Source organism: Rhinolophus sinicus, linkage group LG02 (assembly GCF_036562045.2).
Source record: "Rhinolophus sinicus isolate RSC01 linkage group LG02, ASM3656204v1, whole genome shotgun sequence".
Classification (NCBI taxonomy): Eukaryota; Metazoa; Chordata; class Mammalia; order Chiroptera; family Rhinolophidae; genus Rhinolophus; species Rhinolophus sinicus.
The window spans coordinates 91950424-93103856 of NC_133752.1; the positions used below are offsets into that span (position 1 = coordinate 91950424).

Here is a 1153433-nt window from a genome sequence, read left to right on the forward strand (position 1 = left end):
AATAGCGGTGGTTTAAGCAATCCGTTCTTCATGTTAATAGTTCCTTGGCAGTTATCCTAGTCAGTCTGTTTCAAATATACAGAATTCCCTGAGATAGTACAGATACAACCTGTGTTCTTAAAGTATCAGGCACAAAAAAAGGTATTACCCTGTCATTAAATAAAGATGAGATTTTCAAATGGGTGAAACAACAAGTTAAATTTTTGTATGAATTTTAATTTTATCTCTTTAAAAATAATTGTGGATCTAGTAGTTTTGCCCAAACAAACTGGTTAAAAGAGCAAAGTTTAATTAAAATATAATGTTTAATTAATAATTAATAGTGTAATAATTCCAAAGAGAAAATAAGGCAGTGTATAAGTTTATCTAGAGAATAAATAGATGCACAATAAATGAACAAATCAAGCTTAGAGGTTTGGTGATAGGAGAGATAAAAAGACAAGGGCAAGAAAATGGAAAATAAAATAGTTCCCCCTCATTCCTAGAGGATATACATTCCAAGACTGAGTGAATGCCTGAAATCGCGAATAGTACTGAACCCTATATATACTAAATTTTTGCTATTCATGTATACCTATGATAAAGTTTAGTTTATAAATTAGGCACAGTAAGAGACTAACAACAATAACTGATAATAAAATGGAACAGCAATAACAATATACTGTAATAAAAGTATATCTCTCAAAATATCTTATTGTACTGTACTCACATTGACACTTCAAGGAAGCACTTTATGGCTTCTCTTTGTCTTATCCGAATTGCCAGCATCACTACTCTTGCATTTTGGGGCCATTATTAAGTAAAACAAGCACTGTGATACCCTGACAGTCAATCTGATAACCAAGACCACGTGACTAACAGCTCGTAGACGCTGGAAAAAGGGATAATTTACATCCTGGTTGGGATGGAAGGGATGGCATAAGATTAATCACGTGACTCAGAACATAAAACTCACAAATTATTTATTTCAGGAATTCTGTATTTAATATTTCTGACCATGATTGACCACGGGTAACTGAAACCATGGAAAGCAAAAAATAGGCAAGGGGGAAGCACTGTAAACCTGAGGTGAAATTAGTATTGTAAAACATAATCTATAAAATTTATTCATTTGCTGAAATTGTGCAGAAATTTGACTCTGACTTCTTCATAGTAGGAAATAAAATAGCTTATACTGTTGTCTACTTTTAATTAAAAATATTAATAGCTTTTTTGAGCTTAACTTCAGTACAATTCACAGATTGAAAGTGTACAGTTCGGTGCTTTTAGCGTATTTAAAAATATGTGCAGCCATCGCCACAGTCAATTTTAGAGCATTTTATCACCTCAAAAGTAAACTCTGTCCACTTTAGATTTTAACTCTCTCCTTCAGCCTGCCCTTTACTCTTCAGCCATAAGAAACAACCTACTCTGTGTCTCTATAGATTTACTTATTCTGAACTTTTATACAAATGAAAACATACAGTATGTGGTTTTGAAATGACTGGCTTCCCTCCCTTAGCATAATGTTTTCCAGTTTCACCTATATTGTAGTGCGTTATCAGTGCTTCATTTATTTTTCATAGCTGAATAATATTCCACTATATGGCTATGCCACATTTTGTTTATTCATTCCTCCATTGATGGATATTTGGGTTGTTTTCATCATTAGGCTGTTATAAGAGAGAGAGTTGTTTTCATCGTTAGGCTATTATGAAGAATGCTTTCATAAACATTTGTGTACAAATTTCTTTGTGGCAAATGTTTCTTTTCTCTTGAAAAAATACTCAAGAGTGGAATTCCTGGATCATATGGTGAGTCTATGTTTAGTTATTTGAGGAACTGCCACACTGTTTTTCAAAGTGGTTACCCCATTTTAAATTCCTACACAGTATATTAGGATTCTGATTTCCCACACATTTGCCGACACTCATCTGGTTATTTTTATTCTAGCCATTCCAGTGGGTATGAAGTGGCATCTCATCGTGATTTTGATGCGCATGTCCCAGGTAACTAATGATGGTTACATATTCTTTAATGATCATAAGATAAAAGGAAATAACTTGCATAACATCATATATCCATATTTTTGCTAGGTATGTTACCAGAGAACAGACCCTTCTTGACGTGGTATCCAGGTTCTTAGTGTCCCGAGCAAAGAATTGAGTGAAACAGAAATACAGTGGTGAAAGAGCACTTTATTAGAAGTGAAGCTACATTCCAAAGAGATAGGAGCTGGCCCGAGCATGAGGGAGTGGCTCAAGGGCCTCGCTAGTGAGAGCTTGGTGGTTTTATTTTATTTTCTCTAGAATGGGCTACTCCTCTCCAGGTGTGGGACCACTTGATGGGCACCTGTGATTGACAAGAGGCTATTACCTCATCTTTTTAGACTGAGCATGTTTCTTCCCAGAATTCAGTCTGTTATAATGATATTAATGAACTTCTGGGCATAGGCATAATTTTATAACAATGGTATAATGAGACTAAGGTGAGATGAAGGTCATTGTAGCCTTTACTGCACAGGTGTGAGTGATTTGTCTAATCTAGCTAGGTAGTTTGTGCCTTCTAGTGTCTTCACAGTGGTTAATGGTTATGGCAGATAAGGGAAAAATTTGGTTGTAGAGGGGAGGTTTCTGGAAGTCTCTGGGTGGTTGCTCTCCATAGGCCATGTCAAACATGCAGGAATGTTTGGAGACCCCACTCCTTTCTCTAACTGCCTGTCTTATGTCCCCCTTGTGGAGTGTGATCCCCATAAATCTCTATGGGAATTTGAGGGACAGGAGGTCTCTTCTTCTGTATCTGCTTCCTGCTAGATGTGGTCCTTGTCCCTGCCTATCGGGGATTCACAAAACTCTCGCCCTATCTGATCTTAAATGAGAAGAAGGGGGTCTTGAGATCCACCTGGAAGGCTATGTTGATCTCTTTGGTTGAAATAGACTGGAAGCCTTGCTGGGGCATCATTTGCATTCCCATGGCCCCTAAATGAGGAGAGATAGATTTTAATCTATAGATTAAAAGCGCTGGCCCAAGGAGCAGGACTCAAAGCTCCTGACACAGGGTGAAAGTCCAATTAGCTTCGTGGGGTCTGTGGCTTTTTCCTCTGGTTTTAATGCGTTATTTAGGTGGCACTGTTACCCAGGAGTTGAGCCTGGAAAGGCCTGGAAAGAATGATGGGCCACAATGATGACAATCAGCAAGCTTCTGGATAATTATCTGAAACGGGGTGAGAGACACTTCCCGATCTAGGCTAGGAGCAATTTTTAGTTTAAGATTAAGAAGCTAATTTAAAAAGTGATTAAGACCAAGGACTAGGGAAGTAAGAAACTAGAGAAAAGAAGACTTAAAATTCCTACAGTGAGGGGGCTCTCTGTATCAGGTACATGGACCTCAGAGAACTTTATCTTCAGGTACATGGACCTCAGAGAACTTTATCTTATGGGTCTTCCTGAAGAAGACATTGTATAATACAGTTGTGGGGACAGAGCCCCAGAAAGTAGTTTACAGGCTCTCGGCCTCACACGGAAGGGTGCTGGCTCGGGTGGTGAATGGCCGTCGGCTGTGGCTGATTGGCCGCCGGCTGTGGCCGGTTAGCTGATTGGCCGCTGGTATAACTGCTGCGGCTATGAAGGATTGCCGAGGATTGCTGAGGAGCCGAGCAGAGCCGAGCAGAGCCGAAGAGAGCGGAAGAGGAGAGCCGAGAGAGAGGAACAGAGTCGAGAGAGTGGAGGAGAGTCGTCGGTCAGTCGGTTGGCGGCAAGGCGGACGGCAAGTCACGCGTCCGGTGGGCCCAGCCTCCAGTGAGACCATAGTGGTATGACTCCCCTACCTATGGCTCCGTGGGTGTTCCTTTTGGGCCTCACCATATCCTGCATTCTTGTGTGGGGAGCGGGAGCAGAGACCCCGCAGGCTGCCCTGCCTGAAAGATGGCGCGGCGAGAAGGCCTCTGCGCACGACAAATGGCGCAGCGAGCAGGGTCTCCCGCACGACAAATGGCGCAGCGAGCAGGGTCTCCCGCATGACACAGTGGAAAATCTCCGCTAGAATATTCCTACAGACAACACAATAATATGTCCACAGTGGTAAAAATAACAGTTAATAAATGGCTCCATGTCAGAGTGGGGAGATGTGAAACACTGAGAAAAATTAGAATTGTGTTTTATAATCAGGGCTACCTAATGTATCCTTTATTGATTTTGATAAAGGAGGCACAGCTATTAAACGAGCATGCGTTTCCTCTGGAGCACATCTAGCGAAAAGCTGAGATTCCCCTTTATTTTTCCATATAGATGTGCTAATCTTGGCAAATATAAGTCCACAGTGCTATTTATTCTGTTCTACTTGAAATTAAAAGGAAACAATTTAAGGCCGCTTTGAGGAGCTCATTCTAAAGAATGCAATTTCTAATTTTCTTTCCAGGAATCTTTTCTTACCAGTGGGCTCTGCCAAGATTATCAATCCTGTCTCCTGCTGAATGTCTGCCCCACTGGAAACTAGTTTCATTATACTCTTATTCACTTTAAACTCTGTGTTCCTCTTTCCAGGTCTCTGAAGTTGGGTTGAAAACAGTAATGTGCCCAAGGAAGAATGCATCCCCTCAGGTATTTTTGCTGCTGGGACTCAAATAGGGCTGTTTTTCTGTGTCCTTTTCTTAGAGCTGTAGCACAGCAGGCTGAAACTATGATATTAAAGAGGGAAAAAAAGGTACTCTCTTCTTCCAAAAAATTAAACCCTGGGGTGTTAAATTAGCCCCTGGAGGTGGTTGAATAGAGATAGTGGACCTGTTCAAGAATTAGATGTATTACAGTTAACAAGACTGTATTTGATGCTATATTATTCCCTTGTCAGAACCTTATAAATCATTTCATAATTTTGAAAGAACTCTAGGAAGTTGTAATATAATGTTGCTATTTTCTTTAGCTGGATTTTGTCACTAAGTGTCCTCTAGCTTTGGGGAGTTAAACTTTTTGATGATTTATTTCATGGCTTCTAGATTCTGAGTTTGTTAAAAAGGAGCTACATTTATAAAACAAATCATTACATCAAACTGAAAAGTTCCTGACAGCCAAGGAAATCTTCAACAACAAAACAGGCAAGCTCCTGAATGGGAGAATGTATTCACAAATGATATCTGATAAGGAGTTTATATCCAAAGTATTTAAGAAATTCATACAACTCAATAACAACAACAACAAAAACAAACACTCTGATAGAAAAATGGGCAGAGGACATGAAAAGACATTTCTCCAATGAAGACATACAGATGGCCAACAGATATTTGAAATTATATTTCTTTTCATAATTAAAGTTTATTGGGGTGACAATTGTTAGTAAAGTTGCATAGATTTCAGGTGTACAATTCTGTATCACATCATCTATAAATCCCATTGTGTGTTCACCACCCAGAGTCAATTCTCCTTCCATCACCATATATTTGATCCCCTTTACCCTCATCTACCAACCCCTCTCCCATTACCCTCTGATAACCACTAAGCTATTGTCTGTGCCTATGAGTTTTTGTTTCTCATTTGTTTGTCTTGTTCTTTTATTGTTTTTGGTTGATATACCACATATCAGTGAAATCATATGGTTCTCTGCTTTTTCTGTCTGAGTTATTTCGCTTAGCATTAAAATCTCAAGACCCATCCATGTTGTCACAAATGGTCCTATTTCACCTTTTCTTACCGCCGAATAGTATTCCATTGTGTATAGATATCACAACTTCTTTATCCATTCATCTATCGATGGACACTTTGGTTGTTTCCGTGTCTCGGCCACCTTAAACTAAGCAGCAATGAACATTGGAGCACACGTGTCTTTATGGATAAATGTTTTCAGATTTTTTTGGTAGATACCCAGGAGAGAGATTAGTGGGTCATATGGTAATTCTATTCGTAATTTTTTGAGGAACCTCCACACTGCCTTCCATAGCAGCTGCACCAGTCTGCATTCCCACCAACAGTGTATGAGGGTTCCTTTTTCTCCACAGCCTCTCCAACACTTGTTACTCTTTGTCTTGTTGATGATAGCCATTCTAACTGGGGTGAGGTGATATCTCATTGTGGTTTTGATTTGCATTTCTTTGATGATTTAGTGATGTTGAGCATGTTTTCATATGTCTATTTGCCATTTGTATGTCCTCTTTGGAGAAATGTCTCTTCAGGTCCTCTGCCCACTTTTCAATTGGATTGTTTGTTTTTTTGTTTTTGGGTTGCATGCGTTCCTTGTATATTTTGGATATCAGCCCCTTATCAGAGGCACTGTTTACAAAACTCTTCTCCCATTCAGTTGGTTGCCTCTTTATTTTGTCGATGGTTTCTTTTGCTGTGCAGACGCTTTTAAGTTTGATATAGTCCCATTCATTTATTTTAGCGTTTACTTCCTTTGCCTTTGGAGTCAAATTCATAAAATGCTCTTTGAACCCAAGGTCCATAAGTTTAGTACCTATGTTTTCTTCTATACAGTTTATAGTTTCAGGTCTTATGCTTAAGTCTTTGACCCATTTTGAATTAATTTTGGTCCAGATAGCAGTGGTGACAGATAGCAGTCCAGTTTCATTCTTTTGCACGTGGCTTTCCAATTCTCCCAGCAACCATTTATTGAAGAGATTGTCTCTTCTCTATTGTATGTTTTTTGCTTCTTTGTCAAAAATTATCTGTCCATATTTATGTGACTTTATTTCTGAGTTCTCAGTTCTATTCCATTGGTCTACGTGTCTGTTTTTCTGCCAATACCATGCCTTTTTTATTACTGTTGCCCTGTAGTACAAGCTAAAGTCAGGGAGTGTGATACCTCCAGCATTGTTCTTTTTTCTTAGGATTGCTTTGGCTATTCGGGATCTTTGGTGGTTCCAAACAAATCTGCCATTGGGATTTTGATGCAGATTGCATTAAATCTGTATATTGCTTTGAGTAATATGGCCATTTTAACTATGTTGATGCTTCCAATCCGTGGGCACAGAATGTCTTTCCATTTCTTTGTTTCTTCTTCAGTTTCTTTAAAAAATGTCTTGTAGTTTTCAGCATATAGATCTTTCACATCCTTGGTTAAGTTTATGCCTAGGTATTTTATTATTTTTGCTACAATTGCAAAGTGACATATTTTTAAATTTCTTTCTCTGAGATTTCATTGTTAGTATATAGGAATGCAATGGACATTTATGGACTTTTCAAAATATCAGCTGTTTATCACATGCATTTTTTCTATTGTGTTTTTGTTCTCTATTTCATTTAGTTCTGATCTGATTTGTATTATTTCCTTTCTTCTGCTGACTTTCGGTTTCATTTGTTCTTATTTTTCTAGTTCTTTAGCGTGTAATGTGAGGTTATTTATTTGGGATTTTTCTTTTTTTTTGAGATAGGCCTCTAATGATATAAATTTCCCTCTTAAAACTGTTATCAGTGCAGCCCCCAAATTTTGGTAGGATGTATTTTCATTCTCATTTGTTTCTATGTATCTTTTGATCTCTCCTCTAATTTCTTCTTTGACCTGGTCGTTCTTTAAAAGTATGTTGTTTCATCTCCATGTATTTGTGGTTTTTCCTCCTTTCTTTTTGCAGTTGCTATCCAATTTCAAAGCCTTGTGATCAGAGAATACGCTTGGTATGATTTCAATCGTCTTAAATTTGCTGAGGTTAGTTTTATGTCCCAATATATGGTCTATCCTTGAGAATGTTCCATGCACACTAGAAAAAAATGTATAGGCTGATGTTTCAGGATGAAGTGCTCTATAAATGTCAATTATGTCCATTTCATCTAATGTGTCATTTAGGGCTGTTATTTTGTTATTTATTTTCTGTTTGGATGATCTATCCATAGCTGTCAATGATGTATTTAGGTCCCCTAGTATAATTGTGCTTTGATCAATTTCTCCCTTTAGTTCTGTTAGTAGTTGCTTGGTATATTTCGGTGCTCCCTGATTGGGGGCATAAATAGTGATGACTGTCATTCCTTCTTGTTGTATAGTCCCCTTTACCATTATGAAATGACCGTCTTTGTCTCTTGTTACTTTTTTTATCCTGAAGTCTGTTTCATCTGATATCAGTATAGCTACACCTGATTTTCTCTGTATACCATTTTATTGGAGTGTCAATTTCCACCCTTTCACTTTGAGTCTATGCTTGTCCTTGTAGCTGAGATGCGTCTCTTGGAGAGACCATATGGTTGGGTTTAGTTTTTTGATCCAATCTGCTACTCTGTGACTTTTTATTGGTGAGTTCAGTCCATTTACATTTAGGGTGATTATTGATATGTGAGGATTTCCTGTCATTCTATGTTTAGTTTTCTGGTAAGACTGTGTCTCCATTGTTTCTTTGCCTTTTTGTTGTTGTCTATTATTTCTGTGTGGTGGTATGCTATGATTTTCCCTCTGTTTCTTCTTTTATTACAGTATATATTTCAGTTCTGTAATCTTTTTTGAGTGGTTACCCTTAAGTGTATGTAAAAGAAAGTTTAATATTTAGAGTATTCCATTTTCTTCAGCACGCCTACTTTCTCCATTCCCATATTCCGTTTCAGGCTTTTACTCTTCCCCTTTCTATGTTTTGGTTGCCATAAATTGTCCCTGTTGATGGTGGTCAAAAAGCCTCCTTTAGTATTTCTTGTAGTGCAGGTCGTGTATTAGAAAATTCCCTCAGCTTCTGTATGTCTGGAAAGGTCTTTATTCCTCCTTCATATCTAAAGGATGTCTCTGGTGGATATATTATTCTTGGCTCATAAGTTCTCTCTTTCAATAGTTTGAATATTTGGTTTCATTCCCTCTTGGCTTGTAGAGTTTCTGCTGAGAAATCTGATGGTAATCTAATGGGTTTTCCTTTGTAGGTTACCATCTTCTTTTCCCTGGCTGCCTTGAGGATTCTTTCTTTGTCATTGATTTTTGTCAGCTTCAGTACAATGTGCCTTGGAGAAGGCCTGTTGGGGTTGAGATAATTAGGTGTTCTATTTGCTTCTTGGATTTGAGGATCCAGTTCTTTACACAAGTTTGGGAAGTTCTCGTCAATTATTTGTTTGACTATACTCTCTGTTCCCTTCTCTCTTTCTTCCCTTCTGGTATGCCCATTATTCTTATATTGCTCTTTCTGATGAAATCAGAAAGTTTTTGTAGAGTTCTTTCATTTGTTTTAAGTCTCAAGTCTCCTTTTCCTTCCATCCATGTAATTTCCAGGTTTCTACCTTCGATGTCACTGATTCTTTTCTCCATCTGGTCAACTCTACTACCTAAACTGACTATTTCAATCCTAATTTCTTCTATTGAGTTCTTAATCTCCAGAAATTCTATTTGGTTCTTTTTTAAAATTTCAATCTCTTTCGTAAAATGCTCATGCTGTTCTTTGATTGTGTTTTGGAGTTCATTTAACTGCCTGTCTGTGTTTTCTTGCAGCTCATTGAGTTTTTTCAGAACTGCGATCTTGAATTTTCTGTCATTTAAGTCACATATTTCCATATCTTTAAGTTCATTTCCTGGAGACTTTTCACTTTCTTTCTGAGCTGTCTTGCTGCCTTGGTTATCTATGGCAATTAATGATTTATTATTTCTCTTCCTAGACATCTACAGGAGTAGGTTCTACAACAGGTTCATAGGGAGAGGTCTTTCTTTTGTTTTCCAGTATGTGTTTGTGGAATGTTTTATTTTCTTTCCGACTGCAGCCTTTTTTTCTCTCTCACACTGCAGTTTTATGTTTTCTGTGCACTATTCCAGCTTCTCACAAAATGGGGGGATTCCCTGGAAGTCCTGCTTCTCCTCTGGTAACAGTTTGCTTGGGTCATAGGGGACCATGTCCCTGTGGGGATGTGGAAAGCTTTTGAAGTTACAAAGTTCTTCCTGCACCAGGTTCAGAGCCCGCATGTTTCAGCAGTTCTCTTTAATCCTGCAAGAATCCACCCAGGTAGGTGGGGACAGGGGTGAGGTGATTTGTGAGAATTGGCCCAGAGCAATGGTGGCGACTACCACCACATCCAGTCCTGCTTCCACAGCTTCCTGTCCTGTGCCAGAACTAGTTGGGCTGTGAATCTGTGTCTGTGGACCACCATTCTCAGAACTGCAAATACTGTTCTTTTGATCTGACACTGCCACTGTTCCATTTCCAGCACCGGGCAGGTTGGGGGTGGGGCGTGCTCTGGGAGGGTAGGGAAGGGGCAGCCAGTCTCAGTGCCTAAGGCTTCCATTCTCTGAGGCAGTGAGGGCTTAAACCACCGTTTTCAGCCTTCTTCCCTCAGTCTTTGCTCCGAGGTCTCTGCCATGAGCGTTGTGTTCAGCCATGTTATATGCTGTCCCCTCAGCCCTATGGGCCATAAGCGGAGCCCTGGCAGTCCGAGTTCTTCCCTTTCCCACAGCTGTGGTAGTTCCTGGATGCAGCAAGCTGGGAGCACTGAGGTAGGTCTGCATCCTATGCCCCCGAGTCTCCGACTCCACACTTCTCCCTTCCCTCCTCCCGTGCTTGCGCAATTTGCCCACCTTTAGGTGAATTCAGTAGTGAGACTCTTCGTCCTGCCTGTCTGCTGTGCAGGGAGTCCTTTGTGGAGTTATAGTTGTTCGATTTGTTGTAAATTCCAGGGGAGATTTCCAGAGGCTCATCTCACGCCGCCATTTTGATTAAGTCTGAAAAGATTTTCAATATCACTAGTCATCAGGGAAGTGTAAATCAAAACCACAATGAGATACCACCTTACACCCGTCAGCATGGCTATTATCATACAGTCAACAAATAGCATATTGGCGAGGATGTGTAGTAAAGGGAAACTTTTTGCACTGTTTGTGGGACTGTGAACTGGTGTAAACACTATGGATAACAGCATAGAGTCCTCAAAAAACTAAAAATAGGTTTACCAATACCCAGCAATTCCACTTCTGAGTATCCAGAGAAAATGAAAACACTGATTCGAAAAGATGCATGAACTTTTATTATGTTCATTGCAATGTTAATTACAATAGGCAAGATATGGAAGCAACCTAGGTGTCCATTGATAGATGAATGGATTAAAAAAGATGTGATACACACACACACACACACACACACACACACACACACACACAGGAATATTACGCAGGAATAAAAAAAATGAAATCAACATGGATGGATCTAGAGGATATTATGTAAGTGAAATGACTGAGGCAGCGAAAGACAAATACCATATTGTTTCACTTATATGTGAGATAGAAAAACAAACAAACAAGACAAAACAAAACAAAAACAGAGTCAGAGAACAGAGACCAAAGGGATGATTACCAGAAGGGAGGGAGTAGGGGATGGGTGAAAAGGGCAAGGGGAATATAGTCACTAATACTGTGATAAGTTCACATGGTGACAGATGATGACTAGAATTAGTGGGGTGATCTCATTGCATGGCGTACAAATGTCAAATCACTGTCTTGTACACCTGAAACTAATATAACAAATGTAAGATAGTTTACCAATTATACTTAAAAAGTAAATTATAAAAAGGAAAATAAATCCCTGTACTCTTTGTGAAATTTTTGGGTCTCATTCACTGCACTGTGAATTTTTACCAAGCAGATGAAAAAAGTTCAGATTTTGCTAAATAACCCCAACAGATATATGAAATAACCAGGGGAAATTGTTCTGATTCTATCATCATCTACGAAATACATAATTGTACATTCTTTGTATTAGTTAACTTTTAACTAGTAGTGGAATTATGTTCAAGGAACATTAAATTAAATTTGTGGATCTCCTTGGCACTGCAGTGAATGAAAAAATAAGTGGCTGGGGTAAGAGGTGGAAAGAGGTGAAAAGAATAGATTTACCTCCTCAACATTTGTATAGTTATGTAGTGACAGGAAAGCTGTTAATTAAATGCCACCAACAATAAGAAAAAGAAAATGAAGCAATTCGAAGCATTTCCCAGAAAGCCTCACTTTCATCAGAGATTTGGTCAAATCTCATTTGTTTTTCCCTGGCAGCTCACCAGAGCAGAGAAAGGTATGGAGAGAAGGATTTTCCTGTGCCAGAGTAGCCATTTCCATTGGCTCAGTCAGCTCTCATTTGTCATGGTCTAATCAGTCCATATGTCCCTCTGTTACTAGAACCTGCTTCCTAGGTGTGTGACTAGTGCAGGCACTTGGGGTTTAATGCTCTGCAATTGCTGTTGAAATTTTAATAATTTAATCTTGAATTTGTGCTATATAAGTGAAGTCGGATGGGACAATGGAATATGTGCCTGGGACTTGGAGCCTTGGTTGAGGTGGAGAGTCCTACCTTCTGCCACCTCCGTGTCTCCCCAGGACAGATGCTCAGGCACCTGTTCCCCTGCTCCTCCCAGCAACCACCTCATTGTCTCCTCCTCCAGCGGGGCCTGAACCCCTTGCGTCCTGTTGTGGGGCGGGCATGAGACAGATGGCAAAAGCAAGGAGAAAGCTTTCTGCCAGCTTTGTGAACAAGAGGTCCCTGTTTGCATTTTGCACGGTGTCTTGCAAATTATGGAGCAGGCTCTGTCTGTTACACATTGATGCTCCTCATCTCAACCTTTCTGTCAGTTGTTTCCTTTTAAAATGTGTGGATAGAATAAAAATAACATAGTTCCCTTCTTTCACCCATGCATTTCAGTGCTTTAATGGGTTCTTTCACTGGTCAGATCCACTCCTGAGGCACAAGGGCTCTAAAGACACTTTCTTACATAGGCCATTGTCCTGAGTCCTCCAGGGATTAATGTCTTTAAATGAGTCCATTGAATTATTTTTTTTTCTCCAGGTAATCCAAGGAACCATTATGTGAAAGTTTTTTATAATGTTTGTAATGTCCCACACTTAGTTTTATTATTATCTGTATTGATTAGCAACATAATCTTACAGAAAAAGACCTATCCACTTATCTCCAGGGACATGGCACAAAGGCTGCTCTTTGGTCTGCCCATAGCTTTTTGATCTGACTGCTCACTGGAGCAGTGTGAGCTGGCAAGTCCCCAGATGAATTGTGCTGCCAGGTACTGCAGACCTCGGAGCACTTTTCCTGCTCTATGGCTCCAGAATGGAAAAAAATAGTCATGCTATCCTAAAGATCACTCAGAAAATACTCACTTTCAGATATTACCTTGTCTTACATATTGATATAGCATAGGACACATTTTCGTAATTAGAATTTAATTGCTCATTATTTACAGAGGGGCAACACATTACGTGCCATGTTAAAATAGGTATCTTAAACAAAATTTGCTAGATATATTGAGCATATGTAGCTAAAAGACGTGGAGGACTGAAGTCAGGCAATATTTCAAACTTGCCATAGACTGTGTTCTCCTCTGAAGCTCCCAGAAGAGAATGCCTAGATCTCTATGACATCTTGCTTTTTTTTTTTATAGCAACAACCATTCTGTGTTTAGTTTGTAATGTCTGCAGTCCAGATTAGTGTTTCACAAACTACTATGTATACATCCTCACTGTCCCCTGAAATGAACCCCTCAAAAAAGGGTGCCGTGACTTGAGAATGTTACACACACCAGCCCCTTCTAGGAGAATCCCAACATGCATTAGCTCATTAAAGGCTCTCAGTAGGACCACAGTAAAATGGGTGTTTAACGTTTTTTTAAACCAGGATTTTCCAAATTGGTTTGATCGTGAGGCTAATTTCCCTCCATTAACATTTATTAACGTTTTAGGGCAAAAGCAATCCATAGTGAACCCTTTGGTAACTGCTGGTTCGATAGAATAGTTGGGAGTGAAATGAAACCTTTAACCATTTTGATCTGTATGATTGTAGAGATGTATACGGACTCAGTGATGTCTGATGATGTCAGAGTGCCTAGAATCCACTATGGTTTGTTTCAGAACGAGGTGGCTATAGCTGTATGTTGCAAGGAACAAAGAGTCTATATGAAAAAGAGACAATCATTAGATGGATCTCCTGAGGGTAAACATCCCTGAAATGCGAGCAGAGATTAGTCATCCCACTTCTCTCAATATTATCCTTGCCTCTTATTATGGGATGTGGGCTCCTGTGTTAATGGGAGGGATTGAATGTAAAGAGGATTTTGAAAGATTATGCAATGTGAATATAATAGGCTGAATAATGGCCCTCAAAGATATTAGGTACAAATCTCTGGAACCTTGTAATGTTATTGTATATGGAAAAAGGGTCTTTGCAAATGTGATTAAGCTAAGGCTCTCGAGACAGGGAAATTATCCTGGATTATCTGGGTGGACCTAATTGCAGTCACTAGTGTCTTTACAAGACATAGGCAGAGGAAGATTACACACAGAGGAAGAGAAGCAATATGACCAAGGAGGCAGAGAATGGAGTGATGTGGCAAAAAGCTAAGTGTATTAATCAGGGTTCTTCAGATAAATAGAATATATATAGGGAACTGACTCATGGGGTTATGGAGGCTAAGAAGTTCCATGATATGCTGTCTGCAAACTAGAGAATGAGGAGAACCAGTGATGTAATTGAGTCCAAATCTGAAGGACTGAGACTCGTTGGGCGTTGGGAGGGGCTGATGGTGTAAGTCCTGATCTGTTTCTAAAAGTCCAAGAACACAGAGCACTGATGTTCAAGGTCAGGAGAAGATGAATATCTCAGCTGAAGCACAGAGAACAGAGTTTCCCTTCCTCTTCCCCCTTTGTGTTCTGTCAGGCCCTCACTAGATTGGCTGATGCCCACCCACATTGATGAGGGGATCTACTTTTCTCAGTCTACTGATTCAAATACTAATCTCTTTCACAGATACTCCCAGAAATAATGTTTTGCCAGCTACCTGGGCATCCCTTAGCCCAGCCAAGTTGACACATGAAAATAACTGTCACACCAAGGAATGCTGGCAGTCACCAGAAGCTGGAAAAGGCAAGAATGAATCTCCTCCAGAGCCTTTGGAAGAAGTAAGGCCCTGCTGATACCTTGATTTTGGCCCAGTGGTACTGATTTAGACTTCTGGCCTCCAGAACTGTCAGACAATAAATTTTTATTTTTTTAAGCCACTAAATTGGTGGTGATTTCTTGCAGCAACCTGTGACAGCACCCCTGAAAAGTATGTTTTTACATGAGCAAGAGTGACTCCATTTTGTATGAACAAGAGTAACTCCATCTTGGACACAGTGCTATGAAGGTTCCCCATGAAGATCAACAACCACCAGATGGGTGGTGCAGCAGCTGTATGTCTGTGAGAACTCATAAGGTGACATCCTAAGGCTCCACTGAAGTGCAAAGAACCCAGGACTTTGACAGCTCAGAGAGCTGGTCTCTACTGACTGGTGACCACATTGCTCCTCTGCTCCAAAAACCTGCTTGCTTCATCAGACTCAGACCCAACCTCTCCCAGACTGATCTCCCGGACAAACAACCCCGTGCACCCAGTTCTCATTGACTCTTGGGCTGGTTCATTATCAAAATACTTAACTAAATTGTTCTTGCTATATTGATGGCCATATAGCTATGATTATATTGTGGTGTGATATTGATGTTAAAGAGGCTATTCCTCCTACTGCATTTTCTGTGTGAATAAATGAGCTTATTGGAAGGTGCTAGAGCCTGTATGTTTGCCTTATTTCTCACTCGAAGCCACGGCTACCGCGGAGGGCTTAGTCAGTGCCAGGTAGATCCTGGGAGCCTGAGAGTCCCTCTGACTTGCAGGGAGAGACTGTAGTACGGTCTGTGAGCCTAGAAGACGCTCGTGACACAACCATAAGAAACTAATACAGAGAATAAAGAGAAGAACAGTTAACCTTTTAAATTTTATGTCATTGATCTGGGCTGGAGACCACTTTTTTCTTGCTGCCATAAAACTAGAAATTCAAGGGATCTTTAGCATTTCTTCAGATTTAGAAAGAAGACTCATATCCACCTTGGTTGTGTTATTTCAGGATCCCCAGGAGGCCACAATTACAGGAAGAAGCATAAGTGAGAGGGCGGGTCTTGGATCCCATAATAGTCACAATTGCAGTTGTGTTCAAGGAGAAGAGAGAGTGATTATGAAGTTGATGTATTTTCCTTTTAGCCAATTTCCCTGAGAAGTTCCCTCAAATTTGATGCGTATTTTACATATTCTAGGGAGAACATAATAAAAATGGAAGCCTGTTGTGAACAAAGATATGTATTACTTGTTTCATAGAATCTGACTTGAATATAAATAAGTTCAGATATCTATCTAATCATTTATCATCTATCAATGTGCTTTCCAACATACTCTTTGACCTATGACATTGTCATTGTCAACTTTTAGATCACTGTAGGAAAAGTAAATCATCAAAAATTCAATAAGAGCCCTACGTAAAGACTGACAGGATAACAAGAAAAAAAATATCTTTTAGGAGAAATTTTTAAGGTATGAAAACCAAACACAGGCATTTTCAAATTGGTGGTGTTAAATATAAATATGCGGAAATGTCAGTTGGCTCAGAAAAAATATCTCTACAGCCACAACCCTGTAATGATACTGAGATTTTATTTATTTCTAAACTGCCGTTCACACCACTGAGCTCCTGCCTCTGAGGCTGCACCATCTAGAAAGAGCAAAACCTTCATTTGAAAATTGGAAGAGCTTAGTGAGACCCAACTAAGTGGATGAGTGCATAAAGTGGTATTTATTTTGGGAGGTGAGACTTCACTAATTACTAATAATTAGTAACAAGGAGGAATCAGTCCAAGTGTACTGATGCCAAGCATGGTCTGGGCTCCTCACGGCCAGAACAAGCCCCCATGGACCTACCTACCAAGTTGATTTTATCACATCTGAGGTCCAGGAGCCAGGTGTCAATCCTGGTTTCTTTTGCACATATAGGACTGGGATCACTGGCCAGTGGTTGATTTAAAGGAAAACGAGAAACCTTCCATGCTCCATTGGCTCAAAACTGCCTGCTCTGTACTGCTCGGCATGCCGGCTGCTCCTGCTGCAACCCATCCCTTCACCCTTCCTGTTCGACAGCCTCCGGCTGGTCTGTAGACTGTGATTTAGAGACATTCTGCATATTCTGAGTTTTGACTTGGGCTCAATCCCCTGGACTGATTCTTTACCTACTTTTAGCAGGCCTTAATCTCTTCCCACCGGCTAGGTTGTAATTCTTGACAAGGCTCACCACTGTTGTTATTTTTTTCCATTTTATTGTGGCACGCAGCTTCAAATCCTGATAATTGGGTACTCAGCATATTGGGGACTAGAAGGGATCATAATTTTTCTGTCTTTCTCATCAAATATTAAGCTCAATTATCTTTATGCAAGCAATTATCTAGGCTTGCATAAATTTACACCGCCACAGTAGTCATATTGCTGAACTGAATTTCTGGCAAGTAGACATGTCATTGTCAGAAGCAATTTACAACACAATGGAAACAGACATGCTCTCCAACCAAATCTCTTACCCCTTGGCTCTCTGGAAGCATAATTAGAAAACTGTAGAAAGCTGCATATAGTAACAAATGGAAATACCATTGCTATATAAAAAGAAGAGAGTTGAAAAAGTAAAATGATTATTGCTAACTTCCTTGGACAATGCGCGCGCGCGTGTGTGTGTGTGTATTTAAGAGGTAGAAATTGGGGAGAGAAGGCAAGTCCCCATTTCCTATATAGTTGGGTCAGCTCAGTTAAAAATTCTTTCAACAAATAACAGACATCAAATCTTTATTAATGATGCAACTTGACTCTTGCAAAGCAATGTGGATACATTGAAAAATAAAACAAAACCTTGTCTAGAAGGATCTAGTTTTGTGATGTTTCTTTGTTTTACTTTTGACGAACTGTCCCTTGTATCTAATGGCACAGATCATGAGTTCCTTCATAATTTAGATTAAAAACACTCTGGAACTTTGAAGATGAGTAAGAAGAGAAGGAACTATACCTCACGTGGGCCATTTGATACCATCGACTGGGTTATGTGTGAGGTTAAACAATTTTTGCCTGTATTCTTTCCTTCCTCTCCAAGCTTGAAAGGGTAATTCAGGTAATGGCACAACAGGTAGTCTACTTATTTTCTACAGTCTAAAATAACTAAAGAAAGGGTGGCCTAATACCTTTTCAATTCTTATGCTTGAAATTGTTGTATAGAAAAATAGACAATGGTCTTTCCCTAAGATTTTGTCTATTTTTCCTTGATGTTTCTGCACTTTTTGGTTTTCAGTGAGTCTGTAGTGTTTAAAATATATTTCGTATATAGTAAGGAACAGAAAAGGTATTTTTCAAGTTAGCAAACTTATTAAAGTTAGACAGCATTTAATGAGACCCTGGTTCTGAGAAAATAAAATTGCCCGATCAGTATTATTTTTTATCATTGGTTCACTCTCTGTGCTTATTCAACGACTGCTCCTTAAAGTTCTGCTATAGCCTCACACATTTAGTGGCATAGGAGAGAAAATAAGAGGCAAAGTAGAAATGATAATTCTTTTCTGCTTCACACCATTCTTCACGGTTTGGGGGCAACAGTCATGAAATATATTTAAAAGCAGAGTGTTCTTCCTTTGAAGAAAGATGGGTTTGAAAACAAACAGGGTCAAACTGTATTTTTCTCAAAGAAAATGGCATACTGTTTTCCTGCTCTAAAGTCTCCTGGAAAACATTGTCATAGTTTAAAGTAACTATGGTCATTCTATTAATTCCTAGGGGTGGTGGCATTTATTCAAATCTAAGTTGCACCCAAATAAAATCTAATTTTTGGATATAGAATTTTATAATGTTTTAAAATCTTATCTTTTCATGGATATTATTCAGAAAGTAAAAATGTCAACACTGGTAATTAAATCCATTTTGAGGAGAAATAATAAGTATTTCACTCAGGAGAGATTTTATTTATTTATTTATTTGTATTATTAGTTTCAGGTGTACAAACAATGTAATGGTTAGACATTTACGCCCCTTACAAAGTGATAACCCTCCTCCCCCAATCTACTACCCCTCTGACATCATATATAGCTGTTAAGTTCCCCTGACTCTATTCCTTATGCTGTGCTAGGAGGGATTTTATCTGAATTAAATTGACTCATAGTTAAGACTCGGTGCAATCAATTTTATTCCTACAAGGACTACATTCCTGTTGTTAGAAATCACCTTAATATTGACACTTCAAAATTCAGAAAAATTTGCCTTTTAGTTTATGAGGTACACGTGCTATATTGAAAGCAGAACAGTGTGGTTTCTCACCATCTACATATGTTACATCTGCACCATCAAGCAATAATTATCCGGTGTAATGTCACTAATTATAGCACAAATTTAGATTTCGTTAGAGAGTGAGCTCTTATGATACAACAAATGATTAAAAGGTATTTTGATTTTTTTCCTATACTGTATTAGGATTTTTTTTTAAAAAAGAAGTGAATTTGAGAATATTTCTGTTTGAGATGTTGGATTGCATAGAGGCGGAAACTTATCATTGTATTTTATTTAAAAAAAAAGTTCAATTGTAGTAGATGTACAATATTATATTAGTTTCAGGTTTACGACACAGTGGTTAGACATTTATACACCTTATGAATTGATCACCCCAATAAGTCTACTACCCATTTCTTGTTACCATTTTAAACACACACAAAAATAGGATGACAGAAATATGTTCACATATATCAGTAATAATTATAAATAGAAATGAGTTTACATTTGTTAGCACAATCTCTCAGATTCATTAATGAAAGTAAGGTCAAATCCTTGATTCCAAGATGCATATTATTTTCACATTTGACGACTCTAAAATTGCAAAGTATCTTAGAACATGCCTAGATTACATTTGTGATGAAGTTGCCATTATGTTGTACTACTTGCTTGGTATTCCTGGTGGTATAATTGGGCAGTAGCAATCCTTTGATGTTTCAGTCAACAAATCATAAAGGATCATTGGAAAGAAACCTAAGTCAGCTCTACTTGAAAACCTTCTGTCGACATCTTCAGATAAGATTAAGAAAGCAGGCATCAAACCTTCAATAATGAGTGTTAGCAGCTTGGAAGGAAACTCTGGAGACAAGATTAAACTCCAATAAATGTTCTCACCACTCCTTTTGATAGCACAAAGGACAATATCATATGGAAAAATATGAACGTAGACAACTCTAAGTTAAAAGCAATTCAGAAGCATTGGATTCTGAATGTGAAGAAATTTTGCTTTAGGAGATACCTTTATCATTTTATTTTACTTATATTTTTCTTTTTTTAAGGTATGCATATGGTTGATATAAATTGACAACTAATGTCTAAATACTATATTTGTAAAAGTTGTTTTAATAAGTTCAAAATTATAGTTCTAAGTAATAAATATATTGTTATTATACATTATATTTATTTGTTTATATTTACTTGTAATTTCATTGTATTTATTATTACACAGATATTTATGACTTAATTGGCAGAAGCATTCTTTTTTGTTTTCTTTTAACACAGGTAACTATCATAATGGTGCATGCACTATCAGAGAGGGTCTTAGATTAAGTGAAATGGAGATACTCTTTCTAAGAGACATTTTAAAAAGCAAATGGTATGATTGGAAAATAAAAAAGATGCAAAAATTGTAACAAAATATCTGGTGTAGCATAATTAGACAAAATAGTATTAATATTAAAAAATGAATGAATAACATTAAGATGGAAATTTCATTGAAAAAAGGAACACTCCACTAAGAAGATAAGCTATAAACTACATTTATGTAACTACACAAACTCAGAAAATAGAAAACAAAGATAGAACCAGAAGAAAAAAAATAACCAAATCCACAATTATAGCTGCAGAATTTAGCACACCTTACTCAGATTGTGATAAACTTATTTATTAATCCAACCAACAAATTTGTTTTGAGTCTATTCTGTGTTAGGCATCGTTCTATGTTTTGGTAAAACAACTTTTATCAAATAGCATTTATTGAAAACAAAGCTTGCAAAAAATCTTTGAAATAAATTCTCACAATAGTAGAGAACTGATCAAATGAAAGATTAAGAGTATAAATGGCATACAATTTAATTTTAATACTCTGTAATTGCATTTTGAAATATCTCATGTAAAAAAGTCTTTTGATGTAATTACTATTTTAATTGGACATTTTCATATTTTTTCTTGGAATGGAGTGAGTTTGCTAAATCCAACGATTAAGTTGGTTAAATATTCAATCCCATCAAAAAATGGGCAGAGGATATAAGAGATATTTCTCCAAAGAAGACATACAGATGGCCAGCAGACATGAAAAGATGCTCAACATCATTAGTCATTAGGGAATTTCAAATCAAAACTGCAGTGAAATATCAACTCACACCTGTCAGAATGGCTATTATCAAAAAGTCGAAAAATAATGTTGGAGAGGATGTGGAGAAAAGGGCACACTTAAGCACTGTTGGTGAAACTGTACACTCGTGTAGCACCTAAGTAAGACAGTATGGAGATTCCTCAAAAAACTAAAAATAGGTCTACTATATGACCCAGAAATTCCACTTCTGGGTATTTATCCAAAGAAATTCTAAGCACTAATTCAAAAAGATACATGCTCCCGTATGTTCACTGCAGCATTATTTACAATTGCCAAGATGTGGAAGCAACCTAAGAGCCCATCAGTAGATGAATGGATAAAGAAGTTGTGGTACATGTATCCAATGGAATATTACTCAGCCATAAAAAGAATAAAAATTTGCCATTTGTGACAACATGGATGGACCTACAGGCTATTATGCTAAGTGACATAAGTAGACAGAGAAAGACAAATACTGCATGATTTCACTTATATGTGCAGTTTGTAAAAATCAAAACAAAGGAACAAATAAAATAAGGCAAAAATAGACTTATAAAAGCAAAGAACAAATTGATTGTTGCAGGGGTGGAATAGATGAAGAATATAGTCAATAATAATTTAATAACTGTACAGTGACAGGTGGGTACTAAACTTATTGTGTTCAGCACATTGTAAGACATATAAATGTTGAGTCACTATGTTGTACACCTGAAACCAAATTAATATTGCTAATCAACTATACTTGAATGCAAAAATAAAGTTGGTTAATATTCAAAGTAATTCTAAATAAAGGCAACCTAATTGACATGTTTTGTCTTATAAAATTTATTTAAGAAAGATACTCTGAATGATGGCAAAATTATACTATCTGTGAAGATATTTGGGACAAAGTATTTGCACATTCAATTAAATACTAGAAAGAAAATAGTCTCCATTTAGTAGAATTGAGTTTAAGCTTAACAGGTTTCTCAGAAAACATAGAGACTATTTTCTAAATTTAAAATATCATATTTTCTCAGAAAGAGCTAATTATAGTTGTCAACAATTTCAGATTTATTAACCATGAGAATGCAAATTTAAAGAATATTGAAAGCAATAGTATGAACAATTTAAAAGGTTAAGACCTATTGAAAAAATATTTGTGAGAAAAATATTGGTGACATACCAGAGAGAGATAGAACTAAAAAATGGTTTAAACTACCTAAATATGTACCAAGATTAATTTTTCTGATATTTTAAACATTCAGATAGTAGAAAGCAATTACTTTTGCTTTAATGTATGTAGATATGTGTTAATTTTATTTTTATAAATTTTCTCTTTAAAGTACTTTTGGTAAGAGATATTTTTATAGGGCCACCAATATAATGAAACTAATTTGTCAGTTAATAAATAAATGTTTCAGAAGTTATACAATTTTAATTATCTTAGCACTCCCTTTTGCACTACAAAAGTCCCAGGTTATATAATAAATTATAATGATTCAACTATTACATCAAGCTGAAAAAAGAAATACTAGGGAAAAAAAGTAAAAAGAAAGAGAGAGACAAAAATCGTAGAGGAGACAAATTTTGGCACATTGCAAATGAGAAACATGTTACAAACAAAAATACCATAAACGATCTTTGAAACAATTGATAGTCTTTGGAGAAAAATGTTCCTGAAATATCTCACAGGTAATATGTGAACATCCTGTACAACATAAGAGATGCATTGGAGAAAATTATGATAAGCATCTGTAGCAGAAAACATGTGAAAAACTTTTTCAAATCTGTAACCAAAAGACCAACTATCTAGTAGAAAAATATGGGCCAGAATGTGAACAGAGGATTCATGTAAGAAAAAAATTTGAAGGACATCTTACTTACTTTCAAGTTTTGGCAATTATGAATAAAGCTGCTATAAACATTCCTTTGGAAGGTTGTGTGGGAACTTACATTTTTAACTCATTTAGATAAATAACTAGGAGCTCAACTGATGGATTGTATGGTAAAATTATGTTTAACCTTTTAAGAAACTGCCACATTGCTGTAGTCAGTGTTTTGGTGTTTGGCCATTTATAATAAGCGTGTAGAGGTATTTCATTGTTTTAAGATGCAATTCCCTTATGGCACATTGTATTGAGCATCTTTAAATATGCTTATTTGATATTTGTATATTTTCTTTGGTGTGGTGTTTGTTCATATATAATGCCCATTTTTAAAAATTGAATTATTTGTTTTCCTATCATTGAGTTTTAAGAGTTCTTTGTCTATTTTGGATACCAGTCCTTTACCAGATACATGTTTTGCAAATAATTTATCCCAGTCTATGGCTTGTCTTTTTATTCTCTTAGTGCTTCTATAGAACTGAAGTTTTTAAATTTAATGATGTCTAACTTATCCATTTTTTTCCATGGGTAGCATTTTTGATGTTATATCTAAAAAGTCATTGCCAAACTCAAAGACATCTAGAATTTCTTCTTTGTTATCTTCTGGGAGTTTTATAGTTTTGCATTTTATATTTAGGTCTGATCTATTTTTAGTTAACTTTTATGAAAGGTTTAAGTTCTCTGTCTAGATTCATTATTTTGCATGTGGATGTCTAGTTGCTCCATTACCATTTGTTGGAAAGACTATCCTTCCTTCATCAAATTGCCTTTACTCCTTTGTCTAAAATCTGTGGACTATATGTGTGGGGTCAACTTTGGGGCACTTTATTCTATTCTATTGATTTATTTGTCTGTTCTTTTGCTGCTACCACACTGTCTTGATTAATGTAGTTTTATAATAAGTCTTGAAGTCAGGTGATATCAGTCCTCTGACTTTGTTCTTCAATAATGTGTTGGCTACACTGGGTCTTTTGCCTTCTATGTAAAGTTTCAACACACTTATTGTAATTCATGTACAAAGCTTTTAAAATCTCCAAATAATTATTTGTAATAAGCCAGTTATACAATGTAATGCATCAGAAAATATCCTGTCTCATTAGTGTAAATGTTTTATAGCTTCTTTGGTTTTTAAAGATGTAAAAATCAATCTTTTATGAAATATAAAAGGAGCACCTAATGTTGGATCATTTCTTCTAATCTACATAAAATACAAGGTCTGACAATTACGTTGATGAACTCATCCTAGAAAAAGTGCTACGTACTTCATTGCTGAATATCACTATGGTCACCTCTGAAGAACTCCCCTTGGGAAGCTATGCACCGCCAGCACCTAGTCCTTCCTTCAAAGCAACTTTGGAACTTTTTTTCTGGAATGGCCATCAGAGCTGTTGTCAAATAACCCTTGCTGTCATGAATGTCATCAAAATGCCTTCCTTTCAATATTTCCTTTATCTTCAGGTAAAGAAAGAAGTCATTGGAGGCCAGATCAGGTGAGTAGGGAGGGTGTTCCAATACAGTTATTTGTTTACTGGCTAAAAACTCCCTCATAGATGGTGCCCTGTGAGCTGGTACATTGTCGTGATGCAAGAGCCATGAATTGTTGGTGTAAAGTTCAGGTTGTTTTTGTCTTAACTTTTTCACGTAGCCTTTCAGCACTTCCAAATAGTAAATTTGGTTAACTGTTCATCCACTTGGTACAAATTCATAGTGAATAGTCCCTCTGATATCAAAAAAGTTTAGCAACATTGTTGCAACAAGTTCACGAACTTAATTGTCAGGCCTCATATTATATCCAAAATTGAGGCTTACTTTGAAAAGAGAAATTTCCGTTTTAAATATCTGAGAGTAGCACTGATTAGTAGTGCTTTGTTTATGGTTTGTAATAATCTAAATAATGAAATGTCGTCCCTCGTTCTCATCTTTACTTCAAGAAGCCATACTTCCAGCAGTAGTCTCCTCTGGGAATACCTTGATTAACTATGGATCTAGGCAATCAACTGTGTAAAATATACATAACAGAAAATACCAATTTTTTTGCTTTTAAGATGATCTTTTCTCTCATGAGTTTTTATAATTTTGTTAGGGAGGAAACATTTTCCTCAGCCATCTTTGGGTTCCTGACTGGGTCTGAAAATTTAACTGGCCAGGACAGAATAATAGGAGAAAAGCATAAAATGTAGTTAATACAAGTTTTACATGACATGGGAGCCTTCATAAGGAAATGAAGACTGGAAGAAACAGACTGGTGTATTTTTTATGTTAGGTGATAAAGAAGGGACCGTCATGTAGAAATATAAAATAGGCTAAGGAGTATGAGGTAAGTGTGGTAAACTGGACAAACTTTAGCAAGGCCTGTTTGTTAAGATTATTTTTGGGGTCTCTGTGTTCAAAGATAAGGATGCCTTTTTCCTTCGGGTTTAGGAAGGGCACCCCTCACATAAGGGTTTTACGACCTGTTTCAGGGGAGAAGAGTAGAGGGAAGATCAACGTGACCTTCCTTCTTTTGCCCTTTTCCCCAAAGTCCTTCAGCTTAAAATATACAGTATGCCAAGGTGCCATATTTTCTGTTAGTGAACCCCATATTTTGGTGTTCTGAGACCCATCAACCCCTACGTCATTTGAATTTAAGATTTTTCACAGATGGGCTTACGCACTTGGAAATGTCACCCACATGCTTCATTGGGTAGAGAAGTATCTGGAAAATGATTTCAATTAAGTAACTTTCTGTTGAAAAGTCTTACAAAATATGTATTTCTACCAAAACATCATGTTTAAGAGTGACAATGGAATGTAGAAAGTGACTGGAGATTAAAGAGTTAACATCCTGGCTGTCCACAACTTCTACAATGAAGGTAGAAAAACAACAGAACTAAATTTGCAAACTCATGGGAGCCCATCACATAAGTAAAACAATAATCTCGACTTCTGGAGCACTTTTCTACTCCATATTAGGTCCAGTTTACCCTATATCCGTCATTGTGTCCTAAATTTTGCTAATTTGCTTTTCCATCTAGTTTTTTATTTTCCTTTCTATGTCTTTGTTTCTAACATCCTCAAGTGACTGTTTACTTTTAGTGTTTCTTTAAAAGAAGAAAGATACCACTTGCACTGTACAAAAGTTAGAAAATCTTCATACACACACACACACACACACACACACACACACACACACACACACACACCGGTCAGATGTTTAAGTTCGCAAACGTTCCACCATGTAAGTGCACAGAGGAAAGTTTGTGAACCTAATTGTTCGAACTTCGTATGTCGTGTGTGTGTGTGTGTGTGTGTGTGTGTGTGTGTGTGTAGGACTCATATCGTGTGATTTTTTTTTTTTTTTTATTGTGGATATTTTATTCAAGTACAAACTGGACCTTGTTCTTCTGCATATTTGGCACACAGTGCAAATGTAAATTTTGGCAAATTCCATTTACCAAAGAAAATATTGTGTGATTTTAGTGCTATAAAGGCAAAATGACAAGTTTTGTTACTCTTGTTGTATGAAAATTGACCCCCTGGAGTCACAGGAAATACATACCTTTTGAAAACTACTGTACAAAACAAAATGAAATTTTATATCACTTCCATGTTCTAACTTCGTTCATTTAACTAATTAATGCTTACTTCGCTACAGGATCTCACCTACCTTGAATAAAAAATGACAGTGGGTATTAATAGCATGTGATTTGCCAATCAAATCTATTATCAAGAGTCAACTTACGTTCCTATAACTAGAAATTTCTGATTGAATATCTAATTTTTTTTTAAAAAGTGAATGGACCATGAAGATTGCTTAAAGCAGGTAGTTTAAAATCATGAAATGTAATCTCCTTCTAGAGGTCCTTCTCAATGAAATCATCACACTGTGTCCTCTCCTAATACAGTAGTTCCCACATTAGCATGCATCAGAATCAACTGGAGGGCTTGTTAAAACAAATTTCTGGGCCCCACCCCTGGAGTTTCTGATTCACTGAGTAGAGTGTGGGGCCAGATAACTAGCATTTCTAACAAATTCCCAGTTGATGTTGATACTGGTGGTGAAAGGCCAAACATTAAGGACCACTGTTCTTAAGTGAGTTCATTCCCTTCTCTGACCTCCCCACAATTGGTAATGTACAAAATCATTTATATTGCTTTTCATGCTTAAGAATGATTGATTTTTCTCTGAAAGGTTTACCTAAAGATCTACTTTTCCCTCCGGAGAATTAGAAGGTAGGCAGGGGCTGGTGTTCTCACAAAGCTAATCTTGAAAACAACAAATCAAATCATGCCAAAACATAGATGGCATCTCTCTCTTATACAGAAAACTTTCAATTCATTTCCAATGCCTTTCTATTTTGTACATCTTTATGCTTCTCTACAGCTGACAGATGAATGATCCAGTTTGATATAAGTAAAACTATTTTAAAAAATTGATGTCTATTAGAACCAGATTCAACCATTGTTGCAATAACATTCCATCTATTATTTTGAAAGCTATGTCAAATAACTAAATAGTCTCACTTTTATTTTTATATTTTTGTTCAGGGGGAAAATTCTACCTTTGGCTTTCTCAGGATTCTTCTCTGTTTTTTAATACCACTATTGCAGATAGTTTTCTGCTATAAAATAACACTGGTGAATTTTTGTACTGATTGCTATCATTGCAGGCCTCTGTTGCCTAAAGGACAGACATCAAAGTGGAGTGAAAATGATGGAGTGACATGGGTATGTTTAGTTTACTCTTTATTTTTGGTGTAGCCTATAGACATCTCTTTTCATTTAAATATGGGCAGAAAAAAAATCCAACTGAAAAAGATTTTTTAATCTATTCATTAATGATCTAATCTCCACAAACCTTATAAATCAGTTTATGTTGTCCAAGGAACTCTGAAATTCCTTAGGTGATATTTCTTTCCATGTTGAGAAGCTTAAAGTAATCAGAACATTAAAATTATTTTTAGGAGAAATAAAGTATATTTCACGTTATCTCAAAATGTTATGTTTCTAATTGACTTGGTGTTAGATAAATCTAAATGATTAAAAATTTGAATTTATTGCAGATATATATTTTATAGGGTCCCCTATGGCATATTATAAAAATGACTACAGAATTTCTTCCATCCTTGTCTACATACTGCATTATATTTTGACTTTGCCCATTGGTCCCATCAAGGAGTGGAGTCTATATCCTCATTCATTGACTCAGAGCTTGACTATGTGATTTGCTTTGGCCAATGGGTAAAATATATTACTAGCAGAAGCTTGGAAAATGCTATGCGAATAGGGCTTTGCTATCTTTCCACATCTGGAACTCCAAGTACACCATGTAAATGAACACAGGCTAGTCTCATGGAGAATGAGAGGCTGTGTAGGAGAGCACTGAAGCACCCTGGCTGATATTGAACTAACCAGGCAGACATGTGTGATTGGCTACTTAGACCAGGGATCAAAAATCTGTGGTCTGTGGGTCGAATCCAGTCCACCACTTGCTTTTGTAAATAGGTTTTATTAGAATGCAGCCATGCCTGTTCGTTTACATATTGTCTATGGCCCTTTTATGCTACAGCAGCAGAGTTGAGTAGCTTCCAGAAACCATATGATCTATCAAACCTTTTACAGAAAAGGTGTGTTGACTCCTCTTCTAGACCATTCAGTTGCAGGTAAGCTGGCCCGAACAGAAAAGCCACCAGAAAAACCAACAGAATCATGAGAAAAAATGTGTTTGTTGTTGTTATTGTTGTTGTTGTTTTCCTTAAGAAGTTCTGTGTTTTATTTTTTGAAAGGATTTTTATTAAAAATATAGTTAGCACACAATATTATATTAATTTCACATGTACACAATAGTTATTGAACATTTGTATACCTAAAGAAGTGATCACCATGATAAGTCCAGCAACCATCTGACACTGCACTATGTTATCACAGTATTATTGACTGTATTTCCCATGCTGTACGTTGCATTCCCATGACTTATTTGTTTTATACCTGGAAATTTGGACCTCTTATTCCCCTTCACCTTCCCCCCCTTTTTACTTTTTTGGTTACAGTTGGCATTCAATATTATTTTATATTAATTTCAGGTATACAGCATATGGTTAGACATTTATATAATTTTCAAAGTGATCCCCCTGACTAATCTAGTATCTACCCGGTACTATACATAGTTATTAGCATATTATTAACTGTATTCCTTATGCTTTACTTTATATCCCCATAACTAGTTTGTAGCTACCAATTTATACTTCTTAATCCCTTTATCTTTTTCACCCTACCTCCTAAACTCTGCCCATCTATCACCCCAGTAAATCTAGTACCCATCTGACATGATACATAATTATTACACTTTTATTGACTATAATCCTTGTGCTATATCCTACATCTCCATGATTACTTTGTAACAACCAATTTGTACTACATAATCCCTTCCCCTTTTTCACCCACCACCCCAACTCCCCTCCCATCTGGCAACCATCAAAATGTTCTCTGTATCTGTGAGTATGTTTCTGTTTTATTTATTTATTTTGTCCTTTAGATTCCACATATAAGTGAAATCACATTGCATCTGTCTTTCTCTGACATAGTCCACTCAGCACAATACCCTCCAGATGTTATCTATGCTGCCACATATGACAAAACCCATTTCCATCCATGGCTGAGCAATATTCCACTGTATACAGTGGGTGCCAAAAAATGTATACAGATTTTAAGAAAGGAAAAAACTGTACGAGGTCAGAAAATTAAGTTCTTGAATTCATCCTAGTAAAAGTACTACATACCTCATTGCTGAATATCACTACAGTCACCTGTGAAGTACTCCCCTTGGGAAGCTATGCACCGATGCCAGTGCCTAGTCCACCATTCAAAGCAATTTGGAACTCTTTTTCTGGAATGGCCATCAGAGCCATCGTTGTATTACCTTTGATGTCCTGAATGTCATCAAAATATCTTCTTTTGAATATTTCCTTTATCTTTGGGTAAAGAAAGAAGTCACTGGGGGCTAGGTCAGATGAATAGGGAGGGTGTTCTAATACAGTTATTTGTTTACTGGCTAAAAACTCCCTAGAACAGTGCTGTGTGAACTGGTGTATTGTCATGATGCAAGACCCATGAATTATTCGTGAAAATTTCAGGTCATCTAACTTTTTCACACAGCCTTTTCAACACTTCCAAATAGTAAACTTGGTTAACTGTTTGTTCCATTGGTACAAATTCATAATGAATAACCCCTTTGATATCAAAAAATGTTATCAACATCATTGCAACAAGTTCACAAACCTAATTGTCAGACCTTGTATTAAAATTGTAATACTCAATATATACCGATAACAAAAGATGAATACAAGTCATGTATATATATATTTTTGGCACCCCTGGTATATGTACCACCTCCTCTTTATCAATTGATCCATCAATGGACACTCAGGCTGCCTCCACATTTTGGCCATTATGAATAATGCTGCAATGAACATTCGATGCACAAATCCCGTTTTGGGTTTCTTTGGATAAATACCCCGAAGTGGAATTACTGGATTTCTCTTTGTCTCTTGTTATAGCCTTTGTTTTAAAGTCCATTTTGGCTAGTATAAGTATTGCCACACAAGGTTTTTTTTTTTTTTTTTTTTTCCTTGTCTTTCTTTTTATTTATTTTTATTTTTAATTTCCATTTTCATGAGATAACTTTTTCCATCCCTTTACTTTCAGGCTATGTGCGAGTCTTTCAATCTGAAGTGAGTCAGTATGGGCAGCATATGTAAGTGTTTTGTTGTCTTATCCATTCAGTCACCCTATATTTTTGATTGGAGCATTTAATCCACTTACATTGAAGAAAAATTTTGATAGCCATTTTATTATTTATATTTTTGATCTTTCTCTCTCTCTTTTTTTTCCATCTTAAAGAAATCCCTCTAACAATCCTTGTAATACTGGTTTGGTGGTGATGAATTCTTTTAGCTTTCTCTTGCCTGGGAAGTTCTTTATCTGTTCTTTGATTTTAAATGATAACCTTGCTGGGTAGTGTACCCTTGGTTGTAGGTCCTTGCTTTTCATCACTTTGAATATTTTGTGCCAATTCCTTCTTGCCTGCAAAATTTCAGTTGAGAAATCAGTTGACAGTCTTATGGGAGCTCCCTTGTAGGTAACTAATTGCTTTTCTCTTGCTGCTTTTAGTATTGTCTCTTTATCATTAACCTTTGCCATTTTCATTGTCTTCGTGTGGGCCACTTTGGGTTCATCTTTTTTGGGACTCTCTGCGCTTCCTTGGCTTATATGTCTATTTCCTTTGCCAGGTTAGAAAAGTTTTTAGTTATTATTTCTTTAAGTAGATTCTCAATCCCTTGCTTTCTCTCTTCTCCTTCTGGTACCCCTATGATGTGAATATTGTTACACTTGATGTTGTCCTAGAGGTCTCTTAAACTATCCTAATTTTTTTGGATTCCTTTCTCTTTTTGCTTTTCTGATGGGTTTTACTGTGTCTTCCAAATTGCTGATTCGATCCTCTGCTTCATCTAGTCTGCTGGTGATTTCTTTTAGTGCATTCTTTATTTCAGTTATTGTATTCTTCACTTCTGACTGGTTCTTTTTTATGGTTTCTATGTTCTTTTTTATGCTTGTTATCTTTTTGTTGAAGTTCTCAATAGGTTTTGAGCATCCTTATAACCATCGTTTTGAACTCTGTGTCTGGCAGGTTGCTTGCCTCCATTTCACTTAGTTCTTTTTCTGGAGTTTCTCCTATTCTTTTATTTGGTATGTATTTCTTTGCTTCCTGATTTTGGCTGCATCTCTGTGTTTGTTTCTGTGTATTATGTAGGGCTGATGTTTCTCCCAATCTTGCTGGGTGGCCATATGTAGTAGGTGTCCTGTGGGACCCAGTGGCACAATCTCCTTGATCACCTGAGCTATGTGCTCCAGGGTTGACCCTTGTGTGGGTTGTGTGTGCCCTCCTGTTATAATTGAGTCTTGATTGCTGTTGGCTTGTCAGTGGGTGCTATTGACCCTCAGGCTGACTGGCTGTGGTGTTTGACCACCTTTACACCTTATGTGTTGACGTGCGGGTAGCTTACCCATGGAATGTTATTTATCCCAGTAGACTCTGTTGCCTGTTGAGACTGCCCTTTCTGTGAGATTGCCCCATTTGTGGGGTTAATTGGGTGGTGCTCTGCTGTGGTCTGAAGCCAACCTCCAAGTATGTTGGTTCTGGGGCCTGTTAGGAGAAGCTCCGGTGCAGGCCCAGGTCAGCCACTGCCTGTTACTGGCTGGGGAGTACGTGATAGGAGCTACAAAGTGATCTATGGTTGGTTGCTGCCTGTGCTGTACCTGGGGATGTGTGGGAGAGGCCACACTGTGCACTGAGGATGGCTGCCACCAGTACTGGGTTGGGGTAACTCCACAAAATGCCAGGACACTTAGAGTCCTGCTGCCACCTGCTGGCTCCCAAGGGTTCAGCTGCTGATAGAGCCTCCCACAGTATGCAAGTTTGGTGAGGCAGGGTCTCAGTGAGTCAGCAGGGTTGAGCAGCGGAGCTATCAGGCCAATCAGATTTAGATTTGGCCTTTGGGGGTGGGCTCAACATGGGAAAGATGGTGCCAAACTGCCAGCTGCAAGTGAGAAGAACCCCACATAGGAAAAATGGGGACTGTCTCTCCAGTCCTTGCCCTGAGTTACACAACTCAGTCTCTCCCCATATGTCACCGACACCCCCAGAGTCACCGTCCCTCCACCGGAGCCCAGGGTGAGTGCCTTCATGGGCCCTTTAAGAGGATGTCTGGGTTTCCCAGAGCCTTCCATCCCACCCAAATAGTTGGAATCCCTTCTGTTTTTCACATCCAGAAGTTGTGGAGGCTCCTCTTCCTGGCACCAGTACTTTGGGCTGGGGAGCCTGATGTGGAAGGCTGGGGTCCCTTTCTCCCTTGTGGGGAACCTCTGTGGCAGAGATATCTCTCCCAATTTTCAACCACCACACGTGGGTGTGGGACCACCTGTTTTTGTGTCTCTGCCCCTCCTACAAGTCTTGAAGTGGCTTCTTTATATTTTTAGTTATAAAACTTCTGTTCAGCTAGACTTTAGATGGTTCTCCAGGTTGATTGTTCTATAATTTAGTTGTAATTTTGATATGTTCATGGGATGAGGCAAGCACACTGTTTATCTACTCCACCATCTTGCATCTTCCGTGTTTGTTATTTTAATACTCTAGTTTTGGGTAGTTTGTTATGCAGTATAAACTGATACTAAGTGATAACTAGCTGATAACTAATTCCATCCCCACAGCTCAACTCCAAGTTTTATTTTCATCTTTCTTAGTAATGTTTTCTCTCGTGCTCTTAAGCTTGGAGGCTTGGCACATAAGCTTAATGAATATTAGAGTTGGAATAATCTCAGAAATCATTTAGTTCAACCACTCCATTTACAGACAAGAAAATAAACTCCAAGGAGAGTACTTAAGGCTATACAGATAGCTGTCTTTGTCAGCTAACTACCAATAGGTCTTTCACTTGTGAAACTCAAACCTTTATTTCTTTCCAATTAGGCTGTGAACGTGCCTTGATTTGATTGCCCCACAAAGCAATTTAACACTGTTCAGTTGTCCTTAAGGCCATCTGCACTTCTATATTATTTTTCCTAATGGGGGTATTTGGAGCAGATGATATGGATGTAACAACTTGAGATTACTGGGAATTCTGCCACAAGGATGTTTGAGGGGACTGTTCTGAAGAAACGATAACTCATCTCTGATCACACCTGAATAGGCAGTTTGGTCTGATGGGGTGAAGTGAACAGCTATGTATTTTTCTTGTTCCTCAGTTTCCCTGAATAATTCTGATAGGTTTCAATGGGAAAAATTAGTTAAATGGTTTGCTTTTACCTTTCTCACAGACTTTTATTTGGATTATGTGGCAGACACTTGAAATGCCAATTTTTGAAATGCCTTGAAATATTGGTTAAAACAAATAACTCTGCAAAACTACAACTATTTAAGTTTACCTTATGAATGTCAGCAAACTGCAAAAGAAAAATAACCATTTTTAGGATAAATACAGGCTAGCTCTTTACCTTTTGCAAGATTTTTTTTGGTCCTAAATGTTATAGAATTAATGAGGATGATGATAATTTTAAGCTTGGCTTCATTTTGATTCCATGTGTAGCTATTTATTCATGCAGAAACAATTGTTATGGGTATATTTTTTAAAAGACTGGGAATTTAAATTAAAACTCAAAGTAGTTTTATTGATTATATTTTTGTGAATACATGTTAGTATTGTTTTTCTTCTCTGTCAATAAAAAAGTCAATATACAGGATTAGGTACACGTGTTTTATGTATCAAATAATAATTTTATTGACAGTATAAGATGTGTTAGGTACATATTACAATGTTAATAATGTAGGTTGGCTATAATATTTTGCTACTTAGTCTAAGTGTAGTTTAAAGTCGGTTATCTTAATCATTTACATCTCCCTAAGATCAATCACTGTTATTATTTGGTTGTGTTTATATATATAATATATAATATACTTACATATTCATCACTGTTAATATTTGTTTAATATTTGTTATATTTTCATATAGTTTTCTATTAATCTGCATATATATGCATAAATTTTATTTTAATGTCCATATTGTGTATCTCCTTACTTTACTTAAGTTTTGGGATTATTTTCTGTATTAGAACACAGATCTCCTTTTCTCAACATCTACATATACGTAATTCCATAGAATGGATTATCATAATATATAAAAATTCTTTAATTGATAGACATTTAAGTTGTTTTACTTTTTCATTGTAAGCAATGCTTTCATGAACGCTTTTGTACACATTTCCTCATGCATTGATTCAAGTATTTCTGAGGGATAAATTTTAAAAACTGAAGTACCTGGATCTATATCTGTGCCCATTTTAAATTTTGATGATTTTGTCAAATGTCTTTCAAAATGGTTGTGACATTTTGTATTCTTGCCAATAACGTAAAGTCATGCCCAAATTGGATTTTATTAGTTTTTTTCCATCTATACCAAGTTTATGGTAAGCTTGAATTATCATGGTTCCTAATGATTTGATCATTTTATATGTGTATTTTAAATTTTTATTTATTCTTCTGTGAATTGCTTCATATATCCTAAAGGCATTTCTATTTCTTTAAAAACTAAAGTTGTAGAAATCCTTTTGTCGTGCAGGGTGGCCTGCACGGTCTCAGCTCCTGCTCCCCACATAAGAACGCAGGATGTGGTGAGGCCAAAAAGGAACACCCATGGAGCCATAGGTAGGGGAGTCATACCACTAGTCTCACTGGAGGCTGGAGTCACCCGACGTGCGACCTGCTGTCTGCTTTTCTGCCTGTCAACCAACTCCCCCTCCCCAGTGCAGCCACGGCAGTTATATCAGTGGCCAATTGGCTAACCGGCCACAGCTGATGGCCAACTAGCCACAGCCGATGGCCATCTACTACCTGAGCGAGCACCCCTCCATGTGAGGCCGAGAGTCTGGAAACTGCTCTCTAGGGCTCTGTCCCCACACCTTTATACATCGTAATCCTCATTCTCTAATTTATTTTTGCACTGTTTAAGAGATTTTGGTTATTAAAAATGTGTTTTTTCCTTAAGTGAAATGATAAATTTTCTTGTATAGTCTCTGGGTTGTAGTTTTATTTAAGAAGACTTTATGAAAATGTAATACAATTTCCAATATTGTCTTCTAAAAGTTTGTAGTTTTTGCATTTACATTTAGATTTTTAGTATGAAAGGAATTTATTTGTGGGATTGTGTGATATAGTAATCTACCTTTAGTTTTTCAAGTGGATAGCCAATTTTTAAATACTATTTTCTCAATTATCTGAAATGTCAACACTATCATATATTAATTCTTCTTATATGCGTACAGTAGGTCTATTTTGCAGTATTTGGTTCCATTTATCTACTCCATCATTCCTAAAACAATTAGACTCTCTTTTAAATGCCAAAACATTTTGCTATTGTTTCGGTTGTCAAATGAATCACTCTTTCACTATTCTACTTGTCAAGTGTGTCACTCTTTCAGTATTCTTTTTATTTCTTTAAGATTTTATTGCTTATTTTGCTCATTTAGTTTTCCAGTTGAACTCTAAAATTACTTTGTAAAGTTCCATAAATTTTTGTTTGACTTTCATTAAGATTGCATTGATTTTATGGGTTTATTTGAAGAAAGTTGGTAGGCTTACAATCTTTATACCTTCAATCCAGAACGCAATATGATTTTCCATGTACATATTCAGGTCTTGTCGTGTGTCCATGCATAAAGTTTAAATTTAATAGCTTTCTTGATATAGCTCTTGTACATCAATCATCATATTAATTTGTAGGCATATTACAGTTTTTATTGCTATTATAACCTGGATTTTTCTTAAAGTAAAAAATAGTACTTTAACCAAAAATTGTTGTTTACTTGCTGAACTATTCAACTGCTATCATATCATACCATATAATCTCATATCATATCATATGGCACTCTGCAAATCTTAAAATATGTTTTAATATGTAAGTGGCGTTTTGAAATTGTTTAAAAATCAAAGATCCAATATTTCATTTTCCTGTCATCAAAAAACTTTGTCTGACATCGCTTAAAACTGCCAATATATATAATTATATCTTCTTGTTCTATATTTCAGATATTTTCTGTTTATTGGCACTCATCTCTCCATTGTCTGCATTTTATTCTTTATTTTCTCCATCCTTGGGGAAAGAGACCCTCATCCTATGAAGTACAATAATTTTATTGTACTTAAGGACACCCTACTTCTTGGAATAGCGTATTGTAGCCCAAGAATAATAATTACAAAAAAGCTATGACTCTCAAATAATCAAGTCTTCCAAACATTTTAAGTGACCGCTTACAACTGTGTCACTACCAGTATAGGATTTGTTACATAGTGGATGCCAACAGTTTATTTTGTGAAACAAATGGTTGCTTATATCGTGAAAAATAAATTTGGACAAGTGATATGATTTCAGTTGTTACACTTACCACTGGCATGGGCAAAGCGGGGAGGCACCGTGTGAGTTCTGGCCAGATAATCCTAGGAACGCCAGGTCCTGAAGGTGCAGCCTCAAGAACAGCCGCGAGATGGCGCTAGGGTGCACAGGCCGTTCCAGGATGTGCTGTTGGGCATCTGTCAGTGATTTGGGGCCCTCCACGATGAGCCCGCCACAAGGCTGATGGGCCAGGAAACATCTTTCCTCAGGCCTCTGTGGGGTTTCACTCCATCCAGGAAGCCCAGTCCTGGGGCTCAGGGCCTGGGCTGGGTGTTGCCCATCTGTTTGAGGTGCAGTTCAGCCATCACAGGCTGGGGACTGGGTATAGCCCAGACGACTCCACATAAGGCCAGTGTCCAGATCCTTCCTGTGCTGCAGGCACGGTCCGAGCAGGCAGGGCCCAGGCTCTCATGTCAGCACGCAACAGCTCCAGATCATCTGCTGCCTGGTCATCTATGGTTCCTGAGGGCCACCTTGGCCACTTTCTGGAAGGTAGCATGGACTTTTCGCGGAGTTGGGTCGAGCACTCGAGGTTACCATCACGCCCATGGCCTTCACCATCTCCTGGCTCCTGGGAGGGGTCGCGGGCTGCAACCCATTTTTCTGAGGCTTCGTCTCCTGGGACTTGTTCTTGTACAGGTCAGTTTTGCAGCCCACGATGATGACCGGCACCTCTTTGCAGAAGTGATTCACTTCCGGGTACCACTGGTTAAAGTTGATGTCATGAGCTGGTGACATGGAAGCAGAGGAGCAATAAGTTGGAGTCAGGGTTAAACAGGGGTCAGGGCAGTTGTGGTCCACTTGCCCTGCTTTGTCCCAGCCCAGCAGGAATGTGAAAGGAGCCGGGTAGCCCGTGGAAATGGGAAAAAAAAAAAAAATCTCAATTTTTTTTTTCCTTTTTGTACTTTGTATGTTATATCAATATACTTTACAGTCTGTGTTATTTCTAAAATCTTGGGCACAGTTATTCAAAATAACATTTGGAAATTTCAAATCTAGTTTAAAGTCACCTTAAAAACCTGATGAATAAATAGATGAGTAAAATTGAGCATTTCTGCTCAATTTAACCTTAATTTTACCCAAATTTAGTATTACCTGGGCTGTTATTGGCATTTAGATTCCGTATGCCTCATATTCTTAGCCATTCGTGTATAAATATCACAAGATAATCCTTACTTAAAGGTATAAAAATAGGAACTCAGATGTTGGTAAAACACTTTATAAATTTGAAGTGCATTTAATTCCTAATACCAACACTATATTCTGATGTTCTAAGTGCAGTATAATATAGAGGCTTTGAAAGCATGGATAAAGCATTTCCATTTTCAGTCATTAAGGAACACCCATAGTGAAAGGCAATTATTTTCCCTTGATTATGAAACATTAGGTTGTGATGTTGTATGCAGAAATGTTGTTTAATTATAGACAGAACAGCCTGGGATTTGACATGGTAACAATGGCTAGAAAAGTAAGGTTTAAGTGCTTTTCAAGCTGTGCTAGTTTCATTAATGTAGAACTGTCGTTTTTGCTGACTTCTGGTTGCTTGCTGAGGAAAGCATCCATTTCTAGTTTCTAATGGTGACGTTAACCTAATCATAAATCTAGCATATTTTTTCTCTTACATAAAAGAGACAAAGTTGTTAATCAACTCCCCAATGTCTCTGGCAGAAAGAATAAGAGGTAGTATTTTTTAACATGACGTACTCTATAAATATTTTCTCAATGGCTACTATTAGGGTTGACACTTGTTGAGCATTTGTGTGCCAGGTAATTTACAAGCTTCTACAATCCTCATAACTACAGTGTAGGATCAATTTTGTTATCCTCATTTTCTCGACATGACTATTTCTTGTAGTTGTTGCGTGTGAAAACATTGTGGTGTGATTTTGAGGCTCTTTATGTTAACTTCCTGCAGAGAGAATTTACCTTTGTTTCTGGCATAGAGGAAGTTTAGGGGGAGACTGTTTTAATCTCACCGGGGTTTGTGTTGATTTGCAGCTATATTTAAATTTTTGTGAAAGCTGTTCTGTTTCCAGTTGCTCTTACTCCTATAGCATAGCCCCTCATAAGTCCTAAGTGAAAGTAAGAGTGTTACTAGGCTTCTCCTCTTGATGGGTTCTTAGCTCCAATTTTTCATTTTCTCATTCCACCGAGACCACTGAAATCTTTTGAACTCCGCTCAGCTTTTCAGCATAGGAATTGCTGCCTCCTGTTTGGGTTTTCAGCCTCTTAGCTACCACTTTAGAAAAGCCAATGACTCAAGGGAAAATATGATGGTGGATTTGGGCCTCACCTCTCTGTACTTCCCTTTTCCAGGGGCTATTGGCCCCTCAGGTTCTTGCTGTCTTGGGAGCACGTTGCTTACAGTTTTTTGCTGTTTCAGTATTATTATTTGTAAATATTCTATTCAGGTTTTCTAGTTGTTTTCAGCAGTGAATGTTCTGATTCCAGCCAGTCCTCCATACTCGCCAATGAAAGTCTCAGGGAGGCTTTGTCTGTAAATTCATTGATTTATGTTCTGGAAACGAATTCCAGCATTGTTTTGGAATCACATTTTCTTGTTGCTTCTATTCTATCAATAACAACACCTGATCCATGAAAGCTGCAATAATACAGTGCATTCTACCATATTTCTCTAAAGTGGGAAGCTCTTTCAGTTGGTTGACAGGTACCACTTCCAAATGCTACAGGAGCTATTGCTGTAATAACTACAAGAGAGAGAAAAAAATAAGGTTGAAAATGAAAATTTAGATTTCCTTTCACCCAAATTCTGATTATAATTTAGAATATATTGGATCTTTATAAAAACACATAAAATGCAACATTTCAAGCCTATTGCATGTATAGTGTAAAAGCTAATTAGAAAGTTTGGAAAATTATGTCAGAAATTTGAATTTCATTGCTTTGCTTGATATTTCTGTAACTAGTAAAACCATGAGGCATTAAACGGAACAATGATGATCACCAATGGGTATATTAGAGTTTCTGGGGGAGCTTGAAAAACATGCTGTAATCTGGGTCCTATCCATAGGGATTTTGATTGAAATAATCTAGGGTGGTACACAGGTGTCTTCCTACTTCATATCCTTGTTCTGAATCCTGTTAACCAAAGTGTTTTCTTCTCTGTAATATTTTACTTGTCTGATTTACTTTCTCTCTTAATCTGAATTTCCAAGTTAACAATACCCTTAGAACACGTATTTATAATTAATTCCTTATCCAATTATGTTATACATGTCTTGCCTCACCATCTAAATTGTCAACTTTTGTTAAGGATCATATCTCAAACTTATTTTGTATAGCTATTGATACAGCCCAGTCCCTGGCCAAAAGAAGATACATAAAGGTGATTAAAAAAAAGAAAAAGAAAAAAAGCATGACGGAAATCCACTCAGAGAAAGCATTAAGAAAATAGAAAATACTTGATCAATCACTTATGATGGAATGTAAGAACCTAAAAGCTGGTATTAGCAAAAGAATGAAACCAAGGCAACTAGTGAGCTAAAATAGAATGAAGGAGTGGAGGGGAGAGGAAAAAAAAGAAGACGCATGAGCAACTGTGTGGGTACAGAGTCCCAGAGAGCAGTTTCCAGGCTCTCAGCCTCAAGTGGAGGGTTGCTGGCTTGGTGATTAGATGGCCATCAGCTGTTGCCGGTTAGCCATTAGCCACTAATATAACTGCCGTGGCTACGTTAGGGGGTTGTTTGTTGGTTGGCAGAGAAGCCTGGATTGCAGCTAGCAAGTGGAGTTGGCTGGGTGGCAGAGAAGCCGATGGCGGATTGCGGATAGTGTGGCTCCTGCTTCCTGTGTCTCCAACCCAGCCACCAGCGAGACAATAATGGTATGAACCCCTATTCGTGGCTCCATTGTTGTTCCTTTTCGGCCTCCCCATATCCTGCATTCTTATGTGGGGAGCGGGACCAGAGACCCTGCATGACAAACTGGCATAGTAAGTGGCTGGGAGAATTTTAATGAAAGGACATAATTATTCAATTTTAAGTTGTTTGGCTTGTTGCAATTAAAACAAACAAACAAACAAACAAAACTCTCTGAGTCTCGCCTTAGAAATCAGTAAAGAAGTTTGCTACATACTAGGTACTTTATTAAACCTATTATAACTTGTTTAGCTTAGTTTTTTCCTTTTTTTTAAAATGGTGGGAGGTGGCTGATTATCATGTATGGTTATCTTATGGGCCAACAAAGAACAAAATATAGGGAAGTGCAAGGCAGAGGGCAGGATGAATGAACTCACTGAAGGCGGGGCTTGGAGTCAGAACTGACCACTTGTAAGAAAGACCTTGTGAAGAAATTTGGGGAAGGTCATTCGATTTTTCACAATGGAGGTTCAAGCCAATCTCATTTAAATCTCAGGTCTTTAAATTTTCATATTTTCAGATTTATTAAGCCACCACATGGACTGTAGAAATAAATTGTTTTTTCTTATTTGTTAGAAGGAACACATATATGTATTGATACCAGACGGCCTGGGTTTAAATCCTGGCTCCACCATATGTTTCCTAAGTGACCTTGGGAAAGTTGCTCAGTTCATCTCAGCCTCAGACGTCTTAACTGAAAAATAGAGATAATAAGAGTCGTAACCTCAGAAGGTTGTTATGTAGATCAAATGAGTTGAGGCATGTAAATCCCTCAGCAGAGCACCTGGCACTTGGCAAGAATGCAAAAATTAACTACGACCCTCATTTTTTTTTTTTTTACTGAAGTGGTGTAGTTCTCTGCTTGCTTTGCATCAGTCACCCATGGAGTGTGAAAAAAATGTTCATGCTCAGGCTTTACCCCAAGTCCATTAATCACAATTTTTGGAATTGGAGCCTGGCATGCATGGAAAAAGCCACAGGGATTCTGGAGTTGTAGTCAGCTCTGAGAAGCTCTCCTGTGACATGTTCTCAGGTAGAAAAATGTGAAGATAAGTGAGAATGGAGATCAGATATAGAAATTTTATCACTAGAGGCACATAACTCAAGCTACCAAGCTCTTCACCGTTAGTACGAAAGTGAATAGTATCCAGAAGTCTTTGGCTGTCAAGGGGAGATGTGGAAAAGCAGCTGTTGAACACATTTCAAAGTCTGGCTGGAACACACCCCAGAGGGAAGACTGTTTGCCTGTGTATTTATTACCAGGTGGCTCTTACTGAAAGACAGTAGCATTTTCCTGTTTTATCTTGAGAGTAAATTCAAGGACTCGAAGAAGCCAATGGGTGTCCATGATTATGAATGTTCACATTAAAATGCAGAACTGTCCTTTCCCTTCAAAGGGAACCCAGCTGTTACTGTTTAATAGGAGTGCTGCATTTTAGGAGGCTAGAATGAGAGTCATTATGTCCTAACCCTTGCGATGAGGTGGGCCTTTCCTGATAATTGTGGTTTCCTGGAATGCTTTTTGCCGGCCACTGACTACTACATGTCTGCTATTTTTGTGGCTCAGCCTGACACCTGACCACATGTACGTGCTCTTCATTAGTTTCTCAGATCCTTTGACAGTTCTTTACTACTGTGATTGCAGGATAAGAAAGACTAAAGAGGTTGGCCGGCATTCAAGATTCTGCATGTGATTCCTCCAGTTCAATTACTTTACTCTTGCTTTAGCCAGTTGATCCTATTACTGGTGGACCAAACACTCTAAAGATAGAGGTGATTTCTGATGTAATTGCTGTAATGAGCCTCGCAGTGAACATTTGCCAGAAGACTCAGTTCTTTTCTCCTGACCATCTCTTTACTCTCTGAGGGTAGGCCAATGATAATTATAAAAAGGCAAAAGCTTGTAATAGAAATTCAAGGCATGATCATATACCCCCAGTACTGATCAAATACTTATTTGGAGTGAGACAGAAGCCTGCAATGATTAAAAGAAAACACTTTGAAGGTAGGATTTTTTTTGGGGGAAGTCACTTAGCTTTTTTATGCCTCTATCTATAAAATGGTGATACATTATAGTAAGTACTTCATAGTGTTGTTAGGAAAATTAACTGAGTTTTCTTTACAAAGCACATCAAACAGTGCTGAGGACATGTATGCATTATATTAGTGTTTGTTAAATAGATAAAAAATAGTTAGGGCGGCTCGAAGTCATAGCCCACTTGAAAAACCAAGTATGGCTTTCTCTCCTGATTCCCGCCTAGTATTAAGATATTAGATTCTGATCGTAGTATTTGATTTATTCTTTGTCATCCAAATCATATTCGTTCCTCTTATTGGGCTTGCCAAAAGTGGAAGGAATAATCCCAACCCCCTGTGATTTCCACTAGCATTTTTCAGTTTTTATTTTTTCACTTGAATCTGAAAGAGCTCTTATTACAATCAGACTACCTTGAACTTCATGAATTAAAGGCAAATTCTACTTGAATACTGCCTCTTTGTTACTCTTTGGAGTCATTGTGGGTTCCCTATCTGGCTTCTAGAGTACAGCAAAGAAAAGAAAACCTGTCTTCTGCTCTGTTGGTGAACCCTTAAGCCTGTGTTTTATAGTTTCTGTTTAACTGGAGCCTTGCTGCTTAAAATGGTCCCTGGACTCTTAGTCATTGGTCATCCCAAGCAAATTGTGGCAGTTGATGTTGGTTCTGCATCCCTTTCTCAGGCCTTATCACTTTAGCACCTCCCTTCAGACTTCCAAATGTCATGGTCTGCCAGAGGACTTCCTCTGAAGCTAAGGAATACAACTCTGCCCATGTGCATGGCTGTCCCAAGGTGCAGGAGAATTGCTATCGCCCAGCAGTGGCTCTCAGCCAATGACTGATGGGAGGTAGTGTGTAAATACACCAGGTCCCTTCTCCTCAGGGTAAATCCAGTGCTCTTCCAATGGATTAAGCTCTAAGAGCCTTTTTATTCAATGCTTTTCCTTCCTCATCTGACTTCTCTGATTCCCAACTATTGTCCCTTCCCTTTCAAAATATCCAATGTGCAGAATAGAGGTTAGAGTGATAAAGTCAAATTTGAGCTGCTTTTCAGGTACAGGTGAAGCTGGACTTGGCTGTTGTCACTGCACCATTAGTTGGTGTTACAAGTGACATTGGAGATAACAGCAAGTAAAGAGTTTATGTGTCATGTAAAGAACAGAAGTGTCTAAGGGATAAATACATCCTTGCTTGAATTTGCTTATTATTTTATTTATTTGTTTGTATTAAAAATAAGGCTAACATACAGCATTAGTATGTTACAGGTGTATACCATAGTTGTTCAACATTTATATACCAAAAGAAATGATCACCATAAGGCCAGCTACCATCTGACACCAAACCAAACTATCACAATATTGTTGACTATATTCCTCATGCTGTATGTTACATCCCCATGACTTATTTGATTTATACCTGGAAATTTGAACCTCTTATTCCCTTTCACCTCTCTCCCCTCCTTTTTACTTTTTCAATCGCAGTTAACATTGAATATTATTTTATATTAATATCAGGTGTACAGCTTAGTGGTTAGACACTTGTATAATTTAAGAAATAATCCCTCTGACTGGTCTAGTACCCACCTGGCACTATGCATAGTTATTACTATATAATTGACTATACTCCCTGTGCTTTACTTTACATCCCCATGACTATTTTGTAACTATCAGTTTGTACTTCTTAATCCCTTCACCTTGCCCTCCACCCCCTCCCATCTATCATCCCAACAAGTGTAGTACCCATCTGACACCATACATAGTTATTACAATATTATTGACTATAATCCTTATGCTATACCCTATGTCCCCATGACTACTTTGCAACAACAAATTTGTACTTCATAATCCCTTCCCCTTTTTCACCCAACCCCTCAAACTCCTTCCATCTGGCAACTATCAAAATGTTCTCTGTATCTATGAGACTGTTTCTGTTTGGTTTGTTTGTTTATTTTGTTCTTTAGATTCCACATATAAGTGAAATCACATTGCATCTGTCTTTCTCTGTCTGACATACTCCACTCAACATAATACCCTCCAGGTCCAGCCATACTGACACAGATGGAAAGAACCCATTCCCTTCCATGGCTGAGCAGTATTTCATTTTATATATGCACCACCTCCTCTTCATCCATTATTCCATGGACAGACACCCAGGCTGCCTCCACATCTTGGCCATTGAAAACAATGCTGCAATGAACCTGTGGATGCACATGTCCCCTCAATGTAACATTTTGGGTTTCTTTGGATAACTACCCAGAAGTGGGATTACTGGGTCCTTCTTTGTCTCTTGTTATAGCCTTTCTTTTAAAGCCTATTTTGTCTGGTATAAGTATGCCTACCCCAGCTTTTTTGTTCCCATTTCTATTTAATTAAACAACTTTTTCCATCCCTTTGCTTTCAGTCTGTGTGTGTCTTTCAATCTGAAGTAAGTCTCTTGTAGGCAGCATCTGTAAGTGTTTTGTTTTCTTATCCATTCAACCACCCTATGTTTTTGATTGCAGCATTTAATCCATTTACATTGAAAGTAATTGTTGATGGATATGTAGTTATTGCCATTTTATTATTCATACTTTTGATTTTTTTTTTTTTTTTTTGTCTTAAAGAAGTCCCTTTAACATTCCTTATAATACTGGTTTGGTGGTGATGAACTCCATTAGCTTTTTCTTTTCTGGGAAGCTCTTTATCCTTTGATTTTAAGTGATAGCCTTGCTTGGTAGAGTAGTTTTGGTTGTGGGTCCTTGCTTTTCATCACTTTGAATATTTTGTGCTAATCCCTTCTGGCCAGCAAGGTTTCTGTTGAAAAATCAGGTGACAGTCTTATGGGAGCTCCCTTATAAGTTACTAGTTGCCTTTCTCTTGCTAGATTTCTCTTTGTCTTTCAACTTTCCCATTCTAATTATAATGTGTCTTGTTGTGGGGCTGTTTGGGTTCATCTTGTTTTGGACTCTGCTTCTTGGACTTGTATGTCTATTTCCTTTGCAAGATTAGGAAAATTTTCAGCCATTATTTCTTCAAATAGGTTCTCAATCCTTTGCTTTCTCTCTTCTCCCTTCTGATACTCCTATGATGTGAATGTTGTTATGCTTCATGTTGTCCCCGAGGTCTCTTAAACTATCCTCATTTTTTGGATTCTTTTATCTTTTTGCTGTTTCAGTTGGGTGTTTTCTGCTACCTTGTCTTCCAAGTATCTGATTTGAGCCTCTGCTTCATCTGGTCTTCTGGTGATTCCTTCTAGTGTATTCTTCATTTCAGTTATTATATTCTACACTTCTGACTGTTTTTTTAAATGATTTCTGTGTCCTTTTTTTATGCTTGCTATATCTTTGTTGAAGTTCTTGAGCATCCTTATAACCATTGTTTTGACCTCTGTATCTCGCAGCTTGCTTGCCTTCTTTTTGTTTAGTTATTTTTCTGGAGTTTTATCCTGTTCTTTCATTTGGGATGTATTTCTTTGTTTTCTCATTTTGGCTGCCTCTATGTGTTTGTTTCTATGTATTAGGTAGATCTGCTACATTACCCCATCTTACCAAATGGCCCTGTGTAGTAGGTGTCCTGTGGGGCACAGTGGTACAGTCTCCCTTGTTACCTCAGCTGTGTGCTCCAGAAATGCCCCTTGTGTGGGTTGTGTGTTCCCTCTTCTTATACTTGAGCCTTGATTACTGTTGTCATGTCATTGGGTGGTATTGACCCTCAGGCTTACTAGTTGTGGGGTTTGGTCATGTCCACAGCTTATGGGCTGCTGTTTGGGAGGATTACCCTACTGAGTGCCTGTTGAGACAGCCCTTTGTGTGTGCCACTTGTGAGGTTAATTGGCTGATGCTCTGCTGTAGTCTGAAGCCAACCTCCAAGTATGTTGGTTCTGGGGCCTCTGTGGAGGGGCTCTGGTGCAAGCTCAAATCTGCTATTGCCTGTGACTGGCCAGGGACATTCTAGTAGGAGCTACAAAGCGATTTGTGGTTCATCACTGTCTGTGCTGGACCTGGATGTGAGTAGGTGAGGCCCTGCTATGAATTGAGGATGACTGCCACCAGTACCCTCTCTAAGGTACAAAGAGCCAGGATACACTGAGACCTGCTGCCAGTTGCTGGCTCATTTAAGGTTCATCTGCTGATTAAAGCCTCTTGTAGTTCAGAGTTGGGTGTGTCGGGGTCTCAGTGAGTCACCAGGGTGGAGCAAGCAGAGCTCACCAGATCAATTGAGATTCAGATTTGGCCATGGGCATGGGGAGAGGGTACAACAGAGTGGCACCTGCCTGCCTGCTGCATGGGGAAAGGACCCCATACAGGGAAAATGGTGACTATCTTCCAGCTCTCACCCAAGGCCACACACATCAGTCTTGCTCCCGTATGTCTCTGACGCTCCCCTGAGTCACTGTCCCTCTGGAGCCCAGGGTCAGTGCCTGCAAGCAAATTTGTATGGGCCCTTTGAGAGGACGTCTGGGTTTCTTTCAGCCTTCCCACCTAGATGGTCACAATCCCCACTGTTTTTCACAGCAAGTTGTTGTGGAGGCTCCTCTTCCTGGCACCAGTACTCCACTCTGGGGAGCCTAGTGTGGGGCTGGGGTCCCTCACTCCTTCTCAGGGAACATCTTCATCTGAGACAGCTCTCCTAATTATCAACCACCACATGGAGGTTTGGGGTCAGCCCATTTCATGTCTCCACCCCTTCTACCAGTCTTGATGTGACTTCTTTTTTATATCCTTAGTTATAAAGTCTGTTCAGCTAGACTTTAGATGGTTCTTAAAGTTAATTGTTTTATAATTTAGTTTTATAATTTAATTTTGATGTGTTCATGGGATGAGGCAAGCATAGCATTTATCTACTCTGCCATCTTGGATCTCCCTTACTTATTAATTTGGAGGCCTCTCCTGAGTATTGCTCTAGATTGAGTCCTATCCCGTGGACTAGAGTAAGGGCTACTTTAAAGATTACAAAGAGAAAATTACTAGAAACAGGTGCTGGATGTCTGTGTCATTCTAGGTCTTATAAAATAACAAATACCAGTTCCAGGTATATGTAGACTCAGCAACTGGAAAATTCCTTGCCGACCACTGTACTACACTATACTACATTACACTGCACTGCACATAATACCCTCTCTCTTACCCATGAGCATTTCAGTGTGTCCCACTTCCCTTTCTTTGTCCTCACATTCAGAGATTATGCATTTGGACCCTTCCCAACAGAAACACTCCTATTTTATCTACTACTGTCTACTCGGCATCCTTTGCTTCAGTGAAAGTGTTTTGTTCATTTTTCTCCAAACATAAGATGTTCATTCTTAGATATGGTCATGTTACCTGCTGTTTTTTGTTTGTTTGTTTGTTTTGTTTTGTTTTAAACCTGGCATTCTCTCCCATTCTTCTCTGTTAAACTAAGTTCTGTTCTCCATTTAGGATGTGTCAGCTGGGATGAAGTTCAATTATAAGTAGCAGAAAACTCTATTAATAGTGATTTAAATAAATAAGATGTTTGTCTTATGTAACAAAATTTGGAAGTAGGAAATCTTAGTCTGGTAAAGTAGTTTAGTGCTTTCATCATGAACCTGGGTTCCTTTTATCCTTAAACTGTTTTTTATCCTCATGGTTAAATATGGCTGTTGTACCTCTAGGCATTTTATGTATGTTCCATACAGAAGAAAGGGAAAGGATAAAGGGCAAAAGCAAAATGCCAAAACTTATTCCACTGTCCATTTTAAAAAGTTTACCAATCACTTATGCTTGCATTTCATTGGCTGGAAGAGAGTCATATGTCTAAGCCACGCTGTGAGGGATTCTGTTACAGAAATTTAAAAAAAAACAGGGTTGTGAATGATTTTTGCATATCTGATGCACAGCATTCATATATTCAGCTTTTATCTTTCATAAACTCCAGAAACACTTACTTGTGGCAATCATTTTTTTGTAATTTAACCTATGTTATTAAAATAAAAAAAATGTTTTAGCTCTTTGACTAGCTTTGCAACAACTGTGAATATCATATTCTCATGTTGTGACTAGCTCCTACTTGGATGTTTCTTGGAAATAGACGTACTCCATTGAGGTTGAATTAAGCAAATGAAGAGAAGTTGCAAGATCCATAAAAATTATTTCACTGGCTCTTCTTCCTTGTGGCTTAGCCAATCCCCATATTTTGCGGGAGAGGTCAAAGCCACTGGTCACTATAGACTGAAAAAAGTGTGCAGAGAAAAAAGAGGAAGAGATGTGAATAAAAAGCATTTAGGAAAGTGGCTGTGGGGGTAGGTAATTAAAGAAATAAAACAACATTGTTTTAAATGATACTTTATGTCAGTTGTGTGTAAAGAATTGTTACTTCATATAATTCTCATTAGACAGTGAAGTATATTTTATTGGGAGGGGAATTCACAGAAGTGGAACAATTTGCCTTCAATAAGACAATGGTGGATAATCGAGCTGGGGTTGGGGGACAGGTATAGCTGTGCAGTGAACTTTTCTCCTGGTTTAGGATAAAAGACTAAGGGAAATTGTGTGGATTGAAGGTCACCCAACAGCCAGCATTCTGTTTCTCTAACTTTTGGAGGGACATTACTTCAGTGTTCATCAAGATTAATCACTTCTGATTATGACGGTAAGTATCTATTTAGGCAACCATTGATAGCAATGAAAACATCCTGGAGTTTTGAAAGGATTTTGCTAATGGTGGAGCTAGTTACTTTTACATATGTTTTCAGAATACAATTTGAACAAGTGAACTGAAAAGCTAAAAACAAAACAAAACAAAAAAAAGCTTTATAAATAATGGAAGTCTTGACATTCTTTAATATTACTGAGCAAATAGTTCTACACTCTAATTACTGGTGTATAATGTTGACTATCTTTGGTGAAGTTAATGAAAGAGTGACTCTTGAATATTTTGCCTGAAATATCCATGCCTCACTTTTATTCTGTGAAATCCTTTAAAAAAACACATGCTAATAGTTGGGACGAAATACAATCAGGTTACGTTTCTTTTCAATCTCTTCATCTTAATTCTTTGCATGAAAGGGTTGCAACAGTGGATGTTATTTATGTTGGGGGAGAAGAGCAAGGAGCATCTTCAGAGTCAGTAGTAGAGCTTTTTGTTCTTTTAGGTTCTTGCATTGTGTTTTGGGGGTACAGATGATAATATACTATTTTGGAGGCTTTTCGTGTTTTTCTTTTTCTTTTTTTGTATAAGGCTATAATCTTGACTGGTTAGGGAGAAGATATTAGACTACTTTTTCTGTTCAAATCAAGATAGAATGGAAATTTTACTGTTTAAGGACTACAGTAGTGGTTTTCAACTTTTCTCGATGATGAAATGTTTTCTAAATAAGAAAGAAATGAATAGGAATATTAATGTTATATCGCTTATAATTTTTATGATGAGTGACATGGAAAAATGCTATTTAAGATAGTTTTAAATAATTTATGATATATTAATCCCTAAAAAATCTAGGCATATTTGAAATATAATAACAAATATATTCATGAAACACATTATTTATTCTGTCTACATTCACTGTTTAGTGCTCTATGGATCCACAATAGACTATAAGCATCTTAAAGGCAGAACTGATGTACTTCATTTCTATAATCTCCGTGCACAGTGTAGTACACTTAATAGATACTTAATAGATATTTTAATTGAAGCAACAAATGTTTAAACACTTCTAGGCTGCTTTAAGTGCAGTAGAAATTCTGAAAGATCTAGGAACAAGGAAGAAAGTATTCAAGGCTCTCTTTTTATACAATAATGAGACTACCAGTAAATGTTTTTCTCGCCTTTGGTAACATTTTATTGCTGCAGTACAATAAATTTATTTTCTTGACTGAAATCTTTTATTCAGGAGTTCCATGTAGTCAAATACACAGACTAGATAGGTTTATGTCAGAGGAATATCAAACACAGTGTACGGAGCACTAAAATCCAATTTGGCAATGTTGTAAAAATTCCCTGTTTGTGACCCTGCAGAAACAACTTGCTGGATAGAGTCTGATTCCATTATCAAATCCTTTTGTGTGAGCAGTAAATATGACCAGGGTATAACAGATTTCCTTTAAGTTCCAGTGACAGCTGATGGGCAGAAAATGTTGCCTGGAAGACCTTAGAAGGAGAAAGTCAATGCCTCATTCTGTGAAAGTTTTACAATTATTGTTGAATAGAGAGAGATTGCAATTATACCAATAGCAGTAGGGGATAGCATGAATGAGCGAATTCCATACTCAGGGTCATCAAAGCTTTTCCAGTAGTTGAACAACTGGTACCATGAATAAGAACAGCTTGTGGGGTGTAATGGACAGGTAATTTTATTTTTTTCTTAATAGTCTCTCCACATTTATTTGGGGGGTCTCATTTCTCCTCTTCTCTGGCTAAACATTCTGGGAGCCCTTATCTGTATACACTCTTACTCTTAAGAAATAGAAAGTCCTACTATTACTTAAGTCATAAATTTCTGAACCTAAAAGTGTATCTTCCTGCCAGATTTACTTTCCCTCCTGAAACGAACAAACAAATAACTGGACAAAATACAGGAAATAATTTTAAAGGCATTGGACATCAGGCGTGAAGTACAGTGATAACTGAGAACCCTGTGATTGTTTCGGTAGTCTTGTGAGAATTTCCAGGTGTAGTGCAAGGTTGGGTAACTCAGATAGAACCCAATGAACTCCCTGAACTAAAGAAATAGAGCTGAGAGTTCAAGGGGACCAAATCAGCTACAGTCCACAGGACAGAGTCCTGGAAAAGAGAGAGTTGCACAAAGAAAAGAAGACTTGAGATCTGCAAGAGGACCCTCTCGAGTGTTTAGTAGAGTGTCAATCAACATATATCTATGCATGTGAGAAAAGAGTGGACACTGAGCCTCTAGTTCTTTGTCAATTAGAATTTAGATTTTCCTATGCTGGTACTGGTTTCTGTGGAATTTTCTGCTTTGATTAAGTTGTGAGTCTCTGTACCTGTCTGTCTACCTCTGTAACATGTAGGACAACAGTTTGCCCTATGAGCTCTGATGGATCTAAGAAGAGTTGTTGCTTTCAGTTTATTAAGTTCTTTTCTTGTGAGGTGGGAGTGACAACTTCCAAGCTTCTTTCAGGCTGGACTAGAAACTGGAGGTCAACAATTGTTTTTTAACAAATGTGAAAACTTTGTTACACAGTGAAGAAAGGATAATCTTTCCATAAGTTGTGCTGTAACAATTAGATATACATATACAAGGGAAAAAGAAATTCAATCCATTCCTTTCACTATATACAAAAATCAATTCAAAATGGATGATAGATCTAAATGTTAAACCCAAATCTATAGATCTTCTAAAAGAAAATGTAAGAGAAAATACATTTTCCTTGGGTCGTGCAAATTTTCTTAGACATGAGACTTAAAGCATTATCTATAGATAAAATATTGATAAATTGGACTTCATGAAAATTAAAATCCTCTTTAATAAAATCCTGTGAAGAGAATGAAGATAAGCCAACTGACTATAAGAAAATATTTGCAGTCGTATGTTTAATAAAGGACTTGTATTTAGAGTGTATAAAGAACTCTCAAATCTCAATAGAAAAGCAAACATCATAATTAAAAATGGGAAAAATTTGAACAGATGTTTCACTAAAAAAGATATACAGTTGTCATACAAAGTGTTTGAACAGGTACTTACCATAATTAGTGCTTGGGGCAATACAAACGGTGTCTTGATGAGATACCACTATGTATCTAATAGAATGGATAAAACTGAAAAGAGTGACCATAGCAAATGTTAGTAGAACATGAAGGAACTGGAACTCTCATAGACTGCTGATAGGAATGGAAAATATTACAACCTGTTTGGGAAACTGGCAGATTCTTACAAAGTGAAATCATACATACTCTGTGACCTAGACATTCTGCTCCTAGCTACTCACCCAAGAGAAAAGAAAGTATATATCCATACAAAGACTTGTAAATGAATGTTCATGGCAGCTTTATTTGTTATAACCCCAAACTGGAAACAATCCAAATGTCCATCAGCTTATAAATGGATAAACAAATTGTGGTGTATCCATACACTGGAATACTACTAAGCAATAAAATAGATTGAACTATTGTTACACACTACAACATTGATTCATCTCAAAATAATTATATTGAGTGAAAGAAGCCAGATTAAAAATATCATACACTAGATAATCTCATTTATATACATTTCTTTAAAAATTGAGAGTAATCTGTAGTGACAGGAAGTAGCTCAGTAGATGCCTGTGGACATGGTGGGTGTCTTGAAGGAATGAGATACAGCACAGAGTAATGTGTTGGTTATATGTCTTTCCCTTGAAAGCCAAGCCCTCTGGTATCCCATCCCTGCAGCCTCTGCTCAAGTACAGAGATGTCAAGGCTGGATTTTGTGGACCAGGTTTGAAGAATTGTTCTACCTCAAATATCGGTAGTATTGCCACTGAGAAACACTGCTTTTGAGACTCAGCTGAAACATGTTTTAATGTTACATTGCAATCATCTATACAAGTAGAAACTAATAGAGACCACAAACTTAAAAAAAAATTTAAGACAGTGAGTCAAGGGAATGTATTCTCAGAAAATTAGTATGGGATGTGACTCAAGTGTAAATTAAATGTGTTTGGAGGCTTTATTACTATCTAGTCTATTCTCTACCTCCATATATTATTTTAGGGGAATTAGCTTGAACATCCCAAAATAACAAAATTAAAGAAATTCAACTTTAATTAAAATTATTAATTCGTCAAAGCCTTTTATTACAGTGCATGGTGATAGTTACACAATGGTAATGCCTCCTGGTTAGGACCAACTCGTCTCGTAGCACAGGTGTGCTACCTAGTTAGGACATCTAATTTTTCATTCCTTACATATAAGATGGCTAGAATTCAAGACAATGTTTCTATGGTTTTTGGACAGCAAGGTGTGGGCCAGAATCATAAGTAATTCTTGATTTTCATTTAGTCATTTTCCAGCCATAAACCATCCTCCCTATGACCCACTTGCCACGGCCACCAAAACATTCATGGGAACTTAAGTAGCAAAACTTACCTGGTTTGAGATGTGACTTTTCTCTTTCTGTTCTTTGATAACAAGTAGTAAAATGATGAAAAGGCAAGGAAAATATGATTTTCTTTTTGAAATGCTATTTTTCTCTAAGTTTTAGGTGTAAAAATTTAGGATATGTTTTTTAAAAGAGTTCCTTGAGTGATTGATGCTATATCTTCAATTGCGTTAGTAACACCTGACATCTGAAGAGAAACCACTTTAATTATTTTCTCATTTCTATAATCTGTTATTTCCTCCCTCAATCTCCTCTTCAGTGCTTAAAAAAGAAAATCTCACAAAGTATCATTTGCATTTTAAGGCTTTTCGTTCTGTTTCTGTTTGCTCATGACATCTGTGAAATATCACTCTTTTAAAAAATTGGACATTTTGGCCCATCTCCTGGAGACATACGAGGCTTTATAGACATTATAACGGTTTTGTGATTCCCCTCCAGATTGCAATTTGAGATGTTGAGTTTCAATGAAAAATGTTATGATTGGACTTTTGTTACCTTAGAAAAATGCCTTTTCTCATGTACTATCAAAAAATAGAAAAGATCAATCTGTGTACTGTCACTGCTGTTTCTGTGATTAAATTTCAGGGGAAGCAATGATAAGATATGGTGTTCACATCTTGGATTTCATACCCATTCTTAGTTTGTTACAGTTACATTGAGATAAAAAAAATTAAAGCAGTGCAAACCCAATATTTTGAAAAGTTTATAGGTGAGATTTGGCACAGCCTATTTTATCCTCCAAGTCTGGCAATTTAAAAGGGTGATGGTACTTCAAAGAATATGCTTGTATCAATTTATCTTCTTTAGAAGCATTATTTTTTGTAGACGTTTAAAACTAATAATTCTGTCTGCAAGTTACGAGCTTAAATATTATATCATTATTAATAAATAATATTTATTTACATTTATACTGCTGGATTTGGTATGTGCTGTGCTGAATAATTTAGACAGTAGTGCTGACACTGTCTAATAACACTAATTTAGAGAGTTTTGAAGAGTATGAAATGCCTTAACATAATTGAATTATACAACTGTATTCATATAGAGCTAGATACACTGTAGAGGTGATGGGGAAACTTTGTGGTTTTAAAAACTATTTTGAAACATTGTTTATTATACACAACAAAACATTTATTTCTGAAATATTTTTTATACAAAAAAGTATAATTGTAGCACTTCACCATTAATAATACAATTATGAGTGCTTAGTGTATCTTCAAAATATGCCAGATTTTGGCCAATTTCATAATAGTTTTTACTACCTTATTCATCTGCCAACTCAGATACTCCTGGTTAAAAAAGAAACAAATTGTAAATGTAATTGTTTCTGTTGCCTTGTGAGAGGCACTAAGCCACCTCTCCCACGCCAGAGGGGACTACTTTCTAGAAATGCAAATTTTTGCTTTTTATTTATTTTTTTAACCTTAAAAGAGGTATCATTCTTTTTTTTTTTGGTATCATTCTTTTACAATGCCATGTGTAAGGTATTTCTGAAGAATAAAATATATTGAGAATTATGTCGCTTATTCCCATTTACCTTTTAAGCTATTACTACAGATGTATAATTTTTAAATTTCTATTTTTCAGTTAACTCTCCCAGACTTTTTACATCTACAGAATTTTACTAATGTGCATCTTATAGCTATATTTTCTCTGCAATATGCATATTAACTTTATTTGCTTTTATGTGATACTCTAACAAACATTGATATTATCCTCAGTAGGTATATTTATTTTTCTGTTCTTCTTTTTTTTAAGAAAAATGCTGTTATAGGTAATTCAGAAATAACTCTGGTCCTGACCTTAGAAATGATGAAAATTATCTTTTATGTTGTATTAAATTGGTGTGAGTATTACTGGGCATTTCCATACATAGTAACAGCAGGGATGCAATGATGAAAATGAATGGATCGTCACTTCGTTTGCCTTTCTCCCCGCCCCCCCCCATCATTTATAATGACTTTAAATGTTTGTTTGTACGTCCCCAAAAGTTAGCCTCTCAGTTCCTTGATTTTAAGCATCCCATTCACCATCTCCAATCTGTTCATTTTCTTTGACCCCATTGAGACCTCTGGTCCACTGATCTCACCATTATTTCTATCAACCATTACTCCTTTTAATATTCTCTACTACTCAACATACATTTCATCATCCATCATTATAGTCACTCTCTTGCAATTCTCCAATCCCTTGCCCTTCTGTTCTTCCATTATATACTCACCTTGCAAAACCCAACCCTAATTAAACTCAACTGTTCAAACTCTGTACATACTCTGAGCAGATGAGTGTTTTTGGGGCAAATCACACACTCTTTTGATTGATTTCACCTCAACTTAATTATCATAAATCTCAACCAGGTACTCAGAACTACTCAGCAATGCTTTTAGCAGGCCCCCATGCGCGCGTGCACACACACACGTACACACATGTATGTAATGCATATATGTAAATGAAATAAAGAAATCAATGAAAAGGAGAGGCCAGGGAAACCACTATATTTCTGGCAGGCAGAAATGGATATATTGTAAGGAACAGAGGAGGCAAGTTGGGTTAAGGGCAAGATGGGAAATTTAGTTTTGTAGATGTTGCAAAGTAACTTTGTGACATCTTAGAGGAGATATCAAATATGCACTTGTTATGTGGATATGAAATTCAGAGAAGAGTTCTGAGTGAAAATTGTTAATCTGGTAAATATTGGTGAATCTGAGAAGAGTGCATATAATGGTGAAAGAATGGGGTAGAACTGAGTGTAGCCAAATGATCACATCAAAAGGCAGTGAAGAGTGGATGAGCTAGGTGAGGCCAGACGTGAATAAATAACCAGAATAGTGTGATGTCATGGAAAAGATGCCTTTGGAATGGACCATCAGTGTCGAAAGATGTGGCGCTGTGGGAAAAAACCAAAACAACAACAACAAAAAAATCTCTAAGACTATTGTATTATTGATATTTAATAGACAGTGAGGTAATTGGTGACCTGAAGTGGACAGTAGTTTTGATAAGTTGTGGAAGCCAAATTAGAATGGGTTTAAGAGCAGGACATTTTATCAAGACATGATACCATGAAGGGGAAGCATGAGAGAAGGTAGGACAGTATGTGGAAAGGGAAGGAAGTTGAGATGCAATTTTTGTTTGTTTCCTGTTTTTACTCTAGGAGAGTCTGACCAATGAAATACAAGTGTAGCTTAATTGCTAGCATCAAGTCAGCTGAATTCCAGTTTATTATGCCTTTGCTGGGTCAAGGAAATGCCTGTGGAGATCATATTGCTCCAGAAGTTTGGCTCCTCTTACAATTAATTGAGTCTTCCTAGCAGCTCCAATATAAATTAATAAGTTGGTGCAGAGGTTTATTAACTTTTGTGTGTTTAGTTTAAATCAGGTATGGAGAAACCCCTTTGAGTGCATTAATATAATGGAGTTTCTTGACCTTCCAAAAAGTAACCTATAAACTGTGGATCAAGGTGTCTTCATTTAGATATTACTGGCTCAAACTGGTATGTCGGTTTGGTTCATCAGTTAATAAGAGGAATAAAATATAATAGTTACCATTTGTCCAGCCCTTACCCTATGTTTCACATATGTCTAATCCTTTCCAGCAAAAAGGCTATTATTTTCATTATTTTATAGGTCACAGAACCGAGACTCAGATAATTGTGTTTGAATGTTTCTTTAGGAACATTCCAATATGCATACAAATAAAGAAAATATTATAAAGAAACCCAATGAAATCCAGATTCAAGAATTACTGATATTTGCTAGCCTTGTTTCTTTCATCTGTACTTTCTCTACACATCCTCACCACATTTTTCTTTCCTACAACTCAGAGAATTTAAATGCCTTGTCCAAAGCTGTGCCATTAGCATGTTTTCAAGTGCGTCTTATGGGCTAAACACTAAGCGAGTCATTGGAATACAGACACAAGGAGTATCAGGTCCTTTTCACTACCACCGCCAGCATCGAATATCAGATAGGCTTTGTTCTGTAAGAATTGATTCAAATAATCATTAAAATCCCATGAGGTTAGTAAGTATTATGCTCATGTTATAGATGTGGAAACTGATTTACAGAGAAGACAAGGGACTTTCCCAAGGATGGTGAAGCTGGATGCTAACCCAGATGATCTGACTCCAGAACTGACACAGTCTGGTAGGGAGGGCAACCCATTAATAATTTGGAATGATTAGTGATGTGATAAAAGGATATAGAAGGCACAACTTTCTAGTCTCACTGGCCAGCTAATACCCCCAAACCCCTAGCCATCTTTTTGATCTCCGCCTCCAGATATATCATCCCACAATGAAAACAAACATTTGGGTGACAGTATCAGCGTCACTTGAACAGTGGCTCATCTGGGTCTGTCTCTCCTGTAGTCTGTGCAGCCAAGTCAGAATGAAAGTAGAGAAAATTTGGAAGTTAGTGACAGACGTTAGCCTGCTTGTGTTTAAGAAGCTGCTAACCAAATGATGCGTAGGATTGAACATGTTAGTATAAGTTGACGGGGTCAGCCTCTGAAAAGCCTTTCAGGGGAATAAAACTGGAGGTTTTTTTTTAAAAGAAAATATGTGTATTAAAAATATAGCTAACATACAATATTATATGAGTTTCAGGGATGCCCCATAGTTCAACATTTATACACCTAAAGAAGTGGTCCTCATGATAAGTGCAGGAACCATCTGACACCATCCTATGCTATCACAATATGGTTGACTAGATTCCCCATGCTGTACATTATATCCCCATGACCTAGTTTTTTTTATGCCTGGTACCTTGAACCTCTTATTCACCTTCAACTTTCCCTCCTCCCTTTTTAAGTTTTCAATTACAGTTGACATTCAATATTATTTTATATTAATTTCAGGTGTACAGCACAGTGGTTAGATATTTACATAATTTAAGAAGTGAACCTTCTGACTGGTCTAGTACCCACCTGGCACTATGCATGGTTATTACCATATAATTGACTGTATTCCTTGTGCTTTACTTTACATGCCCATGACTATTTGTAACTATCAGTTTGTATTTCTTCATCCCTTCACCTTGCCCCCCAACCCTCCCATTTATCAACCCAACAAATCTAGTACCCGTTTGACACCATGCACAGTTATTACAATGTTATTGACTGTATTCCTTTTGCTGTACCCTACATCCACATGACTACTGTGTACCAACCAATTTATGCTTCTTAATCCCTTCTCCTTTTTTCACCCACACTCCCAAACCACTTCCATCTGACAACCATCAAAATGTTTTCTCTACATATGAGTTTGTTTCTGTTTTGTTTATTTTGTTCTTTAGAGTCCACATGTGAGTGAAATCACATTGCATCTGTCTTTCTCTGTCTGACATACTCCTCTCAGCACAAAATCCTTCAGGTCCATCCATGCCACTGCAGATGGCAAGAACCCATTCCTTTCCGTGGCCTAGCAATATTCCATTGTATATATGTATCACCTCCTATTTTCCCATTCATCTATTGACAGACACCCAGGCTGCCTCTACATCTTGCCCATTGTGAACAACACTGCAATGCATATATGGATGCACATGTCCCTTCGAAGTAGGATTTTGAAACCCAAAATGGTCTCTTCAAATAAATACCCAGAAGTGGGATTAGTAGGCCTTTCTTTGTCTCTTGTTATTGACTTTGCTTTAAAGTCTATTTTGCCTGGTAGAAGTATGACTGCTCCAGCTTTTTTTGTTTGTTTCCATGTTCATGAAATATATTTTTCCATCTCTTTGCTTTCCATCTGTATGTGTGTCTTTCAATCTGAAGTGATTCTCTGGAAGGCAACATATGTAAGGGTTTTGTTTTCTTATCCATTTATCCCTCCTATGTCTTTGGATTGGAGCATTTAATCCATTTACATTTAAAGTAATTGTTGATAGATATGCAACTGTTGCCATTTTATTATTCATACTTTTGATTTTTCCCCATCTTAAAAAAATTCCCTCTAACATTCCTTGTAGTACTGGTTTGGTGGTGATGAACTCCTGTAGCTTTTTCTAGTCTGGGAAGCTCTTTATCTGTTCTTCAGTTTTAGATGATAGCCTTGCTGGTTAGCATACCCTTGGTTCCAGGTCCTTACTTTTCATCACATTGAATATTTTGTGCCAATACCTTCTGGCCTGAAAAGTTTCTGTTGAGAAATCATCTGATAGTCTTATGGGAGCTCCCTTATAAGTTATTAGTTGCTTTTCTCTAGCTGCTTTCAAGATTCTCTCTTTGTCTTTAACCTTTGCTATTTTAATTATAATGTGTCTTGGTTTGAGCCTGTTTGGGTCCATCTTGTTTGGGACTCTCTGCACTTCCTGGTTTTATATGTCTATTTCCTTCACCAGGTTAGGAGAGTTTTTCAATCATTATTTGTTCAAACAGATTCTGAATCCCTTGATTTCTCTTTCTCCTTCTGGTACCCCTGTGACATGAATGTTGTTATGCTTGATGTTGTCCCAGATGTCTCTTAAACTATCCTCATTTTTTTTTTCTTTTTGCTGTACCAATTGGGTGTTTCTGCTACCTTATCTTCCAAATTGCTGATTCTATCCTCTGCTTCATCTAGTCTGCTGGTGATTCCTTCTAATGCATTCATTTCAGTATTCCAAACTTCTAACTGGTTCTTTTTTATGGTTTCTATGTCCTTTTCTATGCCTGCTATCTCTTTGTTGAAGTTCTCACTAAGTTCTTTGAGTATCCTTATAACCATTGCTTTGACCTCTGTAGCTGGTAGGTTGCTTTTTCCTTTAGTTCCTTTTCTGGAGTTTACTCCTGTTCTTTTATTTGGGACATATTTCTTAGTTTCCTCATTTTTCTCTGCCTCTCTGTGTTTCTTTCTATGTGTTAGGTAGATCTGCTACATTTCCTAGTCTTGTTGAGTGGCCTTATGTAGTAAGTGTCCTGTGGGGCCCAGTGGCAGTCTCCCAGGTTACCTGTGCTGGGTGTTCCAGGAGTGTCCTTTGAGTGGGTTGTGTGTGCCCTCCTGATATAGTTGAGCTTTGATTGCTATTGGTATGTCAATGGGTGAGATTGACCCTCAGCCTGACTGGCTGTTGGATTTGGCTGTGCCCACCGCTTATGGGCTGCTGTGCGGGGAGCCTACCCCACTGAATGGGATTCTCTCCAGCGGGCTCTGGTGACTGTTGAAACTGCCCTTTTGGTGTGCTGCTTGGTGAGCTAATTGTGTGGTGCTTTGATGTGGTCTGAAACTAACCTTCAGGTATGTTGTTTCTGCAGCCTCTTGGGAGGGGCTCTGATGCAGGCCCAGAACACCCACTGCCTGTGACCACCTGGGGACTACATGGTAGGAGCTACAAAGTGAATTGTGGTTTTTTGCCTGTGCTAAACCTGGAAGTATGTGATAGAGGCCATGCTGTGAACTAAGGATATCTGCTACCTGTACCAGGCCTGGGGTAGCTCTGCAAAAAGCCATGTCACCCCGAGTTGTGCTGCCACCTGCTGGCTCTCTTAAAGTTCAGCCACTGATAAAGCCTTGTGTGGTATGCAAGTTGGATGAGGCAGGGTTACAGGGAGTCACTATAGTGGGAAATGTTATGGTCACCAGGTTAATGTAGACACTGGTTTGGTACCAGTGCTGAGCCTGGAGCTACTTAGCAAAATTCTCAGAGCACACAAGGCCAGTCATTGCCCACCTGGGGCCTGTGATCTCTGATAGTTTGCCAGGAAAGAGTGCAATGTTGGCAGGGCTCACTACTTGTGGAGAAAGTGCCTCAGGTTTTGGGGAAGTTGAGTGGGGCAGAGTCAGCAGGGATTAGCAGTGGAGCTCACCAGACCAATCAAGTTCAGATTTGGCCGTAAGTGTAGGGAGAGGGCTCAACACGTGAAACAGGGCAGCTGCCCGCCAGTTGCACAGGGGGAGGACCTCCTCACAGGGAAAATGGGACTGTCCTCCAGTCCGGGCCGCAAAGATACATATATATTATATATATCATATAGTATAGTATAGTATAGTATAGTATAGTATAGTATAATATAATATAATATAATATAATATAATATAATATAATATAAAAGACTGGGTCTTATATTAATTTTTGTTCCAAAACACGCATTAGAGCTGATTGTCTGGCTAGGTCTTAATTTTGGGGAAACACTGTAAATATTAAATTATAATTGACATTAAGCATTATTCAGCTCCAGCTTCAGCTACACTGCAGTGGTCAGGCATCTACACCATCCATTAAGTGGTCTCCTTAATAAGACAAGTGCCCATCTGACAACCTACCAAATCTTTACAACATTATTGATTATATTCCCTAAACTGTCTTTCATATCCCCATGGCTATCTTGTGATTACCACCAAAGTGGAGGCTTTTAAATTGCTATGCTGAATTCAAATGAGGTGGGCAGTATCTGAAGCACGTCCATTGGATTATCTTGTTACTTTATTTTTTAAAAGTTATTGTGTATTTATTGAAATTCACAACAGACCAGCAAAATACCTCCAAAATAAAGATTACCAAAATAAACTAGAAAAGTTTTTCTAAAATAAAGACAACCAAAAATTTGATTGAATATATTAATCTGTTGTTGCTGTAATGTTACTTTAAATTACAACTATCTCAGTGATTAATAAGCATGGTTCTTTTATCTGGATAGAGAAGAATAGAAAAAATTGCACCAGGAAGATATTCCTCTTGATTTACTTTTTTAGTTCCCCATGGATATTCAGATATAATGTGACATACACTCAGATTAATTGCTTATGTGATTAGCAGTGATTTTTGTGCCTACTATAGGGACTAAAATGGCAGCTTTGTTACCCTATAATTCAAAGGTAAATGAATAGGGATGCAAGTTTATAGCTGTGGTGCTGGTAGGAAGAGGAACAGGAGAAAAGGAAGGAGGGGAAATTAAATGAGCAGGTGGTAGAATAAAAATTTTCTCCTTTGTTAAGAATCATGATACTCTTGAGTCAAACATTGGGTATATGGAAATTATCACTTGCAAATTAGATTATTTTTAGAGGAGTCAGTTGATTTTAGAATTTTTATTTCTTGATTTGAGGTCCAAAATTTTGCACTTGCACCATTTTTATTTTGCTTTGAAGCTCCTTTCTTAGAAATTCAAGTTAAACCTTCTTCTTATGCCTGAGAACTGGAAGGCAGTTCCCTCAGTTGAAATTGAGGGTATGCCAGTGAGAAGTTAGACTACTTTTGACTGATGAACTGTTTTGGAGAAATTTTGTACTCTAAATTGCTTCCAAGTTTATTTTGTAAAATGCTATGGAAGGTTATATTCGTAATGCTTCACAATCTGCTGGATATCTAGTGTTCAGCAAGTGAACCCTTTTAGTTCTTCATCAAAACAAAGTCTCATACTCCCCCTCACCTTGCAAATTCTCATTGAACCTTTGATGAAAATAAGGTAACTCTCATCGAACTCACTTTCCTATTTTAAAAAAATAAATAATGAAGGAAAGAAGCCTCTGTCACAATGATTCATTTGAGGCAACCGCACATATCCCAGTTCATCTAAAGTTCATTAAGTTCCATTTCCCCCAAATGCCAAGTTCCAATAACATTCTAATCCAAGAAGTCAAAGAAATAATTTATCCAAACAGATTATATACTTGTAAATGCCTTGCTAGGCGTGTGATGTACATGGTTGTGCCGGGCTCATTACTATATTTGACAAGTTAATACATTAACTTCGAGCAACAGAAATTTTTATATTGGCTATGTGTTGGTTAGCGACACATTTGAATTCTATATTAATTTGCATAATTTCAAGGTGTGAAATCATGGCTTTGAAGAAAGAATGTTTTATTCTTTTCAAAAACGTTCAGAATTTAACTTGAAGAACATAATTGCAAATTCTACACTCTACCTTTTAGGCCTCTTAACATTATTTTTGAGGGGTATCATGCTTATATGGCTAGTGAAAATGCAAAGGAACCATAAAATACCAACATTTATTTTACTATATGCATAGTTATTAAAGAGCATAAGAGTTAAGAAAGGTAAATTTGACTAAGAAAACATGAATTGTGTTATTGTTGAGGGTTAATTAACACACTGGACATTTTAATAAATAATCACCATTAAAATATACAGTATACTGCATGTTTGGGTTAAATATCAAATTTGAAAGAAAACTACCTGCTGAGTTTGCATTCATTTTAGATGTTGAAATTGCTTTTGTGATGCTGTTCTATAGAGTCAATTTTTATAGAGGATGAATTTCCCCATATTGGACTTTTAATGAATGGGATTATGACTGAGTGAATTATTATGACTATTGGTTGTATTCTGAGGGAGAAAAAGTAATATCATAGACTATAGGAGTGAAAGTATAAATTGCCACTTTGACCGGACGATTGCTGTCATGAAAAGAACAAATGTGTGATATTCATAAAACAAAGTTAATTAAATATGTATTAAGCAACAATTTTGATGCAAAGATAAGGCATACCCTCTTGTCATCTCTCTTCTGGGGACTATAGGCTATATTCCTTTCTTTATTTTTTTACTCCAGCACATTTCATCTTACTCAGCATATATAAGGCATCCCTGTCTAGACCTTCTAGTTACTCTTTTAAAGATATCCACTAGATGGTACATGGAACTCACCTTCACTTATTTAATAATAAATAATTGTTGAATGGGTTTATTTTCCAGGCACTGTTCTAAGCATGGGGATATAATAGTGAACAAAACAGGCAAAGTCCCTGACCACATAGAGCTTACAGTCTAATGAGGGAACTAGACGCTAAACCAATAACCATATATCAATATAAATAAACCAACATATCTCTATCTTAGGTGGATAGGAAGAAATATATATTAAGAAAATAAAGCAGGGTAAGGATATGTACGAAAGGGAGGGTTATTGTTTTTGAGTGGTTAAAGAAGGTAACTCTGAAAAGGGATCTTTTGACCAGAGGTCTGTAGAATGTGAGGGAACAAACCATGTAGTTGTCTGGAGGAAGAGTGTTGTAGGCAGAGGAATGCACCATGAGATGGGAGGGGGCGTGGCGTGTTTGAGGATCACTGAAGAATCCTGTTTAGAGGAAGAACACTAGGAACGTAGGTCAACAAGTAGCAGGTGACCCCGTTATGCCAGGCCCTGTGGTTCTTAGGTATTTACATGGAGAAAGATGGAAAGCCATTGAAGGATTTTGAGCAGAGAGACACAATCGGACTTACATTTAATACAATTATTTCTATTGCAGTGTGGAACTGGAGTATAAGGGCACATGAGGGTATGAGACAGATTAGTTAAAAGCTGCTGCAAAAATTCAGTTGAGAGACAATGACGGAAGTGGGGTAGATGATGATGGTGGAGTTGGTGAGGGGGAACGAGCTCTGAATATGCTTGAAGGGCGGCAGAATTTGATGATGAGTTAAAAGTGGGGAGTGAGGAAAAGAGACTTACCTAAGGCCTATCTTCTCTGATTTGCAGAAGAGCATCACATGATGTTATGTTCCTTTCTGCCTCACTGGGATGGTGGTACGATGGATTAGGGTGATAGGATGGTAAGTAGGTGGGAGACTGTTGAGGAGACGTCCACTTGGGCATCATGCAGGTTTGCATATGCTGTTTTTTTTTCATTATTATACAATTTCCAGAAATTTATTATAAACAACTAAAATTTTATAAAACATATTTAGGTAAAGATTTAAAAGGGGATGATTAATTCTTTTTTTAAATTTTATTTATTTATTGGGGTGACAGTTGTTAGCAAAATTACATAGATTTCAGGTGTACAATTCTGTATTACATCATCTATAAATCCCATTGTGTGTTCACCACCCAGAATCAGTTCTCCTTCCATCACCATATATTTGATCCCCCTTATCCTCATCTCCCATCCCCCACCCCCCTTACCGTCCGGTAACCACTAAACTATTGTCTGTGTCTATGAGTTTTTGTTTCTCATTTGTTTGTCTTGTTCTTTTGTTGTTTTTGGTTTATATACCACATATCAGTGAAATCATATGGTTCTCTGCTTTTTCTGTCTGACTTACTTCGCTTAGCATCATACTCTTAAGATGCATCCATGTTGTCACAAATGTTCCTATATCATCTTTTCTTACCACCGAATAGTATTCCATTGTGTATATATACCACAACTTCTTTATCCATTCATCTATCGATGGACACTTTGGTTGTTTCCATGTCTTGGCCACTGTAAAGTAAGCTGCAATGAACATTGGAGCACACATGTCTTTATGTATAAATGTTTTCAGATTTTTTGGGTGGATACCCAGGAGAGGGATTGCTGGGTCATACGGCAATTCTATTCATAATTTTTTGATGAACCTCCACACTGCCTTCCAAAGCGGCTGCACCAGTCTGCATTCCCACCAACAGTGTATGAGGGTTCCTTTTTCTCCACAGCCTCTCCAACACATGTTACTATTTGTCTTGTTCATGATAGCCATTCTGACTGGGGTGAGGTGATATCTCATTGTGGTTTTGATTTGCATTTCTCTGATGATTAGTGATGTTGAGCATTTTTTCATATGTCTATTTGCCATTTGTATGTCCTCTTTGGAGAAATGTCTCTTCAGGTCCTCTGCCCATTTTTCAATTGGGTTGTTTGTTTTTTTGTTGTTGAGTTTCATGAGTTCCTTGTATATTTTGGATATTAGCCCTTATCGGAGGCACTGTTTGCAAAAATCTTCTCCCATTCAGTTGGTGGCCTCTTTATTTTGTCGATGGTTTCTTTTGCTGTGCAGAAGCTTTTAAGTTTCATATAGTCCCATTTGTTTATTTTAGCTTTTACTTCCCTTGCCTTTGTAGTCAAATTCATAAAATGCTCTTTGAACCCAAGGTCCATAAGTTTAGTACCTATGTTTTCTTCTATGCAGTTTATTGTGTCAGGTCTTATGCTTAAGTCTTTGATCCATTTTTAATTAATTTTGGTAAATGGTGACAGATAGCAGTCCAGTTTCATTCTTTTGCACGTGGCTATCCAATTCTCCCAGCACCATTTATTGAAGAGGATGTCTTTCCTCCATTGTATGTTTTTTGCTTCTTTGTCAAAAATTATCTGTCCATATTAATGTGGTTTTATTTCTGTGTTCTCAAATCTATTCCATTGGTCTATGTGTCTGTTTTTCTGCCAATACCATGCTGTTTTCATTATTGTAGCTCTGTAGTACAAGCTAAAGTCAGGGAGTGTGATACCTCCAGTACTGTTCTTTTTTTTAAAGATTGCTTTGGCTATTTGGAGTCTTTTGTGGTTCCAAACAAATCTGATGATCTTTTGTTCTATTTCTTTTAAAAATGCCATTGGGATTTTCATGGGGATTGCATTAAATCTGTATATTGCTTTGGGTAATATGGCCATTTTAACTATGTTGATTCTTCCAATCCATGAGCATGGAATGTCTTTCCATTTCTTTGTGTCTTCTTCAATTTCTTTTAAAAATGTCTTACAGTTTTCAGCATATAGGTCTTTCACATCCTTAGTTAAGTTTATTCCTAGGTATTTTATTCTTTTTGCTGCAATTGCAAAAAGAATTGTTTTTTGTATTTCGTTTTCTGAGATTTCATTGTTACTATGTAGGAATGCAATGGACTTTTGTACGTTGACTTTGTAGCCGGCAACTTTACTGTATTCATTGATTGTTTCTAATAGCTTTTTGGTGGAGTCTTTAGGGTTTTCTATATATATAGCATCATTTCATCTGCAAAGAGAGACAATTTAACTTCTTCATTTCCAATATGGATGCCTTTTATTTCTTTCTTTTGCCTGATTGCTCTGGCAAGGACTTCCAACACTATGTTGAAAAGCAGAGGTGATAGGGGTCAGCTCTGTCGTGTTCCTGAATGTAGAGCAAACGGCTTCAGTTTTTCACCATTAATTATGAGATTAGCTGAGGGTTTGTCATATATGGCCTTTATTATGTTATGGTATTTTCCTTCTATACCTATTTTATTAAGTGTTTTAATCATAAATGGATGTTGTATCTTGTCAAATGCTTTTTCTGCATCAATTGATATAATCATATGATTTTTGTCCTTTATTTTGTTTATGTGATGTATCACACTGATGGATTTGCAGATGTTGAACCATCCTTGTGCCCCGGGGATGAACCCCACTTGGTCGTGATGAATAATCTTTTTAATGCATTGTTGTATTCGATTTGCTAGAATTTTGTTTAGGATTTTTGCATCTGTATTCATCAGAGATATTGGTCTGTAGTTTTCTTTTTTTGTGTTGTCCTTACCAGGTTTTGGTATCAGGGTAATGTTGGCCTCATAAAATGAGTTAGGGAGTACTGTCTCTTCTTCAATTTTTTGGAAGAGTTTGAGCAGGATTGGTATTAGATCCTCTTTGAAGGTTTGGTAGAATTCACTAGTGAAGCCATCTGGTCCCATACTTTTGCTTTTGGGAAGGTTTTGGATGACTGATTCAATTTCGTTACTGGTGATCGGTCTGTTTAGATTTTCCAGTTCTTCATGGTTCAGCCTTGGAAGGCTATATGTTTCTAAGAACTTGTCCATTTCTTCTAGGTTATTGAATTTGGTGGCATATAGTCCTTCATAGTATTCTTGGATGATCCTTTGTATTTCTGTGTCATCCGTGATAACTTCCCCTTTTTCATTTTTGATTTTGTTTATCAGTGTCTTTTCTCTGTTTTATCTTAGTGAGTCTAGCCAAGGGTTTGTCAATTTTGTTAATCTTTTCAAAGAACCAGCTGTTTGTCACATTAATTTTTTCTATTGTCTTTTAGTTCTCTATTTCATTTAGTTCTGCTCTGATTTTTGTTATTTCCTTTTTTCTGCTGACCTTGGGTTTCATTTGTTCTTCTTTTTCTAGTTCTTTAAGGTGTAACATGAGGTTATTTATTTGGGATTTTTCTTGTTTCTTGAGATAGGCCTGTAATGATATAAATTTCCCTCTTAAAACTGCTTTCACTGCATCCCCAAAATTTTGGTAGGATGTATTTTCATTGTCATTTGTTTCTATGTATCTTTTGATCTCTCCTCTAATTTCTTCTTTGACCCGGTCATTCTTTAAAAGTATGTTGTTTAATCTCCATGTATTTGTGTTTTTTCCTGCTTTCTTTTTGCAGTTGATATCCAATTTCAAAGCCTTGTGATCAGAGAATATGCTTGGTATGATTTCAATCTTCTTAAATTTGCTGAGGCTGATTTTATGTCCCAATATATGGTCTATCCTTGAGAATGTTCCATGTACACTAGAAAAGAATGTATAGTCTGATGTTTTAGGATGAAGTGCTCTATATATGTCAATTATGTCCATTTCATCTAATGTGTCATTTAGGGCTGCTATTTCATTATTTATTTTCTGTTTGGATGATCTATCCATAGCTGTCAATGATGTATTTAAGTCCCCTAGTATAATTGTGTTTTGGTCAATTTCTCCCTTTAGTTCTGTTAGTAGTTGCTTGGTATATTTCAGTGCTCCCTGATTGGGGGCATAAATATTGATGACTGTTATGTCTTCTTGTTGTATAGTCTCCTTTACCATTATGAAATGTCCATCTTTGTCTCTTGTTACCTTTTTCACCCTGAAGTCTGTTTCATCTGATATCAGTATGGCTACACCTCATTTTCTCTGGATACCATTTGCTTGGAGTATCAATTTCCACCCTTTCACATTGAGTCTGTGCTTGTCCTTGTAGCTGAGATGTGTCTCTTGGAGACCACGTATGGTTGGGTTTAGTTTTTCGATCCAATCTGCTACTCTGTGCCTTTTTATTGGTGAGTTCAGTCCATTTACATTTAGGGTGATTATTGATATGTGAGGATTTACTATCATTCAATCTTCAGTTTTCTGGTTAAGACTGTGTCTCCATTGTTTCTTTGCCTTTCTGATGTTGTCCATCATTTCTGTATGGTGGTATTCTATGCAATTTCGCTCTTTCTTTTTTTATTACAGTACATATTTCAGTTCTGGATTTTTTTGAGCAATTACCATTAAGTTTATGTAAAAGAAAGTTTGATATTTAGAGTATTCCATTTTATTCAGCATGCTTACTTTCTCCATTCCCATATTCCGGTTCAGGCCTTTACTCTCCCCCTTTTTATGTTTCAGTTGCCACAATATTCCTTGTTCTTGGTGGTCGAATAGCCTCCTTTAGTATTTCTTGTAGTGCAGGTCGTGTATTGGAAAATTCCCTCAGCTTCTGTATGTCTGGAAAGGTCTTTATTCCTCCTTCATAGCTAAAGGACATCTTTGTTGGATACATTATTCTTGGCTCATAATTTCTCTCTTTCAATAGTTTGAATATTTGTTTCCACTCCCTCCTTGCTTGTAGAGTTTCTGCTGAAAAATCTGATGATAATCTAAAGGGCTTTCCTTTGTAGGTTACCATCTTCTCTTCCCTGGCTGCCTTGAGGCTTCTTTCTTTTCGTTGATTTTAGACAGCTTCAATACAATGTGCCTTGGAGAAGGCCTGTTGGTATTGAGGTAATCAGGTGTTCTGTTTGCTTCTTGGATTCGAGGATCCAGTTCTGTCCACGAGTTTGGGAAGTTTTCATCGAAAATTTGTTTGAATATACTCTCTGTTCCCTTCTCTCTTTCTTCCCTTCTGGTATGCCCATTATTCTTATATTGCTCTTTCTGATGGAGTCAGAAAGTTCTTGTAGAGTTCTTTCATTTCTTTTAAGTCCCAAGTCTCTTTCTTCTTCTATCTGTGTCATTTCCAGGTTTCTATCTTCGATGTCACTGATTCTTTCCTCCATCTGGTCAACTCTACTACCTAAGCTGGCTATTTCATTCTTAATTTCTTCTATTGAGTTCTTAATCTCCAGAAATTCTATTTGGTTCTTTTTAAAATTTCAATCTTTCGTAAAATGCTCATGCTGTTCTTTGATTGAGTTTCTGAGTTCCTTTAACTGCCTATCTGTGTTTTCTTGTATCTCGTTGAGTTTTTTCAGAACTGCAATCTTGAATTCTCTGTTATTTAAGTCACATAGTTCCATATCTTTAAGTTCCTTTTCTGGAGACTTTTCACTTTCTTTCTGAGCTGTCTTGTTGCCTTGGTTATTCATGGCAATTAATTATTTATCATTTCTCTTCCAAGACATCTACAGGAGTGGCTTCTGCAACAGGTTGATAGGAAGAGTTCTTTCTTTCTTTTTCCAGTACTTGTTGGTAGAATGCTTTATTTTTCTCCGACTGCAGCTTTTTTTTCTCTCTCACACGGTAGTGCTATGTTTTCTCTGCACTTTTCCAGCTTCTCACACACAATGGGGCAATTCCCTGGGAGATGCACTGCTCCACTGCTAATAGTTCGCCTGGGTCACAGGGTGCAGTGTCTGTGTGGGTATGCGGAGAGCTTTTGAAGTTCCAAAGCTCTTCCTGCACCAGATTCAGAGCCTGTATGTTTCAGCAGTTCCATTTATTCCTGCAGGGATCTGCCCAGATAGGTTGGGCCAGGGGCGGGGTGGATTGTGAGAGGTGGCCCAGAGCAATGGCGGTGACCACCACCACAGCCGGTCCTCCTTCCTCAGCTCCCTCCCCTTTGCCAGAACAAGTTTGGCTGCAAATCTGTGTCTGTGGTCCACAGTTCTCAGAACAGCAAATATTGTGTTATTTTTATCTGACACTGCTACTGTTCCGCTTCTAGCACCGGGCAGATGGGGCGGGGCGAGCTCTGGGACGGTAGGGAGGGGGCGGCTAGGCTCAGTGCCTAAGGCTTACATTCTCTGCTGGGCAGTGAGGGCTTAAACCACCGTTTTCAGCCTTCTTCTCTGAGTCTTTGCTCCAAGGTCTCTGCCGTGAGCGTTGGGTTTAGCCATATTGTATGCTGTTCCCTCAGCCTTTTGGGCCATAAGCAGAGCCCTAGCAGTCCGAGTTCTTCCTTCTCCTACAGCTGCGGTAGTTCTGGGATGCAGTGAGCTCCGAGCACTGAGCTAGGTCTGTGTCCTGTGCCTGCGCGGCGCTGTCTCCGCACTTTTCCCTTCCCGCCTCCCCTGCTCGCGCGATTCGCCCACCTTTAGGTGAATTCAGTAGTGGGCCTCTTCATCTTGCCTGTCTGCTGTGCAGGGAGTCCTTTGTGGAGTTATAGTTGATCGATTAGTTGTAAATTCCAGGGGAGATTTACAGAGGCTCACCTCATGCCGCCATTTTGATGACGTCTGCATATCCTGTTCTAATGGGTATATTCCCTGAATTTCAGATTGTCTTTCACTGTGCCACAGAATGAATGCCTTAAAAAAACAGAAGTTTACTTTCTCACAGTTCTGGAGGCCAAAAGTTTAAAATCAAGGTGTCAGCAGGGTCATGTTTCCTCTAAAACTTTGGTTAGAATCTTTCCTTGACTCCTCTAGCTTCTGGAGGTGGCCAGTAATTCGTGGTGTTTCTAGACTTGGAGATTTATCTTTTTAATTGCTGCCTCCATTGTCACATGACCATCTTCTTGTGTGTCTCTGTCTTCTTATCTTCTTATAAGAACACTAATCATATTGGATTAGGAGCCCATCCTATTCCAGTGTGACCTCATCTTAACTCATCTGAAGTAACCATATTTCCAATTAAAGTCTCATTCTGAAGTACTGGGGTCTAAGACTTCAACATGTATTTTTTGGGGACACAGTTCAACCCAAAACAGTTATGTACATGATCATGAATCCTAGTGGTGTTCACTGCAAACCTGAATATCTTACGGTGGGTGTGATGGCTTTTTCTCCTGAGACTTTTTCCTTAACGTTTTTGGGGGCTTCCATCTCTCTACCCTGACAGATTACTTTCCAGACTGACAATAGTAATAAGAGTTGTTAGTATTCCTTCTTTTACTATTACCCTTTCTAAGGGCTGGCTGTGAGATTAGTGGTCACACAGAGCCAGAATCTTCTGTCCTGCTCCCCTTGACCTACTACTCTTTGAAATCTTTTGAGTGTAGAATGTACCTACTTCTTTAGTAGATTGCTGCTACTTTTTATTAACTTCATTAGGTATGTGAGGAGGAAATCTGCAGCGCAAATTAACTCTGCAGTCATTACTAGAAGTTCAATTTCAAATATTTGAGCATAGCATTGAAAATATGTATTATAAATTATTGTCAAGAACTGAATTGTCTGAGGTTTTACCCTACATGCAGACTGACAAGTGAGCTTATCACAGTTTCATGGATGCTGGTGGAACAAATCCTGGGGCCAAGATGAAGGCCAATTTATTACTCACAGCAATAGCAGTGGCCAAAGTATTACTCATAGCAAAAGCTGTAGCCAGAGTATCAGTGTTTGGCACCAGTTCCCCAAGCCCCATCTGCCACCAGGTGATATGAAGAGAATAAGACTACACCTGCAAACACAATAAGCTGCATTATAGGAGAGAAACCCTGAGTTTAGGGAACCTGAATGTTTTGTAATGGGCAGTAGGCATGCCTGCCCTTTTCTCCAGAAGGAGCATTGTCTTTATTATACTTTTCAGTAAACGTGTCTGCCCTTTGCTGTGAAGGGAGACACTATCTCTATCTGCCAAGGGAGCAAACCTACTCTTTGCTCCTGAGGAGAAGTAATCTTTATCTCACAAGGCTATTTTTTATATAAACATCTTTGACAGGGTACCTCATTTGCAAGGCATTCGAAAATGCAGGAGCCCATAGAGAGCTGTCTTCCAACAATTGTTATGAGGTGATATTTTTTCATAAGAAGCACTTGTGGTGATATTGTTATATTTTCCAGAATATGTAATAATTTGCGTAAAGTTTTATAATGACAATATATTTAAATGCTGTTAAAAAAAATCCCTGCATAGAATAATAACTGTGTCATGCACTTCAGTGTGCATTTCATATATTTTTTTAGAAATGGTATTATGCAGTACCGTGTTTCCCTGAAAATAAAATCGGGTCTTATACCGTATTTCCCTGAAAATAACACTGGTTCTTATATTAATTTTTGCTCCAAAAGACACATTAGGGCTTATTTTCAGGGGATGTCTTATTTTTTCATGTACAACAATCTACATTTACTCAAATACAGTCATGTCATCTTTTTCTGGAACATTGTCATAATGTACTAAATGTGTCCATCTGGCTGACAGTCTTAACTGGGGCTTATTTTCGGAGTAGCTCTTATTTTCAGGAAAACATGGTAGGTAAAGTAGGGGTTTTGGAGACTGACAAGATTAATTTTTATTGCTAATTGGGCATTTCTTAATCCATGGGCAAATAAAAAAATACCTCAAAATTGTTTTCTTATTTAATCCAATTTTATCCAAAGAAAAACAGATAAGATTGGAGCGATTTAGTATCTTGCCCAATGTCATAGTGCTAATAGAAGATACTCAGGATTCAAACCAAGGCCTGTCTCACTCCCAATCCTGAATCCTTCTCCACTATATTACTACAAATCCATTAAGTAGCTGATATAATCATTAACAGGTGTTTTACATGTAGTAGTCAGAATTTATGGGTTAGCTTGGTCAACAGATACTTAAAATGTATTCTGAACTACTCCTTAGAAACAGACAAGACACAGTTGTGTTGAGGACAGAGAAATCAAAGCAGAGAACATCCCCAGAAAACAGAAATCTGTCACTGCTGTTATAGAAGTTGTATTTAGAGAGAAATTATATATATATATATATATTTATTTATCCATCCAGGCCTGGACATTGTCTATTGGCTGCTGAGATTGTTTGACTAGAATAGCTAGTAAACGTGAAGTGTAGTTTAGATTTCTATATTCATTTAATTCATATGTGCCAAAACACTAGGACAGGAGAAGGAAACATTTATTTTATTTTGCTAGTCAGAAGCAGAAGAAAGTTTCCTGTTTCACTGGCTTGGTTGTGGAAGGGAATCTTAAGCCATGCTCTAGGTGTTTCCGTTGAGTTGTACAAACTAGATTTATAACCCACTTAATTTTCTCCACTGTGTACTTGGCTATATCAGGTTTGTCTAACCTCTTCCACTTGGCATTTTACTTTGACTTTATTATGTATTTACTGGATGTTAACGAGATGCAAGTACTGTAGGAAATACCAGTCACATAGGGCCCCTTCTCAGTAACTTTATCAGCGAAATGGAAACATCAAGTGATATTTTCTGCGATGACAGGGGGATATTTCTATTTTAAATTTATTTCCAATTATGGGTCAGTAGATTCTCAAGTTGCATACAATCAGAGCCTATCATCTGACATATTTATTTTGCTAACCTTTATAATTTTAATTTGGTTGGCCTTTACTTTTATTATTGCTGAAGTTTATGCTGTTCTGTTTTCCTCGCTTAATGCTATAATTGACTGTATTGCCCAGATGTTAGAATAGAGTCCTGTTGCCAATAATTAATAAATACTAATACTTAAGGCTTAGGGAAGGAGCTTTGATCCTAAAGTAAATGTTTACGTCTGGGACATGCATTTGACCTCCCTTGTAATGTGAGTTTCCTTTGTCCGGATTAGCGCTAGAGTTATCTTTAGAAGAATGCCAATTAAATGCAGATCTACCCTAGAAAACACATGCTTTCCAAACACAGACTGTATGCAAAGGGCCACAGCCTACTGGCAAGACATCAAAGTAGGAGACTGGAGGATTGCATTTTAATCTTGATGACTTTCCTTATTAAATTCTTAATTTTGGACAAATCCCTTAACCTTTCGGTGACCACTTCTCATTCATAATAAGAACACATGAACATCTCTAAAACTGATATATTCGTATGTGTATAAAGTATATCTGATATATGCATAGAAAATGTACATATGCATTCATCACTTATTTCTTTTAACTTTTGTGGTATTTAAGAATTTATTAAGTGTTTCATAAAATTCTATGTTCTAGTTTCTATTGGCGTATAACAAGTCACCCCCAAACATAGTGGCTTGAAACAACAACAATCTTTTTCTCTTCTCCTCCTCCTCCTTCTTCACCTGCAGTTTGGACAGAGCTTGACAGGGGGCAGCATATCTCCACTGGATATTAACTGGGGCTGCCTGGGTGGAGGCTAATGGATTTGATTTGAAGATAGCGCTCTCACATGGCTAGCAAGTAAGTACAGACATTGTCTGGGAACTCAGTCAGTGCTGTGGGCTGGGGTCTGGTTCTTCTTTACCCGGGCTTCTCCAGGAGCTGTTTGCAGTTCCCCACAGCATGGTGGCTGGGTTCCAAGGGCTAGGATACAAGAGACAGGAAGTAAAAGCTGCTAGTTTCACAAAGCCTGGGCTCAGAAACAGACACGGTGTCACTTTTGCTATGTTCTATTTTTTAAGTTTTCACAGAGTCCCAATTCAAGGGAGGGAATATTGACACCACCTTTCAATGAGAGGAGTGTAAAAAACATTTGGAGGCCACGGTTTAAGACCACCATATCCTGTAGACGGTTCTTGTACTACTGGAGTATATATCATGCATCATTGTAAATACAATTCCAAATGTTTGATTAACGTCTATTTTTTTCCTTTACAAACATGAATCGTCCCTTGATATTATACATCTTCCCTCACCATTAGAGTCATTGTTTATTTCATATATTTATGTAAGAATTTCTAATGAAGCAAACGGACAAAGGACTATAAGAAGAAGCAAACACAATCTATCTGTTGTCACCTACCGCTGAAAGTATTTAAGACTCTCATGAAAATACACAATACAACTTGAGTTAAGAAAAATGGAACACATTACTGAGGAATTATCATTCAATGTGACAACAGTTTATCATCGAAAGAAAAGCCTAGAGCAGAGCGAGGTTGATAAGTTGTAACATAAACACACTACGCATGAGCACATTGCCATCCTTCTCATCAATGTCACTGATAAGCATCCTCAACAAGAAATGGCAGGAGAACACATTTGGCATGATGGGGGTAGGATGGGCTTTGTGACGGCCTAGCTGAGTGGGTAGCAGGGTTTTTAAGCAGCTCCAGAAGAGTGAAATAGAGTGGAGAAATGGAGTGAAGCGAATGGACAGAAGTCCTTGAAAACATTCACTGAAGCACAGTTTCACAAATTTTAGCAGTTTTAGAACAGTTAAGTTTGGGAGATACGTAAACCTAACGTGAAAACAATATAAAATGGATGAGTATTTTTGTGAGGGAGCAAATAAGAGTCAAAAAAGGGGGAGATTAAATTAATATTAAATACCAAAAATACTAGCCAAAGCTAAATCCTGAAGACATCTGTCATAACAAGGGCATCTGTTCTGGCTCGTCTTCTTTCAGGAGTCTTGAGGAGGAAAGGAGATGGCCACAGGACAGTGGCTTGTGCCCTAGTCACCTTCCATAAAAGATTTTTGTAATTCCTCAAGCATATTTAAATCCTTTACACTCCTCTCTGCTCTCCCAACAGCCCTCACCTGTGATGGCACTTTCATGTCTATTATAGTTTTTTTTTTTTTGGTTAAGTGTGCAGCTCCTTCACTTAATATACCCTGATACCATAATTCATGGTATTAAATGAATCGTTATTCATTGAATGAATATGGAGCTTTGTATTCCATAAAGTAGCACATTCCACTTTTGCACAGCTCTACTCTTCATTAGTGGCACAAAATCACCTCGTGTTCTCCCTGCTGAGTTCAGGCCTGCCTTTTATACTAACAGAATAAATGTAGAGAAACATTCATCTGTCGAAATAGTCTTGTGAATCACAAACTGGTTTCTTTGATCACAGCCACATCCAGTAACGATTTAGGATTGTATTTTCAACTAATTGCTTACCATAACATCATGCAGAGTTATGTTAACAGTAAATACTTTAATACTTACACCACTCAAAAGAAAAATCAGACTGTCAAATAGTTTAATTCTGCTATAATCATTTATATTTGAATGATTTTTTATTGGAAAGGGAGACAAAATATATATTTGTTATTCTCATACTTTCTTTGTTTTATTCTTTTTTATTTCTGTTTCTTATGATCACCTTCCAGAATAAACTATCTGCATGCAAATTCTTGTCTCAGTCTCTGTATTTTGGTGGAACCTAAGCCAAGAGATCAGAAAAAAGGACAAAGGCAGGAAAGACAGGTACTAAGTTTTCCTAAACACTGGAACCTGAGTTCATTCAACTCCCCATTATTGCCTTTGAGATGCGGCTCTCTTTTTATTTTGTGGTGCAAGATACATTGTATGCCAAAGTGAGCTGCACCACACCCATTGTCAGTCTCCATGGTAATGGTGTCATGTAGGTATTTACAAGTAAGCATGTGAGTATGTGATTAAAAAAATGCTCATGTGTCAATTACTTGTGCTCTATGGGTATTTTTCTTTTGCTCAGCTCTAAATTCAAGTACACAAATCAACCCATAATAATGGTGCTACCGAGTAGGTAAACTTTACGTGTACTTCACTTTCCATGCCTACGGAATTGAAAAACTAAAATCATAAAATGAATTAGAAACGTCAATATTATGAAAGAGGGAAATATTGGAAAGTAAGTATTCACTACCACAGCGGTGCTTTTATAAAGGGGTGCACATCGTGCTTGGGTTCTGCATTGTAGCAGTTTAATTAAATTTATGTAATAAGATGGTTATGTTCTTGCATTTTTTTTCATTAGTTTTCCCTTTGCTCTTTCTTATTGAGATTTGGCTTCATCTTTAAACATCATTTTTTGATCTCTATCCATCTTTGACCTTGTAATAACCACTTTGATAAGATGAATGTACAGCAAATAGTAGCACCTTTCACATTAAACACATTCAATGCACATAAGAAATTTCTTCCTGAAATTCTGGAAAATATGGCTGATTTACTAATCTTTTTGGTATCCTTGAATAAGCTAGATGTTTTAGTGTATATTTTTAGTTACAAAGATTTATTGTAACAATATGGAAGTAACTTGCAGAACTTAGTGATGAAAGTGCCATTGGACCATGCAGGAGATTAGATAAGCAAAATGGAATATTGTCAGGAACCAAAGCCATGGTTCTTGCTATCCCATACAAGGGTTCTTTTTTCTCTCTCTGGGGCCACAAGGTCTCTCATGTGGTTTTCCTCTATATGTTTGCTTCATTCTTTCCTTTCTCTTCAGAGCAGCACCAGACCTATGTGGTCCTCCTAACCAAGTGTTCAAGAGACACATACTACATTTGTACTATAATATTCCAGATACTTTAAGATGCACCATTAATTTATGTAACACTAAGAAAAAATACTGTCTATTAAATATGCACAAGCTATTGTAAGATGCCTTGTGATTTTAGACATGACAAAATGTACATCTTACCACCCATGCATTATGGTACTGGACTGTATGGTGTTCAGACTCTAAATTACTGGAGAGAGAGAGTCTGCGTGGTTCAGTCCAATCAACACATTGTCTACATGGTTCAGTCTAGTCAATGCATTGTCTAACTCAGGTCCCATCAATCAAGGAGCAGGTGGGTGGAGTGGGGACAAGAATTGCCAAGGCTATCTACTGTACACTGTTCTTAAACATTTCGTAGAGTTTTACTTTCAATATTTTGGTAACACAAAACATTCCTATATTTACTCTTAGGCTTTCTATTGGTTTTGAATTGCTATGAAATATGGGTTAAAAAGTTATGAAAGCAAAAATCTGATGCGCACGTCATATATTAAATTATTCATTATGGTGCACATCTATCCACTTAAAATAATTTTCCATTTTGTTGCGGTTTTAGGTATGACTTTATTAAAAATTAATATTTAATTCCTTATTTTTTAAATAACTTTAGACTTACAGAAGCATTGTAGAGATAATAGAGGGACTTCTTAGACGCCCTTCACTCAGCTTCTTCTTATGTTGACATCTTACATAACCACACAGAGATGATCAAAATTAAGAAATTAACCTAAATGCAACACTATTAACTAACATACAGAACTTAATTGGATTCCACCAGTTTTCCAGTAATGCTCTATTTCAGTTCTGAGGATCTGATCCGGGATTTCGCATCACATTACTCTGTCTCTTTGAAGCCCCTCCAATCTATGCCAGTTCCTCAGTCTTTCCTTGTCTGTTGTAACTTTGACATATTTGAAGAGTCCTGGTTAGCCCTCGTGCACAGTGTCCCTCAATTTGGCTTTTGCTGGTGATTCCATATGATTAGAATGAGATTGTGCATAATAGGAAAGGATACCTGAGAGCTCTTAGAATATATTGTCAGGGGTCCATGATGTCAATATATATTGCTGGTTCTGTTTGTCAGGATTTTCTACCATAAATGTAACTATTTTTTCCCTTTAAAATTACTTAGTATTTTGGAGGAGATCTCAGTCTATCCAAATAGCCAGTTTTTGCCATCCATGTTTGTTCCTACACTCTTTGACATGCTAATATCCTTTTTCTTTCAGCACTTACTTTACTTTCTGACACCACAAGATGCCCCTGACTTATCCTGTGTTTTTCCTGCCCTAACCTTGAAATCTGCCAGTTTTCTAGGGAGTCTTTGCTCCTTTTATTGGAGAATGATATTTGGAAACTAAGATGTGAGTACTAGATGTGTTCATTTTTACTGGGGTTTCATTGCTTCTAATTCCTCTCAGTAAATAGAACTAGGAAATATATGCATATATAGTAAGTAACCCATATATGCACACATCTGCATTTCTCTTTCTGTCTCTGTTTCCCTGTTTCATTTTATCTTAAAAATACCATTATCTCTTTGACTCCAGTGCAGCATCAGCAACAGCATTTTTTTTGTTATTAAAATGTATTGGGGTGACAATGGTCAACAAAACTACATAGGTTTCAAGTGTATAATTCTATTAGGTTGGTGCAAAAGTAATTGCAATTTTTGCAATTATTTTAACCTTTTAAACTGCAATTGCTTTTGCACCAACCTAATAGAATACATTATCTATATATTGCATTATGTGTTCATCACTCAGAGTCAGTTCTCCTTCCATCACCATAAATTTTACCCCCTTAACCATCTTCTACCATTCCCCTCTCCCTTTCCCTCTGGTTACCACTAAACTATTGTCTGTGTCTATGAGTTTTTGGATGGATCTTGAGATTATTATGCTAAGTGAAATAAGTCAGACAGAAAAAGTCAAGAACCGTATGACTTTACTCATATGTGGGATATAAAACTGAAGGCAGCGAAGGAATAAGACAAGCAAATAAAGAAATTAAAAACTCATAGATGCAACACCACCGGCTTTATTAGAAGGAAATTAATTCTTTTTTCGTTTTGGTTAGAAAATAGAGTCTGCACAATATTTATTCTTTGGAATTAATTGAGGCTCCCTTCTATTGAGGCTTAATTATTTATTTTAGTGAATGCCCCATAGGTACTTGAAAAGAATGTGTGTTCTCTGTCTGTTAGATATAGAATTCTTTATATAGTTAATAGCTTAGTGTATTATTCAGATGTTCCGTACCTGTCTTTTCTTTTTTTTTTTCTGCTTGATATTCAATTTCTGAGTGAAATATATTAGTGGTTCTCAAAGTGTGGTCCTTGGTCCAGCAGCATTATTATCACCAGGGCATTTGTTAGAAATGCAAATTCTTGAGCCCCACACTACATAGGGTTTTTGTTCCTTTGTAGTTGATCACCTGTTCTTTCTGAAAGGCTTTAGAACTTTCTATTTGTTTGATGTTCTTTAAATGTCCTATTATTTGTCTTACTGTAGCTTTTTCTTTTTTTTTCTTTTTCTGTATCTCTCATATTTGGCACTCTGTGATCCCTTGATCCCTTTTGATCTGAGGCCTTTTGACCTTCTTTAATTCTGGGAAATTGATCTCTATTATTTTTCAATACTTTGCCCCTTCAAATTTTTATTTCTCTTCTTCTAGGACTCTTATAATCTGTATCCAGGCACATCTATTTCTAAATTCTTTAGCTTCGAAAAAAAAAAATGCTATTTTTATCCTTTTTGGCTATTTTTCTCAGTTTCTCAATTTAATTTTCCAGATTTCCAACATGTGTATATGTTTTTTTAAAAATGATATTCATCTTATTGCTTGTTATATATTTTCATTATTTCAAATATTTTATTTTTTTGTAATTAATATTACACTTGGTCTTACTTGTGATTACTTTTTCTTCAGTCATATTGCAAATATTTTTTTGAATATTTCTCCAAAGGTTTATTACTTTTCATTTCTTGGTCATTCTGACTCAATAATTCTGCTGTGGATTTTATATGTTCCAATTCAACCTATTTCATTTGAGGTTATTGTAAGCTCATTTGTCTAGTTATTTCTGCTTCGTTGTTTTTCCGAGGTGCCCTCTGGCAATGTGAATTTGAGACGAGCTGGAAATCCAGGCCCTTATCTCAGTTATTCTGCGAGACTGTTGGGAGTGGAGAGGGTCTGCACCCAGAATAGAGAACATCAGTCATTATGAAACTCTACCTAGAGTAACCACACCCAGAACCACCTTTACTCCTTGACAGAGAAACAGCACTGGTTGGATCAGGTCTCCCTAGGTTTTTTGAACCTTGAACAGTAGTGGAGAGAAATGCAGCAGGGCAGCTGGTTGGGGCACATCTATTTGCTTGAACTGCTAATAACCCCTAACTCTGTAGCAGTTTTTGTGCTGCTTGGATACTCTCCTCCCTTCCCTGCACCAAAGGCCTGGGCTGTTGCTGCTAATTTCTATGGCAGACACAATAGTTGCCCAGGGCAACATAAGGGAGAGGAAAGAATAACATTTAAAGAGCTTTCCTCCATACCTTCTTCCTACAGCTGTTACTCACCTTCCCACCTCCCCTCCTACATGTACACCAATTCAAGAGAGCTTTCATTCTCTCCAGGAGTTTCTCACATGTGGTTTGTTTATTTGCTTTGGTTTTTCTTGGTTCTGGAACCCACGTTTGCTTCCTGATTCTATATATTCTCCAGGGTTGAATTTTCTGAAAAGGTGTTAGCATTCTGTGCTGCATTGCATCTTGGCAGGTCATTTAATTTGCACACTCTATAACCATAGGCTTTACACTTGGGCTGTACTCTTGGATGACCTCCAGTCCTAATGGCCGCTGCTGCCTTGCCATTGTCCTGGTGCCACAAATCACTACCAGTAGAAGCCAGAGAGCTAACAGAGCTTGCCCCTCTCAGATTCCCATTGACTATCTCTTGCCCTCCACTAACACTCCTTAGGGATAAGCACTTAGCCTACGATTTACTTGTATACCAGGACTACTCTTCTTTCCTTCAGTTCTCAATATTTTCCTGTCACTATCATCCTCTGTAAATGGCTGAGATTTCTGTTTAACAAAGAAAGCTGAAACTTAAGCCACCTTGCTCCAATTATTATTTATTTCTTCACATTCTTTTCCGCTTTCATCTCAACCTCCCCTTCAGTTCTGAAGCTGAGTAGTTATTCCTGAGTAACGTTTCCACTTGTTGTCTGGGTCCCATTTTCCCTGGGACAATTTTTCTGTTTTCATCTTTTATATCATTAGCATTATTTTTGTTTGTTGTAAAATAATTTTGTTACCATTTCCTAAAACTATATAAATTCACATAAAACTAAAAACTATATGTATATTTTTCTTAGTCTGAGTTTCCTGGCAAAACAGAGCCTGAGGCAAAAGCCTATGTGCTAAAGCTTTCCTGGGACCAAACAAAGTGTGAGGCAGGGAAGAACGGGGAGCAAATATGAATTAGCATGTTACTGAGCTGCTCACAGCTTTCACAGCAAGCCACTCACTCATTCATGCTCTGATGCCCTCAAAGGGGCACCACAAAAGTTCCGTTCAACAATAGTCTTTCTGGATGAAAAAAAAAAAAGGAATTTGTTGATTGCGTCCTGCCTCCTATTTGGCAAAGTTTATCTTGTCAGAGTGCCAACTCCCTCGCATTTTTTGTTCTGCATCATTGATCACAATGGGGGATGTCCAGGATGGAGGTCCAGGTACAGTGAGGGGTGAGGTGAGGCAAGGATGAACTGTGCCTAGAGAGACAAGGCAGACGAGGAGTGTCACCTCAGGGGGTTCCTCTGTCTGGGTAGCACGGCGAGGGTGTGGATTTGGGGGTCACATAAACTGAACCCAAATAACAGTATGGGTTCAAAGATATAAAAAGTACAAAAGACATAAAAAGTACAAAGACAATTAGGTACTCACCACCCAGATTAAGAAGAATAAAACCATTAACATTGTGGCTTCCTGTATACGTTTTCTCCATTCAAACCCTCTCCTTTTTCTTTCCAATAGTATCTATTCCTGATTTTTGTATGATAATTTCATTGTTTTCAATAGCTTTAAAGAACATGTGCATATCCTTAACAATATGTTGATCAATCTTGGATATTGAATTATGTATAAATGGTATCCTACTTGTATTTTTCTCTGATTTGCTTTTGCTATTGTTGCGGAAATGTAATTAATACAATATGCCAGTCCAAAAAACCCGTCTATGAAGGTACGAGACAAAGAAAACAATTTTATTATTGAATAAGCTCTAAAGCTGAGTGTGGTGTGCGTCACGGCATGTGGCATTACCAAATAATGCCAAACTGTTCTCTAAAATTGTTGAATCAGTTCACCTCACACTAACAGTGTATTATTTGTTGTTCATAATATTTATTAGTACTTGCTAAAGTCAGGCTTAAAATTTTTTGCCAATCTTGTGTGTGTAAAACTTTCTCTCATGGTTTTAATTTTCATGTCCGTGGTTAAAAAATGAAATTGGGCATATTTTCACTTATTTTTTAGGCATTTATGTTTCTCCTTTTGCCCATTTCTCAAATTGGTTGTTTATCTTTTCCTCTTTGATTTGCAAGAACTATATTTTGTATTCGGATTTATGCTCTATGATTGCAAAAATATCTTTTCAGTTTGATATTTGATTTTGCATTTTCTTTTAAAAGACTGTTGGATGAAAAGATGTCTTAGTTTTAATGGGTCAAGTTTATTTATTTTTAAATCATAATTTATGCTTTTGTCTTGTTTAAGAAAGTCTTACTCAGGGTCCTGAAGCTATTCATGTATATATTATTTTTATTAAAGTTTATTGGGGTGACCTATGTATATTTTTTAAATTAAAATTTTTGGTTTTCCCATTTAAGTGTTTACTAGAATTTAGTTTTCTGTATGGTGTGAGATAGAGTTCCCATTTCTGTTTCTTTGTGTTTAGTCAATTATTCTAGTATGACTGTTTTTTAAATCTATTTTCCAGCATGATTATTTTCTTTAAGATTTTTATTAAAATATAGCTAACATAAAATAATATTATTTTCAGGCATACATCACAGTTATTTAGCAGTATCCACCTGGCACTATGCATAGTTATTATCATATTATTGATTATATTCATATGCTAAAGAAGTGATCACCATGATAAGTCCAGCAACCATCTTACATTGTACTACGCTATCACAATATTATTGACTGTATTCCCTATGTTGTATATTACAGCCCCAAGATTTATTTGTTTTATACCAGGAACTTTGAACCTCTTATTTCCCATTATCTTTTCCCCACTTTTAAAATTTTTCAATTACATTTGACATTCACTATTATTATATTATGATATTTTATATTAATTTCAGGTGTACAGCATAGTGTTAGACATTTATATAATTTACGAAGTGAGCCCTCTGACTAGTACCCACCTGGCACTATACATAGTCATTACCATATCCTTGACTATATTCCCTATGCTTTACTTTACATCCCCATGATGATTTTGTACTTGTTATCCCTTCACCTTTTTCACCCTGCACTCAACGCCTCTCCTATTTGTCAGCCCGATAGATCTAGTACCCATCTGACACCAACATAGATATTAACAATATTATTGACTATATTCCTTATGCTGCAACCTACATCCCCATGACGACTGTGTAATAACAAATTTGTACTCTTAATCCCTTCCCATTTTTCACCTACCCCCAAACCCCCTCCCATCTGGCAACCATCAAAATGTTCTCTGTATCTATAAGTTTGTTTCTGTTTCATTTATTTTGTTCTTTAGATTCCACTGGTACGTGAAATCATATGACATTTGTTTTTTGCTGTCTGACTTACTACACTCAGCAAAGTACCCTCTAGGTCCATCTGTGTTGTCGCAGATGGCGAGATTTCATTCTTTTTTTACAGCTGAGTAATATTCCATTGTATGAATGTACCACCTCTTCTTGATCTATTCATCCAGTCAGGGACTCCTAGGCTGCCTCCACATCTTGGCCATTGTAAACACTGCTGCAGTGAACATACAGATGAGGACATCACCTTGAAGTAGCGTTTTGGGTTTCTTTGGATAATACCAAGAAGTGGGATTACTAGCCCCTTCTCTGTCTCTTGTTATAGCCTTTGTTTTAAAGTCTGTTTTGTCTGGTGTAAGTATTGCTATGCCAGGTTTTTGTTTGTTTGTTTGTTGTTTCCACTTTCATGAAATGTCTTTTTCCATCCCTTTACTTTCAGTCTGTGTGTGTCTTTTGATCTGAAGTGAATCTCTTGTAGGCAGTATATGTAAGGGTCTTGTTTTCTTATCCATTTAGCAGACCGCCATCTTTTGACTGGAACATTTAATCTACTTACATTGAAAGTAATTGTTGAGAGGTATGTAGTTATTGCCATTTTATTATTCATATTTCTTATTTTTATTTTTTTTGTCTTGAAGAAGTACCTCTAAGATTTCTTATAATTTTGGTTTGGTGGTATTGAAGTCTGTCTGGGAAGCTCGTTATCTGTCCTTGCATTCTAAATGATAGCTTTGCTAGGTAGAGTACCTTGGTTGTATGTCCTTGTTTTCCATCACTTTGAATATTTCCTGCCAATCCCTTCCAGCCTGCAAAGTTTCTGTTGAGAAATCAGCTGACAGACTTTGGGGAGCTCCCTTGTAGGTAACTACTTGCTTTTCTTTTGCTGCTTTTAAGATTCTCTCTTTGTCTTTAACCTTTGGCATTTTAATGATGATGTATATTTGTGTTGGCCTCTTTGGGTTCAGCTTGTTTTGGACTCTGTGTACTTCCTGGGCTTGTATGTCTATTTCCTTCACCTGGTTAGGAAAGTTTTCCATCATTATTTCTTCAAATAGGTTTTCAATTTCTTGCTACCTCTCTTCTCCTTCTGTTACCCCTATAATGCGAATGTTAGTATGCTTCATGTCATAGAGGACCCTTAAACTCTTGTTTTTTGGATACTTTTTTCTTTTTGCTGTTCTGTTTGGGTGTTTTCTGCTACCTTATCTTCTAAATCACTGATTCGATCCTCTGCTTTATCTAATCCACTGTTGATTTCCTATGATGTATTCTTCATCTGTTATTGTATTCTTGATTTCTGACTGGCTCTATTTTATGTTTTCTATATTCATTTTTATGTTTTCGAACTCTTTGTTGAAGTTATCCCTGAGATCATTGAGCATCCTTATAACCAGTGTTTATAAGGATGACTGCTTGTCTCCATTTTGTTTAGGTCTTTTTCTGGAGCTTTGTTCTGTTCTTTTATTTGGGACATGTTTCTTTGCCTCCCATTTTGGCTGCCTCTGTTTGTTTTATTTCTATGTATTTGGGAGGGTTTGTACGTCTCCTGGTCTTAGCAGAGTGGCCTTATGAGATTGGACAATTAAGTTCACAAACTCATACTAGAAAAAGTGCTACATACCTCATTGCTGAATATCACTACGGTCACCTTCAAAGTACTCCCGTTAGGAAGCTATGCAGTGACACCAGCGCCTAGTCCACCCTTCAGAGCAATTTTGGAATTCTTTTTCTGGAATGGGCACCAAAGCTGTCATCGTATTACCTTTGATGTCCTGAATGTAATAAAAATGTCTTCCTTTCAATATTTCCTTTATCTTTGGGTAAAGAAATAAGTCATTGGGGGCCAGATCAGGTGAGTACGGAGGGTGTTCCAATACAGTTATTTGTTTACTGGCTAAAAACTCCCTCACAGACAGTGCCATGTGAGCTGGTGCATTGTCGTGATGGAAGAGCCATGAATTGTTGGTGAAAAATTCAGATCGTTTTCATCTTACTTTTTCATGCATCCTTTTCAGCACTTCCAAATAGTAAACTGGTTTAACTGTTTGTCCAATTGGTACAAATTTATAATGAGTAATCCCTCTGATATCAAAAAAAGGTTAGCAGTATCATTGCAACAAGTTCACGAACTTAATTGTCAGACCTTCTATGTAGTAGGTGTGCTGCGGATGCAGTTTTCCTGGTTACCTGAGCCACACACTCTAGGTGTGTCCCTTGTGTGGGTTGTATGTGCCCTCCTCTTGTAGTTGAGTCCTGGTTGTTGTTTGTATGTCAGGGAGGGATTGATCCTCAGGCTTATCGGTGGTGAGGACTGGCCATGACTACAGTAGAGAAGTTGTGGCAGATGGGCTGACCCTACAGAGTAGGACATGCCTCAGCAGGGCTCTAATGCCTGCCCCTTGGGTGCGCCATCCTTGGAGGAAGCTGGTTGATGCTCCAGCTCCTTTCAAAGCTGGACACTGGGCATGGCAACCCCAAGGCTACCTGGGAGGGGACTTGCTGCACTCCAAGTTCAGCTGCAGCCAGTGCCTGTCTGGGGCTACCTGACAGAAGCCACAAAGCAATCCACAGATGACCACTGCTCGCAGTGTGCTTTTAAGTGCCTTCAAGAGGTCAAGCTGTGAATCAAGGCCTGCTGCTACTTGTGCTGGGCTCAGGGCTGCTCAGCCAGAGGTATGGGACAGATGCTGCTTGTCTGGGTTCTACAAACCTTTCAGAGAATGTATGAAAGTCTGTAACATGAACCAAGGCAGACGGTTTGTATGAAAAAGCCACAGGGAGCTGCTTGGGTGTGCCTGAGAGATGGATGGGGCAAGGATTCAGATTCAGCAGGGTATGTTGAATAAAGGGTGTCAGCCAGCTTGAAGGAGACTTGGATATGGTGGCCACCTGTGTCTGCACAACTGGCATGGGGAGGGCTCCACAAAGAAACAATGATTTCTGTCAGCTGCTCCTCCAGCTCTCAATCTAAAGCCAAAGAACTCAGTCCCTTCCCATCCCCTCCATCCCCGTCCCTGTTGCCTCTCCAGGTACTGCCCCAGTGCTGGACCTCAGAGTGATTGAGTCCTTCAGCTTGTAAGTCCATGCGCTGGCCCTTTAAGAGGAGCACCTGAGACTCCAGAAGCCTTGCTTCTCACTCAGACGCAATCTCCACTGGTTTTCACCACTGGAAATTATGGGTGCTTCTCTCCCTGACACTGGAACCCTGGGCTGTGAATACTGGTATGGCACTGGGACCCCTTCTTCAGGGGGGTCCTCCACAGCTGAGATATCCCTCCTGATTTTTAATGGTCACATGCAGGTTTAGAACCAGCCCGTTCTATGTCTCTGCCCCTCCTACCAGTCTCGAGGTGGCTTCGTCTGTACGACCGTAGTTGTCGAACTTTGGTTCAGCAAGACTTCAGGTGATTCTCAGTGATGGTTGTTCTGCACTTTAGTTGTAATTTTGATGTAGTTGTGAGAGAAGGTAAGCACAATGTTAACCTACTGTGCCATCTTGACTGGAACCCCCAGTGTTATTATTTAAGCTTCAGTTCATCCCTACTGATCAACAATGCCTTCTCTGTCAGATATCATGTTTCCATGTCGATAAGGGTTGGTTTGGGGGCTTTTTCTTTCAGAGGGCCCCAATGGGGAGCCACATGCATATTGGTGTGGACAAGGATAAATTGAAAATATTTGTATTTCTATTTTAGTTTCTTTTCAATTTAATTCTTCTACCAGTTCTCTTCTTTCTTTGTCTCTCTTTGGTTTATTCTTTTGTGTTTTTTGAAGACTTTTAAAGGGTCTTTCTGAGACTTTGGTTTCCTGCATTTTTGTATTAATATACTTAGGTTGTGATTTCCTATTTTTTTAAAACAAAAATCCTGCTTGAATATTTCTATATTTTATCATTTTTAGAAAGTTCTTAGACATCATTCTTTAGTTTTTTTTCTCCAATCTCTGTGTTCTTTCTGTCTGGAACAGTGGTTAGATATGTATTAAAGCTTCTCATTCTTTTTTCTATACCTCTTAAGTTCTCTTGTTTATTTATGCTGCATTTGGGTAATTTCTTCAGATATATCTTTCATTATGTCTCTCTTTGGTTTTGTTTAATGTGCTGTTTAACTCTTCCCTTGAGTGTTAAACTTCAGTAATTACATTTAAAAGTATTTTGACCTTGTACTTGGGTCTTTGTCAAATTGGTTTGGTCATTTTTAATATATTCTTGATCCTTTGCTATGGTTTGATTCTTTATTCTTTAAATATTTTATTCCTTGATTATTTTATCTTCTATGTATTCTGATTTTATATCCGTGGGGATCTAAATCTGTTGTTTTTGTTTCTACTAATTCTCAAGATAACTTGTTTTTGTAGGTATTTGATAATTATTTTGGAATAATATTTGACTGTGGGGGCTAAGTGGAGGATACTTTCCTTCAGAGGATTTATGTGATTACCCTGGGTCCACTTGAATTAATATTTTGGCTTTTACATCTCAAAATCATACATATAATATGAAATCAAGCCCAAGACACATGTGGTGGAAGGTCTATGGCTAAAATTTTTAACGAGAAACCAGTTTTCTTCTTTATTTCTCATGGAACCAAGGCTGAGCCAAACAGGTTTTCTTCTTAACTCCCTTTGCTACAGGGCTGAGTTTCCTGGTCATCCTTTAACCCTGATAGAGTTGTTTCTTTCTATGGGGTCTTATGTCCAGCAGTTTCCATCCTGGCAAGGGCCCAGAATCCCATCTTCATTTACCAACATGGTGAGACATTCATCCCCAAAGCTCTGGACTTATTATTGGTTTTTGTCCCCAGAATATTTCCAGTTTCATATTCTCTTTATCACTCTATTTTCAGCTTATTATCATCATTATTTCTTGCCTTTGGGATTATCTCAGATTTTCTTTTTAGATTAGCAATGCATTTGAAAAATATGATATTTTGTAATTTATTCAATATCTATTTTCTTATGCAGTAGGTTGGAGTAGCAGGTTCAGAATATTAATTCCTAGATGGCCAGAAACAAAGGTCTCATCATATTTTCAGAAATATGAGGAATCAACTCAATTACTCTGAGTTTCTGAGGAAGAAGGAAATAAAGGAAATAAATAATTTCCTTGCAATGTGAGAAGGTACATTGCAGATATCTCAAAATTTTGGGAGGTGGTAATGCTAGATATCATTAAGACAGGACATTTTACTTTAATCTCAGTTTTTGTAATGCCTGCAGGATAGAAGAGGCTGATTTATTAATTCCATTCTCTGTGTTACTGTGAAGCTATTGTCCTAAATTACTTTTTAAAGGCTATCGATTATAGTCAAATACTCAAGGAGAGGGCTAGATGTACAGAAAAAAATCAGAGTCCCTAATAAAATTTTCTTAGTTAAGTCTCTGTTCTAAGATCCTTCTTTCTGACAGTATCTACAGCATGAATGTTATCTTAGAACTGATAAAATTCAGTTTCTGCTGAATGGCCTTACATTTAGAATGTCCTGATTTTATTTTAATAATGAACCAAGTAATACCACTCCAATAATGGAAGTGAAATGTCTTCTATAAAACTTATTAAAGATGTAAAATTCAGGGAAAATTGAACATATGGAATAACATTGGGAAATTTAAATGGCCTCTTGACTTATTATTATTTATTTTTCCAATTCATCCTATAGGCAACTATCAGAGTATTTTCTTAAAACACAAATCTTGGCATGTGGCCCTCCCTTCACTCAATAAACGTTAATTAATTGCTATTTCTAACTCCATGTTAGACATTTCTATGTGGATGCTCAGTTTACAATCAAGTGCTATTTATTTGAATGTGAACTTAGCCACATTTACTCTCATTAAATCAAGATTTATTCAAGTCTTCCTTTGTATTGTATTCTGAGCAAGACCAAGTGAGTCAAAGTTGAATTAGGCATGATACTTATCTTCCAGGTGTCAATTAATCCAATAGGTGCAGGGAAGAGGGACAGAAAGCATGTAAAAAGTCACATGGTATAGTAAGGACTATAATGTAAGTTGATGCAAGTAATCCTTTCTTTTTCTTAATTTTCATAGCATTTTAATCTTTATCTCTCAGTGGCATTATTACTTTCACCATTTAGTATAATCATTTACCTCTCCTACCGTGTTTCCCCGAAAATAAGACCTAACCGGAAAAGAAGCCCTAGCATGATTTTTCAGGATGACATCCCCTGAACATAAACCCTAATGCGTCTTTTGGAGCCAACCCTAATGTAAGACCTAGTCTTATTTTTGGGGAAACAGGATATGACTTCAAATTTTTGAGGGGTAAGGTATGTATCTTATGTTTTGTATTATTTATATATATGTTTAGGATAATGTTTTTAGAGTAGTTTTAGGATCACAGCAAAAGTGAGGGGAAGGTGTGGAGGAATCCCATATATCCTCTGCTCCCACGCATGCACAGCCTCCCCTATTACCAACCTCCCCCACCAGAGTGGTACATTTTTTACCTTTGATGAACCTGCACAGACACGTCATAATCACGCAATTCCATAGTTTCCATTCGGGTTTGCTCTGGTGTTATACTTTCTTTGAGTTTGGACAAATGTATGACATGTATCTATCATTAGTATTATACGGAGTATTTACTGCTCTAACAATCCTCTGAGCTCTGCCGATTCATCCGCCCCCCTCTACCTCCCCCTACCCCATCCCCACTTTCTGTGATCTCTTTTTTTATTCTCTAACACATTTAGTTGAGAGCCTTGCATGGAAAAATAGAATAACAAAATAACATCAGTAACGCCAACAATCATATAAACCACTTACATATTGTTAATTATGTGCTAGTCCCTATTCTAGAGTTTTGTACATATTAATTCATTTAATTCACGTAACAACTCTGTGATTTGGGTACTATCGTTATGCCCATTCAGCGGATGAGGAGAATAAGGTACACATAAATTAAATAACTTGCTAAACTCAAATAGATGGTATTACAGGGCCCAGAGCTACATACAGTAGGTAGTCAGTAAGTATATATTGAAGACATAATGATATTAGGTAACTGTTTAGAGAAAAACTTAAACACAAAATTCTTAGAAATTCTACATCTAATACTAATACATTTTCCTTTAGTTTATGGGCTGCATAATTTGTGGAGACTGTAAAATTATATCTGCATTAAAGGATTTAATTTATGTCTGATGGGAAGCCACTTCATTTCTTTGCCTTAAGACATGAAATATTGACACATTTTACCTCTAGCAATTCTTTGGTTTTGTTGTCTTATTTTTCAAGTCGGATTGTTCTCGAAGGACAGAAACTTCATTGGCATGCTAGATAATTTTTGTGTTTTACATGGAAACTTCCCCAATGCTCTGAATATAAATAAGCTTTACGTGCAATGCATAACAGCTAACTTTATAACTTGCATATTAATGGGAGACACTAACTGAAAGTCATTTGGAAATCTGGACCCCTTTTGCCTTCTTGGTCTTTTGCCTTCAGGCTCTCGGACAGTCATAGCTTGTTGGAGTTAGAAGGGGCTTTGGTGATCATGTGGTCCAACCATCTTCTGTTATGGACAAGCAAGTTATGGACAGTTCAGAGAAGTTCTGATTCACCTGAGGTGACCTCGTGAATTAAGGGAAAACAGAAATGAGAATAGTCCTGTTTAGAGATGAGACTAACATACTCGGAACAGTCCCAGCCATGATTAGAAAACAGTGTGAGCCATTGCCATGAAAAAAATGATATGCACCATTCTCTGTATTCAAGTAATTTACAGCTAGGAGAAGATAATACAGGGCACAAGATGCTACACAGGTGAGAGAGGCTCAATTATATGGGACTGCAAAGGAATGGCGGGGTACATTCTGGCTGTTGTGTTCAGGATAGCTGCTCATTTATTCATTTGACACATTTTTAGCTAGCATATGTTCCAAGCACCGTTTCACATGCTGGAGAATCAGTGGTGAACAAGATAGATGTGCTTCTTCCTTGTGGAATTTATATCCTGATCGAGATAGCTAGGTCTCAACAGATGGAGACCAATGACAATATTGAGAATAAGCAAAGGCTATTTATTCAGAGCTTGCTATCTAGCAAGGTAGTCAGCCATTCCCATCACTTGTGTTTGGCAGAGACTCAGAGACAGGCAGAGGAGTGGGAAAGCTTTACAAATAGAGAAAAAAGGAAGGCTTCACATATGTTCTAATAGGAGGCAGTTGACATGGGGAAGCTTGTAAGCAGGCTAATAAAAGAGAACACGCTATGTAATTGGTTAGGGGTGCATATTTGGCTTTCTCCAGTTGTCCTTGGATTGGAAATGGGCCAAACATTATGGACGCTGTCAGTTATTAATCAAGTTCCAGGCATTTGAAGCCAATTTGTTACAGGGGTTATTGTTTCACTTCCTAGAATGGTTGTTAGAGATTGTGGTCTGACTTCCTACAAATCTGATTTGTAGATAATAGGTTGGCTTCCTGGGCTGGTTGCTATAGACTGTGAGTCAGAGTTCTACTTTTATATATGAGCTAGCCACTGTCTATTTGTGTATGTAGTCTCTCAACAAGAAAACAAATGCTCTAAATACAAATAACCACTGCAAAAATAAAAATAAAAAATCAAGGAAGGAATAAGGTGTCATTTGGGAAGGACTTTAGTTAGGGAAGCCTTCTCTGAAAAAAAGCAACATGTGAATAGAAACTTGAATTATGTGAAGGAGAAAGTGTGAGGAGTTTGGGAAGTAAGTGGATGAAGGAGAAGGATGATTTGTGTGAGGCTCAGAAGTGGAAATGAGCTTGAAGTGAGCAAAGTACAGCGGAAGCCGCAGGGTGGGGAACGAGCATGGCACGGGGTGAGGACAGTGAGGGCGGTTCAGAGAGAGATGTGGGCTGGGGCTGGGTTGCTGGCATTTCCTATGTCCGCTAGATCTTCTCCTGAGGTCATTAGAAATTGTTGGCAGAGAGATGAGCTACTTGCTGAAGGTCGGTTTGGCCACCATGTGGAGAATAGTAGGTCAGCAGTCGGTCATATGTGACAGCAGGGGGAACAGTTAGCAAGCTAGTCGTGAGGCCAATTTTGAGCAGAATATTTAAGACTGAGAGGAAAGATGGAAAGGATGTTGTAATGTGAAGGAATGATGTCAGCAAATTAGAGGCAGTAAAGAGATATTGATGACAGAGGAATGGAGAGGAATTCATGGTGCCTGGAGAGCTTGTGTTCTGAGCAAAGGTGGCTGAGACATTCTGACAAATGTAAAGCAAATTTGCACAAAGTAGGTTTTGTTAATAAATTGAGACTGCAAGGCAAAATTGCACAAAATGTAGGTTTTGTTTATTAGAAAATAAGCATCTGTTGTGAGAATAGTATCATCAAAACCTTGGTTTAGGACATTTTATATCTTTGTAGTTGCACGTTGGGTGAGGGAGGTGGAGTTTGTCAGCAGGAACACTGGTGCTTAAGTTATCTCGATAATCTGTGTATGAGACTTTCCTGAAACACGGGCAACAGAAGCAATTGAGGGAAGCAATGGTTTTTGTTGTTTCAAGAATTCCGAAGAATGAAGAAAAGAATTCTGCTGCATGGAGTAACTACAACTTCATATGTTACAATGCACCATTGTAGCAGCAACACAGTTTTTAATTTCGGCCATTAGAGCTGGGCCATGTGTATTTCCAAATGACAGGAAATAGTCATAAGGCGATGAGATTCTGAATAATGCAAGAGAGTCGTTCAGGCAACATTGGGCCTGGAAGATATAATGCATCCTCTTAAAGCAATGAAGGTCTGAAAATCTGCACCTCATACAGAAGAAAGCCTGTGGTGGGAGGCGCTGTCCAGAAGGCAGAGGTCAGTTTCCAAGCACATTTTTGGTTTCTGTCCTGTCTTTTTTTGTATGCATTTTAAAGTAGCTGAGTTGGGACTGCGGATAAAATTTTGAGTCTTAGTCTTCTCAGGCAATGTTAGAATTTTCCTCTGGCATGAAACTCCTGGCAAGCGTAATTTTTAAGCATATTTATGTCTTTGTACATAAACCTTTGCTAATCTTTCAAATTATTCCCCTAGGAAATATTAATAGAAGAGAAATGAATGGATCATTTTTAGTTACTTTTGTTCCTAATAGCTCTTGCATTATCCTTAAGAATGTAGAAATTTCAGAGGTGGAGAGTCTTTTTATTATTCCTTTTAAATGCAAATGTAGAAATTCAACATGAATTATAGAAGCACATCAATGACTGACACAGAATGAAATAATACTGATCACTTGAGTGACTACTGATTTGTACTTGGGTTTTCATACATTATCATCTGTAATCATCGCAGCAGTCCTATGAGACAGGTTTTGTTTTGTTTTTTCATTGTGTGATTAAGGTTGTTTTTTAATTAAAATTTATTGGGGTGACAATGGTTAATAAAATTAGATAGGTTTCAGGTATACAATTGTGTAATACATCATGTATATATCATGTTGTGTGTTCACAACCCAGAGTCAGTTCTCTTTCCATCACCATATACTTGATCTGCTTTACCCTCATCTACCACCCCTTTGCCCCCTTTCTCTCTAGTGACCACTAAACTGTTGTCCGTGTCTATGAGTTTTTGTTTCTTTATTTGTTTGTCTTGTTTTTTGTTGCTTTCAGTTTTATATCCCACATATCAGTGAAATCATATGGTTCTTGACTTTTTCTGTGTGACTTATTTTACATAGCATAATAATTTTAAGATCCATCCATGTTGTCGCAAATGGTACTATTTCATCTTTTCTTATGGCAGGACAATATCCCATTGTGTATATATACCACATCTTCTTTATCCAATCATCTATCAAAATGTCCTTCAAGAGACAGGTATTTTTATTTCCACTGAGGCTATGAGGGTTAGCCTAAGATCTTCAACCCTGCCCTACGTTTTACTCCGGAGTCTATGCTCTTAGTCTGACCACACAGAGAAACAAAATGAACTAGACCATGACTTGAATGGCTCCACCCTAGTCATTTCTGGTTAAGGACTTAAACTTTAACCTTGTGAAGGAACTATTCTCTCATCTTAAAACACCCTTTCCATTTTCCTCACAGTCTTAAATACTCTGCTGAAACTGTTTTCCTCACTATTTCTTTCCTAACTGTTCTCTCTTCTTTCATCTTTTCTTGTATTGTTAGCCTTAATAATTGTAACCATAATGTAGTTAGATCTTACTGTAGCATATGTATGGTTACATTAACTTTGCTTATATTTCTTTCTCTAGTGTAAATTCAGTAGTTGTGGCGTAGTGATTTTGTTGTCATCATAAAATTATGATGAAAAGACCCTGAAGAACTAAACATTTTTTTTCAGTGAGACCTTCACATGATTGTGATCCCCAAATATTTCTCCCCACCCCTCTTGCTAAACCCAGATTGTCCACTGACCAGCTGCTAAGCTGCCATCTTACTTCTGCTGCCCCGCCCTGCCCCATGGTTCACTCAACTGGATTCCCTGAACCTTCTGAGAATTTGAACAGAAAACAATTCTCAGGATAATATTGGTTGGGGTTTCTCCTTTCAGAAAAATTTTTACTCAGATATTTTAAGGACATACTTTTCAACTCAGGTAACCTGATTTACCTTTGAAGTTATTTGTTTTAGCTACAGTTTGAGAAAAACCATATGATTAGTCATCTTACAAACTCCTGCTTCAATAACAGTATAAAACAATAGTAAAATGATTTACTGAGCAATTAATACCAGCCTCTGAACAGTTTCTATACACTATACCATTTATTTCTTAGAAAAAGCGCATACAGTGCAGTTTGGTCCTGTTTTAAAAATAATGAAACTGAAGTTTAGTTTAAGTAACTTCCCCATGTCACACACATAGTGAGTGATGGAGTTAAGTTTCTAATCCAGAGGTTCTTAATTCCAAAGCCTGGATTCCTAGCTTCTACAATGCCTATATCTGGCCTGTCAAGCAACTCCTTAATTTGAGGGAAAACTCCATACCAGTTTCCATAGCGGCTGTATCAATATTTACATCCCCAGCAGCAGTGTATGAGGGTTCCTTTTTCTCCACAGCTTCTCCAACACTTGTTATTACTTGTCTTGTTGATAATATCCATTCTAACAGGTGTGAGGTGATATAGTGGTTTTGATTTCCATTTCCCTAATAGCTAGTGAAGTTGAGCATTTTTTCATATCTCTGTTGGCCGTTTGTATGTCTTCTTGGGAAAAGTGTCGGTTCAGAACCTCTGCCCATTTTTTAATTGGATTGTTTAATTTTTTGTTGTTGAGTTGTATGAGTTCTTTACATATTTTGGATATTAGCTGTTTGTCAGAGGTATTGTTTGCGAATACTTTCTCGCATTTGGTTAGTTGCATTGTTGTTTTGTTGATGGTTTCTTTTGCTGTGCAGAAGCTTTTTTGTTTGATATAGTCCTATTCATTTATTTTTGCTTTTACTTCCCATGCCTTTGAGGTCAAATTCATAAAATCCTCTTTGAACCCGAAGTCTTTAAGTTTAGCACCTATGCTTTCTTCTATGCAATTTATTGTTTCAGGTCTTATGTTTAGGTCTTTGGTCCACTTTGAGTTACTTTTGGTATATGGTGACAGATAACAGTGTAGTTTCATTCTTTTGCATGTGGCTTTCCAATTCTCCCAACACTGTTTATTAAAGAGGCTTTCTTTTATCCATTGTATGTTTTTGGCTCCTTTGAAAAAATTATATGCCTTTATATAGGTGGGTTTATTTCTGGGTTCTCAATTCTATTCCATTTACAATCCAGCAATCCCTCTTCTGGGTATATACCCGAAAATCTAAAAACATTTATCTTTAAAGATATATGTACCCCTATGTTCAATGCAGCATTATTCATGTTGGCCAAGACATGGAAACAACCAAAGTGTTCTTTGATAGATGATTGGATTAAAAAGATGTGATGCATATATACAATGGAATATTACTCATCCGTAAGAAAAGATGAGATACTGTCATTTGCGACAGTGGATGGATCTTGACATTATCATGCTAAGCAAAAACAGTCAGGCAGAAAAAGTCAAGAACCATATGACTTCACTCATATGTGGGATATAAAAGTGAAAGCAACAAACAAACAAGACAAACAAACAAAAACTCATAGGTATAGGCAACAGTTTAGTGTTTACCAGAGGGTAAGGGGATTGGAGGGATAGTAGAAGAGGGTAAAGGGGTCAAATATATGGTTATGGAAGTAAAACTGACTCTGGGTGGTGAACACAAGATGCAATATACAAATGATGTGTTATAGAATTGTGCACTTGAAACCTATATAATTTTACTAATCAATGTCACCCCAGTAAATTTAATTTAAAAAACTAATTTGCTATTTTAAGGAAAAGTTCAAGCCAATCCTGTAGCTGTTGCTTTTTTAAAAAAATTAACCAAATATGCTAACACCCATCTGGGATTAATAATCCATTAAAATAATCCACAAATGCCAAATTGGGAAAAAAATAACCAAAAAACAAAACCCTAAATTTCACACCAAAGGCATAATTCAGTTATGTTTAATTGTTTGTTATGTAACCAGATGTTTAACTGTATTCTAAAATTTCCTTTTTGATCAAAATTATACTGGGGTTGCCAAAAAAATGCATACAAGTAGACACTGATCAACGTTGCTCAAGCAGTAGTTCGCTATAATCAGAAGTGTCTGGACGCTGATAGCAACCATTTTGAGCACCTCTTGTAATTGCAAAAGTCAAATGTGACTTGTATTTATGTTTTGTTATCAGTATATATTGAGCATTACAATTTTAATAGTTGTTTCCTTTCTTAAAATGTGTATACATTTTTTTTTGGCATCCTCTGTGTTTCATGTGGGTCTTTCTTGGCTCTTCTTACTCTCAGAATACTTTTCTTTTTGAAAAAGCCAATGTAACTGCAATGTCTTTTCATAAGTTAAAGGAAAAGAAAGCACTTTACTGGGCTTAAAAGCAGATTAATTTGTGCTTCAATTATACCTTTGGAAGCCACAGAGCAATGCTCAAACACATCTCTTTTATAGTCTGAAAGCACAAAATTATGCTATTTATTTAAATTTTAAGAAAAGCCTCAAGATTGCCTGACAGTGAGTTTGTCTAAATGACATTTTCTGGGCAATTTTTATTTGAAAGTCATTTCATTGATGCTTTTCATAAATGCCCTCATTAAAGAACATATCAACACTTGTTTAGCCACTTGTGCTTTTGCTGAGATTGAGCCAAATTTCCAGCAAAAGCTTCGCTGGTACAGCACCCAACACCTGAGGTTGGTTCCCCGCTGTCTACCTAGTCTTTAAGTTCTGCAGGGCAACTATAAATAAGTCCTTTGCTAGTTTCTAAAGATGGTTGGACAACTTTGTGTCATCTGCCAACGATGTTAATTATGCTTTAGGTTACAAATTCTCCAACCAAGTCCATATCTCGGCCATCTCATTTTGTTCAATTTTTCTGCATGTGGTATTGCCTTCACTCAAGTCCAGTGAAATGGACACAGTCTTACTCATTTGCTGTTCCATCATTCTGTGGATGGGTTTGCATCAAACAATTCAAGCTGTAAAAAAAAAATCAACTCAAATTATGTTTGTGAGATTCAATACCATTAACTCATGGTATTGAGTAGGTCAGTCTTTTCACAGCTCTAAAATAATTTTTGTAAGACTATTCCATAATTTTCCATTTCTCTGCCGGACACTTTTATTATCTTCAGTTAATATTATTATTATTATTATTATTATTTGCTATTAAGAATTAAGTTGCTTGGTTCATCATACTTATATCCATATGCATATGTGCAAAATTTTCTGTGGGTCATATATCTAGGTGTAGAATTGCTTGATGATAGGCATACATTTTTTCAACTGTATAGAAATTGCCAAATTGCTTTCTAAAGTTTTTGTATCAATTTATACCCTGTCAGCAATATATAAGAATCCCAATGATTCCACATTATTGCCAAAACAATATTGATGGATTTCTTATTTTTTTTGCCTAATTGAAGAGTATAAAATGATATCTTTAGTTGTCCTTAATTTACAGTTTCATGATTATTAGTTAAGAACCTTGCCCTGGCCTCTTATTTACTTTTCTGTGAAATTCCTGTATTTGTTTTTCATTTATATTTCTATTAATGCATGTCTTTTCCTAACTGATTAGTAAGAATTCTTTTTTAAAAAATTACAGTTGAGCTTCAGTATTATTTTCTGTTGGTGTACAGCATAGTGGTTAGACATTTATATAATTTTATGAAGTGATCCCCCTGACTAGTCTAGTACCCACTTGGTACTATACATAGTTATTACCATATCATTGACTGTATTCTGAATGCTGTATTTTACATCCCTGTGGCTATTTTATAACCACCAATCTGTACTTCTTGATCACTTCACCATTTTCACTCATTCCCTCAACTCCTCTTCCACCTAGCAACCATCAGTTTGTTCTCTGTCTATAAATCTGTTTCTCTTTTGTTTGTTCATTTATTTTGTTCTTTAGATTCCATATATAAGTGAGATCATACGGTATGTGTCTTTCTCTGTCTGACTTCTTTCACTTTCGTAATATCTTCTAGGTCTACCTATGTTGCTGCAAATGATACAATTCATTCTCTTTTTATGTTTGAATAATATTTCATTGCATTTATGTACCACATCTTTATCCAATCACCTTTTGATAGACACTTAGGTTGTTTCCATATCTTAGCTATTGTAAATAATGCTGCAATGAACATATAAGGATGCACATGTCTTTTCAAATTAGTGTTTTGGATTTCTTCAGATAAATACTCAGAAATAGACTTGCTGGGACATAAGGTAGTTCTGTTTTAAATTATTTGAAGAACCTCCATTCTGTTTTTCATAGTGCTGCACCAATTTACAATCCCATCAGCAATGTATAATGGTTCCCTTTTCTCCACATCCTCACCAACATTTATTGTTTGTTGATTTATTGATGATACCATCCTGACAGGTATAAGATGATATCTCATTGTGGTTTTCATTTGCATTTCCCTGATGATTAGTGATGTTGAGCATCTTTTAATATGTCTATTGGTTATCTGTATGTCCACTCTGGAGATGTGTCTTCATGTCCTCTGCCCATTTTTTAATTGGGTTGTTTGCTTGCTTATTTTGTTTGTTTTTTGGTGCTGAGTTGTATGAGCTATTTATATATTTTGGATATTAACCCCTTATTAGATGTGTCATTGGAGAATACCTTCTTTCAATAGGTTGGTTTTTTTTATTTGTTGATGTTTTTCTTTGTTACTATGCAAAAACTTTTTAGTTTGATATAGTCACATTTGTTTATTTTTTCTTTTGTTTCCCTTGCCCAAAGAAATACATCAGAAAAAAATATTACTCATAGCAATTTCAGAGAGTTAACTGCCTATGTTTCCTTCCAGGAATTTCATGATTTTGGGTCTTATATTTAAGTCTTTAATCTATTTTGAACTTATTCTCCTATATAGTGTAAGAAGGTGGTCTAATTTCTTTCCTTTTTTTTTTTTTTCATATGTCTGTCTAATTACCCCAACACCATTTATTGAATAGACTGTGTTTACTCCCTTGTATATTCTTACCTCCTTTGTCTTAGATTAATTGATGGTATAGGCATGGGTTTATTTCTGAGCTCTCTATTCTTTTCCGTGGATCTATGTGTCTGTTTCTATGTCGGTATGATGCTGTTTTGATTGTTATAGCCTTGTTTAGTTTGATGTGAAGTAGTGTGATATCTCCAACTTTGTTCTTTCTCAAGATTGCTATGGCTATTTAGGGTCTTTTGTGATTCCATATAAATTTTAGAATTATTTGTTCTAGTTCTGTGAAAAATGCCATTGATATCTTGATAGGGATTGCATTAACTCTATAGATTGCTTTCCATAGTATGGACATTTTAATGATATTAATTCTTTCTATCCACGAGCATAGTATATGCCTCCATTTATTTGTATCTTCTTCAAAATTTCTTCAATGTATTGTAATTTTCTGAGTACCATTCTTTTACCTCCTTGGTTAAATGTATTCCTAGGTATTTATTTTGATGCAATTGTAAATAAGATTGTTTTCTTAATTTCTGATAGTTTGTTATTGGTGTAAAAAATGCAACACATTTCTGAATATTACTTTTGTAGGTGTAGGAATTATTTACATATTCTGGATACTAGTCCTTTATTGATTAAAATAATAGTATAAGGATTTGACTGATGTCAAACTCTTTTAATGGGTTTTAGTAAGGTTTAGTCTTACACTTTTTCATGGATTTAGTGCCTAAGAGCCTTATATTTTTGTAGTCTGAGGAAACAGCATCTATTAAAGACATTCTGTTTGCTGGTAACAAACTAGCTTCTAATGTTAAAAACAAACAAACAAACAAACAAACTGAAACTCTTTCAAAAACAGGATACAAATGAAAAGTAAGAAGTGTGTAAATGATAGAGAACTTTATTAAATTTATAATCTGGAAGTTACACAATGCTTCATAAATGGAAGTAATGTGCATCTTATGTGTGTAGGAGAGTGGTTAGTAGACAAAGAAATTTCTAAAATAAGATTAAAATGTATCATTTTATATTAATTAAAATTATAACAATAGTCTGTGTCTTTGCATATATTTCCTACAACAGCAAGTTTTATTTTTTCAAGAATAATTAGATGATCATAGCTTTATTGAAACATAGTACACTTTATAATGTTATGTTGTAATGTACTTCATTTTTGTATCCCAACGTAATGTCAGGAATGTTACTCATTATCATTATTTGGCAAATGAAAATGTTTGCCTGACATATTTGAGTTGGAGATCTGGAGACCTGGATTCTGGAGACCTGGATTTGTGTAATCTGGACTTCCTGTCACAAAGTTCCAACAGAATAGCTATGAAGCATCTTTCTCCCCCCCCTCTCTCTAGCATTCATTAAGCCAAATTCCTACACAATTGTTCAAATGATAAATCTAACAAATTTATATATTGGCATTGCCAAAATTATATTACTTCTTAGGTGTTATATATTTTTGTAAAGATCAAATAAATAGACAATTTTTAGCCCCAAACTTTGAGACTGTATACTAGATAGCAACTTCCTATTTATTTATGTTACCAGGCTTAGTCAAATGAACCTTGGTAGATGAGAAAAACAGCTCAGTAGACCACGTTTTTCTGAAGTAATTACTTAAAAACTTCAATTTACTTCCATGTTGTTATTTCACAATTTGATATAGAGAAAATTCCATAGATTTGCTTCTTTTAACAGCCATTTCCATGCTGGCTGTCTTCCCTTGGAACTGTCCCTCGTTCATCCTTTGTTTCTACAGCCCACATTGTCTCATTGCCTTTATATTTATCTGTTGAAAACATGTGTGCTGGCAGAATTATTTTATGAATCTCAGCTTAATATTTCAGCTCATCTATTAAAACCAGAAATTTTATCTCATAAAAACAAATCTGTCTTTATGACTTGAATTTCTGTATTACATACCCATCCAACACCTCCCCACCCTCAAATTATAAATGCTTGGCTTAGTGAATTACCATAAAGTACATAGCCATCATCCAGGTGACAAGTTGAATATTGCCAGCATCACAGAAGACCCTTTAATGCCTTGACCAATCTTCCTATTTTCTCTCTAAAAATAACCACAATCTGACTTTTAACACTATAGTTTCACCTTTATTAGCTATGGTATATGCATATAATTGGAATCATATGTTTGCTGTGTATTATATAGGTCTGGTTTCTATTGATTAATATTATGCTGATGTCATTCATCCAGTTTTGTGACTAGCTATAGTTAATTCATTTCATATATTCTGTTATATGAATATATCACAATCTATCCTACTTTGTGGGGGATATTTGGGTTGTTTACAGTTTTTTGTTGGCACAAGCAATATCAATAGAAGCATTTTTCTACATGTCTGTTGGTGCACATACACATGCAGTTCTGTTGGATATATACCTAGGAACAGAGTCTCTGGGTCATAAGAAGAGTGTATATCCAACATCATTGGATAATACCAAACAGTTTTCTACAGTGGCTTTACCAATTTATACTTCCCAGCATTGTATGAGAGTTCACATCTTTCCAGGTCATCAACAAAATCTGCTGCTGTCAGCATTTTAAAATTTAGCCATTCTGGTTGGTAGCTAGTGGCATTTTATTGTAGTTTTGATTTTAATGTCTCTGATGACCAATAGTGGTAAAAATGATGTAAGTATCTTTTCCCATATTTGTTGTTCATTTGGATATTTGCTTTTGTGGAGTGCTTTTTGTAGTTTTTGCCCATTTTTAAATTGGGCTGTCTGAATTTATAGCGTGGCTTTATGTCTGGACCTGAGCCTTTTATCTTGCTATATCTGTTGTAAAGATTTTCTCCCATGCTGTGACTTGGCTTTACATTTTCTAAGTGCTGCTTTTTTTTTTTTTTTTTTTTTAATTTTAATGCAGTCCAATTTAGCAGTCTTTTTCATTATGGTTACTGCTCTTTTTGTCCTGTTTAAGAAATATTTTTACATTTTAAGGTCATGAAAATATTCTCCTTTACTACCTTGTAGAAGTCCTTTATATTTTGCATTTAGATCAGTAATCCACTTGGAACTTTTTGTGAGTCTGTTGAATTTTGTTCCTTACCCTAACCCCCAATGGATATCCACTTGCCCCTACACCAATTATTGAAAGGACCATCATTTCCTCACTAATGTATAGCGCTGTCTTTGTCATTTGTCAAATGTTTGTGTAGCTATGAGTCTGTTTTAGGATTCTTTGTCTATTTCATTTGTTTATTTGTGTGTCCTAGTGCCAATGCCATAATGCTTTAATTGCTTTACCTTTACAATACGTTTTAATATTGGCATTGTGAATCTTCTCAACTTTTTTTTTTTTTTTTTTTTTTGGTCTCTAGGGTATCTCGGCTGTCCTTAGCTCTTTGCTTTGATAAAACGTTTAAAATCAATTTATTTATTTCCATAAGTGCTGACTTTTTTTTGGTGATTACATTTAATCTATAAATTAACTTAGGAAAAATTGGCATTGTTGAATATTGAGTCTTTCAGTCCTCAAACACAATAACACTTCCATATATTTTGGTCTTGTAAAATTTCTCTCACTATTATTTTGCGTTTTTCTAGGTAGGAGTCGTACATTTTTTGTTAGATTTATTTATGAATTTCTGATTCTTTTATTACCATTATAAATGATTCTGCTATTAAACCTATCAATTGAGTTCTTATATATTTTATTTTTCAATTTTCAGTTCTAAAATGCCCACTTGATTATTTTTTATAGATTCTAATTTTCCATTAAAATTTTTCATTCTTTTATCTATTTGATCCAAATTTTTTTATTTCTTTAACATACTACAATTAAAGTCTTTGCTAACAATGTCTTTCTATTATCTATGTGCTCATTTCTATTGTCTGCCCTTTCTTTTTAAATTGGTAAAATGTCTTGCTTCTTCACAGTTCTAGTAATTTTTATTATATGTTGTACTTTTATATATGTTGGACATATAGAGATGCCTGATGTTGTAAACTTCTGCCAGTGAGGGTTTCTTCTGTTGAGTAGACAGGGTGAGTCTTGTTATCTCAATGTAATTCAAAATTGATCAGGTTGAAGCTGAGTTTGAGTTTTAGTTACACAGTCTATCTCTGGCTCTTCTTTATTTTTAGGATATGTCTCTCTGGGACCTCTGGTTTATAACCTGGATGGTCTTATTTTTCTCAGGTGTGAAAGATTGTAGTTGTTCCATGTCTATGCTTCAGAGTCTAATCTCGAGGCTCAAACCCTGCAAAATTTCAAAATTTGGCAAATATTGAAAGAGAAATTTGACAGTGTGCTTGAAGCAAGTGTTTGTTTCCTAAGCATTGAGAAACAGAGAATTTCAGTCTGCCTATAGGAGATTTTGACCTATGTTCCCTTATGTCTTTGTAGCCTCAAAATGCAGAAAATGTCTTGTGAATATATCAGCTAATGTTTTAGTTCCCTCAAGTGTTTAATTTGCCATACTATTTCTTCTATGATTACTCAAAACTCTTCCAGTTTACATTCCTTCTATTAGAGCTTAGGCAAGCCTGAAGCTTGGACAAGCCAGATCTTTACTCTACAACTGAAATTACCTCATGTCCCATGGGAAAAAATAATTGGATGTTATCAGCTCCCTCGAGAAAATTTCTCCTCTTAGATGCTTCTTAGAATTCTCCTTAGAATTTTATTTCCCCTTAGTCTTTGCTTCCACTGATTCTTAGTACCTTTAAACATATAATTTGAGTAATTATTTTTTTTCCTAGTTACTGCAGGAGCATGGGCCTGCTGTGAAATAGCTATAAACTCAAGTTTGTTTGGATTGGTTATGTTTATTTTCCCTCTTTATTGGCTTTTTAGTTACATAGTCATTTCTCTGTTCTTTTAGTTGTTACCCTGGATATTATACACTCTTATTGCCTGGAAAATGAAAGGTAAAGTTTCTACTATCTAATTTTGTATAATAAACCATCACAAAACTTAATGCCCTAAACCAACAATTATTATTTCTTGTGATTGGGCTGATCTGGAGAACCCTCACTTGGGTTCCCTTATATGATTCTAGTCAGATGATGACTAGGGCTAGAATCATCTTAAGGCTCAACTGCGTTGGGTGTTCTTGACGACTCACTCATATGGTTGGCGGATGATGCTGATTATTTGTTGGGATCTGAACTGGGATTGTCAATCAATAAATACTTTCCTATGACCTAAAGTCCTCTCTTTCATGAGGCATATCCCCCAGTATTCACAGTGTTGTGTATTCCCCAAATTTGAGTCTGGGCTGACACTGGGACTCAATTTTTACCAGTAGAATATGGCAAAAATAATGCCACTGACTATTGAGGCAATGTCACAAGAAGACTTGCGACTTCCATCTGGGCCTGTTGGCATGTTTTTCCCATGAGATGCTTTCTCTTAGAATTCAGTTAACATGATGTTCAGGGTCAAGTCAATGGAAAAGCATTCAGGTTGACAGTCCTTTCTCAGTTGGCCTTGAACTCCAATTCAAGACCTCGCCTTATGAAGACTTTATAAAGCTCTACTCAGCTACTCTCCTTCGTATCTGACTCTTCTGGAAATTGAAAAGATCCCCAGGGTGAAAATAGCCTGAAATGCTAGGTTCATCTCTTGGGCTATTTCTCTTTATCCAGGTTTTGATTATGCACTTCTTTTTAATAGTTTCAGATGTACAAAACAAACTAATGATTAGACATTTACATACCTTACCAAGTGACACCCCTAACAAGTCCACTACCCATCTAACACCGTCTGTAGTTATTACAATACCATTGACTATACTCCCCATGCGGTACTTTACATCCCGTGACCATATATATATATATATATATGAAGTCTCCTATAGCCACTTGCTGCCAATTATCTTTTATGAACTTTTATGCAGCCTTCTAGTCTGCAGGGCAGATTGGATTGCCACTACAGGAAGTAAAATTTCCAGATATCTTTTGTAAAACTTATAATATTGAACTTCTAATACATCTGATTAGGGCAATCTGAAGACTTTCTTCTACCTTATTCCAACCTCATTCACCACTCAATAGAATGTAGGGACTTTTTACATTAAGTCGAGATAGACCTCTGTGTGGAGGGTCGTAAAAGAAGAGTTGTGATGAGTTTTTTCCCCCTTGAATTTGTTCTCAAACTCTCTTGTAGTATATGCATTTTATTTTGGGCTCATACTAGCAGGATGACAGATTTTTAATACCAAAAATCATGTGAGAATATTTCTGAGAAAACATGGAAAAAAACGCTATCCACAGAACCACTTGTCAACCCTGTAGACTTAGTCCTTGAGGTTGTACCTTATTTATTGCTCATTGTATTTTCATACATTGCATTAAAACCATCTGCTTATGTTTCTAAGTCCATAGTGCTCATAAAATTTTCTCAAGGACAGCGACCATTGCTGGGGACAGCTCCCATCCCGAGCACCTAGACACAAGTGTCTTATAGTCAGCACTCAGAAGATGTATATTGATTTGACCTGACGGGAAGCAGCAGCTGCAGTTTTGAGATCAGTTAGCTTTCTGAGGATTTTTAACAGTTTAGGTCCCATAGCTTTTAGGTATGAAAAGCTAAATATAAATAGAAGAGAGTTTAAATATTTTGTATGTATTATTAAAGACAAACTATGGAGCATTTTCTGGTATAAAACAGGGCTTAATTTGATATCAAATGATTGCACAGGTCATTACGTAGAAGGAATAAAAATGAACATTGTCAGAGTAAAAAGTGATTGCATTTCTCCACCAATCCTATTCTTTTCTTTTGCTAGGCCTCCCCCTTTCTTCTCTCAGTTTTCTTTTTTCTTCCTTATCATCATCACATACACCTGACATTACTGATATCCACCTAGCATTAACTGTTAGAAATACAAAGGAAGGTTATATTTTGGAAGGCAAATATTAATTGATCACTTATCATTTGTCAGGCATTACTTTTAGATCCTTATGATACAATATTTTCCAGAAGCAGACATGGTAAATATGTTTCCACGGACAAATTGATAAGGTAATCACTACACTTGGTTGCATATTTGAAGTGCAAATGGAAAACACAGCTAATAAGCTTCCTAGACTTAAAGTAAGTCATCATTGCTGAAGAGTGAGACTAAGGTGATTAGGTCTCCATGTAGAGGTAGAACCTGAATAGTGGCATGGTTTTGATAAGTAGAAAGATACACTGGTTAGTTAAAATACTTGCAATTGTGACCTATTTGGAAATGAGGAATCTGGTTTAATGCATGATCCGCAAAATGACAAATTGATAAATTGAACATAAAAATTAAAAATGTTTCCTTTTTGAAAGGCACTCTTGAGAGAATGAAAGACTTACTGAGAGAAAATATTTACAAATAATGTGTCTGCTAAAGGACCTGTATCCAGAAAATATAAAGAAGTATCAAACCTCAATAATAAGAAAGCAAACAACTCAATTTAAAAATAGGCCAATCGTTTAAACAAAAGACATATAAATAGAAAATAAGCCCTTGAAAAGATGTTCAAACATCATTAGTCTAGGGAAATGCAAATTAAAACTACAATGTATACAGCTATGAGGACTGACAATTAAGTTCGCGAACTTGTTGCAACAATGCTGGTAACGTTTTTTGATATCAGAGGGATTATTCATTATAAATTTGTGACAACTGGACAAACAGTTAACCAAGTTTACTATTTGGAAGTGCTGAAAAGCCTGTGTGAACAAGTTAGACGACCTGAACTTTTCGCCAACAATTCATGGCTCTTGCATGACGACAATGTACCAGCTCACACGGCACTGTCTGTGAGGGAGTTTTTAGCCAGTAAACAAATAACTGTATTGGAAACCCCTCCCTACTCACCTGATATGGCCCCCAATGACTTGTTTCTTTACCCAAAGATAAAGGCAATCTTGAAAGGAATACATTTGGTTGACATTCAGCACATCAAAGGTAATACGATGACAGCTCTGATGGCCATTCCAGAAAAAGAGTTCCAAAATTGCTTTGAAGGGTGGACTAGGCACTGGCATTGGTGCATTGCTTCCAAAGGGGAGACCGTTGAAGGTGACCATAGTGATATTCAGCAAGGAGGTATGTAGCACTCTTTCTAGGATGAGTTCACGAACTTAATTGCCAGACTTCATACACCCCTTTGAAAAGACTGAGTATCTCAAGTGCTGGTGAGGATTTGGAAGAACTGGAATTTTCAGACATTGGTGGTGGGAATGTAAAATGGTCTTATGATCCTAGTCATTCCACTCTTGGTATTTACTCAAGAGAAATTGAAGTGTATATCCATACAAGGACTTGAACACTGACATTCATGGCAACTTTGTTTGTAATAACCCGTAAATAGATTAACGTTGTAATAGCCATCTAATAGAATACTAGTCAACAGAAAAAAGGAATGAACTGATCCACAGGGACAGAAAGCAGATCAGTGATTACCTGGTATATTACCAATTGCTGTGTAACAGTATTACCAAAAATTTAGCAACTTACAAAAAACATATATTCATTATCTCATACTTTCTGTGGGGCAAAAGTCTTGGCACAACCTAACTGGATCTTCTACAAGGCTGCAGTCAGCCAGGACTGGGTTCTCATTTGAGGCTAGGCTGGGAGAGTCTCAGCTTCCAAGTTTATGTAGTGCTTGGTCGCATTCAGTTAATGTGGGCTGCTGGGCTGAAGGCATCAGCTCCTCTCTGGGTTTGGGCTAGAGGCTGCCCTCACTCTTTGCCTCATGGCCCTCTCCTTACAGCAACTCATGAACTGGCAGCTTGCTTCTTCAAGGTTATGGAGGCAGACATTCCATGGACATAACAATCCATGTACATTACCATGCATACGTTATCACATACGTCCTATCATCTTTGCTATAGTCTATTGGTTAGAAACAAGCCATGGGTCCGGCCCTTGCTCAAGACGAGATTATGCAAGGGCATGAACACCAGGAGGCCAGCTCAGAGTCTGTCTACCACATTTAGGGATGGGAGGACGACTGAAAAGGGGGACAGATTTATAAAGAGGTACTGGGAAACTTTTGGAGGTGATGGATATATTTATTATCTTTATTGTGGTGATCATTTCATGAGTGTATACATATGTCAAAACATATCAAATTATGTAGTTAAATATGTGTAGTTTGTTGTATGTCAATTATATCTAACTAAAGCTGTTTAAAAAGGAAATAATTACATTTGTTTATATGTCTAGATTCAAATTGAAGTCAAGCAAGAATAAAAAGGTGAATAAAAACATTAACATTTCCTTAGCTGCAGGCAAGTGAGCCTATGGGTGTGACCTTGACTGCTCTCTGAAAGAAAATGTACTAATAATATTAATGCAGTCAGGTTTCTATAAAGAAATGCAAGGTATGCAAAACACTACAGCTACTGATATTAATTCAAATGTTACCCCAAATGATGAGCTTTTATAGTTTCTGTCTTATAAGGAATAATGAACAATGCAATTTGTATGTAGTTAGCTAGCAAGTAAATTCCCCACATAAAGTATGAGTAGAATAAAAAATAACATCACATTTGTGAGGCTGGAATTCGAGCTCTTAGAGAAAGTATAGTATTTCAATGCCAGAATGTAAGTTATTTTTCATTTTATCATGATAATGAAATTGTGAAAATTTGTTTTACAACATGGCAAGCATGGTGTAACTGGATAGAACTGAGGTTATTAGAATTGATCCACTTTCATGTTAACTACTACATTTGAAAGTGTATGGGCGCTATATCGTCAAAAGATCCAAGAATGATAGAACATTGCTTTCTAGTGAGGAGAAATACTCATAGGTTAATATAGTCTGTGTTTATAAAAATGGAACTATGAAAATTTTATTCTCGGTGGAAAAAGGAAGTCACAATCATGGAGTACTAGTCTTATGTTAGTAAAATATGGTAGGCATTCATATTATGAATTGAATATTTGATTCTTACAAAATGCCTATGACTCATTTATTTCAAAGCCAAGAACACGGGACTAAGTCACAGTGGACCTGGGTTTCCAGTGACCGTCTCCCTCAGCCCAAGTATTTTGTTTCTCAGTGTGAGAAGAGGCAGGACCCACTGTGGTTAGAAGCATCCATTCTGGAGCCACAGAACCTAGGTTCACATTCTGGTGGTATAAGCTGATATAAGTTATTCTACTTCTCTATGCCTCTGTTTTCTCTACTGAATTGATAGTACCTGTCTCATAGGATTGTTTGTAAGGAATGAGGAAATATCTATACAAGGCTTAGAACAGTGCTTGGCACATAGTAAACATGCTGTGATTATTTCTTATTATTATTACGTGCTCAGGGCTTCCCAGAGAAACAAAAACAATGAGATTGATTGGTGGTTAATTTGTTGATTTATTGATTGGAAATAATTCACCATTTTGGAGTCCCAAGATCTGCAGGGTGAATCAGCAAGCTGGAGACCCAGGAGATTTGACGTTTCAGTTTGAGTCCAAAGACAGGACAAAGCTGAGGTCCCATGTTGAAAACAGTCAGGCAGGAGGAATTCTCTCTTGCTGAGGGCAGAGGCAGGGCTCTTATTCTGTTTTTGTTCTATTAAGGCCTTCAATTGATTGGACAAAGCCCACCCACATTCGGGAGGGTAATCTGCTTTATTCAGTCTAACGATTTAAATGGGTTAATCTCATCCAAAAATACCCTCAGAAACACACAGAATGATATTTTACCAACTATCTGGGTGCCCTATGGTCTAGTCAAGATGACATGTAATATTAACCAGCACAGTATAGAAGCCGTCAGACATCACATCAGTGCTATGCATACCTAGGCTCTGTGTTTTTTGGTGATATTTTTGACTGAGATTTATTGATGTTTAAGTATTTTATTAAAAGATTTAATATTTATCTTTAGGCCTTCTTATTACTGAATGTTTATCTTGTCACAATCATTATGATTTCTCTCCCTTTCAGAATGAACAATTTATAAGTTATATTGGCCATTACATGACAAGCTGGCCGGCTATTGTAAAAACAAATCAAAATATTTATGAGGGATGAAGTGACAAACATTATGTTTTTTCATTGATGAAAGATTCATGCACTTAAAAATGTTTTGAAATAATTCAGAAATTTGGGGCCTGGTTGGATCTTAGCTATCATGCCAGCAGCAAGTGAGACATTAAATAAAACTTTAAAAAGAATAATTACGGTGATATTAATAGTACTAGCAATTATATTTATTATTTTTTAAGTACCTACCATGTGCAAGCACTGTAACAAGCACGGCTCAGCAGTTACTTCTTTAATTCTCACACACATCATGAGTTTGAAACCACTATCGTGCTGAGAGTTTACAGTCCGGGAGACTGATGATGATGGTCAGATATGTTAGGGAAGCAATGGAGCCAGCCTGGGCTTGTAAAACTTGAGTGGTCGGACTCTTGATACACTGCTCTGTCTTTCTGAGGGAAGGGGTGATGCCTCAAAGCATGGCGCCACTTGGAAGATGGGTTGCTCCCTGCCAGCCTTCCCTCCCAAATGACAGTCACCAGGGAATGACACGTTAGCCTCAGTGCTGGGCTTATACATTGTTATTACTTTCTCCTCAGTGCAATATTAGAGTGAGGGTTAGCAGCTGTTTTAAAATACATGTATTAATGGAAAATTTGAGGTATAGTAAGGCTAAGAGTTCAGGAAAGAATTGTCATTAAGAAGACAGTTTTTTACTCACAGTTTCCAAGAGGAGAGGGCATGCCGTGCCATGGGTGGGTGGGTGGGGGGCACACGGGAAGCACTGGGGTTGGTCACGAGGCAGAGGGATGAAGGAAACTGGGCAAGAGCCTTTACTGTGGTTTCTGTAGGGAGGAATGAATGAGGCAGGGTCAGCAGGCTTATGATTGCTTAGTGTGAATAATTTCAGTGGGCTGTGGGACGTAAGCGGTGTCCCTTGTGTGTGGTACCTGGGCCTGGGGTGATTAAGGCAGGTATATAGTAGCTTAAAATATGAGAGCCCAATAAGGAAGGTGGTTGGGGTGTGGACTCTGGATTGGTTGATTTGTATTTCAAAAGGACACCCTCTGGGAGGAGGACTCCTTCTAAGAAGATGGATGCAGAGGGAGCTCGGAGCCCAAGGGAATGTATCTCAGGCATATTATCAGGTTGTCCAGAACAAGGCATGTCCAGCATATATACGTAGGATAGATGGTAAAGCATCAGGTTTACAGATGCTAGAAACATGGTTAATAGTAATAGACTAACTTACTCCTTTCTATTAGAGAAAGGGAATTTCATTAGCCCTCTAATTTACCTGTCTTGGCAGTATTGTACCGAAGTGTTCTTATAGTGTCTTTCATTCCAGGTGGTCTACAGTGATGAAGCCCTTTGTTTGCAGAGGGAAACAGCTCACGTGTGTTTGCCACTCAGCAGTGATTTGTTAGCATGAGCCGGCACCCTCCATTGTGAGGTTTAAATGGAAATACCAGAGGGAATGTAGATTAAAGCCTCAGGAAACCTTGAGGTTCTGAGAGAAGGGGCTGTCATTGTGCCAATATGCACCCCCTGTCAGCAAGTCCCCAGGAATGACATGTGCCAGGGCCCACAAGGTGGACCTTTGTTTCTCCATTTCTGCCCGATTGAATAGCAATAATAATAATAATAATAATAATAATGATAATAATAATAAGTATTGAAAGTCGTCTCTCTTCTGAGTTCTTCCAGTCTTCTTTCTACCTCTTTCATTCCCATTCTTTACATTCTTTAAGAAGTTGCAACCATAACAACAACAACAATAGTAATAAAAATATTAAATAATAAATAATGAATATCTTCACTGACAAGAGAGGAACATAAGCTAAGTGAACAACTGATTGTAGACCATAAAAACACCCTTTTAACAGAATGGAGGAAGAGAAAATTTGGAAATATTTACTGTTTAAAAGGAAGGCCTGTTAGGTGTGTAAAAAGCAGGTAGGTAGAACTTAGTAGAGTGACTAATGGATTTCAGTGTGGCATGAACATGTAGTGAAAGATTGCTCTACACATCTATGCGATCCAAATATCGTAATATGTTAGTTGTCAGAATAATTTTGGGAGAAGTTATGGACTGTACCTTCTTTCCATTCTAATTGTAAGTGCAGGGAGAAGGTACCATTTTTCTAGGTGACTCTGGGGAAGAGGCTTGTTAAGGGTTCTGGTGGGACAGCTTGAATAGTGTAGACAACCCATTCCAGATGCATTCTGTGTGGGTAACAATAGATGACTTGCTGAAGGAAAAAATTAGTCCATGTGGCCTTCTAGAATCCATGAAGGACTAATTTACCCACATGAAGGTTAATTAATGGAAGACGTTTTCTTTTTCTGAATCACATTTACTCTCCTGCCCCTTTGACATTCAGAGCATAGAAATGTATTAAAAGTGGAGCAATAACAGAAAAAAGTATGGACTTGGTGATTGTCCAGGGATATTTTCAAAGCCCAGGCCAATTGGGCCTTGAACAATTCTTCCTTGTACAGATTATATGGTTGGGTTTGGGTCGTAAATGAAATGGAAGCTACAGAGATACTAGAAAGTGAAACAACACACGTCATCTAATGCAGAGCTTCCAAATCACTGGGTTGTAGGGTTGCCAGACTGGACATAGAATGGCCTTTTCCATTTTCTCCAGTATTCCTTGCAGACATGAATGTTATTTGTATACCATGGTGGTAAGTGGTTGGAAAGTACTAATCTAAGTAACTGTTGACTAGAAGGACAATACTGGCTTTTTTTTTGTAGTCACACCTTACCATTGCCTCTTTAACAGAATGACCAGAATTTTCCCGTATTACAAGTGCACTTGCAAGGGTAAAGCATATGTGTTATTGAAAAGGAAAACCACCAAGTTTTGGAGTGTGTCCAAGCACATGAATTAAGCACCAGGAATGATCTTCCCTTAGAGTGTCAGATTAGTCATTGGTTATTTTCTTAATGAGGGGCGTCTATGTAAGTTGGATTTATGGAGATCTGTTCTGTAGGTGAACAGTTGAATAGAAAAATATCACCTTTCCTTAGTTCTAATATAAAAAGCTCTGATTTAGGTGAGTGCATTTTGTAGCACTGCTCTCCACATTTAGAGAGCTCTAAGCTGAAAACTAAGCATTCTTTCTGGGTCAAGATATTACCTAAGATACATAAATCAAGATTGCTTTGTGTTTTTCTTTTATAAATAGTGCTGAATTGCTATTTATTTTCTCTTGTAAGGTTAATACAACCTTTGGCAGCATTCCTTTTTCTGTATTTTCTATTTCAGTTACTGAAGTCACTAAATTCTTAACCATTGAGCCAGAAATGTGGGAGTTGCCTTTGACATATGTCTCTTTTTCACCTCCCATATTTAATTAGTCAAGTCCTTTCGATTTTCTCTCCATTATTTCTGCCTTGGTTTATTAAGTTGGATTATTGCCACAACTTCTTAATTGGTTTCTTAACATCCAAGCCTCCCTTCCTCTTAGGTCCATCCTCCACATGGCTACCAGAATATTCTTCTTAAAATGCAAATTTGCTTTTACTGATTTCTGTTGCCTGCAAGATGAAGACCGCATTCGTTAGTATGACTGTGAGTAAAGGGTTAACAAAACTCTTTCCCCTTCTACGTGAGACATTTATCTTGAATTAAGTGCTTCTTTCCCCTGATAACCTGATAAAGGTGGAATGTCAGCTGTATCACTGGACAACATTTCTAATGGTAAAACGGGCTGTCATTGGCATATCACATCTAGTGTAGGGGAATTGTGAGTGGGAACCCACAGCATCAGGCTCCTTGAGTGTGGTAACTGACACTTGTATCTGGGTATGTCTCTTTGAATCCCTGGAAGCTATGTCAGAGCACTGTTACAAGAGATAATTGGTTTCTATGTGGGTCGTAGGGCTACTAAATTAATGTGGCTCGCACATCCACCAATAAGATCTCATTACTTAGCACCCAAGTGTCGGTTGGGGTGGGGACAAAGATGGCTAAATTCTGTACTGCCATGAGGACTTGTTTGGAGGAAGCCTGATGTGTCCTTGCTGGCATGTCCCTGTCCTTCTAAGGTAATTTTATGCCATGGATAACCTATTATAGTCCTGCAGACTTGACTGTTTAGCTGACCTCAAAGATCAACAAGAGGGGACATTGCACTGATATACCAGCTTCTGTTTCTACTTCCCACATTTATCTCCATCCACTTTCAAAATCATGTCTCTTATACCCAGTTTTATTTGTAGTTCTCTGAATGTGATGTACTCTCTGATCTTCACATCTTTCTCGCTGTTTCTTCTTTCTCTCTTCCTCTTTCTTTTCATTCTTCCCTTCTTCTCCTTTTTCTCCAGAGCATTATTATGCTGATGAGTTCTAATTCTTTAAGTTTCTACTAGAGAAAACCCCTCTGGAATGCATTCCTTGAATATCTAGAAGAGGGATTCGATGATCTGTGGGACAGATCAAGCCTACCGTCTGTTTTCTCTATGACTTGATGCTGGCAATGATTTTTACATTTTAAATGGTTTAAAAAAATGCAAGGAAGAATAATATTATAACATATAAGTATCATATGAAAATCAAATTTCAGTGTCCATGAAGTATTTTTTAGAACTTAGCTATGCTTATTTATTGTTTATGCATTGCCTATGGCTACTTTGGACTACAGTGGCAGAGACCGTATGCAGTATCCAGTAGATATTTCTGTAGTGATGGACATGTTTAAATTCGCACTCTTCGATACGGTAGCAGCTAGCCCCATTTGGCTATTTAAATTTAATTAATAAAAATTAAAAATTCAGTCCTTTAGTCACACTAGCTGCATGTGTGTGGTGATGACCATATTAGAAAGCAGTATCCTGGACATAACTATTTTATTGCATTTAATACATTGTTAACGATTTCTTATTTTTTTAAACGTTTTTCTGACCCAGATCGTGCATTTTGAGGAGAAATTTATTTTTATTTTGTTTGACTTTGCACTGTTAGGGCCTATTGTAGTATGTGGTAGGTAGCAAGACCTCAATAAAAATTTGTCTAACAGCTCCATCTGGTAGTATTGTTTTAGATACATCTCGTTAACCTGCTTTTTATCAGAGTCATTATAAAGACTTTAGGAATCTGCTGTAACATGACTAGACTTGTCAGAATGACCAATAGGATGGTTATCGCTCTCTCACTATCAGCCAAGCTTCATGCTAGGTATTATCTTATTCAGTATCTTAATTTGATTCCCACAAATCTGCAAAGTAAGTTGTCTATTGTAGTCATCGTTATATGGCTAGTAAAGGACAGAGTCACTATTCTTATATTGAGGTTTCACTTATCCCCCTCCCCTTGGGGACCTTAGATTTGTAAAAGGAACATTCTTTAAATCAATTAAATGATTCTTTAATGCAAAATTTTAATGATCCAGTATAAGTGAAAAGAATGATATTCAGAAGCAGAAAAATAATCTCTGCTTTTCTTTCTTTTTTTTTTACAGTGAAAAAATTTTATATGTAGAGTTAGCCAGTTGGACTCAGTTTAGATGATCCCAGTTTTGTTGGCATCCAAAGCATCATAGTCGGGAGCCAGTCGTACATATGGCTTCTTCGCTCCATCAGGCTTGATCAGGGCATTGACCTTGGTCACGTCAGTGTCATAGAGCTTCTTCACAGCCTTCACAGTTTGATCTGGTGCTTGTTGGCCTTGACATCCACAATGAACAAATGTGTGTCTATCTTTTATCTTCTCCATGGCTGAGCCGGTAGTGGGGGAACTTGGTCATGGCGCAGTGGTCAAGCCTGTTCCTCCAGGGGGCGCTCTTCTAGGGATATTTGGGTTGCCTTCCGAGCCGCAATGTCTTGGGCCTTCGGAAGGTGGGTGATGTGTGGATCTTCCCTTTTTTGTGGCGGAGGATGCCTTTCAGCATTGCTTCTTTGCCTTCAAAACCTTTGCTTTGGCTTGGGCTTTAGGAGGCGCCGGGGCTTCCTTCTTTGCTTTTGGCGCCATTTTTATGAAAAGGCTTCTAGTTTTCTTAATTTTTATTACATGGGTTATTGTGTGCTTATGTACCTTCAGTGGATTCCAAAGGTGTTTAAATAATATAATTTAATTTATTTCTATGGTGAGGGATGGTATCTGAAGTGTTCAGGACATACTAATCCAAAATATGGTTCCTTGGCATGTTGATAAAGTTTAAAAAAAGAGCAGAAGCAGACCTTCCTTCCTTCTTTCTCCCCTGAAACAGGTCATAAAACCCTCTCATACATGAGAGGTGTCCTCCCTATACTCAGAGGAAAGGAACATCCTTTTCTCTGAAGACAAAAGGACTCCTAGAAGAATCTAAACAAACAGGGCTTGCTCAGTTTCCCCAGTTTACTACACTTACCTCATACTCTTTAAGTTATCATATTTCTCCACAACTGTCTACTCTTTATCAAACCTCATGTAAAAATACTCTGGTCTGCTCCTTCAGGTCTTTATTTCCTTATAAAGGCTCTCATGTTATGTAAAACTTGAATTCAGTAAATATGCTTTCCTCCTGTTAACGTGTCTTGGTCAGTTTAAGTTTCAAACCTAGTCAGAAATTCTAAGGGGGTTGAGGAAAACTTATTTCTCCCCTACGTATCTCTCTACCTTATCCTTTATATTCAATCCCCTACTCTTCATAGAGATAAGTATTGTAAATGTAAATGGATATCCTTCTAGACTAGATATTGTTTTCAATATATGAATCAGATTTAGTTTTTACGTAATGCAATCATTCTATAATCACTTTCCTATGACTGCCTTTTAGGACTTAACCATGTATCTTTGAAATTGTTACATGTTAGTATATGCTTCATCATTTATTGCCACAATAATGCTGTGTAACAAAACCCCACAAACTTAGTGACCTAAAACCACAGTCATTTATTGCTTCTAATGAATCCATCATTTAGTTTCATAGCTTTTCTAATCCAGGCTGATCTCGGTTATCTGCTGACAGGTGGGCTAGGAGCTGGACTGGTCTATAATGATCTCAGCTGGAAAACTTGGCTGTTCTCAGTGTATCTTTGACATCTCTGAAGAGGCTAGCTCATGCAAGTTACAATCGTGGAGGCAGGGATCCAAGAATTGATGAAGCAGCATACAAGAGTTGTGTCAAGCTTTTGCTTGCATCAGATTTGCTACTGTCCTGTTAAACAAAGCATATCATAAGTCCAAGGCCAGTTATAAATATTGCTGCAAAGAACATCTTTATACACATATATTTATGCCCACATTTTATTTTTCAATAGGAATACTTTCCAAGAAAATCTGTAATTTTGTTTTTCATTGAAAGGAAAAGAAAGTGTGTATTGTAAATCTATCTATCTATCAATCATCTATCTATCTATCTATCTATCTATCTATCTATCTATCTATCTATCTATCTAGCTATCTATCTATCTATCTATCTATCTATCTATCTATCTGTCTGTCTATCTATCTTTGTAAATCCATGAAATCCCTCAATTTTCTACTTTCTGCCTTTGGAAGCAACATTTTGTGCCACAACTTGAGATTTTGACTGACTATTGAGTCAGGAAAGAGCAAAGGGCATGCTTCTTTCAATTTTCTTTTGTCCCTCTTAGTGGTTTAAAGTGAGGCCCGATAAGAAGAAATAGAAGTTAAGGAACTGAACAGCACATAATGTCATGTGAAACTCTTTTATTCTTTATTTATCCTTCCTGTTTAGAGTGTTATTGACATAACAACTAGGGCCTGGTGTCATTTACATATATATATATATATATATTTATATATCATTTATATATATGTGTCATATATATTTATATATCATATATATATTTATATATATAAATGTATATTTAAAATTGGCATACGTGGTTTTTCCTTTTGGGATATATAAATAAAAATAGAAGCAATTAAAAGTGACAGTATGACAGATATAATCATTGACAATTCCACATAGCTTGTTCATGTTTTAACCCCATACATGGGTCATTGCCTAGTACATAGTAGGTGTTTAAAACACTTTTGTTGAGTAAGTGTCAAAAATTTGTTTACGAAATGGAGATTATGTCATAGGAGGAACTGGGCTAAGATTTGAGATCTGGATCTTGTGTTTTAGCTTCTCAGGGATAGTTTCAGCATGAGGATTCTGTTCTGCTTCACTGTTCATCTGGTGTCTAGGATGCTGGGAATAATAATTTTCCACCATTATGCATTCCATTTTATAAGAGTGCTTTATGTGCAGCATAAAGATCAACATATTAGAAATGAATTTGTAAAAAGCCCTGAGTCTTGTTTGGGGTCATGTAATTGAAGATACTTTTCCTAAATATAATGAGAGCAGCCTAGGCCTAAAAGCTGAGTTTAAAAGGAATAAATTTATGTAAAGATGAGAAATGCCAAACCATTATATGAAGAAAGTATTTTTTTTTTTCTTTTCTCAAATTGCATTTCCTAATAAGTCAAGGTTCAATTTATTTTACTTATAAATGAATATCTATTTTTGCCCTGTTTGATTTTAGGAGTTTAGTTCAGAGAATGGGAGAAAAAAAATACAGTGTCATTGGTCTCCCTTAGAGGAGAGATAATTATATAATCATCAAATTCAATCAAGAATATGGAAAAAAAAATTTTGTTTAAACCTTCTCCATCTGAAAAACAGTGCACTTTCATTGTCACTGACAAGAGAAAATGTAGCCTAAGGGAAGATAACATTTTTGGTTATCCTGAAAATAGTTTTAAAAAAGGAAAGCAAATTTATTAACTCTAAGTATTACCATTAACACTATGTAAGTCAATCTACTGTATATGTGCTTCCAAATGGACAAATGTATTGAATGCATGAAAACTCTTTTGTCCTAAAAATTTAGAAGTATCTAAAAAATAGAAGCTTAAGTACATTTAGATTCTGCCTTTGAAGAAAACATATAGAAATGTTACATCATAAAACCTGTACTTCTCTACGTCACACAAAGGTACATGAGGTAGCCTGAAGGTCGAAATGGGATGACTTCTAAAAGAATCATCCTTTATTTGCTGACTCTTAACACCACCTGCTCATACAGAGCCCCAGGAGCCCCGCCCCCATTACTTTGGCGAGTCCCCTGAAGTGTCTCCAGGGCAAGGCTTTCCCCATGTTACCAGTGCTCATCTTCTCTACTACACCCACAGCCCCACTTTGCGGCTTCTGGCACCCATGACATTGGTCAGAGATAATCAGCTTGGCCACTGGGAGATCTTGCGCTGAGGTGTGCTGCGTCCCTTCCCAGTGATTGCCTTTGAGGGACAGTAATGCAGAATCAGAAAAATCATACCTGTTAAATATTTCATTTTCTTATCAACAAGGTAAAATGCAAGTTGTGCATGGCCAACATTTCTGAATGAATTCAGGCTGCCCTACATTTAACCTAAAATTTGGGAGAGGAAGTAATGATGGTCATTGTAGGAACTTACATAATTCTAACATAATAGCAACAGTTGTGCAGTACAAATTTTACAATTTATTAAAATTATATGTACATTATGGAATTAAACCTTCGTAACAGCCCTGTGAAAGTATATGGTGGATCATATTTCTAATTACATTTTTCAAGTGAAGAAACTGAGGTTTGATTTCATTCTTTTTTATGGTTGAGTAACATTCCATTGTCTATATGTACCACATCTTCTTTATCCATTAGTCTGTCAGTGGACACTTAGGTTGCTTCCATATCTAGACTTTTATAAATAATACTTCAATGAATAAGGGGTGCATATATCTTTTCAAAACAATTAGTGTTTTGGATTTTTTTCAGATAAATACTGAGAAGTGGAATTGCTAGGTCATACAGTAAGTCTATTTAAAAATTTTTGAGGAACCGCCATACTGTTTTCCATAGTGGTTGCACCAATCGCAATCCCACCAACAGTGCACCAGTGTTCCCTTTTCTCCACATCCTCGCAAGCACTTGTTGTTTGTTGATTTATTGATGATAGCCATTCTGACAGGTGTGAGGTGGTATCTCATTGTGGTTTTTAATTTGATTTCTCTGTTGCTTTGTGATATTGAGCATCTTTTCTTATGTCTGTTGGTCATTTGTATGTCCTCTTTGGAGAAATGTTTATTCATGTCCTCTGCCCATTTTTCATCAGATTTTTTTTTTTTTTTTTTTTTATGTTGAGCTGTCTGAGCACTTTATATATTTTGGATATTAACCCTTTATCAGATATATCATTTGCAAGTGTCTTCTCCCATTCAATAGGTTCCCTTTTCGTTTTGTTGATGGTTTCCTTTGCTGTGCAGAAACTTTTTAGTTTGATATAGTCCCACATTTTTTTTTCCCTTTTGTTACCTTCTTTTGGTGTCAGATCCAAAGCATTGTCACCAAGACTGATGTCAAGTAGGCTACTGCTTATGTTTTCTTTTATGAGTTTTATAGTTTTAGGTCTTATGTTTAAGTCTTCAATCCATTTTGAGTTGATTTTTCTGTATGGTGTACCACCGTTGTCCAGTTTTATTCTTTTGCATTTGGGTGTCCAGTTTTCCTAGCACCATTTATTGAAGACACTATTCTTTCCCATTTTATATTCTTGGTGTGTTTATCATAATTTGATTGTTCATATATGCAAGGCTCTCTATTCCGTTTTATTGATCTATGTGCCTGTTTTTACACCAGTACCATACTGTTTTGATTATGGTAGCTTTGTAATATAGTTGGAAATCAGGAACTGTGCTGCCTCCAGCTTTGTTCTTCTTTCTCAAAATTGCTTTGGCTATTCAGGATCTTTTGTGGCGCCATAGAAATTTTGTGAATGTTTGTTTTATTTCTTTAAAAAATGCTATTGAAATTTTGATAGCAATAAGTTTTTTCAATAATTTAAAAAAAATATTTATTTTTATTCCTTAGATTGAAATATTCCAATGTATCTCTCTTCAAGTTTGTTCTGCCTTTCATTTGGAATTTCAGATTTGCTGTTAAAACTGTCCAGCAAATTTTTAATAATATGTATTTGAATTTTCAGTTCTATAATTTCCATTTGGTTCACTATTATAGTTTTCAAATCTCTTATAACATTTCTCATCTCTTCATTTATTTGAAAATATTTTCATTTATGTTTTTTAGCATATTTTCATAGCTGCTCTGAAATCTGTGCTAACTCCAACATCTGGGTAATCTTAGAGTTGGTTTCTGTTGAACTAACATTTCTCTTGAATGTGAACAATTTTTTTTTAAGTCAAGTAATTTTTGTTGTTGTTGTACAATGGATACTGTGGTTGATATATTGTATGGGCTCTGGATTTTGTTGTCTTTCAGTGTAGAATCGTGGCTTTTGTTTCAGCAGTCAAGTTAGCTGAATTGCAAACTTCTAACTTGCTCTGTCACTTCCCTGGGGAGCAAGCAGCTGAAATTTCCCCTTAGTTCTTGGAGCCTCTAAATATTTGTTTCACCTGGTTTCCTGGATTTTGTGTAGTTTAGGAATCAGAGAAGGATTTGGGTAGAGTCCATAAGTAGATTTAGTCCCTCTCCTTTATCGCTCTTTTCACTGGAGGTTTTCTCCTTCAGACCTGAACTCTATCTTTAGAGTTCACAATATATTGAGCTGCTCAGACTAGGAAAGTGCCCTCACAGAAAAAGCTGCATGAACATAAATTCCACCAAGTGCTGATTGTCTTCTCTTCACTGCATATTAACTGCCAGGAACTGTTGATTATTACTATGAAGATAAATTGTTTGGAATATAGGATATTGTGCAATTGCCCTTCATTCCAGACTACCTTTTTTTTGACCTTGCATTCTTTCATTCAAATTTATTTAGCTTTCATAAAATAGTAACAGTAAGAGTAATCTTAATTGTAATGCAGTTGGTATTTTTCTACTTTCTTTCACATACACCAACTACCCAGCTAAATTGAAAATGAAACAGGTGGATCTATTTCGTATTAGTATTATCAGTCAGTAGTGTCCAGTCAGAGAAGGAAACCACTCTGGATATTTTGAGGAGAGAGGAATTTAAGATAGAGATCATTACATTGGTACCGGTCGGGCTGGATGGAGAAAGAGGATGGTGGTACTGTACCTCTGCGGGAGCCCAAGATCCCCACTTAATAACTGTAACTCTTGAGAACTAACTCCAAAGCAGTTGGGGTATCACTTCCCTCCTTATTTTGGATATGGAGATAGACATTTTTCTTTTAAAACTTTATTAGAGTACATAGGCCAATGAAAGTGATATTTATTTAATATGAGTTATTAAGTATACAATCTAGTTAATTAAAATACTTCTATGAGTATCTGTTTTTATATCATGATGACCCCAATAGCTTTTGAATTCCTAGAGAGAAGGTCCTTATCTTTATTCAGTGCTGTTTGTTGAACTGAATTAAGGAATCCATGATTTGTGACTTCATAAAAGATTTGTAAAGGAGGGGAAAACTAAGTAACTAAATTTTAAGAGCCCTTTTCACTCAGTAATCTTAGAAAATTTGTTTTATACTTTTCACATGCTTTTTAAGAATTTTATGGGGAAACCAGTAGTAGGATCGATTGGATTGGGATGTGTCTGCTAGTTCATACTTAAAAGTGTAATCATTACATGCAATTTATATTTTCATTTTGTATTAAATACTTGAATGTGAAGGTATAATCACTTATCAAATTCTAGGTTTCTGAACATTTGTTGGTATTCGTGAAATGAAAATTCAAAATGTATTTTAAATTATTTTCATATAATGAAATATTTCAAGCATAAAGACAAGTATAGAGAATAATACAATGAACACCATGTGCCTATCACCCACTTTCATTCAGAATTTGAAAAATATTTAAGACATAAGAATAAAGTAAAACAAGTAAATTTTCAGTGTACAATTACATTATATATTTTTATGAAATCTTTACAAATTTTAATTGATTCTTTAAAGTTAATTCTGTGTCCCAAAATTAAAAATCCTATTTCTAAGTGAGATATTCTAGGAATGGTAGAATTTAGTTATTTTAACATCTCCATAGGTTCATTAAATATTCTCAGTTCAATCTCTTTGAGTCTCAGTTTTATATTAAAAACTGTTATCCTATTTTTGAAAAACTATCTCCTTGTATTCCTATAGTTTCTAGTATATGACACACACAAAACTGTAAAAATGAGTAGACCAAAATCAATACATGTGAGTACTGGTGCACATAATATTAATACAGAAGTATTAAGTATGTTTTCAGCATGTGGCATTATTTAGTATGTTAATATTTCACAGAATAGTTTAGTTGAAATACAATTATGAATCTATTATTTAAATGAAGTAAAGGATTATGTGGTTCTTTATGCAGAAAATATATCACATTTTTCTTACTTCATTATCTCATTTGGTTTTAGATGAAGAATGTCAGATTGTATAATGAGAAAACCAGTCCTCATTTTCACCAAGACTGCCCAAATTTAATATATGTGCTTCAAGCTTCAGTGTTCTTCTAAGTAATAATTTGCTATGTGTCTTACTTTTTTGTTTGTCAAATGTTGGCAAGAGCATTGTGAAACTTATAATTTTCCTCTGCTCAATTGCCTGTCACGATGTTAATTGAAATTATTATAGTTTTGTATGGTATTAAAAGTTGTAATTCTCTATTTCTAATATGCTTTTTCAAAATTTTCAGTTATTAGAGTTACTAGAGTTAGCACTGAAAGATACTCTCAAAATATTTCAAACAAATTTGCAAATGTTTTAATTTATAATAAGAAATAAATAACATAATGAAATATATATCTAGGTCTAGGCCTATAAAGGGTTTTTCCCTCCAATAAAATCAATTCAAAGTAAATCATTCAATGCCTATACTCTTAGACATTTAGAAAAATAAAAGGGCCAGCTTTATGTAAATGTCTAAAGTCTCTTGTAATCTACATCTATATGGAACTTATTCAAGTAAAGAAAGGATTACTTAAGGCTAATATAGAATTGTATTTTATATTTTTACATATTCTCTTCCCAAATAGCAAGCACACACACACACACACACACACACACACACACACACTCACGCACACTCACACACTCACACACACTCACACATCACTTGAGCTGTCTTGTTAGCTAGCCCACACTTATACCTAAAGGAGAAATAGAACAATATTTGTGGTGATACGAAAGGGAAAAAATAAAAGGGCCAGTTTGATCAGATTTGCCCTTTATGGAAATAAAGATATCAGGGGGGTTTCAAATAGTTCTGAAGAGAAATAGAATGGCAATTTATTTAATAATATGCTAAGATAAAGATTTAAAATTTATATTTATTAGAAAGAACATAATTTGATTCTCCATGTTTAATAAAACTTACCTGGAAATGCATGCAGGAAACAAAATGGCTGCCATGAAGAATTACCTGGAGATTAAATCAATCAAATAGTATTTCTTAATTGTTTGTTGCCATACTAGGCACTCAGAAATGCAAAATAAGATGAATAATTTAATTGTGAGGGTAAGGAATTATACTGAATTACAAAATAATGTTTATTTAGGGAGTATAGGACAGATATAATTAGGAACCATGGTGTTCACTTGAAGATAAGGCCTGTTAGGCTAAGCAGTAGGTAGAGAGTTCCAGAAGACTCAGCTGTAGAGAAGACACAGGTGTGGAAATGAGTATTAGGTGCATATGTAGGACATAGGAGCAAAGGCTTGATGACAGGGAAGCCCTTAGCATTTACTTTTGACCTGATTTAGCTGCTAAGTTCAGCTCCAGAGATAAAGGTTGAATAATGGGGCGGGGCTTGATGCACCTACTGATAAGGGGGACGGGTTGTTTTCCGGCAAACTGATCGTGAAAAATGATCAGAACCTTGGTCCTGGTAAGACAAGGGAAAAAATGCTGAAACTGCAAGGGGACTGGTGGCATTTATTAAGCCATGTGTATGCAATGACAGAAAATCCAAGTATATATAAAGTCCCATTTTCAGTTGGCTAATAAATCTATATGCTGTAGTAAACCCTGAAGAAATCATAAAAAGATAGCTTAAAATTTGCAAAGATAGATACTCCCTGTGTTTTTTGTGTTGGTGGTGCTTTGACAAAAAATGAGGAAAATCCACAACTTTTTCCCTCTGCTAGAAGTTAGAGAAGACCTGTTCCTTATTTTCAGTGCTGTGCCATTTCCCCATTATTTCCTCCTCCTGAATCTTCTATCTTTAGCCCAGATTTCCTTTAATGTAAGAGCAGAAGTATTTGTACATAACAAATCCCACTTCTGTGATTTCCTGTGGTAAGTCTTTATTTTTTTATTTTTTTAATTAAAGTTTATTGGGGTGACAATTGTTAGTAAAGTTACATAGATTTCAGGTGTACAATTCTGTAATACATCATCTATATATCACATTGTGTGTTCACCACCCAGGATAAGTCTTTATTTTAAGATGACTATAATGAAATAGATTTTGTTCATTTTATATCTGTGTATTTTTATTATAACTCTTTTCTTTTAAACTTTCTTCCTCTTGACTATGCCCAATGCAAAAAAGAAAAACAAATTAGAAAACTAAAACTCATTGATTTCCTTGTGGGGGTTGGATGGGTGAGGGTAAATTATTTTAAATCAACCAGAAACTTTTTGTTCCTGATGTCCCCAAATGTTCACATCTGTCAAACAGAGATCATGTCTTGGTCAAGTCCCTTGAACCCTGAGGGCACTGTTGTTTTCATTTGAGAAGGAGGGACAACATCAGTTTTTTTCTTAGTCAGACTTATTTTCCTTTAATAAGTTAGTTTAGCATTTCAGTTTTGCATTCTACACTCTTAAACTTTAGTTATTATCATCAGAAACACAAAAACACTGCAAGACCTCAAAACACAAAGACATACCAAATAAAACCACACACAATATACAGTAAACAAAAATATGAAACATAACAATGCTGTCAGAAAATTAGACATGCTAATTCACATTAACAACATGATTGTTATTGTGAATCATGAAGTTATGTTACTGAGCAATAACTTACACTATCTTTTCGTTGTTTTTTCCCTGGAAGAACAGAAACACAAAGCTGCTTGCCTTGTCCTTTTTTTTTTTTTTTAATCAACATGACTTTTAAAATGATTTTACATTTCAATCATTCCATCAGGACTTAACAAATTTAATTTAAAGGCCATACTCAGTCTTTGCAAATAAATTACTGACACTTGGCATAGTGCTCTGCAAGTAGTAAACACTCATTGTACAATGAATAAGGTCATTGATTTTTCTGGTGTTAATTAATACTTCAGTTTGAAAGTCATATGGTACCGATTGCCATCTTTAAACATTAATGATACTTGTTTATACCTGATATACTGTTATTATGCTCCTTACTCAATTTATTTTCTTCCTCAAACTATCCATGCCTCAATATATTGTTACTATCAAAGAAGGTGGAAAGACTGTGAGGAGCCCAAACCCAACAGATACCCAGTACAAAATCTGTATTTGGAAAATCATGATAATTTTATAGTTTTTTTTTTTTTTTTTTTTTTTAATTAAATTTATTGGGGTGACAATTGTTAGTAAAATTACATAGATTTCAGGTGTACAATTCTGTATTACATCATCTATAAATCCCATTGTATGTTCATCACCCAGAGTCAGTTCTTCCATCACCATATATTCGATCCCCCTTACCCTCACCTCCCCCACCCTCTGGCAACCACTAAACTATTGTCCGTGTCTATGAGTTTCTGTTTCTCATTTGTTTGTCTTGTTTTTTTGTTGTTTTTGGTTTATATACCACATATCAGTGAAATCACATGGTTCTCTGCTTTTTCTGTCTGACTTGTTTCGCTCAGCATTACACTCTCAAGATCCATCCATGTTGTCACAAATGTTCCTATATCATCTTTTCTCACTGCCGAATAGTATTCCATTGTGTATATGTACCACAACTTCTTTATCCATTCATCTATCGAAGGACATTTTGGTTGTTTCCATGTCTTGGCCACCGTAAACAAAGCTGCAATGAACATTGGAGCACACGTGTCTTTATCTCTAAATGTTTTCAGATTTTGTGGGTAGATACCCAGGAGAGGGATTGCTGGGTCATATGGCAATTCTATTCGTAATTCTTTGAGGAACCTCCACACTGCCTTCCATAACGGCTGCACCAGTCTGCATTCCCACCAACAGTGTATGAGGGTTCCTTTTTCTCCACAACCTCTCCAACATTTGTTACTATTTGTCTTGTTGATGATAGCCATTCTGACTGGGGTGAGGTGATATCTCATTGTGGTTTTGATTTGCATTTCTCTGATGATTAGTGATGTTGAGCATTTTTCATATGTTTATTTGCCATTTGTATGTCCTCTTTGGAGAAATGTCTCTTCAAGTCCTCTGCCCATTTTTCAATTGGGTTGTTTGTTTTTTGTTGTTGAGTTGCATGAGTTCCTTGTATATTCTGGATACTAGCCCTTATCGGAGGCACTGTTTGCAAAATCTTCTCCCATTCAGTTGGTGGCCTCTTTATTTTGTCAATGGTTTCTTTTGCTGTGCAGAAGCTTTTAAGTTTCATATAGTCCCATTCGTTTATTTTAGCTTTTACTTCCATTGCCTTTGGAGTCAAGTTCATAAAATGCTCTTTGAACCCAAGGTCCATAAGTTTAGTACCTATGTTTTCTTCTATGCAGTTTATTGTGTCAGGTCTTATGCTTAAGTCTTTGATCCATTTTGAATTAACTTTGGTACATGGTGACAAATAGCAGTCCAGTTTCATTCTTTTGCACGTGGCTATCCAATTCTCCCAGCACCATTTATTGAAGAGGCTGTCTTTGCTCCATTGTATGTTTTTAGTTCTTTGTCAAAAATTATCTGTCCATATTTATGGGGTTTTATTTCTGGGTTCTCAATTCTATTCCATTGGTCTATGTGTCTGTTTTTCTGCCAATACCATGCTGTTTTGATTATTGTGGCCCTGTAGTACAGGCCAAAGTCAGGAAGTGTGATACCTCCATTATAGTTCTTTTTCCTTAAGATTGCTTTGGCTATTCGGGGTCTTTTGTGGTTCCAAACAAATCTGATGATTTTTTCTATTTCTTTAAAATATGCCATTGGGATTTTGATGGGGACTGCATTGAATCTGTATATTGCTTTGGGTAATATGGCCATTTTAACTATGTTGATTCTTCCAATCCATGAGCATGGAATGTCTTTCCATTTCTTTGTGTCTTCTTCAATTTCTTTCAAAAATGTCTTATAGTTTTCAGCATATAGGTCTTTCACATCCTTGGTTAAGTTTATTCCTAGGTATTTTATTCTTTTTGCTGCAATTGCAAAAGGAATTGTTTTTATTTCTTTTCTGAGATTTCATTGTTAGTATATAGGAAGGCAATGGACTTTTGTGCGTTGATTTTGTAGCCAACAACTTTACTGTATTCGTTGATTGTTTCTAATAGCTTTTTGGTGGAGTCTTTAGGGTTTTCTATATATAGCATCATGTCATCTGCAAAGAGTGATAATTTAACTTCTTCATTCCCAATTTGGATGCCTTTTATTTCTTTCTCTTGCCTGATTGCTCTGGCAAGGACTTCCAACACTATGTTGAAAAGCAGAGGTGATAGGGGACATCCCTGTCGTGTTCCTGAACGTAGAGCAAAGGGCTTCAGCTTTTCTCCATTAATTATGAGATTAGCAGAGGGCTTGTCATATATGGCCTTTATTATGTTAAGGTATTTTCCTTCTATACCCATTTTATTAAGTGTTTTAATCATAAATGGATGTTGTATCTTGTCAAATGCTTTTTCTGCATCAATTGATATAATCATATGATTTTTGTCCTTTATTTTGTTTATGTGATGTATCACATTGATGGATTATGTTGAACCATCCTTGTGCCCGAGGATGAACCCCACTTGGTCGTGATGAATAATCTTTTTAATGCATTGTTGTATTCGATTTGCTAGAATTTTATTTAGGATTTTTGCATCGGTATTCATTAGAGATATTGGTCTGTAGTTTTCTTTTTTGTGCTGTCCTTACCAGGTTTTGGTATCAGGGTAATGTTGGCCTCATAAAATGAGTTAGGGAGTACTGTCTCTTCTTCAATTTTTTGGAAGAGTTTGTGCAGAATTGGTATTAGATCCTCTTTGAAGGTTTGGTAGAATTCACTAGTGAAGCCATCTGGTCCCGGACTTTTGCTTTTGGGAAGGTTTTGGATGACTGATTCAATTTCGTTACTGGTGATCGGTCTGTTTAGATTTTCCAGTTCTTCATGGTTCAGCCTTGGAAGGCTATATGTTTCTAAGAACTTGTCCATTTCTTCTAGGTTGTTGAATTTGGTGGCATATAGTCCTTCATAGTATTCTTGGATGATCCTTTGTATTTCTGTGGTGTCCGTGATAACTTCCCCTTTTACGTTTCTGATTTTGTTAATCAGTGTCTTCTCTCTTTTTATCTTAGTAAGTCTAGCCAAGGGTTTGTCAATTTTGTTAATCTTTTCAAAGAACCAGCTCTTTGTCACATTAATTTTTTCTATTGTCTTTTTGTTCTCTATTTCATTTAGTTCTGCTCTAATTTTTATTATTTCCTTTCTTCTGCTGACCTTGGGTTTTACTTGTTCTTCTTTTTCTAGTTCTTTAAGGTGTAACATGAGGTTATTTATTTGGGAGTTTTCTTGTTTCTTGAGATAGGCCTGTAATGAGATAAATTTCCCTCTTAAAACTGCTTTCGCTGCATCCCAGAAATTTTGGTAGGATGTATTTTCATTGTCATTTGTTTCTATGTATCTTTTGATCTCTCCTCTAATTTCTTCTTTGACCCAGTCCTTCTTTAAAAGTATGTTGTTTAATCTCCATGTATTTGTGTTTTTTCCCGCTTTCTTTTTACAGTTGATATCCAATTTCAAAGCCTTGTGATCAGAGAATATGCATGGTATGATTTCAATCTTCTTAAATTTGTTGAGACTGATTTTATGTCCCAATATATGGTCTATCCTTGAGAATGTTCCGTGTACACTAGAAAAGAATGTATAGTCTGATGTTTTAGGATGAAGTGCTCTATAAATGTCAATTATGTCCATTTCATCTAATGTGTCATTTAGGGCTACTATTTCGTTATTTATTTTCTGTTTGGATGATCTATCCATAGCTGTCAATGATGTATTTAAGTCCCCTAGTATAATTGTGTTTTGGTCAATTTCTCCCTTTAGTTCTGTTAGTAGTTGCTTGGTGTATTTGGTGCTCCCTGATTGGGGGCATAAATATTGATGACTGTTATGTCTTCTTGTTGTACAGTCCCTTCACCATTATGAAATGTCCATCTTTGTCTCTTGTTATCTTTTTCACCTTGAAGTCTGTTTCATCTGATATCATTATGGCTACACCTGATTTTCTCTGGGTACCATTTGCTTGGAGTGTCAATTTCCACCCTTTCACTTTGAGTCTATGCTTGTCCTTGTAGCTGAGATGTGTCTCTTGGAGACAGCATATGGTTGGGTTTAGTTTTTTGATCCAATCTGCTACTCTGTGCCTTTTTATTGGTGAGTTCAGTCCATTTACATTTAGGGTGATTATTGATATGTGAGGATTTCCTGTCATTCTATCTTTAGTTTTCTGGTAAGGCTGTGTCTCCATTGTTTCTTTGCCTTTTTGTTGTTGTCTATTATTTCTGTGTGGTGGTATTCTATGATGTTTCCCTCTGTTTCTTCTTTTATTTCAGTATATATTTCAATTCTGGATTTATTTTGAGTGGTTACCCTTAAGTTTATGTAAAAGAAAGTTTGATATTTAGAGTATTCCATTTTCTTCAGCACGCTTACTTTCTCCATTCCCATATTCCGGTTCAGGCCTTTACTCTCCCCATTTTGAGTTTTGGTTGCCACAAATTGTCCCTGTTGATGGTGGTCGAATAGCCTCCTTTAGTATTTCTTGTAGTGCAGGTCGTGTATTAGAAAATTCCCTCAGCTTCTGTATGTCTGGAAAGGTCTTTATTCCTCCTTCATATCTAAAGGATATCTTTGCTGGATATATTATTCTTGGCTCATGATTTCTCTCTTTCAATAGTTTGAATATTTGGTTCCACTCCCTCCTGGCTTGTAGAGTTTCTGCTGAAAAATCTGATGATAATCTAATGGGCTTTCCTTTGTAAGTTACCGTCTTCTTTTCCCTGGCTGCCTTGAGGATTCTTTCTTTGTCGTTGATTTTAGACAGCTTCAATACAATGTGCCTTGGAGAAGGCCTGTTGGGATTGAGGTAACTAGGTGTTCTATTTGCTTCTTGGATTCGAGGGTCCAGTTCTGTCCACAAATTTGGGAAGTTCTCATCGACAATTTGTTTGAATATATTCTCTGTTCCTTCTCTCTTTCTTCTCCTTCTGGTATGCCCATTATTCTTATATTGCTCTTTCTGATGGAGTCAGAAAGTTCTTGTAAGTTCTTTCATTTCTTTTAAGTCTCAAGTCTCTTTCTTCTTCTCTCTGTGTCATTTCCAGGTTTCTATCTTCGATGTCACTGATTCTTTCCTCCATCTGGTCAACTCTACTACCTAAGCTGGTTATTTCATTCTTAATTTCTTCTATTGAGTTCTTAATCTCCAGAAATTCTATTTGGTTCTTTTTTAAGATTTCAATCTCTTTCGTAAAATGCTCATGCTGTTCTTTGATTGAGTTTCTGAGTTCCTTTAACTGCCTATCTGTGTTTTCTTGTATCTCGTTGAGTTTTTCAGAACTGCAATCTTGAATTCTCTGTCATTTAAGTCACATATTTCTGTATCTTTAAGTGCCTTCTCTGGAGATTTTTCACTTTCTTTCTGAGCTATCTTGTTGCCTTGGTTATTCATGGCGATTACTGGTTTACTATTTCTCTTCCTAGACATCTACAGGAGTGACTTCTGCAACAGGTTGATAAGCGGTCTTTCTTTTGTTTGCCAGTACTTGTTGGTAGAATGTTTTATTATTTCTCCAACTGCAACTTATTTTCTTCTCCCACACAGTAGTGCTATGTTTTCTCTGCACTATTCCAACTTCTCACACAATGGGGGATTCCCTGGGAGACGGGCTTCTCCTCTGTTAATAGTTCGTCTAGGTCACAGGCGCAGTGTCCCGGTGGGTATGGAGAGCTTTTGATGTTCCAAAGCTCTTCCAGCTCCTGATTCAGAGCCCGTAGGTTTCAGCAGTTCTGTTTACTCCTGCAGGGATCCGCCCAGATAGGTGGGGTCAGAGGCGGGGTGAGTTGTGAGAGGTGGCCCAGAGCAATGGCGGCGACCACCACCACAGCCGGTCCTGCTTCCACAGCTCTCTCCCCTTTGCTGGAACTAGTTGGGCTGTGAAATTGTGTTTGCAGTCCACAGTTCTCAAAACAGCAAATTTTCTGTTGTTTTGATCTGACACTGCTACTGTTTCACTTCTAGCACCGGGCAGGTGGGGGCAGGGCGAGCTCTGGGAGGGGAGGGAGGGGGCGGCTAGTCTCAGTGCCTAAGGCTCCGTTCTCTGCTCGGCAGTGCGGGCTTAAACCACCGTTTTCAGCCTTTTTCCCTCAGTCTTTTCTCCGAGGTCTCTGCCGTGAGCGTTGGGTTCAGCCGTGTTATATGCTGTCCCCTCAGCCCTGTGGAGCCCTGGCGGAGCCCTAGCAGTCCGAGTTCTTCCCTCTCCGCAGCTGCGGTAGTTCCGGGAAGCAGCGAGCTCGGCGCACTGAGCTAGGTCTCGTCCTGCGCCGCTCCGTCTCCGCGCACTTCTCCCTTTCCTCCTCCCTCCACTCGCGCGAATCTCCCACCTGTAGGTGATTTCAGTCGGTAGTGGGCCTCTTCGTGTTGCCTGTGTGCTGTGCAGGGAGTCCTTTGTGGAGTTTTTGTTGTTCGATTCGTTGTAAATTCCAGGGGAGCTTTACAGAGGCTCACCTCACGCCGCCATTTTTCCGGAAGTCCAACCAATTTTATAGTTTTTAAACTTCCATCTAAATTGGCATTTTGGCAGTCTAGATAGGTTTCAGAATTTCCCTAATATTATTGGTTTTTAGATGACATACTTTTGCACTTTTTTTCACTTTTACTCATTTGGAAGTATTCACAATAATTGAATTTAGATGGGGGTAGTTGCTATAAGAATGATTTTAAAGGGTTATATGGTCTTGAATGGTTATCAAATATTTTTGGGAATACAAAGTGATAAATTATTTAAAGAGAAATTTTTCAAATTTTTATCTTTCTTAGAAATAATGCAGTTCTATCTTATACTAATTCAGAAGGTTTTCATTTTGGTGCTACAAGAAAATGTGATTAGAAAAAAACATTATAAATAAAAAATTCATTATGGATGCCTAGAAGAAAGTTTAAAATACATCTATTGAGAGTGACTTATCCAAAGAATAAAAATAAAAGATAGAGTCATGTCCTATATTAATAAAAATAAATAAAAAAATAGAATGATATATGCAACATTCAAACTACTTTTGCTACTCAGAAGTTAATAACATGTTTAATCAAAAAATACACTGAATAGTCCCATTCATTTATTTTAGCCTTTACTTCCCTGAACTGAAAAGCTTCTGCACAGCAAAAGAAACCATTGACAAATAAAGAAGCAACAAACTGAATGGGATAAGATTTTTGCAAACAATGCCTCCCATAAAGGGCTAGTATCCAACATATATAAGGAACTCACATAACTCAACAACAAAAAAAACAAACAATCTAGTTAAAAAATGGGCAGAGGACCTGAAGAAAGATTTCTCCATAGAGGACATACAAATGGCAAATAGACATATGAAAAAATGCTCGACATCACTAATCATCAGAAAAATGCAAATCAAAACCACAATGAGATATCACCTCACCCCAGTCAGAATGGCTATCATCAACAAGACAAATAGTAACAAGTGTTGGAGAGGCTGTGGAGAAAAAGGAACCCTCATACACTGTTGGTGGGAATGCAGAGTGGTGCAGCCGCTATGGAAGGCAGTGTGGAGGTTCCTCAAAAAATTACAAATAGAATTACCGTATGACCCAGCAATATTTCTCCTAGGTATCTACCCCAAAAATCTGAAAACATTTATCCATAAAGACACGTGTGCTCCAATGTTCATTGCAGCTTTATTTACGGTGGTGTGGCCTCATGGAAACAACCAAAGTGTCCTTCGATAGATGATTGGATAAAGAAGTTGTGGTATATATATACATGATGGATACTATTCTGCCATAAGAAAAGATGAAATAGTACCATTTACAACAACATGGCTGGATCTTGAGATTATAATGCTAAGCAAAATAAGTCAGACAGAAAAAGATGAGAACCATACGATTTCACTGATTTGTGGTAAATAAAACTGAAACAACAAAAGAACAAGATAAACAAATGAAACAAAAACTCATAGACATAGACAATAGTTTAGTGGTTACCAGAGGGTAAGAGGGGTGGGGGTTTCTAGAAGAGGGTAGAGGGGGTCAAATATATGGTGATGGAAAGAGAACTGACTCTGGGTAGTGAACACACAATGTGATATACAGACGATGTATTACAGAATTGTACACCTGAAATCTATGTAACCTTACTAACAATTGTCACCCCAATAAGCTTTAAAAAAATTACGCTGAATAACTAACATGGATATGAACTAGAGGTTCAGAGTTGAAAGATAGCAATAGAAAAAAAGCAGAAATAGCAAACCAAAGGAAGGACAAATGTCCACTCTCCATAACCCCATTATCTGCAATAGCTTCAACTTACTTTTCTGTTCCTAAGTCTGTATGCCATGCTTTCACCCTCCTGTTGCCTTTGCATCTGAGTAAAATATTCCTGGTCTCAGAAGATGCCTCTTATTTCACTAGTGCCCTAGACTTACAGCATGAATTACCTCTGCTTTCTCAGTGTGAATCCTTTCTGTCTCAGCTTTCCATATTTCTTAACAGTGGTTGAAATAGTCCAAAATCTTTTTCTGTGGTATTTGGCCTACTGCTAATACTACAAGTCTTTCCTTCCTGCTTTCACCCCATCAACAAAATCACTCATAGACAATTTACTTATAAATTATATTCCACCTGATTTATGAGATTGCCATTATTAATCAGTTTATTAAATATTTAATAAGTTCAGGCTGAACTTTCACGATCTGGCCCCATAACCCTACTCCCCAATTTCTCAGTATATACTGACCTACAGCAGATTTTTTTTCAACATCTTTATTGAGGTATAAGTGACATATACTAAGCTGTATTATTAAGACTATACAATTTTATATGTTTTAAAACATGTATGACACCTGTGAAACTGTCACCACAATTAAGATAAAAGAACATACCCAATCTTCTCAGAAGTTTCCTCATTCTTTGGGAATCTCCTGTATACATCTGTGCCCACTCCAGGCCCAAGGCAACCCTGATATGATTTCTGACACTATAGATTAGTTTGCATTTTCCAGTATTGTATATAAATGAAATTGTACAATACATACCCTTTTTGGTAGACTTACAGCAGATTTCTTATGAGAGCTGAAAGCTAGTTAATTTTATTTAACTTCTTATAACATTTGCTAAATTAAACCAAGACCCTCATCTTACTACCCTTGAGCGTGGACTCCCATTTCTCTAAGAAATTCATCAACTCTTTGAGTACCCCTGGGTATATGAGCTTCTTGACTTTTTTCTTTTTTTAAAATCATAGAGCCAGGTATCCTCTGGGTAGGGATGGAGACAAGGATTAAGAGATTATATCTAAAGTTGAAAAGGAAGAAGCAATCTGCTTTCAGCTGTTCATGACTCCACTGAAAAGAAAATAATACAAACTTTCAGAATAAATCTTTCCCTTTAGTTATCACAAGAACAACTATCACAAGTGTTGTCAGTGGACATTATTTGGGAAACATTTAGACACATTCTACGGAGAAGTACAGTTTGATATTTTCAAAAAGTAAATGTGATATTTAAATAATTATGAATTGAACTGGAATAATAGAATTAGGAGCAGACATTTGGGGGAACCCTCAATTCTGGTGATGTGATCACCGATGAGCCACAGATAGCCTCTGGCTTTGGGTCCTTTGCTAACACACCTTCCACAAACTTCCTTCGCAGTAATGGACCACATTTCTAACTTACCTTAATTCTGTGCTTCAGTTGGGAGAGCCACTTCTTAGGACTTGAATCATTTGTTTGATTTTTTGGATATTATTTTCTCTCCTGTGATGACTCCTTTATAAAGCATAAAAATTTTAAATTGGTATTATTTGGTTTCATTTTCTAAGTCTGTGTCTGGTCCATTTCTACCACAGGAATTAAAACCTCATTTTTATAATCTGAGTTGGACAGGGAACATGGATCCTGTTGGACGTATATGCCCTTCATGAGATCTTTTGTTTTTGAGGCAAAGATACTGTGTAAGTAACTGTGTAGGACCTGGTTAAATCTGCAGAATTTCCCAGTTGGTAGTTTTTTTTGTTTGTTTGTTTTTTTGCTGTTGTGTGCAGTGGCTGTTTTGTTGGAATTTGTGTGTCAAATGCCCAAACCTCAGATCCCAGTACTTTCAAGCCACTTCCTTCCCTCCCTCCCCTTTCCCTCTTTTCCTCCCTTACTTCCACAGATCTGTGGAACACTTAACTCGTGTCAGGCTACGTGCTAATATGTGGTGGGGAGCAATAGAGAGAGATTCCCTGCCATCAAGAACTCATTATCTAATGAGAAGATTACTAATTAAACAGATAGAACACATCAATGAATAGGAACAGACTATAATTAAAGAAAATCTGTTCAGAGCTTAGAAGGTAAATTATAGGTGGACTTTCCTTCACCATCTGCACAGTGGTTATATTTTGATACTGGAATAAGCCAAGCTCCTGTGGTTCTCTGAGTCTTCACACAAGCTATTTGATCTGTTTTCCTGCAGACCTCAGCTTACAATCTTGTTGTCCAGAACACGAAGACATCTGGAAACAGGCAAGTTCCCACATTTATAAGCTGTCACACTATCCTGATTCACTTTCTAGGATTCATCTAAGTGGAATTAATCATTTACTGGTATAATTATCTTTAACGTCTCATTCTCCCATTGGCCTGCATTGTGTCGGTCTTGTTCATGCGTGTCCCCAATGTCTAGAAACCGAACCCGGTAGCATTTGATAAATGTTTTTGTTAAAGCCCAGATACTGGACTCCAGTGACTGTGTTCTTCTCCAAGACATAAAATGAAGAATTTTCTATGTCATTGTGCTTGTTCCTCAGCATCCATGCTACTGTCTCCCTTTATATACCAGGCAGGGGATGTGAGGCCCTTCACCATGGATGCCAACATCAAGATTGGGATACTTATTAATCTATGCCCGTCGGGTAATTTGATCAGTATCGCCATTGTTATAGGTTCAGAATAAGGAAGCTTCAGCTGCTTAGTTTATGACACCGACTTGGCCAGGGATCAGAGTGGGCTTGCTATTCCTTTAAGGCTACTACACACCCTGATGAAAGTGAAGTGGTATCTCATTCCTCACCATGGTGATTTTATTTTATGAATAGTTTCAACAGTTAGCGATGAAGAGGATTACTTGGTAGCATTTAAGACTGTGGTCTTTGGAGCCAAAATGTCAGGGTTCAAATCCCAGCTCTGACAACCATTAGCTCCATGAAGGTAACATTGGGATATTTATTCAAATTTTCGGTGCCTCAGTTTATTTATATGTAAAATGGGGATGATAATAGTGTGTGAACTCATCAGATAGTGGTATAAATTAAATGAATTTATTTGACATAGTCTTGGGAGTTTCCTTTCCATATTTTGAGCTTGACTAGTACTTTTCTTGAGATAGTCCTTTGGGAAAGAAAATCATTCTTATAATGTATCCATCATTTCTAGTCACATTGTTATTGATGCCCCTTGATAATATTTCACTGACGAGCTCTTTCCTCACCATTTTGTGAATCATCTCCCACACATTACCCAGTACCAACACTGCTAACATTTTGTATACTTTCCTGCCAGCATTTTTTAAAACACAGTTTTTATCTCCTTTGGTTATTTACTAAAGGAGTTGAAAACTATGTTCACCCAAACACTTGCACACAAATGTTTTTAGCAGCTTCTTTCCTAATTATCAAAGGTTAGAAGCAACCAAGATACCCTTCAGTAGGTGATGGATAAACTGTGGTCAATCAGACAGTGGACTATTACTCAACAATAAAAAGTAGTGAGCTGTCAAGCCATGCAAAGACATGGAGGAAACCAGTGCATATTGCTAAGTGGAAGGAGCCAATCTGAAAATGCTATATACTGTAAGAAATTTTGGAAAAGGCATAACTGTGGAGACAGTAAAAAGATCAAGCCATAACTGTGGAGACAGCCAGGCAGTGGAGGTGGGGAGAGATGAGTAGACAGAGTACAGAGGCTTTTTAGGAACGTGAAAACATTCTATCTGATATTATAACGATGGATACATGACATCACATATTTGTCCAAACCCACAGAATATACAGCACCAAGTGTGAACTGTAATGTGAACTATAAACTTTGGGTGATAATGAGGTATCAATGTAGGTTCATCAACTGTAGCAGATGTCCCAGTTTGGGGGGAATGTTGACAATGGGGGAGGCTGTGCGTGTGTGAGGGCAGGAGGTATATGGGAAATCTCTGTATCCTCTCAATATTGCTGTGCGGCTAAAACTACTCTTACAAAATAAAGTCTTAAAAAAAGAAAACAGAAAAGACTACAGTTTTTATAATATAGTTGCTACATACTACATAGATAAATGATGTTACCAAACAACAGGGTATAAGTTTTTATGTGTTATCACGTGGTCATTGTAAATATTTTAAATTAATGCTTAATATTCTATTTGACATATGGTCGAAAAGATGTAACACATCTATAGTACCTACTGCGTGTCAGATGCTTTTCTAAGCATTTTATATTTACTATTTTTATTATTTTTGATTTAAAAGTTATATAGTAAAACTGACTTATTTGGTGTCCATTTCTATGAATTTTGTCACATATGTAGATTCATGAACTACCACCACAATCAAGGTATAGGACAGTTTCATTCCATCCCCCCACCCCCCAAACCTCCCTCGTGCTACCCCATTGCAGTCAAACCTACCTCCTACCCTTCACCCCTGACAACCACTGATCAGTTCTCTATCAATGTAGTTTTGTCTTTTTGATAACATCATATGTATGGTACTACACAGTATGTAACCTTTGGAGACTGGTTTCCTTTACTCACCATGATGACTTTGATAGTCAGGCAATTTGCATGTTTGAAGAGTTTGTTCCTTTTTTTTTTTTTTTTAATATTTTATTTGGGAAGGAGAATAGGAATTTATTGGGGAACAGTGTGTAATTCCAGGACTTTTTTCCAAGTCAAGTTGTTGTCCTTTCAGTCTTAGTTGTGGAGGGCACAGCTCAGCTCCAGGTCCAGTTGCCGTTGCTAGTTGCAGGGGGCGCAGCCCACCATCTCTTGTGGGAGTCGAACCGGCAACCTTGTGGTTGAGAGGACACGCTCCAACCAACTGAGCCATTCGGGAGCTCAGTGGCAGCTCAGGTCAAGGTGCTGTGTTCAATCTTAGTTGCAGGGGGCGGAGCCCACCATCCCTTGCGGGACTCGAGGAATTGAACTGGCAACCTTGTGGTTGAGAACCCACTGGGCCATGTGAGAATTGAACTGGTAGCCTTCGGAGCCATGGAGCACTAACCGCCTGAGCCACCGGGCTGGCCCAAGTTTGTTCCTTTTTAATGTTGGGTAGTATTTCATTGTGTGGCTGTACCACAATTATTTTTTTAATCCATTCACCAGTTGAAAGACATTTGAGTTGTTTCCAGTTTGGGGAGGATTATAAATAAGTTTCTACAAACAGTCACATACAGTTTTTTTTTTTTTTTGCAACATAATTTTGTATTTCTCCAGGAGTGGGATTGTTGGGTCCTAAATAAACTGAATATTTATATTGTAAGAGACACAAACTTTTTCAGAGTGGCTGTACCACTTTGCATTTTCACCAGCGATGCATCAGAGTTCCAGTTGCTCTCCATCCTTGCCAGCATTTCGTATCAAATATAATTTTAGTTATTCTAGTAGGTATGGAGTAGTAGCTCATCATGATTTTAATTTGAATTTACTTAATGACCATTGAGATTGAACATCAATTCATGGGCTTATCTGCCATCCTTACATCCTCTTCACATCTTATATTTATTACAAGAATTCTATGAGGCTATGAGGTAAGTAATATTATTATCCCCACTTTATAGATAAGGGAACTGAGACACAATAGAAGTTAAGTAATTTGCCTGTAGTCTGATTATAGGGCAGAAAATGTCATAACTGAAATTCATCCGCAGGTCCCTCTAAATGGACATTTCAGCTGTTTATAATTATTTTTTTCATGGTAAACATTTCCAGGAAGGATGTTTTGGGCATGAAACATTTTATGTTATGATATTATTTACTTAAGATTTTTCTTAGAGGTACACTTAGTAGATTGAAGGATAAGAAAAGTTTTTTGAATGTCTGTTGATAGCTAGTGTCAAACCATTTTTTGAAAGGACTATACAAATTTATACCACTCAGCAATCTATGAGGTCTCTTGTTCTATGTCTTGGGTGTCCTGCTCATGTCCAACAGTCTAGATATTTTCTTAGTCTGCCTTTTTAATCTGTTTGTAAGTACTATGACTATGAAAAAGGCTGACGAGGATTCTATTATTCTTTCATGCCATTAGTTTAGAATTGTTTATGACATACTAAATAGACCCTAAGTAAAAATAATGGCTTTTTACACAAAAGTAGGTGGGCCATGCAATTATGTATACATCATTTTTGGAAAGGTTTCATGAAGGAGGTCCTGCTTACCCATCAAAACGTATTGTTCCTACTGACCTATCAAATGATTGCCTTCTACCCTGTCTGATGTGCAATTTCAATTTAGCAGAGTCTGAAATAGCAAAGGTACAAGACATAATTAAAATGCTATTAAATTAGTTTATCTGGTTGGCTAATGCTTCGTGAAATAGGGAAGAGAAGAATAGAGGGAATTCCCCTGAAGGGATGAGATTTGATTGTATTTGAATGCAGATTCTCAGCCACTAATCCTGAAACTCCTGGGGAGCCAACCAGGAGGTGGAGCCCCCTGAGTGCACAAGGGTGACTGTGAAGGACTAGGACTTGGGTCAGAGGACAAGTACCTGCTGAGCAGTATGTCCCAGACCCAGGTAACACTGTATTAACCTTGTACGAACAACTGTAAGGATTTGATCTTTAGATTTTCAAACTAAATTATATGCGTACTTATATTTTCCTCACTTTATTAAATTATCATATATTTTTCCTCCTGGTAGTGCAAAATATATTTTCATCCAATGGATTTAATTAATAGGTTTTGTAAGATCTTTATGGTTCCACTCCTATCTTTCAGTGGTCAGCTCTCCTGAGAAGTGGATCCCTGTAGATTCTTAACTACTCTTGCGGTTCTTCATTGAGAATTTCCCATTTTGTGTTTTACCTTTATTGTGTGCAAAGAATTTCCAGACACTGTTGCTGGTTTAGAAAATATATCCCACTCCAGAAATGGATGCTATGAACACTATTTTAAATAAAACCTATTCACATGGAGTGGTTTGCTGCAAAATTATTTGTAATTTAAAAATTTTGAAAAGACTAATTAGGGGCAAAAAGCTATATAAAGTGTTAAATTAACTTGATGGAATATTTGAAGGCACAATAGCAACCTGGAAACATACAATTATATGTAAGCTATTGTGATAACTTTAAACTGTGTGAATATGGATGACAATATTCAAAGGGAGATAGAAAAAAATGTACGTGATATTAGACTGGTGGTATGAAGGGTCGTCGTGGTGCATTCTTAATTGTTTTAATGTTAAAATAGTTGCACAGTTAAAAAAAATGAAAGATATGATCTGTTGAGATATGGCCTTAATCCTCAAGATGCTTGGTTTGAAGTTTAATTGCAGGAAGGTAATACACTTTTGCATGGAAAGATAACTGACGCTCCAAGGCTCCATATGATAAAAGTGAAATGAATACCAAGGACAACAAGAATTTCAGTTCTAGCATTTTTCCTCCATGGTGGCATTTCCATCTCATAAGATACTGAGGAGGTGGTCAATTCAGATTCCATCAGACACAAGAAACGTTACATAAAGAAGAGCAGCACAGTGCATTACTCCTTCATTTCTAGCTCATTTAACTTCCATCACACAAATCCATTTGAAGCTTCTATTACACAGTGAATGATTTTTCAATTTAAACCATATCGATTGATATTTTTACTTAGTTTTGTTTTACCATAAAGAGGAATACTCTTTAGGATAAGACTTATTCTTCATCACTAATTAAAACATTTTTAAATTCCACTTAATTCTTGTGAAGTTTACATTTGCATAGGGAATTGGGGACATTGTAATTCAGTTCATTCTACTTCTGAATAATCATATGTAAAATATTCTGGCGGAAGTATGAGTGTAATTACTTTAGGGAGGGCTAATTTTCAAGTCTTCCCTTGATGCAGAAAGGTTGGTATCTTAGGACTGTGTGTGGTTAGAACAGAAGGCTAATGTATCAAGTTCATAGCCTGTTTCTGTCTTGCCAAGTGAGGTTTGAAAATACGACTGTAGACTGTACCCTGCCTGTGTTTTGAGGGCCTTACCAATACTATAGTATCCAAATTCATATGTTGAAGCCCTAACCTCAAATGTGATGGTATTGGGAGATGATTAGGTTTCGGTGAGGTCATTAGGTTTAGGTGGGGCTCTCATGATGGGCTTAGCGTCCATATACAAGAGACACCAGACCTCTGTCTTTCTCCCTCTCTCAATCTCTCCCAGTGATGTAAGTATACATCAGAAACCAACCAGGCTGGCTCTTTGATCTAGCCTCCAGAACTATGAGAGAATGCATTTCCATTGTTTAAGCCACTCAGTCTATAATATTTTGTTATGGCAGTCTGAGCAAAAGCACCACTTTCTTGCCTGAAGGTTGTGTTCCAGCTGCCATTATCTGTGACTCATCTGAGCTATTTCTTGGAAGCATCCAAAGGCAGCTCTGTCTGCAGTCTAGGAAGTGCCAAGAAATTAACCAATGCTCTCACTATCCTCAGCAACTCTCAGTCGCTGGTGGATGGTGTCTGACTCCTGGCCTCTGGAGGATAGCTTGGAGAGTATGTTCTATATCACTTATTACCTGTAATGGTGGCTGGCTTGGTGACTGACACAGCCTTTCTTCGCAGCTTTCCCTTTGCTGTCATATCTCCACTCCCTACCAGGAATACCCTTTGACTCTCAAACTACTGATACTTGATTCTTTGCTCAGGGTCTGCTTCTGTTGGAACACAAGACATGCTGATCCTTTTGTTGTTGTTGGTTTTGGCTACTTTGTGAAGGGATACAGCTGATTGCCATGGAGGAAATTTCAGGAGTCTGGAAATACAAACTCGGGCATCATCCATTGTTGGGAAAAAAAAAAACACAAAAACTAAGCTCAAGGTCTAATCCTGGTGGGTTAACAGTATCTTTTTTCTTTATTTTCTTCTCCAGAACACCCAGGCAACACATGCATGTTTGTGTTGAGTTGTTTGCATTTACAGTGAATATTTTATTGTTTCCTGCTGGGTCATATAACAGGCTCTCTTCTATAATATAATTCACCCAAGCAGGGGCAGGCTTTATTCAGTTGCCATGCTGTTAGGGGTGCTGCTTATTTGGTTTGTCTGCTCTAGGTGCCATGGTGTTAACTACAGGTCACTGGGGATGCAGAAAGGGTACATACTGGCTTCATCATACTAGTCATTGAATATTCAAATACTTCTAAACTGGTTGCTAACAGGCTGCTTCCCTGATACTCCTAAGTAACCTTTCTTCCCCTCCTTTCTCTCTCCAAGCTGTGCAGACCCTTCTGATTATTCTCGTCTTTCAGATTTGATAACTGAAGAGTTATCATACACACTATTTTAAATTTCATAACTACATATAGGACAAAATAAGAAAAAAATATATAGGTGCTTTTTAATGTAGGAATTTTAAAAACACCCTTATAATTAATTTGAATGACTGAGTCCACTCCATGAAATAAGCTCTATTTTTACTTTTAGTTAGCTTATTTTTTATCATTATCATCTAGCTAAAACATGAATATATATTTATATATATTTGTGACTGTGTGTGTATATACATACATATGCGTATATGTATATATACATTTTATGTGTATGTGTATGTATATATTTATATATATGATATAACAAATATCTAATGCATTTATAACCAATGAGTGTCACAGTACTGCTTCTGCTCTGGTCCCCCTTCTGCAGTTCTCATCCTATGTCATGATCCTCTGATCGTCTTCCACATTGTTCTTTATTTTTGTCAACTCTTAATGAATGTACAGGAAAGCTTAGCTTTGGCAACATGTCCAGGCAGCTATAGCAGCATAACAGGGTGAACCCACTAGGGAACATAGTGCTGGTCTAAGTAGGGGACTTTATAGGTTGCTAAGACTTAGCTAAACACATTTCCTTCTTTCTGCTGACTTGTAAATATCTGAGCAAAGGTGGTTTATGAGATTCTTTCTCCTTCATTAAAGTCTCTGAGAATTCGGTGTAACCTGTTACCCTAGGAAGGGGTTTCCATCCTCTATGGAGTTTTGTCTGATTTCTGCTCTGATCCTTGTTTTGCCAGTGGGAAGAATATATATGATTTGGAGGAGAAAAAAAGGAGCTCCTGAGGTGACAGTAACCTGAAATAGTCTTATCTGGCACACAGAATTCATGACAACTCTTTTGTTATAATAGAAAATGTTTCTCTTGATATAGTGACTTGTCAGTTTTCACCAATTGCATCAAGTCCACTGTATATAGATTGTACTTTCAAATGCATGATTTTACTTAATTTCCCCAACATGAACATGAGTTAGAATGTTGGAAATTCTATATTTGAAGATTAGGAAATTGGAATTCAATATTTTCTGGATTATATTATGCCTCACTTCTATAAAGGGCCAAATTAATAATGGCAACAAGAACAGCTAGAATGCTGTGTAATGGTGTTGCTTTATAGAGTCTCCTGGCATAAATGCAGACTCCATTGCAATAGCCAAATATAGGCATTTTTTTTTCAGACAACAAGTACTTCTTTACTCTACATACATAATTTTATGTGACCTCTATGAGGCATTCGATATCGTCGGCAACACTTTTCCTTTTGAAACTCTGTTTTAAGAGATGCATCCTTCCCAATGCCAGCTTCTCTTGGTAAGTGGTTTTCCTCTTAGCACTTTCTGCTTCCCAGTCTCCTTCACTGGCTGGTTTCTTTCTCTCCATCATGGCTCTCAGGGTTTTATACTGGGAATCCTCTTCTCACTCTATCCTCTTTTCTTGCCTGGTCTTATTGACCTTTACGATTATAGCTACGACCTATATAATTGTGGTGACTAAAAGCATATTTTTGATCCCTGCCTCTCTTCTGAGCTCCAGACTTACTACCTAGTGGACATCTCCACCTGGAGTTCCCACAGGCATCTAATCTCAAATATCTTTCTCCACCAACAAATATAGGCAATTTGTATGCAAAAGAATGCTCATAAAGATTTTAGAAATGATTGGATGTTTGTAAAATGTGCTTTTAAAGATGTTGCTGGTAATTCAACATCTGTTTCAGTTCCAATTACGTGCTTCTGGCTGTCTTCATTTCTCTTTATTTTTACCTCTCCATCGTAGTACTTTTTTTCCCCTTGCTATTGTTTTTCTTCTTTATTTTTGCAGTTGTTTCAGGCAAGATTATATACCTACAGATCTTTATTATTTGGATTACTAGAAATCCATCTGGTAACCACAGTTCTCTTCCCTGCTTGTGCTTTATTTTTATGAGGTACACAGAGGGCATTTGGAATTCACAGGCAAAGATTGAAGGGATTTTTGGAGGTAGTCACCACTTTATTTAATTTGAGTCCCCTGGAATATCTAACATAGTGTCATGTGGACATAGCGTACATGATTGTTGAATGAACGCTTGAAGGAGAGGAGAACAAGACCAGTAATAAGAGTTTACATCTTTAAATAAAAAGAGAAGAAAATGCACAGGAATGGCAATCATAAAATGATAGAAAGATTCATAAAAATCTATTTATTATTATTTGATTGTGCATAAAAGAATAAGTTGTTGAACTTAGGTTAGATTGATGTGACAAAATATGTCACTTATATTCTATATAGAAAAATATGTACAATTTTTGCATACTTATTTAGTCATTGATGCACTCATAAATGAACTACCTACTCTGTGCCAGCCATTTTGATGGGTACTATGCATACAATGTTGAGTAGAAATGAATATGGCTTCTGTTTTCATAATTCATGGATTACTGGCATATACAAAGACTAAATAATAACTGTGCGATATTTAGGATTCTTTTGATTATATGCAGAAGTGGAAAATCAACTTGCAGATAAAAGAGGTAGATATGGGGAGGAATTTTGGGCACACATAACTGAAAAGTGGAGGTTATTATTTAGGCGTTATTGGACCAGGGCACTGTCATTCTCCATTTCCCAGCTTTACGTTCCTCCTGGGTAGCTTATTATCAGGCAGGTTCTCACCGCATCTCAGCCAAGGTAACTCGTATGCTCCATGTTTATGTGGCCCTCAGTGCCTATAATCACAGAAGAATATAAATGGTCCATTCTCTGTTTTTCCATCTAAGATGGTTTCTTACTGGGCTGGCAATTACTATGGTTTGGAAGAACTGGTTTTTCAGGTCTGTGGTTGGAGTACGTGAAACTTCACCCCCATATAAACCACTTAAAATGTGTTCTTCATAAAAAGAGTGTTTATGTTTCAGAAGAAGGAAGGAGGGGTGATAGGCAGGCAAAATAATTATAAGTATTATAATATATAGTATTAACTATACTGTACTATAAATACTGGTATATAAATACCATATCCTTATAAGCAATAATGAAAACTACACAAATTATTAATTTGAAGGAATGAAATACAATTCTATAAAATCAAGTCAAAGCAGTAAAAGTAGCTAACAAAATGGCAATAAACATTGCATATATACATGTATATATACATATATATGCAATATTATATAGATACAACATCATATTTTTAATTGATGAAACATTAGCAGCATTCCTTTAAAAATAAGCGAAAAGCCAGATATGCTCTTTGCATTATATACATTCACCAATTTAATGGAAGTTTTGGCTATGCAGTAAGTCACAAAAAAGAAATTGAAGGCATAAAGAGTAGAAAGAGGGAAATACAACTATTGTTGATTTTTCTTGATATAGTTGTCTATGTAAAATTTTACAAAAATAATCTGATACATTTTTATATTACAAGTCATTAGATCTAAAAAATGATTTGCAAGATAACTGGATATAAGGTCAATAGAAACAAATCAATTGTATCCTCATTCACCAGCAAAAGGTTTTTTAAAGTATCATTTATAATAGCAACAAAAACTATAAAATATAAGTAAATAAATCTAAAAAAGATAAATAAGATATATAATTTTAAAAATTTATTAAAGGCACTGACGAAGACTCAGCAAATGACGAGTTATGCCAGATTCATGCATGTGGATGTTACCATCTTGGAATACGAAACTAAGGCAACCTACGATGGTCAACAAGATAAAGGAGCTTGTTTCTCCAGTTCAGACATTCTGTAGCAGTGTCTGTCTAGTAATTATTTTAAAAAATCACAGATGACTAAATAATTATTTAACAGCTAGTAGGGCAGTTTGTGATGTTTACATTGTGTAAGCTGAAGGGAAAAATCATGGGGATTAACACCTAAGAAATGCATCCACTGAGCCATGGTCTCACTCCTTCCTGAAGCCAGTTACTCTGGGGGATGAACATTTCCTCCCTTTACGAATGCTAGAATAAGTTACACTAATGGTGCACTAATAAATGTTTAACAACTGAATTTCCAAGGAAAAAAAGGAAACACACACCCTTATTTGTAGCATCTTCTGATTTCTGAATTGTAAATCCTTCTGCCAATTTCAGGCTACCACTGTGAACATACTGAAGGTAGGTTTGGGAAGAGATGTGTACCTTGGAGTTCTTGTGAGCCAGTCCCAGTACACTAGGGCCTGTGTTAGTATCTGCCTGTGATGGGGGATTGACAGATGTGAAGCTTGAAAAATGGGTGGGGTGACCTCTTCTAATTTTCTGTCCTTGCGATACTATACCTTCCACTTTGAGGTCCTTTATGTAGTAGATAATATAGACCAGCATACATTCTTATTTTAAATTTATTTGCCTTCCTTATCTATGCTATTGAAATCTAAAATAATTTCCATAATAATTTCTGAGACTGAATTTTCAACAGCAAGCAGGACAGTTAGTTTCCTCAAGTAGTGAAACATATACAAATAGAACATCCAAATTCAATAACTGGTCAACTGCAACTGAGAACCACCTATAGACTGATAGCTTTAAAATGGAAATCCCTATCAATGTTATTTTTGATTCTTTGATCTTTCACAACACTAACTCAACCCTTATCCCCACCTTGATTTTCTCTGTGATTATAGCTGGTGCTGTGGATTATTAGGCCAAGGTTCAGACCCAAGGAACAAAGATAGAGCAACATAAATTTGAACTTTGATATGCTGCTGTTTCTCAGTGATAGAAATTTAATTTCACTAAGTGGTGAGTGAAATGACACGTGGCAAAAATATAGCATGTGTCAGTGGGAGGGAAAAAGGATAAAAGAAAGCTATTAAGAAACAGTCAGGAGCTATGAAGAAAATTCAAGAAAGCCTGTTAACATCATTTCAACCAAACGATTCTTTCTTCTCCTGTCTTAAGGCTAATATTTCAAAAGTATTGTATAGACTGTATAAAAAATAACTTTCAATCCTTTACAAATAAATAATTTGATAAATAAGGAAGGGTACTGAAAATTAAGATACTGACTATATTTTCTCCTTTCCCCCTATATACCTAATTAGCACGGGCAATTGGAAAAGAGTTATAGTAGGTGTTAAAATGGATTTTGAGGCCCAAATAAGGTTCTAAAGTTTGGTGGCTCTTCTTACTCTTAAAATATATAGTTAAGAAAAATTTTATATTTATTATGGAGAGGAGTGAAGTAATTTAAAGTTTGTACTTGGCTTCATATTTCCAGTTCCAGGCCTCATATCCTGTCTTCAATCTGGAATTAGAAGAAAGAGAAAGTACTGCAGCAGCTCCTCACTAATGAGCTTTCAATTCTAGCTCAGCTTCCAATCTCTAAATGCAGTATCATGCAAATCTCATTTGGGCCTCAAGCACCCAGAAGTTGCTACTTTAGAGAAGCCTAAAAATTTTAACCAGTGTCTAATTTGCAGCATGAAATGAACTATTAATGCAGAAACAGAATGAATGGCATCTAAAAAGCTAGAGTAAGACAGTATGTTGTGTCTTAAGAAATAGATAATATACATTGTTCTAGTTTCCCCAAAATGGAGTGGGAATATAAAATAATGAAAAATAAAACATGCTTTGTTCAAATCTTTAAAAAATAGGAGCGAGGAATAACTAAAAGAAGACTATGAAAGCTTTGAGAGAAGTAAATTCAGAACAAATAAAATATAGCGAATAATACATAGTGAATAATAAAACAAGGACATTATAAAATGTTAAGAAGGATTCAAAAAAAGTGATGGATAGGAGATACAGTCAATCTTTATTATTCACATACTATTTTTGAAAATTTACCATCATGCTAAACTTTATTTGTAACATCAAAATCAATACTCACTATGCTTTTGCAGGCATTTATGCATATGTGTAGACTGGCAAAAATTTTGAGTCACTTTAAGCTCATATTCCCAACTGAAGTTGCAGAAGATGATGTTGTACCTTCTTGTTTTAGCTCTCATCCTGTCAGCAAGTATCCTTCACAGTCCATTACTATCATGTTTTTCACTCAGTGTCACTAATCATTAGGTAAATGTAAATCAAAACCACACCTGTTATTATGGCTATTATAAAAAAAATCACAAAAGACAACATAAACGTTGGCAAGGATGTGGAAAAATTGAAACCCTGGACACTGTTGGAAGTGCAAAGTGGTAGAGCTGCTATGGAAAACAGTGTGGAGGTGCCACATTTTTGTGCTTTTTGTTGGTGATCTGTTGTTAAAATGGCCCCAAAGCATAGTGCTGAAGTGCTGTCTAGTACACCTACTCGTACATGCAAAAGGTCCTGATGTGTCTTATGGAGAAAATACGTGTGTTAGATAAACCTCATTCAGGCATGAGTTCTAACGCTGTTGGCTGCGAGTTCAATGTTAATGGATAAACAGTGTATGTAACAATAACCTATATGATGGGTCAACAACAAATAGGGAGTCTTTAAACAGAAACACACAGAGAACAAGGCTACCTACTTGACTGGTCGAGCAAAATGCTGTAACCAGAGACCATAAACATCTAACCCTGAACTTCCCTTAGGAGCAATGGTTCCATATTCACTAATTCACTGTTCACAGTGCCTTTACAGAACATAACTACCATAAATAACGAGAATTAACTATGTATAATATGTTGTAAAAAGAAGCTTAGGCTGTTTGAAAGATGTATCCACGACATTTTGAGGTTGTTGTTTTAGAGCACCATGTCAAATGAAATCACTTGGAATCAGAAACAAAAAATAGGCCGAGTGGACCAGTCTGATGCAGCTGAGGACTTTTGTTTTCAAATGATTATTTTAAAAGAGGTGGTTGACTTCCGGAAAAATGGCGGAGTGAGGTGAGGCTCTGTAAAGCTCCCCTGGAATTTACAAAGAATCGAACAACAAAAACTCCACAAAGGACTCCCTGCACAGCAGACAGGCAAGATGAAGAGGCCCACTACCGACTGAAATCACCTACAGGTGGGAGATTTGCGCGAGTGGGGGGAGGAGGAGGGAAGGGAGAAGTGCGCGGAGACGGAGCCGCGCGGGCGCAGGACGCAGACCTCGCTCAGTGCGCCGAGCTCGCAGCTTCCCAGAACTACCGCAGCTGCGGGAGAGGGAAGAACTCGGACTGCTAGGGCTCCGCCTGGGCTCCACAGGGCTGAGGGGGCAGCATATAACACGGCTGAACCCAACGCTCACGGCAGAGACCTCGGAGTAAAGACTGAGGGAAAAAGGCTGAAAACGGTGGTTTAAGCCCGCACTGCCGAGCAGAGAACGGAGCCTTAGGCACTGAGACTAGCCGCCCCCTCCCTCCCCTCCCAGAGCTCGCCCCGCCCCCACCTGCCCGGTGCTAGAAGCGAAACAGTAGCAGTGTCAGATCAAAACAACAGAAAATTTGCTATTTTGAGAACTGTGGAACGCAGACACAAATTCACAGCCCAACTAGTTCCGGCAAAGGGGAGAGAGCTGTGGAAGCAGGACCGGCTGTGGTGGTGGTTGCTGCCATTGCTCTGGGCCACCTCTCACAACTCACCCCGCCCCTGACCCCACCTATCTGGGCGGATCCCTGCAGGAGTAAACAGAACTGCTGAAACATACGGGCTCTGAATCAGGAGCTGGAAGAGCTTTGGAACATCAAAAGCTCTCCGCATACCCACCGGGACACTGCGCCCTGTGACCTAGACGAACTATTAACAGAGGAGAAGCCCATCTCCCAGGGAATCCCCCCATTGTGTGAGAAGTTGGAATAGTGCAGAGAAAACATAGCACTACTGTGTGGGAGAAGAAAAATAAGTTGCAGTTGGAGAAATAATAAAACATTCTACCAACAAGTACTGGCAAACAAAAGAAAGACCGCTTTCTATCAACCTGTTGCAGAAGTCACTCCTGTAGATGTCTAGGAAGAGAAATAGTAAACCAGTAATCTCCATGAATAACCAAGGCAACAAGATAGCTCAGAAAGAAAGTGAAAAATCTCCAGAGAAGGCACTTAAAGATACAGAAATATGTGACTTAAATGACAGAGAATTCAAGATTGCAGTTCTGAAAAAACTCAACGAGATACAAGAAAACACAGATAGGCAGTTAAATGAACTCAGAAACTCAATCAAAGAACAGCATGAGCATTTTACAAAAGAGATTGAAATTTTAAAAAAGAACCAAATGGAATTTCTGGAGATTAAGAACTCAATAGAAGAAATTAAGAATGAAATAACCAGCTTAGGTAGTAGAGTTGACCAGATGGAGGAAAGAATCAGTGACATCGAAGATAAAAATCTGGAAATGACACAGATAGAAGAAGAAAGAGACTTGAGACTTAAAAGAAATGAAAGAACTCTACAAGAACTTTCTGACTCCATCAGAAAGAGCAATATAAGAATAATGGGCATACCAGAAGGAGAAGAAAGAGAGAAGGGAACAGAGAATATATTGAAACAAATTGTTAATGAGAACTTCCCAAATTTGTGGACAGAACTGGATCCTCGAATCCAAGAAGCAAATAGAACTCCTAGTTATCTCAATCCCAACAGACCTTCTCCAAGGCACATTGTATTGAAGCTGTCTAAAATCAACGACAAAGAAAGAATCCTCAAGGCAGCCAGGGAAAAGAAGACGGTAACTTACAAAGGAAAGCCCATTAGATTATCATCAGATTTTTCAGCAGAAACTCTACAAGCCAGGAGGGAGTGGAACCAAATATTCAAACTATTGAAAGAGAGAAATCATGAGCCAAGAATAATATATCCAGCAAAGATATCCTTTAGATATAAAGGAGGAATAAAGACCTTTCCAGACATACAGAAGCTGAGGGAATTTTCTAATACACGCCCTGCACTACAAGAAATACTAAAGGAGGCTATTCGACCACCATCAACAGGGACAATTTGTAGCAACCACAACTCAAAAAGGGGGAGAGTAAAGGCCTGAACCGGAATATGGGAATGGAGAAAGTAAGCGTGCTGAAGAAAATGGAATGCTCTAATTATCAAGCTTTCTTTTACATAAACTTAAGGCTAACCACTCAAAAAAAATCCAGAACTGAAATATATACTGAAATAAAAGAAGAAACAGAGGGAAACATCATAGAATACCACCACACAGAAATAATACACAACAACAAAAAGGTAAAGAAACAATGGAGACACAGCCTTACCAGAAAACTAAAGATAGAATGACAGGAAATCCTCACATATCAATAATCTCCCTAAATGTAAATGGACTGAACTCACCAATAAAAAGGCACAGAGTAGCAGATTGGATCAAAAAACTAAACCCAACCATATGCTGTCTCCAAGAGACACATCTCAGCTACAAGGACAAGCATAGACTCAAAGTGAAAGGGTGGAAATTGACACTCCAAGCAAATGGTACCCAGAGAAAATCAGGTGTAGACATGATGCTATATATAGAAAACCCTAAAGACTCCACCAAAAAGCTATTAGAAACAATCAACGAATACAGTAAAGTTGCCGGCTACAAAATCAATGCACAAAAGTCCATTGCCTTCCTATATACTAACAATGAAATCTCAGAAAAAGAAATACAAAAAACAATTCCTTTTGCAATTGCAGCAAAAAGAATAAAATACCTAGGAATAAACTTAACCAAGGATGTGAAAGACCTATATGCTGAAAACTATAAGACATTTTTAAAGAAATTGAAGAAGACACAAAGAAATGGAAAGACATTCCATGCTCATGGATTGGAAGAATCAACATAGTTAAAATGGCCATATTACCCAAAGCAATATACAGATTCAATGCAATCCCCATCAAAATCCCAATGGCATATTTTAAAGAAATAGAACAAAAAATCATCAGATTTGTTTGGAACCACAAAAGACCCCAAATAGCCAAAGCAATCTTAAGAAAAAAGAACAATAATGGAGGTATCACACTTCCTGACTTTGGCTTGTATTACAGGGCTACAATAATCAAAACAGCATGGTATTGGCAGAAAAACAGACACATAGACCAATGGAATAGAATTGAGAACCCAGAAATAAAACCACATAAATATGGACAGATAATTTTTGACAAAGAAGCTAAAAACATACAATGGAGCAAAGACATCCTCTTCAATAAATGGTGCTGGGAGAATTGGATAGCCACGTGCAAAAGAATGAAACTGGACTGCTATTTGTCACCATGTACCAAAGTTAATTCAAAATGGATCAAAGACTTAAGCATAAGACCTGACACAATAAACTGCATAGAAGAAAACATAGGTACCAAACTTATGGACCTTGGGTTCAAAGAGCATTTTATGAACTTGACTCCAAAGGCAATGGAAGTAAAAGCTAAAATAAACGAATGGGACTATATGAAACTTAAAAGCTTCTGCACAGCAAAAGAAACCATTGACAAAATAAAGAGGCCACCAACTGAATGGGATAAGATTTTTGTAAACATTACCTCCGATAAGGGGCTAGTATCCAGAATATACAAGGAACTCATGCAACTCAACAACAAAAAAACAAACAACCCAATTGAAAAATGGGCAGAGGACTTGAAGAGACATTTCTCCAAAGAGGACATACAAATGGCAAATAGACATATGAAAACATGCTCAACATCACTAATCATCAGAGAAATGCAAATCAAAACCACAATGAGATATCACCTCACCCCAGTCAGAATGGCTATCATCAATAAGACAAATAGTAACAAATGTTGGAGAGGCTGTGGAGAAAAAGGAACCCTCATACACTGTTGGTGGGAATGCAGACTGGTGCAGCCGTTATGGAAGGCAGTGTGGAGGTTCCTCAAAGAATTACGAATAGAATTGCCATATGACCCAGCAATCCCTCTCCTGGGTATCTACCCAAAAAATCTGAAAACATTTAGAGATAAAGACACGTGTGCTCCAATGTTCATTGCAGCTTTGTTTACTGTGGCCAAGACATGGAAACAACCAAAATGTTCTTCGATAGATGAATGGATAAAGAAGTTGTGGTATATATACACAATGGAATACTATTTGGCGTAAGAAAAGATGATATAGGAACATTTGTGACAACATGGATGGATCTTGAGAGAGTAATGCTGAGCGAAACAAGTCAGACAGAAAAAGCAGAGAACCATGTGATTTCACTGATATGTGGTATATAAACCAAAAACAACAAAAGAACAAGACAAACAAATGAGAAACAGAAACTCATAGACACAGACAATAGTTTAATGGTTACCAGAGGGTAAGGGGGGCGGGGAGTGGGGGGTGGGAGATGAGGGTAAGGGGGATCGAATATATGGTGATGGAAGGAGAACTGACTCTGGGTGATGAACACACAATGGGATTTATAGATGATGTAATACAGAATTGTACACCTGAAATCTATGTAATTTTACTAACAATTGTCACCCCAATAAATTTAATTAAAAAAAAAAAAGATAAAATAGGTGGTTAAAAAAAAAAAAGCTTAAAATCTTATCTGAATAATAATAATGCATGGAAGTCAGGTGTAAGGGAGAGGGTGTGTGTCATGAATATGGAAGGATCTTCGGAAATTCCTTCTTTGTTTAGAGATCTGACAATTTATGGGGTGCCATCTTTCCCCTGGATTATCACTGACTGGATGAAGATGTAGGATTTTTTTTTTTTTCATGGACACTGGCCCTCCCTACGTTTTAATTACTTCATAATCTCTTAAAGACAGTTTGTCCCTCATTGTGAAACTTGAATTAACATTTGCAATTACTTTGGCAAATACAATTGAAGAACATAGAGATATAGTATAAAGTGCTTTGATGCTTTGGAAAAGAAAACTATTGGTTAGCTTTTTTAAAAAAGTGGAAACATGCTCTTAAACCAGTGTGTCATGAATATTTGATCTGAAAAATGAATTTACTATATCCATTAAAGCTGAGATACTATAATATTAAGTTTTTAATTTTAAGAATCAGAGCTTCAAAAACACATCTACTTGTTTCAGGAATTCTAGCTCATTAGAATATTTCACATTATTGCTATGTCATTATCGTAATGAAGAACCTCATCCATGCCTTTTAAATTTATGGTGGTAGCATGGGGAGGGCTGTGGTGCAGAGAAATTACATTTTAGATAAAACTGTGAATCAAGGAGATGATTAGCCTTCTCTGGCATGCTGCTGGCAAACAAAAATCTAACGATAAACAATATCTTTCTTGATTTATGGAGCAAACTGGAAATTATAGTTAGGGAGAAAATGAATGAAAGAACAGATAGGAACTTTAGTAGAACATTTTTGGTTTTGCCATCCAGTATGTATTTATTTTTCTTTGGGAAGAGTACTCTAGTTTTCTCCTGGAGAATCATATAATCTTTCCTGTCTAGGAAACAAACGAACAAACAAAAAAACCTCGCTGTGTTTTCCTTTACACTCAATACTTCTGGTAATCAAATGTATGTTTGTTTGTTTTTTTCACACTGCCCAATTTTCCAATACCAGCTTGGTGTCCTACAATCCAATTCAGCTCTGACATTATCTACTAGAGTTAGTGTCAGATCCCACAAATTAAGGGCTCAGTCTCTAAGGACTACCCCAACTTCTGGTGCCAATTGGAAGTCTCAGGTTGTTGGCTGTACTTCTGACCAATTGGCTGTAAACTGGAGGTCTTGGGAAACTCAGGGTGATAATTTGCTAGAATGTCTCACAGAACTTAGGGAAATACTTATAGTCTACTAGTTTATTATAGAGGATATAATAAAGGATGCAGATGAAGAACCAGATAAAGAGATACATAGATCTGGAAAGAGATACTGAGGTCTGGAAATGTCCTGAGCAGAGAACCTGCTGTCTCTGTGGAGTCCAGGTCCACCTCCCTCTTGGCACATGGATTTGTTTACTAACCTGGCAGCCCTCTGAACTTTATAATTTTGCGATTTTTATGGAGGCTTCATTATGTAGGAATGACAAATTATTAGCTCAATTATTAGCCCCTCTCTCCTCTCTGGAAATGGGAAGTAGGGATGAAAGTCCCAAGCTTCTAATCATAGCGTGGTCTTTCTGGTGACTAGCCCCCATCCAAGAGTCCACTGAGAGTCACCTCATTAAAACAAAAGACCCTTTGACAGCAAAGAAATGGCCAGAGATTTTGGAGTTCTTTGTCAGGAAACAGAATCAACTCCCCTTCTTAGCCTGTGGGCGGAACTGATGGACGGCTAACTCAGTCTTGGCCCCTCCCAGTACCACATTTCATTGGCCACAGGGATTGGTTTAATGATGGACTTGGCATGAATCAGAGCCCAGGACATTTCTTCTGGGACAGTTGGGGAGTGGAATATGTTCTTTTATTGCCCCATCTGGCCCCTTGACATCAAGAAGGATACATAACTCTCTCTCTTAAGACCCAATGATAAAATCTGAGAATGAAACTAATGCAGGGGAAAGCAGAGCTGAGATAAGGAGACTGAATCCTGTGACAGTGCTTCACAGTCTGCATTGGACTTCTCAGCTGCATAAACAATCTCCCTTTAAAAAAAATGCTAATTTTATTCAGGTTTTTTACTTACAACTTAAACAGTTCTAATAGCTACAGCTACCCACCTACTGCAAGTCCCAATTTTCAGAGTTGAGGAATACTTTAACATTGCATCTTACCTTACTTAGCACGATACAGAAACAAATGGGCAGTGATTTATTTTTGAAGGAGCAATACATGAGGACTTCTTCCTGACCTTGTGACGAGTTTAACCTTGGCCCTACCGAGGCTCACTAAACATAGAATATTACCAAGGAGATGCTCAAATGCTACAATATTAGCTTTAACATTTTTTCTGGTTGTTTAGATTTCCGTTTAAGGCCGAAAATATTTTAAATAAGACATAGTACTTCTCACCGTATCTTAGACTATTTTGACTACAAATGCACACCGGATGCATTTCCATTGTATTTTAAAACTTTTCTATTTTGAAGAAAAATAACGCAAACCTCTACATTTATTAAGTTAAAATAGTTTAATTGATTCAGCCATAAAATATATTGGCAAAATTCAAATGATCATGTCTATAATATTGCATTGTTTCAATGGGAAGGTACACATACAATTGCTCTTGGTTTCTAAGATGCTTTGTATAAGAAGGTTGAAGCCATGTACATAAAAGATTTCATGCACAACTATACCCAAATGTTTCTGCTTTTTCAGCTTTCGTATCTGTTAGGAGAATGCGATATATAGCATTAGATAATCTTTCTGGTAGAGCATATTCTGTATAGTTGGGTTACCAATCAAAATGACTGCATCAATACATCTAAATCTTATTTGATAAAGTCGACAAGCTGACTTGTGCCTTCAGGAGACATTTTGTAAATTTGACCTTTAATGTGAAAAAGTAAGTTGTGATTATTTGATTTTGGAATTCACCCTGTCATAAACCAGTCAGGGTTCTCTCTGTATAATTAGCTTTAGCACTAAATTCATTTTCAAAAATGTAACTATCAATTCAGAAAAAAAAAAAATATGCCTTGAAAGTCATTTAGAGAGAATATGGGCAAGTCTAGGAAATGGGATCTACTTGTATGCCAGGGAGCCATCTTCTTAAAAGGTTATTCTATCATGACATTCACGGGACTTTTCATCGGCTTTTAAGTGTATGCTGCTGCTTAGAGTTTGGAGTGCCAAGATGAAGATTAGCTACATTATACCAATAATAATCTAAGGATGATGTCTAACTTGGTCTTGAAAACAATCTATTAACTTAGCAAATGTGAACTCTGGAAAATAGCTCAAAAAATGAATTCAACAGTTTATTACTTTACACATTCATAATTCTTCTTCACCAATGGAATGAAATAAATCATATTTATGGACACATAGATTCATAGAATGAAAAACAGCAGTGGGAGAGAACACAGAAATAATTTGGCTCAGCTTCTCAGTTTAGAGACAGGAAATTAAACTCATTTGAAATAAAATGAGAAACTTGGAAAGAACTTTAAGCATACAAATTGTCCTCCTTACTTTTTTTTTAATTTAAATTTTTAATCATAGAAATAGCCAGATATACTATAAAAGTCAAGTAGTATCATAGGTATTATAATTTTAAAAAGCAGTTCCCTGTCCCAACCCTCTGATAATATTGTTAACAGGATAATATTGATACTATGCAAATATTGTTGACAAGTGAACTACATTGCATTCAATGATAAAATTTACTTTGATGTACAGCCTTGTTTTCCTCGGAAGACTTTACTTGCCTTTTTGTGTTGTTTTTGGCCTAGTTTGTGATAGAACTGTAAAACTCCTCTCAAGATAATCAAATACATCAGGTCCTCCCCCACACACATCAATTTCCCCTTGGGGACCTAACTCCTAGAGATTATAGACTTCTACTCCTAAAGGACATGAGAAGTGAGTTTGTCCAAAACAATAAATACTTACATGTGTTGGACAAAATTACAGTGAACACTATGCATTAATGCAGCTTAAAAAAAATCATTCCCTGTGCATGAATATATGAAACATCGTGTCAGATGATTTGTGTTTTTGATTTTTGCTGAATATTCCTGTACATTTAGCATAACCCTGGCAAGCACAAATCCATTTCACATGGCCATTAGATTCATCCAATTCAGTTTTGCATATTATCATCTGACCAGTTCCTTACTGCACTTAACATGGTCAAATTGCCAAACAAACCTTTGACGTGTTTCCAGATTTTATGAGTATGCTCTCATGCTTTCCTTCTCCCTACATATCTCCAACTCCGTCCTCCCTCCTTCTTTCTCTCCCTCCTTCTTTCTCTCCCTCCTTCTTTCTCTCCCTCCTTCCCTCCCTCTGTCTCTCTCTCCCTTTCTCTCTCTGATATATAAACTTATCTATATAATCTGTCTGTTTGTATCTATTTATCTAATATACTTGTTTATTTCTTCCAAAGTGTTAAGTGCTTAAACTATGCATAGGTTAAGCTTTGTGTGTTTGTTTCCTTTTTCTTTTTTTCTTTTCTTTTTTTGTTTTTTTTGTTAATAAGCACTAAATTCATCTTGTTGTTTTCTGAAAATATTTTTAGGCTTATCGAGATTTATTTCATAGCATATTAGATTCCTGGAAAAGTTGGTCTAACACACAACCTGAAAATGAATAATCTTTGTAATTTTAATAGAACATTCTTGATTTTTATCTTCTTCAGTGGAATATAGCAAAAGTAATATAAATACTTGGGCTTGTTTTCATATTATTTCCTTATAACTATTAATGGATATTTGAAGCATAATATCAATTCGACCATGAAAATCCATTTAAAACCTTGATTTTTCTTCTTCCTTATTTATCTAATTCTCAGACACAGATGGTCTAAAGATTTTGCTGATACACCATCTCGCTTTGAATAATTTATAATCAACGTGATTTTTCTGGTTGTGCTAGATGGCTGATCATTTATTTATTACGTGTCTGGGTGTTTTACATTTTAAAATAGAATTTTAATGGACATTAAATCAATTAGAATACATTTGACAATCATTGCAGATTAACTGTATGTGGAGGCCTAACCTTTTTTATTTTGATAAATGTGTGCTGATAAATACAGTACTGATAACTGCTGAGAATCTCATTAAAATGAGAGAAAATATTACAATGAAAAATGTCCTACTCTGTTATGTAAAGTAATCCTTTTAATATGTCCTAGGTTTTGAAAATTTCCTGTTTGAGAAGTGCATGAGTGGATTACAAAACAGCAATTTCTTAATGAAAATGCCTATGCAATATTTAAAGGAAATCAATCTATAATTAAGATTTGCATTTTAAGTAAAATACATGTATTGTAAGGGAGTTGCATTTAATTTTCCAAACGCAGTATTGTAAACTTCAGTTGCTTGTATTTTTTCTCTTTTCAACCCTTAGTTATTTCAAAGTGAATCCATCAGAAAGCTGCCCAAGGGAAATCAAAGGTGATGAAACCCAACTACAGAGCTCAGCAGCAAAGAGAGAGGGGAAGAATAGCAGTTCAAGTGCTTAGCTAAAAATGGAGTTTTTGAGTGACGCAGTCATTTATTTTTTAGTGTTAATTGAGCCTAAAGCCAGAGTGGCCGAAGAAGGCATTCATCTGCAGCAGAAAATAGGGGACTTGTCCTGTTGCCTGAAATTCTACTATTAGGGTTTTATTCCAGGAAGAAAGAGAGGAGGGAGGATTCTATCTTAAAGGTGTAATGAGAACAGCAATAACTTTTGAACAGGTAGAACTAAATTTTCATCCCAATCGCATCTCTGAGTGGTCCTGGAATTTCTGGGCAAATTATCTCACCAATTTAAGATTAGAGTTCACCATTGGCTAGTGGGGAGAGTATTGCAAAATGAGTTAACATGTGCAAAATGATTGGGCACCACACCTACCACATGGTAGGGACTGGGTGAGTGCCTGGGGTCTTGCCTGTCTTCCTTCTTTACCCACTCTTTTTCTACTCTCTTTCCCCAAGCAAAGGAAGTGGGATGGCCCCAGAGATCAATGTAACCACTTATGGTTTTGTTGAGGACTGTGTCACAATGGGACAACTTGTAAAATTTACAGTGAAATATGGACTATGTTTGATTTCTAACACATCAGGATATAGGCTTCTCATATCACAAATGGTGTTAAGAATTAGGCAAATTATTATACACAGAATCCTAACATGCTATCCAAGGAAGAAGCACTTTGAGATCAGAGACACCTGAATTCCAAAACACTAGTCCTAGAGTCGTGGAAAAACCCTTTACCTTCTCTGAGTTCCAGTTTCCTCTTCTTTAAATTGCGGTCAAAAATATATATTTGAAAATTAATTTGGGGAACGTACAAAGGGATAGTGGATGGGGGAAGGAGGTTCACACAGTGTGAGGGATATAAATGATAAACGTCTAAGTTTTGCTTTGTCTTGTGCACCTGAAACTAATTAAAAATAAATAAATAAATATATTCAAAAAATATATATATGTGAGACGCTATGTGTGAATTTATGCAGCACAGAGCTTGGCACTTAGTAGGCTCTCAGTGGATTTTATATCTTGGGGTCCCATTATCATAAATAAAATGAAGCTGGTTGAACTGTGTCAAATAATCCAGTCACTTTCAACTGAAAGAATTAAAAAGTTGCCTGCGTGCAGGTCTTGCTTGGAGAATCCCTGAGCTACACCTGTCACTGGTAATTGCTTAACAGCTCACCACGGTGGCAAATTGCTGCTTTCAGACAACTTGTATATTTGGGAAGAGACTTCAAATGAGTTCAGAGAATGTACCTGAATTTCAACTAATTCTAAAAGCTGTCTACAGCACTTTGATGACCTTCAGTTTTAACTTTTTTTTAAATTAAAATTTATTGGCATGACAATTGTTAGTAAAGTTACATAGGTTTCAGGTGTGCAATTCTGTATTACATCATCTATATATCGCATTGTATGTTCAGCACCCAAAGTCAGTTTTCTTTCCCTCACCTTATATTTGATCCCTTTTATCCTCAACTTTTTTTTTTTTTCAAATTATTTGACATTGCCTGCTCTCTCTTTTCAAAAAAGCTAATATACTTGTAGGATATAATGAATTATTTTGACAATCAAAATACACAGTGGTAATTGTGTTACATGTTGCATCCGTCAGGAAACCAATAAGAGCTTATTGCTCCACTTAAAATATCTAACGCTAGACATAACCACTAAATTAGTTTTAAATGTTTTATATTCAGAATGTATGGAACATGATTGGCCATGCCTAAAAACTTAGCTGCTGCCAGCAACTGATATATAAATTTAACAGGGGAGTCCAAGTTTAGGAATTATAGGTGAAGTGATTAAAGTAGGCAATAAGGGTATTAGCAATGGCTGTGAAATTAGCTTTGGCCGTGATGTTGTGTGTTGAGGGGTAGGGCTGTTCTGGAGACTGTAACAGGCCTTAATACCTCCCACTCCTCCCAGTAGCTAAGTTTTCAATATCTCTCATGAATAATTATACTTAGGAGATTAAACCTGTGGTAACAGTTGCTTCAAACTTTTCATGATTATTCCCATAGATTGACGTGTGCAGTTTCTAAGATGGAAGTAGAGATCTTTCACTTGAAGTGGATTCTCAGTCCTGCCCTGTGGAACCTGCATTTCAGAGTCAGAGTTTAGGGGAATGAAATGAAAATCATCTTATCCATCTGCTCCAACTCATTAAAGCACAGAGCAGGAATTCTCATACTGTAAGTGTGTCAGCATCACCTGGAGGGCTTGTTAAAATAGATGGCTGGGTCCCATCTTCAGAGGCTGGGGTAGAGGATAGGAGTCTATTCTGTAAAGTTTCTAGCTGAGATTAATGTTGCTGGTATAGGGATCACACTTCAAGAACAGGGGAAGTGCTTATGCTTTACAAGGTCAGATAATTAAGTTTGCGAACTCATCCTAGAATAAGTGCTGCATACCTCATTGCTGGATATCACTACAGTCACCTGTGAAGTACTACCCTTGGGAAGCTATGCACAGATGCCAGCACCTAGTCCACCCTTCAAAGCAATTTTGGAACTGTTTTTCTGGAATGGCCATCAGAGCTGTTGTCATATTACCCTTGATGTCCTGAATGTCATCAAAATGTCTTCCTTCCAACATTTCCTTTATCTTCGGGTAAGGAAATAAGTCAGTGGGGGGCAGATCGGGTGAATAGGGAGGGTGTTTACTGCCTGAAAACTCCCTCACATACAGTGCTGTGTGAGCTGGTGCATTGTCATGATGCAAGAGCCATGAATTATTGGCAAAAAGTTCAGGTCGTCTAACTTTTCACACAGGCTTTTGAGCACTTCCAAACAGTAAACTTGGTTAACTATTTGTCTAACTGGTACAAATTCTTAATGAATCATTCCTCTGATATCAAAAAAGGTTAGCAATGTCATTGCAAGAAGTACACGAACTTAATTGTCAGACCTCATATGTTACAGATAATAGAAACATGGCTTAAACAATAAAAATTGTTACTTTGCATAAATAGAAATCCAGATGTAGAAAGTTGGAGTTGGTTTTATGGCATCCTCATTGTGTGGTTAAGTCCTCTTCATACTGAATAGCTCCACCTGTTAGGTACAAACTCAACAGCATTTGGAAGCAGAAAAATGGAGGGGATAAAATATATTTTTTGTATCTACTGTGAGAGCACTCTTAGCCAGCATCTCCAAATCTAGTCTCCCTGCAGTCTTTTCCATTTCCATAAAAGGTAACTTCATCTTTATCATTCTTGATTTTAGAAATAATTCTTTAGCACAACTTGGCAGCTTTAACTTAAGAGTATGCCCCAAATCTGACCATTTCCCACAGCTTTCATAGCTACAACACTGGTACAAACCAGCACTCTCTTATCACATTTTCTCACATCTGGATATTCTCACTGTTCCCACCTTGGCTTTCTTAAATTTATTCCTAGCACAAGAGCCAGATGTTTCCAGTAAAATGTAAATAAGATCATGTCATCACTCTGTTTGAAACCCTTCAATGACTTCACATTTCATAACAATTATGAACCAAATTGTTAACTGGCCTACAAGGTTCCTTAATGATCTGCTTCCCTCCCAACCTTGCTGTCCCTTGAATATGCCAGGTATGCTCGCACTTTGGACATTTGCTTTTTCTGTTCCTTTTCATGATCTATGTCTTACTTTCTCCAGGCCTTCCTCACATGTCACCTTCTCAGTGAGTCCGTTATCACTCCATTTAAAATTGTATCACCAGCCCTTGTTACTCCCTTTTCTCCTCTTTGTCCACATTTCCTTTAGAGCACTTGTGACCACCTGCTATATTTTATCTTTTACTTATTCATTGTTTGTTTATTTATTTACTATTTTTATTCATTTTTTTCAATCTTTCTCTACTAGAATGTGACTCCATGACAATAGCAATGTTTGTTATTTTAATCGCTGAATCATCAGAACTTAGAACATCACCTGGCACATTGAAATCATTAAAATATTTGCTTACTGAGTGAATGAATCATACAATAATTTAAAATTACTATCATAATTAATATCAAGCATATTCAAAGCAAAAATAATAATTTAATGAATCCCTTGTACCAGTTACCCAGCTTCAACAATGATCATCATTCTGCTATTCTTATATTATCTAGCCTGTCTATTCCTTACTCAATAATAATTCAGTGGGGACTCAATTTTTATTTTTTTAGGTAAAATTAAATATGTTGAAATGCAGAAATATTATCTTTACAATTTTTGACAAATGTACATAATTAAGTAAACCACATTTTATCATGATACGAAACATTTTCATCTGCCCAGAAAGTTCACTGTGTCCCTTCCAAGGCAATCTACTCCTGCCACCACCAACCGCCCTCCCAACCCAGGTAATGACTGTTCTGATTTTTTTTTTTTTTGCATTAACTTGGTTTCACCAGTTCTAGAACTTCATATATACATTGAACCACACAATAAAATGCATTTTATTCTGCCTTTTTCACTCAGAACAATGCCTGTGAGATTTATTCATGTTTTTGCATGTGTTAGTAATTAGTTCTTCTTCATGCTGAGTAGTATTCCATTGTGTGAGTATATGGCAGTTTGTCATTCCATTTTCCCAATGGTGGATAGTGCCATCATTTTATGGCTCAATATGTAGTCTATCTAGCTGAATGTTTCATGTGCAATTGAAAGGAATTTGGTTTTGGCTATTGTTTAACAGGTGCTGTATACATTCTTCTATATGTCTTTCTTATGGAGTGGGGGAAAATGTTTTTACTTTTCTTGGATAAATGATCAGGAGTTGAATTGTTAGGTCAAAGTCTTGGTTTATGTTTAACTTCATAAAAAGTGCTGAACATATGTACAAAGTAGCTCTACCAATTTATATTTCCACCAGTGATGCTTTATGGTTTTAATTTGCATACCCCTGGTGGCAAATGATACTGTGCTTATTAGCTATTCATTTGTCAAGTGTCTGTTGTAAGAATTCTCTAAGATTTCCAGTCAAAATGGCAGAGTAGGTAAACTCTCTAATTATATCCTCTCACAATTGCATCAAAATTGCAACTAAACTACAGAACAGCCATCATTGAGAATAGCCTGAAGTCTAGCTGAACAGAAGTCCTATAAATAAGGATGTATAGAAGAAGCCACATGGAGATTGGTAGGAGGGGCGGAGACACAGAACAGGCTGATCCTGCACCCATGTGTGGTGGTTAAAAATCAGGAGGGCTATTTTGGCTACAAAGGTCCCCCCTGAGGAGCAAGGGGTCCCAGCTCCACATGAGTTTCCCCCCCAGCCCAGGGCTCCAGTGCCTGGAAGAAGTCCTCAAAACTTCTGGCTGTGAAAACCAGTGGAGATTGTGGCTGAATGAGATAGAGAGCTGCTAGAGTCCCAGGTGGTCCTCTTAAATGGCCTATGCATGACCCTACTGACTGGTGGACTCACTTTGAACTCCAGCACTAGAGCAACAGCTTGAAAGGCACCAGGGACATATGGGGAGGAACTGAATTTTCTGGCTTCAGCGCAAGGACTGTGGTGGGGGGGGCAGCTTTCTCCCAGAAAAAAAAGTGCTGGCAGAGGCCATTGATTCTTTGTTGAGTCCTCCCTGCTAGACACAGGTGGCAACCATATCTGAGTCTCCATGAACCTGGTTACACTGTTTGTCTCGCCCTGGTGATTCCTGGAGACCCTGCCCCACCAAACTTGTGGGACCACTGAAGCTGCTTCCAGTGGATTTTCCATACAAACAGCCTTTCTTGGCTAATGATGTGGTCTTTCCTAAAGTTTTTCAAAGGTTTATAAAACCCAAACAAACAGCATCTGGCTTCAGCATGTCCTGTACCTCTTGCTAAATAGCTCCAAGCCCAGCACTAGTGGCAATTAGCCTCAGTTCTCAACCTAGCCTCTCCCAGGCACTTCCAAGCCCAGCATGGGTAGGACATCTGTAGATTGCTTTGTGACACATGCCGGGTGGCCCCACGCAAGGTAGAGTTGGAGCCTAAACTTGGCCTACAGTGAGGCCCCTTCCAGGAGTACCGTCAGGCCACATTCACAGATGATACACCCAAAGGGCAGACTGAGCAGCCACTAGAGACCTGCTAAAGCAAATCCTGATCCATGGGGTCAACCACTGCACGACAGCTCCTCTACTGTATCCACAGCCAATCTGCACAACCTATCATCCCAAGGGTCAATCCCTTCCACTGACGTACAATAAGCAATCAACGATCAACTACCCTTGGAGGGCAAACACAACCCCACAAGGACATACCTACAGGGCTGGCTTAGGTGACCAGGGAGACTGCACCACTGGGCCCCACAGGACACCTATTACATAAGGCCACTCTACTAAGACCACAGACATAGTAGCTCTACCTAATACAAAGAAAAAATATAGGGAGGCAGTGGAAATTGGGTGACAAATAAACATGTGCCACATTTGTAGGAAAGATGTTGAGGAAAATTTGTCTTCATTGGTTGACGTGAGATTTTTCTATTAGCTTTATTTTGTTGCTGTATGTGAGGTGATTTCTGTACTATGGTCACGGGTTGAGTAATTTCCGCCGTTGGTCTCATTCTCCTGAGCAGAGGAGATGTGAGATGATGTTGCTTTCTGGGTCTCATTCTCCTGAACAGGGAAGATATGGGATGAGGTTGCTTTTCTATCCCCCTGTGGTCTCATTCTCCTGAGCAGGGGAGACGTGAGATGAGGTTTTCTGTTTGGTCTCATTCTCTCGAGTAGGGGAGATATGAGATGATGTTTGTTGTTCTGTCCATGTTGTGAGGCGATGGTTAGGTTAGGGTTAAAGAAATTCTTGAACAGAGGTTGAGAGTGTTCGCTCTTTGTTCTGTCTGTTTTGCCCACATCATCAGAAGAAAAAAAGTAGCTAAGTTATATGAGTATGACGTGACAGGCACATTGCCAGGATTTGGAAGACCTTGGGCTGATGGTCCCAAGCAAGAACAGTAGCTATTGCTTATCTGGATAAATTGGTCCTTTGGCTGGATGGGCAACATTCATATCAGTAACTGCTGGACCCTCCTGGAACTGGCCATTCCTGGAGGGGAAGGCAGGAACAAGAAACTTGGCTCTAAGGTACATATGAGAAAATATATAACACAGACCTCAGTTGACACTGTTATTAATTATTATTTCATCATTTGGTCATTTGTCATTGGTGATTTCTCATCATTCTAACATTTTAAAGACTTCCAACAACATGCAGTTTACAACACCAGGGAATCTCCTGATTTCCAGCTGCAAACCTGATAAGGTCTGGCTGTTACTGGTCTCTCCGGTGTTGTTCCCATGGTTAGCCTTCTTGAGAACTTGTTAGCATCTAGAAAACTTGTATGCAGCTTGCAGATTACAACATCAGAAGACGTCCTAACTTCTAACAACAACAGCAACGGTAACAACTACAACATTCTTCAGACTGTTAACACCTTGAAAACTTATATGCAGTTTACAGCTTATAACATCAGAAGACACTTTGACTTCTAACAACAACACAACAATGTCATCAACAACAATGTTCTTGGGAACTAGCAAGCGGCGGTGTAGGAGACACCTGAGTTTCTCTCAGCTATAGACCTGACAACTTTTTGATTTATGACTTTTCTAGTACTGTTCTCCCCCTGTTTGATGAGCTTTTGACATCTCCTGTAATAGTTACTATCCTATAGAGCTTATTACTGTTTTTGGATATTTCTTACTGATGTTATTTGTGTATTTAGCCAAATGATTTTTGATCAATAGTAAACATATGTTGAGATCTCTTAAACTTATATGTATGTGTACTCCTTTGACATGACATTGTTATCAATGTATATAGTTTAGTGTTAACCACCTTACTTTCTGTCATTGACATATTATATTAATTACTTTGTTTTTTGCTGTTAAATATTGCTAAATAAATTGATTAGATATTGCTAAATAAATTCATTAGCCCCATTCTAGCCTGTGTCCCTCGTCCCTCCCCCCCCCTGCTCATCATTACATAATTGGCACAGTAAACAGGGTGACCTTCTTATTTCAAAAAGTCCCGGGGGCCCAGGGTCTCTTCCCACATCCTGAGATGGGTGGACACCCACTTCGCACTGTTAGTGAAGGAATGGGCTCATAGGATGGGCCTCTACAAAAATTGGGATGCTTTTTGCATCATGCCAAACAAGAAGATGTCCGGCAGACATTAATGATGGTCATGGGAAAAGGAGGTAAAAAAACCAAAAATTTTTGGCTAGGTGTAGATGGTGTTTGTTGACTGCTTATTAGATTTTTGGAACAAAAAGCTGCCAGAGGCCACCAAGGCCTATACTCCTTTGAAAAACAATTACTAGTTTGTTGCTGGACTTTGTTGGATACTAAAGCTTTGACCTTAAACTATAAATTATACAGGTTGTTTACAGTTTTATCAGGTGTACTAACATGCCACTCGTACACAGGTGGCAATAATGACTTATTACCAATAAATACAGATTTTAAGGCCGAATTGTAGGGAAGTTGTTGAAGAAAATTTGTCTTCATTGGTTAATGTGAGTTTTTGTCATTGGTTTGCTTTTGTTCCCTCACATGAAAGACGTCATGTAAGGTGATGGTTAGCTTTATGGTTTACTTTTTGTTTGCTTTTTGTTCCATCACATGAGAGACATCATGTGAGGTGATGGTTAGCTTTTGTCTGTTTCTTTGTTCCCTCACATGAGAGACTGCATGTGAGGTAATGGTTTTGTTTGTGGATTCTTTGTTCTCTCATATAAGAGACTACATTGATTACCAATGAATACAAATTTTGAGGCCGAATTATAGGGAAGATGTTAAGGAAAATTTGTCTTCATTGGTTGATGTGAGCTTTTTTCTATTAGCTTTTATTTGTTCCTGTATGTGAGGTGATTTCTGTACTATGGTCAGGGGTTGAGTAATTTCCCTCTTTGGTCTTATTCTCCCGAGTGGGGGAGATATGAGATGATGTTGCTTTCTGGGTCTCATTCTCTCGAGCAGGGGAGATATGGGATGAGGTTGCTTTTCTGTCCTTCTTTGGTCTCATTCTCCTGAGCAGGGGAGACGTGAGATGAGGTTTTCTGTTTGGTCTCATTCTCTCGAGTAGGGGAGATATGAGATAATGTTTGTTGTTCTGTCCATGTTGTGAGGCGATGGTTAGGTTAGGGTTAAAGAAATTCTTGATCAGAGGTTGAGAGTGTTCCCTCTTTGTTCTGTCTGTTTCACCCACATCAGCAGATGAAGAGAAAAAGTAGCTAAGTTATATCAGGATGACGTGACAGGCACGTTGCCAGGCTTTGGAAGGCCTTGGGCTGATGGTCCCAAGCAAGAACAATAGATATTGCTTATCTGGATAAATTGGCCCTTTGGCCGGATGGGCAACATTCATATCAGTAACTGCTGTACCCTCCTGTCATTACAACATTAAAGAACAGAACAAAGCTCCAGAAAAAGAACTGAATAAAATGAGACAAGCAATCTACCAGATGCAGAGTTCAAAACACTGGCTATAAGAATGCTCAGTGATCTCAGTGAGTATATCAACAAAGAGATAGTCAACATAAAAATTGAGGTAGAAAACATAGTAAAGGACCAGTCAGAAATGAAGAACACAATAACTGAAATGAAGAATACATTAGAAGGAATCAATAGTAGATTAGATGAAACAGAGAATCAAATCAGATATTTAGATGATAAGGTAGCTGAAAACATCCAATTAGAACAGCAAAAATAAAAACAGAATCCAAAATAATCGGAATAGTTTAAGGGGCCTCTGGGACAACATCAAATGTAACATTCACACTATAAGGGTACCAGGAGAAGAAAGAAAGAGCAAGCAATTAAAAATGTATTTGAAGAAATAATGACAGAAAACACCCCTAACCTTGTAAAGGAAATAGACATACAAACCTAAGAAGTGCAGAGAGTCCCAAACAAGATGAACCTGAAGAGTCCCACACAAATACACATCATAATTAAAAAGCCAAAGGTTAAAGACAAAGAGAATAATAAAAGCAGCAAGAGAAAGGCAACTAGTTACTTACAAGTAAACTCCCATAAGATTGTCAGTTGACTTCTCAACAGAAACTTTGCAGGCAAGAAGGGATTGGCAGGAAATATTCAATGTGATGAAAACCAAGAGGACTTACCCAGCAAAGCTATCATTTAGAATTGAAGGACAGATAAAGAGCTTCCCAGACAAGAGAAAACTAAAGGAGTTTATAACCACCAAATCAGTATTACAATAAATGTTAGAGACTTCTTTAAGAAGAAGAATCTAAAAATATGAATAATAAAATGGCAATAACTAGATATCTATTAACAATTACTTTCAATGTAAATGGATTAAATGCTCCAATCAAAAGACATAGGGGGCTGAATTGATAAGAAAACAAGCCCCTTACATATGCTGCCTACTATAGACTCACCTCAGATTGAAAGAAACACACAGACTGAAAGTAATACTTATACCAGGGAAAAAAAAAAAAAAAAGAAAGACTTTAAAACAAAGGTAGAAAAAGAGTCAAAGAAAGACCCACTAATTGCACTTCTGGGTGTTTTTCCAAGAAACACAACTTTGAAGGGATCTGTACATCCATGTGTTCATTGCAGCATCATTTACAATAGCCAAGATACGGAGGCAGCCTGAGCGTTCTTCAATGGATTAATGGATAAAGACGAGGTGGCACATATATACAATGGAATATTACACCATACAAAGGAATGAAATCTTGCCATCTGCAACAACATGGATGGAACTAGAGGACATTTTGCTGAGTGAAGTAAGTCAGACAAAGACAAATGCCATATGACTGAACTTATATGGAAAATCTAAAGAACAAAATAAATGAACAAATGGAACAGACTCCTAGTTCCAGAGAACATTTTGATTGTTGTCAGGTGGAAGGTAGATTAAGGGGAAGGGATTAGAAGTACAAATTGGTTCTTACACAGTCGTCAGGGGGATGTAGGGTATAGCATAAGTAATATAGTCAATAATATTGTAATAACTCTGTATGGTGTCAGATGGGTACTAGATTTACCGGGGTGATTGCTTCATAAGTTATATAAATGTCTAATCACTATATTGTACACCTGAAACTAATATAATACTCTATATCACTTGTAATTGAAAAACAAAACAAAACAAAATATGTTTTTGAAAAAGAATACTTTAAAAATTCTGAATACAAGATTCTGGTCAAGTACTTGTTTTGACAATATTTTCTCCCAGTCTCTCACTTCCTGTTAATTTTCTAAATAAAGTCTGTTGCTGAGCTATTCTTAATTTTGAGAAAGTCTAATTTTTCATTTTTTCTCATATGGTATTTCTTTTTGCTTTCTGTTTAAGAAATGTTTGCTTAACTTCAATCTGTAAAGACATTTTTTTCTGTTTTTATTTTGAAATGTTGTGCTTTTACCTTTTACATTTAGGACTGTGCTTCATCTCAGAATATTTTTCTGTATATGATGTGTAATTGAGGTGGAGGTTACTTATCTTTCCATTTGGATATCCAATTGACCCAGTACTGTTTGTTGCAAATATTTTTCTTTTCCAACTTGATGACCTTTGTCAAATAGTGACTAACCATGTAAATATGGGTCTACTTCTGAGCTCTCTATTTTGTTCTAATACTCTATTTTGTCTATTTGTATTTCAAGTACAAACTGATTACTGTAGCTTTATAGTAAATCTTGTAGACTGGTGACATACATTTTCCAACTTTTTCTTTTGCAATACTGTTTTGAGTATTCTAGGTCCTTTGTATTTCTGTAATAAATTTTTAGAAAAAGCTGATGAATTTCTATAAAATTACTTTGCTGGGATTATTATTGGTATTGCTTTATAGTTGAACTATAGTTGAGGTCTATTTAGCTGAAAGTTTGCATGCATTTGAAAAGAAATATATTCCACAGTTAGAGAATATAGTGTCTATGAATGTCAAAGATCAAGTTGGTTGATAGTCTAATAGTTCTATCAATTACTGAAGAGGAATACAAAAATATACATCTCTGATGTTACATTTACCTAGTTTCCCTTTTACTTTTGTTAGTTTTTGCTTCGTGTACCATATTTTGACGTGTATAATGTGTACTTTTTTGCCCAAATTTGTGAGGGAAAAGTAAGGATGTGCATTATACATTAGTGGTACTAATTCTGTATCTATATAAATGTTTTTAATTCTTTTATTTATGCTTATGAGTTAAAAGTGTAACTCTAGAAATCAATAATGATATCTATATGCATAATAATACCCTGAAATACAATAATCAATTTTGTTGAACTTACGAGGAACTTGCAAAGACAAAGATCTCTTGGCCTTCTATGATGCATAAATATCGTAAATTTGTTACTGGTTCTTGCAATTTCTTGTACCTGTATCTGTTCTTGTGTTCCATAATTACTTGTTACATAAAATTTCTTGTACCATAATATGTTATAAAATAAATGCTAAAATTTCCTTATAATACAAAAATCAAGTAACTAAATGTAAGCAAATAAAATTTTGAATTAAACAATTAAAATGAAAGATTTTTTCCCTGAAAATTTGGGCCAAAAGCATAGGTGTGCATTATGCATAGCAAGATAAAGTAATTTGAAGCTTTGTAGTTAGGTGCATACACATTAATAGCTGTTATGTCTTCATGATGTGTTAACTCTTTTTCATGATGAAAGATCTCTTCATTTTTGGTAATACTTCTGATTGTCAAAATAGACACTAATAGACACAAAACACTAATCATAAAAAATAGACACAAAGCACTAATCATAAAAAACAAACAAACAAAGAAACAATAAAACCCTGGAGTGGCTATATTAACATTGGACCAAATAGTCCAATGTTAATATAGCCACTCCAGGGTTTTTTTTTTTTGTTTTTGTTTTGTTTTTTTATGTTTAGTGTTTTTCATGGTATACAGGTATCCCCTGCTTTTCAAAAGTTTGCTTTACACTGGATACCTGGCTTTTACAAAAGACTGCATTAGTATCTGTTTTTGCTAACTGAAAGAAATCCAATAAGGATTTTTGTTTTTATAAAAAAGCCATTACTGTACTAATGTTGGTCTTTTGTAAAAGCAAAGTAGTGTAATGTGAACTTTGGGAAGGTAGGAGATACTTTTCACTTTACACTACTCACAAAAGGTTTTATAGAAATACTCTATTGGGGAAATGTGTATCTTTTTTCATCCCATTTCTTTCATTTTATTAGTACCTTTATATTAAAATAATTTTTAAAAGACTACTATAGGTCCCTGCTTTTTTATTTAATGTGACAATCTTTGCCTTCTTCGGGGAAAGTTTACTCATTTAAAATTAACATAATTATTGAAATGATTGTATTTGAATCTACTATTTTATTATTTTCTATTTGTCTCATTTATTTCATTTGTTTGTTTCTTTGTTTCACTTTTCCTACTTTCTTTAGGGCAAACCAAATATTTAAAAAAATGCATTATTTTTATACTTCTATTGAAATTTTAGTTCTTCCTGTGTAAAAACCTTTTAGCGGTACTCTAGGAATTTCAGTTTGCATCTTTAACTGATAAAAATCTATTTAGAGTTAATATTGTACTAATCCATAAAAATATAGAATCTTCCACGAGTCTAATACTACTGGGTCCTCTGCTCCTGTGCCATTGTACCATATATGTTACAACTACATACATTATAAACTCTATATTATGATGTTATATTTTTTGTTTTAAATTATTATATGATACAAATAAATTAAGATATTTTGTGATAAATTATGTTTTATATTTTCTGATGGATTAAACATGGCCACATATATTTATTTTTATTATAACTTCTATTGAAATGTAGAGTCTAATTTCCAGTACGCTTGACTTGGGGCTGACTTTAGTGCTTGATCAATAAAATGCAGTGAAAGCAATGGTCTTAATCATCCAATGCTAACACATAAAAAGCCTTGACGCTTCCACTTCAGTTTCTTCGAACATTCCCTCTTGTAACTCAACCACCATCCTGTAAGAAGCTTAAGCCATGTGGAGGAGTCTTAAGTAAGCTCCTAGCCAGCAGCTACATCAACTGCCAGCCATGGAGTGAGCCATCCTGGCCATACTACCGATTGTGTCTTTTGATGACTCCAGCCTCCACTGTCATCTGACTAACCACATGAAAGATCACAAGTAATTATTGCCCCAATGATCCCAATTAACCTACAAGACTATTAGAGAGAATAGTATATTTTTATGTTAAGCTACTAAGTTTTGGGGTGGTTTGTTAGGCTGTTATAGAAAATATACTCATATGCTGATTCTTATCATTTCTTCTACCAGTTATCACTTGGTGTAATTTGCCTTCAACCTGGGGAACTTCTGTTAGCATTTCTTGTGATGCAGATATATCAATGCTGGATTTTTGCAATTTATTCATAATCTGATATATGTTTCACCTTTATTCTTGAAGAATAATTTTACTGGATATAGAATTCTGAGTTGACAGTTTTCTTTTTATCTCAGCACTTATTGTTGTTCCATTGTCTTTTATCCACTGCTGTTATTAATGACAAATTAGCAATGATTTTTTAAATCATTTTTCTCAGTCTGCTGCAAGAATTTCTCTTTTCTTTTAGCTGTTTGATTATGATATGTCTGATTGTGCTTTCTTTATAATTATCCTGCTTGGGGTTTAGTGAACTTCCTAAATGTATAAATGGACATCTTTTATCAAATTTGGTGAGTTGTTGGCCATTATTTTTCAGTTTTAGAAGTTTCTATTGACATATCCTCAGGCTTGGAGGTTCTTTCCACAGCCATTTCCAGTCTACTAATGAGCCTATTAAAGTCATAAAAAAAAAGAAAGAAAGAAAGAAAGAAATTCTGGTATAGTGTTTTTGAGCTCTAGAATTTTTAAAATTCTTTCTTAGAATCTCCATCTCTCTGCTTACATTTTTCCATCTGTTTTTTGCATTATGCTTACTTTTTTCATTAGTGTCTTTAGCATATTGATCATGATTGTTTTAAATTCACACTGTAATAATTCTAACATTCCTGCCATATATAATTCTGGCTCTGATGCTTGCTCAGTTTCTTCAATCTGTGTTTTATGCCTTTTAGTATACCTTGTAATTTTTTTCCTGATAGCCAGATATGATGTACTGGATAAAAGAAACTACAGTAAGTAGGCTGTTAGTAATGTGGTGGTAAGGAAGAGTGAAGGGGAAGCATCATACAGTCCTGTGATTAGGTCTCAGTCTTTTAGTGAGCCTGTTTCCTGGGCTGTGAATTTTACAAGTGCTTATTTATTTACTTATTTATTTCCCCCTTAGGTGGTACAGAATGGCTAGAGGGGACTGGAGTTGGGTATTTCCCTTCCCCTGGTTGGTTCAGCTCTGATAAAACCCCAATAGGTTAGGTTCTGATAAAATAGTTTCTCTTGAAGGCTGGCCCTCTTAACTTAAGAAGGGCAGAATGCTCTGGCATATTTCAAATGATTATTTTTCCCCTCCTCTTACCAGAAGCCCAAAGGGATTTTTCTCTCATCTTCACTGTGAGACCTGGTAGAGCTCCTGGAGGTAAAACTCACAAAACTGTGAGTCCTCCCCTGCTCTCCACCCCATCACTGGGTCCCCTTCGAGTTTTTAACTCTTAGACTTGTCCACACTGAGCCTCCAGCAATTTCAGAATGACTGATGGAGGGATAAGCAGGACTAGATTGATAAGAGTTTAGATTTTATTCCAAGTTCTTCGAAGATTAAATAAGGTGTGTTTGGATCTAACTTACAATTTAAAAATATGTTTCTGACCAGTTTGTGGAGACAGGAATGTGGTCTGGTGGGTAGGACAAACAGAAGTTAGGGGACCAGTGAAGAAGTCACTTCAGTTGTCCAATGAGTGTTGATGTGATCTGAGGGTTATGCAGCTAGTCTCTATCTTGGAACCAGCCTAGAATATTTCCCAAATAGAGATACAAATTCTAGGCTATTCAGTGGCCTCTGAGGGCAGTAGATCATTGATTCTCCAATCTAAGTTCTTGAAATAAACATTGCATGCCAGAAAGCAATGTCTTTATATTTAGCTTTATTTTCACCAACTCTATAGTCCAACCCAAAGTTTTATTTGTCACTTCTTGAACTTGCATCATATTTCTCAATTTTGTAGTTCTACACATGACATTTCTTCCTGTTTGAAATATATTTTCCTTATACATTTAAACACTTGTTTTTGAGGTCTTATTAAAATACTACTGAGGACATTTTTTTCTTTTTCTCACTTCTGAGTGACCTTTATTATTATATATCTTAAAAGGTATACTATATGCTAGTTTACACTGTAATTGCTACTTTGTATTGTCAAGTACTGTAAATAGTCTGAGAAGTTACCCTACTTGCCTGGTACATTAGCAATTCACAATTTCATGGGAGCTAGCAGAAGACACGAGAATCCTGAATCAGAGACAAAGGATTTTAAAACTTAGGCCATAGCAAGCAGTATGAGCTTTATGTTTTGTTGGTTCTTCTTGCTCTCCAAGTCCTATAGGAGTAACACAGAGAAAGCCCAGGTGGATTTTGTGTGCTCAGGGGCTTTGTGTCACAGTTGAGGAACCCCAAACTTTGGAAAGCTGAATATTTTATAATGGGCTGCAAATAAGTCTTCTAGACTTTTTTGCTTTTAAGACGGACATTATATTTTTATATTGGACAATCAGCAAACCTACCCTTTATTCTCTCTGTCTTCCAAGACTGTTTATTCTACAAACATCCTTGAAAAAATATCCTGGAATAAAAAGGCAGTTAGTGCTTTGTACAGAATCAAGGGAGACTGATGGAGAATTGTCTCCCAATATCTTTGGTGCAAGGACAAGTTCTATATGTACTGTTATGGACTGAATGTTCGTGTCCCCCCTAAAATTCATATGTGGAAATCCTAACCACCAATGTGATACAATTAGGAGGGGGTGTGTTTCGTAAATAATGAGGACACGAGGGTGGAGCCGTCATGAATGGGGTTAGTGCCCCTATAAAAAGAGACTCAATAAAGCTTGCTTCCTCTCTCTGCTCTCTGCCCTGTGAGGTCACAGCAAGAAAATAGCCATCCGCAAACCAGGAAGAGGGCGTTCACCAAGAACCTGACCACGCTAGTACCCTGATCTCTGACTTTCAGCCTCCAATACTGTGAGAAATAAATGTCTGTTGTTTAAGCCACCCAGTCTGTGGTATTTTGGTTATAGCAGCCCAAATTGACTAAGACAAATGCTTACATCACTTATATCCCTAGTCCACTGCTTCTACACCAGGGGCTCAAGCAAATATGTGTTGAGTGAAAGAAATACCTGATTATGTTGCCTCTTCCTGCTGTCTTCATCTACTCAATCGTACTAATATAGGTTAATACCAATTTAGTATATTTATTTAAAAAAAACTGATTAAAAAATTTTTAAGTTACAATGCTGTTAGGTCAAGTCCTTTTTAGACTATAGATTGTGAGAAAAAATGATTTGTCAGATATTTACCAAAATGTTGCAGATTTAAAGGCATGACATGTACAACTGGGAGATTTACCTTAATTAGAAGTAAGGAATTGTTGGAAGAGGCAGTTCAGGGAATGTTTCCTAGTTAAGCATAAACATGTCAGCAGGGGGAAGAGAATCCTTTAGCTAGAGAGCCAGCGGGTACAGTTGTTCAATAAGAGAAACACCGAAATCTTGGATTCTCATCCTTAGTAGCCAAGGAAGCTGTGAAGCTTAGCCGTGCAGTATCTGTAAGGGAAGCAATACTGGTGTTTTTATCAGGGTACTTCATGGTGAGGGATTGCCAGTGTGCTTCAGGACATCTGGCATCCCTCAATCTCGGGACTTACGTGCCAGCAAAACACTCCATGTACTGTTCATTGTATATATTTGTCAAAAAATAGTCCACAGCCCCCCCCCAAAAAAAAAAAAAAAATGTGCCCTAAAGGGATGGTATAGCTCTTTGTCAAGAACTACAGGGTGAGATGTAAAGTTCTCACACTAATACACTGTGTGTCAAGATCAAAGTAAATTCTGATGCTCCATTGGGACAGCAACTGAAATTAAGGACACTGGCTTCCTGGACAGAATATCGTTCTCTGTGAGGTAAACCTCACAGATACTGTTAAGATTCTACGTAGATGCCAACTTCCCCATGAAACCATTAAATTCTCTGTATCTGATTTATACTTTCTTAGTCCAGCAGCCTTTATTCATTTGTTTAAAATGTTTGTTGAGCTGCCACTATGTGCCACATACTGTTTTGGGTTGGGGTAGGGTACTGGATGAGAAAATGCCTCTGGTTTCATGAAGTTTACATTCTATTAAGGGGAGATATATGATAAAGGTATGCAATTAAAATGGGTAATATCATATGGTATGAAGTCCTTAAAGAATACGGGGCTGAGACAGTGCCATGAGGACAGGTAGGTGAGGCTTCCTTAGACTCAGGGCAGGTCCTGGAAGTTATCAGAAGGGGATGATTAAATGGAGATCTGAAAGATGATAAGAGGTTGGGCCTGGGAAAAAATGGTGGGAGCATGTTCCAAAGGGAGGGAAGAGCAAAGATGCTGAAGAGAAAAATGACTGTATGTGATAGATAGATAGATAGATAGATAGATAGATAGATAGATAGATAGATAGATAGACAGACTGATAATGTGGTTGAGTGTTCTGGTGTCTCTTCCTTTTCTTATAAAGTCATTAATCCCATCATGGACTCCATCCTTATGAGCTCATCTAAATCTAATGAACTCCCAAAGGCATCACCTCTAAGTACCATTGATCAGAGGTTAGGGCTTCAACATATGAATTTTGGGGGAACACATTCAGTCCATAATAGATGGGAACCATGAATTGTATTTATTGGGCATCCTCTTGTTGGTATGTATTTCAGAGGGTGCCCAATACATATCAACAAATGCTAGAGCAATAGTACTAGAATGAAAGCTAACCTGTTTTGCCTAGTTAATGCCAACTTGTTTTTCAGTTTTCAGTTTAGATTCTAGCTTTCCAGGAAGCCCTGGATTAGCTGCCCATCTCAAATGCTTCCATAGTGCCCTACTTACCTGTTAGTGATTTATCTGTTCTCCCTGACTTTGTAAACTCCTTGAAAACCATCACCACTGTATTCCTAGTGCGTGGCGGTACGGTATCTGGTACACAGTAGCTGTGTACACAACAATAATTATTTGATTTAATTGATCTGTGATCCTTGACAAGATGAAAGCTCTCTGTACCTTAGTTTCCTCATCTGTAAAGTGTAGATAATCTCTTTCATTTGGTTAAGAGAATTCCGTGAATTCATGGATATCAAAGCATTGGTGTTTCTTTTTTCCCCCTTGCCTCATCGTCTACCATTTATATATTCTCTTTTAAAGCTCTTCACTTTACTCGCAGCACACCTGATCATTTAACTATCTGTAAAAGTTAAGCAAACTGGGGCAGGTGATTTCAAAATGGATCTATATTTCTAGAATGGTAGCTATAATTCTTTAAATGGCAAGGTTAAAACAGCACAATGATTGTTTTGTCTAAAAAAAAAAAAGGTAAACTTTATCACATTGAAGATACATGCAATAGATTTTTTTCTGGTTCTTGTGTGAAAGGTTCACGATAGCACAGCATTAAGTGTGATATGCCTAAGTTAAATTAGTGATAGGTTAAAGATATAGTTCGAGTAACAATGATTTTCAATCAGAAAATTAGGTCACATTATCTGACAAGCATAAGCATACTTATTAGGAGAGTGGGGTAAATATTTGAAATTATGATTATTCTTGATAAATCTAAGGAGGTACGAGCAGATGAACATGGGTCTAGGTGATTTAAAGGTACATCATTATTTTCATTCTACAAGTTATTTATTTCATAAATCTCCTTGAAGATAATGAAATTTATCTATCTACACAAATAATATAGATATAAACATATTTTACTATAATAGGACATATCAGGAGTTCTTGCTCATATTTATATTTTTAATTACTTTTGTTTTTATCAAAGTAATATATGCACTTAATATTAAAATGCTAAGCTCACCCTAACTAGGAGGTGTCTGCTACCCTAACCCTCTTCAACCTTTAGTCTCTTTCTACAAAGGTGATAACTTTTAACTCTTGCTGTTTCTTTTGACATTTACATCTATATTGTTAAACAACATGTAAATGTTGTTATGTCTTGATTACCTTCTTCAGACTTTATTTGCTTCCTGTTATGGTGATGATAACGTGCTTCTCTTAGACCACCTCACTCATTTACCACTACACCCATCATCTCAGTGTGATTGTATTATAGTTTTCATTTTCACCAATAATCAATGCTCACATCATCATTATTATGTGAATACTGTTGATGGTTTTCTTTCTGGCACAACCTTTTTTTTTTTTTTTTCTGGAATTAACAAGTCTCATTTTTATTTTTCATTTTGCTTAATTTTGTCTTTACCCATCTCCATTTTCCACCAAATACTCAATAGACCAATAATTTTCCAAATATTGAAACACATCAGTTAAGCCACAATATCCTTTCTGTTTCTCCCGGAAATTTCCTGCTATAGCCCTTCGCCCCTGCTCTTGCCAGGATGAGCTGCTCTGTAGGTGAGTCCTTCAGCTCTCTTCCTGGGACTTCTTACTGTCTCGCTCCCGTGTCAGAAAGCCTATATCTTTTTTTTTTTTTTTTTTAAAAATTAAATTTATTGGGGTGACAATTGTTAGTAAAATTACATAGATTTCAGGTGTACAATTCTGTATTACATCATCTATAAATCCCATTGTATGTTCATCACCCAGAGTCAGTTCTTCCATCACCATATATTCGATCCCCCTTACCCTCACCTGCCCCCCCCACCCCCCTTACCCTCTGGCAACCACTAAACTATTGTCTGTGTCTATGAGTTTCTGTTTCTCATTTGTTTGTCTTGTTCTTTTGTTGTTTTTGGTTTATATACCACATATCAGTGAAATCACACGGTTCTCTGCTTTTTCTGTCTGACTTGTTTCGCTCAGCATTACTCTCTCAAGATCCATCCATGTTGTCACAAATGTTCCTATATCATCTTTTCTCACTGCCGAATAGTATTCCATTGTGTATATGTACCACAACTTCTTTATCCATTCATCTATCGAAGGACATTTTGGTTGTTTCCATGTCTTGGCCACCGTAAACAAAGCTGCAATGAACATTGGAGCACACGTGTCTTATCTCTAAATGTTTTCAGATTTTTTGGGTAGATACCCAGGAGAGGGATTGCTGGGTCATATGGCAATTCTATTCGTAATTCTTTGAGGAACCTCCACACTGCCTTCCATAACGGCTGCACCAGTCTGCATTCCCACCAACAGTGTATGAGGGTTCCTTTTTCTCCACAACCTCTCCAACATTTGTTACTATTTGTCTTGTTGATGATGGCCATTCTGACTGGGGTGAGGTGATATCTCATTGTGGTTTTGATTTGCATTTCTCTGATGATTAGTGATGTTGAGCATTTTTTCATATGTTTATTTGCCATTTGTATGTCCTCTTTGGAGAAATGTCTCTTCAAGTCCTCTGCCCATTTTTCAATTGGGTTGTTTGTTTTTCTGTTGTTGAGTTGCATGAGTTCCTTGTATATTCTGGATACTAGCCCCTTATCGGAGGCACTGTTAGCAAAAATCTTCTCCCATTCAGTTGGTGGCCTCTTTATTTTGTCAATGGTTTCTTTTGCTGTGCAGAAGAAAAGCCTATATCTTGAATCCCATGTCTTCCTCTCGGTTTTCTACCTCGTTTTTCTATAACACATTCTATTATAGCTCCCTAAGGAAAAGACCATTGATGATAAATGTTCTTCAGTTGTTATGAGGATTGAACTATTTTTATTGTAAACTTAAGAATGGATTCACAGTTCGACTGGCCTTATAATTCTAGGTTGAAAGAAATTTTCCCTCAAAAATTTGAAATTATTGATTCATTGCTTTCACACCTCCACTGTTGCAATTCAGAAGTCCCATGCCATTTTGATCTTTTGTGTGGAGCTTGTTTATCCTTACTTCAATATATATATACATATATATATATATATATATATATATATATATATATACACACACACACACATATATATACATGTATGTATATATGTATATATATGTGTGTGTGTATATATATATATATATATATATATAGCATAAATTTTATATATGCTATATAGGCATGTACATATATATGTAAATGTTTCACTTTGGAATGATTTTTAAATTATAAAAAAGTTCCAAAAATAATGCAAATTATTCTTATATATCCCTCATCCAGAGTTCCTGATTTCTTAAAGTATTTTCTTTGAGAATTCACTCCCTTTGTTTTCTCTGCTCTCTCTTTCTGATATACCTGTTAGTAGGATGTTAGGTGTTCTGGGTAAGGTTGAAATTTTCTTTTATTTTCTTTCTCACTTTGCCTGTTTTGGTCTTTGATCTTCTTTCTGGTAGATTCTCTTTGTTTTACCTTCTATCACTTCTAGTGTGTTTTTATTTAAAACTGTAATTTCCAAGAGACTTTTCTGGTTTTCTGATTGTTTTTTTGAGATTCTCTTTTTATTGTTGTTCATTAGATGTACCGTCTTAGTATCTTATTTCTTTGATTTTTTTTTTTTATATCTTCTATTCCTATTATTAGCATTTCTGTTTCTTTTCTTTAATTAAAATTTATTGGGGTGACAATGGTTAGTAAAATTACATGGGTTTCAAGTGTACCATTCTGTAACACATCATCTCTATATCACATTGTGTGCTCACCACCCAGAGTCAGTTCTCCTTCCATCACCAAATATTTGACCCCGTTTACCTTCATCTACCACCCCACTCCCTTCTTAGCTATTTCTAAAAAGTTTTCTCTGCTTGTTACACTTGGTCTGTGTGTTTCAAGTTAGAGACTGTATCCATTAGGATCCTGGTAGGGAATTGTTGGTACATTCAGACAAGTTCTCTTTGCAGGGCAGAGGTTAAACAGCAAGGGATGGTGAAAAACCAGAGGTTAGCAGCAACAAAGAGCTGTTACTGCCCTAGGCCTACAGGGCAGTGGGGGGAGAAATATTGAGATCTGGAGAGAACACTCATTATAGCTGCTGCTAGAGGAGAGGATTGCCTGAAAATAATTACTCAAAACAAAAACAACAACAACAAAAAACATTGTTTAATAAAGGGTATTATATTGTTTAATAAGGGAATGTTGCTACTGCTAACCCGTGACCCAGCAGGGAGCAATGATGTCACTCTTCACCTGCCGTCTCTGGCTCGCACCTCCCATTCACCTAATCTAAGTGGGAGGCACGGCTGGGGAACCTGGTAATGCAGTCTGCAGGGCTTGGCCTCCTGAGCTACACTGCAGGGGAAGAAGGAAGCAATGGTTCTGGAGAGACAAATGGAGAACATTTAGCAACGCGCCTTCTAAAATATTAGTGATCCTTTGCTACGCACTCTTGTATAAATGACACAATTAGAAGCTAATTGGAGAGTCTAGGATTCTGTAGAGGCCAATTTTTGGTCTTCTGTATGATGAATGGAGGAGCAAAAATTATTATTATTATTCTGATAAAGGACAGTAGCCTGGCTGTGCTGCTTACAGGCGGGATCTGAGAGTCTGAGATTTGTATACCAGCTTTGAAGTCCTAATTTGTATTCCTGCAACTTAACTCTGCTTTCCAAGGCATCATTCCTCCAATGGCGGAAATTCTGAGTATTTCTGTTAGATATTCGAACTTTTACTCTTCTCTGCTGAATCATTTACAGTATCTCCATCTCCATTCCATCTTTCAAAATTTTGTTGAAATCTCCTTTCTGCCATTATCTCCTTTTCTAATCTCTTTGTACTTTTGTATTTATATCTTTTTGTCTTTTATTCTTATATTAGTTGAGGAATGAAAGCAACTATCCGCTGTGTTCAGCTAAAATTCTCGATTGTTTTATACACTGATTCAGTAAATTTCACAGATGGACTCAGAGAGAATTGAGTCAATTACGAAGCAATGATTTATAACAATTTCCTTTAGTAAATGTGTCTGTGAGTCTAGAAATTTATTAATCTGAAAACTATATGGTACAATGAAAAATACTGTTTGGTGTTTAGTGTATAGGGGGGCTTATAATTGCATAGTGTTTTGGTAATTTTTTTTGTCATTAAAAACAGGGCCAAACAATGCGTGATGTTATTGCTTTTAATATGGAATCATACACCTGGCAGGGATGGAGGGATATTCATCACCTCTTATTCTGCCTGTTTCCTGGCAAATACATTGAAATTGCAAAGCAGGAGAGAAAAAGAAGGAAAGGGACTGAATTATTCACACTTAAATGATCAAGAGTTGGCTGTACCAGATGCTACCAAAAGAAATCTGCCCAGGGTCCATTTTAATCAAACATATTTATAACCCAGTCCTTAAATTTGTAATTTAATAATTGAATTGATTTCTTTTAACAGGCAGCAGATGGTATGTGATTAGAGCCTTCCTAATAAAAAAGTGCCTGTCAATACTCGTTAAATATGGATTAAGCCAAGGGTTACTGCAATTGCTTGGGTTTTCATTATTATAGTTTATTCAATTTTGAGTATGGCGATTAAAATGCCTAAAAATCACATAAATTACCTATGCATTATGCATCTTGACACCTCAACTTCTAAATGAAGTAGTTTGGTAGTGAATTCTGGAAATATAACTTATTTTTGCTCTTTTAAGTTAGAAAAAAAAAAAAGTCCCTGTGTAAGCATAGGCAGAAGTTTGCATATTTTAAAATTGATTATGTTTGTGAAATGCTATGCTCAAACCCAGGGAGACTTTGCAGCCTGCACAGCCGCAGTTCTCTCTGGTTAAAAGGAAGGCAGCTCCGGGGCACAAGCAAACAATGGCTCTCTTACAATCCAAGAGGCAGCTTGAATTTCAATGATATTTTCACTCTTCAGAAACTGTAACCACATTTTAAAAAGTAGTATATTATTATCCAGAAAGTATATAAAACTGTTCAGAAGAGTTTGGGTTCCTTTCTAATTGAATCCTTTGACCCAAACCAGAATAACTGCAATGTCATTTGGAAGTTTTCAGGATGGAACGCATGTTTGATTGAGTGGAACGCTGCAGTGTGTGTGCAGTGCCAGAAAAACAATGCAAGTCATTTTGTCTCAGACTTGAGGGAGAGTGTGTGTGTATGTGTGTGTTTATGAGAGCAGACTGTTTTTTGTGGGATTTTTGGTGGTGGTTGTTTTCAGGGCTCTGCCTCTCCTGTGGTTCATCATTTATCTTTCATCGTGATATTTTTCAGAGAAATCTCTGTTTCAGACCGGGGCCCAGGGATGGTCCCTGCTGGAGCTCCCTTTTCTCCCTCCAGGTCTCCATTGATCATTCTGCCCAGTGAATCCATCACTTTTCATTCAGCTTCTGAGAGCTCATCACTCATTTTTCTCCAGACTGACTTAGATGCCTCTTCCTTCTATTTAGAAAAATACCTTTTTTTTTTTTGCCAGTGATGTTTTTGAAAGAAAGTTTGTAGGAGATTGTGTGTGTGTGTGTGTGTGTGTGTGTGTGTGTGTGTGAATATCATGAGATTCATTCCAGAATAAAATAGGAAGAGTTATAGAAAAAGATTGGAAAGGTTGCAGTCTTTTGTTATTTTGCAGATGCATTTTGTTATTTGAAGAAGCTCGCCAATAATGCACTACAAAAATCCAACAGTCGAGTAGGCTTGTATCCCTCATCTAAAGTTGGTCTGACACAAACTAGGGAACATATAAGTCAAACTGTATGTAGTTTTGTAGAAAATCAGTAATTTTATATGATCTAATGTGACATTTGGAAAAAAATTAAATTAAGATTAATAGGACTTGGTAATTTGTATTAGGTGGTGAGAGAGCAAGGAGTTAAGTGGTTTTGATAAATGTTGGTCTCTGGTGTTTATCTTGAATTTAAATTCATGGTCACTAATATTGATAACAGCTGTCACATATAAAACTTATTCTGTTTCAGGCTTTATTCTATGATATTGTACGTATTTCAAGCATATGTGAATGATTATCTAATCCTTTATTCTGTGAGGAAAGTATCATTCTCATCCCTATTTTATGGAGCAGGAAAGGGAGGATCAGAGAGTTTAACACAGTTTATATTGTTGGGATCGTGTCGGTAAAAGTTGGTGAAGGCTGGCTTCTCAGTCAGGCTCCCTGGCTCCAGAGACTGTCCCATATGCCCTCGTCATCCTGCAGCGGGCTCTGCTAGTGCCCACTATCATACATTTGTTCCCAGTGCATTTACTTCCCCTCCGCTCCTGTAGGACTGTTTTAATACATCTCCTTTCTCCTCGAGCCTCCAGCACCTCCTCTCCTATGCCTATTCTCAGCTCATGGTTTTGCTTTCTACGTTTCTAGAAGATTGAAGCAACCCAAGAGAATGCTCCACCACTATTAACACCCACCTACCTCGATCTGTGATCATGTATACTCAGCCTCTTCTCCAGTGAATATGGACCAGCTGCCCTGCAACTCCTTCCCCGGGGCACCAGAGTTATACCCCTTTTACCCTCAAGGAAGATCCTGCAGCAGTTTTCTCCACTTATGCATTAGTAATCTTTCCCTTTCTTCTGGGTTGTTCTCAAAAATGTAGAAATGTGTTGTCATTTCTTTCTTCTTAATAAAAAAGAAGCTCCTTTCACCCTATGTCTTTTTTCAGCTATTGTCCTACATTTTTTTTCTCCCACAATGATAAAACTCTTGGAAAGAGTTACCTATAATAAATTTTCCAAATTTCTCTCCTCCTATTTGGTCTTGAACTCCCAGAAGGCTCTTTTCTGCTGGTCTTGACAAAATAACCTTTCTTTCTTTCTTTCTTTCTTTCTTTCTTTCTTTCTTTCTTTCTTTCTTTCTTTCTTTCTTTCTTTCTTTCTTTCCTTCCTTCCTTCCTTCCTTCCTTCCTTCCTTCCTTCCTTCCTTCCTTCCTTCCTTCCTTCCTTCCTTCCTTCCTTCCTATTAAAGTATAGTGGACATTTAATTCATTCTTTTTTTAAGTTGCCTTCTGGAATTCTATGCTATCCCAGCTTTCATCCTGCCTCCCCAGGTGTTGTCTCTGCCACTTTTGTTCCTTATCTTTCTGACCTCGAAACACTGGAGTGACCCAGGATTCAAAGCTTCTCTGTCTTCTCTCTGCCTTGGTGCTCTCCATCCTGCATCATGGCTTTCAATATTTTTTGTATCAGGTTCTCTCAGGTACCATTTCACATTCTCGTAGACTCACTTTCTGTGGTTCCAGACCTGTGTTGCCTTCACCCTGTCACCCTGCACCTCTGGGATGCCATACACTGAATGATGTGTCCCTTCAGAACTTATATGTTAAAGCAAAATTCCCAAGATGATGGTATTGGGAGGTGATTGGGTCATAATGAATGAAATTCATGCTCTTAGAAAAGAACTCTCTGACACTTTCCCCATGTGAGGACACAGACAGAATGTGCCATCTATCAACCAGGATATGGCCCTCATCACACACTCAATCTGGCGTTGCCTACATCTTTCACTTTCCAGCCTCCAGAACTGTGAGAAATCAATTTCTGTTGTTTCTAAGCCACCCAGTCTGTGGCATTCTGTTACGGCAGCCTGAATGGACTGAGATACTGTAAGAGGTTTCTCTATTAATGCCACTTAGAGACCACTCTGCTTCTGCCATCCATCATCCATATTTGTGCAACCCCGCAGGGGTAACACCACCTAGATATGAGATCCAGTGGTAAATTCTTCCTTCTTTTACACTTTTTGGCTCTCCTATCACAGTCAATTTTGCTCTTCTATGTTCTGTGCTTTAGTTTTTGTTACTCCTTGACAACTTTTCCAAGAATGGGAACAAGCAAAGAGTACCATTCACATATTCTGTAAAATACTCCAAACATAGCCTTGACAAAAATGTTATATATCTTTTTATTAGATTCCAGTATTGTCCACAACAATCATATTCCACAATCTTATTTTGGGTCTAATGTTCTGTGTCTATCTACTGTGTTGAATGAAACTCACTGTCTATGTTTGGATTGTTTCAGAGGCAATTTCTCTATGTATCTATACATACCACACATAATAAGTGATGGTTATTAGTATTATTTTTTCCTTTTCCTAATTTTACTTTCTACTTTCTGGTTAAACAATTATAGATCCCTTGTCTTCAATATAGGTTATTGATATTTCAACTTCTTATTGGTGATTTGTTACTCATAGTGAACCTTTATGGTTTTAGTTAGCAAATCTTTATGGTTTTTCTCCCAGTCCCTGCTTGCTTTTGTTAACCATCTGCCTTAAACATATCTTTCAATGTCTTGCTGCAAGTGTCTTTCTCACCCCCAACCCACATCGTTCACATCTTGTGTTCTCCAAACTTGGATTTTATTCAACTATAATTCTAACATTCCTGAACATATCTGGGCCTTTAAGAGGTCAAAGCAAAAGTCGTTCAAGAGAAAATAGAATGGTGAATAGAGTGAGAAATACCAGACATGTCTTTGTTTACATTAAAAAGCAAAAAATAGAAAAAACACACGTTATTATTCACTTGGCCTTCTTTCTGTTCTCTTTCAAGCTTTTGAAGCTCCATGCTATGAGTTTTTGTAATAAGAAGCAGTCTGTCCTACAGCCCCTTCCTCTCCTACCTCTGCACTCTTGCCATAGAACCGAGGGGAAAGGACAAGTACAAAAGCAAATGTCAAGGCACGGTGCCTCACCAAGATTTAATCACAGCACTTGGCATATTCCATGTCTGATTTATTTGTCTAGCTCCGTCTTTAAGCCTACCACGCCGGGTCTTCCATATGTCATATGGAGGGATAAGAGTTTTAGTCATTTGTTAGATAACAAAAGTAGCACAATCCAAGTCTCACTGCTTTTTCTAAACACAAACACACATGCGCACACACTTCCTTTGTTTTCTTTCTTTATAATCATGTGTGTCCTGAATGGATCACCTGAACTTCAAAAGTCTTTCCTTGTGATGGTGCCAAGTTGTTCATGCCTTACGACTTTCATCTTCCTTATGTACGTATTGATTTCTAACTCCTCCTCTCTGTAATCGTTTTTATTTGGTGCCACTCGTCTCTAGATGCTTTCATCAAAAGCTGGCTCCACAAACATTACACCAAAACCTTTTGATAAGACAGAGGTGAATTTATTGCTTACCACAGCAAGGGAGAACACCGCCCCACAGAGCTTTGGCGGTGTCTCAGACTTGGAAATTGGGCTTAAAGCAGGTCTTTCCATGGAAGGACTTGATTAGAATTGGCTAAGAGCCATGATACAACAGTTCAGGATTGTTGGAAACAGCAAGGTGAGGATTTGGAGGCAGAGATTGAACAAATCTTCCAGCGCAAACACAAGGACAGTCCTGGAGAGCAAAGAAATGCTAATGAAGACAGTGCCAGACATCAGAGGCATGTAAATGAACGCAGCAAGATACCATTTTGATTTCAACCTGTATGGGGAGTGTTGGGGTTTACAGTTTTGGTTCTCACCTTCCATCTTATGTTTATCCTTGAAGAACTAAAATGCCTAAAAATAAATGTGCTTTTTCTGACATCCTCATCATGAGCACAGGGATGAATGTTTTCTTTCCTGCGATTGGTATTTCCTAGTATGAAGTTTGAAACACTGGTGTGTTTGGTTGACTTTTTATGTTGCCAAGTTTTATCTAGTGTGTGGAGCAATTTTCCCATTAGCCTGTTGCCATTTTTACAATGCCTGTGGCTGGGGTCCAAAAGTTAACACACTCAGTCCCCTTCAAGTATTGCCCCAGCCTTTTTGATTTTTGTAAAAGCTTTGGGGAAGCGGCACATTACCAAAATGAACAGTCCATTTCTTGTGCTATAGGTGTTAAGAAAAAAACGTTTTTACATACGTTAGGGTGAGAACTACTTCCTCGTGACTTGTACCTAATAGTACTATTTATGCCTCTTGGGGGACATGGAGAAAAATGCTCAGCTCTCCCTTCTAAATGACCTTCAAACACTGGAGACAGCTGCATGATTTTCCTTTCTTTTTTCCTGCTGAACTTCTTGGGACAAATATTTGGGCCACTTTATCTAACTGTCCTCTTTATCTAACTGTCCTCTCGTTCTTCCTTGGAAATGCTTCAGGTTGTCTATATTTCTTCCCAAGCAGGAAACGCAAGACTGAATATAGTTCTCGAGGTGCTGTCAGACACTCTGAATTGGGAGCGAAATTATAACTTCTTTGGTCCTAGATACTATTCATGAAATAAAAGATTGAATTATCTTTCCTGGATGCCATATCACACACTAAATTGCATAAAAGTTCATATCAAAAAGGACCCAAGAGTTTTTTTCCTGAGTGTCTGGTGAGGCCACATCTGATCCATGTCTTTGCAAGGCAGTGCAGCCTAACGGTTAGACGTAGTCTTAGGAAGGGCCCCATTGAGATTTTAATCCCCGCTCCACCGATTACTAGTTAGGCAAACCTGGACAGCTAATTAACTCTTAGTTTTGAAATTGAAAATATAGGATTAGAAAAGTATGTATTTCATTGGATATTGTGAGAAGTCAGGTGAGTAAATGCATTGCAAGTCCTGAGAACAATGCCTCGCCTATAAGATAAGGCTGATAAATATTAGCATTTACTCTATTTTAGGTTGCTCTGGTTTTCAAAATGAGAATTTTTTTAGTAATAAAAATGATACATGTACATTACTTTAAAAATCAACCTGTAAATGAAAATTATAACAAAAAATGCTATTTCACAATTCAGAGATGATCACTGTAAAAATTGGACTCATGATCTTCTAGATATTTCTGTGTATATACAGAATTTTTGCAGAATTTTATAAAATGAAATTCTACACATGCTGTCTTACATACGATTTATCATATGAATATCTTTCCATGTCAATTTTTACAGCTCTATAACAGGGGTCAGCAAACTTTTTTTGTGATGGACTGATAGCAAATATTTTATTTAGCCTTTTGGGATACGTGCAGTCTCTGTCACACAATATTTTTTCTTTTGTTGTTATTTGTTTTATAGGACTTTGAGTATATACAAACAATTTTTCAGCTCACAGGCTATACGAAAACAGGCCATGTCCAAATTTGGCCTACAGCCCAAATTTGGTCAAGCCCATAATGATTTTTCAGTAACTAAATTGCATAAATGTATCATATTTATTAAACTTTTCCACTATTTACATTTTCCTCTATTTTAATAAACTCTGGGATGAAAGCTTTATACAAATGATTTTGAACAATTTTGTTCTTTCCTTGAAGAAAATTTTAGAAGTGGAATTGCTGGGTTAATTTTTTTTCAATGCATGTTGAAAATGTTATCTTTTAAGCTAACTATAAGACATTAAATTAGAAAATGATTCTGTTATCTAGATTGTTAGCTATTCTCCATAGCTTCTGGTTATTGGAGAATATCTTCAGAAGTCCCTCATGTAAACCACCAGTGAGGTGAAAGCAGAGTAGAGTAGCATGGGATTACCTACCTACTTTTACTTTGATATAATAGACTTTTAAAAATTGTTTGGAACTTTTTAAAAACAAGAACTTCATTCTACGTAACTAGTAACATCACACACACATTTTTCTTAGCTAATTACCACTAATATCAGAGACTATCAAAAGACTGGCTGAAATCAGGACTGTTCTCTTTCTTAATGGCTCACACACTTTTTTGAAATATTCTAAAATATTTTTTCTGGACTGGTATCAAACCCTAGCCTGCAGTTTGTGGAGTCCCCACTGTTTATTAGCTGTGAGTACTTTTCTGTGGGGTTACTCTGTCATGCATTGGAGATATATTCATGAAGAAGATCTCATCCCTGTCCTCAGTTTTAGTGGGGAGCAGACAAATAGGCCATTACAATGCACTCTGAAAATTAGCATGAAATTCCTGCAAAGCAAGGCTTCATCTGTGTAGCAGCTATAATCAAGAATCTACCATTGTCAAGACTCTGCCAAGGTGACTAACTGGAATGTTTTCCTTAAGTTGTCTCAATACCCTGGGAGATCAGAACTGAGTTAGAGGCAGTAAATTACGTGACTGTCATTTACCAAATGGGTGCAGTGCTAACCTTGTGGATGAATGGAAGTCTTAGACTTACATCGATTGAACAGAAGACTAAAAATAATAGACTGACCCATTTTAATTAAATAAGCTGACAGTAAGAATGATTCTGGATTCTAAGAGCAGGGAGTTGATTCTCTGTTTAGCAGTTAAACAAATGGGATGAATAAATAAAATTGGAACATTTTGGTCATAAGAGAACTGTTCAAAAGCTGTATTTCAAGAACATTTTGAAAGCTTTGAAAGCATCATTACTTTAGGAAACTCTATGATTCTTTTCATTTGGTCCGGTGCATTCCTGGTTTCAGTGGCTGGCTGTGTTTTGTGTACAGAGTGCCATTTATGTCATTCAGTGGAGCTAAAGCACTACAAAGTTTTTTAAGGAACTGCTGTGGGCGTATTGTTATAACTGAACGTATCAGTTTCTATACCAAAGAGACAAGCAAGTCCTAGACTTCAAAGATGAGTTATGTAGGCGCCTTGGTGGCAATGAAATCAAACTTCCTTCCTTTGATCTATTGCAGTCTCGAGACTGTATTTCATCCCTTGAAAACAAACCTGATGCCACATAAGTGTCTCCCTTGAGCTAGAACTCATATTCTCAGTATTAACTCAGACGTTCCTTATTGCTATGATTGTCTTTTTTTAGATTAGCGTTTATATTGCCCTAAATGGAGTCATGTAATATAAAGATTTAAATTTGTTCTTTTTATTTTCAAATATATTTATTATTATTTTGTAAATTTAGAAAACCATACAAGTTAAATGAAAATTATCCATAACCTACAATTTTGAAGACGTTTGGAAAGATAGAAATGAGGCTATGATGTGACCTCCAATACCAACCCTGCAATACAGAGGGGGAGCTATTTATAGTGTCATTGGTGTCCCTCTACACAAAGTATTCTTTGTGTCTTCAGTAGAGTACCAGATGAATTCTGAGTATAGATTTAATCCATTGGAATGCAGTTCTTGAGTTTTTTGCTGTTGTTTCTATGAAGTGGGGCAGTTCTGTGACCAGCTCTGCATGCCCAGTGCCAAGCTGGGTGCTTGACAAATAGTAGCTACTCAGTAATCGTTCAGTGGAAGAATGGAGTTGTACTAGAAACCTACTTATGTGAGTCAAGTACAAAATGAAATATCTGAGAGAAAACCGCAGTGAGATTCTTCTAAATTATATAGAATATCTTTGTGAAGATTGTGTAAACTTAAATGAATTTTACTTGAAATAGGATTTCTTTTTCCTAAACAGGTTTTGAGTATTGCCAAGTTTAAGGATGTATAGCTCCCATCAGCTTGCTTCGGTTTAGATTCCACCTGGGAATGTCTATCATACTAAACAGAGTGTTCTTTCCGTATATACAGTTCAGTCTGATGCAGAATTAAATGAATGAGGTAAACTCAGAGAAGACCATATGATATAGATGGCAGCCTTGTCCAAGTTTTCTGCCTTCCCACATCCTAACCCTTATGTGGATGTGCGCCGCACTTGTGGGAACTGTGGAAAGGCTTCTCGTCCAGCTTGCTTGCTGCTGTAGCAGGAGATCTAGGCTTACACTTGGAGCTCAAGACCCTAGTTCCTCCTCTTCTAGGAACTACAGTGTCTGACAATTAATTTTGCAAACTTGTTGCAACAATGTGCTAACTTTTTTTTTTTTAAATCAGAGGGATTATTCATTATGAATTTGTACCAACAGGACAAACAGTTAACCAAGTTGACTCTTTGGGAGTGGTGAAAAGATTGTGTGAAAAAGTTAGACAAAAATGACCTGAACTTTTCACCAAGTCATCATGACAATGCAATAGCTCCCACAGCACTGTCTGTGAAGGAGTTTTTAGCCAGGCAACAAATAACTGTATTGGAACACCCTCCCCACTCACCTGATCTGGCCCCCAATGACTTCTTTCTTTACCTGAAGATAAAGGAAATACTGAAAGGAAGACATTTTGATGACATTCAGGACATCGAGGGTAATATGATGACAGCTCTGATGGCCATTCCAAAAAAAGAGTTCCAAAATTGCTTTGATGGGTGGACTAGACACTGGCCTTGGTGCACAGCTTTCCAAGGGGAGTACTTCGAAGGTGACTATAGTGATATTCAGCAGTGAGGTATGTAGTATTTTTTTCTGGGATGAGTTTGCGAACATAATTGTCCGACCTCATACAACCCAATGAGCACCTGTTGCTTGCTCACCCTAAGCTGTGTGCTGCCCACCCTGCTCGCAGTGAAACCAAATGGTACATGGAGTGCACTCCTAATAGGAGAAGGGATCCACCTTCCTTCATCTTGCAGTTACTATAATTCTTAGGTGCTCTACCATCTTACTCTATCAGAGTTATTTTTAACTTCCAGTAGAAACATTTCATTCAGCTACGAGACTAAATTTCCTATGAATTTCCAGCAGGACCCTGAGAACACTGTTGGCATTCTCATTACACATAGCTTAGCTTCCACAAAGCCTTCTTTTAAGTAGCCTTGTAGCATTAGGTTTGTACAGAAGTAATTGTCATTTAAAAGGTTAAAAATTATTGCAAAAATAACAGTTACTTTTGCATCAACCTAGTGAAAACCATGAGCTAAATCTCTGGTTTGGTTAGAATTTTTAGAAAATATATCTTTAAGTTTAACAGTTATAAAATAATCTTTTAGAAAACTGACCAACTGGAGAATAACTACGAGAGTAAATTTATTTTAAAACATACTTTTCCTTAAATTTGAAGTCAATATTTTATTCCTTAAAGTAAAAATCAATATTAAATACAATATAAAAAAACCCAAAACTGTATATATTAGCATGAAAAGAAGAGGTGGGCCATTCCATTTCCAAGACGTGGATTCATCAACATAGGGAATGAATGAATGAAGAGATGAAACTAAAACTTAAAGTTCCTGACATCTAGAGAGGAGCAGAGCAGCCATAAAAAGGGTTATTCAAGCCACAGCTAAACAGCTGAGGAAGCAAAATCTTTGAGTAAGCAGCTGAAGCTCCCAGTAGAGAGGGGAAAGAAGCAACTCTGCAGCCTGAGAAAATCCATGTGTCCAAAATACCTGTGTGAGAGAGAGAGAGAGAGAGCGAGACAGGCATTCATCTTCAGAGACATCTCCGTTCTTGCATCTCTTGGCTACCTCTTCCATTACGAGCCAGACTGCTCTCTATGCCTGTCACAGTCTTCCAGTTGACCTCTCTGCTTCCACTCCTGTTCCCATCCTACCCGGTTTTCTAACGGGAGTCAAAATGACCTTTGAAATGTAGATCGGATGATGAACTGCTTCTGGGGGAAAAAAAAAAAAAATTCCCCCAGTTGCTTTTCTTTGCTTATATATTAAAGGCAGAACTCTGTATATAAGTTGGCTCCTTCCCACTTCTCTGACCTAATCTCTAGCCCTTCTCCTCCTTCCACGTGCTCAGCTACATGGCCAGGCAGCTCCTCACATCTGCCCCATCTCCTTCTATGTGTCCTTGGGAACTCACATCTGTTCCCACCTCAGGGTCTTTGCACCTGCTGTTCTGTTTGCTTGGAATGTCCTTCTTCCAGCTCTTCCCATGGGTGACTCTGGGTATTTAAGCCTCAGCTTAAATGGCACCTTCTCAAAAAGTTACCTAACCATCTACTTTCTGTCACCATTTCTTGTTCTGTCCATTGAATGTAAGAGAATTTGAAAATGTCCTTCCCTTCCTCTCTTTTCCCTCCTTCCTCCCCTCCCTCCCTCTCTCTCTCCATTCCCTTCTTCCTGCCTTGCCTTCCTTCCTACTTCCCTTTTTTCCTTCCTTCCTTCTCTCTTCTCCACACCCTCTGTTGTCTCTTTCTTCTTTCTATATTATTAACTGTTTAATTTTTTATTCTATGGTTCCTCTATTAATATATAAGCACATGAAAACATGAAATTTGTCTGACTTGTTTACCATTATGTCCTTGATACTTAAAAAAGTGCTTGGCAATCAATTAAAAATTGATTGATGGAGTAACTCCAGTCCTAATGCATATTTCCAATGAATCTTCTTCCCTCACCCATCTCGGGGTGGGGGTAACTTGAATAGAACTGTTAGGAGCAACCCAAAGAACCGAGACTAAAATAACTCTTGTGTTATTTATCCTGATATTGTGAAGCGGGTTCTTATTTGTGCTGCAGCATCAGCAACATCTGCTTATATGAGGGATCCCTCTGTGTGATACCATTTCCTGCAAGTAGCCAGAAACCCTGATCCTTTTCAATGTTATTTGAAAGTCAACACATTTAAATATATTATTTTATTATTGAGCTCCATTAAATAATGGAAAATTTTTAGGAGGTCTTTTATTTCTTCAATGTGAACTAATCAGAGGGTTTTGATGAAGTACAGAGACATAGGTCACTGAGTATTGAGAGGGTGGGAGGGTGGGGGGGGTGCTGCAATGGCATAAGACTATGTATCTAGGGGACAGAATGGAGGAGGGAAAAGGGGAAGAGATCACCTTCCAAATCCTGAACAGAGCTGACCTAACACTTGTTCTGTCCCTGGATGCTGGTAGCGATGGGAGGTAGGGTACGGGGCTTCAGGGATATAGGGCAGTGCATGCACCACAGGAGTTTACAGACTGAATTAGCATTCAAAGCCACTGAGTGTCCCTTCCTTCTTTTCCGCTTAGTCACATGTTGACACAGCCAATGAAATAGTTTTTTCTTGGGCCTCTTCCTTGTGGAGGACAAGCCCCCCAATCCAGAGACTTGGAGGGAGGGTTGGTACTGCCCACATCAGCTTCTGGTTTCTCTGGGGAGGAACTCAGGTCAGGAATATTGTGTTGGTATATGGTGTCTCTTTTAATGGAGAAGAAAAAAAAGTCAAGACATGAAATGTCCTGGCTGTGAAGTGGCTGAAAAAGTTTGACTTTGTGCTCAGAGATATCTTGAAAAGAGAAACTCTAATATGTGTTGGAAATCTGACTTCTCTTACACTCTTTCCACTTCTGCACAGTTAGCCCTCTGGAGCTGTATTTATTTTATAGTGGAAACCCATAATAACAAGCACTCACCCCACTGTGGAGGAAAGCAATCGAACCCTGCCATCTGAGAGAGCATACAAATTTGATTGCCTCAGTGTCTCTGGACAGCTCTTCTTCAGCTGGGAATGCTATCATCACACTATATGCCCAAGTCCTGTGGGAATAAAACTTTCAACAGAACATTTTCAAGTCTTAAAGGCAAAAATTGTAAGTTTAGTGTGGAAGAGAAATGGTTATAATAACACAAAACTGTTTTTCTAAGTTGGTTTCGTTAGCTTGGTTATAACATCTAAACAGTTAAGGAATGGTGCCTGGAAAATTCTCCGTGCTATAGTCTCAGATTTTTGCTATCCAATCCCCTTTCCCTCTTCTCTCCAAGGTGTTAGAAAACTCTTCCTCCACCTGCAGCTCTCAGCCTGTTATTCGTCATGGGGCATTCCCCACCCCAATCGATTTCTTGTTCTCCATTTTAGCTTCTGCTAATAGGGGACCTGAAAAACAAGTGGTACTTAAAGGTGTTTCAGAAAAGAGGTGGTAAGATGAGGTTTGGGACTGGTGCACTTACCACCTTGTGGGTAAAATGGTCTCCACCCTGAATGGTATGTGAGGCAAAATAACCCCTGGCACAAGGTGACAGCCCAGTTGCTACAGATTTCACCAGTAGTGACCTGGGAAATAAATGCCCTCAAGAGTGCACAGATTCAGGTATTTAAAAGAGGGAAAAACAGTGCTTTCAAAGACAGTGGAGTGTTGCTGGTACCTTGCACATGGAAAACGAGAATCTGAGGCCTTAGCTTACACGTCAAGGCTGAGTGAGAGCCAGCAGCTGGAGAGTGGGCATGGATGTGGCTGGGCAGGAGCCTTGCACCCCATAGTTACAGCTGCAGAGCGCCAGAGACATTTAAATGTTCAGGCAAGACAGGTCTGCTATTCTAAGGTCAGAGCCCTGGCTGGGAAAACCTGAAACCCTGAAACATGGAATAAGAACATCCACAGGGAGGCCCCTTGCTCTGCAGAATGACCCGAACCATCAGAGCTTGTAGAAGGTGTGGTATCATCAGGGGTGATGGGAAGGTGACCTTCTGGCTTGCTGGCCTCTGTCCTGGGGCCATTGGGGTGTGTTGGCGGTATCCTGGTTGTGGGAAAAAGAATGGGCGGGGGTCTGCTTCTTTTGGCAGGTGTACTGGCTGTCCCTTCCTTAAGCTGGCTGTCTCCTCCCCACGCTGGTAGTGCGATGTGCTGATGAAAAGTGCAGCTAGCTGCTAGAATTCATGTAAATGGCAGGGCACACTGAGTTCATACAGTTTAAACACACCTAAAGCATTTTTATCTCCGAGTTTCTGAGTTGATGCATCCTTTCTCCCAGAGTGGGCAGGATAGCCAGAGTGACATAGGGCAGGCGGCATGTTAACCCTCTTACCAGTGTGGCAATAAACAAAGGCCACTCTAATGAGAATAAATGGAGGCTATTTATTCACAGTTTGCTCTAGTAAGGGAGTGAGCCTTCTTCAGTTGCACAGAGACTCCGAGTCAGGCAGAGAAGTAGGGTAGCTTTATACTGAAGAAAGGGGAGGGCTTCAGGTACACCCTGATCAGATGTTGTTGGCATGGGGCAGCTGGTGGTGGACTAGCTAACTGAAAGTGAGGCCTGTGATGGGATGGTGTGGGGAGCGTACTTGAATTTCTTTGGTTGATCCTGAATCGCAAGCCAGAGCAAAAACGGAGAGAAGTTGGTGGTCACTGGGCAAGTCTCTGGAGGAGATTGTAGAGAATTGAAATAATTTCTTCCTTAAATGTTTGGTATAGGACACTAATGTTATCATCTAGGCCTGGTGCTTTCTGTTTGCAAAGTTATTAAGCGTCAGTTGAATTTCCCTAATACATATAGGCCTGACTTGAGCCAATTTTCATGTCTGGAATCCTTTGATTGAAAGGTGGCCAGGTCCCCATGAAAAATATAGATTATAATTATTCTCTAAGCCCTTTCCCAAAGTTCCTATAGACATTTACTTGGGTGCCCCCTACTGAGTGTGTTAATCCAGGTCCTTGGAGAAATAAACGCCAAGACCGAATTGTGATTTTGGAATCTGTGAGCTGTTTCGAGAAATGTCTCTGAAAGTTTACTCTTGAACACTTGCATAGGATTTTGAAATCAGCTGAAAGCTGATAATAAATTATTTCCTGCGTAAGCTAAGGGGATGCTTTTTATTGTGTGTCGCTCATCCCTGATTGATAATGTTCTTGTTCACAAGGATGGTTGCTAACTACAGCTTCTCAAAAAATGTGGTACCTAAGATGGAGTATCTGGCCTGATTGGGTTTCAAATCAATGAAACTCCTGTTAGCATTAGGGGGTTTGGACCTGTAATTTGTAGCAAAAGTGGTAACATTTCATCTGTGTGAATATGCACTGACGGTGAGAATACTGAAGATGAGTATTTGGCAGACCAGGTCCCTGCTATGAAAACTATAGTTGAGAATGACAGATACAAGGATTGTATCTGGGTGGGTGCAATTCTTTAAGAAAATGAGACTCGGGCTATTAAATCTTTGGCCAAGGCATGGTCAAAAGACCAGGGAATTTTATGCTTCCCTGAAATTAACCTTTTTTGTTTGTTTATTTGTAGACCGAGTCTATTTTAGCAATTTAAAAATGTAATTTAAATTCGTAGACTCACCAAAGCTTTTATGTAGATGTTAGGTCCTTGGCTGTGAGAGTGTGGGATGCTGAGAATTGGAATGGGAAGTTGGGGAGGCTTTGGGTGACTGCACGTGCCTCTAATTTCTTACCACCACTCCACCACCTCAGCTTCCCCCTGTAATAGAAGCAGGCCTTCCTGCACGGGGTAAGCCTGGTCCCAGCTGGTCTGGAGATGCAGTCGCCTCATTTGGAGGCGTCACCACACATGTTCCTCCTGTCTCACCCCCACCACCCTCAATACTTCCAAAACTGTGAGCAGACCTGTGAGCTTATATAAAGAAAAAGTCCAAAGGACTGAAAGGATTTCAGTCTTTTGCTAAATTGTATCAGTAGAAAATGGGGATTACATATGGTGATAAGGAGGTTGGTTTAGGTAAGGACAAAAATAATTTTGAATTGGGTTGAAAATTTATTTTTGAGCATCTACAATAAGTTCTCACTGATTGCTCAGTTCAGCTGCTTGAGACCTTGTCTCTGTGGAGACTTATATTAAATGAATTTGAGATGACAGTAATAAAGAGGCAGGGATTCAAGATTTAGGAAAATAGGGATGTTGAAGTGGATTGTCTGTAACCAATAACAAGTAGTAACCAATAGGATTTTTGGTGTGGTGTGCTTATTTATCTCCTATTCTATATGAACTAGAATCGAATCTACATGATTCTAGAATACTCTGTGTAATAAAACATTTAGAAGAACTTTGATGAGGAGACTATAAGTATTCTTACAAAATACTGTAGTAGTTGATCTATTCGGACTTCAGATGATGTGGAGATGATAGAATCTTAAAGTATTGCTGGCCAGTAACAAAATTAAATTGTCAGAAGCAGGGCTAGCATGTTACTATACTATTACCATTATAGTCAACAAAGCCAGGCACTCGGTGGCTAATGGATCTTGTGAGAATAAAAGAGGTGGACCACTTATTAAAATCCTGCATGGTTTGATAAAAACAAACAAACAAATGAGCAGAAACTCATTGGGGTTTGGTGCCTGTGCTATTTAATGGTAATGGTTCACTGGAAAATAGTAAATAGACAGTGGTTCTAAGTTTATATTGACTCCTAGATATCCAAAAAATCACGATGGTTCTATAATTCAGAACTAGGACACATGAAGGTTAGGTGATGAATGGAATTTATGTCCAAGTCTCCTCTCAGTGGCTCAGAGATTCTGTAAAACCATGCTGTGGTCATTTTTCCGGTGGCTGAATGTGTAGTTGGAATACATGTACTTAGCATCTGATAGAATTCTCGCACTGATTCCTGGTCCACTGTGTGAGTTCTATTATGGTAATGTGTCTGGAGGTTCCCAAGACCATCCCCAGATGTAATGATTTGCTAGAGAGACTCACAAAAATCAGCACATAATCATACTCACCGCTAAGATTTATTATAGTGAAACAATACAGAGCAAGATTAGCAAAGGAAATGATGCATGGTGCAATGTCTGGTGGACACCAGGGGAAGCTTCCAGACTCCTCGCCCAGTAGAGTCACACAGGATACACTTAATTCCAGCAACGAATGGTGACAACATGGGTGAAATGGTGCCAACCAACGGAGATCCTAAGATACTGATGCTCAGAGACTTTCTTTGTGGCTTGGTCAGGTAGGCAGCTTCTGCTTGGCACATACCAAAATTCCAGACCCAAAAGGAAAGCAAGTGTCAGCATAAACTGCACTTCTGTTTGAACAAACACATTTCAGGACCAGTGAGCCACTCTTATCACTTAAAGTGGTGGGACCCTCCCAAAATGGAAGTTCTCAGCCACTAACCAAGGGCCAACATTGTAAGCTTGCCTTCTAAGGACAGCGGTCAGTCCTACTCTGTTAACTCTTTTCTGCCTACCGTGTTTCCCCGAAAAGAAGACCTAACTGGAAAATAAACCCCAGCATGATTTTTCAGGATGACATCCTCTGAACATAGCCCTAATGCGTCTTTTGGAGCAAAACTTAATATAAGACCCGGTCTTATTTTCGGGGAAACATGGTAGATAGGAACAAACACAGGGGAGCCCTACCTCAGGGGAGTTGCCGAGATCAGTGCTGCCTTTGGCTCTAATTCCTGTTACCTCCTAATTCGACCTGCCCTTTTGTCCTTAGCAGAGGGCGAATGGGTCTTGGAAAATAATGGAGGATTATTGAAAGTATAGTCAGTTTGTGACTCTGATAACAGCTTCTCTGCCAGAAGCAGATTCTTTACTGAAACAAATTCGCAAAGCCCCTGTGTAGCTGTCAGTGAGGTACATGTATTGATTTTCTTCAATGGGCAGAGAATGCTAGAAATATTTTGTTTTCAATTAGGAAGAACAGCAATGTACTTTCACCACTGGACTTCAGAACACAATCAAGTCACTTGCTTCGAGTTGTAATGTGTTCTGAAGATGCCTCGATTGTCTCCCTATCACACAGGACATCATGCCCATCATTTACAGACACAGCGTTATGCTGACAGAACCTGGTCAGCATGGAGTAGTAGTTCCCTAAGGACTTGGATGAAACCTGTATATGAAGGAGGTTGGAGGACAAACCCAATGGCTCTGTATGGTTCTGGTACCTTCACAAAGTTCTGGGAATGAAGGTGACCCTCAAAGCGAGACAACTTGCTGCAGCTTGTACCTTATACCTCCAAGAAAGACACAGAAAATTTGGTTGGCCTATTTGAATTTGGGAAGCAAACTCTAAATCAGAAAATATAAGGCTGTGTGGTACCTAAAACATGGTTCCCGGACCACCATGAGAGGATCTGTGGGAGATGCATATGCTTCATACAACTGTGTCCAGCTCTGTAAGAGAATCACGTTGTAGGTGCCTGTAATTTTGGAGGAAAGCCAGAAAATAGCTATTCTCCTCTGAGAAATAGCTATTGGGGCCAGATTGAGACTAAATTCTTGACAATGTGACGGCAATGACTCTGCCACTTGAGCTGCTCAGAACAAAGTGAGTATAATATAATCCACCACGTCATAAATCTGATGTACCAAGCAGCACTCCATCACCAGTGGAAGCAGTGGACACGGGACCAGAACGGAGCAGGTCATTTGTTCACAATGCCTTGCCATTCAGATATGTATTTAAATTTTTTTTCTTTTTTCATTTCTGATTTTACACTAAATGTCATTGCCCCCAGAGAAAGTCATCTGTGTAGCACTGAGTCTGAAATATATTGAAACTAGTTTTATGAACTCATATTTTATTTCTATGTATTATTGTTGCATGCAGAATTTAGAATATATTCATCAGTTGGGGGTCTGTTGGAAATAAACTCTTAGTTATTAGTCATCTCAAAACTTTTTTATTTTGTCCCCTAACCTGAATTCAGGCTTAGGTTGCTACTAAGTTGAAGTTCAGCTGTAATTTTTTTGTCATCACAATAAAAACATTATTCCACTATCTTACATTTGTCACACTTGCCACTATCTTACTTGCTTACATTGTTGCTGTTGAGAAGTTGAATGCCAGTGTAAATGATATTTCTTTGTAGATAATATGATTTGTCTCTCTACTTGCTTTTACAAACTGCATTTTTTCCGTGGAATTCTTGAAGTTGACTACAAAATATCTAACTGAATATTTCCTTTTATTTATACTATGCCTTGATTCTTAGAGTTTATGATTTTCTTCATTTCTGGAAAATGCTTATTTCAAATATTGCCTTTCCTTATTTTCTATCTCCCCATACAAGTTACATTTAGACATATGTTGCACTCTATCATTCTACATTCCAGGCTCTTAAACTAAAAATATCTTTTCATACTTGCATGCATGTCAATGTTGCATTTTGTATAATTTTTTCATATCTCTCTTCCAAATTCACTACATCCTCTATTTATTTAGTTTTCCTATTTTTACCATCCACAGTATTTTCATTTCCAATGATTATATTTTTCCTGGTCACTTTTACAAAATCATGCCTAGTCTCTCCTTCCTTGTGCTTATTTTTAAAATTTAATCTTTTTAAGACTTGATACATAATTATTTTATATTCACTGTCACATAATGCCAATATATGGAATCTTTGGGTATCTTGTTGCACCTTTGCTGTGATTATTTGTGCTGACCCTAAGTCATAAGGAGTTTTTTGTCATTTTCCAGTTAGTTTCTCACTCTGAGCACTTATTTGAGTGATGATATTCTATGGGAATCTTCAAGTACCTTATTGAAAGTGCCAGAAATTTTTTTCATAGCAAATTCTTCTGCTAGCGTTATGCAAGGATATCAGTTCTAATTTTCTATATATTTTTTTGTAGATTCTACTCCTTTTATTACCTTTCTCAGTTCAACTTTGAAGATTAGTGGTCTGGGTTGCTTTTATCTGTAGTATAGCTTCAGTCTTTACTTACCACTTCTTCTTGTATTTCATACCTTCTTTCAATTATTATTTTGCATTCTAGAATTTTCCTTAACATATTCTTTAGGATGTTCATTCAATTATAAACTCTGTTGTGTTGACTCTATCTCTTCCTACATCCTTTTCAACTTTTGGAATTTATTTGCTTTACATTTTGTAGGTTCAGGACTCAATTATATATTTAAAAGCATTTTATATTCCACTCTACCCAACATCTAACTATTTTGAAGCCTATGAGCTAGCTTATTTTTTTTTTTTTTGATAGAAAAAATAATCCAGTATTTTTTTTAGCCAAAACTAGAAGTAGTTTGTGTACATTTTTAATAAATGTCTTATATGCTCTCCCCAGGTTATAAATACTAAGTCAGGGACATGTCTTACTCTTCATTATATCTCTCCTATCTTTCTCTCCCCCACCCACAATGTTTAGCATAAAGTGGATGCTCAATCTTTTTAAAAAGACAAACCAGTGTATTTAATTTAAATGAGTTTACTCTGTCACTTTTTAATATTTTGACTTTTGGAATTCTCTCCCAGAGACTCCTCATGAAAAGTGTTGGCAATATATGGTTGACCCTTGAACAACATGGGTCTGAACTGTGTGGGTCCACTTATGTGGGGATTTTAAAAAACAAATATATACAGTATTATAAGTATCTTTTTCTCTTCTTTATGATTTTCTTAATAGCATTCTTATCTCTAGCTTACTTTATTGAAAAATACAGTATAACATATAAAATATGTGTTAATCCACTGGTTATGTTATTGGTAAGGCTTCCGGTCAACAGTAGGCTATTAGTAGTTAAGTTTGGGGAGAATCTAAAGTTATACATGGATTTTCAATAGCATAGGGGATCAGTGCCCCTAACTCATGTATTGTTCATTGGCCAACTATAATTTAATTAAAATTATATGGTCATGTTTTTCTATCTTGGGTTCTTATCCAAGCTCCCTAATTTAATAATCATGTGATCTTGGACAACTGAGTGATAATTTTTAAAATAAAAGTAGGATACAATGCAAGAGGCTATTTTGGATATAATTAAACCATGTGTGTGATGCACCCAGCATAGTGTTAGAACACTGGGATTTATAAAGCTTTTTCCCCTTTCTTAATAAACTGAACAAAAATAACCATGGTTGCTATCAGTATCAGTTTATTCCTTGCTCCTTTTGGTACATGTAGAGAGAAAGTGATAAGGAAATTATCAACTCAACATAATTTTATCTTTTGGCAACAAAATAAAAATTTGCTTTATAAAATATTATACTATCATATTATACTGATTTGCTTTGGGTGCCGTCATTCTAGTTCATTTCTTATCTAAATGATGAATGACAGTTGAAATAGTATAGGGTAATGTTATTTTTAGTAGACAATAACAGTTAATAAAAGAGTTTCTCAGCTGAAACTAGGCAATAAACAACTATGACAGAAACAAAATATGTGATTAAAAAAAAAGGAATGTAATGAACATATTATGTTCACTATAAAGTGTTATAGGACCTGCATTAAGAATTAGGGTGCAAAATTGAAATGTTTCTGTTTGTTTACTTTGTTATACTTTTTTACTTTTTCTCCCTCTTCCCTTCTGAGGAGAACCTGAAATGGTCTTTGACATGATACAATCATTTACTTATTTAGTAGGGGGTGGGGAGGTGGATGGTGGAGTGCATTGCCAATATAACAGGAAATTGCAATTTCAAAATCTAAAGGGACTTTTAAAATAGAACAAATTTAGAAATGGAAAAGCAACACTGAACACAAGAATTATATATCTGTTATGTAGCCGCATTTTAAAATTCACATCTTCATTGCGATCATTTATGTGTGCCTAGCAAAAGTGGAAATGATTGTAAGCCCTCATTAATTCCATTTAATCAGCAATTACCTATTGAGCAACTACTGTCTGCCAGTAGCTGTGCCAGTCACTGCGGATGCAATAGTGAGAAGGTCACAGTCCTTCTTCATTCTTATAGACTCGTGGAGGAAGCCCTGCAGTAAACAGATAGGACAGTACCTGACCTATAAGTGCTAAGGTAAATTAGGATAGAAGCTGTGAGGGGGTCCCAGGAATGAGATTTAATGCAGCCTGGGAAAATCAGCCAAGATACTTGAGAGAAAGTCCTCTCAGCTCGAAAATCAAGAATAATTCGTATTAACCTGGTGACTGGAGTGGGGAAGGGAATGTCAGATCTGGAGGGTAGGGATGACATGTTCAAAGCTCTGCCAGTGCAGTAGTTTAGTAACGTTGTGACTAAGAACATAAGGGAGGGTGTAATAAGCAGTGAACTTCAAAAGGTAAGCTCTGTTTGTAAGCCATGCTAAGTAGTATGATGTTTATACTGATTTCAGCTGGAAACATGTAGGGTGGGTTTGTGCCTGAAAATGACCACTCTGCCTGGAGAATGGAACCTGCGTTGTGGGTAGGAGAGACCTCTGGTTTGGGGTGTGGCTGAGATGAGAATTGATGGAGTGTTCCACTGAAATAAAGAATGCACAAGACTTGATGATTGATAGGCGAAGGGAGTGAGAGTGGTCTAGGACCAACATATAGAGTCCTGGCTTGGGAAGTTGGATAGAAGAAGATGCCATTCATTGAAATATAGAATATGGGAGTGGTTGCTGATTGGTTGGGTGGAGAAAAGGAAGATGAATTTAATTTTTGATTCAAGGAGACATGTCAGTTAGGCTGTCTGTGTGTTATGTGTGTGTATACTGAGCGAGATGACTTAAGATAAAGGTTTGAGCAACATATATCAGGACTTCGGATACAGGTTTGTGAGACAACACTGTATAGATAATGAGCATGAAGAGAAAGCCTAGAAAAAAATGAAAAAAGTATAATCTGAACAGAGAAGAGGTCTAAGTGTGGAAATGTAAGGATAATCAACATTTAACACACACACAAAGACAAGTAGGCAAGGTATTACTTAATATTCATTTACAAAACAGAGAAGTACGGAGAATAAATATTTCTGAAATTAGAATGAAGCACAGAGCAATGAAATGTTACATTATATGTAGTGCTCAATGATCGGGCAAAATTATGGATTTTTCTCCTAGATGCCTCAATGCCCACATCTTAGAGGGAAAAGTCTCACTTTCCCAACATTTTCTTTAAATGTGCAGACGCATTCTTTGTTCCTGATCTATGGGGACATTCTCCACTTGACATTCTCTAATTGCTTCCTATAGTCTCATGGGCTGCCTTTGTCTCTTGCAGTTATATTGTAGAAATTAAAAGAAAGTAGTTGAAAAAGAACTTTAATATGCCTTAAAGAAATCAGATGTAAAGGCATATTTTGAATATTCAACATCATATAACTTGTGTAATTATTCAGCTTCATAGAACTTTATTATTAATGTGTCAGTGTGTTCTGAATTTCAGCACATTATGCATTCTGAATATGCATCTGAAATTACGTGTTTGACTTGGAAAAGCAAATAAAGATGAATTGGCAGCAGCATCCGTGGAGGCTGGAAGAAAGACCACTGCACTTGGCAATAGGATATTTGAATTCCAGTTGCTAACACCAACTTATTGTACTTCCTTATATATATATCCCTTAACTCTCTTGAGGCTAAGTTATGTGATTTGTAAAATAATCATCTCCATGGTCCTTTCAAGTTTTAAAATCCTGTTTTTCTCAATTTATCTAAAATAAATGTGGGATTTCTATTCAATCATAAAGGATAAGCATTTCATTCTCACAGAGCATTTTTAATAATTGAGCCTGAAATATTTGGATAAGTTTTAGTAACCACAATAATGTTCTAAATTACCTGAAGGTGGTTAAGTAAGCATAGGAATTAATATAGAACATTTCTATGTTATTTATAATTTTATTGTGTTTTCCCCCATTTATGTGCTTAGCATAAAAAAAAATTCTTTCAGGAGATAGCATGATCATAAAGGCTTGAGTTGTTTAAACATGGCATACATAGGGCAATAAACATCCATGTTTATCTAGATATAGACATGATGCAATAGCTCAAGTTAAATATTTTCTAACGACACTCCTCTGAAAGGGTAAATGAACTGCCTTGGGAGTCATTTCTTAGAGTTGTAGATAGTTGGCAATAGTATCCACTCATAAGAGGCAAATCTGAAAAACAAAGAATAGAGAGAGAATGTTTCTAATTACGGGCTCACCTATTACAACTGCCTGATCAATAATAGCCATCAAATAGCGCGCTTCTGCCTGGCCAGGATGTTAGCGTTCCCAAAGAATGAAGCTTTTGGTGTCCCTTGGATTTCCTGTCTTTTCCTCTCTACACTGGTTCAGCAAGGAGCAGAGGCCTTTCAGTGTGACAACGGGGTCTCCGTGGCGCTTGACAATGTGTGTGACTTCACAGATCAGTGTGGGGACAAGAGTGATGAGCAGCAATGTAAGTTCCATCCCTCCCTTTCCTCCAATTTTGGTGCAGCTTTACTTCAGGGGTGATGAGCAGCCCGGGGAGATGCAGCTAGATACGGGCCCTGCACGGCTTTCACTTATAAGCTTGTCGTGTAAATCAGAAACAAAAATAGTGTTTTCATTAAAGAGACAGGTCCCTAAATAAAAATTACACTAATTAAGCAGTAGTAAATTGCACAGATTCTAATAGGATCGAATGGATTTTAAAACAGTCTTTACTGATGATGCAAAAGGAGTGATAAGCAAACATGTAGCTTTTAATGTTATATCAGTGAAACAACATTTTATAGAAGAGCCTCACTGCAGCTTTAAAAGGCTGTGATGGGAATTAAGAGCTTCAGTTTGAATTCAGTATGAAAACATTTGAAATGAACCTGAGATGGGGTGGGGAGACTTTCTTTTTGCTGAGAGGATGGTACTACCAAATGAATTGGTCCCGAAAGCACACAGAGCACAGCTCTGGCTTGTACTCTTTTCTTCTGGGTGGAGGAAAGAACATAAGCTTCAGAGAGGGCAGGACTTAAATTTGGATCCTGGATAAACCATCTACTCATTGTGTGATCTTGAACCTCCACTTTATTATAAGAGGTCTTAAAGTGAGACAAAGCAGCTCTCACAGGTGGGAAAATACTCCATTGCTTTCTGGTGTCATAGCAATAAAAAGGAAACTGCTCATCAAGGGAAGACATGGGTAAAGAGATGTACATGTACATGTCTGTAGTTTCTATAGCCATATTACATCCTGAAGGAATACTGCATTTCACCAATAGAACTAGGCCATTCTTACACGCAATCACCTTTCATAAACAATACTATCATAAACTTAAGTGGGTTCGTTGTTGGTTCACAGTAACTATTGACTCGGTTTATCTGGAGGCATGAATCTAGCATTTTAGAGTATTTTACTCAAACATATTTTCTAATTTTATTCAGACACTATGTTAATTAGTGTTGACAGAATTCATTTCCTTATGCGGAAATAAGGTTCTACATATTCAATTTTTGTGGTTGGCTTTCTACTTACGTATTCAGTGATTATTACATTAAAAGCAAGAAAAGTGACTACTGAAAAATTTCTTCTCTGTTGAAGAAAACAGGCTCCTGATTTTCCTCCCATAGTTTGGGATAGCTGTCACACAGTTAGTAACTACTGAATACAAAGCACAACCAAAGACAGGGATTCATTAATGTTTGTCCAGTTTCCCCAGAGATTGTAGATGTGGGTGTGCTGCCCTTTCTCTCCCTTTCTCTGGACTGTCTGGGAAAGCCCTTTGCTGGCTTCTCTGGTGAGCACAAAAGAGGAACCACTCAGGTGGTTTGACAAGAAGAGCAAAGTCCCTTCATTCCATTCTTAATCTCTAAGAAGCTTCCTTTAGCACAATTGCTGTGAGAACATGCATCGTCCTGCTTCAGGGAAAAGGTTAATGGGAAAGAAGGAGAAAAGTCACTGGGTGGGAAAGGTCTCAGCTGCATGAAAGATTCTAATAACTGGCAGTCTTGGATGAAAGTGAAGGAATAAATCTGTCGAATAAATAGATTTCATTTTAAATGTTACATTGGGAGATCACCTTTCATTCGGCTTTTTCGCTTTTCATTTTCATTTCTGAGAAGCTTCCACTTTTGTATTTTATTTAAAATGTGCACCATAACCTGTAGATAAAACTGAGAATCACTTTAAAGTGTGAGTTTCTTTTGTATATCACACTAAGGGGGAAATATTGTGAAGGAATAATAATGGCCATGCAATTTCTCTCATGACAATTTGTGATGCTAGAGTTACAGATGAGATTTTTTAAAAAAGCTAACTTTATAATGATGTTAAAGTAGTCACAAAAAAATCAATCTGTGTCCTGCTTTAACATTCAAGTGGTGTGACCTTTAGAGAAATAGATTAATATGTTCACTTTCTTAAGGAAATTGGCATAGCTGAAGTTGAATTTCAGATGCAACTGATTCTATTGATTGGTTTTTGAGAATGTTCTTATTTTATACGATGGACCTCTTTTCAAGAATACAAAAAACAACTCGTGTTTCTTTTTGTTTCTTTTTATTGTTTGTTTGTTTGTTTGTTTTTTTAGGATATTAGGTTTAGGAAGACTGAATCTTCCCAATGGAATAAATTCTATTTACACACACTATTGAGCACTTAATATATAGTGAGCAAGAAAACAAATTTTTTGGTGTAACAACTATTTGGTTTTAGTGTTCGCAAGTCCTCTGTGTTAGCATTTATTGATATCCTGAGCCAGGGAAATAAATGTTGTGGTATTGGTCTGTTTATTTATTTATTTATTTTTTAAATCATGTTCCAAGTGTTACATTGTCTGCTTCCAAAATGATCCTCATTTCCTGGTCTTCTTCATTCTCTTTTATTTTTATTTATTAATTTTAATATCAGAGTCAATACTAAGTCCAGAGATAGTCTACCTTTTCTTCTAGCAATTGTTCCAAATTATCTGATACACAAAAGCATTACTCTGCTTTATTTTTCTTAACAATAAAGACAGTTGTATTACGTTGCTACATTCAAATCCAAATCAACCAGAAGATAACCAAACATACTGTTGCTACAGTGTTGAATATATCCCATTCAATGGATCCCTACCATGGCAGTGTTTCCAGAAAATATTCTTAATTACTTTTGCATACCTGAAGTTAGCATTAAAATTAACTGTTGTGTGTAATTCACTTTTAGAGCTAATGTACTCTAACTTTGCTGTGATTCAAAAGAGAAAAATACATTGTTAATCAAATATTTTCCCCCCTTACCTACATGTCATGCTTAAGAACTTGTGCATTCATTATAGTATTTTTATAAGGAGATAAAAATAGTTTTTTATACTTTGATTTGATGGAGTATATCATAAAGATTTGAGATTTTACCTAATTTCTTTTTCAAACTTTTTGAATTTAGGAACAAGATTTGTTTTTTCTTTGTTTGTTTTTTAATGTACTCAATTCATATAAGTCTAAATTTATATGTGAAATATGTGAAAGTTACCATAGAGGAACATTCTCAAAAACTGAGAGGTGATAGTGTTCAATCAGACATTAAGTAAAATATGATTTCTTTACTAGAATGACATAAATATCAACTACTTTTAAAAGTATTTGCTTCATTGAAGTACTTGAAGCTAAAGTATCGAAACAGTGAAATGTGAGACTTCATGTGCCACATTTATCTCACTACATTTTAACAGCACGTTGTTATGAAACAACTAATAAACACACTTAAAAATCCTGTTTACCGTAGTGACATAGTTTGGGCTACCATAACAAATACCGTAGACCAGGAGGCTTAAACAACAAACATTTATTTCTCACAGTTCTGGCACCTGGGCAGTCCAATATCAAGGTGCTGGCAGATTCGTTATGTGATAAGGGCCCACTTCCTGGTTTGCAGACAGCTCTCTTCTTGCCACGTCCTCTCATGACAGAGAGGTCATCTCTAGTGTCTCTTCTTTTAAGGGCACTAGTCCCTCTTGAGGTCCTCACCCTCATGACCCAGTCACATCTCCAAGGCCCCATATCCAAATACCACCACACTGGGGATTAGGACCTGAACATACGCATTCTGGAGGGATACAAACATTCAGTCCACAGCAGAACAGAATTGTATATATAAGAAATCTAATAATAAATATGTAGAGCCTAGCTGAAGAAAATTAGAAAATTTCAGATTCTCGTCTTGGCATAAATGGATGATATAGTTTTGAGTCCTATGACATTTACCTTAATTTCATAGAATAACTTAAGCAAAATGAAAAACAGCAAAATATCTTTGTTGTTTATTGCATTGGGTACTCATTAGTACCATTTTGCTTTAATGTCTCTGTAGATCCTTTGGTCTTTTCTGGTATGTGGTGACAACCTTAGAACCATTATGTCATAGAGAAGGAAAGCCCTCAAGCTCTTCTAAGTCAAAAGCCTCATTTTGTAAATGTGAAGGAGGGGAGACCCTAAGCCAAGAAGCTAATAGCTCAAGGATATGTGGCTAGTTAATGGTGACCCAAGACTCAAACTGGGGTTTCTATCCTTCCCACGTTTGAAGTATGAGTAACCTGAGGCCTTAAAACAGTGATTATGAAATCTGGTTTTCATGCACTGGACAACTTTAGAGGACATTATAAAAATATTGTTTCTAAATAAAATACCTCATTAGTTACTAATGTCAGAATATGTACATAAGTCTCTTTCAAACTGTTTCCTTTCAATAAAATTTGAGTATAGGCAATTTTATTTATCTGTACTTTATTGTCAACCCAAGTACTTTCAGATCTGTTATGTGTGATTTGCACAATTGCAGGATACTTTTGCTGAGGTAAACTGGAAAAGGAGTTGCCTGTCAGAATAGAGTAGAAAATATCCTGTAGAAAGGAATGAATGGAAAAGTTAGATAAAATGGATAACAATGCAGATTTTATAAAGACAAAGACAGGATAAAACCTGAGTCTACAGAATTGCACGCTGGTTTCAATGTTTATGTTGAAAGGCCACTGATATATGCCGAAGAATAGCTGGTGTGGGGCAAAACCAGAGGCGAGAGAAGATAACACATAGCGAGAGGGGAGTCAGGAATGCTGGAATCACAAACTCAAGAAGGCTTGGTTTATTTTAACAAAGATTGTAAATCTCTGTGTGCACAGAAAATTAATTACAAACTCCTTGTTAAAACTTTTGCTCATCTTCCACCCCCGCCTCTCCTTATCTGGTAACTACTAAACTGTTGTCTGTGTCTATGAGTTTTTGTTTCTTCATTTATTTGTTTTGTTCTTTTGCTGTTTTCAGTTTTATGTACCACATATCAGTGAAATCATATGGTTCTCGACTTTTCCTATCTGACTTATTTTGATGAGGGTAACAGGGATCAAATATATGGTCATGGAAAAAGAACTGACTCTGGGTGGTGAACACACAATGTGATATATAGATGATGTAATACAGAAATGTACACCTGAACTATGTAACTTTACTAACAACTGTCACCCCAATATACTTTAATAAAAAATAAAAAAAAGAAACTTTTGCTGTTGGAAAGTCTGAAAGTTTTCCAGCGAGCAAAGGAAAACAAATGGAAATTGGAAGTATCCACTTGGACTAATAATAAAATAACATGAATGTCTGTTTAGAGTTTTATCATTTTATTTTAGTTAAAGTAAATATTTACAAAGGCTTTGTATTATTTCTACACTAACTTTGTTTTTTCTTAAGCAGTATTTTTTTTTTTTTTTTTTTTGCAAGAGAGCTAATATTAACCTTGCTCCAAAGGATGTGATCAGAGAGACCTTGAGGTGGGGATTTTTCTTTTCTTTCTTTTTTTTTTTTTTTTTTTGTATATGTGCTGATTAGATTCCTTCTGCTATTTTTAACAGTCTTCATAGAACACTTTTCACGTCAAATAACACTATCAGGAACTCCTGCTCGTGATAATATTGGATGACTTGCATGCTTTGTGCCAAGTCGTGTAACATAAATCATTTTCCTTCATAGATTTTGATGTCTAAAATTGTGTCACAGTCATGGACTATTTTTGTTCAAATTGACAATGGAATCGTGAAAGAAAAAATGAACCGAGTGCAATATAGATTGTTCTTTCATTTTTGAGTATGTGAGAACATGAAAGCAACAAACTGAAGAAGTCATTCTCGCTGCATTCTGAAAATTGCCTGGACAGTGAATCTTCTCCTAAAGGAGAGGTTCAAACCTTACTGGAATTTTTACCTTGACCAATCCTACAGGATTTCTATCATGATTCCAACAAAAGAAGCCATGTAACAGAGCGAACTTGACGGAGTCATGTATTTCGGTGAGACTTTAATAAAACTATTAATAAAATCAACATGCTTTGTGAATTGATGTCATCTTCCTGTAGCTGCAAACCGTTTCTTTAATCTTTTGAAGGATGTCAGGAAAAAGCAAAATGTTAGGTCCATGAGGGCAGGAAATTTATCTAGTTCTCATTTTCTAGAAGATGGATTAGCACATACAGTCAATAAATATTAGGTAAACTGACTGATTACTGGTTGACTGACTGGCTGAATGAATGATTGGAGGAATTATGAAGTGCACTGTTTTCTTTCACCATGGAATTCAATGAAATTGCTCAGTCTTGCAGTGCAATCTGCTCTGGTTTCGTGGCTCAAGTGTGCAAGTTGATGTCATCCAAGAAGGACATTCAGTTTGTGAGCTCCCTTTGAAAATTTCAATGATACCTTGGTGACATCAAATGATGAACTGTTTCTTCCACAAGCAAAATGTCTTCTGAAGATGATTTCCGTATACAGATAGAACTTTTGCCGAGATTGTCATCCTACATACCTTTTCTCTTTGTCAATAAGCCTCATTTCTACATGTGCATGTTGACACTAAAGGCTTGGCTAGGAATCCTGAGAGAAGGTTTGCATTCTGTTGTCAAAGTTATCAAATGTACAAAAGCAAGGACCTTGAATCACAGCTGTTAAATAAGTTTCCATCAAAGAAATAGGGATAGAATATAATGCTCTCCACTACCCAGAAATAATTGTGACTTTCCAGTTAACAAGTCTTGAAATGCGTGAATGGACTTGGAAGAGAAATTTTAATTATTTTGAGAGAAATTGAAAACCTATTTCACAATAGAAAATGACAGGAGTTCATTTATTCCTGAATTAGTTTACTTGATGGAAAGGTTTTTCCATGCAAAAGATATAATTTTCTATTCAGGGCCCTGTAGTCACCATCATAGAAACTACTAAAAAAGCCATATCTCCTGGCCAAGCTGCTACTCTGGAATAGAGAATTACATGTAAACATTGCAACATTTATTATACTTGTGTGTATGCTGCTGCAGATTGCAGTGAATGTCACACTTTGTCCATATCTCTTCAGAAATCACCAGACCGAAACACTAGAGGCCTCCTTTGCAGGTTACTAATCTTAAACAATGTTAAAGGTAAAACAATATTTGGTAATTCTTTTCACATTGACATAGATATCCTCAATGATGCAATTACTGCCAGTGATGTTCTCAACGACTTGAGGGTAAAGGCAACTATATTACAAAAATCCAACCTAAGTAACATTGGATAATTTGGGTGTGGGCTATGAAAGTGCTAATTCCATTTGCTATTTCATACCTTTGTGAATTAGGGTTCTTCCAGTTTCTTTCTCAATGAAAATATTAAAATTAATTCAGTGTGAAAGATAAACAACATTTCCTGGTAAACATTAATTAATATTTTCAAATCACCAAGCCAAAAAACAGCAATCTGTCGTTGAAATTTACTTTTGAAAAGCAAATAACCCAATTGAAAAATGGGCAGAGAACCTGAAGAGACATTTCTCCAAAGAGGACATACAAATGGCGAATTAACATATGAAAAATGCTCAACATCACTAATCATCAGAGAAATGCAAATCAAAACCACAATGAGCTATCACCTCACCCCAGTCAGAATGGCTATCATCAACAAGACAAATAATAACAAATGTTGGAGAGGCTGTGGAGAAAAAGGAACCCTCATACACTGTTGGTGGGAATGCAGACTGGTGTAGCCGTTATGGAAGGCAGTGTGGAGGTTCCTCAAAAAATTACGAATAGAATTACCATATGACCCAGCAATCCCTCTCCTGGTTAGCTACCCAAAAAATCTGAAAACATTTATCCATAAAGACATGTGTGCTCCAATGTTCATTGCAGCTTTATTTACTGTGGCCAAGACATGAAAACAACCAAAATGTCCTTCGATAGATGAATGGATAAAGAAGTTGTGGTATATATACACAATGGAATACTATTCGGCGGTAAGAAAAGATGAAAAAAGACCATTTGTGACAACATGGATAGATCTTGAGAATATAATGCTAAGCGAAATAAGTCAGACAGAGAAAACATAGAACCATATGATTTCACTGATATGTGGTATATAAACCAAAAACAACAAAAGAACAAGACAAACAAATGAGAAAAAACAAACAAACTCGTAGACACAGACAATAGTTTAGTGGTTACCAGAGGGTAAGGGGAGAGGGGGGTGGTAGATGAGGGTAAAGGGGATCAAATATATGGTGATGGAAGGAGAACTGACTCTGGGTGGTGAACACACAATGGGATTTATAGATGATGTAATACAGAATTGTATACCTGAAATCTACGTAACTTTACTAACAATTGTCACCCCAATAAACTTTAATTAAAAAAAAGAAAAAAAAAGAAATTTACTTTTGAGAATTTACTTTTGAAATTTTACTTTCATTTAATTAGTATATTTAGATTCATTTCATCCTTTGCACGAACTGGCCATTATTTTTACACTTAATGAGAGCAAAGGTGATAATTCTTTGTGAAAATGTTTTTCTTTGTTATCTACGTGTAGAAAATGATTTTCTAAATAGTAAAAATGAATTATATGAAAACTTTTGTGACTATGTAATGGGTTGCTTTCCTTAAAAAGGAAAAACTTAACAAAGTTGGAATAGAAGGAAACTACCTCAACACAATAAACTAGGCATGAAAAACGCACAGCTAACGTCTTATTCAATGGTGAAAGACTGAAATCTTTTCCTCTAAGATAAGGAACAAGACAAGAATGCCCGTTTTCATTACTTCTATCAACAAAGTACTGGAAGTCCCAGCCAGAGTACTTAGATAAGAAAATTTAATAAAAGGCATTCAAATTGGAAAATGAACAAGTAAAATTATATCTGTTCACAGAACATGTGATCTTAAATGTAGAAAACCCAAAAAATTCTATCAAAAAAAATTGTTAGAATAAGCAAATTCAGCAAAGTTGCAGAATTCAAAGTGAACACATAAAAAGCCGTTGCATTTCTGTACACTAAGAATGAACAATTTTAAAAGGAAAGTAAGAAAACAATTCCATTTACAGTAGCATCAAACAGAAAGAAATAGTAATAAACGAGACAAAAGACATGTACATAGAAAACTAGAAATTGTTGCTGAAAGAAATTTAAAAAGACACAAATGGAAAGACATCTTTTGTTCATGGATTGGAAGAATTCATATTGTTTACATGTGAACACTAATCAAAGCAATCCACAGATTCAGTGTAATTCCTATCAAAGTTCTAAGAACGTTTTTTGCAGAAATAATAATTTCCATCTTAAAATGTATATAGACTCTCAAAGGACCCCAAATAACAAAAACAGTATTGAAAAAGAACCAAGTTATAGCCCTCACACTCCCTTATATCAAAACTAGTGACAAAGTTACAGTAATTAAGAGTGTACAGTTGACATAAAGACAGACATATAGGCCAATGGAATAGCATAGACAGCCTAGAAAGAAGCTCTCTCAGATATGGTCAAGTGATTTTCCACAAGATGCCAAGATCATTCAGAGGGAAAGAACAGTCTTTTCAACAAATAACTGTTGTAAAAATTGGATATCCACATGCAAAGAGATTAAAGTTGGATCCTAACCTTACAAAATTAACTCCAAATAGATTGAATGCCTAAAGGTAAAGAGCTAAAACTATAAAATTATTACGAGAAAACATAGGGGAAAACCTTACAATATTGGATTTAGCAATGATTTCTTAGGTATGACAACAAAATCACGGGCAACTAAAGAAAAAAAATAGATAAATTAGACTTCATCAAAATGAAAACCTTTTGTGTATCAGATGACACTATCAGAATGAAAAAGCAACAACAGAAGGAGAGGAAATATTTGTAAATCAAATAGCTAATAAGAGGTTGATATGCAGAATATATAAAGAACTCCTACAACTCAACAACATAAAAGCAAACTTATTTAAAAAATGGACAAAGGACTTGAATAGACATTTCTCCAAAGATATACAAATGTCCAGTGAGCACATGAAAAGATGTTCAGCGTCACTAATCATTAGGGAAATGTAAGTTAAAACCACAATGAGATACCACCTCACACCCATTTGGATGGCTATTATAAACAAACAAACAAACAACCAAACAAACAAACAAAACCCCAGAAAATAAGTGTTGGCTAAGATGTTGAGAAACTGGAACACTGGAACATTGTCAGTGGGAATGTAAAGTCTTATAGCTTCTATGGGAATGGTATGGCAATTCCTCAAAAACTTAAAAATTGAATTTTCATATGATACAGCAATTCTACTTCTGGGGCTATATCTAAAAGAAAAGAAATATTGGAATCAACTGATATTTGTACATCCATGTTCATAGCAGCCTTATTCATAATGGCCAAAAGGTGAAATACACCCAAGTGTTCATCAACAGATGAATGGATGGATAAACAAAATATGGTATATGTGATGACATATTATTCAGCCTCAAAAAGGAAGGAAATTCTGACACATGCTACAACATTATACCTGAGGACATTATGACAAGTGAAATAAGCCAGTCACAAAGGTCAAATAAAGTATGCTTTCACTTTATAAGGTACCTAGAGTAGTCACAGTCATAGAGACAGAAAGTAGAATGGTGGTTCCCAGTGGATGGGCGGAGCAAGGAATGAGGAGTTATTTAATGGGCGTGGAGTTTCCGTTAGGGAAAATTTAAAAGTTCTGGAGATGGATGGTGTTGATGGTTGGGTAACAATGTGAATGTACTTAATATCACAGAACAGTACACTTAAAAATGGTTAAAATGTATATCTTATGTCATGTGTATTTTACCATAATTTAAATTAAAGAGTAAGATTTATCATTAAGGAAAAAGTACAGCTGTGCCTCATTGAACTTTTAGGAGAAAAGAAGATGTGCGTTATTCATATAGGCCCAGGCAAAGTTATGAAACAAGTGCTTTTAATACCTTCTACCTCTCCTTGTCTAATTTTTCCTAATTCTTATATTTTCTCTGACTTCTAAAAACTTTACATTGTAATTATTTACCCATACCATTCTTTGTTGAATTAATCCTGAGTTCTGCCCCAATTTCTTCACTATTGCCACTACAAAAACTTTATTGTATTCCTTCACATTTTTTCAGATGCTTGCCCTAAGTTACCTATCTCTTGGGGATATAATTTAATACTTATCTTCCCATTATGGTGCTAATAAGTGAATCTATGAGGGACTCCTCAGTGAATTTTAATGAGGGAATCTGGCACAATGGAAGCCAATTCAGGAGATAATTGGGCCTTCCAAGAAACCATAAATTGCAACAGAGTCACACTCCCTGCACTGCGTCTGACCTTTGGGATCATAAAATTGAAAACAAAATGATGAGCTCCACAAGTTCAAAAAGCCCAGGAACATGGATTCTACTGATAAGTGCCTGCATGCCATTGCTTATCATTCCAGACACTGTTCAGCTGTTCAACTGAACACAATTTAGTGATGGCTGTGGTAGTAGAAATATGCATGGGAGCAGACTTTAATATAGCAAACCATTTCAGATTTGAATGCACGTACGAGGCAATGGAATTAAAAGGTAAATCAGCCACAATTCAAGGAAAGTTGTTCAAATGGTTTAAAACATACTACTCTCTATTGGTGGGGGGGGGGGTAAATGAATACTTAGAAATTTTTCTGATGCATGTTTTGAATAATGGTAGCAGTGATTAGAAGTTCATAATTGCCTTTTTTAATAAGAATTAGTTGAAAATATATGACGTTAGATTCATTTTGTAACAAAAAGGACCCCTGTTGAGACTATTCTGAGAGAAAAATGTTTTATTTAGCTATTTTTCTAGTTCTAGCACTTCCAGAAGTCATCATCATTATGCTTGTGTATTAAAAAGAGCAAAGAACATTGCACACAGACGTCAACTAGTAATTGTACTTCAAGGCAGTTTCTTGGTCTTTAAAAAATGTTTGACACCCATGTCAGAATGTGTGGATGTTTCATAAACATACTTGCTGAAATATGGTGATAAAAATAGTTTTGAATATTTTACAATCACAAATAAATCATTGTAAAAGTTGCAGGGAACTAAAAGAAACTTGAACGATACCTGTTTATAAAGATACATGCATAGCTAATTGAATGACATGCACTCATTTATATATTCAGATAACTGTGCGATTTAGTTCACTTTTTGTTCAATCAGAGTCCCTAGACCACTAGGGGTCCATGAGGTAATACCCTAACGGGTATTCTGGCTATTCTAAATAGTTCAAAGTCTTTACAGAGATTGTAAATGTAACTGTGGCATGATTTATAGACCCACCAAAATTCTTTGCTTTTGAATACAATGACATCAGTTCTGTGTGGAAGTACTGGTGTCCCCAGGCTGACTAGAAAATCTGATTGACCTCTAATTCTAGGCCTTGATCAAAACTGTACAGTAGATTAACAATTAAGCTTTAGGACAGAACTTTAAGAGCTCATGTGCTCAAGTCAAAGAGACCTGGGGTCCAATCCTGGCCCCGGCACTCACTAGCAGTTCGGTCTTGGGCGAGTTCCCTAACACATTCCCAAGTCTCCTCATTTTTAAAACAGAAAAAAATGCTCGCTTCTTAAGGAATACATCCACTACTGCAAGTAGAATGCCTAGCATAGAACAAACTCCCTCAATACATGGTGGCTGTTAAGATTCCCGCTATTATTATGGAATACCACCGGTGTGTGACATCTTTCCAAATAAAGGATTTTAGACTAAAATTAATAAAATAGACCACTGGTAATAAAATGGGTTTAGTTAATGTTTAAAAGTGACAGCTTGAAATCCGCTTTCAGGACTCATGTGGCTGGTCTCACAACAAGCACCACATGGATTATTATTAAATACTATTTTGTCCAAATGTGATTAAATAAAAATTATGTTTTTATGACTGGGTTGCCAAGCCCTAACAACCAGCACATTCACTCCGAGTATGACTAATGCAACCCGTCAGGGCAAGAACAAACTTGCCAAAGAAAAATCTGAACAGTTTCAAAGGACTACATCCCAGGGCAGGGTGATTTACAGTGGAGATAATCTAGTTTTTATAGAGTGATATTTGCTTCTCTTGGATGATGGAATAAAGCCTTACCTGGGTAGTTATGGTGAACAACCAACTGTCTAAATCTTGCTTCTCCCAAGCCTCTTGGATGATTTATATCTATGAGAGAGAGAGAGAGAGAAAATGCCTTTGCTATAATAAAAGCACTCAGAATTTCAAGAATATTGAGCTTTAACAGGGAGGTACTTACTTCCAGGGGTCCATCACAGATGGATATGGTTGAGATTCAATCAGAGGGTCCTCTTTGGTTTCGTCTGTCCAAATCTTCAATGGCAAGAGTATTGAGGTTCATGATGTAATCGTAATAATAATTCCTCATATCTTATGGTGCCAATGAGTTGTAAGGTAATTAGTTGTAGTTCGATCCTCACAGCAATTGTTTGAGGGAGACAGGGAACGATGTCACTATTCTAATCTTGCAAGGGAAGAAAAAGGCTTGCTGTGGTTGAGTGGTTTAGCTAAGGCATTCAGTTATTAAGAGACAAAACCAGGGTTAGGTCCTCAGTCTTCTGACCGCATGTGGCATTCTTCTATCTGACTACACTGTTTTTATTATTTTTATTTTTAAGATTTTTATTAAAATACTGCTAACATCCAATATTCTATTCATTTTAGGGGTACACTAGTTCTTCAACGTTTACATACCTAAGTCCAGCAATCATCTGACATCGTACTATGCTATCAGTTTAGTGGCAGACAACAGTGATTTTTGTGTGTGGTGATTTATTAGACTCTCATGTGAAAAAAAGCTTTGCATTAATAAAGTAGCTTCAAATGTGAAAAATAATTCTATGTTAATCTACATTTGTCATTTGTTCCTAAGTTTTCTTTTCAATTATTGTCTTATTTCTTAAGAAGCAAAATGGAGTTGTAAAAGCTAATTTCTTTTTTCTGCCATTAGGCTTGAATTATGAAAGATGTGATTTTGAGGACGGACTCTGTAATTGGACTCAAGATCAGAGTCTTCAACTCGGTTGGACAAAGAGAAATGGGATGACTGGTCTATCACCTCCGTTTTATGATCACAACGGCGTTATATCTGGTAAATACTTTGAATTCCTTCCTTCTTCCCTCCACCCTTCTTTCCTTCCTTTCTTCCTCCCATCCTTCCTTCCTCTCTCTTTCTTCCTCCCTCCCTTCCTTTCTTCCATTTTGTCAAATGGTTGATTATGGCAGTAGAATTTTGACTATTTAGATATTACTATAATATCTAATTTTATTTATTCTTTAACCATTTCAGGATGTTTATGACTCTAAAATATCACATTGAAGTCTCATAATTGACTTTCTGGGATCCTGAAGCTCTATGTAGACAAAAATTGGGATTTTTCTATGTTTTGACTCCTTATGAAAATTCAGAAATTAAATATGATAATGTTACCTAGATAAATATATCAGATTTCTTTGCTTTTGGCTAGATGGATTTTTAGCTCTGTCTGGTGACACTTATTTTCTCAGGCTGACTAGAAAGCTCTGATGGGCTGCTCACTAGCCTTTGAGGTACTTCTGGAACCAATCATGTATTCATTTCTTTATTTGTTGCGTGAACTAATGAAGTTTATCCATTCACCATTTTACACCAGATGATATAGATATTTTAGTGAGCCAAAATTGACTTCATGCCTGTCCTCATCTGGTGGGCTTACACGTGACGTGAAAACAAGCAGCCTATTGCCTAGCATAGCTGAGAGCTGGCGATTTTTTATAAAAGTGCTGCTCCTCTCAAATAAATACAATTCAATGTTAAATACATATAAATATTTCCTTAGAGATAATTTCAAGTAAACTAAGGTTCAAGCATTAAATGTTAATTGTTTAGAAATGTTTACATAAATACTCCATGTGTGGATTAGAACCCTGGCTCCATCACTTGCTAGCTGTATGATCACATTTTTAAGCCTTGGTTTTCTTAACTTTACAAGGGGGAATAGTGGTGTTTGGTCCATAGGATAGTTGATTTAAGAGCTGAATGAGCTATTGTTGCTAAAACTTGTCATAAAATATCTGGCACTCAAAAAAAGTCAATATTCAGTACATTTCTGAATAAATTTATAACTTTATATAACTGTTATAACTTCTGTATAAATAAAATGGGATTTGTTCTTTTGATGTCCAAAATACTTTTCTAAAAATAATTTTTAACAATTGTTAGGAATAAGCTTTATCACAAAAAAAGGAACCAACTTCACAAAGAGGACCAACGGCTCACTGCAATGCATAAAAATGTTATCACCACCTAAGTTACATTAGGTGTTCACAGTGAATCTGGTGCCAAACTTTTAGCCAATACAATGTCTTATTAATTGTTTGATCCCGTACATCTCTCCTTTAGAACCTCACCACTGTTTCTGCCTTTTGCTTAGAAGATTTTCCACAGCATGCATTTATTTAGCCTAGTCTTCTTCATGGGCAGAAAACCTGATATTTTCTCCTTTTGTTGCAGGTGACTCTTCTTCCATTTTTCTTATTGCCTCCTCATCTTGGATTTAGACAATGTCCAGATTTCTGTCATTGTGCTTCCCTCTTTCCTCCCTTCCTCCTCATCTTCCCTCTTTTTCACTTTCTTCCTTCTCTTTTCTCATTTTGCCATGCTAATTTTTTGATAACATCGTCAAGAAGGAAAATGCAGGTAATTCCATCAAAATTCAGATGTTATATAGGCAGACACCCTTTTAGCCATGTATCTTGGTTTGATTTAAGATTGCTGGAGTCACAGTAGATAGGCTTGAAGCTTCTAGCTGTGTGGTCTGTTTCCTTATCTATAAAATGGGAATAATACAAGCCTCATAGGCAAAATGAGGCAAAATATTGCCTGGCATAATTATCGAAGGGTGGTGATTTTAATAGTAGTGGTGCATCTCTTGTAACTACAATTAAATGTTAAAATATGAGTATTTTCCTACAGATAATTTTAAATAAGCAAATGTTCTGCTTTTAGATATTAACTGTTTGAAAGTGTTTGTGGAAAAATAGTCTTGTTGGAATCTTGTCTCCCTTCAAAAAATCCTTATTTCATGAGTGTTAATAAATTTTTGATTAACATACTCTTGAAATAATTTGCCAGTATTCCAAACTAATATGTTTCATTATGTAATCAATGCTTTGAGAAGTTTTCAGAGCTAAGTTTGAAAATCTATTAGAACATTAAATACATCTCTGTTGGGTGGCTGGTTAGCTCAGTTGGTTAGTGTGTGTTGCTACCAACACCAAGGTTGCCTGTTCGATCCCTGCATTGGCCACTTTGAGCTGCGTCCTCCTTAAAAAATAAAAAAATAAATAAATAAATAAATAAATAACCCAATTAATTAATTAAATAAATAAATAAAACAAAAAATAAACATCCCTGTGTCAATATTTGAAGTCTACTAATACTCAGCGCAGAGTGATTCGAACGTAGTAATATTCATTTTTAAAAGTATATAGCATTGCATTTAGATAAAATCATATCACTCCAAAAATTCAAACTTATTTCTGCAATGATAGTAAAACTTTGCTTTTTAAAAAAAGAATGGAATGTAAGAGATTTTTCTTACAACTTTTGTAAGAATATGAATTTTGAATCAATCTAGATTCCAGCTGATAATAAAGGTGGTACATGAGGTTATTAAAGTGTTCATAAGGCATCATAATAAATGCTGTGAATATTATAGAGACTATTCAAATAGTTGTTGCACACCAAGGTGTTTTTATCTCTTTTTAAAGCATTTTTGAGAATACCACAGTTTATTAGACTACAAAAAGAAGTTTTAAAAGTGCTATCACATTAGTCTGAGCAAATTTCCCTGTGGCTACAGTGAAATTCAGACACTGGAAAGGAAAGGGGCATTTGAAAAAGGACTTGAAAGCTGAATGGTATTTCAGTGGACAGCGAAGTGAAAGAAATGATATTTCAAACTGAAAGGACTGTATAAGGATCATATATAGATATCGGTGTGCTCAGGCAATGATAAAGCCGTCTGCTGTGGTTAGAGGATACTGTCTTTGGAAATGAAGAGTAGGCCAAAAGTGTATTTGGGAACATCAGGAATATGTCACCCAACGGTTACTGATGTTACTCATAAGTACCATGTCCTTCCCTCTTTTCCTTCCTCTACTCAAACTCCTTCACAGTTGATAATTCTGATTCTGCAACTGTCTAAACAGGCAGCAGAAATGAAAGGCATTGATGGATGTGGCAGTGGCTGAGGAGTTGCATGAAGAATTCCAAGGGCATACACATTTGGTACTTAATGATTCATTCTGCCTCAAGTAATATTTTGCAGCGAGCTTTGGTTTCATCCACAGATTCTTTGATTGTCTAGCTAAGAACATCCAGGTCCTTGATGTGTGCCTGTGTGAGTGTGCATTTTAAATGAGTTAAGCTACATGAGGTTTTCATAATTCCTCAACTAACGTCATGACTATTTTTTTACTGTATACTACAGTATGTTTATTTTCCCATTTCTTTTATTTCAAATTCAGAGTACTACATCAGTCAGGGTATCATAGTTCACAATTTAGATGATTATTTGAATTAACGGATATGACATTAATGAAATTTCTCCACATAAGTAGTCAAGCTGTGAAATATCTTAAAACAAATAACATTATTCCACTGATTAGAGCTAAAATATAACACATTCTATAATTTCTCTGTAGAAATATTTTTATATGTATCATTTGCTTTCCTTTTGTCAGGAATTTTATCTTTACAGACAGATGACTTGTTTACTTCCTAAATTTTTATGGGTATATATTTTTTCAAATTAATTCAGCCACAAGTGAAGAAAATCCATACTCAACAGAAATACATAAAATCAAATAATAGTGTATTGAAAAAAACATAATGCAAATGTTAAGGAATATATCTTTTGAACTCTAGTCAAATTGACAGTAGACTGAGAGTCCGTCAAATAAAAGTGGGAAGTGAATTTGACCAATTACGTGGTTGGAAAGGACACAGCAGATTTCCATTCTTTAAAAATGAAGTCTGCCAACTATAATGATTAGTCACCTTGACTGAATGTGTCCTACAGCTGAATTCATCAAGGAAGAACTTAGGGACTCAATTACTTTAGGTTTTATAGACTTTGGTCCAAACCTTAAAATGTAGCAAATGAAACAAGAGAATCAAATTAGTGCCTACCTAATTGTGGTAGGGAGAATTCTAAAGCTGGCCCCCTTGGGTCCCCAAGATTCCCATCCCCAGGTTATTCAATCAAACACTAATCTAAGTACTTCTGTGAAAGGACTTTGTAGATGTAATTAAGGTTACTAATGACCTGACCCTAAAATAGGAAGATTATTCCAGGCTGTTTAAGTGGGCCCAAAGCAATTATGTGGGTCCTTAGGGCCATCTACATACCAGATCATGTCATTTGCAAATAGAGATATGTTTACTTTCTGTTTCCATTCTGGATGCCTTTTAGTTCATTTCCTCCTCTAACTGTCTGCCTAGAAACTCCAGTGCAGTGTTGAATAGAAGTGGTGATAGCGGACATCCTTATCTCATTCCCATTAGGGAAAACTTTTTCATCTGTCAGTTATGACGTTAGCTGAAGGCTTTTTGTAGATGCCATTTATCAAGTAAGCGTGTCCCTTTCTGTGACTAATACACTGAGTGTTTTTATCATGAGAGAGTGTTTGCACCAAATGTGTGTTCTGCATCTAATGTGATGACCACGCGGTGTTTGACCTTTACTGATCAATTCATAGTGATTGGTTTACATATGTTGAAACAACTTTGCATTTTCAGTATAAATTCCACTTGGCCATGGTGAATTCTTATGTCTTTATCTTGCTTGATGAGGCTTTCTAGTATTTGGTTAGTGTTTTTACCTTTATATTCACCAGAGATATTTATTTGTAGTATTCTTGTGATATATTTGCCTGGTTTTGGTATCAAGGTAATAATGACCTCACAGAATGAGTTGGGAAGTATACTGTCCTCTTCTAATTTGTGGAAGAGTTTGTGAAGTGTTGGTGTTAATTCTTCTTTTTAAAATGTTTTATAGAATTTAATAGTTAATCCTTCTGTGACTGAGAATTTCTTTGTTGAAAGCTTTTTTTTTATTTTTTTATTACTGATTCATCCTCTTTACTTGTTGCAGTTTATTCAGGTTTCCCATCTATTCTTGAGTCTTTAGGTCATTTTTTGTGTCTTTTGAGGAATTTGTCCATACCATCAAGGTTATCTAATTTGTAAGCTCACAACTGATAATATTACCTTATAATTCTTTTATTTCTATAAGATTGGTATTTCTGATCCTTATTTCGCTCTTTATTTAGTATATTGATTCTTCTTCTTCTTCTCCTTGATCGTCTTTTTTTTTTTCCAATTGGTCAGTTTAGTGAAAATTTTGCTAATTTTGTTGATCTTTCTGAGAACCAACTTCTGGTTTATTTAGTTTTTCCTATTGTTTGTCTATTCTCTATTTGTGTTCTAATATTTATTATTTTCTTCTTCTGCTTGCTCTGGATTAGTTGGCTCTTCTTCTAGCTTGTGATGTGGAAGATTAGATTGTTGATTTTTAAACTACTTTTTTTTAAATTTAGCAATTTACAGCTATGAATTTATTTTTAAACACTAATTTAAGTGCATCCTATGCATTTTGATACATTGTATTTTCATTTTCATTCATCTCAAGTGTTTTCTAATTTCTCTTCTGATTTCTCCCGTGACCCATTAGTTTTTTAGGAGTGTGTTTCTCAATTTCTACCTATTTGCTGATTTCCCACATTTCTTTCTTCTAGTGACTCAAAGCACTCCATGGTGGGTATACAATGTACTTTGATGATTCATGTTCTCTTAAATGCATTGAGATTTATTTTAGGGCCTAAAAATGGTCTTTCCTGTGGAATATTCTGTGTGCACTATAAAAACATATGTATTTTGCTGTTGTTGGATGGCATGTTATGTATATATCTGTTAGTTCTAATTGGTTTATAGTGTTGTTTAAGACTTTTTCCTTACTGATCTTTTAATTGTTCTATCCATTCTTTAAAATGGGGCATTAAAGACTTCAGCTATTTTCAGTTTGATTTGATTTAGTTTCATATATTTTGGGGCTCTGTTTTTAAGTGCATATATGTTTATAATTGTTATATTTTCTTCATGGGTTGATTCTTTTATTATTATAAATTGTCCTTATTTGTCTCTAAAACAATTTTTTTTGTGTGGTTAAAATTTTTTTTTCTGGATTTCCAGTTCTTCTTTGGTTATTGTTTATATATTATGTATTTTTATATTTTTATATTTTCTATAAGACACACTTTCTACAAGAGACACACTTTATGATTGTATCATAGTTTTATACAATATGCCAACCCCAGACTTTTGATTGGAGACTTTACTCCATTTACATATAGCATAATTATGGAAAAATATGATTTACACCTGCCATCTGCTATTTGTTTTCTGTCTGTCTTATGTCTTCTTGTTACTCTGTTCGTTTGTTACTGTTTTCTTTTGTGTTGCACAGATATTTTCTAGTATATCATATTAATTCACTTTTTCCACTATACATTTTTTAGCTACTTTCCCTAGGTGTTACAACAATCTAGGTTGGACTAATACCAATTTAATTGCAATTATATATATATATATATATATATATATATATATATATATATATATATATATACTGTTTCTTTTAATTTAATTGCTATATATATATATATATATATATATATATATATTACCTAGCTCAATTCTCCCTGCCTTTATGCTGTTACTGCCACAAATTGCATCTTTATATCTTGTGTGCCCATCAACACTGAACTATAATTTTGATTTTTAACAATTATAAGAACCAATTATAATGATTAGTTATTGATAATTATAATTTCTATGTCTTTATTGATATTCTCTGTATCAATAGAGAAAAGGAGTTTGTATCTAAGACTATTATGTCCTCTCTGTTATCTGAAATGAGTTATATTTCTTTCCTAGATGAACACACTTTCCCTTTCCAAAGTTTTGACATTTTAACCTTTGCTTCAGGCCTGGGACCTTGTCATGGTGATCGATTCTTACAGCCTGATTTTTTGAGAAACGTTCTTGAGAACTAATATTATCTCACTGTTAGCATACTCAATTTTTTTAGTTCCTTTGAGTGAATTAGTTACTCTATAACATACAATAGAATTTATGTGTCTCCTGCTCATAATCATCCCTATTAATCACTTAGAACTTGGGAAATGGAGGAAACCCAAGGCTGCCTATCAATAGTTGAAGAAAGCCAGACTGAAAATTCTACCTTACCTTTGCTGAGGGCCAAAGTTCGTAGAATTCACTGCCAACATTATTGGATTTAGTTTTAAAACTCAATTCATGGTTTTTTGTTTTTTTATATTTTATATACTTCCTGTTTTGGTCATCAATCTTGGTTCATGTTGGGATTTTACTCCAACACATACCCAGCAACTGAGAAAAAAAAATTTTTTAAAAGCCCTTTAATATCAACATTTAAAATTTTAAATGAAATCATGTTGTTTATATTATTTTGTCATTTTAATAATTAACATTTTATCACAAGATTATTTTAAATATGTTTTAAAGACATGCTTGGCAGTTGACTTAATGGATATAGGCATAAAATAGGAATTTATGAATCATATAAACAAACAAATGACTATATTAGAGATTAATAGGAGACATATGATTATGACAATGATGTGTGTGTATGTGTGTGTGATATTACTAGGCTCCTCTAAGGAGCAAGAGGGGTGAGTGGAGAGAACACTCATAAGTTTCTTATTTAGAGCCAGTAGTAGGAGAGGGGTATCAGAGAGGGAATGTGGGGAAATGATGTGGGGAAAACTTATGCTACCAAGGATCAGCTGCTTTCTTTTATACCCATTGACATGATCACTAAAGTCCTATGGAATGCCAGAGAACTTTCTATAAGATGATATTCTTCTCTAAGGAACATTTCCATCTCTGACAGAAATCCTATACTCATACTATAGGGAACAAGGTAAAACTGGATGTGCATTTGAAAAAAAATGCTTGCTATTGTCACCAAGTTGGAATTAAAGGTAGTGAACATATTATTGGGTTCATTTTGAACATTTTTTTCTTTTTGCCCATGGAAAGAAATTTTATTACTAGAACAAATGTCAAAGGCTCTCAAGCTGTATCTGAATTTGAAACTTTACTTTTTATAATAACCAGAAGATTAACCTTTATTTAATTTCTGACAAAATACAGAATAATTTAGTGTTGTAACATATACCAAATGTCATAGTTTATATTTATAAAATACCCTGCTTAAATATTTAAATAATTTGTTATTTATTGCACATGCTATTTTATAATTTAATGGCATAAAGTGTCAAATTTGATTTTTGACCATGTTTATTTTTTTAAAATAAACACGATAACTGAATTAATTTCCTTGACAGATGCAAGTAATTTTTCTTGTATATTCACAAATGCTTTTTAGTAGCTGACTATTGATAAACAATAATTTAGGGCCTGCTGGATACTATTGCCATTTGTATTGCTAATAATGTTATTTAAACCAAAAACAATATATCGATATGGCTCTTTATGCTTACTTAATTATTCACTTAACATATGCTTTACCTGCTGAATATGAAGTAGGAGCAAAGTAATGATAGTCCACTTGTATCACCATGATACCAGCTCTTCATCTAAATTATGGTCATATAATTATCCCAGGGAGTACATTCTCAGAACAGTTTTCTGCTATTGCCAGGATTTCATTTATGCGTCTGATTGTATCTATAAGTAATCATTAATGCCATTGTTTTCTGCTTGATTGTGATACAATTTTGGAATAGACATAGGAAAGAAGAAGTCTTTGAGATTTCTTAATTTTACTATTGAGTCTCTCAATGATGTGACAATGAAATTTAATTTCCAATCTAGTTTTAAAATACCACTAAATCAGTTGGGTAAATATAGCATCATCATCATCATCATCATCATCATCATCATCATCATTTTTTCATTCCTTTTGCCAAATAGCAGCACACCAAGTAGAATAGCAAAAAATAATGGTTCCCAGATTATACACTTTAACCTTGTCAACTAGGGAATATTCCACATTTATGTTATAGGCTTTTAAACAGTAACCGTTCATCGGAGTAGTCTGTACTGTGTCATATTGGAGAGTATCAGGGCTCAGTATTGTTTTCTACGATCCTGAAAAAAGCTGGGACTATTGGCTCCAATTCTTTCTGGAGAAAATCAGAGCAAACAGTGATGTGTTTGAATTCTCTATTGAATTGCTTAGTTTGGTGGGCAGTCTTAGGATAATGTTTTCCATGGATAATATATTTACAGGATTATAAATTTCTATGTTATATGAGATAAATTAGGTCATGGACAGTAGCCCATAAGAGTGTTATAGGGAATATAATCACAACTAGTTATTTCAATGGGTAGTATAATGAAGTAAAAATATCAGCCAGACCATTTGCAAAAGCGAGTGGTATAGATCAATGTTTCATTTTTTAAACAAAAGATATTGATCCAGTATGGATATAGGCCTGATTTACTGCCTGGTGTATAAAATAAGTTTACCAGTGATTACTCTGAATCTGACATGTGGCTCTTGTTTCTAACAGCCCACTTCCTCTCAATGGTCTCCAAAGAGGATTCTACTTCAACGTTAAGAAGCAGAGTTTTTCTTCCGACAAATAACGAACATGCTTGTCAGGTATTTGAAAGCACACGACATTTTAAATATTTTTCACATTTAGGAACTTCTTTAGTATAATTGTTTGGGCATTGATTGTTTTTCACAGATTACATTTTATTACTTCTCCAGCCATGTGAGTGGCAAATTAACCGCCGGTCTTCAAACTACCCTTGGTGGTCCTATTCGGCATTTATGGCAAAACACAGCTGGGCCCCAAAATCAGTGGGAGAGACATGTCATCAAAATCGAGTGCTCCCAGAGATTTCAGGTATGCATGTTGTACTTTCTAACTATGTCTTTTAAGGGAAAAGGAGATACAGACCTTTAACACCAGGCAAATTAAAAGTGGGATGACTGTCCCAGTTGGCTGAGGACTAAGTGATGTGCCTGTACTTTCAAGTGCTGAGACCAAACAGTCCAACAAAATTGGGATGGCTAGTCACCCTAAAAGACACTTCAAAAAGGTTTCAAATTTATGTATGAAACCCGAAGTTGATATATGTTACGATATATTCATATATCAGTAAAATATGACTTCTAATGCTCTTCTCAACTTCTTGAATCCCCTCCATTTTACTTTTTATTTCTCTTCATATTCCAAACTCTTCTTTCTTTTCATTTCTTATTTTTAGCAATCACTTCCCTTTCAGACTTTTTTCACGCTTTTGAGAGAATGGGGTTATGTTGGGTGATGAGGAAATAGACTATTTGATTTAAATTCTAATTCCAAATGCTGTTGAAGTAGAATAATTGTCATATTCGTTTCATGGTTAAACTCAGATTATTCAGTTCAGCCTTTATTTCCCAAAATAATTTTGGGAATTAAAGCCAAAGCAAGCCGATAAAAGATAAACATATGTGTGCAGCCTAATAAAACTTATGTATGGTAGAAATTACAATCTGATGATTATTACAGGGTTTCTTGGAAAAGTGTTGCATATTTTAACATTTGGTACAGCCAAGCAAAATTTTCCAATTAAAAAGGGGATCTTAAGCATTTTATTCTGAATGAATTTGCTTTTTAAACCTGATTTGTGAGCCAATTTAGCCCAAATATGTTTCCTTTATTATCTATCATTAGAATACCATAATATAATACGTTTAATAATTTTGATATGGAGTACAAAATAATCTACTTTGTGATGGATTTAGCACTTGCTTAAATATAGGACTTGAATTGGATTGAATTTTAACTTTAGTTATTTTGAGTGGCTAAGAGGAAAGATAGAAGAATGATGAAGATCTCTATTATAAAAATTAAATTATAAATAAGATATAAAAATGGCCCATTTTCTTCATTGATCTATCATAAAATCACTGTAGTTTGGAATTTTCAGGCTTTTGTAAAGTAAATGGGGATCCAGAGAAGATAAAAGAGAATCCTTCAGTAGATGGTTAAATGACACCTAGACAATAGGACTTCAGTGGAATTGTATGATTGTAAACACAGTTCTGTCCTTTGAGCCTTTGTACTCTACTTCGGTGTGTGTTGGGAGGGTATCTTAAGCCATGAGGCATTTAAGTCTTCCTATGAGTTACTGAGTCATTTGTTTAACAAAGACTCACTTGGGGCACTTGGGGCACTTGCAATGCACTAAGTGGGATTCAGGGAACGTTCCCAGCACCATATTAAGAGATTTTTTTCTCCACGGCCTTATTGAGATATAATTGACATATAACATTGTCTACATTTAAGATGTAGAATGTGATGATTTCATTCATGTATATGTATATTGTGGAATGATTAGCACAATAACGTTGGTTGACACATCCTTCACCTCACATAATTATAGGTGTGTTTGTTTTGTGTGTGTGTGTTGAAAACATTTAAGATCTTTCTTAGCAACTTTCAAGTATGTTACACAGTATTATTAGCTGTATTCACCATGCCTCATATTAGATAGCCAGGACTTATTCATCTTAGAATGTGAAGTTTGTACCCTTTGACAAACATTTTCCCTTTTCTCTCACACCACCACCCCTGGCAACTACCATTTGGCTTCTTGTTTTTATGAGTTTGGCTTTTTTGGATTGCACATGTAAATGAGATCATATTATTTGTCTTTCTCTGTCTGACTTATTTCACTTAGCATAATACCCTCAAGTTCCATCCATGTTGTCATAAATGACAATATTTCTTTTTTCCCCCTGAATTATTCCTTTTTATGTAAACATAGCATTTTCTTATCCATTCCTCTATTGATTGACATTTGCTGATAGTGTTGTTTCCATGTCCTAGCTATTGTGAATAATGCTGCAGATATTGGAGTGTAGGTATCTTTTTGAGGTAGTGATTTCATGTCTAGTGAATATATATCCAGAAGTGGGAATATATTCAATGCTGGGTCATAAGGTAGTTAGTTCTGTTTTTAATTTTTTAAGGAACCTCCATACTGTTTTCCATAGTGGCTGTGACAGTTTATATCCCCATCAACAGGGCACAAGGGTTCCCTTTTCTCCACATCTTCGCCAACACATTATCTCTTGTCTTTTTGATAATAACCATTCTAACATGTGTGAACTATACCTCATTGTGGTTTTGATGTTCATTGTCCTAATGAAGAGTGATGTTGAGCATTTTTTCATGTACCTGTTGGCCATTTGTATGTCTTCTTTGGAAGAATATCTGTTAAGGTCCTCTACCCATTTAACTTGATTTTTTGCTATTGAGTTGTATGAGTTCCTTACATATTTGGGATATTAACCCCTCATTTGATACATAGTTTTCAAAGAGAAGATATTTGACAGGCATGGGGGTGAGACACACTGTGTTCCTGGCGTTGGTGGGGCGTGGCGTGCAGAATGAAAATTCCAACACCAATAATGCATCTAATTTGTTGTGGATGCTCAGGTGCCATTAATTGCTAGGAGTTCTAGTTTATTTCTTACACTTCTCTTCTGACTCCCCTATGTCCCTCTGTCTTCTCTCAATGACAACAAAAGCAATGAAACAGAGAGGACTGAGTCATATTGACTAGAAGATGAAAGATGAACTTGAATTCCCTTCTGTTTGCATGCTTGCATAAATTTCAGTGACTGAGATGGAAATCTTGTCTCTGTATAAACTTTATCAGGATTTATACATCCGTTCCAACTTTGAAACAGAGTAGATGGTTAAAAAAAAAAGTCTTAAACTATCTTTTAAGTCTACCTGTCTCTATCCTTAGGTCAGGGTCTTTACTAGTAGCTCAACAGAGATTTGAATATTGGGCAGTGCTGGAACCTGCTGGATCTTGTAGGTTAAACCTTTTAAAATACCTTTCTTGTTTTTCTCTGTGGTCCATTCCCAAATGGCATATTGTGTGGGTTGATGATTAAAGATGTGTAGTAGCCGAATGTAAAACTGAAAACTCCCAAATATATCATCACCAAGGCAATTCAGTTGTAGCTGAGGCAGTGGGGTTATTCATTTGAATGCTTTAAAATGAAGCAGTGGCTTCAACCAAAGCAGGTACATATGCAGTATATGAATTTGTTTCCCAAAGTACGTTATTGCTGATAAGAAAACAGTGCTTCTACCTTAAAGGCTTTGTAAAAATTAGGAAATGACACAACTCTTTGGGGATCCTTGGGCTACATCAGTCTTTAAGATTGCAGGTATGCTTTAGTTCCATCTTGTCAGCAAGTGAGCAGATGTTCACTGGCTTTTGTTTAGCTGAGCCACAGAGATGAGCTGTACTTGTAATACTGCCTGCTACCATCGAGCAGCTAGTTCCTGAAAAGCTTTAGCAAGTGACTCATTTGAGGGCATTTTGTAATCAGCGTCTCCAGACAATATCTGCTGCCTCATCAATTTACAAGCCTCAGAATTATTCTGTTTTTTTTTTGCATTTTCCCCTCCATGCTGACTTCTGATAGTTTTAAAGCCATTCGTGCTTCCTTTAGAAATATCCAAAGAGGAGATAATATTCCCAGCTGGACCCTGGCTTTGCATAGGCTTCTGAGAAAGCCTCTGGATTGTGGGGTCTTTATCACCTTTATCCGTAAAGTAGTGCATCCATCCCTTAGTAAAATTGAAGCCTGTTAATTTCTGAGGGAGTACTGCTGCAGACATAAGGAATGCTATTTATGCATGTAGTCAACAAAGATGGCCACATTTCAGAAAGTTTCTGGAGATGTTTAAGGAATAATACCAGCTACCACTTGTTGAGTACTTACTACGTATAAGGAACTGCGTTTTGTCCTTTGTGTATACCATCTTATTGACCCTTCTTGGCAAACCTTTGCAGTAGAACCATTATTCACATGAGGATTATGAGCTGTAGACAGTGGAATAGGTACTAAATTACAACTAGATTAAAACCTAGGATAGTTTGATTTCAGATCTCAGTCTTTTAGTCACTGCACCATGATCATTTTTTTTTTTTAAATTATCTTAAAGCATTATAAGAATTTATAAAATATAGACAAAAAAACTCAACCCTCAGATTTGGTCCAATCTGTTGGGTGAGACTCATTAAACATACTTTAGTCTGCAGTGCTGGATGACACAACGTTATTATCCGTTGCATTATGCTGATGAACTGCAATCGCATTTTTCAAAATTGCCGACATTAGCAACTAATTGTGCTATTGTCCTAAAAGAAGCAAAGACTAACACAGTCCAAACATATAGGAGACATTTAGTCCCAAGTTCAAGTGAAACCTTCTCTCATTTCACTCCCCCAATGTTTTTGTTGTTGTTGTTCTTGAAGGGAGCCCATGTATTGGTTTTATGGGTAGGAAGAAATGAATACTGTATCACTAAGTGTATCACTGGCTATGGTTTCCAAGTTGGATGTTTGGATTCTTCAGCTAAATGAGCAGTCAGTGCCTGAATTTTGAAGAGGTACTGAAGCATTTATAATGTGCTATTATTTACCTGTCATTTCTTTGATAGTCCATTTGGAAATGCCAGAGAATTTTCAGCAGCCTCCTATTCAGAAATAATAGACTTCATTAATAAGGACAAAAGATAAGTTACTCATGCAACTAAGTTATCAGTTGTTAAAAACAGTCTACTCTCAAACTTTTCAAAATCATAATCTGAGGCATTTTTACCTTTTAATTCAAGAATACTTACTGGGCAAACACATGATGGGGAAAAGATTAGTCATCTTTTTGTGTTTCACGTTTGCTTGGGAAATAATATTGAATTTATAGTACTAAGTAAGAAAACTCTAACACAATAAAAATCATTACGAGAGTTTCTGTTCATGTAATTATTAGTGTAACCCACATGGGTTCTTTTTATGATTCACCTACTATCAGTTTCATCTAAGATTTAAATCAAGTGGCTTGAGTACTGACCCGTTAACTCCCGTCAGAGGCCATCTTCTCTCTTACAATGTTTTGGGGTGAAATGAATTTATCTCATGTTTACTGTTGAATCAGAGCAGACCGTACTTGACTTCTGTGATGTTTCCAACTCCTAACTCCATAATCTCAATGATCTGCTTTTATTTTGCTACTTTTTTACTCTTTTATTATTTCCTCTAATACAGTTAAAATGAGTTGGTTGTTTGGAAAAAAAAAAAAAATCTTTGCCCAAGTTTTGGAGAAAACAAGGGATGTTAGACATCCCTTTCCTAAGAAATTCAACTATGATGCACCAAGACAGCCTCTGATCACAGGACCTGGTTTTTGAAAATCATCTTGGGGTTCCCCTCTCTTTACTTAATTCAACCCATCCCTCTTTTCACAATTCCAACCAAAGTCCCTGGAAAATCTTTTTGTTTAAATACATTTCACTAGACATTCTGGTTATGCCTGATGGATCTTGTGTTTCTTAGTTATGAAGACCTATTAGTAAATTTCCCTACACTTAGAGAAACAGTTCTTTCTCTAAGAAAAACATTTCCTTTTGCTGAACCAGTGGGCTCAAATGACCGGCAATTTTCACACTAACTTTTCTTCAGTTATGCCAAGTTAAAAATAATTTAGTTAAATCAATAAATGCATGTATTATAAACTCTGATGAGGAGAGGACTGAAGATAAAAAGGTAGTTTAAATTTAATTTACTTTATTAGATAAGGTGTGAAGATACAGGACTGGAAATAGGAATGGAAAGAAGAGAGGTTTAATAGATTTTGACTGATTAGACATGAGACTGGAGGAGAAAATGGTTCCAAAGGTCAATGTGAAGTTTTGAGCATCGAAGAGTGGCCGTGTTCTGGTACCACTGTCATAGAATGAGGGTCAGGTGAAAGGTCCAGTTTGAGGGGAAAGAACATTATGAATTAGAAGTGACTTCGGGTCGCCTGAGTGAAAATGCCCAGCAGGCTGTGGAGATACAGAAGGAGAGTTCAGGAGAAAGGTTGACATTTGTGATGTAAATTTGTGTTTCATCCACCTGAGTGACAGTTGAAACCCTGAGGACGAATGGGTTTGGGGAGAGAGTGTAGAGAAAAACAGAACAGCCTGGTGCTTAGTTCACACTTATTTCTACTTGTCTCTTTTAATATGACTACTACAGGTGTCTGTATGCTTAGCTCAGCAAGAACTGGAGACTGTATCTATGTGTAAAGGCTTTCAAGAATAAATTGTTAATCTGTAAGGAATAGATTTTTTTCTATAACCACACTATTCATATAGTAGCTTAAACATTTTAATAGCTATGTTATAATAGTAGCTAATACTTATTTAATACCGACTGTTTAGCAAGTACTGTTGTATGTGTAATAACTTGTTGCATAAATCTTGTCATATAGGTAATAACATTATTTTTATCAGTACCATTTACAAAGAAGAAAATTGAGGTACAGAGATGTTAAGGTACTTCTCCAAGGTCCTGTTGCTGTTAAGTGGTGTAGTTGGGATCTGAACCCAAGCAGTCTGGTTCTAAATATGCACTTAATCACTCTGCTCTACTGCCCTCATATAAAACCATCCCTACGCAACAATCTTTGATAGACCTTTCTGACATGGTCCTGCTTTGTAAGTGGTCACGCAGTTATTCTGTTTTATGTAAAGAAAACATGACTTTCTTAGGGCTACGTATGGACAAGTTGCTTGATAGGTTGTGGATGTTTCTCATCATATTTTTAATAGACTAGTAGATAGTGTCTGGTTCCAAAAGAAATGCATCAAATGTCACATTGTACAAGAACCAAAGGGAATGCAGCAAAATGATGTGTGTAGGGCTGATTGCATGTAGACCAACCATTAAGCTAAAAAGCAGTGCTGACATTTTGAAATAATAAAATGTTTATATTATACACAAGGCTGAACGATGAACACAAATTTAATGTATCCATGAATTAAGCCTCCAACATCAATGGTATTCATTAGTTTGGGTGGGATAACAGTCTCCACTGACACACCTATTTTCTATTGCTGTAAGTTTCTCAGATTTATTATACCTCAGTATTTTCTCTTGGTGCAGACTTGGGCTGGCTTCACATCACAATCTAACATTCAGTCATTTTAGCAGTAAGTCACTGAATGACCATGTCCATTCAATGTCTCAAGCTATGTTTAGATCACGGCAGAAAATGAGCAGGAGGAGAGCACAAGGATAGCCAAGAAAAGACTGTGACTAAAAATTTTGAGAACCAGAGGTGGAAATGGGGCAAAGTTGCAAATTACCAAGAACCAGAGATCAAGATGGAGCCTGGGTGGAAAAGCTGGTAAATCCTAAATAGTATGAACACATGGAAATCAAACACAGAAGTTGATTAAAGGGCAGAAACCAGGTGAATATTGCTTCATTTCATGAACATATTACCTAACCTACGGTAGACATGTGAGATACAGAATGATGTACATTTTCCCATCCTTGAGTGTGTACATACGCTTTGATCTCTTTCTACTTGTAATTGGCATGGTCACCCAAGTGCTTCTAAGAAGTGGCATATTTCTTATTTGTAGGCTCCCTGCCTTAAGATTGTGAGACTGTGAGGTTCTGTGCTTTGAATTTTTGTTTTGTTTGTGCAGGTTGTGCTTCAAGGTCAAATGATTTCAACTCATGAACAGGATGAAGTCATAGCTATTGATGATGTATCTTTCAGTTCAGGCTGCTTGCTTGCACATGGTAAGAACTTTTTCTCATTTTGTTCCTTATTATGTATAATAAATTTGGTGCAATTTAAACTTTGTAATAATTTTGATCTGCTCCTTTTTTTTGTCTGATGTTTTAGAATGGGCCATTTCCATTGTGCTGATACATTGTAAAACAATGACTAAATCTATGCTAGAAGTGAAGAAAGGCTATTTTTCACTGACTCCGGGCGGGCGCTATAAAGAGCTGAAGGAGATAATTTAGTCTCAGTTTTGAAATGTTATAGCAATGTTTACACTGGCTTACTAAATCTTGCCAAGAGAACTCTGTGCCTTTTAGGAAACCGGGAGAAACCTGTCTTCTATAGTCTTGAAATTGAATGCTTGCAGAGTTGACCTAATGATTCCATTGAAAGACACAAATGGAGAGAGATATTATATTATACTCTATTTTCTATTTAGATTGAACAAACTAGATCAATATACTACATATATCACACCTAAAAAACTATCCATATTGATCCCTTAATTATATTAACTGAATAATATTTAATTCCCCATTCATGTTGTTCTCAATAGAAAAGTTCAATGTTAAAATTATAATTTGGTTAGGTAAAATTAATTTAGTCTAATAAGCAAGACATATATAAATATTATTAAAAACATATATATGTATATATGTATGTTATTAAAATCTCCCCTAATGTATCTCTTCTGTTATCCTACATTGATATACATATATATATATATACACACACACACACACATATATATATATATATATATATATATATATGTATATATGTATATATATCCCTAACCCTAACCATATATATATATATATATAATTTAGTTGATAGATATTTTTCCTTTTTAAATTTTATTGTACTGTAGTATGCTATATCAGAATGAAGATAGTTATTTTGCAGAGAGGATTCCAATTTGCGGAAAGATAGGGTAGTTGTAGTAAATAATATTTTAAGAACAGAAGAGATGGGTTGGTCTACTTAAGAGAGACCAGAAAAAGGAATCTTGATAAAGGGTGTCTGTATTATGCCTGGATGTTAAACAACACACCTGCTGGTATGATAAGAGCTTACAGGTATGTACCTCTCAGTACCCAGACCAAGATAGGGTTTTATAGGCTCTGATAACAGCCCCTTCTAACACTTGAACATATAAAAGTTTTTTTATCTTTGTATTAGCAGTGCTCGGTATATATTAGGTAAGAAATTGCCATATGATAAATTGAAATAGAGAACTTCAAGAGGACAGACGGGAACCCCCACCCATTCCTAGAAGTAAATAATTGAAGTAAAACCTCAATGCCTTTTCACTACAAGAAGATAACATTTTATTAGCCTTTTCAGGAGGGATGCAATATATCAGTATAGAATAAATGGTTAACTCCAGGCAAAGCAGACTCTATTGACTACTGTGTTATTAAAATATCCCCTAATAATACCTCTTCTGTTACCCTGCATGGTATTCCTGGGTCCAGAGTACAACAGTCCTGTGCTTGATTTTTAATGAGACATCTAGTCCTTGAGCCTGATCACTTCATCTGTATTTTTATAAATTTCAGTTTTATAGTTTCTGCAGAAATTGGAGTCTGCTAAATAAAATGATTTTAAACTAGTCCTATTGATGGGCCAGTCTAGCTAATCACCTGCAAAGGAGACTATTGCAATGAAATCAGCCATTGGCTGGACTTTCCAAACTGTCAGGAATTTAGGAACTGGCTGCTGCCATTGAAACTGTTTGCATTAGAAATTTACACGGGAGTATGCTGGGGGTGTGCTTGGGAATTGAGATGGCCTGTAATAGGAATCTACTATCACTTCAGGTATGAGCTTTCTCTCCATCTTTAGCTCTGGGAACCAAATCCGTTTCCTTAATTACTCATGAACCATATACTGGGTCAATGGCCAATGTTGATGAGCCATGATAAATTTCAAAAGACAAATGCCAGATCTTAAAAGAGCTCTATAAAATCATTATAGAAGGTAAAAAATAGTAATGAGAGTGAGAGCATCAGAAAGTTGGACATTCTAGGAAAAGTTGTCATCAAATAGAATAATATTGGAGCCTATAATTTCTAAGATGTTTGTTCTAGATAATGTTATAACTATATTGTTTTTGAGGTGGAGTGGAAATTAAGTTTACTGAAAATGGGGCATGAATTTTAAAACAATATTATTGGCTAGACCTTTCCTTTAATATGGATATTAATTTTATTCAGCATTACAAGATTTGGGGCTAGAGAAGAAGACTTTGAAATCCAAAATTGAAGTCTTCAATGAGTATGGAAAGTCGACCTGTGTGGATGACACAGGGCAATAAGTTGGGTGTTGTGAGACAAGATGCTTTTACACGTGGACCAATAAATCATTGTGTAGAAGCAAAAGTGGGGAGTTCCAAGAATGGCAGCTTGAAGTTTAGGCATTGTGTTTTATGGGGCATTGGAAGGATGTCAGCCCTTGTGAAAGGTACAAAGGAAATGGGCTCCTTATGGAGAAAACCAGTATTCGGGTAAGGTCTGTGTTCTTTAAAAGTAAGGTTACAGGGAGTTTTGTATTTTGTTTCTTAAATAGAATGAGGATTGAGGGCATTGTTAAACTTCTGGGAGGAAAACAGCAGCATGAGGATTAATAATGGAGAAAAAGGATAAAGCATGATGGGATAGGACTGGCATTCGGATGGAGTTGCATTCTGTAAATGGTAGGAATGTGAGAGATAGTAAAATTAGGTAGCATTCAATTTTCAAATGAGGTTCTCAAGTTTAGGTACTATCATGGCAGGGTGAAGCTAGTTAACCAGAATCACATGGGTGAGACATCGGTTCTGGGCTTCACTCCAGACCTGCTAGATGGGAATCACCGAGGATGGGACCTGCATTTTATGAAGAAGATTCTCAGGGCACTTTTGGTGAAGCCAGCCCATCGCAGGTTTAAGAGCAGAACTAGCATTTGGGATGTGACTGTTGTACGTGGCAGTGGCTGCTCTGGGGCAGAGTTGCAGCTATCTGGAATCAGTGGTTTCAGTCTTACAAGTATGCAGTTCTGGTGAGGATGGTCAGGATGGGTGGAGCATCTGAGATATGGAGGTAGAGCCAACCCAATGTGTTCTGGAAATCTCCATCTGAAAATCCTACTCCAATGGAGGATAGAATTAGGAATTAATTTGGATGCATGAAAACAAATGTTTTCTTAGTTTACTTAAGAAAATAGAGGAGATAGACAGTTAAGGCATAGTTTCTTCAACTCCAGTATTGCTAAAGTCAAGGAATAAGGGATTTCTTTGGTATCTGCATAATGTGTGTCATCTTATGGTCATAAAATTGCAGCAGAAGCTCTGTACATCTCACATTCAAGGCAGGAAGAGGAAGAAATGGGAAAAGACAGTGCTTTTGGCTATGTCATTGGCTAAATGATTGTCACAGACTTCCAATCTTATGTGAGAAAATACGTTTCTCTCATTTAAGCCACCCAGTCTGTGGTACTTTGTTGTGGCAGCCCAAGCAGACTAAGATGTCTACTAAGCAAGTTAAATAATATCTTAATATGATCTATTAAAAATCAAAATTAATGAAAAAATCAATGGTGAACAAAATATAAAAATGTTAAGTAAAGGCAGGATTAATGTCACTGATTTTTTTCAGTCTCTGATATGGATTGGCCTGACTTTACTCAGGCCACAAAACAAAATTTAAGAATTTCAAAACAATTGAAATCATATGAAATAGATCCTCTGTCCGAAATGAAATTAAACTATAAACCTGAGAAATACATAATTATTTGGAAATGAAATTCCACAGATGTAAATAAAACATACTTCAAAATAGCCAATATTTTGAACTGAATTAAAATGAAAATATAGCTTACTAAAAATTGTGTAATATAGCCAAAGCAGTGGTTAGAAGAAAATCAATAGATTAAAATTTTTCATTAGGAAAGAAAAAAGGTTTCAACCCAACAATTTAACTATCTATCTAAAGAAAGGAGAAAAAGGACATGTTAGAGCTAAGTCAAGCAGTAGGCAAATAATATATGTTAACACAGCTAATAATGGAACTGAAAGTGGTAAAATAACAGAGAAAATTATTGAAACCAAAAGCTGATTCACTGACAAGGTAAATAAAATTGACAAAATTCTAATTGGATTGATCAAAGCAGAAAAAGAGAAGACACAGATTACCACTATCAGGAATGAAATAGGTCCTAACACTAGAGACTCTACACATATTACAAAGATAAATAAGGGAATACTGCAAATAATGCTCTGCACATAAATTCAACAATTTATATAAAATGGACAAAGGTTTTGAAAGTCACAAACAACCAAAGCCACTAAAGAAGAAATTGATAACCTGAATAATTTGATGTTTATTAAAGAAACAGTATTTCTTTAATAGTAACTTCATTTTACAGAGAGTGCCAAAAGAATGTATACACATTTAAAGAAGGGAAAAAACTGTATTAAAACTGTAATACTCAATATATACCAATAACAAAAGACGAATACAAGCCATGTGTATATATATATATTTGGCACCCCTGGCATATGTAGAAATGTTAATAACTTCCTTTATAAAAGTGTTAGATACAGGTATTTTAATCGTTTATGAAGATTTTGCAAGTTGGACAGCAAAAGTAAATTATTTTTATAGTGTTAGAGAAATATTTTAGACTATACCCACACCTTCAAACTGTATCATTCTAACTAATGCCCTTCCCAAGATAGAAATATTTTCTGTACATTTGTTGAAAGGAGAATCTCTTTAGATTTTACCAAAGTAGCAAATATGAAAAAAAAAAAAATCAACGTTTCTGGCTGTGACTAAATAAGAATGTGCTTAATCACTGCTTCTTGAATAAATGCTTATTATAATTTTTAAAGAGATTGCATGCTGTGGCTCACACTCCGAATACTGTGAACATTCTGTGAATATTTTTAGATCAATCTGCCAGGACTTTGCCTTTGTCTAATTTTGTAAAGGCTGCAAACACACAAATTATCCCTTAATGAGAATCTGAATGACACAACATTTTATCCAGTTAAATAACTAAGGACCTGGTTACCTTTTGAAAAATCTTACTAACTTCTAGCTACCTTTTAAGATCTAATAATTATTCACTGGAATCCATTACTAATTTCTAACTGAAGACAATTGACAAAGAGATTGTCTAACGCCCCTGGAGTCAAAGTGGATGTCAATTATGACTTTTATTGCAGTGGCCTTGATACTTGGACTTCCTTCTCGCCATAGCATCTGAGAGAGTCTGGCAAGTTTCACATAACCTGCTTGTACAAGATAAGATTTGAAGGCTGGCAGGCTGTAGACATGCGGCCTTGTTGGTGTAGAGACTTCGAAATCATTGGCAAAGCTTCATCCTGCTGATCATGTGCTATTAATGGAGGAATTTAAATCCCCCAAAATAATTTCCTGCAGCTTGTTTGTTTTGCAGTATAAGCATGAGAGAGAAGGAAGGTGGGGGCAGGGAAGATAAATACGAATATAAATATAAATAATTGATATCTTTAAGTAACTTTCCGCTGTGGGATTGAATGTACTAAAATAAAAAGAGCTGTCCAGGAGATTAATTGATTGACAACTTATATCCCCATGCCATTGTTTTTTATGGTTGTAGATTCTAGTTTGAGAAAAAGAGGTAATAAAAGTGGTTAACACTGGTGAAAGATGTTTAATACCAATTGACACAAGCTACATTTTTAATTCATGCAATTTATATTTGACGATTTTGCTATTCTTGTTTACAGTACTTTGTGGGTTTGTTTTTTTTGTCTTGTATAAATAGTGAAAAATTGCTATTTAATTGAACTATGACCAATATTTAATTATGTAGCTGTAGAAGAGAGAGGATTTGTGGCTACGATATGAATCTAGAGAAATTACAGTTTTTATTATTTCATGGTAATTGTTATTGCGCCATCTTAGCTTCATTTATTGCCCACACTCCCTTAACTGCATATGCGGTTTTGTTTTCAGTGGATCTTCCATTCAGGCAGCTTTGCATATTCATCATTGGTAAGCTTTCATTATGAGAAGCCAGATTATGGATATTATTCATAAATCAGTTTCATAACCAATTGCTTCAATTTCATTCTAAATAAAAATGGAAGCAATTTATATAGAGTCTATGATATTTAAAAAAAATATTTGTAAAATTGTTTATAAGTCATTTATTTGTCCATTCATTAAACGCATGTATATTGAACACATACGTTATGCCAAGAATTTTTCTAGACACTGGGGAGACAGAAGGAAAAACAAACAGTAACCCCTGCATTCATGGAGCTTACATTTTAGTCAGACGGAGAGAGACATTATGCCAATAAACAAAAATATTTTATGTCAAGTGGTGATTTGTGCTATGGGGAGCAATAACATGGAAAACCAAGATAAGAAATGCTAGAGGTGAGGGTGAGATGAAGTTTTAAGTAGGCATGGTCACATGAAGATCATAGTTTTTGAGCAAAAAGTCACGTTGTTGAGGGATCAAGTGATGTATATACTGGCAGGTCCAGGAAACGGTAAGCCTGGTTTGTATGAGGACGATCATGGTAAGGACTCTTGTGTTTACTTTGTGAAGGGTAAGAAAGCCATGGAGGAGTTTTGAGCAAAGGAGACATGATCTGACCCACACAGTTAAAGATCATAATGGGACAAGGGCAGCAACAAGAAGGCAAAATAAGAAGTTATTACTACAATCCAGAAAAAATGCTGTTCCCTTGAACCAGAACCGATAATACTAGTGGAAGTGGAAGGATGTAGTCCAATTCTTGATGTGTTTCACAGATAAAGCAAAGATATGCGGATGGATGGCGTGTCCAGGGAGAGAGACAGAGATGGCTCCAGATTTCTTACCTGAACGGGAAGGACGCAGTTGTCATGAACTAAGATGGGAAAGCATGTGGGAGGAGAAAGTTTGGGCAGAGGAAATCAGAAGTTTCATTTTGAACATATTTCTGCTGACATGCTTGTTAGTTATCCAAGTGAAGGAACCAAGTCAGCAGCACGATATCTATGTTGGAGTCCTGTCAAAGGTCTGGGCCGAAGATATAATTTTGGAGTCATTGGCACTTAGGAAAAGGTTTACAGGTGTGAGACTAGGTGATACTAACAAAATCGTGAGTATAGGGAGGGCAAGCCATCCGAGGATTGAACTGTGGGATCCTCTCATGTTACTGTGTGTAACCTTGAGGAGATGAGGGAAAACCCTCAAAGGAGTCGACAATGTACAGCTAGTAATTTAAGAGGAAAACCAGGAGAAAATTATGTACTAGAATCTAGTGAAGAAAATGTTTCAAGAAGGAGGATGATCAACTATGTCCAATATTACTGATATGTCGGGTATGTTGGGGAGAAAAATTAAACACTAGGTTTAGCAACTGCATATGTTATGTGCAGTTTCAGTGGAGGGGTAGGATAAAAAACAAAGAATAAAGTTCAAGTACATGCTACAACATGATGGAATCTTGAAAACATTCTGCTAAGTGAAAGAAATCACACATAAAAGGCCACATATTATATATAATTCCATTTATATGGAATGTCCAGAATGAGCAAATCCATATAGCCAAAAAGCAGATATTGGTTGCTAGAGGCTTGGGAGATGAGGGAGGAGAGAATGGGGAGTGACTGTTAACGTGTATGGGTTTTATTTTGAAGTGAGTGATGAAAATGTTTTGCGATTAGTGGTGATGACTGCACAGCATTGTGAAAGTACCAAAAGCCATTGAATTATATACTTTCAAATGGTTAAAATGGTGAATTTAATGTTATGTGAATTTTACCTCAAAAGATTTTTGAAAAACACCTTATTGGACAGGTTCAAGAGAAAATGGGGGCAGAGGGGGAAGATAAGAATTGGTGGATGGTCAGTGAGAATATGAGGAACATAGAGAAGTTAGTTGGAAGGTGTTGTAGGGTCAGGAGGTTTTATTAAGTTGGGTGAAATTTTGACCACTTTGTATACTGTAGCTTTTCCAATGTAAATATGTTGCTAAAAAAGGTGGAAGTTTCTGGAATGATTCCTTAACTAGGCAAGAGGAGATGCATCTTCTGTATAGACGAAAGGAGTGTGCCTAGAGAAGAGTATGGTTACTTGACCCACAGTTACAAGAGAGAAAGCGTGTGAGCAGCAGTGTAGGCAGATTGGTAGCGTGACTTGGGAGGTTTCCTTCAGATTTTCCCTATGAACTGTGAAGCCAGATCATTAGCTGAGAAGGATGGCGTGGAAAGAAGGTTGAATAGCTAAATGAAGGAAGAGGTGGAGGTTTAAGGAGGGGGGGTAAAGGGCTTTGAAAAGTTGTCTAGCAATGGAGGAAAAGGAAAGGAGTAGGAAAATTAGGATTGTCATGTAGCAGTGGAGTGAGTAGTCCGGATACATCATTTCAGTCATCATGATTGTGGGCTCCTCTTCATCCATGTTCAGCTGCACAGATGCAGGATGGAATAGGTGGAGGGTTTTGTGTAGGTCTGAGCCTATTCATAGTGATGCTATCAGCCAGGAATGCCTGCGGCACTCACCTGGGTCCACGCTACTTGCTGAAGCCCCTGCAGACATTTTCCTGCCTTGAGTCAATGTTATTGCTGGATGGGCCCTTGCAGTTCTTAAGTTCTTATTATAACTGCAAGATGCACCTCATCAACAACCATTGCGGGACTTTGAAAAAATAAGGTCCGTTACTCACAGGTCCTAGAGGATATAGGGCACACCCAGGCCTACACAACTAGGTCCCTAGGTCATGTGGGGGCGGGGGGAGGAGGAGGAGGAGGAGGAGGAGAGAGAGAGAGAGAGAGAGAGAACATCAGGGGTTCTGCCTTTACTGGAGTTGAGGGTGGGGGGGCCTAAGGTTTCATGGGTTCACTCATAATTGGTAAATTAAAATAATAATAATAATAATAATAATAACAACAGACATTAAAGCATGAGAAGGGAAAAACAGCCAGTCAGTTATCTAGGTCACCCAGGGCTTTCTAAAGGGGAATTTCATGGGTGGGAGCAGCCTGATTCTTTAGCCAGTTGTGTGGCCATGTGTCTTTGGAGATGGATGTCTTTCAAATGGATGCTGGGGCAATCACAAGCTTAATGACAGGCACTTACACTGTAGGGAGAGTTGTACTTATCAGTTTTTGCCCTGAGAGTATGGGAAAGCATAGAAGGGCCAGGGGATGACTGATTGTCTAACATCTATAAGAAAGGAAAAGAGGACATGAAAGGATGAAAGGAATTGGAAAGATTGTTGGACCATTAGCTGATAAGGCCTGGTGCTGTCAAAAAATCATTACAGTTGAGATACTAGAAGAAGCAAACTGGAACGATAGGGATGACGGTTGGGGAGTGGGCCACTCGTAATCAAGATAAAGGAAGTGTTATCATTAGTCATGATAATACTGAGAGGAGTTCCTTTTTCATCAATGTTTTCCTTCATGATCACCAATAAGAAGAAATCAAGAAATTAAGAGGCAAGATGAAAGTGAATATGGAAATGACAAAGGATGACAGTAAGCCAAGAGCTTACCAAGGATTGAGGGTTAGTGCACTGGTGTCTGGAGATGACTGTAACAAGCTGGTGATACCCCTTGATGTCAAGAGATCCAAAGCTTGGGTACTTAGGACAGCGAGAGTGAGAATTATCTGGGAGTGGCTATGGGGGCAGAAAGGACACCTAGTCCACTTTCAAGTCCTTTGCTGGGAGGACTTTGAGGGGAAAAACAGGCACTATTTGACAGGGCTTCAGTGAAAATAGTTGCAGGGCACATCCAGCTGCCAGTTAAAGAGGATACCATATGGTATACGAGTGTTTAACACATATACAATTATCCCTCTAGTAATAGGCTCTTAGTTTCCACATGAGGACATGTGACTTATTTTTGTGGAGAAGTGGAAGATTTGGTTTGGGGCCCTGGCAGTCACCACAGAGGTCTGATTAAAATCCAGAACTATTGGCATGTTTGATGTATTCTCTCTCTCTCTCTCTCTCTCTCTCTCTCTCTCTCTCTCTCTCTCTAATGGATCTACTACTTAAGGGGAGATGCTGCCATAGAGAGCAGTTGGGTAGAGAGTGCTTTGTAAAACAAATGTTAATACTTTAAAAAATACATGAGTCTTTCTAGCTGAACCTGTATCTGACTTGCTAATCTTTAAATTTAACAGATGAAATTTTACCATATCAAGAAGCTTTGGAAACCAAGCCGGAAGTATGTCATCCAGATACAAGTCTCTGCAGATTTGACACTAGAGATGAAGGATTGAAGTGTAAGTGTTAAACTGACACACCCAGCTTGTTAGTGTGCTGTCATTCATGAGACCTAGGCCACTAATAGGAATATCAGACCACCAATAGGGATATTCACTTGCCAACCTATGTTGACATGTCTGAGTTTTAGCTGGAGTGTTATTGGAAGTCTGTGGTTTACTTAAAATGTGAAAGGTGGAAAATAAGGTGTTGTTGTTTTGTAAAACAATTCCGTTAAAGACCATCTTACAATTATATGCAGTATTTCTCCTTTAATATTTTAATGTGGTTATGAATAGTCAATGATTTAAACTATCTTAATTCCGTAAAGTAGGTAAAGCCAGATACTATGCCATTAAAAAAAAAAATCACAAGCAAAGCAGTGGTACAAGAAAAAAATGGAAACTTCTTTTCATTTTCTTTACGTCAGTGGTTCTTATTTGGGAGGGTGCCCATCTGAGTCAACTGAAGAACTTTTGAAAATTGGAGTTACTAGTACACTCTAAGGCTTATGGAATCAACATTTTCAGACATGAATCGGCATGTGCATATGTTTAAGCCTAATTGCAACATATAACCATGGCCAAGCAGCTACTCTGAGAGACTGTGATTATCCATCAAGGTCTTTCTCTCCTCTATTTAGTGTGTCAGGCCTGTGGATTTGAACTTGACATGTGTGACTGGACATTAGAAGCGTCTGCTGGGCAAATTTCCTGGACACGCACAAAAGCAAGAGAAGTTCCTGCCTTAGAATCTATACCTCAGCAGGATCAAAGTAATGATGATGAAGGTAGGAAATTAAAAATCCGTAATATCTTTTGTGTATTATTTTCAGAATTCTGCTTTATTGTGACTAGTATGAAGACATTTAATTAGGGGTCTTGATGAACATTCTGGTATATTCTATTATGCCATGGATATTGAAAGTGAAGAAAGCAATCATATTTCCAACAGTGTAGAGGAAAATTTATGCTTTGTTAACTATGTTAATTTTTTAAAATTTTATTATTTTGTTATCAGGAGATAATAGATTTTTGTGGGAACAAAAAAGAAAAAAAATTATCAAGGTTACTAGCTCACCTTATCACTGCAGTATTGTCAATGAGTTTCTTCTTCTTACTCTAACATTAAATCTGTGATTTCTGTGTATTCTTCTCCATTGCTTTCTCTCTCTCTCTTTTATTGAAGGGGTATTGTTAGTCTTTTTTAAAATTCATAACTGAAAATTTAATTCCAGCAAAATTGATAGCTATTTTTCCTACTTTCATGTAGACTTTACTGTCTCCACAGTTGTGCCTCTTCTAGAATATCATATAGTTGGAGTCAGATCATATGTATCCTTTTCAGATTGGCTTCTTAGTAATATGCATTTAAGCCTTCTCCATGTTTTTCAATGGGCTTAATAGCTCATTTCTTTATTATTATTATTATTATTATTAGTAGTAGTAGTAGTAGTAGTAGTAGTAGTAGTAGTTTCAGGTGTACAAAGTAATGTAATAGACATTTGTACCTCTCACAAAGTGATAACCCCCCCTGAACTACTACCCCTCTGACATCATCTGTAGCTGTTACAGTTCCACTGACTATTCTCTATGCTGTACTCCACATCTTGTGACTATATATATATATATATATATATATATATATATATATATATATATAAAATTGTAGTTGACATTCATTATTATTCAGCTTCAACTTCAGGTGTACACTGCAGTGGTCAGGCACCTACACCGTCCATGAAGTGGTCTCCCTAATAAGACAAGTGTCCATCGGATACCCTATAAAATCTTTACAACATTATTGATTATATTCCTCAAACTGTCTTTCGTATCCCCATGGCAATCTTATGGTAGCTCATTTCTTTTTAATGATGAACAATATTCTACTGTCTGGATGGACCACAGTATATTCATTCACCTACTGAAGGACATCATGGTTGCTTCCAAGTTTTGGCAATTATGAATAAAGCTGCTGTAAACATCCATGTGCATGTTTTTTGTGTGGATGTCAATTTTCCACTCCTTTGGGTAAATACCAGGGAGCACGATTGCCAGATTATATGGGAAACGTAAGTTTAGTTTTGTAAGAAACGGCCAAACTGTCTTCCAAAGTGGCTGTACCATTTTTCATTCCCACCAGCAATGAATGAGAGTTCCTGTTGCTTCACGTCCTCACCAGCATTTGGTGTTGTCGGTGTTCTGGATTTTGGCCATTCTAATAAATGTGTAGTGAAATCTTATTGTTGTTTTAATTTTTATTTCCTTGATAGCCTATGATATAGAGTATTTTTTCAAATGCTTATTTGCCATCTGTATATCTTCATTGGTGAGATGTCTATTAAGGTGTCTGGTTGCTAGTCTTTTATTTTATTTTATTTTATTTTATTTTATTTTATTTTATTTTATTTTATTTTATTTTATTTTTCTCACTGGTGTAGAGGCTTTGATTTGTATTCCTTGTATATTTGTAGCTATTTAAAATTTTGAACATTGTTAAAATGTTTAATATTTAACAATATTAGTTTTTTTTTTGTTTTGTTTTTTAACAAAACCTAAAGTGCTTCAGTACATTTCTCTCTTTCTGGAATAGAAGGACCTTGGCACAATTTAACTCTCATTTTAACCCCTATTTTGGTCTTGAATTGTAGTTTAACATTTTCGAAAAGATTTTTCGGTCAATGTCTTTGGAAGTTATTATATTTCCAATTATTGCAATGATATATTTTATCATTTTCTTTACTCACCATTGTTTCTTTTATTTCATCCTCTCTCTTTTAGTTCCTTTTTCCTTCTTGTGAAGGTTCACTCTTTAACTAATTATTCTTTTATATAAGAAAGATCTGTGGTGATGAACTTGCTTAGTACTTATAAACTTCAAACATTTTTATATTTACCACACCTAAATAATCTCTCTGATCATACACTTTAAGAATGAAAGTCTGTTTATTTAATTTCTAACTACATGGTGATAGACCTTTGTCTCCTGATATCTACAGTAGATATGCTCTCCTTTTCCAGCCTCCTCCATTTTTTCCTGATATATTTTTTTTCGTTCTTACCTCCTCCTTTAGTGATTTTGTTGGACCATTACTTAGGTCCCTAAGACCTTACCTGAGTAACAGTACTAGTTTAGGCTTTCCTATTCCATGTAATGCTTGGAAGTTTGCACTTCCTGTCCCCTAGGCATAGCCCGAGGCAGTGAGGGTAGGTATGTTTCCTGCCTCAGATGACGAGCTGGTTTCCCCAGCCCGAGTCTTTGGTTTCATTGAGAGAATTTGACTCTGCTCCTCCAGTTTTTGGAACATTTAAATTAGTTAAAATCCAAGCTACCAAAGCCTGCTTTTCGTCCTGAAGTCCAAGAGTTCTGTGGTTTCAGCCCTGTTCATCACTTAACATATGTCTTCTTTCCTGTCTTCTGAGGTATTTTATCTGGCAATTGATTTGTCTCTGCTTTTGTGAAAATGTGTTTTCATTTTGTTTATCATTTCCTTGTGTATAGGTCAGAGGCAAATTATTAACTTACTCTGCTGTTTCGATTAAAGTCTAACATTTCTACTAAAGAAGAGTGTCAGTTTGCAGAGGCTGTAGGAATAACTTACAAAGAAATAAAGCATGTGAAAAACTTTATTTTTGAAAATTGAAGTTGTACAATGAGGCTGTAGGAATAACTTACAAAGAAATAAAACAAGTGAAAAACTTTATTTTTGAAAATTGAAGTTGTACAATGATAGAAGTATATTTGTATATCTGCATTGTCTATATTACTGAGATCAAGAACAATCCAAATTGGTTTTAAGAATTATCTGGAAAAAATTGATTGACAATATTTATATGTACTACAGAACTGTGGGTGCAGTTTTATAGGACTGTAGATAATCTGATACTACCATAGATTTGGGTAAGAAATAGGGCATTTTAAATTATGTTCTCTCAAACTATAAAGGTTTTTCTGTAAAAAAAGTAAAAAAAATAATCAAAATGGAAAAATTCAGTGAAGAAAGCTGAATTCTTGATTAAAGAAAGATTGCATTGTGACATTTAAAAGAAAATGATAATTTAGTGGCATAGAGATTTTATATCAGTAAATTTCTTTCTATAAGAACATTGAATATTCTTATTAGGAGTATTATCAAGCTTTGATTTCAGGAATTAGGAGCAGATTTTGGTGGTTTTAGAAAGCACATGGGGAAATGAAAACCTATCATTTATAGTTGATGTAATCATTTCAAACCATCATATCTTTTTAAACAAAGTATTTGTGATCTAAGGCTGGTTTTGAAAACTAGAAATAAAATAATTTTGATCAAACAGAAAGTAGCTAATTTTTTTTGTCTAAATTGTTCCCTTTTCCTTTATTTTTCAGGTTACTGTATGTGGCTAGAGACTAAGGATACTTCTACTCTTAACCATTTAGACAACAGGGCTTATCTAAGCAGCTCTGTGTGTCACTGCTTGGGCAAGAACTGCCATCTTCAATTTTATTACACTATGGAAAACAGTTTACTGAGAGTAGGGCTATATAATAATAAGGTGAGAAGAAACTTGCATTTATTTCAAATCTATTGAGTAAATGAAATTTCTATTCTTGGCAACTTGTGTTTCTCAGTGTAGGCTTTTGGTATTATTTCACTTGACTTTATTCAGTATACCTTTAAAAAGAAATATTAAGAAGCTGCTTTAGGAAATACTGTCATGTACAAAAGCCAATGTGGTAATTTGCACAATATTATTTCATAAAATTGTTAAAAATCATGAACGTACATTAATGAAACTACAGGTCTGATAAAAATGAGCTGTTTAGGATTCTGTATTGTTAGCTCTGTATTGATGCTCTGATGTTATCTCTTTTGGATTTTATATTTATACACCATTAAAGCTAGAAATATGGAAACAAATTACTTGTTCTGGTATCAGCAGAGACAGTTTTAAAGGGTGGTAATTACTGATTAAATAAAGACAAACGAGTAATTTGAATGAGAAAAAAAAATGACACTCTGGGCATAGTAGAAGTTGTAGTGGTAATGCTAGTGAGGAAATCAAATCCACACCTTTTTTTTTAAAACCTAACTGTAACTGAAAACAAGTGGGAAAATACCAGAGACAGTTTGAGAATTTCTCTTGTGAAGAATTATTTACTTATAGATAGTAGTAAAGAAATCATAGGGATAAACATCAATCATTCTAGAAATTGGGAACATTTGACGATTATTGCAGAAATTCTGACATTATATAAAGGACAGTGAAAGCATCCAAATCAGTTTCCTTTGCCTCATGATGCTTTGAGTAAAACCAACTGAAAGCTGCACATGACATCAGCAAGATTTATTTTTCAACAAAGGTTTATTTATCATCTGTACTTATCAAGTACCACTAACCATCTGTCAATAGCATTTTCTTGTGTTCTATTATATTTTCTTCTGAGTTGTAGTAGCAAATTGTCTTCTTTTTCTCTTTTTCTTTGTGTTTTTATCTCCTTTACCCTTTATGTTAAGTGTATAGTGTCCTATTATGTGTAGGGGTTGCCATTTCCGGCTTCTGTCTGTCAGTAATCTTACTCATAGTTTTGTATCCTTTTATCTTTTTGTTTCAGGTAGAATAACCTCTTTCAGTATTTCCTGTAATACAGGCCTTCTGTTGGAAAATTCCCTCAGGTTCTGTGTATCTGGAAAGGTCTTTATTCCTCCTTCATATCGAAAGGATAACTTTGTTGGATATTATTATTCTTGGCTGGTAAATTCTCTCTTTCAATAGTTTAAATATTTCATTCCACTCTCTTCTGGCTTGTAGAGTTTCTGCTGAAAAATCTGATGGTAATCCAATGGGCTTTCCTTTGTAGGTTACTGTCTTCTCTGGCTGCCTTGAGAATTCTTTTTGTCATTAATTTTTGACAACTGAAGTTTGAAGTGCCATCGTAATGAATCCTCAAGAATCAGAATGCTTATTATCAAGATATTTGACAATTCAGGAGGAATTCTCTGTTTTTTTTTTTTTTTTTTTTCTATCAAATTACCTCTCTCTTTTCCTTTTGTGTCATTTTTATGTCGTCTTCTTTCTTCCACCTTTCTTTTCCAGGACATTCACAAAACTCTAAAGCATCAAGTGGGATGAATACTCTCATTAGATGGCCTAATACATTTTCCTTTGTTACGAGAATGTGACACAATTTCTAGCATTTTATAATTGTTATATTTTTGTGACATTTTTTTTTTCAGTAGTATTTGGCTGCCTAATGCCCCAGAACCTATTTGATATATTTCATTAAATTTTATTAGGTGTGTATGTGGGTCGAGGGCCAAAAACACCTCCCTGCCCTTTGTGTAGTACTCCAAACTTCCCAGATACATGGGAGAAATTTTAAAAAGAAAAAAAACCTTTTATGTTACAATCATCTTTTAGTTATTGTTACCTGTGCTCTTTCACCCAAGCCCAGGGAGCCTCCATGAAAATTTGCAACCCTATATATTTTCAAATTTCCTTCTTCAACAAAGACATAGTGAAAAAAGTTCTAGAATAATGTTATGTTTGTATTATAAAGATGCTTTAAAATATATGTTCCTCTGATAGTCCTTTGCCTACATTTAAGTAGCAATTTGTATCCTACATATTCTAATCCTGCAGATTATTTTAATCTGTCCTAAACACCAGTGATGGATTTTAAAAGTTTCAGTACATGTAGAATGGAACTAAGGATTACTCAGAATGAGCAATATCATTTCTCTGGTGGCTTTAGGATGGGACAAGAAAAGAGGAAAACAAATTGGCTTCAGATATCACCTCATATAATAAGAACAGTTATCAACATTTCATTTCCCACTTTAAAGAAAAGAAGTTAATGATGGAGAACTGTTGTGGTGTGTTAATCAGAACCAATCGGGTGTATATCATAGAGAGTGTTGACTGATGTTTGATTCATTAGTATACCCAGTATTCTGCAAGACAGTGTTCTGTCTTTTCTGACAATTTGCTCTGCTCTAAACACTTTGCTCACCAATGCAAAATTTGCATGAAAGTACATTTAAATCACAAGTTGATGTTTTATCACACACTTTAACAAGTACTCCAAATGTATCATTTCTAAAATTAGCTCTTGATGAAAGTGATCATTTACATCTTCCATGAATAGAATATAGAAAACAACCCTTAGAACAGGGGTGTCCATACTTTTTTCAACGGTTTTCACCAAAGGCCATATGTGGTAAAATACACAAACAGCCGGGCCACTCACTCGAGGTGAAGTACGTATTGCCTCACCTGGCTTATTTAAGTAAACTAAATATATTTTTGGAATTTGCTACGGGCCAATTAAAAATGGATTGCAGGCTGCAGTTGGCCCGCAGGCCACAGTTTGGACACCCCTGCCTTAGAATATGTGCAGGTAAACCAAGAAAGATCTGGTGAGAACTCTAAGGGTCATTTTCTTTATTTTCAGAGGACAATTGAACTTGAGAAATAGAAAACACATGTGAGAGGCAAGTTGCTAAATAAATTGACCCTCTCAGAGTCAGCTGAAGTGTGTAGCAGTTCTAGTTGGTGCTATGTGACAATTCTTGTGATTAGGTCTCTGTCGGTAAGGCAGTAATTATAGCAACAGCCTATCCTTTATCCTTAGGAGACCTACGTTGTCAGTGAGCCAAAGATAGTGGGGTGCCCTCTGATACCTTTTACATATTCTCTAACTTCCCACTGGCAAATAGGAAGAAAACATATTTGGAGCAGGAAAGAAACTGCCTCAGAAGATATCTTTTCTCTTATGATACAGTTTTAAAAGCCATACTACGCTTTTCTTGAAGGAAGGTCTTTACCAAAGCACATGGTCCTATCCCCGCATGCAATCAAAAGTAGTTACATAGCAAAATAAAATAAAACCTTGAAATTGGTACCTCTGATTTTCTTCACTGGAAGAGGGATGGATAAGCTGGGATTTCTAAGAGATCTAGTGATAAATGTATGTATTTTTGAGGGTAAAATAGCACTTTTGATGATGGTCTGGAGAAGTCAACACATTTTTAAAACATGTTATTTATTGATTGATTTTAAGACAATAAAAAATTAGAACATCACTTGAAAGGCTTTTCTGAGCTGAGGGTCTCATTTGCATTGACACTGCTGAAAGCAACTAGATACGCAGGAGTCTGAGAGTGAGGACAGGCCTAAAACAAAAGCTGATTTTGTTTAGTTGGGGTTATCTTTCATTTTCCTTGCTGTGTCATTAGACAGGAAACTGTGGTAGAAAAATCTGGATTTCATACACAATATATCCTTAACTTAGTGTATGAAAAGCCATTTACATTTATAAAAAACTCTGCTCACTTTTCAAAAAAATGTAAGTGCATTCTTCTTCAGGTAGCACGGAGGGGAATCGATCAGTTATTATGGAAAAAAGAGCATGATTGCTCTCAATCATTCTCATAAAATGAAAATGAGGGGAAGTGATGAACACAACTTGCCAAGTAGCGTCACTAAAAGTATCTGCGGAGGATATAAGTGTCTTGATGCTAACTAACCAAAGTTGCCTAGAAAATAATTGGAAGAAAAATTAGCTGAGTCTCTCAGCTTTTTATAACCAATTCCTCCTGATGTGACCTGGAAGCTATCAGCTGAAAACACGCCTACCATGTATGTTTTGCTGTCTTGTGGGAGTCTTACCAGTGGATCTGAATAAGTAATGAAATGAAGTACATTTTAATGGGTTTAGACTATGTTCGGAAATATTTAAGACTTGGAAATTGGAGTAGATATCAGACTGTTAAGGACTAAGTCGAAAATAGATTAATTCTTAGAAAATCTTGGGTATAAATGAAATAAGTGAAGCTGAGTGAGGAGGTAAATGCTTATGAGAGTGTGAGTGTCACGTGTCATGTATCATGTGTCATTACAACTAGATGTCCCCTCCCAATGCGATGCTTATCTCACAGTGAAAGAGGGCACAGAGATCGTCTCAGAGCTCAACATGAGACTTATTTATGCCACTTTCTGTATTGTCACTATATCAATACATGAAAAATCAGTGCATTCGATAGGTAAATATTGTGAACAATTTGTTCTATCCTAACCAGGGAAATGTAAAATTAACTGAAATGTTTGATAACATATAAAGAAAAATAGGATTATTTCAGAGCATAAAAGCACGGTCATGAATCATGAAGCCCAATACCATAGGCAAAATTTTGGAGTACGTTATAGACTTCTATTGAATATGTGTATAGTAACATAATTTTGCATACATTTTGCAACCTGGGAAATGATCTCTATACAGATGCATGATACAGCATGTTGTACATTCTGTGGATTTTAACAAATGACAATGACATATATGCACCATTATATGATCATACAGAGTATTTTCACTTCCCTAAAAAAACTCTGTGCTCCCCTCATTCATACCCCCCATTTTCTTATTTTTCCCTTACAAAAATGGTATACAGCTTTTTCACCAATACTTTAGATTTCTTACTACTTAATATCATACAGGTAGGGTAAACTCTACTCAAATGTAATTAAGAGAGTACATAGGTAAATATGAGAGTAGAATTTGGGGAAATGAGTAATGTATTTTTCTTCTAATCAAAGGAAGAAGAAATATTTTGGACATATAACACATCAACTCACAGAAAATGGGTGAAAGCAGATGTGTTAATACCAGAAGGACTGAAGACATTTAAGGTATAAAAGGGAAAAAAAAATAATTTTTATCATTAAATTTTATTGTTAGTTTTGCAGTAGTGAATTTATCACCCACTGCTAAATTTAAATTAACATTTAAAGTAGGGATGTGGCCTTGTATGTTTGGGGAGAGGGATTACCCGCTTCTTTTCATTGTACCTCGCCCTTCTCAGGCCAAATGTCCCGAGAGGACAACCCAGAGTGTGAGTTGTCTTGTTTAAATCTTCCTCATTCTCCATGGGCTCCCTGACGAGTACCCCCCAACACCATGCACTGCAGCTAGGGGAGCAAATTGCATTGTAAGCAGATAAAAAATCAACTGGTATTGAAATGCAGTAATTCACATCTTTATAACATATGGGTAACTCTACCTATACAGAGATATATCTGAAATATACATCTGCTCAGTGGGAAGACTGTCTCTCTCACAAAGGTTTACTTGGGATTTTATTGAGATTGTGCAGAAAAAAGATATCTCATAACATTTTTTTAAACTTCCAGATTAAATATTTGCCTGTCATTTCTTTCTTTTCTAATATCATGACAATATTGCAAAATATAGTAATGTCAGTGAGATCAACATTTAAATAGTTGTCATTATTAATTGCTATTTAGAATTTTATTTTGAAGTGCAGTACTTTATTTAAAATTCCATTCACTTTGTGTTATATATAGAGTATGTAAATATATTTATACTGCAGTGTGAGTATAAAATAATAAGTGAATGCATGTGTGGCTTATGAAACCAATTTCATTCCTCATGCTAATGCCACCTTCATACATTTTTATAAGTGTTAAAAAGGAGAACCCAAATGATACTGACCTGTAATTATGTAGATTTTTAGAATCCTGTTTACTGCTGAAGTTACAATTTCTGAACCATAGCATTTTGGTAGCAATCTTAGCAAAGTTGAGATTTCTATCATAACCTATTGAGTTAACATTTTGACATTATTTCAATTTTTCTAAGCTGATATCTTCCTTTATAACTTTTGAAAGAAATACAAAATGATTGGAGTTTCATTCTTTTTACATAAACTGATTATTAAATTATTGTTATTTAACACAAAGCTAAAAAAAGTAAAATATAAAGAAAATAATTTGAAAGTTATTTTAGGTTTCCAAGTGCGTATTAAATGTAATCAGATTTTCAATGGTGGAAAACTTTTGAGATTTAAATTTATCAATTTTTGAAATCCAAATTGATATTTCTGCATATCTAATCTCTTGCTGCTATGAAAGTATAGAGCTGCAGCTCCAAAAATTTTTACATATTTTTATTATGATATTCATTATGGGGAAAGTGTATAGCAGCATACAAATGTTGTTAATATTAAATGTGATTTAAATTTAACATTATTTTCTAAATTGTTAAATATATTTGTAAACTGACATTGATCTTCAGTAATTTTTAACAAATATGTATTTTTCATGTTTTTGCAAAGAAGAGTCTGTTCAGAAACTTTAAGCTGGAAGAGACTAAAAGAAGTCAGCCTTTATTCCAAGTATCTTATTTATATGTTAACAACATCTAGTTCATCACTGTTCAATAGAACTTTCCATCATAATGGAAATTTTCTATGTCTGTGTTCTCCAGTATGGTAGTTACTAGCACATATGGCTATTGAACCCTTGAAATGTGGCTCGTAGTACTGCTGAGGAACGGAATTTTAATTGAAATTGAAATATCCCTATGTAGCTGTGGTGACCATATTGGACAGCAGAGAATTAGTTATTTGCTATACAATCAGCATTTTCGATCTCTCACTTGATGTTAACTAACCTCAAAGAATATTAGTAGTTCGACGTTATCTTACATTGAGCGAGCAATGTATGGTTGTTTCACTTGCTAATGCTGTATAGCTTCAGAAAAGGTAGGCATTTTATTGGAGAAAAATGAGATGTATTTCCTTTAATTAGCACTTCTTGATTATTAAAGAAATTCTTTCATAAAAAATTAATAAACTTTTATACTCGTTTACATTTTCTATTCTTCTATTGCATCCCTTACTATTTGCCTGACATTTCCCTTCATGCATTCCAATACTTTCAGTAAACAATCAGATGCAGAAGTGACACTACTTATTCTTTTCCTTGAATATTAAAGAAAGAGAGCTGCAAAGATGATGACCAGGTAAAAAGTTTACAGCCAGGGACGTTGTCGAAGGTTAACTTGGAAACTCTATTTTTTCTGACCCTGGGTGATTTATCACAGGCCTCAGTGGATCTAATGTGCTCATCCGTCTAATGTGCATGGGTTAGGCTTCTCAAATAGGAACTTTGGTATCAATTGTATTTGTCTGCTCTTTAAACAGGCTTCTTCTTAATAATAATAATTATTATTATTATTGCTATTATTATTATGTCTTTTAAAGATATTATGAACTCATAAATTGTTCATTTCCCCTCCTAAAGATTATTTTTGAAGGAGATATTTTGAGCCAGAAAGGCTTTATTGGTCTGGATCAGCTCTGGGTCTACGCCTGTGCACAGGACCTGTCCAGAAGAAAGCTTTGCTCTGCAGATGAATTCACTTGTGCCAGTGGACAGTGCATCGCCCAAGAATCAGTCTGTGACGCTCAGCAGGACTGTTCTGATGAGAGTGATGAAGACCCAGAAATTTGCTGTAAGTGAATTAATGGTTTCCTCACTCACACGTTCAAATTCTTGACTGTGGTTAGATAGATTTCAAGTACTAGTCCTTGTTTTGAGCAAGCTAATGAAATAAGATAAATGCATATTCACATTCTAAAACAATCAGCACTATTCCTCGTGGGGTCTCTGTGCTAATTTAATGTTTTGGTGGTGGTTACTAATACTGCAAAACCTCACTATTTGTTCAACAAATGAATAGTTGTAATTGGGGTGTGTGTGTGTTGCCATTAAACAGGGAAATGGGTGGGAGAGGGAACCTCGTTGGACCTTTCCCCTTGGAGACATATATTATGGATTGCTAATCTTTATTAAATGTAGGCCTTTCTCCATCCTGACCAAGTATGTAGGAAGCTGTGGGGAGGGGTTGAAGAGGAGGAGGGCTGGCATTGACTTCCAGGTAGCCATTATGACTACAGAAATCATGCCAGCCATACTTGGTAGTCATGACTGGGCAAAAAAGGCACAACACCTTTCTTTCACAGGCCTTTTATGGAGAGCCTCTCATGGGAGTGGTGACAAAAAAATCCCATTTCTATTCAAGCCTAGTCATATTTAAAAGGAAATATAATTTAACCACATGATAGTTCTCATATGCGGTAACTTAGCAACTATAATACTGTGTCTCTTCAGAAATGAATTCCGACTCAATGAACCCAATTCCTATATCACAAATAACTCAGTTTTTAAAAAAAATAAATTTATTGGGATGACAATGGTTAGCAAAATTACATAGGTTTTAAGTGTACAATTCCGTAATACATCATTTGTATATCACATTGTGTGTTCACTACCCAGAGTTAATTCTCAGGGGACAAACAAGTGAGTTTTGAAAAATTATTAAAACTTTGACATTTATTTTGCTGCAGTGTTTTTTTGTAGCGAGGTATTTTATTGAGCAAGAAAAAAAACATTGCTAGAAGATAAATGTCATCTTTTTCATGAAACGCTCTTTGTACAATGTGTTTCTGTTGATGAGTAAGGATTTTATCAGAGCAGTGGAGAAGGATGCAGGAAACAAGATAGGGAAGCAGGGGAAGAAATCCTCTACCTATTTATAAACAGCAATTCTATTAATTCTCAGACACCTAGTTTTAAACACAATAATCTGCTGATCTCAATGGAATTTTGGGTGGTTCTTTTTCATTCAAAAAAAAAGAAAAGAAAAAACGAAACAATGTGAGGACAATTCATTTTCTCTAATGTGAGTGTCAGATTCCTTTCTGTACTTCATTTAAATTTTTTACAGACAATTTAGTTCATTTCTTTTGGAGAAATTCAGCTTTCTAATGGTTTGCCTTTTCAATTTCAATATCTGAAAGTAAACATATTTCCTGTCTTTTCAGTTGTACATTTTGAAGCTTATATTTTCTCTCCACTTCTCCCCTCCCCCATAGTGAAGGGTTCTTTATGCTCTCATTTTAATTGTTTCTGTTAATCAAATTCCACCTGAAGTATTAGTAGATATCGTAACATTTGATTTTAGATATATTTTCCCATTTCTCTTCCTTTATTGAAGTTTTATTGATTACACATCTGGCATTTTTCCAGTAGAGTATATCTTGATACCATTCTGCTATGTCTTCGGTGTGAATGCAGGAACATAGGTCTGTATTTATCAACAAACAGTGTTACTTCTTAGTCTGTTAAGTTTCCCAGATAATGTAACCTCATTTGATCAAAGAAAACCTGGCATGTTTGCTTGATTGAGATAACTTGATATAAGAGATATGACATAAAAATGTAGCCATCTTACACATTACAAAATATTTACATATTTTGATGCATGCATATCTGTGTATTTTGATGCAAACATGAGTATTTCATGTAAATATTTGCACAATCACTTTTGCTCTGAGATTATTTACATAGCAATTGGATTATTAGAAGTGATGTTACACTATTTTCTGCACTAAAATATTTAATATATTTGTGCATATATACACATGCCTATATGTATTATTACAAAGTAAGATTGGCTCCCCTTTGAAATTTAAAACCAGTTTGAAACAGTTTACATATACTTTTAAGTCTGTATTTTACCAGTTTGAATTTGTAATACAAAGTTTTCTTAGAATTTCCAAATTCATGAAGCACAAGAAAGATACTTTTTATGTCTTCTTTTTATCCCATTTCAGGATGAATCTCTAGGATGGTGCAATTTATATATGGAGTTTGAATAGCACCAGGAGTATTAACCATATTTTGGAGACTTCATAAATACTAACTCCTGAATGTCAGTATGCTATACTCAGTATACTTAGTATAGTCAGTGTGTTTTTCCCAAAAGGCACACTCACTGAGGAGTTCTTTCATTTCCAAGTTCCTCTTACTTTTCGATACTATTTTACAAGGGGTAGTTGACTGAGCCTCTAGCTCAGTGCCTTTTAAAACGCTGTTAATTTTAAAGTGAGAATGATTTTGTTAGAGTTTTGCGAAGATAGTGTACTTGGTGGACCAGCAGCATTGCATCACCTGTGTGCTCATTCCAAATGCAGAACTGCAGGCCACACTCCTGTGTTACAGAACCAAAAGTTGCAGTTTAACATCTCACGTGATTCGTATGTATATTAATGTTTGAGAACCACTGTGCCAAATAGGCTTTAGAAATCAGGAGACAATTGAGAAAGAAAACAGATAGTATATATTAAAAAAATGTAGGCTTAAGAAAAGGCAAATTAGTACAGACCTTTCACAAAAGAAGGAAAAATTCTCTAGAAGCATTGCTATAATACTAAACAATAGATAAAAAGAAAGTTTTATTAAGGTATAATTGATATACAAAACCCCTGCACATAGCTAATGTGTATAACGTGATGAGTTTGGACATATGTTTATGCATACACCTGTGAAACCATCACCATATCCTTCACCTCTAAAGTTTTCCTTGTGTCCCCCTGTGGGGACAGAGTCCCACAGAGCAGTTTCCAGGCTCTCGGCCTCGCGTGGAAAGGTGCTGGCTCGGGTAGTAGATGGACCTCAGCTCTGACTAGTTGGTCATCAGCTGTTATGGGTTAGCCATTAGCCACTAATATAACTGCCTTGGCTCTGCTGAGGGGGTTGGTTGATTGGTTAGCAGAGAAGCAGAGGGCAGGTTGTGGATCATGTGGAGCCTGCTTCCTGTATCTCCAACCCAGCTGCTAGCAAGAATATAGTGGTATGACACTCCTATCTGTGGCTCCCTGGGTGTTCCTTTTTGGCCTCACCATGTCCTGGGTTCATATGCTGGTAGCAGGACCAGAGACCCCACACCACACCCCCCTCCTTTTATATTTTATATAGTAAGCACACTGATGAGAACTGCCCTCTTAAGCTGGCAGGGCTGCGCGTATGTCTGGCCTGGGGGCTGAGGAGCTGGACGGTTACATGTACCTGGCGTTGGCCCCTACTCGGTACCCATACCTGCCAAGGGAACGGGCGCAGCGCTGGGGCGGCTGGTGGCACTAGGGCGGGGGTTCCCCTCTCGTTCCCTCGTCTTTCCCGGAAGCGGGTAGCTAGCAGCCGCCCAGGCCGTCTATGGCTATCCTTGGGAACAGCTCAGGGCCCTCCTGTCGCAGGTGAGCCGGGCCTGCGCCAGCGGGCGTGCGGGGCCAGTAGCCACGACACGGCCTCACAGGTGAAGCCAGGACGCCGGCGTGCAGCGCTCGCTGCGGTAGCGCCCGCGGCTGCACGGAACCCGTGATGCCGACCCCGGCCCCCGGCCCCCGGATCAGGGCAGCTTCCCCGGCGCTGTCCCGGTGCACTCGCTCGGTGTTCCCTGCTGTGTGCCACCCCAGAAGGGGGTCCAGTCCCCGGCGGGCGACCAGAGGCCCGGGCGCTGGAAGGGAGTCAGGGCCGCCACCTGAGGCCCCAGGAGCGAGAGTTGTCGGCCTGAAAGGCGGCCCCAGGACCGTAGTCCTGGGAGGAGGACGAGGCCCAGACCATGGTGCAGGGCGAACTGGGAGCCCAGGTGGGCAAGAGGAGCCTGAGCAACTCACGCCAGTGGGGAGGACTCCACCTGTCGTGGAGCCCCATCCAGAAGAGGAGCGCCTGGGCTACCACTTCTCAGAGCAGAAATATGGCTGTTGTCACTGCAAGGACTGCAGCATCAGTTAGGGAAGCACCTGTATGTGGTGTGCACAGAGCACTAACTGGGTTCACCTCAAGCCCTTTTGCAGAATTTGTTAGAAATCTTATAATCCTGACTGAGTGGAGGGCATCACCTGTGAAAGTTGTAAACAGACTGCCTCCTCCTGGCCAGTAAAACGTCACCAAGTCGACCTTAAAAGGCCTCATCGCCTATCCTGTGACAGCACATTCAGCTTCAAATAGATCATTTAAATGATGTAACAAACAAACAACAACAACAAAAACCACTGGTCCTGCTGACTGTGCTGGTGGAGCAGACAAGTAAGCAAAACGTTTGAATGAGAAGGTGGACAATATAGTATTGTTGACTATAGGCACTCTGCTGTACAGTAGATTTCTAGAACGGATTCATCTTGCATAACGGAAATTTTATGCCCATTGAACAACTCCCCATTTCCCTGTCTCCCTAGCCCCTGGTAACCACTGTTCTATTCTCTGCTTCTGTGAGTTTGAGTATTTTTTCATACCTCATATATATGGAATCATTATGCTAAGTGAAATGAGCCAGTCTCCAAAGGCAACTACTGCATGATTCCTGACAATAGCTTTTCGATAGTTATTAATATGATTATAAATAGAGACATTTAATAAAATATATGCAATATAATTAAATTATTTCTAATAAAATAATTAGAATATATGCCAAACATATCTAAAAGTATGCATTGGCTAGCTGAACAATTTGCATATAAAATACACTGAATGTTTAGACACACTACATGTATGAACCTTGAAGACATTATGCTAAGTGAAATAAGCTAGTCACAAAAGGGTAAGTATATTGTTCTACTTATATAAGGTATGTAGAGGAATCAAATTCATAGAAACAGAAATCAGGATGGTAGTTGCTAGGGGTAAAGTGGAGTGAAAAATGGGGAGTTAGTGTTGAATGGGAATGGAGTTTCACTTTGGGAAGATGAAAAAGTTTTAGAGGCGCATTATGGTTATGGTTGTACAACAGTGTGAATATACTTAATGCCACTAAACTACACAAAATGGTTAAAGTAAATTTCATGCTATGTATATTTTGTCACAATAGAATTTTGAAAAAATAATATCTAATTTTTAATCATAGCATATAAAAATTATGTGTATGTGTGTGTGTGCACACACACAGACACACACACACACACACACACACACACACACACACACGCATGCTCCAAAAAGGATGAAAGGATAGATCTTTGTTTAAATTAAAACAGTGGAAAATTATGTGGGGAAACACTTTCTTTTACTTATAGAACTTGTTGGAGTGTTTAAAATGCTAATGTAAATTGTGGCACTTCAAAAGAGAAGTTGGTGCAATATTCAAGTGAAAGAAGCATAAACCATGAATTCAATACAATCCATTTAATTTTTACTGTGATACTGTCTCTGGATGTATTTCATATATTTTTTTACATTATTGAATATTGAAATAGTTCCTGAGGCCAGGGAATTATATGTATGTTTAGTGGGGAATAGATTCTCGTAGTTTCTTAATAAATGTTAACAAAATGTATACATAATACTAAAACCTACAATATATGCTTAGTGAATGGAACATTCCCCATCATTCACATACACACTTTTTTTCTTATGTAATAGAGAACTGGTTTACTTCTGAAATGGAGAATTCATAAATATTTTAATTTTTATGATCCAGAAGAATTTTCCTCAGCCGCCACAATGAAATTATTTTTCTTCTGCCAGTGTGCTGCAGTGGTTAAATATGCAAGAGAAAGCTTTGTCATAAATTAAAAATATTGCTCTAACTGATGAACTCAGTGAAATTTGACTAAAATTATGAACAGTGGCATATCTTACGCTCTGAATTAGAAATGGTGAAGTGTATTCTGTAATCACTGACATTTAAATAAAAGCCATCAGTAATAAAAATCACTGTTTATGATGAATGCATTGTTTATAATATGAATAGATGATTTTTGAGATTTTACAATATTTAGCATTTAGCGTATACAGTATCATAAGGCATTTATTCATTACCAGAATGTGTTTGGCCCTCCTGGTTTTCTTTAGATATTTATAACTTCACTATAAACTTTTTGAAGTATGTATGGAAAATATTAATGGAAGAACTTCCAACTGTGGTGACTGGAATTTGACTTAAATTTTATAGTGCAGTTAAATTTCTAGAATATTAGCTTTAAAAACGTCCTTTGAAGTGTACTGGAACAAATGTCATTGGTAAAAGTAACTGAGTAATTCACCACAATTTTTTACAGAGGTGATTGCACCATTTTGCTTTTACATATATTTATGGTGATGGATTTAAAAAATTAATTTTTATTTTTCAAAGGACTGTAGTGTTTGGTGTTCTGTGGAAAGTGCAAAAATTGGCATTTTAACTGATAAGACATCCAAGTAATGAAATAAACGGTTTGAACTTTTTCTCCTAAAGCCAAATTTCAACATTTATATAAACCAAAGTTACTGTGTCTTGAAGTCTACATCTTTGCAGTTAAGTGACACAGACACAATTGTGAAGAGTCTGTTGAAGGGATTGGGGATGCTTGGGTCATGTTGTACTTTCCATTTCCACACTCACTGGTCTTACAACCATTTCATACCAAGTCCTAGTTGGGGAATAGGATGGTTACTACAATAGGTAACTTCAGTGGCCACCTGGAGTGAATAAGGTTATTTGCACAGCACTGTTTCCTTTGTGTATCAGTATATAATTTATTGCCCTACTAGGGCAATATTGAATTTATTGCTCTAACAGGGACAGTTGTGAGGAAAACAAGAGGTAGTAATTATTATGCTAGGACAACAGACATACACTGGAGCAATCCTGGGCCCACCCAGCCTACCCATGGAAGGTTTTCTATGCCTTGGAAATGTGTCTCATGGGAATTGGGAGTCCCCTTGCGGGGAGGTGGAATGATTCCTTGATCAAGTTCACAACGAGGAATTTGGAACTTGTAAGCACATTTCAGAGGTCAAGTATGTTTTTCAAATCTTGCACATTTCTGTACCCCACCAACTGACTTAGAAGAGCTGGGAGGTGGCCTAGTAGGTGGTAAAGTTCGTAGAGGACCAAGGAACTAGACCAAAGGGTTTTCTGGAGGCCCAGGGAGACAGTCACCATGAGGTTACAGGTGCTTAAGACTATGTCAAACCAGAAGGGACTCTCCTTTGAAGAGTAAGTTTTTATCAATGGCAGTATCCTATAAACTGGAGCTGAGCTGAGAAAAGAACACGTCAGAAGCAATTGATTTCCACTTAGGTATATGGGCAAATGGCATTTTCTTGTATACTGACTCACCATTAAGTAATGTGAACCATTTCTCCTTATTATACTGTAGCTAATTCACTTATTTTTATTTTTTGGGAAATCCATTTGTGGGAGAAAATAATTTCTGCTTGTGAAGGAAAAGTATATCTCACATTATATATCCATTACATGACTATCTAAACAACCATAGCTCTGAGACCTAAACATTTGATTTACATGTAGAGAAAATTTCAGTGGCATTGTTTTCTGCATGGTGCACTTTAGTGTTTTAGAGTTGACATGTTAGTGATGAAATATCTAGTCATGAAACCAGGCATATCCCTATTTATAGAAATTTGAAGATCTTCTGATTAAGATAGAGTGAACTTATCCAATATACTGGTCAAATTGGTCATATTTAAAATTGAAAATAATGGCTAGGAGCAAGGATATGGTGATGGGGTCTTTTAATGACCAGACAGTCCCTAGTTTAGGGAGGTATCAAAGTATAAGCTTTTGCATTAGACAGTTCAAAGCCTGGATGTTCTATTTATTAAAACTTACCATACGCAAGTTACTTACTGCTGATGTTCCATTTTTCTCATTTGGGGAAAACTGCACATACTGTGTATGGTATTTGTGAAGATTAATGGTGATATGCACAAATACTTGGCACAGAAAAGGAGCTCAGTGGTAACACGTCTGTTATTATTAAAAATAATAGCATTAAGATCTTAAAAAGCTTGTCAAAACTTCAGGTTTTTCCTGGCCAAGAATTATTTTGTCCTGTCTTTCACTGTTATAAAAAAAAAATGCCTCTGCATTAGGAGGAATATTTGGAAACATTTAAAACTAGTTGCTTTAATTTGTCCCCCAGACAACTATGATTCTTATTTTAGGAAAAGGAAATTTAAGCACATAAAAACGAATTTCTCAAAAGCACAAATCGAGTTGTTAGAATTTCTAGTTTACTGCCTAGTTCTCTGAAATTAGTTTTACTTACTAATTTGGTGACGAAACTGTGAAAGATGCTTGTGACCGCTTATTCCAAACCCTGACTTTCTCTAGAACTAATTCTTTTGTGATCAATTTAGGAACTTAAGTATGTCTGAATTTTTCAGTTTGGTATTAGGAGGGGAAAAAAAGCAAAGTTTGGGATATCTAACTTAACAGCAATTCCAAAATGGTTAGGCTTTTTCTTCTTTTTTTGGCTGTCTAATTTAAATTCCTTCCTTTTAAATACATATATATGTGTGTATATATATATATATATAATATATTTATATATTATATAAATATATATTTTATATATATATATATATATATATATTTTTTTTTTTTTTTTTTTACTACCATCTCAGGTAAATCTTGTTCCTCTTGGCAGGTGCATTATGTACCTGAAAAGCTCTAGAGTTTTACCTTGCATCATTAAATACAGTGGAGATGGCCAACCAGGATAAAATGCGCCAGACTTGTAGGTAGAACACAACACATGGAAAACTTTGTGAGGTTGGAAAAGGAAACGTATCCTGATAATCAGAAAACATTCTTTGCAAAGTAGAATGATTATTCTCACCTCCTAAATTGATTGGCTAGTATAGAGTCAATGTTTCACTTCATGCTCCTACTTCACATCTCTTCACCTGTTTTCTTTTCCACGCGTAACAGCAAATTACCTCATATGTGACTTTGAGTCTGGTTTCTGCGGCTGGGAGGCATTTCTCACGGAAGATTCACACTGGGAACTTGTGAAAGGATTGACCAGTGGAGAGAACCATCTTCCTGATGCTTATCACATAGCAAACGCAAATCACGGTAGGACATTTAAAAAAAAAAAAAAAAAAGCTGTCTTTCATGTTGTGTAATGATTATACTGTGCATTTTCATTCTATTGACTATACTTGTATACATGGAACTATGGTTTGTGTTGGTTTAAATTTACTGATCAAGTTAATAATTTGCAATGAATTGAGCTTCTTGAAAGGAGCATTGTTTTAATGAGTAACATTTTTGTTGTCTCATTTTTTAAATGGTTGGATTGAAGGCATAGAGGGGAAAAGTCTGATAATTTTCTCTTGTTGCAAGGAATTATGTATAGGCTTACCTTCTTTTTAGAGCAATCTAATTTTTGGAAAACAGATAAAAGTATAGTTTAATCTGCTGTCTGGGAACAGAGAAAAGAGATTTAGCACTATCCATAAAATAAATCTACAAATATTTGAATGCAGTTTAATCACTCTTAATGCTTCTTTGTAAGAAACAATCTTGCTTCTTCCTCATATATATTTTTAACCACAATATTTACATATGCTCTTAAAATAGAGCAACTATAACTACACATAGCATTCCAATAAAGGTTTGTGAAACTCCCAGGAAAACAGAAGAGACTTGTTCTGTTTTTTCATTTGTTTTATTTAGATGTCATTGCCCAGATACAGTAGTATCATATTAACTTTATAACAGCAAAACTATACTGTAGAACCTCTTTAAGCACGGATAACCCCATTGGACATTATTCTATTTATTTCCCTTTTGAGATCTTCAAAGAAGTATGCCAAAAACGAAGAATGTTGATCACATTTCTAATTACAGCCATTGGAAACAGGGGTTGGTCAGGGGAGGATATTAGGGTATAGTGGATGGTTCTCTCTACTAGTCATCCATCTGTTGTCTAAAACTGTAAAACCAGCTCACTATTTGACAGTGAGTAAGGTCTTACTTTTTGCTTTTGTGCCAATGAGTTTTACTTTTTCTTTAAGAGTCTATGGCAGAGCAGATTAAATTTACAGTTTAAAACACAAGGGAGACTATTCATTATTGAAACTATATATTCGTAGTACACTATCTCCAAGCTCATATAATGTTTTGGTTCTTTTTCTTTTTCCAAACCAATTATTGAATATATACCATATATACTAGACCTGGGTGTGCACAGGTGAAAACCTAGTTCCCTGCCTTATGGTGGTCGGAGTCTAGTAACTGAAGCATACAAGTAAGGATTTGCAATAAGATATGAAAAATGCTTTATAGGAAGTGGATGGTGACTCAAGTGGATTTGAGATGCCTCACGGAAGGAGGTAACTTCTGAACTGAGCTCTGAAGATAAAAGCAGCCAGGAAGGTAGAAGTAAGGAACCAAGGAGAGATGGCGGAACCAAGGAAAGATGGCTGAAAATGTATTCTAATTAGAGGGAATATCCTGGAAGAGGATGGGAGATGTGTAGGTAGTTCTGGTGAAGAGATGTGTGTATTTGGACAGGGAGTATAGAACAGATAAACAGGAGAGGAAAGAAGGGGACAACAGAGAGTGCCTATGAATTTAAAATTTATCAGGAGGATAATGGTGACCTAATTATTCATATTAAAGCATGTGACCAATCAGATTTTTTTCTAAAAGGCTATTTTTGCTGAGATGAGGATAATGGAGAGGGTGAAAGCCTGGGATGAAAATAAAGCAAAGCAAAACAAAACATGAATGTGTTGAAATAAAATCAGTGAGAGATGATATAGGCCTAAGCCAAAGCAGCGATTCCTAAAAGGAAGCTACTCACACAGTGTGTGTGGTGGCCTTAGGTGACATCCACCACAGCAGGGTAGAGGGCACACTGGCTGCCCAGGATTAAGTCAAGGTGTTGATGCTCTACACGTTGCCGAAATACCTCTGTGCTTCAATCCTCCTCCTCCTCCTGCTCCTCCTCCTCCTTTTTTTAGCTAGAAAATAGGGAAAATAAGAGTATCTTCCACATAAAATTATTATGAGAATTAAATGAAATAATATCTGTTAAAATTTTTCATATAGTAAGAGCTCAATAAACATTAATGGATAGTTTTGTTCATTCTGGTAGGAATACTAGGAATACTACCAGGGCCATGGCAATTAAAAAACACATTTAAAATGCACCTTGAGACTCTTGCCCTCTTATAATTAATTAGGATTTCTGCTAAAAAAAAAAAAAGAAGGATTGTAGAAGGACCCTTTGGTTAAATATTGAAAGACCCATTTTTGTTTTCCTGTGATATAAACAGTATTGAAAGATAACAATAAACTGATTCAACTGGGTAGCTGTTATGATTCAAAGTGTGAGGGATAAAAAAAAAAAATATATATATATATATATATATATAGTCTTTCTTTTTTTAGAAAGAGCAAATCAAAGGAATATCTTAGTCATTGAGTCAACACTTCTTCACTCATGATTGTTACTGTCGAACCTTGAGATAATCACTAGTAATCTTCAATCACAAATGAGGAGAATAAAGCTAGTACCAGGAAGAGAAAGGAGCAAGTGAAATGGAAGTTTCTGAGGAAATGCAGCAGAGTTAATCTTACATTTTCCATATCTAAGACCACAGAGTGCCAGTTCTTTATGTTCTTACAGCTTTCTGTTTATGGATTACAGCTTAAAAAAAAACCTGTTTAATCTCCAGTATTTTTCCTCTTACATGCACACCTCCCATGTGTAATTTTACATGACAGATGAATGGTATCACATGATGTAGCTTTTCTTTTTCAAGTAAACCCTTGATTTCCCTACCCGCCTTTTTTGGTTGGCTTCGACTTTCCCTTTCCTAGCTACTCTGTTAGGCATCCAAACAGCCTGTCTACATCGTAGATATGTATAAGTTTTTTTGTGATTGTTTATTTTACCAAAAATGAGATCATATTGTAGCTACTGTCCTGACCTTGTTTTCTTCAGTAAAGATAGCTCATGACAATTCCTCCAAGTCATGATTTCATGTTAAAATATAATATAAATGCAGTAAAATTCACCCTTTTTGGTGTACTGTTCATTGAGTCAGAATAAACATATATAATCGGGTCACTATCACAAGATATAACACAGTTCCATCGCCTCCACAATTCTGCTACACCACTTCGGAGTCAACACCTCTCTTCCTCAGTCACTGGCATCTGCTGATCTGATTTCTGTCCTATAGGTTTGCCTTTGTTAGAATGTAAGTGGAGTCATGCAGCACGTAGCATTTTGAATCTGGCTTCTTTCAGTCCGAGCATGATGGATTAGAGATTCACCCATGTTCTTCATTGCAGGGGTAGTGCCTCCCATTTTTACTGCTGAGTAGTATTTCATTGTATGGATCAACTACTATTTGTGTGTCCACTCACCAAGTTGAAGGACTTACGGGGTTGTTTCTAAATGTTGGTGATTATGAATGTATTCTAAAATTAGCATATAGTTTTTTGTCTGGGCATAAATTCTCATTTGGCTTTGGTACTCTGTCCAATGCCTATATCATTAATTTTTTTCACTTTGGTTACTGAGAAAACGCTGTCATTTCTGGGCCTTTGTGACCTTTCAGAAATGTTGCAGCTGCCCACTTCTGTTGTTGCTCCCCAATCTCAGGTAGTTTCCTCACAGTTAGGCACTGTTCAGTACTCAGGTGGAGATTTGGGGGGGACTCTCTGCAGATCTCTGAAGCTCTCTCTCTTCGCAGTCCTCTTATTCCTAGCACTCTGCCTCGTGAACCCTAACCACTTCGGTGTCCCCACAGTACCAACTTCATCTTTTCAAGTGGAAGAGAACAACACACTCCTGCTGTGGCAGCTGGAAATTCTGTCTCTGCAGGAAGCTGGGAACGTTGTCAGCTTAACTCACTTGATTCCCCTCTCTCAGAGATCATTACCCAGTGATTCTACATTGCCATTGTCCTACATGTGGAAACCATTGTGTGTGTGTGTGTGTGTGTGTGTGTGTGTGTGTGTGTATATATGTTTTGTTTTGTTTTTTTGCTAGCTTAGGACAGAAGATGAAATCTGGTCCATGATACTCAACTTTGCCTGGAAGTAGAAGAAGCCTAATTCATTTTGTTTGTTTTTTTTTCATTTATTTGTACTGGATATACCATAATATATCTAGCCATCCCCTGTTGAGTGACAATATCATGACAATGCTTCAAAATCCATTCTTGGATACATTTTCTTACATAGGGTGCTTTTAATTCTGTGCAATAGGCAATTGGGATGGAGACTCTTATATTTTCACAGAAAGACATGTATTTATAGTTTTAATAAATTTTGATAGATTACTTTTCCTAAAAATTTTAATACTTAAATTTTCACTAGCAAAATAGGAGTGCATTTTTCTATTTGCCTACTAGTAGTTGGCATTTTGTTCTCTTAAAATTTTTCCGATTTATGACTGTAAAATGATTTCTTACGGTATAAAATAATTTCTTATATGTAACTTTTATTTGTATCTCGTTGACAGATTATCTTTTCAATTGTTTCCAGTTTCTCAATTTATTTATATCTTTTTAATTTCTCTAAATAATGCTTTGCAGCTGTCAATGTATAGGTTTTAAAAATCTTTTGTTAACGTTTTCCTAAGTTTTAGTTACTTTTATTTCACTGTTGCTAGTATTATAGAAACGCAATGTAAAATGTTGACCTTATATCCAATGACCTTGCTAATTTTATTTATTATAGCTAATAGTTTGTTTTCTTTTTGATTTTCTAGATTCACAATTATTTTGTCTGTAAATAATGAAAATTTCTTTCTAAATTTTAAGCGATATATATGTATATATACACAAATATGTAAACAAATACAAATAAATACATATAAACAAATATATATTATATTATTATATATGTATATTATATAATGTTACATATATGTTATATATGTGTGTGTGTGTGTGTGTGTATATATATATATATATATATATATTTATATATTTGTTTCATTGCTCTGGCTAGAACTTCTAGACAGATGTTGAATATAACTGGTGATAGCTGCTATACTTGACTTGTTTCTATCTCAGTGGAAATGATGTTAGTAATTCAACCTTAAGTGCTATATTTGCTGAAAGGTTGTTTTATCAGATGAGGATATTCCCTTCTATTCATAATGAATTAAGTTTTTATGTAAACAATGAATGCATTTTAAAAATTGTCAAATGCTTTTTTCAGTGTCTATTGTGATGATCATATGATTGTCATATCTTTTTCGTTTATACACTGAATGGTTTTTCAAATAAGAAACAAACTGTCTCAGCATTCCTGAACCAAATCTCATTTGGTTGGTTTGATTTATTTTATTTATGATTTATTTAGTTATTCTATATGGTAATTTTTTATTATATTTGTATCTATAGTCATTATAATGTCTGGTCTCTAATGTTCTCACAGCACGTGAGGAGTCCCTTCTGGGCCATTGCATGTGAAAGATGAGGTTGAGGCTGGCATGGACAGTTTAACCCAGGAAACTGACCTCTCCATTTTTCAAATTTTTATAGTGTGCTAGTCTTGTAACCCCTCTGGGGTGTGTGGATATACAAGATTTTTACAATGAACAATTCAGTATGCCAGAAACAGTCTCCTTGGTATATTGTAATTCCATAGTTCTCTTTACTCAGTATGTTCTGCAAAGCAGGCTTGTGAGAAGATAAATACAAGAATTCCTAGAAGTCCCTGGGTCTGGGCTCAGAGTTCAAATTTACCCTTTACCTGCACATATAAATTTTAAGACAATATTATTCATTTTCCAAATATTTGGTTACAATTCTCTTAGGATTGCATTTAGTTTCCAAATCAATTTTCACTAACAATATTTTTCTGTCATCATCTTTCCACCTAAATTATGTTATCTCTTATGGAAAATCTCGTAGTCTTCTATCAGGTTTTACATGTTTTTCTTGTAAGTTCTGTCCATTCTTGTTAACTTTCTTCCTATGTATTTTGTATTAATGTTATTATGAAGAGAATATTTCTCATCATTCCTGCATCTAGAAAGAATCTTATTGCTCAAGTTAATAAAAATAACATAAAGATATTTCTCTATTTCCATTTGCCTAACCAATTCTCTTATTAATACTTGTGATTATGAAAAAAATAGAATCCCTAGGAATTTATATTTTTACTATTATTTATTTCTATTTTTCTATGATGTTTACTAGATATATTGTTTTCTTCTATGTGCACTACACCTATAAGATGATATTAGTCTAAGATAATTAATATTATTTAACATTATCTCTAATAATGATGACAGTAATCTCCAGTTAGTTACTCATTTTACTTAAACTTGTTTTGTTGTTTGCCACTTAGGATGTTTTTTGGGGGGCATTTGACCAGTAGTCTATATTTAATTGTTTTCTTTTAATATTTTATTAAGGTTTGTTATTTGAAATGGCTGATTAGTTACAGTGTTTTTAATATTTGTTGATATGAGTCGATGATTTTACCTTTTAATTTATTGTTGTGTTTGACTATGTTGATAGAGCTGCTGAATTAAGCCAAACCTCCATTCTTGGAAAGCTCTGTTCAGGACAAATCATTATTTGATAAGGATATCAAATGTAATTGATAACATTTTATTAGACTGTTGTATCTCTGATCATGAGTGATATTGCTCTATAGTTTTCTTTTATTTTTCTTCCTATTTTCTCGATTTCTTAAATATGTCCTACATCATAAAATGAGTCAGGGAGCTCTGTATAATTTTCTAAGACCCAGGATCCCTTGAATAATGTTGCAAATATTCTTTAAAAATTAAATAAAACTCATTTGTGTGGCTGTACATTTCTAGATTTTTTTTTCACGTTTCCAGTTATTTTGTGCCATAACCAATTTATTCAAACCCTTTGTGTCTTTTAAATTTTGGAGTTTTAGTGCTTTTATAGTCCATTGATTATTAGCTGCTTGTTTGAAATTACATATGTTGTTTTAAATGTCTAAAAGGATAAGAATTTTGAATATTTGGTAATTTTTAGAATTTTGATTAATCTTTTGAAAATATTCACTTGAGTTTTACTTGAACCTGAGGATTTTTAATGTAGAATATACTTTTTTTTTTCTTACAGGGAAATAAATCTTTTTATTAAGTAACATTTTCTCCCTTTTTTGGGAATAATTTTTCATAATCATCTTTTCCTACTTTATTCTTTTAATGGTGAATCCTAGAGAATTTAATGAACTTATATGTACATAGTTTCCATTACTCTTAGGTTGTAATTTGGGAACAGTAGTCTTCTTCCTTCCCAGTTGGCTTTGAGATTTAAAGCCCATATAAACTGGGTTTCATTTTTCCCACTCAGAGATGACACAGCTGACTTGCAACCTTGGTTGTTTAGCATGTGGTGGTATCTGTAAAATAGTACATTTTAATTCTGAAATCCCTTCTGTGTAGTTAGCATTGCCTTATAGCTAGGAAAATCATCTTCTGAATGTGGTATTTTCCAGTAAAAATACCACAAGCTTTTCAACTTGCCCATCACTTCGTGTGCATCAAAGGGCAGGATCAGACCTTGACATTGTTTGGCATAGTCTTCCTTGTAAATTTTCAGTATTCAATGACAACAGCTCTCTTGACAGCAATTCAGATGTGTGATCTTTTGAGCTGCTAAGAGATGTTATCCCACTGTACATTTGCCATGAGCACATCCAGTGTAGTTGAAATCTAAAAACAGTTATTTTTTTAATGCTCAGATTAGATCTTTAATTAAGCTTTCAACCCCCCTAACACAGAAAACAATGTCAAACATGTCAGCCCCAGGAGAAACCAAACTCATTCCATAGGATCCTATCCTTTAGTACTTTGTGAAGGAACTTAAAAATACAGCTCTCATGGGAATTTCATAGGGGCATGTTGACTATCTAATTGTAAGCTTAGAAGCTTCATTTAATTTGATTTCAAACTTTATGACCTGAGATAAGCCAATAAAATATTTGTGTAGAGGATTAGTTCAAGAGCTTGTTTTTAATCAATTGGATTTTATTTTAAATATTTAATGTTATCCATATGAAAGCATTTTTGGTTATCTACAGAGCTTAATGGTAAATAAGTAAAAATGTAATTTTCTTTATCTGACTGTTGAATGTGTGCAAGGATAAGATGCTAGAACAAAGAACTGCTAAATGTATAGCAATAGAACTTGTATCCATATGACTTTGTTCGTTTTTGCAGGATCATTTATTTATTTTGGGGCACGTCAATCACCTGCAGTGGCCAAGCTCGCCAGTCCTGTTCTAAAATCACTCACTGCCTCTACCCCATGTCAGGTAAAGTGCTATTGGAATTTCCATTGGCCATTCTGTGGTTGCAAACTGTTAGGCTTTGATTTCTCAAGCTAGCAATTGCCTGCTATGTTTTACTACCATTTTCATAATAAATTAAGAAATTTTTATGAGCTATTTCAACATGAAATGTCATGTCCATCTACAGACCATTTGCAACATGTAATTCTTTTGGGGGGGAACCTATTAAAGAATATCTTTGTCATTTTATATTCCTTCCACATAGTTCTTTCAATAATCTAAAGCTGCAGATATATGTTGCCAAAACTGCTTGTTATTTTGGCCAACAATGTTAATTGATTTAATCAGGAGTGCTTATTGAAAAAAATGAAAGGATGAATAAAGAAAGATAAATCTGTGCAGAAAAAATAATTGTGTTTTCTGAAATTTTGTTTTTTCAATTAGTCCTTCTGGTGCCAGGTAAATGCAGACCAAGGGATTAGGATACTCAGTTCATTTCTATAGCACGACAGAGAAGGAAGTGGAGACTTTGGAGACAGACAGACCTGGTTCAAATCTCAGTTCTGCCATTTTTTGAATCTCAGTTCTTCCACAGATTATATGCTCTCTTTGAGACTTGATGTCTGCATTGGAGCATGTGTGTCAGCATGCCTCTTCACATGGTTGTGAGGATTAAAATGTGATTAAATAAATGACCTAGCAAAGTATTTGGCACATAGTGGGAGTTCACTAAACATAATTCCTTCCTTTCCATAAAGTTAAAATCTAAATTAGATGTTTCTGTTCAGCTTGTCTTTCTTTCAGTCCTTTGGAGATTTCTGAAATGGCTCTAGGCCTTTAAGACTTCACTTCAGCTCATTTTTCTCTCCCTTTAGTTATCAGAAAATAATGAAGAGATCAATACTGCCACACACTAAATTCATCACCTATAAACTCAGGGTTATCACACTTTACTCAGGCATTCCTGGTACTAAATTACATATCATCCAGAGGTATAAAGCTAATTATGTTTTCAGCTTGATAGCAGTCTGTGAGTTTATAAAACTCATAATAAGTTGTCCTTCCTCTTTCCACTAGCCCTCTTGCTATTTTCCTACCCATTTCTTGGTGGGAATTAGGATTAAAACAACTGCCTGGACTTCTTGACTTCCACTTCACTCAAATGCACTCGACACTCTCCCATTTTTGGTTTATTTTAATTAAATCTTATGTGATAGATACAGTTGTTTTTTCTTTGTTTGCATGTATGTTTTGTTTTGTTTAAGAATCTGGAAACTTTGAATTTACTCTTTCAAGGTCCTAATACCAAAGTAAAGCGATCACTATTGTTAAATACATTAAATACACTGGATACAAAGGACTGGAATGTGTTAATTCTACCTCTTGTACAAAAAATTGAAAACCTTAAGGGCTTATTAGAAATTTCTGAGACTCACTGAGAAATCACATACATTTTTTCTTCTTTTTAAAGATGATCTACATTTCCCATTGTTCTATGCTAGTAACCATTAACTTGTAGTCACTGGGACTTCATTTCAATTTATGATTATTTCTACTTGAGGATATTTTTCCTCTCTTGTTACTAAAATTGGGAGCTTAGCTGTGGGAAGTTACTTAGGGGAGGTCTTTTTGAAAGCAATGGGCAGTTTAGGTGCTTGATGGTGTTTCTCTCAGAACCAAGTCCCCCACCTCCCCAGGCCTCAGATACTGACTAGTGGTTTGCTTGGTTTTGGAAAAGTAAGAGTGTTTCAAGGATCTGTTACAGACTGACTGAAGAGGTATTTTACCCTTTTGTCTGCATCTGCCTCACTGTTTAGTACTCTTTGAGTTAGGGGCCGGAATGTTTGGATTACTTTATAATACTTTCCAGTTTAGGAAGTAGTAGTAGGCTGTTAGTGGAGGTTTTTTATAGTCTGGGATATACATAACTAATGTTCTCTCCCAAAGGAATGTTTTAAGAATATAGTATTCCTTTTTTATAAGTCAGTGGTAGTGTGTGATACTACCTTTCATAAAAGTTACAGAATAAGGGAACAAACCGAATTCTTATCTTCTTGAGTAATCAGAAAATCCAGCCGATCTTTCTCGTTGGAACACATTGATAATAGCTGTATTCATGGAACAGCAAATGTTCTTCATTATAAAATGATAGAGTGTGAGGCAGTGAGATAACTGGCACTTTGTATGATGAAAGCCTTCATTTTATAACATTATATGATTTTTTTTCTCTACATTATCATATCAGGCTAATACAGTTAAGAATTTTTTTTTAAAGGACTTTAAAGGAACATGAAGTTATCTTTTGAGTATCCTTTTGTAACAGCAGACTTTCAGGGTCATTTTGCATGCATTACCTTGTACTTTATGTATAGCCAACACATGGCATCAACATGCACAATTGTTCCTAGTTAATCATTGTTCAAGATGTGGACTTTAATTTAAAAGCTTCAAACGTTCCTTCAGTCACTGGTGGAAACTTGGCATTTTTCCCTTTAATGGCCAGGAGATACCGTGTTTCCCTGAAAATAAGACCTATCAGGACAATCAGCTCTAATGCGTCTATTGGAGCAAAAATTAATATAAGACCCAGTCTTATTTTACTATACTATAAGACCCAGTCTAATATGACATGATATGATATGATATATGATATGATATAATATGATATAATACCAGGTCTTATGTTAATTTTTGCTCCAAAAGATGCATTAGAGCTGATGGTCCGGCTAGGTCTTATTTTTGGAGAAACACGGTAGGACACACAGAACATGTGGGAGCCAGAGCCACTATTTCTCGTTGGTATTGAAATGCTGTTACTGTTTTCAATTAACTAGGAAATATCAAATATGAAGGGGATTTATGTGGATTAATATTTTATGAGTTTTCATATTTGAGTTACTGTACAAAAGACATAATATCTCACTTTTAGGAGTTCACAATTAAATACAGGAAGTATTGATAATATTAAGCTTCTGCTTTCATGGCTAGTTTGTATTAGGTTGCTGCAAAAGTAATGGCGGTTTTGGACCGTGAATGTTAAATCATTATAATAACTAGGCTCAGACACATCTTTATTAATCAAAATAGGAACTATTAGAATCAACACATTTTTGCCAATGAGAAATAAATTTGTTTATTCCTGTAGCATAAAAATCTGTGCTTTGGGATTCGACAAACTCTTGGAAAGCATTTTCTGCATCCTGCTGGTTGTCGAGATGCTTGAAGAAGTGGTAGTTGTTGGCGAGAAGTCAGATGAATATGGTGGATGAGGCCAAACTTTGTAGCCCAACTCGTTCAACTTTTGAAGCATTGGTTGTGCCACGAGCAGTCAGGTGTTGTCATGGACAAGAATTGGGCCCTTTCTGTTGACCAATGCTGGCTGCAAGCATTGCAGTTTTCAGTGCATCTCATTGATTTGCTGAGCATACTTCTTAGATGTAATGGTTTTGCCAGGATTCAGAAAGCTGTAGTGGTTGAGACCAGCAGCAGACCACCAAACAGTGACCATGTCATTTTTTTGGTGTAAGATTGGCTTTGGGAAGTGCTTTGGAGCTTCTTCTTGGTCCAACCACTGAACTGGTCATCGCCAGTTGTCCTATACCATCCACTTTTCATTGCATGTCACAATCTGATCAAGAAATGGTCTGTTATTGTTGCCTAGAATAAGAGAAGATGGCACTTGAAAATGACAATTTTTTTTATTTGCGGTCAGCTCATGAGGCACTCACTTATCAAGCTTTTTCACCTTTCTAATTTGCTTCAAATGCTGAACAACCGTATAATGTTCAACATTGACTTCTTTGGCAACTTCTTGTGTAGTTGTAAGAGGATCAGCTTCAATGATTGCTCTCAATTGGTCGTTGTCAACTTCTGATGGCCAGACACTATGCTCTTCATCTTCAAGGCTCTCGTGTCCTTTGCAAAACTTCTTGAACCTTTAGCAGTTCCTGGACCAGATGTGTTGCTAATGTTGCGAATTGTCTCTGCTTTATGACCCATTTTGAACTCGATTAAGAAAATTGCTCGAATTTGCCTTTTGTCTAACATCATTTCCATAGTCTAAAATACATATAAAATAAACAGCAAGTAATAAGACATTAGCAAAAAAGCATCAAGTGAGAAAAGCACATTAAATTGGTGTATAACATAGCCACATTTATTTAAGAATGTATTCCAATATCAAAGGCAACTTTCAACAGTGCAAAAACCGCAATTATGTTTGCACCAAACTAATATATTTTTTTAAATTCCTCAACGTGTTCTGCACTTATGTTCATATTTTCATTAAAAATTTCATTAAAAAAAATGAATGAAGATATCCTGGAAAAGACAGATGAAGCAAGAGATGAGTTGATTCCAAAATAATGTGTGTTAGGGCCAGAGTACACATTTGCATCTCAGTTTTCCAGCAGCCAAAGCAGAGAGAGAAAGACATGTGGGTCATCATTTGATTCAGATTGTAGAACGTAAAAAGAAAAAGAACAGAAATAGTTCTGAGACACGTCCCCTGAAAGCTTGCAGTGATACCAATGGAAACGCTCTTTCTCTGATGCAACACACACCTCATTCTCACCTGCTCTGTGCTGATCACAGCCCTCAGTGCTGGGCATACAAGAGAGACAACCTCAACACATGGTTGGCCTAACAAAACGTTGAGTTTAGTGAGTTTAGTTCAGCCATTCAGTGATAAGTGCTACCAAGGGTAAGTACAGTATAACAATGATAACCCACTTATAAGAACTCTCTCAACAAGTTTTGAAAGGTCATGTCTTATAATGTTCCCCAAGTAGAGTGATGAACTCTTATCAAAGACAAATTTAGAAAAAAAAAAAAATTATGGAGTACATTTGGAATGGTGTGATCATGCTTTGTTCTCTGATTGTTTTGTTTAACCCAGGATAGATGTTAGAGTGTGTGATCGATTCTAGAGGAAGCAGCAGTTATTGTGGAAAGGCATGCTCTCCACTTGTGTATGATCAAAACACATGGCGATTAATCACTTAAATAAGAAAAGCAGATTATACTGTTTTGAAGACTTCTAACTTCTACTTAAGCTTTTTCAGGCAAAAAATACACCGGCAAAAGAATTGAGTAGGAGTCCTAAAAGTCACTATGGTAATGATGAGGTGTGTGGTGTGTATGTGTGTGTGTTGAATGATCTCTCTTCTCAGATGGACTTATTCCCACCTGAATTTTGAGGAGCTACAGATATTGTAACTTGTTTCCTTTCTTTTAACTTTTTTTTCTTTTTTCTTTTTTTTTACTATTTTTATTATTCTAGATGTTGAAGATATAGCAAGTATAGCAATATGAGACAGGGTCTGATGTAAAGGAGAGAAGGCAGAGGTAGCTGAGCATTCACAATACACCTGAGAAAGACCTGACTGAGCAGCTCTGAGACAGGGAAACAATCCAAACAAAGACCATAGGAAAGGTGAGGAAAGAATCAGAACATTTGAAGAGTAGAGTTACAATTGGAGACTGACCAAAGTCACCTGGAACAGAAAAGAGAAATAAGGAAGAAATGATTTTAAACTTCTAAATAATGCCCTACTATGTCCTTCACAGAATTAAGTATCAGAGAACTGGCCATTCTCCAGGGAGCACCACAGGGCACCTTAGACATCAAAGAGCAAGTGGCACAACTGAGATCATCCGCTCAACCTATACATAGTAGATAAGTCACCTGATAGGGTGTGATTTCCTTTGGTAGTAAAACTAAGAGTTTGGTATTTTTAAACATTCAAATAACATAAAATCAGAAAATACAATACAAACAGTAAACCAATTAGAGCTTTATTTTTTCTCTCCAATTTGCAATTAAAAGAACTGCTTTGGAGGCTTTTATAATCGTATGGAATTCTCTTGAGTACAGTGGTCAGGGTCCCACATCATCACACTGTATGTGAAATGTGCTTCAATGAAAACCCAAGAGAAATAAAAGCAAGCCTTTCACACTCACATTTTATTTAACTGCTTTTTAATGAGTTGGGCATGGGTCAAGCAAATAACATCCTTTTACAATGACAAGTAGTAAATTAATGTTAGACGGTTGGTGGAATTTTAACTTAGGTGCTTTGCAGCTCTGTTTAGTGGAACTTTCTGTGGTGATGGAAATCAAGGCCCTATGGTATGTCCGGTTTGGTAGCCATTAGCTGCATATCACTATTGAGCACTTAAAATGTGATGAGTATAACTGAGAAAATGATTTTTAAATTTTGCTCGATGTTAATTAATTTACATGTAAATAGCCACAGACTTGCACACTTGATAAGTGCCTATCTGAAATTACAGCTGTGTTAATATAATAACTTTTATTTGATGTTTTCACCCTTGCCATTATTAAATTTGAAAAGACTATAGAAGATTTCTTGGTCTATCATAAACTCAAGAATTCTCCTTAAGTCTCTACAATGCCAATTATGTGAACATAGTAAATGAAATATAAGTTCTAAGCCTCTATTCTATTGATTATGGATCCCCTTGGTTTCCACTCTTAAGACACTATTAAATTTGCACTGGTTATGTACTGAGTGACAGTTTGACAGCTTGAAATTCTGATGGGGCTTGCACGTGTCCTGTACAACTAGGTTTAAAGCCTGTTTTGCATATTTACAAGTTTGGAACATGCTGAAATTACAGCAGGGATCTAAAATTTAATTGTAATTGGGGAATATAAATCCTCCCTTTCCATATAATTTAATTAAACATTCCCATTTGCCTTTACATTCCTTGCTTATCTGTGGAGTTCTGAGTTTAGGTGAGCATGGAGGTAAAATCTAAAGTGAAATGGACAACCAGAAATAATTGTTTTGATCAGATGGTGACAATTAAGTAGTCATTGGAAAAAACCAAAACAAACAAACAAACAAAAAACTTGTTCCACATTGGACTAGTAAATGCTTGATATGTTAAAAGGAATAATTTTTTTAAAAATGCATTTAATGAAATTTTGTCAACTTTCATCTCCGCTGAAATTGGTGCGAACAATGAAATAAATGGGTAGCACTAATATCTGTCCATGAAACAAAATAAAAGCAATGACGAAGGAAAAAAGCAAGAATTTAAAATAGTGAAACAAAAAGTGAATTACTTTGAATCCAAACAGAAGAATTTTGTTTCTTTGGGGTCTCATACGTGAATGTTGTATTTTTCTTTGAAAAATGCAGCCTTAAGACACTATGTCATAATGAGAAGGAAAAAAACAAACAAACAAAAAAAACCAAAAAAAAGCCTGCTGTGCCTGAACTTATTTTTATGGAGGTTTTGTTGACATATTTTATACAGTGAATTGTACAGCCATTGAGGGAATTAATTTTTGCCTCCCATAGTGCCCAGTACATAGTAAATAAATGGTCAGTAAATATTGGCTGAATTCTATGTTATAGTTAGTGCTAGCAGCAGCTAAAGTGATCCTCTCTGTATATTTTCTTCACTTCACAGTTAACCTATCAAATTTATTTATTTACTTGTTTGTTTGTTTGTTTGTTTGTTTCAGGTGTACAAAACAACATAGTGATTAGACATTTACACCCCTCACAAAGTGATAACCCTAACAAGTCTACTTCTCATCTGACACCATACATAGCTATTATAGTACCATTGACTATATTCCCTATGCTGTACTTTACGTCTTGTGACTATATATTCTTTTAATTATAGTTGACATTCAATAGTATTTTATATTAGTTTCAGGTGTACAGTGTAGTGGTTAGGCATTTATATACTTTATGAAGTCCAGTACCTGTCTGACACTATACATAGGTTTTACAATATTATTGACTATATTCCCAATACTGTATTCCACATCCCTATGACTATTTTGTAACTAACGAATTGTATTTCCTAATCCCTTCACTTGTTTTACCCAACCCCAACCCCCCTCCCATGTAGCAAACATCAGTTTGTTCTCTGTATCTATGAGTCGAGTTCTGTTTTGTTTGTTCATTTATTCTGTTCTTTAGATTCCACATATAAATGAGAACATATGGTATTTGTCTTTCTCTGTCTGACTTATTTCACTCAGCATAATATCCTCTAGGTCCACCCATGTTGTTGCAGATGGTAAGATTTCATTCTTTTTTATGGCAGATTAATACTCCATTGTAAATATGTGCTACTTCTTTATCTGATCATCTACTGATGAGTATTTTGGTTTCCATATTTTGGCTGTTGTGAATAGTGCTGTAATAAACATAGGGGAGCATATATCTTTTCAAATTGGTGTTTTGGATTTCTTTGGATAAATACCCAGGAGTGGAATAGCTGGGTCATAAGGTACTTCTATTTTTATTTTATTGTTTTAGAAACCTCCATATTGTTTTCCATTTTTTCCATACTGCACCCATTTACAATTCCACCAACAATGCATGAGGGATCCCTTTTCTCCACATCCTTGCCAGCTCTTGTTTGTTGATTTATTGATGATAGCCATTCTGACAGGTGTGAGGTGGTATCTCATTGTGGTTTTTATTTTCATTTCTCTGATGATTAGTGATGTTGACCATCTTTTCATACAGCTATTGGCCATCTGTATGTTCTCTTTGGAGAAATGTCTGTTGAGGTCCTCTGCCCATTTTTTAAATTGGATTGTTTGTTTCTTTGGTATTGAGTTGTATGATTTTTTTAATAAATTTTGGATATTAATCCCTTACCAGATGCATCACTGGCAAACATCTTCTATTCAGCAGGTTGTCTTTTTGTTTTGTTGCTAGTTTCCTTTGCTGTGAAAACCTTTTTATTTTGATGTAGCCCATTTGCTTATTTTTTCTTTTGTTTCCCTTGACAGAGGAGATAAATTAGTAAAAATATTACTAAGGGTAATGCTTTTAGATTATGTCATCTTTAATGGTGAGTAGGAAGCAAAGTGACCAAGTGTCCCTAGCTTCAAAAAGAACATTTTCTTACTTGGATTAAATTATTAATGAGCAGTATCATATGAGTTCTCAAGTTCTTTGATAATGTCACAACAGAGAAGGGATTAATTAAAGTATTAATTACAGTTTTATTTTATGTGAGAAAAAGTGTTTCAAGAAAACTTTTTCTTAGTTCAGTGTTTGAGACATCAAGGAGAATGAATAGGAATGCCGGGTTTTGTGGCTTTGAGACAGAATGTGTGCCTCCCGAGATTTATAAGAAGCCAGAGACAAGCCTGCTGGGAAACTTCCATGAGGGTGTGGACCAATATGTGCCCTCAACTTGTCTTAGTAGTATGCTAGTGCCCCATTTTTTTAGACGTCTTCATGGCACGTGTTAAATATACCATTTAGTGCAACCCCCTTGAGCCTTTTCTTAAGGGGAGAATACAAAGTCTGGCAAAGGAAGTGCTTAGCATTTTCTGGGCTTACACACAAGGGGGAAAGGAGAATTGAGAAGATTATATTTAACACCAAAGTAGTTTCGGATAGTTTTAATTATAGCAGAGCTAATAGAGACAGTTTAATGGAATACTCAAAAACATTTTTTCAACAGGTGCGGTTTTGGTATCATTTATCTCAGCATTCACATCTCTCAATTTTTACAAGAACATCACTGGATGGAAATTTGCAAAAGCAAGGGGATCTAATTGGAATCTCCGAATCACAGTGGAGACGAGCGAAAATCGATCTCTATGCAAAGGCTGGAGAATTTACTCTGCCTTTTCAGGTAAGCACATAAGAAATTCATAAAACTTAGCAGAAGATACTTATTTCATATTAATCTTCTCAGACAACAATGACACATATATCCTATAAATGTGTTTGATATCAAGAAAGCAAGTACATTCACAATCAGGGATGAGTAGAAAGGTTATCTTGACTAAGTGCTCAAGAATTATTTGTAGGAGCTTAGCAAAAGTGGAGATAAAAATTGAACAGGATGGTAGAGAGAAGAGTTAACAGGAAAATGTTTTTGTTTTTGTCTAAGTGTAGATGGTGGATTATTTGAGATAGTGAAAAAAACCTTACTTGGGCGACACTCGCATTTCAATCCTACTGCTTTATTTTCTGCTGCCCATTAATATTAAGGATTTTCATCAAGTTTTAATGTCATTTTCTTGGTTAATAATAAAAGAAGGCAACTGTAGCTTATCAAATGGGTACCCCAGCTTCCATCCTCTTGGATATGGCTCCCTTCTGGATGATGTTTGAAATGAGCTATTTTAGAAACTAGGTAGAATATAGTAGAAAATATATTGCCTTTGGAGTAAGGTGGTCTGAGTTCTTATCTGCTCAGCTCATGGTTTGTGAAGTGACTATGTGCGTATCACATCTTTGAGTTTCAAATTTCCCAATCTGTGAAACCACAGTGGTGGTCAAAGCAATACTTTAGGGGACTCTGCATATTAAAGAGAAAGTTGCCATAGTGGCTGTGAACATGGGCTCTGGAGCCTGAGGTTGAAGCCCAGGTCTTTGTGCCATCACTGGGAAGTTGCTTAATCCCTCTGCATTTCTGTTTCTTCCTCTGTAAATGAGGGATCAAATGGGGGGGGTGAGAATCATTGTTGGGGTCCCTGATAAATAGCTCACCTCATCTGGTCCTCATTTCTGAAACAATTGAGATAAACATAGAAGACAAACAGATAGAGAGAAAAGTATTTTAGAGATAATGGCTTTAAAATCTGCAGGCATGTATGTAAAATAATACTTCACATCAGAATAAGCATATTCACCCAGAGAACAGCTGACTCTGCTAGAGAAATACAGGACTGACACTTTGGGGGAAGCCCTTTACCATAGGCAAGGGATGGTATCAGAGTGCATGCCTCCTGAAGACTGGCTGGCTCACAAAAGGTGGGGGTGAGTGAGAGACAAAGAAGATTAACTGAACGTGCCTCACTTATTCTCTAACATCATCAGTCAGTTACATCCGCCTTCTCTCACTGGTAAGAGTAAGGGGTCAGTAATAGCAGTGTTACCACCTCAGGAACGTTCCCATCCATGGAAACAGGCAAATAAGCATCGGCTCCCATTAGTATTATCTACTTTATGATTATGTGAGGATTAAATAATTTATATGTGCTAAGTACATGGAAGATAATCTGGCACAGAGTACACACACACTTATCTATTATTATTTCTGTGTTTATTACTTGGATATTGTCTGGGAAGAGTAGGCACTCAAGAAATGTTAGTATCTTTATTTTGAAAAGGAGTTTCCTCTTGACCAGAACTCTGGGCTTAGTGATTAGAAACTTCTTCACTTAGTGAAGGTCTCCAAACTTCCCAGATTCTCAAGGATCATATTTATGATTCCATGTCCATATCTAATGGATAAAAACACCATGAACCTATTAACTCATAATGGAAAACATTTGATAAAGGCCAGTCATGGAATCTTTTTAGGGTCAGTTGTCATTCTACGTGACAGGACAAACAAAATCAACCATTTGAAAATTTGCCTCATTTATTTATATTTTATATAAACTTATTTATTAGGTTTATTTTTAGTTTGAATGAAATTTACCATTAAGATCTTTCAGAGTCTCTCATTAATTGACATTATCGGGAAGAAAACAGAATGTTCTTGTCCATACAAACACCTGAATGTGAATGTTTATAGCAGCTTTATTCATTATTGCCTAAACTTGGAAGAAACCAAGACGTTCTTCAATAGGTGAATGGATAAATAAACTGTGATACATCCTCCAGATAATGGAATATTATTCAGTATTTAAAACAAATGAGTTATTGAGCCATGAAAAGGCATGGAGGAACCGAAATGCATATCACTAAGTGAAAGAAGCCAATCCAAAAAGGTTACATGCTGTATGATTCCAAGTGTATGACATTCTGGAAAAGGTAAAACTATGGAGACAGTAGAAAAAAGATCAGTGGTTGCCAGGGGAGAGGGTGGGGGACAGGCGGAGAGGATGGATGAGTAGGCAGAGCACAGAGGATTTTTAAGGCAGTGAAAATACTCTGTGTGATATTATAATGATGGACGCATGTCATTATGCACTGGTTCAAGTCCGTAGAATGTACAATACTACAAATGAATTATAATATAAGCTATGGACTTTGGGTGATTATGATATGTAAACGTAGGTTCATGCAGTGTAACAAATGTCCCATTCTGGTGGGAATGTTGATAATGGAGGCTATGCATATGTGGGAGCAGGAGGCATATGTAAAACTCTGCACCTTCCCCTCAACTTTGCAGTGAACCTAAAATTGCTCTAAAAGTCTTAAAGATAAAACAAAACAAAACAAAACAAAACAAAACAAAACCCAGAGTGTCCTTTGTTAGTGCTAGTCATTTGAGAAATATTATGAGTTGAAACACCTGCCATTCCTTTCTAGGCCTGGAGGCACTCATTAGCCTATCACTATTATTAAAGACTTTCCGTGTTATGTAGTTTTTTCCTCTTTAATATTTCTTTTTTTGGGTTTTGGTTTTTGTTTTGCTCTGTTTTGCAGTGTAAATTGAGACTACTCTTTATTACCTGGGGCATGTTAACTATTTTTAGCTAAACCAATAGTTTGATAGAGTTCTATACTTGGGCAGCCACGGATCTGTGATGCTTTCTAGCGTAGCGCTGCTCTGCTATTCCCCTTTCTCCCTTTAACCCATCCATGGGGTCTCAGTACCACATGTTGGCTTTTTCTCTCTCCCTAGTCGGGGGGTCCTACTCAGCACCAATCAGCCTCCGCTTAATTGTGACATCCCCTTAGAGAAGTGAATGGTCCTGGGTTCTCTCTAGGCCTCAGCCATGTTTAATTCACCACTGAGTGGGGGAGTTTTAGCTCTTCCTCTGTTCTTTCTTAATCCTATTTCTTGACTGTAGTACAGGTTTGTCTTAGACACTACAGGTGAGTGAAAAGAAAAAATAAGAAAAATCCCCTCAGTTTCACCATTAAGAAGCCCATTACAGGTCCACAAACTCCAATCAGCCATTGGGCAGTTTAACATTTGGAAAGCAGTAAACATTTGAAAAAAAATGAATTTTGAGGCAAAACTAACCTGACCTGAACCAGGTGAGGTCTCTTTAGGCAGTTCATGTAGTGATGGGATTGATTTACAGTGCTGCCTCCAAGCTCCCTGAGGGAACCATGTAACCCATACCATATGTATTAGGTTAACATCCTCAACCCCGAACTCCTCAAAGCTCAAAGCCCAGCTGGCCCCAAAGACGTTAGATAAAGAATTGCGGGCCTGTGTTCACATTCTGGTGTGAATCAGTCCAGGTTTTATACACACAAACACAGACACAAGTACACAGTACACAACAATGCACAGTCACACACAGATACATACGTACAGTGCTATTTAATACACAATAACACACGTGTTATTAAATATTTCAAATAGGAAATACAGAGGGAGGCAAATACCCATGTATTCACACCTTAGATTAACTAATGTTAATGTTTTGTTTGCTTATGATGTTAATGTGTGTTTGCCTATAAAGATGCAGCTTTGTCCTCTTTGTATCCCTTTCTTTCCCATTTCTTAGCCTCTTCAGTAAATAAAATGCTAATATTGTGTTGGTTTTAATCTGATTTCTCTAAGTGTTTATTCATAAAATGTGGAAATATGCAGGAGGATTCTAGCCAGCTGGTGTTTTGCTTCATTCTTTTATCAACAACAAATGGAAACAATGTTATACCTACAAATAGTCAATCTACCTTTTAAATATTTATTTATTTATTAATTTAAAGTTTATTGGGGTGACTTCTTAAAATATTTAAATATTTCAGGTTTATCCTCTTGGAAACAGGCTTCTTTGACCCTTGAAATTTAGTGGACTGAATCATTTAAGGGTGACCTTAGTCATCACCTGGCCTTCAGTTCATTGTGAATAAACTCTGAACGTATTTATACAGTGTAATCCAATCCAATCCAAATACTGGAGAGGGGAAAAGCATTAGACACCTTGACCTCTGTGTTCGCTTGTAACCATGAAATTCTGATTCCTTGCGGTCCTTTTGATATTTCTCGTACACATCATAACAGAGTGCAAATTGCTTTGAGTTCCTTAGGAGATAAGCACCCTTAGTCAGGCTCTCATTCTTCCTGGGGGAAAGGAATAGGCTTACTGTTTATTCTTTAAGAACAGCAAATTAACAGCTTTAATAGCCACTCCATTCCCTGTACAGTTTTTATTGGAAGAATGTGAGTCAAATAGTTAACAGTAGTCTTTCCAATCTGTTTTAACTTGACCTGCTCATTTGATATGTTCAGCTTTTCACACAAATATATTTATTTGATTTACATTCCTCCCCGCCAACTGCTGTTCTTAGTTTTCATATCTAGAGGTGGTACTTCTTTCGGAGTACTGTCCATTGATTTCCAGTTGGTCTACTTTCTTTGAGTTTCCTATTAAAACATACTTGTGTCATATTTTAGAATTCATTTTAAAATGACCCTTTTGTGAAATTTTCTAGTAGGATTGATACCATGTTTATTCTTTATCCAAGTCAATTATATAAATCAATAACAATTTCCTGACATTAGTTGAAGGTTCAGTGAAGCGTAAGATTTATAATATAAAAGTGAATGCTGGTCTAGTTTTGGTAAAGTTGTTACATCCTCAGCCTTCTTGATCTAGGGCTTCATTAAATCCTATTTTGTCAGGTAATTCTGTTTTTGCAGTGTCTGCTAAACACCAGTTATCTCCTTACTTCATTAGAGTGATGCAGTGTAGCATAGTCATTAAGTGGCTCAGGTTACATATTTTTCTTACTAGATATGTGATCTTTGGGCAATTATTTCAGGTCTCGAAGCTTTTGTTTCCTTTGTTCTAAAAATGAAGATGAAAATAGCACCATCTTCACAGGGTTAAACAAGTGAACATGCCTTGTATGTAGTAAGCTCTAAATAAATGTTAGCTGCTGCTCTTATTGATACCGCCATCATTCAAAAATTACTATATTCCAGTTTTTTCTTGTTATATTCCCGCCTTCTCCATTTCCTCTTTGATTCATATTTATTGTTCTTGTTATTCTTTTTTTTTTTTTTAAACAAGATATCGAAGCACCAAAATGTAAATATGCTTGTTGAGTATTTCTCTGGAAAAGCTTCCCTTGGTTTTGTAGGTATAAAAAATAATCACTTCATTATAAACAGCATTTATAAGTGGTGATTCCTAAAAACAAAAACAAGAAATTATTTTGCTCATTCATGAAGTTATGTAATTATAAATGAAACAAATTTCAGCAAGATGCTGAAAAATGGTTTTAGAAAAAAAATGCATCTATTACTATATTTCATTTGAAATTCAAATTCTCAAGTTGCCTTGAGAATCTTATGAAATGGAGTTTTCACTCTTCCTTCATCCATGGTTGAAACATCTCTTCTGAGCAACCTCTTTCTCACTTACTAATTATTAACTGATAGTGTAGTTCCCAAAAGGAATGGTCACAAATCAAAATATCAGCTTGGTCACAACAAGCAATAAATGACAGGAATAGTCAAGATGATTTTGAAATCATCTGATGATTTTATTTACAGATAGAATATACATTTTTAGAGGAAGTGACCATTTTTCTTTTTAAATTTAGAAGTAATTAATGGTAGAATTATAATTTTTCATTTCATCGTCCTAAATGTCATTGTATAGAAGTAAACAATCAGAGATGTTAATGAACTAATATCATTTTTATTTGGCTTTGGAAGTTGTTTTATACATTTAATATGGATATCTAAAAGAGTCTAGTGGTTCCCTTCATAAAAAATAAATATATATAATCATATTTTAAAGACCTATCCCATAATTCCACTTCAACTTATCCCAGGGGCCCCCACTCCATTCAAAGAATAGAGGTATGTGCCTCTCTGGGGCACAGAGAACTGCTTAACCATTGTCTTTTCTCCAGCTGTTTTTCTTTTTTTTTGTTTTTTTGAGTAGTGCAGGACTTCAAATATGGTGGTCAACAAATGCTTGTGTAACAAGTCTCCAGAATTACACATCTATATTTTAATTGAATTCAATCCAGGGTGTATTATAATAATGAATAAAAGTAAAGCTTTCAATATTAAAGATGTCCCAAATAAATTAGAATAACTTAATGGTGATAAGCATAATATATTTCACAATTACAATGTCTGTATATATTTCATCAAAATCCTTCTTTAAAACCTGTCATTATTTTATGCCTCTTGTATGAAGGCCAAATTTCTCAGTTGGCCAAGATTCTACAGAAACCAGTTCTAATTAGAATTTTTAAAATTAGGAAAATTATATACATCTCATTATAAAGTATCAAAAATTACAGATAAGGCAATAGTTACTCTTGACCACCGTCACCTCCCATCATTGTTTTTATCTTGAGGTAACTATAGATACTAATTTATTTTTACTTGTAAACCCTTTTATATTTATGTAATATGTATGTAGATACCATATATATCAACAAATCTAAACCATTGTATGTTTTAACCTCAGTAGTATCATACCATAAATTTTTTTCTGTAACTTAATTTTTTACTCGGAAACACATGTTGAAGGCCTTTCCATATTGGCACATAGAGATAGATATTATTTTTAACTGGCATAATAATCTAAAGTCTATGTCATCATTGATTTATTGATTCACATTTGAATTACTCCTATTCATTTTTTATCAAACCCAGCATTGAAATAAACTTTCCCACACAGGCCGTCATGTGTATGCCTATGAGTGTCTCTCTAGGGAAAATGCTGACAAGTGGGCTTAATTTCTATAATCTATGCTATTTTTTTTAAATTAATGCTATCCAGTTGGGCTGCACCAATTCATGGAACCTATCCTTTCCATCTACATATTACTGAATTAATTATTTGTTCTCTTAAAATCCTATACTCTTATGTAGGGGGGAAAGTTTTCCTCAACCCTTATAGACCTACTACTCTTCAGACCTGGCTGAGTCTGAAAATTAAACTGAAAAAGCAGATTGACAGGAGAAAAATATATGCAACTATTTAATGTAAATTTTACGTGACATGTGAGTCTTCCTTTATAAGGACAGGAAGACCTGAAGAAACAGTTAATTCTGAGTGTTTTTATGTGAGGTTTGATGAAGACTAGACAGTCATGGAAGACACACTAGGGCGAGGAATCAGAGGGAAGTGCAGTTATCTGAGGGCCCTGAGCAAAGCCCGTCCATTCAGATTCCTCTCTGCGTCCTTTTGTCCTCGGTGATAAGGATACTCCTTTCCTCCAGATATAGGGAGGGCACCTCTTATGGGAAGGCATTACGATCTGATTCAGGGGAAGATCCGAAAGTTCATCCTGCACATCCCATTTCTCAGATACCCTCAGCTTGAAACATTCAGTGTGCCAAGTTGCCATATTTTGGGGTAGCATGTTTCAAACCTCATTACAATACCAAATGTTTTCTAAGTATGCCGAACATGTTCCCATCTCCTTGATTTTGCTTGTAATATTATTAGTTTCTCAAAGTAACAAAATCTTAGGCAGCAATTATAACTGAAGTTTAGTATTACTTCAGATCTTTGTTCAAATTCTGTCTCATATTCCTGGCAGAGAAATAATGAAGTGCTTTTCTTTGATTCTCCTACTGTGTTTCCCCGAAAATAAGACCGGGTATTATATTAATTTTTGCTTCAAAAGAGATATTAGGACATATTTTCAGGGGATGTCTTATTTCTTCATGTACAACAATCTACACTTATTTAAATATAGTCATGTCATCTTCTAGAACATTGTTATAATGTACTAAATGTGTCCGTCTGGCTGATTATCTTAACTGGGGCTTATTTTTGGGGTAGGTCTTATTTTCAGGGAAACACAATAGTATCTTATACATCTCTCTTATATGTCACTACTAGTGTAGTTTAGTTGTTAATGTGTCACACCAAGTAAACTGTAAAATCTTTGATATCTGAGATCCTCCCTGATAAGCTGGAGATGCATTATTAGCTATGTCCTCCGTTGGTGGTCCTCCTTTGTGTCCTTAAGATTCCAGACATAATCTCTGTCTTTTATTTATTTATTTTTTAATCGTAGAATAACAACATAATAATGTGAGTGAATAACGAGAGCAAATAAATTATATGAGTCATTATTCAGAGTGTTAGACTACATTCAATAGATGCCTCTGAATGCTTTAGCATAAGAATATTACTAACCACTGTATATGGTTATTAACCACTGTATGTTTTACCTCATTAAATTTCTGTATATGTATACATAATATAGAAGAGTAAATATTCTGATATGAAAATGAATCATTGCCTCCAGCAGACCCATTAGGAATGAATTCCTCTCTCAATTAAATAAAGTTGTAAACCACACAGTTGATTACTCCAAAGAACACGTTTTAAATGCACATGACTCCTAATATTTCCAGTGGGAAGGCGATCCTTCAGAAGTGATGGATTTTACAACTTTTCATTAAAACAAAGTTACCTAAGTTATTAAGGTCACATCAGAAGCTGTCAAAACAGTTATGACTTTATAAGTTTATAATTTTAATGTACTGGTCAAAACAGTTTTCTAAAGTTAGATGGGAAGATGTGACAGATGCTAATGAGCTTCTCTACACAAAGAAATGTGATTTTCAGTTATTTACTTTTATGGTATTTTTAATAATTTGTCTTTTTATAATTATAGTTGATTTTAGAAGCAACTGTTTTATCATCAAATGCTACCGTTGCTCTAGATGACATCAGTATATCCCAGGAATGTGAAATTTCATATGAGTTACTTCCAGGTGCGAGCATAGTAAACAAAGGTGAGTTTTTTTCGTTATTAGTTTTTCAAAGTAACAAAATTGTCATTGCAATTTTAAACATTGAAATAATTAGTTCTTCTTGATGTCAAAATGTAAAATATATTAGAGTCCTTCAATAATATAGCTCACTAATACCTAATACAAAGATGTGGATTATGTCACATGTCCTTGAAAACTAAAACATGTATAATTTTATTTATTTACTTTTATTTTTAAATTGAATTTATTGGAGTGATATAGGTTAATCACATTATATAAGTTTCAAGTGTATAATTCTATAATACATCATCTATATATTGCATTATGTGGTCACCACCCAGAATCAATTTTCCTTCCGACACCATATATTTAACCCCCTTTATATCCTTCAACTTCCCCCCACCCTTTCTTCCTCTCTGGTAACCTCTATACTGTTGCCTGCATCTACTTTTATGAGGTTGTTTGTTTGTTTTATTTGTTCATTTTTTTGTTTCTGTTTTATATTCTACACATAAGTGAAATCCTATGGTTCTTGTTTTGTTCTATCTGACTTACTTCACTTATTATGGTATTCTCAAGATCCATTCATGCTGATGCAAATGCCAGTATTTCATCCTTTCTTATGGCTGAGTAATGTTCCATTGTATGTATGTACAATGTATGTGTCTTCTTTATCCAGTCATCCATTGAATGACACTTAGAGTTGTTTCCATGTCTTGGCCACTGTGAATAATGCTGCAGTGAACATAGGGGTACATATATCTTTACAGGTAACTGTTTTCTGATTTTCTGGGTAGATACCCAGAAGAGGGATTGCTGGGTCATATTGTTACAGGAAAATAGGGTCCTTGGCTTCACATGGGAAACAATGCAAACATGAATGATATAGAATTTAAAGTAAAAGTAAGTTTATTTAGCAGAGAGTAAGTAAGAAAACAAAGGTCACCCCATAGACAGAGTGGTGGTCTCTAATTGCTAGTGAAATGGAGACGCCCTCCATTCCCCAGGCTAGGGTTTAGGTGTGTTTTCTGCTTCCATGGAAAATTCATTGCTCTGGTGGGGGAAAGGAGGATAGAAGAAAAACGTGAGTTTTACTATAGTAAAATGCAAGAAGAATAGAGGCAGCACAGCCTGTGTTCTCTTTCTGTGGGCTTAATTACAGGGATGATCCTAGTGGAATCTCTAGTCTTTGGAGAGTTTGCTCTGTGTGATTGATTAATGTCTGCTTGAGTTCCGTGTCTTAAAGAATGTAGGCAGCAGGCATGGAATCCAACTGCTTAGTTCCTTCTTCTGCAAAAACAGTCCTTGTGCCCCTTCCCTATATTAAAATGCTAGCTCTAGTCTTAATTTTTTGAGGAACCTCCATAATGTTTTCCATAGTGGCTGTAACAATTTACATTTCTACCAACAGTGCACAAGGGTTCCTTTTTCTCCACAGCCTCTCCAACACTTGTCCTTACTTGTCTTGTTGATAATAGCCATTCTAACAGGTGTGAGGTGGTATCTCATTGTGATTTGAATTTGCATTTCCCTTATAGCTAGTGAAGTTGAACATTTTTTCATACATCTGTTGGCCATTTGTATGTCTTCTTGTGAGCAGTGTCTGTTCAGGTCCTCTGCCCATTTTTTAATTGGATTGTTTGTTTTTTTGTTGTTGTTGAGATGTGTGAGTTCTTTTTTAACCGTTTATCAGAGTTTTGTTTGCAAATATTTTCTCTCATTTGGTTGCTTGCCTTTTTATTTAGTTAATGGTTCCTTTTGCTGTGCAGAAGCTTTTTAGTTCGATGTAGCATATATATTTTTTAAAAGGTGAAAATATATGTCACAGTCTAGATATGAGGCTCTCTTCCAATAATCTATACTGTGGCTAAAATTGTCACATACAGGTATTTTAATTATAAAAATTATGAAAGAATTTTAATTATTTTGCATATTTTAAAGCACTATAAAGATTCAATTCTATTTTAATTTCGTTTGGCACTTCAAATGAATATATAATGAAATTCATGTTTCAGAATTACCTAGGATTTAAAAAAACTTATTGTGTTTAGAAATGTGACTAAAGCCCAACCAGAAATTTAATTCTTGACCCTAAAATTCTGTTTAACTTCAAAACATGGTATACTCAAGTAACAGGTGGAGTTTGGCTAATTCTTTGACTGAATATTTTATAGAGAATTTCAATTAAGGGTCAGAAACATTGTCATAAAAATGGATCCCAAATACTGACATTTTTTTGAAAGTCAAATAGACATTTTTGAAACAATAACCATTATTTAGGTTCTGCAAATGCATTGAAACAACATACATCGTGCCTGCAGTTACTTTGGCATGCTAACACTGATGGGTGTTTCCTTCTGACCATTCCTACTCCCTGTGTCAATTAGTAGACAGTATTAAAAGAGTTGCCTGAGAACAGTCACACTTCATTTTTTCTTTATCTGTATAGATGAAAAATATTCACATGTGGCAATCAGGCACTTCATATATTTTAAAGTTATGTTTCCTTAAACAACACAGTAAGTGGGAAAGTTGCATTATTATAGGAGCTAAATATATTGATCAAGGATGATATCAGAGAACAATTCTGGATTGAGAACTGGATTAAAGAACTTTTAATTAAAGGTCTTTTATTAAAGTCATCTTTCATTGGAAAGATTGTATAACTCCATGTACCAACTTTATATTATGTTAACATGTAATTACTTTATTCAGAATGTGTGCCCTGAACGTATAATAAACCTTTCTAAGCTCTGTGCGTATGTGTGATTCTGATAGACATCGAGGAATGCAAAGCAGCAGACTTAATGACTAATGAGTTTTTGAGGGTTAACCAGCATTACCTCGTTTCTGTTATTTAATTAAACATTTTCCTTCTCCTAATCGAATACCACATCACCCGAATTGGAATAGTAGAAAGGCATTAAAGTTGACATTGAAGAAAATGTAATTGGAGGCAAAAGTGTGGCTAAGAGTTTTAATTTATCACTAAAATTAACCTTAGCAGAAGTCTCAGAGTACTTGATCTCACTTACAGAGAATTCTTTTCATACATTAATTCAAAACTCGTTTATGTGTGCTTCAATCTGAACACCAGCTCAGTTGGATATAGTAAAATTCTAATTAGACTAAAATTTTATGAATTATTTCTGAAATTGGTTTTACACACACACAAAAAACATTTCTTACTGCTTTTGCAAATTTGTCCAGAAAGTAGGATTTGTCCATAATAGGATCTCCTTTATGGAATTTGGTATTACTACCAGGCAGAAGTTTAGGGACAGGACTGCAAGGAGAGTTAAAAACTATGCCAGGTTTCACTGGTAGTGAATTATGTTCGATCTGAGGGGCGGAATGGCCAGAAATTTACCTGGACCCTGTACTTGAATTACAGCTTTGGAAAGCTTTGCTTGGCTGCACCAATCTGCAACCCCACCAACAGTGCTAGTGGTACAACCCTTCAGAGCACTCCTCAGAGCATTAGCCTTATGTTTACATTTTTTTATTAGTTTAAGGTATACAAAACAATGTAATACTTAAACATTTACACCCCTCACAGAGTGATAACCCCCTACCCCATTCTACTACCCCTCTGACATCATATATAGCTGTTACGATTCCATTGTCTCTATTCCCTAGGCTGTACTCCATATCCAGTGACCATATATATAATTATAGTTGACATTCAATATTATTCAGCTTCAGCTTCAGGTGTACAGTGCAGTGGTCAGGCATCTACACCATCCATGAAGTGGTCTCCCTAATAAGACAAATGCCCATCTGACACCCTACAAAATCTTTACATTATTGATTATATTCCCCAAACTGTCTTTCATATACCCCATGGCAATATTGTGGCTACCAATTTTTGCTTTCTGATCTCTTTACCTTCTCCTCCATCCCATCCCCCTCCCATCTAACAACCATCAGTTTTTTCTCTATATCTCTGATACTATTTCTGTTTAGTTTGCTCATTTATTCTGATCTTTAGGTTCCACATATAAGTGAGATCATATGGTATTTGTCTTTCTCTGTCTGACTTATTTCACTTAGCATAATGTCCTTTAGGTCCATCCATCTCGTTGCAAATGGTAAAATTTCATTCTTCTTTACAGCCGAGTAATACTCTATTATATAAATGTACCACAGTTTCTTAATCCATTAGTCTGCCAATGGGCATTTCAGTTGTTTCCATGTCTGTGAATAGTGCTGCAATAAATATAGGGGTGCATATATTTGTTCAAATTAGTGTTTTGGATTTCTCTGGATAGATACCTAAGAGTGGAATTGCTGGGTCATAAGGTAGTTCCATTTCCAGTTTTTTGAGATACCTCCATACTGATTTCCATAGTGGCTGCACCAATCTGCAATCCCACCAACAGTGCACGAGGTTTTCCTCTTTTCCACATTCTCGCCAACACTTCTTTGTTGATTTATTAAGGATAGCCATTCTGAATGGAGTGAGGTGGTATCTCATTGTGGTTTTTATGAGCATTTCTCTGATGATTAGTGAGGTTGAGCCCCTTATGTTTACTTTTGCAGCAGCACACACACAATGAAAATAGCAAATTGTACTCTGATTTGTACAATGTTTACTTTTATCCAGTTTCTTTATCCTAAGCATAATTAAAAATTAGTGTTCCTGAAACAATTATACATTCTCTTTATTTGTTGAAGAAGAGGATGTTTTCTCCTCTCCATTTCTTAATTTTAAAGGTGGATGTGTGCCACATGAGGATGCAGGCTGTATTGCATCCAGCAAGGTGTGTGATTTTTCCATCTGATGGCTCAAATGAAGCAGATGAGGCCAGTGGTGATGAGTCAGTACGTTAGTCACTTAGTTGCTTTGTGTGACATTTAGTCATTAGTACTTAGTTACTTGGCTAAGATTTATGTGCACATATTTACTCTCTGAACATAAAGTGCATACTACTCAAGTAAGGGGTTTTTAATGTAGGCAGTCAGAATTGAGTTCACGTACAACTGAAAAGACTTGCAGTTGAAAGCAAACAAGATTAGCTTTAAAACAGTAGCAATGAATGAAGATATGTTACTTTCAGTCTTGCTGTGATGGAGTACAGAATTTGGAATAAATGCAAGAAAGAACTCAAAAGACAAGGACAACTTTATATTACAAATATTCCCTTATTAAATTCTTTCTGCTATCATAAGAATGCTTACTCTTATTCTACACCATTGCCATTCCAGTATAATTAATGGCAGAGGATTGCATAATGCTTCAGAATGTATTTTTCAAACTGTAGTGCATTAATCAATAAATTGGTCATAAAACAATAGATTGTGGCCAGTTCCATAATTTTTTTAATTTTTGAGGGTCCCCTTTAAGTTTCTTCTTTTTCAAGGCCATGTATCTATTCTTTCTGTATTACACCTGTATTGCTCTAATGTTATCCTAGCATCCCTGGAAAATTAATAAAGAAGGAAAACAAAGGGAGTGTTGGTGGTGGATAAGCTTTGGCAAAAGTACTTAAATAACTGCTATTAAAGATAATGAAGACAGATAAGAGGGAAGGTTACAGAAGTATCACATTGTATTGATCTCCCCCCATACCTGAAATGAAACTCAAGATAGTTTTAAGTCAAGACAATGGCAGGCGGGGGAGGGGAAGCATGGACATATTCGTGGGTGTGATGAGGCTCAGAATTGGAGAGCATCTCCACAATCCATGCAGAACACAGATCAGATTGTTGAGAAAAATCAAGGCCATTGATGGGTTTTGATACATTGCCAATGTCGCCAAGCTGTGACTCACCACACACCTTTATTGAGTGCTCTGTGCCAAGAGATTCAGTAAAGAATAAAGCATGATTGTTCTCCTCAACTAACATAATCTATTAGGTAAGAAACACTTTGTGATTAGTAGTGTCGCATTGTAATTATAACTAGAACAGAGGTGTAAAGAAAGTGCTATTTTACCTGTGAGGAGGTAGAGAATGTTTTTTATTGAAGGTAGATAATTGCTCAGCAGGAATTTCTTAAAATGTTTTCTGGGTTTTGTTTTGTTTTGTTTTGTTTTGTTTTGCTATTTCAGAAAAGTTACCTATTGAAAGTTATGCTGGAGATGAACAGTTCTAAGCCTGTCTCTGATATACATTAGGACTGCTACCAAATGTACATTAGGGACGTTATCTGATAAACTCTTTTAATGATCAGAACAGGCACTATTACCCTTATTTACAGACTTTCTTATCATTTAGTGTCCATTTAGGAAATAAAACAACACAACTGGAAATTTGAACGAGGAAGACTCTCTATAAAAAATTATTACATGGTAAAAGGTAGCTACCTACAAAAAGAGGTAAAAGAGAACAGTAAAAAGGAAAGGAACAGCAAATGTAGGGAACAGCTTGTACACCCAGGGCTGAGATGGAGAATCCAAGGGCAGAATACATTTGGATAACTGTACCCTCCCCCAACCCAACACTGAGATTTAGACTTTATTGGGGAAGGTGTGACTGGGACCCACTGGAATGTGGGGGAATTTGCTGGGATGCTGTGGGCTAGATTTGGATCACTGCTGGTGGGCCAAAGGAGAAGTTATCTACTAGGATGCCTGCACTGCTTACCAAAGGGTGACTAGACAGTGGGTCACTTTACATTGCTGGCAGCTGTGGGCAAGAGAGAAAAAAAAAGTTCCCTGGAACCAAAAACAGACACTCCTTCCTGTACTATGCTTTGTGGTATCCATCCTGTGCTCCTATGGACAGAGCCTAACTTCATGTGAGCTGGTCAAAAGAGAAATGTTTGCAGGGTTCAGCTCCAGTATCTCAAAGCCGGGCAAAGAAGGAAAGATTTGGAGCTGAGACACATACATTTATAACTAGCACCCTTGCCTAATGTCTCGTTTGTAATTGGTGGAACCCCGTTTTAAATGCAGGTTATCTGTCTCCAGAATTCCTCTTCTTGACCACACAATATTAGCCTTTCTGTCCTTTCAAAGTCATCATTAAATTGAGAATGACACTTGACAGAAATGAAGAGTTGCCATCGTGATCAGATTAAGCAACAGAAACTTTGAAGCCAGAGGTAAAGATTTCACTTTTTGGAGGAGAAATCAAGCCCTTTGGTTGTCATGCCCTAGGATGTCAGATGATAACAGGAAATTCTGCCTAGAAGTTTAAATGATTAATATCCTTAAATAAAATAAAACTTAATCCTTTCCCTTACGTAATTATTTCTTTAATCACAGTACATTTCATAAATCTGAAATGTGGTAAATTGCCTTCCATTCCTAGAGTGTGTTTCAGGGACTTAAAAGATTGTTTTACAGACATGAAGAAAATATGGAGATCATTATTGGTGACCAGAGTGAAATGAGTTCAAAATTAACAAGTACACTCCAGTTCTCTAGAGTCTTCATTTTCACTTTTTTGCCTGACTTTTCTGCAGAGCTAATTTTATACTGGGGACCTGTTTTTGCATAGAAATGCTAATTGTTCATCCCATTTTTATGAATCTGCATTCATGGTTCTGGTAGTGAATTGAGATGAACTAAAGGCACAACGAGAAATTCTGAGGAATAAGAGGAGTCTTAGGTCTTCACTGCAACAAGGAGGGAGGAAGGGCATGCATTTTAGGCTGAGCATGTATGTCTAACATTGCACTAACCAACATATCAATTTCCCCATAGAGAATTTAATTGCCTGAAAAAAGTTGTTTTTTGCAAGGGGAAAAAGACAATACCACCATCAAGATTTCTTTTTATAAATAATAAATCATCCTTAAAAGGAACATTGATGTCCTGGAATTTTAAATATTTAATATTTTGATGCAATTTATTCCGATTTTCTCGTTTTCACAAACATCACTAAACCAACTTGATTTAATGATAATGGCCTACCTCAAAGGAATTGTTAAACTTACTAAGAATTTATGTGTTTAATGCGTCTGAAATATCTTCAAACCTTTTGGGAAAAAAAATATGTTTTAATCCATTTTGGTAAAAGAGAGAAAAAAATTATTGCATTAAAAAAAGTTCGGGATATATAAAGATTATGACATTTTCTAGAGTTTTGATAACCTTGAATGATATAATTGAATGTTTCTATATTCATTTATATCATAACATAAAACTACAATTATTTAAATTGAAACCTAGGTGTACAGGTTTTCAAGGAGCTCCCTTCCTTCCTTCCTTTCTTCCTTCCTTCCTCCCTCCCCCACCTCCTTTCTTCTTTCCCTCCCTCCTTCCCTCTCTCCCTCCATCTCTCCCCAACCTCCTTCCTTTCTTCCTTCTTACTCTCCCTCCCTCCTTCCTTCCTTTCATTTGTGGACAGTTAAAGATACCACACACTGGCTATGATGTTAAATTAAGTTTCTCCAATATTTATTCACGGTAACGGAAGAACTGAAGTACTTACACAGCAGGCCAGATCCAACATCTCAGCACAATTTCCTTTGGCCTTCATACGCTAACAGGTTTAGCTTCAGGGTAAAGCGTTAGCAGAATTTCTGTCTGAGCCTGGGAGAAACATATCAGAAACATCCATGCCAGAGTGATTTTATACCAGGTTTGTGTTGGGGTTTATGAAGAACTTTGACAAATAATCTGTATGTTTTCTATTAAGAGAATGGTTAAAATTATCTCAGTATCTCAGCTCTCAAGGACAAACCTGAACTTGGCATCCGCAGGACAAACCCTATCAGGATTTGGGGCCCGAGTGGGAGGCAGAGAGTAGAATCAGTGCCCGGGTGTGTTCAAACAATTCCACTTTCTGATAAGTCCATTTCCCCTGCATAGGTTATTTGAAATCAATATGGCTCTGTCATCATTTTTAAGGACATCTCTTTATTTTTCTTAGATTAAAATGGTTAGTCTGAATTATTTCTTTAGACTAGGAGCTAAAATTGAATTTTTGGTGTAAATGGTTATTTAATGACACTCACTGCATTTTGCCTTTTTTTTTTGGCTAACGGCTTATTATGTTAATAAACAGTCATATCAGCAAAGTAGAAGGGTTCAACTTTCACTGTGCAGTTTGAAATTTGCTTTCACTTCTCTCAGGGTCATGAAGATACCATTTAGAAGTTCCCATTATTGCGAACAAATATTTAGTTTTCTATAAGACTAAAACTGCTAATATTGCTTTACATAGTGGTTGCTTTTGTTTCAGAAAGTAACTTATAAATGAAGATTTCATGTGTCACATAGTATCAGTGATACATTTTTTACAATGTCCACATTGGATAAACAGGACACACACACACACACTCACACACACACACACACACACACACACACACACACCAGTATGCCTATAAATAATTTTTTTCCAGTCTACACTATGTAATGTAGATGAGAAAGCCAACTCTGTACTTTGTAAATATATTTTAAATAGTCTCAAATAACATTTTCTGAGTTCTATAATTTATTTCTCTCTAAAAACTATTTAGTCTGAAATGCCTGTCCTTTGTTTCTCTAAAAATAGATCTGAACAATTTCTCATTTTCTTCTTTTCTCTCTGCTCACGGAAAGAAACACTGGCTTAGTATCAATAAAGCCTAAGCAAAAACAGGTCATACAGTATAGGAAAAAAGGAGTGTCTTCTTATTGTTCTGTTTTACTTTTTCAAACTTAGATACGGGTTGTATACTTTTCCCAAACTACTGTATCTCGTGTGAATCTTTAATGCATGGATTCATAAAAATGGGATGAAGAATTAGCATTTCTGTGAATAAACAGATCCCTAGTATAAAATTAGCTCTGCAAAAGAAGCAGGCAAAGAAATGAAAATTAAGACTCTATAGAATTGCAGTTCTTTTGCTAATTTTGAATGCATTTCGCTATGGTCATGGGTCTATTGCCAAAACAGTGATCTCCATGTTTTGTTCATGTCTATAACACAGTCTTTTAAGTTCCTGAGATACACTGTAATTTTTTAAGTCAATTCAGAGGTTTCAGATTTATGAAATATATTGTGATTAAAGAAATAATGTGTGGTTAAGAATTTGGATTCTTGAGCCAGATTGCCTGGATTTAAAATGGGGTTCCTCTAGTTACAGACAAGACACCATTAAGCAAGTGTACCGTTTATACAGTCATTGTGTCTCAGCTCCAAATCCACCCTTTTTGCCCTGCTTTTAGTGAGTTACTAGAGCAGGACTGTGTAAACATATCTGTTTTGACTAGCTCACACATTGTTAGGCTTTGTTAGTAGAGAGCACAGGATGGATACCACGAAGCACAGTAGAGGAGGGAGCGTCTCTTTTTGGTTCTGATGTACCATTTTTTTCTTGAGGCATCCTGGTGGATGATTTCTTTCTTGGCCTACTGGCTGTGTGTGTGAATGTGTGTGTGAGTGTGTGTGTGTTCTAATTAGGACTCTTTTTTCCCCACATATTTTATGAAAAAATGTTTTCAAGAAGGTATTTTTTGGTGACGTTGGACATATTTAAACTTAAATAGAAATTTAAAGCCTTCCTAAAATAATGCATCTCTCTGAATTGCCACAAATTACTTTTTAGTTTAATAAAAGCTGTGAAAATACGCTGCTAGTTTACATCTCATTCTCTTTTTTATAGGTCTGACTACAAGGGAAAAAAGCATCTCAGAATAAAGCTAAATTTGCTAATTATTGATCATCTTACATTTTTATGAAATGCGTATTGGTAAAAAAAATAAGTCTTTGTAGTAAAAAGATGAGTTAATTTTTCTTAGTAAACGGAATTGTTATTTTTCATATTGCCCTCAAATTATAATCTAGACACTGTTTTCCAGTCAAAAACCAACCAAACAAACAAACAAAAACTCCCTAGACAGAAGTAATTGTAAAATACTGGGATGGGAAGTTGTTTCTGGTGAAGGCTCATCATTTCTGTGACATAAAACCAATACGGGGAGAAAAAGTCCATTCATTCTCATTATGGAGCCATTGATCACTGAGGGAAACAAAGAGAAAAATATTTCTGTAGACAAGTAAAATCTGGTAAACAACCCATGATATTTTGATCAATATGTTCCATAGATAATTATATTGTTAGATTAAAGAAATTCATGAGAGTAGAGATAAAATAATAGACACTATAGTAGGTATAAAAAAGAAATAATTCATTTTTTCAGTTGAAAATTCTATTGAGAATATAACCTGTGTATTTATTAAGAAAGTCATGTTCTATGATTAAGATTAAATTTCACTAAATTATGCTGTTAATGGTGTCTATGGTAAAAGTGGATTTTGTGTGGGTGGCATTACTTTGAGCTCATTTTGGATTTTATTTTTCAGCAAGATCATTGTTCTTCTTCACTCTGAAAATTTTAGAAGTGTCTTTTTTTGTTTGTAAGCTCATACTATGTCAGTCCTTCTCTTTTCTCTCACATTTACTTCTCTTGTTCATTTTGTTTCTGTTTTCAGCAATGTGTATGCTGAGAAGTATAAAGAGGCATAATGATCCTCCCCCATTCAACACCAAGTTTTCTTGACAATCTGCGTCTGTTGCCTATAGAACTCTGCCGCTACATACAGTGTAATTTCCATTTCCTTCCAGTGGTGATGTAAACCTGTCTCTTTGGGGCACAGATTTAGATACCTGAAAGACTGTATTATAATAATATAAATACTACCACACACTTCTACAGCTCTTATTTTGTATCTGGCATTGTTTGAAATGTATTTATATGTATTAACTAATTTATAGTGAAGAAAAGTGAGTCATAAAGAGAATGGAATTCTCGGTCCTTTCTGTGCTCACACTGTTAGTTCAGGGTAGAGGTGGGTAGGTAAAGTGAATCTCAAAGTTGATTTTAGCTTTGCCACTAAATTTTCCAGGGTGATTAATTTGTAAGATTCTCAAATAATGTAAACCTCTTCACACCCATAAGCATTTAGAAGATAAGCTTTACAATAGGTTATTATTTCTTAATTTCCGGTGGCTATATTTCAAGAGAGTTTGAGTGTTTCCATCATTTAGCTAGGTTTGTATAGTAGACATGTAAGGAGTTTTTCTTTTAGGGAAAAACGATGCAGTGAGAGAATCTAAACACACGTGCATAAAAGAGGCTGGTTAATAATTATAATAATGATAATGATAATAATAATAAGAATTTAACATCTGCTAAAAGTGTGTAGAACCTGCAAATATATTTAGTATATTTGCACTGCTAATTACAATTTACAGAGAAGATAGAAAATATACATAAACATATAACTGATAAAAAAAAAAAAAGCTAGTTTTATTCCATTGGCAATAAGATGCATCTCTGATAGGCAAGGATATGACTCTAAGATAAGAAGCATAAGGGGAGGTTTAATGAAAACTTTGGCAATAAAGATATTTCTTGACTTCAGTTAAAGATTCCATAAGGCACAGGGGAAGTTGGCTAGAAGCAGAGTTTAAATTGCAGAATCAAATTGTTGATAAAAGTAAGAGTGAGGTAGGTTGGCTAGAAAAGTTTTTACCTGGGGTATAATTTTGTATCACTGGAGTAAAGCAGTGGGTATTTTGGAAGGGTGTCTAGAAATAGGAGAATAGGAAGCAAACACTTGCTGTCCTCAGGGCTACTTCATTCATTCAGTAAATATTTAACAAACACTATAGTTGGCTGTACAGCTGTTTACAGAATGAATAAGACATATATGGTCCCTGCCTTCATAGAGATTCCAATCTAGTGGGTAGAACTACAATATACTAATACATACATAATTCCAATTTTGATGAGAAGTATTTAGGAGTTACAAAGTGGCCTGTAATAGTTCTAGATTGACTCAATGATTGATCCTAGTATGGAGATATCAAGATTTTTAAAATGTAATTTTTAAATTAAGTGTTAATTTTTTAGAGCAGTTTTAGGTTCACAGAAAAATTGAGAGGAAACTATAGAAGTTTCCCTTGTACCCTCAACTCCCCACATGCATAGCCTCCCCCATTATCAACATCCACCACAAAAATGGGACATTTGTTACAATTGATAAACCTACACTGATGCAGCATAATCATTCAAGTCCATAATTCACATTAGGGTCACTCTTGGTGCTCTTCATTTTATGGGTTTGGACAAATGTATAATGACACGTATCCATCATTATGGTATCACACAGTGTAGTTTCATTGCCCTAAAAAAATTTGTGCTCCATCAATTCATCCCTCCCCAACTGCTGGTAACCACTGACCTTTTTACGGTCTTCATGGTTTTGCCTTTACCAGAATGTCATATAGTTGGAATCATACAGTATGTAGTCTTTCCAGATTGACTCCTTTCAGGTCAAAACATGCATGTAAGGGCTCTCCATGTCTTTTCATGGCTTGATAGCAATTTCTTTTAATCACTGAATAGTATTCCACTGTCTGGATGTATCACAGTTTATCCATCACCTACTGAAGGACATCTTGGTGGCTTCTAGGTTTTGACAATTATGAATACAGCTTCTAGAAGTATAAACATCCATGTGTAGGTTTTTGTGTGGACATAAGTTTCAACTTCTCTTGGTAAATGTCAAGGAGCACCTTTCTATACATTTTTAAGTCTTTTTGTGAAGTCAAAATAATCAGTTGAGACTTTTCCTTTGTACACTTTATATTTACTCCTTAGAAATCAACCTCTGTAGGGATCATCCAGAACCATCAAAGAAGTGGTAAGACAGTGAATCTGAAATGAGACAGGGTCTGGATACATATTTTTTTCCCCTCACAAGGTTCCTTGACTCCTACATGATTTAATCTTCTTTTGCGTGAATGAAAAAGCTGTGAAAATGACAGCAAAGGATGATGGGCCTATTTATCAGCCCATGAAATGCCCCTTGCATCCTCTCCCCGGGGCAACTACTGTAATTACATTTACATAACTAATTGAGGCCACAAGGGTAATTATACATAAAATAATTAAAAGCTGCTGTGGAGTCACTTGCTTTTCTATCTATAGCTATAGAATAGACATGCATAATTTTTAGAAATCCTGTGTCTGAATCCTGTTATGTATATAAGAGCCCCTAGTCCAAAGCTTGGTACCCAATACTCCCTTAGTAAATGAAAGCTGCAATTGTTATTGCAAATTGTGGTCATTCTGATGATGACGTAATTGAGAAATTTGGTAAGGATGCTCCAGAAAAATGGAAAAATCTTTGAATCTCAGTTATTAAAATATAACCAGGCTATTGTCTTTCTGTCAGAAATTATATATATATATATAACGTATACATGTATATATGCATAATTTTCCAAACCTCTTTTCTTTTAATGAGGTCTATATTTGATTAATAGCTAACTAGAAGATTAATTTCATCTTGATTATTACATCTGTGATCAAAGTGCATTTTTAAATGTGTATAGAAATGTGAATATGTAATAACAAAGTATACTATAGTATATTTGAATTTTAACAGCATAAACATCTGTTAAAAATTACTCTTTTAAGGGCCTTAGAGAACAATAAAATTGCTGCAGTAGTTTCCAAATTTTACTACCATTTGAATATCCATTTATTTCCACAGCAGTATCTCCCTGGATAGCAGGTGGTAAGGTTCCCTTTCTAGGTAGCTATGTGGGATAGATATTACACAGTAACACTAATTTGTTTCCTTTTCATATTTGTATAAGAAGCACTCCTGTATCCTGTTTTTAAGATTGTGTAAAATAGGAATCAAAAGTGTTTGTTTCCTCAGGGATTTAAATGGAATTTATGTATGTTTATGGGTTACTTGTATATTATATATTTGTAAATAGAGATGGCCTTTAAAAATATAGACTTAAATATTCTTAACATATATCCCTAACTTGTCATATTTATCATTATTATTATTTTCCTTTAAGTGACATTTAATATTTCACTACAGTTATCTGAACTTTATTTGAGCAATCTGTATTCTAAATATAGCAGTACTTTCTTCATTTTGCTGATTTCTAATTGTCTATATATACTGAAATACAGTCATCCCTTGCTTATTAAAGTTGACTCAACATTTTTAAAGTATTTATTTTTAAATGTATTCATACGTTCTCATTGACTTTTGATAAAATTTGAAAGTATTCTGTTGGGGCCAGGAAACTTGACAGAAAACAAATATATTTTGAAAATCAGATATTACATATTAACTATAAAAATCTAGAAAATATTTGTAATAATACCATTCACCTCACAATCCTCCTGTGTAGTAGTAGCGTTTTCAAAATTGAAAATGACTTATCATTAGGTTAACATGTCCTTACAGTTTTAAATTTTACAATCTCATTGAATGACATACTTTATACTTTTGTCCCTTAAACTTACTTCCTAAGTTCTTTTGCAAAGGAACATCGAGGTAGTTTATTACTATATGCTTGGATAAAAATAGCCTTTGATCAAGAATCCCAAAGTAATAATCATCAATGAGAATAAACCTCATTTTGCATCGGGATGTGTAATGACAGCCACACTAAGCAAATTCAGATTATGCCTCTTTGGTTTATCCTGTTTCTCATCTAATGACATTTAACAGTTATTGTCAACAGCTGCAGAAAGAATATTAGACTAGGAGTCAGAATATTTAGATTTCAATCCCTCTCAACAACTTCCTAACTATATGACCTTGGTTAAGTTAATAACTTCCCTAAGCCTCCCTTTCTTTCTCTGTAAAATAATAATAATAATAATAATAATAATAATAATAATAATAATAATAAGTCTTCCCCATAGGGATATTGTGAAAGATCTAGATTAAAGCATTAAGAGTACAGGATGTAGTATGTAGGGTATTCACTGACTATTAGCTGTAATATTACACTGTTATTATTATAACTTGTCTTTCTTTCCCTTTCTCTTCTTTTCTGCATATTTACCTGAAAAGTAGGTCAAATTATTCTGCCCTGCACAGATTAAACAATGCATACAATGCTTTGGGAAATCCTAAGGTCTATAAAAATTGGAGGTGAACAGTAATCAAATATAATGGATCTAGACTTTTCAAATACTAAACTTTTTTAGAAGTAGCTACTTCCATGGTTTGGTGTAAAATATTCTATAGGAATAATTAAGCTTTCCAGATGATATAATAGAGGCAGAGAAACTAACATGAATATCAGAATAAATTAAGCAGACCCTGGCAATTCTATAAGCAATATGGCTGAATGACGCTGTTTCTTAGAAAGAACATTAAGAAAAAAAATGAATTTTTTGAATTGATGATTTTGCTTTATCAATTTTTAGTATGATAAACACAACCTTAGGTTTTTTTAAGATCAGAATGGGTCATTTTTTTCCCCTCAAGTGTGTCCTTTCACGTACTTAGAGAAGCCTAACGAGGTGCTTTCCATTCAGCTTTTTAAAGTGTGCACTTTGGAGAGCCAACCTGAGAGCCATGTTTTTGTTCTTCAGTTTCTAAATGTGACTTTGAAACAAATAGCTGTGGATGGTTTGAAGCACTTAGTGGTGACCACTTTGACTGGGTATGGAGCTCGAGAAGTAACCTTTCTGCCGATTTTGGGCAACAGGCCCCATCCCGTGATCATACTCACAACACAGCTCAAGGTAAGAAACATGCAGAGGCTCTTTGTAATTACTTCAGTTTACCTTTTCCTCAGTTCTGAGACCAGAAAGAGAAGCGGAGAGTGTTCTATGTTACCACAACAAATAGTAGGACAGTTGAATATTGTCAATTATACTTACGTTGTCTGCATGGAATTATTCATTTATGGATGGTGGAGATATAGTATAGATATATTTTTCGCTGAAATTATCAATTATTTTTGGCATTTTTTACACATAGGCATAGATCATACTTTAATATTTATAAGAGCAAATTTGACTAATGATCATTTTTATTGATTTTTAATTGTTGTAGTCTTAATTTTAGTTAGACATGGAACTTACCTAGCGTAGAATTAAGAGACAGTTGTTTCACTTTAGAATTCAATAGGTTAACTTATGACTTATTTTTGTATCCCCATAGGGCATTTTATGTTCATTCTGAAGAAAAGCAGCAGCTTGTCACAAGTTGTTAAACTCCAGAGCCCAACTTTCAGCCAGACAGGACCCGGATGTACCCTTTCTTTCTGGTGAATATTAAAAACAATGGTCAATTACTGTAGCAGCTCAGTGGTTTCAGGCATAGTCCTGCATTTATTAGACATTATGATTTTGCCCTGATTTTGCTTTAAAAATAGCTATTGCATTAGATTCACACAATAAGCATTTTACTTAAGAGCATAGTATCTGTATTTGTTGTGTTCTTTCTTGAGATGAAAGGGACTGTTTCCCTCCAACAATAGGTTGTAATTTAATTAACACTGCTTCCTCTCTTCTGGACTGCACTCCTTGAGAAAGGTGCCTGAGTTTTGAGGGCCATAGTATGCACCTCAGGAGATAAGCTTTTGCAATCGTGCAGCCACAATGACTGCAATAAATGAAGGCGTCCATCATGATAAGTAATTATTGATTGTTGGCTGAGTGGAAGAGTCTAAAAAGTTAAATATGTAGTCTACCTCATAAATCATCTCCATTTCTTTTGTTTGCGATTTTTCAGGTTTTATAACTATGGCCTCTCTGTGGGAGCCGCTGTGCTACAGCTCCATGAGGAAAACTCCAATGACACCACACTACTCTGGAGAGTATTATATAACCAGGGCAACCAGTGGTCACAGGCAACCATCCAGCTTGGACGCCTTACTCAGCCCTTCCATCTGACACTAGAAAAAGTCAGTCTTGGCATATATGATGGGGTCTCCGCTATTGATGACATCAGCTTTGAAAACTGTACCCTTCCCCTCCCTGTGGAGAGCTGCAAAGGGCCACATCACTTCTGGTGTCAACACACCAAGGCTTGCGTGGAGAAACTCCAGTTATGTGACCTGGTAGACGACTGTGGTGACCACACTGATGAGTTTGACTGTGGTAGGTATTTTGTTTTCTTTTTCTTTTTTTTTTTTCTCTCACTCATTTTGATAGTGGTGATCTGGATAGGTTTACTGTTTTCTAGCCAATCAAGCCAAAGACACTAACCATTGTTCCAAAGTTGATGAATGTTAACATGTGATGTGATTAATTAATTAGTCAAGCCATCAGTCTTATTATGTAGATTTATGAACTAAATACCAGGGATATGTGTTGAGTACAGCTACATGATGCTCTGCCCTCCTGGAGCTTAAAGCCTAATTGCAGAGAGGTATTATTCAAATATTTAGTACATAAATATAAAATGGCAGCTTTGACAGGATTTACAAATGGGGTGCTGTGACTTTACATAATAATGGCTTTGGACATCAAGAGGTGATGACTTAGCTGAGATCTGAAAAATGGTAAGTCAAAGCCTATATGCAAAAAGCCTGATACGTGCCAGCATGGCTGATGGGCGGTAGCCAATATGAGGCTGGTGTCAGCAGTCGGAGGGGACATAGGGCACAACATAAGGACAGAGATATAAGGGGAGGCCAGATTCGCAGATCTTTTTAATTCACATTAAGGAAGTTTTTCTTCATGTGAAGATTCGTAAGAAGGAAGGTAGCCTAATAAAATTGGCATATTTGAAAATGTCACTATTGATGTGGTGTAATGAGTGAATTAGAGGAGAGTGGATTCAGGAGATCTGTGAAGAGGCTATTGCAGTAGTCAGCAGGGGAGGTGTGGGCAGCCTGTCTCACAGTGATGGTGATGGAACGGGGAGACTGAAGTCTGGGGAAAGATTTACGAGGGAGATTTGATGATGTTTTGGCTACAGAGAGCAGAGCGTGAGGTGTCTAAGATGTGCCTGAGTTTCTGGTGTAAATTATCAAAAAGCTTGTGTATCTGATGGTTGTGTAGGGCTTGCAATTTAATAAACTGAGCTCCAGATAAGTGCACTTGCTCCTGAAAATGAATCAAAAGTTAATCGTTGTGGTTTTATTTGTTAATTACAAACGTGTCAAAAAAAAAATTGCATCTTTTCTTCCCCAGAAATAGCAACAATACTTAAAATTCAAGCTATGTGTCTGTTAAATTGGGAGTCCAATTATAACCAAACTAGAGCCATAAAATGCTAGGGCCATCATAGGAAAAATTACACTAAGAAATTTCCATATAAATTGTTGTAGAGAGTTTTGCATACATGTGATCTTTGGAATAGTCAGGGATTTCATTGCACAACTAATATTTGAGTGATGTAAACAAAACCGATGATTTTGACCCTGGCTAATACAAGAAGTTTTCCGTGTCATACACCTAATATATTTTTTTGGCAAATTTAGAAAGCCTTTTTATCCTTTTCAAGCTCTCCAAATCCATTTATTTAAAAAATGTTGACCTGTTGCTGAAAATAAACAAATTATCCTTCAAACCTTTCAGTTTTAACTTAGTAAAATGGGATTATGGCAGTACAACTATAATATCAGTATACTTCTTGTGACTAAATATTAATGAACAGAAGTAATAGTGACATGAGACTGTCAGTTTCTCTCACAGCTTTCCATCTAGACATATTACTTTATCACATAGAATACATTAGATATCCCCAAATCCTCGCTGTATTTCTTGAAGTATGTTTAGGGTCATGGTCTTCTTTTTTAAGGGTGGAGCTACCCATGTTCCCTTTTGAAATGAAGATTGAGCATGTAGTCAGGATGAAGACAGGTGGAGTACAAATCCGTTGGGTTTAGTGTCAGTTTTATGTCAAAAACTCAGCAACCTGACATTCTCCTTATGCCCTACAGCCAAAGACTGACACCTGAACAGTACGCTGGGTGTCCCCAGTTCATGTCACAGCTGGGCTTGATTAGTCACAAGTGAGGAAATATAAAATGAAAGCTCACCTCCCATTTGACATTAACTCACTTGGTTCCCTTCACTGTAGTCTGGTTTTCAGCAACAGATGATTGGTTCTTGCCTGGCTACATTTATTCACATATGCTTTTATTTATTGTTTGATTATTTGTTTAACTGTGGCGCCAAATACAGTTATAGTAAGATGAATAGTTAAAGGACAGCTATGATTTATTTTTCAAAAATATTAACTTAGATAAATGAAGCCAAATGTGGAACTACTCAGTAATTCTGTCCCATCCCTTCTGCCCAAATAATGTCAAATGTACATTCTCTTCTGTTTATGCTAAATGAATATTTGGTGTTGACAAAATCCTCGCATCTTGAAAAATGAATACATTCCTATGTTATCCTAGAAATTTAGGTAGAGTATTCAATTGATAAAAGACTAGTCAATTCCTTATTACGTGGTGTGAATTCTTCTAGTGACTGAGGGAGTTAGAAGTTTAAAAGCTCCAGTTTGAAGGACCCACAATCCACCAAGAAGAAAAGACTATCACTGAAGAAACACAGCTAAGAATCAGCAAAACAGACAACACAACATTTGGCACAAAGAGGGATGAAAAAGGGGCGTAGTGTTTAGGGCCCGTTGGGAAGATTGTGTGTGCTCCAGGCTAGGATAGTTAAGGATGAACAGGAATTTCATTGAATTTGGGAAAGGTGAAGTTTGAAAGGTAGAGGAGTTTAGATTAAATGAGTATATATATAAGGATTTTGAATAGAGAAGGAACATGATAAACTGTCATTGAAGGATGGTTATTCTGGCACTGGTGTGGAAGGGACACTTGCAACAGGGGCAGGATAGAGCCAGAAAGAGGAATCTGAGTAAGGTCTGCAAAACCTCTGCATCAGAATCATCTTGGGTGCTTGTAATATGGATTCCTGGGCTTCACCCTGCATCTAACAAACTATTGCTTCTGCAGGCTTTACCTAAGAGTATGCAATTTTACCATGCAGCCCAGATGCTTCTGAAAGATTGAGACCTATTAAAATATGACTGTCATCAGCTGTGCGTGTTAGAATCACAAAGAAAAATGATAAAATATCCTGATGATTGGCTATATCATTTGGACCAATTAAATCAACATTTCTGGAGATGGATTCTGGGCTTTGGTGTGTTTTGTTTCATGTGTTTTGTTTTTTAATGCTCACTGGTCATTGGAACATTCAATGAAGGTTGACATCCACTGAGCCGGAAATTTGTTGCAGTGGGGTTGTGATCCTTTGCCTACATTTACGCTAATAGAAATGAAGAAGGGATGGGCATAAAGGGCATTTAGAAAATAATATCCAAAGTAATTCCACCCTCAGTCCATAAAATACTATTACTTGACGTATTATCTAGGATTTATTCACTCTTTTTAAAACTTTAGCATTGCATTTTTTTAACTAAAATTGTTTTTCTTGTCAGCAGCAAAATATCAACTAGTATTCTTAATCATAGTTCTTTTTCTCCCTAATTATATTTTGGTATTATTTAATGCCAATTTCAGCACCTGAACTACAATGCAACTTTGAAAATGGAATTTGTAACTGGGAACAGGATACAGAAGATGATTTTGACTGGACCAGGAACCAGGGTCCAACATCAACACTTAATACAGGGCCAATGAAGGATAATACTTTGGGCACAGCTAAGGGACACTATCTCTACATAGAATCTTCGGAGCCACAGATTTTCCAAAACACGGCAGTATTGCTCAGCCCAATCCTTAATGCCACTGACACTGAGGGCTGCACATTCCGCTTCTATTACCACATGTTCGGAAAGCACATCTATAGGCTGGCCATCTACCAGCGAATCTGGAGTAACACAAAGGGGCAGCTGCTGTGGCAGGTATTTGGGAATCAAGGCAACAGATGGATAAGGAAACACCTGGACATTTCCAGCAGGCAGCCTTTTCAGGTATGGATAATGGGTTTCTTAATGTGTATTTGACATGCATGATAATGTCTAAGGAATATGAAAGATCACTATGTTCTTGAATTAAAGGCAGGGAGAATTTGATCAAAGTTACTGTGACACACATTTATCATTTAATTAAGGGTGTACCGAAGCTCGTTAAGCTGCTTTTTTCCTTGACTACCTGCAATAATGTGTGATTAAAATCTTTAAAGATGGACACATGGCATTAGGAACAGCTGTAGGGCCCTTTGATTTTAACTACTTGTTCTACTGAAAAAGTTCTGGAGAGAAAAAGAGTTTGGCACCGTCTCTGGTATTGTGCAAAAAGCTCAGGCTCTTAATTATGTTATTTTGAATTTCATTTGAATTTTCATTTGAATTGTATAGGTAAGCAGTGGAAATCCAGGAAGAAGTGCATGTTTTTTTTTGAAATTCATGCAGCTACTCGAGGGCAGAGCTAGAGTTTGAGTCTAAATTTCCTAATTCCTGGTGGAATAGTCTTTGCTCTACATCTCACCCGTCTTCTTCTAAGAGTCAAAATTTCAATAGCAAGTTCAAATGCTTATATGGCTTTTACAGTTTTGTAAATGACTTTTAAATCTCTATTTGATTCAGCAATTGCTGGAAGTGGGAAAGTTAGATTCCTTTTGTCAATTTTATAGCTATAAAGAGAAAAAAAAAAAAAACCTAAGAAAAAGTCTGGCTAATTTTCAAAATATATCAATCCTGTGAAATTTTGCCTATTTTTTTCTCCACACTTTTTCTAAATATAACAAGGGTGCCAAAAAATGTATACACATGACTTGTACTCATCTTTTGTTATAAGTGTATATTGAGTATTACAATTTTAGTAGCTTTTCCTTTCTTAAAATTTGTATACATTTTTTTGCATCCTCTGTATTTTAGAGGGCATGTCCATATTTTTATGATGCAGAAAAAAGTATGGCATAACAGCCTTATGAAAGAGTATAATGGCATTTAGATATTGTAACCTATGGAAATCACAATATCTCTTGGAGTGTGTTTGGTGGTTACAGCTCTGGTCATTTATACTAATTATAAACTAATTTGTATATGAATACTAATACTATGTTACATTTTTAAATGGTACTTTGGTCTTAATGAAATCATATAGAATACTGCAAGGAAATGGTTTGTGTATGGATATGATAGGGTCTGCCAACATAATAATATTTCCTTTCCCAAAAGATATTTTCTTGGATAATTCACAGTTCAACTAATGTATTTTGTAAGTGTGGCTCTGAGGGGGAGATAGGGCCTGTACATCTGAGATCCTACATACTAATATTGTGGGGTACATGCAGATATGACAAGCTGTGTTCCATTTATTCCAGAACACTACCACCAGATGAATGTAACTAACTGTATCATTAAAACTTTGGGTCCAGTACAGATTACTGTATGTGTTATCTGTACTGCTCTTGGATTGGCCGTCTTCAGTTTTAAAACCTAGACAGTGTGTTTTTCTTTTCCTTTTGAATAATTCTCATTGCTTTATCTAAGCTGGTTTTCACTAACGTGTTAAATAAGACTTGCTTCACTTTTCATTTTTTTAGTTTACTTTTTTTGTAACCTGTTAAATTTTGTTTTGTTAAGTTTTTATTTTTATCAAAGTTATATATGTACATAAATTAAAGAGTCAATTGATTATACAATGTTTGTTAAGACAAACAGTTTTTCTTCTTTTTCTGTTCTTTGTTTTAAATTAAAGTTTATTGGGTGACAATAGTTAGTGAAGTTATATAGATTTCAGGTGTACAATTCGGTAATATATCTTCTGTATATCACATTATGTGTTCACCACCCAGAGTCAGTTCTGACTTGCTTCATTTTTAAAAAAAAGTTATTTAGAATTTCTTAGAACTCACTGCTAATTCCTTTTCCCAGCATGCTTTTTGGGTAGGAGAAAACCTCTCTTTCTCCTGAGTCTATACCACCAACATGAAATTTTCATGAGAAATCAATACAACAAAACAACTTGTTATTGAACAACCTATGTGAGGGTCACATTGACATGTCAGTGAGGAAACGTCTTTGAGCCCTGTTCCATTATAGAGGCTACTGAATGAAAATAAGAGAAGAGTCACTTTACAACTATTTTGAAGAAAATTTCAAATCATAACTCCTAATGAGGTTTCAACTCATAATACTGAGCATAGTACTGATCTTCTGAAAGGACAATTTCTAACAAAGAAACACAATGAGATTCTTTATCTTATCTGGTCTCACCTATATGTCACATTTTTACTTACACTTAAATGAGAGTCTAGGTTCATAATGAAAAATAACTTTCACACAGTACTTATTTCCTGTTTTTTTTTTTTTTTTTGTCAGCTCCTTTTATTGGTGGTGCACCACAAATGTTATATCAGAATGATAAAATCTGAATACAATTTGGATTATTTAACATTAAAATTAGCTCAAGGACTTTCTCACCAAGTATTTGAACAAAGTTGTACTCTTGAGCCTCCAGTGTCAAGAATTGATTACTTCATGGGGTTTTCTATCCTACCTCTGCATGTACTGATAGAAGTTTTCTTATACAGAACTGAAATCTGTATCCCTTTTGCTTTTCTTGGCGTGGATTCAGTATGGGCAGCAGTCACAAGGTATCACAAAAATCTAGTTTAATGCAAGTTATTAATTCTTGGGCACCACAGGAACCAGGACTTAAAATCTTCAGCTCACTTTTTTCTACATGATCTCTTGTTCTAAAGAGTATATTTATGTGTGAGTTAGGTCTGGGAAGCGACATGTGCTTTCAAAGAAAAGATTCTTCAGCTAGACCTCTTAACACTACAGAACTTTCTGACTCAATCTGAAAGAATTCTATTGTGCTCTGGTAACATCTTTACCTAATAAAGAAAAAGAGATTTTTCCCAGGTGGATTTTTGTGGTGAAAGATTTTTAAAAATCTTATTCATAAGCATAATTTATTTTTTATTTGTGGGATATACCTTTAAATTTTAAATGGTGCATCATATTTCAGTACACCTAAGAAAAAGTGTTTCTGAAGTAGTGTTGTAAATAAAACAGGACCATGTTTAATAATGTTAAGTTGATCCCACTTGCCATGAAATTATGTACAGAAATGCTAAAAGTATAAATTACATATGCAGTCTTGTATAATATTTTTTTGCAAGGTGTGTATAGTTGCTAGAATTTGCATTGAACGGTTTTGGATGACTGGCTTGAAGCCTGTGTAGCAACACTCGAAGATTTGCTGCTTACTGAACAGCCTACTAAATCTTGTTTCACACTCTTAAGTTTCTCATACGCCATCTTCTTCAGCTGAATTCAAATATAACCACAGTTTATTAATTCAACTCATCATCCAATCCTGATGCAAAGTGATGAGATTGGCTTCCAGGCTGAAAAACGTGTGACTGGAGAACGGGAAAAGTAAAGGTTAGGTGGAGCATATGGACTAGAAAACAAGTTTAATTTCTCTCTTTTTTTTATTTTATTTTTTTGACTCTTCAAACTTTTGATATATTTTAGAATTATGAGAAAATAGTATATTAGTATATTAAACTCTCTTAGATACATAGTGCTCATTACTCCATAAGGAGCATTGTAATGTTCCGTGATGCTTGGAGAACAATGGTGAGGAAAACCCTGAATCTTACACGGTCCTCAGAGCTGAAATTGGAGTCTTCCAGACTCTGGAACTCTGATGCCATTTTTCACTGTTAGCTCTGCTGCCTGATGCTCTCTGGTTTTGAACACTTTCTCAGCTGGGATCTTCTGAAATCTTCTCAACAGTTAGTGGTTCCTTTTTAGTCAAGGAAGGCATTTGGAGTTATTTCTAAATATCTGTCTAGGAGATAACTCAATTCTGCACTACCTCCCGCCCCCATTTTTTTTTTAACACCCTAGTACTGCTAGAATTCTGAAAAAAAAATTCTTCTTAAATTGATTGATCCTTTCTGTCATTATTTCCATTTCTAACATTGGCCCCCATATCAGTATCAGTCAGGATTCTCCAAGTTTAATTTCTTAATACATCTATTATTTAAATGCTATTATACTTATTATGACTTCTGTAATACTAAATGTCATCTAATATTTTTGACCCTCCAAAAATTAGAGTGGAATATAATTATGGATCAAGTCTTACATATACAGTTTATGTATATTAATGATACATAACATATTACTATGAGTCATTAAGCATAGGAAATCATAAAAAATAATACATACTATGGTAGTATCCAAATATTTTTATAATCTATGTTGGAAAGAAAAACAGAAATAGAGAAAGAGACAAAGAAAGATTAGAGTTGTTGGGCAGAATTTTTTTTTTGTTAGTTTCAGGTGTACAAAACATTGTAATATCATTTACACCCCTCACTAAGTGAGAGCCCCCCCAATCTACTACCGCTCTGACATCGTATATAGCTATCACTATTCCATTGACTCTGTTTCCTATTCCATACCCCGTATCCCATATAAAGATTTTGTAAGGAGTCAGATGGGCACTTGTGTTCTTAGGGAGACCACCTCAGGGATGGTGTAGATGCCTGACCACTGCACTGTATACCTGAAGCTGAAGTTGAATAATAATGAATGTCAACTATAATTGAATTTTTTTAAAATTTCAATTGGTTGGTAAAAAAGGGTTAGAAAATTACTCAGCATTAATGATTGCTTAAATTACAGTGTGTCCCTTATCCCTTCATAGCCTATGCCCTATTTTAAAACATCATGTAACTATGCTTCTGTTTGCTTCTTTTTGTCCTTTGTTTTGCATATGCAACCTACTCATGGATACTTCCAAATCACTTTTCCCTGCCTTCCGGCTGGATTTGGTAGAATGCAGTGAGAAAACATAGACCCAGTGTAGGGGGTTGCCATGTCAATTTTGCAAATTTGCAACAGCAAGGCTGTCCAGTTGAGGGCCTCTGATTGGGGTTGAAATCTCAGTTGCAGGATTTATTTGTCATTTGGAATTTCATGAAAATACTGGATATGCCAACAGCTGTCCTGCCGACCTCTTTATAAGGAAGTATTTAACTATACTTGTATAAAGCTGCTATATGAAGAAGTGTATTAGATTATCAGTGCAGGATTATTTTGCTAAAACTATACTCTCAAGTAGTACACTGGAAAAGAATTTGCTTCTTCAGACAGTAGCTCTGTACCTAATGGACAAACAAATGCAAGTTTATTCCCTTCGGATGTATTGTTCATTCTTTCGGAATAAACTATGAAATGTCTGTCTAATGTGTTTTTCTCTGCTGATCCAATCTTGTTTTGATCATGTGAAATATTTCAGGTTTGCCTTTCCTCTGTTTTTTTTTTTTTTAAACAGTATAACATATTGAACCAAATAGTTTTGCTTGCTGATATTGATGACACATGATTTTGGCTTTTATCTTCAGTAGAAAATCAATGTATCACAGTGTTCTCCAAGAAAAGGGTATGGGACTTCTCTGTAAGTCTTTGTCAGATGATTCCTTTATCTTGATTTATGCCTTTAAACTTTTTCTCATTCAGCAGAAAATAGTGTATCATTATCAAGGAGCGCAAAGGAATCTATACCAATTTATGCTCTGAGTGCTGCCTTCATCCAGGATTGTTTATGGAGCATATTAACTCACAATAGATTTGGGACACAATGCCTTTTCTTTAACATGTCAGATTGATGATTTTGGTTTGCATCCAAAAAAATTATTCTAAAATTTTTAGTAAAAATATTCCTTCATAAAACATTAGGTTGGTGCAAAAGTAATTGTGGTTTTTGCAATTTTTAACGTTTTAAACCACAATTACTTTTGCACCAACTGTTTTAAAAGGTTAAAACTAATTGCAAAAACCACAATTGCTTTTCTAACAACCTAATAAAAGGAGATTATAGGTGATTGTTATTTTAGTGCTTCCAAGAATTTCAGGGTCTAAAAAGAAATTCAATGTTCTTTGTCTTAACAGAATTGTCCTCATAGCAGGGTTACCATTTGAAACTGCATGAGGGACTATTATGAAATTATTTTCAAAACAGCATTATCAACTACTGCCAAAGTGTAATCTGATTATAAACTTTTGAAAACTAATTTCTTGAAATGGAATTCAAGATATTATCTTCCAAGTATTTGTTTTCACCCAATCACACATGCTAGTTTGCTCTATTATGTCATTATTTATATTGGAAACAATATTTTATTGTTACCATTATGAACATTTTATTGAACTTAAAAATTATTAGGTCTCCCTTTGTACTTGTAGAGAAGATGTTCTTTACATTTTGTGATATAAAGCCTTCTGTCAAGGGGAGAAAAAAAATATAAAGGAATGTAATTCTGAAATAATTAAGGTTAATGCTGTTTATTAATTCCCGAACCAGTCTCCAAGAGGGTTAAGAATAGAGGATGAAGATGGAAAATAGTCCTAAAAATAATGATAAAAATAGAAATCAACCCTCCTAACCCTAAACTTATGATCTATTGGGGAATTCCAGGATGTACCTAAAGCCTCTATTTACATTGAGTATCTGACAAGGACTTTTCCTCCCAATATCTGTTGAGCTGCTATCTATGAAAATTTTATTTGCATTCATTTGGAATGACTGAAATTTCCAGTCAATGTGGGAGGTTGATAGAGACTACTAAGGTGATTTGAAATGAGGATTGTTCTAGAAAATTTGGAATGGATGTCCTTGTATATAAGCATATCCTTATCAGGCATAGTCTATTTCTATCCTTCTGTATCTCTAAGTTCACTATTTCATGCACATATGTATATATGAAAATATATATGTTGTCTGTTGTTAACATGATTATCATGATTTTTATTCATGTGTATCATTAGTATGGTTATCCTGTTAGCTATAGTGTTCCTATTATTGCTTCAATCAGTACAGAGCAGACTTTTGCCCACAGTGTCCCTGTAACTTCATATAAATTAAAACACAGTCAAAACCCGTCAAAATCCACTGAGAAGTGTAAAAGCAACTAGAGAGCACCCGGCTCTATCTTAGGACAAGCCTGCATTTTTCTTTATCAAATGCAGCATGTAACTAGTTTTAACCTCCAAGCCTCTATTGTTCCTCCTATGTTGTTGTCGCTGGTAAGTTCTGATCTTTGATTTGATTACAATTTAAGATTTATCCTTGCCTCTTCCTCGGCCTTTCGGCTATTCCTGCTCTCATAGACAATGACAGCTTTCTCTATAACTCTTGGCATTATTCCTGCTCAGATAACTGCTAAAGACAGAGGTAGGAGTTTCACCTGTCTTTCTGTCTAAGTAAACCCTATGCATCTTGGGAGTATGGTTTGTAGTTATATTTACATTATAAATGATAATGTTATGCTACTACGATTTATGTAATGTTCTAACTTCATGTCAACCTGGAACCACTATTTGGCGTAAAATTGGACTTTATTGTATTTTGCATTTTAAGAACCTCAGTTGTAATTCATTAGGAAATAAAAGTCTCTTTAAAAATGGTGCTTTTCAAGCTGGAAATTCAGCCCTTACCTCACACCATGCCCTCAAAGTGACTCAAGATGTATCCTATACATATATAAATGTAAAACGATAAAACTTATTGAAGAAAATGCAGGAAAAATTTTTAATGAACTTGATTACTATGGGACATTTGGTCCCGTCCAAAATGTCTATGGAGACATTTGGTCCTCACCAGAAGATCCTTGGAATTTGATCCTGTCCAAAATGTCTATTAGTAATTACTGCTCTTTAGAGGTTCTTAAATAACCTAAAGCAAAGCAAAACATAGCAAAAGACAAATGTTTTAACAGATTTTGAGGATCAATATATGGATTTTAATTATCTTTTAAAATTCTGTCACCTAGCTGAGCAGATTATGTAGTTTAGATTCACTGGCCATGAATTTGCTGTACCCACTCCACAGTTTCTTGTGAACAGCTTGTCATCGTTATTGTCGTGTGTGCCCCAAGTCTCCCTCAGGGCTGAAGGATTCCTCCCATGGCAGCTGGGAGTGTTGGCAAGTAATGCCTCTCTGCTGATTCTCGAAATTGCCCTCAAAAGAGTTGAGTGGTCAGGTGTGATGGCCCCTCTTTGGAGACAGCTCGTATCTGAAGAACATTCCGTGCAAGGTATAAACACTCAGTATTCTTGCCTCAGTTTAGAATGACTCTGAAGGACCATCCCAGTTCCCTGTGTGGTTGACTGAGGCCTTTGTTGGGACATCAAAGTTCAATGCTCCCTGCACTCACTCCTGCTTCTTTCACTCCCCTCCACTTGTTGGTTCCAAGGGAGTTCCCCAGTAAAAGTTCTGCACCCAAATCTTTATCTCAAATCCGTTTCACAGGTAATCTGGTCTGAGACATATTTTCATTAGGTTCTGGCCATAGCGCTAATTAGTCATGGAAAGCCAGAGTCAGATCATGGAACTTTACCTTTTGTTTTTCCTTATAGCCTCCATATTTTTATAAAACAATATTGTTAACCATGGCTAGCAATTATTTAACACTTTCTATGTGCCAGATGCTATGATTTGTATATTATCCTTTTATAGTTTTCCCAAAACACTAAGAGGAGGGTTCTCTTCTTTTCTGGAGAAAATGAATATAGTTTGTAAAATGTTAGCATGAGAGGAAGTAGGGTGAAGGACATGAGAGGACTCTGTATTTTTGCATCTTTCCTGTAAGTCTAAAATTAGGTCAAAATAAAATATTTTTTTAAAACATCAAATAGTGAGTGGAACTAGGTTTTCAAGATTTGAGTTGTAGATCCAGAGTTCAAGTTCTTAATTGATACCCTAAATTGCCTTTAAAACAAAAATTCTCTTGGACTTCAACCAGAGCCAAGTGACATGAGCATGTGCCCTTCTGCACAGATTGAAATGGGGTGTGTTCCCCCACAACAGTCACTTGAAACTGTTATGGATATGTTCGGTTAGAGACATAAGTTTTATGTAAATTATCAGTTGAATATTAGCTCTTAGATTATTATTACCTAAAAAACAGAGACCGATTTCTTAAAATTTTCACTGTCTCAGCTAGAATCAAAAGCACATATGCAAGCATGTAGATGAATTTCAGTGTCTATAGTGGTGACAAGGCCCACATAAATGGATCTGTGGCTCCCACCCTCTTACCGCTTGCTTATTCAGTGTTCCAAAGATATGAGTAGGACAAAATGGTTCAGACGGTCAGCTTGTCCCCCATACTCGTAGTTAATAGCATCTTATCTTGAATACTTTGTTATCTGTAAGATGCTTCTTATCTTTCCTCGCAAACCCCAATTCTTGCAATGTAGAAGAATCATTGTATTTGAATTAGACTGTTCTTTTTAAAAAAGCTTGCCAAGAAGCTTTAAAAAAATGTAATTTGAAACAAGTATTCTTCCTACTGATTTTTGACTTGGTGACCCTTTGTATCTCTAGCAAGTGTTAAGATAAAAAATTGATTTTACATTTAGTATGAAGCATAGTGTAATGTAATGAAAAACAAGATTGTAATGAAAAATGAAATAATTCTAAAGTCAATTTGCTTCAGTTTGAAGCATTGGATTAAAATTAATTAGGTAATATTCCGTTATAAATTTACAAATAATTTATCTTTTTATCAATTTGTTCTTTTGGGGAGAGGTAACTTTGTTAAAGGTTGTCCTGTTAGATTAACCCATTAGTTATATTAAATTATTTTGAGATGGCTTTAATGTGGATTTTCTTGTTTTTGATTCATGCACATATTAGTGATGGTACTGTGGTGAGTTTGATATTTGGTGCTGTATGTGTAAAGCAAATGTAATTTCCCAACTTTTGTTTTTAAAAATACTGGGGATACAAACATGATAAAATGGAAATGACATCAACTCAGGAGTTAGAATACCTGGATTCTAAAGTTTAAATTTTTTACTAAGGGTCTTAGTGATTGTGTAAATGTTACTTAATCTTCTAATGACCTAATTCCTCATCAGAATGATGAAATGATCTATGAATTGTTTCTAATTATAAAATTCTACGAATTCAGTTTTTTAAATTCACAGTTGATCGAATGCCAAAATTCTTGTTGTATGTTATGAGTCACAAAAATCCTTATTAAAAAACTAAAACTTAGCTGTATTGCATCCTAATGAAAGCTTTCCTTAACTTTCAGTATAAGCTATCATAAATTACAATTATTTTGGAATGCCCCTAAGATGACTTTAAGATCATAGTTCATGTTTTTAATTTCCTTTCTAATAATTCAAATTTTACTGATGGAAATCTATTGTATATTTTAGAGATGGCCATTAGTTCCTCTGCTTTTTTTCATATAGGCATAAAATATTGATATACTGAAAGTGAATAATGAATTAATTGCAAAATACTGAAATATAATGGTACGTAATAGCAAAAGTTAACTTTTGGGTACGATCTCCCTGTGTAAATTTTAACTTAGTTCACAGGGATCCTTTTAATTTAAGTTTTAATGCATGTCTATTGATAGGTTTATTTGTTCACTGATAGTAGGTTGTACAATACCCTAGATGGGGATGCAAACACGAATAGTAGCACATATGAAGCACATACACTAAAGAGGACGGAGTGAGACAGAGATACAAAAGCAAATCATTACAATAAAAAGGGAATGATATCTGGAATCAAGGAAGGTATTGTATAACTTACATCCTAAAGCATCAGTAGGGTTAGGCTGTGTTGGGGGTGGGAGTCAGGAATTAAGGAAACAAGGAGTCCTATGTATATACACACAGATGAGAAGCAGCAAGCTGATGTGAAGAACCACTAAAAGCATTTCTGGAGTTCATGGTGCACAGAATTGGAGCCAGGGAGAGGGAGACAGAAGCCAGATCAGTGCGTATCTCAGATGTCATGGTCAAGAGTGAATGCATTGGCCTGCTGGTGATGGGCAGCCACTGAAGTTTTTACTCAGTTCATTGAGCCAATCCTAAGGGACTTTCAGAGAGACTACTCTGTTGGCTACGAGGAGGACATGTTGGAGTAGGGCGACAATTAAAAAAACAAAGTACACACACACATCTGTAATTAAGGATAATTAAGGATTCTGGTGGGAACAACAGTAGGAACCATCAGTTGAAATATAGAATAGATGGGGAAAGGGAGAGAGAGGAGAAAGTTTTAGGGAGAAAGATGAGTTGTTTTAAGACCTTTTAAAACATTGCAGTTTCTACAGAACATTAAAGAGGAAATGTCCAGCTAGTGGTTGGGGGGGTGGGGGGGAACCAAAAACCTGAAGTTTAGGGCAAAAGTGTAGAGTAAAGAGAGCTTTGGGATAATCCAACTATCAAATATTGGGTTGTCTTTGAAAATCTGGAATCGGGACATGTAGGGAGAACAAAGTGTGAACACCAAAGAGCAGATAGCAGAGATAGGTGACTCTTGAATCAGATTTTGATCTCAGGCTTTGACTAGTTGATGCAGGTGTGATAGGACTCCTGCCTGGACTGGAACTCATGGCTAAGCAGGTGGGCTGTTCCTGCAGGTGTCACTTAAGTAGGTGGGCTGTTCCTGCAGGTGACACTTAAGCAGGTGGGCTGTTCCTGCAGGTGTCACTTAAGGAGGTGGGCTGTTCATGCAGGTGCAATCTGACGTCTGGGAGAGTTTATGCCCAGGGGTCCACACATGACCAATAGGGGATGGAGCCTTTTTCCCCTCCCAGATTGACAATTTTTGAATTTCTTTCTGGAGCTTCTCAGAAAGCCCATTAGGTGATAGCCAAGTTGGTAAATCATCCTTATAATCAGCCTTTTTTCCTTCCTGTGTCACTCTGCCCCTCACAATTTCTTCCAGAGTTAACTTCTCAAATAAAATGCCTGCTTTCAATATTTTGCCTCACATTAGGAAAAATATTTTGATATTCCATTTGATATCCCATTTGATAAAAAAAAGTTATGTTCCATATCTCCAAAACCTGTAAAACCAGACACAAAGGAAAGTTACTATATAGAAAATTTGACTACAGATGAAGTTGTAATTTTCCAAAATACTTAAAAATCTTATTGCAAATATGCCTTTCCTTTACATAAGCCTCATCTAAGAGTAGAGTGCACCTAAGCATATACTTAAGAGTATATTATACAAAATATGTTTTGCATTTCAAAATTTAAGCTAGGACTCTTAAAATTGAGAGGATCTACAAATATTCCTAACACATTTTTTTCCCCCAGTTCTATTGCTGAGGTGAATACAAAGCTCTTAAACTTTACTTTGATAGAAAGGAAATCTGGGTCCTACAAAGGCAGCTTTAAAACTGTTCAGTCTCAATTATTCAACGTTAGATGATTTGTTAAGATAGTTTTATATTTTTAAATTATTTACTTAAAAAATAAAGATTGTGAAAGGACCTTTTAATTGTGTTATTGATTCTGAGCGTCATAATAGTTTTAATCTATAGCAGTCATTTGCAAACTTTTCCTGTTGGGAGCTAGAAACTAAATGTTTTAGGCTCCATGGGTCATAGGGTCACTGTTGTGACTACTCAACAGAGCCATTGCAGTATGAAAGCAACTTAGAGAACAAAAAACAAATAGGCATGACTGTATTCCAATTAAAAACAAAACACAACTTTTTTTCCCCCTAAGGCTTCCAATTAAAGAAAAAAAACAAGACTTTATTTACAAGTTTGCTGACCCCTGATCTTTACAAGCAGCCACTATAGATTTTACAAGATCGTTATATTCTTTCAATATTATAATAAAGGCAGGATTTTAGTTGTTGTTGATCTTAGAAATTATATGTGGTCCTTAGGCAGGATTCTTGGTTGCTGGTTTTTTTTTTTCCCCCTGTGTTGCCACATTACCAATCTGAACATTTAAATGGTTCCAAACATCCTGATTAGTTTAGATTTGTTTAAATGGCTGCATAAACAGACAACACTCACTGGCCTTTTCTCTCTTACCCTGGAGGCAGAGCACACTGATGGTTAACTGAAAGGTAAACTGGGAATTGTATCTGTTTCTCCTGATCATCTATTTTTAGGACTCTGTACTGAAAACAAGCTTCGGGTAGAAGCAGTTTTCTGGCACTCCAGGAGGCCAGGACATGGAGTAATGATTCTCTGATGAGGCTAAAAACGAAGTATGTTTTCAGAAAACTTAATAGAATAGGTTGGAAAGAGGTCACTAACACCAGGACGGAGATGCAAAAGACTGTGAAGGGCGGGGTTGAGAAGGGAAACCTTACGTTTATCTCTAAGATCCTTACAAAAATCTAAGGAAGTGAATGTTCTGCCCTTAAATTAAGCCAAAGAAATCACGTTTAATAATCTGTACATTATGACTGACAATTCTCCTGTCTAAAACTGCGAACTAAACTAGTACCTAGTTTTCTGAGAATAGTCCTTTTACCCCAGGTTTAAAATATGTTCGGTGACACTCTTTTATTGCCACTTCACATCGTACTGTGTATATATATGATTTACTATATTTATTCACCCACTGACTTCTTCAGACGTCTTACATTTCCTTGCATGCTTAGATAACTTTATGTAGCATTAGTTTTTAAGAGCTTAGTGAGAGGTGAAGCTTTGATTTCCATGGAGTTCATAGTTAGCAGAGCTCCAGGGCTAGTGACTTTTTGTTGTTGTTGTTGTTGTTGTTGTTGTTGTTTTAACATTTTAAAAATTAGTTTCAGGTATACAAAACAATGTAATAGTTAAACATTTATCATTTATATCCCTCATATAGTCACAACCCCGCTCCCTTCACCTACTACCCCTCTGACATCTCACAGAGCCATTACATTTTCACTGTCTCTATTCCTAATGCTGTACTCTGCGTCTTGTAACTATATACATATATAATTGTAGTTGATATTCATTATTGTTCAGCTTCAGGTGTACAATGCAGTGATCAGGCATCTACACCATCCCTGAGGTGGTCTCCCTAATGAGACATGTGTCCATCGGATACCCTACAGAATCTTTACATTATTGATTACATTCGATACGAAAGTGACTTTTTAAAAGACCACCGTGGAAGGAGAACTGACTCTGGGTGATGAACACACAATGGGATTTATAGATGATGTAATACAGAATTGTACACCTGAAATCTATGTAATTTTACTAACAATTGTCACCCCAATAAATTTAATTAAAAAAAAAAAAAAAAAAAAAAAAGACCATCGTTTCCCTTCATTTTCTGTAGAACCAGCAGGCATGCCAACATGCAACTCAGACACCAGGCTGTTTTACACGTATACTTACATTTGAGATTTACATAGAGACTTCGTTACTGCATGTCCTCCTGCCAGACAAAAGCTCTTGGTCTCTTTAACATATGAAAATGACATGGCCTTGGGTGTGAGTTAAGAGCAAGGACAACTATCCCTGTCATGTAGACATCTGTCTGCCCTTTCCACAGGGGGACAGTGAACCCGGACAATCAGGATAAGAGCAGTGAAAATGGTATCTCCACTGATTTGAAAACATATTATAGTGTCACATGATTTCTGTCAATGAGTTTGCAGCATTGCACAAGTATAGCTTTTAAAATCCCAAGAATGATGAGAAAGTTTAAATAAATTTTATACTTTAGTGGCTTCTATATTGTTCTAGTTCCAACTATTTCAGTATTGCAATGTTTTTATTAAAGAAGATTCATATTCCATACAAGCTTAAACACTGAGAGTTTACTATGAGATGCAGTGTTCTTTTAGATAGAGCACAGGTAGTGGTGGAGAACTGGAGAAAACAGAATTGGTTCTTAGGAAGTAGAAACTTACAGGGAGCCCCTGAAGACTGAAAATAGTTTTCTCTCAAATCTTTAGTTAGTATATAGTAGGCTCTAAGATACAGGTAGGTATCCTCCAGAGTTTAGGCAAAAGACAGCAAAATTTTTTTGAGCAATAATATAAATGAATCTGTGTATAATGTATAATCTCCTGGTAGCTTGGTTGAATAGACAGAAATCTGTTTAAGAAACACTCATATATACTATGTCTTATCTCAGTCATCAGACAGAATGCATTACATGTCTGTGGCGTGTGTGTGTGTGTGTGTGTGTGTGAGAGAGAAATATCTCAGTTATCAGGCAAAGGACTTAAGTTCTTTAGGAATCCATCTTGTCCTTTTAAACACAGAATTAGAATTAGATTAGTAGTTCTCAAATTTTTGTAATTATCAGAACCATCTGGAGTATTTTTTTTTTAATAGATTCTAAATCTTTACACATACTATATCTAAAGCTCTGGAGGAGAGTCCTAAGAATCCTTAATAAAATCTTTGGTGATTCAGATGGCAAGGCAAGTTTAAGAAATAATAGATTAAATGATATCTATATTAGGCATCACAGTTATTAATGCCTGAATTTATTGTTTAAATGCCTGGCGGTGAGTTATATAATAAATGTGACTATTCACTCTAGCTTATTTCCTAAATAGCGTCACAGGGCTTTATTCTCTTTTATATTGCCTTAAATTTAATTAATGGAAGATAGCTGAATGACAATAAATTATGATGTCTTATACTCCTAATACAAGCTTCTGTTACTGGTGAAGATTTTATCTGTGAAAGGATGCCATCCCTTTCTATCCGACAGCTGACTGTATTATCTTGCTGACACTGTCTCTTCAGAATATCCTACACTCCTTTGCCTCTATCTACTCACCAAACATGCTTTCGATCTTGATTTTGTTCAAGAAGATGTCCTTTCTCGATAACCTTAATTTGATGACCAGCCGGCCTAGGTATTCAGACGTTTCCAGTTATGATTTTATTTCATGTTAATAAACTGGCATTTTTGGTTTATATTCAGTTTCTAGGGAAACGGACTGGGTCATTAAAGACCAGACCCAAGTTGACTGCATTGAGAAGCAGACACTGAGAGAAGGCTGGCATGAGACACTAGTGCTTATTAGCTTCTGCGGTGGAATGACTGGGTAGGAAGGAAAAAACCCCGGATGGAAAATGATCAGAGATTTCTGACCCAGGGCTGTAAATTGAGTTCTGATTTGAGGCACTGCTGGAGACTAACTTGTTCTCTTGAAAAGAAGCCCTGGGGAAGAGACTCCATACCAGAGGTCAAGAATAAAAAAGAAAACTCAGGTTTGTCTCCTGTCAGACAAAGCGCACGTGGCTGTGCTTGGATGCTTTCCTCAGAACTGGGTCAGAGGGCTATCCTGCCAGCCAACAGAGAGGGCACTGAGAGAAGTTTTGATAATTAATTTCTCATTTTCAAGGGGACGTGATATATTAATTTGTCAGAAATTAATATACATTAATTTTTATTTTTTATTTTTGCCTGTACAAAACGTGGTTCTAGATGAGTTTGGAAAGAAAGTGAGAAAACTTATCATGTAGAAATAAATGGTTGTTCTCTATCATTTAGTTTAATATGAAGACGTGGCTCTGTATCAAAGATGTTTCTTTTTGCTTTTTTCTTTTTTTCATTTGATCCCATCAGGAATTCTATTATATAAATATTTGAATTGAGAAGGGTTGCCACCTGGTTGGTGAAATTTTTATAAGTCATTTCTGGCAAAACTTAGAGCAAATGTATATATTTATGCAAGAAAATTGAATTGCCCAGCCAGTTTAGATAATGCATTCAATCTCATAGACTCAAATTCTAAAAGTTTTCCTGAAAATGGATTGATGAATAAAGATTTTTCCCGTAGAAAACCTGAAGAGCTTTCATATTAAAAAGTAGTTGGTTGCAGTAGCTGCCACATCTTCACAAAAAGAGAAAAAAATAAAATAAACAAAAGCTTAAGAAATTAATGACCGTAGCATGACTAAAAATTTATTACCTTCATTATTAAAATATGTTCTTAATATTTTTATAGTAAGAAATAACATAATAGTAAAAAAAAAATCCCCAAAATAGTCAAGCATAATTTGGGTTGCAAGAACTTCCCAGGGTATAAAATGCTATGTAGATTTTACTCTAGCTCTCTATAATTAAAATTATGCACTTTTCCAAGCCATTAGGGAAGGATGCTTCATTGCTATTTTAAAGACTTTGCAACATTTCTGGCTATTCCTGTGTGCTGTTCTTGTAATTCTGTGGTTTAGTAAGGCCTGGTATGTACTTGAGCATTTTCCTAAGCATGAATATATGTGAAATCATGGATTTTGATGAGCTAGATTTGTTCCCCCTGAGGCTGCATTATAATGCTCATTATGTTCAAGTTAAGGATTTTAACATATACCCTCAAATACATTTTGGTAGCAAATGGTTTAGATGATTACTTACATTTCTTCATATAAGCAATAACAAAGATAACTTTAAAATCAGATTTTTATTTTGAGGAAGTCAAATCTGAAGAACAAATGCAAAGGACATACGCACCTGACAATAATAAATACTTAAAGTATAGATTTCAAATGGTATATTTTAAAGAACCAGACATCATGAAAAGCATTGCTTTCAAAAGCAAGTATTTGAACGAAAGTAATATCTTAAAATCTAAATTGAAGCTGTTTACTTTAGAAGAACATTTAATATATAGGACATGCTCATTTATGTTAAGACTTTGAAGTACAATTACATAATGAGTATTAATGTGCCACGAAAAAAATTAAAGTGTGACACATGTAGAAGATATATTATTAATAATATTACATTGCTAAACAATAAATGTTACATATTTGTAATCAGAATTAATAATTGTCTAAAAACAAAGAACTATTTAAATTGGTCTTATATTAGTTGCATAGCTTCCCTTCTCCTGTAACTCCTATCATTCATGATCAGATTAGAAGCCTAATAAAAGTAACAAGAAAAATGAAAAGTAAACATTTGATTAAAGCGTTTGGACTTTTTAAACCAGTCAAGATGAGACTGACCATTTTTTGAGTGTTTTGGACATCATTTTGCTAACAGACCTGTGGGCAAATTATTTAAACTCTCTGGGTCTCATTTATTCAAGTAAAAAATAATGGTTTTAGATACTAAATGCTCCCTAAGGTCCCATTCTGTACATAAGTTATTTTTAAAAAATGTTGTAAGACTGCCTATAAGTGTAAGACTACCTATCACGTGCATATAGATAATTTTTTTTAATTCCTCTAATAAAGTAAGTTTATGTTATTCCTTATAGAAAGTTGTGCTTGAGAAAGTGCTGAAGATTGAGGGAAGGATCTAGAAATGTAGACATAGTAAGTTTAGGAGTGGAAAAAGGGGAAGAAGATAGCAAAACCATATAAATACAGGTAGACGTTGAATGCAAATCCAGGAACAAAGCTGTGTAAAGATGAGACACAAGACATTGAAGAAAAAACAAACAGGATTTGTCAAACAGTTTAGATGTGTAGTATGAAATACTGGCACAAATTAATATATTCTTCATATTTTTATTTATTTGATAATCATGTTTCATGTGAAACATGGGCGATATGGGATGGCATCAAGAGTAATATGGTTAGTTTTAGTTCAAATTGGAAGTTTCCTTTTTTCCTAAAATAAGGACTTTTTCCTAAAGTCCTTAGTATGTGCTCGCCACTGTGTTAGGTGCTATGTGTACGGTGCTGTGGACCTCAGTGAGCCTCCTCGGCTTGTCCTTAGAGGAATCTCTTAGAGGGTACAAACGTTAAGATGCATAAATACTTATACAATTAAAATTTATGAGAAGTTCTCAAAGGAGTGATCAAGGAAGGCTTCTCTGAGAAAGTAGCGTGTAAACTGAGACTTGAAATGGGATTTTAAATTTACAGTAATCACTGGGTGAATATTATGGGGTATTGAACTAGAGCAAAAGACAAATGTGAGCTGTTGTTTGGGTTTAAATCTATGACCTCGGTTTTCTCACTTTAGGTCAGGATCAGGTTTAAGTTGCCACACAGCAGCAGGGGTCAACTGGGAGCCTCCTTTCACAAGGGGAATGAGGGGTACATCATGATTTTTGTAACAAGACAATGAATATAAAAATAATAAGCTACAGTTCCATTCCTTTTTCTTTAAATACTATCTTTAGTGGTGTAGGGCATGAAAATGAGTTTGTTCATTGAAAAACACAATTAAGAATTTTGGAACTATGCTTATTAAATAAGAATTTAATTTTGGCATATGTGAACCAATCACTCAGACAGTATTACATTGTATTCTATTAAAATCTTATTACAGTATACCCTATTGCATCATTTAAAAATAATAAATACCCAATTTTCTGAACTTCTTAATCAATAGTTCTAAATCTTCACTTTGTCTCTCTAATATCAACAAGGCTGTTTTTGCATTAATTGCTTCTTTGTAACCCCCAATCAAATAAGTTCCATATAAATTTTTAAGACTAGAGACATTGGCAGCTATTTGTCCTCATTCAAGTAATAGATGAGATGTGAAATGGGTTATGTGGTAGGTGAGTCCCCAGAGGATGCTTTAAAATTCACGTGAGTTTGCAGAGTTGCAAGTAGCAAATTAGTCTGAAATTGATCAACACTTGCTTTTTTTAAAATCCACTTAGGTGAGCTCCCGAAAGGCACCGTTACATATTGGAGGGGAAGGAAAATGCACCCAACTGCTGACCTTTCTTGTACATCTAAAGTGACATAGAAATGTAGCTAAACAACCTTTGTGCTTTGCTATCCTTTTGAAAACCATGGGAAGCAAATCAATCTTATATGACCTGCGCACTTAGAGCTGACTTCTTTTTAGGTTTCCCTCTATTCAAGAAGAATAACAGAAAGAATTCTGTCTGAGTAAAGAAACATGACTAAACTTTTGAATGACCTCATTTCTTCCACCACACTTCCACCCCTCCTTGACTTTGCTTTAAATCTATTCTCAACACAGCAAAAACCCTCACGGAAAAAGATTTTGTGGGTGGAAAAGGAACTGGGCCAGCAGCAGGTGGGCGGCCTCTCTGAACGACTCTAACAAATTAGACTCAGTTCAGAGGAGCATAAAAGGAGGTATTCTGTAAGGGGAAAGGAGGCTGGATCGATATAAACATTTCAATTTACACATACATCAAGGAGCATGGTGCTTCCACAAATTAAATACACCAGTAATGGAGCACCATTCAGCTACCCTGTTGGGAGACAATTCTCCATGGATTTCTTGTGTTTGGCTCAGTTCAGCCTCTGAGCAAAGGGTGTATTTGAATAGCCTTTACCCTGAGACATTTGCTTACATTCCAGAGTAGGTCCCCCTCCCCTCACTCGTTCTCGCCCTCCCCCCCCCCCCACCGCTCTCTCTCCAGCCTATAAATAGCTAGAATCTAATGCCCTGTCCCTCTTCTATGGTGCAACCCAACATGTGCAGGAAAACATCTGACCCTCATCATGTTGCCCTGTGGAAATTGGGGAACCACTGAATGCTATTTTTCTGGTTGATGTTTTTGTTGTCTCTCTCTAAATAAAACATCTGGTGTCTTCTGTCAGTGTATCTCTATAAAATGGAGGCAGGCTAACTTAGTTTGTGGGTAGGGTAAAGTCTCAGACCCTGCACGATTTTTGACCTAACACGCACAAGGAATAGAAAACCAAATGCCTATGGGAACCAGGCAAGGAACATGAATTGAGAGAAATAACTCAGCTGTAAAATAATAAATGGTAACTGATGCTCAGCCTTAGAATTAGATGTATAATAAGGGGTCACAGGGACAGTTCCAATTCCGACAGTATCTTATGAAATAACCTACTTCAAAAATATTAGCTACCTATTTGCTTTGAAAGCACTGTTTGGGTTAAACAAAACCTCTGGGAGCCAGGTTGTTACCACTTAGTATTTTTCTGGCTTATATGGTGAGATATTCAAGGACAGGGACAATTTTTTTTCTCCTTGGTAACTATAGAAACACTTGGCACAATGGCAAAGTAGGCACTCAATGAGGAATCAAAAATTCTTAGCAAGCCACGCATAAGGTAAGAAGAAATACGATACAATGAAAAAAATTAACAAAAATTTTGCCATGGCTTTTTTCCCAAAGTAGGAAGTCAGTCAGAAAGGGTAGACATCAGATTTTTTTTTTCTTTTAAGGAATCCTTGACCTATTTATCTGTCCCAGTATTTTATTTCATCTCCACTAGTACCACAATTTTATTTTTATTATCCATTTCTCTGCTCAGCATATGCATAGTTTAGATATGGCTCTTATGGCTCATGTTTAATGATAAAAGGTGTTCATATGTGTAGTGTACTAATTGAAAACTCTAATTATTTTGTACTGTGCTCTATGTATGATATGGCCAGAAACAAAGAGTTAGAAACAAAATTTGTCAGACAAAATTCTGAGTTTTATGTCATAGAGATTGATCTTAAGGTTATACAAAAAAAAAAAAAAAAAAAAAATTCCAAAGATGCTTAAAACCCTTTTTATGTTGAACCTAGCCAATATTTTCTTAAGTATTAGTCTGTTAATAGAAAGTTTGAGATTCTAAATTGACTTTCTAGGAGCACTATGTATTGTGTATACAGCAAAATATTGAATAGTTGTGTGAATGTGTTAAAGGAGTTTGTCTACCTCAGCTTTTAGTCAGTTGTAAAAACAGGCTAATGAGAGTTTTTATAATGTCATTCTTTTTCATTGTTTCTGCATTTTTAATTATGGGAATACCAAGTGAAAATAAAGGGACATCATTAGGAAGTATAAGGGAAAATGTAAATATTTGTTCTCTAGAAAATTATCAGTAGATAGCAAGAGAAGATTTTCATAGCTGAATTGAAAAATAGACTGAGATACTTGAGAGTACTCTATGCTAATTATCAAATGCCATGCGTTAAATTAGCAATTTAGAAAAAATGTGAAAGTTAATAGTTGAGTATTGATGACTTATGGCAGTATGTACAGAATAAATTTCTTTTGTATATATATTTACTGCGGTATAATTTGTATAATTAAAATTTATCCTACTTAGGTGAGCAGTTCTATGAATTTCAACAAACTTATATAGTTATGTAACCACTGACACAACCAAGATAGAAAATAGTTTCACCCGCCTCCCCCCCCATGTATTTCTCTATTCTTCTATGTAATCAGTCTCCTCCTTTTCCCTGGAGCCCTTTGGCAACACTAATCTGATTCTTTCCCTATAAATCTGCCTTTTCCAACTGTTACAGAAGTGGGTTAATAAAGTATAGTCTTTTTAGTCCAACTTCTTTCACTTAGTATAATTTTTTTTTGAGATTTACAGTAGTTGTTGGATATATCTATATCTATCTATCTATCTATCTATCTATCTATCTATCTATCTGGATATATCATTGGTTTGTTCTTCTTTATTGCTGAGTATTATTCCATTTTATAAATCTGCCAGTTTGCTTATCTGTTTACCAGTTTAGGATATTTGGGTTGTTTACATCTTTACAACTTTTGGAGATCATAAATAAAACTTCTGTAAACTACGTAAACAGGTCTTTGTTTAGACATGCCTTCATTTCTCTTGAGTAAACTAATACCTACGTATGTGATTGCCACATCATATGGAAGTGTGTGTTGAATTTTATATAAAATTGCCAAAGCCTTTCCCAAGGTGGTTATACCATTTCAGATTCTCACCAGCAATGCACTGGAGTTGCTCCATGTAGGATATGTGCTTTTTACAAATTTTAAACAAGAATTCCTTCCCTTTGAGTCTTTCTGAAGATGCTTTATATTAAAAATTGATATGCTGGAATTTTGTATTCTTTTCCAAATACACGATGGCTAAAGTAGGTGGCAGGTTGAATTAGGTCCATTTTTTCTTATGAGTTAATAGAGTCTATGAAACACATACATGTACATATATATATATATATATATATATATATATATATATATATATATATATTACAAGATTGAACATAGATAGTTAGGTAAATATTATGATTAGATTGTGCCTTACATATATATGATGCCAGTTTCCATGTCATTTAAAAATTTTGCTCAATAATTCAGAGTTTCCTAAATATAGGGGGCAATGAGTCAAGTCAGTCGCTAGAGCCTTATTAATATTTGAGTCTTCAGTTATGTTAGAACTAAAAGTTTCAGTGTAGTTGGCGAGTTCACTCCATATGTATTCAGGGCAGGCAGCAGCCTGTGAAAAGAAGAACTTAGAAGAGCTGCATTACTTTTTTAAATTTCCAAGCCAACAATAGTTCTAATGTAAGTAGAACTGGCCTTGACAGGTAATGCGGGTCATTTAGACTAAACTGGAATTTTCAATTGCCCTGTAAGTCATTCAGTAAGGTACTAACGGAATTTAGGAGTAAAAATTTGGCTTCCCACATTTCCAGAACGTTTATATTTGAATATCTTTTTATTCTGGGAAAAGCACCAAAAGTGAAAGTGGATTTTCCAGAATAGTGACACAGATTTCATAGAGTTAAACCTCAACATTCATAGAGTTAAACCTCAACATTCATCTTTTTCAAGCTATGGTTTGCTATCAAGTAGGCCTTTTTAAAAAATGGGGCTGGCTTCATTTAATTTTCAAAGGCTGAGACTGCAATTATGTACACAAATTGACATTTTCAGTATCACAGCTTGAAACTGTTGTTTCTCAGGAATGCTAACATTTAGAGGGTTAGGGAGTTGAAGATACTTAGGTAAAAATGATGATTAGACTGTGTCTTAGAGCAAGATCCAACTGTCCTCTGCCTTGGGCTATTTCTGTGTCTTCCCATTGGCCCTGAATGCTGATAGAAGCAATATCAAAATGTGTATCATGTAATATGAAGTAAACTCTAATACAAATAAGCTTGTGAAGACAGCATCCACTCAGAAATGCTGCTTGCCTGGTGTGGCCCACAAATGAGGACATTTGTAATTTTCACAAATGGCCATTTCTTTAACAAAAGGAATAGTTTGGAACAATTGAGCCCTCACACTCCAATGGAGGTTGGGATGTGTATGTATCCTAAAATTGTCTTCCAGATATCTCCATTTTTATGTACAACTCTGCTTTCCATAAACTTTGGGATTCTGATACCAGTTTTTTATCTCTTTTCATTAAAAAACTAAGAAAATCATGAGCAGTATATCTAAGTCAATAGTATTTATTCTTATATATCTTAGTTTTTCATTTTTCTTGCATCTTCTGAGCCTTCTGTTAGTATATCTTACGTTGTATTGCAGGGGGACAGACACATAATGATCCAAGCAATATATTGGTAATTAATTGGTCTTCTCTTATGACTTTTTACCATTGTTCACCCAACTGCAGTCTTTTTTTTCTGTAAAACAAAGTATATTTTTCTTCCAGTATATTCAGCTAGATTCTTTTTATTTACTAGAATAATCGTATGATTTTGTACAGAGTATTTTTGCATTTTTGTTTTCTCTGCCTGTACTATTTCTTTCAGTCATGCTGGTGGTGAAAAGAAGAGTGCATTTTATATTTAAAGCAGTCCATTATAAAGCAGCAGGATACGTCCGGTATAGCACCCTTAACTGTTCCGCAAGCAATATTTGGTAGGCTGTATTTGCCCATTGATTAGATGCATAAACCTTTCCCATGTTGATTAATTTCCTTAGTGACAAATCAGGGAGAAAATTCTGGTAGTTCTCAAAAAAGACTGGTAAGTTGGGGGAAAAATGTCAAGAGGTTTGAGGTCAGTAATTTGACCTTTTAAACCCTTCTCTCCTTTAACTAGGAAATCAATAAATAATACATCAGGCAACTTTCAATGGAGGATAAATTTGAAACATTAAATAAAATTTCAACTCTAACTTATGTCATTTGTGAGGACAAATGAAACGGAAATACATATTCATATTATAGAGGGAAAAAGAGAACATATTTTTTTAGGTTTGAGTTTGCTTGAAGTTCTTTATTAAATTATAACAGGATTACTAGTAAGTATGCAGCATATTTGCATACGTATTAAAATAATTCATCATGATTAATTCTATTATAGTAAATCTCATCCCTAATCACAACCTGCCATAGACTCAGTGGTTTGTCGGTATCTCATATTTTACTGGAGTGTTGGTGGAATTGCCCCTCCCGTAACAGCACTGATGTCATCTGCATTCACTGTGATTGATGTGGTTCTGAAGGAGATCTAATCAAGATTAGCCAGTTTCAGAAAGTGTTACAGAATAAGGCCAGTGTGAGAAAAAAAATTTAAAGCTCTTCGATATGTACATGCTATCAAGTACCTCTTGTGGCAAATTGGATTTCTCAGAGGATGAAGCGGTTTAACCTTACAAACAGATGAACTACTAGGCCAAGGGTGGGGGAAGGGGGACAATAATTTGCCTTCTAGTACTTAAAGGATAAGAAGAAAACAAGACAAGTCTACAACTAATGGTTGAAAGTTATAGGGAAGTGGATATCAATCTGATATATTGAAATTTCAGAAAATCAAACCTCGCTAGAAACAGAATGGGATTCTGGGGTGTAATGAGCCCAATAAGGTCTGGAGCTTCCTGTGACAGAGTATTCAGGTAGAGACAAGATGCCTACTTATGAAGACAACTGCAAAGTATTTTTTAATGGTTCAGAAAAAAGTTCTCTTTGGATAAATTCTCAATTCCTTTTCAGCTATGAGAAGCCATAAATTAGTTTTCTTTATAATGACAACAAATCTTATATATATAAATAATATATATACGCATATATATACTTTTTTTTAGATTTTGGTGGCGGCTTCAGTGGGAGATGGCTTCACGGGAGATATTGCAATTGATGATTTGTCATTTATGGACTGTATACTCTATCCTGGTAAGAAAGATTATTTCAATATATGAATATTTTCAAAACTGCTTACTTTAAAGTACTGAAAAGGAAATCAATATTTCATTTTAACAAGTATTCCAAGATACCTTAATTCTATTCTCAAATATATTAACCCTGGAAGAGATTATTATAAATATTTGCTAGTAATTAGTAAAATCTTTGCAAAGAGGGTAGCGGTTTGGATTAGTTATGTTCATGTCTCATCACACATAAAATATTAGGAAAACGTGTCTGAAGTTAAACGGTAATTCCATTATATTTGTTTGCATAGTAATTACATTGTTTTGCAGACTTTATTAACCTTTTAGTTACCTGCCGTGATGTTTTATTCTCAGACTACACTTTATAGATTCCCAAGGATGGTTGTCCACCATTTCCTCTCCATATGATTGACTTTCCATTAAAGAACTACTACATGTTTACCAGATATCAGTCTCTCTTCAACCTTGCCCCTGACCTGCACACTTATATACTAACCACCAACTCAACATCTCAACTTAGATGTCTAATAGGAATCTCAAAGATAACTAGGGAAAATAACCTAAAACAAATAAACACACCACAGTGGAAATTCATTTCTAGGCTGTGTGTAGTGATCTAGTAGGACTGGATGTCAAGCTCTCGGAGGATGAATGTGGCACTGAGACTGGAGGCTCTTAAATTGCATGACAAGTGGGAGCATCGTCTCCTCCTGGAGTGATCAGAGGCTGGGGATCTAAAAACCCAATGCAGTAACCCACGTAGAAAGCACTCTCATGTGCTGAAAGCTTAACTGCAGCCTTGCTCCATCGCTGTGGCATATTGGCCAGAAGAACACCAACCCCTACCCAGACATGACCAGAGAGCTGGATTGCAAGCCTTTCCCTTGTAGCAATACGACGCAACTTTGATCCTTCCCCTCGTCATTCTGGCAGGATTAATTACGTTAACTGCTCTGTGGAGTGGTGTCCATGGGACTTAACAGAAAGCCAAATCCTTTTCTGGAAGGCCAGAAAGAAGGAAATCAGAACTGAATAAGTTTAACCTAACTCTCTATGTCTAAAAGTAAACTCTTGACTACCACTTGTCTCTCCATGCTGCCATTCTTCCATGCCTCCCTATCTCAGTAATTGGCAGACTTCCTTAACAGGTCTGGTTAGCCCCTAGCTTCGGATGTATCCAGAATCTACTACTTCTTGTCGCTCCCACTTACTTTGCCCTGGGTACAAGCCACCTTTGTTTCTGAATGGATTACTACAGTTGCTTTGAAAATGAACTCTCTGCTTTTATCCTGGAATGTATAATCTGTTCTCAAAACAATAGCCCAGAATCATCCTTTTCAAAGTCAGATAAGATCATGTCACCCGATCATTAGAGTCTTCTTATGCCTTCCTATCTCATTTAGAGCAAAAACTGAACTTCTTCCAGTAGCTTCCAAGGAATAAGCGACGGGCTCCCTCACACCTTTCTGACTTCACCTCTGAGCAGGATGCTTCTGATGGACTTCTCTCCAGTACAAGGCCTCTTAGCTATTCTTGACCACGGAACTCATTTATGCCTCAGCGCTTTTACACTTGCTTTTCCCTCTTCTTGGAATGTGCTTCCCCCAGATAGTCGCTTGATTCCCTTCTTTACTTCTCTGTGATCTCTGCTTAGAACTTTCTCCCTTAGTGAAGGCTTCTCTGAACACCACACACACACACACACACACACACACACACACACACACACACAGAGTCTCTTCCTTATCTCATATTTTCTGTCTCCTTTCCCTGTGTTATTTTTCTTTGTTTCTAATCCCTATCCCTCTTAGAGTTAAACTTCTGTTTCCTCCCACAATACCGTTAATTGCATGAGAGCATAAATTTTACCTGCTCACTGCCTTATCTCCAGCTGCTTTAATAATAGTATCTGGCACATAGTTTTCAATAAATATTTGTTGGATAGATGTATGGATAGATGTAGAGATGTCTATAGCTTTCTAAGTGTTATATACTTTTGTTATATATTTTAGTTTATTATTATTAAAATATTTAATACTTCTGCATATAAGATGCTATGTTATGTGCCAGTTTTTCTTGAAAGCCAAAACTCAGTGACTTACAACCACACACATTTATTTCTTGTTCTTAAGTGTTGGATAGTATAGAAGAATAACAGCAAAAATGTATATTTCTTGTTTATAGCTCTGTACCATTCTGTGTAGCTCCAAGCTATGTAGCTCTGTTCTGTGTGTCCTGTCTCTCTGGGACCAAGGCCGAGGGACCAAGTCCCTATATGCCACATTCTCTTGTCAAGTCAGAGGGAGGGAAAAAGAAAGCACACTTAAAACTTCTATGGGCACATATCTGTCCATGTCCATTGGTCAGAGCAAGTCATGCGGTCATGCCTAACAATGGGGCAAGAAGTATTCTCCACTGACAGGGAGCTTGGCAAAGGCAGGGAATATAGCAAATCCTTACAGGAGGGAGCTCATAAACATAATCTACCCCTTATATTATCATCTCATAATCCTATAACCTTTTGAGAGTCTGGATAATGTCTGGCTCATCATTGGTGAATAGATGTTGAACACTGAATGGGATTGATACCTGTTATACCAATTTTATGGAGCAAATTGAGACGGAGATAGCCTACCTAAGGCTACCTTCGCTACAGAGTGGCAGGATATGTCTGCTTCTTTGGACCATATGGTTAACCACTGTTACTAGACTGCTCATCAAATCCACTAACCTTGCAAAGAAGACAATACAATTTCCATTTTACAGATGTGAAAAATGAAACGTCAGGAGCATAAGTGACCTGGAGGAGAACACACAATTGAGGGCAGGAATGAGATTTTCACCTAAGCTTGTCTGATTTCAATGGGTAGAGATTTTTCTAACTAGCTTTTTGCTCTGAGCATACAAAGGATCACCGCGTCCCAAGCAGCAGAGAACAACAAAGAATACAGAAAGGAACACGAGTCACCATTGACACTGTTGCAGTTCCAATTATCCTGCTAAATACATTCTGTGGTGGAGGGAAAAGAGCCGCCAGAAACAAAGGCAGAGATGTGAAATATCAGTTACAGACCATTAGTCCTGATTTTCTGGTTTAAGGTTTGAAAGAAAAATATTCTAAAAACTTTCTGAACCGTGTGGTTTTAATGTTGGCTTCATAACAAATGAAACATTGGGTTGAAACCACAAAGCTTGCTATAGCCACAGGTTTCATAAAGGAATTTGATGTAATCTTGCCATAAGATGAAAGTAAAAATAGAAATTAGGCTCTTAATAAAAATATTGTTCTTGATGATTATCAGTCATTTTTTTTTTTTTTTTATGACATCCTGTTAGCAGAGGCGGGATCAGTGCATGTAGGCTTACTTACAGACATTGATTTGCTTTCAAAATAAATTGATTATCAATAGTATTTTTTTCTCCAAAGCAAATCAAAACTGAAACAGACACACACACACACACACACACACACACACACACACACACACACAATATTGACCTCATCTCCAAAGGATGAATTTGCACATTACCTGTAACTTTTATTTTATAATAAAACTTTTATTTTATAATAAAATAACTTGTATTTTATAATAAAAGGGACTAAAAGCAAGTAGATTATTTCATTTTTACCTATTTTCTCAAAATCAAACTTCTCCCAGGTTTTCGTTGTTGCTCTTAATGACATCATTATTCTCTAGCGACCCAGGACTGGAATTGCACAGTATTCTTGGACTTCCCCCTTAAACTGGCCACTTGCATATCTTGCTGACTCCAACCCCAAAATATTTCTCACATCTTTTCTGGTTTTCCCATTACCTCTGCTGTGACCCTGACACAAAACAGTGTTGACTCAAATGGTAAGCTTTTTAGCTTCAAACTTTCATTAATTTTTTTCCTAAATAGTGTTCATAAAGCTTAGTTTCTTTTCACTCTGTTCTAGAACATTGTTATTTGCTCTTCCATGTCAACTCTTTCTTATTTTCTAACTTCTGGTTGTTTTTGGTTTTCCAATCCATCTTAATTATGGATCATACCTACTTTGTGTCAATACTTTGATGGTATAGATTCTTATTTAAAACTTTTCTAAGAAGATACTCGAGAAAAGACTTTTTAGAAAAGATTAATGACATTTCCAGGGAAAGCAGGTAAACTTAACCATGTAATAGAATCCTATGATTCTTTGTGTCCGTGTATGATGACGTTGGCCACTCTCAGAGTAGGTAATAATGGGGAATGGTGCCAAAGTTCAATAGCTTTCCTCTCACCTTGAATCAGACCTTCAGTGTAGATTATTAACTAAGAATTGTTGCCAGACATTCTGATTTAAAAATAAGTATCCCAAAAGAAGTATCTGTTTCACATAATTCTTTCCATCTTACATGAGAAAAGCATGAAGTATATTCCCTTCAGCAGAACACATACAACAGTTTTCTTTCTGTCTTACATCAAGGATTATTGGTGAGGTAGCTGGTTTATTTGGAAAAGTAGCTGTGACTCTTTGACATCACAACAGACCTTTTGCAAACTGAAACAAGAAATCACCTAGGCACTTTTCATCTAATTTAAAATTTCAGAATTCAGCATGTATGGTATAATTATTAGTCACTAGAAATATTATGTATTAGACTGAATTTCACCACCCAAAGTATATTGTGTTTTATTTTTCTCAGGGAAGTTGTTACTAAGTCGGTGGCATATTCTTTAAATGGAGAAAGTATGGTAACTATTTCTAGAGGCCTAACAATTTTCATCAGCTGCTGAACGGTATTTTTCATGTTGTTGTTGAACTGACTGAGTTGATTGGATTTTGGGAGTTCCTCCTCATTAGTCTCAATATCTCACCAGTTTTATTTATAAATGCTTGTTCAAGTTTCCCTTCTTTATGAAAAGAGTAGTTTGTTTCAGAGTGAATAAAATGTCAAGGGAAAAAGTGTGAGTGCTTTTGTCTTCGCTTTTAAGATATAACCTGCAGCTTTTTACTCCATAAACTAAGCTGTTTGGTATGTCTACTATATTTGTCTCAGAATAATAAATTACATGAGAGCACTTTGTTTTGAGGTTCTCTTTTCTTCCATATTTTTTCTAAAGGAATTATAGACCTTGAAGAAAATACAAAATTATTGGAAATATTTGCAGTTTTATAAAAGACTTCAAGGCAAAAACTAAAACATTTGAGACTCAGTGATTACAATCTTAAATATTCTAGTTTTAGTGTCTTTGGTGGAGTTTTCCAGAGTGATTTAGTATATACCAAAAGAAATGTATTTAGTATATACCTAAACCAAAGGTTCATCAAACTTAGTGTTATTGTTGTGTTTCTAGAAATGAAAAATGGACAGATAACTAATGTAACCTAATTTTAAATTAAAATTTTAAACTTTAAATTTGTGTCAACTTTTAATTGAGGGAATTGCTATATGCAAAAAATGGAGGAGGCTGGTAAAATACTTAGATTTTTGCTTGAAAATTGTCCAACTGCTACTTCATCTTATTTATAGTCACGTTCACATTTTAGTGCAATGTCTGTAACAATGGAAAATACCTTGTTCTACCTGGAAAATTTTATTGAATTCATGTATTAAAGAAACAATATTTCAGAAAGAGCTGATTTGCTATTGGAAGCAGCGTAAAGGCAGTCAGTGCATAATACATGGCAAACAGCTGGATCGCAATTGTTATAAATCATAGCCAGAGAATAGCTTTGTTTTAGTACAACATGCTTTCCTGGAAGGTAGACCTAACACAGACACTTTAGCATGATCATGCTCTATGTAGTTGTTTTAAGCTTGTGGGTATAACTCTAAGTTATGTATTAAGTACAATAGGAAAAATGTATGCTTACCTCTGGACCTATAGATATTTCACATTTTTAAATTTTCTGAAGATCTATTATGTTTAAACCTCAAGTAGAGATTTTAGATGTTTAAATTAAATATACTTCTTAACATCAGAAGTCACAGGAAAAAGCATATGCATTGTTAACCTGGAGATAGATAAAGAACCACTGTGCGTATTAGTCAAGTGATGCACACAGTTCAAATATATGGTGATGGAAGGAGAACTGTCTCTGTGTGGTGAACACACAATGGGATTTATAGATGATGTAATACAGAATTGTACACCTGAAATCTATGTAATTTTACTAACAATTGTCACCCCAATAAATTTTAAAAAAAAGCAAAAAAAAAAAAGCTGGAAATAATTTATCAAGAAAAAGGGATGTTGAAATATCAGTTTTAGTGCTTCATTACCATTGTGGGAATGGTTGTAGGGAGAGAAGTCTAGCATTAGACAAGTTGGAAAATCTGTTTTATCAGAAAGATTGTAATAGGGTAGCATAAAGTATATCATATTTGTTACAAGGAAGTCACAGAGCAAGGAGTTAGAACCCTGAGTCCATCTGGAGACTGAGTCTTCTACTTAAAATGACAGGTGTACAGGTGGGTTGGTTTCCCTGCGTCTTAGGGATGTGGAAGGAGATCAGATCAAACTAGACTAATCTCTGCTGCTTACTGAGTGTAGCCTTCAGTCATTTTTATTCTACCTTTGCAATTTTGTTTTGTTTGCAAACATTTTGGTGTTTTCTGTTTAGACGTTTAACTCTATCACTGCTACTTCCTTTGGCCAATTTTCTATGCAATTGCAGGCAAAATAATAATAACAATAACAACAACAACAATAATTATAAGCTCTGTTATGGACTGAATGTTTGTGTCCCCACAATACTCATGTTGAAGCCCTCATTACCAAATGTTACGGCACTGGGATGTGGGGCCTCTGGGAGGTAATTAGGGTTCAATTAGGTCATAAAAGTGCTACACTGATAATAAAATTAATGCCATAGTAAAAAGAGACAAGAGACAAGAGATCTCTCTGTATGCATGCGCCAAGGAAGGCCATGTGAGGACATAACTAGGACGAGAGCCCTCACCAGAACCCACTGTGCTTGCTGCCTGACCTTGGACTTCCAGCCTCCAGAACTGCGAGAAATAGGTGTTTGTTGTCTGAACTTTCCAGTCTCTGGTATTACGTAGTGTCAGGAACCCTGCAGTCCTTGCCATGCCTCAGTCTCCAAACCATGTCTTGGCTTAATCATGTTTCTGGACTGTTTTTCTTCTACATGAAGGATCTGAAGGAATCAACTACAACTTCATCTTTCCACTTACAAACACCACCATTTCCAAAGTTTGCCTACAGAGGGAGAAACACTATCTCAATATGCTCTTTTGGTACTCTCAAATACAAACTTCTTAGATTTACTTAGTCTATAAAATATGCTTACTCTGATGGAATAACAGATTAAAGAGGAAAGGACAAATGATTTCAGGATCTTAATTTTTTTTTTAGAGTAGTGCTCTTTTTTAAAAAAAATTTAAAAGTTATTTTTTTGTTACAGTTGACTTTCAATGTTATTTTATTTATTTATTTATTTATTTATTTATTTATTTATTTATTAAAAGTTTATTGGGGTGACAAGGGTTAGTAAAGTTACATAGGTTTCAAAGGCACAATTTTATAATATATCATCTACATATCACATTGTGTGTTCACCACACAGAGTCAGTTCTCCTTCCATTACCATATATTTGATGCTGTTTACCTTAGTTTCAGTTGTACAACATAGTGGTTAGACATTTATATAACATATGCAGTGATTCCCCCAATTAGGATAGTACCCACTTGGCACTGTACATTATTGACTATATAGAGGGCATTATGCTAAGTGAAATAAGTCAGACTAAGAAAGACAAATACCATATGATCTCACTTACATGTAGACTCTAAAAAGCAACAAAAAAATGAACAAACAAAATAGAAAGAAACTCATAGCTGTAGAGTGGTCTTTTTACCTACCATTCTGGATCATTTCTGAGATGGAAAATAAGTTGTCTCTATATTTTCTGAGTATCAACTCAACAACCTCCTTTTTCTAAGATATCCACTCATATCCATGATTTCTTCTTAAGGGGGACTGTTTCCTAGTTTAAATTGAAATGAAGCCTCAAGATGCAGTTAAGACTACTGATTTTAATAAGATGCGAGACCAGATGATCTAAAAACTATAGTACTACTTATATCTAGAGATGTGAAATATAATACAAGGTCTGACAATTAAGTTTGTGATTTGTTGCAACAATGTTGCTAAACTTTATTGATATCAGAGGAATTATTCATTATGAATTTTTACCAACTGGACAAACAGTTAACTAAGCTTACTATTTGGAAGAGCTGAAAAGGCTGCGTGAAAAAGTTAGATGACCTGAACTTTTCACCAACAATTCACGGCAATGCACCAGCTTATATGACACTGTGAAGGAGTTTTTAGCCAGTAAACAAATAACTGTATTGGAACGCCCTCCCCACTCACCTGATCTGGCCCCCAGTGACTTCTTTGTTTACCTGAAGATAAAGGAAATACTAAAAGGAAGATATTTTGATGACATTCAGGACATCAACAGTAATACAATGACAGCTCTGATGGCCTTTCCAGAAAAAGAGTTCCAAAATTGCTTTGAAGCGTGGACTAGGCACTGGCCTTGGTGCATAGCTTTCCAAGGGGGAGTACTTTGAAGGTGACGGTAGTGATATTCAGCAATGAGGAATGTAGCACTTTTTTTTAGGATGAGTTCGCTAATTCAATTTTCAGACCTTGTGTAACATGCATTTATTTAAATGTTAAGCTGAGCTTAAAAAAGAGAAATCCCCAGGTGAGAGAAGCAAAGAGAGTATTAAAAAACAGAACAGGAAGCGTTATGTGACTGCCAGAGTTAGGAGGTAACAGAATATGGGATGGATGAGAGGAAAAGGGAAAGCATGGCCAGAGGGCTATATAACATCCCTGGGCTGGGGGTATCCATGGGGTTCCAAAAGAAACAACTCAAAGTTTATCTAAAAGAACTCCTTACAAAGTAGTGATAAAGGATTCTCACAGAAAAATCAAGCACAGTAAATTATGGTAGCCAGCCTCCAAAACATTTAGTCCCCGATATCCCTATTCTTGGTGTTTATGCCCTGTGTACCAGTCCCCTCTCTCACTGGGTAGGACTGACCTGTGCAACCAAAGAGCCATGTGGCAATGACTGTGTGTGGTTTCCAAAGCTAGGCTTCTACTGTCTTCTCTTAGATCATTTACTCTGAGGGAAAGCAGACACCAAGTCAAAAGGAGACACAAGAAGCCCTGTGGAGAAAGTCCTGGCACTGAGACCTCTTCTAACAGCAACACTAGCTTCCTAGACATGTGAGCCGGGCCCCTTGGAAACAGATCCTGCAGTACCGTAAAGCTTGCAGAAGACTGCAGCCTTGGCTCACATCTTTACAACAACCTTGTAAGATGCTCAGGCAGACCCACCCAGCCACACCTCTTCTGCATTTCAGACTCATAGAAATTGTGTGGGATAATAAGTGTTTAGTAGTTTAAAATTATAAGGTTTGTGAAAATTTGTTATTCAGAAATAGAAAATGAATAAACCAATAATTAAAATTTTAAAGGATTCCAAACCCTAAGAAAATGCCATGACATTGTTAAAAAAAAACAAAAAACAACAACAACAACAAAAATAACAGAAAATTTTGAAAAGAAAATCAAATTGGCCTTCTTGATTTGAGAAATAAAATTAATGATATAAATAATCACGGTGGATGAATTAAATTGCTGAAAGAGAACATTAATGTTATAATTACTCAACTGGCAAATAGCTATGAGGAAGTTTTAAGGTATAGCATATAAATATAGAGAAGGAAAATGGGAAAGGTAGATTTATTTGAAGGATAGATCATAAAAGCTAATGGAGTTCCAGAGAGAGAAAAAGAAAATTGAGGAAAAGCAATTTTCAAAGATATAATGGCAAAGAATTAAAGTAACACATGGATTTAAGAAGCCTAGTGAACCTCATGTTAAATATTGTAAGAGTAAATCTAGGTCTAGACTCATGGAAATGAACTAGAAAAACAACAAAGAAAGGAGAAGATTATGTTAAAAACAGCCAGAGATTAAAACACAATTACAAAAGAACTACAATTAGACTGATAGCTGACTTCACAACAGCAAGAATGGAAATTAGAAGACAGTTGAATATTATATTCAAAGTTCTGAGAGATTTTAACTGTTAATGTAGAGCAAAACAGAACTCAGGAATGAGAGTGAAAAAAAAAGGCTTTCAGAGCATAACATCCAAAATCAAACAAAAAATGATTTCACTGCACTAGACTCTTACCAAATGAACTGTATAAATGTGGACATCAGAAAGAGACCAGTGAAATCAGAAAGGACTGTGATGCAAAAGAAAATAGACAGCAAAGAAAATGACAAATAGGTAATCTAGCAATACCAATGGGTGATGAGTACGCTCACAACAGAATCTTTATACCCTGCTGAGAAATACAGAAATTTATGCAATTGCTTTGGAAAACAGGTTGGCATTATCCCATAAAGAAGTTGCTCATGCTCTGTGACCAAGCAGTTCCACTCCTAGATACAACAGGAGAAATGTACGATACAAATAAAACCTCAAATGGAATCGACTCAAAAACCATTCATGGTAGAATGGCTATAAATCATGTAGTGAAACATAATACAACAGTCCGAATAACTGACCCACAAGAACGCAGAGGACCGTGGATGGATTTATGCACAACGTGAGGAAAAGACCAGGTTTCTGAAGATTTTGTACAGAATGAGTCCATTCGTTTAAAGTTCAAATCTAAACAAGTTTATTTATTTAAAAAGGACCTACATGGTGCTCACTATACATAGTCACTATTCTATGTATTTTCACAGTGTTACACAATTAATCACATAATGACCTAACAAATAGGTATTCTAAAAGATTGTTTAGTATATATACAAATGAGCAAAATGAGTGACAATCTCTGTCATAAACTTATGCTATGGAATTGAAATGAAAGATTTCTTTGACTGCCTATAAGCTATTTTATTGCAGTGATGGCATACTTGGCTTTGAATCCATTGAACCTACTGTGTGCATGACATAGGGATGCTGTTAAGAAATGTTTATTAAATAATTTACTGTATAAATTAATTAGTTTCTATAAGTTTCTTCTGAATTCTATAACTTCAGAAATTATTACTTTAAGAGTTTAAAAACTTCTAGGTGAATACTTCTTGTTTGGGTCTCCCTTGCAACCTTGAATCTTGAATATGTGCAGGTATGTGAAACAAAGATGAGGAGACGTTAGATTCCTGATAGCAATGGAAGAACAAAATTTTTTAGTACCTGGTAGACTGGAAGGATTAATCAGACCTTGACTCTGGTTCCTTATGTCAGCGTCCTGAACTCGCTTGGTTTTGGCTGATCTTCCAAGGCCTGTCAGGAGACCTCTTATTTATTCAGTGAGCTCCGAATAGTTTTTCAATAATTTCCATCTGCACCTTTACATCTTTGTATAACCAAAGATATCCACAGTTATTGGCCATTCCTAAGACCAAGAACACCGACTTAGATGTTTGCATGAGAAAGTTCAGCAGATTAGCAATTACTATCAAATATTCTTTATTATGTTGAACATGAAGCATACTGAGAAAAGCTTTTTGTGTAAAATATTTAAAGAAATTGAAAATCTGCTAAATTGTACCTGTATATTATTTCTTGTCAAGGTAATTTGCCAGTGGACCTTCCAACTCCACCAGAAACTTCAGTTCCAGTAACATTACCTCCACACAACTGTACAGACAATGAATTTGTCTGCAGGTCCAACGGTCGTTGTGTTGAAAACACCCAGAAATGTGATTTTAGATATGACTGCCCTGATAAGTCAGATGAATCATCCTGTGGTGAGTTACTAAATTATTTATTAAATATAACCGTAAAACAGATCAGAAAATGCTTGCATAATCTCTAATTAGCATGGCCTAATGTCCTAGTTAGAAATTTTCAACCTGGCTCAGAACAATTTCTTAATGTAAAAACTATTTGTATAGAAAATTATAATAGAAGAATCAGCATGCCTTCTTCTATCGTGCCCAACAAGAGGTAAGTTTCTTTAAATTAATGTTTTGGATTCAAAACACTTGTTTTCATAGATTCTACTTGACTCCAGCACTATCACTTACTAGCTCTTTTTTATCCATCCCCCTGTTTGACTCTATTCTATTCACACTCATGAAATAAGAGTATTTCCGGAGGATACATGATAATACCCTCATGTGATGAAGTTCCTCAAATTTTGTCATTGCCAAAATGCACATATAAAATGACTGCTAGGGGTGGCTGGTTAGCTCATTTGGTTAGAGTGTGATACTAATAAAACCAAAGTTGCAGGTTTGATCCCCACATGGGCCACTGTGAGCTGCGCCCTCCTTAAAAAGCAAAAAACAAAACAAAAAAATGACTGCTATGTCAAATGTGCATCATTCATAAGAAACTGATTCTAATACAGATTGGCCCTCCAACACCTGCATCCTATTGAAAGATGATTTTCATTTATTGACATCTGTCAATCCACAGCTTTTCCAGAATGGATCAAAGGCAAATTATTTAATTTAAAAGTAAACTTCCCAGCCAAAGATACAGTCTAAGAAGAGAAAAGTTAATCTATGTCTGAATGAGCAAAGCATAAAATCAGAAGGAGTGAACACTTTGTGATATTTTTCTTCCCCAGCTCTTTATTGAGTAGTGTGTGTATTCACTGTACTATCATATTTGTCCAGGGTTCTGATAATATTACAGGTTCAGAACATACAGATAACAGAGTCCAGTGAAACTCTAATTTGTCTTATGTCAGCTTTGTCAAGAAATTCTAAACCTTTAAAATAAAAAAAGGTTCATATTTATTCTTTTTTTTCAAGAGGCTATTCAATTGTTTATTTATTACACATGATAATGGATGATACAGAAGCTTCATCTGCATGTTCAACTTTATCTTGTACATAATTCAATTTAGATATATTGCCTAGGATGTGCCAGCAATCACTAATAACCAAATAAACTCTATGACTCTGCTTGGTTCATATGACTCTGCTTGACACTTTTAATGGTGATCTCCAGGTCACAACACAGTAACTGTCAACTTAACTTCACCAAGGTTTCTGGGAAAAAAAAAAAAAATGGCTTCTGTACCCAGATTGTAAATAAATTTCAAATAGAAACTGGCATCACCCTGAAGGAAATGTAACGTAACACACTTGGGGTAATTTACCAAAATGGCTTCACAGTAGACTAAGTTTACACAGCACATACATAAATAAATAAATAAATAAATAAATAAATAAATAAATAAATAAATAAATAAAAAGACACATTCATTCAGCATCATGATGAGACTATTACAATTAGCAATCAACAGCATGGGTGCAAAAACGAAAAAATTCTACATTAAAACCCTTTGTGGAATGCTTTGCACTTTCCACAGAACAGAAACTAAAATAACATGTTATACAACTGGTCACAAATACAGTCCTCGAGTTTGTTGCCCATACACAGGTGTATTGTCTAAAACATGTCTTCTTTCTAGCAGCTAGGTCCTGCCACCTCTGTGCTTGGCTATTCACAAATCTGCGGTAACCTATAGCTTCTCTGTCATTTCTCTGGCTCTCCTCTCCTGCTAAGCTTTGTTTCCTGTCGGTAATTAAAAACTTCTGCCACTGCCATAGCTACTGCTGCTGCTGGATCTGCCATCACCACCTTGGTTTCATGGTTTGGCAAAGTATGGGCCTCCACCACCGCAATGGCCAGAGATTCTGCCTCCAATGTTTCCTCCTTTCATGGGTCCAAAAATTGAAGATTGATTGTTGTAATTGCCAAAATTATTGTAGCTTCTGCCACCTCCAAAATGGCTTTCATCATTACCAAACCCATATAGCCACCCTAATGTCACCATGTCCTCACCACCACGACTGACACCAAAGCCACTTCCACCATGGGCATTTCTTCCACGACCAAAGTTGTCATTCCTACCAAAACCACCTCCTTGACCACCACCGAAGTTTCCAGAACCACTTTGATCTCTTTGACTGGATGAAGCACTACCTATCTCTTGCTTAGACAGGGCTTTCCTTATGTCACACTTGTGGCCATTCACAGTATGGTATGTCTCTGTAGACAATCTTGTCTACAGAGTCATGGTCATCAAAGGTGACAAAAGCAAAGCCTCTCTTCTCACCACCGAGGGGTCAGTCATGATTTCAATCACTTCAGTTTTCCCACACTGTTCAAAATAATCTGTTAGGTGATGTTCTTCAGTGTCTTCTTTAATGCCACCAGCAAAAATCTTTTTCACAGTGAAGCGGGCACCAGGTCTTTGAGGATCTTCTCCTGAGACAGCCCTCTTTGGTTCCACAGCTCTTTTCTCCGCCTTGTGTGGCCTTGCTTTCATGGCTGCATCCACCTCCTGCACAGTGGCGTAGGTGACAAACTCAGAGCCTCTGGAGCACTTGGTGTTTGGGGTCTCATCACTACACAGTCTGTGAGCGTCCCCCATTGCTCAAAATAGCTCCTCAGACTCTCATTGGTCATTTCAAAGCTCAAACCTCCAATGAAGAGCTTCCGCAGCTGTTCAGACTCTCAGGGAGACTCTGAGATGTGACGACCGCGGTAGGAGAGACTTTAACAATGTTTACTCGGCGATTTCCACCCACAGAAAAGCTTGTATTTATTCTTTTAACCCAGAAAGAAATGCTTCTTAATGAAAAATAAATAAATTAACTAGATAATCTAAACTAAAAACTGATAAAGTCAAAGATGACTCACTCTGCGAGTGAGATGGGACAGTAATTAACTGAAGTGGCTAGGGATATAGTATTCTATGCATCACAGATGGAAGATAAATGATGGAAGACGTTATGGTATTCAGATTTTCTCATGGGAATACACTAAAATTCTCTTATGATCAGACCCAAGTTGTGGTGTTTGTAAAATTTATACAATGTCTCATTAATTACACCTAATGAGTCTTTAGTGAACACTGACTTTCTTCTTAGATTAACTTTGCTGTTTTAGTAATGTCTTTTATGATTGGATGGGAAGTTTTGATAAGTTCTTTAAATGTCCTGAATGAATGTCTACTACCGTGTTTTTCCGAAAATAAGACCTAACCGGAAAATAAGCCCCAGCATGATTTTTCAGGATGACATGCCCTGAACATAAGCCCTAATATGTCTTTTGGAGCAAAAATTAATTTAAGACCTGATCTTATTTTTGGGGAAACACAGTAATAAGTTATTTTTAAATCACAGGGCTATTTATTTATTTTGAATAAACATGAATTGAATTATTACCATTTTATTTCTGCAAATTGTGTGATCTGTCCACTTTGTAAGATGAAATATTATGATAAAGTTTGTCACCTACAGTCTTACATTTTCTATTTTTCAAATTGGGGGTAGGAATATAATGGAATCTACTCTCTTCACACTTTTTTAAGTGTGCAATGTGATCTTGTTGTATAGCAATATTGCATATCAGTTACCTGGCGCTTATTCCTCTTGCTTGACCTAAACTTTATGCCCCCTAATTGCTTTTGAAAAATCTACAATTCATATCTTTTTTAATGATGTGAAGAACAGGATTTTATTGAATCCTAAATCTCTGAACAAGATAAATATAATTATATGGTCAATATGAATGTCAGGGATTAAGTAATACACCTGAATATTATGATTAAACATCACCTTTTTTTCATGGAATGTTTCCATCTGAAGATTTACATTAAGTATCGAGCCCAAGTTTCTAAGTGGTGTAGCAGTATGCTGTCACTATTTATGATGTCATTTAAAAGCTGGAGTGCACACCAGGCTGTTTATGGTATACATAAGAACTCATTGAATTTAATCTTTAATTCAATTAGTGGATGATTTAAGACAGACAGGCACATGGACACATTCAGAGACAGAAAGATAGAAAGATAGATAAACATTTTCACATACAACCTATGTATTTAAAAAATACTTGTAATTTGTGTGCTATTAGAATATAGTCATTATAAGAATATTGAAAATTTTCAAGGAGAGAGATCCAGTATAAAAGTTATTGTAAATTTTACTGTTTTGCACTTAAGTAGTTTGGAATTTGGAATAATCCTTTCAGAATCTGAGCTAAAGTTTAGCTTTGTGAAATTATTGTTGAGAAAGAATAGACTTATCCGAATTTGGAGGTCATGCAAGCAATGTAAAGGTTATGTCAGAGAAGACTGGCAACACTTAAGTGGCAGCTTTAGGAGCTAATTAAAATCTCACCTTCTTATGAAAGCAGATTCTTTATCCCCATATTTCAGATACCATAGGTATTTGAATATATTACTCTTAGATTTCTTTAAAACTCTTCTACTAATTACACAAAGCATTGCCTAATTTTGAAAATTATGCTTAAAAATTAGATTATAACAAAAGAAAACTCAAGAGTAAGAAAGTACTGATGCAAGTAGAAATCACCATTTATTGACATGTTTGTTTTGATTAGCTGATCTTTATTCCATCCTAATCCAGCTATGGAAGTTTGCAGCTTTGAAAAAGGAAATCTGTGTGAATGGTACCAGCCAATCCCAGAAACTTTAATTCAAGATTCAAACACATTCAGGTGGGGTCTCGGTAATGGAACCAGTATTCACCATGGTGAAGAAAACCACAGGCCATCGGTGGATCATACAAAGTAAGTGACCACGTATTTTGAACGTGTCTCTTTGGAACTATTAAGCAGTTCCCAAATTTATGCCCCATCACCTTACCTTAGGCCAGCGCTATTGTAAAGATGAAAATTTCACTCACAGAATGTGAGGGCTGAGTGCATTTTTTCATATAAATTTGAAAAAAAAAAAAATAACCAGAAAAAGAGTGAATGCTCTTGTGAAAGTCTTAGAAACTAGAGAAAAGCCTGAGTAAGTAAAGGAAAATAATTTATAATATCACTACTCATTGGAAGCACTGTTAATATATTTAAAATGATCTATTCATTCCTCCCTACCAAATCCCTTCTCTCCTTCTCCTTCTTTTCCAGCTCCTCCTTCGTACCCTTGCCACTTTCTCTGTTCTTCTAATCTTTGCTCTTCATTATCATTTATTTGGGTCTTTTCTGTCTTATTTTAAAATATATTTATTAAAATATAGCTAACATGCAATATTATATTAGTTTCAGGTATACACTATAGTTATTCAACATTTATATACCTGAAGAACTCATCACCATGATAATAAGTCCCGCAACCATCTGACACTGTGTCACGCTACCACAATATTATTGACTATATTTCCTATACTGTACATTACATCTCCATGACTGCTGTGTTTTATACCTAGATATTTGGATCCCTTATTCCTCTTCACCTTTTCCTCCTTTTTCAAATACCTTAATTCTTATATAATATATTACAATGGGTCTTTTCTTTTAAGGTCATACCTTTCCCCTGTTTTGTAGTCCACAAATACAGAGGGTGCCAAAAAATATATATGCATTTTAACAAAGGAAAAAAAAAAAAACTATGTTAAAATTGTAATAGTCAATATATACCAATAGCAAAAGATGAATAGAAGTCACGTTTGACTTCTGCAATTACAAGAGGTGCTCAAAGTGGTTACCATTAGTGTCCAGACAATTCTGATTATGGCAAACGGCTGCTTGAGCAACGTTGACCAAAGTCTTAACATCTTTTAAAATGTGTATGCATTTTTTGGCACCCCCAGTATAGTGAGTTATCACTGTTCTACAAGATCCCAGCCTTCGTTCTTTCCTTTAAAGATTTCAAGGAAATGCTACTGAAGATGACAAAGGAATCCCCATTTATATTACACAGAATCTATTCAAAACCTTGATGCTTTCATACTTCTCCACTGTTAAAGCTTCAGGACCCCCAGCTTCTATGGCCACTACTTCAAAGAAAACCAGTGGTATATCTACTGCTCAGTAAATGACTGCCTTGTACTCAAGGAGAGCCAGCTGTAATACCCTCAGTATACAGTGGTTTTCTTTTCCTGGGCTGACTTTTTCACCTTGGTTTTCTGAGCTCCCTTTTGTTCTATTAAAATGGTTCCAGTTTTACCATCATTTGTTTTCAACATTAGCATCCCAGTTACCCAAAGTATATAGAATAGCATATATTAATATTTTGATAACCTAGTAGTTGGCTAGTAATTTTTGAAATTTTCTTATACAAAATTTCCTTGAGCTGCTTCTGACTCCCAAAAAACAAAGGGTGATTTCAGCAAGTTTCTCTGGCTCATGCAAATAAATCACCCTTCAATAATAATCTGTATTTCCATAAATCAAAAGGCAGACTAGAATCTCACTTCTAATAGGTAAAGGTACATGGTTACTTCTTATAAGCACAATAATATCATTGGCTTTTCATGTTTGTCTCTCTCCCCCCAGCCTACCTCCAACACAGTGCCGATTCCCAGAGTAATCACAGGAACTGTGACTTCTCACTGTATTTGCTTTATTTCTAAGTGACTGGTATTAATAGGTCTCCATAATTATTTAGTGAATGAATTAGTTGATTAGGATCTATATATTTTTGCTTTATAATGATAGGCTCCCAAGCACATAATTAAATATATTTTAATAGGCATACTTAATAGTCAGAAAATGATTAACAGATGGGCTCTGTATGACAACGGATCACTGAGAAGGGAGCAGTCCCTCAGCTCACATCTCTAGCCTTCCTTTCCCCCCTTCTCTCTCGGCTTCTTCTTCAGCCAAGGCAGGTTTGACATTTTTTACTTTGTGCTAAGAGATACTTCTTATGTATCATATCCCTTACTTTATGGCTTATAGTAAAACCAAGTTCAGTTTTCCAATTTTTTATTTTTATATTTAAATGGGAACTTGTCTAATTTTGAAAATGCTCTTCTCTCTCAGCTGTCTGGCTCTAGAAATTTAAAGCCAGGTTTTTAAGACCATTGTACCTGGACAGTTTTCAAGACCAGTTTTGAAAATCAAAACGCTCTGTGCCAATTCTTTCTTTCTCACCACATACCATGATTCCAGTTCTCCTTTAACAAAATTACATAGGTTTCAGGAGTACCTTTCTGTTATACATCATCTGTATATCAAATTGTGTGCTCACCACCCAGAGTCAGTTCCCCTTCAATCACCATATATTTGATCCCATTGACCCTCTTCTATCACCCTCCTCTTCCCTTACCCTCTGGTAACCACTAAACTGTTGTTAGTGTCTATGAGTTTTTGTTTGTTTGTCCTATTCGTTTGTTGCTTTCAGTTTTTGTATCTGACATATGAGTGAAATCATATGGTTCTGACTTTTTCTGTCTGGCTTATTTTGTATAGAACGATAATCTCATGATCTATTCATGTTGTTGCAAATGGCAGTATTTCATCATTTGTGCTGGCCGAGTTATATTTTATTTATATAAGTACCACATCTTCTTTACCTAATCATCTATCAAAGGACACTTTGGTTGTTTCCATGTCTTGGACACAGTGAACAATGCTGCAGTGAATATAGGAGTACATATGTCATTACGGATAAATGTTTTCATATTTTTGGGGTACATACTCAGAAGAGCGATTGTTGGATTATGTGGTAATTCTATTCTTAATTTTTTTGAGGAAATTCCATACTGTTTTCCATAGTGGCTGTACCAATTTACATTCCCACCAGCAGTATACAAGGGTTCCTTTTTCTCCACAGCCTCTCCAACACTTGTTATTACTTGTCATGTTTATAGTAGCCATTCTAGCAGGTGTGAGGTGGTATTTCATTGTAGTTTTGATTTGCATTTCTTAATAGCTAGTGAAGTTGAGCTTTTTTTTTTTTATTGGCAGTTTGTATGTCTTCTTGGAAGAAGTGTCTGTTCAGGTCCTCTGTCCATTTTTTAATTGGATTTTTTGTTTTTCTGTTGTTGAGTTGTATGAATTCTTTATATGTTATGGATATTAGCCCCTTATTAGAGGTGTTGTTTACAAATATCTTCTTTTATTTGATTGGTTGCCTCTTTGTTTTGTTGAGGGTTTCTTTTGCTATGCAGAAGCTCTTTATTTTGTTATTGTCCCATTCATTTATTTTTGCTTTTACTTCCCTTGCCTTTGAGATCAAATTCATAAAATCCATTCTAAGACCAAGATCCATAAGTTTAGTACCTATGTTTTCTTCTATACAATTTATTGTTTCAGGTCTTATATTTAGGTCTTTGATCCATTTTGAGTTAATTTTGGTATATCTAGACAGATAGCAGTCTAGAACATTCTCCACATTTTATTAAATGATGGGATAGTGGAATATGTGTGCTTATGTTAGGTTCATGGATTATAATCATGTGCATAGAATCTTTAGGTTTTCCTCAAGATGTAGCTCGAGGGCCATTGAAAACATATATATACACTATAGATTTAAATGCACATTCTGAAACACTTGGATCAGAACCTCATGGAATAGAACTAGGAATCTGTATTTTTAGTATAATTTCTGGATGGTACTAGAACCTCATTTGGGGTTCTTCACGGCAGAAAGTGAGGAAGATATAATTAAAGGCAGAGCATGGCTTCTTACCACCTAATTCCAATTTTGATGAGAGTAGACTAATTTTTCTCAAAATCTAGTGACTGATTAAAAAAAAAATTAGTACAACATATTTCAGGACAAACAAAAAATTGTTTTAAGGTAATTGCATTTTACATTAAAATAAAATCTGTATGTTGTAAAGTAACTATTATAATTGAGAAATAATTTGGGAGAAAATTCTACCCTGAGTCAATCTAAAACGTATAATTTCAAGGCACCCTCTACATTGCCTCATTCATTGTACAATACCCAATATCTTTTCTCAAACCTTTTTGCCTATGTGTTCTTTTCTCTGATTCTAATCAAAATGACCCTTGTCTTCCTGTTGGAACAAAACAAAATGTACCAATCTCATGATTATCTGGAAAAGACAGATATTAAAATATTGTAGAATTTAGGGTTTGATTACAGACTGTTGAAAAACTAGTTGCGTATGAACATCTCATTCAAAATGCTGATTAGATGGAACATAATTTCTTAAATATTTTGCTTATTTGTTAAATGGAACTACTTTTTCTTAAATTTTTCTTTTTATAAATAACACTAACCATTGTCTTTCAGTTGGAAATGAGTTGTAGTCCCCACTGTTGCAAATGCACTACGTTCCCGTCTATATTATGCATTTGTACAAGCTTGACATCATAAACTAAAAGCCACATAAATAATGCAAATTTTCCCTGTGACATATCTGTGCATACCATAATGTATCTAAGTGCTGGATATAAGTGTTGATGAAAGCTTCAGTAAAACTGAAAATATTTTAATGTTTTCTGCTCTGCAACTATAATAATTTTCAAAGCTTTAGCCTGTTAGACATTAAATACCAAAATTATTGCTTTCTGAGAGCCTTCTCTGGTAAGAAGATAAGTTAAAATTTTATAGGCTAATTTAGATGCCTTATCACTACCCCAACATAATTTCTAAAAGATCAAGTTTAATAAATCTTTAATAATGGTTAAATACCAGCTCTTAGAAACAATTTTGCTGAAATAAAAATAAAAGTACAAACAGTCAAAATCTAGATTAAATGTAGTAATTTTCTCTTAACTGTTTTAGTACCTTTGGGAAGTGGCATTTCTGGCAGAGTTGCCACAGAACTGGATATAAAGCATAATTTTACTTTGAAAACACAAGAAAAATTGCTTTTATTTCAGATTGATCTTGAGTTAAGCATTCTTTATATTTTCATATGTATCAATAATTTATTTTACTTAATTAAATCATTTTAATTTTCATCTTAGTCCAGTGACTTTTTGCTTGATAAATAATTTTAAAAATTAACTACAGTGGCTTGAAATCATGGAATTTAAGAGAAATCCATGCATATTACTTAGGTAGTATATTTGCTATACAGGATAAAGTTTTAAAAATATATTCATAACATGGTGTATGATTTTAAAATAATAACTTTTATATCATGGTTAAAATTGTATTAAAAAAAGTATTTTCATTATATAAATTTTAAATATGCTTTCCCTATAACCACATTAAAATGAAATAAATATATTTGTATCCCAACTCCTGTACAGAATTATCATATAAAATCTGGGTGAGGAAATATATTTCTTTAACTAGCAAATATAAACTATATTTAATTCTTATATTAAGACAAGGACTTCAAAATATGAACATACTATATCACAAATGAATCATTTTTACACCATCAGTATGATCTTCTGACATAGTGATTTATGCAGATACATCAATTATGCAAATCAAAGATATTTCTGGCCTGGAAGATGAAGTGGTCAACTTGGCTAGGCACACGATTTGTTTGATAAGGGTGTATTTCTTGAGCACCTACTTTTGAGAATAGAAAGGTCTTTTTTTAAACTTTTTTATTTATTTTAAGTGTGGTTTTCCAGGACCCATCAGCTCCAAGTCAAGTAGTTGTTTCAATCTAGTTGTAGAGGGCACAGCTCACACTGGCCCATGTGGGGATTGACCCCGCAACCCTGGTGTTAGGAGCATCACGCTCTAACCAACTGAGCCAACCGTCCGCCCCAAGAATAGAAAGTTTAATCAGACATGGAACCAGCATATACATGAATAGATATGTACTGCTCAGTAATAAGTGTTACTTGGTGAAAGGTCCACTGTGGAGGTCAGATAAAAATTTATCAAGTGTACAGGTCGATCTTAGTTGTCTATCTGTCTTTAATAATACCTGAAGGGATTCTGTCTTTGGATTTTTTTGGATAATACAAATGAGCTAAAATAATACTGTGGGTAATAACCGTATACCGATTCCTTAAGAATTTCTTTCTTACTTCTACAAGAATCCTTTTGTTTTATCACAGAAGAAGACATTAATTTTTATTGTAGAAAAAGATTTAAATATAGATAAGAAAGATAAACAATATCAACCATAATCCTACCACCATGATTAAAGCATTGTGCATTAATAGATATATTTAATAAAAATAGGTTCATATCAAACATGTTGTATTCTAATCCACTTTTAATTTTATATGCGATCTGTAAGCAACTAGTTACCAATACTTTTTAATGGGCCAGTAGTATTCCATTAAATGGATGCACCATAATTCTTTAATTCCTGACTGATTTATAAGTTGCTTTTGACTATACACAAGTTTAATCCGTCTTTACTGAACAATATACAACTTTGTACACATTACAGATTATATCCTGAGAGTTAAAAAAATACACAGTAGAATTTTTATATTATTCATACTTTCAAATATTTGATTTATAATTTTAAGTTACTCTCCAAAAATATACCATTTTGCAAGCAGTACATGACACTGTCTAGTTTTTATATGCTTGCCAAACACTATTTAATTACTTTTTCATATTTTCTAATTTGACTAGGTATCAGGTAATTTTATATTTTTCATTTTTTTTTAATACTAAGGAGGGTTACTTGTTTTTTTCTTTGTGCCTTGTCCAAGTGTATTTCTGTGTGTGTGTGTGTCTGTGTGTGTGGGGGTGGTTCCTATTTGTGCTCTTTGCTTGGTCTTTAGTTTGTAGTATTTTTTTTTTCTTATTGATCTATAAAATCTTTTAAAGCATTGAGGGAATTTTTTTAATCTGTTTTGAATGTTGCAAAGATTTTTCCTGTTTTTATTAGACTTTTGTTATTGTTTATCATATTTTCACATCTCAGAATTCTTAGGTTGTACATAGATATGTCTGCCAACTATATCCTTTATAGTTTTGTGTTATTATTTTTTTTCTCTAAATGATATTTTTCCCCATGTTAATTGAGATACAAATGACATAGAACATTGTATAAGTTTAAGGTGTGCAACCTGATGATTTGGTATATGCATCTATTGTAAAATGATTACTACAATAAGCTAATTAACACATCCATCACCTCACACAGTTACCTCGTGTGTGTGTGTGTGTGGTGAGAACATTTAAGATCCACTCTATTAGCAACTTTCAAGTATACATTATTGTTACCTATAGTCACCAGGCTGTATATCATATCCTCAGAAATTACTCATCTTACAACCATTTCCTTCATTCCCCCACCCCCAGCCCCTGCCAACCACCATTCTGCTATCTGTCTCTATGAGTTCAGCTTTTATAGATTCCACATGTACTTGTAAATGAGAGCATACAGTACTTGTCATTCTCTGTCTGACTTATTTCACTTAGAATAATGCCCTCTACATTGTTGCAAATGGCAGAGGTTTCTTTCTTGTGGCTGAATTATATTCATATATATGTGATAATACATATATAATGTGATCACATTTTCTTTGTCCATTTATTTATCTGTGGAGATATAGGTTCTTACATGTCTTGGCTATTGTGAATAATGCTGCAGTGAACATGGATGGGGGCACAGTTAACTTTTTTAGATGGTGACTTTTTTTTCATTTTAATTTTTTTCTATTGCAGTTGATATTCAATACTAGATTAGTTTCAGGTGTACAGCATAGTGGTGATTTAATTTCCTTAGGGTATATATATCCAGAAAAGGGATTGCTGGATCATATGAAAATTCTATTTTCAATTTTTTTGAGGAGCCTTATACTCATCATAATGACGGTAGCATTTTGAGTTATTTTTTGTGAATGGTATGAGATAGGGATCTGACTTCATTCTTTTGCATGTGGATACTCATGTGGATTTCCCACCACCATGTACTGAAGAGACTATCCTTCCCCCATTGAGTATCCTTTCCCCCATTGTCAAATATTAGTCAAACGTATCTACATGGGTTTATTTCAGGGCTCTTGATTTTGTTCCATTGATCTGTGTGTCTGGTTTTAGGCCAGTGCTATCCTATTTTGATCACTATAGCATTCTAATATGGTTTGACATCAGAAAGTATGATGCCTTTAGCTTTGTTCTTTCTCCAGATTGCTTTGGCTATTGGGGGTCTTTTGTGTTCACATAGAATTGTAGGATTGGTTTTTCTGTTTCTGTTAATAATGTCATCGGGCTTTTGAAAGGAATTGTATTGAATCTGTAGATTGCCTTGGGTAGTATGGCCATTTTAACAATACTGATTCTTCCAGTGTGAATCCATGGGACTGCGTTCATCCAACCTGCCTTACTAGCTTGCTGTTACATGGGCATCTGTCCCTTCAGGCACAACCAATGGTCTTCATCTTGCAGGATTAGCCCTGCCATGTTCAAGAACCAACTTCTGGTATGTGAAAACAAAAGCAAGCCAACACAAGTATTTAGTATTACTCCTTTGATGCTTTTCCAGTTTTAATTTGGTGCCTTGTTTTTGAAGAGTATCCCCAGCCTCTCGGCACCCAATTGCTTTGAGGTTGGGGTTATTTGATTTTTCTAACCAGGCCGCTTCAGATTTGGAAGTAATGAAACATTGAACCGAGTCCTTTAGCCATCATTCTCTAGTTTCTCGCTCAACTTGATTCTGATTTGGGAACTACAGGGTTTGCCTAAAGGCTGCAGTGTAGAACAGAGTTTTGGTGCCTGTATTGGTTCCCTATGGTTACTGTAGCAAATTATCACAAAGTTGGTGACTTTAAATCACAGCCATTAATTTTCTCCCAGTTCTGGAGACCGAAAGTCTGAAGTCAGTATCAAAGGGTCAAAGTGAAGGTATTGTCAGGGCTACTGTCCCTCTGGAGGTTCAGGGGGACAACATGTTCCTTGTCTCTTCCAGTTACTAGTGGTTGCTGGCGTTCCTTGGTTTGTGGCCAAATCACTGTACTGTGCTTCCATGGTCACATGACCTCTTCCTCTTCTGTCTGTGTCAAATCGCCCTCTGTTTTGTTCTTATAAAGACATGCATGATTGCATTTAGGGTCCTTCCAGATCATTCCAAATAATCACTCCATCTCAGATTGTCAATTTTATGACATCTTCATGTATAGGCTTTGCCATAGAAGGTAACAGATTTGATAGGTTTTAGGGATTAGGACCTGATACCTTGGGGGCCCTTATTTAGCCTACAGTTCACTACAGTGAACAAGTTCTGAAATCAAATAACACTAGGTTTAACCCCAGATCTAGCATTCATTAGTTGTGTGGACTTAGTTTATGGCATAAACTCGCTGCATTTTAGTTTCTTCATCTGAAAAAAAAAATGTGCATCAGAGTATATATCTAATATGAGTATCATCATTCTCAAATAAGAAAATGCATGCAAAACAGTGATCAAAATACGTCTCATAATGCAATGTTAAATGCTAGTTCATACATTGTGATTAAGATTGGAAGGATATGTTGGTTCAAATTTCAGGAAGCTTGAAATAATATGCTAATGAGTTTAATATTGGCAGTGGGGGGTGTCTGTTGGGGCACACAGGAGTCATTTCAAGGTTTTTATGCAATTAAGTCAGAAAATAGAAATGCATTGAACTGAATTCTGGTATCTACTCGTATGTGTAGACAGGATTGACAAAGAAAGAAAGCTGGAAGTAAGAAAATTAGGTGAAACAATTGAGAGGGTCTTATTGACGGTATGTATCCCTGGAAAGTAAAAACCTTATATGTCTTCCCTGGACTGTAAGCCCCATGGGGGCAGAGGCAATGCCATTATTCTAACCTTTTATGATGAATGGTTGCCTCTGGAGAGTACTAAGGAAGAATTTTCTGCTCTCTTTGTAATATACGTTCACCCCAATGCACTATGACTCACTACCAAGCATAAAGGGAAGAGGATGGGTCTCTAAAAGAGAATAGAGAACTTCACAAAAATAAAGGGTGCCGTTTAGAAAAGATGAAAACAAGTTGTCACTCTAGGGAAAGAAGTAAAAATAACTTTTGCATCTGAGGTTGGCGTCATATATTTGATGGCAGTGGGAGTTAGTTAATAATATATTATGGGCAAAATATGTCTAGAAAACAACATTACAGAACCCCCCCCAAAGCAATGTCATTATATTAAAGTTTAAGGACACTGAGTGTTTATATCAGAATTAAATCGGATGAGAACCTTGACTAGAAGTTACTGGGGAGGTTAGTGGAGAATGTATTTGGCTGTGATCAAGATGCTAGGAAGGAAATGGTATCATGTCTGCTTTAGAATGTTTGTCAAGTAAGTTATATCTGCAAGTGGAGGTTAGGGGTGGTTGAGGTGGAAAGAAGACTTTCTTCCGACTTTAGGGTTATAATTTGTTTCAGTAATACCCTTAATTGCTCCCTCACTTTCTGGATATTTAGCATTAATTCAATCAATGGAGTTTTCTGTATATATCCATCTGGGTTTATTTTCTTTCTCCTACAAGATTATAAATCTTATAGAATCCACTGGCCTTAATAATTTTTTCCCCGTGTCTTTTCTAAATCCCAACACAAAGAAAAGTGCTTTGAAAATGCTTTCGTTGAGTTTAATTTATAAAGTGTCTTCCTGGTTAGTGAAATGCATCTCTTACTATAATCTGCATTCAAACTTAATTTTATTCTAATGGAAACATTTCTTCACCTGCACCTGCTTGGTTTAGTTCTATTTCAATTTGGCATTTTAATCTTCATTTTAAACATTATTAATTTAGTTTAATATTTCCAATCATCAACAATTATCATAAAAATGGTTTTTTTAATCCACTTCTATCCACATTTAAAAGAAATTAACTAAATTGCACTTAAATTTTTCAGTGGATTTTGAACAAAATAAACTGAACAGAAATTAAGAAGTTCTACTTGAGGTTCAGTATACAAAGTACGCAGTGAGCTTTAATAGAGCAGAAAAGAGGGCTCTGTTGTTCCCTACATTTGTTGTCTAGCTATTCAGTAGGCATAGAAATATGAGTATGGGATGACAGTACGTTTTCTTTATGACTTGAAGGTTTTTGCTTAGATGAGATGCTTATATTTTTCATTTTAAGAAGGTATTTTCAGGATGATATGACTTTAATGCAGCTATCCAAATGTCTCTGACATTAAGAATATCAATTATTACTGAGAATTTATTTGATATTCAAATTAATCCAGAAAGTAGGAACGGAGGTAGTTTTCATTAATAACCTATCTAGCACAGACCTTTTCTCCTAAGTACTATTTACCTTGATCTTACAAAGCCTATCCTTTAAAACTGCAGTCATAATGAAATTCAAAGTATAGTTCCTTAATATCCTGGGTTGTTTTGTTTTTTCAGTAAGATTGGTAGTTAGAACTAATTTCTTCAAGTTCTTCATGATATTATTAGTCAACAAGAATAATTTTGCCCTATTTATCAAGGTTGGGAGGCAGATCAGACTAAAAATAGTTTATTTAAAAACAGGTTTGCATATATTTTTGTTCTGTTTTAAAAGCCATGTAACCAAAGGATGGAAGATTGTAGTCGATGCTTAACATAATAAAGAACATAGAATAACTAGTATCTTTCAATTCACAAATGGATACATATCTCTCTCCATAGATTGACAACACAGTGTTCATTTTAAAAGTATTTATAAAAATGCATTAAATGTATTTATTAAAAACCCATACATTGTCTTGCACAAAATAGGTACTAACACAAATGAGCATACCGATTCACAGATGTTCTAAATGTATTAGCTAAAGAAGGATATTGTGTTTATGCAATTATTTGTTTTTTAAATCATTTTTTCAATAGACTTCAGGTGATTTATCAGTAGTAAACTTTAAATATAATAAAAAATAAATTGTATCTATTTTTTATTACTTAAAACCTGCCTATAATTCGCTTATTACAAAGAACAATAGTTAAGTGAATGCTATTAAATGATAATAGGGGGAAATTATAAGTTTAGAAGTAAATTCTGGTATTTAAGTTCTCCAGCATATTCTCTGACTACACAAAACTAACAGGTACTGATAAATGAACAGTGGTGGCTTTCATATGATGAAGCCTCTTAGAAATGAAAGCAATTCCAATTGAGTGTTTATTATGTGAAAGGGTTGGTGTGGAGCCCTCTCATACATAATCACATTGAGTCCTCCCAGTGGACATTTGGGGGTGGTATGATTACCTTGTTTTACATGTGAGCAAAGCAAGGTTTAAAGATGTTAAACAGCTTGCCTGTGAGCACACAATTTAGGAAGCTTGAGGCTGGAAGCTTTAAATCCAAATCTCACAGATACTGAAGTCTGTGCTCTGAAACACTATCCTACATACATCTTGTGAATCTCTTTTTTAAACACTAAGCATTTGAAAGGTCTGACATGACTGGATTGCAGTTTGTGTCACGAGAGATGGAGAGATAGAAAACTGATACTCTATAAATAATTCTGAAGAAAAAGGAAGAGAAGATAGGTGAATGCTAGTGATTGCAACCGGGAAAGGAAACGATTGAGAAATGTTCAGCGCCCAAAACCATTCCTACCTGCCTTCTTTCTTCATGCACCAAACCCAGATTTTTTTGACACAAGCCAATCAAGGTAATCTCATTTGGCTTTGCTGGGGATTGTTTTAGTACAGTGGTTCTCAAACATGCCTCAGAATCACCTGGAGAGCTTGTTAAAACTCAGAAATCTTGGGCTCACTCCAGAATTTCTGATTGAGTAGGTCTGGGGGGACCCTAAGAATTTACATTCTTAACAAGTTCCCAGGTGATGCGATGCTTCTGGTCTGGGAACCACACTATGAGGACCCATTTGTTTAGTCGAGATCTGGTTCTTGAAATTGGAATCATAGTGGAATCACCTGGAGACACTGTTAAAAGGTATTGAAATCCTGGTCTTAGGCAGATAACCCAAAAACACAGGCGTCAGGCACGGTTGCTTGCTCTGAGTCTCATAGGATCGGATCTGAAGAGTAGGCTTCTAACTATCGTAAGTTTTGTAACTTTATCAACTTCTTGGGTATGTGTTCACATGACTGGACTCGTTTTTATAGCATTTTCCCCCAAAGGTAACTATGTCCTTTCTTAGAGTTTCTAGTTTTCGTTTGTTTGTTTTTTCCCCTGAAATGTTACTTGGCAAATTGAGAAGCTGACTTTTTTAGAAGCTGACTGTTTTATGTGAGAGACCAGCAGGCTTTAGCATGATTATTTTTCATGAAAGATAAATATTGAGGTCTTCATCATCTTGTGAACAAATCTTTCAGGAATAATTTAAGATTATTTGGAGTTTTATTGATTTGTTTCCTCAAGATTTAAGTATTGACAGGAATTGGCTCTAAACCTATGCTCAATATAAAGACCTTCCTATTGATATTTGTAAAGACCCAGTGTTATGATGCCATGATAAATTAGGATTGGTTTATAAAGGATGCAGTTAATTATCATATTGGTTCCCATATATTGATTTATTGAATTGATATGTACCAGTATTTGCTAAATAAAATAGCCCTTTGGAAGTCTTTCATTATATGTTACAAAAATGTGACTGAAGAAATTGTTAGTTAAATTATATCTTGTTTTTTTACGAAGATATTTGTGAGAAATTTGTTTCCAGTCTGTTATGAGCACATGATACAATGTTACTGAAAAATTGATTTGGTTTTGCGTTTTCTTGAGGCTCTGAATTATATTACTGTTTATGCTTCTCTGTTCGTATTGGCTGATATAAAGCTTAGAATTAAAATTTTAAGATAATGTTAGTGTACTGTGAAACTTATGGAATACAGTCTGTGATCTGGTTTCATCAGTGGCCCCATTTAGTTTCTCAACTATTATTTTCTTTTGGTTTTATTATTATTTATACACACACACGTATCTTAGTTTACAATGTTATACTATATCATATGTATTTTTGTAAATAGCATTGCATTTTGAGAACATGGTGAGATTTTAAAAAATAATAAAAATTAAGAAAGTGCAAGCAATAATAATGATCTCATTAGGAATATACTGGTTCTGTGAACTTTGTTTTAATTGAATTAATTCATAATTTACTTATAATTGTTTCCATTTTTATGAATAATTAATTTCATTTTCCTCATTATTATTATTTAGTATAATTAAAAAGCATTCTTAAATTTCTGCAATCATAAGACTTAAAGAGAAAGTATACGAGTATATAGATGATGTTTCCTTTAGGCAACTAAATATATTTAGATATCTTATTTGAGGCATAACAGCACCAGTAATGCAGTTTCTGGGATAATAAAGTGTAGGTTCAGATTGTAGGTTTTAAAAACTATATCATTGCTATTTTTTTGAATTGTCTCTATAATATCTAGTCAAGGGTTTTAGAATATAGTGAGTTCATACACAGTTTCATAAATGTATAAACTATATTCATAAGATCATTTATATTCCCTAAGAAATTTTACTTTTGAAGACATGTTAAAATGCAATTTAAGAGATATTTTTGCATACTTGTTACAAGAAGCATTTTAAGGAAGTAACAGAAGGGGATGCAGGGATTTTAAAATTTTAAAATTAGCATATAAGGACCATAATGAAGGTACAGTGTTATTTGGACGCAGAGTAGGGAGATTTGATAGTGCACAATGAAAAAAAACAAACTAATTATGAGAAAAGTAGTTTTTGAGCTGGCTTTAAAGTGCTACACAGAATTTCATGAAGCAAAGATAAAGTGGTGGTTATACCCATCATGGAGGAATGAGAAACGTTAGCTTTATTGTATAAAAACTTAATAATTCAGGGCAAGTGTTAGGCAGGGAAATATTTGATTCCCAGACTCAGTTCCTTGGTGACTGGAGGAGAAGTGGTGGTACCAAAAACAGAAATAAAGATCTCTTGAGTAGGAGATGATTTGCAAGACAAGGGATAAGAAAGATAAGAAAGACAAATGATAGCCGATGCGGTATAGCGTTCTATTGTGTTGAGTACTGCGATCATCCAAAGAGTGCGTTCCCTGGGACCACTGGAAATCACTGATGCCAAAGGGGTAATACAGTCACTCAGCTGCAAGAGAAGAATATGACTGTAGCACCTCGAAGGGTATATTCTTTTAGTGTAGCAGGACTAGAAATGGGGAAAAAGTACACAATACCTTGGCTGAGAGGCTGAGGTGCTTGGGAGCATGGGTGGCTGAGAGATTACAAGAAGTACAGAGCTTTTGGCTTTTCCTGTGGGAGCCCAGCTCCAATCAGGTGATTTGCTACTGGACATCTCGCCTGCCAGAGGAATCATTTATGCTTTCTAGAGGAAGGGCCTCAGATGCCTGCCTATATCTAGGCACAATGTGTAAAAATAAAACAAAGTAAACCTATAATTCTATACTCAGTAGTCTTCAAAAATGAAGACACGATACAGACATTTGCAGACAAATGAAGTTAAAAGAATTGATCACTAGCAGACTCACATGAAAGGGAATAATAAAGGAAATTCTAGAACCAACAAAGGAAAATAATCCTAGATGGAAATAAGGGAATGAATTAATGAATGAAAAGCTGAAAGATAAATATATGAATTACTGTAAGTGACTATTGGCTATATAAAACAATAATGTTTATAGCCTTAGTATATATAAATAATATATTAATTAAAATACAAAAAATAAATAGCGTGAAAAGCAGGAATAGTGGGCATGTCCGGAACGGTATGGTTAGTACCTCTGAAAAGCTGTTTCTCCATAAAAACATACAAAAATTACCAATTTCTTTTCAGAACTCTGACAATTAAATAAAGGCTTGCAAAAATTCAAGAATGTTAAAAACCAAAACAAACAAACAAAAATGTTGTTTCTTTCCTACTTGTCCTAACCCCATCCTAATCTATTCATATCCACAATCGACTTGAAAACCAAGAGCCTTGCAATTTCTGTTTCTATGAAAACCAGTGTTTAGTAGACACTGGAGGGGATGAAAGGGTTTAGATCTCCCCAGAAGCTCAATAAAATAATTATCTCTATTTTACTGGCAGATCAATGGAAAAAAAAATTGTTCTCTGGGTTTGTCCTTATTTGACCTGACTCAGAGATCTGTGAACAACCTTATTCTCAAGGAAGTTGTTGAAAATAATCAGCTGCAGCTATTTGAAGTTACCTGAGACCGTTACAAATTGTGGCATGAAAGAGGTTGATCGAAACAGTCAAAAAAGAAACCTGGTTGTGTGGATGCCCAGAAAATACCTGAGACAGTCCTGTAAAAGCAGGAAGTGAAGGCAAAAGCAATTATTAATCTGCTTACTAGAGCATTGTAGGCATGCCCCAAAACATACACACAGCCCCTTGGCAAGGCCAGACACTGTTTTGGTTCAATACATTTAAAGAAATCTCTATCCGATCATTAGGTGACCACAAAGCTAACCAAGCTGTCTTCAGTGGCTGCACACACCAATGAATACAGACTATATAGAAAATTAGTCCATAGTGTTACTTTTAAAATGCCAACAAAAATGACAGCAAGTGGAAGCAACAACAAACCTTGGGGGAAGACATGTGATCTCCGGAGTTTAAGAAATACAGTTTGGCTCACACACAGGAAAACAAGCAGTCAAAAGAAACTTTCCCTTAGGAAGCCTACTCGTTGAACTTAGTAGACAAGATTTTAAGTCAACTGTTATAATTATCTTCAAAGAATTAAGGGGAACTGTGTCTAACAAATTAAAAGAAAGTAATATAAAGATGCCTTACCAAATAAGGACTATCAATAATACAGGAATGATGAAAAAGAACCAAATAGAAATTCTGGAGTTGAAATGCTCAATAGCTAAAATGAAAAGTACACTAGAAGTGATCAACAGTGATACATGTATGATGTAAATGCAATACAATTGGATGATTAATTGGAAAGGCAAAGTGACAGACAAAGAGCTAAAGAGAACCATTAGTTTTTAACTTGGAAATCTGGGTTGGCAGAAGTCCAATGAGGAACTTTCTGTGGAAATGGAAGATAACCAATTTTATTTTTGAATGTTTTAGTTTGATACCTTGTAGATATCCCAAGTAGATGTACTTCATCTCCTTCACTTGGTCTTAAGATACTTTTCCCCAACTTTATTGAGATATAATTGACATACAACTTTTTGTAAGTTTCAGATGGACAAAGCAGTGATTCTATATATGTATGAATTGCAAAATGATTGCCACAATAAGGTTAGTTAACACATCCATCATTAAGATCTTTTATTGTTTGACTCAGGCTTATTTTGGCCTCTTCATCAACCCACTCTCCTATTCATCCAACAAATTCCTTTATTCTCCAATGTGATTCTATTTCATGCCACAGTACCTTCATTCAACAGTCTCCTAACCTTTGGCGATGGTAGAAGAGGATAAAGGGAGTCAAATATATGGTGATAGAAGGAGAACTGACTCAGTGGCAAACACACATTGCAATATGTAGATAATGTACTACAGAATGGTACACTTGAAACCTACATAATTTTACTAACCAATGTCACTTCCAAAAATTTAATAAAAATTAAAAAACATACTGCAATATCTTTACACATTATGCTTTTTCTGGCCATAGTTAATTTAAGAATAAATTCAAAACACAGTCATCGATGATAATTTCAAAACAGGATGCATAGATAGTGATGCTAAAAACTATAAATAAAACCTAGCTGTTTTCTAGAAATAACTTCTAAGACGTATTAACAGAAGAAGAAAAAAAGAAAGAAAAAGAAAGTCAACTTTTCTGGGAAACTTTCCCTAATCGCTCTGTCCAGTCTAATCCAAATACTTCTTCTCTGAGTATTACCAGTAGTACAGCCCATGTTACGGAGTGTCATCAGTATTAATTGTCTAACTCCTTCATGACAGTGCAAGTACTTCCAGAGAAAGGGTGCTGTCTGCTTTGTTTTAGTCAACGTTTAGCATAATGCTGATCTCGTGACTATGAGAAAAGAGGGAATAAATCATGAATAATGAAAATGAAAAGATAACAAAGTTGAATATTTAATATTTGGATCAAAGGTGGAGAGACCATAAAAGATAAGAAAAAGCTGAAGGCAAAGCCAAAGGTGGTTGGTGATAATAAAAATTTGAGGATAAAATTAGTTCTCTTTTTCTAAGCTTCTATTTTAAGGCTTTTATGGATTACTTCCTTATATATTTATATTCTTAACTCATATGCACAGTTATATTAATTTTATTAACTTTGGATATATTTTACATGAGATGTGTGCAGTTTCTTATGAAAAAGAAGAAGAAAAGACACAAAAATGTTTTGAGCTAGAGTTTCTTTGGGGAAATCACTAGGTTTAAAATTAAATTTTCTCATATTCTCCTTAGATATCTAAATTTCTTGCCAAGGATTACTTTTCAGTCTCTTTTAAATTAAATACAAAATTTCCTAACCAAACAGTCATACTGTTGGTTAGGAGGTCATGAACTCAAAATTATATTCTGGGAAAGCTTTTAGTGAGTTAATTAGGAAAGGCAGGTTTTAAAATTAAATGTTTTTTAAATCTATTTTATGCATTATTTTTAAATTAAATTATTAAATGTCTAAAACATATAAATATGAACACCCAGTCGTTTCAGGCAATAGAATCAGCATATTTCAAAGCCAGGTGTAAAATGAAAGGACATGATATGCTTTTTACGAAATGGAAAAATGTACTGCTAAGTTGTCCTGGACCAGACCTTTTCAGTGCTCATGTTCAAATCCAAAAGATTTCCCTTTTAAGGGTACTTAACTGTTGTAGCCTGTACCATTTCCATTTCATTAGTAGGATTGCCTTAGTATAGATTCTAGTTCTGATATTCTGTACTCATATTATTAGAAACACAGGCTATCAGCCAGAAAACACTGAGGTAGTGTTTGTTTATGTTTTAAAATACTTCTAACATGATCTACATCTTTTATATATTCAAAATGTAGATTGGCCTTTCCCTCACAGACCAGTGATGCTATAAATAACTGATAATGGCAATTGCTGATGAGCAAAGCTGTAGAATAATGTAAAGGTCAAAGAATGATACTTCATGATCATTCTTAACAAAGTATACAACGCATTATAATATTGCTGTTCAACTTACGTATATATGATTGTGAGGAGGTAAAGAACTTGAACCATCTCATCTGCTATCTCAACAAACATATAAATCCGAGGGTCAGTTTTCCGGGTATAACACAGTAGATAATTTCAAACATCATAGCTGTTACTTACTCATGCTCTATTATTAATTTAATCTCTAGTTCAGTACAGAGGGGTTTTAAAAAATGGTGCAAAGGTACACATGTTTAAAATCTCAAGGCAGCATAGCCTTTAGCATCTGGAAAAGGCTTTTACAGATGGAAATAGTCAAATAGAGGAATCATTTAAATTTTGACCATAGGACACACCTTCTCAATTTTTTTCAGAAGGAGTAAGAATCTAACTGGAAAACCTTGACTCATTTGCACACTTGTGATTTTTCATTTACATCTGACAAGCCTATTATTTGTTTACACAGATTGCTTGTATATTTCTTTACCCACTATACTAGCAGTGTTACCCTGATTTTAGATTACAGGATAAACAAAACTGCTTTTCAAAGGTAGCCATCTCCAAGAAGTTGTCTCTCCGTTGCATATATTACTTTTTTGAGACAGTGAAATATTTCTGCTCACTCCCATTTCTCCTTTGACATTTAGTTTTTATATTCCTACAATTAAATTTACTATCGAATATAGAGGAAAGGATCTTGATCTTTTCATGTCATGAAACCTATAGAAAATAAGATACACTGGGCAAGTTAGAGGGTATTTGAGGTTATATTTATGTATGTGATGTTTAAGATAAAAAGTCTTTGTTTTCTTTATATAATTATGGTAAGATAAATAAAGCCAAGTATTGCAAGATATTGAATATTGGATTTGAATAGAACTAATACTTATTTCAAAAATGAGAACTTTTTCAATAATAAGAACTTGAATTTGCTTCCTATTAATATAATTTTTTTGAATTATTTTATTGTGGTAAAATATATGTAACAAAATTTTACATATATAACAAATGTTCCTTTTCTGGGATCTTTTGTTGTTGTTTTGTCTTATAATAGCCATTCCAATGGGTGTGAAGTGATACCACATTGTGGTTTTGATTTGCATTTCCCTAAAGATAGTGACTTTGACCATCTTTTTATGTGCTTATGGGTAATTTGCATGTCTATTTATGTCCTTTGCCTACTTTGAATTGATTTTTTTATTTTGTTGTTGAGTTGTAGGAATTCTTTATTCCTGATATTGATCTCTTGTCAGAGTATGATTGACAAATATTTTCTCAAAGATTCTTTGTTTGTTGATAGTGTTCATAGATGCACAGAAGTTTAATTTTGATGTGCTTAGGTTTATTTTTTGTTGTTTTTTTCCTTTGCTTTCCTTATCGTTCGTCATATCCAAGATGTTGTTGCCAAATTTAGTATCCTGACAATTTTCCTCCAGGATTTAATCTGAAAGTTTTATAACTCTTATATTTAGATCTTCAAATTAGTTTGAGTTAATATTTGTATATGATGTAAGGTAAAAGTCCAACTTCATTATTTTGCAAATGGATTTTCAGATCAGATTTCCCAAAACCATTTACTGAAAAGACCATCCTTTAGCCAATGACTAGTATTGGTACTCTTGTTGAAAATCATTTGACAATATACGTGAGGGTTCCTGGCCTCTCTATTCTATTGCATTGGTCTTTATGTCTTTATGCCACTACTATCATGTTTCCCCGAGAATAAGACCGGGTCTTATATTAATTTTTGCTCCAAAAGATGCATTTGGGCTTATGGTCAAGGGATGTCATCCTGAAAAATCATGCTAGGGCTTATTTTCCGGTTAGGTCTTATTTTCGGGGAAACACGGTATATTGGTTTGATTGCTGTAGCTTAGTCTTAAGTTTTTATATCAGAAATGTGAGTCTTCCAAATTTTTTCTCCTTTTTTCAAGATTGTTGTGGGTATTTAGAGTCCCTTGAATTTTAGGATAGATTTATTTCTATAAAAACATCATTGGGATTTTGCTAAGGATTACATTGACTCTATAGATTGTTTTAGGTAGTAGTAACATCTTAACAATAACAAATGAATAAGTGATGTATTTCCATTGATTTGTCTTCTATATATTCTTTCAGCAATAATTTATAGTCTTCAGTGTACGATCTTTTGCCTCCTTGTTTGAGTTTATTTCTGAGTATTTTATTCATTTCGATGTGATTGTAAATGGAATAGTTTTCTTAATTTCCTTTTTGGATTGTTCATCGTTAGTTTAAAGCACAATTGATTTCGCCTGTTGATTTTGTATTCTGCAACTTTGCCACTTTTACATATTAGTTCTAAGAGGGTTTGCATGTGTGAAATCCTTAACGTTTCCTACATATAAGATCATGTTTTCTGCAAGCAGAGATTATTTTACTACTTTCTTTCCAACGTAGATACCTTTTATTTCTTTTTCTTGCCTAATTCTATTTATTTTTTTTTGGCCCAATTCCTCCGGTTGGTAACTTCACGAGTGTTAAGCAGCAGTGGTGAAGGGGATCATCCTTGCTGGTTGTCTTGTTTCTCATCTTAGAGGAAAAGCTTTCACTCTTTCATCACTGAGTATGATGTTAACTGTGGGCCTTTCACATATGGCCTTTATTTTGTTGGGTAGTGTCCTTCTACTCTTAGTTTGTTGAGGACTTGTATCATGAAAACATGCTGAATTTTATCAAATGCTTTTTCTGCATCTGTTGAGATGATTATGTGGCCATTTTCCTTCATTCTGTTAGCGTGGTTGATTTTTGTATGTTAAATCATTCTCCCACTTGGTCATGGTATATAATTATTTTTGTTTGTTTTGTTTTTGCTGCTGCATTGCATTTACTAGTATTTTGATGAGGATTTTTGTGCCTTTATTCAGCAGGGATGTTGTTCTGCAATTTTTTTTTTTTTTTTGTATCTTTGTGTCTTTGTCTCGCTTTGTTATCAGGATAATACTGGCCTTATAGATTCATTTAGGAAGTGTTCTCCTCTTTTTTATTTTTTAAAAGAGTTTGAGGATTGGTATTAGTTCTTTTTTTTTTAAATATTTGGTAAATTAAGCAGTGAAACCTGTCCTGAGCTTTTCTTTGTAGAGAGGTTTCTGATTACTGATTCATAGCCTTACTAGTTGTGTCTGTTCAAATTTCCCATTTCATCATGATTCAATCTTGGTAGGTTGCCTATTTCATCTAGGCTATTCAGTTTGTTGGCATATTCTCTTATAATCCTTTTCCTGTATTTTTGTATGCCTTGTGATTCTTATTTTTTAATTAGGCATTTGAACAAACAGCCCCCTTTCTTTGTCTTTGCTGAATGGCTTTGTGTCAGGAAAGTCCGTTGCTAGTTAGTTGGGCATATTAGGAGTCTTGGGATCAGCCCAAGGAGAAAGCTTAAGGCTTTTTCAGTTTTTTCTGAGCATGCATCTAGCCTGGGCCTGTGTGTTGTTTTTTGATTGTACAATATACATGGATGCTTTTTCAACGTCTTAATTTTTTAAAGATCCTCCCCCAGCTGCTCCTTGGGCTCTTAGGTGATCTATCGCATGTCTCCACCTGTGATCTTTTGTCCCAGGCATCTGCAGGTCCTAATCTCTTTATAGCTCCCCTAGACAGTGCCCTGTTGCTTCTCACTGCCTCCAATTCAAGTTACACCTGACATCTGAGTCAGGTGAAACAGAGAACAGTCTTTCAGGTAGGCTCCAAACAGGTTGGAATGTGGGCAAGCATGAACAAAAATGCCACACAAGTTTCTAATATTTGGAATGTGGCTTTTTCTTGATTGGGCATTGTTTGGTTGCTGTAGACCTTTGAATATTTTTCAGAGTGCTAGTAAGTTTACATTTTGTCAGTTTTTGGTTGGTTTTTGGGTCTCCATGAGGGATGCAGGGCTAGAATTTCCTGTCACCACTGTGCTGATGTCACCTTCTTTTTCGTGAAAGCATTTAATGACACAAACTTCTTTTTAAGTACTACTGAGTTATTTAATTTCCACATTTCTAGTTTATTTTCCTGCAAATTTTACTTTTTGTTAATTTCTTACTTAAAGTGTTCTAAGACAACATTTTGTAAAATTTTGGTCTTTTGAAATCTATTCAGACTTTTTTATGACCCAGCATATCTTGGTAAATGTATCATGTGCCGCTCAGAATAATGCGTATTATGAATTTGCATATAATGTTCTATAAATCTAAATTAAGATGATGTTATTTAACTCAGATTTTATATTTTACTGACTTTAATATGTACTTGTTATAGCGATTAATGAGAAAGTTTGTTAATGTCTGAAATAATGATTGTGCAGTTTTCTCTTCCTTCTATCAGTTTTGATTTTGTGTATTTTAAAATTCTATATTAATGCATACACTTACATTTCATATATGTTCCTGATATATTCAAATTTTTATAATTATAAAGAATCCCTTTGTTTTTAGTAACACCTTCAGTCTTGAAATCTATTACATCTGATATTAATATAATTACATTAGTTTTCTCATGTTTATTTTTTCCAATATTTCTTTCCAGCTATTTATATTTAGTCTACATTTGTCTTTGTATGTAAAGTTTCTCTGATATACAATTATTTTTTCAAATATTTCCCCCTTCTCTTCTCTTTTTCTGGGATTCCAACAGTATCAATATTGGATTGTTTCATATTGTGTTACAGGTCTCTGAGGTGGTGTTAGTTTTTGTCAATCTTTTAACTTTCTGTTTTTCGAGTTGATAATTTCTACGGGTTTATTTTCATGTGCACAGATTCCTTTTGGCGATATGCAATTTGTTTTGGAGCCTGTGTAGCATTTTATTTTGAATATTAATTGTTGTATTTTTTTGCTCTGAATTTTGATTTGGTTATTTATTTTAGAGTTTGCATTTCACTTGAGATTATCCATCTATACATACTTCATTACCATAAGGTTCTTCAATTTGTCAAACAGTTTTCCTTTAAGTCTTTGAGTATATCTATGATAAGTGCTATAACAACTCTATCTGATACATCCAACATTTTGACCCACTTGGAGTGAATTTCTATTGGCTGTTAGTTTTTTACTCCATAGTGTCCATACTACACTCTTTCTGCGTGGCTAGTAGTTTTTGATTGAAAACTGGGTGTTGTTGATAATAGGTTTTAGTGACTAGGTTCTGTCATGGTCATCTGAACATTTTTGTTTCTTGTTGTCATAAGGAGTAAATTTGCCTATGTTGAAACTACAAACTTTATCCCCTGTGCAGTAGGAACATGAAGCTCTGTTCAGTTTTCCACTCTTGCTTTTTTTGTGCAATTTGGTGACCACCCAAGAATTTGGGCAGAAATGGAGCTAATTTTCTCTGTGGTTTGCTCCCTTCTAGGACTCCCTTTATGTATCTCTGCTTTGTCAGTATCAGACTGTTTTCTAAAACTTGACGTCCTTGAAATTTTGTGTCTCCTGCCAGTCGAGTTGATAGAGTTACTAATGGTTGAAAAATGTACTCAGTTAAGGTAAACCTTAACTTTGCAGATTTGGCTTCACATACCTCCGTTCTTCAATCATAGGTTTTCCTGTGGTCTCTACCTGCTTTTCACCATGCTTCCCTGTGTGTTTCCCGCACTTGAGTAGCTCAGCCTTCAGTCTAAGCTACTGAATTTCATTCTCATTCCTTCTGCAGTTCTTATGCTTTCCAGGATTCTTCCTTTAAATTTTCAGCTGCGCTCTGATCTCTGGCACCTTTAGCCGGGAAATCTGTAGTTGTGCCATTTTCTTTCACTGGAGCCGAAGGGTAAGAAAAATTGTCAATTTTCTCAGACCAAAAAATCACAAACTCACTGTTCTTACCACTTTGAATTGCAGGTTTGTGTGTATATGTGGGTGTTTATGCGTTCCTCTTATTTTATCTGCTTTGCTCTTTTTCCACTTAATTTTTTAAATGTTGACTTCACATAGGTATTTTATGTAATATTAATAATCGTTATCTCTGGGGGAAGGGAGTATGCAACCATTTTAATCCTTTCATTTACATACCAGGATTTCATTTACATACTTACTAAAGTAAATTTTGGCTGTATCTTATATTAATTTATACTCACTATGAATTTTACAATTACATAATTTTATAAGTTCATTTCATAAAATTGGAGAAGATCACAAATCTATAGTCTAATGAGCAGAATCCAATTTGGCAGTTGCGTTAAATGGAACTTCCACAATTTCAGTGAGATTTCATGTAAAAGAATAAATAGCCTTTGAGAACAGTTGGAAAGACTGAGTTTTTAACACGTTGTGTACGGATCACGAGAATCTTTGTTTTTTCTGAGCCATGCGTTAAGGACGGATAACGAGAATTCTCATTTTTACTGTTGACTCTTTTTACTTTGCATATTTTATTGAATTATTTGTAGAATAATTATTTATAGAATCATTTATAGAATAATTTATTTGTAGAATCTATTATTTATAGAAAAATAATAAATGACATAGAAGCATTTACGCTTTAAAGAGAAGAGTGCATTTTAAAGTAGTTTCTTTTAAAAACCTGCCGGAACAGTGGGGTATGAGGGATTTAAACCTCGCCATACGCAACGTGTTAACAAATCAGGTTAGTCTTAATAAATAAATATATTACTACAAATGTGACTGGCTCATATTATTTCAGGAGATACTAAGAATTTTCTTTTAACTTATTTTTGCCTCACATTGAAATCAATAAAGTAATGACTATATCATTTGCATAACAGATTGAAATTTGTTAAGCATTTTTATGTCTTTTACCTCATTTCTATTTATAATGCGTATTGGCCTCTGTGTGTATAGATTCTTTCCTTATGTATCCGATTCATCCTCTCGAATTAATTCTGGTATATTTGTTACAATTGATAACCTACAATGACATATCCAAACAACCAAGGTTTGCATTTTACGTTATGGTTCACTCTAGGTGTGATAGATTCTGTGTGTTTGGACAAATGTATAATGACATGTATCCAACATCATGGCATCATACAGAGTATTTTCACTGCCCTAAAAATCCTCTGTGCTTGGCCTATTCATCTCCTCCCCACCCCACCCTGGCAAGTACGGTTCTTTTACAGTCTCCATAGTTTTGCCTTTTCCAAAATGTCATATAGTTGGAATCATACACTATGTAACCTTTCCAAATTGGCTTCTTTCACTTAGTCATATGCATTTAAGCTCCCCCCATGTCTTTCCATGGATTGATAGCTCATTTATTTGTAGAACTGAATAATATTCCATTGTTGAAATTACCAAGGTTTATTTAATCACTCACCTACTGAAGAACATCTGGTTGCTTCCAAGTTTTGCCAATTATGATGACAATTTCTATACATATCCATGTGCAGGCTTTTGTGTGGATATAAGTTTTTGACTCCTTTAGGTGAATACCAAGGAATGTAATTTCTGAATCATATGGTAATAGTATGTTTCGTTTTGTGTGAAACCACCAAACTGTCGCTTAGTTGCCATCTGTATATATTCTTTGGTGAGGTGTCTGTTCAAAACTTTGGCCTATTTCTTAATCAGGTTATTTGATTTCTTATTGTTGAATTTTAAGAATTCTTTCTATATTTTGGTTAACAGTCCTTCTTAGCTGTGAGTGTTTTATGTAAGTTTCAGAGGAAGGTGTATCCTGCTGCTGTTGGACAAAGTAGTCTATAGATATCCATCATATGCAGTTGATTAGTGATGTTGTTGAGTTCAACTATGACCCTACTGATCTTTGCCTGCTGCATATGTCTTTCTGACAGAGGGGTGTTGAAGTCTCTGACTATGAGAGTGAATTCATTTATTTCTCTTTGCCATCACATACTTGGCCTCACATACTTTGACACTGTTGTTAGGCTCACATACATTAAGGATTGTTATACGTTAAGGATTGTTCTTGGATGATTGTCCTCTTTATCATTTTGTAATACCCTTTATACCCAATAACGTTTTTTGTGTTAGTGTGTTTTGTCTGAAACAAAACTAATTTTCATTCATAATATGTGACTAAATTCTTGCATTAATTTGAGTCATTTATAATTTAAAATATTTTTTAATTTTTAAAATTATTTTAAAATTCTCAAAAATTTAAAGTTTTCTCATTTGTTTTGGAAGCTAGGTCAAAAACTTTTTATTAGAAGGTATTACTTATCTAGTGAGACTCAAAAACAGGTCATTAGTAATTTTTTTTTAACTTAGTTGACAAATATTTATTGAGTGCTTACAATGTGTCAGACAGTTTGTTTGTTTGTTTGTTTGTTTTCCAAATATGTTAGGGATGTATGAGTTTAAAAAAAAAAGAGTGTAATGGACAGTTGGATGCACAACTCCTGAAGAAGTGCTTACATCAAATTCTGTGTGTGTGTGTGTGTGTGTGTGTGTAAATTGTATCACTGGAGATGTGCATTGTGTTTTCAAATATATTTGACTAAGAATTTCAACCCATAGCCTTCCCAACTAGCTTTCTTTTTTTTTTTTTTTACTAAAACATAGGACCTATTTTTTACAAAGTGTGTAGTAGAAAATTATTTGTTTTAAAAACAAGTGTCAAAAGTTTTTTTTTGTTTTTTTAAAATCTTATTTATTTTCCCTGGAGTGTTCATTTTGAAAAGAAAAATCAAGCTTGAATATCTGTTTTTCTAGGTATTTCTTTTGGATTAGCATTTTGATTTAGCAACTTGGAATTGTAAATACTGTTTTAACTGTAACTGTAAATGTTTTGGGCAGTGAGTCTCAAAATTTAGCATGCACCAGAATAAGCTGGAGAATTTTGTAAGCAGATTTCTTAGTCTTTCCCAGGGTTTTATGCAGTAGAGCTGAAGAATTTGCATTTTAAACAAATTCCCAGGTGATGCTGCTGGTTCAGGCACCATACTTAGAGAACAACTAGTTTTGAATATAAAACATAGGGAGATGGATCTGGTAAATATCATCCTGGCTTCAGTACTCACCAAGGGAAATACCACTGACAAATTATTTAATTTTAGTCATCTCATCTGTGAAGTAATTTAAAGGCTTGCTAATGTAAAGACTGATCTAAAAACCTCAGATATTTTACTTTATTTATCTCAGAAGCTAGTGTTTCTTTGGCCTAAAATCTATTTTACAAAGAATATGCTTACTTTAGTGAGCCTTTTAAAATCCTGTTTTGGAATTAGAAGACATATAGATACAGCTACATGGTGTAATTTCTTAGACTTTTACATTTATCAGTTGTTTTTTTTTTTTTTTTTTTAATGTGTTTCTACTTGCCTCAACAAGAGTTGTTCTCCAATGAATGTCATACAGTATTGAAACAGGAACTGGGGGGATTCCTAATTAAAATAGCTGGCTTTCATACCTTTGTTATTGAATTTTGAACTGGTACAACCCCCAGGTGGTTGTATAAAATTTCAGAAAATGTTCATGGCTCCATTTTTATTTCATGAGACTCGGAAAGAGAAATCCAAAAGCACTATACTAAAATTGTACGTCCCTTTTCAAAATTGAGGTGCCTTGCATTTGCAAAGGAGAATTTTGGCGTAAAAAATCTAGAATTCTTTACTGCTTTTATTTAGCAACAGATTCAGGAAACATTTATTGAGTACTAATTGAGTTTAAGCCAATTACTAGATGTTCTAGACACTATAATAAATTAGTTAAAATATGTATCTTGATGTGTTTATAATCTAGTGGGGTACATAGCGTCATATTCAGTGAATTATAATCTAACATGGAAAATGCATTTTTAAAGTTATGTATAAAATGCTATGGAATTCTTAGGTGAGGAAGTAACTTTGAATCAAAGAATTTTGAGTCTAAGAATCTAAGAAGGCTTGGATGAAAGTGTATTTGAGATATGTTGTGGAGGATAAATCAGACTAGTAAAGAGAAAAGACTAATAGCAGAGGTTATAATGGTGCCCAGAAGAAAGACTAGTATAAGGGAGACAGAGAAAAGAGAGTGCATGATATATTTAAGTAATTGCATGAACAACTATAATGGATATAAATCTGGGTCTCTAAGTTAAGTAATAGATGACGGCTGAAGCCAACTATTTGTATAGAAAGTCATTCTTCAGATCCTGATGAGTCCAGACTTTATCCATAGAACAGTGGTGAGAAAACTATGGCCCAGGGGCCAATTCTGGTCTGATTCTTGCTTTCGTAAATATAGCTGTATTGCAACATGCCTATAACCATTCATTTAAGCAGTCCATGGAGGCTTTCATGATACAAAGACGGAGTTGAGCAGTTGTAACAGAGACTGCGTGGCCCACAAAGCCTACAATATTTACTATATGGCCGTCATAGAACACATCCTCTGACCCCCGTTATACACCAGTGCAGTATGAAATGCCAGTCTGTGGATTGTTAGTTACAAATGCATGATGAGAGGAAGAGCTGGCGCTAGAATGCAAATTAAGTCATTGTTTCCTTTATCAAGTAATTCTTGCTATGAAAAAAAACACATTATCAGCTGACCTGGACAGTGTGTATGGTGATTGATATATATTTTACTGAAGCCTCTTATTTACTTTCAGTCCAAAAACGTACAGTTTAGTTCAAGAATCTCACTTTGAGTCAGTAAAGATGTATTACAGATTTCTAAGCAGGATGGGAAAATCAGATGTATATTTTAGAAAAGATCAATAAGGTCAAATAAATTTTTTTTTGTCTCTTCTGCAATACTGCAGTATGGTATAGAGGGTATGGGTGGAGTTTGGATTCAAATAGAGCTGGTTTCAAACCTTGGGGAATCAGCTTATAAAGAGATTTGCCACTTAAGAAGGAACATTCCCTTTCCCTTAATTTATATTCTATAAATTCCAGAGAAAAATTCTGGTTGGTCTGGCTTGTTGTAGAAGCCTACTCCAGCAGTTGGTGGGTTAAGAATTTTGTTTGCCATACACAGTGGAGTTGATGGGCGATATGGGGAGCCACTCCACACAATAAGAACGGTTCACATAGATACTTGGGTAACATTATGGAAACCATTAGAACTGTACTACTGAACATTTTGTATTTCTGTTCCCCATGAAGCTAATAAAGTTCATGACAATGTTTACTAGCTCATATCCCATCAGGTATGTTAAAACAGCCTATATTATCATAATGAATCAAGAGATGTATCGCAACTTAAAGAATAAGCCTGGAGAATTTGTCCCTCATATTTACAGGATCAAAGGTTAATTGACCTAACTCAAAATATTTTAATTTGTTCATGCAAGGGTATATTTTTCTTACTAATTTAATTAGGGTAAATACCCAGGAGGTTTTCAAATAAGGGGAAAGAAAAAGGGAAATATTTAATTGCTTAATATGTGTAATGGTAAGGCTTTAGAAACTGGTCATCCTATGAGAGCGAGGAGACTTTCTTTAAAATAACATGGTCTGTAAATCAGATCTCTTATTATAATGACATTTTTTAATGACTTTCACATCATCATCTGGAATCTTTACTTTTTCAACACTTAGGTGTGTAACACTGCTTTCTTTAAACCTTCATTCACTACTATGGGGCTTAGGATACGTTTTATTAGAAAAGGTAGATTTCTATAAAACATCCTCCTTCCTGCCCTGTATGAGAAAAGACAATTTGAAGGCTGGCAGAGAGATGCTGATATTTTATGAGTGACAGCACAGTTAAGTGTGATCATTACTGCTGCACTCATTCCAGGAGGGGCGTTGATTTCCTTTGCAGGTACATGCTTGAATAATCTCATCCCAGACACAGGCAAGTGTTTGTGTAATTCTTCATTTTTCCATTAGGAATCGTACACACATCATGTGCCCCGAGCTAAAGCATATAAAATATACTGCTACACTGGTCACTGTATTCATAGTGCGATATAAACACACAAATTCACTTTTCTTTTTTGAAGTTTTCAGATTGATCTCCTGCCATGTCTCTCATTTTGCTTTTCCTTGCAGGTGAGGGGATATTTCAGGAATATCTAACTGTAAAGAATTGTTTCAATAATTTATATTTATCCTTGCAACTGAATTTTCCTGAATTATAATGGATTAGGAAAGTTAAAAATTGCTTTTTTTTTTTTCATTGTGTAATTTCTGGGAAACTAATACAGGGACCTCTGGTTTAACCATCAAATAGATGCTTGTATCATTGCCAGAATTGTGACTTTTAGCCCCTTAATTCCTCCATGGTCTTCAGATCTATTAGCTTTGTTCTGTCTTATTGTTGTTGTTTTTTTCCATAGCCTAGGACACATTATCAATTTTTCATGTATAATTTTATCTGAAATCCACCATTCTCTCACTCCATTTATCTTTTTATTTCCACATGTGCACTACTAATTATAAAATATTTATTTATTTATATATTTACTTATTTATTTAACTTATGAACCATGCACTGTATAGAAAATAAAACATACATGGCCTCTAAATACAGATACTAATATTTGGGGATATTTCATCCAATTTTTGCTTGTATATATGCAGTTACATAATATGTATGCATAACAACTGTCACACCCACACACACACTATTAAAAGTGTGACATAGTGCATGGTATGTAGTAGACAGTAAGTGTTACATTCCTTATGTGTGGTACACATGTTTTCTGCCATTCACTGGTAGGCCTTTTGATCATCACACTGGTATCTTTGGTAAACAGAAATCCTTAATTTGAATACAGTCCCATTTTTCAATATTTCCCCTTCTGGTTAGTGATTTTTATATTTTGTTTAAAAAAAATCTTTCTCATTCCACATTATAAAGATATTGTTATATTATCTTAGACAAGCTTCATTGTTTCACCTTCTACATTCCTATACAATCTACCTGGAATTTATTAGTTTTGAATGCTGTGAAATAGAGGTGAATTTTTCTCATTTCCCCACGGGGTTACCTAATTTATTCAGTCCACAATGAAAAGATTGTCCTTTCCTTCATTGCTCTGAAGAGCCAAACTTTTCATAAGTCACATGTACAAATATATATGGATTTGTTTCAGGACTATTTCATCCGTTTCTCTGGCCCATTTGTCTGTCTAGACTCCAGTACCACTCTGTCTTGATTATTCCACCTTTATAATGAATCTTGATGTCTGACAGACTAGATTCTCCAACTGGATTCTCCTTTACAACAAAATTGGCTATTCTTAACCATTGAGATTTCTATATAAAGCTTAAAATTAGTTTGTCAATTTCTGGGAAAAATCTATTCCAATTGTGCTGGATCTCAGTGAATCTAAAAATCACCGAATCATTCGTATACTCATCTATGTTCTGTATCTTTGGGATCCAGGGTATTAAACACAAGAAACAAAGCTGGAAGTGCTTACTCACTGAGACACAATTCAGACAAATTAATATAGTAATCCCTCCTCTTAACAGAGGGTATGAATTAAGATCATTTTTGTTTGCAGGACACTAAAGTCTTTATCCCATTAGCAGCAATTAATGACATAAACAACCACAAATCACAACTTCTCTTTGTTAAATATGTAAGATACGTCTGGTACTGTGTTAGATATTCTACTTCTACTGAAACTGATATGTTCAGAGAGATAAAATCACCTGCTTAAAGTTGCCCACCCAGTAAATGGTGAGACCAGAGGCCAAATCCTGTGTGTCTTTTGCTCACAGTCATATTCCCAGCACCTTGAACAGGCAACACGAGGATTGACGGATAAATATGTGCTGATTGACCTGAAATCTATGTAACCTTGCTAACAATTGTCACCCCAATAAACATTAATTAAAAAAAAAGTCTTTCTCTCCATCTATGTGCTATTAGTGATTCATATTTCTTTGCTGAAAAATTATAAAACTTTCAAAATAAAAACGATTTTAATAAGTAGCAAGTTTAAACTCTGTATAATCGAGCATGGCATTTAGGTAAAAAAGTGGTAAGAAATCTAATTAATCAAACAAAGAGTACCAAAATGCCCAAATTGTGAGGAATCACTTACTGATTTAACAATTCAACAAGCTGTGTGTTACCTAGCATGTCTTTAATCTTCTATTTTCTCTTTTTTGAATTGATAATTAAAGTGGGCCCCATAAACTCTGTCTTGTATGGCAAGATTACTTGATATTTAATTGTGTCTATCATTATTTTTCCTCTTCTATTTGCAACTAGGAAAGAACAGATGCACATTAAAAATTATCTACCAGCTTATTAAAATATGTTTATGTAACACTGACCTAAATTAATAGACAAAGAATAAATTTGAAACTGAAAGCCTTTTAGACCTACTATGAGTAGAATCCCAGACCTGTTTCCTTTCTGTTTTTTATGCTTTAATGATTTACATATTTTTCTTCTTTTTATGCCTCTTCTAAAGCTGTTCAGTACTTCAGGGTCTCATACCACCCACATGAAAATAAACTCTACAAAGGTAATCAGGGTATCGGCAGTATCATTGTAAAATTAACATCAACCAAGTCATTACAGACTACGCCCGGTAACTTCAGCCTTTATCATAATATGTACACATTGTACCAATTGATACATAGATTCAGAATCAAAATAGAAGAATTATTTCTGCTGAAGGTGATGAGTCATTATGTTACAGAACACTGTTATACTTTCAGGAAAAATAATAGACTGATAAAATATGACCAATGACAAAACTATCTTATATTTTGATGTTCTGTTTTGATGATTTTCTTTTTTATCTTATGAATACATCATACTTTCCCCAGAAATACCACAGATGGCTGGTACTTATATGCTGATAGCTCAAATGGAAAATTTGGTGACATTGCTGACATCTTCACTCCTGTTATTTCACGGACGGGACCAAAATGTACCCTAGTGTTCTGGACTCATATGAACGGGGCCACAGTTGGTGCCCTACAGGTACTGCTTAGAACATTGCGTTTTCTGAATGTGCTCTATAAAAATTCATAATGTATAATTCAGTGTTATTAAAACATAGTTTGCTAATAAAATGGACAATTATCAACACTTCACTAGTTTCAAAATACCAAGATTAGAAAAAATCTTTTGCAGAATTGGACCTGAGTGGCTAGAAGGATTTTTTTATGATTATTGTCTTTATTCTGAGGTTACAGCTCTGTGTTATATGGTTTTATACTTGAAATATTTCATGTAGGTTTCAGTATCAATGTTCTGAGAGTAGCATAATCAAATGACTATACACACGTTGGTGACATTGAATGTGCATTCTTACTGCTGTTTTTTGATGCTAGTGGTGCTACATTCTCCAGTAATCTTTTTCAAATTGCTTTTTTTGTAAAAATAAATAAATAAATACATTGTTTTGAACTCACAAAAATGTCAGAGAATCTCACAGACAACTTCAACATACCCTGCACTCAGAGATCCTATTTTTTGCCCATTATCCCAGTAGCATCTTTTACACGGAAAATTCAGTTCAATACAAAATCACATATAACACCTAGTTGTTATTTCTTCCTAGTGTCTTTCAAACTAGAACGATTCCTTAATCTTCCCTTGGCTTCTATGATATTGATATTTTAAAAGATTGTAATTCAACTGTTTTATAGACTGTCTCTCAATTTGGATTTGTTCAATGTCAAGCTTTTATTTTTTTCTGTAATATCACCAATATTGCATCCCATTGACATGATGTTAATTGGTCTCAATACTTTTGTTCCCTTTGTTATCAATAAATTTTGGGGAAGAAACATTTTGAAAGTATGTAAAATCCTGATATCAACTCAATTTTACCCACTAGTTTTTGCATCCTGTAGTATTTTTTTGCTGGAGTTAATTTTACTATGATGATTACCTACTTGTGATTTTCTAACTCCATAATTCTGTCCACATTTGTAGGTTGTTTTTCTATTGTAAAAATACCCCCAAATTTTCTCTCCATTTATTGATCCATTTTATCCATTTATTATTGATCTATATCAGTGTGGATTCATTGGTTCCTATTATATTCAATTTATCATCTCTCATTTTTATTATTTTTTGGTTTTGTTGTTCCACATATGGTCAGAGGAGACCCTTTAAGCTGATTTCTATGTTTCTTTGATAAGCCCATTAGTCTTTGAGAATTTCCATTCTTTTCTAGCCAAAAAATGTTTTAGACTCATCTTATTTTTATTCTGTTCCATTCTTGGCGTTAATTATTTCTCCATGGGGTCCTGGTTTTTTTGTTGTTTGTTTGTTTTAGAAGACCAAGTTATACAGACAAAACAGAGAGAGGTCCTAGAATATGAATGTACATCCTTAGATCCTGTCTTCCCATATTGGAAATACCTTATATAATATATAAGGTTTGTAAGCATTATGTAAAGATAACTCATTTACATAGAAAAAGCCACCTCAGTTGTAAAGCATCTCCATTTATACTCAGTTTCAAAGCTTATATAACATTTTCTAGGAAGTCATGTCTGTAAAATAAATCCCAAAATTTCAGAATTCTTACCATGAGCAGTATTAGACCAGGGATATCTCCCTAAAAGCTTCCACATAGATAAGGACTCTTGTCTAATCAAATACCATTAATTTATTTACAAAGAAGTCTATGTTCAGCATATTTGCAAGGAGATTACACTTGGGTTACCTGCTTTGTTTTTTCCCCAGTATATAGAGAGAAATACAATGTAGGCCAGCTGCTTAACTACTTATTTTCCAGTAGCTTGATTATAATTTTAATATTAGGTGCTTTTTTCCCTCCCATTTGATTACTGTCTTTTAAATAAATTTTTAAATTAAATTTATTGGGGTCACTTTGGTTGGTAAAATTAAATTGGTTTCAAGTGTACAATTCTATAACACATTAGCTATGTATTAGCATTGTGTGTTAACTACCAGCAGTCAGTTCTACTTCCATCACCATATATTTGACCCCCTTTACCCTCTTCTATCTTCTCTCCCTCCTTACCCTATGGTAACCACTAAATTGTTGCCTGTGTCTAGAGTTTTTGCTGGTCTATTAGTCTTGTTCATTTGTTGGTTTCAGATTTACATTCCACATGTGAGTGAAATCATGTTCTTGACTTTTTCTGTCTGACTTACTTCACTTAGCGTAATAGTCTCTAGATCTATCCATGTTGTCGCAAATGGCAGTATTTCATATTTTTTATGGCTGAGTAATATTCCATTGTACCACATCTTTTTTTATACAATTATCTCCTGGTCATGTTAAATTTTCATATAAACATATCTCAAATATTTTTTTTCAAATTTTCATATAAGCATATTATTTCAAAAATGCTGTTTTTTTAATGGAAACATGTTAAATTTGTAGATCAGTTTGAGAAGAATTTTCTTTATTGTAGATGAGACTCCTTACCCAAAATAATTTAAAAGTAAACTTGTTTGTATATATTTATATGTTTATGTTTAGTAATCTAAAAGCATTCAAACAGTCTTATGGATTGAAGTTATAATTTATCCTTTGTTTTACATTGACTTTTTTTTTCAACTAAAGTTTATTGGGGTGACAATTGTTAGTAAAATTACATAGAACTGGTGTACAGTTCTGTAATACATCATCATACATCATCTATATCTCACATTGTATGTTCACCACCCAGAGTCAGTTTGCCTTCCATCCCCATATATTTGACCCTGTTTACCCTCTTACATTGACTTTTAAAAAATATTTTTAAGCAAAACAATCAATACAACTTACTGCAGGATTTTCATCAGAAAAATGAGAATTATTTATCTAGAATATTTTATAGTTGAGATTAATTATCTGAAATATACTTTCATTTTTTAGATAAGATTTTGTATTAGATGAAAAATTATAAAACAATATTAAAATTTTATAAGTAATTAATTATCAAATATTAATAATTAAAATAGTCATCCTTACTTTTGAGCATGGGTAAATAAAATAACACTGAACATTGCATTATCATGTTGCATGAACATATTTTTCCATAGTGATCTATATAGAGAGTGACATTCATACAAAGATCTACTTCCCATATGTATTTTTTAGGTACCTGTCAAAAATGGTTCATATTTTTTAAGAAATTGTATTTTATTCACTTTGATAACATGCTGATTTAACTTGGATTTTATAGACCAAGAATTTGGTGATATTTTTGCTAGCCATATATTACTTAGAAACTCAAGACTAGAAACTCTACTACTATAAAAGAAGCCATTTGAATTTAATTTAAAAAATAGAGAATGAAACTATTGAAAGTTACCTTTACTTTCAAAAGTCAAAACCATCATGAACCCTTCACCTTAATAATTCTTTGGTTGTACACATTGTATTTTTAAAATGCATTATTGTGAAACAATTAAATAAACCTTCTAAGTCAGTTAGTTTAAAATGTGAAGTTGTTCTGCTTTTCCTGATTCTCTCCCGTTGCTCTCTTGATGGCTCATTTTGTATCATTCTAAAAGAAGAGCCATGATCGTTTGTCTGCTGAGACTAATCTGAACTTTCCCTTAGAATGAGGATACAGTACTGATGAGGATCTGTAGTTTTAAGGCTGTGGGTAGGGAAATCTTACTGGCACAGCATGAGGGGTGCCTGCTCATGTCACCCACGTGGGCTGTTCACATCGAATGGGCTCCCACTGTAACATGACTGCCACCACTGAACCCAAGAGGATGAGGAAGGTCATTCTCAAGAGTGTTTTAGTATGTAATCCATGCTTTTCATGGGACTACATGGATGTTATTTCATATATAAAATTCCAGTCGTCACTGCTGTCAGCTTTCAGAAATGCTAATGTAGTTAGAGTTCTTAATTAAATGGTGCCCAGATACTTTCAGACTTGACTGACAGATCTTCATGCTCACTTTTATTACACAAAGCTTGTGAAATACCCTGGGGACAGAGTGCTGTATAGAAAACAAAGACATCTAACAAAAAAATGCCTCAGCTTTTCTCTCAGGGACTTCATGTTGATATTAAAATTTAAAAAAAAATTGGGAAAATTCTGGGAAAATCCCGTATGTTTAAAATTTGTCAAGACAAAATATTTCAGCACTTCTTACTTGATTTATCTCTGCAGGTACTCAGCAAGAAAGGCAATGTTACTTCTAAATTGTGGGCTCAAAGTGGACAGCAAGGTGCACAGTGGAAAAAAATAGAAGTGTTTTTAGGCATTCATTCACATATACAGGTTTGTAATCCAAATAGTTGAGTGATGAAGTTTTGTTGATTTTTTCTTTAATCATAATTTATTTCTTTCACTCATAATCTTCCATTTGTGATGTGTTTGTTTGTATACATATAACATTTTCCATAAGGAATTTACAGTTTCAGAATGTGCTAATTTCTTCCAATTAGACAACCATACTTTTAGGAACATTTAATTTTAATGACAACTGTCCTTCATTCTGTAATTGCCCAGCCTCCCATATGTAAAGAACACCTCCGTCTACTTTATGAATATATTCTCAGAGACTGTAATTACATTATTTCAAATGTGATTTAAAAGACTATTGAAAGCACATTATATTGTGGAGCCTTATTAGAGTTAAGAGATTTAGTTATTTCTAAAATATTTTGGGAAGGCACAAAATTGTGTGATGTATTTGTCTTCATGTAGATTATAAGAATATTAGGATAAGATATATATATATATATATAATATTATATATAATATATATATGTATATAAATGAGTAGTACAGAGATTAAAATATTTGAACTAAAAATAATGATGTGCCAAGATATTTAGTATGAATTTTAATTTTCATGAATTTTCAAGAATACAAGAGCTCCGTGGATGTGTGTGTGGTTTATAAATTTTTTAAAATTTAATAGTTTCTCTCTTTTTGGGGGGGAGCAAAGAGGGGGTTTTCTTGGAAGATGAGGCAGATTTCTATTAAGATTTATTAAGATTTGGATAAGCACAGTGAGAATACCAAGCCATTTTGTTGGAGAATATTTTTTCTTAGTCTAAATTGCACAGGGCTTAATTCCATGAATTTAGAATCACTTCTTTCTAAATAGAAGATATACTATATTTGCTAATTATTGAATTTCCAGTCCTCTGTGTATACAGCAGAAGTAACCAATTCTGCTGTGAATATTCAGTAAGTATATCTACATGATTGTGCTATGTCTCATAGATACCTCCTATCTCATAGATAGGCTCCTCTCAGCAATCACATACTTAGCACTTATGAAGTGCTAACTACTGTTCTGTGAATTTAAACTATTTACTCCTTTAATTTTCATAGTAACTGTATGAGGTACATACTATTATTATCTATACTTAATAGATTAGAATATAGAAATAGAAGTTTGGTAATCTGCCCTAGTCATGTAATCACAAAATGGCAGACAGACTTGAAACGCAGGCAGATTATCTATGAGTCCATAACCCAACTGCTGTGCTATATTGCTTTCCAACTTTTACAAAAGAATTGACCCTGCTTTTGTTCTCCTTGGGGGGGGGGGGATTTTATATATATATATGTATATATATATATATGGATACACACACATATATATAATATATTTAATCACATTTAATATTAAAGTCTATGGAATATGTGGTTTCTTATACACAGAGCATTGCATCACGTATTTAAATGTTTAGATATATCCAGGTAGTAGAATACCTTTTTGAATTTGTGTATAGATATTTTTCTTGGGCTTTTTACCTTATAAAAACATTGTAGTCATTATTCTTTCCAGTTTTAACTCTTTTTAATTACTTCTAAGCTCTTAAAATGTCATCCAAATTTATTATTTTTTTTGCACATCTTCTGTGAAGAACAATTGATCCCTTTTATGTAAATTCAATATGTGAATTTACATACAAATTGTGTTTTTATTTTTATTTTTCAATAATGTGAGAGGCATGATTTTTAATTATTCTAGCCTGTCATCTTAAATGGAAAACACTTAGGTTTTCAAACAATAGTGTAAAGGTGTAACATCTAAGGAAAACTATTTCTTTCAAGAAAAATATTTTTTTAGATTTGGTCAAAAGGTGTTTGAGAGTTTGATAACAATAAATATTTTGTATAAAAATCACTGAGGTAACTGTATTTCTTAACTGATTTCTAATTGTTCTAAATTTATCTTAAAATATATGAGTATTTCTTATGTTAACACACAAATACATATTTGGCCTACAGAGAAACTCTGAATTAATTTCACTTAGAAATTTGAAACTAAACAATATGTAACTTTTTGCGTTCTATGAGACCAGTGTTCATTATTATTCCAAGCAGTGGTAATACTACAAACTTTATAGATGGACCTTCTGAAAACTTCAGTGAATCCTGTTATTATTTTTCATTGCTTCTAATTCTCTTGGAGTCCGCCTAGGTGGGATCTCACTGTCAAAGGTGAGAGTGCATGAGAATTGTGTTCATCACATATATTGATCAAAGGCAAATCAGTATCATTTCAGTTCCAAAGACGTGGTCAATTCAAAAACCTCATGGTGTTGAGTTTAATAACTTTTCACTTTCAAGTAATTGGTGTGGACAGATCTGAGGAATGGCCAGAAGTGGGCAACACAGAGTGAAGGATGTGTTTGCATCTTCTTTCTCTTGGTAGATTCTGTCCCCTGGTTGGTCTCCTGTTTCCATGTGTGATGAAGCTCTAAGAAACACTCAGGTCTTGTTTTGGATCTGATTGCTGCAGAGGCAGGTGACTCCTGCCTGCTCTGTAGGCCACCATCCTAAAACTCTAGACAAGAGTCAGTGGGGTCACCACTCCCACATTCTTAGGTGTTGAGGATGGGGCAGATCCTAGATGACCCTCAAACTTCTTGGGGTCAGTTTCATTGTGGGGTATTTTCATCAGATTCAAATCTAATGTCCTATAGGTAGTGGTTGCTCCAAGTTTTGCATTTTTGATGGACTGAAATTGCCTCTTTCTTCCCTCCCTCCCTCCCTGCCTTCAGATTGTCTTTAGGGCAAGACGTGGTGTCAGTTACATGGGAGATGTAGCAGTGGATGACATTTCCTTTCAAGATTGTTCTCCCCTACTCAGGCCAGACAGAAAGTGTACTGCTCAAGAATTCACGTGTGCCAACAAGCACTGTGTTGCCCAGGACAAGCTGTGTGATTTTGTGAATGATTGCGCTGATGGTTCTGATGAGACCACCTTCCTTTGCCGTAAGTGGAAGTGTTCTGTTTCCTTACTTTTGCCTTTATCTTACATAACCTTACTCTATGCGGTGTGTTAATTGTGGAAACAGTATGTATAGCTTAGGTAAGTTGATTTAACTATTTACATACATTAGTTTCTTCCTCTCCATACTTAATTTAGAACCATAATTCATTTAAAACTAGCTGATGGATTGGTGTGTGTGTGTCTGTGTATGTGTGTATGAAGTAATTGGAGATACATTGGAAAACAGGAATCTTCACAGAGTTGAGTGTAGAACTCAAGTATTTTGACTTATGAACCACTACTTTGGCACCTCTGTGTAAAACTGAATCTTAAAACAACAACAACAAAAACCCACACATGTAGAAATTCTGTTTATATCATATATCTATTCCTTCAATTGTGGAGTCTTTCTTGCAATATCCATTATTATCATATGTGAGCCAAGCAAAACATTTGGTTAATCTTGAGTTCTGTATTAATTAATATTTATCTTTACCTTATGAATATTTTCTGGGGTATTTGTAGTTATTTTCTGCATCAAATTGTTTTACATTTTCTTTAGTGCCATTTTTATTTGAGTATTACACCAATTAGGTTATCAGTCAGAGCAGATATTATGCTTTTGAATGTTATTTTTAATGCTGCCAGTGTATTTCTTTTGCAAGATATAATTTTTAAAAAACTTATTAGGGTGACAATGGTTAGTAAAATTACATAGGTTTCAAGTGTACAATTCTACAATACATCATCTATATATTGCATTATGTGTTCACCACCCAGAGTCAGTTCTCCTTCCATTGCCATGTATTTGACCCCCTGTATGCTCTTTTACCATGCCCCTTACCCTCCAGTAACCACTAACCTCTTGTGTCTATGAGTTTTTGCTCGTTTATTTGTCTTGTTCACTTGTTGCTTATAGTTTTATATCCCATATATGAGTGAAGTCATGTGGTTCTTAACTTTTTCTGTCTAACATGTTTTGCTTAGTACAATAATCTCAAGATCCATCCATGTTGTCGCAAATGGCAGTATTTCATCTTTTCTTAAGGCAGAATAGTATTCTATTGTATGTATGTGTATATATATATATATATATATATATATATATATATATATATATATATATATATATATATTGTGGGGAGCCATGGTTACAGGAAACTCTGAGCTTTCCATAGTGGCTATACCAATTTACATTCCCACCAACAGTGTATGATGGTTCCTTTTTCTCCACAGCCTTTCCAACACTTGTTGTTATTTGTCCTGTTGATGATAGCCATTCTAACAGGCATGAGGTGATATCTCATTGTGGTTTTGATTTGCATTTCCCTAATAGCTAGTGAAGTTGAGCACTTTTTCATCTGTATGTTGACCATTTGTATGTCTTCTTGGGAGAAGTGTGTGTTCCGGTCCTCTGCCCATTTTTTAACTGGATTATTTTTGTTGTTGTTGTTGTTGAGCTATATGAGTTCTTTATGCATTTTGGATATTGGCCTCTTATCAGAGGTATTGTTTGCAAATATCTTCTTTCAGTCAGTTGGTTGCCTTTTTGTTTTGGTGATGGTTTCTTTTGCTGTGCAGACACTTTTTAGTTTGATATAGCCCCATTCATTTATTTTAGCTTTTACTTCACTTGCCTTTGAGGTCAAATTTATAAAATCCTCCTTGAACCCAAGGTCTATAATTAGTACCTAGGCTTTCTTCTATGCAATTTTTTGTTTCATGTCTTATGTTTAGGTCTTTGATCCATTTTGAGTTAATTTTGGTACACGGTGACATACAGCAGTCTAGTTTCATTCTTTTGCATGTGGCTTGCCAATTCTCCCAGCACCATTTATTGAAGAGACTGTCTTTTTTCCAATTTATGTCTTCACCTCCTTAGTATTTAAAGTATCGATTTGTTTCTGTCTGATTTTTTTCTTGAACTCTTTGTAATGTGTGTAATAGAGGTTCTAATGTGAAAATTTCTAGGAATCCTATGTCTGTGTTTGGAAAAGGAGGCTGATGTACTAAGAGGGTCAGGAGAGTATTCAAATTTCCTGTCTTGGTATTTCATATGGAAAATGAAGGTAAAACTAATCATTAGCTTTTGGAGGGAAGGTTGTACTCGAGGTGTTTTTTTGGTGAACTGTTTACCAAATCCCATTGTTTAAGTTTTAGTGGGTCTACTCATATTAATAATAATACATACTGGAGAAGAAAGCTGGATTAGTTCCAGGTATTAAAGAAGATGAAGAAAAAATTTTCAGCTCCTTAGAACAAATAAAGAAACTAACCAAACTCTAACTAATTTTAGAGTTTGGAAGAAACTCTAAAAGTAACCACATTTTTATATTGGTTCTCGTTAGGTGAGTGTAAGTTTTATTTGCATAGCATTGATTATTTTTATTATGAATTAAAAAAATAACTATATAATTATACTGGTCTTGAATGTTATGTTTTAATTATAGGATGGCTAAAATCTGCTATGTGAATTCTGAGTACTGTTATTTATCCTAGGTAGCTGTAGCTTTGATGCCCTAATTAGATGCCAAAGAATAGGAAGAAATAAAAAAATTTAATTACCATAGCAGCTGATTTCAGAAGTTTGGCTGACACCCAACCAAGAATTTAGAATTAAGTTCCATAATACTTGGATTTTTTAAGAAAATAATTCTAAGTAAAGGCTGAACATGTATCACAACTCTAAGAAAATTTCTGAAATGTCATTAAGTACAAGTATGCCACATAGAAATCGCAGAAAGAATGAAAAAAAAAAAAGACAACTATTTTTAAAGGCATAGACTATCCCTGATGGAGAAGAAAATAATCCTTTATAAAACAAAAGTAACTGATGCTTTAATTTTTTTGTAGATCAATGTAGACTCTGAAAGCAGAATCAAGTAGAAAAATCACAATGTTATTTATTACTTCATAATATAAATACCATGTCTAAGATATATGACATAATCAAAGAAGAAAGTTATTTGTGTATCTGAGCGCTCTAAAATCTTATTTGAACATATCTTTACCATTGATGCAGAGGCTCCTTTGGAAAACAACCATGTTTTTGTTTCCCTGTACATTCTAATTAGCATATTTATTGTTGCTACACAATTAAGAGTATCTCAAGCATACTCAAAGTAATTTAATTCTGCACTGTGATTAGTGAGGGTGCTGGATATTTATTTGATCAACATAATTAGTAAGTGATCTGAACCTAATAGGCAAGTGCTACCAATCGCAGTTATCTATTCTTTTCAAGCACACACAGAGCATTTACCAAAAAAAAAAAAAAAGTTATATTATTAAACATTGAGCAAATATCAATAATTTTAAACAGGTGAAAGTAATAGATTGTCCCTTTTGTATTAGGCTGGAAATCAATTATGAGACAAAAAGCTAGACACTCCCTATTGGTTAGGAGAAAGACATTGTTAATTATTCATGCCTCCCCTGCCCCAAATCATAATAAGATTAAAAATGTTTTAAACACTAGTAATAAAAATAATGCATAGAATCCTGTGGGATTTAGCCAAGTGAATACTTAGAGAAAAATTCATACACTTAATCTTTATATTAGAAACTGGCTAATAGTGCAAATTAATGGAATAGAACACAAATTTAAGATAGAGGAGATTTGAAAAGACTGATAAAATCTTCAAAACCCTGTCAAGAATGATCAAGAGAAATAGAGAAGATAGATATATCAAATTAATTTGACGCATATTTGTTGAGGAATTATGTGTCAAGCCGTGTATGGGACACCTAGTATACGTCAGTAAATAAACAGAGAAAAATCCTACCCATCATACCCTTGAGTTAAACAAAAAATATAGTCTTTCTGGGGTTGGGGGGTGGCAGATGAGGGTAAGGGGATCAAATATATGGTGATGGAAGGAGAACTGGCTCTGGGTCGTGAACACACAATGCAATATACAGATGATGTAATACAGAATTATACACCTGAAATCTGTATATGTAATTTTACTAACAATTGTCACCCCAATAAAAAAAAATAGTCTTTCTGTTTCTACATGCACAAATACATGTGTGTGTGTGTATCTACATAAGTATATACAGAGGGTGCAAAAAATGCATGAACATTTTAAGAAATGAAAAATAATGTATTAAAATTGTAATATTCAATATATACTGATAACAAAAGATGAAAACAAGTCATGTGTATACATGTTTTTGGCACTCCCGGTATATAAATTGCAGAGTTTATTAAAAGGTGGTAAGTGCTATGCGAAAATATGGAGTAAGCTAAGGGAAATCATAAATGGAGGAAGAGCAAATTGTAGTATTAAGGAACATGATGAGGATAGGCGTGGATGAAATATATTTAAGCAAATTCTTTTAATTAATTAATTACCCCTATTTTTTAAGATACAATTAACATCCAGTGCTGTATAAGTTTAAGGTGTACAACATCATGACCTGACTTACATATATTGTGAAATGATTACCACATAAATTTAGGTGGCATCCATCATCTTATATGGATTAAAAAAAAAAAGAAAAAAAAAGAAGACAAAAAGAAAAAAAGTATCTTTCTTCTTGTAATAAGAATTCTCTTAACAACTTTTAAATGTACCATACAGTGGTATTATCTACAGTCATGTTGAACGAAACATCTCTAATACTTATTTATCTTATAAGTAGAAGTCTGTATCTTTTGCCCACTTTCATTCAATTCCCCCTCCAAAACAAATTCTTGAAGGAAATCTGGGACTTAGCCAATACTTGTTATTTTCCATTTTTATTTTTTAGTATAGTCATCCTAGTGTATGTGAAATGGAATCTCATTGTGGTTGATTTTCCTTTCCATAATGACTAATGATGTTGAGCATCTTTTCTTTTGCTTATTGGCCATTTGTGTATCTTCTTTGGAGAAATGTCTATTGAAGTTCTTTGTCCATCCCTTTATAGGATTGTCTGCTTTTTGTTGTTGAATCATAGGAAGTTATTTACATATTCTGGATATTACTGTATTTTGCTGTGTATAATGTGCTCCCATGTATAATGCACACCCACGTTTTTGGCCCAATCTTTCAGGGAAAAACAATCTTTTGTTTTAATTTTTTAATTAAAATGTTTAATTGTTTACATTTAGGTACTTATTTTTTGTATTATAAAGGAATTTGAGCATTTATTTCTTTAACATATTATGGTACAAGAAATTTTATGTAACAAATAATTACAAAACACAAAAACAGATACCAGGTACAAGAAATTTTATGTACCAGTAACAAATTTACCATATTTTCGCATCATAGAAAGCCAAGAACTCTTCATCGTTGCAAGTTCATCGTAAGTTCAGCAAAACATATTATGATATTCCAGGGTATTATTTTGCATACAGATATCGTTATTGATTTGAAGAGTTACACTTTTAACTCATAAGCACAAATAAAAAAATTAAAAACATTTATATAGATACAGAATTAGTACTGCCCATGTATAATGTGCATCCTTATTTTTCCCTCACAAATTTGGGCAAAAAAAAGTGCATTATACACGGCAAAATACAGTAAACACTTATCTATATGATTTGCAAATATTTTTTCATTCTGTTGTCTTTTTTATTTTTAATAGATTTTACATTTTAAAGGAGTTTTCAGTTCACAGCAAAACTGAACTCTCATACATGCACAGCCTGCCCATCACGATCAAAGTCCCCCACCAGAGTGGTATATTTATTACAGTCAGTGAAGCTACATTGTGATGTTGTCATCACCACAATCTGTAGTTTACATTAGGAGTCGCTCTTCATGAAAGAGCATTTGATAAACAATAAACCAAACTCTTAAAGTCAATTACTTAATAGCACACTTACTAAAGGCATTACAAATATTTTAAACATATTATTTTTCCTACTGGATGAAATGCTCCTCAAAATAACATTGTTTTATGTCATATCAATGTGCAACTTAACATTGCTGAAAAATTATCTAAAGTCAGTAATCAAATCTTGGTTCATAAACAATCATTTTTAAAAAATCAGAATCCAGGACCCACTCCAGACATACAGAACCATAAATTCCATCTTAACAAGATCCTTAAGTGATTCATATGCACATTCAAATTTGGGAGGCACTAATCTAAACAATACAAAATTTTGAAACAGTTTTCCGGTGAGAAGGGAGACCTATTATTATTTTCTTATCAACATATACAAATATATCAGGATTTTAATCATTCAAAAAAATAGTGTTTAAATTTAAAAATCATTCTGTATATATTTTTTGATGAATTTATTAACTCAAATCAAGATTTAAGGGTATGTGTTTATTTAATTGCCTGGTATAATTTATTGACAATTTAAAGGAATTTTTTAAAATGAGCACTTATGCCTTAATTCAGCAAATATTGAGCACACATTACATGCCGGGATTTGTTCTAGTTCCTTAGGATAATACAGTGAACGATACAGACAAATTTCTTGCCCTCACGCAACTGGTATTCTGGCTGGTGGCAGTGGAGAGGGACAGAACATAAAACAAAATAAGTAAAATAGCTCAGCGTATCTCATATTTTAGCAAAAAGCAACACGGAATTGTGGGAAAGAAAAAGCTTGGAATGGTGGTTGGAGTTTTAAATAGGGCAGCTAGAAAAGTTCTCATTGACAAATTGACATTTTAATAAAGAATGAAAAAACTGATGGATCAAGCCCAGTGATGTCTAGTGTATTCGAGTTTAAAAAACCAACAACAAAACCCCAAAGGACTATTTTAAAAGTCATTAATAATTAAAACAATATTTTCTATATTATCACCCTGTGGATAACAATGTCCTTTGCTTTCCATAAATGCCTAATTATAATTTCCCTACATGCTTAGTTATTATTCAGGACTTTTTTTTTTTTTGAGATGACTAGTTTACATCCTAACTGTCCTCTCTCACTTGTTATAGCGGAAGTCTCTCATTTTCAAGTAACAGATGATTTTGAGGAGAGAAGGGGCTATGGTTTGATGCTGTGATATTTATGCTACTTTTTACTCACAGTAAGATTATATTATATATTTTTACCATATCCAGTTCAATGCCCCATCTGAAACTTTTTACCATATCAGAATTTGTGCTCAGTTGTGTCCGAAATGGATGTAAAAGTGTAGAGTGCCCCTGTGGGTGGGCCAGAGTACACTATCATCCTGGGCATGAAAACCACTGACATAGACAATTACTTCATTCTTAGTCAATAATCATATAAAATCTATGCAAGCATTTTGTAATTAACACTTGCATACCTGACATTCCCTTTTCATTTATTCATTTGGTGAACATTGGGCAATAATAATATAAGTGACTCAGGAGCAAAACCAAAGAAAAACAAGGTCTTATTTGAATAATTGTGGAGCTCCTTGTCTAGTAAATGTGATAGGTTCATAAACATTCCAATTACAAATGAGAGATAAGTGCAAAGCATTTCGGAGGGCTGAAAGGCCCTATATCAATGTTAATGTCAACACAGGCATTCATAAAAGCAACACATCACCTTGGAAACAACTATTGTTTTTTCTTTTGTTTTCGGATACATACTTTAGTAATCATGGACTGTGACTAGCTCTTGTTTTTTTGGGGAGATTACATTAAGAAGTAGGTCAACTATCATCATGCTTCCTGTGAAGCATCAGCTGTGCTGAGCTCCAGGAATTCATTATGTCAGGCTCTAGCTGAGTGACGGGGCGCAGAAGTCTTCATTGTCTTTCCAAAATTATCAACACTGCTCAGGACTCAGTGTTTTCGATGATATGTGTTAGGATGATATTTTTCAAATTATGAAATCAGGTAGTCTTTAGGGAGCAAGAATTATGCGTGAGGGGCTTCTCTAAATCCATTCCTGCATTGTGAGTTTTCAAAAAGTTGATATTGTTAATAGGATTTCCCCAAATGACTTACCTCCAAAATCCTTTTGTTTAGAAACAAAATTACTTTTGATAGAACAATTGTTCTTTGAAACAGTTGATAAGGTATTTTTTACAAAATGTATTATTGGTTCATACAATGAGGAAATAAAAAGGAAATCACTGTATCACAATTTCCCAATGATGTCACTCAATAATAATTGTCACATGACATTAATATTTTGAACTTTGAATTTTGAAATAACTGTGGATTCATAGGAAGTTATAAAGATAATACAGAGAAATCCGGTATACCCTTCATGCAGTGTTTACAATTTATATAACTATCGTACACTATCAAAATCAGGAAACTGAGATTGGTTCAATACGCACATATAGTTTTGTGGCCTTTTATTACATTTGTAAATCTGTGTAATCATCACTGCAGTCAATATATTTTATCTCAGCAAAGATCTCCCTTGAGACACTCCTTTATAGTCAAACTTATTCCCACCATTCCTAACTTTGGGAAACCACTGCTTCATTCTCCATTTCTGTAGTTTGTCCCTTTGAGAAAGTTATATAATCAAATGGAACCATTTAGTATGTACCCTTTTGAGACTGTATTCATTCAGCATAATCCCCTGTGATCCATCCAAGTTGTTTTGTGTATAAATCATTTGTTCCTTTTTATTGCTGACTCATGTTCAATGGTCTAGATCAGGGATGTCCAAACTGCAGCCCAAGGGCCAACTGTGCCCCACAATCCATTGTTAATTGGCATGCAGCAAATTCCAAAAATATATTTAGTTTACTTAAGTAAACCAGGTGAGGCAATACGTACTTCACCTCGAGTGAGTGGCCCGGCTGTTTGTGTATTTTACCACATATGGCCGTTGGTGAAAACCATCAAAAGAAGTTTGGACACCCCTGGTCTAGATACAACATCCCATAGTACTGTTCTCCAGATGGCTGTGCCATTCTACTGTACCACCAACAATGTATGAGAGATCCAGTTTCTCCACATCCTTGTGAGCATTTAGTATTGTAACTATTTAATTTTTATTTCTGTTGTTCTTATAGGTGTGAAGCAATAGTGTATCATGGTCTTAATTTGCATTTCCCTAATATCTAGTAATGGTGACCATCTCATTTACTTCTTTGCCAACTGTAGACTGTATTCTCTTTGGTGAAATGTTTCTTCGTGTTTTTTGTTCATTTTCCAACCAGATTTCTTAACCATGAGTTTTCAGTTTTTTATATATTATAGATATAAATCCTTTGACAGATATGTGAGTGGCAAATATTTTCTCCCAGGCTTTAGACTGTGTTTTCATTCTCTTAACAGGGAAAGAGTAAACACTTTTAATTTTGATAAAGTTTAATTTATTGATCCTTCCTTTTAGAGATCATGCTTTTAATGTCACATCTAAAAACGCTTCACCAAGTCCTAGGTCCCAGATTTTCTTCTATTTTTTTCTTTTAAAAGTTGTGTGGTATTATATTATACTTTTAAGTCTATGGCTCCTTTTGTTAATTTTTGTATAAGGTATGAGGTTTAGGTCAAGATTTTGTTTTGTTTGGTTTTGCCTACAGCTATCCAGTTGCACCAGCACCATTAACAAGATTGCCCTGCCTTCATTTAACTGCTTTTGCACCTTTCTCAAATATTAGTTTGCTGTACTTGTGTGAAGCTATTTTTGAATTCTATTTTCTGTCCCATTGATCCACGTGTTGAGTCCTCCACCAGTGCTACAATCTTGATAACTAAGACTATGTAATATAATAAATCTTGAAATCAGATATAATGATTCTTCCTAATTTATTCTTTTTCAAAATTGTTTTAGTTATTCCAGTTGCTTGACTTTCTATATAAATTTAGAAAAATTATGCCTATATCTATACAAATTGGTATAATTTTGATAATTTAATTAAATATCTATTTATCACAATTTGGGAGAAATAAGAACTTGAATGTGTTGAGACTTCCAATCCATGAATACAGAATATCTCTCTATTATGTAGATTTTCTTTGATTTCTTTCATCAGTGTTTTATAGTTTTTAACATACAAGTCCTGTAAATATTTCATAAGATTTACACCTAAGTATTTCATTATTTGAGGGATTTTAAATGGTATTATATTTAAATATTTGGTTTATATGTTTATTGCTGATATATATATATATATATATATATATATATATATATATATATATATATATATATATATATGGTTAATTTTATATGTTGGTCTTGTGTTCTATGACCTTGCTGACTCATTTATTAGTTGTCAGAGTTTTATAATACATTCCTTAGATTTTTCTGTGTAGACAATTATGGCATTTCAAATTGTGACAGTTTTAAGTCTTCTAATTTGTGTGCCTTAAAGATTTGGTAGAAATCTCCAGTTTGACCATATGAGCCTGGGGATTGTTTTTTTAGGATTTTTTAAATTTTCACTTCAGTTTCCTTAATAGTTAAAAAGCTACTCAAATTATTTTATGTTGTGTAAGCTTGTGCTTTGCAAGAAATAAGTCCATTTCATCTAAGCTGGCAAATTTATGCATGTAGAGTTGTGCATAGTATTCTCACATCATCCTTTGATATCCATAGGATCTGTGATATTCCCTGTTTCCATTCCTGCTATAGATAATTTGTCTCTTCTCTCTTTTTTCGATACTCATATTTATTGAAAATACCAATTAATTAAATGAAGAAAAATAAAGAAATAATAATATAGCTACTAACCCTTTTATAAGTACATATAAACAATTTGTCAAAATGTGAGGCATTAATTGAATTATAAAGTCAAAGAATTGTAGAGTTGGTGAGATTAATGCAAATTAGTCCAAACTTTTTGAAACAGGGATTTAACAGTAAGACTCCTATGAAGGATAAACTTTTACTCAATTAACAGTTAATCATACATTTTTATTTTATCACCATTCTAGCACTTCTATTAACATGTGAGAGAAATCTACTAGGACATGCTTATTGATGAATCAGCCCCAACAGCTACTAAATTGCTATTGAATGAATTGAGAAATCAATTACCAACCAATAAAGGAATCATTTGTATAACTTCCCTGCCATGGCAGACAATAGAGGTGGGAAGGGAGAATCATCTAATTCCTGCTTGAACACTTTCTTAAGAGATAATACACTGCCTCACATAAAAAGCCTTTTCAACTGTCAGTTACCCCTTATATAATAACATCTTTCCTAATGTTGAATCAGTGTTTCCATATTTGATCAGTATGGGTTTTTGATGATAATATTTCTTACTACTTGTACTTCTTAATTATAATACAATTTTAAGTATTTGAAACAGGTACCATTAATTTTGCACATCTTTTCACATCCCCTTTCTAATGTTTGTAATCATATCAGTGTAAGTATTCTTGAATCCTTTAATAGCATCTTGCATGCATAGTTTTAGGCCTCTATTATCTTTCTCTCATTGAATGGTTTCAATTCTCAAATTTTCCCATACATGGAATTAAATATTCAGAAAATACCACAGTGCTCTAAATATGATTAGATTATCCCAATATTCAGTATCATTTTCTTTTTGCCTACCATAGCAGATTCATATAGCCTAAGAATTTAGTAGTTCAGTTTTTTTATCTTTTAGTTAGTCTTGTGTTGATTATGTGTAAGAAGAATGGAATTTGATGAGTAAATCTTAGGTAAAGAAGCTTCCAGATGGTAGGAAGATGGGCTGTATCATAACATTCTTCAACTCATAGCTCTACTGCTTACAGTAATGCTAAGCAAAGTGATTTAACTGTGAACATCAGCTTTCTCATCAACCCAAATAAGAATAATAACTATTATATAGAGATGTTGCAAGACTTAAAATAACGTAAAGAGAATGCTCAGAACCTGAGACATATTATGTTCGATACACAGCAGTCTCCTTTCCAGTTGATTTCCCATTTTCCTAAGTGTGCTTGCTTTATAGCATATGCTCAATAACGAATAAATGAATAGAATGATGAGATTTTAATTTTAGGAATTTGATGGTCAGATTTTAAAAGGAATTATGTTTTGTTCTTTCAAAATTATATCTATTTTTTTTTAAAGTGTAACAGTTATTTCATACTTATGAAGATAGTGATCGATGGAAAAATTATAGCATTTAGAAAGGTAGAAAACAGTTTGATTGATGATACAGCTGTAGACAAAGGTGAATATTTTCTTCCTGATGACACACCTGTCTGGCACTGGCATTGATTTTTCCGTGAAATGCCAGGAATTGTCATCTCACAAAAGAGTTTTGGCTGTTTTCTCACCTGGCACCTATGGGAAATACAAAATATGAAATTTTAAGTTGTTCCATCTCACTACACTGATATGATATTCAGACAACTTATGCCTGCTTACTGTATTTTCCCCATTTGTATGTTAGAATTAAACTTTCCGAGGAAACATATGTTCAAAACTATAGTAGGTATCAAAAGAAAAATATGTTTTACACCATAGAGATTCATTTGGCAACATTTGTATGATTTTTAAAAACAAATGAAATGTTTTTCAGCAGCACACATTATTTCTTTATACAACTGTCCTTTCTAGATGCTGGTCTGTATGATAACCCACTCCTCAAGGGCTGCTCAAGTCTCCAATACAGGGGCAACTGAATTACTTCACTTCATTGTAGAATTCTTTTCTTTTTTTTTTTTTTTAATTAAATTTATTGAGGTGACAATTGTTAGTAAAATTACATAGATTTCAGGTGTACAATTCTGTATTACATCATGTGTGTTCATCACCCAGAGTCAGTTCTCCTTCCATCACCATATATTCGATCCCCCTTACCCTCATCTCCCACCCGCCACCCCCCACCCCCCACCCCCCTTACCCTCTGGCAACCACCAAACCATTGTCTGTGTCTATGAGTTTCTGTTTCTCATTTGTTTGTCTTGTTCTTTTGTTGCTTTGGGTTTATATACCACATATCAGTGAAATCACATGGTTCTCTGCTTTTTCTGTCTGACTTATTTCGCTCAGCATTACACTCTCAAGATCCATCCATGTTGTCACAAATGTTCCTATATCATCTTTTCTTACCGCCGAATAGTATTCCATTGTGTATATATACCAGTGCAGCCGTTATGGAAGGCGGTGTGGAGGTTCCTCAAAAAATTACGAATAGAATTGCCATATGACCCAGCAATTCCTCTCCTGGGTATCTACCCAAAAAATCTGAAAACATTTAGAGATAAAGACACGTGTGCTCCAATGTTCATTGCAGCTTTGTTTACGGTGGCCAAGACATGGAAACAACCAAAATGTCCTTCGATAGATGAATGCATTGTAGAATTCTTAACTAAGACAACAGTTCAGATTCTGAACAAGATGCTGAGCAGAGGTTCAATGTTGTTTTAATGTGATTTATCTCCCAATCCTCTGAAAAAATACTTAGGATAACTTTAGTATTTTGAACTAAAGGACGTTTTAAGAATTACAGTCTATTCTAGGAAAGAGTAAATTACCAAAACAAGTTTAAAATGTAATTTTAAAACTGAATTAGCAATTGGGTAGAAAAGGGCCACCCTATTTGTTCGGTAACAGATTATGACAGAAAAAATTTCTCCATCCCTGAAAATATTAGAAATGAGTGTTTGCCTGACTGTTAAATAAAATGATTTTTAAAAGTATATTAATCCTGATGCTGTGTTAAATGTATCCATTTTTAGTTCTTTCAAAAGCTGAAAAGGATTATTTTAAGCCAGTCTTCATTTATGGTCAAGTTCCTCCCTGGGAGTTATGATAAAGTTTGCTTTCATCTTAGTAGTTTTAAATGCTTTAAAAGGGTATAGAAACAATGGTAAAAACTATGCTTTCATATTCTCCACCTTACTAACTACAAAGAGCATAGAGATTATTTTGTGTATTTAAACAAATTTATTTGATCTGTGCCAATTGTAAGGATCTATCCATATAGAAAAACATAGTTTTTTATGTCTAGCACAATTTGAAATTCTTCGAGTCCTCCATAGCAGAAGAGAGTAGATTCTTCATCCAGGAATTGCCATGGCTTCAGCTGCGAAGTTTACTTGCTTTCCTTGGGCCTGTGCACTGGAGAGCAGATCCCTGAGAGTTTGGGTGGCAGACTCATTCCTACTCTCATTTAGATAAAATTGCCTAAAAATATTTGAGCAATTGTTCAGATGAGGTTTTTTAAAGAGATAAATCTTTTAATATAGATTGATGTATTGAAACTTAGATTTTTCTCAAGTATTTTTAGTTTTTGAACACCATCTCACATGTCATTATGATTTTACAGATTTTCATTTTCTTTTTTTTTAAATTAAAGTTTATTGAGGTGACAATTGTTAGTAAAGTTACATAGATTTCAGGTGTACAATTCTGTATTACATCATCTATAAATCACATTGTGTGTTCACCACCCAGAGTCAGTTCTCCTTCCATCACCATATATTTGATCCCCTTTATGCTCATCAGCCACCCCCCTGCCCCTATTTAAACACACCTTGGTAAGAAATTATTGTTATCAAAGAATTGTAAGCAGTATACTTTATTACTTATGGTCAAATCAATCACTTACTGGTTTTATGCTGTATCATACTTATTTACTTAAAAATAGAGACTATAGAAAGTATTCTAAACATATAAATTATAAGATATGTTCTCTTAATTATACAATGCTTGGTTTTATAATATCTTAGCTTACATTTTATAATTTACCAGCAGACGTATAAAAAGTCATTTGTGTATTCTCTACTATCGAGTTCTGTATATGTGGAGCTTGAAAGTGGCAACTCTGTCCTAACAAGTAAAATCCTGAACAGATTAAAATATGAACAACTCTTCTTGGATTAATAAGAGAGGGGAGAACACAGGGCAATCTGCTGCCCCCAACGTTGGAGAGACAGACAGGTGAACATAGGGAGTCACAGCTTCCCAGAGCAGAGACTCAAGAGCAGAACCCATTACCGGAACCAGCAGCAGGGTAGGAAAACTTGAACTGTCATTGATGAATTATCGGAGGCTCAGTGTGAGCAAGCCTGAGAATTAAAAACTCAGGAGATCCACTTATAGGGACTCCATCACAATGTTGTGAGATTTACTTCTAGGAGTTCCACCAGGTTCCACAGCAAATATTAGAGGAAATTCCCTTCATGCTTCTGACAGGACACCATGCAAGCAAGAAGAGAGTGGAATGGAATATTTAAAGGGTTAAGGAAAAAATATCTTAATCTAGAATTTGTACCTAGAATGTAATCTAGAATATAATCTAGAATTGTGAAATTATCCATCAAAAGTGAAGGAGAAATAAAGACTTTCTCAGAGAAACAAAAATTGAGGGAATATTTTGCCAGTAGACCTACCTTGAAAAGAATGTTAAGTTTTTTATAGAGAAGGAAAATTATACCGATCGGAAACTTAGATCTACATAAAATAAGGAGGGCAATGAGGAAGGAATAAGTAAAGATAAAATAAAAACTTACTTTTCTTATTTATAATTGATCTAACAGATAAGATTTTGCTCAAAATGAAATAGCAAGAATGTATTTAATTTTGTAAGTTTATGTGTCATACATGTACACATAAATATGCTTACGAGTGCTATATAAGTGAAATGAATGACAACAATGGTACAAGGGGTGGAAGGGAGGAATTAAGATTGTCTTGTTATTGTAAGGTGCTCACATTACCCATGAAGGAGTATAATGCTATTTGAAAGTGAACTTGGATTATTTGTAAATGTATAATGTAAACTCTAGGGCAACCAGTAAAAAAGTAAAGAAATATAACCAACATGCTAAGAAAGGAGGGAAAATGGAATAATATAAAATGTTCAATTAAAACCACAAAAGGCAAAAAAACAGTAGAAGACAAGGGCAACAGACAGAAAATAGTATCAACTATTGTAGATATTAATCCAGCTCTCTCAAAAATCACTTGGAACATTAGTGGTCTAACTGCACCAATTAAAGAACAGAAAATATCAGAGTGGATCAAAAAAACAAGACTCAACTGTTTGTAGTCTACAAGAAACCCACTTTAAATATAAAGACATTTATAGATTAAAAATAAACATATGGGAGAATATATACTACACTTACGCTAAACAAAAGAAAGCAGGAGTAGCTCTATTAATTTCAGACAGCTGACTTCAAAGCAAGGGAAGTTATCAGAGATAAATAGAGGCATTAAATAACAATGGAGAGGTCAGTTGTCCAAGAAGGCATGACAGTTCATTATGTGCCTAACAACAGAATATCAAACCACATGTGACAAAAACTAATAGAATTTCAAGGAGAATTGATGAATCCACTATCATGTTTAGGGAGTTCCACACCCCTCTATCAGAAGTGGATAGACCAGCAGTCAGAAAATCAATAAGGACATTATTGAACTCAGTAATTCTTACTGTCTTGGAAATGAAAGAAAAAACTTAAGTGATGTTAGTAATAAAATATTTTAAAAGTAATTTAAAATAAACTAGTTGGTATTTAATAGTTGGTATTTAATTCAACTTAGTTGGTACTTAATGCAACTTAACATATTTAATTTCAGCAACTTATTATAATAAATTAATTCAAATTATTACACTTTTTACCTTTTTTGTTTCACAATTTTCTCATTTCTAAAATGAGGATATGTTTATAAAATAGTTACAATGATTAATAACTTTTGCTTTAGGCAGCATTTCCCAAGCCAAACTGTATTGCAGAATAATAAACTTCCTAAATTCCCTACCAAGACCTGAAAGGCAAAGATGAGAGAAGAAATAAATCACTTTGATCAAATAGATGCTTGGAGGAGAAACTGTGAAATGCCAAAATACTTTGCCATTGATTTTGAGACGGGGAACCAGATTTGGGGAGAAATAAACATATGTAAGCCATGGGAGTAGCTGTGTGTAACAAACTGGAATATTCTATTTTAATGTCTGTCAATATAATATTGTGAAGTTTTCAACATTACATGATCTCTGTAATTTTGGATTTCATGCCTTAAAGTCAGCTAATTTCCTTTCTCTCTACCATAAATTGGGAAATATTGTCCAGGTACCGCTAGGGGGCGCTGCGATTTTGAATTCGATCTTTGTTCCTGGGAGCAGGAGCAGGACGATGACTTTGACTGGAATTTGAAAGCCAGCAGCATGCCTGTTGTGGGCACAGAGCCAGCTGCTGATCACACCTTGCGAAATTCGTCTGGTCATTACATCTTCATAAAGAGCTTGTTCCCTCAGCAGCCCATGAGAGCAGCCAGAATTTCAAGCCCCGTCATAAGTAGAAGAAGCAAAAACTGCAAGGTACGGAAAAAGCAGAAATATTCTGAGCAATGGATGATGGAGTCAAATATAGAAAATGAAATGGTCAGGACCAGACCAAAAATATGGTTGAATTTTTTCAAGATGGGATGTGTGAGGGAGAGAGAAGGTGAAGTAAGGAAGAGAGGGGAGGATTGTTAGAATTGTTGGAAGAATTTATGGATAAATTCCATAGATACTGGAATTTTGGAAACCATTGGAAAATTTCATAGTTATCACCCATAACCATGGATAATTCAAAAGGAGTAAAAAACCAGTGGCTTCCACTCAAGACTTTTAGTATGTATTGGAATTATGGGTATTTCACCATCAGAAACAAGACCAACAATGAGATATACATAGTTAAATATGCTCAAGAATTAATATTAGAAATTGTTGGGGCTACAATAAAATGATTGATGACGTCTTCGTGGGAAAGAAAACTGAACTTGGCCCTAAAAATGTAGAATAATTTCTATAGGCAGGAATAAAAAATGGTTTGGTTATTATCCTGTGGAAGTTTGAAGAAAAGCTTTGTAGAGTGTTAACAGTATAAATAAGTTTGTATGAATGTTTGGGCCAAACAGCCTCATATGGTGATTATGTATTTCCAGGTTCCTCCACTTTGTCTGTTGTTTGCTTGATTGTTTTTATTCCACAAAGGATTTGAGTCAGCTAGGTTAGGAACTAAACTTAGCTTTGCATTTAATATAAATCATATAATTTATATATGAGATGACTTCACAAGAATCTTGCTTATGAGCGATTGATACATAAATAATAGTACCAGTTATTTATATTTACAATGAGAAACGCAATAAGATCTGAACACATGGATTCTGAGTGGTATGTCCCCCAAAGTTTGAGCACCGATGTAAAGCAAATTATATCCACAAGGTTCTAGCTGATCAAAGAATCAGCCTGGGAGACAATAGCATGATTTCAATCTTTATTGTCTTCAAATTCTAATGTTCTCGTGTACTTGTTTTCATAACAGAGAGAACCCTAACCCTGGGGAGGAGACATATTAAATTTTTTCTCAAAGGCTCCCCAGTTGTAGCTGTACTTACTACATATTCTCATTCTTCGTTTCAGCCTGACCATCCTTCACGTCGTACCACTGTCACAGTCTTAAAACATGTTAAACCTTTAGTTTGTCTCAGGAGTTTTCCTGTCTGTGCTTAAGTTGATTTCATAGCTTTTCTCTCAGATAGTAATCTTACCTCTTTTATCTCTTCAGGCACATTTGATAGGAGTTATGCCACCCCAGTTTCACAGATTTTTCTGCAAGAAAGTGACATGTTCAGATCAGAGTTTGAGAGAGAGAACTCAGTCAGCTCTCCTGTATATCCTGTATAGAATGGATATAACAAATCATACAGAATTATATTAAACTTTAATGAAATATATTTTTACTTTTTTTCTGTCTCCCAAATTACTTGATACTGTCTCAAAAATGAAGCACAGACACACAAGATTTTATATATATATTGAGTGTCTATAAATTTATCTCTTATATCCACAGGTAGTCTGAAAATTGCAAATTAGTTCTAGTCTTAGAAAGAAAATTAAACATAAAATATATATAACTCCAGTTTGACTTCTAAGCTTTTTTAATTAGATTCTTCCTCTGAAAATGTTCAAAAGATTTTGTTTTTCATACTGTAGTAACCAAGGACTTCATCTATCTCTATTTTACCCTGGTCCCAGGACTGTAGTCTCCACAGTTTTAAATATCTGTGTGAGAATAATGAAGTATGCCTAGAAGAAATGTCAAAAATTAATGATGAATGCTCTAGTTTATGAATATTTATGATATAGGTTGAATACAAAGAAGTAAGGAAAGGTCATGCTGGGAATGGTTGCGTCTCTCATATAAAAATATATATTTATCAGGTAAACAGAGTGACCTCCCAAATTTTCACAGCAATCATCTCTGTCACTAGACCTTGTGAGATACCTTCAAAGAGAAAAAATTAAATTGGAGATATTTTTCTTCCTTTTGAGAAATGGGTGGTGAGAGGGATGCAGGCAGAGATTGATGAGGGAAGAGATCAAACCTCTGAGTAACTAAAATTTCCAGTGAAAAGACCATCAAGAATAGGTAAGCCATGTGAAGTGACCCCTCAAACTTCCACTCAGATTAGGTATTATCATATGATCCCAAAACACTGATGGTCTTTAGAAGAATTCAATATTTAACAGATTTTTATTCACTCAGGTTATCTTGTGATTAGGTTATGTTGTCAACAAATATGCTCTGTAGAAATGGAGGTATTTAGATATTTGTTTGCATGTTAACCCAACAGCATCATTCAGAAAATGGTCTCAAGAAGATAGGGAAATACCTATCTACCATGACCTAAAACATATGCCACATGTTTCCTGCACAAATGAGAAGACAAAACAAGGCTGAACACTGGGCAGATCATGTCTGGGACTAGAAGGGATCTAAATAGACATGTGCTGTGCCCATCCCATAGTTGCATCTCCTCCTGTCAGTCCTACCCGAGATGCCAGCCCCAGGTCCTTTATGTGTCTCATTTTAATGAGTTATGCCACCCTGATTTCACCAGCCTTCCCTGGGCAATTCACAGTGGTCACAGATCTCATATTTTCCAACATTTATTGGTTAATCAACAGAAGAAATATTTTTGCATCATAGAATAACACTTCATCTGCTAGGAAATTGGAGTAGTCACTTCACAAGGCTTACCTATTCTTGATGGTCTTTGAAGTATGAGTATGCATTGCATACATTGTTCACTCACAATCTTTATCCCTTAAACACATTCATTTTTCTTTTCATTTCACCAGAGTATGATTTCCATTACTCCTATTGTTTCAGTAATGTCTTTTTCTCTGTGAAAGTCACTCCCCATTACAGTGTTCCCTCATTCATACAAATGACAAGGAAAAAGTCTAAAGACCCTCTGAGTTCCTATTATTTCTAATCTGTATTGTTCTTCCAGAATTTTCCCTGACTTTCCCCATCTGTGTGACAACATCTAAAATTCTGGTCAACTCCATCTTTGAGACACTGAAATGTCAATCCCTGAAAATACTTTCATTCATTTTCACTCAGAAAAAAACTCCCAAGGCTGCTCTTTTAAAGCATATTTCTAGCATTTCAAGTAAAACTTGGATAATTGCTGTTCTGGTGGTTTTGCTCTATAAAGTGGAGCCCTGAGGATCTTGTAGAACTGAAATGTGTTTCAAGTGCCGGAATGTGATGGGATAAGCAATACAGTACTCTGCTATTTTGAAGGAAATGTTTTAAGTTTCATGAGATTGAAAATGATTGTCTTTAATCCCTGCTATTTCTTAATCATGAAAAGTCTCTTTTGTATAATGCATCACTTTTTATTCACATTTTATTCCTTTGATAGTGGACTTTAAATGTTTATTGAGGAATCTGCTTTGAGAAATCACAGAAAAAAAGTAAACTCTGCTCATTTTTTCCCCACTAAATTTCTATTTGATCTGTATTGTACTGTCTTCCATATATAGCAACACATGATTTAAGGCTGGCCTAACTTCACTCAGTGTTAGAGTACTCACTGAGCAATAGAACATACAGATCTTGTTTTCCATCTGGAATCTGTTAATAAAGAAGAGGGTAATATGATATGATTGAAAATAAAATGGAATTAATTATAGTAATTATATATAATATTCCTATTCTTGGTTACAGATAATTTTTCATTATCACATGTATGGAAATGGCATTGGGGCCCTCACCTTGATCCAGGTATCAGTCTCAAACCAAACGAAGGTCCTGCTTAACCTCACTGTAGAACAAGGCAATTTCTGGCAGCGGAAAGAACTGTTCCTGTCTGGCGATGAGGACTTCCAACTCAAATTTGAAGGTAGAGTTGGGAAAGGACACCGTGGTGATATCGCATTGGATGATATTGTGCTTACGAAGAGTTGTCTGTCATCCCATCACTTCATGAAAGAAGAACTACCAGCGCCTCTTCCAACAGGTACATTTTAATTGGTATTTGGTGTTTTTACAGGGTGGAAGGTGTGAAAGAAGAAAGGGAATGGAAAAGGAATGACATAAACAATTAGTAATTTACTGCTTTCATAAACAAAAGAAAGTCTTTGAATCTAAAATTATTTTTCAAGCTTTTTCTCAAATTGTTTTCTGAATTTTCTCTAAGCTTCAGTATGTTTACCAGTTTCTGAGTTTATTTAGTCAGCTTCTTCTTAGACCAATAAAATAAGAGAAGACTTTAATCCTTAACAAATATGAATTCACTTTTAATGAAACATAAGAATATCAAGAGCAAAGTTATTCAATTTTAATTAGACATTACTGTGGTTGTGCTATTTACTTTATTCTTGTTAGACTAGTGGGCATTCCAATTTCAATGGTCGAGTTCATGTATTTAAATGGTTTAGATGATTGAATGTGTCCTTTTACTGTTTTAACGTAAACTATCTTTTGGTAATTTGTCTAAAGAAGTATATTAATATTTTGAGTTGGTAAATGTGCAGTATAATACATACAGAGACAATGTCGTAAGAAGTGGAAAGAGCAAGTACCATTAATATACTAGAGGCACAAGATGAAAATAAATGCAATATATATTATTAAAATGACAAAAGAGCAAATTTTGTCAGTTTATAATATGACATCTATTAATATTTAAACCATGAGTTTAGCATAGAAAACAAACTTGCTGTTTCTTTGGTAGCTAAATTATTTCTCTCATAATTAGTGAAAACAAAATGCTTTAAAAAGAATGAATTTGTTTGCTTTGCCTTTTAAGATGGCAGATGACATGGGGAAGATTGCCATTTCTTCATTTACTTCCCCATTCACTTCAAAGGGAGTATTTTAATTCGGTTAACAGGAAAAAAAAATGTGTGTGTATATATATGCATATATGTATATGCATATGTATATATATATTGCATATGTATATATATATATATATATAGCATGTGTGTGTGTGTGTATATATACACACACACACATATATGACAACTATTTAAACAGGCTCTTTGCCTGATGTGTTACTAGTACTACACAGAATAGTACAAAGGAAAGCAAATGAACATTGCAAGACTGATGACGAATAAATACACATATGAGAATTTAATGCACAAGCATTTCAGAAGCCTTGGACTAATCTACTTTACTTCCTTGAGAAAAGCTTTGCTTTCCATTCTGTTAGATCTTTGGATGGCAGGTATATTAGCTCTTGTACAGGTTTGATCACTTAAATAGTCATTTTTATCATAATAAGAAGTAATCTCATAGCATCTAAGTAGTGACGGAGCCAGATTTTACTTGCACTACTCCAAACTTCAAAGAGCAACTACTAAGTGGGATGCAAGAGGAATAAACCATTCTTATTGGGAATTTTAAATTCTTAAGCCTGTGAAATCTTAAATAAAGTTTCTTTTTAAAAACTCCCAAAGGGAAAATTCAAAAGGATCAACAAAGTGGTACAAAATACCTATCAATTGTTAATTAGGGCACATATTAATAATGTTAAAGTTGTTTGTACATACTTATGATACTTGGGATAATGTGTAAAATTTTTGGTGAATGAAAAAAAAAGGATCTCAGCTTTTAAAGAAACTCAGTTGTAAGGGGAAACAGAAGCAACACCTCAGATAACTAATATTAGGTATGATATAATTAAGTGGTAGGAGAAATATGCAAAATTTTATGAGGATGCCAAGAAGATGAAGAAAACATCTCATTTGAGGGCATCTCATTTAAGACTTCTTTACAAGAGTTGGGACCATGCTGGGAGCTCATGGGAAGGAAGGATTCCTCCAGTGTGCAGGACAGAGAGGCCATGTGGGAGCAGAGCGGACCAGACGGTGCAGCGGTTGTGGGGAGAGTATGTAGGCAGGCCCAAGGGTGGGAGACAGAGGAGGGATGGCGCCATGCGGCTATGGAGGTGGACAATGTGGGGGTAACTGGCTGAAGCAGGCAGCTGGTGTCACCAAGTATCTGAGATAATATTACAAAGGAAACTGGGAGCTAAGCTGGGACCACTTTGAATATTATTTTGTTTAAAATTTCACCAAAATGAACATATATTGAAAGTTTTCAGAAAACAAACATAAAAAGAAAGGATACAGAAAGAGCCAAGAAGCAAATATAGTGTTTATTTATATAGACTATGATAACTGGTAGGAGTGGCTGTAGTAGAAAGAGTTTTTTTTAAAAAAGCCTCTATTTATATTATGTGTAGCATTTTGAACATTGAGGTGAAATAATATGTTTTTATACCTATCTCAGCTGTGATACCTATGTTCAAATGCAGCAGGTGAAAAATAGATGCACATGGAGTTAACATTCCTATAAACTATTTGAGATACCTTTTTTTTTCTCTCATTATTAAGATGACATTATTTGAGATACCTTTACCGTGCCTCCAGAAACTGGAATAATAAAAGTGAAAAGTTAAACTTTGTTTAGACTTGAACTGTGAAATATTTCCGAAAAAGTATGACTTCATCATAAGTTCACAGGACTCTGTTGGAGTCTCTGACATTTTAAAGGATGTGCGCTCACACACACAAACACACACACACACACACACACACACAGGATATATATATATGTTTGTGTATGTACACATATATATGTATATATATGTGTATATACATATATACGCGCACACACACACACATACACACACACTGGATATATATATGTGTGTGTGTATATACATATATATGTATATACACATATACGCACACACACACACACTCACACACACACACACACACACACACACACACAGAGGGTACCAAAAAATCTGTACACATCTTAAGAAAGGAAAAAAAATGGTATTAAAATTGTAATACTCAGTATATACCGATAACAAAAGATGAATACAAGTGATGTGAATACATTTTGTGGCCCCGCTGGTATATGCATATATGTGTATGTTGGGGACAGTATCCTGAACAAAATAAAAGCCACACTGTTTCCTTTGATCCTCATGAAAATTGGTGCTATTCACCTATATCATGGACATCTAATAGAAGTACGAGTCACAAATGTAAGCCACATATGTAATTTTACGTTTTCTAGTAGTAATGTTTAAAAAAGTGGAATTAATTTTAATAATATATTTTCATTAACTCAGCATGTCAAAAATATTATCATGTCAACACAAGCAATATAAAATATTAATAAGATATTTTGCATTGTTGTTTTCATATGAAGTCTTGAAATCCAGTGTATGTTTTACCGCACAGCATGCTCAATTTGGATTAGCCACATTTCAGTTGCTCAGTAGCCACTCATGGCTAATGAGTGTCACCAAGACTGGCCACCCAACTGGGCAGCATAGGTGATAAAATGAAACTTTGGGGCACTAGGTCTCTCCCTGACAGTGGTGTTCCATTTGATGGGGTGCAATTGGTGAATTCCCAAGCATCGCAGTTCTATTCTTATTTAAATAGAAACGTAGAAACATACCCCGAGGCCAAATGTGAAAGCACAGGTAGCAGGTTCTACTGGACTAGCTACTCACCTGAGATTCCCTTCTTCTTACCTATGTTCTGTGCAGCTTCTCTGAGACTTGGTTTCGTCAGCTACGACAGATTATCACATATTTCTTAGGTTCTTGGGCCTTTAAGAATAAAAAGAAATAATTGCCTATGCAATTTGCCTAGTCTCACGGCTGGTATATGGTAGGCCATTATTCAATAAAATCAACTTATTTTATATAATCCTATATTTGGGAGCATCTTTATCAGTATTCCTTAGGTGGCATACATATTTGATGGTAAGCCTATTATTTGCATTTTATTTAAGAATGTGTTTCTTCCATTTGTTTTGATAAAATTTTCTTTCAGAGATCACCCACACATAATTATATTACATTACATGGTAATCATCCAGTCTTATCATCTATTGATAACCTCTCTAATTATTGTTTTTTGACATTTAATATTATTGCATATGAATTTCAGGTGCACAGCATGGTTAGATATTTATATAATTTAAGACGTGATCCCCCTGACTGGTACTTACCTGAAACTATACATAGTTATTAACATATTATTGACTATATTCTGTATGCTTTACTTTATATCCCCATAACTATTTTGTAATTGCCAATTTGTACTTCTTATCTCTTCACCTTTTTCACCCACCACCAACTTCCTTCCTATCTGGCAAACCCTCTGTACCAATGAGTTTGTTTCTGTTTTGTGTGTTTATTTTGTCCTTTAGATTCCACTTGTAAGTGAAATCATATGACATTTGTCTTTCGCTGTCTGACTTACTCGGCACAATACCCTCTAGGTCCATCTGTGTTTTTGCCAATGGCAAGATTTCATTCTTTTTTTATGGCTAATATTCCATTGTATGTATGTACCACCTCTTCTTTATCCATTCATCTATTTAGGAGCACCCAGGCTTTCTCCACATCTTGGTCATCGTAAACAGTGCTGCAATGAACATATGATAGATGTACACATCCTCTCAAAGAAGTATTTAGGTGATTTCAGATAAATACCCAGAACTGGGATTACTAGGTCCTTCTTTGTCTTTTGTTATAGTCTTTGTTTTAAAATCTATTTTGTCTGGTATAAGTATTGCTACCCCAGCTTTTTTGTTTACTTCCATTTTCATGAAATATCTTCTTCAATCCCTTTACTTTCAGTCTGTGTGTGTCTCTTGACCTTAAGTGAGTCTTTTGTGGGCAGTATATGTAAGGGTCCTGTTTTCTTATCCATTCAGTGCCCCCATCTTTGGATTGGAGCATTAAATCCATTTAAATTTAAAGTAATTGTTGTAAGGTATGTGGTTATTGCCATTTTATTATTCATATTTTAGATTTTTTTTTTCATCTTAAAGAAGCCCCTCTAAGATTCCTTGTAATACTGGTTTGGTGGTGATGAACTCCTTTAGGGTTTTCTTGTCTGAGAAGATCTTTATCTGTCCTTTGATTCTAAATGATAGCTTTGCTGGACGATCTTGCTTGTAGCTCCTTTCTTTTTATCACATTGAACATTTTATGCCAATCCCTTTTGCCTGCAAAGTTTCTGTTGAGAAATCAACTTACAGTCTCATGGGAGGTCCCTTGTAGGTAACTAACTGCTTTTCTCTTGCTGCTTTTAAGATTCTCTCTTTGTCTATAACCTTTGGCATTTTCATTATGATGTGTCTTGATGTGGGCCTTTTTGGGTTCATCTTGTTTGGGACTCTCTGTATATTTATTTCTTTCACCAGGCTAGGAAAGTTTTTCATCATTATTTCTTCAAATACGGTCTCAATTCCTTGTTCTCTCTTCTCCTTCTAGTACCCCTCTGATGCAAATGTTGGTACACTTGGTGTTGTCCCAAAGGCCCCTTAAACTCTCCTCATTTTTTTTTTCTGTTCTCATTGGGTATTTTCTGCTACCTTCTAAATTGCTGATTCGATCCTCTGCTTCATGTAATCTACTGTTGATTCTCTGTAATGTATTCTTCAGTTCTATTACTGTGTTCTTTATTTCCTACCGGTTCTTTTTTATCTCAATTTTTATATTTCCTATCTCTTTGTTGAAGTTCTCCCTGAGATCATTGAGCATCCTTATTACCAGTGTTTGGAACTCTGCATCTGATAGATTGCTTGTTTCCATTTTGTCAAGTTGTTTTTCTGGAGCTTTGTTCTGATCTTTTATTTGGGACTATTTCTTTGTCTCCCCATTTTGGCTGCCTCCCTGTGTTTGTTTCTATGTATTAGGTAGCCCTGCTATGCTTCCAGGTCTTAGTAGAGTGGCCTTATGTAATAGGTGTGCTGTGGGGCTCCGTGGCACAGTCTTCCTGGCCACCTGAGGTGGGTGCTCCAGGTGTGGGTTGTGTGTGCCCTCCTGTTGTAGTTGAGCCTTGGTTGCTGTTTGCATGTCAATGGGAGGGAATTACTCTCTGGTTGAGAGGACTGGCTATAACTACAGTAGAGGTGTTGTTGTGCAGGGGCTCACCCTACAGAGCAGGACTTTCCTCAAAAGGGCTCTGGTGCCTGCCCAACTTTCCCCTTGGGTCTGTAATCCTTGGAGGCAGCTGTGTGATGCTCCAGCTTGTTTCGAAGCTTGCCACTGGGGATGCCAGCCCCAGGACCACCTGGGAGGGAACCCACTGCAGGTCAAGTTTAGCCACAGCCCAGGCCCTACTCGGGACCACGTGGCAGGAGCCACAAAGCAATTCACAGATGGCTGCTGCCTCTGCTGTGCTTGGAAGTGCCTTGAGAGGCTAAGATGTGAACCAAGACCATCTTCTGCTGGTGCCAGGCTGAGCAGCCAGAAGTATGGGACATGCTTAAGCCAGATGCTGCTTGTCTGGGTTTTGCAAACCTTTGAGAGACCCTAGGAAAGTCTGCAGCTTGAGCCAAGGCAGATGGTTTATATGAAAAATCCACTGGAAGTAGCTTGGGTGTTCCCATAAGTTGGGTGGGGCGGGATCTCAGATTCAACAGGGCATGGTGAAACAATGGTGTCAGCCAGCTTGATGGAGACTCAGATATGGTGGCTGCCTGCATCTGCATGCAGGGAAGGGGGTGGGCTGAACAAAGAAACAATGGCTTCTGCCAGCTCCTCTTTTCATGAGAAAGCTCCCCCTCCAGCCCTCATCCTGAAGTTAGACAACTCAGTTCCCCCCATATGTCCCTGCTGCCTCTCCAGCTGCTGGACCAGAGCTGGAACTCAGAGCCAATGATTTCATCAGAGAGTAAGTCTGTGTGATGTCCTTTAAGAGAAGCAGCTGAGACTTCAGTCACTCTCTGTCTCACTCAGCCACAATCTCCACTGGTTTTCACAAACCTAAATTTATGGGGACTTCTCTCCCTGGCACTGGAAGCCTGGGCTGGGGAGCTTTGTGTGCTGATGGGAATCCTTGCATTTTCAGGGTGAACTTCCACAGCTGAGATATTCCTTCTGATTTTTAATGATCACTTCAAGGTGTGGGATCAGCCCGTTCTGCATCTTTGCCCTTCCTTCCTACCAATCTTGAGGTGGCTTCTTCTGCATGTCCTTAGTTGTAGGGCTTCAGTTCAGCAAGGTTTCAGGCAATTCTCAGCGATAGATTTTTTGTAGTTTAGTTGTAATTTTGATGTGGTCATGTGAGAAGGTAAGCACAGCATTTGCCTATTCTGCCATCTTGACCAAAACTGTACAGTTGGGAAGAGAGTCCAGTGTAATTTCTGCAAGTTCCTTCTGAATTCTTTAGGCACTATTTAACAATTTAGCAGCTGATTTACTGGATATTTTCCCCTCCTTTTTCTTGGGCTGAACTTGTTCTCTTTCTGGCTCTTGCTGAACACTTTCACGTTTGCCTACCTCAGACTTTCCTCCACTCTTGTTTGGACTGTCATCAAATCTTTGCGCCTCGGTGGACATTTTAGATCTCTCAGCGTGCCACCACCATCCCCGACCATTCCAGCTCAGGCTCTCTAATTAGTTTTGATGTGTCATGAATAATGTGTGTGTCTTCCAAATATTTAATGATTCTTAATTTCTCATTACTGCAAAAACACTTAACTTGGAACTTTCATAGACTGAAGAAGGGTAAATGACATTATGTTCCATAAGCACTGGTTACATACATTAAACTTTTGGAAATGACTGTAGTTCATGCACACTTTTCATTTGTATTCATGTATGTAGTCCAACAATCCCATCATGGATAGCTTAAATTAGAAAAGACAAGGGGAGGCATATATAATATATAATAAATTTGCCAATTGTGTGTAAATATATATATATATATATATATATACATGAAGATGCTATTGAACTGAATCTGGAATCACTGATTCCAAATAGTCAAATAAGAATCAGGGCTTTATTAGCAAAAGTAATATTAAATTATTATTAAGTGTCTAGAAGTTATACTTAAGAGCTTATTTTGATGGCAATTTTATTAATTGCTATGTGATGATGGATAATAATAATTGTTTAATGAATTTTAATAAGAAAAGGGCAACCAAGCTTACTCTTCTAAATGTCCATACGTAAATTCAGCCACTATCATATTCTCTATATTATTGGCAGATACTTAATAAAATCTCTTAAGTATAATGAGAGGCATCAGTCATGTGTGTGTGTGTGTGTGTGTATGTGTTAAGTCCACACAGTTATTTCCAAATATGAGTTTTATAACAAATATATTTTGGGATATAACATGGGATATAACATGGGATTATAACATGGGATGTAACATTTTACTTTAAAAATGTATATAAGGCAATGGGGGCTGAATGGATGAGCTACTCTTTGAGGTTACTGATTTCCCTGAAAACTTTGACTGTAGTTTAAAGGTTGTTAGCTATCAATGAGAATGTGGGCATAGCAACTCAGTGAAGGTCTTGAATTAGGGAAATCTGTCTGATTGTGTTTGGCTCTATAAATTTGTGAACCCTATATACAATGTTTGATGCAAAGGGCATGTATTTGAGGTTTAATGTCATGAACTTGGATCTTTGCACTACTTACTATTATTTTGGTGCAAAAGTAATTGTGGTTTTTACAAAAAAAATTTTTTTAACCTTTTAGACCACAATTACTTTTGCACCACCCTAATACCTATGTAATAAGTCACCTGATCTACTTAATCTCTCTAATTCTTACCTTTCTTGTCTGTCAAAATGGAACTATTGGAGCTTCCTTCCACGTGATTTGAAAAATAATTGAGATAATATAGAGTGTGTTTTAAACAATACGTGGCATATGGTTTGTTTTCAGTTATTTCCGTTTTACTCTGCCACTTCCCTCCCTTGCTGGGGAGATTATAAAATTAATCTGTGTATAAGTAGAAATTTGTTAAAAGCATATTATCTACTTGCTGTTTTTCCTTTGTCATGTTTCATTCATTGCTCAAAGCAATGGTTCAGATCACTTCTGTCCTTCCTGTTTCCCTCAAAGAAATTACTCTCACAAAACCCCAAAACATCTAATTGCTAAATTTGCCAATTGTATTTAGTATTCATAATAAGCAATGTAAAGGAGATAAATAGTACTGGAATTCACAATATATGGGAAGAAGAAAGATGTTAATTTTTAAATATAGAGGCATACTTCTCAGAATGTTTTCCAAGTTAATGTTTTCCCAGTAGAACACCTCTTGGTTTTAATACTGAAATTCATAGAATGTCTGCATCTCTTCTTACTCTATTGGTTTTATTTGTTTGTTTGTTTGTTTTGTTTTGTGGGGAGGGGAACTAAATTTTTATTGGAAAGTATATTTACATCACCCAAAACTCACTAGAATATTAAGCAATGTATTACATAGAAAAATTCTCAAGTGCATTCCAAATATAACAGGTAGACAGAGCTTTTGAAAATTTCATGCTGTGGCAATACAGAGGGCATTGATCATGGGTATCATTACGGTAAGCAGAAACATCACAGCAGCAAATGCCCCGGGAGCCATTATTGCATCGTGCATTTGTCCTGAATGTGTTTCTTCTGTCTCTTCCATATATAGCCATGTTTTTGTTTAATGTAAACCATGAATGCCTGAGAAAAGAGAAATTGTCGAAGATAATTGTGAATAGGAAAGTAAAGCAAATGAAAAAGAAAAGAAATTACAATGTAAGAGAAAATAATACAACATTTTGACCAAGGACATCTAGCTCTGATGAGGCAGATTAAAAAAAAAAAAGAAGGAAAAACACGAGGAAAGAAAAAAAAAGAAAAAAAACAGTTGAAGAACCCTCAGAATATGTCATTGAGAAATTCACTAGTGAGTTTGTTCATGTAAACATGTAATGTTAGTCTAAAGAAGACAAGCAAATAAAACTGATAGACGTCACTGGGTTCTAAGGCTTTGCCCTTAAATGGATACTTCTTTTTAGGTAACTGCAGGTGATATTTCAATTATTACTGAGTGCTGAGTGATGCTTGTCATTTCTAATGGTAATAGATCCAAGTCTGATCAGATCATGTAACTAATACAGATAAACACAGGCAATGAAAAATTAACCCACTGAGGTTTATTGAGCAAAGACTAGAAGGAGGCTTGGGAATTAGCCAGTCAGGTATCAAAGAGTATTCCAGCATAGGAAGGTGCGTGTGTTCCCCGGATGCTCTTTGATACCTGATTATGAAGCTAAAATTAAACTGTTTTTACTGTTTGAGTCCCCAAAATATATTCTGCTTAAATAAAAATCAAGAAAGGTCATATAAGAAGTTATTTTAAATGGTTGAGTATAAATGAAACAACACAGATTACATTTCCCTTGGAAGAAAAATATGGTTGTGTGAAACCAGATATATTTCATGTCCCAATGAATGTTGTTATATGTTGGAAAATTTCAGCTTCACTTGAAATGCCAATTGGCTGTACCCTACTTATGTAATAGTGGAGAGATATTCTATTTAAAATACTTTAATTTTTAACTATATCGTTGTTCCAAGAAAATGTCCTTAAATTAAGGAGTTTTTCCACATGAACCATTTCATTTTGTGGAAAGAATATTGGCAATTAGGATATCTGTGTGCTATTTTTTAAAAAACTGATAGTTGGGCTTTCCAATGGACATTGTCTGCTTTAACAAACATAAAGATAGATAACCTAACCAAATTAAAATAATCTAATCAGAATATCAATTAAAATTCCAAAATTGATGATATAAAATTGTGCATCAAAATACACATTCTCTTTTTGAAATATTTTTATCTAAAAATATTTTAATAAAGGAGAAAGGCTTAAAATTTTTAGATTCAGTTTTCTTGCTAATTTGTTTTACTTATATTTCTGATCTTCCTTCTGAGATTATTTTCTTGCTTTCTGAAATACATCTATAAGAAGTTTATTTAATGATCTCTAAGTTCTAATTAGATTAAATGCTTTAATCTCAAAATAATCTTTGAAAGGTGGTTTTACTGGATGTACAGGATTAGTTTGGCAATTATTTTCTGATACATGTTTTTGACAGACATTTTTCCACTGTCTCATGGCTTCTATTGTGATCACAAAATCAGCTCTTAATCTAAGTGCTATTTTTTTTATAAGTAATGTCCTTTTCCCTCTGCTCTTAGGAGTTTCTTTTTTCCCTCTGGTTATCTACTAAATCATGTAAATTAGGTTAGGCTTCTTTTAATTTATATTGCTTGAGATTCAGTGAACTTTCTGAATCTGGAGAGTGATATGCTTCATGAGTTCTGAAACATTCTAAGCTTTATGTCTGAATATTGATTGCTTTTGCTTTAATACAGGCTTTCCTTTCTTCTGGATCTATGGTAAGACTTATGTTGGATCTTCTCATCTTTTCCTTTTTAAAAATGACGTATAATTTAGATATAGTGAAATGGGCAGAGTTTCTTTATGAAATACAGTGAATTTTGACAAATGCATACACTGGTGTAACCCAAAACACATCGAAATCTGGAACACTTCCATCACCCCAGAAATTTTCCTTGTTTTCCTTGTCAGTAATATTGCCTCGTATCCCTTCAGTCAGAGGAAACCAATGTTCTAATGTTTATCACCATATATTAGATCTGCCTGAGCTTCCCATTCATGGTGTGTCTGGCTCCTTTTGCTCAGGAGAGGATTTTGAAATTTATCCATATTGTTGATTGGATCACTAGTTTTTAAAAATTGTGTGAGTATATTAGAATGTGTTTATTCATTATTTTCATAAACAAATGGGTTGTTTCGAATTATTTGATGTTGTGAATTAAGCTGCTATGAAAATTTGTGTACACATCCCTTTGTAGAAATACTTTCTCCTTATAATATCTGGAGCTTGATTGTAGGGCAGATGTTATGTCTCACTTTATAAGAAACAACCAAACAATTCTCAAAAATGATTGTATCATTTTATAATCCCACCAGCAATGTATGAGATTGCCGGTTACTACTCGTCCTCATTAATATTTGGATTGTCTGGTTTTTTTAATCTTAGCAATACTATTGCATATCTAATGATATCTCATTGTGATTTCAGTTTACTTTGCCCTGATGGTTTTAACTTGTGCTTATTTCGCATCTGTATATATTCCTATATGGAGTATCTATTTAAGCATTTTTTTCCCATTTTTTATCCACTTGTATGTTCATATTGAGTTATAGACATTTGTTATATATTCAGGATATATATATCCTGAATATATAACAAATATATATATGGATATATATGTATCAGCATATATATGTATTGCATTTTTCTCTCAGTGAGTGTTTTATTTCATGTAACCTAATGATGAGAAATTCCAATTTATCAACTTTTTTTTCTATAATAGTTGCTGTTTTTTATGCCTCTCTAAGGAATCTTTCCTTAACCAAGGTCACAAACATATTCTGATTTCTCATGTTTTAGAGCTTTAGCTTTTATATTTAGGTTTCTGATTCATCATGAGTTGATATCATGTATGGTGTTCCAACATCATTTGTTGAAATGACTTGTTTACCTATTGATTACCTGGAAGTTTTGTCAAAAATTAATCATGTAAGTGATTAGGTGTAAAACTGGTGCTTTGTTCTCTTACACTGATCTATTCGTTTAATCTTACTACCTATTCTATGTTCTATATATTTTTAGAGTCTGCTGGGACATTGATAGTGATAGCACTGTATCTCTCAATTTGGGGAAGATTATTACTATATTAACAATATTGAGTTTTCCTATCCGTGGACATAGCATATCTCTGCAACTATTTAAGTATGCTGTAATTTCTCCCAGTACTGCTTTGTAGTTTAATTGTATAGTTTTTGTCCATTTTAAACAAATCATCTCCAACTTTTTATTGGTTGATGCCATTGTTAGTGGTAGCATTTTATTTTATCTTATGTTATAGAGAGGTTCATTGCTACTATGGAAAACTACAGTTGATCCTTGTATGATCCTTTATAACTATGGCCATGCAAAATTCACAAGACAGTTCTCATAGTTATCTTTTCATAAATTCTTTGGGACTTAAATTCATGGAACGTGATAAAACATAGTATTGTTCTTCTTTTCCACATGTCAACACTTTATTTATTTTTCTTGTTTGCTTGGATATCCAGGACAGTATCAAAAATACGTGGTGGGCAGATACTTTTGCCTTGCTTCTGATTTTAGAAGGAAATATTCTGTCTTTCTCCTACATTTTTAAGGTAGTGGCTTCTTTCAGTTTGAAGAAGTTTCTTCTGTTTCTGATCTTCTAAGTGATTTCATCATGATTACATATTAAATTTTGTCAAGTGCTCTTTCTGAATCTGCGAAGAAAATCATGTGATATTTTTCCTGTATTATTTATCTATGGATATTACATTAATTGATTTTCAAATCTTGAAAAAAAAACCTTATATTCTTAGAATTATCCCTACTTGATTAGAATGTATTTTCCTGTCAATATATTGCTAGATTTTATCTGATAAACTTTGCGTGAGGAATTTTGCATATATATTAATGAAAGCATTGTTTTGTAACTTTCTTTTTTTGTAATTTTTCTTATAATTACCTTATGTTTCATTATATATATATATATATATATATATCAATCATATATATATATATATGATATATATATATAGTTTCCTATCACAGAAATATAAGTTGCATGGTGACAAGCATTTTTAAAATTGCTTTGTTTACAGCCTACACATAGTGGGACCTCAGTATGTAATTATTTTCTACATAAATTAATTAGAAAGGTAAAGGGAATTCACAGATATGGGTATGTGGGAGGTCTGAAAGGCAATCAACCAAGATTGGGTCAGAAGATACAAACTGCAGAAACAGTATCTTTAAGAAAACACACAAGTGTACAATTACATCATAGATTTGACTATATAGAGGAGTTTTATGTTTTAATTATGCAATCAAGTGAAGGACAATAAGAAATAATTGAATACAGGAAAATAATAATTGTGTAAGAATTTAAATATAATAAACTTAAATATGTGTGTGGTTAAGTCACGGATAAGTTTTAAATAGTTGTTACAATATCAACACTGAGTAAGAATTTAACCCAAAATTATTACAACTTAGATATATGAGGAGAGAGAAGTATCTGTATTGGAGAAGGGGCAATATAAGACTTCTGTCCTTTTCTCCCATAGGACAAAGACAATGGATTATACCTAAACTTGAAAAATCAGGAATAAGCTTTACAAATATCTTATTTAGACACATGCAAAAAATACCAGACAAAAAGGATGGAAGAGCTAAAAAATAATTTACCCAAAGTGTGGCAGTAGAGTTAGTGTGGGATGAGACATGGGCCACTTGAATCAGTATTCATTTTTTAAAACTCCATAGTATGTTATTTTAATAAAAAATAAAATTATCTTTAAAGAAAAATTTATATTGATAAGAGAGGCTATGTATAATGAATAGATAAGAGTGGTCCAGTTTTTAAAAAATCATCAGGTTTCTCAAGATGGGGATTACCAATCTAGCCATGTATTTTTTGTTGTCAGTACAGTCCTCATAAATAATCTACAGTAAAATCATTGATGGTGAAAACAATGAATATTCTTGTGAATTAAAGTCCCCTGGCTAACTGGTTGCTCTCAAGTAGACTTTCAAAAATAAAAATTCTTAGAAAATGTGCATGTACACTTTTGGAGAAAAATAATTGATTGCTAAAATTTATGCTGTTTTAATAGAACAGCAAGATGAAAGTTGATCTCATTTTCCCCCAGAAGGTTGCCTTTTAGCATATATATTTAAAGAATGACAAGTAATGCATGCAGGAAAATATTTCTATAAAACATTTTACAGAAATGCCTCCTTGTAAGTAGCTCACACTTATACATACTAGTCTTCACTTTGAGTTGTCCTTGGGTTTGTAGGCTGGACATTATTCACAGTGTTTTCCTGAAACTTATAAAGGTCATTTAGCCAAGAAGCTTTGGTAGTTTTCACACTGTTTTGTGGCTTTCACCCAGACATCAAAATGAAAATAGAAGTCAGCATGGAAATTGAAAAATAGGAATTTTCTATTGGTTAGATTTGCCTTGAATATACAAGAACACACATTTATTCAAAATAGTTTGTGACGAGCTTGTTTCTTCCTCATGGTGCAAAAGCAAGTGAACCGAAAAAATGCAGTTCTTTACTGCTCACTTAGCGTACATTTTTCTTTGTACTGGGAAATAGTGTGAGAAGCTATTTGGGAAGGGACTTTAATTTTGACATCTTCATTGCCTTCCCAAAGAAAGTTCATTTAAATATGTGCATGTGTTGTTAGCTACTTCTTAAATGTTTTCAATGACTTAGATGGCATCTATAAACACATACTAGTATTTTTAAATGTTTTAGTTATTTAGACTGCATGCATGGTACCATAAAGTAATGATATAGAAATTTATTTTCTTGAAATACAGAGAATATTTTAATATACTAGAAATTATATAATCTTACCAGAGTATGCACCTCAGATTTCAATTTATATTAATACTATAGCCTATTCAAATAAATTTAAAATTTCAGTGTAATATTCTTCATGATAAATATTCACATTAAAAATGTGATGATTGGTACAAAGCCCCGTAGCACAAATGCTATAGACTGTTTTCTGCAAACTGTTACAAAAGTAGTTAGTATATTTCCTGAAATCTATGCAAATTTTTGAAGAAGTTACATGCTTTTATTTAGTATCACACCTTATTTCATACGCAATTTGAGGAAGCATTTAAATAACATATATTTAAGTGTACATGCACAGACTTGTGTACAGACATGTGCATATATGTGTACATTATTGTCAACGAAGTGTTCACAGACTCAAGATTCTTGTAATTCACTGCCCTGTGTTTAAGGCAATCCATCACAGTCCTCAGTCTTCGTGATCTAAGATGGTGGAAGTGAGATGGAGGGAGAGAGAAAGAAAATGGTGGATGAAGAGGTAAAGAAAATGACTAACAGATGTGTGCCAGCTGTCCTTTAAAGGACATTTTTGGAAGTTGCCACAGGACACGTGGAGCTACAAGATATTGAAGGCCCCTAGTCACATGTCACACTAAGGGTTTCTGGGAAATGAACTCTTTTCTAGGCAGGCGTGCATTCAGCTAAAATCTATATACAGAAGCAGAGAACAGATTCAGGGGACAAGCAGGAGTCCCTGCCACAGTAAGAAAATAATACATTGTAGAGCAAGAGTCACAAAGAGAAACTCAGGCCCTATAGCATGATCACCATGTTAAGATAAATAAAACATTATATTCTACAGTTCTTAGGACAGGATTCTCTATTAGTTCAGCATAGTCAATTGCAAAGGATAACATATTGCTATCAAATATGTTGAGGCATAAGCAAAACTGCATAATGTTTGAATTCAAAACAGTTGTTCAAGCCCTTTAATTTTTATGCCTTTACTACATTAATGTTTATAAAATAGAGAGAAAGCTTAGGTCATTTCAAAAATAAAGAAGATAGTTTGGTATTTTATTGTGTTTAAAACAAATAAGGGAAAAAGATACATTAATGATTTTTACACATTACATTAAAACTGAAAAGTATGTTTCATGAACACAAATTTTTTTGCTAAAATACATTAAATGCCTTAAGCAAGTGGCAATATGCATAATGGTTAAGATTATAAATTTTGGGACCAGAGTACCTGGATTCAAATCTCAGCTGTGCTCCTTACCAGCTGTGTGACATTAAGCAAGGTGTTTTACCGTCTGATCATCATTTTTTTCACATGTAAAATAGGGTTAATAAGCAGATCTATCCCATGAACCTGTCCTGAAGCTTGAATAAAATATGTAAAACATTTATAAGGATGACTAGCAGTTGGTAAATTCTTTATAGGTATTAGTCATTGTTTTGTTATTGGTATTATTCAGGTGATGAATTATCATTCATCACTAGACTATTGGGGAGATAGGGACAAGTTTGTTACTGTGAACATATATATTAAAGGGGTACATCAGGTATGATTTAACTGTGGTGATTCCAGAAAAGAGTAGATTATGATTTCTGAGTATTTTTTGTTGTTGCCAGTAATTTATAGACAAATTAGTAAACTTGAAGTTGATCAAATTTATATGTCATTGTCTTTAAGTGGATTTTTAAGTACTCTGTGAACAATGATTTGCCCAGCTCTACCATACTATTGATAATTGTCAGCAATAAAATTCCAAAACAATTTAATTCACAATTTCCCCATTTTGTCAACATAAGACTCATTAGAGGTTTCATGATAAAAGTAAACTTGATATACATATTTTAAAACTTAACTGGTGTGACACTTTCTCTACTACCTACTACATACTTTATTAGAAAACATAAGTTATTTAGCTTTTTGAATGTATATGGCTTTTTTTTTACACTAAACTTCAAATTCCTGGAGGTCAAACACTATATTTTATACTGTATGGAATCCACCTCTGTATCTTGTACTAGAATCATACTGAAGTTAAAAGAATTTGTATTGAACTAATGGAGAAAGGAATTAGTTAGTTTTGAATGTCACAATGCCTCACTGAAGGTAAGAGATTTCTCCACTAGGATTTGTCAGATGCACTTGATGACAACAATGATGGCAATGATGAAATGGAATCCACTGGTAAAAGTGGATTTGCTTGATTGAATGTGCCTTCTAGACTCTCTCTATACCCCTTATCAGCAGATGCTTTCCAGATTCAAATAGTATTTCTATGGCTGCCATGGAAAAGAGTACTAGTTTGCACAGGCAAAGGATTCAAAGAAATGAGGTCCCATGGTGTTCTGGTGTAGTTGAAAGAACACAGAGCATATCTTCAGAAGATGTACAGTCCAGCTCTCGTTCTGATCTTGCCCTGTGTTTGACATGATCCTTTCTCCCATCCCCTCATCTATTAAAAAGATTTTGTATTTTTTCTTTTTATTTTGTTTATATGGTTATTTATATTAGTTAATTATCAAATTCCTTTCATCCTGACATATACATTTCATTGCGTAGTTTATCTTTCATGTCACTGTATTTTATTTGCTAATAAAGAATATTGTGCTTATGTTCAACAGCATATGATATTCTTGTCTTGTAATGTCTTTTTCTGCCTTTAATATTAGGGTGGCTTCATAAAATGTGTGTGGAAGTGCTCCCTCTTCCTCAGTTGACGGAAGAGTGTATGTTGGATTAATAGTGTTTTTTTCCTTAAATATGTGGTAGAATTCATGAGCTAAGTTTTGTCCTAGAGTCCTCTTTGTAGGAAGGTTGTTAATTATGGATTCTATTTCATAGATGTATACCTATTCACCTTCATTGGTTACATCTTGAGTTAGATTTGGTCATTTGTTTGAAGGAATTTATTTCGCCAAAATTGTCAGTATTTGTTATAAACGTGTTCATATAATACTTTATTATCCTTTTAATGTCTATCCAACATGCAGTGATATCTCCTCTTTCATTTCTTATGTTGGTGCTCTGTCTTATTTTTATTTCTCTTAATCAGTACAGATGGAGTTTTATAAAATTTACTGGTGTTTTCAAAGAAATAGCTTTTAGTTTCACTAATCTTTTTTCACTTTTGTTTATTGTGTCTTTCACTAATATTTCCTTTTATTTTTATTTCCTTCCTTTTATTTACTTTGAGTTAAATTATTACTTTTTGGAAGTTCTGAAGGTAGAAACTTAGACAATTGATTTTAGACCACTTAAAATTTTTCCAATATAAGCATTTAAATATATATACCTACCTACTCTGCTTTAACTGCATCCCATCAATTCTGATATGCTGTTTTCATTTTCATTCAGTTTAAAATATATTCTTACCTTTGTGTTTCTTCTTCAACCCATGGCTTACATACAACTATGTTGTTTGGTTTCAAAAATTTGGTAGAGATTCCAGATGTCTGTTTGTTATTGATTTCGAATTTAATTCTGTGTTGCTAAGGCAATGCACTCTGCATGATTTCATTCCTTTAAATTTTTTATGCCCCTCCTTATGGTGCCTCTTGGTGACAGTTCCATATGCCCTAGAAAATAATGTGTATTCTGCTTTTGTTTCCCGTAGTCTTCTATGAATGTTAATAGAGTCAATTTGCTTCATACTAAGTTAAAGTCGTCAATATCCTTAATTTTGTTCTATCAGTACTGTAAGACAATTGGTCATATTCAAAACTAAAATTGTGAATTTGCCTTTGGTTTTGTTAGTTTTCACTTTATGTAATTAGATCCATATACACTTAGGATTGTTATGTTTTCTTGATTAATTGACCCTTTAGCATTGTAAAATGTCCCTCTTTATTCTTGGTAGTTATTTACCCCCTTGAGTTCCACTGATTCTCTTTACTCTGATGGGATGGAATTCAAACATCTCCTGGATATATGGGAATTGTTTTGCTTTTTGCTTACTTTTTTATTTTTAAATGATTTAAGTTTTCTTTTACACACTATTTTATCCCTACCCCCTTTGGAAAATCTACACTTTTTTTAGACTTCACCCTAGTATTTTAATGTGCATATATAATATAATAAGGTTTAAAGTAATTTGATATCTATCATCTTTCTCAATATTATATAGAACTTAAAATGCTTTAACTCCCTTCAATTCACTAACATTGTTTCTTTTCTCAAATGCTTTATCTCTATTTTGATGTACATTGAATTTTGACATTTCTATTCTTTGTTATCAAAAAATTTCTGTACCATTTTCTTTACTTTGCATTTCTTGTAACATCTAAGATTTTCCTTCTAGGATCTTTTGACTTCTTCCTGAAAAAATTCTTTAGCAATAACTTAGCAGGGGTCTTTTGGTGATAGACTAAAAATTTTTATTTAACTGAAAATGCCTTGTTTTTGAAGTCCTTGTTTTTGAAGGCAGTTTCACGGGCATTCAATTCTACATTGACATTTATTTTCTGTGAGTGTTGAAGATCTTGCTTCACTCTTTTCAGGATTTTGTAGTTACTGTTGAGAATTTATTATTATTGCTAATTAAGAAATCTATGTTTTTTCTCAGTCTTTTAAAGATCTCTTGGTCGGGGTTTTCTACAGTTTCATGAGGATGTGTTTGACACTGAAAGTCTCTATTTTTATTTAGCTCTTCTTTATTTCTGGAATTTTGATTAGATGTTGTTAAGCTTTCTCTATCATTCTCATCTCTTCAACTGTGTTTCATATTTCCATTTTCTTGTCTCTTGCTTCATTCTAGATGATTCTTCAGATTTATATTCCTATTCCTAATTTTTATTTGAACTATGCCTAATTTTCTATTTAGTCTTTTATTAAAGTTTAAATTCAGATTTTATAAATTAATTTTTTTCCAGCTGGACATTTTGGATGGCATCATATTTCGAATCATCTCTTTCATTTTTAATTTCTTTTTATGTTTAACTTTAAAAATTAGTTAATTTTAGACATTCAGTATTATTTTATATTTGTTCAGGTGTAAATAAGGAAGTAATACAATTTAAGAAGTAATTCTCCCGACTAGACTAGTACCCACCTGGCACTATGCATAGTTATTACCATATTATTAACAATATTCCATATACTTTAACCTACATCCCCATGACTATTTTGTAACTACCAATTTGTACTTATTGATCCCTTCACCTTTTTCTCACCAATGTCCCTCCCATCTATCGCCTCAATAAATCTAGTACCCATCTGACCCCACACATAGTTATAACACTATTATTGACTATTTTCCTTATGCTGTACCCTACATACCCATGACTGCTATGAAACAAACAATTTGTGTTTCTTAATCCCTCCCCCTTTTTTACCCAACCCCCCAACACCCCTTGCATTTGGCAACCATCAAAATGTTCTCTGTATTTATGAGTTCGTTTCTGTTTTGTTTGTTTGTTTGTTTTATGCTTTAGATTCCACTTAAAAGTGAAATCACATTGCATCTGTCTTTCTCTGTCTGACATAGTTCACTTAGCATAATACCCTCCAGGCCCATCCATGCCACCACAGAACAAGAACCCGTTCCCTTCTCTGGCCAAGCAATATTCCATTATATATATATATATATATATATATATATATATATATATATATCACCTACTCTTTATTCATTCATCTGTTGATGGACACCCAGGTTGTGTCCACATCTTGGCTATTGTAAACAATGCTGCAATGAACATATGGACGCACATCTCCCCTCAAAGTAGCATTTTGGGTTTCTTCGGATAAATACCCAGAAGTGGGATTACTGGGTCCTTCTTTGTCTCTGGTTATATACTTTGTTTTAAAGTCTATTTTGTGTGGTGTAACTATTGCTAACCCAGTTTTGCTACCCCAGTTTTTATTATTTTGTTTCCATTTTCATGAAATATCTTTTTCCTATCCCTTTACTTTCAGTCTGTGGGTGTCTTTCAATCTGAAGTAAGTCTCTTGTAGGCAGCATATGTAAGGGTCTTGTTTTCTTGTCTTTTCAGCCCTGCTATCTTTTGATTGGAGTAATTATTCCATGTACATTTAAAGTAATTGTTGATAGATAGGTAGTTGCCGTGTTTCCCCGAAAATAAGACCTAACTGGAAAATAAGCCCTAGCATGATTTTTCAGGATGACATCCCTTGAACATAAGTCCTAATGTGTCTTTTGGAGCAAAAATTAATATAAAACCCCGTCTTATTTTCAGGGAAGCACGGTATTGCCATTTTATCGATTTTTGATTTCTTTTTATCTTAAAGAAGTCCCTCTAAAATTTCTTGTAACACTGGTTTAGTGATGAACTCCTTTAGCTTTTTCTTGTGTGAGAAGCTCTTTATCTGTCTTTGATTCTAAATGATAGCTTTGCTTAGTAGAGTAATCTTGGTTATAGGTCCTTAATCTTCATCACGATGAATATTTCATGCCAATCCCTTCTTGCCTGCAAAGTTTCTGTTGGGAATTCAGCTGACAATCTTATGGGAACTCCCTTGTAGGTAACTAACTGCTTTTCTCCTGTTGCTTTTAAGATTCTCTCTTGGTCTTTAACCTTTGGCATTTTCATTTTGGTGTGTCTTGGTGTGGGCCTATTTAGATTCATCCTGTTTGGGACTCTCTGTGCTTCCTGGGCTTGAATATTGTCTATTTCCTTCACCAGGGTAGGGAAGTTTTTCATCATTATTTCTTCAAGTAGGTTTTCAATTCCTTGCTCTCTCCTTCTGGTGCCCCTATGATGTGAATGTTGTTACACTTGATGTTGTCCCAAAGGCCCCTTAACCTCTCCTCATTGTTTTTTGGCTTTTTTTTCTGTTCTGTTTGGGTGTTTTCTACAACCTTGTTTCAATTATTGATTTGATCCTCTGCTTCATCTAATCTATTGTTTATTCCCTGTAATGTATTCTTCATTTCTACTATTGTATTCTTTATTTCTGACTGGATCTTTTTTACTTTTTCTATTTTTTTCTATCTCCATTTTTGTTTCATATCTCTTTGTTCTCCCTGAGATCATTGAGCATTTTTATAACCAGTGTTTGGAACTCTGTGTCTGATAGATTACTTATCTCCATTTTGTTTCATTCTTTTCCTAGAACTTTGTGCTCTTCTTTTATTTGGGGCATATTTCTTTGTCTCCCCATCTGGGCTGCCTCCCTGTGTTTGTTTCTATGTATTAGGTAGAGCTGCTATGTCTCCTTTTCTTAGTAAAATGGCCTTTTGTAATAGGTGTCCTGTGGGGCTCAGTGGTACAGTTTCCCTGGTCACTAGAGCCGGGAGCTCAAGGTATGTCTCTTGTTTGGGTTTTGTGTGTCCTCCTATTGTAGTTGAGCATTGGCTTCTGTTTACACATGAACAGGAGGGATTGACCCCTTTAGCTGATTGGCTGTGAGGACTGGCCGTGACTACAGTGGAGAAGCTGCTGTGCAGGGGCTGACCCTATGGAGCAGGATTCGCTTTACCAGGGCTCTGGTGCCTGCCCAGTGTGCCCTTGATGTGGCCATGTGATACTCTGTCTCGGTCCAAAGCTGGCCACTGGACATACAAGCCCCAGGGCCTCCTGGAAGGGGCCCTGCCTCAGGCCAATTTCATCCCCAGTTTTTGCCCTCCCTGTGGCCACTTGGCATGAGTCTCAAAGCAATCTGCACATGGCCACCACTTGTGCTGGCCTTGGAGGTGCCTTGAGAGGACAAGCTGGGAAACAAGGCCAGCTATAGCTATTGCTGGGCTTAGGGCTGTTCAGCCAGAAGTTCTAGGACACTCCAAAACCAGATACTGCTTGTTTGGGTTTTGTGAACATTTGAGAGATTTTAGGAAAGTCCACAGCATGAGCCAAGACAAACTGTTTGTATGGAAAAGCCACTGGAAGTGGCTTGGGTGTCCCCACAAGTCGGGTGAGGCGGGGTCTCAGGGAATTACCAGGGCAGAGCAATCACTGTTAGCCAGTTTGATGGAGACTCAGACATGATAGCTACCTGCTTTTTCATGTTGAGAGTTGGGAGTGTTCTACAAAGAAACAGTGGTTTCTGCCAACTCCTCAGTGTGGGAGAAAGCTGCCCCTCCAGCATTTACCCTGAAACCAGACAATTCAGTTCCTCTCATGTGTCCCTGGCACTTTTCAGACTGCTGCTCCAACCCTGGAGCTAAGAGTGAGTAAATCTGTCAGCAAGTAAGTCCATGTGTGGGCCCATTAAGAGGAGTGCCTGGGACTGGAGCTGCCTTCTGTTTCACTCAGCCACAATTTCTGCTGGTTTTTTACAGTCAGAAGTTATGGGGGCTTCTCTTTCTGGCATTGAAACCATTGGCTGAGGAGCCTGGTGTAGGGCTGGGATCTCTTGTTCCTCTAGGGGGGACCTCCACAGCTGAGATATAGCTCCTGATTTTTAATGGTCACACACAGGTGACCTACCATTCTTCAGGTAGCTCCTTCTCCATGTCCTTAGTTGTAGGGCTTTGGTTCAGCGAGACTTCAGATGGTTCTCAGTGATGGTCGTTCTATACCGTGTTTCCCCGAAAATAAGACCAGGTCTTATATTAAGTTTTCTTCCAAAAGATGCATTAGGGCCTATGTTCAGGGGATGGCCTCCTGAAAAATCATGCTAGGGCTTATTTTCCAGTTAGGTCTTATTTTGGGGAAACATGGTAGTTGTAATTTTGATGTCATGAGAGGAGGCAAGCACAATGTTTACCTACTCTGACATCCTGACCAGAAAATACCCTTTTATTTTTAAAAATATTAAATTAATTTCTCTTGTATTCTGTTTTCAGTAGCATTTATTTTGAATTCTTTGTGGGCCTATTTCAGATGGTTGTGATTGTTTCTGCTCATAGTAGCTTATTTTATGTTTTGTGGATTTGATTTTGAATTAATATTTGTTAGAATGTCACTAGTGTGATTTCTCTGAGGCTTAGGTTATGTGTGTGTGCCTCCAAGCAGATATGATTTTGCTCCAGCCTGATGCTTGGTGTCAGCATAGGGACAGGTAGGGTTTCAAATACAGTTTTCAGCTTTTTGCTCTGAAAGAGTGACCAAATAATATAGTCAAAAATACCTATATAATATATAGCTAATAGGCATAGACACTTATATAATATAAAGCTAATATCAACTAATTTTTAAGGAATTCTACATTTACTCCCACCTGGGTCAAAGGCCAAACCATACAATAATTTTCTATGTTGAGATTTTTCTTTTTATTGTATTTTATTCTTCTTTTGGGGTTGAGCTCTTCTTTGTTCCAACTTTATGTGTTTTTGTCTCTTTTATAGCTCTCTGAATCTTCAAAACTCCAAGGTTGAATCTAGTCTCCTTTACTACAAAGCCCTGGGCTAAAGCTAGCCAACTGGTCCTTTATGGGACAGGAGTGTTTTGATTGGGTTACAATGTGCTGAGCCATTGATCCCCTCAACTCTCAAGTCAGCCAAAATGGGACTGAACATCTTAGTCAACTCTGGATGCTATAATAAAGTACTATACACTGAGTGGCTTAAACAACAAATATTTATTTCTCATATATCTGGAGGTTGGTGTCTCAGGTCAGGGTGCCAACATGGTCCAGACTGGTGAGAGCCCCCTTCTTGGTTTACAGAAAGCCGTCATCTCTGGTCCAACAGATTTCAAACTCCTATAGAGTAAAACAGTGAGCCACCAATTTACTTAGAGAAAGATACTTTCCTGAGATTATAACTGACTGTTTGTCTCCTGATTTAAGTTAGGAATAAAATATTTTGACTGAGATACAAATAAGTTAAGAAATTACCTAACCAAACAGAATGTTGCATTTCAGAAATAATAAAAGTGAGTCCTACAACATTTAAATGACTCTTCCAAGATGTGTATCTAGTGAGCAGTAAATCTATGACTGAAATCCAAGTCTCCTGAATTTCTCTTCAATAATGAACCACTGTTTGCTCATTCACTCTTTCATTTATTTGTGTTTTCATGTGAAAGCATTTTGATGCATATAAGGTGTTAGGGACTAAGTTAGGTAATTAAAATAATTAAATTAAATATTAAATGTGTTTAGTGAAGCAGTAGCTGTGTGATAAATATACTGTGAGGCTATAGTGCATGAAGAAGCACTGCTTTCTGAGAAGTCAGTGGAGTGTCACATAGGTGATATTTGAACTGAAACGTGAAGAATGGGCAGAGTGAAGAAGGCCATGCCACAATGAAAGAAAGGGATGCTCTCAGATACGGATGCCGAAAGGGAACGTGTTTGGGTAATGGCAATTCTCCCCATGTTTGTTCTGAGACCTGGGAATAATGGTTGGGATACACTTGTAACAGTCCTTCAATTACAGGTGAACATTTGTCTTTGGGCTCAATGGAGCTTTTTAACTTTTGGATACAATTAAGCTTTTTAGGAAGGTGGAGGGATGTAATTTATTTGTTAAGTAGAAAAGTAACAGGGGCTGACAACATGTAGGATGAATTAGAGGGAAGGAAAAAGCTAGCAAAGTATTCCAAATAAAACATAATGAATATGAATTGAGATACTGTGTAAGGAGGAAAGGATATTTTTGAGAAGTGTTAGGTAGAAATAACACTATCAACAAAAAGTTGGTCATAATGAACTGATGATTTCTCTTTGACCCTTTTGTACAATTTAACAAATGTGTACTGAAGTCAGGGACACAGGGAGTTCTGGACATGCTGACTTTTAGATATCTAAGGGGCATTCAGGTGGAGAAATATGTAAGCAGTTAGTTATAGGTAATGTCAAGCTCAGGAAAGACAAGGTGGCTGCAGATCTTGATTAAGGAGTCAGCTGCATGTCAATGGTTACTTGAAACTATGAATGAGAAAATCAGTTCATGTAAGGTGAAAGTTTAAGAAGAGAGAACCAAAGACAGATCATCAGAATTTGGCTTTCATATTGTTAAGGATCGTTTGTCCACCTCAGAGAGATTGAAGTTTCAGAATATTACAGAAAGTATGGAGAATTTAAATTCAAGCCATGTGATAGTTGAGTTTTATTTTGCTTTCTTTTAATAATAATATATAGCCAGCAACCTTACTTCATATTTTGACCTTGAATTTACATAGGTGAAACTTATTCCCTGTGGTCAATGGTTACACAGTTAACCCTTGAACAACATGGGTTTGAATTGCACAGGTTCACCTATATATGGGTTTTTTTCAATAAGTACTGTAGTACTGTATGTGTATTTTTCTACCTTATTTTTAATAACATTCTTTTCTCTAGCTTACTTTGTTGTAAGAATACAGCATATAATACATATAATGCATAAAATATGTGTCAATTAGTAGGCTATCAACAGTTAAGTTTTGGGGGAGTCAAAAGTTATATGTGGATTTTCAACTGTAGGGGGGTCAGTGAACCTACCCCAAAATTGTTGAAGCATCAACTGTACTCTACTACAGCGTTAGTATTTTCCAGTAAATTTGTTCATTAAGCACTAGGTCAATTCCATCTTGCCAAAACCCCTTGCACCATACCCCACATCTATGCACAGGTGGTCAGTACACAGCGTCATTTCCTACAGAGCAAGGTCATTCATTACCTTTTCTCTTGTAGTTTCTTGGTTTGTGAATCCTCTACTTTTTCGGAACAGATTCTCTATGATGTGTATCTAATGTCATTCAATTCTGATTCAGTAGCCATCAAACTATAGAGTTCCCTTGGCTTAATACCATTGTGTCTGTCATTGCCCAACCCCTGTATGGTTTGAGTTACTTAAAATATCATATCAATATTGTTCAATATATTATACCAAATATTTTATACCCTAACAACAACTCATTATGTCTTAATCTCTATGAGCTGCACAAATGATTTTTTATATTGTCCCTACACATTTATTTATTTGACTCACAAAATTATAATCTATTCATTTGGGCATGAACTCCAGTAAAGTTTTTCACATCATATTTCGTATAAAAATAACCCACATTACATATTTTTTATTTGAGGAATTGGGGTTTTGCACCAGTGGTACTTACCTTTTATTAGTAGCTAGCAAAGAATTTTTTTTTTCATTGCTGTCCACTGTGAATGGGCTTTTGTTATTTACTAAGTTTCCATAAAAAATATACATATAAATTTATAATACAGTGGCAAAATAGGCTATATGACAGTTATGTTGTAAATAATTAAATTTGATATTATATAACTTATGTGGTTATATAACTTGTAATACCATAATTTCTTGTGTTCTAAAATGTATTCTAATAGTCAAACTGGATATTATCCAGTAGTTTTGCCAGTGTGAACTATTTGAAAAAATATAAGGGAACAGAAAGTACAAGATCAAAGAAAAGAAGAAATGGTTCCAACTCCACTTCTTACTTGGTTTAAATTGTTCTTTATAAAATCTCTTTTATTTTTATCTCAAGGAATAAATATGTGAAATCAGAGTTAATGAAAGAAATAGTAGATACATATTAGAAACCATAGCCTTATTATCAGTAAAATATTCGTAAAAATATAATATAGATTATACCATGACTGTGTTACTTTGATACTATTACATTAAAGATTGAAGATATGTAAATATCATTTGCATATTTTCCCTAGGAAATGAATGCACCTAGTCTGCAGGAGAGAATGCTGAGCAAATTCTTGCAATAAATTTCATTTCACAGGAGTCAATTAAGTTACTAAATCTGTTGCAGGCACATTAGCCAAATGTCGTATCTCTCTAATTAGCTCTCCTTATGGATGTATAGTATATTTTATTTTCTATAATTTTCATGATTATTTCACTTAAAAATAAGGTTATTGTTGATACTATGGAACAAAAAGCAATATGAGAATTCAGGGGGAAAAGGTATTTCCAATTGAGTGATGTTTTAAACTGAATTTTCTGGTATCTGTTAAAACAGTATCACAGATGCTATAAAACTTGTATGTGTGTATATTCAGGTGTGTGTACATTTTCAGAAATTGCTTATAGATGTTTGAACTTAAAAATACTGCCCTTAATGTCAAAAACGTATCTATTCTTTTAAATGCCTCATGACTTTCAAATTAAGGAAAATAATTTACGAGTTCTACATCTCACTGCATTAAAAAAAATCCAAATAACTTGATAGTTTTCACAATGTGTTCTTTTAATATCTTTTCCTAAATACCTGTAAAAATAAATGAAAGTAAAATTTGACGTTCAAAACAGGCCCGGTAGACTTGTACAATACTCAGATTTATAAGACATCTGATATTACTTGACAGGTTCAACTCTGCATGCGTGTGTGTGTGTGTGTGTGTGTGTGTGTGTGTGTGTGTGAGAGAGAGAGAGAGAGAGACAGACAGAGAGACAGAGAGACAGCGAGACAGAGAGAGAGAGACAGAGAAGCGAAGGGGAGGGGAAGGTGGGGAAGGGAGGGGAGAGGAGAGGAGAGGAGAGGAGAGAGAAAATAAGAATAAGAGAAAGGGGAGTATAAAAGGAGCATTCGCATAAAATCAGAATAGCAGAATTGTTTTATTCCTGGCTTATTTGCAAAAGTGTACATGCTCACAACCTAGGTGACATATTTTTTTATTTACATCTTTTAATAACTCTGATTTTAAAGTTTCAGTTGTCATGATTGAATTTATGTAACATAGGACTGAGGAAGCAGTAACTTGGGATTTTTACCTGCTATTTAATTCAGGTACAGGCTCTGATTCTGGCTTTGCTGTTTTTATATACTTTGTGCTTTTCATAGACATTCCGGGAATTTATGGCTCCCACAGCATAAATTCAGGGAACCTTCAACCTCAGTTAACCAGAAGCCTCAGGGACTAGAAGTCTCTGGTGCACTTGAATGTGTAATAATAATAGTGTAATTGTTCAAGTGCATGGTGTATAACTATTTTTATACATTGATGGGTTCTAATATTTGCTAATATTACACTAATGTATAACAATTACACTAATAACAATTTAGAGGTGTGTACCATGAAATTGCATCAGGTAGATTTTCATCCTCTACCATTCATGCTATTTAATGTTTCTCCTAAAGTTAAAAGAATATTATACTATTTCCTCAGTAATTAGATTTTTACCACCTTTCAGAAAAATACTTTTTTATCTTACCTAGTACATGTTGTTAAGTATTCTGCAAACAATTACTAATATCAGAAATTAAAGAGGGGACATCAATACAGATCCCATGGACATTAAAAAACTAACGAAAGAATATTATGAGCAACTCTATTCCCATAAAATTGATAACTTATATGACATTGACCAATTTGTTGAAAGACATATCTTCTAAAACTCTCACAAGAAGAAATAGACAATGTGAGTAGCCCTGTCAAAGAAACTGAATCAATAGTTAATAACTTTCCAAAACAGGAAGCACCAGAACCAGATGAGTTCACTGGTGAATGAATTCTGCCAATCATTTAAATAAGAAATTATACCAATTCTCTAGTCTCTTCCAGAAAATGGAAGTAGAGGGAATACTTGCCAACTCATTCTATGATGCCAGCCTTACCCTAATATCAACCCAAGACAAAGACATTATAAGAAAACTAATAATTGTAATCTCTATTAACTACATACACAAGTCCTCAACAAAATATTAGCAAATATTAGAACCCATCAGTGTATAAAAATAGTTATATGCCATGACCAGGTGGAATTTATCCCAGGTACACAAGGTTGATTCAACATTCAAAAATGAATATATTAGGTTGGGCAAAAGTAATTGCGTTTTTGCAATTATTTTTAATCTTTTAAACTGCAATTACTTTTGCACTAACCTAATAGTTCATTATATCAACAGGCTAAAAAACAAAAATCATGTGACCATATCAATGCAGAAATATCTTTGACAAAATTCAATACCTATTTGTGATACGAACTCTCAGTAAACTGATAATAGAAGGAAACTTCCTCAGCTTGATGAAGAATATCTACAAGAAACCTATAGCTAATATCATAAATAATGATGAGAAAATGGAAGCTTTCCAGGTTAGATCGGGAACAAGGCAAGAAGGTCCCCTCTCACTGCTCCTTTTCAGCATCGCACTGGAAATACTCGTTGGCACAATAAGACACAAGTACAATAAGACAAAAAAGGTGGACAAAACAAAATTGTCATAAGGACTACACAAGACCATTGGAATGTCTTAATGACATTTGCTTCTTAGATGTAACACTCAAGCAGCAATGTGGACATCAGATTAAAATGAGCAACAAAGATCATTACAATCATCACACTATAATGTTCAAAAATGAAAAACACAAGTCTCATGGAAATGTAAAAGAAATAATGTAAAAATTATTTAACCGGTTAATGAGCAATTCAGCAATATATTAAAATGGGTTGAAACAGCATTTGAGGAACTGAATATAATTTTTTTTTTTAAGTTAGAAACAACTCTGGTTTATGTCCTATAGGACAAAAAAACTCTAACTTTTAAACTTTTTTTTATTTTGGGACAGAAATTATTTGTATCCCTACTAGTCGCAAGTCTATAGTTTACCACGTAATTTCCTAGAGTCTTATCCCTAAATAGTAAATAGCAAAGCCAAACATGGTACATTCTCAAAAAAATTAAAATAATCTTTGGATGTATCTATAATACCCCAGTATGATACTAAAAGGACATACAGTACTCTTTTGTGTTTTATTCCCAAGTATTGGATAATTTTCCTTAGTACTGTAGGTCAGAGAGTAAAATTGCTCACTATGGTGTGATGGATTCAAGAGCTATTTAGGTTGTAGAAGAAACTAAACATAGAGATTGGTAGGTATAATCAAGATAAATTTTGAGTTTCTGGATTAGGAAATAAAATAGACAGTATGATATTTTTACCAGTAGGGAGAAGATGTAGAATTTATGTGTGTGGACAACCCACTAATTACACATGATTATAATCCAGCGAAATCTTGAGAGAGGGCTCTGAATTTTCCATAGTACATGGGATGGATGCCTGGTCTAGTGTCTTCTCTAAATACTAGAGGAAATAGTGACCCCAGAAATCTAGAGGCCATGTAGACAAGCAGATTAGTACAATCTGGGTTACATCATAACAGACATGAACCCGCCCCAACAGAATGATGTAAGGAGCAAAGGAGGAGAAAAAATACTAGTGACTACACCACACACATTGCTGCAAAATTTAGCCTTACATTACCAGTCCTTACAAACACCCCGGCAGTTTAGAGTTTTAGCAAAGACATTTTACTGAGTGTTAAACAGATTAAAAGAGGTAAACCAGATGTAAAACCACAATTCCACTCCAAGAATATTCTACAAAAAAATCTTGGCTAATTCTACCACCTTCACGATGGTTATGTATGTGTGGCTCTTTGCTGACAGTCTTGCTTTGTATATAAGGCACCCAGATGTAATAAGAAGTTGCGCAAATTAAAAAAAAAAGTGATTGAACAGTTTGGTAGACATTGACCTTTAACAGATGGCAGAAGCATAAACACACTCACAAAACAATGTTTTTGTGTAGGTTGTTTGCCTCATGAAGGCATGCCAAGCTGAAAGCACACACACACACACACACACACACAATTGACTGGAGATCAGAAATGAAAGCCACAAGAATAAGCACAAAGCAGCCAACACTCCATACAAAATATACACATGGGGATTTAATTACCAGGCTCAAGAGGAGGCCAACTTTTATAGCTATTTTCTTTTATTTTTTATAAGGAGCTGAGCCTTTCAGTGAGGCCATCAAGTAAATATTTTGCATCCACGAAGGGCTGTGTAGCATGACCATTTAAATGTGGTCATGTGCTTCCACCTCATAATAGACATGACAGATTTAAAAGAAAACTATCAGAAATATTTATGTCTGCATGGAAACAAGACACTGTAGACAAAAATAATTCTTGTTATAATCCTTAGGATACTAGAGAAATCCTGTTTTACAATAGAAAGTTACATATTTTTAACTGATGGGCTTGATATTTTCTGGACAAAGTAGACCTAAACCAATGTTATTTTTGTGGAGGTGATAGAATGAGTTCAGTAGCATAAAGATACTCGTACTGCCTGGCTCCTCTTCTTACTAAGTTCAGTAAACATAGGCATATTGCTACAATTAAAAGTTAGGAATATCTTGGCCAGAAAGTTGTGTATAAATATGAAAATACAGCATAATGTAAAAATGGAAAGTAACGAAAATGGACACAGAATGGTGGTGAGGACATTGAACATAAAGATGTAAATATGAATATTTTGCTGTAGGCGCAGAAACAAGAACTGACTCATGTGCTGAGATCTTTAAGATACCAACACAAAGTGTGTGAGACACAGGAAAAAAGTCCCATGACACATAATCTGGTTAGTTTTTTATTTGGTTTATTTTTGGATTCTTTACCTGGGATCACTGTGTTTAATAAAAGTATTTATTTATAGATGATGTAATACAGAATTGTACACCTGAAATCTATGTAACTTTACTAACAGTTGTCACCCCAATAAACTTTAATTAAAAAATACATAAATAAAAGTAGTTATTTCTAATTCTCATACTAGAAGGTGCTAAGAAGCCTCACATACATGTATATATATGTAGGAAAGCCAATGTGGATTTTATGAAGCAGTTATTTTTACACACAATTATCTTCCAAAATAATATTCAAGTTTATGTTAATAGTGGTGGTATTTAAATAGGATGCCATAAATTTTTTTCCTCACCAGGAGGAATCTTTACTTTCGAATAATCCTTAGTTTAAATGGTATTTAGAGGTAACTGTGTCCATTGGCATCTGTTTTAATTAGAGCTATTTTATTTGTGGAAATTATACTGCTCTAAGGCTTAGCATAGACACATATCCAACATATATTCCTTCACCCATTTTTTGTCTTAAAGACACATATTAGCATAGACACATATCCAACATATATTCCTTTACCCATTTTTTGTCTTAAAGAGAGACATATTGGTAGTTCAATCAGCACTTTATTTGAAAAGAAGAAATGAAGGGAAGGAGGAAGGGAGGAGAGAGACAGGGAGAGAGAGAGAAAGAGAGAGAGAGAAAGAGAGAGAGGGGGGGAGGGAGGGAGAGAGGGAGGGGGAGCGAGATAGGGAGGGAGGGAGGGAGAGAGAGAGAGAGAGGAAGAGAGAATGTCTTTTGGTATAGCCATTTTCAGGTAAGATAACAGTTCAGCAAAGATGTCTACAATTAATGGTATGGATATAATTCAATAATAACTGTGTAGAGCATGCTAAGTAAAGTTATTTTGTTTTAAGATGATTTCTGATATGTTTGTACAATAATCTGACATGGCATTTGTAAGATGTTGAAATCAAATAGTAATGGTATTCAATGTATTATTTATTATGAGTACCAGAAAAACAAATCTATTTAAATAGGTATTTATTGCTAGTCCCATACAAATTTCTAGCTTTTTTTAGTTTAATTAAAGTGGACTATAATGTAGGGACCATAAGCTTAATGCTTAATAAGCCTCATGTTGATCACATTTTTAGAGGAACAAAGAGAGCATATTGTATCTCAGGTAGAATGAAGCTGAACTTCTGTGCTCAATGGAAAAAGGAATATATAATACAATCAATGAAATATTCATGGACAACTATCTATACAAACATTTCTATGCTTGACATTGATAAAAAGAAAATAACTTTATGCCTTGGTCTTCATAGAGTTTGCAAAAGTGTTGAAAAGACAAGTCCTAAATATGAAAATAAGTGGAGAAGAATTAGGAACAAAATTGTGTAGCACAGATTAATGAGTTTGAAATTAATAAGTTTGAAAAATTACAAAAGGAAGAAAACAAAGGAAGTCTTCAGATGCGATCGCCATGGTCCACGTAATGTGAAGGGGCGGAAGGGGGACTAGGAATCTACATGAGCATTGGAAGCTGGATCCAGGCAGCCTGCCCCTCCCAGACCTGCCGAGGAATCTCTCCTAGATGTACATCAGAGAGGAATATCTGAAGAAAGGGATAGCTCATCCCATGCTCTCCACATAGGAACAGAACACCTTCTCTAGAACATAATGGAAGACATTAGTGTGATAATGAGGGCATGTGTGGATGCATCCATGAGTGGCTGTGCAATGGTGCTTATGATTAATTTGAACAGTCATGCCAGGCCAAAATATAGGGCCACAAGTAATTTCTGTCACCATGGCAAACATGATGGGGTGGGAGACCCAAACAAAAACAACCAAAAAGCAAGACAATACAACACTCTACAGCACAGGGTCAAGCTTTAAACTCGACTGCCTCAAAAAACAACTGTTTCCCTTTTCCTGTTCTCCCAGCCCTGCTGACACCTTGTTGTAATGTAAAGCTGCTAGATCATTCATTAAAAAGTCAAACAGGGACCGATGCAATTTGTGACAGACTCTATTGTGACAGCACCCAATCTGAACATCCCCATACTTTCTCTGGCCTGTGGGCAGAGTTGTTGCTGGTTTTGAGAGTGAAGGCGGGCACCTGAGGAGTGCAGGTGGCGTGTGGACGCAGAAGAGCAGACCCTGATTGACAGCCGGCAAAGAAACTGGGTCCTCAAACCTACAATTGCAGACAACTGGACTCTGCAAGCAATCTGAATGAGATTCCAAGAATATTTTTCCTGAAGTCTCCAGATAAGAGCCCAGCCTGACCAACACCTTGATTTCAGCCTTGTGAGAACTTAAGCAGTGAACTCACTATAGGCTATCCCAGCTTCTACCAACTAGAACTTTGAAATAATAAATGGATACTATGCAAACTGCCAAGTTTGTAGAAATCTATAGCATGACAATCGAACACTTATATGCAGCTGTAGCAAAAACACTGATTTCAAGTGTACATAGAACACTAAACAAGATGCTATTCTCAGTAAATTTAAATGAATGGAAATCATACAGAGTATGTTTCCTAAACACAATGGAAATTTAATTAAATGTTAGTATGAGTGCATCTGGAATATTCCAAATACACAGAATTAAGTCACATTCTCCTAAATAAATCAATCATCAAAGAAGAAATAAGGGAAGCTCAAAAACATTTACCATTCACAGTTGCATGAAAAAGAATAAAATGCCTAAGAATTAACTAAGGAGATGAAAGACATGTACTCTGAAAACTATAAGACATTGAAGACAGAAATTAAAGAAGGCACAAATAAATGGAAGGACCTACCGTGCTCATGAATTGGAAGGATTAATATTGTTAAAGTGACCATACTACCCAAAGCAATTTACAGATTCAGTGCAATGCCTATCAAAAGGCCAATGTCATTCTTCTCAGAACTAGACCAAATAATCCTAAAATTCATATGAAACCACAAAAGAGTCCAGACAGCCAAAACAATATTGAGAAAGAAGAATAAAGTTGGAGGTATCACATATCCTGGACTTAAACTATACTACAAAGCTATAGTAATCAAAACAATGATGTTTGCTCAAAAACAGACATGTAGGTCAATGGAACAGAATAGAGAGCCCAGAAATTAACCCTCGCTTATATGGTCAGCTAATTTATAACAAAGGAGGTAAACTATACACTGGAGTGATGATAGCCTCTTCAACACGTGGTACTGGGAAAACTGGGCAGCTGCATGCCAAAAAATGAAACTGGACCACTCTCTTATACCATATACAAAAATAAACTCAAAATGGGTTAAAGACTTAAATGTAAGACCTGAAACCATAGAACTCCTAGAAGGAAACATAGGAAGTAAACTATTTGACATAGATCTGAGTAATATCTTTTTGAACATGACCTTTGAGCAAGAGAAACAAAGCAAAAATAAATGGGACTACATCAAACTAAAAAGCTCCTGCACAGCCAAGGAAACCTTTAACAGAAAAAAAAGGCAACCCACTGAATGGGAGAATATGTTCAATAAGGGGTTGATATCCAAAATAAATAAGAAACTCATATAACTCAATAACAAAAAAATAATCTGATTGGAAAATGAGCAGAGGACATGAAAAAACATTTCTCCAAAGAAGACATACAGATGGCCAACAGACATATGCAAAGATGTTCGACTTCCGTAATCATCAAGGAAATACAAATCAGAACAGCAAAATGATACACCACCTCACACCTGTCAGAATGACATAAAAAAGACAAGAGATAACGAGTGTTGGCGAGAACGTTGGGAAAAGGGAACCCTTGTGCATAGTTAGTGTGACTGAAAACTGGTGCAGTAACTATGGAAAATAATATGGAGATTCCTCAAAAAACTAAAACTAGATATACCATATGACTCAGCAATTCCACTCCTAGGTCTTTATTCAAAGAAAACAAAATACTACTTTGAAAAGATATATGCACCCCTATATTCATTGCAGCATTATTTACAGTAGCCAAGATATGGAAGAAACCTAGGTGTCCATCAATAGATGAATGGATAGAATACAACTATTGGATAAAGATTGTACACACACAAACACACACACACACAGACACACACACACACTCGAATATTATGCAGCTATAGAAAATAATGAAACCTTGCCATTTGCAACAATGTGGATGCACCTAGAGGGTATTATGCTAAGTGAAATAAGTCAGACAGAGAAAGACAAATACTGTATGTTTTCACTTATATGTGGAATCTGAAAACAAGATAAAACAAACAAAACAAACCAAACTCATAGTAACAGAGACCAAAGGGATGGTTACCAGAGGGAGGGCTGAAGAGATGGGTGAAGAGGGGAAGGGGAACATAGTAATATTGTGATAAGTTTACATGGTGACAGTTGATTACTAGAATTAGTCAGGTGATCACATTGTAAGTTATAAAAATGTCAAATCACGATATTGTACCCCTGAAACTAATATAATCAATATAAGATTGTATACCAACTATACTTAAATACATTTAAAAAATAAAATAAAAACGTTTTTGAACTGAGTTGAAATGAAAATAAAGCGAATGAAAGACAATTTGTGATAGCATAATAACCATAATAAGTGCTACTTTCACGTACTGCTCGCTTTTAAATAAGTGTCCATTTTACCTAAATTCTGTTAGTTCCAATCTCTTCTGAAAATAAGTTGTGTCCTGACTCCTTTCTACAATCCACAATTGGGAGTAATCCTTTGCTGTCCTGTCAAGTGCCAGAGACCACTCACGATAGAGGACTAGGAAAGGAAATGTCACCTAAATGAATTGCTCCCCTGTGACTTTCTGCAGCATGGAGAGCACTCAGGAGCTTTCTTCTATAAACTAGCCACAGAGTAATTTGTCTTGTACACAAAGCCAGTCAGGGGTCTTCCAGATAAATACCTGGTTGAAGTTATACAGCCATTCATTTCCTTCTCTGAAAGAACCCTTAAATGATAGACATGTTTATAGAGGGGAAATATTTCTCTTTAGTGAGTACATAACAGAAAATAGAATTCAGCCTCATGTGCCTGGAGAACTAAGAACCATAAAACACACCAAATAGCAAAACCTTAACTGCAAAAGCTACTGAAATAAGGGGCTTTGGATCTTGCAATGGATGAGGATGTAGTTGTGTATCATGCCCCCATTATTCTTGGGGGTTAATATTGTCTATTTCAGCAATAAAGAGCAAAGGGTTTTCTTGTTAGTTTGTTTGTTTTAATAAACTCATTCCTCCTCCTCTGTTCTCTCTTTTAGTCCCTCCTTCCCTTTCTTCTTCTCTTTAAATAATAGATGCTTTATGTGGATAGGAAAACTGGAATCATAGCTTTTACCCACTTGCAGAATTGCTCTGAAAGCACACCTAAATAAATTATAAGATTTCCCCAACTGCCTTTGCTGATTGAATGAGAAGTGGATTTCTAGGTGTCTACACCACTACTTAAAATATTTCATGATAGTTTGACTAATACTCATTGTGTTTCATTGTATTTGTTTTCTACATATATTGTGACTATTCCAAAACTGGCCTATTTGTGTATAAGCAATTCACCTCAAAATTCTTAGGACCAGATTGCAAATGATGGTTATGTTTAAGTTGTTGTCTTATGAAGTAAATGTGGGAAAAGGATAAAGAAGGGTCCTTTCTTATTTTTGCTTATTTTTTATGTTTCCCAGTGGCAAGAAAGATGTTAGGATTGGGCTTCATGTGAGGAGGGAGTCAAAGAAGCACAGCTAGCATACGCAGTGATTATTTAACCCCTTGGGCAAATGGGCAGATTCGGATATTGCTAAGTTAATGTTTGTGTTAGCTTTGTACCCTTTACTAAAAAGCAGGGTCATTAAATCACCTTATTACTAACTAAATATTAGGACTTTTTTTTTCCAACTTTACAGATGTCTGTATAGGCTTTACTTTGACCTCTCCAAGTTGATCAACTTCATTGCAATATATATTATCAAAATCCAGAAAAGTAGGATTTATCATAGCATGCATTGCATACTAGATGATTCTATTTTATCATAAATTCTGCAAATAATTCAACCACTACTCAGTTTTTACCTATTGTTGGGAGAAACAACAAAAATACAACAAAGAAAGTCTACCATCCACCCTACTCGTGCCCTGGCTGAGTGTGCCAGACTGTCCTTTGATATGGAACAGTCACTGCAGCTAGTCACAAAGGCAGCTAAGTAGGTCTAAGTGACCACAGAGTGACTATCTCATGATTGGTTCCTCCCTGGGGGAGAGGAAGTGGCGTGTTTGCTGTTTGTTGCAAAAGGAATGGTGCCCTGGACTTTAGGTGCCTCAGATGTGGCATGTGTGCCATTACTGTATGTCACAGTGCTTCTGCAGCACTGAAATGCTGATCTATAACTAGAGAAAGAGAAGAGAAATCCAGAACCATGTTTAGACAATAAACTGCAAAGCTGTTAGAGCCTTGGCTAGCCATGTCTCTGGGGGAAAAGTGAGAAAGGTCCTGTTCTTAGAGGGCAAATGGCAGCACCGAGGCCATCTCACACATGACTTCATGCCTCAAGCCACTGCAGTTCTGTTGGAGACAGAATCTGCCCTACCACAAAGGTTGCTAATTTAAGTTTCTATTTTTATGACTGTTACAGCTAACATGGGGGCACTTCTCCAACGCCAGTAAAATTCCATGCAGTCCCATGGAGGATGCTAGTCAGAGCTGCTTCCTTCCGGCTGTATAATTTGTCAGAAGGACAGCCTGGAACATGAGTCCCTCACACAGGGAATGACTGATAAGTTTTAAGGTCCGCTCCACCCACCCCACTCCCCAATATGGAGGACTCTACTAAATTTATTGTTAGTACCAGGAGGCCCTGTGCGGAGGCTGTGATCACTGTGCTGAAAGATGTTCAGGATAATAAAGACAGACTCTTCCCTAAACTAGGCAAAGTCTGCAATCAAGCCAATCAGGCATTTATGTAACTGGTTGAAACAGAAGGCAGCCGTATTGCACCAAAATCTGCCGTAGAGAGAGATCTTCCTTGACACCCGAGTCAAACTGTGAGCAACAATGTAGGGTGAGGCTCAAAGACTGCCCCTGAGACAGGAAAATAAAATTTACTTATCCTGTGGCCCCCACTGCCAAGAAGGAAACCCATCACCTAAGCAGACAATTTGAATATTAGAGAATACATTTGCCTCATCTAGAGATTGTGTTCAAGTTAACCAGAACATGTGCCAGATGGAGCTGGGGTCTTGAGTAGCACACAGTGCTAGAGACAGGGCAACAGGCTGTCCCAGCAAGGTTTGTCTAGGGCCCTAAATTCCTGAGGCACCCTCTGAATTACAGGTATCTCTTACTGACCAATATGCTGACTGGAGCCTCTGGCAGAGGGAAGCAGCTTCTGCTGGAGGTTCCCTTTGGGGACTGGACTCACTACCCAGTACGTCTACCCAATACATCCATTTGAAAAACAGATACTTTTTTTGATTTTTGAGATACCGCCATACTGTTTTCCATAGTGGCTGCACCAATCTGCAATCTCACCAACAATGCACCAGGGTTCCCTTTTCTCCACATCCTCACCAGCACTTGTTGTTTGATTTATTGATGATAGCCATTCTGACTGGGGTGAGGTTGTATCTCATTGTGGTTTTTATTTGCATTTCTGTAATGATTAGTGAGGTTGAGTATTTCTTCATATGTCTGTTTACCATCTGTATGTCCTTTTTAGAAAAATGTCTCTTCACGTCCTCTGCCCATTTTTTGATTGGGTTGTTTGGTTTTTTGGAGCTGAGTGAGTTTTTTAATAAATTTGGAATATTAACCCCTTATCAGATATATCATTGGCAAATATCTTCTCCCATTCAGTAGGATCCCTTTTTGTTTTATTGATGGTTTCCTTTGCTGTGAAAAAACTTTTTAGTTTGAACTTGTCTCATTAGGGAGACCACCTCAGGGATGATGTAGATGCCTGATCACTGCACTGTACACCTGAAGCTGAAGCTGAACAATAATGAATGTCAACTATAATTATACATACATATATACACACACACACACACACACACACACACACACACACACACACATATATGGTTACAAGAAGCAGAGTAGAGCATTAGGAACAGAGACAGTGGAAATGTAATGGCTGTGTGCGATGAGAGGGGTAGTGGATGAGGGGAGGGGCGTTGTCACTGTGTAAGAGATATTAATGATAAATGTCTAACTATTACATTGTTTTGTGCACCTGAAACTAATAAAAAAAAAAATAAAAACAGATACTGACTGCTGTTGGGAACTTTTGGAGACAAAGGACCTTTCACAGGATTTCCAGGTGGCATTGTGAGCAGATAGTCTCATCTTGGGTTGGGGGCCACTCAGATGCTAACAACAGAGTTGGAAAGGTTCCACAGTCCTCTCATATTAGATGGAGATGGTATATTCAGGAGAGAAGCCAGTCTGGATCTGAAGTTGTGTTTTCCATATGCAGAAAGGTCACAGGCACATCCTTTTCCCGCCCCCGTGACCAGTGATAGGGGAAGCCTTTGACTACCTTGGGACCCTGCTTCCAGGAGTTTCTCAAAGATGCTTGGACCCGGTTTATTGATGGTTTGGTCAAACTGAAAGCTGATGGTGTCCACTGGATGGCAGCAGGCATCCAGCCCCCACAAATCCAAAAGACAATCACTCTTGCTTTAAACTACTCATCAGCAAACCATTTATTGTTTATTTTGTTTTGGGTATGAATGTTTCCTTTTACTAGGAAGATTTTCAGTTCATAGGAGACAGGGATCAGATCTTCCATTCCACATGTTTCCATGCCAGGCCCTATGAGAATTGTCCCTGAGTTCAAGATATATATTTTACAAGAATTTATAATGTGTTAGTGCCGCATTTACATTGAATCTTAAATTTTTAAGAATTTTTTTTTTTTTTACTTTATAACTTGCTTCCATGTATTTTAAACATACAGTCTCGTTGATTTGCATCCTGGTTTGGTTGTTCTAGAAGCAATCCTAAGGCCACACAGCAGTTCACCTTATTTCATTAGAATATTTAGGTGACTGACTGACCAAGGTTTGAGCATAGATAATGAGTGGTGGAGTCTTCCGTATTGGTGCAGATCCCCGCGAACTCTTTGTCCCAAGCAGATGCACAGAAAGAACAGACCCAGTGTTGGCTCCTAAGAAGTATGTCTGCTTGATTCAGAGAATCCTATTAGGCTGAATGAACACTATGAATACCTATTGCCTCCAGTAATTATTCTTATACTTGGTTTTTAACTACTCTTTATGTTATTGAGTCTTATGAGACCTAGTGTAACCAGAAACTTCTGTATGCATACACTCCCAGGAATAGCTTCACATGATTTTATGTCCAGCTTCAGCCCTCTGAAGCAGTGCTTCCTTGGCAATGAAGCTGGACCAGGGGTGGCTGTCCCTAGTCAATTTCCCATTATACTTTGAAACGTGGAACTGTCTGGTAGGTGATACTGCTTTTCAGGATGCTGCAATAAGCTCACCACCAGACTCTGAACCACAGCAGCATGCTATATAGTGGAAAGAATATTGGGCTTTTTTAAAAAAAAATGAGTTTTAGCCCCTCTCAGAGTTAAAAATACTGCCTCAAGTAAGTCACTTCAACTTTCTGTGTCAGTTTCCTAATATCTAATGAAAGAAACCAGCTATTTGATACCTAACTAGCCTTACTGCATCCAGTCACTCCAATTTCAATTTATTTTTCAGTTAAAAAATGATTAAAATCCTAGAACAATACTGTGACCACATCACTCTACTGGTGAGAATTACTGAACAGCTTTCCTCTACTAAAAGATGAAGTTCAAACTTCTTAGATGGGTATTCAACTTTGATTCAATTCAGCATACACCTGTTGAGGGGATAGTGTCTGTATGCTAATGTTCCAGGCTCTAGTGACGCAAAGTTAAATACCATAGGCCTTTTGCTCTTCTGTAAGAAATTTACAGTTTAATAGAAAAGGCTGCCTTGTAAGTGAATATTTTAAAACCTTACTGTGTGCTATAATATTGTGATAAATATAAGTGTCATAAGGATCCCCTAAAGAAATAAATGATAATTAATAATAATAAATTAAAATTAAAATAATAATTAAAATGGTAATAACTATCATCATTGGTTGATAGTCTGCTATATATGGTATATCAGGACACTGTTTGGCATTTTAGATGCATTTTTTTGTGTAAGATTATCTTCCTTTTACATATGATGTAACTCAATGCAAATATGACTTACCCAAAATCACACAAAGAGAAATAGTACTCACACTCACATTTGCCTAATTACAACGTCCATGCCCCACTGTGTTCGTGTGATACGGTCGCCATAACAAAATACTCCAGGTTTAGTGGCTTTAAAAGAACGCAAACTTATTATCTCACAGCTTTTAGGGCAGAAGTCTGACATGGGTCTCACTGAGCGAAAATCACAGTGTCTTTAGGGTTACATTCCTTCCTGGAGGCTCTAGGAGAGAATCTGTTTCTTTGCTCATTGAGGATGTTGGTGGATTCAGTTCCTTGTGGTTGTAGGACTGAAGTCACCATCTACTTGCTGGCTGTCAGGTGAACGTCATACACAGCTTTTAGAGGTCTAGGCTAGTGGTCTTCTTACTCTGTCTTCGAAGTCAGTAATAGTGGGTCAAGTCCCTCTCATAATTTAAATCTTTGCTACCTCTTTTTCAGTTTTTGTACTTTAGTCTTCTGCCTTCTTTCACTTTTAAGGGCTTCTTTCAATTTTAAGGGATTAGTTTATGCCCACCTGGGTAATCCAGGATAATATTCCATTGCAAGATCATTACCTTTGATCACAGCTGCCAAAATTACATTTTTTTCTCTATGTAAATTAATATATTCACAGATTCCAGAGATTTGGGGAGGGACCTTTCAGATGGTCCATTATACCACCCACAGTTTCTTTCCTTCTCTTTTTTGCCAAAAGAATGAGAGATCTGGTAAAGTTTGATTTGTTAGATTTGATGGAATAGTAACCTTTTAATACAAAGATAAAGATACACAGGCACATCTCATTGTATTGTACTTCACAGATGTGTTTTTCACATCTGAAGGCAAGACCCTCCACTAGCAAAAAGACTGTTCTTATTGCAATGTTTGCTTTATTGTGGTGTACCTGCATCTAAAATTAGGAAGGACACTGTCAAAGGCTCAGATACATAGAGGTTCATGTGTATTTACAGGAATGGACAGATATCTGGTGTGAATGAAGGGTAGATGATGGAGTGAGGACTTGAAGGAATGATGCCAGAAAGACAGGCTGAGACTGGCTTGTGAATGCCTTTGAATGATGTGCTCAGGAGTTTAGACTAAATCCCAGTGAAGATGGAAAATGAGGAAAAGGTTTGAACATGAAGCAGACGGCTGATCATATCTCCACTAATTCCACACATGAATTTTGGAGTGAGAGGACATGGGTTTTCAGTTCTGGTTCCAATATTGATTAATTTATTCTCTACATAGTTGGTCTCAAAATTTGATGTAGAACAACTATGATCATACACACATGTGTATGTGTACATGTATATACATGTGTATATATTTCTATACTTGTACACACATATGAAAGTGCTTTGTAAGTTATCAAGTGCTATGAAAATACTGGTTTGCATCTCAAACAAGATTGAGTTCATTCTTATCCACATGTATGCTGTGAACCATGCCTCTCCTTAGTATTCCTGCCACTTTTCAATTGCTGGCAAGGCATTTTCTATTCTCCATATTTCTTCCATGCATCTTATCCTTCTTTTTAAGAGAGTTTGGCACCCGACCTCTGCAGAGCCACCCCAGTGCTACTGGTGTCACCGATCTTTCATAGCATTCACTTATATCATTCACTTCTTCCACCAAGTATTGAATTCTATTATTAGTGAACTTCTAGTATAACTGTATATATACGTGGTTGCTATTTATAAACTCCATTAGGAGAGAGATGTAGTCTTTGCTTCTTATTATTCTCAGTTTTTCTTCTGTTGTGGCCTAGGGTTTTAGGCAATGAGCTATAATGAAAAAGAACACAAATGTCAGTGTTCAATCTATTTGGGTCTGAATCCCAGATCTGCCATTAACCAGCACTGTGAATTTGCACAAGTTAATTAATATTGGTAAACAATCAAGATAACATTTACTATTAAATATTGTGAGAATTAGAGATAATATATATAAAATATCTGGCATTAATTGACATTCAATTAATTTTGGGTATGATAATGAAATAATGAAAATTAATGAATGCTTTCATTTACTTAAATTTATTTTGATATAGTTATTAAACTAGTGATTCATATTTACTTAAATTTATTTTGATATAGTTATTTAAGTAGTGATTCATTTTTTTTTAAAACACCTTCTAAGCATTTATTTATATTTCAAAACATCCTGTTTTTTACAACTATTTTAGAACTGGAAAAAAATTCATATAGAAAGATTAAAGTAATTGATGAAGACCAGACTTTAAAATCACTAAAGGTCTGTGAATTGACCCCTTAATCTGGTGACATTAGGTTATATGCTTAGTTACCATATTTTGCCATGTATAATGCACTCTAGTGTATAATGCGGACCCACGTTTTTGGCCCAAATTTTCAGGGATAAAAATCTTTCATTTTAATTTTTTAATTCAAAATTGTATTTGTTTAAATTTAGGTACTTGTTTTTTGTATTTTAAAGGAATTTTAGCATTTTTTTTTTTAACGTATTATGGTACAGGAGATTTTATGTAACAAATAATTACAAAACAAAAGAACAGATACAAGATACAAGACATTTTATGTACCAGTAACAAATTTACAATATTTACACATCATAAAAGGCCAAGAGCTCTTCGTCGTTGCAAGTTCATTGTTGCAAGTTCATCGTAAATTCAACAAAACCAAATATCGTTTTCCAGGGTATTATTTTGCATACGGATATCATTATTGATTTCTAGAGTTACACTTTTAACTCATAAGCATAAATAATAGAATTAAAAGCATTCATATTAATATGGAATTAGTACTAACCATCCTTATTTTCCCTCACAAATTTGGGCAAAAACGTGTACATCAGACGTGGCAAAATATGGTAACGGTTTTGCTTCCTGCAATTAGCCTTCTTTCACCAAAAGTAGAATTCATGGTGCTAAAATTATCTGGCATTTGCATATATTCATCAAAACTATTTGGCCTCTTGATTACGCAGAAGAAAAATCTGAAAAACCATGAAGTTCTTTTTTATTTTTTTTTACATGGTTTATTTGTTATTCACATATGTTTTTTCTTGTATTTTTCAAAACCTTCAGGAGAAAATGATTTGTGTTTACCTTTGACTACTTTTTTATTATTATTAGTTTCAGATGTACAAAACACTGTAATAGTTAGACATTTATACCCCACAAAAAGTGATAACCCTCTCTCCCCCCATCTACTACCCCTCTGATATCGCACACAGCCGTTACATTTTCACTGTCTCTATTCCTTATGCTGTACTCTACTTCCTGTGACTATAAATAAATAAATAAATAAATAAATAAATAAATACACACATATATATATACATACACATATATATATATATATATATATATATATATATATGTATATGTATGTATATATAATTATAGTTGACATTCATTATTATTGTTCAGCTTCAGTTTTTAGGTGTACACTGCTGTGGTCCGGCACCTCACCCTAATAAGACAAGTGTCTATCGGATACCCTACAAAATCTTTACATTATTGATTATATTCCCCAAATTGCCTTTCATATTCCTGTGGCAATCTTGTGGTTATTTATTGTGCTTTCTAACCCCCTCACCTTTTCCCTCATCCCCACCATGCCTCCCATTTAGCAACCCTCAGTTTTTCCTCTATATCTCTGTGACTCTTTCTGATTAGTTTGTTCATTTATTCTATTCTTTAGAGTCCACATATAAGTGAGATCATATGGTATTTGTCTTTCTCTGTCTGACTTATTTCACTTAGCATAATGATTTTTAGGTCCATCCGTATCGTTGCAAATGGTAATATCTCATTCTTCTTTATGGTTGAGTAATACTCCATTGTATAAATGTACCACAGTTTCTTGATCCAGTCATCTGCAGATGGTCATTTTGGTTGTTTCCATGTCTTGGCTATTGTGAATAGTGCTGCAATAAACATAGGGTGTACATAATTTTTTTCAAATTAGTGTTTTGGATTTCTCTAGATAGATACCTACAAGTGGAATTGCTGGGTTATAAAGTAGATAGTTCCATTTTCAGATTTTTGAGATACTTCCATGCTCATTTCCATAATGGCTGCACCAATCTGCAATCCCACCAACAGTGTACAAGGGTTCCCTTTTCTCTACATCTTCGCCAGCACTTGTTGTTTGTTGAGTTATTGATAATAGCCATTTTGACTGGGGTGAGGTGGTATGTCATTGTGGTTTTTATTTGCATTTCTCTAATGATTAATAAGGTTAAGCATTTTTCATATGTCTGTTGGCCATTTGTATGTCCTCTCTAGAATAATGTCTCTTCACGTCCTGTGCCCATTTTTTAATTGGGTTGTTTCTTTTTTTTTGTGTCAAGTTGAATGAGGTTTTTATAAGTTTCGGATATTAACCCCATATCAGATGTATCATTGACAAGTATCTCCTCCCATTCAGTTCCTTCAGCCTTTGTTTGAACCTTTTCTCAATGTATTCTAAGTAATTTATGACTACTCCATTTTCTTTTTAGAAATATTTATATATATATTTATACAGAGTGTGCCAAAAAATGTATACACATGACTTGTATTCATCTTTTGTTATTGGTATATATTGTGTATTACAATTTTAATACAGTTTTTTCCTTTCTTAAAATGTATACATTTTTTGGCTTTCTCTCTCTCTCTCTCTGTATGTATATATATATATATATATATATATATATATATATATATATATATACACACACACACACACACACACACATATATATACATATACATATACATATATATATATATATGCCAGTAAATTTCAAGGAAAATTCAGCATTATCCCTTTCGGAGAGAACAGATGAATACAGCAATATAGACAATATTTGCCAATGCATGATCCGCTGTGATAATGTCTTGGATGTTTTATAGACTCTGAAGCCATTTATACTTCTCTCAAGTTCAGTTTTCTTATCTCTACCAAAAGGGTCATAGTCTCTGCATCTCCCTAGGAATTGAGAAGAGGACAATATAATATATGTTAATGTCCTATAAATATGATATTTACGTTATTACTTAATATGCTATCAGTTTCTCTCTTGCAAATAATAATTGGCCTTTATTCTGCCTCAAGCTTCTCTCCATTGCCTACTTGAGTAGCTGGGTACATCATTTAGCCAGTTTCTCATGCCAAGAACCTAAAAGCAATTCTTGACTTCTCCCACTATGATTATACACTTTTCATATATCAGGAATTTCTATGGGCTTTAATCTTTAAAATATTTCCTAATTTTAGCAACTTTTCACCATCAACCCTGCTGCTACTCTAATCATAATGATAATAGCTCACATTTGTGAGTACTCCCTATGTTCCAGGCACCACTTATTTCTCTTAATAACTCTAGCCTGAACCTACTTCATTGCCTGAACTGGCTACTGTAATAGCATCCTAATTGGTCTCCTAGGCATTCATGCCACTCTCTATTGTCCACTTTCTATGTGCCAGCCAAATATTATTTTTTAGATTTTATTAAGTGTTAACTAATTATCCCATTATTCTAAGCAAAAGTTGTCGTAACTGCCCATCTCAGAGTAAAGCCAAAATTCTTGTAATGGCCACAGGGCCTGCCCGCTGGACCCCTCTAATGTCCCTCGCACAAGTCAGAACTATGCTCATTAGGATCTAACCACATGGGCTCCTGGATGACCCTCCCTAACTTCAAACTCTGTCCTACCATAGGATTTTGACCTTGTGATTCCTGTAGACTACCTTGCATGGCTTTCTCCTTTGTTTTATTTAGGTTCTCTACTCAAATGTTATTTCCTTAGAGATGCCTGCAGAGGACCACCCCTTCTTCCACCCGCACACAATTTACTGTCACTCTCTCTGCATGTGTATCCCATCATTGTCTTTTTTCTCCACTGGAAATGAAACACCATGAAGACAAATACTGTCTTCTTTAATGCTATGCCCCCTGTGCCAGAGCAGTGTACCTGAGCAAAGCAGGTGGTTGTTCATTTTCTTTTAATTAAAGTTTATTGGGATGACAATGGTTAGTAAAGTTACATAGGTTTCAAGTGTACAATTCTGTAATACATCATCTATATATCACATTGAGTGTTTATCACCCAGATTCATCACCATATATTTTATCCCATTTACCCTCATCTACCACCCCCTCCCACCTTACCTTCTGGTAACCACTAAGCTGTTGTCTATGTCTACGAGTTTGTGTTTCTTTATTTGTTTGTCTTATTCCTTTGTTGCTTTCAGTTATATATCCCACATATCAGGGAAATCTCATGGTTCTCGACTTTTTCTGATTTATTTAGCTTAGCATAATAATCTCTAGATCCATCCATGTTGCCACATATGGCACTATTTCATCTTTTCTTATGGCAGAATAGTATTCCATTGTGTATATGTACCACATCTTCTTTGGTTGTTTCCATGTCTTTGACACCATGAATAAAGCTGCAATGAACATCGGAGCACATATATCTTTATTTTATAAAGGAAAATAAATGAAATAATGACTTGAAAACTCTTGTGATACTTTTGATCTTATCAAAAGCTTGTTAATTCCCTTAGCTTTAGCTTTTTCTTTCTTCTTCTCCTCCTCCTCCACCACAATGTTAGAGATCCATGGGAGAAATTCTTTTTTTTTCTAATTAACATTTATTGGGGTGACAATTGTTAGCAAAGTTACATAGAATTCAGGTGTACAATTCTGTAATACATCATCTATATTTGGATAAAGAAGTTGCGGCATATACACAAAATGGAACGCTATTCTGCCATAGGAAAAGATGAAATCAGTGGTACCTCAGTTTTCGAACATAATCCATTCCAGACGACTGTTCGAGTTCTGAAATGTTCGAAAACTGAGGTACCACTGTAGTGCCATTTGTGACAACATGGTTGGATCTTGAGATTATAATGCTAAGCGAAATAAGTCAGACAGAAAAAGTAGAGAACCATATGATTTCACTGATATGTGGTATGTAAAACTGAAAACCAAAAAAGAAATTTCTTTACAACACAGTGTCAGGGAGTGCTGTGTTTCTCCTAAGCAAACAGTGTGACTTTATCTTACAGATGCTGATTTTTATCATTCCTGTGCCTTCTTTTGATGATACTCTCAGAGTAATCTTGTGGCCCAATTATTATAACTCTACAAGATAATTTTAGTGTTCTCATTTGTATCTAGAGTCACTGTACTATTCCCTCTTTATCCACTGATTCAGTCAGTTTACCCATTTGGCCATTGCAATTCTTACTGAAAAGAAATAATATATAAAATATAATAAAATGTCCATATGCCAATCTCTGAAATCCCATTTTTCTATTTCTTGACATGTGAATCAGCTCATCATACTTTAAGCTAAGAGACTAAATGACTTGTGCTGAGTACAAGAGGCTGGAGTTGGCCACATGAAATATTCGGTGCTTCTAACCAAGTTAACTCCTTCGTCTGTTCATTCTCACACCTTCAAAGATGCTCCAACAATTCTAGACACAGTGCTCTCAGGGCTCCCACATCATGATTGTTGCTGCCCATTCAGTGTTAAACAAGGGGCTTCAGATATTCCCTCTTTCTTCCCTTTTCCTGCATAGAGGAATGAAACAATCATGCTTTTCCCATTCTAGTCCTGAGAGTCCCTGGTGAGCACAGCAAGAAAAACGGGCATGATGCATGAATTCACAGCTCAAATCGACATGAGTTTGGGCTTTTACCTTTCCCTGGAGCATACTGTAGTGAAGTGGGTTAATCAAATGAGGTATTTGGTAATATGAGATAAACTGCTCAGTCCTAGCACACCATAATAGATGTCCCATGTACCAGTGGTATCTACCTCATAGGATAATTTTGGTGAGTATGTAACAATGCACAGCAAACACCTACCAAAGGGCTGGGCAGAAGTAAACATTTAATAATTCTATTATAAACTATTATTAATATATAGTTTGGTGCATGTTTAACTTAGTAACTTATACAAAGTTAGAAAACTTTATGTCAGACACATGCTGGATATTGTAACTTCAGAAATTGCATTTTAGCTTTCTTCTCCTTAGTTGCCATGTTTGAAATGGAGATAACTGACGTTTCATACAATGTTGTTATGAGGATTAGAAGTAATATTCACAAAGTGCCTAGCATAAAGCACATCATGTACAAGGTGATTAATAAATAGTGGTTACCGTTATGAATAATTTTGCTGTTCACTGTAAAATTGCTCTTCGGTAGTTTTAAACTGTATCTTTTATGCATATACATATTTGTGTAATACTTTCAAACACATGCATGAAATATACATATATGTATATGTAAGTTAGTCAACACACACATGTATAATGTATATACACACACCCATGCACTCACATAGGCACAAATACCAAAAAACAATTTTACCCTAGTTAGATAATATATATTTTAAGGGAAGGAAACCGATATTCTAATCCTGTTTTAAAAGCATTTTGCATTCTACTCACTATGAATGATATAAAGTCAAGAATATGTAAAATAAAACGAATTCAAAGGTAGTTTATCCAAATTCAATTTATAATGTATTGCATAAATGGGAGTTGTGTTTAGGCATACAAATACTGTGATTTTGCTTCCTACTAATAGAATTTACATGGTGTGACAATCAAGTTTGTGAACTTGTTGCAAGGATGTTGCTAACCTTTGTTTATATCAGAGGGATTATTCATTATGAATTTGTACCAACTGGACAAACAGTTAACTAGGTTTACTATTTGGAAGTGCTGAAAAGGCTGCATGAAAGAGTTAGACGACCTGAACTTTCCCCCAACAATTCATGGCTCTTGCATCACGACAATGCACCAGCTCACATGGCACTGTCTGTGAGGGAGTTTTTAGCCAGTAAACTACTAACTGCATTGGAACACCCTCTCTACTCACCTGATCTGGCCCCCAATGACTTCTTTCTTTACCCAAAGATAAAGGAACGGAAGACATTTTGATGACATTCAGGACATGAAGGGTAACAGGACAACAGCTCTGATGGCCATTCCAGAAAGAGTTCCAAAATTGCTTTTAAGGGTGGGCTAGGCACTGGTGTTGGTGCATAACTTCCCAAGGGGAGTACTTCAAATGTGACCATCGTGATATTCAGCAATGAAGTATGTAGCACTTTTTCAAGGAAGAGTTTGTGAACTTAATTGTCAGACCTCGTAGCTTAGATGGTCTGTTTTATTTTGCTCTTTGAATTACACAGAATGTGTAATTCACAGAATTCACTGCATCAGCAAGGTTTACAAATGGAAATCACTTTGTTATAGGATCAAATTATGCAAAGGGAGTATTAAATTGGGATTGTGACTGTAGAATTCTGTATACACACACACACACACACACACACACATATAATCTTTGTTGAAATCTTTGTTGAAAGTATTGGAAATGTATGTTTTGAACAAATTGAATAGCTGCCGTCGTCCAAACCAAAAGAAAGAAGAAACACAGAAATGTTTGCCATTTTTATTGTAGTAAATAGGTCCATGGTAGTTGACTCTTTTCCTCTAATACCTTCAGTCTTGGTATCTCAAGTTTATCAGTCTAAACACAACCCTATCCCTTTCCCCCTTGTCCACCTCTTCCAGTCAACCACGTAGAAATGTGCCCTTCTCCTTGCTTGATTTGGTTCATTCGTTTGTTTATTCGTTCATTTTTTTTGTTCGTTCAGCAATCGTGGAGTGAGCACTTTTGAAGTAAAGCCAATTTTTATCCCCCGTGGACCCTACATATTTTTGGTAGAGAGTCATTATGCAAATAACCAGGCGGACAACACTGAATGCTATTGATGTCCTATGAAGAGAGCTGCCTGGTATGACAAGAGGCTATAGTAGAGGGATTTGACCAATCAAGGTTTCTTGCAGGAAATAGAAATTTCACTGAAATCTGCAAGATTTTCAAAGAGAGTTCTGGAGAAAGGTGGGCCAGCCAGTGTAAAGTATCTGTGGTTGGAAGGAGCTCTAAGAAGGCTAGGAGGTTTGTGGTGGGGAGTTGAGGAGAAGCATGATAGGAGATGAGGCTGGAAAGGTGAGTAGCACACACTCTGAGTGGATTCTATGTCGCATTAACAAATCTGGTCTTTACCCTAATTGTGCTAGGAAGCCCATTAAGGACTTTCAAACAGGGTGGTAATCCAATTTGCATTTTGAAAACATCACTCTGCTTATGTTGTGAATTTCCAGAAAACCAGAATGGACACAGAACAAACAATTAGGAAGCTATTTTCATTAGTGAACGAGAGAGATGAGTATTCTTTGACAGAAGTGAATCTTTTAAAAGATATTTGAAAAGTTTGATGGGAAGGTGGTAGTGATTGAGTGATGGAAATGAGGGCAAAACAGGAATCAAGAATGACTACTGGATTTCTCCTAAATCCTTCTTTATCACTATTCACCTTCCCTTTTTGTTCTACCTTTGTAACACATGATCTACTGTACATTTAGTATAGAGATCAGATATTTTCTCAGAACATTTCCTTCTTTATATCTCCTTTTCTAAACTGATATTTGGTTCTCCCTCAGTTTCAATATTTCTTCCACAGCCACCTGGAGTGGAGAATGTTCCATCTTCCACTTCTCAAAGAACTATCCATGTGTCCAAAAGACTATCAATGTTTTTGCCATTTGTTCCACAATAATACTCATTAAAGAAGCTTTAGACTGTTTTGGATTCCCCAACTGTAACTACTACTTTGACTATTTCAGATTCATCAAAGGTTTAAAATTAAAAATAAAATGAAATCATACTGTACTAGAAAAAAAATATGGGATAACTTTATTTAATATTGGATTTTCAGAAATTATAAAAGGAAAGGTTGACAAATTTGACTGCATAAAAGTAGAAAACATAATTTTCCTAAAGTTATTTTGGATCTTGAGATATATCCCTGGGTCATACTTCTAGCTCTAGCTCTGTCTCATGGCAGCAACTCCCTTCATGATGTCTTAGACCAAGACTTAAATCCTGAAAGCTTCTATCAGTTATACTAAAAGGCAATGAAACATTATTGTATTTTGCATTTCCTGACAGCAAAAATAATTCAGTGGACTGTCTTTGTGTTATCCCTGATAGTTGAATTTAAAGCTTCAGAAAACAATGCTGTTTAATTATCAACCTCACTAACTTACTTTTCTAAATATGATAACTGGAAACTCAAAGTATACAAATTGTTCACCACCATGACATCAGAAATTTCCTCCAAGTCAGAATCATTAAGGAATATTTATTTTTACAGGTGCCTCTGGATTTCCTGTTCTATTGCTTTTCCAATATAGAATTTGAATCAGTTGAATGTTAGCATGTAAGGTTAGCGTTACATTTCTTAAATGGTAATATTAAAATTGGATAATTTAAAAATTGAGGCATAAACCATTCTTTCTGGAAATATCTTTTGAATGAATGTGGGTGGTACCTTTGTTAGTGTAAATTTAGTCATGAGGATCAAGACTGTAGAAACTGCTCTTTGAATATTTGCATATAGTTGCTATTTGGAATGAAGAAGATGGAGGCTGCAGAAACAGTATTTGGACTAATTTGCAATTTGTTTCCAGTTGAGGACTGAGCCTAGGGCTAGTAATCATTGCTCAGGAAACATAAACATAGAAAACTGCTCTCCTTTGAACTAGAGCCTCAGCCATATTGGATCACGCACTACATTTTGCAAGCCAGTTGGAACTACATTTGGCCTTTCTCCTTAAAGCCTGGAGATTTCTCTTCTGTCTAGACTTCCTTCCTTGCTTTTCTTTTTCCTTTTCCTTCATGCAAATCACAATTTTTCTACCTGTGTTTTGGTCAATTCCTTGAGGCCATTGCCATCTATTTTACGGAATTTCTTTATATTTTCTCCTTCCATGCTAACATTAGAAGTAGATCCCACAGCACCTTCATAGTTTCAAGATTTTGCTGCAAATTGCTAAGGAGAAAAATCAAGAGGCTTAAAAAATAACAAATATGACAGCCTTTCAAATGTTTCAGGATCTCCCAAAGCATCTGTTCTGCCTTTTTTTTTTTTTACCTACCTAAGAAAGCAACCTGAAGGGTTTTATTTTCTATCCTCACATCACATAGAAGGGTTAGCTCCCCCTCTGAACTCTCTTGCCACATAAAAAGAATTGCAAAATGAGAAAAAGAAGAGCAACTTCTGCCATTCAGGACTTGGCATGTTCTATTAGATAGGCCTTGGTGTTGCAATGAGCTGGTGATTCTCCTGTTGAACATAAACAATTTCACAGAACATAAACATCAGACAAAGCCACTCTGGGCCCATGACGGACCAAGATAAAAACAAGATTACTTTGTAATTGTGCCTGAACATTGACAAAACACCAACATTATCTCAGCCAAAAGAATGACCCACATTCCCCTATCCTGATTCACATGAGTGACAGCTGTTTTAGCTAATTATAACTCTAGCCTATCCTAGTCTTCCCTTTCTTAGATAGGAAATATTAGGATGCCCAATCATAGAATTAGCCCTGCTTCCTGAGAGCATCCAATCAGAGCAAAACTCCACTTGGACCCTTCCCAAAATAATCTAACCAAAGCTCTAATCTGGTGATAAGTCATTTATACCCTCTTACTGAATGGCCCCATGGTTCCTCATGGTATTTATTCTCCATCTCTGCAACAACTAATAAACCCAATTTGTTCAACTACAGATGTGAGCCTGGGAGTCTTTGGCTGGAGGACAATGATAAGAGAGAGAAAATGGGGACAAGATTGTGGGGTACCTGTGACCCATTTTAAGGATTTTGGCTTTGACTCTGAGTGAGATGGAATGCCGCCATTGGAGGGTTTTATTTTTTTTAACTTTTAAAATTTTATATTTTAAAAAAATCTGTAATAGTTTTCAATTCACAAAAACATCACAAGAACTATACAGACAATTTATACAGATTCACAGACTATTATCACCTTGCCCATTTTTTCTATATATAGTCTGACTTTCTTCTGCATCATTTCTGAGTAAGTTGCAGACACCACCAAGTCCCTTTGCCTCTAAATCATAGTCTGTTTCCTAAAATAGAGGACATTCACTTACATGTATAATGATCCAATCAGGAAATTTAACATTGATACAATGTTCTTATTCCATTTATAGGCCTCATTCAAACTTCACTAATTGCCCCCAAAATGTCCTTTTAGTAATTTTTGTTTTTTAATTGGTTCTGGATCCAATCAACGATCTTGTCCTATGTATCTTTGGAGTGCTTTAATCTACAACAAGTACTCAGCCTTTGTCTTTCTTGACATTGACATTTTTGAAAAGTACAGGCCTTTTATTTTGTGGAATATCCCCCAGTTTGTGTTTGTTTATTTCTCCTCATAATTAGATTCTGTTTATGCATTTTTTTGGGGAAAATATTACATACCAACTTGTCACCATTTTTGAAAATCAGTCAATCATATGTTTGTGAGTATATTTCTGAGCTAAATATCTTGATCTACTGATCAGTCTGTCTAATATATAATACCAACAGTGTTAATTATTATAGCTTTATATTGTTTGTTAAAGTTAGGTGCTATAAGTCTGCCAACCATTTAGCTATCTAGGTACTTTGAATTTCCATATACATTTTAGGAACATTTTGTTAATTTTTACTAAATCCTGATGAAATTTTGATTGAAACTATATTTTAATTATAGATAAATTTTTAGAAAGTTGAGTTCTTAATACTATGGAGATTTATGATCCATAAACCTAATATATATCTCCATTTACTTAGGGTCTCTTCTTCTATCAGTGTTTTATAGTTGTCAGTGTAAAGGCCAGACATCTAGTTTGTTCAATTTATCCGTAGAATATCATGTTTTGGGAGGCTATTTGTAAAAAAAAAAATTCCAATTCCAATTGTTATTTCTAGCATATGGAAATCTAATTGATGTTATATATTGATGAAATATAATCTTGTTAATCTTACTTGTTAGTCAAAATAGCTTTCTATAGATTTTGTAGAATTGTAGGTGAACACATTGAACACATCTGTGATAGCTGCTTTATCTTCTTTGTCTGATAATTACATCATTTCTGTTGTATGTATATTTGTTTCTAATGACTAAATGTTCTCCTGGTTATAGATCACATTTTCCTACTTACTTGCTAGTAATGTTTAATTTGATGGTAGACATTGTGAATTCTATGTTGCTGAGTGCTGAAATTTGCTATATTCCTTTAGAAAGCATTGAATTTTGTTCTAGAGCCACTTAAGTTGCGTACAGTTCTATTTTGTCCCTTTAATGCTTATTTTTAAGGTGTTTTTTTTTTTTTTTTTTTTTGGTTTTGTTTTTTACAGGTTTAGGACAGAAGTCAGCAATTTTTTCAGCAGTGTTTTTCCTTAAATTTAAGGGAAAGTTTATTTAGTCTTCTTTTCAAAGCAATGTAGTTTAAACACAAGTTTAGTTTAAGAGGAGAATATGTTCAGAGAATGAATATGTTTAGTTTTGTTGGCCACATGGTCTTGATTGCAACTACTCTGCTGCCATTTTAGTGTAAAAGTAACCATAGATAAACTGTAAACAAGTGGGCATGGCTAAGTCCCAATAAAACAATTTACTTAACACAGGTGGTAGGCCAGATTTGGTCCTAAGACTATAGTTTAACAATCCATGGTCTAGAGTCTACGTCCTTCTAGAGTTTTCTTCCCCCAATACTAAAGTCTATCCTTTTTGGAGTACCTGCTGAATACCCTGCTTATCTACCAAAGACTCTTCACACTGGCTGGTAGAAAGTCAAAGGTATCTGGCCCTCTGTAAACTCTAGTAATTTCAGCTTATAACTCCTAGTTATTTTTCTCTTAGAAGTTGTTCTCTGTCTCTCTTTGTGTATTTTACCCTGCAAACATGAAAATTAAAACTCTGCTGAAGACTTAAGCATATTGTCTGGATATGTTTCTCTACATAGCTCCCTTCTCTTGACCATTCTAGCTGCCCCAGACTCTGGCTCCTCAGTTCAATGCAACCCCATTTTTTGCTGAGCTGACTCTTTAGGAGCTACAGTCCAGAAAGTGCCTCAAGGAGAAATGTGGGATGACTATAGGGTGCCTATCTTCCCTTTCTCTAAAACAATCACAGTCCTGTGCTTCCTGTTCAGTTACCTGAAAATATGTATTTCATATATTTTGCCCATGTTTCTAGTTGTTTGTGGCTGCAGGTAATTTCATACCTTCTTACTCTTTCATACTGTGTAGATGCTAGGAGCAAAGGTCTTTTCATCACTTATTTTGGTGCTAAAATTGTCTTTGATTTGGACAATAAGTTCCTCAAAATATTGATGTTTTAAATCTTTCATTATCATACCATAATTTTTTGAGCACTTTATTATTTTCTATTACCAAAACAAACAAACAAAAAAACCCAGGCTCATCTTGAACTTTCTTTTCCTCAGCTCTCAATATACCATTTTGCCAAGAAGATCTGGTTTCTTATAATAGGGAATAGTATTTAAATATAGTAGATTTGGGGGCAGATGAGTGACATTTAATTTATGTTAAAATATCACCATGGTTATTTATTTTGATGGACCATGTGGGGCAAGGGTAGGGCACAAAGGTCAGGAAAGAAAGCATTGAAATAAAATCACATGAAATGAGAGTGGCTCAAACCAAAATAGTAACAGTAGAGGTAATGAGATATATTGTACTAGTAGGACTAATAATTAGTAGTACTCATTGAAAGATTATACATGAATTATGCGATACAAATTATATATTATTATTACAGCTCCTAGAGCTTGGGACCATCCGCAGTTACAAGAAGGACTTTCATCCAATTTTGGTTTGAATGTTAAAACTGATGACCCTACATACACACCAAGAGAGTTTTAAAATGTCTATTACTCACATAATGAGGCTTCATGGGATATTAGGGTAGCGTTCAGGTATGTCCAAAAGTAGTTTTGGAGAGCAAGGAAAGGAACTGGCGTAGAGTTGTATGGTGGTTAGGGATGGGCCGAGGGTGAGAAATCCTGTGCACAGGTAGAGGATTGGTGGTTGGAACCTGCTGCCAACAGGGGATGCACCTGGCCTTTCTCTTCCGCTTTTCCGGATGTGCACACAAGAAGAGCTGTCAGCAGTCAAGTCAAACTTCAAAAAGTGGAGTCAGACTTTACTACACAGAGCTCCTTGCAAGATTGTTGTTGTTGTTGTTGTTTTTTTCCCTCTGAGTAACTGGAGTTACAGAATCACCATTAACACAGATGAAGGAAGACTGTTCAATGGGAAAGTTTCACAGAGAAGATTTGGAATTTGTATTTAAGTGTGTTGAGTTTCAGACATTTCTAAAATTTGCATTGGAGATTTTACATTTTTATAATTTATTCTTTTTTGCGTTGCCTATTAAAATATTTTCCCATGTATTCATTTTTTATTAAATGTATTGGGGTAACATTGGTTAACAACATTATGTAAATCTCAGGTGTACAACTCTATAGCACCCCATCTGTATACTTGATTGTGTGCTCACCACCGGAAGCCTAATCTCCTTCTGTCACCATATTTGATCCTCCTTGTCCTCCCCCCAGCCCCCTTCCCCTCTGGTCACCATCATTCTGTTGTCTGCATCTGTGAGCTTGTTTTGTTTGTTTCTTGCTTTTTATACCCCACATAATTTATTCTTTTTTGCGTTGCCTATTAAAATATTTTCCCATGTATTCATTTTTTATTAAATGTATTGGGGTAACATTGGTTAACAACATTATGTAAATCTCAGGTGTACAACTCTATAGCACCCCATCTGTATACTTGATTGTGTGCTCACCACCGGAAGCCTAATCTCCTTCTGTCACCATATTTGATCCTCCTTGTCCTCCCCCCAGCCCCCTTCCCCTCTGGTCACCATCATTCTGTTGTCTGCATCTGTGAGCTTGTTTTGTTTGTTTCTTGCTTTTTATACCCCACGTAATTTATTCTTTTTTACAAAACTAAACTGTCCACCAGGAGGGTCACTGCCTAATTTAAACAACATTTATTTTTGTAAAAATCAAAGTTATACAATTTCTTAAGAGCTTTAATATCAGAATCACTTAAAGATTGATATCTTACCATTAGATAGCTAATTTCTTTGGGAAAAAAACAACAGGCTGGGAAAATAACTTGGAAATAGGGGAGTAACATTACTTGATATTTTCCCTTGATATTTGTCAACAAATATTGTTGTGCATTATTTTATGGGTAAAATTCATTATAGCAGTGAAACTTTATTTTTTTAAATTAAAGTTTATTGGGGTGACAATTGTTAGTAAAGTTACATAGATTTCAGGTGTACAATTCTGTATTACATCATCTATAAATCCCATTGTGTGTTCACCACCCAGTGTCAGTTCTCCTTCCATAATCATATATTTGTTCCCCTTTACCCTCATCTACCACCCCCCTCTCCCCTTACCCTCTGGTAACCACTAAACTATTGTCTGTGTCTATGAATTTTCATTTCTCATTTGTTTGTCTTGTTCTTAATGTAGAGGGCTTTCTGTTCAAAATTAATATTGTTTAATATTTGAATTATTATATTTTAAAATTATGCAGCTATGTTTTAGAAATGTAAAATTTAATCATTTTGATTATTCTAAAATATTACACACATAAGTAGTATAATATATTGGAGTCTGTAATGTCTCCATTTAGAAACGTGTCCAAATGATTTTCTTGTTTGTTTTAAAAGAATTAGATTTTAGCTTGATTTAGTCGCTTTGGAGAAAAGCGTCTTCAGAAAAAGTTTGCTTTTACTGCTTGTACAACTTGGAATTGACAGAATCAATACAAATGCCAACTTATACAAAATTAAATGATCTAGTAATTTTTCAGGTTCTCAACAGTCCCATGAGAAATAAGGCACTTAGCAGTCAACACCACCATTTCTATTCCCTGGTGGTCTTTTGTGTTGTGATAGCTGACCTGATATCACTGTTCTTTTTTTCAAGCTGTGGATTTAAAAACTAATTTTGTAGACATTAGACCTGGGTTCAGACTCCATCTCCGCTGTTGAAAATCAGCAAGTCATTTAATATCTGTAATCCTCAGTTTTCTCATCTATGAGTGAGAGGGTTAGTGTAAATGACCTCCATTCCTGTATAACTCAAAAATGCTTTAATGTGCTGATTCTGAGTCAAGCTCTGTAATTGAAACATTAGAGGTCTTGTGTCTGACCCCCAATCTGCTAAAACTGAACCGGGCACCTAAGGAAAAATAGTTTAATCTCACACTGCAAGGAAGGGAAATACTAGCAGTTAACCCAGAACAGAAAATTACATTAGACGCAGAATGTATGGTTGAAACTTATTTTCAAAAGCTTTGCAAGTGCAAAGGCCATTTCATTAGGCAATCTTGAACAAGCTGTCGAGGAATAGTTTAGTGCACAAAATGGCCACAAGCCTCCAGAACACCAGTTTTCTACCCAGTGGCTTCTACATGGCATTGCATTCATCTCCTCCCACTTCGTGTCTCTTAGCTATCTATTTTCTTAAATGTGAGACTGATCCAGGACAGAAAAGCTTCTATACGAGACTTTATTAGCAGGAGATTCCAGCTCTCAGAACACCTTCCAACAGATCCCTGAACCAACCCCTACCTCTAATCTACACCAACCCTCAAGCACCAGACAGCTTGCTTCAGACCATGGAAGCTACCACCAAGAAGTAAAGTAGGGAGTAGAATTATGAGTTCCTCTACCTGGCAGAGGGAAAGGAAGAAAATTCCTGACACGAGACAGTCACAGAGCAAATGTGAAGCTCATGGCCCAAATTGGATCTCTGAACCACTTTTCCTACTGAAATATTGTTGCCCATGGTTCTATTGTAATATTGGAGCAGGATAATAATAATATGTTGACTGTGCATATTCAACTGTTTTATCATTTGCAAAGCACTTTATTTCACTCATTCATTTGACTAATATTTGCGGAGCACCTAACTAAGGGCTAGGTACTGTTCTAGACATTGGTGATATAAACAGTAGTCTTTTAATTAGCTTAACTTCTCTAGGTTTTACTATTATTTTTTTTCCTCTTTTTAGATAGGGAAACTAAAGCTCATCGAGTATATGATCAACACATATAACTGATAAATACCAGCATCAGAATTCAAACTCAGGTCTTCTAAAGCTTTGTTTTTTATCTTAAGCTTTGTGAAAAAAACCTTTATGATTGACCTTGCTTTGTAGGGAAATTGCTTCTGAAATTCAAAACAATTGACAAATAAGTATGCATTTTGGAGAAAAATCTGGTGGATAGTTAGATATTACTTATATATCCATGCCCCTGCTTTTGAAGAAATATCATATGTATGGTTGGCTTCTGATAAATATTGGAGTGCATGGATGCTAATGGAATGTACTTCCAAGTGCCCCATAATACTTAAGCTGTTAGTGCCCTAAAGATTTTGTTTCAGGGTAAAAAATTGGAAAGCTTCACTTTGGCTTTTAGATGTAATTTACATCCTTGAACATAGCTTACAAGAAATGCTGCATTTGAGGAGACATAGGATGCTTTTCTAGATGAATAAAATTACATATACTTATACATATATACATGTATACACACACACACACACACACACACACACACACACAGTGACTACAGAGGATTAGGAGAGAGAGTGAGCAGATAACTCAAACTCAGAAGAACACCAGTTTCTTTACATATTAAAGTGAATCCACTCTTCCTACCTTTTAACTTCACTAATGTGTTAGTACTGCTTCCTCATCCGTTTTTTTTGTTGTTATTTTTTTGTGTTTCAGGTTACTGCCCACTTGGCTATCGGGAATGTCAGAACGCCAAATGTTTTAAACCAGAGCAAAGCTGTAATTTTATAGATGACTGTGGAGATTATACTGATGAAAATGAATGTGGGAGCTCCTGTACTTTTGAAAACGGCTGGTGTGGCTGGCAAAACTCCCTGGCTGAAAACTTTGATTGGATTTTGGGGGTTGGCTCGCATCAAAGCCTAAGACCTCCCAAAGACCACACACTTGGAAATGAAAATGGTAGGTTGTGAGGTTGATACAGTCACTCTAATCGTATTCGCAGCGAGCACCATGCTGTCTTTCCTGATAGCAAGTGGAGAGACTGCTGTGGTGCCACGGCATGTCAAACATTTAGTGAGTGTATTTGTCTCCTAGGACTGCCATAGCAAAGCGCCACAGACTGGATAGCATAACAACAGATGTTTACTGCCTCACAGATTGGGGCTAGAAGTCTGAAATCAGGTGTCAATAAGAATGGTTCCTTTTGAGGGCTGTGAGTGAGAATCGTTTGTTCCGTGCCTCTCTCCTAGATTCCGGTAGACTCAGACCTCCCTTGCAGATGGTATTCTCCTTGTGTCTTTGCATTGGATTCCCTCCATGCATGTCTGCCTCTGTGTCTAAATCTCCCCTTTTAGTTAGGATGCAGCCATTTTGAATTAGGGCCCACCCTAATGACCCTATATTAACTTGATCATTGACAAAGACACTATTTTTAAATGAGGTCACATTACGGTGACTGGAGGTTAGAACTTTAGCATCTTCGAAAGAACACTAGTCAACCCATAACAGTGAGCAATCAAAGTATAATATTATTTTGATAATTATAGGTAATGTATGCTGCCAGCATCAATCAAGTACCTCTCATAAATGGCACACACTTTTAATCAAGAACTCTGAATTCTGACACTCATTTGATCTTTTCAGATTCTCAAAATCCTCATCTGTCAAATGGAGATAAAGAAAATCTGTCCTGTGTGCCAAACAGGGCTTGTAGAGATCAAATGAGATGATGTATATACAGGGAACACAGTTTCAAAGCCGCAGAGGTGCTATGCAGATGTCACTATAAGATCACATATGTTAAAAGTGTTGGGCATGGTTCATTTTTGCAATGAGGAGCTGAGGTCAAGCCTCCAACTTATTGGTCAAGGGACAAAGGACATTAGTTGAATACAGCAGGAGCCCTGAATTCCTGGGTGCTTCAGAGTAGGAAAAAGATGTCTAAATATTGAAATTCCAAAGGCCTAAAAACAAACAAAGCTCTTCAAGCCAGCTTGACCAAGTTAAAGAAAAGAAGGTCTAAGATCCATCCAAATACTCAGCTCTACATATGTAAAATGTTTTGGATATTTATAAGCACAAGTATAAAACAATACTTTCCTGTCATGTTGCATACCGTGTTTTCCTGAAAATAAGACCTAGCCAGACAATCAGCTCTAATGCATCTTTTGGAGCAAAATTTAATGTAAGACCCAGTATTTTATATTTATTATATTATATTATATTATATTATATTATATTATATTATACCCGGTCTTATAGTAAACTAACACTGGGTCTTATACTAATTTTTGCTCCAAAAGATGCATTAGAGCTGATGTTCCTCCTACGTCTTCTTTTTGGAGAAACATGTTATTAACATTCTCGGTATTTTACTTATGTATTCAACAGATGACTGAATTTTTGGAAGTTCATTTATTTCTGTTTCATAGGTAATCTTTGTGTTGTTTTCTAATAACTGGATAGTTTGAGGGGTCCATTAAATGGTTTCTATAACTATCTTGTTGATTCAATGGCATAAATATCCCTTTAGATCAGTTAATCTGCATACTGTGAAGTACTTTGCTAGAAGAACTCAGTTGGAAATTGTTCTGTCGGTGAGCTAGAGGCAAGGATGTTAGATTTCCTTCCTGTTTCAAGTGGAAATGCCTTAGGCATCCCAGATCGTATGAAATGTAATTAAAAACTCTAAACATTCATCCATCGATGGACACCTAGGTGTCGTCCATATCTTGGCTATTGTAAATAATGCTGCAATAAACATAGGGTTCATATTATCTTTTTGAATTACTGGTTTCATTTTCTTCAGAAAGATACCCAGAAAAAGAGTTGCTGGGACATATGGTAGTTCTAGTTTTAATTTGTTAAGGAACCTCCACACTGTTTTCCATAGTGGCCGCACCAATTTGCAATCCCACCAACAATGCACAAGGGTTCCCTTTCTCCAATCCTTGCCAATACTTGTTATTTCTTCTTTGTTTGTTTGTTTTTTTTCTTTTTTCATGATTGCTATTCTGACAGGTGTGAGGTGATATCTTATTGTGGGTTTGATCTGCATTTCTCTGATGGTTAGTGATGTTGGGCATTTCATGTATCTGTTGCCCATTCATATATCATCTATATTTTAATTAATAAAAACTGTATGATGGAAAAGCTGAAACAATCCCTTCATTGTTATTTCTGTCCTATCTGAATCCTGTCCTTGTTTCTAGGGCACTTCTTGTATCTGGAGGCTACCCCAGTGGGCCTTCGTGGGGAAGAGGCACACCTCAAGAGTGCTGTGTTCCCAGAATCCAGTGCTACCTGCACCATGAGCTTCTGGTATTTCATATCTGCAAAAGCCACGGGGTCCATTCAAGTGCTCATCAAGGTAGGATCTTTGCCAGTGATGCCTGTGAGTTTAGTGAAGTTTCCTACAGCTAGCTCATGGCTAAAAGGAGCTTATTACAACTTTGTTAGCTGGGCCACAGGAAGCCTCCTTTAGCTGCTGCTTGTGGTTCAAACGCTCTGTGGAGTTCAGTAAGCTGGGCCTGGGGACCAGCTCTGAGCTCAGCATCATCCCTGTGATTATGACCGAATCCCAGAGATTCCACTTAAGTTTCTTCTTTCTGCTTAGGTATTCTCTTCCCTATCCTTCTCAGTAAAAGAAAGTAGTTTATTTGTACATCTGAAAGAAGAATAACTATCCATTTTAACTCATATATGGGTGATCATTAAGGGAACTGATGTTAGATTTTCTGGTTCTGAGCACACCATGCAAAGTACTGGAACCGCTCAGGAGAATGATCAAGGTATGATTACATTGAACTGCTTATTAAGTGTGACACTGTAATGCATTTTCTTACTGAGGTTTAATTGGATGTTTCTGTCAGGGCTTTAATTTAGTATAATAAAGTGACAGTGTTCAGGGAGCAAGATAACAAAGTATATATTAATATTAATGAGACTTGGTTCATATACCTTTACTCTTTGGCAAGTTAAAACGGCAGCAAAAAGGAGATGGGTGTGTGCTTGTGTATTTGTATGTGTGTTTGTGTGTGTGTGTGTGTGTGTGTGTGTGTGTGTTCATTTCAAGAATCTAGTTAGAATTGTAAGAACTCTGACTTTATAAACCTGCTTAAGAGGCCACTGATGTTTTATCATACATGAATGTCAGTGAAGTGCCCTAGCACTGATGGAAAATGCCTGACCGAAATTCACGCAAGCTCATATGTCTGAATAGCTAATGGCTACATAGTCCATGTTTTATCTGAAACCTGAGTTAACTTTATACTTTAGGATTCTTCTATAATAATGCAGAAAAGCCGGCCTAATAAAATAGATGCAGCAAATACCGCAGTGATTTCTTCTTATGTTTACATAGGGAAACTTCCTGAAATATAATGCTTAAAGTTTTCACAGGAGAGTTTTGCTAGTACTCTGTTGAATGTGATACTTGATTATGCGATGGGTAGCATGTGAAGGGTTTGGTACAGCTCCACAGACTTCTATTATTTCCTTCATTCTTATTTACATTTCACCTCTTATATAGTAACAAACTTTATATTAGTATAAAATGTACAATTTAATTGAGGTATGTCTTCCTAACAAGTCATGCTGAGCTCCTGTGGTTCCTCCAGTTGATTCCTATGGATGTTTAGCAGCATTTTTAAAAACCTGTCTGCCTATCATATTAAAAAACAAAACAAAACAAAACAAAAACTTATTTTAAAAAAATATATCTATTCTTTTTAGTGACATTTATTGCAAAGGAGAGGAATCTTTCATAACATATATTGATTTTTTCATGAATTTTAGAGCAGTCATTTTGTTGTGCTAGTTAATCTGATGCATATTTTTGATCAGCATTACAAAGTACTTCTTAGAGTTCTCCCTGTGTGGAACCATGCTGGATTTTACCCTGCTCATTAGTTAGAAAGCCTCCCAGCCAGATGGCAAACACAATAGGGGCAGGAATTCTGCCTTTAATTTTTCCTTTCTTTATTCCTCATCTTTTAAAATGGTACCAATGTATGCGTGTGTTGTCCCCGCTCTTCTCCCCTGCCTATATGCCTCCTTCTGTGTTTCCCTTTTTTTTCACCTCTGTACCAAGTCCAGCACAATCTGGTGGATTCAGCCTTTCACAAAACTTGGCTTGACCACTTTTGCCCACCATGGTTATCCCTTCTCTGAGTGCCCCTCCCAGCCCCAGAGAGCCTTCCTGCTTGCTCACTGGCTGTTCATTTATATTCTAGTTCAACAGACTAAAAAGTCTTGAGAGCAAGGCCTTGGGGTTTTAGTCTCCATGCCCCTCTCCTTCCCCTAGCTCTTTAGAGAAAGGACTGCTGGATGAAGGGATGGCAGGAGAGGAATGGTGCCCTTACAGAGCCTGCTGCCAAGCTCAGGACAACCCTTGTTTGGGACAAAGGAATGGCTGTTATGCATTACATGCATGACATCACAGTCTAATCTGGAGAATTTGTAATCTAAATCTGAAATATAAACATATAACAGATGCAAACGGCACTGAACCATTGAACAATAATTTAATGACAATATATTAGGTTAGTGCAAAAGTAATTGCATTTTTTGCAATTATTTTGAACTTTTTAAACTGCAATCACTTTTACACTAACCTAATAGTATTAAGGGTAGTATTGATTGCAGATCACAACCACAATAATGCATATTAATAGATATATTTATTGAATATCAACCACATGCCATTTATTGAACATCAACACTTATATCATATTTCATGCAATTCTTGGCAAACCTTCTGACTTAAATATTGTGAGCCCCATTTTACTAAATGAGGGTGGTGGGTGTGGTAAAGGAGTCTTATAGAAATAACCTAACCATTCTATGGCTACCTAGTCAGTCAGTGACAGACTGGGAATTTCAATCCAGGTATGTTTAGATCCCAAACTTATATGTCCCCCTCACCCCCATGCCCAAGTGTTCCACACTGATGACAGTGTTTCACTCATAATGAGATGGAGGTTCTGTTTTACTGATATCTATATTAATTGCATGAAATAGTTTTCTTTTTTAGGAAAACAAAATGAATAATAATTCTTAGAATGGATATTTGTGATTCTTAAACTAGTCCTGTAATAAAGGAGTGAATTTTGGGAAATCCCAACAAAGCAAAGCTACTGTTTTAGGAGACATTTAGTAAAGAGCAGTACTATTTTATAGATTGTATCTATTATACTTTTCTTCTGTATTTCTTGCTTGAGAAATACAGAAGAGAACTACTTCTGTGTTTAGTTCAGTCTCATGAGAACTACTTTTCACTAAACAGATGTAATTGAAACAAATATAACCTTTGTGTCTTAAATCAAAGTGATGGGTAAACTACAAGAAGATGCAAAAAGTGTTACACTGAGAAATTAACCTTAATGTTTTTATTTCCTTTGAAGTTTGCTTTAGTTATAGAAAAAGAAAAAGCACATGATGAAATGAAGTAACTAATTTTTTCAAGAGAAATAACAACTTTTAAAAATATAACTAGTTTAATTATGAAATTGAAGAGTTTGTCAGGTAAAAGGATTATTACTTATTACTCACTGTTTGAGCCAAGCTACTTGGTTAGTAGAATTTAGTCCATAAGAATTGGTTGTGATCTTTGCTTTTCTACTGCTTTAGTTTTATGGATAAGTCAGATGGGCTAAGTAGTAAATCCAAGGTTATCAGTAAGTGGATGAGCTAGGACTTGAACTCAGGTATTATAAAAATTAAGATTAGAATGTTACACAGTCTGTTTGGTTTTTTATCTTTCTACATGAAGGTAGATTGGATGTTAATTAAATGAAAATACAACGACCATGTGTTTTTTGGAATTTAGTAATAATTCATTTTTAAAATAATATACTTATTCTTGACAACATTTAAAAATTTTACCTGCCTTTTTACTCATTTACATTCAGTATTAAATTTCTTATTAAATTTAAATATATTGCTTTTCATACCATCTAAGATTAAAATGAAAAATAAAGCAAGGGCTCGGGTAGAGTAAGAGTTGTACAACATATAAGTTAATTTGTTTTTGCTTAATTACCCTTATTTTTCCAGTCACTTGTTTTGTCATGGGGTAATTATTGATGACTAATATGTAGATTCTTTTTCATTGATTAAAATCTGCATATTGCAATACGTTAAAAAGAATTTGGAGGGAAATTTTTAAATTTACCTGTATCTGACAATTTTCTGTCATACGTAAAAATCTGTCTAACCTCATCAAGAAACAAAAGGCATTGCATCTTTTCAGCCATTTGAATAAAATACAGGAACACCTGCTACCTGAAGAGCATTATTGTATTTTGGAACTCCTCCATCTGTAATGAACTGTTGATTTTTTAATCAAGATGACTGTATGCTGTAGGGAATTTGAATCTATTTGAGTGAAGACATTCAGGACTATCTATTATACCATCATGATAGAAAACATAATGTATTCAAGACAGAAGTGGAGAAAAATAACGTATTTCGGGAGAGCCCTCCTGATTATAGCAGCCTCGTTATTCTGAAAGACCGTAATTAAATTAGTTCATTGCTTTATCTTGCTTAGTGATTCAGAGAATTTTAGAGCTGGTGGGGTCCTTGACATACATTTAATCTAAACTATTCGTTTTACGGATGAAGAAACTAAGATTATGCGGCTATATTTCTTGCCCCAGCTCACATGGTATTTAAAAAAAAAAGTGAGGATATGAATCCAATTCTTCTGCCTTATAATTTAGAGCTCTTGTACTTGACTTACTAGAAATTCTATGTAAAGATCATATTAAATATGGAAATACAGAGTTTGATCAATAGGCTGTGGAAAATGTCAAATCAGCAGAGGAAAGGCCAGATTCCTTTGCCTACTTAGCAGACTGTGGCCATTTTGAGTTGTGTTTACCCTCAATCTAGAAAACAGTGAGCCTCAGTTGTCACCTGGCAAAAGTGAGCATTCACCATCCTTCTCCACCCGCCACTCACTACCCTGTCCCCACACACATGCTCTCCACAGTCCTAATCTTGAGATTTACAATTACTGTAATTGCTAACACTACATGTGCCTATTAGAGTATGTCCGACAGATTTTCGGATTCAGGCATACTGTTTTGATCTCTTCAGCTTACTGAATATCTGATGCTAATATTAGTCACATTGCTGACATTTTTATTCATTATTTCAGAGAAAAGGATGTAGAGAATATGGACAGAGAAAATAAATAGAATCCAGATACAGAAAGTTGATTTTTCAAAGACCATCATGTGGATTTTGGACTGTAAATCAATTAAACTAAACTTTTTTGTTTTTGTTTTTTTAAGAATCGTTTCAGTACCTTAACAATTCAGTCTACATAGTGTGGACTATATTGCATTATTGTGCTTGAGCAAATCAGCTAGCATTTCAAGCTGTAACCATGCAAGATACCAACCCAGAGTTCTATAATTAGTTGCCACAGGATCACAATGCCCTGATTTGTATATAATAAATGTTCCAATCATCCTGGGGAACATGATAATGTTTGTTCCAGGCATAGTTTTGAGATTTTTAAGTTTTTTGTTTGTTTGTTTGTTTTTAAGTTTAGCTTCTTTTCCTATCTTTTTCTCTATTTCACATGCCTGTTCTGTAACTCAGTAGACTAAGCATGCAGCTGGTGCCACTGGAGTCCCTTCTGTAATGGAGGAAAGGTTTCTGTTACGATGCTAACATGTTAGCGTAATTGATTGTGGGAGTTTTTGCTTTGCGAGCTGCATATGGTCAGCTCTACAGAATGTTATTCTCACGATTATTGCTGCTATTTCACTTCCATTTCGATTCGCACTGTTGCTACTGTCCTTGTGCCTTCCAATTATTGGCTGGTTCCTTTGTGTTGTTTTTTTTGTTTTGTTTTGTTTTGTTTTCGTACAGTGTACTATCTTTTACATACATCCAGTCATTTAATCTTCAAAATACATTTGCAAGGTAGATACTTTGTCCGAATTTTACAGACCAGGAAATTGAGACCCACGTCACATAAATAGTAAGTGGTCTAATCAGGATTTAAAGCCAATTCTAACTTCAGAATCCATGCTCTTAAACTACTACTTTCAGCTTCACTATGGGAATTTAATCCATTCTCATACTCAGGGGGCAGAGATATTACTATCCATCAAAGTTTCCAGTAACTCTGAAATCATACAAATTACAGGTTTCCATCTCTACATATTAATAAATTCATAGGTCTGTTCCATACATGTTAGAAAGGGGCTGCGATTATGTTCAGCAACTTCTGTTTATTTTGTTATTTTTTCTAACTTAGTGTGTCAATATCTAGTAACAGAAACCATATTTATATAAATCACTCTCCCTCATACCTAATATAATTCAGAAATTTCAAAATCATGTTTAACAGCTGTATGTTGGTAAGGAAAGAATAAATCTGAAACAATGTCAAATATATAATGATAGAAGGAGAACTGACCTTGGGTGGTGAACACACAATGTAATATATACCATGTTTCCCCAAAAATAAGACGCAGCTGGACAATCAGCTCTAATGTGTCTTTTGGAGCAAAAATTAATAAAAGACCTGGTTTATATTATATTATAATATATTATATTATATTATATTATATTATATTATATTATATTATATTATATTATATTATATTATATTATACCTGGTCTTATATTACAGTAAAATAAGACTGAGTCATATGTTAGTTTTTGCTCCAAAAGACGCATTGGAGCTGATTGTCTGGCTATGTCTTATTTTCGGGAAAACAAGGTAGATGATATATTATAGAATTATATACTTGAAACCTATCTAATTTTACTAACCAAAGACACCCCAATGAATTTAATAAAAATTTAAAAAAAAAAAAAACAATGTAATTTTATTTTTATAAGTACAAAACTAGCTAGATGAGGTGTCTTAATTAATTACATCAATTTTTATTCAAACATGAAATCATTAAAACTATGGCAACCATCTGTTCTTTCAGAATCTTCCTCTCATGTGATCAAACTGAGTCAATACCAATTTTTCCCTTTGAAAAATAAGACATTCTAAATTAAAAGTAGAATTTTTCAAGATCAGGGGCTCTTAATCGTATGTGTGTGTGGGTGTTTGTATGTATCACAGACTTCTTTGGTATTCTGATGAACTTCTCAATCACTTCTCAGAATACTGTTATAAATGTAAAAAATAAAATATTTGAATTACAAGAGAAACAAATTAATACTAATTATTAAAATACTTTTTAAAATCCAAAATTGTACTTAGTGAATGTATATTAAATGACAAGATCTAACAGAGGATAAAATACTGTTATTTCAAAGGCGTGATAAGCATAAGTGATATTTTTGAGATAGTCATAACACTATAATGTGATACGAAAATATTTGCTATTGTTATCGGTGAGTCACAGGTACTACTAATACCTATGATTTGTTACCTGTATTCATGATTGACAAAATATCAAATTTTAGTTGGACTTAGTAAAAGTAAAGCTGTATTCCCCCCATTCCAGTTACAAGCCTCTTGAAAACAAATACTTTATATATAAAGGGCCTTGAGAATTTTTAATTTTATAAGGATATCTATTTTATATGCTTAATGATTGTGATTATTTATTAAGAAAAAACAATGTGCCTTATCCAACTAGGAATTTTGCGCATCAAATAGCAACTCTAGTTCCCAATGATTGAAACATAAAGTCACTGAAGATAATAGTCTATCTGAACCAAGTTCAGAGCAGGCTACATGTAAATGGGCTTCTCTGCTGCCACAGCAAAATGCCATTTCAGTGGCTAGATATCAGGCTAGCAGCCAGGTAGAATCAGCCCCTTTCAAACTGAATGCTAGTGGATTCATATATTTAGGAGATTTAAATCTCCTAAATCATGCAGATTTAGGAGTGTCATTTCAAATGTCATAAGTAGTCACAGCTATTGACTATTTATTTAATACAAGGTCTGGGTGAAGGAAAAGAATAACAATATTGTAACTTGCCTAATTTGAGATACAATTGACCAGTAGCTTCACATGGTTACTGTCCATCTGCCCACAGAAAATTCATAGGCACAATTGTTGTATACAGAACTGCCCTCTACATGAATCCTGAGTGGCGGTCAATTACACTTCAACTTTGCTTATTTCTGATAATATTTGCCTTTGACGGCTTCAAATGAAGTTATCACAGCAAAACATCCTTTTTTTCTTTCCGTTTCTTTTTCTTTTTTTCAGAATGAAAGGGAAAACCATAATAGTCTTCAGCACATGATAGTAACTCTTTTGGGAACGCTTAAGTTCTCATCAGTTTGAAAGCTTGCACTGTTAATTTTTTATGGAGTTTGCGACTCATGCTTCTACCAAAATAGGTTAGAATTGCTTCTCTGTGGGCTTATTGTTCTAACTGAATCACATTCCTGACTCAGAGGCTGCTATGAAGATTGTTAATCTGTTTTTACTAATTATAGTTCACAGAGTTAGAAGAGAGAAAGCCCCTGTGATTCCCCCTTATGTATAATGAAAATAAATACTTAAAATCCTAATGATGTTAGCAATCGTATCTCTATAACAGATGAATATATAACGCATTCCTATTTGTAGTCTTTGGTGTTTAAAACTATTTTTTTTTTAAAATAATGAATAGTTAGGCTTACATTTATATTTTCCAGATTAGTGCATCTCTCCATATCTTCTAAAAAAGTCAGGCATTTTCAAAAATAATCTATGAATTGTATTATCAAAGCTCTGTGGCCAATTCTGCTGTGATTTCACCTCTATGGATAGCATATGTGAAAGACATAAAGATAAGCTGGGCAGTTTAGGATACACTATGCACCAATTTAGACTGTCTATTGCTAACTAACAGTCCCTTTAATTTAGGACTACAACTTTGCAAATACTGAGTTGCCAGCGCAGTTCCAACCCTTTCCACCCCTTGCTTCCATTCATGCATTCACACAAATCTTCCGTGAGCTTGTAGTAAATACACTTCTTGCTGACGTGGAGCTTATGAGTTGAGAGTGGACGTAACTGCTTGGAAAAATCAGCGGTATGGCACCCAGTCTTTCGATCAGAAATAGTCAGATCTCTCCCATTAGAAACCGGGTGTTCATCGGTATTTTATTGTCCGCTTTCCGAAATTATCCTCTTCCAGGGCGGGTGACTTAGGACTTCCTATGCTGCATGAGAGGTCCTAACTGAGTGGCATTGTGTTCCCATACCACTGAGTCTTTGTGTCATGGCCCTGCTACACGGCATGATGATGCTCTCTATGTGAAGTTCTATTCTCCAATGACTAGGGAGTTTTCCTGATGCAGAGGTTGCATCTGCCGTGTTTACTGCCCAATGTAGCATAATGTCTAGCATTTAGGAGGTATTTTAATAGAATGAGTGAAAGTGCAGGCAGTACATAATGAAATGCCAACTATATAGAACAAAGCATTCAGTATTCCAGGAATTCAAAAGCTATTAAAATATTTATAGACTGAAAGTGCTTAGAGGAAACCTGATTTTGAAAGTTAAGAAGAATTTGGATAAGTAGAGGAAAGAGGGGAGGGCTTTTCAAACGAGGAAACACAGAAAGGTAGAGAAGTATAAGATGTATTCAGTGGACCCCAAATTTACCAGTTTTCAGCTAGTCATTAAAGATATAATAATATTGAATATAATAAAGTAAACATTTATTTAACTCTGTAGTTTGTATCATACATTTGTATATCTGATATTGTGAAACTATTTTTATTATTTAATGCATCATTGCTTACTTTTATTGTTTTTGTAATTTTTAGTTGTTTCTGACTTATAACTTATCTTTAGTTTTAATTTAACTTTATAACCACATTCTGAGTAACTTGTAATGCATTTATATTAAATAATTGTAATGCATCAAGTTATAAATGCAAATCAGCAATTTGTACAAACACAAGTGTAATCAAATTTAAAAATAATTCAAAACTTTCTTTTGCTTTTTGAACAGCAAAAGAAAAACAATTGAAAAATTAAATTCTTAAAGATTATTTTTTAATGAACTTAACTTTTTAACTTCTGCTTTATATGAGAAAAATAATTTCAACCTAGCTGCTGGATATTCGTACATTGTTGACATTTTCTTTTCACCAACTGACATGATGGTGAATAACTTTTGTAGAATTAAATTAAAAGACGTAAGTTTTTTATTTAGTTCTCATAGCCCAAGTTATAAACAAAATCACTTAGGATCAAACATAACCAGCATTAACAGGACAGTCTGTGGCAAACAATAGACACACAATTGCCACCTCTTGTGATATGACTTGAGACTGAATAATTAATCAAGAGAAAGTTGTTCAGAGTTACTATTGTAACATCTTGTAGCACTCATCTTACGTAATTTTGAAGAACTCCATATCAATGCTGCTCATGTGATACAAAAGCAAAACACAACAAGATTAATAAATATTGAAAAATAAGATTTTTCTGGGTAATGCTGATCTTTGGAAGGCCACAAACCACTGGGATAGCTAAGATTTTACTCCCCTAGAACAAATGTTTGGCCCCATTACGAATACATGTTATATACTTCTCTTTGCTGCTCTGCGAGTCCCATTCGTGGTGTTCTGAAATCCTTTTTCCCTTCTAGGGGACATCATTGTTCATCTTTCCCAAAGGCAAGCTTTCCAACCTAACACTGTTGATAAATTTAGTTTTTCCTTTAAAATACTTCTCATCAAGGCAATATAACCACATGTTATTCATACACATTTATCTTCTATGTTCTTATCCATGCTTTTTCATTATCCATGACTTTTTAAAATCCATGTCTTTTCCTGTGTGCTTCTGGCACTTACCACTTTCGAGTGCTATCTTGAAGGTAGGACACAGGGAGAATTTATTTTTGCATCCTCTATGATGAATGGCTCATTGTTGGCACATAAAAATACTAGTTAGAAAAAAAAAAAAGACAGATTCCCAGTTTCTCAAGCTTAAATATAAACAGGGAGAATTATATGTAAACACATAATAAAATGAATTTACAAAGTGGAAGATTTGGGGGAAATTTTGAGTGGAAGCTGAATATGGAATTACCTACACAGTCTAGGGCTTTTTCATTCTATATATAGCCACCATTTTTGTGGTCGTAATTCAAACCCCTATATCATGTTATGGTGGACATTACTCTCTCAATAATGGAAACATAGAAAGATATTAAAAGTTGATTTCGCTGAATTACTGTTCTTTTAATAAATTAGACCATGTACTTATGGATTTGCTTTATGTATCAGACCTTACATATCAAGGCTTTAACATTAAAATTTCCATGGATGACTCATTGAAGACTTTGTTATAGGTTACAAGTACTGATAAATTTATTTTCCACTCAAGATGTGCCATTTCCGACATCCTACAGATTATCATTGTACATTGCTTTGTCCTCTTTTATGCTAACCTGCTGGAGGCAAGAGAGCTTACTTATTTATTACTATTATGTTTTAAGTTATATGAACTGAGAGGTCATTACACTGAGTGCCAGCAATTGAAGTGACATAGAGACTTGAGGTTAAAAAGAAAGGTTAAATAATATTTTCTATGAATTCATGGATTTCTTTTCATCAGCATTTATGAGCCCTAAGGATTTTAGGGGTCATATTTTTAATGAGTTATCTTGACTCTCTTTTACTTCACTGGGGATCATTCAGGAAATAAAATCTCACCAAAGTTAGAGATGTATATGGTCCTGAATGATGAGAGTGGTGAGAAAATTCTTTCAGTTAGAGGAGGAAAATTTAATTTAAGGGGTTCGCTTAAATCATTTTTGAGACAACCTCTAAATGATAAGGTAGAATGTTGAAATTAGTTAATCGCATGGCTTCATTTGAATTGGAGCTAATTTTTCTTTGTAGTCAAAAGAACATACCCACATACACAAACACACATAAATAGAAAAGGAGAAAATAATACTCCAAATGGCATCAAACAAGCTAAGATTTTGCAAAGGGACTTTGTTCCTTTTGAGTTCCCACCTGCCCCCACCCAAAAAAAAGAAAGAGAAAAAGTCTAAAGAGAAGATAAAGAAATAGTCAAAATAAGAGGTGATTTTATAAAAATTTTCTTTCTTCATTTGAGCACAAAATATAATGGAAATTTATAAATGATTTTTATTTTTGCAATTTACTTTGTTTACTTGGATGTGGAGAGATTGTGAACAGTTTTATTTTTACAGATATATATAATTAGTAATGATTTCCGAGTGCATGTATGCTTTTTTTTATTACTACTCTATCCATGCAATAATAAACATCGTTTGGAAAACTCATACAATACATTTAAACAGATATCTCAGTACTTGAAAAATGTTTTTATATTTCGTGAAATGATTAAAGGCACAGTGTTGACCTGGAGCTCCAGACAATTTATCTGTAGCAAAGATATAGTTCCTTCTATTTTATACTAGAAGTTTTTGATATATCCTGCTTTCTTAAAAATCACCATTTTTTTACCCTTCAAACTTCATAGCCAAACATATGGGGTTTTTCTTCATAGATTACTCACTGTTAAATGCCTAAGAAAATTTTATGAATGTAAACATAGCCAGGCAATTAACTAGAACCAAATAAATGGCAGTGTATGGTTCGGAATGACTGGACAGACTACTGTAGATTCATTCTGTTTTTCTAGATCTTTGGGAGATAGATAGCTCCATATTATATTTTATTTTGTACACACATGATGTAAATTACTTATATTTTCTTTTAAGTCAGAACTGTAGGAAAGTTCTGTTAAATTTCATAACTTCAATGAGAACTGCTAAGATTTGATATATTATACAAGGCACAGTACTCAATTAGTCCTTTTGTACCTTCTCGTATATGATAATTGCCCTGAAAATATGTGAAATTCTATGCACAGAGAAGAGAAAGCAAACTTACTACATTTTTCGTTTTAATTTCCTATGAATATATCCATTTAAATAGGTCTACAGATGTATTCATGAAGATAGTTAGCGTGTTATTCAGTAGATATTTCATAATGACACCAAAAAAATCAATCCTGTGAAAGAATTGTGAAAATAATTGAAATTTAAAATGATGTATTGGTGGTTTTTTGTGTATATTAATATTACTGTAATTTTTTTTTACTATTTCTGAATTTGGTAATAAATCTTGAAATATCTTCCTTGTTAGTTTTAATGAAGGAAATGAGAACTGCTACTACAATGTAGAAGGAACTCAATGAACAAAATCACTACGTTCATGGAAATTCATGTTCAGGAAGAAAGGCCATCTTCTCTCCCCTTTGAGTGGTCACTATCATCTAGTATTTTTGAGATTATTTTTATTATCCATCACTGAGTTTTTTTGTTTTCTTTATTAGGAAGTTGCTTCTCAGCATTGTACTTTTACCTGCAACTCGCAGCAATATTTTTGACCTTGATTATTCTGTTCCAGTTGCTGTCTGGGACTCTGAGAGCCCTGGCTTTATACCCTGCTACGATTACCTTGCAGTTTTCAACAAACAAAACCACATTTCCCTGTGATCCCACCCATTAATTCAAAACAAAACCACCAACACAAAGCTTACGTGTATGTCACAGATTTTACAGAAGGGTTGGAGCTAATTAGAATTTTAGAACATAAAAAGGGACATAAATTAGCTCCCACCCCTACTCCTTTGCTTCATTTTTTACCTTCCTTTGAACCTTTCAAGGAATCACTTGACCTGTCTTTCCAATACATGAAAATAGACTCAAATTTCAGATAACACCATCCCCTAAACATAGCAATTGATCATGATTTTGGGTGCATTTTCCTCCTTTTTTTTTTTTTGCTAGAGCAATCAAAAGACGCTGTTACCAGTATGAGCTCATTTTCCAAAGTGTGAGTTGTTTAGCTAACAGAATATCACAGTGGGCTTCTGGTATGGTAAAAGATCACTGGACTTGTAGCCAGAGAGAGAGACTTAGCTTTGAATCACAGCTCTTTTACTTATTACTCATGACCTTGGGCAAATCACTTAGCATCTATGAACTGCCACTTCTCTCTCTATTAAAAGATGGTCATAATATGAGTCAAAATAGTTTCAGGATCAAGTGCTATAATAACGGATGACAATGTACTTCAGAAACTATACTCATAAAACATTTAACAAGTTTTAGGTTATATTTCTATCAATTGCTAAAAAGAAAAGTGAGCATAGGAAAGGGAGAAAAAGTAATATTCAGAATATTTATTTTTGTTAAACATAAATTAAACTGTATTAAAATATGTATCATCAACATTGTACATTGTACATCAACAGTGTGTGATCCATCACATTTCTAAATGGGGGTTCTCCTTTGTTTTCATGTAAGTGTCCTTTTGGATGCCAGAACTCATTAACTGTGTTATTCTCACACACTGTCTATTTGGATGGTGTGCATAGGACTTTGTGCCTGTTTTCGCTGATAGCTGGGCTATGGTGAGATTCTGTCAGGCATTAAGCTTGAAGCACCAGATGTTACTGTCTGCTTTCTATAACCTGGCTACGGATGTTTGTTGCTCAAGAGATAATGTTAGAAAAGCAGAATGCTGCCATGAGGTGGGTTATTCATGACAAATAAATACCCAGATAAAACTATGATGTTTCTTTTTAAAGTAAAGGAAGGACATTGAGATATGTCAACATAATCCATTAAAAAAAAACATTATTCCCCTCTTCTCACATGACAAATGTTCAACTAATCACCGTATCTCACAGATAAAGGAACATTAACAGGATACGATGCACAGACAACACACATTTAGTAGCTCTTGTTGAGAAAAAAAAAAATACAATGCCCACACTTTGTTATCAGAGTGTCAGCTCTCCATAAAAGCACTGAGTATGAGGATAATCTCATGATTAATATGATTTTCTCTGATTACCATGTGTAACCCTTATGTCCACCTTCCACCTCCAAACACCTGTATAGCCCTGCTTCCTACCTTAAATGGGGAGGGGTCTCTCTTCCTGATGAAGGCCAACTCCTCCACATCTGGTCTCAATAGTGTCCCCACCCTAGAATCTGACTTGACATGAGCCTGGATTAAATCTCAAGATTTAAGATCCCAAATCTGTACTTCTATCCACTATACCCTTTTTTTTCTGTAAATAAATAAAGAGCTCCTACAAATTGCTAAAACTAAGCCAAATGAGCAAAAGACATAAACAGGTATTCCACATAAGAGGCAGTACAAATAGCCACTAAATACATGAATAGTTGTTCCACCACTGTAGTTGTTATCAGGATAATACAATCAAAACACAAGCAGATATTATGTCATACTCAGTTGTTGAGAAGAAATTGAAAAGGCAATGCCAAGTATTGCCAAGAATGTAGAACAACCAAAGATTTTATACACTCTTGGTGAGAGTATAAATTGGTATAACAATTTTGAAAAATAACTTGGCGGTAGTAAGTCAAATTGAAGCTGCATGTATCCTATTACCCAGCTATGTTTCTTTGTATGTTTTATAGAGAATACTTTACTCTGTTCAGGAGATATGAAGAAAGCAAAAAGAAATTCAAAGCTGAGAGTTTATAAAAGCTCTAAGCTAGGACCAACCCAAATATCAGTCAACAGAAGACTGACTAAATATGACTTTCTATAGCACAAAGGGAAGAACAAATATCAAACTTGCACCCATGCACATGGATGCCCTCCTTAAGCAGGTTCTCATCTCTAGCTTTGCTGCCTCCCTTTCATTTTGACCTTTTTTTGAGTTTTTAAGGAATCACATATTCTCTCCTTCTAATGCATAGATGGACTCCGTTAAATAATGCATAGTATGTTCCAACAATGGCGATCATATACTAGTGAAATGCATTACAAAACAAAATATTAAACAATTAAACATGCCATTCAATTAGATAACAGGCAAGAGACATGAAGAGTCATTTCACTGAAGAAAATAAACAAATGGCAAGAAAAATCAAGAAAGGTTTTCCAACATTATTAGCTAGTAGTAAACGCAAGTTAAATCCACAATGAACTATCACTACACACCCATCAGAATGGCCAAAATAAAAATAAATAATGTCAACACCTGAGAAGGATGTAGAGACACTGGGTCACTCATACATTGCTGAGGAGAATATAAAGTGGTACAGCCACTCTGGAAAACAACTGAGCAGTTTCTTTAAAAACAAGGAAACAGACAAAAACTAAACATGCAGCTCCCATGCAACCTAGTCCTTAAACTGCCAGGTGTTCATCCCAGAGAAAGGAAGACTTAAGTTCACAACAACTTGAACACGAATGTTTATACCAGTACCGGTATTATTTGTAATAGCCCCAAAGTAGAAATAACCCATATGCCCTTCAAGGGGTGAATGGCTAAATGAACTGTGGTACATCTGTATCTTGGAATACTAGCAGCAATACAAAAGGAACGATTTATTGATACAGGCAACAACCTGGATGTATGTCCAAGAATTATGTTGAGGGAAAGAAGATTCCAAAAATTTATCAACTGTATGATTCCATTTATAAAATGTTCTTTAAATTACAAAATGATAAAAAATGAATAACAGATTAGTGGTTGCTAAGAGTTCGGAGGGGATGGAGGTGGGAGAGAAGTGGGTGTAGCTCTAAGAGGACAATGAGAGACAGGAGGTCCTTGTGGTTATAGAAATGTTTTGTATCACTGTCGATATCCTGGGGATGATATTTACTGTAGTTTTACAAGATGTTTCCACTGGTGCATCTGAGTAAATGATATTGCTGCATTATTTCTTAAAACTGTGTATGAATCTACCATGATCTCAAAATAAGAAGTGTAAAAATAATTGTAAGTGTAAAATACAAATACTCATGGTGGTTTTGTTTCATTTTATGAACAGCTAAACTTTCTCTGCAATTTATACAATCTGAAAGTATTCTACTTAATTGTGACATTATGTTTAGTTAGTTCTGTAGAATCTGTAGTTCGTGATTTTATCACAAATGGATATCATAATAATCTTAGTTTATGTTATTCCAGATTTTAGTGAATTGGTAGCTTGCTCTGTGTCTGTTCAAGCCATGTCCTGTCATTAATACACACGAGAAAATACCTGGATACTTACAGTTTCTTGTCAACTTCACCCTTATTTCAACTATTCTTATTTCCAAATGTATTATTTTCACACTCCCTGCTTTTCATATTGTCTATTATCAGATTTCAACTTTTAGATTTTGGCTGTGAGTTTGGTAAATGGCTTTTGATATTTTGTACCCAAGTTCAGTTTAGATTTTTTTTTTTTTTACCTCATTACAGCTCACTCTAAATGAACCTCATGAATGAGTCCTCATGAATGTCAAGTCTAGAAAACAGACACTTTTTTCACTACTTTAAAATTTTAGGTAAAGTAATCCACACTTTGGGATACAGCTGTAGTCAGGTATTTCAAATCAAAAGAATTACACATTACAAGTCATAGCTCTCAACCTTTGGAAATCTAAATTAAATCTCTCAGCTAAGTGTGACCGTTGTGCACTTTAGGAAATAACCTTGGTAATAGATGTGGGGAGAGTGTAAGTAGAAAGAAACTAGTGAATTGTTCTCCCTCCCTCCCTCCCTCCCTCCTTTTTGTCCTTCCTCCCTTCTTACCCCCTTCCTTCCTGTGTTTAGTAAAGATCTGCTTTAAGTCAGGCACAGTTGGGAATAAATGTTGCATGAAAACAGCAAAGAGATGATTAATTTATTATTCTAAGAATTCTATTTAGCTTGTAGGATAGTTCAGAGGTTGGACACCCACTCTGTCAAAAACTGAATTTGTGTAAACTAGCATAAAACAATTAATCTTCTTGGTGGAAATGTTTTTTAGCAACATAATCTCTCTTAATAAGTTATTTGACCGTAAGGATTTTTTTAAGGAGTTTATTTCATTAATGCTGTCTTAATTGGCCTTTTTTGTACATCTGTTACAATTTCATTGTCAGATAAGTATTGTCAATTGAATATATGATTTAAGGTAGTATCAAGTTGGATAGTTGTTGAATTAAGAAATTGAATATAAAGCCATCCTCGTAGGCAACAGCAAGTGGAAAAAGGACCTTTTAAAATTAAGTGGTTGCAATTGTCTTTTGATGATGTGTGGGCCAACCCGGAATATATAAAATTCAAGCTTAGAAGAAGATATTATTCAGACTCCATCATCTCATCCTTTTAAGTTAAGTGAAAATATGAAGAGCATAATTTAAAATATATGTGTTTATAAATGAATATATCCAGTTCTAAAAGCCAGCAGCAGCTGCTGTTGTTATCAGGGCTCTGTTGTTATCAGCGCTCTCTAATATCAATATTATCCAAACACTACCTAACATGTAATAGGCAATTGCTAAATCTGTGCTCAATGGAGCAATGAATGGGAGTGGTCTTATTCATCTTGTCTTATTAGCTAAACCTAAATATATTATCTCATTTTACCCTTATAATAACTATTATTATACTTTTATTATTATTAGACTCTTAATTAGATGGGATAAAAAGTTACAGAGTACTCATTAACTTACTAAAGTTAGTAAGTGGTTGAGCTGGAATATAAATCCAGACAGTCCAGCTCCAGGATTCAAGCTCCTAACCATCCATCAGATTGCAACTCAAGTTGTAGGACTTAGAGGTTTACGAATGCCACATGCTGCCTTCACTCAAAATAGCAGGTAAACCACATTGGACAGGAAGTACTTTCTTAGTATTATGTAAGCAGAACAGTCGTTTGGAATTTGGTATGAGAAATTCAATTTAATTTATATATTTATATTTAAGTAGAGAACTGTGTTAAAGATTTTTAGAGAAAGTATATGCTTTGTGGGAGAACTGAATGTACACACATTTTCTGATGTCTTTATTTCACATTGATAATTGCATAAGTAAACTGCATAATACACAACTGTATTTAAAAGTTTAGAACAGAGTTCATCTTTGTAAAGAAGGGCAAATGGGTTTTGGCTTATATAAATTACATGCATAAATTGAATCAATCAAATCAATTAGTAATCAATGAAATTGTACTGCCGTATTTCCCCCCAAATAAGACCTAACTGGAACATAAGTCCTAGCGTGATTTTTCAGGATGCTCATAATATAAGCCCTACCCCAAAAATAAGCCTCAGTTCAGATCATCAGCCAGACAGATGCATTTAGTACGTCCTCTGCAACACATGACGAACATATTGAATTATAAAATAATAATATATGATTAAATATGAATAAAATTATTGACATTAATACTTAAATAAATGACAATATAAATTATAATTAAGTATTTGTAAATACCCACGCAAGCGCCTTTGGGCGAGAGGTAAACGCCTATGAAAACAAATGAACTTGAGACTTACTGCCGAATGACCAAGCGGAGTACAGCCGCAATGCACTAATAACGTGCGCACTTGATAACAAACGAACGTGGTTGTGTCTAATGTGAATTTTCATAATTCAATACATTGAGTGTTGTAACGGACATACTTAATGCACTCGTGTGAAATAAAGAAACATTTTCTGAATTTTGGTGCCTGAAATTTTTCGTCGCTTTTGTGTGGGCCATCATTCTTAACTGTCATCATTTTTGTTGCCACTCCTGTCTCATAAGTCTTCAATTAACACTTGATTTAATGGTAGATTTAAAGGAAATAATATTTTGACCCCAGACGAGATGAGTGCAAAAAGAAAGAGCTACTCTGTCGAGTATAAGAAAGGAATCATGGAGGATTCTCAAGGCAAGAATCTTATGGCTTTCTGCAAAGAGAAGAAGTTGGATCTCTGAATGGTCCAAAATGATGAGCAGAGTATGATAACCTCAGTCAACAGGTGGACGAGGGAAATGCTAAGAAGCACAAGTGTGGATCAGGTCAACCATTATTTCCTGAGCTGGAAGACATCATCTGTGAATAGATTGCTGACAGGAGAGCGAAGGCTTTGATTGTGCACAGAGCTGATATTCAAGCATTTGCCCTTGCAATGGCACTGCAGTTAGAAACATCTCCAGAAGAATTCAAAGCATCACAGCACTGGCTGGATGGCTTCCTTCAGCGATATGAACTGTCTCTAAGATTGACAACACTGTTCAAGCTGGAAGATACTGAAGTTATTAAACATGCATTCAAGTCCTTTGTTGATGGCATCGACTTTTCTAAATGCCAACTCTCCAACATGATTGCTATGGATGAAACTGCAGTGTTTATGGGCCAAGAATCTCAAACGACAATTGATCAGAGAGGTGCCTCATCAATCTACATTCCCTCCACTTGTTACAGAAGTGCACATATTACCTGTATTTTGGCAATTAGTCTGGATGGAAAGAAAGCCCCACCTCTACTCATCACTAAGAGCAAGAAAGATAAGGTTGAACATGTTTTAGGCATTTATGTTCTTGAAACCAAAAAAGCCTGGTGCACACAGCAGTTATAAGGAAGTGGGTTGATCTAATGCTGCCACTTGTTTCGCGAGGTGGCCAAAGAGGTCTGCTAGTCTGGGATTCAGCCAGCACTCACTCCGCTAAAAACATGAAGAACTTCCTTGCAGAGAGAAGAATAGATCAAATAATGATTCCCGCAGGAATGGCTGCCTATCTCCAGACTCTTGATATTGCAATAAACAAGCCATTCAAGGACCATTTGTGCATGGAAATCAATGACTACATTGAAAATAGAATGGAGAGAAATCAGTGTGCAAACTTTGTAAAGTCTAGCCTGCAAGAGGTTGTGAGTTAGGTGAAGAATTCATAGGATAAAATCACTGACAGCTGTGTTGCCAATGCCCTACGAGCAGGCTACATGGACAAGAAGTGCTCATTTAAGGAGAGCTCTATTGCTGGACATGAGAGATTGGGGCCAATGGTTCTACAGGAAATGGAGTCACAAGAAATTCAAGCCAGAATTCAGGGTTTGGAGAGTTATGACGATGTTCCTGAAGAAGATGACATGACAGTATTTGAATAAATGTAGATTTTTGTACATGAATAAATGTAGATTGTTGTATATGAAAAAATAAGACATCCCCTGAAAAATAAGCCCTAATGTGCGTTTTGGAGCAAAAATTAATACAAGACCCAGTCTTATTTTCGGGGAAATATGGTAGAAAAACTCTATCAACCAACAAGAAAAAGCAACAGAAATGTTTGCCACCAAAAGTTTCTACAATAACTTCAAAACCCAATTTTTACAAAGTTCTTCAGTGGGAAATCCCAAAGCATACTGTATGCATGAGGGAGACATACTGAACTAAGATTTTAGCATTAAGACAAATGTAGGACGACTGGAAAATTTAGGGTTGAACTTGAATCTCTGTGGGACACCTTCACAATTAAGGACACAACCTCCTGCAAATGAGGAGCTCACAGTGAAAAAAAAATGACAAACGAATGTAGGAAATGAGCCAATAGGAGGCAGGCAGAGTCAGCCAACATAAAACCAAACAATGATCATGTCATCCTACTCACAAGTTTCTGTACTGACACCTTTCTCCATGAAAACCCCATTCACCTCTTTAGGGAATTCCATGAGTTCTGTATCATTGTTCCTTCTCATTGTAGTGTTAAATGTGGACAATATACTAAGTAAATAACAGTTATTACTATGTATATCAATCAATGCATTTTACAGAGAAGGAAAAAAGTCATTCCTTTATCATGTATTTTAGAAGATAATTTTATTCTTACATATTGAACTCACTTGATATACGTGGATTGAAAACTTAAAGAACTTGAAAAAGTAGAACCAATGAAACTCAAAGTCAACAGAAGGAAGGAAATAATAAAAATTAGAGCAGAATTAAATGAAATAGAGAACAAAAAGACAATGGGAAAAAATAATGTAAGAAAGAGTGGGTTCTTTGAAAAAGTTTGTAAAATTGACAAACCCCTGGGTAGACTCACTAAGGAAAAAAGAGAAAAGACACAAATAAAATCAGAAATGAAAGCGGAGAAGTTACAATGGATACCACAGAAATACAAAGGATCATAGAAGAACACTATGAAAGACTATCTGCCGCAAAAACTCAATAATCGACAAGAAATAAACAAGTTCTTATAAATATATGACTTCCCTAGGCTGAATTACAATAAACTAGAACATCTAAATAGACTGATCAACAGTAAGGAAATTGAAACAATCATCCAAAACCTCCCGAAAAGCAAAAGTCTGGGACCACATGGTTTCACTAGTGAATTATACCCAACATTCAAACATGATCTAATATCGGTCCTACTCAAACCCTTCCAAAAAGTTGAAGAAGAGGCAATTTTTCCTAACTCATTGTATGAGGCCAACATTACCGTGATATCAAAACTGGTAAGGATAACACACACAAAAAAAGAAAACTGAAGACCAATATCTCTGATAAATACATACGCAAAAATCCTAAACAAAATTCTAGCAAATTGAATACAACAATGCATTGAAAAGATTATACATCATGATTGAGTGAGGTTCATTCCAGGGGCACAAGGATGGTTCAACATATACAAATAGATCAGTGTGATGCACCACATAAACAAAATAAAGGATACAAATCATATGATCATATGAATAGATGCATAAAAAGCATCTGACAAGATACAATATCTATTTATGATTAAAACACTTAATAAAATGGACATAGGAGGAAAATACCTTAACATAATGAAGGCCATATATGACAAACCCTGCTAATCTCATAATTAATGGTGAAAAACTGAAGCCCTTTGCTCTACGTTCAGGAACACGACAGGGCTGTCCCCTATCACCTCTGCTTTTCAACATAGTGTTGGAAGTCCTCGCCAGAGCAATTAGGCAAGAGAAAGAAATAATAGGCATCCAAATTGGGAATGAAGAAGTTAAATTGTCACTTTTTGCAAATGACATGATTCTTTATATAGAAAACCCTAAAAGCACCACCAAAAATATTAGAAACAATAAACAAGTAGAGTAAAGTTGCAGGATACAGAATAAATGAACAAAAATCCATAGCTTTCCTATATACTAACAATGAAATTTCAGAAAAAGAAATGAAAAAATGAATTCCTTTTACAATTACAGCAAAAAGAATGAAATAGCTAGGAATCAAGTTAACCAAGGATGTGAAGGACCTGTCACTGAGAACTGTAAGACATTATTAAAAGAAATTGAAAAAAACACAAAGAAGGAAAGATATTCCATGTTCATGTATTGGAAAAATTAACATAGTTAAAATGGCTATGTACAGATTTAAAGCAATGTACAGATTTAATGCAATCCCATCAAAGTCCCAATGGCATTTTTTAATGAGGTAGGACAAAAAATCATCAGATTTGTATGAATTCACAAAATACACTGAGTATCCTAAGGGGGGGGGGGGTGCCAACAAGACTGAAGGTATCACACTCCCTGACTTCATTTTGTACTACAAAGTGACAATAATCAAAACAGCATGGATTGGCAGCAAAACAGACACTCAGACCAATGGAAAAGAACTGAGAACTCAGAAATAAACCCACATATATATGCACAGATAATTTTCAACATAGGAACCAAAAGCATACAATGGAGAAAAGAAAACCTGTTCAATAAATTGTGCTGAGAAAATTGGAAAACCATGTGCAAAAGAATGTAACTAGACTGCTATCTGTCACCATATACCAAAATTAAAACTGATCAACTACCTAAATATAAGACCCAAAACAATAAATTGCATAGAAGAAAGCACAATTACTAAACTTATGGACCTTGGGTTCAGAGAAGATTTTATTAATTTGACCTGAAAGGCAAGGGAAGTAAAAAATGAATGATTGGGACTATATTGGACTAAAATGCTTCTGCACAGCAAAAGAAAACAATAATAATACAGAGAGGCCACCAACTGAATGGGAGAAAATATTTGCAAACAACGCCTCTGATAAGGGGCTAATATCCAAAATACTATATAAGGAACAACAACAAAAAAACCCACACACAATTCAATTAAAAAATGCACAGGAAGACATACAGTGACCAACAGATATATGAAAAAATGCTCCAACTTCACTAGCTATTAGGGAAATACAAATAAAAACCACAAGGAGATACCACCTCATACCTGTTAGAATGACTATTATCAACAAGACAAGTAATAACAAGTGTGTGGAGAGACTGTGGAGAAAAAGGAACCCTGATACACTGCTGGTCAGAATGTATAATAAATTGATACAGCCACAATGGAAGACAGTATGGAGGTTCCTCAAAAAATTAAGAATAGAATTACCATACGACCCAGCAATCCTTCTCCTGAGTATCTCCCCCGAAAAAATCTGAAAATATTTATCCGTAAAGATATATGTACCCGTGTTCACTGCAGCATTATTCACAGTGGCAAAGACATGGAAACAACCAAAGTGTCCTTCGATAGATGATTGAATAAAGAAGATGTGATACCATGTTTCCCCAAAAATAAGACCTAGCATGATTTTTCATGATGATATCCCCTGAATATAAGCCTTAATACATCTTTTAGAGCAAAAATTAATATAAGACCCGGTCTTATTTTCAGGGAAACACGATATATATACACAATGCAAGGCTGTTCTGCCATAAGAAAAGATGAAATACAGCCATTTGCAACAACATGGATAGATCTTGAGATTATTATGCTAAGTGAAATAAATCAGACAGAAAAAGTCGAGAACCATATGACTTCACTCATGTGGGATATAAAACTGAAAGCAACAAAGAAAGAAGACAAACAAATAAGCAAAACTCACAGACATAGACAGCAGACAATTAATATATCAATATGGCAGGACAAATATACACTGTAAAAGCAATGAAGTCTTAAGTCTAATAGTGGAACAAATTTACTTCTGTTATAAATTAATTAATCTTACTACAATAATTTAAAGAAGCAGAAGTATCTAAATCTTTATCTTAAGTAAGCAGATGTAACATTTTTAAAGGGACAGAATATACTTTAATGAATATGCTTAAGTGAACAAAATATGCTTTTGCTAGACTGACACCATCCATTTTTGTGTATGCCCTGTGTAGTTATTGAGTGCTATTTTTACTCATTCCTTCACCACAATGTCGAGTGTAGTGATTCTATTTCAGATTCACTGTGTGTGTGTGTGTGTATGTGTGTATCTAATGTGATACATATCACATCATATAAACATGTGATGTAGTGGAAGTATCATTTCCTTATCTTTCAACAAATGTTTGCTGAGCACTTCCAGTGTGCTTTGCATTGGGGTTACAACAGCATGCACGTACACGGGCCCTTGCCCTCTGGATTAATTGATCTTAAGGCAAACAGATTCACCTAAGAAAGGTCTTGACAACTTTATGTTCGTGAACTCATATGGGTATTATCACAAAGAATGCAAAGTTTTAGGATGAATGTAGGTCTTCATAAATAACTATGTACTGATAACCTATCATTATATCTGTACATAGGAGATATCATATATATTTAGCTACCCATCTTGCTAGATAATATTGATAGAAGGCTAAAATACATATCAACACCCCCCCCACACACACACACACATTACTTTCAAATATAAACGCCATGGTTTAGAAGATTCTGATAATTAAAGAGTATAATTTTTTCTACCTAATACACTATTTTTTTTAAGTATGACTTTGGGAATTGAAATATTCATTGTTTATTCATACATTGGTGGACAAGGAGATGTCTCCTCTATGTGACTCTGAAAAGAAGCTTTGATTGCGTTTAATGTATTGATTATGACAAGTCTTCATTTTGCAGTAATTTTGGTAATCAGAAATGTATCTAAGTGTTACTTTCACTGACCTCTATTAAATGGAAAGATAGAAGTCACACCTGTTGTTTATCTTTTCCTTTCACTGTAGATGTTTCTGATGCCTCTGTGTGTGTGTGTGTGTGTGTGTGTGTGTGTGTGTGTTTTGTTTTGTTTTTGTTTTTAATTCAAGTTGATTGGGGTGACAATTCTTAGTAAAGTTACATAGGTTTCAGGTGTACAGTTCTGTAATACATCATGTACATATCACATTGTATGTTCACCACCCAGAGTCAGTTCTCTTTCCATCACTATCTATTTGACCCCTTTTACCCTCATCTACCATCCCTTCCCCGCTAACCTCTGGTAATCACTAAACTATTGTCTGTGTCTATGAAATTTTGTTTCTTCATTAGTTTGTCTTGTTCATTTTTTGTTTTCAGTTTTATATACCACATATCAGTGAAATCATATGGTTTTTGACTTTTTCTGTTTGACTTATTTCACTTATTTCTCAAGATCCATCCATGTGCAGCCACTATGGAGGTGCCTCAAAAAATTAAGAATAGAATTACCATATGACTCAGCAATCCCTATCCTGGGTATCTACCCAAAAAATCTGAGAACATTTATTCATAAAGATATATGTGCTCCAATGTTCACTGCAGCATTATTTATGGGGACCAAGACATGGAAACAACCAAAGTGTCCTTCAATAGATGATTGGATAAAGAAGTTGTGGTATATATACACAATGAAATACTATTCTGCCATAAGAAAGATGAAATAATGCCATTTGCGACAACATGGATGGACCTTGAGATTATTATGCTAAGTGTGTTTGTGTTTTTAACTTAGAAATTGTTAACACACTGTGTTCCACAAACTCTGCTAATACGAATCAGGCTCTGAACCCTGGCTCTCTGATGCATTCTAATTCTAAGCACTGACATTATAATGCTGGCTTTGGAGACGTGTGAAGAAACTCACTAACTTAAAGAGGGAATAACAAGTAATACCTAATTCACCTGAGGTCTTCATAGGACAAGACAGGCAATCTTAACAGCAGGCCTTTTAATTCTTGCTTAGAGGCCACAGTGAAATAAGTACAAGGTTTTATCAGCACCAAAGTCCTGTAATTACTGTGTCCCTGGTTAATTACTCCAGGGTTAGAGAGTATTTAAAAGCTTTACATACTGAAGAGTATAAGAAAGAAACATCTTTTATTATTGCAAATTTGACCAAATGCAGATGATTAATAGCTCCAGTTAACATATCCTGTATATTCTATTGAAATTAATGTGGTAAAAAATATAACGTTTTTTTCCGCTATCAGAGTGTCAACTTGTCAGTCATTCATAAAGAAGATTTTCATAATTCATTGTAGCCCTCTCCAAAGGCAGACTGTTTCTGCATGGTTTTTTTTTCCTTCTTTTTGACCAGGACAGGGTTAAATTAAAACCCTCAATATGAAAGACATGTTGAGAGTTTGGCTTAGGTACAGGGATTTCAAAGACCAGAGCCAAAGTTAGTATGTGTGTGCCAAGAAGAAAGATGGAAGCAGCACATGACCGGACCCATTTGTAGCAAACTGCCTTTGATGATACAACAAAAAATGATTAAAACACAACAAAGAGCAGTGAATGACCCCAGTAATGAGCAAAATCCTCTGGAAGAATGATAAACATACTGGTGCAGAAAAATAGCATTACATCTAGGAAGAAATTGAGAAAAGGAAAATCCATTTCTTTAAACTTTAAGTGAGTCTTACTGCTTCTCTGTGGGCTCTGTCCCATTTATAACCTTTCCTAACCTCATGTTGGCCCTAATATTTAAGAAAGTTGACTATGGAGCCCTGAGATGGAATGCCACTAGGCAATACCTTTGCAATTTTATGATCAATAAAATATATTTATGCTGGAACATACTAATTAATGTATGAGAAATGAATTTCAAAACAATAATGAAAGTATTAGCAAGATAAATATCTTTTAGATGTTAAAAATACAGAAGTTAAACATAGCAACACATAGACCCACCAAAAGACTTACAATTTTTGGAAAAGTCATGGAATGAAAACCTGAAGGCTTCTGAGACAACATGCTAGAGAAAATTTTAAGACTGACGAAGATATTATTACCTCATAATATTTGTGCATAGAGTGGTAATTGCTTTCTGGCTCCAGAAGTAAAGATTTAGAGTGAAATTTAACAAACGAGGATTGCATTTTTATACCTAAAGATGAGATGTAGGATCCTCTGGATCTAGGGTTTATTGGAAGAATGTAACATAATTACTGCACTATATATAATCGTCTAAGCCAGATTTCACGTTCTGGCTAGAATTCTTCCCTGAAGTTTATTTGTCTGAGTTTTCATTTTCCCTTCAATGTGGGAAGTTTATGAAGCTTCACTAACTGGGCTGGAAATTTCTATGAGAAATGTAAAGTGTGCAACAATGATAGCATTTTCATTCTTTACTCTTGTGCTTGAAGTATGCCCCCAAGAAAACTAGTGTGGGTGTCCTCTCTCCCTCCACCCCAGTTTAGGGCAGTCTCATCATCAGCCAGACTCTGCTTGTACTTGTAGTGATTATAACTAACTGACTCCTACGCAGTGAAGCCCCCAGTGAGCTTCTCGTGCCATTGCAGAGCTCACTCTGTACTTATGGCTGCCTGGTTATGTGTCAGGTTGGAAGGTGCCCCCTTAAAATTGAAAGACTGAGATTAAACCAAAAAAAAAAAAAAAGAAGTGCTCATTTCAATTGAAGAAGTTTTGTGATATCTCGTAATTGCTATAGGAGGTTCAGCCAAATCTGGCTTAGAAGATTTGATAAAGTTCTGATTGTTTATGTTGTTCAACAAAGCACAGGCCTAGACATTGTACATTCTCACCATTCCATAGCAAAACGCAATTCAATTTAATATGTTTTACTCTAAATCAGTTTCTTTGGGGAGAGAAATTTACTACTCTATTAACAAATATTGTAATAATTATTCCTACTATCTTTAAGGTCTTTTAACTCAAATGGCCATAATTTAGGAATAATAAGCTATAAAGTTAATATGGTACAAAAATGACCAAAACAAGCAAATAATACCCTACAATGAAGTATTCTGTGCAAATGATGATGCCAACATTAAAACTAAATGCATTAAACCACTAGCTACCCTGTCTGCAAGCAGTAGAGTGCAGGGGACACTTGAGTGTCTAGGGAAGAATCTCAGCATTGTTGAGGGACCCCAATGGCAACGTGTCATGTGTATAAAGAGATGAGCCAACCAACCCTGCAGCCGATAAGAAAGAGGAGAAATCAAGGGACTGAGGCCCAGGGAGAAACAAAGCTGAAAATAGACTGTAAAATTGGCAGCTTTGTGTCACCCGGAAGCACTTCCTTCCACTGTTTTTTTTTTTTTTTTTTTAAATTAAAGTTTACTGGGGTGATTATTGTTAGTAAGGTTGCATAGGTTTCAGGTGTACAATTCTGTAATACATCGTCTATATATCGCATTGTGTGTTCACCACCCAGAGTCAGTTCTCCTTCTCCTTCCATCATTATATGTTTGATCCCCTTTACCCTCACCTGCTACCCTTCTCCCCCCTTACCCTCTGAACTATTGTCTGTGTCTATGAGTTTTTGTTTCTTCATTTGTTTGTCTTGTTCTTTTGTTGTTTTCAGTTTTTATCTCACATATCAGTGAAATCATCTGGTGCTCTACTTTTTCTGTGTGACTTATTTTGCTTAGAATAATAATCTCAAGATCCATCCATGTTGTCGCAAATGACACTATTTCATCTTTTCTTATGGCAGAATAGTATCCCATTGTGTATATATACCACATCTTCTTTATCCAATCATCCATCAGGGAACACTGGTTGTTTCTGTGTCTTGGCCACCATAAATAAAGCTACAGTGAACATTGGAGCGCATATATCTTTATGGATAAATGTTTTCAGATTTTTTGGGTAGATACCCAGGAGAGGGATTCCTGAGTCATATGGTAATTCTAGTCTTAATTTTTTGAGGAACCACTGCACTGCCTTCCCTAGCAGCTGCACCAGTCTGCATTCCCACCAACAGTGTATGAGGGTTCCTTTTTCTCCACAGCGTCTCCAACACTTGTTACTATTTGTCTTGTTGATGATAGCCATTCTGACTGGGGTGAGGTGATATATCATTATGGTTTCTATTTGCATTTCTCTGATGATTAGTGATGTTGAGCATTTTTTCATAAGTCTATTGGCCATTTGTATATCTGCTTTGGAGAAGTGTCTATTCAAGTCCTCTGCCCAATTTTTGATTGTATTCTGTTTTTTTTGTTGGTGAGTTGTATGAGTTCCTTATATATTTTAGATATTAGCCCCTTATCGGAGGCACTGTTTGCAAAAATCTTCTCCTATTCTGTTGGTTGCCTTTTTATTTTGTTGATAGTTTCTTTTACTGTACAGAAGCTTTTTAGTATGATACAGTCCCATTCATTTATTTTAGCTTTTACTTCCCTTGCATTTTGAAGTCAAATTCATAAAATCCTCTTTGGACCTAAGGTCCATAAGTTTAGTACCTGTTTTCTTCTATACAGTTTACTGATTTAGGTGTTATATTTAGGTCTTTGATCCATTTTGAGTTAATTTTGGTACAGCTTGTTGTACTACAGGACAACAGTAATCAAAACAGTATGGTACTGGCCGAAAAACAGAAACAGACCAACGGAATAGAATTGAGAACCCTTGAGCTGTTCTTGAAGGCTGGGATGCAGCAGGGTATCTGATTTGACTCAGCATGAGGATGACCATTCTAACAGTGAACACAGTTTGACCTAGGAGTGGGCTGACAGACATAACAAGAATGAAATGAGAAAATTATGTCATATGGATCATTTATGTTGGGCATTAATCTAATAGGAAAACATAAAAATATGAATAAAACCAATCCCAGGAGACTTATATAATATGTACAGCTGAAATAAAACAGACAACAGAAAAAGAAAAACAACATATTTAGAATATAGAGAGGGTACCAAAAAAAAGTATACACATTTTGAGAAAGGAAAAAAATGTATTAAAATTGTAATGCTCAATATATAACAACAACAAACGATGAATACAAGTCACGTTTGACTTCTGCAATTACAAGAGGTGCTCAAAGTGGTTACCATCAGCATAATTTTAATATGGCTTTTTCCTTTCTTAAAATGTGTACACATTCTTTTGACACCCTCTGTATATTTCATTAAATGAATTGAACCAAGAAATCTAGCTCCTATTTCTGGAATTATGCCTGTTGTTCCTTAACATAATCTTAAGTAATTTCTACTGAAACAAAACTAGAAAAAGAGAGAGAGAGAGATGTTACTCTCTGCCCTCCACAAAAACATGCATTATCATGAGATTTGCCTCGTTACATTGGACATTTCAATAATCAGAGCTAAAGTGATTTTCAGTGCTCCAATTACAATGTTATAGAAATGTATTTTTACTGTTGTGAAATGGACAATTCACTGTTACCTGCTTTTGCATTCACAAACTACTCCAATTGTGTTTGATGTTAAGTAGTAACATTTGCTTTAAAAATCACATTAGTTCTTGCGTCCTAAGTCTTGAAATGGTCGTTGTCCAAAAGGGATAATACTCTGAGCTGCGTTTGCTTGGCAGCAGCCACCAGCAGCCAGACTGGCATTGGGTCCTAGAGAAGTCTGTGTCTCTTGCTAACAAAAGGGTTGCTCTTTAAAACTGAATGTCAGGGGATTCAAAGAAGTAAAATAAAAATTGCAACAAAGAAAGAGGATAGGATTTGAACAGGGGGACCACTTTCCAAAAAGCTTATTAATGATTGACATGAATTATTTTTGGATAAGTCTTTTTAAATATTTTAGTTGTATACTTATCACATCATTAGACAGTGATGGGGGTTTGCCATTTTCTCCCTATTTTCTCATCTGTCAGAGTGGCTTTCCAAGACAGTGGTGATCTGCCCTTAAACAGCTAGTAAATGACAGTGTGGAGTAAATCCCAGGTCTTTTCATTAGTCTTAAAAAAATCAGTCTTTTCCTTATTCTTAGCCTTAACCATACAGTTTTGGCTGTTTATTTAGTTTGGTCTTCACCTGTTAGTCATGATTTCTCTTGTTCCCCCTCCTTCATCATTAGTGACTCATCCCTGTGGAAAAAGACAATGGTGACTCACAAGAAATAGTAGCATTTACTAGGTTATGACATATGCATATATATATGCGTATGCAGTATGGTAGTAGATATACATCCATATATATGTATTCACAGTATGGTAGAAGATAAACATATATATATACACACACACGCACACACAGTATGGTGTGTATATATGTACATGCAGAAGTATACATACCTATCTATCTATCTATCTATCTATCTATCTATCTATCTATCTATCTATCTATCTAATCTCTCTCTCTCTCTCTCTCCATATATATATATATATATATATATATATATATATATATATATATATATATATATATATATATATATATATATATATATATATATATATATATATATATAACTGGAGGCTGTCAAGTGTGGAATTGGGTGGGCAGGGACAAGACCAATGGTTTTAACATGAAAACCTCTATGGTCCAGGGCGTTGTGGAGTAGGATGATGGTTGGGTAATTGTTTATCCTTAGAGTCCCCTTTGAAGTACAAGCTACCAATGCATTCATTAGTCTCCTCTCCCTACGGAACCCCAGGTCACTAATCTAATCTTTGAGAATGAAGATTTATATTTTTTTCTTATTTTAAATGTTATTCATCTCTCTCCCAAAACATCACACTGGAAAGAACACAGGATGTGAGATGATACTGTTTAAACAATTATATTTTATGTAACAGAAGTGCATTTCAATTTCCTTTAGATTTTAATAATCAATGTTCATATATGAACATACGTGTATATTGGTAACATTTTAATGTTTTCTGTATCAAGCATCATGTTAGAAACTTTAAATGGTTGTTCTCCAATCTTCACAAAAGACTGCAAGATAAATATGACAGTTTTCATTTTCCACATGTGGAAAATGAGGCTCATAGTGGCGAAAAAAACATGCTTAATTAATAGAGATGTGGGTTATTTCCATTAGACTCCACTGAGCTCAAATTAAAGTAATTATAGATGAGTCAAGTTTGAAAATAGTGAGAGATTTTAGCTCACATGTCACTTACCATGTAGTTGAAGGAATGGGAAATACTGGCCAAAAGTGGCACTTTCGTCCCATCCAAGTCTCACGGAAGACATCGCTAATTGGTCATGACGTTTCATCCTGCTAAGCCCACATTCAGTTGTGGAATTTTCAGTCTTGAATAAATGAGAGGAAACTCTGGCAACTCAAATCTAACGTTAGAACTTTATATCTTTTATATTCTTTTTAATATATTTTAACACTTTTCTAATTTATCTTCCTCTTCTCTCTCTCTCACACACACACACACACACACACATATGTGTTTGCAGCTTCTTTTCACCAATGAATGTATCTATGAGGAATGTCTGTGGCTGATATCTTGGTCAGTGTATTGGATTCGCCTAATTTTTACCATATAAGTCTTCTCTTAACTATAGTTTTATCATTTAGTTTCATTGTATTAACTTTAGTATCTCCGTTTTTAATCCCTGGAGCTAGGACATGCATAAATAAATATTCTCACGAAATATTCTTGTCCCTAGTAAGCTTCTTACCATTGATTGCTAAGTCATTAATTCACTACTCATGGCATTTGGGTCTCAGTGCTATTGCCTGAGGCTTTAAGGCACATGCATGGCTCTTTTCAGATATTAAACCTTAATGTGCATGAATCTCATATTTTTATATAGATGTTAAATTGAAAGGCTAAAGCAAATTAAACTTTCATTTTTTAGTTCTCACCCTGGTGTTTCAGTAGTTAAAATGTCCACATAACAAATTACAGCGTGAATGTTGTTATTATCATTTTAAAGAGAAATATTACATTTGGCTTAGCAGGGATTGAATTCATGTTTTGCACATGGCTTCTCATTAGTGTAGTTCTCTGAATCCTAGCAGTGGCAGCTGCGTGGGCATCAGATTCGGATACAATTGGGTTCATCCTCGGCTCGACTACATTTCTTGTTATTTGTTCTCAGCTTCAAATTTCCTCACTACTGACCTTCAGTTTCCTTATTTATAAAATGGATTAATACTGGGTACTTTTCAGGGTTGTTATTAGCATTGCATAGACTGTATCTAAGAGGCCAGAATAATTAGAGCTATTATTATGTTAATACTATTAGAATTTACATGTGGTATATACACATACATGAAAGCCAGAAAGGGTTCAGTTATTTTTTTAATTTATTGAGCATCTTCTATATAGGACTTCCTTGTACTCTAGGCACCTTTGATAAAGGAACACAGAGAAATAATGGAATTTCCCATGAAGGATGAGACACATACTTGTAATATATATAACTATATACAGACGTATGCAAGCATAGCAAATCATATGCAATAATTTCCTGAACTAGAAACATCAGAATCTGTTCATACTTAACCTCTTTTTCATCACCTGTCCAGAATCTCCGACCAGTGTCAACTGTTCCAGGTCAACGTCCCCACCTTGTGGACAGAATAAAAAATAGTTTGACCCAGTATCACTTTCCCTTATTACCTTCATGTCTTTTTGGGGTGTGGAGAGAGGCTTTGGGAGATGGAGTGCTAGTGATTAGGAGGTGAGCAGATGGTCTCTAAATGTTTTACCTAGCTTTTACTGCATGCTCCATGCTTGATTCATGTCATCAAAGGCATTTCTTCTTTACAAAACACAAGCATATGTTTACTTCTTCTTTTCCCTTTTCTTCAAACTCCCACCTAGGCAACTGCTCAAAATACACTTCTTCTTAGAAATTGCTCTAATTCTGAATTCTTTAACTCGGAAACTCTGATCTTTGGATATTTCCTTGTGTCATTTTATTTCTCAAATTGCATTCTTTTCTAACTCCTGGTGACCCCAAGTACTCCTGATTCTCCCGCTCCCTGCCTCTGTTCTCCATCATGGCCACCACCCTCTCTATCGTCAGAACTCCTGAGGACTCCCCATATTCAGGTGACCTTCAAACACTTTACGTAGATTACCTCTTTTCATCACAACCCTATGTATTAGGTTCTGCAGGTCTACATACTGCCCTATCTATAAATTCAAAACCTAAAAAGCTTTGAAGATTAAAAAATATTATTTTAATTCACTCAACATCAAAACGTGAAACAAACTGACATGAGGCTATGTATAGTCTTTCTTTATACATTAATAGTCATGTATTTTACTTCAGAAGTATCCATATATTTTATTAAGTAATTGGTAGTACAAACTTGCTGTATATACACCTAAGATATGGTATGGACTGTAATAAATTTCTAACATTTGACAAATTTTGAGTTGAAAACACATGTGATCACAAAGGTTTGAAATAAAGCCCTGTGAATTAGTATTGCTGTTATATCCATTTTATAGCTAAGGAAAAAGAGGCCAAAATAAACTGTGATCTGCCCAAAGTCATACTAGTAAGTGATGTAACTAAGATTCAAACATAATCCCTGTGTATGCAGAGCCTGGGCTCCAAGCATGTGGCTTCTTCTGATAAATGCTGTAGCCCTAAATTTTCTCAACTCTGTCCAGTACATTTTACCTCCATGAAAAATACAATTTTTACATGATTTCTAGTCCTTAATTTTGGGCTGCTGAGAAAGCCATGCATTTATGTTGATTAATTCCATCATGAATTTATGATATCCAATTTCAACTAGATCCTGAATGCAGCCCCTCAAGTCTCTCATTCATCGTAAAGCAATGTTTACTCCCAGGTCCTTCAGTCTTTGCTCCTCAAATTTTACACCTTCTTGGTGACCCCTGCCCTAACCCAACTCAGTTGTACATTGGGTCCATATTTTCCCTCCATAATTCCAAGGCTGATTCTCACAAATCCATCCTGCCCAATGTCTGCAGCCCTTGCTACTAAAGATGTGGTTTCTTCAAAGCAGATCTGGTCAAGCTGTTCCCTAACTTAACAACTGACAGTGGTTTCCCATTGGCTATGGGAATGAGTCCTAAATCCTCATGATGGCATTAATGGCACTTTCCATAATATGGCCTTGGTCTGTTATGTCTGGGCTTTTCTTTTCATTCCTTAACTCCCTTTTGATCTTCTAACCACACCTGACTATTTAGGGGTCCCCAAATATTCCAGCACTTCCATACCCCAGTGCCTTTAAGCATGTGGTATTCTTTGCTTATAATGTCTCCTATACGTTTTGTGCTTGGTGATACCTTGCTCAGTTTTCAAAGCCCAGTTCAAATGCTTCGCCCTGTATTATACCTTCCTAATTTCATGCAGGCCCTTCACTTCACTGCAACTCCACCAAAGTACTATGCGTTTTTTCTTTAACATTTGCTTACACTTAAGTATCATAGTTATATTGTATTTTTGTTCCCATTTATTTGTGAGCCCTTTAATCATAACTTCTTGTTTTTCTTTTTGACACCCAGCTCAATTAATAGCATATGAAAGACACCTAGCAATAATTGATTTAAATTAAAATACAACATTCATTTCTATTCAGATTTCATTACTTGTCCTCACCTGCATTAGAGAATGTTAAAATGTAGTGAACCACTTAAACATGCCTCCTTTGAGTTGAGGTAAAACGCTCCATTTTAAGTTTTGTTTCTATCATTATAACATTTTATAAGCAAGTAGAAGAATGCCTTAGACTTGATGCTCAATATATTGGTAAGGAAGTATAGAAATGAATCAATGCATTTAATCATGTTGGGGTTCTACTCTTTAATTAATAAACCATTGTTTATCCTACCTAACCTGTGTGAATTGATGGCGAGACTTATCTCTTTTGTTGTCAGGTTAATACTAGTTAAGGCAGTATTGTCTTTCATCTTTATGCTCATATATTAGGTTTGCAATCCTTTTTATCAATGTACCTTTTTATTTCATTAATATATTTGAGAGTATAAGTTTGGATATTTTTGTCTTGAATGTTAAATACCAAACAATATTCCTGTTTTGGTGACTCCAATTATTTATTCAAGCAATAAAATTCTCCCACTCTCTTTTTTTTTTTTAAGATTATATTGGGGAAGGGAAACAGGACTTTATTGGGGAACAGTGTGTACTTCCAGGACTTTTTCCAACTCAAGTTGTTGTTTTTTCAATCTTAATTGTGAAGGGCGCAGCTCAGTTTCAGTTGCCATTGCTAGTTGCAGAGGGCACAGCCCACCATTCTTTGCGGGAGTCGAGGAGTGAACTGGCAACCTTGTGGTTGAGAGCCCACTGGCCCATGTGGGAATCAAACCGGTAGCCGTTGGCATTAGGAACACGGAGCTCCAACCACCTGAGCCACCGGACCGGCCCCTCTCTCACTCTTTATACATACATAATATATACTTCTCTGAGAAGTAGTACTTTTATACCTTTTATTTTGTGTCAACCATTAGACAGTATTGGTTTTCAGAAGATTTTGAATTGGAAAGATTACTTTTAATTCTCTATTTGAAAGATTTTTATTCACGCTTTATAAACAATGTACACCAGTGTCCCGTTCAGCAAAGAAATTTGTAAAAGGATCTTAGCTTTCAGTTTGCTGTTCATTTGTACATGTTTGCTGTTTGGCTCACATATATTTGCTTTCTTTTCTCTCTCATTTTTTCCACCCCTGGAGGAAGACACTGAGCTGAGTTTTATGTCCAATAATTTTGTCATAAAATGCTGTTCTTCTATTTGCATCGAATGGTTATCAACCTTCATGAACAGCGTCTGCCAAGGGACAGATACAATCATTCATGACTGACATTTTGCTCCAGACCTTCCTGCCTCCTCTTATTATTCTTCCTGTCAGATGCTTCCTAAGGACTTCTCATTTTAATTTTTTTTCAACATTGTTCTTCTATGTTCAACCATGTGAATGCTTTTCTCCTTCAGGAACCAAATGTAGTGTGAAAGACAGTAGAAAGCAGCCATCAACCACTAAATAGGAAATCACCTTGAATAGCATAGATTGGAGACTTTAATTGGGTTAGTGAGGCTTTTCTATAGAGAGAATATAGTAAAGACCTTGCAGGAATCATTCTGAATGTAACTTTGTCAGGGCGATCAGCTCCCCAGCTTATTCCTTATTATAGATAATTCTTATTCCTTTTTTGCATCACCTAAGATTTAGATCAATTACAGTATGTCTAAGGAAATTATCTATATGAATGGAGTAATTCGCTATTTAGAGAACATACCTTTTAGTGAGTTTTTAAAAATTCATTACAATGAGTTATACAATTTAAACCCATTAAAATCAATTTTTACCTGTATCACAGAAAGAATATGAAATCCAGTAGAAGTTTTACAGAGAACTTTGAACTAACAATTCCATGCAGCATCCTAGCCCACTAAATTGAAATGAAATCTGCATTCATTGAAAAAATAAATGATTTTTTTTTAGTGCCTGTACTATGCCATGTTCTGTTTTAGGCATGGGACATCTAAAGGTGAATAAGATGGAGAAAGCTTTTGTCCTTATGAACTTTAAATTGTGGTAGGGAACAAAGACAATGAATAATTGTTGAAATAATAAAAACACAAGGTGATATTGGAAAATGAGAAATAAAAGTGTTATAAACATTAAACTGGGATGATACGATATGAGTGAGGATGAAACCCACGCTGAAGGTCCTGGGAAGGCTTCTCCAAGGTGACATTTGAAGAAAAAAAGATAATCACTAAATATTGCAATCCTATTAATTCCAATAATTGCATTCCTAATTGGGTCTTCTCTTTCTCCTCGAAACTCCCAATATCCTAGGCCCCTGCCAACAGTTTTAAAAGGAAATTAAAATATTTTGGATGCTTTACAATAAATATATTTTCAGATTGCAATCTTTATATTATATACATATTTAGCATCAATTATGTAATGCACTTTTATTTCCTCTTCACACAAATTTGTGTAGGTGGACACATGCATTCCATCTGTAGTTATTTATTGAGCACCTTACTATGTGCAAGGCACTGGACTAGGTACTGATTGTCAGATTTTAGCCAGCATTATCGTCTGTGTATCAAATGGGAGAGACAACTATTTATCAAGTCATCATACCAGTGAAGACTGTATCTAATTACAAGTGTGTAACTGCTATGAAGGAGTGGTACAAAGTCTCTCAGAGTCCATGTTAGGGAGATGTGACCTAGTTGAGATGAATGATGGCTGCATAAGGCAGGTATGATTCCACGGAAACATGAGGGGGAATTAACTAGATTGAAACGGGGGGAAGACAAGGAGCATTTCATATAAATGTTCTGAGATGGGAAGGAAGTTGGGCCATTGGAGAGCTTAAAGAGAGTGAATGTAGCTGGAGCAAAAGGAATGAAGAGAAGCCTAGTAGAAAATGAGGTTGGACAGAGGGCCTCTGAGCCCCGTTAACATGAGATTGTGTGGTCTGCTAAATGAGAAGTAGACATCGCCTGTTCTTATAATATAGGCATTGATTTCATAAGATCACTTCAGTAGGACCAAATTTTGTTTACTAGTATGTCAGTCCACTGCCTACTGAACACACACACTGCTTTTTCAGACATGATTTGCTCCATTACTCCAATAGATGTGTCCATGTGACAGCTATCCTGCAAGATGGCGCAGCAGCAGTCCATGCTGTCTCGGTTAAAGAACATCTTAATGGTGCATTCAGTAGATGATAGAATGGCCGTGGATCAGATATGCTGTGACACCCCCTCATGTCTAGAGCCAGCAACTTATAACAGTTCACTTTAGGCCAGGGTACTAGGGAAATTCCTTAACTTTGCTAACTATGTTTGAAGACCTAAAGACAGCTGTCAGGTATTGCCTTATTGAATATGGAGGAAAATGACCATGTGAACATGGAGAAAGAAATTAACATTCGTCACCCGTGTGGAAAATGGAAAGGAGAGTCATGCATGGGGACTTTGTGACCACTCTATAAACAGACAAGGGACAGACAATACATGAACTTCTCTAGACCATGGTAAGATGTGGCTTCTAACCCCAAAGGAAGATCCAGCTGTGATACAGCAAAAACCTATACATAGCGTGGGTGCCAAAATAATGTATACAAGTGGACACTTTGGTCAACATTGCTCAAGCAGTAGGTTGCCATAATCGGAAGTGTCTGGATGCTGATGGTAACCACTTTGAGCACCTCTTGCAACTGCAGAAGTTAAACGTGACTTGTATTCATCTTTTGTTATCATATATATTGAGTATACAGTTTTAATAGTTTTTTCCTTTCTTAAATTGTGTATAGACTTTTTTAGCCCCCTCTGTATATATTCATGCATATGTATGGAAATATATATATATATATATATCAGATTTATGGATTTGTATGAATGAAAGAGAAACTGATCTTTATAAAAGAATGTAAATGAGTTTATGATTCTATAGTTGGAAACTCTGGAAAATAGAAAGATGAGTATGGTAAAAATGAACATGATTATAACAAGTTAGTTACACAATTTCAGCTTCATTGATCTCTAATCTTTGCATTAAACTGTCTACTTCACCTAAGAGGCCCATATTTGTTGCCTAAATTGTTAAAGAAAATTGCTAAGAAATAAACATTTTGGATTTAAAGGAATATTATTCTAGCAAAAAATGAGGACATCCTGTCTGTTTAAAATTATTTCACAGAATGTACATCTAAAACCATACACATCTACCCAGTGAGTATATTGATCCAACCCTCAAAATTATTCTCTCAGGGCAGAAATCTTCCTGTAAACACAAGAACCATAGACTAAAGACTAAAGATTTTACTCCAAGTATAATAGCTGTTTGCAAGTTATTTCTATGGAAGAGATTTCAAGCAAATTTAAAATAGCCTATACTTGATTTTGTTCTATTTTTGAAAATTTGATACAGCATTAACCTATATATAAACTATAAACATTTTAATTTTTGCAGTTTTAAATAAATTGCAAGTATTTAATTTTTTAAAATTATTTAAATGATTCAAAGAATTACATGAATTTATCTGCTAGCTACAGATATTACTTTAAATTCTAGCCACTCCTCTCCATTTATTAAATGATGTTTCAAAAATATTATAACTATGGAAGGTTTAATACCAGTTAAATAATCCGTGTAGCTTCAAATATTCAATGTATTTGGTCTTGTTAGTGGCAAAAAAACAAAATTACGCTGTTATGCCAGTGATTAGGACCAAGTATGTATTAAATGATTTTTGTCAATTATGTTCAAAATTATTTCTATATGACCTTTCATCTTTTTTTTATGTATGATGTGCTCAATCTCCTATGAGCACAATGTCTATTTAAATATGTTTTAATTTTTTTTAATTGATGAAAATTGATTTTTTACAAAGCAAAAAAAAGAAGAAAAAATCATGGACATACCAGACACGAAAAGAAAGTTTTAGGGCGGCTGGATGGCTCAGTTGGTTAGAGTGCGAGCTCTGAACAACAGGGTTGCCGGTTCAATTCCCACATGGGTCAGTGAGCTGTGCCCTCCACAACTAGACTGAAGACAACGAATTGCTACTGAGCTTCCGGAGGGTTGCAGGAATGCTCAGTTGGTTAGAGCAGCTCAGTTTGTTAGAGCGCTAGATCTCAACAACATGATTGTCAGTTCAATTCCCATGTGGGATGGTGGGCTATGCCCTCTGCAACTAAAGATTGAAAGCCATGACAGGACTTGGAGCTGAGCTGCGCCCTCCACAACTAGATTGAAGGACAACGACTTGGAGCCGATGGGTCTTGGAGAAACACACTGTCCCCCTGTATTCCCCAATAAAATAAAATTTAAAAAAAAAGAAAGTTTTATTTAATTGGAATACGTATTTGGAAGCTACACTCTCCCTATTATCTTAAAATGAGTGAAGGTCAAACAATTCTTATAATTCTTTTTTCTGGCCTTCTCAGATTTGATTTGATAAATTCTAGTTATTCATAGGAATTATGTAAAAGACCCATATAGAGAGATAATTATATTAAATAATTAATATTTATATTGATATAGAGATATAATTACATAAAATATACAGAGAGAGAACAGCATTTTGAAATTGTGCTTATTGAACTGTTTTATTTTAGATTTATATAATTATTGCAAAGAAACTGCAGAGAATTCCTGTATACCCCACATCCTAGTTTTCCTTATTATTATTTTACATTAGTATGGCATATTTTTCACAGTTAATGAGCCAGTACTGTACATAATCAGTAACTAAAGTCCACACTTTATTCAGATTTCCTCAGTTTTTCCCTAATATCATTTTTCTGTTGCAGTAGTCACGCCCTTCTTAGCCTCTTATGGGTTGTGAAAGTTTCTTGGACTTTCCTTGCTTTTGATGACCTTGATGGTTTTGAGAAGTGTTGGTCAGGTATTTTGTAAAATGTCCCTCAGTTAGTATTTAATCTGGTGTTTTTCTTACAGTTAGACTGGGGATGATGTGTTTGGGCAGTAAGACCACAGATGGAAAATATCATTCTTACCATCTCAAGGGTACATGCTCTCAAAATGAGATACCGCTGTGATATTAACGTTGGTCACATGGCTTGAGGTTAGTATTTGTCAGATCGCTCCACTGTGAAGTTACACTTTTACCCCCCTTTGCATATGGTGGTCTTTGGAAGAAAGTCACTGATGGAGTGAGAAGTCACGCTCCGCCTCCTAAAAGGTGGAGTATCTACATTAATTATTTGGAGCTCTTCAGTAGGACAGATTGTCTATTTTCCTCATTTATTTAGTTTATTCAATCATTTATTTATGTCTATGAGGACTCATTGTATTTATTTTATACTGTGGGTGATAATCCAGTTCTACATTATTTATTTTGTTGCTCAAGTTGTTCCAGCTTTGGGCATTAGGAGCCCTTTCAGTTTGCTCCTTGGTTCCTTTGACATGCCCCCATCATTGTGGGTATTGACTTATTTAAACACTTTCTCACTTTCTGACACTATAAGATGCCCAGGGCTTATATTGTATGTTTTCTGAGCCGGTGCTAGAATCAGCCATTTTTCTCCAAGGAGTCCTATTTCCTTTTATTGAGGAAAGGTATTATAAACCAGATCTGGGCACTGGGTATGAACCTTGTTAATGGGGGGGTCTTGTTGCTGATAGGATCTCTCAGCTGACAGACCTGGAAGATGTGTGTGTGTGTATACAAACCTGCCTGTATATGCATGTCTATACATATTTCTGTATTTAACCATCTGTATCCATATTAATCTAAATGCAAATTTGTGCTGTCTTCTATAATCCATTACCATGTAGATTATTCTAGCTTTCACACCTTGCTTATCTGTAATGTCTCACTCCCTAAGTGAAAAACCTGGCTCCCACTATTCTCTATGCATCTCATCACTTTTCAATTGTGGTATACCTGTATAGTGGTCTAAAGTTAACCCATGCTCTCATGGGAAATAACTTTACCAACTAGAATATAGTGCTTACATGCAGTTCCTTTGGCTTTAGTCTTACAGACTCCACTCATTTCTAAGTTTACTTAGGTCAACACTTTATTCCCCATCCTCTAAGTGAGATTGTTTCATACATGCATAATACATTTGAATTGTATTACCACAGTTTGCATTCTTTCGTGGACTATTTCAGTCTCCTAAATGTTTTTTTTTTAATTGCATATCTTAAAGTTTTTAACTGCCTTGATATCTCACAGGTATGACAGTCTGAAATTGAATTACTGATTTCTATAAAGTCTGGCAATTGCTGTTACATACAATGAGGAAGAAAGACATGACCATACGGGAGCTCTCCCACAACCGACACTCACTCACATTGCTCTTTCCGGGTGTCCTCTTCCCCAGACTGCCACAACTCACCCCACTGCTCCCCCCATCAAGACACTGGTGTTAAAGACAATCTGTAGACTTCCCAGGTGTTTCCTATTTCTGCTTACTTTTTCCTTTCTCTTTTTTCCATTTGCTGTTCCTCAAATCCATCCTTCTAATAGTTTCTGTAGTCTTTCAGGATTGATAGTGGGTAAGGGAGCCACCAACCATTGCTAGATCATCACCCTGACAATATGATTGTTTCTTTATATTATCCATGGTCAGAGAAGAATAATGGAGAAGTGTCCCATTCACCATTGTACCACACATTGCAATATATCTAGGAATAAATTTTATAATAAGTGTGTAACTTATTTATTAAAATACTATACAATTTTAGTAAGTGGCATAAAAAGAGACCTGAACAAGTCAAAAGATAAATGACATTTCAGGGTCAAATAATTCAATGTTTAAATATTTCAGTTATTCATTAAATTATTCTAAAAGTCATTTGGGAGAATGAATTTATGAGAAAACCAAAAAGAACAAAAAATATTAAGGATGAAAATGTAACCTATTCAAATGTAACATTAATACTTAATCAACTCAAGTGTAGAAACTTTCCCTCTCTTTAACATAACTTTACTCTCCCCCATTTATAATATTTGTGACTTATGTCTTGTACATACATTTAGAACTATGTTAGAAAGTGTTTTAATTTTTTCCTGAATCATCACACATAATGAATTTTCTAAATTATGTGTTTATCATATAACTCACGTTTTTTCCTCCTCCCTGATGTCCGAAGATTCCTTCTTTTACATTTCCTTTCTGTTCATAGAAGCTTCTCTAGCCATTGTTTTGTTTAGGTCTCCTGGAGACAAATTCTTTTAGCTTTCCTTTATTGAATACACTTGGGAGGAGGGGTCTTGGTGTTTGGCTGTTGTAGAACAATTATTACCAAAATGTTTTCTTTCTTGCTAGACTTCCATTTTCCTGGTCCTTTGGCTGGAGAGACCAGCCCATGCCTGTTGAACTTCCAGTTGCCAGGTTCTCATGCCCGTTTTGGGATATACAATACAAAAATAAAATTTAGGAGATTCACCACCTTGTCATGTTGAGACCCAAGCTCCCTAGCTTGTCAGAATCTCTATGTTTATATAAATCTATATATAATGTCCAGGGGGCTTAGTTATTTTTAGCAGGAGAAATATGGAAAATAAGTCCACTCAACTTCCCAGAAGAAGAAAATATAGTGACTTCATACGTATGACATTGATGAAGGAATAGAGATCAGAGACTGACACAGAAACTCTGGAAACAGATTCAAAATATGAGAAAGAGAAAAGAGCTGGAGAAAAGAGTTGCTGATCAATTGGTTTTGGAAAAAATGACTAATAACTTGAAGAAAAGTTATATATTCACCTCAAACATGTGAAACTGAAATTCCAAGTGGCTGTAAAGTACCTTATTAATAAATATCTACAACTGAAAGTGGCTCTATCTTTTTAGTATTTCTTTACATGACCCAAAAGGGAAAGACTGGCATAAAGTATGGAGACAAACACACTGCTAAAATACATATGCATTATATAAGATAAAGCTTCCATGTGCATAATACATGGGAAATCAATTAAAAGTTGGGTAAAAAATTATGAGAAGAGAGTATTTTTTCTCAATTTTTGTAATTTAACCATTATTGTATTAATATATATTTTAATTGTTACTGTAGTTAATCACTTTTCATACAGTCATTGCCTTAGGTTTGTGATTTAACATCCACACGAATGCAAGAGATACAGTCTCAGACAGTGGTAAAGACATGAGTTCGAATAGAGATTTTTCTCTTTTTCAGTTCAGAAAGAATTGAAATCAGAGTATTAAGTAAATAAATAAAGCACCAATGTATGTGAAACAAAAATTTAGGGATCAGTGTATAACCACTTTTTAAAAAGTTGCTCTGTTTTCTATTTCCATAGTAATTTTATAGAGATATCCTTTTATAACTCTCTCCTATATTAAATCATTACCAATCCAGGGTAGTTGCCCTTTCTTTTCACCTTTTTATTCCTGGTGTCTAACATAGTATGTGTCATTGCGTGAGCATCAGATGTTTGCTAAATAAGTGAATGACTGGATGTATGAGTCAATAAATGAATACATCTGTATAAATCCACATCTGGATGAATGGTTTTGATAATTATGGGGATAAGATTTGATATGTTATATTCAAAGTGCAACAATAGCAAATATATTAGAATGATGTTCTATAATAATCCATCACTAGGTTGATCCATGGTTGGTTTTCAAAAGAACTCACCCTTGTTTTCTTACCACATAAAATGACAATGAATATATTATTCAAATATCATTTTATGAAAAGGCCAGTTGCAAGATTTAAGAAGTGGTTCTCATTTTATTGATTAAAGTGATCAAGCAACCTTCTTTGATGACGTTTGTTGAAAACCCTGTGAGGCTTGGCATAGTTGATGAGTTGCTCTAAAAACTGCAGAAGCAGATTAAAGGAAAAAATTAGCAAAGTGAATTAAGTTTGTAAATTAAGACAGACTTTATCAATATCCATGCCTGTTCCATAGCAATGTGTCAGACAGACCCCTTCTACTTTCATCTTTAATTTAACTAATCATTCCTTTGATTCCAAATTACTAAGACATCACTGTGAGTCAAAGACTACCCTTGAAAAAAGATTCTCTTTTTAGTTATCAGAAAGACATAAAATTCCATTAATTAGGTGTGAATTTTTCATCCTCCTTAACACAGAAGTTACTTGAGTCTCTGGTTGTAAAGATTTGTTGTTGTTTTGGAAAGGATGTTGAATGATCTAAGTATAAACTGTTGGTTGTTTTGCAAAGTTAATTTTAGATTAACTGTTATGTAGTTCCACTTTCCCTCTCTGTAATTCAGCAGAGGAAGAACCACTTGATCGATCTGTGTTACCCTCAGCAGAACAAGGCATCAGCCATATTTCCTAACATTAGTTCCCTAAAAGCATGAAACTGTGAATGCACAAATCGTTTGGGTCCCCACTTCAGATATTTCTCTTTTTTCCTTTAGCCTATATTTCTAAAAAGTCACAGTTGTATGCTATAAATCTGTAGGAACATCTCCCTTGATTTTTCTGGATGCCAGTCAGCTAAATACTCCCCTCTATTCCATTGTTTTGATTACAGATTTTAGAGAAAAAGGCTTTCTTGTGAATTCATCATGGAAACATAATACTGGAACCTAAAGTATTAATTATTTGTGGCTAAACAAATATAATGCTTATATATATTTATATTTATATATTTATTATAATATATATATTAAATTATAAATATATATATATATATATATATATATATATATATATATATATATATATATTCATGTATTTATTTATTTATTTATTTATTTTTCATTGCTGTCTTTTCATCATTGTGATTTATTGAACACGTAATTCCCAGGATGAGTTAGACTCAGAATAGCAAATAACAATATATACAATCTAAGCTTTTTCCTTGTGCTCAACTGGTTTATATTCTGTATTACTGTAGGTGTCATTTTTATTTGGTCATTAGGGTTATGTTACATGTCATGTCATGTCATGTTATGTTATAGTGGGACTATTCATATGTCATAATACTGTACTACTACTACGCCGACCTTAGACATCTAAAGGAGATATTTACATAAGATTTTTAGAAAACTGATTTTTCTTTACAATTGAAGAATTTGGTATAGCAATACTTATAGTTGATACTCACATAATAATCATATTATAATTTTTTTTTTAAGATTTTTTTTTTTTATTATTATTGGGGCAGGGGAACAGGACTTTATTGGGGAACAGTGTGTACTTCCAGGACTTTTTTTCCAAGTCAAGTTGTTGTCCTTTCAATCTTAGTTGTGGAGGGTGCCTTTCAGCTTCAGGTTGTTGTCCTTTCAGTCTTAGTTGTGGAGGGCACAGCTCAGCTCGAGGTCCAGTTGCCGTTGCTAGTTGCAGGGGGCACAGCCCACCATCCCTTGTGGGAGTCGAACCGGCAGCCTTGTGGCTGAGAGGACACACTGCAACCAACTGAGCCATCTGGGAGCTCAGCGGCAGCTCAGCTCAAGGTGCCATGTTCAATCTTAGTTTCAGGGGGCAGAGCCCACCATCCCTTGTGAGACTCGAGGAATTAAACTGGACACCTTGTGGTTGAGAACCCACTGGGCCATGTGGGAATCGAACCAGCAGCCTTAGGAGTTAGGAGCATGGAGCTCTAACCGCCTGAGCTACTGGGCCGGCCCCTATAATAGATTTTTAAATAGTCAAAATAACAGAATAATCTAATGTTTGAAATCTGACTGAATTTAGAAATTATCACTTTTGCTTCATACTCGCTTCATTCCACAATGCCTTTATCCATTAGAGATATATGATTTCTCCCACATATTCCTCCTTTCATCTGTTTCTCCCTTTCCTCATGTAAGTTATTTCTTTGAGGGAAAGTACAATTTCAATAATTAAAGAATATGAGTAGAAGTTTGGGGGCATATCCAAAGCTGTAAACCCAGGGCCTCTGTAAACGGTTCAGATTCCATCAGATATGATGAATTTTATGTCCATGTAGGGAGAGGTGGATTTTACTGAGCAGGACACATTCTAATGGTGTCTCTGAAAATACCAAAGCAAGTTTATTGCTACTTCTGCTAATTTTACTTTTGGAAAAAATGTCAGATTAGTATGTCTTTGTTCTGATGAGGTAAAGTATATCATGGCTAATCAGTTCCAATGTTTTTTTTTAAATCAGTTTTCACTGATCAAATACTTCTATTGTAAGTTTTTTTTGTTGTTTTTTGTTTTCCTTCTTTTGTGCTTAATTATTTCCCTAATACAAACTTTTAAAATTTCAGACTGAGGAAGGACTATCAAAAGTATGGCAAGAAAGTGAGCAGAACTCTGGTGATCATTGGCAAAAGGCAGTCATCCTGCTAGGAAAGTTAAGGAATTTTGAAGTTATATTTCAAGGGATCAGAACAAGGGATCTAGGAGGAGGAGCTGCCATTGATGACATTGAATTTAAAAACTGCACAACCGGTAAGTTTCTGGAAAGCACTTCCATTTGGAAGTACACTTATAATCTAGCCATTTTATCTTTATTTGATGTTTTCAAAATGTTCTTCTGTTGTACATAGATAAAAATCAATTAAAAGAGATAATTTCATAATTGTTGCACTTACAGTTACATGTTAAGCGATGATATTTTCTCCATCCTTCAATGGCACAAATAATTTCTCTCTTCCTTCAATGCCATCCCCTTTCTAACATTGCAGAAGTGTCCTCCTTTGAATTTATTTACAACACACTTTAAAGTGTAGGCCTAATATTTATGTACATTTATCTAGTTTAGATTAATTTAAAATGAACCAGTAAAACAGGGTTAGAAAGCTAGCAGTTAGTGAATTTAAGATAAATAAGTTCATCCAGGTATACTTCAAGTAGAACTTGAGAGCTTTGTATAGGAGTTTTAAAATGCTACATTAGCAAGTGAACAGTAACTTGAAAAAAATTTGCTATTTACCATGCTTCTAAATGTGAAGTATAACTATACTTACATTTTCTTACCAAAATACCCAGAAAAATGTCAAAAATAATTAAAAATGCATTTGTGCATTTTCACAATTGGCAAAGTTCTTTCTGAGGAATTATTCCATCTGATTTCCAAATTAGTGCTCTGTGATATATACTGCCAATGAAAGATATGCCTTCTGCGGTTTTCTACACTGATTCACTTGGAGGCAAGCCCCTGCAACTGAGAGCTAAACTCGAATGTTATTTAATTTTATTGTTTCTCTCATATTAAAACATGACTTCACCGAGGCAGTCAAAAATGTGACTTTGCTTTTTAGTGGTGTTATAATAATCTGCTCTTTTTATGACCAGCGCTGCTTCAAAGGATTCTGCTTAGAAGTCAGTCCTTTAGAATCTGATTTTCCCCATGATGTTTCCAGGAATTTGTTACATAAAATCAGAATTCATGCACACCAGATGACCTAGGGAGCGCAGAGCTCCAGGTATCTATGTCAAGCAGGAGACAGGGTTTATGCTTGGGGATGTTTGGGAGAGGACGCCTGGGTAACAGAAAGTGGGGTTCTAAACAAATAATTATGAAAAGGTCTCTTGGAAGTGGGAATATGCTTCTTCAGCTCTTTTCTAGTAACTTTCCTAATAATATGCTAAATTTCTGTTGTAGTTAGTCCCTTAATCTACAAATGATTCTGGCAACTTGAAAAAAGTTCTTCAAAACTTTTTCTAAGATTGAGAAAGAGAGAAGCTTTTATTAAACAAGAGAGATTCCTGTACTCTCAAAGGAAGCAGAATGATTCCCAGATGGGTTGATTCAGGACAGAAGAAAACTGAAAGTTATTTTTTCAACTTTACCAGGGTTCATGTAGAAGTTTGCATGGTTTCTTCTCCTCTTTCTCTTAAAGTCCTGCGAAAATTTACATGATTATAATTAATTTTGTTAAATTCAATCCAATACTGAGCTTACTAAGTAATACTTTAGTATCTTATATGTAATGATAAACTATTTTTAAGGCTATAGTTCTTTCTATGTCATAAATAAGAAAGGGGCAAACTGTGGTCAATTTCAGTGAATATAGTCAATTGTAGATTAAGTGTATTTTAGGAAAAAGTAACCATCGGTTTTTAATAACCCAGCCTACTACAAATAACGAGGATTTTTAAATTATGTTCTAGTCAAGATAGATAAAAAGCAAAACATATGTATATATATGTATATATATATATGTGTGTATATATATATATATCATATATATATATATATGATATATATATATATATATATGGTGGAAAGACTATATATGGAACTAAAAAAAATAAAAACAATGATTCCTTAGTTTTAAATTACATACCAATAAAATATCAGTGCTGTGAACTATGGACAATAAGAAGCTTAGAATATAAGTTACCCTTAGTTGTTTTCTGCTATAGTAATTTAGAAGAAGAGAATAATAGTTGATGAAACATTGAAAAATCCAAGAGGCACCCTAGAATAGTGGTTAAGAACAAGGAGTCCTGAGTGAAACTATCTGGGCATGGAATCTGGCATTACCACTGACTAGCTTGGGTGAGTTTCTTTATTTCAGTTTGCCTCAGTTTCTTCATCCATAAAATGGGGATGATAATAATGGTACTTCCATCATAGATTTCTGTGAATATTAAATACGTTGATATATATGAAGTGCTTAGAATACTCTTAGAAAATAGTAAAATTTATGTCTTATACATTTTTATAATTATCATTATTATTAACTATGCTATATTTTATATAGTACCTTATCACTCTGTATTAGAAAACCAACTTCAAATCATATGCAATTAAATCACTATAAAATCTATCATGGAATTGTTGCTGTTTCCCATTTGCAATGAAGAACTTAACAAATGATTTAATGTTCTGCCAATCACAAAAGACCAGAGATTGTATGATATCATTTATATAAAATGTCCAGAATAGCAGATGTGTAGAGACAGAAAGTAGATTAGTGGCTACATAAGGCTGAAGGAATATGGGGTGGGGAATGACTGTTAATGAATATGGGGTTTCTCTATGGATTAATGAAATATTCTAAATTTTTATGGTGAATGTTGCACAACTTCATAAGTATACTGAAACCATTAAATTGTCAACTTCACATGGACTAACTTACGCAATGTAAATTATAAACAGTAAAGCTGTTAAAATAAAAAAAGAAATGAGAATTCTGGAGAGATGGTAGTGGTAGTGGCACAATAGCTTTTGGATTTTCTGAAGTCCTCACATCAAAACAGTCTGAGCATTTAGTTAGCACAGTCAATATGCCATGCAAAACATATACAGCAAAATTCACTGGAAATTCATCCCTACAAAACCCAATGTACAAGCTAATCGGGACAAACTGCCAACGGCCACAGGACTTGTGTGATATTTATGTCTATAATAGAGAAGGCAGGAGAATCACAATAGAGCCAATAGAAACTCACTGAAAAACAGGTCAGATGGTTTGATAATGAGAGGGGTTTTATCCACTTTGAGAATGAGTGGGCCTAAAGGGTCCGTGGAAGGTCTGTGGACCTGGAGAAGTTTAGAAACTATGAACTCTCAAAATGGATACACCGGGTTTCCTTTCCAGGACAGCAGCCCATGTTCCATACCAATACAAAAAATGAACAACCCAATAGAAACACTAGTGGGAGTGGAATCAAAATCAAGCAGACCAGGGACAAATGAAGGAAAGAGACCACATCAGAGTGGCAGAGGTGAAATGAGCCAGGAAATCCCAAAAAGCAAGTCACCTTATGTTTTTACTGATTGATTTAGATTCTGCAGACATACAACCCTTTTCAGGGTTTTGACACTAATCATGCAATGTTGGTCATGTCCTTTTAGAGCCTCAGTTTCTTCATTTGCAAAATGACAGGATCATAATAGACGATTTCTGAGATTTTCCTAGGATTACCTGACAACTCTGAAAGCTATGCATATTTTTATAATTTCAGAATACTTGAGAGCAAAGTTTAAAATTGATTAAGAGTAAAAGTGGAAGAAGGTAAAGGATATATCTGAGATGTATTTTTGGTAGTTATCTACTTCACCTGCAAATAAAGTTATTTGAGCTTCATATTTACTTTTTACTTTCCATTCAAAAATGTACAACTCAATTTATTAGGTAATATTTAGTATGTGGCCAACATAAAGCCAGATATATTCTTTTTTTAATTTCTTTTCATTCTGGTGCTATCTTCAGTTTACTATCAAATTTATTGTATTTTTTCCCCAAAAGAAAAATGAAGCCAAAGAATAGACATATTCTTAGGTCTGCCTGGGGACACATTAAGAAGCATATATTATTTTTTAGACAAGTTAACAAGTACCCCAGTAGCTTATTTATAGAAAAATAGCTGACGGATTATGAAATTAATATCTCCTCTTTTTAAACTCAAGTTGATTTAAAAATGGGTTGTACAAAAATCTTATAAAATGCAACCAGCATTCTATAGAGCAGAGGAGTAGGAAGATAACTTATGTAGAAAGGAAAGGACTATTCCATCATTGTAATTATAAACATGTCGATTCTAAATTTAAATGCCTACTCAATTTCAATCAGAATATGATTTATTAAGTACAGTCATTAATTAAGTATAATCATTTGCCTGATTCTTAATGAGTTTACTATTTATTAATGCTAAATAGCATTTATGTCAGTCCTGCAAAGGAGACCACTAGGTGTAAATCCTGGTTTACCTACTTGCTACCTGTTCTGTGGTTTTAGGCATAACCTTTCTTTGTCTCATTTTTCTCTGCTATAAAATGATACCAACACTGCTTCCATCTCCTAAATTTCTGACAAGGATTAAATAATTTACTTTATATAAAGTGCTTTGAAGAATGCATGAGATATAGTAAGCACTGAAAGCCTGTTGGCTAAAACTGTAAATCAACAACAACAGCAAAAGACTTGACATTATTTTAGTCACAATACTTTTTCTATCAACATTTAAGATCTGGTTCTGTTCCTTTCACACGCTCAGCAAACATTTATTGATGGCCTCGGCTGTGGAAGGCTCTGTGCTGCCATTCTGTGCACATCTCCACAGGGCAGGGCTGAAATGCATGTGCTTCACAGTGTTTGGCTTTATTTATTTTCCATTTTCTCTTTTCATGCCCCTTTCTTGACTCTCGGCATTTCCTGTCCTTCCCCATGTGTCCTCTGTGTCTTAAATTTCCAGGACTGCCCTGTGAACAGTCTCCAAGACAGTGGTAAACCTGGTGCTTCAGGTGGGAGCCAATAATGGTGTAAGATGTTGCCTTTTACACTGAAAAATATAGAACATCCATTTGAATGATAACCAGTTTTCAGTTCAGGGGAAAATGAAATAATTTAGGAAATAGAAAATACTTCCAAAAGTCAATAAAATCTTCTAAATAGACCGTAGCACAATAGCTACTCTGTTTCCCTCTATATTCATGCAAATCAAAACACATCATGCCCCCCAAATAATCCTAAATGTGAAAGGAAGGAAATACCTTGGGAATAAAGAGAAGCCGATGTCATTATAATTTTAGAGGCCTAGTACATTGTCTTCACAGATAGCTTGAAAAGACTTCTTTTTTATTACAACCACTTTCATGCCTTTCATTTCCCCCCCTTAACAACTGTATGTAGGACTCCTAAGTGTCCTTTAAACAGTAATTGATCTGGAGTGAAAAATAGTGGCTTGATGATAATGATTTCAGTGCAGCATCACTCTGGATTCGAATTGAACTTGGGAGATCACAAAACAGCGATTGCTGTGTACAAAGTTCACGAGCACATAAATCTATAAACAGAACCCTGTGGAGTTTAATTTCAAAAGTTACCATCTTCTCTTAGTCTAGATAAAAAGCTGTATTTCTTCTCAACATATGAGTGTTCCAAGTGTTGCATTTAGATCTTTTACAATTTTCTTTTAAATATTGTCAGAAAAGAAAAAGAAAGGTAGTAGTCAATAGAAAAAATAATAATTAAATATCTCACACTAATGAGATAATTAAAAGGGACTTCTATTTTTAATAACTAATGGCCAGATAATATGTAACATTGGATAATGCAAGGATGCATACATGATGGAAGAAGGGGAAGATGGATGGATAGATGAATGGATGGATAGAGGGACAGATAGACAGACAGATGGATGAATTAATAGAAACCATTTATTCAGACCTTGTTATATATGTGAAAATTCAGAACAGAGCACGTTTCTGCCTTCCTTGGGTTACATTCTGGTGGCAGACGCAGACAATAAATGAAGTAGTAGGTAATATTGCGTCACGTAGTGATAGGTGCTGTGAATGAACTAGCGTGAAAACGGTAGAGAATGATTAACCTGGTTGCAGTGGTCAGTACAGTCTCTTTGAAGATTACAGTTGAGCAAAAGCTTACATGAAATAAAAGGCAGCCATGCAAAGATCTCGGGGAAGGGCACTCCAGACCTCAGGGCCAGGGAGGCAGGTTTGCTGGGAGGGGAGCACATTGCTGGGGCAGAAGAATATGAGGGAAGGGAGGTAGCGAGGCATCCTCATACGCAGCTTTGTCATCAGAAAGGCCTGAAGGGGGATCTTCTCACAGCACAGGGGTTAGTTAAGTAAGAAAACCCTGGATCAGACTTCCCAGGTTAAATCCTGACTCTGCCACTTACTTGCTGTGTGACCTTGAATAAGTACGAATCTACTCAGTGCCTCAGTTTCTTTATAGCAATAAAAATAGAACCTACCCTGTTTCTCCAAAAATAATACCGAGCCAGAAAATCAGCGCTAAAGTGTCTTTTGGAGCAAAATTAATATAAGACCTGGTCTTATATAGTATAAGTATATTATGCTATGCTATGCTATGCTATGCTATGCTATGCTATGCTATGCTATGCTATGCTATGCTATGCTATGCTATGCTATGCTATGCTATGCTATGCTATGCTATGCTATGCTATGCTATGCTATGCTATGCTATGCTATGCTATGCTATGCTATGCTATGCTATATTATATTATATTAGACCCGGTCTTATATTATAGTAAAATACGACAGGGTCTTATATTAATTTATGCTCCAAAAGATGCATTAGAACTGATTGTCCGGCTAGGTCTTATTTTCGGGGAAACACAGTACGTTATAGGTAATTGTGAAGATTTAGCAAGTGACTATGTGCCAAGAGATTTGAACAGTAACTCTTCATGGTAACTACTCAATAAATGTTAGATATGATTATCATTATCATCATCACAACAATATTTAATTTAATCCTTATGTCTTCTCTGGTAAGATACCCAGGGATTACACTGAATAATACCAGCCAGGTTGATTTCCTTACTGATGCTTAATGGCACAGAGACAACCATATTTAGTCATAACAGCATAGAATATTACTAAAATCATGAATACCTGGGCAGTAAAAACAGTCACACAATGTTATATCAACTTTGTCAATAATTTCAAATGCTCTTGAAAAACTACAGATGTATCACTAGTGTTCCTAACAATGGAGCATTTTAGTAATACTAGTTGAAATATTTTAAAATATTGTAAATCCTGTTTTAAAAAAATAATAATGTTTAACCAACCCTCATTGCTACGGACTTATTTTATTTTGGACTCAGAAAATTTTTCAGTTAGGGGAGGGAAGGAGAAGAAAATAAATCTTATGTAGAAATGTTACACAACTTGAACTCAATCCAGGTCAGCAGTTTCTTTATCTGACTACATATGACTATTTTTATTCTAAATTTTCATATAAACTGCAATGCACCTTTTATACCTAAAGCTAAAAACTTCTGCCCAGAATTGATGTAATTTGTTAAATATATTCTTTATTTAAAGCCAATTCATATTTTTAAATAAGCCTGTTACTTCAATTTAAACTTTATTTATTTATTTACTAAAATGACCACCTTACATTTTTGAGAATATCTTTCATTGATTAACAAAAGGTGTTGTCATATTTAAAAACATTTATTAAAATTAATATATATCCTGATTATATTTCCTCTTCTAATTTACATATCAATGACATGTCATGTATAATGCGTATTTTGCTAAATACATACCTATATTGATGCAAAAAATGAGTCATTTTGATTTTTCAATCAAAGAAAGTTAACTGATTTTTATTGAGTCAGAAATTTTGATTTTTCATCAAAAGGGAAGAATAATGATATCATGTAGTTTCCTATATTACATAGAGAAACATTATTTGCAGTTAGGTCTATTAAAGAGTCATACTGTGTGATGTGTGTGTATATATTAATGTGTGTGTTTATATATATATATATATATATATATATATATATATATATATATATATATATATATCCTGTTTCCCCGAAAATAAGATCTAACTAGAAAATAAGCCCCAGCATGATTTTTCAGGATGCTCATAATATAAAATAAGCCCTAGAGTATTTCCCTGAAAATAAGACCAGGTCTTATATTAATTTTTGCTCCAAAAGACACATTAGGGCTTATTTTATATTATAAGCTTCCTGAAAAATCATGCTGTGGTTTATTTTCTGATTAGATCTTATTTTGGGGGAAACACGATATGTAAAGTTGTATTTAACATTGGGTTGTCTAGCATTGCAACCTTGGAAGTGAATACATTTGTTCTCTTTAAGGTCATATTGTGACGCTTGTGGTTGTTTAATTAATAAACAAACAAAAAATCACAACCAAGCTATTGATAGTTGGCAGTATTTTTCAAACTGAAAATGTAAGAAAGAAGTATGCTTACCTTAAAGATTCTAATACTCTAAACTCTAAATACATTAAAAAAAACACTAAAAACAAAACAAAACAAAAAAGACTTCCAGCATCCCTGCCTCCAGTCTTATGAGGAAAAAGCTCAGGAGAATAAAGTTGATACTAAGCAAAATTCAGAACCAAGAAGTGGAGAGAATTCTTGTGGTATCAACTATCTACTTTCAGTCATTGCCAGCTATAGCCCTCACTTGGATTAATTAATTAAATTTATTATTTTGTAAAATGCACTGTTTTTATTATTAGTTTCATGTGTACAAAACAATGTAATAGTTAGACACTACACTCCTCACAAAATGATAACCCCCTGCACCAATCTACTATCCCTCTGATATCATATATAGCTGTCACAATTCTACTGACTCTATTTCCTATGCTGTACTACACATTCATGACTATATATATATATGTATATATATATACAAGGACTCACAATTAGGCTCACGATTTCATCCTAGAAAAAGTGCTACATACCTCATTGCCGAATATCACTATGGTCACCTTCAAAGTACTCCCCTTGGGAAGCTATGCACTGACGCCAGCGCCTAGTCCACCCTTCAAAGCAGTTTTGGAACTCTTTTTCTGGAATGGCCATCAGAGCTGTCATTGTATTACCCTTAATGTCCTGACTGTCATCAAAATGTCTTCCTTTCAATATTTACTTTGTCTTTGGGTAAAGAAAGAAGTCATTGGGGGCCAGATCAGATGAGTAGGGAGGGTGTTCCAATACAGTTATTTATTTACTGGCTAAAAACTCCCTCACAGACAGTGTTGTGTGAGCTGGTGCATTGTCGTGATGCAAGAGCCATGAACTATTGGTGAAAAGTTCATGTCATCTAACTTTTTCACACAGCCTTTCAGCACTTCCAAATATTAATAGTAAACTTGGTTAACTGTCCAGTTGGTACTAATTCATAAAGAATAGTCCCTTTGATATCAAAAAAAGTTAGCAACATCGTTTTGACTCTTGATTTAGACTGACAAAACTTTTTTGGTCATGTAGAATTGGCTGACTTTCATTGTGCACTTCGATGCTTTGTTTCAGGGTCGTATTGGTACACCCATGTTTCATCACCTGTGTAACATGGCCCAAAACATCGTCTTGCCTCTCCAAAAGGTCTTGGCAAACTTCAACTCTCCTTTGCTTTTGCTCATTGGTGAGCTCCTTCGGGACCATTTTTGTGCACACCTTTTTCATGCCAAGATTTTCAGTTAAGATTTTCCTAACTGTTTCTCTATCGATGTTTACTTCATCTGCTATGCTTCTCACTGTCAGCTGACAATTTTGATGCACAGTTTGAAGAATTTTTGCAATATTTTCATCAGTTCTGTTCGTTACTGGCTGCCCCAACCTCTATTCATGAGTGATGCATTCTCTCCCCTCAGAAAAAACATTTCATCCATTTGTACACTGCTGTTTTCTTCATGGCATTATCCCCATAAACTTGGACTAACATGTCCCTGATTTCACTTCCACTCTGGCCAAGTTTAACAAGAAATTTAATGTTTGTTCATTGCTCTAATTCCAGCTCAGACATTCTCATGATTGCACACAAAAACACACAACATGCAACAACAATAATGAACACCACTCAGGAAGGCACCACCACATGTCGACACAAACACAGCTGTGAGACACTGATATACCAAGGTTATGAAACCTTACCGAGCTATTTGTGCAGAGCTGCCAATGTAAGTGCACAGTGGCAAGTTTGCAAACTTAATTGTCAGAACTTAATATTATATATATTTAATTATAGTTGACACTGAGTATTATTCAGCTTCAGGTATATAGCGCATCAGTCCATGAAGTGTTCTGCCTAATAAGACAATTGCCCATCTGACCCCCTACAAAATCTTTACAACATTATTGAGTATATTCCTCAAACTGTCTTTCACATCCCCATGGCTATATTGTGACTACTAATTTGTACTTTCTAATCCCTTTACCTTTTCCCCCATCCCTACACCTCTCCCATTTACTCAGTGTTTTTTCCCCCTATCGATTGAATTGATTTGAAAAAGGCCTCAGGAGAGAAACCTTATTGTCATGGGTAACCAACAACATTGTTCTTCATTAAGTTATTTCCTTCTTGTAAAATCAGAGAATAGGTTCTTATTCCCGGTCCCATGCCCATATTTTAAACAATAGGACTATGTAATGGAGATTATTATATTTTTAATCAGCTATTTTAAATTAGAAAATCAAAGCCATGAATGGATCTAATTACTTTAACATTATATTTAAGTCAACATTTATTACACAACTAGAAAATATGAGATATTACTTTATCTTTTAATAAAATTGATAAAATTTGCATTTCATTGTCACAATGGTCTGCATTTTAACATGTAATTATAATCATATCATAATGATAATATGATATGATAATATTATAATTAATGTGATTATACTTGATTATAATCGAAGCACATTGATATAACTTCATTCATAATATTAAATAAAAATAATCACTTTAGGATACATTTTAGTGAGCCTTAAATAGCCCTTGAAATATCCCTAATGAAGGCTACCATAAATCTGAATGCTAACATTAGTTCCAATTTATGTAATTTCTAATTACAATTTGTTCCAATTACAATGAACATTTCTACACTTAATACCTGGGTCAGCAAGACCCATTGCATAGAGAATTTGTGACAATATGGCATTTCAATTTTTACTGAACTATACTAATTATTTTCTATTCAAAATAAATATTGTTTATCAGTAAGACTTCCCATTTTAAACTTACAATGTATCTATTTTTATTTTTCATTACACAGTTAAAAGATATATTCCTCAGCCCTGAAACAAATATATGTAAGACATGCAAGTACTCCCCTTGGGTGTATTTAAATGAGTAGGTATGGAACTCAAGGAATTTATATCCAGTTGGATCAAACATGAAGAAATAGGTTTCAATAAAATCTACAGGTGTTTATACATGTACAAATATTAAGGCGGGGCCAGGTGTTCAGTATATATTAGTTTCCTTTTCTATTATATTTGATGGAACATGCGCACACACATACACACAGAGGCATGTATGAGTTTCTGGAAAACCTCATATTTTGAACAATCACACAAAAAAAGGGCTTATGGGAAAATAGGGTTGGGGCAAGCCACGAAGAGCATAGGTAACTAATTTATACAGCACTGAAATAAACAATAGCAACCATAACAAAAGTACTGGCGAAGCTTAAAGCATTTAAAAATTCTAACAAACAGAGGCAGTTTTCGGTAAATATAGCACTTTACCTAAAAAAAGAAGGGTGAGGTGGGAGGCAAGGAATCTTGATGAAAAAGTGGTATAAAAAAGTTTAAGGGTTGTTGAATTACAGAGACAAGGGAAAAGTGACCAAACGTTGGAAAACCTTAGAACACATAAGCACTTCTGAAAGAGCTTGTAGAGGAGCAGAGCAAAGATCGCTGGGAGTACAGCCCCCATTGTACTGAGGATGGCTGGGCTCAGCTGTTTTAGTGTTTCCATCTGTTGTGCCTTGGTGGTGTAGCACATTATCGTAGTGGGAAAAATCATGTGGGAATCAACACAACTTCTGTGTTATATTGACATAATTCCCCCATGGATCAGATGCACGCAAACTTCATGTTTTAATGGAAACATGAATTAGATATGTGATAATCAAGACAATGGAAGGAAACTAATATATACTGAACACCTAGTGGGTGTCAAGGTCAAACTAGACCCAGCACATACATGATCTCCTTTACAGAGGGAATGATGTTTTATACAGAATGAGTTCTTGAAGTATTTGAACAAAACGAGGAACCTAAGTTATCTGGAATTTTGCCTCAGAGGAGATGAGAAATACAGAATTTTAAATTGTTGGTTAAAAGGTAAGGAAGGAGCTCAGCGAAAGAAACCAAGCATGGTTTGGATTTCTTTCAACTAGTTTACTGTTTGGTCTTTTAGTCTTTGTACATTGATAATTTATGGGAAATCTCTAGGTTAATTAGGTCTAGTTTAATTGCCTCTGGCATCAAATACAAAGGGAGTTTTTTTGAGGATATGAGGAATCTCGGGAAAACCAAGATCAGGAAAGCAGTCCAGCTTCAGAAAGGATCTAAAACCAAGGTTTGAAAAGGGGAAACTTGAGCTGTCATCTTTCTGTGTGTGTTATTTTTTTAATTGCTTCCCTCTGCACATCTGTTTCAGTTCCCTGTCTCCATATAACCAGCTTCCTCTACTGTAGCATACAGTAGAGGAAGAGACTGTAACATATTGTTACAGAAACTCATTAGTTATATTTCTAAATTCTCTGGTGGGAGACTCCGATTGACCAGTCTTGGGTCAAATGGCCACCCTCTGACAAGTTAATTATATTCAGATGGCAGGGACATGGTGTGCAAACATGCCTACTGGGCCCCCACCTTGATGACCATATGGATGAGTGGGAGTCATCAGATGAAGGGAATGGGGTAAACGAGTCCACTATTGGCTCATTGAAAATGTATTCTTGGAATAGTATTAATTCAACAAATATTAATACTAACACAATACCTCCATAAACAAGTATTGAAGGGTATTACACAGATAAGTTAATTGTTCCAATAGATGGCTAGTCGAATGGTGTAGTTAAAAAATAATGCAGTAATGCATTGATCTAGCATATGCTGTGGGAATAGAGGGAGGATGGCTTATTTGAAATATTGTGGGGAAGATGATAGTTCACAATGAGTGATTTAGGTGCAGTCATCTCCCAGATGGTAGGAAAAAAAATAAGGTGGAAAAAGAGGCAAAAAGCACCTACCAGCTGCCCTTTAAAAAGTTTCCTTGAAGCTGGTGTATATCAATTTGACTTATAACTAATTGGCCAAAGTTATGTCACATGATCAAATCATAAGGAAATCTAGGAAATGTGTTTATTCAAAACTAAGGATGAGGAAGGGGATGGATATGTGTTTAACGAACAAATAACCTGCCACAAGTTCCTAATAGGCAATTTCTCAGCCTAAGAGTTTACAAAACTATGACTTAGATATATGTTTTCAATTAAGACCAAATATAAATATGTAAATTTCCACCCGCACTTTTCACCCAATGTTCTTTGGTACGTTTCTCCACACTCTCTCTGTTAAGGTTGCTTCTTGCTTAGTTCTTCTCAATCTTTGGTATGTTTCCCTGTGTCCATAATTTAACACCTTAACCCTTTCTTAAACTCTCCCACTTCCATCAAGATTGCTTTCCCACTTGTGTTTAGGTAAATTAATTTATTTTTTAAATCCTCACCAACACTGGCTTTCATTAAATTTTTAAAAGGAAATTTTCCTAATTCAGTAGGTGAAATGATGTAGTATTTTAATTTACATCTATGATCAATAATGAGGTTAAACTTTTTTTAACCAGTATGCTTATAATTTATTGTCCATACACATTTCTTCTTTTGAGAATCACCCAATTATTTCCTTACCAAAAATATCTATTGAGCTGTTTGCTTTCTTGTATGGATTTGGAAGTGCTGTTTCTTCACTAATTATATAAATCCTCTTTTATAAAATATGTTGTAAATAGGTTTTTCTTGCTTTTCATTTTTTTCATGTTGTTTACAGTACTTTGAATGAAAATATTTTCCATCTAATTTATATAATTTAGTCAAGGTTTTACTTTATAGGTTTGCCTTTATCACTAAACTTAGGAAATATTCTAAGATTAAATATTCTTCATATTTTCCCATCTTTACATTTTATGTCTTAAATGTCTTTGAACCATACTACCTCATCACCAGATTTTGCCTAACTTTAATTATGCTTTACATTTTTGGTTGTTCCTTCTTCCCTAGTCCTTTACCAAAAAAACAAACAAACAAACAAAAAAAAAACAAACAAACAAAAAACAAACAAAGTTCACATAAGGTTGTTTTGTTTTTTTCTTTATAACATGCTGGCACAATTTACTTTCCTAGTAATGTACTATTTAATGTACTATTTTCTTTTTATTCAGTTGTCCTTTGCACTAAAGGAACACCCTGTATTCATTTTACTTGTTTATTTTTTAACAGTTAATTAGAATTCTCTTTAATTGTCTCACACTGGTGGAAACTAAAATGTGAAATTAAGTGATTATCCTGATTATCAAGGACTCATAGGAATTCATTTGGCAGGGTGATGCTTTCATGTTTGTAATTGCTTTAAATATAACCATAGTCCAAAGTATTAAAAGATCTGTTTACTCTATAGTAAAGCTAAATGTGTTGGTTGAATTAATAAAAAAAGAAATGAAAATATTAGGAAATTAATAATTTTATTGTTTTTTCCCTTGTTAATATATTTCTAGGTCATCTTTAATGTAATTTTATGCCTAGATATATTTTTATGAGTCGAGTCATTGAGTCAAAGTTATCTCAGTATATATTAACTGTTGTAAGCACATTGAAATGAAGTTGAGTGGAAGGCAGCCTTCTTTGAGTTTTGGATTCAATGGCTTAATAAGCTGTGGAATGTCCATAAGAGACCATAATGAGAACATATGCTCGATAAGGCATATGGAGGTCCCAGGGTTTATGATCTGAAAAACCCACAATCTCCAGTTTTCCAGGATCCCAGAAAGTCCATTTCCAGAAATCAATCCATTTCGTGCCTGATTTTATACTCTTTTTTTCACATTGGGTCTGACACTAATGTTGCCCACAGCCCACTATGACAAATGTATTTCTCTGAAAAGGCAAAAAATTGTTTTTCTTCCTTCTATCCTTCCCCCAGTCTGTCCTTCCCTCTCTGTCTCTCTTTCTTTTGCTTTTTCTTTCTTTCTTCTCTCATTTAAAAAAAAAAAAAAAAGAAGTTTATTTCCTCTTGTGAAATGCCTCAGTGATCTCAACTCTGGCTGCACGCTAGCATCTCTTGGGGAGCTTAGAATAATATTTCTGTCCAGGCCCCATTCCAGGTCAGTTAAATCATTATCTCTGGATTGGGGTCCAAGCACCCATAATTTATAAAGTTTTAGATAATTATAATGTGCCCTTTATTATTTGAGCCCTTATCATACATATAAAAGAGTATTTTAAATGTATATTTTCATCTTAGTATTAAAATAAAATGATTCCCAAGTTACTCTACACAAATTAAGTCATAAAGATGTGACAGTTTGAAATACGAATAATTTTGATATAACTTTATTATTTTTGATAACATAAGTATTTTATCACATGATGCAGACGTATTTATATCAAAACTTTGGAGATGCAGATTTAGTTCACTCATTGTTTTGAAAATGTCTGTCATGTGTACTGTTTGGTAAACACAGTTTCATTGTCAATCCAGACTTAGTTTTCATCGTTATAAGCCTATCTTTATTTGTTAAACTCAAGAAATGTGTAAATATGCATCCACAAGACAGCCAGCCTACTTCTAATTACAATAATTACTGAATATAAAGATCCCATATTCCTTACGTCTTTTGAAAAAAATATACAAGCTTAATCTCCTAGAAAATAGTATTTGCCATTTTAATGGCACTGTCTCATACTCTGCAAATCAAGGGTAAGTATTTTAGCATCCAAAGCTTGTTTATCAATAAAAATATTTCCAAATTGAAGTTTAGAATAAAGTCAGACTATGCTGTAACACCTGCTCCTAGATCAGTGCCTAAAACTCAGTAGACAATCAGCAAATATATATTTTTTAATTGTGGTAAAATAGAACATCATAAAATTTACCATCTCAATCATTTTTAAGTGTACAGTTCAATGTCATTAAGTACATTTACACTGTTGTGGAACCATCACCAACATGCATGAAATAACTCTTTTCGTCTTGCAAAACTGAAACTCTGTATCCATTAAAATAAGACTTCCCATTTCCCCCATTCCCAAGTCTTGGCAACCACCATTCTACTTTCTATCTCTTTGAATTTGACTAGGTACTGCATATAAGTAGAATCATGCAGTGTTTGTCCTTTTGTGATTGGCTTATTTCACTTAGCACAATATCATCAAAAGTTCATCCATGTTGTAACATATATAAAAATCTCCTTTTTAAGTCTAAATGATATTCCATTGTATGTATAGAGCACATTTTGTTTATACATTGATCTGTCAGTGAACACTTGTGTTGCGTCCACCTTTGACTATGGTAAATAATGCTGCTATGAATATAAGCTACATATCTGTTCGAGTCCATGCTTTTGATTCTTTTTGATATATGTCCAGAAGCAGAATTGCTGGATCATTTGGTAATTATATTTTTAAGTTTTTGAGGGCATTCCAGTATCTCAATATTCTCACTAAAACTTTTCTGTTTTTTTGTTTGGTTGGTTGGTTTTTGTTATTGTTATTGCTGTTTTATAGTAGCCATCCTAATGAGTGTGAGGTGGTATCTCACTTCAGTTTTGGTTTGCATTTCCCTAATTTTAATTAGTGATGCTGAGCATCTTTTCATGTGCTTATTGGCCATCTGTATATCTTTTTTGGAGAAATATCTATTCAAGCCCTTTGCTCATCTTTTAATCAAGATATTTGGTTTTTGACTATTGAGTTTTGAACCAATATTTTAAATGAGTAAAGAGATGAATATGAGCAATCAGGCCACACTTCTGCTTTGTCAAAAAAATATAAATATATGTGTATTTATAAATATATTCCAATCCTATTGTAAATCCAAATATACTTGTGTGAAAGTGTCCTAATTCAACAAGTTCTTCTTTGTTTGCTATAATCTTAGTAGTAACATAATTTTCTTGCTCTAAGGCATAGTCTTTTTTTTAAATCTCCTATAATTTTTGACACAATCTATTGAACAATGGCTTTTGCCATCATATTTATTCATGAAACACGGTAATGTCATTACAGGGAGTCCGTTTTCTGAGGCGTTAAATATTTAACTTGTAGCTACTAAGAGTATGTCAGCTACTAAGAGTACCTCAGCTACTGTGATTTTTCTGTAGATGTGTATGCTCCCAAGCTTTCGGTGAGCAATGCTAATTTGTATCAAATATTCAAAGACAACTTTGATGAGAACTTGAAGATATCAAAACATATTTACATTTGTATTTATATCTTCAGCTTTCTTAATTTAAAAATATAGCTGTATTTTTAGTTATGACTGTGTTAGTAGTAAATAACGTATGATAAATGGTTTTATGCTAATTTTTTTGGCTTCCATCTCACGAACCTCTCCATCTGGATGAATCATTCCTTGAAAATAGGGAATAGAAGAGGTGAGACTTTAAATTAGCTAAAAATGTCATATTTCAACTGCCACCACTTGCCCATATGTATTTTTGAATGTCAAATAGAGGGAAAGATGCAAATCTCTGTCTCCTAAAAAGTATGGAGTGTGGTTGTGAAAGGGGATGTGCAAAAGAGAACCAGAATGGTCACGGGTGCTTTCTCAGGCACACCAATTTTTAGGAAGCTTTATATTTGGAAATGGAGAGCTAGAAATTGATTTCCTTAAAAGTTGGTACCTTTATCCCCTTTTCAAAATCTTTATATCCTCTCTGATGTGCTCATAACTCAGCCTGAAAGTTGCTGATAGATGATAAGTTCATTCTTCCCCTCCCAGTGTGCTTGCCATGTAGGCCAAAAATCAGATTTCTAAACACATGACTTTCAGTTCTAAGTCTTCAATTATGTTTCTGTGGTGTATTAGTTTATCTCTGCCATTCTACACCATCTTATTGTAATTTATCATGATGTTTAAGTAAATTTTGTTATCTAAAGTACATAGTCTCTTGATTTTGATCTTCTTTCTCAGGAGTGTCTTGGGTCTTGTTAACCTTTTGTGATTCCATATAAATTTTGGATTCAGATGATATATGTACCATTTCCACCCTTTCTGAGAGACAGGTTTACTTCTCATTGATTCTAATGCAGTAGGTTACTCTGTTGCTTCCAGTTTTGTCTGGGAGCTTCCAATAATTCCCCTGTCCTGAGTACGCCCTAAGCCAATGAAGTTATCTGAAGATTTCAACAGAAACTTCCTGTTGGCTGAATTTATTTCATTTCTGGCTTTGAAGAGTCTTGAATTTAAAATATATTTCAATATTTTATTATACATTGTAGCTATTTCCTGTCAGATGAGGTGACTTAAATCTCATACAGTCAAAAATGGAAATAATTAATTGTTTTCTATACATAATATTTTAAAATGTAAAATGCATTATTGACATAAAGGTATTTTGAGTGTTTTATAATATATATTGGAAAATTATATCATCATTTTTTGAATGTTTAGCCACTTAAAATGTACATCTTCTGGAAGATGTCAATCCTGCTTTATTCTTTAGCACATAGTGTAGTATTTGGTGAGATTATCTTTAAAATAATTTATTTAACATATTAAGCAACTTAAATACTGTGTTGATTTTGACAATAAATCCAGTGAGCTTCCAGATGTTTCTAAACTAAAAATATTATCTTATTCCAAGACCTCTACTTATAAATATTTTAACCATTCTTCAAATGTCCTTAAAAGTATAGAACACACACTTTGATAACATTCTTTCATCACCATTTTGATTGGAAAGCAATATCTTAGAGGCTATATAACATGAGAGGCTTTGAATCATTGCCTCAGTCTGAATTTTTAACCACTATTTCTCAGCTATGTGACCTGAGACAAGTTACTTAACCACTCTGTGCCTCTTCTATACAATTGAATTATTGTGAAAATCTATTGACTTGATCCTTGCAAAGTGATTAAACGAGTACCCAGCCCATTATAATATTATCTATTAATATTGGTGTCATTTTATAACTCTATTTAGAAAGTAAATGATGATATAAAATATCATTAATGTTTTCTCAAAGCAGCATTTTGCTGTAGAAAGAATACTGGCCTAGGATGCATGCAAGTAGAACTAGGACTTTGAATATCTATCAGTCAAGGAGTTTTACCAGCCTTATGTATCTTACCTTAGTTAGTTAAACCTTCTAAGAACCCATTTTACAGATAAATAAATTAAGGTTCTGAGATGGCAAGTAGCCAGGATTCAAGGGAAAAAAAATGGGAAAGCTAGCACTAAAAAAATATTCAATGTCAAGCACGTATTGGAAACTTTGCGTGCATTATCTCATTTAATGTTCACACAGCTGTTATTCACATAGGAACTTCACTGTCTCTGTTTGTCAGATGAGGACTCTATGCCTCCAAAAGATTAATTAACTTAACCAAATCACACAAAACGTTACAGATTTTGCTCAAGGATATTTTAAGATTTTGTTAAAAACATCTTAAATTTTCTTTCTTGTAGCTAAGCTATTTGTTAACAATTATGAAGTGCATCTAAATATTTATCTTGAGTCCCAGGTGCAATAGCCATCTTCAGTCCACAGTAAACCTATTAAATTCTGAAGATTTGAATGAAATACTGTATCAAGCATACAGTGCTGAATAAATTTTTGTACATTGCAGAAATATGAGAGAGTTCAATGGAAAGGATCTAAGATAATATTATATTGTTATTAGATTATTTGTGTTTATTTTATGTAGAAAGGCATAACTTGATCAGTGTTTGACCCTGGAATTAGCATATAAATTGAAAATTATGTAACAGTGTCCTTCAGTGACCCTACTACATAAATAATAGACAAGTCAGGCTAATTAAAACGTCTGAATCAGATTGTTCTTCAGCATTTCAAATTCTCTTATTCTTCATTAAAGCCCATTACTGGTATCAATATCAAAGAGGTCCTTATAATTTTAAGAAGGCCATATCGTTCCTTGAACATGGATGGGATTGTTTTTCTTTATTACACATCTCATTGATTGTTGTTGAAGCTCCCTGTGGGGACAGAGCCAGGAGTGCAGTTTCCAGGCTCTCGCCCTCACATGGAAAGGTCCTCGCTCGGGTAATAAATGGCCATCAACTGTGATTGGATGGCCATCAGCTGTGGCTAGTTGGCCGTCAGCTGTAACCAGTGAGCCATTGGACACTAATATAACTTCCGTGGCTACGCTAGCAGAAAAAAAATGTGGGCTAGCAAGAAGATGGTGGCTGATCTAGCAAGAGTGGATTACAGTTAGCATGGCGGATTGCAGCTAGCAAGTGAGGTTGGTTGGCAGAGAGAAGTGGACGGCAGGTTGCGGATAGTGTGGCTTCTGCTTTCTGTATCTCCAACCCAGCCACCAAGGAAACTATGATGGTATGACTCCCCTATCCATGGCTCCATGGGTGTTCCTTTTTGGCCTCACCATATCCCGCGTTCTTATGTGGGGAGCAGGACTAGAGACCCTGCGTGACACCTTGCATGACACTCCCCTACTTCTAGAGTGGGCCAAGATTGTTCAATAATAGATGCAGTGAACAGCTTATATTCTTTTTTGTGTATGTACTAGAATCCAATTTTACCAACCTTAAATACATAAATCAAAGTCATTTTTGCTAAAGATTCTGGGATGGGGCAGAGAATGGAAGAAACAATTGTACAAGCCATCCTTTGAAAAGATAAGTTCCAAAGACTAAGCAACAGAGGCTCATGGAAATTTGCTCCAGTGCAATGCCCGTTAGACAACTGTGCCCCCCAAACCCACCAATTCTGTCTGTCTCCGTACAACATTCAATCTCAAATGAAGTAATCCTGTTGGCTTATCTTTAATCAGCTGTCTATCCCAAGATCAATCAGACAAGTAATACCACCTGGAGGTGCTGGGTAATGAACATTAGAGGGTTCTAGTCTCTTCTTGAGGCGACACCCATCCCCAGTTTTCAAGGTGTCTGTCAAGAGCTAAAAAGACATGCCCATTCAGAGCCACTCCTCCATGTTCTAAATGTGGGATTTCAGATTTCTCTGATTATACTGCTCCACATCAGCTCCACAGGCCTTTGCAGCTTTCTTCCCCAGTTCTGTCCTCTCATGGATGGACTGCACTGCTGGTGTGCATAACCTGAGCTGCAATGATAGCTAAGAGATGACTGTGGAGATGAGGATGGGATTCTACCTGCAGACTTGGGTGTCTGCTCCAGACCCTGTGCAACTTAGAGGTGGACCTTAAGCCATAGCCTGAGCAATCACCTTGAACTATCTTGTGTTTAAGAGTCTGGGATGCACATAACATCACTTATTTTATAACACTCTGCCCATGTTTTTTTGTTTTTTCCCCCCATGTGATATGATCTCACATTTAAACCTAGAAGATTTGTGACCCACTGGTATATACACTTCAGAAATATGTGTCTATTTCAGTCTGCACGTCCAAACTCTCTAGCTCATTAGCCTAAGTTCTTTGCCTAATTATTTTTATGTATTTTGTACCGACAAATTTTGATGTTTAGTTTTTTCCAGTTATTTCCACATCTTATTTATATAGGATCAATGCTAGTAAACTCTTAGGCTCTATGTAAGTCTTGATTTCTCCATTCTAGTGGAAGTATACATGCTGGAGTGGGGATGCTTATAGCTTGAGAGAGTCTACAAGAGTAATATTTAACTCTTTAATTCCCAACAATTTTAATAGAATTTTGATTTTACCCTTCACCTCATAAGAGAAATGTGGTTTTGGAGATTTGGGATAGCTGAAAATTATAATCTTAGGTTACTTGTTATAGCATTTTTGTACTTGCGTTTATATTTTTTTAAAGCAATCAGAAAACTTTCAATAAATTAACTAAGAAAGTGTCTTCAGATAATATTCACTCCATAGAATTTTAAAGTGGAAAGACCTTATCAACTCTGAGTATTTGAATGATTTCATTTCAAGTTACTTGGGGGTTTTATAAATACAGGAACAAAAATAAGGCTTATTGCTATCAGTTTAGTAATTATTCTATCATTTCATACTGATTGTAAGAGAAAAAAAATAAACACAATAATTGCTGACTTGGTTGGTAAGATATAAAAAGAGTTTGTTTTCAATTTGGTCAAAATGAATCAACTATTTATTGTTATCGGGGATACCAAAAAAATGTATACAAGTGGACACTTTGGTCAGTGTTGCTCAAGCAGTAGTTCGCTGTAATCAGAAGTGTCTGGAGGCTGATCGTAACCATTTTGAGCACCTCTTGTAATTGCAGAAGTCAAACATGACTTGTATTCATCTTTTGTTATTGATATATATATATATATATATATATATATATATATATTACAATTTTAATACAGTTTTCCTTTCTTAAAATGTGTATACATTTTTTGGCACTGTGTGTGTGTTTGTGTGTGTGTGTGCATGTGTGTGTATATATATGCATTTTTCCCCCACTGTGTATTAATATTTTAAACCTATCAGCAAATGCTTCTGTATTAATTCTACGCAAAAGTTATCTGGGCAAAAAAAACAAAAGGAAATAGTGTTCCAAGACAAAAGCTAAAGAAGCAATTGAATTTGCCTCCTTTGCCATTCCTTATCAGATGTATATGACATTGGTACTGTAGTGTGCACCTTTCCTCCTACACCTCATTTCAGAGACGTGGAGAGCAACCTTGAGCAAAGTATGAATTCCCCCTCTTAATATGGAAATCAGAAAATTTTACTTAGTCTAAATACATGGTATCTTCCATCCATCATGGTTCTTATTCAGGTTAGAACTGGAATCTTGCAAGTAGACAGAAAAATTTAATGAAGGGCCAATTGTTATGATGACAATTTCCTTGAATGACTTTTTTTTCTTTCCTTACAATTTTGTTTCATACCAAATCCGTATTCCTCAAAAAGAGCATTTATTATCTCAATATTCTATGTTGCCTTGGCCCATGTCTCTTTAGATTCTCTTCACTTTCTGTCTCATGTGATGACACACCATGAGCCTCCTTGGTGTGTGTAGCAATCAATAAATTACATCATTAGCTGTGTTTAAATAGACTATCAAATTCACAAAATATATCACATTTCAGTAATTATCTTAGGCAGTGACAATAATTGCCACACAGCCCATTTATCCTCTGAACAGTTTTCAGTAGTTGACAGTTTTCTTATAACTATTTTTAACTGCAAAGTTTTGCAAGAATGATTTTGCACAATGTATTCTAAATTTGTCAAATGCAATTCTTAGTGCTAGTACACATGGTATGTTTTTAATTCATTTTAAGTTTAAATAGCCAACTATTCTGATTGCAGTGGTAAAATCCAGTCAGTTTCACCAACTTTAAAATACAGTTCAGCAAATATTACTTAATCACCTGAAAGGAGTCTGGGCTTTGCACTATGTGTCAGGGATGTAGCGATAAATATAATACAGTTCCTTCCTTTAAGGATTCTTCCATAGTTTTCCAGAAGGAGCATGTTTAGTTTGTCGTGTACTAGATATATCAAAAAAAAAAAAAAAAAAAAATCTCCTAGTGCTGTATTTCAATACCATGCCCTATAATTGATATTATCCAGGGCACCAAGAAAACTGGATGGATAAATGGGCCATGGAATAAACAACGCTCAAGTAACCTGTGGTTTGTAGAATTGGATATTTCAGCAGGGGAAGAGGTTTTGGGTTCAAAACATGAATTCTGGCTTTGGCGTTAGGTAGCTGGGTGAACTTCGGTAACTTAAATTAGAAAGTACATACTTCTTGAAGATATCTTGAGAATGAAATGAGTTAATACATGTGATGTGTTTAAACGTAATGAGACACAAAGTAAGTTCTCTAGAAGAGTCAGAGTCACCACCACCACCACACTGTTGACATTGTATTCCGGTTATATTGGGCTAGGCTACCATTATAGGAAGTTAATCCAAAATGCATCGCAAGTCAAGACACTCATCCCTTATTTACTTTACAATAGTTGGCAGGTGAACAGATTGGTGGGGAAGCTTTCCTCAAGCATTTATTCAGCGACCCAGGCAGGTCTTCATCTTGGCCTTCATGGTTCACCCTAGTGATCATGACTTTTCTATCAACCAGCAGAGGAAATTGACTATGATGAGCAGCATCGGGAAGTTTCTATGGTCTCACCTGGAAGGGGTGCATAGCCCTTCCACTCATACCACATGTTAGAATGCCCCCTGATGGCCCCATATAATTGCAAATGTTGCTGAGAAATAAAGTGTCTGGCTGAGCAGTCACTACCCAGCAACAACCATGCACTACAGAAATTTGAGCATATGCTGTAAATAGCCGATATCGCCACCACGTGGCTAAGGGAGGATGAGGGAGTGAAAACATGAGTAGAGGCAAAAATATGTGACAAAAGTGTGCATCTGTGGACCATCTAGAGATGGGTACTATGAAGTTTATTGTGAGGCAAAAAATAGGGAAAGTTAAAGTAGGAGGCAAAAAAAAGTATGCATTTTTGGTCACATTGAGTGTATTTGATATGTTGTAGAGCTATCCAGTAAAAAAAAAAGGTATCATAAATTTCTGAACTCAGGAAGAGTTACAGACTGGGATGTACGAGGTGTGATAAAAAAATACGGTGAATGTTTAAATTTTAAAAAGCTTAGTATAGTAATAGACACATTGGCATTAATCTCCCTTACTTTTAAAACACTTATCCCATTATTCTGAAGCAGTTCTGAAGTCTTCTTCTGTGAGTGTCTTTAGTTGCACTGTCATGGCTGCCTCGATGTCCTGAATCATTTTGACTTTGAGAAAGATCCAGAAGTCACAAGGTTCCAGATCTGGTGAATAAGGTGGATGAGGATATACTGTAATGTTTTTATTTGACAGAAATTGTCAGAATATATCAGAAGCGATGTGTGACACAGAGTGTTGTCATGATGGAGGATGATTTACGGCACACTTTAAAACACACTTTCTCTCAACCATAGCTCACACCCAACTGACAGCACTGAACAAATTGAATCTTGTCACCCCCTGTTACTAATATTCAACATTCCGCTTCCTGTATTGAAGATCACTGCCTTTCCATTGGATGGCACTCGGCAGCAGCATTCACCGTATGTTTTGATCACACCTTGTAGCTGTTGGGTTATCAGCCACAGGTGATAGATGAAATCATGACAGTAAATATGACACCCAAGGAAGAGCAATGGAAAATGAATCAGGGTGAAAATTTGCTCTGCTAGCACTTACAGGCCTGGCCTGGAACAGGGAGGAGCCAAGAGAGGAGAAGGAAGGTTAAGAGATGGCAGATCAATAGGAACATGATGCCAAGGAGCTAAAGGAATTGAGAGATACAAATAAGAAGGCATTTATATATGGTGATGGAAAGAGAACTGATTCTGGGTGGTGAACACACAATGTGATATATAGATGGTGTATTACAGAATTATACACCTGAAATCTATGTAACTTTACTAACAATTGTCATCCCAATAAACTTTAATTAAAAAAAAAAAAGGAATGCATTTTTGATACATGAGGTGTAGCAGTAAAGTCCAGAGCGAAAGGCTTGATGTTTCTTTCAAAATGGTAGTTAGGAAATTATTGGATCACTGAGCAAGAGCTCCTTCGGTGGACTATTACGAATTGAAAAGAGGTGAGGAGTGGATGAGGAATTCTGAAACATTAAACCATTAAAAACATTTTCCCACACATAAAAGCATACTGCTCTTTATCAGGTATATCAGTTCTGAGTTTTGTCATTGGTATTGTTTAATTTTCTTACTATTTCCTCTTCCTTCTTCCTAGGCCTTCTAAAAACATTTTTTTTTTTTTGTCAAACCTGTAAACCAATTATTTAATGTATAGATAGCCTAGGGTTCAGCAATCTATTGTCCTTAAATTATTTGTAGAATCCATAAAGAAAACTAGATATTTAAGATATGTCCAGATCTTAAAAAACAGATAAATATCTGTGTTTCATGCCTGAAAAGAGTGTTTGGTGTGTGTGTATATATATTCAAATAAATATAGAAACAGTTTATAAAGTCACTTTTTTGTTTAAAAACATGTTCTTTAGGATATCTTCCACTTAACAGGCACCTTGCCTCCGTGTATGACAAGTAGAATCACATTTTTTATATTTCCCAAAATTCTTGCTGTACACTAAGACATGGTCCGGTAACTCCTATAACACTTCTGATAATTTGACACAAAGTGAACTTTGCTGTCACTGAGATCATTGAGGTTGCAGTTTGAGATGTGTTCCCATCAATTGTCTGATATGTGCACTGACCTTCTTAAAACCTAGCAATTTTTCTAACATAAGATAGATTTCAATGCTCATGCTGAATAGAAAATATGAAAGGTATTAGTGTTATTTTCTGAATATTTGAAAATACTGGTCATGTGATATTAAGTCAGCAGCAGTGTTGAGATTTCCTTTTATTTGCGAACTTGACCCTGATTTCTCTAGAACAAGAGAGCACTCAAGTGAACCAAGCAATTCATCTGTGAAGGAAAATTTAAGATGCATGATCTTTTCCAAAATATTTATTCTTGAGCCTATTTCCCCTTTATTATCCAAATGGTGCATGTCCTTCAAATAAGTCTGAATCTTCCACATTTACAATACATTGCCAAACTTACCTGGTAAAGAAACTGAAAATTGAGTTTTATTAAGGAGATTCCTGTTGGAAGTTTCCTCTCATTCGAATGGTCTGGCTTATTTTACTAATTGATGAATAACTAACTGAGATGATAGGGACTGTAAAAGCCATCAAATGAATAAATGTATAAAATATCTATTAACATGTCAATACATGCTAGGACTACTTTTTATTGTCCTCTGACAGCAAGCCATGAATGTCTTCAATTATACCACTAAGCATACTTAATAATATGTTTTTATCACCAGATTATAAATTCTTTGAAGCTAAGAACTATCACAATATCCCCCATGGTGCCTGACAATTGCTCAACAGATGTCTGTAAGATGAAAAACTAAAGATTCTAAATAGATGACATCACTAGATGTAAACATACAGTACTTTGTATGAGAGAGTGGTTATCACTGTTTTCATTTAGAGATCAATATTAAATAATTTACCGTAGGTTACAGATTTTATAAGAATGAGGTTCACATCATTACCTTGGGCCACATTTTTGGACTGCCCATTATAAATCAGCTTTTACTGTCCAGTATTACCAGCTTTAACTCAAGGAAAACTTTTACTTAGAGTGATAAAACTTTGGAGACATACAATAAATGTTATCCAAATATACTTTACCAACAAGTCAAAACAGTCAATGACAAGGGAAATTCATATATTAACAAGTAAAACGAAACCATGTTTATGGAAATGTTCCCTCTTCTAGACACTACAAATACAGCTTAATGTTTCTGTTTTAATGAATGCACTCAGATGTTCATATGTGTTTACTTTTATATGAACATGCGATAAAGAGAGTGGTGTGTGCCAATTTCAGGGTTGTTGTTTTTCTTTTTTAAACATCATTCTACTATTGGACAAAATGCCAATAGCATAAAGTTTATATTAAAAAAGGAGAATTATTTGAAGAAAATTGTTTTATGGGCTTTCTTGGGGTTCTTTTTAGATTTCACAAGATTATAACAGTTTTTAGATATTAAATTTATATTGAAAATTAGACTACAGAAGAATTAATAAAATCATATCATAAGATATGCTTTCCACTCATTAAAAACATAAAAATATTTTTGATAGTATATATTAATAATCTAAACTGAAATTTAAAGAAAACAATCTATCAGTCCCAGAATAAATAGAGGGGAATCAAAATGTAGATCATCAGTGGACTCTAACTTCCCAGTGGCCTGAAGGATTTGGGGACTGATTTTTAAATCCTATATGAGAAAAGGAGATATGCCCTCTTTGCATAAAACCTGGTTCTTTCCAGGGAAGTCTCTAAAAATTTGGTTGCTTGTAAAAAATGAAAAAGAAAGGCAAACGAAAAAAACAGGAACCACCAGCACAAACTCAAAACCCTAAATTTGTGCCACACCACATATAGGCTAAGAGATGATGTGAGAAGAACTCCAAAACAACAAATTAATATTAAAATTTTGAGAACCATTGAAACTAAGGTGCAGAAGCCACTGTAAATTTTTGTTGTTGGGACGGTATGCTGGTGGGAATTACCACACAGAAAACGGAAAGCATGGGGGGGAAAAAAAGAAAAAAAGGCAGGATACTAATTAAAAAAAAAAAAGATTAACTTTCAGAAATGAATACAATTGTACTTGAAAATAAATATCAATAGAAAGGTTAAACAAACAAAGTAGAGATATAACTGAAGAGTAAATCATCAAATAAATGTGATTTTACTCACCAGAATGCAAGGTAAAGAGAAACAAATATGGAACAGAGATTGAGACATTGAGGATAGAATGGATAAATCCAATACTTTTCTAATAGAAGTTCCAGAAGTAGAGAACAACGGCTTAAAGAAAGACACTATTTGAAGAGATAATATTGATCATTTTCCATAATTGAAAAGTGGCATGACTGTCGTGCGGGGAGGCCTGCAGGGTCTCTGGTCACGCTCCCCACATAACGCAGGATATGGTGAGGCCACAAAGGAACACCCACGGAACCATAGGTAGGGGAGTCATACCACTAGGGTCTCACTGGAGGCTGGGTTCACTGGATGTGCGACCTGCTGTCCGTTTTGTCTGCAACCCACCGACGACTCTCTTTCACTCTCCTCCACTCTCCTCGGCTCTCCTCTTCCGCTCTCCTCGGCCCTCTGTAGTTGCAGCAGTTATACCAGTGGCCAATTAGCTAACCGGCCACAGCCGACGGCCAATCAGCCACAGCCGACGGCCATTCACCACCCGAGCCAGCACCCTTCCACGCGAGGCCGAGAGCCTGTAAACTACTCTCTGGGGCTCTGTCCCCACAATGACTCTGTTATCATAGTATAGAGACACTGACATCCCAGTAGCAAGGAGCAGCCTAGTACCCAGATCTTTGTTGCTGGTAGCATTTGTCAGTAAAAGGAACCAGGGCTCCTTCAAGAAATGGCTGATGACTGATTCCAGGACTGGGTCAGGAAATATACAAGATGAGCCTGAGCAACTTGTAATACTAGAAAATAAGGTAGGATCAAAAAAAGAAATAATAAAAAAAGCCTACATTGATGGGCTATGTGAAAGGGATATAGGAACCAAATGAAAGACCTCCCCTTGGCCAAAGCGGGAACAATTTGAGCAATAAAATAAACACAGGAGTATTGTATTATGACACAAATTATTTTTTTAAATCCTTGAGTCCATACTCATATAAATAAATAACTGAATAGATAAGTAAATGGGAGAGAAAAGACAAATCTGCTGTGCATAAGAATTCCAAATAATTTATCTAGAGTCTCTGCCCTCAAGGTGGAGAGCATAGATCACCACCCAAGAGGTGTGGTTTGCACGTAGTCAATTTGTCCAAAAAATGTAGTATGGAAAGGGATAGGGAAAAGGTGACTTTACAGTGGAAAAACATACCAGGTGAACAGTCAACATGAAACGTGACAACTCATGTTAGTAATATGTACCCTTGTCACGGTGATGACATTACTAACTAAATAACATGATCTTCAAAGGCTGGGACTCTGCCCATTTTGTCTTTTCTGTCCTTCATGTGGTTAGTGTATTCTGCGTGATATCTGAACGTTCTTAAAAATGGGTGCCCCTGGGTAAGCTCTGTGAAATCTCGGTGCCTATTGAATATCATCACTTGAAGAACATGATAAAACAAGTTTTTTTCCACAAATGTAATTCTAGAATGATTCCATTAATATCTAGTTCTGTGTAATGAATGCTGTGTATAAAACTATTTAAATCCAAATAGAAATTTGTAGGGGCAAGGACATTTTTACTGTAAATTCTGTTTCAAAGCAGAATAAACCCAGTTTTCAATTGGTATCACTTTCAGGTTGGTGACAGTTTATTCAAATGCATAGTGAGTTATGCATTGATTGGATTAAATATTCATTTCTTATGGCTACATTATTTTGCAGGCCTTTTCTTCTTTCTAGGACTTTTCAATTTATCGTGCTTTAGTTTTAGGACGCCAGGTCTCTTTTAACCTTTTTTTTAATTGGCTAAAATAAATATTTAGTGATTTTCTTCAACTTTTATTATGAGCACCAATGTCCTTTCCACTCTTATATCATTAGCCATAGAATATGTGAGATTATCTTTCATTTCTTTTTTAAATATTTGTAAACATTATAATATTTAATATTTAATTAATAATTACTGAATAATACATAGGTAACATTGCTTTTCATTTTTAATGGGTGTGACATTTTTACATTTTTTTCATTAAAGTTTTTGGAGTGACAATGGTTAGTAAAGTTACATAGGTTTCAGGTGTACAATTCTGTAATGCATCATCTATATATCATATTGTGTATTCACCACCCACAGTCAGTTCTCTTTCCATCACTATGGATTTGACCCCTTTACCCTCGTCTACCATCCCTCTCCCCCCTTACCCTCTTGTTACCACTAAACTATTGCCTGAGTCTATGAGTTTTTGTTTCTTTATTTGTTTATCTTGCTTCATTATTGTTTTCAGTTTTATATCCCACATATCAGTGAAATCATAAGTGCTTTTTGCGACAACATGGATAGATCTTGAGATTATTATGCTAAGCTAAATAAGTCAGACAGAAAAAAAAATCTTTCATTTCTTGTATTTCCCGATTCTATCAAATCTATGGAGTTTATTATTTTGACTGAATGAAGAAATTGAAACTGGCTAAACATGTACAAGACATTCTCACCAAAATAGTCTAATTTTTATATTTACCATGCTGTTTTGTTAACAGTCTGACTGGCTATATCCTTGCCTTAAAGGTCTACTTTTCTTAGAAGTTTAGGCTTTTAAAAATATTTTCTTGTTACAACTCACATACCATAAAAATTACAGTAATTGCTTGCTTTACTGCAATTCAAAGTACTGCCTTGATTTCCTTTCATGACTTTGTTGTTCAGTTCTCTTAAGGAAATAAGCCTCATTTAGAGGTATAGTCTAGCTTAGTCATATTTTTAATAAACAACACTTCTGATAAGGTGCTAATATCCAAAACATACAAAGAACTCATACAACTCAACAACAAAAAAATACAAACAATCCAATTAAAAAATGGACAGAGGGCCTGAACAGACACTTCTCCTAAGAGTACATAAAAACAGCCAACAGACATGAAAAAATGCTCAACTTCACTAGCTATTAGAGAAATGCAAATCAAAACCACAATGAGATACCACCTCACACCTGTTAGAATGGCTATTATCAACAAGAAAAGTAATAACAAGTGTTGGAGCAATTGTGGAGAAAAAGGAACCATTGTACACTGTTGGTGGGAATATAAATGGGTAGAGCCACTATGGAAAACAGTATGCAGGTTTCTCAAAAAATCAAGACTAGAATTATCATATGACCCAGCAATCCCTCTTCTAGGTATCTACCCAAAATATCTGAAAACGTTTATCTGTGAAGATATATGTTCCCGTATGTTCATTGCAGCATTTTTCATGGTGACCAAGACATGGAAACAACCAAAGTGTCCTTCGATAAATTTGATAAAAAAGATGTGGTGCTTATATACAATGGACTATTAGCCATAAGAAAAGGTGAAATACTGTCATTTGCAACAACATGGATGGATCTTGAGAATATCATGCTAAGTGAAATAAGTTAGACAGAAAAGGTCAAGAACCATAGGACTTCATTCCTATGTGCGATATAAAACTGAAAGCAACAAACAAACAAGACCAACCAACCAACCAACAAATAAAAACTCAGAGACAGAACTAATAGTTTAATAGTGATCAGAAGGTAAGGGGGGAAGGGGAAAGGTAGAAGAAGGTAAAGGGGGTCAAATACATGGTGACAGAAGGAGAACTGACTCTGGGTGGTGAACAATGCAATATATGGATGATATATAATAGAATTGTACACTTGAAACCTATATAATTTTGCAAGCCAATGTCACCCCAATAAATTTAATAAAAATTATAAAAAACAAATTAAAAATAAATAAAAATCTAAAGAACCAATTGTTCAGATTATGAGTTTAGACATTTCCTCTTTGGAGTAATTATATGGCTCCACAGGCTATGGCACGGAAAAATAAAATAATCTCCAATGCATTGACTTGCATATTTACAATATGTAAATAATGTCTACATTTTCCTCTGGGTAACTGTAAATTCTGACTAATGTTAATTAACATATGTGGCAAACATTCTCAACTACTCAATGAACATGACCTTTAATTGTTCATCTTACTATGCCCATAATTGAAACATTTGCTGTTGTCTTAGAGGCTCTGTCTTCAGTCTTCATATTTCGACTGCATCTTACTGGTAAATTATTTCTGGAAATTATTCAGGTTTTAGTTATTGTGTTGTGGGAATAATTTGAAGTTAATGGAATGCACTTTTATCAAATCTGTAGAGTTTTGCTATTTTCTTTCATAGAAATATTGCTTAACCTTGAGTAACTTACTCCATCTCAGACACACCAGCCTGGACTTACAGTCTATGCATCAAAAAATTGCTGAGCTTTATTTAATTGCTGAACTGGGTAAAAATAGCTTTATACCTTTAATGCATATCACTTTGAAGCTGTGAAGTATTATCATTAGACGTTATATAAATTCAAATGATATTCAGATATGTGAACTCCTTGAAAAATTCTATGTTAACTCACTTTTCTAAGATCACTTTAGATGAAACCATTATGCCTTCAGTTATTATAACCAGCATTTATTAAGCACAAACTATGTTGTAGGTGTCATTTAGGCCCAAGAAAATACAGCAAAAACTCCTATTGCTGATGGACTTGGAGTCTGGAGGGACAGACAGATGTGTAAATAGCTCTTATATGAGGTGCTAAGCATTTAATACAGGAACAAAAGGGGTGTTAGGCGGTATGAAACAAGAAGTATCCAACCTGGGGCTTAGATGACAGAGAGGCAAGGTGGGTAGAGAGAGGAGTTGTTTCCTTGAGTCTTGAGACTGAGCAGATCACCAAGAGCACAGGAGGGAATGGCTAGCGCAGTTAAAGGAAGCAGCATATGTGAATGCAGGGAAAATGAAGTGCAAATGGAGTATTTGTGAAACCCTCAGTCACTGGGTATAGTTTACTGCAGGTAACTGAGAAGAGTTGCAGAAAATGAGAATAAAAAACAAAGCTGGGGGGGCCTGCCCCTGGCTCAGGCAGTTAGAGCTCTATGCTCCTAACTCCGAAAGCTGCCAGTTGGATTCCCACATGGGCCAATGGGCTCTCAAACACAAGGTTATCAGTTAAATTCCTTGAGTCCCGCAGGGATGGTGGGCTCCCCCCACCCCACGCAACTAAGATTGAACACGGCACCTTGTGCTGAGCTGCCGCTGAGCTCCCAGATGGCTCAGTCGGTTGGAGCGCATCCTCTCAGCCACAAAGTTGCCTGTTCAACTCCCGCAAAGGGTGGTGGGCTGCGCCCCCTGCAACTAGCAATGGCAACTGGACCTGGAGCTGAGCTGTGCCCTCCACAACTAAGACTGAAAGGACAACAACTTGAAGCTGAATGGCACCCTCCACAACTAAGATTAAAAGGACAACAACTTGACTTGGAAAAAAAAAAAGTCCTGGAAGTACACACTGTTCCCCAATAAAGTCCTGTTCCCCTCCCCCAATAAAATATATCTTTAAAAACACTAAGCTGGTACAAAAAAACAAAAGATTTGTAATGCCTTGATTAGAAGTTTGGGTTTGTGTGATAGACAATGGTGAGCCCTTGACTGATTAAAAGGTATTTTGAAAGTATAATCTATACAACTTGCTGAACAATGGCATTGGGACTGAGGTGGTGCGGTGTCTAGACATCTACCTTGGACAACTATTAAAATCACTAACTTACTTAATAGTATGGAATCTATAAAACGACAAAAAGGAGTATTCAAATTTAATGAAAATATTACAAAATAACACTTTTCTTTTGCTATTTTTTTTCCCAGTGGGAGAGACTTTTGAAACTTGTCCAGGAACTACTGATTTTTTGTGCCACAATAAGAAATGTATTGCATCGCACCTCGTCTGTGACTATAAAGCAGACTGCTCTGATAGGTCTGATGAAGCTCACTGTAGTAAGTATATGTGTCTGTTCTAATGCTTCCAGTTCAGCACAAGATTTGCACTTTATTAGTAGAGAAACACTGGCACTGATTACTGAGAAGCAATGTTGTTTTCATGTACTAGAGTAGATTTAGAATAGCCAAAACATTTTTTCCAGCTTCTCTATGCAAATATCCAGATGGCAGCCTCTCATCCTTTTTACATCCCCATACTAAAAACTGCAACATATCTATAGCAAATCATGTTGCAAAAATTTTCCATCACGTCATTGTATAGAACTGTGTGTGGAGCCAGAATTAAAATTGTCAGAAACTGAACTAACAGCCTACATTTCTTCATTAGTTTTCATTAGTATTTTCAGTCCTTCAAAAAAAAAAAAAAAAAAAAAAAAAAGAGGTTGATTTTATAGATGAGGCTACAAATTAGCACTTTGAGTAAATAATAGTTTAATGAATAATTTTATTAATTACATTTCCCTGGCAAAAGAAGACTAGAAGAGCCACATTGGATTTTGTACTCAAGCTTTCATTCAAGTGATTTTTTTAAAGTCATGTATAAAACCAAGTACATAATTTAAAAATATGAGCATGTGTCTAAACCAAATATATGTATTACTTACTGGTGAGCGGTCCTATGGAATCTTGATACCATATAGGCTACCTGTTGCAGTTAGCATTTGCCACATAACAAACTATCCAAAAGTTAGTGGCCTAAACAAGTTTCATTTTGCTTACAATTTTGTGGGTCAGTAATTCAGGAAAGAATCAGGTAGGAAATTTGTTTCTGACCCACGTGGTACAGACCGGTGTAACTGGAACTGAAGGATCACTTCCAAGATGTCTTCCTCCCCTCCATCTTTGGCACATTCATGTTCTTTGGACTCGCTATCTGACTCAACATAAAATCTCATCCTCCAGGGCAATCCACATGGCTTGGGCTTGCTATAACATGGCTGTCCCAGAATAGTCAGACATCTTGCAGGGACTGGCTTTTTAATCAAGTAACTGGTCCACAGCAAAGCATTCTAAGAGCCTCAGGAAAAATAGCAGAGTTCTTACAACTTAGCCTCAGAAGTTCTAGAATGTCACTCTTGGCTCGTCCTAATGGTCATGCAAATAACAAAGTCTAGCCTAGAGTCAAAGAGAGACAACAAACAGATGCCAGCTCTCGGTGGGAAAATGTCACACATGCACAGGGAAGAAGTCCCACACGAGTCATGTTTAAATTTTTATTTTTAGCTCAATATCATTTTCATTCCTCCGGATCTTATGGCAATGATGCTTCTGAAGTGTTCATTTTCTCTTTCTGTCATTTATTGTTTGATTGTTTTTTTAAATTGTGGCAACATATAGATAACATGAAGTTTATCATTTTAACCATTTTTAACCATACAGTTCAGTAGCATTAGGTTCGCTCACAGTGCTGTACAGGCAACACCACCATCCATCTCTAGAACATTTTTATCTTGAAAAATTGAAGTCTGTACCCATTAAACAATAACCCTTCATTATCCCACCCCCCAGCCCTTGATAACCACCATTCTACTTTCTGTTTCTATGCATTGGACAACTCTAGGTACCTTATATAAGTGCAATCACACAGTATTTGTCTTTTTGTGACTGGCTTATTTCACTTAGCATAATGTCCTCAACATTCATCCCATATTTTAATTTTAAATCAAAGTATAAAAGGAAGTGAAAATGATTGTCACTTTTTAAAACTATACTATGAATTCTACAGTATCATATTCTTAATTTTATAAAAATTATATATTTCCTTTATAACATAAGTATTCTCAAATGAAATTTGTAATATATTGAATAATATTTTCTACTGCTATTTCTAACTTCTTTTAAGTGCACAAAAAAATATATTTTTTGATACTGACTCTAAGAAATTTATTTCAATGGAGTTCTAAAACAGTGCTCTAAAACATTTGTGAAATCACCAGTTTCCCCTCAAGACATAACAAGTAGAGCATTTAATAATCATCAGGAAGACATTTACAAATTAGTCATATCCATAAAAGTTCTAAGGGAAAAAGAATTTGATTATGATGGCATTGACGTACATAATCCATTGGGGAAAGGACAGCTATCACATGCACACAGAAAAGCTATTACAGAGAGTAAAATGATTTTCCTCTTATGTAAATATGTACACATATTGAAAATATCGAAAAATTATGCTTTTCCAATTTACTCCCATTCTTAGTATGGGCTAGTAACAACTTTCTAAACATCAGATATATAAAAATGAATGAGAAATTGTCTTAGGCTTCAAAAAGTCACTTATTATTGTGGGGGGAAAATACTATGGAGAAAAATGTATTAAAATATATTGTTTTTTGTTTTTTAAAAACATTGTTAGTAAACGAAAAATTTCCTGGTTAATTTTAAAGTGTAACAAGTTCCATAAAGAATAAGGTTATCACAGTTTACTTGAAGAGTACATATGAAGAATGTGTGTGTGTGTGTGTGTGTGTGTGTGTGCATGTGTATACACATCTGTATATATAATATAGAAATACGCTTACAAACATTAGAAAGAGGTATTTGGTTTTTCAAATGTGATGCTACCCATGTTTTTTTTTTTTTTTTTGCTTCCCTTGTTTTTCCTCTCAGACAGCCTTACAAGATTTTTTTTCACAGCTGTTTGAGTTATTGATGTGAAAACACACACAGGCAGTTTTGATGTTCAGAAATTGAAGTCAATTACATACTTATATCTGGTAGTGTTACCCACAACTTTGATAGACAACTGCAAGAAGTAGTTGAATTTATTAAAATAGAAGTAATACATTGACAAATGAAATAGTCACTTTTTTTAAAAACCCCTTAATAGACTTTGTTCACATCCAAAGGAACACTACGCAGCACACAGAGATATACAGTAGTTCTGCAAATTGACTCCATTAACATTTCATATTGATGGTCTTTTCGATACATTCTCCAGTGTAAATCATCAGGGCTGGATTCCTGAAGCCAGATAATCTATTGTGGATAATGGAATCAAATACCTTTTCAAAATGACCTTTGTTAAAATACAAGGAAAGAATTGACCTTTTGGGTTATTAAACTGAAGTCTTCATTTTTACTTTGACTCTCACTTGTTGGGCAATTATTTTAATTCTCAAAGACTCACTTTCCTCATCTGTAGAGTAGATATAATAACATCAGCCCTATTGAGTGCTTTGAGAATGAAATAAAATAATGTAAAGAATATATTTGTTCAGTCTACTAGGATTAATAATGTTAGCTTCTTCCATATCATGTATTTTTATATTCACTTGAATTGTCAGTCATAGTAAATGTCTTATATGCATGCCCTTTATACTTATCAGAAAATAAATGCAGTTATTGCCTATGAGTAAATTTTTACTCTAGGTTATGGGCAACGATAAAATTGTCTTTCACATCTCTACCTCCTGTTGCAAAATGTATGATTTATAGTAAATGAGACTAAATTAAAAAGAAAACAGTTAAGTCAAAAATGTGCTCTCTTCTTTCACAGAAGGAAATAACCACCTGAAATATGTATTGCGTGTGCCTTGTGTTCTAGGCTAGAAATGCACAGCATGTGGGTGGATGCTTTCTCTCCTGCCTCTTACAGAGACAAGCATCCTTATTCACTTATGCCACTCTTTCCCACTGTACCAGATTCTTCAAAATTCTTCTCAATGTAGCACCTCAAGAAGCCATTTCACAATGAGGAAAAATTATGTAATATTCCTGTGTTAATGCATTATGGTATGGGAAAATAAGGTAGATATGTAGATGTGAGGAATTACAAATAATTAATTATGGAGCCATCTTTTAAAAATATATATTAGTTGATTAATATTTACACTGACTATACAACCATATGGCTGAATATTATACTACTGAGAAAATGCCAGTTGTTTAAAAGAGTGTTAGTAAGGTTTTGACTCCTTCAAGGGATTATGATAAAGATCACAACTTGAAAAACATTTTTTCTAAACAAAAGCCATTTTGAAAATATTGATACATATTCATCATTAAGAAATATTAGTCTTCATATCATCCATCATTCAGTAATTATGTATGGAACCACACATGGTATATATAATGCAGGTCACTAATAATACCTGACCACATGGAAAATGTTTATAGTAATTCAGTGGTAAACAATAATTAAGAAGACAATGCAAAATAAATAAATTATGGCTTTCCAAATTAATGGTAACAACTATAAGTTCTGTTTCGTGCCGTAAAACACACACACACACACACACACACACACACACACACATATGCTGTGAGAACTGGCATGATCTGGAAAGGGAGAGATAGTACATAAATTGGACATTCAAGGATGAGTATGATTTGCTAGTTGGAATGGAGAAGAGAAGGTATATATAATCATTAAGGTATTTGTAGCAGACATTCCAACTTTGACCAGTTTAGACAGCATGGTAGTCCCTGCTAACTGCCTTTTTGTTCTGTAAAAACAGAACTCCAATTTTATTTGGGGCAGAATTGTGACCAGCTACAAATACCATTGTCTCCAAACTTCCTTGGGCCACCAGTGGCCAATGAGATATCCACAGAAATTTGGGGAAGCTGTCGCTTTCAGAAAGAAAAAGCACCAGAATATTACAAAAATAAAAACAAAACTTTTCTCTTTGCATTTCTTTCAATGTCTTGAATATTTGTGACACTGGGAAGTACAGCAGTCATCTTGCAGCTATGAATAAGCATGAAGATGATAAGATGACAGAAAGGAGGCATGGAAAATGGGAGCTCCACAACTGTACAGTTGAACCACAATGCCAGCCTTAAACTGACAACTTTTTGACTTGAGATAAATTAATTCTGTCTGTTTAAGCTACTGTTATTTGGATTTTTATTTTCTTGGAATCAAATGTATTTTTAATGGATATGGACAATAAGAAAAATATATTCTCTCAAATCATATAAACTCAAAAGCAAGGGAACTCTAGTGTTGGTTAATTCAGTAACCTTTATCATCAAAAGTATAGAACTGTATGGACCCCTCCCTTCTGTATGCTCTGCCATCTTCAGATAACTAACTTTTTATATACTGAGCTCCTCCCCAAGTTCTCAAAGGGAGAATCCACAAATATTGGTTATAGATTGGATATGGAAATGAAAAATATAGAATCAAAGGTAACTCCAAAGTTTGAATCTTTAAAAAGAGAGAGAAGTTTCAGGCTACGAAATTAATCAATCAATAATTTCAAAGAGGTGAACCATTGGGAGGGGTGAATTATAAGTTTGTTTTAGGTCTGTTGGTTTTCAGGTTACAATTGTATGTTGCAAGTGGAATGTTCAACAAGCATTTGAAGATAAACACTTGCATTTCCTCATGGCTGCAGATTTGTGGGCCATCGACATAAAAGTGTGAAAGGCTGTGGGACAGAATGAGTGAAGATATAGAGTGAGAAATTTAAGCAAATAAATGTATGATTTTTTTTTTAAATCGAGAGGGTCCCCACGACTATGTCTGCAAATTATAAGAAAGGAATTAGTAGAAAATGTGAGATTGAAGGACATGGAAAAGTTGTATAACTTTGAAACTAATGAGGCTGTGGAATGCTAATAGCAGTATCGATAAGAATTTGAGCCCAAGCTGAAATTAGCCTTTGGAAAGAGAAAAGGAAAAGAGACATAATTTGAGGTACAAAGAAGGAACTATAAGAGAATTTATCCGGATTGTGTAGATATCCTTCGAGCTAAAGATAAAGCCATATGCTAAATAAACAAGGAGGGATATGAGTGATCACAGAGAATGGAAAAGGATGTAGAATAATTATTGTAGGGCCTATGTGTCAGGGAGTCAGTTATGTAGAAATAACACAGTGCAGAACCTGTATGTTACATTGTTCTAAAAACATATTATGGCTATTTTGTATGTACATTGGAAGACTCTGCATGTTTGCAGTTGTATTAGCTAAACACATGAAGGACTCAATTTCTCACTTTTATCCATATTGTTTGCATAATAGAAACCTATCTAAATCATGTAATCTGGTGTGACAAGCATAAGAAAGGATATACAGAGCCCATACATATGCATACAAAAATCAATAGATTATAAGTCACGTGGAATGAATGAAAGAAAGGTACATAATTAAAAATGATTTTATTCTGGGAGATAAGATACAATCATGCCTGAAAAGTGAAATGCTGATATTTTATGAAAATACTCTCAGAGATCCAGAAAGTTTTCTATAAAAATGTTAAAGCTTTATTTGCTATATGTTTGGCATCCATTTTTGCAGCAAATTTTCCTTCCGATGAAGTTTCTATATACTAATGTGTTTTATGTTAAGAAAAAGTTATGCACGAGAAACCACCTAGAGAAGAAATGGTAAAAATAATGCAAATTTCATCTTTCTAAAAAGAAAAGAAAAGTCAACGACAATCTCAGTTGATTCACACTGATTCAGTCACCCAATAATTCATTCAGTCTGTACAACACAGTCAGTTTTTACAGTGAATGCTCAAAAATAATAACTGCTGTGCAAAAAAAAAAAAAAATTAAAGAAAGAAAAATGAAAGCAGATATCTGGGAGTTATGATAGCACTTTTCACAGATAACTAGGTAGGAGACTCAGTTATTATCCTGTAATTTTTCTTATTGTGAATAACTTAATTTTAATGAGTTATCAATCACCACTTTTGGAAGAGAATTTCTTTCCTTATTTGGTGACTAGCTCTGAAAGTTTGTAAGTAGGTGATTGGTATGGTATGCCGAAAGCATTTGTGTCCTATACAGTTTACTATCTCTTGAGGGCACCTTTCCTTTAGTAAATGATTTTACCTCTGTAATGGTCCATGCTGTTCAAACAGCAGAGTAAGCAGAGGGACTGAATTAAATATCCAGGCAACTGCAGCTGTTGATTTAGTTGACTTGAGTTATCTGTATTATCCTAATGTTATGTTCATTGTTTATGGGTAGACACAGTTTTATCTATCATTTATGAATGTTATTAGTAAATCAATATAACTCTTAATGGATAAATGACAATATTCATGCACTGCTTCTAGACCCTGTGATTTAAAAAAAAAAAAAAAAAAAGCTACATTGTACAACTGATGTTATCAATGAGTATAAATGTTCTGGTTCTATAAATTTATAAAGAACTAGAATATACACATACTAATTTAAAATCATCACAAATGTAGTGTGATATGCATTTCCAGAACATTCCATTAATATTTTTGTTTCCTTAGGCCAGTATACTAGCACAATGGGAAGCTGCAATTTTGAAACATCTTCAGGAAACTGGACCACAGCCTGCGGGCTTACTCAAGACTCTGAAGATGACTTGGATTGGGCCATTGGCAACAGAATTCCTGTGGAAGCATGGCGTGCAGACTCCGATCACACACCAGGTAAATCTAGTGAAGATACACGGGTGACGTTATCCATTCCTGGAAACCTGCTTTAACTATCTGAGTGAGTGTCAGAGTGCATCGTTATGTCTGTGGGGAGTACAGCGCAATAGGTTTTATGAAAAGAGAGTCCCTTCTATTTAACCCCTGAATCGTTGAATAGACCCAAAACTGACATTGCAACAAGGAAATCCATGACTCATGTTTTAGGAGACTCACAGACGTTATTACCTCTAACCTAAATGTGTTCTTAAAGCCACCAATTGGAGCAGGGGCAAGTAGGAGGCATTCAGATTAATGCAGGCAATAGACAAAGGTATAAAATTAACAATGATAAGAGTTTTCATGAGGCCACAATGGCCAGTAGCTGGCCACCAGTTTTATTCCAGTTCCTCGGAAGTGCAGATGTGGACATGTGAAAGGTAGGTGGTGATGGAAGGAATGAGCAGCTATCCACAAAGTCTTGGTGAGTCTTGCTTCCTGCACTGTGATTTGAGATGAATGCAATCATTAATGGTTTTACAGTTAATGAAGTCAGAGTATAAGTAGGCTCGTAATCTTATTTACTTTGACCCTGAAGTCTTGCCTATTCAGCACTTACCTTACGAATCAACTTTTCCTAAGGATGAAAAATAACTTGTTTTAGAGATAACTTTTCCTGGGGTTCAAATTTTTCTAACTATTCTTAGGAATAAAAAATAACCTAAGATATTTGTGATGGTTAAATATATGTGTGAACTTGGAGGAGGGTTTTGGATGAGGTGAATATTTAAACGAGTTAACTCTGAGCAGATTGCTCTCCATAATGTGGGAGGGCCTCATGCAATCAGTTGATGGCCTGAATAGACCAAACAGACTGGCTGCCCAAGGAAGAGGTAATTCTCAAACAGATGGCCTTGACTTTATCTGCACCAATGATTCTTCTGGTTCTCCAACCTGCTGGCCCACACTGCAGGTTTGGGGTTTGCCAGTTTCCATAATCACATGAGTCAATTACGTGTAATAAATATCTTTCCATATTTATATATATATCCTGTTAGTTCTGCATTTCTGGAGAATCCTAACTAAAAATGTTATTCAAAATAATGGGAGCCTAGGCACAATGAAAAAGAGCAATATTATATGGAATTAAAATAACTTTCCATAGGAAAAGTATATGAGATTGATACTACCATTTTATTAGTAACACTAATGAAAAGAGAAATTATATATATGTATATATGTATGTATATATGTGTGTGTGTGTGTGTGTGTATATATATATATATATATATATATATGTATATGAATAAATATATCAGGCAGATTGAAAATGTCATGATGTTCAATTACAGCATGGGTGTTCACTCTTATTTTGAAGTTTTTCCTTAATTCATCTTCAAGCTGAATATTCTTTTTGACCTGCCAAGTTGTATCTCCTCTTCCTTTGACCAAGTTTTTTTTTTATTAAAATACTTGAAGTTATTATACACCAGGTTATAGGTTAATAGAACAGAATAGAAAATCAAGACACTGAGATCAGTAATTAGGAGAATTTAGTATATAACAAAGGTTAATTCAGTGGGAAGAGATGTATTCTTTAATATTGTGCTTGTATATTTAGTTATCCACCTGCAAAGAAATTAAATTAAACCCATTTTTCTTCTGTATATTTCATATACAGAAATGTATTCCAGATACATTAAAGACTTAATTGTAACGAATAATTATAAAATTTTTGCAAGAAAACAGAGGGTAAACTATATGTAATTTAAAGGCAGAATTTAACTTCCAAAAGTCTAGAAGCTACAAAAGAAATGATGTACATATTTGATTATGTAAAATTGTAACTGTGGTCTAAAATTCCATAAAAAAAATCAACAGGCAAATAATAGTTTAGAAAAAAAAGGTGTTTTTTTTTACAGATTATAGATGATAGATAGATAACTCTTACAAACTTACTAGAAATGACAATTTTAACAACCAGAAAAGATTTACAAAACCAATTCACAGATGATCAAATTCAAATAATCAACAAATATATCCAATGAAACTCCAGTTCACAAGTCATCAGAAAAATTCAAACTAAAATAATGAAAAGATGGAAAAAGATTTTCAAAAACCACCTATAGATGGCTGAGATATGGAGGTGGGGGAGCACGAGGAGGATACTCATACATGGTTATGGGAAATTTTCCATTTTGGAAAGCATTCTGGATATAGAGAAATTTAAAAAAAAAATGTACATATATGTGTATAGGATATTTATTTTAGCATTATATAGTTTTAAAAAATGGGAAATGAAATGAATGCACATTATTCAAACAATCATTTATTTTTTTCCTTTGTTGCTTTATTGGTTTATTGAATGCCAGGCACCTTTTGAGGTCCTGGGAATGCATTAGTGAATAATACAGACAAAAATCACTGCCACACTGGAGTTCACATCCTACAAGGAAGGAAAAGATAATGAACAAACATAGTATGTAAATAAATTATATGGACTGTTGGAAGCTGTGGGGAAAGAAAGAATGGAGTAACTAGGATTGGGATGGCCAAAGGATCTGTGTGTGCTTTGGAGTTGCGGAAAGGTTACAATTTAAATAGGTTGATCAAAATAGGCTTCATAGAGAAAATATAGTTTGGTAAAAGGCTTGAAAGAAGTGAGAGAGTGAGCCATGTGGATACCTAAGGCAAGAGTGCTCCAGCCAGAGTGCTAGCCAGTGCCAAATGCCCTGAGATCAGTGTATGCCTGATGGGTGTCTCAACCTGGGCACTAGATAGGTTTGGGATAATCATATTAATTGTTGTAGAGCTGTGCTCTGCACTGTAGGATGTTTGGCAATATCCATGATCTCTACCCACAAGATGCCAGTAGCACTTCTCTCCCTAGTCTTGACAACTAAAATATCTTTAAAATTTTCCAGTTATTCCCTGGGAGCCAAAATCAAACCCCATTTTCCCCATGCCTAGAGGTAGAGCCTGGAGGCCAATGTAATTTTTAAAAAATCCATAGCATGCAATATCACACAGCAACTAAAAAAAGAGAGTTTGGTGCCTTACAGTTGATGTGTAGCAATTTCCAAAGGATACTGTGAAAGGAGTAAAGCAATATGCTAAATGGTTATGTACTGTGATCCAAATTTTCTAAAGCAAAGAATGACTAACACCCCCTTATTTATGCCTGTGAATAAGTATGTATGCAGACATTTCTATGGATAACTATATGAGCATGGAGAAAAGTATGACAAAGGATACATACTTATTTATTAACATGGATTACTACTTGGATAGGTAATAGGGTTGCAGTAAAGGAGAGTGGGAATAAATCCAAAAAGAAGAAGAAAATAAATAAGTAAAAACAGGAATTGCACCTCAAAAGAAAATCCAATATTTACGAGTATGATGATAGAATGTTTACGTGTTTGTAGAATTGTGGTGGATATTTTTAAGTTTTACCACTTAAAAAAACTTGACCTATTGCTTTTCAGTCGTTAATATTTATTTTTTCTTCAACACTTCTTTTCCTCAATTTTGCATTTCTAAGGATTACATCTTTCTCTACAAATTTAAAGATATAAATAAGCAAAAAAAGAAAATTTTCTCTAGTAATCCCGGTAGTAAACCTTCTATAAGCTTTGTGTTTAGTGAAGTATAGTGTGAATAAGTTTATATGTTATAGAATATTTTTACCAATATAGTTTTAGTTATAACATAGACTTCTACATTAGGATATTTCAAAATTATCTAATATTAAACTCAAATTATTTTCTAACACTTTCACTATAATAGATATCAATAATGAATATACATTTTTCATCCTAAGGATAAATATATGTTTCTTTACTTTGAGAATTATGAGAAATAAGCCAATGTTTACTTTTGCTACTAAAATCCAGACAATAACATGTAGATACAAATGCCTATGATTTATTTATTTTTATTTATTTATTTTTAATTATAGTTGACATTAAGTATTGTATTAGTTTCAGGTGTACAACATAGTGATTACACATTTATATACCTTATGAAGTGATCACCCGGATAAGTCTAGTATCTCCTGACATCATGCATAGCTATTACAATATCATTGACTATATTCCCTATGCTGTACTTTACATCCCTGTGACTATTTTGTAACTGCCAATTTGTACTTCTTTATCCCTTCACCTTTTTCACCCAGACCCCCAGACCCTCTCCCATCTGGCAACTATGAGTTTGTTCTCTCTACCTATGAGTTTGTTTTTGTTTTGTTTGTTCATTTATTTGTGAGTTCTTAAATAACATTTGCAGTGCCTTTTTTTTTTCTTAAGACAGAATTTTAAAACTACACATCAGATCTACTGGTATAATGTTACTAATGGTACAAAAGCATTGTAGGTTCAATTTAGGAAAAGATGAAAGTATAATCAAAGGACATGAGAAGATTCCATGCATTTTTCAAAAAGCCAAACATAAGTGATCAGTTGATAGCTTTTTCTTAACATTAAATCTTATTTTATATTAATTTTAGGTGTACAGCATAGTGGTGAAACATATATATAATTTAAGAAGTGATCCCCCGGACTAGTACCCACCTGGCACTGTACATAGTTATTACCATATTATCGACTATATTCCCTATGCTTTACTTTACTTTCCATGACTATTTTGTAATTATCAATTTGTGTGTTTTAATTATTCACCTGTTTTACCCTTCCACCCAACCCCCTCCCATCTATCACCCCAACAAATCTAGTACCCACCTAACACTATACATAGTTATTACAATATTATTGACTATTTTTGTTGTGCTTACCCTACATCCCCTGACTACTGTGTAACAACCAATTTGTACTTCTTAATCCTGTCCCCTTCTTTCACCCACCCTCAAACCTGCTTCGACCTGGCAATCATAAAAATGTATCTATGAGTTTGTTTTTGTCTTGTTTGTTAATTGTGTTCTTAGATTGCACATATAAGTGAAATGACTTTGCATCCGTCTTTTACTATCTGACATGCTCCACTCAGCACAATGCCCTCCAGGTCCATCCATGCCACCACAGATGGCAAGAACCCATTCCCTTCCCTGGCTGAGCAATATTCCATTGTATATACGTACCACCTCCTCTTTATCCATTCTTCCATGAGAGACACTTAAGCTGCCTCCTTATCTTGGCCATTGTAAACAATGCTTCAGTGAACATATGGATGCACATGTCCCCTTGAAGAAATGTTTTAGATTGCTTCAAATAAATACCCTAACGTGGGATAACTGGGTCTTTCATTGTCTCTTCTTATAGCCTTTGTTTTAAAGTCTTTTTTTATCTGGTATAAATATTGCTACTCCAGCTTTTTTTGTTTGTTTGTTTTTTTAATTTACATTTTCATGAAATAACTTATCCCATTCCTTTACTTTCTGTCTGTGTGTGCCTTTCAATCTGAGTGAGTCTCTTGTAGGCAGCATATGTAAGGGTTTTGTTTTCTTATCCATTCATCCCTCCTATGTCTTTTCATTGGAACATTTAATCTATTTATATTGAAAGTAATTGTTGATAGATATGTAGCTACTGCCATTTTATTATTCATAACTGTGATCCTTTTTTCCCCCATTTTAAAGAAGTCCCTCTAAGATTCCTGCCAATACTGGTTTGATGGTGATGAACTCCTTTAGCTTTTTCTTGTCTGGGAAACTCTTTATCTGTCCTTCAGTTTAAAATGATAGCCTAGGTGGGTAGCATAGTCTTGGTTGTAGGTCCTTGGTTTTCTTTGCATTGAATATTTCCTGCCAATCCCTTCTAGTCTTCAAAGTTTCTGTTGAGAAATCACCTGCTAGTCTTATGGGAGCTCCTTTATAAGTTACTAGTTGCCTCTCTTGCTGCTTTTAGGATTCTCTCTTTGTCTGTAATGTTTGCCATTTTAATTATAATGTTGTCTTGTTATGGGTCTATTTGGGTTCATCTTTTTGGGGACTCTCTACAATTTCTGGACTTGTATGTCTATTTCCTTTGCCAGGTTAGGAAATTTTTAGTCATTATTTCTTTAAATAGGTTCTCCTATGTCACTTGCTTTCTCCCTTCTCCTTCTGGTACCCTATGATGCTAATGCTGTTACTCTTGATAATGTCCCAGAGGTCTCTTAAACTATCCTTTTTTTTTTTTTTTTTTTTTTTTGGGGGGGGGGATTCTTTTTTTGTTTGTTTTTGCTGTTCCAATTAAGTGTTTCCTGCTACATTGTCTTCCAAATCATTGATTCAGTCCTCTGCTTCATCTAGTCTGCTCGTGATTCCTTGTGGTTCATTCTTCATTTCAGTTACTGTATTCTTTATTTCTGACTGGTTCATTTTTATGGCTTCTATGTCCTTTTTTATTCTTGCAATCTCTGTTGAAGTTCTTACTAAGTTCCTTGAGCATTCTTATAACAATTGTTTTGAACTCTGTCTCTGGTAAGTTGCTTGCCTCCATTTTATTTAGTTCTTCTTCTGAAAGTTTCCCCTGTTCTTTCATTTGGGAGGCATTTCTTTGTTTCCTCATTTTGGCTGCCTCGCTGTGTTTCTTTCTATGTATTAGGTAGATCTGCTATGTCTTTCAGTCTTGGCCAGGTAGCCTTATGTAGTAGATGTCCAGTAGGGCCTAATGGTAGAGTCTCCCTGGTCACCTGAGGCAGGTGCTCCAGTAATGTCTCTTGTGAGGATTGTGTGTGCCCTCCTGTTATAGTTGAGCCTTGATTGCTATTGGTATGTCATTGGGTGGGATTGACCCTCAGGCTGACTGACTGTGAGATTTGCCCATATTCACAGCTTATGGGCTACTGTGCAGAGAGCTTTCCCCTTGGAGCAGGATTTGCCCCAGTAGGCTCTGGTACTTGTTGAGACTGCCCTTTGTGTGTGCTGCTTATGGGGCTAATTGGGTGGTGCTCTGCTGTGGCCTGAAGCAAAAATCCAAGTATGTTGGTTCTGGGGCCTTTTGGGAGGGCTCTGGTGCAGACCCACATCACTCATTGCCTGTGACCAGCTGGGGAGTACATGGTAGGAGCTACAAAGTGATCCATGGTTGGTCACTGCCTGTGTAGTACCTGGAGGCATGTGGGAGAGGGCATGCTGCAACCTGAGAATGTCTGCCACCAGTACCAGGCCTGGGGTAACTCCATAAAAAGCCAGGATACCCTGAGGCCTGCTGCCACCTGCCCACTCCCTTAAGGTTCAGCCACTGATAAAGCCTCCTGCAGTATGCAAGTTGGGTGAAGCAGGGTCCCAGGGAGTCACAAGAGTGGGAAGAGTTTTGATCACTAGGTTAATGTAGACTCTGGTTTGCTGCCACTGCTGAGCCTGGAGCAACTGAACAAAAGTCTCAGAGCACACCAAAGCCAGTAGCCACCGGCTGAGGCCCATGGACTCTGATAGTTTTCCAAGAAAGAGTGCAATACGGGAGGGGCTGTTTGCTCATGGAGAAAGTGCCTCTGGCAGTGCATAAGTTGGGTGGGGTGGGGGGGCAGGCTGAGTCAGCAGGGTGGACCTTCAGAGCTCACCAGACCAATCAGATTCAGACTTGGCCTGTGGGGGGGCGGGCTCAACACAGGAAAGATGGCATCTGCCTACCAGTTGCACAAGAGGAGGACTCCTCATGGGCAAAATACCAACTGTCTACCAGTTCTCCCCCTGCAGTCACACACCTCAGTTGCCCTAGATATGTCTCCAAGGCCCCCCAAGTCATTGTCCCTCATTGGAGCCCAAGGTGAGTGTTTGAGAGTGAATGAGTCTGTATACAGGCTGCTTAAGAGGATGCCTGGATTTCTCATAGCCTTCCATTCCACCCGAATATTCGGAATCCCCACTGTTTTTCACAGCCAGATGCTGTGGGGCTCCTCTTTCTGGCACCAGTACTCCATGCTGTGGAGCCTGATGTGGGGTTCCTTGCTCCTCTGGGGAGAACCTCCACAGCTGAGATATCTCTTCTGATTCTCAACCACCACAGGGAGGTTTGGGGCCCATTCTGTGTCTCTGCCCCTCCTACCAGTCTCAACATGGCTTCTTCTTTATATTTTCAGTTATAGGACTTCTGTTTGGCTAGACTTCAGATGGTTCTCCAGGTTTATTGTTCTATAATTTAGTTGTAATTTTAATGTGTTCTTGGAAGGACACAGGCACAATGTTTATTTACTCCTCCATCTTGGATCTATCCCTCAATTAATAGCTTTTAATGGAACAGTTAAGGACTATTAATGTCAGTGTTTATTTTCTTTTTTGAACTTTTATAGCTTGTGTGAGCTCATTAAAAACCACATGAAATGTTTTGAATCTGATTATTTATGCAATAATGTACATAAGTAATGTCCACAGATAAAGAAAAGTAATCATTCTGACAGAATACTTTATTATCCTCCCTGTTAATCACTACTTTAGACAGTATATTTTTACAGTGTATTCTCTTTAAAACAGCTTGATTGTATCATCCTTGATACAGGAATACAGCTCACTGAACTTATTTAGGCATCTCTGAGACAATGGGCTACTAAATACATTGTAAGGACATTAATTAATTTTTACCCTCTGGGAAAAACAAAATTCTTTCTGAGAAGGCCAACAGATTCAAAGAGGCTATGGTCTATTTCTAAGCAGCAAAGGTTTGCTGTTAATTAAAGCTGTGTTTATGGATCTTTTCACTTATTGTTACCAAGATGAAGAATTAGATACATAAGGAGGACATTTTCATTGCCCATCACAGGCCTATTTATGAGTCTTGCTGGAGCCATTGCCAAAGTTGTGGAGAGAAACTAGAAACATTAATCCACTCTCTAGTCTGCACATGAATAGTATTTAAACTTAGTATATAGGGGATTTAATGGCAAGAGTGACATTTGCGTGACATGAATTAACAAAGGCATAATAGAAAAGGCTGCTGTCTCTGTTTTCCCTTGCTTCATAACTTTCTTTTCATTGTAATTATATAATTGGCCACTTCCACAATTAGACTATAAAGTCTAGTAGGGCAAGAGTCACATCTTTTGCTATTTTTACCTTCACTTCAGCATTTAAGATTGAATAGCACTTGAGAAATACTTATGTAGGTCTCATGTTACTTGGATCTGTCTCTCCTTCTGTGTTTATTAACAGCAAAGTATATTGATGAACACAACTTTATTAATGAATGCCTATTAAATACCACACACAACGTCATGGGAACTGAGAGTATGAATTAATTAGATGTTTGTAAAGTAACTGGAATGTAATAAATATACTGCCTGATATAACTCATATGCTTAACTATTGTACAATTCTGTAGTCACACCACAAGGTCAAAAAATACCCCCAAAAGATCTTAATGATGCTAATGCTCTAATGTGTATAACAGCAATTTAAAGCATGAAGTGTTCAACAAACATAACGTACTTGATAGTTGGTGGACAAAGCCCTGCAAGCTAGGCAGATGATTACTTCCTGTGGGCAGGCAGGACAGATATTATTTCTACGTTACAGATAAGGAACAAGAGAAGCTAAGTGACTTCTGTAAGCCTGAATTCCTAGTGTATGGAACCCAATCCAAGCCCTTCTCCAGGTCATCACTGTAGCATGTGTTGTCCTTAGTTACACTTCTGCATGAATCTCCATATTCAGTGCCACTTAAGCTCTGTTTCATTCCAGGCTTGTATCACCATCTCACCGTGGTGTCTGATATTTAGTAGAAGGAGAGTCCCATATTTATTTTGGGGGAAGGGTTAGGGCTTGTTCAGTGATATGGAGTTAGATATACAAAATTCAAATGATATTGATACATATCAAATAATATGATTTGTAAATCCTTCTTTTAGTCTATCTAATCCTTAAATATACTTTGGAATTTATTCGGTTTAGAATAAATTTCTGTTTAAAATAATATGTTTCTTGATTCTTAAAGGGGTGCTAATTACTAATGTATTACTACTGCTGCTACTGCTAGGAATAATAATTATAATAAAATTAACATCTGAGAAGAATCCTAAAGGAAAACATCTGTGATTTGTGTGATGCTATAGCCACTACTTTAAAAAAAAACATGTAACTAAATAGAAGTTTCTACAGGTGTCACAGAAAATGATACACATTGGCAAGGTGAAAAAAACAAACATGTTTTCAATCATTCATTCATTTAACAAACATTTGTTGAGCTGATTCATTGCTAACCACTGTTCTAGGTACATATACATGTTGAACAAATCAGAGAAAGATCTCTAAGATAATGTGGCTGACATTGTGGCAGAAGGGGATAGAAAATAAATATCCAGCGTTATAAATACAAATTTTATATAATTTATTTGAAATTGATAAGTGGTATGGGAAAAAGAGGAAACAGGGAGTAGTAAACAAAGGATCCGTCAACAACCAGGAACAAGTGGGGAGTGGCTTAGGACTTACAGAGTGGTGTTGGGGGCGGGGGTTAAATTAAAGAAATTTTCATGTGTAGCCATTAGAATGAGGTTACCCGCCTTACTGTTTCCAGTTTTATAAATGGATGTTGAATACTCGCTCTTATTTTCCATTTTCAAAACTAAACAAAAGGACTTTTTTGTTTTTCCCCACAAACAAAATAAAGGGAAATCTCAAGGGATTTAGAAGAAGAGCACTAACATCTGTTAAATGTTTCCTAGGAGTCAGAAATTGTAGAAAAAATTTTGCAAGTATTATCTCATTGAATCCTTTTGAAAGGATTGTGATGTAAAAGATACCCAATTCTTTGAAAGGTTGAAAACCTTGACCAAATCACAGGGGCGACTGGCCAGGGGAGTTGGAATACCAAATTCTGACTCAAAAGACTTTCTTCTATAGCCTATGCTCTCCAAAATGATAGTCACCAGCCATGTGGAAATACTGAGCCCTTGAAACATGGCTGGTCCAAATTGAGATGTGCTGTAAGTATAAAATACACACTGAATTTTGAATGTGCAGTAAAAAAAGAAAAGAAAAAAGAAACCCAGAATATAAAAGTTATTAATAATTTAGACATTGATTCCATGCTGAAATTATAGCATTATGGATACATTAAGTTAAAAAAAAAATACAGTACTAAAATTAACCTGTTTCTTTTTACCTTTTTTAAACTATATATGTGGCTCACAGTATGTTTCTGTTAGACAGCCCTATTCTATACCGTATTACACTGCAGATGTAAAAAAGACTTTCTTGTCTATCAAGTGAATAAAACACTGAAATTGACTCAAAATATATTGAAAAGTACCCATCTCTGGATATCTTTGAGGATGGGCAATCTCTTGCTTATGAATTCATATGCTTGCTGCTATAACTGCAAAAATGATCTATTTAACTTCAATTCACTTTAAGTGAAAAGTACTTTAATTACAATCTAATCTGATACATCATCTTCAGAATACATATTGTATATGTATATTACATCCTAATAATTAAATATTAACATGTGGTCTCCTTATGTCCAAAAATAATACTTTTTGAATTATTGCCCAAATATGATAGTTCCTTCCATCATTTTCAGAGACAAACCGATGTTATTCTTTATTTTGGCATTATCTTTTATTTATCTTTTATATGTTTTTCTAATACATAGTCAAAGTTCAAAGTTGGTAGCTTTTTTAAATTAAAGTTTATTGGGGTGACAGTTGTTAGTAAAGTTACATAGATCTCAGGTGTACAGTTTTGTAATACATCATCTATGTATTACATTGTGTGTTCACCATCCAGAGTCAGTTCTCTTTCCATCACCATATATTTGATCCCCTTTACCCTCTTCTGCCAAACCCCTCCCACCTTACCCTCTGGTAACCACTAAACTATTGTCTGTGTCTATGAGTTTTTGTTTCTTCATTTGTTTGTCTTGTTCTTTTGTTGTTTTCAGTTTTATATACCACATATCAGTGAAATCATACTATTTCTGTCTGACTTATTTCAGTTAACATTATAATCTCAAGATCCACCCATGTTGTCGCAAATGGTACAATTTCATCTTTTTTCATGGCAAAATAGTATTCCATTGTGTATATATACCGCAACTTCCTTATCCATTCATCTATCGAATGACACTTTGGTTGTTGCCATGTCTTGGCCACCGTAAATAAAGCTGCAATGAATGTTGGAGCACATATGTCTTTATGGATAAATGTTTTCAGATTTTTTGAGTAGATACCCAGGAAAGGGATTGCCAGGTCATATGGTAATTCTATTCTTAATTTTTGAGGAACCTCCACACTGCCTTCCATAGCGGCTGCACCAGTCTGCATTCCCACCAACAGTGTATGAGGGTTGCTTTTTCTCCACAGCCTCTCCAACACTTGTTACTATTTGTCTTGTTGATGGTAGCCATTCTGACTGGGGTGAGGTGATATCTCATTATTTGCATTTCTCTGATGATTAGTGATGTTGAGCATTTTTTCATATGTCTATTGGCCATTTGTATGTCCTCTTCGGAGAAATGTCTCTTCAGGTCTTCTGCCCATTTTTTAATTGGATTGTTTTCTTGGTTTTTTTGTTTGTTTGTTTTGAGTTGTATGAGTTCCTTATTTATTTAGTTGGTAACTTTTTAATAGACTCATACAGAGAATAAACTGATAGTTGCTGAATGGGAGGGGGATTAGGGGAATGGGTGAGAAAGGTGAAGGGATTAGAAAGTCCAAATTGGTAGTCACAAAATAGGGGGATGTGAAATACAGTATGGGGAGTATAGTCAACAATGTATGGGGAGTATTTACAGTAATGTAAACACTATGTGAGGTATCAGATGGGTAGTAGACTAGTCGGGGTTCTCACTTTGTGAGGGGTGAAAATATCTAATCATTACATTGTTTTGTAAATATGTTGTAAATATCTAATCATTATGTTGTTTTGTATACCTGAAACTAATGAGAAAAAAATTAGAAATGTTTATTCATTTTATGAAGGTAGAGAGTCCCAGACCTGTTGGAGAATATTTATGACTGTGTGATAACATCCCTATGAAGATAGGTATTGTCTTCATAATTAAATATACAAAACCATTCCAGATCTATGTGTATTAATTTCCTGTTAATTTGTATAGGATCTGTATTTTCAGGTAACAGCTTTATTTTTTTCATAAGTACTGTAATGTAATAATTCTTGCTGCCAGTCTGATTCTTTCCATAATGAAATGTTTAGTTGTTTCACTGGTAGGCAGTCACACTCTGAAGCTTCTTGAAGAGGAAGAACCTTGCCTCACTGCATAATTGGGTTGAATTTCAATGGCCATCACTACATCGTGAATCTTACACACCACCACTGTCACCACAACTGTGACTGTCAGCATGGCGGCCCTGCCACTGGGTCATTACTGGTCATATAAATTGATTTGCTTTAGAAGCTTTGCTTTAACAGTGCATTAGACAGCATTTCCCCATAGTCTGATCTGGTGGGATGTGTGATCTCATTTTGTAACCATGTATGAATTTATCTCAGATTATTTTAAAAGCTATTAGGTTGGTGCAAACGTAATTCGATTTTTGCAATTATTTTTAACCTGTTAAACTGCAATTACTTTTGCACCAACCTAATACCTTTTCATTTTTAGAGCTGTTTATTTCTTTGATTCATCCTACACAGATCTCTTGATGTTTAGCATAACTACAAAATATTTATGTAGCTATTCCAATTTTCTTTCATTGCCAGTATTTCTCTTTATTATGCTGAAGTTATGCATGATAGCATGTATAGCCATAATGAATATTAGTATTTTTTCCCATTCTCTCCTATTTGTACTTCCTTTTTGTTTCCCTTTGCTTGTCTTCTATTATGCCACCAAAACATATGAGCATTAGGTAGAAGGAGATTTTAGCAAGGAGAATGACATACCATATTAGCATTAAATGATTAATAATATATAGCAACTAATAATTCTTCTGACTTCTTGATAACCTTTAATATTATCTTTTAAGAGTAGTTTGGCTCTATTTTCTAAATAATACATTAATTCAATGACTAAGTAAATACTGTATAATGAAAGACTACCAAAAGGATCTCCTTGTGTACAGTACAGATGAAGATTTTTTTTAATTGTCATTGTTTGTTTCTTTTTTAAGGAATATGCTACTAAAAATAGATAATTAAGTCTAGCTGTATAGAACTGGTTCTTGCCCTCAAAAGTTGATGTGACTCTACATGGCTACCGTTCACTGAGTGCCAATCACCATATACCTGGCTTTATTCAAGCTTTCTCATTTAATCTTCACACGTACCTTGAGGCTTTTTCAGAAGATGCACAGACAGAGTAAATAACTTGCCTGTAGCCACACAGAAGACACTTGAATCTCACCTTGGGACCCATGTCTCTTTGAGGCAGAAGCCTGTATTTGTAACAATGAATCTCTACTGCTCAATATGACATTCTCAAAACTTCCTGAAATATATAAATTTGAGGATCGTATAAAAAATGAAAAATTGATAGTTTCTCTTCTAAAACAGAAAAATGTTGTAAGTGGTATATTGGCTATATTACAATAGTGGCATTTTATAGATGTCAAATGGCTCAAAACAATCAAGCATGTTTTTTTCTATATTTCATATTTACTCTAGTTCACATTTTCTTGCCATTATTCAATATCATTTCTACTTCCTTTTTGTCTCGTGTTACTTTTTAGAAATACAATATTCCACTCCAACTACACAACAGTGCCGAGAAAGAAAACCAAGAGAATATTTGCTGATAAATCTCAGAATGTCTTGTAGTTTTAGTCTTCTCTCTGCAAAAAAAAGCAATAAATTATACCCCTCGTGTGTTTACTGGAATTAGAATAAAAGCAACTTTCTTCATGAAATCATACTGAGTGTTTAGACCAGGGTCCTTCCGTATTCCTTATTTTTCTCTGAGACAGTGTTAACTTTATTTTAGTGATAATTAGACAACAAGAATGATCCCAGAGCGTGTAGAACAGCCCTGTTTCTTCAAAAATTTGCATGATCAGTGATTTCCATTTTGTTGCCAACAAGAAATTCTGGTCTCAAACCATGACACCCTTCCAACCATACACATGTGCCATTTGAATCAATGTTTCAATCAATTCATGTCACATTCTTTTGCCTCTGGGGAGAAACAATCTTAATTTTTTATTCTTCTTTCCTTTGTCTTGGTTTATTTTACTATGTTCATTTAAAACACTTCTGAGAATACTTAATAATTGTTTCAAGTAAGACCCAGGTGATGCTTTCTGTTTTGGGAATGCCAAAAAGTATCATCTGTGAGACATGGTATTCAGTGAAAAGCATGAACCAATTCAGTGAATTAACCAGTTCTTTTAGAATCTTGGAGGACAAGATTAAACCCTGAATAAATTTCAGGTTAATTATTTCATCATTTTGCAAGTTGTTATTTCCAGCCATTGTTGTTTCTCTAAAAGAAATTTACTAAATCCATATTTATTTACAGACTTTATTTCTCAGTGAAAGAATGAACCATTAAATGTATCCCTTTCTATCTTCTCAAAACCTTGCCTGCCTATATTTACTCCTTTTTTAAGTATCCTTAAACAGCCTCTCTATCAGTATAGCATACTTTTTGACTTCAAGCATTACAATTCTCTCTCTCCTTGAAAAAAAAAAAAAAAGAAAGAAAATGAAATGTCTAACCTCAACCTCAGTTCCCTTCTATATATTGCTGTTTTTATTATATCTCAAATTACCATTCCCCACACATTGTTTGTATCCTCTACCACACTACACACACCTTTGGTTCTCTACAATCTGTCTTCTGCAAAACTATTATTTCTTCAGCAAATAGTTATTGGTCACCCACTCTTGGTCCCTGATCTAGACACTGTAGTGATACTTGCTTACCAAATACAGTCCCGACCGTCATGGAGCTGACATTCTAGTTCTCTTCAAGGACTGCTTTGATTTCATAGTCATAATTACCTAATTCTTCTTGTGATTCATTTGACCCTACTGATCAGTCCACACCTTTTCGAGGTTTTCATCTGTGTTTTTACTGCTGTGGACTGTGATGTATTTTCCCTAATGACATATCTGTCTTTGATAGTTTTTCTTCCTCCTACTAAAACCTAAATGTGAGTCTTATCCAATATTCTGAATTTTCCTTTTTTATATTTCTTCCTATACTTTTTGCTTTCTCAGAGTTTTATTCTTTCACTGCTCAAAGTATGCTAATTCCTGCATGTATGTGGTCTTTATTTCCATGTTCTAGTCTCACATTTTCAATTGCCAGCTGGGTAATCTCCAGTGTGGCTTAGTTACACATCCAAATTCAAACTTACCTTCCTTTCAGAAAGAGTCTCCTCTCCAGATCCTAACATAATATTATAATATTTCTGTTACTGGCATTGTCATCGTTAACACCTAATTCTCTCTCGATTTCAAATTATGTCAGCTCTTCATTCTCTCTCGCTCTCTCTCTATATATAATTTTTGTTTTTACATTTTCACTTCTGTCATCTTAATTCACTCTTGGGTCATTGCAAATGTCAAAGAAACTCTCCTGAATGCAAATATTCTCCTAAACCAGGATCACACTGATGCAAGAATAATATTCCTGAATGTGACTACTGGTCCTCCAAATCATCAGAATCTCTCGATTGCCTTTTACTTTGGCATTAAAGGCTTCCTTTGGTCTTCTCCAAATTTCATTTCTGATTTTCTTATGTAAATCTCCTACAAACTCTATGTGCTTGTTCCGCAAATATGCTTCAGCTGTTATAAATGTCAACTTTTGGTCATATCACTGTTTTGGCATGCCTTGTAAACTTTTTGTGTTGGAAGGTGGACGCAATGTACTGGGTAAAAGGGACCCAGGTGAACAGGCCTTTCCTGAGAGGTTTTTGTTTGTCTTGCTTGGAATAAGGTTGTGTTTACTGTTTGCCGTAGCTATAGTTGTCAAAAGGTAAAATTTCCTCTGGCAGCCTTATTTTTGTCTCCCTTATTGTACTTTGGCTTCTCTATGGCCTTCTTAAATCAGGTCTGAGGGATGAAGTTCTTTCAGTAACAATCCCCTGCTAATACCTGGGAGCCCTATTGATGGGGTGTTAAGGTCGACAGAAGGGAAGCATTCTACAGTCCTGTGCTTTGATTGCAGTCTTTCAGTGAGCCTGTGCCCTTTCACTGTGACCTTCACAAGTGCTCCCCCTTACATGAGAGAGAACAGCTAGACCTAGCTAAGAAAAACAGGCACACTTCAAAATGGCTACTTTATCCGCCCCCTGAAAGAAGAAGAGGGGATTTTTCTCCAGTCTTCACTGTGAGAACTTGTTAGGGCTCTTGGACGTAATACTTCAGGGGTACCCCCTAAGACTCATCCCCCTGGAGTTCCTGTCTCTCTAGCTTTCCCACACTGAGCCTCCAGCAGTTTGTTAATTACAATTGACATGTTCCTCACCCAGTACTGACCCCATCAGCAGTCCCTGTTCTTAGGGTTCTGTCCCATTAAATTGTGATTCTCTGTGTCTACCTCTCTTTCCAATTTTGGAGTAGTGGCTTGCCCTGTGACCTCTACTCTATTGTCTGATGTTTCTATAGAGACTTTTTTATTTTCAGTTTGTTCAGCTTTTTGTTGTTGTTGTGAAGATGAGACAGATGCCTTCCAAACTTCTTACATGCTGGACTGGAAACCAGAAGTCTCTCCACATTGTTTATTTTATTTTATTTTATTTTAAGAATGATCTTTGACACTGTAAACTGATTTCTTTGCCTACTACCATCTCCACTATTTCCTTTAATATCCTGACACAACGACATGCATTTTATAAAATCTTTCTTCATTCACCAAATTTAAGCCATCTTGTATCTGTTGAACTACATGACATTTATGATCTACATCAATATTGGATATTATAGACTCACAATAACTTCAGTGAGATGATGATGATGATGATGGTGATGATCCCCATTGGCTAGAAGGTGAGTATGAGACACAGTGGGGATTCAGTGATTTGTCCAGTATCAAAGGCAAGTATCAGGGTTTGGATTTGAACCCAGATAGTCTGATCTAGACCTTGTCTTCTCAATACTATATATATCATTAGCTTTTATTGTTAGATTCTTTGGGGTATGTTTCATATGTCCCCAGCCGTAACTTGCCCATGTCTCTAACATCCAAATACAAAACATGGTGCCTTCTATATAGTAGTTATCAAATCAATAACTTGTGATTGGTAGTCTTTTCTCTACTGTTAAAATAATCTTTCTATCTATTCTTTAAATTTCCCAGTAGAATAGCACTAATTTACAACTGTGTTCTAAGCACTTTACATATAGTGTATCATTTAATTTTTACCACAACCCCATGAGGCTAAAGTACCTGCTGTAATTATATCCTATTGCTTCTGAGTCCTAGAGAATTTAAATAGGTTGCTCAAGGTCACATACCTAATAACTGGTAGCGTCGAGATTTGAATAGAAACCCACAGCTCCAGTGCCTACAGGCTTAACCAGTGGGCAATCCTGCCCACAGTTTCTGCTCTTTACATATTCATTATTTTATGAACAAGAAAGAATCTAATAATATTATTTCTATTTCAAAAGAAATAATATTCTTCTGTAATTTGCTTTCCACACTCTTTCAGGTAAAAGGGATCTTAAATCTAAACAACGTCAAAGCTTTTACCATTCATCACTTGTATAAAGAAAAGTGTTTATAATTTATTAGGTCTTTCTTCCTACATGACTGGGAAACAAGTTTCCTTTTTAATCTCAATTTGGCAAATGAAATCAAGTTATAGAAATGCTATTAAGCCAACACATGTTTCCAAAGACATGTCGACAAGAAAATAACACATAAAGAGGTGCTTCTAGTTTCTTCCACTATGAGAATTAAGAGAGCCCATGTCCTTTGTCTATACCTAGATTTATAGGAAGTGCCAACCAATTCCCCCCATATATCAGCATGTGATTAAGATATACTTGCCATTGAGCAAATTAGAAGCTTTCAAAAGAAAATGAAGATACCCTGTGTTGGCATGTCACAGCTAGAAGCTTCATTTTTATATCAGATCAATGCATACTGAGGGGAAAGATTTAATGGTACTGAATTTAATAATAGTACATAGTGTTAAAATGAGACATTCTGCTGAAAAGTGGTTTTCTTAATAGGTAATAATTACTCTCAAAAGAGAATAATGCCTAAAGAATAATCTGTTAGAAAAGCTAGAAATGAAGAAATGCCAAATCTGTTCATCATAAAGCCCTTCAAAAAGCCAATAAAAGTACAGTATTGACAGACATTTCTATCAAGTACCATGAGAAAATTTCATTTGACTTCAGAGGCACTCTGTCTGTGGTTGCCATCTGACAATTTTAAGGAAACTTTTGTTCTTTCTCTGAACGTGCTTACATTTCACGGCCTTTAAAACTTGGAGATGCAAATAGCCAGAAACTTGAAAATCTGGGGGGACAAATGAAAGTACAAAAAAAAGATTGAGGGCATTTCAACTGATTGTCATTATGCACCCTTCTATTTTAGAGTGAGGAACAGGCAGAAATTTTAGACGATGTGCAGCCAAGCTTAAGTAAGTTTAACTCTGAAGAAGGAATCGTTTAGCTATTTTGAAAGAGAGGCATATTGCAACGCATTTTTAAAAAGCCATTAGGCAGCCTTATTTTATGAGCAAGAAAAAAAAGACAAAAATTGCCCACTATTTAAAGCAAGGAGTGAATTCACATCACTGGAAGTGGGGAATTGTCTTTTATGATTTGACCTCGTGCAAGTGAGTGTGATTCTGGTGAGGGCACTAGAGCTGTAAAAATATAGCAGTCTTGTAAAAGTATTAACTGTCTTTTTAAAAAAGAAATGTCAAATTTATTACCTTGTAGCATAGTAACTCAAGGAAACATTTTCAAAAACTCAAGATGTAGCTAATAAGATCTGAAAGACAAATTAGAATCCTTACTCTCTGAGAACACCCAAGTGAAAAAGAGTGCCCATGACGCATGGTGGTGGGTTCTAAATGTGGCAAATACATTTTGGCATTCCAGTGTGAAATAACAATGGTGATCTGAACAAAGTATATATTGATGCTGAATTTACACTATTGGACACTAAGTAGCTCCCGATTTTCAAAAATGTGTGCAATTCTTTAGAGTTTTTAAGGGAAAAAATAATATTAACGAGAAACTTCTACTCAGGGCTTGATTTTAACTAATTAATATGTGAAATATGAAATCTGTACCCTAAAAACATTAAAAACTTATCATCATAAAACCTGTGCAAGCAAAACTGAAGTATTAAACTGAAAGTGTGCAAAATATCAGGAGACACAGAACTTGGGGAGAGAGAAAACTCAGACATATTTAATGAATGCCCAGGTTCCAGAGTACTGCATCTGGTAATATTTAATTAACGTATGATAGATTTTACAGACTTAATTGAATACATCAGATCTAATATATGAAAGTTAAGTAACTTTTAAAATAGCCATGGAAAGCTCTAAAACAGTCCAAAATCAAACCAACAAAAAATTCTGCTTCTGTAAAAATCTGTCCCATGAATGTTGATCATTCCACAGAGATTCACATGTAAATAAAGTGAACTGGTTTAATGATTTACCATTAAATTCTGAATATGCTGTGGCAGTTGAGACTTTTATGTTTATTATCTGCTTTAAAAAATTCTGAAATTTTTGTGGGAGGCTAGAGTGACCTTCTCCAAGGATTTTGCTATGTTAAATAGCTAATTCTCAATGAAGCAACTGAAAGTTTATAAATGCTTGAAAGTGGGTTTACTCTGAGCTTGCTAGATAAAAAAATGAGTCTATTTCTGAAAGCATAATTCAATATAAGGTTTTTATAAATTTGTGATGCAGTATATAGTTCCTGTATAATTCTTGTGCTTCTATTAATAATTTTAAGAGGCTAAGCAACATTTCACCTTTATGACTCTCAAGTAAAAATATGGCATTGCAACAAAACTTTTCTCCTTACAAAGCTAAATTTAGATATGCTATTGTTCCAGAATTAAAAATCCCCTAAGACCAACTTTGCAATGGTGGCTTCCAAATTTCTACTCATAGTTTTGCATTCTTAAATTCTAAAATGGATAAAATTTCACATTTACATGCATTTAATACATCACCTAGGATTTGACTTTCTGATTTTTGTGTTCAGCTGTAAGATTTTGTAAGACCAAAATTGAATATGCAAATTAGAAGAGGCTTCATGTGGTATACTTTGAAAACTCACCCAGAGTCCCCTAACTAATAATTGAAATTGCTAACTTTGATGTTGAGCTTTACATAACATTGTTTGTCTTTTACTGAAATAAATATGCTGCAGTGAAATGATGGATTATTGCCATCCCCAGTGAATGATACATTTTTTTTAACAGTGAGTTTCATGAGATAGCCCTAAAATGCAAACATCGGATTGGCCTACATTCCTTGTGTTGATGTCATATCTTTGCTAAACAGGTTTTCAGTAGTTGCTGTAATAAAAGTAAAAATTGGGGAAAATAAGCGTGGAATAGGAAATGAAGGTGGCCGTGTTCAATCCGATTTCAAGGTTTGAGAATCTGGAGAGTGTTTAATAGGCTCCCCCTCTGGTAGAAAGCAACTGTGGCTATTGAAGAATAATTATTTTTTCAATTTGTGTGCATTAGCTTTTTAAATACCTGAAATGGTGTTAGCATATTAATACATACTATGTTGTTTGGGCTTAAGTGCTTAATAAACAAAACTAAAATATTGCTTCCCACCTGAAGTGCCATGAAAAAATTATTGCGACACTAAGGATACTGTGACCTGAGTCACATCAGGAGCCTTGAGACAAAACTAAGGATGGAGAACATGGTTTGAATGAATTCATGTTGCTGCGCAAACTTAAAACTTACCTTTAAATATATATATATATATATATATATATATATATATATATATATATATATTCACCTGAAACTAATAAATAAATGAATAAATAAATATATGATTAATTATTCAAAAGGAACATCTGAATTAATGAATGTTATTGTATGTATGCAGTTACAGAATAAATTTACTGAAATGCAAGATTTTAAATCAGAATTCCTAACTTTATAACATGGATTACATTTGTGTCAATGAACAAAATTACTTCTTTTCCCATTATTCTAAAGATACATTTAAAGTCTGAGTTAAACATGATCTACTTTTGAGATGGAAGTACATTAGTTCTCATATATGTCATGCTATTTAAGAGCTGAGTTATGAAATATAAAATAGTTTTATACAAACATACTTAATATGAATTTTCTCTTTTGGAACTAGGTTTGAGCTGTTTCTTTGCATTCAATATAAGATTAATAGGCTCCAAATTTTCAATTAAGTCCTAGCTATATAAGGAAAGTTATTATTATAGATAATTGGGTTAGCCATATTTTTCTTCTTCAGGATGATGTTTTTAAGTTTTCCCTATAAAGTGTAGTCTAAACGTATTGGAAATCCTCAAGGGTATAGAAGGCAATAAGATGAAGGAAAAACTAGCTGTTCCTGTTTAATAAAAGATAGCACAGATTTAAAGAATGCATGTTCTCAAGGAATAAGCCGCAGTTCTTAGTAGTTTTGACACATGGAGTCTGAGTGTATCTAGGTCATGCCAGGAATATGTCTTTATTTTCCAAGTATGAAAACAAACAGTCTATAGTGTATAAGCACCTAATGTCAAAATATATGAAGTAATCCTAATGGAACTGCAAAGAGTAATAGATGAATCCATTATTATAGCTAGAGACTTCAACACTCCTCTATCAGTAATAGATCCAGCGAGCAGAAAATCAGTAAGGACATAGTTAAACTGAACAGCACCATCAATCAACTTGGTGTAATTGACAGCTCTCAAATACTTCATCCAACAACAGCAGAATACACATTCTTCTGGAGTTCACATGAAACATTCACCAAAATAGACCAATTTGGGACCATAAAACACACCTTAATAGATTTAAAAGAATAGAAATCATACAATGTCTGCTTTCAGGCCACAGTGGAATTAAAGTAGAAATCAATTACATAAGTATAACTGTAAAACCCCAGAATACTTGAAGACTAAACTGCAGACTTCTAAATAACATGGAGGTCAAAGAAGAAATCACAAGAGAAATTTTGATATGTTTTGAATTAAAAAGAAAATAAAAGTTATAAAAACTTGTGGGGTTCGTTAAAGCACAGCTTAGTGGGAATGTTTTAGCACATATTAGAATGCGTATATTAGAAGAAAAGAAAGTTCTAAATCAATAATCTAAGTTTTCAGCTTAGGAAACTAGAAAAATGAGTAACAGTGATTTAAATCCAAAGTAAGTAGAAGAAAGAAATAATAAAAATTATAGAAGAAGTTAATCAAATTGAAATCAGGAAATGAATAGAGAAAATCAACAAAACTAAAATCTGGTTCTTTGAAACGATCAACAAAATCGAAAGCCTTCTGGCCAGGTTAACTAAATGCAGGTGGGGGGAAACACAAATTAATAAATATAGTAATGCAGAAATAAAAGGAAGACTATCATTATTGATCCATGGGCATTGAAATAATAGAGGAATATTATGAACTACCATATGCCCACAAACTTGATAACCAAAATGTATCAGTTCCTTCAAAGAAACCGTTGAAATAATAGAGGAATATGATGAACAACTATATGCCCACAAATTTGATAACCAAAATGTATCAGTTTCTTCAAAGAAACGATCTACCAAAACTCACACACACAAAAATAGATAATCTGAATATACCTATATCTATTAAATAAATTTAATTAATAATAGTAAACCTTTCAAAACAAAAAGCACTAAGCCTAAGTGGGTTCACTGACAACTTCTTCATTTCTTCCAAAAATATAATTGGCAATTATACCAAGTTAATATATAATTAACTCAATCATGGGAATCATTTCACAATGTATGCATATATCAAATCATTACTTGTACACTTTAAATATATTATTTTATTTGTCAATTATCACTCAAAAAATCTGGGGAAAAAAGAACATCTACAGAAAACTTATAGCTAATATCAAACTTAATGGTGAGAAACTAGCTGCTGTCCTGGCAGGAACAAGCCGAGGATGTCCCCTCACTCTCACCACTTCTATTCACCATCATCCTGGAAGTCTTAGCTAATGCAATAAGACAGTCGAGGAAAATAAAAGACATACAGATTGGAAAGGAAAAATAAAATTGTATTTTTTTGCCAATGACATGATTGTATATATAGAAATTTTCAATGTTGCAGAAAAAAAGAAAAAACTCTTAGAACTAATAAGCAATGATAACGATGTTGCAGGATACAAGGTTAAGATACAAGTCAGTTGCTTTGTTACACACCAGCAATGAACAATTGAAATTTGATATAAAAACACTAAAATTTACATTAGCACCAAAAAAGAGAGAAATACTTAGGTATAAATCTAACTAAATAAATGCAAGGTCTACTTAAGAAAAAGCAACAAATGAACAAATAAAAAAACTAACTTACAGACACAGACAACAGTATGGTGGTTACCAGATGTTACAAGAGGGTAAAGGGGGTCAAATATATGGACACAGTAGAATATACAGATGATGTATTGTAAAGTTGTACACCTGAAACTTATATAATGTTATTAACCAACATTACCTCCAATAAATTTAATTTAAAATATTACTATTAGAAAAGGGAAGCTTCATAAAAGAACCTCTTGTACTATTAACTCACAATTAATGATTTAATGCATAAGAGATCTGACAATTAGGTTCACGAACTCATCCTAGAAAAAGTGCTACATACCTCATTGCTGAATATCACTATGGTCACCTTTAAAGTACTCCCCTTGGGAACCTATGCACCAATGCCAGTGCCTAGTCCACTCTTCAAAGCAATTTTGGAACTCTCTTTCTGGAATGGCCATCAGAGCTGTCGTCGTATTATCTTTGATGTCCAGAATGTCATCAAAATGTCTTCCTTTCAATATTTCCTTTATCTTCAGATAAAGAAAGAAGTCACTGGGGGCCAGATCAGGTGAGTAGGGAGGGTGTTCCAGTACAGTTATTTGTTCACTGGCTAAAAACTCCCTCACAGACAGTGCTGTGTGAGCGGGTGCATTGTCGTGATGCAAGAGCCGTGAATTGTTGGCGAAAAGTTCAGGTCGTCTAACTTTTTCATGCAGCCTTTTCAGCACTTCCAAGTAGCAAACTTGGTTAACTGTTTGTCCAGTTGGTACAAATTCACAATGGATAATCCCTCTGATATCAAAAAAGGTTAGCAACATCATTACAACAAATTCACGAACTTATTGTCAGACTTCGTATAGCTCAGTAACAATACTAAAATGCTACAGGAAAGAATAATAAGATTTTTAATTAGAAAACAATTTAATAGCCCCAATTTAGAACTACAAACAAATATTTAAGCAAAGAAAGTATATATAATCTCCCCCAGTAAAAGCCATAAAGGGAATAGTAGCTATGATGCATTTTGACCAGAAAAAAAAACATCCAGTTATGTTTAGATGGATCAATTTTTCACATTAATGCCATTCAAGAGGAGAATGGAAGTTGTTTATTGCTTAGGAAAAAATAATGTGGTGACTTTGACAATGACATTTCACTTTGCAGTTATTGCCATTCACTGCTATTGTGGTCAGTGTGGAAATCAGAGCAACTGGAAATGAAATACAATATTAATCAGCCCCCACTACCTGCTCTACATGCAGCATAGAAATTGTTTTACGGGAAATTGATAGAAAGGTTTGAACAACTTGGAAGAAAAGGAATCCACCTTCAGAGTCAACACAAATAGTTGATTGCTTTCTGCACAAGTCACATTCCCAGGGGAATTTTGTGAATCATGTAATCACAGTGCGTTTTCTGTCCAAAGAATTAAATAGTATTGACATGTGACTCACAAAAATAAATGAGTTGTGTTTAATTGTGTGTGTGTATGTGTGTGTGTGTGTGTGTGTGTGTGTGTGTGTGTGTGTGTGTGTTTGGAGAAAGAATGAAATTTGTACATGGTTTAAATACATTCTGTGTCATGCTATAAAACATATCATTTTACTAAAACAATTTATATTCCTCTATTTCAAGGTAGTGGTCGGCACTTCCTGTATGTCAACTCATCTGTCCCCAAAGAAGGATACACTGCAAGAATCACTACTTCCCAACACTTCCCGGCAAGCCTTGGAATGTGTACTGTTCGGTTCTGGTTCTACATGATCGATCCCAGAAGTGCGGGAGTATTAAAGGTACAAAAGGAAGACAGATTTGTATTTCACTAAAATAGTCATAGCATGTGTGTAATCATCCTTTTTTCAGTCATAACACAACACCTGATTGACGCAGATTCCCATTAATTTCTCCTGTCTTTCTGGGCAATGGGAATTTGACAGTCAGACTGTCATTCATCTTAATCTCATTCAAGATTTATTCATTCATGGCTGCCACCAGAACTCAATTATGGTGCATGATATTTAAAAGATTATCTAGAGATTAAAGAGTATGGGCAGGGTCTACATTTATCTTTAATAACAACTTAGATTAGGGACAGTGAAGAGTTGTGATGAGAGGAATAATGATGAAGAGAATTTTCTTTCCCAAACAGAGTAAAGGCAAAGCAAATTTAAGATTTTAAGTATGTACCAGCTCACACTAAAACCAACAGGGCTGCTCCATTTTAAACTAAGACAAGATCTGCACCAACACAAATGTCTTTTAAGAAACAAGTTGCTACATTTATACTTCTCATTGTATGAAAGATCAATGAGCTCTTCAGTCATCATGAGCCAATTTTGAAATTTTGATTTCTAATTAAAAGATTGTGTATCAGGACACAACAGCTAGTGTTATTGCCTTGAAATTATACAAACACTTGTTATTAAAAAAAATATGGTGCAAAAGTAATTGCGGTTTTTGCAATGATTTTTAGCCTTTTAAATCACAGTTACTTTGCACGAAGCTAATACAATTGGAATTTTTGTCTTTAACTCAAACACTGCCCCTTGTAAATAATAAGAGGTATTAAGTGATTCCTTTCTTTCAGGCTATGTATTATAAACTTTACATATACTAGCAGTTTTAATTCTCAGATTTACCTCATGAGGTAGTATATTTTTTCCAAATTTACAATAAAGAAACTGGGACTCAGTGACTTTGTAACTTTTCCATGAATACCCAATTTGCAAAAATTCTGATTTCAAAAATCTAGTATCTCTTACCCAGCATTGTTCCTCAGGTTTTGTCCAGTTCCCCCAAAGAAATCTAAGAAGAAACAAGGGAAAGAGGAGAAAGGAAAAACGCCTTATCAATTTTAGCCATTAATAGAAAAGAAAGCTCTTATCAAGTAAAAATATAAACATGTGAAAAGTGAAGAATTTATACTGATTCTACATGAATGTCTGTTTTCCTAAAGAAGCCAGTAAAAAGAACAAAGAAAGAGATTCATTTTTAACAGTTTTGATACATGTGAGTAAATGCAAATCAAGTAAAAATTTTGGATTTTTTCATTGTTTTTACATACAATATGTGAATGAATATTCAGTAAATTACCCTATTGCTTATGCTAAATTTTATACAGGGTAATTTATAACCACTCATCTTAAAAAGACTCCACAATACATTGTTTTTACTGAAGTTTCAAAACATAGGTTGCTGCAATTAAAGCAGACACGAGTGGATGGTTGTTACTATGGAAGCAATACAAATGGAAAGGCCAACAGACCTTTCAAAACAGAACGCAAGAAGATGTTAGTCACTTTCTAACAAAATATTGCTTCCTCAATTCAAAAAGAGCATCCATATATCCTTCAGCTGCTCAGCTGTCAGTCAGTGCTATAGAGTGAATGCTTTTGTTCCTGAAAATTCAAATGTTAAATCCTAACCAAGAGTCAGCTACTTTAGTTACCCAAGTTAAACAGCCTACTGCTTTCCACCATTTCTGCAGACAGCCTTTTCAATAGAAATGTTGGCCTCAAGTCATGATTTCTGATACTTTGCTTTTGGTTGTTACTGGTTTTTCTAATTAGAGGACAACAGTTAATTGTAGCAATGCTTTTATACCCCAGGCAGTACTCAGAGAGGTCTACTGGAAAGAATAGAGGAGGGGAATTGGTAGTCAGACTGAAGTAAGTTTTTTTTTTTATATACAGAAATTGCCTTCCCCTACTCCAGATTGTCGTGGTGGGTTTGACTGCCACCAGGGCTTTCTTTTACCACCTCCACAGGTGACCCAGGCAGAGCCAATGGTAGTCTCCTCCAGCGTTTGACGCAGATTATGGAAGGATTTCTCTTTCTTTTGTATTACAAGTTTTAAAGGTGTAGCTGGATTTGGGACTATCATGGGCCATCTTTCCCAGCATGGCGAGACGTATTGTCTGAGAAAGAAGTTAACATAGAGAGGGACTCAGAACGAAGGAAAAAGGAAGAAACAGAATGGTGCCTGCTCTGTTTAAATCCTGGATCCTCCTTTCCTGAGACAGTAAAATTCTCTTTGTGTTTCTTGCTACTGAAAAGGTCCTAACTTTGGGTTTACAGAAACCTAAGATAAACTGTTTTCATAAATAGTCCTATGGCATTGATGGATCACAGTCACTGGATAAGTCTTACTTTCTCAATTCTTATGCTGGAAAATCTTGGGTTAGTCCCAAACTGGAAAACTTCCTGAATGTGTAATGTTTGCATGTAAATGAACTAATGAAGTAGAAACATGTTCTTTCTACCCTTTATATGGAGGCTTTCCAGAAACATGCTCTTCTTTCACATGTAACTTTTTTCTTTCTCATAATTTCTAATTCGTGTATATAAAAGTACCATATTTTACTACATTTTCTAGGGCAAGGTTTTTCAACTGATGTGTTGCATTTGAAAAACATTGTCTATAGCTATGACATGGGGAAGTTTGATTGACAGATCATTCCTTGTAAGGGATCTGAGAACCTAAGTTTGCGCATGAATTTCCTAAAGTAACAGACCAAAAGTCCAACTAATATTATCTGGAACTGTGGTGAGGAACAACTTCTTGTTTTTAATATTAAAAAAGAGACTTTAAAAGAATAAAATGATAACATCCAATGGTGGTGTGAGTGCGGAGAAATAGATATTTTCATTCATTGCTATCAAAAGGCAATTATGAAGAGCATTTTGGCAATTAAGAGCTTTATATTTTTTATATTATTGACTAAAACGTTCCTCATCTAGAAATATAAGGAAATAAAGATAGATATGCAGGATGTTTTATTTATAAGGTTTTTCATCTCACTATTCTTTATAATAGTAAATATTTGAAATCACCTGAATGTCTATTATTAGGAATTGGTAAAATATAATATATTCACTCTTTCTATGAAACATTATGGAAAAATTAATTATGTGAATGAATATTTAATGATAAAGAGAAGTGCTGATGATTCATTAATAACTAAAGCAGATATTAAGAAATATATATTCTAGAATGCCATTTAAAATATATATCTAATTTTGAGTGCATTAATGTGTGTATCTATATCTTAATCTGTATAAATACCTATATCTGTATAGTGATATAGGAAAGAAAGATATGGAAGGATACACACAAAAGTTGTTAGAGTAATTATCTCTAGATGATAAGATAATATCTTTTTCATTGTTTTACTCATATAGTTTATATTTTTTTCTGCATTAAACATGTGTTACCTTTCTAATAAGAAAAACATATGTATTTCTAAGAGGTCTTTCTAACTGAAAAGATTGAAAGACACTACTCTAGAATGTGCCATAAACAGATGACTTCTTGAGTTAATAAGTAGCAAATGTTCTGGAACACATGGTAGGTGATAATTGTGCTAATCTGAAACTATTCCTTACATTGATTACTTAAATCCTTTAGAAAGGACATGGCAAAGAAGATACCTAACATGACATTTCATGGTAAAGGATTTATGGGGCAATAAAAAAGGCAAGGAATTCCTAAAAGAGATTTCTGATCTTAGATTGTGGTAGTGTGCTTCCTGGCCAGCACAAATTTTATGAAATTGTGTTAAGTGCTGTGTACTCTCTGCCATCTGTGCTCTGTTCTGTATTGCAGAGAACTACACTTCCCAGGCTCCTTTGCTCTCTTTTTCTGGATAAGTTTGGCCTAAGGAAGGCATTGGCTGAAGACATGAGAGCAGAAAGAGGAGACAAGCCTTCCTTCTCTCTCTCTTTTCGGCTGCATCTCATCTATAACTCAGTTTCCTCCAGATAGGCCCTGCCTTGTTAGTTTTAGCTCCCACCACGTATGCTTGCCAAATTCCATCTTCTTCCAGCAACTCAGCTTTGGTGACTACTTCCCTTGGATGTTCTAGTTTTAGGGATGGAAACATCTTCCTGCACATACTAATCTATAGGTTGTCTCACAAATTCCGTGGCGGTTTCTCATCACTTCCATAAACTTTGTAACCAATTCTCTATGTTAAATTTTCTCTATTTGAAATATGTTAGAGCAGTTTATGTTTTCTGCATTGGTACCATCTGGTATTAGTGGCCAATCCAAAGAAAACACAAATCTTTTGAAGATATTAACTTGTAAACAGTGAAAAATTTTGAGTCAACACCAGTCAGTTTAAACTTGTCCTCCTTACATTTACTTATTAAAAACTACCCTCTCGTAGGGGAAGACAGAAAACAAATTTAAAAAAACAAACACATAAATATGAAAACTTCAACTTGTGATATAGTACTCTGGAGCAAGTAGAACAGTTTTCTGTGATAAATAATAATTTATGGTCTGCTGAGAGACTTATCTTACATTGAATGGTAAGGAAGCCTCTCTGAAAAGATGATGTTTAAATTTAGGTTTGAAAAACACAAAGAAGTCAGCCTCATGAATATCTGGAGTAAGAATATTCTAGGCAGAGGGAGCAAGCTAATGAGAAAGCTCAAAGATGGAAGGAATTTGAGGGCTGTATAGCTGGAACAAAATAAGCAAGAGAGAGAGAGAGAGAGAGAAGATCAAACAGATAGACAGGCGCCAGCTCATATAGGGCCTTGTAGGAACCGTAAGGAGATTAGATTTTGTTCTAAGAACAATAGGAAGTCATTGGAGAGTATCTTACACAGCTTGAGCTGCTGTAGCAAATGACCACAGACTAGGTGGCTTAAACAACAGAAATTTATTTCTCGCAGTCTGGAGGCTGTCAAGTCCAAGATCAAGGTATCTGCCCATTCAGTTTCTGGTGTGGCCCCTCTTCCTGCTTTGCAGATGGCTGTTTTCTCACTATGTGCTCACCTGGAAGAGAGAGATCATCTTTCTTGTATCTTTTCTTATAAGGCCACTAATCCCATGATTATGATTCATGGGGGGCTTCACCCTCATGACCTAATTAGTTCCCAAAGGCCTCACCTCCAAACACCAAAACCTTGGGTATTAGGTCTTCAACATATGAACTGGGGGAGGACACAGACATTTAATCCATAGCAGAGTATCAAATTAAGGAATAATACATTGGAAAATTTAAAATGTCTGTGTGGTTGCTATATGGAAAAGGGATAAGGGCTGGTGGGTAGGAGGAGGCCCGAAGTATGATTGCAACTGGGGACAAGTTAAAAAATGGTATCCAGGAGCAGAGAAGGTACAACTTGGTTTAAAATGGAGTATAAGGATAAACTGGAAAGCAATTTCTACATGTGATGAGTAAGACTTAGATCTCCATTGGCACATGAAGATTATTATCTCAATAAAGCATGATTTAATTTTATTAGTATATCAATGAAAGGCATCTTATAAAGCTCCACCTGTCAAAGAAGACTTGTACAATTGATGAGATCAAAGTGAAATTCAGCTATGATCTTTCTATTACATTTTCAGATAAAAAGCCAAACCATTCTGATTTATCCCAGCCTGCAAAGTAGAGTATTGCATAGAGAAGGCAGGTGTTTTATAGGAACTGAGAAGCCTGGTGGTAAATGAATGTGTAGATGTTTGTTTTATGTATAACTGCCGAAGCGATATGCCATTTAATCCTGTAGTTCTGCTGCTTTTCGTGATTAACTGTTGAATGAGCAGTTCCAGAATAAGAGCCAGCAGGACGACACCCTCTTTGTCAAACTGACTAAAGCCTCCTTTGGTCAGTTTTGGAATCCTCTCAAGTTTGGTTTTAGACTTACAGTTGTCCTGTTAGAAGAGCCCGACCTTTCAGGGGTCACTCTCTGTAAGTTAGTGCAGAAGGAAATTCTGTGTATTCCCTATGATGTTCCCAGACCCCTGAACTTCAGAATAAGAAGTTTGGCAGAGAAGGAAAAGAGTCTTACCCATTTTAGCTGTGTTTCCTAAATACACAATGACCGTGGGCCCTTTGGGGCATAGTGCACCAGCAACGTCCAGGGACTTTGAGATATCCTACAAAGGACATCTGATACACCAGTTGGCACCTACCCTCACCACCCATATGTATGTAGTCATATGATAATAATGAATCAATGAGATATAGTGCATAGTTCCTAGTAATAGAGGAAATGAATTTTAGGTTATGTTCACTTAATCAGGGCATTATGTCACCATTTGGTGCAGGGAAGAAATAACTTACCAAGTGCTGAACTGTGTTAAGCTGCCCCGTAGACTCTGGTTATTACCATGAGATGTCACCACCTAGACGAGGACCTGGCTCATTTTGAAATTATCACTTGTGTAGCATAAATTCTTCCAGGCATCTGTTGAATAAAAATAAAAATGAGAAAAAATATTGTTTCAAAAGGAAAAAATACTCAAAATTGTTTAAATCACATTTATGAAAATACGTATTAAAAATTAAATAGGTACTAGTTTGTATGACATATCCTTAAGGAAATTTACGCATCAGATTATTTTGTTTTATTCCTTCTTTGTATTATTAATGCTTAATTTTAAATGCGTCTTTTATGATAATATGTTATGAAAGTTGTTGAATTGCTAAAAATGTTCCATCTATAATTTTATTTTTTTTCCAAGGTACATTTTAACTGATGTTCCAGACTAATCAGGTCTCTTTCATTCCTGTTTATGCTGAACTTCATGGTCATTCTTTTCACAAGTGGTGCACACAATTTATCCAGTACGGCTTTTGAGAATAATAGTAGATTGTGTTTAAGGGAGAAAATAGTAGTATATACAATATCCCCAGGCATTAATGGTAGAGATACGTGTAGGAGTTGTTGAGAATAGTTAGCAAATTTCTGCATCTTAACGGACTTGCAGAAGATCTAGATTATACTCTACTTGAGCATTGCATATATTTTAAGCAAAAATATGGAAAGCAGCTGGAGCCGTATTTCACGATATGTCACACACACTGGTATACTGCAATCATTGCTAAGATGTGTTGCAAGTAATATGCCATCACAATAGTTAAAATGAACCAAAGTGTGTTTTAGTGATTCTGTTCCTTTTTGAGAATCGATTCAAGATTTTCCCAATGTAATATCAGTGTCCCGTATTTTAATCTGATAGTTCCTATTGAATAGAAAAGAAAAGTAAGGTTGTATCTGCTGTGGTAGGCATTTTGCTAGGCAGTTTGCATGACAGACAATATCGCACAACGTGCTTCACCTTGTGGAGTGTGTTAAACACACAACCATCATGTATCACAAGGTAAGAATCACAGGTTTATGTTAACAGCTTAGCAGAGGTGGATGTGTAGATCTTGACAGCAAAGAGAGACTTTCATAGCACAGGTAGAAAAAACTTTCTGAGATGTGTATCGTATCTACCATTGTGTAAAACAGAAAAATAAACCTTAGGATGGTAAAAATACTGCTAAAAGTTGCTATTAAATAATAAATTAGGCAGGATGGAGATAAATCACACAAAATGCAAAGGCTGACACTCAAGAGAAGGAGCTAATCTAATTTGACCTTCAAAATAGACTTTCCCTTTGAAATACAAAAAAAGCAGAAAAAGAAAGTGACCTCACATTGAAGAGTTGTGCTGCTAAAATTAAAATCATGTCACAGTTTTAAGACACAGACATGGGAATTTGCAAAAGAAGGTATTTCTTACATTTACCTACAAACGGACTAAGTGCAAAGTCACCTTGAGACAAAACCAAAATTCAGCTTTGCTTAGAAGTCTGGCTCTCAAGCTGATATAACTTCTCAGATTTCTTTTTGGCCATGTTCAGTTAAAGCAACTTTTCTTTTACTTTTTTATTTCATGAAACCTGTTAACCTATTTTCCTTATGGATTCTGGCTTTTAAAGCCTTGTTTAGGAAGAACTTTCCTACCATAAAATAATAAAATATTCTTATTTATTTTAGTTTTATGCAACGTTGATTTCTAGATTTAACTAATCCACCTATAATTCGTTTGTGTACGTATAGTGAGAAGCTAGAAGCTCATGATTTTAGCAAGCCAGTTCTTCCAACAGCATTCATTCAGTGCTCTGTCCTCCCCCTGTTGATCTGACATGCCTCCATTATCATACATTAATTTTATATACGTATTCGTAAATTTTCTCCAGATGTATGAAAGAATGATTGCTCCTCAGCTGGCTACAAAAATAGATGCTAGAGAGATGATAGAAGCACAGAGATAAATCATAATCCTCTCCATCCTTACTCACTGTTATCTACTTAATTTGTCGGTTTAGTAAAAAGGTATTTTCAATTCCCCCAGTATAATTATAAAAGTCTCAATTTTTCTTTTTGTTTTTATCAGTCTCAACACTTTATAGTTCAAAGCCATATTGTTGAATGTGTAAAGATTCAAGACAGTTATATCTGCTTGGGGAATTATAACTTTTATCAATATGAAATATCCATCTTTATGTTTTCCCTGTTTCATGTGGATGAACTCACTGAATTTACTTTGAGATATTAGAGAGCAAACTTTCTCTGAAGTTGTATTTTGTCTGTTAATAACATGGATATTCTTACCAATTTTAAAATAATTCCTTTAGTAGTATCTTACCCATCCCTTTATTTTTAATATTCCATGATATGTGGCTTTAATTATGTCCGTTATAAGTAACATATGGCTGGGTTATTTTTTTTCTTATAATCTGAGCATCCATTTTTCATAAATCAATTCAGTGTCATGGTTACTATTTCATCATAATGTTTTCTATTTGTCTTTTTTCTTGTTTCATTATTTTTCCCTTTACCTCTGTCTTTAGTTGGGTTGATTGGATATCCTCTGTCCTTGCTTATTCCCAGTATTTATACATTGTAATTGCTTTGTCTTTTTCTGAAATGGATACTTAATTTTTAGTAAACTCATTCTAAATATTTATCCATTATCATTGAAAATTAACTGCATACCACTAACCTACCCACTCCTCAAATAAATGAATATCAATGGCAAGATTTTATTGACCTGGCTCATCTCCCAAACAGCTCTATGACTTACTAAAATAGGCTGGAACATAAGATTCAGGATGTAAATAATTCTTCTACTCCCTTGGCAATCACATTCTTTCAAATGCCTCACCACTATGTAATTATCAAATCAAACCTTTACAGATATCTTTGCTCATTACTCTGTACCATTCCCATACAATCTTCTATATTGAATTATTTTAGATTAGTACGTATATAAGTTTTCTATGGCTGCTGTAATAAAAGACCACAGACTGGGTAGCTAAAACAACAGACAATTTTCTCATAGTTCTGGATGCTACTGGTCCAAGATCAAGGTGTTGGCAGGTTTCATTTCTTCTGAGTTCTCCCCCCTTGGCTTGCAGAGATGACAGCCTTCTCACCAGGTCCTGTCCTCATGTGGTTTTTATCTTGAGTGTGCTCATCCTCTCTGGTATAGCCCTTCCTCTGTCCAAATTTCTTCTTCTTCTGCAAAATTGGATTAGGACCCACCTTAATGGCCTAATGTTAATTTAATCACCTCCTATCTCCAAATACAGTCATATTTTAAAGTAATCGAGTTTAGGTTCAACATATGAACTCTGGGGCAGGCACATTCAGCCCATAACAGCATGTTTGGTTCATACACATTTTAGAGGTAGTGCATACATAGGTGATAAGCTTTATGAGTTCCTGATTGACTGAAGAAAACATATCATGCATTGGAAAGACAGCTTGATTGGGTATGAACTTGTAGGTTCAAAATTGTTTTTTCTTAAGTTATAAAGGCATTGTTGCCATGTATTCTAATATCCATTATGTCTTCCTTGTAGAAGACCGATGTCTGTCTGATTATTTCTCCTCCAGAATTTTTACATATCCTAATTTACTCTCAGAAAGTGAGTGAAATATATTTTTGATCCCTGAAGTTCATAAATTCCCCTGGAAATTTGATGAGCCCTCATCATTTTTCACTACTGGGAGATTCCCATGTGTAATTTATCCCCTAGAAAAGCTATTAAACAGATGTGGAAACTTCTGGATCTACCCTTGCTATCCCTTTGCATATATTTAAAATTTTTTCATCTCTTCATCTTCTGGCACTTTATATACTCTGATTGCTTGGATCAGTTTTGCAGTTCACTTTTTGGAACTTAGTCTGTATTGATTCTGCTATTCAGTTCATCTCTGGGGTTTTCATAATCATATTGTTAATTTCCAAGAACTCTGAATGCTTCTTTTTCATAATATCCTGTTCTATTTTATAGATATGATGGACATCCAGTTCTCTCAAGGAAATTAATTATATTTCTTTAATTTCCCATTTATTCTATTAGCAATCTTCCTCAAGCTGTTCTCCTAGTATTCTGTTCAATTTAAAGTCTCTCTTAGAATTTTTCTCAACTGTTTGGTTATTTACTATCAGTTTTGTTTTCTATTGCTTTATGTGGATAAGTCTAAACGGAATAATATTACTATATATGTTTTATTTCCTCCGACCAAGTAAGAAATGCCATTCATTCCTCTAGCAGTGCACATGCATTCTAAGTCAAAGCTCTGGTTTCTGTTTGTCTGGTAGAAAAGGTGGAACCTTGTTTTCTAGTGTGCGTGCATTTGTGATGTAATGGTAGCTTGTTTATTTGTTGAGGGAGGTACAAGTACTATATTTTGCTGTGTATACTGCACACATTTTTGCCCAAATTTGTGAGGGAAAAATAAGGATGCACATTATACATGGGTAGTACTAATTCTTTATATAAATGTTTTTAATTCTTTTTTTTTATGCTTATAAGTTAAAGGTGTAACTATAGAAATCAGTAACAATATCCATATGCAAAATAATACCCTGGAATACTATAATTGGTTTTGTTGAACTTACAACTTGCAATGATGAAGAGTTCTTGGACTTCTATGATGGGTAAATATCGTAAATTTGTTACCAGTACATAAAATTTCTTGTACTTTGTATCTGTTCTTGTGTTTTGGAATTATTTGTTACATACAATTTTTTGCACCATAGCATGTTAAAAAATAAGTGCTAAAATTCCTTTAGAATACAAAAAAGAAGTACCTAAATGTAAACAAATAGAAATTTGAATTAAAAAATTACAACGAAAGATTTTTTTCCCTGAGAGTTTGGGCCAAGAACGTGGGTGCACATTATACATGGCAAAACACAGTACTTCGTGGCAGCCACAAGGAATACCAGCTCTCCTCTGGTCTCAGTGTCCACTCGTGGAAACTTATGTGTCAGATCTCCCACTTCAGCAATATTTGCCCACCCCTCGTGTTCTATGAATGCTGGCATCAACAACTCCTGGCACAAGGGACCGACCTGACTTTTTATGGAGATCTTTGCTGAATTACCAGCTGGTGACACACACACAGCTCCTTTGTGCTCCATCTCTTTGAGGTACTCCAGCATTCTGCCTGGAACAGTCACTTGTGTTTTTTTTGTTGTTGTTGGTCTTTTCTTCACCTGTAGATATTTGCAAGTTCCTCAGTTTTATTTATGTATTTTCATCCAACAGTTTCCATTTGATTGAAAACTTCCAGAAAGTTCTTACTATTTTTGTATGTTGGTAGCTATGCTTCTGATTTTCTGGTGCTTCTGTGGATTTATTTCAATAGTTTTTCTGTCTTTGCAATGGGACATACTTGACAAGTACAGGTAAACATATGTTTTCAGTTAGCCACCAGAACTAGAAATCATTTTTTCAAATATTCACAAATTTGCAGAGCACACTCAAAGAAACGTAAATCAAATCACTATTCCTTTTGTTTGTTTGTTTGTTTGTTTTTTTCTATTTGCTGTTTTGCAGTCTAAATTTTCCTTCATTTTGAGCAAAGGTGTTTTGACTGCATTTTGAAGGTGATTTGTACAGTGATATTATTAGTCGGGAGAAAAAAATATCTAAGTATCAGGCTAACATTGAGTGCAACGTAGGCCATTCTACTATTAAGAGACATTTGGTTGGTGCTTTATTTCTGATTACTTCTAAATTGCCTGCCTCTTTCAAAGAATGTAAGGTTAATGTTGTAGAGCTAAATACAAATCAGCCATTTCAACTTCCACATGCATAGTAGCTGAAATTTTTCTTGGCTCTTCTTCCTCTGATACAGCCAGTGCTGTTTATTGCAAACCCAGTGATGTTCATGAAAGGTAATCGACTGAAATACAGGAAACCTTTGTCCTAGACCCAGATTTCTAAGTTACTAATAACCAAAACTTACAAAATGTCTAAAGCTCTCTGGTTCTTATTCCCCTTATGAAGTAGGACAATTAAGTTTCCGACCTTGTTGCAACAATGTTGCTGACCTTTTTTAATATCAAGGATTATTCATTATGAATTTTTACCAACTGGACAAACAGTTAACCAAGTTTACTATTTGGAAGTGCTGAAAAGGTTACATGAAACAGTTAGACCTGAACTTTTCACAAACAATTCATGGGTTTTGAATTGCGACAATGCATCAGCTCACACGACACTGTCTACGAGGGAGTTTTTAGCCAGTTAAATAAATAACTGTATTGGAACACCCTCCCTACTCACCTAACCTGGCCCCCAATGACTTCTTTCTTTACCTAAAGATAAAGAAAATATTGAAAGGAAGACATTTTGATGACATTCAGGACATCCAGGGTAGTACAACATCTCTGATGGCCATTCCAGAAAAAGAGTTCCAAAATTGGTTTGAAGGATGTACTAAGCAACTTGCATGGGTGCATAGCTTCCCAGGGGGAGTACTTTGGAGCTGACTACAGCGATATTGAGTATGACGTATGTAGCACTTTTTCTAGAATGAGTTCACGAACTTTATTATCAGACATATTTATAAGGATGCTAACAATGCTTTTGTAAATAAACCTGAAAAACCCAAAATGACACCCTGACATTATTTTTTAAATCCCACAAAAGAATATCAGCCCTTCATGATGAAATTACCCAGTTAACATTCTCATTAACATGACTCATTAGCATGACTCATCCTAATAAATTAGCTCTTTTTTTCAGAGTAGATGATATATGATATGTAATAGCAAGCATGTGAGTAATGAAAAGCACACGTACATAATGTTGGTACTTACTTTATATGTATTATATTAATTTAAACCTAATAAGAGACCTATCAGGTAGTTATTAACATCCTCCAATCAATAGAGGAAAAATTGAGGTTTAAAGAGATTAACTAATTTAGCCTAAGACACCCAATTAGCCTTGGCAGAGCCAGGATTAGAATCAGGGTCCTACCCCCTCATCACAACACTGTTCAGTGTACTTACCGCTAGGTAGGTTAAACACTGGAGGAAAGTAATATGCTTTTTAAATAACATGACCAGAGAAGCTTCCTTATAGCACATATACCAGTGAACTTTGGAGAGCTCTTTATAGTTTGGACAGTGGTTTCATGTGAATGAACTCACTGAATTTACTTTGAGATATTAGAGAAAAAAATGGTGTTCTTTATCTCCCATGTCAAATGAGAAAGACAAAGAAAAAAGAGTGACCTATTTCTTTAACCTTTAAAGACAGAGCTTAAATGTTCTTCATTTTGTTCTTTAGATTGTTTTTCAATTCAGATTTTGATTGTTGTAAGCCTATATGTATATGTGTATGTATATATATGATATATATATGATATATATATATACTGGGGATGCCCAAAATGTAGACAAGTGGACACTTTGGTCAACGTTGCTCAAGTAGTAATTCACTCTGATCAGAAGTGTCTGCACACTGATGGTAACCACTTCGAGCACCTCTTGTCATTGCAGAAGTCAAACGTGACTTGTATTCATCTTTTGTTATTGGTATATATTGAGTATTACAATTTTAATATAGTTTTCCTTTCTTAAAATGTGTATACATTTTTCTGGCACTCTCTGTATGTGATCACCCATTCTCCTACTTACCCATGGTGAATTCCTTATCTTAAGATACCTTAGCTTATTGACTTCCAAACTCATTGACCTCCAAACCTAGAAAGGAAGTTGTAGTGATGTTTGTGTAATTAAGTAATTATTTGCAAATGTAATGATTAGAGCATTACTAGCCATCACTGCAGTTCCCTCAGATTCCTGATTTTTGCAGGTAGATACATTTCTTTTCCAAGTAAAATAATGATTTGGCTAGGGTAGAAATTGCACAGAGAGAAACGTGAGCTCTTACATCTACTGTAAAAGCTCTTGCATCACTGACTAGTGAGTCACTTGCTCCCTCTAGTCCTCTGTGAAGTTGTGTTTTGTTTTGTTTTGTTACTAGAAGGTCTCCAAGATCCTTTCCAACACTAAAGTTCTTAAGTCTTTAATTTTCCATTCTTTTATTCTTTAGCAAATGTTTACTGAGCACCTTTTATGTACCTGGCAGTGGTCTAAGTGTTTAAGATACATAAATAAACAAAACAGGCCGACTCCATGCCCTTTTAGAATTTATGTTATAATGGAAGGAAGAGACAGAAGCAGGAAATGTGATGAATGAGCAAACCAGGTAGTCATTTTAAGGACAATGTAACAGTCTGACGCAGAATAGGAGGACTGGTGGAGCTGGGTATGGGCTCATTTTCAAAACCAAGGTCAGAGTAGGCCGCAGTAAGAATGTAACCCTGAGCAAACATTTGAAGGAGGTGAGGGAGTGAGCCATGAAAATATGAGTTCCCGGTGGGAGAACGTTTCAGACAGAGAGAAGAAACAGTGCAAAGCTACAAGTCAGGAGTGTCCCTGGGATTTAGGAGGCTTGGCAAGGGAGCCTTGTGGCTAGAGCAAAGGGATGGAGAAAGCAGTAAGACACAGAGGAAAGGGGCAGTGGGGAGGGATCTGGAAGAAACTCTTATACCATTGAAAGGACATTCTTATTAACTGTGCTTTGGGTCCCAGTTCTAGAAAATTTGTTGTTACTGAATTTTTCAATGCCTCCTTTGATAGCTTAATATCCCTGGTGTGTTAATAATCCGTGCCTCTGATTACACGGTGGTGCTTGGTGTTTTCAGAGGGAGTTGGGGAAAATTGTTGACATTGGCAAAATGAAAGATGGTGTGCCATCTGACTTTTATAAATGTCCAAAATTAGAAATAGAAAGTGTAAGGGGAAGAGGGAAGGGACGAAAGAAAGAGTGAGTAAATGTGTTTAGAAGACCAACTGACTAAATAACTGTTTTAATTGGCATTGAGATGGATGAGACGTTTGTGGTTTTCTGACTCATTAGGCAATTGAGTGAATCTAAGCAGATAAGAAAAGTTTCTTACTAGCTCTGTCATTCTGTGTGATGTATATTTTTGGTTGTTTTATAATTACGAGACTTTATTTTTTATTTGTGTTTATGTTTTTATTTCAGGTGTACAAAGCAACGTAATAGTTAGACAAACTACCTTATGACCCAGCAATTCCACTCTTAGGTATCTATCCAGAGAAATCCAAAATGCTAATTCAAAAAAATATGTGCACCCCTATGTTTATTGCAGCACTATACACGATAGCCAAGATGTGGAAACAACCAAAATGCCCATTGGTAGACGAATGGATTAAGAAACTGTGGCAGATTTATGCAAGAGTATTACTTGGCCATAAAGAAGAATGAAATCTTACCATTTGCAAGGAGACTTTATTTTTTGAGCAGTTTTAGATTTACAGAAAAACTGAGCAGAATACTCAGACAGTTCACATATATGCCTCGTATTCCCCATCCCCAATTTCCACTATTATTAACAGGTGGCGTTACTGTGGTACATTTGTTACCATTGATGTTAATGCTTTACTACTGAAGTCCATAGTTTGCATTGGGTTCGCCCTTTGTGTTACACATTACGTGGGTTTTCACAAATGTATAACGACATATCCACAGTATCATAAAAGTGGTGTCACTGCCCTAAAATTCCCCTGGACTAAACCTATTCATCCCTCCCTACCACCCCCATACCCCTGGCAACCGGGGATGGTTTTTACTGTGTTTTATAGTTTTACCTTTTCCAGAAATTCATATAATCAGAATCATACTTGAAACTATTTCTTGTACCATGTTGGTGTGGTGAGCAGTGTGGGGGGCCTGCCCGGGACACAGGGGCCCTGCTGAGTGGTGCTCTGCTCAGGGCCTGGTGCCTGACCAGTTTCCCCACAGTGCTGCCCGCTAACCCCACCCCACCCAGGAAACCTCTAAGAGCCTTGACCTTTTCTGCACCCCCACTCCCAGACCAACAGTTATCTAACCCCAGAAATACCACTTGCACAACATCCCAGCCTGTTGGCGATACAAGAAAGTGAGGAGAGGGGCCCCTACAAGAACTGAGGCCCCTGCCAGCCCCGCTCACATCCCAGGTCCCCAGGAGAGAGCTGGATCTGAAGTCCAGATACAGCTGCTGAGGCTGGGCCTAGCCCTCTTACCCATTTGTCTTTGTTTGCCTGTCCCTCTGTCTGTCTGTCTGTCTGTCTGTCTGTCTGTCTGCTTGTCTATCTGAGTTATTCTTTCCATCTGTCGGTCTATTCCTGAGAAGCTCCTCACTGTAGACCCTGGCAATCTCCTAGCATTCCCCATATTATTACCCATAAACTGATATTTAAAACGAAAAACAAAAAAACAAACCAAGGTCACCTAGGTTTTCCTCCTATGTTATCTTGTAGAAGTTTTATAGCCTTTTCAGATTGGCTTCTTTTACTTAGAAATATATACTTAACTTCCTTCATGTCTGTTTTTGTGGCTTGATAGCTCATTTTTCTTTCATCACTGAGTGAGTCCCTTGTATGGATGTACTGAGGTGTATTTATCCATTCACCTTAAAGAACCTCTTGGTTGTTCCCAAGATTTTACATTATAAATAAAATTGCTATGAATATTCATGTGCAAGTTTTTGTGTGGAAATAAGCTTTCAACTCTTTTGGGTAAAACCCAAGGAGCATGATAAGGTTAAGAGTATGTTTAGTTTTATAAGAAACTGCAAACTTGTCTCCTAAAGTGGCTGTACCATTTTGCATTCCCACCAACAATGATAAAGAGTCCCCATGGCTCCTCATGAGCATTTCGTGTTTTCAGTAATTTGAACGGTAGCCTTTCTAATAGGTGTTTTAATTTGCATTTCCCTGATGACATGTGATGTTGAATATATTATCTGATGCTCATTTGCCATCTGTATTGCTTCTTTGATAAGGTATCTATCTATTCAGATCTTTCGTACATTTTTTTCATCGTGTTGTTTCCTTATTTTTGAATTTTAAAAGTTCTTTGTCTATTTTGGATACCAGTCCTTTACCAGATATGTGTTTTAAATTATTTTCTCCAGTCTCAGTTGTCTTTTCATTCTCATTGCAGTGTCTTTCACCAATCAGAAGTTTTAAATTTCAATAAAGTCCAACTTACCAATTTTTTTCATTCATAGCTCATGATTTGGGTTTTGTATGTAAAAGATCACTGTCCAAGATCACCTAGATTTTTTGTTATAGTCTAGAATTTTTATAGTTTTGTCATTGACACTGACGTCTGTGAATCATTTTGAGTTAATTTTGGTGAAACATGGCAGCTCTGTGTCTAGAAATATTTTTTTTTTGCATATGAATGACTGGTTGTTCTAGTACCATTTTTTGAAAACACTAACCTTCCTCCTTGAATTGCCTTTGTTTCTTTGTCAAAGATCAGTTGACTATATTTATAGGAGTCCAAAAATAATTGACAATTATATCAAATAATTTGTCTACTCTTTCACCAATAACATACTGCCCTGATTAGTGTAGCTTTACATAGTGTCTTGTAGTCAGGTAGTGTCAGTTATCTGCCTTTGTTCTTTTACTTCAATATTATGTTGGCTGTTTGGGGTCTTTTGCCTTTCCTTATAAACTTTAGAATGAGTTTGTCAATAGCCTCAAAATAATTTGTTGATATTTTGACTGGGATTGAATTGAATTTGTCATCAAGTTGAGAACTTACATCTTGACAAACTGAGTCTTCCTCATGGAACACAAAGATCAATTTTTTAGATCTTTGATGTTTTTCATCAGTTTTGTAATGTTCTTCATGTACTTTTTGCTACATTTATACATTTATACAATCATATATATATATATTTTTTTTTTTCTGTGCTAATACATGGAATCCAATTGTTCATTGTTGAAATATAAGAAAGTAATTGACTTTTGTATATTAACCTTGTGTCCTGCCACCGTGTTATAAATTCCTTACTAGTTTCAGGTGTTTTTGTTGTTGTTGTTGATTCTTTGGATATTCTACGTAGATAACCATGTCACTTGCAAACAAAGGCATTTTTATTTCTTTACAGACAATATATCTTTTATCTCCTTTTCTTCTTTCATTGCATTAGCTAGGATATCCAGTGCAATGTTGAATAGAAGCAGTGAGAGAAGACATCTTTTCTTCTCCTGATGTTAGCAGGAAAGTATCAAGTTTCTCACCATAAGAATGTGGTTAAGTAGGTTCTTTGTATCTTTATCAAGTTGAACAAGCTCCCTTCCTATTCCTAGTTTCTGAAGACTTGCTATCCTGAATGGGTTTTGGATTTTTGTTGTATGCTTTTTCTGCATCTATCTACATAATTATATGATTTTTCTTCTGTATCCTGATGATATGATAAACTCCATTAGTCAATTTTCCAATGTTTACCAATCTAGCATACCTGGTGGTTGTATATAATTCTTTTTACACATTGTTGGATTCAGTTTGCTAATATTTTGTTGACGATCTTTACATCCCTGTGTTCATGGGAGAAACTGGTCTGTAATTTTCCTTTCTAGTACTGTCTTTGACTCATTTTGACGTTAGAGTAAAGCTGGCCTCACAGAATGAAAAGGTTTTCCCTGTTTCTATTGTATGGATATGATTGTAGAGAACTAGTATAATTTCTTCCTTAAAAGTTGAAATTCACCAGTGAACCCATCTGGGTCTGGTGCTTTCTATGTTGGAAAGTTAATAACTTATTCATTTCATTAATAGATATAGGCCTATTCAGATTATCTATTTTTCTTTGTCTGGGTTTTGGTAAATGTGACTTTCAAGGAATTGGTCAATTTCATCTAGATTATCAAATATGTGGGCCTAGAATTATTAATAATGATCCTTATTACCCTTTCAGGAAATCTATACTGATAGTTCCTCTTTCATTTCTGATATTGTATTTGTATTTTCTCTCTTTTTTTCCCTTAGGTAATCTGGCTGGAAGTTTAGCAATTTTATTGCTCTTTTCAAAGAACTTCTTAGATTATTGATTTTAGACTTTTGTATTTTTTACTTATATATGTTTAATTCTATAAAATTTCCCTGTAAGCACTGCTTCACTTCATCCCACTAATTTTGATTAGCTGTATTCTCATTTTCATTTAATTCTAAATAGTTTTAGTTTTTCTTGTGACTTCCTTTACACATGTGTTACTGAGAAATATGTTGTATAATCTCCACATATTTTGGGATTTCCAGCCATCTTCCTGTCACTGATTTCTAGTTAAATTACATTGTGATCTGAGCGCATATGTGGTATGATTTCTATTCTTTTAAATTTGCTACAGTGTATTTTATGGTCCAGAATGTCACCCATCTTGGCAAGTGTTTCTGTGAGTTTGAAAACAGTATTTATTCTGTTGTTGCTGAATGAAGTATTCTATAAATGTAAATTAGATCCAGTTGACTGATGCTATTAAGTCAACTATGCCTTTGCTGATTTGTTGCCTCCTGATCTGTCAATTACTGATAGAGGGGTGTTGAAGTTTCCAACTGTAAGAGTGGATTCATCTATTTTTTTCTTACAGTTCTACCAGTTTTTGCCTCATTTGATGTTGTTAGGTCCATACCCATTCAGAATCATTATTTCATCTTAGAGAATTGACCACTTTCTCATTATTTAATATCCTTTTTCCCTGATAATTTTCCTTTTTCTTAAGCCTGCTTTGCCCAAAATTTATATATAGCTTTTCCAGCTTTCTTTCATGAATATTTACATGGCGTATCTTTCTCCATTCCTTTACTTTTAATCTATGTATTTATATTTAACTTGGGTTTCTTATAGACAATACGTAGTTGTGTCTTATTTTTTAATCCACTCTAACAATCTCTGTCTTTTAAGTGGTGTATTTAGAAAACTGACATTTAAAGTGATTTTTGGTCTTACTTTATTGTTGGCTCATGAATTTGCAGTATGCATTTAGGAATAATCCAGGTCCTCTTTCAAATAACACTATACCACATCAAGGGTAGTTCAAGTACTTTATAACACAGTATTCTCAATTCCTCCCTCCCATCTCTTATAACATGCTGCCATTCATTTCACTTACCTAAACACCAAAATCACTTAATACAGTCTTGCTATTATTTTGAATAAACTGTTATTTATTAAATCAATTAGTAATAAGAAAAATGAAAGATTTCCTTTACCTTCATTTATTCCTTCTCTAACACTCTTTTTTTCCTTATGTAGATCTGATTTTTCTGAACATTATCCTTTTTCTTCTCTCTGAAGAACTTCTTTTAACTTTACTTTCAAGGCAGACCTACTAGTCAAAAATTTCCTCAACTTTTTATTTGTTTGAGAAAATCTTTATTTCCCCTTTACTTTGATGAATAAGTTTTCCAGATACAGAATTCCAAGTAAGAGGTTTTTCTTTCAGTACTTTAAATATTTAACATCACTGTCCTCTTGTTTGCAAGGTTTCTGAAGAGAAGTCTGATGTCATTCTTATTTGCTTACCTCCCTTCCCCCACATGGAAAATTACCAGGGGCTAGAGTTGAGTATTTTCCTTCCCCCAATTTATTAGGCTCTGGTAAACTTTGGTAAATTAGGCTCTCTATAAATAGTTTGCCTTGAGGGCAGGTTGATAGAAGAACAGAATGTTTGGGGTTTATTTCAAAATGATTACTTTTCCTTTCCTCCTGCCAAAAATTTGAGGTGATTTTTCTCTAACTTTCTTTCTTTTTTTATTTTATTAATTTCAATGTGAGAACCTGGTAGGACTCTTAGAGGTCAAACTCACAAAATGTGGGATCCCCCCAAGAAGATTTAACTTTCAAACTTGTCCACGGTGAGCCTCCAGCAATTCATCTACTATAGTTCAGGTTTTCCTGCCTTACTGCAGGTTTTCACAGGAGTTTCTGTCCTTGGGCTTCTCCATTCTTGTAAATTGTGATTCTCAGTGTCCACCCCCCTCTCCCATTTTGGGGAAAGTTGTCACGATTGCTCTGTGACCTCCGTTGTCTGATGGGTCTGAGAAGAGTTGTTGACTTTCAGTTTGTTCAGCTTTATTTACTCTTGTCTTGAGGACCACAGTGATGATTTCCGAGCTCCACGCCTGCTGTAATAGAGACTGGAAGTCTGGGCTGTATAATGAAATGAATTGTTTAATCTCTCTCTGCATTTCTAATTCCAGCTCTGTAGAGGGCAGTTGATAGTCTTACCCTAGGCCCACACATGTAGTAGGATTCCTATAACATAATATATGTGAATGTGCTAAATTGTCCTTAATATGGGCAGCACTGCTGTTATGTTTATCCTTTATTAAATGAGTGTAAAGCCTATAACCACCTCTGGAGAAAAATTTCCCTTTTCACTACTTTGGACTTTTTTCTTATATGACATTTGAGTGTTTTCAAGTGAAACCATGAGAAACTGCGCACTGCTAAGGATTAAGCATAGCTCAGTTTATTGATTTTTCCCTATCAGTGGTGATTAAAGAACAGACACCTAGCAGAACAGCTGAGAGTAACTGAGGGTACTTGGCTGAGTAAAGCCAAGGTTTCTTCTTGCTGATGCATTTCATGCACGGATGTTAGTGAGCTAAGTACCTAATGAAATGGATGATGACTTTCTGATATCCAGAAATGTCCATTCAGTGGCCCAAAGTCAGCACCAGTGACCTGCTGTCACTATTGCCGGCACCTGGAGAGCCTGACTAGCTGCAGGAGAGGAACTTCAGGAAAAGCTACTAACCGAGTTCTTTCAATTCTTTACCTGGACAACACATACATGGATATTGTTGAAGCAGCTGTTCTCTAATTATCTACACTTCTCTTGAATTTAATCATTAATTTGCATATTTTCTATTACTTCTTCATGTCTGTTGTTGACAGTCTTCCTCCAAAGGTATCTTCATTATAATTAAGTACTGAGGAATCACTTCTTTGAAAACTTAACATAAATTTAATTAGATAATATTATAATATTTGTATTTAGATGACATTATTTTATTCTATTTTTTGATTTAGTAAATTCTCTTAAAGCTTTTCCTGTCCTATAAGCAGTTACTTTGATGACATTATCTTTGAATATAATGTAATCTTAATTAAAATATAACTTCATTATAATATCTTTATATATTTTTAATCTATATTGTTTTATGATAAAAATCATGATAAAGTGAATATTTCATTACACATGATATTGACTATTATTATATTAATGGGTATGTCTTCAACCAAAATTTAAAATTTCAAAACAGAACTACACAAATTAGTCATATAGCAGTTGATTTTTAGAAAGCTGTTTCAAATAATAAGTTATTATTGCAAGATGAATTGGCTTTTCAGGAACATGTGTGCAATGAAATGTAAAATTAGAAACAAATGAAACTATAATTATTTTTCAAGGATATTAGCCATTTTGCTTTTTCAAAATAATAGATGTTTAAAAGGTTTTTAAAATAAATCTTTTCCTGAGAGTTATCATACACACACACACACACACACACACACACACACACACTCTCAAGAGACAATGAATTTTATGTCTATTGAAAGGCAAGAAACAAGTACTATAATTTTAGCCTTAGTCAATTTTTCATTGGCCATAAATAAAACCCAGCATTATATGGAATCCTTAAATTATCTTCCTAATATTTCCATTGGCCATTGTGTCTGCACAAACACTTGACATACATGCAATTGTCCAATTTTAGTACATTGAAGGTATTATAAATACATGTTACTATTGAAACAACTCATGAACTTGTCAAGAAGTTTCATTGGAATTAAGTAGTGAGTTAGTGAAGTTCACCAGAATTAATTTGGACTGTAGTACGGTGAATTAATGGTATAATATATGTTGACATCTATTGGAGAATTAATGCTCATAATGGAATGGGTAGGGGGTTGGGGGTCAGTCAGGAGATATCATGATGAGGTTTTGAGAAGTCCAGTAAAAATATATTGGAACGAAGGGGAATTTGGCAAGAACATGTAGGATTGATTGAAGAGTAAAAAGACTGAAAGCAGAGAAGAAAGTAAAGTATAAGGACAATTACATGGAGAGATTAATAATTAAAATACATATATGCCAGGGTTTTAGAAAAATACAGAAAACGTTTGGATATAATGTCACGTAATTGATTTTCTAAACTTATTTTCCTAGAAAAACGAGTTATAAACTGAAGTTATTCTCTTTTAAATATTTGTGATGCAACCCATGATTTATGCAATAAGAAGAGCTGAATTTAGTTTAATTTTGAAGAGTTGTTTTGTTTTCAAGTTGAATGGGAAGCTTCACACCTGTTTATTTTTAATTTATTTAACAATGGAGGAAATTTGCATCAATTTGAAAATGAAGTATCCACCAAATCCTGGAGCTGAAAACTCTTTGGGATGAGTGTTTGCTTATATGTGAGACTGGAAACAGTTAGCTGACCCAGATCCCTTTCATGTCTAGTCTTAGATTATGTCATTTATGGAGAAATCAATATAAAAAGTGATTTTTGCTTAGGAGATGTCTGCTTCTCCAAAATGTTGCTGTTAAAGTCTCACTTTTCAGGTTTCCAAACTTAGGAAAGTTTTTCTGTTTTTCTTTATCATCTTGATTTATGTTTTTTGTTTTGTTTAACTGCCATTAATAGGTGGATTTCTGACATGACCTCAGACTTTTTGTAGTGGTGCACATCCGTCACATGTTTAACTTCTGAGTCTGAATTATTTGGTGGCTCTTGGTAGTGTTTGTGGAATGTCAATATTATATCATATGTAACAGGATAAGTAATATTATTCTCTCCTGATAGTATATATTTTGAATAAATATTTATAGGGTAAATTATCTGTAGATAAATTTTGACATAAAAAAAGTGAGAAAGTAAGATTTTTCAATAAAGGGGAATGTGATTGGACAAAACGACTATTACAATAAAAGAAAATTACTGTCCGTGTGTTTTTCTCTTCTCTGGGTCTTATTTTTCTTATGTGAAAGCAAGAGTCGTATAAGTTATTGCTGACGTACATTACAAGCTATATATACATATATAAATATATATGTACATTGTGTATATATATATATATATATATATATATACACACACACACACAAAGGAAATGATACATATATCATATATATATATATATATGTATATGTATATGTATATGTATATGTATATGTATATGTATATGTATATGTATATATGGAATCCAGGGAAATAATAACTGTAAAAGTTCAGTGAAAAAAAAAATGCAGGAAAAATATCTCTTCAGCTTTACCTTTTCTGTTGTTGTTTAAATACAGATTTCTTTTTTTTAAAGAATGCTGTGAACTGGCAGTTTTTGTTTTGTTTTGAAATGCTTTTTACTGTTTAAAAAATGATTATAGAACTTGACATGTTGGTTGCTTTCAAAGTTAACTCTGTGTCTATTTCATTTCTTGTTTGTTGAATCTGTTACTCCTTGCATTTTAAAACGTCCTGAATATTGATGTTAGTTAATTCAAGAAGCTTTTCTGTCAAAATGTGAAATATTTTCTGCACATTACTTTGGTTTCCGAAATGACTTGTATATTCTCCTATTCATGTAGTATGAGGATTTTTTTTTTCTCCAGTGACATGACCTTAATGGAACATGGATGACGTTCTTTAGCGGTGAAAAATTCTGGTTGTATACCACCTCCAACTTTTCAGTTACTTAAAATGGTTGCAGTTTTTATGATGTCCAATTTGGTATGCAGAAATTACATGACAAAACCAAAGGTCTAATTCACCAAGGAAAATAAAATAACATCCATACACTCACTTTATAACCACAGTTTGTATGTATAGAAAATATTACGTTGCCAGACTCCATTCTTTCATTAACAACCTGGAAGCCCATAAAGAGCAGAATCAGAGTTCAAATGCAGGCAGTCTGGCTCCAAGTTTGTCTTCTGAACCACCAAGCCATGGTTTTGAGATGATTGGTTTATTACATGGCCCATTAAAGGGAAGGGCTAATCATATTTTAATTTGCAGCAGCTGACAGGGTATGTTGATATGAAAATCAGATTAGTCTCCACATGTCAAAAACATAAAAACATCAAGTCAATTTAGAATAGTCTGCAGGCCTCCTTCTTTTTTAAACACCATGGAAACAAGCCAAAATAATTCAATAGTGGTTTCCATTCACATTGAGTAAATCCTGCCTTGGGTAGAAAGTACCCAAGTACACTTCTACTGTCCCAACCCATAAAAAGTTGTTTTTTCTCTGTTTTGTTCCCTTTTATTATATTAGGTGTATACCATTGAGGAATCTGGGCTAAACATCCTGGTTTGGTCGGTGATTGGGGACACGAGAGCCGGTTGGATGTATGCACATGTACATCTCTCCAGTAACAGTGCGTTTAAGGTGGCATTTGAAGCTGATTTGAGTGGAAATGAAGACATGTTTATTGCCCTTGATGATATCTCCTTTACCCCAGAATGTGTTTTTGGAGGTAAGCGATTCCTTCAGAAGATGGGATATACAAGTATTGTTTTTAATATAGAAATGTAGAAGAGGTGGGAATTTTGAGGAATTGCATTCCTTTCCAGGTTCAATCCTATTCATAGATTGAAGAAAAAATAGTATATGTTGTAGAAAAAGTTGTATATGTATATATGTATGTTTCACTTTACCATGAAATTTTCATGTCATCTAGGCAACAAAATAACTTTGACTAAAGTTCTTTAAGAAATATAGTGGGAATTTTGTTTCATCAATATAGCTTTATCATCTACTTTATTTCTTTCCAAAGGTTTGCAATAATTGCTCAAGGTAAAGATCCCTCTGGTCACCCAACATATTCCAGATTGTCTTTTTCATCCATATTAGCTTTTCCCCTTCCTGGAGCCGTTTCCCTTCTCCTGTTTCCACTCTACAATCTAAAATTCTTATTCTATTGTATCAGAAAAAAGAGAAGTCCTGTCATTAACTCCTTTTGAAAGACAGTATCCCCTTAACGAAAATCTGAATTTCTGCTGCTTAAGATGTTTTCACTAAAGTAGCTATTTGTTCTCATAAAGTCATCAAAGTGTCAATGCTACATATTAGGGTCATTGTCTTCCTAGCTACTAGATGCTTCCTCCAAAATTTTGTTCTTAAGTCTTATTCAAAAGTTTCTTCTCTTTGAAGGCCACATATCTGGGTTCTTATTCTTCTCACAGTTTTCCTCTGGATCCTAAATCCTGGGCAATCTCAACTTCCAGCTCATTCAGCATGTGTAAAACACTGGTCACCTTCATAAATATGTTTCCTTATGAACCAACTCCCATAGTTACATTAGTGACCTTATCATCCCCTCAGAAAATTTAGGGTTGAAAATTTCATCTAGTCGTTATATCTCCTACTTCTTGATTACTCCTCCTAAACCTGTTTTCTAACATAATTAATAAGAAAATACAGAGGGTGCAAAAAAAAAAAAAAATGTATAGACATTTTAAGAAAGGAAAACTGTGTTAAAATTGTAATACTCAATATATACTGATAACAAAAGATGGATAAAAGTCACATTTGACTTCTGGAATTACAAGAGGTGCTCAAAGTGGTTACCATCAGCGTCCAGACACTTCTGATTACGGCGAACTACTGCTTGAGCAACATTGTCCAAAGGGTCCACTTGTGTACATTTTTTGGCACCCCCAGTATATAATTCTAGGTTTGTGATGCTTCCTGCTTTTTCCCCCGTAAAACGGCCTTTTTTGTATTTCTTCCTAATAATTCCAAATTTAATGATCTAACAACTCAATTCCATTCTCAGTCAGCACTTTGAATTACATTATGTCCTCTTCTGTTTTTCATTTTTAACATATATTTGGGCCCTAATTACGAGCCAGGCACTCTGCTAAGTATTTTGTATTTATCATACCACTCCTATAGGACAGATACAACTATCCAGCTTATATTCAGTCATAATGGTTTTATCAGTCTTTAAAACTGAGTTATTATAACCATTTGTATTTTCCAAAGTGCTGCTGGTCTTGCTTATTGGGACAACTAGAATTATGGTTTATCCCCTTAGCTGGGCCTTCAGGGGTCCAGACACACGTGTTTCCCATCCCCTTGCGCTGTTTTTCTACAATCCTCGAATCTTCCAACCTCTCCCTTGAACTTTCTTTACTCTGTCGATGTTCTTCTATCTTTTGAATGGAAAATCGAGCCCTTTTGTAACAAATTCCCTTAGTTTTCTCTTTTCCACCTCCAAATGTACCTGTGTCTGCAACCAATCTCTTTTTTGTCACCATTTGTCTCAGGAAAACACCCTCATTTTTCCAAGAGTAAATGTCTTGGTCATTTCTGTTCTCAGCTCCTCCCAGTCACTGTGTCATCAAAGTCTTCTCTGTCCTATTATCTTCAGTTTCTTTTCTTCCACTGCTCATTCTTAGCTCTTGTCACACACAGACACACACGCACACACACACACACACACAAATATGCAGATATAATTTCCTACTAGTTTTGAGCTCCACTAGAGCAAGAGGAGCTTGTCTATTTCCTCTCCAAAGCCTAACACAAAAGCTATGAAGTCCACGAACTATGGAGTACAATTGAGTGGGGCTTGAGATGGGTCACATGGTTGCTGGGTCCATGATTGGCAGGCCTGTTACCAGGGAAATGGACAGGTATAGTTCCTGCTAGTTTCCCTGATAGATGATACTACCTCTAGGATGACAGTCCAGCTGTGCTGGAGCCAGGTCATGGGGTTACTTCTGTTTGTGTTATCGAGTCTGCAGATGGCAGACCTGTTACCAGACATGTGGACATGTGTGACACCCACTGCATCGCAGTGTGTGTCCCAGAGCATGCAGGACTGCCTACAGCAGGGCTGTAGCTGGATCATGGGGATGCTTCTAGATCCCCAGTAATGTCCAAGATCAGCAGGTCAGCTGCTAGGTGTGCTGGTGGGTGTAGCTGTCACCAGGTCCTTGGATGGGCATACCTGTCTCCTGACCATGGTAGAGCAAGACTCAAACCAGGTCACAGGGCTGCCTCAGGGACCACAGTCAGCTGGGCTGTTATAGGGCACACAGAGAAGCATGTCCTCTGCTGGTTTTTGGGTGAGCAGAATTACCCCTGGAACATGGCAGAGCAGGGCTGGAGCTGAGTCACAGGACAGCTTCAGCATCCACAGCCAGGACTAATGTCTAATGTGACAGTCCTGCTTCCAGGGGCACAGATGGGTGTTGCTGGGTCCCTGTATGGGCAGGACTGACTCTTGACCACCATAGAACCATAGAATAGGTATAGAGCGAAGTCACAGGATGGCTTTAGGGCCCATAGTCAAGTCCAAGGTCAGCAGGCCTGTTACTGAGGGCAGACAGGTCTCCTGGCAGATAGAGCTGGTGTAAAACTCCAGCTAAGCAGAGCTATGTTGAGGCCACAGGGGGAAAGAGCCGCTTTTGGTCTGTAGCCAGGACCGCAGTCAGCGAGCCTGCCACCAGGGTGTGGGCCTGCCTTCTCAGAGTGGCTGTCCTGGTCTTGGGCTTCACCAGCGTTTCACAACCTCCTAGCTGGATCCCAAATCTCCCCCAAAGGTGCTTTTGTCCCTGGATGGCTGCCAGATCACTGTTTGTACAGAGGGGCTCGGGGATGTGAGCTAGGGACCTGCTATTCTGCCATCTTTCTGATGTCTCTTCATACAGAATTTTTAAAGGCTTTCACGAAGGAAAAAATTTACATTTATGCCTCAGAAACCTTTGGTAAAAACGATCTTTTGAGTGTTAGCACTTAGCCAGGAAAACTTCCTTTCCTAGTAACGCTGGATAAAAGAAACATTTTTTTCCCATAAAAGTCAAAATTTATCAAAGTTTGATAAATTCCTCTTCAAATTTTCTATTTTTATTGGATGAAAAAGCCCAGAGTGGAACACAGTTATCCAATGAAATATGGCTATAAAAAAAATGCAAAATTTTTGATAGTACAGGAGCTGCTACAATGAATGTTTGTTGAACAAAGCAAGAGAAAGAAGATGAAATAGATCTTTATCAGGTTTCATTTATGTGTGTTCTTCCTCATTCCTCCTCAGAGAATGTGAAACTGTTGATACCATTAAAACTACTTGCTTTTTCCATCTTTCCTTAGTCTAGATTCAAATGAACAAAGGCAATAAATTAACTCAGATAAAATTCTCCAGGTTTTATAGGACACCCATATTTTTACATTCAGCATACCATCTTTTTTCTCATGCCCATATTAACATCCTAAGATTAGAAACAGCTAACTCTCAACTTCATGTCAACTTCATATTATGTTTTTTGTTGTTGTAACTACCCTCCCCTCTCCAAAACCAAGTGCACTCTCCCGTAATATGAAGGGATACAGAACTATAACATTTGTCATCACAAGTTACCTGTAGCTTTCTTTCCATTTAGAAGATTGTCCTATAACAGTAGCCCCTCTGTCACTGCAACCAATCTTTACTTTCTGCGTTATTGCGCCTACATTCTCCCTTTAATTACTTTTGGTTTCCCAGGGCAACATTTTCTAAAAGGAGACATTCTCCATGCAGTTATATTCTCCAGCAAATCTGAGTCAGCAGAGAAATGTATTTATTTTCATAGAGTGTTTTCTTTAGCCATGTGAGTTTCCAAGGGTGTTTGCTATTTTTCTCCTATAATTTGAAACAAAGAGGATCACGGTTTGCTCCATGAGGAAGAAACATTTTACAGGGCTGGTTGGACATTGCTGCTTTTAAAACTGTATAAGAAATCATAAAGTATTTGAAACAACAATGGGGAAGAAATTATAAGATGCTTGAAGATGTGGTACATATCCACATCATTTTGTCAGGAATCTAATAAGAGGACAAATGTCAGTCGATACAACAGGAGGGGCAGTAATAGGTAGGAAGCAGATTATCTCAGCATAGGAGTTTATTGGTGTCCTGGGATGAATAATAACCTCTCCAATCGCCATGTCCTTCCTGGAATCTCAGCATGTGATCTTATTTGGAAGTAAGGTCTTTGCAGGTATAAGTAAGATATAAATTCAGATGAGGTCATATTTGAGTAGGATTGGCCTTACTACAATATAGTGTCCTTATAAGAAGAAGAGAAGGGATGAAAAAACAAGCATACATGGAGAACACCATGTGATGAAGGAGGCAGAGATTGAAGTAACGTCTTTATGAGGTAAGGGATGACAGAATTGCCAGCCAAACCGGAAGCTGAGAGAAAGGAATGGAGGGGTTCTCCTTTAGAGTCTTCAGAGAGAGTGTGGCTCTGTTAACCCCTGGAATTCACACTATTATCCAGCAGAACTGTGTGAGAGCAGGGCTGTAGCTGGATCATGGGGCTGCTTCTGTTGTTATTCATTCATTTCTGTTGTTTCAAGCCACCCAGTTTGGGGTACTTTTTTGTAGCAGCACAAAGAAGCAAATACTGGTGGCACCAGTGAGATCTACATTATAATCCAGAACTGGGTTCATATACTCGTTAAACCACTTGCTGCCCATTTGACCTCATTTTCTCATCCATGAAATCTACTTCCTCCCTATTACTGCCCCTCCCGTTGTGTCGACTGACATTTGTCCTCTTATTAGACTCCTGAGAAAAAAAGAGAATTGCCAAGATTTAGAAAATGTGCCTTGCCCAACAGTTTCATTCACTATTTCAGGCAATTGAAGAATCATTTAGAAAAATCTAATGATTCTTAAGTAACCTAAGATACCTTGTCTTACAATGAATAACATTCCTAAGGGAAAAAATGCTGAGTCTGATGCTTCAGTACATAAATATACAGTAAATAACAACATTTGCTGCTGTGTATTGAAAAATCTAAGAAAAAAACTCCAGTTTGGGGAGGATAAGTTTATGAATAATTTTCCAACTATTTTTGTTGAATCAAAAGAAAAGTAGATCTTCAGGGAATGATGGCAGATTCCAAAGAAAAGAAATACTATCCCAGGGCACCTTTATTTATCTTGATTTGGTAAATATAAAGTTACAGCAACTAGCAAGTTGCCAAACAAAATAAAAAATGAAATTCATAAGGAACTCAAAGAAAACAGGCAGCCACGAGTTCTTATTGTTTATATTACCACTGCCAAATGACAGTAGCTCTCACCTCCTTCTTCAGTGGAGATTCTCATTCTTGCTTCACATCTCTGGACGTGAACAGCAAGTATCACTCTGGAACATTTCAAGGACAGATGTAGTCTCTTGAATGCACATTATTTAAAGGTGGAGATGTTTGTCATCTTCATCCTTTATATTATATCATCTTCAATGATGTATTCTCTAGGCCTAGAAGAGTCCCTGTTATACAGTCGTCACTCAATAAGTGTGCCCTATGAATAGGAAATAAATATGTTACATGAATAGATGAATAGGTAGACGTTGTCACCCACTGAATTTGTATGGCACCTCCTTTTAGTAGTACCAGTGAACTTTCCTCCTTCCAGTCTTGTTCTGAAACCCTTATTTGGGGGGGGGGGGGGAGAGAGAGAGAGAGAGAGAGAGAGAGAGAGAGAGATTAGTGAACTGTCCAAAAGGTTTTGTCATTGGGGAAATGAAATGAATTATCTCAAGTCCCTTCCAAGTCTGACGTTTTATGATGGTATGGGACCAATTTGTAGAAGACGATCAGGAAAGCAGAAGGGAGGCACAGAGAATGACACAGAAAGCAGAAAGAGAGTCCAGAGAGAATGAGAAGGGAGTTAAATGGGGCCTAGGGGTTAGGGCAGACAGGTAAAGGCAGAAATGTCATTGCAATTAGATGCAGAGTACTTCTCACTACTTGGTGTGTTTATGAACTTGAGTAAGTCAGCCCTCCATTCAGTGTTTGTTGAGACTACCGCATGCGGTCCTGGATTTGGATTAGAAGGGCTGATACAAATATAATAGTATCACCAGCTCTCCAGGTGTTTACAATCTAAGGAACTATTGGGATAATGATACATGCCTGGAAGTTTAAAGTAGTCTAAAGTGTATTTGAGACTCTCTCTCACTCCAAGATCTTTGATTCTAAGACAGTCTCATTTGACTTGGAGGCAGCAAATTACCAGAAGTAATTTCTTGACACACTGATGACTATTTGTGAGAGATATATAGTGGCGTGCTGGTAAACTACCTCTCAGAAAAGGGGTGGGGGCAGACAGCCCTGATTTGTAGCATTTGCCTATTTCCTTGGTGTCAACACTGCCAGCCTGGTTGATTTCAGGTTGCCAGTGTGACAGCACTAGATGTGCAGTTGGGAAAAGTTGCTCAGTCAGCACAACAGGCTGCAGCACACAGGGTCAGAGGAGCGAGCCTCGGCAGTGATGGTGCTGCCTCCCTCCCAGCTAGGCAGTGGAATGAAAACTGAGGCTGCGGTTCAAGACAGAGCATGAGCACATTTACTTAGCATTAGGAATCAAGAATATCATGAAGGAAACATTCCACAATAAGGATATCTGTGACTTTTGTCTCTCTGTTGACAAAGAGTCCTGCATAACCACAAGGAGATGTCATTCAGTTTTCCGTGCCTTTCTTTTTTAAATACCCACTTTGAAACCAGCTTTTTACTCCTCCATTTCCTTACTCGAAGCATACCTCAGGCTGCAAATTCTAAAGATTTTGCCTTTGTCCTCTCCCCCGCCCAGGACCATTTTGCTGCTCAAACTCTAGTTCAAGGCCTCCTTGTTACTCATCAGAATTTCTGTAATTACTGTGTAACTGATTAATTTATTGACATGTATCATATATAACTACCAAGTTAATCTTCTAGCCTCTGTTATAGTGTAAGTTTCAGAAAAATAGACTTGTATCTTTCTTATTCATCACAAAAATTTTTTTTTTACTGCAAACAAAATCTAGCTTGGGCTAACTTCAGCAGAAAATAAGTTTATTGAAAGGATACTAGAGAGCTCAAATACCAAATGTTTAACTGAGAATCTCAAAGAGAAAAAATGAGTTGGAAATAAGTAAAATTGACTAAATCAGTGGTAAAACCAGCTAACTCCACTGCCTTTAAATAATTGCTTTCAAAGCTGGGCTATCTGCTCCCCTGCCATTACTGTGAATAATCTCTATTTGTCCCTGTGTCACACTCACAAAATTAAAAGAACTTGCTGGAAGCATACCATAGACCAAACCCAAGTCATGTGTCCATACTTCAAAATCTCCTTAGTTATACTTTCATATATAATATCCACACTATCCATCTTTGGTTGAGGCCATTCCTCTCTTTTTCATTCTTAAAATCATAATCAAGCTTGAATATTCTGCAACATATGGACCAAATTATAAAATTGACCAGCAACAATAAATTCTTTATATATATTCTAATAGTGTGAGAGGAAATAAAAGAGAAACTAATCAAAATACACAAATCCATACAAGTTATACAAAAAGAAGAAAAATGTGTAGAGGCCTACTAAATATATTTTTTATCTTTTAGTACAACTCTTTTCATATCCATCTGTCTCTGTCTGCAAAATGATCCCTTAAAATGGGATCTCTTGCTTTTCTCTGGTCATGTCCCGTATTCTCTCACCTCTATGACTTTAGTCTTACTGCTTCTCTGGCTGGGACCGCCATGCCCTTTGTCTCCTTTTTCTACTTTTAAGAGCAAAGCAAAAGCTACCTGCCTCATGAATTTATTCTTAACCATCCCCACAGAAAGCCAAACTCTGTTCTAGAGTCTCTTAGCCTTAATTTGCACCTCTCCTATAATACATCTTACATGGTATTTTGTGATATGTGTAGTTTGTTTGCTGTCATTTTTAGTTCTTCCACATTGAAAAATCCCCATTGTCATTATCCTGTTTTTTGTTTTTTTTTAATTTTAGTGAGATCTTTAACTTTTTAATTGATTGAGAAGAATAAAAATTTCAAATTAGTATATGCCATAGAGTAGATATCCATTTTATATCACAAGTGATAGTATAGCAATTGTAGATAAATTATTTAAAATGTGGTTTCAATGCATGGGTCATTTTTATAGTTTTGATTCAGTTAGTGATTCATGTACCCAATTTAAAAATGTATAGTGATGAATGTACCAAAAAATTACAAGGTAATGATTATCACTCCATCCTGATTCACTTATTGACTTATAGAATATTACTAAATTTTAAATCTGTTATTGCGGGTCATGAAGTCCTCACAGTTTGTCAAAGGATAGGATAATTCTCCTTAACTCCTGGAAGGGATATTAGATTTAAAGGAGGAAAAAGAAAAAAGGAAAACACAAGAACCAGAAAACGGCATTAAAGTCTAGTACTAAGCAGGCGTATGGGATCAAGACTTAGATTCCCTCATGACTGCATTTGGAGAAGCTTGCCCGTTGTGCTATGAGGTGGTCCATTCTTGCTTTCCTGCTCATCATCATGCTGGAAGGAATTTTGTTGAATTGGGAGAAGAAATCCAAATGACAACCATGAAAAAAGTCAGTCCCAATATGAGCCGTATGCCATTATGAGCCAAATCCACTCGCCTTGTACTGAACCGAACCTGGAGACAAACCACAAATCACTGTATTAAAGGTGAATGCTTTTATGGGAGCAATAACGTTTACCACATCAACATGTGTATTTATATATGTATAGTATGTAAGTGTACATGTAATATATACTTCAATACATATGTAATATAACGTGTACATAAAATAAAACATGGTGTGGTGATTTAGTAATTTCTCTACCATATGGAAACAATAATCAATTCCTAAATTCCTAGTCATTTTTGGAAATTATCATAGCCATTACTGACTCTTCACTCAGACATATTTCACCAGGCCAAGTGTGTCTGAAAGATTCTGGGTGCTTCTCATGGGCAAGATCAATCCGGACCTGTTTTGTTCTCTTGGGCTATTAGAGTCTACTTCTATTGTGGGTTTTCTAATGTCCTGAAACACATGTGTAATTAAATGGAAAACATCCAGACTTAATGTAAACAAGTTTGTTTGTTTGTTGCCTAAGAAATAGAGTAAGAAAGTGACATTGCTTCACTAAAAAATCTGTTTTAAGAAAATATATTTTTTTTAATTAAAAAACAAATGACTTCAACAGAATGACCAGTTTTTCTGATAGCATCTTATTGGCATGTGAGAATGTTTTACCCAGAAAAGACTGATTACTCTTTGTGGAAATAGTTGAAAATAAGAAAATAGAAAACAACAATAACAACAACAAAAACTTTCTTGGCTTACCAAAAAGTAAATGAGTTTATATGTATGAGATCATCTTCACTAATATAAATGTGTTCAAAATAGAAAACGTGAGGCTAGAAAAATAACCAAGTTTGAATAAAAAGGGGTCCAAAAGAATGACAGGCCCATGACTGGGTCTTTTCTGCTGGATGGAGTAGATGATTGATCAAACAGGATGTCAATCCAGACATCTTTGTTTTGTAGACCCTTCTGCTCTTTCTGATTATAAGGTAATTAATGTAAGGTTAGTTAGGCATGCCACCTGTTGGATTCCATATGGGGCAAGGTAACCCAACACACTTTAAAATGATCACTTTTAATTATTTTACTAGAAAGGAATAAAAGCTAGGTGCTTTTGAAAACAATAATACATTCATATACGGCACATCTAAAAGTAAAGCTACTTATCCATAGTCCTCAAAAGTAATACTAAGTTAAACAGAACTATATGTATCCTTGTCTTTACTGCCAATACCATGTTAACTGGAAGTTATAGTACCATAACCACTGTCTCTGTTTGGTTGGATGATAGAGATAGTCAAGACATTACAGCTGGGAGGTCTCTGAAAGACCGCCATAGAATAATAGTTGACTCCTGAGTGGTCTCTATTGCCCACCTCAGTAAGTTGCCTTTCTCCCCTTTGACCTTCCTGAGGCATGTAAAATGGGTCTTCCTAAAGTACACAGGAAATTGAACAACATTCCCTCACAGACAGATTGCCTAAAAATCTTCAGATTTCATTCAATTGTATATACAGAGGGTGCAAAAAAAACATATACACATTTTAAAAAAGGAAAAAAAACTGTATTAAAATTGTAATACTCAGTATATACTGATAACAAAAGATGAATACAAGTCACGTTTGACTTCTGCAATTACAAGAGGTGCTCCAAGTGGTTACCATCAGCGTAATTTTAATACAGTTGTTTTTTCCTTTCTTAAAATGTGTAGACATTTTTTTGGCACCTTCTGTATTTATGGTGTGTCATGGAAAGGTAGCTTTCCACTCTCCATGCTCAAGCCTTCTACACCAAGAAAAAGACCTAAGAAGTAATTGGTGCCCAAACACTCACTCGTAATTTCTGTAAGGAAAAGCCTTCCATTCGTAGGACTGACAATGACATTCTCTTTCCTGGCCCCATCGCAGCCAGCAAAGGGTATCATGCTGCCATATCTGGAATACTCATTATTTCCTCTGCAATTTTAGATTTTATGGGGATAACATAGGTGAGGCTGAATCAGGTGTCAGGTCATTACATCCCAGCAGGACAATGGCACTTAATTCTGTAAGGTCACTGGACTTAAACCTGTAAGGCACTGGAGAATGATTTTTGAGAATTCTTCCTTTGGGAAATGTATACTGGCAGCAACGTGAAGCGTGAATAAAAGGGAAATGCATTTAATAATGTTGTCCCTAAGGTTAGAAATCGAGAGTTCAGCATTTAGGGAATTCTTTAACTGCTAAATAAAGTTACAGTTAATATATAATAGAGCTATCAGGGAACAATAGAATTAAATTAGGCCAAGTACGTAATGTGGTCCAACATTGCATAGAATAGAGGCCACACCAGCACAAAGAAGTCAGACTAAGAACTAGAATACCATCTGGAAATGATAAAATAGGAATGAATTTGTAATCCACCAGGGTCTCTCTGAGTTTCAGGGCTCATGACAAGAAAGAAACGACCAACAACCTAGTATTTCATGTTTTTATATAAGTTTCTACATTGACATAAGTTTTAGATTATTTTGGGTTATATGAAGGCTGAAAATTCTTCATTTATGCAATTTCAGTCACTTGCAGTTATATCACTATTTTTAGTTAGGAAGATATTCTCTATAATCATGGCAAATATTGATGTTGAGTAAAAGTGATAACTCCTTGGAGGCTTCTTAATACATTCTGTTTCTTCAGCTCTTATTTTCCCTGGTATGGTAAATATATTTTTGATTTTCTTTCAAGTCGCAGTCTCTGTAGGTACTAGGGGAGAGAAAAAATTCTGATAATAGGGTACTCATCCCTCTACCACAATCTCATGTTTCCTCTCACTTGTGTTGCCCAACATCCGCTCCCCAGCCTCTCTCCTCCAACCTTTCTATCACTAGTGAATAGCTTCATGGTTTCAAGTAAGGTGTGTGTGTGTGTGTGTGTGTGTACACGTATGTGCATGTGTGCACATGTAAAAGTGCATACACACAACATTTGCACATACATCAGTACCTTACATAAACTTCGAAACTGTCAGTTCTCTCCAATTATATTTATTGTAGCTTTTTAGCCTTGACTACCTGAAGCTATTCACTGAGAACATAATTATCACTTTCTATTTGGTATTCATTCTAAGACACTTAACACCTTCCATATTGAATCCAACTTCTGGAAACGCCTGGATTTCCTTTTGTCTCCTCTGCCAGATTTTTTATTCTTATCTTTTGCTTAGCCTTTTGACAAGCTCAACAAGGCCTCCTGACCTATCATTTATTCCTCATGCTCCTTGCACTTTCCTATATGTACCTGCCAGACTCTTCTATTGTCTTTGCTCCAAATAGAGGTCACCTTCCATCATTCCAGGAATGTTTAAACTCTTAGGTATTGAAATTCAGTAAGAAAATCAAAATGATTCTCTTATGACTCCACATTAGAGATGACTACTTTTTTAATTAAAAAAGAAATGGATATTTTTGTACTTCATAAAGGAACTTAAGATAAACAAAATTGTAATTCAAAATAATTCAAATCAGGAATTCTTAGGAATTACATTTAAAAATTATAATTTCGCCTCTCAATAGCTTTTTGTGTATTTTTCAATGTTGTTAATGAACTCCCTGCCAGAGACAAACAATTACCAATTTATAACTGATGCATTACATTTTAACAATGAGCATTTTACCATTTATGTTCTTGAATATGGCAATAATTGGCAAGAGCTTAATTCCTTCTCTTTAAAACTGAAGATCCTTGCACATATTTTTTTTTTCCTTTCAAAACAAGCAATTAATTTTGCTTTCACTAACCATGTTAATCATAAAGATAAAACTCCATCAGATTATCCTTGGGCAATTTAGGTTTTTTATTGGATTTATATGAAATTCATGAGAATGTTTCATTGTATTTCACTGTAAATCATCCGTAGGAAATAATTTTTATTTCTATAAGAAAGATATTTCAACTGCTGCCCAAACTAAGTGAACAATGAAACTCAACATTCAGCAGGACGACAAAGAAGTAACCATAATGTCAGGAGTTGTAACTGGCTACATAGCACAAAATGAATTCAAGGACGGTAATCAGAGAAATTTCTTGGTTCCTGGGAATTTGAAAGTTAATTAACAATGACAGTTCCTAAACGCTTTTATCCCACGTGGGCTTTTTCCTGCAATAATCTCCTTTCCCTCTCCTAAGATTCACTCTTGGTGTAGCACGCGCTATGCATTTGACAAGTGTTTAAGAGGCGTGTCTTAGTCTGTTCAGACTGCTAAACAGAAGATCAGAGACTGGATTGTTTACAACAACAAACATGTATTTCTCACAGTTTGTGAGGCTAGAAAGTCCAAGGTCAAGGTGCCAACAGATTTGGTGTCTAGTGAGAAAAATCCCTTGTGTTCCACCTACTCATGTCTTCTTTCACCTCAACCCCTGGCAACCACTGATCTTTTTACTGCATCTGCATTCCCCTTTTCCAGAATGTCACAGAGTTAGAATCCGACAATATGCAGTCCTTTTGAGAATGATTTTTTTTCACTTAGTAACATGCATGTAAAGTGGTGCTAAGATTTTCAGTTTATAAAAGACAACACTTGATAGTGTTCATTGTTTACAGAATGGTATGAAAAGATACTACCTGTAATAATTAGGTAATTCCATAGGTGACACTCCAGAATAAATACATTAATATTAAAATTTTAGGCAAATTTTTTAACTTCTCAAAGAGGATATGCAGCAGAACTCTTTTACTTCAAAAGATAAACATTGTGCATCTTTCAGGAGTACACATTTTACTTGAAATGAGTACTGGAGGAAGCCTTGTATATTAGAAAGCATGTATATACAGAACTTTCGTTAGATAAAACAAGGACCTTAAAAGAAATGTTGAGCTGATGGACAAGGGCTTCTCGCTACGAACCTACTTAGACTCCCTTAGGTGTGCAAATTCATATTCCTCTGTATCAGAAATGTTTCAATGGAAAATTTGAGAAGTGATTCAAGAGGAATTTAATTTCAAACAAGATACATTTTGATGGTTGGATACTATGCTGATTCCCAGGAACAAAGACTCCCTAAGCCGTCCCATGGATCTCAGATACACGGCTTTGATCATACAGTTTGTGTCTTAAATACATCCTGGTTATATGTAACCACCCCTGAATGAATGGAGAGGGAGAACTTTCAAATTTCATTTTTAAAATGAATTCATAATACCATCTTTATGTATGAAATAAATCATTCTCCTATAATCTATAAATAAAAGTAGTTGAAAAATGTGAAGAACTCAAACTCCTGAACTGGTCCCCTCTACTGTCATTTTTTTCTCCCCTTAATGTACTGATGAGCCCATCAACAACTGTCACAGAGACAATTGGGAGAATAAGGACAGTTCCACTGATATTGCTGCATGTTAGTACAGCGTATGAGACTCTATGCTCACACTTTAAGTTTTTACTTAGACTTGACTTAAACTTTTGCTGCAGAATAGTTTCATGTGATGAAAGTTTATTAAACTGACATGATATCTTTGGATACTCAGAATTCCTAGGCATCAGGATCCTCATTTATAGAAAGAGTTGGTTGGGTTTGAACCACATTATCTTCAAGATTCCTGTTGCTGTAGTATTCTGCCTTAAATTATGACTTCATCTGCACTTCATTTGTGGCAGCACATGACCTCAAGGCCTTGAGCTAGAAGCAAGACCCAAGGCCAGAGGACAGTGCAACAAAACCCCTGCAGTCCTCTGCTTCTGAGACTCAACCCCACCAGGGTCGTAAGAGCCAAATTCCCCAAGTGGAGGCCACCAAGAAACAGTTGATAAACTGTATACTGATAAAAGAAGAATTCCTCTAAATTCTATAATTGTCCGTGCAGCTGTCCAAAGTACCTAACTGACTCTATGAAAGTATCTTTACCCTCAAGGAAAATCTGATTTCGAGGTCAAATTTTAGACACACGAATCGAAATTTTTCTTTAATTTGAAAGTATCGTTTTTCATGACAACTATGCCCCTTTTAAGAATGTGTTTCTGAGGTTAAGATAAGGCCTACTCTCAAATCATGTTTGTATGTTTTGTAGAGTTCATATTATTCCTAATTGGAAATTAATTTACTTAAATTACCAAGTGTTTCATATTTATCCAAGAATACATGTATCCTATAATGTTTCAACCCTGGTCAAAGAGAAAACTCTCCTGATGCCAAAAATGACTTGACTTGTTCTCTTTTTTAGGTCCTGTAACAACACAGCCCCCGCCATGTGAAGCTGATCAATTTTCTTGTGTCTATACACTCCAGTGTGTCCCTCTCTCAGGGAAATGTAATGGAAAGGAAGATTGTATAGACGGATCGGATGAAATAGATTGCTCTCTCAGCCCCACTCCCCAGCTTTGCAGTAAAATGGAGTTCCAGTGTTCTACCCACGAGTGCATCCCATCCCTCCTGCTGTGTGATGGAGTGCCCGACTGTCACTTTAATGAAGATGAATCCAGCTGCTGTGAGTAATTTCACTAACTCAGTGTGCCATGGAAGAAATGTTGTTTGGGACTGACAGAGAGAGCTTGACAGACAGAGCAGAGTTCTCTGGAGTCCTAACTTGAAGTATCATCAGTAACATAGATGTTTGTGTTGTGTTGCTAAACAAAGCATGTAGCCCTTGCTTAGCATTTCTGGAAACATTCTGGAGGTGGCCACACTAATCTCTGTTAAGCTTAGCTGATTTCCTTTCTTATTTACATCTGGGCCATTCATATGAGGATGCTCTTAGGTGTTGGTTATTTTCTTAACAAATGTTTGTGGAAATGGATTGAAGTTGTATAATTATAATTTCTTCCCACTATAATGTTCATGAAGATGCTCAAGCAAAAGGCTATGGGCACATGTCCATTTTAATGAATATTTGTAGTTAGGGGTTGGCCTGGACAACTACCTGGGTAAATATAATGTCTTTAAGAGCTCATGTAATAGTAAATCCTTGTCACTTACTACCTGTGCAATCTTGGGAGAGTTGTTTGGGTCAGTCTCATCATCCATGTAATAACCTACCTTACAGGACTCTGAGGATTTGAGAGAATACATATAATATCCCCAGCCCTTCATTGATGACCTTCTATTTTTATTATAACTAGCCTATGTCAGCTAGGGAAGGAAGACTTTTAGTTAAGTAATTACACAAATCTTTAAGGTGATCACATGATCATGGTAGAGTCAAAGCACCACTAACATTTTACATAATCATTTGTTTTTATATTATATTGCACTATCTTATATTTTTTGGCAAGGGCTGCAGTGATAGAGTTCCATAAACTATATGTTAATGACCACATTTTGGGGTGGGCGGGAGGGAAGTAGTAAACAGCAATTTGAAATATAACCATATGTTTGCCACCCAAAGTCAAACACAATGTGGTAGATAGATGATGTATTACAGAACTGTACTCTTGAAACCCATGTAACTTTACTAACCATTGTCACCCCAATAAACTTTAATTAAAAAAAAAAAGAAATGTAATCATAAGAGGGGATCTTTGAAAGAAATATAAGGCAATTTCAGCACCCTGTTTAGTGCGGGCATCAGAATTATGATAACTATTGAAAAAAGAGTAAAGATGAAGGAAGGAAAAAGGAAACAGCCCTAGGATGTTTAAAAGCTTTAGCCTTAAATCTGTGAACTTCTTTTCCTGGCTTAGCCTTAGAGATTGGTTTTCTGTCTCTCTGTTATTGAGTACAGGTAATAAAGCCAACTTGCCAGGTCTTATATTTTCTTAGAAGCAAGGTAAACAAATGGAAGCAAATAAAGAAAATGAAGCCTGCCAAATTACTTATCCATGTTCTCCTCAAGGCCTTATTATAATTGGGCTGGTAGAAATCTTATTAAGTTCCATATAGTCATAAGATATTTGACTTCAAATAACAATGCTGTTTAAAGAGAAGCTTAGAAAAGTACTGTATCCTTATACTTTTAGACATTTGTTGAAAATTGGTGTTTGATGAGGTGGCAACATATGAAGTTCTGGTCTTGAAGGGAAATAAGTCCACATTGTATGTAGACTGTTATGAGAGAATTGCTTCTATCCATCTCTAAAATATTTAATTGAGTCATGACTGTGTGTAGAAATGAACAATGGACAAAATGCTGGAGGCAAATTACGGAATAAAGCATCCAATGACGGCAATTTACCTAGCAGTTAAAGGTATAATATTTTTTTTCTGGGCTCACCTACTGGTTTAGAATGGTATTTTGTAAATTCACACTCATGCATTCATTGATAAACTTTCATTAAGAATGTAATGTATACCACATATTGTATTGGGCATTAATGATACAGATGGATATGGTATTGTACCCACTCAGTCCATATATACATTATATATTATTGAAGGAGATTATTAAGTGATAGTTGGGAATACCATGTGGTAAGTTCTGTGACAGAGATAAACACAGGGCTGTTAAACATATAGAGTAGTGTCTAACTACGGGGCTAGGGAGTCTGTAAATTTGAACACGAGTGAAATTTGGAAAAACAAGTAGTCATTAGGTAAGTAAAGTAGAGATGCTTGATTCTAGTGAAGAATGTTCCAAGAAGAGAGAAAAAGTTGTTGATTGAAGCACGTTTCATATAACAAGAATAGAGTTTGTGGTGAGAAAATGTAGAAATAAGTCTGGAGAGATAAGGAGGGACTAGATCTTGAAAAATCCTCACCCATCACGCCAACGCTATGCAAATGTCCAGGTAGTAATCGGAATGGGTTGGAATGAGGAAGGCGGGCTGGTTAGGAGACGTTACAGTTGAAATATAAAGAGATTGATAAGATAATGGAGTGAGGTAAAGATAGGAATAGATTTATGAGACTGTCATGTGAAGAGGAAGAGAAAGTAATCAATAATGGTTTCCAAATTTCTGATTTGGGTAACAGGACAGTGAACCTGCCGTTTCCTGAGCTGGGGAAAATAGGAAGAGAAGGACCTCTTAGGGTATGAATGTGGCTTCATTTTTACATATTGTATTTGTGATATCTGTGGGACATCCACATGGAAATGTTCAGAATGTATTTAGAAATGGATGTCTGGTGCTCAGGAAAGAGATAAAGCAAGATATATACAGACATGGCCATAAGTATATAATGGACAAAATGCTGGAGGCAAATTACGGAATAAAGCATCCAATGATGGCAATTTACCTAGCAGTTAAAGGTATAATATTGATTGAAGCTGTGAGTATAGATAACAGAGAGAGGAAAAAGATAAGGTAGCAGACAAAATACTAAGGCACATCTAAAAGTTAAAAACCAAACATTGAAAGATACTGAGATGTGGTCATAGACATCTCAGGACAGCAAAAAGAGACCAATGATCTTAAATCAAAGGTAGAAAGCCTGGAGTATCAGAGAGTATTCACAGCTTGGGATGTTCCTGAGAGTTTAGACCTAAAAAGCATAGATGGGGAAAAGCAAAGAGTGGTTCCCAGTGACGTTGGAGACAGAACTTGCTGTGGAATGGGAGGGAAGAATTCTGGAGTCAGTCTTTTGTAGAGAAAAAGAGAAATGGCAAAGAGAAATCGATTGTAGTCAACTCTCTCAAAAAGTTGACATTTAAAGTGAGATGTAGGACAAAATAAGAGGTTTGTTTGGTTGGTTGGTTGGTTTGTTTTGAGAGGCTTGCTCATGTTTAAAAGTTGTAGGAACAGGATTCTGGGATGTTTACAATTTTAAGCAGGGAAATCAATAACAATTGATATTTGAAGACCTTTGATTCTTGCAAAAATAAATGTTCTAGTGATCAGAATGCTTAAACATATCTGTGATGAATTCAATATTTAAAGGTAATTCATATTTAATATTGCCTCTCATTGGAAACATCTTGTTTTAATGAACTGAAGTGATACTTCGTTTATAAAACTATCTCTTTTCCCTTAAAAAAATGAAGAAGATAAGAGTGGTTTCATTATATGGGAAAATAGCACACAACTAGGAACATTCTTCTTACTGATAGCACCCTATTTGCCAAGATTTCAGGATTTCATCTGATGTTGATATTCTGTCAATGTTCTGTTAAGAAATACGTGGCACATTGATACTGTAAATTTGAGAATATTTTAATGAAGCGATTATTTATTAGGAAATAGTTTGCATAGGGAAACCAAAAGGGATAGTAAGAGTGGGGCTTTTATCACTCATAGACCAAAGGGTGTGAGAGGAGGGGACTGTTGTCTAAATCTGGAGTTAAATACGTCCATCTGAGAAAAGATGTACTCTTTGGTTAAGAAGTGATCTCACAATCTCTTCCCTTTGTATAATATTAATCTTCTGTTGGTGCTACTCATTGACCAAACCTTACCATAAAACCTAATCCTAATCCAAAAGCAAAGAAACTTGTTGATGTGTCCTTAGAGTTCAGCCTGCCAGGGCCTATAGCAGGGAGAGGAGGGAGAGGATGGCCCAAGAGAGGCAATGGAAGCTCTCCATCAATGATAGAAAAACAAAGAGAGAAGAGGATAATTTGCCTACTTTCTAACTTTAATTTATTCCAGTGATAGTCAGGGTGTCCTATGAGGTTGAGTGCCATTTCTGAAGAGCTGGAATGGGTCATGCTCCTAAGATTTGTGGGTCAGCATTTATCAGTGTTTTTATTACTGACCTTTATGTTACCTATGCCCCCAGCCTCCTAGGGTGTTCTTCTCAATGACAGCGTAAAGAATATCTTCTGCATTTGACATCCCCCTTCTTAAAAGGTGTCCCTTAGTTTACTCAACATGAAAACCATGGCTATTAAGTCATTTTACAGAGGTATTGGAGAATTAAAGGAGTTAATATGTTAAAGTGCGTAGTACACACACAATGAATTATCATTATCCTTTCCCCATTAGATTATTATTATAGTTTTATTAAAAATTATTTAAACTGCTAAGATATTTCAATAAGAGTAGTGGTTGGATTTAATTCAAAGATGAAATAAATAGCCACCCTGCTCTGTGCTAGGTATGTTTATGCCTCGAAGAGGTGTAGCCTTCATTCTCATGGCCCAAAGACCATGTTTATTCTGCGGCCTACATGCGTTTTTATTTCAGTGTTGAATGGATGCACATCCATGGTCATACTTGCTTTACTTTTGGGTATATTTTTATGCATAAATTATAATCCATTATAGGAATTTTCCTCTAGGGAAGTAACTCCAATGAAACATTCATGAATTGTTTATCTATAATGTATCATACACACAAGTAAATGAGTTTAAAGTCACAAAATTCTCTGTGTTACTTAGTTTGTTTTAGGTAAGAAAAAGTATCGACCTCTAGGATGATGGCAGATTGAAATAGGTATTTTTATAAACAGTAAAGCGTAATGTTTGAAAGAGAATGTGGACAATGTAGAAATTGTCCAGGGAAAATCTGAGTGTCCTATACATTTTATATATAGTTTATTTGGACTAAGTTTGGAAATTTTCTTTGCTGTATATGTATTAATAACAGAGGAGAAAAAGACAGTAATGTTTCAGTCTGTTTTCCTATATTCAGTAAAACGTCTTTTGCTGTGTGGCTGTCAATAAATATTCATTGCATTAATAATTTATTACCTACTTTTAAAAATAAATTAATAAATATCCATTAACTTTAATATTATACTACTTAAAATACCACAGAAACTATAAGTTTTGTTTTTAATTTCATGAAGTCTAAACTGTAGACTTTATGAAACTGTCTAAACTATAAACTTCCTATCAAAAAGGAAAAAAGTAAAACATTTTATAAATTGAAAACATTTATTTTCTTAGATATATTTGTATGTCTTTCAATGCTATTTGAACCATAATTGAGGATTTATACTATTTATAAGTTATAACTCTTCATTGTACAATCAACTTGAAACAAGCTATCAGTTACACTGGAAATTGGGTGAAGGAATATGGATGGATTAGTATTTCTGAAAGTAGCATTAAAAGTAATGCTTTACAAGTAAATGAGTAGTATCTATTATCTTTATATACAAATTTCAACGTATTATGTTAGTTACAACCTTAAAAATATCATCTCATATGATCTCTCATCCCCTTGGAATACAAACCAATGATAATAAAAATATGTATATATTCACACATACACACACAGATATATAGACGCATACATATATATAATATACACACATTCTTTTTTATAAACATCTCTTCATCTTATAAGTATTGGAAAATTTGCTATTTCCTAGTTAACTTGGTTTGCAATATGATTTACCATGTCAATGTGTATCCTAAAAGTTATTTAACCCTTTGGAAAAGCTTAAAGTTGATCTCATCCCCTGGAACTGTAGCCATTTCTGCAACCTGGTTTCAGCCTTGCTTCTTACACAAACTCCCCAGTCAAAGGCAAACTGCTTGACTCGCTGTTCCAATTTCAAGTTCATTGATTCCCCATCTATATAGATTTTATGCCTAACTGGCTTTTCTTTGGAAACATTACAATTTAAACCATATCTCAAGACTCTATTTTTGACTTCCAGTTTTTACAGGCCTCCCCACACTAAAGGAATTGCTTGTTTTCACAATGCTTATCTATACCAACGCTGGGCCAACTAAGTCTGGCCTCCTGGCATTTCTTTTATTATCGTTTTGAACTGTTGACCATTCTTGTATTATTATCTTGCTTTAGTTGCTGTATATGTTCAGATCTCTCGTTTTAAAAATGCCTCCTCTGCATTCCAGTGGAAGTGCTAAGTAAGCACAGTGTCTTCTGTGTAGTGGCAGCTCACTAATATTTATTGGTGTTGAATTGATGTTCCAACACAGCAGGCAGGAGAGCTGAATGAAGAGTGTCACTTTTTAACTTTTCAGAGCCCGTATTTTTACACAATGGAAATGCATACTTTAAGAACATCATTGTTACGTCCAAGTTGAAAATAAATTTTGATAAGCATTTCTCAAACTAAACTGTGTCACTAACCTATGCGAACTGAAACAAACATTTTCTTCCAGCCTAGAAATACACTTGAAGAAAAGAAACATGTGTGACATAACTGACAAAAATCTGTGAAAGACCCACACATGGGGATCTTTATTCCTCTGTCTTCTCAACTATCCATTTAGCTTAAGAAATTTGAACTTAATTTTTTTTATTGTAGTAGAAGTAACTTCCAAGATCAACCCTTTTTACATTTTTAGCAGCAGGTTTGGATTAAAATGTGCAGATAAGCTACTGTATGTAAGTGCATTAAGTATATCGGAGAAAAGCAGAGCTGCTCTTATTGAACTTGGGGTCAGCACTGGAAACCTCAGCTATTCCCTGCCGCTATCCACATATCTCTGCAAAGCTCTAGGACTCAAAGGAACAGGGTTAGAGATGCAGTGTAGACTAATATTGGTATGATTTAGTGCTTTCTAAATCTATCCAGTATTTCTGACAAGATGGTGCAGTGGGTTCATGCTTTGACACTTTCCCTCTACTCCAAACACATAGCAATGCTGGACAGAAGAGCTGTTACATAGCTCAGAGACATCAGATATCTGCATGGGACACAACTGAGGTAGAACCAGAGAAAACAGAGATCAGGCCTGAACCCCAGGCCTGCTGGTTTCCAGGTTGTCAAGCAATCAGGAGAATAGAGAAGACACATGATGACAGCCTGGAATGAAGGGTTCTGGCTCAGCCCTAACTCGTAAAAGGGGACTACAGCATAGCCTGCTGCTTTATAGGAAGTTATAATACTAAAGAGACTAGATAATGACAGGGAGGAGTACAAGAATACAGTTTCAGGACTAAGAATAGCGTCCAAGGGTGGTCGGTTAATTTACAGGAGTAGGTTTCCCTGAACTGTCAGTCCTCTTGACAGGCATCAATAAAGAGGTTTTTCTTAAACAGCCAAGGTCTTGTAGGCAGGATCTATGCTTGTCCCTTGAGATCAGACCAACAAGGGGCTCTGGGATTAGTAAAATACCTACACCACGCACTGACACAATGCTATAAAGGCAGTCATAGTACATTGAGCTGCCGTGACCTATATCATCACCCAGATCTAGCCGGAACCCAGTAACTACCCATGATTCATGGAACCCATTTGGAAACTGGTAAACATTCAGACAAGTTACAGTCCCTGTCAATTGCACATAGTATCACGACATTAGGGTAGCAACATAGCACAGAGATCTGCCTCGACGTAAAAGTTGACTCCTCGTCTAAAACCAATTCAGACTATATAGTACACACAATGCATTGTACACATAATGCACAGCTGGGAAAGGATTCTATTAACAAACTTCTTTTTGAAGAAATTTTCAATTTATTAAATTTTCAGTTTATTACATTTCTGAAATTGAAAATTTCTTCCAAAAGAAGTCTCACAGTATATAATTTAAGTATAGGACTAGAAAAATGAGGGGTTATACAATGAACTGCCTTACCATTTCGTTAGAAGAAATTCATTAAAAAAAGCTGACGGTGAATGTTGTGTTTTGCAGCCAATGACAGCTGTTCTGATGGAGCTTTGCTGTGTACATCCTCTAACAGCTGTGTCCCACGTCACAAGCGCTGTGATGGTGTTGCCGACTGCATGGACTTCCAACTGGATGAGTCCAGCTGCTCAGGTACTCCCATTTCCATGAAAATATTCTTTACAATATAAGACAGTAACTTAACCCACAGACAATAATCACCTTAAAATTTGAAATTCCAATTACTAGCAAGCATGGAATGATTGAATTTCTACTATTGGTCTGGGGAGGAAGAAGAATGTTAACATTTAAATTTCATAAATATGCAATATAATGAACTTATGCTTATTCTATATAAACAATGTTTGCAAAATAAAGAAAAATCAAGCAATTGCTTTTAATGTACTGTAACATATTTTAAGATTATTGGTATTTAATCATCTCTTTGAAGTAAATTGTTTGGTTTTATAATAAGGAAACCCTACACAATCTAACATGTTATAAACTTTTTAAAACTTGTCATTTTCTTTCACTTTTTTAGAAGCGCTACCTATCTGCATGATTTAGTCATGTTTAAAAGTCAGTTTATTAAACTTTTAAACATTTTTTCTTCTTCTGACTCTGGAACGTTTACAAAAGCTGATAATGTATATTTGTGATTGTACTTTTATGAAAACTGCTTTAAAATTCTCTAATTTATTATAGTTTATTATGAAAATATCTCCTGAGTAATTGAATTTGTATTTCATGTAGGAGACATATAAAATAATAGACAGTTAGGGGCAATATAAATCTGTCACAACTAAAAGATAATATAAATTGGTGATCAAGGTATATTCTGTCATATTTTCTAAATAAATTATAGATAATTCCTATGGAAACTAAGTAAGACTATATTCTTGTGTCTTTCAAGGGAGAAGAACATTATGAGATAACAGACAAAACATAATTATAATAAAATCATAGTATAAAAAACTGCATTGTTATGCTGCTGAAAATGAATACTCACACAGCATGAATTTTATGAATACAAAGGAAATCAAGAAGTGGGCAAATGTATTCCCATAAAATATGCAAAGATGAATACACTTTGGTATTATTTCTCTACTAGGAATGCATATATATAAGATTAGACACCTAAAAGGAAATATTCTTGCTCTCTTTTCAGAGAGTAAGAACAATATTAACGAGATAGTTCCATTCCTTCAAAATATTAAGACACAGCACTTATGTCAAGTTCCCAAATTTATTAACATAAAGGTGAGATTTTTTTCACCATAGTTCTATATGAGAACAAATATATTATAGTATGTTAGGGTTTGTTGTCAGCTTTAACATGTTGTACATTTAAAAATATGGTCAGAAAAACAGAAGATCTGCCATTCATACTGAGTGACAGACAACCTGTCCATAATAATACGGAACACATTTTTGTTGCCCCACCTATTTCAGTCATTCACCAATTCATTTACAGTTCATTTACAAAATATAGGTCACATTGCTACAGCTTTTGGGTTAGAGTAAAATAAAAACGAGTGAAACAGTTTTCATAAATAAAATCCATAGTATATTATGTGTTCTCTATTTATATTTTATGTGCTTCTTAGTTTGTCAATCAAATATGTCAAAGTCAATGCTTCTAATTTTAAGAATGCCTTTAAAGCTCATCCATGCTAAGATGTGTCGGCGCCCATTACACCTTCCTCTTTCTTTGCAAACATCATATTTCTTTAATGTCAGCATTTCATAGACTTTTAGGAGCCCAGTCTTTACCTCATCCAGTAATTCTCCCAGTGGAACCAGTGGTCACACGACAGATGGTGGGCATCTGGTCTGCCCTCACCTCGAGGTTTAAGTCATTAAAAAGAACACCAAGTTCAGGCATATATGAGTGTTGCAGGTTAAGTATATTTCAATGAGTCCTGCCTGTTCCCAGGTTACATTAGAAAATCTTATTATTTTCAAGTTTTGGTTTCTTATGCAACAGAAAATTATTGGACAGAATGTGTCTGGCTTAATTTAAGTTGAAAGTCTTTTTCCAGTCATTTGCAGAGGTTAATAAAGGTTATGTGAAGGAGATACTATACCTGATATGATAATCAGCCATTGAAAGGAGAGTTAAGAAAAGGCACTAAAAATGTAAAATTATACGTTGGGATATTATGAATATAATTTAATATACGAATGACAATACTAACAACATCAATAAAACAGCTAAATAATGTTTCAGAAGATTTTGAAAACCAAACCAAAACACAAAAGCTCCTCAGGCAAGTACTGTGGAGCTAGTTCAAGTTTGTGAGCCACAGTTAATCTCTCCTGCTGTCCCTGTGCTGGGATTTTAAGATGGAGCAATCTCTCCCCACTGGGAACTTGGTTTGCTGCACAAGCTTTCTGGTGGACTCTGAGAATCCATACAGCTCCTGAAACTGCTCTGCAGTTTATTGTATACATGTACGTATACTTAATCCATGACAGTGCATAAATACCACATGATTCAAAGAGTTCATGATCCTATAATATCAAGAACTACAAGGGGTTATAAAAATTGTGAACTAAATAAGTCATTTAACAGTTTTAGATTAATAGGCTTTTCAGTTAGAGGACCAGAATTTAGTTCAATATCTACTGCTCTTCTGTTAACTTGAGTAAGTTATATTATTAACCAGTAATAAGGATAAGTAAAAACTCCTCTGTAAAAAAGGTTAAGTATGGGGTATACCACATAATGGTATGAGGATTAAATGAGGTAACACTGTACAACTCTTAGGATGGTCTGTGATACAGAGCAAGTCTTCAGTAAATGGTAGAGGTGATGGTGATAATGATAGAGAGGGGGAAAGAAAGAAAGAGGAGAAATTGGAGAGTGCAGTGGTGATGGAAATTAGGGTTAATTGGAAATTTAAAAAAAAACATAAAGGGATGGATTAGAGTAATTATTTAATACTTTATGCATACCACTCACTAGTATAGAATTGTTAGAAATTTATCTTCCCAGCAGCCCTATAAGAAAAGTGATATAATCCTTACTTTAAACATGAAGAATCTTGTACTTGATATGTCTAGCCCAAAGTCACACAATTCATTAATTGAGCAGGTATCATGGAGGGAAAAGCAGGGCTCACTGTGACTGTAAGTCTTCCCAACAATCCGCCACGTAATAGCTGTCACTTCCTTGGTCTCTATATACATTAAGAGAAACAACCACCACAAAGATAGGTGCCGCATTGCAAATTATTTACATTTAAGCTTAAAAGTGACTTTTGTTTTGATATTGATCACTTGTCCAATGTATATGTGCTCCTGCTTTTCCAAAATGATACACCAGAGTGGAATTGAACTTGAATTCTTCCCAGAATGATCTTTCTTCTCAGTCAGTTGTGAGTTGTATTGGCCTTCAGCCACATGGTCATGACAACCAATGCAACAGGGTACAAGGCAGGGAGACATCAATGTGGCTAAAGAGCCTGGGACCTGTGCTAATTCTAATAGCAACCCTGTAGATTCCCAGTTCCCATCTAGGAACCATCTACTTACCTACTGGAAATATATTTAGTCTCTTCATGTCTAATTAGTCATATACATCCCCTTCCATTTCATCAGCTCTCTGCTCAAAATTATTTTGAGTACATTTAAGATGAAAACACTGTGTACTATGTCTTTCCTTCTTAAGGATAAAGAACCTGGGTCTAAGTCAGAAGTGTATAAGAACTCTTAGAAGTAATCTACAGATCTCTGTCCTCAAACACCAAGATTCACTCCTTGCTCTTGTCAACGCCACTGTTCTGTCCACTGGGCTCCATTATCCATGCAAGAAAGTGCACACCCAGATTCCCACGGAATCATTCCGATGTAAAGCCAGGCTATGTTTTACGCGCTGTGATCAAAGTCATTATTCATGACCCCACACAAAAAAAATGTGCAGCTGTGTGTATTTTGATGCTCTGCAGTATCACTCTACTGTTTTGTTTTGTTTTTGTTTTTATTAAAATAAAACTCTTATTTAAAAAAACTGAAATTGTACTAAAGACCAAAAATAACCATAAAACGGTTTCTCTAACAATGGTTTGTATCTTATTTGTGCTTTATCATATTGGTGGCCTATTTTTAATCAAACCAGCTCATTTCTTGTTTATGAAAGAAATTTCCCATCTGTTCTGTTCTGCTGAGCTTGCCTCCAGTGCCTGCGTGTAGCCCTTTACTTTCATTTCAGCACCCTTCTCCCTGTTGTAATTAGTTAAATGGGGAGGAGTAAGCATAGGCAAGATGGGAACTGCACCCCTGGAAAAGCACATCACATTGCCTAATCCAGGTGAGAAGAATGTCTTTTCTTGTGGTCAACCACTCTGGCATGTGAAGAGAATGAACTCATCCAAGGAGCAGGCCCACTGAACAAATTTGGGGAATACAGAAAAGTAGCCTAGGAGAATTCTTATATTTTCAGCAACTAGGAAGGAGTTTACTCCCAGTGTTTAGATTCAATGCAATGGCTAACAATAATGTCCTTCTTCTTCTTAATAATATTTATAATTAACTGTGATTTTCTGTGATGCTTCTTTTCAGAGTGTCCAATAGCTTACTGCAGAAATGGCGGGACTTGTGTAGTGGAGAAAAATGGTCCTATGTGTCGGTAAGGAGCACTGTCTATTTTTTTTTTTTTAATATTTATTGCAGTTGGCTGACTTATTTTTCTTGAGGCTAATAGAATAGAACATCAGTGAATATGGGGTCATGAAGTTAAAAATAGTGGATAATGGCATTATGGACATTTATCTGAATAAATGAAAGGAAGATGAGTGCATTTTAGAAAAATATCATTTAATATGATTTTGTTTCAGCATTTTATATTAAATGGAATATATAGTTTTAATAATACTCATTAATCCTTGTTTTTAATATTTATATCAGGTTATAAAAAGATTTTTATATGGGTATCATGCTAGTTCAGATGAACTCAGTGTATCGTTCTTGTCTCTCTTTTTATTTCAAGTTTTATATTTCTCTTTTCTATAAATAACAAAAAAAATAAATTAATGCATAAATAAGATCTATTGCTGGTTTATGCAGTGGATGTTTATGAGTAGCTAAAGTTAAGGTACAGATAGGGAATACCTTTGCATACTTAAAATATTTTTAAAGCAAAAATAAACAAAAACAGGCCTGTGATTTCTTGGGGGAATTATTTGCATTGCATATCAAAGAGTGCTTGATTTTTTTCTCTCAACCTTTAGGGAATTGTGCAGAACAGTTTCATAAATTCCAAAGGAAATAATGCATAATCCATTATGTTTGTGTCTATGACTTTTTAATCTGGTAGACCAATAGACATTACTTTGCTTATTGGAGATCTGATTGCAGATTGATAGTCAAGTCATAAAAAAACATACAGAAGTATCTGGAAGATACTAATTAATGGTTACTTAAATTCTTATAGCCCTCTGATCAACACTCATGTTTTAGGAAATGTTGTTTATCCCTTAAAAAAAGTAAAAACTTCTATGAATTACAGAAACAACAAAAACTTGTATGATGAGATATATTTAGACACTGTTTTAACAGTGTTGAAACTGAATTATTGATGGGTTTCTCAAAGTGTTTTGTGTCTCAAATTCATTACATAATTTATTTCACATCTCAACAAAATTATATGTTTCTCTGTATCTGTTTTTATGGAAATTAATTTGTCATAAACAATAACTTGATGGAAAGATGAGATGTATAATATCAATTTCTAAAAACTCCTGAAAGAAACTGAGAATGACGTTATAAATAATGTATATTGACTGTCAGCTGAGTAATGTTTTGTAGAGTCAACTGTTTACAGTAAGGAGGTTTGAATTTTGTCCTCTCTAACCCTGATAGACAAGAAAGCCCAGACTGTAGCTAGTCCCAGCTGAGCAAGCAAAGACTTTTGCATTCTTGGCAACATCCTCATGTACTTAAATAAACTTTAAAAATCAAAATCCAGATGGTAACGTCTGAAACTTGTTACTCTCAAACAAGAAAACTAATATTGGGAGAAGATGTGAGAGGAGAACTGAGAGGGAGATGGACTAAACAAAGGAAATGAATGCCGAAAATTGTAGAAAGCAATTCATTGACTGGAAAGTCCATCAAATATTTTAATATGTTAATTTTGATAGTAAATACCCTGTTTCCCCAAAATTAAGACTTAGCTGGACAATCAACTCTAATGCTTCTTTTTGAACAAAAATTAATACAAGACCTGATCTTATTTTACTGTAAGACCGGGTCTTTATCATATCATATCATATCATATCATATCATATCATATCATATCATATATCGTACTGGGTCCTATATAATATAACATAATATGAGACCGGGTCTTATATAAGACCCGATCTTATATGATAAAACATAATATAAGACCGGGTCTTAAATTAATTTTTGCTCCAAAAGACACATTAGAGCTGATTGTCTGGCTAGTTCTTATTTTCGGGGAAACATGGTAATATTTTTCAATAGCTAAATAACTATTAATACATCACCATCAATATAAACAAATGTTTGGAATTAATGACATCAATAATATAGGTGTGAAAAAATAACTTTCAAAAAAACATTTACATTATAATATGGTATTTAAAATTGTGAACTGAAATTAATATATGTTTACCTTAGTAATTTTTTGAAAGCATACAGTAGTATAACAGACAAAAAGTAAAAATCCTAACATCCAAATATTACTCTTTAGTAATCTGTTCTATATTTACTTAGAGATGGTTTTCCCTTTCACAAACACATGTACACACACAAATGTACTTTGTGTCTTAAAAAAATGTGAATTATACTTTATGCATACACATTGTACCTTGGTTTCTTTTCTCTCTTCACGAAATATGCTATTCTTCTGCATCGGTACATATGACTCTAGACCCACCACTGACTGGCAGTGTGGTTTTGGGGAACTCCGTAATCGGCCTGTTTTTTGGCTTCTCCTTGTAACATGAAGAAAATAACACCAGCTACCTTAGCGGGTAGCTGTGAGATTTAAAGGGGTTAACATATGTAAAACACTTTGCACAGTGCTTGACACGTATAAGACGTTATGGACTGCTAGCCATCAGTATTATTTTATCACTCCTTTTTATGCTGTGGGTTTGTCATCACTTAATATATGGGTTTGTCATCATTTAATTAACCCCATTAATCCTACCAATGGTTGCTTAGTTCGTAATTATTTGCTCTCACAAATAATCTTGCGGTATCCACCCTTGCACACTTCTTTATTTCAAAGTGTAATGTGTCTTACTGAAATGCCAAATAATCATTTAAATTATTTCTAATTGCACTTAGTGTCAAATTTATTTCCAAGTAAATTTAGTATCCAGTCCATTCATCACATACAGGTATTCGTTTTTGGATTTAAGGTTAAATGAAGGCAGCTTTAGAATACAGAGTTTTAGAGTAACTATAGGGCACTATAGAAAGATGTTGGCTTTATGTCAGGCCCTACTGCCTCATTAATGAGTGGTAATTCATTGCCTTTGTCACCAAAAGAAGTGAGGAGAGCAGAGCAGTACCCACCTCTCTTCCAGGCCACTGTGAATACAAGATTTTCCCAGGTCCCTGAGGAGGCCTATCACCAAAGCCTTTAGATTTCCTCTGAGGATCTAAGGTGCCTTGAGAAAAGGTTTTCAGGCTTTATCTATAATCTCTAAGAAGAGACACTTTAGAAGTAGGTCATTTGTTTCCTGGGAGTTTGTAATTATGCATAAGAGCAGAAACTACTAGGTGAACCAGGGTTTTCTCCCACTTGAGAACCATCACCATCTTGGCATGTTTGAGAGCTGAAGAAGCCAAGCATGAGCCACAAGAGGGAAATCACCCCTCACCTAGAAGACTTGGTTATTATATTATTCTGATATAGTAATATGTTTGTTAGAAAAATAGACTGCGCTATGTAATATAAATTCCAAATTAAAAGTGAAGGGCAGGAAAGTAGTAACAAGAAAGAAAAGAAAATCAAGTCATCAAGGTTAAAAGAGACAAATAGGCAGCAGCATCAAATTGAAATATATATTTAATTATATAGACAATTTTATTATATATATTTATGCCATACATATTATATTTATATTTCATATCTATTTAATTTTAAACAAGAAATAGATCTAGAAGAAGAACTGAAAAAAAGATAAGAACAAAAAGATTTGGCAAATGAAAATAAAAATAAAGTGTAGTGTCTTTATTAGTTTTAAAAAGCCACAAAATTATAGCTTAAATACATTTTTTAAAGTGATATTATTAAATTAAAATGACTCACTCCAAAAGTTACGACAGTCAAACATCTTTATGTATCAAAGAACATAGTAACAAACTACAGAAAGCAAAAATTCCTAGGTATTCTAAGAGTATTTAATTAAAAAAAAAAAGACTCAAAACAAAAATAAAAATGATATGTACATATGTATATATACATGTTTATATGCATTTATACAGAGGGTGCCAAAAATATGTATACGCATTTTAAGAAAGAAAAAACTGTATTAAATTTTAATATTCATTATATACTCATAACAAAATCTGAATACAAGTCATGTGTATACATTTTTTGGCACCCCTGGTGTGTGTGTGTGTGTGGGGGGGGGTGTCTGTGTACAGTAATCAAAAACTATGGTGAATGTTTAAATTTAAAAAAAATTATTATAGTAAAAGACACATTGCCATTAATCCCCCTCAAAATACTTCCCATCTCTTCAAACACACCTGTCCTGTCATTCTTACACTTTCTGTAGCAGTTCTGAAAGTCCTCTTTCGCGAGTATCTTTCGTTGTGCTCTCATGGCTGCCTCAATGTCCTGAATTGATTCAAAACGTTTACCTTTTATGGTCATTTTGAGTTCAGGGAAGAGCCAGAAGTCACACCGTGCTAGATCTGGTGAATAAGGTGGATGAGAACACATTGTAATGGTTTTATTTGACAGAGATTGCCATACCAGAAGCTATGTGTGACACAGAGCCTTTCCGTTGTGATCACAAAATATGGTGAATGCTGCTGCCGAGTGCCATCCAACAGAAAGGCAGGGATCTTCAATACAGGAAGTATCATGTCAAACCTTAGTAACTGTGTGTGACAAGTTTCAATTTGTTTGGTACAGTCGGGTGTGAGCTACAGTTGAGAGAAGATGTGTTTTAAAGTGTGCTGTAAATCATCCTCCATCATGACAATGCTCCATGTCACACATCGCTCCTGGTATATGGCAATTTCTGTCACATAAAAACATTACAGTGTGTACTATCTACCTTATTCACCGGATCTGGCACCATGCAACTTCTGGCTCTTCCCCAAAGTCAGAATGATTCAGGACATCGAGGCAGCCGCGACAGCACAACTAAAGACACTCATGAAACAGGACTTCAGAACCGCTTCAGAAAGTAGCCAGAATGATGGGATAAGTGTTCAAAGCGAGTGGGAGTGTTTTGAGGGGGGTTAATAGCAAAGTGTCTTTTACTGTAATAAATATTTTTAATTTAAACATTCACCATATTGTTTGAGAAGTCATTTCTCATTTGTCACCTTCTCAAGGTGGCAATATTTGACGATGGATCACTTTTTCTGTTTACCTGCTGTCTGGGGTATCACTGGTCACCCTTTTCACCCTTATTAATTGTTTCCTTCTTTTTCCCCTGATGTCCAAATACTAAAGTGCTCCAGTCTTCAGTGCTTGAAATTCTCTTTTCTGCCTTCCATTGCTTACTACATGATCTCATCTAAGCTTGGGTTGCTTTATAGATTTTGAGTACAACTTAGCAGCAGCCCAAACCTATCCATTAAATTACACATTCTTAAATTCAATTGCTAGCAATACCCCAGATTTCATCCAGATTTCATTTCAATATCTAATAGGTATCACAAATTTAGCCTAGACAGGCCACATTCTTCTCTTTCTCCAATCTTTGCACACACTGTTCCCTCTGCCTAGAGACTTCTTTTGCTACCTTATTTGCCCAAAGGATGCATTTTAATCCTTTAGATCTAATATAAATGGCATTTTCCCTGGGAACCATTCCCAAATCAACCAGAGAGAATGGCTCATTCTTCCTTCTGGGTTTCTCTGTTGCTTCCCTCACCTTGTTATTTTCATAGGTATTAGTTTTATTTTTTTTAATTCTTAGTTTAATAAAAAAAAAAAAGTTTTATGAAAACCTGCACTATCTATCCTATTAAGAAATACATTTCCAAAATTTTGTATCCTTTGTGACTATCAAAATTTGTTTTGTTCATTTTTTACTAGTCTTATTTATAAAGATAACTTGGACAATTATGGTCATTGAAAATTTTAAAATAAATCATTCTTATTTTATTGCAGAAAGGTTTAAAAAGATATTCAAAGGTTTTAAAGCATAAAATAAATTAGGACAGAAATCTCTCAGAAAGAGAAATCAAAATATTAGTTTAAGAAGGAAAAGGAACAATTAATATTTCTAACTGCCAAAGACAAACTGCTTTGTGCATGTTTTGTTGGGAGGTGATGTGTATCTAATCACCATGGTACTTACATTTCAATGTCTACATTTAATAGAGTGGTGAAAATTTTATTTACAGTAGCCTGCAGAGCATGCCCTTTGCAATAGCTTCATGTTAAGATGAAAATTTTTAAATTTTGACTTAACTTTAAAGGGACTACAAAGTTTTTCAATACTCTTTTGGGAAGTGTGTGGACAAAAATTTTGAAAACCATTATCCTAGAAAATAAAAGTCATGTTTTCCATAACTTTCATCACTAGTACCTAATACATTTCTGACATCATAAGAGCTATTTCAATAATATACTGAATGAATGAATGAATGAATGAATGAATGAATAAAAATGGTAAGTCCTGAAATTTCCAGAAAAGGTATCAGTACTTTTAAATATGTTCTTAAATATACTTAGTTATGAGCAAATGACCCACTATACCCCAAAATACCATCACTAAGGAACTATTGGGTACTTTCTATGTAGGCAGCAAGATGTGTATTGATTGAGCATGTGATATGCTCATTATACTAAGAGGAAATTACTGTCCAGTTTATAGGACAGAATAGTTACCAAAAAATAAAATAAATTAAAAATATATATATCCATTAAGAAACTCTACTTTGCTACAATGACAGAAGAGGGTGCTCTTAAACTAGGAATCTTGTAAACTACTTCACATCCCCACCCCTACGCTTGAACTGAAGAAATAAATGCAATTTCCATTTGTACAAAGCCACTATTTAAAATAAAATTTAGCTTATGAACAATCTACTTCCCACACCAAAACAACAACAACAACAAAAATAATAAAAAAGAAACATGAAGCTAAAAGGAAAATACTCCAAGACCCTATCAGTTAACTCTTGTCAGAAAAAAGCATTTAGCAATATGGGGGCGGGGGGACCCACATCTTAATTAAGAAATCCAAAGTTTAAATACAAATGGATAACAAAACAGTAACAATCAAATAAGAACTGATTGAACCCAGGGAAGAAATAAAACAAAAAAAGACTAAATTACAATTCTCCCAGGAGGAGAATAGAGTCCAGTTAAAAAATGTTGAACACATTTGTGAAAATAACCAAGATAGTGAAAAGGTGAGCACACAATGTGATGAAAGGATGATGTATCATAGAACTGTACAATTGAAACCTATGTACTTTTACTAACCAGTGTCACCCCAATAAATTAAAAAAAAAAAACCTATTAAATAAAAAACTAAAATAAGATAAAGTAAAATGAGTTAAAGAAAAAGTAGTTAAAGTGGAAGATAAAGAACATGCATATAATCGGAGTCTCTAAGGAGGAAAATAAAACAATGGAACACAATTAATATTTAAAACTGTAATCCAAGAAAAAAATTTGAGAAGTGAAGGAGATCTGAATTTACATAATGAAAGGGCCAACAGTTACCTTGGAAATCTGACACAAAGTCAGCAACTCCAAGACATGTCCTAGTAAAAATATTAGACTTTAAAATAACCAAAAATACCCTCATGACCTCTAGTGAAAAAAGACCAAATAATAAGGACAAGAGAATAGTCTAGGTTTAGGCTTCTCAAAGCAAAGAAACAAAGAAACCTATTGTTAATTGTCTACAGAGTTGTAATAAAGACTTTGACAAAATTTAATATACAGTCCTGATTTAAAAAAATATTAAGTGTAGGGAAAATATGAATTGATATCCAACTGATACTTATTAATATGATAAAATATAAATTCATTGTTCCTAAATTGAGCATCTTACTTAATAGAGAATCACTAAAGGCATTTCCATTAAGATTAGGAACACAGCAAGTATGACCATTGTCTTCACTGATATTTAATATTGTATTGTATGGGAGATACTATGCAATACAATATGACCAAGAAAGCATTAAAATTAGAAAAGATGAAATAGTACCATTTGTGACAACATGGATGGATCTTGAGATTATTATGCTAAGCAAAATAAGTCAGAAAAAGTTGAGAACCATATATACCCTCACTCATATGTGGGATATAAAACTTAGAGAAACGAAAGAACAAGATAACCAAAAAAAGAAACAAAAAACTCATAGACACAGATAACAGTTTAGTGGTTACCAGAGGGGAAGGTGGAAGGGGAATGGTAGAAGCGGGTAAGGGGGTCAAATACCATGTTTCCCCGAAAATAAGACCTAGCTGGACCATCAACTCTAATGCGTCTTTTGGACAAAAATTAATATAAGGCCTAGTCTTATTTTAATATAGTGTAAGACAGGGTATAATATAATACAATATAACCAGGTCTAATATTAATTTTTGCTCCAAAAGATGTATTAGAGCTAATGGTCTGGCTAGTCTTATTTTTGGGGAAACACGGTATATGGTGATAGAAGGAGAACTACTCTGGGTGCTGAGCACACAATGTAATATATAGATGATGTATTATAGAAATGTACACTTGAAGCCTATGTACTTTTACTAACCATTGTCACCCCTATACATTTAATAAAAATAATTAATTAAATAAAAAAATAGTAAACAATTCAATAAGTACGGTTGAAGGATATAAAATAGCATTCAGAAATAAAAGGTCCATATATACAAGCAAAACTGAGGACAAAATGGAAAAGGAAACCCTATTTACAATAAAAACAAAAGATTAAATATATAGGAATAAATTTAATAAAAGAAAAGCAAACCTATATGATAAATACAATCCCAAAAAACTTGAACAAATAGAAAGAGATTTCCTTTTCTGGGTAGCTGACTCATCATCGTGAGGATCTTAGTTCTCTCCAGGTTATCTATAACCTTAATACAATATCAATAAAAATACCCAGAAACTTTTCATAGGAGGTAAACAGTTTGATATTAAAGTTCATATGGAAAAATAATCATGGAACTGGCTAGTTAAACACTGAATAAGAGAAACTGTGAGAGGCTGAGTAGCCCTAATAGTATAAATAGAATAAAGCTCTTATTAATAAAATAATGCAGACACTTCAGTAGGCAATATGGACATTTCAGACTGGTGGTATAGAGTAGAAAGTCTAGAAATATATCCAACTGCATGTGAAAATTGAGTAAATGATAAAGATAGCATCACAAATCAGTAGGCAAGAATGGACTTTTTAAACAGAAGTGCTAGGAAAACTACTTAACTATTTGGAAAAAAGGTAAAATTAGAACCATACCACACACCATACACACATAAAAATAAACTTCAGGTAGATTCGAAATTCAAAGTGAAACCATACATATTCCAGAGAAAGACAAGGTGAATTTTTCTATAATCTGGATGTAAGAAAAAGTTTTTTTTCAATGACTCAAGTCCAAATGCAATCAAAGAAAATGCTGATAAACTTAACTACATAAAATTTTGGTTAAAAGAATCGTTTTCCTGGCACAAAACAAAAAAACAAAACCACATACCATAAGCAATATCAAAAGACAAATGTCAATCTAAGAGAAAGTTGCTTATATCATGTATCTCAGAAAAAGGCTAAGTATCCCTAATACTTAAAGAACTATTTTAAAATATGGGGAAGTCCAAACATTATATTAAAAATGGACAATGATTAATTTTAAAATATTTAAAATGATGCTTAAACATATGAAAAGATTCTACTTCAGTAAAGAGAGAGACACATTAAAACCATCTAAGATGCTATTTCCCACCTACCCGGCAAGCAACATGTTCTGTTGGCAAAGATGTGAAGAAACAAGCAGTTTGATCATGGAAATGCAAATTGGTATAATTCCTCTGGTGGTGAATTTGGCAACATTTAACAAAACTGCATATTCATGTACTTTTTGACCTAACAATTCCACTTCTAGAATATAAACTGTTGGTACAACTTCAGCACTGTGAGAATACATGTCTACAAGGTTACTCACTGTAGCATTTTTATAATTTCAAAATACTGGGAACAACCTAAATGCCTACATACAGGAGAGTGGTTGAATAAACTGTGGTACATCTACCACAGACTAAAACTAGAACATGGAGCAATTAAGCAATGTCCCTTGGGCCAGATGTAGGAAAGGTGTTGCCTGAGACAGGCGAAAGGAAAATGAAGAAATGTACTTACAGTTACTGGAACTATTCTATAGCTTTTCTTTCATTTGACCCAAATGTTAAAAATCAGGAGTGTATTATTAGCAATAATTACATGTCAGACACGTAAGTATTTGGCATGCCTTTGATCTTCACGTAAATCTATAGGGCAGATGATAATGCGTCTAACTTGACAGATAAGGAGATGAGAGACTTGGTGAAATTATGTTATTTTCCCAGCGACAAAGAATAAGAAGTGGTGCGGTTCAGATTCAAGCCTGTCTTTTGGCCAGAATCTGTCGTCCTAGGTTATCACCCACTGCGGTATATTGCTTCTTGGGAGATTTGGCTAGGTGTCTCACGATTCTACAACCACAAAATTCTGTACGTGCAGATTTCAATCAAATGCCTGAAGAAATTCAAGAGGTAAACTTTGTTTGCACCTGGCCATCTGCTGCTCTTTAACACACTGTGCACTTTTGTTCCTATGAATGTCCATGCTGTTCCTTTTGCCCATTTTGCACTTTCCCACCGTGACCATGTGAAAAACTCCAGCTTTGATCTTTATGTCCATCGTATCGAACCTCCTGTCTAGACGTGTCCCTGAACCCACACGCATATGTGTTATGCAGTGTACAAAAGAGGACAGGGATATGACTCCAAAAACAGGTAAACCGGGCTTCAGGTATGAACTGCACCCACCCTTCCTTGACTCCATGTTTTGGAATAAATCACCAAACCTTTTTCTAAAGGGGAAGAGAAAATAGACATTCACAAGGAAACAACATTCTCTGCCATGATAGAGCTATGAATTGAAAAGGGATCTGTATTGCTGAAATGTATAATTCATAATTGTTTCATTTACGTAAGAATTTTTTTTTGAATATTGCATCTAAGTGGGATGCACAAGTAATTTGTTTGCCAGTTTCTTTTTTAACATGATGAAAAACATCATCTCCATAGCAACCAAAAACAGTTCTTTACTAGGTAGAATACAGAATAAATCAACAAAATTTAAGATCATGGCCTCTGTTCTTTTTTCAAACATAGTACTCAGATGCTAAGGACTAACGTGGATATTCATAATAACACTTGAATGTTTCATAAATGAAAATCATTTCAAAGTTTCAAAAAGTTAATTCAAAGAGGAGAGCATTTAGATATCTTTTATGTAGCAAGCTTGAGAGGCCATGCAAGCCTACTGTTTTCAAGTCCAACACACAGAGGAGACAATTTTATGGGAAATATAAATTACCAAAATTGCCCCAAGAAAGAGATGCTAAAATTGAACAGATTGGATGACATGGTAGAAGTTTTAAAAGTCAAAGATGTAGTTTCTCCCTTCCAAAAAATTCAAATGTATATGTCTATTTAAAAAACACAAAAAAACTGAAAGCCTTTTCCCTTAAAGTGAGGAATAAGAGAAAGAAAGGTCTGCTAGCACTGGAAATGTTCAATGTGCTCAAAAGGATTTAGCCAAAGGAGCAAACAAAAGAAGTAAAAGAAAAAAATATTGAAAAAGAAGAAACACTAATATTATTGCAGATATTTACAGCCTGGGAAATTCAAGCAAATTAACTGTGACGCTATTAGAATGATAAAACGGGTTTACCGGGGTAGATGGATATAAGATAAATATGCAAGACTAGATAAATTTCATTTTCACATGGAGGAGCAATAATTGAAGAAGATAATTGGAAAAGAGTTCTATTTTGAAATAGCAGCAATTATTATAATATTTACAGGCCACACTTAGCAGTAAATATTTAAGGCCCTCATAATAAAACTAAAAAGCTCAAATGAAGGTGAGGATACTTGAAGACCTGATTAAATGGATAGGAAAATAATGTATGAACTTACTTTCTAGAACCAGCAAAATTCAATAGTGTACAAATGACAATTAAAGAACATTTTTAGCATTTTAGATTTTTGTTTGTTTTTGTAATAGACTGATGGATTTTAATGTTCACCTAGAAACACAAGTATAATACTTAATGTCAAAATTAAGGATTGTGATATGCTGTACTCGGTATTAAAGCTTGCTGTAATGTCACGGTAATAAGTATTGTGGAGCTGGGACAGACAGAAAGAGGCAAATCAACTATTGGAATAAAGAATCTACAAATAGGGCTTGTGTAGTTATGTGAACTTAGTATAAAATAGGTGGAATTTCAAGTTGATTAGAATGAATGGGTTGAACTATATAATAATTGATATTAGGACAATTGGTTAGCCATTCATTTAAAATAAATATTAAAAAATTATAAAGATTGCTAGAAAAAGTATAGAATAAGCGAATATTTTAAAATCTTGAAGTATGGAAGCCATTTATAAGTTTACTAGCAGCCATAAAAGAAAATAAACCAATGTGAAAATTTGACCACATGAATGGTTCATTAATAGAATGAAAATTGCTGTATGGTGAAAACCACCATGAACAAAAATTTTTAAAAACACCGTAACATGCCACAAGAAAGATACATGATATATAATACAGAAAGGGATTGGCATTAATATATATAGTGTTCTTCTCAAAGCAATAAAAATTATGCAGTAGATAACTAGACAAAGATTCTTCACAGAAGAAGGAATATAAATGGTCAACACATCTGAAAAAAGTTTAACCCTGGTTAATAAATAAGTGCAAAGTAAACCTTTGAAATTCTAGTTTTACCTCTTAAAGTGACCCACAAAAGTGTAGTAATAAACACTATTTATAAAAATATGGAAATATTGGCCCTTTTATACGTAGATTACGGGAACATAACCTGTATATTTAGGAAGCAAAATATATAGCATTGAGGAAAAGAAACTTCGAGGAAAGGCAAAGTGGCAGTGTCCATTCAAGATTTTAATATTCACACTCTTTCACTCAGCAACATCAATCCTAGGAATGTAGCCTGCTAACGTAGTAACAAGAAACATAGAGATAAATGTGTTGCTTTGGCATTTTGTAGCACTCTTTTGAAAACAGACTTAAAAGTTCAAAGTACTGACATGAAATATTATACAACAATTTTTAAATGGAAAATACGAAGCCTGACAAAGAAAAGGATGTCTGTTGTTAGGTGAAATGTGTAAATTCCAAAATAATATGCATATGTAGGGGGAGAAAGCGTGTAAATGCTTGCACGTAAAAATGAAAAACGAGTCTAGCAGCATATACCTCAAAGTATTAGGAGTCGTTAAGTGACCTCTCTAGAAGGAGATGGGCTTTGGGGGAAAGGGCAATTTCATATTTTAGTTTCTGCATGTTTATCTTAACAAGCATTGCTTTTGTTACTTAAACGTGCATTTTTAAAAAGTATCTTTAAAACAGCTATTACGTTTTTTATAACATCTCTTACAGTAAAAGGCAAAGCCAACTGGCTGCTTTTAATATTGTCTCCGAGATGAATGTGCCTGTCCCTTGGTTTTCTTCCCCTGTTGTCAGAAAGCATTACACACTTTCTGCCTCGTGCAGCGCCAAACAAGGCAGACAGACCAGGAATGTGATTGAACATGAAGCAAATAGCCTCTCTCACCAAGCCTCCCACCCCGCTTCATTCCCAAAGCTGGATTCTCTTCTACTCACAAGTGCCAAAAAAGTTATGAAAATGAAAAGCACAGTAATACCTAATTTGCCTTCTCGTCCCCTTTCCGAGAAAGAAAGCCACATGATGTGTTTGTGCGCTTAGCTGTTAAATTGCTTTTGGACTTCCTGTGCCAGCCGTAAGCTTTCACAGCTCAAAACGGCATTGCTTTGACAATTCGATGTGAGTGCCTCTCGCGTGACCTGTTGACTCATCCAGGGAGGGCATTCTCCAAGGAAGGACATGGTCCAGATTCCGTTCACTGGTCACCGCTGACAGGGATTTGTGACCCAGATATTTTCCAAAGTCTCTGGTATGACCTGACTGTTAAGTAGATACTTCTCTCCTCCTGGAAGAAAAGTGGTAGGTTATTTCTGGGGCCGTATCTAATGCCAAAGGACTTGCTTTAAAAGAGAGAACAAGGGATAGCTCTCTATATTATGAGGATGAGGAACTTGAAAAACTCAGTACTTCACTGATCCTAAAAATAGCTGCATAGGAAAATGTTCCCCCTTTCTCGACACAGCTTGGACTTTCTCGGTTTTCCTAGCATGTGCACAGCCAAGCTTTCATGGGTTAGCAGTTGGTTGGAAATGACATCTTTTCTTTCTTTGCTGTGAGTGATGTGTGTATGTGTCCAGTGCCCTCTATTGAATGTGACAGGGAGAGAGACACACACAGCCCAGTGGTGGCGCTCAGAGACCTGAGCTTCGAAGAATGCTGACAACAAGTCATTCTTCAGACTGAATTGCACAATTTCCCCAACCAGGCTCCCTAGTGGCACTGGAACCTTTGGCCATCCAGCTCTGCCTTGATCCTACATGGCTTTTCTTCCTGCTCAGCCAGCATGCGTTTAACTCTGTCACAGGAGAAGCTTTTGTGCTGTTGCTAGGGGGCTGATCTCTGCCTTACAGAAGCAAAATCTAGCAAATGAGGTAGAACTTTTTGAACTTACCCCTCTTACTAGTGAAATGTTGACAGAGCTAAGTAGTTCAATGCATTTCAATTCTGAACCCCTGTGGGATTTTTTTTATCCTCTGAAAGCCCTGGTTTATGTGTGCAGTTGCCTTAACCTGCTGCCCATCTGTGACTGAGATGCAGGGTATCCCTTTGTATGCTTCCTGGAGACACTTCAGTTCGCTTTTCCTTATTTTCACAAGAAGGAAGAAAGGTGATGGAAGTTGTTTATATCTCCAAGTTTAAGATTAAATTATTACTGTTCATGATCAATGGCTAGATTTCATGGAACCTATAAGTCTGTAGGTCCATGCTATCCTTCTGTTTACAATGTGTTGAAAAATTAAGAATTGTGAGAGTCATATATATGAGAACTGGAAAATGTAACACACAATATGGAAAAATAAATTTCCAGAAATCATGAGGATAGGGCTGACAGATCTTGTACTTGTCTTTTCATTCTGTTTGTGGGCAATGAGTGACCACACAAATGCAATGGAATAAATAGCACAGAAGCAGCAAGAAAAGAGATAAAAGGGGAGAACATGCGTTTTGGTATTGCATAAAGAAAAAGGTATTCCTTTTTAATGTATTGCTTGGGATCCAGAATCAAAACATAGTAAGAGCACTTCACAACAAATATTTATGTTTCATTGTCACCACCACCTAACAGTGTTGAAAGCGAAAGTGGTATGCTTTCTGAATATAGAGAGATTTTTAATTTTGGAAGAAGCATATTTTCTAATAATTGTACTTTTCATTTTGTAGATAAAAAACTCAAGAACACTGGTTTCTTGTTAGAGTGCCAGAATGAGAATGTGTTTAGCTTGAATAAAGAGTTCAATATAGGAAATAAGGTTTTACATATATTATTCTTTTCCATTTTGTAGAAATTAAAAAATTGTAAGAGTTTTCTGGGTAGCAATGTAAATTGTAATGCATTGTGTTTTCCTGTTGTTTATGATTTTTATGATGTTGAGTGAATGTGAGTTATATACATAAGAAGGTATATTTAATGCCAGTAAATAGCATATAATATGAGGTCTGACAATTAAAAATGCGAACACATCCTAGAAAAAGTGCTACATCCCTCATTGCAGAATATCACTATGGTCATCTTTGAAGTACTCCCCTTGGGATGCTATGCACCGATGGTAGTGCCTAGTCCACTCTTCAAAACAATTTTGGAACTTTTTTTCTGGAATGGCCATCAGAGCTGTCGTCGTATTACCCTTGATGTCCCGAGTGTCATCAAAATATCTCCTTTCAATATTTTCTTTATTTTGGGGGAAAGAAAGAAGTCACTGGGGGCCAGATCAGGTGAGTAGGGAGGGTGTTCCAATACAGTAGTTTGTTTACTGGCCAAATACTCCCTCACAGACAGTGCCGTGTGAGCTGGTGCATTGTCGTGATGCAAGAGCCATGAATTGTTGACGAATAGTTCAGAACGTCTAACTTTTTCACGCAGCCTTTTCAGCACTTCCAGATAGTAAACTTGGTTAACTGTTTATCCAATTGGTACCAATTCATAATGAATGATCCCTCTGATATCAAAAAAGGTTGACAACATTGTTGCAACGAGTTCTCAAATTTAATTGTCAGACCTTGTATATTTTTCCAGTATATTGTTCCCTAGGATAAATCACCCTAGTGAACATATAGTTCACCCTAGTGAATATTGACAAGTAAGTGTTTTGCCTGTGTAAGTACATAAAACTTAATTAATCATTCATTGAATATCAAGTATGTGGAATATTGTGACGTGCAGGGGAAGGAAAACTGGGATTGGAATTAGAAGATCTGCCTTTACTACACTTAATTACATAGCAGTTTCAGTCAGGGACCTAACAGGAAAGATAAGGCACACCAGATGGCTAAAATAACAAAACTTCCAAGAATACTTACTTTAATGATGATATAGGCAAGGTTAAAGGGACGATAAGGGAAGCTGATACTCCGATACTAGTGACAGTAGGAAGCCTAAATTGAAGGGACAAAGAGTATGTAGAGCTGGAGCTGCAGAGAGGGCCTCGTAGCAGGAATAGTAGTTGGGGAAGGATGGGGCAACTGCCCTCGTAGAAGAAACATATCCAAAACATATCCAAATTCTCTCTACTCCCACCCTCCAGCTTCAGATCTTATTGACTAAATCCAATAGAGAACCACAAAGGGAACATGGAGAAGGGTGCGATCCAGAGTGGTCTTTTTCCCAGGGCACAGAATAGGGTGTAGAAGGGGGTCTGTGCTTGCAGAGTAGCCATGGTAAATCTCCTAACCTCTATCTTGGTATATATATTGACTAGAAAGACCACCCAGCTTCTAGTTATAGAGATCTGGCTACAGTGACTTAAAAACCGAAGGAAAAATTCTTTTTCTTATAGTGCACATTCTAGAGATAAATGATTGCTGGCCTCGTTTCCCTTGTTCAGGGATGCCACAACAAGTTCTGTGCTTCTTTTGACACATTCTGGGTCTGGTGCTCCATCATAACTCCTTTCCAGACAACTCAAAGATAGGGCTGAGGGGAAAAGGGACTTCACCAGAAATGCCACCTCACAATCTCCACATACATCTCCTTTTCCTAACAAACGTTCCGTGACACGATACTCAGTGGAAGTTTCGATTAAGGGTAAAGATCAATAAGATGATCACGTTATGAGAGACTGTAATTTTTAGACACTTTGTTCAACACTGAGACTATTGACAGTGTTGAGAGGAGAATTTTGAGGGAGTGGACTTATGAGGATTTCCTGGCCGTGCTGGGGTTTTGATTATTACATAAGATTGGGCATCCAGATCACCAGAATGAGCCTGGCATTTTTCACTTAAAGTGACTGTTACAGTACTGATTTACCTACAGTGAGCCAGGACGTCATGAGGCATACTGGAAGTTTTATTTATATGTAGTAGATTAAAAGACCAAGGAAGACGAATGCATTTAATTTTTAGCATATTCCAAATCCGTGCTTGTGCAATATACGGGCTTCATACTTTTTGAGCTGGGCATTTTTCACGGTTCTTTTGGTCAAGAAGGAAAGGAGGTGCCCAGAAGTCTCTCCCACAGAACTTGTCTGCAGATTGAGGAGGATGAACTAGCGAGACCAGCGTCCTCACACATGACCGCTCAGCTATAAAAATACATTGCGCTATAAAAAGTAAGTAAGCTATAAAAATTTAGTAAGAAGAGTTGGATTCCAGAGACTTATTTGACTAAGGCCAAATTAAAGGACTATAAAAAAAGGGCAAAATTCACTGGCCATTTGACTCCGGTAGAAGAATCAGCACCAGAAGTCTTTCCAGTTGGATGGAAGAATACATGAAACGATGTGTGCGAGGAAAATTCCGCACTTGGATGAAATTAGGATGAAAAAATTGCTGTTGTGTCTTTCATATGCACCTGTTATAAAGCTGAATGCCTGTGGTGGCGAGGATTACAGATGCCCTGCAACTGTTACCTGGACCAAGCCACCTATGGAGTAAAAACTACGTATTTGAGATTGTGGCAGAAAAGACTGGAGAATGAAGGGCAACCTAAGAAAAATAACCTAAAACCACAAAATGAGGAAGAATTATGAGAGACAACACCAATTCAGTATGAGCTCACAAAATAAAGATCTACAGCAATAACAAATTATAATGATAGAGACAGTAAGGAAAATCAACAATTGGGAAATATACTCTTGGTGAAATAAAAGAAAAAACAATTTAAAATAAGTTCAAAATAGGTATGTTAAAGAATTGGATTTTACTTTATGATTCAGAAAAATTGAACTTCAAAACTAGTCATGGAAATTTAAAATAAAATCCAATTCTAAGTTGAACACAGTTGAAGCTAGAATTAATAAATTGGAAGATATTATTAAGAAACTGACTCAGAATATAACACAAAATGTCAAAAAGATTTTCAAATATGAAAGAATACTTACCGTGTTTCCCTGAAAATAAGACCTAGCTGGACAATCAGATCTAATGCATCTTTTGGAGCAAAAATTAATATAAGACCTGGTTTTATTTTACTCTAATATAAGACCGGATATAATATAATATAACATAGCATAGCATAGCATAGCATAGCATAGCATAGCATAGCATAACATAACATAACATAACATAACATAACATAACATAACATAACATAACATAACAAAACATAATTCCGGGTCTTATATTAATTTTTGCTCCAAAAGACACATTAGAGCTGATTGTCTGGCTAGGTCTTATTTTCAGGGAAACATGGTATGATGAGTGAGGATGGATTGATGAGCTCCAATATATGCCAATGTGATTTCTAGAAAGAGAGAAAAATAAAATATTTAAGAAGCAAGACTGAAAGAATAAAGTGGCTGACAATATTTCTGATTTGAATAAAATCATGACTTCAGATTTAGCACATAAAATACTACAAACACATTCATGCACAAAACAAAACAAAAAACTAAAATCCACACTGTAATGTATCAAAGAAAGTGGCAGGATATCAGGGGAAAGAGAAATTTTAAAAGCATTCAGAAAAAATAATACAAAATACTTATGAAGTTTCAGTAATTAAACTGACCATGGAATTCTTCCAAGACTATAGATACCAGATGACAACAAGGGAAAATGCTGAGGGAACATAATTGTCAAATTAGAATTTCATGCCCTGGTAAACTATTTAAAATAAGCGTAAGGGTGAAATAAAGACATCATCATTCATACAGAAATCACGTATATTTACTACCCTTAGACATTCCAATAAAAGAAATAATTCCTTGGTGATTACTTATGTAGACAGAAAAGTTTATCCCAAAGGGAAAGTAAGGATGCACAAAACAATGGTGATTGAAGAAATTGGCAAGCTGTTCTATAAATGGACTGTTACCCTAAAAGTAATACCCATTTTAAAATTTGTTTTAAACAGTCAGAACTAAAATCTGGGAAGCGATAACATTGAATAGAGGAAAGAGTGAGTTCAGAGGGTAGTTATATTGCTAAATTCCTTTTTCATTTCAGAAGATAGAATATATATATATATATATATATGTATGTATGTATATATGTATGTATGTATATATATATGTCAAAATTTACTATTTTAACAATTTTTAAGTGTAGAGTTAAGTAGTATTAAGTACATTCACATTGTTGTGCAACCATCATCCATCTCTAGAACACTTCATCACATACCAGATCAAAGAATTCTGGAGAGAAAGCAAAAGTTTTAGTCCTAATAGCTCAACAGAAGGAATGCCAAGGATATAATAAGGTTAAGTGCTTAAACAAAGGCAGAGAATAAGGTCACATGCTAAAAGACACTTCCCCCCCCCCCGCTTCTTGGTTTCTCACCATGGATTATGAAAACATGTCAATTATGTTAAAGGCATAGGACAAAACAAAAAGAGGTGGATATGGAAATGCAGAAATTGTTTAAAAGAGACTGAAATTAGTCAGAAGAGTATGGGCACAGTGTTAGTTGAAAAGTGATACTGCGTTAAGGGAGTAGCAGAAAATTAATTCTGGCAATGAGATTTTAGAACTCAATAATTAATTGAATCTGAGTGAGGGATGACAAAGAAGAAGGAAGAATGAAAGATTACCCTAAGTCTTTTTAATAACTTGGAAAATGGTGGTAACTTGACATTCAAGTCTGGAAGAAGAGTTGTTTTCAAGAGAAGAGACCTACTATTCTATTAAACTATCCAGAAAGAATATTTCCTGCCACTTCAGGAATGTGAACTAAGCAATCCTTCACCAGGGCTAGGATTTGTTTGCAATTATTATGGCTTTTTTTTTTTTTTTGCCTTTGCTCTCAAATTCCAATGAGGTCACCTCCCACAAAAGATTGTCTGTGGACGCCGAGTGTTTGGCAAGACTCCTAGTGAAGGAAGCCCAGACTCAAACCATAAGAGACATGTCAGCAAACAGTTTAACTTCCTTTTTGTCATGTGGGTAACCAGAGTAACAGGAAGGCTAGGGTGTTTCGGTTTTTTGTTTGTTTGTTTGTTTTTATCTTTTTAATTGAAACCTCATGAGAACTAAATTTTTAAATTTTGCTTTATCTAAGGATGAGAGAGAGAGAGAGAGACAGAGAGACAGAGAGAGAGAGAGAGAGAGAGAGAGAGAGAGAGAGAGAGAGCGCGCTCCATAAGGCAGACAGCTGAACAGAAAGTTAAAGTTAAGAAATATAAGTGAGGAATAGTCCAGAAGTTCAAATATGGAGACAAATATAGATTATATAAAATGTGCAACATTTTCTCTTTAAAAACAAATCATACTATAGCAAAGAAAAATTTTAGCCATGATACTGTGCTTGTACTTCAGAAAACACATCCACTTCACCAGTAATTAGGATTTAATTGTATACACAGATGGACAAAACTCACGTGCTTATTTGTCTCTAGAATACTTTCAGTATATAGTCATCTCTAAATGGTCTTGATTAGGAAAATGGATGAAATGAAGGATCTTAAATTCAATTTGATCCCCACAAGTGTCCTATAAAATAACTCTCTGCCCACCACACATGGAAGTTCCCATACCCTTTAAAGCAATTATCCCCCAGCTCCCACCATACTTTTTGGAAAATACACAAAAAATAATAACATTTCAAAATAAGAGTTTGACCCTCCCAGTATCCCTAAAGGAGTCATTTAAATCTATGTCTTCTATTCCTTAGTGCACAGGAACTTTCGTGTACATCTCTAGTCTTGCACTATAACATCCATGTGAGAAATGACATACTAATTATTTTATTGGCCGAGGGAATTAAATAAGAGAGTAATGTACAAAAATTGAACACTAGTAGTTTCTCTGATCACATTTGCCATGTGTATGCCTCTGGCCAAGAGCTAACCACTGTATCATTTTCAGAATACAGATAATTTGAATTTTTTTTAACTCAACAAGACAGGATGTAGTTTGAGTCACCATTAACTAAACCTTGGAGTTTCCATTGCCATAAAGAGTCAGTGTGTGGCTTTATGTCTATATATCACATATATCATAATATATGGGATTTTTTTCAGGAGCGATGGTGGTGGAGATGGAGGTTATTTCCACAGCAAAGCTGGGCAAATTAAATTGAAATGAGTTTAAGTTACCTCCCTCCCCCGCAAAACAGACAACTACATTGACTTGCCATTGAATGTGACACCCCAGGGGGCACTGCTTCCTTGTGTTCTCCTTGACTAGTCCCTGCAGGCCCGTTACACTATCCAAGAGTGGCTCCAATCCTAAAAAAAAGCAGAAGAAGGGGGAAAGAAGGTGTGTTTTAATATTTTTAAATAAATAAATGTCTACAGAGTCTTTCTAAAAATGCAATTGAAATTGAACACTGAACATTTTATTAATGCTGCTTTCTGCCCTAATTATATTCTGTGTCAAATATTTTATGGAGTCTCTTAGCCGTAGACTATTTTGGAACATGTGGTGTCCAATAGCATCTAATTCTAATTTGTATCTCTCTGGGTCACTGTTACCCTGTGGTTAAAAAGTTCCTTTCATTTCTTTCCTTGAGCCTATCTAGTTTCCTCCTTTCCCCATTCTATGCAATCCAGAAATAACTGTATTCATGGTATTACACAGCAAAAGAGCTGAGATGTGGAAATTATATAATAAATTTTTGTGTTTTCAAATGAAAAGAAAAATAAGACCACGGAAGGAGTTTGTCAGAATAATGGAGTTTTGTCTTTGGAAAAAATTTACTGTTGCATGTTTTTCATTTTGTTTTCATATCCAACTAGAAATCATCTAGGAATTGCTTTCTACTCATATTATTATCATCTTAATGTCATCTTTATTTATTTACCTTGGACATTCATTTTTACTAATGGCCTCATGGAAGTGAAAAATAGACTGAAATAAGAGAAAATGACTAAAATGATCAGATTTAAACATCCCAAAAGTATGTTTATCACAAATTTATCAATTTTAAGCATCCCAGACATATTTTTAATGTAGTATAGGCTCTATGATGGTAGGTTATGTTTCTATATGATAGCATATATGGTACAATGAATCTGATAAGCTGCAAATAATACATAATGATATTCTCGCATTAATGTTTAAAATTGTTGAATAAAATAGTTAAAGTGAATAATGAATAACACTAAAATATTATAAATAAACTATACATATCCGAGTACTAAGCAATAATTATATGCACACTCATTGCCTTTTGATCGTTAGACAAAAGCCTTACATGCCAAATGAAAACGTACATTCCGAAATACAAAAAGAACACGTTTTAAAAGAATGTGGTTCTTACAACCCAAAGATATCATTTGAGGCAGATTAATAATTTTGTTTTGCTTATAGAACAATTTTTTTTCCAATACAATATTAGACTTGTTTAGAACTTTTTTTGTGGTGCTCGAGTTTCCCATTACAAATTATAGGATTCAACAAATCTTCAAGGAATGACAGAACCATTTGTTACATTCTTGGAACGAAAAGCCTTTATTAGGAGAGAATGAGCATTGTAGCTGTGTTCCTCTATAATCTAATGTGAGTTTGTCTGTCTCTTATGAAAGCTCATTAATTGATTTTTTAGTCCTTGGACAAGCAGCCTAAATGTAATTACAAGTGTATTTTACAAAATATTTCCCGACTACCAGACATAGCTTCCCCAGAGTCAAATTGTAAATTCAACACTCATGTGTTCAGTGACCCAACTTGTGTTACAATCCATACCGCTAAAACCTGTCCATTTATTATTCGTAATAACAAGTAAGCTCATAATGGGAGGAACTGGAGATTATCTTTGTGTGAAATAAAGATTAATGCATACTTTTCCTCAAAATTAAAACTAGTCTTGGTAATTTGGAGCATATTTTTTAAAAGTGTTTTTGAAGATATAATTCAAACTCAATCCCAAATTCAATTTATTGAAACTTTAAAACATACTTTACTTTTAAGGGATATGTCAGCAAAACAGTTTTTTGTTTATTTGTTTATGCATTTCCCTATGTTGGCTTGAATCATTGTGGAAACAAAATAACAGACTATTCCAGCAAAATCTGTTGAATTTAGTGGTTAATTTTATCACTCTTCTGTGAAGGTTTATTGGACTCTGTGGTTTCCAGCATTAGCAAAATAGGTAAATTTTTGACTGGGGCTTTGTGCCCCTGTTTTTGAAATCTATTTATAGGTACAGAAAGTACTTATGAAATGCTAAGCGAACCAAGCAAAAATATTGAGTTTCTTTATTTAAAACTCAGCCTACCTGCATAGGTGACCGTCTTACATTGTTACTTCCAATGCCTCGGTAAAAATGAAAGATGAAAGAAAGGGAAAATTAATATAAAAGCAAGCTAGAAATTTACTGATTAGAATGGTGGGGGGGAGGGATCAAAATAATCAGTACTGAAAATACACATATATTCCAACTGGACAAACCTATTTCTAGGGCTAAAGAGCAATACTCTGAATAATTTAGAAAGATCTAGGAACAACAACAACAACAAAATCTGCATAGAAATGCTTGAGTTCAATTTAGGTAACATTCCTATGAGAAGATACGGGTCTTAAGTTTGAGAGTCTAGGATGAAAGAATAAAAAATTATTGGCGTCCATATATTACTAATAGAGTATGGAGTTGTGAGGTCAGAGGGCGGCCATGAGAGAAAATGTCTCTGCTGGGCTTCAAGGTGTGGTCCCACATGGACTTACACAAACAGAGGCATTGCCATTGGCTCCAGAATGCTCTTTCTTCTTCAGGGTCTCATTGAACTTCATTCCTATTATGACTTAATAGCTGCAGTAATTTTGTCATTAGTTTGAATGTTGCTGGCTTATCACACTCTTGTGGATAATGATCAAGTCTAGTTTGCCCTTGCATATCCTTTGTGTATTCTCTTCATTGTAGGAAAACTTTTGTGTACCAACTAGTATGGGAATTATTAGTAATCTGGGTAACATAAAAATTGTTTAAGCTTACATGGATAAGACTATGCATATTATTTATTCAGTTAGCCAGACTGTACTTGGTTAAATTGTCCAGTAATTTTACCATACTTTTATAATGTAAGCTTATATTATTTCTGACATTAGAGGGGGAGAAGTCAGAACGCATTCTCCTAGTTTGAGCCCCTGACTTCAATAGCAGATCAAATTAAATGTTTGACATTAGGATTTTTTAAAAAGAGCCTTATTTATTAGTATGCAGTGTCAACACCAGAAATACTTCACATTCTGTTCCCTCCTCGTAGCATATATTCTGTTTGCTCACCCCCGCCTTGCCCCCATATCTGTTCTCCACCCTCTTTCCCATGCTTTGTGCCTGGCATGCTAACCTTCCTGGCAGCATCAACAGGATCCTTTGCCCTTTGGCTTCTAATTGAATTCAGCCAGTGGGATGTACTTGTAGAGATCAGAGAGTGGAAGGAAAATAGATCATTTTCCCTGGTCCCCTCCTTCCTGGGCCATTGCAGGATGACTGTGTCTTTCTAAGCCATCACTTCTGACAGGGAGCCCTCCTCTGCTGCCATTCTATTTCTGAGTTCAGGGAAGGACTCTCTCCTCTTGTCCCTTCAATTCCTACTGCGACTTGTCTTGGCATATTGCCACCTCCTTGTTGCTTTGCCTAAGCCTTGCCTTCAGTTTTCTAAAAATCCCCTTTAATAATCAACCCTCCTCAAAAAACCCAGTTGACTATATCATCTAATTTCTGCCAGAACGCTGCTGAACACTGCCCCTCCAAACTCCAGATTTTAAGGAACAAGATTGAAGTAGTGCTCTTTGGGCTGATAGAACCAGAGATCCGATGTGGTACTATCTTCCTGAACTGATTTTAGATACCTGATCTGAAAAGAAACATCATGGTTATTCGTTTGAAAGAGACATTGAAGTTTATATCAAGGCTCAGCTCTCACCACAACTATTCCATCAGTGTGCTTTGTGGAAAAGCACGTATGCCCCCAGTGCTTTGCTTATGGTCATCAGAGATGGACAAGAAAGAGCAGTTCATTTAATTGGATCATGTGCAGTGATGGGGGGTGGGTGTTTATGTAAGTATGACTTTATGCTCACATACAAGACAGCATCTGATTCTAAGCAATAAAATGTAGTGCTTAAGTGAGGACCATCTTAAAGATTAGCATTTTCCAAGAAGATTTTATCTCATGACAAGATCCCATGATGAGGTCAAAATAGTTATGTTAGTAGACAGTATATCATCTAATAATATAAATGGCCATTATTTTTTAATACTATGGGTCAGGTAACACTGTCTGATTTAAGTTTGGAGAAAAAACATCCACGGGGATATTGTTTTCAGATGATGAACCTGAGGATCAAACATATTTAGTTAGTATCTTTCCCAAAGTCATGTCACTAATAAACAGCAAAATTATTAGAATATAAACCAAATCTGTTGGACTATAAGTAATATTCTTTTAACTGTTAACCCTCATAATTAGCCTCTTCATGCATATGTAAAAAAGCAATGGTTCATAAAGGTATTCATTGTAATAGGTTCGCAAAAAAAATGTTATATTTTGATGGCAGTGTGTAAACAATTGGTACTGATTAGCACTTGGAATAAGCTATATATCGATTCTAATTGAAGGACATTATCAGACAATTTTTTAAATTTTTTCTTGTTTAATAGTGTCATTATGTCTTGTTACATCTTAGACAATGATCTGAATTCAGTATATATGAAATGAGTAAGAATCAAATAATTTTCTTAACTCCTAAATACCATGTTTCCCCAAAAATTAGACCTAGCTGGACAATCAGCTTTAATGCGTCTTTTGGAGCAAAAATTAATATAAGACCCGGTATTATATTGTATTATATTATAATTATTATATAAGACCCTGTCTTATGTTATAGTAAAATAAAGCTGGGTCTTATACTAATTTTTGCTCCAAAACACGCATTAGAGCTGATTGTCCAGCTAGGTCTTATTTTCAGGGAAACAGGGTAGTACATGAAACAACAGTGTATCTTTTTGCAACAAAAAATACAGATTTTCCTTCATTTGCATTTTCTTTGTTGACTAAAAGCAAGTTTTGTAGCTCATGGAAATAAGGAGAAGCAAAGTTTTGCTATGTTAAATGTGGACCTGTTTTCTCCCCATTTTCTTTTCTTTCTAAAACATGACACTGTTTCTCCTCCTGTTTATTTTCTCTGAGACACATCCAAAGGTTGGCATTTCCTTTTTCAGCAGTTCATTAGGGAGGTACTGGCAGGTGGCTGGCTGGGATTATTAATAGGAAAACTCATTCCACTGTCTCATGTACTACATTGTTTCCAACTTTTGGTTAACCGATGACCCAAAGCATTTGTAGAATATAAAATAGTTTAGATTTAAAGTGTGTTTTAAAGTTTCCTCTGCTAGTTTCTCAATTATGGAGCTGAGTACTGTTTATGTCTGTGTTCTTGGCACCTGGGGCAGTGCCAAGGACACAGAAACACAGGGTTAGGCACGTTGGTGCTTTTATTAGGTTGGTGCAAAAGTAATTGCGGTTTAAAAGGTTAAAAATAATTGCAAAAACCGTAATTACTTTTGTACTAACCCAATAAAAAATAGAACAAATAATAAGAATATATTTTTTCATAGAGTTGTTTTATGTGTTGAATGAAATAATCTCTACACAGCCTTTCGCTCTTCCTGGTTCAGGAATAAAGGTGACAGAAATACAAGTTGCTTTGTTGAGAAATAAAATGTGCTGGATATCTGTGTAGTTCTTAACAGAAATGTTATAACAACTGTGCTGAGCACTGAGTGATAAAAGATTGGACAGACAGAGCAAAAGCACAGAGATAAGTTTTAAAAGCTGGATGAGATTTGAAAAATGTCCTCAGGTGACCTAGAAGTGTTCCACAAATTTTTTCACAAAAAGATTTCTAGTGGCAGAAAGACACAAATGCATCTCCCCGGAGAAGTTTAGGGGTGCAGCCTGATGCAGCTCGCAGCAAGTGTGACATTTCCTCATAGTCTCCTGCTTTATCTTTAAGGTAACAAAATCTGCAATGCATACCATGTTATGCCTGCATTTCTCTCCATATAGTAGTGTGGTTTTTTTCCCAAAACTCTTTTGGTATAATTGATGCCCCCAAATTAGATACATTTCTATCATGTTTTGCATACTCTTTAGCATATAACTTTTATACCAACTTGTTTAAATAAAACCAACTTAAAGGCGTTTCATGTAGAAATTATCCTGTCAGAAAATATGAAGAAAAAACAACTGACAAAAAGAACAGAGCCTTAAATACCTGTTAGATAATACGATATGTGAAATGGTTTTACCTATTCATAAGAAGAGTCCAAGAAGAAGAAAATGAGAATTGACCTATGAATATGTAAGGACATAAGACCAAAAAATTACCTAATTTAGTGAAAACCATCAACTTATAGATGCAAGGAGCTCAGCAAATTCCCAATAAGCAAAATAAATATGAAGAAAACCGCATCTGAACACGTCATAATCAAACAGCTAAAAAAACAAACTTAAAGACAAAAGAAGAAATCTTAAAAGCTCCTAGAAAGAAAAACAAGATTCATTATATACAAAGAAATAGTAATACAAATGAAGGCTGACTTCCTGTCAGAAACAATAGAAACAAAAAGACTGTGGATCAAAATCCAAAGCGATCAAAGAAAAAGAATCTTTATAAAAATATTCAAAACAAAGATACAACACAATACATTTTCAGGTAAACAAAAACTGAGAAAAATTTGTCCCTAGCAGCCATGTACCAAAAGAAATGCATATAAATACAGAGGGTGCCAAAAACTTTTATACACATTTTAAGAAAGGAAAAAACTATTAAAATTGTAATACTCAATATATACCAATAACAAAAGACAAATACAAGTCTTGTTTGACTTCTGCAATTACAAGAGGTGTTCAAAGTGGTTGCCATCAGCATAATTTTAATACAGCCTTTTCCTATCTTAAAATGTGTATACGTTGTTTGGATAAACATATATATATATATATATATATATATATATATATATATATATACACACACACACACACACACACACACACACACATATATATATACATATACATATATACACATATATATGTGTATATATATATATACACACACACACATATATATACATATATATGGGGCATTCAAACTGAAGAGAAATTCTATGAGATGGAAACTTGTGTCTATAGGGAAAAAAAATAAAAGCATAAAGAGTGGCAAATAACCAGTAAATATAAAAGACAGGTGTGTTTTTTCCCCTCAGCTTTTCTTAAAAGATAATTGATTGTTTAAAGCAAACTAGTAACATTGTAAGGTAGGGAATAAGACATATATAGTATGAGAAAAATAACAACAAAAACAAAAGGTAACCAGATAAATGCTGTTGTGAGTTTGTTATATTTGTGAATTGGGAAATAGGAAGTTTATCTGGGAAGTTGAAGTGTGAAGCCTTCCTATTTGGATATTGATCATTTAAAGATGCATATTTGTAGCCCTAGAGCAACTATTAAAACAATTTTAAAAGGTTTCACTAAGAAGTTAATCGAAGTAAAATGGACTACCAAAAAATATTCAACTAACCCAAAGAATTCAAAAGCAGGAATGAAACATAGAGGTCCAAAAACAAGACCAAAAAGAAGGAAAGGAACAAATGAAAAACAAAAAAAAATACCAATAATTACATTAAGTTGTATGAAATATAAATGGGCTTAGCACTCAAATTAGAAGGAAGAGTCTCCAATTGGATGAAAAAGCAAGAGCCAAATGTATCCTGTCTACAAGAGATAGTCACTAATTGTAAAGACACAAATAGGTTGAAAGTAAAAGAATAAGGAAGGATATACTATGTAAACACTAAGAATGAGAAAGCTGGCATGTCTTTGTTAATGTCAGACAAAGTAGACTTCAAGACAAAGAGTACTATAAGAAATAAAAAGGGACATTTATATGATTTAAAAAGGCAATTAACTAAGAAAACCTGTTGAGGTAAATACATACGCAACTAATAACAGAGCTTCAGAATTTATGAAGCAGAGAGTGGCTAAACTCTCTCAAAGGGAGAAATAGACAAATTCACAATCATAGTTGAACATTTTTAACACCACTCAGAAAATGACAGAACAAGTGGACACAAAATTAGCAAGTACAGAGATTATCTCAACAACACTATCAGTCAAGTTGACCTAAATGAAATGTGTAGAACATTACACTGAACAACTGCAGAACACACATTTAGCATCTATACTTAGTTAAAAAAATTGAGATGGACTAGGTCATAACAAGGAAAATGCCAAACAGACTGAAAAATCAACAGCTCTTCTCAGAGCCATAAAAGAGGGGAACACACAGGGCAACTGCTGCCCCCCCCCCCCCCCAGATTGGAGAGACAGACAGGTGAACACAGGAAGGTAAGCCTTACCAGAACAGAAAATGGTGAGCAGAAACCATTACAGAAACCAGTGCCAGGATAGGAAAACGTGAACTTCAATTGACAAATTGCTAGAAGCTCAGTGTGGACAACTCCAGAGGGATCCAGTCATGGGGCCCCCACAAGATTGTGAGATTTACCTCTGGGAGCTCAACAATGTTCCCACAGTGAATATCAAAGAAAAATCCCTAATGCTTTTAGCACAGAGAGAGGAAAAGGAACTATTTCATAATACTTTAGAGCTTTGTTCTTCCTAAGAAGGTATGCCCCCAGGGGAAACTAGTTAACCAGAACAGAACTGAGTTGTGGGGAAGGTAAATACCTAACTTTCTAGCCATCCTGTTCCACCTAGAGAGAAAAAAAAAAACAAAAAAAAAACAGCTCAAAACTGAGAAACACTTGTGAAGTTCACACTCCAGAGATACAGACTCACTAAAAAACTGAGACCTAATCATAGGGCTATAAAATGCTTTCCGCCGCATCACACCTCACTACCACATTACCAAAGGCCAAGTTTATTTTACCCAGTATATCATGTCTGGCTAACAAGAAAAAAAATTATAAGACATACTAAAAGGCAAAAAAACACAATTTGAAGAGATATATAGCAAGCATGGCAAAAGGGATATTAGCCCTGTCATGGTATTTGAATTTCAGAAAGACATTTATTTTGAAAATCAATTAAATAGTTTAGGGGTTTATTATATATAATAAAAAAATAATGTTATCACATCTGTTATCATTAATTAAAATTTTAAGTTCACGTATGTTCATTAATTTTTGTTGTCAAATGTGATTGTGGTAATATTTAAATTTTAAACATGCTACAAAACTAAAGTATTCTTAAACATTTCTTAGAGGAATAAAAGAAGAGATTGGAAATATTGGAAAGAATAAAGTAGATATTATTGAAAAGTCTCTAAATCATCAAATAGGTAACAGAGAAAAAAAATGAGTTGACTTGCAGAAAGCAGCTTTAAAACTGTTTTTTTAAGGGGAATTGGCTTATGGGTTTTTCCTATCAGGACCTATTTACTTTCTAAAATGTGCCCAGCATGGTGCTTATTCCTAGAGATATGATGATGAATGATAAAGTCCAACAGTTCTTATCCTCAAGGTGAACTGTAGTGCAGAGAAATAAATTTATCATTGTAATACATAATTGTAAGGTCAATAAAATTACATTGCAGATTTAACTAATATCTCTGTAAAAGCTTTTTAGTATTTCTTAACATTCCAGATTTCCAGCCAATTCATGTATATCTTTTAAGTCATTGGGGCCTCTACAAACTGCCTTCTGGGTCTCTCATTAAGTTAAATCTGTAGCAACACTTCCTACTGAGTGTGGGAATTGGTGTCAGTTCAGCTTGACAGTCAATCCTGACAGTTGGGAGACTGTACTGGAGGAGAATATACTGGGTGTTGTTTTAAGTGCACTGAGTGGTCAATAGAAAACCATCTTCTCTAGACCAATTGTTCATGTCAATGGAAGGTCTCTGTTCTTGACCCAAATGGAAAACTTTAAGTCAACAATAGAATATTTTCCACAGTACTATTTCTCTTCTTCTGTTAGGAAGAAAGGAAAGAAGGAAGGACCACAAGTCCAAAGAACTGGGTGTTGTTTTAGTTACAGTAATTTTTTAGTTCACTACCATGGTTAGGAAATTGGTCTTTCTAGTTAAGTGAAGGTTAGTTCGTGAAATTGATTGGGACTGGGCCACCCTTGAATAGGTTGGGATGCCCTACGGTGATCTTTAACTTCAGAAACATTTCTTACCAGATAAACACAAGAGTATCATTTGATCTCTCAACTATGTGCCTTCAGGAAACACTTTTAAATCATCAGGTTCAATGTAAGCAGAGTGAGCCTACTTAGGTGTCATTGTCAATTTTTAAAAGACAGTCATCACTTGAAAGAGATAAAGCATAATGTAGAAAGCAGAGTATTTCAGAATCAGAGTTATTTAGGTATTAAATAGTTTCATCATCCATAACAAACAAACAAGCACTTACTGAGCGCTATTATGTACCAGGACCTGTGTTAGGTCGGACGTAGATAGAAACATGGAAAAGGCAACTTCCCTAGGTTAAAAATGATTAATATAATGAAGATAGATGAGTGATGGAGCCACAGTATGAGAGATGTACATAACAGCCTTGCACAAAGTCAGAGAATAGGGCTTGCTGAATCTTGCCTGGGTACGACAATCAATGTTTTTAGCTGTAAGCAATGCAATGACTCTGGTAGATTTAAGTAGGAAGGAGTTGATTTTTTAAATATTGCATGATCCACCAAAATACTTGGAAAGCTGGAGAACAATGCTCAGGTGCTATGAAGCCAGAAACAATGGCCAAATTTTGCCCCAGAACTAATGGTGGAGGGGCATCACAGTGGCTGCCCCAAAACCCAGTGCGAAGCAATATAGTACAATATTGTCCCAGAATATTGTGACATATAATATTATGTGAATATTAGGACAACTTATGAAATTGCCAACTTTATAAGCAAGGATACCCATGATGCATCATTAACCCCTAATTCAAAGTCTAGTGTAAGAGCTTCTCTTTGGCAGAGCCTAAGTCACAGGCTGACATCTTAGCTGCCATGAAAACTGGAAAAGCAAATATCTGGAGTGTTCCATGTCTATAATGGGAGGTGGGTTGTGCCTCTGACTTCTTATATGAAGTGCTTTTAAGGTAAATTCTTGAAAAAATAAATAGATGCTTACAAACAGGCAAGAAGTTACATGTTCTAAGAAGGAACTAAATGTTCAAGGACATATTTTTCAAACATGCTGCTCAAGTATATGGCCCGTGTAAGGGAGTCATGGAAAGTAGAATTCTAAAAGTAGGCAGTGTCCATGTAATAAAAGTTCATGTATCCCACAGTAAAGAGGATAAGCCTGATCCTGGGAGAAATGGGGAAGGACATTCTTGGATTAGAACATTATGAAGGTCACTATGCACGATGGGGGATGCTCAGGTAATGGGTGTAGGTCAGTACCACACTGAAGCAGGAAGGATCAGTTAGGCAGCTACTGAATTAAACTAAGGTGAGAGTCTGGATAATGACTATGGCTGTGGGAACAAAGAGGAAGGTACAAAAATAAAAATGTGTAAAAGATAAATCAGCAAGACTTGGTAGCTGATCAGATACAGGGATGGGGGAAAAATGAGTGGCTTAAGATAACACTTCAGTAGCAGATTTGTACAAGTAGGTTGCCAGGAATAACCGTCTCTGAAACAAGAGTGGCAGAAACATTAGAAGGTTTTGCAGGATGATGTTGAATTCAACCTTGCATATACTAAGCCTGAAACATCTGTAGAATATGCACATGGAGATATCCCCTGGAGAGTTCAATGGGAGAGTCTGAGGCTTAGACAAGATTGTTGAGAAAGAATCAGTGTAGTGTGGTGGATGGGGTTGAAGCTTTTGGTCGGACTGTCTGTGCTGGAAGTCACCGCTCTACTACTTGTGGAGAACTAGACATATCAATCATAATGTGTAGCTGCCGAGCAGGTAGCTCTTAACATTTAGCACTAGAGGTTTTGATTTGAGGCATCATCAGTATACAAATGCAAGGGACAGGCAGGGTGCAGAAAGGAGTGCAAGGAGGAATCTGAGTAAGGAGGATAACTGGTGTCGTGAAATCCTAGGGAGGATTCAACCAGTGAATCCTAGAGAGGTTCAACCCGAGTCACCTAAACTGTCAAATGGTGAAGAACCCAGTGAGATAAGGCAGGAAAATGTCCACTTGTGAACAAGTAGATCACTGCCAACAGACTAAATTACAGCAGTCTCAGTGAATTGGGAAGGTACATGGAATATAGATTTGACAGGTGTTTCAAAAATAAAACTGATGGAGTAAGTATTAGAAGCTGATCATGTTTCTTAAAAATGGCAGTTCCAAAAATTCCTTCCAGTTTAAAAATGCACGGAATCTCTTGGATGCTTAGCAAGATAAACGTAAAAAATGACTGAATATATTTTTTTCCTCAGATCAAAGTTGCATTTCTTGAAGGTTTAAAAGCAAAGCAAACACATGAAAAAAAAAAAAAAAAAGGGTAGTAGAAAGGAATCCTTGGGAGAGAATTTAAAGTTAATTTGCCCTCTTTTATTCAAGTTTCTTTTGTTGTTGTTGTTCATTTCTAATTTTTTTCTTTTCAGTTTTAGGGGACTTGTTTTTCCTTCTATGCAGATAATTCAAAGGCAACTTCTGAATTGTCTAGCTAAACTTCAGAATAATATTGAAATTATTATTTGGTGGTCCATGGTGATCAATTTTAATACAGTTTTTCCGTTATTAATAAAAACTTTTGAGTTCTGCAGCATTGCCTGTGGCTTCTAGTTGTCACTGTAAAGGTTTATGTCAATCTATGCAACATGAAGATGTCAGTTCTAAAGACTTTTGCCGTGAAACTCTTTGGATATTCTACAGATTGTGGACATCACTCCCTTAAACCCCTGTACCTCTTAATTCACTAAAGTACCAACTAACCATGAAGATAAATGTTCCTTCTTTGTCACCATTTCAGCTCTCAAACTTAGTCCATGGTTGAATTGATTAACTAATTAAGTAACTTTATAATAGTGGAACAAAGTAGTAGAAATATAGAGAAAGACTTCTGTAGATCATTGAAAAGAATCTTAAATCCCATTCAGGTCTTTTCTCTCTCCTCTATTTATGAAACCTTGACTGAGAGCCAATTTGAGCACTCCTTTGCTGCTGAAAATGACGATCCTAGATCCCAACAGTCGCCTAGATGGGTAAATCCAGGTGGAACTGGAATCACATGTTAACTGTTTAATTAAGCTCTTTGTTAACAATGAATGGTTATCATTGATATACTGAGTGGCTTCCTGACACATACAGCATTAAGAATAGGCAGCCATGGACTTCATAGCATAATGGTGTCTCCTGTGGGAGCAGATGCATTTCTGATTTTCTCAAAATGACAAAATGATTTATCACCTTCCATATGCACTGCCATCCACTGGGCAGGAGTAATGCTTCCCTTGGCAGGCTCCCTCCATTGGGAACAAACAATTTTGATGTATAAAAGACTAAACCAAGATTAAGAAAAAGGAAAGAAAAAATGTTATCAAAAAATGTGGGGTTTTATGTATCTTATTAACAAGCGATGTAGCATAACACATTTCACCAAGCATAGTCATCATTCAAGCTTTGAAGTGCAGGTCTGTTTAATTTTATCAATGCTATGTTGATTTATAAGTTAAGCACCAGTGAAAACAGATGTAAAGGCTCTCTTGGCTGGGACAAATGACCTTTATTGATACTTCTACAGAGATGAACCCAAAAGGAGAATCATATTAAACACTGCAATTTCTTGTTCTCACTATATGTTGGAAAGGAAACCTTTGCTGTAATAAATGGCTGCATTTCTTTGCTTTCACTTACTCCCAATTGCAAACAAATAACTTTCAGATGAATCTAAAATTCAATGTTCTTAAAGTATAAAGAGTTTAGGGGACCAAGTTCCCAATGGAAACTACCTTTGTTGTTGAATACAGTAAAATAGAAAATGAAAGAGCATGAAAATTGAAGCTGAAAATATCCACGTACGGAGGGGAAATGAGGAAGTGACTACCAGGAGAATTAGATGCAAGCAAGAAATGTAAAAGACGCAGCAATGTGTGCTGGAGCTGAGTTCTTGAATATTTATGGCCTGTTTCAGCTTCCTGCCCCACCTGCACATAAAAGTCTTAGGAAGAATTGAGGTATTTGGACTCATTAGAGAGTAAAGAACTGCAAGTTTTTCCTGTTTATTTAACAGAAAGGAATCAGTCCTTCGCCTCTGATAATAACTTTAAATTAATCACAGAATTTATGTGAAACTAAAGACTCATTTCAGAGAGGAGAAAACATGAGGCAATTGGTCTAAACTTTGCCGTATTCTGTGGGATAAATATCATGAATAGTGGGATTTTTTTTTAGATAGAATAAAGCTGTAAAAACTTATAGAAACTTCATTTGAGATCGAAAAGAAACATGCATCAGCCTGGTTTTTGTTGTTCTTCTACAGTCTTCTGGGCAAATTAATTTTCAAAGTGAAATGCAAATGGCAGTTTTTAAATTCTGCAGGAAGACTTGGGTCTGTTTCAAGGAGTTTGCCCTTTATATGCAGGAAGAGAGAAGTGATTTTATACACCATTTCTGGCCCCAATTTCTCCATATTATTCGGTTCTCTGGACCTTTCTTTCATGTAACTATTTATGAATTGAAGATGTGCATGATATCAAAAATCCTGAAGATCTAAGACGTTGTGTATATTTGCAGAGATAAGGCAATAGTGTTATCCACAATGATTCCCATTATACCTAACTGAGATAGAATGCTTGCTGTGTAAGATATATCTAGACAGATGACATATCTATTGCTGAAAAAAATATCAGTAGGATAAAGGTTTATTTTTTTTTTTTTAGGTTGTTAGTGACTCTAACAGAAAGACCTATTATGTTTCTGATTTGCCTTCTCACAGTTTCCACATAGCTCTGCTCTACCACAGGCCACACAGTTACCTTAATTGTGTGTGATCTTGATTTGAGACTGTAGAGTGTCATGATTAAGTGTATGGAATTAGAGATGCTAAGTTTATTTCCTGGCTCTGATGCTACCTCGCTGCATGAGCTTGGGCAAGTCAACACACTCTTTTCATTGTTCTCATGTGCAAATTGTAGACTGAATAGAACCTACCTTATAGTGTAGATGTGAAGCTTAAATGGGCTAATATTTGCTAAGGACCTAAAACAATATCAAGTACCTAGTAAATGCTCAACTCTTGCAGCTATTATAATCATTTTGGTGGATGGGCACGAAGAAAAAGCGCTACCATTGTCCGGAGCTTGTTAAAAAACAGAGTATTTGCTGTCTTGACCCAAATATGTTGACCTAATACACCTTGGAGTGTCTAAATGTTCCAAGTCATTTTTATGTTTAATTATGCTAACTATTTATAATCTCATATCTAAAAAATATTGAAAAGAGCAATTATCTTAGAATGCTTTATTTGATATTATTCACAATAGCCAGTATACCAAGGGTGCCAAAAAAATGTACATGCATGGCTTGCGTTCATCTTTTGTTATCAGTATATATTGAGTGTTACGATTTTCATGCAGTTTTTTCCTTTCTTAAAATGTGTATCCATGTTTTTGGCACCCTCTGTATTGCTCTTATAGCTAATGTTTTGTGAGAACAATAATCAGACATAGTCACCTCAACTTTCCAATTTACTAATTCTATAAATAAATGTTTTTCTTTATTAAATAGAATTTAAAATAATATCAAGATCCAGTTACTTCTTGCTGAATTGCTACCATTCATTTTCGGGATTTTTTTTAACTGTTGTGATCCAGTGAACTGGCAATACATCTCACAGTGAACTTTGATTTTTTTTTTAAATTTTGTTTTATTAAATTTATTGGGATGACAATTGTTAGTAAAATTACATAGATTTCAGGTGTACAATTCTGTATTACATCATCTATAAATCCCATTGTGTGTTCATTACCCAGAGTCAGTTCTCCTTCCATCACCATATATTCGATCCCCCTTGCCCTCATCTCCCACCCCCCACACCCCTTTGATTTTTTTCTTTCTGACCCAAACTAACCTTCAGCCCTTTGCATTTGTTTATCTACAGCCTCCATCTAATTTTATAAAAACTTCCCAAATAGATAGATAATTGGCATTCTAGGAACTGTTTCTAAGCTACATATTTGCTTTATGAATGAAATGATGATTTTACAGCAACAACCACGTGTTCCTTAGGGCTGTCGATCAGATTGCCCAGTACCGCTCCTGAACTTGTCTTCATGAAACCTTTTCCTTTGGGTCTCTTCTCTTTGTGACATCCTCAATCTTTGTCACTCATTTGGCTTTCCTCACTCTGCCAACAAACACCATATTCTATTGTGACCTATCTCTCCAGATTATTTTTTTAATTCATGAGATCTAGTTGGATAGTTGCTGCTGAATCAATATAGTTTACCGATATAGATATGGATCAAATAATGTTGGCCAAAATGATTAGTGATGTTTTTGTATACCTACTACCTTCCATCACCAAATTTCTCCATTTGTAGGTTAAACCTGCTATCCTTATTCACTCATAATCTTTTCATTTCATTACCCTTTATATTTTGGTGTACTGTCACAGTTGTTCAACCACCCTTCATCGTCTAATCCAATCCTTCTCTCTCATCTGCCCCAGCTTTTGCTTTGTTGACTGATTTGGCTTTCGTAGTAAGTGCCTTTTTATTTGTCATTGAATGGATTCCATTCTTCCACATCTTAACAATGTACATTCTCCCACACAATCCTCAGGCCTTCATTTTTCTTCCTTAAGAATGCAGAGTTCAGCGATGCTTCCTCAGAGAAACCAAGTGAAAGGTATTCTAGTGTCCACATCAGGGGCCTCCATATCTGGTGGTCTGGCATCCCTACTGAAAGATATGCCCTGCCTAAGCACCAAGAAATGACTGCAAGCAGAGGAAAGTATAGTTCTTATTTTTGTTGTTTTACTTTAGGAAAAAAAGAGGAATCAAATGTTACAGATTATATATACACACATTCAATGATTGGTTAATATATGACTCATTCCAAACTGTACAAGTCAGAAATCATTGAAAAACCCCAAGATCCCCTCAATAGGAGCTTCGTGGACACTTCTTGTCTTCTGCTACTATTGCTTATGTCACTTCCATTCCATAAACATTGATTTTTCCATCTTTAAAATGGGCTAGCAGTGTTTACTTTGGCTGCTTCATAAGGCTATTCTGAGAACTGAATAAAATAATGTATTTTACATAGCAAAGTTCTTAGAAAATTCTATTATGTAGATATAGGCATCACATAGATGGTAGGCTTTGAAAGAGAAGAAGCTGTTATGCTTGGGATATCTGCTCTGCCTTTCTCATGGTACTCAGCTCATTTTGTTGATTAAGCTCCCACTGATAGTGTGTGAGTGCTGTATTGTGATACTCAGGTGAACTATTGGGATATTCAATTTTTTTACACAAGATCAAAATAGATTTAAGAATCACATGCACAGTCAAAATAGTAGTGCTAACTTGTTTTGTGTGTGGTGAGTTTTCAAGGATCTTTACCATACACCATTGATATTCTTGCCTGTTCGCAACCAAAACTAGAGTACAAACAGCCCAGACACTTAGTTGTGAGAGATGGGAGCGTTATAACCACAACGAGGCAGTTTCCTGATATGCAAGTGGGGATGGGGCAGCGACTTGGACCAGAGAGCAACAAGGGCCCTTTCAGAGTGGATTTTTATCACTTGCTCCTGTTTACCCTGGTACTTGGCACCGTCTCTGGTTTCATATCATTTATTTTTTCACTGTAATGTTGGCCATAATTAAGAAACACCCTAGGTCTCTCTTGGTCATTTACCTCTGAAAATCATCATATTGCTGCACTGATTTGATTAGGGGGCTGACATTAAAAACAATCATGATTTTTTTTTTAAAAGAAGAAATGAAAAATCAGTTGAGCCAGATGTTGACTTTGGAAGCAAATGGTTTGATATCTTGTAAGTGTTGTAATTGGCAAAGTAGAAAACAGCCTGTTTGCCACACTGACCATAAAAATGACTCATCTGTGTGTTTTCCTACTTTTTGCTCTTTAGACATTGGTGTTGTTTTTGGATGGGAAGCCCTTTCCTATCTATTTCAGTCCTTTGATATTTACTCTGCTAGTCATTTAATTAATTTTTGATTAATATGTCAGTTGCATTAGCCTTCATTTTTCTAATAATCAGTATCATGCCCTGCATATATTAGAGGCTTAATAAAATATTTGATTATGATAATAATAGCTAATAGTCATAGAATGTTTAATATATACAAGATACAATTATAAGTATTTTGACATATTGAGTTAAGAGATCGATATTATTATGTTTATGTATTTTACAGATGAGGAAACTGAGGCACAAAAAGATTAAGTAATTATCTTTATCTTCTGCATACTGGATGAGAGTCTCAAGTTTCTTCTCTTCATCAACAGACTATTTTTTGAAATGCCTATTTCCGTGTTCTTTACCTCCAACATATATATTTAATTTTCATTTTTTTTTAACTCTGTTGTTTTAAATTTCTACATAACCGTCTTTACCTTATTTCTGTTCATCTATGTTTTCTCCTCTCTTCACCATTTGTCTGCTTCATAGAAGCCACTTCTTACAGTAGGTCGTTCTCTGAATCTTTAGGATAATGTTTCTTTCAAGTTTTCCTAACATAATTTTTTAATTGAAGTTTATTGGGGTGACAATGGTTACATAGGTTAACATAATTTTTAAGGTGGCATATTTATTTTTTCTTGTGGATTGAGATCAATAAACTGTATATATGGTTCCCATGTCCCCGCCCCACTATGCACAGGTGATTTGAAGTCCATCTTGGATGAAATGGTGAGTATATTGATGGATACACGCTGTCCTGTTTTCAGCTCTATACTTTGGTGCTAAGGTGGAGAATTTCCTATCCCTGCTAATGGGCCTTGGGTCCACTGAATTGATGGATAACAGATACTGAATTGTGTAAGATGCAATGCACAGCCTGAGTTATTGTAACGTTTTTCTCCCTAACTCCATCCCCACTTTCCATGACTTGAGCTGTGGGGACTTTATCTCACAGGACATAATGTGCCCAAATCAATATATTTGGGTCATGTTGCTTTCTGGTGGGGAGAAGGGGTTCCCCATTGAAAAGACAGAGATAAAAGCACATGACAGTGACAAAATAACTCCTTGTTGTCTGCTAGGCACAAATTAGGAATTTACAAGATACTGAGCCTTGGGTGTGTTTGTCATAACCTGCCTTATTTGTTATCTGAAGAAATGTCCCCAGTTTCTGGCAATAGGTGGATTATCAATCTTAGTTTGGGGTTTCTGAGTTTTCTTCTTTTTCTGGGTCAGCAGAGGTATTCGTACAGGAAGTTATAAGCATTCAGCACAGTTTAATTCAAAACATGTGTACTGAATGACCACAGAATGCCTCTTGTCCCAGGTTGCAGATAAAGCAGTGAACAAGACACATCACTGCTGTCTTCATGGGCCTTGAGGTTAGGAGGGAAAACACGCTCTTAACAAGTTATCTATGCTTTATGAGTGCATGAAAATGGAAGAACGGGTTACTAGGCATGTGTACAGTAGTCAGGTATCATTTTGAAATGCCCAAATCATTTAATAAGCTACCTTCACCTTTCTTCATGTGAATAAAACAGTTTGGTTTTGTTTTTCTTTGGTATGCTTTACTTTTGAGAGCCCACAGCAATTGTAATCATTTGAAAGTATTGAACATTTTCTCCCATAAGCATCCAATCAAACAAAATAGCATGCTATTAAAATATTTGCATTAATTCTAGAAGGTTTTTCTACTTCCCTACATTTTCATGAAAGAGAGACTTAATTGCCTAAAATGATCATAGTTCTTTAAAGAACTGTTTTGCAACTGGACTTTCTTGGTAAACTTTTTGATTCCACGGGGGAGGAAGTAGTGAAAGGTTCTTTTGTTTTCATGCAGGAGGCGGTGGTAAATGATACTTCAGTTACTCCGTGTCATCATTCCTAACACACTTAAGGATTTTTCTTCCATAAAAAAAAAAAGACAGATTAATATTAACAACAATGTAATCACAGAGAACAAACCAAGGAAAACAGCGTATTTGCTATTGTGAGAAATTGATAAATGTATTAAACACCATGACTTGCACCAAGATAGACAAAATAGGTGCCTCTGATGGAAAATTGGTGGTTTTGAATTAACTTTCTAACATACAAATGGGTTCAGTGTCATACCCATTCCTTCTTTCTTTCTTTTTTTTTAATGTACCCAAAAAACATGTAGTATCTATTAATACAATCATGAACTAATACAAAGAGTGTAATTAGTATTTACCATTCTAAGTCTTAGGGAGAAAAAAATTAATTTGACAAGCCTTTAACATATATACCAGGGATGCAAAAAAAAAATGTATAAAAGTGGACACTTTGGTCAACGTTGCTCAAGCAGTAGTTCGCCGTAATCAGAAGTGTCTGCACACTGATGGTAACCGCTCTGAGCACCTCTTGTAATTGCAGAAGTCAAACGTGACTTGTATCCATCCGTTGTTATCAGTATATATTGAATATTATAATTTAATACAGTTTTCCTTTCTTAAAATGTGTATATATATTCGTTTGGCACCCTCTGGATATATTTACAATTTATTAGGTACTATTCAATACCAGCACTGTATTCTATTTATAATTGAATACATGTACATCAACTAATTATTTGAAGCAAAGTACATACAGCGCAATGAAGGCTTGAATGGAAATTAAAGGACTTTTAAGCTGGAAGTATTTATTGAATCTCTACCTACTTTCTTTTTGAAGGAGAGTGACAAGGCACATCAAGTACATTTCAGAGTAGCAGGCTTCAGAAGGAAAAAAAAATATATATATATAGTTTCAAGAAGCGGAGTACAGCATTAGGAGTAGAGACAGTGGAAATGTAGTGGCTGTATGCGATGTCAGAGGGATAGTAGATGGGGGAGAGGGGTTGTCACTGTGTGAGGGATATAAATGATAAATGTCTATTACATTGTTTTGTACACCTCAAACTAATAAAAAAATATTTCTTAGGAAAAAAAGAAAACACAGAGAAATAATCCTTTTAATCATCACTTTTTATTAAACAAAATTAAACATTACTGTTGAGTTTATATAATAGTATTCTTTTTGAAGAATTCAAAATACTTTCCCACTCCTGAAACAATGGTGTATTCATAGCATTTCTGAGACTTAAGGAGTATACTGTGAATATTTCCAGACGAAGGTATTGCGAGTTTAAATGATTTACTCAAGGTCATCCAGTTATCCAAGGAAAAAGAAAAGTCAGATTTTCAAATTTCCATCTGCTTGTGACTTAGCACTATTTTGTGCAGTTCTATATATAACTTAGTAAAATGTAATTCCTGATTGTGGTTCATCAAGGTGAGGCTTTGCCTGTCACCCAAGTCACCTCCATCACAAAAGCACTAATGGTAAAGAAAGCAAGTCAAAATTCTTGTAAAACTCTAGGTGATAGCCCTTAATTTGCAGATAAGTGGGTTGAGGAAGTGACTAGGTGGCTCTAGAAAAAGTCAGGGTGAAAACCGTCAGGAGAAGAGTCCCTTACTCATCTACCATGGGGGTGTTAGCCCACAGAGGAGGAAAATGATCCTGGCTAAGCTGTGTGCGCCCTGGAGCAGGACTCTTAATGGGCTCTCAGAAGAAAGACCAGAACCCAGGTTCGATAGTAAGGATTTTATGTGGTCCCTGCAGGGCTTCCCGTACCCTGAGGGAGACCGCCTCTTAAACTCTCAGTCTGAGAAAAAGATGCTTTTAGACCAGTTCAGAAGAATTCACCTTTTACAATGGGGAAATGGCACAGTGTCATCCCTTGGATTGGTCTGGACACCAGGTCGTGTGGTTAGAAGGTTTCTGTTCTGCTGGGCCATCTTGGACCAGTTTTATGGATAGAGAGAGCAGGCGTTGGGCAGGCTTTGATTGACTATACCTATGGGTGTTTATGGGTTGCGGCCTTTCCTACTGCCCTGGCAGGGATGTACAAGAAGCAAGGAAAAAACAAACACACAAAAGCAACAGAGAACTCATCCCTAGGGGGTTCCCCCATTCCTGAGATCCTTAGCCAGTTGGCCTGGAAAAATATGGTGACTGGTCCAATTTATCTGCTCATTTGTTTAATGAATAATCAGATCTAATATGATTTTTGTTGCGTATTGTTTTATGACAGTAGTTCCAAAATGCTGTCTAATCATCAGAAAGATCCCTTACTTCAGTAATTCTCAGGTAAAGCCACAAGATCTCCCTCACTCTTTTTTATTTTGTTAAATAGATTTCTTACTGATGCTAATGATGAGTCCAGTTTGGAAATCGTTGGCTTAAAATATTGATTCAGTTTTAGGATGAAAGTCTCATGTCTTTTTTATATCTCAGAGAGAACTGTTTATTAGCCTGAAGGTTTCATACAATAACTTTCAAAAAAAAAACATAAGCCCACATCTAAGCACAAGAAAAGATCAAATTTACACGCAATGGGATTTATAGATGATGTAATACAAAATTGTACACCTGAAATCTATGTAACTTTACTAACAATTGTCACCCCAATAAACTTTAATTTAAAAAAAGAAAGAAAAGATCAAATTCATGGAATTATGATGTATTTTTAATGATTTTTATTTCCTTCTTGTAAAAAGTAATATTTTAATATATTTATTGTAGAAAATTTTTAAATTCAGAAGTGCGTCAAAGAGAAAACCACAGAAATAATCAAAATTAATATTTTGATGTATCTTTCCTTTTAAAATTATGAACGTAGTGTCTGCTTATTATCAGAGTGGGGTTTTTTTGTACTTTCCATTTTATTGTAAACATTTTTGCATTTCATTAAAAAATATTTTTAAATAATATTTTATTCACATATCACTGAGCATTTAGACTTAATCCAAAGGCTGTTAGTGAGACTCTTGGTAGAAAAACAGGCACCTATTTAGGATTGATTATATTATTCCCTTCTCCCAAAACCTCACAGTTTCTTACACCACCGAATGGAGCAGCTGCCCTGATCCTACTGAAGTGTAGGCATCCCGTGCCTTAGCTGAAACTTTAACTTTTTTACATTTTTCTTTTTTGCACATCTGTTATGACCAAGGATTTTGAATCTCATTTTAAAAACTATCTATGCTAATCTATATCAATCCCCCAGCTCTCTCCATTTTCCCAGACTCTTTCCTTCTGTCTCCCTTTCTCCAGATGTGTGGTCAACAGACTTTCCCATTGCCTCAGCATCGTTTAGAGTGGTTTCCTTTACCTCCTTGCCATAGCAGACAGAATACAGGCTGTCCCTTGAGAACTGCGCTATCTGGCTGTACTGTTTGCTGATCCTCATTGTTGCTGGCACCTGACTTCTCGCATTTATTGATCTGGGCTTTCAGCTATATTCTTTTCAATTCCTGTCATCATTCTTAGTGACCTAAGCATCTATGATTGTTCTTCTGTAATACTCTTGGTCCTTTCCATTCTCTGACTTCTCCCCAGTTAGCTTTTCTTCTACCTTTGCAGATCTGTTTGTTCTTATGGTCACATTCCAGACATCATCACCACCTCCAGCTACGTTATTATTATTTTTAATTAAAGTTTATTGGGGTGACGATTGTTAGTAAAGTTACATGGATTTCAGGTGTACAATTCTGTATTACATCATCTATAAATCCCATTGTGTGTTCACCACCCAGAGTCAGTTCTCTTTCCATCACCATACATTTGATCTCCTCTACCCTCATCTACCACTGCCCTCCCCGCTTACCCTCTGGTAACCCCTAAACTATTGTCTGTCTGTATGAGTTTTTGTTTCTTCATTTGTTTATCTTGTTCTTTTGTTGTTTTCAGTTTTATATACCACATATCAGTGAAATCATATGATTCTCTACTTTTACTGTCTGACTTATTTTGCTTAACATTATAATCTCAAGATCCATCTATGTTGTCGCAAATAGTACTATTTCATCTTTTCTTATGGTGGAATAGTATTCCATTGTGTATCTATACCACAACTTCTTTATCCATTCATCTATCGAAGGACACTTTGGTTGTTTCCATGTCTTGGCCACTGTAAATAAAGCTGCAATGAACGTTGGAGCACATATGTCTTTATGGATAAATGTTTTCAGATTTCTGGGGTAGATACCCAGGAGAGGGATTGCCCCAGTTATATTATTTAGATTTCAGATATCACTCTTTCTGATTGCAGTGCCCTATACTTCCAGACCATGTAATCTATCTGGTATATTCATTGAGATATTCTCTGTTATTATTCAGATTCCCAAATTGTTGACCCCAAACTAGTGTTTACATTCATCATCATCTTGTTCATGTCTTTACTTCTGTTCTTACTGAGCTTAAATTACATGTTCTATTATTGAAAGTATTATTTTGATAATATTATTAACTCCCTTTCATGTTTCTCTGTGTATCTATTGGGGAAAACTCCACTTTTGAATGAACCCAACTACCAGTCCTTTCTATGAATTATACCACAGCAAGTAAATATAAATGAAGCAAATTATAAAAGCTGGCAGGTTGATCATACATATTTAACCAGTCTCCTTTTCCAGACCCCCCAAAATAGCAAAAACAACAAAGAATAAAAACCGTATAAATCTACAAGGGCAAAGCAATGAAGAATAGACAACAAAGAACAAGAGAAGGTGATAACATTTTAGAAGATAAGATGACTTATCTGAGTGGACCAAGCTGAAATCTAAGCACCTACAGGAGGGACTTCCAATGAGGTGCAGTGCATTCCCTCTGCATCACCCTAGAAGACCCAGTAGTTAGGGGCTCTGAGTACCCCAGTGGCAGAATGGAACACTATGTTGTAAAAATAATTTGTTGAAAGCTGTAAGGAGGTCTGAGATATCCAACCCCTCAATGACACCCGCCCATTCAGGAGATCTGTTCTCCGGAGAAATTGTACCTAAGACACTAGATAAAAGAAGGGCAGGATCAGCAGAGGGCAGCCGGGAGGTGCTACTCCAAAAATTGCCTATTTGTTTCATGGTGAAAACCCTGCTTTCCTTTTCCTCCCCAGCTCTTAGCAGTTAATCTTATTATATCTTCCCCATGCCAAACTCCCACTCCCAACACACAGTGAAAGCTTGAAATCTCTCTCAGTGGAGAGGCTGAATGACACCAGAATAAAGACCTACAAATTCTATAATAAGGAAGCACCAAGCAAAGGAACCTCGTTGCCTTAAAATGTAGCCCATTAGTCTACCAGTCCAGCCCATGCCAGAGACCCAGTGATCACCTTTGTGGGGCTTTACTTAGAACAATAGGAATCACCAAATGTGGAAGGAAGCCACTAATATGAAAGACAGATAAGACTAATAAATCAACAGATTCAAGTAGAAAAATAGAACTCAAATGAAACAGAAACAATGTGGGGAGCTGAGGGAAAATGTTTAATTATACTTAATGTGCTCAGAAAGTTAGGAAAAGTCCATGAAAAAGAAATGATTAGAGAAAAAAACAACTTTAGGATATTTAAAAGGTAACACTCAAAAAGTGTAAATGTTAATAAAAAGTGTTGGAAGATAAAATCAGAGAATTCTCAAAAAAAAAAAAAAAAAGAATATAAAGACAAGGAAAGTATGCGATAAAAGTAAGAAAATTTAAGGATCAGCTCAGGAGGCTTAATGTCCAAATAATAAGAGTTCCAGAAAGAAAGAACAGAGTAAAGAGAGCAGGGAGAAAGTTATCAAAAGAAATAACGCAAAAACCTTGCCAGATTGATGAAGTGTCAGGTACAGTGAATGAAAAAAGAACCATACAAAGGCCCTCCACGGGGAAATTGCAGAAAACCTGGGATGACGACAGAATCTGTGAATGTAACAGTTCACATACAAAAAGAAAAAAAAAAAATGAGGACTATATCAGAGAAATACTGGGAACTAGAAGATAATAAATCTTCTGGCTTATTAGATTACATGATTTTCAAACCTGAGTTCCAAAGTCAACCAAACTGAAAATTAATTTTGAGTGTGGCATTTCAAACAAAAGATCTCAAAAATGTAACATCCCACGCACACTTTTGCCCTAGCAAAGCTTGGAGGAAACATAGGAAGAGGATGACATGGGATCTAGGAAACAGGGCTGACATTGAAAAGAAGTCCTAGAAATTCTCAAAGAACAGCGAGAGAACAAGCAGTCCAGGTTGGCCCAAAGAGGAGCCTTGGGATGTCCCCCAAAAAAGACTGAGAATCTGACGTTTTAATCTGGTGTAAAATTGTATTGAGATGTTGGAGAGTTTAAGAATGAGCCACAAAACATAGAAAACAGAACAAATGAAAATAAATTGAAAAACTAACTCCAGGGGAAGAAAAGCAAATAAAGTAAATGGATGGTGAATCTTTGTATATTGTTGGCTCAGCAGTAAACAGTAATATTTATGTAGAAATAATATTATAAACTCTGAATATTGATTTAATTGCATTGAATGGTGGAGGGAGGCCTCTAAGTGGCAGTAAGGGGCTGCTACTTATTTAATGCAGTGAAATTTTTAGCTGTAACAATAAAATAGACAAATCAAAAAAATCCCACATTGTATGTTATTAATAAAAATGGAGGTTCACACCAGAAGAAACAGTTAAGGAAATCAGGAGTATTTGTCCTAGAAGTGTAAGTACACCTTGAGTTTTTAAACAACATGAATGCAATACTGTAATGAAAATATGAATATAGCAAAATGCCCCCTGTTCACATGCATACACACACACACACACACACACACACACACACACAATTTATGATCTCAAATGGGCACTCAGGATTGCAAGAAAATGCTGTTGCATGTATTTAGTTTGAGTGATTTCTGAGTCAGAAATCATGCCAATTTTATGGTCTCTTCTCTTCACCTCAAGCCCCCCACCCCACAGTACCATCTCTGCCAATTACTTACCCTTAAATTTCTTTAGAAGACTCATCATTAGAGAGTTCCCAAGTCATTCCAACAGCAATAATCCATTCTCATGTTCCATGTCTTCTCTCAGAAGAGTCCCTGTTCCTTCGTGGGCTCTGGAATCTGTTCCTTCTCCTCTTCCTGAGAATTCCTCCTCTCCTCTGTCACCCCTTCTGTCTGTCAGACACCAGCCTCTCCTCATCTCCTGAATTATTGACAAGCATGCTCTTGTAGCTATACTTTTAAAAACATGCAACTCTCACTCATTCCCACTGTCTGTTCCTGCTCCCAACAATTTCATTTTCTCCACTCCATCATAAAACTTCTCAAAAGTGTTCTCCACAGCCACAGTCTCCAGTTTGGTCTTTCCATTGACATGACAGTCTCTGTGATTCGACCATAGACATGGTTACTTAGATATTTGTTTATTGTCTTTCCCCACATCCCCCTCCCTCAGTAAAATGTTCACTTCATGATGTCAGGGCTTTGTCTTCTGTATGGCAATCTCAACACTTAGCATTTAGCACCTGGCACTCAATAAACATTTTTAAACAAATGAATCAAGTATAAAATCTTATTTCAAAAGGCCACAATGATATTTTTAGAAGATGTTTTAGTACATAATGTGCAGTACATAATATGGAACATACAGTGTGACAATTACTTGAATGAATTTTTTAAAATCTATGCTTAAAAAAAACCCTTTGATTTACTATAAATATGTGATGTGAAGCAAATGAAAATATGAATATCATGATTTTTGCACAATCTGTTTTTACATTATATATATGTATATAACATGCTGCAAAAATAGCTAAATATTTAACAAACACAACTAATACGTGCTATGTGTCAGTTCTCATTGCCTAAAATTCTGAATTTCAGAGCATATGTATTTCCTGTGGTGAAGTGCTCAGAAATAATTAAAACTGTGTACATTTTTTAATGGGAAACGTTGCTCTATAGATGGGGTGTGCTAAAATCATCAATCAGGGTTTATTGTAACAGAAACAGCTGACACCTAAGGAGAACTTAAGGTAACCTTTCATAAACATACATCAGCATCATTGGCTGGCTCTTTCCTTGTCTTTTTTCTTTCCCCCCCCCCAAGTTCTCTCTCCCCCTGTGCACCTATAGTATCCCAGTGCAGGTGGTTAATGACCTCGTATTTTTTAAATATGTCACATTTTTAAAACGTGAAATAACCCCTAACAGAGTCATTTTTCTTCCATTGCTGGCTACAGCTCCCTATTCTTATTCCAGAGAGCCCTCCTCTGTGCCAACTGCAGCCAGTCGTCTAGGGTACCATCAGCACCACGTGTGGCACATTAGGGACCATCTTCATTTTGTCCAAGGGTGTGAGGCTGTAAGAGATCACCACGTAATCTAGCAAGAGAGATGTATAAACAATGGAAATATATGCATATCTATCTATCTATCTATCTATCTATCTATCTATCTATACATATGTGTATATATTTTTAAAAAAAATACAACTGTCTGCTGTTTAGACTCCCTAATAGAAAATTTTTTCCTGTATTTTATTGTGAGATTTTTGCACATCTTTGAGTGAAACTGATCTATGATTATGTGGGTTGATTTAGATGTAGCTTTATGAAACAAATTAGTTTATCTTAATCATTTCATATATTTAGAAGGATATATGTAATCTGGGAATTATCTGTTTATTAGATATTTGAGAGAAATCAACAATACACTGATCTAGGCCAGGGAATATATTAGAGAATGATTTGTTAAGAACAACGTATTTTTCATTGTTATTACCCATTTTATATGTTTAGAAGAGTTTATATAACTTAATGGTTATTTATTCATTAAGAACTTAAGAAAATTCATCACTACAGTGATTTACAGGTAGAGTATTCCTGGAGGGAATCTGTTGATAATTTAGAACTATAGATTTTTCTACTTATAATTTTATTTCTCTCCCACAAGGCCTTCTGCTCCATATACAGTTTGGTTTGCCTTTTCCTCCTGGATTTTAACTGCATATGGAGGGAAGAGGCAGGTTTTACGAAATCCTACAGCACAGTATACTCTTGTAGTCAGTGTGCTGGGAAAGTATGGAGGATTTTGGTATCTATAAGTGACATTGTTTCGTGGTTTTCATCTGTACATAATGCTTTTTGAGGTTCTGTTATTAGGCAAATATTAGCTCCTGAAGTAAATTGAATATTTTTTTTGTTTTCTGAAACATCATGGATAGCATGAGAATTACCTTTTCTTGAAACTTGGAAAGACCAAAACAGCAAACTAGTCTGGTCTTGAAGCATTTTTCAATATTATATGTGTTACTGAACTATTCTGGATTTCTACTGCTTACATTAATATTGTAATTTATGTTATTGCAAAATTATTCATTTCATTGACTTTCTCAAGTTTCATTCATATAGTTTAATATATGTGTAAAAATACACATAATACATAAGTAAATTTATTTTATGTACATTATACATAATCTATATACGAGGAATGACAATTAAGTTCACGAACTTAAAAGAAAAAGTGCTACATACCTCATTACTGATTATCACTATGGTCACCTTCGAAGTACTCCCCTTGGGAAGCTATGTACCGATGCCAGCGCCTAGTCCACCCTTCAAAGCAATTTGGAACTCTTTTTCTGGAATGGCCATCAGAGCTGTCATCATAATACCCGTGATGTCCTAAATGTCATCAAAATGTCTTCCTTTCACGATTTCCTTTATCTTCGAATAAAGAAAGAAGTCATTGGAGGCCAGATCAGGTGAGTAGGGAGGGTGTTCCAACACAGTTGTTTGTTTACTGGCTAAAAATTCCCTCACAGACAGTGTCATGTGAGCTGGTGCATTGTCGTGATGCAGGAGCCATGAATTGCTGGTGAAAAGTTCAAGTCGTCTAACTTTTTCACGCTGGCTTTTCAGCACTTCCAGATAGTAAACTTGGTTAGCCGTTTGTCCAGTTGGTACAAATTCATAATGAATAGTCCCTCTGATGTCAAAAAAGGTTAGTAATATCCTTGCAACAAGTTCGCGAACTTAATTGGTAGACCTCGTATATTTGTATATTAATGTTTATACATACCTATATGCATGTGTGTTCATGTCTGCACAGAATTTCAGTAGTAACAAATGCAATGAAGTCAAATCATTTGGGTGAGCCAATTGCTAGAAACGAATGGAGACAGATGCTAGCAGTGGTGAATCTTAGAAGACTTGTTGATTAAGGCCTCTCTGAAAGGGTGTAACTTTAACTAAGATCACAATTCTATGGAAATACAAGCTATCCCAAGATTTTGGCAAACTGCTTCCCTGTCAGAAAAAGTAGGAAACATGAAGTTGGTGAGACAAAAACAAGCTTAGTGTGTTTAGGGAAGGGCACTGCCATATTGCAAGGGAGTGAGTTTGGAGGCCAGAGAGCAAATGGTCTGACAGACATTGATGCTCCTTGAACAAGTCCCAGCAAATACAAACACTCAGTAATTACTCACTGAGAAAGAGTGCAAAGTTTAGACATTTTTTTCAATCTGATAGAAAATCATTAGAAGGTTCCCTGTTTTGTATTAAGCCAGTAAAGGGCCTTGCTACTTTGCCAAAGGTCAAAATGGGGCGTAGACACCCATGGATTCTCACTGTGGCTTTTGGGGGCACCCTGATGAGGAAGTTCCTTCCAGATCCCAGCTGTTCAGTGCTTGTTCTCTCTCATTTGCAGCCTTACCATTTCATGCTTACATATGTTTTCGTGGGTATTTTAATGTGAAGGAGAGAAAACATGAATAAGGTCTTGCTGGAATTAAGAGGTCAGAACCTGTGTTTTCAAGGAAAATTCTTTCATCCGTCATATGATAACAACAAAAATTTTGAAAGCCTAGTCTTACTTGTACTGTAAAAAATGCCTTTACCTTCTTCTTGTTAGAAGAAGACTAGTTTCTATTGACTCACAGCCCATTTTTAACTATCCAGTTTGTCAATTATTTAGTTTCCTTGCTACTTCTTTTTTTTTTCCCATCCAATTCCAGGGAAAATCACTTCATAACAATTAGAAAAAAATCAGAAATGGAAAACTCAAAACATCAACTTTAGGAATTTTATTTATTTTATTTTATTAAGTATCACATCAGCTACAACAGCACACCACCGTGTTTGAACAGAAGGGAAAAAGAAGAACATTTTTATCTGCTTTGTTTATACTCTGAAGTAATTAAAGTTGCTTCTACGGTGCTGTAATAATTTGACATAACTTATGAATGTGCTTCCTTCCTACATTTACAATTCCATCCAACCTGACTACCAATTCAAGTGGAACTTGCAATAAAAGTCAGGCAGGAGCATGTGATTTGCATTTTAAAATGCTCATCCCCTAAAGACAGAATCTGATAATAAAAACAGCTTCAGTGAGGAATTGGAATATAGTACTTCACAGATATTCATTCCTAGATACAATGACAAGAACACAAGCTAATCAGTTCTGAGAACCTGAATTCACCATGGACAAAGCCGTTGCTCTCTGGGTGTCAGTTTGCTCTACGTAGATTGGGAATGATAACACAACCTCAAAGGGATATCCTAAGGCACTGATTCTCAAAGTGTAGCCCCAGACCTGCGGAATCAGCATCACCTGAGAAATGGTTAGAAATGAAATTCTGGGGTCACCCCAGATGTACTGAATCAGAAACTCTGGGGATGAGCCCAGCAATCTATTGACAAACCTTCCACGTGATTCTGATGGGTACTAAATTGTGAATGACTGTTAAAATGATTAAATGGGATAATATATGTACAAAGTAATAGTGTTTTGATAGCTGTAATACAGTATCCATTTGTTAACTACCATTATTGTGCTGATAGTAAATCGTTTCAATAAATACCTATAAGCAGAATTGTACTAATTGGAACATAAGAGAGTGTAACAGGTATAATCCTTACCTTCAAAAAATTTATAGTCTAGAAAAGATTTATAAGGAAAAAAGACCATTGCAATAGTGTGTGCCAAGTGCTGTCATAGGAGTATGCAGATTTCCTACGGGGCCGAAGATGGTATGTTTAAGTCAGGCAGTTATGTGGTCTGTGTCTTCACAGATAAATATGAGTTAGCCAGATTGCGAAGAAGTGAAGCCATCTTCCAGCCATTGAGAATAAGTGTCCTGGGGAGTCTTAGAAATGTGAAAGAGTGTATCTGTGAAGGGCTTCCAGTAAGAGGAAAAGGAGCACTGAGATTAAACCGGCTGTGGCATCAAGGAGCCACGTCAGAAAACAGCCTCTGTGTAAAACCGTTTCATCTGAGCAGGAATCTGGAAGTCGTGGGAAAGTAATAAGGGGTTTGAATCAGGGAAGTTAACTATGGGACATCAGTCTGGAGGCGGGAAATCCAGTTAGGGGCCTGCGACAGTACTAGAGAGATGAGGGTATTTGGTCACGTGGCCAAAGTAGGATGGGGCAGGAGGAGGCATGTCTGAGGCAATTTGGGGGTATATTTTTAGATGGAACTTCTATGGTTAAGATGATGAGTGGAGAAATGGACATGGGAATGTAGAAATTGAAATTTAACCTATACATCTTTTTTTCAAATAAAATTCCTATCTCTTTCTGGTGCTTGAAATGTTGTATTACAAAACAGAATTAAAGATTTCCTTTAGTTTTATATTTGTTAGGAAAAATACAATCAAATATCTTCTCCCCATTATCCCGAGTCAGTGAAAAGTACTGAATCTGGTCCTCTAATTTACATTTATAATCTCTTCTAAATTTGAATATGCAAATCTCAACATTTTTATGAAATAACCATGCCTCTGCATTAGCACTTAATTTGTCCTTTTGTTACTTTAGCCCTATTTGAAGTCCAAGTGTTTAAAAAAACAGAGAAAAACCCCTGCCAATTCCCACCAGATTAATCCATGAAGACATGCTTAGAAAATGTGTGGCTCTTCATTCCTTTTTCCTGGCAATGAGACACATGAGCTGGGCCCAACATACCGATGACAATAAGGATGGGAGGAGTTTTTGTTTCAGGTGTTAGTGAGTAATGAATGGGTGTTCCCAAGCATACCTGGAAATAAGTTGTTCTTTCATAACCCCTTGGTTATAATCTGCTAATAGCAGAAAACCTGTTAGAATTTAGGAAAGATTAGGATGTTGGCTCTGGATGAGGGTGTCTAATTATATTTCATTTTTCCCTTTCCCCTGTTTGTGTTAAGAAAACAGGCCCTTATGCTTGGGATGGAGTGGGACGCTTATCTTTCTCTTTCAGGTGGACTCTCCCTAATACTTCTAAATTTTACAAAATATGTTGGAGTTAATTAGTCATGGAGGAAATTAGTCCAAGCAAATTAATCACCAGTACTCAATGTGGAATTCCAGTGCTTTGTGGCTCAGAGACTATTTAATGGCTTCTCTGGCTTTCTCATTTTCTGTTAAATGAATTCACCCATGACAATAAGGATGGCTTGTTAAGGGCTCACCTCCATTGCCCTGTTCTCCTGCTGGCACAGGCTCGGCACACAGCCCTGAACACACTTGGTCAGAGCCCTGCTGAGTAGGGACAGCACCACCCTCTCCCCACTTGGAGTTTGTACTTCCAGTGGGTAGAAACCTTGGACCGTGTGGCGGAGGGGATGTTCATTGAAGACACTGAGCATCTTCACCTGCTTTTCCTTCCCCTACCTGTGCAACTGGATCAAGGACCTCCAGGCATATTCATATGTAAAAATGTTTTTTAAAATAGTGTCATTAATAAGCCATAAAAAACAAGCTGTGGCAATGGCTGTTTGCTGCTTCATAAGTTTTAACCAAAGCTCATGTGAGGACGGGAGACAGGGCAGTTGTGAGATACCAGCTCCCTGGAGGGCCCAAGGGCACAAGGTCAGCAGGGAATAGTCAGGACCGTGGTTTATACCAGAAGGCAAAAGACTGCGTATGGAAGAGCTTGGTATAGATAACACTTCACAGTCTACAATGTACTTTCATATGCATTGTTTTATTTAATTCTCGCACACATTCTGTGTGGCGAGTTGTAATTCTTACTGTTTATAACAGGAAACTGATGTCATTTGACTCCTGAAGCCACATAGCTAGAAAGTGGCAAAGTTTAGCCTCAAATTCAGGTGCCCTGACTAATCTTTTCCTAGTACCATATCTGCCTTGTCAACACACAGAGATGTTTCCCAGACAAAACCTAATGTGATAAATGGACATTTTCAGGTCATTAAGACCAGAAATTTCTCCTAGTGGTGCTCTCCTAACAGATAAAAATTATAACGTTAACTACCTTTATAAGAATCTATACTCCAACTTTGGGAAAACAATGGGAAGCAAAACCATTTACTGAACAGAGCATTGCCTGAAGAGACAAAGAGATATAGTTTAAAATCTCATTCAGAATGTGCCCCCGGGTGACTTACTGTTCAACCCCACTGTGCCTTTATTTCTTTAACTATGAAATGGGGAAATAATTTCTATTCTGTAACATTACTGTATTATAAATCCTATATTACAGCATTTAGAATATCATTGAGTTTCAGCACATAGCAGGTATTCAATTGGAATTCCTATTGGGCTTTATATATTGCAGTTTTCTGAAGCATGGAATGTAAATGTAGAATGATGCTGGCTCCTATAAACTAAAATTATATACATGAATTTAATAATCATAACATGTTGCTATAAAAACACCTAATAAATAGAAAAACAAGTCTACTGCTACAATGCTAACTTATAAATCTAATCTGAAATATATTTAAAATACATGCTGCTTCTGAAGGGATTTTCCTTCTACATCCTTAAAAAGTGCAAAATTACAGTAAGTATGGTTGAGGAAATACAGTGTAATAAAGAATTTGGAAAACTAGAGGTTAATTTAGGATCACAATAACAACTTACATTTGAACACATCTCTCCAGACCTCACCAATTATAGATGATTTTTATATTCTTGGATGACCAGTTTTTCTGAAACATTGTTATATAATGCATATAGATAAAGACTTCATTCTTTGGAATAAATATTTAATATGTAAAATGTGCAATCTCAACTATACATTTATGGGACAGGTGATATTTAACTATATCAAAATTACAGTAATATTTAATTATATCACCTGTTCCATAAATGTATACTTGAGATCGCACATTTTTCACTTTCTAGACCTGGGAAAATAAAGATTCTTGAAGGAATTCTTTCATCCTCTCCTTTAGCACTTTTCTTTACCTTTATTATCTTTCACATATTTTATTTCTACTTTGTATCTCAGTTATTTTTTATAATGTGTCTTTTGTTTCCTCTTTAAGTTTCTACTCCTACAAATTCTCACACGTGTCTTGTCCATCCTTTATATATCTAGTAGAGTTTTCTTGTACATAGTAGACATTCAATACATATTTTATGAATAAGGGATCATTGATTTAATGAAGAGAACTTAGGGTTCAAAATGGAAGAGTAGGAAAACTAAAGTTGTGTGTGTGTTCTAGTAATAGAAGACCCAATTCAAGCAGCTCAAATGATGAAAGAATTTATTGGCTTGTGTAATTGAAGAGTCTGAATGCAGACTAGGCTTGGAACATGAACTGATGGAGAAGTTAGCAATACCATCAAGGTTGTTCCTCCGTTTTTCAATGATTTCATAGGCTCTGTCTTCCGATTTTATCTTCAGGCTGGCTTCTGTAGTAAAGTGGTAGCTTAGAGGGCTCCATGCTTCCTTTTCCACATCAGAGTCAGAGAAAGTAGTCTCTTACCACAAATATCCATCAAAATGTTCCCCATAGTGACAAAAGTTGTACTGGACAAACTGATTTCCATGCACTCGTATGAACCAACCCGTTGATTAGGAATGTTGTGTGTTAATAAACAGGGTCTTGAGACAAAACTCTATACCAAGGAGAACAAGATAACCCTAGAGATTAGGCTGGAATTCAATCTCAACAAAATCATAGAAATGCTTACCGTGTGATGGAGGAAAGAGGGAAAGCCCGGTGGTTGAATGAATTCAAGGGAGACATTAATTACATGCACTGTAATTGGATAGTGGTTTGAACTTCCATAGTTACAAAAATAAGGTTTATACTCATTAGGTATATGAAATAAGTAACAAAATGACAGCCCCATATTAGCTCAAAATAAATCAGATTTTCCTCATATGCATTTTGCTTTTGGGTACTTTCTGGAAAAAAAAGTAATTTTCTTCCCTTTTGTCCAGCTTAACAGTTAATTTTATTGGTTAAACTGATTCTGACTCACTATGAAAACACAAGACCTCCAAAATAATTACATCACCTCTAACATTTATTTTCTTTCTTCTTGACATTAAAACAGAACAAACAAGCTTTCTAATTTGGATTGCGGTATCTTACTTAGCATAGTATTATATAATGCTTATGGTCTTTATGTATCCTTTTGGATTATATAAGAGGTAAAAATCACAATTGTATTCAGTCTTGTTTAGTCACAAAATAGCTAAGAGATGACCTAGTAAGGGCTGTTCTACTCCTTCATTAATTGTCAAGCAGATAAAATGAATTTCATTGTCCCATTCTTTTAGGCATTTTATTCTTGGCATCAGACAATTATGCAGCCCTCCCAGCACCCATCCCACTATAACAACCACCCAGCTCCCCACAGCTCTACCTAGGGTGCCCCACTAGGACTGGTCTTTGCTGGTTGGCATCTGCCTAGCCAGAGCACACTGAATTCCACTCTATAGCTCATCTATTCTCCCAATTTAATGGTGTCTAGAGCTCAGACTGCAAAAAATACTTTGAACATTGAATTATCCACAGACCTGGTTTAATAAGACAAAGAAAGATGAAAATGTACGTTAAATATTCTTACTTGCTTCTTTCTGCAACCCAACAAATGTTTCTCCTTTGTGGAGAGGGATGAAGGAGAAGGAAGAAGGCGATAAGAAAAAGATTAAACTGAAAAATGTATACATGATATGATAATTTTTCGAAATTAAATGTCTGTATGGGTTATTGTAGACAGCTGACCTTACGGAATTCCATGATGCATTGTTGAAAGCAAAAGCCAGTTAGTTACAGAGACATGTAGATGCTTCTATTACAGTAAACACACATAACCCATATATACATAAGTGTGTGTGTGTTTGTGTGTGTGTGTGTGTGTGTGTGTGTGTGTGTGCGTGTTCTATGAGAAGGTGGAAGGAATGGAAGACATATTTAGCTGTTATATTAGTTACATCAGGTGGATGAAATTGGATATGAAGATGAAGGGCTGTGTTTTAACATATATTTGTGTATAATTTCACTTATTACTTTAAGCACGTATTATTTCAATCTGATAAACATTAAATGAGAAGGAAATTATGGTTTGGGAATCACTTTAGAGATTGCAAGGAACAATTTGTTCATTTATATTCAGATTTGTTGACTGGAATTATTTTGAACCATAGATTTCACTGTCTAATTTTTAGCTTTCAGTAATTTCTATTCATATTTCAAAATTAATTTATGTCTATTAAAATTCACAGATGATAAGCCCTCTTGATAACATGTATAGAAAACATTTGGTTTCAAGATGGCAAACTGATACACAAAATATATTTAAGTGGAAACTTTTTGGGTAGTATACTAAGTTTCCTCTAAAATAATCAACTTTAGAAGAATTTTGTAGTATAAATGTCTAACTCAAAATTTCATTCATATTTCTTAAATTCAAAATTTTCTTAGCCAAAAATGACAAAATTTCAGCATACTTTGAAAGTAATTTTGGTCCTGAAAGTACATTCCTTTCTATTACTTTTCTCATGTTAGTTGATAACATTGTACCACTTTGATCTATTCTTTAATATAATCTTTCTTTAGTAAAATAAATAAATAAATAAAAATTCAGTGATATGTACTTAGGTATCTATTAGAAAGAAGGTTGTACATTGTTATTTTTATAGGTAAACTTGTATCAGTCTAAAAACAAATTGCCTGTCTTTATTTTTACTTTCATCCATAGTATCTATACCTATTTTTGTAAAATTAACATCAAAATTTTTTTCAGTATACTTTGAAAAATATTTTTTAGTAAAAGATTGTCAAAATAAAAGTTCACTTAATACTCTTATTTGTTCATTACCAGGAGATACGTATATATGTACAATATATGTATATATACTTTTTCTATGTATGTGTATATACACTATATATATATGTATATATACTATGTATATATGCTATATATAGTATAGTATTTATACAATATATAAATACATATATGAAGATAAATAGAGAGAAGATGGATAAACAGAAAGATAGATAATGGATAGATAACTTTCATACTGTTTTTCCATGTAGTTTGGATTTTCCCCCATTATTTTTTTAACTGGTATCCCAAGATACTGTCTACTGAAACTGATCTTAATGGGCATATTGAAATAACTACAATTTGTCTAAAGTGACGATTACTATAGTCCTGATCAGTGAAGTGGCACTTTCCAAATCTAAAGGAGCCCAGTTAACCCAGTATGAAAAAGTGTCCCCTATCTCTAGGCCACACCAGAGTGTGCACATGTGAAATACTGACATTTAGAGTCCACTGTCAAATGAGGACTGACAAGAAATATATCCTAAATGTTGTGAGAATGAAAAAACAAAAACTCCTATCTTCAACAATTCTAATTAATTTTAATTTCAGAGACATTGAAACGATCAAATTGTCTTAAATTTGTACCTTTTAAAGAATCATTACTAAGAAAAGAAAGCGTTCTTTTGAACCTCCTTGAAGCTCTCAGCTTTTTTATATTTAACAGAGTTATTGCTTTTGTGAAGGAATTACTATTGAGCATTCCAATTTTCAAATTCAAAAGAGAGACTGAGAAAAGCTGTAACAAATGTGTGCTGAAGAAGCATTGCTTCTAACACACAGCTTTTAAGCACGCATATTCAAAAGCTACTTTTTAATCCTATTTTGTAGCATGTACCATGAACTTGGCAGGAAATTCAACTAACCCTTTCTTGTATCCTATTATTTCTGGTAAACAAGAATGTGTACACATACTTTCACACCCATTCGCTAATACGTACCACCAGAAATATTCTGACACATTTACTGCTTAGAAATAAACCTCATCTCCTGTGGAGGCCCAAGCGAGACTCCATCTGTGAACTATCTGAAGACCATCCACAGCACAGGGGAAGCTCCCAGCGTTATAAGTTTCAACATGTATGTCCCCAAGTAAAGCAAATGTAATGAAATTCTATTGGTAATCCTAATACTTCTAGTGAGATTATTAACCTGATTCCAAATCTATGAACTTGGTAATAAAAAATAAATATGCTCTCTGATTTATATTTATGTTAATCTAAATTGAGTATTCTCTATCAGTGTATGAAAGAACTTAAATCAGATCACTATTGAAAAAATGTGCTAGCGTTTGGCTTTGAGACAAATGATGAGTAAAGCAAAGCAACATGGAGACTGGTGAAAAGCAAGTCCATTTTTGAAAACATAAAAGGAGCCTGTGAAAACCAAGTTCCCACCTTATAAAGTCAAGAAGGGGATAAATATTTTTTTTTAAATCATATTGCACAATAATCTTAAAATAAGGAAATTTAATTTGGTTTTTCCTTTGGTTTAACATTTTTGGTTGCTTATCAACATTACCCACATTTCTGGTATCTCATTGTTTATTGACATTTATCCTTTTATTCCATGACAATACTGCTAAAATATTTTGTTTTTTTTCTATCATGTTTTATCTCATTTCCAGATGTGGGCAAGAATGGAAAGGAAATCGATGCCACATCAAAGTTAACCCGCCTACTGCAGATTTCTCCTACACTCAAAATAGTAGGTGACATTGTGACTAAACCAATCACTTGGTTTTTGAGTCTCTCCTATTTCTGACTGCCTGTTTATCTTTTTCATTGGTTTGAAATTCTAGGCATATGGACTCTCCTAGGTATTGGATTTGCTTTCCTGATGACTCATATTACAGTTGCGGTCTTATGTTTCCTTGCGAACAGAAAAATACCAGTAAGGTAAGTGAAGCTTTTGATGGCTGAATAAAAATCTACCATGGCAGAACAACCTTCCGAAACATTGATTTCATTTGCTGTGTTTTCCTTTCACCTCACTTGATATGCAGGTAACTTTAGTGTTTCTGTACTTATAGATCTTTCTCTGGGCAGAAAGCCGGAGCTACTTAAAAATCACTCTTCTTTTTTTTTTTTAGTAAACAGCCTTAGGTTGACTTTTCAGATTATGTTAGGAACATTTTTGATGACAACAAAAAAGAGGACATGTCATTGTCCACAAATTAAAAAGATATGAGGGGACAGCTGTGCACTTTCTGGTGGTGCTCAGGGAAGGCAGCAGACCTGCAAAAGACACACTTTCTTGAGCTGCCCTTGGAGGCTGAACTCCAGGCACCAGCGTTCCAGGCCAAGACCCCCATGTCCTATACAGTGCACAGAACAGAGGCCAAGGGCTGCTGTACCTGGAGAAACTCTGCAGGCTGCACTCAGGCGTAACTCAGGAGACCTCACAATCCACAGTCAGGATGCTGGCACGTCCTACCCCATCCGCATCTATCCATCACCTGTATGGGATACAGATCACCCCATAATGAAAGTGATTGACTTTTCCATGAACCGAGCAAGATAAAGGCTCAGAATAAGATTTAATGAAATTTTAAGAAATTGAAGACATGCCTCACATCTTGCATGCTGAGTCTGTGGTCAGAGACAATCCTGATGTGTCACCGAGCACTGAGTAATTGCATTTTCATTGGTGTCAGTGGTATGTGCCTCCACTGGATGAATTCTTCTCAGATCTATAGCTTGCTATCTTGTTAATTAGCAGCCCCCAAACTGGATCTATTCTAGAACTATGGTGTTCATTAGAAAAAAAGATATGACATTTTTAACCCATTGCTGTCAAGAAGATCTTACTGATCTATGATTCTTTACTTATTTCTCACCTGCCTAAAATCTGCCAGATAATGTGGATGTAAACACGAATGAGAAGCAGTCTGCACTTAAAGGAGTTTGTAACCTAGTGGGGAAAACAGACACAAAGCTACTAACTGAAACACTGGTTCTGTTCTAGAATGGTTCTGTTCTGCAGAGAAGCAGAAATGGTGATTACATAGATGGATGGATGGATGGATGGATGGATGGATGGATGGATGGATGATAGATAGATAGATAGATAGATAGATAGATAGATAGATAGATATCCTATTGTTTCTTTCTGTGTGTATATGCAGAGGGCACCCCCGATATATATATACATTTTTAAATACCTTCATATAGTCTATAACATGTTATATATTATGTAATATATAACATTAATATGTTATTTATTATGTAAGTATTATATCAATATATAATATTAAAACATGTTAATGTAATACATTAAGATACCTTGAGATTGACATATATCTCTATATGTAAAATATGATATCTTAATACATTATATTAATGTAGTGTATATTAATTTTACAAATTATACTTGTTAATATTAATTAAATAATAAATATTTTAATTATACTAATAATGTAATTAATAATATTAATATGATACATTGAGATAGAGAGAGGTTTATTTTAAGGAATTGGCTTGTAAGGTTGGGGCTGGCAAGCTTGAAACTTGTCGGGCAGGCCGGCAAATCGCAAATTCAAGTTGAGTTGATGGGGCAAACTTGAGTCCAAAATCTGCCAGGCATGCTATCAGGCTGGAAACACATGTAGGGTTTCTGTGTTGCAAACTTGAGGCAGAATTCCTTCTTCTTTGGGAAGCCTCAGTCTTTGCTCTTAAAGCCTTCAAATGATTGCGTGAGGCCCACCGATGCTATGGAAGGTAATCTGCTTTACGTAAAGTGGGTTGATTGTAAATGTTAATCACACCTAAAAATACCTTTACAACATCAAAATTAGTGTTTGAGCAGGAACTGGGCACACAGCCTAGCTAAATGGATACATTAAATTAGTCATCGCAATCTGAACAAGTTGTCATACTAATACAACCAGCAAGAATACTCAAAAAGAACCCTGAATTTCACACCTTCTCCAGATTCGTGTTGGACAGCTTATACCATTGGGGCTTTGGAGAGACCTCCCAGGCCAATATGGGTGGCACTATGACACAGCCTGACAGAGCCACCTCTCCTTTCTTTCTCTCTTTCATTTCTGTCATTCGTCTTCAATATGACACTTCCCCTTTCTCTTCAGTCCTCACCTTCTTTCTTTGCCAAGTTATTTTTGTTTTCTCTTTCCCTATTTCTTTGTTCATCCCCTTTTAATATTTCCTAATACTTCCTCTGTCTCTCTGCCTTTAAAAAAATTATAGTCTCTTCTTCTGTCCTTCATCCCATCCCTTATTGATGGTCTCCATAGTTTGCCTCTATGTCTCCTTCCCTTCCCACTCTGCATTCCCCACAGGAGGTGTCATTCATTTTCAAGTTTTCAAATGCTGTCTGTATGTTAATGGCTTCAAATCTTCTCTCTCTCTCACTGAAATTCTGTTCCATGTTCCAGGTACATCAACGATTTTCTAGACTTCCCAGTAGAATTTTTCCAGACTCACTGACTTTAACATGTGAGACATTAGTGCCCATTATTTCCATGCCCTGTAACCTATCTTTGAGGTCCCAAGAATAAAGGGTAACTTCGTTACTTGAGATGGAAAGCTTAGATAGATCTGCTTTTATCATCCTACCAGAACATGCCAAAACTCCTACCAGACTATAATAACTCCTCTTGCACAAGATTAACAAGAAATTGAGTAAATTGTCTACATTCTACAATTAAGAGGCTCCCAGTACCACACATTTTAAAGAGCTGCCAAAAATTACCAATAACTGGAGTCAGACACAGCCCACTGAGGCTTCTAATGGAAGCAGAACCTTCTAGACTGCTATCACCCAATCTTTCATTTCTCCAGTCTGTGGAAAGGGAGGGATGAAAAGAAAAGGCAAAGAGTCCTGGAAGTCATTGTTTTTGGAGGTGTACAGTGTTTGTAGTGAGAGGTTTGTACCTCTTTCCCAATAAAGAAGGGAGGAAGCTAGCATCCATTTGGTACTACCCAAAGCCAAATGATGGAAAGACCCCAAGAGAATCAATGGTTAAAATTGGTGAGGTGTAGGGGGAAAAAAAGTGCCAAATCTTAGTCCTGTGTTGCATCAGAGTAGAGTATAGAAAAAATGTTCTTAGGAGTATTTGACATATGTATCTTTGCAAACAGACATAAAGACAATTTTTGGTTCAGTGTTCTGAAAGTGGGTAGCCCTGGGAGCGTCCTGTACCAGACGGTCTTAAAAGAACTCTGGTGTCATGTACCTGTAGACAATAGGGGAGCAAAAGAGGTATTGGGAATTATACTGTATCCCAGTATGCACAACCCCCCGAACGTATGCAAGAGAACCCAGAGTTTCCTTCTTCAGTCCATTTGAAGAAGTTCCAAGAACAGAGATGAATTGGAGTTGTAGGATTGTTCAGGCAGCTGTCAGTTTGGCAAGGTGGTGCCCCTCCTGAAAAAGGCACTGGGGGCAGAGCTGAGCTGAAGTTGGACGCAGCTGCCTTTCTTTTAAAAGGTATTCAATAACAGAAGGGGCCTAAATGAAGTGCACACACACACATACACACACACACACTCACACAAAGTTCATATACCATTACCATAAAGGCCACAACAAGAGAAGAGTGAGAACTACACACACCCATTGTGCAATGGGGGAAGCGGTCCTTCCTAACAATGGCAGGTGACTAGTTACTAAGAAGAATCCAGCCTCCCATTTCTCTCTCTTTTCTGTGTCCCCACGATAGAGCTAAGCCTTGAGAAATGGCAGGGTGGAGGCAGGAGTGTTTCAAAGCCAGGTCATGACCTCCATTCTCTACCATGATCAACTCTCAAGTCTGAAATGAGGATAGGGCAGGAAACAAGTAGAGGTTAGAATCTGATATTACTTGGTAGCTTTAAAATGGATTGGACTACGTTTTAATCCCTCAAAAGTAACTTTTAATCATTAAAAGTGACAATAAAGTTATGAAATTTGCCCAAGATATGTGAACTGGACCAAGAAGGAAGAATGGTTGATAGAACATGGTAGAAATAAATAACGGCAAATACATGTATATATATACAGTTTCATGTTTTTAAACTACCTTATTGAAACATCTGAATCAATAATCAATCAGTTACCCAAATCTTAGTCCCTACTCCTGAGTAGAGGCGGGTGAAGTCCAAGGCTGGCGATCCAAGCCATAAGTATCTCTGTCTCTGACCCACTGATTCACGTGTTTGTGCTCTTCCCTCTCCTTAGCACCTTCTCTTCTGATTTCCAAAATCTCAAAAGGTTTTATTGCCCATTACTACCTAAACAAATACCACCCAGGACTTTATTCTCAGTCATGTTAGTGATCTCCTGAATCGCCTGTTGCCCCCCTGCCCTGGAAGCCACGGGGATGAAGAGAGAGGAACTCCCTGAAAGCAACCTGGCTGGCCCCAGCCCAAACATGGGGCAGAACAACCGCAATTACCACCGTTCACCCTGTCAAGGTCTACAGACTATGCAGGGTGCTTACCCTGAGGCCTTGGAGCTTCTTGAGGGTGTGTAGCACAAATATTAATAATTTCAAGGGAGTCATTTTGCAGATGCTCAAATTTCATGTATTCTTTTCTAGACTGAGAAAGGTGCGTTTGGCCTGCCACCTTCTCCTTTCCTGGTTATTCTTTCACAAGTATCCTCCTCTTTACCTCACATCTGTCCTGATTCTTACCAAAATAAATTACCTGTGAAATACCCCTTGGAGGGACAAATAGAGGAATAATCTGAGAATGTAGCCCCCCAAAAGAGACTCTGGTAGTCAAATAAAATATTTGAGATAAGCAATATTGAAAGGGAAGCAGAAGGTAAATCTTTACCAAGTTTCCTCTCTCTCTCTCTCTCTCTTGCTCGCTCCCCCTCTCTCCCTCCCTCGTTCTCTATCTTTCTCCCTCTCTCTCCCACTTTCCCTGGTTCCCTCCCTCCCTCCCCTTTTCCTCCCTCTCTCTTCACTTAAATTTTGAAATCACAATTAATTGAGATGACTGCTTTGGCTCACCTTTTAACACATCTATTTGAGTTGAACAATGAAGCCTGCCTGTTCCTGAAAATTCAGTTCGATTTGGCTGATTGCATAGAGAGCAGGGTTGGCTTTGTCCCTTAGGTTGGATGGCAGACAAATTCCATCATGTTAAGGAGCTCAACATAAAATATTTCAGAAATTATATCTTTTGAAATTTAGATATTAACTTTAAAATGTAAAAGGAGGTGCCTAGTTTTTCAAAATTATTTTAGAGAAAACTCAATGTTCAAAGACCACTGCACCAAGTTTAATTTTCCACCTTTCACACCTGATCCTTGGAAAAAGTCTCGCCATTCCCCCAAAGCATGTGGCTTTCTGCACCCTCTGCCTGGCAGATTTTTCCAACCCTGTATAATTTTTTGATGCCAAGCAAAAATTTCCTGGCCTCCCTTTAGGGTTAGTCACTGAGCTATCAGCATGTCATCCTCAAGAAGACAGTGACAACTCTATGATGTAGTTTGATTACTTAACTACTTTCATATTAACTGGTCCTCATCTTTGCAGCCCCAGTATCTGATATTGAATGCATAACTTTCATGTACCCAGGACATGATTGTTGAACACTTTTCATCATTTACTGAGTATTATCAATACTTCTGAGCATCACCAAAATGTTCCTTATTTCTACTGATCATATTTGCATAAAAAAATGTTGTTCATCAAATTTTTTAAAAAGTCTTTTTGCATGAAATTATTTAAGCCACAAAGCAAGTTGGAATGTTTGGCCTAGAGTCACCTTGAAAATAATACCAAAACGTTGAGATACACAAGAATTAATGTTTGGCCTAGAGTCACCTTGAAAATAATACCAAAACGTTGAGATACACAAGAATTAATATAAGCAGGAAATTCATCACCCTCTCTAAACAAACCTTAACCTGAAGATTTTTCATTAGATTTTATAAAAAGATTCTATAGCATAAGAGGCCCTTCAGTGACTTGAAAGAAACATTGCTTTATTATTCGTTTTTAAAGCGTAGGATGGAGCAGTATATTCTCAGACATTGCTAAGCACAGCAGTGGGCCTCTTAACATTGTTTTTTGAGATCCAGTTTCCTGGATTTTATTGTACATTCTGTCACCTTCTCTTAGCTACTTGCCACCTAATGTATTAGCAAGGACATGTTGATGGCAGACGAAGAAAGCAACTCAGACTAGCTTAATCAAAATAAAGAATTCAATATCAAAATGCACCTGTCTCCTAGAGATCAAGGGTAGGGATAAATGAGGTAGGGCCTCAGGGAGGCCTGGGCTCCATGGAATTTTTCACCTGCCTCTCATCGCTGCTTATTTTGGTTTCTCTGCTTGGTCATTCTCTCTGAAGACATATTTCTTCTACTCACTGTGTACATAAAAATAAATAAAAAATAAATAAATAAAATAAAATAAAATAAAATAGTCACTTAGAGAATGGATGCTAGTTACTCATGTCTTGATATATGTGGAGAGACCAAATATTTTGTCTTTTTGTCCCCATTTCATATTCCAAAAGAGGAACTTCTGATTAGCCCACTTGGGTCAAGATCCCATTCGTGGTTAAATTAACTATGGATGAGATGTGAGGCAGGGTCAATAGTACAGACATGGCTGCAGGGACCCCCATATCAAGGCACTGTAGTGGTGGGGATGGACCAAGAAAGGGGTCATTGTGAAAGGGCTCTGACAGGTGTCTACTACACCTGTTTCCATTGTCTAAACTCTACCAGGTTTTTATTCTGCCATATACTTTAGAGGAAGCAACAAATATGGCAGCCTTCTAGAGCTGTTTGTCATAATAGAAAGTAGATAATCTGATAATCAAAATCTATACCTAGAAATGAAGATTAAAGAGTATGAGTAACTAGTGGACTCTTTATTCTTACATTACCTGCAGCCACATAATACCCACTCTTTTCCTATTTTAGACAGTATCAACTTTCCTGGGAAAAATTGTCAATAAATAGGTGTTTTTCACCCTGTCTTGTGGCACTCACTCCAGAAGGATTGTGTGCATTTAATAAATACACTAACAAAAGTTGAAGATAAACATTTCATGTCGTCGTGCTGAGAAATGAGATGTCTGTGTGAGGATTTTTGGAACAGTTTAGATTTGGAAATTTCGTAAAGAACTTCGTAGGATGGTAAATAAGCGTGTGTAACAGTAGAAAGATTACTGAGTAGGAAATTATAAGACCTGAATGTGGTCTTGGGACTGCCACATGATCCCATTCCACAAATGTATATGATGACTTCCTGTGTGCTGGTCGGGAGAGACCGCAAGGCTACATAAGACGATACCCCTGCCTTCTGACTCACACTCAATTATAATGTATGTTTAACTCTGATGAGTGTAATGGAAGAAAAGGAAACCAAAATACTTTGGGAGGTAAAATGGAAGGAAAGAATGATCAAGAGAGTGATTGTTGTTTATATTTCTGATAAGAAAGAGAGGCAATTAGGATCCCAAAAGCTGGACCAGCTGCCTATAAGCCCTGAATATACAGATGTTCTTGTTTGAGATGCATGAATGAGTGCGGCCCTGACCTCCAAATAAAGTGTCTGTCTCTATACTATCGTCTGTCGGTCAGACCCTTTCCCACAGCTAACACCTGGTATGATAATGTGGAGCTTTGGAAGCAGAAGTTTAGCTGACCTTCTAATTTGAGATCCCTGGAGAGGCCTCACCTGGGCCCAGCAATGCATATTTATCCTTAGCTGCAGCCACAGAATACCTGCTGTTTTCCTAGAGAAATCTTGCTTTACGCGTGCCTTAAGGCATTCAGCTGCTTTTGCAGCTAGAGTCACCAGTGAGCCCGCTCTGGTCCCAGAAATGAATATTTAGCAAACTGGAATTCACTGACGGCCATGACCATGGTGGTCTCACAATGCTGGCAAACCTTTGCTCTCTCTGGTGTGTGTCTGCCCACAGAGTACAGCTGTTAAGATCTGTAAACCTAGTTCCCCAAACTCAGTCCCTTGTGCATATAATGACCGTGATCTACCAGGCCTGCTAAATGTTTACTTTGAGCAAGAAAAGGGAGATTGAGAAGAGGAGTTCAAAATCTTCTCCTTAAAAATGGGATTGGACCACATTTGATAATTCCTCCCGTCCCCCTCCTCCCTCTCTTTCTCTTCCCCCTCCTCCCCCTTTTAAAGAGAAGCCTATGCAGCCTGTTCCCTGATACTTTTATCCAAATCCTCACCTTTGTTTCCTTGTCCGTGGTAGATATGGCCCATAAGAGAGGGCTCAAAGGGAAAAAAAATCTTTTGTCCTAAGCTGGGCTGTCACATTTCTGCTCCTCTCAGAAGAGCCCCACTTCCTGCCCTGTGGCCAGGGAGGTTGTGAACTCGTAGCTTCTCTTGTTCAGAGTGGAGTGAGTGGTGCACAGGGCAAGTCTTGATCTAGCGCATGGAGGTGATATATTCTGGGGAGCCAGCAATTCAGATGGATGAATTAGGAGGGTTGCAAAGAGGAGGTAGCATTTGTAGCAAGACTTGAAGGATGAAGAAAACAGGTGGAAATGAGGAAAGGGGCTTCAAGAAAATTTTAAAAATGTGGAAACTCATGATGTCAAACATGGCTCACATAGCTGTAAAATATGGGAGAAGTAACAATAAATTACACATAGAAAAGCATGTAGCAGAGCGGTGGTTAGAGGATTTTGAATGCCTACTATGAAGATTTCAATTCATGAAAAAAAAAAAAATAGGCTGAGTGCTTAATCTTCTGTCTGTCCTCCAGATCTATTCTCCACCGTCTCCACCGAACATGATGGGAAAGTATAGAAGGTGGATATGCAGACTTGATCTTTATGGATTGCATTCACAAGCTCCCTTGACGTGTGCATTTGTTATGTTTGGCCAAAGTGGGGTAGCTTCAGGAAGAAAAAGGGGGCACTGGGCATTCATAACCCTGGCTCCCTCCTTCAGTGGAATTCTTGCTGGCTTTTAGAAGTGATAGGTCCATAAGGGCCCCCTATGCATTCAACAGCTACCTGCTCCTATACCCCTTCTTGCTCCTCTTTCCCGCTTAGGGTGTAACAGGCCAGATCAACTCATTGGCCTCACTAGTGCACCATCTTTTACTGTCTCTCTACATTCTGGCCATAGCTTTGCAAATTGTCACTTTATCAAACACTGCTCAGATTTTCCACCTTGAGCATGGTGACTATTTCCTGCTAGGGCCTTAACTGGGACAAGCCTAGAAAGTGTTTGAAGCCAAAGAATGACACGATCATATCTTTTAAAAAAAGACTGCGTAGCATGAGGATAGATTAGAAAAGATGAAGAAAGAGATTGGTGGTCTAGAGGACATAAGCCTGTTCAAGAGGTATAGATGAGAGGCTATGAGAACTTCAACAGTGGTGATTGACTTAATACAGGAAGTGAAAAAAAAAATCAAGTGTCAAAGTTGATTCGAGGGTGTTATTCCTAGGTGACTGCGTGGTTGATAACTCCACTAACAGAAATCCAAAAACCCAGGAAGAAAGACAGGTTTGAACAATAGAGAAGAAAACTATTTTGGTACACTACATTTTCTTATGTATAAAATGAAGGACTTTAATTCAATCAATTTTCCCAAATTTCTATCATTTATAGGCCACCCCCACAATTTAGGCCTTGACTAAGTATTATGTTTACTATTACTTTTATTTATTTATTTATCTTTAAAAGGCTTTTTTTTTTTTAACTTAGTCCTCTCTTAAGGAATAATATTCATAAAATCATTGGTTTAATGTGCCATTTATATATGTTTATTATGTCTTTAATATAAAATATTAACTATAAAATTAAAATGTTCATGTTGCCTAAATTGCTGTTTCTTATAACCAATGTTTCACCTATGACATAATGAGAAATGATGATTAAATTATTTTAAAGTTTTTCTCCTAGCTCCAAAATTGCATGATTCAAATAGAATATTGAGCTTGGTTCTTTGGGCTCTGAGTATTCCCTGGTTATGTTGTAACTGCATTAAACCTGTCAGCTATGAGGGAGCCTATAATCTGAGTAGCCTTCTAACTTTATCTTTGCATTAAAATTCCCCGAGACTGTTAATGCTTATTTTTTTTAAAAAGAAAAAAATGCCTATTTTAGAATTCAGGATTAAGCCAGACAATTGGCCATTCTATCTGTACGGTTGTCTTAACCACACAAGTGACTGATGTTTGAAAAAGACAGGGTCTGTGACTCAGTTGTAATTCTCTTCACTGATAAATCTCTGGAAAGCAGGGATGGAATTGTCTGTTCATCTTGCATCTTGCCTAACACATGGTGTGTGTTTCATAAATAACATGTAGAGCCGATGAAAAATCAGATGGCTCGGATCTGTAGATCTGCAATAATACCTCGAAGTCTTGGAAGTCAGGCCCTATGGGCTGATTATGCACAAGACATAGAATGAGTGGTGCCAACTGCCATGTTTCCAGAGCAAATGGCCAAGAAAAACGTATTGGTCAAAGGAAGGTGGAACAAACTTGCAGAAATGTTCAGTTTACTTCTTCCTTCACCATAAAAATAAAACATAAAAAGGGAAGACTTTCACAAAGGCAAACCACAAAGGTGGGGTCCTCTGCATCTTTCCAGGTCACTATGGGCAGAAGTAACCATTCCTGCCTCTGAGCTTCCAAAGAACTTGGTTCCCAGCTTGTTTTTCACTCATCAAGTTGACTTTTGGGTTGATACCTCCCATAACAGAGCTTGAGCCTCTTGATGGCAGGGTCCTTGTCCTAGTCTTATGTACATACCCAAGTTCAATCAGTAACAGCTGGAATTCATCTCAGTAAATACTGGTTAAATCAAATTTCTCAGCCTATCTACAATAGGATGTTGGGGTCCAAATGAACAACTTATATTCCAAAGCAATCATTTACTTGGCCTTAATGCTCCAGAATTTATTCATACTAGAATCCTCGTAGATGACTCTAAAAGTTAGGATATCATTGTTGGGTGTTCTTGAAGAACTTCCATCCAGTGTGACTGAACTTCACTCCATTCTGTAGAAGCTGAAAGCACATGAAGGAACACCAAATGGTGCTACGTGTGTGACCCTTGGCAGACTCATTATTTGGGTCCATGATGGGCTGCAAAATCAGTCCATAATCAGAAGCTTAAATCCTAGAATATTAATGAAGGACATTAGAGTACCCAAATCTTCAAGTACAAGCATTCAACATCTATGGAAAACTGAGTATCAAAAAACCTGGGCACTTCAGAGAGGCAGGAAATTGAATTTAGTTAAAAGAGTAACTGTGTTCATTTTTCGCAGTTCATACTAGACCATTTATTGCGTTGGTGCAAAAGTAATTGTGGTTTCAAAGGTTGAAAACAATTGCAAAAACCACAATTACTTTTGCACCAACCTAATAATTTCGATGTCCATATGTATGACAGATCTTTCCCTGAAATTTCTGAAAACATTGCCTGGCATCTGTCAACTTAATCTAATTACCAATTTTGCTTATAAAGCTATTATTACTATTGTTCATTTTTTTATTATTTACTGGAATGACATTGGCTAATAAAATTGTATAGATTTCATGTGTACAGTTCTATAATACATCATCTGTATATTGTAGTGTGTGTTCACCACCCAAAATCAATACACAAACTCCTGTATAGTTGAACTATTTTCAAGAAAGTAGTATTCATGTTTATCATGACAAAAGCAGAAATTTTACATGAATCTCAAAATGATTTGCTATTTTTTACTAAATATCTAGTAGATTTTAAATAATTAATTCCTTGATTATTTAAGTCAGACATTATTTGACTAAACAAAATCACTTTACACACAATGTGTCTGGAATACAAGTCTTGAATAATCCCAGCTTCATTTGGTGTGTACATGTGTGTACATGTGTATTGTCATCAGAGAAAGACTCCCAATAGCCTAAGAAATGAAACCTGTGTAAAAATTTTAAAGAAACTTGACTGTATAACAGCCCCATGTTCTAATTATTTGACCTGAAGATAGCCATGTCTCCATACAGGTGGACTGTTTGGCAAGGATAGTCCCCAGGGCTTTTCAGCTTTTTTTTCTCAGTTCACTAATAATCTTACATAGCAAGGAGACAGCATTTCAGTCCATAATGTATTTCGATGTTGCATTTGTTTTTTGTATCCAAGCCATCAGAGTAGATGAAAGTGTTGTAGAAACATCAGAGTTGCTCTTTGAAAAAAGGTAATTTGTTTAAATGAGGAAGAACAGATAAGGAGATACACATTATTAGTAAATCATGTAGCTGTACCATGGCATTCAGCAAATACATTCGGCAACTTTGGAGAATCAGAATTCCAAGTGTTGTTTTATCAGTGTTACTAGAGGGTAGAGAATTTGGAAGTGGGGATGATGGGAGCAGCTTCATAATTTTTCTTCAGTAAGTGCTTTGCTTTCCTCCTGATGGATTCTTTTCTGCTTTCAAATCATATTTCACACAATTTCTCTTTTAAAGCATCCTTAGGGACACTCCTACAAGTTCAACAATGTGTTTACTGTGTTGGAATTTCTAGCTCACTAATGAATCAAAGGACAGCCTAACAAGAAAACTTTAATGAACAGCTTATTTTTATCTTCATGAAAAGAAACATAAATCAAAAACTGTTAGTGATCCATGTATTTGTTGGCAAACATTCATTAAGCACCTATTATGTGCTAGCCAGTGTGCTAGGGGCTAGGAATATAAAAATAATACTTTACACTCTGGTGGTGGAAAAGGCATATAGAAAAGCAAATAATACCAGTTCTTCAACAAGCATGTAATAAGCACTGGAGAAACATGGGTCAAAGAGAGACTGACTTTGCTTCGGAGGTGAGAATAATACAGTGGTGACGTTAAAAAAGGATTTAGTGAGGAGATGTTGCATCACTCAAGTCTGAATTCATGGATTGAAATCTGCCAGATGAAAAGGTGGAAGAGCATTTCAAGAAGAAACAAGCACTTGTGTAAAGGCACCGGTTCTGACAGAGAACCGTGTGGTTGGTGTAAATAAAACATGGGTCAGATTAAAAGGAAAAAAAAAGGAAATTTATAAAGAATCAACAGGGAAAGATTATTTTTAAGAGATTTGCATAGAAAGCTAATTGTGCATTTCTGTGCTTATAATTTCTCTTTATGTTTTAAAAATAGTTTGTTTTAAAATGACTACAAGAAAAGACAATTTTATTTCTTTTTTTCCATTTTGTGATATTATAAGCTGAATTTATTCATACATCCAAGGCAGCTTTAACTAAATGTATTAAATCCAAAATAGGGTCTATTTAAAGGCATTGGTGAATATTTGTGAGTCATAACAAAATAAATTCATTTTTCTAGATGGATTCTCACATAGCGTTGTCAATTTTAAATCATTTAAAGAGATTTAGAAAGAATCAAGTTGCTAGGTGATTGCTGAGGGAAATCACAAAGACTGGTAATTAACTTCAACATTGCAATCAGTTTCAATCAAACAGATTATGTGTCTAAGAGAATTCAATAAGGAAATTAGAGTGAATTTTCATATAGTGCAATTTACATGAAAAAAACATTTGATTCTTATGTGAGAAAGTTATATAGTACTTGGCCCTTTCCAACAGTGGGACTTTGAGGTACCACATTCATAAGGAGAAAGGAAGAGAAAAGAATATTTTCAGAAGGGGGAGCTAGCAAAAGTAAATGTCAGCCAAGCCGATGAGTATTTACTCATATGTGGATACCCAGTGTTGGTAGAAGAAAGCCATTCTTCTTGTGGTGAAGAACCAGTTCTGTTTTGGTTTCTTGTTTTCAATCTATCACATACCAATGCTTTTGTAAGAATTATGGGGAAAATGAAACTAAAAGGTACATAAAATACTAGTCCAAATTTCCTATTCTTAGCCTCAACAGACATAAATTGACTTTCAAATTGCTACAAATATTCTAAACACCGGTTCTCAATGTTTGTATTTATCGCATTGTGGAACAATAAACAGAATAAGGCCAAACTATAAATAAATCATAATCTGAGTGGCTCTGTAATTGAGTACATGGCACATGCTTGGGACTCAAGTAATGTTTCCTAAAGAAATTGTAAAATAAAGACTTTAGCTCTTCCCATAGGAAGTTAAGATTCAGGTGGGAGAGACATGAATGTACATAAATAAATGCAGCTAAGCCATTTTTCTAGACAGATTCTTCCATAAGGTTGTGAACATTAAATTGTCAAAAAGACTTACAAAGAAGCAGGTTGCTAGGTGATTGCTATGGGAAATCACAAAGATGGATAATTAACTTCAATATTGCAATCAGTTTTCAACTAAAGAGATTATATGTCTAAGAGAATTCAATAAGGAAATTAGAGTGAGTTTTCATACAGAGCAATCTACATGGAAAATATGTCATTCCAATTAAAGAAAGTACTATACGACCTGGTAGGAAAATGCACAATGCACAGTGGAGTACAGCGAAGAAGTGGTGTGTCTGGCTCCCGGGCTGGCAATGATAATGGCTGTCAAGGAGAGAATTTAAGAGCAAAAGCAAGAGTTATGGAAAAACATGACCCATCCAAAACCTGTAAGTATTGCAGCAGGGCTGGCAGGTAGATTTTGAGAAGAAATATTAAAAGAAGAGAGTCAGGAAAGATGGGGAAAGTGAACAGAGGACGTGAATCGTCTCTTTTAGGCAAATGGTTTAGAAGGAGCTAGGGCAGGGTGCAGGTGAGGTGCTCATGCAGGGAAACACAACGTGATCTTTTCCCAATTGTGAATCCATCACCCCTACCTCAAGGTTCTGACACACAACAACCTAGTGAGTAGAATTTGGGAAATACAACAAAGTGCCAGAAGAGAATTTAAAATTATATTGAAATGTCAGCACCCGACAGATATACTGTTGCTGTTTTTTTCTGAACTTTTATCATCGTGCACTCACATGCATGCAGGTACACATTGTTTTCACTGAAATCTGAATTGTTGTCTATGAAATTTTGTTCTTCTTATTTCCCTGTACTGATCATTCTAACATTTTTTTCTTCTGAAGATACCTTTATACCTTTAAAAGTTATTGAGAATCCCAAAGAGCTTTTTTTTAATGTAGTTAGAAGTATGAAGATTTATCATATTAAAAATTAAAACTAAGAAATATTTAAAATATTAATTATTTTAAAAATAAAAAAACTGCAGGTTAACAAACATAACAGTTATGAAAATATATTTTATATGTAAAATACATTATGTAAATGTATGTAAAATATAAATAATATTTTATGAAAAATGACCTTTACCCACTGTAGTTTTGAGGTATCACATTTATAGGGGAAAAAAGAAAATACGTATTTTCAGAAGAGGTATCTAGCAAAAACTTATTAAAGTGTATGTTAGCTGGGAAAATGTGAAGTTACTGGTATTTGAAGCCCCAATGCTTAGTAGAACAGAGATACTTAAATTAAAATTAAATTTTAGTGAGAGTCGATACTAGATAATCATATCTTCTTTTGTATTAAAACCTTTGCTGTATTGTTTGGACCGAAGTATAATAAGGAAAATTTAACCTCACACAGATATATATTTTGAAAAGGGAGGTATGTTTTCCTACCTTTTTCAGGTAATCATGGATATTTTTATACTACACTAAACGTTGACATTTTATACTACACTAAACGTTGATAGTTTTCTTAAAGTGTAGTTGTAATATGGAAGCAAACTGTGTCAGTAAAGTTTTTGTACTGTTACTTTAGAAATTTATTGGTCTATCTTACTCTTTGAATGGATTACTTATCCATGTGTAGTTTTGTAACATGATTCATTTTTCATTTAGAAAACACTGGTTTGGTGAGTTATACAGCTTGTCAGATGTTGAAACATATTAAGCGATATAATAATAATTTAAAAAACCTCATAAGACAAGTCTTTAAAGTTTTGGGAAGCAATTGTGTTCATGGTGAACAATCCATGCTTTTTCAAAATTCTAATTTTTTTTGAAAGTTCAAATTTTATCATTGGCAAGAGATATTGTCAAGTGTTTTATTTAATGTTAACCAGCCTTGTTCCATTCATTGTTAAGAAATCATCTGCCAAGTTCCCTAGTTTGAATAACCAGAGTTTGCCTGTCAGTCATTCTTCCAAATAAAAATGTCCATGAAAAAAGTGGTTAGTTTAGCATGTAACTCCATCTCACAGTGCTTTTCCACAATACAACATGTACTTCAACATGGCACAAAAGTGTTTTATGCATACTTTCTAGAATATTAAAAAGACTTGCACTGAAGAGTTGAGATTTAATATAATGAATACCTTTTGCTGCTTCCTCCAGGTCATTTGGAAGTGAAACTGACTTTTTAAAAACTTTACTGCAAGCGCATGGCGGTGAAGAATACAATGTACAATTCAACAGCAATTCAATAGTCTTGATTTCTGCTGAGGGACTGGCAGTTTTTACCCCCATTGCATTTGTCCCATTGGTGCAAATATCAACAACGAGAAAAAGTGTGGTATAATAAAATTAACTGATCTGTTTTGCACTTTGAATCGCTTACCCCTGGGTTTTATTATTGTGAAAACAGTTTTGAACTGTACAGCCCCTGAGGAATGTCTTAGGACCTCCAGCGGTCCACAGACCACACTTTGAGAAACACTGCCGTTATACCACTGAAGCATTACTTGAAAGGGCTCTCTAGTGCTCTCTCAAGTACATGTATCATAAGTTGACCATTCTCCTATTATTAGATATTTCGGTTGTAACTAATTTGTCATTATTACCAATAATTTGTGATGAGCCTCTTTCTATATGAATCTTTGTCTTCCTCTCTAATTATTTCCTAAGATTGGCTCCTAGTAATTTTACTAGGTCAATAAAAAAAGTCAAAGTGTGCTATCAAATATATTTCCAAAGGACTCTCCTGCTCTTCATCTGGTTTATGTTAGTCAGTTGTGAATGTGCTAACACTGCAGTCACAGGAGAAGCTGAGTGGAGACTGCGCACCCACTGACAGCATGGGGTCTCCTTCAGGTTAAGCTACAGGAACCTGGGTCAGCTTTATTCATACTAATTGCATCCATATTCCCGGGCATGTTCCCATTTAAGTGCTCTGCCGCAGCAAGATCGCATTAAACAGTGACAGGTTTTGTGGTCGGTGATATTTATTTCCTGCCTGAAAAGAGTAAGAGAAAAATACAGCAGCTGCTGTATCATGTGAATGAGTTTAGCGAAATTTGGTCTCCCAGTTGTTTGGTCTTGTGACCCCAGATGATTAATCCTTTCCTCTCCCTTTTGTGGGATTTCTGGTTATGCTTGCAAACCCAATTCTTTCTGAACTTTTTCATCCAAACCTTTGGTTCAGCTTGTTCCTTAAGGGCTTGGAAATGAAAACTTGAGCTCATGGACATTCTCCCCTAATTTATCCCTGCTATTTCAAATTGGCTTGCTTCTTTTCTTTCCTTTTTTTTTTCCCCCTCCCAGATTGTTTGTTTTTTTACTTCTTTTAAAAAAAATGTCATCATCTTGACAGAAGTACAGACCATTATATAGCTGAATATTTCTATTTACTACTTCTCTTTATTTCTTCCCTTTCTTCTTTAGCAGAAGTAAGCTAATATTGTATTTTGCAGGCGTATACATTCAATGAGAAGAGGTTGATCTAATAGACTCAACTTACTCTTTCTTATATTGCCTCATGATGTCATGCAATTTATTCTACCTGTAGAGTCTCATAACAGATTTAATGTGCCAACTGTAATTACGCACTACAAATTGTGACCTTTGTGACATTTTTATGGTAAATACAAACATGAAAATGCCCCCCATCAAATTCTCTAAGGCACTGTTGTTCTTCAGGGGTTCCATAAAATCCATCCCCCTCCTTGCTACCTCTTTCTCCTAGGTAGTTTTTACTGAAGCACACATTGGCATAGTTTCGGTCTGATATTTTCAAAGATACGAGTGAATAACCTAGCAAAACCCATAGGGGCTTCTCCTATAATATTGCGGGGCTTGTTATTTTATTAGCCTAGATTACATTTAACAGGACACACACAATATATGTCTTCTCTCCTGAGTTGGAGATGTGCTTCTAAACACCTGCTTTGTTTCTTTTTGAATGTATGACCTATGTAACTGTCCTGCTGAAATTTGAATTTGAGAATCTTAAAGGCAAATTTGTATCCTACATTTAATAAGTACATATACCCATTTCACATACTGTCCATCTTGTTACCTCTGGTTCAACTCTATTTTTCAGTTCTCAGAGTTCCTTTCTCCAACTTCCTATCTACTGCGTATTTGTTTATAGTTTTCTGTTGTGTTTATCTTTGCAAACTGCCATAAATCTGTCCTTATTACAAAAAGGACAAAATAGTGTCTAAATTTTAAAAATTTGTAATAACTCACCTTAAAAACAGTCTGTTCACACCAGCTAAGACTTGGACTGGGAATGATCAGAGGTCAGGTGTGAAATAAAATTTGTCTACAGTTTTGAGAAAAGAAGGATGATATATGTGAATTATGTGACATTGACAATTGAACATGATACACAGTGTTGGAATCTCTTTCTATTACTACAAGTTAAAAAATGAACAAGCAAAAACAAACAAACAACGACCCTCATTTTCCCAGGCTCTAAAATCAGGGAAATAAAGCATTACTTAATTAATTTTTATGATGAGACAGAAAAAATTATGAGTACCCTGGTTGAGAAATAAACATGTCTAAAAAGATCTCTTCTTGACAGAAATATGTTTAATGAACATTAAAAATAGATACAAGTGAAAGTGGAAACTCAGAAATATTTTTATTAAGATATTGTGATACACTTTCTTTATCTGAAACGTTAGCACACTCAGAAGGGCTTTCCATAAAGTCTTAGGACTGGAAACATTTGGGAAAAAGCCTCATTGAAGAGCTTAATATGACAGAGGTGGAAATGGGCAGAGTGGAATTAAGATTTACTTCTCTGGGACACCCCAGATTCACCATTAATCAGCTTAAGCAAAATTTAATGTAATAGCCCTGACTCTCAGAATAAATGAATTCCATTCCAACCAGTGAAATGATTGCATTTCATGACTTAGATGGATCCTTTAAAAAAGTAAACAAACAAACAAAAAAATCCATGACACATATACTTTTACAGTTACAAAATATTTTCCCCCAATATTAACAAACCAAATACTACTTCATAGCCTGAATTTCATTTGAAGACCCTGATACTTATACATGGATATTTCAGGCCTCTTGTTTTTTCAGAGATACATCTGAGATATGAGAAACACAGACTTTTATGTTTTCAAATATCATAAAGTCATTTGTATCAAGTTAATTTTTTCTCCAGTAATATGACTTTTTCAGTCTCTATGTAATGGAAAGGGATAAAAGAGCCATTCCTATTCTAGTCCATTCTGTTTATCCTCAGGGAAGCCCCTAAGTTACTCCTCTGGGCAGGCACTTAACTAGTTTAAAAATAGAATGGAAAGGGACACAGGACTAAAGTAGGCTCCTGGCCCACTTAAAGCCTTGTGCTAAGTGGGACAGAAGGCCAAATACAAATGTGGCTCTGTGATAACAATAGTGAAAATGAATGTCTTTGTTCTATGGGTAATAATGAAGTATATTGTTGGAGTGGGCATGGGGAAACAGGGTAGAGGGTAGGTTAATGAATTTTGTTCCATCATTAAGCCTTCAGACTAAATGCATTCATTAAGTTCTTCTTTCCATAAACATTCAGTTGACTCCTATTGCACTAGGTGCTGTGATAAAAGAGAAAACCAGACCAGGTCCTTCCTCCAGAAGACTTACAGTCTATGGGGGAAGAATCTCAGTTGCCCCATCTGTAAAAAAGGCAGCGACAAGATGATTGCAAAGGTCCTTGATAGCTTTAAGTTAATAAATCTATTTAAAAAATAAAAAGTACTACAGTGATTATTATTACTAATTTTGACACTGCCTTATTGTTTTTCTTTCTCCTAATGTCACTTCATTGATCCCAGGCTTTGGGGTTAGGAGAAAGAAGTAGGAAGCTTAAAAGAAGATATAAATGACAAAAGGAGAAAAGAAGGTAAAGAAAATAGCACTGAACTATTAGTGGCCATCTACTTGTGGTGGGCGTTTTATAAACATGGAATTTCATCTAAGGGACAGAAATCCAGTAGCTGCCATCCTCTAAAAGAAGTTCTAGAGACAGCAACCAAATACTGATCAACCTTGTAAGTAGAGAACCTAACGCGTTTTTAGTACGTAGTATTTGTTCTAGAATGTTGGATACATTTAAATAAATGAATATGAAAGATAATAAATAGCAAAATCAACAGTCTATCGTTCCACCATCTTAAGGAATGAGTCACCACATTGTAGAGCATCATTTTCCTTAACTCAGGACAATTGTTTCTTGGATCTTAGAATAGTCTTTAACATTTGGAAACAATATATAGAAATCACTTTGTTAGTGGAAGCATAAGAGAGATTTCCTCCACACTCATGCACAGCAAATATTTTTTGGTAAATAAATGACCATGTTTATCCATTCAAATCACCTTGATAGCTGCATTATATTTACCCCAATTTCAGAAAGTGTAGTAAGAAAGCTTACCCAGAGCAATTAGACAAGAAAAAGCAACAAAAGATGTCCAAATTGGAAAGAAAGAAATAAAGCTATCCCTATTTACAAATGACATGGTTGTGTATATATAGAAAATCCAAAAGAATGTACAAGAAAGCTACAAGAGCTAATAAATGAATTCAGCAAAGTTTCAAGATATAAAATCAACAAAAATCTGTTATGCTTCTAGATACCAGCAACAAATAGTCAGAAGAAGAAATTAAGAAAGCACCTAAATTGACAATAGCACCTATAAAATTAAAATATCTGGGAATAAATTTAACCAGGTTGGTGAAAGATTTCTACACTTAAAATTACAAAGTGTTACTGAAAGAAATCAAAGAAAACCGAAATAAATGGAAAGATATCTCAAGATTATGGATGGGAAGACTTAATTTTGTCAAGATGTCAGTACTACACAAAAAGATCTATGGCTACAATGCAACTGCAGTTAAAACTCTTAACAGTCTTTTTTGCAGAAATGGAAAACTGATCCTCAAATTTATATGGAATTGCAAGGGCACAGAAGAACCAAAACAATCTCAGTTAAGGACAAAGTAGGAGAATTCACACTTCCTGATTTCAAAACTTACCACAAAGCTACAGCAAACTAAACAGTGAGGCATTAGCATATGAAGATAGATTGATAGATGGATGGATGGATGGATGGATGGATGGATGGATGGATGGATGGATGGATGGATGGATGATTGATAGATAGATAGATAGATAGATAGATAGATAGATAGATCAATGGACTAGAATTGAGAATACAAATATAAACCCATACATATATGACTAGTTGATTTCTGAAAGGGTACAAAGTACATTCAATGGGGAGAGAACAGTTTCTTGAACAGATGGTGCTGGGACAACTGGATTTTCACATGTAAAAGAATGAAGTTGGACCCTACCACACAATATGCACAAAAATTAACTTGAAATGGATCAGAGACCTAAATATAAGAGCTAAAACCAAAACACTTAGAAGAAAACATAGAAGTAAATCTTCACAACCTGGGATTTGGCAATGCATTCTTAGATATGACACCAAAAGCACAAGAAACAAAAGAAAAAAATAGATAATTGGACTTCATCAAAAGCGTTCATGCATCAAAGGATGTTATCAAGAAAGTTAAAAGATAACCTACAAAATGGGAAAAAATGTTTGAAATTATATATAGCTAACAAGAGTTTAATATCCACAATGTACAAAAACTCGTACTACTTAATGAAAAAGAGACAAGAAACCCAATTAAAAAAATAAGCAAACTTGAATAGACATTTCTTCAAAGAAAATATACAAATGGCCAATAAGCACAGAAAAGATGCTCCACGTCGTTGCTTATTAGGTAAATGTGAATCAAAACTACAATTAAATACCACTTCACACCTATTAGGATGGCAATAATAAAAATAATAAGTATTTGTGAGGATGTGGAGAAATAGAAACCCTTATACATTATTTGTGGGAATGTAAAATGGTAAAGCTGGTATGGAAAACAGTCTAGTGTTTCCTCCAAAAGCTAAAATAGAATTACCACATGACCCAGTAATTCCACTCCTAGTTATATACCCAAAGGAATGTTCATAGCAGATTATTCACAGTAGCCAAAAGGTGGAAGCAATTCAAGTATCCATCATCAGATGAATGAATAAACAAAATATAGCATATTCATACAATGGAATATTATTCAGCCATAAAAATGTTATACATGCTACAGTATGAATGAACCTTGAAAACGTTATGTTAAGCGAAATAAGTCAGATACAAAAAAGATAAACATTGTATGACTCCACTCATATGAATTACCTAGAATAGGCAAATTTGTAGAGACAGAAAGTAAATTAGAGGTTACCAGCGGCTGGAGGAAAGGGAAAATGGTGAGTTATTGTTTAATGGCTACAGAGTTCCTATTTATAGGGAAGAAAATATTTTGCAAATACATACTTGTGATAGTTGCACAACACTGTGAATGTAATGAATACCACAAATTGCACATTTAGAAATGGTTAAAATGGCAAATTTTGTCATATACATTTTAACACAGTTCTCAAAATTAATAATTAAATGAATAAAATTAATATTTAAATAATTGAATTAATACTTTAAATAGGTGAATTGTATGCTGTGTGAATTATAATTTAATAAAGCTGTTAAAATGTACATCAACAGACATTAACCTCAAAATCATGTGCACTGTATTCAATACAGATGAGATTTTGTTTTACTTTTTTTGTTTTTCTTCCTTGCCGATTTATAGTAATTTCAGATATCTATTATAAACCCTTCCATGTTTTTAATTAACACTAATTTTTTTTTTTTTGTTAGTAAGCCATGAAGTGAATTCCTTTAGAGGTGTACATATGCTCATGAAATTTAAATTGGAAATTCCCATAAGAATTACTCTAGTCCTACCTGACCTATCTCTCTATAACCCACTCAGAATGCCACTTTATACAGTGCCTGCACATATTGGATGTAGCAGAAGCTTGATAATAATTTAAGTGAATGCATGATACGCTATAGGTGGAAAACTTATGTGATAAATGCAGCTTTTTTCCCCACTATTCCAAACGTCTAAGTCAATTCCTTGCTGTTCCTAGAGGTGCTTAGATTTTTTGAAACCCCAGCTCATCTGCCTATTCACAAATACAATAATTTAAACATAACAATAATTTAAGCATAATAATATTTTTTTAGCCTAATGCAGACTTCTCATTGCACAACACAGTATTAGAATTGGCAGAAAAACTTCATAATCAGTTACTTTGTTTTCTTCATATAAGGATACATCATTTTAAGTAACTTGTTCGTTTGAATAACAAACTTATAAAATTGATGAAGATGAAACATTATATCATGGAAGGTGAAATAGTAAATATATGGATTTGACACTAGAAACTTACTTAATGGAAGTATCTATGGGTGGTAAGTAATATTTTACCTCATAAACAGGAAAGACGTTGAGAATTAAGCCTAACAAGTCAAAGACTTCCAATATTGGGAGACTTACCTTTGATTGAGAATTAAGCCTAACAAGTCAAAGACTTCCAATATTGGGAGACTTACCTTTGATCTGGAAAACATAAAAATTTAGATTACTAGTAAAGATAATTTGAAGTAGGAAGGATTTACCATTGCTCATCTTCTACTGTTCATACTGTGATCCTTTCTTTTTTATTACAACTCCACATCCTAACCCTTAAATATCACCCTTCCGTCTGTGTAGTCTCCCAGTACCCAAAGGCTGGCCACCTACTTTTTTTTTTTTTCATTTTCATGGAAAATTGTTTAAGACTTAATATCCCTCCCAAAGAAATGTACCTTCAATAGCTGGATTAACAGGGCTGGAAAATTGATTGTTTTACCTGGTTTCTGCCTGCCAATCTTGGTCTAGGTCATCTGCAGTCCCAGCAGTCCAAAGCCAAAAGTAATGGCCTCATTCAAGATCTTCTGTGTTGCTTGTGTTTCACTTCTATCCAGTTGGCTGCCTAGCCTGTCGCTTTCATTGCTGCTTGCCTGCCCGGCATTTGGACCATTTAGTCCTATAGTTTGGGTTTCCTCCTGCTTCCTGATTTCAGCCAAGATTAATTTTTCTGAGGTGTCGGTCTCTGTAACTATCCCATCTTTGCCTAGCTCTGAATTTCCGTTTGGTTTTGATGCCCCCTACATCCATTTTCCAGCTCTCCTGTGCCAGACTTTGCTTTAACATTTGGACACATTTCAAAACTGCCCTTTACTCCCTACTCTGTCTCAATGTTGAAAGCAACTCTGCCTCGTTTTATGCCCTATTTACTGAGCTTACTACACTGAGAACTTAACATTGACTAGTCTTGGAGGAAGAAAAGGCAAGTAGTAAATGCCACTTATTCAATTTAATTGGAGCAACTCAATTAGTGGTTAAAGAATTAACAGGTACTTGTTTCATCATTTGCAAGTGAATCTATGATATTTTTTTTCCAAACAATAACCAAGAAAAATGGCTGCTATGACACTCTTCGTAGATAACCAAAATGTAGACTCAAAGAGGGTACAATTAAACAATTGAATATTTAAGCCAATTGCACAGAAACAGTGGAGGTCAGGAAGCTTAGAAGACACTGAATCCATGGGAAGAATGTATTGCCAGCCAAACGTAATTACTCAGATTATTCTGTTGGGCTCCCTAAGGATGTTGCTTTTCAGAAGAGGACCATGTGGTTGGCTTCATAGATGAAATAAGAGGTCATACCTCTGAGAATTTATTTTCAAACAGCAAATCAATAAGAGCTTCCTCTTTATTACCTTTCCTTTTAGGATCTAAAGGTATATTTTCACGTTTATTGTCATTTTACTCTGATTAGGCAAAAGTAGTCATTGTATAGTTTTTCCTCCTAGTTGCCTTCCAGACACTGACAATCATCCTGGAATTTGTCTTCCAGTCTCCATTATGTGTATGTGTGTATGTATATGCGTATGTGTGCTTGCATGTGTTTGCATGTATGGGATCTTTTCTTATATCTTTAATAGGGTGTATTTAGTTATCTGCATACACACACACACACACACACACACACACACACACACGTGGCATTTTTGTCTTCAGCAGTAATGAGCAACTATTCCAGGGCTAGTTGTCTTCTGTCAATAAGCCTGTTAACTCTTAAGTAATTAAAATACAAAAAGAAAATGGTCATTTAGGAGCCCAGTTAATCAGAGTAAATTGCGCAGCTTTAGACCAATATGTGAGATTACCAAGGACATGTCTCTTTGTGATTCTTGAAAGAAAACATTAACATAAAGACCTCTTCAAAACACTCATATTTAAATTTGCTGTTTAAATATTAAAGACTATGATGCCATAGATTTTCTTTTCAATTAAAGTTTATTGGAGTGACAATGGTTAGTAAAGTTACATAGGTTTCAGGTGTACAATTCTGTAATACATCATCTATATATCACATTGTGTGTTCACCACCCAGAGTCAGTTCTCCTTCTATCACCATGTATTTGACCCCCTTCACCCTCATCTACTACCCTCCACCCCTTTACCCTTTGGTGACCACTAAACTATTGTGTCTATGAGTTTTTGTTTCTTCATTTGTTTGTCTTGTTCCTTTGTTGTTTGCAGTTTTATGTCCCACATATCAGTGAAATCACTTATGACAGGCACTGTCATGAAAAACAGCCCTCAGAAGGTGGGTTGGCATTTGTGAAGTCCAAGGGACTTCCAGGTGGCCTCTCAGCTTTATATTACATTGTTCTTTCTAATGTGTACACCTTATATTACTTGAATAATAATAGTTTAAGAAATCAATTTTAAGACCAACTTATGCCATGTTTTGTTTTGTTTTTATTTGCCTGGGTTTATTTGTATCTAAATATTCAGAGGTCAAACTACATTTGCTTTCAAACATGTGGTTGCATTGGTGCAAAAGTCTTTACTTATGGTAATATATACATAAAAATAAGTATGCTGTTTGGACAGTGTGTCTCTAAGTTTTCTACCAAATTATAACCTGGAAATGTACTGTGGTACATTTCAGTACTTACTCTTTTCTTCTGTCTTGTGTGCCTTAAGGAAAACTAAAGGAGGTGTTAACTCTGCATTTGTTAATCCAGTTTATGGGAATTGGAGCAACTCAGAGAAAACAGAGGTAAGAGGTAATGGTGACCTGTATTGTTTCAGAGAGAGAGAGAGAGAGAGAGAGAGAGAGAGAGAGAGAGAGAGAGAGAGAGAGAGCTGTTTGAACATGTTTCCACTAAGAGGAATGTTTTAGTGGAGTTAGTCAATTTGAGAGTGATAAGGAGTTTCAGTCTCTCTAAATGTGTTATGAGAATTTTCCATTCTAGGACAATTTCAATCTCCTTGAATCAGATCACTGTTAAATGGCTTTGTGGTCACTGTTCATACTCAAAGAGAGCTGACAAATCTGGAAACTATCCATTTAACCCATAGAGTATTAGTCAGCTATTCACAGTATACTCATTGACTGGTGTCATATTTTATTGTCAAAGACAAAAGGGAGATAGCATTCTGTGTTCTCTCTAAATGTAGTTGAGGGCAGTGAGGGCCAGTACCGAATAACTTAGAAGACAAGAGGAGAAATTCAGGTGCATTACATCTGTCCTGGCGCTTTTTAGGGCTACTCCTTACCAGTGTAATAAGAGGCAGGCTAGAGAGAATGGCAAGTAAAATCTCTCTCATCCCTTTCTTAAGAAGGTAATATGAGCATTCATTTGGGTATAAAATAGGATTAGCCATAACACATCACTTCCTATCTATGAAAGCTTCCTTATAACTGATTTTAGAAATGTTACATGAAATTCATTCTCTTGTCAAAGTGAACATATAGAAAGCTAAAGTTTTCATTTTCCCCCATTTTTTTTTTTTTTTTTTTTTTAATGAAAACAGTTGTTCCTGTTATTGAAAAGGAGTAGCAAAAATGTCAGGTCAGACGGTTTCTAGTAGTTTTGAGCCTTGGGTGGTGAGGTTGAATTCTAACACAACCCTTAACCTTTTTTTTATTTCTGTGTTCTCTTCATAATGATGTCATACACACTTTTAGTACTGTTTTGGTAGGAATGAAAACCAGAAATAAGGTATTTCCCAGGGTACGGAGAGAATTAATTAGGATGATCCGTCATGTCAGTCGAGACATAGAGTAAAAACGAAATGTTACCCTACTTATTGTGTAATAAATAAATAAATAAATAAATGTATATTTAAGAAGCCAAATGTATCTTCTTGACAAAGTAGGAAGGTATGATATCAAACTATTTTCATTTTTACCAAAGTAAAGAAATTTTAATCTTTTTTATCTTTAGCTTATGTTGACTGTTAGTATCCAAAATATACAAATGATGTAGGAATTAAAATGCAATATTTTAAATTTGGCATATTTTTATAATATTATATTATAATGTAATGTTATAATATTCCATAAACTTGTAGTAATTAAGAATGTTTTAGGGAGGACTTTCATTACTTTCTACTGAGAAGAAAGCTTCTATGGTGAACAGGAAATGGTCCATATCAAAGACCCACCTTTCAAGGTGCTTTCTACTATGTATACATCTGGCAGTGCAATTGATGACTCTAGAAAACCTTCGAAGCAATTTCTTTTTATTTTCTATTCTAATAATTTTTCCCCCTCTTTCACATTCCTTTTTCCTTCCATTAAGAATGACTGGAGAATAAATCCTGTCAGAATTCTTAAACTTTGCTGCTATTTTGATTTCTAAGAAGCAAATACCTTTGTGTTAATTAAACTAACTGTACCCTCTCTGACATTATAACAGAGAAAGGAAGTTCTCCAAAATACTCTTCTAAACACTCAGAGAAAATTCTATATCATATTCTGATCTAGGAATTAAGATCATTGTATAATGAACCACTAGGTAGCCATCAGCCAAATTCAGCAATTATCAACCCATGGTCATTTTTGTTTCACCTCCATTGCTACCCATTCCCTCCACCCACCAGAGAGGTGGTGGTATTTTTTTTAAAACAGATTTTATTTTCTTTAGATCAGTTTTAGGTTCACAGCAAAATTGAGCAGAAGGTACAGAGATTTCTCATCTACTCCCTGTCCCCCTCTCATGCACCCCACTGTCAACACCCCCCCAGACTGGGACATTTATTACAATTGATGAACCTACATTGACATGTCATTATCACCCAGAGTCTATAGTTTCCGTTAGGGTTCAGTCATGGTGTCAACCAGAGTGTTTAAGCAAATCCCTGATATCATTTAGCTTTGCCTGTAAAGACTTCAGTTAAGACATCAGACCGTTAAGGGATAAGGACTTTTTAAAAATACAGCCACAGTATCGCACCGAAACATTGAACAATGATTGCTTGATGCCATCAAATATTGGGTCAGTGTTCAACCTGCCCCGGTTGTCTCATAAATAAGTAAGGGGTTTCATATTTGTTGGTGTTGTTGCTGTCTTTTTAAAATCAGGATTAATGCCAGATATCTGCATCCAAGTTGCAATAAAATTAATTCATTTATAAGGTTTTAATTTTTTTTTAATTTGGGGTTTGTTTTTTTGAGTTATAGTTTACATGCAGTATTATTTTGTATTAGTTTCAAATGTACAGCATAGGGGTTAGATATTTATATAATTTATTCAGCGATTCCCCCCAATTAGTCTAGTGCCCACCTGGCACTATACTAGGTTCCATTTTTCTGTCTTTAATTTTTTCCTTGCAATTTATTTATTGAAGAAGTCCAGTTGTTTGTCCTATAGAATGTCCATGCTTTAGATTTTCTAATATACTCTGCACAATATAATTTTCCCGACTGAAAGCTCTTGGTAGTTTTTTTTATATGTATTTTTGGGTTTCCTTTGTTGAGCCTAACTAGAATCGATAGAGCAGGCTTTGAGAAACCAGCACCATAGAAAGAGGGTGTTGAGATCCTGACATGTGCATTCTTCCATCACACCAGAGGTGAGAATGAGGCCATAGCTCCTAGGCACAGAGGACCTTAGGCACACACAGAGACTAGGCCTGTGTCAGAGTTTTAGGCAGTGTAGACTGGAAGTGCAGGAGGAAAAGTTGGGGCTGCTCTCGTTATTACTCCAGTGGAAATTCATTAAAAAGTTTCTGCATTCTGCATGATCTGGAAAGAAGTCTTATTTTAATACCTAAAATCCTAACCTTTTCAATGTGTTTTTCTTTAGACTTTTATATACTCCTTCTCAAATCCATTATATGGCACACCACCAGGAAGCCTGCAGACCATATCTAATCATCTCAAATAGATAGAAGCTGAGGCAATAGAAGCTGAGGCATCTGATGGAAATGCCTGGAGAGAGGGTGACTTTACTCCTGCTGCTACAATACTCAAAGCAAATCTCTATCAAGATCAAGTATCATCTAGTATGTGTAGCTTATAGAAAATGCCACTGTGTGAAATCTGATAGAAACTCATCTGATGCAATAGTAAAAATAGAAGGAATTCGGAATACTACGGTCATTATTACATTTAAGAATACATTTTCTTACTGAATATATTGAATGTCTTCGTGGAATCTGAATCAGAACCTTAATCATCATTGTATATTTGAATGTTTTAATAAAATGTTCTATTAAGTTTCTTGTTTCCCTTGGATTTTACCATGGTTATTTCTTAAAATAACAAATCGAATTGTTTCAGATCCTGAATAAGGAGTTTTAAAATGTGTATTTGTATGCCATAGAGCTTAAACACAAAGGTGAACTGTCTTAGTATACAAGCTAGCAGGAAGGGACAAAGCATAATAATCCCAATCAACATAACCATGAGTGAAACTTATATCTGAATTTTGGGAAAAAAAAATGTGATAAATTATCATCCTTAACTTGCCTTCATTTGAATAATCATGTAACATATTGTAATATATAGCAAATCATTATGCTATATACTTGAATACAATGTTATACGTCAATTATATCCCAATACAGCTAGAAAAATATAATTCTTCACTAAAAAAGTAATTTGTATTAGTGAATGTTAAGAAATTTGAAAATCTGGATAAAATTAATGACTTTCTAGGGAAATGCCAATTACAAAAATTGATTCAAGATATAACATGGAGGAACTGAGAAACCAAAAGCACAGATAACTTCAAAGGAAATTACTTCAAATCTTCTAGGAACAGATTTCTCTGCTTTTTAAACTATTCTAAACCAGCGTTCCACTTTTCAGTTATAATACCTGCATTATATTGTTAACAAAACTAGAAGATAAAGACAGTGAAGAAAAATATAATTTGACTCATGTTTCTCATAAAAATTGATACAAAAATCCCAGATTAAATTTTACCAACTCCCAGGCAGAGCAAGTTCTCTCCAATGGAACCTGCATCTTAATCAAGCAAATACACAGGAGAACAAAGGTCGTTGGACTGAAACCAATATGAGCTGAGGCATCTGACAGAAATGTTTGGAAAGATGGTGACTTTACTCCTGCTGCTTCAATACTCAAAGCAAACCCTTCACACCTTCTGATGGTTCTGCATTTTCTCTAATTTTGTGAGTTCCCTGGTGTCTTTCCAATGTATCCCTTCGCCTTGCTTAAGTTGATCAGGGTCAATTTCTAACAACCAAGGAAAAGCAACTGAAGCATAAATCGGGGCTTCCCTTAGTCAGCTGGAGCTGCCATAGCAAAAATACCATATACTGGTGGTGTAAACAACAGAAATTTATTTCTTAACAGTTCTTGAGGGTGGGATGTCCAAGATCAAGACGCTGCAACATAGGTTTCTTTCTGAGACCTCTTCTCTTGGCTTCTAGTCAGCTGCCATCTCACTGTGCGCTCACATAACCTATTGCTTGTGTGAGAGGCAAGAGTGGGAGACGTAAGCTCTCTGGTGTCTCTCCTCCTAATAAGGGCACTAATTCCATAATGTGGGCCCCACCCTTGTGACCTCATCTAAACCTATTTATTTTCTAAGTGCCCCATCTCCAAACACCATCACATTATGGTTAGGGCTTCAACATGTGGCTTTTTGGAGACTAAAAAATTTAGTCATAACAGCACTGTTATAATGGACCTGAAAGGGTTTTTTGTGCCATGATTAGTTCATAGATAATAGGTATGGGATATACATATATTAATAATTGGCTAAGAATATAATAGAAAAAGAATATAAACTTCAAATTCTGATTTGGACAATGACCTGTGATTGCAGACCACAATGGGTTTGGACATTTGTCCATTCAGGTTTCCAATAATTTCTCCACTCTTCCTTATAGATACATTTTTGCATATTTTCCACTATTATAGATTTATAATGCCAATTAAAAGTTAAGTTTCTTTAAAAATCATTGAAGTAATATGAAAATATTATTCTTATAGGTTTTCAGAAGACATTCTGTGATATAAGAACAGGATGTATATGGATAAAAGCAATGTACTTTAGAAACTATTTTTAAAATAAAAACTCAGAAGGTTAATTAACACTGAGTTAGTGAAGTTATTAAAACTGTTTTTAAAATAAAGCATGAAAAATCAAAATAAATGTTTATTTCCCAAATTTTCATAGATTTGATTTAGTACAGCACGATTCTATTTGACTTTGCCAAATTGTTTGTTCCCAATGAACACGATTTCACTTAATTTTGACTTTCCTAATAAGCATTCTGGGATGAAGATTTAGAGATATGTTATTCTTCAGAAATCAATTTGCAGGGCTTTACTTTCACTTCAGAAGCAAATGTGTAAAGTATTGAACAACATTTAAGAAATAAAGGTCTCAATATTATTCATTATTAAGCTGCACAAGGCAACAATTTTCAAGAAATGGAGGGTATTGAATGCCACATTAAAGCAAACTTTTGATAGAATTCAACATTATAATCACATTAATATCAAGAATGATAATAATTTATGTCAGTGTGCCTACAAATTAGTAATGATTTTCCAGGTGTAGTGAGCAGGAAATGTATCCATTTAAATGACAGTAATTCTGTCCAGGTATGTAAGTAGCACACTGAAGCCCACGTATAATTCTATCATGTGTTTATACACAGGTGTCACATTATATGGAGAGAGAGGAAAAGTCCTTATGTCCAATGTGCAATTCAATAGAGAGTTTTGTAGTGATGGTGCAAACAAACTATTAATACAAGTTTAGGGCTCCCACAAACAATATAGGTGTAGACGTAGGTATAGGTGTAGGTGTAAAAATAGATATAGATACAGATATAGATGATATAGATATAGAGATGGAGATGATAGATGATAGATGATAGAGATGATAGAGATAGAGATAAATAGACACAGTTGTGTATGTATGTGTATGTATAGATGTGTGTGTAGGTTGGTAAGTAGGTATGTAGATAACATAGATAGATAGATGATAGATAGATAGATCTAGAGTGAGAGAGATCAGATCAATTTGGTTTGTGTCAAATCTTGAGATTGAGGCCTAAATCCTTTCTTTTGATCCACTCTCTTCAGTCTATCCAAATCAAATTAAGACAGCTTTACCATGGCCATCATAGAGAGAAGTCACCTCTCTATATCTGTCCAGCTGAGCCAAGACAGGAAGTACTCCTAGAGGTAAAATTCTGAGGTCACATCCTCTATGTCTGCACAGTTCTTGGGGTTAAGGAGCTCTACAGCTCAAGAGGGACGCATGTGATAGTCTATAGACAGAACTTTCTCCTAGTGGTAAAAAACATTAAGGAAGTTATGGAGAAGCTTAAGAGCAACACACACAAGATTTTTTTTTTTTCTTTTTTTTTAAATCTAAAATCAGTTGTTTTGCGTTCTTAATAATGTGCTTATTAGAAAATGTATGTTGTTGTTGTTTGTAGTGCCTATAAAGCTATAAAAATCCCCCTAGTTTTTGTTAAATTAGTACATATTCCTACAAAATGAATTCCGTGGAAAATTTTTTTATTACAGAAAGACATTGGACATTCACTTTTTGAAGGACATTTGATGAAGTACACCATAATCAGAGATACTGTAAAGTTAAATAGAATAAGATAGTTAACATTTTCATTTAAAATTGTAAATGTTAGCACTAGAAACGGTGCCAAATAGCCAGTGCCCTAAGTATGGAGTTTACAAAACAAATTATGTATGTGCCAAAGTAGGATTTTCATGAACTAGAGATTTCTAAAAACACATTTCAAGATTTTCAAGAGCATTGGACATTCTTCTCTTAATGGATATCTATTTGACAGATACCCACCCATTTGAAGTTCCCTGAAACCTGTGTCTTTTCTCCACACTTCAGGGGCTTGCCAGATATAAATATGAAAATAAACAATTTCTAATTCTAAGGACTGCCAGTTCAGTACTTGGTGTTACATATTTCAATGCTTAATCATTTAGTTTTGCCACAGTCATTAGAACCAATTCTTTGAAATGGAATTACTCATTTGATATAATGAGTAATTAACTGCAATGAGTAATTAACTGCCTTACATTAACTGCAGAACCACCTACCACACTGAAAATACATGTCCAAAAGAGAGAGGGTCGCTTTCCCAGGGCAGCCTGCCTCAGGATGATTATTTCTAGCTGATGTTACAGAAAAAGCTACGACAATAGGCACATATCAATTCTGCACTATTCAGCTCGTCCTTCTATGATGGATGCATAATAGATACTATTGTAGCTGTTCCAAACATTCTTGTTCCTCTTCGTCACTCTGTATCGTACCATGACTGGAAAGACAATGAGCACGTTGCTGCTTTTGAAAAGCTTTGATCTACTGCAGCATCTAGAGGCAGAACTGAAGAGAAAGAAAGGGGGATGGAAACAGATTTCAGAAAACCAGCCCAGTCGCTGCTCATTCCCATGCAGAGGATAAAACCAAAGATTAGAATGAATGTAGTTCAATTAATGCAAGAAAAATGGCCAGTGTTTGCTGTGTTTCTAGCAATCATATTACAGCAATAAACTATAATTTGGAAATTGAAAAAACAGAAATATTAGGATTAAAGCTCAACTTGTTTTATGTTATATTGGAACTGAATGTGTTTCATGGCCTTTGAGAAGACAAATATTCAATTTTCCCTGCGTCTTTTGGATCCAAAATATCGGTGTAAATAAAAATGAAGTAAAAAGTATGAGGAACAAATAAACGGTGTTCTTTCTTACCATTAAAGGCTCTACCTTTAAAATTCCTCTTATTGTCTGGGGCTCTTTATACTGTCTGTAGATTTTCGATGGTATATTTAAAACATGATGACCTGGAATAAACTTCATAATGAAGTTTATTATTTTTCTTACCATGGTAAGGAATTGAAAGTAGAAGACCTCATGTTATGGCTTGCTGTTTAGAACAAAATGTTTTTAAACTTCCACTACCATGTTTGATAGTGCTGACAGTATCTACAGTAAAACTAAATAATGTCCACATTGTCCTGGAGATTCTTTACTATATCAATCCTAGTTATTTTAATTTATATTTGAATTTGTAGAGGGACTACAGCATGAAAAAGATAAAGCTCACTGATTTTAGGATTAAAGACTTACATTAAAATATTTGTGTTTTCAATTTATAACAAATATTGTATAAGAAAAGAAATTATTATCTTTGTTCCTCTTTATGAATTTTGGTGTTTTTTGTTTTTGGATTTTCTGGTTGCTTTCCAGACTTTTCTTTTTATCACTGAGTTTTAGCTGTTTGACTAAGGTGGGTGTAGGTGTGATTGGGGGATTTATCCTGCTTGAGATTCTTTGGGATTCATGAATCTGTGGCTTTTTTTCTTCATAAATTTCACAAATTCTCGGCCATTATCTCTTCATATTCTTATTCTGTCTCATTCTTCTCTCGAGACTCAAATTTCATGTGTGTTAGACCATTTGATATATAACTACCGAAGCTCTTGGGTGCTCTCTTTTGGGTTATTTTTTTCCCACTCTTTTTTTTTTTGGATAATTTCCATTTATTTACATGCAAATTTAATTATTTTTTTCCTCAACTGTGCTTGATCTGCTAACGAGTCCATTGGAGGAGTACTCAGTCTCTGATACTGTATATTTTATTTTTAGTGTTCTTATTTGACACTTAAAAAATAGTTTTTTCCTGTTGCAGAAATCCTGTATCTGCTCATACACGTTGCCACTTCCCCCCCAAGATCTTTATTAATTATAGTTATTTTAATTTATCAGATCATTTCAATACCAGGGTCATTTTGAAACTGAATATTTTGATTAATTTATCTCTTGATTGTGGATTTTTTTTTTCTTGTTCTGTCAGGTTTATTTTATTGAATGCTGGATACCATATGTTGAACAGTAGAGACTGAGATAAATAGCATTTATACATGAAAATGAACCTACGTCTTCTTTTATCATGCTCCTAGCATTGGGAATTGTTATTCTAGTCAGGAGTTTGGCTTGTTTGGGGTTTCGTTGCTTCTCTCATAACCCTCTGTTCACTACAAACTTTGAATACTTATAACAGCTGGTTCTGGTTACCTTGTGCTTAGAATGGGGCCTGAGGTACCACAGATTTTTATTTCTCAGTATTCCTGCTCCACCCTCATGTTCAGCAATATCTGCATGATTTGCAAATATTTTCTGCTCTTCTGGTGGTTGTCTTTTCACTTTCTAGATGGCGTCCTTAACAGCACAAACATTTTTAATTTTGAGGATTTCAATTTATTTTTTCTTTCATTGCTCTGGCATTTGGTGTCCTCTCTAAGAATCCATTGTCAAATCCAAGGTCTTGAAGATTTACTTCTACATTTTCCTCTAAGAGTTTTATAAGTTTAGCTCTTACGTTTAGGCTTTTTTCCATTTTCCGTAAATTATCGTATATGGTGTGAGAAGAGGACCAAATTCATTCTTTTGCATGTGGTTGTCGCAGGCATTTTTGTTGAAAAGATGATTGTTATCCTACTGAATGGTTTTGACACCTTTGTTGTAAAGCAGTTGACCACATCCGTGCAGATCTATATCTGGACTCTGAATTCTGTTCTATTGATCTACACGGCTATCCTTGTGTCAGTACCATACTTTCTTGGTTACTCAAGCTTTGTAATAACTTTTCAAATAGGGAAGTGTGTCTTTTAACTTCTTATTTTTTTCAGAATTGTTTTGGCTATTCTTAGTGCCTGGAAATTCCATATAAATTTTAGAATCAGGTAGTGAATTTCTATAAAGACATTTGCTGGGATTTTGATGGGCATTGTGTTATATCTGTTTATTAGTTTGTAAGATATTGCCTTAATAAAAATATTAAATAGTTTGATCTCTGAACACGGAATTTCTCTAATTATTACATCTTCTTTAATTTATTTAACCATCACTTTGTAGGCAATTGTTTTAATCGTCTGATGTTTATCCAAGTGTATGGGTCATCCTTTCCTGTTACTTTGCGTATCTCATAAATTGCTTTTTGTTGGAAACAACAGTTTATCTAACTAATATATTGCAGCAACTCTTGAGTACTAGCCCCCACCCTGGGGCTTACTATTATTATTATTTGTTTCTTTGTTTATCTAGTGACTGGGTAATTTTAGTGAGGCAGCCCCTGGTATTCTTCCTTAGGATGGTACAGCTTTGGGTATGTCCATAGTCACCCTGTGATGACAAACATTTTTGGCGGGCCTCTTTTCACTGCTTTCTTCTTGACCCAGCTTTTAGGCTCTACCAGTTACCAGCTGATGGCTGTTTTTAATAATGCCCTGGGGCATACATTGTTCTAAAAGCTAATCCTATCAAATGTGGTTCCTTTGAAGGAATAGTTTCTCAGATAAGTGTCTTGAGTTTTGTGTTGAGGTCAAGATTCCCCCCAGCTGTATTCCTCCCTAGTTGTCTCCTAGGGACCTACAGCTTATCCTGTAGCTCGAATCTCCTCCCACTTGCCTTCACCACAACCTCCACTATTCCTGAAAGTGCCTTAGGCTGGGATTGCTTCACTCTATTGTAAATGAGGTCAGTTCCTTGGGACAAAATTTGTAGTTATATTTTTGTTTCTGTTTTGTGCCTGTTTCTCCTCCCAGGCAAAATCTCTGAGCCAATGTTTTGGAATTAAAGGTGGGGACAGCAGCAATCTTTTTTGAGTGGAACCTGGTCATAGAACCTAGTGTTTGTCCTCTTGGCTTGCCTCTCCTAGTATGAAACCACCACCTCACCAACTGGGGCAAAAGTGATTAAGGTGCCAGTAGGTCAGCTTCGCTGCACCCGAGGTACATTTCCATAAGTGGAAGCTGGACAGAAGAAAGGAGCCCCAGCCTCTCAACTGCTCTCGCCCAGGACTTATCATCAGTGATAGGTAGCTGGGGCAGGAGTGGGACATGCTGATGCCCTGTTCCTCCTGGGAAGAAAGCCCATCCTCTGAGACCTGAGAGACGAGACACCCCTGTGTTCTTGGAGGCAATAGTGTGGAATAGTCTCTGACTCACTGAGCTGGGAGAGGATAGGAAGGGAGCAGTCTTGGTTCAAATACTGTAGACTCTCCTTTATTACTGAACTTTCAGATGTTGCTGAATAGTTGTTGTTTTATTTGTTTGTTTGTTTGTTTGTTTGTTTTCCCCACTGCCCTTGGGACCTTTTTCAGAAGTTTTAACTGTTTTGTTTTGTCTTGTAATAGTTTTCACCAGTTTCACTGGGGGACAGGGCAGCATAGTTACTCATGCTGTCATTTGGAAGTCTATCACCTGATTTCCTCTTACTGAGGTGGCTACCTCTTTTACCTTCATTCTGTCAAGTTGGAACAGTTGTTGTGTCCTTTTTGTCCTTTGACAGACAACTAAAGAATTTAATCAACTTGCTTTACGTTGCAGCCTCAACTCTCTAATAGGCTCAAAAAAAAAAATCATGATTTTGTAGGTTGTCTGGCTTTTTTCCATTGTTAGGTCAGGGGCCACATTTTCTTGATTTTCTACATCCTAAGCTGTAATTTGTGTGTTTTTCATACTAAGTATTAACTAACTCTCCATCTACATTTAGGTGGTAAAACTCCCTACCATATGTGTAGTTTAGGAGACAGACTGGGAGAAAAGAAAATAACATAATTGTCCTGAGTTTCCTATATCTAAACAATATTATTGAGTATAAATATACACAGTCTTTTAAAAATAAACTATTTTAGCTTTTGATCGTCCTCTGAATTTCCATTGTAGACTATTAATTCAATCATTTATTTAGCAAAATTTATTACAAATTCCTATATATGATGCTCTGTACTGTAATTAACAGGGAGTAGGGCAATAAATCTTAAATCTTATCTTCTAGAAGATATTAGTCCACTAGGAGGAACACATGTAGTCAGAGAACTAAAGCAAGACTTAATAAAAGAGATAATGTAAGCTAAGTCTGAAGAATGAATGAGAGATTAAGGCAAGAAATATTGGGAAAGTCCAAAGAGGAAAAAGCCAGAACAAAAGCACAGAAGTACAGAAACACTAGATAATTTCTAGAAGAGTTTAATTAATGAGTGTGAGGCATGACATACAAGATATGGAGGCAGGAAATAAGACCAGAAATGTGAAGTCAAGGCAAATTAATAAAGGACATTGTGTCTTGATAAGAAGTTTGGATTCTAGCCCATATTAGCCAGAAAATCCATGGTGGTTATTTTAGCAAGGAAGTGGCATGACTTCGCATTTTTTTATTATTATTTTTGGAAAACAGCTCTGTTTTCAACATGATAGATGGTTTTGGATAGGGAATAAATGATGGCAGTGAGACCAATGTAAAGGATATCATATGGACCAAAAGTTAATTGACCAAAAAACATGGCTGTGTAAATACAAAGATTTTGAGATCTACTCTTGTTGTATAATAGGCAATTTTTTGACTACTACTCCATAGTGGTTTAGGGAAAAGGAGGAATCTAAAACAACACTAGGTTTCTGGCTTAAAAAACTAAGTAGATATTGATATGATTTACTAAATTGGGGACACAAGACAGAGAAAATGATCTGAGAAGGAAAATAATGGGTTTAGATTTTGAATTTAAATAACCTAGATATTCCAGGGAAGATTCTAATAAACAATAGGTAATATGGGTCTGCAACTCCAGACCAATGTGAAGGTAAAAAATGAAAATTTACCTCCTGATTTTCTTGAACAAGTTATTTTAATTTCATTTTTAAAATGCAGATATTACTATTAGCTACATCACAGAGTTTTTTGTGGGTAAATGAATGGGATGTACACAGTGTCTCAATAAATGTCAGCTCTGTTGCTATTTATTTTTGAAGTTATTTGTATTAATAGAAATGAATTAAATCAACCAGAGAGACATATAATGTATTTGAAGTTAAGTCCAAAGACGTGCTTCAAGGTACATATTTTGCAGGTTGACAAAGTACTTCAACATTAGGTCAAGTTTGATACTTTGGGTAGCAGAGCAGGAGAAAACCTAGAGTTTCAGATTTGTGCAATTTTGCACTTTTTAAAGTGCCCACCGGGGTATCGCTTTATCAAATTCATAACGTCATCCTTTGAAGCAGCTAGTATCATCCCAGTTTTATAAGGCTTATGACTTGCATAACAATGGTTATTCACAAAGTAGAATTATGGAACTGATGTTGCAAGTGTGGCTTCTGACCTTTAGTGTACAGCTCTGCCGTATCAAATCTGCCACTCAGTGAGATCAACATTCACCCTCTTGATGTGGAATTTACCATTGACCTCCATAAAATAGCTCTATGAAATACTGCATCTGGAAGGCATCTCTGATGCACAATCTTTTTCACCTTGAAAGCACTTCAATATTTTATCACCCCCATTAAATAAACAAAACAAAACAAAACAAACAAACAAAAAAAACAACCCACATCTCCAAAAGAAAGACAAAGTTTCAAAACCTACAACCAAATTAAGGTGTTAAGTGCACAATTAAACAAGTTGGAGATATAGATGGTATTGACTTTTTCCAGAGTTGGTCCTGGAATTACAATGCTGTTATGACATTAAACTAACTAATAAAAAAATTTAAATGGTCACTGTTATCTCTAAAAATTCAGTCACACATATTCAGTGCTGTCTTGAACAATACCCTTATAGAAACACACACACATCTTGTTAGCTCTATGTCGATATAATAAAGTTTGAAATGAAGCAAAAGATACACTATAGACTTTTTTTTTTTTTTACCCTTTTATCCCTTCAATGCTCAAAAGTCTTTTTCTTGGTTTAAAAGATAGATATTCTTGTTAAGTGAAAAAAGTTGAATTATACTAACAATATTTTTTTACTAAGTCCGTGATACATTTCCTGAAAACCTACTCCTCTGGTTTTCATAGAGTGGCAATATTACTCACTATCCTGTGAATAGTCTCACCATCTGTAAATTGGAGTTTATTTTTTACATGAGTTAATAGTGGCATTTGGCAGTTTCCTGTCTTTCAGGAACCTCAAAGCATTCCCAAAGTGACACTTTTGCTATTATAAGAACAATCTCTCCTCAAGCTAGTTTCTATCTCACTCTCGTCTTCCATGAGATAATATCCCATGACACAGGATGATTGGAACTTAATTCTGTTCAGGCACATAACTGCTCCAGTCCATGGAAAATAACAGCAATGGATCTGGGATTCATCTAAAAGGCATAATTACGCATTAAATGATCCAGTTTATGCTGGACATCTGCAGCATATCATTGTAATTAATCAGGAATGGGTAAGTGTAAAAGTATTAAGACTGAGGAGAAGCATACTCTGTCTCTAATTTTTTCCCCTTCCACTAAAAAAGAAAACAAATATCCTAGAAGTATGAATAAATTGTGAACAGGTTTATATGAAAGAAAATCTTGAATCTTCAGAGTTTTTATATAAACAACACTCAAGAAAATTGATTCTAGGTAAAACCTTTATTGAGAGATCAAAAATAGGACTAAAGAGAAAAACGTGTATGATAATCAAGAGAAGAAACAGAAAAAGAGAATGGAAGAGAGAGGTACTTTGGGGAAGTTTCAAGCTAGCCATCATCCTTTGAGGAAGTGCTAAAAGATCAAATATGATTCTAACAGTCTGTGACTACTAAGTCCTAGGAAAAACTGATAGGCATGCAAAACATCTAAGGAAAACACTCTAACATAAGTCCCAAGATTGTGTGCATTTTATGATAAGCATACATTGACCCTAGAACAAGTAGAATTTCCAGTGCTCTCGCATCTGCACAGAAAAGGAATTTAATTCAGTAAACAAATGTGAGGCACCTGCCATATTACCTGCACTGTGCTCACTACCAGGAATACAGAGATGAGTAACACGTGGTCCCTGCCTGTGATAAACTAAATCCAGGCAGTATGTTGAAGCACACCAACCAACCAACCAACCAACCCTCAAAAACTAGAATAAACTATTGCAACAGTAATATGAATAAATTATCATCAGGACACAGAGAAGTCAGAACTTACCTCATTATAGCTCGTGAAGGCAGAAATGCAGACTAATAAACAGCCTCTTAGAGGAAGTGGCACTTGAGCGGGCATTTGATAGATGAATAGTTGTCTCCAGGTAGACCTAGAGAAGAGGTCCCTCGTAAGCTCTAGACACTCTTTGAAGTGCTTAATGTCACATCAGACATACTTAAAATGTGCCCATATCAGATATTAAATTATACTTTATAATTTATACACAATCATATAAGTTGGATTGCCTTTGACAAAAAGCTGTAATGCTACATTGTGTAGACAATGAGTTAAATGTTCATCAATTCAATTTTGTGACCTTTTTCCCCCATATATTCAGTACAATATATTTTCCCCACCTTGACTTTTTTTAGACCCTTAGGAAACTCAGTTTCCAAGCACTGTTTCTGTGGTGCCCAGTGGAAAATGACTAGAGAGAAGGCATACCAGCCACAGGAATCAGCTTGAACATATGCTCTGTGGAGATGTATATTTCAATAGGAAAACCTCTCAAAAAGATTGCTGATGAACCCCTTTGTAGATGAATTCATTTCCATATTTGCATAAGCCGTTGTCTCTACCCTGTGGTAAGATGTCATCAGCAAAGTGCCCCAGTGAGGGTGCACTCTGAGAATTTATTTCCCTGCTGACTGTGATTACGTACAAGCCCCTTAGCCTCTTCAGTCTTTATTTCCCTATTCATAAAATGAGGATTGTACTACAGGGCTCTAAATGTGTTGTATTTGAAGTTCCATATGTGAGACTTTCTAGAGAGGTAAGGCATGATAGCAGCCAGAAGAACCCAGTGCTTTTTACCTAGCACTTTTCCTTGAACCGAGGAATAATGAAAGTTCTTAAAATGTTTTCTTTACTAGAAAAACTATATATAATACAAATATGAGGACTCCTCCTTTCTTTAAGAAAGCATTGAAAGGCACGTTTATGTTTTTTTTGTTTGTTTGTTTGTTTTGTTTTATAATAGAAAACACTTGAAAATGTTGATTTTCTTTGTGAATTATCACATGTAAAATCATATTGAATGACATATGGATGCTCTTGACTTTGAACAATGATTCATTTTTGGTCCATTAAGGGCTCCTTTAACTCGTTCGGGGTTGGTTTTTGAAACACGATGAAACTTTTATAAAGTGCAGCGTGCCAGGAAAGCGCACCTGCCAGCTGCAGAGAAGTACAAGAAGCTTGAGAAACGCCCGGCTGATGGGCACCCTCGACTTAGATATGGCATTGGCTGCTGGCCCATAAGGGGCTGAGCGGAATGGGATCCGGATGCCAGCCCTGTCCTCAGCTCAGGACCACGTCCATCTCGTCTTCCTGCTGTACAACAGTGCGCAAAAATATCTGAAAATATCTTCACACGGGATCACAGAATAAACTCTGCTTGGCATCTTTTGGCCTAAGAAGTGTTTGGGGCCATGCTGGAAGGGTCAGGCAATTTCCATCCTTCCAAACGCCAGGTTATCACCAGCTGCCTCTGGCGCTGCCAGCCAGGCCTTGAGGACTCCAGCGGGCAGTGGCGAGTGCCCTCGGAACTACCCGCTTCCTGGCTCGTCAGGCAGACTTTCCAGTTGATCCTTTTCTACTCAACACAGTGGGCCACCCACGGCAGCGGAAGGAGACCAGCGGCCAGTGGAAGTCGATCGGCAGGGCCATGAGTCCCGCAGACCGGAGTCAGCTGCGTAGAGGGCCGTGGCCCTAGGCCCTCGCACAGCCGCAGGCGCAGGTGCAGGGGCAGGTGCAGCCCCCTTGGCGGCTAGGGGCGTGACGAGGCGGTGAGGGGCAGGAAGCACGCCCTGTCAGTGTCACAATTCTGGGGCCTGGGCCTTTAGCCAATGTGCAAGGGGCCAGGGCCGCTTCTCCACTGCACTCCATGTAGCACAGTTCTCAGTAGCTGGTGTTGGCTGAGGAAAGCCACCTCTCCAGGCAACTCTTGGGCATGGCCTGCCCAGTGTGCCCGTTTAGCCGCTCGGAGAAGGCGACCTCTGTCCATCCACTCCCTCAGGGCAGGTCCGGCAGAAGGGACCATTGCTTGGCCAAGCCAAGGTCCAGATAACGGTTGAGAAAAGCATGCCATCCCCTGAAGTTACCTGCACCACACATACTAGCGTGACCTCTATGACCTTGGAGAAGGCAGGGCTACCGGACCAATCATAATTGGAGCCAGGGAGGTGGCAGCAGTCACCCATCATCATGGCCACAGAGAGCCCCATGTCCTCAAAACCCGAGAGGTCCATGGTCCCAGGAGCGTCAGCCAGCCTCTCCAGTCACCGCAGCCCAACTTCTGGCCCAGCCAGCCAGCTCAGCATCTTCAGCTTACTCCCGCCCGCACCTGCGTCCAGACACCAGTTAAGTACGAAGTTCACTATATTATCTTAGTTCAAGCAGTGAGAAATTGGGTTGGTGGTCTTCCTATAAATGTAAAGAGTGACGGCAGTGGGGTCTGAGGCATTTGGCATGGGGAAAGATGGCTAATGGTGTTAAGTTGGCAAATAAGTAAATTTACAAAGATGATAAGCAGAATGTTTTAAAATACATAAGCTAAATTTTATGGGAAAAGTCCATGGTTGAAATGTCGTGTCCAACTTACACGTGCATAACCAGCAACTTTACTACATATTACAGCTCTTATTATACATAGATCCAATACTCCTGTAAAGATTAAAGAAAAATTTTGTCCTTTCCACTTAGCTATCTTGTTGCTAAGTATTTACAGTCGACCCTTGACCAACACAGGTTTTAACTGCAGATTTTTTTCAGTAAATATATTGGAAAATTTTTTGGATAGTTTTACAGTTTGAAAAAACTTGCAGATGAACTGTGGAGCCTAAAAATGTTGAAAATATTAAGAAAAAGGTATGTTATGAATGAGTAAAATATATATAGACACTGGTCTATTTTATCATCTACTGTTATAAATTATATATATATATGTAAGTCTCCTATAAAAAAGTTAAAACTTGTCAAAACATATGCACACAGACAGAAATTCTGTTTTTCTGTAGTTACACAGAGTGTGCGTTAATATGTGTTGACCTTCTCGTCTTTGCTTATGCTATTCCTTCTACTTGAAATGTCATTTCCTCTTCTCCTTCTCCTGTACGAATTTGTGCCATTACTCAATGCTCATCTTAAGCCTCATTGGTCTTTTAAGAGTATATGTAAAGCACAAAACATTGCATGTAGAGAAGGAGTGGTGTATATACACACACATAAATGTTTGGAAAATATACTTGACTGATTCTACAAAAATAATACACTTTCAGTTGTTTTTTTTTTACATTAAATTACCTCTGTCTCTCCTGCCTCCCCTTCCACCTCCGCCACCTCTTCTGCCTCTGCCACCCCTGAGACAGCAAGAACAACCCCTCCACCATTTTTTATGTCTAGTGTTAGTAATACATATAACATCCACAGTGTTTTGTATCTATAAGACAATATTGATGAGGGTACTGACAGATGGTTCATCTTGTAAACAGATGACATAAACTTAGGAGATCAATAAATGCTGTACAGCACTGTTAAATGGATTTCTTCTTCCTTATGATTTTGTTAACATTTTCTTTTCTGTAGCTTACTTTATTGTAGGAATACAGTATATAATACAAATAACATACAAAATATGTGTTAATTATTGACTGTGTTATGTTATGGATAAGGCTTCTGCTGAACAGTAGGCTATTAATAGTTAAGTTTTGGGAGCTTCAAAAGTTATACCTGGGTTTTTGACTGTGTGGGGAATCAGCACCTCTAACCCCCACGTTTTTCAAACGTGAACTGTATTTTGTTTTTGTTTTTTGTTAAGGGGCTACAATTGTGTGTTTAAAACACTAAAATGCATTAAATGGCATACGAGTTTAGTGAGAAGTCTCTATCTCATCTCTGTCTCCCAACGTCCAAGTCTGTACCACTCTCTTCCATCTTTCCAGTTCCGTCTGTCCCCATCCCCAACCACACAAGTAGCCACTATTATTAATGCTGACATTAAACACTTTGCTTAAGTAATTAGAATTTGAACATTTAGTCTTATAGGAGAAAATTGATGGATATTTTTGTTGATTGAGATAAATTAATTACAGAAGCAAAGTTCTTGAGAAGTTGGGGAGGAATGGGATGCTGGGATCAAGTGGAAGGACCGCACCATCTTTAGAGTCTATTGCCTTTAACAGATTCTTCCCTGAGAAGGAACTGTTGCCGTGAGCATCCTGTGTGCCTACTGCTGTAGTTTTTATTTTTACAAGGGGAATCCAAAATACTCTGAAAATTGATGGGATTGGGTTTATGCCCTGTCAGATTCGTGGTATAAAATTCTCGTGTCAGAATTCTATCACCTCCTTTTTATTTTGTAGATGATGTAAAAGCAACTCATAGACATTTATGAGGCTCCTGAAGTTGTTATTCCTTTCTTTCTAATAAATGGATGTTTTGAAGTAGTTATATGATTTGTTTGGTTACCTCGATAAGCTAGGAATAATTAATATATTTAAATATTCTGCCTTGACAATTTAAAAAATATGTTTGTTGAATGAAATTACAGTTATCTATCAAGACAGATTCAATGTTAATAAAACAAGGCAGAAATATTTTTCAGGGTATTTTTTAATATAAAGTACATATAAATTGCAATATTCTTCAGTTGTAAGGAAGACTATTTATATTTTTTTATTGACTGAGTTATTCTTGGTTCCAAAACCAGTGTTTCCTATTCCACTCAGAGAGCATTTATACCTTGTATTTGACCCAGCACCTAGCACAAAGCCTGGCACATATTAGGTGCCAAATAAATATTTGTTGATTGACAGATCAGTAATATATTACAAAACTATTATTAGTTATTTTTCATTTGATATTTAATATTATCTAATACTTTAAGGGGGCTATTAATGCAGAGTTGGAATTTGTATATTGCAAGTAAATAATCGAAAATGGAAGATGTTATAAAATCTCATTTTTCAGTTTTATATTGTACTAACTACAAAATACAATTAGAAAATTACAAAACTAGGCAAGTAACACCACTGCCAGAATGAATCAATTGCATAGAGCAGTGCATGTTTCTTACTTTGAAATTTTTCAGAGAAAAGTGGGCAATGGATGAATCATAGCCAAACTGCAATATATTTCCCCAAACTTATCTTTTGCTGACTCTCAATAAAACTTCCTCTTCCTGTTACTGCATCCAGTCTTTGTTACTCATGATCGCACCACCATGTTTACAGATTAAAACTCCCTATCTGTCTTTACTTGCCATCCAGTTCCTACTGTGTTCAGTATCCATCTGAAGTCCTTCCTCTTTTGGAAGCCTTCCCTCCAACACTCAGCCACACTGAACTCTTTCCTAAGAACTCTCATTGAAGTGATAACACTCATCACATACTTAACATTCTTTGTGCTTTGACATTATTGGCTACATTTCCTGTGTATACATTTGACCATTCTGGTTAGATTGATTTTAAGGATAAAAACAACCGTAGAAGTGTGTCAATTCAACCCCCTTGTATGAAAGTAGAAATGGAAGCCCACCCAGAGAGATTAAGCAAATGGCCCAAGTTCACAGCTTTCCATAGCAGGAATGAGAACATTGCCGGGCGCCCAGTCTTACTTCATTCCTGCATATCTAGAGAGTATGAGTCTTTGTGTGTCTTTGTGTCCACATCAACTCTAAGCATAGTGCCTTGTGTATAATATGTTATGGGGTTTTACTGTTGTTGTTTGGTTGTAAACTTGACGTGAAACATATATCCCACCCTAGATTTTAAGAATATTTGCTCGGTGATTTGATAGAGAGGTGTTAGTACTAATGTGCTTTCATAGGGTGAACAAATTCTTCTTTTTTCAACGCTATTTGGCAGTAGTCTATTCACATATTTTGACAGCCTCACCACAAACTGACTCATTTGGCAAAACAAGTTCTGTGTCAATACAAATAGAAAAGAGGAGAGGAAGCTTAGAAAATTGAGTTAATATACAAATTTTTTTAAAAAAGATAAATTCACATGCTTTCCCTCTCTTTCCAACCTAGCGAACACACACACACACACACACACACACACACACACTCACAAATATAAAACTGACACAGATCAGTGCCCACAAGAGAACCTGGAAGTGTGTGGAGAGCAAGGAGAAGGGATACTGACAAAGAAGATTTCACTGTTCCACAATAAGTTTATTTGAATCATTTATTTGAATTTGTATTCAAAAAAGGTGTTTCCTTTAAAAATTCATAAGATGTTTCTGACATTTTGAGCCAAAAAGTGAGACCTTTAACACACGCTGGGCTAGAGCCAGCTCTTCTCCCCTCCCACCTGCCCTTCACCGTCCCCTGGTTATATAAGTCCTTTCGTTAACACGTAACTACGGAGAGTATTGTATCCCAAGTCCTTGAAACCAAATTGTCCAAATGCCCACTATTTGCTACTACCCTTAGTGAAAGTTGAACTTCAGTCAATCTAGACACTTAGCCATTTCCCTCCTGGTAAGGTATTTTTTTTCCTACCACGAATCCTTAATCTGACATCTTTGGCAAAAGTTGCAGTTACAGTAGTACAGTCAGGAACTCAAGCAGATAATGAGGTTGACCTTAAATCTCAAAGCTTCTTATGAAACGCTTGAGGCATCTGCCATCACTTGGAGGCAGGAGGGAGGGGGGCACAACGGAGGTGGTATAAGTTTGATGTAGTTAAAATGTTGTTAAAACCTCTTAAGGTTGTTAGAGGGATGCCAGACTCTGAATATGTGGCCCAGTTTCCCGCAGCTGCCCTCACCTTGGTCCTCTGTCCCATTGCTCTCTCATCATTCATTGTCACACCACCTGGCCTTCACGCATTACCTCTCAGCCTCACAGTGTGTTCCTCTCTTTCACCGTGAGTGGTGGGTATATACTTCTCACTGAGGTTTTCCCTTTCTTTTCCCACTATGCACAAGAAAGAGTTGGGGTTGCCTCCATGTAGTAGAAGAGCTCCCTCCAAAGACCAGGTGATGATGGAGAAAGCCCTTCTGGATACTGATTGTCCCACACTCAACTCCCTAGTTTCCAAGATGTGTTTTGATTACTTGAATCCGTTTAGTTATGACCTGTTTGTCCTTTCTTAGGGAAAGTTCGTAAGTCTTTGAATTGTTCCTACTGTCTGGGTTATAAAATAATAGTAATAAAAATAACAATGATGACAATTCACATTTATTGAGAACTTTCTAGGTGCTAGATACTAAGCAGTTTTTTTTTGTTGTTTTTTTAACATGTAGCAACTCATAAGGCCCTGTATTAGGGTTCTCCAGAGAAACAGAACACATATATGTATCTCCTACTGTTTCTGTTTCATTTTATATGTAATGAGGAATTGGCTCATGCAGTCATGCGCGCTGAGTCCTATGACTGCTGTCTGCAGGCTGGAGATTCAGAAAAACCAGTGGGATAATTCAGTCCCAGTCCGAAGGCCTGAGAACCAGGGGCACCGATGATGTAAATCCCAGTCCAGGGGAAGGAGACAGTGACATGATAGGTCCCAGCTTAAACAGTGAGACAGGACAAGAGGGATGAATTCCTCCTTCCTCTGCCAGCCTTTTGTTGTAAGCAGGCCCTCAATGGTTTGGATGATGTCCACCCATTTCACAGTTAGTGGCGTTGAGGTCCTGAGTAGTTGAACAACTTGCCCAAAGTCACAGCTTATAAGAGGTGGGGACAGATAAGATTCAAACTCATTCTGGCTCTAGCAAATGTATTCTGGACTATGAGGCTTAGCTTCCCCTCACAATGTGCGTTCCATAGTAATACTAACAATGATAAATGACAGTTCAGATACCCATTGATAGACATGTGCTTTGAATACTCTTTCAGTGAGTTTCATGGCTGCCCTGAACTAAATCATTTAGACTCTCTCCCCTGGTTCCTCTGAATAGGAGAGCTCATGGAGATGACAGCCAGAGCTGGAAGAGTAGTCTGTAGCGGTGGAGCGTTAGAGCTCTTTTTGTTAAATCTAAAGTAATTGCTTATTAATTGCCTCTTTAGATGTTTGAATGTTTATAGAGTACTGTTATAATCCAAGTCTACTTCAAAGTGTAATTGAAGGTTCAGATGATTTCCTTCTTCCTCAACCTTATACAGAAGAGAATCCACTCTTTAACTGCAAGTAGAAACTCTGAAATTTATTTATAGGGAAGGAGAGCATAAAAGTGCAAATTTGTTTTTTCCCTTTCCCTTTGAAATCCGTCTCCTTCCTTTACTATGGAGACGAAAAATTACTTGAAACCTTTTTTTTTTCTTTTTCATGGGCAATACTTTCTGGATTCAATGTTTCGTAAATTTAAAATGTCCTGAATTTTTATGGCGTAGTACTTTTTAAGGAAGTGTTTCTCTTTTCTGCTCATTTGTTTTCCTAAGAGCATCTAGAAGCAGGAAATAAGTTGAAAGCCTTCTTATTTTAGGGACATTTTTAAGCTTTCCTATTTTTCTCTAGCACTTTCTAAAACTTCCAGAGTTAATTTTAACATCGTGTTTCTAAAATTCAGTGGAAGTCATTTAGGCCTTGGTCGTCTCCACCAGAAACCAAATTAGTGACCAAATGTACGTGTTTTCACTCTGCCTACCTAATTCATCTGGAATCATCAGGGGAAAAATAATCTGAAGAAGAAAATTTTCAGAAATTATGATTTTACTAATTTAAATATTTAAAATTTGAAAAAAATATATATATATAGTTGACAAACAATTCCTGGCTTCTAAAGGTATGTGAAGCACAATTTAACCACTTTTGTTTTTTTGGTTTCAGTAGATACAAATATGGAGTGCTGAAATAATACAACAGCTATGATCTCATTGGTAAGGTTTCTCCCTCTCACCTTAAATTCAACAAAATTTATTCAACAAACATAGTTAATGAACGCCTGTGATTTTTGACCCATTCTAAGTTGCTAGCATTGCAAAAATGGAAAGTGATAGACAACCCATGTAAACAGCACTCAGATCAAAATATAGCGCATCAGCAGCTCCCCAGAAACCTCCCTCACAGTTTCTCACTATCGTTACTCCTCCCTTCTTCCCAAAGAATCAAATTAAAATCCCAGGGTCATTCTTCCCCACATCTAATTTATTAGCTCATTCTCTTTTGACTTCTCACACCATGTGTTATAGTTTTTTTAATAAGTAGAATAAGTATGTATTCACCATGTCTTGGTTTTGTTCAGCATTATATTTGTGAAATTCATTCATTTTGTTTCATTTTGCCGCAGATTTCATTGTTAGAAAGTATTGGCTGTAAGGGTGCACCAAAAATTATTTATCCATTCCACGGTGCAAGGACCTTTTGGTCTGTCTAGTTTGGACAGTTTGGAGTTATATGAATAATGCTTCCATGAGCATTCTTTGACATGCCTTTTGGTAAATATTTATGACTTTTTGTTAGTTATGTACTTAAGAATGGTAACACTATGTATTAGGATAAATGTATGCTTAGATTTAATACAAACTGCCAATAAGCGTTCCAAAGTTTGTGTTCAATTTACTACCCCACCAGCATGGCAGTTTCTGTTGCTTCACATCTTCTCCGACATTTGGAATTGTCATCTTAGGTTGTAGTCATTCTATTGTGTACTTCATGTCGTTTTAATTTGCCGTTTCCTGATGACTAATAAGGTCAGGACCTTTTCTTATAATTCTTGGCCATCTAGCTACACTCTCTTGTGGAATTCTTAATCAGATTTCTTTCTAATTTTTCTGTTAGGTTGTCAGACTCTTAACTAATTTATAAAATTTTTTTTAATATTCTTCATTACAAACTCATTGTTGGGTATATGTGTTGCAAATAATTTCTCCATTCTTACTCTCTTAGTAATCTTTTGATGAACAATAGTTTCTGATTTTAATGTGGTCCTCTTTATTTTAACATCTGATTAAAATAAATAGATCTGTACCCCAGTGTCATGAAGATTTTCTCCTATGTTATGTTTAGATCCTTGATTGCTTTACCTTTTACATTTAGCTCTTAAATTCACCTTTCTATTTTTTTGTGAGTTCGGTGAGGTAGGGGTTAAGTTTCATTTTTATTTTCCAATTGGCCTGCACGTTTATTGACAAAACCATCTTTTCCCCATTGCTCTGCAATGTTTCCTTTGTCATCAGCTGTTGAATTATGGCTTCATGTAACAACATCGATAAAACATCAGAAAAATACTATTATGTCTAAAAAAGCAAGTTGAGGAAGAACATAAAGACTCTGAATTCATTTAAATATAGATTAAAACTTGCTATGCTAAAACAGTACCTTGTTTGGGGTGGCAGTTTTGAAACTGTAGAGAAAGTGAAGGTAGTAACAAAATATTCAGGATGGGGTTAATGCTGAGTGGGGAAAGGAAAGGGAGGGGACACAGAGGAGGCTTTAAAGGCACTTATAAGTGATTATTTTCATACATGACCAATGCTTAATAAATATTTTTGTATCTAGCAATGCTTAAGAAAAAACATTTGAACAGTGTTTGGCAAATGACCAAGGACACCTATACAATTTTATTTGCAGCCTATCCCTCTGGTTTCTAAGTCTCTCTTTACCCCTCTTCACTGTCTACCATTTGGGATTCTCCTCAGTTTCTTGCCACTTAGGTGTATGTTTAGGAAGGGGTTTGTTATACTTTGTTCAGCATTTCTGTTTTCTGGCCGGACACTTTCCAAGATATGTATTTTTCCACATTGTAGGAAACAAAGCCTTCCCCTTCACGTCTTTCACGTCTCTCCAATCCAGGCCCCTGTCCCCTCCTCCATCCCATTGAAGCTGTTTCTGTAAAAGATAAAACATTTTCCATGTTAGCCAATCATTCAGACACATTCTCTTTTGTACTCAATTCATTCAATTCAATTGACAGCTCCCTATATCTTGGTATATTTTCCTTTCTTTGCTGTTACAAACCGCAATCTTTGAATCCTCTTATTATCTCAGTGGACTCCTTTTCTCAGCCTCATTCTCTGGCTCCTTCTCCTGTGCCGAGATGTTAGGGGTCCCTAAATGTTGGGGGCCCCAGAGTTCAGCGCTGGGCCCTTTTCTCTTTTCCACCTCCCCTTCCTTCTTCCTACCTGATCTTATAAATCTCCTGGTTTAACTCTCTCAGTATGTCCTAGATTTTCATCTTCAGCCCTGCTCTCCCATTTTAGGACCATATTTCTGTATTCGATTGCTTACCTGACATTCCCACGTGGGGGTCTAACAGGCATCTCAAATTACCATTTCAAAATGTAGTGCTTGACTTCCCACCCCTCTCCTCAAACTAATTGGTATCATTGGAGATTGAATTCAGCTGCAAGTAAAAGAAAATATCAAAAAATAGTGGCTTGAAAATATAAATTTTATTTTTCTTTTATATGAAAGATGCCTGAAGGTCAGCATTCAGAGCTGCTGTGTAGGCCCCTTACTCATTAGGTGTCTTTGTATGTTTCTGATTCACTATCTTAGCAGGTGCTTCCATCTTTCAAATCACTTCAATATCTAGGTTTCAGGAAGGGAGACAGAGGAAAGATAAAGAGGTGAAAAAGGCATATCACCGAGCTCCAAATAACCTTTCCAGAAATCTCACAAAATATTTCCAATTATATTGGCCAGAACCCAGCCAGAGGGCACCCACATAGCTTCAAGGAAGAGAACACAAAAATGGATTTTAAGTGAACCCGTTTCCATCTTTAATAATACCGGAATTCTATTACCAACAAAGAACGGGAGGATTGGTACTGTGTGGCAAGTGGAAGTCTCTTCCACACTGTTTCTCCTTTAATCCTTGCCATCTCAGTAGAGAGAACTCTTGTCCACCTGGTGGGTGATTCAAATTAAAATCCCAGGGTCATTCTTCTGCACATCCAATTTATTAGCTCGTTCTCTTAGTTCCTTTCCAGAATACATCTTGAATCTATCATCTTCTCCTTCTGTGCCCTTAATATGTAAAAGCCATCGCCATCTCTAAGGTAGATGTATTATTGCAGTGGCCTCTTGTTGCATCTCTTTTTTTCTAGTTTTGATCCCTTGTCATCCTTATTGCAGCCCATGTGGCTTGATTTGGTTTGCTGTGCTGTCAGGTTTTTGTTTGTTTGTTTGTTTGTTTGTTTTTTTCAGTAAAACCACATGAGCTCCCTACCTAAAAGCTTTCAATGGCTTCCTGTTGTATATAAAGTAAGAACCCAACCTCTTATCAATGGTCTGCATGAACATGTACATGTACACCCACTCTCACCTCTGCTTACCTTTCCGCAGCCATAAAAGATTCATACGCGTGTACATCAAGGCCTGTCCGCTTCAGGACCTTTGTGCCAGGCAATGCTCCTCCAAATGTGTTAGGTTTTATTTGTTTGTTTTCTTTGTAGTCTGTCTCCCATTGCTGCAATACAGGCTCCAGTAAGACTGGGGCTTGTCAGAACTCTTCACCCATTTCTCCCCAGTCCTGGAGCAGGACCTGTCTAGCCCTGGTGGTGCTTGGTATTGTTGAATGAGTAGATACATCTCTTACTCGTGAAGCAATGAGAAATTTTTATCTTTGATTATGGCTTCCACTATATTCTAAATATTCTGAATATTCTATAACAAACATGGATTGCTTTTGAATATTAAAAAGGTTTATTTTAGTTAAATAACTTAGGTATTTTAGTTAAATGAATAATACCATTAAACAATAATGTAGTGTATAATTATTAAGTCTGAAGTTAGCTAATTACTAAAAATCTAATGCTTTGCCGCAAAGCACTTATAATTTGTAAGATAGGGGCTAGGGACATCAGGTAAGGAACAAATCAGACACATAACCTCAAGGAGTTTACTGTTCAGAAATGGGAACTAAGAAATAAGTGGAGCTATCTATATTCTAACCCAGACCTTGGTAAGTACTGGAAAAGATACATAAATTACATGTGAGTCACTGCTATATGCCCCCCTTCCGATTTGTGTAGCTACTGTACTATACTGTATTCCATGGTCTCCTGTGCAGCTATTATATAGACAAATTCAAGTTGTCACTTGTTCCTGTAGCAAAAAGTTTCTTCCATCCTGATTCACATTTTTGTCATTATTCACTCCAAAAGTAAATTTAAAAAATAACAAAAACAAACCAACAAAACAGATCATTAAATAAAGAACACAACCCTCTGAAGCCAGGTTCCAGTGTACCTGTCATCGCTGTCCAGGTGTTAGGAAAGTTCTTTTCAGGCACTTAGCCTAACTTTGAGATGCTACTTAGCTGACTTCAGAGAAAGTGAGCAGCATACTTGATAATATGCTGATTAACCAGCCTTTTTATTGGATAACAGCCTCAGGGAAAGGAACCATTAGAAAATCAAAGCAGAAAAAACGTTAAGGCCACCAAAGAGCTCTAGAGATAAGGTGTAAGTGATTTAAAAGGAGAAACATTTAGTAGCCTTAGTTTATATTGAAGAATAAATACCTCATGACATTGAAAGATGTTCAGTGAGCTGTTTATTTATAAGAACCAAGACTAATATCATATTAGGCATTGCAAAATTTAGTAATGTTAGGGTACTATTTTAAATTCACTTTGATGATTTCTTTATCGTTTATTTTCTTAGTTCTTGAGAGATACATGCAGCTGTAGTTTTATTAATATTAGGCATCCTCAGAATTCTAGACATAAAGAACTTAATAAGAGTAATAGATGCCTTTTTTTTGCAAACAGTACTGTGCAAAGATGAAAAGATATTTAATATCTTGTTTTTCCTATATCCTTTATAAAGTCTAATTCTGGCTGGGTGCATCTTAAGTATTTAGTACATATTTATTTTACTATAATGGTGAGAAAACACTGTATTGGGAAGATAAATGAAAATATTGTTCTCAAGTCTATCACATTAATTGGAATACCCTGGCTATTTTTTCATAGGCTACGTAACTGTTAAGGTTCCCTCTGGCTATAAATCATTTAGTGTTTTCTTCTTCTTTTTTTTTTCTTCCTTCCTTCCTTCCCTCCCTCCCTCCCTCCCTCCCTCCCTCCCTTCTTTCATCCCACCCTCCATTAGATGAGGTCTAAAAAAAAAGAGACAGCTTTTTTCCCCCATTAAAGTCTCTGGGAAGAGAAACTCTTCCTATATTTGATTATTATTTGACTATTATACATGAGACTTTCACACAAATTTTCAGAAATGCGTTAAGTAAGGAAGTAGACCCATAAATGGGGACATCCGGTTGTCAGATGGTGGTGGTATTCTCTCTCCTCACCAGAAGTGCTCCTCCTCTTTGTTTCTCTCTTGCTTTTCTTCATCGCCCCTGTTATTCCGCTGTGCATTTTCTCTGCTTGTACATTAGGCCTGCTAGTGACACCTAAAGGTACCCATAGGCATTGCATGCCTTAGGACACCTCAGGAAGCTAGAGTGGGTTGACCTCTACCATGAATTTCAAATATTTGCACGTTTTGAAACCTAGGTGCTTTTCCTCTCGTATTTTAGAATGCTGCAGAGAATTTGAGGAGAATGTCAATCTTAGAAATGCTTGACTAGTGCGGCATGGTATAATAGGAAATGTGTGTGTTCTTGCACTGGATTGAAAACTTGACTCTAACTGATCAGCTGCCATAGCCTTGAGCTACTTACCTATCCACCTAGAAAGTCAGTTTCCTCATTTACCAATGTGTTTTAAAACACTGATAACTTGATACAGTGAAGGTTAGACATATATGTATATAAAGCATCTGGTATCTTGTAGACATTCAATAAATGGTATTACTGTCATCATGCTAATTATACTGATTTGTGTTCTATTGTATTGGAGTGAAGTACAATTATGTATAAAACATGGATCCAATTTAATGAAATTAAAAGTTGTCTCTTTAAAAAAAAACAAACCTTAAAATTAAAAGCAAAGTTGACTGCCTTTCCGTATTTTTGTTTGATCCTTAGAAAGTGTTAATTAATTGCTGTATGATCAGTAATGGAGTCTGGAGAATCAATGACAAATACTAAAATAATTATGTTAGGAAATAAGTTAATTGTTAAAGCAGATCTCTTTCTTAAAAGTGAGAAAATGAACAAGATGTTTATTGATTTTCTTATAACACAGAGATGCCAAAATGGTGCCGAACCCTGACCACCCCCATTATCTGTACTTAATGAAACAAGAAAACTTTCCAGAAAGAGGGGAATTCAAAGAAGTTATATCTGAAAACGAAGCAAAAATCAGTATTGAGTGTCTGCTTCTTTCACTTATCTCACACTGTAAAGGCCTTTAAATATTAAATACTCCAGGGAGCACACAGGATAGCCAGTAAGACTAAGAAAAGTCAACAACCAAGGGAAGAATGTGAATAATTTTGTTTCTTTAATGTACTTTTTTTTCTTGCTTTAATATGTTTCCTTTCCTCCTCCCCAAATTGTTTCTTCCTCCTCTGTCCTGGATAGGGACTTCTTTTCTCAACAACTCAAAACTCTTGTCTCCAATCTCTCTTTATGTCCCCGCTCATGATTCTTTTCATTTGTAGTCAGTTTATTGATTCTCCACTGTAAGATACAAGGACAATTTGAGAATGTGCTGAGCTCAGTACTGACAGTATTAAGAAGGTAAAACATGAGCTCTGAAAAGCAAGTCATGGGCATGAAAACTGTTGGTCTTTTAAAAAGCAGTGGGCATAGAGAGGAAAGATTGCATTCTGTACTAGGGTTTTTCTCATAAAGGCAATGGGTTAGGTCTTCAGTAATGGATAGGATAAGAAGTGAAGATGCAATAAGGAGTTAGCTGTACATTTTGGGTAGATTTAATGTCATGAGCAAAGAAATGCAGGCAGAGAAAAAAAAAACAGATTTTGGCACAAAGAACAAGTCATTAAGTTTCAGGACAGCACAGAGGGTAACTTTGGATGACAGTGTAAGGTGTCTGAACTCTAGTGAAGGTTTCTGAGAAGAACATGACATCTCCAAGAAATTATTCTGGCAACAGCGTGGAGAAGAAGGATTGTAGGCAGAAGTGTAATTTTATAATAACTGTACATAGTCCAGGCCCAAGAGTTTAAATGACTGAAATTTGAAATTTGTAAAGTGGGGAGCAATGTTAGTGATAGAATGAAAAGAAGAAATAAAAAATACTAGATCAGAAACAAAAACTTCTCACACTAGGGGGCCTTGGAGAACGGTACTGGCGTTGATAAAAACTGACATCAGAAGGAGAAACTGAAGAGTGGAAAAGGGACAGGAGAAGTGCAGTGTGATTTGTACTCATGTTGAGATGTCAACAGAATAACCAGGTGGAACTGTAGCTCTTGGGAGAGTTACTGTACAGAGAGGATATGAGCTTACGTCTCCCTGTGTGGCGAACATGAACTTCACAGTTAGCGTTAGCATGGTTTCCTCCATTGTGAAAATCACAGTGAAGGTGAGCAGGAGGCAAGAAATGGGTAGGGGCATAGATCTCCCTCTTCAAAAATCATTAAGTACAGAGTCAACATCAAACTAAGAAGTTCTTGACTTAATACTAGAGTCAGAAGGATTTGTGAATACTGTCTAACTTACAACATCTGTATTCCCCACATAAGAAAACAGTAGCCATAAGGGGGCATCCTTAAACTAAGGCCAGCTCAAAATAGGCACTGGATAAATATTTATTGAGTGAATCCATGTCCATGATTTTTTTTGACGTCTAATTATTGATCTAGGGGGAGAAACAGGAATTTCACGGCCCCCTATTTTCATTATTTTTTTGATTGTGGTAAAGTGTACATAATATAAAAGTTACCATTTTCACCCTTTTAAAATGGACAGTTCAGTGGCATTCATGACACCCACAATGGTATGAAGAACATGTTCAGCACCCCAACCAGAAGCTCTGCACCCACCTGATCCCCGTTCTCCCCTCCTCCCAGCCCCTGGGAATCGCTAATCTGCTTTCCGTGTCTATAGCCTATTCTGGATATTTCATCTCAATGGAATCATACAATCACATAATGGGGTAATTTCTTTTTTATTTGATTGTGGTAAGAACACTCAGCATGAGATCTACCCTCTTAGCAAATTTTCAGTGTGTAGTAGATTGTTGTGGCCTGTGGGAACAATGTTGCAAAGCAGATCTCTGGAGTTTATTTATCTGAACTCAGACCTTATTCCTGTTGATTAATAACTCCCCATTTCTCCTTCCATCCTAGTCTTTGATTTTCTGAATGTGACTATTTTACCTGCCTCGTATAAGTGGAATCATGTAAAACTTGTCTGTGTGTCTCTCACAGCCCCCTGGTTGCTAAAGAAAGGTAATGTGGAAAAAGTTGAGGGGGGGAATATTTTAGTTCCACTTAAGCTGAGGACGCTTATCGAAGCACTTAACCTCTCCAGTAGAAAATAACATTATAATTCTAGTCGCTTTAGAGTTTACAGCATGCCTCCATGTTATTTCAGTTTTACAACCTCCCTGTGAGGTAAGGCAAGAATTATTATATCACAGATACAGTGATGCTCAGAGGTACTGAGTGGCTTGCTGCAAAACAGTAATTAATAAGTGACACTTAGGTCTCGGATCTTTTGACTAAAACTAGAAGCATAAACAAACAAATAATCACCAACAATTATTTAGAGGTATCAATGACTGGGCTAAAAACATGTGAACTTTAACATTTCTGTCTTCAAGCAAGATACAATTTTCATATGAAACTATAAAATATCGCTAAGTAAAAAAGTAGATTAATTATCTGATGAGTAGTTCACTCATCAGATAGGGCCTTAATACTCATGTTATTGATTTGGGAGTATAATCAGACATTATTTATTCCTGAAGATGCTTACACTGTAGTTGAGGGAATGAGCCAGAATTTACCAACATTTCAAAAATATAGATGTCTTCCCAAATCTTAGTTTTAAAAAGTCCTCTATTCAAATAATGAAAAAAAAAAAAAAAGATTAATAGGTTGTCCCAAAGCAAAAATTCATAAAATAATGGATACCTTTTGAAATATTACATTGCTTTTACGTATTTGAGGAGACACTGGGACTTGCATATATTTTCTCACAAAACGTGAAGATAGTCTGGGGAGCGTTTGAAACCACCAAGAGGACACGACTGGCCATGTACCCATATAGTTGATTTTCTTCAAGATTTACTTTTTAATGACTCTTTAAAATATAGTTGTCTTTAGCACTTACACTTGGTAATTTCCATAAAATGTTCATTGTAATAGAAAAAAGTAAAATTGGGTGGAATAGTACGTGAAATTCATCGGTCTTTGTTAACCTCATCTGTGGGAAGGCTGATGGTTGAGCTCAGAAAACTGAAATTGCATGTGAGCTGTTTGGTGTGTTCTAGCCCTACCCTCTGACTTAAGCAAGTGTGGAATGCTGGGACATCCGTGTATTTCTTCTAAAGCTTAAGAGTACTTGATATAGAGAAAGGAAATGGCAAAGTATAAATCAGCAGGATTAAGACTTTTGCTTACAAATAACTGATTTTCCCACTTTGCTCAATTTCTAAAGACAGTTCTCTGTGTGCTGTCCAGTAAATCAAATGGAAAACTCCCAGCCGGGGGTCCCGTGATAATTGTCAAGACTTCATGTACCATGCTGAAGGTTGTATTTCAGACAGAGGTTTATAATGCAGCTTTAAAATGATAGTCAATAAGAAAATAATTTTTGAGAAAGGCTAATTTGCTTTGTAGTCAGTTCTACCCGAATATATGCATCTATCTTACCTGTGTATGTGTAAAATGATAGTGTTTAAAAAGATCTCTTAATTTCCCACTGGTTTATTGTATAACCCTTAGATTGCAATGTTGTTTTTTGTTTGTTTTTCATGGCACCCACAGTTAACAATTATATGCATTTTACTTAATCTCCATAACATCAGTAAAACAATATCCTGTAATTGTGACAAAAGTATAGGAGTGGTAAGGGCGGGGATGGTACATAAGGAAAGCAAAGCTAATTAATAATTTCCAGTCTTACTGCTTCTCATCTAGTGTTTTCTTCTATGTCATTTAACCTGGGGACTTGTGTGAAGTCGATTTTGGCAGCCTAGAGAACTTGAAAGGAGCTTCAACAAAGGGGAAACTGGCACGTTTACAGATGAAATGGCCTTAGTACCTAGGACAGAACCTGGCACACAGTAGGATCTCATTCATTCACTCAACATCCATTTATTGAGTGTGTACTATGTGCCAGGCACTGTTTAAGGAAATGCAAATATATCATTGAACAAAACATATAACATTCATTGTCTTTTGGAATTTATATTTCAGTAGGGGAGCAGAAAATAAGCATAATAAAAAAGCATTTAGAATACTAAAAGGTGATGTGCCATGGAATAATAACATCACTGGGTTAAAAGGATTGGGAGCGTAGAAATGGTGGGTTAGTTGAGATTTTTAAATGCAGTGGCCAGGGTAGGCCTCAGTGAGGTGATGCATGAGCGAAGACCTGAAGAAGTGGGGATGTGAGCGGCATGCATATCTGGGAGGAGAGTTCCAGGCAGGAGGAAGCTGCAGTGAAAGGCTCCTAAGGTGGGAACAGGACTAGTGCTTAGGAGGAACAGTGCGGGGACAATAAAACAGGCGCAGAATAGAAGTGTAGGTTTGTTTAAATAGGTCACATTAAGGGGAGCACGTGGTGTAAGGCTGTGGAAGCCACCCAAGAGTTTGAGCTTTACTCTGAGTGAAATAGGGAGACAAAACAGTGTTGGATTTTAAACAGAGGAGAAACACAATCTGACTTATGTTTTAAACAGATCACTCTGGCTGCTGTGCTGGAAATAGATGGGGATGAGGGGAGAAGCAGGGAGGCCTTTGCACTATTAGAATTATCCAGGTAAGAGATAATGGTGGCTTAGATCAGGCTGTGGAAGCAGTGAGAAGTTCGCTTATCCACCTATTCATTTTACAAATCACAATTGAGGGTGTTTTTCTGTTGGTCACTGTTCTAAGCACGTTAAGTATTCACATGTCCTTATTTGCTTACATAATGTGGTAGGCTGAACAACCTCCACCCAAACACATCCACATCTGAATCCTGAGAATGTGTTGCTTTACATGGGAGAAGGGAGTTGGCAGATGTGATTAATTTAAGCATCTGGAGATGGGGAAATTCCACTGGATTATTTCAGTAGGCACAGTATAATCACAAAGGTCTTTATAAGAGGGAGAGGGTCAGAGTCAGTGGTAGGAGACTTGAGGACAGAGGCTAAAGGTTGGGGTGATGTGAGGAGGAAATGGCCAGGAGCCAATGAATGCAGTAGACTCCAAAAGCTGAAAAAGGATTCTCCTCAGAAGAAATGCGGTCCTCCCAACGCCTTCATTTTCCCCAGTGAGACCCATTTCAGATCCCTGGCCTCCAGACCTGTTAAGCCACTAAGTTTGTGATAATTTCTTACAGCAGCAATAGGAAACTAACACAGAAAGTAAGATTTCCAAATAAATGCATAACAATCATATGACTCTACTATAATTTACTTAACCATTTTCTTGTATTGTTCAAATTTTAAATTGTTTCCAATTTTCTCTTGCTATATAAAATGCTGAAGAGAATATTCTGATGAATAAATCTTCGCATGCATTTCTGATCATTTTCTTAGGTATGGAAATGGAATAACTGCTATGATTGAATTTTATATTTTAAAATACAGGGAGAGCAGAGAGAATCACACAAAAAAACACTATATTCATATACCAAGATTAATTTTTATTAACACTAGTTTTTATATAACAAAATAAATAAAACGTAAGTGGTAGAGGTTAAGCACCCTTTAATCTCCTTTGCCATTCGCTTGGCCACCCCCATCTCCTCCAAGACAAAGACCGATAAATATGAAATGACGCACAAACGTGTGTGCCATCCTTGCACACTGGCCGTGTTAATCTTTTCTGTGCTGTTTCAATTTTAGTATAGTACATATTGACAAAACAAGCACCAGGGTTTTCTTTTAAGCTAACAAACAAACAAACAAACAAACAAAAAACTCGAAGAAACATAGCCAAGGTCATAAATCATAGCTTGTTCATGACAATAACATGTTTAGACTCAAGAATAGGACTCTTCACAGAAAGTGAAAGGCAGATGTAAGCATTAAGAGAAATAAGAATAAGAAAGAAAAGGCTAAAATGAATAGTGAAGTGTCGTGGCTATTTTTTCTAGATATGCGTTTGATCTTCTCTATTTTATCTCACTTTCAAAGTATTAAAATAGAAATTAAACATATGAAATCTTCAAATTATGCAGTTGCAATCCATCACTAATTTTGTCACAGTTCCCAAATTAGATTGGCCTGTGTTCTGAGCTGAGAAGAAAAGGATATTGTTTCCTTTACTGTAATTTTACTGTTTTATTAGGGTGTCACAGTGGCTACTTACAATCTAGTTTGAGAATAGGTCCCTTTGTCAAGCTTGGCCATAATTTGGGCAAGCCCCTACTTAAGCAGAACACAATTCAATTAAGAGGATGAAGAGTCATTCATATAATAGGATATCACAAAACTAGAATTTTGACTTAATTCTAATTTGACTCATCAAATAAAAGTGTCTCAAATATTTTCTCAAGATCTGTAATTTTTAAATGGCATTCCAAATTGCATATATGATACTATCAGTTTATATTGAAACAATCATTTTGATTCATTTAGAAGAACAGTTCTTTTATTCTGGTCAATCTAAATATTCTAGCATAAATTTTTAGGTAATATAATTTGTGTAAGAACCATAAGATAAGAATTACTACCATTGCAAAGGTACACATTTTCCTATAAAATATCTTACATTTCTATAAAATTTCATACTTTTCACAGGAAAATATATACTGTCTTCTCAAAGCTACAAATATGGTTTATTTATTAATTTGAATAATAAAAATTTTTAAAAATTGGAAATAAATAATTGAAGAATAGATGTCTGTCTGTATATTGCACACACACAATGAGAGATTGTGTCTGTATTTAAAGGGCCAGTCTTTTTCCTGAGATGAAACTATACCCTCTTTAAAAATAAAAGCGTATGAATAATTAGCTTCCCCATATTTTTTACTTATTCTGATTAATAAAACAAGGAGGGAGGGAAGTTCCCACAAATGTCTCTAAAAAGCTCTATAAGTGAACCTATGGTTTTAAAATCAAAATAATTTAAGCTCTGACTGACAACTCATAACCAAGGAGGAGCTATGTAATGAGATGGGCTTGTCCTCAACGTGGCTGTTCCTTTCTAAATTCTGAATTACCACACCTCATTACATAAGTGGATTTAATCTTAGAGGAATGCACTTTGTATTTCATTCTAAATTTCTCTTTCTTACTGTCCGAGTAATAAGACTGAATGTAGAAATTTAGATGCTAGAGATTTTTTAAAAATATCATGTATTATTTTTTTGATGTAGTTTTCCTTTTCTTTTAAGCTTACTCTCGTTTACCATGAAAACAATACGATATTTAAAAAAAAGAAAAAAAAGGCATTTGAACTCACATGTAAGGTAAAACGTATCTTTATTGTCATGCCTTTACTCTAGGACAGTGTTTTCCAAGTGTGGTGTTAGGATGACTTGCATCATTTAATCACCTAAAGAGCTATTTAAAAAGTTAGTTCCCCACGTACCACCCCAACTCAGACTCATTTAATCTGAATCCCAGGCAAGGGTGTGGATCAGAAACATGATACAAAGCAAGCATACCTGGTGATGCTGATGGAGATAGTTCAAAGAGGACATTAAAGAGCTGCTTTATGGGCTAATGTCATATATGTTTCTAAGACTTGTTCTGTAGAGCTGCTTTAATAGTCAATTAAATATGCTACATGTGTATCTATTGTATATTTAATGAAACTTACTTTTGAACTGATGATTGATAATTTGTGGAACTGCCCATAATGATGGCAATAACTATGGATTCCATATCTCTAAATTAGTCCAATTCCTGCTTTGATCGTAGGTCAGTCAAAGCTACCCCAGGGCTGACTGGTATACACACTTGAGTGGCAACCTTGGATTAGGCATTATACAACATCGATATTCTTTTCTGCGTTATTTTATGTCCTCCTTTTTTTCTCAAGTCTTCCTTGGATAAACATAAAAATTGCACTTCTCTCTCATGAAGATTCTGCCAGCGTGTGCCAGCTGTTCCCCAGCCCCAGTTAAGGAGCATGATCGTTTTCATATTCCCATTAGCTCAGATGTTATTTATTATAGTTTGTATTTTTAAAACATAGATTTTCCTGGTTTCCCAAATACACAATGATAGCATCATTTGTTTTTGTTTTTGTTTTCTGTCTACACAGCCTTCCTTCCTCCAAATATCCCCTAACCCTGCAGGAAGTACTAACATCCTTATCCTGTTGAGAATCACATTTATCTAAAGTACTATTGTGCTTAGAGTGAACATTAACATTCAGATACTGAGTCAAGTTGCCATTATGCAGCTTGGACCCAGATTTACAGTTTACAAGACTGGCTGCACAAGGCACGTGATCCTTCGATGATGCCAGGACTCTGAGGTGTCACTTAGATTGGAGAATGAGATCATCCTGTGGTTGTGACTCCGTGACTTTCCTTCGATGATGTTTTCTCTGTATATCTCGCTGTCCTCTATCTGGAATCATTCCTCGGTGCTGTCTCCAGAAACTCTCTGTACACGATTTCACATGTCAGTTATACACGGGCATCATTTGCTAATACACATCTCTATTTAGACCATGCTCCGTCCTCCCACCTTTTCAAAGATCTTCTGAGTCTTTAAAATGTGGCCTCCTTTATCTTTCATTGTGCTTTCTTCCACTACCACATGGAGTTGCTTTGTTCGTCTTCACTCATTCTCTAGAGGTAGAGAATTCGGCAGTATCTATTAGGTTGGTGCAAAAGTAATTGCGGTTTATAAAGGTTAAAAATAATTGTAAAAACCGCAATTACTTTTGCACCAACCTAATAAATATAGTGTGTGTCCTCTGTCCTATAGTGAAAATGTTTCTTGTCTTGACTTTGATTTTGGTTTACCTTCATCAGGTAAATTCAAGAGTTAATCCTCCAACCCTATAAAGTATATCTCTTTACTTTCCATGCTGCACAAAAGAAAAGTTTAAATGATCTTTTCAGGATTAATACAATATACTTCGTAGTCCATAAAACAAGGAAAAGTAAGTAGCTGATGATCATCTAAATCCAATATATTAGAAAACTCTTACACTTAGGTGTCACAGGATATATGGGATATGAAATATTTGCAAACTATATAATGACAATAATATAGGGGTAAGATTTCTTATTTGAGGGAGCTGCTTATTTTATTGAATATCTTAAATAAATATGTAAATCCAAATTTTCAAAACCTGAGTCATACTTACTGATGAAAAGACTTAAAATGTGAAGGATGAAAAATAGGAAAATGAACTGAAACTAAAATGAAAATTAAAATGCCATTAGAAAATTTAACATAAGACAGTCACTGAAATATTTTCAAAGTGACATATCAAGAAGAGAAAGTAGCAAACAGCTAAAACTAGTGAGGCAGTACGAAAAACCAATAAGGAGAAAAATCTTCCTAAAAATGATGGATGATTTAATCAGGACAACTAGAATTAAATCACAAGAAGGAACACACACAGGTACTAAAATAAGTCAGACCAAATTCTGTAGAGCTAGGAAAAAAAAAAATTGGTTATTGGATTCTTTAATAATAAATGGAATCCTCTAAGTACTAAGAAATTAGTAGACTTTTCCAGTTATGTACAAAAGGCATTCATTAACAATAGCACATTAGCACTTATTAAAATTTTTGATGCTGTAAGAGATTCTAAAGCTTTTATTTGCCTTTTTTTACACAAATTATACTGTGATTTCTCTGTCATGTTGAGTAGGTCATAGAATACCTGAGTTTGAATGTTCCTTCATTTTTTTGCCGAATTTCAACAAATACTGTATATTTCACTGAATCGGCCACAATTAAATAATACTGATGTTCTACCAACACAGTACAATGGCAACCAAGTTCTATATATTTGAAAGTACCTTACCCTGAGAAACTCAACAGGAATCTTTGGAAAGCTCCAAGTGGAACATTTTTTGTTGAAGATTACTTTTGTTGCTCTTGTGTTTTAAAATCATGGTATTATTAGATTGATATAGTTTTATCCCATATATTTCCATGAAATACCCTCCACCCCTTTCTGTCCCTGGTTAATTAATAGGACATTTCTCAGTACGTACTCAATGTATAATACTATTGATTATATTTTTCTTTTGACAGTCTTTTTGAAAAAACTGAATACAATTTCAGTAGTATTATGAATGAAAAAGCTATTTTAGGTTATCCTGGAAATTTACAGTCTTAACATACTTGTAACATATATCACAATATATTTGCTATTGGAATATTTGTTCTATGTTAAACCTTTTAAAGGGCAGACTTGGACCTTTGGAACACAATGTCTTCTAACCAGGATTTTGCATCTTCTTCTCTTGAAAGATGCTGGCTAGATCTACCTGGTTTTAAAATATTGTGAAAGGAATCTTTTATCAAACTTGAATGTACCATCTCCATCAACTCTCTTTGAAAGCTATTTTAAACTTCTTTTCAATTAAAATGGGGATTGTCCATTAGAACTAATTTCCTACATATTTATCTACTAATCTTCTTCTAGTGCAATAGAATTTATCTAATATTTATTTAACAGAACAAGAAGGAACAAAAATCGTCTTTAACTTTAGAAATATTAGTTCAGATCTTCTGAGGATCACATGTGAAGACAACATGATCTCTTACCAATTTTTGACCAAAGAGGGGCACAGTTATCAATCCCGGAAATGACTGTGGTTGACATTAGTCTGCTTATATGAATGTGTAAAGACTTGCTGGACCCGTCAGGTTTCAGGTGACTGCGTGTACAGCTGAAAGAGTTTCACCACACCCTTTCTTGACTTCTCAAGCTTTTGCATCATATTGCATAAGCAACTCTGCTTCTTGTATATGTTGATTTTAATCATCCTATGTGAGGTTTGGCCCTCATTCCTTAATAAACGTTGTTGTAGTTGTGATAACCTATTATCATTTCTCAAATGCAAAGAGTACATATTTGTAATTGTGTTTATGTTCATTTTCCTTCCTAGCAATAATATAGTATTTATACTAAAACAACTCTTTATTTTCTCTTGAAGAATAAAATAAATAAAAAAAACTAGTAATAGAAATATAATCTCTAATAAGAAAAAAAATTAGAGTCATATTTAAGGAGGCAAAGGAGACCTTCAGGGGAAAACCAGATTGTCAGGGAAATTCTGAAACAAGTGACAGTAAAGCCTAGATTACAATAAAAGATGAAACCAGACTAACGAGATACAAAACAAAACATGCTCCTTACAAAAGCAGTACCATAAAAGATATATTATCAAGTATTCATTAAGACTTTTGGTGTGTGTTATGTTTTATGAATCTTACTGTTGAGAATAATTAGAGATTTTTACACAGAGTATATTAACATGAAACAAAAACAAAATCAGATGAAAGTTAAATTTTGCACAGCAATCAGTATTGTGTCCATATCCAGAGAAGTAGATGGAAGATTCAATTTTATCTACATACTATCCTTATAAATGATACATTATAATATGTACACATGTCCTAAGGGATTTAGATTTAATGTGATTTCTTTTTCACTTGCTGACATAACTTTTTTTTTCCAACTCAGTTTTTGATTACACATATGGCCTAATTATATATCATCGTCCTTGTTAAAATAGACTCAAATGGTTGTCAGTAGATGAATGGATAAACAAAGTGTAGTATATACATACAATAAAACTGAGACTCAAAGCCATTTTTAGATGGCTAGGAACAACAAAGATCATTTCCAAGATACATTATAATAAAACTATCCAGTATAATAAAACTATCAAAATTAAAGAAAAAAATCTTAAGAGTACAATTGAAAAGAAGATTGTAACTTTCATGGGACACCCTCCCACCCCCACAACCTGCTCCTCAGTAAGGTTATAAGCAGATTTCTTAGCAGAACCATACCAGCCAAGAGTAAGTGGGATGTTATTCAAATACCTTAGAGGAAAAATTGCCAACCCAAAACTTTACATGGCAAAGTCCTTCAGAAATGAAGAAGGGATAAAGACTTTCCCAGAGAAAAGCTGAGGGAGTTCATCACCACTAGACCTGCCTTGCAAGAAATTCTGAAAGTTGTTGTTCAAGTTGAAATGAAAGGACACTAATTAGTAACATGAAAACTGTGAAAATATAAAACACACTGGTAAATGTAAGCATACACTTAAATTCAGACTACTCCAATACTGTAATTTGGTGGTGTGTTAATCACTTCACTCTAGTATAAAGATTAAAGGGCAAAGTATTAAAAATTGTGACAGCTACAATAATTTGTTAATGGATACACAATATAAAAAGATGTAAGTTGTGATATCAAAAGCATAAAATGTTGAGGTAGGACTAAAAGGGTAGATTTTTTTTGTATACAATTTAAGTTAAGAATTAAAATACACTGTTATATCTAAAAGATGTTTTATGTAAGTTTCAGAATAACCGTAAAGCAAACACCAACAGTAGATGCACACAAGAAAAAGACAAAGGAAGCAAAGTATATCACTGTGGAATATCATCAAATCACAAAGGAAGAGAGCAAGAGAGGAAGAAAGGAACTACATTTCAGCCAGAAAACAATTGATGGGATTAGTAAGTCCTTACTTATCAATAATTACTTTAAATGAAAACGGATTGACCTCTCCAATCAAATGTCGTAGAATGCATGATTGGATTAAAAAATACAAAACAAAACAAAAAAATAAAAAACAAGACCCAACTATGTATGCCTACAATAGACTCACTTCAACTTCAAAGATACACATAGGCTCTCAGTGAAAAAAATGGAAGGAAGAATAATTCCATGAAAAGAGAGAAGGGGCGGGTATACTTATATCAGACAATATAGACGTGTGTCAAAAATGGTAGAAAGACAGTATGATAAAGGGTGGATATAACAGTTGTACATACACAAGCACACAACATCAAAGCACCTAAATATATTAAGCAAATACTAACAGATCTTGAGGGAGAACTAGAGAACAATGCAATAGTAGTAGGGGACTTTGAAACCCCACTTTCAACAATGAATAGATCATCCAGACAAAAAATCAATAAAGAAACATTGGATATGAACTAGTATACTTTAGATCAAATAGACCTAATGGATATATTCAGAACATTGCATTCAACAGCAGCAGAATACATATTCTCAAGCACACACAAATTATTCTTCAGTATAGATCATGTTAGATCACAAAACAAGTCTCAGCAAATTTAAAAGGACTGAAATTATACGAAGTATCTTTTCCAACCACAATGGGATGTAACAAGTCAATAATAGGAGGACAACTAGAAAGTTAACGAGTATGTGGGAATTAAACAGCACATTCCTGAACAACCAAAGGGTCGAAGAAGAAACCAAAAGGTAAATCAAAATATTACTATATCTCAAAACAAATGAAAATGGAAATACAACACACTAAAATTAATGGGCTACAGGGAAAGGAGTTCTAAGAGGGAATTTTAGAGCGATAGACATCTAAATTAAGAAACAAAAAAGATCTCAAATAAATAACCTAACTTTACTCCCCTAGGTCCTGGAAAAGGAAGTAGAAATGAAGCCCAAAGTTAATAGAATGAAGGAAATAGCAAAGATAAAAGCAAAAATAAATGAAATAGAAAAACAATGGAAAAGATCAACAAAAATAAGACTGTTTTTTTAAAAAAGATAACCAAAATTGACAAACCATAGGTAGAATTACCAAGAAAAATAGAGGACTCAGAAACATAAAATTATAAATGAAAGAGGAAACATTACAAGTGATACCACAAAAACACTATTATGAATAATTGTATGCCAACAAATTAGACAATGTAGAAGAAGTGAGTAAATATCTAGAAACATACAGCCTACCAAGTCTAAATCATGAAGAAATAGAAACTCTGTACAGACCAGAAAAAGGTAAAGAGATTGAATCATTAGGCAAAAACTTCCCAACAAAAAGAACTCAGAACCATAAGCCTTCATCGGTGAATTTTACCAAACATTTAAAGAAGAATTAACAGCAATGCTTCTCAAACTCTTCCAAAAAAATTGAACAGGAGAGAATACTCCCAAACTCATTTTAAGAGAGCAGCATATCTTTCTGATACCAAAGACAGATAAGAAGACTACAAGAAAAGAAAATTATAGACCAATATACCAGATGAATATAGTTGCAAAATTTCTCAAGAAAATATTAACAGAATTCGACATATTTAAAGGTTCATACACAATGATCCAGTGGGATTTACCCCTGGGATGCAAGGATGGTTACTGTATGCAAATCAATAAATATGATACACCACAGTAATAGAATGAAAGATGAAAATCACATTATCATCTAAATGATCCTAAAACAATCGTGTAGATTGTTTTAAAATCCTAAAATTCATATGGGACAACAAAAGTTTCCAAATAGCCAAAGCAGTCTTGAGAAAAAACAAAGCTGGAGGCATCACACTTCCTGACTTTAAAATATATTACAAAGATATAGTAATCAAATATGGTACTGTCATAAAATTAGACACATAGACCAATGTAACAGACTCAAGAGCCCAGAAATAAACCCACTCATACACAGTCCTAATATTTGAAAGGGAGCCAAGAATACTAAATGGGGAAAGGATAGTCTCTTGAGAAAACAATGCTGGGAAAATTGGATATTTACATTCAAAAGAATGAAATTGGACATTTGTCTTATACCACTCACAAAAAATAACTGGAAATGGATTAAGGATTTATTTGTTAAGCCTGAAACCATAAAACCCCTAGATGAAAATACAGGGGGAAAGCTCTTTGACTTTGGTCTTGGCAATGATTTTTAGATTTGACATCAAAAACACATGCAACAAAGGGAAAAATAAACAGGTAGGGCAACATCAAACTAAAAAGTTTCTTCACAGCAAAAGAAACAATCAACAAAAAGGCAATCTATGGAGTGGTAGAAAATACTTGCAAACCATGTATCTGATAAGTGGTTAATATCCATAGTATATAAGGACTGATACAAATTATTAGCAAAAAAACAAATAATATGATTAAAAAATGGTCAACAGGTACATGAAAATGTGCACATCACTAATCATAAGGGAAATGGAAATCAAAAACCACAAGATACCATCTCCTGCCTGTTAGAATGGCTATTATAAAAAAGGTAGTAATAACAAATGGTGGTAAAGATATGGAATAAAAGGAATCCTTGTTGACTGTTGGTGGGACTGTAAAGTGGTTCAGCGAATGTGGCAAACAGTATGGAGGTTCCTCAAAAAATTAAAAATGATCCAGCAATCCCCGTTCTGGGTATATCTTCAAAGGAAATGAAATCACTGTCTCAAAGAGTTATCTGCACCCCCATGTTCATTGCAGCTATATTCAGTATAGCCAAGACATAGAAATAACCTAAATATTCATCAATGGATGAATGGATAAAGCAAAATGTGATGTAAATGAATGAATGAATACTATTCACCAATTAAAATAAAGGACTAAATACTGCCATTTGCAACAATATGGATGGTCTTTGAGGGCATTATGCTAAGTGAAATAAGTCAGAGAATCTAAAAAAAATGAAATTATGGAAACAGAATAGATTGGCATTGCTGGATGGGGGATATGAAGAGAGATTGGTCAGTTTAAGAGGAGTACACTCTGGGGATCTATGTATCACATATTGACTATAGCTAACAAGACTGAAACTATATTGAAAGTTGCTAATAGAGTAGATTTTAAATATTCTCACCATAACAATAACAACATAACAATAATTGTGTGAGGTGAGAGGTGTGTTAACCTATGGTGGTAGACATTTCTCAGTATATACTTGTATCAAATCATCACATTGTACACCTTAAACTTGCATAATGTTACATGTCAATTATATCTCAATGAAGCTGGAAAAAAAGAAGACATCTAAAATCAATAACCTAACTTTCCACCTTAAGAACTTAGAAAAGGAAACAAGCTAAATCCAAAGCAAGCAGAATGAAGTAAATAATAAAGATTAGAGGGAAATAAATAAAATAGAGAATTGAAAAACAACAGAGAAAGTCATCAAAACCAAAAGTTGGTTCTTTGATCAAAATTTACAAACTTTTAGCTCAATTTATCAAGAATAAAAGACATGGCTATAATTATTTAAAAAATGGAAAAGAACAAATGTCTGTGAGGATTATCAGAAATTGGGACCCTCATACATTGCTGAGAATGTAAAAAGGTACAGACACTGTGGAAAAAGTTCATCATTTCCTCACAAAGTTAAACAGTCACCATATCATCCACATATCTATGCAATTTGTATGACTTGTACATGGATGTTCATAACATCATTATTCATAATAGCCAAAAAGCGGGAACACTGTATATGTCCATCAACTAATGGATATAAAATAGAAAGTCTGACAATTAAGTTAACGAACTCATCCTAGAAAAAAGTGCTGCATACCTCATTGCTCAATATCACTAGTCAGCATTCCAGAAAAAGAGTTCCAAAATTGCTTTGAAGGGTGGACTAGGCACTGGAGTAGGTGCATAGTTTCCCAAGGGGAGTGCTTCATTGGTGTAAAGTGGTATCTCATTGTGGTTTTGATTTACATTTTCCTGCTGACTGTTGATATTGAACCTCTTTTCATGTGCTTCTCTGGCATTTGTGTATCTTCTTTGGACAACTGTCTTGTCAAACCTTTTGCCCCTTTTAATTAGGGTTTTTTTTGTTTTGTTTTTTTAATTATTATTGAGTTGTAAGAGTTCTTCATATATTCTGGATTCTAGGCTCTTATCAGATATATGAACTGCAAATATTTTCTCCCATTCTGTGGATTGTCTTTTTCCTTTAAAAAAAAAAAAAAACTTTGTTTTTGAAGAATTAATTAGCTTTATTAAGCAATTAATGGATTGGGCATCATCCCATCTAGCAACTAGAAGGGCGCTCCCTCTTTTCACTTTCTTAATGTCCTTGAAATGTAAGATAATGCCTCTACCCTTTTAAAGAGTGTACAATTCCACTTTAATCATTTGTTTTCTACTATTTTGAGTTGCACATTTTTGTACATTGCTGTTTACTGGTAAAAAGAAAAAGCTTTAGCTTATTAAGATTCAGAAATAAGACAGTGTAAACAAATGCTATTTTAATGCAATATATTATTTCATTATGAGTGAGCCAAATATAATTATATTGTTAATTTCATCTACATAGTAAATGTAGCATTGATATGAGGATAAAAGGCATTAAGTGTTCTTGTATGTTAAATGTTCCTGTAAAAAATGTCATATTAGCTGTTAGGTGAATTTGGGGGGAAAAAAAAAGCTTCTTTGATGCAAAACACTATAAAATTTATACTTAAAACTATAAAAGAGCAAAAAGCTGAAAACATCCATCAATAATATAATTAAATACCAATTGATTTTAAGAGCAGAAGTCAGCCAAGATGAACAAATGAGTCTTGTAATTCCACACCAGAGGTCAAAAAATTAGTGCTATCAAATGAGGAGGGAGAGGAAATACCATAGACTGAGAGGAAAAGGTCATAATATTAGTTTAGGACTGAATTACAGCAATACTAATAGCAATTTTCCCTTTATCTGACGGCAATTGTAGAAAGTTTTAACAAATCCTATTAAAATGACAAAAACTATGTCCTGAAGTAATTTTTAAAAAAGATTACAATAAATACTAAGTACTCCACAGCCTGTATTTCATCTGTTTTTTCCAAGTGAGCATAATGTTTTCTTGAGTATCCTGTTAGCCAAGTTTCAATTCAAAACAGGTCCTTGGAAACCCAGCAACGTGAGAGATGGATGTGGGTAATTGTACTTACCTTTATACAGATAGTGCTGCACTTGGAATGTCTAAAAATCTCTGAAAGTTGGTGTAGATAAGGGTTGCAAACAAGTTTGAAATCTGTACATACATTAGGTCAGGTGCTAATGTCTGTCCAAATCTGTGTTGTTGAGTGTGATTCTGAGATACAATCTTAAGATCTTAAAGAATAAAGTGTTCTATGAATTCCAGATCTTTGTCATGAAGAAGAACTCACATCCTACTCCTTTGTGATTCCTGATTCATTTGTTCCTTGAGAGGTTAGCTAAAATTAAACCAGTGGGTTAAAGAAAGAAAAGAAAAAAAAAAAAAAGAAAAGAAAAGCAAAACCAGCAATTCAGTTCTTATAACTATAGTAAATAGAAACAGACCTGACTCTTTATAACTCTTCTCACAAATCAGATGGAAGATGAGACTTTTTCCATAAAGTCATCTTCGTTTCTCTCCAAGAAATTGAAATAGACAATTCAGCTATGGTGAAATGTATATGGCAAACTCAAATCATTTAAGCCTCAACATAAGCTACTTTTAATTAGCCAGGATTAAAATTAGCCAGATTTTCTTGAGGTGGCTCCTTTTGGGTTCCCTATAATTTTGCGTATAATAGGAATTGGAGTTTCACAGACTGCTTTAGGAAGCTTTCCACACAGATTCATGAAGTAGTGACCTCACCGGGGATGCAGACAAAAAAATGAAAAATCAACATGAATTTAAGGGCAATCAAATTTTGATAAGAAGACTCAGTTTTCCAACTTAATGTCACACAGATCGTCTCCTTAGGTACTCAAATTTGGATATATGTTACATAGAAGTTAAAAACTCTTCACTGAGCAGAAATGAAAGAACCAGTTTCCCTATGTATAGTGAGGAGGAAGAAATGAACCTGTTGGGAGAGGAAGGGTCTTGGCAAGTCTGTATGCATAACATGTTTCTCTATATGTATGAATGTATGTATTTACATATAATTCTGAAATACATATATGCTGAAATAAAGAGCAAATTGAGTATTGAATTGGGGAAAACATTAACACTTCCTGTTTTCCTTCTCACCAGCTAAGTAACCACGACAGAGCCATTCTTTTAACATCAAATTAGCAGAGTAGTTTGATTATCCAGATCCACTTTCAGTGGGTAGTGTGATAAAATTAAGGTGTTTATTATGGCATCTGTAAACTACTCAGAGCATGGAACAGAGTGGACAAGAATAGACTAACAGGACCTTTTGCACTCAGAACACTGAAGTGAAATCTCCATTTGATTTAGTACTCCCTCTCTTCTCTCTTAATTTAAGAAACATAAAGTAATGTACTTTGTGCCAGACACTGGTCTCAATCCTTTAAGTATGCAGTATTAACTCATTTAATCCAATACAACAACCCATAAGGGTAACTACAATTCTCCCCATTTGATGGCTGAGGAACCAAGGCACTAAGGGATTAAGCAAAGTCAGATAGGTATTTAGCCGGGGAGGTGGAATTTCAGTCCACTATGGTTGGTTCTAGAATATGTACTTTTAACCAATGTGCTTTGCTTTCTCTGTATTTATCCCTTTAAAATGAGATTAACTGCAAAATCAGATGTAAACTAATGAAGGGGGTGGAAAGGGTTAACGCTAAAGCACATCCGCGAGCTGGAAAAAAAACAAAAACAAACTAGCTAGCGAATGCCTGTTAAAGCCCCCGTAGGAAATTCGGTGGGCCTCCTGTTTCTTTAAACTCTAGGCTTTCCCTCCAGCTGACACTTTACAAAGCAGCTGTGGCGGCGGGACCGCGTTGCCCCAAGCTACCTTCCTCCACACGTCTCGCGGGTCTGGGGTCCGAAGGGGCTTCGCGGGGTCAGTAACCGAACCCGCTCTGGTTTGCTTTCTTCACACCCCAACTACTGCCACACAAGCTCTCCGGGGAATGGCGAACTCTAATTAACCCTTTAGCGCCCAGGAAGAACCCGCCGGCGGGCCGCGATTCCCCGCAGCTGGGCGCGAAGGCGGCCCGGGGGCCAGGTGGGTGCGGGAGCCGCTGGCCGGACTGCAAAGGGCGCGAGGCGGGTGCAGGGATGGCTACCCGGCGGCGCGGAGGCGCCGCCCGGCACTACCCTCCTGGCTCGCCTTTCTCGCCGCCTCTCCCGGCGCTCCGGGCCGCCGGCTGCCGGGGGCGCGCCGGGCTGGAGTTGCCCTCTCACTCCCCCTTGCATTGCTCCCCGGGTTTAATCTCTCGGCGACTCCTCTGCCAACCCTGAGGAAAGTGCAGCCATTGGACAGGTCGGTGGTAGCTGCTGGTTGCGGGGAGAAAGGTGGTAAAAGGCTGGAGGAGCGAGTGGGAGGGAGGAGGGAGGAGGGAGGAGGGTGCAGCGGCCGATCTGGCAAATTGCGAGCTGCCTTCCCTCCCCAAAGTGTGGAGCAGGAGCGCGGGGGAGCGCGGCGGCGGCGGCGGCGGCGCCTCCTCCGCCACCCAACTCCGGGGCTTGGTATGGTTTGGGGCCACCTCCTCCTTAGCTAGGAGGAACCTCTCCCAATAGGTTTCAGCCTGACTTTTTTTTTTTTTCTCCTTATTTCTTTCTTCTTCCTCTTCCCTTTGTTTTTTTTTAAACAATTTTTTTCTTTTCTTTTTTTCCTGGCTTGGGACCTCAGACTGCTGCAGCCTGAGCCTTCCCAGGGCTCAGCAATTTGGGGCTGCCCATCCATCCCTCCGGCTGCGAGAAAGGACGCGCGCTCGGCGTCGGGCGAAGAAAAGAAGAAAAACTTGTCGGAGGGGTTTCGCCAGTCCACAGTAACCCCTTTCCCGTAAACCCAAGCCTCCCGCGAGGGCCGTCCCAAGACTGGGAAAAGTTCCTTCCGAGCCAACAGTCCTCTTGGATTTGGAGGAGGCACCCACGCTGGCTGTGGAATTAGATCTGTTTTGAACCCAGTGGAGCGCATCGCTGGTGCTCGGAAGTCACCGTCTGCGGGCACCCGGGTGGCGCTGCCTGTGCGGAAGCGAGAGTTTGCGAGCTCAGGCTGCAAGTGGTCTTCCCTCCCTGCGGTGGTGGTTCTCTGTCTAGGGTGAGGGCTGCGAGTATTGTGGCAAGTTGCGAAGAGAGACCCGGAGGTCCGGAGAGGACTGCGTTCCCCCCGTACTCTTCTTCCTCTTCCTGGCTCCAGAGTGTGAAATCCCAGCGAAATTTACAGAGGCCTCCGGGTCCAGCCGAGACCTGTCCGCAGCGTTAAGCCCGTCGTCCCCATCCCCACTGGGAACACAGGGCGCCAGGGCAAGACTGGCGGGGAGGAGGAGGGAGGTCTCGGCGGCGGCATGGCGAGGTTCCGGAGGGCTGACCTGGCCGCTGCAGGAGTTGTGTTACTTTGCCACTTTTTAATGGACCGGTTTCAGTTCGCTGAAGGGGATCCTGGAAACCAAATCAATGGTAAGATGCGCTTGGGCTTCTTGATTTTATGCTCAGCTGTAAGACCTCTCTAGTGCCCCCATTCTCAATCCACCCCTTCTTCATCTGTCTGCCCTTCGGAAAGTTACTGCAATTGCTTTTTGGGTAATCTTGGTCTTTCCTAATGGGGAGAAGAGGGTTGGCTAACGAAGGATGGAGGGGACTAGGGGTTTTCTTGACGATTCGGGCTTGCTTCACCTGAGCGCCAGGGGGTGGTACTGCCTCCCCCAAGTCTCCCAGAGTGGGTTCTGGTGTCAGAGCAAACCTCCTTCTGTGGATACCCCACCCAGGAGCAGGCGTTCCCGGGCCGTCTCATCTCCGGCTCCCCTCCTTCCTAGCTGCGGGGATAAACGAAAACGAAGCCAGCGTGTGATGAGGTTGTGGCCAGCTAGGGATTGCAAGGCTCCCCTCAGCTGGAGAAAATTCCCAGGGGCCGCACCTTTCTCCCCCAGGCGATCCCCCACCTTAGCTCCCTTTCGGTGTCTGGGGTTGAGAAGGTGCTGGAAATGGGGCCGGGTAGGTGCGGCGGGGTGCAAAGGAGCGTAGGAGGTGGCAGAAGTGGGGCGGTCGCGCCTCTGGTCCCTTTGTCCTCGGCGGGTCGGCTTCGCAAACAGGCCTGAACGTGCCGGGGTTCCTCCGAGTGCCCTGGCATTGCCCTGGCGCGTAGCCCTGGCCTCCGCATCTTCCCAGTGGTAGCGCTTACTGCTCTGACGGCTGTTCCAGCCAGGTGCGCGTCCAGCCGGCAGCCGCGCCCCCGGCCGAGCGCAGAGCCGGAGATGCAGCCCTGCGCCAGCGGCCGGCTGGCTCCTCTGGGCGAGGCGCTGCTGAGCCGGAGATGCAGCTGCCTCCCGGGACCCTGCCCGCTGCCAGCTAGTGCCTGCGCCGCATTTCTGTCCCTCAGGAAGAAAGTGAAGAAACTGGCAGAGAGAGAGAGATTGAGAGAGACGTTGGCAGAAATTTGTGAACTTGGGTGGACTTGGAGAGGAGGTGAAATGAGGGGGAAATAAAAATAAAACCTTGGCAAAGAAAAGGAAACAAACTTTCTGTTTAGGCTAATAAGGTTTTGTTTTAATTCTGGGGGGGTGGTGATAATGATTTCTCTGGAAATATACATGCGTCCACAAATGTCAAACATGAGAGTCGCAGATGGAAGCCTTAGGAGGGCACCTGGGGATTCCCGGTGAGGTGAATCTTGAAGCAGGTCCTTGAATGAAATTTTACGAAGCTGAAACCTGGAAGGTATCCAAAACACTGTGTCTGCCCCTGGTGTAAATTCTTAGAGAAAGCACAGATTGTCACTCCTCTCCAATTCATGATTGGAGGCCTGTGTGTGTTGCGGGGGCAGGGTGCAACATGACGACAACACTTCAAGCTGTGAATAAAATGTAAATTTCCTGGATATTGATTTGTTTTTGTTACATATAATTGTTCTGCATACATGGACATAGGTCGACCTTGACTAGGTATTATTTACATCAGTAGATCATACCTTCTGTTTATTTCTCTGATACTTTTCATTGGTTAAAGAAAAAATACCATTTTTACCTGTCCAGGAAGCAACAAATTCATTTTAAAAAGTGCAACAATAATTTTCATGGGCATATTCATGGGATAAATATATACCTTTAAGCATGTAAGCAATTTAATTCATCCCAAAGGAGGTTAGAGTGATGTGTGTGACAAAATACATCCCAAGTTATTTATTTGAAAACTTATTTGGCACTGGAGGTAAATAATTCATTTACAATAAAAAATGAAAGAAATGTCAGTACATGTTTATTTTTTCTGAATTTTTTCATTAATACTGTATTACTGAGAACAGAATATATATATGTATACACACACACACACAGTAAATTTACTCTTCTAAGTTATCACGGTGAAGTTCAAATACATTCCACTGTAAAATTGGCCAGATAATTAAAAGGCTTTCCTTTGGGAAATATGAAATGCCTAAATTACTCAATCCAATATTTCTGGTAGAAAACTACTCTAGAAACTCATATATTTGTGGGATTGAGTAAAAAAGGAATAGTTTTAAAGTTTTTGACTTTTTTTTTGGAGATTTATTACAAACTGAAGTAGTTTCTTCTCTGGATATCATTCTACATATAACTTTATAAAATAATCTTGGGATTAAATGGTTAGCCTACTGAATATATAAAATACAGCAATAAAATTAAAAAAAATACAGTTTCCTTTGTAAAATAGTCTAGCTAAAAGTTCAACACAGTAAATAAAGAAAAGTTCAACAGTCTTGTAATTTGGCATGTAGCCATTAGGATTTTTATTGCAGATATTTTGGCAGGGGGAAATTTGATTTCATAATAGGAACATTTCATTATGCCTTACTTTAGTCAAGCTGCAGTTGATTTTATTGACACCAGAGGGCAGAGAAACTGCTAATTTCTTCTATTCCCATTCTTTCCCAGATCTCAGATTAATGTTCCTCAATATTTTGTTTTTCTTACATGCATTATTTTTATTTTTTCTGTGTTTCAGCTTTTATAGGTGAGTGGCAATTTACTGTAATGAGAGTTTATTATATATTTTTTTGTTTTCATTGAAATTAAATATTTATTCAACCTCCTACATGTGAAAAGACCTACACTTTGAATATATCCTTGTGGTTTAATGAGTACAGTGGAAAAAAACAAATACCCTCTTTTTCATCATTTTAAGAGATTTTTTAAAAAATATACTGTGGCATTCCCAAAAATATAGATTTAAAATATCTCTTTATTAAAAGTTTGTTATCATGAATTAAATTTTAGGATGAAATGTACTCTATGCATATCTGAAAGATATTTGCTCATACTAAATGGTATATCTCAACACCAATATTTAGAGAAATAGCTTAGAATTATTCTAAAATTTATAATTTCAAATCATCTCTATGTTATTATACATTCATTTTTATATCATAAACTGATTGAAAAACAATTTGGTAACAGTGTCAAAGGAGAAAGAAGTATTAATGTCTTGAAAAATTCTAAAATTTAAATGAGGAAAAAAGACCTAAAATATTAGTTAGATTTTGGCCTGATTGTTACTCCCAAATGTGACTTAATGTTACAAAGAAGTTCATTACCACTATATAGAGAGCAAAACTAGTTTAGGACCCAAAGAAATTTTCACTTTTTAAACTCTCATATTGCTATGTTCTAGAAACAAGTAGTTTCTTTAGCAGTTCATTTACATTTATTTTAGTTGTTTCTCCAGTTGGATATTTTTCTATTATTTTCTGCTTTTATTGAAATTAAAACACAAACAAAAAACTTAAATTTGAAATGTTACTGATTTGTGGAGTTTGTTATGAGTATCTCTGTTGAGACTTGCTGTCACTATAAACTTCCTGTTTGCATGTGTACCTAGAGCAAAAGACATGGGTCAGATTATTGGACACATGACAGTCATTGCTTGTGATTGCATACAAAAATTTTTAAAATACAAAATGTAAGAGTCTTTTTCCTATAGACAATAAATAGAAGTTGAAGCCTGAGATTGGGTAAGTTTGGAATGAGACATCAATGTGATCTAGAACATTTATGTCAGAGACAAGGTTTTTAGTTCCTGGATGTCTGGGTAGAGCGTTGGAGTGATTATAATTAGGACAGTTCGTGCATTTGTGAAGTGTGATCTTTAGAGACAGGTTCTTATCAAGGAGAAGGTGCTTGAGTAAAGATAATAGAAGATACTCATTTGCTCTAAACAGATTTCTTCTCTGCAGGAATCATACTTTCATGCAGAGACGTAGATAATATGGATTATTTTCAATTAGTTTTTCAATTTTTTTCTTTCTAAAAGATATCTCCTATGGTAGACATGGTGCGTTTATAAAGATGAATGAATTGATCAACAAGTGTGATAATGGGATCTAAAGTCTTGAGCCGTTTCCCTACCATGTTAAATACAGTCTCTTCACCATGACCTTCAAGACCATGTGGTCTCACCCTGCTTTCCCACCTCTCTCTCCTCTGTGTGTTTTGTAAACATTCTAACCAAATGTGGCTCCCTGAGAATGTACCACATGTTACTATCTCTTTGCCATCCACCCTGCACTTCCTTCCCTAATCCATCTGCCTATCTTCTACTTTTTCTTACAGGCATATCGCAAGCGACAGCCTTCAGAAAAGGATGTGATGTTTTAGAACCCGCAGAGAACTCTACTGGTATGCCTTGATTAAGGCACTTGTTGCACTCTGCTTGCTATCTTAGGAGCGTTTTTCCTTCCCATGTCTGCATCTCTTTCATAAATTCTCTTAGGCCACATCACATGTCCTTGAGGTCAGGGTCTGTGCCACTCACCTCTGAATCCCTTGTGGCATCTACCACACAGGCACGCAGTAAACAGCTGAACTGACTGAACTGAGTACAATTATAGTTCAAGCTGGACTGTTGACTTGGATGTCACCTTGGGAGACTTTTTTTCTATTTCTTGCTCTATTTATGATTTTTTCCATCTATAAGATGGAAATGAGTATCCAGACTGGCTTCATAGAATAATAGTTTAAAATGAGAGAATAGGATCCAGAGGTCTGCCCAACTGTCATAATGCATCTGGTGGAGGATATTTACCTTAAACCTTCTATTAATAGAACTTTCAAAAAGTTCATTCCACTGTTCTGCTATACTTCTGCAAATTCCTGACTGAATTTTCCCTTGTGTTCTTAATCTAATACCTTAAAGTACATTGTGTGTGTGTGTGTGTGTGTGTGTGTGTGTATGAAAATGTATATGTATATATGCACACATATAGAGTGGTGTTGGTCTATTTTTTGTGGAGATGAACACTATTAAATAATTTTAGTTCTTCGTGAAAGTACTTTTTTGAACTGAATTGTGTTAGGCCTCATGCCATTAACCTACACAGAAGGAGGCTTTCAAACATAGTCTCATAAAACTTGTTATGGTGGCTGTTACGGGGGTGTGGTTGGTGGTATTGTGCAATTCATAGCACAGTCTGTTCCCTGAATGGCAGAGAGAGAGAGAGAGGGAGAGAGAGAGAGAGAGAGAGAGAGAGAGAGAGAGAGAGATTTATTTTGTGCCTTAGTAACACATATCGTTGTTCTTCTGAACTGGTTTGCTTGTGTCTTCTGGATATTATGAATAGTGACCATATGCATTGCCTTTTAAGACTGAGTTTCTTGAAAGCTCAGATCACAATTAGTGGCCCACCTCCAATAAGTATATAGACCTTCTGGCCTACATTTTGTGTATTAGCTTGCCTGAGTCTTCATTTTATCTTTCCTTCTCTCATTTACCTTTGTCCAGCTTTTCTCACTTAAAATCTTGTCTTGTGTTTATACAAGACGAGATGGGAAATAAGTTAGACATATTTAGGGTTGGGAAATAAATAGAAAGTAGTGGCCGTAATAATAAGGGTATATATTACTAAGTTGCTTTTCAGTTTTCTTTTAATCTAATTCCAGCCCTTTGCCTTTATTTGGAGCACATTTTCTCAAAGCTTTAATAATCTCTTTACAGTACTCTGAGAGGTCTTTCTTCTTCGCTAAGGTTCACAGGATGTCTTTTCTCACTGTCCCCCAGACAATGATTTTGTTCAACTGAGGAAGTTCCTGCAAATAACAGACTAAGTAGTGATGCTTTTATTAAGACAGTTTCTCCCACTATTTATTGGTCATATATTGCCTGGCAAAAGTAACAGAATAGTATCTAGGGAAGAAGATAATATAAAATATTCTACATTGTGTTGGAACCAAACTTGGACCCACTTCATATTTGTTCTTTGGTTTGTTTTTATCTTTGCCCTATTTAATTAAAAAGGTGGTGAGATAGGGAATGATGGTGTAGACTAGGTATTTAAATAGAATTAGAGGTCTGGTCCGGGGGTCTGTTTGGAATCAGTATAGCCTATTAAAGACTGCAGATCTGAACATAGGGTCAGAAACTGTGTGACCTTCCTTGAAATCCAGACTTTTAATCCCTTCCTCCAGAGGCCATCCAAACAGATCTAAGCACTCTTTTTTCCCCTGCAAATTAAAATCGGCTGTCCCCACTGTTTCTGCTTCAGGTGTTATAGTAGAGAGTGGCCTGTGACTTTGTCAAGAGAGGATCATAAAGGCAAAGATGCAGGATGACTTCCATTTGACTTTTCTGGACTCTTCTTATTAATTAATTCCTCCCTCTTCCTCATCTATTTTTCACTTATTAATTGGAAGTTTTTCCTAGAATCCATATTGCTCAAGATCTCATCCTGTAGATAAGGTGCTTAGCTCATTGAGGCTTTGAGAATGTAAAGAGAATATGAAGAATTTTCCCTGTAGATAAACTTCATAAAAATCAGAATATGCAAAAGTGAATTATCTACATATTCCGTGGATTGTTCAGTGATAGGAGAAGTCTAAACAAAGATGATGTATTTTCTTTAAGCACAATGCTTGGTCTAAGTACACCCTGGTTTATTTAGATAAGGATAATATATTTTTTGCTCCAGTTGGACTATGCAACATTCAACATGCAATGATGTTTTCTGGGAAGTAGTAATATTCTTCTGTGTGTATATGTGTCTGTGGATGGTAGTAGCTCCCAAGTTTTTCTCTCAAACCATAATCTGAACATCCAATAACATATTTATTTCCCTAAACCCTAAAGAGGAAATGAGATAGGCAGAATCTATCCTTTTAGAATATGACATTCACAAATGATGATTTCCAAAATGTGAAATAGTCTTGGTGCATTTCAGGTATAGCTCATGCTGAATGTATTGTATATATTTGCTTAATTCTCTCCGAGATACAAACATAGACTGTAGCTACCACTGATTCAATGAAATGGATGATTTTACTTGTATATTTTTTTCATTTGTTTTTTTCTAAAGAGCCACTGGCCTTACTGCAGGCACAGCTGGGGGCAAGTCCAATGTTATATCTGACTTCTTTTGGCTGTTGCCTCGCCTCCTTTTGATACCCATTTCCTTCAATACATTGAGAAAGGTCTATACACAAATTACATCAATGTAATCTGTATTCCAGAATATTCCTGAAAAAGTGTGTGCGAAATGATTTTTGGTATACTGAATCATATTCTCAGCGCATATGTGTTCCTATTGTTCAAAGGAATATTGCCTTAAACTGTCAATTTTAAAAAAGGCAACCTCTTAATTATTTTGCTAGTCCATTGTTTTATTTTTTAAATTAACTAAAGTATACTACATGTGTATAATTCTTCCAAGAATTATAATATCTGATATTAGCTATTTTAATTCTGACTAGTATTGACATAGGTCCTGGGAATATACACCCTTGAATATTTTTTTTGGTAATTTAGCCATTTTAGTAGATAGTCAACTTGTTATTAATCTTATGTCACTCATTGCTAATTTGCTTGATATTTTGGATCTATATTTGGAGTTTTAATTGCATTTATTTACAATTTGCTATATTTCAAGAAACAAAAATCGAACTAAAACACGTATCTCTGGGTATTTACGTTTTTGTTCTTTGGTTCCTGTTTGTTTGGCGTTGGAATAGAAAGGGCCGTCCGAGTTTTTTTTGTCACAAAACAAACGTTTAAAGACTATTTTAACACCTATCTGGAAACTCTGGATACCCTATAAAAATAAAATTGACTTGTAAGGTTAAAAACATGCCATTTCACATTTTACTTTGAAAGCATTCTTGCTATATCACAAAGATACCGCCTGATGTTTTATTTTCATATGCCTATATAAGATCATAGGATATTATATATCCTGCATAATGTACATGTGTATCTATTTTGATTCATCATTTGGATTTTAAATTTTTACATATTTTTAAAATGTTTGTTTCTTTTATTCAAATTACACAAATTTTATGAAAGTCTTTTGTTTGCAGTATGTGTAGAAATATTTCTTGTATCAGAATATTGTGATAACATTTGTTAATATGGCAAGACTTGCAAAATACTAAAGAATATGTTGTGAAACGATTTTGGTTGAGGCTGAATTGTGTAATAATTCACCCATTTGCTGTTTTGTACACATGTATGACAGGTACTTGTGTTGGTCCTACTTTTCCCACAATTGATTTATCCCACAATTGATTCATCCCACCATCTTCCAGTTATTGTCCCACAGTTGATTTATCCAACCTTCCATCAACAGAAAATCAGTACTGTTTTGAACACTGGTACTATACATATACTCACATGTGTCTCTTCATGTTCATATGTAGGAGTTACTCAGCTTCTGTTTCGAGGTAGAATTCATGAGTTACTGGGCTTGTGAATATTCTACTAGAAAACATCACTCCTAGGATAAGCACTGCTAGATCTTCCAAGATTAAGTACTTCAAAGATAAAGGTGGTGGAGTAAAACCCTGATAATTATCCCTGTACCTATATCACACAGTCTTAATTACTTCAGCTTATGATAAGTCTTTATATCTGATGGGGTAAACCCGTCTTCCTTGTTCTTGATCTTCAGAAGTGTCCTGGCTATTCTAGAAAGCGCTTTCTTTGCTTTTCCATGTCTATTTTAGAATAAACTTTTCAGATTTCACTAAAATTTTTCTTGGGCTTTTGCTTGAAGTCACAGGGTCATTTGGTAAAGATTTCAATTTCTAAATGACTTGGAAACAATGTAATTTTTTTCCCACAACATCTCATAGCCAGGACAACTACCATAATGCTTCCTAGCAAATTGTTAATAGTGGTTATTTGGCAGTGACCCTTTTCAGTTGAAACGATGTCCGTAGAGTTGAGGGCTAGTGCTGTCTTCCTGATCGCATCATGAAACTACCATACATCTAATTGTTTCCTACGAAATCCAGGGGAGAAACCATAGGTTAATTAAAATGAACAACTCAACTAAGGCAAAAAATGCTAATTGCTAATTTCTCAGGAACTACCACAAATGAGGCCTGAGTCTCAGGCAAAGACTACATGGAATTGATGGCATTTTTACAGTGTCACTCCATTAAATTGTAGTTCCAAGCAAGACTCTAAGTTTGCTGCTTTCTGAGAAATAGCCTGGTGAGAATGGCAAAATCCTTTGTAGGTGTAGGATTCTCCTTAATGGTTAGCGAATTAATCAGTTCTGTGGGAGATTTACATTTAAGAGACTACAGTCCAAATAGCCACCATTTAAAGAAAATAGATTTGTGATTTTATTTAGACTCCAAGCCTTTGTAAATCAGTAGTTTATAATTTATTTGATTTGAAAATCCTAACTTCACCTCCATCTCAGCACAGTTTATGACTGGCTATTGCTCTGAACTCATGCAGACTGATCTGTATATTTTTTAATCAGGAGTAAATGGACAAGCCAGGCAGCCTGTTTTATTTCTTTGTTATTTAGCCTTCATTATCTTTTAAACATCTGTTGTTCATTTCAGATATTTTTAAAAACAAGCATGATTCAAAGTCAATTCTGCAGACGATAGTCTCGTCTGGACATTGCAAAACAGCTTTATGCAGGAAGCCAGATTTGTGCAATCTCCGTTTTGTCAAGCTGTTTTTAGAAGAGACATTTGTAAAATAGGCACAGCCAATAAGAAGCTGATTTTCCTAAAATCAAGCACTCAGGTTTGACTTCAGACAACTTTTCTCCATCTCTAGTTAGTTAGTTCCCTTACCCTGGCTAGGGCAGGTCTTCATCGTCCTTTCTAGCCTAGTTTACTTCAGTAACTTCCCACCTTGCCTCCAAAATTGTCCTGCAGAATCCATTCTTCTTTCCATAGCCTGAAAGGTCTTTCTGAAATGCAAATCTGGCAGGGTTATTCCTCTTTTGAAATCGCCTTCCTGTCTTCCCACTGCTCCTGGTTTACCAATCCCGGTTCAAATTCATCACTTCTTCCCTTCTACTCTCCAAGTTTCTCACACTCTCTGCCCTGTGAAACTGCATGTGCCATTCACTCTTGGAGCACCGTTTCCTCCTCCTTTTGACTATTTGTCCTTCAGGTCTCAGCTTCAACTTGATTTTTGGCATATCAAATCATTTCTTTGTGTTTTTCTGCCAGCCCCAACCCTGAGAAGGTGCCTCTCCAGAGTGCACTCCACACATCCTTGTCATATCACTTATCATCAGTAGTGTAATTAGTCATGCCTGCACTTGTAATTAGTCCTAAGCTGCCCAAGGTTAGAGGCCATGTGTGGCTGATCACCCTTGCATCACCAGCTCCATCTATAGGAAGCCTTCGGAAAATTTGTGGCATGAAGCAATCGTGTGAGTGTTCCACTTGTATGATGGTGCTCTATTTGTTCCGATTTATCATGCAGGCAGTTTTGTTTATACCTTATTTGTACATATTTCTTAGGGCAAAATTGCTAAATCGTAATTTCTTTAGCATAGTGGCTCAGATTTAAATATTGAGTATATCAATATGTATATCAATACATAAACAAACAGATTGAGTGACTTCAGAGTAAAGGAATTTGTCATACACATTTGTGAAGAATTCATGTACAAATCATGGTTTAAGAATAATCAAGTCATTTACTAAGCTAGAATGAACAGAAAAAGGGATACTTTATAATGCAACAACTTGAATTGCCTGATAAAAATACTAAAATTGCTTAATATCTGGGGAGAATTCTGTAGATAATTAACCATTGGTTTAATTAACCAACTAAAATTGGTTAATTCTCTGGGAGAATTTCATAGTTAAAAAGAATATGTTTCATAAACAATCAATGAAAAAGGAGTTAGGGCTAGAACCATGAAATTTATGTAAACAGCTTTCTAGGTATTTCAAAGCTAAAAATGCAAACTGGGAAATATTCCCTGAGATGAGATATTTAAAAGATTTCTGGATAGAAATCATTGGGCAGCCTTTTAAAACACTTTTTTTTTTTTTTTTATAACAAGAGTCTAAAAGATGTCTCAAGACTGCATTCAATAATGTGAGCTAACTCTTTTTAAGGTCTTAAATGTGATCCACTTGCTGAAGTTTACATAAGTTTGGGTCAGCATTCTTCATGCACTCTATCAACAACTTGCATTTGTTATTCTCCAGGCAAATTTTTCTCACCCTTTTCTTTCTGTTTATTGTTATTCTTGAAACATTCTCCAAAGTTCTTCCTAATTCCATGCTCATTTCATGGTGTGATCTGCTGATATTTTTGTCTATCCAGTAACTCTGACCACCTTCTTCTGGTAATAGCGCTTTCTCATCATTTGGGAATGCCTCCTCTCCCACTCTGCGTTGTTCTCCTGGGCCTTGGATCATCGTGTCATGCTTCCCCAGACAGTCCAGCATGTGTCCGAAAGGTGGCTACTCATAAGAACCCTCTGTCTTGGATGTCAGGCCGTTTAGTCCTTCCCTACATGTTGCATACATATTCTGGAAGAAAAGGTTTTGTTTTGTTTCACATAGGAGTTGCTGCATTAGGGTGATACAAGTCTACAGCCATCGGCAGTTTTAGACGTTCCAGTGACATAAACCAGAAAATTCCAGTTGTGAGTTGAGCTTTGTTACTTGCCACTGCAAGAGTCTTTGTAAATACAACCACGTTTTCCATAATATTGCTATTTGAATAATCATTTGATTGAGGACTATTTCCCCCACTGAACTGTAAGCTCTGTGAGGGTAGGATCCATGTTTGACTTTATTTTGTTTTCTTAGCGTTTTTCATAGTGCTTGGTATGTAGAAGGCACTCAGTAAATAATTGTAAGTGAATTTTCTGCCTACATTCATTGATAGGGGGTCCTTTTAGTATTCATTAACGTAACTCAAATTTCAGATATCAGGCGACATTCGTCAGATGAGCCAAAGTTGAGATCGGAATAGATTCTTCCCTGTTGGTTTTCTTAAGTAATTTTTGTGCTCTTCTCATTTTACACATTATATTTTCTTACCTGGGTCTTGTTTTTCTAATCTTTCTTTGTGTGTAATTTGGTGTCTTCCTTTCATTTGCCCTGTAGTTCCTGTTATTTTATTTTTCTTATGGGTGTAGATAAACTTTCCAGGCAATAGAATCTGAGAAAGCCTTAACTCTTTAATGGATAATACGTCATGGCCTCTGTTAGTCCATTAATCTTTACCCAGAAGTAAGAGGCAAAAAAACCATTAAGCAGACAATAGCCGATCCATAGCTGATGCTTATGCATTTTATTTACTTAATACTTTTTATTGGAATCTTCCAGACCATCAACAATTTTAAAATAAAATGAAAACAGTAAAACTACATTTCAGACATAGCAGCCAGCACATAATAAGTTCTCTATTTAAACATTGTTGACTTACTTATTGAAGAAAGGCCCACAAAGGTCTATTTTACTTCTAATAAAGGCACCAACTCATTCCTCCATCCATTCATCTATTCAATAAGTAATCAATAGTTTTAAAAAATGGACGGAGGACTAAATCAACACCTTTATTAAAAGTAAAATAGGCTCTTGTAGATTAATTGGAAACCTAGTCATTCTATCTCATATACTTTATATGCGAGTTGGGCATTGCCATATGTTACACATTTATGTGTGATGTGTGCTTAAAATATATGACATTTTCATGATATGATTTGAAATCTCTTTGTAAAGTTCAGTTTGCCTAATTTTCATATTAGTTCAGCTGTTCATCCAATGGGATAAGGTCAGTTGGAAGATGTTTTTATTCAGTCAATTTAATTTCAGAATTCACCATTTTAGATAAAAATGTAACATGGTTTCTCTACTTAAGGAATGTGATCTACAAGGGAACAAGAGCGTGGACACGACATGAGTCTAGTTGGAGAGCTATGACAAGCATGAGTATAACACAGAGACAAACCAATGCGTGTGGGAGCAACAAAGCCAGGGGAGGGCCTGGCAGGGTTGGGTTGGGTGGGGGGGGCTTTTTAAGGAGACAGCATTGATTGCCTTACGGTTCTACAGGATGCTTGTGGTACCAGACAGACGTGGGTCCAAGTCTTGGCCATTTACTAGTTGGGTGACCTTGCCCCAAAATATTAACCTTCAAAACCTCCATTTCTTCCCATCTGTAGTACAGGAATAAAATGACTTATTTGCCCAGTAATAGTAACTGGTGTGAAAATTTTCCATTCTCCGAAGGCTTACTGGGGTTTCCATAGAAGTATAAGGAAGTATGGAAGCAGTAAGTTGAGGGAAGAATGTACACAAGAGTAAAGTAGGGCAGAGCAAGGTAAGGATCTGTCCACAGAATGGTGAGTAGGCTGAGGAGGCTTTCATTAAACATTTTTAAATGTTAATGATTGAGTTATCCATGTTTCAAACTGCCAGACATGAAACGCTATCATCTTTGGTTTAGTCATCACGTGCAGTGGTACTGTTGTAGGTTTAGAAAAAATTAACTTCCGTCAGCACTGTTGACGATCATGGGAACATTAAATGGCGTGCAGACTGCACCGCCAACAGGCTTCCACTTGCACAACTAGGTCGTGGAATGCAGAGCGTTGTTCTTTTCCACAATCCTCCCCCTCACTCAGCGATAGCCTAGGGCAAGATTTGGATTTGAAGAACATTATTCCAATAAAACATGCATTAAAGAACACTCAAAGTGTTTATTTTTAACAAACCCATGTTGTGGAAAGTGAGATGGAGCTCCCAGAAACAGCTTTCTTTTCTCTGCCTGAGCTGAGGACACGAAACGAAATTCTGCTGTGTCATCTACTTTGAAGCAAGAAAGTAATACTTTGACCTCATTAATAAATAAATTTAAGAGATTACACAATTCCTTTGGGTGACAAATTAACTTTCTTGGGTGATGGTGTTCTATTTATAAAGTGATCCAAAACGCTACCTGTGTCTTAGTGAATTTATCTGAAAAGGTAAGCAGTGTATGTGAGCAAGAGAGCTAGCTGTTCTGAGATTTCAACAGTGAATGGGAGATAAGAAATGTCAAAATAATAAATAAATAAAAGTCTTTAAAAATCCAGATCTTCAAGCATTTCATATTTAGCAGCTTTTCCAGAACTATACAGAGGCCTTTGGAGTTTTAGTCAAGGCCAGCCCTCCAGGCATGGGCAGTGGAGGTGGGTGTTTTCCTGGTGTTATTTGAGAGTGATGGAACAATTCCTTGTTCCCAGGACTAAGAAAGGTCTCATCTACCATGGACAGATTTTGAACTTTCTGAAGGTGATAGCTGGCCAATGACAGGTATTTGTCAGCTGACTGATACTCAGGTCTCTTAGAAAGGTCCCTCTAGTATGGGTATGGAGAGCATATAGGAAGGGGCAGATCTGGAGACAGAGCAGATTTTGGAACTGCTGGATTAATAAGGATGAAAAGTGATGAAGGCTTCCAATAAAGGGAGAAAGTCTAAGATAGTTCCCAAGTTCCCAGGTGCTTTGGGGAATAGAAAGCTTTAGACTTGTTGTGTGTTGAGATGCAGATGGGACATCCCAATGGAGATACTAACTCTACCAGCTGGTCTGGAATGAGATTGAGATGTGGAATCATCCATGTATAAATGGTGGTAGAAACTGTACAAGAAGCACAAACAGATGGAGAAGAGCAGAGAGTCGGGGTCAGAGTCGTAGGCTAGTGGTCAGGGAAGGGTGAGGGCAGAAGATACCAGGAGGGAGAACGAGAAGAAGCAAACTGGAAAGTGAGGCAGGTCTTTAGGAGGAAGAGCAGATCATGAGAATTGACAAGGAGGGGTTATCTGGAAATTTAGTAAGAGTGTTTTGGGTGGAAAAAAAAAAAAAAAGGAAAAAGAGTGTTTTGGGTGAAGGAATGGGGGCCAGCTGGTGCCAGTAGGATAAGTGGTGAAGGTGAGAGGACGAAGTAGTGACATGAACACAATGACAATATTTAAAAAAGCATGGCTGGGAAAGAAACGATGGAGAGGAAGTAGCCAGAGGGAAACATAGGGGCAAGAGAGGACTTTCTAGAGTAGGAGATTTGCGCCTGCCAATAGGTATGGGGGAAGCAGCCAGTAGATTAGCAGATTGAGAATGTAACTATGATATAAATTGAATAAAATATGTTAGAATTGTCTCTGGGAAGATGATCACAGCTCTCCCGGAATGCAATTTGCCTTGAGGAACCCTTTGTTATATCACATGTTAAGAAAATTTCTGTGACATCTAATAAAAATTTAATTAAGGCTTACATGAAATAACATTTATGTAACCTGAGTCATTAAATCCATGAACTCTCTCAAATAAAATAAAGTTTGTTGGAAAGAGAATTTCATCTTAAGTAGCAGCAGGAAGAATGAATGTTTCATTTATTTTGTCAGTTAAGTCTGGGCTACAAAATGGTTGTAACATGATCAAGAAATAATAGCTGCATTAGAGGAAAGAGTATTTACAATAATGTGCTTAGTCTCAGGCATCTTTTAATTTTAAGCCAACATCGTGACCTGAAGGAAAAGGGAGTAATCACTTCATTGTTCTTTTACCAAAAGACAGACAAGGAATTAAAATAGGAAAGAGGGTTGTTTCTCTTCGCTGAAATTAATTTTTATGGCTTTTTCCAAGATGAATTTTTATACTGATTAAAACAGTGCCTGACACATAGTAGGTGCTCAATAAAATTTTGTGATCTGTGAGTTTTCTAACCTTTATTTGTGTTTAAGCAATCAAGGAAGTAAGGGTCAAATATTTTTTCATAGAACTTTGGAATTCTCTCTAAGAAACGGTAAACTCTTATGAAAGAGGTATTTATTTTCTCCCAATATTGCCTTCAAGGTGAGTTAGGGTTTTTATCAACAGTTGTTTTATAACATTGTTAAAAGACTTTGAAAGGACTGATTGTTATCATCTGTAACACGCTACCCAGCAAGACATTCCTGACCAGCTTGAAGGTAAAAAAAAAAAAAATTAAAAATTAAGATATCAGCCTTATGCAAGTTTGAAATTAAAAACAAGAACAAAAGTTAAAACCAATAAATCCTTTTTATCTTAGGATGTCTTTCAGGATAGATTATAAGTTTGTTTCTCTTAGTAATTGAAACTTTGCCCCATGCCCTCACTCTGTGTGTGTGTGTGTGTGTGTGTGTGTGTGTGTGTGTGTGTGTGTGTATGTGTGTGTGTGTGCAGGTAGAGGAGGAGGGGGTAATGAATGAGTGGGGAAGAAGTAAAAGATGAAAAATGACATGGCTCAGGTCAGGTTCTGATAATTTAACGATATTTATGGATGTACCATAGGTAGTTACTTAGTTTGTATTTTCGCAAATGATCTGTCCTATTTTAACTTTGTAATGCGCTGCAAAGACCAAAACAACAAAATGCAAAGTTAATGAATTTTGTTTTATAAAACATGCAGAAATGCTAATATAGAATATAAATGTGCATCCATCTACAGTGATCGTTCAGCTTGTAACTGAATTTGTTAGGTCATTTATCATTGTTTGTCTATGTAAATTGCTTTGTCATATGCCTCCCTGTAAATCAGAAACACAGGTCTGTTCTTGTTTTTTTGTTTAGTTTATTTCTTATTCACTTAAGACACTTAAGATTTAACCTGGCAAGATATTAGTAAAAAAATCAGTATCATAAAACCACTTAGTCTTTCAATTACTTGCATTTTGTTGAAACAAAAGTTATAATTCAGTGAATTTATGAATTTCTCTTAGTAAAATTTCCAGGCTTTAAATACTCAGATGTCTAATACAATACATAAATAAATGCTTTATGTATAAAACAATGAAAACAGCACACGTTTTTGGTATTTTACATATTAGTTGTTATCTTTGACCCTATAATCTTTTCCAGCATGTTATAATAAATACCACATTTGAAATTTGTAATCAACTAAATTTATGTCCCCTCCCACCCCGGAAAAAAAAAAAAATCAGTTTGTTAGTCTCCTTAACTTAGTGGAGGTTTTTGAAACAGTTTTAAAAAGTGTAAACTCAAGTGAACTCAAGTCAATTATTTTGTTCTATAGAGCAAAGATTGAAATATTGGACTGATTAAAAAAACAACTCAATTCGTAGCTTTCACTCTGTAGCTTCCATATTACCAGAAAGGCCTCTGGGAGGTCTTCTCACATTTCTTTGACTTTTTCTGAGTCTCTGCATGTATTATGTGTGCCTGTTAATCCAGTGATCAGTGGTACGTTTCATTTTCTAATTGCTGCCCTTAGTAATTCTTGTCTCTTGGGTGATTGCACACCGTTTGCGGGGAGGAACACAGGCATTGAGTCAATACTTATATACTGATTTACTCTTTTTTTTTTGACCTGGAGGACAAAGGACGTGGTGTTCTTCCCTTTTCAACAGTGACATGTTTGGGGTGAGAGTTAACTGCAGAGCTGACTTTGGTTTTGGTTGCTGCTAGTCCCTTCTCTGTTCCGCCCGTGGGCAGTCCCATGGCAGGTGGATGGGTCCAGTCCCACAAGTGCTAGGTCTGGGCCATAGAAGCTATGAACAGTGCTGAGTGGAGCAGACACTTAGGGCGTCAGACAGCCATGAGTTTGAACTCAGCCCCACCACTTTTGGGAGCTGTCAGTGGAACCCCTACTTCACTGTTCTTCGTTTCTTTCCATAGTGCACCAAAGGGTTGTTGGAACATTTAAATGAATAGTGTATGCAGATCACTAGCTTTTGATATAACCTGCAACTACAATAACAATAGCACCTAATTTAATAAAATTAGGACTCTTGTCAGAGAATGAGAGAAATGCAACTTGAATTAGCTTAGTCCAAGTAGGGAATTTGGGAAGAAACCTCACAGAATCCAAGGAGAATGGCATGGCTGGGCCTTGGGGACAATTGTTCCACTCTCTCCATTTGTCAGTTCTGCAGCTGTCTGTGCTTCTGCTCGGCTGGTCCACGTGGCAGGTCACACAGTGAGTGTCATCTTCAGCCCTCAGCCACTCCTGAAGGGCTTAGCCTGATACACTGCTAGTCTGGAGTTCAGAGTCCCATCAAAGGACTTGTTTGTCCACCTCAGAACCAGGGCGCTCTGTCCAGGAGGCCAGGTTCCATTCAACGTTATCTTTGTATAGTTTAAATGAAATCATGGCACTCCCTTGTTTAAAGCCTTCCAATTACTGTCCATTAAAATAAGTGCAATCCGATCTCTTTTCTGTGGCCTGAAGGCGCTGTGTAAGCAGGCTCCTGCCCACCTATTTGATCTCATCACAAACCACAAGTGTTTGCTGTTCACTTTTTCTCACACAAGGTATGCTTCCCACTCTTGCTTCCTTCTTGTTACTCAGGTCTCACTTCAAATGATAGCTTTTCATAACTGTCTTGCTGACTACCCAGTAGACAGTAGCTACTCTCTGCATTTAGCTTTTTTTTAACCTTTATTAAATTTACTGGGGTGACATTGGTTAGTAAAATTACATTGGTTCCAAAGTGTACATTTCTATATCATGTGTGTATTGCATTGTGTTTTCACTACCCAGAGTCAGTTCTCCTTCTGTCACCATGTATTTGACTCCCTTTGCCCTCTGGAAACCACTAAACTGTTGTCTGTGTCTGTGAGTTTTGTTTTGTTTTGTTTTTGTCTTGTTTGTTGCTTTCAGTTTCATATCCCACATATGAGTGAAGTCATATATGGTTCTCGACTTTTTCTGTCTGACTTATTTCACTGAGCGTATTCTCAACATCCATCCATGCTGTCGCAAATGGCACTATTTAATCTTTTCTTACGGCCAAGTAATATTCCATTGTATATATGTACACATCTTCTTTGTCTGTCAAAAGACTGTCTATCAAATCATCTATCAAAAGACTGGTTATTTTCATGTCTTGGCCACTGTGAATAATGTTGCAATGAACATAGGGGTACATATATCTTTACGGATAAATGTGTTCAGATTTTTTGGGTAGATACCCAGAAAAAGGGTTGCTGGGTCATACGATAATTCTATTCTTAATTTTTTGAGGAACCTTCATACTGTTTTCCATAGTGGCTCTATCAATTTATATTCCCCCCGGTAGTGTACGAGGGATCCTTTTTCTCTGCAACCTTTCCAACACTTGTTACTTGTCTTGTTGGTAATAGCCATTTTAACAGGTGTGAAGCAGTATCTCATTGTGGTTTTGATTTACATTCCCTAATAGCTAGAGAAGTTGAGCGTTTTTTCATATATCTGTTGGCCATTTGTATGTCTTCTTGGGAGAAGTGTCTGTTCAGGTCCTCTGCCCATTTTTTAATTGGATTGTTTTTGTTGTTGTTGTTGTTGTTGAGGTGTATGACTTCTTTATATATTTTTGATATTAGCCCCTTATTGGAGGTGTTGTTCGCAAATATCTTCTCCCTTTCGGTTTGTTTTGTTGATGATTTCTTTTGCTGTACAGAAGCTTTTTAGTTTAGTATAGTCCATTTATTTATTTTTACTTTCATTTATCTTGCCTTTGAGATCAAATTCATAAAATCCTCTCTAAAACCAAGGTCCATAAGTTTATTAACTTATGCTTTCTTCTATATAATTTATTGTTTCAGGTTTTATGTTTAGGTCTTTGACCCATTTTGAGTTAATTTTGGTACACGGTGACAGATAGTCTAGTTTCATTTTTTGCATGTAGCTTTCTACTTTTCCCAGCACCATTTATTGAAGAGACTTTCTTTTCTCCATTGTATGTTTTTGGCTCTTTTATGGGAAGTTATCCGCCCATATATATGTGGGTTTATTTCTGGGTTCTCAATTCTGTCCCATTGGTCTGTGTGTCTGTTTTTCTTCCAATACCATGCTGTTTTGATTATTATAGCTTTGTAGTATAAATTGAAGTCAGATAGTGTGATACCTCCAGTTTGTTCTTTTTTCTTAGGATTACTATGGCTATCCATGGTCTTTTGTGATCCTGTACAAATCTGATGGTTTTTTGTTCTATTTCCTTAAAAAATGTCATTGGGATTTTGATGGGATTGCGTTAAATCTTTATATTGCTTTGGGTAATATGGCCATTTTAACTCTGTTGATCTTTCCAGTCCATAAACGTGGAATATTTTTCCATTTCTTTGTGTCTTCTTCAGTTTCTTTTAATAATGTATTTTAGTTTTCGTTGTATAGGGCCTTCACATCCTTTGTTAAGTTTTTTCCTAGGTATTTTATTCTTTTTGTTGCAGTTGCAAAAGAAATTTTTTCCCGCTGTAATTTCATTGTTCGTATATAGCAAAGTAATGGATTTTTGTACATTGATTTTGTATCCTGCAACTTTACTGTATTTATTTATTGGTTTTATAGTTTTTCTTTTCCTTTTTCTTTTTTTTTGGTGGAGTCCTTAGGGTTTTCTATGTAAAGAATCATGTCACCTGCAAAAAGTGACAACTTGACTCTTCATTCCCAATTTGGATGCATTTTCTTTCTTTCTCTTGCCCTATTTCTCTTGTGAGGACTTCCAACACTGTGTGGAATAACAGTGGTGATAGGGGGCATCCCTGTCTTATTGTTGATCTTAGAGTAAAAGTTTTCAGTTTGTCATCATCAAGTATGATTACCTTTTACTCACAGCATTTGCTTATCTTTTCAACATGTTATTCCGTCCGTTGCCATTAGATGGCAGGGACCTGGTCTGCTGTTCATTACTGGACCTTTAACCTGTGCATTGGCACACTGCAGGTGAGAAGTCACTATTTGTAACAGGAATGATGTCTCTTCTTGCAAACGTGCAGATGGAACTTGGCTGGGATTAGGGTCATCTCCATTTTCAGAAAGAGAAGAGTGGATAAGTAGGCAAAACGAAGAGGCCACTATAGACTTATATGACACTTTAAACTCTACAACACATTTTGTCATATATCTTATTTAAATTTCATACCAATTCATTGACTTTCCCCCCATTTTTTAATTGTGTTAAAATATACATAACAGAAATATACCATCTTAACCATTTTTAAGTATACAGTTCAGTGGTATTAAATACATTCATAATGTGCAATCATCACCATCTGTTTCCATAACTCTTCCATAACTCTTTTCATCTTATTAAATTGAAACTCTGTACCCATTAAACAATAACTCCCTATTTCCCACTTCCCCCAGCCCCTACCAACCACTATTTTACTTTCTGTCGATATGATTTTGACTAAATAGCTCATGTAAGTGGAATCATACAGCATTCGCCTTTGTCTTTTTTGACTGGATTATTTCACTTAGCGTGGTGTCCTTAAGGGCCATTCATGTTGCAGCATATGTCAGAATTTCTTTCCTTTTTAAGGCTGAATTATGTTCCATTGCATATATATACCACATTTTTCTTACCATTCATTTATTGATGGGCACTTGAGTTGCTTCCACATTTAGCTATTGTGAATAATGCTGCTGTAAACATTGACTTTTACCAATAAGGGAAAAGGAACTCGAGAGGATGAAGAGACTTGTCTAAGATGACAAAAATAGGGAGAACAGGTAATGAACCTATGACTCCAGAATTCAAATTTGGTCTTCTTTCTGCTGTGCGACAGACAATTATGTAGTGAACTTTTTCTCTAACCTTTCCCAATGATTTGTTTATATGTATGTTCTTGATCATAGTCAAGAAATTTTAATTTCCTTGATATCATATATACTTCGGTGAACTTTATACTGTATAAGCATTATAAAACCAACTGCTTATACCATTTACTCTAAAATCTTCTATTTGGGAGCATGGATATTTTTTGTCTCCAAGGATCCTATCCTTTTCCAATAAAGAAGTTTACTTATGACACCAATAGAGATTATTATTCTTGAAGGATACTGATCGTCTTTCGGTTAGTATTCAATAAAAATCAATTGGTAAAATGTGTTTTTCATATACGTGTTTTACTTTGTAAATTTAGTACTTTTCTTCAGTGACTTTTCATATGTAGGATAGATAGCAAAAGGCAGATGGCTGTAGAAAATATAAAAACCTCCAATTACTCTAGGAAGAATTTTAACTATTAATTACATAACGCAGCTCTATATATGTTGTGTTTAACACTGGTGACACTTTTGTTGTTGTTGTAGTTCTGTTTTGGAATTCGAGTGTAATTGAAGCCTGTTTAAACAGCTCTATTTGAATTATGCTTAATTGGAATTTATTTTCATCATCATTTTATAATTGAGATCCAAGGAGAAGTAACTGTGATGGAATTGTTGATTTTTATAGTCTGTTGGTTGATTAGAGAAGTGGTGACAAATGCGACTGAATGGTGGCGATCACTAGTGAATTTTGATGACTCTTGATGTTGCAAGTTTAAGCTTCAGCTCCTCACAATCAGTGCTCCAGCTTAGAAGGAAGGTAGAAAGGCCTGGACTCAGCTCACATTGGCCTTAAAGATCTGGCCTGGGTTTGTTTCCCAGTCCCATGCATTACTAATTCTGTGACTGGGGAAAGTTGCTTCACCCTCAGTCCCTTGGTTTTCTCATCTGTAAAATTGCAACGATACTGCTCACTTCACAAGATATTTGTGAGGATTAAAATATAAAATACGGAAAATCCTTAGAAGCCCATCTGGGGTAGAGAGAGTAATCACTAAAATATTACAGATATTCAACAAGTATTTGTGTGTATTAGTGTGCTCTTCCGAATATACACTTTGGATATACATCCATTTACTTTGCTGTCACAAGTTAAACTTAAATGTGTGTTTGCATTTTATGATAACAAAGGTTGAACCAGCATCCATCTTCTTTCATTTACTTAAAAATAGCCATTTAGATCTTCTTCCAAAAAAATCTAAAATTTCATAGTTTGAGTAGGTTAGGCAATAGAAGTTTTTTTCTTTTGTTTTTTTCTTTCTTTCTTTCTTTTTGTTTCTTTGCTTGATTTTTAATGAGTCTTGATAGAGAGACATAATTGAAAACAAAACCAGGAAGTTTGTATGCCCTTCAGAGATCACAACATTGGTTGTAGTGGCAGGTCCGGACCTAAGATGCTCTTTCCCTTATATGATTATTAAGTTAAATTTAGCGTTATAACTTACCAAGTTCACAGTGCCAACATAGTGTGCCCTGGGTAGTTAGCTTTGGTAATAGCAATGTTAAATGGAAACACAATTTATTAAAAGCTGTGCTTCACTATGCCTTGAGCAACAATATATATTTTTCATTCCTTGCTGTTTCCTAAAGGACCTTCTTATTTATATGGTATCTAAAAAAATTATTGAAAATAAATTACTATGAGAGGAGGGTGAGACCTGGCCTATACTCATTATTGTATGACATTATATGTTATATATATGTGTGTGTGTGTGTGTATATATATATATATATATATATATATATATATATACATATATGCATATCATATATATATATAATATTACATTGTGGAAGAGAATTGGGTAAGCAGCATATATAATTTCATGTTTATTTTGGTGAAGCATTAGACATTACTGATTAGATATATACTATTCATGTCATTGTTATTATCAAGGAACTTATTATGACAGGGAAACAGATGTCAGAAAGCAATTACACTAATAACAACATGATTACTGCCACCAATTTAATTCTAGAAACCCGCCTAGAATCCTCATTCAGCAAATCATTTTCCTCAGCCGTATTTGGTCTGTCTCCGTTGCCCATCACCACTTAAAAGAAAACGTGTATTCAAACAATTTTGATCAGATGCACCATATCACATCAGCCTTTGGATCCTTCTCTAAATTTTAGATATTTTTCAAAGTAATTTAATTACTTTTCAAAGCTTACTTTCACAGATGGAAGCTTATTTTCTTAGATGTTTACTTGTCCATGATTATACGTAAAATGTGTGCATTACGATAGAAAATAAGTCCATGCTCATTCTTTTTATTTTTCATCTAACATAAGTTTCTACCTTGTTACTCTGTTTCTTTTGGTTTTCTATCTTTTCTCACTTAAGTACAGTGTTTAATTTTAATATTTTGTGTTTTCCCTTACGTTTTTTCCAAGTTATAAAAGCAATGCCTGTTAATTATAGATAGTTTAGAAAATACAGAGCAGTGTAGAAGAAGAATCTTGCCCATTGCCCACTGGGCAGAAATTATTAGAATTTGGTGTGTTTCTTTTTTTTAAAATATCTATATATCTACCTACCTACCTACCTACCTACCTACCTACCTACCTACCTACCTATGTATTACCTATCAGTCACCTTTCTTCATCTATTCTGGCTCGACCACTTACTTACTGTGACCACAGTTATACCTCTGTGCCTTACTTTCCTGATTTATAAAATGAGAATAATAACAACCCCTACCTGATTTTGAGGATGAAATGAGTTAACTCATATAAAGTGATTAGTAGTGTGCCTGACACACAGTAAACTCTCAATAAATGCTAATGATTTGTATTCCATATTGCTTATTAATATCTTGTCTGTCTGTACTACTTATAGTAGTGTATACATTATAAAAGAGAAGCAAAACAGAAATTAAAAGGAACAAGATACCCAATGAATGGATGGTCTGCCATGCTGCACATGGGAGACCACTGGGGATCGGTAGTTGCAAATTTGCCAGGAGGGTCAATGATAGAATTTACAGGTATAATCACACATCTATATTTTGAAGGTTTGGGGTAGGACTCTGAAGTTATTTTGAAAAGTTGGTATCTGTATCTTTTGTCTAAGTGTTATCTGTATCTTTTTACTGACTGGAGATAAGATCTAAGGGCATCTTATGATGTTTTAGTTTAAGCCTGTATGGGTACAGGCTTAGACGCTGGGATTAATTTTTAGGGTTCAGCTTAAAGGGAACCCTGTTTAGGGTTCACTTCCCACTCCTGCCACTTCAGAAAAGAGTTTCCTGACAATTGCAGCTCACATATCCTTGCTCTCTTGATTCCTCCCTGTTCTGCTTACTTGAACTTACACCATTTAACTGCCTTTTTTTTTGCATGTGCATATGTCACAGCATAATGAACCTCTTTAATAATACTCGTGCTGGCTTAAGCTTAAGTGAACTTAATGCAAAGCCTAGAGATCATCTGCGAAGCCCAGCTTGTCAGGAGTTCTTCTGGTTAGACAAGGTGACTGTGAAGGCAGCTGAATATAGTACAAATTTAAAAGTAGGCCAGAGATGGAAACTTGCGGATAGGCTTTGCCTCACATGTGAGTTAATGAATATCTTCCTCACAGTTGTGCGTTTTTCATAATATGTGCCATAAATAGTGCCTTTTCTTCTTTGCTGTGTAAAGTCTTTTCATCCTCTGATATCATGTATATGTTATTGGACATAATATGAATCTGATAGAAGTAATTTGTTAAAAGCAGGGCAGAGCTGAGGTAGATGTATATTGAGTTTTTATTAGTAGAGAGAATTTCCCCAAATAGCTTGACTTTAAAAAAATGTTTTTATTCTGTATTATATATGCTCCCTTTTCCCTTATGTCACTTTTCCCTAAAACTTACTAAACTTCTAATACCTATGTAATTATGTATTATTTCTGCTATGGTTTGAGGGTTTTGATTTTCCACCAATGGTGTTTTAGATTTATTTAGCACAATTAATTTGTTTATGCATATTTTTGGAAAATAAATTGGTCATGGGGTAAGCATGGCTTTCTGCATTTTAAAGGGTAACACATGTGAATAAGGATTTATGTTTTGTGTTTTTGTCACAATTTAAAGCTAATATATTAATTCCATAATCATTCAATATTTTATTGTCATATTCTGTATTTGCAAATTTTTTTTCTGGATTTCCCAAGAGTCAACTACTGTTATGTCCAGCATCTCTCCATGAGAACTCTCGGTTCCCCTGGCAACTTCTTATTAAGGTATTTTCTGGTGAAGAAGATGATCAGGGAGAGAAATATAAAAGTTAGAAAACAAAAAAGGTGGGAAACATGGGCAATAAGATAAATAGCAGATAAGACAGAAAGACAATACACTTGTATATGAAGAAGAGAGTGGTCTCAACATCAGTTGCCAGAGTTTCTAGAGTCTTTTATGACATGACTGTGAAAAGCAAGTCATGATTTGTTTAGGAATAAATCTGATTCATAGTGGTGAAACTGGGTTAAGATCATAGCTTATTTTGTAAATTTGTTCTTGAACTACGTTTGCTGTCCCCATGGATAGAGAATTCCAGTCAAACTAACAAAACTGAATTAAACTGCATTTTCAAGGGTGCTAGCTGAAATCTATGCATCGCTAGTTAGGATCATAGCTACTATCGTGTTTCCCCGAAAATAAGACCTAGCTGGACAATCAATTCTAATGCATCTTTTGTAGCAAATATTAATATAAGACCCAGTTTTATTTTACTATAAGACTGGGTATAATATAATATAATATAATATAATATAATATAATATAATACAGGGTCTTATATTAATTTTTGCTCCAAAAGACTCATTAGAGCTGATTGTCCAGCTAGGCCTTATTTTCGGGGAAACATGGTAGTTGGCTTTGACTAACTCAGTCAGATGACCACTAATTACCAATATACAACTAGAGGAAGGTTTTGCTTTCCAAAGGCTATAGGATTGTAGGGTTGTCTAATGCTGTTTAGAGGTCATGTAGAAGGTTATTCATTATATTTGAAATTCTGGACATTGGAGCTAGGGATATAAGCCCAGTTTTTGTTTTTTGTTTTTCCTTTCAATATATTCAGAATCTAATTGTACTGGAAAATGTCTTGCTTTGTTTTATATGGTTCTTCTTCTCTTAAATGTGATAGATACTTGCTGGGACATAATGCAAGTTCATTCTTAGCAAAATGGCAGGCCCTTAATGTGGTTCTCATGGTGAGCCTTCCCCTTTTGACATGTGGGGCAAGTCACTTGACTTCTCTTTTCTTCATGTTCCCTGTTGATCAGAAGGCCCGTGTACCAGTTCTGAATTTCTCACCACATGTGCCGTAACACAAAGCTTTCACAGGTGTGCTGACAGACTGTAATAAGTCTGTAGGATTTACTCTTTGCTGTACCTTTGGAGAAGCCATAATGGTGTCTTCCTGTCAGATGAAATGTTAAACCGATCTGTGTAGAGTAAGGGCAATTTACTGTAAGCAGGAGGTAAAGTGAAATTTTAAGCTGGTGCCAAGAGAAGAACAGGTGTTTGTTGGGACCTGTGGGAACTCTTATCCTGTGTGTCAGTTGTGGAGCAAAGCCCTGCATTAAACAGTTCTCCTTAGTAACACCGTGTCAAGGGTGACTGAATCGTTAGGGCTTCATCTTTGGAAGCTAGTCATTTCAATCCTTCAAGTCAATTATCTTATTACCAAAATATCCTGACTACATCAAAAATTTACTAGAATTTTACTAGATGCACTAGATTTTATGAGTCAGACCTCTTACTTCTTGTTGGTACCTCCAGGTGTAGTCATGGCAACCACCCTAAGGAGTAAATATAAACCTGATGCTTTTGCCAAAGGTGAGTAATTTGGATCTAGGAGTGGCAGGAAAGCTATTTTTAGAGACAGAGGAGGAGAAAATGAAAGAAAGAAAGCATTGATGATATTTCTCCTTTATTTTATTAAGACTCAATATTTATACCATAAAAGATGATAGAGGAAAGGGGAAATGTGAGCCTTATGGAGTGACTGAATCCTCTCTCTAAGGTCAAAAAGAAAGGTAAGTCTTACAGCTGGGTTATGAATCAGTTTCTCCTTGAGTCTCTTAGCTTTTGAAAGGACAGTGTTAGTAATATGATCTATTCAGTTTATCTTTTCTTCGTATATAGTAGTTATCTTCTCTTTATAGGAATAAACCTTAACTGGAAACAGTTTGTGTCCTTAAAAATACAATTGAGGTTTCTGGGTCCATAATAAGCCCTGAGTATCAGACTTCCTTTATCTTCCCCAATTTTTTTGGAGGGTCTGACATTCGTTACTCCTCATAGAGCCAATGTCAAGATACATAATGTGGGCAAGAAAGAAATGGAGGGAAAGTCTCAGATGCCAAGATCCCCAGGCCCCTAATTGACTTGGTGACAGGTGGCCATTTGAGAAGTGTGACAAGCCTCGCCACAATAATTTATTGGTCATTTTGTTCCATTCTAGTTCAAGTTCTAACTGAAAATAATGTGTTTTATAGCTTTGTGCTTTCTATATTTGGTCTGAGAGTAGAGAAGTCCAGATTAGTTCAAATAATAGATTTTCATGTGTGGGGGGAAAAAAAAATTGGAGAGACCATCATAAGAGCACCATAATGGCCTCTCCAAAAGTGTAGTAACCATTAAAACTATGCACAGCACAGATCACAGAAATTCACAGGTACCTGCTTTGGGCTTCATGCAGGCCTGTAGAACACATTTGGAGAATCACCGAGAAAGTCATTTTTTTCTGGGGAAAACTAAGTGTCTTACTGTCATGCAAGTCTTAACTCAGTGGTTCTCCAAGTGAGGAGCTGGGGCCCAGGAATCTGTGATTTCACAAGCCCTCCAGGGAACTCTGATAATCTAGGCCTAAACTGATTTTGCGTTTCAGACGCCCTACTCTCATTTCCTAATACTAGTCCCACACTCAATTCATGTCAGCCCCACGCTAACCACAGCTACATACATTGTTCTCTAAATTGTATCACAGACTGTGCCATGTGTTGTACATGTATTACCATGTTCTTGGAACAACACTATAACATGCATTCTATAATTAGCTTAATTTTACAGAAGAAGTAATGGATGCTTGTAGTGATAAATTTTCCCAAGGTTAGGCACTTAGTAAATAGCAGGAGCTGGGATCCAAACTGTTTAACTCCTAAATCTGTGCACCTAACCACAGAACTATGCCTCCGATGTATATATGGAATGCAAGGCTGTTGGATACTTGAGTTAGAATAAAATAGTCCCAGACCTAGTGGGATCCTATTTTTAGCTGGAAATTGGTCTATCTTCACTAACTTCCTTTCTGCGTGCAGTTTCACCTAGAAAATACTGCTTTTCTTCTCCCTTAATCGAGTTCTGTGGCTGCTTTCAAATCAAATTCAAGATGCACCTACTCCTGGAAGCGTTCTCTGATTTTCCTTATGGAATGGATTATTTCTTTAGTCATTTGCCCACAGTTTTTGTCTTCTGTTCCTGCAGATTGGTGGTTTTGCATTGTTTGTGTGCCTCCTACATTAAATCCTCTGAATAAATTGCAAATTCTTCCAGGAGTGGAATTCTAGCTTTCACTGGTGACTCCTCTCAGTTTCCCAGCAGGGTTCTGTACATGCCAGGCATCTGAAGGAGGCTTGCTGAATAACAAGGATGTTTATAAAATCTCTTCATCGTCCTTAAATAAAATATTAGGTGGGGTGGGGGAGGAGCCCAACTGGAACATTGGAGGAAAATGACAAAGATAAATTAAAAGTGCTAACTAAAAGTACTGAAAGTAGAGACAACTGTTGTTTTTAACTTGAATTTCTAAGCATCTTCAATGCAGGTGAAGAGGAATTTCAAATGTTTTCATGAAGTACTTACCAGGATTGCTGTAGTTCTTCCTCTCACTGATCACCCACAGGGTGTTCTTTTTGGCTGCACTTGAATTTATTGAAGTGATTCTGCTTTCCTCAAAGGGTTTTTTTTTTAATGAACTCACTCTTCATCCCATGAAAAGAAGCTTTCAGAAAAGACAGTTTCACTCCATTGCTGTAATCTTAAGCAATGGTATAAAAGTTTTAAACTTTAAATGGGAATTAAGATTTTATCATATGAAGAAGGAATCCCTACCAGTGCCCTATTCATATATTTATGAAATTCTTCATTTCTTTGGGAGCCTTAGATGCTCATGCATTTATTTAAATACAGTGATTTGTGGAACTCATAGCAAATCATTTTGAAACCCATGCACACATATGTATAATATTTTAAATGAAAAACGGCCATTTTATTATAAAATAAACATGTTTATCATAAATAAGGGGTATAAAATAATCCAAATGCATTTTTCTTTCCCATGTGATGAATTTATTGGTGTACATTATAAATTAACTTACATGTATATAAACAAATATGTTCTCCTCTCTTTCTCTCTCTCTCTCTCTCTCTCTCTCTCACTCACACGCACACACACACACACGCACACACACACACGCACAGAGTTGTCAAGTTTTTAAAGGAAAACCGAATTCTACAAAATGAGGTCTGTATAATATGTTATATGTTATATGTGTTACACTATTCCATTGGGCAGGAGGAGGTTGTTATGAAGTTAAAGAAATATAAACTGAAATATGCACTTAATAGGAGAAACTGCAGGAGAAAATAAATTGCAGTAGAAGTTTTCCAAATTTCTCCCTAAAAAGAGGTCTGCTTCCCCTGTGGTAGGGGCATTGGGGACAGTACAGCTGGGACAATCTTTGGGTGGGGGGTGGGGGGGTGGTTATCAAATGCATTTCTTAAAGTCATATTCACTGCTCCTTACATTATTTTAGAGTAATTGACAGAACTAAGGTAGCTGTCAGTAATTGCTATTCACTTAAGCAACTTTCTTCAATATATTTTACACCCTCTAGAAAGACCAAGAAGGATTATGCTCAGTGCTAGCCTCACTGCCTAACTTCACTGACAATTTCTTTCCTTGTCAATTTTCTTGTACTCCATAGTTAAACTGGGGAGACATCCCTTATCTTACCTAGAGGAAAACTGCACCTGCCTACCTGACAGAGCTTTTTTTTTTTTTTTAGACACGCACATTCTTTGAATAAGAAAAAATTGAGTATGTATTTTCCCACAGTAGTTTTGAGTCCGTAATACTACTTCCTTCAGTGAAAGGCTCCCTCCTTTAACATTTTCAGTGAGAAATCAGCTGAGTTGTTTATAGATGTTGTGTCCTAAAACTTTTTAATCTTTACTTTTTTATGGGGTATCATAATTAAAAGGCAAAATGCAAAGCAAATTTGCCTGAAAGATGGATATCTCAGGGATGTTTAATCATGAAAGGCCCATCTAATCATTTCCTACAGGACCACCACTTACACACCCCATACTGAGAAATTCTAAAGCAAATAATCTGCATTTGAATTACTATCTGTTAAATTCTTTATCAGAGCCACCAAAAATATGCATTTGAAATAAAATATCCTGTGTACTGCTGTTTAGGAAATACATGAATTTTAATGCATTTTCATGCAGCTGATAAGAAAGCAAATCGTGGCTTACTCAGAATTCTCATAAATGCAAACTGAGACCCTAGAGCTAAATGACAATGGATTCTGCCAGGAAGCTCACTGAGTTCTGTGGAGGAGGGGTGTCTTGTTCAGGGGGAGCAGACCCTCCATATCACTCAATTTGGTTTAACAAACATTTATTGAGTTCTTACAATACACCAAGCATTCAGATATGTAACCCCTGAGGATTCAAAGAATAAGACCTAATTCTTGCTTTTGAAAATATTTTAAAATAAAGAACTTCATAATAAATGGACAAAATTAGACATACAAACAAAATATTTTATGACACCAGTAAGAGTTATGTGGAATGGTATTTTCACAGTGCTAAGTTTTGGGACATGATGGGAAGCAATTATTCTTGCTGGGGATGGTCATATCCCAAACAAAGGATTGCTTTTCTCTTGCTTCCTTGTCATCATTAAAAATAATGTAGCATCACAGCCCAGGGCCATTCTCATAATAATAGCTCCACTTGTAGTTGCTCAGTTGACCTGACCTGAATTAAAGCATTTCTAGCTCTTGGATGTTGCCTTTTTCTTTTTCTTTCTTTCTTTCTTTCTTTTTTTTTTTTTTTCGTAAGGAGAGCTCACGCCTACCGCTCCTAACATATTTTGGCTCCTTAGTTGTCTCTTTCTTCAGTTACCATTTATGACAGAAGCAGTCTTTGATGGAATGTGTGACCAAGAGAAAGAGCTGGAACATCCCATCTTTTCATTTAGCTCTTTTCCCTTATTCCTGAAGAAACCCAGTTTGTCAGACATGGGACATGGGTGAAATCACAGAGGGTGACTATGGGAACAGTGAACTGGGGGTGATTTTAGTGAAGAATTAGACTGATACTTAAATTCAGTTCAAAAAGGAAGGATTGAATCAGATTATGAAAAGGTAATCTAGAGTCTTGTTACTGAGAGTGTGGTCCATGAACTAGCAGCATCAGATTTACTTGAGAGCTTTTTAGAAATTTAAGATCTCACCAGACCCTCTGAACCAGGATCTGCATTGTAAAAATATTCTCATGTGGTTCCTTCGCACATTCAATATTGAGAAGGACTTGATTAGGTCCAGTGAAAAAGGATAAATCATCGAGAAGGGAGAAATAGAAATACCAATGGATTCTAGAAACAAAAGTTTTTCGGCTGTGGTGATACTGTTACATTTCATAATCCATCTAAAGTTTGTTGACTATAGAAAATATAACCTGCAAGTGATGGATAATCAAGATATACAACACATATTCAGTAAAATGGACAATATTTGTGATGAGGCAAAAAAGGGTTAATAAAAGTGAAGGGTGGCCGGTTAGCTCAGTTGGTTATAGCGAGGTGCTAACAACGTCAAGGTTGCCGGTTGGTTGGATCCCTGCGTGGGCCACTGTGAGCTGCGCCCTCCTTAAAGAACAACAACAAAAATCAACCAATAAAAGTGAGCCTGTAAGGGGACTGCCCCAGGCTTGCATCCCCTCCCCAGGAAACGCCCAGCCTCATCCCCTAGAAATAAATCAAGATGTCCAAATACCCCTAAAAATTGGAGGTAAGACCGTACCGAAGTGAACTAGTTCCTGACACATGTGCAAACTGCTAAAACCTGTCCATTATTTGAACTCTAGCCTCATTATACTACAATTAGAATAAAATGAACATTAAGGCTTGCCCTACCCTCTGTGAGTTTTTCTGTATGTTATTCTGGGTAAGAGTATATACAGAAAGAAACAAGTTATATAACCAACATATGTTAATCAAATGACCTCAGTCTATAGTCAGATCTCCTGCTGTAATGAAATTTACCTACCCTTTCCTATATGAGAAAAAGCTAACTTAAAATTCAGTGCAGTTGTCCACTCTGAGACTCTGCCCACCGGTTTCTCAGCTAGAGCCTTTCTTTTTGGTATAAAACTTTCTTTAATCTCTTTCTTTTTGAGGCTGTGAATTTTTTCATCTTTTGCGAATGACCAGGTGTTAATTCCAGTGACACAATAATTTGGACTTTGTACCTTCCAGGTAATGAAAAGCTGGGAATTTGTTATTTTATCAGGGAGTTTGTTATGTTGTCTAGTCTATAGAGTAGTATGTATTGCAAGGCCGTTCTGAGTTCAGAAAATTAACGTGAGTCAATTATTAAGCAAAAGTCTGATTGTTAAAAATATTTTTGATCTCTTTATATTGTTGTGATGGTTTCAAACTCAATCATATTCTTAGGCTGGGACAATAAAATGAGCAAAGTAGTCATCACAAGGCTGAGGGTGAAAATACTTTTTATTAATTTTTACAGACGTGAACTAATCAGAATAATTTGACTGTTGGACACAGTTCAAGAAAGCCATTTATTGAACTGCTCTGAGATGTGTTCTTTCAAGTGCTGGGTAAAGGCTACAGATATAGAAAATACATAAACTAGAAGCTACAGTTTTAAAGGTTAAAGGAATAGACATAGGTATCCGATGTGGGGCCATTTGTTACCCGAACCTGTAAAACTTAAAGTGAGTAATGCCTTGCTTTTGTTCTTAGGTTATGGGTCACAATCCATTAGAAGCAATACTGCTTCTCATACCTGTATTGTTTAATTAATAAGATCTGCAGAGAGTGTGGACATTGTGTGATTAGATTTTACTCTTTTGCCATCACAATGTTACTCTCCTCTTTCTGTTTTCCTTCTCCTTATTCGTCTTCTTTTCCCCTTTTTCTTTTTAATTGCTGTCTTAGCTTAGGGTTTCTAGAACACTGATCTTGAGACAATTTTTGCTTATTGCTTTTCTGGAGGCGTGCAATCCTTGAAAAGCAAGAGAGAGGGCAGAGGGTAAATGAGGAATGAAGGGGGCAGGCAAATAAAACGTGATACGGAACTGGCCAGTTTCACAAGAAAACATAGCCGTATGCTCGGTTCCACAGCTGTCTCCCAAAAGGTCGTATGAATCTACTATATCTTGGAACAGATTTTTATCTTGATCACTTTATTTCCTGGCTTCTTCTATCTTGGCTGTCTGGTAAAGACTTAGTAGTAAAGACAAAGTGCACTCTTCTGCACTCTGCCCTTCTGGGCAGGCAGCCTCTGCAGAAGCTGGCATCTCCTTGGGTCTGTTCGGGTCAGACCCGTGCATGGGAGAGGTTGTAACTCCCACCATGGTGGGTGCAGTGGGATCCACGTGTCAGTCTGGTCCTAGGACCTTGGGGAGGCTGAGTATTTTGTGAGCATAGGAAACAAGGGCACTGCAACAACAGCTGCGTACTTTACACCACAGGACTGGCAGGAATCACTGGGGACTGACTGGTCTGGACTGAGTCCAGGCACGTGGCCTGGCCTGGGGGGCCCGTGAGCTGAGCAGATCTGGGGCATCACACAAACTGTGCTCCGTGCAGTCTACATAATTGACTGAAATGATAGCATCTTAAAATTCCTATTTGTCTTTCCACAATAATCAAGTCAACCTAAAATACACAGGCCAAAAGGCTCAGCTGTGTTATTTTTAATAGCAGTCAGTGACTGTCAACGCAGACTGCTTGGGCTCTATGGCAATGCCTAGGGACATCTTGAGTTGTCACAACTTGAAGGGTGCTGCTGCCAGCTAGTTGGTAAAGACCAGGGGTGCTGCTGAACATCCTGGAATACACAGAACCACCATCCACAGCAAAGCATTATCTGGTCTTTTAAAATAGAGAAATGTTGATACAGGCAAAGGATATTGTTTTGGGTTATAGGGTTAATTTAATATTTTGTGAAGCAATTGAAGCAAAAATCTCAGTTCCAGTCCCTTGGACACTGGTGGTCTGGTCTTCTAAAAGCTCTAGTGCCTTTGGGTACAGTCTGAGCCCCAAGCAAGAGGGGGCCCCAGCAGCTCCCAAGGGTGCTGATGGAGAGTGCCAGGGACACATTTCAACTATTTAAACGCGTATCCTTAGCCAGCTTTGCACAGCGAGAAGAGGTTACACTTTGATCTTTACTTCCTCCTCCTCCTCTGTTGTGCCTTTTTATGACCACTGTGTTCAAGATGAAGAATTTGGTCTAGAATCTTTAAGTCTCTTATATTCTGATCGTTTTTGGTGCAAACATACATCTGGGAGCCTAACCACCATTTATAGCAGTTTTCCACTGGGGAAGAAATGTGTATATTAAAAACATATGTAGCATTGGAATATTACCCATGATGCATAAATTCAGGCCTTGAAGTATTAGTTAGAATCAGCCCAGCATCCATTTAAAATATATTTATACATCACAATTTGAAGAAATCTCCCACAATTTTTAAAATCACTTTTGTTATGACTATGAATAGATTCCACTATAATGGAGCTACAATAGAAAAATAATGTAAAGGCAGGGATCTTTGTTTTGTTTGTGCCCAACAAACCTAGATTGTGCCTGGTTCAAATAGTAAATATTTGCTGATTATAATTTCCATCTGTAGTATAGCAGAAATGACAGTATTTGTGAGACGAATATACAAGTACATACGTAATTAAAACTCAAATACCATTTTTTTCTTTTTTGTCCAAGTTAATTAATATCACAGACTCACCAGGCCCATTAAAGTCTGGTGTCATTTCAAATTATTATTAACTATTAACCTTTGAAGTTCTTGAAATGTGTGTTCTCTTTTCTCCTTAGATTTTTCTGTTTTTGGAAACAAATAGCCCTGGATCTGAGTCCTGGTTCAGCCTCTTACAGCTGTATAATTTTAGGAAATGTGCCTGGACTTTCTATGCCTTGGATTCCTCTTTTGTAAAACCCACAGTATTAAATGAGTTAATATAATGGACTTAGTTTAGTGCCTGTAACAAACCAAGGGCTCAAAAATGTTAGCTACTATTAATGTGTGCTATTGAAAAACCGGGCATGTCAGATTTTATTATTTAAAGATATTTACCACAACTTCCTTTTTTTGGCTCTTTAGACTTTAGCATGAGAACTTGCTACTATATAAAGAGTCTGTTTTTCATTAAAGATAAGCAACAATTGAAACTTCACACACACACACACTCACACTTACACTGTGTCAACATCTCCTTATAGTTAAATGAGGTTTGACAAACATCATTATTTGCCAGTTTGATGATCTGTGATGAACTTGGAACCAAGGTTGCTCATTGACAACTTTTTCCATGAAGTTCACATGCTGTTTTAGAACTGTCAATCACTAAGCTCAGTGAGAACTAGATCTCTGTGCAAAGTTTTAATGGTCATTTCATCTCTTTCCATCCTCAGCTCTCATGGCCCTGACAACTCAGTTCTGTCGTTTCACTCACTTCTTCGTCTGCTTTCCTCATACCCAAAATAAACTGTCTTCAGGCATGAATGAGAAAGGAAAAATCAAAACTTAAGATTAATATTATGTGCTAAATATAATGTACTAAAATTTTGAGTTTTGAGAAATTTTTACTTTCTCACAATTAATCTTAAGTATCTTGTTTAATTAATTGTGTCCTTCAAGATATATTACACCATGGTGATGAGGATAAAGAAAACAATAATTACTGAAATCACTTTATTTTGAAAATCATCAGGAAAAATAGACATGTATGACATAACTAGGGTTGCAACCAAATTTCTGCTGGGGCTAACAATTTTTTTTTTATATGGGACAAACAATAGTAGTCATAATTTATTAATCACTTCTTACTATGTATGAGATATTAATTAGGGCATGTACTTCGCATGGATTATTTCATTAAATTCGCACGACAAGCTAGAAATTACCTAATTTACAATTGAGGGAACTAAAGCATCCCAAAATTAAGTTACTTGCTGAAAGTCCTACAACTTAGCAAATTACAGAGCCAGACAGATCCTTACCAGAATGGGGAGTCATTTTATTTGTTGTTTGAGTTTTACACAGTGTAACTAATAGTGTACTATTCTTACATTTCAATGACAGAAAACAAAGATTGACTAGAACTAAATCTCTCTCTCTCTCTCCTTTAGATCTATAACCCACGCACTTCTTAAAGCCTGTATTAATGTTAAGATTACAGACTGCACACAATTTAAAGAATCAGATAACTCATGCACCTGATTATGTACATTTTGTTTGTGTACTTTTTTTGACTAAAAATAATTCATTTCCTTAAATATCCTTTTGGATACTTTAGAAGATATCTGGAAATGGTCCAGAGGGACAATTTTCTTTAGTGTTGAATAGAGAATTATCTTCTCTAGTGGCAATTGTCTGAAGGGTCCATTTTCAGACCATTATTTTTCTCATTTGGAAAGGTTTTATCCCTGGCTAGAGACTTTGAAGAAACTTGTCACATCATGACTCAGGTTTCAAACAGGAAAACAACAAAGACATAGAAATGTAGTACTTTAAATATATACTTGTTCTCCATTTCCTTCAGTGGTGGAGCAAGCTTAAGTTCTAAAGTAGTATTATGCAGGCCAAACAATACCGGCTGGAATAGGTGCACAGAAGTAGTGTTTACCTAATTTGTAACAAATTAATGAATCCATGGCCAATGGGATCATCATTCTCCAGAATTCGGAGTTGGGATATTTTAAATATATTTGTTGGGAGGGGTCAGCGGTTGGATGCGTTTCTCATGGGATTTGACTATTCTTTGACTTACTTCAACATGGCCTTGAAATGATAAATGACCACCCTTCCCTCTGTTTGCCTTTATCACTTTTGCTTTGGGAGCAATATTTAGAAAAGCCAGTTATCCGACCAGCTGGCGATTTGGAAGAATAGATGTGGAAGTGGAGTCAGGATAGAAGTAAGGATGGAAGGTATGAATAGCAAGAACTGCTTAGAGCTGTTGATTTTGGGGAATGAAATTTCAAGCAGAAAGCTCCCTAGTGGTGTCTGTGGCCTCCCAAATTTTCTTCCTTTGCCAGTCTCTCTTCTTATGGGTCTTTGTCAGAACCTGTACCATGCAGCCCATCTTCTGTCCCCTATTAACTGGGGGCTCCTGAGGGTGCGCCATGTGCTCCTTCAAAGTGACAGCTACAGTACTTGATGCAGCCTCAGCCACAAAATAGATTCTAACTAAATACTTGTTGAAGAAAGAATTCTCCAAATCACTCTCATTTTTGCTTTAATTACATTACACCAGATTAGACATTTGTTTAAATTAGGAACCATTACTTTGTAAAACTGTAAATACGCATCGTAAGGTTAAGTTCTCTCAGGTTAATGGGAATTAATTCATTTAGATTTCTCTCTTCTTACCATCTAATTAGCCTCACTGAAGAAATGTGAGTTTGAATTGAGGATAGATTGTACAAGGGAGGGTTTGGGAAGAAGGCAAGTAAACAGTTTGGAGGCTAGAATATATTTTGGATTCTAGAGGGACCCGCTGAGGGAGGGGAGCACAAAAACGCACCACAATGGCAGGATAAGCCATAGGAGGGAAGAGAGAATGATAAAGAGAATTCTGAAGGATGCCAGAGAGAAACTGCAAGTGTAACTAGGAGTTGGCATAAAATGGTTTATGTCGTTCTCTTCCTCTCATTGCTAAAATTTTTTATTACCAAGATTCATATCTCAGACCATACCATTAGTATTATATTTCAGACATATTAGGAGTCAAATAAGTTGTAGCAAGTTGAGCTAGGGACCTGACACCATTTGTTCAAGTCTTTCTATGGGGAACATGCAGAAGAAAACATTTCAGGATTTTGAGAAATCTTAGAAATCTTCCAACTCAATGGATTTTTAACTTTTTTTAGATTCAGAGACATTTTTTTTTTCCATTTTTAAAGAAATCTTACTCTGAGGTGAAATGTCATACAGATGAAAGTTGGTGATGGTCATCCTACCCACTCAGCACTTCTCCCTTCTTTCTCCCTCCCCCCAAAGTGGCCTGGCTTCTACTGAGAGCTCGCGTTTTGCCGTGAGTTTGCGGTCACTAATCTAACCCTTATGCTTCTTCGCTGGTGAAGGAGGTCCAGTGACATTTAGAAACTTAGCAAAACGAGTTAAGAGCAGAGCAGGTCTGGCCACCAGCCTGCCACAGCACCAAGATTGTTGAGCAGTAAGGGCACTGGCCATGTCTAACACAGAGCCTGACATAGAAAAGACACAAATGTGGAATGAGTGAAAAAAGTGAAAAGCACTGTTAGAGACTAACAGGGTATCTGAGGATGTGGTGTTCTGGCTCTTTATGAAAATAGTTCAGGAGTTGCCTATGCTTGGGGAATAAACCAGCAGAGAACTGATCAGAAGCGATGCTTTCTCATTTTCTGAGGACACCTTTCTCTCTAATCAAGATCTCTCTTTCCATGTGACAAAGACAATTCCATGAGGGTAGAGAGCACGCCTGTTCGGTTCACCATTAATACCTGCTGTGCCCAGTGCCTGACACAGCTTGTGGGACAAACCAGACACTCAATACCTCTTTGTTGAATTCACTGTTTACTAGGTCGCTCCATCTGTGTGACTTAACTGAGCAAGTAATGTGCTTGAAGCTAATTCATTCCCTTCAGCGTGTTCAGTATTGGTTAAAGGCATCAGTATGTACACGCTCTTCAACGCCAGAATACATCTGAGAGTTAGTTTTGTCTAATCTGCTTTACTCTCCTCCTAAAATCAAATTGTCAAAGTTTGATAATTTTGCTTTCTCAATGTCTCTTAAGTTTGTCCCATGTTTTCTGGCCCTCAAGATGATCCCTAAGTGTAGGATCTTTGCAATTCTTCCCTGGAAGATTTTTGTTTGTTTGTTTGTTTTTGTTTTTTGTTTTTATTTTTTTGTTGTTGTTTTTCCTCCCGCAATAGTCTCTTAACAGCTCTGCTTCTTGGACAGTGTCTTGTTTCCTTATTCTAGTTGCCTGACTGGTCTTTTCCAAAGTGAAATCTCACTTTGCCACCTCCTGGCTTAAAGATTTAATATCTCCCTGGCCACTGTGAGCTTGTCTGAACGCCTTAGTTACCACAACATTCAAGTAACCTTTTCAGCCTCATTTTGTGCCACTTCATTCTTAGTGTCCCCTACGTTACCAGCGATTGTTTAATGCATGATCCTGTCTCGTATACTTTTCCTGATCTTTTTGTCTTCGGTGCCCTTGTGCCCTTCTTTTCTGCCGTGCAATTTCTTACTCCTCTTTTAGCTGCAGTTCAAATCTCCAGTCGTTTGACCTTTCCTGCAGTTCTCCTTTACCACCAGCTCCACCTCAGTTAGAGTCTGAGCACATTTTTTAGAACCCTCCTGAATTCCCAGCTAATTGGCTTCATGCTAATATCTCCATCGGACTATGAACTTGATAGCAGAGACTCGTGCTTGCATACCGGGAAGCTTTATCAGAGTCTGGTCTTGCACACCAAGAAGGTTTCATTTGTGGGTTACTCACATGGATTAGGAAATGGTAGTTATTTAAAACTCCTAGAGAAATGCTAGCCCATTTTCTTCAACTCTAAATAGAGGAGATATATTAAGTGATGATATTTAAAGATACTCAACTCAAAATATGGGAGATGATAGTAAAGATGTTCCAAATATCTACTTCTTTGTAGAACTTATAGTGGCAAGATGTTAATAATGATTATAATAATTAACACATAGCATAACCCACCTTAAGGCAATTTAAACTAAAGTATTACAATGCAACTAGTTTTACTTAAATAGCTTTAGTTATTTGTGTTCTCTACAAAGCTTATGGGATATTCTTTTGATTAGTATTTGTATGTTATTTGTCTAGTCTTTAATATATAGTAATATATAAATAGATAATAGGTATAAATATATATTTATACTTAGATATAACTTAGCATAGTAGTATGTAGTATTTATATAGTGTTGAACTCAGATGTAGTGCTTGTGTTTAAAGTATAAGTACAGCATATTTTTATTATATTTTCACATGCTTATTACATAGTTAATCCCATTCAATCCAGAAGAAAAGATTTTATGCAGCCAATATTTGAGACGTATTAGTTATTAAATGTTTATTATTTTCCAGGCACTGGAAATTCAGTAGTTAACTAAAGAATTGCACTAAAGATAGCAGTAGAGTTTTGGGGAGGGAAAACAAAGAGGGTTCTTTTCTCTATTTGTGTCTTCTTCGGGTTTAAAAATTGAATCGCCTCATTAGTCATGAATGAGAAAGTTTGCTTGCTTTGTGTATTGCTATTAAAGGCATTTATAATCCTTATACTACACAACACCTACCCTGTAGCAACTCACTTTTCTTTTCCTTTTAACATTGAACTTCCCAATCAGGAAAAATGGAAGCAAGTGGCATAGGATCCGTTTACATCCTGCCAAGAGTTAGCCAAGCTTCTTAGACTTACTGTAAAGTTTGCATCTGTTTTCTTTTCATCGCCACTGATCTCTTATTCCTTTTGGATCTAGAAGTGGGAGGTGGGAGCTGTATGAGCTCCACCTGTAAACCTGCTTTGAGGACTAACAGAAGGAGGCCGTGAACAGCTTCCTATGATCCACTGAAGTGAAGCCTGTTTTACGTTAACTCTCTTCTGGTTTTCTTTTTGACATGAACAAAGAAACAAAGGAGAACCTTTCTTTTCCATTTGTGTTTTAAGCGGGTAAGAGGAGGTGATTTTGATCTTTAAGATCTGAAAATGAATCCACCCTGCTTATATTTGAGTCTTCATGTCGTATTTCAATTTCTAACAGCATGCTCTGAGATGCTGAGAATGTAAATGTGTGATATTATGCTTTGGACCGTCTTTTCCCTCCGGGTTTTGTTTAGATGAATCTTGGATCGTGGGTGGATGTTTGTGCAAAAGTTGTATTGACAGAGTCATCTGTGTCGATCCCAGTTCAAAACACTGTTTCGTTCTGGGAATTGTTCAGAAACAGCTGCTAGCTGACATTACATTTAAAAAGTAACTTGCAAGGCTGGTGTACTGCATGTAGCATTTTGCATTTGCCACTTATGAACTGACAGCTGGGCTGCTTAAAATTATATTTAATGTCATGAGGAGCAGCCTGTCAGGCAGGATGTCCTAGGATATAGATGAGCACCACTGCCCCACCTCTGACAGCACTGGGGGAAGTTAGTGTGTCCTATAGCAATAACTTGGCTGCAAGCTATGTTTTACAGAGAATTCCAAGACTGGAATTTTTGTTTTGTCTTTTTTCTTCAAAGTAAGAATGAGTTAATGATTCAGTAACTGAAGGGAGCAAGAAATACATCCCTAGGTTTAATTCAGTATTGTTTTTTATGTCTTGTTATCTACAAGACACCTTGCAAAGGATTGCTGTTTCAATTTCTTTAAGAGAGTAGAGTCCAAGAATTTCTAAAGGTTTTATATTAATAATTAATAAGCACTTTTAAAATTTTTAATTCAAGATAACAGGTCATATGTTGGATGAGAGAGAAAGCAAAACTGATTTTTATGGAAGGTATAGACCAAGCATACTTTTCAAAATATTTTTTTATTACCAGAAGGAAAGAATATTGGGCTTACTAAGTATGTGATTTAAATGTTAATTCATAAAGTATATGTTGGATCTCTGACCAATGTAAACTAATTATCCACAAATTACACAATCCATTGTTTTCTTAGGAGAGGGACCCATATGAATGAATTGAAGCAAAATGCCATTTGGACAGTTTTTGTTTTTTTTTTGGATATGAAAAAGAATGGTTTCATGCTGATTACTCATATTTTGGTTTCTTGATCTAAAATAAAATAGGTACCTGTCTCACATACCATCTTTGGTAAAATCTGAAAAGAGCACTTACAAAACCTTCTTAGTATCCTGATTTTGATTTGATTTGATCTGCTGATTTAAATGTACTTTCTTTAAGGACATTTGAAGTAAATATCACCACATATGTTTTAGTTACTATAACTTAGTGTAAAGTTTTATGGATTGGTATGATACTGTTTCAAATGTAATTCGTAATTATAAATTCTTTCAAATGGCCTTGTGTTTAACATCATCTTGACTGGAAATGTGGCTCGTGCTCACAATTAGATGTCCTCATACGTTTTCCCTTCACTGTAGAAGAAAATTATATTATGACTACACAGATTCAGCAGGCCAGACCAATAGCATTTTCCCCATAAGGCCAAGTTATATTTGAGCTTTATCATCCTTATTGCCAGGAACCATTTTATCTTAAGCTTCATATTCTTTGTGAAAATTATCTAAGGCATAAATAATAGAATAATTTTAACGAGTGCTTTTTATCAAAATACTGTTGCCTTTCTGTTGATGCTAAAATACAGTGGTGAAAATGCAGATGAGGTGTTGGTTTTAAGAAAAATGGGGAAAACGGACCCTCGATGAGAATTAGCTAGTTCATTTAATTATGCATGCAACAATTATTTGTTGAGCAATTACTACATGTGTTGTGCTAGGCAATGAAGACTCAATGATAAGTACAATGCACATACTTCAAAGAAAACTCAGATAAGTGAATTGGACAACAGGTAAACAGATCTCAGAAGAGTAGGAAAAGAGCTCAGGAAAGGAATTTGCATCGAGCTGCAGTCATAGGAGAGACACCTAATGTAGTAGCATTGAAGGTGTGAGTCAAGAGGGGCTTCCTAGGAGAAGTGACACCACTCCTGAATTCAAAGGGCAAGTGAGAGTTGGGGAAGCAGAAGAAGCGGCATTTCAGGCAGGGAGTCAGCTTAATGCCCAGAGGACTCAGAGAGTAGGATGCCTTAGGAAAAAGACCACAGTTCAGTATGGTCAGAGGAGATCGCAGGAGTGGAAATGGAGATATGGGACGAGTTCTTAGATGTTTTAGCAGCAAAATACTAGTAGTTTTTAGATCATTTCTCAATATTGTATTCCGCAGAGACATAATGAGGATAAAAAAAGAGGAACATTGATCTAGTTATGTAGGGCCACAGATTCTCAGAAAGCTGGGACTTCTCTGGAAATCTCAGGGCCCCCTTGACCTTGTGGTCAAAGTGAAACCTTCACCATCAAGAGCCCTCTCCTGTAGGGAATTCTGCTGTATTACATTTTGGGTTCAAATCTTTTGCTTCTTCTTTGAGCGTAAGAATTCAGAAGGCAGACAGAAAAACTTAGCTCTTCTTTATTCTTGTGAAATGTATTTTTCTGCTTCCCAGAGGCAGAATTGAGCTGTGATTCACTCCACAAAATTAGAGAAAGCTTTTATATGCTCTTAAGGCCCTGCCTTCTCATTAGTGGAATGAATTTACCAAAAGATACCCTCTTTGGGTTTGTGTTTTTAAAGCTTTCTCGTATCATTATCATTTGCTTTGCTACTACTTCCCGGCCGTTATTCACCCCCAAATACAATGAGGGGGGGAAAAGACCACTAAGGTACCTTTGAGTACCTGACTATTCCTGAGAGAGTGCTAACTGAAGGTTGTTCCTTTCTCTTTCAGTCTGGGTCACCTCAGGAAGCTCTATAAAAAAACTGAAACATAAAAAAAAAAAAAAAAAAAAGGAACATTTAGAGAGAACAAACCGTTATGGCAGTAGTCGAGCAGGTTTTCACAGTTGCTGAACACATTTCTTCAAGCTATCTCTCAGGAAATACACAGTTTTAACTTCCAGCTGCCAGACACCCAGTAAACACTATACACTGATGCATTCAACACCCCCTCCATATCGTCACAGATATGCAGCCTCTATCACTGCCCCACTGGTACTGTTACTTCAGCCAAAGCAAAGGTGCTTACTTATACACTCCTGCCAGCTCCACAAATTCACACCTTTGTCCTTGTTTCTATTTCATTGCCAGTGAAAAAAGGAATCACTGGAATGAACACATCGTAAACATCATCTATCTTCCTGAGCTTTGTCATTTCCTTGGCTCTTTAGGTGATTAAAATAAGAGGAAATGAGCTGAAATTTCCTGGATGAAACTGGGTAGATAGACAGTCATCTATGCAGTCTTAGGGTGTTCTGAAATGTGAGAATAATGACCAGGATGGAGGTCAAACTCCATCTAAGAACATCTCAGGGAAAAAAACATAGTATCTCTGAATCTATCTTTGAAAACCGGAAGGAGTGACCATATGAAATTTAGTTACTTGTTGCCAATATTAGTAAATAGAATTCTACTAAAAGTGGTAAAGGTCAACATTAAAAGCTAACAGAAGGTCTCAACTAAGTTAAAACTTACCTGTAAATGTGCTACATTTAGGAATCTGTGCTGTTATTTAGGTTTTAGAACCTATTCAATGGTGATTTTATATGTAGATTTGAAAATCGTATTTAGTTTGTCTTCATGTGCATAAAAATAAAGGGGCTGCCGGTACTATGATGATATCCTCACAAGTTTTCGTAAACTATTGGCACATTCTCAAAAATAAACACCAGCATCTTGCAGACACTGCCTGATCTGAATTTAATGTAGTCTACCCATTTCTGACTACAAAATTTGCTTCAAAAGAAAGTTTAAAGCTACACTATTAAAAGAAAATATACAACCAATATTATTATATTCATATTTAGGTAATTGCCCAGTTATAGGTAAAGGCTATGTATACAAATTCTGTTGATTTATGAAAAAGTATTCTTTTTGCTTAATGAAACCCTTTTGTTATTCTTGAAATAATTTTTGTAGTGCTTTTATTTATCAGCCTTCACTTTTTTACCTTGACACTTTATTTTCTTGAAGTATTATTTCAAAACGTACATTGGATAGGAACCACCAGTCAGGCATATTTGTGGGTAATTCAAAAATTTTAATGAGAAACTGAAAATCTTAAGTTAAAATATGTAAACTATTGTTGTTTCTTCTAATTTTTTTCCTGCTCATATTTGACTATACCCTGATACTTCTTAATTAAATATATATGCTAGCACCTTCTGCCCTATCCTACAGATTATTACAAATAGATTAGAATATTAGCACATAGGTGTTTGAATAAGACAACTCAGGGTTCAAGATCTGGCTATGCCCCTTTCTATCTTTAGTAACTGTGAACAAGTTAAAACTTCTCTAAACCAACATTCTTCTCATTGTACAAAATATTATATCATAGAAATCTTGAGAGGATTAAATGAGAGTAAACAATATGGTTAGTTATTATTATATAACCTTTTAATATTTGATGTTAAGTTTAAATGCCTAATTAATGTTTCATTAATATTATATTGAGTAGTGTTTAATTATTTGATTTAATTATGTTTAATTTTTACTTAATTTAATGTAATAGCAATGTACTGTTTTATATTTTTGAACATCCTAATTTTGCTAGAAACATCTATATTATTGTTCAGAATACAAGTGGAAATATATTTTAAAATTTATTGTGGAGGAATATGCAATAATGCGATGGTCATCAAAACATTTAATAAGCCATCATGAACATGCCATTTGATGTTTTATAATATAATGAGGTACTATGGAATATCACTAAAATGCAGGAAAAAATCGACAGGAAGAAGTAGAAATGCTCTTCATAAGGAAAAAATGGAAACTACTAGAGTAGTTCAGCAAAACAAAGTAGAAAAACATGGCATCTGTTATTTATCTCCAAATTTGGTTGAAAGTGATTAATTAACTGAGATAGCGATTAGGTCATTTCCTGGCATCCGTAAGAACTAAATGAAGATTAGCTATAATTACCACTACCGCTACCCCTATTCCAACTTCTACTTTCTATTATTACTATGATGTTAGCTCGCCAAACTGGTTTGGTGTGAGGCAAAGATGAGGAGGAAAAAAATCCGTCATACATAATTTATTGACTGCTTACTATACACTAGATTCTGTGAAATGCTTTTTAGGCATTTTCTCACGTAATATACAGCAACCCTGTGAGGTAGGCTCTATTATTGTCTCTTTTGTTCGGAGGAATGAACTGAGACTTAGTTTAAATTGCCCAAGATGAGAGCTGGGATTTGAACCTGGGCAGCATGGCTGTTAACCACCATTAGGATTTGATTTAATGCTTTCTCACAGTGAGGGATTGGAAATGAGACAGAAGGCAGATGGAGCTCCTCTTGGAAGCTGGAACATCGTAGTATTTAGTATCCTAAAGAAAGAAAGGACAACACAGCAAGGGATCACGACAGCACCATTTTTTTTTTTAAAGAGTTAAGGCCTTATAAAGAAAATAATTTGCATATATGGCAGAGATTCACGAAGACATTGTCATTCTTTAACACATTATGTTGACACAGGGACATATCATAGCTTGAAATCCTCCATTACAGGACAAAGAGAAAAGTAATAAAAAAACCTAAGATAAATAATAGCATTGTGGCAGTGTCAAATTGTACTATAGTGACAAAGTTTGTTTATTGCAATTTATCTTTAGCATTTTCAAACTAAAAGTTCTTGTTCAAATACAATTTTATCCAAGATGAGAAGGAATTTCTGGGAGTATTAGCCATAAACTAATCCAGAAAGTAAATGAAGATATCTGAAAAGGCACCTCAGGTTAAGTTGGGGAAAAATTGCAGAATTCAGCCAAGGCAACTCCATCCTTGAGGTGAAGTTCAAGCCCATAATGGCAAGCACCAGATGTGAAGAAAACACTGACAGCAGGTTTGGAGAGACCACAGAAAAATTTCACTAACCCCGATGGGTGGTGGCAGCCCTATGACAGGATGTAATAGGCCAGAGGAACATCTTAATCTGGCAGGAATGAAAATCCGGACCTGGAATCTGTGGCCTCATAAAGAGAATCAGCCCAGCAGACTTTTGTCCGTCTTTAGTTCATCATACATATTTCTGCACGTATTTCTGTGTTTTATCATACATATGTCCTGTATGTATTTCTGTGTTTTTGCAGTTTTTCCTTAAATGCCTAGTAAAGTTCCCTGAAACATTACAACATTGGCTTAGCTCAACCAAGGGGAAAATTGCCTCAGCCACACCTAGACAAATCTGGTTTGGAATGCTCTAGATGGAGGGCATTGGCAGCTGTTGAGGAAGGAAACAGGGTGAAGTGAGGGGATGCTGGGCAGAGTTGGACACAAGTGGGGATAGTGGCATTGGGTAAATGTTTGTGATTCTCCTCCGTGGTATTCTCCAGCAGTGAGGATTCGTGGTCATGGGATGAAGAATTTCTCTGGGCTTAAGTCAACCCAAATGTAATTCATTTTGTTGCTCCCTGAGAAATGCTTTTAAAGTTTGTCAGTGTCTCCTTGAAGGTCACCAATATTCAGGAAAGAGTCTGGGATTGTTTTGTTAATTCCCCCTTTCCACATGACTAACCTTTATGCTGATTCAAATGATTGCACAAACTCCTCATAGAACACTTGGGCTGTTTATATGACACCGAAGAATTGTTTTGACAGAAATCCTCCTAATACAGCAAAAGGGTCGGTACTGGTTCAAAACAAGGGTGTTCATGCAGTATTCTTATCATGTGTGCCAGAGTCACCATATTTCAAGCCCTGATGTTTGTCCATGGAGTTCCCAGAGTTCTTTGCTGCAGTGACCTAGGATAGAGTGAGCCTAGAGAAGTGTTGGGAACAATAAAGGACTGTTCTGTGGAATGTTGCTGATTCCATGCTTATTGTCCTGCACACCTAGCAGACTAGTGTGTGTGTCTTTTTTGTTTTGTAGAAGATCGTTCTAGACTTGGAGGTATGTGAATCTAACCCTACATCCACTAGTGGAGAATTATTTCTTTAATGTTCCCAAAGTATGATCTTTTATACAACGGACCAGCAGTGTACTCGCAGTGGTTCTAGAATGGAACAATTATTTATAAAAAATCTCATAAATATAAACAATGTGTAAAATGTACCCATTCATTAAACATCATAAGAAATTCCATTTCTTTCTTTGGTATCACAAAGATCTATTTCCACTTCAAAGTGGCATTAGATAGGTGGGTGGGGCCCATGCAGGATTAGGTACCACCTGAAATGGTCTGGATTGAGAAAAGGTTTGAGAGTCAGTTCTTGGAACCGATATTCAGTTTTTATGAGGACATATCATAAAAGATCTGTCAGGTTTTTCTTAAGCATGAAACCACGTTTCCATATTCTTAAAATTCCAGACCTGCCCTGTGGGTGGTCAAGGAAAAGATAGAGAACAAGAGAGCCATTCCAGCAAGTGGAGGACAAATGTATAAAACTTTTCTTACTGTAGATAACTCCCAACAAATAGCTGACAAGCAGAGTTTAACACACATTCATCCGGTTGGTTAATTCTGCTTCGTCCTGCCAGTGAAATCAGTAAAAAGAGTAGTACTGTTAAAGGGTTTGAAGAATGAGTCCTGGGAAATGACATGCAGAAAAACATGGGGAGCATTTAAGATAAAGTTTTAAGCTGTTTAAAATAAAAGACTTCGTACATGTAGAAATAGCAGATGTAGACTTGCTGCTCTTAGAGAACTGAACGTCGAACAGAGGGATGATGAAAACACACAGCACTTAGAATATAGGATGCAGTGTGCTAAGTGACAGAGAGCAGGCACGCAGATGCAGAAAAAGGAACTTTCCTTTTGGGAGTTGGGGAAAGATTAGACAAGGCCCCTTGAAAGAAATCCCGTTTGAAACAGAGACTGGAGGAATGGATGTGATGTTAGCAGCAGAGTTGGAGGCAGAAGGGATCACAAGGCTGGGAAAGCTCAGTGCTTGCCTAAGGGAACTGGGGGAAGGTGGCCTATCCTCTGCATGAAGTTAGCGGGAGGCTGGGAGTGTTGATTGACCCCTACTCTTGGAGGTACTTGAGCCTGGATAAGGAAGTTCAGCTTTGTATGATCTGAGAGAGCAGCTGCCAGAAATGTTGTGGAGGGAGTCTCCTCATGGGGTAGGTGATTACTCTCAGTGACTTCTCTGATGCCTTCTAACCGTATCCTCACCCTTTGAGCCAATCACATCATTCTAAGGAGACCCTTCAGACCAGAGGTCCAACAATGAAGTCATAGAGCCGGAGCTGCTTGCAGGGCTCCACACTGTGCTCAGCCTTGTGCTTCTGTGGGCTTCAACATGGAAAGTAGTGCAAAAGGCACAATCGTATGCCGTTTTAGTTTTTCAACCTTAGAAAATGTGGCAGCGATAGAAAATGAATAGAAAAGAAATGCTGACTGGGTCCGATGGCTCTTTCACCATTTCACTCATTAATTGTGTCATAAAAATAAATAACTGAAAGTTGTATTGAACAACACGGTGGTAAAAGAATAATGTTTTCTTTTTGTTTTTGTTGTTAATTTAGAAAGAACAACTGGAGAGGCTAAAAAGATAAAAAGGGATAATGTTAGTTTTTAGAAATGTTTTTAAGCAATAAATTTCAATAACCAAATTAAGTTGAAGCCAGCTAACAACATTGGTCATTAATAGTCCTAGGGGTAGTAAAATGTCCAAAATCTGTCAAGGATATGAAGAATAAGTACAAGAAAAATAAAGGCACTGTATGTGGTGTGTGTGCACATGTGTGTGTACAAGCTAATCAATGGTTAGTTTCTTCCCACAATGCTGAGCTGAGTCCATATTGGATTTAAAGTTCTTGCTATGAATTTGTGTTTTACAGTGGAGTTGGAATGGGAATACAAGTTAATGTAATTACTTCAACTTATCTAAGAAATCAACAGCAAAATGTGTTTTCTTCAACTGCATGATTTCCTTTCAAGATAAAATATATTTCAGGTTTGTCTGAGAATCAGAGAAGTGAGAGATTTTGTCATCTCTCTCTAGTTCAATGTCATATAAGATGTGAGACTTGATGCTGATTTTTAAAATATATGCAAAAACACTCAATGAAAATTTACTCCTGAAATTTTTGGTTACCTTTTTGCCTTGGGAGAAAAAAACTTAGCTGCACTTGTCTGGGGCATTTTCTTTAGATTAACTCCCCCAAATTGGCATTTTCTTTAGATTAACTCCCCAAATTGGAAAGGAATCAGTCATGGCGATTGTGAGTCCAAACACTGCCCCATAATTTATGTTTTCCCATTTCTTACTTTCAAGTCCCATTTGCACCATGGTTTTGGGAGTCTGGTAAAGGAATAAAAAGGAAAGAATGTAGGTTAGGAGGGAGGGATGTAGGATTCTAGAGTAAGATCTTTTCCACTCGTGACAAAATGAGAGTTTTGCTAATTTTGAAAGATGATTTTGAAACCAGTAAAAAAAAACAAAAAAACAACTTGTGTGTCAAGATTTGAACGTTTCTGTAGAAACTAGAAATCTTTACCAGCTTGAAATGTATACAAAACTATGATTTCTGGTTTCCCAACTAACACTATGCCATCAGTATATTTTCCTCCATTAAAAGAAAAGATTTTACAAACCCATTCTTTAAGAGGAAGCAAAGCATCACAAAATCTGAATAGTTATGACAGAATCACTCTATGTCTAGTTATGGCAAACATATCAGTTTTTTTCCATTTAATTTCACAGTATTTCTCAGATTCTTAATTATGACAGTATCTCTTGGCAGATGGAAGCATTTCTGCTTCGAACAACTGTTAACTTGGCAGGTTAAACTCAGATATTTCATCAGTGATATTACATTGCAGGTACTTTTTAAAAATCTCGTACAAAAACATATCTGACCTTTTGAGAAGTCAGTTAATATTAACCATTGTTGCCCAAATTGAAAGAAGCCTAGAAAACAGGTGGTCCTATTTAAAATACCAGTTAAGTCAAGGATGTGAAGATGACCTCAACAAGTTGTTTGAGTCCCACTGAATGATCATTGAATTCTGTGGAGAGAAAATGACACCAGTGATATTCTGATTAAAATTATTTTATAGATGGAGTGGGCGGTGGGTAGGGGGGAAGGAGAGAGAAACAGTGATATTAAATGACTTCTCCAATGCATGCAAGCAGTCAGTGGCAGAACTGGGACGAGACCAACCTTTCCTGGGTTACCTTTATTTCTATTACATTTTATGCAAATTCAACTCTACAGTTTGCTCTTTGCCCACAGAATCTATTCTCCATTTCTTTTAGAGTTATACAATTTTCATTTGGGTATATAGCACCTAGCTAGTGATGTTTTTTTTTGTTTTTTTTTCTCTCTCACCCATCCATGCAGCTAGGTATCGTCACGTGACTAGGTTTTTGCCAATCATTGTGTAGAAATAATGTTTGTGATGCCTGCACCACTACTAAGAGAATGTTGCTTCCGCTCCGAGTGGGCTGGAATGGAGATCTGGTAACTCATCCTATGCTCTGAATGCAGTGTTCACACCCTCATGCAACAATAAAGTGGAAGGGAGCTGGATCACTGGGTGACCTCATAGAGCAAAGTCACTCAGGCACCCGTGACAGCTGCCTGCCTCTAGAGAGATGTATAAACCCATAACTCGACTGAGTCATTGTACTTCTGGGCTATGTTGTAAGAGCTTAGCCTATTCCCTACCTATAAAAATGGTTAGAGTCTATTCTCTAAAGCTTGGCTATGTTTTCCTTTCTCTTCTTTGGTCTTCAACATGGGTTACCGTCAATGGAAGAATATGGCCTACTTAACGTAACGCCACGTATACCTGGGGGTAGGGGAGCTTAACACGTTGTGTACGGCGGGGTTTAAATCCTTCGTGAAGATTCTCGTGATCCGTAGGCAACGTGTTAAAGCAGCAATGTTACAGCAGATACTACCCAAATCAACCTTGCCTTTTCGGGAAGATGCACTGTAGAATATGGGTAGTGCAGACACTTAGAGTGGGGTTGAGCAAGAGAGAATGAGTCAAATGGTTAAAAATAAGTTCCTGTTATTGTTTTACGAGTTGCAAATTTTGTACTGTTTTACAAAATAGTGACTATAAGATTTGTAGATATAAATATTTGGAAAATATCACAGGAGTAGCACTTACACTTTTCATCAGACTCTTGAGATTTTGTTATTTATGGCCACATCTCACCGCAAAACAGAAGACTAGAATTATGTCATTTCCCCACTTTAAAAATGTTCTTGAATTTTTATTTAAATCATAAGTTAAAGAATTGAAAACAAATACACTTAGAATACTTAACTTTACAAATGCTCTTTCCAACTTCTTAGATTTACAAAAGTATATTTTCTTTGAAAGGGACATAAACATTTTAAAACTTTTGAGAATTGTACACTGTATCAATAAATGCTGTCTTGAGTCAAATTTAAGTAAAAGTGCTTTTCTTGGGAATAATAGAATTGCTAAATAAATTCTTTGGATAACTATAGTGCTCAATTCTAGGCAAACACATTTAACATATAATGTTCTCCTTGGCATTTGGATGATTTAATCTATCAGTGAGCTATCCTCACCCTCCAATAGTTAATTGAAGCTAAAATAGCTTAAGGTCTTTCTGATTTACTAATTGCAATGCATAGTCTTCATGGCTCAGTGTGTTTTTATTGCCAAAGCAAATTATTTTGTGTCTTTTTCTGCTAATATTTTTCAGCTTCAAATTACCCTGTCATCTCCCGCACATTAGAGAGGATATATAAAATGAACTCTTGACTTTTTCTGGGTGTGATACTATTTTGAAATGGCTCTCATTATGCATTTTGATTTTCTCTCGGAATTGACAGCCAACTTGAGTGACAGATGGCATGGATAGCTAAAACAGAGGGCATCTCTCCCACCAATGTAGAGGATGCTTCCTTTTTATTTTAGTGTCTAATCCTAAACTTTCTTAGTTTGTATTGATGCCACTGCCTTAAGCATGCTAACTGGTCTAAAGTGAGCTGTTCTTATCTCTGCCAATAGTATTAGCCAGTGAATCATTGCACAACCTTGGGATCCAAATTTCTTAGGCACATGTACTGGAAAAAAAAAAAAAAAGATTCCTTCATTTAGGGGTTAAAGCAATGACAGGACAGCTAATTAGAGCTCTGAGAATTACAACTTGTAGAATGCGATTCAGAATAGGATGCAAAGTGTAAGTCTGCTTACACTTGAAACACTTAGGCTCAAGTTAGTAGCATTGAAGACCTATCAAATACTGTGTTGGTATCAGAGTGCTGGGATCGTAGGACGAACTCAGTCAAGGTTTGTTGATTGATTGTCAAATTCGTATTCATCTAGAATATTTAGATGCTGTTTTGTGTAAATTCCAGCAGTCGGTGAGTTTTATATCTCTGTGAATGTGTATGTCAAATTATTCTGTTCTGTATTAAAATTTAAATGCCCAGTATGTGCTAGACATTTTGACAGAGGCTTGCATTTTAACAAACATAGATGTTTAGAGATTTATATGGCAACATACTGTTGTTTGAAACTTTATTTTTCCATTCAGCTATTTTAGTACTGCATAGGGTAAGTCTATTGGGTGTTCAAAAAGCTGCTGCTGCAATGAAAGTAGTTTATATATCGTGTTATTTACAAGGAAGAATTAAGGGAGCTCATTCAATTGTGAGCAAAGCATAGTTTCATCCTTTCAAGATAGTGTAACCAAATTGTGGGTTTATTGAATTACTTAGAGCATATCTACCTTCCAAAAGATATTTCGGGGAGAGCAGTCACATTGGCCTGTGGATGGAGGAGGAAGATCAAGTTTAGGATAATACAACAGGATACGGAGTCAGTAAGCAGGTGTTTGGAGCTGGAGTGCACCCTCAACATACAAAAGAGGGAGCCAGTACATCTTACTGGAGGAATTACAGCATCTCTGAGGTCGCGATGCCAGAAGGATCACCCTGGAAGAATATTTGTCTCCCAGGCACAGATGGCACGTGGGTTTAGTAGAAGTGTTAAAAAAAAAGGCTAATGCTATTAAGTGCAAGAAGCATGCAGTGCCTATTTTGGGGGTCAGGAGAACATTATCAAAGGTACAATTCTGGGAAATTATGAGATGTATTTGACAAATAACAACTAGTTCAGAATTTCTGGACCATAGTGTAGACATCAGGGGTGGGGGACTCTGGGGCGATGAACCCCTCCATGGCCATGTTATAGAAGGCCTTGCTTTTCAAGCTGAGGAGGTTATACCTACTTCAGTAGGCCCTGGGAATCCACTGAAGGCATAAGACCCGGAAGATGCAGTCAACGTGCATGTAGAACGATTAATTTAGCGAGTTTTATAGCACGGGTACAGGTATGAAGGAAGGAAAAAGATGGGGCACTAATTTGGAACTTATTGTAGGTAATACAGGTGACAAGTAGATAATGCAAGATTGTGACTAACCTAGCTCTTCTTTTCACTGCCAGTGAGTTGATTTAATAAATTGGACCATTCTGAACGTTTAGAAAAGACTTTTAATACCGGGGCTTTTACTTTCCTCCTGGTGTTCTATTGAAAAATGAAAATCTTCTTATAGGGAGTTTTGAAACACATTTTTCTTTGCTTTGAATCATGGGGATTGAAGTTATTCTGGAATTGCAAAACTGTTCTGCATAAGAAAACTGCTAGATGAGATAACACTTTCGACTACAGTAAGTTAAGGATAAAATGTGTAGGCATGGTTTGAAAACATTAAAAATACAATGTGAAAATCAGTACTTTAAAGCTTGGCTGACAATTTTTTTAAGTAAATTTATTGGGGTGATATTGATTTCAAGTGTACATTGAAAATTATGTAGGTTTCAAGTGTACATTTCTATAATACATCGTCTGTATATTTCATTGTGTGCTCAGAGTCAGTTCTCCTTCCGTCACCATATTGGACCCTCTTCCTCTTCTACCTCCCCCCACATTCCCTTACCCTCTGTAACCACTGAACTGTTGTCTGTGTCTATGAGTTTTTGCTTGCTTGTTTTTTGCTTTCAGTATTATATCCCACATATGAGTGAAATCATAGGGTTCTTGACTTTTTCTTTTTCACCCACTCCCCAATCTCCCTCCCATCCTAGATCTTGACTTTTTGAAGTATGTTAATGAATATATTTTTTTCTATCATTACATGGCCAACTTGACTAGTGATATTTTTCAAATTTTCTATTTGGAATCAGTGAGAGGAGCAATTTCTATTATATTTATTTTTTAAAATATATTAATGGTAGTAATGTCACCTACAATGTGTTAGGAAGGGGGGATATTTTGGAATTCTCTATGAAATAAAGTGTCCAGGAGTTTTCATGAATTGTCTGTTTTCTTTCAGCTTCTTCCTCCTCGAGTCTCATTATTCTCTTTCTAGACCTTATGTTCCTGTCAACTGGTACTAAATTTGTACTTTAATATTTCTACTTTATTTCATCTTGTCATGAAATAGTATTTCAAGACATTGAAATGACATTGTCATTATTAATGCCTTTTTTCAATTTCTGCTTTTTCAATAACTATTTAAAATACTGTAGAAATCAGCAAAAATGATTTTTAAAAATAAGCATATATTTATAGTTTTTAGGAGTTTGCAAAACATTTTCCTTTCAATGATCTCATTTTAATTCTGAACACTCTAATGAGATCCAGAACATTATATTTACATAAGAGTAATTTAAAATGAAGTTGTACTTAAATGAGCCTTGAACCTGCCTGTCTTTGGAGGCATTACATCAGGGGTGTCCAAACTTTTTTCAACGGTTTTCACCAAGGGCCATATGCGGTAAAATACACAAACAGTGGGGCTACTCACTTGAGGTGAAGTACGTATTGCCTCACCTGGTTTATTTAAGTAAACTAAATATAGTTTTGGAATTTCTGCGGGCCAAGTAACAATGGATCATGGGCCGCAGTTGGCCCGCGGGCCGCAGTTTGGACACCCCTGCATTACATGGTGTTTGGTTTTGGTTTTTGTTTTTCCAGTATCCATTTTTCCTGTCTCTGAATTTATGTGTAAGGTGGCAATTGCTGTAAGAATGGAGTTTTTCACTTTCTACACCAATGTCTCCTTTATATCATGAGTCTTTTAACTATTAAGGCTGACGCTACTTACAAAAGTAGTTTGTCTGAATTAGTAAAGTAACTATGAGTCAATTTCACAATTTAGTGACATACCCATTAGATTTACTGATTGACATCAACTATATGGTACAAGATAGAATTTTTAACATGTGTTTTTTGTTTGTTTGTTTGTTTTTACCTTTGACATCTTATTTTAATATCCCATATATAAAGTCTTACAAGGCTGCTCTAATTTGCTTAAGAAGGCAGACAAAAATCCTAAAGATCCACTACATTATAGATATAATGAAAAAAGTTAAAGAGCTTCAAGAGTTGATTGCAGTGCTAAGTAAAATTATTTATAAATTCCTCAGTTGTTGAAATTGCCAATAAATTCAGATAATATCTCCAGTTTCATTTTGTAGAAGACATTGTAATTTATTAGTTATTTTAAGTTATTGTGTCATTACATTTCATATATCTTATATACCTTATTATTATACAGAGCCCATATTTGAATATTTACATTCTACGCATTCTCAATGTTGTTGTTCCCATTGGACTGAAAGAATGCCTAGCTTAATATTCCAGTTGCTTCTTTATGCAATCATCTAATCCTGTTAGACATCTATTTTGGCAAGATTTTGACTACTGGTTCCAGCTCAAGTTCATGTATTAAAATTTGACATCTTTCAATTAAAGTTGATATTGAATGCCTACTAAGTGCCTAGTTAAGTGAGTTTTCTTTTGATGGATTCCTCATTATGGAACTTTGGCTCATACTGAAGCAATTTGAATGTTTAAAATAATGTTTGGGATAACACCAATTCCGAGTTGCTTGTTTTTCCTCATAAGATCTTAAAAATTTAATTTACATTCATTTCTGCTACAACTTCACACAATAAATATCCATTCATTATTCTATAGTAGGAATGCTAACCTGAATATACCAATAAAGTCTAAGGGGTCAGGGTTTGTATCCTCTAATTAAGGAAAATAGCTGGCAGATTCAGGACTTAAACCCAGTTCTATTTGACTCTGAAGTCAGTTCTTTTCCAACGCTGCTGTCCTGCTTCCATAAATAGATGTCACAGAGCAGTGTGGCAGAGCTAAATCAAGGAGTCAGATGTAATAGCATGAAAGGTTTATAAGGACAAATATTAAATTTTGCATTTGGATTCAAATAAACAACTGTGAACAAATGGATCAAATGTGGATAAACAGTGGCTTATGTCAAAAAGAATTGTTTAACATAAGTTCAATTTTACTCAACACCCTGACAAGGTCAACCAAGATTACGCCTTGACCAGCGTTAAAAGAAGCACAAAATTAAGAACAAATAAAGTGAGAGCCCCAGGTTATATTGGTTGCCTGTACTTGAGTCTGGGTTTCTTTGTTCATCTTACACTTCAAGGGAACTAAAATTTATTAAGAAAAAAATGCAATAGAAAGTTAAGAATGAATGGCTTCTAAGGAATGGTGGAAAAAATGGAAGGTGTTTAGCAGGATATGAGATAGCCTGGTGGGGCATGATAGATGCCATCAAAACATGACCTCCTTCTGACCTTCTTTTAATGTATCAATGTATTTAGTTCAGATTTAAAATCCATCGCATGAAACTCAAAACTGAAAATTATTATATTTTGCCTATTTTACTTCTGTGTGATTTACTCTACATCCTATAAGAATGTATAATGCTTAACTTCAAAGAACTGGTCTCTCCCAGTGAAGAGGAAGAATATAATGAGAGCTCACTTACGGCTCCTTTTTTTTGTCTGGAATATTGCAATAGTTGAGATAGTGCTAAGATCAATATTTGATTTCTATTTTTCTGCAGTTTTGTTTGTTTGTTTTTTTAAATTTTCAGGCTTGAAAACTATCATAGGAATCAAGAGAAGATAATGAAAATGAAAATTCAGTTCAATCATTTGGCCTTAAATTCTATATACCTCTCAGTCATCCAAATTCCTCACCCCAACATGTTAGTGGGGCAGAAGCTCATCTTTGTTTAGATTAGCAGTGCTCAAATGTTTCTGTCTTGGGATCCCTTGTAACTTTTAAAAATAATGGAAGACCCTAGTAATTTTTTTATTGTGAGTTATATCTCTTAGTATTTCCTATGTTAGAAATTAAAAGTGAATTAAAAATATTCACCTAATAATTTATTTTAAAATAACAAATAAACTGACTATATGTTTACATAAGTGGCATTTTAATGAAAAAATGTTATATTTTTGAAAACAAAAACTTAGTGAGAATAGCAATATGTTTTCCATTTTTGTGAACCAAATATTCAGCTTAACAGAAGATGTCTAGATTTATATATCTGTTTCTGTGTTCAGTCTCTTTGCCATCACACATTATATAACCTCTCAAAAATTCCACTGTACAATCATGAGAGAATTAGGGTAAAAAAGACAAATAATGTCTCAGTATTATCATGAAAATGCTGTTGACCTCACGGCTCTCTGAAAGGGTCTCAGGAACACTCATAGGTTCCCAAAACACACTACTTTTAAAAGCTCTAGTTTAGATATTAGGTGTGTACTTTTTAATATTTTAAATTACGTCTCGGGTAGTTACAGATAATATGTTCTATGAAACTCTTCTCATCAGAGAAGCTAGTGATTGAAACTTAGAAAATAATTTATGTGAGTAAAAGATTGGCTCAAAAGTTAGGAAACTAAATAAAAAGTGTGTGTGTGTGTGTGTGTGTGTGTATGTGTGTGTGTACACATGTTTACTCACAGGTATGCTCTATACATGTAAAATATAAATATGTTGCCTGTTAATCAATTGAGAATGAAGTAATAGAGACCACTTAAAAATATCAACGGTATCAAAGACAGTATTTACCTCTGTCTTGGATGTAAAATTGTTACAACTTATTCAAGTCATTTGACACAAACGTAAAAGGAAAATAGATTATTACTTGAAACAGGATGGAAAACTTTTTATAATTACATAGACAACATCGGCAGGATGTAAGTCATTTAAAGATGCCATGAGTGCTGAGCCAGAAAAGGAGAAAGAAACCAAGATTTTGAATTACTTCTGCATAGCCCACATTTTGTCGTGTGTACCTGTTTAATGGCAGTTTGTGGTCAGTCTTGGGGAGGAACTTATGTATCGCTCTGCTGCTGATAGTTCAAGAGGCTTTGGTGTCCACCTGTGAGAACAGGTTGATTTGCTGTAATTAAAGCATTCACCTTTGGAGAAAGTTCCCTTTCATACTTTTATTTTATTTTATGTTTTAAAAAATAAACTACAGACTGAGTTATCAGCTTTGCTAAGAGAATGATAAGAACGTCTTGTTTAGTAGATATTTATTGAACGGAATTCACCAAAGGTGATATGAATTTTACTCCGTAGAATCCTGGGAGTATTAAAATTATTGAGAAACTACCTGTATCTAGGATTTGGCATAAATTACAGATTTTATTTTTTCAGTCATTTTTCTTCTGGTTGTTGAGCTCCAGCAAACAGTTGGGCAGCCTTCAAAATAATGATTTATAAAAATGACCAGGAGTCATGTTGGTACTAGATTTGTTGGGGTGATAGATGGGAGGGGGTTAGGGTGCAGGGTGAAAAAGGTGAAGGGATTAAGCATAGTCACGGGGATGTAAAGTAAAGCATAGGGAACATAGTCAATGATACAGTAATAACTAAGTATAATGCCAGGTGGGTACTAGACTAGTTGGGGGGATCACTTCTTAAATTATACAAATGTCTAGCTACTATGCTGTACACTTGAAACTATTATAAAGTAACATTGAATATCAACTCTAATTGAAAAAATTAAAAAGGGAGGAAATGTGAAGGAGAATAAGAGGTCCAAATTTCCAAGTATAAAATAAATAAGTCATGGGGGGATGTAAGATACAGCATAGGGAACATAGTGAATAATATTGTGATAGCGTGGTATGGTGTCAGATGGTTGCTGGACTTATCATGGTGCTCACTTCTTTAGGTACATAAATGTTGAATAACTATGGTGTATCCCTGAAACTAATATAATCTTGTATGTTAGCTCTATTTTAATTAAAATCTTTGAAAAATGACTAGGAATGGATTACCTACAGCAAGGCACAGTCCACTGAGGTGAGTTAGACCTGTCGTTATTGGTACGTCAGGGACAGTTGAGGAGGAGCCTGCGGAGATAGGGAGAAGAGCAAGCCAGTGACAATATGGTAACTAGAGCATGGCACCCACAAACACAACACATCAGAGAAGTTCGGGACAGACTTGGGGACATATTCTATTAGGCAGATGGAACAGCCACACATAATGTTGGAGCAGATCCAGGTGACCAAGAGACTGGTGTCTGAGAAGTGTGTCCGATGATGGGGTTTGGGGGAGGACTAGCCATACCTGGAGGAAATGGGAAATGGAAAGGGGTAGTGAAATCAATGGAACACTCAATTACTGAAAGTACCTTTAAAGAGGGAGATTTGCTGCAAATCAAGAAAAGATGCTGTATCCCCTGAGTGTGTAGATCCAGAAAGTCATGGTTTTCATGATGCCAACCAGCATTCTTTGGAGGTTATCTCCAAAGGAATTTCACCTCTTAGGAATTTTAATTAAATACTTTGGAGTAATTTGATATAAATCTCTCTTTTTTTTTTTTTTTTAAATTTTGGCCCATGGCTTGATCTTACATGCTACAGAAGTTAGTAGAAAAAAATACAATCTACCTCTGGGAAACATTTTTATGACAATCTAATAGGGCCCAATTTTTGACCCATTGCTTTTCCTGAAAGATGATTCAGTGCTAGTATTTATCATCCTCCTACTTTATGACTTACAGCTCTTTGTAAAATGCTTAAAAACCATTTGAAATTTTTGGAAGTGGTACACCATCCCCACTTTTTGGTATACTCTTTAAGCTCTGTTGATTTCATTGCTGGTTATTTTTATTTCTCTTAATGACACTTCTGCTATTAATCATGCTCTTAGAGCCATGTATTAACTCATTCAAGCCTCTTGGGCTCCTCCAAATATACTGATATGTGATTCATTAAATGATTCATTAATTGTTTTCAAACCACCAGGGTCTCATTTAATAACTTGCTAGAGCCTGCAATTAAATCATGTCCTAGTGCCCTCAAAATGGATCCTCATTTAATGACTCAGTCGCTCTTGAAAAGAGAATCTGTTAAGTGACCAGGATTATGTCAGGGCTATAAAGTGACCTGAGTCGCTTCTCGTGGTTGTTTTCTTTTCCTTTCTCCATGACCTTCCCAGTGTGTTTTGCTGAGGCAGCAACTACGAATATATATTGTCATGAAAAGCTTGTAATTTTGCAATTTCAAGACTAATATGTTCCTCAGCCTTAATTTTGGACACCTGCAGGCAGGAAAATCATAGACCAAGACAGATCTTTTATACCTTATGCTCTGAGATGGGCTCCATAATAATCTCAGCAGGTGACACATACAATTAAAATGAGTGCTGACTACGTGTAGGCACTGGCCTAAGTCGTTATCTCAATTTCCTCATTGAGTTCTCAAAAAAATTAAGTTTTCATATTAGCCTGGATTTTACAGATGAAGCAAATGAGGCTTAGAGTAGTCCCAGGCAGGGCAAGTGGTAGAAGTGGGATCCTAACAGTCTGTCGCCATTCCATCTCCATATTTCAGGGACCTCTGCCATTCATTTATTTGTTCATTCATTCATTTCTCCTTTAATTATTAATGCCCATTCTGTGAAAATGAAAGGGAGTCTGTGTGTGTGTGTGTGTGTGTGTGTGTGTGTGTGTGTGCGCGCGCCTAAATTTGGGAGTAGCTCTGGGAGTCCTCTAATTCCTTTAAACTTTATAGTCATGATGGTGAACTATTTTTTCGAAGATTGCTAAATCCTACTTTTTAAATTCAACTGTATATAAGCATATAGCACACTTATTTAATACAGTCTAGTGTTCTTGTGCTTGTTAAATATAGTTACATGTATGTACATGTGTATATAACTAATGGACGTATTTCTCTCATTTATGTTGATAATCTCCAACACATATACAGCCTGCATATGGAAATGTGAAATACTTTATGCCACCTGGAAATATTCTGCTCCAGGCAATTCATTTTTTTCTCCCTCTTTTTTGCTTTACTTTGGGGATTCCTTTCTTTCCAACTTTCCCACTTTTTTTTTTTTTTGCAGCTATAGGGTTCAACCTGCCCTTTTTTCTTTCTCACCATTCTGTCATGCAGTCTCCTTTTTATGCCATTCTCTATATATCTTCAATTGTTTCTTAAATCTTTCTCTGTATCCCAGCCACCAGAAAATATAACTACCCAGCTAAAGGACTTAGAATATAGCACAATATGCCGTATTCTCCTTTTAACAATATTAAGTCATTAGTATTTCTGTTCTCTTTGTAGTAATACAAAAGCGCAATATTATAGTGCCTCATGTGACGCTCTGTGTGGACAAAAGTACATGATTTCTCAGCTTTCAATTTTTCTTGTATCGACTTATTTTCACACCTGGATTTTTACCTCTTTCCTCTGCCCTTCTTCCCTCTTTTTCTTTTCTCCTGTTTTCTATTCACAATCTCCCGTAATCACCATTCACATCTGTTAAATTGCCTTACAGGGTTTTGAATGGCTCGGCCACAGAGTCTAACATGGGAATTATTATTTTCTGAGCCATGCTCCCAACTCCTCAGGCACCTACTGCAGGCATATAACGAAAGCCGCTGTCCCCACCTCTGCCTCCTGCTTTAAAGCTCTCTGCATCTTCCCTACAGAGAGATGAAGCCTAATTTTAGACCTGCTGCCTTTGGGAGGCTGGTCACCTCTGGCGTGATTGTAAAGCTAGGCATGATTAAGGAAACCTCTCTTTTGCTTCTAGACTAATTCCATTTAGCTGTTATAACTTATTTTTGAAGTAAAACTCAACTCTAATAACACAAAGAATTGGTTTTACCCTCCAGGTCTGAGCAAAGTAAACGCCAAATGATATTACATGCGAAATTGCTTCTCTGATTTAAAAAAATTGGATTTTCATTTTCCAGAATAAGTTAAGAGATCCTTGTGGAAACAAAAAGGAGCGTAGTTTCATTCTCATGTTAGATTGTTTTCTCTTAATGAATTTGCTTGGGAGAATTGGAGAAAATAAGGAGTCATGCAAAGAGACACTTCCTTTTGTTACAGAGAAATAAGAACTTTTAGAAATACAGAATATTAATACTTACAGTACAAAGAAATTTCAGGTTATATTAATATTTACTACACAAGAGTCATATGCACCTGGTACTTAGCAGGTAATTGATAAGTATTTATTAAATAATTATAAAGCTATTACCTAACTATATGTTTTACTATGTGCCAGCCACTGTCTAAGGACTCTTAGTTCATCCTTACAACCACCAAGAGGTATGTGCTATTACTGTTTCTTGAGTGATGGATGAGAATCAAGAGTATGGTGAGGTTAAATGCTTAAGTTGTCTAAAGTCACTCAGACAATAAGAAGTTGAGTCAAGATTCAAAACTGGACAATCTGACTCCCAAGTTTTACTCTTACCCCCACTATGTAAACTGACATCCCAGTGCAGATAAAGAAAAGGCTTGCGCACGACATCACATGCCAAAAATGCTTGTTGGAATAATTCTACTTATGGAAATATATATATGAACTATATAGTCAGCTGTATACAGGAGTATTGATTGCTATGATTTCATAAATCAGGCTACTCCCGTTACTTCATCTTTGGCCATAAAAGCTGAATCCTGTGGTACATTTTTTATTTCAAGGAAAGATAGCTTCTATAAATAAAGAGAGCCTTCTTATACTTTGAAATTCCTGTCACTCTCTGCCCCACACTGCTCCACATTTGATGACCACTTCATGCAGCAATAAAGTTGGATGTTCTCTGTTGTGAGAACATCACAGCAATAAGTCTCAACATGGATTTATTTATCTCTAGATAAAACCAACCCCTGGTGTACAAAACGAACTGACACCCAAGGCAGACAGCAGGAGACTTTCTTACCTTAGTTGCCTTAGTTGAAGTGCCTTTTGCCACTGTTAGAATTCACTACTGTCATCGCAAGCAATAGGTCCATTCTATAGATACTTCTCGTACTTAGCAATCTAGTTTTATCGTATGTTACGTCCTCGGGTTGGGCTCCAACCTCAGTCAATGAAGAGCAATGATCCTGGTTCAAGGAGGATGACATACATACTAATATGTTACTGATCAGTTAATGGTGGCTCTGGGGGGACTCCTAGGTATGGGGAGTTGATTTGGTGCAGGGCCTACAATGGTTTCAGCTATGATAGGCACACACTTTGCTAGGTATCCAGTGTGTTTGTGATTGAAAATTGCATATGTAGCCATATAAAAATATTGTTATGCTGAATCTTAAGTAACACGGTATACTTTCAAGGATGAATATATATCAGAAATGTCTAATATTTGTGATATTATTGTAGGGAGTTACTTTGTTCTCCAAACTTTTCCATAGCATGATGTGAAATTCTATGTATAATAGTCCCATGAGTCAGAGATTTATTTGAATGAACCACTTTCCAGTTTCTATAATTTATATGTCCCTTAGAGGGCTAAGTGAGTGAGTGGGTGAGGAATTCATTGTCCATATTTTCTTGTAGATCCTATTAATTGAATTACTTTTCTTAAACAACTAGGGGAAGTCATGAGCCTGGGGAATTACCGTTGTCTCTAGGACGAATGATGGCTCTCCAGCCTTAGATGAATACAAGACTTGTCTTGTTTAGAAATCCCCTATATTCCCGGATGATATAATACTGTTTCTTTTTGTCATGTGTCTTCCATGACTTTCTTCTTTAGTCTTATCAAGAGAAAATTTAAATATATGTTCCTAATTATATTTAACATTTTTAACATGTTTATTTATTTATTTTTTGAAATATGTATAGCAGGAGACCTTTTAGAGGTCAGTCACCCAGCCCATCATCAGTTTCAAAGGTGAAAATACTGACACCTTGAGAAATAAAATGATTTGACCAAGGTCACCCAGCTAGTTAGTAGCAGAACTAAGAATAGATGTTGGGTCTGTCTACTTGGAGTATGTATATGGTCATTTTAATATCTAATCATTTATACGTATGCAGTAGATAATTCATTATTAAATAATATGTAATATGACTTTCAAGTAGAAAGACCAAGAGCTGTGTTTTTGCAAAATCAAAAATTCTGTCATCTACCATGTATTTCTTCTGTAATCAGTGAAACTAAAGAATACCCTCCCCTTCCATAACTTAATTAAATAAATTATTTTATCTTGACTAGTACATAATTAAATTAAATTAATTAGATTAATTAGATAAATTATTACCTTAATTAAATAAATTATCTTATCTTGACTACTACATACTCTGAAGTTCTATTTATTATTTGTTTTTCATAAATAAAAATATATAACATGATTTCCATGTAGACAGATGGCTTGAAATTTAGCCTTGAATCAATCATTCACTCAATAAGTGCAAAGAATAGGGAAGAGAGTTCAAACTTGACATGAAGAAATGAAGATACAAAATTATCAACTGTGGTTGATATCTAAATTATCAATTATGGTTCTGGATATGTACATGTAACTTTTCTTGCTTGCTTAAAAATGTTAGTATTGTATCTGGAAATATTAAAACAGGTTTTAATTTTAACTTACATGTGTCTTACAAGCACAACTAGTAGACAACAACAAAAATTAATTTTAATTAACAACAACTAAAACTAACTTTAGTCTGACAAGTAGAATCAGTAGAAAATTAACAGCAGCATTTAACTTTAACAGCAGCAACAAAAACTGACTTTAACTTAAGGAGTATTACATTTCGCTTGTAAACCTATGTATGTCCCTTCGACTCTTTTTGTCTAAGTTTCTCACTCTTGCCTGAGATGGCAGCGGATGAGGACGTCGCCTTACTAAGCAGAGAACTGCCACAGTCAGATAACTGCAATGTCAAACCCCAGAGTGCTTTCTGCCTTTAGCTGCGCTTGACCTAGAGCAAACAGTGCCTTGCATACAACAGGTATTCATGAAACAGGTGTAAAAGCACAAATGATTGAGATAAATAAAGCTGTACTTAGACCTGCAATGGTGTAGCCACTGTGCTAGGTTTTATATCCAAAGTTCGTGCTCTTGGGAGTTTTTCACCCTCTTTTCTTAGCACCTTGTCTGTGCTGTGCTGCAAAACCAAAAGAAACCTCAAATGTGACCCCTTAACCACATGCAGAATTCACTCAAGCTTTGCAAGGAGGAGGCGAACTTGGCTTTTTCTCTCGCTGTCTCCTACTCTCCTCACCTTGCTCATTTCCCTTTCCTTTTCATCCCACAGAATCCCCTGTCTCCTCTGAGACTCCTCAGACGAGTTGTCTCCTGAAGTTTGCTCTTAAGGTTGTTTCTCACAATTTTTGCATTTCACTTGTGGGAGATTGGAACACTTCCTTGATACATTAAACACTTAAGGGATAAGAGTAAGTTAGCATTATGTCCATTTTCCCTCCCAACCAGATAGCTTATACAGCCAACAACCTGCCTGCCCTCTATCTGCTAAAGCTGGTGAGGTCCTGGTGGTTAAACATTCTGGCCTGGAAATGACCAACTGCTGCCTAATTCAAGCATCATTTTACAAAATGAATGCAGGAGTTTTTTTATTGCACATACCATATCAGAACAAATACTCAAGAACCCTATTAAATAGCCACAAAAAGACCTGTGTAAGACAGGCCACCACAGTCATTGTATACAAAGGAGCAATACTTTGATGGTAGTTGTAGATAATTAAAATATACTTGGTCTGAAAGTATCACTGAACTCTTATTATTGGGAAAAGAGTTAAATTTTAAAGATTTGCCAAAAATTAAAATTAAATGTGAAAACGTGGTAGGATCATGAGTTGGTACTATATATGGACAGAATGTTTGTTAAATATTTTAGATTTCTTTAAAACCCACATTCGTGATATAAAATATTTTAATAAAATTACGGGATTTTTTTAATTACAATCTCTCGCTCACCTATTCTGACTGTATTTTAATTTCAAATCTTTATATTTCTTGAACCAAGAACTTATAATTATTCGGCTTTTTGTCATATTCTCTTATGTTAGCATGATTTTTTTCAAAGTCTTCCAGATACATCACGATGGGACAAAAGACACAGACATACAGATATGAAATATGTCACACTTTTTAGATTTTCCAATTTGGGAACAATACAATTGTTTTTCTGTGTCCCACCAAAAGGAACTTTAGTGATTGTTTACAAAGGTACATGGAAATGAAATTCCCTTTGCCGACTTCTTTACTTAAATATCTATATCACTTCACAAAGGGCTTTAAAAGTTTACAATGAGATTGAAGAACAAGTAGATACGAATGGAATTAGAGAAAATATGAAGAACAAAAGATGAAGTTGAGGCTAGCAGGTGGATGGCGGCAGTGGTACTTTGGAGTGACAATATATGAGTTACATATTTCTCAACAGCCATTTCATGGAGTTGAGATTTTGGTTCTGACTTTCCTGATCACTAAAGCAAAAAGGGAAACTGTACTATCAGTTACATGATTTACAAATCCCATCAGGAAAATGTATACTATTTCTTTGAAAGAAACAAAAATTTTTCTCAACCTTAGGTAAGGAAAATAAAATTATGTGCTGTATCTTTAGGCAGAGATGTAGTGAATGAAATCCTCTACAATATCTGTATAGGTTAGGAATAATGGGTGCCTCAGGGCTTTCTATGTTAGGGTGTCTTGGTATAAGCCAAGGACGTATACCATTAGGGAAAAATATTTTAAAAATTAAGTAAATAAGTAACCATTCCAAATTTCAGGTAACGTCTTAAATATATAAACCAACTCTTGGGAAAATAGACCCTCTCGAATTTCCACTCTAGCTGGCCCCATATAGAATAGGAAAACCCTACTGTCAGGAACGTAGGCTAGTCTTGCCTTATTTTTGTTTCTCCTCTTTAGCTGTATTGAGATATAATTGGTCTACAACATTGTGTAAATTTAAGGTGTACAAATTGTTGATTTGATTTACTTATGAGAGTATATTGCAAAATGATCACCATAGTATTAGCCAACACTCCACCAAGTCACATAATTATCTTTTTTTTCTGTGTGTGGTAAGAACATTTAAGATCTACTCTCTTAGTGACTCTCAACTATATAATACAGTATTGTTAACTATATTCACCATGCTATACATTAGATCCACAAAACTTACTTGTCTTCTAAGTGGAAGTTTGTACCTTTTGACCAACATTCTCCGATTTCACCCACACCCAGCCCCTGGTAACCGCCATTCTACTCTCTGTTTCTATGAGTTCAGCTTTTTAAAATTCCACATGTACTGTGTTTCCCCGAAAATAAAACTGGGTCTTATATAAATTTTTGCTCCATTAGGGCTTATTTTCAGGGGATGTCTTTTTTTTTTTTTCATGTAGAGCAATCTACATTTATTCAAATGCAGTCATGTCATCTTCTGGAACATCATTATAATGTACTAAATACATCCATCTCGCTAACGATCTTAACTGGGGCTTATTTTCTGGGTAGGTCTTATTTTTGGGGAAACACAGTAAGTAATACCATTCAGTATTAGTCTTTCTCTGTCTGACTTATTTCACTTAGCATAATGCCCCCAAGTTTGTCATGTTGCAAATGGCAGGCTGCTATTAGGCTGTTGTGCACTTTCATACGAATTAGAAAAAGATACTCCATCTGGGACATTATAGTCCCGGAGATCATAGTTTGATGGGACCTGTATGAGCTAGATTTCACCCCCTCACTTGATCTCCTTTGGCCAAGTATATTTGGCAGTGTACAAACTGCATAATCATATGTGGTAGTCTGTCTCTCACCTATTAGAAGGTAAAGTGGCATGCATCCAATTCACCAATAATTGAAGTTGATCTTCAAAGAGATGGCAACATAAGTACCAGAAAAGGTTTACTGTAGCATGTTAACCATATTTTCATGGAACTGTGTTTATTAAATTTTTCTTTGATTTTCAGGAACTAGAGTTTTATTTTTATGGGAGCTGGGAGCCTGAACTTCTGATCTTAAATGGTAGTGGTAACTCTACATTATTATTTCCTTTAAGGATAGTATAATCGTTTATAGTTCTGATGAGTCTTTTAGGAGAAAAAGCTAAAGTTTTATCTCTCTGTGTCCTGTTACACAGAAGCCATCTTTGACCATTTCGTTGTTTTCTCCAAGACATCATTTCCATCCTTGTTTACGATGTCCTCACCATTTCCCCATCTCCACAGTGTACTGGACAAGCAACAGGGTAACAGAGGAACATGGAGAGAGCCAGTGTGCTGGAAATAAAATTATGAATGAAAAGGCAAGCTGAAAATGGATGAAGTCAGTGATCTGTCAAACAAAACAGAACAACAAAATACACCATATCTAAACAAAAACATATAAATATGAGTAGGGAGTCCATGGAATGTTAAAACAACCACTGGAACACCGATTAGCCTTTCTCAAGCTGTGGCTTAGGCAGAGACATTCACATTTTTAATGGAAAATGTTTCAATAGAAAACAGGTGATCAGTTTACTCCAGTGCTCTTCAAATTATTTCTTGTAAATCCCTCAAAAGAATTTGGAAACCTGTTTATTTCCTCGGTCATTTTAAAGTTACAGCTAAAATTTTTCATCATAAATTTCAGTTGCTACTATTGCAAAAGAAGTTATTTATGGTTGTAAAAATGTGATATTGGTTTTTAAAATGAGTTCAGTGTGGGAAAAAAAAGCCATAACAATGTGTAATCTACCATTATTCATTAAAATAAGAAAAGTCAGAATTTTTACATTTTTTAAATTCGAAAGACCATATTTCCACTGAAATTCTCCCACAAAATTTATCCCAACAGAATGTGTTTTATGCCTGCAAATCTTTTACTGATCAATTTATTATAATGTTTGACATATATATGTATATATACATACATACATATATATGTATATATACATACATACATATATATGTATATATACATACATACATATATATCTCAAACATTATAATATACATATACATATATACATACATATATACATATATATGTAGCTATATATATACACATACATATATACACCTCTTTTGGAGATGCATTTTCAGTAGTATTTTGTTTTTTATTATGTGTAATAACTGCTTATCATAATGTAGAATATACTTATGACATTTTGATCAATTTCACAATTCTAACAATTGAAATGATAATTCAGTTATATTGAGAATTACAGTTACAGAAAACTTTAAAAAATGTGTATACATATATTTACACAATTATTAGAATTGTGAAATTGATCAAAATGTCATAAGTATATTCTACATTATGATAAGCAGTTATTAGACATAATAAAAATAAAAACACTACTGAAAATGCATCTCCAAAAGAGGTGTTAGGGGCCCTGACTAAAGAGGCTCTTCTAACACAGGCATTTTGAAATGACCTTTGGTGCTCAGGAGGTTTTAACACTCCTAAGAAATATACCAGAGTAAGATTTTGATGAGTAAAAGGTATTCTCAAGGAGATTAGTTATAAGACATAGTGAATATGGAAGTTTAGGATTAAGATGGCAACACACATACTCCTTCAGGAGCACACATAACCCAGGTTGAAGACTACCAATACAGACTACTAATCACCTGCAGTATATCTTACATCTATTATATCATTTATTCCTCACCGCAGTCTTTACGACTGCATCAAGATATTGGTCAATAGGTCTTTCCACATCTCCAGGGAAGAGGGTGCTGTAAAGAGAGGCCATTGCAAGCTGTAGTCCTACAATATGGGAGATCACTGTATCCTTCTTTGCTGATCACTGTTATATTAAGATTATCTAATTTTTCTTAGTTTTGATCACTAAGCAACTTTTCGATTATAATTTTGCCACCATGTAAAGTTCCCTTCAAGGAAAGAATACACTAGCAAAGCAGTCTTTATGACTGTTTCCTCTGGTGTGTAATGAAAATACTGGCATTCTGGTTTGTATGCCAACTTCTCATAAATTTACATAGTGTGAGTACATGGAACCGGTAACCCAGGTTCCATGGATAAGCACTGAAGCTCTGGACCTATGAATGAGGTGACCAGCCTCAACAAAGCTGAGATTCCCTGAATCACACTCTCAAAAATGTCAGTAACTATTATGTGGCAGGGTTTTACATACACACATGGGATTTTGAAGTTAATCTAATTTCTTTGTTTAAATTCATGTTCATCTAACTCAAACCAGTCTTTTCTTCTGGTTCGTAGAAAAACTAGAGTTTATCCCAGAGTCCTACCACCTCAGCATTATATTATCCAAACACACGTTGGCAAGAAGAAAGAGATTAATAAAGCTTGTAGAAGTTGGCACGTATGTCACCAAAGTCACAAATCAAACTTGACAACAGCTTGGCAAGAGATTAGAGGAGTGACCAGATGGCCACAGCAGACTAGAACATGACCAGCAAATCTATTTATTGATTTACTTTCTCTTAATTATTGATTACTCATTCATTCTCTCATTCATTTATGTATTCAGTTAATCATTCGTAAGTAAGCAGTTCCAGGGTCAAGCAGTATACAGCATACTAGAGATATCAAGAAGAATAAACGATGAGCTTTACTTTGGGAAGCCTGCTCTCTAATAGCTAGAAGGACTAGATAGGTGTCAGTCAGTCGTGACAAAAATGATGATAATGACACCTCTTTGTAAGAGCCCCTAAAGTTCAAATGCTCTAAGTGCTATAAAATGTCTATTCTCAATGCATTGCTGGTGGCCTCATTGGGGTGTCATATCATGATGCCATTTGTAATTAGGACACTGGAATTGTAATCCCACCTTTTTAAGGAACTATTTAGTGAAGACTTTAAAGTTCATGTTTGTGTCTGAGTTAATCAGCCACACACACTCCTGGGGCCTAAGTGGTACAGAGTGACATTACAGCCTTGGGTGTCTCCACTGTGCAATGGCAATGCTTTTGACAGTGGACAAGCCCAAGGCCAAGGGGCATCAAAGAAGTTGTAATCTGTGTTTATGTGTATATTTGCCTTCAGGTTTTATTGGATTTTCACTTGTAAACTTTTATCTTTGGAAATTAATTATACATTGTCCAAGGAGTGAGGATAATGATGATGATGATAACAACATACCGTGTGTCCCTGAAAATAAGGCCTAGCCGGACCCCCAGCTCTAAGGCGTCTTTTGGGGCAAATTTAATATAAGACCCGTTCTTATTTTACTATAATATAAGACCGGGTCTTATATAACATAATATAACATGAGGTCTTACATTAATTTTTGCTCCAAAAGACACATTAGAGCTGATGGTCCGGCTAGGTCTTATTTTCAGGGACACACGGTATATCAGGTAGTGTGTGTCCTGCATTTTCCTAAGCCCTTGCAAGTTGGTGATCTTATTTTAATGTTTGCAACAATACAATTAAGTAGGTACTAGTATTAGATCCACTACCCCAGACTAGGAAAATGAGTCAGAGAGTCTGTGGGCCTTCTGCTAAATAATAAAGAACCAGGTCTTCCCAGCAAAGCAATGTTTCTGTCACCAGAAACATTGAGAGTAATCACGTTTCAAATTGTCACTTGTCAGTAATCACGTTTCAAATTTCTTTGGAAGGAGAGGAGGTGGTTGGGAGAAGTGCAGTAGAGCTGAGTTGCCGTCAAAGGCTGAAGACAGCACATTTTAATTTCTGTCCTCACCCACTGTCATCATCTAAGAACCGCATCCATCCTTTTTCATGCCTCATCTCCCTTCAAAAACTTGGCCCTTCTCTGAGGTGTGGATCCCTCTCCAGAAAATGGGCTGCAGGTATGGCCTGTGTCAAACTTTACAGATCCAGGACCATAATATTGGAGAGTGTGTGTGCAGATGAACTGGTGTGTTTGCTTAAAAACAAAAATAAAAATGTGAAATCAGTGAGCTTTGTGATCATTCTGATATAGTAGTAAAAATTGAAATGTGTCTGCCAAATGGAATAAAGATTTAAGGATGACTTTTCTACCAATGCTTCATTGCTACACCCTTTAAGATAGACATTCTCAATATCATTTTTATTTAACTTTAAATATCTGATGCATCTTTTAACTTTAACTCTAAATATTTTTCAGTTTGCTCAGGCATAATTTTAAATAAGATCTTTTTTGCTGTCTCATTCAAATTCTCAAAAGTTATCGTTTTGCCCTTCAGAATTTCCCACATCTTACTCTATATTTGAGTCAATTCACTTGTGATGGTGAAAAACTATGTCAGCCTTAGTACAGTCTTTAGTAAAGTTTGTTAAAGAACAAAAGTGTTTTATCAATGAGATGCATTACAATATATTTTGGGTAACAAATCAGTACTTAAAGTAATTTCGTGCAAATACAGGTAGTGAATAGATAGATACATACTATTCCAGCGTGTATGCTCTATGTAAGCAAATTCTGTGCCTCTGCCTTTGAAATTTCTGTCTGCTGCATCTCAAAATACTTCCCCGAAGCTATTTTCTTTTTTTAAATCATATCCACTCTATCTTAGTTTATTACTTGTGTCATTTTCCCCCGACTTAGTTTATTTTTCTCAAACTGATTCCACATGTTACTTTCAATCACAGCATCTCAGGACTTTGGATGAATGGCCCTGAAGCATTTCCCTTGTTTGGCATTCTGTGAGGATTTCAGTCTGAGAGTACAGAGTCGTAGAGCTGAGATGGAGAATGCATTGTAGTAGTTTGGCCTGTTCTCCCATAAACCAGCTGAGATTTAAAAATAAACCAAAACTTGTTTTATTCTTTGTCTCTAAATGTGGATTTTTACAAGGTCATCTTGAAAACAAGTTAATCAAGTGGGCAGAAATCAATCTGGATTCCCTTTGAACATTCTGGTAAATTGTCTATCGTTATTACAACTGGAATTGTGCTATAATATGAAGAAAATGGGACTTTCGGAGGTGAATATAAAAATTGTTTTTCAAAGATCTCATGTATATGAGCGAAGAGCTAATTATTATCTTAATCACTTATGATACATATGACTTTGCTATAACGTTTTTTCAGGGTCAAATTCAGTGGTCATGGCCAATGAGAGAAATGATTTTAGTAATAACTGTTGATAACAGATATTGCTAACATCTATTTTCTTTGTTCCTCCTGAAGGTCTATATTCTACTCATTTTCTGAACAACCATATTTAACAATATAATTAGTTTTGAAAACTGCCACAAATTGTTTTAGAAGTTAGCAGTATATAAAGTCTAAGAATATAAAAATAGAGACAGGAAAGCTGTATATATATATATATATATATAAAGTTATAAGCTAGTTAGCTTTCTCTAGCTAGACAATGGATTTTCCTTCCAATAGTCATCTAATGATTTAATTACATTTTAAAAATTACTAGCTCTTTTATCTGTGTAGTACAGAAAACCAAGATCTGGAGCTTTGTTCATCTAGAATTGTTCCCTAAAGCAGTTTAATTATCTAAAATGCAGCTTTAAAGACTGTTTTCTTAAGCTTTGACCTTAGAGAGCATGACCTTTAATAAGCTCTGATATCCAAGGTCTCACAACTTTACAAAGTATCTGAATGTTTTTAAACACAGTGACACACAATAAATTGAATTCCCATAACAAAAACCTATCAACATCAGTTTTATTCCCATTAATAATTTACAACTTCAAAGTTGATGTTAGGTTATTTGAAATTTTCTGTTTTGATTCCTTTATTATTAATTATAATTCAGTAACTCATTCAGTTAATTAAGGCATTTCCTAAAATAAAGTTAAAATTTAATTAGTGTAAATTATAAATCCCTTTACTTCACTTTGTTTTTTTTATCAGTTATGGTGGATGAAAATAATAGTACCTACTATTTGGGATGCTATGTTATCATTTGTCAATAGCAAGTTGTAGTATATGTTTGGTGAGGTAGCATTCATTTTTTTCTTCTTCTTTTTAAAGTCTTTTCTACTGTCTTTGCAATACTAAATTTTGGCCTAGACAATTTAGTTTATCTCAACTAAAATTTTTATTTTCATTCTACCCAAAAAATAGAAGTTAGAACACTTCACACACACACACACACACACACACACACACACACAGATAGGATTATGTTAAAAAGGAAAAGATAAGATCTTCCATTCTCCACCAAAAAGAAAGATACCAAAGTATACACAGAAACTAGGAAGAAAAATAGAAAGGAAGGAAGTTGCAGGGAAGGAATGGAAAGGGAAAGAAGGAATGAAGGGAGGGAGGTAAGGAGGGAGGAAACATCAAATGAGATCACTTGAATAATAATTTTTTGTTCTTTCTTTTTGTGATTCTTCTTGTTTTGTGGGATATTAAATAATAATTGCATGGTATAATTTATCTTTCTCATTCCTTACCTTTCCTTCCTACTTTAAGTCTGAAAAGAAGAATCAGATGAAAATACAGAGAGGGTGCCAAAAAAAAATGTATACACATTTTAAGAAAGGAAAATGCTACATTAAAATTGTGATAGTCAATATATACCGATAACAAAAGATGAATGCAAGTCGTGTTTGACTTCTGCAATTATAAGAGGTGCTCAAAGTGGTTACCATCAGAGTCCAGACACTTCTGATTATGGTGAACTACTGCTTGAGCAACGTTGACCAAAGTGTCCACTTGTATACATTTTTTTGGCACCTCTAGTATATAAGGATCTAGATTCCACTGTTATCATATACAATCACTATTTTCTGTGTCAACAGATGTTCCATTGATTGACCTGTCATTACACAATGGGCTCTAAAGTTAATTGGAATCTCTTTTTCTAAGCTCTTTATTAATTACTAGTACATGCGTAAATATTTTGTTTTACTTGAGAGGAATCACTAACAGTGAAAGATTATGGTCTGTAAATAATGTTCCTAATCATTCATGAGAAAGAAATGATATGTAAAAAGTTGAAAAGTCAAGGTTACTTTGAAGATTTCTAGAGTCCATTTTCAACTCGGAGACCAAAGCATTTGTAGGGTAGTGGAAGGAAAAACAAATACAAAACAGAAGCTTGGCACTTTTGTGTAATGACCTCATTTATGCCTTTGAACAACTCTGTGGAATAGACATTATTAATCTCTCTCTCTCTCTCTCTCTCTCTCTCTCTCGATGGAGATATTGAAGCTTAGAGAAACATACAGAAAATTGAAGCCCAAGGTCACCAGGATTAAGTGTAATAGTCTGTCACCATGTCTTTGTGACTTGAAACCATATACTCTTTTATGTCTTGTTGGTGCATTGGCACTTTTATAATTAATGTTCCTTTCTGCCTCTGGTAATTTTTTCTTTACTCTGAAGTTGAAGTCTATGTGATATTACCTTCTTTTTAATTCTTCTGTTTGGTATTTTCATGGTCTATCCTTACTTTCATCCTACCTATATCATTATATTAGAAATGAGTTTCCTGTAGACACCATATAATTGGGTCATTTTTTTAATCCATTCTGCCAGTGTCTGTCCTTTAATTGGTATATTTAGAACACTTAACACTTACTGAAATTATTGATAGTTGTTTAGAACTTAAGTCTGACATTTTATTTGTTTTCTTTGATTTTTGTTTCTCGGCTTCCTTTTTCCTGCCGTCCTATTGGTTATTTGAACATTTTCTAGTATTCCATTTTGCTTTATCTATGGTATTTTTGAATATGCCTTTTTGTATCTTTTATAGTGGTTCCTCTAGGGATTCTGCAACATGTCTGAAACTTAATCACAGTCTAATATCAGTTTTTGCCACTTCAAGTGAAGTGTAGGACTCTTACCCGCATTGTCCCATTGATTTCCTCATTGTATAATGTAGTTGTTTTCCATGTCTTCTTTACATATCGTTAGAACCACGTTAGAAAATATTATAATTTTGCTTTTCACCACCTAATAATATTTTGAAAACCCAAGAGAAAATGATATATATGTATATATTTTCATCCATTTATTTACCTGTTCTGTTGTGCTCTGTTTATTCTAATGTTCCAGGTTTCCTTCTGTTGTCATTTCCTCTCTGTGAGAAGCACTTCTTTCAACAGTTTTCTTAAGGCAGTTCAATCAGTCACTATTCGCTTTGCAAGGTCCCTAGAAAGTCTGCCTTCTCTTCCCTACCTTTCAGAGTCTTCCGTTGGTTTCATTTATATTATCTAGGATTTTAGGTGTGATAAAGGGGAGATGTGCTTACTCCGTGCTTCTGCAACTGGCACCCTTCCTTGCACTTGTTTACTCGTGCAGAAGATAGAGGCTGTAGCCTCAGCCACGTGCATGGGAATAGGGAGCTCACTTTATCCCTCTCTCTGTCTCAGGTAGAGTTTAGGATTCAACAGCCAGCTGGTCCTTAAGTGTTCACGTCTCTCTTACCCTGAAAAGTACAAAGTGCATCCATTGTCTAAATGCTCTGTGGGCAAGAATGTGAGCTGGATTGAAGTACATAAAACACTGAGGGAGAAATTATGTGGAGGAACTTTTTATTTTGATTTCTTTTTAAAATACGTACAGATCAATGAGAACGTGAAGTTGAGAAAATATCCAAGTAAATATTACAACAGTAACAGTCGCTAACAATTATTTATAGGCACTATACTAAACTATTTAGTATTTTAAATTTTACTGTGTTCTATGAAGTGACTAATTACCTCCATTGAAAAGACTTGGCAATGGAGGCTCGTAGACAAATCTCAGAGCTATATAGTGGGAGTCAAGCTGCAGTGAACTCAAAGGTTCCCTCAGAGCTCAGTGCATTAGGAATAAATATGTAAAGTACCTGGCATACATTTGGTGCTCAAAAATGGGAGTTGTAGTCCTAATTATTATGTTTTATAGTTTTAACAATCCCTTCATCTAAGTCCATTCCTGATTTTCCAGCAGTGAAGCTTAAAAACGAAATTCCATGTGTGTGCCGAGCACAAGAAAATTTTCTAGCAACAGTGGCAAAATATAGCCTTTCCATCCTTCAAAAATGGAGATGTTTAGTGATAATAAGAGTATTGCCCAAAGAGTCTGAAGACCTTTCTTCTTTATAAAAGTATCACTTGCTAGAATGGCTATTGACTGATTTATCATTTAAGTTAGAAGGCTGTTATTTAAAATGAATCAGCTCTTCTAAGAAAATTGCAGTTTGTACAGTCAGGACTTGACTTAATTCTGCTCCCTGCTTTGTGTTGTTCAGACGAGCTTTGGCTCCAACAGTGCTCTGGGAGAAAGAGTACTTTCAGGGAGCCGGCTGCCCTGAGTGGCCACGGAAACAGCATGGAGCTGCGGTTCACATGTCGCTGTGACAAATGTGAGGGCGGTTTATGTTCTCGGTGGGTTATAGTTTGTTCTGCGCTCTGCCAGACCTTCTTATCAACTACAGTGCATTTACATGATACTTCAAATCCATCCTTGGGTTGATATGTGAAATCTTACAGAAACTTAAATTATGCTTTGTACTCATCAAATTCTAGGAATCTCCCTTGAATTTTGGACATGAACCCTCCCAAATGTTTCTGCAGTTCTGTAAAATGTCTGATTGAGTTCAGCCGCGATGCTTTTAGCAATGAATTGCTGATGCAGTTTCTAGTTGTTAAATGCACAGGTTCAGTCTGAATTTCAATAACTGTCCTTTCAAGTTGAGGCTGTTTGTGTTCTGTCACATCAAGAAGAAAGAGGTTCAGACAATTTGGGTCTCTTAGAGACCTTTAATTCTCCAAAGGCCCTCATCTGTGTCAACAGCTGAGTAAACTTTTAAACGGATATTTAAAACCTACTCATCTGAATGCATTACAATAAAGTAAATGAAATAAATTAAATGCCTATATTCTGCCTCCACTTCCTCTGAATAGCTCATAAACTGGAGAACTGGATAACAAAGAAAACACACAACCCCGATAGGTTTTTCCCTCAGATTAAAGCAGTGAACCTGATAATGTCAAGTTCACAGCACATACTCTCCCAGTGGATGGCGCAAGGTTGGGCACACCATATTTCTCTGAGGGCTTGAATGAACTAGTGAACTATTTCTCCCCTTTCTTTGCACGTGCCCCATCACTAGTCAGCCCTTTTGGATTTCAATCTCTGTTCTTACACTCCCTTTCAGCCATTGGTTAATGTGTGTGTGGTAGTGTTACCAAGAATGTTGTTGTACCTCGGCTCTTTGTCTTCTTGAAGGAAAGAATTCAGTCAAGAAACAGAGTTTGTGCATCGTAGAATAGCAAGAAGTTTATTAGTAAAAGCAAGTACTCCGAGATACAGAGCAGGCGGACCCAAGAGAAGGAAACAGCCTCTCCTTACATTGTGTGAGAGTTTTTATTTCTGTGGGTAGAATTGCACCCCGCCCCCCAACTCAGCCTCCCGTACTTCTCATTCTCCCAGCTGGCATGCCTCGTACTCCCTTCTTGCTCCCAAGGTTGTCTGAGCTCATTACAATGGCCCTGAGAAGCAGGGTGTACATTCTGATAAGCAGGATGGTTTCTCTCTCTCTCTCTTGCTGCTAACAATAATACATCCCTTTGATTTAGGGGCATGTGAGAGCCTGGGATCCTGCTGGGCCAGTCAGTCATCGGTGCCCTACGTGAGGGCAGCTGCAAGGGGTCTTGACCTAAGTAGGAGCTGCAGCAAGGGGCTTCCTAACCTGGGCTCGGTCTCGCCTTCTCCTGTTCATTTCTATCTACCTACCCTATCGGTAGCTATCTAGGTACTACCTTCTTGCCAGAAGTGTTAAGCAGGTCAAACCCTGAACTTAGGTGTGCTGCACTAGGCCATGCCACTTTCCTCAGTCCTTCATTTCACAAGAGAGAAGATGAGGCTATGAGAGGTTATGAGAGCTGTGGTTTGAGACATGCAGCTGGTGCTTGGCAGAGCCAGGAAGTCCCACCCTGGTTTCTCCTAATAGAATGGAGCTAACCCACGCAGAGGAGGTGGGGCTTTGCTAAGCCTACGTGATGAGAAGCACGTGGGTACACAGAGTACACTAATCTGACCGTCTCTGCAGTCAGAACATCTGTGGAAGGACGGCCATGAAAATGAGGAGAAACATAGACGGGCCTGGAGGACCGTAAGCATACTGGTGTTTTCTAATGTCAAGTATATTAAACCCAAGTGGAGCAAATGGATGCGCTGTTTTTTAATTAAAGGAAACTTTGAGCTAATATGTGTTTCAAAACAAAAAAAATAGAGGCTTGCCTTGACCTGAGTAGTTGTTGGAAGGGTTGAAAATTGTGGGAAAGAGCATATTAAAGTAATAAATTAACGTAGGGATTGCTTTTCTGTACTATGATATAAACACTCCTGGCGGATAATGCAAGTATGGAATAAATTAAGCATTATAAGCTTTTCTTACCTCAAACAGTGAATTCAACTCTCTTAAAGGGCGTATGTAAGGATGACTTCCTTTTCAGTGGCAGGTAACGAACTAAGAATTTCTAAACCTTTGAATAGTTATTGTATCGTGTCATGAGTGGCAGGACTTATGAGCATCATTAACTCAGGTGTAAATGTATATCACTGTATCTGAGTGTCCTTTTGAGTATTTCTCACAGGAACCAATCTGGACAGTTCTGGAACAAATTTGATGTGTGAGTACAGACTGTGTGAAGCCCAGTGGCAATCATGTAAACTGAAACTTAGTACATTTGCAAATAGAGGGTATTTACTGTATTATATTGTGGCTGTCAATTATGAAGAAATGTAAATAGAGGTTCTCACGCTCTGTAAATGGCTTCTGATTATTCCGAATAGTGTGATGTTTGAACACTGCTTTTCAATCAATGGAATATGCAGAATTCTTATCAAAAAAAGTGAAAATTAAAAAAGGAAAATACAATGAGACTAATGCCCCTTTGTAGCTGAAGAATATCCCTTTCCCTTAAATACTATGTTGATAGGTATCAGATCTGTCCTTATGTTTTGAGTTAACAGGAAGATTTTCTATTGGTGCTGGTGTGCTTCCTATAGTACCTTTAGTAATTACAGTTCATCCTTAGAGAGCTTATATTTTTAAATTCAGTATTAACTGTTGCAACTGCAACAAAACAATGGAGTTTAGTGGTAAGTAGCTAGGACTGGGAGTTTAAAGGACTATGTTATATTCTAGTTCTGCCAACAATGTCATGGGTGACTCACTTAAAAATTCTGGGATCGAAATTATCTATTTAAAAAAAAATTCTGTTGTAAAATTAAGATAGTAGTAAGTAGGATAAATTTAAAATCCATTCTATTTTTGTGATTTTTCTGGTATTATCACTAATAATAAAGAACCAAATGTTGCTTCGTGTGGGCAGACCATAAGCCATTATAGTAAAGCAAAGGCAAAATGTAACTCTCTTCTTTGAGTATCAGAAAAAAATCCATCTTATAGACACTTCAGTTTTAATTGCTATTGCACGTGCATTTACAGTGTCCTGCTCGTTTTCATTTGCATAAAAACCTTAAAAAAAAAAAGGACATTATCTTACATGTAGCAGCTTGCTAAAAGTAACAACTTGCTGGCAGGGAATATTCTAAACTGCCAATCTCATTGGGAGCCTACTGTAAAAACATCTGCAGCTTGGAAGAATGGGAGATGGCTAATAACAGTGACTATAATTAATAGTTTGTTGTTTTAAGGAAAGCAATTAACAAATTGAGTTGATAGTCTACCCAATTAAAGAACAAGAAACAAAAAGAATTCAGAAAAAGAAGCTCGTATATTATACCCACAGTAATTTCTTATGGAAATGGTTGGTTTCACATGTGTTCCTTTTAAAATATACCTGTAGTTGACAGTGGTGATTTAGGCCCATAAAACCTGGTTTATTTTGCCTTTCTCTTCTGCCTTTTATTACTAAAACATGCACTTTGGTTATTGTGTAGCCCTTTCTAGACCTCACATTTTAATACTAACATAAACAAACTTAGATGGGCAACTGGGGCAGGGTGGTGAGGTCCCTGAATGGAGGGTTGTAAACAGTAACAGTGTTTAGTCTGCATAAGAAAAGAGTAGGCAAAGACATGCTAACTACCTTCTGGTATTTGAAAGGCTATCTTTTAAAAGTCGGAGATGTAGTGTGTTGCATAGTTCTAGAAAGTTGATTTAGGAACAGTGGATTAAAGGAGAAAATAAATTGCCACTGTCACCCACCCCCAGACACACACCCAAATAATTTTACAACAGTGACAGTCCCACATAGCAACAAGTGACTGGAGCTGACAGTTGCTAACACTTTACCACTTTTAGATGCTGCCCTAGTCCTTTCAAGCTGATGTAAGGAAAATACGATAAACTAGTATTTAAACAACAAACATTTATTTCTCACAGTTCTGGAGGCTGGGAAGTCCAAGATCAAGGTGCTAGCAGATTCAGACTCTGGGGAGGGCCTGCTTCCTGGTTCATAGATGGCCACCTTCTTGTGTCCCCTCATGATGGAAAGAGCTAACTATCTGTCATGCGGGAAACCCTGCTCCTTGTGCCATTTGTCATGCGGGGCCACCTGTGGGATCTCTGGTCCTGCTCCCCACATAAGAACACAGGATATGGCTAGGCCAAAAAGGAACACCCACGGAGCCATAGTTAGGGGAGTCACACCACTATAGTCTCACTGGAGGCTGGATCCACATGACCTGCAACCTGCTGTCCCCTTCTCTGCCTGCCAACCGACCAACCAACTAACCAACACAGCCGTGGCAGTTATATCAGTGGTTAATCGGCTAACTGGTTACAGCTGACAGCCACTAGCCACAGCTGACGGCCATCTACTACCTGAGCCAGCACCTTTCCACATGAGGCCGAGAGCCTGGAAACTGCTCTCTGGGACTCTGTCTCCACACTGTCTCTCTGGCCTCTTCTTATAAGAGCATTAATCCCATTCATAAGGGCTCCACCTTCATGAATTAATTACCTCCCAAAAGCGCCACTTCCAAATAGCATCACAATAGGATTAGGGTTTCAGCATGTGAATTTTGGGGGGACTGGTATCTCCTATTCCTTCCACTCTGTGATGATCCCCAACACCGAGGCCCCGCACCTGTGGTTGTTCATCACTGTGCCTGTATCTTCGTTCCATTATTCATGGCATCTACACTCCTTAATAGTATGTAAGCCCCTATAGACATTCGAGGTTTCTTCTGGTACCCGGCATTGCGGGGCTTAGGGGTCCAGAATGACTGTCTGTGTACCGTTCGTTTTCATTTTGTTTAAGTGAGCATTCTACTCAATTAACTTCAATTGCTTTGCTTTGATTTTAAAAAAAAATATTTTTGGTTTCATAATTTGAAAAGCATAATTGGTGATGTAGCCTTTTACAAAATCGTCTTAATTTTTACCAATTAAAATTAAGAAAATAGGTTCACACTGCATCAGGAAGAGATGGCCACTCAAGGGTGGAGTGTTACTATTTTGTAGATGTTTCAGAGGGTCAGTTTCATGTCTATTGACCAACCTCTGTTGACATACTGAGGATCTTCTGGATAGCCATGACACCGAGCTAGGGATTTGGAGAATATCCCAAGAAGACATGATTATTGCTTTCATAGAGCATATATTCTGAGAAGGTTAATTGCCTTAGGCCATGCCTCCTATGTAAGCTGACAAAAACCATGCTAATTTTAGCTTCATTTTTTTTCCCTGCTGAAGTTTCCGTTATGCTTTGTATTTTCCTCTCTCCTTTAAGGCTGTGGCTCCCGCTTAATGGGGTCAGCAGGGCTAGTTAGCGCTGCTGTACAACAGTGGTGTGGTATGTGCTCTGCGCAGAGGCACTGGCCAAGGGAGGTGAGGGGCTGAAACTCAGCCTGCATTCCATACACGTGCCAAGCCCAGGCCAAGCACAGTGCCCAGGGGCCAGTCAGATCAACTCTCTGCCCCACCCAGAGGACACCTGATTCTAATTTACTTCAAGGCACTCTCCAGGCTAGCAGAGCCCTCTGCCCACCCACTGTGAACCGAGAGACAGTTTGCCAGTGTGGTTCAAACTTATCATAAATTATCCTTTACAGGGCTGTTCCTTGCGGGTATATGTGTGTGCTGGAGTGGAGAGGTAATTAGGCACACATCAGTGGTAACGGTTTACTGGATGTTTTTTCAAGCCTTGGTCCTGGGGATCAGGGGGAAAGAGCTGTTGCTGGTAGTGAAGCTTTCCTCTGCTAGTCATTCAAGTTGACTTAAGAGAATGTTCTCACTTTGAATAGGTGCACAGCATCTACTTAGGGCTTCTTTGTGTGGGCTGAGCTTTATTTACAAAGAGGGGATAAACAATTGAAACTTCAGAGAGCATTTATGAAACTTAGCATAGTGATCTGAGTGGCAAAATATAGCTCAATGATTCTAAAACTAAAACATGTTTTTAAAGCTCATAAAGTTGGTCGAAAGTGCCAGAAATTCCCATTTTGGACTAGCTTCAAGGCAATGAAAGTTCAGACACTGACTCATCGAACTATTTCCTTATTAACAGACGTGGTACCAAACATTTTTGAGGGTTGAAAAAATAACTGAACTCTTGGTCAAACCCTTTGAGCCTCTCAAATACAACACTCCCTTAACCCCTTAATTTTGAGACTCTGGGGAATTTGAAGGAAATCTGATCACCATATATACATGATGTTTTTGTTTTGTTTTTTATTTTTTATTCTTAACTCATCCAAATGCTATTTGGCCAAGGATGCTTATATTTGAGAAATCTTTTGAGTCATTTTATAATCTGTTCAGTGCTTTATTTCTCTAGAGCAGGAAGTTGCAAATTGCCAGCATTAAGCAGAAAGTATGTACTAGCTTTTTTAGAAAGAAGGAGGTTTCATGAATTATGTGAACAGATTTATTTCACTGACAATCTACCCACAAATATCAAATAACAGTTGAAATTTCTCTTAGGTATAAGATCAGAAAAGTCTCTCCTAATTAGAACAATGTCTATCCAAATTAGTTTAACAAAATACAAATACATTTATATGCAATGCAATAAAAGAGGAGAGAGTTCATAGAAGAGTTCCATAAAAGTCAAGTGAAGAATTTATATACTCTCTCTGTGTGTTAATATCATGTTACTGAAGGCATGGCGTTGTATACATATATATTAAACTGAATAATTTTCATCTGATATAGGCAAAAAAAGTGTTTTACCCAAGTGTTACACTGAGGCAAGTGAAGGTAACTAAAACAAGTCATGACCATCAATAGAAGATGAGGGTAAAAAAGGGCTGAACAAACCTTATCTTTGCTTCCACTTGAAAAGATTATTTTTTTTTCCCCTAGCAAAAGCTGAGATGTGAGTCCTGCTCTATTTCTGTATAAAGCTGATCATCTTCAATTGATCTCCACTATTGTTCATTATCAATACATGGCTTTTCCATTTCTCTCATATTTCACATACAGGCCAGCAATTCTGTTGCCAATTCATTGCTGGGAAGCAGAGGCTCCAGACTCCTTAGCAGGGTTATACACTATTGGCCAATAATGTCCGTATCTGTTTATAGGAGAAAACATTGAAACAAAAATGGAAAATGACCTCTCAAAATGATTAGTGTGGTTCCAAGCAGAACTTTCTTGACAAATGGCTTTTAATCCCCAGGCCTGTATTTCACCTTTAAGCAGTCAATGGAAATCATTCAGAGGAGATCTGAAAAGATGACAGAAACTTGCATCCAGATTTCTTCTTCTTACCGAAGAACAGACTTGGGTAAAGACATTAGGCTTCTTGACTGTCCAGTCTCCACGTTGATAGCATAGATATGGAGGCCTGTGAGTTCAGTTGGAACGCAGGTGTGAACAGTTAGTGCTGCTAAAATGTACTCATTTTCCAGCTGGCAGATGTAGTTTCCCACTGCCTGTTTTATTACCTTCCGTAGAGATGCCATAATAGGCTTGTTCCAAATGAGGACGGAGTTGTATTTCTTATCTATTTATTATCTCTCTGTGCTTTTTGGGAGGTAGACAGGAAATGGATTCAAAATCAGGGCGAAGTGAAAGGTCTGCACAGTGCTACTTATAGAATGTAAACATGTGGACCTGCTGTAGACAGCACAGTTAACTCACTTAACTTCCAACCGTGACACCAGTGAGCTGGAATTAACATCAGAGCATCAGAGAAGGTCACCCAGGTCCTGCAGGAAAGTCTGTCAAACGTATTGCAGCCCAGCTGGAACCACCAGGAAGCAAAAGGCGAGGAGTGCTGAGGTCACCTCTGTACACCTCTGAATTGATGACCCGGTGCTACCTTGCAGGCCTCAAACAGTTCTGTTTCGAGTGGGCCTCGAGTGGCCAGTCTGATGGACATCATGTCAGACTTGCGAAATAGTCAGGAAGTTGCTGTGTGTGGCTATTCATTTCAGTATATTCAGTGAGAGAAGGGTCTGTAGAGGCTCTGTTCTGTTTTGTTGTTGTTTGGGGAGCAAACAGCACGTGCATCAGCATATTTGAAAATAAAGACAATATCCGAGTATTTAATCATGAAGTTTTGTACACAATTATATTTCACTGAACTAACTTGCACTCTGCACAGACTTTTCTCCGCCTGGAGTGAGAGAGAGAGAGACTGCAGTGGGGCAGTAGTTGAAGTCACAGGCTTTTCTGTTCAGCATCTGCCCAACCCAAGCCAGGCAGGCCTCCATCAGCCTCTGGAGATGGTCCTCGGGTGAGGAGTAGCATTTGCTGAGCTGGAGTTGCCTGCCGTTTTCCACACAGTGAGCTGAGAACGCACACAGCCTGCGGAGTTTCCCAGGGACTATTTTGCGCTGGAGCCTGTCAGCTGAACAATACATCACAGTACCTGTCTGCTGAAAATAGAGAATCATTTACCATGTCCACGTGGATACATTAGGCAGAGAGAGTGATCCATGACATCAGGCATGTAAAGTTGGTATTTTCCCTTGCTGTTCAATATAGGGCAAATATGAGTAAAATAGAAATTTTGGAGGGTAAAAGAGGTGACATGTAATACAATTCTACCTGGCAGGTTTATACCAGGAGTGACGTTAGGGAAACAACATTGCCAGTCACTCACACAACAGCCTCCACAGATTACGTATTTGTGACTTTATGTCAATCCCATGGTAGCCAGAATTAAAAGCAAGAAAAATAATGATTTTTATTCATGCTCAGCCAAGGATCCAGGCGACATGACATCCCAATTTGAATGGACATTGTCCCCATTCCAGCTTAGTTTTATGGGAGCTACCATTCTGCATTGAGTAGGTGGCAGCCAATGAAAAAATAATAAATGGCTGTAATTGCCTTTGTCATGGTATATTTAATTTGAAAAGAGTAAACAGTCCACATATAGGATTTTTTGTTTGTTTGTTTTTTGTCTGCAGTATTATATTGGGGGAAATTGCCTAAAGGAAAGAGAAGGATTGTCTGCTTAAGGGAGGCAGCACCAGGTGGAAATGTACATGACCAGTACAGTGTGTTCATCTTGGCTGGGAAATGTAATAGGCAATTTCCAGAAGGGTCGATTGAATCACTTTCTCAAGAATCCGAGCTGGGGCAAAATGGACAAATGCAGAATTTCTCCCCATGTTTTCCTGTTGCTGTTGTCATACAGTGGGAGAGGCATTCGTCGTGAGTGGACTGTGAATATCAGTCTTGCATCAAGTACTTCCTTCTCCGTTCCCAGCACTGCCTTGAGCAGTGTGGCCTGTGGAACACCTTCCTCTGCAATGAGAGCATGCAGTGTGTGGGGTTGTCCAGAGTTACTGAAGTGAGACACGTCATGAGGCGTATCATTGGGACAGGAGCATCATGTGATGCTGTATCAACACTAATGAGAACCCTTGACATTTTGATCACGGCATCATCTATTAATACAGACTGGAGAAGTTCACAGGTAGCTCCTGACTTAGTTTTCTGCAACTTGGATAATGATTGTGGTCCCGACTCTCTCCATCTCTTCATCTTCATTTCTACCACTTGAGGCTCAGGAACACCAGCCTTTCCTCTCTCTGCCCTTATCTGACCCGTCTCCAGTTTACCATGAAGCTGATGTTCCTGACAAAATTCGCTCACTCTCATTCATTTAGTTTGTTTTGAGTGCTTAACACATTCCCGGAGCTCTGCTAGAATCCTAAGAATAAAAAAGATGAAAGAAAAGATAAACCTCACCTTGAAAAACCCCAGTAAAACAGGACAGATTAGGAGCCAGTGCAGTGGGAGCCCAGTGGGGGGTGGGGTGGGGTGATACCACCTAGAAGAGGGGGGAGGCTTCCCAGAGGAAGCTGATATTTGAGTTGGCTTTCCAAGGATGAGAGCATGTTTTCTTTTTAGGAAGGAGGAGTAAAGGGCAATTCAGGTAAAGAGACACATTTACAGTAGCAGGGAATCTGCTTAATGTACCTTAAGGTAAGTAGGTCTTTTAAAGAAGTAGCTGTTTATAATGCAATCTATGTTTATTATTACAAAATTTTGGAAACCAGATAAGTAATCAGAACAAAATAAAGAACAGTCACATCCCATTAGCAGTCTGGGGACACTTGGGAGAAGGTCCTATTGATTGTGTCGGAGCTCCAGGCCACCCTTGGGGGAGGAGGGGTTTGGTTCAGCTCACCTTGTTTCAATAGAGGGAGAGGACAGCAGTCTGGGGTTTGGTGGGTTTTATTGTAGTGAGGACCCTTGGCCTATCTCTCATTCTGCAGTGAGCCATCTTGGGTAGTCAGAAGGGGTGATAAAGGCATTTTATCATTTAATCAAAGACCCATTCTAGAGGATAACAGTTTTCTACAAGAAAACCTGAGCAGGGGCTAGAGCCCTTAGTTTATATCCAACTCTCAGATTTCTCTCTTGGAGATTCAGCCTCAGCCTGCACTGGTTCTAGAATTACCTTCTGTATACAGAATAACTTGGTTCTGTTTCAGTAACGTGAAAGATTACGTAGGCAGTCAAAGGAATCTATATTTCTTTGTGGAAATTTGTTCTCACCTTTTAACAATTGATTGACAAAATTTTTAGCAGGTAATCTTTAAAAAGCATGCTCTCAAGATCCCCTAAATTTATTTCCTTCTGGCTTTGAGGCTTTGTATACACAGAGAGCTGAGATCAGTTTTTATTCTCTTGGGTAGAATCAGAGAGTGAGCAATGGCTAACGCAAGGGTATGGGTCAGGAATTTAAAAATAAGACAAATCTGCTTGTCCATCCCGGTACTCTAAAATATAACCACTGATACCAAAAACTGCCTGTTGGTTACATGTCCTGAGAAAAGGGAAGAGAGACTTGTTTCCATTGCAAAGCTGTGTTAAAAGTTTCCCCCAGACTCATTCCATTCTCCAGGCTTATTCAGACTTAGGTACTGAAAATCACTTTGTAGATAGAACTGTTTTAGCAACTGGGTAGTTGTCTGCTTTGAGAATCCAGAAGGAAAATGTTTCCTCTATCCTGGAGGATGGGTCTTTTGGTCATCTGGCCATGGTCACAAAAGAGCACATTCTTATTTCTTCCATTTCCCCCCAAGACTTCATTTTCCAGCATTGTTTTTTCTTTTTTCTTTGTTTTTTGGTCAATTTCAACTTTCCCAAATACTCGTAATGCTGTTTAAACATATGAGGTATTATACTCTTTTTAGTCCCAAATTCTAAAATTGCATTGAGGGAGATTATTTAAGAAGCCGATTGAAATTTTTTTTTTTTTTTTTTTGTAAATGAAGATGAGCTATCTCACTTGGAAGTAGATCTTCTGGAGCAAACATTTACTGATTTATAGAAGAATAGAACCTTTCTTAAAAAAAATAGCTGGGATTTTTTTCCACTTGAGCTCTCTGCAAATCACTAATAAGGTGTTTAGCGCTATGATCTTAGCATAATTCATGGTTGTCAAGGGGAGTTATTTGGTAGCTTAGAAGATATGTTGACTCTTATCAATGAAATGCAATGAAGCTGATATTTGTACTCAGGTTTTTTTTATTTTATTTTTTATTTCATGCACACTGGACCTGTTCCAAATAAACAGTAAGATAAAAAAAATAATAAGCAGACGCATACACTGGTTTTGTAAAATGAGTCAGGTATATTTAGGAAGATTGCTAAACAAGAGAAAACAGGTGTTTTAGAAAGAAAAACAAGAGGGGTCCTTGTGTTTTCAGAAAGCTGGGATGTGTAGCAGCAAGTGTTATCTTCTGTTCATGGGGAAAACTGGGGGAAGGAAAGCTTGTGTGGTTTAGATGACCTTGTTTGTGTTGACTAAGAGAACAGATGTTTCAGTGGTATGATTCCCCCTGTGAGCTGAACCCCCGCTCTTCAGAAGCTGTGAGGATGAGCCAGCTTGGGCGCATTCCTCTCCTTTTCTGCATCCACCCTCCCCTTACCCCCATCTCTGAATGTTGTGGACAGTCCCTGATTTGCCTACGGCCCAGGCTGCGAGCCAAGCTGGTTTTAATGGCTGTCCTTAAGCTTTGTCCAAACAGCTATTTTATAAGTGCACATTGTTCAACAGTTCACATTTAATACATACTTTAAAAGGTGCTCGTAAATCATTTAAAAATGTATTTTAAATGCCCCTGGTGATCTCACTCATTAAAGGAACCCTACAGAAAATTTTTTTGAAAGGAGAAGAATCTCTTTATGATGTCAGCAGCTATCGGTACCCCCTAGGTTTGGCCTTGTATGTATTTGATAGATTTTGAAGTGGGGTGGGGTGAGCTGTATTTTCAGGCCATTACTCTCCGCAGAGCTCCAAATTTAGGAGAAGACAGATTGTCCATAATACTCTTTTCCTGCCATTCAGGGTCCCATCAGGTTTTCCTGCAAACATCCTATTTCTGTGAATGAACCTTGATGAAGACCCACACATAAAATTACTGGAGCTTTAAGGATGACAAACTTGGGACTTAATGAGGTTAAATTTCAAAACAGGAAATACCTTCTAATTTGGGAAATTTCGGTGCATGTGTTTGCATTTAAATTAAATAATGAAATCTAATAAAAACTTCCTGCCTAAAGAACTTGCATGGCTGTGCAAACAGATATTTGATACTGTGCACCGCATGCTGTTCAAATAAGCTATCAGTCCCAGTGGGTCTCAGGTCAACATCCCTTTCTGCTTCGTTGCATCATGGCGACAGTTTTTGCTATTTTGGTGAAAAAATTGACCAAGTAACAGATATAAGTTCAATTGCTGGTATTATTCTTACTTTTGAATTATTTATTTTCTAGGTTCTTCCAAAGTGTCTTTTTTTTTTTCTCTCTCTCACTTCTCTTGTCTTTCTTCCCACTCCTTCCATTTTCTTTTTTCTTGGTAATATGCATCTTTCCTGATCTTAAACTTGTCTTACCTTTCAGCCTTCCTTTCTATGCCAATGCCATGCAATCAGCCTACTGGAGTTTCAGGGTGACTCTTCTGATCAGCTCCAAATCTCTTTCAACAAATAGTAAACATGCAATTTCAAAGATTTGTTTTCATCTTCATTTATTTTTATTGGTTTGGCACACGATAGGGCATTTTGTGATTTCTTTTTATTTTGGATTTTCTGCTCTAGGATTATGTTTTCTTCTGCACAGTGAGACATCTACCACATGTGCTGTCAATTGAAAGAGAGCGAAAGGTAGCTTTATACATGAAATGACTTTCAAGTACATGGTAATCTTTTGATAGATTACCCTCATATTTCACTTGGGGGTTTTAGTAGCAGAGTCTGGATGTTATGAGAATAAAAAATACATTCTTTCTGAGCATGTTTGAATACCAACCTTTCCAAACCAAATATTCATCTGAACTCATGTGCACCGCATAGGAAATCCATCACATTTGAGATATGCAGAATCAAGACCATGGCTTTGGGTCAAGTAGAAAGTGATTTGGAGAAGTACAAGAGGGTTTTGGTATATTAAGTTACCTTTGACATTTGTCCATTTATCTAGGACATGTACATAACTTGCTGATAAATACATAACTTCCCTTTATGAAAGAGGGGCTAGATGTTTTGACAGTAGATTACAAGGAGAAAATCAATGTAACCTCAACAAGAGTGGTAACGAGTATGCACTATAGTCAGTTAGTTCTGGGTTGGCCTTCTAGCTAAGCCACTTGGTATTTGTGGCATCTTAGACAAATGACTTACCCATGTCAAGGCCAAATTCTTCTGTAGCAAAGGAGACTTGGTACCTTCTGCATGTGGTTGATATGCCTATGGTTAATAGTATAGTTTCTGGCCCAAAGTAAGTACTTACAAGTGTGAGGTTTTCTATTATGATAATGGTGTTAATCACCTTGATGGGAAAGGAAGATATACCTTAGTCAGTCATGACCTGACTCTGCTTCAATCCCCCACTTAAATTCAGTTACAATTTGCTACCATGTTTTAATGGCAAAAGAAGGATTCTTATCACAGTTTCTTCTCTTTCCATGTTGGGGTGCAGTTGGTACAAAAGAAAAATGCAGTATACTTGTTTAACAGTATTGTATATCCCAAACAGTGTATAACTAGTTTGCTGTCTAGACTTTTCTTAATGGGCTCCCAGAGTTTGTATAAGAGTGTTGGCCTTAAACAAATAGCCAGATATTTCTCCAGCAAAATGGGTTTATTCTGGAACAACCAAGAATTGCAATTTGGGACATACGGTCTAATGGCAAACAACGGGAAAGTCTAGAGAAACAAAGGAGAGGAATACCCTTTTATGGACTTGGGAGGGGCTGTTGTAAATGAAGAGTTTATTGGAAGAAACTGGAAGTTTGAATTATAGAAGCTTCTCATTGGCTGTTTGCCATTGGCTGAGCTGTTACTGGGCAAGGCGAAATCTTCCTCCTATTGAGGCAGCGGAAGTAGTGTCACCTTCTGTTGGGGATGCAAGGGACGTCTCTGCTTGTTGGGGTCAGTAGGGTGCTCTGAGGGACGTGTGAGAGTTCTTTCTTCTAGTCTCCTGACTCCATGCTATATGAGGTTTCTGTGTATTAATTTTCACAAGAATCACCTAACCATCTATAATTTTGGGCTCGTCATCCAGATCTAAAAGATATTCTACTCCTTTTGTGATTTACTTACCAAACTGAAGCAGGCCCTTTCAATGTTTTTATTTTATTTTAAAATATCCAAAGAAAATATCTGTCATGTATGTGGGGAAGTTTGTTGACATTTAGAGCCAATAGTATTTCCGCATCGGTGCTGGCCTCACTGATGCACTAGGGCTGTCCTTTTTTCCAGAAAGAAGAAATATATTTTCATTGAAGATTTAGTAAAAAATCATGGTTTTGCTCAACAAATCATTGATTGCATGTAAGGACATTTAGCCTCGTCTCATCTTCTACACATGTTGTGTGGTTTGAGCCTGCCTTGAGGTTCACAGTTGGTAGATGCTGACAGCGGGAATCTAATGCCCTCTGACAAGACCGGTGGCCTCCTCACGTGCTTCCCCAGCACTCCGTGCTCCTGTGTGTTACCATGAGGGCACCGGCAGGCCAGCTGCTCGAGCCAGAGTGTATCCTGTCCTGACAGCTGACAGGTGGTGTGGGCCTGGAGCTAGAGGAATATCCTCTCCAATCTGGAAAGTTGCCAGGGTGAGACCTGGCACGCGGAAGAGCCCATGGCAACGTGAGCTCCAGTTGCTCTCATTTCATCTTAGAAATGTAGACTCTAGAGTTGGTCGAAGGAGGGGTATGTGTTTAGGAATCACATCTGGGCGCTCAGTCTTGGCAATGGCTGCCTCCTCTTTGGCTCCAGTGCACACATCTGGGCTGTCAAGCATCTCTCTGTCTTAACCCAGTCACCTCACAGAATGTTAAAGTTGATATGATTGACCTGCCTCCTGTTGTTTTGAATACTATTCTTGATATTCGCCACAGTGAACAGTCACCTCCCCGAGGAAGTGTAGTGAACCCATAAACAATCTGTTCATAAATGACATTCAAAGGAGTTAGTATTCTGAAAGCACATTTTAAAACGGTGGAGTTATAACCATGTGAAGTCTGCCAGGACAGTAAATATGGGAGAAGACTGGTGTAATCCATCAGAAGGAAAGTTTTGGCAAGAATCACACCCAATATACTAGACTCACGGGTGGGAGGGTCACCTCAGAAGTTATATAAATGTCTAACCACTATGCTGTATACCTGAAACTAATATAATATTGAATGTCAACTGTAATTGAAAAATTAAAAAAAAATTTCAAAGAATCATACCCAATAGATAGATGCTATTACTGCTAATACTGATATATGTTATAGAATTCATTAGCATTTGTTATAAATGTCTTAGCTCTATTCTGATGTAAACAATGAAAAAGTTTAAGCCCCTGATGAACAGAATTTTTAAATTTGCTCTCAGAATATCTTGACCTTTTTTTGACAAAATTTTACGTATCAAAGTATAATTTGCATGTAGGAAAATACACAAATCTTAATTGTAAGCATGGCATTTTTTCCCTGGGTAACCATCATCCTGATGAAGAAACAACATTCCCAGTACCTAAGAAGTCCCATGTACTCTTCTCTGGTCACTCTCCCAGACATCACTTCTCTTGGGGTCTCTGCTACACCGACTTCTAATAGCATAGACTGGTTTTGCCTATTTTACACTTGATATCAGGGGTTGTTGGCAAGTATGTTCTTTAAAGGGCCAAACAGTAAATATTTAAGGCTTTGGGGGCCATAGAGTCTCTGTCGCAACTATTCAACTATGCCATTGCAGCAAGAAAGTAGTCACAGACAATATATATAAACATATGGACATGACTGTGTTCCAATAAAGCATTACTTACAAAAACATGCTGGCTGGTGTTGGCCCATGGCTACCATTTGCTAACTTCTGCTTTATAAAATGACTGACTATGTTTGTGAGGTCCATTCAATAGTGCACTGGAGCCGACTCACATCAGCTCATGAGGACCAATTGTGCACATTTTTTCCCAACTCCGTATTCAGTGTCTTCTTGTTGGAAGCTTGAAATTGTTCCTGGTGGAGTGTTTACATCATGGAAATTGGCAAATGCTACAAATCATGCTCCCTCCTCCCGTTATTTACTCTGGAATGTGACTGAATTGGGTCTCAGTGGCAATTCAGTTGATGTCTCCTAGCCTCTGTTTCTTTATTTGTAATGGGGACAGGGGGACATCCAGAGATAATGTATGTAACAAACTTAGCAAGGTAGTTGTTATATATGTATTCCCTTCCAACACAATGACCATGTTCTGGAATATTCCAAATGAGCAGATATTGAGAACTCATGTGAGCACTTTATACTTTTTAATTTTGGATCTTTGATGTTCTTACTGACTTTGGAAATGTCTCCAGCATTTTCTCCCTGCTCTTCAGTTACGCTAAGACTTACACTGACTCTCAACTTTTCATACCTAGAATTGACCTAATGTCCTCCAGTCCTCCACACCTTCAGTCCATCTTCCACGACTGTCATCAACATTATCTTTTCCAAAGGGTGAGAATTTATCTCCTTTTGAGGCAAGTTAATCATTCTCAATGCCCAGAAATTAAATGTCTTCCCCTTTAGTAAGTCATACACGGTCCTAATGCCACATCTTCATTGTCGGCTCCAGGCCTTCTGCCTGCTCTGCCCTACGCTCCGATCAGCCAGGGCCTCTGGTCATGCTGATGCCTCTGCCCAGTGTCTCCCCATGTCAGCTCTGCCAAATCCCTAAGGACCACTTTACATGATACCCCCTCCTCTACTCCTTGCCTGCAACCTCACCCACAGAATGAATTATTTTCTCATCTACACGTACGTCCCCACAGTTATTTGAGCTTAACATTTATTATAACACATGCCACATTAAAATCATTTGTTTATATATCTGTCTCTCCCAGTAAGTTGTGAGTTCCATGAGGACAAAAGCTGTTTTTTTCATCCTAATATCATCCCCCCATAGCTCTGCTGGGATACCAATAGGTTGCTGGAATGCAAGCCAGAAAAAACAGGGAAACACAAAGAAAGTAATAAAGTGGGTTTGTTGCCACACTCCAAATAAGGACCTACCATCTGTGGGCAGGCTCATCTTAATAGGATTTCTGTCTGGATAAGGAAGGGCTCCTAATCAAACTGACATATAAGAGGCAGAGACCAGTTCTCAGTAGCTGTTCCATCTCCAGAACACCTTCGGGAGAGCTTTTAACTCACTTATGTGGTATGGTGTTGACTTTGTGGGGTACCACTGGTAATTTTGGCAGTCAGCACAGCATAAGCAGTAGCTAACACATTTTCCTTCAGCCCTGGATGCCTTTTGCTTTTGATTTCACTGGTTATAAAAACTCAAAATCCCTGTTCGCATGGTGTCATGCTAGTCTTGCCGATTTGCAAATCCTATATCCATACCTATAACATCAAAATACATTATGTATAGCACATGTTGCTTATCTTATGTTGTCATGTGCCAATAGCACAGTGGGGAAGCTTGAAACTCTACCTAAGGCAAAAGCATTAAATGGTTCCTAGGGCAGGAGTCTGATCTCTCACAAGTAAAAGTTTCAGTTACCTGGTATCAGAGAAAGATAAAGTTGGAAAGATAGTGAGACCAAGTTGTGGATGGCCTTGAAATAAAACTTCAGAGATGGGTTGCCAGTACTGGGTAGGCAACCAGAAGTAACTGAATGTTGATTATCAGGGGTGTGTTGTAACAGAATTGGGTCATGGGAAGATTAAACTGACAGTTTTATGCAGAATAAATTACAGTAGGAAGAAACAGAATCCAGACATCCTATGAGAAGTCTGTTGCAATAGTTCTGACAGGAAGGAAGACGTTCTGAATTAGGGCAGTGGCAGTGAGAATGGTGTGTAGGGTTCTGCATAGAAACAGAACCAATACGAAATACGAGGTGTGATTGTAAAATACGGTGGATGTTTAAATAAAAAATGTATTACAGTAAAAGACACATTGCCATTAATCCCCTGCAAAATACTCCCTCTTGCTTCAAGCACACTTTCTGAAGCAGTTCTGGAAGTCCTCTTTTGAGAGTGTCAAATAAAAACATTATGGCGTGTCCTCATCCACCTTATTCACCGGATCTTGCACCCTATGACTGCTGGCTCTTCCCCAAAGTCAAAATGATCATCAAAGGAAAATGTTTTGAATCGATTCAGGACATCGAGGCAACCGTGACAGCGCAACTAAAGATGCTCACATAAGAGGACTTCCAGAACTGCTTCAGAAAGTGGCAAGAATGATGGGATAATTGTATTCAACGCAAGGGGGCATATTTTGAGGGAGGTTAATGGCAATGTGTCTTTTACTGTAATAAACTTTTTAAATTTAAACATTCACTATATTCTGTGATCATACCTCGCATATGTAGATATGTGTAAGAGGAGATTTACTTGGAAATTGACTCACATGGTTGTGGAGGCCCAGACGTCCCATGTTCTGCTCTCTGCAAGCCAGAGAATCAAGAAAGCGAGTGACGTAATTCAGTCCAAGTTCAAAGGCCCGAGAACCAGGAGCTCTGATTTCCAAGGGCAGGAGAAGACAGACATCCAGTGGAAGAAGAGACAGAGGGAATGTATCCTTCCTCTGCCTTTTCGTTCTATTTGGACCCTCAATGGATTGGATAGTGCTCACCCACCTTGGTGGGGGTGGATCTTTACTCAGTCTAGTGATTCAAATGCTAATTTCATCCAGAAACACCCTCACAGACACACCCAGAAATGTTTTACCAGCTGTCTAGGCAACCCTTAGCCCAGTCCAGTTGACACATATAATTAACCATCACAAATGGGAAACAGAGAGAATGGATATGGAAACTGTAACTGAGATACACTTTTCTGAACTTCGGAACCAGTTGTATGTAAGTGGTGAAAGAGAAATACTCCTGGAATCAAAGAGTGGAATGAAAAAAGATTTGAAGATTTCATGCTATAGTGTCTGGGAAGGTTCAAATGAACTAAAGATAAATACATGATTATCAGGTGCAAGTTTATCAAATAAATTAACCAATTAGCACATTTGAACATCTCCTCTGGGATGTCTGTGTCAGGAACTTTATAAATTAGGGAGATAAAACAGCCATTTCTCAGCTGAGATGCAGTAGCACTTTAATAGTGTTAAGTGACATTGGCAGTGACCTGAGATACAGGTTGGGGTTGGGGGGGATACATTAACTCCCTCCAGAAATGAAGGGCCACTGAAAGAAAATAGTACTTTAAAAGAAGAAACCCCAGGGAGTTAGTTATATCTGTCAATAGAGGGCAACCCTGGGTGACAGACAGCTCAATGATAGTTAAATTTCATTAAATTTGCATTGGAGGACATGAATTCTCCAAGATGAAAAAATATATGGATTGCAATTCCAGGATTTATTTAATGACACTTTACAACTTCCATTTCCTACTTATATGTGAGATTTTATAACGGTGAAAGCTCATGAAAAGTTAGGTTTAGAAGGGTTGACATCTTTCTCCTTTTTTGTGGTTGTTGGAAAAATGCCGTATGATATATGGGAAGGAAAGAGGAATACAGTAGCTGAAGAAGACCTAATATTCATAGGTTCTACTCAAACATCCTGTTGGCAAAATGTGACAAATGTGGCATAAATGGCAGAAAATGTGGGAGTTTTTGAGCTATGAGAAGGAAATTATCTTTTTCCAACTACTGAAAAGTCTAAAACATGCTTATTTGGACTTGGGGTGCCAAGGCAAGGAGAGAATTATATTGACATGGTTGACATTTTGTAGAATATATATTTTTATGCATACGTTTTCAAGCTGGTTGCTTTAATAAGTTCACATTTTAATAATTTTTAATAATTGAAAAGAATGTAAGTGATTTAATACAGTCATGTACAAGAATCTCAGAGCAGAGGTTTTTATCATTAAATTAATTCATATCCTTGAAATTGAAATTTTAAAAAATAACATGGTTTAATGTCATACTAATACTACATTCTAGGAGGATTTATTTCATTTAAAATAAAGTGAGGAACTTTGAACATTATAAGACAATTTGTACTAAGATGCCTAGAATTTAGAAATATATATTCTAGTAAAACTAAAAAAACAAGAAGCTAGGAGGTCATGAGTTTTAAATGCACACTAATATTCAAAATGATATAGAGAACTAAAGAAATAATTAGCATGATTTATTCCTTTAAAATAAATCTGAATTTTGGCCTTAATTAATTGGCTCGTAATGGAATCAGTGTTTTTTCCCTATTTGAATTTTCTAAGACAGGTAATTCCCTCATTGTATACTTTACTTAGGGAGGTGCAAATACATTACTTATAAAAGCTTATTTAATTTTGAAACAACAAAACACATTTTTTTCCTCCCTCTCTCCCCACTCCGGTTCAAGCCGTTGTTTCTCAGTCTAATTGTGTAGGACACAGCTCCCTGGCCCAGAGGTATTATGAGCCCTGCGCTGTCCTTGGCTGAGGCAGTTGGTCACTGGTAGTTGTTCAGCTGCTCACAGCAGCTCACCACATCTCTCCCCGGCTGCTGGCCACTCACGATGGCTGCTGGCCACGTACGCTGGCCACCGGCCACTCCTGGCATCACATGGTAGCCCACGGCAGCACACAGCAGCTCTCACCAATCTCTGGCTTCTCATGGCATCCCAGCTCCAGGGAGAGTCGTTGTTCACAATCTTAGCTGTAGAGGACGCAGCTCACTGGCCCATGTGGGAATCGCATCAGCAACCTCGGCGTTAGGAGCACAGCGCTCCAACCACCTGAGCCACCAGGCTGGCCCCAAAACACATTTTTTTAAATGTTCAGCCATTTCTAAAATAGCTTTCTGAAGATAATTGCATTTTCATGGACACAATTTTCTCTAGCCAGTGGATATTATTTGGGTCTCCTCCTTCATCCTCTGTTTCTCTGGATTTAGAAAGGCAACACTGTTTGTGCTTGGTCTGTATTTTCACCTTGTAGAGACAATGTGTTCTTATCACCACCGTGCTACCTCTGTGCTGTAATGGTCAACCCGAGGAGTGTCTGCCCCTGACCTAGAGAACTGGGCACTGATGGGACAGTTTGTACAGGCTGGGCCTGCCCTTTCTACTGCACCGACCATGTGTGGCCCCTGAACAGAGGTCAGCCAACCAGAGCCACCCCCCTGGAAGTGGGAATTGTGACAGAAAGTTAATTTCACATTGTTGGACTGTCCCAGGGAATGCAGGTGCCATTGGTGGCATTGTCTACCTCTTGCATCAGAGAAAACTGCTCTGTGAACAGCAAGAAAATGGTGGGCACAGAGTTTTGCTGGAGTCTTATTGGCCCCTCAGTTCTGGGTTCTAGTCATTCTGGAGAACCAACTGTATTGGTTTATATAGCACACGACTGAATCGTAATTAGATATTTATATTTTTTTAATCTTCTCTTATCCCAGCTCAAATGGGATTCTTACTTGAAACTAAATGTAGCCTAACCAATGTTTATCCTTTTAATCATCTTTACAGAAGAAAGAAGAATGCCTTTTGCGACAATGAAACTTGCAGAGCTTTCTCTTCCACTCATGGAAATGCACATAGCAACCCAGGGTTCATCTTCCTTAGATTCTCTTTTATCTTCCTCTTTTTTCCCTCTGACACCATACCTTTAGGTTCTAGTGACATTTATTGAGTTCCCATTGTGTGCCAGGCGCTGTGCTCCTCATAAGTCTTCTTATTTCATTTCAACCAAATATATACTTTTATCTTTCATGAGATGAGGCACACCTGTTCTTGAATCACATCTTTTTTTGTATTGTATTTGTTTCCAGCCTTTGAAATTTAGAAAAATGAGAACTTTGGTTTTAGAGTAGTGTTTTTGAAGTGATTGAAGAGTTGGACACACACACACACATACAAAACAGAAGGCCCTGGTGTTATTCATCTTGAACTAAGGGGAAGATTTAATAACTATCCCCAGTTGTTATTCTTTAAAGGTGGTAGTAATTTTGCATCCATGCTTTATCTTTTCCAAGGTCAGAAAAAGAATAAATGGACTTAAACTGAAATATTAGAAATGCTGTTGAAAAGAAATGTTGTTGAGGAGAAAAGATTGTCCAGATGGTAAAAGCTGTTGAATATCATGTGATGTGTTGAATAGTGTTGCACAACACCTTCCACTGGGCCTTAAAAAGCAGGATATTCTTCTGTCTGGTATTTCGTAGTTATTTCCCCTAATAATTCTGAGTACTGTCTTATGGAGGTTGCATTAAATGGTTCCATAAATTTCCCTTATGATAAGCAAATTCTGGAGATTTTATGTACTGTTTTATATGACTCAAAACATTTCTCATTAAACCTAATTGCGTTCTCCAAAACTAATACTAAGAAAAATCTAATCTATTTTTTTTTTTTTTGTCAGATCTGGTTAAATGTATATAGTTTCATCCTCAGTTGACTAAATATTAACTTAAATATTTATAGGGGAAAAGTCAAGGCAACCAGTGCTTATTTGTAATAACATGGAAATGCATATTTTGAATAAGTACGTCCCAGTTAATTCCAAATCAGTATTTTAGCCATTGATTATAATCTCTCCACCTTACAAAAGCCTCTTTTACGGCTATTACTTGTAGATGCTACAGTGATTTTGAGTTTGGCTTCCTTTCCATCCTTATTTAATTGACAGTAGAGTTGCTAAAAATCAGGGTATAGCTCAGAAACTTTCAGAAAGAGGAGGCAGCTGCAGCCAAAGTATGCAGTCCCTCTGCAATTATATATTTAGCCCCTGAATAATCCAGACATAGCCCTGCTTTGCTGCTTGCTTTTTTCATGGAGCATTTTTTCTTGCTTCCAGGTGTTTTGTAGCAATGGGATCTTTTTCAGTATATGCATGTGTCTTTCACTAGTGGCTGCTGCATTTAAGCATTTCTCTAATATTCTGTACAATTTACTTTAGGTCTTGGATGAATATTCTAAACTGTTAATGCTAAGGAGTTCTCTGTCTTTGCCAAACAAGATGACGGAGAGCTCACTTCTCCCCTCTGTCAGGGCAAGAAGTTTTTTAGTGGAGCAGCCATTATACAAGATCTTTTCCCTAGAGTGTTGACTGCATAAGTGTTGCCATATGCTATTGGCATAGCTTGAGTTTACTGGTCAAGATCTATTAAAGCACAAGATTGCTGCGCTTGGTAAAAGATTAGACCTAACAAAGCACCCTGTGTCACTGGGCTTTCTTCCTGCTATTTGCTGACTGTGTCCCCCTCTTCCTGGTATAGTACCAGCCATCTTAAGAAATTCTTAAAGTAGCAAAAATACCATCTTGTCCTTTTAGAGCTGTTAAATCCAATAGACCCATCCTAAGGAAATGAGTTATTTCATTTACCCGTTTACTTGAAAAAACAGGTAATGATAAAGGTGATTTGTGTTTCTTTCTGGAGGAGATAGACTTTTGCTCTGCTTTGTTCAACGGAATGATCAGTTGCCACATTGAATAGAATGCAGCCTTTGTACCATTAAAATGGCTGGATCTTAACTCTAAAAACTTACGGGCTATTTTCAACTTTCTGGTAGCTGTTACACAGAAGTAGCTACAGAGTCAAAGTGTTAGTAATTTGAAGGATTTTAGGTTATAATTATAAGATAAATATCTATGGTTATAATTATAAGATAAATATGTATAACATTCTCGTAAACCTGAAATAAGTTTGATATGCTTTCCAGTAAGTGTAGAATTTCTTTTACTTTTTCCTGTTAGAATTTCTCTAGAGGAATTTTCTTGTAGCCCACTGGTAATAAATATTCTCTAGAGAAATAGAGAAATGATGCTATAATTCCACTGAGAAGCCATCACATCCCCTTGGTTTATGTATTTTAAAGAGATGGAAATAAGGTCCAGGTTAAGAATGTTTTTTCTCCAATTTCTGACATGAAAAACGTCATAATATATATTAATTCACATGGATGTGCCAGCTATTATATTTGAAATGTGTATTTCTCGTTAAACTCTGTGGCTGGTAACTCTCCATTAAAAAAAATTTATATTCAAGTTGTTGGATGTTATAGTGAACTTCATATTAATATTACTATTCAGACATATAAGTACTTGCTATTTCATTCACCCTTTTAAAGCTTCCTCTGTTGACTTACTAACTGTACTCTGAGGCTCCCTATTGAGGAGTCTGTCATTCTCTCAGTGTCCTGGGTGGCTAACAAGAGTCTGATGAAACTATTTATAAAATTTTGCAGCTTGTAACAGACTGAAGTCATGCAGTCGTGCCGGGGATTAGGTGTTATCCCCATTCTGCAAAACCTTCAATTTGTTTCGAAGTGGATGCCATGTTGGCAACACTCGCTGACCATCAGCTTTGCCAAGGCCATGCTGGCCGGGGTTCAGTTCCCTTGGCCTTGGTCTTTTATTCTTCCCTATGCAGTGCTGATGGAACTGGAGGATGGCTTTTAGCCTTGCGGTACTAGTGAAATCCTTGGCTATGAGCCGTTTACATGTGCCCTAAATTGTCTTCTGGTTCATTGGACCTGCAAAGGACTCTACAGTGTTTCGTTGTCATCTTGCTCATGCTTCAGAAGTACACTCGTGTGCTTAAGAGTACATTCAATCGCCTTTTGATATCGGTGAATTAATTAAGTCTTGTGGAGTGAGAAAAGCCCATATCTAAACCCAACAAACTACTCTGAGTCAATGTGACAAAGCCTCCAATTCACTCCAATCAGATATGAAAGGTTTGTATTAAGCTGTACCCTGTTGAGTTGAAAAAGGTTTTCAGAGGACTGGAAATGTATTTTCACACCAGTTTCCAAATCCTTTGTTATAATTTCGGACCAGACCATGTAAGAGAACAATCATTCAAATTGGACGTAATACTGGGTGCTGCTCAAATTCACTCCACCCATTGATTAAGGATAAGAATGGCTCAGGCAGAATGCTTTCAATTTTGAAAAGACTGTCGACATCATCGTGAATTGGTTGTGGCATATTAGAGAATTTTCTCAAGGCAGCTCAGCTGAATCTGCTGATCTCTAACTTAATTCCCTGCTTTCAATCACCTTGTCCTTCAATTCTGTACAGCACTGCCTGAGCGAGTTAATGTCTAAAATGCATCTCTAATAATGTGGGGTTGGGGGGCGGGTGGGGAGGGAAGCTCATTGCTTATATAAAAATATCTAAATTCATTAATATTCAGTGCTCTCCATAGCCCTCCTTTCCAGCTTCAGCTTCCCTTCAGTGCCTTTGCTCTATTCAAATTTAATGTCCTGTTTGTGGTAGGCAGAGTAACGCCCATCCCAGGATGTCTACACCATATTCCCCAGAACCTGTGACTATGTTATGTCACATGGCTAGAGAGAAGTAAGTTTGCAGAACGAATTAAGTTTGCTAAATAGCAGCCTTGAGATGGGAAGATTATCCTGGATTAATTGGCTGTGCTCAGTGTAATCTCAAGGGTCTTTATAAGTGAAAGAGGGAGATTTGAAGATGCTAGCCAGACATCTGGCTTTGAAGATGAAAAAAGGGGTCATGAACCAAGGAATGCAAATGACCTCTTGAAGATGGAAAGGACAAAGAAAGGAATTATCCCCTAGAGCCTCCAGAAGGAATGCAGCCCTGTGGAAACCTCCATTTTAGCTCAGTGAGACCCCTTTTGAATTTCCGACCTCCAAAATGTATGATAAATTTGTGTTGTTTCAGCCATTAAGTTTGTGATAATTTGTTACAGCAGCAATAGGAAACTCATACAATGTTGTATAGTGCAATAGTTATGAAAACAGACTCTGACCTCGGATCACCAGGCTTGAATCCTGACCTTGACATGAGCTCTGTGTCCCTGGGCAAGTATCTTGAAGTTTTCTGTAACTTGGCTTTCTTCCCCTACTCACTGAGGCTTCAGATAACTAGATGTCTCTGTCTCCAAACACATCTTGTACTTTACTGCTGCTGTGCTTTGCTGATGTTATGCCCATATTCTTGGGGAGGAAAAATTACCTATCCTATTGAATCCTGCACTAATGTTTCACTTCCTCAAAAATGTCTGTGATCCCCTCAGGATAAATTTTGTCTCTTGCTCTTTTTTTTTTTTGGTGTGACTCTAGTATTTTGCTTTTTATCCAGTTATGACTTTTGCTGTAGTTAGTTGTATTTTTTTTCATTATCACTATTAATATTAAAAACACCTTGAAAAGATGAGTATGTTTTGTTCATATTTACATCTCCCACCCGTTCAGAGTCTAGTGCTTATTATAGGTGTCCCTAAACTTTACAGAATCATTGAATTTAACTAATGACCTAAGTCCTGTGAAATTAAGGTCCAATAAGGTATTTTATATCAGAGACTGTATTACCCATTTTGATAACTAAATGAGATCATGTCCCCATAGACACTTAAAAAATGTTAAAGGACGAAATGATTAAGTAAGCTTATTTAAAGATTTCCTGTGAAATAAATTTTTAAGTTTACAGCTGACATTTCTTCAGCTGTATTCTTTGCACTTGTTACATAGTGAAGGGTTTAAATATTCAGTGTATTATTATTAGGGCCTACAGTGAGGGTAAAATGAGCGGAGATTTATTCTCTTTCCTATTGCCTCAGCCCTCTGCTGACGCCATTTCTCAAATTCCAATCAAGGGAAAATGGAAAAAGTAAACAAGGATCTTAAAAGAAAGCAAGTAGAGGATGACATTGCCGAATGATTTTCTCAGTCTCAGGAGTAATAGAAAGAATGCAATGCCCTCAATTAAGAATGAATTTTATATTTCATTCTACTTCAGACTCTGTGACCAACCTTTGCTATTTCCACTTCCCCATTATGGCTGGTAATTTTCTGTATGAATTATGTTTGTTAGTTTTAATGGAAAACTGTGGTTGGGATCAGGAAAGTTCTGTCATTGTGTGATAGTTAAATTAGAAAAGTTCTGTCATTGTGTGGTAGTTAAATTAATGCTCTGAGCTCTAGAGAAAGACAGACACTAACGACTTTTGTGGCTTAACCTCTCCAAGCTTACCTTAAAAATTATGGTTATTGTTTCAGAAATCCTGGCTATACCTTTTGTATTTTTTAAAAGAATAAAGCATTATATTATGATTTTAATAAATTATGCATATATATCTATGTTATAAAGTTGTTTATAATGTATAGAATATATGCTCTTATATTTATTCTGAATTTGTGCAGGAGTATCCTACATGTCAAAATACTAATTCTTTGGGTGTTTGAAGGCCAGTTGAAAAATTGACCCTTAATAGCCAAGTGGGAAAAGTTGGTGACATGCAGACATGAAAGAATTAGCAGGTCTTCTGACGTGATCATTTTTCAGTGCTTGTCAGAGCAGAGGTATCTGAATATCTTCTGGAAGTGCATGAGGTCAGAAGCAGAGAAAAACTAAAACAATAATAGGAGCAGGAAGAGGTAAATCAGAGATGAACCTTTCACCTCAATTGAAATGTGGTAAATGAGATTAACTTTTCAGAGTACTATTAGGGGGATAAAATAAGAGGAATAGTGCTTATATTAGCATGTGAGAAGAATCTTCATTTTAAAAATATGTACTGATTTGTTGTGTGACTATCTAATAGATAATAACAATTCAATTGGATATTAAAGATTTTTCTGTAAGTCGATCTACGTACACATCGGACTACTCAATAGTAACGAGATGATACATTTTGTTTTCTGCACTTATAGAACCAAATTAAGTGAAAGAGTAGTTAATATGCGTGTGTGTTTCCTGTTGGCCATATTCTAATGATATTATTGAAAGAATATTGAGTCATAGAAAGATGCATTGATAATTTTAACTATGTTCGGTAGGCAGAAACATTATTTATAACTCAATTTTTGGGGACCAAAGTGAGTAATTGAAGGAGAAACTCTATAATGTTGTGTTTTCTCCCTCCCTCCCTTCCTTCTTTTCTTCCTCTTTTCCTAACAAATGGTATGCACTGAGGAAATAACAGTGATCAAAGCAGGCAAAATTCTTGCCCTCATGCAGTTTGCCTTGTAAGGTAATAAAGTAGACAAATAAGAGACAGATAACAAGACGAATAAGAAAATAAATAGTATGTTAGAGAGTGATGTCACGTAAGGGTGAGGCGGGGAACAAGGGAAGAGAAATATGCACTTGGGTATAGGGTGGACATTTTAGATTAGATGGCTAGGGAAAGTGACTTTGAAAGACCTGAAGGAAGCTCAGGTTATGGGGGGAGTGCATCCCAGGAAGAGGGAATGATAATCATAAATGCTCCAGGGAGTGGAGTGGGCCCATCCTGTTCGAGAAACTACCAGAAGCTGGTAAGTGAGGGTCATAGTAGGCATAGTAAATAAAGAAGAGAGGCTGTCGTCAGGTCTTATGGGTCCCAGAATAAGGACTTGTGTAATAAGTCTTTGACTGAGTGAGCCTGGGGTCTTCGGAGGAGTCTGAGCAGGGAGTTACTGCCTGCCCCTCCTCTACCACTACCCCTGATTATTTAGGTGGTATTGAGAATAGATTAATGAGAGACAAAGGTGAAAGCAAGGAAACTGCATAGGAGGCTTACTGCCATCATTTTAAATTTAAGCTTAAAGTTAAGAAAGTAAAAACAAAACGAAACACTGAGTTGAACTAAAAAAAATGTCAGAAGGCAGAGGTCAGATTGCTAAAGGCTTTTGTCTGGAGATTAGTAATATCTTGAAGTTAACCTCTTCCACCCACATAGCTCTACAGCCCTATGCCTCCCGGTTAACAGCCTTGATCTGAACTGATGGAATTCAATTCTGTGTGTTCAATCTTCACTTATTCAAGACACCCCCAAACTGGAAGATGGGTCTGGCTCCATTCTGACACCGTCATTATGAATCTGGAACACCAAATGGTATCTCTCCTAGAGTTAACAAATAAATACTTGAAATGAATACTTCAATAAATGAATTAAAAACACCACATAAACATATGGCATTGTTGCTATGGCATATACACAGTACAAGCTCTGTTAGAATAATGCACACCAGCAGTTTTTTGAAAGATTTTGCTGTATCCAGACTATGAAATGATTCAATACTGAATATAGATGAATGTATACTGAATATATATGAATGCTGAATATACACTGAATATGTGAACATTAACCTCGCTTTAGTAGTTTGAGCTAAACAGCCTTAGACCTCAGCTTATAGACGAATTCAGTCATTTGGATGTATGTCCACAATTACCTGGATTCATTAAGCACAAAACACAAAACTCTGTAGCCAGTTCCTTTGAAAAATACCTTTTGGAGCAATGGTGTTCATTCTTGGCTTATAGGAAATGCTCCATATTTGTTGAATGAACGATTCTTTAACAAGACCTCCGACCTTTACAGCAAAATAAGAATCTCTACTTATGTATTACTGCCCCTTTAAAACAAGCTCTTGTAATGTCTTATAAACTTGCAAACTTACAATGATCACCTCTTACACTTTGGGTGTAGGCAGTCAGCCTGTTGAATTTGCTGATGCATGATATTGAGCTAAGCATAAGCTCTTCAGTGGCTACAATTTAATATTTATTTAATATTTGTTTTCTGCAAAGGTAGAAATTACCAATTTTGGCTCATTTTAGTAAGTATGAGAGATGAGTGGTAATTTATGTTCCTTCTATTCTCTACTATTGTTGAACTGAAATAAAAAAGAAACAGATACGATTTCTTTGTGGTTTATCCAATTCAGAGAACTTTGGAGTTAGTACCCCTAAATTTTCATTTCCTTGGGTTTTGTCTCCACTAAAATACCCCTAATGAAAGAGGAGATTGAACACAACTGAGGCAGTTGAGCTGAAACCTTTAAGAATTCTGAGCACATACAAGACCTGACTCATTAACCTGAGTTTTCTTTGAAGGTTCATATCTTATTTTAAAATACATGTGATTTTAAATTCGAGTTACTGTATACATGGACCATTAAAAAAAATGATTTCTTTTTCATCTCTGTACAAAAAATCATACTCTAGCTTTCTCTTATGGCTTTAAGTAACACCTGCCTCAGTCACATCTCTGCCAGGGATTTTAGCCCAGTTTGTTTGATATTCTCTTTAATATCAGATTCTGCTTCAAATACAAGACTTTCCAAGTCACATATGGACGGATCTAAAAACTTGAGTGTCCAGAAAAGATCTCTTTTGGCCTGTTTGGGTACTTAACAGCAGCTGTTGTTTGCACCATAAAGTGAGTTACTTATTAAGTCAGCCTTTTCACCAGCTGACTGGCCACTAATTTTCCAGGAAATGACCCTGATTTCTTATGAAACTCACGTAAGTAATGATAATCAACTGCCTAAATTCATTCAACTTTAATTGAATAAATATAGTATGGATTCTCCCACAGTGTCTCAAAACCAAACCAAAAGTTGTTTAGCTAAAATTGAATGATCTTTGGCTGTGTGAAACTAATAGGAGTTGAAATGTAGGAAATTCCATTCAGCAGTTAAAACCTCCGGAGGATTCCAGACTTAATCAGAGATCGCCTCCTTGTTTTGTTCAGAGAATATAGAGGAAAATGTTGAATATATGCCTTTCTGTTGTGATTGCTTGGGTTGTTAGGAACTGCTTGGATGTGTACCTATTAGAAAAGCAGCAATCTTGGAAAAACATTCAGCTATAAATAAATTCTAAGGAAGAATTGGCTAGATGTCATTTGCTTCCAATTTTCCTGGAGGGGAAATAAGACTGAGCCCTAAGGGCAAGTTTTACACAACTCATTCTTGTTTGGCCTAGTAGGAATGGGCCAAGGGGAATATATGTTGAAAATTTATTTTTTAAATCTTTACACTTGATTTTGTATGTGTAACTTAGACTTCTGCAGTTTCTATACATTTCTTAGAATCAAGAATTCCAGGTATTATAGCTGTCATTATCAGACCTTATTTATACAACTGGTTTTGCAGTGTTGATTTCCTACAGCATTTGGATAAGAGCACATGATTTTAATCAGAATTATTCATAAGAAAGTGATGTGTCTAATGTATTATTTATTTACATTATTCAATAAACCAATTCATCACATATTTGTTGGACATCCACTATATGTCAGGCCCATAGTATTAGCAGTGAAAAAAGACAGTCAAGTTCCTGCTTTATGAAGCTTGTATTCTAGTGGGAGATAGAGATACACAAGTAGAGAAGTAAACCAGCTATTGTCAGATCGTTAAAATGAAATCAACAAGGGTCTTGAGTTGGAGCTGTTGTAAGGGGAGATCTCCTTTAGATGAGGTGGTCAGGGAAGCTTTTTGTGGGAAGGAGCATTGGAACCCAAACCTGACAATGTGCAAGATCCCGCTAGAGCCAGGAGAAGAGGATCCCTGAGCTGAAGCACCTGCATGGTTCTGAGGCAGGAAAAGGCTTCTGTGCCCTGAACAAAAACGTCCGTGGAGCTTATTGAAGGAGTATCAGCGAGTCAGTGACCAGCTGATTCAGGACCTTGGAGGCCAATGGGAAACCACTGAAAAAATGTCGAGGGTGAGTGCAAGTGAGATAATAACAGGATGAGATTTACATTTCTAAACATTTAGACTGCCCTGTAGAACATAAATTTGAAGGGGATAGCAGTGAGAACTGAGTGACCATTGAGGTTGTTCTGGAAGCTGGGGCCAGCGGTGGTGGTGATTTGGACAAGGGTGGTGAGGTGTGGAGGGAGAGAAGTGGAGGCATTTGAGCTTATATTTTGGGGGTAGAACCAATAGAACTTGCCGAAATATTTGAGCTGTGTGCTGTGAATGTGTGAGTGCATACATCCTGGGTTGTTAAGGGTGAAAGGTATGTGGAGAAAGGTAGGACAAGGCAGCAGGAAAGATCAAGAACGACTTCTATGTTTGGGTTCAAACAATAAAACAGAAGAACAGGTCTATCAAAAATACCAATCTTGTTTACAATTCAAACAAAAGTTCAAAGTTATAGCAGGTCTAAAAGTAGTAGCTTTAAAGTGGATTTTTCTGGATTTGGCTTAAAATGGAAAGATTGGAAGGGGAAAGATATTTCACATTTCAGAGCTGCCAATCTTGTTCCTTTCTTGAACACTAAGATTAGTTTTCTTAAAGGAATTTATAATCATCACTCTCTCAGCGATCTCCAGGAGTGATTTAATTATTATTATTATTATTATTATTACTAACCATCGTTGATCTAGAATGAGAGGAAAGCAGCCTATGCTTTTCTTCTTTTAAATATGCCAGTGAATGTACTGTCTTGTTGATGAAATAATGTTCTTCCAAGTCTTGGTTATTGTCTTTTAATTTTAAGGAGTCCAGAAAAGAAAATGACAGAGGATAGCTTTGGGAAGCGTGGGGAGGGTGATGGTAGCATGCATTTAAATCACGTTAAAAGCTTGACTTGAGTCTTTAGAAGCTTAGTAATTTATAACAAGTAATGTAAATCCAGCTGAATTTGATGAAAAGTGGACAGGATAGGTAGACATTGGAACACGCAGAGATTATGAAAATAATAATGTAAAAAAAAGGGCACAATTGACTTAGTTTAGCAAAATATATGGGCTTATCTTTTAAAGCAGTTTCTTTGAAGGTAGTTAATAAAAAGTGCCTTGCATTTGACTAACGTTCTGTCAGCCCATTTAACACTATTTCCTCAGGACAAAATTTGGTACATGTTTATCCTTCATTATCCTTACAACATTTTGAATGCAAATTTTCCTCCAAACCAATCTTTAGCAATAGTCAGCTAAAGCAATTGTAAATGCTATTTGAGGGGAAATCCAGAAGTAAGCATCTAGCATACTATACCCATTCAGAAGTTTCATATGATTTGCATCTTGCATAATGGAATAATTTGTTATTTATACCTGACATCTGATTTTTGACAATCCATTTATATTATGTGTTGTCTATATAGGACCTTGCTAGAGAAAATAAGCATATAAAATGAACTTTAATTCAATTTTCACTATATAGTTTTCTTTACTTGAATTTATTTTAAATTTAATTTAAATAAGTTAGTTTAGAATTACTGAAAAAACTATTACCTGGGCATTCTGTTAGAATTCTTTATTTCTATAACTTAACATGCTATTTCATATTGTTCTCATAGAGAACAAACGGATATGATGAGGTTGTTTCAAACTGTTTATATTAAATTGGATATAAGTTTGAAAAACATGTTTCTGTCACAACTTAAGCAGTCAGAAAATTCTCAGGGTGCCTTTTGGTCTTCTTAAGCCATCGGTCACTTAGGGGATGCCGTAAGTGCCTCTCCTGCTCTCTACTTCATCTCTCTCCTATATATACTGCCTTCAGGACACTTTTCCTAAAGCGAATGGCTGATTATGTTATTGCTCAAAAACCTGGAACTCCCTTGGCCAACTAAATCAGGCCCAGATGGGGCTAGAGGTGGGCCTTCTCTGTACTAATCTTCTGTAATTACTTCTCATTCTGCCCTTCCTTGATTTCGTAACAAACTGAATTACTTTCCTGAAAATAACATCCCCCAACTCTATCCCCAGGAAATTCATGGATCCTCCCCATCGTACAGTACACAATTTGCTTCCTCCCACCAGGATTAGGGAGAGAAAAAACGTGGGACTTCCAGTCTAATAGACTCTGGTCTGAGGGCTGCCTTCAGGTTGAGTGAAACATTAGCTTTTTTAGCGTTAGTTTCTTCAATGTCAAGGGTAATAGAGCGCTTATGATACAGGATTGTTTTAGGCACTAAATGAAATAAAATATGGTAAACACATAGACAATGCCTGGTATACAGTGGGTGCTGCTTAATGAAAATCAATCCCCTCTTTTTAAAAAATTGTTCTTATCTGTTTTCTCTTGCTACATTGGAAATAATGTCTCTTCCTTTGAACTATCATAACATTCATTTAAACTTTTTAAATATTTTTACATTTTTTTAACTATTAGAATAACTATTGGTCATATCATCTCTACTGGCTGTAATGTACATTTTTTGAACTGATAACTATCTGGTTTCTGTAATCTTCACAGACCCAAAAAAAAATTATTTTACATGAAAATGAGTGTTTATTGACTGGAAGGATAAGTGGCTTAATGACAAATGCTGCCCTCAGGGGAATTCTAAGCACTTAAAGAAATGCTTTTTAAAAGAATGCAAAATATCCCATTAATCATTTTTATATTGATTACATGTGAACATGATGCCATTTTGGATATATTGGGTCTAATAAGATATATTATTCGAATTAATTTATCCCATTTATTTTATCTTTAAATGTAGCTTTTAGAAAATTGACAGTTGCATACATGGCTCACAGTTTATTTCTACTCTACATATTATACATACTGAATCTGTGTGATAACATTGCTCAATGAAGAATCAGCTGTCAAACAAACCCAGTGGCTTGAGAATTTTCTAATTGCTGATTGATAATAGACATTAGCTAGTTTATTTCCTAGATTAATAGGTCAGTGGGTGGATGAACAAATATAAAAATGGAGGACAAAAAGTGGGTTGGAATAAAAGATAAATGAGGACACAGATTGTGTCTATCTTGTGCACTTATGTATCCCTTTATATCTAGCACATTCGCTGTTAATTCATAGTCCTTATATGTATGTCCTACACACTAGAACTACCTGAAATTTTGATTGGTTTAACCCTCGTATATGGAACTACCTCAATTCTGTAATGTCTGGGACTAAAGGCTTGCCTTACATCCATATCTTGTTTTCATTTTTTCCCCAGTGCATGAGACTTTTTTTTTTTAATTAAAGTCTATGAGACTTTAAGTGACCACATTAGAGAATGTCAGAGATGTGCTTTTCACTCATGTTTTATTGGCGGGTCATAAACAAGTGATTAAAAGATTTTGCTAATGGAACATTTATTTATATTTTAAGGTCTCTTTTTAATGGCCTTACTCTGACAGATCTTTATTTTTCATCCTTTCAAAGGATGTATTCATAAGTTTGAAATATACACTGGTGGCAAAAGCATAAAATAAATTCTCCTTTTTCATTTGAATGAATCTGGTGACTGGAACAGCCCATTTAATACTCAATCACACTATTGCTCACTCTATCATGATAGTTTTTCTTATAATAGTTTAGCATTTATCAGGCAGGCTAAAGTTTTGTCATTCAAATATATGTAGAACCCCTGCATTTTTTCTCTTTTTAAATGTATTTAGAATATAGAAAAAGACTGCAATGATTTCCTAATTGGATTTATTTGTTATATTATTTCCTTTCGTGTTTGAATAGTCCCTTATACACTCTAGAAAGATCCATTGAACTATTTTAGAAAGATTATACATGAAAATTGGCAAGTTCTTGACTATGACTCTTGAAATAAAAAGGTTTTCCTGAGATAAAGATTTTTTTTTTTAATTCCTTTTCCTTTTTGTTTTAATTTTTTTCTCTTTTTTGGCTTCCTGAGATAGAAGTTCACATTGTTCATTTCCTACTTTACCTTTTTTCTAAATAAGTATTTAAATCTATAAATTTCCCTCTAAGACTGTGTTAACGGCATCCCATCCATTTTGGCATCTGTTTTTATTATCATACAATTAAAAATATTTCAGATTCCTGTTGTGATTTCTTCTTAGACCCATAGGATATTTGATTTCCAAATTAATTCCATTGTGGTCAAAGAATATATACTGTATAATTTAATATCTGAAAAATCTTAAGATTTGTTTATAGCCAGTATGTAGGATATCTTGTTGAATAGCCCATGTGTCCCTGAGAAGGATATATGTTCTGCAGTTGCTAATTGTAGGTTTCTTTAAATGTCAATTAAATTAAGTATTTGTAAAGGTTATTAACATCTTTAATGACATGGCTTGTATCTAGTTCTAAAAAATACTGAAAAACGAATGTTGAAATACCCACATATGACTTTTAGATTTTTTTTTCTCCTTCTAGCTCTGTTATATTTTACTTCATATATTTTATAGCTTATTTATGTGGGGCATATACATGTAGGATTATTATGTCTTCTTAATACATTGGCCATATTATTATTAAGCTGTGTCCCTATTTATTCCTGATTATACCCCAAGTCCTGAAATCAATTTTGCCTGATAGTGAAATAGGTACACCAAATTAGTGTTTGGATAGTGTATTTTTATTCATCCTTTTACTTTTCAGCTGTGTGTGTCTTTATATATTAAGTGTGTCTCCTATGGATGTCATGTAATGGGCTCTTGTTTTTTAAATAATCAATCTAACAATCTGTCTTTTAATTGGGAAGTTTAGTTTATCTAAACTTGGTATGGTTGGTTTAAGTCTACTTTCTTGCTGGGTTTCTGTTTGTTCCATCAGCTCTATGTTCCCATATATCTCCTTTCTGCCTTCTTTTGTATTAACTGCGTATTTTAAAAAATATTTTATTTTATATGCTCTGTTGGCTTTTTAGCTATTTAATTATTCTTGTGCTATGGATTGCAATGTATACTCAAAACTTATCAAATCTGTGTAGAATTCTTTGAAGGAATATTATATCACCTTATGTATAAATAACTTATGGTAGCATACTTTCATTTACTTCTCCTTCTGTTCTTTGTGTTCTTAGTGTGTTGTAAAACCCATAATATATTATTATTTTGCTTTAAGTATGAATTATCTTTTAAAGAAATTAAGCTAGGAGAAAATACAGTTTCTTTTTTAATTATTATTAATATTCAATTACATTGTTATCATTTCACACATTCTTCTTCCCTTCCTGTAGATCTGAGTTTCTATCTAGTGTCATTTTGCATATCTATTTGTATTGGTCTCTCTCAGCTTTCATTTATCTGAAAATGTCTTTATTTGGCATTCCTTTTTCAAAAACAAACTTGTTCTTTATATATAGTATTCTGATCGAGCATTTTGGTTGGTACTTTTCCCTCTTTTCATCAAAGATATTGCATCATTATCTTCCAATTTTCACTGTTTCTGATGGTGTCAGCCATCATTTTTATCACTATTCTCGTATAAGTAAGGTGTCTTATGTTTTCTCTGGCTTTTTTGAAGCTTTGCTTTTAATATTTGGTATTGAACAATTTCCCTATCATGTCCAGACGTGGTTTTCTTTGGATTTCGGGAAAGACAATGATACACTTTTCTCCCCTTTCCTCATTCCAGCCTTGGAATGATTAACTCCAGAAAAAGATTCAAGACATAGGAAGAAACTCTGCCACCACCAACATGTTTTATTTCTACCTCCTTTAATGAATGCAGCAAATATTTACTGAGCATCCACTGTCTGCCAGGTCTTGTTCTTGGTGCCTGAAATACAACACGAATTCTTGCCTTCTTTGAGTTTACATTCCTAGTGTAGAGGCTGGAGGTTTGGGGAAGCAGGCAACAAATAACAAACACAACAAATAAGTGCATCTATGAATTGTAAATAAATAAGGAAATGTGTACTATGAGAAAACAGGCAAGGGATATCAAGGTGTGGGGTCTGGGATGGGGGCCAGTGGGGATGAGACAATATTATATAGAGTGTTTGGACCCAGCCATATTGAAAGGTTAGCATTTAAGCTTAATCTGAAGGAAAGTGCAGAAGCTTGACCTGTGGCTACTCAGAAAATGAGCATTCAGGTAGAGGGAATATCATTATTTTCCAAATCTATAGCACCCACTCTGTTTTTGCAATCTAATCACTGTTTCTTATTTCTTTCCTCATTCACAAAATGTATTAAATTTCTGGTGTGAGTCAGTTATTGTGCTAAGTGGTGGAAATGCAAATATGAAGGAGACAGTTCCTGCTCTCAAGTTTATGGGTAGTTCAAGGTCCTTCAAGTTCCAAAGAGGCAGTGGCTGTGTGTACTTTCCTAGAATAAGACAATGAAAAGTTAAGACAAACAGTGCGTGCCCCCACAAAGGCAGTCAAACTCCTATCATTAAAACATTGTTCTGGACAAACAAAATATTTCTGTAATTCTAATGCTTCCAGCTGGCTGCCAGTTTGTGAACCCTTCAAGAAATGGGTACATGCAGAAGTTGATAAAATAAAATACCAGTGTGTGACAGAAGTATGAATGCAGGGGGAAACTGGATTCTAATGAAGGAATTGGGAAAGGCTTACTGGGGTGGGGTGCATTGCCCCAATGTACAAAGATGACTTTCTGGCTATTCCTAATAGGATTCATTGCTTCTGTTTGTGCTTTAAATTGATCGATAGTTTGTTAAACTGTATTTTCTGGTTATTAAGTTAAATGAGTTATTCAGCAGTTCCTAGGTTCCTTCTCTCTGAAAGGACTTGCTCTAGTCTTCATAAATTCTCAAAAACAAAACAAATCAAAACACAAATTTATTCTGCATCTTTCTTTCTTATCCCCTACGTTATGTGCCATTAAGCTTTCCTAATTTAAGTATATTCTTTAATTTGAAGTTTCCTTCAACGGTTTTCCTCTTGACTTTTCCATCTGTTCTCATCAGTAATGAACTCTTTTCTGCTGTGGAAATGTCCCCTCTCTAATTAGGCCAAGTCACGTTGCTGTGAATAGGTGAAAGATCCGATTCTCCTTTCTCTCCATTATACTCATTCCGAAGATGAATGGAGCACATAAGTCTCCGGGGTTATCTTTCAAACCCAGAATTTTATTCTGAACATATTTTAATAATATAACTTAACAGTAAACACAGGGGAAACATGTCCACTTGAACAATGTTCTAAGTCCAGGAACTATACAGTCATGAATATGGTGAAAAAGAATTATAATAGGATATCTCACAACAAGCTCCTAAAGCGTGTGTATGCTCAAGTGGCAACCCTGTACAGTAATGGCAAAATTCTGTCTCATATAGCACATTTGGAGGCAATCTGGCATGACTAGGATTTCATTATTGTTTATATTTTTGTCACAAGGTTACATAATTACCGCTATGTTATGGGGCAGTTAGTGAAGACTTAAGAAATATTAGTAATTAAGAGGTGCTGCTGGGAACAGTCTCTTTAACTAGAGAACAATTTTAGTATCTACTTTATGGACACTTGCATAATTTGTAAAATGTCAGCAACAGTGCCTCTTTTCTTTAGGGAAACTTTATTTATGAAATTCAACAATTTGGAAAGTTTACAAATCACATAAGATATATATGCTTTATTTGAAAATTGGAGCTTGAGTTTACGAGCAAACCAGCACCAATTTAGTTCTATCTCTAATTCTAGTCTTCCAAATAGGATTGTGTGGAGATTAATTTTACAGCCCACAGAGTACCCTACTGATGTTTGCCACACTGTAAAGGGATGTTGATCTTACAGTTTTTTGTTGACTACAGAAATTGTAAATGCTCATTGTAAGAACAGTGAAATATAGAAGTTTTAATGCCTACAAATAAAAAGACTTACGTTTTTGATATCCAGAGGTAGCCGCTTTTAATATTTTCATACTCAAATTTCTAGACAGCTTTTCATTCCCACATACATTTAGATTATATGTACATAATTTCACGAAAAATTACATAAGTTGTATAAGTTTTTGACTCAATAATATGCTGGAAATATCTTCTTTCCGTGCCAACATATGGAATTCAGCCACTTCTAAGGAAAATTAGTGTTGCATTCAATTATTGCATCATAATACGTACTATGTAGACATGGCCTTGGTGGGTCAGTGGTAAGCAAATGGTATGCAAATATTAATACACGTTGCCAAACTGTCTTCAGAGAAGTTGTTCCAATTTACATTCTGTGTTCATGTTCCTTTAGCAATGCAAATATGATTTTTGCAATGAAAGTTACTGGGACAGTAAGATTTACTTTTTAGAGTTTTGAGTGCTGTGCAGCCTCAGTACCTGTTTTATATATTAGGTGATAACCAGAAAGGCTAGCCAGTGCACATAATTCTTTTCTGATTGTGATTTCCTGGTGATTAAATACTTAGAGTATTCCTCTGAGATTGGCTGGCTTACATCAGCATATTCTCATAAACTCAGGTCTGAACTGAAAGCATAACTTGTTTTTCGTTAGCTCTGATGTCTTCTTGGATGAACACATTCTTAAGTGGAAACTGTTGTTTCTATGCACATTGCTGGTATTTCATAAAGAGAAGAGCAGAGGAGGTTAAACATCCATTTCTTTATCATCTCAAGGCAAAGTCAGTTTAACAGCATTAAGCTTCCTGTTACACAATTACTGTGAAGGACAGACACGGATGACTAATTTCATGGCTTTGTTCACACTTACCCTGTGCTCTGTGGAGAGCGAAGTTTGACTTCCCTGAACCAAGAAAAAGTTCTTGATCACTCACTATGTGCTTGATTCAATAAGTATTATAACCTACAGACCTAAAACACATCATTATAACCTATTTGCCATACTGTCCTTCGACATCTAAACACATAAATCAGAACTGGAAAACTGAAATATCTTTTTTGGTTATTTAGTAAGGTGTCTGATAGAAGCACATATCTCTGTAACCAGATCTATTCTCTTTCTAAATGTAATTGACACTGTATATGAAGAAGGATTGGCCAGGGCATTTAGTACATCTTCTTCAAGGCTGTGTGACAGCCCAGTTCTTCAAGTTCTTTCCACAGCTGCCTTTTTGAGGTTGCTCAGAATTAGTCTGGGGAAGGGAGCTTTTTCGTTTGTTTGTTTTTTTTAATTAGGTGTAAAGAGAGACTAGATCATCTTAAAAAATTGGGTTTGACTGTAGATCAGATAAGCATCACATAAGTTTTTATGCTGTTTTTCACATTAAGCTCCCATACTGGCCTCGACTTTATTCCCGGGGAAGTACGTGAAACATTTACCAAGTTGTCAAGGCATATGATCTTGTGCTCAACAGAGGGAATGCTGAGTCCTGAGCAGCTGCTGTATAGACCATTGAACCAGTTTTTATGGCCTGTTGCAGACAGGCTTCTGATTAGAAGCAGAAATAGAAAGCAAATTAGTTACTCTTCTTTCTGATTTCTGAACCGAAGGAAGCAATGGACTTAGATTTGTACCTTAGCTGTCACTGGATGCTCATTTTGCCGATGAAGAAATTAATCTGAAAAGTCAAACAGTTTACCCAGGATTACCATCCCTTCCATAAAAATCACTCAGCAATCTATCTGATGTACCCCTCTTATCTTACAATATTGTTGAATGATTTTAAAGAAGAGATTATAAAGATAATCTTGGTTGATAATGTTGGTGTTTCTGAGAAACACATTTCTAACAAAAACAGGAGAGTGAAATCAAAGAATTTGTTATTAGAAATAATTGAATGGAACTGTTCCTTTTGATTAAAAAAAAAAAAAAGCTACTAACGTGATTTGTCACTCTAAGGAAAGCAACTGGCGTTAGAATGACATCTTTATAGCTGTGGGTTTATTTTCTTAGCAAGGATCTTGTCCAGATTTTCACTAAATTTATGGTCACTGTGACTTGAGAGTTCATATCTTAATTTAAGAATCTTGAAATAGCTTGTACTCTTGGTACTTACTTAAATTAAATTTAGAAATATTCATATATGAAATATACTATAATGAAGAGTGAATCTCAATGGTCTATATTTAAATCAGTCATTCTAAGCCTGGGGCCTATGTATCTCTTGCAAAATCCTCTTCTGAAGGGTGCCAGATTTCTTTAGCATGTGAAATACCCAGTAAACCAAATAGAACCTTAGGGACCTAGGCGAGGTCTTGAAGATCTACGAAGAGTTTTTGTTCAACACCTTCATCCCAAATTCTATCACCTTAGAAATGTAGAGCTATTGCCAAGATTTCTGAAAATGTCTAGGACATTTTCTGTGCTTCTGGCTTTTGGAGTTCTATATCTTGCATGTTTTCTCTGTACTGTGCTGTGTGCCATGGATGTGAAAATCAGCTTAGTCCCTACAAAGATCACTTACACAAAACATAATGATTTTACTACTACTGGTCATGGGAGGTGAATTTTGGAGAAGGGGTCTATATAGCAGGAACAGAAACTGGCAAAATGGAGCAGATGTTACTTCTGTCATTGTAGTACCTTTTGGACACTCCAACTCCATACTATTTGTGAGGATGGAGCCTCGTGATCTTGCTAGCTCTTCTCTCCCTTGTTCCCCTATTTTCTCCTCCAGTCTCTTATATTCTTCTCTTCCCCAGGAAGGTAAAATGCTTCTCTCCTAATACTCTGAAGTTGAATGGTATCCAACTCCTATGAACTTGTACTCATATCATCAAAACTTAAGGTATTTTCCAAGCAAAGATAGTTCCCTTCTATGCTTTGACCAAGGGATTGTGGTGCAGAGTACACACTCCCCCCCCCACCACATTACAATAAAAATTTCATATTAAACTGTGACAGCCACACGGAGTCTATTTGCACAGGCCTTGAAATACTTATTAATCCTCAACTGCCATGTTGCATAATGATTTGGAATACAGATCATCAATGTACATAGCTCACTGACCTTGGAGACTAAAGAATATAAAATTGATGAAGGCTTAGCTGTATCAGTTATTTCAGTGCCTTAGAAAGCAGAGCATCAGTTACTTACCTTGAGCTGTGATATCTCATCTTAAATGATATCTGTATTGCCAGGCAATCCTGGAAGCTGCTGCTTATGACTATACAGCACGGCATCGTGTTTGCATTTATTTAGCTGCTGTTAGCAGCATGCTTCTTGTTTGTTTTTACAACAAAATTCTGCAGTGTTTATGACTAGTACTTCTGCATTATCTTGTGCACCAATGAAGAACCTCAAATTGAATGATGACTTTGTTGGAGTTATGGAGATGTATATGACACCATAGCAGCAATGTGTACTGTGCAAATCATTACTTTCAAGATCTAAATGTAAGCCATTGATTCACTGCACATATCAACAAGGGTCATAGCAATCCAACCAAATGGAATCACGATATAGTGATATTCAATGTTAGGGCATATTGTTAAGGAGCACTAAGCACATTTGCATATTTCTAACTTAAAAACCTATTGTTCTTAGCATTCTGTTAAGTTTCTGATGCATGTGCAACATTAAGAAAACCTTGCGAGAAAAGAAATATTTGCAAAATCTCATCTGTTAGAAGTTGCACAAATTGCACTAAGACTAGAAGCGTAAGAGAAGTTTCAGCAGAAATCCTTGTCGTGATACAATGAGTTCTGGAATTCATGAGATGAGCCCTGATATCAAAGCCGACTGTGGGTGTCCTCCAAGTGAGTCAGATGGCTCTCATGTGCAGCGATGTTTGGGTGGCACATTAAACGACAAGTCTTGAAGGAACATTTGCTCTAGGAAGCATTTCAATGAAAGGAATTGATTTAATTGGCCTTGGTTTCTGAATCAGAGCTGGATTGCTTTGCAGTGGTGATGTCTTTACCATGCTAGAAAGCCCCTCAAAATGCTATGTCATGCTCTTGCTGAGAAGCAGTTGCCTATAAGTTTAAAGTTTCCATTTGTTAGTGTGGTGATCACTGTAGAGTTGAACAGAGAACTTCCTCTAATCATCACTTCTCCTTCACCCGTTTTCAAAGCAACTGATACTGAACATATTGTCTTTTTTTGTGTGTACATAAGATGCCTTTTTATGACTGGATGCTTATTTATATGTTTAAATGTGGAAAGAAATATATCAGGTTTGTTTGCTTTTTTCCTGCTGTAAAACTGAAATTTAGTAAACATTTCATATTGGAAATACTTGTTTTAAGAAATAAGAGGATAAATATCACAAGTGAAATCATATTGAATTTAGAGCACACGGTGTTGTCATGGCTGACCATTTTTCCCTGGAGAGCTTACAGTGGAAAGCAGTAGAGCAGTAGATTCTGGATCATTCGATTGAAGCAGGATTCTATCTATAATAGTAATATGATAAAATGTGATGAAAATGGATTTTGAGGCAGGACCCCAAACCGAATTTTATTCAAGGCAATGAAGCCTGAGGATTTTTGATGTACTCAGGTAGTACTGTTTCTTTAACTGATAAAGACAGCAAAGGAAGGCTCTTCATTCAAGAAATATTTCCTGGCCCTGACTATGGGCCAGACACTGTGGAAGACACTAGTGACGCAGGCGTAACCAGGACAGACGTAATCTGTGCCCTGACATGTTCCATATGTCAGTCTGTCTCTGCGTGACATAGCGTTCATCCTAGTTCATCTTTTACATCTTAAACCAGTGCTTCTCAAACTTTGTTGAGATGCGAATCACCCACAGGTCACTGGACTTCCCCCATAACCACCACCGCAGTTTGTTTTTTAAAAGATTGTATTTAATTAATTTATTTTTCCAGCTTTATTGTGCTATAGTTGATAAATAAGATTGTAAGATATTGTACAAGTTGATGAATTGATATAGGAGTAATTACATAAGGATTCCCTTGTTGAGTTAATTAACACATCATCACCTCACACATTTACTTATTTTTTTTTTTGAGAGAATATTTAAGTTCTACGGTCTTAGCAAATTTCTATTACACAATATAGCATTATCAACCGTGCTCTGATTCAGCATTCTAAGGGGAGTCCTAAGAATGTGCACTTCTGACAGGTGCCTAGAGATGCTGTTCATCAGGGACCCTGCTCTAAATAAAGGTCAGAAACTGCCTGAACATGATGGTGACAGGTGTCAATATTAAACAACAGTTCACTTAATTCACTGAATAAATGCTATAGCAGAGCAGTCACTGTTCCAATGAACTTTGAAAAAACTAGATTGTATTTTATGTGTGTTCCCACGTCACTGTGAAATTAAACACTTCTAAATTTGCAATTCTTTTTTTATACTATATCTAACTTTTAAAGAACTAACCAAAGTGGGCAGTTTTTTATAAGACTTTCAAAAATATTTTTTGGTGAATGAAAGGAGTGTGAGCTATAGATTAAGAACTACAGATTTAAATATTGAGAAGTATAGCATTTACTTTTTACTTGATCCCAATGGACTGTTAATAAGCCACTTGATTAAATGACTTGTTCATATTTTCGAGGGTCCATTTTGACTTTTTCTTGTCATTTTCACTGGTATCTGTGGCCATCTTTTCCTGTGAGTAGTTTATACATTTTTCTTGCTCCTGATGGCATCATACACTGTGGCTCAGAGCCCTCCTCTCCCCTTTGTCTGGGAGACTCCTTGGTCCTGCTTCTTCTGTACTCTGTATTGGTAACTTACCTTACGTAGCATATTTCTAGTATTTCAGACATAAACTTTGGAATATCCCACAGCACACTCTTTTCCCCCTGGACTTGGAAGTAACACACTCCATTATACCCTATAAGGGTCTGATCATTTTTCATTACTGTTATTTTCTTCTGACATTTGACATACTCGACCCAAGGACACAGATGCTGGAGGACATAATGGGACATGTCTGAAGAGCCCTTTTGATTATCACTGATTAGAGCCAAGCTTCTGTTTCTTTAGGTTTTGGGTTGTATCTGAGACTCAGAAAGCAGGTTTGATCTCTGGTTCTTTGGGAAGGTGGCAGTTGTTTTTCACCTTTTACATACAGTGATTCTAAAAGTACACATGTGTAAGTGCAAACATTGAATATTCATTATCGAGTGAACTACAGAGACTACAGCAACTAGGAAAACCTTACTGCCAAAATAATATTCGTAGTTAAAAGCAATGTTGTGCCAGCAAACGTTTAACAGCTGGCTATCTGAGGAACGGAGATAGACCATTTGCCACTTTCCTTGGTGTTAATACTCCCATCATGACCAATTTTTTGTTTTTGTTTTTTTCCCTTCTTCCGCCTCCCTCTCCCCTCCCCCCATTCTGGTTCAAGCCGTGTGTTTCTCAGCGCAGGCTGCTGGCCACTCACGCTGGCCACTGGCCGTTCGTAGTGGCACAGGGCAGCCCGCGGCAGCTCACGCCAACCTCCAGCTACTCATAGCAGCCCAGCTCCAGGGAGAGCTGTTGTTCACAATCTTAGCTGTAGAGGGCGCAGCTCACTGGCCCATGTGGGAATCAAACCAGCAACCTCGGTGTCAGGAGCATGGTGTTCCATCCACCTGAGCCACAGGACTGGCTTCCATTGTGACCAGTTTTTAGCGAACACCTAGAAATCACGAAAATGGAGTTGGCGAGAGATGTGTACAGTCAATTCCTGAGAGCTGGCTTTAGTGCACCAGGAGAGGCTCCCAGCTTTATTGTTTGTTGGTTGGTGTTCAAGTGAGTGAATATAGCACTAAGAAGGAAGAGAATCCTCAGGTTTTTAATATTAGTCCTTTATGTGAGCAAAAATGAGTTCCAGGATTGGGCCTTTTCCAAACTGCTAGCTTCCCATTTCCACATAATGTACTAAATCGCTCTTCGTCTTTCATCACTGTTAGAAATAACTCAAAAATTCAAAAGAAGCAATGTACCAAAAGCTGTTAAAATACCTCACTCTTGGGTTGGCTGGTTAGCTCAGTTGGTTAGAGCATGGTGCTAATGACATCAAGTTAGCCTGTTCGATTCCCACATGGGCCATTGTGAGCTGCGCCACCTACAAAACTAAACAAAACAAAACAAAACAAAAAAATAAAAAAAAAATCACTCATCACTAAAGGGAAAACAGCACTGGAGCAATATCTTTGTAATAATAATAATGCCTCTCAGCTGTGGGTTGTGTGCTAGGCAACTCCCGTAGCACAGGGCCACACGTTGTTACAGCACTTGTCACCCTGCAGTGTGTCATTATTTGTTTGCATGTTTGACTGCCCCACTAGACACTGAGCTCCTTGAGGGCAGGCATCTTTTTTTTTTTTTTTTTTTTTAATCTCCAAAGCTTAGCATAGTGCTTTGTTAGGTTTCTGTGCTTCCATATGGAGGACAACTGTGAAGGGCCATCCTAGCTCCAGGACCTCCCCGCCACCCCCACCCCCATCAGCCCAAGTCTCTGTTGTGACTTCATTGCAATAGAATTTTTCCCTCTGCTTAATTTTGCTTTCCTCACTCCTTAACAAGTCTTGTTCCCAAGACTGTGCTACTGCAAGCCTTCCGCATGCAAATGTCCAGTCCTGAGACAATATTTAATATGAGACTTTGAATATTGCATAGTGAAAAAATTTGAAATTTGGTCAATAGTGCACTTCAAGCAACATTAAATAAACATCTATTCAAAAAACATGAGCCTTATTTTGCTGGAGGGTGCTATTAAACTAGGTGATCCATTAGATTCTTTAACATCCTAAAAATTTCTCTGCTGCTCTGCATTAAAATTACCTGACACAGCTGTGATCAGTGAAGCAATGTTTCAAGATAGAGTCCAAGCTCTTTAAGGGAGTTCTACCACAGTCATACAGTCTCCCAGATAATGCTGTAAAGTTGGTACGACCACCGGCCGACTTCATTGTGTGTACATTCACTGAAGATGCAGATACGTGCCTTGGTCTCATGTCAGCAGGCACACTGACCTTACCTTTTTATCACCATGCGTCCTTAGTACACCACCTGGGATTCCTTGGTACAAGCAATTCCCACATGTCATCTGTTATGTGGCCCAGAGAACATGACATCTGTGTCTGCAGTAATAACGCCTTGTCTATGGTACCAGCAAATCCCTGGGCTCACGCAAAGCAGAACCTGTCAGGGGGCCTGTCATTGCCTGTGCTTGGACTGCACAGATACTAAAGAGAGGAGATAGCTCAGCAAAACATTTTTTTGTTGTTTTGTTACATTATTAAATGAAAGCGTCTAAATGTATGCATCCCAGAAATCAGGATGATTAACTTCAGGTTCTTCAGAATGCCTCAGAACAGCTATTATTAACATCGGGCTTGTGAGCCCTCATTTTGGAATGAAGCTCCTATTCCATTAAATCCCAGTAGTCCTCAAATGGATTTACAATGTCCTCCTTACTAATGAGACCCCATTCTGAATTCTAGAAGATGCTTCTTTTAGATATCACATAATGGGACAAGTAAACCTTCAATAACTATTCTGAATTGAGGAAAACTATTTTATGGGCTATTATAGTCACATTTGTGATCACCATGATTACAAGTCAGAGAAATATGTAACTATAGAACTGCAGGTACTGAAAACAACACAGATAAACATTAAACCAGAGCTAAGTAATCTCTCTCTCTCTCTCTAAACACACACACACACACACACACACACACACACACACACACACATAGTCACACATACACAGAGGGTGCCAAAAAATGTATACACGTTTTAAGAAAGGAAATCCGTATTAAAATTGTAATACTTAATATATACCAATAACAAAAATGAATACAAGTCACGTTTGACTTCTGCAATTAGAGGTGCTCAAAGTGGTTACCATCAGCGTCCAGACACTTCTGATTACAGTGAACTACTGCTTGAGCAATGGTGACCAAAGTGTCTACCTGTATACATTATAATATTGAAATATAATAGATAAATATTATTATAATTTGGGTTACATTTTTAAATGGCACCCCTATAAATCAGGAAGTAAAATGTCACTACAACACACATTTTCACCTTTTTGGGTAGAGGAGTGGAAGAAAACATCAGAATTGTTCTGTTTTATGTTTCTATATGACATTTACCCTCAAATAGGAGAAATAGAAGCTTATTTTATTCCATCCTCTTGTTTCATGAATTTATCATACAGTTTTGCATTTTATTATTAGTTAATGTTCCCTTCCCTCCCCACCCCTACCCTTTGTCTTTTTTAATGTGATTGAACAAAAAGCAAGGCTTCAGCACTCAGGTCCACCGCACTGTGCCTGAGACCTTTTCCACTGTGCTGAAGCCCATAACTAGTGAACGGGCCTCCCAGGGAAGAGAAAAATTGGTATTACATTTTCCCTTAACGTAGGCTGGCCTGGAATGTGGGGGCAAGGACAAATATTGGGGAAATGGCTCTGAGGTACTAGCGATGCGACTGTGGCAGCTGGTGCTGGGGCAGCTATATCCACAGCCACTTTTCAGAGCCCTGAATGGCCTGCCTCGACACAAATCCCAGCTTGTCTTCTCAGTGCTAACAGATGTCAAACTCATGGCAAGACTTATTTTACGGCACAGATTTTATATGCATTTGGAGCACCCAACCTTGTGTAAAATGTGACCATAACGACACCATCACTTTCCTGACCTCTGTAAAGCAAAAATCTCATGTATTACGTATGTGTTGGAGTACAATGCATAGAGCATTGCCTTTTTATATTAACTGCTTCGTTCTAAATTGTGTTGAAGTAACAAAATCACAAATGGATTTGTTGAGCAAAAATTAGTCAGTAACTTAGGGAACCAATATGAGTTAATCAAGACTCCCACATTAGGCTAGATTTTCAAAAAACATGTCTAGAAGATGAAAAGATGTCAATAGTATCAGACACAAGTGGAAAGAAAGGATATTAACTGAATTATATCTGGATGAACTCAGAAAAATATGGCCGTTTGAAAAGGCCAGTAAGTACATGGAAAACGTGGGCTCAGAACACTGTGTTATTTAATTATTTGAACTTAGACCCAGGAAACCACTTAATTTATTTCCTGCTTCATTCTTTACTGTTAAGAAATGCCATGCTCAAATTACAAAAGGTAGAATAGTATACTAAGAGGAAACAACTATAATGATAACAGTACGCATAGTAAGAAGAAATAATATATGTGGAAAATATATTAAAAGCATACCTAACTGCTTAAAATTAGTTCAAGATTCCAGGCACTCATGAGTGACATTTCAGTGCACTGAAAATAATTGCAGGTAACACCTCATTCATGTGTGTCTAGAATCTTGAACTAATTTTAAGTAGTTAGGTGGTCCAACTTCAGCAGTACAACTTAAAGAGAAGGAAGACCTTGCTTTCCTTTTTGTTTTAAAGGGAAAAAACAAAAACCACAAGAGTAAAAAAATGGAGCATGATGCACTAAAAGTGAATGGACTGGGCTTTACTTACAGTTTTGTTTCCAGAAAAATCAAAGACTGCATCTCAGTTAAGACTGCTTTTAGTATTGTGTTCATTTTCAGAGAAAGAATGCTGGCATTATGGAACAGATTGGATTTATAACAACTAAAATGATGAAGAAAAGGCAACAAATATTGTGAGACTGAGACATAAGAACTTGGGATATTTAGTCAAGAAAAGACTTGAGGAGAAAGATGGCTATTTCAAATATTTGAAAGGCTGTCATGTGGGTGATGTGGTAGACTTCATTTGTTGTCACTCTGTCCAGTGGGCAGAACAATAAGCGCGTTGGAAAGTTCCAAGGAAATAGGTTTCCATTCAATGTTAGGAAAGGTTCTGTAAGATTTTCTGTTCTTTAAAGTAGACATGGACTGCTTTGTAAGATAGGAGGCATGTTCAAATGGAAGGTGTAGTCAGTCGTTGAGGTTTGACGGTGGACAGAAATCCCGTATTACATGAGGTAGATTAAGTATGATGACATCCTGTTTCCTTTGCTTCTATGTTTGGTTTCAACGAGAGGGTCACTTAGGACTTGTTCAATAACAACAGTATGTAACGTTGTAACGTTTAAACAGTGCAGTTCATTCAGGGCATTTCTTTTTCATATGTTATAAATAGTGGCAGAATTTAGAGGAAAAGCTAAAATACAATGTCTTTCAGTATTGTAGATGTTATCCTATAAAAACTATTGATTATGTACCAATGTCATTGGTACAGATGGCATAGCCCCGTGTTAGACCAGTAAGTGTTGTCAAGGTGAGGCTGCCAATCCAAAAATTGCAAACAGGTGGCAAAAGTTCCCTAGGGCACTTGGCATCTGTAAGTAATCAGTTACTGTAAAAGCCCTGGTCAGACACAAATTAGCTTCATTGCTGATGACATTTTTAATAGTTGAAGGACCTCACAGCTTTATTTAATTAAAATTGTCATATACTATATACATGTAGCTGATCACCTCACAAGTGTTTGGTTCTCTTCTACTTTGTTAGCCTAAGTTGCAATATACCAGACATGTTGTTTCTATAATGCAAAGGGGTCATAAACACGTGATGGAAGACGCACTGTCTGTACTGCTCCAGTGTTTCTCTGTTGCACTTTCTCTGGTTCTCCCATTCATCCATAACCAACCCTTAAAGAGAAATCAAATACATCTGTACTTGGTTTCTGCTCAGTGGAAATTAAATCCCACAAAACCCAAACCGTGGTTTGAACTGAAAATGCTCATTTTTAAAGTATGTTACTAGCCTTTCTGACGTTATATTCCACTGCCCTGTTGCCCCTCTCCAATGGATATGGAAGCGAATTAAAGTTTATTCACAGGGGAAGTGATAGACATTGGATGGATAAACACTTAAATTGCTAACATTGTCCAAAATTGTTACTTTCCAAGCCTGGTCTTGTACTTCAAAGCTTCTTTGGAGAATGTGGTAGAGAATGAGAATTTTGTGTGAAGGCCAGACTATTCAGTTTGGAGAAAAAAGAATAGCTTGGGGTCCTTTAAGCATGTCATGGGAGCATTTCTGTAGATTCCTATATGCCATTGGCCAACAGTTCAGTTAATATGGGAAGATAATTTTTCTTCTGATTATACTCTGGGTTATTTGTCAGAAAGCATTTGCTTTGTTGAAATAGTAAGTTACTGTACTTATAACAATTGGTACTGGCCATAAAACAGAATGCAACTAATTATAAGGGAAAACAGTAGAATGATTTAAAAAACCTCGTTTTGGAAAAATAAGCACTATGTGAAATCAAAGGACAACATACTGCATATGCTCCAGAGGTCTATTATATACTTACACTTTGTTTTTTCCACAGTATGATGGAGAACTATAAGGCCCAAGTCTGCTGCATATAGTGGCTAAATTTTTAATCAAAATCAAGAAACAGTAGATGGAATGGGTAGAACTAAAATCTTATTCCTATAGTTGTGCATCAGCCTGCCTCTTCCCTCCCCACCCCCACCTCTGGAGAAATTTTATGTTCACATGTTGCATTGTTTCTTACTAGGCATTGATCTGTTATCTAAAATGAATGAAGCAGTTTGCATTATCGGCTTTGGTCAAGCCCTTGGTTTGTGTTTGATTAGTTTATTTAGGTAATGAATGATCTGTTTATGGTTAGGAAACAACTTTCTGCTCATGGCGGTCATCATACCTTTTCTGCATCAACTGTCTACCTAATCAGAAGCCTGGTTCTTGTTAAAATTTAGGAATAATAAGCCACTTGGCAGATTACAGTGACATTTCCAAGACAGTTCATATGAGGAAAATAGAACCACAAAAGAAGTAGACAGTGAATGCCTTTGTGTTGTGCGTAGCTGTAATGTGAACTTAAGCCTTCTGTTTATATTAAAAGCTCTATTGGATTACCTCACATAATCCTTCAGATTTCCCAGCAGTCACTAACTGTGAAGCACATGTAGTAACCTCGTCCACATCTAATGAAGACATTACTTTGGCTTCTTCTTTATATTTAGAAGACAGTTATGGCATTTTGCCATTGGTCACATTGCACAAACATAGAGACGTATTTTAGACCGCTTGACTATGCGATTCTTAAATCCTCTTGCATGGCTCTGGGGGTAAGCCCCCAGGGTTACCACCACAGCATAGGAAGGGATTTCTGGGGAATAAGATGCAACATGCAAGCACCTCCAAGCAAACAAGCCTACACTCCCACCGGTGCCCCTGAACAGTCTTGAAGGAGCCCCAAGGAATCTAGACTAAACATGTTCTGTCATGGGAGTCTCGCTCTGAGCGTCATTCCAACATCACAGAAGGATTTGTCAGAAGTTGGCTTGGACCTGAGAAGTATAAAATCCCTAGGATGTATTCAGATTAAACCATGCAGCTGTCCCCAGTGTCTTAGGCCTTAGTAAGATTTTTGTCCAACCTTTATCGTGTGGATAATTTAGAGCTACTGTAGTAGAAGTTTTTGATCAGGTCCTCTGGCTCTATCAAGTTCTGTCGTGCAACAGAGAGCAAGGGAGACTGGGATGAGAAACGAATGGACACAGGGGCACAGTTAAGCTATTAGGATACAGAAAGCATATAACGGAAGCCTGAACTATGGTGTTAAAGTTGAAATAAAAAGGAAGTGACACATTTAATTGACTGGAGGAGCTTGAGCTAATTAATGTCCTCTACGTGCTTTTTCTACATTGGTGAATCAAATGCATTTAAAACATCCCTATCTACCTGGAATGGATAGTCAAAATTAAGAAAAATATTGAAAATGGTAGAGAAATTAGTATTTTAGATAAAGGAAAAAGCTGTAAGTAAGATTTTATTAACTTTTCTATGATTGGGGCAATGCAGGAACTCTCAATTCATAGGTAAAAATTTAGGTCAAACTTAGAGTCCTTAACTTTGAATTTCAACTATTTTATTCTTAATTAGCTGTGCCTATGGTTAATTGTTGCATTTTTTGTTGCAAATTTGAATGCATCAAATCTGTTGCATCAATTGCAAATTTTATCATTTGCAATTGATGCAGATAGTTCCATTCTTTAACATCCTTCAGGATTTGTGAATTCACATGATCCTTTCTCTCCAGAGGGAACTGGAATCATTATTATTACATTGCCAATGCAATAATTACCTTAATGTAAAGGGATTTAATAGACAAAGAAGGCTATTGCTCAAGGATATTTCGGCTTCTCAAGTTCTAATTAGAAATGTTTAATTTCTACTTAGAACCTAAAATTAGTAAGTTGACATATATGACAAAATTGCTTTGGGATCCTAGAGCGTCAAAGGGCATCGGTTTCAGGTCTACCTTTAGAGACACACCAGTTTTGCCGGTACAGAATCAAGTTATAATGTTGGAATTTTCCCTCTGATGATGAATTACCAGTCTGTGAGGAAGTGGTTAGGGAATTGTAGCCCATCATCCAGGAAACCCCAAGAACAACCATTAATAAGCACTCTTTGGTTGGATACCTATCATTATGGAGCCTGAGCTCCCTGGGAGAGCGCCATTCTGCCTCCATCCGACATGCAGAATAGTCAGTAAGAAAATGAATGAAAGAGTATAAAAAACTGCCAAAAACAGACGGAAGAAGGCTTCCTTTGGAATAAAGAATAACTAACATGCTTGAAGGAAGTTTTACAGGTGAAGTTAAGGAATCATTTATTATTTGTAGCTACTTTGATTAACTTGTAGAAAGTTAAGATATGTGACTTTTTATGTACAATATTTGAAAATATTTTAATATCTGAGAGGCTAAAAAGGAGGAAAGGAAGATTGATCAAAGGCATCAGAAGTGTGCCTTTTTGAAGTTATTTCTGAAAATTCAGAGCGTAGTTCACAATGTCCAGATTATGTAACTATTCATTTAAGTAGAGTTTCTTATGTCACATTTCCATCAGGAAGTAGGTAAGTGGCCAATTTCTCATGTAGTTCCACAATCCTCAACAAAATCAACTTATTGCTGGATCTTCATTGCACCACGAGACGTAAATTGTTAGTTACACAACCAGCAAGTGGTTTCTGTGGCTCTGGGAGGGCTGTCAGCCAGTCTATGGGCTGAAAAGTTGGCGAGCAAGCAGCGTTAACATGGCAGTATGAGGTCGCGTCAAGGCCACACTTCACATCCTGGTAGGGTTGGGTCCTTGGCGCTGAGGAAGAGAGGAAAAAATTTTCTTGGTGCTTACTTGTGTCAGTCAGTGAGGTCAAGAGTTAGAATGTATGTGGGAACAGCTTTCACAAGGAATGTAGGAAAGAGACAGAGGAGTATCCAACTAGGGGACTTAATTTCCAAATTGTATAGGCTTCTGATTAGCTGTAAATGCTATATTAATTCTCTTAGCAACTTGCACACTCCATGGGGACAGAGACCGGGTCTGGTTTTACTCATTATTATACCTAGTCGGTACTCAATAGATTTTTGTTGAATGAATGAACAATTATCTAAATTTTTATGACTGTGATTATGTTTAATAACATAATTAAGCCAGATCAAGTAAAGGAACTGAAATGCTCTGGTCCTGATTCTGAAGGGAAACTTTTTGAGGGACCTGGAAAAGTTTGTAATTCTGAGTCTCTCCGGTTCTTTGTGATTAAAAGGAATATATTAGACTAATTCGTTGTTATTCTTTATATTTTCATGAAAAGTCGTATAGACTAAATATGTCTTATTATTTGTTCATTTACTTGCTTCATTATAATTTATCTTTACCCAACTGTTTACAAAATTTTGAGATTTTTTTATATGAACAACAGAAAGTACTATGTTAAAAGGACTTATTTGTGTAGAAATCTTCCTCTATATATTTTATGGAGAAAAAGAAACATCTTCATGTCTACAGAAGGAGGTTTTAGTGCTCAAGTTCAATTGCAACATAGTTCCAAGGTCAAAGTAAATTGGCACCAGCAGAATTCAGTGTTACTTAAGGGTGGGAGAGTTTCAAAACCATGGCAACATCATGTGTGTTTTATTTCCAGTTTTATTCTTCAGTAATCACTTAGCATTTGAGCAAAATTTTAAATAAAATGTTGTCAATCAACCATAATCTCACATGAAATTAGCACTTTAAAAATTGTGATTACAATTGGACCTGCTATTTGGTGAGTAGTAATGTAAATTGGAGGCTTTAGAATGACCACAATGGCAGGTTTTTGACCACTCTGCAAAGTATCCATTACAAAATAAGTTTTCATAATTATCTTTTTTTAATTTTTATGTAAATGACTGAACAAGAACCTAGTAATAGTGACTATCATTTCTTACAAGCATTTTCTTGCTGTTTGTGTGTGAGTGTGAATGTATATATGCAGGTAGAGTAGGAACCACATGAAATGCTGCTTGACAACAGTTCTCCAGGTTGTCAGTCCTCCAGACTGGAGATTATTGGTACACTTTAATATAGTAATGAATATGAGTGGTCCTTCAGCCTTAAAACATATTTAACTTGGTTTAATCAGACTTTCCTGAACTTGATTTGCTATGGAGAATCCTAGCAGAACAAGAGATTTGGGACTATTTTCTCTAAGTAAAGCTCTCCCAGAACCTAGAAGCATTGTGGCATAGCCTACTGGGTTGAGGTGGGGTTTCACAAAGTAACTAAAAGTCAAGTTGGTGGGTGTCAGTTTTATTTCTCAGTGGTGGCTAACTCAGCATGGGAATTCATTGTACAGGCATCTACCCATCTAAACACAAAATTTTGAAATTACATAATCAGTAAAGTAATGGCTTGTTTCATATTAGCATGGCATTGATTTTAAGGACCCATTAAAGAAAGAGAGCAAAACAGAAATCTCAAATGCTGTTATCATCAGTCCAAAATACATGGTATTCTTGATTCCTGCCTCTGCAGTGTGCTGCAATTTAACTTTTGGGTACAAATGATGAGGACATTTCCTCCAACAGAGTAAATGCATTCATTTTTCTAAAACCGGATTTCTGTAAAATCTTAAAATCAGGGAGTCGCCTGAAGTAGTATTTCAGAACTAATTTTAATCCCAGAGTCTCTGAATGGTCTTTTTTGACTGATTTGTGATAGATACAATTCAGAATCATCCCTTGATTCTTTTAGCCATTTACAATTCTAGTATTGCAGCATTCTGGTTCAATCATCACCTTTACAGTCATTTGTCTTCTTATCACAGACTCCTGACTTATTTCAGCTATAGGACAGAATGTTCTTTGCAACACAATCCAGTAATACAGGCAACAGTAATATCTGTTTGATCTTATTTCTTCAATCCCATGTCAGAAGAGGAAGCTTAATCTGCATGTTTTTATACAGGATTGGAAATACACTTCTTATATCATTTAAAAAAAGAAATCACTGTATTGTTTTGTGTACCTGAAACTAAATAAAAAATTAGAAATCACGGTCACTAGTTAAATTATTTTGATGGACAACAGCCAGACTTTATTTTAATAGACTATTTTTAGAGCATTTTTAAGCTCACAGCAAAACTGAGCAGAAGGTACAGAGATTTCCCATGCCCCCCCCCCCCCCCCAACACACACACACATGCACAGCCTCCCCCACTGTCAGCATCCTCTACCGGAGTGGTACATTTGTTACAATCCGTGAACCTACACTGATGTATAATTATCATCCAAAGTCCCGAGTTTGCATTAGGATTCCCTCTTGGTGTTTTACATCCCCTGGCCTTGAATAAATGTAAAGATGAATGGATCCATCCTGATAGTATCAAACAGAGTACTTTCACTGCCCTAAAAATCCCTTGTGCTTCACCTACACACCCTTCCCCCCTTCCCTAACTCCAGTCAGGCACTGATCTTTTTACCGTCTCCATAGTTTTGCCTTTTCCAGAATGTCAAGTAATTGGAATCAGGCAGTATGTTGCCTTTTTTAGATTGGCTTCTTTCACATAGTAAATATGCATTTAAAGTTTCTCCATGTCTGCTCAGGGCTTGGTAGCTCATTTGTTTTAGCAGTAAATAATATTCCATTGTCTGGATGCACCACAATTTATGTATTCATTCACCTGCTGAAGGACATCTTGGTATTTGTTGTTATTTGAGATGCCTGTTCAGTATCTAGTAGGCAAGTTTTTACATTAGGAGAAAAAAAAAAGCCTGTGATAAAAATCACCTTCTTTATTAGTGTTGGTGAATGCAAAACAGAAAATTGCAAGAAAATAAACTATGTAACTCTCTACACCAATGTCATTCATATTGCCAAGGGGTGATTGAATCATTATGCAGTATTATTATAAGCAATATTATTAGCAATATTATTGAACAGAGAACTACAGATCTGTAAAGTCAGTTTATCTCTATGAACAGTGAACCTGCTAAAGTTTAAATATAAAAAAGTTCATAATCAGTATGTGCTTTTATAATCCCATTTATATGCAATTTTTTTCATGGAAACCACTTCATAATGTATATAAATATGCTGCAGAGTAGGCAAGGGCATTCAGTGCTACTGTGTAATGGCTGCCCTTATTCAATCATGTCAGGCCACCACAAGGACAGCTAACACTCAGTGAGGTTACCGTATTTCTGCAGTTTTGTTCTGCCATCCACTCCTTTAGAGGTTCTCCTTTGATTCCTATTATTTTCTGGAGTCCCAAGTTTAATCTAGCTCTCCTAGAGCGTTTCCACTCAAATATGGCCCAGCAGCAGAATCCCAGGCCCCATCTTGGACATAAGGACCCAAGATCTGCATTTTAGCAAGTCCCTCCACTTCCCCCTGGGGGACTCCTGTGTCTATTTGAGGAACAGAGCCTTAGATTCCCTGAGCACCTTGTTCGTCCATCACTCCAACAATTAATCTCAATATTCACCATACAGAAGGCAGCCCTCAAACCACGGGGTGATAAATCAGTCATGTGGTGGGTTCCAGGACGCTATCATAAGACTGCATATTCCTCGTTGTCAAAGTGACAGGCAGGAAAGAACAACAGATGCCCCTTTGAGATTCGTACATGCATCACCAAATGGGTAAAATTCACGTTCCAAAAAAAATTGCGGTCCTTATTATTCCTAATTTCCATTGTGTCCTTTGATCTCAGGGCTCCCCATTTCTTTGTTATGTATATGGACCCCACAATAAAAGGTCTGATGTTGAGATGGGGATACTAGTGAAAGGAATGAATACTGGCAGGACAGAGAATGGCATCATGACCCTGAACAGCCCAGTTAGCTGTCTATGGGAGCAGAAACTGAACCTGACTTCTGGAGACCCAGTTCCTGGCGTCAGCCAGCCCATGGCTGCTGATGGAACTTCAGACAGGGCACTGTACCCAGTGGCAATTAAATTGTTTCACTTGTAAAATTGGAGTAATGATAGTGCCTTACGTAACTCAAGAGCTATTGTGAAAAATAAAGTAGGTGATAGATTAGAAAGCACTTTTCAAAGTGGTATATGCAGATGAGGAGCAAAGACATGGTTCCAAGTATTTGAACACGTCTTTTTCATTTCGGAATAAAATCAAAACTAATACCCACAGATGTTTTCTTTCATATTCCACCTATAACCTTGAAAAGTACAAACATATGACCTTACACTCCAAGACACAGAAGAAATATAATTTGTCAGTGTTGTAGTAACAGTAGTGTTTCTCCAAGGGAATGGGTTTGAGGAATCTTCAGGAACACTATGACTCTGATACATTCTGAAGTTTGAGAAACTAGTTTAAGTGGATTTTTACTGTTAATTTTAGGGGGGGAAATGTAGAAATTTTATTGAAGTTCAACTGGTAGTCCTTTTGGTTTTATAAAAGCTAACTTTAATTTTCCCTTTCATATTTACTCTTGTGAAAGGAAATTGTACATCTCTCTCTTTTTTTTTTTTTTTCCTCACTGAGATGATGTTATTTACTCATTCATTCCACAGAACATTTATTGAGGATCTACTAGAACTGTGAAAGTCTGTTACCTGCCCAGGAAACCAACTTCTTTACTGCTTACATTCCTAAGTTAATTAGGGCAATAAATACATTGAAAATGGCTTTTGGTCACAGTTCTGGTAGAAATGATAACTTCTATGTTTATGGACAATAAGACACCCTAAATTTTCAAGTGTTTCCTCCCCTCTCCTTGATGTTTTTTTTTAAGCCAAAATTGTTTTTTTCTCTACCTATTGGAATATTAAACAAAGAGCAATGCAGACAGAACAACTCAGGTTATTTTGCTCCTCCAACCTACCTCGATGCATGAAATTTAAATGTATATTCTATGGGGGACATCATTGTAATGAATTGTGATGGAAATTGGTTTGTGTGTTGTTTTCACATAGAGAAGTTGCTAATGATGTTACATGTGGAAAATTCAGTCAAATATTTCATATGTCTTATTAAACACATGAAATGGAAAATTAATGATCCTAGACATTTAAATTGTTAGTCATCTGTGATCCTGATTACTTTATTTTTCCCTCACAGTCCACTCTTTATGCTAACTAACAACTCAGGGGAATTGGTCAACCCCTTATTGAGTGTACATTTTAGTCTCTATATGGTAGCTGAACATTGTCAGAATAAAAGCATTCACTCTTTTATCTGTTGAGCCTCAGGTGATGAAAACATGTTATACTCCTAAAAAACATTCTGAAAAGAGTAGTGGAGGTGCTCTTTTGAACACATGTGTCAGATCATGCCCTTTCCTGCTTAAACCTTTCCGATGGCTTTCCAACTCTCTCTCAGTAAAATCCAACTTCTATGTGCTCTCTGCAAGGACCTGTGTTGTATGCTTTCTACGCATTGCCCCAGGCTCCTCTCAGGCCACCTGCCCAGGCTCCCACACTCGAGAAACATGCCTTCCTTCTGTTTTTGCTGGAGGATACTCATTCTTGCCTGTGCGTCTGTACTGGTTACATCTTCCACATACCTCTTCTGTGTGCTGGGAAGCCTTTAGAAAGCTTGAAGCTGGCGAGTAATGTGATCTGATTTATGAATAAATAAGTGAATGAATGAATTTACAATTAGTCAAGGAGAAAACATTTTTTCCCGCTTATTAAAGGAACCTAGATAGGCATTTTGCAGAATGCTTTGAAATATTTTCAAAGTCTGATATTGGGAAATGTATTATGGACTGGTACGAAGTCTTTCTAATTGTAGCCACAATGAGTTTCAACATAACAAAGTTAGGATTAGCATTCTCAGAGCAGACCTGAATCTAAGCTTAGAAATGGAAATTTACATATAAATAGAAAATTAAATCAGTTTTCTAAACAGGTATTTTTGAAAAATCCAAGAACAGGTTAACAAATTTAAGGTTTGTACAAACACACAGAATATTTTTGACTTAATTTTAATTAAATTTCATGAAGTATTTGATTGATAAGTGAGAAAAGAAGAAAGCATTCTCTTGGCATCCTAAATAGCATTGAAGGATATTGATAGCTTTAAAAGAATGATCCCAGACTGGTGTCTGTTACCAGCCAAGTGATTCATAACAAAAGGCAGGTTGAAACCCTTCACTCTAGAGCAGTGTGTGTTGTGAGATGTGAGACATCATGTCAAGTTAAAGGGAGGACAAGCCGATGTGTTTTCTTCTCTTTATTCACATGCCATTCTTTTTAAGCAATTTACTTACAAGTTTGTTTCAGAGCATTTCGCTTTCCCTATGGGGAAACGTGAAAGAAAATTATCTGTGTAGAATAAAAACAGGTTAATTTGTGTTAATTTACTCTAGAAGAGATGCAGGAGTGTTATGCTTGAATGGGACTGGAGTTCAAGTCAAATTGTGATGTTTGTGCGTGAATATCTGAAGTGCTGTGGCCAATTTTTGAAGAGGGCCGTGGTTAGGAGTGAAAAATATATATATGTGTGCGCTCAAAAACTATGGTGAATGTTTATGTTTTTTAAAAAAATGTATTACAGTAAAAGATACATTGCCATTTATCCCCCTCGCTTTGAACAATATCGCGTTGCTCTTGCCACTTTCTGAAGCAGTTCTGGAAGTCCTCTTTCATTAGAGTCGTTAGTGTTGTTGTGGCTGCCTTGATGCCCCAAATCAATTCAAAACATTTACCTTTCGTGGTTGTTTTAACTTTGGGGAAGAGCCAGAAGTCACATCGTGCCAGATCTGGTGAAAAAGGTGGATGAGGACACACCATAATGTTTGGTTTTTTTGACAGAAATTGCTGTATACCAAAAGCAATGTGTGACACAGAGCGCTGTCATGATGGAGGATGATTTATGGCACAATTTAAAACACACCTTCTCTCAACCATAGCTCACACCCAGCTGACTGCACCGAACAAGTTGAAACTGTCACACACTGTTACTGAGGTTCAGTGTGTCACTTCCCATATTGAAGATCCCTGCCTTTCTGTTAGATGGCATTTGGCAGCAGCATTAACTGTATTTTTGATCATATATACATATATATATATATATATACACACACACATATATATATATATATTTCATTGATATATCACTTTCTCAATTTTCTCTTTTCAAGTACTACAATTTTATATTAACTGAACTATAGATGGAGTAAAGCCATTACCCAGGTTTCAGTATGGAGTTAAAGGACAACTAAGGTTAATACCATTTGGTTACAGAACATAGAGACATAGCCCCAGACCCAGACAGCAGGTCACACTTTCATAAAATAATCACATATAAGATCAGCTGCTATCTCCCAAGGGGTTCTTTCAATTTAACCAACTACCAAAATTATTTTCATACAACTATGCTACCATTTTTCTAAAGACCTGTAATAAACGCCTCTTTACTTTCCTCTTTCTTTTTCCTAGATTGTCAAAAGGCTTGTCTGGCTTTTCAATGTAATGTGTATCCCACCACCCGTATCATATTTTTACTCCAGTTTAATACCCTTAGTACTTTAGTTCTTTCCTCTTGGTATCCAGGGATACCACTTTTGGATTTAAATTGACTCAAGTTTAAATATTAAAGTACATGTGCCATCCTTCTTTATAATTTTTTTTTCTGAGTTTCGATGTTGCTTTTTATTTTTATTTATTGTAATTTTTTGTTAACAGAAAATAAGAGGAAATGTTCAGAATTATAACTGACATTTTATGTCCTATTCCCTTTTCCCTCCTCTATCTTGTTTAGAATTTAGACTCCTGTCACAAAATAATTACATTCTTTCTCCTTGTGGCCTTTATTAATGATGAATAATTTTTTTTTAAAGTGCTGTTGTCCTTGGTTTGGGACCAGATTTGCCATTTACATAACTGCTATTGTTGAGGTTATCCATCATATGAGCCCACCCTCCATTTGTTGAAATTTTGAAGACTCAGTGTTTTTGAAAGCCTTTGAAGTCTAACTGATAATTAGGAAAATACAGAATTAGAAAATACCTGATATGTATAGCTTCCAAGAAAGATGAGGGCATTCTAATAATTTATAAGAATTTGGACTACCTCTTTGATTAACCAACAACTTTCTCCTATTTTTTTCCATGGATCTGTTCATTCATCAAATATTAAATAAATACTACATACCATATCCTATTCTATGGAGTTAAAATGCAAAAATATATAAAATATAGTCTTTTGAGGTACAAATATAATTATATGAAGAATAGGCATATAGAAAAAGAAACAAGACTAAGCAATTGGTATATTTTTAGGGAGGGCTTACCTTTTTAGATGGAGATATATATATATATATCATTTACCATTTTAACCATTTTTAATTATATAATTCAGTATTATTAAGTACACATTCATAATGTTTTATAACCATCACCTTTATGAACAGAACATTTTCATCACCCCAAACTGAAACTATACTCATTAAACAATAATTCCTCATTATTCTCTTCTTCCAATTTCTGGTAACTTCTACTCTACTTTCTATTTCTATGAATTTGACTACTCTAGGTTCTTCATATAAGTGGAATTATACAATATGTGTCCTTTTGTGTCTGGCATAATGTCTTCAATATTCATCCATATCCTAGTATGTATCAGATTTTCATTCCTTTTTATGGCTGAGTAATATTCCATTACATATACACCACATGTTATTTATCCATGTGTTTGTTTATTCAGCAAGTATCCACTTGCTATTCGTCTATTTATGGATACTTAGATTGCTTCTGCCTTTTGGCTAATGTGAATCATTATTATGAACATTGATTTACAAGTATCTATTTGAGTGGAAGATTACTTTTTTTAAAAAAAATAAATTTGAATTTAAGAAAAGATGCAAGGATAACTCTTGAATGTTTTCTAACCAGACTCGGAATGTTGACATTTTGTCCAGTTTGCTTTATCATCTGTGCCATCATCCATACATTTTTTTCTTAACTGTTTGTAAGTTATAGAAATCATATCTAAACTTTCCTCTCAAAATCAAATAATCCTCATATTACTATTACCCGCAATACTTGAGAGTTGACTGAAAGTAATATTTAAAGTTATGTCTGAAGTATCAAAAATGAATATTTACTTCACAGTGAATTTTAGGACTAGCATGCTTTAACCCATACTGCATAGATATTTAAAAAGAAATATTTAGTATACGACATCATTTTCCAATTGTATAATTTGGCAACGATAAAATATGTTAATATTTCTCACTGTTCAGTTCTAAAGTCAAATGTTGTATTGCTTTCACTATTATTATTTTGAGCCAATATTTTTAGCCCTTTTGATAAGGACTAAAATATTTATAATGGCAAATTTTCAAATTAGTTTTAGCTTATTAATGTCATATTTAGATGTCTGGCAACAAAAACCAGTTTGCTATGGTTCACTCTGAGTAAAAATGACTAAACAACAATAAAATGCCTAGGAGAAGCTTAATAGAATATAGAATTTAAAAAAAAATAAGCCAGTGTTTGTAAAGTATGTTTTGATACCATACAAAAGGTTAATATAGATGATATGAATCAGAGAAAATATGTGATTTCTACTTTAATAAGGACTTTACCTGTTAAACAGAAATTCCTGATTAGGGGTAAATAAACAGCTATACTTTTTCTGTAGGTAAAAAAATTTTTCCAGAAAATCCAATAGGCCATTATGTATGATATAAATGGTACAATCAGACAAAGGTGGATTTTTTTTTTTTTTTTTTCTTTTTTTACACAAGAGTAGGAGAGACAATCAATAAAATGTTTTCACAGGGATCTTCTGAAGGGGTAGAAGCAGTTACCCCACTTTTATGGAGTATTTTTTCCTATGAATATGCTGAAAGTAAAGATGTAGAAAAAGAAAATCATGTTTGTTGAGGTTTATCTGCAAACATAGTCCTTCTATCTTTCCTTAAAAGTCAAAACTGTGCAACAGCAACATGAACAATGTACCATGTTTCCCCGAAAATAAGACCTAGCTGGACCATCAGCTCTAATGAATCTTTTGGAGCAAAAATTAATATAAGACCCGATCTTATTTTAATATAAGACTGGGTCTATATAATATAATATAATATAATATAATATAATATAATATAATATAATATAATATAATATAATATAATATAATATAATATAATATAATATAACATACTACCAGGTCTTATATTAATTTTCGGTCCAAAAGACACATTAGAACTGATGGTCTGGCTAGGTCTTATTTTCAGGAAAACACAGTTATACTCTCATATGTTAGGGAAAATTGTGTTGATTTCAATAAAATTGTTTCTGACAGATTTATATGATTAATTATTTTTTGAAAATTCTTTATAAATTGAGTTGTTACTAAACCAAAATTTTAAATTAAAAGTTTTCTATCTCACAGAAAGGGTTTGAATCAGATAATCAAAAAGAGAAATATGAAATGGAAATAGCATAAAAATGTTGACTCTTTAGCAATCAAAAATGTAAATTAAAATAATGAGTTTCCATTATTCCCTTAACAAATAGAAAAAAAATTTTTTGAGACATTGTTAAGTGATTGATGAAAATATGAGATAACCATCTTTATGTGTTGCTAGTTAGTAGAAACCTATACAGCCTGAGTGCAGTACAGTACAGATTCCTCTTTTGAACTCTGTTCCTGAAAAATAATTGAGGCGGCTCTTTTTATGGTGGCCAAGACATGGAAACAACCGGTGTTCTTTGCTAGATGACTGGATAAAGAAGGTGTGATATATATACACAATGGAATACTATTCTGCTATAAGAAAAGATGAAATAGTGCCATTTACGACAACATGGATGGATCTCGAGATTATTATGTTAAGTGAAATAAGTCAGACAGAAAAAGTCAAGAACCATATGATTTCACTGATATATGTGGTATATAAAACTGAAAGCAACAAAGGAACAAAACAAACAAATAAACAAAAACTGATAGACATAGACAATAGTTTAGTGGTTACCAGAGGGTAAGAGGGGAGAGGTGTGGTAGATGAGGGTAAACAGGATCAAACATATGGTGATGGAAGGAGAACTGACTCTGGGTGGTGAACACATAATGTGATGTATAGATGATGTATTATAGAATTGTTCACTTGAAACCTATGTAACTTTACTAACCATTGTCACCCGAATAAACTTTAATAAAAAAAAAAAAAGAATTGAGGCTGCTCACAAAAATTTAGCCTCTAGTATCAAAGTAAAATTTCAGCAATTGAGGATTAGGTATTAATTATTCTTAATAGTCAGTTTATAGTCAATAACATATATATTTAATGTCTAATGCTGAAATAAACAAGTTATATGCATATTGGCTCACACCTCCCACACATGCACACAAACATATACTTTTTTGTACATAGACATGTACAGACATGCAGAGAAATATCCAGGAAGGATATTCACTACGGTATAGCTCTGCACCTTGTTTCTAGGACCGAATACTAAGTGTTTAAAATTTTCTCCAATTTTGAAAAGTGATTTAATTTTCAAATTTTTGGTATTAGAAGAAAGATAATATTTTACTTTAATAATATATTAATGCCCTTTAGGCTATTCACTCTATAATATAAATAATGATTTTTAAATAAAATGATAGAGATGATTACGATAAGGAAATTGTATAAAGTCCATCATGCACATCTTTTTGAACTAGAGCAAGATTTTTTAAATCCTTGATCCTCAGATATTGTTTACTTTAAAACAAAGGAAAGAATCCCTGGGTTAGTATTGTCCTAAGCATTAGCGAATATATAAAATAAATTTTTGTCGGTACTCTTGCAAGCTGTTTTTGCCCAATAATGAAAGTCATAGATTTTAAATTATTTTATGAAATTCGATATTTTTCTTGGTTAATAGAAGGGAAGTTTTTGATAAATGTATATTGTAATAAGTACTTGAAGTACAGACTTTTCCAGTGTATCTGGAATTTGTTTGTGTGAGTAAAAAAACATTTTTAAAAAAGGTAATTTGAGACTAGCAAGAGAATGAAACATTTGGATTCTACAAATGTCAGACTTCTAATCTGTAAGTGATTGAAGGTTACTTTGGATTTCCATCTCACCTTGGTGGCTTAATCCTTAGCTCTTAGTTTGTATATTGTAGGAATATAGCATAGAAATTGAAGTCTAATTTTAGACAGTTTCTCCTGCCTTAATTTCTTTGTTTAATGTAAAAAAAGAAATTGTTGATTGTGGTTTATTTACAACGTTAGTAACATGCTTAATCAGCATAAATATATTCAATCGTGCAATTTAACTAGGAATGTTATTTAGGAAAGTAATGACTAAATTCAGACCTTCATGACTTTTTTTAATTTCTTGGGAATTTGATTTTAAAACTGTTTTTTGAATAAAAGGTAGTTACTATTCAGGTTTAAGTATTTCTATTTCCCCACACAAATGAAAAAAATATTGTTAAATTCAGTGGATTCAACTTATGATACAGTTTGTAAAAGACCAAAGTTTCATAACTGCGTTTATATGATGTTCAACTTTCTATTTCTCACCATTTTCCTAATTTTTGGCTTAAAGTGTCCCATTCTTGTGAAAGAGACTATTTAAAATATGATTTTTTTTAACTCAAAATCATAGGTTTACATAGGGAAATTTGTTTTTCTGTCAAGATATTTCACCTCTAATACTAGTATGAGTTAATTATAAGGGGAACTAGGTAAGTGGATAAATTATGCAAGTAGTCAGCTAGTAAATACTCAAAAATACTTAATGAAGCAAATACATTTTTGTAGATAAAGTATTCCATATTTAAGTATAAATAACAAAATGTCAGTTTGGTTCAAAGAATTGTATGTTTTCCGCTGTAACTAACATATTATTTGTGAATCCTTGCTTCACAATGCCTTTGATATTCAGAAGCATAAATCTTTCCTGTGATTTCTTTTTCATAGAACTTACTGTAAAGTTTTTTTGACATACCAAAATTAAGTAATTTTGCCCATTGCTTTGTGGTTCTAAGGTTGTGTGAAGATATATTTCATTAAATATATGAAACAAATGTGAGAAGTAGAATAACAGGGAAAATTAATTTCTCTTGCTATAGTAATCTCTCAGATCATTTTAAAGGAATTTACAGTAATAGTGTTTTAACCCTGATCTTTTATTTGATGAAACTCATATATAGAAAAAGAGGTGAGAAGAGTATAAGAAATTGCACAGAAATTGGCAGGGCTGCTACTAAATTTTCTGAAGAAATAACCCAACATATCTGAGTACTCAAGGCTAAGAATTTTAAGCAGAAAAATAAGCTTATTTTAAGAAGAGCTGCCAGCCATGATGGAAAATGCCAGGTCATTGCCCTAACTATGCCATGACAGGAAAACAGACAGACTGGATAGCCTGTTTTTAGTAAACATTTATTATAATAACTAAAAAGAGCACGGAGATGAATAAATGACATCTCCCTTGGCTAAGCTCATGGTAATTTGTGGAAGAGTGACATTTAATCAACAATTACAATATCATGAGAACACAGCAATAGGTTTGAGTAAAGTTCTATGAGATCACATCAAAATAACTCTGCCTAGGAAAATGATATATTGATGATAATGAAAGGCTTTACCAAGTAGGAATATTTGAACTTGACCTTCAGAAAGTAGAGACCTAGGGCTATTTTTCTCTCATTATTGAAGTAGCACATTGTAGAAAATGTGTAAAATAGAGATAAGCCAGAAAAACAAACCAAAAACTAGCAGCTGCCATCTCGCACAACACAGAGAAAAGTACTGGTAACCCTGTTTATAATGTATTTCTTTCTGTCACCTTTTTCTTTTGTGTATATGCACATATGTATATATTCTTCCTTTACCCTATTCAAAGACTATATACAATTTTTTATACTTACTCATCATTTTTTTACACATTTAAGAATATTTCCACAGTATCAAATCCTGGAAGACTTTACTACAGATTGAAAACTTTCTCACAGAAAAATTTTATTAAAATTAGAATCCTACTACCAATATTAGATAATACAGTACTTGCTTCAAAAAAAAATCCTGTCAAATACTAACAAGTACAATTTTACAATAAATCTCTGTGAATATACAAGAGAAAATATTTGTAATTGATTGCATTTCTTTAACTTCTTATAATGTTACACATTTTTATATATTTACTAGTATTTATATTTTCTTTGCTATGAATTATCTATTCATGACCTTTGCCCATTTTTTAAAATCGAGGAATAATATTTTAAAAAATGTATTGGTATATTTATGGTATATATATTGGTATATATTAAGATAAGCCATATGTGATTGCAATTTTGTAGGTCATAAACTAGATAGATATACCTAGTATTAATCATGGTATGTGCTAATGATGTTTTTCTTGCTGGCCTTTTAAATTTATATAAAACTGAGAACAGAACCATTTTATTTTTTTCCTTAATATTCTTTAATGGTTTTTTTTTATTGTTTGCGTGCTTTTGTAATGACTGAGTCTCCAACCTGAGCACCTTAAGACACTATTTTCTGTACCCTGTACTTTCAACCCTAGCACACAGAAGGAAGCTCATAAATACAAAATTTTGTAGTTGTATTTTTCACTTTTATCCTGGAATGATGGTCAACATTTAACAACTAATAATATTTGGACAGTCATATTGTGCTCAGACCAGGCCAAAGGACTGAGCCCAGATCCAGAGGCTTTGTCAAGACAGGTATTTATTCCCTAGTTGATGGATTATGTGGGGGGCATTGCTCATCTCTTTGCAGGGAGGTGGAGAGTTGGGGTGCAGTTAAGCTGTTAAATTGTTTGGGTTGAACTTTAGAATCACTTAGTCAGGTTTCAGAAAAATACTACTGGTTTTCATTCTAAGAATATGGTATGTCTTCCACTTACTAAAGTCATATTTTAATAAAGAAACATAGGCCCAGAAGGTTGAGAGACTTGCCTGGGGTTACACAGTTATAACCTTAGGACCAGAATTATTTAAAAAATAAACAATAGAGATAATTTTGTGATGAGGAAATTGCAGGTGTTATTGGCCTCTTGTTCAAGTCCACACAAATCTCTAGAGGACATTTAACCTATAGACATTTGGGGCTATTTTAATAGTGGTATGATTTATGGGATTTAAATCAGATAAAAATATAAACTATAATCTGATAGAAATACATGTGTTGGTTGTCATCTGTGGTCATTGGCTAAGTCAGCCTTGGCTCAACATTGGGCCATTATAGATTCTGACTTCACAAATTGAATATAGTCTGATGACAATATGCAATGAGATTGAGTCTATCAGACATCTGGTAACCATCAATCAAGAGAAGGCCCTCAGTGATTTGGTCCCTGGGCATTTGGACATGATCATTGACCCTGGGCACCATTACAACGATTGATTCCATCTGGTCTGTTCTGGCTGAGAGGACTCACATTTTCCATAGAGAGGCTATTGGCCATGACTGGGCCTTGTTTACAGCATTTTCCATCTCCCTCTGCCTGTCAGAGTCATGTTTTTTCACGCACTGGGACTTAGTTTTCAGTGCAAAGCCCTTATTCTAAAATCAGCCTTTCCCAACACAGGAAACGAGGGTAGTTTAGAATGGCTAATGATACATGGAAGTGTTCAAATATTTTACCAAATAAATTTTAGTTTTTTATTTTGCTATGGAGACTCTAAACTCTCATAGTACATGAATTTTCACAAGTTAAATAGAATACCTGGAAACAAATGTAGAATATTTAATATATGATCCAAAATGGATATTAAGATAAAAGGGTGCCAAAAAATTGTATGCACATTTTAAGAAAGGAAAAAACTGTATTAAAATTGTAATACTCAATATATACTGATAACAAAAGATGAATACAGGTCATGTGTATACTTTTTTTTTCGGTGCCCCAGTATTTAGCTAGCCAATAGATGACAGACTTATAGCTGGGAAGGACTGTCAAGGCTATAAAGCTGCCCCTTCTCTTTTTACGGATAGCAGGAAGTCACATACTGAAATTTCCACCTAATTTCTGGGTTCATGATACAATGTTTTCTACAGAAAATTCCAAGGATCTTTTTAAAAGATAGATGTTAATTTAATTAAATGCTGTTTTCTCTGTTAATATATTTTTTGTCGATTATGGCTTATGTGGAAATGAGTTTATTCTCTAAATCTGGCAGAACTGAAGAATCAGTTGATAGTCTGTGTTCTTTGACTGTCTTCCTTTTTATTATAAATCAGAAAGTTATCATCAGGTTAAAACAAATGCTAAAATCTACTTGAATTAAATCAATTTTTTTCTTTAAATTTCCACTAGGCAGTGAATAGAAAATTCTCAAGAAGATTCATTATTTATTTTAAAATACTTTTATGTCTTTCAAAAAATATAATCAGTATTAACATGCTATTACTTTCTACCTCATTTTTACGTTAACGTTGTTTCATGTACTTCCACCGGCAAAGTCAGCTTGATGGGATATTGTAGTCCTTATTTGCTTTCAAATGCTGGATTGGTTACATATTTTTGCTGTTTTAAAAGTCCATTTTGTCTAACTCTTTTTTCTTTTAGATTGTTTCTTTGTGTCATATTATTAGGCTTTGTGACAGATTGCTAAATTGACTTTCTGAAAGGTTAATTAGAGACAGTTTAGATAACAGTTAAGACTAAGCCTCTGGATCTAGCTCTGGTTACTTTCTGAGGCTATCACTTACCCTCTCACATGCATCAATAACCTCATAGAAAAAAAGGGCTAATAATAATACATGCCAAATACATTAATGTATGCAAATGTTCAGAACAGTGCTTGCCATTTAACTAATCCTAAATAAAGATTAGTTATTATAATTAATATTATTATTAACCCATATTAGAAGCAATGGATAAAACACCTCTGTTTTACAACTGTTAACATAGTTTTATTCTTTCTATTTATTTTTAATGCATAGTAAATATAATAGTAGTACTTTAAAATTGCCTTAAATTTTAGTAATGATTGCTTGTAAGGCTGAGCATGTTTTCCATAGGATAATTTGCCGTTCTTATGTGTGAAATTAAAATGTCTGCTTATTATTTTATTTAATAGTAAAATTGGAAAACTATTAAATTTTAGAAGTGTAAGTTGGTTCTGTGCATATTTTGGAGTGTTTGAATAGATTTTCCCGTTTTTGCATTCTATTTAATTTTTTATATATATTTTTCTTAAACTGCCTAATCTTCTTCATCAGAAAAATACTGTGCCATGCCCCAGAACCATACAATGACTCAGATGACAGAGAAGGACAGGGCGGAGAAGAAAGGGTGTGCACTTACATCTTGGCCTTAGGCCTTCATGATTGTTTTTCTCTCTCAGAGGCTGAGCTCTGATGCTTCAAAGTTCTAGAATAATTCTCCACTTGTTTCCCACTTTAAACTTAAAATTGTCCTTGTTTCATCTACTTCATAGCTTTTCAGTCTCACTGGGCCATGCCCATATTCCTCAAAGACATGTGTTGTATTTCTTACTGAGTCCATTAACTGAAAAGAACTGAGATGACAAACTGTAATCACTGCTGTTACTGAACATCACCCAACTGGCCAGTGAGCTATTTTTGAGTCGAACTTGTATAAGATAAATAGAAGCTATTATAGATTTGTTTTCCCATCGTTTTCTCCTTCTTCCACCCTGTTTTCTGGCTATTCAGAAACATGGTTAAAATCTTAACAAGTTGGACAAGAAATTGCATCCATAACTTTTAAGATGCTGTCTGAAATGAGCAACAACCTGTCCAATCATTCATTTACTCATTCATTCTTTTTTTTTTCAGAAAAAAAACTTTGGATAGTTATTATATATCAATGTCTGTGCTTGTACTAATGGGATAAAAAAAATATAAGATGGAGTCCCTCTTCTGAAACATTTCTGTGTCAGGCATCTCCAAGGCCACCTACAGGTTTGATGATATGCTATGAGGACTCACAATACTTAGCATATAGTTGTATCCATGGCTATGATTTATTACAGAAACAGAATATAAAGCAAAATCTTCAAAGGGAAAAGGAACTTGGGGCAATGTCTAAGGAAACCAGGGCAAGTTTCTAAGAGTCCTCCCCAGCAGGAACACACAGGATGTTTAATTCTTCCAGCAATGAGCTGTGACAGCACATGTCACATTGTCAATCAGGGAAGATCATTAGAAACTCAACACCCAAGGATTTTACTGGGAGCTGTTCACATAACCACCTTCTCTCTAGCAGGTACCAAAATTCCAGACTCCCAGGAGGAAGGCACGTGTTCAGCATAAACCATATTGTTTACCCCAGCAGTTTGGCCACAGTGAGCCACTCTTATCTGTTAGGGGATGGTGGGAACCCTCCCTAAACCGAAGTTCCCAGATGCCAGCCAAGGGCAAGCTTTGCAAACAAGATTTTCTAAGGATAGCAGTCTCAGGCCTGCTGTGATAACACTTTTCTGCACAATTTCACATTCAGGTGGGGTAGGCAGAAAAGTGTTTAAAGAGTCAGGGAAGAAGAGTTATTGGATTATAGCAGAACATTCAACTAGCTCTGCTTGGGGGAGTTAAGGGGAGCTTCATTTAACAAGTTGATATTTGAGCTGGATCTTGCAGGAGTTGTGAGATTTCTCAAAGCCTGGGGTGAGGAAGGGCTTTCCTCCATGCAAAAGCAGCTATATGCATTGCAGATACAGAGAGTCTGGAGAAATTTTGTGTTGTGGGAGTACAGGGTGTGATGGGGAGTCAGACACGGGAGAGTGGTTGGAACAAGAGCATGGAGTGTTTTAGAGTTTCGTGGGTGTTGAGCCATTCTCTCAGGAGAGAGAAGTGAATAAACTTGAAAGGTATCTCTGATAGTTGATGGAAAAAGATTGAAAAAGGAAGAGATTAAAAAGACAGTAAGACCAGTTAGGAGGCAAGAGATGATGAAGATGTGACCTAAGGCCCCTGTGGTGGGACCAGAACGTGGAGCCGTGGTCCTCAACCAGGACACATAAAGCATCACATGAGAAGCTTAAAAAGAGTATGATGTCTAAGTCCTACCTCAAGCCCTTTAATATCTTGACAAAACATCCTTTATGCTTCCTTTTCTGTCTCTCTCTTACTCTGTAATGCTGTCAGTCAAAACCTCAAAGTCCACTGCTTAGTCAGTTCATTATTGGACATAACCAAGAACATAATCATGTGCATAGAATTTCCTCTTTACTTCCGCAATAACTTGAAGTGCAAAGCCATAACTTGAAGTACCTTAGCCAAATAATTTCATCTACAAGGTCAGACAATTAAGTTCGTAAACTCATCCTAGAAAAAGTTATACGTACTACATTGCTGACTATCACTATGGTCATCCTCAAAGTACTCCCCTTGGGAAGCTATGCACTGACACCAGTGCCTAGTCCACCCTTCAAAGCAATTTTGGAACTCTTTCTGGAATGGCCATCAGAGCTGTCGTCGTATTACCCTTGATGTCCTGAATGTCAGCAAAATGTCTTCCTTTCAATATTTCCTTTATCTTCGGGTGAAGAAAGAAGTCATTGGGGGCCAGATGAGGTAAGTAGGGAGGGTGTTCCAGTACAGTTATTTGTTTACTGGCTAAAAACTCCCTTACAGACCATTCCGTGTGAGCTGGTGCATTGTTGTGATGCAAGAGCCATGAATTGTTGGTGAAAAGTTCAGGTCGTCTAACTTTTTCACGCAGCCTTTTCAGCACTTCCAAATAGTAAACTTGGTTAACTGTTTGTCCAGTTGTTACAAATTCATAATTAATAATCCCTTTGATATCAAAAAAGGTTAGCAACATCGTTGCAACAAGTTCGTGAACTTAATGGTCACACCTCGTATTCTCAGATGAATTTAGCCAGTAAATCTGTTTTCACTGAACAATCTTAATGCTTCTGCAGAGGTTTCAAAGGGGCGTTTCACTCGCTTGTAAAGTGCCGACCAAAGTGCTTGTCAAAAAGTGCAGTCTTGATGGATCCTAATTGCATAAGATACATGGCAATTTATGTAGTTCTTAGTGGTTCGACCTGTATTATGTGTATGATTTGTCTGCAAGGCTCAAGAAATGGGGTTAAAGATGGCTTCAACATTTAACTATTATACTAATTAAATGCAAGGTATTTAAATAAAATCGTTAGGGTAACACTCTAATATGGACATATCTACCCTAGCATAGCTTTCTTCCCTTTTGTTTTTATTTTATTTTAAATTATTTCATTTTACAGTATATGATGGCACAGAGACTTGTAAGGTTTGCGAAGAATAATATGAGGATATATATGAGTTTCTTGTTTTACTCTCATTAACTAGACATTATTGGGTTTCACAATGATGTTCTATTTGAAATATAACAAAGTGCCTTCTTCAGTAATTGTTTATTGGCTATTTTAATTGAATAAAATATTTCAGGGGTGTGTTAAGATCAATTCACGTGTTATATAAACAAAAATATGTTCAAGCTTTCTCTCCTTATATCCAAATGGGAGACATTAGATATATTTAATGTTTTCATGAGCTATATGATTAATAATTATAGCAAAATGTGTTGGAGAAAATTGTCTTTGAATGTTTTCCTTTGGTGGTTTAATTAACATACAGTGGACAGAAAGCAAACAATCTGTTCAACCAGATGATTCAAAGATCCCTCCTGTTGCTTTGTTTTCCCTGCAGCTGTGAAGGGAAAAATTATATTACATATATTCCTTCCTCTTGCCTCTGAATGATTTGTTTTGGTGGTGATTTAAAATGTTTTATGAGTTTGAAAGCCCGTGAAGTATAGGAATAATTTATAATGTAGATAACCAGGCTATGGTTTTGCCAGTTTTTCAGTCTTTATTTCTGTAAAATGTCCATTTTGACTTGTTTTATCTTCTTTAACAATCATTCTGAAAGGGATCAAAATCTAAGCCAATTTCATCCTTCAGGCTTGTGAACCATGTACTACTGAGTTATGAGCACATAGTAATGCTTCCTCAATGCATGATCAGGTAGTCTTGCTTATTCATAGCATAACCAGAGAAATAGAATTAGGTCTAACATAGCAACCAAAAGAAAATTCATGGGGACCAGGCCCTAAATCTCACAAATTTTCTCACTAGAAAATTCTCAGGTCCTTCCTTAAATCCTGTTTAAACTTTGCAAACACAATGAAAGCCAGCAAGTGATCCATTGGTCAGTTTACAAAGTTTAAGGTAGCAAATTCTAGGAGGAGCAAGCCCATCCATGATGGAGGCAGACCTATCAGCGACTGTGGCAGCTGTTAATGTTACGGTAAAGCAAGAGAGAAAAAAGAAAATCAGAAAACACTGCTAAAAATTAAAAAAAAACGAAAATACACCACCAAAACTCCACAGCTGCTTGGGGACTAACCCTCTTATATGCTAAAGTAAGCATTTATTCTTATTTCATATTGGAGGCCTACCTGTCTATTAAATTTACCTTCCCCAATAATACAGCTAAAGGACAAATTTGAATGGTCACCGCAAAAACAAGAGTTTGACACATTAATCCAACTTCCCAAACTTTAACTTAAGTGGTATTAAAAGATAAAGTGTGGCATGTTAAAAATTTTAAGAGTTTATTTACCGGAGTAAAAAATCAATTCCAGTCGGGCAGCGCCAAACCAAAAGTGATTACAGGCCTTCCAAGGATCGGAGTTAGGGAAGAGACTGTTATAGAGTAAAGATGGGAGGAAAACAAGGAAACTATTTGATTGGCTACAGCATTTGCCTGATTTAGAAAAGCCAAGTTGGCTGTTTGTGATTGGTTGTCCTTAGTTCTTCACCTAACCTCAGCATTTACAGGCTTAGATTTGGGTTTGCTTATGTAGGCAGCTAAGGTATTAGAGCCACCCTCCTCTAAGGGCCTCCTCGTTTAATTAATTTAAAGGGGGTAATATGGACTTTATCATCCCTAAGTTTTGAAGCGTCTTTTCATTTATTTTCTAGGGTAAGAAAGCAGGGATAAAATGAGAAAGGGGAGTCAAGGAAGTTGAGAAATAGACTTCCTATGCAGTCAGCTCCCCAGTGGAGTTGTTTGGTCTACTTCCTGCGCAGGCAGGACCAGGCTCGTGTGACATTACTGGCCTAACAGGCGTCATGGAAAGTACTGTATTTTTATCTTGTACTGTTAAGTATCTAAAAGGATAATGGTGAAATTAATATCAGGGAATTAATGCCCCAAAATAATACCCAATTCAGAAAACCCAGAGTTGCTTTGAAGTTCTGTTTTGAAGATTTTAAGAAAGACTCATTTTTTGACGTTTTCAGTATACTTTTCCTGATTTATGTTATAGACATCTGACAAACCTCTGGTTCAAGCCATTCCCCTTTGTGTGATTTTTTTGAAAAAAACATTTTTATATCTAGGACGGTTTAATCCATTAATTGCATTCCATTTGCTATGTTTCTTATCTAGGTTGACATACTAACAAGGACCCTGTATAGATTTTCAATTGTCCCTTCGTGATCATTTGCATTCAGATCGCTACCACGCCTAGTGCAAGGCCAATGCACAACTCTAAAGTTAACCTAAGTGCGTGCTAGGAGATCTCAGTCTGGTTGTTGTAAAACTTTTATTGCTTACTTTTGTTGTAAGCTGCCTCATATATTTTTGGTAATCAGGCCAGGTATCTAAATGAAGCAAATACAATTGCTTTCTGTAGCTTTGCCTAGAATCATAGGTCTTAGAGCCAGACATGTCCTCAGGAAAAGCTGTCTGCTTTTGCAGGTAAGATATTTTCATTCCCATTTAAAATACACCTATAGGGTTACCAAAGCACAGAGAGTTTTGTAAATTATGCTAGGCCCCATATCCAGCAACCCTAACAGGAAGAATTCTGCACCTGGTCTCCGGAATCCTTGCAAAGTATTTCTTCCATTAATTACTTCTGCCTGGTCCTATCGTTCTTGCTCCAAAAAGACTCAACAATTCATTCATCCATTCAGTCATTCATTCATTCAACAAATATTTATTGAGCACTGTTCAATGACCAGTGGGAACAAGAGTGTTAAAAAAGAAACATTTTCTGTAGTGGGCGAGTGGGAGGGGACCGTGATCAACCTTTTATGTACCTGAGTATTTTTCAGCCTGACAATGTTCTATGAATTGAACAGCGCTACATTGTTCTGGCTTTTGGATTCTTCTCTGTGGAGTTCTTGGCTGTTTCCTTCTCCATGGTTCTTTTAAGCTCTAATAGTCTACAAGCCCATGGAAAGGTCTAGCTTGCCAACATTGTGGTAGTGTTTTCTCTCTAGGATATATCCACTAAGGCGTCAGGCTGTGGGAGACCTCTTCAGTTCATGGCGAAACCAAAGAGTAGTCATTCTCTCTGTCTAGGAGAATTACTGGCACCTTTCTGAGGTGAAAAGCAGATATTTTAGCCCATTTGCCTTTGAGGAGTAGTGGTAGCCTTACCTTAGTTATGCGACTTCTAAGCAGCTGAGTCAATGAATGATATTATACACTACATTAGATACATTTTGGTTTCTTAGACTGCTCTTGTATTGAGGGGAACATCACAGCCCTAATTAAATCAAGGCTCTCTGAAGCCCTTTTTGAACCCATCTTCTGCCAGCTGTAAATCCTATCCATTCATATCTTTTGGCAATGGTTACATAGAAGAAGACTGTTCTTCCTAGACTGAAACTGAATTCCCCGTATGTGGGGTGCACCTTCCCCTGCTGACCCACTGAAATGAAAGCCTAGGAGTGATGATTAAATCTAATTTTCCCTCCTGTAATAGCAGGCTGAGCCGGGTCAGCAAGGCCAGTTCCTGCAGATGGCTTTAAAATACCTTTGTGATTTGATCTCCTTTCCTTCCCGTCCATTTCTCTGAGTGCCTATCACTGTCGTACTTTAGCAATGTGACAAGATTCCAAGGTGATGCCTTCTGAGGGTGTTGCTTATTATGTGAGTTAGGCAATGAACGAACTCTGAATTGTGAACTACAAGGCAGGTTAGCACATTTACACGAAGATCATGCCATGTGTTATTTAACCCATTCAAACACGTTGTTGTCTCTTTGCTGCTCAGCATAACTCATGTGAAACAAATATAAGCTCATAAGTTAATAGTATTTGACTTTCATTTCCATATGTACTGAAAATCACTTGGTTTTCATTCCTTGATTTGGAGTGTAGCTTGTTTTCTCAGAACAACTGGGAATGTTTATGAAGTATGTGTGTGGATGGTGGGGAGGGGAGGGAATAAAAATGCATTGTGTTAGCGCTGCCTATCTGTTTTAGGGACTCTGAAGGATCTGTACATTAATCACTGTCACGACCTATGGTGTGTCCTAAAATTGCATCCTTCTGAGAGGTGTGCATGCCAGCTCCAAATGTTACACGTCAACAGATTACACTGTTATGAGTTCATTTTCTATTTTCATAACTAGCAGAATTTTTTTTTCTGCCCAAGTTGAGAGCGTGTGCGTGATTCATAGCAAGTAGTAACTCATTATTTTATTTCTTTTCAAACAGATTGGCGATATCAAGTTGCTCAGACCTTCCCGCAAACAGAAGAGGAGATAGAAGTGGACACACATGCATTCAGCCACCGGTGGAAAAGGAACTCAGACACCCTCAAAGCGGTGGACACCAATCGAGCAAGCATGGGCCAAGACTCCCCAGAGCCCAGGGGCTTCACAGACCTGCTCCTGGATGACGGGCAGGACAACACCACCCAGATCGAGGTAGGTAAACAATCGCGGCAATTCAAATGCGTTAATGAATATATTTCTTGTAAGGCATCTGACTTCCACATATATAAGCTGTCCCTTCAGCTCAATCCAGAGCTTTGGGACTTTTTTGTGTTTTTTGGTAAAGATGAATTTAATTCATCAATAAATAATTAATCTGTTAATATTCAGTAACCCAATAATAAATAATTGTATTAATTAAATGAATAAATAGCTCAGCCATTTAATCACTCACAAATTCATCTAGTCTTGAACCAGATAAACATGGGCTTGATGTGATGACAGTAAGGGGACACGAAGATGAATACAATACAGCGCCTGCCTGCCTGCCTGCGAAGAATTTATTGTATAGGTTCTAAATGCCATAACCAAATCATCCCTATGCCATGTGATCTGTACAAAATAGCAAACAGGCTGTAGCGTGGCAAGCACGCAGGACGGAGTGAGCGCCGCCTTGTGGTGGGCTGTTGTCAAAGAGGCTAATTCTAGGAGTTGGCATGTAGGCAGGGGCTTGGCTGACTGAGGGGAGCTCACCAGGTAACCCGTCGGGGGTAAGAGAGGAGATTCCTGACAGAGCGAATTACGTCTGCCGTGGCTGAGTCGTAGAACGGCATGGCACACTGAGGGGTACGTTGAGTCACCAACTCTCCTGGTTTGCCCAGGAATGAGAGGTTTCCTGGGGTGTATGGAAGACTTTCACTGCTAAAAATGGGGCGGTTCTGAGCAAACTGGGATGGTTAGTTCCTCTGTGACTGTAAGTAATTCTTTGTTAAGGTTGAAGCCATGAAGTGTAAGGAGAAGGATGGTTGCCGATGGGTTTGGTGACTCTGGAAGTTTTCTGAGGGCACATTTTAGGCAGATTTTAGGGTTACCCTGAGGTCTCTGTATATTACATTAGTTAAGTTTCCATAGCCCTTAGCATTGAGAATCTGCAAACCATAAAATATGGTTTGGATAGGACACTAGATATAACAAAAACAAACAGGTAAATCTTATGGAAATAGGCAAAAGCCACCCAAATGAGAACAGAGGGTGTTTATTCAGTTTGCTATGGCAAGGGAGTTAGCCTCCATCACCTGACCTTGGTAGAGAATCAGAAACGGGGGAGTGTGAAAGTTTTTTTCAGGGTAAAAAGAGGTTCCAGGTAAGCTCTGATTGGTGGCTATTGGCCCAGAGAAGCTAGAGGTGGGCTAATGAGAAGCAGAGCATCTCATATGATTGGTTGGGGGAGCATGTTTGGCTCCCTCTGGTTGGTCCTGAGTTGATTGCATTGACAAAGCAGTAGGGAAGCTGTCAGTTATTAATCAAGTCTTGCCCACCCTGCGCCAGTCGCTGCCACGATTGTGTGCTAGCTCCCCAAACCCCAACTATAGAAGTTGGGGTCAGGGTTCTATTATTATCTGTGATCCAGCCATTGTCTCTTCATATATTCTCTCTCAACCTGAAGTTTTAGTTTTAGTTCCTGCTTTCTCCCAGGTGACAGGCTTCATACTTCAAAAGAACCAGGTAGCATTCTTTTGACTGCCCTGAAATGCTCATTATTTAGGAAAAGAACTCAACTTCATGAAACAGATACTCCACAATTCTGCAAATAGTGTCAAGACATCCTTTGTTCCCTCATTAATGACAAGACTCTTCAGGAGATCTGAAGCACAGGCATTGGGATTCTGCATATGTGAGAAGCCCAGCAATTTTCAAAACCCCTTTTCATCTCCTTAACTAGCATGTGATTCCGGTGGTCCCTGGCTGACTCTGCCAGGCCCCGTACCAGACAAAGAAAATGTGCCAGTGTATGGAAGACTTTCAGTGCTAGAAGTCATACAATATCTATAAGATGCTATTCTGGCTCCTGCAGATTGCCTGCTATTTTGGCAACTATGTTGTTATAGCAACTTGAAGTAGGCAATGTAATTCTTCCCTGCAAAGGTCTTTAGCTAGCGTGCAACATAAAGAATGGAGAACTGGAGAGAAGCAGAGGTGTTTATTCTCTGCCCAAAACTGTACCCACTGAGACTGAAAGTGGAGAGCACAGATTCCTAGAACTTTGTGATCTCTGTGCAGGAGGCTGACTTTTCTTAATCATTTGTAAACTAGAAAATCCCTTTACTCATTGATGTATTAGCACTCCTCAAAATACAAATCCCAGTTGTTATTATAGCTGCAATTTTGTTATTCTGCCAATTTTTTTTTCTTTTCTACCCTACATAACAGAGGGAGACCACCTAACGTACTGATTTTGAATCAGTAAAAAGGAAGAAGGATGGTGCAGGAAGCTCTTTGCTGGGTACCCAGTTGGTGCTAAGAGGTGGCAGGTGGTGCATGGATACCATTTTCCTTAGTCCTTACATCAGCCCAGTGACATTTGCATTCCAAGGTTTGCTAGGTAATCTCAGTGACTTTTACATGAGGGCAATTTGAGATTTCGGTTTCGTATTTTTTTCTCATGACTCCCATTAATGAGTAAAGGGGCTGGTATTCAAACTCAGGTCTGCCCAGCTTCTAAGGATTAGCCTTTCTACTTGACTTTGCTTCCTGTAATATATAAGGAAAAATAAGTGGTACTTTGATTATGTAACCATTTTGGACAGTGGCAAATATCAATATGGAAGTAACATTGGGGTTACAGTCGGGCTGGAAAGGGACTTGTCTTGAAGCTAGATGTGCACGATAAGAGAACTGCTTTTATTTTGAGAGTTTATTGATTTGATGGGGTTCTGGGGATTGATTAAGATTATTGGGGATCTAAAGTCCCATAAGTTGTTTCTTGGCATCACCACTAGTTATGGAAACAAAAGCCTACATCTGAAACGTCTCTATAGTTTATTTATCCTGGCCCTTCAAATAGCCTTTTTGAACATTACTGTGTCTCTTTTGGGGAAAATACTTTTTCTGGATTGACTTAAAAACAGGAAGAAGAAAGGAAGGAAGCAAATGGTTATAGAGTGCCTACGCAATGCTGGGTACTGTGATGAGAACTTTCTTATTTTTTAGGAATAAGCATTTTGATTTATACTGTTAATTATAATCAATATGGTCAATGAAAGACTATGCTTACTTTTCCTTTAGATGCTCCTAAAGTCCACATCGGGAATCAGAATTACTTTGCCTACGAGCCCTGGCTGTAGTAATAGCTGTTAAAATAATTTGTGTCCCAGTGAGACTAAAACCACCAGAATGGTATTCCCATGCATGTTCTCCAACTTCTGCCCTTGTCTAGACTTTATGTCCCACTTTCACTAAACAAAGACAGAAAAAAAAAGACAACAGCATATTTACTATTTTGGCACAAACCCATTATGAAACAAAGCCTGCTATTATCTTACATTGGTGACAGTATTTTTTCTGGCCTTGCACAAGAACAGATAAGGAAGGATACTGTAGAACTCAGTATTCCAGCTAAAGAATTCTTCCAGCTGAAGTTTGTTGCTGTGGTGGTGGTGATTGTTTCAATCTTCTTCCCCTGAAGGTCTAAAGACGTTTTGAAACCAGTAGTATTTCCTATTGAACAAGCAAATGCCACTGTTGATCTGCACATCGATTTATGTGAGGCTGTCCTCTTGCATTTATTTTCTCTGTTCATGTGGACACATAACCACTTACCAAGTAAAAAGAGCAGAGTCGTCTTCTGATTAGTAGGTATTGAGAGTGAGGTGTCATAGCGTAGTCACTCGTGAGCTTTTTGTGATTACTTTGGGAGTATAAGAGTTTCCAGGACCTTCAGCTGAGGTTGAATTCCATTCCTGATTCAGTCTTGTTTGAGCAGCCGGGGACACATGCATGGACAAGCTGTGCATGTTTCTTCGTCTCCCCGCTGGCTGCCATGCTTTTTTCTGTCACAGAGATCTCATAGCATCAGTGGTGCCTTATAGAACTGCGAGGGCCTGAGCAGTGAGAAGAACTGATGAGAATAACTGGTCTTCATGAAGCTCCGTTTCATTGTCTTATTCTTGTGTAGCGGTGTTGGTAACTTATACTTATTTGCTTTCCAGAAATCAATCCCAAATTCCTTTCTAACGCTGAACCAAATGTGTGGTTTCCCTCACTTTATTCACATGCAATATTGAGAGCTTTGTCTTGGGACAAAGAAAGTGTTTCTGAAAAGGATTATGAAGTGATTTTTTTTGCCTTAATTGAAAAGCACCTGGGTAACTTGAAAAAGGGAAGATTTAAAAATGGAGATTAGGAATTAGTAAGTTTAGCTTTATGATCCAAACTGACTCAGAAATTGTAAGTTTGACCAGTGCCTCTCAGGTAATACAGACGTGGCTGAACCACATGCCATACTCTGAGCTGCAAGAAGTTAGAGCACAGAACAAATTTCGCTAGTGCTTTTGAGGATATAAATGTTCTGAAAAATCATAGATTACATTGAGTTGCTTACCAATAACATGTCTCATGGATTTCTCCTTCTGGCACCAAATTGAAAATTAAAGGCATGTCCAGCAAGTGTCGTATCATCTAGGTTTGCCTTAAAGCTCTTATCTGAGGAAGGTGCAGTTGAGAATGGTCACCAAATATGTGTGCTAAATGGAGCTGAAAACTAGAGATCAACCATTTTTCTCCTAAATGTATAGGGTAAAACTCTCTGATCTTCTGTTGGGGCATACATTGTCCATTGTGGATGCATCTTAGTTTTTACAAATTGTGCAATATGTTCCTTTAAAAAGTTAGCTATCACTAATTGCTGCACACATGGTTATGATGTGTATTCTAATATTTTATTGCAGTCCCTAACTAGGTAATCTATTTGAAAGAAAAGAAGCCACTGGCAAATGCTTAATCTGAAAAAGAGTGCGGTTGCTTGAATGATTATTTTGCAAAGAAAAAGGCAAATTTCATAATGTCCCATGCGGGCTGAATGTCTACAGTATGTTTGCTCTATAGAGAATACATCAGAATATTCTTAGATGATGAAAATCCTACTGCTCGTGTGTTTCAAGTCTAAATAAGCTTTCTCTACTTCAGAGATCTGACAATAACAATAACGGATATAAATATAGGAGAGTAATAAGACATATCATCCCATTTCACAGAAATAGAGTAATAAAAATATGTGAAATATTGCTGGGCTGATTCTTCCCTCAGGCCTCTGTTCTGCTCAGTGAACTCACAGAAGACAATACTTACATATGAAAAGAGTATGATAATACAGGTTTATGACATTTTTCAAAAGGAAAAAAAAGTACCACCTGATACATAACAGCTCTGTTACTTATTATGAATGTGAAAAGCTGGTATAGGTTATTTTTTTTAAAATGAAGCATTTCCAATTTCCCTTTTAGGGGATCTTAAACTTGCAGAAGCTTTCGTATGTGGTTGCAGAATCACAAAGCAGTGCAAAGGGAATGCTAAGATTAATCCTGAAGAAGCACACTCATTTGAACAAGAGTAAATTGAAATTTCCCAAATACACATATGTGTCAGATTGGCTTCCACAAAAAAAATGAGGGGAAAAAAAAAAAAAAAAGGCATATGAGGAATGAGCTTGCAAAGGAGGAGAAACACTTCATAGGTTAATCAACAACCAGAGGAAGACCCTTATTCTGTAGAGATCCAGAATTAATGTAGGGACACGGTGTCACTGAACCAACTCATGAAAAGAGAATTAGATAGTAGTCAACTATCAGGTATTTCTAGACAGTTTTGCAAAGATAAGCAGGGTCAAGATTTTAAATCTCATTTTTATACAGTGTGTCTTAGTCCCTTTGGGCTGCTATAACAACAATGCCATAAACTGGTGGCTTAAACAAATACTAATTTCTCCCAGTTCTGGAGGCTGGGACGTCTAAGATCAAGGAACTGCTAGATTCAGTGTCTGATAAGAGCCCTCTTCCTTTGCAGACAGCCATCTTTCTGCTGTGTCCTCATATGGCTGACAGGGCTAGAAAGCTCTCTGGAGTATCTTTTATACGGGCACTAATCCCATTCATAAGGGCTCCACTCTCATGACCAAAAGGCCCCACTTTCTTGTATGGTCACACTGGGGGCTAGGATTTCAACCCAATGCGTTTGGGGAGACACAAACATTCAGTTCATAACACTATGTTAGGTGTTTGGGATTTATCAGGAAGGTACTTGGAAGCCACTGAAAGATTTTAAATAGGGAGAGGAAAGATTGCATTGATGCTCCTGAAATACTGCTATGGGGGGATGAGTACAGATTGGGTCAGACAGCCCAAATCTAGGAGTGGAAAGATGAATTAACATTCGATGAGGATTGTTGTGGAGTGACATGAGATAGTAGTTAGGGAAAAGGCTATGGGTGAGCATACGAATTTGAGAAAGATTTAGATTTCTCAGCATTAACTAACATTAACCGCTATGACCAAAGTTTTGCCCACCCTCCCAGCACTTGTTTGATTCTAAGGATTAATTACAGATCCTTGTCATTGTCTCCCCGGCAGGGTGGCCTGCCACAAATTTGACAGCAGCCATCTCATATGAGCTGTGAGTTGACCTTACGTCTTCAGCTCTGCATTGCCAAAGATTGTACGTGAACTGACAACAAAATCTATTTCAATTTCTTCTGTTTTGGTAACTGGCAAAAACTTGTGGTTTCAAACTTCTGATTTAATCCCATTTGTATTCTTGAAGAGTATTGATGAGGACTTTTAGCTTTCAAAGAAGAAATTTGCACTGAAAATAGTAAATCAGGCAGGACTTATCTGCCATTATTGCTCATCTTCTAAAAAGATAATGAGGATTTAAAATAGAGTATCATATATCTTGATCAGTTATAGATTATTCTCAGCTTGACATGTCAGCTCTTTATTGAAACAAAAATGGAAAAAGATTCTTAACTGTCCTTCAAAGAGTTACTTAAAGAATAACTGCATTATCTCTATGATGCTTCACTATTGGCTAATTAAGTTTACTTACAGGTATGGCCTGGAAATAGTCTTCGAAATGATAAAACAGATTGTAAAATTAGTGTTTTAGTCATATAATGTATTTGCAGAATAAGAATTATGTTTCAGAATGAATAATATACTTGTATTGTCCACGTACAAAAAGAAATGTTATGTTTAACCTATCCCCACCAGGACTCTGAGATTAACTATAAGAATATTGCACTGAGTTTTTTCTACCTCAGTTTCCTAGCCATTCATGAGGACGCTGTTATATCCTCTGCCTCTCTTTGCATTAACTAGTGACAGTGACAGGGAACTTCTAATACATGTAGGGAACTCAAGGTAACTGTTAATCTGTTGAATTTGTTTTCTGTCATTGTGCAATCTTATGTTTCTTCTTTGCCCAGATTAACTTTCCACAGGACATTTAAAATACGCTTTTATGAAAATTATGATTTTCAATAAAATTTCTATTACAGCCTAATGTCATAGGTCTAGATCTTTATCTAATTGATTTAAAAACTCGGCTGAAGAAACAAATTCATTGCTTCGGTGATCCAGAACGTTTCCTGTCTTTATATGCTGAGCCAGAGGTTCAGGGTGAAGGAGCAAGTGGCCACTAGGTATGGTGGGAGCTCGGGGGCAGACAAGTCACAGGTGCTCAAGTCCCCTGTTCCCCTGGCAGTCATGGAGAGGTGCTCCAGGGAGGGATGTGTCCCATTTGCTTTTCCACTTTATTGGATGAGCATGAGGAGGGCCATACACAGGGGAAATAAACACTCAAGGATCAAGCACCCAGCAGTCAAGTTACCTGCCAGCAGTTTCAAAGGTGCTAGAAAATGTCATCTAACCATTAACTGGGTTGGCGTCACCAGGTGCCATGGAATGTTGTGCTCAGTCAGGATCAGCCCATCTTCTTGCATAGAGCAGAACCTATTGTGGGGGCAGAAACATAATTTTCCTTCTACCCTAGAAGTTCTTCAGGCTGGACTATTAATCAAATGAACAAGGCACATATTTAGTTGCTGGCTAGTGGTTGCAATGATTCAATAAGAATGCCCACCCTACATATTTTGAAATAATAACATACTACTGAGAAGCAAATAGAAGTAGACGCTTGGAAGCAGATTCCCCTTTCTTTACTATTTCTGGTAAAAACACCATTTCTAATAAACCAAACACTGTAGGAGCAAAACTATTAATTGTTTGTAAGTTTAAAGGTTATGTGCAAATAGATTTCAATAGTGGAGAATGCACTCTGAATGCTATGTTCAACCTATGGGAGTTCAGGCGAGTTTTGTAAGACATGAACCTGTTTCCAAATCAGAATCCGTTACTCTTCTCTCAGCGCTCCCACTGTACGTGCGTGCATGCTCTCTCTTAAGGTACTTGCATACAGCCTTGTCTTATGATGTGTGTGTGTGTGTGTATGTGTGTGTGTGTGTGTGTGTGAGAGAGAGAGAGAGAGAGAGACAGAGAGACAGAGAGACAGAGAGAGAGACAGAGAAAGAGAGAATTCTATGAAAAGGTGTAGACAGATAAGATGAATTAAGTCTACATTGTGTGTGCTCATGAAACCTAGTCTGTTCTATTTTGTACGTTTCCAGCTTTTTAGTAGCAGGCTGGTACCTTTGATCAAGCTCTGATTGCATTTTCTTAATCAAAAAGAGAATGTTAGTGATCATGTTGCTAAAACCTCATCGTCATATCTACAAGATGCTCTCAAGAATGAACAGAATGACATTTGGTAAAACTTGTGTATTCAAAATGGATGTGGAGTTTTAATTGCAGGGATTTTTGCTTCCTGTTCATTTATCATAGAAGTTTTCTTGTTTCACAGATCCATTTTTAGCATGAATGACTAGATTCTTTTTCAGAATCATTTCAGCAAAGAGATTGTGTGGTTCTAGATGATTTGTATAGCTTTTGTACAATGCAGTTCTCAGAAGAATTACATAAATAATTTGCTCTAATACTGAGTGTTTTTTCGTGATATAGTATAACAATGTATTACAATCTGATAGAGAATCCTATGTGGAAAATAATTTCCCTTAATTATTTTCCCTTGATAATTGACATTTTCCCTTAATTATGTCAATCTTTTCACTAAATCTAACTTGTCTTTATTTAATGAATGAGTTGAATAAAACAAAACACGATATGAAAAAAAAATGAGACAGATTAATAGGAGAAAATTGCTAAATTTATTATGTATGTACATATACAAGTTTCAATAGAATTTGAGACCCCACAACAGACCAGCAGGCCCTGGGACAGACCCAGCAGTTAGGGCTTGCGTGCTGTCCTGGAGATAGTGGAGAGGGCTTGTGGTTTGGGACTTCACAGGGCAGGCAATTCACATAGAGATAGGAGAGCAAATGTTTGGTAAATAGATGTTTGCTGGGTCATATTTAACAATGGGACACAGAGAGGCCTTTGATCAAAGGGACCTTGCTAGGCTCCTCCCCATCTGTCACACTTAGTTCATATTAAACTATGGTTATCTGTGATGAAACTCCCTTCCTGGACCAAGTTTTCTGTCTAAATTCCTTTTAGGCAGTTAGAAGGAAGGAGAAAAGAAAAAAATTGTTTTCCCCCTGAGTCTTTGGTTTATTAAAATAATCGATATCCCAAAAGGCATATTTTGGGGTGGCCAACTCTGCTTCCCTTCACTATCTCCTCAGCTGTTGAACTGTCTCATTTCTGGGCAGCAAAGAGAGCTTCTGGAGTCATTCACTGGACAGTCCCATTCTATATTAATGGATTATGTTTTAAGGATTAGTTTTTTTTTTCTGTGATTTTTTTTTTTTTTTTTCAGAATCAGAAACGGAGTAATAAAGTGATTATGGCTCAAATACTAAATAGGTCTGAGTGGGTACTGGCCTAACAATAGCATGATTTTTATTTCTACAACTGAAGGAATATTGGGGCCAGTACTTGATTTCCATGAAGACTTGCAGTATCATGAATCTGACAGCCACTATGACATGAACTTACTTAATTTTTAGAAATACTAATACCAATTTGATACACTAAATCACACCAAGTTTTTGCCTTATTTTATCAAACAAATTAATGAACACTCTGCAATTTAGCACCAAATCATTGAAAAAATAAGGAATATAGGCCTCTGATAAGTAACGGCGTTCTGTAATTTTATGTGGTACCCAGAAATTTCCATGGACCTTTGTCAAAGGTGTCTCATGTAATTGTGACTTGAAAGTACTTTCAAATCCACACCTAAGTGGACCATTACAAAAACAGAAGACATTTAAAATTTTCTGATTACTTGAATTTAAGGTATGAAAAATAGTATTTCTGTTTTAAGCAATGATGTATAATATGATATACTTTGCTGAGTGCTCAGGGGACTTCTGCTACACCTTGTATTTCTGAAGCAATTTTAAGCTAGACAAGGGTCTCTTTAAAACAAAGCATGTGCATGTGTATTGCATTTGTCTTAAAGAAATTTGCTAATATGCCACTCTATTAAAAAAAAGGCATCAAATATCTGAAAATCATTGTAAGAATAGGTGATAACATTAAGAATGTAAACAGACTATCTTAAGTTTCTTTTTGTTCATCCCTAAAAGAAAAGTTTTCTGTTCATGTCCCAGCAATGCACAGATGGCCTGAATCTGTCTAGAATCAAGAGAAGAATTGAACTTTGCAGCCCTGGGGAACAGTAGTTTTGAGCTATTTTCTATACGGTGTTTCAGGCCTGCGCTATTAAATTGAAATAATAGTTTGTAATCCATGGTACTGAACTGAGTGAATGGATTAAGCACTGCTGAAACGATTTCTCTTTTATAAGTAATTTCTAGCTCTTTTCATAAGTTTCGTTCATATGTTTACGCAATCTCTAGCTTAAAGGGCAAAGCTACGGAAAACACTAACATTCATCTTTTAGACAGTCTCTGTCAGTCAATCATCTATCTATCCATATTATTTTGGATTCACAGTGCTGAGCCCACTTGTGGCCAAAGGAATTTGAAAGAAAAACTTGCAAAGCGAATTTCTATCTGTTTAAATTAAAATTTTGACTTAACCACAACACCTTTTATTAAGAAGGTCCTTTAGGTATTTCTAAAACTAAAATTATTTCATCTCATGATAGGATTTTTCATTAAAAATAATGCTGCCTCAGTTTTTAGGTTTTCATGAATTTTAATCTGGAAAATTTTATAATTTTCAAGGATGAATTCAAGGACTTGTGATTCTCAGATTTTTTTTTCTCCAAGAAAAATTTAGGTTATAATATTCTCCAGTTTTCTCAGGTAATAGTGCTTTGCATAGTGTTCATATTTGAGGATATCTTTACTTTTTCTGTCATTTAAAACTAGTGTAGAGTAAAAAATCATTTTAAATTTCATGTTTTGAAAATGTTACAAGGAACATTGTAACTAACAAACCTTCAAATGGAACTTAAAAATTAATCTGTCTCCTGTAAATATTAATAGTGTTATGGAATGATCTATTATCTTAGAAACCAGGCATAGACAATCATTTTCTCTTTCTTAAATACCAATTGAACAAAGAATGACTTTTAATCTTTTACTGTCCATTGAGTAATCAGATGTCATTTTACTATTTTTGCAAGTGAATGGAGTTAATATTTACCAGAATAGAAGAATGTCACGTTCAAATGGTAAAAATGCAAATCAAAGAGTAAGAAAACAGTTTTATGAATAAATATAAAATTGTGCCAGACCAAAATAGTAAGTATCCATTAGAAATATTTCTCACATTACTCATTGGGCCTGATGAAAGTAAAATTATCTTCTAAAAGTAAACAAACTTTTTAGACAAAATTTTGTATATTCACTGTCACTCAAAAACTCTGTGGAAAGTAATATTTTCCATCATAAACCCAAGGAAATAAAATAATCAGTTCATCAATAGCTCCCCCTTCTTCACTCCTGCCCACAGCCCATCCAACGTGGGTTCACTGCAGAAGACTTCAGCGAGAAGCTACAGCGCAGTTACTTATTGGTCCACAAAAATCTTAAGTGGAAATCAAAATCACTTTTGCCATGTGGTCAAAACATTATTCTGCCTGATTGAATAGTTTGCTGTGGTCTGAGCGGATTTAGAACGTATTTGACAATGTTTGGGCAGTTTTGTTGCTGAACAATCATAACTGGGACTGCAAGGATTTTTTTTTTTTTAATTCGGCTTTGTAAAAGTGTATTTCTTAGCTTGTTATTAAAACGAATGTGAGGTTTTCTGCATACAATCAGTCGTTTGCATAAAAGGACAAAAGAAAGAAAACTGCATTTTTATCTCCTTAAGAAAAATTTAAACACCTTCAAAGGGAACTGTATTTTTTTTAATTGCTGATGACTTGTGAATGCATATGATAGTAACCCGTAAATGACTGTGGAACTGTTCTTCCTGATTTTCTATTGACTTTTTACACGTTGATAATAAAGAATTTAGGAAGAGGAAATGATTTCCAACTTCGAGACAGTGCCTGAAACAGCAGTGAGTGAGTGAGTCAGCATAGAAGCAGAATCTGGGACCAACATCAATTTTCTATTTTGTTCCTTTTTATTCTAGCACTACCAGTGCTTTCTCCAGTGACCTTCCTGCTGCTCAGTAGCCACCATACCAATGTATCAGTGTCTTCCTTTGGGCTGCAGCTGCAAAATTAAAACGGAAGAACTTGTCATTATAGGTAGTGGTTTTGAAAATCCTTACATGTAGGCAGGACTGCTATATACTGCTATATACTGGAGCTTTTTTATCAAAGCCTAAATAGAAATTTCGGTAGTTTGTAAATATATGTGTGTGTGTGTATCTACGTGCATTTGTGTGTGTATGTTTTGTGTGGATGTATGTGCCCACACACATACGTGTGTGCATATCATTTCTAATCATGGTAAATGAAAATTACCTCTGTGTGGGAAAATCAATGGTGGCTTGGGTAGTCCCTTTACCAGATATCTAGTTTACATTTGAATTAGGTATCTTATTTCCCTGCAATACAGCTAGCATGTTTCCTTCCCCCCACCATGGAAACAACAATAAAAACTCAACAGTTATATGCAAGACTGGCTAGGACTCCCTTTTGCTTCAGTGAATGCTGAAGATTTGATTATGCTCTTTAGATTATGGCCCTGGAAGATGAGGAGACACAGTGAAAGGAATCAAAGCATAATGGATTTTTTAAAAACAAGAGTGATCAGAAATTATGAAAACTGGAAAGGAGATATACAATGATGGACTCATGACAATGGGGCAGCTAAAATTAGGTTCCCCAGTTCTCTCTCCTTTCATGTACCTCTTTCCACACATGCACACACACCTCTGAGGGCCTCGCTCCCCTGTGTCTGGTTCAGTCATAGTGGTCCCTCTTCTTCCTTAGTGGCAAATTTGCCCTCTCAGCCAAGTATTTCTCTTGACTAGCAACTCATGTACTACTAACGATGTGTGTAGTCTGAAACCATTCTGCTATGTCCCCATGACTGCAACCCCCTGGGAGAAGTAGTAGATTCTCTTATAGAATAAGTGAAAGGACCTTTGTATTTAAAGCACTGTTTGGCAATAAAAGCCTATGGATATCGCTCCAAGCCATATAGCCATAAAACCACCAGACTATTTCCAAAGACCTGATCTAGGGAAATTTATCTCAGATTACTATGTCCATGAGGGATGAAACAAGCCTGGATATTTTGTGGATGCTCATGAAACATCCATTAATTTGAAGCAAATATTATTGGATTCAGGGAGAGTAGTGTTTAACTGAGGGTTTGACATAAAACCCAGAAAGGACAGAGAGACTTTAGTTCCTTTTCGACCAAGAAAACCAAGACTCACTTGTGGCTTGGACTGTAAATAAAATAGAATGTGACAATAACTAGACCTAGATGACCAACAAAAGCCTGATATTATATTGGCCATGTCAACATTAAAGTCAGTAGTGAAGTGGGGTACGCAGTTCTAGTTTGTCCACTGGGATTCTTTGAACAGCAGTCCATTTGTTTTCTTACTCAAGTCATCTGAGTACCCCTTTCTTCTGCAAAAGAAGAGATAGGAGATAAGAGAAGTAAGGTAGTCACTGAAGTGCAGAGAGAAGGTTTCTCCCATGGCCCTCGTATAAAGCCCTTTTCCTCGGCACATTACCAGTGACCCATCATAATTCTTCTAGATAGGCAGGGTCATCGTGCATCTAGGTAGGAAAAAGGGAACGAGGCTCGTAGAAACACTGGGCTTCCCATGGTTAGGTACCTACTTACTCCTTGGTGAATTCTCCATAGCCCCAGGCTTCCTTTAATAGAGTAATCTGTGTCTTAACCTCCCATACGGAATAAGAAGAGACCTATGTCCAAGTGCCTCTGTGATGTGATCAATCTGGAATTTCTCTTGCCATTTTTTTGATGGATGATGTATCTGCCTGTTTCTAACATGAAGTGATGGAATTCCAGTTTTAAAAATGTCTGTGTTAACCACTGTTTTGGGTTTCATTTCATATAAACTTCTTCCAAACAGAGTTGCATATACTAGAGTAGGTTTCCACTTCCTAAATTACTAGCACATTCCAAATATGTTTCCCTGAGATTTCACAAAAATTGCCTTTATTGGGTTCTGAGTGTTCCGAAACTCTTCAATTCCCCATTTAAAGACAGTCACTGGGTTTACCTTCAGTCGGCAAATTTGAGTCTTTGGGGTCATGCTGGTAACAGTCCACGTGTTAGAAAAGACAACAGCACGTGTGGCATGATTAATTTCAAGGGATTTTCTTCCTGAGTGTAGGAAAACCATGGGGCATGGGGATTGAGGCAGAGCAGATGAGAATGCCCGGCTGCAGCAGACTGGGGCCATGTGGGAAGGTGGGCACAGGATGCCAGGCCTTCTCGTTTCCCAAGAGATATACAAACATGAAGTGCTGGCTCTTCATTCATTTTTTTTCTTAATCACATGTGGACCAACACAGTGATGGCAAAATAAAATCTGTCCACAGGCCCGTGTATGCAATGAGCCACCAGATGCTGTTGCTAGAATGTACTAACAGATAACTCATCACATTCTCGATTGATATATATGTACTAGGCCATCTCCCAGAGAGCCACCGTACTTCCAGGAGCTGAGAGGTTCCTCACTTCATGTGTATTCACTTCAAAGGTAGCATTCTATGTGTTAAGTTGAATTCAGTCAAATCCAGGAGGATTCTTGGATCTACATTCCAGAATTCTGTCCTGCTTTTCCTCTGTAGTTACGTTATGGAAGTACAATCCAGGTGGGCGACTTCCTGATGCTCCCCAGGGAAAACACACTGTTTAATAAGACAGAAGTGTGGTCTGGTCTGTGTCTTGAAAGCAAGAAGTACAAGATGGTTTTAGTAGTCTCACCTTCACCGGTTATTTTGAAGGAAGTTGTCAATATTGTTTTCTTGTTCCTCTGAAATATTACAGTGCGTGAAATTGCACTCATAAGAAATCTGCTTGGTAGATTGATTTGATATTCCAAATTTTCAAAATTATTTAGACATAATGAGAAAAACTTTTACATATTCTATTAATTATATATAAATAATACAACTTAAACAATGATGTTTCTTCAAACAATCAACATTTTTTGTTGTTGTTTTTCTCGGAAAATATCCCAGGAAGACAAACTTAGAAAGTCAAAGTAATTTGAAATATTGGCAAAAGGTTCAACTTTTAATAAGACAGAAGTGTGGTCTGGTCTGTGTCTATAACCAGCTTACTAAAAAAATCAATAAGAAATTAATTAAACTGACTCACCATGTATTTAATAGTATTCAGTATGTATAAAATAGCCATAAATATTCTTAAGTTGCACATTGATTTGGAGGGAGGAAAGGATGAAACTCAACCTAATAACTGATTCTTGAGGCTTTACATTTCTTTTCAATTTTATAACTTTCTACAGAAATAAGTGGGACCTCACACAAAGTGACTGGGTTCAGCTTAGATTGTTGGCAGAACCAGGATAAGGACCCACATCCCCTGTTGCTGGGTTTTGATGCAGCCAACCACTTTCCATGCACCACCATGCTGTAGCACTGCCTTGATTCCTGATACTTGATACCTGGTGCTATGGACTGAAGTGTGTGCCTCCCAATTCATATGCTGAAGCCCGAATCCCTCAACCTGACTATGTTTGGAGATAGGGCTTTTAGGAGGTAATTAAGGTCAAATGAGTTCATAAAGATCCTAAACTGATAGGATTGATGACTTTATAAGAAGAGGAAAAAGAGAGAGAGACCTTTCTCCAGGTGCACGACACTGAGGAAAAGGCCAGGTGAGGACACAATGAGAAGGTTGCTGTTTGCAAGCCAGGGAGAGGGTTCTCACCAGAACCTGACCCTGCTGGCACACTGACCTCAGACTTCCAGCCTCCAGAACTGTGAGAAAATAAATTTCTGTTGTTTAAGTCACTCGGTTTATGGTGTTTATGCCTCAGTGGACTAAGACACCTGATATGTGTGAAAAGATACCTCATTACATGATATTTTGTGAAAGGGGTCCTTAGGAAGTTTCCAACACTTGAACACCTAACCTTCCAGTCTGAACTTAGCTATTCTTTAATTAAAGAGAATCTTACTCCTCTTCCATCATGTGCCTGGCTGCATGGATTGCCACAATACAAGTCTCTTATTGTATCTTCTTTCCACTCATTTTCTCAGCGCATTTTCCAGTGAACCCTCTCTCTTAAAGTAGCCAGTTCAGTTTACCAGACTGTAAACATACTCTTTCTTCATTCACATGGACCCCTGTTTATGGCGATGGAGAGATTCCTTAACCTCTTTTCTGCAGGTATCTCTCTGTTCATAGTCGATTCTTTGTAAATAATATTTCCTTAAAGGTCCCAAAGCTTTGGCTATAGCGTTTTGGAAACTGATTGTTTAGCTTAATCCTTCACATCTGTACCACATTTTGCGTGTGTTAACAGAACTCCTCACAACTGCATACAACCTTCAATGAGTATTAATACCTGGTGAGAAAAATGAACATCAGTTAAGATGTTTTTCTTCTTGCACCCAGACAACTCTATTTAGCATGAGACATCACATAAGGTAAAAAGTGCCCAAAGAGCTCTGACCGAAACAAATGAGTACCAGCCAGAGATGGGATGTAGAAAGGAAAGATGATGGAGAAGACAAAAAACTAATCTAGAGCTTTTTTTGAAAATTCAGATTGATTTCAGGTTATTTCCTATCTGAATAGCAAATGGTTTAGTCACCAGTTATTTCAGGGAGTAGCTATATTTTAAAATATAGCTGAACTAAACATAGTTTAATTAGAGTTAAAATAATGTGAGATATTAGAAAATACATTTCTTATTCAAATACACGAATCTTATCCATAACGTCCCTAACAACCTTTGCTCAATGTATTCTAATAGTAATTTCACCCCGTCTTAAGAGCGAAAATTTTGTTTTTGACACCCTGATTTACTAAAGTGTTTTCTCATCCTTAACCAAATATTTTATCCCCGAGACATTCACCTGTGAATCCTCATTCTGACCTCCTTGCAGACTAAGGCCACTTCCTCTGTCATCCAGTGGGCTCTTCCCCATTCACTTCTCACATGACCTGACCTAGAGACCTCAACCATTTTGATCTTTCTCCATAGCCACATTTTATTTCATTTATTATAAAATGCTGACCTCACAATTATACTCAGCAAGAATTCATCATGAAACTAGTACATATCTAGTAGCCGACTAGCAATTGTTGACTTACTATTAGTTTAATGGTATAAATTTATTTATAAACTGACATTTAGGAATTCAGAATACATTTTTTTCACAAGGTAAAATAATAAGATTCCTAGGTTTCATTCATCCATTTATTCATTGATTCATTCAACAAATATTTAATCAGAGCTTGTTGCTAGTATTATTTTAATAAGTAAAGCAGATGCCTTCTTGAAGTTTATACTAGTGGGGTGGATAGAAGTAATCTAATAAAATCAATGTAGAATCATAAATATGAAGGAACGAAGTGGATGAAGAGAGAAGTAAGGATTATTAGCTGAAGTAAGAAGGGCCTTCGAAGATGAGACAGTTGGGGAAGACATATCCAAAGAGGTGAAGTTTATGTTGAAACATTATGGTGGAGTGAGGAGGGCAGAACATTCTAGGTGGGGAAAGCAGCATTTTGAGAAGGTGGTGAGGGGTGGGGGGAGGTAAATATATTCCAGGAACTGAGAGAAGGCCAAGGTGAGTGAGAGAGGGGCACAAGAAGGGATGGGAGAGTGAGGCTGAAGTCGGAGCCCAGACTCTGAAAGCCATGTGAGGGAGTCTGCTTTCCTCTGGGGTCTGATGTGCTACTCCAGGACACCTTGACCCCCAGGGGACCCTCGGAGGCTGCTCTCTGCAATAAGGATTAGAAGATTAGACACATATGAACAGACTCCACCACCCCACACCCTGATTTGAGGATTCAATGTGGCTCCCTATGCCTGCATCATAGCCCATCAGCCACTTATAGGCAACCAGGATGATCTTAGGAGTTCATTAGATCCCTGTACCAAGAAGCAATGGCAAGCACATGCACATATTCATTTGCTAGATTCTTACCATTTTCCGGAGGAAGAAGAGTTTTGACTTTGACAATGGAACCCTTGTTACTTCCCTAGAGCCCTTGTGAATAAAATATACTTTGTCAGAGTATGAAAAATTCTTTAGGCTCTAGCTCAGCAATTTTATGACCAATACATTTGATTGAAAATGGGAAGGCAAAAAACACTGTGGCAGTGATCTCTGGAGTTTGGGTATCATCATAAATTCAAAATGAAAAAAAAGAAAACAACAAAAAAACATTAATGGTTTCATTTGAAAAGTAAAGGCATTTAAATATGTATATATTTTCTACAACCCCTATTGTTTCAGAAAAAGAAATCATTAAAAAAGAAATAGAGCATGGTAGAATAAATGATAGGTGAATAACTAAATGTATCATTTTAAAAACTCGCCAAATTATCCTAGTTTTCTTTTTTCACATTTTACTGTTCGAGAATCACTGTATTATGAATTATTTACTGTGGGTCTAAAACATTTCTCTATATCATACATGCATTAATAAATATGCAAGCAACAAGTTTTCTTTACATAGCCACTCTCCAGAGCTCCTTTATTTAAAAGATTAACCTGCAAATGATTTTATTGGTTAATAAGCTATTCTGGGGAAAATGATCGCTTTTAGTGTTCAAAGCAATCTCTTTGTTTTGCTTCCTTGGCTTTGAAAATTATGCCTGTTATTCCCTACATGGTTTGCAAACCATTGTTGGCATTATTTTTGCAATAAAAACCTATCAACCATGATAAGTTATATAAAAAATCTCTGCTACATCAGGGGACCAAACATCTGTGGGATTTGAGAAACTATCCTACATATTGCACTGATTACTTATCAATTATCAAGTCAAAATCTCCTCGTGCAAAGACCCAGATTGAACTTCAGATTTTATTCTGGTTGTAACAGAATACTGATGCTATTTGTTCATCCTGTTCTCACTCGTCTGAATCCAAGGAATATTTATTACATTCTTTGTTCTCTGAGTGAACATTAGAATTTTTTTTCCTCTCCCTCCTCTCCACTGTCTCGATGTTTACTCTCTGGGGTAAAAATGTTCATTCCAGAGGAAAACTGAAGGATAACTTTCACACACGCTTGTCTTCGTTTCCCCCCCCCCCCAGTTTGTTTTTACTGTTTTCACCATTAAGTAATATTCTGAATTGTATCCACAAATCAGCTGAATTCATTTTAATAAGTGATGACTATTCTAAACAACTGTCATTGACATTGTAGATTAGTGGAGAGAGCTACTTAGATATTGAAGCCCAGGCAGAGGGAGTCTGAGAGCAAGTGGAGATTTTCCACTTACACAAGTATTTGCATACAGATAGAATTCTAAAGTAAGAACATTCAATCAGAACTTCCTGTCCTGGGTTCTTTGTAACTTTTCATTTGAAATGCACAAGTATATCAAGTATATCCCAAGTATATCCCAAAGCGAACTCTAACCTCCTCCTAGTAAGTGCTATTTATAACTAGTATTGTATTTGGCAAAGTCATATTCAATTTACCATTGATTAAGTAAATTAATCACTTACACAAAGCCTGATCAGAATACATGCAGACTGACTAATGATCTAAAATGTTGATATCTCAAAATAATACAGCATGTCCATTACACTTTTGAAGTTGAGTTATCTTGAAATTTGCTTCAAAGCTAGGATACCTGGGGGTGGAAAACACATAAATGTTACATTCAAATTAATACATCAAAAACCAGGATATGAGGATTCCAAATTTATACTATTTGGGACATGTACAGATGGAACCCATGAAACATCTCGGAAATTCTCCAGATCTGATATCCATTACGGAAGAGAAATCTGGACTCAGCCTTCTTTATTGAGGTCAGTTTCAAGAGGGTTAGAACTCTCAGGGTTGCCATTTCTAAAACAAATGGACTGTTGATTACTCCAGCAGTTCTCTGGAATGTAAACCTTGCTGTGTGTAGTTTGGAACGTAATAAGTTCAACATTTAAAGACATGAAATTCTTAAATTTTGATAATCTCTCTATCAAAATAAGAGATAAATTGAATTTTTTTATCTCTAAAGTCTTTGTTTTGGGCGTGGTCACGTAGAAACAGAACATGTTCAAGTTGCAAATTAGAAATTTCAGCTAATGGAGGATATCTGGTCTTGTCCAGTGTTTCCCAGACATCTGCACACCCCGGCCCAGATTCCAGAGTAAGAACTGGGCTGTGGAATTTTTAAAGATCTCCAGGTAATTCTCATGTTCAGACAAGCATGGGAACCACTGCTGAAGTTCAAAGGCATTTGTTAGCTCATGGCATTGTCCTGCCTTGAGCATTTATTCAAGTTCAGTGAGAGAAAGATAGAAATCCGGGCATTACCTGACTCTTTTAATTACATCTGGTTATTTTAGGTCCTGTTTCTGTGACCTATGGTATGCACTGTATTTGGGAAACAAAGATATTATTTATTATTTGTTTCCTCTATTTGTTTTCTAGCATTTAAAATGCACCAAGTTCTGCTTTATCATGCTAACTGGTACCAGTTACTCTGAACTGTCCAGGGTGTCCGGTTGTCCTGACTAACTTAAATGTCTGAGCGTCATTTTGGGGTATTTTTCTCCTTCTTAAATACTGGCAAGTCTTTCGGATTTTTCGGCCTTTTTCGGGACAGCCTCTTTCCCTCTTGTTCTTCCTGTTGGGCGCTTTTATGATTTTATTCTTGACTTTTGCAATAGCTTCCAAACCAATGTCTGAGTCTAACCTCTCCCTTCTCCAGTCCGTCCTATTATCTAAATTGTTCTTCGCAGTCCACACTTAATCCATTACTTACAGAGCTCTCACTTTACACAAAATCGAGTTCACACGCTCTAAACTAATATTCAATTGTGTGGTCTAAATTCTACATATCTAACTATACTTACTTCTCATTACTCCTTTGTATATGCTTGTTCTACTTATTTTCTGTAGTCTTCTTAGTCTTTTCTGCTTGTCCCCCTATGCTCAGACGAGTCCTTCTCTCTGGAATGTCCATCTCAAGTTCCAAATCATTTTTCAAGGCCCAGATTAAATACCATGACTCTATGACTCCCCACCCCCTTTTTTTAATCACTAAAACTGAATGAGATATTCTTCTTTGAAGGATTGTAGATCTGACTTTGTCACTGGGACCGCAGTTACCTTATACCGGTTTGGAATAGAGACATTTCAGCCTGCATTCTCTCACTCTGTCACAGGTTTCTGAAGACCAAAAACTATGTTGTGAACATCTTTTGCCCTTCTCAGCACAGAGCTCAAGGCCTTCCACATACATAAGCAGTGCATCATAGATACTTGTTAGCTTGAATGAATTACACTTAAAGGAAATGGTTGTAAATAAACTGACCATTTACAGCATCTTCTGACATTAGACTATATTCTCTTGAGTATTTGACCTGTAGGTATTTTTCTTGGGGTCTGTCCAGTTAGTTCTTAGGGAAGTGAGAAGCTAATATTATAACACTGATTCTCCCCCATGTGATTTTGTAAGACAGAAGGAAAACATGTTTCTCAGTCTGCACTGAAATAAAATCTTGTCTAGCTATATTATAATTCTATTGCAAGATATAAATGCAGGCCTTATAGATCTGAAAGGGACTTGTTCTGCAAAGTCAGCGAAACCATATTATGAAAATATTTGTTTGAATCTAGCATTGTAATTTTAAAATGAAACCACTTGACAGATTGTGTTTTTCTTTTTGCTTCTTTATTTTTAACGACCCTTAAAATGATCGTGGCCTCTCTCCCTTTGGCCTCTCTCTCTCTCTGCCCTTGTTTGACCTCTCCATCAGCGACTTAAAATTAAGTGAGTTGGCAATAAGACTTTCCTTCTCCTAAGATGTGATCCTAGAAGAATTTATCATCCGAAATGGGCTTTTAATTCTTATTTAGAAAGCAGTAGGAAGATTTACTTTGTTAAAAGTACCTCTGTGCCAGATGAAAGTACCGTCATAGATTTTTTTTTTTTAATTGAAGTTCCCTGAGAGTATTGTCAACATGGTCTCTCAAGGAAATGGGAATGATACAGTGTCTCCTGGGGGGAGGGACAAAGTAGCTCTATATTTACACTTAGCAACACAGCTCGACGACTCAGGAACAGAAAATCTGGATATCGTGGTAGGTTAAAAACGGCCCCAAATTCCTACAGTTCCTCCCATAAGAGGTAGCATCTATCTTCCCACCTCTTGAATCCAGGCATCCAGGCCATGTCTTGTGACCTGTTCTGATCTCATGAATAGGACAAAGTGAAGCTGTGCAACTTGTAAGCAACGCCTCCAGAGGCCTTGCAGTTTCCACTCTTACTCTCTTTGGTTCTATTCACTTGTGCCTAACCTGTATCTAGCCTCCTTAGGAAGGAGATGGCACATGGAGACAGAGACCCTAAACATGTAACCAAGGGCATGTGGGCTGGCCAGCCCCAGCCAACATGTGAACTGGCCGCAACCCAGCAGTGACCCAGCTGACACTAGAGCCGTAGCACCTCCCAGCTGAGCCCTGTCCACCTCAACAAAACCCTGAATGTTTGGAATCCAGATGGTTATTTCAAGCCACCAAGTTTTTGGCTTCTTTGTTAACCAGCAATAGACTACTGATGGACGTGGCTTGGGCGTGTTTGTAATAGAACATGGAAATTTCAAGAAGAATAAAATGAATAGTGAACACGGTGTATTTATAAATAAATTGCATTAGTTTGTATATGATCTTCTACTTCTTTCTTGCTGGTAAGAAAAATCCACCACCATGCCATCTTTTCAAGGAGGTAATAAAGCCAAAGAAACACTCCTTGAGAAATAGAAAGAATCACTAACATCTTGTACGTACTGAGTGTCTTTCATGTACCAGACATTGTCTAAGTCCCAGAATGCAGCAGTGAACCCCACAGAGAGAGAGGGAGAGATATTTTAAATGAGAGTGGGGGGGAGTGATACAATTTTTTGGAAGTCTGATAAAAAAAAATTGTTAATCAAGGAAATTAAAGCAGACTCAGAAATAAAGCATGACAGAATAGGAGAGGCTCATTCCAGATGCGTAACACAGCAGGTGCACAGTAGGCTGCTGGTGCATGCTGGCGTATTCATGGGACAAGGAAAGCAGTAGGGTTGGTGAACAGTGTGTGATGGACGGGCAGAGGGAAGAGATGGCTGTGTCAAGCAGTGTTGGTACAGACTTTGGATTTTATTCTGTGATCGGAATCCTCATTAGAAGGGCACGATATGATCAGATTTCTGCTTTTAATAGGATTAATTTAAAAAGGATTACTCTGTGGAAAATAAAGTGAAAGGAACCAAGAGGAGAGGCAGGGAGACCAGTGAGAGAGCTATTGCATGAGACCTGATAAGTAGCTTCCTGGAAACAATTTGACCAAATGTAATTTTTTTTTTGAGGTTCTAAAAATTTTAAGACCTGAAAGGTATTGTGTAAATGAAAAGCACACAGACTTTGGAGTTATACAGAACTGTTTTGATATCCCTGGGATTTATGTGATATCATGTAACCTACTCAGCGTTTCTGAGCTTTAGATTCTTTGTAACTCATTGAGTTGTAAATGCATAATGTATATTATTACGTGCCAAGGTGAAAACTTGGGAATAGTATATGCACACATAAGTGGTAGCTACACTTATTAACCAGTTCTCATAAATACATGATTAACTATTTACTTAGTTTTAAAGTAAAGGATCTAGACAAAGACCAACCACCAAAACTCCAATGATAGATGGTCAGATGGAGCAAATGAATTCAATATGGGAATGTTCAACTCTAATTCTCTGATATTTGAAAATTCATACTTCTAGATGTTAGTACCATAAAAAGGAAGAATGTCTGAATTTTTTTAATCTGCGATATTTATGTCAACAAAACAAAAGTAGTTCCTAATAGCACTTTATCATTTCCAACATATATTCACATGTTCAGCTCAAGGATTTAACCAGAATGTTGTGATATGACTATTTTTATTCTGCATCCATTTCATCATCTTGAAAATAGAGGCTCAGAAAGTTAACTGTTTACCAAATGATATCTAGAAAGGAAAATCAGTACTAGATTCTGATGCTAAGTATAAGTGACATCAAACCTCCTGTGGCAAAATTTCATTCACAGCTTATTCATCACTGCCTAACACTAGAGGCTAAAATTCTGAAGACATGAGAAGATAGAGGAAAAGAAAAATAGACTGAAGAAAAGTTTTATTCTTTGACATTAAAAGAGTAATAATATGAAAAATCTGACCAATTAAAAGTATATTAACCTGTCAGTTGAAATGCCAGACTGGATACTTTGGGGATAGTAATTTCCCTTAGAATTGAGAATATTGGCCAAGTAGTTACCAGTTGGTAGAGGGAAACCATCCATCTTTTCTACAAATGTTGGTTATGTGAAAATTTTCAACTGAGTTATAATTTTTAAAAGTTGTTCCTGTGTAATTTTTTCAATAATCTTTTGAAATTATAAATAGTAGTCATTTCTCGTTTTTTTTTTTTTTTTTTCCTAAGAACTAGGCCAAGACAGAACTGTGTGGATTTTCCAAAAGTCCTCCTATATTAGAAATCTTGAAAGGCAATTTTGATTAGTACTAGAAAATGACATGAATTTTCAAAGCTAATAAATCTAGGTCTTTTTATACAAATCCAAACTTAATAAAGAAACTGTATGGGCTATGTACCTGATTGTGTCCTTACAAATGTCATAGGTTGAAGCCCAAACCCCCGTGGGACTGTATTTGGAGACAGGGTCTTTACAGAAGTAATTAAGGCTAATTGAGGTGGGGCCCTAATCCAAAGGGATTGGTGCCCTTAGCAAAGCAGGGGGAGGCACTAGAGAACTTTCTGTCTCCACCATGGGAGGACACAATAATAAGGCGAGCCAGGAGGAGAGCTCTCACCGAAAACCAAATCAGCCAGAACCTTGATCTTGGACTTCTCAGCTCCCAGAACTGTGAGATATAAATTTTTGTTGTTTAAGCCCTCTCTGCCCCCACATCCCCCACAATCAATGGTATTTAGTTATGGCAGCACTAGATGACTAATACAGTATATATAGAGTACCCAAGCTTCAGCCCCATTATAGATGCTAAATCTAAAACAGAAATGCTGATCCTTTTCAACTATGATTTTTTTTTGTCAGAAAATTTAGAGGCCCTCCACACAATTGTTGTTTCTTTCTAGTTGATTGTAAAAATACACCATACCAAGAACTTCATTGACACTAAAATCTGTGACACTAAAGTGAGCACACATTTACCCATCACAATATATTGTGCATTTGAAAACTAGTGTACTCATAGGCAAGACCTGTGACTTATTCAGAGTGCATGGGTGACACACAGTATTCTCAGGGATTGTTACACCCCCTGCAACAAGTCTGTGAATTTGCCTCTGATCTTGGGGCCAATCTACAGTTTATCAACAAAGATGATTAAATACCCGTTAAATTGGTGCCATACTGTACGGGTGCTAACACTGGCTACTTGTACAAGCTCTTCAAACTCTACTTTTATTTCTTTTGATGACTATCACGTAAACAAAGCAAAGAGTCTTCTGCCCCATGCTTAGCAGTTGCTTTCTATTTGTCTCAGTGGCTTTAGGGTGTCAGAACCTTGGCTGAAAGGCACGTTAACAGACAACCTCATTCAACTCTCTCTTATCATGAGCAAAGTCCAGAATTTACAGTGGCCTTACTTAAAAGCAGAAACCGTACTTCAACCCAAATCTTCTTTGAGCTACATGATTTTAATGCTAATTTTGTGTGTTTTCATAGAAAGCTCATACATATTTTAAAACTTTTTCAATTACACATTTTTTGCTAGGTGTTTTGGATCCCTTGAAGACTACGTATAAGTTGGCAGGGTACCTCGTTAGTGGCCACTGTTTCGGGATCTCTTGCTCGTATGTATAAAAGATTGGGATGTTATAAATTCCCTCAAAATTGCCCCCAGCCTTTTTCTCTGGCCTCTTCTTTCTCACCACGCTAAGCATGGGAAGAATCTCTCAGGTTCAGTCTTGCAAAGCTTCAAGTTTGCTACCAGGGGCAGATAAAAGTATACTGTATCCGGGTAGAAAATAGATTCTGCTTCATTTAATAAATGAATCAACTTAAACACATAGCAACATGTCTCAAAATACCTGGAGATCTAGACAATCACGGAATTGAACTGTACAGCCTTGATTTTTTTTACCATTTTGGAAGATCGCAAATAAGTATATCGTGCTTTGTTGGCCATACCTCTCTGCATAGCACGACAGTTTCCTCTGTGACAGAGATTGTTACTGGAAAAATTGAAACTTTTTTATAATGGAAAAATTGCTTCAATCCCAGATTTTATGTATTGCACAATAATCTGACTCCACAATAATTTCTCTCTCTCTCTCTCTCTCTCTCTCTCTCTCTCTCTCTCTCTCTCAACTAATCTTCCATTCTTGGAGGTCACTTAAACTCCTGTGAAGAATTAATGAAAGAAAACATGCCTGTAAAGAGTCATAGACAAGATATAGGGGGATAGACCAATCTGCAAATAGATTAAGTAGGTTTTTGGTGCATGTCCTCTGTTTACAGCTACACATTTCCAGGCGTGTTTGAGAAGCATGGATTTATAGGACTTATAGCTACCTACTGTGCCATCTACTTTCAGTAACAGTTGGTTTCCTAAATGAATTGGCAACAAGGCGTATCACAGTAGTGTTTTGTTTTATTTTCTGTGGTGTTAGAAATAGTTTGCTTTTGAAAAGAAAAGGAAAATCTTTGTGCCTGAAGTGGCTTTTGACATCTTTTTAAGTACCATTGCTTCTATAAAGAACAAGATGTGGTTTGAATGATACATCTTAATAGTGCTAAGATGTCACATTTTTAGACAGCTATTTTGTGTCTTTCCTGAATGAACGAAACGTGTCTCCCTGGAATTGAACAATGTGTGTCTGTAAATTTCTAGGTAAACAATAAATTGTCTTCTGTTTTGAATAAAAGTTGCCATGACAATTGGCAAGCTTGGGCTATAGAAATCAAGCACCAAGCTCTAGTCTTTAGCTTTTCAATGTTTTCAAAGATGTGATATTGTTTTAGGCAACTCTGATTTAAGTAAAATGAGGTGTATTTTCACATAGCTGTATCAGTGATTGTAATTTGGCAAATATTATATATGTTTTTGCAGATAGTCTGTTATTTAAGCATAATGATATTCTTATTTTGTATGTTAACTTCACGACTATGTCTTGATTAATTACAAAGTTCTAGGGGTTAAGGAAAATACCAAAGTCATTTTAGATATGTTGATTGCAATAATTATATTGAATGCTATAGTTAAAGTCTGAAATTTATTATTATTATAGTTAAAGCCTGAATATCTATTTGGTAGTTATGAGAATTTGGCATAATCACAGAATGTTCCACTATTCACCTAAAGATTATATCTTTGACTTTAGTATTGCTGAACTCTTTATGATAATTCTAGCAATAGGGAAAAATAAAATTTTCATTTAAATTCATTGACAATTTCCTCCAGAACCACCCTTTTATATGTTTCATTGAAAAATTAAATGAGTCATTATCATGTTTTATTCAGATTTGATGACTTCTGGCAGGATAGATTGGGGTTTCCATTCCTGCAGTGTGATTAGGTAGAATACCAGAATTACATGGGAGATGTTAGTTATCAGATCTATAACTTTCTCAATAAGGTGGCCTTGTTCAATGTTCCTCAAGTTTTTGTTTTGTTTTGTTTGGTTTGGTTTGGTTTGGTTTGGTTGCAAGTTAGGGAAACTTGCTTGTCAGGATTCTCTTGATTGACAATTACCCAACTAAAGGGACTGTAACAATAAAAGAGATTTAATGGTTCATCTAGGTGAACACGCCCAGGAGTAGGTCACACATAGATGTACTTGACCAAGGATCTGGCTTTTTCTCTGCAGTGATTCTGGTGATGTCCTTAGCTGTGTTAGTTTTGTCCCAGGCAGGGTTTCCTCGTGACGGCAAGTGGTGGCAGTACGTAGTTCCATGTCTCAAACCTACACATCTCAACAATAAGGATAAGGGAAATCATCTCCTCTCTACCAAAACTCCTCGATGTCCCACTCATTGTGTGTTCATGATGCCACCAGCCCTTGTGGCCACTGGAATGACATGTGCAGAATGGCTGGCGCCCAGTGTTGATGAGGGTCTCCACCTCGGAAGTCTCCAGTGTGAAGGACCAGGCTACAGGGAGGAGTTGAATACCTGCTGGAGACACAACCACAGTACTCGTTACCCTCCTAGAACCCAAACAACTAGTGTTTTACTTACTCTTCTGAAAGGAGTGCTGGAAAACCACTGGGATATCAAAGCTCTCTTGGGCTGCATGGAATCTTACTCCTGCTTCTTTGTTTGTATCTCCTTTTTTTCTGCTTTCTCTGCAGAATGTTCTTATCTTTCATCATGGGTGTACACACAATCTATATGTGATACCCAGAGTTTAACTGGAGTTTTACCTAGGATCTTTATTTTTGAATTTCATTGTTAACATTATATCACTGTTCTCAGTGTTTACATTTAGGATCATATTCTTTCTTCTATGACAAAAATCTGCTTAGAATATTGCTTAGAATATTCCTTTCCTTTTTGTAGTCAGTTATCCATATATCTAGCCTGATGACTTGTGAAAAGGTATATGGGATTCTTGTTTTGACAGGATATCAAGAATTCTATTTTATTTAACTAGCATTTAAGTAATAAATGCATTAGACAAAATTCACATTCCAAATTTTAGTATTCAAATCATAGACTCTCTATTCACTAAACATTATTCTTATAGAAACCTGAATGTTTTAAAAATATATTCTATCTAGCAGACTCCTCAAATTAATAAGCACAATTACATTTCATGGTTAAAAAAAAAAAAACGACTGCAATTTGAATTAGTCAAGAATCATATGATTTTTCTGGGTACTCCTCAGCAGCATTGTCTTTTAAAACACTAAATCTCTTCAGTGAGTGAGAAACTTGAAATAAAAGATTCTGTGACAGGTACCGTGGTGATATCAATCAGAATCAAATAAAAGTAAAATGTAATAATCCAAATTATAGAGAAAAAATGTGTTATCTCTATTTCTAGGATCATTAACTAAAAGCAGGCCCTAATATAACCCTAGTTTTAGAGAAGTTTAAATGTGTTGTCACTCAGTAGTAATTATGATTCAGATTTTCAGTAAGTAGTTCCAAAAGTGACATGTTTGTTTGGGCAGCAATTAGATCCCTGACATGACTGTAGTAAAAAGACTGTTGTACACAGATTGTACTGTTTTCTCTAAGTATTTTTTTTCTTTTTAATTTAACAATTTCTTCTAATGAGACTTATTAATTTAATTTTTAAATCTAATTCACTTAGAGGTTATTTAACTCCATTGTCTATTGTGAAGAATACTAACATTTCTAATTTCATAGGATCATTTTTTGTTTGTATTTTAAGAATTTTAGGGACAATGTCTCTGTTCTTTTTTCTCTTCTTTTGAAAATTGACTTTTTTTTCTTTTTAGTGGAACTCTCTCTATAACTGTAAATTATATAAATTGGGTATTATTGACTTAATTGCTTCTTGTTTTCTAACTGTATTGAGATATAATTGACATGCAACATAGTGTAAGTTTCAGGTGTACAACTCGTAATGTTAGCTAAGACCTCCATCATACCATGTAATTACCATTTCTTTTTTGTGGTGAGAACATTTCAGGTGTACTCTGTTAGCAACTTTCAAGTATATAATACAGTATTAACTAGTCACCATGATGTACATTAGATCCCCAGAACTTACTCACCTGATAACTGGAAGTTTGTACCCTTTGACCGACATCTCCTCATTTCCCCCAAAACCCCAGCCCCTGGTAACCAACATTCCACTCTCTTTCTACAGATTCAGCTGTTTGAGATTCCACATATGAGAACATACAGTACTTGTTTTTCCTCTGACTGATTTCATTTAGCATAATACCTCCAAGGTCAATCCATGCTCTCTGTTCTTGATGTGCATTATTCGCTCTTATTACAGGAGGACACAGACCATAATTACTATATATCTCGGATATATGGTCCATCTGATTCTGCCAGCCGGGATTTGTGGGTGAACATAGACCAAATGGAAAAGGACAAAGTGAAGATTCACGGAATACTGTCCAATACTCATCGGCAAGCTGCAGTAAGTGCCTTGACATTTTGTGTTTCTTTTTCTCTGCTGTAAACAAATTTTTTGCTTTAATTGGCATATCAACGTTGTTTTATGATCACTTTTTAAGTATATTTACTTCTGCAATTTAGATTCATAATTGCATATAAGATATTAAAGAAAATGAAAAAAAATATTTTGAGAAGCCACTATTAATTTAACAATTAATTAAATAAATTAACCATTAATTTCCCTGGTAAGAGGATGACTTGCATTTTCAAAGACGAGATTGATCTGGATGGTTTTCAGTTTTCTTGTAATGCATGATTTTAGAGAACATTTTTGAAAAAAATTACATTAATTTAGTATCTTCCATTTTACATGGCTTTATTACTCTTGGTCTAAGAAAGATTTAACCAGAAGCATTTATGATTCAGAGAACACATGTAGACCAATTATAAATCTAAGTGATGAACTGAAAAAATTTAAAAAATTAAACCTGGAAGCCTCCGAATATATTTTAAGCCTGAGCTCATCATTTACCATCTGTGATTCCTTAAACAAATACTGTAACTACTCTGAGGGACAATTTCTGCACCTGTGTGGTGGGGATGACAGGGTGTTAATACAGTTTTCACTCACCTTACGTGACCTTTGGGCTGAATGAGTGCACAGATTAGCTTTTCAATATTCACAACAGTCCTATGATTTAACTATCACTACATCCAGGTATTGCAGATGAGAGAACTGAGTCTTGGAAACATCAAGTAACCTGCTTCAGGGTCTCCAGCTAGTAAGTGATGGAACTAGATTGTTAATCTAGTCATTCAAGCCCACACTCAGGACGTGTGTGTAAAATGTATCACACTTGGTTCTCTGCAGGTTTTGATAATCATTTTCTGATAAGTGCCTGATTTAACAGTTCAAAAGTTATTTAGTTTTGCTATCATAGGTAAGAGCAGTGATCTTACCACTGATGAAGTGATGTCTTGTTCAGTTTAGTATGACTGAAAGTGAAAACAAAACAACTTTACCCTTTCAAATGCTATGCCATTATTGATCTAAAGAGTCAATGGCTGAAGTGATTTAAAGAGGCTCTGTTTGATAAATGTAAAATACCAAAATTTTTGGCCACAGCCTTCATTTTATATATATATATATATATATATATATATATATATATATATATATATACACACACACACGTATACATGTATATGTGTATATATATATATATATATATATATATATATATATATATATATATATATATATATATATGTAGACTTTCCTATTTCAGGAAGTCAACTTCAAACAGTTAAGGTGGAAATTAGTTATAATACACCATGATGATTTATTGAATTTTCATTGTACGGCACATTTTTTCTGAGGTTGAGAAGTGAAGTAGCCACTTCTCCTTGCTGAATTTCATCATCCCTCCTTTTCTATATTCTGGCAACCCCAGGCAAGATGACAGATTCAGAAATGATTAACTGCCAGGTTTAGAACAGATCTTCCAAAGAAGGGAAAATGAGAAAGATTAGACTAGGATAATGTCTATCAGAAATGTATTGCATTTGAAAATCTTCCCACTGTATTGCACTGCCTAATCATGTAAAATATATTTTGTACCAGAGTGAATGTTTGTGTATACAACTGGAGATTCCATAAAGTGGCCCAGTTCTGGTGTTGGCCACCATGGGTAGAAAAGTCATCTATTAAAATGCTAGCTGATTTCTTCTTACACACTTATATTACAACCATCTAGTTCTCCTGTCCCCTCCCAAAGGTGAGACAGTTCCTGTGTCCTGCTTTCCTTGAAGATTTGTTTTTCTCTTTGGAATGGGGTTTTCTTGGTTGCCTTGTGATCTCAGTTCTCTGGTAGTTTCAAAAAAAAAAAAAATCACTTATGCTGTAAATGATTCGTTATTTCCTACTGTAAGTCTGGGAGTAACACTGTTCCTTTCAACACCAGAGATTGGCTTTAACACAAATGGAAAGACTTGAGCTTGTGCTTGTAACTTATCTGGTGTTCCGTGCCTTGATTTTTAAATATGTATCATTGGTAGAAACCTTTATTTTAGCCAGTCTATCATCATCAGAGCTCTGTTTCTTTTTTCCATGAAAATTTAAGTCATGATCAAACATTTCTTAGAGTTAGAAATTGGTTCTGTACCCATTTTCCCTATTACCCCCAACAGAACACATGCGCGCGCGCACACATCCAGGCACACACTTCCATTTACAATAATATAATTGATAATGTAGGGGAGGAAAAATAAATTTCCTTCTACCCTCCTAAATTCTTCTGAATGGAATAATCAAATTAACATGAGACAGATTAACAAGAGAAAATTACCAAATTTATTACAGATGTACATAAGAATATGAGACCCCAGGACACACACGTTTTCTGGGTCATATTTAACAACCGGAAACAGAGAGGGCTTTGATTAAAGAGACATTGCAAGGCTCTTCCCCACCTGTTGCACTTAGTCCATATTAAACTGTAGTTATCTATGCTGATAGCTCCTTTCCTGGAGCAGGTCCTCTATCTAAATTTCTTTTTTTTAGGCAGGTAAGGGGGGTCAAAGGTTTTCCCTGAGTTTCCAGTTGCTTGAAAATAACCAGCTTAAAGTAATCAAAATCCCAAAAGGCATATTTTGGGTGGCAAACTCTGCTTCCCTTTAGTACTATTACTTACTTAGTTTTCCGTTGTTTTTTCTTTGTTCATTTATTTTGTTTTTAAATTTGACATATGAGTAAAATCATATGGTATTTGTCTTTCTCTGTCTGGCTTATTTCACTTAGCATAATATCCTCTAAGTCCATTCATGTTGCAGGTGGCAAGATTTCATTCTTTTTTATGGCTGAGTAATATTCCATTGGATATATGTGCCACCTCTTCTTTATCAATAGATTGGCACTAAGGTTGCTTCCATATCTTGGCTGCAATGAACATAGGGCCACATATATCTTTTTGAATTAGTGTTTTGGGTTTCTTTGGATAAATACCCAGAAGGGGGAATTCTGGATTGTACGGTAGTTCTATTTTTAATTTTTGAGGAACCTCTGTACTGTTCTCCATAGCAGCTACACCAATTTGCACTCCCATCAACAGTGCATGAGCACTTCCTTTTCTCCAGGGGAAATGTTTGCCACTTGGACTCCATTTAAGTAAGTTTTATATCTTGACATTTTGTTAATAGAACATTTAATTTTTTTTCTACAAACATTCTTTCTTTCATAAGTGTGATTGCTTAATATGCTATTTCCACATTGTAGAGAGTGAAACATGTTTTAATATTTCCTCCGTTGGCCTCCCTACCTTTCCAATCCTGCCTGGTTCTCTTTGCTCTATTTCTGTTATGCCTTCCTCTGCGTAGAATCAGTTTGCTAGAGATGAGGACGGAATTGTAATGTTAAGGTACTAGGGAGTTCAGTAATATTCACAGACACCCTCCCTCGAACACCCACAGAACACACACCAAACCACAGTTACTCTCCCTGTGATGTCACTGACAGGCTTTAGCACAAGGAAAAGTGGCAAATGGGAAACAAGGAATCCACTTGATTAATTAGGTTTGCTGATGTCATAATCCTTGATTGGAGTTCTCTGGTGACTTGGCTGGAAACTTGATTTCAATTTAAGCCATAAGGGAAGTAGGAAGTTTCTATAATCTTATCACCAAGGAATGTAATTTGTATGCCCAAGGGCATGTAATCTGTCAACAAGTTAGACAGCAGAAGAGAAAAGCAAGATCTCGCTGGGGCAGACCTGGGGGCAGTTGGCTAACTAACCCAGACCTGGGTAAGCAGGAGTTGAGTGAGAAAGCCAGTAGATGGATTTTTCCTGAAGATGCAGCTTCCTGCCCCTTCTTGGCTTCCTCAGAATGGGTCAGAGGAAGAGAAAGAAGTGTCAGACTTGAAAACATGATTTTTTTAAAAATATCATTTCCTCCCCCACCATCATTTATAAATGTGGTCCAAACAGCATTTTGGAATCTTAGATTCATAGTCTAGAGAGAGGGGGAGGGTGGGAATAGAGTAAGAGTTTTCCCTTTTCTCCATCTATAATAATATTTTATAATTTCAGGGCAGAATAAAATTTAGAAATCATTTGATTCACAGGTTTTATATGCCAGAACACACTGATTTCTCATTCCTTTTATAATGTAAGCCACAGTTATTAGTATTTATATTGTATATCTATGTATATGTGTATGTACAGTATATATATATATTATATATATAAAATATATATGTATATAAAGAACATGTAATTTGATTACATATTCTTTCAGATTTCCCCATTGTGCTTTTCTGTTTAAACCTCTCCATTGTCCTTTTTGGTTTAAACAACATTTCTGAAGTCATATTGCAAAAAAAGCACATGTTAAAACCTGGTTTTACCTTTGACAAATTAAAGGAAGGAGCATATCTTCCTAGATAAAGGAAAGTGGGGAAATTTGCATAAGCCCCTACCATATGGCAAGCAATGAGCCAGGCACTTTATATTCAACTCCTGGTACTTAATTGGGTATTTTGTCCTTTATTGAAAGTCGCACAGTTGTTAGGTTGCAGGTCTAGAAGTTTTTGACTACAAACCTAGGACTAGTCTGTACTTACTTCTTTCCTTCCGTGTAGACCTTTAAATTTCACATTTTTAAGATTTCCTTCTATACTTCTGTATCATCTTATCTAATTCATTGCTGGGCACAAAGTTTGATTCAATAGCCAGTCAAATTAGAATTATTTTACCTTCTGAAACTACAGTTTATGGAATTCTGATTCACAACTTGGTACTGCTGTCCCAGTGAAGCAGTCCAGGGTTATGGAAGTTACAAAACCTTGGCTCCAAAACTCATTTTCTTGGATTCTGGCCTCTCTGCAGCTCAATTTTATAACCTGGAAAGGAGAAAAACATGCCTGCCTTGCCTACCCTCCAGTGCTATCTCAAGAATAAAAATGAAATAGGTATGAAAGAATACTCAAAACATCAAATAAAAATGAGGTTGTGAGGCTTTGTTCTTTGAGAGTCCTCATTCTTAACAACAAAAATTAATAACCACAAAATAAGTTAATTCTTAAGTACTCTCTAAGAGTTTAGATAGATAGATAGATAGATAGATAGATAGATAGATAGATAGATAGATAGATGGGTATTTATGTCTATTTTATATCTGTCTATATTTTTTTGCAAAGAAATCACCTATGTTCTCTTTGCCAGACATAAACACACCCTTAGCTTAAAAATTTTTATCTTTCTATATGATGGTAGGAAGATTGAGTCTTTCTATGAGAATCCCCAGCCAAATGAATATGAAATTCTGTTTTCTATCTCTGTGTCATAATGCAGGTAGGGTTTTTGATGAAACTTTTATACTTTTTGATTGTGGTGATTGTTGTAAAATTTAAAAATTGGAATGTTCTTGCTGGGGATCTTCAGGCTACTTGAATATATACAGAAGCCTTCATTTAAAAAAAAATTAAGTTTTCTGGAGGGTTCCCCCCCCCAGGAAAATAACATCATTTCAACAAATATTTCCATCACTCTTACATTTGCATAATGTTGTTGTTGAGAGAACTAAATTTGGATGCCCATGGTGATTTTAGTCAGTTATTAGCTCATATTGCACAATTTCATTTGTTTCTGTGCATCAGAAAATCTGCTGATAAGTGCTTATTTTTCTAACAGATTAACTAAAAAGGCAATTTAATTTGCTCTCTCTATTAGGCTATTATCTAGACCACACAATTCTGTCTGGTCTCTGTTCACAGTGTCTAACAATAAGTTGCTTTTATTTATTTTTATTTTTGCTGGTTGAATAAACTTGCTGCATTCTGTCCTTTGAGTTGCTTCATTTCAAGTAAGGCATGCATGGTTCATCAACCTGGCCATATTGGGCTTTCTTCATAGGATTTTCCTCTAGTTTCATAACAGACTGGGATGAGTTGTTTCTGCACGTCTCTCTAGCTTAATTTTGGTTTAATTAATTCATTTTACTGTTATTGTACTTACATCACTTGTCAATTTTGGGAATAATTGTCTGTCCTGAATAAAGTATTATTTGAGGGTCTTTTATGGAAAAGAAAGGCCTGCCTTTGTTCCATTCCACAAAACTAACGTGAGATCACAGTGACTGAGTTCTGTTCCTCTGGGTGCCAGGGAAATGAGCTGCTTCACCTGCTTCAAAGCCAGTGAATGCATGGAAAGTTCTCGTATTCCCTCTCCTGCGGATGGCATCAACAGCACAGGTTAAACATTCTGTAGGCCCTTCTCAGCGGCTGAGTTTATTAGTAAATCCCTTTTGGTGATCTAGTTACATAAATAGATATATATAGTACTAATTATTTAAGCCACACTGATACCCTCCCTGAATTTAGGGACCAAATTTTAGACATGGAAAGGCCTTTGGAGATTGTTGAAGATGGCAGCCTATGGAGCCCCCAGTGATCACTTTTTATACATACAACAAGCTTCAGTTTTCCAAGGCAAGAACATACTTTCTTTTTTAAAACTCACTTCTGAGTTCATCCTATTTCAGTTCAATTTAATCATAATTCTCCATAGTGTGCCTTTAGTGGAAGATGGACGCCATTCTTCATATAAAATTAGAGCCATAGGAGGTAATTTCATACATTCTATGTTACCAGTGATGGCTGTGAAATAATTCTAGACAGGTAAATATCTACTCAGCTGTTTAAAGTCATGAGTAAGGCAAACACTTGAGGTTTCTATGAAACCCTCCTACAGAATTTCACATTAAGCTTTCATAATCAGAAAGCTGCTAACATTGGTCCCCACAGCCATGTCTCAGGTGGAATACATTAGTTCATTTATCCCTGTCTCTCATCCTAGATTCTCTTCTCCAACCTGTTTTTAATCATCTTTTCTGAGATCTCTCCATGAACCCACAAAGACTTGACAATGGTTAATTTTTAGCTAACATGAGTGCAAACCATATTGTCATCCTCAAGTTATTAAATGACTAAGCTTTCACATGACTCTTGCAAGGAAATATTACATTATATAACAGAAAAGTTAGCAAAATGTAAATGGAATATAATATTCCTTGAGAGTGACTACAACTAAAAGCGTATGTTAAATTCTTGTGAAAAATCTTAAATTTTCAAAGATAAAAGACTTAAAACATTTTGAGATGGAGATTTCCTTGACAAGTTAATATCTTTTTAAATATTTTAAACTTATTTTCAATATCTTTATTTTTTGTCTGTTTCTTCTTGCCAAATTACAGCTTCTCACTCAAGTTGTAGATGAGTACCCTAGGGAACTTGTCATGCTCTCACGTGGTTTGTTTATACATTGACTTTCTATCAGAACTTCTTCTGTGCCTGAGTCTAGCCTGAGAGTAGGTGTCTCTTTCTTCACTAAAGGTGCTTTGTTAAAATGCCAATGGGACTAGAAGTGAAACTCCTTCAGCCATTCTCAATTATTGATGAAGTGCCAGGAATTTCTTGTCATGCAGAAGCTATCTGAGAAGAAATGCCAAGTAAGATTCTTTCCCAATAAGTAGGCCAAGGTTAGGCACCTGAGTCCTGCCCCCAGGTGCGTTACTCTGTAGATCCGTAGGGTGTCCTAAGGGAGCAGCTCTTAGAAGCTGTGTTAGAGGCATCAATTTCCTTAGCCCTTGAAAAATCCAGAAGTTGGCAACTGAAGCAAAATGTTAACAATTGGGAAATCTGCATCAAAGACATAGGGGGCTCTTTGTGTTATTGTTGTAACTTTACTTTGAAATTATTTCCAAATACAAAATTAAGAAAAGAGAAGTTAGCAGAGGAGGATGAAGAGTTAAAATTGAACTTGGCCTAATTTCAATTTCAACCTGTAATCAAGTTTTGAATGATTTAGTCGCTCTTCCAATGTACTTTGCCTGCACTGAATTCCAAATTGTAACACATCGGTTGAGGGGTAGCTCGATAGTGTTTAAATCTACGGACTTATAAACAGGCTGCGTGGGTTCGAGTTCCCACTTTGCCAGCTACTTGCTGGGTGACACTGAGTATGTTATTTACTCTCTGTTAACCACTTTCCTCATCTATAAACTGGAAATGATACTAGTACCTACCTTCTAAGGTTGACGTTAGAATTAAGTGACTTAGCATTTGCACAGTGCTTAGCTCAGTGGCTGGCACAGTGTTATAGATGTCTGTTACATTAATACTAATAGTCATCATGCAAATATTTAACTTTAAAATGTCACTGTCCACTGACAGGAAACAAGGGAGGAGAGATTGTAATCAACTGAGGCAAGGAGGGCCTTTTCAGACTGCACAGGATAAAACCATAGAGTATTTCTCCTGCCTGCCCTGTTTGAGGGTCACTGGTGAAGGAAGTAACAAGAATGTCATTGCCCTCCGATGTACTAGGGCTGCAAAGAGGTTTTGCAAATCATTGCTTTAAAGGTGGTTGGCTGGCAATTACCGCTATGCTTCAATTCCTGGAATGGAAAATTTCAGACCATGTAAGTGCTACCAGGCGAAGTGAGATGAAGCAAGTCTATTTATCCTTTTAATCCATTTCACGCTTGTCAAAGTCCCTACAGCAGTGGTTTTAGAGTGCCAAAGACCGTTTATGTGACATCAAGTCTTGCCGCTCAAAGTGGAGTCCCGGAGGAGTATCAGCCCTGAGAGGTTATTAGAAACACAGAATTTCAGCCCTTTTACCCCCAGACCTACCAATTCGGGACCTGTATTTTAACAAGAACCCTAATTGCTTCCTGTACACACCCTGGCTTGAGAAACATGGTGGAAGCCACTGCCTTGCTTCCAGAGCAGTGTGAAAAATCCAGAAGTGGCTTCTTCTGGTCCTTACCCTCCTCCACTTACCCTCCAGGGTCTTCTTTATGAAATCCTGTTGTACTTTCTCTGTAACCTTGAACCGCTGCTGCCCTGCACCCTGCCTGACTGGTAAGTAGGCACATCACTACTTGGAAGAATTCTCAGAATATTCAAGTATAGGCAAGCTACTGTGAGCCCAGTGTTTGCTGGGCACCGTGCAATGGGAGAGATCAAAAGATATGGTGATAGTTCACTTAATCTCAAGGCCACATGAGGGAACATCGGGTAACTGCAAAATGTTTACACTTTGCTTTCTGCTTTATGACTAGTCCCACGCAGTGTCACTCAATATGCAGGGTTAATGAAGTTCTCAGTTCTGTTACAAAAAAAGTGCTGAAGCAGGGAGAATTTCTAACACAGATAATCAATCCAATTGATGGATTTTATTTCAAAAAGGAGTAGCCAGGCGCTTGTCTGTATATTTGCATATTGATTAGCCCCACCCTGTGAACAGTTTGATCTTTTAATTAGGTTTCTAGTGTTTTTGGTCACTGGATTAATGACCCATGTCCTGTTCACTCCTCCCAGGTGTGAGAGTTGGTTAAAATTCCATTTTATAAAAAATCCTTGATGGTAAAAGCATTATGAATTACTCTGCCTGCTGCAGCAATTTTATTTCTGGAATACACACAGTTCATTTCTGGCCTAGAAGCAGGATCTTATTTCAGAGTATATCAAAAGAAGTTGGCATGGCTGTTATCCACATGTATAGCCTCTCTGTAGTCCATTTTCTCTCTTTAATAGTTGCTTGTTGTGGAATTAAAATTGTTCTGTCTATAGCTACATACATACATGGGCATATACTCATATTTATATCCCTCTGCTATCTTTCAGTTTATATTACTTTTATAAGTGAATTGATTTGAGTTAAATAGGTGAATAAATCAGTGGAAGGCAATTACCAGTGAGAATTGTAAAAAAAGAAAAGTGTTCTGGAAGTTTAGAAAATAGGCCCCCAGATCTATCCTGGGAAGGTAAGAAATGGAAGCGTCTGAACCCCGAATGTGCGAAACAAAATCAAAAAGTAGTTCAGGCTATGTCCATCACCTGGTGAGACGTCACGGGCTGTGTCCCACCAGGTCTCAGTGGGCGTCGCCCACCGGGGCTCCGCCCAGCACGGTGCTCTGTTATTACTAGTCTAGTTCCTGTGATTCCCAGCATTTCATCTGAGAAGGCTGCTCTGTACAGTTGCAGATTTTGTCTTTTATTTGACTTTGGCCTCAGACATTATTACTGCATTTTAAAGAGAATCGTTACACCTACTAAGCACAAAAACATGAAAGACTGACGCTATTAAAGGTTGCAGGTAGAAAACACAATTACAGAAGGTTTGATAACATGTAGGAAAAGAATGCCTAGTATCAAAGAAGGGAGATAGAATGATATCGTGGTCAAGACTCAGAAGTGAGACATTTGTGGGTTGAAATCCGGGCTGTACTACTAGACGCTTGAACGTATTACATTTTCTGTGAATTTTTTTTAAAAATAATTTCAGGATTATAAAAAGAACATGCAAGGATTATTGAAAGAGTTCCCATATAAATTTCACCCAGCTTCCCCAAGTGTTAACACCTTACATATTAATGGTACAATTATCAATACCAAGAAATTAATATTGGTACTGCACTCCTGACTAATCTATAGGCTTTATCCATATTTTGTTCATTATCTCCAAACTATCCTTTTTTCTTATCCAGAATCCAATCTACTGCCGACATTGCATTTATTAGCTTAATCTCCCGATCTCCTTCAATCCCTGGCACTTCCTCAGTCTCTCTCTCTCTCTCTGTCTTTCATGAACTTGACACTTTCGGACAGTACTGGTCAGTTGTTGTTGTTGTTGTTGTTGTTTGTTGTTTTTTGTTTTGTTGTGTTTTTTTCGTACAATCTCCCTGATTTGGGATTTGTCTTCAAACCTTTGTTTCTTCATGAATAAAGCAGGTCTGTGATTTTGACACAAATGCCACAGCAATGGTATTTTGTCCTTCATGGTGTATCATATCAGGAGGTACATGATGTCAGTATGTCTTGTCACTGGTGATGTGAACTTTGATCGCCTGCTTACGGTTGATGTCTGCCAGATTTTGTTTCTTCACTGTAAAGTTACTGTTTTTCCTTTCGTAATTATCAAGTATCTTTTTTGCAAGATATTTTTGTCACTATACGGTACCCTGTTTCTCACCTAATTTTAACATTCATACTTGCTAAACACAGGCAAAACACTTAGCATAATGCTGATATATTAAATGCTAATTCTATTCTCCTACACAATAGTTATCATTATTTCAATGTAACAAAAACAAGAGCATCATAACATTACTCAGAAGCATAACATCTTATTACAATATGAGTCCATGAGAGAAGTAATTTGCCTGCACTGGTATTAGAGACATCCTATAGCAAATCATTTCCGGTTATTTAATAGGAATCACACAGGAGCTATTTTTGTTTAGGAAACTAGTTTTAAGGAACTATCGCCATGCTAGAGACCTTTGTGTACATGATATAATGTTAACCATCATTGACTCACTGCTTATGAAGGTCCAGATGTTATTTGGTTATTTGGTTCTTATGATAACTTTTAAAGAAGTGTCTTGACTTAACCAGTGAGCAATCTGTGGCTTAAAGAGGTTAAATGATTGATAAAACCACACAGCTTCTAAGTACCAAAGCCGGATGTAATTTCTAGTCTCTCTGACTCCAAAACCATGCAGTATCATTTAAAAATTAGGAAACGACCATTGAAAATTTAAAAATAATTTTCCATCTAGTTCCATTAAAAGATTGTAAAATGTGTGTCTCACGGTTAGTTAGAGGAGTAAGACCTCAATAATCTCTTCTAAGCACTTGTAGGTGAATGTACTTTACTTGGACCTTATTCAGTTTCAAGAAAGTCAATCAATTGTTATGCGCATCCTGGAAGAATACACCCCGTCCCAATTAAGAAATTAAATTTATTCAGTTATCTATAAAAAATAATCTAATAAAAATGATCATTTAATCATTTTTGTTTGAGATATAAATCTTGCTGAAAATCAGATCATTTATTCAGCTATTTCAGATGAAAGCCACAAATACCCTAGCACTACCCTAGAAGTATCACTCGAAATAACCATTTAAGTAAAACAAAATGTAATTTTTCTCAAATTTTATAATTCCTATCAAAAGTAATACCTGGCATATATAAATAAACTGAAAATAATTTGACTTAAGATTTATTTAATCTACTTTTTGAAAAAAACCCACAGATATCACTTTACTATTACTACTATTAATAATAATAATACTATCCCACCTATCAGAAAGCTTCACAATAAACATAAAATTATTTGAATGATTAAAAACAATGTTACAATATGTATAGAAATTAATAATTAATCCATTGATTTAGTCTTGAATAAATGGATACTTCCTATACTCTTTAGACCCTTTGTTCTCATGAACTCATAACACCCGCGATTATTTAAAGTTTAGTTTTTACCAGTTTTCTTCCCACATGCTGCTTTCAGCAGGATTATACCTTATAAAGATGAAATAAAGACTTGGGGGAACCAGAAACATGTAGCTTTATTACTGTAAATAGGACGCTCCCTTAAAACAACAGCAGTTTTTATTAATGATGTTTTTAAAAAATGGTTTTGAGGACTGTAAAAGTGATCACTCCAGATTCTTAACTCTTCATAAGAGGTTTCTGTCTTCAAGGTTTTACAGGCATTGAATAATTCATTTATCTTTGTAATACCACTGAGAGACAAGCAAACAAGTTAAACTGGAACAGTGCGTATTTAGGATTATAATTCTTGTATTATTAAAAAAGAATTAGAAGAGATCATAATAATTAGTCAGAAAACAAATAGCAATAGGCATAAGAAAAATATGTAAGCGATGTGGCTACACTTAGAAATCTAGGAGCATGACTCTGATTGAGACTGATAGTCTGTTCCCAACAATAATTTCCCTTGAAAGACATTTGGGCCTTTCCAAAATATCCACAAAACATCCACAGAGACATTTGGTCCATGCCAACCCATGTGCCATCTACCTAACCCATGTGTCATGACCAGGTAGGTTGCTGAGGCAAGAAGGGTTATTATAGCCAGTACAGCCACAATACAATTATTGGACAAATAAAACATGATAGTATTTTTTTATATATTAATCTTGTAAACCAAAAGTATGCATAAATGTTAGGGGCTGTTTGAACCCAGGGCCATTTTCTAAGTGTGGACGTTTTTGACAGGACCAGTTATCAAGACTGTTTGGTGTGGACCAAATGTCTCCATGGACATTTTGGACAGAACTGAATGTCTGCTACTTATAATTTCATGGAGCATGTTGTGGGGAGAGCTTGATGCAGGTTGTTTGTTTGTTAGTTTTTTTCAATCTATTTGTGGAGAGCACAGCTCACTGGCCCATGTGGGAATTGAACCGGCGACCTTGGTGTTATGAGCACTGTGCTCTAAGCAATTGAGCTAACCAGCCGCCCTTGAGGCAGTTTTGAAGGTCACAGTCATATATTGGCTGTACTTGTTGTACATTTACACTTGACAGCCTGGAATCTATAAACATACTTCTACAAACTCTTCAGAGAATGTTTCATAAATGTATCCTCCCCCCATATTAAGAAGTGGTACTTTCTTTGCTTGTCTCAAAAGTATCATACTTTTCCTTTCAAATAGTTAACTCCTTTCCAGAGTGTAAGGAAGCAATAAATTCAGTTGATATTATTTATGCCACTTATGCTCTTTAAAATTTCATTTCTAATCTTTTATTTGGTATTTTGCCCAGACTCTTAATTAATTTATTGTGACTTCACATGACAATTTTCTTGAACCCTTTTCCCTTTTACATTAGGTATTTCTTAAGGGATGAAATTCAAGACAGGATAATGTTCAAGGTACAGTATTATACAATAGTCTCAATATTGTGTTTCTTTTTCTTTACATTTGCTTTATTGTGACAATATGCAAGATTCTCTTAGCCTTTCTGGTTGTAGAAGAGTTGTGATATATACATTTTTGGGTCATTTTTAATTATTTTTATTATGTAGATAAAGGAAGCCTAACTAATTAGTGCCACAGCAAGTCTTCTCACACCTAACCAAAATAAATTCCCATATTCATCATTTCAGTTGGTGGCTGTGTGGTGTAACAGTCACACAGCTAGAAACCTGTCCCTTATTCTGCATCACCCTCCTTCACTCCCAACCCTTATTTCCAATGAATCACAGAGTCCTTCCAGTGTCATTTTCTACGTATGTTTTGACCCATCCCTTCCGCTCCCCTGCCCTCAGGTCTCATCTGGCTAACTTCTGTAGTACCTTTGAAAGAGTCAGTGCCATCTCCTCTGGTTTTGCCATCTTCTCCTGCTCTTTACTCTGCCCTTGCCTGTCCTTCTTTGACCCTGTCCTGTACCACTTTGTGAATTCCTTGAAGGAAGGAACTGGGTGGGGCTTATGTACTGTTTTATCCTCAGTCTCTGAGTTAGTGTCTGGCATATATAAAGTGTTGAATAAATAATTGACTGGATGAATGAATGAACAAATAAAACTTTCCTTCAGCTCCACCAATGCCTATTTTATATACCATACTGAGATAGAATAATGATCCAATTACCCAAAGGTAATTATGTTGAATATATAACCATTTAGCTTCAAAGCACTTTGAAATTTGAGTGTTTCTGTTTATGATTTAGTATTTTTTGTGTGTCTGTGTATATGTGCGTTTTAAAAATGGATATAGACAAGGGTAAAGGGGTTAAATATATGGTGATGGAAGGAGAACTGACTCTGGGTGGTGAGCACACAATGTGATATATAGATGACGTGTTACAGAACTATACACTTGAAACCTATGTAATTTTACTAGCCATTGTCACCTTTATAAATTTAATTTTAAAAAGGGATAATAATAATTTTTAAAACTTTGCCTTTAAGTGTGACTTTTCTTATCATTTTGTGTTTAATATCTCAGCAATTAAGAGCACTGCCTTTGCTGTGAATCAAACCTGGATTCGAATTCCAGTTTCCCACAGAAGGCCATATCTAAGTACCCTTTGCTGAGTCAGTTTTGCTTCGAAGCAGTTAGAATATGAACCTTAGGCAGTTGTTTTATGTGTACGTGTATATGTAGAGAACGCTAGGTGAGATGCAGTAGGAAGACATAACTTCAACTGAGAAGCAAGGTACGACTCTCTGAGGAGGTGACACTCGGCTGGACCTGTCGGTGCTTTGCCCCGTATCCCTCTGCCTCCCTGAGTGGGAGGCTGTGGGAGGCAGTTTCTAACACACTAGCAACTTTCTAGCTCAAGTCCTGTATCTCTTCTTTCTGGCCGACAGTACAAACAAGAGTAGTCTGATGGATTAGGGTAGTTAACCACCTTCAGGAGCAAACTTCAATCAGGAGGGGATGGGAGTTGATGGATATGGTTCCAATCTCCTGCTGTCCAGTGAAATGATTCTCAGCCATGTTTTCCCTGCTCTTTCTCAGAGAATCTCCAAGGGGAGACCTGGCTCTAGTGGTAATATACCCAATAACGTACCTATTGCTGGTGTTTCTCTTTTCCTTATCTCACTTCTGCTGCTTCCTTTAGCAAATGGGTCCTAGGATCACCTTCCTGAAAAACTGTCTGCCTCTAAGTCCTTATGTCAGGGTTGGTGTTTGAGGTAACTCAAACTCAGCCACGGCTGAAAGAATATGGAAGCCATGACTGACCAAGGTTGAGAGACAATAGCCGTCAGAAGAGACATCAGACTCTGGCGGTAATCCTTGGCTCTGGTAAAATCCTTTTGGTAAAAGGTAAAATCCTTTTACCAGAGCCAAGGATTAAGGGTGCGGGTGTAAACTAAAAGATATTCTAGATGGTTGGCTGGAGCAGAGGCGGTGAAGGGAAAATTGAGAGGTAGCATGAGCTATTACTGGTGGGCCTTAGAATGCATTTCACTATTTTGGCATTAATGCCAAGGACTGTGGGATTCGAGACTGAATGATTTGAAGTAGGGAAGCGATATGCTAGATAGGATGGAGAATGAATTGTAGGAGCCAGGACACCTATGAGGAAGTTACTGCAATAATAGTGACCTACACTCGGGAAAGGGTTTCAGTAGTGCCTGGAGAGAAATTTCCCAACTGCTGAGAAGCTAGCATCCTATTAAATTGGTATTGTTATTTCTTATCAGTGTGAAGTAGTCATGGTGATAATAACTAAGGCAAAGAGGTCATTTAAACAGGGGATCATTTCATGCATTGATTGCTTTTTAAGATGATGTAGTAACAAATTTTCTTTAAGAACTTATTTTATTTTTTGAAAGTCTTTAATTTATATATTTGTGTATCTGTATCTTATTCTAAAACTATTGAAATACTTGCAGTGGTTGAGAAACTAATGTCATATTCCTCTGGCTCATCCTTGGTAGTAACTGATAGAGTTTGTCATGGATAGATATTTAAACCAGACTCCGGTTGTAGAAGTGAGAATGCCAAAGGTTTGTAAATTTTACCAATTTGCTCATGAGCATGGAAATAAATTAGAATGATGGAGAACAATATACTACAACGATTGCCTTTAAAAAATTGTTTCTGACACTTTCTTAAAGATATATGATTTTTCCATTGAAGCTTTTATTTTAGGGTTAGTAGCAATCACTCATTTTAGTTAGTCCTATGAAAATGGGTTTTGTTGTTCCCATTAGTCAGCAAAAAATTAAAATGATGATAAACCCGGTGTGAAGATGCAGCTTTCATTAAAAAGGAAAGAAAACCTAATTGAAAGTCACTGTGAATTTTGAATGATTAATGCCATGCCAAATAATTTATTGGAAATCTCTGATGGACATAAAAAAGCAATCATTTGCAAAATTGGAAAGAACTAAATTCAATCTAAATATACTTCTCTCTTTTTTTAAGATGTGTGCCTTGAGAGAGATAAAATATAGAAATTGTTGAATTTTAACACAATAGCCTTTTACTATTGGTAGTTTGTAATGCTATTGGGCTCCAAACCAACTAATTAATTTCCCTCTGGATTCTTTTATTTCAGTGGATCATCTTTGTCATAACTCATTGTTTTTCTTGTTTCTCGTCTAATAGTATCTGGTTCATATTATCTCAAACATACAAAAAAATCTAGGATTTTTGTTTCTTTGTTTTGCTTTGCTGTTTTGTTTTTGTTACTTTACTATATAAATATTATATATTATATATAAAGCATATAATATGATATATATTATATATACTATGTAACAATAAATTATATATGTAAAATTCAAGCTTCAGGCCCCTTTTTAGAAAAAAGAGGAGCAAAATTTATCAACTTTATTCTTAAGCTTCCCTACGTTTTCTCTATACTAAAGTAGCTCTCCAGTAACAAGCATTTTTTATTCTTCGACTATACTTTAAAGGTGGCCATAATATACTGAATCTGGAGAACTCACTGCATCTAAAAACTGAAAATATCTGCAGGTCTAGATCTGTAGGTGCAAGATATCTTGTTCCATGAAACTGCCTTTCAACTATAGGATATACAGAAAAAAAATTGAATACATAATTGTGTCAAAGAAAATCTTTTGATTTTTGTTCAATGAAACTTGACAGATAACATATCTACTGTTGTGGAGAAGACTAATCAAACTACAAAGAACCCCAGAACATATTGCTCATGGTGATGACTGAACCGACTTTCAGTGGATATCTAACAGGCAGTGGTGATGCCAGAGAGAATATTTGATTCAGACTTGAAACTTCCAGATTCCCTCTGGAAGCAAAGAACAGACCAACAGACTGTAATAGCCCAACTTTATTCTTTTCACATACTTCAAACATTTAATTACCAGAAAAAAATACCCTTTATTATCATCCCAGATTCCAGTTTTAAGAGGCAACTATGATGATGGTGTAAAATAGAAGTATCATTTTTGTAAGTGGAAGTTACTTCATATTACATTTACTATTATGCACATTATTGATTTTCTTTTCTGGTTGTTGTTCCTTGCAGAGAGTGAATCTGTCCTTCGATTTTCCATTTTATGGCCATTTTCTACGTGAAATCACTGTGGCAACAGGGGGTAAGTGGTTTTCTACCCATTCACCCTAAATAATCTACAGTTTCACTATAGTCATTATTTTTAATTTACTCCATATTTCAAGAGGGACATTTACTGGGAAAACCATTGTATTCTATCACAAAGTTGTGGGTATAAATAAAACCTAATAAAGAGTAGTATAGCTATAGGAAAAACTTTTCAGCAGGAAAAAAAATGTAGTTATATTAATTTTTAGCTTAGATTCACCACCTCTGCTTTCCTCCTGAGTTTTAATTCATTTTTGAAAGTATAGTAAGACTACACGAATGGGACTAGAACTGGAAAGAAAACATCCCTAAGGAAACCATTGAAGTATTTTTATTTTCTTTTAATGTATATAGTTGATAGATATAAATATACATACACACGCATACACAACCACAAGTATATTAGCTTTAATTGTTTGGTTTTTCCTTGAATGCCACCTGTGTTGACGGACTATTCATTTGAGAGTTTTAAAAATAAACACTGAAATTCATTTGAATTCTTTTCATTCTGTTTTTCTCCACAAACTCTGGAGGTTAGTTTAGAGATTAGCAGTTCCCTAGAAAGGCAATTATCAGTCCTTATAGTTTTTCCCAGAAGTCAGAAATATTTTAACCTTTGAGTGTTACTGACAGAGATAAGCAAAATACCAGAGACTATCCCTTCAGGCCTAGTATAGAGAAGTATAAGCATGAGAGAAAAACATAAAAATGGAGGAGTAAATAAAGGAGCAAATTGAAAGAAATCCACAGATGTGATGAAAAGGCTGTGGAGCACCCATGCCTGAAGCATGGGCCGGAGTCCTTTCCCCTCGCCAGGTTTTATTATTGGTCTTTTGGACGGTGTGGAAACCATGTTGATCACTCTTGCCACATTTTAATATAAAACGTCACAGATATATAGAATTCAGAAAAAGATCAATAATCAGAAATATCCATGACCAAATGAAAGTTTTTGAGCACCTACTGCAAGCAATGATAAATAAAGCTACCTCTGCTTTAGGGATGTATAGACTAGTGGACTATTGGGCAAGGTGAAGTAGAATGTAGGGAGTTCCTTAGAAAATACAAATGATGAAATATGGATTTTTCAGGGATGATAAAGCTCCAACATCTGTGATGATCCTTTAAGACTTTCTAGAGAAATTATTGTTTAAGGTATTTCTTGAAGTCCGTCACAATTGTTGTGGTTGTGTAGGGGACAAAGAACATGACAGGGAGGAATAGCAAGAAAAATGCAGAAGAAGAAATAGGTGGGGTAAGTTTGGGATAGTAATTAAATGAGTTTGAGTGAAACTAGGGGTATGTTTACCAAAAAAATGGCATATTTAGAAGAAAAAAGCAGGTTGTGGTATTTTATCTAATGCCTCAAGGGGGAATTTGAGTCATCAGTCGTTAGGTAAGTAGTAAACTTTATGAAGATGAATCAAGACATTTGTGTAATGCCTTACCATATAAAAAAGGCTGGAGTTCGTACATAAAATTGGAAGAATATTGCAATAGTTTATGTGACAAATATTGAGAGCCTTGGTGATTCTGTGGCTTCAATCCCAGGGAGAAAAATGATGCTGTGAACAAAAATTACAGACTCAAGCAGAAGAGCTAGTTTTAGGGAAAACCAAAGGCTGCAGTTCTAAAAGTACTAATTTTATGTACAAAGAAGGACTACATATAAGTAAAATTCACAGAAAGGCTGTCTTTTTGAACTCACCATGTATTTCTGTGCTTCTATGGTGCCAAGCATTTAATAGGCATTTAATTAATATGTTGAAAGATTGAATGAAAAGGAGAAAGGTAAAATTAAAAGATTGCTCCTATAAGCCATGAATTACATCATGTTCTCTCACATCTTTAAAGTATGATATAAATGTTGTCATCGTATAATATGGACATTAGTCATATTTTCTGACCTTTAGGTTACCAGTGTTCCAGTGAATTTTAAAGTGAATGATTAATCACATTTGTTCAGAACCTATACACACAGTGTTAAAAATATAGACAGCTTTGCACTTTCAACTTCTCAAATTGCTTTGTCTTGAATCTCATGTCAGTGATTCAGCCAATGTGGAGTAAGATTTCCATTAGCCAAGTTGGTAGGAAAAAAACCCAAACAGATGGCTACGTCATCTTTATTGCTCAAAGTCCCATTTTCCTTTGAAAAGATCCTGAAAATCTGGTGTCTTGAATGATCTCTATCTTCTCTGAAGAAAACACTAATGTAAAGAAACTTTTTTTCTGTTACTTAAAATACGCTAGCATGGGACTTGCATATAAAGGCATACCTTGTTTAGAGAGCCATAGGCAAGCTACTATAGTTGTGGACCTGGGTTTCTTCAAAAGGAAACCAGAATCTCCTATAAAAGTATTCAGCTACATAAATAGCGTGTCTGCACTTTCAATGATGATTCATTCAATCAATCATGATTGAGCCCCTACTATGTAAAAGGCACAGTACATGATTCTTCAACGTATGTAGAAAAAAATAAACTATGACTTCTGGTCAGAAGCTTAGAATCTAAGAAGAGAAAGGGGTTTATGGCTAAGTGGTAAAAGAATGCCGACGTTAAGTGCTAAGGAGTGGACGGTTGCCCGAAGAGGAAGTCACTTTTGTTGGACCAATCAAGTACAGGTTTGTGAAAAAGATAACATTGGACATTGGCTTTCATGGAATTTTAGGCCAAGAGTCAGGTTGAAAAGAGGTGGATAGGGAAGGGACATTCCAGACAAGGGGGTGCTGAGCTACGTGGTAGTGCTGAGCCCATATCGAGCATATTTGGAGGTCCATCAAGTAAATGTGTTTATTTGGAGTGGAGCATTGGACTAAGAGCCTAGTGGGAAGAGTAATGAGAAATACTTTGAACGTTAGAAATTTGGATAATGCCCAGCAAGCATTGGGTTTCTTTGAGAAAAGAACAGATTTGGCAGTGGGGAGCAGGGTAAGGTGAGGGGATGAAGGCAAAGGGAGCAGTTAGCAGCAGGTTTTTCAGTTCTTCTGCATGGTTTATAGTGTCTGAACTAGGATGGGTGCAATGGAAAAGGAGCGAGGGAGGCAGGGCAAGACACATCATTTGACTTGTTTAATCTCTATGGTTGCAAAGGTTTCCAGCCTAAAGGATCCATTAGGACTCAGTGAATAAAGCTAACACTTTAAAAGAGCACTTCTGAACCACACACGTTTGATGGGTCTCTTCTGTGATTGCCTAGGTGTTATCAGCAGATAGACTTACCTAACAAATGCTCATCACATTACAAATCTTAAAAAGTTACTAACCGTGAAAGGCTTGGAAGAAAAATAGACCACAGTTAGGTTAAATAAAGTTTACTGCAGGCTGTTCCAAATAGATTGGGAACTGGGAGTTTAAGTAGGAACACATAGGTTTCTGTGAACCTATCAAGAGATATTCTTGACGATCTACAAATTCTTCTTGAACTTGTTTCTACATTGGATTTGGGGAAAAAACAGTGAAAGGTTAAAGTGGATATTTTAAACTACAATTCTCCTCATTTCTACCTCAATGTTTTCCCATTTCCCATACCTCCCTTATAATCTCTCTCTCTCTCTCTCTCTCTCTCTCTCTCTCTCTCTCCACATAGCACAAATTTATTTAAACCTTAAATGAACTTAAAGATAATATCTTGTGTTATTGCTAGGATCAACACAATTTCAAAACAAAAAGTAATTTAAAAATACAGATGTCTGGTCATTTATTTATGAACTGAAAAAATGAATCTTTTCTTATTAAGCATTTTAATTTTCAAAAGCTTCAATCATCCGCTCAAATAATACACAGAACGAATTGGAAATACCATCTTATTTTCTGGTTCACTAGTAGCAGAATCTGAACGCATGAGTTTATCTTTCTATTTAAAAGATACTCCAGAATACAAATATTTCATGCATTAAAAAATGAATGATTGGTGCATTTCATAAAATTATTTCTGTTAATGGCACCAATAAGTCATATTGTTTGCATATCACACTGCCTTTTATTTTTCGGTATATATGAATATACTGGTTATTTTTTATTATTGGACTGCTAGGGCTGTCTTTTAAATGCTTCAAGAAGTAGAATTAAGTTTGAGGATTTGATTTTTAACTCTTGCGACCATCACTAGTAATATTTTTTCATGAGTCCATTGTGGGTATATATAACTATGATGATAAAAAAGGGTGGGGTGGGGAGGTTAGTACTGATTTACATAATGGTGAAAAGAAGAGTTGAAGTCATCCAGATAATTCTGGCCCCAAAATTTAAGTATGTAGATGTATGCTGACTAAAGTATCGTATGGAATTGCAGGCAGTTGTACATGAAATTAAAAATCAAAGATGACATGAATTAAAAAAATAATGATGACCATGAATTGTTTTCCTTGATTATATGAAGGATTTGCTCTCCCTTCCTTTCTCCACAAATTTCTAGTTGCAGATTGAATAAGAAAACTGTTTAGAATTTTAAATCTGTTTAATTTTGTTTGCCACATCATATTTAATAAATGATAATTAATAAAGTAAATATACAATGTTCATTAAGTAATCAATTTTTAATATCTGAAAAATTAATATATGATATTTTAAAAAGTCAAACAAACAAAAGTAAAAAGTAAATTTCCCATCTTACCCTGTGTCCTAGTCCACTAGTTTCCCTAAGTAAAAACAGCCATTACTCTGTATATTCAATTCTAATTTGGTATATTCAATTCAAATTTAGACTAATTTCCTATATCTGGTCAAAATCATTTTTCCCGCAATAAGAGGAGTTCAAAAGTAGTGCCTTTTATTTTGGTTGGGTTTTCAGGAAGTATATTATCAAATGTTTCAGCTTTTTGTTCGTTCTCACTTTCAAATAGCAATATTTTAATTGTAGTTCCAAATAACACTTCATGCTTTTTAGAGGGACTTGATTCATAACAGTTATAAAAAGTTTTTAAAGAGCAGTGGAGAGGTAGTTATTACTCATGATGATCAATTTATAAATACCAACCCCATCGTTTTTCGAGTCTATAACCTCAAGTAACAGAACTTGATGCATCCATTAACTTTCTGAATCTGGTAAAAAAAAAAAAAAAGTGAATGGAGGTATTTTTGTCTTTTTTCTATTATTATGAACAGAGAGCAGAGATTATGGGTGTCTGGCAATCTGATGTATGAAGGGAAGGCCCTGAGGAGATAGATGCTGGACAAAAGTAAACCCATTCCAATTGGGTTCACTAATTTAAAGTTAATAAACACAGCCACAAGGATTCCTGGACAGAAAGATAAATTCTGTGATGTCTGCCTTGTGGTAGCTAAATAATTCTCTGTGATTTACTTCTGAAAACTGGACAGCTCGTCTTAGAAGTGCTCCTTGGTAATTTACTCTAGTGCCCAACATCCAGCAGCAGATTCAGCAGATATGCCAAAATGTATTTTCCCAGTGGCTTTATGAATTACATATTCACATGACCTTTTGTTTCTATTCTGTATCAACATGTCATATTTCACTAGCACCGCCTCCTTGTGGATGGGGGTGAAGTGTGGCTGAAGCAGAAAGAGGCCCAGAGAGGGGCCACCCAGCAACCCTACTTGAGTCAATAGGAAAAGCCAGAAAAATGCTAGAGGCAGAAATATGGGTAGAACGAAAGAGGACAATTATACGCAAACAAAAGAGAGAGGACCATTGGTGTATGACGGATAAGTCATGATTGGGGAATCGGGGAAGGTTGATCAGCAGAGATGAGGTCTGGGTACAAAGTAGATTTTCCAGGCTTATCCTATTCCATTGTCATAAATCTACTTGTCGCTAGTGCTTGGACATTCACTTAGGAATGAACATTTGTCTGTAGAAGGTGCCATTTATACTCTTCTGGATCCAGGCTTTATTTAAAACACTGGCAACACGTATTTTGCTTGCATTCTTCCTTAGTCACTGCATCAGTAATTCAGATAAATAACAGTATTACACAGATGCTCAAATACATCACCCAGTTGAATACAAAGGGAGTCTAGGTGACTCTGTTTAATTGATAAAGTAATACCATACAGCAGATGCTCTAACACTAGTGGTCCCATCCTTGAAAAGAAGGGGGGAAAAGAAAAACACTAAGCAATGCAGAGCTGACTTCAGATCCTGGTCATTTTAGGAATGAATTCAAAAGAGCTCCCTCAATTCTTGCTGAAGCCAGCAACTGAAATTCATTTTCTTGGAGAAGCAATCTGGCATCTAAGTTAAGATAAATGCACTCTTGAGTCAGAATGTGTGGTTCGTAAGTCAAGCCAGTCACCTCTGTATGATCTTCAGCAAATTCCTTAATCTCTCTTGCCTCAGTTTCCTGATCTGTAAAATAGCACAATAAAAGAATGTAGGTCATAGGGATTTTTGTCAAGATTAAATTAACTAATATATGTTAATGATGTATTTCATAGAAAATACTACAGAAATAGCATATATTATTATTACTGTACTTTGTATATGTAAGTTTTCTCTTTTATTCCTTTTCAAAATACTTTCTCTCTAAAATTGGGCTTGCTTGTTAAAGCAGTTTGTCTGTGGTTTTGCTTGTTTGTTTGTTTGTGTGTTTGATAGGATTAGCCATGCCTCACGGGGTGTTTAGAGACTTAACTCGGCATGACCTCTAACTGCTCCTATTACACGCTGGCTCGTCCAGTCATGACTGGGAGGTATATTGGCCTGGAGAGGACTTGGGATGTCTTCTTTATTAGCATGGATGTATCTGTCATCCCTTAAGTGCAGTGCAAATTCTCTTCTAAAAAGCCCCCAGGATGGACATTCTGTGAATCTGTGACTACCCAAAAGTCTTAGCAACTTTGTAACAAACACATGGCAGAAGAGTTTTGAAATGTTTCTCTCTAATTCTGGTATCAATGTTTAAAGCTGGGTAACAGGCATTATTATAATCAGCAGACCACGTATATCATTTGCTTCTTGTCTGTATAACAAGATCTTTAAGAACAAGTCATCAAAGCATAAAGTTAGTTATGGGTAAACTGATGGTGGGGATACAGGATGGACATTCCCCCAGTGGCATCCAAGCTGCCTTTCATAGACTTGAGACTCACTTAATTGCCAATAATCCAGTTTGAGAATGTATTAAAGACCCACCCCAAATGCAAATTAAATATTTGTTTAGTTAAATTTATGTGTGATGTTTTACCTTTGAATTAGGAGACAGATATCCTTATGTGTACCTATTATTTCAATGCTACCTTTATTTTTAGGATCTTTTCCCAATTTTTTCTTCTTTTTTTAATAATCCACTAAAAGCCAGTAAGTATAATGTAAAAACAGCTCAAAATTATATTCTCACTTCAACTGATACAGTTCTGGAGCTGAGACAACAGTACTAAAAAATAGTAGTTCTAAAAGTTTTGTTGGGTATTTCCAATGGGATTATGGTGGGTTTAGATTACTTTGTTGATCTGACTAGCCCAAAGACTGCAGAGAGATTTTCATTTAATCTGCTTGAATTATTGTTCAAATAAGAAGGTTCTGCTGAAGGCAAAAAAGATGGGGAAAATTGCCTTTAATTGGTTTATTGTCAATTTCCACAGCTACTTAAAAAACAAAGCATCCTTTTAGCTAATAGCTTGTAGAGAAAATCCACAGCACTTGTAGATTAACCTACAAAAACACAAAATTAAGAGAATTTCGAACAATTAAGTTTGGCAAAAAAAAAACACAACAACAACTAAATGATAGAGTGAAAACTTCTAATATATGTTTTAATTGTGGTTAAAATATACATAGGATAAAATTTACCATTTATGAGTTTACTGTTTATGAAGTTTTAGTCTTTGAGCTCAGCTCTAAATAAATGTTTTTTTCTTTGATAAGCGGTCATCTCTTTAGGTGACTGATCAGTCATTCTGAGTAACGGAGCCACCCTGAGGAAGCTGGGTACATGGCTGCCTATCAGTGAAGGCGTAGAGTCAGGGATGGACGTAGGTCAGAAGGGACGAACTCCAGACCACAGGATTCCTCAGAAAGAACAGTTATGTCGGATAATGGACAGCTGCTGGCCGCTGTCAGCAAACACACTGTTGGGCAGAGGGAAGATGACCTGATGGGACAGCCGCGGATACCTCAGTATAGTGTTCGGTCAAGAACATGTAGAATGCAGGATCTCAGGACCAGCTATTGAAGGTGCTCACGAAGGCGGTGGTACTGGCAAGGAATTACATTAGCTCTGCATCTGTAAAAATATCTCTAGTGAGAAATCTGTGCCTTTTAATATTGTCCAAGTGGCTTCCTCACTTCAGTGTATTCCTTGTGCAATAAATAACTGTCTCTTCTACATACATACAGACTATACAAATCACTTGCTTTTTCTATACACAGGTAGATGGCACACCTGTCTGGTCTAAGGCAAAAGCATGCATTTCTTTTTCTTCTAGAGGCAATGGTGTTTGTGCAATGGTTGATCCTCCAGCATTTCTCCTGCAGCTTGCACCTTAGTACCAGTCTCTCACCTCTTGGGGGCTAGGGGGAAGCTGCTATTCAATTGTTTGTTTGTTGTTGTTGTTTTTAAAAAACCTCATTTTCATCAACTAAACTGCAATAGTATTTTTCAATATATCCTGCTTAGCAGGTGGCTGCCACTGAACTGATAAAAGGTAAGAATGAATAATAGGCTCTGCCTCAGAGTTACCTGGAATGTCTCTTTTTAAAAATGTGGAAATCTGTTCTGCACAGACCTACACTGGCTGGTGTAGAATTTCGGCGGGGAGGGCGTTTGTGGGGGGGACACAGGTCAGCAACTCGGCTGGAAGATGAGGTCAGGGTTAAGATGACTGTAGTAAAGAGTGTTGAAGCCTGCACAGTGTTTTCTCCTAGGGTCTGTTTCATTTTAATAAAAATAGCAAAATTTTCTAACGTTTCACATTTCAAGATGTGTGTAAGTTTTGTACTTTAAATTAGTTATTATTTTATTTGAGAGATGGGAAAACTGATGTGGACAGTGTAGACTAAAGCCCCAGCCCCAAGCACCTCTGGGCACCACCACTCCTGTTCAATTAGACCTTCTGGCAACAGGACTCGAGAATGTGATTTTTAAAAGTTCCCCAGGTGATTCTTATGTGTGTTATGCTTGCTTGGGGAAAAAACACATTTTAAGAAACACAGCACCTTTATGTACCATCTGCTCAACGGACACTTGGTAGTAAAAATGAACTTATAAAAAGCTTTCTCCTTACACTTAGAGAAAGCAATGAGAGGTTTTAGGCAGAAATTCGACTACAGCTGCCTATGAACCATAAAAGGAAAAGAAAAAAAGTCTTTACTCATCCCTCGATAGCTGATCTAATTACTTCTTTGTAATATTTGATTGACACGTCAAGATTTAGGCCACGTGCACAGGATTGTTCTTGGAAGGCTCAATGTCACCTCTGTTTTGTGCCTGACTTCCAGAATTTGTCATTGGGGACAGGTACTTGCTCTTTTCATGTGTGTGTGTGTGTGTGTGTGTGTGGATTGGCAGCATTGAAAGACAGTTTGTGCCTGATGTCTTATGTTAACTTTTCCCCACATCTATTCTCTCTATGCTATAATATGGCTTATCCCCTCTCCCCTATTCTTTTTTATGTTGTTATTTTTCAAGGGAGTTCTGCATATTCTTGTCAGTATTTCCCCAATGAGAAACATAGATTGACGGTCTCCTCTCACCTTGTTCGGATTAATATTATAACCATGTGCTGTGTGGATAAGATCTCAAAGGGGGCATAGAGGAGAAGGCTTTTTTTTTTTTCCCTTCAAGAGTAGGATTCAGCAAGACAGTATCTGTCACAACCACCTCATTCAGATAATTCGTTCCTGAAATGAGCATTTACAGTCACTCCTTGCAAAATCAAGTCAGAGCAGTTAGCTTCAGAGAAGTGGTATAAATGCCAATCTGAGGAGCTGCTCTCCCTCTTATCCTTGGCGCATATTAAAGGCAATGTCTTTTCTAAAATTAAAGTCTTCTATAGGAGAGCCTTTTGTATCCTAAGTGTAAAGTAAAAGAATGTATAAAAACCCGTTTCTTTCCAATTTTGAAGGATAAAGAGTAAACGCATAACTAAGAAAGAGCTTGCGTGAGTCCCCAGTCTTGGCAAGGCAGAGTTAAGAACACAAATGTCGAAAATACCATTCTGGAGGTCTTGATTTTATGACCTTTCAATCAATTTGGGGTTGTTAGTTCAACCACACATTGCCGTCCTTTCGTGTGGGAGTCAAACTTGCTTCCTCTTGGCCCACACAGGCCGGCACAGACCACAGCATCTTATCTGACAGCCACATAGTAGGTTTGCACGTTCCACCTTTACCTCCCATGCTTTGGCTCACAGAGTAGGTCTTCATGTGTGCAGTTCTGCTTGAAGATACTGAGAATCTATCTGTAACTTAGAGACTATTTCAGGTAATTTATTAACACTGACCACTGAGGGTAAAAATGTTTAGCTTGCTGAATAACTTAAAAAATATTCCAAGTTGTTCATTTCCGTATAGCAAACCACAATTCATCATGTTCATTCCATTTCCCTTACACAGAGAGTAGCTTTATGCCAGTAAATATCAGTGTTGTCCAGTGTTTGTAAAATCTGGAGTGATAGTACAACCCCTGGGACCTTCTAACCTTAAGTGATTTTTCTTTCTCCACTAGATGAAATTTAAGTATTTAGACCTTGACATTTGGCCATGAGACCCACTATCCCTGGTGAAGAGCCACTTGATAGCAAGGGAAAAAAGCAATTTCTTAATCTAATGAAGTAGATCCCTTAAAACCAGGGGTAATATATTTGCAGTCTGTTTTAAAAGATAAACAAACAAGCTCCATTTAGGAGCAGCCTTGCTGTCCGTGGATAGTGGTTTCCATATCCTGTGTTTATGAAGCATTTTCCTGCTACTTCTGATGTATCCTAAAATGCTCTCAATGTTTTTAGTCAAGCGTGTGTTGGTTATGGCATTTGGTCACACCGCCCTTCCTGTGCCTTAACTCGAATGCTGATGACATATATTTCCCCTTGCTCGGAATGAAAGAAACGAATATATAAATTCTCATAGTATAGGCTTTATAAGTCATTATGCCTTTTGTTTCTATAAAATCAAAATGATCTTAACAGCAATGGGTCAAAAAGTAAAAATGTGAATACTTCAGAGCACTAGGGACCATGGATGCCTGGAGGTGTTTCAAACCTACTTTAACTCTGTTTCTGACAACTGGTCCCTAGGTTTAAAGACTTCCTCCCTAATGCTGCACTTTCCGTGCCAATGATTACATACATAGATGCAGTGAAGAAGCTAAATGATTCCAATATGTATTAAATTAATTCTTAGGGAAAAATCCAAAGGCAAATGAGAGTCTATAACCTCGCATTGAAGAAGAAAGAACTATGAGTGAATGTGATCTTTTTCTGGGTTGAAGAGAAGTACCAAGGGTCAACATTTTAGTGAACCTTTTAGTACTAGAGTCCACTGTTTACAAGGAACAACGCTGAGCACTTTGAGGAAGTATACCAGCAGGCATGGTCTCTGTCCCCAAGAGAGGGAGAGATATATGATTTACCTATACAGGTGGGTAGGCTACAGTATACCTGTAGTAGACCTTCCATATTTATCACCGGGCAGACGGCGCAGTGTGTTGGTTAAAGGTGCAAGCTACAGAGTATCATGGCCTTGGTTCAAACCCTGCCTCTGTAATTAGTAGTTTTGTGCCTTCTTTTCCTTAGATTTCTTATATATAAATTGGGTATATCAATAGTACCTTCTATACAAATTGTTGTGAGAATTCAATGTTATAATACATATGAAATGCATAGAATAATCCTTGACAAATGCTAAACACTCAATGAAGGTTAGCCCTTTTTTTTATATTTTCTGAGGAATATATCTATTCCACAGTTGAGGAATATTACTACAGCATATAATTTCCTCCCCAAATTGCATTTGACCTTGTCTAAAGAACGTAGATGCTGGGATGCTGGGACACAAGCTGAATTCACAACTAGTTGTGAGACTCATTCTAGCATATCCTCCCCACAGTGGTAATGCAATCAGTACTTAGGGAAAACCATAAATAATATATGCCATGGACCTTCAAAACCACTCATGAATAGGCAAAATAGGAAATGTTAAAGTGGTTCAGTTCAAAGATCTACCGTTAAATTTACACACACACACACACACACACACACACACACACACACATCATACATTGTAGAGATATTACCAATGACTTTGGAAGTCCAGATTATAAAACAAAAAAATGACAATAATTAATTTCCACAGCATGTGTAACGAGTGGATTTATGGAGGAAGTACCATTTGATTTGAATCTTGAAGCAACAGTAGGATTTTGGTAGGCTGAGAAGCTGGGGAAGGGAATTGCAGGCAGAGGGAGTAGAAATACAGGCAAACTATGTACAGCAGATGTGGAGAGTGGTGAGTGGTCCAGTGACTCGTGCGTGAGACGAATGGAAATATTGCTGAGAGGTCAAAGAGATAGGCTAGAGGCACTATGTATAAGTCCTTGAAGGAGAAAGCTAAACTTAATTTAGTAACCAATGAGGCAGTCATTGAAGGTTTTCTGGAGGAAATTACTATGATTGTTTCTTTGTGTACATTGTTGTGAAAGGTGCATGGAAAGGAGGGTCCTGGCTGAAAAGTAGGGCTGCTGGAAAGCAGCCCCATTGTCTGGTAAAAAAGCAGTGGGACCTAAATTGGGCTGAGACAGAAGACTAGAAAGGAGGGGGATAGAGGGAGGTGATAGTTCATTGACAGAACTCTCACACATGGTAGTTAATTGAGAGCGGACGAGAGCCCATGAGAGAATAACAGTTAACTGATATAAGAAACACAGGATAAATGGCACTCTGATGCATTTACTGATGCATTTCACATGGGCTCCATCTTGACTTGGTAAAGATGAAAATAGGTATTTGGTTCTTTACCCATTGTTTTCTGTGTTTGTTTTTTCAAGACCTTTTTGCAGGTGAATAGAGAAGATGGCAAAGCCCAGTTTCCCTTGACTTGCACACCCTGGTAAACCATGGGGCTTGTGTAGCATTGCCTTTGGCACAGCTGAGTGTCGGGGAGGTTGGCTCACCACAAATGAAGCTGAGCTTTCACCGCTGGGTAAGCCAGCCGACCTAAGTGCTGGGTGCCCAGTGCCCACAGATGTAAATGGTGGTTCATCTCGCAAACCTCTACCACTTTTATGGAAGACAACAAGAGAATTAAATAGGAAACAGGAAAACAAGTCCAAGTATATTCTGGGACACCAGGTTATTTTTTTCAAGTTCAAGCATGATCCCATCAAAATCAAGTAACTGAAACTATTTTCCACAGAAAATAAAGGAAAAGGCAAAGCTGGCATCATGCTTAGATTCACTAACAAAAGTTGAAATGACAACAGAGGGTGTCGTGCGGGATGGCCTGCGTGGTCTCAGCTCCCGCTCCCCACATAAGAACGCAGGACATGGCTACGCGGAAAAGGAACACCCACGGAGCCATAGGTAGGAGAGTCCTACCACTATAGTCTCATGGCGCCTGGGTTGGAGACATGGGAAGCAGGAGCCACACTGTTTGCAACCCTCTCTGCGCCACTTGCAGGCTCAGCCACCATCTTCTTGCTAGCGTAGCCATGGCAGTTATATTAGTGGCCAATGGCTCACTGGTTACAGCTGACAGCCAACTAGCCACAGCTGATGGCCAGCCAATCACAGTTGATGGCCATTTACTACCTGAGCCAGTACTTTTCTATGTGAGGCCGAGAGCCTGGAAACTGCTCTCTGGGGCTCTGTACCCCAGAGGGTTAGGAGGTCGTAAAATGTAAGCAAGAAGTAACCCTGGTGATGAGCAGAATGAATGAATTAGATGGGAGGGAAAATACGGAGGGAGATGGTTTGTGTAGTGCTTTTACTTACATGCCCGGGAGACATTACAATGTGTATATTTAATCTTGCTTTGCTATCTACATACATTCTTATCACTGGTTCACCCTCCTTTATTTTCTGCTATGTAAACGTAATGTCTGAGCTACAATTAATGCCTTAAATAGAGTCATCTGTTGTCAAGTAAAAGCAAAGTTAGAGAATGTCCTGAAATTCTGAAATTCTAGATTTTTCTTGTGCATACTACATGTAACTATTCCATAAACATTGTAAGTATGTTGCACATTGAAAACTAAATGGCTTTTGTGTAAACTTTCACTACTTCGCTATTTTATTGAAAGCCCCAGAAAATAATTTCCTCACAAAATATATCCTAAAAGGCAAAATTTCACCACATGTTAATCTTAGTTGGAAAACCATGTTTTTAAACCATGTTAAGAGTATCATGAGTATGGTGTCCCATTGGTAAGTTTCTAATATTACAGATTTTTTTCCTGAAATATCCAATCAAACATCTAATGAGTAAAACTTCAGACATGGATGGTATCCTAAGGTAATAGATAATAAATCATTTTACTGCCTGGGATGAATGTAGCCTTCTGAACCTGGTGATTGCCACTTCCCCATGATTTCAAGCATCAATGTACAGGTATATCCAGTGTAGAACTCTCTGGTGATTCCGATGGGGACCCCAAAGGCGATACTGAATTCAACACCCCACTCCCCACTCCTCACCACCAGTGTACGCCTCCCACTGTGTTCCCAGCCACCTTAAACTAAACCCCACCCACTGCTCTGTTCTGACCTGAAATCTCACTGTCATTCTTGACTTCTCGCTTCTCACAAATTCTTGTCACATCTAATAATTACCAAGTCCGGGACAATTGCGCTTTTGAATCTTTCTCTGATGTAACAATTTGTCCACATACTGTCTTCATGTCTTCACCTTTACCCTCCCTGCTGGATAACTCTTGTAGTCTCCTATGTTACTGTTATTCCTCTAATCTTGCCTCTCCACACTGTTCTCCATATGATGAAATAATCTTTTGAAGGTGAGGTATGTCTTTTCTGCTCCAGCAGGAATTCCACGAAATGACAGCTGTTCATTTTTCCAACTTTATCTCTTCTCGAGCAGCCCTCCCGCACTGAGTTTCAGCTATTTAAATACCTCTGGGTTCCAGTTACCTGATCCCCTTTCTCAGGTCCTTGTACCTGCTCCTCCTTCTCAGATCCCTTACCTGCGTCATCCCTGCTGGTCCTTCGGGTGGCGGCGTGATGCACTTCTTCATAGAGCACATGCCTGCCCAGCATGGAGCTGGGTGTCCCTCCTCTGTGCCCTGCAGCACCTCTCCTCGCCTCCTGCTGTGGAGTATCTGCTCCTCTGTACTGCACCCCCTGCCGTCTGTCTCCTCCACTCACTTCCAGGCCTCCTGATAGTATGGGTGTCCGCCCGGCCCCCGGGGCCTGTACCGGTTATGGTAAAAGCAGTTAATAAATATTAGCTGGGTAAATACATGAATGCATTTTATAGCTCCACCACAACCTCGGGCAAGTATTTAATACAATGTCCTTAGGCAAGTATTTAATGCAATATCCATGTGATAATTTCTTCTATTCTTATAATGTATAAACCTGAGATTATAAATGCATTACTGAAATAAATAAATGTAGGGATAAAACAGGTGGTTCATTGGATTCAGCTGCCCTTTATACAGCAACTTCATGCACAAAAGGATATTGCTGTCATGTTTATTCTGTTTTTCTCCTTCCTCCCCATTTTTTTTATATTACACTATAATTTAGGAGAATATATGAGATTAATAAATGATAGGATGTGAGTTTATAGTGATTTTTTTGAGTATATGTCTCATCTCTAAAACCATGTGTATAGGCAGATTTGATTTTCATTGAGGATTTAGCAGCCTTGCTAAGCTAAGTTGCTTATGAGCTTTGGTGCCCTCACCACTGATGCTTGTAGTCATGGTGGTGGCAGTTTTGGGGCTGCCCCATGTGATCTCCCAAGTGCAGGAACGTTTATTGTTCAGTTAGGGAAATAAAACAGTATTAATTTAAAATAAACAAAGCATTTATCTCATAAATTGGTTATTACGAAACAAAATCTTTAAGACACTTAAGGGAAAATAGCTAAAAACAAACAAACAAACAAAAAGCCTTGTTTTTATACATAGTGGCTTATTCTGCTCATTTTCCCCATTAACTGGAAACAGCAAAAATGTCTTTAACAGGAATTTATGTTCTGTGTTATATATGGAGAAAACACAAATATATCGTAGAGGATATACAGAAAAAATTAGGGACAGAGCAAATAATTTACAGACTATTTTTCTAGTTATTAAATCTTGTAAATGACATCTTCATCTGTTGATGAAGTAACTATTTGGATTTTTAGCTGAAGAAAAGGAACATAGTATTATACGCCTTGATGTAAACAATTTTGATATGGATTAAAACATATGAGATAATCATCCTTAGCATTAGATTGTTCCAATTACTATATATAGATTAGTTTTTTAATTCGGATATATCTTAAGACATAGACAGAAAGCAGTCCTCTCAAGGTTATACAGAGAGGTACCCCTAAGATAAAAACTCACGAGGTTTGATTTCTTGTCCAGTCTTTTGCCAGAATCTCTATTTCATTTCTGTCAAGGATTGTGCCCTCAAAGTGATTCCTGGAAGAAATTCTATGACCAGAAGTGATAGAGGGCTTGGGCAGCCTTACAACTGAGATTTTTATCTACCCCCAGTGAAGTACAGTAGCGTTGCTTTCACAGGAAGTTGCAGAGGCTGTGATGCTATTTATAGGAGTCGCTAGGTCTTAAGCTTTTCCTTCCCTTCCCCTCCCATCTCTTTCCTTTCCATCTAAGAAAGGAATGTTGTTGTTACCATGGGTAACAAAAGGATACCGTGTTTGAAGTTTTATTCATGAGACATTTAACTAGATAGTCTAGATAAACCCATAATATTAGAGATCTGTGCAAATGGCATACCATACTTATAGTTCTCCTAATATTTTTTTTTAAAGCATGGTTTTTTCAACTAATATTAACATGCCTTTTAGGATGTGTTTTGTGGGGAAATTATTCTCTGAGGTCTTTAATGAAGGAGTTAAGTGATGACGGTTTCCGTCAAAGCCATACTGTGTTCTATGTGCACCATCTGTGCAGTGTTTATGGAATATCCACATATATTATGCATGAGAAAAATCCACAGCTTCAAGATTGCAAGACCTTGCTCTAACTTTGTTTTTTACCTTGCTAATAAATGGCATTTATTCCAGATGCATTTGCTGAGAGTCAGTTATAAGTAATAGCTAGGTGCAGTAATGACAAGAGAGGGTGACATCCTGCTAGAACGATACTGTGCAGTACAGCAGCGAAGTCCATGAATGTGAGCATGTATCTCCTTTAAGTTTTCTAGTCATATAAAAAGTGAAATAGGCAACATCGATTTAACAGCATATTTAAGAAACGACATGTATCCAATAGATTAACATTTCAACATATAATGAAAGTTATCAATAATATATGCTTCTTTTTTCACCTCAGTCTTCAAAATCCAGTGTGTGTTTTGTGCAAAAAGCATATCTCAATTCGAGCTCGCCACCTTTCATGTGCTCAGACGTCGCACTGTGGCTTCTCCTCCCACGTGGGTCTGCGTAGGTATAGAGGCTCGAAATGTACTAGGTACAATAGATTCTGGAACCTATTTACAAACACGTTTCTAGACGTATTTACAAAGTTATGTGGAAACACAAAGTTAGGAACAACTGAGTCACTTGGATAAAGGGGAAAGTAATCAAGAAAAAGTTTTTTAAAGGAGCAGATCTGTGAGCTATCCAGAAAAAGCAACAGCATATGAGGAATAGGAAGGGGACAAACCAGGCAGGAGTGGGTATCTTCCAGATTTCAAGTATCTTGGTGATTAGTAGAGTATTGGGTGTAGTGAGGAGGGCGGGGTGGGTGAAGATGAGGCAGTGGCAAAAGATATGAGCAGAAAGTACGTTAAAGATAGAATCACTAAAAATCCCTCTGGGTTCTACTGAAGAATACGGATATCATCTGGCACACAATCTAATGCCACTGGATTTTTATAAGCAGAGGGGTTTTGAGATGTGTCATGTTTTGGATAGATAATTCTGGTGGAAATGTAGAGCAAATTGGTACAGGGTGATACTTATAAAGCAGAGAGTACTAGAAGCTTCTGTATTGGCCGAAGGGAAGTTCGGGGAGATTTGTTGACTTATAAAAAAGGTTGCATGGTCAAGTAAGTTTGTACAGTATTGGGTTAAACACAAATACATTGATCTCCTCTAAGATTTTTCAATATTTATGATGTTCATATTCATTGAAATTCACAAGGGAGATATGGTATGCAGTTTTTCCCAAATTAATTTGTCAGCTGGACTCTCCCCCCCCCCGCCCCTGGCCCCAGGACCATCTTGCCGAACCAGTGTACTCTGGAATATTTGGCAAATGCTGATGTAGGAAAAGTGTTAGCTTGAATGAAAGGAGGGCACTGTGTGTTATTTCCAGGCCTTTCCACTCTGTTTCTTGTCCTAATGAGGATCTTACTTGTAGGCAGCCAATCACTCTACCCACATTTCAATTTGATTAAACAATTTTTGCATGCATCCCTTCCTCATTTTTTTGATCAGGGCTAGAGAAATCACTTGTGGATAGCTAACAATCTTACCATGGAAGGAAATAAAATTCTATGGGAAAATTGGGGCGAAAAGAAATAAAAAAAATAAAAAAAGAAGAAGAAGAAGAAAGAAAGCAAAGGATAAGAGATGGGAAGGGAGGATAGGAGAGAGGAGAGGGGAAAGGAAGGGACCCAGGAGAGGGAAGAGAAGAGAGAACCTGGAGGGGAAGAAGAAGGGAGAGGAAGAGATTAAGAAACTAGATAAATAAAAGCAAAGAGGAGAGAGTCACCATTATTTAAATAGTTGGCAGAAGAAAATGGAGTCAGGGGTCAAGTGAAGGGGAAGAGGGAAGACAGTACTCAGACTTTAACGGAAGAGAGAGTTTCATGACAAAGGGAGTGGCCAACAGAGCGTGATGTAAAATGGAATCAAACAGGAGAAATCTTCATGCCATGAAAACTCCAGCTTACATCCTATAAGAATTGTTCACCTATAAAGCTAAGTGATTGTTTCAGATGTTTGCTTACTGAGATTCTTTTTCTAACCTTGAAACTTGAAAGTTCATGCACACTTATAAATATATGTATTGGGGAAGGGAGTCAGCACAAATGGTTAATTGATGAATACAAAAGCATTAGAAGGATTTGCCAAACACTATGCTCCCTTCCAGGTAGGATCTGAATATTTGTTTCATACATGAAGGAAAAGCAAAAGGAATTCCCTTCTTAGATTTACCCGAATGAGATTTTTAGAAGAACACTTCTGCAGGTTTTCCATTTGGCTGGTTTTCAGACCTATCTAGTCATTTCATTTCTATCTGGTAATCTGCAGATTGCTCTCGAGTTGAGCCTTGGGAATAGAGTTCTGATGGGCCCACTGAGCGAGATAAGTGCTTTGAATTGATCCAGGTGCACTTGTCTCCCGTGAATAAGTAATTTATAGTTGAGAGAGCATATTTTACACAGCCAAAGTTAAGTGACGTCTTATTTCACCAAGAAATAGGTCATTTGAATGAGGAGACACTGAGAGTATGCTTAAGGTAATTACATGGAGCAGGTGGTCTTCACAGCTAGTGCTGACTTTGATGAAAGAGAGATCATAGTCTGAAAATAGCCCACGTCATGTTGAGTTCTGGAGGGAAAAAAGGAAAAATTTAATGACTGGCTTTGAAGTGAATACCGATATTCTGTCATTCCTCACTTCTTTTCCATGGTAGATTAAAGATACTATTACTGTTTTAACCTTGTTTCTGTAGGAAAATGGAGAGCAGTTCCCATTCCCCATTTCTTTAATTTATTCCTTAAAAACTTGCCCCAATTATACCTTTTGGATTTAGCACGAATCTCTGTTTTTACTCACGAATTTATTTTTTCCGAACTTAAGTTCATGAATGAGTAGAAAATGCTGACTCTACAGCCAAAGTGTCAGTAATATATCCTGTGTAGCCAAATCCAATTTTGAAAATGCCCAGGCAATTTCTACAGAAGTCTGTGGAGATTGGTTATCGATGACTATGGACCGTGTAAAGACTTGTTCAAATTTGAAGTAGCTGAAAATATATTATTTCCTCGAAATGGAAATACGGAAAGAGTTAATTTTTTGTTTTACAAATTATTTCATTCTTAAAATAATACTTTTCTAAAAATAGTATGACTTTAAAAGTACTATAAGAGGTCGGACAATTAAGTTCACAAACTGATCCTAGAAAAAGTGCTACATACCTCATTACTGAATGTCACTATGGTCACCTTCGAAGTACTCCCTTTGGGAAGCTATGCACTGACGCTAGTGCCTAGTCCAACCTTCAAAGCAATTTTGGACCTCTTTTTCTGGAATGGCCATCAGAGCTGTCCTCGTATTACGCTTGATGTCCTGAATGTCTTACAAAATGTCTCTTTTCAATATTTCCTTTATCTTCAGGTAAAGAAAGAACTCATTGGGAGCCAGATCAAGTGAGTAGGGAGGGTGTACCAATACAGTTATTTGTTTACTGGCTAAAAACTCCCTCACAGACAGTGCCATTGTGAGCTGGTACATTGTCGTGATGCAAGAGCCATGAATTGTTGGTGAAAAGTTCAGGTCCTCTAACTTTTTCACGCAGCCTTTTCAGCACTTCCAAATAGTAAACTTAGTTAACTGTTTGTCCAGTTGGTACAAATTCATAATGAATAATCCCTCTGATATCAAAAAGCTTAGCAACAACTTTGCGAACTTAGTCGTCTGACCTCGTATTACTTAGTCTGTCTCTATATAGTCTCTGTGGCAGACATAAAATGTCAGTTTCCTATCTGTATTAGTTTCCTTTGACTGCTGTAACAAATTACCATCAATTGGGAGGCTTAAAATAACAGAAGTTTATTCTCTCAATTTCAGAAGCCGAGAGTCAGACATTGCTAACACTAGGCCAAAATCAGTGTTGGTGCTGTAGGCTCTAGAGGGGAAAGTGTTATTTGCTTCTTTGCCTCTTCAGTTTGAATTCCTGGGCTTGTGACCACATTACTCCAGTCTTCAAGGCCACTATCTTCTAAGCCCTCTCTGCTCTATTTCCACATCATTTCCACATTGATGTGTGTGTGTGTGTGTGTGTGTGTGTGTGTGTGTGTGTGTGTGATCTCCTTGTTATAAGGATGCACGTGATTGCATTTGGGGCCCACTCAGATAATTCAGAATGATCTCCCTACCACAAGATCCTTAACTCCCAGGGTTCTACGAAGACCCTTTTGCCATATAAGGTAACATTCAAATGTTCCAGAGATTAGAATCTGGATATCTTTGGGAGGCAGGGCCTTTTTCAGCCTCTGAAAGTACTCAGTATACATTTCTATTTTCTTTCCTGCTAAAAAAATCCTGATTTTGTTCAAGATGGCATTGTTCCCATAGGATGTAGGCAATGACTTAGGTTGAATCTAAACCAATTATGTCTTCATGCTGTGCAGCTAGGGATGGCCCTATAACCCAGTCCTGGCAAATAAGATGTAAGAAGAAATTAATTTGCAATGTTAGTTTTTAGAAAGGGTCTCCAGTAAAGATACAAAATAGAACAGTCATGGTAAACACTATCTCTGGTCTTATTTTCCACCTTGAACTCAGATGTGATTCCTTGTTACTGAGGAACGAGTTGTAATCAGGGGGCAAAAAAACCTATAAAAGGAAAAAAGTGGCAAAACTAAAGATGGAAAAATTGAAGGCACTTCATTATTAAGCAACTGACACAATGCCAACAACTGTTCATTCCAGACTTCTTGATATGTAAAAATGTAAAAAGAAAAAGTACAATAAAGTAAATTAATATTTGTTTAAGCCACTGTCAGATTTTCAGTGACTGCAGCCCAAAGCATTCCCAACTGATACATTCCAAAATATTTGGAAAATATAGTTGACCCTTGCAAAGTGCAGGGGTTTCGGGTACCAACCCCCCATGCAGTCTAAAATCCACGTGTAATTTTTCACTACCCAACTACTACAGTATTTCCCCGAAAATAAGACCTAGCCTGACAGTCAGCCCTAATGCGTCTTTTGGAACAAAAATTAATATAAGACCCAGTCTTACATTATATTATATAAGACCCAGTCTTATAGTAAAATAAGACCCAGGATTATATTATATTACATTAGATTAGATTAGATTAGATTTGATTAGATTAGATTAGATTAGATTAGATTAGATTAGATTAGATTATACCTGGTCTTATAGTAAAATAAGACCGGGTCTTGTATTAATTTTTGCTCCAAAAGACACATTAGGGCTGATTGTCCAGCTAGGTCTTATTTTCAGGGAAACATGGTAATTGCCTACGGTTGACCAGTAGCCTTACTGATGACATTAATGGTCAATTAACACATATTTTATGTGTTATACATGTTTTATCCTGTATTCTTACAAGAAAGTGAGCTAGAGAAAAGAAAATGTTAGCAAGAAAATCATAAGGAAGGGCTGACTGAATGCAGGGACAGCTGTCGGGATCTCTCTTCTTAAGTTGCACCTACACTCAAGCAACCATGCCCGTGAGACCTGCAGTTGGCATTGATCTCAGCACCACCTACTCTTGTGGGGGTGTCTTCCAGCAAGGAAAGGTGGAAGTAATTGCCAGTGATCAGGGAAACCAAACCACCCCAAGTTATATCGCCTTTACTGCTATCGCAAGATTGATCAGTGATGTTGCAAAGAATCAAGTTGCAATGAACCCCATGAACAGTTTTTGATGCCAAACACTTGATTGGGTGTAGATCTAATGATGCTGTTGTTCAGTCTGATATGAAGCATTGGCCTTTCATGGTGGTGAATGCTGATGGCAGGCCCAAGGTCCAAGTAGAATACAAGGGAGAGACAAAAAGTTCTTATCCAGAAGAAGTGTCATCTATGGTTTTGACAAAGATGAAGGAAATGTCAGAAGCCTCCCTTGGGAAGACTGTGACCAATGCTGTTGTCACAGTCCCTGCTTACTTCAGTGACTCTGAGCATCAGGCTTCCAAAGATGCTGGAACCACTGCTGGTCTCATTGTGCTTAGAATCATCAGTGAGCCAACAGCAGCTGCCATTGCTTATGGCTTAGACAAAAAAGCACCCTGGCCAGTATTAATATTGAATCGGCTTCTCTACTTCTATCACCTGTGCCCAATTTGAAGAACTGAGGGCTGACCTTTTCCATGGCACCGTGGACCCTGTAGAGAAAGCCCTTCGGGATGCCAAGCTTGACAAGTCCCAGATTCATGATATTGTCTTGGTGGGTGGTACTAGTCATATCCCCAAGATTCAGAAGCTCCTACAAGACTTCTTCAGTGAAAAGAGTTGAGTAAGAGCATCAACCCTGATGAGGCTGTTGCTTATGGTGCAGCTGTCCAGGCAGCCATGCTATCTGCAGATAAATCTGAAAATGTTCCAGATTTGCTGCTGTTGGATGTCACTCCTCTTTCCCTCAACATTGAAACTGCTGGTGGAGTCATGACTGTCCTCATCAAGTGCAATACTACCATTCCCACCATGCAGACACAGACCCGCACTACCTATTCTGACAACCAGCCTGTTGTTCTCGTTCAGGTTTATGAAGGTGAGGGGGCCATGGCCAAGGACCACAGCCTGCTGGGCAAGTTCAACCTCACAGGCACACCTCCTGCACCTCGAGATGTTCCTCAGATTGAAGTCACTTTTGATATTGATGCCAATGGCATCCTCAATGTCTCTGCTGTGGATAAAAGTACAGGAAAAGAGAACAAGATTACCATCACTGATGACAGGGTCATCTGAGCACGGAAGACGTGGAGCGCATGGTCCAGGAAACTGAGAAGCAAAAAGCTGAAGATGCTAAGCAGAGGGACAAGGTGTCTTCCAAAAATTCACTTGAATCCTATGCATTCAACATGGAAGCAACTTGAAGATGAAAACTGTCAAGGCCAGATCAATGATGATGACGAACAGAAGATTCTTGACAAGTGCAGTAAAATCTTCAACTAGCTCTATAAGAATCAGGCTGCAGAGAAGGAAGAATTTGAACATCAGCAGAAAGAGCTGGAAGAAGGCTGCAACCCCATCATTACCACGCTGTACCAGAGTGCAGGAGGTGTATCAGGAGGGCTGCCTGGGGGCTTCCCTCATGGTGGAGCCCCTCCTTTTGGTGGTGCCTCTTCTGGGCCAATCACCAAAGAGGTTGATTAAGCCAACCTTGGGCATAGATTTAGCATTGTTCCACAGAAAATATGGAATGACCCAAATTTGTAGCAAATTCCATGGCAGTTATAAAGTGGAGCTGCTATATAATAAATAACTGGGCATTTTTTGTATTGAATATGAAATGTGTGCACAAAGAAAGGAAATAACAATGCACTTTATAAGTACGGTATTGTAAAATGGAAAATGCGGTGACTTAAATAGCACTACTTAAAATTGGCACCATAACAACATCAAAAAAATCATAAGGAAGGAAAATACATTTACGCTATTTATTGAAAAAATCCACATATAAGTGGACCCGTACAGGTCAAACCCATTTTGTTTAAGGGTCAACTGTGCTGAAGAACAAGAAAAAGAAAAAAAAAATCATGATTAATACCAGCACCCAGAAATGATCACTGTTAACGTTTTGTAGTATATTCTTCTAGCATACAAAAGAGATCTTGCTATACATACTATTTTAGAAGTTGTTCTTTTTGGTCTAATTATGTTACAACTATTCTCTCATGTCACTAATATTAATTTGCAAAACTAACATATACATGGTGGGCCATCATTTTGATAAATTATAATTAAATAATCTTTCCTGAAAATTTATTTTAAAATTAAAAACTGAATATTTTAAGTACTTTTATTTCCAGCCTATTCCCTATAGACCCTCAAAAGAATATTGCAAAGTTTGTTTTTCAATATTGTTGTTATTATTTAGCATTTCTTTGTTTAGCGAAAAACTGTATGATGACAGGCCATAAGTAGCAAAACAAGAAAAAAAAAGTGCTAAATTGTTTGAATGAAGGCCTCTGAGCCCTAAGAAAATTTTGTCATTTTCATAGCATTCGCTGTCACTTGAAGAGATCCGATGGGAAAGTTCTGGGAGGATGAAATCTAATTAGGGTTGACTGAGGGAGTGATTATGTTGCTATGGAGATTTTAATTATGTTCAATAGAAATCATATCATTTGTTTTACCATTTTGTGTTAGCTATACCTTCTCAATTACATTTCTTTTAATAAAAATTGCTTTTGTATAACAGGTGACACAACATATTTGTGATATCATAAGCCTTATAATATAAAATCAACATGTAATATTCATGCAAAAGAAAAATATTAATAAAATATTTCTTATTATCACCTGTTCAGAAATTGACTTAATTGAAAGCAAGTTATGAGTCTAACAAATTGATATTAACAAGTTATTCTCTCCTTTCTGGAAATTGGGACACAAGAGGGGCACAATGAGTAAGGAAATCTCATTCTGGTAAATGCTGACTATCCATGGAAATATTCCCAATTGTGGAAAACCGTAGTAGCGGAGTATGGGATGGAAGAAACTGTTGAAGGATTTCTGGTTAAACCAGTGATTCAGACAGAGAAACCTGATACTGTTCTTTCTCACTGAGACTAAGATACCAAATGTCTAGGCTGCATGTAAGAGTTTGTAATGAAGATTTTATAAATTTGTAATTCCACTTGTGTTTCTATTTGTAATTCCGTGTGTGTGTGTGTGTGAGTGTGTATGTGTGTGTGTGTGTGTGTACACACACAGATGTGGGGGAGGTGTGATAGTGAAAGAGAATAGTAGGTTTCCATAGCAACATAACAGAAAATCCATAACATGGAGGTAATTTGACAGCAGCAATTGCTTCCTCCTAGGTAAAGTGTGGAAGTACAATAAATATTGTGTAGTTATCAGCCAAGTGCAGATATTTTGTGTAATTCAGAAGACACTCATTTAATTCAGAGTTGAGTATAACTCAGTGGCTCAGGATGTCTTATTCCTGTTGCTCTTCCCCCACCCCAATTTCCTTCTCTTTGGCTTTCATGCACTTCATACTCCCAAAACGTGAAAAATTTGTTTACACTCCTTAGTTACTATACTATTTCTCCTTTTAGTCTATTAAAAAAAAAAGTGTTTATGTCTTTGATTGATGCCTTCATTGAAAAGTCCTTAAGGTTCTTCCTCTGCTTTCTAGGCTTATCATTACTAAAACTGAACTGCTAAAGCCCTGCTCAACACCTTGACAAATCTAATGGCAGTTGACCAATCTTCATTCTCCTTGATCTCTTTATAGCTGTAGGCTCTGCTGATTATCGTGAACCGTGTTCTTCCCTTGGACTCTGGTAATAACAATATCTTGGTTTCTACCAACCTTTCTAAGAGATCCTTCTCGGTCTTGTTTCAGTAACTGCTCCTTCTGTCATGCTGTGTGCATAAACATGCTCCAAGATGTGACTCTGAGCGTCTCCTCTTTTATTTTTCTATTTCGGGAGATTTCAGTACCCCTGTACCCAAATCTGCAATCTACATTCCATATTATAATTACACCTAAATATCAGCTAACATCTGTTTATTATTTTGGCTCGGATAACTCAACATTTCATAAAATGTGGTACATTTAGATAATTATCATCACATCTCAAGAGTGATTAAACACTGTCCCCCAACTTTCCTATTTCTCTTGGAAGCACAGTCCTTATCCCAAGATATGGTCATTATTTATTCCCACTATCCTTTTACCCATAAATCTAATCACTTATTTGTATTGAATGGGCCATATACATCTGCCCTGTTCCAACGCCATCAATGGAAGATTTCTAGATATATCTTGAAGGTAATGCTGAGAATATTTGTTGATGAATTAGTAAGGGGTATGAGAAAAGGAGAAAAGCCAAGGGTGATGTTAAGGATTTTGGCTTGTGCGACTGAGTGAGGTACGTCGCTGGGGAAGAACAAGGTAGGGATGGGCGGGATTCTGTTTTCAGCATGTTAAGTTTGGGATTCCTATAAAACATTCGAATGGAAATATTAAATAAGCAGTTAAGATTTCTGAGTCCAGAGTTCAGAGAAGTGGGGGTTGGAGATATAAATTTAGGAGTGATCATTTGGGCAGGTTGAACATACCTGGGGACTGGGTATAGGTAGACAGAGAAGGGGTCTTAGGCTCAGCCCTGGCGCACATCAATGCCCACAAGTCAAGATGGAGGGAGCGTGCTTTGAAAAAGCAGCTAACACGGTGGGATGAAAACCAAGAGAGGAGTGCCATCGAAGACATTTGAAACAGTTTCAAGGAGAGGATAGTTAACTGTGTGGAATGCTACTGAGAGTGAGTATGGTGAGGACTGAAAAGTCACCATCAGGGCCAGGTTATCTGTCACCTACAGGTGACACAGTGACTAGGGCCCACAACACTTATAGGGACCCATAAAATATCTTAATTTTCATTTCTTTTAGAATCAGAATGAAAATAAAATGAATACAGTAGTAATGAATATAGTAGGTTGGTGCAAAAGTAATTGCACCTTTTAAACTGCAATTACTTTTGCACCAACCTAATGTAATAATGAACCTAGCCTGGATTATATTTGTCTTTATAATAGGAGAGTCATAAATTATAATTTTAAAATATTTTTATAATGAAAGAAAGGACCTGGGAAGGTCTTAATGTGGCCCCGCTGAGCATTAGCTAGACGTGGGTATCACTGCTCCCCTTGATAAGAACAGCTTTGAAGGAGTCCTGGCAACACAAGCTTGATAGGTGTGGGTTCGGGAAAGAGTTGGAGAGGAAATGAATGTGGAGACAGGAGACAGCATTTTAAACAAACCTTTAAAAGAATTTTGTACAGGGGTGCAGAGAAATAGGATCATAGCGGGAAGTGATGTAGAGCCTAAGGGAGTTTTTGTTTCATTTTATGTGCTGTTGAGCCAAAGGACGGACATGCGTGTGTGTGTGTGTGTGTGTGTGTGTGTGTGTGTGTGTGTGGGAAAATTGGGACTACATATCTTTTAGAAGATATAATTAAAGGAACAGTGTCCTTCAGGGTAGAAGGGCGTGGGATTGTCCCAGTGGGAGGACTGGGCCTTCCGTGGGAGCCAGCTCTCCCTTCTTCAGCAGGGAAATGAAAGGTCAAGACTTCAGCTGCGAGTGAGGAGGTCGGAGAGTGTGTGGGAGACTGGAGGAGGGGACAAAATACGCAATAGTCACTTTTATGCTGAGAGAATGGATTATCGAGGGAAATGTGATAGGATTACTGAGGAGAGAATGTGAGAAAATTGAAAATGTGAACAGCAGTAGTTATCTCTGGATAGTAGAATCAATTTTTTTTTTTGTATTTTGCTTTTTTATAATTTTTCTTTTCAGAGTTTTCACATTAAGGTACTTTTGCCACTGTAAAAAGCTGTTAAAAATAATAATAGAAAAAAATGAATAGCCTTCCTATCCCTGGTATCTTGGTTCCTATTTTCTATCGGATTTTTTTCTGAAGCAATTCCAGCTCCTTGGTAAAATTTTCCTAAGACTTAATCTCCAGTGTAGGATGGTATTCTGCTGTATGTGTCGTCACATTATTTTAACTGCTGTCTGTATGAATATATTGTTTTCCTAATAAATTTACCACTTCTTTACTGCCAGCAACTAGGGCCCATATAGGTACTTCTTGGTTTTAATGCATTAGTGTACACAGATGTCTTAGGTGTCAATCTCCTTTGTGGACACGTGGGTTTTCTGTCACCTTCTGTTTTACTGTGGCCGAGCCTGCTCTGTCCTTGCAGTCCATGCAATCCTCACTGTGTCCTTAATCAGACACATCACTTTAGCCCCTTTCTTCCCAACACACCTCAGTTTTGTTGAGGCCATGAGGTCTATACTTGTGGAACAGAACTTGAGAAGTGTGAACAAGGAGGAGGTGACAGAAAACTGCCACTCTCCTGTTCTCACTCTCATTCCTTACCTCCTCCCCCACAGTGCCCCTTAAGGTGTCCTGGTAATAGGTGGGTAATAGGAAAGAATAGGACTTAATCTCCTGTGTCAAAAATCACTTCTCAGTGCAGATGACAATGGGTAATAAGTTGTTCTGGAGTTCAGAGACAGAACCCAGACATATCTCCAGGAGAGACCAAACTATGGAAGAGCTTGTCTAAGAAAGATGATAATTTGTTAGAGAGAAGGGTCTTCAGAAGGAATTGATGAGAGTATAAAGCCATGTGATGTTTATCTTCCCTCCCCATAGACTCCACCTGGAGAAGCCTCAGGGGGAAAGCTGTCAAGTGGCTTTCCAAGGGATCCAGGACAAAGGGCAGAAGTGACACGTGGCAATTATATACATTGTTCCCATTGCTCAATACATGGCAAGAAAGATAGCCTGACACCCTCACCTGCTGGAACGATGTGCATCCAGCAGAAAATAATCGATGTACTTACCACCGAGAGTTGGATGTGGGGAGGTGGATAAGTGGCAGAGGACATCCATCTGAAAATGTATCACTCGAGTCCCAAGGGCAGTCTGAGAGAACCCCAGGGTAGAGGGTGGCAGTGTCTGAAGAATCTGTAAATTCACCCTCTGGATTTTGACATCTGCCATGACATTGTGTTTGTCTAACACCCAAGAGAGAGATCCAAGGAGCAGTAGCTAATTATTAAAAGCCTTTTTTTTTTTTTTTTTTTTCATTTAAGGAGTTGAGGAGCCAAAGAGAGGGTGGAAGTAAAAGGACAGACCACCCCTCTGGGTCCTTGAATCCTAGGTCCCGTCTAAACCCGTAGGAGTGGAGATTACCTTTAAACTGGCTTTCAATCCGGTGAAGTAGAAATCTTCATTTCTTAGTCCTGAACTCTAATGCCTAAAAATTGATACTGTTCATTAATGCCTGTGATGACATGAAATGTTCCTGTGATGTCATCAAGGGTAAGGGAAGAAACCCAAGGGAGCGTTTGAAGGCTCTGGTGGGAAACAAAATAAAGCTGTGTTCTCTGGGGTCAGCCTGTTTATTCAGCTAACGAATAGTGAAACCAGTAGCGATGGTGACAGGAAGAGTATTCACAGTAGGGGTGTAGCAGCAGTGGTAACAGCGGTGACAGACCATTCATAGCATGCCGACCAGGTGCCAGTCGTGCTCTCAGGGGCGCCGGGCGTATAACTCAAATCCTTACTGCAAACCAGCAATACAGTTGTTCTATCTCCAGATAAGCATAGGAGGAAACTGAGGTCCATGTGGGTCGCACAAGCAGGCAATAAAAAACTAGAGAAAGAAAGCATAGTAAAATTGGAAGAGGAAGGGAATGCATTTTCAGAAGTCACCTCTCTTCCTTTCTGCAATCTTGCCAACCTTCTCACTGTCATTACAGCTTCCAGTCATGTTGATTCTGGGCTCTTGGTGGAATCTAGTGCTCCAGCTGCCTGAACTTTGGGAATAAGGTTATCCTTCTGTTCCCCTTTGGCTTCCAGCAGCCTTTTATTGGTATATGGTGAAATAATATTTGTTTCTACACTGTTGCTTCTTCATTCTGTTCCAGAAATGTACATAGGCAATAAATATTTGTGCTCCATTTATTGATATCCTGTTTTTGGACTGGCCTACAGACAGAACCACAATGTGTAACGTCATTTCCACAGAAAAATCTATTCTGTGTCTCAGGTCAGATAGTTCGTAAGTAGTCTCAACACTGTCGACCTGAAAGGAATATTAGGATAAACATGGTTATTTACAATAATGGTAGGAAGCAATGAAGTATTAAAAATGAAATGAAATATTTGTTCTTTAGTCTCAGAATGCATTGTGCAGTTTAGTGCATGTGCTCTGCAAACAACAGGCAGGGAAGGGTGAGGGGACCTAGAAGGGTGTTGAGTGACAGGGGAAAGCCAGTCTGTGATAATTCACCAAGGGGATTCCCATGAATAAAGATAAGACTGCAGTCTTTTCTACCCCTTTCTCTTTCTGGCATCCCTGAGCAAGTCGGGGAAATAAGGAACATGACTGTGGATAGTCTCCGGTGAAGTCGAACAAGCAGATCTCCTGACAGCCCATTCTTTATCTGTCCAATTGGCTTGGCTGTCGCCATGGTTGGAATCTCACCAAGTATCATTAAGAACCTCCTGATGGAGCCCCACGCCCTGTGCGGTCATGGCGTTCAGAGGCAGATTCGGTTCTAATCACTGACCTGCTCTTTACTGATGTGACCTGGAGCATCATTTACTTAATCTCCATCGATTGATTTGCTCTTTTCAAAATTAGGCTATTAAATTACGCAACTGATAAATTAAACCCTGGGAAAATATGCTTATTTATAATGTAGTGTTGGCCTTGAGTAGTTTAAAATATTCATCAATTCCACAAAGACTTATTGAGTACTTATTTTGTATCAGACACTATACTCTACATCAGGGATACAGGGATAATTAAGACATAATTCTTGCCTTTAAGGAGTCAGAAGAAAGTTATGTTCAGAGAAAGGGCGATTCACTGCCATGGTAGTGAGAACTTCCTTCAGTTTTACTTTTTGCAAAATTCATTTGTGAGTTGAAGACTCCACTTCTACACACACTTGACCTCTGGCCATGTCAAGCATATCACTCATAGGTTAAATCAGAAGAAAATAGGAGGTCTCCAAGTGGACAGGGTAATTGCTGTCATGAAGCATGTTGATTTTCTTCCATCATGAGGCGGAGGACAGCGGGAAAGACCCATGTCAGGAGCCAGGCCACAAAAGTTGATCCCAGCCGTGGGAGGGTTTGGACTCTGTTGTAAGAGCCTTCGGAGGCCGCACAGGGGCCGAAACAGTGCAGTGGAGTCCCTCATAACTGGGTTGATGTTTGAAAGGTAACGCTGGCTGACCCAGCCCATCACAAGGGCCTCCTACCTATGGCCACAGTGCTAGAATGTGCACCGTGATGTTCCTTAGGGACTACTTGCTCCTCTCTGCCCTGCTTCATCAAGCCCCTTGCTGACACTGTGGAGGTGCATTGTGGGGGGGGGAAGGAGTGGGTGTGGGAGAACAGAGGTGGAGAGACCACTTGGAAACTTTACATGGAGTTGCCCATCTCTTCACATTTGCTGAGCCCCCGCAATGGTGATCGCCCTTCAGTTTCTCAAAGGAGCCATGTTCCTTACCATCTCACGGCCACTCGTAACTGTTTCCTCTGCCTGGAACTCTCCTCCATCATCCCATCCTGAACTCCTAAGCATGGTTCAACTCTTGGCCGTTCAGGACACTCACTTCGCTGCCCTATGCTGAATACTGTGTGTGTGTGTGTGTGTGTGTGTGTGTGTGTGTGTGTGTGTGTGTGATGTGCTGTATGTTCTTTATTCTATATACCATATACTATAAACTGTATGTATGCTGTATATGTACAATCTGGATGATATATACTATACACTACATTCTGTGTTTTTCCTTCATAGCATAGCATTTACACTATTCCTTAGTATATATTCATGTTTCTGGTTATTTGTTTAAATATGTTTTTTCCTAATAAAAAATATTTACCAGGTTAGACATCATGCCTGTGTTGTTTCCCATTATCTACCTAGTTCCTCCATGAATATTTCTCAAAGGTTGAATGACAAATGATGATCTTCTGAAGGGAAGGTGTATGGATTGATGGAAAATTCGGGAAGGGAATAGCTTGGGCAAAACTATAAAGGCAGAAATAAGCACCTAATAGGTGATATCTAAACTCCTGTTTTGCTTTTTTGCTTTCCATTTTAATCAATTATAAGATTAAATCAAACTTTATGAGACATTATCCTAAGAATAGTGATTTGCAATGAATGGCCTTCCTCCACTGTCACAGGCAAGTTTCTGAGATGGTTCTGGGAAAATTATTATGCAAAGGTGACTTTCAAAAGTCTTTCTGATGAACAGACAACAATGCAGAAAAGCACTTACTCGGTTTACAGTATTTTGAGTATTAGAGTTTATTGAGTTTAAAGTACTTTGGCTTTTGCTGTTTGGATTCATACCTTCAGAATAAAAATTATTTCAACATATATTTGCCTCTTAGAAGTAAGGATGTATATATTTATCTTACAGAAAATAGTTTCATAAACAAATATGAACAAAAAAAGGAAAATTCAGCAAATTAATCTAGAAGATTATCTTTAATGATTCTTTTAGATTAATCTTTGCCCTAGGCTTTATAAAGAGTTCCAGATACAAATTAAACATTTTGCAATTCTCTCTATCAGACTTCTTGGATTCCTGTTCTCTGCCTGTGTATCTTTCTCAGAATTTGAAATATTGGAAACAAATCTTCAGTACATCCTTAGAAATTCACTGAAGAAACACTTCATCTTCCAATTGCTTCTACTATTTGCGCAAAGAATGTAATTCACAATCTTGTTTCATAATCAAGGGGAGGACATAATTCAGGGGCTAGGTGAATCTTTTCAGGACAAAAGTTGATTGTTAAACAATATGTACTGGTCCATCTTTCTCAAAATGGACACATTACATCGTGTTACTCATAAACATGGAATGGACAGTCGGTCAGTAGAGCAGGTCACCATTAGCAGTGGCTCTTCCTGGATCCTCCTGCCCTGCCTTTCTCATTCTACTGTGGTATTTCTCACATTGAGTCTGTAGGGCTTAGAGATAGTCAGCAATTTTAAAAATACTGGATCTCTGCTCACATAAGTTTAGGGATTGCCACATACTAATTTTCCTTCTTAGAAATTTACATTAGATTTAAAACCTTAAGGCATACTACAATTTTTAGGAAATATTATCCTAAACTGAACTAGTAAAGCATTTGGGGAAAAAAAATCAAGACATGGAGAACAGATATAATAGCAGTCCTATGTTTCTACCGTCCTCTCTCCAATGCCCTATGCACAGTAGATACTGAATAGATATTATATAAGGGAGAGGCGATGTTAGTGGCACTTAAGAAGAAAATCTGGTTATGGTAGGTCAAGGGAAATCATATAATGGCAAAAGAGGACTCATACCAGTAAATCAGTATTTGAAAAGGATAGGTATAGGCTATTATCAGTATTAAAACTGGAATAAATCTCATCATCTCCTTTTTTTAATAGAGGTTATGTCATTTTGGTGTCTTTCCAAATTACCATTTATCCTCAATCTTCTGATCTTTTTGCCTTTAGCACCTTACTAGTATATGACTTACCCTAATTTTTGTTTCTTATTTTATTATTTTTAAATCACTGTATTGAGGTATTATTGACACACCAAAAGCTGTAGATATTTAATGTATACAGCTTGATGAGTTTGGAGACCCATGAAACCATCACCATAATCAGGCTATAAATAAATCCATCTCCTCCTAGTTGCCTTCCACCTGATTGGTTGGTTGGTTGATTGATTGATTGATTGATTGATTGATTGATTGATTTTTCTTTTGTGGTAAGAGCACTTAACATAATATCTACCCTCCTAACAAACTTTTAAATGTACAATATAGTATTTTAAACTATAAGGGTCTATGTTTTACAATAGATCTCCAGAACCTTTTTTAAAAGAATTATTCAATAGATATGAAATTCGTAGTAGATGCAAAGTTCAGATCACTAGTGGATTAAAGAAAATAAACACTGAGGATTTTAAAAAGATTTTGTAGTGCAATCAAGAGAAAGTAACATGGACTGAGGATTTTGTGTGTGTGTTTATGTATAAAATAAGGGATGAAAAACTCTGATCACAGCTGAGATAACAAATGTCTTGATCATTTTTCTGAAGGAGAAAAAGAAAAAAACTTGAACCTTTCCTAATCCTGTGACAAAAGATTGCCTAGTTAAAAAAAAAAAAAAAAAATGAGAAGGAATCCCATCCATTATAATTTGAAACACTAACCCGTACCTCAGTGATGTTACAGTATTTCTATTTCCTTGATTTTGTGAAATAGCATATCACATTTCCCCAAATTTCTGCTTACAGCAGTTAGTATTATGATGTGTATTCATCCTCCTCTTTCTAGGATGTATTTAGCAATAGCCATTGAGTTTTGGGTATTGTCTCAATGACAGAATATGTCATCATTTTTATAATGCATTATTTTTATAAGGTACTACGTCGCTGCTGCCAGGGGGTATTACTGTCATGTAGTGGTTTTAAATGTTTCCATACACATTGGCAACTTTAACATATTAGATACTGTTACTCTTTGAGTGAAAAAGCAGCTTCTCTCTCAGGCTGATAAATTATTTTTCCAGTGATACAGTGAAAACATTAAAAACTCATTATACTAGAGTCTTTATTCTTCTAGGATGTTCTGCCCCAGTGTTTGTAAGCTTAGCTCTAAAGAATTAGATCAGTTTGATTATGTTGGCTAAGAAAATATCTTCTTGTCTGTAGGTTTCTCAATGATGATTGTAATCAGTAATTTTCTATTTGAAAATAGTCTTTTTCATATCTTCTTTCAGATGGGAAATAATTATAAGATCATCTCAGTGGAAAATATTTCAATGTATTTTTTAAAATACTACTATCATTATGAAATGATCCATAGAGTAATAAATCTTTAGCATTGGAAAGACCTTTAACTAGTCAATGTAATTCCAAAACATGGGAAGTAACCTCCCAGAAGGCAGGACTCTCTCCATCTTTTCAGGGCTGTATCCAGCCTCCAAAACAGCATCTGGCCTGAGTCTGCCTTTGGATTGATAAGTGGAAGACTAAATGACATATGTAAAGCAGTTTTCTTTTCCAAGCATTCATAGAGATGTGCGTGTAGTAAATGCTGAGTCTGAGTCTTTCCCTCTTAGAAGGGAGATTAATATGTATAGCAAAAGGAACAAGAACTATATATAGTCCAGGTATGCCATGGAAAGGTTGAAAAATGACATGAAAGTTCAAAGGAATGCAAGACATATGCCTAGCAGGATGGAGATTGCTCAGAAAGAAGTATTAAAGATAGAGCTAAAGAAGAAGGTGCGACTTTGGCAGGTGTAGTTTATGCAGCTCTCCAGAGAGAGGAAATAGAAATGAGAACAAACAGAAAGGAACTGAAAAACAGTGAAGGGTAGAAGACCTGACCTTGCCTACCCTGGGGAGAAAACTGCGTAGATTAGTTAGTGCTGGGTCAAGGTGGGCAGTAAATGACAGACCATGCCTCTTAGAACTGTTTTATTATCACCTTTCATAAAATATTAGTTCTTTCTCCTGTGATCTTTCTCATAAGCGATGACAGGGAACAGCCTGATCAGAAAATTTCCTTCTGTTCATTTACCTCATTGATAGCATTTATAGTGTAGATGCCTCCTCTTTTGAAATCATCACTTCTTTAGTTTTCTGTGACGCCATCTTTCCTGTCTCATCATCTCCCCTCCCAAATCTTGCTCCTTGTTTCATCAGTCTTTCCAGTTTTGCAGGATCTACATTTTAAGGTTGTCTTTGTGTTTTCTTTTGTTTGGTTCTGTTTTGTTTTGTTTCCTTTTTTATTAGCTGTGCTACTTTTCCCCCCATAGACTCTGTTTAACCCATCCCTTGCTTTCCATTTTCACTGCCAACAGTTAGGTCCCATGTCGCCTCACACCTGAATTATTACAATCACTTCTGGCTCCTCACTGGGCTCCTTGTCTACTGGCACTCCCTCACCAGGGTGTATAATTCTACAAAAGTAAATTAAAATGTGTTTTCATTACTCTCCTTCTTAGTTACCCAATAGAAGTCAGCCAACATTTATAGAGAACCCATTATGTGCTACACAGAGCAGTGGGCAGAGAGGGTTACACTGACAAATACATTCCCTACTCTCCAGTTTAATGTGGGTGACAGACTTGTAAACCTAAGTTATACTCCATGGAATAAGTAATAAAATGCCTTAAAATGCCTTCTATCATTTTCTAGTACTTGCACACATAAGCTTATTTATTTTAACATTGATGATAAATTCCTCACACCATTTTAAAATAAAGCCATTACTCTATTTACTAAAAAAAAGAATTATTTCTTTTACCTACACTAGTAACTAATGTTATAATGTTTTATAATTTGAAAGATAAGTACATTTTTTATTCATTGTTAGATTTTCAAAACCATTGTGTTGGGATCCAAAGAAAATATTTCACTTGAACCATAGATGTTCTCCAAGTAAAATATACACATTTATAAACTAACATTTGGTTTAATTTAGTTCAAAAGCTGAACCAAAAATGTCAATGTGAAGTGTTTGTTTTGTCAATAAACATTGTAAAGAATCTCTCTGTAATCATTGCAGGAAAGACATATTTACTTCATTTTAAACCCAGTTAAGAATGACCAAATATTGGTGTTATCAGCTAAAATTGACTGTTAAAACTATAAGATGTTTATGTAAGCCCATGGTAACCACAAAGAAAATACCTATGGAAGACACATAAAAGAAAAAGAGGAATCAAAGCATATCATTACAAAAACAATTAGTGAAATACAAAGGAAGACAACAAGAGAGGAAAATAAGGATAAAGGAGCTATGAAACAGATAGAAAACAATTCTCAATAATTACTTTAAATGTAAATGGATTAGCCTTTATAATCAAAATACTTAGTGCTAAATGGATTAAAAACAACAACAACAAGATTCAACTGTCTGCCCTCTACGAGAAACTCACTTTTGATTTAAGGACATACATAGGCTCAAAATGAAGGGATGGAAGAAGATACTCCATGCAGATAGTAATCAAAAGAGAGCAGGACTAGCTATACTTACATCAGACAAAATAGACTTCTGATGTAAGTATAGCCTGTCACAAGAGACAAAAAATATTATATAATGATGAAAGAATCAACTCATCAGGAAGATAGAATAATTATAAATACATGTACACCCAACATCAGAGCCCATATATATATGTAAATCAAACAAAGGCAAGCTGAAGGGGGACATAGGCAGGAATACAATAATAGCAAGGGGTGTCAATATTCCACTTTCAATAATGGATACAACATCCAGACAGAAAATCAATAAGGAAAAAGTGACCTGAATAACAATATAGACTAAATGAACCTAAGAGACATATACAGAACATTCCATCCAACAGCTCCAGAATACACATTCTCCTCAAGTGCACATGGAACATTCTCCAGGATAGATTACATGTTGGGCCACAAAACAAGTCTTAACAAATTTTAGAAGACTGAAATCATATCAAGCATATTTTCTGACCACAATGGTATGAAATTAGAAGTTAATAGCTGAAGAAAAACTGAAAAATTCTCACATATATGGAGGTTAAACACTCCTGATCATCCAGTAGGTCAACGAAGTGTCCTTACACAATTAAAACAAACCAAAAAAAAGGAATGAATGACCACATTTTTTGTAAACTTTGCATGAAATCCTGAAGTGCCAATCTCATGGTTACCCTTTCTCATAATAAAATTAGTTTTCCCACAGGATAATTATTCTGAGAAGAATTGGTATCCAGAAAGTTCACAGATCCTAACATACACCTTCAAATATTTTCTAACTCTCCTTGACAACATTTTGATTATCACTTAAATGTTGCTTGATGGTGTCTTACTGAGTCAGTTACTGAACAAAATGGAGATATAAACTAAATTGGTCACTTATGAAAATAAAAAGTTCTAATTCCCCTTTTAGTATTCACGCAGTGCCTTGCCTCACTTTGGATTTTAAATTGCTCCTTCTCCTTGTAGTCTTTAAAAAAAAAATCATGAGCATGTTTTATTTGTCACCATGAAAAGTCTGAATTGTACACAGATTCTTGGACTGGGGCCTCACCTCCGTCAGCTTGTTCAACTTTAACACCTGTCTCATCCCCAGTTGCTTTTCCAGAACTGCTACCTTCACTGTGAAGCTCCATGAGTTTTCCCAATTCAAACTTGGGCTTCTTCAGTATTTTGACTTTTCTAACAAAGACATCATTGAGCAGATAAATACATTGGCAGGCCTTTTCTATGTCTTTTCCAGTGCTGTCTGGAATTAATTTATTGACCACTTCTTTCAAGTCATTTGGCTGCATCTCTTGGGTCATGATTTCTATCACCTTCTTTCGGATTTGGCAGACCTGTTCATGCTGAGCATAAGAGGTCTTCTGAATCTGATTGTTGCATGTTTTAGTAAAACCAGCACAGAATAGATGAAACAAATAACCATCAGTAGTCTTGACAGCAACACAAGCTTTAATCATGGTCTACCATTGTTTGACCATGGAGCACATTTGTCATGAGTAAGATCCATGCTGTGGAAATTAGACAGGTTTTCCCTGAACATCCTCTGTTAGCTTGAAATTTCTAAATGCAACTTCATCTTTCTGAAGATCAGCTAGGCTCACTTCAAAACTGCCAGACCATCAGAAACAAATTTGGTTCCTGGAGTTCTCATGACTAGTGTTTCCAAATATTTCTTATATTGAACATAGCTGGTGCTTTCACGCCATGCCAATCTTTCTTAGAAAATGGGTCAACCACTTTTTTTCTTGGCTCTCTTCTTGCCGCCTTTCGTAAGGCACTTATTCTTGCCGACCGCCATGGTGCTGCTCAGGAAGCCAAAAGGTCTTCTTCATATTGTCTTTATTACTCTTTTCCTGACAAAGAACTCCCCCCCCTGCATTTCTACTCCATGTTTTTCTCCTTGTTATCCCCTGCTTCCATGGGAGAATATCCAGTGGGGATCTTAGTGACCTTTTTTTACTCTTTTAGACTCTCATATCTGTTCATCTGAATTAGGTTAAGAACCCTCAGAAGAAGACTTCTGTCAGAGTATGTTTATAACATTTATACAGTTGTGTTTTATAGATTTTCAAGTATAATATTTTTATCACTTTGTATTTATTTAATGTTATGTCAATATGTATGCCCCTTTAGTTCATTCCAAAGAAAGGTCCGTGTCAAAGTTGGAAAGAAAATCTTTATCCTGGAATATATTTGTTGTATCTCCTTCTATAGTACTTGTGAAATACTAATAGTGGAAACATTGTCAGCAGGGAAATAAATGCATTTGTCATATAAAGTCCGTACGTATGGTTTTCTTTAGACCACAGAAGATGACATGTCAAAGTAGAATTAGTGACCCTTGAAGTGTGTTTGTTGTCATTGTTTTGTTTTGTTTTGTTTTGTTTAGTTCCTTAAAGAGCAGTTTATCTATGTGTGTCTATGCATCCTCTTCTTATCTGGGGCAGAGATACATATCCAGTTTTAGGGTTAAATTAGAAGGTAATCCCTCTTGTTTGTAGGCCTTGAAATGGTGCTTATCCTTCAAAGGAATCTGATTGTGCCAGATACCCACTGTTCCCAAGGGTGGAATGCAAAGACAACTGACTCAACAGGGAAGTTAGTGAAAGAAAACCACCGTATGACCACTTTTGTTGTGATACCTAAGGTTGCATATGAGTGACCGAAATTGTATTAGACTGCTTGCACACTTTTATTCTGAAATTAGCCTAGGTTTAATTTTTTTCTCCACAAGTTTTCTCCTCTTAGTAGATGGCGCCATCGTCTTCCGTTTTACTCCTTCGTCAGCATGCTCCCACCCTGTATCTAATGAACCATCTGGACGTTGATTCTACTTCTGAAAAACCCGGTGATGTTTCTACCTCTGATCTCCTCATTCTTAGTTTTAAGCCCATTCCATCTTTCCATGGATTATTGAAATAGACAGTAAACTGTTCACCCTACTTCAAGTATGATTCCTCCTTACTCATTGTCTATGTTCTGCCTGAATAAACTGAAATTTTGTTTGAAATATATCAGCTGTATAAAAAAATACATAATATGGAAACCACTGTGTACCCAGTACCCAGATTGAGCGGATGGGGTGGAAGTAGACCCAGCTGAATTTTGATGTGTACCCTTTTTCATGTGTTCCTTACTCTTCTGCTCTAGAAATAAACACTCTCTTGAATGTGGTGCTTATCAGAATGTGGTGCTTATCGGTGCTCTTCTGTCAGCACCGATCTGGTGTAGTTAAGTCTCTGTTTCAATGTGTTCCCATTGCCTTTGAAAAAAAAAAAAAGAAAAATCCCCAGACCTTTGCCATGGCTGCCATGGGTTCCCACAGTCTGATCCTGGACTGTTGCCCTCCAGCCTCATAACACGCCATCCTCGCTTCAGCTCAGAGAATGTCTTTTTCCATCTTGATACCGAGTGCAATCTCTCAAACATACTAAGCACTCAGTTAGATGAGTTCATGAATGATGGCCAGACACTGTGTTGAGACACAAACATGGAAAGTTACAGTTTCTGTTCCTCTAGAATCTGTTACCAGTGCTAAGAGAGAGGAACAGGCCAGGGAATAGATGTGAAAATAAACAACTGTAACTCGGTGTGATAAGATCTATAACAGAAGTAGGATGAGCTTAGGGATGGAACACCAAAGGGTGTAATCAGATCTTCTGGGGTTGGAGAGGAAAAAAAGGCTTCACAGAAGAGGAAATGTTTCACTGAAGCTTGGAAGATGAATAGGATTTTTCAGAAGGAGGAAAGGGTGTTTCAGGCAGAAAAAGCAGCATGTGCAAATTCGTAAAGCCCGTGGAACCCACGGCCATGTGATAGGAGCTGAAGCACCGGGTACATGTGGAGAAGAGGTAGGAGACAGCATTGAAGAGTGCAGTGACCACACAGACCAGAGAAGGCTTTGTATCTCAGCCATATCATTTGGAAAGTCAGCCTGTCTCGTTCTTGATGAATGAATTGACCCACCTATCCTTAAAAGCTTATCTAATAAGAAGATAAAACAAATCCACAATGCAATTTATTTTCCACTTTCTCCTCAATTGTAGGTGTTTCTGGGATGGCTAGATTCTAACTGAAATTTTGTGTAACTTTTTGTAAAGTCATTGGGCAGCAGCCTTACAGCAGAAGGCCCCACATGTCACTCCAGCACCCGTAACCCACACATGCAGGGTGACTGTGTTGTAGCATCACGTCTTCAGAAACCTCCAGCATGGCAGAGCCCACAGAGGATGGGGAGGGCCACCTGAGGGGCTGTAGTGACCCGTGTTTACATGATTTCTACCTCCACCTCTGACAGGATGGTACAAGCTTAGTGGGGGACCTGTGCTGACCCTCTACCCAAGGTCAGCAGTAGCTAGATGTTCACTGGGGTGATTGCAGCCCCTTTCTGGTAATGACTGCAGAGAACCCCTTCCTTCAGCTTGGAGTGGCATCTTCCTCAGTAACATGTAAATACCCCTAAGAGGGGATAACATGGTAAAGATTCTGTACCATTCATACCCTAGTACATAATACACATCAGTTTTTTTCCTGAGAGAAGGCTTAAACCGGAAGGCTAGAGCTAATGATCATTAAGTACCTGAGTAGAGATTCTGACAATGGCAATGCGTGAAAAAGGAAATGTTGAATCCTGAACTATGAACCCTTATAAATGTCTGTGTCTCCCCATGTCTTCCATAACCCAAATTTGTGGGTAGGTGAAAATGTTGTTAATTTTTATTTCAAGGAGTAATAATTTAGTCCTGTCGTCTGACTGTATATAGGCTAGCCCTGGTTTCATTGAGCTTTGGGCACATATGTGAGGTGTGCTGTTATGTCACCAAGGCCAGACTCGACCCGCAGCCTCCTGGACTGCTGCACTCATGCACTGAACAGAAACTGCAGGTGAATGTCCGGGGAAACAGTTCCTCCCAGCATGGCGAAACGTTTCATTCCCTGCCTTAGCAGACGTAAAGTGAAGTTAAAAAAAGAAAATTGTCTGTTCAGTTCTGATTAGTCTGAACCAATTCCACAGAAGTGCATTTGCGATGCCAGCTCTTGATGCTCTCCCACAAAAGCTAACCTATTAGAAAAGCAGGTTAGGAATTACAGTGCAGCTTCCATGCCTTCCCACGGTCCACTCAGAGAAGGGCTTCTTTTCAACCTAGGAAGATGATAGCTTTGCCCCCTGAGCCTCTTAACATATATAAATGTAAAGGTGTTGAAAAAATAAGTCTAATAACAATCTCTTATTCTCCCTGAGAGCTAATAAAAGGTTGCAGCTTCACTTGGAAGGTCTTTTGCTACTGATTGTAGCAGTGTTAACTAGGAGGGGCGTGGCAGTCTTCATTCAGTCTCTGGGATTGCCCCAGAGTTGTGGTTTTATTGCTTGCCTTTTGTGTGCTATGAACCCCTTTCTCCTGCTCCCAGTTAAGTATTGTTCTGGCCAAAGGCACAGTAAATAGCGAAGTAAATGAGCCACTTTTGCCAATAACATTCCCTACTGCTTGCTTGGATAATAAGATGTTGAGGTTTAATTGAAGTAAAAATGTTGCAAAGGATATGGAAAAAATAACATCTTTAATGAAGTAGCAAGAGAGGCCAAGTGTTCAGATATATACAGGTTGATGAAATTTACCTATTTCTCTTTAAGGTGTGTATGAATTTCCTAGAAGTAAGAAGAAATAGAAAGGATAAATAAGTAATTGTTATTCTTCAACAGAGACAGTTGATCTAAATGTGTTTTTTCAGTCTTATAAAATGTTTTTGTGATAGTTGTTTTAGCTAGTTTCTGAGTTGTATTTCCATCATGCTCTACAGATTTCAATTTATAATATATGTGTGTGTGTGTGTGTGTGTGTGTGTGTGTGTGTATATGTATATGTATATTTAACATAATAATTTATTGTTTCTCCATTAAAACAATATATAACACATAACCAGTGGAAAGCAAATAGAAGATACAATGATTGGAAAGAAAAAATATTTGCTTTATTTTCAAGTGATATGATTGTCAACATACAAAAGCCCCCCAAAATGTACAGCCTGGTTATTAGAATTAGTTTGAGAGTGGAGCCAGATTGCTGAATATAAAAATCAATGTATAAAGTCAACTGTGTTTCTGAATGCCACCACAAGCTGTAGGAAAAAATAATTGAAAATAAAGTTTTCAACAATAATAGCTTCAAAAAAGACTAAGTAAATTGAAATAAGTCTAAAAATGATGTGCAAGATGTTTTTGAGAAAATTAATTTTAAAATAGTGAAAGATATCTAAGAACACATAAAATTATATACCAGGTTCATTGGTGGGGAGACCCAAAATCAAAAGGGGTGGATTCCTCCCAAACTGACTTACAATTTCAATGGAAAGTCAGTCAAAATCTAACATGATTATTTTATTTTATTTATTTTATTTTGTGCACGCACGTGTGTGTGTGTGTGTGTGTGTGTGTGTGTGTATCTTGACAAATTAATCCCAAAATACATATGGAAAAGCAAAGGACCAGGGATAGTCACCGATTCTTAAAAGAAAAGACAGATAGTTGATGGGACCTTGATTTACTAGGTATGAACACATAGTAATAACATATTGTGGCATCCACAAAAGGATAAACAACTGGCCAGTGCATCAGTGCATTAGATAGAAATTCCAGGAGAAGTCATATAGATTTATGAAAATTAGACTTATGATTAAATTGATATTTCAGGGAAGTGAGGATAGAATGAAATTTCAAAAAAATATATAGGGTTAATCTAGAATAAAAATACCAATTGATCCATATTTTATTCACTTTAAAAATAATATTGGGTGGAAGAAAAAACTGGGATAGGTAAATTGATAACCTATTTAGAGAACAATATAGAAGAATATATGTATAACATCAGAGTAGGAAGAATATCTCTATAACTTCAGAGTAAGGAAATACTCTAAGAATGCACAAAAAAGCACAAACCATAGATAGTATGCAGAGATTTTTTTTTTTTTTTTAATCTAGAAAACGAGTCCTAGAAATAAATAAGAAAAGGGCAAAGAATTTTTCAGGCACTTCACCGAAATGGAAACTTTAATGACAAATAAGCTTCTGAGAAAAATAGTGAATTTCATGATTACTCAAATTTACAATTGCGTAATGTAATTAATCAATATTATTGAGTAATTTTAATTGAGTAATGTAAATAAGTGCCATAATGAAATATAATTTCACAACTATCAGATTGGCAAAAGTTAAAAGTGTGTCGATATCAAATTTGACAGGAATATGAAGCAATGCAAATATATGTATAATAACGGCAAATTTGTCAATTGGTGTAACTACTTAGAAAAACAATTCTGCATTATCTGGTGAAGTTGCACGTGCCGTCTGATCTAGCCATGCAGCTTCTAGGTTTATCCATTAGAAAATCTTGAAAATATGAGCCAGGTTCTATGTAGAACTTTTTAACGGTAGCACCATTTGCAATAGCAAAAAAAAAAAAAAAAGAGAGAGAGAGACAATACAAATGTCCGCAAGAGTCTAAGGGATAAACTAATTGTGGCATGTTCACATAGTGGAATAGGATACAGAAGTGAAAAACAAGTGAAACAGCTACTTGCACAACAGAGTTCATTCTCTCAGGAATGTATAGTTAAACAGAAATAAAAGCTTTTAGAACAACTCTTACAATTCAGTTGTTTTAAAGTCTTAAACATATGCAAAGCTCATCATCTTTAGGGATGCAAACATGTAGCATAAAATCTATAAAGAAACAGAATGAAGTGATAAAATGTGATACTGGTTAGCTCTTAGGAGGGAAATACAGTGCATTTTAAATGTCATATTTGTTCTTTGTTATATATTTTTTAGTCTGGATGGTGAATAACTGATACATGGGCGCTTATTGCTTACTTATCCATATATGTGTAAGCATACACGGTCTGACAATTAAGGTCCCAAATTTGTTGCAACAATGTTGCTAACTTTTTTTGATATCAGAGGGATTATTCATTATGAATTTGTACCAACTGGACAGTTAACCAAGTTTACTATTTGGAAGTGCTGAAAAGGCTACGTGGAAAAGTTAGACCACCTCAATTTTTTGCCAACAATTCATGGCTCTTGCATCACGACAATGCACCAGCTCACAGGGTACTGTCTGTGAGGGAGTTTTTAGCCAGTAAACAAACAACTATATTGGAACCCCCTCCCTACTCACCTGATCTGGCCATCAGTGACTTCTTTTTTTACCGGAAGATAAAGGAAATATTGGAAGGAGACATTTTGATGACATTCAGGACATGAAGGGTAATACAAGGACAGCTCTGACGACCATTCCAGAAAAAGAATTCCAAAATTGCTTTGAAGAGTGGACTAGGAACTAGCATTGATGCATAGATTCCCAAGGGGAGTACTTCAAACGTGACCGTAGTGATAGTCAGCAATGAGGTATGTAGAACTTTTTCTAGGATGAGTTCGCAAACTTAATTATCAGAACTTTGTATATTCTATGCATATATATAGTATGAATTTTATCTTTTTAAGATTTATTTTTAAGACCATTAAAATGCATAGTCACATATACAAACAAATTGTAATTGGTTAAATTAAACGTCACAAAATATGCATGTTTGAATGTGTATGAATGTTTGAATATGTATTGAAGAATTTTAGAATCTAAATAGTACTTGCAAAAACTCCCAGGGTCAAGGGAACTGTTTTGTCAGTGTTTTGATCAAAATAAATATATTCAGTCAAATGTTTCACAGAAGGATTATAGGAAGTAGAAACTCTAACATTTGAATTTAGATCTAATTTGTGAGATAATTGGTACTGCTATTCAAATTCTAGTCTTTTTTGGCCTCAATGACTGTATCCCAATTGAATACAAGTAATTCTATGTAATAACTGTGCTGAAAGAATATGCACGCTAATAAACTCTCTCCTAAGTCAATACTAGGAAAAGGTGACCCTAAATAAACTTAATGTTTTTGTTTGTTTATTTTTTCTTTTCGTGTGAGGGAGACTGTTGGGAAAGAAATAATAAGGCTGGAATGTGGAAAGAAAGTCTTAGGGCTTCTTTCAATCTCTCACTGCTTTCAGTAATTAGTGTTCTAAAATAGAGTTGATGAATGTTATGTAAGAAAACATATCTGTGAAAATAAATGCATTTTTGAGAAGTTTAGTCTAGATGGCATTAACCAAAATATTATGGGTCAGCAAATGGGAAAAACTGTGTCTAAAAATACTTTCAGAGGAAGTAAGCTGGATTTTATTGTGCTTCAGATTTTAAGACACTCAGTATGCATTATGTATTGATTTACATGATCTATGGACTCGAGATTCTCTCTAATACACACACACACACACACACATATGTGTGTGTGTATATATATATATATATATATATATATATATATATATATATGTGTGTATATATATTATATATACAGAGGGTGCCAAAAAATATATACACATTTAAAGAAAGGAAAACTGTATTAAAATTGTAATACTCAATATATACCAATAACGAACGATGAATACAGGTCACGTTTGACTTCTGCAATTACAAGAGGTGCTCATAGTGGTTACCATCAGCATCCAGACACTTCTGATTATGGCGAGCTACTGCTTGAGTAACATTGACCAAAGTGTCCACTTGTGTACATTGTTTTGACATCCCCAGTATGTGCTCATATACACATACATATATGTGTGTGTATGTATGTGTATATATATATATATATATATATATATATATATATATTTATATTTATATAATATTTTTGTATGTATGTGTACACACACACACACACACATACATAAACAAAACCAAATATATAAATTCCTTTTTTTTTCTCAAAGGAAGTGAATTTTTCTTTCAGCATCTAATGTTTTGAGTGTTCAAATTGTAGGGCATATTGAAAATATAAAGTGCGAAGTGTAATAGGAATATACAATTGGGTCAATTTTTTGTCCTGATAATTTTGTCCCTCTCACTGACTACTTATCACCCTAAGGGACCGAACGACTAAAACCTCTGAGAAACTGGAGGTGTGGTCACAACTCTGAGACAGTAAAAGGGCACATGTCTCAGGGAGGTTAGAGAATCAGAGAAATTTGAGTCTGACACTGGGACCTCAACAATCAAGGGCAGACGGGGAGAAGAATCAATGCAGCTGCAGAGGGAGCCTCTACAGAGCTCTGATTTCAAAAGGGTGTCAGAGCCATGCAGATGCTCCATGTATATGTGCTGAATGTGGAATTGCAGCCATGTTTGCATAGTCCTTTTTCAGTGATTAATGCTCACACAGTGTTGTTTAACACAGGTTAATGTTACAGAATTGCAACTCAGTGAGACGAAGTGATGACATGAGATCATGTAGCGTGTGAAAGATGAAGAACTCAAACATAGACCTGTCTGCCACATTTCAGCTCTTCATGGAGAGAAATGCACACACACATACATACACACCGGGGTGCCAAGAAAATGTATACACATGACTTGTATTCATCTTTTATTATCAGTATATATTGAGTATTGCAATTGTAATACAGTTTTTTTCTCTCTTAAAAGGTGTACACATTTTTTGGCACCTTCTGTGTGTGTATGTGTGTGTGTGTGTGTGTGTGTGTTATACGTATATATGTATATTGTGTATGTATATGTAAGTGTATGTATGTATAACGTGTATTATATGTATATACATACACTATACATATACTCAGTTTACATATTATCTTATTATCTGTCTATCTAAACAGTATATATATGACACTAGATTGGATCTATAAGTTATATGCTAAGGCATTAAAACCCAAACCGTCTGGGACAACAATTGGGTTATTCTACTTGTGCTGGAGAAAAGAGGAAGGAACAGGCTCTTGATTTGGGATGGGCGGTGCAGTGCAGATGGCTCTCTGCGAAAGCAAAGCCCTTCTACTTGCCCTTAGCTTCTTTCCTGTTTCTCTTGCACTGAAAGGGGAGGGACTGAAGAGATTGTCAGTACATTCAAGACATCTCACAGCTTGGATGGATTCTGGGAAAACTTAGGGCTGAAGTTTCTCTCTCCTAGGATTGTCTAAACAGTGAAGGAAAACAAAAACATGCCTGGAGGAATGGAGGTGGGAAAGTATAGTTATAATTTTAAAAAGATAGATAAAATTTGCTTGGTAAGCTACAGGCTGGATAGACTACAATTCTGGGCAAGAATCCTAATGAGGTAGTCTCCTGCTAAGTCATATTTTTACCTGAAATTTGCCTGATTTTTACTTGAAATTTGCCTGATTTGTACGCATTCCTCCAGACTGGTCAATAAGCGCAGTAAGGTCTGAAGACTGAGAAGCTACCTGAAGGTGGCCTCTCTTTACATTTGGGCATCTTCCTTCCAGGGCTGTTTCTGGACATTTAAAAAAAATAGATTTCAATGACAGTTTTTAAGTCCCTAGAAAAGGAAGGAGCAGTGTTCATTGTTCCTTATGGTAGACAGGGTATTTGGGGGGTCGAATGAAAGACAGAACAATGGGCTGTCCCCTCTAGAGAAGGATAGAGCCTGGATGGAAACCCAGCTGATAATTTAGCACTGTCCTAGGTAGGTCCCAAAGGATTATTTATGTCCCAGGAAATGGGGAGAAATTCCAGGGGGGAGCTGATATTCATAGGTCAGGAAGCCAAGTAGTTACCTTCTAGAAAGACTGGGGAGTAAGGTTCCAGGTACTTGGTGGAATTCCAAACAGAGGCTTTGCAAAAATGGGGCAGCATACTGAAAACTGATACCTCGCGTATCGGGGACTAACTCCCAGCTCTAATTTGGCTGTCACACGTGAGTCCAGCATCTGACAGCAGGATCCCTGAATCCTCAGTCTAGGAGCATAAATAATTTAAAGCCGCCTTCCCCATCTCCCCCATGTAGAAGTAAGGCTTTTGAAATATTACCAGGATCTGTCTGAATAGAGGGAGATGAACTTGATTTTCAAGTAAAAGGAGCAGCCCAATGCCTCCATGAAAAGCCATGTAGTTCATGCACTGCTCAACTCCAAGGGGCGCCATTCACTGTCTGCAGTGTGAACGGAAACGTCTCTGGAAATGCTGGATAGTCAGAAGCATTTAGAAAGGAGGGACAAGGGGGTCTCTTTGACAGTGACCAATAGGAATTAACATATATTAAGAACAAGTGACTTATTTGAGAAACAAGAGGGAGAAGACAAGAACTACAGGTAGCAATTCTATTAATAGTTCAGAATGAAAATGAAAGAAGTTACAGATTTTTGTCTCTCTTTTTTTCCTCATCTACACAATTCTGGCTTCTTTTTTCTTTTTTACTCTCGGGCTAAAGAGAGGCATGTTATGTAGTCAACATAAATTTTTATGTTAGTCATTTTATAAACATAATTTGTAGCCAAGAACCAAGAGTCACTTGTAGCTTTTTTTCCCCAGAGGATGACTTTGTTGTAATTTGTAATCCCCAACGCTGCCTTAAGCCAATAGAATAAAGGAGTCTACGAGATGTGATATATATTAATGTATATATTTACAATTTTTCATTATATAAAATAGTGATATATTTTACCTTGACGGCTGGTTTGAATTGTAATGGGAAAACATTTGGTGATTGACAATATTATAGTTGCTTCTTGGAGAGAACGAGTGGTTCGTGAGCTCACATGAACTTCAGAAATTATTTTTCCTAACCATCTAGGTTGCGTGTACAAGCCAATATCCTCAGAATGAACTGTGTGGTCTACTGGCAAAAATGTTATCCAGAGGAAGCCTGTTATGTGAAACCTGTGATTGTACAGTTGCATCTGGCAGACAGTTACATTACCAGATAACTTAACCACAACTTTTAATTTTCAAGTTAGCAATTGCTGCCACATATGGCTTTGTTTAAAAGGCTGACGGAATTGCAAACAAGTATTTGTGTGGAAGGGGGTAGTCTGTTGCATGTGAGAATGTATTACGATTCATAAAATGCCATTTGTGCAAAATGTATGGTGAATGATGCTCAGAATGCATTTGTTGGCTTCAAGCAAATTGTCCACCACAACAGTGAGCAATTGATAAAACAATAACCAAACAGCACTCAGTTAAATAATTCAATTCTTCGTGAACAGAAATGAAACAGATCATATATAAGGTTAATGGGGGATCAGTATGAGAAATCTGTTCTCCTTATGGATAAAAGACCATAAATTTAGATCTGTTTGATTACCATGTAGGGATTATAGTACCCATGTCACGGTGGTGACAGGGGTAGCATGTTCCATTTCACTTGTCCTCTAAGAGCAGCATTTCACTATGAATGCTCAGTGCCTGACAGGCATACCCATCATCTCCAATCTTTCCTCTGGGGTCAAAAATATCAACTGAAAGACAATGAAGTAGAATATTTTAAGTAACTCTTTACACATTAAAGTTTCATATAGTGTTTCACAGGCAATTATAGCCTCCTCAAGCTTCCTTTATTACTATGATAGTTCCAATTAAAAGAAACAACCATTTGCAAATGATAGGAGATTAATATTTTTACAAGGTGTTTATTCCATCAGAATGTAAGGAAAGAGACATCACACGTAGAGCTTGGACATTAAACCTTTTCATTATCTGTTGTCTTATAGTTAGGGTCAGTGGTGCGCCTTAACCCCAACTAGAATAATATAAAGAAGCACATACTATTTGGATATGAAACATGAGTTTGAAATCATATAAACATCTTAGTGCAAGTCTAATCAACTAGTGTGCGTTAGACAGAAAAGACTTCAAGGGATAAAAATGAGAGATAATTTAATTGATTGGCTGATTTTTGCAAATTTTTATTTTAAACTGTTTTGAAGTGCTTTTCATGTATCAACTCATTCAACCATCACAACAACCCAATGATATTGATACCTTTACTGCTCCATTTAACAGATTAGGAAATTGAGGCACAGAGTAGTCAAGTAACTTAGTCACAGTGCCAGGGAATAATTTGATTCTACGATTAAATAAATTCTCTAATCATATGTCATTCACTTACCAATACATGAGTCATTTGGTGGATTGCAATAGAGGAATCGAATTTGAACCTATGTATACAATTTTCCAATTAAAAGAACAGAGGCTGAAGTAATACAATAAAAATTGAGGATCTGAGGTGACTACAACTGTGCTGTAAGGTGTAGATGTTAGAATTTTCACAAAGAAAACAGGTCTTCCTCAAACTCCTTGTTTAAGTATGAAATCCAGTGAGGAAGAGCATAATGTTCTGGAAACTATAAATTCTAAAACACATTGTGAAGTGATCCTAAAATTTGAAAGAATAAGACTATATTAATTGTAATACTTCTGCAATTACAAGGGTGGTCAAAGTGGTTACCATCAGCATCCAGACACTTCTGGTTATGACTAACTACTGCTTGAGCATAGATAACATCTTTTAAAATGTATACACATTTTTGGCACCCCCAGTATGTATACATACACACACACACAAATGTATGTATATGTGTGTATATATACACATATACATATATGTATGTGTATATGTATATACATATATAATTTTAAATACTAACAGTAAGAATTAAGTATTTGAAATCATCTATGGTCATACATTTTGCAACTCTTTCTCTAGGAATTGCTGCTATTTTTCTTAGAATTGTTTTGGAGAATGAATTTTGTATGAATTTAAAATTATCTTACTGCCTTAAATTACTGCCCTCTTTATTTCTTAAATCAAGTGAAGTTTCTTCTATTAGTACGCCGAGAGTATAGAGAAATAACTATCCAAAACTACTGTCTCTGAAAGAACATTTTCAGAGTATAATTTAATATTTCCTTAAAAGATCATACTTATAGAACTTTTATATCTGTATTTGCGGTGAAATCATGAAGACATAGTGATGATAGGAGCAAAAGATAAATCATAGACCCTGAAAAACAGTTACTCTTCATTCATCTTTATAATTTTAAGTCTGTCATATTGGGCTTTGAACACTAAGAGTGTCTCTGAAAATCTACAGGGAAATAAAATAAAAGCAATGACTGCCTCACCCTCTATTCTTTTAGTACACTTGAGTTATGTGAAATTGCAAATATATAAAGTTCTGCTCAAGGCATAGAGAATTTATTTTGAAAGATGTTACTTGTCAATGATTAAAATACATGCTAATGAATTTGCTAGTTAAAAATATATTTTTAAGGTGAATAGCTAGAATTTAGTTTTGCCCTTGATGAAAAATGGAAAGGAAGTTAAGGAAAGAAGACACTGCTAGAAAGACAGAAATTAATTTCAAAGTAAATAACTGCAGATTTAATATTCCAATAAGTTACCTAGAAAATTACAGTTGAGAATTTGAAACAATAAAGACCACAATATGCCAATGAAAACTTTAAGACCATGAAGTGAAAAAACTTTTAGAAGCATAAATTCTACACAATTTTTTCTTTTTAAAATCTTGCTTGTTTTATTTTATTCTTCTGAAAATAGAGAAATGATCTATAGTAGCCCCAGATATCTAGTTAATTTATGATTGCCTAAACATACAACTGCATTGTCACAAATAAGTTGCTTTGGATTGTATTTTGTGTGTGTATATGTGTGTGGTGTGTACACATGTAACCATTTACATATGTATTTTGTTAATGGTGCATTTATTAGATTAATATTAAAATTAGCATTCCCTGAGCTGACTCTGCTTTTACATCTGAAGACATTGGAGGCAAGAAGCCAGTATAGGATTAACAATTTGTCATGGATAATTCACAAAATAAATAAACCCAGTGTGAATAATTGAAAATGGGTAGGGTTATAACATAGGAGCTATGGAAAGTTAATTCAAGAGGAAGTTCTCCATAGTAAATGTCCTCTCATTATCCAACTGCTAGAAAAGGCTGGCATTGATAACTCTTAAGAAGAAAGCCATTTGTGCATTATCAGTGTTTCACCATCTTACCTACAAACACATAATCTTTATCTTCCAGATAGGGTGCTAATAGTATTATAAAGAGCAATCTGAGAAACGTGCAAGTTTTACCATGGGTGTTTCGCCTCCTTTCAACTTTGAAAAAAAGATCTAAAACGTTTTCTCCATTTTAGTGATGTAGAAAGACATAAAAATATAGAAAGAGATATGCATGTATAGTTTTGAAATTGTCCTAAGCTGAGATTGCAGTTTAAGAAAATGTAATTAAACAACATGAAAATACATTCATGTCTAAAAAGGACTTGCACATTTGGCTAGTGTTAACATAACAAGGAATTAATCATGCCATATTGAATGTTTGAATTGCTGGTAGTCCTGTATTAGCCTTTTCAGTGTAAATACCTCTTTCCAGATAATAGCCATTTTCCCCACAGTATAGATTTCTGATTTACCAATCTGCAAGATGCTGCCATCCTATGAGGATGTGTTACTTAATCCAGACTCAATTATTTTTGGTGAGATATTAAGTCATTCATTGTGTTCCTTTTTTTAGCTACAATGATATTTTAGTTTCAAAATATGACTGCAACTGAGTTGGAGGTATTTTCATTAAAATTTTATCTGGGCTTTTCCTTAACATGTTTCCTACTTTTTTTTAATCATAGGTTTCATATACACTGGAGAAGTTGTACATCGAATGCTAACAGCCACCCAGTACATAGCTCCTTTAATGGCAAATTTTGATCCCAGTGTATCCAGAAATTCAACAGTCAGATATTTTGATAATGGTACGTATTGGTTAGCCTATTTTTTTACTGTATGTATATTTGTAAGCATCAATCATCAGATTCATACTAATGTTTTAGTAACCTGGGTTTTTGTTTCTTTGTTTTTGGTCGAGTGGATTTATAAACAGCCTCATGCAAGTGCTCTAAGATAATAAATGTGATACTGTTAGTATGGGGAGTAAAGTATATGGTCAAATGCTACTTATTTATTCATTCATTCATTTGTTCAACAAATGTTTGCTAACAGCTAGTAGGCACTATAATAAATGAGTCATACAAAGCAAATATTAATACATTTGATGCTATTTGCAGTAAGTCCTTCCTATTAAAAATACTACATAAGGGTAACTTGTTAGTTCTGATCTTCAAGCAGAGGCAAGTGGCATAGACATTGATACTCAATTTTAAAACCTTATAAATTATATATACCATAAGATGAACACACCTTTTAAACGTTTAGGGTAGTGGATATTTAAAATACACTTACGAAATTTAACTTTCTCTGACTTTAAAATATGAAATAGAGCCTATTAAGGTTTATCAAGTATGCTGACCATAATCTAGCCTTACTACTTCTTTACAAGACACATAAAATTGTCAAAGAAAACCTAGAATACGTCACTAAATGCTATTCAAATATAAGGCTCTAACTTTAGTGGAGAAAATAGGAAAAGAAGAGTTTGTTTTGCAAATTTAATTAAAGATACAAGTACAAACTTCCAGTTATAAAATAAGTCACAGGGATGTAAAGTACAGCATAGAGAATACAGTCAATAATATCATAATAACTATGTACGGTGACAGATGGTTATAGACTTATGGTGGTGCTTCATTTTGTAAGGTGTATAAGCATTGAACTACTATATTGTACATCTGAAACTAACATAATATTGTATGTCAACTATAATTATATATAAATTATTTAATTAGTTAATTTTTAAAGGGAAATTTCTTTATCAAATAGTACTTATTTGTCCAAATGACAATTATATCTTTTAAAATAATAGAAGCATTTGGCAGGAACAAAATTATTTCTACTCTTAATGATCAAGGAAGAAATTTACTATTGAGTAGTATAGACTTAATGGTATAAGAGTTTGGGGGAAATGTGATTATTTTGCTAAAATCCATCTTCTGACCAGTGTGATGAAGCCATTTTACAGGTCAAAATAGCAAAGGAAGAAGGAAGCTAAGTATAGTTAGATATACACTCTGAGAAATTCATTTCAAGCATTTTGAATAACACAAGTGTGTTCCAAAATTAAGTAGCTCTGAGTGTTAACCATTATAGTAACTTGCCCCTATTATTTTAAGAAGTGTTGTGCTCTGTCTTCCCTTTTTAAAAAAATTAATGAGGTGCTAAAGCCCAAGGATGCATAAGTAGATTGTAAGTACACTTGAGGCAGAACCACAACCAGAAACTTACCTGAAGCTTATTCCATTACCCACCAGAAAGAATCACCTTAGTAAACAGGAAATAATTTGATGAAAGTTGATTATTTTCCCAGTTCTGTCACTTACTAGGTGATGTTGGGGACATTTACTGTGGACACAGGATTCTGAAGACTAAGTGTTTCTATTGTTAGCATCAAAATCATAAAGCATATTAAATAAGTCTCTCCCTCCATATATTCTATCATACATAATGTTTCTAAGTAGCTGTTAATATTTGAATTTTACTTTTATTTGAATGAGTTTTAAAAATTAATTTTTAAATTAATTCTGTACACTAAATTCTTTGAAATGAGGACGAGCTATAAGAAAGCAGTTTATCTTGAATACCTGGCAGAAATTCATATTCAGTAAGTCTTACATAATAATCAATGAATGAGTAAATGAAAAAAATTAAATATGTAAGATGAGTTTTTAATTCTGAGAATTATAAAAGTAATAATAATTAAGAATTAATGTATTTTACTTTATTGAAATATCTTCTGTGTAATGACCAATGGAAATATTGAGTTCCTACAATATGACAATGAAAGCTGAGTAATTGCTTGTGTTTTAGTGAATGAATGAAACAGTTTTGAATATTATTATGTTCTTCATGGAGTGCTTTTATGCAATAGCAACTTCCTGAAATATTTCCAACTTTGATGGGTTAGGATCACTAAAGGTATGCTGAAGGATGGGAAATTCAACATTTTAGTTAAGCAACGCTTCTCTAGAGGAGACAGCAGCAGTTTAGAAAGATTCTAAGATAGTGTGAGATGATGCTTCCAATTGTTGTAGGTAGCCTAAATGACAACAGAAGTCTAAGTGAGTCACAGAATGGTAATGCACAAAAACTAGAAAAGTTATAAAAATAAAACTTTTCTTAGAAAAATAACTTGAATAGCAAATTATAAAGTGTAATTCTTACTTACAATCAAAACCTTGATACACATGGAAGCTCTGCATTTTAACACCCTCCACTACATTTTGTTTTTCACGTGACACTTTACAACTTTTTATATTCTCTATCAATTAACAGATTATTGTATAGTTTTTATATACATTTGTGTTTTAACATTTATACTAGAGGTGCCCACCATGATTACAGTATTAGACTATTCTGAATTTTACCTTTACCATTGAGTTTTATAGTTTCATATAATTCTTGTTACTAATTAGCATGCTTTTACTTTTGTTTGAAATCCCTTTAACATTTCCTATTAAGCTGGCCTAGTGGTGATGAACTTCTTCAACTTTTGTTTGTCTGGAAAACGTTTTATCTCTCCTTCAATTCTGAAGGACACCTTTGCCTGGTAGAGTACTCTTGGTTGGCACTTTGAATATTTCATTATGCTCCCACTAGCCTGTAAGGTTTCTGCTGAAAAATCTACTGATAGTTTTATGTGGATTCCCTTGTAAGTAACAGATTGCTGCCTTTAAGATTCTTTCTTTGTCTTCAACTTTTGTTAATTTGATTAGAAGGCATCTCTGTATGAGTCTCTTTTAATTCATCTTCTTTTGTATTTTGGGGATTCCTAGGTCTGGATGTCTGTTCCCCCCTCACCTCCACCCCTGAGACTAGGGAAATTTCCAGCCATTATTTCTTTGAATAAGCTTTCTGCCCCTTTCTATCATCTCCTTCTGGGATCCCTATAATGTAAATATTGATCCACTTGATGGTGACCTATATGTCCCTTAAGCTATCTTTACTCTTTTTTCATGCTTTTTCCTTTTTGCTCCTCTGATTAGCTGAATTCCCCTCCCCTGTCTTCAAGCTCATTAATCCTATCTTCTACTTGGTCTAGCTTTATGCTGAACTCCATTAAAATTTTCTGGTCGGTTATTATACTTCAGCTCTAAGATTTCTCTTTAGTCATTTTTAATATTTTCTCTCTCTTTGCTGAAGTTCTCACTTTGCTCTTGCAATGCTTTTCTGACCTCAGTGAGCATCTTTATACTGTTATTTTGAACTCATTTGAGTAAATCACTTACCTCTACTTCATTAAGATTGGTTTCTGGAGCTTTATCTTGTTCTTTCATTTGAAACATATTCCCTTTTTCTTCAATTTTCTTGACTCTGTATTGGTTTCTGCACATTAGACAAAATAGCTACTTCTTACAGTCTGGTCAGATGGTCAGAGTGATTTTGTATAGGACATAAACCTCATCAGTCAGCCCAGCTAAAGCTCCTGGTTGCCTCTGAAACGTTTGTGATTGTCCAAGATACCATCTTGGTTCTTAGTAGTGCCCGATAGTTGAAAGTGTCCCAAGCCCCATCAGTGTCCTAAAGGGGAAGATTATAGTCAGCACCTAGGTGCAGACTGATTTGTTGCTGGATTCTCAAGCAAAAGCCAGGAAACTATGCAGTCAGACCTCTTCTAGGGAGAAACTGGGAGACAGGCATTTTTGCCTGCTCTTTCTGCAGAGTCTGAGAGTCTAACCCTGGGGAGGTGCTCCTGCACCCATTTGGGAATTGCTTCTTTGTCTGCTATAGCCTGTGACTTGTAAATGCAAGCCCTGCTGGCTACCAGAGCAAGGTGGTTTAGATGCCTAAACCTCAATGGCAGCCATAAAAGTTGGGGCACTACAGGTGTAGACAAGCTTTTTCCAGATAAGGACTGACACTTAGCTTTATTGTTGGAGTAAGCTGGAGGAAGATGGTATGGGAAGTGCCCACCAGCTCTTTTGGGCCCTGGGAGGATAATAGTCAAGTACCTAGATGACTGCTAACTAGATGCCAGACCCTCATGCAGCAGCTTGAAAAATACGTAGTCACACCCCTTCCAGGAAAAGACTGGGAGGTGGGTACTTTTGCCTGCTTCCTCTCTGCTGAGTTCTGGGGGAATGAATAGCCATGGCAAGCGCTCAAGGGTATGCCTGGTAACAATTGCTTCTTTGTCTGCTGCTGTCCTATAGGATGCATGAATGCAAATCCCATTGTCTATCACAATTAGGTGATCTAGGGAGTTGTTCCTCAACTGCTACCACAAAAACTGGGTGCCAGATATGTGTGTAAGCTCCCTGCAGAGAGATACTCGTGATCTGGTTTTATCATTAGAGTGAGCCAAAAGGAAAAGGCGGGGTAAATGCCCCGTGGCTCCTTTGGACTCCAAAGAGAATCCGAGTCAGCACCTAGATGGGTTCAGTTTCAATGTGGGTATTTTCTCAGTTGCCCCATGCATAGTCATTTAGCTATCTGGATTTAGTATCTGGATTTCTCTCAGAGGAAATTATTCTGTGTGTAGCTGTACGTTTGGTGTGTCCATGTGAGGAGGGAAATTCAGGAGCCTCCTGACATCTTGGTCAGAAGCTCTCCGCATTAAATTATAATAAAAAATACTGTAAATACACCATTCATCTTGTACAGGATTAACTCAGGAAGAGTCAGATGAAAGAAATGGATATGGCAAAGTATGTGGGAAGGGAGGTGGACTTCCGTGTCCCTCTGGGCAGTATCTTTCCAGCTCCTCCACGTCTTCACCAATGCAGAAGCTCTCTGTCATGCATTCTTGATTTTTCTTTTCTTTTTTAATCAGATATTTACCGATCTGGGAGATAAGTTTTACTCTTTAATTCTGAGAGTTTCGTTTTCTGTACAACATTTTTTGGCAGCATGATTTTTTTCACTGAACAGAAAATCTAATACTAAGAGCTAAGCAAAAGTGTTAGCTGCTCACTTGTTTTCTTTTAAAAAATAGAGAGAGAATAAGCAATGTCAGTTAAAACAAGTAGATGAATTCTCACTAGTGGCTATTAAACGGTGTTTTAATTTATATTTGATGTTAATAGTTTTATAGTAAACACTGGCAGATTGTCTCATCAGAATATGACATATAGCACTGAAGAGTTATCCCAGTGTACTTCAAGGAGGCTTCAGAAATCTTAGCCTGGGGCCCTTTAAGCTACCTTGCAGCCTCCTGGAAGCAATACAACAAAAGACAGAAATGCAGTCCATGTGAATCAAAGAAGAATATTACCATTAGTGTTAAAAGAATTTCTTCAGCATGGAAGAGTATAATTCTAAGTATGGAAGAGACATTTTCAGGTCTTTTTAAAAGTGATTCTAGCCTTCTGAATGTGTTCCTTTCTCTCAGCATTTGTCAATGTATTTGAAATTCATTCAATTCACTTGGGCTGCATTTTGAAAGTGGCTTATGGAAATTTAAGTAGACAGTACCTATTAACATTAATGGACTTCCTAAGGCAAAATTCCCCCCATGCTGGGCTCAATATTAACCTCAGTATGAGGTTAAATTTTACCAAATATTTAGAGAATACTCAATTCTTTAACAATATTCCAAATGCTGTTTCGATAACAGTATTCCAGTTAACCGTATAAAAACTCAAGTAGTGCTACTACTAGATTTGTAGGCTAGATCCATATTTTTGTGAATGTTCCCACCAGAATTGAATGATATATTTATCTCATTGCATTTTTTTCTGTTCCGATGGGGTTAATAGGCACAGCACTTGTTGTCCAATGGGACCACGTACATCTCCAGGATAATTACAACCTGGGAAGTTTCACATTCCAGGCAACCCTCCTCATGGATGGACGCATCATCTTTGGATACAAAGAAGTAAGTAATGTATTGACGACTTCCTTCCCCTTTGACCTTGACCTGTATCTGTTCTTTCCTTCAGGTGTCAGGAAAGGCACACTTTATAGTTATGAACCTCAAATCATTTTCTCACTTCTTGGTTTCCTTTGCTTCATTAAAAAAAAGAAAAAAATAGATGTTTTTTAATCTACTGGGTAGCACTAATTGTTAATTCTCTGGGTTTTGTTTTGTTTTTTATCCTGTTATTATTGGCATTACATTATAATCCATGAATTTTATAAAATTATTGAATAATTATATTCTAGTGATAGTATAATGAAATGACTCTAAGAAAAATGATTTGCAATTTGGGATGTGATTATTTATATAGTATATGATATGGTTTTTTGATTTTGCCTTGTCAATTTCTGTGAATTTTTTGGTTCTATCTCCAAAATTATTAGTAAGCATGTAAATGTGTATGGCTGAATGACCCAGGACTGAAAGCATTCCAGGACAGCCTTTCACCAATGGTTATTTCAAGCTGGTAGGAAAGACTAATTAGAGACATAAGTGACAGAAAGAACAAAGGAATTTAAACTTATGGTTTGCTTCATTTTACCAAATGGACAAAGTAATGAATGGAAACTTAATAAATTGTAGCCTTAAATTTACAGAATATCTAAATTAGAAGAATAGCATATTTGGTTTAAAAGTCTAATGACAATGTAATTAAAGTCTATTAGACAATCTAATCTTTGGGGGAAGAAAACAGAATAAAGTTCCAGGAACAGCAGATACGGTATTTTAGGCATTCACTAGGCATAAGAGAAAGTCTGACAATGTGTATTGATAAAGGGCACTATTCACCCATGGATGGATAGGAATTTATCATAATATGGTCTCAATATCTTATTTTCAATCGAACGGTTATTTTCCTTTAGTAAATGAATCCATTCCTGTTAAGAAGATGTTGACAATTTTAAAAGGATTCACTTTGGTCAAGTCTTCTGAAATTTATCTTTTCTATAAAATGAGGGGTAGTTATATTTAATTGGATAAGCCAACTTTTAGAAATCTCATAACTAGGCTATATGTTTCCACTCCTTTGAAGAATTCTTCTGTCTGGAATTAATCACTTACTTGGAGCAATAAGTCGAATACCGTATAGGATCTATTCTGCTCGGTGCTTCTTTATCCAGAGCTATATTTTGATACCATAGCCCATCGTATCTTATATCACAGCCCCTGGAAGCTGAGATTGTATCACTCAAAGGGACTTATTCATTCCAAGTTTTCATTATAATCTAGTGTGCTACTGGGACTGCAGAGTGATGTTATGGAATGTTAGTTTGCAACATTTTTAACCAACAGTGGTAAAGTTTCTGGAAAGATGCAGGGTCAGTAAGTCTAGAGTCTTAAACCTCACTAACTGCAGGCTTTGTTAAAACAGAGGTTTGTTCTATTGTGGTCTCTCTCTCTCTCTCTCTCTCTCTCTCTCTCTCTCTTTCATCAAAATTGCCATCTCCATTTACACTGTTCTCAGTGGGTGTCTTGCATTGAAGAGTTAAAAGTTTATTTTTCCTATTCTCTGTTTACAGTGGGTTTCGTATTTTTTAATTGTTTTTCTTTATTTTAATCAAAGAAAATGTTTCCAATATGTTTTTGTTTTGTTTTTTCCTGTTTTGGCATGGGGAATATTAAGCTGTAAGCAACACTTTATTGATATTCTCAGCTTATTGTCCGGTTGAACATCAGTCCTTCTGAACGCAGAATTTTAAATAAGTCATTATTTTATTATTTGCCTACTGTCCTTTCTCTGGCCTCATTAGGAAGCAGTTTCTTATTTCCTGTTCTACCTTTTTTTTTTTTCCTGATAATTGTCATGCATTTTATTTTACTGAGGCAAATTTCTTTTTGTGAAATTTTCCACAATAAAGGTCTCTTTGCATTTACAGTAAGAGGTAGATGCTCTTGGCACTTCTAGAAAAATGTTTATAATCATAATAGCATAAAATGGTTCTTTGCATAATATATTATATTTGACAGAATGCTTTCACATGCATTATAGTTTTCAATTATTCAACAGTATCCTGTATTCTTAATATTCCTAGTCTTCATAAAGGTACTGGCACATCGAAGGTGTTTAATAAATGTATGTGGCTTAATTATGAAATTAGATCATGCACAATTAGCTTTATTTATAGCTAAGCAGACTGAGTCAGACAGGTTAATGACATACTTGACGTTACAGAGCTAGCTGAGGACAAATCTGGGACTAAAAACCTTAATTTTGTGATCCCAAGAGACCTAAACATTTTTTCTTTCCCAAGGAGATTATGTGTAACAATTCACAAATGACTTTCTCATTTGTTTTTTCAATAAATATTTGTTAATGTTTGGTGTTTAATAATCTTTTCATCTGATTCCAATGTATTACACAATTTTAGTCCCACAGAATCAGAAGAAATATTCCTAGTTAAGTTACCAAGCTAATAAAATCTCAAGAACATAAGACTATAAGGAGTATAATTTTGCGTTCCTGTGCAAGTTAAACTTACAGAACCAAAATTATAGATAGAGAGGGAGTGTAATTCTTTCTGTAGTAATTTGCTTCTAGCTGGCTAATGCCAGTTTTGTTTTATTTTATTATATTTTATGTAAGAAGAAAAATTCTGATTTATGCAGAAAATACCAATAAAGGACTTAGTAAAATTGTAGAGTGAAATTAGTAATGCATTGAATAAATTTATTGACACAAATTTCATTTTTATTACTCTCAAATGATTTATTCCAGTAGCTAATTGTGTTTCTCTTAGTAACTCCTAATGTACCCATGCTAACCATTCAAATGATCTCCAATTCTATCATGTTCTATATATTATCATTTCTCCAACAATGCAGTATTTTACAATGCAAATTAGATAAATTATGATCAATAATTTAGAAAATCCACTTGCCCTTTACATAACAATCTTGCTTATAATAAGATTGAGAAAAGGAAGCACTAGAGCTGTCTAAAATAAGATTTGCTTGTAGCATCCAGTATTCCTCCACCAAAGTCCCAGTGTTCTCCTGACCATCCTGGTGAGAGAAACAGTGGAGACACAGACTCTTTTACATAATTAAGTTATCTCTCCTAATATTGTAGCCCTGTGTTAGTCAACCAAAGATTTGAAATTCTATTTCAAGTTGCAGGCCCTTATTGTTACACAGCTGTTTATTTTTGTTAACTCCAAAGTTATAGTTTACTTAGGATGAAGCCAAAGCACAAACAATGCATCATCTTTTTCAAAATTTCCTCTCAAATTATCAACTGTTCACTTTAATGCATTTTTTTGGTGTCAGGGTATCCATTTATTTCTTTTGCATAAATTTGATTACATAATGAAATCAGTCATCTTGTCATCTATTTCCATAAATATATTAATAATGATTCTTTAAAGTTCATGGCTGATAACTCTAATATCTACATTTCCCTTGGGACTGTTTCTGTCATCCGGGTTTTTTTCCCCTGTAGTTTTTCATTCATGGGTCATATCTCCCTCCATGCTAGGTAATTTTTGATCAAATGCTGGGCATTGTTTACAGAATACTAAAGAGATACTGTGAAGTTGTCATGATGTTTCTTTTTCCAGAGAGGGTTTACTGTGTTTTGTTTGGCAGTTAGGATGGAAGATGAATGCTGTACAGTGCCATGTTCATTCTAAGGTGGGCATCAGTGCTTGTACAGGCTGGTTTTCTGATTAGCACTTACTCTCAGGGTGTAGTCCTTCAAGAATCTCCATTTAAGGCCTGGGTGTTTACTACAGACCTTTGGCCTCAGTGGCCCTGAACTTCTGCATTTTCCTCAACTCTGAAACTGCCTGAAGTTCTATTCAGCTTCTCAGTCTTTGAACCGGGCTTAAGAATTCTCAAATGCCTTGATGAGAAAGTGGTGTTCGGTTCACTTCTGTGATTTCCTTTCTCTGGAATTGAGGGTTCTCAAGCCCTTGTTCTTTGATAGCCACTTGGTGCCTTCAGCAGGTGCTTTCCATATGTGTTACTCATCTTTCCTGCTTGATATCAGTAGTAGCAATGGTCTTATACAATGGGGTTTGCCATAACCAGAAGTCCTATTCACTTCTAATAACAATCTCCAAATTTGATAAATCCAGCATTTATTGAGCTATTCATATAGATCAGGCCATTCCCAGGTGCTTAAAATTGATCTCATATAATTTTCACAAAAACCAAGAGGAAGTTACTTTCATCATTTATAGAGAAGGAACCTGAAACACCCAAAGAGGTTACGTAACTTTCCCAAAATTATGAAACAAAGGTTCACTCGAGGGAATATGACTCCTGAGCCTGTAGCCTAACTAGTGTACCGTACTGCCTTCCTAGACTTCCTTTTGAAGAAATGACTGAACTACTTCACTCGCTTTGATATACTCGACAATCTTTCCTGGTAGTCATTATTATACTGCAACTCAGCCACTTGAGAGCATGGGTGAGAATGGTTTGCCTTTTCACAGCATTTACGTTATTTTTTTCATTTTTTTAAAAAGGAAAAGAAGTTGTACATAAGCAAAATATAATAATAAAAATATACATTCTTTCTTAATAAAATTGAGTTTGGAAAATTGAATTCCCTTTACCTATTCTGTTACTAACTAGCTATGACCCTAGAACCCAGATTCTTTCTATTATTTTAAGTTGTCATTGAATAGTGATGACTCTTTGCTTGATTACAGTAGATACAGACCTGAATTTTTTTTGTCTATTGGTCTATTTTTGTCTAACAAAGAAACTACCTACTCACAAAAAATGATTCCATTCCAAAAACATTAGAAATTTGAAATCAGATTTCTTACCATCTTTGATGCTATCCTAGTATATGATAATATTTTAGAAGTTGCATTTCCTCCAACTTGCTTCATTTCTCCTCTATTGTATATTTTGAATTTATTGTTACTTTAGATACAAACTAGGGAAGGATGTGATTCTTTTTGTGTGTATCAAAAGTTTGTTGTTTTTGTTTGTTTGTTTGTTTGTTTTACCAGCTCATGGAAGGAACAGGGTGGTCATCAGTTTCAGACAATGCAGTTAAAAAGTAAAATGTCACGTAATATTTCTACATGGTGATGGTGAGAGTCAGAGAATACATACCCCACCTGAGAGTCAACCTATTCTGTCCATTTTCTGGGTTGAATATCTTACTGTCTCCTTCAGCAGCAAACTTTAGAGGAGGTCAGTATAGTGGAATTTTATTGTTTATTAGATAAAGTTACTTTTTAATCTATTCTACCATGTAAGTGTTCAAACCTAGTGTTCCTTAGTGTAACATTTACTGTTTCTGTGGAAGAATGCATAGTTAGTAAACCAACATTGCCAGTTGGTTGTAGGTTTAAATGGCAGCCTTCATATACTTTTTGAATTTTTATGAACACTGTTTCTCTTATTTAAACTTTAATGACCCTTCATTCATTGTAATCATCCTGAAAGTATAAAAATGAACACTTGCTGAGCTTGTAGAATTTGTGGGACGAAATAATACAAAAGAGTAAGAAAAAGCCAAAAGGAACTAAAGAGTGAAACCATTGCCATTTAAATATGAAGTACTTTACCTTCTATATCAATTGTTGTATGTGTGAGAATGTTTGATATGTTTATATATAATCTAGATATATAGATATGTATGTATATATTATACACATACATATACACACACACACACAAACATACATCCATGAAACTGTATAGTTGTATGAGTAGAAATATATATATATATATCTCTATATATATATATGTATATGTGTATATATATATATATATTTATATATTTAATTTAAATAAAATGTATTTTAAATTTCTTTAATAAATTTATAATACACGTTTGAGAAAACCCAGATGGCATAAAATGACCATTATACACTCTCAAGCAATAATTCTAAGGAAAATGTACACACAGATGATTTTATATTATAGCACTTTCCTGTATTTTAAATACATAAAGTATAAAATTGTATCTACAGGGCTTTACTTAGGATATAATTCATTTGCATTTGTGGATGTATTTATTTTTTTAGTTATCTCACACATAAAACTCCAGAAATTTTATTTTCACTTTCTATATTGTAAGAAAATGACAAATTGAACATTTCTCCCTTTATGATGTTCCAAAAACAAATGCTGTGAGTGAAAAGGAAGGAAGGAAAGGAGGGAGGGAATGAAGGAGGGAGGGAGGGAGGAAAATCAATAACCTAGAAGAAATAATTCTAGAAATAGAAAACTTGTTCTAACACTGGCCCTGCCAGTGGCTGGTTATGTGGTCCTTGACAATGTATTTGATCTTTCTGGGTGCACTTTCTCCTCCCAAGCCTCACTCCCTTTCATCCCTGAGGTGTCACTGACATGTATGTCTCACAAGGTGCTCTTGGCTGGATCAGGTCATATGAAATCTCCCTGTTCTGATGTTTCATGACCAAAGAACATCTTTGACCCTGAGGAAAAAGGCCTCTACATTCTGTGCGACTCCCCAAACTCAGGGTGAAGAGATTCCTAAACCCCCTTTTTTCCATTTAGTGTTTTATTCCCAGGAAATGTTTATTTAGACATGCTTCCTTATCTAACTGTCATTCCAGATCAAGTGCCCACCATAGTTTTGACTTTCTTGAGCCAAGTGGCACATATTTCTTAAGGTGGGCTCCTGCCTCACTTAGTTCTTTTCTATGAAGCTCCAACTCTAGTTTGTCAGTTCCATATTGGGCAACCTTTAAACCTTTAAGTCAGAGGTCACAATGGTGTGTGTGTGTGTGTGTGTGTGTGTGTGTGTGTGTGTGTGTGTATAAAATGGATATGTATCCAACATTTAAATATCAGAAAGTTGCAAATAAAAGTATAGATTTGCATGTCCCCTTGAGCAATCAGAAGTTTTGGATGATTTGTTATTCAGGGAGGAACTTTTTCCTCACCCATTTCTTCCTTCTTACCCCAGGCCAGCACTAACTTCTGTAGAGATTAAGTTTGAAACTCCTCTTTTAACATAGGGGCTGTCTTTATTCATCAGCTTTATGCTGTTACTTGTCTCTTTCCAGATTTTCTGTAGGGTATGATGTGGAGAAGGGGCAGGAGGGATGTGAAGAATATATCTTCAGCATAGGGCTTTCCTTCACTTTCATGCCATCAAATGTATTTCTTAATACCTGGCATATGAGAGTTCAGTAACTGTAAGCTAAAAAGGGATTAAAATAACTGTGCAAAATGTTAACGACATACAGGAAAGCAAATGGATTTTTATATTGTTAAATTTAACCAGGAGTCTTTCTATTCAAATGTAGTTTTCAGACAACCAAGCAGTAACACTCTGGAATTTATGTCTTGTTTTGATTATAATAAAAGAGAGCATGACTTTTAAAAATTGGGTACCCTACTGAGTAATGCAGAAGCCAGATCAGACATTTAAGGAAGATAAGGTAGGAAGTTGAGGGTTGAATGCAGAGGAGAGTGGATAAAATAGTAAACTTTGGGTTAAAACATATATATACATATGTATACATAAATGTATGTATGTGTATATATATATATGGCTACTGGACACCATATTGCTGATTAGTGAGTGAAGGGAAATAGTGAGTGAACAAAATGAGTTTAGAGTAATTCTTTTCCAGTTATGTTCTGATAGGCATATGACTCATACTTTGGCGCACATACTGTACAGTCAAGCCCTTGCTGAGATGCTGTGCTGCTTATTAGATAGATAGCTGGGTCCATAATGGAAACAAACGAATGTTTTGGTGAGGTTTGCAGGGCAGAACAGACAAGAAAATAAAATTCCATTACCTCTCAAGCAGCATGCCTATTATCTCTGGTTTAGAGACAGACATAAGAGTTCACATTTCAGGTATTGCATTAGGCCCTTGTGTCCTAGTGAATGATACCACAGCGTGGAAAAGGGACCCACTTTTGACTTTGAATCTTCCTCCGAAGACCAGTGTGCTCTGCCCTGCCTTTGCTTCCTTCTAATATCTTTCTTGCCTTAACTTTGTCTCATTATGGTACCTCTTTTCTGCATCTATACTTAATTTGCTTCACTATATCATATACAGAAAAATCTATACTTACTTAAATTATAAATGTGTCTTTGTCTCATAAAATGGGATAAAAGCTAAAATACCTAAAAAATATATAAATGGTTGTGTAAGCCAAAATGGAAGCATATTTTAACTGGCGTTAATGCTTCTTTTCTATATCTATCCTGCGGGATGTATGTAATTGTAATACAACTCATTCTCAGAAATGTATGAGTGAATACAAATCAGAGCCCAAGTAAAAATTTAGCTTTGCTTTAGTCATAAAGGCAACTATTATAGGTACATGAAAATAATGAAACTACATTTCTTTAAAAAAAAAAGTTTGTGTAGTTAAGAGTTTGTATTATTTCAATTGGCTTCCTGACGTCCCCAGGAACTAACTTAGGAGACATTTTTCAGGTGAATATAAATTTGTAGAAAGGAGGAAAAAATACCTTCCTGTAAGCAAAATTTTTCTAGTTTTCATACTTGGACATCAACCTTGGCCATTGGTTTCTCTGACTTGGTTACTTCCTATCCTTGGAAATAGAGTCCTTGACAGAAGAGGTGATTATGGCAATAGAACAGACCCTTTCTTGTGCTAATTTTATGCAATATCCGCTGTAATTCTAGTTAGTTTATTTGTACACACACATGCAATTGCATTGTTGATATGAATCAGTAGTTCATTTTAATTGTGGTTTTAACAGTGTTCCTGACTTTCGTAACGGTCACTAATAATGCTACACTGACATGGAAACCTGCAGATTGGTCTGACCTTCTCAGAGTGCTTACTGTTCTTCCCCGAAAATAAGACCTAACCAGAAAACAAGCCCTAGCATGATTTTTCAGGATGACATCCCCTGAACATAAGCCCTAATGAGTCTTTTGGAGCAAGACTTAATATAAGACCCAGTTTTATTTTCAGGGAAACATGGTACACGGCCCAGTTACTTACTTGGTTGCAGTAAGTGAGTGAATGAACAATCCTTTCTCGGAACATCCCCATGCCTTTGATACTTGGAAGTAAAAAGATTGCCGTCCAAGAAGGGAGAGTCAAAAAAGATAATGACAATATCAGGTGGAGACAGGCAGACATGTTTTCTGAAAGAAATCTATGAGAAAGCCTGGACTTGTCCATCTCTTCCTCATTAGTTTTTTACACTCAGCATTTAATTCAGTTGACAAAAGCATTTTGGGTTCTTTTTCTTCCCCAAACCTGATATGTAATCATTTCGTAAAAGGCTTCGGTGGCTTCTAGGAAAATGTGGGGAATCAAAAGCTTCTTATACATTTTCATTTTAATATTCAACCAGGATAAAATACCACAGTTTTAGAAAACCTAAGCTCTCATTCATGAACTCTATAAAATTTTAAAGAAGCCAGTGGTCTTGCCATAAAGTTACTATGCTTTTCCAATGCTTCTTCTCCTAGTTCCAGCTCAGAACCTTTCAGTTCTCCTCTTCAGAGCTGCACAGGTTCTTCTCTGCACAGCCAGAAGACACCATTCCTAGAGTCTGCCGTGTGAGTGAACTGAAGGGGTACAACATGGCATCCCTAATGAAAAGCATGACTTTATTTTTCCTGCTGCTAAGACCAAAAGCCTTGGTGGCATTGTGGACTTTTCTCTTTCTCTCACTCTCCTTATTAAATTTGTGGCATGACTTGATAGCAGTCCCTTCACAATTCAAGCGGCACTCATCCTCCTGTTCTGTGTGTACCTCCAACACTTACAACTCTTGTGTCCAAACCACCCGTCTCTGACCTGGACAACTGAGATACCTTCTTAACTAATTTCTGTCTCCCCTTGCTCCCTACAGTCTTGATCACACAGAAACCAGTGTGATCTTTTTTAGAGGTAAGGCAACATCCTTCCTCTGTTCAAACCCTCTGACCTTTCCCCATACGACTTGGAATCAAATCCAAAGTCATTGCCATGTTTTGAAGGGAATATGTTCTCCCTATGGTCTGCCCCCCACCACCTCCCACCTCCTTTGATGCCTTTACTCCTTCTGCTCCAATGATAACCTTTCAATTCCTAAAAAGACACCAAAAGCAATTCAGTCAAGGCCTTTGCATATACTGGTCCTTATACTCAGAGCTGTTCCACTAATATTCCTATGGCAAGCTCTCTTAATACAGAAAAAGTCACCTTATCACAGAAACTTTCTATGACTCTCTCTTAAAGAACCCCCCTCCATTTCTATCTCTTTACCATATTTTAGTTTTCTTCTTAGCCCTTACCACCTACTAGCACACTGTATTTTTTATGTTCACTTCTTTTGATGTCCATCTCCACCCCTAAAATGTAAACTCTGTGAGAACAAGGTCTTTGTACTCTTCCGTAATTCCAGTGCCTACAGTAATACAGAGAAAATATTCAATTAATATCTGATAAATGAGTAAATGAATTCTTTCTAGCATATCAATATTGAGAGTGTATATGGCTTTTGAGGAAAACAATTTATATGTAGTAGACATTCTCAGAAATTTATTTTCCACTGTATATTCTCACATTATATTATGACTCATAATAGAGATATTTATGGGAGTAGTGATTGGTAGACAAAATCCTCATTCACTATCCATGAATGAAAAACTGTCAGCAAGACAAAATGTAATCCTTAGATGCAAATGATGATTTCTACCTACCTCTGCTCTTTTTACATATAGGTGGAGTATCACCCCTGTTGTTTTGTTTGTGTCATTATTAACCATTGACTTGTTGAAGTTTGGATAAGTCAAGATCATTCAATAGAATGAAATAATTGAAGCTGAGGCTTGAAAGGGTCATTAAAAGTCATCTACAACTATCTTTCTAGAGGATTGGCCAGTTTATGATGGGATTATTTTCAGTGACAGAAAACTCCACCCATTTTGGTTTTGAATGGATTTTCTTTGGGTTAAATGAATCTGGACCTAGGTAATATATAAATTGGTCTTAGTTTCTGGAATCCAGAGGAGAAGGAATAAACTGGACAATAAAGAGAAGAGTGAAAAACGATGCAGAAAATGAAATTTTTCTACTGGAACATTCCAGTCTTTCAAGTTTAATTGTACCTAGAAGTAAAGAAGTATTTGTCTGATTTCCATACACCTAAGAGGAAGAATGCTACTTCATTTTATGTAAAAACACCCAGAAAAGTATGTATTGGCTATTAGATCTTCAATAGAGACTATATTGGTTAGGTTTGCTGTATAACAAATCACCCCAAAATGTAGTGGTTTAAAACAAGTACATTTCTAATTTCCTACAAGATATCTATGGATAAGCTTGGTGGTTGCAGGGATCTGGGCTGGGCTTTGCTGGTCCCAACTGGGCTCACTCATGTGTCAGCTGGTGGATTGGCTAGGGGCTAGCTGGTCAAGAATGATCTCTGTTGGGAGGACAAAATTCCTCTCATATATCTTCAGCAGACCAGCAGGGTGCATTCTCATGGCAGCAGCAGGGGACCAAGCACAGAGGTGGAAATATGCAAGCACTTTTTCAAGCCGCCTTTCTGCTTTGTGTTGGCTGTTGTCTTCTTTTGCCACATTGCTGATTCCAGAGTCAGAATGCAAGAGGACCACCACGTGAAAGCGCAGAGGGTGTGGATACAAGGAGGCCCTTGGTTGAGGCCATTAGTGCAATCAATCCACCACAGACAAAAAGCACCAGAGGAGAGGGTTTGACTTAGAGACAAAATATAAGCGAAGGGATTGAAAGGAAGGAAAGAGGTGCAGAAAATAAAATCAAATGAAAGATGGCTAGGCAAGGGAAGAGATAAGGAAGAGAGATAGAAAAAGTAAAGTCAATAATCTGAAGAGAAGGAAACCTAATATACTAGCAGGTCTGCAGGAACCAAGACATGTGACCTGGAAGACAAACACTGGTAGAAAAATATAATATTCATAACAACATAATATAATTTTCCAGTTGACAGCAGCAATAAAAACTCAAGTTCTGATTTGAGTTTGGAAAAACAAGAAGTATAATCAGTTACCACAGAATTATCTGGTAAAATACTTTACACACCTGGCAGAGGAAACCTGCAGTCATGATACTGGAGCATGAAAGCAAGTGACAAATGCCATTAGCAAAGCTTTTATACTCACTCCTTGGCAGGCATCTATATGAATGATACTGTTTAAAAAGTATTATGACTTTGTATTGTTAAGATATACAAAATATAACCTGAATTGGGAATTTTTTCCATCCTTTTGTCTTTTCATCTTTAACTGTAAGTCTGTCTTAAATGTAAGTTATATTTATATTAATACTCTTCCACATGGAGTATAAAACTGGGTGATACCATGTTTCCCTGAAAATAAGACCTTGCCGGACAATCAGCTGTAATGTGTTTCTTGGAGCAAAAGTTAATATAAGACCCAGTGTTATAGTCTATTATTTTATATAAGACCCGGTCTTATATAAAATATAGTAAAATTAATGTAGACGGGGTGTTGTATTAACTTTTGCTCCAAAAGACGCAGTAGAGCTGATTGTCCAGCTAGGTCTTATTTTCAGGGAAACACAGTAGTATAATGCCCATTAAGAAAAGGGATTCATATGTTGATACTGAATGTGGCCTAGAAATTACTAAATAAACTATGTCAGAGTTTCATATGGTAAACGAATTTTTAGGGACTGAAATCATGGTTTTGTTTTATTTGTTTCGTTTTTTATTTATTTGTTTTATTTGTTTTGATGTAAAATTGGAAACACCTTAACCTTGTTTAAGAAAGGACTGATTAAGTACGTAAAGGGACAATGTCATCTTCTATTTGCATGTTTCAAGATAATTTCAGAAATTTCAGAAACATTAAAATTTCCTCTTAATTGGTCAATTCCAACAGAATAGCCTTTTTACAATTTCATGATGTCGTGGGCAAAAATAAGCATTACATCTTCTCTCCAACTTATTTTGCTTCCTTCTTATTGCTGTGCTGTTTGTTATGGTTTATATAACAGTGTGTGATCTAATATGTTCCTTAATGAATTACCCACAGATGGCCCACAGTCTGTTTATTCTACCTAAAGATTTGTTGGTGCATTTGTCCTTCCCTTTTTGTTTCTTCTTCCTTTGTTTATTGAAGATGATTTCATCCCCATTTTTATTTTTATAAAAATAGTAATAAAAAAGATAGTAATCGTATTTCCAGTGGCTCCTCTAAGTCTAGAAAAAATGGACTTCCAAGAGTTGGTCTCATTTTTAACTATTGTATCATGTTTAATACATTCTCAATACATCCTAATTTCTTAAACTGTAAATATTAGAAATGCCTGTCATATTCAGATTTTGGTTCCACTGAGGTTCAAATTTAGGAAGCATGAACTTGAGATGACCCATAATAAATCACAAGTTTTCCATATGAGTTTGAACCAGAATAATGACGTTTGACATCCATTCACAATTGCCAAATATCACTACATAGTAATCAACAATGATATTGTTAAAATATGTATTTAGCAGTGCAGTCATTTGTATTTTTCTAGGATTTATATGTATAAGGCCATGCATAAACAAGGATTTTTTTAAACTATGAAAATAAATATGTAATTGTCTTTTAGGAAAACAAATAGTGCAAGAAGAATTTTTATTCCTGAAGCGATAGTACTAAACGCATTCATGGTGTACTTGTATGTCTGATAAGTTTTCAGCATCCAGCATCAGTTAGATTCTCTGGGAATCTCTTGCTTTCATCATCACGTATCCATCTATAGGACCAGGAGCTATCTTGTTACTTTGACCCATCGAATAGCACTAAATGGATGTTATTTTAGGTGGTGTGTGTCTTTCTTTTCAAATATTCACTGCTCTTTCTCGCTAGTTCTTCATCCCCATCGCCTGATTTTATCCATTAAACAAGATGATCACACTCCCCACCCCCACCACTGAGTGAAAATAAAATCCAACACGTAACCAGCTGCTTTTTTTTCTTTTTCAGATTCCTGTCTTGGTCACACAAATAAGTTCGACCAATCACCCAGTGAAAGTGGGGCTGTCTGATGCATTTGTCGTTGTCCACAGGATCCAACAAATTCCCAGTATGTATAAGAAGGGTAACGCGAAGTCTGAGCCTGCTGTGGGGATAAATTTAAAGGACATTGATCTGGGCAGATGTTAACTCTTTGAACAATAGAATCACAGATAATTCCTGCTTGTTAGTTATATCGTTTGGTTTATAACTTTTACTGAGGTTCGCTCTCTCTCTGTTACTCTTGAACTAATAATTTAGGTAAAGTTAAATAGCCAAAGCAAGAGTGTGTATTTTGGATTCTTTGGGATAGTTAGCTTAGTTGTGCAGATGTGTTTCTTTTATTAATAAGAAGAGGAACATAAAAGAGATATTATTTGCCTGATAGGTGTATGATGCTTTTGTTTGTTTATTTAGTTCAAATACATTTATCAGCAAAAGAGCAGTTTTGTGCCATTTTATGTTTAATGTGCTTATATAAAACTGCTTGAGAGTCTAAAGTAATATGAAAGAAAAAGTATAAATTAAGGTACATAAAAATATTGGTAGAATTATACTTACCAGAGAAGATATGTATTTTCATTGTTTAAATCATTTTTGTCCTACCTCGTCTAGTTTACATGTGTAGAATAAAACATATGTGCTACTCTGAACAGCTGTTGATTATATTAGAAATTCAAAATGTGACTGCTACTTGTATTAATCTGATCATGTAAATAGCTTTCAAATAGTTTGAAAACATCTGTTTTTTAAACCTCCTCTCTTTCAAGAACAGTCCTAAGGGATGCTTGGATATGTTAATACTGAAAATGTCCATTTGTTTATGTTCTAAATGTGCTTATTTAAAGCAAGAGGTGATAGTAAAATGCACATCACAATTAGGCCATTTCTTTCCCTTTTGTTCAAAGTTCTTTTTCTTCATCATTTTATGATAGTGGTAGATAATTTGTCACATACATATGTTGTTTGGTCTTGGCTTGAGTTAATTCTGTTTAATTATGTCATCTCTAAAATATCGAAAGTAAGTGGAGTGGAGATTGTTTAGACTTTTCAGAGCAGTGGATTGGCTGGAAACATTATAAGGATTTTCTTACAACTACGGTTTAGAGTGACATTCATATGTGGCAGTTTTGCTCAGGGAAGAACATGAATCATGGTGGTTTCTCCACGTTAGCTGAGAACTTGTGGTAGATAATATTCAAGGGAACTATCAAATCAAAGCAGATTTTCCAGACATGAAATTGTACTGTGAACAAAGCAAGGATGTATTCGCACATGTAGGCAACATAGACATTCCGACTGAACTCTTAAATAAGAAGCTGAGTCCTGGGAAAACCAACATGGACTCCTGTGGGAGGAGGAAAGTTCTCACATTCTTCCTTTCAGAGGTGTGAAATACTTGTTTGTGGGTTCTTTTCATCCCAGAAAGAATTTTAGCAGAAGGCGTCTTGGTCCTTACTGATGTTCTGATATATTATTATTCTGAGGAAAAGACCTTCCAAAGTACAAAAGAATTGTTTTACAAATTTATTTTAATATTCAAGTATTGTGTCAGAACTTAGACATGATAAAATTGTCCTTAAATAAATTATTAAATTGTCCCAAAATGCGACTTCGAATCCCTTGTTATATTGTAATAGGGTAATCTTTATGTTTTGGGGGGAAAATACCCTTTCCAAATATAAATTTCATTAAATAATTTGGCAAAATTCACATGAATTTTGAGAACAGATTATGTCTAAAGTTTGGGACAGCAATTATCTAAAAAAATTACTCAAGCTTCCAGTTCAGGGAAAACTTCTCGCAGGCAAGCTAATGCTGGAGTAATATTCACATTTCTGTTGACCTTCACTGTTCCATCCTGAGAAAATTAGCCAAGAAGGAATGGAAGTTCTGAATTTCTAATCTACTCATCCCTGTCGTTAGATTGGACCTATTTCAGCAAGGACTTTGGAATTGATACGTTCTACTTAAAAATCATTTGGGGAAGAGAAAAAATGTAAATCTCCTTAAAATCTGTTCCCACATTTATATAGTATAACAGTGTCTGTTACATGAGCTTCTGTATAAGAGATATGGTTGCATTGTAGTCTCAGCAAGAAAAAAAATAGTGTATTTATTTACTCCACAGATTAGGCTAACCCAAAATTAGCATAACACAAATTATACATGTATTATTTTTCCAGAGAAAAATAAGATGATTCCTAGAGATCGGTATGTTACTTATTTGTGCAGTCAGAATTTAGAGAACAATATAAGTCCTTTTCAAAAATGTGTTTCCTTATTGAACAGCCCCCATTATTAGGGGTCATCCTCATAGGGAATTTAAATCGTTCATCTCTGTTACCCTTTCTTCTTCTCCTGAGTGAATTTAGGGAAAAACTGATCATTATCCTAAGTAATAGGTGGTTTGCTTTCTTCTGTATTCCATGGTGCATTACGTAGGACCCTGTTCTCATAAGATCAATTTTCTGTTCTTTTAATCATTTTGCTTACATGGGATATAGAACCCAGATCCTTGGCTTAATCTAGCCATGGCAACATGAGAACACGAGCTGCAATCTTGAGAATAATTTTTCCCAGTGGGACTACATTTGCTACACCATTCTTATCAGATTTGGTGAAGGTTTGGTAAAGCTTTCAAAAAGCTGTCAGGCAAGTTTGATTTATTTAGTATGAAGATTTCTCCCCACCCCTTCATCATAACATCAACAACAAAACACTTGTTTTTCAGTTTTTAAAAGCTTCCAAATTGCGTATTATTTCAATGTAACTTCCAAGCATCGTTTATTAAGGTAGCCTTTATCTTTCCAAAAAGATCAGGTGATCTGATAGTTTAAAATATCAAAGTGAATTCAGGCATTGTTAGTAAGTTGGTAAGTAGTTCTGAGGTTACAAGGGAAATTCCTTTGCTCCTTCAAAAAAAAAAAAAAATGAAAATAGTCTATAGTGAAATTAACCCTTATATTTAAAAAAATAAATAAAACGAAAGATAAAAATTAGTTAAAAGTTTATAAAGTATAAGGGCTATTGTAGTGTGGATACTTGTCATGAGACTTGAAGCATTTTACTTAATTCCTATGAGTTTCTTTAGATACAAAATAACGGTCTTAGTATCTAAGATGCAGTGTGTATATAGCATGTAGTTACAGGCACAAGGTAAGCGTTTTTCATCATCAACAACATTATAACTTTAAAAAGACAGTGAGGCTTAGATGTCCACATCCAAGCCAAGTGCTCACAGAGCGGAGGCACAGTGGATTTCCACTGAAATACCATCTTGATACCCTTAATCTGAGACTCACTCTTTCTGACTATGACATTGTTTTTTTAACGTCTTGTCTGTCTGTGTGCACCTATGTTTCTGCATCACCTTCTGTTTTTTCATAAAATATTTTGTAGAACTTGAGAGACAGACAGAAACACAGAGATCAGCTGATTTAATCCCCACAGTTAGATATGAAAAACAGGTCTGCATACAATGACTTTGGTTATTCATTGCAGGAATATATGTTAAAAATATTCCTGTGATTGATTATAAGCATACTGCATGTTAATTCAGAGGAATTTGTAAAATAACAGAAAACACAAAGAAGAAAATTTAAATTGCTAAATCTACTGCGAGGAAATAGCAATCAATGTTTTTATGTATCTGCACCCAATCTTTTGTGTATAATACATACACATACAAACACACCCACATTGAGAAAGTTGACATTGTGCTATAATTATTTTTGCCACCTGTGTTTCCCATTATATATACAACACATTTTTTTCTACACTGCTAAGTACCTGTCTGACGTGGTCATGAATAGCTGCAACAAATTCCTTTGTTTCATAATTTATGTAACCTGTCTCTGCACTGGTTTGTCAAGTAGGTTGGTTTTCACAATAATTATCAGTGAAACGGTGCTGAACTTCCTTTTTTTTTAATTTTTACACATCTTTGATTCTTAATAATGAATATGTCGCCATTATTCAATGGCTTTTTTACATACCTTGGCAAATTGTTCTCTATAAAGATTGTACCAGTTTACTCCCCCACCAGCATTATATTACATCCTATTTCCCCAATGCTATCAGACATGAGTATCATTTTTTAAACTTCACAAATTTGATAAGCAGAACATGTATTTTATTGTTCCTCTAATAGTCTTTGATTACCAGAAAGTTTTAACATTGTCATATATTCACAGGCCATATGTAGTTTTCCATGATTTCTTGTTCAACAGCTCCGTTCAGTAATTCTTTCTTTACCTCGGCTTATGTCCATCCAAAGCCTTTGACACAGTGTGCAGAGTTCCTCCTGGGTAAACGTACAGTTCTCACTAGTACCATTCATGCTTGTTTGTTTCTCTCACATCCAATTTAATGTTTTGAATTTCAATCTTAATCTCTTGGGTGCCAACCTTCCCCGTCAAGCCTCACCTTTTCTCCACCTCTGAGCTTAATGAGCATAACATTTCCAGCAAGAAACCCAACTCATGCCTTCAGGGTTCCTTTCTTTAGAAACTTCAGGCTGTGTCATTTTGGTAATGGGAAGGGTACTGTAGCACACACATGCAGAATTCTTCTACTAGAAACCGATCCTGAAAGCAGCTGACCTAACCGGAAAATAGTTCTAGTGCAAATTAAGATAATGACTTTTTCTGAATCCCTTAGACGACTCAACTTTATTCTTCTGAGCAGCAGTACATCATCTGGTTCTTCCTTAACATCAGTCCCTTTCTCTTCAGCATCTGCTGTTTTAAATTGTTTGGTGGTGTTCACGCTACAGTGTGCCTTTGCTTTGTTGGTTATTATTATTCACAACTCAATAAAAAAAATTAGCATTTTATAGTATAAAACTGATAACTAATTTGGAGAACAAGTATATTTTTAAAATACTTAAAAGTTCAGCAAACTCTTTGAGTAACATTGTATATAGTTGGCATATATGGTCTCTATATAAGGTTACAGATTAGGCAGTAGTTTTTCAAAAAACTTGACCAAAATTGTTTACAGACCAGCAAAAAAAAAAAAAAAAAAAAAAGCTTAACAAACAAAAACAGAGATTTGCTTTTTCTATGCAAGATGTTTTAAGCTTTAATTCTCAAAAAAAAATAATAGCATAGACCAGTGCTGGTCAATAGAACTTTCTACACTGATGAAATGTTCTAAATCTGAACTGTCCAGTATGGTCTCACTAGTTACATGTGGCTACTATACACTTGTCATGTGGCTAGTGAGGTGGGGGAACTTAATTTTTAATGGATTTAATTAATTAATTTTAAGGTAAAGAGATACATATGACCAGCAGTTACTATATTGGGCAGGTTGGTAATAAACCATATACACATATTTAAATAAAACGTTAAATTTCGAGTATAATATTTACATAAATACATGTTTTACTTCATCTCTGCCTTTTGGAAGGCCTTTAGATATAATTAAATAATACATTTTAGCTATGATTAAATTAAATATGATTATATATTATAGATATGATTAAATAATACATTTTTAAATATAAGCATTCCATTATAACTCCAAAATCATTCCATGATTTTCTTCATAGAAAACAATTTGTAGTTTTGATTTGGTGGTAGGACACATCTATTATAATTACTTAGCAACTATAATAAAATAAAATAAAAACATGTTGACCGACTATGGAAAAAATAAATAATCTTGGAAAAACTTGAAGCATTTTTTTGTAGCAGTTTAATTAACCCAATTCACAAGAACTGAGTCTTGCTTGTTATTTTCAAAGTTATCAGGGTCTTTTCATTCATGTAAGGACAGATCAGTCTACAAATCCCTCAGTGCATTATGTTGCCTTACCTTCTCTCTTCTCAAGATGGAAAGCACTTCAAAATCATGCATTTTATAGAAGATAAGATTGCCTTTCTTCACAGCACAGCTTCATTAGGTGCTTGGGTTCTCAAGTATCCACTAGGTCACTCAACGCTCAGTGAAAGGAAAAAGAAATAGATATGATATTTTCCCCCATCAAATATTCTTTTATAAAACTTTTCCAGGATTGAAAATAATGTGCAAAGTGATATTTTATTGTTTAAAATAGATATATTTCTAATATAACCTATTTGATTTACTCTGACTTAATTTTTTAAAAGAAACAAAAATTTAGGAATTTTCCAGATATTGGAAATCACTAATTAGTTCATGTTAACATATTAGAGATTTTTTTTTTAGAATTTCTATGAACAAAAGAGAATTCCTTCATGAACTTGTGGTTAAATTGTTTTGTTTTATTTCTAGTCATTCATTCATTGACTTTTTATCCTATATCAATCTCAGATAAAGTACATTTTTACCAATTTAGAGATATTTCTCTCAATTTATTTAATAATATCTGAATTATTTTATTTCTAATATAAAATCCTAAAAGTCACAGAATGGACTTTAATATAGCATTAAAAATTCAAGACATTTAAACATTCATTTATTTGGTAAATACCTAAAGTGAATTTTTCTATCAAGTTCTATTTGCCTTTTTTGTTTTAAATTATGACCTCAGACATTAGATTTTCCACTTTTCTCCTTCATGTTTGCCTTCAAATTTATACATTCCCTTGCCTGAAGTATTTCTTACTTTTTCCCTATTACATAATGATTATTTCTATTTTAACTTATGCTTCCCTACTACACAGAGAATATTTCTATTTTTAGCTAATACTGGTTGCCTTCATTTAAAACATGCCCACCTGTTAATTTTTCCAATTGACTTTTGCTATAGGAAGTTTTGTTTCTTGAAAATGCATGTTTTTTTCCTCACAGAAGTGCCAAACATTTGAGTGTTTTAGCACAAAAAGCATTTCAAAGCTTGATTTAAGAGAAAGAAATCTTACTGCATTTCACACAATGTGATTTAATAAAGTCACAATACTCTTTTCTCAGAAAAATAAAAAATAATGACATTGCAAATGTACATTACAAAGTCTCCCCATAAGTCTCAGGAGTAAAGAGATGTGTTCTTCTGAGGGACGTGCCATGGTCAGAGAACAGTCCTTGGGCCAGTGGGAGCCATGACGTTAGTCAGGCCTGCAGTCCACGTGGACCATTTACTGTCCTGACGCTTCTTCAGCAACTGATTACTGAAGGAGTTCAGGAAATGCATCTTGTTTAAACCATTAGAAAATATTTGTGGAGGGAGGAGAAAAGTGAGGATTGTTTTTAGATCAAGTTTCTGATTTTAGGTCACGTAACCTGTGACATGTGGCCATTTAGGTTTTAGCAGTGTCCTGGGTCTCTATAAGCAGAGAGAGAATGATAAAAGGAAAATTGAAGAGATTCATCTTAGCACTCCATAGTCACCTAAATTTTATGTTGCCTTATCCAATGCTGAATTACATTATTATTGAATAGAATTAGAACTGTAGAGGGAATAAAACAAAGTTTGAAGCAAAAGCATCTTCTATTTGTAGATGCTGTCTTTATGTAACATCCCCAATTAGCTAATTCTGTTAATGCATTGGATTTTTTGTGTGAAAAGCTTATAACTGCTGTTAATAGTGCTGTCAATAATAACTTTTTTCTCAAGAATCTCTCTCTCACTTTTTTTTTTTTCCTGAGTCTTCCTGTTTGGGATGACCTTGTAGTTGTGCAACATATGCTATTTACATTAAAGCATATTCAGTGAGTGGTACTGTGTGGTGGGCGCAGCTGGAAATAGAAAAGAAAATAAGAAATAATCATTTGGGTCAGTCATTAAGCATTGGTTACACATAAATAAGGAAATATTAGCAAATCATTTATATGACAATATAGACAGAATATTAAAATGTTTACATAGATATGAGTCCGTCAGTTTAGGAAATTACTCATACATTCTCTATGTAAATGTTAGCTTTCAAGACAGGCAAATAAACTACATTATGACTATCATGCCACAGGGTACTCATTAAACTGTTGATTTTGGTTGTAGTGAATATTGAGTGGAGAGGATGCCTGGGGTTTCTACATGATCACTCTGTCCATCCTACAGATATTGCTCAGAATTTCTAAAAAATGCAATTTAGTAGTTGCATTTTGAATCATATTATCTGAAGATTTTGACTGAACTTTATCCTCTGTGTTAGTCTGCTCAAGGATTTAATTTCTTTTTCTTTTTCTTTTTTTTAATTTTTAAAAACCCCTAATGGGCATGATAGTTGAACTTGGTTTTGTAAAATTGTAAGAAAACAGTTGAAGCTGTATCGCCATTAGTAAAACTGAATGTTTGGTACAACATTATTTTTTCTGACTCTCTAGAGAAGATACATGAGCTAACTGCATTTCTGGAATCACATGAAAGCTTCTAGTATTTACTGGCAGGAGATACCAGTAAATAGATTCCTAATTACTTGTTGTTGACAGGAACGTCTCTGAAATACAACAGAAATGACCACTTGGAAGCTGTCATTAACTGGCAGGTCATCAAATAAAAATTATCCTCATTAATTTTGGTTTTGTTAAATGAATCTCCTCCCAGTAATGGGAAGTATCTGAGCAGGTGATAGAACTAGCACTGCAAAAATGGTCCCTCTCTCCCTTGACCCCAATTACATGACTGGTAATTAACTACCAGAGGTTTCACAGTCGTTATGTCAGTAGTTTGAGCTTTGCAAAGCATAATATGGAATATAAAGAAAACTAATATTTTACAAAACCAGTGCTCTAACCCCTGAGCTATGGAGCCCTTACTTAGAAAACTAATATTTTAAGCACCTATTAGTATGGTAGATACTGTGCAAATTTCAGTATGAAGAAAACTCAAAACCCCCGTCCCAGTGATCTCAAGACAAAGTCATGTTATTTTTTTTTATTTGTAAGAACTAAATCGTTTAGCAAAATATATGGCAAAGTGGTATATAGGAACACATCCTATTTAGACAAAGGCAGAAGCTGAGTAATCTTTTCATATGCCTTGAAAGTAAAAAAAAAAAGAACCATGATTCATGTGCCTCATGAAACCTTACTAAATACCATGAAGTCAGCATTTTCTCTAATGTTTGATAAATGTTATGCTCTAAAAAGTATATGTGCATCTTTCATTTACACCAAAAAGAAATTAATTGGATTAGGGTCCTAAACAGTGCTTTCCAATTTCATAAACCTGAAAATATAGTCAATGAGTGGCCCTAGAACAACTCCTAGTTCCAAAAGAGTTCATTTTGGGCCATCCCCTCCCTCTTCCTCTTCTGGAGTAGAATTTCATGGTGAATAATCAGAAATGAGTAGAAGGATATGAGTGGAGAAAAGGAGAGGTGTGTGTAGGTTGTAAGTAGATGTTTGACTTCCTTCGTGGATGTTTAAGTATCTTGTATTTCCTGATCACTTTTACTAAAAGCGAGCTCAACTATCTTCTGGGCCACAATATTCTTGCTTCATGCCCCAGAGGAGATCATTGTTGGGTCTATTGACTTGATTCAAGATTTAACTTTCTCTAAGATAAGATGGGAGACAAATGCCTAGAAGCCGGATTTCAGGGCCTCAGTGTGACTTCAAGGAGTTTAGAGCTTTAGGAATTAGATCATGATATGCAGCTTATAAACAGTATGATCTATGGTTGCCAGATTGAAGTTAGGCAAAAATTATATCTGACATTTATTAAATACTTACAATGTTGAATGGCTTGTTCTAAGTAATTTTCATTTATTATCGCATTTTAATCCTCAAAACAACTTGGTGATATAAGTACTATTATCTCTAGTCTATAGATGGGGAAACTGAGGCACAGAGAGGCTCACAAAGGATCCTGAGGTCATACAGATAGATACCAAATAGCAACACTGGATTTGAACAAGACACGCTGTTCAAGAGCATGTGTTATTAACCACTACAACATATGACTTCCCAAGATTGGATACCATGATATTTAAAAAATAATTTACAGTTTCCCAAATAATTCCTGACAGATATGATAATATTCAGGAAAAGGATTCCTGTCCTTATAAGCATTCCAAGAGCTAAATCAAATGCTGATAACATTACTTTTCCATTGACATTTACCAAACTCAGGCAGGTACATTAGCATAAGGTTCAGGTGTTTTATTAAAAGGGAATTTTAAATGTATTTTATCAAGTTTTCTTTTGTTATAAAATATGTTTACTTATATGTATCTGATTTTTAATTATTAAAGTTCTTGTCAAAGTCTCCATCTACCCTATTTGTCTGGGACACTGCTGGATTTCCTGATGAATTATTATAAATTCCTACATGCAATAGCAGTGCAAATTATTAACCTTCCTTAGATATGATATTGTATATTTAATAAATAGCAGTACAGATTTTTTTAAGTTCTGTTTTTACTATTGTTAAAGAAACAATATTTATTCCAAACCTTTAAAGCAGTCAGACTCTTTTTGGCAAAACCAATTTTATTTAGGCTGTAAAAATTTTTTAATTGCTACCCATTCCTAAAGGATTCACTGTATTTGGGATAAATGATGTCATCTTAACTCCTTGATTTCTTATGTTAAAATCTTTCAAAATATATAAACCTGTTTAGAAAATGTCTTAAGTATACTCTGGTTAGCAATGGATTGGAGCCTCACTAATGAAGTAAGATATCTGAGACCCTAATCAACGTTTTCAATGTCATTGATAAAAAGACTTCTGGGTATATGGGCACATGATTGTCATTCTCTCTCTCTTTTTTTTTTTTTTTTTTTTTTTTGGTTTTTGGTTTTAGATTTTCGGGGGTTTTTTATAATCAATCTCTTCAAAAGGATTGCTATTTTAAATCTTTATTTTAAAACTGCACTAGCTGAAAATATACACTTCTACATTCATTATTAAAACACTGTTGTTTTATAGGTAAAGAAATATTGAAATTTGATTTTTTTTCTACTTTTGTTTTTCCAGATGTTCGAAGAAGAACAATTTATGAATACCACCGAGTAGAGTTACAAATGTCAAAAATTACCAATATTTCAGCTGTGGAGATGACCCCATTACCTAGTAAGTTAACATGTGAACATACTGAGGTGGAAAAATCAATTTGCAAGTTTGATGATCTGATCTTTTTACCAATAATTATAACACAGTACTTGACATACAGGAGTATCTTTATCCTGCACGTCTGTGGGGATGGGTGGGTGATTTTTATTTTGGTTGAGCAAGTGTTGTTGTTGTTTTCTCCAAACTACCGGTTAGTCATGATGACTCTATTCTCTCCTGTTTCCTAGCCTGTCTCCAGTTTAATGGTTGTGGCCCTTGTGTATCTTCTCAGATTGGCTTCAACTGCAGTTGGTGTAGTAAACTTCAAAGGTAAAAAATAATAATATGAAAATTTTTTAAATTTTAAAAGGACCCGCTGCTTCTACTCTTCCAATGAATTTTAAATGTATCAGGCATATTGATTATTTTAAATATACGTTATTTAAATATACATTATTCAAGTATACAATATACAAGTATACATGCACACACAAAAAATGACCAAAATACAAAAGAAAAAATGCTCACAAGTGAGAATTTTAGTACTTTCCTTTGTCTGGTTGTTCAAAATTACCAAGAACTTTCATAGTCAATAAGATCATTATCTGACATACATTCATGATCCCTTTGGGGTTTAAGATAGACGATAATTGCAATTGATGAGTCTTTAAGTTGATGCTTTTGGTCCATGTTCTATGGAAAGCATGGTGTGAGATATCTTTACTGTAACAAGGATAATTTACTCTTAATGACATGCACATTCTTAGTAAATTCCTCTGAATATCTCAAAGGTTACTAGCCATGATGAGAGATATAATCTGAGGCTGAGGAAACTAACTGGTCTCTACATAAATAGAATGTATAGTATTGGTCTGTGTTGTAATTAACTGACTGAAACTTAAGCTGCCTCACTTGCTGATGTCAAAGAGGGTTACTGATTTTCCTGAATGGCAAAGAGGACTTTTCAATCCCTAGAGTTTGCAGGAGTCTGGATGATCATTTGTTAGAAATACAAATACAGAGTGAAGACTTTTGAATGTGTTTTGTTATTTACGCATCCATTTTGCGCATCAGTTATGTCCCAAGCACTGGGAAAGCAGTAGTGAATAATATAGACGTGGTCCATGCCCCTTTCACCCCCCATGGAGCTTATATTCTGTCTGAGAATTAGTCCCCATCCCGCGTTCAGGCTCTGTGAAAATTCCGCTTCTTCCTCCAGGTGGAGAACCGAATCTCCAAGCAGGTTCCATCAGAACTTTCTGTTGTAAGCAGTCTGTCTTATCATCTTGCTGCAGCATTTGCTGTAATGATAGAGGCGTGTTCAGGAATATTTTAAAAGTACTAAGAATAGAATGCAAGTTTCTTGATAACAAGCTTTAGGAAACATGTTTAACTTGCTAACTTTCGGGCAACCGCTACATTATTCTGGATAAAACGGTATTATTTATTATAACTTACGTTTGGTGTTCAATTTAACATGTTGTTCCAATAATTTCCTTTGGGCAACGAATTTCAAATAATGAAAAAGCAAGCAGGCAATTAGCATTCTTAAAAGCAGATTTTTAACTAGCTGTATTTCCAACGTGGGAAGAATTGCTGTAAAATCAAGGGTTTGTGGTCGTTTATATTCCTATTTTTCTGACATTCCACAAAAATCACATGCATACCAAGAGTCATTCAAAATCTGTTTAGATAATGACCAAAATGAATAAAAAAATATGGCATTTCAGTATTTAAGTAATACTGAGCTCAGACATGAAAAATGCCCAAAAGAACAAAGTACGAGCTTCTGGTTTGGGGTGTGACTGTAGTTCATGTTCCAGCTTAGTACTCAGCTCTGCTAGAAATCGTTCTAAACCACCAGATTGTATGTTTACCCGGTATCCTGAACGTACCTTCATCATTAGCTTTTAGCATAGGACATTTGTTCACTTGTCTCCTTTGCTGGCTGTGGGTTTATTAGGGGTGATTTGCCCATATATTTTCAGTGTCTAAAAATGTACGTGGTGCTGCATAAAAATGGATGAATGAATGAATGAATGATGATTAGGTTCCAAATGAGGGAACCATGATTAGATTTGTCTGGGACCAAAGTGTTTCCCAGGATGAGGGACTTGCGATGTTGAAAACAGGAAAATCAAGGGGACTCCAGGTCACGGTTGCCACCCAGCCAGAGTACTATTAGGAAAACTCTTGTCTAAAATAATGCTATGATAATTGAAGATTTGGGACATTAGTCTAGAAACCTACCTTCTACTAACCATTTCATTATGTTTGTTTTGTTTATTTTAATCTCATTGGTAGGAATATGTTTAAAGTTCCAAACAAGCAATTTTGGCAATCAAAAGACATCCACAAATTGGAAACTGCTTTATACTGTTACTACTTCTATTGTTTTGGGAGATTTCTCTACACACATTGTACCAAGGAATTTTCAAATGTATTTAACTTGTGCAACATTTTTACAGTGGAGGAAACTGAGGCTGACAGAAGCTAAGTTATTAGGTTGGTGCAAAAGTAATTGCAATTATTTTTAACCTTTTAAACCATATTACTTTTGCACCAACCTAATATTTGTGCAGGGTCTCATTGCTCTTAACTATTAAATTTGGAATCGATCCCTGATCTGTGTGACTGCCAGGCCTGTTGTCTTGACCGTTTTCCTGTTCTTCTTCACACCTGCCAGGCTGCAGGTGCACTAAGCAAGTTAATCTTCATCATCGCCTGAAAAGTGACAGACATCCTGCTGAAAAATATTTTTTTATATAATTGATGTTGCAAAAAAGTGTTACAGGTTGTTGTTTTTTAGGCATAAAAACAATGCAGAAGAGAATTGAGCAGAGCATAAGGCTGGTGGTGTATTATTGAAAGCACAGTTTTTTTTCAAGATTAATAGAAAAAAGAAACATGGTGATATATATGAATATGGAAGGAATCCATCAAAGAACACTACTGAAAAATACATGAGCTTCCTGTGTGTTACTATTTGCTGTTTTGTTGAATATCAAACCCTGGTTTAAAATCTTGGATTTATGTTTAATTCTTCAGCAACTCAGTTATATACATATCAAAACCTGCCTAATTAATTGGTTTAACTATGGCTCATTGCACTTTTGTTCAACTTAATTTCCCCACTGCATTTTATTAATTTCTCCTTAAACCTCTGAGCTTCAAAATTTTCCTTTTGTTGCCTGGAAGCATTTCCCCAGCCTTTAGAGCTTTTATTAACAAATTCAATAAAACAAGAAGTCTTATCCTAAGCAGCACAAAAAGTGCCTTGCGGATTTTTCTTCCACTCTTCTTACTTTCTCTTTTGTTCTCATTTATCCCTGAATGATAATCAGTTGGTGGTGATTATTGAAACTCTCCAGGTGGGTTTGCTCTAAAAAGATAAGTTTAATTGGTTTGTTTATTTCCTTTAATTCTCATTTTTCAGGAAGCAAAAACTAAAGCTTACCCCATGTCTGAAGGAATTTGAGCCATAGGAATATATATAGAGATCCGTGATCAAAAGTGTTTACCTAGAATAGATGACCCATTGCCTTTAGGAAAAACTGCTTTTACTTCACTGCAAATTGAGAAAACTTGAATCAACCACTTTCAACTATACCTCATATCTTCACTCATTCAGCAACAATTTTTGAATGTCTCTATGTTCAAGTTATAATCCTAAATTACAAATTCAGTGGTTAGTAAACAAGAAAAAAAATCACTGCCTTCACAGAGCTTACATTTTTAGTATGGGAGATTGCTTTTAAGCAGAGACACGCGGAAAATAGAGTTAATGGTAAGTGATGAGTGCTATGGCAAAAAGTTAAAAGTAAATAGGACAATGCAAGGGGACATATAGCAAAGTTGATAAGAGTAATGTAAGAATAATAGGAGTTTACTTGTTGGCTAAACAACCTTGCCTTTTTGAAGCTTGGTCTCATCAGCCATCATCCTCCAAAAGTTTATTTTTAAATAGGAAATATATTTTAGCTCTTAAAATACTCATCCATTCATTCATCCATTTAAAAATGTATTGAATACTTTCCACCCTAATGTATACAGCAAGCACTCGTCTAAGCCCTGAGGCAGTTAGGACAATAATCAGGTATTCATCAGAGCCAAAGCTCTTGTGGAACTTAGAGTTTAGCTTATTAAGCTAGAAAATACATGAATTAATAATTAAACAAAATGTCATCTGATGACGAGTGACCTGTTGTGTTTGAAAGAGCCAGTAGTTACCCTAACTGGACATACAAGAAAGGCTTCTTGGAGGAACTGACAATTAACTTGGATCTGAATGACAGGGAAACAGCTATGTCAAGGTGAAGAAAAAGAGTATTTCAAAGGGACAGGCAAGTGCAGTGGCCCTGCTGTGGGTTCAAGTTTGTTCGGATGAGGAAGGGAAAGAAGTGCGGTGAGTTGAGAGCATTCAGAGTGGAGCATGAAGGGCAAATGGTATCAGATGAGGTCAGAAAGGTAGCATAGTACCATGACACAGATGGATTGGTAAGCCAGCAAGGGTTTTATTCTCAGGGTGGCAGGAAGTCTTTGATTTTAGAAGAACTTAAGCAGAAAAGTGATATGATTCCATTATATTTTTTTACAATACAACTCTGGCTGCTCCATGGACAATAGTGGGGCTTTTTGTGTGTGCTTTTTGGATTTGTTTGTTTGTTTGAAGGGAAGGAAGATAAAAGTAGACAGTATATACAGCAGTCTACAGGAGGAATGATACCAGTTTGGACAAGGATGATAATTATGGGGATGGAGAGAGATGAATGAATGGGAGGTATATTTTGGAAGGAGACAAATCACTTACTAGTGAATTAGAAGAAAAGGAATAGGGTAAGAATCAAAGATGCTTCCTAGCAATTTAGTGGATGCTGGCATCTTTTTTTTTTTTTTTAAGCTAGATAAGATGGCACAAGGAATAGAGAGACTAGGTAGGGTGAGGAGAAATAGAGTTTGGTTAGGGACAAGTTCAGTTTAAGATGCCTATCAGAATTCAAGTGGAAATGTTGAGTAGGTAGAAAAAATAAGCCAGAAATTCCAGAAAGAGGTTATGGCTAGAGGTTCAGATTGGAGAGTCATTATCATATAGATAGTATTTAAATTCATGGGACTGAATGAAATCAGTGATGGAGAGAGTGTAAATTGAAAATAGAAGAGATTCCAGGAACTAGCTGATTGCTTGGCATAATGAGGACAGTGCTAATTTTCCATTACATAATATTATTTAAAATATATTGATATACATATGTGTTTGTATAGACAGACAATACCTCTGAAAAGATACATATGAGACTTAAAACAGTATTTGTCTCTGGGGAAACTATAATGAGCAGGGTCAGGCATGAGAATGAGTAGTACATTTTATTAAGTACTCTTTGGTATGATTTGAATTGTTGCCACATGGAGTTGAAGACAAAAGCAGGAATCAGCAAGGAGAAATAGGAGAACATAAATTCTTTAAATGGTAGAAACACAATCTTACTTATTTTCGTGTTTTCCACAGCACCCAACAGTGCCTGGCCTAATACAGGACTTCAGCATATACAGTTACACTGAATTAAGGCCAGATAATTGAGGCCAGAGATTTCCATTTTCTTGAGAATTTTAATTGCTCACTTTAGCTGTTTCTATCCATGGGCCTTGTCAGTGTTAACCACTGACACTGTGGAAAGAACTAAGCTGATGCCTGGCATTAAAGATCAACTGTTCTAATTAAGCATATTGAACACTGGGGAGTTAGCCTCTTGGTGCCTTACTTTTAAAGAATTTTCCACCTTATATTTACCTAATTCCAATAAGATTCGTAAGACTGGCACTGGTAAAATTTGGGGAATAAATACATTTTATGATTCCACCTACCAAAATAATAGAATAGGCAAATCCCTACTAATGGTAAGGACCTGTATTTAATGAACAGTAGTGTAACATATTTAGTTTAGAATAAATATGACATGAAGGAGAGATGTTCCCAAAAAACTTCTCTATATTTTTTCAACCTATTATTTCTATCACAGTTCTCTGAGCATTCTCTGGCACTGACTGTTATTTTCCACTGAATGAATTGAATTTCTTTGCAGTAACAAAAAGAGAAATAGAAAGTGTCACATGTAATATATATATTTTTTTTAAATGAATAAGTCAGAAATACTGACTAATAATTCATTATTGATACAAAATGTATTATAAACCTAAATTAATTAAGAATGAAAAAACATGTGTATATAGACACAGCTAAATTTTGAAAATTGACTAATTTAGCTTACAGAAATTAAGCTAAGTTTGAGAGAAGAGATGGAGAGAACAAATTTAAGTAGTGCAGCTGATCTGACCTTTCCCCAATCATTAATCTTATACTCTTGAAAAACACACGAACAAGAGTTGACTATACCTTCCTCCTTTGATCTCGTTCCTATGTACCCCTTAACATGGGCATATCTGCAGCACTGAGTATGACTCTAGTGTATAAAGATGCAGTGGGTACTTTTCATACCACATGGTCCTAAAGACAAGCCAACAACAACTTCATCTTGGGTCAACCCAAAATCCCACAGCCCATTCTGACACTGGAGGAAGAACTGGTTTTATTAAAAGACTGTCAGGCTCCTGAGTGGATGGTATTAAGGAAATTTCAAGCATATTTTGACTCAGTATGACTTTTACCTACCTACTCACCTCAATATCTAGCCCTCAAGTAAGACACCAACTCCACTGCAATCCTTAGAGGGCCACAGAAAGTTTTCTGTTGATCTGATTTAGCTGTAAGGCTTAATTAACTTAGTCCAAGATTTTAAGATTGAAAGGAGAGGATCAGAAACCCGCAATTGTTGATTGACAAGCCATGTACTCTTAGAATATATGACTAAGTCTGAAATTTGTAAAATTAAGGTAAATCAGTAGTGGTAGTGAGCCTGTATAATTGCATATGTTTAAAGATTCCCTTTATGTCCTTGATAAAGCCATAGCCTACACCCCTTTGACACCATATTTGAAGCTACATGTTTTTATACTATACGTTTACAAGATCCTTTCACATAAGGAAACCCACTGGCTTTGGTAATAAGGTGTGAAGTCCAGACCTAATCGTCAAGTAGAAGCCATATAGGAAATCCAGGATCCCTGATCCAAAACTAATTATAACCTTAGGCTCATTTCAATGGATTGGGCTAAGATAAAGTTCTGCTTGGAAATGCACCTCATTTCAGATGCACATTTAGAACTCACCAAGCTTTAAGAATTTAAATAAACATTCATTGATCTATGTTCCAATATATTGACTTTCTTTCAAGTTGAAATCACTTCCATCTGCTTATCAGAATTACTGATTATTAATATTCTGATACCCAAAAATGTTGCCATTTTCAGTATATAAATTGAATGTCCGGTTTAGCGCAAAATATTAAGCTACTTACAACTCTAACAAAATCTATTTTTGTGTCTCTAATAGAAAGCATGTCCTTGCTGAAGTATCAGATCCAACAAAATTATTTAACTGAAGAAAAATTAATTGGAATGTTTTGTTGTCACACCGCCCAGTCACGACAGACAGGAAGAGAATTGCTGTCAGTTCTGATCGAAGGCATCAGAAAACATTAAGTGTTAATTATATGCACTCAGCAACAACGGATAGAACATCAGTCTGAAACTGACCCAAGTCTAAGCTAAATGACATTCTTTCTCTTTAGTGTATTCTGATGAAGTGTATTGGGCTTTCTGTATCAAGGAGTACTAGCTAGTCAAGGTTCAGAAGGAGTCCAGAATTGAAGTATTTCTACATTATTCAAAAGGATCAAAATTCCCAAAATTGATACTAGTGAGGGGGCCATGTTTTGTTGTCTGAGGTGGATTAGACTGGATAGCTGAAGACTGAGTGGCACAGCCAACAATTAACTGACTAATCTTGGCCAAATCAGTTAAAGCTCTGTGACTCTATACCCTGAAACATGAAATATATGTGTCATCTAAATGTATTTGATTTTTATATTCTTTAGATCTGAGTGGCCCCAACCTTAGTAGTTCTCAAATATTGGGACAAATAAGAATTGCCACAGGAGCTTGTTAAAATGCGGAGTTCTCTGCAGATCACGAAGGGATTCAAATTCAGGAGGTCCAGAGCAGAGCCCAAGAATTTCACTTTTTAATAAACCTTTTCAGGAAGCCCTGTGTTCTAAGAACAAGGTGGAAATTCTGATCTTGCGCATGTGGGCTAAGAGTCCTGCAAGCCTGCAGTGGTTATGCCAAAGTTGTATGAAAACACGTATTCCTAATTTGGAATAGGGAAATATTACAGCAAAAAGTTCTAAAGTTAAAAATGTTTGTTGTTAAAATCTATTTGGAGTTAATGAACTGGGTCTTGATAAAAGGAAGCAAGTTTTGTATATATAATAAATAAAGCAGAAGATTTTAGAACACTGCTAGCTAGTTAAAATGATTGGAACAGCTTTGATTTCTAAATTTTTATTCAATGACTGCTACCAACATGGAAATTCACTGTTCCAAATAGACTAAGGGGCTGGTAGAAATGCCCTACAAATAAGAAAATTGTTTTGATGTGCAGTGCTTTATAAGAGGTGAATTGAAATTTGAATTTTTTTTTTAGTGCAAGACCCTTTATAATCCTTTCAAATTTAAATAAAAAATCTTAGCATTTCTAATAATTAGCTTGTCCTGAAAAGTAGCATAAACAAAATGGTGTTTAAGAATACAAAATTAAAGTCAATTCTTTCTTCCTTTTGAGCATTCCAAGCCTAGCTTTAACAAAAGTATACTAATTCTTTTTGTGTGAATCAATTGTAACAGTACAATAAGGTATGATATTATTTTATCCATTACATGAAAGCATTTTGAAGTATATTTCAATATAGAGAATACTTTTGAAAAGATACGTAAGATTCTGCTAACAGAGCTCACCTTGGGGAAACCTTAATATATTGGAAATTGGCATATAGAGAGACTATTACCATTTCCTCTTATTCCCTTTTGTAGAGTTTGAATTTTCACCACATACCTACACTTAATCAATCAATCAATATACAAACAAATAAATGTTTTTAAAAGAAAGAAATACGTATGTTTGTGGGGACAGAGCCAGGAGTGCAGTTTCCAGGCTCTCAGCCTCACATGGAAAGGTGCTGGCTCAGGTAGTAAATGGCCATCAACTGTGATTGGATGGCCATCAGCTGTGGCTAGTTGGCCGTCAGCTGTAACCAGTGAGCCATTGGCCACTAATATAACTGCTGTGGCTACGCTAGCAGCAAATGGGGGCTAGCAAGAAGACGGTGGCTGGGCTGGCAAGAGCGGATTGCAGTTGGCATGGCGGATTACAGCTAGCAAGTGGGGTTGGTTGGCAGAGAGAGGTGGACGGCAGGTTGCGGATCGTGTGGCTCCTGCTTCCTGTGTCGCCAGCTCAGCCACCAGCGAGACTATAGTGGTATGACTCCCCTATCTATGGCTCCGTGGGTGTTCCTTTTTGGCCTTACCATGTCCTGTGTTCTTATGTGGGGAGCGGGACCAGAGACCCCTCATGCCACCCTGTGTGACAATGTTAAAATATTTTAGAAAAATGTGGGTACTTTTTCAGAAAATTCTAGTTAAAGAACCTTTCAGGAGCAGATAATTATCAATGCTGAAAATATAGGCTACATTTCTTCCCTCTGGAAAGACAGCATTTGATTTACTAGCTTTTTGATATAAAGCACATGTAATTCTTTTCTTTTAAAAAATGGTGTTGAGCTGTGTATTTTTATCTGTCTATCTATCTATCTACCTACCTACCTACCTATCTATCTATCTACCTATCTATGTATCTATCTGCCTATCTATGTATTTTACATTTTTGTATCTGTCTCCTTTTGGCCACTGGCCATCTGCCAGTCTCTAAGAATGGCTATGAATTCAGAATAGAAACCAACTTTCTTTTTTCCAAACTCTAAAGCAACAGGTACTTGAGCCAAGTCTCTTGATAACCAAGTCCCACCTGAAATATCAAGGCATTCTTTTAAGTAGTATTTGATTTTCCAGTCAGTGAATGCTGTGTTTGCCTTCCATCTGAGCACCATTTGGCAAAGTAGAGATAAAATCTGTAGAATTATTTAGCATCACATCTGATTCTAGCTGCTTTCTCAAGATTATCCAAGTGATTTTAAAGTTTTGCTTAAGTGTTTACCAGCTGTGATGTCTGCATTTTATGTAGTTATAATTTAGAGAACTAAATTTTCAACAAACGAAATCTAACAAACATATATGGAGTATCTAAAAGTGGAGCATTTCAGTGCTATATTACATATTCCATTCCCTTGGCTAGCTTGCAGTAACAGTTTCTCCTGGAAATAATTAAAAGATAATTGTCCAAGAATGAAATTGAATTTGTTCAATTTAAAAACAGTAGGTGCTAAATTATTATGGAAAAAAATATGATCCTTAAAGGACAAGGAAATAAGAACTTAAAAGCAAAAAATGAAGTTCACAGCTGGGTTCTATAACAAAATAAAATGACATAAGTATTGAGTATTGGGAGAATCTGAGATTAACAGTCATATATTAAAAAGACTGACAATTGGTAAAAGAGAACATTTAATAAAAGTAGTTTATAGTTTAATATTTGTTTTGCTGGGAATCTAATGTCAAAATTTAGAAAGACACTCAAAATACAGTATGTATATACTCAAGCCAGCTTTTTCAAGACTTCTGCAAGAAAATTATAAAAATGTCTTTGGAATAGTTTCTGATTTTTTGCTTTCTGTTAAAATCAATCTCCAAGAGAAGTTGAAATATGACTATGTGGGGGACAGAGCAAGGAGTGCAGTTTCCAGGCTCTCGGCCTCACTTGGAAAGGTGCTGGCTCAGGTAGTAAATGGCCATCAACCGTGATTGCATGGCCATCAGCTGTGGCTAGTTGGCCATCAGCTATAACCAGTGAGCTATTGGCCTCTAATATAACTGCTGTGGCTACGCTAGCAGAAAAATGGGGGCTAGCAAGAAGATGGTGGTTGAGCTAGCAAGCGGTGCAGTGAGGGTTGCGAACAGTGTGGCTCCTGCTTCCTGTTTCTCCAACCCAGCCGCCAGCGAGAATATAGTGGTATGACTCCTCTACCTATGTCTCCGTGGGTGTTCCTTTTTGGCCTCACCATATCCTGCGTTCTTGTGTGGGGAGCGGGAGCTGAGACCCCGCAGGCCTCCCCGCACGACACATGGCGCAGGGAGCCGAGTCTCCCGCACGACAGACTATTTCATAATTCTTGATATGAACATACTAAAAATTTTTATGAATTTTCTAAATGTTAGAGTGTTTATTTTCTGTCATGTCCTGAGTCAGGGGTACAATCTTACCCATTACAAAGGCCTGCCCAGAGTTTTCAGGGAAATTTTATGATAGGAATTCTGTCATTCATGGACAAGTTCAGGAACTCCAGTAATACAGCAATGCATATAATAATCCTGCTATTTCTTTAGTTCTGAGAACACCTACGTATCTTTTTATATAACTGTAGCGCAGTCTGACCAAGCCGGTATACGTTATTAGGGAAAAACAATGAAAAAGGTATTTCAGGATAAAAATAAGATTTATCCTTTGAACAAAGATTAGCATTCAAGTTTTCCTTTTCTGGGGTGAAAGAAAAGGAATTGGCAGATTCTAGGTTAGTGAGACTCATTTTTTTAGTCCTTTCCGGAGAGCCACTTTTTTCTTTCATCTCAGCTCTTGAATTTTCCCTTCAATGACAATTCATAATCAAGGGGGAGCTATTTTCTCTATGAACATGACCTTCGCTGCAACAATTTCTGATAGGCTCTGCTCCTAATAATACACAGATTTTATATGCCTAAAATAATGTCTTACGATCACCTGAGAAGACCTCTCTATTGACCTGTCCCCTAATCAAAATTAATGTCTCCCTTTGCACCCAGCCGGCACACAGGTTTATTTTATGCCTGCCCAGATTGCCTCCTGCTGTTGCTGCTAAATTGCATGAGCTTTGAAAGAAAGGACAGGGGAATTGTTTTAAGGTAGAGAAATGCCTTACACAGGGAGATAGTTAAAATAATTATAATAGCTACCTTTTATTCTATATGTACTATGTGCTAGGCATCACACGAAAGCCTTTACTCCCACTAAAATCTTTTAATTCTATTATCTCATTCAATCCTTGCAATCACATTAAGAGGCAAGTGTTAAGATCCCTGTTTTATAGATGAAGTGAATGAGAATTAGGAAGGTTGAGAAGCTTTAGCCAAGGTCAGGGAACTAGTAACTGGTGGAGCCAAAATTTAAAATAGAAAAATTTTGAAGGGTGAATAGTTGGGATAGATGAAAAAAGAAACAAATACTAGTGTTGAAATTTCTCCATCATGCTTCTGTGCCTAATCTTAGCACATGTAGTTTAAAAAGTATATTCATATATGCTGATTAGCAATCCAAAGCAGAATGTCAATCAGGAAAGGGGGAGGGTCCCCTCCCTTGCCTACTAAAAAGATTGTATTGGCATATGTACATTAACATCTTCAAACCTTATTTGAATGGTTTGTTGTAAAAGATACAAGTAAAGTTTCCTTCAACAGTAATTGAGGTTATATTATTGCAAAGTGCATGATTGCAAGACAGAGTCTTCATGAAAAAAAACAAAAATCATGAATTGTAGAAATAAAAATAGCACGTAGATAGAATTCTCATGGGGAAAAAAAGATTAAAACGACATGCAGCAAAAATGGTATATGAAGGATTTTTTATTTCGTATAGAAGATTTACTCCTCTACCAATCACTTTACTCTCGTTTTCTACTCGTATGTCAGAAGATGGGTCATAAACAGACATCTGACCCAGTCTCCGAGAAGAGAGCATAATTCTTGAGGAATGGGCATAAAATACTTCAGAATACACTTAAATTTTAGCGTGAAAGCATAAACCTACATTGTCTAAAATAGCAAAGTGAACAAGAATACATACGTGGTAAGAGATACATATACAGGAAAACTTGAGTGGAAAAGCTTACTGAAGGTGAGCACAGATTTTGTGACAAATGTCTGTGAAGTGTGAGAATCAGATTCATTCCTTAAATGCCATATGCTCAGTTTTCTCAGGACAGGCGTACTCCGGCCTGTTGTTGCAGTGTCTCATTCCTTTCTCTCTCTCCTTTCTCTCTCAAAATTGTAGTGGTTTGCCCCATAAATTATATGGTCACCTTCCCTAACTCCATTCTGGGAGTTCCAGTTATTGTCTAAGTTTTAAACACAGTTGTGTATTCAGAACCTGAGGCCGTGCTAGAATTTCTAGGTTCATTCAGTTATTCTCTGTAATGGAATTCCTCTGATAGACACCTTATAGCCCACACGACCTGAAGTATTTACTATCTGGTCTTTGACTGGAAAAGTTTGCCAGATAAATGGAGGACATATAACAAATATGTTGATTAATGAAAGAAAGTAAAATACATATTCACAATAAATTCTTTTGGAAGAAAATATTGACTATCAGGTTTGGGGAAGTTTCATGAAGTAGATAGTGACATGGGGCAAATTAGACAATTTAAAGAGCATCACCCAAGGAAACGTTAGACAGTAAATGAAAGACCAGGTCATACTCATATAATAGTGTTTGAAAATGAATAATATAAATTTTTTTGAGTGTTGAATTGACGGGCCTTTGAGCTGAAAGAAAGGATAACATGAAAATTCAGGTCTACACACTCATTCTACATATGCTTATATCACTTTTGCTATAAATATTTTTCTATGTGGGTTAAAGGAATGTGCTCTGAAATACTAAGTCAGTTTCATTAAAAGCACATCTGAAGAAAAAACTACATATCCAAGAATGCTTCTGTTAGCATAAGGTGACACGAACTGTATTTTATGAAGCAGAAAATTGCTTCACAACCAAATTCTTAAAATCCTTCTTTTTTGCTGCCTTTAATAAGACATAGAACATTTGTACACATGAGCTGCATGAAACTCTAATAGAAATTAGCATTTAGTAATTTGATATTTTATATGCTTGGCAAAGCTGATGTAGAATAAAGCAAGGAAATAAGGAAGCAGAACGCTATTTTATGTCCAGAATCATTCCTTAAGTGGAATGAACTTACTAATACATTGTTGGTTATCTGCATAAGGACCTGTGCCTGGTGCAGTCTTAGAAACAGACACTTCCAGGTGAGCACACAGATTCATAATGTGGAGAGAATAACAAAAATTTTAAAAGGAAACAAAACTTTATACTAAAGTTTACACACTATTTTTTAAGCATTGATATTACAACTTAGACTTCAAGGGGCAAATTGAATTCAAATATGTATATTTCAAAATTCTCATACATACCCTTTTAAATAATAAGGAAATTATCTTGTATAACATTGCAGCAAACTCTAGAAGTCTTGGAAGTGTTTCCACCAAAATTAATTTGCTTCTCCTTGGAGTAATCACACTTGAGACATTAAAAGATAAAGCTAAATTTACCATGAGCCAAAGATATGAATGGAGAAACATCAATACTTTGATCAAAGTAAATTGATAAGATGGAACAATGACGATTTTCAAGTTGGAATGATTAAGCAAATATGGACCACCACACACGTATAAAAAGATACTCTTATTTAACCTGGATCTTAGAAAAGTTATCTCACAAATATTATATCTCTTGAAAAATATGGAAGCACATTCTCAAAAAATCATCAAGCAAATATAAGAAACTGTTCTTCTGGTCGTTGTAAGATTCACTCAGGTTCTATTATCTGGGATTTATAATGCCTTAAATTGCATCTTCTAGGGACAAACGGAGGAAAACGTTGCTTGTCTTCTTGGAGTGCCCTGTCAATATTAATATTACCATTTTTTAAATGAGCTGAAAGATTTGCCTGAAAGATGTAATTCCATTGTAAAATATAATGATAACAAGCCTAGATTAATTAATCAGGTGAAGTGAACAAATGATTCAATAAAATGGTTTTCGAATTTTTTCTTCCTAAGCAGGAGAAACATTTTTGAACAATGAAACTGCAAATACAAAGCAGATAAAATTAGATCTCCCTTGAGTAAAGTCTGGGGTGGGGTGGGGAGGTGGGGGTTCACTGTTCTCCCACTTCCTCCTCACCCACTACAGAAGTCCTGGAGGCCTCTGCAAAACTAAACCCTGAACTCTGGAAAGAGCTTGAAAATCTGTGATTAATGCAGGTTTCCTAGTTTAAAAATACTAACCTTATTAATCCCTTCATTCTTTGTGCAGATCATTTACAAGGACCTAAACCCACTGTGATTAGAAACACTTTGTCTCTTAAACAATGAGAGACAGAAGGAGACATTTATATGTCTGGTACATTTTATCAGTTACTCTTCTTGAGGAGATGGTGTCAAATGTAATGGTCTCTCGTCTTCTCTTTGAGTCTTTTCCTAAATGCTGATGGGTCAAAACAAGAGTAAAGAAAAATTTCAAGCTTACAGGTTCTCTGAGAAACTAGAAATAACCATCTTTATCCATTTCTCTGTAATCTCAGCATTCCAAGTAATATTCTGAAACTTTTTAGATTAAAAAAAAAAATCAGTGAGGATAAAGACCTTTCTTTTATGAGGCAATCCTCTCATCAAAGGGATTTCTTGTTCCTTGCCAGAGCCCATCTTTGCTTTGTTGGCAGACAGAGGTGAATTGATTCATGCATCATTGAAACTGAGGGAGAGACAATTCTGAAAGTCCAGGAGCCATTAACCTGAGCACCATGGAATAAAAATTTATTGGTAAAGGGTGGCATTTTACAGAGGCATGGCACACCTCAACCCCCATAACTTTATGTTCCTTTTTCTGAGCCAACCACACAGTAAAAATCACTGCTCTTTCTATCCACTTTTATGCATTTGAAGGTGTCATTTAAGCATAGTATGAAGTCAAGAAATTTTAAGAAAGGGTGTCAAAAATTGGAATCGTGAAACTTCCAGTAGTTTTATTTGTAACTGAGTGTTTGTTCCCATGGCTCACAGCCATTAAGAAAAATTGTTTCCTTTTTCTCCTTTGTTTTTTCTTTTCCCGGACGACACGACTCTCACTTCTGTTCTACAATGATAGCAAAGTTGGATGCTTGGCAAGGAGTTTTTAGATTCTGGAAGAATTCTTTCATCAGAAAGAGAAGATTTCTCCTCTTTGTGTTATATCCCTGACTTTGGTGGTTAAAGAAGCTGGCTCAGGACTTGGAGGATATTATATAGATTTTTCAGTTATAGATCAGTTTCCAATGTCTTTTGTCTTCAGTAAGCACTTTTCAACCTGTGCTAGATACTATGAATGGTTTAAAAATATATATGAAATAACTTACTGATACATTTATTGAGCACTTACTACGTCAATCACCAAAAGAGTGCTTCATCTATAATCTTCACCAACACTCATCAAAGGTAGATTTTACAATCTCCATTTTACAAAAGCTGAATCTCCGGTAATAACTTGCCATAGATCCCACCCACTAATCTTTAATAATAATTTGCCATGGATCACAATTGATGGCAGCTTCAAGAACTGAACACAATTTTATGTGTGCAATTCTAAAGCTCATGCTCTTTCCACTAAATGTTTTGGTAGTTAAATGGGGATAATTGTGTTGAATATTGCCAGGTTGGGGTGAGAATTATGTATCAGACAGTTATTGAACACATGTCAACTATGACACGCTTGAACCCTATCAGTAATCTCCGCTTCCTCCTCTTTCTTTTTCCCATCATACCCATATTAAATGAGACAATTTTTTGTTGGGGGGGGGGGCAGTGCCCCAGTAGCACGTTGAAAATTGTTAATAAGTTTTTAATTATTAATTCAAGACTAGAGATTCCATTGCCCTTAGTGCCCGAATTCAGAGAGGGAGTCAAGTGTGGGAAGGTGGAGTTCTCTTTTCTGATGTGATACAATGTCCTATGCTCCTAAATTCTTCAGAATATCCTAGTACCGTGTTTCCCCGAAAATAAGACCTAGCTGGACCATCAGCTCTAATACATCTTTTGGAGCAAAAATTAATATAAGACCCGGTCTCATTTTACTATAATATAAGACCGGATCTTACATAATATAAGACCGGGTCTTACATTAATTTTTGCTCCAAAAAGATGCATTAGAGCCGATGGTCCTGCTAGGTCTTATTTTCGGGGAAATGCAGTATACTACCCAGAGACAGGGCTCGAAAAGTTGCACATATAATTAAGTGGAAAGAATAGCACTGTTCTTCAGATGAAATTATCACTTTATAAACATGTATTCTAAAAGCCCAAAAATGATTAATTTTCCTCGTAGAAATAATTACCGATAAATAGAATCTTCCTGTTCTAAAATAAAAATATGCAACATTATATATACACACACACACACATATATGAGCTATAACAATTAAGTTACAAACTCATCCTAGAAAAAGTGCTACATACCTCTTCACTAAATATCACTATGGTCACCTTCAAAATCTCCCCTTGGGAAACTATGCACCGATGCCAGCGCCTAGTCCACCCTTCAAAGCAATTTTGGAACTCTTTTTCTGGAATGGCCATCAGCGCTGTCGTCGTATTACACTTGATGTCCTGAATGTCATCAAAATGTCTTTCTTTCAATATTCCCTTTATCTTTGGGTAAAGAAAGAAGTCACTGGGGGGCCAGATCAGGTGAGTAGGGAGGGTGTTCCAATACAGTTATTTGTTTACTGGCTAAAACTCCCTCACAGACAGTGTCGTGTGAGCTGGTGCATTGTCGTAATGCAAGAGACATGAATTGTTGGCGAGAAGTTCAGGTTGTCTAAATTTTTTCATGCAGCCTTTACAGCACTTCCAAATAGTAAACTTGATTAACTGTTCAGATGGTACAAATTCATAATGAATAATTCCTCTGATATCAAAAAATGTTAGCAACATCACTGCAACAAGTTCGCAAACTTAATTGTTAGACCTCGTATATACTGGTGTTGCCAAAAAAAATGTATACAAGTGGACACTTTAGTCAACATTGCTCAAGCAATAGTTCGCCGTAATCAGAAGTGTCTGGATGCTGATGGTAATCACTTTGATCACTTCTTATAATTGCAGAAGTCAAATGTGACTTGTATTCATCTTTTGTTATCAGTATATATTGAGTATTACAATTTTAATACAGTTTTCCTTTCTTAAAATGTGTATACAGTTTTTGGCACCCTCTGTATTTACACATAAAAAATATAGTATATAATGTATAAATAATATATATAAATAAAGAGGGTGCCAAAATATATATAAATATATATATGTATTTATATATAAAAACATATGTAAATATATATATATATATATATATATATATATATATATATATAAAAATTTGGAAAAACAAATAAAACTCTCTTTAATTGTAATCATAGTCTTGCTCAATTATCCTACCTCAGCCTGATTATCATTTATCTTCTTTGGAGGGTTATAATGTTTCTAAAAGAGTTAAAAATCTTTCATAAATAAGGAGTAAAATTGTTAAAACATTTTTTCAGCCAGACTCTGGCTAGTTGCCCAAACTAAATTTAAGATCAATCAGTAAAGAAATGTTTTCTTCACAATGTTGTGATAACAAGTTTGATTTTTAAATGTTAATAGCCCTTGCTAAAATAAAGACTTGATATGCATTTCTAACTATATAACTATATAACTTTGATTAGATAATAAATGTTCTGTCCTTAAGCTGGGTGCTATAACCTTTACTGAAGCTTGCACTGGAGATGTGGGGACAGAGCCCCAGAAGGCAGTTTCCAGGCTCTCAGCTTCACATAGAAAGGTGCTGGCTCAGGTAGTAAATGGCCATCAACTGTGATTGGATGGCCATCAGCTGTGGCTAGTTGGTCGTCAGCTGTAACCAGTAAGCCATTGGCCACTAATATAACTGCTGTGGCTATGCTAGCAGAAAAATGGGGGCTGGCAAGAAGATGGCGGCTGGGCTGGCAAGCACCGATTGCAGTTAGGATGGCGGGTTGCGGACAGTGTGGATCCAGCCTCCAGTGAGACTATAGTGCCGCCAGCGAGAATATAGTAGTATGACTCCCCTACCTATGGCTCCGTGGGTGTTCCTTTTTGGCCTCACCATGTCCTGCATTCTCTTGTTGGAGGCGGGAACAGAGACCCCACTGGGGTCTGCATGACAGGAGAGAAGGGTAATTTTGTATCACAGGACACTTCTCTGGGAGCGCAGCTTGGGTAAGTTTCATGGTAAATGGTGCTTAAGTAAAAAAGAAGGCAAGGAAACAATGTTAGAAATGAGAGGGAAGTGATTTGAAAAGGAGTTTGTAGAAAGTAAAGGGAAGGTGTCAATGAAAATGCTAAGCCATGGTTGTTGTTTGAATTTCCATATCATCTGACCCCCATGGCTACCCTCCTCTGGAAATCCTGGAGCTGATCATTTCTGCAGCTCACTATATTGACAGATTTCTCTATGACCATAGGTTTCTGGCTTCCTTTAGTAATATATACTAATCTCAGTGTTTTGTAGAGGAATACCTACCAACTTTTATCTTTTTAGTAGCATACAATTGACACCCTACTCAAAAAGTTCACCCTTTTATTCTGAACATTTAACCCTAAGATATCCTATCGGATATAGCTGACTTTGTCATTGTAGTCGTTAAGCTATTAGCTTTTCAAGTTTCCAAAATCATAATGAATATGACTTTGTATCTGTAATGATGGTTGTTATGAGTCTCAGCTGTTCAGTGATTATATAATCTGGTATGGCTGTCTTGTTTTTGCCACTTAATTGAGCTGTGTATAAGTTGACCTCTCTATTTTTACTTTACACTCATATAAGACACACGGCAGGAAACAATAATGATTTGACTATTCTCCCAAAGCTTCATATTCTTGGGTTCTAACTTCTCTTTGTCTTGTCAAATGGTACAGTGCAATGTTGATTAGAAGCAGTGAGAGTTTCTAATCTTAAGAGGAAAGCATTCAGTCTTCATTATATATGATGCCTTGGTTAGTAAAATTACAGAGGTTTTAAGTGTGCATTTCTATAATACCTTATCTATATATCACATTATGTGCTTACCACCCAGAGTCCGTTCTCCTTCCATCACCATATATTTGACCCCCTTTACTCTTTTCTACCACCCCTCTTCCTATTTTTTCTTGTTTCTGTTTTGTCTTGTTTCTCATCTTAAGAGGAAAGCATTCAGTCTTCATTATATATGATGCTAGCTATAGATGTTTATGAGGATAGAATTTTAAAACCCCAAGAGGTAGGAATCAAATCCAACAAAGTTAAAATAATTTTAGCACACATAAATTTATTCCATGAATACAAACATGCTTAGAACCCCAAGAGTTAAGAATCAAATCCGATAAAGTTAAAATAATTTTAACACAACCAAATAATAAATTTATTCCATAAATACAAACATGCTTAGTCTAAAGAAATCTAATACTCATACAATTGATAGGATTAATATTGATGCTCATTTGGTCATCTTGATAGATGAAAAAAAAAATTGATAAAATATATTCTTTCCTAATAAAAATGTTAGCAGACTGAGGCAGAGGGATACATATTAATACAATAATAAATATTAGTTCATAACAATGGGAGAAATATAAGCGCCAGAGACATTCTTATTAAAATAAGGAAGACGGCAAGGATGTGATTACCACTATTATGTAACATTATTATGTGGAAATAAAGGGACCAGTTATAAAATAACTACACAGAAATCAATAGCTCTACAATGGTCAGATATAACCATTTAGAAAATGCAATCATTAAAACTCCTTAACAGTAGCAAAAATAGATAAAAATAGTTACTAACAAACTTAATAATGTGTAAAAAAAAGTGAAAAAAACAGTGAAAGTTTGATGAGGCAATTAAAAGAACCCCTAAAAAACATTGTATGGATTAAAAACTACTATGTATAAAATGTCAATTATTTCTACATCAATTCTATCAAATTCATAATAGGATTATTTTTTGAAACATCATAATGTGATTATAAAAATCACAGAAAAGAGTAAATCAGTGAGACTGCTCAAGAAAAATTTAAAAATAAGACGAATAATGGAAGACTTAAACTACTCAGTATTAAATTATGACATATAAAACTATAATAATGAACTGAAAGCAACAAAAGAACAAGAGAAACAAAGAAACAAAAACTCATAGACACAGACGATAGTTTAGTGGTTACCAGAGAGTAAGGAGGGAAGAGGGTGGTTGAAGAGGGTAAAGGGGGTCAAATATATGGTGATGGAAAGAGAACTGACTCTGGGTGGTGAACATACAACATGATATATAGATGATGTATTACAGAATTGTACACCTAAAATCTATATAACTTTACTAACCATTGTTACCCCAATAAATTTAGTTTAAAAAACTATAATAATGAAATATTTATAGTAATTCCATAAGAAGAAACAAAGCAATCAGTGGGAAAGCATACAATTTGAGAAATAGGCCTTAGCATATGAGTTTATTATGTAATAAAACATGCAGTTTCCCCAAAATGGGTGAAGAGCTATTGTTTAACAAATGATCCTGGGACTCTTAGCCATCTATTTGAATAAAGTTTTTTGTTTAAATTTGAGTCTTACTTCACACCAAATGCCAAAATAAGTTTAGAATAAATTAGAGAACTAAAAGTAAAAAATGAAATAATGGGCTAACTTAGAAAAACTATGGCAAATATTACTTAATGCTGAAGAAGTAGAGGCCTTTTTGAGGAAAAAGCAAACAAATAAATCATGAAAGAAAAGGTTGAAAAACTTCACAACGTAAAAATACAAATGGCTATATAGCAAAAAAAATTCATATTTAGATTTGAATGGCAACTTACAGACAGATGAACTATTTAACAGAGATTTAATGCTCTCAATTCATAGAAATCATATTTTTTTAAAAAAGAAAAGCTCAAATAAAATGGGGAAAATAAATGAGTATATGATTCAAAAATATAGAAACACAAATAGTTAATAATATGTTTTAAAAGTTTAACCTCACCTGTAATATAAGAAAGGCTAATTAAAACATGGGACCTCATTTTTAATCCATTGAATTGCTAAAAGGATGATGGTGTGTATTTTTATAAGGGTTAAAATGACATGTACATGTTCATTTATAGGTTGAATAAAATTTTTATAAAATAATATAATGCAAATTATGCTGTCATTAAAATGAACTCTCAAGGGATATTTATGGACATGGAAAAATATAACCCAGACTATAATATTAACTGTGGAAAAACAAGTTATCACATGTTATTATCCCAATTTAATTAATACATAGGTATAAGACAATATACATTAAATAAAGACTGGGTCGGACAAAAAACTAACTAATAGTATTTAGCATTGGAATAACACTTTGTTTTTATACTTTTCTGTAATATTCTATTAAAATGATTATTTTAAAAACCAGGCAATGCTATCTAAAGCATAATTATGATTAAAATTTTAAACTATATATTGGGACAGTGTTATTCACGCTAAGGGTTGCAGTTCAGAAGGGTCAAGCTATCAATTACCCTTACAACCAGCACTTTTTTTAATGAAATAGAATGGAATGAAATGTCTCTGTCCTTTATATGAATCTTTCAACAACAAAAAAAGAAAAGAAAGAAAAAGAAGCATCACAACAAATATTTAATTTCAGTGTACACACATAAACACATACATACCCAGATATGTATATGTCTAAATACTTGATGTTACCTATATTTCTTACTATGGTTTATTTCAAAAAGTTAGAAAGACTCTATCTTGGAATAATCTGTTGATAGAATTGAAGATTTCTGAAATGACTTACTTTACATTGCTAATACTTTCGCATTCACTTCTTGTAGGTGAAATAGCCACAGAGAAGTCACTGAGAAACTCAGATTTAACTATTTCAGCCACTGCTGGTTTGAAGGGGAAAAAAAAAAAATTAACAAACACAATGCCCAAACAAAGCATTTATGCCTGTGAAAATCTAAAATATATGATGCTCAGTACTGCAGGATTGTATAAGTCAAAGCACAGCCAAATTTGCATCATTTAAATTTTCCTTAGCCAGCATGTTTCTATGTGCACTAGCAGCATTTAAAGTTAGATGGAGAGCAAAGATAGACATTGAATTTTACTGTGAGATTAGTATTGAAAACAAGTCAGTTCAACTCTTTTGAATGAAATAGCTTTGAACTATTTCCACATGGGTGAATATTTTATTCTCTTTCCCCTTCTATGTAGCATTTTAAGGATTTTTTTAATGTAGGTATAAAATAAGTACTCAAATATCTAATAATCTGGGTAGACTTGGCATCTTCCTGATTAAAATATGCTGAAAGTTTGCAGCTCCGGGCTATTCTTAATTACTTTGCCCTGATATGTGTCTAATGGTTCTCCAGTGTATCATTTACTTTCTTTTTATGCATCACAACTTCAACGAATATTTCATCAACTTTTATTTAAAGCGGAACTAGGTCCATCATTCCCTGAAAGCATTGACAATGACAAATGAGGATATTTTGCCAACCTCAGCAGAGGCTTTTAATCAGAATAAGTTCTGAAAAGATTCACTTTTTTTCACATCAGCCTAAATGTTGTAGCTTCACTCCCAGCATCAAATCTTTCTTATCCTACACAACCCAAAACTGAAAACAGACTAGACATCAGGAGGTGACACTCATGGGAACAAAGAACTTCAGCATAAAAAGCCAATTTACAAAAGTCATTTTCCTTATTAAAAATGTTTGTTAGTGAAAGTGGGGAATAAAAGCCAAAAGTAACAAAAGCATTTTTCTTACCAATAACTTGAGAGGAAAGTGGAACAAGAAGTGAATTTTTTTAATAAGATAAAAGAATAGGTATTGTTATGCTTTTAATCTCATATTAGGGCTACTCTCGCTTCTAGAAATCTAGAAGAAAGGTAATGCCTTTATTGTATAAAAGCATCTCTGCAAGATACCACATGTGTAAATGACAAAGTTCCAGATATCAGATATCAGATAATATGACCCCAGTTTTCCATCTGAAACTCATCTCTAAAGCAGTTTCTGCATTCTGCAGATAACTGTTCTTATTGGCATTGGATCATGATTCTGAGCTACAAGTAACATCAAGAGCTTTCATTAAATAAAACATATTATGCAAACATAATATGCATATCCTTGCATATTATAATGATATAAAATTTCATGATTTGTCCTAAAATATTGTCCCTGTAATGTGTTTCTATATAGATTCATCTATCACTCCCAGAGTGGTTCAGGCATGTAGATTCTGAACAACTTTAAGCTCAAGTTTCTAGATTTTAGGAGAAATATTTTTCGGAGTGAAATCACTGATCGCATGCCTAAGGTCTGCAATTGGACCAATCACCACGCCCTATACAGGAAATGAACTATGATTTTTAATTTTTTTATTGAGAGTAACGCGTATAATCTCAATTTTAAATTTTATGACCTACCTTTCCAATTAAAATTTTCAGTATTTCAAAACAAAATGATTTTCCTCTATCTCACACCTTCAGTCTACCTGTTATTTATCTATTTTACCTTATGATAAAAATTTTATTACAATCCTGGATATTTTCCATTATACTTGTTTCTCATCTACAATACTTCTGCTTTTTTTTATAGGATCTTTCCATTTCTTTGATGCTGGAGGGTCATTTTTCACACTCTTGCAGACTGTGGCAAGAAAATTTACTAAATGTACAATTGATTTTTCCATTAAGATAGCACACTATGATAAATACACTTAAGGCTGCAAGGACCGTTTAAATCAGCAGACACCTTGATGAGATATTTGTCTTCAAGTTCTCAGAACTTTGCAGACCTTTATTTTTAGATAACAATGTAGACGACAGGTCAGCAAGCTACTGCAAGTACGCCAAATTTGACCCACTTCCTGTTTTTGTAAATATAGTTTTATTGGAACACAGTCACACCCATTTCTTCATGTGTTTGTCTGTGGCAGCTTTTGAGCTACAATGGCAGAGGTGACTAGTTCGGACAGGAACCGTACAGCTTGCAAAGCCTAAAATACTTACTCTCTGGTCCTTTGCAGAAAACGTTTTCTGACTCCTGATCTAAAAAACTAATTGCTAACTGAATCTTAAGATTCTGTGAAGTTATTTTCCTAAATTCTCTTTTGTAGCTATTTCTTCTCACTGATGAAATGACTCACGTTCAATTATGTGGTAAAACACACTTCATTTTTAATAATTATGTATTGCTCATGTACCCATATGTGTTTTAACATTTGCTCTGTTTTCTTCATCTGAATATATCACCCTTGCTAAATAAATCATGTCTAAAATTCTTTCTACAAAACTAAGATAAGTTAGAGATTTGATGAGATTTACACTTTAGTCTCTTGACTGGATAGATGCTGCCACCTGGGAGAATATTGTTTGTTTTCTAGGCTGCCGTATTTAACGGGGTTCACTTAACATGATTGCTGGGCCCTTTGAAATCAACACCCCATTGAAACTGAGTGGAGAACAGTACAATTAATTTGAAGTATAGCTCTCTATCCATTTGTTTTGGAATTAGGTAATAGTGAGAAGAAGGGAATAACTTGAAAATAAAAACATTGGAAACCTATTACAGCTAGGAGCTCACACTGTAATGAAATCAGATTTTGAGAAATATTTATGAAACATGTGACCTCTGTCTTATTTATAAATATTGAATAAAGATTTGGCCCATGTTTGACAGCAACTTAGATTTCCTCTCGTAAGTTTCTATAATACTAATTCCCAAATATGATGGTAAAGGACATTTCACATTAATATGGTGTACAGAATTAGTTCCTAAACATTTTTCAAAATGCTATCTATAAAAAAAAATCTCATTCATTTATCAACAATTGTCGACCTTGCTACGCTCATACTACAGTCATTACTTAGGTATTAAAAACAGCTGATATTTACTAAACGTTGACTATGTCCCAAGCTTTAATTTTAATTAATCCTTACAAAACCTCTCTTGCCTCATTTTACAGATGAGGAAACAAGCTTAGATAGGAAAAATTACATACCTATTTTGTGCCCAAGCCAAAATTCCAACTCCAGCACTTCAACCTCGAGCCCTCCCTTTGAAACATGTTCTCCCCCAAGTCTTATAAGATAAGACACAAGCAATTGTAGTGTAATAACACTTGATTGGGGGGAGCGAGGTGAGGGAGAGAAGGGGGGACTACTGAAAAAGGTCGCTAACTATTCTAGGTGGGAAGAAACTAGATGCTTCTTGGAGGAGATAGGCTTGGGTTCACCTGGATTCACTAATTAGAGACATAAGTCATAGCAAGTTCAAAGGCAGAGACAAGAGAGAGCACAGCACATTCAGGGAGGGGCAGTGAGGCCATGAGGAACGGGTTGTAGCCAGGGGGCAGGAGGAGTGCGAAGGGGCCTGCCATGTGGACATACCATATAGAAAGTCAGTGGTTTTCAGATGTCACTGTGGTAAGAATCACCTGATGTGCTTGTTTACGATGAACGTCGCTGGACCCAAATTTCCAGAGAATCTTATTCAGCTAGACCCAGGAACTTACGTTTCAACAGGAGTATTAGATGATTACAATGTAAAGCGGCCTCTTTGCTCACACTGCTAAAAATTCTGGGAAATCAATATGCTGGACCATGACATAGTTAATTTCATTGTGTTTTAGAGAAACCAACAAGCGCTTAGTGGAGTGAGGAAGTCGTGCTCAAAAGTGATTTTTGGTTTATTTTGAATTCAGAAATAACATAAAGGTGTTTTTTTCTTAATAATTTACAACACACACACAGAGACAGAGACATACACACACACTCAAACACCCTTTCTTTTTTTGTAATTGCTTCCAGATGCTATGCAGAGCACTAGGCTATGAAAAATGTTAAACAAGCAGCATCCAGTTGTGTTAATTTTTTAAGGCACTGTAAGCTACAGAAATGCATGCACTTTTCCAACCAAATCTTATTTCTGTTTGCCAGTCAATCCTTCCTACCCTAGCAATCAGTAAACTGCAGATCAATTAATAGGGAATCAATTGTGAATAAATGAATGAATTATTTAATTGAATCATATATCTTTAATAGAATCTAATTTCACACAATATATTGGGGGATCATTTAATAAATCAAGCAAAATGTGGTATTTCTGTACTTTCTCCTGGGATTGATTTAACCATTTAAGGACTAATTAAGATAAAATTTCAATTGGCCCATAAATTTAAGATTTACTACTGTCTTGTTATAATAGAAGGTAAAAGTTGGTATTTCCCACTGGCTTTGACTACATCTACAATAGAGTCAGTGAAGATAAACTGCATTTTAAAAACTGTCTGTCCCATTTAATTATTTGTGGTCAGGTGGCTCCAAAAAATATTTTTATTGTAGAAAATCGATATATCCCCATCTCACAAAAGACAGTGTCAGTATGTACATTTCTGTTTATAAATTGTATTGGGGAATAGGGGGGAACAGTGGGGAACAGTGTGTTTCTCTAGGGCCCATCAGCTCCAAGTTGTCCCTCAATCTAGTTGTGGAGGGCACAGCTCAGCTCCAAGTCCAGATTGTTTTCAATCTTTAGTTGCGGGGGGTGCAGCCCACCTTGTTGTTGAAAGCTCATGCTCTAACCAGCTGAGCCTTCCAGCTGCCCCTCCAGAAGCTCAGCAGAAGCTCATTGTCTTCATTCTAGTTGTGGAGGGCGCAACTCACTGGCCCATATGGGAATTGAACCGGCAATTCTGTTGTTCAGAGCTCATGCTCTAACCAACTGAGCCATCCGGCCGCCCAGTATGCACATTTTTAAATATTTAAACTTGAAAAGAAAAAAGAAGAAGAGGGAATGCCATCTAACTCATCTGGAATTAAATAGACTCTAAATGTCAGTGTCTCTTGGGGTAATCAGAGATGGGTTTGACCAACTGGGCATTCTCAAAGTTAGCATGCCAGATCACACACTGATGTTTATTCCACACTTAAGCTTGTTCAACACAGATGGTAGGCATAAAATAGCTGAACTCTAGTGAGTCATGTCTGGGCAGAATGATAGATATGGTCTTTTGTGTTGACAGTACTGTTGTTTTCACATTCCACTTGAATTAAATTATGCTCATTCATGTCATAGTACATAATCTCTGGCAGAGATTCTTAGAAAAAGTCATCATGCGGACCCACTGCAAAACAAGTGGGGGGGAAAAAAGGTAGCGCTGTAAGCCCTATAGGAAAATACAAGGCAAAAGTTGAACAGCCACCATTTATTTAAAGAACTATATCTTCAGATTAACACTTATAAATATGGATTCATGTATATTATATATAAATGTATACTTAGATATTAACATCCAGGAACAATGTAAATCTTTAATAGGCTGGCAAAAAAATATTGTGAATTTCTAATATAAAAAAAAAAACAATGTGTCAGACATACTAGGCATGATCATATTATGACACTGGCCCTGCCTTCAAAAAGTTCACAGTCAAGTCTGGTAAATAAGACAGAAGCATATGAAATTTTATATAAAGAAGAAAAGTTAGATAGTAAAGTAAGCTGTGAGCAACAGCAATCACGAAGCTTTATTGTAAGGGGTTCTGGAGAGTAATTTCTGAGTCTTGAAAAATGAATGGATTATAGCTAGGTAGATAAGGAGGGCAGAAGATTATTTCAGTCAAGGAAGAGAGAAAGAATCCACAAATGCTTATTAACCCAGCCCTTGATAAATTAGGCCTTTTAGATATGGCCTAATTATAGTGTTGTTAGGGGTCCCCAAGAACCCACTCAGGTTGAATGATTCACTAGAAGGACTCACAGAAATCAGAAAAGCTCTTATACCCAAGGTGGCTGTTTACTGCCGCAAAAGGATACAGAATAAAACTAGCAACGGTGAAAGGCACATAAGGCAGAGTGCAGGAGAGACAAGCTTCCAGTTGTCCTGTCCCAGTGGAGTTGTCCCTGCCCAAACAGCACTTACTCCACCGGCAACACTTTCTAAAAGCACACAGCGTGTACTGCCAACCAAAGAAACTCCTCCAAGCCTTGGTGTCCAGGGTTTTTATTGAGGGTCAGTCACGGAGAGATGAAATGCTCCATGACGAACCTTATATCTAGTCTCTATCCCTGGCATAGGTCAAACGGATACAGCATGGCCCAGGGCTCCAGGTGAATAAAACAGACATTCACCATAAATCATGTTGTTAGCATAAACTTACTTGCTTAGCCCAAGACCGGAGGTGTACAAAGACAATCTTATCTGGCAGGATATTAAAAGGGCTTAGGGGTTATCTCTCCCAGGCGCCAAACAAAGACCAGTTATTTCTTTGGAATGTGTGGGTTTGAACACCCCAATCCTGCTGAGTTAACCCTTTACTGCACAATAGAGTTTGTGATACTATGGGTCTTAAACTTAAAAATTGAAGAAAAACTTAAATCTTAAAAGATCTGAAATCCTAAAAAATGATACCTGCAAAATATTTGACAACCAACTTCATAGACTAGTGGTTGGTCTTCCCCATGGGGAGGGATCCAGGTGTCCTGCCCATTGCATGGACCTCAGTGGAGTTGTTTGCTGCCATGTTTGACCCTAATCACATGACTACGTAGTAGTGGTTTTTACACAGAACGCTGTAAATACTTCACTGCTGCTCCACTTAACAGTTCTGTAGTAAAAAGCTTATGTTGTGCTAAACTGCATGTATGGGAATTAACTACTTACTGATCTTTTTCTTTTAATTTTGCCCCTCACGCCCTGCTCTCTTTTCTGAACTGCACTGTGATCTTCTCCGAAGATGTTCGAGTGGATTTGATCGCCATCGACAGGACTGGGTGGACAGTGGATGCCCTGAAGAGGTACACGTGCCCTTTATTATGACAAGATTGAGAGGACTAAGCTGTCATAGATAGCTGCTACAACTTAATGGAAATAGTATCTAATTTGATAAAAGTAGCCAGTGGTTTTTGAGTCCTTAATATGTGCCAGACTTTGGGTTTAAGTCTTTGCATGTATTAAGTCTTTTCTCAGTTTATTCTCATATCCGTCCTGTGAGGTAGGAGCTGTTATTGCCCCATATTACCAAGTGGAGACCAGGGAGGGGTGAGGGGAGGTGTGGGGGGAGTTGTGGAGTGAGCGTATCCAGAGCTGGGTATGTGCGTAGGGAATAGTAGAACCGGGATTTGAATCTCTATGAACTAAGGGTAGCTCTCCAAAACACTTGCTGCTTTTCTAAGATCTAGGAAGCCATTTTGCATCTTTTTCAGTCAAATTACGAAGCCAGTAGTATGGAGGAAAAGGTTGATTGCAGCGAATTTTTAGGCTGTAAGAAGTTAGAAATGATATAACATGGAAACAGTAATTCCCAGGCAACCATGATGGAGACAATGATGCAGTAAAGTGCTTCAAACAAGTGTATACAGTTGCAAAAGCAATTTTAACCTGGTGAATTTCATTTACACTCTTGTTTCAGGGTCACATAAAGATATTCTGTTTATGAACAAGCAAAGTGTTTCTTCTCCCTTTGTTAAGTTTTAGGATATGAATTAAAAAACCATGAACAAATAAACAACTTTTCTCATTCAGTAAAGCAAATCATGTCAAAGTGCTATTTTAAAAATTATTAGGTGATCAATAGTTACTAGATTCTTTTTTTAAATTGATTTTTATTTATGATGTCACATAAATATCTTAATAAATACATATTTGAGAACATTCTTGAACTTTAATCAACTTTTGACATTCATTTGGGTGATTACAGTGATATATACTAATGCATCTATTTCCCTTCACTTACTTAAAAATATAGTTCAAAAAGAAGATACACTGATACAGTCATAGTGTTTTTAGGATAATGTTTCTTTCATGTAATCACAGTTACCTCAATTAAAAACGTTTAAATTGAGTATCTATATTTGTTTAAAGATCAAGGGTATCATTCAGACATCTTAATTTTCTTGCTTCAGTATAGGCCCACCATGAACCATGGGCGATAGAGAAGACTCCATCATATTTTAAGTCCTAAATATATTTGTGGGAATTTACCATGTTCTGTGGCCTGTGCTAAGCACTACAAATAACAAAGATTTAAAAGAAAAAATTACTCTCTACTGGCAAGGAACTTAGAATCTAGCATTCAATAGTATTCTATTGTATTCTGTAGTATTCAGTGTTTCCTTTGAACAAGCAATTCTCCCCTTCTTTTACAGGTAAGTAAACAAGGTCCATTTTCTGTGCCTAAAACCAGGGTTACCTTTTCATTCTGATCTTGTGAGATGAGTTTATTCACTAAGTGCAAATCCTAATACGAGCACTTACTACTTACTGTTCTAAGCACCAGTAATGTAAGAGTGTAAGAAGTGTGTCCTGCAGGGTAGCTAGACCACTGGACGAAGGGCTGCACTTAGAGAATGATATAGGCAATGATACAGGAACTACAAGTAGAGTAAGAGAAGGTTTGCTTTGCTTGAGGAGGTGAGATTTAAGGTGATGCCTGAAGGGTAACTGGAGTTCTTAGAAGAGGAATGGCGAGAGATGACATTGGTGATGTAAGCAGGGACCAAAATGTGACAAGTTGAAGGAGTTTGGGTTTTATCTTGGACAAAAGAAAGCTACCTGAAGGGTTTGAATTAAGGGGATGATTTGATCCGAATGACTTTTTAAAGAATGACCCTGGCTATGGGTAAATACTGGTTTACGATACAAGAAGCCAATAAGTTGCCTGTAGCTGTAACTTAGGCCAAAAAGCTAATGATCTGAACTAAAACAATGAGAATGGTGGTGGTGATCACAGGGTGTGGTGAAAGGATGCTTAGGTAGCTTGTCGAATGGAAATGAGAACGATGCAAGGGTTTTAATGTTTTTTTTTCTTTTCTTTTAAAAAATCTTTTAAACATTTGTATAGTATTAGTATAGTTCTAAAACACAATAAAAAAATGAATATCGATGATTGTACTACCCAAGCTAAGATATAGAATTACTGATGACTGTGAAACTGGCTCTTGGCTCCTGCTCCATTGCATCCTTGCCTCTCCCTGTTAAAATCAATAAAACTATTCTGAATTTTGGGTTCATCACACAGAATTTTGTTGTTCACTCTGACCCAGGATGATGCCAGTGCCTGTGGTGGCGGTTTATTCATTTTCATAGCTACGTGTATATATATCCTGTGGTATGAATATGCCGTGATGTCCCTGGCACTTTTTACATACTGGGATGCAAGTCTCTTGTTTATGGAGATTGTTTCCAGATTTTTCCTATTTCAAAAACATCTTATGCTTGTCTCCTGAATCAAAGGCACAAAAGTTTCTCTAATATTCCTTAAAGGGGAATTACTAAATGTGAGTTAGGTAAATGTTCAACTTTGAGAGATAATGTCAAATCATTTCCAATTTATCAACTCAATTCTACCAGCAGTGCTAGAACTGCTTCGCGTTCCCATTGTTTCATTATCCTGATAACCCTGGTTTTGTCGTATTTCTTGATCTCTGAAAATCTAATGGATGTATAATGGTATCTTATTGGGAACTTAATTTGCATTTCACCAATCGTTGATGAAATTGAATGTACTTTCGTATGCTTTTTGGCTTCTGTGTTTCTGCTTCTGTCTTTCCTCTTCTGTGAGATGCCTGTTCATTATCTTTTTCTCATTTTTTTATTGAATAGTTACCTTTCTCTTTTTATTCAGAACACTAAGTCTTCATTGATTATATATAACTGACATAACAGATGTGATATATAGCCACTTTACAAAACTCTCTTGCTAATTTAGACAACATATCTCAAGGCACTTGGTGGTTCTTTATTGAAACAATCACATCACCTATAAGTGATGAGAGTTTTGCTTCTTTCTGTTTCTTATGTCATCTTATTTATTTTTGTTGTGTTATTGTTCTAGCTAGTATTCCAGTTGTATATATTTTCTTCCAGATTTGGTTTAGTCTTTTCAACTTCTCTATGATTTTATTTAGTTACCATTCATTCACAGTTTAATGAGTCTGATTAAGTAGTCTTTTATGATTATTTTCGTGTGTATGTATAACTTGTTTAAAAAGACTTTTTCTACCAAACTTCATAAAGTTATTTTCATATGTTTCTTCTAAATGTGTTCAAGATTTGTCTTTTACATTAAAAGCTGTATTCCATTTTGAATTGATTTCTATGTAGGAGGTAGAAATCCAAATTTGTGGGGATTTTTCCCCCGTTATGAATAATTTCATGCAGAATTTATTCAATAATCCTTTTAGCAATTTCTTTCAAAGCCACTTCTTTCTTAGATAGTTTCCATAAAGTCAGTTTCTGGGGTCTCCTGTCCTAACGCTCAATTTGTTAATGCCCTGACCAATATCACACTGTCTTAATTACTACAGTTTTATAAGAAATTTTGCTATCCATAGGACAAGTCTCCTTAGTTTTTCTTCTTCAGAAGTTTTTTGACTATTTGGGGGTTTTTGTTCTTCATATAAATTTTAGATTCAACTAGTCAGGATCTGTAATCAATCAGTCAAACTCATTAACATATTTATTGGAATTACATTGAATTGTGAATTATATTGCCTTTCCAAATTATGGACATTTTTTTAAATTTCTCTTTTTGTTATTGACTTTTAACCTAATTAAACTGTTGTTAGTGAGCATATTCTATTCATATATGATACTGATTCTTTAAAATTGGTTGGAACTTTTTTGTGGACTAGCACATGGGCAATTTAAAAAAAATGATCTACATATACTCAAAAAGAATGTGTTTTCTAATTTATTGGGTATCAAGTTTGATAAATGTACTGTTCATTCAGACTTTCTCCGTTCTCTTTTTCACACTCTGAGCTCTTTGGAAATAGGCTTCTCATCATTTCTTTTGTACCTTTTATGTCTCTTGTGTACCATCTCATTTCTCTATGCTGCATCCTGGGGAATTTCTTCAGATCTGTCTGCCAGTTTATTAATTCTCCCTTCATCTTGTTTAATCTGCTATGTAATCTATACATGAGGTAGTAATTTCAATCAATATACTTTTTTGTTTCTAAAATTTAAATTGGACTACTTATTAAATCTTCCAAGTCATTTTTATAGTCTATTAGCTCATTTTAAAATTTTATGTTTCATGTCTTTAAGTATTTCATAAATAATTTTTATATATTTTACATTGGATGATCCCAGTATATATCATTCATTAGTTTTGCTCTTTGCCCAAGTACTCTTTTTCTTTCTGTGTGTGTGCGTGTGTGTGTCCTTTAATTAGAGTGCATATTTGTTTGATCTTATTCCATAGGAATCCCTATGACCTTAATAGGTGATGTTTTCCACCAAAGAGGGTTTGATGATGGGAACCGGAGCATTTTAAAGGTTACCATATGCCCCTGCCTTAATGTGAGGTGGAGAGGTTTAGATTTATCTCCCTCATCTACTGCTGGCACTGGCTTGATCTTCTTAGAGTAATAGTGTTTTTTGACATTTTTGCCCTTAGAGCAAACCCTGCTTTTGTACTTAATGTATACTGTTTCTACCTGTCTTTATAACACGCAGCTTTTGCTTTGCTTTGTTTTGTGGGGGAGACAATCGAAAGACACCCTTGGAGATTTTCTTTACTTCCTGAAGATCCTAGTAATGCTTTAAAATTCACGTTTTTATCCAAAATCTATTAGTATTATATTCTACTTGTATTTAGAGTCTTTAGCCTACCTCTACTGCCATAAGCAAGCGAAGTCCAAGATTTTACTTTAAACTTTAGGGTGTCTGATAACACCCTTTTTTTTTTTTTTTTTTTTTTTTTTTGGAAATAAAAACACAGGAGAAGGCTATTATGTGGCAAGTCCCATTTTAGACTTACTGAATTTGAGATGTCTATGACATCCATATGCATATGTTAAGTCAGTAGATGAATATTTAGGTCTAAAATCCAAGAGACAAATGTGGATGGAAGATAATAGATTTATGAATAATCAACATAAATTTATGAATAATCAACATAAAGATGTTAATTGAAATCATGGGTGTAGAGGAGACTGCTAGTGAGAATGCATACAGTGAAAAGATGAATCAAAAACAGTCCATAAGAACCACTGATACTTTGGAGGTACAGACAAAATAAAGGAAATAGAGGAGTTATTAGAGACATATAGAACATTGATGAGCACGTGTGTCACAAAACCCAAGATTACAAAGTGGGCCACTGTGCCAAATGCTGATTGAGTTATCAAGAGTATACCATGGAAGGTTTAATAAATAAAGAGATATTTAGGAACATCGGCATGAGAAATTTCAGTTAAGAGGGACTGGGTAAAACAAGATTTTCATAAGTGGGGAAACTGGGAGTCTGAGAAGACCACCAGCTTTTCTGGGAGTATGCCTGTGAATGAATAATGTCAGCATGCCTTGTGGAGAAGAGGGAGGACTGAGTTTTTAAAATAAGATTGGACACACTTGAGTATGTTTCAGTGCTAATGGTATTAAGACAGCAGAAAATTAGAAATTTAGAACACTGAAGAGAAAGGATGGGATCAAATGAGCAAGTTCACAATATCTGAGAAGGTGGTCTGAGTTGGGCCAGAGTGGAGATTGAGAGGATAGCTATAGATAATAGAGCCCATTTGTTATCACAGAAGGAAAGAAGACTAGGTTAATATAGATTCAAGCAAGAATGCTGATTTGTAAAGAAATTTAAAGAATTCTTGCTGATGACTCTTTCATTTAGGAAATAAAAGGTAAGCCCGTTGGGTAAAAATTGGAAAGGGCGTTATAGGATTGTAGTTGTGAGTAGAATGGAGAGGGTTTGAAATTGATACTCAAGATAATGGGAGGGCAGTATTGCCAAGCAACGTGGAAGGACCTGCAGAGGATGCAGTAGCTAAGTTTTCAGAGCTCCAGGGGGGGGACGGTGTGATGGTTCTCCAGCTGGACCTGGCTTTGGAGCACCCAGGGAAAAGATAAATTTTTTTTTACTATATTCAGCGTTGCTGATTTTCTGAAAAGGTCATATGGAAAAAATAACTGGGTGAGATGCTTGATGTTACTGAAAAGATATGGAAGTGATGGAAAAAAGGAGACTTAAAGGAAGACAATCATTGTGGTTGGGCTTTTTATGTAGTCACAGGATAAGACAAATTGGAGTGAACAGACAGGTACACAGATAGGCTGAAAATCGGATAACTGAATTTATGATTTCAGAACTAAAGTATTTCCAACTTCATATAAGATCCAGGGTGTGGGGATGATAACTAAAGTGGAGTCAAGAAAGAGATAATGAAATCATTGGAGCTGAGAAGATGCAGGAACTAAAGTTGGTGGAATTGAATAGGCCCCGAGGATGTTAAAGTAGAGAATAAAACTGTGTCATGTCCAATTAGTGAAAAGGAAGCCTTCTCAGGAATTCTTCCTAACCTACTGGTGCATTGTACTTCACTAACAACAAAAAGCGTTTAAGAAAAGTATTTATGTAATAATAAATTCAAATGCGGGATGAATACCATCCATTTGCAGAATAGGTATCTTCTGCTCAAGGCCCATGAGAGGGATGAAATTCTTTAAAGTACAAAGAGGAAGAAACACCAACTTCTAAACCATAAAGGTTTGGAAATAGAAGATTGTTACTGGTGAAGGTTATAGGACTTATTTTTATGAGCTATGAATGAAAAAGACGATATGTACCTGTTCCTGGTGTCCTCAGTGTAGCTCTGCTAAGGTAAAGATAAGCTACGTGAGTGCCGTTCAATCCTTTGCCTGGTTGGTTTTGAATATTTCATACAGGAAAACAAAATTTTAACTATCTATTCAATTTATGGTGGATTATTTTTAAAACAATAAAGGAGTATGGAGCAGCACAATTTTTTGAATTTATTATTATCAGTTTGATATGAAGGGAATGCATTCTTTCTTCACATCCCTAAGCCTGTTTTAAAACTTGTCTTTATGCACATGCTTTTCTTCTTGTATGAACTTTTCCCTTTTGATATCATGTCTTGCACAAATGTATTGATATAAAATTTAGAGATAAATTTTACGGCAAGATAAAAATATGAAAGGTTAACAGCAGAAAATGATGAAACCCAAATGTCTAAACATGGAAATGCTTTGTTATATCCAGTTTTTCTCTTGTCTATTTTACATACTTTATAAATGGGAAATGAGAAAAATCTATAAATATAGTCCTGTACAAAAATAATTTGTTCCTCATCTTGATTTGAGAGTCTTTTGTGCTTTATAGACCAGCTTCTTTGATGTCATTTAAGATATATATATATATATCTATCTATGATCACTCTTAAATTTTTTTTCCCATCTGTTTCTCTTATTAGTCCAAAGAAAAGATGTGTGAGAACACAGAGCCTGTGGAAAGTTCTTCTCAGACGACCACCACCATACGACCGACAACCACACTATTCAGAGTCTTAACCACCACGAGACGAGCAGCAACATCCCAGCTGCCCACCAGCCTGCCCACAGAAGGTGCCCTAGAGATATGTTTGCTTTTTTCCTAAAGGAGGGAAATGTCACAGAGTTGACATGCACCAGGGTCACTCTGTAGAGGGAAGGTTTTCCTTTAGCAAACTGGATTTCTAAGGGACTTCTAAAGGGAAAAACGCAAAATTGTTATGAAATAAAAATATATGCTGGGATTCTTTTAATGGACTGTGTGCTATTTATTAACAGCTTTCACTAGTGGCTACTTGTTTTCACTAGTAAAGGAATAGAGACTTCTTTTCATTTTGCTAAACTTTGCAGAAATTGAATTCAACATTTTAGCCACAAGATAGAAAGGCAAATGCGTATAAAATGGTCATTGATTTTTGGATTCTGAACAATAGATAGTTCTACTCATATGCAATTCTAATATTTTCCTGAATACAGTCAATAAAAATAGAGGGCACTGTGTAAGCCACAGAAATTGCCCTTGGAAGACATTTCCTCTGCCAGGGAATGGGAAAATACCAGATAACATTAATGCATGGGTACAACTCATTGGGGGAGGAGGTATATGAGCCAAAATGTGTTAACTATCTATTCTGAATGGGACCACCAAAGAGAAATGTGAGACTACTTGGCCAAGATTAAGCTTTGAGAGGGGGAAGAATGGCCTTACTTGTTTACTATCATAAACCTTGTTTTCATCTGAATAAGAAATTAAACTTGAAACTTTTACTTTTAATTGTAATTTAATTGGATATTAAAAGTTAACTGGAATAAAGAGAGGTGGAGGACAGCTGTTAAATACATTTTATTGCTTTTATGTTATGTTTTAATCCATATTATTTTGAGGTTGTTATACAGCCTGTGAAAATATTTTGGTAATTTGAATCCTACCCTTTAGAATGAAGTATAACCACTAAAATGAAAAAGCATGTCCTACCTTTTGTTCATTAAGGACAAGATTTTTTCACATGTGATGTTGGACAGATTTATTAGCAATGAATAAACATTTAACTTTTGAAGTTAAATGTGTAAATATTGACAAATCTTTATTATTCCAATTAGTTTGGAATTTTCTTGATCTTGATTTTTTAAATGAGCAAAAAAGGTCATAATTATAGAGTCTAATGATAAAAACTCATTTTGTAATATTAAAAATAAATGTACTTTAATTTAAAATTATAACAGTGTACTTTTCTCACACATCTTAACAATCATATTATACTTTACTAAAGTCTTGATCTTATAATCTCAGTAAGAAATTTTAGTATTATGTCATGTAAGCTAGGACTTACTCTCATTGAATTAGAAATTAACTCAGTAAAATATAAAAATCCATCATGTTATAGTTGAGGCATTAGTAGAGAGTTACTGCTCATGAGATTTGTGCACCCTTAAATTTTTTTCTGTTGTAATATCTTTAAATTTCTCTTTCAGATGACACCAAGATAGCACTTCATCTAAAAGATAATGGAGGTAAGAATTGATACTTTCATAAATATTTTTAGATCCTAAACCATTACATTCATTTAAATGTGAGAAATGAGTTTTGGGGCTTCTAAATAAAGACTGAGGTAACATTTCACTTTCTGATGGTATCAAACAGGAGAAGAATTCAGTGGGTTGGCTTAAAAAGTGAAATGGTTTCAAGAATGGAACGAAATTCTAATCCATGCATTTACCTATAAAAGTACATGACACCAATGACCAATGATGAAGTGACAATTTTATATGCTATTCTTCGTTGTTTTGACATATGGGGTGCTGGGGTAATGGGTGGGATTAAGATGGAGAGGATTAGGGCCAATACACCGGCACAGCTTCCTATATTCTTTGTTGTTCTGGTTCTTGATTTAATTGTACATGTAATTATCTACACAGCACAGGTGTTGGGTTCAACTTAATTGTTTTCCATTAAGTTGATTTTTCAATATCCTTTATAAATAAGATTAAGAAATAGAGCGCTATGGAAATATATCGTGTTAGGCCTTTTTATTGTTTATATGAAGCAAGGGACAAAAATAAAATATGTAGTTAGAGCATAAAGTTTTCCTAAGGCAATTGAAAAGTATCTCTAATGGTACTGGAAAATTTGAGGAAGAAATATTTTACCAAAACAAAGCTGTGAAAAATATTGACTAAAATTTTAAAAATAGTTCTTTTCCTGTTAAGCTATGTTACCTCATTTTGCTTCTCTCTCATGTTATGCTGGATCTTGATGAAAGAGTTTTTTGTGTGTGTTTTTTTTTTTTATTAGTAACTGTTTATTCAGCTCTGGAAGGGGTTCTCCTCTTCTTAGCAGTATCTGTTATGTAAATGTGGACATGCTGTGACATTGATCTAGACACAGTTTTACTTTTGCAGCCCCAGGTGATCTGTAAGTCAAAATTGTTAGGCTATTTTCCTCTCTAATTGTACAGAATAATTCCTAAATTACTCAGGCTAGGTTAGGTAACAAATATTTCTATGTTTTCTTAGGTCACTGTGTGGGTGTATGTATAGGTACCTACATGTATATATACACACACGATGACCTAAGATATATACATAGACACATATAAGTATCTTTAGATATGATATCAATCTGTTTGAAAGAGAAGCAGCTTAGCCTCTTAATATTTATTATTGTTACATCAGTGGTCCGTTGTCTTGCTTCTGCATCATAGTGTATTTTAGTTATTTCTTACTCATTGCATTAATGCAGTAAATGGCTAGCTTTAAAATGACCATTTGCAAAATATATACTAGCTGGAAGTAAGTTAAAATCTTCGTGTTTAAAGGGACTTTAGCATTCCCCCAGTTCAAGATTTCTCAGAACAGGATGTTAGTAAGTCTCATGTGAGTATAAGTCCTAATGTTGGTGTTATCTCATTTGAGGGAGGGATGTGAGATGAACGAAATGGAGGAGGGGTCCCCAAGAGGCTTCTGTTGTATTTGTTATAGTTAATTCTTAACATGGGTAGTGATAACAAGCATACTTGTTATTTTATTCTCTATGCTCTCATGTTTTCTTTTTAAATAAAATGTTCTATAGTGCTACTAAAAGCAAACAAAAGATTCCTGTGATTAAATAGATGTGAGATACTCTGGGTGAGAGAAAAACGAAAGAATTTTCTTTGCTGGAGAACCATTCAAAGCTTTTAATGTTCGGTTGTTCGTTCATTCATTCATCCCTGCTGATTGTCTGCTAATGGCTGGGCATTGTTACAGGGTTGGTGCTATGATGGTGAACAAAGCTTAGACAAATTGCCTGCTTTCAGAGGGCATATATTCTAAAGAACCTGCGAGATGGTAGTGAGGATGGAGTGTCTAGCATTTCTTATTTGGTCATAAAACCTTTTTATAAGTAGCAGCTCAGGGACTTAGTGTTTTGGGAAATAATTTTCTATAGCATATTGCCAATTATTCTAAGGAAGATCCTTAGTTTTGTTTAATGCAGCAAGGAATCATAAAACTGAAGATCTTCTTGACTCAGTGCATTAGAACTACCTTATGATACTGAGAGATCAAGTTAAGTAAATTCCAAGATTGAAATGGAGGATTTTTTTTTCTTTTTGTATGATTAAAAAAATGTTGAATTTTCAGGTGATATTTAGATCACTGATTTGCAGCAGGTATCCATCAGAATTTCAAAATATCACATTAAGACTTCAAATATGTCTATACACTAGAACTCTTTTCATGTCTAGGGTTGTTTATAAAGCACTTTTCCTTAAAGTATAGTTAGAGCAGACCATCCTGACCAGTATTAAGATAAATGTTCCTTCCAAAGAGTACTTAAGAGAAATCACACATTACTTTCACAGTACCTTCATTAGGATAGCGTGCTATCATTGCTTTTTATTTTCTATACTCTGGAGATATGCAGGAAGGATTGCCAATTTAAATATAGCTTCATTAGTTAATTAAACACGTTGAAAAAATAATTCAGAATTGTCTTTTCCCTCTCCCTCCAGCTTAATATGTTGCAAAATTGAGGTAATGATAAAAAGGATACCCAATTTAAATGTTTTCTCACATTTATTGAGAAATTTTTAAATGCAAGCTAATAAATTTTTGTAAATTACTATATACTGTTGCAAAAAAGTTTCTCACATTTTATTTCTTGATTTAATTTCCTGATTTAATTGGCTGTTCTTGAAAGCATTTTAATTTAGTGGTCTGTATTTTCCTGGAAAGGGTAACATTTTTCAAAGTAGTCAATATGTAGCTAGAAACCAATGACCTTTCCATACATCATCTTTAGATATTGGATTACCTTGGCTCTGAGTCTTTATGAGATATTTCTATGGGTTAAAGTAGTTGATTTGCTTAGTGGAATCCACAGCTCACATGATTATACAGTAACTTTCTAGACGATTTTCCTTCATCTTTGATATCAAAGCATAAAATACTTCTGAGCAGCTGGACCCCCAAAAGCACACAACAGGGCTTCTCATTTACAGGACCCAAAGGAGTTATAGTCTGCTAAGTCTCTCCTCCTGATGAATTTTCAATTGTGCATTGAGTTTCCTGCTCCCTTTAGGTTAGGTGGAGCCTCTGGAAGTTTCAGACTAGTTGTTTGATTGGAGAAGTTTTATTAGCATTCAGGGTTGAGTGGAAATTCAAGCTCTGTAAATAATTTGGAGAAAAGAACATGAAAAAAGTATACCAAGAGAATGATACCTATTGAGTGCAGGCCCCCTTAGTAAGATACAGTATTGATTGACCATTGTAAATGGCTGAACGCAAAAACTCAGAAGAGTCTATCTAAAGATGGCATTGTCAAATATGTGGAGATGGAAGGAGAACCAACTCTGGGAGTGAACACACAATGTGATATACAGATGATGTCTTATAGAAATGTACACTTGAAACCTACATAATTTTACTAACCTTTGTCACCCCAATAAATTTAACAAAGATTAAAATAAATTTTTAAAAAACTGTCTTCCTCTGCTTTACAATGTCCAAGTAAGTTAACAGAATAATCAGCAGGCACTAACAAGAACAAAAAGATGGCACTGTATCTCCATCTGAAAGATTACTGGTTGCATGTTTATAATATTAAGTTTAGAGTAATTCATAAGTCTAATCAAGTAGCATACCTGTCCCTTATTTATGTGAAAAACAGAAGAGAAGGAAAAGAAAGAGTAAGAAAGGGGCAGGGGAGGAGGAGAAAAAGAAAAAGAAGAGGAAAAAGCAGTATTTCCCAAGTATTTACTACGTATGTTCCAGGTACCGTTCTAAATGCTATACATACATTACCTCACATAATTCACATAAGACCTGTGAGTTGGTCCTCTTTTTATTTTCATTTTATAGCTGAGGACATGAAGTTACTAAAAGGGTGGGTTACCTGGCTGGTACGTGGCTGAGCTGGATGGGAATCTATTTGACCTTGATGCAGATTCCAAGTCCTTCACAAGGTCATGGTATTGCCGCTCCCTTGCAGTACAGGTCTCTTACAACCAAGTTTCAGATGGGAATGCCACCATAGGGTGTTTTACTTAGACCTGTTATGTTCTTTTCCTTTTCTGTCACAACTGATTGTACTTGTAAGTGTTTGAAAATGAAATTTACCCTTCCCATGTAATTATGCATTAGTTTCCATTTTATCATTTCTGTGAAAATCACAATGCATTGACTCTTCTGTGTATTTGAGTAGTAGTGTCTGTATAACTGGCATGTGGTCTACAAACTGCAGGGCTGTTCAGTAGCTTAAGTTCAAAACCTAGCTTAAAGTTCTTTCAGCCTACTGGGTTTCCCTAGAGATTCAAGTTTAATTCACCATTAAGGGGTACCTAGAATAATGTATTATATTATGTATATATACATATACATATTTATATACCTACATATATACAAATATGTATATGTGTATATATATTATATAAATTATATATATATTATATGCATAAATAGGTATACATATAAATATACATATATATTTATTATATTATATTTTATTTTATTTTATTTTTATTATATTTATATATATAAACATATGTACATATATATATTTCTGTAGGTAATGGTTATATGTATTTAAAGCTACATCTTCTTGTTATATAAATATCTAACCACTATGCTGTATACCTAAAACCAATATAATATTGAAGGTCAACTATACTTGAAAAAGTGATAAAAAGTAAATACAATAAAATAAACCGTATCTTCTTTGGATTTTCATATCCTGGCAAAACCTTATTCAAAGGAATGACCTAGCTACATATTTTAGCAGACACAACTATTAAATGCATTTTTTGGCATTTGATTAGGTTGCTTTCAAATGGTACTCATCACCTAAATAGAAATGTAGATGTCTTCAAGATGCAAACTGGATAAAATTACATCCAGGGCTGAAAAGAGGGTTGTAAGCTAAATCAATGTCAAGATCTTTTAACTGAAAAGCAAAATCTTCAACCAGATTCAACTCAATTTAGCAAATTGAATTGTGCCATTCTGCTATATTGCGAATGTTACAATTATTTCAAGCTCTGAAATCCAGTGATTTGATTTTATTATTTAAAATTTGTTGGCTAAGATTTATCCAAGTACCAAAAACTGCATTCTCTTTTGGTTTTTCTAAAGGTTCTTTCCTTTGATAAAGTTAAGCTTCTTTTTTGAAAATATTTGACTATAAGTTGTTAATTGCTAATAATATTTAAATAATATCAGCACTCCAGGCAGCTGTATTATGCAGGTAGTACTGTATTTGCCATTTCTTCTTATTTCTAGGAATTTTACTAAGCCTGGATTCTGAAAGGCTGCATTGTTTAGTCAGAAAGTGGTGTCTCCATCATAGAGATGTCAAAATACCTACGTTAAGCAATTTACAGAACTTGACTAAGTTAATTCTAAGGTACAAACCTGCAAAGTAATTTTAAAGAGCTAATACAGATACACTTTGAATGAACTACCCGTGCAATGGCTGGTCTAAGCTTTGTTTCTGTTATGTTTACTTTCTTATTTCTGAATATATCATATGACTTTCTGTCCAAAAAGACTTTACATCAGAATACTTCTAAGGTTATACTTTTATTACCTAGTCTGTAGTGACAGATCAAGTGTCTAGCGTTTCATTTATCATTCAGTCGAATTATTTTTTTACTTTAATACATAAATCATCAAAGTAACAGATCTTTCGTTTCCCCCCCTACCTTCCCTTGGTACGTTTTTCATCTACTTCTTCCACATAGATCACAGTCTTGTAAGCAAAGAAAAATGTTATTTCCTTTTGACAGGCTATTGAATATCTATCACTTTCTATTTCTAAAACCATAGACTATCTTGGCATGTGGTTTTATCTTTTGCTTTGTTTGGCTACTTTTCATGATCACACTAACTCTATTCTAAGTATGGATGTGCCATAGTAGTGAACATTTCTTATACTTCAGGATGCTATTTTGAATATCCCTAGAGTCAGGATTTCACTCCTAAAATTTTATCCAGAGTGGTGGTTCTCAACTTTTTCTGTACCTTTGAATCATCTGGTCATTCTCACCTAATTATATTATTCCAGCTTATAAAAACCCTATTGCTCAGACTGCTCTCCAGACCAGCTAAACTGAATCTCTGGAGCTGGGATCCAGCATCATATTTTTGAACCCCCCAGTGGTTCCCGTGTAAAGTTGAGCTGTGGACGAGTAGTCTGATGCAATGTTGCACAATTATTACAAGCATCAGAATCAGTGGGGGAAGAGGGAGTCTCATTAAAATGCATTTCCTGCTAGAGTAGTTCTAGGGTGGAGCCCAAGCCTCTGCACTGCATTTCTGACAAGCTCTCAGGTCATGCAGACACCACCAGCTCACAGACCACACCTTGAGTAGCCAGAGTTGAGTGAACTCTTTCTGCCAGAGTCCCCAAAATAAGAATGAAGTGTCTTACTCTGAGTTCACTATTGGTCCTTACCTATACCTGATGACTCCCCTAAAACAACATTTGAATTTGCAGCCACTAGAAATTACCTCTGTCTGTATGGAATGAATGTGTCTTGTTCAGCAGAGGCAGGAGACCCAAAAGCATTATGTCTGTTATATCTCATGACTCATTTTAATATAGTATGTGAAAATTAGTATACTTGAGCTGTTGCAATTATTATTTTAGTAAATACAGTGACATTTTCCGTATTTTGTTGAACCATATGAAATTACTAATTTTTTTTTTACCATTATTGACCTGCAAAAATTGCAATTTCATTGTTCAATGTAATAGTTTAAAAAATTGTTATCCAGCATAGGAAAACAGAAAGAAAAACGCTTTTCAAATCACATTGGAAAACGCTTTGCCCCCTTCATGTTGATTTTCAGAGTTTATGCTACTGATAGAACATAGAACAAAATGATGAAGGTTTTATAATTTCAATACTGAATTTTTTCATGTGGACTTGAATTACCAATGCTTATTGTTCATGTATATGCTGATCTAATCCAGTTTAAGGGGGAAAAAAAGAGGAAATGTTGATGGAGAGAAAAAGATATGCTATTTTTAAAAAGGCATAAGGTTTTAAAGAGAGTAGTTGAATCCATAAATGGCAAATTCAGTTTAAGCTTTGTCAACAGCTAGGTTTTCAATGGCTTGCTGTTCCGTTAAAACTAATTTTTGCCTTAGTTTTATTTTGCAGTCCTCAAGTAATACCATGCAAGATTTAACATGTATCTTGAATAGGAAGGACAGGAGTTAATTATTTAACACTAATTAATAACAGCGCTGTTAGCTACTGTGACCAAATGTTATTATTTCAATTGCAGTAATGAATTAACAACTTGTTGAATAAAATTTCAACCATAAGTGATTTTAACACATGTTAACATTATGCTCAGCAACCACTAAAGAAAAAAATACAAAAACGTAGAGCCAAATTTAACTGGAATTCTAAGAAATATTATTTAACCTAAAAAAGGCAAGGGTGGAAGAAAAAATGGGTCACATAATGGATGGACACAAAGAAAGCATATAGCAAAATGGCAGACCCAAATCTAGCCATATCAATAATTAACGGTAAAGAGAATGAAAACTCCAGTTAGAAGTATAGATTATCACACTGACTTTTAAAAAAGCAAGATGCAATTATGTACTGTGTGTAAGAGATGTACATGAAACATAAAGATATATGACATAAAATGCTTGAAGGTAAAATGATCAAAAATATATATACCCTGCAAATGTAACCATAAAGTGGTTATAAAAATATCAGAATACATAGACTTAAAGACAGGGAGTATTAACAGAGGTAAAGAGCAAAGTATTAAAATGATAACAGGTCATCAGTTCATTAGGAAGACATAACAATATTTAAAAAATTAGACCAAAAATGTTGTAAGTTGGGAAGTATATAGATTTAAACTACACTATCAACCATCTTGATCTGGTTGGTATTTATAGAACACAGTTCTTGACTACAGAATATAGATTTTTTTTTTTCAATGAATGGTCACAAAGATACGCTGAACCATAAAGATAAATTTCAAAAGACTGAAATCTTGTAGCCTATGTACTCTGACTACAGAAGAATAAACATGATTCAGCAACAGTATGATACCTAGAAAAACCCTAAATTTGTGAAAAGTAAAACCACTTCTAAATAGTATAAGGATTAAAGAGGAAATCACAAGGAAAATTAGCAAGTATCACAACTGAGTACGTGGATACAACATACCAAAATTTGTGGGATGCTGCTAAAAAGTACTAAGAAGGAAATTTATAGCTCTGAACTATAAGCCTTCAAATTAAGAAGTTTAAGAAAATGAGCAGTTAAGCCCAAAATAAGTACAAAGAAGGAAACAAGATGAGTAGCAAAAAATTGAGTAGAAAATAGACAAATGACAGACACAATCAAAAGTTGCTTCTTTGAAAGATTTAATAAATTTAATAGCCCCTAAGAAGACTGTTCCAAAAATTGATAAATTACTTCATCAGAATGGAAAACTTTTGTTCATCAAAAGCTCTGTTATGAAAATGAAAAGGTAGGTCACAGACAGGAGAAAAATAGTTACAGTATACATATTGTAAATACAAAGGACTTGCATCCAGAAAATATTAAGAACTTTTGCAAATTAATCATTAAAAGATAACCAACTAAAACTTCAATGAGATACCGTTTGACACCCACAATAGTGGCTATAGCTAGGACGACAGGACACCAGTACTGAGGGGACATGGCACACTGGAATTTTCTGCATTGCTGATCAGAGTGAGAGATAGTACAGCTACTTTAGAAAACAGACAGTATCTTCCTTTTTGATCCAGAAATTTCACTTCTATGTATTTATCCAAGAAAAAATACATCCACAAAAGTATTGTACAAGATTCTTCATAGCAGCTGTATTCATAATTGCCAATAATGGAAAACAACCCAAATGTCCGGCAATAAAAGAATAAACAAATTGAATACTTACTATTCATCAGGGGTAAAAAACAAACTACTGACACATGCAGTGACACATCTTCCAAACATGATGTTAAGCAGAGAAAGTCAGGCATGACAGAGTACCTATAGCATGATTCAACTTATATGAAATTCAATATAGGTGCGACTAATCTATAATAATAGTAACCACCCCTCCTGGGGTGGTAAAGATGGACTGGATACAGGAACTTTATGGAGGCATGGAAATGTTCTATGTCTTGATTGGGCTGATGGTTACTTTGTATATGCAGTTATAAAAAATTGTTGAATTGTACACGTAAGATCTGTGCGTTTCAAGGATGCAAATTAATATATCCAGCAACTAAATTAAAAGAGACAGAAATTTTGATGTGCTTCTCATAAACTAGGTACAGTATTTTTTAAATTCTCATTTGTAAATTCTTTCAAGCTTCTTGAAATTCTCAAGTAAAGAAAGGAAAAAGGCATGTCTCTAGCAAACCTTCTCTACTTAGTAGGCATAAAATTTAATACTTCTGATTATTTAATTCATGTTTTGCTTTAAATTATTCTTAAAACCTTGCTGTGTAGTTGCTAATAATGATAAAATTATTTAGCGATTATTGGGCTGTTACTATACACCAGGCACTTTTCTAAGGGCTTTGCATGTTTATCCCATTTAATCCTTGTAGCACCTGATGAAGAAAGTACTATTATAATCCCATTTTATACATGAAGTATCGGAAGCACAGGAATTTAAGTCATTTGTCTGGGGTCACGTGGTTCATAAGGCTCAAAACTGGGCTACAGCCCCAAATGCTCCAGTGTCAGAGCATGTGCTGTGCCCCCGTTTGCCATATTGTGCTGTGGGGGAGGGTACACGAGTGTTACACAGTCGACTGTGTAGCCATTTGTCTGCCGTCTCCCCCTATTACAGGCTTTCAGGATCTCAGCAAACACGAGCAGCACCAATTGTCAAATCAAGGAGTCAGAATGAGCTTTGTGGCTCTTCTAATTCCATCCCCTAACCCTGAAAGCAAAGCCCTTCCCACGGTAAAGCTCAGGGGAGGGCTGCATACCTGTACGTGGGGCCCTTCTACAAAGCTGATTTGATGGGAAAAGTTACCTGAGGCTAGCGCTCACCCGTGGACTAACCATATTCTGTCCTACACTCAACGTGTGGAAAGTTATATTTCAGGAAATTTGATGTTCCTGGACCTAAAGAGGCAAACAATCATGTTAAACAGAATTTTATAGTATTTTTCTTCTCAAGCAGGCTAGCTGATTCTGTCCCTCTTAGGGGCATTATCGGAGCCATGTTTTGTCAGTATTGGCACTAAGCGGCAAAATATAAATACCCTGCAAAACTGGCTCTCAGTGGTTTCAATTTTTCTTTCTACCTTGACATATGTGCACATTTTATTAGCGCTGGTAACACAAACAGAAATGAAATTTTGGGATCTACCCATTATTTGTTTCCAGTTTCTGACGGTCTCCTTGAGATCCAGAGCACATGCATACGGCCCTGCCCATTTACCCTCCTGGGGATTATATACATTAAACCACAGCGAATAGCAAAAGGGTCATATGGTTGTTCTGAACATCAAGGACTAAGGTTTCAATCCTGAGGCACACATACTGGCCAAATTAATATCTCCAGCAACTAAATTAAGCCATGCTTTCTGAGGGAGCCGGAAGGTTTTCATTAATTTTGAGCATAAACTCTGGTGCCAAAGAACTTGAAATTGGTTTAATATTCACAGTTTTCAAAAGAAGCTGCATACGCATAATCACTGAAAGGAAGATTTTATTAAAAACCTGTACCCTCAGCAGTTGGGCTTTTGTTTTTCAAATAGAGGCTGCAAGTTCTCCGCCCCTACCCCAGTTACAGCTGGGGTCTGGGGACAGAGTTAACCCCATAAGGACCTTGGTGGCCTGTTTTCCTAGTGGTGGGTATTCAGAGCAAGGGCATATGAGATCCATCTTTGAGGTGTTCCCTGGAAAAACTGTTCACTGAGGTGTTCTTGCTTTCATCCAGCATGTGCTTAAGCTTCTGTGAGAGAATGGATCCCACTTTCGTGACTAATTTCAAGAAGGCCTCATACTGACCTAGTAGTGCAGCCATGATTGAAAGACTAGAGACACCGAGGTTCCGTATTAGCTGAGTGGTTCGGACATACATCTGGCATCCCATTGATAGCAGGGAGAAGAGGATTCTTCCCTGCATGTTCAGAAAACCTAATGGATTTCCTAAGGAAGTAAACATTCATTGTGATAATCATAGGTTTGTGTACAAATGGCTTGTTTTGACATAAGTGACTGCATTCCGGAATGGGTGGGATTAAATGACCTAAAGAGTCACTCCTTTCTGTACCCCCAGATCATTAAAGTCAATCTTATTTTTGGCATTCCGTAATCACTGTGAATATACTCATTAGGAAAACTCTCCTAATTTTTTCTGAAATTTAAAACCCTAATTTCTTAACCATTGCAAGAACTTGGCATAGAATTAAAAGAGAAACCATTTCCATGAAACCCTTTAGTTTGATAGTTAGCAAGAGAATTAGGTACTAAGACTTCTTTTCTTTGGATTATTTTGTAAAAGTAGAGATATTATGTTTTTCAAAAATAATTTTAAAATGTGTTTTTAAATACATTTAGAAAGCTGATGTTAGGAAAACTTTAAAAATTAGGTTTTATAAAGAGCACTTGGTTGCTGAATCTATTGAAGGTAGATTAGGTAGATTATAAACTAATAATAGTTTACTATTATAATAGGTAGATTATAAACTAATAGGTGGATTATTTTTTAAAAGTGATACATACACACAAAAATGAAAAACCATAATGGATTATTCCAGAGATTTAGTTTTGGTCCTGTGGTAACTATTAATACTGTAAATCCCTACTACACATACACAGGCACAAAAGTACCGATCACATAATGAGTCTAGAGGCAAGCTGGGTGGGGACTGGCTCCAAAATCCCTCATTTTGGTGGAATCAAGCATTTCTTTTCATAAGTTCTCATGGGAATTTTATTTAGCTTCATTTTTCCAAGAAAAAAAGGTAACGGATTCTTTTTAAACAAAGGATTGTCATACCCTAAGCTCTTTTAATGCAGAATGTTTTATGTTTCAACTGAAATAAAATTTCAGTTGCCCTGTAGAAGGACAGGCTGCAAAAGGGAAGCTGGGCCCTCTGCCTCAGCCAGACATTGTTCTCACCATCCATAATGCACTGAGCTGTGTTCTGTACATCCGTTTTAATATCTTTTCACACTACTTACCCAAATCCCTCCTGTGGAGATGTCATAATGTGAATTATGAATGTATTGTCACAGTAATTTATACTGTGGATTAGCTATCACTTGTATAACAGCTTCAAGGTACCCCACTACCTACTTAATATTGACAGATTGGTAAGCATCCAAAAAGTAGTCATGCCATGATTAAGAAGATGAAAGGACTAAGAGAATTATGAAAAATAAGAAAATACATGTAACACCAGGAGAAACTCTAAATGAAGTCAAGGTCATGATCATGGCTGTAGGAAGTTAAAAGAGCTGAGAGGAAAAATATATGAGCTACAAAATGAGATCACTTACAAGGGAAACTTCAAAAGGAAAGTCAACTTAGTTAAAAATTTTATCACTTGATTTTCTCCCATTACATGTTTTAGCTTAGAAATGGGTTAGATACTATTCCACAGGGAAAGTTGTGTGTCTCTGTGTGTTTTTAATCCAAAAGTGGAACACTAACATTTTAAGCATTTAACTTCATTCTGAAGCTTTAAAAACAACATTTTTACATCATCTGTATAAGATTTATGAATGTTGAACAAGTTTGTGCAAGACTTTGTCCAAAGCCTCTTGGTCCCCTGAAGGACATTAATATATTGTGGAATTTATGGGCTGTAGTGTTTCTTTGTAAAGCCAAGAGAAGAGTTGGTTTTAAAGTGAATAAAATTTCAGACAAGGAATATTTTTATTTTACTTTTACTTTATTCCTAGACTTTAAGTTTTGGCAAGACTTAATAGTGGATACAGGTCATTATAACAGTGTATTAAAATTTGTTAACATGTTGAAGAATTATAGTGCTAAATACAGAATATCAATGTTACATGCATGTAAATCCTGAAGAAAAATGTGTCAGTCATAGTAAAAACCAGGAGATGTAGAAGTTTAGAATTAAATGGTAAGCTTTGAAGAAACGTCAAATTTTCTTCCTTTTTTCTCCCTAGCTTCTTTCTTGTACTTTCTTCTTTCTTTCGTCTTTCCTCTTATCACTAAATCATAAGCTTTTCTTGGAGTGCAGCAAATTAAATGTTTTCTAATACCTGTGGTCATTGCTATCATAGTAGCTGAAACATACCCCTAAATAGATTGCTTTGATAGATTTGACAATTCTTGCAATCCTCTCTGTGTCTAAATATTGATCTGCATTTTATAAAGCACTGGAAAGCTAGAAACTCACAGGTCTCATCATATGGTAGCATCTTGTCTGATACTACTGAATTTCTGTGCTTCATTTATGTTTTAAAATGTCTTCAGCAGAGTACAAAACAGACCTTGATTTGATAGGCTTTTCAAATATATTTATATATCTCCTTTTTTGGCTTTGAGGCTCTGTTTTATGGGGCCTTGTTATCCTTCATCATTAATTCCTCCTATTCAAATATACAATGTATAGGTTTGAATTGTCCTATGTGTGATACTGTGTCTGTGAGAGCAGGATAGTTGTTTGCTTTTGGACGTAAACGAAAGAGCATAAGATATTTCTAAGAGTAGAATAAAACTTTGAGTCTTAAGACTAAATTCCTCCTGACCTTTTCTGAATATTTCCCCCAGCTTCTAATAGACTCTGATGACCTTAAGAAGTTTGTACCTGAAACAGGTTCAAAATTTTCTTTGTCCCACTTCTAGGCCAATTTCCAAAAGCCATCAGTGGAGCCACAGGAATGAATAACTGCTTCCAAAGTTGACATCTTTGTCTGTTGTCTTTTCTGAAGGAATGAAATCAGTTTATTTGAGCGATCTGCCTAGGAGGAATGAACTAAATTTCAATTATGAAAATTATTAGCACTTGCTCGCACTTTTTAAATTTCAGTCTTGCGTTTAAGGGGTTCATCGTTTTAAACACAGAGGACCTCCTGCATTGTGTTTGCAGGTACCCATAAGTGTGCGAACCCGGTACCATTTAATTGAGTACTGATTAACACTGGAAACCAAATAGTGAAAGAATTTAAAGTTGAAGTATGTCAATGGAGTGATCCCCTCACCTTCTGATTCAACAGCCTTTACTAAGCCATAATACCTGTTAATAGAGAAGGCAGCTAGAATAGAAATACAAAAAACTTGCTTAAACGACATGAAAGTAGATAACTATGTTCTGCAGAATTATGTGTTCAGTTTTGGCCACTCCACTCAGATGATACCTCTGAAGCATTTAGGAAAGAGCGCTGACCTGGGACACAAGGAGGCTACTATCATAATTTGGAATTGAATTTGCTATATTTCTCCTTAAATGGTTTGCTGCAATTATGACATATCATAAATTCATGTGCACACATAGAGACAAAATATTTATTTGAGACAAAATATTTATTCTGTCTACCTGTTAGTAATATTTTGAGAATTAATGAAGATTATTTTATTAAAATCATTATCATTCAAAATGCTATAAAATGTATATTTGGCTAGTAACTGTCCTCTGTACAAATGTCATTAGACATGAAATGGTGTCTTAACATCTACAACAGCACTGTAAAGGTGAGTTTTAAAAAGGAGATCTGTAACTAAACTATTATTGGAAATGTAAATTAATAATAATTGTAAAAGTAAACATATAAATCCAGTTATAACTTTATATTTGAAAGATTGGCAACCTATTTCCTACAGGTCAAAGATAATTTTACTGACAAGGGCTCTTATTGAATAAAACATGTCCCTTGCTTTCTTCTTCCTTCCTGAGAAGGGCTGTCCCTTGCCTGCTATCCCCAGAGCAGGTTCTGGTTCCCTGGCCCACTTGGGAAGTGGCGGCCCGAGGCCAACTCACAAGTGCCTTTTCCTTCTCTTCCCTATTCTGCACACACAGAAGAATTGAGGCTGAACCTTGACATGCTACTTTTAAAAGACAACTATTTCCAGAAGTAGAACTGGATGCTGTTTGGCTGGATGGATGGAAGAGAAAGGGAGGCAGGGAAGGATGGATGGATGGATGGATGGATGGATGGATGGATGGATGGATGGATGGATGGATGGATGGATCGATGGATCGATGGATCGATGGATCGATGGATCGATGGATAGATGGATGGATGGAATTTCACACAGAATTTGAAGAAACATTCAAGGCTTCCCTTCTTGACTCAACTAAGTATTTTTACCACATTGTCTCCAAAGCAACATTTAAATTAATCCTACTTTACCATGAAAATAATGTGTCAGACTTTCAAAAATAAGAAAAAAGTGAAGTGCACAAAACACAATAATGGAAGCATACTTAAGAATGAAATCAAACCGTTAAAAGTAACAAATCTTAAGGGAAAAAGCATAGTCTCTATGGTGTCATGAACCTGACAGTATAATTCTGCATTACATAAGTTTCAGTGTGTTGTGTTTTTATTTTCATTTATCTCTAAGTATTTTCTAATTTCTCTTTTGATTTCTTCTTTGATCCATTAGTTGTTTAAGAATGTGTAGTTTAATTTCCACAAATTTGAGAATTTCCAGTTTTACTTCTGTTATTGATTTCTAACTCCATCTCATTGTGGTTGGAGAAGATACTTTTAATGGTATTTACCTTTTTAAATCTTTGTGGCCTGATATATGGTCTGTCCTAGAAAAATGTACTATGTGGACTTGGAAAGAATATGTAGGCTATTGTTGATGGGTAAAGTATCCCATATATGTATGTTATATATATTTGGTTTATTGTGTTAAGTCCTCTATTTCCTTACTTATCTTCTATCTGGTTGTTCTATCCAATATTAAGAGTGAGGTATTACTGTAGAACTGACTATTTCTCCTTTCAATTTTGTCAGTTCTTGCTTCATAGAGTTGGATGGTTTGTCATTAGGTGCATAAATGTATTGTTATATCTTCTTGCTGTCTTGAACCTTTTATTAATTTTTTCTTTTGTCTCTTATAACCATTTTTTTATAGAGAGTATTTTATCTCATACTAGTATAGCCACTCTGCTCTCTTTTACTACATACTATTAAAAGATAGTTACTATTTACATAGAATCTCTTTTTCCATACTTTTACTTTCAATTTATTTGTGTCTTTGGACCTGAAGTGTCTTATAGACATATAGTTGGCTTATGTGTTTTTATGCATTTTGCCAACCTGTGTCTTTTGATTGGAGAGTTTAATCCAATTACATTTAAAGCAAATCTCCATGATACATAAAGATCTACTTCTGTCATTCTGATATTTGCCTTATAACTTTTTGGTCCGTCATTTCCTACCTTACTGTCTTCTTTTGTATTTATTTGATTTTTTTATACTGGAATGTTTTAATTACTTTCTCATTTCCTTTTGTTTATATTCTGTAGCTATTTCCTTTGTCGTTATTATAGGGATTACATTTAACATCCTAAAGTTATAACCCTCTAGTACAAATTCATACTAGCTTAACATCAATAATATATATTTTTCTAAAAATTGCTCTTTTACATCTCTATCCATGCCGCTTTTTGTTGTTGATGTCACAAAAATCACATCTTTATGCATTCTGTGTTCAAAAACATAAATTAATAATTCTTTTTAATGCCTTAGTCTCTTAAATTATGCAGGAAAAAATATTGGAGTTACAAACTACAGTTACAATAGTACTAGACTTTAAACTAATAATTATTCTTTTTACAAAATGTATTAGTCTTAAATAATGTTGAAAACCAAAAGTGGAGTTACCAACTGTTGTTACAATAGTACTCACTTTTATAATTTTCTGATGGATTTCCCTTTTTTGAGATTTTTATTTCTTCATATGCCTTTCAGTTATATCTAGTGTCCTTTCATTTCATCCTTCAGGAACTCTCTTGAGCATTTCCTATAGAGTAGACTTAGTGGCAACCAACTCCCTCAGCTTTTGTGTATCTAGGATTATCTTAATTTTGCCCTCATTTTTCAAGGACAGTTTGCCAGATATTGGATGCTTGGTTGACGGTTGGTCCTTTGTTTTTGTTTTGTTTTATTCTGTTTTTAACATTTTTGTATATATATTGGCCCACTGTCTTTTGTCCTCCATAGATTTTGTTGAAAAATCTGCTAAATATTTTATTCAAGATCCCCTATATTGGATGAATCACTTCTCTCTTATTACATTCAAGATTCTCTCTTTGTTATTTAATTATAATTTGTCTTGGTGTGGGTCTCCTTGATTTCATCTTTCTTGAAATTCCTTGAGATTCTTACATGTTTATTTTAATGTCTACATCAAATTTGGGAAGTTTTCAACTATTATATCTTCAAATATCCTCTCTTTCTTTTTCTTCTGGGACCCTCATGATGCATATGCTGATCTGCTTAATTGTGTCTCAAAAGTTTCTTAGACTCTGTTCACTTTTCTTCAATCTTTTTTCTTTCTGTTCCTCAGACACAATAATTTCTGTTTTCCTAATTTCTGTTCACTTATTCTTTCTTCTGACTGTTCAAATTTACTTCTGAATCCCTTTTCATTTCATTATTTATTTCATTATTGTATTTTGCAGGTCCAGAATTTCTTTTATTCTTCTTCTTTTTTTTTTTTTTTGTTTTCTATCTCTTTATTTGTATTTCCATTTTGTCCACACATTGTTTTCTTGACTTTCTCCACATCTTCCTTTAAGCATTTTTAAGACATCTGTTTTAAAGTCTTTGTTTAGTATATCTGCTATAAAGTCTTTTTTAGGGACAGTTTCTGTTGATATTTTTCCCCCTTTGAGTGGGCCATACACTGTTTTGTGAAGTTTTTGTTCAAAACTGGACATTTGACTCTAATAATGTTTAAATTTTGGAAATCAAATTCTTCTGCCTCAGGGTTGGTTATTGTTTTTGTTAGGTTTTGTTGTCATTGTTGTTGTTGTTGTTTTTAATTGTTGCAGTCTGTCTCTGTTGAGGTTCACTTTGAAGTGTTAACATAAGGTCTTCTCAAGTCTTTTCTGAGCCTTTCCTTGGGCATACACTGTCACTTTTAAGTTTTCCCCATATATGCAATTGTTCTTGAATGTCCTGGTCTTTAATATCTAGCTCCCAAAATGGGGACAAAGAGAAAAGTGAAAGTGGGAGAGATAAAAAGGGTGCTGGCCTTTTAAATCCCTTGGAAATCACTTTAGCCAAAGAGGGAGGGGCTTGCAACAATGGGTGGACGTACAACCACAATGGCTGCCTGTCTCTATCTGCACCTCTGTGATTAGAAGCACCACTGTTCAGAACATGTGCACAGCTGTTTGTCACATGGCTGAGGAGTGAAGGATAGGTACTACTACTGTGCTAAGAACTAAAACTGACTGAAATTAACTACAATTTACTGTCCAAGCCTTCCCCCTGGAAGTTGTAAGCCTTTTTTTAACGTCCAGAGTCCCAACATATGGAAGGTATGTTGTTAGGCATATTCTGCCACTGCAACTGTTGTCTAGGTGGAAAGACAGATTCCTGACATTTCTCTGCCATCTTCCCAGAATCTTCTTTATAAATGAATTTTTATATAATGAATCATTCTTTAAATTTTATATTTTTTCACTAATGAATATCTGTTAGGTAAGGGAATTCTTTAGGATTTTGAGCTTTATTAAATTTGGAGGAGGATTAATGAACACCAACTGTGGTTCTCAAGCAGAGTATACAAACAATATCAACAGTATTTAAAGAATGAGTGGGAAAAATTGACAGGTCATGTTCCTTTGCTTTCTCTGGAATTTTGTCATTTAGTATTGACCACACATTCTGATACGCAGTCAAGTTTATTTTTTATTAACACAAATTTAAAATAAAATAAGTCAATGCTTATTAAATGAGGTTTAATAGGCAAAAAATATTTAAAACGTAGAGGCAAAGGGTAAAAATAACAGACATAAATTGGAAATGAAAAAATTGGGAATCACTGTCCTAGAACTTCTATGAGTTTTAATGAATTTTGTAATGATTCAAAATACCAATTATATTTTGCACTAAGATACAATTACCTGCTGCACATAATTTGAGATTTCTAAATGCCTCGATAGTCTTCAAAGATTATAGAATTTTAGAACAAAAGAAGACTTTACAGATTAGTTTTATTTGGTTGATTGACTTTAAGTTGGATAGTTATTACTTGAGAAATTCAGAACTACCTCTGAAAATAGATATTATGGAAAGCATCTCAGTAAAAGTTAGAGAAAATGATATTGGTCTGTGGCATAGTCGAATATTTTTATATGCTGTGTGTTCCGTTTAGATAGTGATAAAACTATTTGAGGGTCATTTAACATCCATCTGTTATACTTTTAAAGAACATTTCAGTTTAAAACAGATTTTGAAAATTATCCTTTGAATTCATTCGCAGATTTTTCTGAAAATGCTTGTGTACCCCACCAAAAGATGTCTAATACTCTTCAATTTAAATTTTCCAAAAGAAAATGAGAGAGGAGCTTTCAAACAGTAATCAGTTTTCCATAGGTAAAAGTGCCGGAGGTTTAATGAGAAAAATCAAAGTTAAACTGGTTGTATAGTTGATTAGAGTTTTAGATTTTCTCCAGTACTTTTAGAATAAAGGCTGTTTATCTCATGTATTGAACTATACATTAAAACAAATTTTTCAATGCCCAAATAAAGAGCATCTAACTTTGAAAATGAGTGTTGTGGAAAAGTTGCACAGGAAGTTAAAAAAAAGATCCAACAGCACTTTATTAAAAATATAAATATCCCTTCTAATGGAAGTGCACACTTAAGAGTGCACCCATGAATGCCCTGACAGCCGTGTTGTTCTTTCAGCTTCTACAGACGACAGTGCAGCCGAGAAGAAAGGGGGAACCTTGCACGCTGGCCTTATAGTTGGAATTCTCATCCTGGTCCTCATTATAGCAGCAGCCATTCTGGTGACAGTCTATATGTATCATCATCCAACATCAGCAGCCAGCATCTTCTTTATTGAGGTAAGTGTGAAGTATTACACGTAAAAACCATGCTGGTTGACAAACTCTCTGCATTTGCTAACCCCACCTGTATTTAATATTGAGCACATGATTTCTCCATTTTGCAGTTGTGAGCTGGCTGATTTGACACACGTGTGCGCGTGCACACGTATTGATAGATTGCTTTCATGTGATGCGTTCAGTTACCTCATCTCAGGAGCTTTTAAAGAAATAACCTATCTTTCCTTTTACAGATCTAAAGGAAAATAGAAACCATACTTTTTTGTCCTATTATATCAAGTATGTTAACCAGCTGTTCCCCAATTCTAGAAGGAAATACAGCGTATGCTGTGGGCTACAGGACTTTGCTTAAATCAATTAATCAATAAATACTAATTGAGTACTGTCTGGGTGCATGATACAATATGGTGGGGGCCTGCTCTCAAAATGCTCACAAACTATTCAGGAAAAATGATAGCTTTCACTATAAAATAGGAGATATAACAATAAAATCATGACCATTTTGTGTAATGTGTGTATATTTATGCATTTATAGATAAATGTGCATATATACACTCATACAAACACAAAGAAAATGCCATGTTCTATCAATGTTGTGTTTTCATGTACAAAGTATAGATTTAGAGCCAGTGCCCAGAGCAATCAGGTGAAGGGTCAGTGTCTGTGGCTAAAGGGCCAGAGCCAAACCCTGATGACCAGCAGGACTGAAACTAGGAAGTCTGAGGCCACAGGATACAGTTGGTGTGATCAAGTCACCTTCTATCCCGCAGACGTTTGGGCTTCCTGTATGTGCAGCTTTCATTCCTGGGCCCCCTGTATGTGCAGCTTTCATTCCTGCATCTAATGGAGCCACTGCTCTTCTAACACCAAAGAAATACTAGAGCAATAAAAGAAATAATTTCCCTCAGAATTTCATGGATATCTAGTTTAAATCTTTTCCAATTCATTGGTTGACAAACAGGAAGGCTGCTTACAATTTTTTCAATTGTTGAATGAGA

The 1153433-nt window shown here is 35.9% G+C and overlaps 2 protein-coding genes, 1 non-coding gene and 2 pseudogenes across 7 annotated transcripts in view; 2 read left to right on the forward strand and 3 right to left on the reverse strand.

The window, feature by feature from the left end:
* The first annotated feature begins 211977 nt into the window (after nt 1–211977).
* Nucleotides 211978–753667, forward strand: MALRD1 (MAM and LDL receptor class A domain containing 1). The gene is made up of 40 exons (XM_074324842.1): nt 211978–212277; nt 226101–226241; nt 235775–235866; nt 235955–236116; nt 243764–243860; nt 254011–254112; nt 254736–254882; nt 258458–258624; nt 263665–263757; nt 266173–266383; nt 275426–275572; nt 283683–283777; nt 293225–293398; nt 302290–302410; nt 318694–318846; nt 319268–319373; nt 319841–320208; nt 323601–324013; nt 349482–349569; nt 361180–361356; nt 366004–366166; nt 399879–400035; nt 404157–404267; nt 407015–407228; nt 424102–424349; nt 428041–428332; nt 490832–491077; nt 493330–493487; nt 541480–541663; nt 575637–575765; nt 582975–583136; nt 609078–609235; nt 634701–634902; nt 650013–650276; nt 658221–658346; nt 662757–662823; nt 723846–723925; nt 724020–724116; nt 750290–750365; nt 753400–753667. The coding sequence occupies exons 1-40, from the start codon at nt 212100–212102 to the stop codon at nt 753478–753480; spliced, it is 6447 nt and encodes a 2148-aa protein (XP_074180943.1). The 5' UTR covers nt 211978–212099; the 3' UTR covers nt 753481–753667.
* LOC141568532 (heterogeneous nuclear ribonucleoprotein A1-like) lies at nt 363213–365214 on the reverse strand (annotated as a pseudogene).
* On the reverse strand, nt 435458–435709 carry LOC141568537 (ubiquitin-conjugating enzyme E2 E2 pseudogene; annotated as a pseudogene).
* A 32616-nt stretch (nt 753668–786283) lies between the features above and the next one.
* On the reverse strand, nt 786284–786388 carry LOC141570257 (U6 spliceosomal RNA). Its single transcript, XR_012494264.1, has one exon. It is a non-coding gene; the product is annotated as a U6 spliceosomal RNA (small nuclear RNA).
* Nucleotides 786389–800212: 13824 nt separating this feature from the next.
* Nucleotides 800213–1153433, forward strand: part of PLXDC2 (plexin domain containing 2) — a 390269-nt gene continuing 37048 nt past the window's right edge. The window contains exons 1-15 of one of the 5 annotated variants that reach the window (XM_074324846.1): nt 800213–800349; nt 800977–801746; nt 805871–805936; nt 959814–960025; nt 990451–990597; nt 1008418–1008487; nt 1062618–1062740; nt 1068636–1068754; nt 1082698–1082797; nt 1093577–1093672; nt 1093900–1093981; nt 1123363–1123423; nt 1130858–1131008; nt 1132407–1132445; nt 1152275–1152435. In XM_074324846.1, the coding sequence (XP_074180947.1) occupies nt 801635–801746; nt 805871–805936; nt 959814–960025; nt 990451–990597; nt 1008418–1008487; nt 1062618–1062740; nt 1068636–1068754; nt 1082698–1082797; nt 1093577–1093672; nt 1093900–1093981; nt 1123363–1123423; nt 1130858–1131008; nt 1132407–1132445; nt 1152275–1152435 (1539 nt within the window). In that variant the 5' untranslated portion in view covers nt 800213–800349; nt 800977–801634. Of the gene's footprint in view, nt 800350–800472; nt 800608–800709; nt 800814–800851; nt 801747–805870; nt 805937–882159; nt 882180–959813; nt 960026–990450; nt 990598–1008417; nt 1008488–1062617; nt 1062741–1068635; nt 1068755–1082697; nt 1082798–1093576; nt 1093673–1093899; nt 1093982–1123362; nt 1123424–1130857; nt 1131009–1132406; nt 1132446–1152274; nt 1152436–1153433 lie in introns of those variants that run through there. The other 4 variants (XM_074324845.1, XM_074324844.1, XM_019756009.2 and 1 more) reach the window with 4 other exon arrangements.

Coding starts and splice junctions, on each gene's coding strand:
- MALRD1 (XM_074324842.1), top strand. CDS start 212,100: ATGTTAGCGTTCCCAAAGAATGAAGCTTTTGGTGTCCCTTGGATTTCC. Junction 318,847..319,267: donor TACTCACAACACAGCTCAAG/GTAAGAAACATG, acceptor GTATCCCCATAG/GGCATTTTATGTTCATTCTG. Junction 541,664..575,636: donor ATTTAAAAACTGCACAACCG/GTAAGTTTCTGG, acceptor TTTTTTTCCCAG/TGGGAGAGACTTTTGAAACT.